The sequence below is a fragment of the Ranitomeya variabilis genome, chromosome 2, assembly GCF_051348905.1.
Source record: "Ranitomeya variabilis isolate aRanVar5 chromosome 2, aRanVar5.hap1, whole genome shotgun sequence".
Lineage (NCBI taxonomy): Eukaryota > Metazoa > Chordata > Amphibia > Anura > Dendrobatidae > Ranitomeya > Ranitomeya variabilis.
The window spans coordinates 570452447-571520576 of record NC_135233.1 but is presented as its reverse complement, the minus strand read 5'-3'; the positions used below and the strand labels follow the sequence as shown (position 1 = coordinate 571520576).

At 44.1% G+C, this 1068130-nt stretch overlaps 5 protein-coding genes and 1 long non-coding RNA gene across 15 annotated transcripts in view; 3 read left to right on the top strand and 3 right to left on the bottom strand.

Moving 5' to 3' along the window:
* IRX3 (iroquois homeobox 3) overlaps nucleotides 1–4460 on the top strand; it is a 5412-nt gene extending 952 nt beyond the window's left edge. Inside the window, exons 2-4 of the mRNA XM_077288254.1 lie at nucleotides 335–1319; nucleotides 2880–2946; nucleotides 4049–4460. Of these exons, the coding sequence (XP_077144369.1) occupies nucleotides 335–1319; nucleotides 2880–2946; nucleotides 4049–4103 (1107 nt within the window). The 3' untranslated portion in view covers nucleotides 4104–4460. The remainder of the gene's footprint in view (nucleotides 1–334; nucleotides 1320–2879; nucleotides 2947–4048) is intronic.
* Nucleotides 4461–93175: 88715 nt separating this feature from the next.
* FTO (FTO alpha-ketoglutarate dependent dioxygenase) lies at nucleotides 93176–600715 on the bottom strand. 8 transcript variants are annotated; one of them, XM_077288248.1, is made up of 10 exons: nucleotides 600258–600481; nucleotides 566650–566727; nucleotides 565518–566097; nucleotides 559930–560064; nucleotides 550646–550725; nucleotides 548435–548578; nucleotides 544752–544871; nucleotides 440444–440568; nucleotides 334560–334614; nucleotides 187954–188250 (listed from the first exon to the last, which is right to left on the bottom strand). In XM_077288248.1, exons 1-10 carry the CDS (start codon nucleotides 600327–600329, stop codon nucleotides 188218–188220), a joined length of 1422 nt encoding a protein of 473 aa, XP_077144363.1. In that variant the 5' UTR covers nucleotides 600330–600481; the 3' UTR covers nucleotides 187954–188217. The 8 variants fall into 8 exon arrangements, with proteins under 8 accessions (XP_077144366.1, XP_077144362.1, XP_077144360.1 ...); XM_077288251.1 differs by lacking the exons at nucleotides 187954–188250; nucleotides 334560–334614 and adding an exon at nucleotides 93176–93312 and having other exon boundaries at nucleotides 600258–600479; XM_077288247.1 differs by lacking the exons at nucleotides 334560–334614; nucleotides 600258–600481 and adding an exon at nucleotides 600540–600715 and having other exon boundaries at nucleotides 187628–188250.
* On the top strand, nucleotides 138904–146872 carry LOC143807061 (uncharacterized). The gene is made up of 2 exons (XM_077288242.1): nucleotides 138904–139806; nucleotides 140386–146872. The coding sequence occupies exon 2, from the start codon at nucleotides 144148–144150 to the stop codon at nucleotides 145096–145098; it is 951 nt and encodes a 316-aa protein (XP_077144357.1). The 5' UTR covers nucleotides 138904–139806; nucleotides 140386–144147; the 3' UTR covers nucleotides 145099–146872.
* Nucleotides 351006–368154, bottom strand: LOC143808963 (uncharacterized). The gene is made up of 4 exons (XM_077292141.1): nucleotides 368090–368154; nucleotides 357989–358440; nucleotides 357034–357894; nucleotides 351006–351076 (listed from the first exon to the last, which is right to left on the bottom strand). The coding sequence occupies exons 1-4, from the start codon at nucleotides 368152–368154 to the stop codon at nucleotides 351006–351008; spliced, it is 1449 nt and encodes a 482-aa protein (XP_077148256.1).
* Nucleotides 600716–600738: 23 nt separating the features above from the next.
* On the top strand, nucleotides 600739–756080 carry RPGRIP1L (RPGRIP1 like). 2 transcript variants are annotated; one of them, XM_077288243.1, is made up of 26 exons: nucleotides 600739–600883; nucleotides 602566–602639; nucleotides 602940–603084; nucleotides 610190–610488; nucleotides 613687–613792; nucleotides 619482–619625; nucleotides 641253–641358; nucleotides 644586–644732; nucleotides 648057–648130; nucleotides 694739–694884; nucleotides 695486–695592; nucleotides 697196–697246; nucleotides 699922–700101; nucleotides 700388–700505; nucleotides 701931–702383; nucleotides 702462–702613; nucleotides 703182–703545; nucleotides 705161–705372; nucleotides 708196–708276; nucleotides 708846–708920; nucleotides 715666–715831; nucleotides 718810–718901; nucleotides 736628–736814; nucleotides 738344–738428; nucleotides 750841–750974; nucleotides 755464–756080. In XM_077288243.1, exons 2-26 carry the CDS (start codon nucleotides 602573–602575, stop codon nucleotides 755553–755555), a joined length of 3783 nt encoding a protein of 1260 aa, XP_077144358.1. In that variant the 5' UTR covers nucleotides 600739–600883; nucleotides 602566–602572; the 3' UTR covers nucleotides 755556–756080. The 2 variants fall into 2 exon arrangements, with proteins under 2 accessions (XP_077144358.1, XP_077144359.1); XM_077288244.1 differs by having other exon boundaries at nucleotides 600764–600901.
* Nucleotides 625366–641726, bottom strand: LOC143807064 (uncharacterized). Of its 2 annotated transcripts, XR_013221639.1 has the most exons (5): nucleotides 641325–641726; nucleotides 641130–641257; nucleotides 637104–637273; nucleotides 625581–625660; nucleotides 625366–625459 (listed from the first exon to the last, which is right to left on the bottom strand). It is a non-coding gene; the product is annotated as an uncharacterized LOC143807064 (long non-coding RNA). The 2 variants fall into 2 exon arrangements; XR_013221638.1 differs by having other exon boundaries at nucleotides 625366–625660.
* Nucleotides 756081–1068130: the final 312050 nt, after the last annotated feature.

Genomic DNA, 1068130 nt, shown 5'->3' with positions numbered 1-1068130 from the left:
GTACACTGAATAACTTGCCTCATATTTCATAATAATGATTAATGACTTCTACTATTACTACTGTTAGTCAATTGTTGTTTCTCCTGACATCATTGTTTCACATCTAGCAATTTTATTTATTTTTTAAAAATATTATTTATTTATTTTTACAATATTTTTTGTTTGACCATTAATCTTACTATATAGAAATTGGTTACTTTTATTATATAGGAGTCATGCTGTGCAATACCAGTGTAGTAATATTAGTCATTTATGTGTAATAGTAATAATGGGGTAAACATATTAATTTCAGAGCCAGGTTTTGTCATTTTGACCCTTTTTGGTTTTCTTGCAGGGCTCTCAGTATGAGATTAAGGAGAGTCCAGGGGTGCAGCATGCTGCCTTTTCTCACCATCATCCAGCATTTTATCCATATGGACAGTATCAGTTTGGAGATCCTTCCAGGCCTAAAAATGCCACCAGGGAGAGCACCAGTACCCTCAAGGCCTGGCTCAACGAGCATAGGAAGAATCCTTACCCCACCAAGGGGGAGAAGATCATGCTGGCCATCATCACGAAGATGACCCTCACCCAAGTGTCCACCTGGTTTGCCAACGCACGGAGGAGGCTTAAAAAGGAGAATAAAATGACCTGGGCCCCCAGGAGCAGGACTGATGAGGAGGGGAACTCCTATGAAAGTGACCATGAAGAAGACAAGAGGGAGGATGAAGAGGAGATCGATCTGGAGAATATTGACACTGAGGACATTGAGAGTAAGGAGGATCTGGATGAGCAGGAGGACACAGACCTGCATTCAGACTCCAAGACTGACGCCAGGAGTGACTCGGAGGGCTCTGATGGGTTTGAGGACCTGAATGCAGCTGAGGAGGACAGGTTCCTCAAGTCTGTGGTAGGAGACAGCAGGGTGCACGATAAGTGTGAGCTTCCAGAGGAGGCCAAGTCCATACAACCCACGCGTGATCACATCAAACTGGACAATATTTCCCCCAATCCATCCCAGGACAACAACCTGCCAGCGGCCCATAAACCTAAAATCTGGTCCCTGGCAGAGACAGCTACTGCTCCAGACAACCCCCGCAAATCCCCCCATACTACTGGTAGCCCCCAGAGCCTGCTGGCCCAGCATAGACTCATTGCCTGTCCTGGGAGCAGGTTCCAGAGCTGGTCAGGGAGGACATTCTCAGCCCAGCAGCTCTCATTACTGAACTCTGCTCACTTCCTCCAGGGACTGAGTGTCGCCCACACTGCACCCACCCACACTGGCACTGCAGCCCTCCACAGGGCAGCCGGGGAGCAGCACCCAGCGGAGCCAGGGGCAGGTGAGTGATGCCAGGGGGGCTGGATACCTGGGGGCAGCACCCACAACTCAGGGTGGGATTAGAATCACCGGAGAACGTGCAACAATCTACTGTAAATATTTACCAATATGTTATAAATATGGATCCCTGAGTATTGCTGTATTAGATAGCTAAAGGATAGATAGATAATATATAGATAGATGATAGAGAGATAGATATATAGATAGATAGATAGATAGATAGATAGATAGATAGATAGATAATAGATAGATTATAGATAGATAGATAGATAGATAGATAGATAGATAGATAGATAGACAATAGATAGATAATGAATAGATAATATATAGATAGATGATAAAGGATAGATAGATAGATAGATAGATAGATAGATAGATAATATATAGATAGATGATAGATAGATATATAGATAGATAATATATGATAGATAGATCATAGATAGATAGATAGATAGATAGATAATAGATAAAGAATAAATAAATAGATAGATAGATAATATATAATAAATAGATAATAGATGATAGATAGATAATAGATAAAGAATAGATGATAGATAGATAATTTATAGATAGATAGTATTGAAAGAGTGACAATAACTCTTGTATAAATAGAAGGAAAAGAACAATGAAATGATAGATAAAGGCAAAAGAATGATATTGAAAGTATGTAAATAATTAGTGTGAATGAGTACAAAGAAAAACACAGAGAATTGTTATAGATAGATGGAGAATTGTAGAACAATATTCAAAGTCTGAAAATAACTCGTGTGTATGAGTGCAAAGAAAAGGACATTATAAAATGGAGAGATTGATAAAGTATTTTGCATCTATATATTATCTATCATCTATCTGTATCTATCTATCCATCTATTAATTTATCTGTCTATTATCTATCTATCTATTATCTATCTAGCTAGCTATCTACTATCTAGCTATCTATTTATCTATTATTATTATTATAATCTATTATCTATCTATTATTATCTATCTATTATTATCATTATAGTCTATCTATTATCTATCTCATCTCCCAATAACCCTGTACTCCATCCAGTGCAGAGCTTGGAATAGTTCTGTACTGTGTTATAAGTAATATTTGGGTTATGATGCACCGGCAGTAATATTTTATTGCTTGTTCATTTCCTTGTCTGGTCACAATATACAGGCAGGATAATAATAGGATATATTAATGTCGCTTAACTAGCGACAATTAAACATTGTAATCGCTGGGAAGTTTCTGTCCCTCTCATAATTACTGTTTACGTTCCCGATTGTGTAGTACCTAGTCACACATACCACTGACCATGGCACTACCCCGGGCAGAAATCACAAGACTCAGAAACATTTACAAAGTAGTCGGTTTTTAATTAAAGTTTTAGTTTGGTTCTCGGTATTTTTGTGAGACAGAACTTTTCGATCACTTTTATTTTTATTTCGTTTCTCCTTTTTTTTGTTCCCCAATGATATACATAGTATTTTAAAACGTTAGGGGAAATAATACCAGCAAGTGAATAATTTCGAATAATAATTTACTGACAGATCTGTTTCGTTTTGTTTATAGACAGAACGAACACATTGGATATAGAAAAAAAACTTCTAAGTACAGCTTTCCAACCTGTTCAGAGAAGGTAAGAAAATCTATATATATATGTGGGTGTGTGTGTGTTTATGTGTATATAATGTTTTTATTATATTATTTATATAATGTGTGTATATATATATATGCGTGTATGTATATATATTATTTATATATAATGTGTATATATATATATTTATATCTATCTGTGTGTTTAGTATTATATGTATATATAATGTGTGCATATATATTTATACATATTTATATGTGAGCATGTATGTGTATGTATATATTTATATATATATATATATATATATATATATATATATATATATATATATATATATATATATATTTAGTAAAACTCACACTATATACTTGCTCTGTTTTCTGCAATCATTTTGCATTCAGACTATATTTTATTTAGAGTTAACCACTATTGCTCTTAATGGGCCTATGAATCACTGACTACTTCACAATTATATTTAATTTTATGTCTGACATTATGACCACATAATTGTATATGATAGCTGCGCTGAATACTTATTAGAACTGGCAGATGCTGCTGCATCCAAGCTAAATTATTACAAGAAAAACTCCTTTCACCAGAGTATTTCTGGCTCTTAGACAAAAAAAATAGATCAAAAAGTACTGTACGAAATTTCTAACTAAAGACTGAAACAGAAACAAAAAAAATTGAATTTTGTTAAAAAAAAGTATTTACAATAACAAAGAAATTAAACTGGTTATTAAAAAAGGGAACAGAATATTTAGTAAAAAATATCTAAAGAAAAAAAAGGTACAGAAAAATGGAAAAAATAAATTTTAAAATCAAACTAATATATTACACATTCTATATATGTGTGTGAATATATATACATATATATGTATATATAAATGTGTATATATCTACATATAAATATATAAGTAAATAAATGTGTATATATATACATATAAATATATGTAAATAAATGTGTGTATGTATATATATATATATATATATATATATATATATATATATATATATATATATATATATAAGTTATATAGAAAAAGAAATAAGAAAATGATAAACAAATGAGAAGTATAATATTCACTGGATTATTTTGGGAAAATGTTGCCATCCATTTAATATATGAATATTTTATTTTCAGGTCACAGAATCAGTTGGATGCAGCAATGATCCTCTCTGCATTATCCTCCTCCTAACATTTGATTTTTTATTTTTTAATGTTATTATATATTTTTTTTACTTCTGTTGTAATGGCTGTAATATATAGATATATAAATATATAAATATAAATGTATGTATAGTTCCCTATTGTAAGCATGTCTGTGTATAAGATGGAGCAGAGATCCGATTTCTATACTCACATGCAGGTTAGTTCAGTTCTGTATGGTTTTGTCCTGTGATAATGAAGAGTCCCTCATTTCTTTCTTTTATTTTTTATTTTTTTTTTGTTCTTTGTATATAGAGTAAAAATGTACATAAGTCCTTAAAAAAAGCCAAATTGTACAAGAAAATTTATATATTTTTGGTTAATAAATGAACTGTTAAGAATTTAATTGTTGTGATTAATTTGTCATAATTATTATTGATTTTACATATTTTTTTTGCTGTCTAATTACTTTTTGTGTGCTCATTATAAAGGTTACATTTTGGCAGATGGGGAGTCACGTGATCTGGGGGCACAACAGCTGCTAAATACTTGGGCCTTAAAAATAAACATTAAAGAATTTGTGGAGTAGAAACTTAGGGATCAGTTTCTCCTGTAATGATGAGGCCTGGACAGTACAGGGGCTCTGCTCTATGGGCCCCTGCAGGAGGAGGCACTATGCACTCACACTTAGCTCATCATCACATCCACTGCACTAATTGATTGCAAATGTGATGTTATTGTGTTTTCCTTCACCAAAGAGCTATTTGAAGGTCTTTACTGTGAAAGGATTTGTTCAAGATGCCACTGATAACATAATGGGGCTGGGAAGGCAGGGAGAGGGAAATGTGGCCTCACAGCGCCCTCTATGGGACACACCACTCCTACTGGATGGAGACGTTCCAAACTTTTGAAAAGAAATAGTTAATAAACTTAAATCTAAAAAAAAAAAAACAATTGAAAAAAGAAAAAGAGTCCGGATAAAGCCTTAGATGAGCAATATTCACTAAAAATGGTATTGAGGACAGTCACTATTTATGTCATATCTATTTATCTAATATTTAGCTCAATGGCATAATAATAATAATAATAATAATAATAATAATATTTGGTTTAAAGATAGATATTAGGTAGATATAAAATTAGAATGATCTATCTGGAGTTTTTAAATTATGATATTATACTATAGGCTGTAACTGAGGATAGATGGTAGGAAATTATATTTTATCCTGTAACTAAAAATATGGATTAAATGTGAGACGGATAGTGACAATATATGGTGCAAATATACAGATATTATCATTTCATATCTATCTTTAAAATATAATTTCACTATCTCACATTTAATCCATCTTTAGTTATAGCATAAAATATAATTTTCTTTATCACTCTATTATCTATCTTTTATCTATCTATCTATCTATCTATCTATCTATCTATCTATTATCTATCTATATCATTCCTTCTATCTATCATCTATCTATTATCTATAGATTTATCTATCTATTTACCTATCTATCTATCTATATATCTATATATCTATTATCTATCTATCTATCTACCTATTATCTATCTATCTATCTATCTATCTATCTATCTATCTATCTATCTATCTATCTACCTATTATCTATCTATCATCTATCTATCTATCTACCTATTATCTATCTATCATCTATCTATCTATCTATCTATCTATCTATCTATCTATCTACCTATTATCTATTTATCTATCTATCTATTATCTATCTATTGTCTATATATCCATCTATTATCTATCTATCTATTATCTATCATCTATCTATCTATGTCTATCTATCTATTATCTATCTATCTATCTATCATCTATCTATCTATCTATCTATTATCTATCTATCTCTATCTATTATCTATCTTTCTATTATCTATAATTTATCTATCTAATTCCTTCTATCTATCATCTATTTATCATCTATCTATCTATCTATCTATCTATCTATCTATCTATCTATCTATCTATCTATCTATCCATTATCTATCTATTGACATTTTACTACAATTATTTAAAAACTGTAGCTACAGATTGACTTATCCATCCAGTAATGGTTATATCTGTATAAATATAGATTTAATAAAATTCTCGTTTCTCTCATATGGTAAATAAATCATACAATATCACTGAATGTCAGAAATGTTCTGTTAGGAGGAGGCCAGGATCCATTCTTGCCTGCACTGCTGACACTCACATTATGGTTTTCTGTGTAGATCACTGTCGTTTTGCTGAGCTGCTGTTACAATGTGACAGTAACATTGTACAGAAGGTGACAATATTATTATTATTATCATCCATATTTATTATAATACTTTTTACTAATACACTCGATGATATGGGAAACCAAAGATTAGTCCTGGGCAATGGTGTATGAATAAAAAAATGGCCAACACAAGAATATCAATGATTATATAGGTGCGGTTTAAAGGTATATTCACATTATGCAGACAATTCACCTAGTGTCACCTTTTCCATATATTGGAATGAGGCTTCTACTGTAAAAACTAAAGCAAGTACAATGTGAATATGTCCGAGTGTATGTGTGTGTATTAGGGCACTTCTTAAGAGAAACATCGCTTTTTTAAAGGACAATTTGACCATTCTTTATTTAGTTTTTCTATCATTTTTTTTTTCTTTGGATCTATAATTGTTATTTCATAAATGGCATTTGTAGAAAACATGCTGTGATTTAGTGGATTTGTTTCCTGTAATTTTTGTCCCTTTCTTATGGCAAAATGCGCCTGCCAGATGTTGATGATCAGTCAAAAAGAGAAAAGCACGAAAAAAAACGCTTTAAAAAAATATATATATTTGTTGCATTTTTGGGGTCCAAAAACAGTATGCTCTAGGTGTGATGTTCTTTTTTTTATAGGAAAAAAACGTGAAAAATTGCACATGTGCACAAGGATCACAACACAAAAAAAGCTTGTGAGAGACATGACAATTCTTACAGGTCAGAAAAAATGCTGAGAAGAAACTAAAGGAAATTTTAAGAAAAATCTAAAAAAGGAAACACCAACTGATTCAATTGTCTATTTTTCTAATAAATTCGGTCCCTTTTTAACTGTTTATGGATCCAGAAAATCTTGGATTTTTGTATGATTTTTTTTTGGCGTACAAAAAAAATAAATACCACTTTGAAGGTAAACATGGAAATATGGATGAAAATTTGGATTTAGTACATTGATGATAAATTTGTCCCTATTTTTCTCAGACACCAAACTTGGACTTCTGAACGAAACTTTAGGCATATTTTTTTATTGTAGAACAGACTTAGTTTTATTTTTTAGTATCCTGGTTTTATTGTGACGTTTTGAGATTTTTTTGTGGCCCTTTTTCACAGTTCATAGAAATTAGCCTGTAAATTATACAAATTTTATTCATTTTTAATTTAATGAATTATTTACTAATAATTTAGATTATTCTCATTTTTAAGTCTTATTTTATTGCAATGCTAAGAGAAACCGACGTAATTCAATGGATTATAGCATATGCATAAAATATCTGCAAGTCGCTTTTAGGGCTAATTCACACAACTGTATTATCAGACTAATATGCAGAAATTGGACCGCACTCAGATGTCATCCGAGTGCAGTCCGATGGTTTCCATGGACTTATTGACTTGCATGGCCGAGTAAGATCCAAATATTGGATTAAATTTGGGCATGCAGTGATTCTTTTCCTTGTACAGACACTGTCCAAGGAAAAAAATAGGACATGTGTACAGCCCCATGGACTAACATTGGTCCAAGTGTGATTCGATGTTTTGTTGGCGTGATAAGACAACCCTTGGAGACCAATATTAGGTCAAGTTCAGGCCTCCATTTTTAGTTGTATTATAGCCCCATCCCTGAGGAAGCCAGTTATGGCAAAATGTGTTGTGGTGGCAAATAGGACATGTGTACAACCCCATGGACTAACATTAGTCTGAGTGCGATTTGATGTTTTGTCGGCGCGATAAGACAACCCTTGAAGAGACCAATATTAGGTCAAGTACTGGCCTCCATTTTTAATTGTATTATAGCCCCAGCCCCTGAGGAAGCCAGTCATGGCGAAACGTGTTGTGGTGGCAAATAGGCTAACATTGGTCTGAGTGCAATTCGATGTTTTGCCAGTGCGACAACCCTTGGAGACCAATATTAGGTCAAGTACTGGCCTCCATTTTTCATTGTATTATAGCCCCAGCCCCCTGAGGAAGCCAGTCATGGCAAAACGTGGTGGCTATATGATTTTTTTTAGGCCTCACTAGGGAAATCTGTGTATATCCTAGAGAATTCTTCTTCTGATAAGCCAATTCTAATCTATAAACTGGAGATAGTACAGATCGAGCAATGCAATTAGATTGATCAATCAACTATATAGGTCCTAGAGATTGAATATCATAGAAATAAAACAGACAAGCTGGTGTAATTTTAAATTTTTCATTATTAAGATTAATAATAAAAGTCATGTTTTAATGCATCCCTTAATTAGGGTTTATTTACCCTTTTGGGTCATTTGGTAATACGCACTGGCCGATGATTGGACACAAAAGGAACTTTTGAGGGCATCATCACAACCATGATTGGAGTTTTTTCTGGTTTCTGGTTGGAAACTATCAATAACAACCGGCCATACAATAAGTCGTCATGTGGGCATGATGCTTGCTATGCCAGTGTGATCCCATAGATGGGCAACACTAAGGGCCAAGCAACCAATGAAATAGAAAAAAGTCCAGGTCACCGTAGTAGACATCCTTAGGGCCAAGCAACCAATGAAATAGAAAAAAGTCCAGGTCACCGTAGTAGACATCCTTAGGGCCAAGTAACCAATGAAATAGAAAAAAGTCCAGGTCACCGTAGTAGACATCCTTAGGGCCAAGCAACCAATGAAATAGAAAAAAAGTCAAGGTCAACATAGTAGACATCCTTAGGGCCAAGCAACCAATAAAATAGAAAAAAGTCAAGGTCACCATAGTAGACATCCTTAGGGCCAAGTAACCAATGAAATAGAAAAAAGTCCAGGTCACCGTAGTAGACATCCTTAGGGCCAAGCAACCAATGTAGATTTATGGAGAAGAGCAGGAGGTCTAAGCTGGTGGCCACTACTGCTCTATACAAAACATTGACAGCTGAAAACAAGGAAGGTGCTTGCTTAGCATTAATCCTAGGATCCTACAAGTCATGCCAAGATATCTATGACTGAAACCGATCACAAACGGAGAGACACAGTTACGCGAATGACGCTCATAGTTGTTGGTCGGGATCATCATGTTTATTTATAACGCTGATCTATATGTACATATGAAAACATAAACTTCATGTATATTTAACCATACATCCCCAGACAGCAGCATGATGGCCACACGTGATGTTCCTGAAGACTTTAGATGGTGGTATTATTTCGAGTTGACACCATACATCTGCTGGGATAAAGCTGCAGGGTGGTTGATTCTTGGGGTAGAAGGTTGGTGTTATTTTTGGATGATGAGATATAGCATTAGAAGGATTTGAGTTTCTATATAGTGTAAGGTTAGTAATGGAAACTTGAGGGACTTTATATAGCAATGTTCAGCTGTGAGGAGTGGACCCTTTATATTAAGCAATCACTGACTGTATGATTAAATCATTTTCTGGAAATAATTCCCAATGAGCCTCCTAGAAATGGCGAATGCTCTGTATTCTGTATTGACACAATGTCCTAAAGTGTGAACATGGAAAACCCGTTCTATGAGCTTTTTTTTTTTTCGAATGATGACTGTTACATTAGGACTCTGGACAATGAAATACATAGAATACGCTATATTTTAGACATTATTTTAGGCTACTAAAGAATAATAGTTCCTTGAGATATTTTTGATGTTTCGTCATTATATGCCTTTTTGACTTCAAAGATTTTAGCCAGTATATCTCAAGGTTGAACTTACCTGTAGGCAAAGTAGTCTTATGTCTATGATTAGCCTGCTTAAAGTGTACTAATCATTTCAGGGGGTATTTTAAAATAACCTTCTGGCCTTTCTTTGATTTGTATCCTTCACTTTCACCAGTTTTCCTCTCTGCAAACGCTCTGTCTAACTTTCACTTATGTCTGCGCTAGTAGGTGGAAACTAGCTACCAGGAGTATCCCACACACAGCACACACAAATATGAACGATTCCTGCTCCCTTGTCTTTCTGTAGTCCTTGTTCAGAATAATGGCATAACTAAAGTCCGATGGGACCCGATGGAAAATTTCGACCTGTTCCCCCACCTGCATGTTTGTCAGTCGTATAGGCCCTTGCTCTAGATGCTATAAAGACATGCATATTCATCCCCCATGTAATTATGTGCCCATTCTAGCCCCTTCCAGTAATAAAGCCATTCATCGAGGGCTCCATTCAATAACAATGTCCCCCATCCTATGCCCTATCCTGGTATAATATCCCATATCCTGTTATAATGTACTCATCCTAGTATATCTTATCCTGGGCCCCATCTTATCGTAATATCCCTCATCCTAGTATAATTCCTCGTCCTGGTATAATCACCCTCATGCTGGGCCCTGTCCTGGTATAATATCCCTTATCCTGGTATAATGCACTCATCCTGGTATAATAACCCTCATCCTGGACCCCATCTTGTTATAATATCCCTCATCCTGGTATAATGCCTCATCCTGGTATAATCACCCTCATCCTGTGCCCCATCCTGGTATAATATCCCACATCCTAGTATAATAACCCTTATCCTGGCTGGGCCCTATCTTATTATAATATCCCCATCCTGGTATAATGCACTCATCCTGGTATAATGACCCTCATGCTGGGCCCTTTCCATTCTTCTCCAGCACATTTAAAAAAGTAAATAAACAATTTTACCTTTTTACCTTCCTTTGCTACTTCATCATGCAGTATTCTCTTCGATAGCCGGAACAGAAGCTGACAGCTAACTTCTGCATGTATGCATGGGTAGCACTTCACATCATTGGCATTGTATTGCAGCACAGGAAGCCAGCGGGCCTCTGCCCTGCAATACTTTTCAGTTGGATATTCTTCAGATGACGCACATCCAGGTGAAATTGACATCAGCAGGCCCTTTCTGCGATCACGATTATTACGCCTCTTATTCACAAGCTGCAGCAGCATGGAGGACATTATACAGCAGTACTGAGCTGTGAAGGTGTGAATCCAACCCTGGAGCAAGATTGTTCACTTACTAGAGAGCAGCACTACATTGTCTCTCCCTCTCTCTTTTTCTCTGCTTCTCCCCCTTCCTTCTTCATAATCTTCAATATGCATCTGTAATCTAGCACCTCAAAGATGTTTCAGTCCGTTTTGTCGTAAATGGTTATTCCCTAAATCATTATGTGGTCTTATAATAATTTTGAATGTGCCCCGTTTTGTATATATTGCCATACAAAGAAAGCCCCACCAGGCTCTATTTATGCTCTGGTTTATATTAGATCCATCCTGCTGTAGTTCCATTGCCTCTGACCAAAAATGCACAGTGCAGTTTCTTTCAAATTTCATGTCAGCATGGCTTTTCTCTGCCTCCACCTCTGAAATAATATATTCTACCTTTACAATACTCTCCTCCTGTACACAACTCTGCCTACACCTATTGTATCTTCTGCTATCTACATCAATACAGCTGTCTGTGTGTTTTTACATCATTGTTTTGTTAGCTGGTTTTCAGCAGAGATCAATAGTTCTCCACTCCCTAATAGAGCTTGTAATACCTACCCTCAGTAAAGCTGATACAAGGAGAGCTTGGCATTGTTTGAAGCCCGCAGCAGACAGCTCAATGATGCATATGGCAGAGGATTATCTTCTGCCATATGCATCAACAGATTAGCATTTGCAGTGACACTCTTTACTGAGCTGTCTGCTGCAGGCATCAAACACAGCTCATCCCAGCTCTGCTGAGCCGAGTTATTAAAGCTCCATTGTGGAGGAGCATAGAACAGTTAATCTCTGCTTTAAAAAAACAAAATAGCAACAAAGCAATTATGTAAAAACACAGATGCAGTTATACTGATGACGGGGTAAAACCGGCCTAGCAGAGTTGTGTACAGGAGCAGTACAAAGCACAGAATAATAGGGTAAATTCTAGATTTACATTTTAGGTTAGCTTGACAATGTGCCAAATATTTGTGGCAGATGCAGCAGAGTCATCAATGCAGAGAGGTGGGGCTAGTTACGAACACTCATGAGAGGGAGGGTCTGCAGCACTAAAAAGAAGCAAGGTGCTGCTGGGAAATGTAGTTTTTATAACTTAAGAATAGGACTACCCATACAACTATCTGAACTGGATTCACAAAAGGGCAGATGGTGATGAAAGAAAACACAAAGGAACAAAAAAGGAAAGTTATGTTGAGATTAGTTCGTATATTAACAATAAATAGATATTTAGTTTGCTTTGCAAAAATAATGCGATTGTAGGTATAACCTTTTTAAGCAGGATGGATTTTTAAGACTGAATGATGAGTTCAATGATATGGGAAATGTTGCAAATTTTGGAATTAAACATAATCATTAGCACTCAAACATTGTTGGAGAAAAACAAACAAATTTGAGGGGTTATACTATGCTGTGTGCAGGGTAACTTGCAGGTGAACAAACCTCGCTTAACCTGCTGTCTCCTTAACAAAGTCCCTCCAGCATAAGCTGTAGCTGTTGCTATTACTTAAAAAAGGAAAAAGTCACTCATTAGTGAAGAAAGCATATGTCTCTGAATAGATACAGTAATACTATGGAAACGTTTTAGGCATGTGTTTAAAAAATGCTTTCACAAATAGAAGTGTTAATAATTTATTTTTATTTTTATCACTTAAAATGCAAATTGAATGAATAAAAGAGAAATTGAAAGCAAATCAATATTACGTATGACACCTTTTGCCTTCAAAACAGCATCTGTTCGACTAGATATATTTGCAAACAGTTTTTTAAGGAACTTGCAAACGAGTTTGTTCCAAACATCTTGGAGAACTAACCACAGATCTTCTGTGGATGTCTCTTACAAAAATCCTTTTGTGTCTTCATATAATCCCACACAGACTCGATGTTGAGATCAGGGCTCTGTGGAGGCCTTATCATCACTTCTAGGACTTGTTCTTCATAATGAAGATAGTTTATAATGACATTGGCTGTATGTTTAGGGTCGTCGTCCTGCTGTGGATTAAATTTGAAGCCAAATAAAACCCTGATAGTATTGCATGATGGATAAATATCTGCCTGTATTTCTCAGCATTGAGGACACCATTGATCATGACCAAATCCCCAACTCCATTTGTTGAAATGTAGCCCCAATTTTGCAAGGAACCTCCACCATGCTTCACTATTACCTGCAGATATTCATTTTTGTATTGCTCTGTAGCCCTTTGGTAAGCAAATTGCCTTTTGGTACAATCAAATATTACAAATTTTGACTCATTAGTCCAGAGCACCTGCTGCATAATTTAATAACTTGTTTCCATGTCAAACACATTAATTTTTAGCCGCAATTCTTTCAGCAAGACCATTCCTGGCTAGACTTCTCCAAACAGAAGATTGGTATAGCTGGGTCCCACTGACTGCTGCCAGTTCTGAGCTGATGGCACTGCTGGACATCTAATTTAAAAGAGTATTAATCATGATGTGTCTTTCATCTGCTGCACTAAGTTTCCTTGGCTGACCACTGCAACCACAGTCCTCAACATAGCCCATTTCTTGATGCCTCTTCAAAAAAGACTGAAGTCAAGTTCCAACGACTGTTATTAATCTCTTAAATGTCACAGAAACAGCCATTACGCAGTACACAGCAGGGGACATTTACAAGATTATCTCAGCACAGGAACATTTTTTTTTAACACATCCAATTATGGAACTTATTATTATTGCAAGATCTATTGAGTAAGATGTGTTTTGTTCATAGGAACACCCATTTACGTTCATGGAGCTTACCCTGAATAACTAATCAGAGGCCGGTTGCTGACATCTGCTTGCCAGTGACGTGTGCAATCAGTGTCGTCCAGACCACCGAAGTCAGCTGGCGGCTACAGAAGAGGACATCGCATGGCATGGGAGTGGAGGAAGGAAAGAGTAATCATTTGGTTCTTTTTTAAATGTGCTGGAGAAGAACTGAAGGGGCCAAGGATGGAGAAAATTATACTAGAATGGGGACATTATACCAGGAAGGTGCCCAGGATGGGGGACATTATACAAGGAATGGGTGGACATTATTTCACAGTGGAGGACATTATACCAGGATGGGGACATTATATCAGTGTGGGGTACATTAAACAAGAATGAGGACATTATAACAGGATGGGAGATATTATACCTTGATTGGGGAACATTATATCAGAATAGAGATATTATACCAGGATGAGGTGCATTATTTCATAATGGGGGCATTATACCATAATGGGAGACATAATACCAGAATGTAGAAAATATACTAGGAAGGGGCCAAGTATGGGGGAAAATGTTATAGAATGAGGCCAAGGATGGGGCATTATTACTGAAAGTGGCCCAGAATGGGATATATTATAAGAAGTAGCCAGAACAGGGGAACTTCTTGCATGGGGGGGGGGGGGCTGAATATGTAAATCTTCATAGACTCTAGAAAGCTACAAAGGCCCATATATCTGACCAATATGCAGGTGAGGACCCAGGAATAAATTTTTGCATCAGGGTCCATTTGACTCTAGTTACACCAGTTAGTTGAAACAATAATGACCATTTAACTATGAATTTCTGGAAAACCCATATTATCAGAGCCATACTAAGGTATGCGCAGCCAGTAAGGGCTTGACTGCCTCTGCTGTAGGGCCTGGGTACATTCTAAATTCTCCTGTCTTTGAAGTGGGAAGACTTGGGGTGAACATGCAAACTTCATCCAGAAGTTGTCCTTGGTTTGATTTTTTACCCTAGTCCACCAGCACAGTGCTGACCACGGAACCACTGCTCTAGCATTTGGGAAATTGCATGCCTGCATGGTGATATCAAAGGTTAATTTTGTGATTTAAAAAAGCTGGCTCTATGGTAAGGAATGCTATAAAATAAATAATAAGGCACCCTATTATCCTTCATCGACAGTGGGATGGTTTGAGCCAGTACTGGTCTCATCCATCAGTCAGCTGAGCTATGCAGACAATTACTGGTCTCAGTTGTGATATGTGCCCGACATGACCATTTAGATATCATCACTTGCAGCAAAGGCCACAGGAGCAATGAGGGCACACAAGGGATAGGTAATAATTTTTAAAATTTAAAAATTAGACAGTTCTTCATAGGGCAACACGATAAATGAAACTAAATGCACATAGCGTGCTCAACTTGCTTGGTTTGACATGGAGTTCAAACATGGAGTCTAAGAACGCAGTGTGCATTCGAAACACATTTGGTTGTGCTAAGTTGATTGCCCCATATTCCTGCTCCCCACGCACTAGATTTTTGATATGTCATGTCATTCACAGTTTTAATCATCGACAATATAGAACAGTTTTTAATATTACCTGGATCTGAAGCTGGATCGTTTTTCCTTTTTGCAATATCCTATAGGGCCTACAGCAAGAGCCCAACGGAGCGAAAGCCAAAAACTTCTCCCGAATGCCCAAAAGGATCACTGCAATAGACTTTTACCTGATGATGAGAGCGGTACGCTCTTGAAACGCATTGTATGCTGTTACACCATAATAAAAGTATTATTATACGACTACTTTATCCTACAAGGCTCAACTTTTTGAAGAGTGTGAGAAATTAGGATTTCCTAGAAGATGCACATCCAGGTGTAAGTAATTCGCATTTCTTTTTTATACATAACATTCCCTTCCTTAGGGCCAATTTTTTTAAGTAAGTCCCCCAAAAAAGAACCATTTTATAAAATTATGTAAGAATGTTTTTATCCACTGTACTTTTTATTTTTGCAGTGTATGTGTCATGCCTCAGGATTCAATCTGGCAGCCTTATGTTTGTCTGCCAGTGTCTCTATCCAGTGAGCTGCTAGAGATCCAGTAGATGTCTGGGTGCTGATTACCCTCTGCCTTTTCAGCCAATATCTTCTTACAGCAGGTATTTTCCACTACACAGTTTGGTGTTGAAGGAGTAGTCCTTATTTGTTACAGTCAGCTGGTGTTTACACTAAGAGTAATCTGTGTGGTTTTTGTAGTTTGTGTATTAGTTCAGTGTTCCGTCAGGAGCATAGTAAAGTTGGAGACCTAGGCCTCTCTACCTTCAAGAGTATCACTGGGACATGGATAGTGAAGGTCCCAGCTCCACTGAGAGTTGCATGCCAGGCTCCCTCTCCCTTACTTCAGACCGGCGCATTGTGACAGTGTGGTAGTGGGTAATTTGTTATTAGATAACTGTATATAAGTGTTGTTTGGTTAATCTATGACCATATTGCTGAAAGCTTAGAATTCAACATAGTATGAACATTTCAACACTGTATGATACCACACAGCCTTTGACTGGCCCCCAGGAGAATGGGAGAATCCTTGGGTGGGCCCCTGTGCAGGAGTGGGCCACCATCCTCTTATATGAGAAGTACTTGGCACAATATACTGGAATCACTACATACAGACAAAAGCAGCATCTTATTCATTTACCAATCTATCCAGTTTATTGTCATATAAATTTGTGATGGAGGATAATGTCACATTTGCATGCAGTCGAATAGGGGGGGCCTGGAGTTGGTATCTGGTAGACCCTTGGCACTCCAGTCATTGCCACACCAAATGGTTGGGACAGGGGCTAAGTGAAGATATTGCCTCATCTGATGTCAAGCCAGACCTGAAGGTAACTGTCCATACACAAAAAGCAAATATGATTCGGGGGCGTAGATGGCCATTGTCATCCCCCATTCTAAACTCTATTATATAAAGTCTGTAATAATATATAACATTTTTTACTCCATATATATACAATATATAACTGTTTGGGTATTGCATACTGATGCTTTTTACGTCCCTTTTCCATGTACGACCTCCTTGACTGACTGCAGTGAAGAGCTTCCCTTATATGTTTCTCATTAGTGCCACTGTCGAAAGTCAATTAACATAACCTGTCATTCTTCCATGACATCACTTGCTTTAAGAGCACTCCAGAGTGGAATTTCGCAATCAATAGGGAGACAAATACCTAGATTAGAAGATCACCACATGTAAACAACTTGTTCTTATAAAGATTATTGATTGTAGGCAGTAATTAAGCATCAGTCAGGGTGGGATGGTGGCACAAGGCTGGTGCTGAGGGCTCAAGTCTAAACACGCAGCTTGTAGTTTCTACTATTTCTCCCAGGTATTACTGTGAACTGCTATGAAATAGAGGTCATAGGACCTTATAATATATCAGTATATATAATAAACCTGTAAATAGAGGAAGTACAGGGCTGAGAAAGCCAACACAAATCCATAAGCCCCAGGACTTATAAAAGACAAACTACACTGTACTCACCTTACCTGGGTCCACCAACATGTATCCGGTGCCTGGTATTGGCTGTGGCACTGATGTCACCTTGACAGCACAGCAGCCAATCTGTGAGCTCACCAGGTCTGCTGGAATAGATGGAACGTCCCCTGCAGAGCCGCTAAACTCACTGAATGACTGCTGCGCTGTTCACATGATGTCAGTGCCGCTGCCAATGCTAGGCATTGAAAGCAGTGACGGAGACTCACCGAGGAACCCAAGGAAGGTGAGTGCAGTGTGGTTTGTTATTTTATAACAAGCTGCAGCCAGGATAGAAACTTAATTGGAACTTTATAACTTTATAGGAACTTTAATTGGAAATGTATATCTTTACAGGATGTAGAACACTACAAGTGCCCATATATCTGTCCAACATGCAGGGGGGCTGAGGTCCAAATTTAGCACAGGGGCGCATCAGACTCTAGTTATGCCACTGACTTCACCATAATGAAAGTCAGTGTGCCATTTTGTGACCATTGAATTGTAGGGATGTGGACTGTCTTACCTCTTTCCTGCCTCTGAAGACAACAAACGCATCATGTGAATACTGTCGTGTGGTTTTATATGTAATAGTGACGTGCACCTTATGTAATGTCACCTTATGTAATGTATTCTGGTGATGTGAAGTGTCAATGTATAATGTGAGTAGAGTATAGCATGGGGTAAGCTTAGGATGACATAACTAAGGCTTATACAATAAGTGGTTTAGTAGCAGCATATGAGATAAGGAAATAGTTAATGATAGGACTAGCCCAGTGGGTGGGCACTAGTGTTAATAAAAAAGGGGCACTTCCTGGTAGGAAGGAAATATAGAAAACCTGTGGGGTTAGAGAAAAGTTTTGCACTTGAATAACAGTAAACCCGTGGGGGTTGGTCAAAACTTTGCACTGTGACTTAAATAAAGAAAAATGTTGATTTGCACTTTGAAGCCTAAACATATAGTATACCCGGATGGGTAATCGCATTTCATAGTTAGTTAATGCCATGTTTTTTGCTAAATTGTTCCATTCCAAAGTGTCAATATGTTTTTGTTTGCAACATTCAAGTGTCCTCACCTCCCATAAAGGGAAGCCAAAGTTATATAATTGTTCAAATGTTTTTCAAAAATGTTTTTCAAAATGTTTGCATTATTTACTCCTAAATTGTTGTTTTCTTTTCCCAGTCCCGGGGTACTGGATTTAACGGGGGGGTGGGGGAAGTGCAGGGCCCAAGGGTCCTGGTCATTGCAGTAATGTAATTCTCCTCTAGGGGGGAGTGATCTTACGTTTGGAGGCAATGAAGGAGATCTCTTTACCAGGTATCACAAATATACAACACATTTCAAATACTCCAGTCCACCAGGGGGAGCTATGCTCCTATTTATTAGGGCACTATTCACACTTAGGTAAAACTGGTGGCCTGGAGAGGAAGTTAGGCAGTTGCTGGCTGAGCTTTGCTCAGGTAGTTGGTCCCTGACAGGGGTGGGAGCCTGTTAGAGGCTGAGACAGAAGGTTACGGAGCTGCGCCTGCCCTAAGTGCGGCAGTTCCTAAGAAAGGACACGAAAAGAGAACTGTATTGTAGAGAGTGAGAAGAAATCATAGCAAAGGAGTGGATACCAGAAGGAGTTCTGCCCTACACAAGCTGCCTCCTTCTGAGGCGCAGGATCCCGGTAGCCGGAACACCGAGGGAGCAACAGTCCTTTATGCCTTGCTACAGAGACCGGCAGGACAGCTAATTGCAAGTTACTGATCTGCCCTATACCCAGGAGGCAAGGTGGCACCCACAAGAGGCCGGGGCATGATAGAGTCCCTGTAAAAAGCCTCAAGCCACTGGTCATACGGGTTTGTCCTATCCATCTGGGGGACAGAGAGAGAGAGATAGCATCAATAACATCTACAACATATGTGAGGACCTTAGGAGAGGCTTAGCAGTAAGGTACTACAACACCAAGGCACTAGAGGAAGGCTACTGATTTCCACCTGGATAAGGAGACTCTGGATTTGCCTCCAAACCGGCCGGACTCTGTCTGCCCTGTGATCTGGTGCTCTGGACTGTGGATGCTGAAGCCTTCAGTAAAAGGTAAAGAGACTGCAACCTTGTGTCCTCGTTCTTCACTGCGCCTCACACCATCCACCACCAACACACTGGGAAGCCCTGGGGACATACTTCACCTGTGGGAAGGTATACCATCTAGCTGTCATAACATCACCCCAGTGGACCTCTTAAAGCAGCGTCGGTCACCCTGACCGAATACCACAGGTGGCGTCACGAACATTCCCCTTTAAAGAACTTTCCCCCTTTTACTACGGACGTCCTGAGGGCCATGGACCGGGTCAGCCACCGTGACATCCTCCTTGAGAACTGAAGGACCCGGTACTGAGTACCCCTAGCCCTTGGGGGCACTCCATATAGTGAAGGTCCATTTCAGGTGTGGTGGGTTGCTAGGGGCAGCATTTGTCCCTTGTTCCAGGAAGTGGGAGGCATTACTGGGATCCAGAGTGGTCGCTCCTGTCACGTCCGGACCCTAAGGTCTGGCATAGGGGCTGCCGGACACATTGTGTTCTCTGAAGAACAGTGGAAGATGGACAGGGACCTGCATAGAAAGAAGGTGATGGCCGCTCCAGGGTGCACTGCCAAGGCGGATAGAAAATCCTTGAGACTGATAGAATCAGTGGGCTTTGGGGGCAGTCCAGGATGAGTTAGTTACAGGACTGAAGAAGAGCTGTACTACAGGGGAAGGAAATGTGAATTGCTCTGTCCTATGTCACCATCTTGAAATTGAACTGACCAGTAAACGGTTGACTGTTGTAAAGAACATGGTGTACCATGTATTGAATGCGGCAGGTCCTGAGGAAGCCCTGAGGCCTGTGGCCTACAAGCGAGTGTGATGCACCCCACACCCTACAGTACATTGGGACTGGGACACCCTTTGTTTGTGAAGTGCCAGAGAGAAACTGGACAGAAGCTTGGCCATGACGACTGCTCGGTCGCACTTTACAGAGTCACCTTTCCAGGGACATGCAAGTTGTAGGAAATCTATATCTGCTACACTTTTTGTGAGTTGTGTGTCTTGGCATCTCGATATTCATTAAGGTGAGATGTAGAATCAACATAGTGCAAACTTTGGCCGCCAGATGTCTAAAACAGCCAAAGTTACCGCGCAGCCACATTCTAATTTCCAAGATCCTATCTCAATATGTAGTAGGTGTAATAACAATAATATTAGTATCAACTATACTACATTTCTAATTTACCTCCAATTAGAAATGTAGTATAGTTTTTCTGATTCGCTATGTCTCTTTCTTAATGTGCAGGCATTGCAAGACCTTAGATTTCCATGGTTACGACCACTAGCAACTAGCTGTCACTATATCACTGGTCATAACCATGGATACCTAAGGTCTTACAATGCCTGCACATTAGGAAAGAGACGTAGCGAATTAGAAAAACTATACTACATTTCTAATTGGAGGTATTTGCTAATATTATTATTATACCTACCACATATGGGAATACCCCTTTAATGCAATGGGAACGTGTATCAATCTTCTTACATCTTAAACTGAAATGGTTTAATAAAAAAAAACACTGTCAGCGTGATAACTCTTTCATAATTCAGATGTGTTTCTGTAGCAGATGCATATTTAATAGAGTGATTAAGTGTTCTTAAGGATCTCTGAGCTATATTTAAATCAATATTTGTGATTCCAGTCTCTGCTCTTTAAACATTAACACAATTACCATGTGAGCTAATTAATTTGAAGCCTGTGTGTGAAGGGAAATATGCAGGGAGCGCGCTGGAAACAAGTGTAAATGGAGGTTTTATCAACACCAAGGAAAAGGTTACAGGAGGTTTAACAAGGTCTGGAATGTGCCAAACAAATCAAGAGCGTGGAAATGTAATGCTACCCCGCCATACTATACATGCTCAATGCTAATTATTTTTGTCGTGCAGTTGGTCGGTTTGTCTCAATAAAAGCAGGGCAGTGGAACAGGAATGCTGACAGCACAGCGACACGGATTCACATACTTATTCCTATGAAATGCCCATGTGTACACAGGCTAATTAGAATAAACAAAAAGATGGTTTACACAAAAAATAGCAAAAATCATGGCAAACATGATCATTACATCCATCAAGTTCAGCCTCAGGGTTCATCTATATGTATTTATTAGGGATGTGTTAACGTGAACTGTAAAATTTGGGGTCCGTACACCTAGTGTCCAGTACCGAACATGGACTTTTTACTGTACGTTTGGTTTCCTATTTGGGTTCACCAGTCAAATAAAGTTTGTTTAAAGGATGCAGTGCAGTCAATCAACAAGCTTTTAGACTGTGGGCACTTCCGGAGCAATCACAGCCATGAAAAGCAGCATGTAACCTGGCCTGTATAAAGTCCGGATCATGACTGCCACAGCCATTATGCTCTCGTTAGTGTAGTGATAGGATGCAACTGGAGTGAAGAACAGATTGTGACTGTGCACTCTGCAAAAAAACTGCTGTGTGTACTCTGCAACCCCTACCTGTGGGAGTCCTGTGCCAAAAGCCACTGTGTGTACTCTGCAACCCCTATCTGTGGGAGTCCTGTGTCAAAAGCCACTGTGTGTACTCTGCAACCTCGCCTGTGGGAGTACTGCACAAAAAGCCGCTGTGAGTACTCTGCACTCCCTCCTCTGAGAGTACTTTGCCTTTAAGCTTCTGTGTGTAATCTGCACTCCTTGCATGTGGAAGTACTGTGCCTTTAAGCCGCTGTGTATTTTCTAGTAGTGTTGTAAATAAATAATTGGCATCAGCCATCTTGTTACCATTTGTAGGCCAAAAAAATAATTTCACTGCTGTGTCTATGTGAGCAGTGTGTGTAAAAAATAATTGTACTCTGCAGCAATTTTATGAGTGGTGTGACTAAAAATGAAATTGTACTCTGCAGCATTTTTTTGCGAGTAGTGTGTAAACATTTTTTCTACTCTTCAGATGTTTTTTGTGAGTAGTATGTCTAAAAAATGTTTCTACTCTGCAGCTGTCTCATTCCCATTTGTGGCCTTTAAAGGCACTGTTTCTACTTTACCAAAAAACCTCTGGAAGTACTGTGACAAATGCCTCTGGGAGTACTGTGACAAAAAGCCTGTGTGTGTGCTGTGCCAAAAGGCCTCTGTATGTACTGTGCCAAAAAGCCTCTAGGAGTACTGTGCCAAAATGCCTCTGGGAGTACTGTGACAAAATGCCTCTGGGAGTACTGTGACAAAATGCCTTTAGGAGTACTGTGACAAAATGCCTCTGGGACTACTGTGCCAAAATGCCTCTGGGAGCACTGTGACAAAATACTTCTGTGTGCTGTGCCAAAGGTCTCTGTGTGTACTGTGCCAAAATGCCTCTAGGAGTACTGTACCAAAATGCCTCTGGGAGTACTGTGACAAAAATGCCTCTGTGTGTACTATGCCAAAAAACCTGTGTGTGTACTGTGCCACAAAGCCTCTGTTTCTACTTTACCAAAACAGTGACCGTATCGGATGGTGGAGCTGGATTTTGTGACATGATGAGTAAGGTTTTTCACATTTCTGCCATGCCATCCCTGCCAAGGGGGTGCCATTGCCCAGCTGCTTTGGCAACTTCCTCTTCCTCTGCCTTGTGCTTCCTCTGAGCCCCTGCTGTCAGGTGAGGACGCCATCAGTAGTGCGTCTAACAGCGTGCACTTGTATTCCCGTATTTTCCAATCTCACTCTAGTGATGGAGTTGTAGCGCCCCCACTGCCGCAGGGCCAAGGGGTACCCGGTACCGGGCCTCTGAGTCTCTGCTTCTGGGGTTGTCACGGCGGTTAGGCCCCGGCCCGTGACCCTGCCGTGGGGCGCACAGTGAATGATAGGTGTGGATGTTGGTGGTGCAGTTGTGGGGTGCAGGTCGCGGTAAATAACGAGGACACCAGGTTGCAGTCTCTTTACCTCTTTACTGGAGGTCTCTGAGTCCTCAGTCCAGAATATGGTTCACCAGGCTGCGCAAGTCCGGCCGGTCCAATGGCACCTCCAGAGTTCACTTCACAGGTGGAAATCGGTGCCTTCCTTCTTAGCGCTATGTGTTGTAGTCCTTCCCTGCTATGCTTACGGAAAGTACCCCACAACCGTTGTGTCTGTTTCTCGTGTTCCCTCACAACTCGATTAACTGATCTTCTGCTAATCTTCTGTCCCTTCCTGATTTTACAGTTAGAACGGCACCCGTTTGTCGGGTAGGCCTGGAGTTCTTCCGGGACCCTAGAGACGCCCCTCTCCCGCAATTGCCTCCCAAGACTTCATAGGTGATTTAGGTGAGACAGCCCGCCTGAGACTGACTGTCCTGCCGCTGTTTAGAGTATTGCTTGAAGCTGTCTAATGAAATACTCCCTCGGCGTTCCGGCCGCCGGTAGTGCGCTTCAGTAGGATGTTGCTCCGGTCTTACAGCACGACCCCTACTGGTATTCTCCTATTGCTTGATCTCGTTTCTCACTCAGCACAATCTATCTCGCTTCTAGTCCTTTCTTGGGTCCCGCCGCTTCCCGGAGCTGGCGCGGACCCATTACGTTCTTTTCAATGCCAAGCCTCTGTCAGGATCCCACCCCTGACAGAGACCCTACTGTCTCTTCCTCCACAACACCCTCTGCCACTAGGTGTTGCTTCGTCCAATCCAGTCAGCTTTCTTCTCTAACTTCCTGCCTGACCCCCAGTTTACCCACTATGGTGGGGAGTGGCCTAATGAATAGAACCCTTAGCTCCCCCCGGAGGCCCGGCTGTGAAATCTATTGGTGTCTGTGATACCTGATCAGATGAACTCCTTCAGTGCCATCGGACGCACCATGGCTCCCCATAGTGGCGGAGCCACAGTACTGCAACGACCAGGACTCTGGGGCGCTGCACTCCCCCCTGGTTAAACACAGTACTCCGGGACGGGGAAGAAAACAACAATACAGGTTAGCAAAAAGACATACAATTTTTGTTGAGTGCAAATAATAATAAGTATACTTGAACAGAGCTTCTCTTTATGGGAGGTGAGGACACTTGAACGTTACAAACATGGTTAACATTATAAATTACAGGCTATAAATAACTCCTGTTACCCAACCGGGTATTCTACTAAGTACAAAATTGTTGAACAATAATTTAACATTGCCTTTAAGGATTCACACTCTAAATCCACTAAAGACCTTCCTATAATCACATTATAAGGTATTTTAACTTTCCCATTCGCCTTCTTTAAATCTGCAGGACCGCCTGTCCTATCGGCACCAGACCTACTGCCTCTCCTTTCTGTTACAGGACCGCCCCGTTCAGCCAGGGCCTACTGCCTTTTCAACTACTATACACAGTATAGAACATAACATTACTTTCAGTTTAAGAGCACTAAGTCATCTCTACATGACTCCTATGAGGACTCAGGGTTTACCTTCTATCCTAACTATCCATCAACATTATCTAAACATTTTCTATCGAACATTAAGCCTTCTCATTATCTTTCTTCCTTTCTTGCATGCTGAACACCACATCTATCTCTACGGGCCCACTGCATCCTTCTTCTATCTTTCACCTTTTAATTCTCAGAGCACATCATCAGTATTTCTTCACATTTAACTAATTAAACACATATAACTTTCTCGTACAAACATTATCATCACTTTTCTCTCATCAACATTATTGCTACTTGTCTTAAGCAATATTGCTTATCGAAACGCGACAAATGAACATCCCCTTTAAGAGGGGACCAAGTCTCTGTGAGGTAGCGCGTCTTCTCAAGCTACCAGTCCATACTCAGCAAAGGTTCCAGTGCGGTATCTTCGCAAAGAGTCTTTCTTTAAGTAAAACCAGTAGGGAGCGCCTTTAATAAGGTGCAAACTATATACAAAAAGTTCGGATCATGCACTGTTCATGATTTCAGCAGTTCTGTAAACTTTGTGCAAAAACTTGGAAAACAAACAAGAAAACAAAACAATAGGGATCCCGGGTCAACAAAGGGATCCCTTTACGAGTTTACCCTGAGCGGGTTTAGCAGCAGGAAATAGTAACTATATACATACTCATGGTATCGAGGTTTATCTTCATAGTAAATCACAAGACATCAGCCGAAAGTGGGTACCTTCCGACTGTGCAGACTGTGATCCTAGGTCAGAAGCTGATGCCGCACCAGTATCACCAATGGATTTCCCTGGTGCAGTCAGACCACCCGATGTCTGGACCCGAAGGCGGACTCTAGCCGCCAGCTCAGTCGCTGCAATGAGACGTACGGCGGCAATGTTGGTGAGATCCGTTACGTCTGGTTCCATCATGGTGGAAGTACCAGACGACGCTCCCCCAAGCTCACAACAGCGCACGTCCCGGGCATACCACCCGTATGCATTCCGATGACGGGTGTAAGTCACCGGATCTCCCCTTTGTAGCGGATCACCCCTTCGGCCACAGCAGGGGGCCCTCACGTTGCAACTGGCAACGAAGACGTCGGTTGGCAGTCCCGGTTCCTGTATGGAGCCCCATCCTCTCTTCGGGTGGAAGGCCAATACAGTGCCCCGCCTCACCATGTCCCGGTCATCACATGCAAGCGGTGGTTGTCGTACCCTCGGTGGGGCAGTCAGCTCTGCCTCTTTCTGCCTTTTCCAATGTAGGATCAGGCATTGTTTGTATTGCTCCCAGGTAAGCACAGCAAGGGTGAATCCTTCTTCCCGAACCCCATCTGGCCCAACCCAGGGGGTGTCCCACTGGAGGGTCACCCCATCTGGGCCTACGTCTACGGGTTCCCCCATCCTAGTCGGCAGCGGTGGCACCAGCTTCCCCATTGCATCGGGGGGTAACACCACTAGCTCTGCCGATAGTAGGCGGCTTTTACTGGGGTGAGGACCGGTAGCGGGAGCGGGATCGAGCAGGGGAGCAGGGGCGTCTCCCATACCTGTGCCTGATGTGGTTCCACCGATGTCGATCCGGTCCATTGATGAGAACGCTGGAGTCGGCCGCAGCCCGGACCGCGGCTCCTCCAATGGGGTCCCCGGGTGCGGCTCCGCCCACCATGGTTCCTCCTCCGCTGGCTCCGAGGACGGGATGGGTAAGCTCAGCTCCGCGGCCGGTTCCAAAGAATTCGGATCTTTCCGCTGCAGTGGACATAGGTCCGCCTCTGGTGAAGGAGGGCAAGCTGGAATCACTTCTTCCTCGTTCAGGTACTTGCTGCTCGTCATCGCTGCCTGATAGTCGGTGGCAGTGCATGCACCTGACTCCGCCATTTCTCCTGGGCCGGGCTTCTCCATCTCCTGCTTCCCGCCGTTGCAAATCAGGGGGTGGACTTGTACTCCGAGGCAGGTCATCGCTTTGCAGCCAGAAACACAGGGGGCGGTAGCCATTTCTCGCGCCACTCTGATAGTCTCCTCCCATGGCACGCCCTCCTTCTTCTCTGGCGTAGCAATGGCGGCGGCTTTTGGCGGGAACTTCTCTTGGTCAATGGCAGTACACAGTCTCTCAATAAAGTACAGTCCAAGCACAACAAATTACAGTTCCAAGGCACACATGACCCGATTCTTCAGGCTTAAGTAGATCCTGTTCGTGACGCCAAGTTGTAGCGCCCCCACTGCCGCAGGGCCGAGGGGTACCCGGTACCGGGCCTCTGAGTCTCTGCTTCTGGGGTTGTCACGGCAGTTAGGCCCCGGCCCGTGACCCTGCCGTGGGGCGCACAGTGAATGATAGGTGTGGATGTTGGTGGTGCAGTTGTGGGGTGCAGGTCGCGGTAAATAACGAGGACACCAGGTTGCAGTCTCTTTACCTCTTTACTGGAGGTCTCTGAGTCCTCAGTCCAGAATACGGTTCACCAGGCTGCGCAAGTCCGGCCGGTCCAATGGCACCTCCAGAGTTCACTTCACAGGTGGAAATCGGTGCCTTCCTTCTTAGCGCTATGTGTTGTAGTCCTTCCCTGCTATGCTTACGGAAAGTACCCCACAACCGTTGTGTCTGTTTCTCGTGTTCCCTCACAACTCGATTAACTGATCTTCTGCTAATCTTCCGTCCCTTCCTGATTTTACAGTTAGAACGGCACCCGTTTGTCGGGTAGGCCTGGAGTTCTTCCGGGACCCTAGAGACGCCCCTCTCCCGCAATTGCCTCCCAAGTAGTGTTGAGCGATACCGTCCGATACTTGAAAGTATCGGTATCGGAAAGTATCGGCCGATACCGTCACAGTATCGGAATCCAATCCGATACCGATACCCGATACCAATACAAGTCAATGGGACTCATGTATCGGACGGTATCCCTGATGGTTCCCAGGGTCTGAAGGAGAGGAAACTCTCCTTCAGGCCCTGGGAACCATATAAATGTGTAAAAGAAAGAATTAAAATAAAAAATATCGCTATACTCACCTGTCCGACGCAGCCGGGACTTCAGCGAGGGAACCGGCAGCGTTGTTTGTTTAAAAATCGCGCTATTACTTGGTTACGTGAATTCCCGGCTTGTGATTGGTCAGGTCGGCCATGTTGCCGGGACGCGGACCAATCACAGCAAGCCGTGACGAAATTACGTCACGGCTTGCTGTGATTGGTCCGCGTCCCGGCAATATGGCCGCCCTGACCAATCACAAGCCGGGACGTCACGGGAGGCTGGACACGCGCTCATTTTAAAATGGGCGCGTGTCCAGCCTCCCGTGACGTCACGGCTTGTGATTGGTTGCGCCGCGATCAACCAATCACAAGCCGGGAGGCTGGACGCGCTCATTTTGAAATGGGCGCGTGTCCAGCCTCCCGTGACGTCACGGCTTGTGATTGGTTGCGCCGCGATCAACCAATCACAAGCCGGGAGGCTGGACGCGCTCATTTTGAAATGGGCGCGTGTCCAGCCTCCCGGCTTGTGATTGGTTGACCGCGACGCAACCAATCACAAGCCGTGACGTCACGGGAGGCTGGACACGCGCCCTTTTTAAAATGAGCGCGTTTCCAGCCTCCCGTGACGTCACGGCTTGTGATTGGTTAATGGCGGCCATGTTGCCGGGACGCGGACCAATCACAGCAAGCCGTGACGTATTTTCGTCACGGCTTGCTGTGATTGGTCCGCGGCCCGGCAACATGGCCGCCCTGACCAATCACAAGCCGGGACTTCGCGTAACCATGTAAAAGCGGGAATTTTAAACAAACAACGCTGCCGGTTCCTGCGCTGAGGTCCCGGCTGCGTCGGACAGGTGAGTATAGCGATATTTTTTATTTTAATTCTCTATTTTACACATTTTAACATTAATGTTGTTCCGATACCCGATACCCGATACCACAAGAGTATCGGAATCCCGGTATCGGAATTCCGATACAGCAAGTATCGGCCGATACCCGATACTTGCAGCATCGGAATGCTCAACACTACTCCCAAGACTTCATAGGTGATTTAGGTGAGACAGCCCGCCTGAGACTGACTGTCCTGCCGCTGTTTAGAGTATTGCTTGAAGCTGTCTAATGAAATACTCCCTCGGCGTTCCGGCCGCCGGTAGTGCGCCTCAGTAGGATGTTGCTCCGGTCTTACAGCACGACCCCTACTGGTATTCTCCTATTGCTTGATCTCGTTTCTCACTCAGCACAATCTATCTCGCTTCTAGTCCTTTCTTGGGTCCCGCCGCTTCCCGGAGCTGGCGCGGACCCGTTACGTTCTTTTCAATGCCAAGCCTCTGTCAGGATCCCACCCCTGACAGAGACCCTACTGTCTCTTCCTCCACAACACCCTCTGCCACTAAGTGTTGCTTCGTCCAATCCAGTCAGCTTTCTTCTCTAACTTCCTGCCTGACCCCCAGTTTACCCACTATGGTGGGGAGTGGCCTAATGAATAGAACCCTTAGCTCCCCCCGGAGGCCCGGCTGTGAAATCTATTGGTGTCTGTGATACCTGATCAGATGAACTCCTTCAGTGCCATCGGACGCACCATGGCTCCCCATAGTGGCGGAGCCACAGTACTGCAACGACCAGGACTCTGGGGCACTGCAGAATCACCCCCTTTTTGCCACCGCTACAGGGCAAGTGGGAAGAGCGAGGCTAAGTACCAGAATTGGCGCATCTTAGAGATGTGTCTTTTCTGGGGCAGCTGAGAGCTGATGTTTTTAGCTTGAAGGGGCCAGTATCCAGGGCCCCTTCCTAGGCTATTAAAATTAGCCCACAGCTGTCTGCATAGCCTTTGCTGGTTATTAATTATAGGAGGGCCCTACGTCATTTTTTTTAGGGTCCCTCATTTTAATAACCAGTAAAGGCTAAGTATACAGTTGTGAGCTGATATTAATAGCCTGGGAAGCTCCATGGGTATTACCCCCTTCCCAGCAGCCAATCAGTGAGCTCATTTATTCTGGACAAGGCGTTCCATCTACCCGCTAGAGCTGCTGAGCTCATTGATTCGCTGCTACTATAATCAGTCACAACTAAAGTAAAATATAGATTTCAAAACATGCCATTGGAAAGTACCAAACTAGTCTTTAAGAGGGTAAAATAATTTCAGTTGCTTTCCTACGCATACAGGGATTGTTCCCTTTCAATTAAACTTCTCCCCCAGCTTTAGTTTTCTGTGAAAAAAACCCAGATAAACTGTGCCATACTTTTTTGGGGTCCACTAACCAGTCTCGCAGTGTCTGACATTGGCTTGAGCCTTTGATGTCATCTTGATCGCACAGGAGCCATTCGGTGAACTCAGCGGCTATAGCAGGTAGATAGAACTCCCTGTTCGGAGCCAACTGAGCTCACTGATTGGCTGCTGCATTTTTGGTGTGACATAAGCTCTGCAGCCAATACCAGACACCAGAAAAAGCGGTACAGACTCACAGATGGACCAGGAGAAGGTGAGTACAGCGCGGTTTGGATTTAAACAGCAAACCTCAGCCAGGGGAGAAAATGTACTTGAAAGGGAACAAGACCTTTACCTCAAGCATGTGTATGAATAAAAGATTTTCACTTATCTCACTGAGGGCAGGTGCAGACTAAGGTATTTTCGGTTCAAGTGCAATCTGACAAAGCATCGGATCGTGCTTGGACCAATGTTTTTCTATGTCTGATCTTTTTCCCTTGGACAGGAAAAAAATCACAGCATGCTCGATTTGCATCTGATTGGCTCGCACTCGACGAAGTCAATGAGTCCATAAAAAAAAAATCGAACTCACTCGGATGACATCTGAGTGCGATCTAATTTTCAGGGACTGAAAGAATGGAGAAGAAGGAGAAATATGCTTTTCTATCTTCTCCACATCTGAGAAAATCAGATCACACTCTGATCAGCATAATCGTCGGATGAAAGAAAATACGCTGGTGTGACCCAAGCCTAACACTTCTTCTTATCTGACATGGATCGAAATTGTCCACACCGACTAATATAAATGAGAGTACCGTAAATCCTGTCTGACCAATAAGAGGTTAACCCTCAGACTTAAAAATAAACTGGCCCAGTTTAGTATTGAAAATCCTCTTGGTGCTAAAAATGTGTCAATCAGCCCTTGTGGAAGGGGGTTGCTGTCTGAGCTAGTTATGCAAAACAGCAGATAAGCAGCAAATATCATCAAGGTGCGCAGCAGCAGAGCGAGAGGACCATTAGCTGCATGCAAACAGCACGCGCTGTATTTTTAGCAGGGAGAATGTAGGGCACAGACATAAATATTATCACCCGTCTAATCATCACTTTACAAATCAAAATATAGCGTATCCTTGACAAGAGCTGACAACTCATTAATACTTGTTATAGATAATGGTATAGATAATTATTAGAGAATTATTAGTGTCTCGGCTGAACAGCGGCTCTCACAAATAATATCATCTCATGCATTGATCAGGACAGAAGAATTAGTGGGAACACGAGATGACCCATTTTTCAAACAATGCTTATCCCAATGTCATAGCAGGTAATTGGAAACATCGGGTCAAGTTCCCTGACTGTGTATATATGAAAATGGCAATTTTCTATTCCCGTGCATAGTTTATTCAGAGCAGCAAGAGAACAAGGAATGCATTAGAGGGGGGAATGCATGTTCTTTATAGTTTATGTTTTTTTTCAGGGGAGATGGGGGGGATTCAACAAACGGAATAGACAAGTAATACAAAATGAATCCATTTTTCCAATCATGTCAAAGGGCTAAAGATTGATAGCAGAATATAATTCTTGCTTTACTTGCCAAATAGATAACTCATTGATCTTAGTGGAAACATCAAATGTATTTTATAATTCCGTTTATTCAATTAGATGCATCATATTTTGTTTTTCAGACAATTGGGTGCAGATTACTTTAATTCGCACTCCAGGAATATAAACAGGAAAAACATATTTCCTACTTATTAAAACTTCCTTGGTGGTGTAATGAAGTGGAGGTGTTAGGCCGGCCTCACACTCAGCGTATAAAATTACGGTCCGTTTTTTACGGCCGTAATACGCCTCAAGCTTCGAAATACGGTGATCCGTACGAACTCCGTAGGCAAGGTGTGGTGGCGTATTTTGCGCAGGTAATGTTGCGTATGTAATCCGTATGTCCACCGTATTGCGTTTTTTTCACGCAACTTGACAAAATGGACAATTAACGGTTTTTGAGGCTGAACTTGATTTAAATTACCATCATCAACCCTATTTAAGGCCCCTACAACAGGTGTCTCCCTCCCATATGGTCATTTTGTGGTTTGCCATCTGTTGGAGTGTTGGGTTAACATTTGTACCATGTCTGACCACCTGCAGTTCACCCCAACACAGCGGGTTTTGTTTAACTGGGTCTTGTCGCGTCGGTTTGGCCAGCCATACCCTGTGATTGTGGATCCGCGAAGGAGGAGCAGAAGAATGTGGGTGCATCCTCTGTTGACCCAACGCCTCACTAAAGGCCATTTTCATCGGCTATATACAGCTCTGCGGGCACATCCAGAAAAGTTCTATCTCTACTGCCGCATGACAATCCAAACATTTGACAGATTGTTGGAGATATTACGCCCAGGAATAACATTTCAGGACACAATGATGCGCAAAGCCATCTCCGCCGAGGAACGTCTTCTCCTTACATTACGGTATGTATTCTACATCCTCACATACCTTTTGTTGTATTTATGGGTTTGTTTCCTTTATTTTTGACCCAGAATATGTGTACATTAGGTCACAAGCAGATGTGACAAAGATCATAAAATATTTTAGTTAAGCTCCCTTTGTAATTTTGGTTTGTCCCAGCATTGTTTGGGATTTTTTTATGAGAAATGTTTTGTGTGCACTCTTGACCCATATGTAATTTTTTGGTATGTGTTTCTCTTTCAGATTCCTGGCCACTGGATTGTCATTTGCGGGACTCCACCTGGAGTTTTTGATTGGCCAATCAACCATTTCTGGCATTGTGCGTTTAACATGTCGGCAAATATGGGATAGACTCAAGGACCTTGTGATGCCTGAGCCAAAACAGGCTGATTGGCTCAAAATAGCCCATGGGTTCCAGGTGAATTGTGACTTCCCAAACTGCATTGGAGCGGTGGATGGTAAACATATCCGGGTACGTAAGCCGCCGAACTCGGGCTCCCAATTCTACAACTATAAGCAGTTTTTCTCTGTAGTACTGTTAGCTGTAGTTGACAGTAACTACAGGTTTATAATTGTAGACATTGGGGCCTATGGCCGAACTGGAGACTCTAGGGTATTCAATTCGTCTATAATGGGTCGGCGGCTACGTGACAACCAGTTACATCTCCCACCACCACAACCACTCCCAGGCTCCACTGCAGAACCAATGCCTTTTTTTTTGGTTGGTGATGAGGCGTTCCAACTGACCAGACACCTCATGAGGCCTTATCCCCGGCGCAACCTGGACCACCGTCGGAGGATATTTAATTTGCGCCTTTCTAGGGCGCGGAGACTGGTTGAGTGTGCATTTGGTATTCTGGTGGCAAAATGGCGTGTCCTCCAGACTGCCATACAGCTCAGTGAGGCTACCGTCACTGAAGTTATCAAAGCATCAGTCATTTTGCACAACTTTACCCGCATACATGATTGCTTTGCAGATGGTAATGATGAACACATGTTGCGTAGTGTAATTAGGCCAACACCACATGGCCCTCCTCTGCGCCGTCCCCTTTCTGGAGTCAAAGTTAGGGATGTTTTGACAAATTATTTTGTATCTCCTCAGGGTTCTACTCCCTGGCAAGATTATGCTGTTTCTCAGTTGTAATTTTCTTATTTTCTTGATGTCTTTGTGAAATATAATTTTTTATGCCCCAGAAAAAGTACTGTGTGTGTTGTGTTTCCTTATTGACCCTATGTTTATGTTTCTAGAATATGTGTGTGATGCAATAATGATTTTGACCAAAACATCATTTAGCTTTTTCAAAAACATTTTACTTAAAGAACCAGCCTTTTTTGGTTTCCCTGTTAACATATTTTTTTCATATGTTAGTTTTCCTTTTTTAGGGTGAAGTTTAAAACCAGAAAAAACAGAAAAGGTTAAATGGTGCCAAAAATAACACAAAACCATGGTAGGCAGCTCACAAATATAAAGATTAGGCCACAAAACAACAATACATTACAAATCCCTGTAAGTTGGCGGGGGAGATGGTGCCTGCTCTGGGTCCTGGTCAGGGGGCCTTTGTTGGGCCAATGTGACTTCATCCTGTGAGGATGCACTGGCTTGTGGCACAGAATACTGGCCTTGTCCATATTGGCCAGTTGGGTGGTGTCCATAAGCCAATTGTCTCTGTGCCTCATGCTGACGGACATATTGGCTTGCATCATACCCAAGCCCAAACTGGCCATGTTGTCCAAACCCAGGTTGGGACCAGCCTACATCACTGGGTCTGGAAAAGTTGCCATATTGGGATTGGGGGTTGTAGGCTGCCATTTGGTAGACTGATGGCCTTTGTATATTTGGTGGTGGGAGGGGTTGAGGTGGAGGCATACGTGGAGGAGGTGCTGCAAATCCTGATTGATCTTGCTCCTGTTGAGGGAATTGAAGGCGCAAGAGGTTGGTTTGGGAAAGCTGCCTTCGCTCAAGATATTCAAACACCTCATAGGGGTTATTTGGAGCTGTGCTTAAATCAATCAGGATTTGCATACACCCTCTCACATGTAGCCTCACCTCACGGGGAAGGGGTCTAAGGTAACGGGCAAGGCTGCGGGCAAAGGCCTCCTCTCCATCATCCGTTGCTGCCCTGGCCAAATAATTGAGGACCCCAGCGTCAACATCATTTCTTGTTGCTTGCAGCTCTCTCCTTCGGCGGGCTCTCCGTAAAGGCCCAGCTGCCTGTGGGGATGACACCAGTGGGTGTGGAGGGCTGCTGCTCTGGGCATGTTCCTCAGGCCTTTCAGCATCATGTGGTGCTGAGGGTGGTGGTGCTGCTGCATCTTCCTCACTTGCTGCTGCCTGCTGTGATGATGATGCTGATGGGTCCTCAAGGATGGATGCTGAAGCTTGGAAAGATGGGCCTGCCACCTCTTCATCAACACTTACAGGATCGATCAGAGCCTCCGATTCCGACCCGGTCTCCCTCTCTGTGAGGTTAGACTGTGTTCTGTTAATAAAAAGCAAAAAAAAAAGGGATTAGTTTTTGCCCATTGTTTAATTACACATCTGTGAGCTATATTGTGTCAAAAAACATACACACAACCTCATATCAGACCAACATCTACTCCACTCTTATCTCAAATTCACACATGAATATACCAGATTTTTCTGTGGGATCACACCAAAGGTTAACAACACTATCACAACACATCATAATGTGGCCTAACATTTCAAGCTCAAACAAAAACAGGAAGACCCACATCTTCAAACAATCACAGAACATCCAGTAACAAACCAACTAACAAACCACTGCATGAACATTTCTAATCTCGCCTACTACCTTCTCATCCATCCCTTGTAGTAGGTAGTGATGTTTGGCGGGCAGGGTCCTCTCTCATCCAGGATCCTTTTTGAATTTAGCCTTGTTTACATTATATTTTGCACTATATTTACACATCCTTACATGTAATTGGCAATGTAAGAACCGTAAAAATAACAAGATAAGATTGATTATCAATCAAAATGTGTGGAGAGGTTATTACTTACTGCCTCAGATTCATACTGACATCCAAAAATGAAAGACGGTCATAGTAGATATATTTCCGCTTCTTGAGTGGGGCTGATGACCCACTTCTTGCCCGCTGCTGTCTTTCACGCCGGTATTGGTCCCGGATGCTGCGCCATCGTGTCATTACATCATCCACTGCAATTACATGTTCAAAAATATTGAGCAAGATCAGTAGGAACATAGCTTCTTACAGTTGTCATTGATTTTTTTTTTTTGTTTGTTTTTTTGGGGGGGGGGTTTCTTGCACCATTATTTACATGGTGCAGCAGATGTGAAAGGGGTTACATGCAGTGGTCTATATATCGGTCACAGTTGGAAACTTTACAGTCACAGACTGGGAGGGGAGAGAACCCTGTTCTTGCAAACATACATTAGGTCGGATTGTGAATGTGAAATAAAAATGCCTTCTGCAAGAATTAGCCTAATGTGACAATTTAGGACAAATAAAGACAAGGGGCAACACCCCTCTGGGCGAGGTATGAGTACCAAGAAATATTTATCCGCGCAACATCAAGATTACCTATGTACATAAACACTTGGCCTTGTTAATCAGCTTTGGGATTTGACAAAATGGACATAAATGACACAGATATCTAAAAATGATTCTTCAAGTCATCATGTAGGGAAAGCATCTTGTAAAGTCAAATCTGGGGAATACATGAGTGTACTTACTTAGTCTTGTCTGGTCCGCACGTGGCCGTTGGGCATAATCAGGGAATAGGAGGCCACAGATGGCCCTCCAAGCTGCCTCTTTCCTGGCCCGGTTGGAGTAGTTTGGATCCCGCTGGTCCCATATTTCTGGCCTTTCTTGGACCAGGATGAGGAGCATGTCCACATTAATTAGACTGGCCATGATGCATGCAACTCTGTGGAGGCGAGCCCCAGACTTCCGGGATGTCTGTGTGGCGTTTTCAGCTAATTAGCATGTCTGGGATTCATGATTGAGGGCTTGGCTCAATTCCTTGCACCTGGCGTTGGCTGGCGTATTTCTCGCAAGTCACACTGCTGGTCCGTGTGTAATCCGTATTTTTCACGCACCCATAGACTTTCATTGGCGATTTTTTTGCGCAACACGGTGACAAACGCAGCATGCTGCGATTTTCTACGGCCGTACAAGACCGTATATTACGGATCCGTAAAATACGGCAGATAGGAGCTGGGACATAGGGAATCATTGGGCCATGTTTAATGCGTATTTTACGGACGTAGTTTATGCGCTCATACGTCCGTAAAACTCGCTAGTGTGAGGCCGGCCTTAGTGTCATACATTTTAGGATAGTAGATGAGTATAGGGAAATGACAGTTCTCCTGTTGGTGTTTCTCCGCCATGTGTATCATACACACAAAGCAGGGTGTAACTGCACTTCTGCAAGCAAGTTACCAGCTGTCTTATATATCTCTACTATTCTGGGGTGTAACTGCACTTCTGCCAGCAAGATACCAGTTTGCCCATACAGCTCTGCTATTCCTATGAGTAACTGCATTTCTGCATGCAAGATACATGCTTTCTTATGTATCTCAACTATTACGGGTTATATCTGAAATTCTGCAAGCAAGATACCCATTTACCCACACTTGTCTGCTATTCCCTGCACGCCTGCTGCAATGTACCTGTCAGGCTCCGTTCACATTTGCGTTGTGCGCCGCAGCGTCGGCGCCGCAATGCACAACGCAAACAAAAACGCAGCAAAACGCATGCACAACGCTGCGTTTTGCACCGCATGCGTCCTTTTTTTCATTGATTTTGGACGCAGCAAAAATGCAACTTGCTGCGTCCTCTGCGCCCAGACGCGGGCGCCGCAGGGACGCATGCGGCGCAAAACGCAAGTGCGACGCATGTCCATGAGCCCCCATGTTAAATATAGGGGCGCATGACGCATGCGGCGACGCTGCGGCGCCCGACGCTGCGGCGCAGACCACAAATGTGAACGTAGACTTAGGCTACTTTCACACTGGCGTTTTTTGTCCTCCGTCGCAATGCGTAGTTTTGGTCAAAAAACGCATCCTGCAAAAGTGCTTGCAGGATGCGTTTTTTGTCCATAGACTAACATTAACGACGCATTGCGTGGACCCAAAAAAAACCAAAAAGTGGTGCAATGAGGCCATAGAGAGGCCAGGCATATGGCACTGGTGGTCTAGGAGTACCTTATCTACTACTAGAGTGAGTACCATACAGTATAACAGGGATTGATAAGGCTAAGGGACGGAGCTATGGTGAGTCAGGATGTGAGTCGAACGAGGAGAAGGCTGACAGAAGATGATTGTGCCAGCTGCTGGAGATAGCGGACAAAAAGGTGAGACCAAATGGCCTAGTAGAAAGGACTGAGGCCAAGCCAGAGCCATGGATAGAAGCTTGACATATGGCCCACAATAGGGCCAAGTGGAGTGCCCCCAAAGGCTAGAGGTACTCGGTACCGGGTCCTTCGGTTCACAGGGTGATGTCACGGTGGCTGACCCGGTCACGGTGGCTGACCTCGGGACGTCCGTGCAAAAGGGGGAAAGGTCTTTAAAGGGGAAATGTTCATGACGCCACATGTGGTATTCGGTCAGGGTGACCGACGCTGCTTTAAGGGGTCCGCTGGGGTGATGTTATGGCAGCTAGATGGTATCCCCAGGGCTTCCCAATGTGTAGATGGTGGATGGTGAGAGGCACAGTGAACAACGAGGACACAAGGTTGCAGTCTCTTTACCTTTTACTGAAGGCTTCAGCATTCACAGTCCAGAGCACCAGATCACAGGGCAGGCAGAGTCTGGCCGGTTTGGAGGCAAACCCAGAGTCCCCTTATCCAGGTGGAAATCAGTAGCCTTCCTCTAGCGCCTTGGTGTTGTAGTACCTTACTGCTAAGCCTCTCATAAGGTCCTCACAGATGTTGTAGATGTTATTGATGTTATCTCTCTCTCTCTCTGTCCCCCAGATGGATAGGACAAACCCGTATGACCAGTGGCTTGAGGCTTTTTACAGGGACTCTATCATGCCCCGGACTCTCGTGGGTGCCACCTTGCCTCCTGGGTATAGGGCAGATCAGTAACTTGCAATTAGCTGTCCTGCCGGTCTCTGGAGCAAGGCATAAAGGACTGTTGCTCCCTCGGTGTTCCGGCTACCGGGATCCTGCGCCTCAGAAGGAGGCAGCTTGTGCAGGGCAGAACACCTTCTGGTATCCACTCCTTTGCTATGACTTCTTCTCACTCTCTACAATACAGTTCTCTTTTCGTGTCCTTTCTTAGGAACTGCCGCACTCAGGGCAGGCGCAGCTCCGTAACCTTCTGTCTCAGCCTCTAACAGGCTCCCACCCCTGTCAGGGACCAACTACCTGAGCAAAGCTCAGCCAGCAACTGCCTAAATTCCTCTCCAGGCCACCAGTTTTACCTAAGTGTGAAGAGTGCCCTAATAAATAGGAGCATAGGTCCCCCTGGTGGACTGGAGTATGAAATGTGTTGTATGTTTGCGGTACCTGGTAAAGAGATCTCCTTCATTGCCTCCAAACGTAACATCACTCCCCCCTAGAGGAGAATGATATTACTGCAACGACCAGGACCCTGGGGCGCTGCACTAGAAAGCCCGCAGTCCCTGATGCCGGCGGTAAACCCCAACCTGGGGTGCTCACCTCTTGACACATGAGCGAATTTGATTGTGGGGTTGATCTGGTCCTAGCTGGACAGTCCTGATGGGGAAAGAGGCTGTGATCAGCTATGGAAATTGATAGCCCTCGTGAGTCAGGGGCTGAAGGACGACTTCATGGAAGACGTGATTGTTTCCCCATTCAGTGGGACGCTGGTGCTGAGTAAGAAGGCGTCATCATGTGAGGTACCAGTTCCTGTCACAAGCCATGCTGGGGTCAGGAGATTGACAGGCCTGCAACCTGATGGTGAAGTGCATCCGGAAGATCTGGCAGTAAAGGTAATCCGATTCCCTAGAGGATAGCCAGAGGATGGGTGAGGAAAACAGAGTCTGGTGTTGAAGTTCACGTTACACTCATTGCACATTTGTACAGAAGCAGCTTGGAACGCCAGAAGGACCAACGTTTCGGCAGTTCTAGGACCCATCTGTCCAGGACTCCTTCTTGTTAGCTGCAGACGGCTAAAGGTTTGGTTTGCCCCTTGCTTATTTCCCTGTTGTGAATTTACCTTTTGGCTCCCTCTAGTGGTTACTAGTGATTTGACTCTGGGTATGTCATTCATCCCTTGTATGCTCACCTGGGTCGTTAGGTCAGGGGTGTTGCTATATAAGCTCCCTGGACCTTCAGTTCAATGCCTGGCAACGTTGTAATCAGAGCTAATCTGTTGTGCTCTTGTCTACTGATCCTGGTTCCTGCTAAATTAAGCTAAGTCTGCTTTCTTGCTTTTTGCTATTTGTTTTTGTTTGCATTTTTGTCCAGCTTGTACATAATCTGTATCCTAACCTTGCTGGAAGCTCTAGGGAGGCTGGAGTTCTCCCCCCGGGCCGTTAGACGGTTCGGGGGTTCTTGTATCTCCAGTGTGGAATTTTGTTAGGGTTTTTGTTGACCATATAAGTTATCTTACTACATTCTGCTATTAGTAAGTGGGCCTCTCTTTGCTAAACCTAGTTCATCTCTGTGTTTGTCATTTCCTCTTACCTCACCGTTATTATTTGTGGGGGGCTTGTATCCGACTTTTGGGGTCTATTCTCTGGAGGCAAGAGAGGTCTTTGTTTTCCTCTTCTAGGGGTAGTTAGTCCTCCGGCTGGCGCGAGACATCTAGCGACCAACGTAGGCATGTTCCCCGGCTACTTCTAGTGTTGGCGTTAGGAGTAGTTATATGGTCAACCCAGTTACCACTGCCCTATGAGCTGGATTTTTGTACGTCGCAGACTTACTTGTTCCTCTGAGACCCTCGCCATTGGGGTCATAACAGTTTGCCAGGCCAGTATTAAACGTTAAATGCATTGCAGAAGCGGGATTATAAGAAAGAAAGTTCTGAGTTTTTTTTTCTCTCTCTCATTTTTTTTTCTTTTCCCCTTTACCTCTGAGTGGCTTGTGTTTGCTGCAGACATGAATGTCCAGACCTTGATTACAAGTGTGGATCAGCTTGCTGCTCGTGTGCAGGGCATACAAGAGTATGTTATCAGAAATCCTGTGTCAGAACCTCAGATACCGATTCCTGAACCGTTTTCCGGAGACCGATTTAAATTTAGAAATTTCAGGAATAATTGTAAATTGTTTTTGTCCCTGAAACCCTGTTCATCTGGAGACTCCGCTCAGCAAGTAAAAATTGTTATTTCTTTTTTACGGGGCGACCCTCAGGATTGGGCTTTCTCGCTGGCGCCAGGAGATCCGGCATTGGCTGACATTGATGCGTTTTTTCTGGCGCTTGGTTTGCTTTATGAGGAACCCAATCTTGAGATTCAGGCAGAAAAAGCCTTGCTGGCGATGTCTCAGGGCCAGGACGAGGCTGAAGTGTATTGCCAAAAATTTCGGAAATGGTCCGTGCTGACCCAGTGGAACGAGTGTGCATTGGCTGCAAATTTTAGAAATGGCCTTTCTGAAGCCATTAAGAATGTGATGGTGGGTTTTCCCATTCCCACAGGTCTGAATGATTCTATGGCCCTGGCTATTCAAATCGACCGGCGGTTGCGGGAGCGCAAGACCGCAAATTCCCTCATGGTGTTGTCTGAACAGGCACCTGATTTAATGCAATGTGATAGAATCCTGACTAGAAATGAGCGGAAAATTCATAGACGCCAGAATGGCTTGTGTTACTACTGTGGTGATTCTACACATGTTATCTCAGCATGCTCTAAACGTCTTACTAAGGTTGTTAGTCCGGTCGCCATTGGTAATTTGCAACCTAAGTTTATTCTATCTGTAACTTTGCTTTGCTCACTGTCATCGTATCCTGTCATGGCGTTTGTGGACTCAGGTGCTGCCCTGAGCCTTATGGATCTGTCATTTGCCAAGCGCTGCGGATTTGTTCTTGAGCCATTGGAAAATCCTATCCCTCTTAGGGGTATTGATTCTACGCCATTGGCAAAAAATAAACCGCAGTTTTGGACACAGGTTACCATGTGCATGACTCCCGAACATCGGGAGGTAATACGTTTTCTTGTTCTGCATAAAATGCATGATTTGGTTGTTTTGGGTTTGCCATGGTTACAGACCCATAATCCAGTCTTGGACTGGAAGGCTATGTCAGTGTCAAGTTGGGGCTGCCATGGAATTCATGGAGATTCCCTGCCCTTGTCTATTGCTTCTTCTACGCCTTCGGAAGTTCCGGCGTATTTGTCTGATTATCAGGATGTCTTCAGCGAGTCTAAGTCCAGTGCACTGCCTCCTCATAGGGAATGTGACTGTGCAATAGATTTGATTCCTGGCAGTAAGTTTCCTAAGGGGAGACTGTTTAATCTGTCGGTACCTGAACATACCGCGATGCGTTCATATATCAAGGAGTCTCTGGAGAAGGGGCATATCCGTCCTTCTTCTTCCCCTCTTGGTGCGGGATTCTTTTTTGTGGCCAAAAAGGACGGATCTTTGAGGCCTTGTATTGACTATCGGCTTTTAAATAAGATCACTGTCAAATTTCAGTATCCTTTGCCGCTGTTGTCAGATTTGTTTGCCCGGATTAAAGGTGCCAAGTGGTTCACCAAGATAGACCTTCGTGGTGCGTACAACCTTGTGCGCATTAGGCAGGGCGATGAATGGAAAACCGCATTCAATACGCCCGAAGGTCATTTTGAGTACTTGGTGATGCCATTTGGGCTCTCTAATGCCCCTTCAGTTTTTCAGTCCTTCATGCATGACATTTTCCGGAAGTATCTGGATAAATTTTTGATTGTTTATCTGGATGATATTCTGTTTTTTTCTGATGATTGGGACTCGCATGTGGAGCAGGTCAGGATGGTTTTTGAGATTCTGCGTGAAAATTCTTTGTTTGTAAAAGGCTCAAAGTGTCTCTTTGGTGTACAGAAGGTTCCCTTTTTGGGGTTCATTTTTTCCCCTTCGGCTGTGGAGATGGATCCAGTCAAGGTCCGAGCTATTCATGATTGGACTCAACCCTCGTCAGTTAAGAGTCTTCAGAAGTTCTTGGGTTTTGCTAACTTCTACCGTCGTTTTATCGCAAATTTCTCTAGCGTTGTTAAACCGCTGACGGATATGACCAAGAAAGGCTCTGATGTAGCTAACTGGGCTCCTGCTGCCGTGGAGGCTTTCCAGGAGTTGAAACGCCGATTTACTTCGGCGCCTGTTTTGTGCCAGCCTGACGTCTCACTTCCCTTTCAGGTTGAGGTGGATGCTTCGGAGATTGGGGCAGGGGCCGTTTTGTCGCAGAGAGGCCCTGGTTGCTCTACTATGAGGCCTTGTGCCTTTTTCTCTAGGAAGTTTTCGCCGGCAGAGCGAAATTATGATGTGGGCAATCGGGAGTTGTTGGCCATGAAGTGGGCATTTGAGGAGTGGCGTCATTGGCTCGAGGGTGCTAAGCATCGTGTGGTGGTCTTGACTGATCACAAAAATCTGATGTATCTCGAGTCTGCTAAACGCCTGAATCCTAGACAGGCCCGCTGGTCATTGTTTTTCTCCCATTTTGACTTTGTGGTCTCGTATTTACCAGGTTCTAAGAATGTGAAGGCCGATGCTCTGTCTAGGAGCTTTGTGCCTGATGCTCCTGGAGTCGCTGAACCTGTGGGTATTCTTAAGGAAGGAGTTATCGTGTCTGCTATTTCTCCAGATCTGCGACGTGTGTTGCAGAGATTTCAGGCTGGTAGGCCTGACTCTTGTCCACCTGACAGATTGTTTGTGCCTGCTAGATGGACCAGCAGAGTCATTTCCGAGGTTCATTCCTTGGTGTTGGCAGGGCACCCGGGAATTTTTGGCACCAGAGATCTGGTGGCCAGGTCCTTTTGGTGGCCTTCCTTGTGCCCGAGCTAAGCCTTGTTGCTCTCGTGCCAGCGGGTTGCTCTTGCCCTTGCCTGTCCCGAAGAGACCTTGGACACACATCTCTATGGATTTCATTTCGGATCTTCCGGTGTCTCAGGGCATGTCTGTCATCTGGGTGATATGTGATCGTTTCTCTAAGATGGTCCATCTGGTTCCTTTGCCTAAGCTGCCTTCCTCTTCTGATCTGGTTCCTGTGTTCTTCCAGAACGTGGTTCGTTTGCACGGCATTCCTGAGAATATTGTGTCGGACAGAGGATCCCAGTTTGTTTCCAGGTTCTGGCGATCCTTTTGTGGTAGGATGGGCATTGATTTGTCGTTTTCGTCCGCTTTCCATCCCCAGACTAACGGACAAACGGAGCGAACTAATCAGACTCTGGAGGCTTATTTGAGGTGTTTTGTCTCTTCTGATCAGGATGATTGGGTGACCTTCTTGCCGTTGGCTGAATTTGCCCTTAATAATCGGGCTAGTTCCGCCACCTTGGTTTCGCCATTTTTCTGCAACTCTGGTTTCCATCCTCGTTTTTCCTCGGGACATGTGGAGCCTTCTGACTGTCCTGGGGTGGATTCCGTGGTGGATAGGTTGCAGCGGATCTGGAGTCATGTGGTGGACAACTTGAAGTTGTCACAGGAGAAGGCTCAGCGTTTTGCCAACCGCCGCCGCGGTGTGGGTCCCCGACTTCGCGTTGGGGATTTGGTATGGCTGTCTTCTCGATTTGTTCCTATGAAGGTCTCCTCTCCCAAATTTAAGCCTCGCTTCATTGGTCCTTACAAGATATTGGAAATCATTAATCCTGTATCCTTTCGCCTGGATCATCCGGTGTCATTTGCCATTCACAACGTATTTCATAGGTCCTTGTTGCGGCGGTACGTTGTGCCTGTGGTTCCTTCTGCTGAGCCTCCTGCTCCGGTGTTGGTTGAGGGCGAGTTGGAGTACGTGGTGGAGAAGATCTTAGATTCTCGTCTCTCCAGGCGGAGGCTTCAGTACCTGGTCAAGTGGAAGGGCTATGGTCAGGAGGATAATTCCTGGGTGGTCGCCTCTGATGTGCATGCGGCCGATTTAGTTCGTGCCTTTCACGCCGCTCATCCTGATCGCCCTGGTGGTCTTGGTGAGGGTTCGGTGACCCCTCACTAAGGTACTGTTGTGAATTTACCTTTTGGCTCCCTCTAGTGGTTACTAGTGATTTGACTCTGGGTATGTCATTCATCCCTTGTATGCTCACCTGGGTCGTTAGGTCAGGGGTGTTGCTATATAAGCTCCCTGGACCTTCAGTTCAATGCCTGGCAACGTTGTAATCAGAGCTAATCTGTTGTGCTCTTGTCTACTGATCCTGGTTCCTGCTAAATTAAGCTAAGTCTGCTTTCTTGCTTTTTGCTATTTGTTTTTGTTTGCATTTTTGTCCAGCTTGTACATAATCTGTATCCTAACCTTGCTGGAAGCTCTAGGGAGGCTGGAGTTCTCCCCCCGGGCCGTTAGACGGTTCGGGGGTTCTTGTATCTCCAGTGTGGAATTTTGTTAGGGTTTTTGTTGACCATATAAGTTATCTTACTACATTCTGCTATTAGTAAGTGGGCCTCTCTTTGCTAAACCTAGTTCATCTCTGTGTTTGTCATTTCCTCTTACCTCACCGTTATTATTTGTGGGGGGCTTGTATCCGACTTTTGGGGTCTATTCTCTGGAGGCAAGAGAGGTCTTTGTTTTCCTCTTCTAGGGGTAGTTAGTCCTCCGGCTGGCGCGAGACATCTAGCGACCAACGTAGGCATGTTCCCCGGCTACTTCTAGTGTTGGCGTTAGGAGTAGTTATATGGTCAACCCAGTTACCACTGCCCTATGAGCTGGATTTTTGTACGTCGCAGACTTACTTGTTCCTCTGAGACCCTCGCCATTGGGGTCATAACATTTCCCCCTGCTGGTTGAGGGACTTTGCCCTGCGAGAGAGTTCTACACCCTTCGCCGGTGACTTTGCCCAACCAGCTGGGGACTTTGTCCCAATGCCCCTATGGACTTTGTTCTATTTGGACTGTGTCCCCATCCTAAGGACTGATGGGGAACAAGGGACTGTGTTGTGAACTCTATTTTTGGGCTCCCTCTAGTGGTCACAAGCGGTACTGTGTAGTGTTGTCTTTCTGCAGGTTGCAGCATCAGCTGGTTCGTTATCCTTGGTTGGTTTCCTATTTAGCCCACCTGGATACTCAGTTCCTTGCCTGCTATCAATGTATTCAGTGCTCTTCAGATTCCTTGTGTCTACCTTGCTCCCAGTCTCTCCAAGACAAGCTAAGTTTTTGTTTGATCATTTTTTGATTATCAGCGTTCATTATGTTTTTAGTCCAGCTCGCTAAAATGTGATTTCCTCGCTTGCTGGTTGCTCTAGGGGACTGAGTTTCTCCCCCCACACCGTTAGTTGGTGTGGGGGTTCTTGAAATCTCAGAGTGGATATTTTGTAAGGGTTTTTTACTGACCGCATAGATTCCCTTTTCTATTTTCTGCTATCTAGTATTAGTGGGCCTCATTTGCTGAATCTGCTTTCACCCCTGTGTATGTGCCTTCCTCTTACCTCACCGTTATTATTTGTTGGGGGCTTCTATATCTTTGGGGATTATTTCTCTGGAGGCAAGAGAGGTCTTTCTTTCTCTCTAGGGGTAGTTAGTTCCTCAGGCTGGCTCGAGACGTCTAGGATTTTTAGGCACGTTCACCGGCTACTTCTAGTGTGTTTGGATAGGTTCAGATTTGCGGTCAGTCCAGTTTGCCACCTCCCTAGAGCTTGTCCTATGTTTGTTACTTAGCTGGAGTAATTTTTGATGCTCAACCACTAAGGATCATAATAGTATAGCAGGCCAAAAAGTGTTTATGCATCGCAGAAGTGGGATAAAAAGAAGACCTGAGTACATTTTTTTTTTCCTCCCGTTTTTCCTTTGCTGCAGTCTGTTTAGCTTCTTTCATCCCCTTGAACTCTGTGTGGTTTTGAGCTCAGCTGCAGACATGAATGTTCAGACTCTGACTTCTAGTGTGGATCATCTTACTGCACGGGTGCAAAGTATTCAGGATTTTGTTATTCATAGCCCTATGTCAGAACCAAAGATACCCATTCCTGAGTTGTTTTCTGGAGATAGATCTAGGTTTCTAAATTTTAAGAATAATTGTAAGTTATTTCTATCTCTGAGACCTCGTTCCTCTGGTGATTCCGCTCAGCAAGTTAAAATTGTGATCTCCTTGTTGCGTGGCGACCCTCAAGATTGGGCTTTCTCTCTGGCGCCAGGAGATCCTGCATTGCTTAATGTAGATGCATTTTTTCTGGCTCTTGGACTGCTTTATGAGGAGCCTAATCTTGAGAATCAGGCAGAAAAAGCGTTGCTGGCTATCTCTCAAGGTCAGGATGAAGCAGAGGTGTATTGTCAAAAATTTCGGAAATGGTCGGTGCTTACTCAATGGAATGAGTGTGCCCTGGCTGCAAATTTCAGAGAAGGTCTTTCTGAGGCCGTTAAGAATGTTATGGTGGGGTTTCCCACCCCCACAAGTCTGAGTGATTCTATGGCTTTAGCCATTTAGGTTGATCGGCGTTTGCGGGAGCACAAATCTGCTCATCCTTTGGTGGTATTTTCTGGACAGAGACCTGAGTCTATGCAATGTGACCGAACTCTGACCAGAATTGAGCGACAAAGTCATAGACGTCAAAATGGGTTGTGCTTTTACTGTGGTGATTCTACTCATGTTATCTCAGCATGCTCTAAACGCTTAAAAAAAATCACTAAACCTGTCACCATTGGTACTATACAGCCTAAATTTATTTTGTCTGTTACTTTGATTTGTTCTTTGTCGTCCTACCCGGTTATGGCTTTTGTGGATTCGGGGGCTGCCCTGAATCTGATGGATTTGTCGTTTGCCAGGCGCTGTGGTTTTGTCCTGGAGCCTTTGGAATTTCCTATTCCTCTGAGGGGAATTGATGCTACGCCATTGGCTGAGAATAAGCCTCAGTATTGGACGCAAATGACCATGTGCATGACTCCCGTACATCAGGAGGTGATTCGCTTTCTTGTTCTGCATAATTTGCATGATGTTGTCGTTTTGGGTCTGCCATGGCTGCAAGCTCATAATCCAGTTTTAGATTGGAAAGCCATGTCTGTGTCGAGTTGGGGTTGTCAGGGAATTCATGGCGATACTCCGTTGGTGTCTATTGCTTCTTCCACTCCTTCTGAGGTCCCTGAGTTTTTGTCTGACTTCCAGGATGTATTTGATGAGCCCAGGTCCAGTGCCCTGCCCCCTCATAGGGATTGTGACTGTGCTATAAATTTAATTCCTGGTAGTAAATTCCCTAAGGGACGACTTTTTAATTTGTCTATGCCAGAGCATGCCGCGATGCGGAGTTATATAAAGGAGTCTTTGGAGAAGGGACATATTCGCCCATCCTCTTCCCCTCTTGGTGCAGGATTTTTTTTTGTGGCCAAGAAGGACGGTTCTTTGAGACCTTGTATAGATTATCGTCTTCTGAATAAAATTACAGTCAAATTTCAGTATCCTTTGCCACTATTGTCTGATTTGTTTGCTCGGATTAAGGGTGCCAGTTGGTTCACCAAGATAGATCTCCGTGGTGCGTATAACCTTGTGCGCATTAAGCAGGGAGATGAATGGAAAACAGCATTTAATACGCCTGAAGGCCATTTTGAGTACTTGGTGATGCCTTTTGGACTCTCTAATGCTCCTTCTGTATTTCAGTCCTTCATGCATGACATCTTCCGAGAATATCTGGATAAATTTATGATTGTTTATCTGGATGACATTTTGGTCTTTTCTGATGATTGGGAGTCCCATGTGAAGCAGGTCAGGATGGTGTTTCAGGTCCTGCGTGCTAATGCTTTATTTGTGAAGGGCTCAAAATGCCTCTTAGGAGTACAGAAGGTCTCCTTTTTGGGTTTTATTTTTTCTCCTTCTACTGTGGAGATGGACCCAGTCAAGGTCCAGGCTATTCATGACTGGACTCAGCCCACGTCTGTTAAGAGTCTTCAGAAGTTCTTGGGTTTTGCTAATTTTTACCGTCGTTTCATCGCTAATTTTTCTAGCGTGGTTAAACCTTTGATGGATTTGACCAAGAAGGGTTCTGATGTGACCAATTGGTCTCCTGCGGCCGTGGAGGCCTTTCGGGAGCTGAAGCACCGGTTTTCTTCAGCTCCAGTCTTATGTCAGCCAGATGTCTCTCTCCCCTTCCAGGTCGAGGTTGATGCTTCTGAGATTGGAGCAGGGGCTGTTTTGTCGCAGAGAAGCTCTGATGGCTCTGTGATGAAGCCATGTGCTTTCTTTTCAAGAAAGTTTTCGCCTGCCGAGTGGAAATATGATGTTGGTAATCGAGAGTTGTTGGCTATGAAGTGGGCATTTGAGGAGTGGTGACATTGGCTCGAAGGAGCTAAACATCGTGTGGTGGTCTTGACGGATCACAAAAATCTGATTTACCTTGAATCTGCCAAGCGCCTGAATCCTAGACAGGCTCGTTGGTCGTTGTTTTTCTCCCGTTTCAACTTCGTGATCTCATACCTGCCCGGTTCGAAGAACGTGAAAGCTGATGCACTTTCTAGGAGTTTTGTGCCTGACTCTCCGGGAGTTTCTGAGCCGGCTGGTATTCTCGGAGAGGGAGTTATTTTGTCTGCCATTTCCCCAGATTTGCGACGAGTGCTGCAGAAATTTCAGGCGGATAGACCTGACCGTTGTCCACCAGAGAGACTGTTTGTCCCGGATAGATGGACCAGCAGAGTTATTTCCGAGGTTCATTCTTCGGTGTTTGCGGGTCATCCTGGGATTTTTGGTACCAGAGATTTGGTGGCTAGGTCCTTCTGGTGGCCTTCCTTGTCGCGGGATGTGCGTTCCTTTGTGCAGTCTTGTGGGATTTGTGCTCGGGCTAAGCCTTGCTGTTCTCGTGCCAGCGGTTTGCTTTTGCCTTTGCCTGTTCCGAAAAGGCCTTGGACGCATATTTCCATGGATTTTATTTCGGATCTTCCAGTATCTCAGAAAATGTCTGTCATCTGGGTGGTGTGTGATCTTTTTCCAAGATGGTCCATTTGGTGCCCTTGCCTAAGTTGCCTTCTTCCTCCGATTTGGTTCCTCTATTTTTTCAAAATGTGGTTCGCTTGCACGGCATTCCTGAAAATATTGTGTCTGATAGAGGATCCCAGTTTGTGTCCAGGTTTTGGCGGACTTTTTGTGCTAAGATGGGCATTGATTTGTCTTTTTCGTCGGCCTTCCATCCTCAGACTAATGGCCAAACGGAGCGAACTAATCAGACGTTGGAAACTTATTTGAGATGTTTTGTTTCTGCTGATCAGGATGATTGGGTGACTTTTTTGCCTTTGGCCGAGTTTGCCCTTAATAATCGGGCTAGTTCTGCTACTTTGGTTTCGCCTTTTTTCTGCAATTCTGGTTTCCATCCTCGTTTTTCCTCGGGTCAGGTTGAGCCTTCTGACTGTCCTGGGGTGGATTCTGTGGTGGATAGGTTGCAGCAGATTTGGAACCATGTGGTGGACAATTTGAGGTTGTCACAGGAGAAGGCTCAGCGCTTTGCCAACCGCCGCCGCGGTGTGGGTCCCCGACTTCGTGTTGGGGATTTGGTGTGGCTGTCTTCTCGGTATGTTCCTATGAAGGTCTCCTCTCCTAAATTCAAGCCTCGCTTCATCGGTCCTTATAAGATCTTGGAAATCCTTAACCCGGTGTCTTTTCGTTTGGATCTCCCAGCATCGTTTGCCATTCATAATGTGTTCCATAGGTCTTTGTTGCGGAGGTATGTGGTACCTGTGGTTCCTTCTGTTGAGCCTCCTGCTCCGGTGCTGGTCGAGGGCGAATTGGAGTACGTGGTGGAGAAGATTTTGGATTCTCGTATCTCTAGACGGAGGCTGCAGTATTTGGTTAAGTGGAAGGGCTATGGTCAGGAGGATAATTCCTGGGTTGTCGCCTCTGATGTTCATGCGGCCGATTTGGTTCGTGCCTTCCACGCGGCTCATCCTGATCGCCCTGGGGGTCTTGATGAGGGTTCGGTGACCCCTCCTCAAGGGGGGGGGTACTGTTGTGAACTCTATTTTTGGGCTCCCTCTAGTGGTCACAAGCGGTACTGTGTAGTGTTGTCTTTCTGCAGGTTGCAGCATCAGCTGGTTCGTTATCCTTGGTTGGTTTCCTATTTAGCCCACCTGGATACTCAGTTCCTTGCCTGCTATCAATGTATTTAGTGCTCTTCAGATTCCTAGTGTCTACCTTGCTCCCAGTCTCTCCAAGACAAGCTAAGTTTTTGTTTGATCATTTTTTGATTATCAGCGTTCATTATGTTTTTAGTCCAGCTCGCTAAAATGTGATTTCCTCGCTTGCTGGTTGCTCTAGGGGACTGAGTTTCTCCCCCCACACCGTTAGTTGGTGTGGGGGTTCTTGAAATCTCAGAGTGGATATTTTGTAAGGGTTTTTTACTGACCGCATAGATTCCCTTTTCTATTTTCTGCTATCTAGTATTAGTGGGCCTCATTTGCTGAATCTGCTTTCACCCCTGTGTATGTGCCTTCCTCTTACCTCACCGTTATTATTTGTTGGGGGCTTCTATATCTTTGGGGATTATTTCTCTGGAGGCAAGAGAGGTCTTTCTTTCTCTCTAGGGGTAGTTAGTTCCTCAGGCTGGCTCGAGACGTCTAGGATTTTTAGGCACGTTCACCGGCTACTTCTAGTGTGTTTGGATAGGTTCAGATTTGCGGTCAGTCCAGTTTGCCACCTCCCTAGAGCTTGTCCTATGTTTGTTACTTAGCTGGAGTAATTTGTGATCCTCAACCACTAAGGATCATAACAGGACTGTACTTCCCATGGACTGTATCCTGGTCATAAGAACTAACATTTAGGGGAGAGGGGACAGATGACCTGATGCTCCAGCCAGGTCAGGAATCTTGAGGACTGTGACCTATGACAGGAAGGGCTGCAGCTGTGTTGGCCTGTGGGCCTCTATTAAATATGGACATAGATACTTGGTTCCTGAGTCCCAACCTTATGGGACCAGGGTCATGCTGGCCCAAAGAAACAGTAAAGAAAACATCTGCCTTCTGGAGAAGCAAAAAATTATTTGTTTTTTTGTTTTTCTGCATTGGTGTTTTGCAGGTTTCCCAGATGGTTGAGGATGACCATCATAAAATAAGAAGGAAATGTAAGGAGATAGACCAGTTACCGTGTTACCACCCTGAAGACATTATTGCTACTGTGGTATAGAATATGTAGTATGTGGATCATTTTTGTTCCTGATATGTTCCTTGTGATAACAAGTGTTAATTTCCCTGTGGGCTGCAGTACTAACGATAACGTCTGCCTAGCAATACAGCAGGCACAAGACAGTGTTAGAGTTAAGACCAGACCAGATTGGGGAGGGGGAGTTGAGAGTTGACAATTTCAGGAAGTTTCAGTTAGTTAAAGTGTGATGAAGTGATAGCAGTGGTCATAGGTAGAAGTGATAGAAGTGGTCATAGGCAGTAGGCATGAGCCTGTTACTTGGGACAGTAGATTTCATAGAACCCTTCCGTGACAATCCATCTATTGACCGTGGACCTCGAGATGGACGTTGGTGCCTTTGGGTGCACTAAGACTGCGGAGCTGAAGGGAAAGATGGACTCAAACTCTCATGGATGGAAGGTAATGGAATCCAGGTGAACTGCTTGTGGTGGAGAAGAATGTTTAATGCTAGAGGAGTTAGCAAGAGGAATGCTCTACCCATACTGAGTAGTACGGCTGAAATGATGTCCAGTACCTGTGGGAAAGACTGTATCCTTTTGTGCCCTATCCTACATGCTTCATTGTAATGACCGTAAGCTGTCTAGTAAATGTTTGACTGTTTTAACAAATTCAGTGTCCCCTGGATTGTGTGCTCCGAAGGTTCTGAAAGATGAAATCCTGGAGTGAGTGGAGGCCTATGCACCACAAGTAAGTGTGATGCGCGCCACACACAGCAGCACACCGAGACTGAGACACGATTGTATTGTAGGGTGCCAGAACGTGCAGAAGCAGCAGCTCTCCCACGACTTCTCCACTTAGGCATCTTACATTAATACCAGCGCACAATATTAATGTACTTAAAGGAAGCAGCACCCATAATAAATGCAGGGGCAAACCAGGTGCAAAATACTGCTGAAACATCTCACACGGCGACCATTCATGAAGGGGGTGAATGCTTAGTATTATTAATGCACATGAATAGGGCACTAGTGATGAGCGAGTATGTTCGTTACTCGGATTTCCCCGTTGCTCGGGTGGTCTCCAAGTATTTTGGCGTGCTCGGAGATTTAGTTTTCGTCGCAGCAGCTGCATGATTTACAGCTGCTAGACAGCCTGAATACAAGTGAGAATTCCCTAACAAACAGGCAACCCCACATGTATTCAGGCTGTCTAGCAGTCGCAAATCATGCAGCTGTGGTGACGAAAACTAAATCTCCGAATACGACAAAATACTTGGAGACCACCCGAGCATACTCAGGGAAACCCGAGTAACGAGTATACTCACTCATCACTACAGGGCACTAGTTACAGATACTGTATGTACATTGCGCCTTTTTTTCAAGTTGTATTTCGTGCATTAGTTAGTTTTATGATTTTTACGTCAAGGTGGCTTTACCATATATTTTAGCCAGATTAATGAAATGTGACTTTAAAAAAAATAAAACAAATCACATCATTTCGCGCAGCTCTATTCCGATTTCCCCTGGAGCAAATTCATGTACACCAGTCAGTTTGGTGCAATGTTTGCATCATTTTGCTAACTAAAAATGATGCAAAAATTGTTAAAGATAGAAAAAAAAAAATTTTGAGATCTGCGCAAAATTCATGATTTGTGTGCTCCATTTTGATGACTTTGGCGTAAAAAAAAAGCTGCAAAAATCAGATGTAAAAGAAAAAAGTAATTTAGAAAAAAAAGGAAATGATGAGTCACATCGGACTTCATCTTTTGATCAGACTTTTCAGTTTTTCTCAAAACTTTTTTTCTCCACCTTCTACTTTCTGCTGGTCTGTGAAAATAGCACCGCACTCAGATGCATCCAAGTGCAATCCAATATTTTGTCGGACTTATAGACTCGCATTGCTGATTTTGATTCAATCCTTGGTTCAAAATTGAACATGTCTCCGCGATTATCCACAGACCTCTTGGTCTGCAAAAACTCACACATGTGTGAACAGCCCCATAGACTGTTGCAGGCATGAGTGCTATCCGTTAAAACCATGGATAGCACTCATGCGAGATAATTGGACTTGTGAATGGGGCCTTACTGTGAAGCTTGTGGTAGACATATTCTTATCCACAGCAGTACCCCAGCTACGTATTCCCTATGTAGCACTGATTTTTTTTTTTTATAAATCATGTATTTTGGAAAAATCCAAGCTTTTAAAACCACTGTCCATCCAGTGAATATACACTGCCACTCATTAAAGATAAGTGATACCAGACTTCAATTGGAGAAGAGGGCTTCGGTCTCAAAAGTTTGTTCAGAGTTGTGCCTTAATGTGTCCACATGTGCTGTGTCTTTGATGGCCATTTAGGCCAAATTAGAAATAACTATCCACAAATTGTAACATGTATTAACTAAACATACTGTCAATGCTGGTTAACATCTGCTCGGTATTTATCTTGATTGGACAGATGCTAAATGCCGTAAGTTGATGATTATATGCGATCATGTAAGAGTAGCTCTCCTGAGAGAGCGCCATGGAGGCTGCCACATAGAGAACAGTAGATGTGATGTATATCACTCGCAGGCTGTCAAGCTGTGTGTCTGCCACTTGCAATTTCACATTGTGTAGTACGTGAGTGTAGATTTTGAAGAGCAGTTCATTTATATAATACAACACTGTTATTAGTAGAGTAATGTCTTCAGACCTGCCGAATCTCAAAGGGTGCGAGAATTTTCATGAGAACACACTGAAACAAAGACTTGCTGAAGGGAGTGACAAAGCTGGGAGGATACAGGGAGTGTATGTGGAGCGCCCCCACGCGTAAGGGCAATGGGGTACTCGGCACCGGGTCTATCTCTCTCTCTCTTCTGGGGATGTCACGGTGGCCTGACCCGGTCAGTGGCCCTTTGAGGGGCGTCCAATTAAAGGGTAAAGTTTGTACGGTGTTTGTGATGCCACCTGTGGTGTTCGTTCAGGGTGACCGACGCTGCTTAGGGGTCCGCTGGGGTGATGGAATGGCAGCTAGATGGTATACCTTCCCACAGGTGAAGTACCGTATTTTTCGCTTTGTAAGACGCTCCGGATTATAAGACGTACCCCAAATTTTGAGGAGAAAAATAGGAAAAAACTTTTTTTAATAAATTGAGGGGGCTTCTTATAATCCATGTGTCTTATTGCTTACCAGGGGTTGTGGCTGCGGTGGATCAGGGTCCCAGGGTCGTTGCTGGAGGCAGGAGTGGAGCATTGCTGCAGGCTGGGATGATGGGGTCTGCCGGGGGGCTTCGGTGCTGCATGGGGGCTGCTGTGCTGCAGGCTGGGATGAGGGGTGCTGCAGGGGGCTCTGGTGCTGCAGGGGGCTCTGGTGCTGCAGGGGGCTCTGGTGCTGCAGGGGGCTCTGGTGCTGCAGGGGGCTCTGGTGCTGCAGGGCTGTCTCCAGGGCTGTCTCCCTTGCTGCGGGGGGCTCTGGCAACATTTTGTGAAAGACCAGAGCCCCCAGCAGTTCGTCCATGCGTTCCTGTATGACTGACTCCGGGAAAATGGCCGCCGGAATCTCGAGAGATGAGATCTCAGTGCTGAAATCTCATCTCCCGAGATTCCGGCGGCCATTTTCCAGGAGTTAGTCATACTAGAACGCATGGACGAACTGCCGGGGGGCTCTGGTCTTTCACAAAATGTCGCCAGAGCCCCCAGCAGCACCGGAGCCTCCAGCATCACCCGGGCCAGCAGCGGACAACCCCGGCAGTGGCGGCGGGCGACAGCGGCGGCGGGCGGTAGCAGCGGCGGACACCCCCTCATCCCAGCCTGTAATGGTAAGCGGTATATCCGCTTTGTTAGACGCACCCACATTTCCCCCCCAAATTTGGGGGAAATAAAGTGCGTCTTACAAAGCGTAAAATATGTCCCCAGTATGTCTTCCCAGATGTGTAGGTGGTGATGGTGGACGTTGTAAGGCGCAATGAATAACGAAGACACAAGGGTTGCAGTCTCTTTACCTTTACTGAAGACTTCAGCTTCCACAGTCCAGAGCACCGTCCACAGGGCAGGCAGAGTCCGGCCGGTCCGAAGGCAAATCCAGAGTTCTATTAACCAGGTGGAAATCAGTAGCCTTCGTACTAGCGCCTGTGTGTTGTAGTACCTCCCTGCTGAGCACCACGGGATAGTCCTCACAACCTTTGTAGATGTTTCTGATGTTCTCTCTCTCTGTGTCCCCCAGATGGTATGGATAAGACAACCCGTATGACGGGGTAGGCCTGGAGCTTATTTACAGGGACCCTAGAGACGCCCCTCTCCCAAAATTTGCCTCCGTGTCTTCTTAGTTATTTAGGTCGGGCAGCCAACTTGGAATTGACTGTCCTGCCGGTCTCTGAAGCAATACGCAGAGTCAATTACTCCCTCGGTGTTCGCGCCACCGGCGACGCGCCTCAGAAGGAGGCCGCTGATCTTGGGGCAGAACTCCTCCCGGTATTATCTCCTTGTGCTGTGATTTCGTTTCTCACTCTCCACAATATACTTCGCTTCATGTCCTTTCTTAGGATGCTGCCACATGGGGTGCAGGCGCAGCTCCGTAGCACCCTATCTCTTGCTAGGCCTCTGCCAGGATCCCACCCCTGACAGGGACCCTCCGTCTGCAGCTCAGATGTTCATCCTTCTCCCCCTGTCTGCCTGACAGGTCCTCTCTGGGTCAAACCCAGGCAGCTTCTGACTGACTTCCTATCCAACCCACCAGTTTTACCCGTGTGTGAGGAGTGCCCTAGTAGATAGAAGCAAGGCTCCCCCTGGTGGACTGGAGTGTGAAGTGTAGTGTGTGACTTGTGATACCTGGCAAGGTGAACTCCTTTAGTACCATCAGACGTAATATCACTCCCCCTGGTGGAAGAGCGACATTACTGTAACGACCAGGACTCTGGGGCGCTGCATATGCACAGTACACCCATATTCATGAAGGGTATAAATAAACGAATACTTCAGATTTTCTGTGGAGACCTTTGGAAATCACATACCTGGTTATTTCAGTGATTTTCACTGGTGCCATAAAATGAATCCCAGAAGCTTTTAAAGGCTCATTCAGACATCAGTGTCTTCCACATACAAGAAAAACGGACTGATTATTCTGATCAGAGTTTTATCAGATGTGGAGAGAAAAAAAAAGCTTCTCCACCTTTACCTTTCTGACAGTCCGTGAAAATCAGACCGCACTCAGATGACATCCAATGTTTTCATGGACTCATAGACTTGCATTGCCAATTTTGAGCCAACGCTCAGATCACAATCGGACATGTCACCGAAATTTTACGCAGGTCATTCAGTCCAAGGTAAAAATCAGACATGTGAACAGTCCAATAGAATATCATAGGTACAAGTGCTATCCTCTTCAATTGTGATTCTACTATTATAACCTGGTTTTCTCTCTTCGTATTAACCCCTAGACTGTGTGACTACTCTCTGTTATTCTGTTGGACTTCATAGACTTAGGCTATACCTGACTACATTTTTGATCTAGTTCTCTGTTGTGAATTCTGTTCTCGAGCTCCCTCCTGTGGTTATGAATGGTACTTCGGCGAGTTCTGTTCATTGACTCCCTCTGGTGGCTGTGAGTGGAGCTGCTGGTTCTGAGATTCCTTCTCCAGCTGATCTCGTTCAGGTCTTGGCTGGCTGCTCTATTTAACTCCACTCAGATCGTTACTTGATGCCAGCTGTCAATGTCCTAGTACTGGTTCAGTTCACTTGGATCTTTGGTACTGTTGTGAATTCTGTTCTCGAGCTCCCTCCTGTGGTTATGAATGGTACTTCAGCGAGTTCTGTTCATGGACTCCCTCTGGTGGCTGTGAGTGGAGCTGCTGGTTCTGAGATTCCTTCTCCAGCTGATCTCGTTCAGGTCTTGGCTGGCTGCTCTATTTAACTCCACTCAGATCGTTACTTGATGCCAGCTGTCAATGTCCTAGTACTGGTTCAGTTCACTTGGATCTTTCAGATGACCTGTCTACTTCAGCAAAAGCTAAGTCCTTGCTAGCTTATTTGTTACCACTGTGTTTTTGTCCAGCTTGCTATAATGAAATTATCTTGTTAGCTGGAAGCTCTGGGATGCAGAGTGGCACCACCGCGCCGTGAGTCGGTGCAGTGGTTTCTTTTGCACACTCTGCGTGGTTTTTTGTTAGTTTTTTATGCTGACCGCAAAGATACCTTTTCTATCCTCAGTCTGTTTAGTCAAGTCTGGCCTCCTATGCTGAAACCTATTTCATTCCTGTGTTTGTAACTTCCATCTTAACTCACAGTCAATATATGTGGGGGCTGCCTATTTCTTTGGGGAATTTCTCTGAGGCAAGGTAGGCTGTATTTTCTATCTTTAGGGGTAGTTAGCTCTTAGGCTGTGAAGAGGCGTCTAGGCAGAGTCAGGAACGCTCCACGGCTATTTCTAGTTGTTGTGATAGGATTAGGGGATGCGGTCAGCAGAGCTCCCACTTCCCAGAGCTCGTCCTGTATCGCTAGTTTGCTCATCTGGTCATTTCTAGTGTTCCTAACCACCAGCCCAACATAACAGTACAGCTGGCCCACAAAGTGTTAATGCATCTCAATAGAGGGATAAGAGAAGTTCTGAGACCATTTTTTTTTCTCTGCAGTGTGTTTTGTATTTCTTTTCCCCTTAACCTCTGGGTGGTTCAGGACACAGGTGTAGATATGGACATTCAAGGTCTGTCCTCTTGTGTGGATCAACTCACTGCAAGGGTACAAAGCATTCAAGATTATGTAGTTCAGAACCCGATGTTAGAACCCAGAATTCCAATTCCTGATTTGTTTTCTGGGGATAGATCTAAGTTCCTCAATTTCAAAAATAATTGTAGACTGTTTTTTGCTTTGAAACCCCGCTCCTCTGGTGACCCCATTCAGCAAGTAAAAAATCATTATTTCTCTGCTACGTGGCGACCCTCAAGACTGGGCATTTTCCCTTGCGCCAGAAGATCCTGCATTGCGCAATGTAGATGCGTTTTTTCTGGCGCTTGGATTGCTTTATGATGAACCAGATTCAGTGGATCAGGCAGAGAAAATTTTGCTGGCTTTGTGTCAGGGTCAGGATGAAGCGGAGGTATATTGTCAGAAGTTCAGAAAGTGGTCTGTGCTTACTCAGTGGAATGAGTGTGCCCTGGCGGCAATTTTCAGAAAGGGTCTTTCTGAAGCCCTGAAGGATGTTATGGTGGGATTCCCCACGCCTGCTGGTCTGAATGAGTCTATGTCCTTGGCCATTCAGATCGATCGATGCTTACGTGAGCGCAAAAATGTGCACCATTTGGCGGTGTTTCCTGAGCGGAAGCCTGAGCCTATGCAATGTGATAGGACCTTGACCAGAGCTGAACGGCAAGAATACAGACGTCAGAATGGGCTGTGTTTTTACTGTGGTGACTCCACTCATGCTATCTCTGATTGTCCTAAGCGCACTAAACGGTTCGCTAGGTCTGCCACCATTGGTACTGTACAGCCAAAATTTATTTTGTCCGTTACTCTGATTAGCTCTTTGTCGTCCTATTCTGTTATGGCATTTGTGGATTCAGGCGCTGCCCTGAATTTGATGGACTTGGAGTTTGCCTGGCGCTGTGGTTTTTTCTTGGAGCCCTTGCAGTATCCTATTCCATTGAGAGGAATTGATGCTACACCTTTGGCCAAGAATAAGCCTCAGTACTGGACTCAATTGAACATGTGCATGGCTCCTGCACATCAGGAGGATATTCGCTTTTTGGTGTTGCATAATCTGCATGATGTGGTCGTTTTGGGTTTGCCATGGCTACAGGTCCATAATCCTGTATTGGATTGGAAATCAATGTCTGTATCCAGTTGGGGTTGTCAAGGGGTACATGGGGATGTTCCATTGTTGTCTATTTCATCCTCTCATCCTTCTGAAGTCCCTGAGTTCTTGTCAGATTTCCGAGATGTATTTGATGAGCCCAAATCCAGTGCCCTACCTCCTCATAGGGATTGCGATTGTGCTATTAATTTGATTCCTGGTAGTAAGTTTCCGAAGGGCCGACTGTTCAATTTATCTGTGCCAGAACACGCTGCAATGCGGAGTTATATAAAGGAGTCCTTGGAGAAGGGGCATATTTGCCCGTCGTTGTCACCGTTGGGAGCAGGGTTCTTTTTTGTGGCCAAGAAGGATGGTTCTCTGAGACCTTGTATAGATTACCGCCTTCTTAATAAAATCACCGTCAAATTTCAGTACCCATTGCCGTTACTGTCTGATTTGTTTGCTCGGATTAAGGGAGCTAGCTGGTTCACCAAGATAGATCTTCGAGGGGCGTATAATCTTGTGCGTATTAAACGGGGCGACGAATGGAAAACAGCATTTAATACGCCCGAGGGCCATTTTGAGTACTTGGTGATGCCATTCGGGCTTTCTAATGCTCCATCTGTGTTTCAGTCCTTTATGCATGACATCTTCCGAAAGTACCTGGATAGATTCATGATTGTATATTTGGATGATATTTTGGTCTTTTCGGACGATTGGGAGTCTCATGTGAAGCAGGTCAGAATGGTGTTCCAGGTCCTTCGTGCTCATTCCTTGTTTGTGAAGGGGTCTAAATGTCTCTTTGGAGTTCAGAAGGTTTCATTTTTGGGCTTCATTTTTTCCCCTTCTACTATCGAGATGGACCCTGTTAAAGTTCAGGCCATTTATGATTGGACTCAGCCTACATCTGTGAAGAGCCTTCAGAAATTTCTGGGCTTTGCTAATTTTTACCGTCGCTTCATCGCTAATTTTTCTAGTGTTGTTAAACCATTGACTGATTTAACCAAGAAAGGTGCTGATGTGGTCAATTGGTCCTCTGCGGCCGTTGAGGCCTTTCAGGAGCTGAAGCGTCGTTTTTCTTCTGCCCCTGTGTTGTGTCAGCCAGATGTTTCGCTCCCGTTTCAGGTCGAGGTGGATGCTTCTGAGATTGGAGCAGGGGCTGTTTTGTCTCAAAGAGGTTCTGATGGCTCTGTAATGAAACCATGTGCTTTCTTTTCTAGAAAGTTTTCGCCTGCTGAGCGCAATTATGATGTGGGTAATCGAGAGTTGTTGGCTATGAAGTGGGCATTTGAGGAGTGGTGACATTGGCTTGAAGGAGCCAAACATCACGTGGTGGTCTTGACGGATCACAAGAATCTGACTTATCTCGAGTCTGCCAAGCGTTTGAATCCTAGACAGGCTCGATGGTCGCTGTTTTTCTCCCGCTTCAATTTTGTGGTTTCGTACCTTCCGGGTTCTAAGAATGTGAAGGCTGATGCCCTTTCTAGGAGTTTTGTCCCTGATTCTCCGGGAGTTCCTGAGTCGGCTGGTATTCTCAAAGAGGGGGTAATTTTGTCTGCCATCTCCCCTGATTTGCGGCGGGTGCTGCAGGAGTTTCAGGCTGATAGACCTGACCATTGCCCAGCGGAGAAGCTGTTTGTCCCTGATAGATGGACTAGTAGAGTTATCTCTGAGGTTCATTGTTCGGTGTTGGCTGGTCATCCTGGAATCTTTGGTACCAGAGATTTGGTGGCTAGATCCTTTTGGTGGCCTTCCTTGTCACAAGATGTGCGTTCTTTTGTGCAGTCCTGTGGGACTTGTGCTCGGGCTAAGCCCTGCTGTTCTCGTGCCAGTGGGTTGCTTTTGCCCTTGCCGGTCCCGAAAAGGCCCTGGACGCATATTTCCATGGATTTTATTTCAGATCTCCCTGTCTCTCAGAGGATGTCAGTTATCTGGGTGGTTTGTGATCGCTTCTCTAAGATGGTCCATTTGGTACCTTTGCCTAAATTGCCTTCCTCCTCTGATTTGGTTCCATTGTTTTTCCAGCATGTGGTTCGTTTACATGGCATTCCGGAAAACATCGTGTCGGACAGAGGTTCCCAGTTTGTTTCAAGATTTTGGCGGTCCTTTTGTGCTAAGATGGGCATTGATTTGTCTTTTTCTTCAGCTTTCCATCCTCAGACAAATGGTCAAACCGAACGAACCAATCAGACTTTGGAAACATATCTGAGATGCTTTGTTTCTGCTGATCAGGATGATTGGGTGTCCTTCTTGCCTTTGGCTGAGTTCGCCCTTAATAATCGGGCCAGCTCGGCTACTTTGGTTTTTTGCATTTTTTCTGTAATTCTGGTTTCCACCCTTGTTTTTCTTCAGGGCAGGTTGAGCCTTCGGACTGTCCTGGTGTGGATTCTGTGGTGGACAGGTTGCAGCAAATTTGGACTCACGTAGTGGATAATTTGACATTGTCCCAGGAGAAGGCTCAACGTTTCGCTAACCGCCGTCGCTGTGTTGGTTCCCGACTTCGTGTTGGGGATTTGGTTTGGTTGTCGTCTCGTTTTGTTCCTATGAAGGTTTCGTCTCCTAAGTTTAAGCCTCGTTTCATTGGTCCTTATAAGATTTCTGAAATTATTAATCCTGTGTCATTTCATTTGGACCTTCCAGCTTCTTTCGCCATCCATAATGTGTTCCATAGGTCGTTGTTGCGGAGATATGTGGCTCCTATGGTTCCCTCCATTGATCCTCCTGCCCCGGTGTTGGTTGAGGGGGAGTTGGAGTATGTGGTGGAGAAGATTTTGGATTCTCGTATTTCGAGACGGAAACTTCAGTATCTAGTCAAGTGGAAAGGTTATGGTCAGGAGGATAATTCCTGGGTGGTTGCCTCTGATGTTCATGCTGCCGATCTTGTTCATGCTTTTCATTTGGCTCGCCCGGAGCGGCCTGGGGGCTCTGGTGAGGGTTCGGTGACCCCTCCTCAAGGGGGGGTACTGTTGTGAATTCTGTTCTCGAGCTCCCTCCTGTGGTTATGAATGGTACTTCAGCGAGTTCTGTTCATGGACTCCCTCTGGTGGCTGTGAGTGGAGCTGCTGGTTCTGAGATTCCTTCTCCAGCTGATCTCATTCAGGTCTTGGCTGGCTGCTCTATTTAACTCCACTCAGATCGTTACTTGATGCCAGCTGTCAATGTCCTAGTACTGGTTCAGTTCACTTGGATCTTTCAGATGACCTGTCTACTTCAGCAAAAGCTAAGTCCCTGCTAGCTTATTTGTTACCACTGTGTTTTTGTCCAGCTTGCTATAATGAAATTATCTTGTTAGCTGGAAGCTCTGGGATGCAGAGTGGCACCACCGCGCCGTGAGTCGGTGCAGTGGTTTCTTTTGCACACTCTGCGTGGTGTTTTGTTAGTTTTTTATGCTGACCGCAAAGATACCTTTTCTATCCTCAGTCTGTTTAGTCAAGTCTGGCCTCCTATGCTGAAACCTATTTCATTCCTGTGTTTGTAACTTCCATCTTAACTCACAGTCAATATATGTGGGGGCTGCCTATTTCTTTGGGGAATTTCTCTGAGGCAAGGTAGGCTGTATTTTCTATCTTTAGGGGTAGTTAGCTCTTAGGCTGTGAAGAGGCGTCTAGGCAGAGTCAGGAATGCTCCACGGCTATTTCTAGTTGTTGTGATAGGATTAGGGGATGCGGTCAGCAGAGCTCCCACTTCCCAGAGCTCGTCCTGTATCGCTAGTTTGCTCATCTGGTCATTTCTAGTGTTCCTAACCACCAGCCCAACATAACAGTTCTCTGCTCATTTCTGATTCTCTGGTTATGACCCTGGCTTGCTTGGTTTTCACCTCAGCCCGCTCCACTGGTCAACGGTTGTTTCCTATGCAGCCTTTTTAGTGGGTTAAAAGGTCCTAAATCCCTATGTACTGGTTTAAGAAGCAAGAGAAAAGACTCTTTGCATATGTGTATGTGTGTATATACTGTGTTGTCAGTGTATTAATATACTAAAGTGCTGCCGTCTTCTACGGCATCCAGTGCCGTGACAGTTCTCTTCAGAAAGACACCACTGTTCTTCAGTCTTCCGGGTCACATTGCGCTCTGTGTGTTGTAAGTCAATGGAGCGTCAGAATGAGACTTACATTGTAAAAGCCACTTCTGGTTCACACAGAGATCAAAGAGAGCCAGATTGAGTGAAGAGAGGTGATGTCACTCAGAAGAGGAGAAGACTCATGCTGGATCCTGGAGGAGATGGCGGTAGTTGAGTATAATATGTCACCGCTCCATCGTTTTTTTTATATTTCAGCTCTGGAGTGGTGCCACTAATAATGTAAATTATCTGACCTTAGTATTACACTCAGCAGCCACTGTCTTGAGCTGCTCCCAGTGCCACTTTGGTGTCCCGCTGCCATCTTGTGACCACAACTTCTGACTGATTGTAACTCAGAGTTAACGGTCACAAGCTCTCAATGTAAGTCTATGAGAACCTTGTTCTAGCCTAGTCTTGGCTCTCATAGACGTACATTGAGTTGTTACTTCTGGATCGTCCAGCAAACACTGGAGCAATTTGACAGGTCACAACCTGCAGAAGACCGACTGGAGTGGCGCTGATAACAGAAGATGGCGACTGTTAAGTATGATAGTAGGGGTACAGAACTTACATTAGTGCTTTAACACACTGACAGTATGCTATATACACATATACAAAGATTTAAATGAAAAAAGTTAATGGGAGAGCTTTTATAAATGGTGAAAACCAGGCGGCTCCAGCAAAAACCTGTCTCAATTGTCTGGGTCCTACAAAATATTATTATATTAGTGGCAAACAAGAAAATGTAGTAAAATACTAAACTCTGTGGTCATGAAGAGGTTAAGCTTTCTGCTAAGTAAAGTATATACCACAGATCAGTCCAATTGTTACTGGGCTGCTGGTAATTACAGGAGTACCGGCTTGTGGAGGAAGAAGGCAATGACATGGTTTCTGTTTTGGGTAACAAGATGACAGTATGTAAATCCCATTAAGAATACCTCTCTCCCAAATTACCAGCTGATAATGTCCTGTTAGCTTAACACTGTACTTAGCCATCATCTGGAATGTGTTAGCGGTAGCCACCAAGGCCCACCCAAGGAACGGCTCAGGCTGGATGACACCTATTGACTTCAAGTTTCCATGTTCCTCTGTCCAAACACTAAGTGCCAACAGCTGTGGGTTTAACCACGTCTGAGACTTCCACCCTCTACAAGTAACATCTTCCTATGGTCAGCGGACCTGTGCTTTAACAGGGGTCCATTTTATTTTTCGTAGCAGTTAGGAATCTGGAATCCATGTGTGAGTAATGAGAAGTTATTTTCACATCAGCTGAGAAAAGAAGGGCAGGGCAGGATGTGTCAGGGACCAGCTGGGACTTACTAGTCACTTCAGTGCAATATACCCACAAGTTGTCAAACCCATCAGTAATACTTCCATATTTACCTTCTACAGACAACGGCCACTTATTAGAGCTCTCGATGACTCTGGCCAAATTGATATATCCTACAAGGATTGGCACAATCAGCAATCTTAATATTGACTGTCTTAAAGTGGTAATCATTACTATTATTATTGCTATTAATTTTACTACCGGATTAGATTTTTGATTAATAATTAGCACTGTAGCATTGCAGCCAGGAGCATAACTGCAGTAGGTTCAGAGGTTGCAATCGCACCTGGGCCCTGGAGCCTAAGAAGCCCAAAAAGTCCCTTTGGCCTATATGAAAAAAACAATACTATTAACAAATTGCAGTAATTGGGAGCCCCATTGAAGCTTTTGAAATGAGGTCCATGAGCTTCAGGTTACGCTATTGCTTGGGGTCCTGGGTTCAAATCCCACCAAGGACAACATCTGCAAGGAGTTTATGTTTATGTAGGTATGTTCTCCCTGTGTTTGTGTGGGTTTCCTCCAAATTTTACGGTTTCATCCCACACTCCAGAAACATACTGATAGGGAATTTAGATTGTGATCCTTAATGGGGACAGTGATGATAATGTCTGTAAAGCGCTGCGAAATATGATGGCGCTATATAAGTGAGTAAAATAAATAATATATACTCGAAGCTGTTACTTGGTCATTGATTGTAGAATTGCATTATATGAACATTGCATGGTGGAGTATGCCTAATATCTGTAGAATAAAGCAACTACATGCTGCTTAGTGAAAAGAACCCTTGAAACAAATTGTAGAAGAGGTCGTTCTAGCTAAACGGGGGGATAGATGTTATATAAGAGGCGCAACTCTGATCGCCGGTACACATGTAACATCATATGATTCCAGCTGCCATTGTTTCTCTCTCTGGACCAGTACTTGGGCCACAGTCTTCAAAATAGTGCAGGAAACAAATGAAGATACCAAGCACTGCTGAGTGATTTAGGGAGACGTCAGGGATACAGTAGAGTGCGGTAATGTTCATTTAAAGGCAAAATGACTGTGCTAACCAAGCAGGGTGCAACCTTGGCGTGACCAAACAGTTCAGTGCACCTTCCCATCTTTTTGTTTTGCATCAACCTAACAGAGGAATTGGCGCAGGTCCTTGTGAGGGTGAGCACTTGCTCTGTTTGTTATTTTTGGTGTATAAGATCATTTGTGGTCAACTTTTTTATAATAAAAATCCCCTTTAAGGCCTCATGTAGACATCCATTTTTCACGTGTGTTCTATCTGTGGTTTTTCGCAGACAGAGCATGTACCATTAAAGTTTTCACTGTCCAGGTTCCTTTGTGGACCATGTGTTGGCAAAAAAATCCCAGCAACATATCCGTATTTAATTGTCATCTTCGATCAAAATTACTTATGTAAGTCTATGAGTTCAGTAAGGCCTCCCACTGACCCAAACGACAGAATCTTGCTGCCTCTAACAGCCCACTGTACTTGGACTTGACATTGGCCACTGTACTTCCCTATCTGACTATCAGGAAGCAGTCCCTTTTTTACTGGGGCTTTCCCTGGAAACTATGGGCTAGTCCCAAACCTTAACAATGTCTGTCCCTACAGTCTGTAGCTGGGCAGACCTCTTCCACAAACACTATGCATTACATTTCTGTACATTAAGCATATTACTATCACTTTAATTATCAAAGTCTATCTTTAGCTTTTAACATTGTAATGGACAGGAGAAGCTTTGTCATATACAGTGGGGCAAAAAAGTATTTAGTCATTCAGCAATAGTGCAAGTTCCACCACTTAAAAAGATGAGAGGCGTCTGTAATTTACATCATAGGTAGACCTCAACTATGGGAGACAAACTGAGAAAAAAAAATCCAGAAAATCACATTGTCTGTTTTTTTATCATTTTATTTGCATATTATGGTGGAAAATAAGTATTTGGTCAGAAACAAAATTTCATCTCAATACTTTGTAATATTTCCTTTGTTGGCAATGACAGAGGTCAAACGCTTTTTGTAAGTCTTCACAAGGTTGCCACACACTGTTGTTGGTATGTTGGCCCATTCCTCCATGCAGATCTCCTCTAGAGCAGTGATGTTTTTGGCTTTTCGCTTGGCAACACGGACTTTCAACTCCCTCCAAAGGTTTTCTATAGGGTTGAGATCTGGAGACTGGCTAGGCCACTCCAGGACCTTGAAATGCTTCTTACGAAGCCACTCCTTCGTTGCCCTGGCGGTGTGCTTTGGATCATTGTCATGTTGAAAGACCCAGCCACGTTTCATCTTCAATGCCCTTGCTGATGGAAGGAGGTTTGCACTCAAAATCTCACGATACATGGCCCCATTCATTCTTTCATGTACCCGGATCAGTCATCCTGGCCCCTTTGCAGAGAAACAGCCCCAAAGCATGATGTTTCCACCACCATGCTTTACAGTAGGTATGGTGTTTGATGGATGCAACTCAGTATTCTTTTTCCGACAAACACGACAAGTTGTGTTTCTACCAAACAGTTCCAGTTTGGTTTCATCAGACCATAGGACATTCTCCCAAAACTCCTCTGGATCATCCAAATGCTCTCTAGCAAACTTCAGACTGGCCCGGACATGTACTGGCTTAAGCAGTGGGACACGTCTGGCACTGCAGGATCTGAGTCCATGGTGGCTTAGTGTGTTACTTATGGTAGGCCTTGTTACATTGGTCCCAGCTCTCTGCAGTTCATTCACTAGGTCCCCCCGCGTGGTTCTGGGATTTTTGCTCACCGTTCTTGTGATCATTCTGACCCCACGGGGTGGGATTTTGCGTGGAGCCCCAGATCGAGGGAGATTATCAGTGGTCTTGAATGTCTTCCATTTTCTAATTACTGCTCCCACTGTTGATTTCTTCACTCCAAGCTGGTTGGCTATTGCTGATTCAGTCTTCCCAGCCTGGTGCAGGGCTACAATTTTGTTTCTGGTGTCCTTTGACAGCTCTTTGGTCTTCACCATAGTGGAGTTTGGAGTCAGACTGTTTGAGGGTGTGCACAGGTGTCTTTTTATAGATAACAAGTTTAAACAGGTGCCATTACTACAGGTAATGAGTGGAGGAAAGAGGAGACTCTTAAAGAAGAAGTTACAGGTCTGTGAGAGCCAGAAATCTTGATTGTTTGTTTCTGACCAAATACTTATTTTCCACCATAATATGCAAATAAAATGATAAAAAAACAGACAATGTGATTTTCTGGATTTTTTCTTCTCAGTTTGTCTCCCATAGTTGAGGTCTACCTATGATGTAAATTACAGACGCCTCTCATCTTTTTAAGTGGTGGAACTTGCACTATTGCTGAATGACTAAATACTTTTTTGCCCCACTGTATGTATTTATTCAGCAGTTAAAATCATTGATGGTTAAAACTGAAACACTGACCAAACAGTGATGACACTTGGATCTTTTTTTCTGTGCCTCTCTGTTCCAAAGTTATGCTGCATATTTTCCCTTTGAATAACTGGGCATGAACCACAGAAGTTCTTTGGGGGTGTGGCCATGTTTTCATTGGCCAGTGTCAGAGGAGAAAAAGCAAACACCCACAGCGAAGTTCTGTGGTATGCTCCCAGTTAGTTAATTGGGAAAATGTGTAATAATTATTACTGGGGCGCATAACTTTGGATCTCAGGGACACAGAAGAAACAGAAAAACTGTTCCAGAATTAGTGGATTAATGGCAATTAAAGGAGGCACTCAGATTAAATAGAAAAATACAGTGAAAGGTCAGGCAGGGACCCAGGAAAAAGAGAAACCAGGAAAGATGGAAATTGAAAGGTACAACAATAAGGTGCATAATGAACTTTACTTTTCTTCAAAGTGTGACTGTCATGTCCTATCTAGACCTTCAGTAATACAATCAAAAGTTTAAGAAGTAACAATTATGAGATGATAGTGAACATACTGTCACAATCTATACAGCAAAGTTGACAAGCAAGCTACAGAAAAGGTGAGACTAGTGTACCTGCTGTAGGGAAAGGTGAAATATTTGATTTTTTTAATATGTTTAATAAAAGTAAAAAAAAACAGTTACTTCATAAATAATATTCTGTAATAAAAGGATTTAAATGATCACTTTTGTACCATTAAAATTAATTATCTGCTAGCCAATGAAGTGATTGTTTAGTATCTACCCAAAATGATGTTTCCAGCCTGAAAAACGCTGGCCGCTAGGTGCCTGCCTGTTGTCTAGATTCCTGTTTGCTGCCTGTTATCAAGTGTAATCCATCTCTAGTAGTAGAGACATTGAGATATATTAAAGGAAGTGAGGGTGAGCGTTTGTCTCTTTGCTCCTGCTCTCCCGGATGTCAAAGTTAAAACTGGGCTTTCAGTTTCAAGTAGGCAAGTTATTCAACAATGGCAGGAATAATGTTAAGCATGTTGGGAAGTGAGGGAATGCAAGCTCCAGCACCTACAGTGCTGGCAGAATGTTGGTAATGTAAAATTCTACACACAAATAGGATAGTGAGCTATAACACCATCAGAACAGTTCCTGGTATGTGCACCGAAATGCGCGTTAATCTGTTGTAGGGGATGAGGGCAGCAAGAACATGTTTTTCTACAGGTTTTATGTGAAATGACAGGTACTTTTTAATAATAAATGCTCGATTATCCATTCCCCTTAAAATAGCAATGGTCACATGCATAATATAGAGATAAAATCATAAAAATAAAATTAGGCAACTCTTATTTATATCGTGTCCTCGGCCACAATAATCAGCAATTCATGTAAACCTGTGCATATGTCCATATCAACTATAGCCTTACTACCCAATATTAATAATGCATAATCCTTACATTGCATTTGCCCCCTACTCAACATTGGGTCATCTGGAGCTTAGTTCACCTTGGTAACTCAAAAAGGGGGAAATAAAAAAGGGTTTATAATGTTAATGTTGTATGACGTCTATGATATTTCCTACTGCATAATGCAGCCATGACATATGATCCCTTTAAAGAATGAGACATTTGCTTGTACAGATTTTATAGTGCAGGGTCAATGTGAATCGCTTTGCCTTGGGCACCAAGATATTTTCTTGGGCCATTGTAAAAGTACAGTACATATAAACATATATTCATTTATAGAAAAGTATCACTGTGACACTTATCATTCCTATTCCTAAAGAAAAAAGTGTAAAATAGGGAGATTTTTATATTAAAGGGGTTATCCGACAAATATATTTTTACCCATTTAAGGAGATGGACATTTTGCCCACGTTCCCCCTTGAAGTACAGTATATATAACACATTGTAGTACGTAATGGAAATTGTGACTTGAGTTAATAATGGTGATAATGTGTGTAGTTTGACAGTAGTGAGAGTTAATGTTAGGGACTAGCCCAGAGTGGGAGGGGAAGTTGAAGGGAAAGTGACAATCTCCTGTTAGAATGTCAGATAGAACCTGGAGTGCATAGAGAAGGGACCTAAGGCCCATTGTGATCAGTGCCGCATTGTTGGGTGTCTCTAAGTGAGAGGAAACCAAAAGGAAAAGATAGCAAGATCTGGAGAAGAAGTAACTGAGACGCAGAGTGATTCTCTGGAGAAGGGTCCTGGGAGAAGATTCCCAGTATTAAGGTCCACAGTTTATACTCCTGAAGGTAATGGGTCTAGACAGGACTGAGAATGTGAGATGAATAGACTGTCCTGGGCATGAGTTCCAGAGCGTCACCATTACAGAAGATAAGTAGCGGTCATACTGGCACCATAGCTTCTGTCAAGGGAAAGAAGACGCAGGACCGCGGGCTGAGTAAAGGACTCTTTTGCTAAACAGAACTACTGTGTCAAGGTGGGTGTTAGGTGTCGAGTTCCCACCTCTGCACAGGGGGAATCTCAAACCATCTCCGCTGTGGTCTCCCATTCTTTTCCAGCCGCAGTGGAGTCTGCTCTGCGGAGACGTCGGTCCCAGCATCTAGCTCAGGCTGAACTGGACAACTGGTTACTACTGCCCTTCCAAGCTCTGTCCTTGTAGCCAGCAATATTCAGCAGCGAGCAGGTCTTTCTGGGACTAAGTCCTGCTTTTCCCTTACTGAGCATGCCCACGGGATGACCTCCCATTGGAGGTCGGGGGTCACATGCTCAGGTCCTGTTGCGGCTCCTATTGGACCATCTGGAAGGTCTTGTAGCAGTGACGCTCGGCCATGCACTAGTGTACACTTGTAAACATGTGTGTTGACGTGTGAAAGTCGCTCATTAATTATCCCCTCCCTTGTGTATGACTGCTCATGTAAGGTGGATGATTGCTATCTAGCGCCCGACTTGCTATCAGCATGTGACACACAAAACAGCGTCAAATTGCTGTGACCACCAGTGCGGCGCCGTGCGCTTTCACAGCGCTTTCCTTGCTCAAGTCTGGGTGGTTAGTGGCGTCCGCCAGTGCAGCACCGCACGCACTCCCGTGCATTTAAATTATTATTTCAGTTACGCTGACACCCCAGTTGTGGTGTCGAGCGCAAGAGATCTAGTTGTACTCTAATCCCGAGTCTAGGGGTAGAGTTCTGTGACTCCTTGCTTGCGCTCTTTGTGCGGTACCGCGGCCCTGTGACATAACAGGGTTCGCTTTCTTCATACTGGGTGAAGTTAACCCGTGTGTGAATCCATATTGTACCGCCATATACAGGTCCTTCTCAAAAAATTAGCATATAGTGTTAAATTTCATTATTTACCATAATGTAATGATTACAATTAAACTTTCATATATTATAGATTCATTATCCACCAACTGAAATTTGTCAGGTCTTTTATTGTTTTAATACTGATGATTTTGGCCTACAACTCCTGATAACCCAAAAAACCTGTCTCAATAAATTAGCATATCAAGAAAAGGTTCTCTAAACGACCTATTACCCTAATCTTCTGAATCAACTAATTAACTCTAAACACATGCAAAAGATACCTGAGGCTTTTAAAAACTCCCTGCCTGGTTCATTACTCAAAACCCCCATCATGGGTAAGACTAGCGACCTGACAGATGTCAAGAAGGCCATCATTGACACCCTCAAGCAAGAGGGTAAGACCCAGAAAGAAATTTCTCAACAAATAGGCTGTTCCCAGAGTGCTGTATCAAGGCACCTCAATGGTAAGTCTGTTGGAAGGAAACAATGTGGCAGAAAACGCTGTACAACGAGAAGAGGTGACCGGACCCTGAGGAAGATTGTGGAGAAGGACTGATTCCAGACCTTGGGGAACCTGAGGAAGCAGTGGACTGAGTCTGGTGTGGAAACATCCAGAGCCACCGTACACAGGCGTGTGCAGGAAATGGGCTACAGGTGCCGCATTCCCCAGGTAAAGCCACTTTTGAACCATAAACAGCGGCAGAAGCGCCTGACCTGGGCTACAGAGAAGCAGCACTGGACTGTTGCTAAGTGGTCCCAAGTACTTTTTTCTGATGAAAGCAAATTTTGCATGTCATTCGGAAATCAAGGTGCCAGAGTCTGGAGGAAGACTGGGGAGAAGGAAATGCCAAAATGCCTGAAGTCCAGTGTCAAGTACCCAGTCAGTGATGGTGTGGGGTGCCATGTCAGCTGCTGGTGTTGGTCCACTGTGTTTCATCAAGGGCAGGGTCAATGCAGCTAGCTATCAGGAGATTTTGGAGCACTTCATGCTTCCTGGCACCTGCTCACAGTGCCAAAACCACTGGTAAATGGTTTACTGACCATGGTATTACTGTGCTCAATTGGCCTGCCAACTCTCCTGACCTGAACCCCATAGAGAATCTGTGGGATATTGTGAAGAGAAAGTTGAGAGACGCAAGACCCAACACTCTGGATTAGCTTAAGGCCGCTATTGAAGCATCCTGGGCCTCCATAACATCTCAGCAGTGTCACAGGCTGATTGCCTCCATGCCACGCCGCATTGAAGCAGTCATTTCTGCCAAAGGATTCCCGACCAAGTATTGAGTGCATAACTGAACATTATTATTTGATGTTTTTTTTGTTTGTTATTAAAAAACACTTTTATTTGATTGGACGGTTGAAATATGCTAATTTATTGAGACAGGTTTTTTGGGTTATCAGGAGTTGTAGGCCAAAATCATCAGTATTAAAACAATAAAAGACCTGACAAATTTCAGTTGGTGGATAATGAATCTATAATATATGAAAGTTTAATTGTAATCATTACATTATGGTAAATAATGAAATTTAACACTATATGCTAATTTTTTGAGAAGGACCTGTAGTCTGTCATTGCTTAGCAGCAGGTTCCATCTCTGCACGGTGGACCCAGGGCTGCGAACGCACCTTACTCTATCTTTCTAATTATTTGGTGCATTCCGCTAGCCCTAACAGTGGGTTGTGGTGAAGTAATGAGAAACAGTGGAGACAGAGGACAAGCAGAGAGAGAGAGAGAAGAGGAAAGAAATGAAGACTGTGTACCCGCTATCTCTTGTTATATTCCCTACCAAGTTCCGATTCAGTAAAAAGTTTATTTTCAACTGGTGGTCTCCTTTCTTGAAATGACCAACATCTGGTCCTGGTCAACCAGCAACATCAGTTAAATGAGGTAAAAAATAAAATAATTTACTGTCTGCCAACCACTTAAATGTTACATTAACAACGTTGATGATGTTGCAAACAATTTATAAGAGGATTATTTTATGATCTGTCATCAGATTTCACTATACAAACAGCAAATGTTATTAGATAGATCTCCGAGACATATTGAGCTGTTGTACTTACTTGTACTTACTTTGAAAATCCATATCAGGATGACTGTATAATTAATTGTGAAAATTAATCCTGCCTGATATTAAAAGGATACCTAACGCAAAAAAAAAAATACAATGTAGAACGATATCTTTATGAAATTGATGATAACAGAAAATCATCAGAGGCGTCATGTAGCTCTCATCCAACTACATCGACAGAAAAATTTAAAAATTATGGATCTAACACAAACCAGATATATTTACAATGTTCTAAATATTTAAAAACAATTAAAATCTAAAAAAAACTATAAGTTTTGTATCACTGTAAACTCACTGACCCGAGGAATCATGTTTCCAGATCATTTAAATCGCACAATAAACGCTGTAAAAACAAAACCCAAGAGAACTGACTCCGAACAAGCCCCTGGTCAAAATTCCAAACTTTTACAGGCCACTGTAGGTATGAATTACCTGGCTACTTCCATACACACATCTGGCTATCATGTTGTAGTTTTAATGTTTTTTTTTACTTTTAATAGGTTTTCAATAAAATGTGACATTTTTTTTAGTTTTTAGTCCTTTTTCCCTGGTTTTTTATTCTATGGTTCTATACTAAATTTTGGAGGGGTCCTCTTACCACTTTGTTAGATGTACTTTCTTTGTAATTCTATGATGATAATTAGACTACCGAAAAATGTTTCTGAAAGGACGCAAAATAGGCATATAAAAAGACCTAATGACAGTATGAAAACTGCAAGATTTCTAATTTAGTTTAAAAAAAAAAAACAGATCATGGTATAAAAAGAAAACGTACCAAATATTTTTTAAAAAAAATACATTTAACACAAAAAACTAACTTGAACAATAGGTTGTGTTCTGATGAAATTTTCCCTTTAATATTTCACATCTATTTTAATGCAAAAATATATACTGTATACCTAAAAAAAAAAAAAAATAAAAAAAATGAAAATAAACTTTTACGTTTTTTATTATTATTATTATTATTATTATATCTAGTGTGTTACTGCCAGGATACTTTCACACTTTATGAGTGGTATATACCTTCTTGGCAGTGAAGGTGTTAAGCAGAGAAGAAGAAGAATAGTCAATTTAAGGTTCATAAAGGTGGCCAATGAAAAGGTTTGTAATGTGTATTTTCATTATAAGTAACTACCACTTTAAGGAAGATTACCTCCAAGGTATGTGGTAATAAGGGATTTAATTAGCAGAGGCTGTAATTCAGCCTAGAAGAGACCTTCTACCAGATAGACAGTCTGACTCCTGTCCACAGCTATGTGGCAATAAGGTGCATTACATACTGATGGCTTCTGTCTGTGAAGCAGTAGAAAACTTCAATTGCCTTACAAAAACTTGAAAAAAACTCACATTTGTGTTTCTTCCTCAACAGGCTCCTATAACCATATGTGTAATCTCGCAGTTGGAATTTTATGCTACATTTTAATGAAGTTTTCATTATTTCTTCAAAAAGAAGGCTGCTCTACTCTCTACGGTAGAAAGTCAATTTTGCTTCATGTTGTGTTGCTGTTATTTGCGCCAAATTTAACAAAGTCCCTACCGAATTTTGAGACCTAAATTTGGCTTAAACCTTATCTGCATAGCTAACCATGCCCACTTTGTTGTGAGAGTGGTGTAAAAAGCAAAACGGTCACATATTTTTGCGAAAAATGGCGTGACAACATTTACTCTGTTTTTGGATTATAAGATGCACTTTTTCCCCCCCAGTCTAACATCCCATGTGATCTCTGTATTTGCAGAATGAAGAAGTCATAACATTGCCTATATTCTGCAGTAGGGACATTAAATTAAAGGGGTTGTCCACTACTATGACAACCCTGTCTTGATATAAATGTTAGGCCCCGAAAAAAAAAAAAAAACAACTATACTCCCCTCCTGTGCTGGCACCTTTCCATGAACATGAAGAAGTGCCACTCTCTTACTTCCTCTTCATGTTCAATTCGACAGGAGGCGCGGACAGTGATGCCACCGCTGGGGTCACGTGCCACAACAGCATGGGATCCCCAGGGTGTGCGAGTTCCGACACCGTGGGAATGGTGCCAGCACATCAGGTGAGTATAGGCTTTTTCATTTTATGAGGGGCAAGCGAGAGGTATGAGAAGAAGTTGTCCAAGTAGTGGACAACTTCTTTGATGAGTTGTATATTTATAGTGGTGGTGGCAAAAAAAGGAAAGCAGCAATGTGTGATGATCCGGGGCAATGATTATGCTTCGGTCTTTTGACCTTCAACTCAATGCCAAAACAGTTGGATCCTATAATGGAGCAGGGAGCTGTATTCTACCTGCCCTACCAATCTCCGTCCTGTAAGCTGTTGGCCAATGTATGCCTGCAAAGACTTCGGTCTCCTAACTGCTTCACCATCTGTGATGGGTCAATCGCTCTGTGTACAAGGGAGAAGAGGACTTTCAATAATGTTTTCAAAAGTGGGTACTCAGGGGGCATTATTTGTTTTAAGGGGCACTCGGAGGGGATTTTTTTTTATTACTGGGGTTAAGGAACACAATACTTGCCTTGCCCTTTTCCTTTGCAACCCATGACAATCCATATTTATATGGCAAATCATACTCCTGAAGACAATAAGACTAGCAATTTTATTATTCAACTATTTATGGCTCACCAATTTTTTTAACGGAGATGTAATTTTTGCCAAATGCTTAAGTAAAAATGAACTGCTCGGCCCGCTTGTCTTTTGAGGTCCAACTAATGCCCAACACCAAGGCAATGGTTCTCATTAGCCCAGAATAATGTTGATCATAGAGATGGATTGCAAGCAAGACTGAGAATTGTGCCATTCCCACAAGTACTCGGGGAGGGCGTCAAGCCTAGAAGAATGCCTTGTGGATTTAAAACACGCCACAGTCAGAACTGACAACTGACCCTGTGTATTAATCTTTTCAGCATCTTTATATTGGCTCTCACCCTCTCCGAGCAAACAGTTCCTTCTAAGTATGCCAGTGAAATGGCTGCGTGCAGAGCGTGTTATACAAGCCGTGATTCCGGATTGTACATGTGTTTTGAGGTTTCTATTGTGGCCACATACCATTTCTTGAGCTCCGTTGACTGGAATATTCTATCTTGGCACACAAACATTTTTCTTCTTTCTACTCCTGCAAAGGGAAATAAGAGGGATTTTGAAAGGACAGAGAGCCAAATAAATTTCCTTAGCTTGACATAAAATTAAAAAGGAATATCCCAGACCTTCATCTTTTATTATTTAATATTTTTGAGGTCTGACTCAAGGGCAAAGGAACAGGTGGCACAATATCGGACAGCTTCTGTGGATGTCAAAAGGTGTTTTTTAACAAAATCTCAAAGTCTCCAAAGACGCATGGCTTACATTCAGGCCAGAAAGATCAATGCATACTTGTTCGTTAAAATACATATGTGAATAATGAATAGTTGCCAAGTACTGTATATTCCTGGAATTGAAAACTATGCTGACAGAGGTTAAAATTTCCTGTGCTTGCGTTCTGGGCGCCTAAACAATTTTTATGATATTTTGCCTGCCGGTGACACTTTGGATAGACCTTCGGCAGTGTCACTCAACAACATCATGAGCTTATTGCTGAAGGATCGACCTTAGGCTGCGTCTTCCATATATCAATTGTGTCTAACTAGTTATTTAATGACCACAAATAATGACAAAGTTGTGCACCCATCTGTTATCCATAGCGGGATCAATAAGCAGTGTATGCAATATTGTTTAATGTGGCTCTTGGACCAGATCAAGGGAACAACTTAAAGGCATTACGCCAGGATTGATACCCATTTGATTAGTTCTGGCATAAGTTTCACTTCGGCATCACTATCATACCAAAGTGTAAAAACAATGGATGATGCGTATATGAAAACAAGGCTTACCCATTCTTGTTCGTGGATATTCTGGATCTTATTGTGAACTAAAAACGCAACATGTTCCTCCATCTCGCAGACACTCTCTTTCCCATAGGTCAATGGACTGCAATGTCTGCTGCAGTGGTTGACATGCATGGCAAGTACTGGTCAGACATAGTCTTCTGTGGAACTCTACTATTAGGAGAGCAAAACGCCAGGTCCATTATTGAATATAAATATCCATATTATGGTCGGGCATAAAATTTGGTGGGAGCTACCATCCCACCTTTGAAACTCCTAATCCAAAAACTTACCACTACTTTCAGAACATCCAGGAGTGTACGGAACAAAGGAACGACCTGTCAGACCCCTAGGAGAGTTTGAAAATCTCCTGTGTGCTGCATTAACCATCCAAGAATCAACTCTTTCAGATGGTTCCTGTGTCCAGCCTTCTAATCACACATTTGGGTTGGAGACTACACTAGGCAATGCCTGCAGAGCAGTTACCATGAATATTAGTAATCCTCTCAACTAAATTCTATGATGGTACCCAAAGCAGAAACTCACTAACACTTAAAAAATGAGCTGCATACATGTGTTCCACCTAACAGCTATTAAGGAGTTTGGTGGGGGTTCCAGCAGCCAGCAGTGTATACATTACTATCTCATAGTTACCCACAGTCCCAAATTTTAGTGGTACTGTTTCTATTTTTCAAAAACATTGTGGTAAATTCAGAGATGATACTGACTGAAATTTACATGGGATGTGGGGTTTATGGAAAGTCAACTCTAATGTAGATGTTTCTGTCCAATTTTGGCTAAATAGAACATCAAGATGGTGGAGACCCCAAGGCGAGGTGTTATTCCTTGCTCCATTCCTATTAGCTAGCTATTGTTCTTTGTATCATCTACTAACTTAGTAAAGTGCAATTAAAACAATGTTGCATGCTCAAAGGCACACTATATCATAGAGTTATTCTCCACTGGAGGCATTGCATCACTTCGAAAGAAGGAATACAGTGTCTCATGGAGCACCATGTAGCACAGAATGCCAACAGGTCCATAATATCAGGAAGTTTCTTGAGATCATTGGAGGTGGTGATTCTGGGGATCAAGCTTAAAGAGAACCTGTCAGCACACTTTTGTTATGTAGAGTAAAAACATGGCTATAATGGTGCTGTAATACCGATTAAATTGATACCTTCGGAGAAGAAACCCGCTCTGTGGTTCTTCAGTAATCAACATTTAAAGTTTTCTGCTAATTATATCTTGGTGCACAGGTGCCGGACTGTGCACTGGGTCTTCTCCTTCCCCGAACCCTGTGCTACCTCCAGCTCTGGATGACAGGTCACTGCTGTGATTTCAAACAGAGGAGGCAGGTCATTCAAAGACCGGAGGCAGGCGGAGGGGCTGGGGAATAACAGGGAGGAGAAGACCCAGTGCACCATCCGGCCCCTGTGCACCGATATCTAATTAGCTGAAAACTTTACATGGTGATTAAAGAAGAACAACAAAGTAGATTTCTTGACCAAATATTTCAATGTAATCAGCATTACAGCGCTACTAAAGCCATGTCTTTACATTCCAAAATCGTGCTTACCGGTTCTTTTTAAAGGAGCCTCTGTTGGGGGTCTTCCTACTAGGAGTCCTATGTACTCTGGTTTACCATGGCTCAGACAGTTGTAGACATTATGTTCAATTTTATACAATCTGTGTTCAGAGATTGGTATCTGATAAGAGAAAAACTAAAATTATGTTCAACCTACAGCTTTATCAGCTGATGGCCAAAAGACTGGAAAAAATTGTATTGAAAAAGTGCCCAGGAAACATGAAAGAAAGATGTTTTTTGTTTAGAAACTTCTGGAGAAAAGCATTTCCTGTTTGAAAATTGATGTGTGAACATACCCTAACAGAGATTCAAGTTTTGTCTTAAAAAATGTGGGACATTATTAGCATGCCCAAAGTCCTAAGGTGATATATCCACGCAATGGAATCTACAAATTTGTCTCATTCAGATCATGAACCACTGATTTCCAGTTGCAATTTCTCAAATGTAACTCTAAAATAAGTAACATAGCATTTAACAGCAAAACTAAGACACTCAGTCCATTCTCAGATACAATCTGTTTTTCCTTCAAGTTTAAAAGTGGTTAGCTAATTCCTATGGATGGATTAAGCTGAAACTTCATATGTGTGACATTGCCAGTCAGCTGTCTCATACACTTAGAAATGCAGTCCAAACTTCTACGAGAAAAGATGTTGTGGCCTATTCAGTACTGGAAGAGGTCAGAACCCTGAGTGTTTCTTGGCTATAAATAATAGTGGCTTACCTAGTAACTAGACAGATTTTGTTGGACGGCACTCATTTAGTTTACGTTTTGGCTATCCCTTTTGTCTATGTGTTATTAAATTACTCAGTTTAACATGTACGAGTTATACGTACTCTACGGAATTCGTCAGGTTCGAATAAATCAAATGACTTTTTACTATGGGTCATGAGTGCTTTGGTTATAAATGGTCCCGAGACAGTTGTTGAGTATTCTTTCTTGGCAATGTGTGTGCTTGGACCCATGAACATGTGACAGTTGTAGGGTATTCTCATTTATCATCATGGGTGCTTTTTTTACCCATGGCCCAGAGAAAGATGTGGAGTCTCTGTAGCGAAAATCATGGATGCTTTGATTATGCTAGGTCCTAATACAATTGTGGAGCCTTCTTAACAGAGATCATGTGTGCTTTGGTTATCCATGACTCTTAGTTAGTTGCTTGGGGTCTTCTTACTAGGAGTCACGGTTAATATTGGCCCTGAGATAGTTGTGGGATATTCTAAGTAGACAATATATTCGCTTGGATTCTCCATGATCATGGAACAGCTGTGGAGTATTCTTAGAAGACATTATATTCACTTGGATTCTCCATGACAATGAGACAGTTGTGGGGTATTCTTAGTAGACATTATATTCACTTGGATTCTCCATGACAATGAGACAGTTGTGGGTTATTCTTAGTAGACATTACATTCACTTGGATTCTTCATGATGTGGCACCCCAGGAGTTCAGTTGCCACAGTGGCATTGCCTCCCTCACAGGGGGTGATGTCTGGAAGCAAGAGGGGTGGTAACAAGTAACACAGCATGCAACATCTTTCCTGACTCCAGACCAGAAGGGGGAGCTCTAACCCGTTTTCAGAGGAACTTCCTATAAGGTCTGGTCTGGAGGCGGGGTTAGTTAGTGTGTGTGAGAGAGCAGACAGGGAAGGAGGAAAAGGCAAGTGTGGAGAACCTGAGGGATTGGAGCTGAGACTAAGCTCACCCCAGTACTGAGCACCAAAGACCGGGCACCGGAGTCCGTGGTTGTGTGGGCCTAGCAACTAAATCTGGAGGGCAGGAGATTGCAAGTCTCCTGGCCCCAGCTGACACCCTGAGGCACAGCAGCATACAAGAGCCCAGAGTCACCACGAGGGAGTGACACCTGGAACAGGCTCAAGCTGCCTGCCATGTGGGTAGTGTTTCACTTAGTGGACAGACTGAGCGAGGGACTTGAGGAGAACTATAAGTACCAAGAACCCAGAGCACAGCGCAGCAGGGAGGCCTCCAACCCCACCTGGCTAGGTGGATGCTTCCAAGCTGCCCTGATCTCCATCACCAGCTGTGACTTGTGCCCCAGACTGTACCTTCAACCTGAAAATAGAGGTAAAGAAACTACAGTCCTTGTGTCCTCCACTCATTTCCTGCATTATTCCTGCACCCCAACGTCCACCATCCCTCATAAACTGTTCTGATAGCCCTGGGGCCCCGCTCTACCTGTGGGGAGTCAAATCATCTCAGCTGCAACACCACCGGCCCCAACAGTCCCCTTAAGCAGCGTCGGCCATCTATAGCTGAATACTACACGTGACGTCACATACAATCCCTTATGAACTTCCTCTTTCTTATTTTGATTGCGCGCCCAGGGCCACGGACCCTGTCACCGCTGCCGTGACCACCCCTTTAAGAGCCATGTGACCCGGTTCCGAGTAGCCCACGGCCCTAGCGGGTGTTGCAATGACCATGAGACAGTTGCGGGGTATTCTTATTAGACATTATATTCATTTGGATTCTCCATGACCATTAGAGAGTTATCGAGTATTCTTACTAGGGATTATGGGTCATTTGTCTACCCATGGGCCTGAGAGTAAGAATTGTGGGTACTTCTATAATGCTAGGTCCTAAAACAAGTGTGGAGACATCTTATTAAGGATCGATTCATGAGTGCTTTAGTTAAATTTGGCTCTGCGTCAGTTGTGGGGTCTTGTTACTAGGAATCATAGGTGCTTCGACTATGTATGGTGCTATTCCAGTTGGGGGGTCTTCTTAGTAGGAATAATGTGTGATTTAGTTAACCATGGTCCTAGGAAAGTTGTAGGGTCTTCTTACTAAGAATCATGGGTGTTTTGAATATCAATGGCCCTTAGACAGTGGTTGAGTCTGCTTACTTGGTCTTATCCGGTGGTTTGATTAAACCTGTTCCTTACATAGTTGCGGGGTACTTGTAGTGGAGATCATAAACATTTTAATTGGGGTAGTCTTAGTAATTTCCAATTTTTACTCAGTAGTTAGTCCAAACATGGAAAACAGTGTAAAGTTTTTGGGAATGAGGTAGAAATAAAAAACAGACCTAGAGCAAATTTACCAGTAGGCCACCATACTCAAAAATGAAATCGGTGGACTGCAGTAAAGAGTTCATGATGAAGGCATAGTAATAGAGATAGTATATATGGGATTTATTTGTTACAATATAATTTTGATGCAGAGTTAAAGAGGACTTAACAACTGTCCTGACTGGTCTGTTTCCAATAAATACTTGCATTCTCCATGAATTCTGTATCTGTGCTGTGCCGTACCCCAGTTTTTCCTCTTAGAAATGTATGCACAAATTGAAAACTGGTCATTAATATTTTCCCGATCATATGGGTGCTCATTGATCAGTGTGCTGGTATACACCCATATAACCAGAATGGTTAATCTATTAATACATTTCAAGTAGAAATAATTCAGGAATGATTCAAGGTAGAGATTAAAGAGATTAAAAAGATAGATGCTCCAGAATTGATATCTAAAGGGAAATACAAATATTTCCAAAAACGGACATGTTAGGAGGGGTGAAAGGTCATCTTAAGACGTGCTACATTTGATATTTTAGATGCAATTTCTAGACTTATTATGTATTGACTTTTGTGCTTCTATTCCGTCTTTATTATGTAACTGGATTGAAAGCTTTCGACACAAGATCTTCTTTATAGTAATGTTATCTGACAAGAGTAGCCCCACAATCTTCATGTTATTAACTACTTTCTACTACATATAAATATACCCCACCCTGCATCATAGTGGTTGATTCACCCCAAATCCCATCTTCAAATCCCTTTGAGTGAGTTTAATAAAAATCCATTCTGAATCCCCAATAAAGCTCTCAGTGTTATTCTTGGCGGTCCCTAGCCTTTCCATATCCTCCTATAGAAGAAGTCGTGCCATGAAGGAGGGAGTTCGGGGGGTGTAACGATCCCCTTTCTGCTGCTCCTTGAAGTTCTGCCATAAGAGCTGGAGATGATTTGCTAAAACGCTCCAAAGGTATTCAGATTTCTTTTCAAGAAGGAATTCAATTTATGTGCATTTATATTACAGCGTCTGTTGGGAAGAGGACTGTCTAATCGCTGGCATGCTGGAGATTTCCATTTTCTCTTTAGCATGAGGTCATGGTGCTGGAAGTAAACAGTAGGGCTTGGAGTAGATATAATAGTATTAGTTTGGTTCCTTTTCATTATTTTTTTTGTCTTTTGTTTTGAAGTGGGGAGCGTGGCATATGATAGCCGACGCTCCGTCTGAAGATCTACGATGTGGTTTTAAAGATTAGAGCCTGCAAATAATAAGTCCGGAATTAATGGGGTTGCAGATGTGTTAAGTAATACAGTAGGTAACATCTATAATAACCATGGAATTTGGATTTTCTATTTTTTCAATAAAAGTAAATTTTTTATTCGGGAGCTGGATGATATTTCTACTATTTCTAGCACACTGACCTATAGAAAAATAGTTGCAACCTGTAGGCAATACGGATAACGTGAGAAAAACAGCCCGTTCAAGGATAAAAATTGGGTATGTCTCCATTTTTTACCGCAGAACACTTGATCTTAAGGAAAATTTGTACATGTACACAATCCCATAGAATATCGTAGATATGAGTTCTATCTGTCAAAACCATGGATACCACTCGTACGAGAAAATCGATAGTGTGAATGAACCCTTACTCAGATGTAAAAATAGCCATGGATGTCATCAGTCACTAACAAGCAAGTAGAGTATTTTAAAAGGAATCACTTATATGTTTTATTATCATAGAAAAGGTATCCCAATAATCAGTCCCCAATAATTCAAAAAATGAGGGTCCCAAAATGTCATGTTAATGGACAGGTAGTGTAAATGTGTGGCTCTATACGGTTAGGCACGGGCACTTCTGTTCCTATAGACTCAAGTAGCAGTGGTCGTATTTCATCTCAAGATGTCAAGAATAATGAAATATTGGCATTTTACACTTTCAAAATATTTGTGATTTGATAAAAAAGAAACATATACTATTTTGCCAATATCTATATCCTCTATATTCCAATATTTTTACTACCCTTACCACTTTCGAGTTTCATTCCTCCCCGTCTTCCAAGATCGATAACCTTTTTATTTTTGCCTCAACTTAGTCAAATTAACTTTTTTTTTGCAGAATATGTTGTACATTTGATCGATACCATTCATTTTACCATATATCGTACTGAAAATGGGAGAAAAAATCCACATGGGATACAATGTGCGGTAAAAATTGCCTGGCGTCATTGTCCAGGTCAGTACAATTACGGCCATGCTGAAATTATATAGTTTCTTTTATCATTAAGTGGTTTTAAAAAAATGAAAAAAATTGATATAATCAGTTTTGCCATTTTCAAACCTAGAACTATTGAATGAGTGTTTGTTTTTTGGTGTGACGACCTATAGTTTTTATTCGTACAATTTTGGGGTACATACAAGATTTTAATTTATTTTTATTGCATTTTGGAGGGAAGGTGTGGTGACCGAAAACAGAGTTTAATGTATGCATTAATTAATTTCTTATATTGATTTACAAGATGCGGTGATACCAAAATGTGCTTTTTTATTTTTTAAATTTCTTAATTTTCGGATGGGAAAATAGGAATGATTTAAAATAAATTAAAAAAAAAAAATTAGAGGCAGTTGCCAGCTGTATAATACAGCTACCACCTTCCCTGCATGGAGCGGACTTAGCACTTGAGCCTGCTCCATATATAATACCTGCATCCAAGATGTAATGAACATCCTGTGTTCTGTATATCGTCAGCAACATGAGTCGATTCTTGCGAAGCTGTCCCCATTGAAGATCATAAATGTCAAGATATACCTGTTTATAACACTGCTAGGAAAATGGGCTCCTCAGTAGAGATGAGCAGTGTTCGAGTCGAACTGTTCGCCAATTTCAAATTCAAGCTGTGGGTGTTCGAGTCATTCAACGAACCCGAACAATTTGGTTAAAATTCTTCTGTTCGATAACTGTTCGTTCACCAAAAGCCTAGCTTGATTTGCACATTAAAACGGTTTATCATTGTTAATGGACTGTTTCAGTGTATAGTGGGCGGGGGATAGATCTGTGCTGAAATAACGCCGACCTCCATTTTCTTTTTCTTTCCCACATTTACAGAGGGGCGGTGCAGTCTCTCAGCCTATCAGTAAGTGCTCACACACAGCAATGTGCATGTGATGCAGACAAGCAAGAGCATGTGTCATTGGCTGTGTATGTCACATGTCCTTGCCCTATAAGAACCAGCCATTTGCCCCGACGCCACCATTTCCTCACTGCTGCAGTTTAGTGTTAGACAGCACCGCTGCTGCTGTGGGCGCTATACAGACTAAGGGTATGTTTCCACGTTCAGGATTGCATCAGGATTTTTCATCAGTATTTGTAAACCAAAACCAGGAGTGGAACAATTAGAGGAAAAGTATAATAGAAACATATGCTCCACTTCTGCATTTATCACCCACTCCTGGTTTTGGCTTACAAATACTGATGAAAAATCCTGACCAAATCCTGATGCAATCCTGAACGTGGACACATACCCTAAGAGTGTTTTTTTGGAGCGAATTGTCAGAGAGATAGGTTTAGGGAGTCGGGAGGAGTCGGGACTAGTTGTAATATCATCCCTTTTCAGGGTAGGTTACAGCAGTTCATAGCACTGTTTGCCAGGCAGGTCTGAGCCAGTGCTGTGCAAGTGTTTGTCACAGCATTTGGTGTAATCTAGCTCAGCCAATCTTTTTGGGCTAGTAGCATTGTCTGATAGTCATCTGAGTAGCCCGCCTGTGAAACTAGCTACACCGCCTGTGTATCTCAATTTTTACTGCATCTAACCCAGTAAATCGTTTTGAAGTTTTGGGCTTAGTAGCAATGTCTGCACGTCAGCAGAGTAGCCCGACTGTGAAGCTAGCTACACCGCCTGTGTATCTCAATTTTTACTGCATCTAAGCCAGTTAATAGTTTAGGGCCTAGGAGCAGTGTCTGCACGTCAGCAGAGTAGCCCGACTGTGAAACAAACTATACCGCCTATGTATCTCAATTTTTACTGCATCTAATCCAGTTGATAGTTTTGGGCCTAGGAGCAGTGTCTGCATGTCAGCAGAGTAGCCCGCCTGTGAAACAAACTGTACCACCTGTGTATCTCAATTTTTACTGCATCTAATCCAGTTAATAGTTTTGGGCCTAGGAGCAGTGTCTGCACGTCAGCAGAGTAGCCCGCCTGTGAAACTAACTACACTGCTTGTGTATCTCTATTTTTACTGCATCTAATCCAGTTAATAATTTTGGGCCTAGGAGCAGTGTCTGCACATCAGCAGAGTAGCCCGCCTGTGAATCAAACTATACCGCCTGTGCGTCTCAATTTTTACTGCATTTAATCCAGTTAATAGTTTGGGGCCTAGGAGCAGTGTCTGCACGTCAGCAGAGTAGCCAGCCTGTGAATGAAACTATACCACCTGTGTATCTCAATTTTTACTGCATCTAATCCAGTTAATAGTTTTGGGCCTAGGAGCAGTGTCTGCACGTCAGCAGAGTAGCCCGCCTGTGAAACAAACTATACCGCCTGTGTATCTCAATTTTTACTGCATCTAATACAGTTAATAGTTTAGGGCCTAGGAGCAGTGTCTGCACATCAGCAGAGTAGCCAGCCTGTGAAACAAACTATACCGCCTGTGTATCTCAATTTTACTACATCCAATCCAGTTAATAGTTTTGGGCCTAGGAGCAGTGTCTGCACTGTCCGACGGGCCCTGGTGCAATACGTTATGACGTATAGCCTGGGCCAACGAGCTCAAGAGGTGGGGCAAATCATGCTGCAGGAGTGGTCTCAGATCAGGGACCTATGCACCCTTCTGCACAGTTTTGAAATAGCAACGAAGATGTTTAGTGCTGACGATGCCATTATCAGCATGACCATTCCGGTGATTTACATGCTGGAGCGCACCTTACACAGTGTTCAGAGTCAGGTGGTGGAACAAGAGGAGGAGGAGGAACAGGAGGAGTCGTATGTGGAAATGATCATATCTCCATGGTCAAGAAGGTTGGCAGCACCAAGGCGGCTGGCATTGGAGGCTGGGGGAGAGGGATTACCGAGGGTGCATGGTAGCAGCCAAACTGTTGAGGAAGTTGCAGGAGGCGAGGAAGAAGTGGAGGATGAACTGGCGCTGGGCAAGGAAGACTCATCAGATGAGGGAGACCTTGATCAAATTTCTGTTGTGCGAGGTTGGGGGGAGAGGGCAGACAAAGGAAGCATGATTCTCACCTCGCCACCACCAAGACAACAAGGACTTGGTCCTCCTGGATGCGCAAGACACATGAGTGCCTTCTTGCTGCACTACCTGCAACATGACCCTCAGATTGTCAGAATCCGAAGTAATGCCGACTACTGGGTTGCCACACTCTTAGGATCCCCGGTACAAAAGCAAATTTGGCGAAATAATTCCTGCCATAGAAAGGGATTCACGCATGCAGGAGTATCAGCAGAGACTGTTACAGAATCAAACATCTGCTTTTCCACCAAACACCAGTGGTGCACGTAGTCAATCTCTGAGTTCTAACTTGCCAACCGTGGGACTATCGAGTCATCACTCTAACCGTAACAGTAACATCGTATCTGGTGGTAACAGCAATTTTTTCCAATCGTTTCAAGATTTTTTTAGACCATCCTTTGCAAGGCCACAGGAGACAAGAAGTCTGACGCACAGCCAACGCCTAGAGAGGATGGTACAAGAGTATCTCCAAGTTAACATCGATGCCATGATTGTGGAACTGGACCCTTGCTCATTTTGGGCTTCTAATCTTGAAAAATGGCCTGAGCTCGCCACTCACGCCTTGGAGATCTTGTCGTGCCCCGCAGCCAGCGTTCTCTCTGAACGTGTGTTCAGCACTGCTGGTGGTGTGCTGACAGATAAGCGCATGTGGCTGTCCAGTAACAATGTAGACAGACTAACGTTCATCAAGATGAACAAATCCTGGATCCGCAAGGGCTTTTCTACCCCTGTGTCATCTTGGGGAGACTAAAAGCTTGATGATTTTTGAAAATCACCTCACCAACCATTTTAAAAAACTCTGGCGAAATTGATGCCACTTAAGTGGTGTCTGTGGCCGAATTTTTTGAAAAAATGGAGACTCTTTTATTTAGTCCCCTTGCTGAGTTTTACATGACGTTGCCATCGTCAATTCCAGGTGGGTGGGGTCGTCTGCAGAGTTGTTTACTCATACTATGGCCTGGGATTCAGAGGTCTGCTCCAAAGCTTCAGTGTCTGCTAGTCAGCAGAGTAGCCCAGCCACCCACCGCCTGTTTACCTAATTACTATTTTTAATGGCATCTGGCCCAGGAAATCGTTTTGGGCCTAGTAGAATTTAGTGCAACTCAGCAGCGTACCCCACCGATGAAGCAAGCTACACCGCCTGTTTACCTAACTACTATTTTGTAACGGCATCCAGCCCAGGAAATCCTTTTGGGCCTAGTAGAATTTGGTGCTACTCAGCAGCGTACTTCACCCATGAAGCAAGCTACACCGCCTGTTTACCTAACTACTATTTTGTAACGGCATCTGGCCCAGGAAATCCTTTTGGGCCTAGTAGCAATTTCTGCTACTCAGCAGAGTACCCCACCCATGAAGCAAGCTACACCGCCTTCTTTCTTTCTCAATCTAACCCTTCGGCTCTGGGGTGTCCACTCTTTCTCCAGCTCTCTCCTTCTCACAGGTGGACTACCGCGTGTTTTCACACTGTGGCGAATCTTTTGGGCCCAGGCATAAGAAGTCATCGAGGTAATGGATAATATGTGCCGCCTTACAAACGTCCATGATGACACATTCGAGGAAGCAACTAAACGCCTCAAATAGTGAGCAGGATATGGAGCACCCCATGGGCAAACAGCGATCTATGTAGTATGCTCCTTCACAGAAGCAGCCCAATGGGAGGACACTATTTGGAGGCACAGGTAGTAACCGGAACGCCCCCTCAATGTCTGTTTTGGCCATTAGGGTGCCCCTTACCAACTTCTTGACCCGCCTGATTGCCTCATCAAAGGAGGTACAGTACATAGTACTGTACTTGGTTCCATGTCGATGTTGTCGTTTACTGACCTGCCCCTTGGATATGACAAATGGTGGATTAGTCTGAATGTATTGGGTTCATTTTTTGGCACAACTCCTAATGGGGGCACCACTACGTCTTCTAAGGAAAGTGTTCTGAATGGACCCGCCGCCTTTCTACCTAAAGATATTTATTTTTTTATTTTTTTTGTCAAGACGTCTGGGTGTTGGTAGAGTGAGTTTAGATTTTTACTCCAGCCTTTCTTGATTTTAGAAGGGCATGACATGCCTATATCTGTGTCTCCTCCTCTTTTTACTCCTCCACCTCTTTTCTTTTCGCATGACTATATGTATTTGTGACTTTTCCATGTGTTTGTTGTGTCTTCTGAGCAGTTTGTCAGCTTTTGGACACCTTTTAAGGTGTTTTCTATGTGTTTTCCATGTGTTTGTATGTGTTTGTGTTTGCCATTGGTTTCAATGGGGTTCGACGGTGTTCGTCGAACAAGTCCCTGTTCGACGAACCGAACCGAACCCGAACACTAGGGAGGTGGCTCATCTCTACTCCTCAGTCATCCAATCTTCAGATAATAATCCCATTCCATCAAATTTACATATTTTGTTTTTTTCTAATTTTTAAGTGTGTCATTTCTTTCAGCAAGTCTATCTGCTTGGCTACTTACTAATGCAATTTCCAGACATTTCGGTAAATCCAACATTCCTTCTTCATGACATAAAGGATAGCCCAATAGACAGTCCGTGTTTGATTCACTAAAACTAGTTACTTACGGGCGTGGACAGACATTCAATGTAATTTTATGTGCTGCAAAATTTCAAAAAGAGGAAAACCGCCACCATATTTCCACAGGTTTCCACATACAGGTCCTTCTCAAAAAATTAGCATATAGTGTTAAATTTCATTATTTACCATAATGTAATGATTACAATTAAACTTTCATATATTATAGATTCATTATCCACCAACTGAAATTTGTCAGGTCTTTTATTGTTTTAATACTGATGATTTTGGCATACAACTCCTGATAACCCAAAAAACCTGTCTCAATAAATTAGCATATTTCACCCGTCCAATCAAATAAAAGTGTTTTTTAATAACAAACAAAAAAACCATCAAATAATAATGTTCAGTTATGCACTCAATACTTGGTCGGGAATCCTTTGGCAGAAATGACTGCTTCAATGCGGCGTGGCATGGAGGCAATCAGCCTGTGACACTGCTGAGATGTTATGGAGGCCCAGGATGCTTCAATAGCGGCCTTAAGCTCATCCAGAGTGTTGGGTCTTGCGTCTCTTAACTTTCTCTTCACAATATCCCACAGATTCTCTATGGGGTTCAGGTCAGGAGAGTTGGCAGGCCAATTGAGCACAGTAATACCATGGTCAGTAAACCATTTACCAGTGGTTTTGGCACTGTGAGCAGGTGCCAGGTCGTGCTGAAAAATGAAATCTTCATCTCCATAAAGCATTTCAGCCGATGGAAGCATGAAGTGCTCCAAAATCTCCTGATAGCTAGCTGCATTGACCCTGCCCTTGATGAAACACAGTGGACCAACACCAGCAGCTGACATGGCACCCCACACCATCACTGACTGTGGGTACTTGACACTGGACTTCAGGCATTTTGGCATTTCCTTCTCCCCAGTCTTCCTCCAGACTCTGGCACCTTGATTTCCGAATGACATGCAAAATTTGCTTTCATCAGAAAAAAGTACTTGGGACCACTTAGCAACAGTCCAGTGCTGCTTCTCTGTAGCCCAGGTCAGGCGCTTCTGCCGCTGTTTATGGTTCAAAAGTGGCTTTACCTGGGGAATGCGGCACCTGTAGCCCATTTCCTGCACACGCCTGTGCACGGTGGCTCTGGATGTTTCCACACCAGACTCAGTCCACTGCTTCCTCAGGTTCCCCAAGGTCTGGAATCGGTCCTTCTCCACAATCTTCCTCAGGGTCCGGTCACCTCTTCTCGTTGTACAGCGTTTTCTGCCACATTTTTGCCTTCCAACAGACTTACCATTGAGGTGCCTTGATACAGCACTCTGGGAACAGCCTATTTGTTGAGAAATTTCTTTCTGGGTCTTACCCTCTTGCTTGAGGGTGTCAATGATGGCCTTCTTGACATCTGTCAGGTCGCTAGTCTTACCCATGATGGGGGTTTTGAGTAATGAACCAGGCAGGGAGTTTTTAAAAGCCTCAGGTATCTTTTGCATGTGTTTAGAGTTAATTAGTTGATTCAGAAGATTAGGGTAATAGGTCGTTTAGAGAACCTTTTCTTGATATGCTAATTTATTGAGACAGGTTTTTTGGGTTATCAGGAGTTGTATGCCAAAATCATCAGTATTAAAACAATAAAAGACCTGACAAATTTCAGTTGGTGGATAATGAATCTATAATATATGAAAGTTTAATTGTAATCATTATATTATGGTAAATAATGACATTTAACACTATATGCTAATTTTTTGAGAAGGACCTGTATATACTGGACCAAATAAGATCGCCAGACTTTGGGGATCACGGGTGCTCACCAAAGATTAGACCGTGGATATGGATGAAGAGAAGAAAACGTGACACTCACTGTCAATTTAAAAACTTTTCTACTGGTGTGTTACATTAGCTTCTGCAACCAGTTTTTTATTGTGATGTCTGAATAAAATTAGAAAAGCTTTTAAAGGGACGGTGAATGTCACCTTTTCTTCTCTTCATCCAATTTTATGCTATATCCCTATCTTTTTAGTGCAATAATCTAAACTATTTTTTAATACCCACTCCATGAAAAAAGCATCATCAGTGACTCTAATTTGAGGGGCTGGGCTTGTCCCTGCTCTTTCACTGTGCTATGTGCACAATGACAGTGCACTCTCTGTCACCCCCTCAGATCAGCAGTAACAAGCTAGAAAAAGAGTGTACTGTTAATGTGTGTTCTAAGGCTATCCGGCGTGCAGCGACTAGTGACACCCCCACAAGTGACATAACTTGCAGGGGCGGTGTTGGTCTCTGCACGCCATGTAGTCTTAAAACTCTCAGAAAACACACTAATACAGCACTATGGTGCCGGCTCATTAGCGCTTATCTGAGCCTATAACAGAGAGTGCGCTATCATTGTGCACATCACACAGTGAAAGAGCAGCCAACCCTTGAAACATGCATCACTGATCACGCTTCATTTCAGGAAGTGGGCAGAGGCTGCCGCAGTGACCTCTGTCCTCTGATGATGCTTTGCTTGTAATAATAATTTATATTTCTATAGCACCACCATATTCCGCAGCACTTTACATTTCAGAGGAAACATGTACAGACAATAAAGACATTACAGAGTAACACATAATTCAACAAATACCAAGAGGAGCGAGCGTCCTGCTCCCAAGCTTATAATTCGTTTCAGTATCCCATCATGCACTTGGATTCTGAAATGGAGTGTCATAAAAAAAAAGAAGTAAGGGAAAAAAAGAGAAGCAGTTAAATAGTATAGATAGGGAAGTTTAATACATTTTTAATTGAAGTGTATTAGAAAATAGTTTATATTATGGCACTAAATAGATAGGGATACAGAATGAAAAATTTTTGCATGCCGGACCACCCCTTTAAAGTGATTTTTCACTCAAAAGTGACCCAACATTTCTCATGTATAGTCATTCACTCTGGTAGACTCTTGTTGCCTCCTCTCCTCATGAAAGCGTCCTGTTCCTCCTGACTTCAAGATGGCTGCCATAATGGCATAAGGGGGTGCAGGGGAAAGTCTAAACTATGCCTTCCGTGCATTTTTTCTGCTGTAGGATTGGAATGGCAGAGGATGCATTTTTTAGATTTAGCATGGAAATCCTCATGCCACTACGGCGGCCATCTTGTAAGCAAGAGGAAAGCACACCAATCTGGATAGAGGAGGCAAATGGAGGCAGCAGGTAGAGAAACCATAATCACTTTTCATTCCCAGGATCGAGGGTCACTTTAATGTGTCTGAAAATTAGCAATTGATCCAATAACTATATGTGGTAGAAAAAAATCTGTTTTCTGGGTACAAATATGCAACAGATTTATCAAAACAGTCGTTAAAAATGTCTGAGTTGTCCAAAACAACCAATCACAGCAAAGCTTTCATTTTTCCACAGCAGCTTATGAAAAGCCAGCTGCGCTGTGATTTGTAATGTATCATGTTAAGCTTTGTCCTCTAACATGCTGGGCTCATGACGGAAGTACGATGGATCCCATTGTAGCCAGTGGGGTCTGCCGAGCGTTGTTGGTATCTGTCATATCATCCTTTATTGGTGATGTGTAACACATCAAGTGGGAAAATCCAGCTCAGCGGCCATGCCAGTAATATGTGGCCAATGTACAGGAACCCCTTGGCTATGTTCACACGTTGCCTTTCTTCTGCGTTGATTTCCGCAGGCAAAACCTGCGCAGTAGGCAGTGGTTAGCACACGGCGCTGCTCCTTTAAGACAATAAAAGTTAAAACACATTGAGAAGTTCACCGTGACATGGCAGTGGGCTTCATACAGTCTGATCATAATGTTAAATTCTGAACATCATGTTCAGTTATATATATTTTTGCCAGGTGGCATTAGATCAATATACAATTTTTTTGTACGTGCGCTCCATGCTCTTTTTTTAGCGTATTGGCAGTAAAGAAGCTGCTTACAAAAAGCAGGTTTCGCTGAGTTTTTTGGTATGTTTTTGCTGTGGTTTTAATGCTGAGTTTTTGTTGATAAAGTTTAGTGCCCCCCCCCAAAAAAAAAAAAAAAGCCTGATTTGACTTCCTTTGTTTTTTTGCCCCAAAATCACAGCAAAAACTGATACCTGCATTTTTTTTTTGCTGCGTCTTTGCTGCTTTTTGCACTTACCCATTATTTTCTATAGGTCAAAAAATGCTGCAGCTTTCCAAATCAGTCTGAAATATGACTGACTATACTGGGGAATCCCAACAGCAACAAAAAAAATGTTGACTGTAGTCAAATGGTGAAGGTCTCAAATTCAATATCCGAAAAAGTTATAGCTACTGGTATAGCAGTAAAACTTATTCTGATAGAATGTGTAGCTTTTAGTGATGAGCGAGTGTGCTCGTTACTCGAGTTTTCCGAGCATGCTTGGGTGATCTCCGAATATTTTGGGCGTGCTTGTAGATTATGTTTGTGTCTGGATGTGTTCAGGTTGTCTAACAGCCGCAAATCATGCAGCTGCAGTGACACAAACACAATCTACGAGCATAGCCAAGATACTCGGAGAACACCCGCGCATGCTCGGAAAACTCACGAGTAACGAGCACACTCACTCATCACTACTAGCTTTATGTTTCTGGGTCCCATTGCAAAATCTTTAGTATGACCCCACACTTCCCATGTGCCACATCTAACATATAGTGCTTATATGGCTCTCTGCTGAGGTTCTTGTGGAACCACAAGATTTTATTACTGACAATATTCTTAAAACAACCTTGGGGTTCTGATTCTAAGTTTTCAATACTGTGAGACCACAGCATGAAAATAATGAATATAGCAGCAAGGTGAGAGAGTGAGATGAATGGAATCTAGGAAAGCTTTGGTTTTTTTTAAGGCTGTTTAGAAGTTTCTCTTATGGCGCTGGATTTTTATGGAATAATAGTATAAAGTGTAAACAGACCTATTTCATTAACCTTGTATCCCCACTATCCTACAACCCAAAACAACTGTTCAGCACATTTAACTCTCTCCTCCGCCCACCACTGCCACCTCCAACTCCCCTAATCTCTTTGCCACCTACTTCAAAAACAAGATCGACCAAACAAGGCAAATCTTTACTGTTCCACCACCCGATATACCAGACCTCTGCCCTTCCCTAATAACTTCCCTCTCCAACATCACTGAAGGAGAACTTACTCACCTCCTTTCCAAATCATACCTCACCACCTGTGCACTTGACCCCATCCCTTCCCACCTGCTCCCCAACCTCACTAACATGCTCATTCCAGCCCTAACCCATCTCTTCAACCTATCGTTATCTTCTGGTTCCATTACCCTCTGCCTTCAAACATGCCACCATCACACCCATCCTCAAAAAAGCTAACCTTGACCCAATTGCTATGCCCAGCTATTGCCCCATATCACTGCTCCCGTTTGCTTCCAAACTCCTTGAGCAGCATGTCCATGCTCAACTTTCCTCCCACCCCTCATCTAACTCTCTTCTTGACAACGGCTCCGCCCCCACCAATCCACCGAAACTGCTCTGACCAAAATTAATAATGACTTACTCACAGCCAAAGCTAACAGACAGTTTTCCATCCTCCTCCTCGACCTGTCCTCTGCTTTCAACACAGTCGAGCACTGCCTACTGCTACAGATTCTTTCTTCCCTTGGCATCAAAGACTTTGCCCTGTCCTGGATTGCCTCATACCTTTCCGACCGCACATTTGGCGTTTCCCACTCCCACACTACCTCCTCATCCCACCCGCTCTCTGTTGGAGTCCCTCAAGGCTTTGGCCTAGGGCCCCTACTTTTTTCCATCTATACCCTTGGCCTAGGACAACTGAAAGTCCCATGGCTTCCAGAACCACCTGTATGCGAACGACACTCAGATCTACCTCTCTGGCCCAGATGTCATCTCTCTGCTGTCCCGAATCCCGGAGTGTCTATCAACCATATCCTCCTTCAACTCTCGCTTCCTAAAACTCAATGTCGACAAAACCGAAATCATTATCTTTCCCCCATCTCGCGTATCCCCCCTACCTGATCTATCTATTATGGTAAACAGCAGCACGCTCTCTCCCGCACCTGAAATCCGCTGCCTCGGGGTAACTCTCGACTCTGCCCTGTCCTTCAAACCGCACGTCCAAACTCTTGCCACCTCCTGTTGCCTCCAACTCAAAAATATTGCCAGAATCCATCCCTTCCTCACCCCACAAGCTACTAAAACTCTTGTGCATACCTTCATCATCTCCCGCCTCGATTACTGCAACACACTCCTCTGTGGCATCCCCGCTAACTCCCTTGCACCACTCCAGTCTGTCCTCAACTCTGCTGCCCGGCTAATCCACCTCTCTCCTCGCTACTCCTCTGCTTCTCCCCTCTGCAAATCCCTCCACTGGCTCCCAATTCCCCAAAGAATCCAGTTCAAACTACTAACACTGAGGCCATGTGCACACGTTCAGTATTTTTCGCGTTTTTTTGCGATAAAAACGCGAAAAAAATGCTAACATATGCCTCCCATTATTTTCAGTGTATTCCGCATTTGTGCAAATGTAGCCTTTTTTTCCGCGAAAAAATCGCATCGCGGAAAAAAAAGCAACATGTTCATTAAAATGCGGAATTGCAGGGGATTCCGCACACCTAGGAGTGCATTGATCTGCTTACTTCCCGCACGGGGCTGTGCACACCATGCAGGAAGTAAGCAGATTATGTGCGGTTGGTACCCAGGGTGGAGGAGAGGAGACTCTCCTCCACGGACTGGGCACCATATAATTGGTCAAAAAAAAAGAATTAAAATAAAAAATAGTCATATACTCACCTTCGATGTCTTCCCGCCTCTCAGCTGCATGCTGCCGCTTCGGTTTCTATAGCTGGTGTGCGGTGAAGGACCTGCGATGACGTCACGGTCTTGTGTTTGGTCGAGACCGGTCATGTGACCGCTCACGTGACCGCGACGTCATGGAAGGTCCTGAACCACACCGGCATTTATAGGAACGGACGCCTACAGGTGAGTATAACCATTTTTTTTATTTTTTTTAAACATTCTATCTTTTACTATAGATGCTGCATAGGCTGCACCTATAGTAAAAAGATGGTCACACTAGTCAAACACTATGTTTGACAAGTGTGACCAACCTGTCAGTCAGTTTTCCAAGCGATGCTACAGATCGCTTGGAAAACTTTAGCATTCTGCAAGCTAATTACGCTTGCAGAATGCTAAAAAAACGCGAAAAAAAACGGAAAAAAAAAAAAAATGCGGATTTCTTGCAGAAAATTTCCGGTTTTCTTCAGGAAATTTCTGCAAGAAATCCGGACATGTGCACATACCCTGAACTACAAAGTCATCCACAACCTGAGCTCTCTCTATATCTCTGAACTAATCTCCCACTATCTTCCCTCACGCAATCTTCAATCCTCCCAAGACCTCCTACTCTCCTCTGCACTTATTTGTTCCTCACACAACCGCCTCCAAGATTTCTCCCGAATATGCCCCATCCTCTGTAATTCCACGCCTCAACACATCCGATTATCCGCCACCCTCGGATCCTTCAGATGGAACCTGAAAACCCATCTCTTCAGGAAAGCCTACAGCCTGCAATAACCATTCTGCCGCCTCACCAACCACCCGAGCTGCCACCTCACCAACCACCCACGCTGCCGCCTCACCAACCACCTGAGTTGCCCCCTCACCAACCACCCGAGCTGCCGCCTCACCAACCACCCAAGCTGCCGCCTCACCACCAGCAGAGCTGCAGCATCCCCGACCTTCTGTCTCTTCCCCAGTATCCCGTAGAATGTAAGTCCGCAAGAACAGGGTCCCCTCTCCTCTGTACCAGTCTGTCATTGTAAATTTGTGCACTGTAAATTATATCTATAACCCTGTATGTAACCCCTTTCTCATGTACAGCACCATGGAATTAATGGTGCTATATAAATAAATAATCATAATAATAATAATAATAAATATGAGTGAATTGATTTGATGCAAATACAGTTGGTGTTAAATTTTAGGAAATTCACTTGACCTGACAAATTCGAAAAATGTGCAATTCATTTTGCATGAATCGGAGAGCTTCATAGAATACGTGCCGCATCCTTCATTTCAGTCACAGCAGGATGATGTTACCTCTGACAGCAACACTGTCAGTTTGAGTCTGTTGTGCAAAATTTCACTCCTCTTCCTCTGCCATAACAGTTAAAAATTAGGGGCTTTCAATTCTGTCGATGACATTTTTATCTGTTGTGCCCCTTAGTCCCATGCCACAGCACTCTGCAGGATAAGGAAGATATTTCACAGCAACCTCTTTGAATTGATTTATTTGATGAGAAAAACAGTCATCCATTGTACTCGAAACACATGGCTCCAGAGGAGATTGAAGACAGTATTAAAATACCTAGTTCTATCAGCCTTAGTAGTTAGGGGAACTCTAAATCAGGGCAATCTAGAAGTGGGAACCAGGAAGGGGGGTCAAGGATCTTAGGACATTTCCCACATTGAAGCAACTGTCAGCCAAGTCAAGGATGGTGATTATTTGTGGTCGACAGGACTTGGGAACCAGGTGGGTGTGACAAGGAGGTGATCTCACTAGAAGTTTAGGGTAGCAAAGTGAGCAATATAGAGCATAGATGACATCTGGCCAAAATATCTGTTTCTACTGCAGTCAGCTCGGGATCAGATGATACTGCAACTGAAGTTGGTGGAAGAGGCTCAACAGTACCTGAAAGCTCTTGTCATGGTGAGTCCTACTTGCAAGCACCTGAGATGAAGTCTTCATTGGACCCAACAGGCCAAATGATTATAAGCATCCACCCTCCATCTACACAGAACATGTCATTTCCATTTGTAATTGCTTTCTAATCTTAGTTGTTTTATATTATACATAGAAATGTGCAGAATTTTTTTTACTAAATTGTAAGTGCCCAGATTGCTATGAATAGCTATGTATTCTACTCTGAAATCTCTCCAGACTCCAATGCATGATAATTAGAGTAGAGGGAAGGGGATAAAAAATAAAAAACAATATAATCACCTGTTCTAAGCCCTCATCTGAATCCTTATGCTGCTTCCACTGACACTCCCAAACACTCATGGTGACAATGCAAGTCATGGACATCGCTGAAATGTGTCTACTCAAACATGACAACATGTTCCAAAGCTCCAGACCAAAGAGAAGACCAGGACACATGGGTGGAGGTGGCATAAGGAGTAGTGATGAGCCAATATACTCGTTACTCAAGATTTCTCGAGCATGCTCGGGGGTCCTCCGAGTATTTTTTAGTGCTCGGAGATTTAGTTTTTCTTGCCGCAGCTGAATGATTTACTAGCAACCAGGCTACCCCCACATGTACTTATGCTGGCTAACAGATGTAAATCATTCAGCTGCGGCAAGAAAAACTAAATCTCCGAGCACTAAAAAATACTCGGAGGACCCCTGAGCATGCTCGAGAAGTCTCGAGTTACGAATATATTCGCTCATTACTAATAAGGAGTCAAATGAGTATTATGTGTTTTTTTATTTCAACTTCTTTCCAGCCCTCAAGAGAATCTAACAAAATGACAACCTTGCTTGATTTGTGAAAATCAAATTCTGAAAATTTCAAATTCTCCAGAATCTAACATTTTTATGAAATTCATAGTTAATTCGATTTGTTATGGATCATCTTCAAAATTTAGACAAACAGGACATTTCATCCAATAAAATGTAGACACTAGTGGCAATAATAATAGCAGAAATGATCGGTTCCAAAGTCATGCGGATGTCTTCTGGTGAACCTTTGGGGCCCGGAAAAAGGCAAAAAATTGTTCCGAAATAAATGATTTACTATAATGCTTCTGAGTACAGAGTTGCTACTTTTGTGAAGCTGGTTTCATGCTTGATGTGTTTGCTTTGGACTGACAAGATGGTTACAAGTAAGCCTAAACCGCAGCCATGGCTTGCGAGTAGCTGGGGACAAGCAATTTTGAAAATGCACTGAAGTCTACGTCTATAATTGTTGTGCTTGCATTGTGAATCCTGGTTCCAAAGCACGTAAAAAAACGATGGGAATACAGCCTGTTATTATGCACATAGCCATCCCGGGGTCTGAGATGCTGGAAACAATTATAACATAATATGAAGTGAATCTGACATGATTGACGAGGTTAACCAGAAATGACCATTGTAGTCATGTTTCTAAGGTCTACTATTGCGAATGGCTTCCAGAGATGGCTGGCATTATTAACTCTCCGTGCATATTATGCTTACTTCATTCCTCTCGGATACAGACATTGTTATAAATTAGTTTCTTTCTGGCACTGTTACAGTTAATAAGCTCTATGCTGATTGGTTTACAATAATTGGTCCTCCATTTGCATCTCTTATGAAAAGAGCTTGGATTTCCCCTATACGTCGAGCTGAGGTTATTGCCACCAGAAAAACCGCTTTAAGCGTTACTGATCTGAGATATGCTTGATCTAGAGGTTCATAAGGATTTTCCCGTAAATCATTCAAGACTAAATTTAGGTCCCAAGGAGGGACGGAACTGCGTATTGTAGGTCTAATACGTTGAGTGGCTCTAATGAATCTAACCACCCAGGGGTGTTCTGCCAGAGGGTAATCAAAAAAGGACCCCAGAGTTGAGATTTGCACTTTTAGTGTGTTGGGTTTTAGACCTTTGTGGAAGCCAGCCTGAAGAAAGTCTAGAACCTGAGGAATATTAGGTTCCCGTTTAAGAGGTATAGGGCCTGCACAAAGTGAGCAAAATTTTTTCCAGACTTTAACCCCTTCATGACCTTGGGATTTTTTGTTTTTCCGTGTTCGCTTTTCACTCCCCTCCTTCCCAGAGCCATAACTTTTATATTTTTCCATCAATTTGGCCACGTGAGGGCTTATTTTTTGCAGGACGAGTTGTACTTTTGAACGACATCATTGGTTTTAGCATGTATTGTACTAGAAAGCGGGAAAAAAATTCCAAGTGCAGTGAAATTGCAAAAAAAGTGCAGTCCCACACTTGTTTTTTGTTTGGCTTTTTTGCTAGGTTCACTAAATGCTAAAACTGACCTGCCATTATGATTATCCAGGTCACTACGAGTTCATAGACACCTAACATGACTAGGTTATTTTTTACCTAAGTGGTGAAAAAAAATTCCAAACTTTGCTAAAAAAACAAAAAAACAAAAAATTGCGCCATTTTCCGATACACGTAGCATCTCCATTTTTCATGATCTGGGGTCGGTTGAGGGCTTATTTTTTGTGTGCCGAGCTGGCGTTTTTAATGATAGAATTTTGGTGCAGATACGTTCTTTTGATCGCCCGTTATTGCATTTTAATGCAATGTCGCGGCGATCAAAAAAACTTAATTCTGGCGTTTCGAATTTTTTTCTCACTACGCTGTTTAGCGATCAGGTTAATGCTTTTTTTTATTGATAGATCGGGCGATTCTGAACGCGGCGATATCAAATATGTGTAGGTTTGATTTTTTTTTTATTGATTTATTTTGATTGGGGCGAAAGGGGGGTGATTTAAACTTTTATATTTTTTTTTATTTTTTTAACTTTTTTTAACTTTTTTTTTACTTTTGCCATGCTTCAATAGCCTCCATAGGAGGCTAGAAGCAGGCACAGCACGATCGCCTCTGCTACATAGCAGCGATCTGCTGTTCGCTGCTATGCAGCAGAAAATCAAGTGTGCTGTGAGCGCCGACCACAGGCTGGCGCTCACAGCAGCCGGGGATCTGTAACCATAGAGGTCTCAAGGACCTCTATGGTTACCATTCAGAAGCATCGCCGGCCTCCGATCATGTGACGGGGGTCGGCAATGCCGTCATTTCCTGCCGCCCGGCCGGATGCGGTAGTTAAATGCCGCTGTCTGCGTTTGACAGCGGCATTTAACTAGTTAATAGGCGCGGGCAGATCGCGATTCTGCCCGCGCCTATTGTGGGCACATGTCAGCTGTTCAAAACAGCTGACATGTCCCGGCTTTAATGCGGGCTCACCGCCGGAGCCCGCATCAAAGAGGGTCTTCTGACCTCGGACGTACTATCCCGTCCGAGGTCAGAAAGGGGTTAAGATATATGGCTGAGGTGACTGGCTTTCTACCCTTTTGTAAGGTAGATATGACTGACTCTGACAGGCCTCTCAAGTTCAGGATCTCCTTCTCAGGATCCAGGCTGAAAACTGTAGGAATTCTAGATTCTGATGAACAAGAGGGCCTTGTGTCAGGAGGTCTCGTTGTAATGGTAGGAGAAATGGATCTTCTAACGCCATCTGTCTCAATACCGGGAACCAGCTTCTCTTGGGCCAGTACAGCACTACAGTATTAGAATAATTGTTGTCTGACTCTCTTGGATCTTTCGCAGAACTATTGGAATTAAGGGCAGTGGAGGGAAGGCGTATGCCAGCTCCATATCCCAGTCCTGTGCTAAGGTATCTACTGCAGTCGGGTTGTCTCTTGGATTTAACGAGAAGAAGTGTTTTGTCTTTGAGTTTATTCCTGAAGGGAACAAATCTATCTCTGGGAAACCCCAGATGTCAGTAAGTTGCGTAAAGACCTCTTGATTTAAGGTCCACTCTGCGGGTTGTATTTTCTTCCTGCTGAGAAAATCTGCCACTTGATTCTTTTTGCCTTTCAGATGTACCGCCGTTAATGATCTTACGTTGAGCTCTGTCCAGGAGAATATTGAGTTTGTTAAGAAAAGATAAATTTTTAGTCAGCTCACTGTCCTGTCTCACTCCTGGAGTCCGTCTGTCAGCCAGGGTCGCGGTTCGGCAGCTACAGCTGCCTATAATCTACATATAGATTAAGGTGTAAAATAGGTATGCAGCACGGATAGGGGGAATATCATTTTATTTGCATTAAGTAATAATGTATAATATATATTGCACAGGCATATTTACATTTTGACATTCCACTTAATTTAAAAAATAGTAAAAAATATCAATACATACCGTGCATATATAATACTATTATATTCCACTAAAATCTGATTTGCAAATAACACTAGTATAAATGTTTTATGATTTATTATATATATTTGGATTGTATATGGGAATATCCTGATATATGAAATGATACACTCTTTGTAATGATATTTACATAACATGATATGACTCCTTATTATCTTGCTATTATATTTATATGTACAGGTTCACACAGAGCTTTTTTTCTAAACTGCATTTTTGGTTGCAAGGAATTACTTAAATTCAACATCCACATTGAAACCATCTGCGTGCGTGCTGGACATGAAAGTGTTAAGGTACCTTCACACTAAACGACTTTACAACGACAACGATAGCGATCTGTGACGTTGCAACGTCCTGGCTAGCGATATCGTTGTGTTTGACACGCAGCAGCGATCTGGATCCTGCTGTGATATCGCTGGTCGTTGCTGAAAGTTCAGAACTTTATTTGGTCGTCAGATCGGCGTGTATCGTCGTGTTTGACAGCCAAAGCAACGATGCCAGCAATGTTTTACACTGGTAACCAGGGTAAATATCGGGTTACTAAGCGCAGGGCCGCGCTTAGTGACCCGATGTTTACCCTGGTTACCATTGTAAATGTAAAAAAAACAAACAGTACATACTCACCTTCTGCTGTCTGTCACACGTCCCTCGCCGTCTGCTTCCCGCACTGACTGTGAGTGCCGGGCGTAAAGTGAAAGCAGAGCACAGCAGTGACGTCACCGCTGTGCTGTGCCTTACGGCTGGCACTCACAGTCAGTGCGGGAAGCAGACGGTGAGGGACGTGTGACAGACAGCAGAAGGTGAGTATGTACTGTTTGTTTTTTTTACATTTACAATGGTAACCAGGGTAAACATCGGGTTACTAAGCGCGGCCCTGCGCTTAGTAACCCGATGTTTACCCTGGTTACCCGGGGACCTCGGCATCGTTGGTCGCTGGAGAGCTGTCTGTGTGACAGCTCTCCAGCGACCAAACAGCGACGCTGCAGCGATCGGCATCGTTGTCGATATCGCTGCAGCGTCGTTTAGTGTGAAGGTACCTTAACTTACACAGCTGATATCTCTGCTCTGACCTTAGCCTCTGTATGGACTTGCTCTTTGTAGCTATTTAATGTCTATTTGTGTCTGTTTAGTGAGACCATGATTAAGGCCTTGTCACAGGCCAAAACATGTTGGTTCTAGATGTCCACTGGCTGATCTGACTGCATTAACTATGCTCTTTTACATTTTTTAACCCCTTTCTGACATATGACGTACTTACCCGTCAAGGTGGTATGGGCCCGTATGACCACCGACGGGATAGTACATCATCACCGATCAGCCGTGCTCACGGGGAGAGCGTGGCCGATCGGGGCCGGGTGTCAGCTGACTATCGTAGCTGACATCCGACACTATGTGCCAGGAGCGGTCACGGACCGCTCCTGACACATTAACCCCCAGAACACTGCGATCAAACATGATCGCAACGTTCCAGCGGCATAAGGAAGCATTGCGCAGGGAGGGGGTTCCCTGCGTGCTTCCCTGAGGCCCTCGGAGCAACGCGAGGGTCTCCTACCTCCTCCTCCCTGCAGGCCCCTGGATCCAAAATGGCCGTGGGGCTCCTTCCAGGTCCTGCAGGGAGGTGGCTTGCAAGCGCCTGCTCAGAGAAGGCGCCGGCAAGCCTCCTGCAGTGCCTGTCAGATTGCTGATCTGACACAGTGCACTGCAAAGTGTCAGATCAGCGATCTGACACTATACAGCAATGTTCCCCCCTGGGACACAAAGTAAACAAGTAAAAAAATATATATTTCCATGTGTAAAAAAAAAAAATACTAAAAAGAGAAAAAATATATATATTGTTCCAATAAATACATTTCTTTATCTAAATAAAAAAAAACAATAAGGCTGTGTTCACACGTTGCAGATTATTCGCGTTTTTTCCCTATAAAAACGCTATAAAACCGCAAATAATCTGCTGATATTATGCATCCTATCATTTTTAATGAATTCTGCACTTTTTGTACACATGATGCGTTTTTTTCCGCGGTAAAAACGCATCGCGGTAAAAAAACGCAGCATGTTCATTAATTTTGCGGTTTTTTTGCGGATTTCCCACTTAAAATGCATTGGGAAATGTCCGGAAAAAAATGCATCAAAAACGCGTCAAAAACGCGGTAAAAACGCGCAAAAAACGCATGCGGTTTTCTAGCAGATTTCTTGCAGAAAATTTCAGGTTTTCCTCAGGAATTTTCTGCAAGAATTCCTGAACGTGTGCACATAGCCTTAAAGTACACATATTTAGTATCGCCGCGTCCGTAACGACCCGACTTAGAAAACTGTCCCGCTAGTTAACCTTTTCAGTGAACACCGTAAAAAAATGTAAAAAAAAAACGAGGCAAAAAACAACCGCCAAACAAAATGTGGAATAACACGCGATCAAAAAGAGGGATATAATAAACATGGTACCACTGAAAACGTCACCTTGTCCCACAAAAAACGAGCCACAATACAGCATCATCAGAATAAAGTGATGCAAAAATAATAATTTTTTCTATAAAATAGTTTTTATCGTATAAAAGCACCAAAACATAAAAAATATATAAATGAGGTATTGCTGTAGTCGTTCTGACCCGAAAAATAAAACTGCTTTATCAATTTTACCAAACGTGAAATGGTATAAACACCATTCTGCCTCACAAAAATCGGAATAAAAAGAGATAAAAAAATGTCACGTGCCCGAAAATGGTACCAATATAATCATCGTCCAGCAAAAATGAAGACCTCACATGACTGTGGACCAAAATATGAAAAAATTATAGCTCTCAAAATGTGGAGACGCAAAAACAATTTTTTGCAATAAAAAGCGTCTTTTAGTGTGTGACAGCTGCCAATCATAAAAATCTGCTAAAAAAACACTATAAATAGTAAATCAAACCCCCTTAATCACCACCTTAGTTAGGGAAAAATAATAAAAATAAAAAAAGTATTTATTTCCATTTTCCCATTAGGGTTAGGGTTGGGGCTAAAGTTAGGGCTAAATTTGGGGTTTGGGTTAAAGTTACTGTTGGGGCTAAAGTTAGGGATGGGGCTAAAGTTAGGGATAGGGTTTGGATTACATTTACGGTTGGGATTAGGGTTAGCGGTGTGGTTAGGGTTATGGTTGGGATTAGGGTTAGGGGTGTGTTGGGGTTAGGGGTATGGTTGGGATTAGGGTTAGGGGCATGTTCGGGTCAGGGGTGTTAGGGTTATGGTTAGGGTTGGGATTAGGATTAGGGGTGTGTGTGGGTTAGGGTTTCAGTTAGAAAGGGTTTCCTGTTGTGATCCGCTTTTTGGGCTCCCCTAGTGGTGGCTGGTGGTACTGGAGACTTGTGTGTTCTTTTCTGCCTCAGCTCACCTGCTTCCATCAGTTTTGGGAGTTCCCTATTTAGCCTTGCTCTCCAGTCACTTCCTTGCCGGTCATCATTGTAACCTGAGTCTTTCAGTTGCATGTTCCTGCTACCAGTCTGCTGATCAGCTAAGTGGACTCTTGTCCTTTTTGTTTTGTATTTTTTGTCCAGTTTACAGTTTGTCATTTCCTGTTACTGGAAGCTCTTGTGGACTGAAATTGCCACTCCTGTGTCATGAGTTGACACAGGAGTCTTAAAGTAATTTCAGGATGGGTTTTTGAAAGGGTTTTTCAGCTGACCGTGAAGTCCTCTTTTGTATCCTTCCTCTATCTAGTAAGTGGACCTCGCTTTGCTAAATCTACCTTCATACTGTGTATGTCTTTTCCTCTGAACTCACCGTTAATATATGTGGGGGCTACTATCATCTTTGGGGAATTTCACTAGAGGTAAGCCAGGTCTGTTCCTTCCTCTTCCAGGCGTAGTTAGTTCTCCGGCTGGCGCATGGCATCTAGGCAGCCGTAGGAATGCTTCCTGGCTACTGTTAGTTGTGTGGTAGATTTAGGTCACGGTCAGCTTGAGTTTCCATCACCCGAGGGCCAGTCTGTTATTTTGTGTTTCTGATGTTCCCATGCCATTGGGGAATCATGACAGTTTCCACTGTTTAGGCACATCAGGGGCTCTCCAAACGCAACATGGCGTCCGATCTCAATTCCAGCCAATTTTGCATTGAAAAGTCAAATGGCGCTCCTTCCCTTCCGAGCTCTGCCATGCGCCCAAACAGTGATTTACCCCCACATATGGGGTATCAGCATACTCAGAACAAATTGCACAACAACTTTTGGTGTCTAATTTCTTCTGTTACCCTTAGGAAAATAAAGAATTGGGGGTGAAAAGATCATTTTTGTGAAAAAATATGATTTTTTATTTTTACGGCTCTACATTATAAACTTCTGTGAAGAACTTGGTGGGTCAAAGTGCTCACCACACATCTAGATAAGTTACTTAGGAGGTCTACTTTCCAAAATGGTGTCACTTGTGTTGAGTTTCAATGTTTAGGCACATCAGGGGCTCTCCAAACATGACATGGCGTCCCATCTCAATTCCAGTCAATTTTGCATTGAAAAGTCAAATAGCGCTCCTTCCCTTCCGAGCTCTGCCATGCGCCCAAACAGTGGTTTACCCCCACATATGGGGTATCAGTGTACTCAGGACAAATTGCTCAACAAATTTGGAGCTGAAGTAAATTTTTTGTGAAGAAAAGTTAAATGTTGATTTTTTGTTAAACATTCCAAAAATTCCTGTGAAACTCCTGAAGAGTTAATAAACTTCTTGAATGTTGTTTTGAGCACCTTGAGGGGTGCAGTTTTTAGAATGGTGTCACACTTGGGTATTTTCTATCATATAGACCCCTCAAAGTGACTTCAAATGTGATGTGGTCCCTAAAAAAAAATGGTGTTGTAAAAATGAGAAATTGCTGGTCAACTTTTAACCGTTATAACTCCCAAATAAAAAAAAATTTGGTTCCCAAATTGTGTTGATGTAAAGTACACATGTGGGAAATGTTACTTATTAAGTATTTTGTGTGATATATCTCTGTGATTTAAGGGCATAAAAATTCAAATTTGGAAAATTGTGAAATTTTAGCCAAATTTCCGCTTTTTTCACAAATAAACGCAGGTAATATCAAAGAAATTTTACCACTATCATGAAGTACAACATGTCACGAGAAAACAGAGTCAGAATCATCAGGATCTGTTGAAGCGTTCCAGAGTTATAACCTCATAAAGGGACACTGGTCAGAATTGTAAAAATTGGCCCGGTCATTAGTGTGCAAACCATCCTTGGGGGTAAAGGGGTTAACCATTCTTCAATAAAATGGAAGTTTTATAATACAAGACCTCTGAAGGTGCAGCGGATTCTTCATTGCCGGGTCATACACATTTTTCTGTGTTGTGTTTGTTAGGTCTTGTAGATAATGGTGCCTCGGACCCCTCTGATGTAGCAGGATGGATACTGTAGTTAAATTGTTGGAGAATACTCTGACATGAAGGTCGTTGAGCTGCCTCTGACATCTGCTCAGTGCTTCCCAAACTGCTCTGAGTTCTCTGAGGTTTGATGACTTGCTGCGTACCCATGTGGGCCATGTTCCCTGAAGGTAGCGTCCGTCTACGTGAGCCCCCAACCACTGAGGCTTGCGTCTGTAGTTATGTTTATACATGGAGACATTTTCCAGGGTTTGCCCTGCTGTAGATTTGAAATGTTGATCCACCATGACAGGGAACGTTTTACTTCTCTGGCTATAGACATTCTGTAGTCCAATGAAGCTTCTCTGCCATCTATTTGCAAAGGATTTCTCGTTGTAATATCCTTGAATGAAATTGGCTCCACTAAATGCTTGGAATGCAAGAAGTCATCAGGCCTAGCACTCTTATGGCCTTTCTGATATTGGTGTACTCTCGTTTTTTCAACATCTGAGCTTCTTGTTTGACTGCTAGTTGTTTGTGGGATGGAAGGAATGAATGCTCTTTTTCTGAGTCTAGAAGGACCTATAAGAATGTTTTCCTCCTCTCAGGCTCGAGACTTGACTTTTTTAGGTTTATCACCCATCCCAGGTTCTCTAGAAGCGACATAGTGTCTTTTAGACAATGTTGCATCTGCTGTTGAGAGTCCGCCACCAACAGCAGGTTGTCCAAATATGGAACTATAAGAATGTCTTTTGTCCGTAGGAAGGCCATTGCTTCTGCCATGAGCTTTGTGAAGATCCTCGGTGCGGAAGAAAGCCCGAATGGCTGGCATTGAAATTGGAAGTGAAGTGTCTTCCCTCGGTCTTTTATTGTGAACCTGAGGTACTTCTGATGTGAGGGATGGATGGGCACATGGTAATATGCGCTTTTGAGATCTAGTGTACACATTACAGAGTCTTTCCTTATTAGAGGTATGACGGATTTGAGGGACTACATTTTGAAATGTTTGTAAGATACCCACTGGTTCAGTGGTTTTAAATTTATTATGGTCTGATACTCTCATCCTGGCTTTTTTATAGAAAATAGATTGGAGTAGTGGCCATGGAAGTGCTCCAAAAGAGGTACCTGGATTATGGCTTCTAATTCTTTGAGCTCCTCTATGTCCTCTAGGAGTCTCTGATGAACCACTGGAGATTGGCTGCGGGTCAGGCAAAATCTTCTGGGGGGGTATCTGAGTAAACTCTACTCTGTATCCGTAAGCAATTGTTTGGGGTATCCAACGGTTCTGGGTAATGTTTCGCCATCCTTCCAAGAAGTGCTGAAGTCTTCCCCCAATATGCTTGGCGCCATTGTCTGCTCGACTCGGTCCCTTGGTCAGGAAAGGAGCCTCTACCCCTGCCACCTTTGGGGTAGCTCCACCTTCCGGTTTTACCTTTGCCACTATAATCCTGTCTTGGATGAAATCGAGCCCTCCGAAAGGATGGCATCTTCCTTTGTTTTTGTTCTGGGAAGCTCTTTTCCTTGTCTGATGCTTTATCCAGTAAATCATCTAACACTGGATCGAATACGTGAAGGCCAGAAAACGGAATTGAACAAAGTTTATTTTTAGATTGAATATCCCCTGACCACGATCTTAGCCACACTGCATGCCTTGCTGCATTAGATAGTGCATTGCTTCTGGCTACAAAAAGGACTGACTCTGCCGAGTCATCCGCCATGAAGTCAGGTGCCATTTTTAACAATGGTAAAGATTTCAGGATCTCTTCTCTGGGGGTTCTGTTTTTGATCCGAGCCTCCAGCTCCTCTACCCAGATACTCATTGATCTGGCTACTGAAGTTGCAGCTATGTTAGCTTTCATAATTGCTGCTGATGCTTCCCACGATTTTTTAAGGAAATCCTCAGCTCTTTTGTCCATCGGATCCTTAAGGCCTGAAGAATCTTCGAATGGAATGGCAGTTTTTCTTGATACTTTAGCTACCGTTATATCAATTTTCAGAACTGATTCCCAGGTTTTATTATCTTCTGGATTAAAGGGAAGACGGAATTTGAAGTCCCTTGGGACCACGAGTTTTTTCCCTACGTCTTCCTATTCTTCTAGTATCATTGCCGTTATGTGGTTATTCATAGGGAATATGCTATTTCTACAAGCCCTCAGGCCACCAAACATCTCGTCCTGGACTGTCAATGGCTCCGTAGATTCCTCAACGTTCATGGTGTTCCGGACCCCCTGTAATAGGATGTCCGTATCTTAGGAACAAAATAAGTATCTTTTCCGATCTTCCGAAATAAATATTGAGGAGGTTTCGCCTTCCCCGGAGTCTGGATCAGAGAAGCCTGACACTTCCCCTTCCTCGGAGCTTGGATCCATGTTCCATCTTGGTCTTTTATGGGAGAGAGATTGTGGCGGTTCTACAGTAGCCTGAATCTCCTCTCTGACCATGGTCCGTATGTTAGCTAATAGGGATGTTTGTTCCTGTTTGAGCAGTTTGGTCGTATGCCTCTGGAAGTCTGATAGCCCATAATGGACACTTATTAGATTCCTCTTGACTGCTGTTGTGGATCACTTAGTCGTCTCCTTGTCCTAGAGGCAATACGGAAAAAAGGTCCTGTAGCTATGTGTATGCACCGTAGCTAGGGAGCCCTTATTATACCCCACTCACGTGATCCAGGGATGGTTCTAAGGATTGGATGTCAGGACGGCTAGCACTTTCCATCTTTACTAAGTCAGTGTGTGCTGTCAGAGGTCTGTCTTAAGTAGTCCGTCTTACCCGGCTTCAAGACATCTGATTCGTCCTCCTTCTGATAACAGCTGCTGCCCAACTGAATTTTGCAGGTGCTCCTTCGGACTGCGCATGTGGAGCGCCCTCCCACGCAAGGGCAATGGGGTACTTGGTACCGGGTCCTTCGGTTCTCAGCAGGGATGTCACGGTGGCCAGACCCGGTCCGTGGCCCTTTTGAGGGGAGTCCAATAAAAGGAATAGTTCTATGGGAATAGTGTTTGTGACGCCACCTGTGGTATTTGGTCAGGGTGACCGACGCTACTGTGAGGGGTCCGCTGGGGTGATGTTATGGCAGCTAGATGGTATACCTTCCCACAGGTGAAGTGTATCCCCAGGGCTTCCCAGAGTGTAGATGGTGAATGGTGTGAGGCGCAGTGAATAACGAGGACACAAGGTTGCAGTCTCTTTACATTTACTGAAGGCTTCAGTGTCCACAGTCCAGGGTACAGACCACAGGGTAGGCAGAGTCTGGCCGGTCTGAAGGCAAATCCAGAGTCTCCTTATCCAGGTGGAATTCAATAGCCTTCCTCTAGCGCCTGGATGTTGTAGTATCTCCCTGCTGAGCTTCTCAGTAAGGTCCTCACAACTATTGTAGATGTAATGTCTCTTTCTCTCTGTCCCCCTGATGGATAGGATAGGACAAACCCGTATGACTGGTGGCCTGAGGCTTTTTATAGGGACACTACCACGCCCGGCCCCCACAAGTTGCCACCGTGCCTCCTGGGTATAAGGTCGGGCAGCTAACGTGGAATTAACTGTCCTGCCAGTCTCTGAAGTAAAGTGTAGAGATCCTTACTCCCTCGGTGTTCTGGCTACCGGATTACTGCGCCTCAGAAGGAGGCAGCCTTTCACAGGGCAGAACTCCTTCTGGTTTCCTCTCCTTTTGCTATGACTTCATTTCTCACTCACTGCAACGCAAATCCCTTCAATGTCTCTTCCTTTGGATGCTGCCGCACGTGGGGCAAGCGCAGCTCTGTGGACCCTCATCCTCCTCAGACCGCAGTCTGGATCTGACTGGAGCTCACTCCAGCCAGCTTCTCTCTGCTCTCTAACTTCCTATTCCTAGCCAAACCACCAGTTTTATCCAACTGTGAGGAGTGCCCCTGGCGACCTGGAGTGTGAAGTGTGTTGTGTGGTTTGTGATACCTGGCAAAGAGATCTCCTTTATTGCCTTCAGATGTAACATCACTCCCCCTGGTGGAAGAACAACATTACTGCAACGACCAGGACTCTGGGGCGCTGCACATGCGCCCCGTGGAACGCATGCTGGCTCCTGCCCAGCCTCTTTAAAGCCTCGCCTCCAGATGATGACAGACGCACTGAAGGACCTGTGGTGTCTCCAGCCCCACCCCCCAGAAATCATCACCAGTGCGACTTCTGGTATCATGGAGCACCAGAAATGGAGGGAGATGCCGACCCGGCCAAGATGCTCTGGAGCACCCCTGCTGTACAGCCGGAGATCAGGTGTCACGGCCGCCGCACAGAGGGTGCCACGCAGCAGCTGCAGCACAGGGCCCTTCAATTAGGGATGTGGCCAACGTCGGGAGCGCACAGCTCAACTGACCGCTGAGGGACCTCTCGCGGTATAAACGGTGCTGTGGAGATCACTTCCCCGAGCTTCCACTGCTCTAGAGCCCCGATGGAGGAATGAAGCTTTGCCAGGAGCTCCAGCTCAGCTGGCTAATGTATTTAATCTTCGCACACTCATGCTCCTCTCCTGCATCTGTCCCTGATACGGACAGGAAAAACACTGAGAGGTGATGGTGGGTGGGGCTATTTAACCTCTTCTGTGTTTCCTGTCCCTATCAAGGATATGAAGGACAACCTCCTGGTGGTGCTGTCAGGAGGGACGTCCTGGAAAATTAGATATTATAGGAGGTTTTCTAACCTGTGCCTGTCAGGTGCACTGCACCTGAACTCGGGAGTGCTGGAGATGCGCTTGATCTAGGGTTAATGAAGTTTAATCATATTTGCCAACTTTTACAAAGGGCTTTCTGGGTTGTTATATGAGGATCCTTGCTGAAAATTTTCCCCAAAGCCACAACCCTCTGCACCCTTTTCAAACCCTACCACACCCCATTCTAGCGCCGAGAGGTATCAGTGGCACATAAGAGATTTGCCATTTCAACTAGGAAGTCTTCCTTTTATCTGTATGTTCTTATACAAAGGGTTTATAAGGAACCTGTCACCAGCTAAAAATGCTATTAACCTCCAGATACGGGGTTAGTCTACAGGTTGATAGTGTTATTAACCTGCCCGATGCCTGCACTTAGCCGAACACTGTGGGGAGAAAATAATCTTTATTCCCCCCGGCAGCGTTCGTGTTTCAGTCACCGCTCGGCTGTTGTAAATGCGCCCCCAGCCCTGATTGACAGTCGAACCCAATGCAGAGGCACATTACAACCACCGCTCTGTTTTCTCAAAGTGGTGACCGATCCTGCTCCGGTGATGCCCCTGTGACTGAAACGCTGCCTGGGAAGGAAAAAGTTCATTTTCTTCCCGCAATGTTCGGCTAGGTGCAGTCACCAGGCAGGTTAATATCGCTATTAACCAGCAGATTAACCCTATATCTGCAGGTTCATAGTGTTTTTTGTGGTGACAGGTTCCCCTTAAAGGATCTGTCTCAACTTCTTAAATGGGTAAGATTGCAAAGTGGCTATAAAAACAAGCAACTTTCTATACAGTGCTGAATCCAGTGCCTCTGCAATGCTCTGATGCTGCAGAGGCCAAGATGCCTACGCTACCAGCTTTATAGATTGGTGCAATCATGTTGCTGGTCTAAACTGTCAATCTCCGGAAAGAACCCTCCTGCCCTGGCACACAGGAAGTCGGGAGGAAGAGAAGCGGTTGACCTGTTTGCACCTCTGTGAAGAAGATCCAAATGTAGATAATGCAGGGTATATGCTGGTTTGTGGAGCGTGCTGATCCATCTGAGTTCACAATCATGACGGAAACATGCTCTCCAGATCTTTATACCATTCAAATATTTTGGCCTTGAGAAAGTACATTTCATTTTTGCATTTTTATGTCGAGTCACAGCCGCAACGATTTATCATTCTACACCAGAGCTCATCGTGCACATGAAATGCAAATGCTCGAGGCATATCGTGCTACATAAACAGAAATACCTGAGTGAACAGAGCTTCAAACCACTGGAACTACACTCTACTATTACTACTCACACTGTATAGTGGTGTTAAGGGTCCTCCGCACACAAAAAAAAGCATAGTTTCTGTGGAAATTTTGGATGCAGGTTGTGTGAGACAAAGCTATAAGAAGTAGGAATGAGAAAAATAAAATAAGCGCTTATATTTCGTTTTCCGTCTCTAGGGTTGGCTCAAAAAATTGATTAAAAAAATGTGCCTTTTTCTCGCAAGTAATGTGACTCTCGACAATTCTTGGTTCTGTGTTGCCTCCGTCTATTTTGGTTTAATACTAAAGATAGGACTAAATACTAAAGATTTGGTTCACCTTGTCACGGTGGAATGACTTTTACGCTTTTTTGATGAAAGTGTTAACTAAGTGCCCTATGTTATTTCTTGTGCTACTACTATTTATTTATTTTCATACTACGGGGTATTTGCTAATTGTGTTTTCATCGTACGTCATGGGGCAGAAATATGTTATCCAGAAAAATGTATCGGGCACTACCATACCTTTTTCACAAAGGGCATGTTGGATTCTGTCTGAATGTAATTGTCATGGTCTCCAACTCGGGAGATGTATAATAAATTTCCATTGGACACCATATTAAAATTTACTGCACACCTATTTACCACTGTAAGTGAAAAAGGGAAGTGTCAAAACCATTGGGACATTTCTGGCACGTAGCTGCAGTTGATACTGTCGAGGCGGTGCCGTAAAATATTACCTGGAAGGAACCTATGATTTATGTTAAAGGAGAGAAGGTTCATTTACTGTATGCTGTACGCCAGGCAGGACATTAATCCAAAACTGTGGTTAATATAGGCATAAAAGAACTCTTCAGTCTAATACAGATCAATTTCCTACAGATTTTAATGTGGTATTTCTAAAAATTTGCATGGCTGAAAACAGAGCGCCGAACCACCCACAATTTGTCACATAAAAGTCATGTTCTTCACATGTACTCATCATGAATCTAAATGTTTTACCCTGCAAATGCCATAGGTAAACCAGCCAATCACCTATGTGATCATGACATGACCATATGGGTCACATTTTAGTGATAGAACTCCCCTCCTAACTCTGGTGAACGTAGATCACCAGACTGGTCAAAGATTCCCATTACAAAATCACCTGTATATCAAACAAAAGCAAAGCCTAGGTCTCCAGCGCCAGGGCCAAAGCAAATATTGAGCCACCTACTTCAGAAATAATATACCAAGAGTGACCCCTTAAAACAAATAACACCCCATGTGCCACTAAAAACAATTTAGAAAGTGCCCTTTTAGAAAGTGTTAATGCCCCCTTCAAAAGTAAGGATGCCCTCTAAGAGCTTCCTCTGAAACAATGCCACTTTTGTGCCACACACCTCTCAACCACTCACCTAATCCTAGTCTTCTCAGCACACATAGTGGGCTGGTACAATGCAGTGACACTATTGCACCGCCTTTGCTGCATCGCTGATGTCTTATAGGTCGTAAGCCTACAGGATGAAGAGTGGTGGGGCAACCTATGGCTCCCTACTCACCCGAGATCAATTACCCCAGGGATTTGAATCAAAGATCCGGGGTAGAGTTCCAAATGGCCCAGATATCCGAGGCAGTCAATTAGAACTTTGGGGCATTTGCACTGCCCCGGATCTTCGGAGCTAGCAATGCCAGATCTTTGGGATGGAAAATGTTAAAAAAAAAGACAATAGTATTTTATTTTTACTTTTGCACCTCTAAAACTGTTCTGCCAGGGCAAACTTCTATGCGTCACGTGCTACACCACTGATCCCATGTTGGAGAGATTCTCCAGGTTATAAAAACTTTTACAAATTGCAAGGAAAGGGCTTAGATAAAAAAAACTCCAACTCTGCTTCTTAAGGTACCGTTACACTAAACGACTTACCAACGATCACGACCAGCGATACGACCTGGCCGTGATCGTTGGTAAGTCGTTGTGTGGTCGCTGGGGAGCTGTCACACAGACAGCTCTCTCCAGCGACCAACAATCAGGGGAACGACTTCGGCATCGTTGAAACTGTCTTCAACGATGCCGAAGTCCCCCTGCAGCACCCAGGTAACTAGGGTAAACATCGGGTTACTAAGTGCAGGGCCGCGCTTAGTAACCCGATATTTACCCTGGTTACCATTGTAAAAGTAAAAAAAAAAACAGTACATACTCACATTCTGATGTCTGTCACGTCCCCCGGCGTCCACAGGGTTAAAACTGCTTTTGGCAAGAGCGCTGCTTAATGCACGCGCTGCTGCCGAGAGCTTCCCTGCACTGAATGTATCAGCGCCGGCAGTAACAGCGGTGACGTCACCGCTGTGCTCTGCTTTACGGCCGGCGCTGACACAGTCAGTGCAGGGAAGCTCTCGGCAGCAGCGCGTGCATATTAGCAGCGCTCCTGCTGAAAACAGTTTTAACCCTGTGGACGCCGGGGGACGTGACAGACATCAGAATGTGAGTATGTCCTGTTTTTTTTTAACTTTTACAATGGTAACCAGGGTAAATATCGGGTTACTAAGCGCAGCCCTGCGCTTAGTAACCCGATATTTACCCTGGTTACAAGTGAACACATCGCTGGATCGGCGTCACACACGCCGATCCAGCGATGACAGCGGGTGATCAGTGACCAAAAAAAGGTCCTGATCATTCCCGTCGACCAACGATCTCCCAGCAGGGGCCTGATCGTTGGTCGCTGTCACACATAACGAGATCGTTAGCGGGATCGTTGCTACGTCACCAAAAAGCGTGACGTTGCAACGATATCGTTAACGATATCGTTATGTGTGACTCAGCCCTTATTGTTCTGCCAGACTTTCAGTGATAATGTGCCAAACATGCACATATGATCCCCTCACTGCCACAGCAGGGATAATAACATGGCTGGCAGGAGACCGGTGTGACCAGTGATTGTCTCCAGTATTCAGATGTGCATAGTCAATACATCATCACTGGGGTAGAAGTGAAAGACCAGTGGAGACCACCAAAGTAGTACTGCTGGGAAGGAGCTGTGAGTCCATTTTTTTAAAGCAAATTTTGCAATGTTTGTAATATCCTAGAGAACCCCTTTAATGTTTTTTTTTTTTAACTCCTCGTCTAATAAAAAATAACCGTGTTCTATAAAATCTCTAAAAGTTAGGCAGGATTCACAAGTCTGTGTTGGCACGGACTGGCTGCAGGTCTCTTGACCCAAACTCAACAACTTCATATATGACTATGAAACCATCAAGTGGGGCCATCATGAGACCCTTCCCAACAGGCCAAACTGCAGGGTTCCTCTTCCACAATTTATAATCCTGAACTTTCTGCTTGTAAATGTAGAGGAATCACGTTTTGCTTTTTAATTTGTTGTTATTATTAATTTACAAAAGCTAAATATGCTTCACTATATAATATGTCTTGGCTACAGCCTCATTTCCCATAATTCAAGGCCTTCAGCTGTCAGCCATTCATTCCTCTATGATTTAGTTCCTTCGTGAGCCACACTGACATCTGATCCTTTTCTGTTGCCAAGTGGCAATATCCTTAAAAATAACAGAGCAAGATGTTAGTGATACAGCTACAGGGCTGAGAGCAATAAATCTCCATGATTGGGAGCGTGCTCTGTTTGGTTTCTGTTCTTGCCTTCTGCCCCTTAGATCAAACAACTACAAGTAGGTGGATGGAAAAGGAACAGCCAAACCCGTGAGCTGGATCTAGTAACAGAATGGCCTACAAAGCAATGGGATGAACAAAAAAAAGATGTCTAAAGTAACCTAAAAATGAAGCAGGAATTATGTGATCCTCACGGTGTCACGGTGATCTGTGAAGCCTGTAGGACAATTGGCTTGATGCATTTTTCAAACTTTGCAGAAAATCTGTTGCATATTCCACCCAAAAGGACCTACCCTACACCGATGGAAAGGGAGCACCTTTCTATGTGCACAGGACCTGACACAAACACGTGAAAGGATTAATGGGATTCATAGAAGTCAGTCTCCATCTATCAGATAGAGATTGCATATTCTGGCAAAATACTATAACATTCAATGTTGAGAATACCCCTTAATGACTGAATTATTGCATAACTGGAATACAACATAAGTACAAGAATAGCGCTGGAAAATTGCAGACTTTTATTCTTTCCCATCCCTTCCTGTGGGAGGGAGCTATAGGTGGACCTCAATGAGCTTGCCACCACCTAATATAACCATGAAGCCTGCTCTCTACTCCTACTAACAAAATAACCAGATGAACTGGACCATCTGTCATGACTCATGACATCTCCAAAGCCAAATACGATCATTTTAATTTATTCCATTGCCAAATAAGTTGACTCATATTACCAAATATGCAGTATACTACGAGTCTGGTCAGGATTTGGTTTAGGAGATGGTTTAGTGAATACTGCATCGAGCATGTGGTTGGACACGATGACCCTTGAGGTCCCTTCCAACTCTAGCATTCTATTATTCTGTGATTTACTGCTTTAATTTCAGAAAGTCTTCTCCAAATATTTTAAAACCTACATATCACAGAGCTCATTAACAATATTTTAACCCCGCTTGTCCAATTGTTTTATCCTCTTCTCACTGGCATCTAATGACTATAATGCGGTCTGTTGGGTTTTTGTTATTTTGTCCATTATTTACCTAACAGAGCCTCCGAAGCAGATGTTAACCTCGCCTTATCCAGATTTCAGCTTAAGACAATAGAGTCTACATGGTTCATTTTCTGCAATTCATATTGATCCACAGGATAAAAATCAAAGTAAAACTCTGCATTTTTATGGGAAGCAGCATTGTTAGCTATTGCCTAACATGGATCTGAAGGTAGTCGAGCAATTAATATGATCCACTACCTACAATATATGGACAAAAGTATTGTGCCCCCTCCACATTACATCTACAAGAGCTTTTACGACATCCCATTCTACAATGTAAATCCATAGACATTAATATTGGCTTAACCCCTTTCCAGCCACAATATCTTCCTCCCTTCTGAGACGAATTTCCCAAAGATTTTGGAGGTGTCTAGGAACTTTTGGCCCTTCATTCATTGGAGTCAGTGGAATGAGCGAGGTCGTAAGTATGATTTAATTAAAATTTATTAAAGGAGTCTGTGTCATCAGCCCCCAGCCATCGGCTTTCCCTCTGCTGGTTAAGAAAATTGCACGGGCCCCCATGCCATTTATTTCAGAAAAATAATCTTTTATTAATTAAATACATGTACAGTAAGCTGCACACAAACTGTACTAATTGTATTTGTAACTGACATTTGTATATCTACGTATTCTATGTGTATTTACTGTATGTAATCCATCTATTCTATCCTGTCAGCTCCTGCTGGGATTTTACAGCAGAATTGCTGGCTTTTCTTCTATCTATCTATGTAATATACAGTATATACATATTCTAGGGGGTTTTACTCACTTAGGTGTGACGGGAGGAAAACAGGAGGCTTGTTCCTTTAAAAGTGCATGTGGGTTTATTGCTTCATAACCCCAGAAGCAAAACAGAAAACAAACAGCCGTTAGATCAGGGAAACAAAGTAAAGAGGTGCTTAGCAGGTTTCTGTTCCGCCAGGCCTGTATGGTACACAGGCTGGGGTAGCGTCCAGTATTCAGGCTCGGTCTGGAGCCAAATACACACAGGAGGCCTGCTCCCTCCCAACATACAGCCCATGTGCCAAACAACAGCCTTCATTATATAGGCTGTTAACCACACTCAGAGGTGAGGTATTTGGGTAGCTAGACCCACCCATGTCTTACAACTACCCGTAACCTGGTCCAAGGTGCACCAAACGAACCTCCTAGTGCTTTCATGCACTAGAGAAAATACTCTTGATTATATCACAGAGAGAAGCCATCTCTGAGACACATACCAACGGATCGGATACCCATCTAAACTTACGTCCTACCAGATAGTACCTTACACTCTTTCTCTACAACTGAATATTTTCTCTCACATGAGGATAGCTTCCTACTCAGGTAGAGAAGAGGATGCTCTTCCTCGTGTATCTCCTGGGAAAGGACTGCTCCTAAACCAACATCAGAGGCGTTTGTTTGAAGTATAAACTCTTTCTTAAAGTCGGGGGCCACCAGAACTGGTTGCTTTCACTTTCATTTTTTGAAAGGCCGTCTTTGCCTCTTCAGACCATTTGACCATTACTGATTTCGTCCCCTTAAGGAGGTCAGTCAAGGGTGGGCCATCATGGTGAAGTTCGGGATGAACCTTTTCCAGATGACTCTCTCAGTCTGCGCTGAAGATAAAAATATCATCCAGGCATGCCACAGCGTATTGCTTATGGGGTGTAAGGATTTTATCCACAGCTCTCTGGAAGGTCGCCGGGGCCCCCAGCAGTCCAAACGGCATCCGGACATACCAGAAACATCGAACGGAATAGGAAATGCAGTCTTCCCCTTGGCTTTCTGTGCCATGGGGATCTGCCAATAGCCCTTCATCAAATCCAAGGTGGTTATGTACCTTGCGGGCCCAAGTCTCTCGATTAGCTCATCGACTCATAACATGGGAAATGCATCAAACTTGGAGACCTCATTCAACTTCCTATAGTCATTGCAGAACCTCCATTCGCCATTGGGCTTTGGGACAAGGACAATCGGGCTTGACCAACCGCTCTTGGATTCCTCAATGACCCTGAGTTTTAACATACGCTCCACCTCCTTGGAGATCACTTCTTGACCAGCCTCCGGAATTCAAAAAGGCTTTATGTTTCCACGCACATGTGGCTCCGTCAGAACTTTGTGAACTATGACCCTTGTACACCCCGGTAATTCAGAGAACAGGTCCCTGTTCTTCTAGAGCAACTCCCGGCACTGCTGTTTCTGGGTCTTTGACAGTGTCTCCGCTATGGTGACACCTCCAACCTTACCTTCTGGCTGGCCCAGCAAGCACAGGGTTTGAGTCAGTTATCTATCTTGCCATGACTTGATGAGATTGACCTGGTAGACCTGATATGGTTTCCATCTTCCTCGTGATTAATCTTATAGTTTACATCACCAAGCTTCTCCACCACTTCATACGCCCTTGCCCTTTGGCCTAGAACTTGCTCTCCACAGTAGGAATTAGCACAAGAACTCGGTCTCCCGGATTGAACTGTCTCACTCTGACCAGTTGTAGACCCTGACCCGGGCTTCTTGTGCCTGGAGGAGATGTCCTTTTATGATGGGCATCACATTCGTAATCCTCTGCTGCATCAGTGCCACGTGCTCAATGACGCTTCTGTGGGGCGTGACTTTGGCTTCCCAGGTTTCCTTGGCTATATCCAGGAGACCTCGCAGAAGTCACTCATACAAAAGTTAGAATTGTGAGAACCACGTAGAGGCCTGTAGAACCTCACGGATGGAGAACAACAGAAACGGTAAGAGACAATCCCAGTCTCTATCGTCCTTTTCTATGGATTTCTTCAGCTTGCTCTTCAGTGTTTTTTTAAACCTTTTGGCAATGCCATCTGTCTGAGGATGGTACACTGAAGTCCTCAACTGGGAGATTTACAGGACCTTGCATAACTTCCTCATCACCTTACTCATAAAAGGTATTCCCTGGTAGGTAAGGATCTCCTTTGGTAAACCTGTCCGGGAAAAGACATGGACCAATTCTCAGGTTATACTCTTTGCAGAGGAGTTTCTCAGGGAAATTGCTTCAGGATAGCGTGTGGCATAGTCCAGGAAGACCAATATGTATTGATGCCCACAAGCAGATTTAACCAGGGGACCGATCAAGTCCATAGCAATTCTCTCGAACGGCACTTCAATAATGGGCAATGGCACAAGGGGACTCCGAAAGTGAGAGGTAGGGGCGGTTGACTGACACGTAGGGTAGGATCTGCAATAGTTTAATATTTCCTGGTGACATCCGGGCCAATAGAGCCTCTGCCCGATCCGTTCTCGTGTTTTTTTCGACTCCCAGATGTCTCCCCAAGATGTGTGAATGGGCCATGTCCAACACTTTCAGTCTATAGGAATCCGGCACTATTAACTGTTCCAGCAGCTCCTCCCTCACTTTCGTGACCCGATACAACAACTCCCCACTCACCCCCAAGCAAGCGAGAATCTCAGTTTTTAGCTTGTCATACTCTTTGGCGTCCTGCAAAGCTAAATGATAGTATGCCTTCTGGGGTTCTCCCATCAAGTATGGTGCCAGTACCTCTGCCCACTGCTCTGATGAGAGTTTCTCCCTCTCGGCGACCCTTTCAAACACCGTCAGGAAGGCCTCAACGTCTTTTCCGGGGGTCATTTTCTGGCAAAGCCCATCTTACCGCCTTCTGGACTTGGATGTCATCAGCCTGACTTGGGGTTGGGGCGCTCGTCCTGTTCTGGATGGCGGTTACCAAAAGCTGCATCTGCTGCCGTTGTTCCTGCTGGCTCTGCTGTAACAAAAGTCTGTTGGTCTCCTGCTGTTGCTTCTGCGACTGGACCAGGTGTTTCAGCAGGTCCTCCATTTTGTCTGGCGATGCTTGCTTGCTTGCAACAGACTTAACCCAGGACATGCAGTCCTTCCTGTAGCAGTCGCACATCTCTGCTGGAAATGCTGCCCACACATCTAGCTCCAATTGTAGGAGTTTTATTCACTAGGGTTCGAAGGATAACGGGTATAATAATAATAATAATCTTTATTTTTATATAGCGCTAACATATTCCGCAGCGCTTTACAGTTTGCACACATTATCATCACTGTCACCGTTGGGGCTCACAATCTAAATTCCCTATCAGTATGTTTTTGGAATGTGGGAGGAAACCGGAGTAACCGGAGGAAACCCACGCAAACACGGAGATAACATACAAACTCTTTGCAGATGTTGTCCTTAGTGGGATTTGAACCCAGGACTCCAGCGCTGCAAGGCTGCTGTGCTAACCACTGCACCACTGTGCTGCCTGGGTATATTGCTTCATAAACCCCAGAAGCACAAACAGAAAATAAACAGCCTTTAGATCAGGCAAAACAAATTAACAATGTCCATAGCAGGGCTCTGCTCCGCCAGGACTGTGGGCACACAGGCTAGGGTAATATCCAGTACTCAGGCTCGATCTGGAGCCAAACACACAGGAGGCCTTCTCCCTCCCAATACACAGACCATGTGCCAAACAATAGTCTCCATTATATAGGCTGTAACCACACCCAGAGGTGAGGTATGTGGGTAGCTATACCCACCCATCTCTCACAGCTACCCGTAAACCAGTCCCAGGTGCACCAAACAAACCTCTTAGTGCTTTCATAAACTAGATACAATACTCCAGGTTACATCACAGAGACAAGCCATCTCTGCGACACATACCTCCCATCGACTTCTCGACCATGCAGCTCTGGCAAAAATTAAGAGACCACTGCAAAATTTTCAGTTTGTCTGATTTTTTGCTTTATAGGTATATTTTTTAGTAAAATGTAAATTGTTCTTTTTTTCTATAAAATACTGACAGCATGTCTCCGAAGTTCCAAGCAATAGATTTTGTATTTATTTTCTGAAAATGAGAAATGGTCAAAATAACAAAAAAGGCATTGCTTGCAGACCACAAATAATGCAAAAAAGCAAGTTCATAATCATTTAGAAACAACAATACTAATGTTTTAAGTCAGGAAGAGTTCAGAAATCAATATTTTGTGGAATACCATGATTTTTAATCACAGCTTTCATGCGTCTTGGCATGCTTTCCACCAGTCTTTCACACTACTTTTGAGTGACCTTATGCCACTCCTGGTACAAAAATGTAAGCAGTTCTTCTTTCTTTGATGGCATGTGACTATCCATCTTCCTCATGATTAAATTTCAGAGGTTTTCAATGGGGTTCAGGTCTGGAGATTGGGCTGGCGATGACAGGGATTTGATGTGGTGGTCCTTCATCCACACCTTGATTGACCTAGCTGTTTGTCATGGCACATTGTCCTGCTTTAAAAACCAGTCCTCAGAGTTGGGGAACATTACCTAATCAGAAGAAATCAACTGTTTTTCCAGGATAACCTTGTATGCGGCTTGATTCATACGTCCTTTGCAAAGATTAACCTGCCCAATTCCAGCCTTGCTGAAGCATCCCCAGATCATCGCCGATCCTCCACCAAATTTCACAGTGGGTGCAAGACACTGTGGCTTGTACGCCTCTCCAGGTCTCCGTCTAACCATTAGATGACCTGGTGTTGGGCAAAGCTGAAAATTAGACTCATCAGAAAAGATTACCTTACTCCAGTCCTCTATTGTCCAATCCTTATGGTCTTTGGCAAACTTCAGCCTGGCTCTCATTTTCTTCTCATTGATGAAAGGCTTTTTTCTAGCTTTACATGACTTGAGTCCTGCCTCTAGGAGCCTGTCATGAACTGTTTTTGCCTTGCACTTCACCCCAGCTGCTATTTGCCATTCCTTTTGTAAGTCACTTGATGTCATCCTGTGGTTGCTGAGTGACATTCGAAGAAGATGACTGTCATCCCAGGCAGTGGAGTGTCATTTTCGCCCTCTGCCGGTCTGTAGCTTCGTTGTCCCCAATGTCTGCTGCTTGACCTTGTTGTAATGGACTTCAGTCTTACAAATTTTAAGGATGAAGGCAACAAGACGCTCACTGTGTCCCTCTGCTGTAAAGCCAGAATTGAGCCCTTCTTTTCTTCACGCAAGACTTTTCTTTTCAACTTCTTTGGAATGGTTAAAAGTTATTTTTTCATTCCTATTACTTTTGGGATATTACTAGCACTTGTTTTGCCATCCAGCTTGTCTTATTTGCAAGAGGATTGTGAACATCACAGCAGTGTTTTTTAGACATTCCTTCTTTAAATAAGATTTGGTTCAGGTGATCACCTAATCAGAAGCACATTAAGTAGAATGAGGTGTACTCTGGTTGGAATTCAACTGACACTGGAATAAAATGGCTGTCAGACATGTAGAGAAGCCGATTTTTATAAAACTGTGAAGTAGTATCTTCATTTTTTCCAGAGCTGTAAATATGTGTGTCACTGACATCTACAGGTCCTTCTCAAAAAATTAGCATATAGTGTTAAATTTCATTATTTACCATAATGTAATGATTACAATTAAACTTTCATATATTATAGATTCATTATCCACCAACTGAAATTTGTCAGGTCTTTTATTGTTTTAATACTGATGATTTTGGCCTACAACTCCTGATAACCCAAAAAACCTGTCTCAATAAATTAGCATATCAAGAAAAGGTTCTCTAAACGACCTATTACCCTAATCTTCTGAATCAACTAATTAACTCTAAACACATGCAAAAGATACCTGAGGCTTTTAAAAACTCCCTGCCTGGTTCATTACTCAAAACCCCCATCATGGGTAAGACTAGCGACCTGACAGATGTCAAGAAGGCCATCATTGACACCCTCAAGCAAGAGGGTAAGACCCAGAAAGAAATTTCTCAACAAATAGGCTGTTCCCAGAGTGCTGTATCAAGGCACCTCAATGGTAAGTCTGTTGGAAGGAAACAATGTGGCAGAAAACGCTGTACAACGAGAAGAGGTGACCGGACCCTGAGGAAGATTGTGGAGAAGGACCGATTCCAGACCTTGGGGAACCTGAGGAAGCAGTGGACTGAGTCTGGTGTGGAAACATCCAGAGCCACCGTGCACAGGCGTGTGCAGGAAATGGGCTACAGGTGCCGCATTCCCCAGGTAAAGCCACTTTTGAACCATAAACAGCGGCAGAAGCGCCTGACCTGGGCTACAGAGAAGCAGCACTGGACTGTTGCTAAGTGGTCCCAAGTACTTTTTTCTGATGAAAGCAAATTTTGCATGTCATTCGGAAATCAAGGTGCCAGAGTCTGGAGGAAGACTGGGGAGAAGGAAATGCCAAAATGCCTGAAGTCCAGTGTCAAGTACCCAGTCAGTGATGGTGTGGGGTGCCATGTCAGCTGCTGGTGTTGGTCCACTGTGTTTCATCAAGGGCAGGGTCAATGCAGCTAGCTATCAGGAGATTTTGGAGCACTTCATGCTTCCTGGCACCTGCTCACAGTGCCAAAACCACTGGTAAATGGTTTACTGACCATGGTATTACTGTGCTCAATTGGCCTGCCAACTCTCCTGACCTGAACCCCATAGAGAATCTGTGGGATATTGTGAAGAGAAAGTTGAGAGACGCAAGACCCAACACTCTGGATGAGCTTAAGGCCGCTATTGAAGCATCCTGGGCCTCCATAACATCTCAGCAGTGTCACAGGCTGATTGCCTCCATGCCACGCCACATTGAAGCAGTCATTTCTGCCAAAGGATTCCCGACCAAGTATTGAGTGCATAACTGAACATTATTATTTGATGGTTTTTTTGTTTGTTATTAAAAAACACTTTTATTTGATTGGACGGTTGAAATATGCTAATTTATTGAGACAGGTTTTTTGGGTTATCAGGAGTTGTAGGCCAAAATCATCAGTATTAAAACAATAAAAGACCTGACAAATTTCAGTTGGTGGATAATGAATCTATAATATATGAAAGTTTAATTGTAATCATTACATTATGGTAAATAATGAAATTTAACACTATATGCTAATTTTTTGAGAAGGACCTGTATATATCACCTATCCTATGTGTATATATCTATTCTATCCATTCTAACCTGTCACTCTGTGATTTTACTGTACACGGCAAATGAATTGCCGGCTTTTATTCTATTTATCTCCCTATTTATCTCCTGATCTATCTAATCTATGTATATAATGTGTGTTTTCAAAAATATTTCCTTAGAAAATGATGTGTAAAGAAAATTTCTCTATGTAAAAGCTCATGATAAAATCTAATTGCAGTTGTTAAGCAATCACACTGCATTCGGATGTAAATTCAAGACTTCTCCCAACCCATCCTCTGGAATTCTGTGCCCCGACATGTCCGGTTATCCACCACAGGGCCGGACTGGCCATCGGGCTCTTCTGGCAAATGCCAGAAGGGCCGGTGCCAGTCGTGGGCCGCTCGATCTGCCTTCCCCCGCCCCCGCTGACTCCCCCCCTCGCCGTCGCATTCAACTATACCGGCGTATAGACGCCGGTACAGTTGAATGCAATGATGGAGGAGAGAGCGTCTATAGACGCTCCCTCTCCCATCATTCCCCGCTCTGCCTCTGACACTGTGGGACCGGGTGCGCAATAACGTCATATCATCGCGCACCTGCTGTGTCCCGGGCAGACTGCAGCTGCTGAGACAGGAGCAGGAACCAGGATGCAACGCTGGCAAGAGGAGAGGTGAGGAGAGTGTTTTTTGTTTTTTTTACTGGACAGTGGACCATTCCCGGGGGGGGGGGGGGGGGGTGAAGGAAGAGAAGAGATGCGGGCTGTGCTCTGTGCTGTATACTACTGTGTGGGCTGTGCTATATATAGTACTCTGTGGGCTGTGCTGTATATATTGCTCTGTGGGCTGTGCTGTATTTAGTGCTCTGTGGGCTGTGCTGTATATAGTACTCTGGGCTGTGCTATATATAGTACTCTGTGGGCTGTGCTGTATATATTGCTCTGTGGGCTGTGCTGTATATATTGCTCTGTGGGCTGTGCTGTATATAGTACTTTGTGGGCTGTGCTGTATTTAGTGCTTTGTGGGCTGTGCTGTATATATTGCTCTGTGGGCTGTGCTGTATATAGTACTCTGAAAAAACAAGAAAAGAGTCCACTGAAAACTGCTGCACACCACAATACGTATCAACAATATAAAAACCCTTCCCCTGACGAAGCCGTCCTCGTAACGGCGATACGCGTGGGGTCCTTCCCCACTTTGATCCTTGCCTCTCTGCACGTCTTGCTCCTGGCGGCACCATCTTGTGTTTGGTCTGCATAGCTGGACCCAAGCTTCTCATTTATATTGTGGGTATGTGGCCGCTATAGCCCTTCACTTTTGGGTACTTTATTCGGCATTTTGCCTTTGGATCACCACTCGGCATAAGCCTTATAGGATCAATAGATTGTGGGCCAACACATAGGTACTTACCATCTTTGCCATGTTTGTCTATATTCGTTGACAGGATCCATGTTTTCATCTGTATGTTTGGTATACATACATTCTTTCTGCTTAGGGCATCTTGCATTTTTTCATGAGACAAAGAGTCACAGGGCCATCTGCATGTGTTATATCTGTGCTATACCTGTGCTTTATTTAGTATTTGATTATTATATCGATATGCCATTAATTGTCTTGGATATGTATATTGCTTAGGTATATGACACTTCATTTTGTACATAGTTTCTATAGGGCATTTACCCTTGTTTGGCCACTATATTAGTCATGGATCATTGTGGGGATTTGTGGTGTGCCATTTGTTTTTAATGTTTTTATTATGTCAATAAAGTTTACCTTTTTATATTGTTGATACGTATTGTGGTGTGCAGCAGTTTTCAGTGGACTCTTTTCTTGTTTTTTCTTAGGCATTCCATTTCCACTTTGCTGCACCCCTCTCTTACTACTATACAGTATTGGTAGTGCGCTAGTGTTTTATAATTGGTATATAGTACTCTGGGCTGTATATAGTACTCTGGGCTGTGCTATATATAGTACTCTGTGGGCTGTGCTGTATATATTGCTCTGTGGGCTGTGCTGTATATATTGCTCTGTGGGTTGTGCTGTATATATTGCTCTGTGGGCTGTGCTGTATATATTACTCTGTGGGCTGTGCTGTATATATTGCTCTGTGGGCTGTGCTGTATATAGTGCTCTGTGGGCTGTGCTATATATAGTGCTCTGTGGGCTGTGCTGTATATATTACTCTGTGGGCTGTGCTGTATAGTACTCTGTGGGCTGTGCTGTATATAGTACTCTGTGGGCTGTGCTGTATATATTGCTCTGTGGGCTGTGCTGTATATATTGCTCTGTGGGCTGTGCTGTATAGTACTCTGTGGGCTGTGCTGTATATAGTACTCTGTGGGCTGTGCTGTATATATTACTCTGTGGGCTGTGCTGTATATATTGCTCTGTGGGCTGTGCTATATTTAGTACTCTGTGGGCTGTGCTGTATATAGTACTCTGTGGGCTGTGCTGTATATATTGCTCTGTGGGCTGTGCTATATTTAGTACTCTGTGGGCTGTGCTGTATATAGTACTCTGTGGGCTGTGCTGTATATATTGCTCTGTGGGCTGTGCTATATATAGTACTCTGTGGGCTGTGCTGTATATAGTGCTCTGTGGGCTGTGCTGTATATAGTACTCTGTGGGCTGTGCTGTATATAGTGCTCTGTGGGCTGTGCTGTATATATTGCTCTGTGGGCTGTGCTGTATATATTACTCTGTGGGCTGTGCTGTATATATTGCTCTGTGGGCTGTGTTGTATATAGTACTCTGTGGGCTGTGCTGTATATATTGCTCTGTGGGCTGTGCTATATTTAGTACTCTGTGGGCTGTGCTGTATATAGTACTCTGTGGGCTGTGCTGTATATATTGCTCTGTGGGCTGTGCTATATATAGTACTCTGTGGGCTGTGCTGTATATAGTGCTCTGTGGGCTGTGCTGTATTTAGTACTCTGTGGGCTGTGCTGTATATAGTGCTCTGTGGGCTGTGCTGTATATATTGCTCTGTGGGCTGTGCTGTATATATTACTCTGTGGGCTGTGCTGTATATATTGCTCTGTGGGCTGTGTTGTATATAGTGCTCTGTGGTCTGTGCTGTATATAGTGCTCTGTGGGCTGTGCTGTATATAGTGCTCTGTGGGCTGTGCTGTATATAGTGCTCTGTGGGCTGTGCTGTATACTACTGTTTGGTCTGTGCTGTATACTTCTACGTGGGCTGTGCTGTATACTACTGCGTGGTCTGTGCTGTATACTACTGCGTGGGCTGTGCTGTATACTGCTGTGTGGGCTGTGTTATCTACTACACACGCTGTGCTATATTATGCAGGCTGTGCTATATATTATACGGTTTGTGCTATATACTATGCGGGCTTTGCTATATACTATGGGGAGTATATTATATTCTATGGGGGAGGCCATGTTATGTACTATGTGGCTGTGTTATATACTATTGTGGGGGTATATTCTATTCTATGGGGGGGCTGTGTTATATACTATGGGGGCTGCATTACTTTCTATGGGGGGGCTACATTATATATTATGGGGAGGTGGGCTGTATTATATTCTATGGGGGTTACATTATACTCTGTGGGGTGGCTGCATTATACTCTGGGGTGGCTGCATTATACTATATGTGGGCTGCATTATGCTGTATCGAGGACTATGGGGAATACGTTATACTATATGAAGAACTATGGGGTGCATTATACTATGGGAAGTGAATTGTAGTACATGGATGACTATGGCGGTGCATTATACTATATGGAGCACTATGAGGAGTGTATTATACTATGTGGAGGACTGAGCAGTGTATTTTAATATGGAGGACTATAGGAAGTGTATTATACTATATGGAGGACTGTGGAGCACATTATAATATATGGAGGACTATGGGGTGTATTTTACTAAACAAGTAAAATGCTGCATATTCAGATTGTTTTTGCTGGAACAAAAATCATTGTTCTCAGCAGCACATCGCGGGTGTAAACTGTAGATGTGCTGCTTATAACATGATACTGTATGGTGATCTGTTAGTGATCTATTAGTGATCGTTCTGTCCCATCATTATTCCTCAGTTGGTGGAAAGAGGCCGGGAAACAAGCGTTGAACAACTTCCGTATTGTCGATCAAACTCATTTAGCGGCCTGAACTCAGCGCATGTAAATACAACAGAAATGCTTTCGTGTGATGTGCAATATGTTAGCATTTGGGGCCCCATTTTAAACTTTACCTAGGGCCCCACTTTGCCTAAAACTGGCCCTGCCTACAAGTGTACAAAGATATTATACAGTCACCATGTGACAAGTGGGCCTGTGTGACTTCAAATGCCAGGGCTGAATTTTAGTCCCAGTCCGGCCCTGATCCACCACATTTGGATCCTTCAAAAGAAACCTGAAAACCCACCTCTTCAAGAAAGCTTACAACTTGTAATGACCACACGGCCACCTCAACACCATTGGAGCTACTGCAACCCCCGACCTACTGTCTCCTTCCCCACAATCCTGTAGAATGTAAGCCCGCAAGGGCAGGGTCCTCTTCCCTCTGTACCAGTCTGTCATTGTTAGTTTGTTTTTACTGTAAGTGATATTTGTATTTTGATGTAATCCCTTCTCATGTACAGCATCATGGAATTAATGGTTCTATATAAATAATAATAATAATAATAATAATAATAATAATGCTAAGTATGAAAAATCGGTTTGTACTCGCATGACACCTGCATTACACTCATGCGATTCTCGGCAGTGAGACTTGGACCGATTTTTCTAACTTTTAGTGTGACTCCGGCCTTAGTGGGCGACTATTATAGACATCACGTTGATCAGATCAATGTTATGTAGGTCACATAATGACATGATGGATGTACTCATTACAGCCAGTTAGTGATCAGCATTCCTGGTCAGATCCTAGAGAAAAATCTTCCTTAGCGCAGTAAGGAACGCTCCATCTGCAGCCGAGTGTTTCGTTTTTGCTTAGACACATGAAAAGTTGTCAGAGTCTATAAAGAATCTGTGTTGTAAAATCTTCTGCTTACGCAGTTTTCTAGGAGTGAGCCCCAGGTGATGGCGACAGCTGACACAATGACTTTTATAATAGCGAAGCATTTAAGGTAGGAGAAATAAAGAAAAGATGTAATGACAAGAGCCCCGAAGGCTCGAGCAACCGAGCACGAGCGGCAAAAGCTGCTGTTCTGAAGCGGCTCTCCCCATCTCCCACTAAAAAGAAACGCTGAGGCTACATTTCAGATGCTACAGTCACAGTGAGGATTTTACAAGGAATTTTATTTGGTGTGTAATCTGTGTGTGGTTTGTCCAGCTGTGCAAAGGGTTTAGCTGGAGAGACATGAAAAATTATTTACAAGTGGCGTACACGCAGAATGCACTGCTCAAGTGAAGTACGAGCGTATCGGAGGTGTAAAAAAGTATAATACTGTAAATATTTATACATATATAATAATTTACGTGTTCTAACAGTCATAACATTATATTATGTACTTAAGGTATCACTAATGCTCACAAAACAGCTCTGACCCATCGAGGCATGGACTGTATAAGACCTCCGAAGGTGTGATGTGCTGTCTGGTACCAAGATGTTAGCAACAGATCCTCTAAAGCAGGGGTGAGGAATCTTTATTCTGCCAAGGGCCATTTGGATATTTATACCATCCTTCGGGGGCCGTACAAACTCCGCCCACAAAGTACATCCTGACCCTGGCACTGGTGTCAGAACGTAATCTTTCATTACATGCCCTTCAGTGTTCAGTAGTGAGCAATGTGTGTGTGTGTGCTAACACAGCAAGAAGAAATTAATGAGCTGGTTGTAAACAAAATACACCTCCCTGCCCAAGAATGCGGTCCCTGAGAATCTGCTTGGGGGCCTGATAAAAGGCCATCGAGGGCCTGGGGTTCCCCACCCCTGCTCTAAATGGATTATCTGGGACTAGTTTATTTTTTTACTAAGGGCCTAAGAACTAACGGGCAGGTGCTAATGACCTGCCTCTTCTCCCCGCCATTGGCACAGAGTGGTCACTGACCAATTCTGCTGCTTCATGTCAACAGTGTAGCTCTCTTACTTCCAGGCTGCTCTGTCGATGGGTTGTGACTGCTAATGTCATCCTGATTGACTGCCGGCCATCATCAGTCATGTCCTGTTAACAGAACAGGAGAGAATCTGCTGCACCGTCAACGTGATGTCAGTGGAAGATGCAAAATCACTGGCAAGAGAGGTCTGTGACCGCTCTCAACTGGCAAAATAGGCAGGAAGGTAGCAACTATCTACCTGTAAGATCTTAGTCCCACAGTAAAAGAGCACAAGATGCCTGAGTGCCCCCTGCAGAACTAATGATGCGTCTGAGCAAGGGTGTATATAGAAATCATGAGGCCCCATAACAAAAGTCCTAATTGGCCTCACTCCTCCGACAAAAAAAATGTCCAAAATGTCTATGATACAAAAAGACCCAGAGAAGAGAATTGAGTTGGTCACATTACCACATCATTCAGATGGGGACATGTTTCCAAGATCATTACCCCTGTTGGCCCCTTCAATTAGATGATTAACCGGAGAGCCGAAAGTAGGGTTCCCACTGATCAGATCCCAGAGCTAGGCCATCAGTTTTGAAGTCCTTCAAAATTCCTTTAATTGGAAATAACCTTTAATGAAATGAAATCAGTAACAAGATGTAGAAACTTGAAACTTTGTTTGCCATCTTCCTCCACTCCTATAATATGCAGAATGATAAGTATAAAATCATCCAGTGCAAGTTACGGTCATTATAATGGCAGCAGACATTTCCGGTCTCTAGAGCCCAATTATCTTAGCTATGCAAATTTTTAAAAGCTCAGTCAAAGATATCAATACAACCCTGTTAATTTATCGCCGTGTAAAGGATCCAGATTGGCGTAGTGCGGTATTGATTTCTTGTGCCCTTTAAAAACATAGAGACGCGAGAGATTAAATGGGACAAGTACAAGAGAAGACACAGCGTGGGGAATTGTAAAGGTTTAATATTGGGATTTTCATCATCAAGGACAAGGTAAAGAAAAGAGAGGAGCACGGCCATCTGGAGAAGTCATATGTGATTGTTGCCTTTGCTGTCAGAGATGTTAATAGGTCCAATGGACAATGTCTGACAGTAAGGATCCAATGAAGATGAGGATGTCATAGGTCACCTCAGTCATCTGCTGTGAATCTTAATAGCTAAATATTCCTTAATATGCAGGCGTGCCCTGTAGCCATATGGAGCCGTAGTCAAACACCAGTTGTCACTTTTTTAGATGTAATACACTAAAGGAGTATTGGCTACAAATGTCTGATAGATGAAGGTTCCAACTATGGTATCTGCACCCATTTCAAAAATGGGACCACACTTTGTACCAACATGAAAATAGGAGTTCCCATAGCTGGCCAAGGGTGCTTTGCTACTTCCAATGGGGGCAGTAGAGTTCCTGTCCTCTCTCTCAGAGGAGCATCTTCACAAAAAGAAACCCTACCACTTAGATCAGGGGTCTCAAACTCAGCTGGTTATGTAGGCCGAATATAGAAATAATTTGAACTTGGGGGACTGCATTCTTTGAAGGACAAAGTGACATTTTTAGTGATACAAGTTTTTTTCTATACACCTTTCGAAATTTTTTGCTGTGTTTTATAATTTTTTGGGAGCTTGGGCCATTATAGATGTGGTGATAACTACATTATGAGGACACATTTGTTATGTCCCCATATCCAGATCCCTACATTTTAGGTATGTCCCCATCCAAGACCCCATATTGTAGTTATGTCCCCATTTTGTAGTTATGTCCCCATCCAGGTCCCTATATTGTAGTTATGTCCCCATTTTGTAGTTATGTCCCCATCCAGGTCCCCATATTGTAGTTATGTCCCCATCCAAGTTCTCATATTGTAGTCATGTCCCCATATCCAGGTCCCCCTATTGTAGTTATATCCCCAGCCAGTTTCTCATATTCTAGTCTTGTCCCCATATCCAGGTCCCCATATTGTAGTTTGTGCCCATATCCAGTTCCCCATATTGTAGTCATGTCCCCATATTGTAGTCATGTCCCCATATCCAGGCCCTCCTATTGTAGTCATGTCCCCATATCCAGGTCCCCATATTGTAGTCATGTCCCCATATCCAGGTCCTCCTATTGTAGTTATGTCCCTAGGTTTGAGAGAAGGAAAACTGAAATAAAAGTGAAGCATTAAATGTGGTCAATTCTGTACTAATATTCCCCATCCTGGTATATATATATCTCCCCAATCCAGGTCTACATGGCCCCCTCTTCCCCATTCTGGAATGCATGGCCCATTCATCCCTATCCTAGTATGCATGCCCCCCTCATCCCTATCCTTGTATGCATGCCCCCCTCATCCCTATCCTGGTATGCATGACCCCCTCATCCCTATCCTGGTATGAATGCTCCCCTCATCCCTACCCTGGTATGCATGGCCCCCTCATCCCTATCCTGGTATGCATGGCCTACTCATCCCTATCCTGGTATGCATGGCCCCCTTATCCCTATCCTGGTATGCATGACCCCTTCATCCCTATCCTGGTATGCATGACCCCTTCATCCCCATCCTGGTATGCATGGCCCCCTCATCCCCATCTTGGTATGCATGGTCCTCTCATCTCCCATCCTGGTATGCATGGCTCCCTCATCCCAATCCTGGTATGCATGGCCCCCTCATCCCAATCCTGGTATGCATGGCCCCCTCATCCTGGCATGCATGCCCTCCCCCGTCATCCCTATCCTGTTATGCTTGCCCCCTCATCCCTATCCTGTTATTCATGGCCTCCTCATCCCTATCCTGGTATGCATGGCCCCCTCATCCCTATCCTGTTATGCTTGCCCCCTCATCCCTATCCTTTTATGCTTGGCCCCCTCATCCCTATCCTGGTATGCATGGCCTCCTCATCCCTATCCTGGTATGCATGGCCCCCTCATCCCTATCATGTTATGCATACCCCCTCATCCCTATCCTGGTATGCATGACCCCTTCATCCCCATCCTGGTATGCATGGCCTCCTCATCCCCATCCTGGTATGCATGGCCCCCTCATCCCCATCTTGGTATGCATGGTCCTCTCATCTCCCATCCTGGTATGCATGGCCTCCTCATCCCCCATCCTGGTATGCATGGCCTCCTCATCCCCCATCCTGGTATGCATGGCCCCCTCATCCCCAATCCTGGTATGCATGGCCCCCTCATCCTGGTATGCATGCCCTCCCCCCTCATCCCTATCCTGTTATGCTTGCCCCCTCATCCCTATCCTGTTATACTTGGCCCCCTGATCCCTATCCTGGTATTCATGGCCTCCTCATCCCTATCCTGGTATGCATGGCCCCCCCAGAGTACAATGCAACTCCCCCTCATAGAGTATAATGCAACACCCGCCTCAGAGTAAAATTAAGCCCACTCAGAGTATAATTCAGCCTCTCTCACACACACACAGTATAATGCAGCCCCCCACACACAGTATAATGCAGCCCCCCACACACAGTATAATGCAGCCCTCCCACACACAGTATGATGCAGCTCCCCCCACACACACAGTATAATGCAGCCCCCCTACACTCAAACACACATACTACTTACCTATCCCCGTTCCATCACTGCTCGGGCTTCTGCAGTCTCATCAGCCCTACTGCTGGCACAGTGTGGTGTACAATGAAGTGAGGTCATCATGCATCCACTGAGTCAGAAGCAGAGGGGGAATGATAGGAGAGGCAGCGTCATCTGACGCTCTCTCCTCCGTCACTGCTTTCAACTGTATCGACGTCTATGATGCCAATAATTTGAATGCGGGGGTGGGGGAGGCGGCTCAACGCATGAAGCAGCCTTATGGGCCACGTTTGAGACCCCTGTCTTAGATCTTGTCAGAATCCTCTCATCCAACCAAAACAGTTTTCTTGCTTTGCACTAATGAGAGGCAAACACCCTGAAACATATGTTTGCAAATGGAGTTTCTAGTTTGGCTTGTTAGTTTAAGTCACGTGGCATGTTCATGGTCGATAATGACTTTTAGGTTTGCTACCTTGAATACATGGTGCTAGAGATCTAGTTCTTGTCCTCTCTGGATTGGATATTCACATATTGCTATTTTTTTTTACATCCCATAGATTTGCACCTTTTCATTTACAGAGAAGCAATATAGAGGCCTGTTCTCTGAATAGATGGGTGCCAATCAATATTCGTTCACCATTACAACCATCAAAGATTAGGCTGCCACATGAGGATGCACGTTAGATCTGCATAATTAGATATATTTGCCACTTTTAGAATATTATATTGGATGTCACGCCGCTTTCCTAGAAACAACAAAGTGGCACTATTTCTGAAGAAGAGGAGAATTTTCTTTTTTATCCTGCACTACCATTCACATTCCCTCACTCAGATATGTTCTTTGGTGATACCTGGGTCGGACCCCCACTAATCAAACATCTAGAAGATGACAGATACAAATTTTAATCCCAAAAATTCAAGATATGGATAAATGTATTGGACACAACTTTCATCATTCAACTCATGCTGTTCTTTCAGTCCCATTGCCCCCGATGTATAATATCCGGCCTCCCGCCATACTGTCCGCTGTTACTTACAATGGATATAATAGCAGGTGGTTAAGAGGTCACTGATACCAGTGCAGTCCTGTAATAGGAGTCACCGGTGTAACCGTGAACTTTCTTCCCTCATAAATATATCCCCCATTACCTATGTTTGATCTTATTGAAAAGTGAAAGGAACCGCAGCAACTCAGCCACAAAGTGAAGACCCCGTAAAATTACAGAGTGGGGTCACCAAGTGCTGAGGAGTACAGGTCGGAATAATCACCAACGCTCTGCTGACTCAACAGCAGAGTCCAGACCTTCTCTCAAATTAACAACAGTGCAAAAAATATGTACTAGAAGCTCCATGGCCGAGCAGCTGCATGCAGCCTTACATCACCAAGCACAATGCCAAGTGTCAGATGGAGAGGTGTAAAGCCTGTGTTCTATGGAGTGACAGATCACAATTCTCAATCTGGCATTTGATAAAGAGTCTTCAGCATCCACAATCCAGAGCACTGCTAACAGGGCTGGCTGAATCCGGCCGGTCCGAAGGCACATCCAGAGTTCCCTTTGCAGGTGGAAATCAGTAGCCTTCCTACTAGCGCCTGAGTGTTGTAGTACCTCCCTGCTGAGCACCACTGGATAGTCCTCACAACTGTCATGTATGTTTCTGATATTCTCTCTCTCCGTCCCCCAGATGGTATGGATAGGACGCACCCGTATGACGGGGTAGGCCTGGAGCTATTTTATAGGGACCCTAGAGACGCCCCTCTCCCACAATTTGCCTCCGTTGTCTTCATTAGGTTAAAGGTTGGGCAGCCAACTTGGAATTAACTGTCCTGCCGTTGGTTTGAAGTAATGCGTAGAGCCTATTACTCCCTCGGTGTTCCGGCCACCGGCTACGCGCCTCAGAAGGATGTTGCCGATCTTAAGGCAGAACTCCTCCTGGTGTTATCTCCTTGTGCTGTGATCTCGTTTCTCACTTCTCCACAATATACTCTGCTTCTTGTCCTTTCTTAGGATGCTGCCGCAATGAGGTGCAGGCGCAGCTCCGTAACGTTCTATCTCTCGCTCAGTCTCTGCCAGGATCCCGCCCCTGACAGGGACCTCTGTCTGCAGCTCAGATGTTCCTCCTTCTCCCCCTGTCTGCCTGACAGGTCTTTCCTGGGTCTCACCCAGTAGCGTTCTCCTCCAACTTCCTATCCAAAGCCCAGTTTTACCCGAGTGTGAGGAGTGGCCTAATACATAGAACCCTTTGCTCCCCCTGGTGGTTGGAGTGTGAAGTGTAGTGTGTGACTGTGATACCTGGTCAGGTGAACTCCTTTAGTGCCATCAGACGTACCATCACTCCCCCTGGTGGAAGAGCGACAATACTGCAATGACCAGGACTCTGGGGCGCTGCAGTGGCATAATCAGAGTCCGATGAGCCTGAGGTGCAAACTTTGGACCTGTCAGGATGGGGGACACATATACCAAGATAGGAGACATACATATCAGGATGGGCGACGAATACAGTTAGGTCCATATATATTTGGACAGAGACAACATTTTTCTAATTTTGGTTACAGACATTGTGATAGAAATATATATATCATGTAGATCTCACTTGCATGTATACTCCTCTATAATCAAATATATACTTATATGCTCACAGCTAATATATACATTATAATCAATGGTTTAAAATGGCTGACACAAACTAATATAACCTAGACAGATCATAAAATGGCTGACATGAACTAATATAAACCAGACAGATCGTATGGGGTTTTCCATCCTTAAAAGCAGAAGAATGTCAGATGTTTGATGACTGCTGATCGAATGTCTCAGCTTAATCAGCAGTCATATGAGCATTAATCACCATATTCCATATATGTTTAGATAACCAATGACAGACGAGCTAGACAATATGGTAATTAACTAACCACCCCTGACAACCCCTAACCACTCCTTTCTATGTGAAAATATAAAACTATGTATGTACAATAAAGATTCAGTATTGATGGAATGTTGTTCTGACACAATGGTGTTGCAGTCTCATTCCTTTGAGCGCTCAAAATACTCAGTCTAATTGGGAGCGGCCACAGCACACACAGGGATATATTTATCCAACCCTAATATTTCCATAACAGAATGGCACCCAACGGCTCGGATGAAACGCACACGTGGACCCACTACTGACTGGAACGGAAGTTGTAGAGTGGCCTGGCACAGGGGCAGGAGACTGCGCAGCTCCATAAGTAAGGTAAGAAAATGTTATCATCTTACCTGAAAGTCCCCTGTGCCCAGTCCTTGTCTATGCCTCTTGCCAGTCAGATGTGGTCACAAATTCCCAGGTAGTGTAAAAAATCCGTAGCCACGAATCCACCCTGGGAGGTGTCTGCTGTGGACCGTGTATGTGTTTGTGTAAAATCCGAGAGAGGAAGGAAAAAGTGACTTTTGTTTGTGGTTGCTGGAAACGGACCGCAGGAGGTCAAATCGCTCGATAAGTTATTGCAGGATTCCCGTGCATAGGAGGAACACGCAGAGTTCCGGGGCAGGTGGTCCCATGATCCAGGCACGGGTAGTGATAACTTAAGAGGGCTACTGCAGATTCCCGTAGTGCCGGCGATCCAGTCAGGACGTCCGGACCGGGGTGGTAGATTTCCCGCTTGTTGTGCTTCTCAAGCACTCAGGTGGCCCGGGCGCAGGTGCGTCCAGTGCGATTGGCAGTAGTCTGTTCCCAGCGCAGCCTGCATGTGTCACAGAATTTAAAAGGGCATCTCTCGGATTGTCTATCTGTCTGTTTGTGCCATGTACTATTGCCGCTTTAAGAAGCAGAAATAGTTCTCTTGTCCGAACTTCCTCTTTCTCCGTGCTGTTTAGCAGAGAGATATGCATTGTAAATCAAACTGTCATATCTAGTTTTTTTTCCTGACTGTTTTCAGCTGCAATGCTGGGTATGCGTAGTTTTTTTTGTGAAGAAGTGAAATTTAAATTGTATCTATCATTTTTGATATGACAAACGGGATTTTAGTGACATTGCATATTAGAATATTATAGTATTAAAAAAGAGGAAGTGTGTCTCTGACTGCATTTGGGCGCAGAGATTCTAAAAAAAAAAAAAAAAAAAAAAGGGAAAAGCCGTTTTCATTTTTAATTCTTTTTACTCTCTTAAAGGGTCTTTTTTCCTTTTTGCGGCATTTTAAAATTTTTAATTAAGTTTTCCTCAATCTTCAATCTCTTTATCTTTTTATTTTTTATTTATTTATTTTTTGAAAAAAGTTTTTTCTTTACTCTTGTATCAAAGTTTGGAGTTTTTTGGTTGTGAACTAAGTTTTTGACGGTTTTTTTTATCGTTTTGAGTTTTTCTTAGTGTTTTATATACTCATTTTTAGAAGTTTTTTTTAGTACTGTTTTCTTTTCTCATTTTTGTGTGTTTTTCATTTTCATTTTTCGCTTTTGCCATGGGGAATAAAGTAGCCGAGCAACAGGAAAGTCTTTTTACTTCCTGATGAGAAAACAGCCCCTAGATAGTGACAGAATACGAAGGTATTAAGTATGTGAAGATTTTTGGAAGGTATAAAGTACGTGAAATTCATTAGAATGGCAGACTTCAAGCTGCAGAATGGCATGACGTAGAAAGCAAAATAAGGGAAGTAGCTGATGTTAGATTGCTGAATACTAATACATGGTGTGAAGTGGCAGCAGAGCTTACATCGTTTAGGTGGTACAGAAAGTTTATGTGAGCAAACCAGGAAGTGATTTTTGTGGGTATAAGACAGGAGAATCTGAGTAGTCTGCTTTTAGCAGAATCCATGGTGTAGGTAGTTATTTTTTTTTGCACAGTATGTGGCGCACCCCATCTCTCCCTACAGGGAGAAGGCATCATGGCTCCTCTCTATTATTCTTGTTGTTCTCATCTATCCTCTTTCTTTTTTCTCTGTCAGTCTTTTCTCTCCACATTTTCTCTCTCTCTCTCTCTCCCCTCCGACTATTCCTTTGTCTCACTCATCACCCCCTCCTTCTTCTTCTTCCTCTTTTTCCCTCCTTGATGCCGGCTGGGCCAACGCCCAATTCAGACAATATGGTGCTTACAGCACAAAGTGTCCCTGGCACAGTCCAGCCATTGCCAGTTGTGATATCGGGGAGAGAAGGTGAAAGCCCCCCCACAGTGGGCAGCCCCAGACATATCAGGCAGCAGTCAGCTCAGCCCTGGGTGCAGAGGGGGGAGGAGTGATATCAGAACGAGCTCACTGACAGATCCTCCGTTACCTCATTTCACAGTCAACAATATTGTAACCCTTAAGATTTTACATGAACTTTGATATCACCATGTATTGATAATGTACAGCTTCAGCACCGGTCAGAGCTGCCTACATCCACATTCACACCAACATGAAACTATAATCCTAATCCATCATAGCTTCAGCAAGGGGGGAGACATCCTCACATAAAAAAGCAACTTCTAAGTCCAAAATCAGTCAGTGTACGACCCCAGTACAAGCTACCACAACTATTCTTCTGATGAAGATGAAGAGGGAACATCATACATGCTGTCCAGTACTAGAAAAGAAACCCACAGGCATCAAGAAAGCAGGGGCAGATAGAGGCACCACCATTACACTATGTGCACTGCACTTCAAGTCAGGTGACAATAGTCCAGACCCAGGGATGCCATTCTACCGAAGAATGTAGCAGAAGCAGCAAACATATGCAGCCAGCTGGAATGATCTCTGGGCCATGAATGAAAATAGAAGCAGGTGATGCACTCTGGCCAATCATGAAGGAACAATTCAAACTTCCAGCAGAATCAGACGTACACGCTTGGGAGTCAGGGCCACAGCTAATTGAACAGCTCAGAGAGCGGGCCAAAGGCAGGCTGGCCGGACAGGCCCTCAGCTTACATGACATGAGCCAAGATAAGACAGAGTCTGTAAAGAAGTTTCATGGCAGAGTAATGCAAGTATTCCAAGACTTGGGCTTTACCATTCATGACCAGATACACAGGCCTTTGGGCATGGACTGAGACAGCCAATCAGGAAACCACTGATAGTGGCTAGGCCTAGGAACAGGTCAATAGCAGTGGACTGACCCAGAAAAAATGTTTTATGTGCGCCTAGGAGACTGTTTATTGCTAATTGTTGCCAAAACTGCCGCCATTATAGCACGACAAAGAGCGCAAAGAAGGAAACCGGTGCCGTGCTGCTGAGAACACCAGAAGGGGAGCCAGAGGTGAAGATGCTACAAAGTGCCGACCAACACACCAGAAGAACTGCTGCAGACTCCAGAGAGGAGACACCGACCTCAATAAGGTTAGCAAAGGGGAGAAGCTATGTCAGACCAGGGGTAAGAAGTGACGGCAGATGCAGCCGCAGCCCCTGTAATGCCCCAAGACCTTGGGTTGGATGCAGCCGCCGGTCTCATGGCACCCCGGGCCTCGTCACGAATGCACCTGCAGGCCCCGTCTTACCACCGCAGCTTCAATCAGCAGGCCGGACCCCGCTGCCGCTACAGTACCCATCATGCCGTTGTCCACAGTAGCCAAAAGGATTGAGTCACAACCAGGGGTGCAGAGGACAGCCCCTCTCATGGTGACCACTGACCTGAAAGCGCAACCACCCTACAAAGACAGAAGAAGTGTCAAGTGTTACATTTGTGGCGACTCAGTTTGGCCATTACCAGAACCAGTGCAAAGCACCCACGCCCCCGAAGAGACTGGACCCATGCAACCCAAGAGTTGGTCCAGAGAAACAGGTCAAGGAAGAAGTGCAGAAAGCAGTGAAGTACCCCATCCAAAGGACAGGGGCAAGCAAGCCAGGTTCGCAAGACACTACGCTCCTGACATGTAAAACTTCATCTGCAGGACCAATACCTCAAATTACCTTTAAAAGTGGATGGCGTTGTCAGATCCAAAGTGGTGCAGCCAGAAGTGTGATGACACCTGTGGAACTCGCTGATCCCACCTGCCTATCAGAATCCTCTGTGTCTCGCATGGGCATTGATGGTCAAGTCAGACATTCTCAGCTTACAAAGCCACTGAGCGTGTGCACTCAGCCAGGACACTCTATCCTGTCCCAGTTTGTGGTGTAAAGGACCTGCCACTCAACCTGCTGGGAGCAAACCTACTGCAGAAGCTGAAGGCAACCACAGTGTTCCAGGAAGATGGGACAGTGACACTTTCTTCATCCCTGACCCGAGAAGAGTCATGCTGGCGGCCCTACAAGAACATTAAACAATCGAGGCCTACCCAAGGAGGTACTGGATGTAGTACCAGAAAGTCTATGGTCTAAGGGACCCCAGCACGTGAGAAAACCTCAAGTTGCCCCAGTACGGGTGTCACTCAAGCCATGTACCCCGTACCCTCGTAAGGCCCAGGCCAGGCCTAGAGTCAAGCTGCCTCTGACCAACTGAAGGTCTACCTGGAAATAGGAATCATTGTTCCTCGCACATCGCCTTGCAATACCCCGCTTTTCCCCGTCAAGAAAAAGACTGTAAAAGGAGCGCCAGCCAAGTTCAGAATGGTATATGACCTGAGAGCTGTGAATGACACCACAGTGTTTGAAACTGCAATTATGCCGAATCCGCACACTCTGCTCTCGAATGTGCCTGCCACAGCAAAAGTGTTCACAGTGACCGACCTGGCTAAGGTTTTCTTCAGTGTTCCCCCTCATCCGGAAGACCAGTTCCTGTTTGCCTTAATGCACCAGGGGGGACACCACACATGGACAGTGATGCCACAGTGGGCCCAGAACAGCCCTTCACAGTTCACCAAAGCAATGTCCACAGTTCTCACCAACTGAGTCACAGAACAAGCAGAAGTAACCCTGCTACAATACATGGACAATCCACTCCTTTGTGCAGTTGACTTTGACACGTGTAAAGCCCATTCCTTGTATCTCCTACTCTACCTGGCGGAGCAGCACTGCAAGATCTCAAAGAACAAAGTCCAGTGGTGTCTGAAGCAAGTTACATTCCAGAGACACTGTATTGCTCACCAGGCGAAACACCTGACAGATGACCGGAGGACCACAGTGGAGAAGATGGTCCCTCCGACAACTCCAAAGGTGCTACAGGCCTTCCTTGGTCTAGTGTCATATTGCAGAGCCTGGATCCCTGATGCTTCCGTCCTAATGCAGCCTCTGTGTGAATACGTCAGTGTGACCCCGTTCCTCCGGACAGATGTGGCCTTCAGTTCGTTCAAGAAGTTAAAAGGCTCTGTAGTCTCAGCGCCAGCACTAGGCCTATCTGACTACAAGAAGCCATTCCGTCTCTACTTGATGAGAAGAGAAGGCCTTGCTACTGGAGTCCTGACACAGCTTCAGGGGGGAAAGCAGAGACTTTCGGACTACTTTTCAGCTTGCCTGGATCCAGTTGCAAGGGAAGCCTCTTCCTCCCGCATGAGAGCAGCAGTTGCAGCACATGCCCTCCTGGACAGGACTACTGACATCAGTGGAAAAACCATTGGAAATCCTGGCTCTGCATGACATCTCAGCAATCCTCAACCAAACCCAGCTAAAACATCTCTCCACCGCCAGGCATCTTCGCCTCCAGTGCTCTCTACTCCTGCCCAACAATGTCACCATCTCCAAATGCACAGTCCTCAATCCGCCCACTCTACTCCCACTCCCAAGGGGGGATACAGATACGGATCCTCAGATAAAAAGTCTGAATTTGCTCCGGACGGATGACCATGATTGCTTCAGCATCATGCAACAGGAAACAGCAGGACTACCCAAGGTGGCAGAAGAGCCACTGACCAACCCAGAGTTGATCCTCTATGTGGATGGCTCCAGATTTGCAGATGATGAAGGAAGATTCCACACGGGAGGTGCAGCGACCAGCAATCAAGAGATCCTGTGGTCCAGAAGTCTGCCGCCCAGTCTGTCAGCCCAGGAAGCAGAACTGATAGCGCTGATGAAGGCCTACCAGATGGCAGAAGACAAGACTGAGAAAATGTATACCGATTCAAGGTACTTGCATGGCACAGCACACGACTTCGGACCCATCTGGGCTGCAAGGGACTTCCTCACAGCAAGCGGAACAACCGTGAAGCATAATGGAGCCATTAAGGACCTGCTGAACACACTTCAACTTCCAAAAGTGGTGACAGTGCTAAAAGTCAAAGCGCATGGAAAACTAAACACAGTAGAGGCACGGGGCAACAACATGGTCAATATGGCAGCCAAAGAAGCAGTCAAGGGAAGACAATATGGACAAGTGGAAGAGGTCGTAGAGCCGGACGGCTACTACAGGACGGCTGAAGACAGGAAACCTGACAAGATGACATCCTGGGATCTGCTCAAAAAAGTTGCAAGAGCAAGCCCCAAAGGACAAGAAGGAATGCTGGATGCAGAAGTGAGCAACACATGAAGAAGGAAGGGTATACTAAATGGACTACAAACCCTGTTTACCCCGAAGCATGTACCCTATGGTGGTCCAGTGGGCACATGGGCCCACACACAGATTAAAGACACAGATGAATGATCCGATTGGTGCTTACTGGTTCGCTCCAGAAATCTCCACCCTAACAGCCAAGTTCATAAACAGCTGTCTGACCTGTGGCAAATGCAACCCTGGAAGAATCAAGAAAGTTCCCACTCATCAACTTGCCAGACCACTGTACCCCTTCCAGAGGATCCAGATAGACCACATCCAGATGCCGCCAAGTGGAGGATTCGAATATGCCCTTGTGGTCATGGACGTGTTCTCAGGACAGCCAGAAGCTTTCCCAGTGAAGAACCAGTCAGCAAAGACTACTGCAAAGAAGCTACTCTCAGAGACGAGATGTGCAGCTATGGGGTCCCAGAAGTGATAGAGAGTGACCAGGGACCTGCATTCACAGCAAACCTCACATGAGAGATCTAGTCAGCAGTAGGGTCAGACTTAGGCCTACACACTCCCAATCACACTACTCAGTGTTAGGCACACTCCCAGAGGCCCAGAAAAGTTGTCACCATATGAAATTTTGTTTGTGTCTAGTCCCAGGTTAGGGGTATCTTTTCCCTCAGCAGCTGACTATGTAATATGATACTTTGTCTGCTTTCGTAATTGAAATCACCAAGAAACTTGCTAACATCCATTCTCGAGTTTTTTCTTCATTGCCAGATCCAGATTCAGTGTCCGGTATGCACTCCTAGAAGCCAGGAGATTGGGTGTTGGTGAAAAAGCTTGTAAGGAGAACACCACTCGATCCCAGATTTGATGGTCCTGCTCAAGTGCTGCTGATGACACCAAACTCTGTGAAACTGGAGGGAAGACTCGCTTGGATCCACTCATCGCATGGCAAGAAAAGCTCCCCTACCAGAAGATGACACCCAAGCCAGAATGATGTCGTGGATGCCCTGCCTGACCGGAAGAGATGACCTACCTGATAAAGACTACACATCGCTCACTACACATGCTATTGACTAAGAGACTGATTGCAACGAACCCCCGTTAGGGACAGATCTCCTGACCGCCCATTTGCGAAAAGTCTGTATGGAGTGGGGCACAGGCGTTAGGCTTGTGTCAGTTCGCCAACAGCACAAAAGAGTTGCAGCGCTTTGGGACAGGAGGCTAGGATTAGGGCAAGTGATATCTAAGGGGGGCTTGTGATAGAAATATATATATCATGTAGATCTCACTTGCATGTATACTCCTCTATAATCAAATATATACTTATATGCTCACAGCTAATATATACATTATAATCAATGGTTTAAAATGGCTGACACAAACTAATATAACCTAGACAGATCATAAAATGGCTGACATGAACTAATATAAACCAGACAGATCGTATGGGGTTTTCCATCCTTAAAAGCAGAAGAATGTCAGATGTTTGATGACTGCTGATCGAATGTCTCAGCTTAATCAGCAGTCATATGAGCATTAATCACCATATTCCATATATGTTTAGATAACCAATGACAGACGAGCTAGACAATATGGTAATTAACTAACCACCCCTGACAACCCCTAACCACTCCTTTCTATGTGAAAATATAAAACTATGTATGTACAATAAAGATTCAGTATTGATGGAATGTTGTTCTGACACAATGGTGTTGCAGTCTCATTCCTTTGAGCGCTCAAAATACTCAGTCTAATTGGGAGCGGCCACAGCACACACAGGGATATATTTATCCAACCCTAATATTTCCATAACAACATTACCACAATGAATTTTAAACAAAACAATTCAGATGCAGTTGAAGTTCAGACTTTCAGCTTTCATTTGAGGGTATCCACATTAAAATCGGATGAAGGGTTTAGGAGTTTCAACTCCTTAACATGTGCCACCCTGTTTTTTAAAGGGACCAAAAGTAATTGGACAATTGACTCCAAGGCTATTTCATGGACAGGTGTGGGCAATCCCTTCGTTATGTCATTCTCAATTAAGCAGATAAAGGGCCTGGAGTTGATTTGAGGTGTGGTGCTTGCATTTGGAAGGTTTTCCTATGAAGTAAACATGCGGTCAAAAGCGCTCTCCATGCAGGTGAAACAAGCCATCCTTAAGCTGCGAAAACAGAAAAAACCCATCCGAGAAATTGCTACAATATTAGGAGTGGCAAAATCTACAGTTTGGTACATCCTGAGAAAGAAAGAAAGCACTGGTGAACTCATCAATGCAAAAAGACCTGGGTGCCCACGGAAGACAACAGTGGTGGATGATCGCAGAATAATCTCCATGGTGAAGAGAAACCCCTTCACAACAGCCAACCAAGTGACCAACACTCTCCAGGAGGTAGGTGTATCAATATCCAAATCTATCATAAAGAGAAGACTACATGACAGTAAATACAGAGGGTTCACTGCACGGTGCAAGCCACTCATAAGCATCAAGAATAAAAAGGCTAGACTGGACTTTGCTAAAAAACATCTAAAAAAGCCAGCACAGTTCTGGAATAACATTCTTTGGACAGATGAAACCAAGATCAACCTCTACCAGAATGATGGAAAGAGAAAAGCATGGCAAAGGCGTGGTACAGCTCATGATCCAAAGCATACCACATCATCTGTAAAACACAGCTGAGGCAGTGTGATGGCTTGGGCATGCATGGCTGCCAGTGGCACTGGGTCACTAGTGTTTATTGATGATGTGACACAGGACAGAAGCAGCCGAATGAATTCTGAGGTATTCAGAGACATACTGTGTGCTCAGATCCAGCCAAATGCAGCCAAACTGATTGGTCGTCGTTTCATACTACAGATGGACAATGACCCAAAACATGAAGCCAAAGCAACTCAGGAGTTTATTAAATCAAAGAAGTGGAATATTCTTGAATGGCCAAGTCAGTCACCTGATCTCAACCCAATTGAGCAGCATTTCACTTGTTAAAGATTAAACTTCAGACAGAAAGGCCACAAACAAACAGCAACTGAAAACCACCGCAGTGAAGGCCTGGCAGAGCATCAAAAAGGAGGAAACACAGTGTCTGGTGATGTCCATGAGTTCAAGACTTCAGGCAGTCATTGCCAACAAAGGGTTTTCAACCAAGTATTAAAAATGAACATTTTATTTAAAATTATTGAATCTGTCCAATTACTTTTGGTCCCTTTAAAAACAGGGTGGCACATGTTAAGGAGTTGAAACTCCTAAACTCTTCATCCAATTTCAATGTGGATACCCTCAAATGAAAGCTGAAAGTCTGAACTTCAACTGCATCTGAATTGTTTTGTTTAAAATTCATTGTGGTATTGTCTATAACCAAAACTAGAAAAATGTTGTCTCTGTCCAAATATATATGGACCTAACTGTATATACACATCAGGATGGATGACATATATTAGCATACAAAAGTTTGTGCACCCCTGGTCAAAATGACTGTTATAGTGAACAGTTAAGCAAGTTGAAGATGACACATTTCCTTTGTATTTTAAGCCAAAAAATATTTTTTGTCAGCTTTTATTTTTTGTAAATGCTTTTTTTTTTAGCCAGCCAAAAGTCTTTCAATTCTTTTTTGAGGGACTTTCATCCATTTTTCCTTGGAAAATTCTTCCAGTTCTGTGAGAGTCCTGGTTGTCTTGCATGCACTGCTATTTTGAGGTCTAGCCACAGATTTTCAATGATGTTCAGATCAGGGGACAATGAGAACAGTAGTCCCATCAGTTGACACCAGTGACCGGAGGTACCTCCGATCACAGCTGTGCTGTCACGCTGTCATTTGACAGTGTGGGAAAAGAGTCTGTCTGACTGTTGGTAATGATTTTACCGCTGATCAGAAGCAGTGTTTGCCGCGCTGTCATGCACATGGCAGCACGACAAACACCCGGTGTTCGGGAGGCCGAACCCTAACAGTAACACGGACTTCCTGGTGTAATCTGTGTTCGGTGTCCATGCACGAACGGTAGGTGTTCGTTACGGACACTGAACTTTACTGTTTGGGTTCACCCATCTGTAGCCGCAATGAATTTCAGCTGAATGTGCCTCCTCATAGCTGGCACTGCCGGACCCCTCTTGCCAGTGCCGACTCCCCCCCGACTCACCCCCCCGCCAGCCGCATTCAATTATACCGGTGTCTTTGACGCCCATACTGTTAAATGCAATGATGGAGGAGAGAGCGTCTGCTGATGCTCCCTCTCCCATCATTCCCTGCTCTGTCTGGCACTGACACTGCTGGTGCGCGATGACGTCATATCATCGCGCACCTGCTGTGTGACCGGGCAGACTGCAGCTGCTGAGACCGGAGCCGGTAGCAACGCTGGGCACGAGGAGAGGTGGGTGTTTTTTTTTTTTTTTTAAATATATTACTGAGTGATAACTGGATTGTGGGGCTATTGGAGGGGCTGCATTACAATCTATGGGGGCTGTGCTGTATTACATTCTGTGGGGGCTGTGCTTTTTTACATTCTGTGGGGCCTGTGCGGTATTACATTCTATGGGGGCTGTGCCGTATTACATTCTATGGGGGCTGTGCCGCATTACATTCTATGGGGGCTGTGCCGCATTACATTCTATGGGGGCTGTGCTGCATTACATTCTATGGGGGCTGTGCTGCATTACATTCTATGGGGGCTGTGCTGTATTACATTCTATGGGGGCTACAATATATTCTGTGGGGTGGCTGCATTATACTCGAGAACTATGGGGTATACATTATACTATATGAAGAACTATGGGGTGCATTATACTATGGGAAGTGAATTGTACTACATGGATAACAATGGCGGGGCATTATACTATATGGAGCACTATGAGGAATGTATTATACTATTTGGAGGACTGAGGAGTGTATTATACTATATGGAGGAATTGCAGTGTATTTTAATATATGGAGGTCTATGAGAAGTGTATTATACTATATGGAGGACTATGTGGAGTGTATAATACTATACGGAGGACTGAGGAGTGTATTATACTATATGGAGGACTGAGGAGTGTATTATACTATATGGAGGACCGAGGAGTGTATTATACTATATGGAGGACTGAGGTGCACATTATAATATATGGAGGACTATGGGGTGTATTATACTAAACAAGCAAAATGGTGCCTATTCATCGAATGATTGGATTGTTTATGTGGGAACAGAAATCTCTGTTCTCCGCAGCACATCGCCGGTGTAAACTGTACTGCTGCTGATAACATGATACTGTATGGGGACAGATTGATCTAATTGTGATTGTTCTGTTCCCTTCATTCTTTCTCAGTTGGTGTAACGAGGCCGGGAAATAAGCGAACGACTTCACTATTGTCGATCACACTCATTTAGTGGCCTGAGATCAGCACATGTAAATACAGCAGAAATGCTTCGCAGGGAGACCAGGCAAGGATAATGACAGTTGTAGTTAGCACCCAGCGCCTGGGAATAGTGCTAACTCTACTGCTTTCTTCAGCCGCCAGAGCATTTAATTCTGGTATGTGTAATGATTTTTAGGGTTGATGTCAGCTGCTATCAATCCCTGGTGTAAGTAATGGAGAGGTGTCTATCAGACACCCCCACTACTAGCCCAGACCTGGCAAGACCCAGCGACTCTGAAGAGCGGTGACAGTAGTAATAATACCGCTATTCACAGTCGCCGAGCTCAGCGCAAGACCCGGAATATCTGAAGAGCGGTGACGTTACTGATGTCACCGCTCTTCAGAGTCACCGGGTCTCGGCCTGTGCAGCGGAACCAAAAGTGGCTGTAGGCAAAGTTTATGGAGCATCAGAATGAGGTTTCATAGCCTTTGGTCGTCTTAATCCCGTCATTATCTACAAGATCCAGTTATGTAGGTAAAGTAGCGGCTTTTCTTGGTACTGCAACTAAAAGCAATAAATAGGACCGAGCTGTAATGCTGGATACAGCTGTGATTATATGTTATATAGTCGTGTTACACTCCCCTCACTTCTTGTAACCTACAAGTGTACAAAGATATTATACAGTCACCATGTGACAAGTGGGCTGTGTAACTTCAAATGCCAGGGCTGAATTTTAGTCCCAGTCCAGCCCTGCTGGAGTGCAATGTAGTCACAGACATAGCTGTGGTTGTAGTACAGAATAAAAGTAAGTTTGGTCTTGGACAAGCTATTTGCCCATGGCAGATTTAAGAAATCCCAGCATGGGCTTTTATTTTTGGAGCGAACTACAGGATGGTAGTGGGGCGGTTCACTCCCTCCAGCTGGGTCTTACAAGTGACCCATGGCCACAGATTCCATTTAAAAACCCTTCAGCAAAGGGTTGGGAGTGTCAGTCTTGGTTTGCAAACTGCAGAGCAGGAGGCTCTGCAACATCTGGCTTGTGTGAGGTAACACGGAGCCAAGGGAAGCAAAACACCTGGCATCCCCCAAGCGTGACCCGGTGGTGCAGTCGCTCACGGCAATCGGTCTCGGATACGACCCGGAGGATACCATTGTTTCCATTTGTAAGTTTCTTTTGGACATTAAAGACACTTTGCTTTGAGCTTTCCTGTTGTCTCTGCCTATTTGTCGCACTGCACCAACCCCGATGCACTATACGCCATACTGTGTCCTCCCTTACATAATAAACCCTATCAGATAAGCATACGCGGCTCTAGTCTAGCTGTTCGCTTTGATATAGTAACAACAGTGCCATAAAGGTTACCATGTAAGACAAGCGGCAATAATGCACCGGGAAAATATAACTGAAAGGTAATTATAAAAATGAAGGTAATTTCAAGCAATGGAAGCAGATGGAGGAATAAATTCACACAGGTATTGTCATTTTTTCCATGGCTATAAAGCTTTGCGAGGATTTATTAGAGATGATTACCGTGAACAATTAATGTCGCCTAAAGCGGGCTGCCATTAATTGATTAAGATCTTAAAAAGGTAAGCCTGAAATCAAAGTGACAGGCCATTCACACCATGCAGGAAATATAGCAGTAATGCCAATATGGGCATCAGACAGTCTTACCCACCGATATCATCCACAATGGGCTCAGTTCTGCTTCACTTACATCAATGAATTGTATAAACACTTCAATAGTTGTATATCTGTAAGATAAGCACGGTGACAATTCCATCATGGGGCAGAAAAGGGGGTTCACGGGGGTTTTCTTACACTCGTAAGTCCAATATTGAAGAGAATAAGAGCTAAGCTGCAGCACCAACAATAGCCACTACACAGCGTATGGCGCTCTGCTGTACCATAGCTGGTAGCAGCTGATCGGTGGATATGCAAGTGTTGGCCCCCCACCGATGCGATCTTGATGACATTTCCATTGGAAATGGAAATCCCTGCTCCAGCGCCATCCACATGCATCCTCTCAGCTAGTGCCCCATGTTACTATCTACAGTAGATATAAAAAAACTACATGCCTCCAGAGTTGGACTGGCCCACCAGAGAACTGGAGAATCCTCCGTGGGCCCTGGCTTCTCCTTCAGGAGAGTTCATAGTGCAAACCTTGCAGTTGCTATGGGGCTCTTCAGTGGGGGAGAAAGGTGGGCCCTCAGAATCAAGTCCTCCCGTGGGCTCAATGTTCTTCAGTCTGACACTGCACGCCTCTGTTAAAATTCCAGGTTTTTGCAATGTAAAAAGAAATCATAGCAAGAAGAATCTCCTGGAACGCCTGGTCCACTCCCGTCTTACCCGCTATCTCTCAGATAACTCTCTTCTCGACCCTCTTCAATCTGGCTTCCGCTCTTTACACTCTACTGAAACTGCCCTCACTAAAGTCTCTAATGACCTACTAACAGCTAAATCTAATGGTCACTACTCCATGCTAATTCTATTGGATATTTCCGCAGCATTCGACACTGTGGATCATCAGCTCCTCCTCACTATGCTCCGCTCCATCGGCATCAAGGACACCGTTTTCTCTTGGTTGTCCTATCTCTCTGACCGATCCTTCACTGTATGTTTTGCTGGTTCCTCCTCCTCTCACCTTCCCCTTACTGTTGGGGTTCCTCAAGGATCAGTCCTAGGCCCCCTCCTCTTCTCTTTGTATACTGCCCCTATTGGACAAACAATCAGTAGATTTGGTTTCCAGTACCATCTCTATGCTGATGACACCCAATTATACACCTCTTCTCCTGCTTTCACTCCGACCTTCTTAGAAAACACCAGTGATTGTCTTACCGCTGTCTCTAACATCATGTCCTCCCTCTATCTGAAACTGAACCTGTCAAAAACTGAACTCCTCGTGTTCTCTCCCTCTACTAACCTACCTTTGCCTGACATTGCCATCTCCGTGTGCGGTTCAATCATTACTCCAAAGCAACATGCCCGCTGCCTTGGGGTCATCCTTGATTCCGAGCTTTCATTCACCCCCCACATCCGATCACTGGCTCGCTCTTCTTATCTGCATCTCAAAAACATTTCTAGAATTCGCCCTTTTCTTACTTTCGACTCTGCAAAAACTCTTACTGTTTCTCTTATTCATTCCCGTCTGGACTATTGTAACTCTCTACTAATCGGCCTCCCTCTTACCAAACTCTCCCCGCTCCAATCTGTCCTGAATGCTGCTGCCAGGATCATATTCCTCACCAACTGTTACACCGATGCCTCTACCTTGTGCCAGTCATTACACTGGCTACCCATCCACTCCAGAATCCAGTACAAAACTACTACCCTCATCCACAAAGCACTCCATGGCTCAGCACCACCCTACATCTCCTCTCTGGTCTCAGTCTACCACCCTACCCGTGCCCTCCGCTCCGCTAATGACCTCAGGTTAGCATCCTCAATAATCAGAACCTCCCACTCCCGTCTCCAAGACTTTACACGTGCTGCGCCGATTCTTTGGAATGCACTACCTAGGTTAATACGATTAATCCCCAATCCCCACAGTTTTAAGCGTGCCCTAAAAACGCATTTGTTCAGACTGGCCTACCGCCTCAACGCATTAACCTAACTATCCCTGTGTGGCCTATTAAAAATAGAAAAAAAAACAAAACACATAATCAGGTTCCTTGCATCGTGTTCTCATACACTTTATGCAGTTAATAGCCTCTGTGTCTGTACTGCTACATACTTAGGCTGTTAACTGGTTCATGCAGCTTTACATGAACACCCGAGCCTTACACTATGGCTGGTCCAAATAACTAAAGCAATTGTTACCATCCACCTCTCGTGTCTCCCCTTTTCCTCATAGATTGTAAGCTTGCGAGCAGGGCCCTCATTCCTCCTGGTATCTATTTTGAACTGTGATTTCTGTTATGCTGTAATGTCTATTGTCTGTACAAGTCCCCTCTATAAGTTGTAAAGCGCTGCGGAATATGTTGGCGCTATATAAATAAAAATTATTATTATTATTATATAAGAATCATTTCAGAAATTTTTCCACCTTAAATGTCGCTCACAATCTGTACAAATCCATTGAAACATAAATTGTAATCTTTTAGGTTGGAAAAAAATATACAAAATTAAAACAATATATGTAGTTGAATAAATACGCACACCCTCAAACTAACACTATGTTGAAGTCCCTTTTGAATTTAGAACGGCATTCAGTCTTTTTGGGTAGGAGTTTGTCAGCATGGCAAATCTAAAATCGGCTATTTTGGCCCCTCTCTTCATTGGAGTAGCAAAGAATTTACAAGAGCAGAGGAGAAAAGCAGGACTTGTGAGGGCCAGAGATTTCATATTGGGTTGTACAGGGAGTTCAGAGATGTGTGGAGGAGATAGATCATGGACTGCCTTGTATTTTATTGTTAGCAGTTTACACTGGATTCATTCAGGAATTGGAACCCAGTGAAAGGATTAGCAGAGGGTAGAGTTGGATGAAAAACGGCTGGAGAGGTGGATTAATTGGGCAGCAGAGTTAAAGGGGTTATCGGGATTATTTTTGTACTATGGGTCTGTCTGTTGTTACTGGCGCTGATCTCTGCTGGCACAGAGCAGTCACAGACCGTTCGTGCAGACGATTCTGTGCTGACTGGGCATGGCTGCCGATGTCATGCAGATTGACAGGTAGTCAGACATCGATTACCATGACGTCTACAGTCATGCCCCATCGACAGAGCAGTTTGGAAGAGGAAGAGCTGTTATGTTGATGTGAAGCAGCAGAATCGCTGGCAGGAGTGGTCAATGGCTACTCTGAGTCAGTGCCAGCTGGAACAGGCAGATAGTTAGCAACTACCTGCCTATTAGTTTTTAAGCCCATAATACAAAAACTAGTCCTAGATAAACCCTATAAGGATGGACTGTATTGGTGCATGAGTGTTAATTGGGAGGCCACAGAGGAGAATGTTACAGTAACCGAAGAGGGAGATGATGAGGGCACGCACTAACATCTCGCCATCTAGTATCGATCAATCTATCTCATATCTATGAATTTCATATTGTTCTGTGTTATCTGTCTATATTCTATATATTTCTACGTGGTCTACCTACAGAATACATAGCTTAGAAAGATTATTTTCCCTTGCCACAAAGACTGCTCCACCAAATCCCAGCTTGGGTTGCCTACAGAACGTAGACCAGACTTCTCTTCTATTTTAATGCCACCTTTATAAAGGGTTAAGCTTCCTACCACAAATTATTTTCATTATGACTCCCATTTGATCTGTCTGTCAGGAGGAAAGTTGGCTCCATGTTTGACATGCTCTTTTATTGTGTGTGTGGCTGCTCTCTCCGGTGCTTAACTGGTTAAAAAGCAATAACGTAGATTCATAATGGTGCATATGGATGTGCAAAAGCATCTCAGAAGAGGTAATAACCAGGGCATCAGAAATTTCCCGATTAATATTAAAGAGATGTGTGGGGAAGCATTGTCCTTAATACCATAGAGAGATTTATGAATTGGGAAGCGTCCTGGATGAGATCTCTAAGCCACAAAATGAGCACTATGGATTAGGCTATATTCACACACAGCATGAGGAGAAGATGCTTATGCAAAGCCTGTCATGATCAGGGTGGAATCCAAAAGGTCATAAGATATTGACACATGTTATGGAGAAAAGACTATTAACCTTTTTGTGACCATACAGCCCTTTGGTTATCCTGACATAAGGCTGGCAAAGAAAAGCATCATCAGTGTCAACTGGGTACTGAATGCAGAATTGCTGTCTGATACCATATGCCTATGAGTAGGACCTGTTATTACTTATCATGGAATCTGTCTGGCTACTATTGAGTCTATTGACAAAATTAAAGTTTTGGTAAAAGATTAAAGACCAGGTTGGAATGTCTTAGGCCATTTGGGAATCGATTTTACCTAAATTAGCTTTTGAGGTCATTAACATAGATGCCCAAAAGATCATAGGTAGTGACAAGCGAACGGGCTTGAGACAGGTGTTCTCCGAGCATGGTCGTGTGCAAATCGAGTGTGTTTGGCATGCTCGAAAAGTATGTTCAAGTTACCGTGGCTGTTAGGCAATCCCTGCATGTGTTGTGGCTGTCAAACAGCCGCGAGGACTCCAACATATTTTTCGAGCACACCGAAGACACTCGGTTAGCACTCAAGCATGCTCACGTTCGCTCATCGCTAATCATAGGTTTTCTATGGAGATCAATCCACAAAGCACGGACTGGTCACAGCTCTCCTGATCTGAGGGTCATAGAAATACATGAAGTTGTCACTCTCAGGTGGGCTGACCCACGGCCAGTCCGTGCATTAACTGTCTGTACTTGGGCCAATTTGCACGGACATTTGCATTAGCCCTAATTAGGGTGACCTGAAAAACCTGAAAGTAAATCCACATATACAGTGATGTGAAAAAGTGTTTGTACCCTTCCTGATTAGTGTTGAGCATTCCGATACCGCAAGTATCGGGTATCGGCCGATATTTGCTGTATCGGAATTCCGATACCGAGATCCGATACTTTTGTGGTATCAGGTATCGGTATCGAAACAACATTAATGTGTAAAATAAAGAATTAAAATAAAAAATATTGCTATATTCACCTCTCCGACGCAGCCTGGACCTCACCGAGGGAACCGGCAGCGTTCTTTGCTTAAAATGCGCGCTTTTCCTTCCTTCCGTGACGTCACGGCTTCTGATTGGTCGCGTGCCGCCCATGTGGCCGCGACGCGACCAATCACAGCAAGCCGTGACGTAATTTTCAGGTCCTTCTAGGCATTCAGTATTTTAAAATTACGTTCCGGCTTTGTGATTGGTCGCGTCGCGGTCACATGGGCGACGCGACCAATCACAAGCCGTGACGTCACGGGAGGCAGGAGACGCGCGCATTTTAAAATGCGCGCGTGTCCAGCCTCCCGTGACGTCACGGCTTGTGATTGGTCGCGTCGCCCATGTGACCGCGACGCGACCAATCACAAGCCAGAACGTAATTTTAAAATCCTGAAGGACCTGAAATTACGTCACGGCTTGCTGTGATTGGTTGCGTCACGGCCACATGGGCGACGCGACCAATCACAAGCCGTGACTTCACGGGAGGCTGGACACGCGTGCATTTTAAAATGCGCGCGTCTCCTGCCTCCCGTGACGTCACGGCTTGTGATTGGTCGCGTCGCCCATGTGACCGCGACGCGACCAATCACAAAGCCGGAACGTAATTTTAAAATACTGAATGCCTAGAAGGACCTGAAAATTACGTCACGGCTTGCTGTGATTGGTCGCGTCGCGGCCACATGGGCGGCACGCGACCAATCAGAAGCCGTGACGTCACGGAAGGAAAAGCGCGCATTTTAAGCAAAGAACGCTGCCGGTTCCCTCGGTGAGGTCCAGGCTGCGTCAGAGGGTGAGTATAGCAATATTTTTTATTTTAATTCTTTATTTTACACATTAATATGGTTCCCAGGGCCTGAAGGAGAGTTTCCTCTCCTTCAGACCCTGGGAACCATCAGGGATACCGTCCGATACTTGAGTCCCATTGACTTGTATTGGTATCGGGTATCGGTATCGGATTAGATCCGATACTTTGCCGGTATCGGCCGATACTTTCCGATACCGATACTTTCAAGTATCGGACGGTATCGCTCAACACTATTCCTGATTTAATAATTCTTTTCCATGTTTGTCACACAAATATTTCAGATCACCAAAAAAATGTAAATATTAGACAAAGATAACACAAGTAAGCACAAAATGCAATTTTTAAATGAAGGTCTTTATTATTAAGGGAAAAAAAATCCAAACCTACTGGGCGCTGTGTGAAAATGTGATTGCCCCTAAACCTAATAACTGTTTGGGCCACCCTTAGCAGCAACAACTGCAATCCTGCATTTGCAATAACTGGCCATGAGTCTCTTACATACTCTGGAAGAATGTTGGCCCACTCTTTGCAAAACTGTTCTATTTCCGACAAATTGGAGGGTTTCCAAGCAGGAATCGCCTTTTTAAGGTCATGCCACAGCATCTCAATCGGATTAAGGTCAGGACTTTGACTAGGCCACTCCAAAGTCATAATTTTGTTTTTCTTAAGCCACTCAGAGGTGGACTTGCTGGTGTGTTTTGGATCATTGTCTTGCTGCATAACCCAAGTGTGCTTCAGCTATGAACAGATTGCCGGACATTCTCCTTCATAATTGTTTTTGGTAAACAGCAGAATTCATGGTACCTTTTACCCCAGCAAAAAGATTTTCCAAAAGATTTGTCCGTTTCGACAAAAGTCTCGTTCTGTCTGCTCTCTGATTTTTGGGACGGAAAAAAAAGTTGTGCAGACTGCATGTTTTTTATGTTCTTCCAAAATACAGATAGGAGATGAATTAGACACAAACTGATGACATTTAAAAAATAAATCCATTCATTGATTTGAGCAATGTGACTCAACAATTCATTTCATTTATGCTCTCCATCACAATAGAAAAGTCTTATCTGTAGGTTTAGGCTTTGTGCACACATTTAGAATTTGCAGCAGATTTTTAGGCAGCACAAACCAGAGGGTTGGCAGGAAAAACGCTGAGTAAAATACACTGCTCAAAAAAATAAAGGGAACACTTAAACAACAGAATATAACTCCAAGTAAATCAAACTTCTGTAACATCAAACTGTCCACTTAGGAAGCAACACTGTTTGACAATCAATTTCACATGCTGTTGTGCAAATGGAATAGATAACAGATGGAAATTATTGGCAATTATCAAGACACACTCAATAAAGGAGTGATTCTGCAGGTGGGGACCACATACCACATCTCAGTACCAATGCTTTCTGGCTGATGTTTTGGTCACTTTTGAATGTTGGTTGTGCTTTCACACTCGTGGTAGCATGAGACGGACTCTACAACCCACACAAGTGGCTCAGGTAGTGCAACTCATCCAGGATGGCACATCAATGCGAGCTGTGGCAAGAAGGTTTGCTATATCTGTCAGTGTGTTTCCAGAGGCGGGAGGCGCTACCAGGAGACAGGCCAGTATACCAGGAGACATGGAGGGGCTGTAGGAAGGCAACAACACAGCAGCAGGACCGCTACCTCCACCTTTGTGCAAGGAGGAACAGAGGAGCACTGCCAGAGCCCTGCAAAATGACCTCCAGCAGGCCACAAATGTGCATGTGTCTGCACAAATGGTTAGAAACCGACTCCATGAGGATGGTCTGACGTCCACAGATGGGGGTTGTGCTCACAGCCCAACACTGTGCAGGACACTTGACATTTGCCACAGAACACCAGGATTGGCAAATTCGCCACTGGCGCCCTGTACTCTTCACAGATGAAAGCAGGTTCACACTGAGCTCATGTGACAGATGTGACAGAGTCTGGAGATGCCGTGGAGAGCGATCTGCTGCCTGCAACATCCTTCAGCATGACCGGTTTGACAGTGGGTCAGTAATGGTGTGGGGTGGCATTTCTTTGGAGGGCCGCACAGCCCTCTATGTGCTCGCCAGAGGTAGCCAGACTGCCAATAGGTACCGAGATGACATCCTCAGACCCCTTGTGAGACCATATGCTGGTGCGGTTGGCCCTGGGTTCCTCCTAATGCAGGACAATGCCAGACTTCATGTGGCTGGAGTGTGTCGGCAGTTCCTGCAAGATGAAGGCATTGAAGCTATGGACTAGCCCGCCCATTCCCTAGACCTGAATCCGATTGAGCACATCTGGGACATCATGTCTCGCTCCATCAACCAACGTCCCGTTGCACCACAGACTGTCCAGGAGTTGGTTGATGCTTTAGTCCAGGTCTGGTCGGAGATCCCTCAGGAGACCATCCGCCGCCTCATCAGGAGCATGCCCAGGCATTGTACGGAGGTCATACAGGCAAGTGGAGGCCACCCACACTACTGAGCATCATTTCCTTGTCTTGAGGCATTTCCACTGAAGGTGGATCAGCTTGTAATTTGATTTTCCACTTTGGTTTTGAGTATCATTCCAAATCCAGACCTCCATAGGATATTAGTTTTGATTTACATTGATAATTGTTGTGTTATATTGTTCTGAACACATTCCACTGTGCAATGAATAAAAATTTGCAACTGGAATATTTCATTCAGAGATATCTAGGATGTGCTATTTTAGTGCTCCCTTTATTTTTTTGAGCAGTGTATGTGATTTTTGATGAGTTCTTACATGCATTCTTAAGATATGATGCTTCAAATCTGCAATGAAAAAATAAGCAACGTAAAGAGATTTCAGAAATCTCATTCACTTTTCTAGTACCGTAAAACCCTGCATTTTTTCCCCTGTAAAAACAAAGAATGAAAAAATCCCTTTTAACACAAGTGGAAAAATCCACAACAAATAGGGCCCGCTCACCTGTAGGATTTTGTTGTTTCTTTTACCTTTTTTGCAATATGTATCTTAGGGCAAAAAAAAAGCACTGTTTAACGCAGCAAAACAGTTGCTTCTGTCGGTGATTTACCTGCTCCGTTAAAACAAAGCAGCTCCTTATCAGAGCGACAGGGCTTGACTGCCCGTGTCATGCTGATTGAGAGCCAACGCCCCCGCAGGTACAAAGCTAAACTTTTGAGCCAGGCAATCGTAAATCTAGTTACAACTTTGGATTCGAGGGACAAGACATCCCAGTATTAAAGTGAATCTTTAATTTGTGAATTACAATGCAAACTGAAAAGATGATTAAAATAATCTGTAAGACCTGATGAGGCTGGTGTACTTATTTTGAAAGTCTGTGTAAGAAAGGCTGTACAGTCCTCAAATGAAAAATAAGCATTTTATAATTCCCGCTAAAAGCAGGGTTCATCCTCATATGATGATATTAATATTAGGCATGGGAGCTTTCACAATGGATTATTGCCTTTCTGATACAGATTCTACAAATGAGTACACCAGCCTCATCAGGTCTCGAAGATCTATCTAGAAAAGTTAAAGTTGGCCAAACTAGATGCCAGTCTAGTGTCAATGCATGACTCCTAACTAGTCCATCCCCCACAGATGATGTCAGAGGGGTGAGGGGGGAGGACAAGTAGAAGTACTACGCCTGAAATTTCGACAGAAGATAGGTGTGTACGTGTTCCATCTGGTCATGAGAGATGGCTGATGACAAGCCGCTCTTATACTTAAGGTGTATGGGCATCTGTACAGTCCAGGTGGTCCTTCTGTGCACCCACACCACCATGAATCAGAGACCGCCATTCAATTCCATGGATATGGACGGTTTAGGTGCATCCCTGTTCTTTGGCCAAAAACTTGAGGTCCCTGGTTATCATCAATGTTGGGGTTACATAGAGTAGATCCCCTAGCAATAAAATATAATGTGCTGTAAGGTCATGCTCCTGAAGCTGACCTTAAAGTCCTTTATTAGTGCCGAATATTTGAAGCATCTTAATGTACTCCTTCTCCATCGCAATCATGCAGAATTAATAAATGCCCTTAAATTTTAAAGACTCTCTGCATATATATGATACCAATCTGAGCTTTGCCATCTGAACTCTCCACAGCACAACTGCAATATTCCTCGTCGAGCCGTCCAATTTAGACTTTTCCTGTTCAGCTTTCAATAACTCAGAGTTAAATTGCTTTTAGACAGGGAACACACAACACAATCATTACAAGTGCCGCAAGCACTGGCCTGCTAGACAAAATGCCGCTTTATGATCACCCACCCAATTTTCTTCGCGTACGCCAATTATATCTTCGCTTGGTTGTGCACCTGTTACTTTACTTATTGAGCAGTCGCGCTCTTATCGTTGGCTACAAAAAGTAATAAACATATCAGCTGAGATGTCAAGTACCAAAGTCCCCGATGAGCGAGCTCTGGAAGGTCTGAACACAAAAATGGGATATTTTAATGGAAAAATCCTCTGGTTTATAAGTGTGGGATCCCACTGTAACATAAAAATATGAGGATGGATAATAAAAAAAATAAAATAAAATAAAACAACTAGCTGTTTTTTCATCAACTTTGGGAAGGTACTGCCTTTTTCACTTTGTAGAGTTCAGTCCACTACAGCCTTATCATGACAAAAAGTTATTCTATGTGGCAATGAAATCTTGCACCCCATAGTTCTTCATATAGTATGATACACTCCCCATAGTCATCCATACAGTATAATGCACCCCATGGTCCTCAATATAATGCACTCCCCATAAGCCTCAATATGGTATAAGGCATCTCATAGTCCTCCATATTGAATAATGTACCAGCCATAGTCATCCATATAGTACAATGCACTTACCATAGTATAATGCACCTCATAGTCCTCCAAAGTATAATGCAGCCCCCATATAGTATAATATAAGAAACTCTCCATAGTCCTTAATAGATTGTAATTCACACCCCATAGTTCTCGATAGAGTATAATGCAGCCCCAGAGTATAAGGCTAGGTTCACATTGCGTTAGGGCAATCCGTTTAGCGCTAGCGGATTGCGCTAACGCAATGTTTTTGTAGGGGCCGCGTTCAGGGGTCGCGTTAACGTCCCCGCTCTCGCAGATCCCCGATCTGCGAGAGCAGGGAACGGACCTCGGGCGCGCCGCGGACGCTGCAAGCAGCGTCCGAGGCGCGTCACAGAAGAACGGCACATCACTAGCGCGAGCCGAAAAAGGCACGCACTAGTGATGCGCTGCAGGCGAAATTTACATTGCTGTCAATGGGTGCGCTAACGGACCCGTTGCACGGCGTTAATTGCGACATTTTCGCCGTGCAACGCTGTCCGTTAGCGATCACCCACTAACGCAATGTGAACCTAGCCTAATGCAGCCTCCATATAGTATAAAGCAGCCTCATAGAGTATAATACAGCCCCATAGAGTATAATGCAGTCTCCATATAGTAGAATGCAGCCCCATAGAGTATAATGCAGCCCCATAGAGTACATATATATACGTATATATACGTACGTATATACTGTATATAAAGATATGCCCAAGAGGATCCTATGAGACACGCCCCCTTGTAAAGACTGTAATAATTATTCCTAAATTAAAAGGCCTATATCTCTGGTACTGTATAGAGTATTTACAAAAAGACAAAAAACCATTATACTAGAGAAAGAGGAGTACGAATAAAATAAAAGCAGAAAATATCAACTTTCAGTGAGTGTATGTACACTGCACGCTGTCAGGATTCTCCGATACTGGCGCCGAGACAGAGAGCCTGATTTGCATACATGTGGTTATGTGTCAACTAGAATTGAAGTGAGGCCAGATCTGTCTAGTCAGAAAGTGGCCGGGGATATGCAAATCGCATACCTGCAGTTACAAGACTGCCAGGTCCCGTTGCCGGCATAGAAGAATCCACACAGCAAGCTTTACCGTTAAAATTTATTTATGAATATATTGGTTGGCTGGACAACCCCTGCATTTACATTGAAATAGTCTTAAAGGGAATCTGTCAGCAAGTGTTTGCTGTGTAATCTAAAAGCTGCAAGACGTAGGGGCAGAGAGGCCGATTACAGCGATATAGCACATACTGGGCTGCTTGGCTCAGTTTTGATAGAATTCCTGTGTTCTCTGGTGTAGATGTGGTCCACATGCCAAGTCGTGTATTACCCCGCCCACACCACTGATTGGTAGCCTTGCGTCTACATTGTCAGCAAGCTGCCAATCAGTGGTGGGGGCAGGTTTACACAGATAAGCCTGACTGTCTTGCATGTGAGGTCTAGTCAGGCAGCGATAACCTCTTGCTGATAAAACACTGATTATATTGAAACTAAGGCACACACCCTAATAAGTGACACATCCCTGGAATCGGGCTCTCTTGCTTTATATTATGTTGCTCTCAGATTAAGTAGCAAAAAACCTGCTGACAGATTTCCTTTAATTTCCCTGAGTCTATGCAAGACTTCAGGTTTCACAAACCATCAGATTTAGCTTTAAAGCAAATTTTGGTGCTGATAACATACAGTTGAGACAACAGCAATGGTAGAGTAAAAAGAAGCGGAGAAAAAAAGCAGACAAATGTTTACGTTTTGCATGAAGAAACCTCTAAAGAGGTTAAACAAGAAGGAAACTGCTGCAGGTCCTCTCTTAGAACCCTGTTCTGTGTATCCCTAAAGGATGACTCTGTCAATTGTACATACATGGATATGAAAAATTCATTAGACAAATCTTTGTATTGACCTTGAATATATTTGTACTTGTTAATTAAGTCCCCTCTAAGGGACCTTTTCTTTCCAGTGTAAACAAGCACAATCTGTTAGGACTTTATTTGTAGCTTTATTCCTCTAATTAATAAAGTAACGCGCCTCTCCTCCTCTACTTTCCATACAGTCTTATTGTAGACCCCAAAACCAGATGAATTATTATGTAGAAATATGATATGGAACGAAATGTTTCTAGATATAGTCAATACATTAATTCACTTTTTAGTCTTCCACCTATACCCCCAGTATAACAGAGCTGGCAATGCAACCTCTGTGCCAAAAAGGACCATTGCCAGAGGTATGAGGAGAGTTGGGCTGACAATAATGCAGGCTGTGAAGCTATAGAGATGTATCCAGGATTGCAACCATAGATGGCCAAAGAAGAGCCAAGAAACAAACTGTGAGCAAATTTAGGATTAGCCAACATTGGGAACCAGATACGCGACAGCTTGTACCTGTTCATGTTTGCTTCATTCTGCTAGAAGGTGTCGGTCAGCTTTTGTGTCTTCGCAGTATTGAAGCTAGGGACAGGGCCGGTTTGCTGTGGGCCAGAACGGAGTTCTCTTCGCCCTGAAACCCCTCTTCTGAGCAGGAGTCAGAGAGGTGTAGGATGTTGTGCTCTGGAGTTCACTCTTTACTCACTGCTTGGTTGAGAGTCCTTGTAACCTCCCAGTCCATGGGACCGGATCTGGCTGCAGCTACAGATATGACAGGAGACCGTAGGTCTGATTCAACAGGTTCAGCTTTACTATGTAATATGGATCCAACCAGTTGCGGGATACATATTGAGACAGAGTTCCTTTTTGGTGATGTTCCCTCAATCCTGTGTATTATCAGTCCTTGACTCCATACTGCCCGACCGTCCCCCTCCTCAACATCTTCTGTTGGCCCCAGGAGCTGCCTATCTGGAATAATAGTTTCCCATAAGTCCAACATCTTTTCGCTGTGACCCCGCTGACATCTTCCTTGCAGATGAGAGAGATATAGCACTCAATTCCTCTTCCGGGCCCTAGGCCCAAGCCTGTCACGGCGTCCATATGAAGCTTGGAATGTGTCTTCTTACTCTTAGGAGACTTCAACTGAAAGAACCCTTCTGCCGCTGCTGCTTGTTTTCTTAGAACCCGTTGGCACAGTCATTACCTAGCACTCACTGACTCTCCTAAACTCCTCACTCACTTTCCTCCACTCCTGACTTAACTAACTAACTAACCTAGAAAGTGTTTCCCTCATAAATTACTCTAACCCTCCCAACGAGTGGGCTAATCCCATGTAATAACTGCATGTTTTCCTGTGTAGTGGAAACTATATCCTTATGCTGGTAATGGTCCTCCTAGTGGACAGACCTCCCTCCATTCCCAAGAACGGCATTAAGGTAAAGCCTCAAGAAGAACTGAAACACAAAACTGGCTACAGGAATAAAATATAACATTCTTTATCACATATCAATCAACAACAAACATTATCAAGTAACTCCCCTGTTGCCACAACGTCATCTAACCCTTCCACCCCCTACCGTATACATGGAGGTAGTCACTGTCTCGTCAGTTGGCTGAAATATTGTCCTAATAATGTAAGACTGTAATTTAATTAATGCTGGAACCTATCTGCTCTATAAATGTGTAGGTGCTTGGCCTGGGAGAGATAAGTCTAATAGAGTTTGGGTCTCAGAGAAAGATACACCTTGTCATGGTTGATGGGCGCTTGCAAATTGGTCAATCTGTACATTAAGTACCTTCCTTTTATACATATAGACAGTATAGTCTACAAGGCAGTAATGCGGTTTACATTTCATATATTCAATACTTGCCTATATCTTGACTCGCACCGTGTGCTTCTGCACCCTTTGCTATGAAAATCCTTGAGGAAAACTGAGCTAAGTCTGAAATGTCTGAGATGGACACAGTAAGGGCGTGTTTACACGGATTTTAACAAGTAACCCTGGAGATACAGAAAACACGGTACATTTGCATGTGTATGAGGGAATTGGGTCAGTTCAAAGGTAATCTGTCAGCTGTCGTAGCCCCCTTAAACTGCCGCCATGCCTATACAAAATGTTGTCTGCATTCTAGCAACCCCTTTTTTGTGTCATTGTGTCCACCCCCAATCACAGAGAAATTGGTCTTCTAGAGTGGTGGGTCTCTCAGCCAAAACACAGAAGATTTAACAAAATTAAAAGTCCAGAAAGAAAAATCTGGTCTGAGTCGGGCTTGGTCTTCTCAATGAGGTGGTGCATGAAAGTTTTCATTGTAAGGCTTTTTTCCTACGATAAGGAGTTTTTGGAGAGTATTTTTATGTTGTATATTTTTGCAAGTAACCTATTTTACTTAATTGGTTCAAACAATGTACATCAAAAATTCAACAAAAACTCATTGTGGGAACATAGCCTCAGATTCTGTATGGGATAAATATATATTAAGCGAAGACCCTTAACAAATTAGGTCCAATGGCAAACAAAGTATCTTATCTATCTTATTAATATGTAATTATTTTTAAAAATAAAACCATCCAGAACACTTTCATGCTCACCGGCTGGTCTTGGTCCCATCCCTCCATGAGAAGGCAGCTTTGGTTATCTATGGCAGGGCAGGAAGTGATGACATCTAATTCTTTTGTCACTCAAACGCTCAGGCTTGTGATTGGCTGCAGTGGTCAGGTGGCAGGAATGACATCATCAGATGTACCTTAGAAATTTTTTGTTCCAGTGTCCCGACCTGTGCGGACAATCACAGGTGTGCATGATATTGTGGTCAAAGAAAATGTTGCCATCACTTCCTGGAGCGGCGGAGACCATTAGAGTGGTCAGTGCTGGCATTAGAACCAATGAGAATCTCATTTTAAGATTTTATTACTATCCCTGACATTTTAATATTTTTGTAAAGGTGGGACAACTGCATCAAGTTTTGAGTTTTCAGAGTTGGAAATAAAGCAATATGGTGGGGATGCATAGAGGTCCAAGAACAATAGAGTTGGATGAAGTCCCAAACTTACTTATGTCATGAAGATGAAAAGGGACGGATTGTAAATTTAACACCAAAAAGATATGTTAAAAATCCAAATTTATTCAAGGAAATCTATTCAAAAATACATGTGATAAACAGGAAAACCAAAGCCATCTTGAACCACTTACGAGTTTCGGACTATAACAAGTCCAAGATCCTAGGTTTTTCAAAATCATGAAGAGTGTACGTTAAGGAACAACCTAAAATATGGGTATGACAGACCATAACTGGTACTCATGTAAATCACAATTCTTTTGTGTGAAAATCTCAGATCTGTCCACTTACATTTGTCTCGTAGTATTTGAGATAGGCGCCAAACAGAAAACTAGGACAACTCATGGTATCAGCACTGTTAGACCTTGGTACAATACTAGAAGCATTGTATTCTTCCATGTAACAAAGATGAGAGTTGGCAATTGTTAATTTGCACTTTATCTACCCACATCCTCCACCATTTTAATTATCTCTCTTAAAAGAAATCTAAATAACAATAATAATAAACGAGACTGTGAGTGGCTGTTTCCTAATTGGAGTGGCATGTCTCTAGTACAAATTGCTTACTTGAACATGGGGATAAATGGTCAGTCATTTAGATCCAACCATGTATAAAATATGTTTGATTCATTGCTACATTGCAATCAGCGGCCATTAGCATAAATGCATGCTGCATCTCTGCAGTTGGTAATGAAGTCCACCTGATGGTTGCTTGTTGGATATGGGACATGTTGCCTTGCTCCCTTTGTGACTGATGGTTTCCTGTTACAGCTTGCTGCTAATTATTACAGTGTGTTAAACATACGGAATCTAACTCAGATAACTAGTCAAGAGCATTTACGGTGGTGGTTTGAGAAATGGTGTGGCTATTTGAGGGCTGCTATTTGGGGGAGGGGGCATTTTGTTTTTGCTAAGCTCCCCTTACAATTTGTCCGTCACCATATCTGCAGTTACTCTATGATCTACATTTTCATTTGTATATTTGGATATTGCATAACAAAAATGTATGCACATTTCCAATATGCGTTGTGTTTTATCACCTAAACGCATGCCTGTCATTCCTCTTTCTTCCTGGTTCCAATCTCAGCAAAAGGGGTAGTAGATCACCATAATCTATAAATTATACATTAACGGGGATGTCCAGTTAAAATTAGTTATCATGTGATAACTTGTTGATTGGTGGATGTCCTACCGCAGTTACCAGCACCAATCGGCAAGCTTTTTGGTTATAAGATGGCATGGCAGGTCGCATGTCCGACCATTGATCCATTCATTTTCTATCGGGCTGCTGGAAAAAACTGAGCACAGCACTTGACAGGAAATAATCGATAGCTAGTTGCCCATGTACACTGCATCTTCATTCTTCGGGCAGGTGCACAAGACCGGCAACTCTCTCATCCAAGAGAATTGGCTAAATTATGCAAACAACACTGATCAAATTCTGATCAGAGTGTAATCCAATTCTCTTGGATAAGGAGAAGATGGAGAAAAAAAAAGTTCTAAATATTCTCAACTGTATCAAGTGGAGATGTGCACAGCCATGTAAACAAACTAACATTGGTCCAAATGCGATCTGATGTTTTGTTGGATCACACTCGTACCAGAAATAGGCATGTGTGCACCTGCCCTTACAGGTATAAAGTTTCCCATTTTGCCTGACCCAGCTGGCAACAAGTTATCACTAGTGTTGAGCATTCCGATACTGCAAGTATCGGGTATCGGACGATATTCGTGGTATCGGAGTTCCGACACTTTTGCAATATCGAATACCGGAATCGGAAGTTCCCATAGTGCAATGAGCCAGTTTTATTTAATTCAGCCAATGAGGAATCCTAAGAAGTGTGGGCACATCCTGTTATGCATGTTAGGCATGTAAGTAAGGGCATGGTTGTGATTGGCTGCTGAAATGATGTCATGATGCACTATAAAAGCCGCCACCGCCATTTTGGCTTCACTCTGCTGTGAATTCAGTTAGGGACAGGACGCTGCTGTTCTGACTGAGGGACAGTTTGAGATAGCGATTTGCTTCATTGTGCTTTTCCCAGGCTACTGTATCAACCGCTGTGTGAGCTTTTTTTTGCCTTGCAGCGCTGTTCACAGCTGTCTGCAAGGTCTCTGTGTGTGAGTGCAGCTCACACTGTAGTCTGTTCTGCAGCCACATTTGGTTGTAGTCTGATCAGCGTGTCATTGCCTCATACTGTTACATTGTTCTTTTTTGCACTTGTGCAGCTGCACATTTTTGCTGATTTCTCCTATTAGTGTGTTTCCATCCGTATCCAGCTAGATTGCGTGCACACAATATATAGCAGTAGATAGAGGAGCTTTTCTGCAGCCTTGCAGCGCTGTTCACGGCTGTCTGCAAGGTTTCTGTGTGTGAGTACAGCTCATGCTGTAGTCTGTTCTGCAGCCAAATCTGGTTGTAGTCCGCTCAGCGTGCGTCACTGCCTCATACTGTTCAATTGTCCTTTTTTGCATTAGTGCAGCTGCACATTTTTCCTGATTTCTCCTATTAGTGTGTTTCCATCCGTATCCAGCTAGATTGCGTGCACACACTATATATGAGTAGATAGGAGAGCCTTTCTGCAGCCTCGTGCCCTGCAGCCCCAGCCAGATTAGTATTAGCGCATTTTTTGCAGCCTCATCTATTGCATTGTAGGTTACCTTCCTGCATTGTAATAGCTACAAAAAGTTTGTGATACTATCGGTTTAACATCTTTGGGCACATCCAGTGTCTTTGTGAAAAAACAAAAAGTTAATAAAGTTCACCAAACACTGCACTTTACAGTTGTGTAGGCCACATTAGCTCATATTAAAGTCTAGTCCACACTTCATAAAATTAGTGTTTCTTATACCTGTTAGCAGCTGTCCAGGAATAAGCACACTAAGCCCTTAGTACTTTTCTGCCTATCTATATCAGTCTACCAAGATGAAGAAGACAGGGAGTAAGGCACGTGGTCATGGGGTTTCAGCAGGGAGAGGACGTGAGGATTCTGTGCCAGCTGCAGGCACCAGTGACAGCATCCCCCAGTTTTACCAGGGAGCAGTCCTTTATGCGCAGCTTTGTAGGAGCTCGCCGTACCCCACTGCTGCGGGACGAACAAAGTGAAGCCGTTGTCGGATGGATGGCAGCTAACACATCGACTTCAATTAGTGCCACATCCTCTCAGGTCCAGAGCACTGAAGAGCACCCAACTGTCTCTTCACAACCTGCCTAATTGCCCAGGCAGTCAGAGAGCCCTGGACAGGAGCCATCTCTACTTCTGTTCTCTGAATCTCTTGGCTTGGAAAGAGCGGGCCAGCCAAGCAGCATTCGAGAAATTGAAGAAGAGGCATTATGCAGTGATGCGCAACAGCTTTGTCTCTCTGAATTTGAAGAGGCGGGTGGGTCAGTGCCTACGGTCAGCACACCTCAGTACACATCTGATGATGAGACTCAGGTGCCACTTTCTGGTGCGTACTGTGCTGCCGAGACTACCCAGGAGAAGCAGTAGTTGGAAGAGGGTAGTGTAGATCAGAGGTGTCAAACTGCATTCCTCGAGGGCCGCCAACAGGTCATGTTTTCAGGATTTCCTTGTATTGCACAGGTGATAATTTAATCACCTGCACAGAATGATTCCAGCACCTTGTGGAATGCTAGGGAAATCCTGAAAACATGACCTGTTGGCGGCCCTCGAGGAATGCAGTTTGACACCTCTGGTGTAGATGATGAGGTCCTTGACCCATCATGGCGTGAGGTACAGGAAGGTGGTGGGAGCAGCTCTGAGGAAGAGATTCCCCGAACGGCCCAAAAAGGAGGGAGAGGAAAGGGGCAGGCTGGGTTGCCTGTAGCCTCCACTTCGGCACCCATTAGGAGCATGCCTCTTCCAAAACCCAAAACGGGCACTCCCAAGACTTGCAGTGCCTGGTCCTTTTTGACACAGTTGCAGATGACATTTGCTTTGTCAAATGCAAGCTGTGTAATCAGAAAGTCAAAAGAGGGAAAAGTGTCAGCAACCTCAATACCACAAATATGTGGAAACTTGTGCGGACCAAGCACCTGGTGGAGTTACAAAAACACTGAAGACCTAGGCCAACCTACAGCGCCGCTTACCACCTCTTCAGCTCGTGTTGTAGCCTCTTCCTCCAGCTCACACACAGCTGGTTCGGCTTCCTCACAGGATCGCCATGGAAGAATCTCTGGCACTGTTGTACAGAAACCCAGTGTAATTCCACCCACAGCACCACGTTCCCTGTCATCCTCACACTCCCAGGCCAGTCTACAGCCATCGGTAGCACAGACCACCCCTGAGCACAGGCTCTTAATGCTGGCATTGCAAAACTACTGTCCCTTGAAATGCTGTCATTCAGGCTGGTGGAGACTGACACCTTCCGTAACTTCATGGCATTGGCAGTCCCACAATACAACGTGCCCAGCCGCTTTTATTTCAGCAGGCAAGCCGTCCCTGCCCTGCAATAGTATGTGGAGGGAAACATTAAACATGCGCTACTAAAGCCATCAGAAGCAAGGTCCACCTGACCACCGATGCGTGGACCAGTAACCATGGACAGGGACGATACCTTTCCATCACTGCCCATTGGGTAAATGTTGTGGAGCCGGGTACAGATCTTGAGAGTGGCGCTGTACATGTTCTGCCAACTCGAAGGATAGCAGGAATCCAGTCTGTACACATTGACTCCTCCTCATACTCAAGTTCCTCAGAATCATCGCTGCAGGAGCCGTCACAGTCCACCTCCACATGGACCCGTGAACGTTTACCTGTTACGACCGATATGAGCAGAGCCGTCGCCAAAAGTCAACAGGCCGTATTGAAATTAATTTCTTTGGGGAATCGAAGCCACACAGCGCAGGAGCTCTGGAATGCCATCAAGCAGGAGAGCGACGTGTGGTTTGTGCCAGTGAATCTCCAGCCAGACATGGTAGTGTGTGACAATGGCCGAAATCTGGTGGCAGCTCTGGGCCTAGGCAACCTCACTAACATCTCATTGTCTGGCACATGTGCTCAACTTGGTCGTGCAGAGTTTTTTGAGGGACTATCCGGATCTTGATGCAGTGCTGCACAAGGTCCGCCTAGAGTGCGCTCACTTGTGGCGGTCCAACATGGCAAGATCGCGCATTGCAGCTCTCCAGCGCCGATTACGCCTTCCAGAACATCGCATCATATGTGACCTACCCACCAGGTGGAATTCAACCTTACTTATGTTAGAGTGGTTGAGTGAGCAGCAGGCAGCAGTAATGGAGTACCAGCTGCATCAGGCGCAAACAAGTCACACTGCATGCCGTTCACACTTCAACAAGTGGGCCTCTATGAAGGACATCTGCCACGCTTTGCGTGCCTTCGATGATTCCACGTGGATGGCGAGTGCAGATGGTGCACTAGTCAGCATGACTATCCCCCTTATCTGCCTGCTTGGAAAAACACTGCAAGCACTAAGGGAGAAGGTTGTGAAAGAGGTGGAGGATGAAGAGTCACAAATACCATCTGCTTCTGGACAGTCTGCGCAACGTGGTTCCTCACAAAGGCCTAGGCAGGGGACACTTTGTGAGGAGGATGAGGAGGAGTCAATGGAGGAAGACATCTGTCCAGAGGAGGGTGTTACACAATGCTCTAGTAGTCAGTATGTAGAGCGAGGGTGGGGTGATGCAGAGCAGGCAAAGATGAGGACTCAAGCAGGGGACAGCATTTCTTGGCCAGTTGGCAGTCTGCAGCATATGGTTGATTTCATGCTGCAGTGCCTGAGAAACGACCGCCGCATCACCCACATTCTCAACACGGCTGATTATTGGGTGTACACCCTCCTAGATCCTCACTAATGGGACAACTTACAAAGCCTCATAACACCGTTGAACCAGGAGCGTAAAATGCGGGAGTACCAAGACACACTGGTGCATTCCATCATATTCTCCCTTCCAACCGAGAGCAGTGCTGCTAGTGCTTTACAAAGCAGCTCAGTGCGTCGAGGCAGTGGAGGAAGCTCTGCACAAAGAGGGAGCAGAAGCAGCGCCTCAGCACAAGGCAAGACCAGTATGGCCCAAATGTGGCAGTTTTGTGTCCCCTGTTGTGAATTCTGCTCTTGGGCTCCCTCTGGTGGTTGTAAGTGGTAGCGCTGCTGTCTCTGAGTCGCAGCATTTGTCAGGTGTGTTCACTTTTTGCAATTTTGACTGGGCTATTTAGTCTTGCTTCACCCTTTAGTCAGTGCCAGTTGTCCATTGTTCCTGGAGGATTCACATCCCTGCCTGGTCCCTTCTGCTTTGCAGTTCTTTTCAACAAAGATAAGTTCTGGCCTTGATTTTGCTGTCCACATGCTGTGGCCTTATCAGTTTTTTTCTATGTTTTGTCTTGTCCAGCTTGGTCTGTATAAGGATTTGTTTAGCCAAGCTGGTATCTCTGGAGATGAAGATATACCCTCCATATCTTTAGTTAGCTGTGGAGTTTTTGTATTTTCTGTGGTGGATATTTTCTAGTGTTTTAATACTGACCGCATAGTACTCTGTCCTATCCTTTCTATTTAGCTAGAAGAGGCCTCCTTTGCTAAATTCTCATTTCAGTCTGTGTATGTTTTTTCCCTCTCCTCTCACAGTCAATATTTGTGGGGGGCTGCCTATCCTTTGGGGATTTTCTCTGAGGCAAGATAGTTTTCCCTTTTCTATCTCTAGGGGTAATTAGTCCTCCGGCTGTGACAAGATGTCTAGGGAGCGCTAGGTACATTCCACGGCTACTTCTAGTTGCGGTGCTAGGTTCAGGGTCTGCGGTCAGTACAGGTACCACCGTCTCCAGAGTACGTCTCATGCTGCTCTTAGGCCACCAGATCATAACAGTCCCCGCCACCAATGTCTACATGATCACAGACGGCTCCAGTCAGCAGGAGGCAACGTTTCCGTCAGATGGTGACAGACTACATGTCTTGACCTCTCAGTGTTCTCCCACACGGCTCTTTCCCCTTCAAGTTTTGGGTCTCTAAGCTGGATACATGGCCAGAGCTTAGCCAGTATGCATTGGAGGTGTTGGCTTGCCCTGCTGCTAGTGTATTATCGGAACGCGTCTTTAGTGCCACAGGTGGTGTACTAACAGACCGTCGCATGCAACTATCCTCCGATAACGTTGACCGGCTTACTTTTCTGAAAATGAACAAGGCCTGGATCTCGCAGGAATATGCCACTCCTCTCCCAGATAAAATAATTGGCTGCCAACAGTATCCAGGTCTCCTGTAGTGTTCATGTTTCTACCACCTGAACTGCAATCCCTGGGCTCAAACACCGCCAGTTGGTGCTCAGAAGTGCCACCTGCAGTCAACACATGAACCAGTGTTATAGGGTTTCAGTAACGTCAGCTGCTCCCCTGCTGTGTATCCAGCAATTTCTCCTGCTCCGTCCAATCTCACACTACAACAGATATTAAACTGCCTCCAATTAGGCCTCAGCCTACACTCTTTCTAGCATTGACCCTGGGCTCCAAGACCGCCAGTTGCTGCTCAGAAGTGCCGTCTGTACAGTCAACACTTGCTGCCGTGTTATTGGGGTTCAGTAACGTCAGCTGATCCCCTGCTGTGTATCCGGCAATTTCTCCTGCTCCATCCACTCTCACACTACAACAGATATTAAACTTGATCCAATTAGGCATCAGCCTACACTGTTTCTCCTGTAATCCCTGGGCTCCAACACCGCCAGTTGCTGCTCGGAAGTGCCGTCTGCACAGTCAACGCATGCTCCAGTGTTTTGGGGTTCAGTAACATCAGCTGATCCCCAGCTGTGTGTGCGGAAATTTCTCCTGCTCCCTCCACATTCACACTACTACAGATTTTAAACTTGCTCCAATTAGGCCTCGACCTACACTGTTTCTCCTGTAATCCCTGGGCTCCAACACTGCCAGTTGCTGCTCGGAAGTGCCGTCTGCACAGTCAACACATGCTCCAGTGTTTTGGGGTTCAATAACATCAGCTGATCCCCAGCTGTGTGTGTGGCAATTTCTCCTGCTCCCTCCACATTCACACTACTACCAATTACTCCTCTGCCTCCACTGTTTCTAACATTGACCCTGGGCTCCAACACCGCCAGTTGCTGCTCAGAAGTGTCTTTGGCACGGGTACTCCCTCCTGCCCAGCCTGGTTCCACAACGCCAGCCGTTTCCGGGTAGTGTGAAGGTCACTTTGCCTCCAATACGTTGTCCTGTCGGGTTGCGGTCGGGTTACCGACTCTATGGTGCCTGCAGTTTAGGTGCTTCCTATGTGGGCTGCAGGATCTGGCAATCAAGGCTGGTTCCGTAGTGCCAATAGGACAAGCTCCCCCTGTAGGACTGTGGGTTTTCGGTAACTCTGGCCTGCTCGCGGCCTTCCTATTTTTTTTTCATGTGGACCTTCTGCTGACTATGAGTTCCAGCACCATTAGCTGGTTCTTTAGAAGTCAATCATGAATAGGTCCCCCTGGGTTCCAGTACCGGCACCTGGTTCCAGGCAGAGCCTTTGGCTTAGGTGCCTCCTTCTCGGTATCTGAGTTCCACCAACGTCTGGTGGTCCTTGGTAGTGCTTTCTTGCACGGGTACCTCCTGCTTAGTAACCGGGTTCCAGTACCATCAGCTGGTCCTCGGTAGTTCCATTGGCTCTTGTACCTTCGGCTACCCATCCGGGTTCCATTACCATCAGCTGGTTCTCGGCAGGTCCTCAGCCTTCTTGTACCTTCCGCTACATTTCCAAGTTCAAGCTTTTTGAAATGGTTTTTGGTAATCACTCTGGATCTCCCTGACGATGACCCTAAAGATGTCGACCCTGAAGACCACCCCAAAGAAGAAGATGACCCCAGAGACGACGACCCTGGAGACGACAACCCTGGAGACCACCCCGAAGACGACGACCCCGGAGACGATGACCCCGGAGACGACGACCCTGAAGACCACCCCGAAGAAGACAACGACAACGGAGACAACGACCCTGAAGACCACCCCGAAGAAGACCAAGAAGATTACCCTGAAGATGACTAAAAGGACGAAGAACAAGAAGACAACCAGCAAGATACAGAAGAACAAGAGACAGAAGACCAAGAAGCAGAAGAACAAGAAGCTGCAGAACAAAAAGCAGAAGTACATTAAGCATAAGACTAAAATACAGAGCAAACGATATTATCTAAATTATAAGCAGAAGAAGACTAAGCAGTGTATGGGGGTGAGTCTGTTCCTCCTCGTGGTGCCCCTGGAAAAAACCTGCTGCTGCAGACAAAACTGAACGCGGACAAATCCTGTTGTAAATCTTTTGTGACAGGCAGAACGGAAGGTGTAATCTTCAAACTTTTATAGATAATAACTACAGGAATGCCTGTCACAAATAAGAATATGAAGAAGAATATGAAGATGAAGAAGTAGAATATGAAAAAAAATAATAGTTGAATAAGAAGAATATGAAGAATGTAAAAAAAAAAAGAATAATAGGAAGAAGGAGAAGAAGAAGATGAATAAGGTGAAGAAGTTTATGAAAAAGATGCTGCTGCTGAGGATGATGAAGGAGAAAGTGTGGGAGAAGTAAAAAAGAAGGTGAAGAGCTTGGAAGTAGTGAAACAAATATCTTAACAGTCAATATCTTTGTAACTCTGAATATCTTAAAATTAATTCCTGCTATTCCATTTGATTGGGCTAAACCTCTATGCTTTTAATGTCTCCTCCACCTCCCCCAATACATTCTACATTATTCTTAGTTCTTTTCCTTCATGTAGAATTAACCTACAAGGAAAGAAAGCGTTTATTTCAATTCCGATATTTGTGTCCCTTTGACTTGCATTGGTTTCCGGTATCGTTATAGGTGATATCCGATATTTTTGGGATATCGGCCGATCCAATCCGATCTCGATATTTCCCCATATCGGAAAGTATCGCTCAACACTAGTTATCACCTATCCTGTTGATATACGGTAACTTGGTTTAACCAGGCAACTCCTTTAAATGGTAACCTTGATTACAGCTGGGTGACGCACCCTAATAGTGGAGGAGAAACTCAGCAGATGACCGCGCTATTACTGAAGATAATCTCTATATAAAGACCAACATGGATATTACCGCCATATGGTCAGTGGTAGATACCAGTCCTACAGATCATATAAGAGATCACCGTACAGTTATATATGGTGACTTACCGCTGATGTTCTCTGATGGAATCATTCACTTTTCCCATCTTTTCCATCTGGCACAGACCGACATGACAACTTCTTCCACCCAGGACTCGTCTGCAGAGAATACAACAAAGACACATTTCACTTCTCATATTCCAGCCCCATCACCATCTATTCCCAACCTGCACAAACTCCTCATCCTGCTGATATCCCAATACTGAGCAGCTGCTGCCGTATGTGTCCCTATTACTGCCCCTGATACCCCAATACTGAGCTGCTGCTGCGGTATGTGTCCCTATTACTACACCTGCTGTGCGGTTCTCTGTGCCTTCTAAATTCTAAAGCACCCCTCTATAATATAGTAATGCTGGGTGCAAGTGCCCTAGAAAACAGAGCCCACATTTTGCTCCCTAGAAAGTTATACTGCCATGTGTGCCCTTTTGATAGTCACAGTAACCTGAGATCCCCTATAAGAATAAGTGTCCACTTTACATTTAATAATGTCCTGAGGCTGCCCCCCTGTACAGCTCCCCTATAGTACAGTATCCCCTACAGTATAATGCCCCCTCACTGTATAGTACTATCCACACAGTATTCTGACCCCTTAGTAGCCCCCAAACTGTTTGATGGCCCGTTCACTGTAATCTCCACACTGTATGATGGCCCACTAGATGGCCTCCATATAGTATAATGCACCAGATCATCCTAAATATAGTATAATGCACTCCCCATAGGTCTTCATATAGTATACTGCACTGCCCATAAGCCTCCATATAGTATAATGCACTCTCCATAGGACTCCATATAGTATAAGGCACTCCCTGTCATGATTCCAATGGCAGGGAATCACCAAAAGGGCAAGCACAAAAATAGGACAAGCTCTAGGGTGATGGAACCTGAGCTGACCGCGATCCTGAACTTAACACAAACACTATCAGCAGCCGGGGAACGTACCTACGGGGACTCTAGACGTCTCGCGCCAGCCGGAGAACTAACTTCCCCTAGAAGATGAAAAGCAGACCTCTCTTGCCTCCTAGAGAAATACCCCAAAGGGATAGCAGCCCCCCACATATAATGACGGTGAATTAAGAGGAAGGCACATACGCAGGTATGAAAACAGTTTTAGCAAAATGAGGCCCGCTACAGCTAAATAGCAGAAGGATACAAAAGAGATCTAGGCGGTCAGCGAAAAACCCTTTCTTCAAAAAACCATCCTGAAATTACTGGGACCCATGTGCCAACTCATGGTACATGGGGAGTAATTTCAGCCCACTAGAGCAACCAGCAGCAAAGATTCATATGTATGCAAGCTGGACTAAAAACATGATAAGGCAGAACACAAAAAACAGGAAAATCAGAACTTAGCTTGTCCAGCAGATTATAGGAGCAGGTAGCAGAGGTGTTGTGTATCCGCTTTTTGGGCTCCCCTGGTGGTTGCTGGTGGTACTGGTGACTTGTTTGCACTTTGCTTCTTCTGTTCACCTGCTTCCATCAGTGTTTGGGAGTTTCCTATTTAGCCTTGCTCTCCAGTCATTTCCTTGCCGGTCATCATTGTAACCAGAGCCTTCGGTTGCATGTTCCTGCTACTAGTCTGCTGATCAGCTAAGTGGACTTTCTCCTTTTGTTTTGTACCTTTTGTCCAGTTTGCAGTTTTTGTAATTCTCTGTAGCTGGAAGCTCTTGCGGGCTGAAATTGCCACTCCTGTGTCATGAGTTGACACAGGAGTCTTAAAGTAATTTCAGGATGGTTTTTGAAAGGGTTTTCAGTTGACCGTGAAGTCCTCTTTTGTATCCTTCTGCTATCTAGTAAGTGGACCTCTCTTTGCTAAATCTACTTTCATACTGTGTATGTCTTTTCCTCTTAATTCACCGTTATTACATGTGGGGGGCTGCTATCATCTTTTGGGGTATTTGCCTAGAGGTAAGCCAGGTCTGTTTCTTCCTCTACCAGGCGTAGTTAGTCCTCCGGCTGGCGCGTGGCATATAGGAAGCCGTAGGTATGCTCCCTGGCTACTGTTAGTTGTGTGGTAGATTTAGCTCACGGTCAACTCGAGTTTCCATCACCCGAGAGCTCGTTCATTACTTATATGTTTCTTACGTTCCCTTGCCATTGGGAACCATGACAGTATGACCGGCCTCTGTTAAACTTATTGGCAGAAGAAAGGAGAGAAAAAAGAAGTCTGTAAATTTTTTTTTTTTTTTCCCTTTTTCCTCTATGCTTGCTCCATAGTTGGATCTGTTGTATTTCAGCTTTAATTACAGCCTTTGCCTTTCTCTCCTTATAATCCTTGAATGGCTCTGAGCTCACCTATTTAAAGATGGATCCTCAGAGTTTGGCTGCAGGTTTAAATAATCTTGCTACGAAGGTTCAAAATTTACAAGATTTTGTTATACATGCTCCTATTTCTGAACCTAAAATCCCTACACCAGAGGTGTTTTCCGGAGATAGATCTCGGTTTTTGAATTTCAAATATAATTGTAAATTATTCCTTTCTCTCAGACCTCACTCCTCAGGAGATCCTGTCCAGCAGGTTAAGATTGTAATCTCTTTGCTGCGAGGTGACCCTCAAAATTGGGCATTTTCATTGGCACCAGGGGATCCTGCGTTGCTCAATGTGGATGCGTTTTTCCTGGCTTTAGGGTTGCTTTATGAGGAACCTAATTTGGAGATTCAAGCTGAAAAAGCTTTGATAGCCCTATCTCAAGATGAAGCGGAGATATACTGCCAAAAATTTCGTAGGTGGTCTGTGCTTACTCAGTGGAATGAGTGCGCCTTAGCGGCAAATTTCAGAGAGGGCCTTTCTGATACCGTTAAAGATGTTATGGTCGGGTTCCCTGCGCCTACAGGTCTGAATGAGTCCATGACAATGGCAATTCAGATTGATCGGCGTTTGCGGGAGCGCAAACCCGTGCACCATTTGGCGGTATCTTCTGAAGAGACGCCAGAGAAAATGCAATGTGACAGAGTTATGTCCAGAAGCGAGCGGCAGAATTATAGGCGTAAAAATGGGTTATGCTTCTATTGTGGTGATTCTGCTCATGTTATATCGGCATGCTCTAAGCGTACTAGGAAGGTTGACAAGTCTATTTCAATCGGCACTTTACAGTCCAAATTTATTTTGTCTGTAACCTTGATTTGTTCATTATCAGTTATTACCGTGGATGCCTATGTGGACTCTGGCACCGCTCTGAGTCTTATGGACTGGTCCTTTGCCAGGCGCTGTGGGTTTGATTTAGAGCCTCTGGAAGTCCCTATACCTCTGAAGGGTATTGATTCTACACCTTTGGCTTGTAATAAACCACAGTTCTGGACGCAAGTGACTATGCGTATGACTCCAGACCATCAGGAGGTGATTCGCTTCCTTGTGTTGTACAATTTACATGATGTTTTGGTGCTTGGATTACCATGGTTACAGTCTCATAACCCAGTCCTTGACTGGAAAGCTATGTCTGTGTTAAGCTGGGGATGTCGGGGGGCTCATGGGGACACTCCTTTGGTGTCCATTTCGTCATCTATTCCATCTGAGATTCCGGCATTTTTGTCTGATTATCGTGATATTTTTGAAGAGCCTAAAATTGGTTCACTTCCTCCTCACAGGGATTGTGATTGCGCCATAGATCTGATTCCTGGCAGTAAATTTCCAAAGGGTCGTTTGTTTAACCTATCTGTACCTGAACATGCTGCTATGCGCGAGTATATTAAGGAGTCCCTGGAAAAGGGACATATTCGTCCTTCTTCATCACCTTTAGGAGCCGTTTTTTTCTTTGTCTCTAAAAAGGATGGCTCTCTGAGGCCTTGTATTGATTATCGACTGCTGAATAAAATTACAGTCAAATATCAGTATCCGTTGCCTTTGCTGACTGATTTGTTTGCTCGCATAAGGGGGGCTAAGTGGTTCTCTAAGATTGATCTTCGTGGGGCGTATAATTTGGTGCGAATTAAGCAGGGGGATGAGTGGAAAACCGCATTTAATACGCCTGAGGGCCATTTTGAGTATTTGGTAATGCCTTTCGGCCTTTCTAATGCACCTTCTGTCTTTCAGTCCTTAATGCATGATATTTTCCGTGAATATTTGGATAAATTTATGATAGTGTACTTGGATGATATTTTGATTTTTTCTGATGACTGGGAGTCTCATGTTCAGCAGGTCAGGAGGGTTTTTCAGGTTTTGCGGGAGAATTCTTTGTGTGTAAAGGGTTCAAAGTGTGTTTTTGGGGTTCAAAAAATTTCCTTTTTGGGGTACATTTTTTCCCCTTCTTCTATTGAGATGGACCCTGTCAAGGTTCGGGCTATTTACGACTGGACGCAGCCTACTTCTCTGAAGAGTCTCCAGAAATTCTTGGGCTTTGCTAATTTTTATCATCGATTTATAGCTGGTTTTTCTGGCGTTGCTAAACCTCTGACGGATTTGACTAAAAAGGGTGCTGATGTTGCCAATTGGTCCCCTGCTGCCGTGGAGGCCTTTCGGGAGCTTAAGCGCCGCTTTTTGTCTGCCCCTGTGTTGCGCCAGCCTGATGTTTCTCTTCCCTTTCAGGTTGAGGTCGATGCTTCCGAGATCGGAGCGGGGGCGGTTTTGTCGCAGAAAAGTTCCGACTGCTCAGTGATGAGACCTTGTGCGTTCTTTTCGCGAAAATTTTCGGCCGCCGAGCGAAACTATGATGTTGGTAATCGGGAGCTTTTGGCCATGAAGTGGGCATTTGAGGAGTGGCGTCATTGGCTTGAGGGTGCCAAACATCAGGTGGTAGTTTTGACTGATCACAAGAATTTAATTTATTTGGAGTCTGCCAGGCGCCTGAATCCTAGACAGGCACGTTGGTCGTTGTTCTTTTCCCGGTTTAATTTTGTGGTCTCGTACTTACCGGGTTCTAGGAATGTGAAGGCAGATGCTCTTTCTAGGAGTTTTGAGCCTGACTCTCCTGGGAATTCTGAACCTGCTGGTGTCCTTAAGGATGGAGTGGTTTTGTCTGCTGTCTCTCCAGATTTGCGACGTGCTTTGCAAGAATTTCAGGTGGATAGACCTGATCGTTGTCCGTCTGGTAGACTGTTTGTTCCTGACGAGTGGACCACTAGAGTCATCTCGGAAGTTCATTCTTCTACTCTGGCAGGTCATCCGGGAATTTTTGGCACCAGAGATTTGGTGGCTAGATCCTTCTGGTGGCCTTCCCTGTCTCGAGATGTGCGTGTTTTTGTGCAGTCTTGCGATGTGTGTGCTCGGGCCAAGCCTTGTTGTTCTAGGGCTAGTGGGTTGTTGTTGCCCTTGCCTATTCCGAAGAGGCCTTGGACGCACATCTCTATGGACTTTATCTCGGACCTCCCTGTTTCTCAGAAGATGTCTGTCATCTGGGTGGTGTGTGACCGTTTTTCTAAAATGGTTCATTTGGTGCCATTGCCTAAGTTGCCTTCCTCATCTGAGTTGGTCCCTCTGTTTTTTCAAAATGTGGTTCGCTTGCATGGTATTCCGGAAAACATCGTTTCTGACAGGGGTACCCAGTTCGTGTCTAGATTTTGGCGGGCAGTCTGTGCCAGGTTGGGCATTGATTTGTCTTTTTCGTCTGCATTCCATCCTCAGACCAATGGCCAGACGGAACGAACTAATCAAACTTTGGAGACTTATTTGAGGTGTTTTGTGTCTGCGGATCAGGATGATTGGGTTGCCTTTCTGCCGTTGGCGGAGTTTGCTCTTAATAATCGGGCTAGTTCTGCCACTTTGGTTTCTCCTTTCTTTTGCAATTCAGGGTTTCATCCGCGTTTTTCATCTGGTCAGTCAGGTTGAGTCTTCGGATTGTCCTGGAGTGGATGCGGTAGTGGATCGGTTGCATCAGATTTGGGGACAAGTGGTGGATAATTTGGAATTGTCCCAGGAGAGGACTCAGCAGTTTGCTAACCGCCGTCGTCGTGTTGGCCCTCACCTTCGTGTTGGGGACTTGGTGTGGTTGTCTTCCCGTTTTGTCCCTATGAGGGTTTCTTCTCCCAAATTTAAGCCTCGGTTCATCGGTCCTTATAGGATTTTGGAGATTCTTAACCCTGTTTCCTTTCGTTTGGACCTCCCGGCATCTTTCGCTATCCATAATGTGTTCCATCGGTCGTTGTTGCGGAGATATGAGGTACCGGTGGTTCCTTCTACTGAACCTCCTGCTCCTGTGCTGGTGGAGGGTGAATTGGAGTACGTCGTAGAGAAGATCTTGGACTCCCGTATTTCCAGACGGAGACTTCAATATCTGGTTAAATGGAAAGGCTATGGTCAGGAAGATAATTCTTGGGTAACTGCCTCTGATGTTCATGCCTCGGATTTGGTTTGTGCCTTTCATAGGGCTCATCCAGATCGCCCTGGCGGTTCTTGTGAGGGTTCGGTGCCCCCTCCTTAAGGGGAGGGTACTGTTGTGTATCCGCTTTTTGGGCTCCCCTGGTGGTTGCTGGTGGTACTGGTGACTTGTTTGCACTTTGCTTCTTCTGTTCACCTGCTTCCATCAGTGTTTGGGAGTTTCCTATTTAGCCTTGCTCTCCAGTCATTTCCTTGCCGGTCATCATTGTAACCAGAGCCTTCGGTTGCATGTTCCTGCTACTAGTCTGCTGATCAGCTAAGTGGACTTTCTCCTTTTGTTTTGTACCTTTTGTCCAGTTTGCAGTTTTTGTAATTCTCTGTAGCTGGAAGCTCTTGCGGGCTGAAATTGCCACTCCTGTTGACACAGGAGTCTTAAAGTAATTTCAGGATGGTTTTTGAAAGGGTTTTCAGTTGACCGTGAAGTCCTCTTTTGTATCCTTCTGCTATCTAGTAAGTGGACCTCTCTTTGCTAAATCTACTTTCATACTGTGTATGTCTTTTCCTCTTAATTCACCGTTATTACATGTGGGGGGCTGCTATCATCTTTTGGGGTATTTCCCTAGAGGTAAGCCAGGTCTGTTTCTTCCTCTACCAGGCGTAGTTAGTCCTCCAGCTGGCGCGTGGCATATAGGAAGCCGTAGGTATGCTCCCTGGCTACTGTTAGTTGTGTGGTAGATTTAGCTCACGGTCAACTCGAGTTTCCATCACCCGAGAGCTCGTTCGTTACTTATATGTTTCTTACGTTCCCTTGCCATTGGGAACCATGACACAGAGGCAAACAGAGACACTCTGATTACATTGATAGCCGGCAAGGGAATGACAGGAAAGCCAGGTTAAATAGGAAACACCCAGCCTATGATGGACAGGTGGAAACCAGAGACCGCAACCCACCAAAGTCACCCAGTACCACTTGTAACCACCAGAGGGAGCCCAAAAACAGAATCCACAACAACTCCCCATAAGACTCCACATAGTATAATGCACTCCCCATAGGTCTTCATATAGTATACTGCACTGCCCATAAGCCTCCATATAGTATAATGCACTCTCCATAGGACTCCATATAGTATAAGGCACTCCTTATAAGACTCCACATAGTATAATGCACTCCCCATAGGCCTACCCAATAGCACAAGGCAGCACCCATAGGCAGACACAATAGCACAAGACAGCACCCCCATAGGCAGACCCTGTAGTATAAGACAACATCCAATAGGTAGACCCTGTAGCATAAGACAACACCCCATAGGCAGACCCTGTAGTATAAGGCAGCACCCCATAGGCAGATCCTGTAGTATAAGGCAGCACTCCATAGGCAGATGCGGAAGTATAAGGCAGCACCTATAGGCAGACCCTGTAGTATAAGGCAGCCCCCATAGGCAGATCCTGAGGTGTAAGGCAGCCCCCCATAGGCAGATCCTGAGGTATAAGGCAGCCCCCTTATAGACAGAGCCTGAAGTATAAGACAGCCCCCATATAGGCAGATCCTGAAGAATAAGGCAGCACCCCTATAGGCAGATCCTGAAGTATAAAGCAGCACCCATATAGGCAGATCCTGAAGTATAAGGCAGCCCTCCATAGGCAGATCCTGAAGTATAAGGCAGCCACCCTATAGGCAGATCCTGAAGTATGAGGCTGCCCCCCTATAGGCAGATCCTGAAGTATAAGGCAGCACCCCTATAGGCAGATCCTGAAGTATAAGGCATTCCCTCTATACGCAGATCCTGAAGTATAAGGCAGCCCCCCTATAGGCAGATCCTGAAGTGTAAGGCAGCCCCCATAAAAAAACAACTCACCTCTCTTCCTCCTTGTTCCAGTGGTGCTCCGACCTCCAGCTCATCTTCTGACAGCGGGCGCCGGGTGGTGACGTCATCTTGCCCACTGTCAGCGTCGGTGATGCCAGACGCTGACAGGGGGATGGGAGGAGCGCAGCGCTCCTTCCCTCATCAGTGCGGTGATGGGCAGGGGGCCCATTACTGGCAACGGGCCCCGGCTTGCTCAAGGGCTCCATAGTGGGCGGCAGAGCAGGGAGATCGATTCTTCCTGCTCTGCCGCAGTAGCGTAGCTCCGGGTGGGACCCCTCTGAGCCCCGGGGCGATGGCCCCCTCTGCCCCCCGGTAGCTACACTACTGGATTGTCCCCCAGGTAGAAGATAAGCTTCTCATCTCCAAGGGTCCCATCTTCTGACATGCCACCAAAGTCCAGTGGGAGATAGAAGCTGTAAGAGTTGCAATGGCCAGATTGCACCAATGTGGACTCTCCTTAGACCAACTGGATTTGCTTCTGAGCCACAACAAAAAGGAACAAAGAAAAAATAGCCCATAAACAATACTACATATAATTCTGAAGTGCAATATCTATTGCCTATAGCTTCAGCCTTCATGGACACATTCCAAGCAACTGATCCCAAAACTCAATTTTTTATGGGTTCAAACTTTATTAACAATTACACCTGGATCTTTGAAGTACGTGATAATGACCATAAAGGCTTGTGCACGTGACCAATTATATCGGACAAAACCTATCCGTGGATAGCATTTGCACCCATGATATTCTATGGGGCTGTGCATGTCTAATTTTTTTTCCCTGAACCAAATGGTCAGATGAAAAATCGGAGACATGTCTGATTTTGAACAGAGTGTCTGATCAAAATCGTTAATGAAAGTCTATTGGTCCATAAAAAACATTGGTCCAATTTTCACGGACATACAAAATGGAGTGGGTGGCCAAACCTTTTTTTTTTCTCCACCTCGGAGAAAACTGAGACCACTGTGATCAAACTCTGATCAGAATAATAGGTCAGTTTTTCTCAGATGGAGAGAAAGCGACTGGATTTGGAGACTAAGATTTTCTAACTAAAAAAATTCCAATTTTTTTTATTTATTTTTTTACTTTTTTGCTAAATTATCTCAGTGCCAAAATTTTGAACTTCTTAACATTTTTTGTGTCACTTAATGACAGCACTTTGGGGACCTGATGGCTATTTGTGTCTTCTCCAGAGGTAAATCTTTGTCAATTCTGAATCATTCAACCGCCATACACCAACGATAGCATTATCTAGTCTATTTCTCCCACATACAACATATTCTGATGGATTTATTGAGCTTCCGAGTGGCATTTCACATCACCTTAAACCTTTTAGTGACAGAGATGCTCCAGGGATCACTGTAGAAGCTATAGGCATGCATATATACCAAATGACTTTGCTGTATCCTCACTTTTTTAGGAGATGTCAGAACACTGCTGAGCCTAAAGGCACATTCATCTGAATGGGCTATAGGGAGCCTTAAGGCTTAGCACTGTTTAGAACATATACACTAAAAAATATATTTTAGGTACATCAATTAAGTTATTTACTTTGATGCTGAAGTGAGTTTTCTGTCCAGAATTATGGTTTAATGCATCAGTCTAACTTAGTGCCAAGAATTGGAATACAGAGAAACCTTCCCCTAAAAAAAATAAAAGTAGGGAAAAGTTTGTATTTTTATTCCTCAATGGTAATACAAAATTTATGGCTCCTGCAAAGTCTGATGTTAGCCTCAAGCTTCAAGTTTAACAGATATGTGCACGGAGACTGTATGGAGACCTAAACAGTCCTTATGTCTCCTTACTACAGAACCGATGCATGGTGCTCTGTAAGGTACTCCGTTATTTTTTCTTAGAAGTAATATCCTCAAAATACAGCATTTAATAAAAGGGCACAAATTCTTCCATTTATTTGAAGTCAAAAGCATAAAATGATAAAACATGAAACCGTAGAAGTCTATGTGTAGAAGTGCCATATTGCGGAAAACACTTCTTTTTCAGATTTTATGGTCATGATTCTTTTTTTTATCTTTAATTAAAATGTTCAATAACTAAAATAAAAGATTTTTCCAACATTAAACTATTTATGGCTTTTCTGTAGGTCAGGCTTGAGAAGTGAATGCCTAATTTGAATGTTGAGCCACTTGTATGGGAGTGCCGATGTGTGAGGTTGTGTTGAAGATCCGTTATTCTGATGGTCAGAGGGACTAGTGAAACATAATGTTAATCAATTCTAGTCCCAGAATAAAATCTCATTTATAGGCCCTAGCTATTGTATTACGCACTACACATTATTGGTAGGGGGTCGATTGAGTGTTCCTCCGAGAATCAATGCATAAGATCTCTTCATCTTCTTTAGTTCTCTTCTATTAGACATTGCAATTTTGTCAAACTTTTGCTGAGATCAAATGGCATAGGCATTGAAAAGTCATCGTCCTCCCAATACGGGTAGCAGCGAGGCCTCTGGTCCTCAGGCAGAGACTTTGCCAAACTGCATCTGCACCTAAAATGGAAGAAAGACATATAAGATCTAACATAGTAATATCGATCAATGCTTTATGAACAATGTCATAAAAATGCTCAATCAACCAACATTTGTATTAAAAAGATACTACCTCATTGAAGGCTATAATACGAAATTGCATATCCCATTATTACTAGAATTATCAGGGTAGCATCTAATACCTAAAGAGCTATTTGCCATTTCCAAAATACCAGCACTCTTTATAGGGAGATGAGAGAATTGCTGTTATGGTGATGTTTGTGAATGTCCATTGACTTCGTACATATTTATTGACAGCATTTCATTTTCCTGTAGCAGCTCTTTATTCCCACAAACCTGACCAGATAATTGAGGACTAAGGAGAATGATTAGGGAATTGATTAACATGTGGTTCCCAATAAATACAAATATGGAGATCTTTTTTAACTCCTTCATTAAAGGGGTATTCCCATCTATCCTATCTCAATATGTTATAGGTGCAATAACAATTATATTCGCTAATACCTCCAATTAGAAATTAAGTATCGTTCTTCTGATTAGCTATGTCGCTTACCCCATGTTCAGGGCATTGCAGTAGCTTAGTGTCACGATAGTGGTTTGTGGAACCACTGTGCCACAGACCGCGGAGAGCCATGACTAAGTGATTACCTGACTATTCACTAGAGCCTCTGATGGTGAGGTTAGACTTGGCTCCCGATGAACACCAGGTGCCACTCCAGGACAGACCAATGGTTGTGCAGCAGCTGGAGCCGAAGGGCAGACTGGATGGAACAGCAGGCAGAGCTTACATCAGAGTGCAGGTGACCAAGTTCGCATCAGAGTGCAGCAGACAGAGTTTGTGTCAGAGTGCAGCAGGTAGGATTTGCTTCAGCGTGAAGTAAGCAGGATTTGCTTCAGAGAGCAGCAAGCAGGATTTGCACTTGGAGTACAACAGGCAGGATTTGTACTTCGTGTACAGCAGGCAGGACTTGCATTGGTATGCGACCTAACAACACAGACTGAAACAGGAATGTTGCTCAGGCACCTCCCCAGTGGGGAGGAAGGAATATATACATAGTGTTTCATAGCCATTGGCTGGGGAGGAAATAGAAAGTGCATGTGCTGGCCCTTTAAGAGGGCAGGAGCGCATGCGTGGGAGACCAAGGACTTGGCTAGGGGAATGACTGGAAGCATGCCGGGCATAGGGAAGGAGAGAACCATCTGCAGCATGGGTGAGTAGAACAGCCCAAACAACCAGACAATAGATCCACAGAGAAACATCAAACAGGGAATAAATTATAAAATGCCTTTATTATATAAAACTGGCAACAATATTAAACATACGTGCGCATGATAGGACTAGGAGCCGACTTATATGCTCCAATATACAACGTAATGACAACCCTGTTTATGTATGATAAATCCCTCAAAGGTGCAAGTAAAAAAAGTGCAACTGTGCAAAAAATATAGATCCTAAATCCACAAAAGGTGTGTTTTATATATGGGCCAAAGTGCCTTGTGCCTCAACACATTTAGTGTAGCCAAAACAATCATATACCAGGATTCAATTATAGTGCAAAGAGCTATCAAAAAAAGAGGGAATATATCCAGAGTATTACCTTCCAGGATCGCCACGTCCTATTAAACGCACCCCGACGCGCGTTTCGGACCTTTGTCCTTCGTCAGGGGGTGGCTATTGTTAAAACTAAGGTCTTTTTATATATACTGACCACCTATCACCGCGGCCTGGGCATATGCGGCGCATGCGCAGTCAGGAGGATCCGGAAGTCACGGCGCCCGCATTACGTGACCGGACGTATGGTGGATGAGTAGCCGACGTTACCAAGGACACAGAGATGCGGCGCACCGAGACTCCAGACCACAAACAGTGCACGCGCACTACCAGGGGCACGACCTAGGAGAGACAGAGGGAGTGTGTGCAAATCTACCAACCGACCCTGCGTGATGACGTGCATGGAGCAGAGCCCGATACACAAAGGATAGCAGGGATGAACAACCCGCAGCCATATCATACAGGGCAAGCTAAATGTATACATATATATATATATAATGGTAACTATACAAGATGTAGGCTATATAGATATAAATATGAGCAAAAAAGGGGGAAAAACGTGTATGATTATTATTATTATTTATTTATATAGCACCATTAATTCCATGGTGCTGTACATGAGAAAGGGGTTACATACAGGGTTATAAATATCGTTTACAGTAAACAAGTTTACAGTGACAGACTGGAACAGCGGGGAGAGGACCCTGTCCTTGCGGACTTACATTCTATTGGATACTGGGGAAGAGACAGAAGGTCAGAGGTGCAACAGCTCTGGCGGTGGTGAGGCGGCTGCTCTGGCGATGGCGAGGCGGCAGAATGGTTATTGCAGGCTGTAGGCTTTTTTGAAGAGATGGGTTTTCAGGTTCCGTCTGAAGGATCCGAGGGTATGGTTATGTGGTATGATTATGTGCACTATAAATTATAGTCTGCCCTACAAATACTATTAAACAAGGAAATAATATTTAAAAAAAAATAGTGATAAAGTGTATCATACATATTACACCATTTATAGTGTATAGAGCTTCATAATGCACAGTGCACAGTTATAGTAATAATGTATATTCATAATATTATTTATATACGCACATGATCACAGATGCATACAAAAATAACATAAAAAATAAATAATAAAAATAAATAATAATAAATAATTAAATACAAATATAATATATATAAATAATAACCAAAATAGAATAAGGTATACTGATTTTATACATATCCTAGTAATACCAATAATAATAATAATACCAAAAATAACCCAAGATATAAAAACAAAAAAATAAAATAATACAATAAAAATAAAAAAATATACCGTGATAATACATCAGTGAGTGATAATACTCATACAACCAATAGTTCATTGGAAATTATTATATATGTATCTCAATCGCAGAGAGTCTTGCAAGTAGTCCAAATATTCAAAAAGCTCAAGAGATTCTTCCAAAAATTTGTATGGCCTAAAGAGATGTATGAAAATGAAGCTTTTCGCCAATTAAAAGATAAGACATGTTATAAAAAAATTACTTTCAATCCCTAGGCTAAATTTCAGACAGAACTCAAGAAAATCCTCCATGAGGCCCATGACACAAATGTTATCACTAAAGAATTGTTTTTGGCCCTTCAAATGTCAGAACCCACAATACCAACCCTTTATTTGCTTCTGAAAGTCTACAAAAATCAAAGTATCCCCCTGGTAGGCCAATAATTTCAGGTTGCGGTAACTATTTGGAGAAGATTAACAACTTTGTGGACTCGAGATTACAGCCATTAGTTATGGAGCTATCCTCATTTATAAAGGATACAAATGAGTTCCTGAAAAAAATTGATGGTTTACATATTGGGGTTGACACTCTGTTGGTATCATGTGATGTGGAAAGTCTTTACACCAATATTCGCCACAACGATGGTGTCCAAGCAGTAGAATATTTTCTGAGATCGTCATATTTGCTGGAACAAATAAGACTGTTTATTATACAGTTATTGGAGTTCTCACTGTCAAATTTTTTTTTTCTATTTAAGGGGTCCCTCTACCTGCAGCTCCAGGGCACAGCAATGGGTGCCTCTTTTGCGCCTGCTTACGCAAATTTATTCCTGGGGCTGTGGGAGAGGGACCTCTTTATGTCGGGCCTTGTGCCATCTGTGGACAGCATCCCATTTGTAGGTGCAGTTCATAGATGACTTATTTTTTTATCTGGCAGGGTACAACGGAATCCCTGCAGGAGTTTATGTCGCATCTGAATCAGAACTCCCGTAATCTGCACCTCACGTATAAGTGTGATGCAGAAAGGATGGAGTTGTTGGATGTATGCGTTTTTAGAGGGGATGATAACTGCCTTCATACTAACGTCTATCGTAAGACTACGGCAGTAAATTCTCTTTTACACGCAACATCCTCTCATCCTCCCGCAATGATAAATTCAATCCCCATAGGGCAGTTTCTGCGGCTTAGGAGGATCTGTTCAGATGACACAGAGTTTGAAAAACAGGCCATAGATTTAAAAGAAAGATTCTTGGAACGCGGATATAGTCGACAGTCGATAAAGAGTGGCTATAATCGGGCAAAAAACACTACTCGACACAAGGCCCTATATGGCACGAGACCATCTAAATCTAACCAGACAGTGAGATTCATCACCCAACATCATGGGCAAATGGATATGATGAGAGCCCAATTAGCCAAATCATGGGGGATACTTAGAGCAGATCCTACTTTATCGCAATATGTGGGGGAAAGACCAAATATCACATGTAGGAGGTCTAGGAACTTGAGGGATTGTCTAGTGATAAGTCATTATCAATCTAATCCCACTCTTCCCACATTTTTAGACAATGCCAAAAGGCAAGTGGGATGTAAACCTTGTGGTAAATGTGTTGCCTACCCGAACGTTATAAAGGCCCATACTTTTAATGATTACAATGGGTCAAAAATGTTTAAAATTAGACATGCTATAACATGTACATCGAAGGCAGTGATTTACCATGCCACATGTTCGTGTCCACTAATTTATGTGGGGATGACTACGAGACAACTTAAAGTAAGAGTTCAGGAACATGTGCTGGGGATAGTGGCGGATAAAGAGGTAGATGATATCTCAACTAGGGTTGAGCGAAACGGATCGTTCATTTTCATAAGTCGCCGACTTTTGGCAAAGTCGGCGTCTCATGAAACCCGACCCGATCCCTGTGTGGGGTCGGCCATGCGGTACGCGATCTTGGCGCCAAAGTCGCGTTTCGTATGACGCGTTTAGCGCCATTTTTTCAGCCAATGAAGGAGTGTGGGCAGAGTGATGACATAGGGGTTAGGGGCGTGCACGCCTATGATCATTTTAGCGCTTGTGCGCAGCAGGGATTTGCAATGTGTAAAAGGAAATTTTCGGGGCTGGGACGGAGGGAGAGAGAGAGAGAGAGAGAGAGAGAGAGAGAGAGAGAAAAAAATCCCCATTGACGTGCATAGGGTTTCGTGTTCCGGCCGATCCTCGACTTTTCGCAGTAATCGGCCGATTTCGCCCGACTCGACTTTTCAAAAAGTCGGGTTTCGCAAAACATGACTCGACCCTAAAAAGGTCAAGGTCGCTCAACCCTAATCTCAACATTAAAAACCATCCCGAAACACTTCAAGAACCACCATAATTGTGATCCATCTCAACTGAAAGTTATTGGCATAGACACTGTAGTACAAAATGAAAGGGATGGGGAGATCAGTGCATCCCTAGCTAAAATAGAGACCAAATGGATTTGGACTCTGGACACGGTATCACCAAAGGGCCTGAATGAGAATCTTAGCTTTGTTCCTTTTTTATAATAACCACCAATTTTATAGAACTGTAATATAGTATTATTGTTATTGTTTTTATAACTTTTCTTTTAAATTGTTTTAGATATTTTATCTTGTGCAAATCTATATTTGGGATATCAATATCCTCAGATGGACTGTATTACGTATTTTGGATTATCTATGAAGAACGGAATTTTTGGAAGAATCTCTTGAGCTTTTTGAATATTTGGACTACTTGCAAGACTCTCTGCGATTGAGATACATATATGATAATTTCCAATGAACTATTGGTTGTATGAGTATTATCACTCACTGATGTATTATCACGGTATATATATATTTTTTTATTTTTACTTTATTATTTAATTTTTTTGTTTTTATATCTTGGGCTATTTTTGGTATTATTATTATTGGTATTACTAGGATATGTATAAAATCAGTATACCTTATTCTATTTTTGTTATTATCTATATATATTATATTTTTATTTTATTATTTATTATTATTTATTTTTATTATTTACTTTTTATGTTATTTTTGTATGCATCTGTGATCATGTGCGTATATAAATAATATTATGAATATACATTATTACTATAACTGTGCACTGTGCATTATGAAGCTCTATACACTATAAATGGTGTAATATGTATGATACACTTTATCACTATTTTTTTTTTAAATATTATTTCCTTGTTTAATAGTATTTGTAGCGCAGACTATAATTTATAGTGCACATAATCATACCACATAACCATACCCTCGGATCCTTCAGACGGAACCTGAAAACCCATCTCTTCAAGAAAGCCTACAGCCTGCAATAACCATTCTGCCGCCTCGCCATCGCCAGAGCAGCCGCCTCACCACCGCCAGAGCTGTTGCACCTCCGACCTTCTGTCTCTTCCCCACTATCCAATAGAATGTAAGTCCGCAAGGACAGGGTCTTCTCCCCTCTGTACCAGTCTGTCACTGTAAACTTGTTTACTGTAAACGATATTTATAACCCTGTATGTAACCCCTTTCTCATGTACAGCACCATGGAATTAATGGTGCTATATAAATAAATAATAATCATACACGTTTTTACCCCTTTTCTGCTCATATTTATATCTATATAGCCTACATCTTGTATAGTAACCATTATATATATATGTATACATTTAGCTTGCCCTGTATGATATGGCTGTGGGTTGTTCATCCCTGCTATGCTTTATGTGTATCGGGCTCTGCTCCATGCACGTCATCACGCAGGGTCGGTTGGTAGATTTGCACACACTCCCTCGGTCTCTCCTAGGTCGTGCCCCTGGTAGTGCGCGTGCACTGTTTGTGGTCTGGAGTCTCGGTGCGCCGCATCTCTGTGTCCTTGGTAACGTCGGATACTCAGCCACCGTATGTCCAGTCACGTAATGCGGGCGCCGTGACTTCCGGATCCTCCTGACCGCGCATGCGCCGCATATGCCCAGGCCGCGGTGATAGGTGGTCAGTATATATAAAAAGACCTTAGTTTTAACAATAGCCACCCCCTGACGAAGGACAAAGGTCCGAAACGCGCGTCGGGGTGCGTTTAATAGGACATGGCGACCCTGGAAGGTAATACTCTGGATATATTCCCTTGTTTACACCCTCTTTTTTTGATAGTACTTTGCACTTTAATTGAATCCTGGTATATGATTGTTTTGGCTACACTAAATGTGTTGAGGCACAAGGCACTTTGGCCCATATATAAAACACACCCTTTGTGGATTTAGGATCTATATTTTTTGCACAGTTGCACTTTTTTTACTTGCACCTTTGAGGGATTTATCATACATAAACAGGGTTGTCATTACGTTGTATATTGGAGCATATAAGTCGGCTCCTAGTCCTATCATGTGCACGTATGTTTAATATTGTTGCCAGTTTTATAAAGTAAAGGCATTTTATAATTTATTCCCTGTTTGATGTTTCTCTGTGGCTCTATTGTCTGGTTGTTTGGGCTGTTCTCCTTGCTGGGTAGTACTCACCCATTGTTTCACAGAGCACTGGTACATTTTATTGTTTTATACACACATATATGTGTGTATATGTATATCTATATATATAATTGTCTAAGGGTTTTTCCGTCTGTCTGTCTGTCTGTCTGTCTGTCCTGGAAATCCCACATCTCTGATTGGTCGAGGCCGCCAGGCCTCGACCAATCAGAGACGGGCACAGCATGGCGACGATGATGTCATAATGGAAATCCCGCGTCTGATTGGTCGAGGCCTCGACCAATCAGCGAAGGGCACAGTATCGACGTAGATGTCATAATGGTTGCCATGGCGACGATGATGTCATAAAGGTTGCCTCGACCAATCAGCGACGGGCACAGTCTGCCGTGAATTCTGGAATCATCATTGTCCATATACTACGGGGACATGCATATTCTAGAATACCCGATGCGTTAGAATCGGGCCACAGTCTAGTATATATATATATATATATATATATATATATATATATAGAAAAAATAGAAAGAGGAACAGCACAGAAATACTTATCTTCGGGTGCAAGGCCCCCAGACAATCAGTCCACCGATCATCCAAGTCATATACGTTTCAAAAAAAGAGGCAGCACTCCATTATTTCAGTGAAAAATGTGCAGGGTTTAATCCACCCACATATCAAGGCAACGTTTCAGCTCACAATGAGCTTTTCTCAAGCCTTTCTCAAGGCTTGAGAAAAGCTCATTGTGCGCTGAAACGTTGCCTTGATATGTGGGTGGATTAAACCCTGCACATTTTTCACTGAAATAATGGAGTGCTGCCTCTTTTTTTGAAACGTATATATATATATATATATATATATATATACTAGATGGCAGCCCGATTCTAAAGAATCGGGAGTCTAGAATCCATATATACTTTATTTATTCAAATGTAAGAATAATACAATTAATAAATAATAGTAAGAAAGAACAAAAAATGGCTGCACTCACCAGCTCTTGACAATTCTTGACAGTACGGCACATTTCTGATTGGTCGCTAGCGGCAGGCGGCAACCAATCAGAAAAGTGCCGCGCACCACGAAGGCATATATCTTTGTCCACCCTGAGCGGGTGTAGGACGCTGGTGACGTCACTTATCTCCGGACATTATCTCCGGACAAAGCCACGGAAGTTGGCACAAATTGCCGGAAGTAGTATTCTAGGCAATTATATATTAGATTTTAATGTTATCAGTGTTTACCTTTGAACGTTTATATTGTATTGTCCTGTCACCAGCCATGTGTACGATTATCGGCCGAAAGCCTCTCTGGAACCAATAATCACCCCATGTAAAGGTATCTTTATAAGTTAAAGATTCAGAATACTATGACTTTTATCATATCCTGAACAGTCAAGTTTTTTATGAACCGTTAAGGTTTTCTGGTTGAAGTAAAAAAAACTCTGAGTGTTTACAGTTTGAAACCATAAAATGTTGAAAAATTATGTCATTCTTGAGTATATCACTCAATGGTGCTCAGAAACGTGTCAAATTTGATCTATAATATACTTTAATATACGTTACTTTAATCTTTAATATACTTAAGAACAGGGCCCCAGACATCACATAGGGAGTCTGAAACACCGCACAGTGGTCCAAAATATCGCTGTGCTCTGCCTGGGGCCCCATATGCTGCCTGGGGCCCCTGTGCTCTGCCTGGGGCCCCATATGCTGCCTGGGGCCCCTGTGCTCTGCCTGGGGCCACTGTGCTCTGCCTGGGGCCCCATATGCTGCCTGGGGCCCCTGTTCTCTGCCTGGGGCCCCATGTTCTGCCTGGGGCCCCTGTGCTCTGCCTGGGGCCACTGTGCTCTGCCTGGGGCCCCATATGCTGCCTGGGGCCCCTGTGCTCTGCCTGGGGCCCCATATGCTGCCTGGGGCCCCTGTGCTCTACCTGGGACCACTGTGCTCTGCCTGGGGCCCCATATGCTGCCTGGGGCCCCTGTGCTCTGCCTGGGGCCCCTGTGCTCTGCCTGGGGCCCCAGTGCTCTGCCTGGGGCCCCATAGGCTGCCTGGGGCCCCTGTGCTCTGCCTGGGACCACTGTGCTCTGCCTGGGGCCCAATATGCTGCCTGGGGCCCCTGTGCTCTGCCTGGGGCCCCATATGCTGCCTGGGGCCCCTGTGCTCTGCCTGGGGCCCCTGTGCTCTGCCTGGGGCCCCATGTTCTGCCTGGGGCCCCTGTGCTCTGCCTGGGGCCACTGTGCTCTGCCTGGGGCCCCATGTTCTGCCTGGGGCCACTGTGCTCTGCCTGGGGCCCCATAAGCTGCCTGGGGCCCCTGTGCTCTGCCTGGGACCACTGTGCTCTGCCTGGGGCCCCATATGCTGCCTGGGGCCCCTGTGCTCTGCCTGGGGCCACTGTGCTCTGCCTGGGGCCCCATATGCTGCCTGGGGCCACTGTGCTCTGCCTGGGGCCCCATATGCTGCCTGGGGCCCCTGTGCTCTGCCTGGGGCCCCATATGCTGCCTGGGGCCCCTGTGCTCTGCCTGGGGCCTCTGTGCTCTGCCTGGGGCCCCTGTGCTCTGCCTGGGGCCACTGTGCTCTGCCTGGGGCCACTGTGCTCTGCCTGGGGCCCCATATGCTGCCTGGGGCCCCTGTGCTCTGCCTGGGGCCCCTGTGCTCTGCCTGGGGCCCCATATGCTGCCTGGGGCCCCTGTGCTCTGCCTGGGGCCCCATGTTCAGCCTGGGGCCCCTGTGCTCTGCCTGGGGCCACTGTGCTCTGCCTGGGGCCCCATATGCTGCCTGGGGCCCCTGTGCTCTGCCTGGGGCCCCATATGCTGCCTGGGGCCCCTGTGCTCTGCCTGGGGCCACTGTGCTCTGCCTGGGGCCCCATAGGCTGCCTGGGGCCCCTGTGCTCTGCCTGGGACCACTGTGCTCTGCCTGGGGCCCCATATGCTGCCTGGGGCCCCTGTGCTCTGCCTGGGGCCACTGTGCTCTGCCTGGGGCCCCATATGCTGCCTGGGGCCCCTGTGCTCTGCCTGGGTGTAGGACACTGGTGACATCACTTATCTCCGGACATTAGCTCCGGACATTAGCTCCGGACATTAGCTCCGGACATTAGCTCCGGACAAAGCCACGGAAGTTGGCACAAATTGCAGGAAGTAGTATTCTAGGCAATTATATATTAGATGGGCATTTCCTGAAGGAAATACATGGTGCTTGAACAGCGCTACCAGCTTTACAGCAGCACTTTTCACACACGGGACTGGGGGCGCGCTTACTTTTGCACCTGGGGCCGGGGGCGCGCTTACTTTTGCACCCGGGGGCGCACTTACTTTTGCACCCGGAGGCGCACTTACTTTTGCACCCGGGGGCGCACTTACTTTTGCACCCGGGGGCGCACTTACTTTTGCACCCGGGGGCGCACTTACTTTTGCACCCGGGGGCGCACTTACTTTTGCACCCGGGGGCGCACTTACTTTTGCACCCGGGGGCGCACTTACTTTTGCACCCGGGGGCGCACTTACTTTTGCACCCGGGGGCGCACTTACTTTTGCACCCGGGGGCGCACTTACTTTTGGGGCCGCACTTACTTTTGGTGGGCGGGGCTCCTCGGCCTCCGATTTGGTTGGTGGGGCCCCTCGTCCTCCGATTTGGTGGGCGGGACCGCTCGGCCTTCGATTTGGTGGGCGGGGCTCCTCGGCCTCCAATTTGGTGGGCGGGGACTCTCGGCCTCCGATTTGGTGGGTGGGGACCCTCGGCCTCCGATTTGGTGGGCGGGAACCCTCGGCCTCCTATTTGGTGGGCGGGGCCCCTCGGCCTCCGATGTGGTGGTCGGGGCCCCTCGGCCTCCGCTTTGGTGGGCAGGGCCGCTCGGCCTTCGATTTGGTGGGCGGGGCTCCTCGGCTCCGATTTGGTTGGCGGGGCCCCTCGGCCTCCGATTTGGTGTGTGCTCTGCCTGGGGCCACTGTGCTCTGCCTGGGGCCCCATATGCTGCCTGGGGCCCCTGTGCTCTGCCTGGGGCCCCATATGCTGCCTGGGGCCCCTGTGCTCTGCCTGGGGCCCCTGTGCTCTGCCTGGGGCCCCATGTTCTGCCTGGGGCCCCTGTGCTCTGCCTGGGGCCACTGTGCTCTGCCTGGGTGTAGGACACTGGTGACGTCACTTATCTCCGGACATTAGCTCCGGACATTAGCTCCGGACAATAGCTCCGGACAATAGCTCCGGACAAAGCCACGGAAGTTGGCACAAATGGACAATAGCTCTGGACAAAGCCACGGAAGTTGGCACAAATTGCAGGAAGTAGTATTCTAGGCAATTATATATTAGATATATATATATTTTACTGTTGTACTGTAAATTACCCTAATAAAATATACATCTGTGATTTTAATATTAAATAATAGCATGGGTGAGAGAAGAGACACGCCGCCGATCCTGCCTGTCAGAGCAGGGATCCGGCGTGGTGCTAACAGTACCCCCCTTTACGCCCCACCTTCTTCAAGCCATCAATGAAGTTCCGGAGAACAGTCGGAGAGTGAATATTTCCCTTAGGCTCCCAGGTCCTCTCTTCAGGACCAAATCCCTTCCAGTCAACAAGGAAGAAGGTCTTGCCTCTCACCTTCTTCATGGCCCAGATGTTCTCCACTTCAAAAACATCATCTTAGCCAGTTGGCATGGGCGTGGTACTGGGATCCTTGAAGTAGGGACTCAGGATGACTGGCTTCAGTAGGGATACCTGAAAGGAATTTGGAATCCCACAGAGAAATAGGCAGCTTCAATTTATAGGAGACCTCGCTGATTCACTTTAACACCACTAAAGGACTGATAAAACGAGGACTCAACTTGTAAGAAGGGATCTTCAGCTGGACATACCTGTACGAAAGCCATATTTTGTCTCCAGGACGGAAGCATGGAGAATCTGTCTGCATGTCTTTTCATATGAGCTGTGGATGCTTCTAACGTGACTCTGGTGTCCACCCACAACTTCACAAAATCCCTGGAAAGGACATCTGCCGCAGGGACATCAGAAGGAACAGTCACTGTGAGGGGGATCCTTGGATTGCCGACTGAACACAATGTAGAATGTAGACTCTCCCGAGGCATCACCAATGTGATTGTTGTACGAGAACTTAGCCTAGGGAAGTAATTTCACCCAATCATTATGGTGGGCATTGACAAAGTGTTGCAGGTAGTTGCCCAGGACCTGGTTGACTTGCTCTACTTGTCCATTGGACTGAGGGTGATAGGTAGAGGAGAAATCAAAGACGATATCCAGATGTTGACAAAGCGCTCACCAGAATCTGGAGATAAACTGCGAACTTCGATCGGATACAAAGTGGAGAGGAAATCCATGCAAGTGGAAAATATGCTTGATGAAGGTGTCAGCCAATTCAGGAGCCAGATGACGGTGCAACCCTCAGCAATGGACTTCATTATGGATTTGCCAGTTTCCATGTGCTGCCAAGGAGCGGATAGTACGGGTAACAGCACGAGATAACCAGAAGGAAGTAATCTAGGAACTTTAATGTGGGCACAAGTCGGAAAGGCAGCCAAATAAGCATAGATCTCCATCCTCATAGATAGCCACCAGTAATGATGAGAGAACAATTGTAATTAGTGAAGAGCGAGGTACTCGTTGCTTGGGTTTTCCCGAGCACGCTCAGGTGGTCTCCGAGTATTTGTTAGTGTTTGGAGATTTCGTTTTCATCGCCCCAGCTGAATCATTTACGGCTGCTAGCCAGGCTGAGTACATGTGGGGTTGCCTGGTTGCTAGGGAATCCCCACATGTAATCAAGCTGGATAGCAACTGTAAATCATTCAGCTGCAGCAATGAAAACTAAATCTCCGAGAAGTCATAAATACTCGGAGACCACCCGAGCGTGCTCGGGAAAACCTGAGCAACGAGTACACTCGCTCATCACTAATTGTAATGTCTTCCTTTGTCCTGCGTGACCAGCCACCTTGGATGTGTGACTCCAAGACAAAACCCGCTCCTTCTCAGATTCACCCACAAGCGTCTTTCCTGGAGGAATTCACGACAGGGGCGACCGTACCATCTTAGTGGGGTTCACTGATAAATTGAGGATCCTCCTCTTGGTCCCCAGACAGAAATGAGCGAGAGAGTGCGTCAGCTCTGACATTCTTGTCACTGGATCTGAAATGCAAAAGAAAGTTAAAGTGGGCAAAAAACAAAGACCACCTAGCTTGGCGAGGATTAAGTCTCTGAGCATACTGGAGATATGCCAGGTTCTTATGTTTCTTGTACATAACTACTGGATAAACTGCGCCCTCCAGCAGGTATCGCCACTCATCCAAAGCCAGCTTAACGGCAAGCAATTCCCGGTCCCCGATGGAGTTCTGGAGCAGAGAAGGCCTTGGAAAAGCTGTAGGACACGCAGCAACCCAAGGAGGACTTCTGAGTAAGCACAGCTCCGGCCCCTAATGAGGATGGGTCTAACTCAAGAATTGTTTATTCAGATCCAGACAATGCAGAAAGGTGTGGTGAAGAACCGTTTGAGAGAGTGGAAGGCCTCTTCAGCCTCGGAGGACCAGTTCTTTGGATCGGCTCCCTTTCAGGTCATAGTGGAGATGGGAGCAGTCAGAGTGGAGAAAGGCAGAATAAACGGACGATCGTAATTAGCAAAGCCAAGAAATCTTTGGATTGCTTTGACTCCCACGGGCAGCGGCCATTTAAGGATGGAAGAGACCTTCTCAGTATCCTTCCTGAATCCGGTATCTGAGATAATGTAATCCAAGAAAGGAAGAGAGGACTGTTCAAAAACACATTTCTTATATTTGCAGTAGAGTCGATTCTCCCTAAGACGCTGAACAACTTGCCGATCTACTCGTCTGTGGGAAGCCAGATCTGGGGAAAATACCAGAATATCATCCAGGTACACCACAACGCAGGTATAAAAGCAGGTCCAGGAAGATATCATTGACAAACTCTTGGAAAACGGACGGTGCATGACTGATACCCAAGGGCATCACTCAGTATTCATAATGTCCGCCTCTGGTGTTGAAAGCAGTCTTCTATTTTTCTCCACGGCAAATGCAGATCAGATTGTTGGCGCCCCTCAGATCTAATTTGGTGAAGATTCTGGCACCTCTTAATTGGTCAAACAACTCAGGAATTAAGGGAATAGGGTATCTATTCTTCACCGTGATCTGGTTGAGACCTCAATAGTCAAAACAGGATCGGGGTGATCCGCCCTTCTTCTTAAAGAAGAACCCAGCCCCAGCAGGAGAGGAGGACTTCTGAATGAACCCGTGAGCCAAATTCTCCCAGATTTAGTCCGACATGGCTTGAGTCTCGACTGGGGACAGAGGGTAAATTCGACCTATATGGGGTGTAGAACCTGGAACTAAGTCAATAGGACAGTCATATGGCCTGTGGGGTGGCAAAGTCTCTGCTTCCTTCTTGTCAAAAACATCTGCAAAGGACCAATATGCAGATGGCAAACTGGGAAGTGATGCTGGAGAAGGCGGGACCTTAGCTGGACGTACTGGAACCAGAGATCTGTCATGACAGGAATTTCCCCAGCGGAGCACCTCTCCAGTTGACCAGTCCAACAGAGGTTCATGTTGTCGTAGCCATGGCAAATCCAAGAGAAAGGAGTGAGACATGTGAGGAAGAACATAAAAGATTATCTACTCTGTGTGAAGCATCCCAATACGGACCACTAGTGGCTCAGTAACCAGACGAACCGCCTCCCGAAGAGTTCTCCCATCAAAAGAAGTTATAGCCAGAGGATTTTTGAAGTGGACAGACTGGAATTTGGAAGCAATCCACTACAGCCTGGAGAACAAAATTTCCAGCTGCTCCAGAATCCGCATACGCAGTCTCAACAAACTGGGATTCACCGGTTGTCACACCCACAGTAAGAGTCAGGGTTTGAGGGGAGTCTTTTTCGTCTAGGAAGGCCTCTCCTACCGAACCTAGACTGGAGTTTTCTGGCTTTACTGGACAGGCGTGAATGAAGTGACCTGTGTCACCACAATACAGGCACTGGCCTTCAGCACGGCGATCCCTCTGTCGCTGACTGGCAAGAGCAAAGTGGTCGACCTGCATGGACTCAGGTGAGGCCTCGACAAGGGAGGGTGGAGGAACAAGTGGTCTCTGAAAGGACGGAGCCAGATGCCGCAATCTCTCACGTGCCACCTCACAGGTGCACTCCTGGAAACGAAGGTCTATACGGATAGCCAGGGAGACCAGGTCGTCGAAGGCAGTTGGTAGGTCACAACCCGCTAACTCATCCTTTCTGTTTCCAGAGAGTCTCTCCCAGAATGTTGCCACTGAAATTCGTTATTCCAATCGAGCTCGGAAGCCAGAGTATTGACGCATACCACATTTTGTCCCACAGATGAGTTGGACAGGCTTAAGCAAAGCAGAGCAGAAGCTGAAGAGGTGGTTCACCCGGGTTCATCGAAAACTTTGTGAAAGGCCTCAATGAATATGGAGAAATTTGAAACTGTAAGATCCTCTCTCTCCCACAATGGAATCAACCACGCCAGGGCCTCTCCTCCAAGATGTGACATAAGGAATGCTACCTTTGTACGGTCTGACAGGAAGTGATGAGGAAGGAGTTTAAAATGTAGCCGGTCTGTGAGTCGGGAACACGAAGCTTGAACTAAGCAGACTGACAGAGGTCTCCGGAGAAGATCTGGTTGCATGAACGTGAGAAGACTCTGGAGAGATGTTTAAGACTTCATCTTGGTAGTCAGGGACTGCAACTGCAAAGACAACTTCTCTTGTATGCTTTTCTCTCGACAGAGCTCTTGGTACATGGTCTGATCTGACAGGATCTGAGATCCAGCTGGGTCCATGGCCTGAGCAAACTGTCACAATCGTGGTTTGTGGAACCACTGTGCCACGGACAGCCTGGAGGGGAGTGACTAAGCGATCACCTGACTATTCACTAGAACCTCTGATGGTGAGGTTAGACATGGCTCACGATGAACGCCAGGTACCACAGAAGAACTATACTATATTTCTATTTGGAGGCATTTGCTAATATTTATTATTACACCTATTACATATTGGGATAGGATCTTGGAGAAGGTAATATCCCTTTAAGTTCCAATGATGAATTTTCTACCTATTGTCAGCTTAAGGCTTCTTTCACACTTCAGTTGTTTGGCGTCAGTTTGAATCCGCCGTTTTCATCAAATAGCGGATAAGCTATTTTCCCATAGACTTGCATTAGCGACGGATTGCGACGGATGGTCGTCCGTTCCATCCGCCATGTGACGGATCCGTTGAAATTTGGCGGACGTCATCTAGACATAGACGGACATTATAACGTTTTTGTCTGCACCGAAATGGCGGTTCGCGACGGATTCGTTGCGTCCGCCATTCCATAGAATGGCCGCCTATGGGCGACGGATCTGTCGCGACCGTCATTTCGGCGGATCCGTCGCTCCAATCCGCTTTTTCAATTGCGCATGCTCCCAAAAGTAGATACTTTTCCCAGACAACCCCCAAGTAATGGATCCGTCAAAAAAACGGATCCGTCAAAAACACGGATCCGTTAGAACCGTTTTCTCAACAATTGTGACGGATCCGTCGATCCGTCACTATGTCGGAGCAGACTGACGCCAAACAACTGAAGTGTAAAAGAAGCCTAAGAGCTATTTCTTTCTACAGGTAACATGGTGGATCATGGCCAAAGTTTGCGTACTTGCTCATAGATAGCCTTGATGTCACCTGGGGCTAAGACTTAGAAGGGCCAATTCAGAGAGGCTTACTCATTAATCAAAAAATATCTTGGTACAGGGCTAAGCGTCTCTGCATTGGCACCTCTGAATATTTGCTCCAGGTCACATGGCCTTTATTTTCTGACCACGTTATGAACTAATCCAATCAGGTATTATTAATATTCTTCCTGACACACCTAGTTTCCATGTTAAATAGTCAGTGCATATGGGTCTTTTTTAGATTCTAACTTCCTGTTTCAGGAAACAACACATGTATCTTACCAGCAATGATGTCTCAAATCCTATGTTTTATATTGAAGCATCCAATGAGAATGTGCAATGATCATTGTGAAGAAAGCAGGAGCAGAGAGCTGTGACATCGCCTATGTGATTGGTGGGTGTTGTGTTATCAGCTCTGTATAGATTGTTATCCCTGTAATCCTGCCTTTGCTGATGAGTTTGCTGAAAATTTTTCCTGAAAACGTATGAGTTTAAAGCAGCTCCAGCTGCTAATGTTAAAATTACAATATTTTGTTCTTTAATGTGATATGAATCAGTGGCAATTTTTTTTTAATACATGCCACACAAAAACCTGTTTTAAACAATAGGTCATTTTTTTCTGATGACACATTCCCTTTAAATTAAACTTTTATTTAGAATATGAGACTGTCATAAAAGCATTGGTGGAGGCAGTACCGATACATCTTTGACCTCAAGAAATCTCATTTTTGCATTGATTGAGTTGATCCCTGCAGAGAGCATGGATAAGCAATGGCATCCGAGAAGCAGCAGTATTAATATTATTGCCTTAATAGAAATAGTGACAAGTGATTAGTTTAATAGAATGGGTTCTCATTTTCTCTCTGTTCCCATCCTTCCTCACTGGCGTCCAGCCCAGTTACTGTACATCTGTTGTCTTTGTGGCGGATTATCCTGGCTTGCTGTTGGCAAGGCGGCCATACTACTCAGGGAGTCTGACCAAGTCACACTATTAATAAAGACACATTTTCTCCGATTTTACATGTTTTTACAATGTAAAATACTAACAAAAGTCATTTTATGGTTTTCATTTAGTTTCTTTTGCTTTAAATCCCCCCCAAAAAAACATCATTACTATACTCTAGTACCTCTACTGCTGTAATAGGTAAAGAACTATTTCCCAACCACAAACTGATCACTTCTTGGGGTTGGCCACCTTTGGGGACAATTTTTTTCTTGCTTAACCCTTTCATGACATGGCCCGAATATATATATATAGCAGGTGTATGGAGCAGGCTCACGCAACGAGCAATCATGGATGGAGCGTAGCTCCTCCTGCGATTCTTAACCTGTCAATATCGGACAGCGGCATTTAACTTGCGCCGGCAAGTGCGAGTTTACCTACTTCTGCCCCTCTGGTCACCCGTGAAGTGATCGCTGGTGGTCATGAAAACCGGGGCTCAGCTGATGACCCCTGTGACTGTCAGTACAGAGCTCCTTTGAAACCCAGCTAGTAGCTGGGCTTCAAAGGAGACAGTGATTTCTGCCATATGCAGCGATGCTCAGGCATCATTGCATATAGCACAAGCGACTAGAGGATTCCATCTTCAAACCATAACCAAATCAGTAAAAAAAAAAAAAAGATAAAGATAAAAAAATCATTTAAAATCTCCCCAGTAAAAATCAAGATATTAAACTAATAAAAACACACACATGTGGTATTGCTGCATTCATAAAAGCAAATAAAAACAATTAACCTGATAGGTAAACACATCGCAAACGTAAAAAATTCAAGAACGCCAAAATTACATTTTTGGGGGTCAACACAGTTCTACAAAAAATGCTGTAACGAGTAATCAAAAAGTTACATCTATCCCAAAATGGTATTATTAAAGGGAACCTGTCAACCACGTTTTTGGAAGATGGGATAAAAATAGCGTTAAATAGGGGCAGAGGTGGGCGTTACATTAGTGTGTGTGTTATGCGTTTATTACCCACCTAAGTTGCCGAAATAACTTTGCAAAGTCTCCGTTTTCGCCTGTCAATCAGGCTGGTCAGGTCGCATGGGCGTTGTCTTCCCCCAGATTTGGCGTAGTTTTCCGTTGGTGGCGTAGTGGTGTGCGCATGCCCAAAGTCCGGAATCCTCTTCCAGGGGATTTAAAATAGCGCGGTGTTCGTTATTGCATTGGTGATCGGTGGGCGCGGCCATCTTCCTTTGGCCGCGCATGCGCAGAAGCGGCGCTCTGCTGGCCGCGGCTTCAGGAAAATGGCCGCCGCGATATCCATCTGCGCACGCGCGGCATCCCGCGGCCATTTTCCTGAAGCCGCGGCCAGCAGAGCGCCGCTTCTGCGCACGCGCGGCCAAAGGAAGATGGCCGCGCCCACCGATCACCAATGCAATAACGAACACCGCGCTATTTTAAATCCCCTGGAAGAGGATTCCGGACTTTGGGCATGCGCACACCACTACGCCACCAACGGAAAACTACGCCAAATCTGGGTGAAGACACCACGCCCATGTGACCTGACCAGCCTGATTGACAGGCGAAAACGGAGACTTTGCAAAGTTATTTCGGCAACTTAGGTGGGTAATAAACGCATAACACACACACTAATGTAACGCCCACCTCTGCCCCTATTTAACGCTATTTTTATCCCATCTTCCAAAAACGTGGTGACAGGTTCCCTTTAAAACATTTGTCTCGCCTGGCAAAAAATAAGCTATCAAAGAGCTACATCGGAGGAAAAATAAAAATGTTACGGGTCTTGGAAAATGATGACAACTCAAAACATTGTTTTTGTTTTGCAAACTTCAAATTTTTTTTCACCACTAAAATAATAAAAAAAATTTTTTGCTCGTGTTTTACCTGGCACAATGTCCTACTACTCCCCTACTCGGTCCTTCCAGTGTCTCATGGACTATCATGCATACTATCACTCTCAGGACCACTCTGTGCCACAGAATTCACATACCGTCAATGATTAGCCCTCTCCTGCAATCAAATAAAACTACTGGCTTGTGCCTTCTATGGAGGTGGCTTCCTTGTAAGTCCATGTAGGAGACTTGGAACAAGACTAGGGATATTATCCAAGCCATAAACTCATCTACAGATTGGGACTTGCCTCATTAGTGGAGAGAGCAATTTGTGACGTAGAGCGCAGCTACACTAGAAACTTATTTCCTTCTAAGAGAAAGCTAATCTGCAAGTTTGCCCATGACGCACTGCCAATAAGACTCCAAAACGCTCCATAAAAGAGTTAAAGGAAAGTCATGTTATATCGACAAGATCTGCCACAAATGGCAGATAGATGTAGTTCAAAGTGGCAAGACCAGAATCTATCTCATGAATGGAGCCATGTCAGGAATGAAGTGGAGGAAGAGCACAAGTGACTCTCTCCATTAACTTCCATGGGAGATCTGAAAAATATAGAGCACTTGATTGGCACTCCAAATGGATGGAGAGAGCCGAACTTCTTTCCATTTCTGACCGCATGTGAAGGGTACTTGTTCTCAAGAAAAGTGCTAGTCCAAGTGCTGGGACCATCATCTGCAGAAATATGTAATATGTCAAAATTGTTCCAGATGGGACAACTGCTTTAAGGAGAAGCAGTTCCCCGAAAAAAATAAACTGTCTAACGCAGAATATCATACCTTCAATTGGATCATCAACCTACAGCTGTGAGAACTTTGTTCTATTCCGACAAATACAGTGGATTCAAGACAATTTGTAGACATGGTTGTCTCATCACAGGCAATCTCTTTAATATAAAAGTAGCCAGGGTGATCAAGAAGATCCAAGACCAAACAGGCGATTGGGGCAAATTCAGCCAACTCTACATGTAATACACGGACAACCCAAATCCACCAGAAGGCTTTCCGTTCTTCATAGTGGGGATCTGGCTCAATGTTGACCCAGCTAGATAACTTCTATTCTTCCATTGCTTCTTGAGGCAACTACACACTCTACTACATTTTTCAGCCTTGGTTCCAAATGAAAGGGGACCTGTTGCCAGTTTACCTTATAGACCATACCCATTGCCTATAAAATCATGCAAACAGGGTTCCTACAACCCCTTTATAACCTGAGAGCTTCCCCTGCACACCTCTGAAAAATAGCTTTATGTCAAATGCTACATGCAAATTGAGCTCCGGTCCGATGGTTAAATCCAGATGGCACTCGGAATCGCCCTGGACTCTTCTTCCAAGGCCGCCTCTTCTATCTGGAAGAAAAAGTTGAAGTCTCCTACATTATCCACACAGTGCCTGAAATCTCGTGTGTGTACAGTGGAATCAGCAACTGGCAGGGTGAAGTCATGTAATGCTCAGGTGTGGACTTCACTTGTATGTCACCAGCTCCTTGGCTGTTCAATAGGACAGAGTGAGGCAGGCCTGTGTTGTGAACTCTATTTTTAGGCTCCCTCTAGTGGTCACAAGCGGTACTGTGTAGTGTTGTCTTTCTGCAGGTTGAAGCATCAGCTGGTTCGTTATCCTTGGTTGGTTTCCTATTTAGCCCACCTGGATACTCAGTTCCTTGCCTGCTATCAATGTATTCAGTGCTCTTCAGATTCCTTGTGTCTACCTTGCTCCCAGTCTCTCCAAGACAAGCTAAGTTTTTGTTTGATCATTTTTTGATTATCAGCGTTCATTATGTTTTTAGTCCAGCTCGCTAAAATGTGATTTCCTCGCTTGCTGGTTGCTCTAGGAGACTGAGTTTCTCCCCCCACACCGTTAGTTGGTGTGGGGGTTCTTGAAATCTCAGAGTGGATATTTTGTAAGGGTTTTTTACTGACCGCATAGATTCCCTTTTCTATTTTCTGCTATCTAGTATTAGTGGGCCTCATTTGCTGAATCTGCTTTCACCCCTGTGTATGTGCCTTCCTCTTACCTCACCGTTATTATTCGTTGGGGGCTTCTATATCTTTGGGGATTATTTCTCTGGAGGCAAGAGAGGTCTTTCTTTCTCTCTAGGGGTAGTTAGTTCCTCAGGCTGGCTCGAGACGTCTAGGATTTTTAGGCACGTTCACCGGCTACTTCTAGTGTGTTTGGATAGGTTCAGATTTGCGGTCAGTCCAGTTTGCCACCTCCCTAGAGCTTGTCCTATGTTTGTTACTTAGCTGGAGTAATTTGTGATCCTCAACCACTAAGGATCATAACAGGCCTGCACAAGAGCGAGACTTTGACTGGATGACATATGAGAGTCATCCACTTCCATCCAGATAGAAGCGACATTTGAAGGGATCGGGGCGGTGCTGAGCTCGATCTGGATTCACCCATCGAACCAGACCACACATGTAGTAGGACATGAACAAAGCACTTTTTTGGAGGTAGGCAGGGGAACCTCCGACGGTTAAAGGGGTTGTAGAAACACAAATCTACATTATTTTAAAGGTGATGGACATGGTTTCTAAGACAAACTGTTGACAAGTTACCTTTAATTACCTAGAAAACTAATTCCACAAAACCAATTCTGCACCAAGACCCTCACCAATTTTTGGGGAATATGTGATCTTATGTAATTCCATCTCCAGATCTCATGGGATCCAGGGACGATTTGTGACAATCCTCTACTTCAGATGCAGTTTTCTCTATTCATTATCTCACTATGTCTCATTAGTCATGTGATATAAAACACGCAGCATTTCATAAAACATACATCAGGATCCTGAGTACATGGGTGCAAAAAAAACCCCTTTTTGCTTCTTTAATGTAATGTAAAAAAAATAAAAAATAATGAATTGTTCCTAATGGTGTCTCCCCCTTGGGATTTATAAATGGACTTATAACATAACTTCTGGCTCCTCCTGAGCCGGTGTCATGGCGTTCTTTATGGTCTCCTCGAGGTCTCCTACACTCACATGGTCATACATAACTCGACTGCAGCAGAAACACCGTATAACATTCTCATATATCTGCTGCGTTCACCATTCGGCCTGAGATAATAGCATCTGTTAACATGCACTAAGTACTATCACAGAGCACATCACTTCATAAATAATAAGATTAGCCGACCTGAAGGCCCCCGCAGAAAGAGTAATGAGTGTAAATGTTTCTCATTAGTTATTTAAAGCAAGGGGATTAAAGGGACGGCCAGTGGGTAACCGGCGACGGTGCTTTCTGGCGTGAAAGCTCTAACACTTGTACTGAGAGAGATTTGGGGAGAGTGCGACTCTCTTAACTTCTTCACTGCCAGTCGGGCATTTGGTAAATGGTATAATTCTCATAAATTCCAATGCCCATAAAAGTTGGCGAAAAATATCACATGGAAATATAGCAACACAGACCACCCCTGATCGGCATTTTAAACATTTATACAATTTGGCAATCGACTCAATTGGATAAAGGATATTTTGCCCGCATTGGCCTTGATCTATACAGAAGGCTCTTCAGAAAGTAGAATAGAAAATATGGATTTATACTCAATGTGTTTAGAAGTTTACTCACTTGACTTGTGGTTCTCCTTATGAACAAGCGAATGCACTTTGAAACATGTTGAGAACAAAACCACATTTTATATTCTAGTATTTCAAGTGTTGAAGCAAACCTAAGCATCCGACATGCGTTTCGTCAAGGAGACTTGTCGAGTCACGGGTCGGGTGCATTCTCTCAGACTGGTGAGGTTCTCTTTATGCCACTGTGTATTTTTGCCTCTGTTTGTACCCTTACTTGACTCATTTATGACATCTGCAGCTTCCCTATATTTGTGGTCCATCTATACTATTTTACATACATTAAACGAAAAGAGCAATAATTGGAGAAGGACACCATGGTCGGAAAAACAGAAGGAACAAGTCCCAGACCAGCAACCCAATGATTTGATACAATCAAGATAATGGCAGAGAAGACCATGGTGGACTTATCTAGGCTTGCACAAGATCAATCTTCAGACAGAGTGTTCATCCATCAAGTCACCATGGCTCAACATCGAGCCAAAGGCTGTTAATAATAATGATAATAAATACTATTCTCTGACCTTGCATGAATATAAATCAGACAAATCGTAGGGCTAAAATACCCAAACAACATAATTGGTATAAAAAGTAACCCACATATAGATGAGAAAGGTAATGTCCACTAAAACCTAAAAGTGAATACCATATATTAAGACAGGTCAATGGCCAGATATCTGGACATGGTACCATAACCAACGCATTTCACACCTTTTTATTATTTATTAACAAAAAATAATAACTTTGAAAACAGTCCATTAATGATCTTTAACACGTTGTTTTGGGTGTACAGCTCTTATGGAGAAGGATATGTTTCCACTGTGACATACTGCAATCAATAAGTCATTCATTGACAGGCACTTGTGTAGATTTGCGTACAAGTACGCATACATGCCTGTCAATTGCTACTATGAAGGGTGAAAGGATATTGTGAAGACCACCTCCATCATGAATACATTGTACTCATGCTATGTATCTTTTCAGCGCTACTAGTAGCCAAACGGCAACGAAACTGCAGTTATAGCTGTGATATGCGACATTTACATAGGGCAGCATATTGAGTTGCCAGATAACCTATAAAGGGGAGTCTGTCAGTAACCTTCCTAAGCCGTCTATATGGGTATGTAGGTCATAGGAAACTGAATTAAATGATATCTTGACATCTGTGATCCGATGTCTTAATCCAGAGAAATTCATGTTTTTCTTAATATGCAAATGAGCTGTTAAGATCTATGGGACAGACACAAATCTGCCTCCAGAGCTTATTGCACATGAAAGAGTGTGTGAAGGAGAGAATGTCTAGTGAAATCAATTATTAACCTTATATAAGCCAGCTCAGATATGATGTGACTAAGATGATGGCGACTATATCCTGGAACAACAACCTGGAAGGAATTTTTGGAATGTGAAGCAGATACTGGACATTGGATTGAATACCATATATGGAGTGGAGTTGGCAAGTACCTATCATAGACTGACACCATTACTTTTCAGAAGTTGTACAACATCCACTTCCTGCCTGTTACAAGATTCTTTGTTCTAAGAATAAAGTTCAGTTGTGTGGAAGCCTTTGCCGAGGAAGGAGCATATATCCACTCTGTGTCCGGTGTCTCATTTTTAAGCATGCACTTGGCTCATATTTTGGTCACCTTAAGAGATCACCCCAACAAGTGTATTACCAATATGAGACATGTAAATCAGGAGAGCAGACTGTCAGTCATTACATGTCTCATACCGAGAACACAAACTTTCATTTAAAATAAGCTCTGGAGGCAGATTCTCAGGGAGATCTATGTCCGACCCATAGATATTAACAGCTCACTTGCATAATAAGAAAAACGTGGATTTCTCTGGAATAAGACATTGGATCGAAGATATCAAGATATCATTTTACTTTACTTTCTATGGCTTGCATGTCTATAATAGCTTGGGAGGGTTAGTCGGATTTCAGAATACGATCTATATACATTACTAACTTAATCTTAATTGTTAAGTCCTGAGGAATTCGTTGGTGCTATATAAATAAAATTATTATACTGTTCGGGATGAACTTTACTTTCTTCAAATAGTTAACGACAGCATTTACAGATCAATACATATATGGAGGAAAAAGGGAAAAAAAGGGAACAAAGTCAGCTCGCCAGTCTCTGAATAATCCTCTGTTGGTCCACGCATGATGGTTTGGTTTCAGACCACCAGGGCCCCATTTGTCATCATGTCTTTCCATTTTTAATGCTGGATTTTTAAGTTTGTTATCAATAAAATATTGGACTTTTTTCTATAATGGAGTTTCACGCTGGAGATTTTCTTTCCAGCTTTTACAGATCGTGTTAATTAATTTTATATTTTAATAGATCTGACTTTTACGGACAAGGCCATACCAAATGTATATAGTTTTTTTTTATATCTTTATTTTTAATAGAAGGAGGTGTGATTCAATTAACACACATATATATATATATACACACACACACACACACTTTGTTTTTTACTTCTAATCTTATTTTTTCAGTTTTCCTATACTGTTTAGTCTCATATGAAGCCCAGCCACAGGCTGATTGGTCTTCATAGTGGCACAGTCAATTAAAGCTTTGGGGTCTTCAGCAGACTGCCGGCTGTCATGATAATCTGGCGGTGCTTTGCAATCATGTCTTAGGGGACCAATGGGCATGTGGAATGTTGACCTTCGGACCATGCACATTACATGCTGCTGTCAGAGAACAGATTATGAGCAGTGGGCAGAGCTCAGCTCCACTTGCTGCTGTTGGAGGCAGATGATGGCTGAAAATACAGCAATCATCTGCTGATAGTGAAAGTGGGACCCATAACAGAGCACATTTTCACCCTCCTTAGTTCCAGCCCAACTCTCTGCTGCTGCTGTGGTCTCTGTGCTTTGGCTTGTTGACAGCACATGTTACTGCTGCAGCTAATCACTTAGCTCGGTAGCTTGTGCTGTCTAGAACAGCAGAATTGTTAAGCTCAGAGATTTTCTGCAATGAAGATGAGAGCTGCCAATGTGACGTCATGGCTGCACCCAAAGCACAGACTGCAGAAGCAGCGGAGAAGCGGGGAGATACGTACCTGCTCTTGCCTATGCTTTGTAAATAAAAACATTTGGGGTCCACTTTTATTAAAGTACAAAACCCCTTTATTGTTATATATTTTTTGCGATCAATTAAGAGGAATTTTATAAGTATTGCTGAATTATTAGAAGAGTTTCAGTAACCGGAGATAAATATCAGGATTCCTCCAAATCCATGCAAGAGAGTCGAGCAAGCGACCACGTGGAGCGCTGCTCCCCTGCATGGGGCACCATCTATATCTACAGACCTTGGACATATTATTAGGGGCGAAAAAACTACTTTAGCTAAAGTGAGCGTTAATTATAAGCCTGCAAGAGAGTCAATAAAAGGTTAATGTGAAGTCAGAGGATAAATTATTCCCCAGCATTGCCTCACTCCCCATTCTAAATGACCAACATTATACCTCCTGCTTTAATCAATAGATTTTACTGTAATGCTCTGAGCATTGATCTGGAAAATGCCAAGTGTTCTGATGACGTGTTTCTCAGTGCCGCGGCACAGAAGGGACTGTATAACTCATCCCAATCTTTTTTTTTTATAGAGCGATACTTATGACCAAAAAGGTTACATTTTAATTGTTGTAGCATTTTGGTGAACATAATGTACGGTATATGAATCAGTAAACACAAATTCTGGGAAACAACTATTTAATGAGAAAGGGCAGCCTTTGTCGAGCTCTTCCCACAGACTGCAATTAATTCATTTTTTTTTTCAAATTGCATTGTTTTTTTGTTTTACACATTTGCTGACGCAAACCGAGATTTTGACAATAGTAAGAAAACATTTCAAGGGGTTGTTTATTTCTATATTTATAAACTGATACCTATCCACTGGACCATATATTTGTCCATGTCATAGAAATAAGAACACTACAGGAAAGTGACTCCTTCTACTTCATTCAAGTGAATGGCTCTGTCCAACGGAAACCCCAACGTAGCACTCGGCCGTTGAAGTGTGAATCTAGCTTTTGTATGTCATACAAGAATTATGGAAAGCACAATTGTTACTCACCTGTCCTGGGAATCCTGGGCTTCACTCCCTTCTCCTGGGTCTTGCTGGCCTCTGTTGTGCTCCACACTTGGTTTTCCAGGTTTGCCCGGAATTGAGTCATGATATCATCTCCCTAGACCTATTTAAGGTCCATTGACACACACCCCTGTGTCTTCGGATGGAGTTTCCAGACTTCTATGTTTGGTGTGCAACTACTGGATTTTACCTGCTTCCATCTCTGCTGTGTTCCATTTCATCCCACGATACCAAAGTGTGCCAAGGTCTCGCTGCCCACAGGCCATTCAGCTTGCAACATCAACGCCTGAGGCCTGTGTTCTCACCCAGACCTGGGGCTTATAGGATCCATCTCACCTGAGGAGCCTGGTAAACAATTACTTCTCCAGGCACCATAATGGCACTCATTGATGGTCTGGTCCTACATCTAGTCTATCCCAAGTATATATCTAAAGGGTTATTCCTAAGACATTTATGGTTAGATAGTTGCAGATTTTCGAGATAGTGCTGGCAGGAGTAGAGAAGTAAACATGTATGTACTGCTCTTTCCATACATTTGTATGGCAGTTCCAAAAATTACATTTTTTTTGGACCTCCCATACAATCTAAAAGGATAGTATCACATGCAGAGCCAGCTCTTCCATCCAGGATAAGTTATGAAGGTCCAAGTTGTCTTTCCAGCTGACATATTTACGTCACCTTTTACCTAAATTCCCACCTATATACTTGCTCGTTGCAAACCACCTGAAGTGAAGCTTTTTATGCTCCTTTTTTTCTATAGTAGCAGCTGATGAGCTATATGTGACTGAAAAATTGACCTTGGTCAGATGGTAGTCACCTGAAACCAGGACACCTGAACACAGTGCAGAAATGTGTTAGTTCACTGTGTAAATCCTAGAAAATGGTCCTCCCATAGTGATTTGGGTTCAAAAGCAGCATATAAGGTTCCTCTGCTGTCCACCGCACAAGGCTGCGTCTTACAATAGGATATACGGTTTCAAAGCAGACTAAAGTTCTTTTGGTGGTAGGCTCTGTACAAAGCTTCCATTCTTCCCACAGCTGAACAATACAAACAAACGTTTCTTCGGAGCATGCTGTCTCATTTGTTCTGCTGAGTTGCCCTGCACTTTCATGTGGTCTCAAGGCAGAGACCTTTAGTAAAATCCGATAATGAACATATACCTCTGTGTAGGAGACGGTCTATTGACCTACTGACTGTGGCTACAACTCTGGAACAAAAAATCTTGCTATTTTAGGTAATGGTTCCAAGGAAGGCAACACAAGATACTCTTGGAAGCAAATAAAAAAATCTATACTTTGAAAGGAAAGATGTGGGCTTCCAGGGACTAGATAGATATAAATACATCAACATAATAAAATAGGTAATACAAGCTATGATCAGAGGCCAGATGCATAAAGGGTTTGTGCCCTAGTATGGAAGTTACCGATTTATAAAATATGGAATAATCTCCAGATCACTGCTGGGACCCTCACAGATCCTGAGAACAAGAGCCACATCTAAATGGATTGGAGGGCACGCATGAGCAGTTGTGCACCTCTGCTTCATTCATACTTTACGAGAGTGCCGGAGGTAGCAAAATACTCGACTATCTCTGGCAGTCTCATAGAGAGTCAATAGAGCAAAGGAGCACATGCTCGAACTCTGTTACTTTCAGAAAGGGTTCTTGTTCTCAGGATTGGTGGAGATCCCAGAGTTGGGACCACCAGCGATCAGAAAGTTGACTCTTATTTTATAAAATAAGGAGCAGGTATTATGAGTCGCTTGCTGCGCATGTGCACTACTGAAATAGCCAGAAAAAGCTGTGCAAAGACTTTAAATGGAGTTGTAGTACGTGATCAAAAGGCTGCTCCATTAAAGGGGTTTTTTATTTTCAGAAAAGTTGTGTAATAATAAAAAACAACAACTGTGGTTTACTTAAAATTCATGATGGCAGATGGGACAGTGCCCAGACACGTTTCAGGCCTGAAATGAACTTGATCATGCTCGGAGATCAAGGGCAGTTCATTCCTGAAACGCATCTGAGCGCTGTCCCATCTGCTATCATGAATTTTAACTAGATGTCTTGAAATAAAGTTTCAACATTTTATCTGCAAACATGTGGAATTTTCCTTCATGTTTTACCGTGAGTCAGCAGTTCTCCTTGGAGCGGTAAAATTGCATTGCATTGTGAATGTTTTTTATTTTATTTCTATCAACACGGTGAGGCTTTAAACTATTTTTCTATGTAAATGGTTTACTTACGCTCCCCAGGTCTACTACTAGGACAACCCCTTCTCAGTCTGAATGTTTGTCCCCATTAAAATAAAAACACTTATAGTCACGTTCCGCTCATGCAGGTTGTTACGTCACTTGAGTCCTGTTCCGAATCAGCGATGGTGTCACTGTCTGCTCCTTCAGACATATAAGTAATCAATAGGAGGTGAGCGTCCACCCGTAGTTCTCACTTCCTCTTTAGTACCTATAGATCTGAAGAAGTGGATATTGCTGATTGGGCACAGGGTTCACGTGACGTAACAACCTCACATGAGCCTTGGAAACGTGAGTGCCGACACCTTTGGAATGCTGCCGGCATGGGAGGTGAATATAGGCGTGTTTATTTTAATGGAGCAAACATTCAAAGTGAGAAGGGATTGTCCAAGTAGTACAGTTCATTCGGACGAGCATACTATATGGATTTGCGCCATGGACTGCACACGGAGTACACATGCGCCATAGCCAATGTGCCAGTACATATGGCGGATTTGACCTTTAGTCTGCATGGAATAAGATCACAGCATGCACATGGTTCAATTTATGGACCAGACTGGTGCATGTGAATAGCAGATACCTCCTGCATCAGTCTGCTACACGGAGCGGCACATGGAGCGGGTCACATCTGCAATTTGCAGACTTGTCTGACCACAGTTTTATGCCCACCATATATATGACACATGATAAACCAAGTAATTATTTGGTTACATCTGTGATAAAGAAGAAGAAATATATTTATTTATCGGATTAATCTCAGGCTTCAGTGAACAAAGTAACAAGTGATTTCTTGAGTTATTAATCGATCGAGATTAATCTCTAAGATAATGGACAGCCTGCGGAGTTCAGCCTCAGATTTCTCAATGGCAAATAAAACAAATACATAATACAGATATTTAGACCATAACTCTATATAAGAAGCTGGTTAACTAAGGAACAATAAGTTCAGATGTAAAGGGAAGCAAGCGATATACAAACAAGGGGTAAAGCCTTAATGAGAACGGGCATGTTTGGTGCAATTTGATCATAGTCAGGACTGCATTATTGCCGTCCATGGAGATCGGCCATGCGCGCTCCTCGCACTTACATGTCTGAGGCAGGAGGACACTTAACACATCAGGGACCCAGTCAGCTTATCAGATCAACTAATCAATACCATTGACAACAGCTCTGTCTAAAAGCATTGCCATTACCCCTGAGTATACTGGGTAAGAAAAGCCACTTCACTATAGATTACCTTTGACCGTGATACTACAAGAGACCCCGGAGGCCTGGAGATGCTCCTTCCACCTAACTGGCTTCTTTCACAATAGAGGTCTGCACTGGAAGTAAGCGACTCCGGGATGTAGAGAGTTTCAGCTAGAGTCCCTCAGGTGCCTACTAGAGAGAATCAGGCCATTTCTCTTTGCCACCTTGACTTTGCGGCATGTTATCGGCCTGGTATAAATCTCAGACGAACGTTGAGCAGAACAAGACACAGTGGGATACAAATGGAGTCTTCATGTAGCTAGAAGACACACGGAGAATTGAAAGTTACCTGCAGGGATCCTTTCCCCTCTGCCTGACACACACCTGGAGACCCCAAAAAAGACATCTACGACAAATTTCATCCTGCTGCATTTAACGCTCTAAAAAGCAACTTGATTGTGCCCGTTTCTCATCAAAATAATTCCAATAGACAGGAGAATAACGCAAGAAAATCTGCAGAAACCTTTACAGTCTAAGCCCACATACAAAGTGATAATATGATGACAAAATAGATGCACGACCTGATAAGTGTATCCCATCACTTAACATGTATCTACATTGTGCTCGAAGGGCTCATTCAGACATCTGTATTTTCCACGCACGAGAAAAACGGATGTGTAAAAAATCTTCTCCTTTGTAACAGTACGTGAAAATCGGACTGCACTCACATGTCATTTTATTTTTTTCACGGACCCACAGGCTTGCATTGCCGATTTTGATACGAGGACTTGAAACCCAGAAGTTTCTCTAGCACACTATGTGTTAAGAGGAGTTAATAGGCCATTTTAAGGCCTGAGTTTTTGTGGACAACTATAGAGCGGGTAGGAGGTTGTCCACCTCATTTCCACTCCAGGGTGTGGTCTGGGGTTTAAACAGTCCTTCTGAGGCAGTGTTCAGTGTGTCTGGAGAGGCTAACTCCAGAGAGGTGCTCGTGTTTGTGTTTACCTGAACCGAGTGTTTTTGCTAACCCTGAGCAGGCGTATCTCCGCTATCACAAGGGACACTACTATTGCTATGAAAAAACAGTAAGAGGCCATTATTACTGTGAGAAAGGCACTGGTGCAGATTATTACTATGTAGGGATAGTAATGGGGCACTATTACTGTGAGGAGGGCACTAGTGCAGAATATTGCTATGTACGGAGAGTAAGAGGGCACTATTAATGTGAGGAGGGTACTAGTGCAGAATATTGCTATGTACAGACAGTAAGAGGGCACTATTACTGTGAGGAGGGTACTAGTGCAGAATATTGCTATGTACAGACAGTAAGAGGGCACTATTAATGTGAGGAGGGTACTAGTGCAGAATATTGCTATGTACGGAGAGTAAGAGGGCACTTACTGTGAGGAGGGTACTAGTGCAGAATATTGCTATGTACAGACAGTAAGAGGCCACTATTACTGTGAGGAGGGCACTGGTGCAGAATATTACTATGCAGGAACAGTAACGGGCACTATTACTGTGAGGAGGGCACTAGTGCAGAATATTGCTATGTACGGAGAGTAAGAGGGCACTATTACTGTGAGGAGGGAACTAGTGCAGAATATTACTATGTAGGGACAGTAAGGGGGCACTATTACTGTGAGGAGGGCACTAGTGCAGAATATTGCAATGTATAGAAAATAAGAGGGCACTATTACTGTGAGGAGGGTACTAGTGCAGAATATTGCTATGTACGGAGAGTAAGAGGGCACTATTACTGTGAGGAGGGCACTAGTGCAGAATATTGCTAAGTACAGAGAGTAAGAGGGCACTATTACTGTGGAGGGCACTAGTGCAGAATATTGCTAAGTACGGAGAGTAAGAGGGCACTATTACTGTGAGGGGGTACTAGTACAGAATATTGCTATGTAGGGACAGTAAGGGGAACTATTAGTGTGAGGAGGGCACTAGCGCAGAATATTGCTATGTAGGGACAGTAAGGGGTACTATTACTGTGAGGAGGGCACTAGTGCAGAATATTGCTAAGTACGGAGAGTAAGAGGGCACTATTACTGTGAGGAGGGCACTAGTACAGAATATCGCTATGTACAGATAGTAAGGGGGCACTATTACTGTGAGGAGGGCACTAGTGCAGAATATTGCTATGTACAGACAGTAAGAGGGCACTATTACTGTGAGGAGGGCACTAGTGCAGAATATTGCTAAATACAGAGAGTAAGAGGGCACTATTACTGTGAGGAGGGCACTAGTGCAGAATATTGCTAAGTACGGAGAGTAAGAGGGCACTATTACTGTGAGGGGGCACTAGTACAGAATATTGCTATGTAGGGACAGTAAGGGCAACTATTAGTGTGAGGAGGGCACTAGAGCAGAATATTGCTATGTAGGGACAGTAAGGGGCACTAGTACAGAATATTGCTATGTAGGGACAGTAAGGGGAACTATTAGTGTGAGGAGGGCACTAGCGCAGAATATTGCTATGTAGGGACAGTAAGGGGCACTAGTACAGAATATTGCTATGTAGGGACAGTAAGGGGAACTATTAGTGTGAGGAGGGCACTAGTGCAGAATATTGCTATGTAGGGACAGTAAGGGGCACTATTACGGTGAGAAGGACACTAAGTGGTGACTTAACACTGCAAGGAGGGCATTAAATAGGACACTACTACTTTGTGTAGACAACCTTTAGGTAGTGAAGGCACTCTAAGGGACACTAACAGTGTCGATGCCACTAATAAAAGCAAGCGGAGCACTAATACTGTGCTTATGTGTTTATCCCTCATTTCACATACAAATATTATTCTATGAGACCCCATCCAGCACTAGTGAAGGGATAAACAATAGATATGGGGCATTTGATTTTGTGTATCAGCAGATGCATATTGGGGGAAGCCATCCAAACCAGCAAACAGGAACACAACAAAATAGTAGTCTAAAGTAAATTAAGTGACGCAGAAGGGGTTGTGCAAAATAGCAACAAATGTCAGTTGGTGACAACCCAAATCCAAGAAATAACTGGGAAAACAACTAAAGTAGAACTATGAAAATATCAATCTTTAGTACACTAATGATAGGCAGCTTTCTGTGTACACTGTGTGTAAGCAGAAAGCTGCCAATCAGTGGTGGGGCAGAGTTATATAGAGTCATGAATATGAAGGACTACCTGGCAGCTGGTTTACTAGTCCTCTAGTTATAATCTCCTGCTGATAAAACAGTGATTGTACTAAAACTACAGCAAGCAGCCCAGTAAGTGACATCACTGGAATTATTATTATTATTTACTATTATAGTGCCATTTATTCCATGCTGCTTTACATGTGAGGAGGGGTATACATAATAAAAACAAGTACAATAATCTTAAACAATACAAGTCACAACTGGTACATGAGGAGAGAGGACCCTGCCCGTAGGGCTCACAATCTAGTAGGGATGGGTGAGAATACAGTAGGTGAGGGTAGAGCTGGTCGTGCAGCGGTTTGGTCGATCGCTGGTTACTGCAGGTTGTAGGCTTGTCAGAAGAGGTGAGTCTTCAGGTTCTTTTGAAGGCTTCGATGGTAGGTGAGAGTCTGATATGTTGTGGTAGAGAGTTCCAGAGTAGGGGGGATGCACTGGAGAAATCTTGTATGCGATTGTGGGAAGAGGAGATAAGAGGGGAGTAGAGAAGGAGATCTTGTGAGGATCGGAGGTTGCGTTCAGGTAAGTACCAGGAGACGAGGTCACAGATGTATGGAGGACACAGGTTGTGGATGGCTTTGTATGTCATGGTTAGGCTTTTGTACTGGAGTCTCTGGGCAATGGGGAGCCAGTGAAGGGATTGACAGTTAGCGACTGGAGTAAGACTTGTGGCAAGACAAACGGAAGCACAGAGTAAGCAACTTAATGAACTTGAATGAATGAGGAACGTCATGCCCTCTCATGAAGACCGGCAAGAAAATTGCCGTCAGGAACGGTGTGTGACTGCTCTGCGCCAACAGAGATTGGCGCTGGGCAAAAGAGACAGGTTCTTAGACCCATTGTAAAAAAAACAAAAACAAATATGCCTGGAGAACCCCTTTATGGGGGCAAATGTCAGGGGTATATTTCAGGAAATTCTTTCACAGTATAGTAAAACTCTAATAGGGATCTCTAGCGAAGAACGGACAGATCCTAAAATAAATTCCCACTGGAAAATAGCGCACTCTTGACTAATGACCACAAAAAAAATCCATGTGATTCCATTTCTAAAATGGCAATCTCTTTAAACGTAGAATTGTATGGAAATCTTTAGAAAATAAACACCAAAGAAATAAATAAGTAGAGGAATAAGTGATCCTTTTGGATGAGACGGCGCACTATTTCCTGTGCTGAGAGACAGTTGAGGAACAGAGTTTACATAAAGTGAAGAGGAGAGGGACCCAAATGTTCAGAAATAAAGCAATCTTCTCTCTGTGGGTTCGTACTCTTTAAATAAGCTCTCTCCAATTGTCAGCTCCGTTAATTGCTCAGTTGATCGGTGGCACAGTTGCAATAATCAAAAGCATGGCACGCTCCATTCCTTAGACAAAATGTAATAAGCAGTTGGTGTCGTGGGATTGATGCTGTCAAGAAGTTTGTTGTTTTCCCTGCGTGTCTTGTTTGTTGCTGGTAATTAGATAGACAAAGTAATTATTGTTCACATTCCTTTGCTCTATTTCTGTCTGCCTCTCTTGGCAATCCTTGGCGGTGTATTAACCCATGTACAGCATGATGCCGAACTTTAACGGTAAGCCATTTCTAATGAGGCAGAGGATGGATTATGGTAAATGTTTCATCTACAACAGGAACTGAATGTAAAGGACTCAGGTAATTTTTCACAAACTACTCTTTTACTATCTCTAAAAATTACACTTTTACGGAAGAACTGCAACTCAAACAGGAGCCACATGGTCTAAAATGGCTAAGGCTATGTTCACACTTGAGGTATGGTTTATAGCGGAAACCACAACCCATTTTCATTCTACAGTTTGTACTCGAGATGAACAAACGTGCTCGGATATCCAAGCATGCGCGGGTGCTAACCGAGTGTCTTCGTCGTGCTTGAATAACATGTTCGAGTCCCAGGAATTAGGTCCCATTGATTTGTAATGGGGTCTGTTAAAATTAAGAAACCAGTCGAGACCCATTTTCTGCCCCATATTAGGATAGATGTTAGCGGTAGGAGATAGAATTGTTGAGAGATCCTCATTTTTGATTTATAAATCAGGTTACCTATTTTTGCATGGGATGGCATGGAACAATGGTAGACAAAACACAGATTATTTGAATAAAACCAAAACAAAAATGTCTACTTTGAGGGTACATAGATTTGTAACTGGCTTGAAAAGGGTTGTCCACTACACAAGTCCTTTTTAATTGGCTAAAATAGATGAAATAGAAAACAAAAATGGATCCTCAACTTCCAGATGAATTCAGCTCTTCCGTAATCAGCACTGCATCCTATGCTGGTCTGCTGGCATCAGCATCTGACCGGGGCGCAACAAGAGCACTGTAACCGATCAGTGACCAATGATCAGTTGTCTAATCGGTCAGTTTGTCGGAGCTGACCCAGAAGAAACACTTTCTTCCACTTGACTAAAACAAATTGTGAACTGTATTTCTCTTGACAAACTGTGAACACTGCAACCAACCATTTCTGATTGGTTGTAAGGCTCACGTGAAGTGCCCTCTCACCCCCCACCCCTGAGTGGTCCTCCAAACCACTGGATGTTGATAATAGCAGATTAGCGAGAAACGTACTGAGAGTTGACCTGGTCTTGGACATATCAATGTATTTTTCTCACCTCCATGGGCCCATGAGCAATGGTTTGTCCAGCAGCAGACAATCATCTTTAATACCACAAAGGATGAGAGTGTAATAAGTTCTGTCCAAAACACTAGGCTTACATTCTAATTTTGGGGATAATCACTCTTCTTCTTACTTTTGATGCTAAGCCTGCTTTTCAGTCTCACACCCCCAGTGCCACCAAAGTTCTCTTCTTAAGTTTGTAGAAAGAAGCTGCACAGAATGACTGTGCACACCCAAGCAAAACGGAACAAAAAATGGCTTTATTGAAAATGCAAGTGCTAAGACAAGTTAATAACTTAAAAAACACAGACACAAAAGCAAAAAAAACACCACAGTGAGTGATATAATAGTACCAGAAGAGGTAAATATATGATATGATAAATAGAGATGTTTACATATAGAGTACATACACCCCAACAATAAAATATACAATGATAGTTCGATACCCTAAAATCAGAAGAAACAATTATTTATCTCATTGTCCACAGAGATTTTTTTTTGCTTTGTGTCTATGTGGTTTATAAATTGTTTTTAACTTGTCTCACCACTTGCATTTTCAATAAAGGTCTCTTCTTGTGATCGTATACCTTCTCCGGCGGTTACTACAAGCAGGGTGAGAGTACATTAGAGACGGAAAGGCTAATAAGAGAAGGCGGACACTCAAATACGTCCATGGTCCAGGTACACTCATCACTAGCCTGTTTTCCTCCCAGTGCTATTATATGGCACACCAACTCTCCTTTAAAGTTGTGGGTTGCATTGAAGAAATATCAGCATATTCCATTTCATGACTCGATGCCACACTTCAGTGGCTGTTTTCTTCTGCGTAGTTGTCTTTGTCAGTGCCACTGTTACACACCTGTTCTGAGTATCTTGGGCGCTGCTCCCTTCACCTTGGTCCGCTGCCCTCTGTTGTGCTCCACGTTGAGTTTTGCAAATTGCCTGGTATGGATCTAGGACATTCCTTCCCTAGACCTATTTTAGGCCAATTGACACATACACCTGGGTCTTCAAATTGTGTTTCAAGACTCTTGTTTTGTGTACTCCATCTCAGGTGAACACCGTGCTAACCTGCTTCTTTCCATGCTGATTTCACTGCATCTGTCCAGCTGCTCCCTAGATTTCCAAGTGTACCACATCCTCACTCACCAATACCCAAGGACCTTTTACCCACTTATACGTGGGCTTAATGGGTCCACTACACAAAGAGAGCGTGATAGCTGCTCCATCACTGCTTCGTCAACCACACGTATATGGCAGTCATCACAAGTCATTGGGCTCTCGTTACACTTAATGCATAATCTGCATTTTTGTAGACGTGTTTTTCTAGTATTTCCTACTAATTCAGTCTACTGCCAACGCACAATGTGTCACTTTCCTACATGGACATAACCAATAAAGGATCGGCATGCTTGCTGGACAAAATGTAGAGCTATATTTCCTGTTTAGTTCCCGAGGCAGCCCCATACTGAGTCATCCATCATTATGCACTGGGGTTGAGGAGAATGGAAAGCTCCTTTGTGTATGCATTTCATTTCCAAGTAACCTGTGCGGTATCACGCAAGGGCATCTGATCTACAGCTGATGGATAGGTAAGCTGACGATAAGGGACTTGGCTTGATGCAGGTACTTCTTTGCGTCAATATATCAGAACCAGTAAGCTTGTCTAACAGCCTCGTCTGATGTGAGAAATCGAAATTACAAGCCTTCTTCATGTTACACTCTTCCAAAGGGATGCAAGAATTTGTCAACTGCTTCATCTTTATGCAAAGTATTTCAACTGCGTCAATTCAGACTATTTGTATTGGCATTTATGTCCCAGCTGGGTATAAATAGAGCAATGTATTGTCATTGCAGGGTAGAGGTAAGAGTCCACCCCTCGTATTAAGTAGGTCAAACCATTCCTGATACATGTGAGAATAGATATCTGTGTTTATATGCATGGCTAAAGCAGCAGCAGGGGGGACAGCGCCTTGCATGGAACTGATGCCAGTACCTCATTAAAACGCCAGCCAGTTTGGCAGGAGTTGATATGTTACTTACTGCTCACATCTGTGGTTAACGACTGCACGCTTCTGCTTCCCGATAAAGAGAAAGGCCTCACAGCCAGGGCACTTAATCAATGGGATAATGGAATGAATCAATACAAAAGGCTTTCTTAGGAGGTCTTAATTAAGAAAACACTCACAAATACAAACGACGACTTCAATGTATCGACAGTTGTTTGTAGAGGAGGAAGGAGCAGGAGATGAAACCTATATTCGGAGGTTCTCCTACATTTACACAAATGATTTGAGTAGGGATACACTTGAGATAATCAGATACTCCATAAACCAGCATATAATATGCATGGATAGAAAAGCATAATTATGGAATTGTGGGTTCAATTACCACAAGTAAAATGTGTTTATACTGTTCTTTATAAAGGTCCTTAGGGGAATTCAGAATGGGGCTTGAATTTTGCTCTAACTAATGCACTATTCTAAGCATGAATCCAATGCAAAGCAGTCCAACAAACCAAGGAGGATATATGTGTGAGTAAAACCAGTCTTTCCTATGTCAACATGACTCTTACAGAAGATATGTCATCAGGTCAAAAGTGACTAGTTTTGCTCCCGCTGGTCCTCTGGGTAATCTGTTTTTGTTTAAATGAGCCTTATGCAAACAGAGATATGGGCCTTTTTATTTAGTGTGAATTTTCATGGTCCTTGGGGGTGTGGCTCACAAGATAATAATGTAAAGCAGTCTAAAGATACGCCCCTGAAGAATTCTGAAAGCTAAAAACCCTTCGGCAAACACTGTACAAAGGTCCTCATTTCTTGAACTTTATGACACATTTAAAAAACAAAAAAAGAATTATACTCTGGGGAGCATCCAAAATAAAGGAGGAGCAAAAACTGGTCACTTTTGACCCAGTGACAGGTCCTTTCCTTTCAGCTGGCCACACACTTATCACAACCAGCAAACACACAAATGCCGAGCTTGCATTTGCTCTGAATGAGGAGAGGGGAGTTAGCTCCCTCCCAAACATTTCTCAAAAAAGCTTATCTCCAGTGAGAGGAAAAAGATCAGGCATGTTGAAATCCAACAGCCTGATCCTTTAATGTTGGGATTCCGCATACATATTAGATAATTGCGCAGTCATGCCAAATTTGGCAGTTTCAAACAAAATGAATCTGTGTTTGGCCAACAGTACAATGGCCGATCTGAAACAGACCCAATTAGTGATTTACTCCATGATATATGGCATTTTTGGAATAAACATATAATTCCCTGGATAAAGTCATCTGTAAATACCATGAAATAGGTGGATATATCAAGCAGAGGACACTGTTTAAGAGCAGTATTATAGGCTTCTAGTATTCAAACAGCTCAGCACAGACAGCCCCACTTAAGGGTGACCTGTCACTTCCCATAACTATTTATTGTTTTTGCTACACGGTGTAAATGATGCTCTCCTGAATCTAGAATTTTTTCTTTTGTACCTATCAATACATGAAATATATCATAGTTACATAGTTATTAAGGTTGAAGGAAGACTGTAAGTCCATCTAGTTCAACCCATAGCCTAACCTAACATGCCCTAACATGTTGATCCAGAGGAAGGCAAAAAAAACCCATGTGGCAAAGAGTAACTCCATCATGGGGAAAAAAATTCCTTCCCGATTCCACATACGGCAATCAGACTAGTTCCCTGGATCAACGCCTTATCAAGGAATCTAGTGTATATACCCTGTAACATTATACTTTTCCAGAAAGGCATCCAGTCCCCTCTTAAATTTAATTAATGAATCACTCATTACAACATCATACGGCAGAGAGTTCCATAGTCTCACTGCTCTTACAGTAAAGAATCCGCGTCTGTTATTATGCTTAAAGGGAACCTGTCACCACGTTTTTGGAAGATGGGATAAAAATAGCGTTAAATAGGGGCAGAAGTGGGCGTTACATTAGTGTGTGTGTTATGCGTTTATTACCCACCTAAGTTGCCGAAATAACTTTGCAAAGTCTCCGTTTTCGCCTGTCAATCAGGCTGGTCAGGTCACATGGGCGTGGTGTCTTCACCCAGATTTGGCGTAGTTTTCCGTTGGTGGCGTAGTGGTGTGCGCATGCCCAAAGTCCGGAATCCTCTTCCAGGGGATTTAAAATAGCGCGGTGTTCGTTATTGCATTGGTGATCGGTGGGCGCGGCCATCTTCCTTTGGCCGCGCGTGCGCAGAAGCGGCGCTCTGCTGGCCGCGGCTTCAGGAAAATGGCCGCCGCGATATCCATCTGCGCACGCGCGGCATCCCGCGGCCATTTTCCTGAAGCCGCGGCCAGCAGAGCGCCGCTTCTGCGCACGCGCGGCCAAAGGAAGATGGCCGCGCCCACCGATCACCAATGCAATAACGAACACCGCGCTATTTTAAATCCCCTGGAAGAGGATTCCGGACTTTGGGCATGCGCACACCACTACGCCACCAACGGAAAACTACGCCAAATCTGGGTGAAGACACCACGCCCATGTGACCTGACCAGCCTGATTGACAGGCGAAAACGGAGACTTTGCAAAGTTATTTCGGCAACTTAGGTGGGTAATAAACGCATAACACACACACTAATGTAACGCCCACCTCTGCCCCTATTTAACGCTATTTTTATCCCATCTTCCAAAAACGTGGTGACAGGTTCCCTTTAAACCTTTTTTCCTCCAGACGTAGAGGATGCCCCCTTGTCCCTGTCTCAGGTCTATGATTAAAAAGATCATCAGAAAGGTCTTTGTACTGTCCCCTCATATATTTATACATTAAAATAAGATCACCCCTTAGTCTTCGTTTTTCCAAACTAAATAGCCCCATATCCTCTTTTTTTCTTGTAGTTTAGCCATTTATCCAAGTGGGTGTGGTCTTCAAATTCTCTCTATGGCAGTCTTATTGATGATCATGCTCAGTTGTCTTTTAGAAGACCTCCAGAATCTAGGTTTCGATATGTGTATCGAGAGGATATTTGTAATGCGATGGTGCTCCCGCTGTGCTATTTATGTTTCGCAACATATACAGCTCTGGCAAAAATTAAAAGACCACTGCAAAATTTTCAGTTTGTATGATTTTTCTCTTTATAGGTATATTTTTGAGTAAAATGTAAATTCTGTTTTTTTTCTATAACCCCTTTCTGACATCTGAAGTACTATCCCGTCGAGGTGGGGTGGGCCCGTATGACCACCGACGGGATAGTACGTAATATGCGATCGCGGCCGGGTGTCAGCTGACATCCGGCACTATGTGCCAGGAGCGGTCACGGACCGCCCCAGGCACATTAACCCCCGGCACACTGCGATCAAACATGATCGCAGTGTACCGGCGGTACAGGGAAGCATCGCGCAGGGAGGGGGCTCCCTGCGGGCTTCCCTGAGACGATCGGTAGAAGGGAATGTACTCACCTTGTACCGAGCGTCTCCTCCCTGCAGTCCCTGGATCCAAAATGGCCGCGGGGCTGCATCCGGGTCCTGCAGGGAGTACTTCCGGGTCCACAGCAGGCGCTGGTAAGCCTGCAAGGCTGTATGTCAGATCGCTGATCTGACAGAGTGCTGTGCAAACTGTCAGATCAGTGATCTGTGATGTCCCTCCCGGGACAAAGTAAAAAAAAAATTTCCACGTGTAAAAAAGAAAAAAAAATCCTAAATAAAGAAAAAAAAAATATTATTCCCATAAATACATTTCTTTATCTAAAAAACAAAAAAAAATAATAAAAGTACACATATTTAGTATCGCCGCGTCCGTAATGACCCAACCTATAAAACTGTCCCACTAGTTAACCCCTTCAGTGAACACCGTAAGAAAAAAAAAAACAAAAACGAGCCAAAACACAATGCTTTATTATCATACCGCCGAACAAAAAGTGGAATAACATGCGATCAAAAAGACGGATATAAATAATCATGGTACCGCTGAAAACGTCATCTTGTCCCGCAAAAAACAAGCTGCCATACAGCATCATAAGCAAAAAAATAAAAAAGTTATAGTCCTCAGAATAAAGCGATGCCAAAATAATTAATTTTTCTATAAAATAGCTTTTATCGTATAAAAGCGCCAAAACATAAAAAAATGATACAAATGAGATATCGCTGTAATTGTACTGACCCGAAGAATAAAACTGCTTTATCAATCTTACCAAACGTGGAACGGTATAAACGCCTCCCCCAAAACAAATTCATGAATAGCTGGTTTTTGGTCTTTCTGCCTCACAAAAATCGGAATAAAAAGTGATCAAAAACTGTCACGTGTCCGAAAATGTTACCAATAAAAACGGCAACTCGTCCCGCAAAAAACAAGACCTTACATGACTCTGTGGACCAAAATATGGAAAAATTATAGGTCTCAAAATGTCGAGACGCAAAAACTTTTTTGCTATAAAAAGCATCTTTTAGTGTGTGACAGCTGCCAATCATAAAAATCCGATATAAAAAATGCTATAAAAGTAAATCAAACTCCCATTCATCACTCCCTTAGTTAGGGAAAAATAATAAAATTAAAAAAATGTATTTATTTCCATTTTCCCATTAGGGGTAGGGTTAGGGTTAGGGCTAGGGTTAGGGCTAGGGTTGGGGCTAGGGTTGGGGCTAGGGTTGGGGCTAGGGTTGGAGCTAAAGTTAGGGTTGGGGATTAAGTTAGGGTTAGGGTTAAAGTTAGGGTTTGGATTACATTTACGGTTGGGATTAGGGTTGGGATTAGAGTTAAGGGTGTGTCAGGGTTAGGGGTGTGGTTAGGGTTACCATTGGGATTAGGGTTAGGGGTGTGCTTGGATTAGGGTTTCAGGTAGAATTGGGGAGTTTCCACTGTTCAGGCACATCAGGGGCTCTCCAAACGCGACATGGCGTCCGATCTCAATTCCAGCCAATTCTGCATTGAAAAAGTAAAACAGTGCTCCTTCCCTTCCGAGCTCTCTCGTGCGCCCAAACAGGGCTTTACCCCAACATATGGGGTATCAGCGCACTCGGGACAAATTGGACAACAACTTTTGGGGTCAAAGTTCTCTTGATATGCTTGGGAAAATAAAAATTTGGGGGGCTAAAAATCATTTTTATGGGAAAAAAAGGATTTTTTATTTTCACGGCTCTGCGTTGTAAACTGTAGTGAAACACTTGGGGGTTCAAAGTTCTCACAACACATCTAGATAAGTTCCTTGGGAGGTCTAGTTTCCAATATGGGGTCACTTGTGGGGGATTTCTACTGTTTGGGTACATCAGGGGCTCTGCAAATGCAACATGACGCCTGCAGACCAATCCATCTAAGTCAGCATTCCAAATGGCGCTCCTTCCCTTCCGAGCTCTGCCATGCGCCCAAACAGTGGTTCCCCCCACATATGGGGTATCACCGTACTCAGGACAAATTGGACAACAACTTTTGGGGTCCAATTTATCCTTTTACTCTTGTGAAAATACAAAACTGGGGGCTAAAAAATGATTTTTCTGAAAAAAATTTTTTTTTTATGTTCACGGCTCTGCGTTGTAAACTGTAGTGAAACACTTGGGGGTTCAAAGTTCTCACAACACATCTAGATAATTTCCTTGGGAGGTCTAGTTTCCAATATGGGGTCACTTGTGGGGGGTTTGTACTGTTTGTGTACATCAGGGGCTCTCCAAACATGACATGGTGTCCCATCTCAATTCCAGTCAATTTTGCATTGAAAAGTCAAACGGCGCTCCTTCCTTTCCGAGCTCTGCCATGCGCCCAAACAGTCGTTTACCCCCACATATTGGGTATCAGCGTATTCAGGAAAAATTGCACAACAACTTTTAGGGTCCAATTTCTTCTCTTACCCTTGGGAAAATAAAAAATTGGGGGCGAAAAGATCATTTTTGTGAAAAAATATGATTTTGTATTATTTACGGCTCTGCATTATAAACTTCTGTGAAGCACTTGTTGGGTCAAAATGCTCACCACACATCTAGATAAGTTCCTTAAGGGGTCTACTTTCCAAAATGGTGTCACTTGTGGGGGGTTTCAATGTTTAGGCACATCAGGGGCTCTCCAAACGCAACATGGCGTCCCATCTTAATTCCAGTCAATTTTGCATTGAAAAGTAAAATGGCGCTCCTTCACTTCCAAGCTCTGCTATGCGCCCAAACAGTGGTTTACCCCACATATGGGGTTATCCTCGTACTCAGGACAAATTGCACAACAACTTTTGTGGTCTAATTTCTTCTCTTATCCTTGGAAAAATAAAAAATTGGGGGCGAAAAGATCATTTTTGTGAAAAAATATGATTTTTTATTTTTATGGCTCTGCATTATAAACTTCTGTGAAGCACTTGTTGGGTTAAAGTGCTCAGCACACATCTAGATAAGTTCCTTAAGGGGTCTACTTTCCAAAATGGTGTCACTTGTGGTGGGTTTCAATGTTTAGGCACATCAGGGGCTCTCCAAACGCAACATGGCGTTCCATCTCAATTCCAGTCAATTTTGCATGGAAAAGTAAAATGGCGCTCCTTTCCTTCCGAGCTCTGCCATGCGCCCAAACAGTGGTTTACCCCCACATATGGGGTATCAGCGTACTCAGGACAAATTGTACAACACGTTTTGGGGTCCATTTTCTCCTGTTACCCTTGGTAAAATAAAACAAATTGGAGCTGAAATAAATTTTGTGTGAAAAAAAGTTAAATGTTCATTTTTATTTAAACATTCCAAAAATTCCTGTAAAACACCTGAAGGGTTAATAAACTTCTTGAATGTGGTTTTGAGCACCTTGAGGGGTGCAGTTTTTAGAATGGTGTCACACTTGGGTATTTTCTATCATATATACCCCTCAAAATGACTTCAAATGAGATGTGGTCCCTAAAAAAAATGGTGTTGTAAAAATGAGAAATTTCTGGTCAACTTTTAATCCTTATAACTCCCTAACAAAAAAAAAATTTGGTTCCAAAATAGTGCTGATGTAAAGTAGACATGTGGGAAATGTTACTTATTAAGTATTTTGCATGACATATCTCTGTGATATAAGGGCATAAAAATTCAAAGTTGGAAAATTGCGAAATTTTCAAAATTTTCGCCAAATTTCCATTTTTTTCACAAATAAACGCAAGTTATATCGAATGAATTTTACCACTAACATGATGTACAATATCTCACGAGAAAACAATGTCAGAATCGCCAAGATCCGTTGCAGCGTTCCAGAGTTATAACCTCATAAAGGGACAGTGGTCAGAATTGTAAAAATTGGCCTGGTCATTAACGTGCAAACCACCCTTGGGGGTAAAGGGGTTAAACTACTGACAACATGTCTCCTAAGTTCCAAGCAATACATTTTGTATTTATTTTCTGAAAATGAGAAATGGTCAAAATAACAAAAAAATGCATTGTTTGCAGACCTTAAACAGCAAAAAAAAAAACAAACAAGTTCATAATCATTTAGAAAAACAATACTAATGTTTTAACTCAGGAAGAATTCGAGAATCAATATTTTGTGGAATAACCATGATTTTTCATGCGTCCTGGCATGCTTTCCACCAGTCTTTCACACTGCTTTTGGGGACCTTATGCCACTCCTAGTACAAAAATGTAAGCAGTTCTTCTTTGTTTGATGGCTTGTGACTATCCAGCTTCCTCTCGATTACATTCCAAAGGTTTTCAATGGGGTTCAGGTCTGGAGATTGGGCTTGCAATGACAGGAATTTGATGTGGTGGTCCTTCATCTACACCTTGATTGACCTAGCTGTGTGGCATGGTGCATTGTCCTGCTGGAAAAACCAGTCCTCAGAGTTAGGGAACATTGCCTGAGCAGAAGGAAGCAACTGTTTTTCCAGGATAACCTTGTATGAGGCTTGATTCATACATCCTTCGCAAAGATTAACCTGCCCAATTCCAGCCTTGCTGAAGCATCCCTAGCAGGACAATGTGTCATCCCACAAAGCTAGGTCAATCAAGGTGTGGATGAAAGACCACCATATCTAACCCCTGTCATGGCCAGCTCAATCTCCAGACCTGAACCCCATTGAAAACCTCTGGAATGTAATCAAGAGGAAGATGGATAGTCAAAAGCCATCAAACAAAGAACTGCTTAAATTATTTTTGTACCAGGAGTGGCATAAGGTCACCCAAAAGCAGTGTTAAAGACTGGTGGAAAGCATGCCAAGATGCATGAAAGCTGTGAAGAAAAATCATAGTTATTCCACAAAATATTGATTTCTGAACTCTTCCGGAGTTAAAACATTAGTATTGTTGTTTCTAAATGATTCTGAACGTGGTTTTTTTGCAGTATTAGAGGTCTGCAAGAAATGCATTTTTTAGTTATTTTGAACATTTCTCATTTTCAGAAAAATAAATAAAAAATGTATTGCTTCGAACTTAGGAGACATGTTTTCAGTAGTTTATAGAATAAAAGAACAATTTACGTTTTTCTCAAAAATATACCTATAAAGAGAAAAATCAGACGAACTGTAAATTTTGCAGTGGTCCCTTAATTTTTGCCAGAGCTGTATACTGTCATTATAGCCTTGAGGTTACTTCAGTGTCATTGAATTGCTTAATGGGTACTTGGTTTGGAAACAATTGGAAACACTGATGAAGAACATCACACTGAACTGTCCTTTGTGCCATAATGAAATATGAACATATTTTTGGATCCACCACTGATAGTCTCCAGTATTCACAGCTTTCAGCGTGTCACTCAAGAAGATACCAATAGGGAAAAGGGAAACGAGTGTAATTCTATTCTTCACCAGTCACGGAAAAGCAGAAACAGAAGGAGCTGGTCTGGCAATGCCCATATCAAACAGCGAGAGGGAAAGTTGGAATAATTAATGAACACTCTGGCTGATGGATGCAATTAATTGTGAGCAATCCCTCAGTGAGTTCTCTGCACAAATATGTTAAGTCAATATTAAAGATTCCCCCAAAGCTTCTCCACCAGGCAGTAGTTTATAGAGGCATCCGTCTAATGTCAGAGAAAATCTAGCAGCCTGCACTAATCAGCATTCAAGATGGCAGGAACTCAAAGGTAGATTGTATGGGCAGTAAAAGGGGTTGTTATGAAAACATAAAACCCGGATAGAATTTTTTTTAACCTCACGAAAATAACTTGTGTCTTTAAATTTGGATAGGCAACCTTGAGGGAAAGGAGATCTACTGGAATACTATGGAATGTGCTAGTCTACAATCTGTATCAAAGGGGTGTACAGGTATAACAATACTGATAGCCTGTCCATAGTTCCGATAGGTGTGGTCTGACTTTTGACATCCCCAACTTTTAGCTTTATGAGTGGACGGGGCATGCATGCAAGTGCCATAGACTATTCAATGTTTTACAAGGCACTTGAGTATTCAAGCAAATTATGTAAGCCCACCTGCCATGACTTCACTCAGATGGTCCCTACATTAAAAGCAGGTTTATTTCAACCCTTATATAGTAAGGAAATCTTTTTCTCTACAATTAACCTTTTTCAACCTTGATGTTGTCCTTTTTTTTGCATTTGTAGGATCTCTTTCAAGGTGTTGGTCCACCCTTAGAGGCAACGGGCATAGGACACTACAGTATTTACTAGGTTGGAGGAGCCATATCCATTATGTGGACTTTGTCTATTATTAATATTATTTATTTATATAGCACCATTAATTCCATGGTGCTATACATAAGAAGGGGTTACATACAAAGTTATAGATATTGTTTACAGTAAACAAATTTACGATGACAGACTGGTACAGAGGGGAGAGGACCCTGTCCTTGCGTACTTACATTCTATGAGCTATTGTAAGACTTACCTCTATTTCTTGGGCCCAGCCCCAAAAAATAAAATTAGGATAGGCAAGAACCAAAGATGAGCAAATTTGCCAAAATTAGAATTTGGCAGATTCGTTCAAATTTGGTTGTGACATCTGTTTCATGTAAAATAAGTTTAGTGCAAATCGAATCTGTCGAGATAAGAAAAAAAAAATCTTATCTTCACCTCTTTTTATCCCTCTACCACTAATAACCAGTTCTAAAATTGGTTCCTCTGTCTTTCACTCTTCCTCTTGTCCTTCCCATGCCATGATGTGGTCACGATGTAAGTTACTTACGTTAATGACGTGCATCGTACCCTATGTGACAGCGTGGGGCCTAGAGAAGAACGGCAGAAGCCAAGAGCGATAAGATTGAGATGAAGTAGAAGATCCAGAAGCAGCCAGGAGAGGGGAGAATAATAGTGTACTGGGTTTTTTAACTCGTTTCTGGAGGCCTAAGAATCAAGAAAAATGGGGTTCACGCAAATCAAAGCAAAAATTAATCATTTAGAAACGATTTGCTCATGCCTAGTAAGAATCAGCAAATTAAAAAAAAAAGTCTAGGACAAATAGGAGGGGGGCACAATCGAGATGGAGGCCTTCAAATCCCCCAAATGTGCAATATCAAAAATAACTAAGCCAGAATATAATAATAAAATGAAATAAATGGGCAGTAGTCACAAATATGCTGTGACAGGAATGCCAAGGCAAAGAAACACAAAATTACTGCAGCGTCATGCAGGCGCTAGGACACATCTAAACATAATATTTGCCTTTTTTAAATTATATATATATATATATATATATATATATATATATATATATATATATATATATATATATATATACATACATATTCACACACACTTCATTAAGGCTATCTGCAAGTGGAAAATTCTGCGGCAAATTTTTGATGTGTTGGCACAAAATTTGCCATGAAAAATAGGCACTGTGTTTTTGTTGAGTGATTTTTGCCACTCATTAGTAAGGGGAAAGTATTCAGCAAAAATACTTCAAGAATTAAACTGCGCACATTTGAATCTGCAGGGAAAAAAGTAATCAACGTGTACCTGACATTTCAGAAATCTCCTTAGATTTGCTGATACCGTGCATTTTCCATACCGAAAAAGTTACAAAAACAGAACGTGTGCACATAGCCTTACATAGAAAAAATTACCGCAAACTCGATACTGGTGTAATGCAGAAAAAGGGTTTATGCCAATTTTATTCAAGAAAAAACAAAGTAATAGTTTGCCACATTGATAGAGCAAAACCCGACGTTTCGACCCTCCCGGGCCTTATTCATGGGGTTACTCTAGTCCTTTGATATACATGCATAAAGGTGGCAGTAGTGGAAGAGAAACAAACGATCCCTGTGTTAAAGGGCATAACCTTATAGTGAGGCCAGTAAGGGCTGCTGTCCCAGATATATGTAACTTATTTCAGAAGGGCCGTATAGTACATGGTGGGCCTGTACCTGATGGGGGTCTTTTGTGGGGTCAGCGGCGCATCCCGCGCCTTGCTATGTTGTCCTGGAAGGAAGCTTGCAGAGCAAGGACAACATAGCAAGGCCTCACTATAAGGTTATGCCCTTTAAAACAGGGATCATTTGTTTCTCTTCCACTACTGCCACCTTTATGCATGTATATCAAAGGACTAGAGTAATCCCATGAATAAGGCCCGGGAGGGTCGAAACGTTGGGTTTTGCTCTATCAATGTGGCAAACTATTACTTTGTTTTTTCTTGAATAAAATTGGCATAAACCCTTTTTCTGCATTACACCAGTATCGAGTGTGCGGTAATTTTTTCTATGATAGACTTGACCTTATGGTCAGTTTACCAGCACCTCACTGTCCTACGACCTGAGTGCACACCATTTTCCTTATATCACATAGCCTTATAGGTATAGTAACTATAACAGTAATGCAATTCTTAAAATAATTCACTTGAATACGTGTTAGCACACCACACTTTTAGGATTCGGTTTCTTTAGTAGCGGGAAGACTTGGATAATAGAACAGGGCAGGAGTGGCTCCTCACCGTAACCCCTGGGTATCACTGCCTTGGTAATGACAGAGGACAGGCTATTAATTATTGCGCCACTATAGGAAGCAGCTACTACCAGGAAAAATAGTGTATTTTTTCATATGCTTGTTTAATATATCTTTGGTCTCTATACTTTATATATCACTTTGCATGTGGTTTTTGCATCACAATTTAGATACAATTCACACATAAGGAAATTAAATGCACAACAATCCTTTAGATAATATGCATAGCATGAAGCCTTTATTGTCACGATGCTAAACGAAAGGCGGAAATTTTCCGAGATTGTGATGCAGACTGACAGAATGCCATTATGTCCCAGTCTTTAACTTCATGCGTACAAGTCTCCTTCACCCTCCTGCTGCCACATCCTTAGAGCAATAAAGTCAAGGGGTTAATAAGGGTAGACCGGTCTGACACTCATACATCTCCATAGTTTATTGCCCTGGGAGAGGGTAGGAGAAATCAGTGCTTACATGTGCTGCTGCTCCCTGGGTCACCAAAAGCATGTGATCAATGCCGCTCGGATCAATAGTATGAGTTACGGCGGCATCTGTGCCCATGGAGGAGAGGAGCGGGTCAATAGAAGCATGCTGCTCAACTAGTAAACTGGTCCAAAACAATCAATCACTATTTAATATGAACACTAAGGTAATTTATAACAAGCTTAAAGCAGCAGAAGTATATTAAAATAATGCAACCCCGCCGTGACCTTGTATACGCTGCATATCCTGCATCCGATAATTATTCACTTCTACCTCCATCGGGATTCTTTAGTCTTTGCTTTTTATTTTTCTGTATAAATACCACTATAAGCTAGTCTGCCAGGTTATAAAAAGAAAGGACCTAAATCTAAAATGGTCCACGATATGGGGCAGAAGCAACATCCGAAATGAGGCGCACAGAATAATAGGGAAGAAAACACTTTCACCTTTATCTACCATTCCCACATGGTGTCCCCAATGGGTAATGCACATAACTCTTGTAGTTCACCTTATTATGTGTCAGCAGATGTCAAAATAGGGCAGAGCATGACCGGGTCGAGACTGTTCAGAGTATATGATATTGGTAGACCATGGCAACTATTCTTAGTGGGGCGTTTTATTATTCAAGAATATATATTGGTTTCCAAAATGGACACCAAAAGAAAGAAATTGACAAAAGCAAAAATGGGAAACCAGGTGTGAAGGGGAGGTGAGAGGTAGAGGGTATATAAAAAAAGTGTATGAAAAGAAATTCAGGTACTTCAATTATGTATTCTTCTATAAATCTATCATGTCACGATTCCTCTGCTCAGAGTGTCTGGGACTCTGTGATGGACAGCTCTGTCATCCTATCCTGTGCTGGGTCGTGCTGAGCGGCCAGTGATTTGACTGACAGCTCGGTTGACCTGTCTGACTAGAAGGTGCAGAGATTTCCACAGGTGCTCCCTGTTCTTGGTACTTGCCCTGCTATTTACAGTGTGGTTGGTATTTACAGTGAAGGAAATAATTATATGATCTGTTGCTGAAGTTGTAAGTTTGTCAACTGACAAAGACATGGAGAGTTTATAATTTTAAGGGTAGGTTAATTTTAACATTGAGAGATAGAATATCAAAAATAACATCCAGAAAATCACATTGTATAAATTATATAAATTTACTTGCTCCCTGAGGAAGGAAGTTTTGTACAGAAACGTGCGTTGGGGAGTGAGTGCTGAGACTATTACCAAGCGACATGACGGGTAATTAACCCCTTAGTGACGGAGCCAAATTTTTGAAATCTGACCAGTGTCACTTTATGTGGTAATAACTCTGGAACGCTTCAACAAATCCCAGTGATTTTGATATTGTTTTTTCGTGACACGTTATACTTTATGATAATGGTAAATTTAGGTCAATATGTTTTGTGTTTATTTATAAAAAATATCAGGAATTTGAGAAAAATGTAAAAAAATTAGCAATTTTCAAACTTTGAATGATTATCCCTTTAATCCAGAGAGTCATACCACAGCGAAACATTAACCCCTTTCTGACATTGGACGTACTATCCCGTCGAGGTGGGCCCGTATGACCACCGACGGGATAGTACATCCAGCGCGATCGGCCGCGCTCACGGGGGGAGCGCGGCCGATCGCGGCCGGGTGTCAGCTGCCTATCGCAGCTGACATCCGGCACTATGTGCCAGGAGCGGTCACAGACAGCCCCCGGCACATTAACCCCCGGCACACCGCGATCAAACATGATCGCAGTGTGCCGGCGGTACAGGGAAGCATCGCGCAGGGAGGGGGCTCCCTGCGGGCTTCCCTGAGACGATCGGTACAAGGGAATGTACCCACCTTGTACCGAGCGTCTTCTCCCTGCAGTCCCCGGATCCAAAATGGCCGCGGGGCTGCATCCGGGTCCTGCAGGGAGAACTTCCGGGTCAGGAGCAGGCTGCAGCTCTGTAAGCCTGCAGCGATGAGTGAGATCGCTGATCTGACAGAGTGCTGTGCAAACTGTGAGATCAGCGATCTGTGATGTCCCCCCCCTGGGACAAAGTAAAAAAAAAAAAAATCCACGTGTAAAGTAAAAAAAAAAAAAAAAAAAAAAAATCCTAAATAAAGAAAAAAAAATATTATTCCCATAAATACATTTCTTTATCTAAAAAAACCCAAAAAAACAATAAAAGTACACATATTTAGTATCGCCGCGTCTGTAACGACCCATCCTATAAAACTGTCCCACTAGTTAACCCCTTCAGTGAACACCGTAAGGGAAAAAAAAAAAAAAACGAGCCTAAAAACAACGCTTTATTATCATACCGCCAAACAAAAAGTGGAATAACACACGATCAAAAAGACGGATATAAATAACCATGGTACCGCTGAAAACGTCATCTTGTCCCGCAAAAAACGAGCCGCCACACAGCATCATAAGCAAAAAAATAAAAGTTATAGTCCTCAGAATAAAGCGATGCCAAAATAATTATTTTTCCTATAAAATAGCTTTTATCGTATAAAAGCGCCAAAACATAAAAAAATGATATAAATGAGATATCAGATATCGCTGTAATCGTACTGACCCGACGAATAAAACTGCTTTATCAATTTTACCAAACGCAGAACGGTATAAACGCCTCCCCCAAAAGAAATTCATGAATAGCTGGTTTTTGGTCATTCTGCCTCACAAAAATCGGAATAAAAAGTGATCAAAAACTGTCACATGTCCGAAAATGTTACCAATAAAAACGTCAACTCGTCCCGCAAAAAAAAAGACCTCACATTACTCTGTGGACCAAAATATGGAAAAATCATAGCACTCAAAATGTGGAGACGCAAAAACTTTTTCGCTATAAAAAAGCGTCTTTTAGTGTGACAGCTGCCAATCATAAAAATCCGATATAAAAAATGCTATAAAAGTAAATCAAACCCCCCTTCATCACCCCCTTAGCTGGGGAAAAATAATAAAATTAAAAAAATGTATTTATTTCCATTTTCCCATTAGGGCTAGGGTTAGGGTTGGGGCTAGGGTTAGGGCTAGGGTTGGGGCTAGGGTTAGGGTTGGGGCTAGGGTTGGAGCTAAAGTTAGGGTTAGGGTTGGGGCTAAAGTTAGGGTTAGGGTTGGGGCTAAAGTTAGGGTTAGGGTTGGGGCTAAAGTTAGGGTTAGGGCTAAAGTTAGGATTACATTTATGGTTGGGATTAGGATTGGGATTAGAATTAGGGGTGTGTCAGGGTTAGGGGTGTGGTTAGGGTTACCGTTGGGATTAGGGTTAGGGGTGTTGTTGGATTAGGGTTTTAGGTAGAATTGGGGAGTTTCCACTGTTCAGGCACATCAGGGGCTCTCCAAACGTGACATGGCGTCCGATCTCAATTCCAGCCAATTCTGCGTTGAAAAAGTAAAACAGTGCTCCTTCCCTTCCGAGCTCTCCCGTGCGCCCAAACAGGGGTTTACCCCAACATATGGTGTATCAGCGTACTCGGGACAAATTGGACAACAACTTTTGGGGTCCAAGTTCTCTTTTTATCCTTGGGAAAATAAAAATTTGGGGGGCTAAAAATCATTTTTGTGGGAAAAATAATATTTTTTTATTTTCACGGATCTGCGTTGTAAACTGTAGTGAAACACTTGGGGGTTCAAAGTTCTCACAACACATCTAGATAAGTTCCTTGGGAGGTCTAGTTTCCAATATGGGGTCACTTGTGGGGGGTTTCTACTGTTTGGGTACATCAGGGGCTCTGCAAATGCAACGTGACGCCTGCAGACCAATCCATCTAAGTCTGCTTTCCAAATGGCGCTCCTTCCCTTCTGAGCTCTGCCATGCGCCCAAACAGTGGTTCCCCCCACATATGGGGTATCAGCGTACTCAGGACAAATTGGACAATAACTTTTGGGGTCCAATTTATCCTGTTACCCTTGTGAAATGACAAAACTGGGGGCTAAAAAAATCATTTTTGTGAAAAAAAAAAGAATTTTTATTTTCACGGCTCTGCGTTATAAACTGTGGTGAAACACTTGGGGGTTCAAAGCTCTCAAAACACATCTAGATAAGTTCCTTAGGGGGTCTACTTTCCAAAATGGTGTCATTTGTGGGGGCTTTTAATGTTTAGGAACATCAGGGGCTCTCCAAACGCAACATGAAGTCCCATCTTAATTCCAGTCAATTTTGCATTGAAAAGTAAAATGGCGCTCCTTCACTTCCGAGCTCTGCTATGCGCCCAAACAGTGGTTTACCCCCACATATGGGGTATCGTTGCACTCAGGACAAATTGCACAACAACTTTTGTGGTCTAATTTCTTCTCTTACCCCTGGGAAAATAAAGAATTAGGGGCGAAAAGATCATTTTTGTGAAAAAATATGATTTTTTTATTTTTACGGCTCTGCACTATAAACTTCTGTGAAGCACTTGTTGGGTCAAAGTGCTCACCACACATCTAGATAAGTTCCTTAAGGGGTTTACTTTCCAAAATGGTGTCACTTCTGGGGGGGTTTCAATGTTTAGGCACATCAGGGGCTCTCCAAACGCAACATGGCATCCCATCTCAATTCCAGTCAATTTTGCATTGAAAAGTCAAATGGCGCTCCTTCCCTTCCGAGCTCTGCCATGCGCCCAAACAATGGTTTACACCCACATATGGGGTATCAGCGTACTCAGGACAAATTGCACAACAACTTTTGTGGTCTAATTTCTTCTCTTACCCTTAGGAAAATAAAAAATTGGGGTCGAAAAGATCATTTTTGTGAAAAAATATGATTTTTTATTTTTACGGCTCTGCACTATAAACTTCTGTGAAGCACTTGGTGGGTCAAAGTGCTCACCACACATCTGGATAAGTTCCTTAAGGGGTTTACTTTCCAAAATGGTGTCACTTGTGGAGGATTTCAATGATTAGGCACATCAGGGGCTCTCCAAACGCAACATGGCGTCCCATCTCAATTCCAGTCAATTTTGCATGGAAAAGTCAAATGGCGATCCTTTCCTTCCGATCTCTGCCATGCGCCCAAACAGTGGTTTACCCCCACATATGGGGTATCAGCGTACTCAGGACAAATTGTACAACAACTTTGGGGGTCCATTTTCTCCTGTTACCCTTGGTAAAATAAAACAAATTGGAGCTGAAATAAATTTTGTGTGAAAAAGAGTTAAATGTTCATTTTTATTTAAACATTCCAAAAATTCCTGTGAAACACCTGAAGGGTTAATAAACTTCTTGAATGTCGTTTTGAGCACCTTGAGAGGTGCAGTTTTTAGAATGGTGTCACACTTGGGTATTTTCTGTCATATAGACCCCTCAAAATGACTTCAAATGAGATGTGGTCCCTAACAAAAAATGGTGTTGTAAAAATGAGAAATTGCTGGTCAACTTTTAACCCTTATAACTCCCTAACAAAAAAAAAATTTGGTTCCAAAATTGTGCTGATGTAAAGTAGACATGTGGGAAATGTTACTTATTAAGTATGTTGTGTGACATATCTCTGTGATTTAAGGGCATAAAAATTCAAAGTTGGAAAGTTGCGAAATTTTCAAAATTTTCGCCAAATTTCTGTTTTTTTCTCAAATAAACGCAAGATATATCGAATAAATGTTACCACTAACATGAAGTACAATATGTCACGAGAAAACAATGTCAGAATCGCCAAGATCCGTTGAAGCGTTCCAGAGTTATAACCTCATAAAGAGAGAGTGGTCAGAATTGTAAAAATTGGCCTGGTCATTAACGTGCAAACCACCCTTGGGGGTGAAGGGGTTAATAAATAACATTTCCCACATGTCCGCTTTACATCAGCACTATTTATAAAATGTTCTTTTATTTTGTTAGCATTTTAGGAGGATTTAAAATGTAGCAGCAATTTTTCATTTTTTCAAGGAAATTTACAAAATTTATTTTTAAGGAACTTATCCATGTTTGAAGTGACTTTAGGGGTCTCATATATTGGGAAACCCCCAAACGTGATACCATTTTAAAAACCGCACCCCCTGACGTATTGAAAACTGCTGTCAGGTAGTTTATAAACTCCTCAGGTGCTTTACAGGAATTAATGCAAAGTGGCATGACAGAAATGAAAATGTGTATTTTTACCACCTAAATGCCTCTAACTTCTGAACAGGTTACTCCAGCCATTAGACTCTAAGGCCGCTATTTGGTTGTGAAGTGCCATGGCAAACATCAGGACTACACAATCATGATCTGAGGGCAACCAATTTGGATAAAGAGGAAGCTCCCACACTCTGCTAACCATTTATAATGATGTAGTAACTATTGACAGCAGCATCTAAGGGGTTAAACAGATATGCAAGGTGCAAACACTGATCGTGGCTTATACAGCAAGTTGTCAGCTATAGTGTACAGCCCACAGCTGCTGGATTGTCACCTGTATGGGGAGGCTATTCTCTTATATCTCAGGTCAGTTAAAAGACGTATTGGCTGTCATTAAGGGGTTAATATCTGAATAGCAGTGCTGTTGCTACCATTTACGCTACCATGTTTGCTGCAGAGCTAAATTGCTAACATTCTTTCCTTAGCATTACTTGTATACTTAAGTGTGGCTATTCCCTATTGATGACGCTTTGTGTGAGACACTATATATATTATAGCATGTGCTTTAAAGTACCCCTTTGCCTTGGTGTTTCAGATTGGCACTTAGTTTGGATTTTTTCTTAGTAACCTCGCATGAATACACTTGTATACTAGGTGCTTTGTAAATTGTGCTCTCTCTTAATTATTTTATATGTGTGATTAATTGATTCTAATAAAGTTTTTTCATATTTCTATTTATTAGCATTGACTCTTTGTTCTCCATGTTAGAAGACTTAATACTTGTTGGCAAGCACAGTAGTCAGACATTTTTTGTAGTTGAAGATGAGGTTTGCGCACATGTCAGGGCGAATTTTGGTTCACTCCTCTTTGCAGATCATCTCTAAATCATTAAGATTTTGAGGCTGTCACTTGGCAACTCGGAGCTTCAACTCCCTCCATAAGCTTTCTATAGGATTAAAATCTGGAGACTAGCTAGGCCACTTCTTTTTGAGCCACTCCTTTGTTGCCTTGGCTGTATGTTTAGGGTCACTGTCTTGCTGAAAGACCCAACCACGACCCTTTTTTAATGTCCTGGCGGAGAGGAGGTTGTGACTCAGGATTTTACAGTAAAATAGATCAACTGACCGAACAATATATATATATATAAATAATTTGTAGCCAAAAAAAGTCAAATACAAAAATAGATCAATGGCCACATTCGTCTGTGCTAAAAACTAAGGAAATGTGAAATATGTGAAATGTGAGTAGCATACTGGCTTATGAACTTTATGAAAAAACACATGAGATTTTTAGCACAAGATTTGCAAACGTTGTGAGCCCATTCACCAAAACGTCAAGGTAATCTCAGATCGAATGGGTAACTACACTGACTGCCTGGTGTGAACCTACCATTAAAATTATAGACTGTACATGTCTTTGTCAGTGGGCAAACTTACAAAATCAGCAAGGGATCAAATAATTATTTCCTTCAATGTAGGTATTCTAATAATGTGGTTGTCCTATGATTTGGGGATAGGGGAAAATATGTGCAAGTGGGTTGAGAGCTAGTAGTGGGGTACCACAGGGGTCAGTATTGGGCCCTCTTCTTTTTAACATATTTATTAATGACCTTGTAGGGGGCATTCAGAGTAGAATTTCAATATTTGCAGATGACACTAAACTCTGCAGGGTAATCAATACAGAGGAGGACAATTTTATATTACAGGATGATTTATGTAAACTAGAAGCTTGGGCTGATAAATGACAAATGAGCTTTAATGGGGATAAATGTAAGGTCATACACTTGGGTAGAAGTAATAAGATGTATAACTATGTGCTTAATTCTAAAACTCTGGGCAAAACCATCAATTAAAAAGACCTGGGTGTATGGGTGGATGACAAACTCAAATTCAGTGGCCAGTGTCAGGCAGCTGCTACAAAGGCAAATAAAATAATGGGATGCATTAAAAGAGGCATAGATGCTCATGAGGAGAACATAATTTTACCTCTATACAAGTCACTAGTGCGACCACACTTAGAATACTGTGCACAGTTCTGGTCTCCGGTGTATAAGAAAGACATAGCTGAACTGGAGCGGGTGCAGAGAAGAGCAACCAAGGTTATTAGAGGACTGGGGGGTCTGCCATACCAAGATAGGTTATTACACTTGGGGCTATTTAGTTTGGAAAAACGAAGGCTAAGGGGTGATCTTATGTTAATGTATAAATATATGAGGGGACAGTACAAAGACCTTTCTGATGATCTTTTTAATCATAGACCGGTGACAGGGACAAGGGGGCATCCTCTACGTCTGGAGGAAAAAAGGTTTAAGCATAATAACAGACGCAGATTCTTTACTGTAAGAGCAGTGAGACTATGGAACTCTCTGCCGTATAATGTTGTAATGAGTGATTCGTTACTTAAATTTAAGAGGGGACTGGATACCTTTCTGGAAAAGTATAATGTTACAGGGTATATAATTTAGATTCCTTGATAAGGCGTTGATCCAGGGAACTAGTCTGATTGCAGTATGTGGGGTCGGGAAGGAATTTTTTCCCCATGGTGGAGCTTACTCTTACCACATGGGGTTTTTTTGCCTTCCCCTGGATCAACATGTTAGGGCATGTTAGGCTATGGGTTGAACTAGATGGACTTAAAGTCTTCCTTCAACCTTAATAACTATATATGTAACTATATTTGGGTTGTTACAGATACACCAAATGTGTGTAACTAACTGTAACTGTTCTCTGCAATAGAACAGATTCTTTCACTATGCAAACATGAGTCAAGCATGGTTGACCTTCAGTAGGACAGTCTTTAACCTTCAGTATGCCAATGACTGCTCCATTTTTGAAAATTCAACTGAGGAACTTTAAATATCTCGCATTTCTTTGCCAAGGCTTACAAAAGTTTAGGATTATCCCTTAAAATGGGGGAAAAACAAGATCCTCTGCTAAGAGTTCCCTGAGCCCCAGTAATTACCATTAATGGAGGAACACTGGAAGTTATTGATCACTTCCCTTACTTCAGTGAGCATCTCTCTCAAGAGGTAACCTTGAAGAGGAAATTCAGTATCACATCAGAACTGCCAGCATGGACTCTAGGTAACTTTAGTGTTGGGTTTTCGAGAACTATGAACATAGGATAGAAAACCAATTTAAGGTCATACGTTTCAATTTCCTGTATAGCAGTGAGCTTGGTGTTCCTACTGTAACCACCTTCTTATAAGTTCATCAGAGCAGCCTCTATATTAGTGCACTAACTGTAGGGTCCTTGCTAAGGCACAGAGGACCAATATCAAAAGTCATGATCCAGCTCTTCTGGATGGACCAGTAATTCAGATCACCCATTTCACGTCTCTTCCAAAACAAGTGAAGACCAGAGAACATGAGGGCAGGCAGACTAATCGGTTCATGACAACCCTCAAGATCTCTTTAAATAAAGCACTGAATGCACTCTTTGGTGACATACGGCTTTTCAAAAGAATAAGAGCAAACAACTCTTTAATGAGGCATAAGGAGGCAGTGATGAAGAACCCTAATTCCAAAATGAATCCTCTACCCCAGGTCTGATGAGACTAATTGAGGCAGAGGAAGAACCACACCATAAAAACACTAATTCCCAAATGAAACCTCTTGCCCCTGCTTCCCTATGTCTGACAAATGGAGGCAGTGGGAGATGTACCCATGAAAACACCAATTCCTGAATGAAACCTGTTGCCCACAATGTCCGAAGCTTGAGGATTGGACTCCTCTGTTATCTTAGGATGCACAAGCAATCTAACTATGCAGTATACTTGTTTCAAATGACGTGTCTTAACCCATGAAGTTCCTTTGGAGGTTGATAAAATACATCCCTATTTTCTAAGCTAATACATAGAAAGTAATGAGGAACATTATGTTTTAAACTAAAAGTTCACCATAAATTTTACTAGAGATACTATCAAAAATACTTAAATGCAATGTAAAAAAAAAAGACATACAATTTTCAATGTCTAGAGAAATATAAAGCCACATTCCATAGCTGTATGTACACATTAATACATGGGACACTGGACAAAAGTAGCTACGAGAGATATTTAACTCTGGTGGAGAACCTTACTTATGTCTGTGGGCATCTGTGCAAAGTGATAGGGACTGGCTGTTAATTTCAAAGACATAAAATTTATGGTGGAGCTGGCGGCTTTAGCAAAACACATGGTTGTGCAGCTGCTATTTAACCCAATCTATGGCTGGAGGACTTTCCACACATGGCGCACCGATGCAGCAAAACCCAATATGTCAAATCAGTGGTTAATGAACGTTCCCCGCTATATGTGCTGTCTTTTTATGCGCGTCTGTCTACCATCTCTTGATACAAATGAGAGTGAAAAGCTTTAATTGTTGACGATTTAAGAATGGCTTGAGTCTGCTCTTGCTCCATTTCACAAGTATCTAAAATGTGCAGATGCCTGGAGGACAAACTTGGACATAACTCATGCGGATTGAAAGAGTTTGCGACTGTAAAGTTATAAAAATATATCACGTAATCTCCAGAAGAAATAAATAATCTTAAAACTAGAGAATGCAGGGGCTGATTTAAAGAGATTTGCCAGGGTTAGGTAAAAAAAAGTATACTATTTTTTGGATATAGTGCCACATTTGTCAATGGGCTGCATTTGTTATTTCAGACCTTAGTCAATTGACTAGAACTGACAAATAATACAAAATATAGGCCATGGATAAGACTAGCTTGAAAGCTAGAGAGGATGCGACTGTGCCCGGGAAGGAAGGGGCCTGCCGATGCCTGCACTTATTTCAGCTGGATGTGCATCTGAGCATACATATTTAGCTGAATTATGTTGCGATACAGAGACCCATCAGGTCCATGCACCACAATAAACACCGCTGGCCAATCAGAGGCCGGCAGCTGATGTCAGTGTGCCATGCATTGGTGTCGCATGACAGTGAGGTCATGCAATGCAGATGTCTGCTGCCGATCTCTGTGTCTGCAACAGAAGAGGACAATCCACGTTGTGGTAGCAGAGGAAAGGGAGAAAGTTTGTTTTTGCAATAGCTAACAGAATAGGGGACACATACACCAGGAAGAGGCCCAGAATGGGGGTCATATTAACTAGGAAGGGGCGCAGGTTGCTATATATACCAGGAAGGGGCCCAAGATGTGGAACATATATACCAGGAAGGAGCCTAAGAAGGGAGACATATACCTGAAAGCGACCCAGGATGGGGGACGTATATACCAGGAAGGGACCCAGGATAGGGTGTAACAGAGTACCACCCCGCCCTGATTTCATAGACCATACTTCATTAACATTTCCTACCCTGCTTCTGGTGGGGGGCATTGTGTTCATTTGTTGCTCTCTGCAGGGGGCTTCTCAGACTGGCTGGGACTGGAAGGAGCCTAGGAAGGGAGGCATATACCTGGAAGCGACCCAGGATGGGGGACATATATACCAGGAAGGGACCCAGGATAGGGGATATATATACCAGGAAGGAGTCTAGGATATTGGACATAAATACCTAGAAGGGACCCAGGATAGGGGATATATATACCAGGAAGGAGTCTAGGATATTGGACATAAATACCTAGAAGGGGTCCAGGATGGGGGACATCTATACCAGGAAGGGACCCAGGATGTGGGACAAATACCTAGAAGGGGTCCAGGATGGGAGACATATATACCAGGAAGGGGCCCAGAGTGGGGAACATATAAACCTGGAAAGGGACCAGGATGGAGGACATTAGTACAGATTGAGGGACATTATTACATAATGAAAAGGAGGGGAGGGAGCAACACGTATGTCTTTATAGGATTTTGAATGCCACAAGGGCTTATATATCATGCCAATTTGCAGGAGGGGGTGAGAGAGTGGAGGAGGGAGAGGTCCAAATTTTGCACCAGGGCCCACCAGACTCTAGTTAGGCCACTGGGTGGAGGACCCTCCCAAATTAACACATTTTCAGGAAGTGATTATATTCATACTAGATGGTGGCCCGATTCTAACACATCGGGTATTCTAGAATATGTATGCGTAGTATATTGCGCAGCCCACGCAGTACATTGCGCAGCTCACGCAGTACATTGCGCAGCCCACGCAGTACATTGCGCAGCCCACGCAGTACATTGCGCAGCCCACGTTGTATACTGCACAGCCCACGCAGTACATTGCGCAGCCCATGTTGTATATTGCGCAGCCCACATTGTATATTGCGCAGCCCACGCAGTACATTGCGCAGCCCACGTTGTATATTGCGCAGCCCACATTGTATATTGCGCAGCCCACGTAGTATATCGCACAGCCCACGTAGTATATTGCGCAGGCCACATTGTATATAGCACAGCCACGTAGTATATTGCCCAGCCACGTAGTATATAGCACAGCCCATGTAGTATATTGCCCAGCCACGTAGTATATAGCACAGCCCATGTAGTATATTGCCCAGCTACGTATACAGCACAGCCCATGTAGTATATTGCCCAGCTACTTAGTATATAGCACAGCCCATGTAGTATATTGCCCAGCCACGTATATAGCACAACCCATGTAGTATATTGCCCAGCCACGTAGTATATTGCCCAGCCACGTATATAGCACAGCCCATGTAGTATATAGCACAGCCCATGTAGTATATTGCCCAGCCACGTATATAGCACAGCCCATGTAGTATATAGCACAGCCCACGCAGTATATAGCAATGTGGGCATCATATCCCTGTTAAAAAAGAAATAAAATAAAAAATTGTTATATACTCACCTTCCGGAGCCCCCGGATCCAAGCGATGCTCATCGCCCGCTCCGGTCCCAAGAGTGCATTGCGGTCTCGCGAGATGATGACGTAGCGGTCGCGCGAGACCGCTACGTCATCATCTCGTGAGATCGCAGCATGGAGCGTCGGGAGGAGCGGGTAAGGCCTGTTGTCGATCCGGGGGCCGACGGACGGTGAGTATCTAACGATTTTTTAGTTTTTTTATTATTTTTAACATTAAATCGTTTTACTATTCATGCCGCATAGGCAGCATGAATAGTAAAAAGTTGGTCACACAGGGTTAATAGAAGCAGTAACGGAGTGCATTACATCGCGGCATAACGCGGTCCGTTACCGCTACCATTAACCCTGTGTGAGGGCAGACTGGAGGGGAGTACGGTGCGGGCACTGACTGCGGGGAGGAAGGAGCGGCCATTTTTCCGCCAGACTGTGCCCATCGCTGATTGGTCGTGGCTGTTTTGCCACGACCAATCAGCGACTTTGATTCCATGACAGACAGAGGCCGCGACCAATGAATATCCGCGACAGACAGACAGACAGAAGGACAGACAGAAAGACGGAAGTGACCCTTAGACAATTATATAGTAGATATTTTACTAATTATTTAGAAATGTACCACTGACACATGGGAAAAATATTTAAAAACTATTGTATATTATGAACAGACAATAATATGTAGAGTATGAAATGTTCAACATGTATAATTTGCCCTTGATACTAAATTTGTGTTTGAAGGTTGTCTGGTATCAATCAGAGGTACTTATCTCTCCGAATGAGATGGGAAGGATGTGTCACATTGATGTATAAACTGTATTACTGTCATTATGATGGAGCTACTGGTACAATGTAAGCACAGCATTATCCGTCACTTTTTACTGAAAAAGGAAACAAAGACGACATTTCTATCTTGTAAATACATAATAATGAGAGTGTTAATGTGAAATAGCATACAACCATCAGTAACTAAATGTTATACATCTTAATCATAAATGGCCTTTTAAAAGAGAGGAACATCGATAATGATTTCTGTCACTGCCATGTGTATCCAATAAACTTGACTGTACAAAACTTAAAGGGGAACCTTTCACATGACTCATGCTGCCTGAAAAATGGGCAGCCATGAATACCCTCCTCATTACAAACATTATCTACTATCATGTACGAGGTGACAAGTCAAAGTTGTATGCCCCCCTCAGACTTCTTCCCTAGATTATAAGGTCTCTCTATACACACATAGGGTAGGACCTGCCAGTCTAGCTGAGTGGGCAGATAGAAGTCAGCAGGTACATATCTTTTCTCGTACACCTTTTCTTAAGCCATGTTTTCAACTATTTTTTTCGTCTTTGCTCCCCTTAAGCTGGATATCAGATTAATGTCAGCCAAACCAGTTAATTTTGTTGGGATCAAAAGACCATCTAAGGCCAGGTTCACATTGCGTTAACAGCAGCCCGTTCAACACATGCGTTAATGGGCTGCTGTTAATGCAAGTGCCGATGTGTCATCGCGCTAGCGCAGATAGAGCTAGCAGATGCTCTATCTGCGCTAGCAGTGACGGACCCAGAAACGCTGCAGCCCGCGTCCCAGGGTCAGTCACTCTGATGGCACATCGCTAGCGCACGCCCATTTTGGGCGTGCGCTAGCGATGCATCCGACATTGGACTCAATGGCGGCATTAACGGACTTCGTTACACCGCGTTATGCTGCGGTGTAACATAGTCCGTCTAACGGACGCCAGGAACGTAATGTGAACCCAGCCTTATGGTTATGAAGTTATTCATACCCTCCTACTTCCATTTCCCCAATGAAAGCAATTGTATGAGGTTTGTAAAGGAGAGCTTGCCTGACACCTTTCTAAAGTACGCAATGTTTAAGGCCACCCTTGGGAAAAGGCATTTTCTAGTTATCACAAGAGGTCACCGATTGTGTGCAAGGGTCAAAAACATAAAAAGTTAAGCAAGATAAATAACTTACACCCAAGTCCATCATGATCATCCTTTCTCACCTATAGATGTTGATTTGAAGGAAGAGAACAATCTCACCTTGTAGGCCAATTTAGACCAATGCGAAGAGCGTAGAATTCATTCTTAACTCTATACAAGTCAAATAATTTTCCTTGATCAGTTAAACATCATTCATTCCTAAATACCATGTAAGCCACGAAAATAATATAGACTTTCTTGAATATTGTATGTCTACAATTACTATCTCTTATAGTCTGGCATGTCAAGGTGGTTTGACTATTCTCAACGTAGTGGTCGATAAAAACAAAAAGCAATACTAAACTCCACTTATTCTCCACCACTCCAATTCCATCTTAACACACAGAAAATGCCCCCGGCGGAGTCTCAACTTAGCCAGTGAATGCCTGTGTGGCTTTCGCACCTGAGTAGAGAAGCCAACAAGTAGAGATCAGCATGGACAAGGGAATCACAGGAACTAGAGCAAAGTGAAATTAGTGGCGGTAAGTGTTATGGTTCTCAATGGCGAGAGAACATAGCCCAGCATACATAGGAACTAGCTCTTGGAAGGATGGAAACTTAAACTGACCATGAACTAAACCTGCCGCACAACTAACAGTAGCCGGGTAGCGTAGCCTGCGTTTTATCCCTAGACGCCCAGCGCCGGCCGGAGGACTAACTAATCCTGGCAGAGGAAAATATAGTCCTGGCTCACCTCTAGAGAAATTTCCCCGAAAGGCAGACAGAGGCCCCCACATATATTGGCGGTGATTTAAGATAAAAATGACAAACGTAGTATGAAAATAGGTTTAGCAAAATCGAGGTCCGCTTACTAGATAGCAGGAAGACAGAAAGGGTACTTTCATGGTCAGCTGAAAACCCTATCAATACACCATCCTGAAATTACTTTAAGACTCTAGTATTAACTCATAACATCAGAGTGGCAATTTCAGATCACAAGAGCTTTCCAGACACAGAAACGAAACTGCAGCTGTGAACTGGAACAAAATGCAAAAAACAAACAAGGACAAAAGTCCGACTTAGCTGGAAGTTGTCTGGTAGCAGGAACATGCACAGAAAGGCTTCTGATTACAATGTTGACCGGCATGGAAGTGACAGAGGAGCAAGGTTAAATAGCGACTCCCACATCCTGATGGGAACAGGTGAACAGAGGGGATGATGCACACAAGTTCAATTCCACCAGTGGCCACCGGGGGAGCCCAAAATCCAATTTCACAACAGTACCCCCCCCTCAAGGAGGGGGCACCGAACCCTCACCAGAACCACCAGGGCGATCAGGATGAGCCCTATGAAAGGCACGGACCAGATCGGAGGCATGAACATCAGAGGCAGTCACCCAAGAATTATCCTCCTGACCGTATCCCTTCCATTTGACCAGATACTGGAGTTTCCGTCTGGAAACACGGGAGTCCAAGATTTTTTCCACAACGTACTCCAACTCGCCCTCAACCAACACCGGAGCAGGAGGCTCAACGGAAGGCACAACCGGTACCTCATACCTGCGCAACAATGACCGATGAAAAACATTATGAATAGAAAAAGATGCAGGGAGGTCCAAACGGAAGGACACAGGGTTAAGAATCTCCAATATCTTGTACGGGCCGATGAACCGAGGCTTAAACTTAGGAGAAGAAACCCTCATAGGGACAAAACGAGAAGACAACCACACCAAGTCCCCGACACAAAGCCGAGGACCAACCCGACGCCGGCGGTTGGCAAAAAGCTGAGTCTTCTCCTGGGACAACTTCAAATTGTCCACCACCTGCCCCCAAATCTGATGCAACCTCTCCACCACAGCATCCACTCCAGGACAATCCGAAGATTCCACCTGACCGGAGGAAAATCGAGGATGAAACCCCGAATTACAGAAAAAAGGAGACACCAAGGTGGCAGAGCTGGCCCGATTATTGAGGGCAAACTCCGCTAAAGGCAAAAAAGCAACCCAATCATCCTGATCTGCAGACACAAAACACCTCAAATATGTCTCCAAAGTCTGATTCGTCCGCTCGGTCTGGCCATTAGTCTGAGGATGGAAAGCAGACGAGAAAGACAAATCTATGCCCATCCTAGCACAGAATGCCCGCCAAAATCTAGACACGAATTGGGTTCCTCTGTCAGAAACGATATTCTCCGGAATACCATGCAAACGAACCACATTTTGAAAAAACAGAGGAACCAACTCGGAAGAAGAAGGCAACTTAGGCAGGGGAACCAAATGGACCATCTTAGAGAAACGGTCACACACCACCCAGATGACAGACATCTTCTGAGAAACAGGAAGATCCGAAATAAAATCCATCGAGATGTGCGTCCAAGGCCTCTTCGGGATAGGCAAGGGCAACAACAATCCACTAGCCCGAGAACAACAAGGCTTGGCCCGAGCACAAACGTCACAAGACTGCACAAAGCCTCGTACATCTCGTGACAGGGAAGGCCACCAGAAGGACCTTGCCACCAAATCCCTGGTACCAAAGATTCCAGGATGACCTGCCAACGCAGAAGAATGAACCACAGAAATGACTTTACTGGTCCAATCATCAGGAACAAACAGTCTACCAGGTGGGCAACGATCAGGTCTATCCGCCTGAAAATCCTGCAAGGCCCGCCGCAGGTCTGGAGAAACGGCAGACAATATCACTCCATCCTTAAGGATACCTGTAGGTTCAGAATTACCAGGGGAGTCAGGCTCAAAACTCCTAGAAAGGGCATCCGCCTTAACATTCTTAGAACCCGGTAGGTATGACACCACAAAATTAAACCGAGAGAAAAACAACGACCAGCGCGCCTGTCTAGGATTCAGGCGTCTGGCGGACTCAAGATAAATTAAATTTTTGTGGTCGGTCAATACCACCACCTGATGTCTAGCCCCCTCAAGCCAATGACGCCACTCCTCAAAAGCCCACTTCATGGCCAAAAGCTCCCGATTCCCAATATCATAATTCCGCTCGGCGGGCGAAAATTTACGAGAAAAAAAAGCACAAGGTTTCATCACGGAGCAGTCGGAACTTCTTTGCGACAAAACCGCCCCAGCTCCGATTTCAGAAGCGTCGACCTCAACCTGAAAAGGAAGAGCAACATCAGGCTGACGCAACACAGGGGCGGAAGAAAAGCGGCGCTTAAGCTCCCGAAAGGCCTCCACAGCAGCAGGGGACCAATCAGCAACATCAGCACCCTTCTTAGTCAAATCAGTCAATGGTTTAACAACATCAGAAAAACCAGCAATAAATCGACGATAAAAGTTAGCAAAGCCCAAAAATTTCTGAAGACTCTTAAGAGAAGAGGGTTGCGTCCAATCACAAATAGCCCGAACCTTGACAGGATCCATCTCGATGGAAGAGGGGGAAAAAATGTATCCCAAGAAGGAAATCTTTTGAACCCCAAAAACGCACTTAGAACCCTTCACACACAAGGAATTAGACCGCAAAACCTGAAAAACCCTCCTGACCTGCTGGACATGAGAGTCCCAGTCATCCGAAAAAATCAGAATATCATCCAGATACACGATCATAAATTTATCCAAATAATCACGGAAAATGTCATGCATAAAGGACTGAAAGACTGAAGGGGCATTTGAAAGGCCAAAAGGCATCACCAAATACTCAAAGTGGCCCTCGGGCGTATTAAATGCGGTTTTCCACTCATCCCCCTGCTTAATTCGCACCAAATTATACGCCCCACGGAGATCTATCTTAGAGAACCACTTGGCCCCCTTTATGCGAGCAAACAAATCAGTCAGCAGTGGCAACGGATATTGATATTTAACCGTGATTTTATTCAAAAGCCGATAATCAATACACGGCCTCAAAGAGCCATCTTTCTTAGACACAAAGAAAAAACCGGCTCCTAAGGGAGATGACGAAGGACGAATATGTCCCTTTTCCAAGGACTCCTTTATATATTCTCGCATAGCAGCATGTTCAGGCACAGACAGATTAAATAAACGACCCTTAGGGTATTTACTACCCGGAATCAAATCTATGGCACAATCGCACTCCCGGTGCGGAGGTAATGAACCAAGCTTAGGTTCTTCAAAAACGTCACGATAGTCAGACAAGAATTCAGGAATCTCAGAGGGAATAGATGACGAAATGGAAACCAAAGGTACGTCCCCATGCATCCCCTTACATCCCCAGCTTAACACAGACATAGCGTTCCAGTCGAGGACTGGGTTATGAGATTGCAGCCATGGCAATCCAAGCACCAACACATCATGTAGATTATACAGCACAAGAAAGCGAATAATCTCCTGATGATCCGGATTAATTCGCATAGTTACTTGTGTCCAGTATTGTGGTTTATTACTAGCCAATGGGGTGGAGTCAATCCCCTTCAGAGGTATAGGAGTTTCAAGAGGCTCTAAATCATACCCACAGCGTTTGGCAAAAGACCAATCCATAAGACTCAAAGCGGCGCCAGAGTCGACATAGGCATCCGCGGTAATAGATGATAAAGAACAAATCAGGGTCACAGATAGAATAAACTTAGACTGAAAAGTGCCAATTGAAACTGACTTATCAAGCTTCTTAGTACGCTTAGAGCATGCTGATATAACATGAGTTGAATCACCACAATAAAAGCACAACCCATTTTTTCGTCTAAAATTCTGCCGTTCGCTTCTGGACAGAATTCTATCACATTGCATATTCTCTGGCGTCTTCTCAGTAGACACCGCCAAATGGTGCACAGGTTTGCGCTCCCGCAGACGTCTATCGATCTGGATAGCCATTGTCATGGACTCATTCAGACCTGCAGGCACAGGGAACCCCACCATAACATCCTTAATGGCATCAGAGAGACCCTCTCTGAAATTCGCCGCCAGGGCGCACTCATTCCACTGAGTAAGCACAGACCATTTACGGAATTTTTGGCAGTATATTTCAACTTCATCTTGCCCCTGAGATAGGGACATCAAGGCTTTTTCCGCCTGAAGCTCTAAATGAGGTTCCTCATAAAGCAACCCCAAGGCCAGAAAAAACGCATCCACATTGAGCAACGCAGGATCCCCTGGAGCCAATGCAAAAGCCCAATCTTGAGGGTCGCCCCGGAGCAAGGAAATCACAATCCTGACCTGCTGAGCAGGATCTCCAGCAGAGCGAGATTTCAGGGACAAAACAACTTGCAATTATTTTTGAAATTTTGAAAGCAAGATCTATTCCCCGAGAAAAATTCAGGCAAAGGAATTCTAGGTTCAGATATAGGAACATGAACAACAAAATCTTGTAAATTTTGAACTTTCGTGGTGAGATTATTCAAACCTGCAGCTAAACTCTGAATATCCATTTTAAACAGGTGAACACAGAGCCATTCCAGGATAAGAAGGAGAGAGAGAGAGGAAGGCTGCAATATAGGCAGACTTGCAAGTGATTCAATTGAAAGCACACTCAGAACTGAAGGAAAAAAAAAAAAAAAAATTTTCAGCAGACTTCTTTTTTCTCTCCTTTCTCTGCCAATTAATTTAACCCTTTATGGCCGGTCAAACTGTTATGGTTCTCAATGGCGAGAGAACATAGCCCAGCATACATAGGAACTAGCTCTTGGAAGGATGGAAACTTAAACTGACCATGAACTAAACCTGCCGCACAACTAACAGTAGCCGGGTAGCGTAGCCTGCGTTTTATCCCTAGACGCCCAGCGCCGGCCGGAGGACTAACTAATCCTGGCAGAGGAAAATATAGTCCTGGCTCACCTCTAGAGAAATTTCCCCGAAAGGCAGACAGAGGCCCCCACATATATTGGCGGTGATTTAAGATAAAAATGACAAACGTAGTATGAAAATAGGTTTAGCAAAATCGAGGTCGGCTTACTAGATAGCAGGAAGACAGAAAGGGTACTTTCATGGTCAGCTGAAAACCCTATCAATACACCATCCTGAAATTACTTTAAGACTCTAGTATTAACTCATAACATCAGAGTGGCAATTTCAGATCACAAGAGCTTTCCAGACACAGAAACGAAACTGCAGCTGTGAACTGGAACAAAATGCAAAAAACAAACAAGGACAAAAGTCCGACTTAGCTGGAAGTTGTCTGGTAGCAGGAACATGCACAGAAAGGCTTCTGATTACAATGTTGACCGGCATGGAAGTGACAGAGGAGCAAGGTTAAATAGCGACTCCCACATCCTGATGGGAACAGGTGAACAGAGGGGATGATGCACACAAGTTCAATTCCACCAGTGGCCACCGGGGGAGCCCAAAATCCAATTTCACAACAGGTAAGCATTGCTTGTTTTGGTTTCACTCTATGAAAAATATGATCAAAGGGGCAATCCCATGAATTTTTAGATGATTTTACTCCGCACACAAAGACTCACTCATCTCTTATACAGATTTTGGAAATTATAAACGATATGCCATTTTTGGTGCTGCTCTTGTACAACTCCAATTCCATAAAATTTGGGATTCTGTGTAAAGCGTTAAGAATGCCAGAATGCAATCATTTGGAAATCTCTTACATTTACAAAATTGATGAAATTTAGAAATTGATGGCAGCAACACATTTTATAAAACTTGGACAGATGGAACAAAGTCATATCTATCATCATGTTGCATACCCTTTACTTTCTATAACAGTCTGTAGACTGACAATTGCTGGAGTTTTGGGAGAGGAATGTTGTCCCATTGTTGACCAATGTATGATTCTAGATGCCAAATAGTCCGTGGTCTTTGCGGGATTTTTCATTTCACACTGTGCCAAATATTTTCCATTGGTGAAAGGTCTCTGCAGGTGGCCAGATCATCACCCAAACTCTTCTTTTGTGAGGCCATACTGTTGTAATGGATGCAGTAAGTAGTTTAACATTGTCTTGCTGATATTTGCAATGTCTTCACTGAAACAGATGTCTGGATGGAGCAGATGTTCTAAAACCTCTATATGATGCTCAGCATTGATAGCACTTTTCAAGATGTGTAACTGTCCATGCTATAAGCACTAATGCAACTTCATACCATCAAAGATGAACAAAACCCTCCAAAATGGGCTGGACAAAATTGTTGGCAGCTTTCCATGTGATGCTTGTTCAAATTCACCTGCGGCAAGTAACAGGTGTGGGCACTATGAAAATCAAAGGGGAGAAGTTGACAATCTTTGCATTGTGTGTGTCATGGGGATACCGAGACAGAAGGGCTAAAAGATCGTGATATCTGGTTTCACACACTCCTGCACTGGTTAGAAGTACTTCACCCATCGTATTAAACTGTGCAGGTTTTTTCTTGTTAGCAGCGTAAGGGTTAATCTGTTATGTTGAAGTCTCTGGCACTTAGGGATTGCCAATATTAGTTCTTACTGCCTGATTCTGGAGTTGGAGATGTAGTTTCTGGTTGGAGTTAGTGTTTGGAGATTGTTGCTTGGAGTTTAGTCTGTGGGCACATCCTCATCCTCTCCTATTTGGTATCTCCTTCCTTTGACTCCCCCTAGTCCCACTCTATTTGGTGAGTGTATTTTGTATGATTGGTATTTTCATGTATCCCTGTCCATCTTCTCTTGTTTATCTGGTTTGTGTGTTCCTATACATTTCAGCTCCCCAGTACCATGGGTGGGGGAGGGGACAAATCAGGGTAGATCTGGGAGCACAGCAAGGCATGAGAACCAGGTGTCTTCAGCTTCAGGAGTAATCCGGGGGACAGACCAGGGCGCCCCTAGTTCTAGGACCTAGTAAGTGCCTAAAGTCCCAACACCGTTGTGACAGTGTGTCACATGACGAACAGAAGGAGGAAAGAGAACTGTCTGAAGACTTGAGAACCAAAATTGTTGAAAAATATTAATCTCAATGTTACAAGCCCATCTCTAGAGATCTTGATGTTACTTTGTCCACAATGCACAACATAAGCAAAAAATTTCCAATCCATGGCACTTTAGCTAATCTCACTGGACTTGGACGGCAGAGAATCGATGAAAGGTTACAAAGCAGGATAGTCCTGATGGTAGATAAGCAGCCCCAATCAAGTTTCAAAGAAATTCAAGATGTCCCGGAGCCTCAGGGTATGTGCACACGCTGCGGATTTTGATTTTGCTGCAGATCTGCAGCGTTTCCGCAGTGGTTTCCCATGCATTTACAGTACCATGTAAAGCTATGGGAAATGAAATCCGCAGTGCACATGCTGCGGAAAAAATGGCGCGGAAACGCAGCGGTTTATTTTCCGCAGCATGTCAATTCTTTGTGCGGAATCCGCAGCGGTTTTTTACCTGCTCCAATAGGAAACTGCAGGTGAAAAACCGCAGCAGAAACCGCAATAAAAACCGCGATAAATCCGCAGTAAAAACAGCAGCGGTTTTACACTGCGGATTTATCAAAACCGCTGCGGAAAATTCCGCAATGGAATCCGCAGCGTGTGCACATTGCCACAGAGTGCATCAGTTTTGGTGCGAACTATTCATAGACATTTGAGTAGAATGAAATGCTATAGCAGAAGACCCAGGAGGTCCCCACTGCTTACACGGAGACATAAAAAAGCTAGATAGCGGTTTGCCAAAATGTACATGAGCAAGCCAAAATCCTTCTGGGCAAGAGTCTTGTGGACAGATGAGACCAAGATAGAGCTTTTTCGCAAAGCACATCATTCTACAGTTTACCAAAAAGAAAACCGTACCTACAATCAAAAATGATGGAGGTTCAAAGATTTTTAGGGGTTGTTTTGCTGCCTCTGGCAGTAGGTGCCTTGACTGCATGGAAAGCATCATGAAATCTGAAGTTAGTGTTTGGAGATTGTTGCTTGGAGTTTTGTCTGTGGGCACATCCTCATCCTCTCCTATTTTGTATCTCCTTTCTTTGACTCCCCCTAGTCCCACTCTATTTGGTGAGTGTATTTTGTATGATTGGTATTTTCATGTATTCCTGTCCATCCATACCTACAATCTGAAGATTACCAAAGGAATTTGAATCACAATGTAGTTTATGGGTATTCCAGCAGGACAATGACCTCAAACCTACTTCAAGAAGCACCCAGAAATGGATGGAAACAAAGTGCTAAAGAGTTCTCTTTTGACCAGCAATGAGTCCGGATCTAAATCCCATGGAACACCTGAGGAGAGATTCGTAACATTTTTGGGAGAAAACACACTTCAAATATGAGAGACCTGGAGCAATTAGCAAAAGAAGAGTGGTCCAAAATTTTAGTTGGGCCTATGTTTGGTGTTTTGTATGAAATGATGCCCAATTTACCATGTTCTTCTCTTATTTTGTGTTGCTTCAATACACACAAAGGAAATAAACAATATGTGTAATTGCAATAATGTTCTGAGATAAATACTTCATTTTCTGGAACAATTTCAAGGGCGCCAACACTTTCAGCCATCATAAGTGTCCAATATTGACTGTCAGCCTTTTCACTTCTGCACATGGATTTCTCCATAATCTCCATAAAAGGTATCAACCACTGAGGACTCTCAATTCTAAATATTTTTCCATAATCTCTGAATCTTTTGAAGATATTATGTACTGTAGATAGTGGGAAATTCAGTCTTTGCATTTTTTTGATTGGGGAACATTTTTCTGAAATTGTTCCACAATTTTTAGATACAAATGTTCAGATTGGTGACCTCTGACCATCTTTGCTTCTGAGACACTCTGCCTCTCTAACATTTATCCTTTTATACAGTCATGTGACTTATGTTCTGCTGAGAATAACCATGGCTATAAGAGATTTTCAAATCATTGTATTCTTGTTTTGTTTACATTTTATACAATGCCCTGACTTTTTTGGAATTGGCCTTGTAAATAAAATTATTAAAAATAATATTTCTAAAGTGTTGTAAGAGATGATTTTATTATTATTTATTATTATTTATTTTTTCAAGGACCATAAGTTCATTAAACTAAACAATTTGTAGAATACGAGGAATAAGCTTGCCTTCAATAACAAACAGTTTCCAAATATTTAGGGCAAAAACACTGCCAATAGAATAACTTCAGTTTTAATGTACGTATATTATCAAAATGTGTTCAAGTATGCTGTAAGATTAATATTTTTGTCTTGGACACACTACAGTACTGCATAGTCTCACTATAGGACATTTTCGCCTAATTATGATGAATATGATATTTTCTTGGCTTCACGTTTCTGTTTACATTTGTACAATGAATCTGGATTGAGTTTTAAGTCAAGGTCCATAAATTCACTTCTGGACACCAATAGCAAGTGGCATCATATGCATAATAGAACCAGACCAAAGAGGAGCATTTCCAAAAACACATTCGGTCTTGGTTTATTGTGGAGCGTGGCAACGAGTCAAGCATATAGAATATATGAACTATTGTAAAGAATCATTAGGAATTATGAAGCTATAATCAAGTATGATCATCGCCAAGACCAATGGAATGCAGATTCATAAACAAAGCACCATAACAAGCGGGCCTTGGTTCTGTGTACACACATGTAACTGCGACATTAACTAGCTGAAATGAAGGCAATTTAAAAAGATATTTCCCACAAAAAAAATAAAATCACTGTAATAGTAACTTTTTTGCCTAGTTTTTTGTATTTTTCACTTGCATCTTATTCTTTATATGCTTTTTCTTGCTGGGTTTTTTTATGTTAGTCATCGGTCCTGATGTTTCTGACTGATCCATCTATTGCAAATTTTTAAAAACTCCCAACATTTTGAAGAAATTATACAACAGTCTTCCCACCCCGGAGTGATTTTATGCATGCCCTCATTTATTTAAGTACATATTTTACAACATTTTAGCAGAACATGCAACTTTTGGCACTATAAAGTCACAAAAAAGAGCATTTCTGATATTGTTCAAAACTTATGAACCATGTGCACCATTTTGAAGAATTGGTAACAAAATCATCAATGAATATCACAAAACAAAAAAAAAAGAAAAATGACTTAAAAAAATGTAAATGATGAATAGGAAAATAAAAATTAGTGCAATTATAATTTTTGCCCTTGTGGAACTTAAAGAGGATGGTCCGGTGAAAACAAGGTATCACCTACCCACAGAATAGATGCTAACTTGCTGCTTGGTGCAAGTCCAACAGCTGGGACCTTACATGATCGGCAGAGAATGGGACCACTTTAACCCCTCCATTAGAACAGCGTGCACACTTGACTGCTGCTCCATTCACTCTCTGTGGAGCTGTTGAGTGTTGTGCTCAGCTTCTTCCAGCAGCCTCAAAGAGAATGAATAGAGTGGCGCTCATGAATCCGATCTGCTGCTCTACTTTGTAGCATGGATAATAGTGCCCTGTTTTACCTATTGGTGTCGGTCCCAGTGTTCAGACCCCCCTGATCAGTTATTATGGTGATAAGTGATAATTTATTTTCTACTGGACGACCACATCAGTACATACCAAACTGAACAACAACAAAAACTTTAAAAAAATGTTTGAAGTGAGGACATGCCATTAGTTTATAAGGGTGGAGGTTTCACATCTGGGACCCCCACCAATCCGGAGAATGAAGGGGAGGCACCTTCTAATTTTTCCCTATTCCAGCCACCCAACTATACATCCAGTCCATTTAAAAGTACACAGCAATACAGTTCTCTGTGCAGCCAGGTGAATGGAGCCACAAAATAGTGAAGAACACTTCTACCTATCATAAAGTGGCGGCATATTCTGAGCATATGCTATTACTTTATGATAATGGGGAGAGTCTGACTTGGAGCTTCCACCAATCCCGAGAATGATGGTGATGCATCTTCTCACTTTTCCATATTCCTGACACCCGACTATGGGGAGATCTTCAGACGATCCTGTTCACTTAATTGGGCTGTCTGGGACATTGATATTGATAACCTAGCCTCATAATAGGTAATCAATATCTGATCAGTGGGTGAGCGACTATTGGCACCACCTCAGATCAGCAGATCCTTGTGCCGGCCAGAAGTGCTCAGCTGCAGAGCTACACAGACCCGTCAACTACATAGTGACGGCGGCCGGTACTGCCCATTTGCCTTTCACTTATTCAAATAAGAAATGGATGTGCAGTACCTGGCTGTAGCTACTATAAAGTTGAGGGAAGTGTGGTGGGCAGTTCTACAACTGAGCACTTCCAGCCAGGAACAGCTGATCGGTGGAGGTGCCGGTTGTCGCACAAACACGGATCAAATATTACTGACCTATCCTAAATATTGGCAATCAATGTAAGAGTCCGAGACGACCCCTTTAAATATGACAGCAGTGCAGTTCCCTGTTTAGCTAGATAGATGTAGCCACCATGTAAACACAAAACCAGTGAAGAAGACTTCCACTGATCCTAAAGTCATGGCATATCCTATCAAAAAGAAAAATGAACACTTCCTTACTAAATGACAAGAGTTTTGTCAGTTGGGTCTTCATCAAGATTTCTGGCATTTTCAATAGCCGGCAAATAAACCAGAACCTGGAAGAGGTTGAGTCTATTTGAATCCGCGTTGACTTTTTGGAGAATGATTCGGAAATGGCTTTGTTACTAACAGACGTCGTGCCGCTAGTATTTACAAAATCTAATAAACACTCTAAAAAAAAATCTAGCCATTGTTACAATTAACTTTAGGAATAATAAAAAAAAACAACAACTAATTGCTTCTAAGCCGGGCAGAATGTTCTTAGTTGTGTGTACAAACAGTGCACTTGTGTGTGCACCGAGGCGGCGCGCGAAGACAAACAAATAAACAAAGAAAATAGCCTAATTATGCTCTTAAAAGCTCAAAATGCCGTGTCCTTCCAATCCCTGATGCTCGTTAGCACTTGTAATTAACTTTACAACTGTCAACACCGCCGCCAGCCTGGCTGACAGTGAGAAAGGAGCCGGTGTTACCAACACAGTGGAGGACAAATACGTTGCAGGTGACGAGGATATTTCTGACATCAAAACTAATTATCTCGCAAAGAGCCAAGAGACAGTATGCGGAGAACACACAGCGTAGGGATGGGCCTCGTGGAATGGAATCAGGCAAACTTGGCGGCAGGAACCTGCACATGCAGGCAGTTGTGGGTCATTAGCCTCATTCCGCCTGTCCGTATCCCCATGTTTGCAGTCTATGAACATTTGTCATATTAGTCCCTTTTCCAACAAAAGTCAGCAGAACCTATAATTGCTTATTGTTCAAGCGTCTCTTTCTCAAAGCCACGTCTCACTTCCGGAAGAAGACAATTCTTCAGAGGAATCGACTATCGGAAATTAACATTTAGGATAAACCAATTGTCATGCTAAATACATATTTTTTTTAAAATGCCAGTTTTTTCAGCTTTTGTGTTAACTTATCCACTCACAAGATACTAATGATCAATCCTTAGAATATGGAGCTTATGACAGATGATCGATGGGGTCAGATCACCACTGATCTGAAATTCATGACATATCCAAAGAATAGGTCAACAGTATGTTGGGACCAAACAACCCCTTTAAAAAGATATAGACACCTATTTTTTACTTAAATACATGCATTTTTCACTAAGAACCATTTTTTTGAAAAAGGGTTTCAGTCAAAAATTTGGGACCATCTACAGTGAAGGAAAAAATTATTTGATCCCTTGCTGATTTTGTAAGTTTGCCCACTGACAAAGACATGAACAGTCTATAATTTTAAGGGTAGGTTAATTTTAACATTGAGAGATAGAATATCAAAAATAAAATCCAGAAAATCATATTGTATAAATTTTATAAATGTATTTGCATTTTGCAGTGAGAAATAAGTATTTGATCCCTCTGGCAAACAAGACTTAATACTTGGTGGCAAAACCCTTGTTGGCAAGCACAGCCGTTAGACTTATGTAGTTGATTATGAGGTTTGCCGACATGGCAGGAGGTTTTTGCTATGTAATCTGAGAGCACCTTTGTGTAGGAGAGAGCCTGATTCCAAGGATGTCTCATTTATTAGTCTATGTGCTGTAGTTTAAACACAATCAGGGATTTATCACCAGAAAATTCTCAACTACAGGACTAGTTCCCTCAAGCAGGCCAGTCCAGCTAATCTGTATAAACTCCTTACTAATTATGCACAGTGTCCACAGAAAGCAGCCAATCAGTGGTGTGGGCGGGGTTATACGCAGCTCAACATTCAGAGAACTGCTAGATCTGCAGCAGAGAAAACAAGGATTCTATCAAAACTACACCAAGTAAGTGATACATTGTTGGAATCAGGCTCTCTGACCCTACACCATGCTGGTGTCAGACTATATAGCAAAAACCCTGCTGACTGTTTCCCTTTAAGTGTTTCAAGGGGTAAAGAATGCTTAGAACCATAAAAGAAGCATGAAACACTTCAACAGTATACTGCCGCTCCCATTCCAATACCATCTAGTGTCCCCGAGTTGGATCATCATATCTACAGGAAGAGGTAGAGACCGGCGGGGCACCGGGCAGCACTGGAAAAGTGGCAGGAAATGTTAAGATTATTCATTTTTTTTTCTATCGTCTTGCTTGAGCAGCTCACTTGCTTTATGTAGGAAGACCTTCCTACATCTGGTTCCTATAAGAACAGTCCAACCAATAATCATCCCGGTACCTCACTACAAGAACGATGGTTTGCCATAAGGACTCCGCCAAAAAAAAAATGGGGTAAGAAGATGTTGTTACAGAAACATATACACAGGATTGGTGGCAGCTGTCAGCAAAGACACACAGGGAGTTCTTATTAGCCTGTACTCAGCCAGCCAGAAAACCCATTACACGGCCCTAAATAGACTTAATCACGTCTATCAGTGGGGAAACAGGATAATTACAACAAATAACAGAATGCCAAAGATTGTCTATAGAACAAAGGAGACGGGGATCGGGCAGGATTATTTATAGCGCTAATACAGCACGTTGGACAAGGTAGTCACATAGCGGCATCCCTGCGCCAGTGATGAATACTCGTGGCTGCAAGTCAATGACACATGTATCTAGAAGGCAGGAAAAAAATTGATGGCAATCTGGTGATTTCATTTTTTTTTTTCCTGCTGGTAGAACATAGTCCTTTATGCTAAGAAGTAGGCTGGAATAAATTCAATTGGATATTATAAAATATTGCAGGGATATGTTCAAAAAGGCATATCCTAGTCATTTCCTCCCGGGACTAGTACCTTGGTGTGGAGGGATATACTTTGAAGGGCTGTTGGACTGGCTGTATATACTAAATATGGCCATACACATTTAATAAAACCTCAGGGGAAAAGAGGGATCAGACATGCTGGATTTTAATATGCCTGACCTTTTGTTATTGTCGGAGATAAGCTACTGCTAGACCTTTTCATTCTCCACCCTGAAATAAATGTGACTCTTTTGGCCTGACTTGAAGGTTTTACAAGAAAAAAAAATGAAGACACATTATTAGGCTATGCTATCTCTTTCTCATCTGTGGCTGTCCGATTGCCGTGACCCTACTGACTACCAGGAGCCACGCCAATTCCAATAAAGTACCGTAAATTTCCCCATTGTGACAGTTTAGGTTGATGAAAATCTGTCAGCAGGTTTTTGCTACTTCATCTAAAAGCAGCATAATGTAGAGACAGAGACCCTGATTCCAACGATGATTCACTTAGTTTACTGGTGCAGCAGTTGTGACAATCAGAGTTTTTAGATATAACAGAGCTCAGAAAGCTGCCCCTGCCCAAACCACAGCTTTCTGTGTACAATGTATATTATGTACAGTAAGCTGTTAATCAGTGGTGGGGATGTGATTGGACCAGGAGGCACGTGGGAGCTATTCTGGCACTATTCTCCTGCTGATAAAACACTTATTGTATTGAAACAACAGAACACAGCCTAATAAGAGACACATTGCTCAAATCAGGGTCTCTTGTCTTTATCTCATGCTGCCATCAGATTACATGTAAAAAAAACTGCTGACAGATTCCCTCTAAGTTACAACGATGAGTTTTCGACACTACGTATTTTCGAGCATGTCTAAGTTACTTAGTTTGCACACGAACATACTGGGGTAACACCTTATTCGAGCATGTTCGCTCATCACTAGTCATTATTAAAATGGTGGAAGTGGTGCTGGGCACAGAGCAGAGCTGGAGTGACAGAGGCTTCAGATCTACAAATAGCTCCTCAGCCTCATTTGCATTACTTATCAGTAATGTAGTAACTGGCTGGACATGTAAAAGTATTGCTGGACTTGTCTTTGGAAGAGCTGTATATAAATATATTGGAGTGTGAAATCATGCTGACAAATTCTCTTTAATAACTCCCCTTAAAGTGACCGGCCATAACTTCTAAATGGTACACATCTATATGATCACATTTTCACATCCAATTGTGCAAACTGTATGAAAAGTAGCTGTCCTGTAATGAGGCTTGCACCATGACAAGTGTGTATTTACACTCCCAGAGTATCATGAACGAGCCTTAGCACTTGTGCTCCTGCCCAGACAGTGTCTGTGTCTTGAAACAGTGTGCTTATTATCTACTGAAATCAGCTTTTTGCTCTAAGTAGCTCCATATCTAAACCCTCAGCAGCTACTTCTTGTTGCCAGTTATAGTTTTTAACTGACCAGGTCTGTTGCTTGTCTAATCCAGGTATCCTGTATTTTCTAATTCCTGACCTCAGCTTATATTTTGACTCAACTGTCTCTGATTTTGTCTCTGACTTTGCCTTCCTGGCAAAGACCAGGCTTTACTGTCCTATTTGCCACCTCGCTCCATGAGCCAGCAGCCACTCCATGTATGTAAGCCAGGGGGCACCTTCCTGGAAAAAAAACAGGTTTTACCGTACTATCTGCCACCTCGCTCCACGAGCCTGCAGCCAATCCATGTATGTAAGCCGGGGGGCACCTTCCTGTCAAAGACCAGGCTTTACTATCCTATCTGCCACCTCGCTCCACGACCCTGCAGCCAATCCATGTATGTAAGCCAGGGAGCCTTAACCCCTTCAAATCGCGGCCCTTTTTCGTTTTTGTGTTTTTCACTTCCCTCCTTCCCAGAGCCCTAACTTTTTTATTTTTCCGTCAATATGGCCATGTGAGGGCTTATTTTTTGCGGGACGAGTTGTACTTTTGAAAGACACCATTGGTGTTACCATGTCTTTTACTAGAAAATGGGAAAAAAATTCCAAGTGCGGTGAAATTGCAAAAAAAGTGCAATCCCACACTTGATTTTGTTTGGCTTTTTTGCTAGGTTCTTTAAATGCTAAAACTAACCTGCCATTGTGATTCTCCAGGTCATTATGAGTTCATAGACACCTAACATGTCTAGGTTATTTTTTATCCAAGTGGTGAAAAAAAATTCAAAACTTTGCTTTAAAAAAAAAAGTGCCATTTTCCGATACCCGAAGCGTCTCCATTTTTCGTGATCTGGGGTCGAGTGAGGGCTTATTTTTTGCGTGCCGAGCTGACGTTTTTAATAATATCACTTTTGTGCAGATACTTTCTTTTGATCGCCCGTAAAACGTAATTCTGGCGTTTCGATGTTTTTTCGCTACGCTGTTTAGTGATCAGGTTAACGCTTTTTTTTATTGATAGATCGGGCGATTCTGAATGCGGCGATACCAAATACGTGTAGGTTTGATTTTTTTTTAATTGTTTTATTTAGGATGGGGCAAAAGGGGGGTGATTTAAACTTTTATATTTTTTATATTTTTTTCATATTTTTAAAAACATTTTTTTTTACTTGTGCCATGCTTTAATAGCCTCCATGGGAGGCTAGAAGCTGGCACCACTCGATTGGCTCAGCTACATAGCAGCGATCATCAGATCGCTGCTATGTAGCTGAATTGCAGGTGTGCTGTGAGCGCCGACCACAGGGGGGCGCTCACAGCAGGCCAGCATCAGTAACCATAGAGGTCTCAACCTCTATGGTTACCATCCTGATGCATCGCCGACCCCCGATCATGTGACAGAGGTCGGCGATGACGTCAATTCCGGCCGCCCGGCTGGAAGCGCCGGTTAAATGCCGCTGTCTGCGTTTGACAGCGACATTTAACAGGTTAATAGCAGCGGGTGAATAGCGATTTCACCCGCCGCTATTGCGCGCACATGTCAGCTGTACAAAACAGCTCACATGTCGCGACTTTGACGTGGGCTCAGCGCCGGAGCCCACATCAAAGGGGGATTCACGGCATGCGCAGTACATGTACGGCGCATGTCGTGAAAGGGTTAAGCAAGTACATGTCACTGTATAGGGGGTTAATGGTTTCCTCAGTGTTCTCTGAACCTGCTTAACAGAGTGAAAACCTTATTAAGAGCAAACATAGCTCTTTTAAAGGAACATTCTACAGAGAATCACACTACCCTCACCAGCTTGCCTTCTCCCTATAGCACATCATGGTTTCTTCACCATCGATCTGGTAGTCTACATGATGTAAACAAAAATGTGAATCATTAGAACAAAACTTATTCTGCCATTCCTCCATAGTCGAGTGCTGATATTTACCATTAACAGGCGTTATTGACGTTGTGGTGGTACCTAAAGAAAGTGGTACAAGTCAAAATTAGACAGCACTCCAGATGGAGAACTGATCACTAGGGATGAGCGAACGTGCTTAGATAACATGTTATCTGATCACGCTCGTTCATCCCTAAGTGGTCAGTTCTCCATCTGGAGTGCCGTCTATTTTTGCCTTCCTTGTACCACTTTTGGTAGGCACTACCACATACCAGGAACAATCCACACCAGACCTGACATTTTTCATCCATATTTTGGTTTCTTAAATCCTTACATCTGCCCATTTTTTTAGCAAGATAGATAAATCAGGAATGAAGCCAACACAAGTATGGAATCCACATGTGTGAACATCTCAAATCACCAAACCACTGGGTCCAATACAAGGAATCCAAAAACAGACAACGCTCCACGAAATGTTTCCAAATATTATTGGGTATTATTAGATCATATGTGGCTAAGTTTCTACAAAAACCCCCCAAAAACCTTTATCCAGCCATAAGGAAGCTCAGTTTTTGTGCCGCAGCGTCACCACATATGGTCAAATAAAGTCTGCTATTTTTGGAGATATTTTCGGGAGGGCTGTCTATTTTTGGATTCCAGATAGATGGATAATACAAGTAAACTATGGTTGCGTCTGGTCCTGAATGAACCGCGTAATGTTGGAAAGGAAACATATTAACCACTTCTGCTGCTGAACCGCAATGCATGAAACGCCGTCAGAAATAACCTGGCATCTGGTTTCTTTTTTTAACTGCCTTTCTTGTGCCTTGGATCTTAATTTTTTACTCTTGACAGCAGTGTTATTGCAGCCAGACAGTGGCATCTGGCTGCTGAAAACACTCTGTGAACTTTAATTAATTGGGGAGAAATTACATGGTCTTCCAACCGTGTAGTTTCTCATCAGAGCACATTACAGATTTATATGAGATGTTTCTCCACGGTGTCAAGAGTAATTAAAAGAGGGGGACGAAAAATGCCAAACTATCCGTCTTTCCACCGGCGGCGCAGGTTTCTCCCCCCTAATATATATGTATTTCTGATGAGCGGGCAGTTTCTGTAATATGTACATTGCTGCAGAGAGACCACAACCTCATCAGCTGTGCTACTCCAGCCATTTTCTGGATGTATTCCACTTGTCTCGATTGCGTTCTGCGCGGCTTTAGGAAGGCTTTGATTGTACACTCATTTTGGTGCCACCTGTTTCCCTTTACCTTGCCCCATTGAAACATGTGAATCAGTCGATTTTGTTTGTTTAGCACAGAAAACAAATGGGAGCCGACTCAGTAGGTAAAAATTGTCAAGCAGAAAAAAAAGGAAGAAAAACCTGCCATTACATTCTGTATGTTTTTTTCTAAAGAATTCACATTGGCACCAGAGATATTATCGGGATTAAAGACGGACCTACGTTCATTAAACCCAAAAGATAATTTGACTTTTGGGACACAACATACAATTTTTACATATTTATTGTATTCCAAGAGGCAGAACCTTTCTATTTTCATTGCCATACAGTAGTGTTTTTCTTTTACAGAGTGTGTTTATACGCTATGGAGACCTTTCATTTTGGAAAAATGATCTTGACATGTTAGTGGTTACCCTTTAGTGAAATGGGTATTCCCATCTTGCACACTTATTCCACGGAATATACCATACATGTATAGTAGATCTGAGTACCACCAATGGGACCTGCACCCATGTCTAGGACAGGGCCTCATCACACTCATGTAAGTAGAGAGGTGGTCAGAATTACCATATAAATCATTGGAAATATGGATCAACTCTTCTCTGGCAAAGACACGTCTCATGGCCCCATTTTTTTTTAGATCTATTCAGGTCCCCATTATCAATCCTTCATTTCCATTACACAAGTTTCTGAATTTTCTCTTGTGGGAGTGTCCCTCTCAGTAATATAGGCTGGATATGAGGTCTGTGTTACGTTGGGTACTGCAGTCTCCACTTGCTTTCATGCATCAGAACAGCTCCAATACTGTACTTATTTTCACTCCATGTACTTTCTTCTTTATATAATCTGTTTTTCTACCCGCCCTGAAATGCTTTCTCCCCTCTCCACTGCAGACCTGTGTACGACTGCCTCACCGTCCTTACTGCGATCCCTAACAATAGAAAACGTGAGGGGGATCAGAGAGAGCTATCAGAACCAGGGGCAGGATCAGTGATGGAATTGTATATTTGCTACAGATTAAGCAGATAGAGACAGAACGTAAAGACCCTCTGAGGAAGCAAAGTGGTAAAACATTTTTAACTCTTCAAAAAACGGGATTTTTTCTGCGCTTTAGCTTGAACCTGCAATTGTTTGGATTGCTTATACTGTGGTATGGCAGTATACAATATAGTGAAAATCTCGGTCTCCTATTAGATAAGCCTGTGGCTAAGCTTCAGAGAAGTACCAACATAGTGGCAATGGGGCCCACGTCTGCCACAGTAACCCATCAGTCCCCCTTGACTGTTGTGGGGGCAGATGGAAGCCAATGGGCATAAGGTGTAGGGTTCCCTTTAAAAGCCGTTGGCCAGTGCTGAGCTCCAGCCGCGGCTGTATGTAGCGGGTGGAGGAATGAATGCAGGAAGGGGTTAATGAAGACTGACGTGAAAGTTGCTTAATTTTGCATTTAGGAAACAAATGAACAATTAAACACATCTAACAATTAATACATATAACATCACTTCATTCACATTTTTGTTTTTAGCTATTATTTTCTTTTTTTAATTATTTGCCGAGCACTATATGAGTATTTTTTTCACGTTTTATTTTGCTAGTTAATGAAAACTGCTTTTTTTTTATATTCGTATTTAATATACACTCACCGGCCACTTTATTAGGTACACCATGCTAGTAACGGGTTGGACCCCTTTTGCCTTCAGAACTGCCTCAATTCTTCGTGGCATAGATTCAACAAGGTGCTGGAAGCATTCCTCAGAGATTTTGGTCCATATTGACATGATGGCATCACACAGTTGCCGCAGATTTGTCGGCTGCACATCCCAAAGATGCTCCATACAAGGCAGGATGGATCCATGCTTTCATGTTGTTTACGCCAAATTCTGACCCTACCATCCGAATGTCGCAGCAGAAATCGAGACTCATCAGACCAAGCAACGTTTTTCCAATCTTCTACTGTCCAATTTCAATGAGCTTGTACAAATTGTAGCCTCAGTTTCCTGTTCTTAGCTGAAAGGAGTGGTACCCGGTGTGGTCTTCTGCTGCTGTAGCCCATCTGCCTCAAAGTTCGACGCACTGTGCGTTCAGAGATGCTCTTAGGCCTACCTTGGTTGTAACGGGTGGCGATTTGAGTCACTGTTGCCTTTCTATCAGCTCGAACCAGTCTGCCCATTCTCCTCTGACCTCTGGCATCAACAAGGCATTTCCGCCCACAGAACTGCCGCTCACTGGATTTTTTTTCTTTTTCGGACCATTCTCTGTAAACCCTAGAGATGGTTGTGCGTGAAAATCCCAGTAGATCAGCAGTTTCTGAAATACTCAGACCAGCCCTTCTGGCACCAACAACCATGCCACGTTCAAAGGCACTCAAATCACCTTTCTTCCCCATACTGATGCTCGGTTTGAACTGCAGGAGATTGTCTTGACCATGTCTACATGCCTAAATGCACTGAGTTGCCGCCATGTGATTGGCTGATTAGAAATTAAGTGTTAACAAGAAGTTGGACAGGTGTACCTAATAAAGTGGCCGGTGAGTGTATATATTTTTTCTACTGATTCTTTTTTTTAAGCTGCAATTGTTTTTTATTTGGGGCATTTGTTTTTACTTAATTTAATGTATTTATGGCTAAAAAGCATTTTCATAAAAATATTTGGAACCGTTTGACTTCTACAACCTTCGTCTATCACTGAACAGAACTTGGTGCAGAATGAGTGAAATAAGTTAAATAAAGTGAAATAAAAAAAACCAAAAACTAAAAATGTTTCCGAACCCTTTGAGCTCCCCCCCGCTACACTGGTGATGCCATGTTCACATTTAATTATACGTGATAACGATAAAGTGCAAAAAATCATCCCCTCACATAGTAACACATAGTAATATGTTGTGACCACTGCTAAAGACAGCATGAGAAATTACACTTCTACTCGCTAATAGGCTTGTGCCCTTCTAAAATAACACACCTACATGTTGGCCATTGGTCTCCGCTTTCATGTATCAGAACAACTCCAATACTGTACTTATTTCCATTCCATGTGCCATCTTTATTATATATAACCTGTTTTTCCTACCCTCCCTAAAATACTTTCTCCCCTCTCCACTGCAGATCAGTGTACTACCCCCTCCCCCTCCTAGCTGCCATTTCTAACACTGGTAGAAGAGAGGAGGTATCACAGTATCCATTGTGAAAAGTTCTTACAATTCTCCAGTACACTTTCTGGGTCTGTTCCACATTAACTGCAGTATCTCGGCTTGCGGTTATTCATTGGGGACCTTTAGAAATGACTTCCGATAAATAATCTGTCCAGATCATGAGGACACACCTCTGATAACGGTCCTGTTATAAGCAGGGCTGTGCAGTCGGTAAGCCAAACCTCCGACTCCTCAATTTCCATGTCTCCGACTCCACGACTCCGACTCCTCCAAAATGGGCTCCGACTGACTCCAGAGCCCTGACAGGGCTGTGGAGTCTGTAAGCCAAACCTCCGACTCCTCAATTTCCATGACACCGACTCCACCTCCACCAAAATGGGCTCCAACGCCACAGCCCTGGTTATAAGTTCTGCCACCTTTGTGTCCATCATATGACCAGGACAGGTTTTATTCACTTTTACTGAAGAATTAAAGTTTCCACTAAATGACTGGAAAACCCGAAGGAATTGACAAAAATGTATATTGGAAAATTGTATAATATTTCATTACACAAAGAACTGAAGCCATAATTCCCCTTCAGAGGGGTTTTCAGAAGTGCACTACATCCCAGCTTTTCAGCTTTTTGATTGCCAGGGGGAGGGTACTTCTGATTGATTGACAGTTCAGGCCAGAGGCATAGTTGCGCTGCTGGCCTGAGCTGTGCGCTCTCTGATGCTGCAAGCTTTGCCTCTTCAGAATCGAAGAGTTGGGACACTGAAGCAGGATTCAGTCAGCTTCGCAGCAGCGCTTATAAACTCAACATAAAGTAGCTTGCAAGTGCTGCACTTAGATTAATTCATCGTCCACTGCTGATAGTCTGCAGAGATAACAGATAACCTAACAATTGGCTGTAACCGTGCCCAACAAACTGACTGAAAGCTGGCTCTAATGCTGAGCTGCTGTCAGTCAGTGCCGGCTGCATGGTTATAGCCGCTGCTTCCTAACCAGAAAGCAGTAACTGAACCCGTGCCAGCACCGCACCCTTGACTGACCGGCAGCGGGGATCTAAGTGCAACAGATGGACAGCTTCACAATGCTATTAATCTGCAGGTTAACCCTTTATCTGCAGGTTAACAGCGTTTTTTTCAGGTGACAGGTTCCCTTTAAGAACTTGAGAATAACCCTTTGAGGAAACAAACAGATGAGTTATATATTGAAATACTTTGCTTTGGTCTTCTCACTTAACCAAAGATACAAATAGCTGTTATAATAAATCTAACATTTTACAAATACATAAAACTTCATTCAGCTGAAAGCCTAAGGGTAGGTTCACACGGCATCATATTCACTCAGATTTCGACACGTATTAGATAACTCGCCTGTCCCCAGGAGCAAGAGGGAAGATATTCCTGCTTGTTTCTGTGTCACACACTGTTAACCCGGGTCCAGATACGAACAAAAAAAGAAGATACAATTCCAATAAAAACCTTTAAAGGTGTAGTCCATTTTGGACAATCCCTTGTCCTTAACGGGTTGACCCCATGGACTCCTGGCGCTGGAAAATAAAGCATTAGGCTTCATTCAAATGTCCATAATTTTTCTTGTGCAAAAAAATTGCTGATTTCATTAGTGTTTTTGATCAGATTTTCATCAGTGTTTCACATTTAACCACCATCAGTTTTTATTGTATGCAAAAAAGAAGGAATAATGGATGTTTCTCAAGCTTCTGGTAACAGCCAGGCCAGTCCCTATACCCTCTATTTCCACTTTGGTCGCTTGGGGGCACCAAACCTTCGTTGAGGGCAACACAGCAGACCTTTTTAATTCCTAGGATTTTTTGTGCTGCTAAATCAGGGAAAAAACGGGTTTATTCCTGGCTGCTTAGATTGCTCCTTCCTGTGAACCCTGGGCTGGGCTGTCTTCTATTTAAACTCCTGAACCGCTGACTCCCATTGCCAGTTAAAAGTTTATCTTCTTTGGTTCAGTCTTGTGGTTTCAGCTCATCATCAGCATTTCCTGATCATTCTTTTGCCTTCTAAGTTTTGTACTTTGACTTCTCTCCTAGTTCTGACATGGGAGCCTGACTTCTGCCAGCTTGCATTATCGGCCAGCAGCTGACTCATGTGTAAGTCCACGATCTCTGAACACGGGTTAAATGGTGAGGGTCAGGGCAACCAATGGGATCTGGTAAACGGAGTGGTTTGCTTTAGTCTGTCCTCCTATCAGACAGTCTGTGGAAAATGGACAGAACATTGATGGCACCAATGATCTATCTGATTTTCTTACGGACCTCCAGACTTGCATTGGCAAGTTTTTTCCGTGACTCAGCTCAAAATGGGACATGCGTTCATGTTTTTGTGAACAACACTCGGTCTGCCAAATACATGACATGTGAACAGTCCTATAGATGATAGGTATGTGTTCTATCCATGAAAAACAAAGATGGAACTTGTCCATGCGGACACAGATCCTATCACAATCAATTAATTGACTGCACGATACATGTTGTGTTTTGATACTCTGCTGCAGGTCTAGCAGTGCTCAGAATGCTGATCCCTGTATAACCCCGCCCACACCAATGATTGCCTGATTTATGTGTCTACTATACACTGGCAAAAGCTGCTAATTAGTGGTGGTGGGGGTGGAGTTACACAGAGAAGTAGGACTATCAGGCACTAGATACCTAGTCCTGTAGAAATGTTCTCCTGCTGATAAAGTATTGATTTTATTGAAATGGCAACGCAAAGCCAATTTCAGCCAATAGCAGCAGAACAGGAAGTGATGTCAGAGGGAAAATGTCTTTGGGAACTTCTTTACAGCCCAGTATCACGCAGTTATTTTGTTATTTGTGCTGTTGACAGTCTTCTGAATAGAGTATGAAGAATCCGTTTTGAGGGACCAGTGTGATAAAAAATGTAATGGCACTGGTACTTTACATGACTATAGTAGATCCATTGTAATTATTCAGAAAATTTGCTCAAATTTTCAGTTCAAAATTGAGCTTTTTTTGGCAGAGGGAGACACTGACAATTTAGAGCAAAATTTACAAAATTCTACATAGCATGTATTTTAGTAAAGTATGCATCATCAATCACTTTGCCACAAAGACATTCAGAGATTTTGAATACACGGTTAAGAATCACTTCTTCTGAAAAGGCCATTATCAGTACATCTTGTAAGCATATCTTTAAACACTACTTAACAAGAAAAATATGTCAATACATAATGAAAACTTCTCATTTTTGCTTGCAAAACAGAAACACAGCTGCAAGGTACGCTTTAAATTACCCCCCAAAAGAATGCACAGTATGGAGTCAGATGTGTGTACCGGGCGAGGAGGAGGGAGCAGTAATTTGTAACACTTAGCAGCGTATTTGCTTTATCTCGTCTCCGTTCTCATCTCCCTTTCAGCTCCGAGCTATACTAGAGTTTGTTCTCCTTGATTAGATTCTTGATTTGTCAGCAAGTTCCTAATGTCTTTGATGTTTGACTGAAATGACCAAGTGAATTTGTACGTCTGGAAGTTGATAGGTTGAGAAATAAGATCAAGATAATGGAGTATTCAACGTGTAACAGTAGAATCGGGTGTTTGTTTGCCCTCTGTATGATTTGGTATTTTTAATCCTCAAGGGAAGGTCGGTTTATTCATTATCGAGAAAATGGCTGCCGTTTTTGTAGACTTAGCTCAGGTCTCGTTTCCAGAGAACTTTCATGTAATCAAAGTTACTGAACCCAGCAGAAACACACTTATGAGGTCTTTGGCAAAGACCCAAACTAATTAACACAACTAAGTAGACAGCTTATAATTTTACAACTTTCTCCTTTGACGCTACTTCAGCTTTTATTTGTGTTTAGCAAAAAGTTACACAACTACGTAAACAGCAATTTCTTAATTTATACCCCTCAACACTGGAATTACACCAAGAAGGGAAAGTCTTCAAATTATGGAAATCACAGGAGGAATAGACATATTAATGATATGCAAATTATGAAAAAGTGGAAATAAAATTTTGAATATAAAAACATACTAATTTGAAGTATTGAGTAGGTGCATCACATGTATAAATCTCCAAACTTACAGCCTTGGCTGGTATCACTGAGGTTATTAATAGTTGTCTGAGGAATGTTTTGCCGCACTGAATATACTTGGGCAAATCATCAAGATCTGCTACTGGCAGCTCCTTTTCAAATGCCGACCAATGATGTCCCAGATTTACTTGAGAAGTCCAGAGAAGCTGCAGGCCATGGTAGCACATTTAGGCCATGCAGGTTGCTCTGCTCATACTTGAAACGCTACAAATCAAAATGTTTTGATAATTTTGTTTAATCTTTTTTCATTATTTTCAGACCAAAACTTATAGATCATGCAATTTTCATAATTTCATAACTTTTCCTTCTTGGAATTGCAATTTCAATGTGAAGAAGTATATATGGCCATCAGCTACTTTACCCACCAATAACAATCACCAAAATACCTACACAATCAAGATGGAAGTCAATCAAAACAACAGCGAGATATATTTGGTCATTGGTGCTTAGATAGATTGAATAATTAGAAATTAAAAAAAGAAAACATTTTTCCTAATCAATACCATATAGATCTATTCAACAATGGTAACACCAAAAGAAAAAGTAGATCTTTCACTTTTCATTATAGTCCAAAACTATACTGTCCAAAATTGGTATGAGCATTGCATAATTTCTCTCTCGAAGAGAAGCTCTCCAATCAATTTTCTCTTAGGTTAAGCGGGAAAATATCTTTCTTGCCTTGGGAATTTTCAATGTGGTGACAAAGTCTCCGAGTTGAAAAAGGCCAAAAGAAAAAGGGGCTCTCCCTTGCACCATAACATCTGATAAGGGCTAAATTCAGTGTGCAAAAACTGTTCAGTAGCCTTTGATACTTGTGCAAATAACTATCTATTTTTATCCAATAAAACCTACATTTTGACTCCTAGATGGCACCACCGAGGAGAGCACCTGTTTGAATGCTTTTTCACGTGTGGTCCGGTTTACCAAACTCTCCGAGTTATTAATTGAGAGCCTCGAATACGAAGTCCATAAAGCTGAGTAATATTTTTCTACCACCACTGGTCTTTACTAATTCTACCAAATGCATAGCTTCTCATTTTTATCTTTTACTACATATAGGAAGCAGGTCTGATTTCTTGAAGTAGACATTCTGACAACATTTAGACAAACTGAATGTCTAAAAAAATGTTTTAATAACATTTTGGTAATGTCAAGAGATCTCTAAATAAAAAAAATGTATTGTCCTACCGTTCCATATGAAGAGGACCTCAGTTATGCTTAAAGGGAACCTGTCACCACGTTTTTGGAAGATGGGATAAAAATAGCGTTAAATAGGGGCAGAGGTGGGCGTTACATTAGTGTGTTTGTTATGCGTTTATTACCCACCTAAGTTGCCGAAATACCTTTGCAAAGTCTCCGTTTTCGCCTGTCAATCAGGCTGGTCTGGTCAAAAGGGCGTTGTCTTCCCCCAGATTTTGCGTAGTTTTCCGTTGGTGGCGTAGTGGTGTGCGCATGCCCAAGGTCCCGAATCCTCTGCCAGGGGATTTAAAAGAGCGCGCTGTTCGTTATTTCATTGGTGATCGGTGGGCGCGGCCATCTTCCTTTGGCCGCGCGTGCGCAGAAGCGGCGCTCTGCTGGCCGCGGCTTCAGGAAAATGGCCGCCGCGATATCCATCTGCGCACGCGCGGCATCCCGCGGCCATTTTCCTGAAGCCGCGGCCAGCAGAGCGCCGCTTCTGCGCACGCGCGGCCAAAGGAAGATGGCCGCGCCCACCGATCACCAATGAAATAACGAACAGCGCGCTCTTTTAAATCCCCTGGCAGAGGATTCGGGACCTTGGGCATGCGCACACCACTACGCCACCAACGGAAAACTACGCAAAATCTGGGGGAAGACAACGCCCTTTTGACCAGACCAGCCTGATTGACAGGCGAAAACGGAGACTTTGCAAAGGTATTTCGGCAACTTAGGTGGGTAATAAACACATAACAAACACACTAATGTAACGCCCACCTCTGCCCCTATTTAACGCTATTTTTATCCCATCTTCCAAAAACGTGGTGACAGGTTCCCTTTAATTCCTCTTCTTTATGATTTACTCAACAATAGCAGGGACAAGTTCATTATATGGGTGAATTATGGTTCATGACTTCACTCTACGCCGGTCCTGAACCCAAGGAGGCATACAAGAAGAAGCCCAAGAACTCTGCATTACATGACCTCAGGCAAGCATGTTTTGATGATCGGAGATCAGTTCATCTACTGGCAAAACCTGATTCCTTTTCTGTTGCCTGAGGATTCAATTTAAAACAAAACAGTTATCACCTTTTCTTCTACAGAAAATTGACCCTTTAACCATTCCAGTCTAAATGTAAATGTTTCGACTGCACTGAAATGCTCTCATTTTATTATAATAGAGATATAGTGCCTACGCTGTACTAGAATAAGGTCTTCTGAAGCTTTCCTAGCCAGGTCAAAACAGTAGTAGAATAGCACTAATAATAAAATTATACAAGTCATTTGCAATTGAAGTTACTCTTAGACCAAGAAAAAGCCATGGAATTCTGATAGTTCTTGAAGATTGTAATCACACTGGTCAGTAGTAATAGTGGTTATGACCAAACTGGTCTTCTAGGATCAAAACTATGAAAGGTGAATTAGGGGAACTGAATTTACCTAAACAGGGTGTAGTCTTTCAATTGTCACTCATTATATAGCTACAGTTTTGGAGGAAGAAAAAGTAAAGGGGACGGGCTCATTAGAACAGTGCGAGCCTTGAGGCGGGTTTCTCAAAGACGAGTCACAAAAGTGCCTGCAGCCACTGTCAGCCAACGGTAGCGAGAAATTATAGGATGTGTCTATTCTATGAAAAACATCAAAGTCAGATCTTGATTAGCGAGTCTATAGAAAGATGACAAGATCACAAAGGTGTTGCTGACAGATAAGTATGCAAAGGGACACCGAGTACAATAACATGTTTAGAGGCGTATTTACTAAGCAGCGCCATTCTGTGAAGTCAGATGCGTAAGCTCTGAATGTTACAAATCTATGTTCTAAGCGCCTCACTTCATGTGCATAAATTACCATATGCAGATGGAAGACTTAATAGAACTGAAAAAAAATAATTAGGCTGCCTAGAAAATAAGAGCAGCCTTAACGACTACTGTTAACCTACTTTTAAATCACGTCTCTCAATTAACAAATTAAAGTGATAAAACCTATTTTGCTAAGTACTACCCCCCTCACCCCAACCCTGAAACTAATGGACCATGAAGATCTCTTCTCCATGTATATTTTGGGGCCACCTATAGCTGAATCTTCTCTATATTTCGTTCTATCCTTTTCCTTAGGAAGCCTAACATTTCTTTGCTCTGATATCTAGTGAATGATGCTGGAATATGGATTATTTTATGGTGAATGTCTGCAACTTCGATGGCTTGCTGTAGGGTTAGCAAATGTCGAGGTCGAGCATGTGCACCTTCACTTTATTCGAGAAGGGCTGTAGAGCTTCAACCTAGTGTTCAACAAGTTGTCCTCTTTCCCATGGATAGGGGTTAACTTGTTTTATGGGAATAACCCTTTAATCTTTAAGATATGTGTCAGGGAAAAAAGATCAGACATGCTGAATTCCACAAACAAGTCTGATTTGAGGTTTTCACAAGAGATTGTCCACCATAGAGTATGACAGCTATAGAAATGGTATGGCACATGTTACAATGGCTGATCCAAACTCATAGGAATACAGCATTGGGTTGCAAGATGTTCTTTAAGGGCCCATTAATCTATTTTACTACTTATATAACCAAGGCTAGGATAGGGAAAGGAAATAACTTTCCAATCACTGGTGGTGCATGATCTGTGGTCCCCACTTGAGGACCGGGGATCTGAAGAGGACCAATTGAATGGAGCAGAGGCATCCGCACTACTGCTCCATTCATTCTAATGGGAACGCCAAAAGATCAGCAGAGTGCTGCGCTCAGTATTCACTCCCATTAAGAATGAATGGAACGGTAGTGGAGATGATCGACCACTGCTCCAGTTCTCGGAAACACTGGGGGTCCGACCACCCGTAGAGCAAATAACTTTCCATCTTAAATCAACTCCTCTAAGAAGCAGTAAAGGGGTTGTCTGTCTAAAACTACAAATCTGAAGTCATTTTTTGTGAATCACGCACTGCTTGCTGTGAGGATTCTCTGGTGTGTGTCGGGAACGGTGGTAATGTGACAGCAGGTATGCAATATGCATACTCCCGGCCACGATGAGACTAGATGGGCGCGACCACGCTAAATTTGCTTGCATTGTTAGATTGTGGTGGAGAATGTGCAAATCACATACTTGCAGACACATGACCACCATTCCCAACGCTGACACTGGAGTATCCTCACAGCAAGAAGTGCGTGATGTGAGGATTCGCAAGTCTGCAGTCACATGGAGTGACTGCAGATTTGTACTTTTAGACCAGACAACCCCTTTGACACTGTTGCCTATAGTGGGCAACTGATTACCGATATGTCCAAACAGGCTGTCAATCAACTGATGCATGAGCAAAACGTTCATTCATTGGGTGAAATTAATTTTAAGCTTACTGAAAGGGAGTCTGTCACCCAAAAATGACAATTAGATTGCAGAAAGATTTACATAAGGGACATAGCAATATTAAATAACTGGTATTTTAGTAGGGGCTAACAAAGTGACATTTATTTAATATGCACATGAAGACACTTCTGTATGCCCTTGGCACGGCCTAGGGCTTGGTGGATGGTTATCATCTTGGACCCTGTCACCTATATGCCTCTGTTACAGCATACTAGTATGCTGTATGTCCTCAATCCTCTATGTAAGACATAGATGACACGGTCCGGTCAAAAGGGCGTCTCTGGTCTTGATCCAACGCTTTCTCTCTTCTTAAAATTGTTCTCCTTCCCTGATTCATATGGATGACGCATCCTACGTCATCATCATGGTTTCCCACAATCTCGCTCCTGCGCAGGCGCACTTCTCTCTGCCATGCAGAGGGCAGAGCAAAGCATTGTAGTGTGCATGAGACAGGAAAGGCCATAGAACGCTGATGACACATAGGTAAAGCTGGTGCATGCAGGGCAGAGAGAACGATGGGGACACTGTAGATGACATAGGACGCGTCATCCATACGATGCAGGGAAGGAGGAGGGTAATGGTCAGAAGAGAGGAAGTGCCGGATCAAGACCAGAGATGCCCATTGGACCAGACTGTGTCATCTATGTCTTGCATAAAGGATTGAGGGCATACATCCAGCATATTAGTATGCTGTAACAGACTCCCATTGGACCGGACTGTGTCATCTATGTCTTGCATAGAGGATTGAGGACATACATCCAGCATATTAGTATGCTGTAACAGATCTCCATCAGACTGGACTGCGCCATCTGTCGATGTGATAAAAGCTCTTTTTTATGCCTTGCCTAGGGGCAATACCAGAATGCTGTAAGAGACTTAAAGGTGCTGTCTGCACTTCATATGGGGAAAACCTGGTGACAGGTTCCCATTAAAGTCAGTCCCTTGTCTTGATAGTGATCCATTGGTAAGAGTGAGCACAGTCTAACATCAGCTCACCTTGCGCACTAGGAGCACAGCAGCACACTACAAGTGTATGTTAGGGTTGGGAGATGGTGGCCAGTCTGTGCATAGCTGTCCAATCTAAGACCGATTTGTACAGATGTCTGAATGAGGTCTAAGGTATTTAATAAGATTTTAATTTGATTTTCTTTATAAGACTATTCCAATGCACCCTTGTCTGTAGTAAGGTGCAGAAATAAGTCGAAAGACAAAAAAAACACAGGAAGGATGTTCAGACATAAATTAGTAAAGTCAAACATACTGTTTATTCTCCTAGCACTGAAGATGTTAATTCTTCTGACACAACCCTAACTATACCTTGAGTAATAAATCATAAAAGTCCCCAACGGGTCAGTGGTATTTCTAGCTCTTTGATGGCCTTCCCTGGCTCAGGATTAAAAGCCCCAAATGGAGTTATACTCCAAGAAAATCAATATATGATTACTGAAAAGATTTGTATGGATTGGTCTGTTATGCAGCCAGCAAAATAAAATGGTATGAAGTAAAAAAATAGAAAAGAGAGAGATGTGCACAATGTATTTATGAACAAAATGCTGTTTCAGTCACTTTAAGATTGGAGCATGGTGATAACAAGTCACCTTGCCGTAATTGAGTTTAGAGGGAGTAAAAAGACCAAAGTGAGGGCTCATCACATTCACACTTTGACCTTGGTTCTGGCCTCACTAATAAAGCAGGAAGTGGACTTGTTATTTCTATGGGGAATCCACAAAGATGTTTAACCGGCTATCCTAATTCAACTTCCAATCCCGAATCAATAGATGATGCACTTTGTGGATACGGTTTAATTTAATCGCGCCTGCCAAACGGAGACTTTATACATACTTACCTTAGATGTATGTAATTATTATGTAATCTAGCCGTAAGAACCTGAGATTCCCCTGAGGAGCCGTGCCTAAGAACTCTAAATCTAACCTAAGAGAAAAAAGGAATCCATATCTACTACTAACGAGCTCTAATAGGATGGAAAGAACTGGGACTCGAAAATAGATTTAGGTCTTATTATATATCTACATGGGAACCCTGCGATCATTCATCGGCCACAGTAGAAATTCAACAAAACTGAAGCTGCTGCTAATAATCTTCATTTAATAATTAAAGGAAATGAATGGAATTAATAATTCATCAGATTTGCATTTAGCAATTAATGGAAAAGAGTTGGACTAATCTAAAACAAATCTAGCCCAGTAGATTGGCTGCATTAGATATGGAAGGTGCAGGTGCTACCCTCGGTTGGATTTGGCCCAGTGATTATCACTAATGCACTAAATGACTGGTCCATGGTTACAAAAATTTAGCTAAAGATCTCCATAAATTGTGCTAATTTAAAGGGGTTATCTGAGACTTTATTTTGCTATGGTGTAAGCTTAATTACCAACTACCCTGTGATGACCCCTCACATTTGAAAGCGGTCACGGAACCCTACTGCCGGTAATTATCCTTTTAGTGACGTCACGTTGACATAGCAGGTTCTTTTTTTCTGCTCTGTCCTGAGCCCCCGGATCGACAACAGGCCTTTCCCGCTCGCGACGCTCTGGTAACCAGTCCATGCTGCGATCTCGCGAGATGATGACGTCATCATCTCGCGAGACCGCAATGCACTCGAGACCGGAGCGCACGAGCAGCGTCAGTAACCGCTTCGTTTGGATCCGGGGGCTCCGGAAGGTGAGTATATAGCTATTTTTTATTTTATTTCTTTTTTTATGGGGATATGATGCCCACATTGCTATATACTACTTGGGCTGGGCAATATACTACATGGGCTGGGCAATATACTACATGGGCTGTGCTATATACTACGTGGCTAGGCAATATACTACATGGGCTGTGCTATATACTATGTGGCTGGGCAATATACTACATGGCTGGACAATATACTACATGGGCTGGGCAATATACTACATGGGCTGTGCTATATACTACATGGGCTGTGCTATATACTACGTGGCTGGGCAATATACTACATGGGCTGTGCTATATACTACGTGGCTGGGCAATATACTACGTGGCTTGGCAATATACTACGTGGCTGGGCAATATACATACTACGTGGCTGGGCAATATACTACGTGGCTCTGTGCTGTATACTACGTGGCTGGGCAATATACTACGTGGCTGGGCAATATACTACGTGGCTGGGCAATATACTACGTGGCTGGGCAATATACTACGTGGCTGGGCAATATACTACGTGGCTCTGTGCTGTATACTACGTGGCTGAGCAATATACTACGTCGCTCTGTGCTGTATACTACTTGACTGGGTAATATACTACGTGACTGGGCAATATACTACGTGGCTGGGCAATATACTACGTGACTGGGCAATATACTACGTGACTGGGCAATATACTACGTAACTGGCCAATATACTACGTGGCTGGGCAATATACTACGTGACTGGGCAATATACTACGTAACTGGCCAATATACTACGTAACTGGCCAATATACTACGTGACTGGGCAATATACTACGTAACTGGCCAATATACTACGTGGCTGGGCAATATACTGCGTGGCTGTGCTATATAATACGTGGACATGCATATTCTAGAATACCCGATGCGTTAGAATCGGGCCACCATCTAGTTGCCCAATAAGTTTTTAGCCCCATAGGGATCACCAAAAGAGCCTGGATAACCCCCTTAATGGGATACATTTAGATACTTGAGGCTTGATTCATCTTTGCTTTTGTGAGTTTTTTGTCACGAATACCTCTCAATTAGTGACTTTTTGATGTGATAAAATCCATTAAAAAATGTACTTTTTTATATTATCATTTGCTGTTTAGTTTTCTATTTTTTATGTCAATGTAGCTTTTCCATATCCACCAAACATGACTTTTAAAAAAAAAGTCTAAAAATTTGGCACGAGTCTATTTTTACCTATGCCAGTCATTTTGGCCCAATTTTTGCAATATTTTGCACATTTTGGCTGTGCACAAAATTCGTAAATTGTGTTCGCCATTTTGCTGTATTTGGCTCCAAAAACATCAGCAAAAAGCACAAATCATAAAAGAAAAGTGACTTAAAAAAGCCCCTGAAAGTGATGAATCAGACGCTTTGTCTTTTTACCCTTTAAAAATGTTCAAATCATATTATTTTTTTTTGCTCTTTAAAAAAATGGCTTCAGCATGTGAAATTTGGAAGAGCAAATTTTAAGGATTTTTAATGTTTTTTAAATAAACAAAAAAAAAATATTTTGGTTTGCGTTGTAATTTTTTGCTATTCATACCTTATTTTTTCCGTTGAATGAACTATGAGTTTGCTCTTTTGGAGGTTGAGTTGCAGTGGTTCCATTTTGCGGTACTTATGTTTTTTTTTCTATTTTTGCAGGGAGGTAAAAAGAAAAATGGAAATTCTTGCAGGATAAATAATGGGATAAATAGTGTTATATTCTTACATCTACTTTTTTCATCTTATGATTAGGAACAATTACATAGTAACATAATTATTAAGGTTGAAGGAAGACTTTAAGTCCATCTAGTTCAACCCATAGCCTAACCTAACATGCCCTAACATGTTGATCCAGAGGAAGGCAAAAAAAACCATGTGGCAAAGAGTAAGCTCCACATTGGGGAAAAAAATTCCTTCCCGACTCCACATACGGCAATCAGACTAGTTCCCTGGATCAACGCCTTATCAAGGAATCTAGTGTATATACCCTGTAACATTATACTTTTCCAGGAAGGTATCCAGTCCCCTCTTAAATTTAATTAATGAATCACTCATTACAACATCATACGGCAGAGAGTTCCATAGTCTCACTGCTCTTACAGTGAAGAATCCGCGTCTGTTATTATGCTTAAACCTTTTTTCCTCCAGACGTAGAGGATGCCCCCTTGTCCCTGTCTCAGGTCTATGATTAAGAAGATCATCAGAAAGGTCTTTGTACTGTCCCCTCATATATTTATACATTAACATAAGATCACCCCTTAGCCTTCGTTTTTCCAAACTAAATAGCCCCAAGTGTAATAACCTATCTTGGTATTGCAGACCCCCCAGTCCTCTAATAACCTTGGTCGCTCTTCTCTGCACCCGCTCCAGTTCAGCTATGTCTTTCTTATACACCGGAGACCAGAACTGTGCACAGTATTCTAAGTGTGGTCGAACTAGTGACTTGTATAGAGGTAAAATTATGTTCTCCTCATGAGCATCTATGCCTCTTTTAATGTATCCCATTATTTTATTTGCCTTTGTAGCAGCTGCCTGACACTGGCCACTGAATATGAATTTGTCATCCACCCATACACCCAGGTCTTTTTCATTGACGGTTTTGCCCAGAGTTTTAGAATTAAGCACATAGTTATACATCTTATTACTTCTACCCAAGTGCATGACCTTACATTTATCCCCATTAAAGCTCATTTGCCATTTATCAGCCCAAGCTTCTAGTTTACATAAATCATCCTGTAATATAAAATTGTCCTCCTCTGATTACCCTGCAGAGTTTAGTGTCATCTGCAAATATTGAAATTCTACTCTGTATGCCCCCTACAAGATCATTAATATGTTAAAAAGAAGAGGGCCCAATACTGATCCCTGTGGTACCCCACTGCTGACCGCGACCCAGTCCGAGTGTGCTCCATTAATCACCACCCTTTGTTTCCTATCCCTGAGCCAGCTCTTAACCCAGTTACACATATTTCCCCTATCCCCATTATTCTCATTTTATGTATCAACCTTTTGTGTGGCACCGTATCAAAAGCTTTTGTAAAGTCCATATACACTACGTCCACTGCGTTCCCTTGGTCCAGTCCGTAACTTACCTCTTCATAGAAATTGATCAAATTAGTCTGACAGGAACGGTCCCTAGTAAACCCATGTTGGTATTGGGTCATGAGATTATTCCTCTTCAGATACTCCAGCATAGCATCCCTTAGAATGCCCTCCAGGAATTTACCCACAGTAGAGGTTAAGCTTACTGGCCTATAATTTCTGAGTTCAGTTTTTGTCCCCTTTTTGAATATTGGCACCACATTTGCTATACACCAGTCCTGTGGTTTCTTGCGTTGAGAAACACGTGATGGTGTCTCCGCGGCCTTTCTACATGCATTTGCATATTTCCCTTTAGGGATGGGGGCAGTGTTCTGGATCACTGCGTAGAGAAACACGTGATGGTGTCTCCGCGGTGTTGGATGTTTTGATCTCCCCGAGGAGATAGTCCTGTGGTACAGACCCTGTTATTATGGAGTCTACCCATAGTGTCCTTGTAACCCCTCTACTACACATCTTATCAAAGGATACATGAAAACTTATTATTTTGTGATCACTATTCCCCAAGTGACCCCCAACCCTTATATTTGCTATGCGGTCTGGCCTGTTGGTTAATATTAGGTCTAGCAGTGCCCCCCCTTCTTGTTGGGTCCTGAACCAGTTGTGAAAGGTAATTGTCTCATAGTTGTCAAAAAACGATTACCTTTGCTGGAACTGCAGGTTTCTGTTCCCCAATCTATTTCAGGGTAGTTGAAGTCCCCCATAATAATTACTTCTCATTGAGTCGCTGCTTCATCTGTTTGCTTTATGAGGATATTCTCCATTGCTTCCATTATTTTTGGAGACTTATAACAAACCCCTATCAGTAATTTATTATTTTTTCCCCCTCCCCTTATCTCCCCCCACTCTACATTTTCATTAGATTCACCTATATAATCACGCCGGATGGGTTTTAAGGATGATTTTACATATAGACACACCCCTCCCCCTTGCCTATCCATTCGGTCATTTCTGAACAGACTATAACCCTGCAAGTTAACAGCCCAGTCATGGCTCTCATCCAGCCATGTCTCAGATATCCCCACCGTGTCATAATTATGCTCCAACAACATTAATTCAAATTCATCCATTTTGTTGGCGAGGCTTCTGGCATTAGTATACATGCACCTTATGTATCTCTCTGTACCTCTATTCTTTCTTAAATTACTAATTGTTCTAACCCCACCCCCCATGCCACCGCCATCCCCAACTTCCTTATTTGTGCCCAGGTCTCTATCTGCACTATCTTCCCCTCCTATAAAATGAATACCCTCCTCCCCATTCCCTAGTTTAAACACTTCTCCAACCCTCTAGCCATTTTCTCCCCCAGCACAGCTGCACCTTCCCCATTGAGATGCAGCCCGTCCCTAGCGTAGAACCTGTAGCCCACTGAGAAGTCGGCCCAGTTCTGCAGGAACCCAAACCTCTCCATCCTACACCAATTCTTGAGCCACTTATTAATCTCCCTAATCTCCTGTTGTCTCTCTGGCGTGGCACGTGGTACAGGCAGTATTTTGGAAAATACCACGTTGGGGGTCCTGCTTTCAGCTTGCAGCCTAATTCTCTGAAATCGTTTTTAAGGACCTTCCACCTACCTCTAACAATGTACACCATGACCGCTGGGTCCTCACCAGCCCCTCCCAGTAATCTGTCAACCCGATGAGCGATGTGTCGGACTCGAGCGCCAGGTAGGCAGCACACTGTTCGATGTTCCCTGTCTTTGTGACAGATTGCCCTATCTGTTCCCCTAATAATTGAGTCCCCCACTACCAGCACCTGTCTGGCCTGCCCTGCTCTCCTATTTCCCTCCTTACTGGAGCAGTCACTCCTCCGGCTTTCAGAGGACATGCCTGGCAGCAGCAGTGCTACCCCTGTACTGGCACCCCCCTCATCTGCCAACTTAGCAAACTTATTGGGGTGTGCCAGATCAGGACTAGCCTCCCTGGCACTCTTCCCTCTACCCGACCTTCTGTCACCCAGCTTGCTGCTTCACTGTCTTGCAGCTCCATCCTACCATCCCCCCTCATCTATCCCATTGAGCGTCTGCTCAGTGAGCAGAAGACTCCTTTCCATATTGTCAATGGATCTCAGTGTTGCCAGCTGCACATTTGGAGGGCTTTACTTTTCAAACATGTAAAAAACTAAAAAATAGATAACCTAAGAGGTTTGAACCAGTGATCTCGATCGCAGGTACTACACAATGCAATGTATTATAAATTTAGCAAGCTGCAGTACTTCATAGGGTTAGGGTACAAGGGGCAAATCTTTTATAAAAATATTTTAACCCCTTCCCGACATGTGACGGAATAGTACGTCACATGTCGGGACCCGCGCTTTGATGTGCGCTCCGGCGGTGAGCGCACATCAAAGTCGCGACATGTCAGCAGTTTTTTACAGCTGACATGTGCGCGCAATAGCGGCGGGTGAAATCGCGATCACCCGCCGCTATTAACTAGTTAAATGCCGCTGTCAAACTCAGACAGCGGCATTTAACTACCGCATCCGGCCGTGCGGCCGGATATGAGCGCATCGCCGACCCCCGTCACATGATCGGAGGTCGGCGATGCTTGTACATTGTAACCATAGAGGTCCTGGAGACCTCTATGGTTACTGATCGCCGGTGGCTGTGAGCGCCCCCCTGTGGTCGGCGCTCACAGCACACCTGCATTTTAGCTACATAACAGCGATCTGATGATCGCTGTTATGTAGCAGAGGCGATCGTGCTGTGCCTGCTTCTAGCCTCCCATGGAGGCTATAGAAGCATGGTAAAAGCTAAAAAAAAAGTAAAAAAAAATGTGAAAAAAATAAAAAAAATATAAAAGTTTAAATCACCCCCCTTTCGCCCCAATCAAAATAAATCAATAAAAAAAACCCCCAACCTACACATATTTGGTATCGCCGCGTTCAGAATCGCCCGATCTATCAATAAAAAAAAAAGCATTAACCTGATCGCTAAACGGCGTAATGAAGAAAAAAATCGAAACGCCAGATTTACGTTTTTTTGGTCGCCACAACATTGCATTAAAATGCAATAACGGGCGATCAAAAGAACGTATCTGCACCAAAATGCTATCATTAAAAATGCCAGCTCGGCACGCAAAAAATAAGCCCTCACCCGACCCCAGATCACGAAAAATGGAGACGCTACGGGTATCGGAAAATGGCGCAATTTTATTTATTTTTTTGCAAAGTTTGGAATTTTTTTTCACCACTTAGGTAAAAAAGAACCTAGTCATGTTAGGTGTCTATGAACTCGTACTGATCTGGAGAATCATAATGGCAGGTCAGTTTTAGCATTTAGTGAACCTAGCAAAATAGGCAAGCAAAAAACAAGTGTGGGATTGCACTTTTTTTGCAATTTCACTGCACTTGGAATTTTTTTCCCGTTTTCTAGTACACGACATGGTAAAACCAATGATGTCGTTCAAAAGTACAACTCGTCCCGCAAAAAATAAGCCCTCACATGGCCAAATTGACAGAAAAATAAAAAAGTTATGGCTCTGGGAAGGAGGGGAGCGAAAAACTAAAACGGAAAAAGCTCCGGGGGTGAAGGGGTTAATGAGTAGCAAAAAATAATTTTTTTATAGAGTTTCATATGAAGAAAATGACAGAATCCACTTGGTATGGTCCACAAGAAGCCGGGCCAGGGTATTAATAGATAACATACCCGGCAATGCTGGTTAGGCCACATGCGGCATTATAGTAGGCTTGATACAAGCTTAAGCAAATATCAAAGTGAAGATGTCATTAAGCTGCTAAAGATACAACAGTCAGCTGTATTTATACTGGACACGTACTTGTAAATTAAGAAGACATTATGTGAAGTGTTTTAATTAAACTCTGAAGAACCGGTGGGGCACATACATACGTAAGTAGAAAAGCAAACACTTTAGTCAGTGTGGATAACAAAGACATTATTGATAGACTACAACGAGTACATTGTAAGATCATATTGAAAATGTCAAAACTTGTGTAATTTGTATGCTACCCCCCTTAGGCTGAATTCACAGTTTTTTTTTAAGCACAAAACAAGATTGGACACTGAAACAGAGACAAAGTATGAAGCAAGAACTTACAGTGATCCACCAATACAGCTTTAGTCAATGTGCCTTAGTTTTGGTCCAAGCATTTATAGTTGGGCAAAAACTAGAGTTGGTGTGAAACAAATTGAACTACCCAGTCCATCATCCAGGTAAGCAATCTCTGATAGCTGAACGGGAGCCCAAAGAACTGCCTATCTTCACAGTTTTTCTTTTGATTAGCCAGCCTAACGCCACATCACTTGAGTTATGCCACAACTATGACTTTGCGCCAGGCCAGCTAATCAAAACATGAGCAGATGATGCCAGCAAGTAGGAGGCAGTTCTCAGGACTCCGGTCCAGTGGCTAGAGATTAGTGAAGTAGCACTGGACTGGGTTCTACGAATCAATTCACACCAACTTTAGGAGTGGCTAAAGCTATGAAGTTAAATGGCACTAAATGCAAGAGGTATCCTTAATGGCCAGTCAGGAGATATCAACTGCCTGGCATCATTCTCATTTGGTTGTAGTGGTGATAAAAGGCCACTGAATGAACTAAATGGATTTTCCACATTGACATTTTTTTTCAAAACTGGTATAAAAACTAACATTAAAAAATGATCATGTGCTGGTCATTACTTCCTGCTCCCTCACGACACAAAGGAAACAACTGGTCAGCCAACGACTGGTAACAGTAGTGTCACAAGTCATCCAATAATTGGTCATAGCGATCACATGTCCTTGTGTTGAGAAGCCTTTGCTAGAGTGGGACTGGGCAGCCTTGGAATGGGAGTGGCGTGGATCAGTTGCTTCTATTCCCATTCTTTTTAACCTATACTGAGCATTTGTTAAAATGTGACAACCCTTTATGTACGTATACCTTATAATTACTAAAATTGGGGTTAGTTGAAGCTCTCAAAGCTTACTGCAAAGAAAACACTGAAGAACTCAAATTGGAATAAAACAAAAGTCAAGATCATTGTTTGCATCTACAAGCCCAGATTATTTAATATATTGGGTCCAATCAACAGATGGAACCCACTCTAAAGGCCCCCATATACATTAGACTAATTATGGCTGAACCTGCCAATATCAACTGGTTAGGCCATCTGTCCATGAGAGTACGGGAGCAGCGACTAATTGATAGTTGGGAGATGTGTCGATTTTGCATGTCTGAATTCTTACTGACTATTGCATTTTTCTCCCAAAGATAAGCCACTGGGCCAGTTAGTGGTTTTCTCATGAAGCACACAGAAACACTTGGCCGAACAAGCGCTCCTGTGTATGGAACAGTTGTCTCAAGTGGCTGTCAGCCAAAGCATCGTTGCTGAAGAAGTTGCGACGACAAATACAATACAATCATGCATGCATTTCGGTAGGAGTATGACAACGTAATGCCATCTGTACAGTTCATGTCCGATGTGGAAGTGAAGGAGGTTGGATAACCTTGATAATATATTTTTGCCTATAAAATTAAAGCAGAACATTGTAGGGGTTTGTATACAGGTCATAAATAGTGATGAGCGAGTGTACTCGTTGCTCGGGTAACCTCCGAGTATTTATGACTACTCGGAGATTTCGTTTCATCGCCTCAGCTGAATGATTTACAGTTATTAGCCAGGCTGAGTACATGTGGGGGTTGCCTGATTGCTAGGGAATCCCCACATGTAATCAAGCAGGCTAGTAGCTGTAAATCATTCAGCTGCCATGATGAAAACTTATTCTCCGAGCAGTTATAAATACTCGGAGGTCACCCGAGCGTGCTCGGGAAAACCCGAGCAACGAGTACACTTGCTCATCACTAGTCATAAATAAAGTCCTACTATATGTTATACTTGAAAATAATAGTTGGACAATCTAACTTCTGGGGTAATTAAAAATATAATTATTCCTAAGTCTAAGGGTACTGTCACACAGTGGCACTTTGATCGCTACGACGGTACGATCCATGATCCATACGATATCGCTGTGTCTGACACGCAGCAGCGATCAGGGACCCTGCTGAGAATCGTACGTCGTAGCAGATCGTTTGGAACTTTATTTAGTCGCTGGATCGTTGTGTGTGACAGCGATCCAGTGATGCGTTCGCTTGTAACCAGGGTAAACATCGGGTTACTAAGCGCAGGGCCGCGCTTAGTAACCCGATGTTTACCGTGGTTACCAGCGTAAAAGTAAAAAAAAACGTACATACTCACATTCCGGTGTCCTTCAGGTCCCTTGCAGTCTGCTTCCCGCTCTGACTGACTGCCGGCCGGAAAGTAAGAGCAGATCACAGCGGTGACGCTGTGATCTGCTTTCACTTTACGGCGGCACTCAGTCAGAGCGGGAAGCAGACGGCAAGGGACCTGAAGGACACCGGAATGTGAGTATGTACTGTTTTTTTTTTTTTACTTTTACGCTGGTAACCAGGGTAAACATCGGGTTACTAAGCGCGGCCCTGCGCTTAGTAACCCGATGTTTACCCTGGTTACCCGGGACCTCGGCATCGTTGGTCGCTGGAGAGCGGTCTGTGTGACAGCTCCCCAGCGACCACACAACGACTTTCCAACGATCATGGCCAGGTCGTATCGCTGGTCGTGATCGTTGGAAAGTTGCAGAGTGTGACAGTACCCTTAGTAACTAACAGACTAAAGGCCCCCCATAAACATTAAAGTGTCAGGATCGTCCAAGGGAGAAAAGGGCGGGGTAGTTCGTATTCAATCATTTAACGCTTTTGATCTACTAGAAATAAGCTGCTGCCAAGGTATCTCCTCTGTGTTACACGCCAGAAGCAGATAGTTACTGGAAGCAAACAAAGTCATAAAGGGATCCTGGAAGCCGCAAGCAGACAGGAGATGTTCTGGAAGTCACAGACGGACACGTAGAGGCAAAGTGAAAGCGTTAAAGGGGTCCTGAAACCTGCAAGTTGACAGAAGATGTCTTGAAAGCTGCAGGCAGGCATGAAGAGGCAAACTGAAAGTCTAAGGCTACTTTCACACATCAGGTTTTGCCGTCAGGCACAATCCGGTGAAATTTGTAAAAAAAAATGGATGTTTTTTTTCCCGCCGGATCCATTTTTTCTCATGAAGTTGTATTTGTGCTGGATTACACCTGATGGCCTAACATTTCATCCGTTTTTTGCCGGATCCGTCCAAAAATTGTTTTCCGGCGGCCGGACAAAACGTATAGAGGAACATTTTTTCTGTCCGGCAAAAAAATGCAAGGTCACTGGAAATTGCAGACAAGATGAAGAACTAAAAACCAATGAAAAGCAGCAAGGTCACTGGAAACCGTAGACAAGGTGAAGTCCTGAAGACCAATGACAAGCAGCAAGGTTACTGGAAACAACAGACAAGAAGGTGAAGTCCTACACTGAAAGGTTGCAAAGTTACTATAAACCGTACACAAGTAAAGGTACCGTCACATTAAGCGACGCTGCAGCGATATAGACAACGATGCCGATCGCTGCAGCGTCGCTGTTTCGTCGCTGGAGAGCTGTCACACAGACAGCTCTCCAGCGACCAACGATGCCGAAGTCCCCGGGTAACCAGGGTAAACATCGGGTTACTAAGCGCAGGGCCGCGCTTAGTAACCCGATGTTTACCCTGGTTACCAGTGTAAATGTAAAAAAACCCAAACACTACATACTTACATTCCGGTGTCTGTCGGGTCCCCCGGCGTCCGCTTCCCTGCACTGTGTAAGCGCCGGCCCTAAAGCAGAGCGGTGACGTCACCGCTGTGCTTTGCTTTACGGCCGGCACTGACACATTCAGTGCAGGAAGCTCTGAGCAGCAGCGCAGACGCCGGGGTACGTGACACACATCAGAAGGTGAGTATGTAGTGTTTTTTTTTTTACTTTTACAATGGTAACCAGGGTAAATATCGGGTTACTAAGCGCGGCCCTGCGCTTAGTAACCCGATATTTACCCTGGTTACCATTGTAAAACATTGTTGGCATCGTTGCTTTTGCTGTCAAACACAACGATACACGTTGATCTGACGACCAAATAAAGTTCTGGACTTTAAGCTCCGACCAACGATATCACAGCAGGATCCAGATCGCTGCTGCGTGTCAAACACAACGATATCGCTATCCAGGACGCTGCAACGTCACGGATCGCTATCGTTATCGTTGGAAAGTTGGTCAGTGTGAAGGTACCTTTACTCATGGACAAGAAACTACAGACAACCTGGAGACGTCCTGATGACTGTTGACTGGAACTGTACACAGACAACTAAAAGTTACTATCAAGTCTTAGTATAATAGCAAGGCAGGAGTGTGTCATGGAAGGTCTTGTATTGGCCTAAGAAATACAACACATGGGAACACGCAGGGTTACTTGCAAAGCCCAACGTTGAGCACAAGAAAGTCTAATGGCCCAGTTAAGCTGCGTAACAGTGTTGTTGGGACTATAGACGACAAGCTGCAATTATCAAACCGATAGGTTATACCTGAATTAAAGAAAAATAGGAAACTATCAGAAGTGGGTTATTTTCTTTGTTTTGGTCAAATCGTAATTCTCCTAGTAAGAACTGTCATAGCCATCTACCCTGGAGACTGTTTAACTGGCAGGTCAAACTCTAGTATCAGATTAGACCATCACCCGGGGGCAATTTCTAAGCTGATCCAAGCTTAACAAAGGTAAATAAAAAGCAGATCTATATCTATGCTTACCTTTACAATATATGAAAGTGTTATTAACCCTTTAAAGAAAATGAAGGACCAGCGTAAAAAGGCAGAAAGAGAGAACACTAATGCTTTATTTGTAAGGATCATATTTTCACTTAAGACGTGATCATGTAAAGTTGCTGCCATGAACAGCAAAACTCATTTACACTAAACTATTTACTGTAGTTATCAAGTTTGATTATGCAACAACCATTCCAAAAAATGTGGTATTGGCATTGAATCAATGGGGTCTAAAATGTTGACAGGTTTTTGCCTATTAGGGTATTTTAAGTAAACAGAGGAGAGTCAATCATCTGGCACCTCTAATAATGTTTCAGGACAGTGAATATTCAAAAGAAAAGTAGTGAAAGGATAAAAAAGAGCCCAACTATTCCCTATAATTGTTAATCAAAATTACAGTCAAGTGCTAAGTGTAGCAGAAATGATCATCTATGAACACCGGCCATAGGCTGGCATTTATAGGTCTGCAATAACAAGCATGGGTGTTCTGCAGATGTCCGGCTGTCATGCCAACCCATCGGAACCTCGTGATCATGTGACAGGGGCACAGATGGGGGGGTGTTATGCGCTTCCGGCGCGCTCGAGTTAAATGCCTCTGTCAGTGATTGACAGCAGCATTTAATAAGTCAACAGTGAGAGTGGTTCACGATTCCACCTGCGTCTGTTAGGAGCACATGGCAGCTGATCAAATCAGCTGTCATGCTGGGAAAGATATGGGCTCAGCGCCAAAGAGACACAACCTATGAAGTATCTATATGTCATAGGTCATGAAGGGGTTCAGTTGTTCTTTTAGGGTAGGGAATCACTACCCTATACTATACTTTATGAAAGACTTGTGCCATATTTTGATAGTTTGGTGGTTTTGTACACTGTACATTCTTCTAAAGCGACTTTGAGGCTTTATTCTTGGTGGACATGTGGAGGTTTCTATACTCCAGCGACTGCTTGATGTGGCACATCAAAGCATGCAATATTGTTGGCTGCTTACTCGTGAACTCCTTAGCATTAAACCACTCCTTAACATTGTAATCCAGCGAGTCTACTAATAGGATTTGCTGGAACATCAGACAGCATTAGTCCACTGCTGTCTGAGGAGCGTCTTCAAATTTGGAACACTTAAAATTCTTAAAAAAAAAAAAAAATCAGCATTCCAACTTGCAGCAAAGTAAAGTAAGCTGAAAATTATGGATGCTGTGGTCAGCATTTATCTGCTTGCTACTTTGAATAAATGTCTGACAAGGTAAATGACCCCGGCCAACTGGCTGGATCTAAGATGTCATGATGAAATGTTCCTTCAAACAAACTCTAATGCTGACATGTGTCTTGGAATTAAGGAAGGATATAGATTTGTAGTCCAAAAGGAACCCTCAGAGTCTCAAGGTCCTTGAAAATGGAGAAAAGAGTTAGATCCCCTTTGTGCCAGAGGAAAATATCCAAAACAGTAACTTTCTTCATGTTCAGTTTATAATGGATCCGAATTGGGTAATGCTTCAGATTATAAATTTCACATTGAAAGGTCCTTGAAAAGTTTTGTAGTCTTCAATGTGCTCATTTGGATGACAACACACTGAACGAGGAATTCCTTTGCAGTAGAAATGCAATAAATGTATAAAAAACAATATATAAAAAAATCTAAAAGAATCAACATCACCTTTCTGTGACTTTTTTAAAGAATAGCAGAACGTTGTCCACATAGTAACAGATGTCAAATGTTTAAAATGCCAGGAAAGTATAAAATCAAAAACTTTTAAACATATTGAGGTAGATTAATGAAGCTAAATTCACCAGAAATCTGGTACAATTTGTGCCCTAACACAGTTTTTCATGACTTGCAACATGTATTAAGTTTCAGACATTTTTGGAATAACAATAAGGAGGAGAGTCTTCCCTGACAAGGGATGTGGCTTAATAATAGGATGCATAGCCTAATGGCAACAGCATACACCAAAAAATGTGCCAAAATGTAAGCATATATTTGTGGCACAAAATTAGCCAATAGATGGTGCAAGCTTAAATGGCTATATTTAAGTTGTTTCTTGAGCAGGTCACAACTCTGTAGTTTACTTATGTCATGGTTTCTAGCAGGGCGGGCACTCGTTTTTGAGTGACAGTTCCGTGAGTAGCAAGGCTGTAGTATTAGTAGAACTATAAATCTCAGGAGAAGTTCTGCTGTAACACATTCGGCTATCTGTGGTTTGCTATAAGTCTACATTATCACTATACTTGCATATAGAAATAACAGTGCACTTGAACAAGCACACAACTAAGGACAGTGAGAGCTGTGATGAAGGGTGCTTGATGTTGTGATTTTACAGAACTAATAACAGCAGTTTGTCAGGAGCCGAGTGAGGAGAAGAGTGGTGAGCAGCTAATTGCCATATAGAAATCAATTCCCTGAGAAAGGTGGCTGGAATATTAGGAGTTAACCCCTCTCCTGGAATGTAACTACTGAACACACTCGACCAGGGTTTGGGCAGTCACAGTGTCCAAGCTCCATGGAAATCAGCTGTACACTATGAAAGACAAAAGCTTTCATTGCAATTGCAAGAGAAATAAAGCAGATAGAAAAAAGCAAATCAATTGCAAACTTGCATATTTTCAAGCCAAGTAATTAAACCAATATTATAAATTGAGAACAGCCTTTTAATACTCGACAATATAAATATGTGACAGATCTGGTGAGTTTGGGGTTTAGGGCTCCTTTTCACTTGCGTGAAATATGGCCGAGTCTCGCAGGTCAAAACGCGGCTCTGCCGCCGGCACACCAGAGCGGAGCATGCAGCTCCATGTATTGCTGCGCGGCCGCACGCTCCGCTCTGGAGTGCCGGCGGCAGAGCCGGGTTTTCACCTGCGAGACTCAGCCGTATTTCTCGCAAGTGAAAAGGAGCCCTTAGAAGTTGGATTCTAATGCTTTAAGTTGGGTTTCTAATCATTGTGACCCAACAGGAATGGAAGAAATTGGCTTTTTTTTTTATTTCAGTCAACTGCTTTCACTTGGTAGTTTTCATAACTACCATTCATTTCATTATTATGATCAATGTCAGACCCACATTAATCATTGTTTTATGGGCTATTCTACTGATAGGTCATAAAAAATAAAGATTTTGGGAAGGTGCCTTAAAATTAATAAATGCAATAATAATTCACAACAGTTGCCTATATTTATAGCCATGGGAATGTTCTAGAAACATGACATGGAAAAAAGTGAAGAGCGTGAGCTGCTGTGATAAATGACTCTCTGCTCCAGCTAATGGAATAGAGTTCAGATTGGTTAGACCACTTATGTCACCTCATCCTTAATCCAACATGTCATTTTCCAAAGAACATATATGGAAGACAAGTCTTCTCTGGTGTTGCGGGCGGTCAGGAAAGCAATTTGCATACTTCCTGCCACGTTCCAATTAGACATACCTGGCTTAGCTCAAACCAGTTGTACTGAGAGAGGCGAAGCAAGTCTAGTCATCACGTCACCACATGTATGCAAATCACATACTCGTGGTCATGTAATCACCAGCTTTTATCCACAACACCGGAAATTCCTGACAGCTTACGATGCTCACGCTTTAAGGATTCAAAAGTCTGCAGTCACCTAGACTTACTTTCACCATAAGACCAGAGAATCACTTTAAGGACTTCAACTTCACAAAACAAATTCAATCCTCTATTGTCACGTGATAGCAAAACCTTTGACAGGCGGCATCTCATGTCAAAACCATTGGGAGGCAACACAGATACCTACACAGTATGGATATCTCATGACAAAGTATCACAAAAGTTTTTGTAGAGTAAACCCAAAGATAGGCACTTCCACTCTATGCTTCCAGGATTCTTCAATATGGTTTATTAAAATACAATGATAAAACACAACACATTTCGATGGATCAGCCTTCATCAGGTGTAGTTCAACAATAAAACATAAAACCTATTTATACCTTTTCCCATGTTTATAGTGGGTGGTATAGCAAGGTGGCAGCAGACCGCTAACAAGGATTGATATGGAATACGGTGAGCAAACTTTCTCATTTGCTACCAATCATGATATAATTTAATACTACACTTAGATAGCGCTCCCTTGTCTTTCTTGTCCTCTAGGCTACACCCTTCAACAAAAGGTTTTTGGTCATTTTTGTAAGACACATTTTGGGAAAAGTTAGGCAAACAACAAAAATAGTTATGCCAGATAATTGAATAATTTAAGAGTAGGCAGTGCTAATAGAGGTTTCAAGTCCCTTATAGAATCCTAAATGACGTCATGTTGGGAAGGATCTATCTGTTCATCTGCAGGCCTGTAGGAATAACACAAAAAGCAACAAATAGCCTCTTTACAGAGGAAGATAGCAGGGTCTCTAGTGTCACCTACTGAACAGTACAAGTCAATATTGACCCTTTATATCCAAAGTCATGTGGCTATGCTCTTTAAGGTCAAATCAAATTCGAAAAATGAAAAGTTGCCCTTTTCCCAAGCTTTTGTCCCTCAGTAGTGCAAGTAGGAGACTGGTTGGCGAGGTGAGAGGCCTCCAACAGAGTCCAAGGGGTAAAGCGTTTCATTAATAAGCTACCAAGCATTAAGAAACGTATAGGCCATGCAATGCTACCTGACAAGCAGTGAAAAAGGGCAAGAACCCTGAAACAGCTGTCTGCAAGAGAGGTCTTTTCCTTTTCAAGAAGATTCTGGTTTGGCTTTATACTCTAAGTCAGGGGTGGGGAATATTTTTTATGCCAAGGGTCAATTGGATATTTACACCACCCACAAATTGTGCACTAACTCCACCCTCAAAGTACATCCTGATGCTGGCAATTTTGAATCTGCCAATCTTGGTGTTCTCTTGCAAATGCCAATTGCCCTGCACAGTGCCAAGCTGTAAGCACAACACCCAATTGTGGACATTGGGACCTCATACCACCCTCATGGGGTCGGTTTCTGACAGCTACATGGATGTTAGTCACCTGCTGGTCATTTTGCAGGGCTCTGGAACTGCTTCTCTTGTTACTCCTTGAACACAGGAGGTAGCGGTCCTGCTGCTGGGTTGTTGCCCTCCTACGGCCCCCTTCACATCTCCTAGTGTACTCTGGCCTCTCTCCTGGTATCTGCTCCATGCTCTGGACACTGTGCTGACAGACACAGCTACCCTTCTTGCCACTGCTCGCATTGATGTGCCATCGTGGATGAGCTGCACTACCTGATACCTGAGCAACTTCTGTGTGTTGTAGACTCCGCCTCATGCTACTGTACCTCTCTAGGTGTGAGAGCAATGATAAACTAGATGGGCATTTCCTGAAGGAACTACAGATAGTGCTTTGGAATGGTGCCCGGGCTGCCCCTGCAAGACTTTCACACTTGGGTGCCCCTCAGGCGGTCTGATTTGGTGGGTTGGGTCAATCTGGGTCTGATTATGTGGGCGGGGTAAATCTAGGTCCGATTCGGTGGGCGAGGTCACTGAGTCCGATTCGGTGGGCGAGGTCACTCTGGGTCCGATTCGGTGGTCGGGGTCATTCTGTGTCTGATTCGGTGGGCGGGGTCACTCTGGGTCCGATTCGGTGGGCGGGGTCACTGGGTCCGATTTGGTGGGCGGGGTCACTGGGTCCGATTCGGTGGGAGAGGTCACTCTGGGCCCGATTCAGTGGGCGGGGTCACTCTGGGTCCGATTCGGTGGGCGGAGCCACTCTGGGTCCGATTTGGTGGGCGGGGTCACTCTGGGTCCGATTTGGTGGGCGGGGTCACTGGGTCCGATTTGGTGGGCGGGGTCACTCTGGGTCCGATTTGGTGGGTGGAGCCACTCTGGGTCCGATTTGGTGGGTGGGGCACCTCAGGGACCGATTTGGTGGGCGGGGTCACTCAGGGTCCAATTTGGTGGGCGGGGTCACTCAGGGTCCAATTTGATGGGCGGGGTCACTCAGGGTCCGATTTGGTGGGCGGGGTCACTCAGGGTCCGATTTGGTGGGCGGGGTCACTCTGGGACCGATTTGGTGGGTGGGGTCACAATGGGTCCGATTTTGTGGGCGGGGTCACAATGGGTCCGATTTGGTGGGTGGGGTCACTCTGGGTCCGATTCGGTGGGCAGGGTTACTTTGGGTCCGATTCGGTGGGCGGGGTCACTCTGGGTCCGATTCGGTGGGCGGGGTCACTCTGGGTCCGATTTGGTGGGCGGGGTCACTCTGGGTCCGATTCGGTGGGCGGGGTCACTCTGGGTCCGATTTGGTGGGCGAGGTCACTCTGAATCCGATTTGGTGGGTGGAGCCACTCTGGGTCAGATTTGGTAAGTGGGGCACCTCAGGGTCCGATTTGGTGGGCGGGGCTACTCGGGGTCCGATTTGGGGGGCGGGGCCACTCGGTGCACACACGGGATCGGGGGTGCACTTTTCACACACGGGATGAGAGTGTGTCATAGTCACTTTATTCTGATGTTTGACTTTGATAAATGATCATGTCCTAAAATGGACACCGTACATTTGCATAGCTGCCATCTTTGGAAGGTTAAGTTGGGGGTAATGGAAAGTTCACTATTATTTCCTATGGGAATTTTTTTTTTTAAATGCAATTAAAAAAAAAAAATACAAATCGGATCGACACGAAAAATACTTAGCACACCTCTCGTGGACGCTGGCTTCGAAATGACGCCTCACTGGAGTCTGTGCGTGCAGCGGTTCGGGCCGCATTAATTGCGGAAAAAAGCCTAATAATAATAAGAATAATAAGAAGTTAACCACGTTCGGATTACAATATAGTGTTTTGTTTCCAAAGCACTATAATAATAAGAAGTTATCCACGTTCGGATTACAATATAGTGCTTTGTGCCAAAGCACTATAAATAAAATAGTGACCAAAACAGCAGCCACAAAGGATGAGAACAAAGAAATGGTCTGTGGTCACCCCCTGCAGAACCACTCCTTTATAGGAAGTGTCTTGCTAATTGCTTATCATTTCAACCTGTTGTCTGTTCCATTTGCACAAGAGTAGGAGAAATTGACTCACAGTGTTGCTTCATAACTGCACAAGTTGATTTCACAGAAGTGTGATTGATTTGGAGTTACAGTGTGCTGTTTAAGTGTTCCCTTTATTTTTTTGAGCAGTGTGTGTATACAGTGGGGAAAAAAGAATTTAGTCAGCCACCAATTGTGCAAGTTCTCCCACTTAAAAAGATGAGAGAGGCCTGTAATTGACATCATAGGTAGAACCCAACCACAGTATGAGAGTCAAAATGAGAAAACAAATGCAGAAAATCACCTTGTCTGATTTGGCATGATTTATTTTGCAAATTATAGTGGAAAATAAGTATTTGGCCATTAACAAAAGTTCATCTCAATATTTTGTTATATATCCTTTGTTGGCAATGACAGAGGTCAAATGTTTTCTGTAAGTCTCCACAAGGTTGGCACACTCTGTTTGTGGTATGTTGGCCCATTTTTCCATGCAGATCTCCTCTACAGCAGTGATGTTTTGGGCCTGTCGCTAGGCAACACGGACTTTCAACAACCTCCAAAGGTTTTCTATGGGGTTGAGATCTGGAAACTGGCTAGGCCACTCCAGGACCTTCATACGCTTCTTACAAAGCCACCCCTTTGTTGCCCTGGCAGAGTGCTTGGGATCATTATCATGCTGAAAGACCCATCGACGTTTCATCTTCAATGCTCTTGCTGATTGAAGGTTTGCATTCAAAATCTCACGATGCATGGCCCCAATCATTTTTTCATGTACACGGATCAGTCATCCTGGTCCCTTTGCAGAGAAACAGCCCCAAAGCATGATGTTGCCACCCCCATGCTTCACAGTAGGTATGGTGTTCTTTGGATGTAACTCACCTTTTTGGCTCTTCAAAACAAGACATTGTTTCTACCAAACAGTTCTACTTTGGCTTCATCAGACCATATGACATTCTCCCAATACTCTTCTGGATAATCCAAACGCTCTATAGAAAACTTCAGATGGGCCCAGACATGTACTGGCTTAAGTAGGGGGACACGTCTGGCACTGCAGGATCTGAGTTCCTGGTGGCTTAGTGTGTTACTGATGGTAGCCTTTGTTACGGTGGTCCCAGCACTATGCAGGTCATTCACTAGGTCCCCCTGTGTGGTTCTGGGATTTTTGCTCACCGTTCTTGTGATCATTTTGACCCGACGGGGTGAGGTCCCACTCCCACATCGAAGGAGATTATCAGTGGTCTTGTATGTCTTCCATTTTCTTATTGCTCCCACAGTAGATTTCATCACACCAAGCTGCTTGTCTATTGCAGATTCAGTCTTCCCAGCCTGGTGTACGGCTACAATTTTGTTTCTGGTGTCCTTTAACGGCTCTTTGGTCTTCACTATAGTGAAGGTTGGAGTGTGACTGAGGTTGTGGACAGGTGTATTTTGTACTGATAACAAGTTCAAACAGGTGCCATTACTACAGGTAATGAGTGGAGGACAGAAGAGCCTCTTAAAGAATAAGTTACAGGTCTGTGAGAGACAGAAATATTGCATGTTTGTAGGTGACCAAATACTTATTTTCCACCATAATTTGCAAAATAAATCAAACAAGGTGATTTTCTGGATTTGCTTACTCATTTTGACTCTCATAGTTATGGTCTACCTATGATGTCAATTACAGGCCTCTCTAATCTTAAGTGGCTGACTAAATACTCCCCCCCACTGTATATGTATATATATATATATATATATATATATATATATATATATATATATATATATATATATACATACACACACATACATACATATATATACAGCACAGACCAAAAGTTTGTACACACCTCATTTAAAGATTTTTCTGTATTTTCTTAACTATGAAAATTGTACATTCACACTGAAGGCATCGAAACTATGAATTAACACATGTGGAATTATATACTTAACAAAAAAGTGTAAAACAACTGAAAATATGTCTTATATTCTAGGTTCCTCAAAGTAGCCACCTTTTGCTTTGATGACTGCTTTGCACACTCTTGGCATTCTCTTGATGAGCTTCAAGAGGTTGTCACCGGTAATGGTTTTCACTTCACAGGTGTGCCCTGTCAGGTTTAATAAGTGGGATTTCCTGCCTTACAAATGGGGTTGGGACCATCAGTTATGTGGTGTAGACGTCTGGTGGATACACAGCTGATAGTCCTACTGAATAGACTGTTAGAATTTGCATTATGGCAAGAAAAAAGCAGCTAAGTAAAGAAAAATGAGTGGCCATCATTACTTTAAGAAATGAAGGTCAATCAGTCCGAAAAATTGGGAAAACTTTGAAAGTGTCCCCAAGTGCAGTGGCAAAAACCATCAAGCGCTACAAAAAAACTGTCTCACATGATGACCGCCCCAGGAAAGGAAGACCAAGAGTCACCTCTGCTTCTGAGGATAAGTTTATCCGAGTCACCAGCCTCAGAAATCGCAGGTTAACAGCTGCTCAGATTAGAGACCAGGTCAATGCCACACAGAGTTTTAACAGCAGACACATCTCTACAACTGTTAAGAGGAGACTTTGTGCAGCTGGCCTTCATGGTAAAATAGCTGCTAGGAAACCACTGCTAAGGACAGGCAACAAGCACAAGGGACTTGTTTGGGCTAAAGAACACAAGGAATGGACATTAGACAAGTGAAAATCTGTGCTTTAGTCTGATGAGTCCAAATTTGAGATCTTTGGTTCCAACCACCGTGTCTTTGTGTGACGCAGAAAAGGTGAACAGATGGACTCCATATGCCTGGTTCCCACTGTGAAGCATGGAGGAGGAGGTGTGATGGTGGGGGGTGCTTTTCTGGTGACACTTTTGGGGATTTATTCAAAATTGAAGGCATACTGAACGAGCATGGCTACCACAGCATCTTGCAGCGGCATGCTATTCCATCCGATTTGTGTTTAGTTGGACCATCATTTATTTTTCAACAGGACAATGACCCCAAACACACCTCCAGGCTGTGTAAGGGCTATTTGACCAAGAAGGAGAGTGATGGGGTGCAACGCCAGATGACCTGGCCTCCACAGTCACCAGACCTGAACCCAATCGAGATGGTTTGGGGTGAGCTGGACTGCATAGTGAAGGCAAAAGGGCCAACAAATGCTAATCATCTCTGGGAACTCCTTCAATATTGTTAGAAGACCATTCCTGTTGATTACCTCTTGAAGCTCATCAAGAGAATGCCAAGAGTGTGCAAAAGCAGTCATCAAAGCAAAAGGTGGCTACTTTGAAGAACCTAGAATATAAGACATAATTTCAGTTGTTTCACATTTTTTTGTTAAGTATATAATTCCACATGTGTTAATTCATAGTTTTGATGCCTTTCAGTGTGAATGTACAATTTTTATAGTCATGAAAATACAGAAAAATCTTAAAATCAGAAGGTGTGTCCAAACTTTTGGTCTGTACTGTATATATATTATATATATATATATATACACACACATTACATATACACACATACACTCCCCTATACACATACCACTATACACCAGTGTGTCTATACACACACCCTTAAACAACACCCATACACATGATAAGCTACAAGACGCTCAGAGCATTTTGCTTCAGGAACTAATCCTCTACCTATGTACCAAAAGATGGATGTTCAAAGCCAAAGGTCAGCAAAGAAGAAACAAGGTCCTTGACTGTATAGTTGGGTTCCAAACACAGAAATCGTTCAGCAAAGCCGTTATAAAACAGCTGTACCAATTTGTCCTTGTCAAGCCACCAACACAGTCAGCAGGATGGTCCCGTGATTCCCAAGACAACTATATAACTTCACCTCCTGCCCTGAACTGTAAGCAGATGTACGTGGCTGAACAGTGTCCTGCAGACGATCAGGATGGTGTGAAAATAGAAAAAAAGCCTTACAGTAAAGAACTATAAATTTTATGATTTTTAAGCATTTATGTCCTGCTGTACAAAAATTGAAACCACATATACATATATACATATCAGCAGCATGACAATACTTCACAACAGGTATTAATATTACAGTGCCATTGTGCCAACATAACAAATGTATGCAAACAGTATCAAAAATGTATGAGACAGGGTGGATGCCACCATTAATGGGGCCTCTGAACCGTTTGTCAAACTTACAGAAAATATCTGCTCTTCAACTTATTGGAACACTGGCTAAGTCACTTGCACATATAATAGATCATTTATGTAAAAGTAATATATTAAAATATTATAGCATATTACCATTATTAATAATAAAATATAAGTATAGTAATAGGTTACTTAAGCATAATGTAAAAAAAAAAAAATGCAATTTAGATATTAAATTAGGATTAAATAATTATACAGAAACAAATTACATTTTAAATTCTACACAAATACTTATAAATAATACATAGACTATAAATTAAATATTGAATATATCAAATACTAAATTTTTTATGTTTATATAATACACAATTAATAATATAGTAGACTAGACTAAAATATATATTCTTTTAATATATCCAAATATTATATAGAGTAAGCAAAAATAATTATAGATACATAGAATATTTTAAAATATATATATATATATATTACACTAAACATATTTGTATTAATTATTTTATTTATTACATGTTATCTCATAATAAAGCCGAATACAACTGCGTCTATATAAAAATAAAAAAGTTTGGATTGCCAGAATGGCAAGAGGAAATAATAAAAACATTATTTCAGCTCTGAAGGCAGACTTGATTTTTTCAAGAGGTTAAAGATAAAGAACCACAAGTCAGAGAACTAATTTATTTTGCTCTTAGTTATGCATCGAGAACTATGGGTATAGCTACAGTATATCAAGTGCCCTACTGAGTACATAAGATGCATATGGCAAATTTGCACTGAAAACAGTGTGAATGGAGCCTAATGTGAATTATCCATTTAACTGCATAGTGCTAGAGCAGCAGCAGCACACTTGCATGATGTCACTACCTTCGTTCGGCCCTGTTGGGCTGGTAGCATCAGCTCAGTAGATACTCCTCATTTGTATTGATTTTGTCATTTAACGTTATTTGGATTTGGTCTATGGGTATCTTAGAGTATTTAACTCCTCATTATGGATCATTGTTTTGTGTGTAAATTTTTCCAAGTGGACTTTTAAATGTTTTTGTGTGTGTGTATTTTTGGGTCTTAAAATAAAAATTTGTATCTTTTTTTTTAAATATCTGGGTGATCCCGGTTTGTAGACATGTTCCCTCAATTGTCCATGCTTCTCTGGTCCCCACAGCGTCTATTTTTTCCCAGGGTCCGCAAGCGGCACACAGGTCTCCTGTGAGTGTTCTTACTCCCTGCATCTTAGAGGTGCAAGGCAGTCACTTCTGAAAAAGTCTTCAGGCAATGACTGAGAGACATCATGTATTTAAGGTACTCTCCCCTATAGAGTTGTGCCTTAGCAAATTCAGACTATAGTTTAGTTTGCTACAAGTGTGCCTAGTTGTAAAGTCCCTGCATCCGTGCTCCCTGATCCTGTTTCAGTATGTCCAGTCTGTATCTGCATCCTGTCCATCTTGTCTGAGCCTGTTCCTGATTCCATTCTGCCTATACCAAGTCCCCATCCACCTTGTCCGCACCTATACCACAACCCTCACCCATTCAGTCTGAACGTGATCCTGTGATACTGCACCTGTCTTTCCCGTGTTCCTGATGTCTGCTTTGTCTGTTCCTGTTCCGTTCTGTTAACCAGCCATGCTGTAGCTGTCCTGACTCTCTGAGTCCATCCCCACTTCCATATGCCCCTTTAGGGGTCAGCTGCTATGGTTCCAGGGTCTGTCCTAGTGTGGTATTTGGTGTCCACCTGGGTTCAAGCCTAACTACACCATCAGGGGCTCTAGTGTAGAACCAGGTGGTCACTTAGTTACACCCCTCCAAGCATCCCCAGACCGAGGTTCAGTGGTTCCAGTCCCACGTACGTGACAAAGAGGCACTTATGATAAAGCCATCAACTCTTTTTGTTGTGATATAGCAGTAAGTGCATTGCAATATTATGTACTGCGTCTTGCTGGTTTTCGTTGTTGATAGCCTTAAACCATTGCAACTTGGGGGCTATAATACCTTGGGATATTACTGTATAAACATATATAATATGGCATTTTTTCTGTGGACCAATGAAAGGATAAAATTATGATCATTATACACATTCCTCACTGCTGGAAAAACAGGGACATTTTAGTGCTGCCCTGATACCTCAAACCTATGTGAACGCCTATTTTACTTTGGGGTTCTATAAATTCTGCCCATTTCAGACTGGGATATGCCCAAAATTGCAAAGATTGTTCCTGAAAATTTGGTTAACTCTCAGCAAATTTGGAACGGTTGGCAACTCTGTATCTGTGACGTACCTGCTTCGGCTCAGTAGGTCTTCACTATCTTTCCCTATGGTCATTGCCCTCTGCTGGGCTTCATGTCTAGACCTTTATAAGGCCCACTAAGACACACACCTGGAGAAAGGCGCACAGTCCTGGGTACTATTAGCAGTTTTTGTATCATCTCTGTTTGCATTTGCCTTGCGACCCCGCATACCTGCTGCCTTTGTTGGTTCGGACTTGCTTGCATCCTCTCTGAACCTGTCTGCCTGTGGTCTCCAAAGTGCCAAGTCCTTGTTCTATAGGACAGTTCCTGCCTAATACCAAAGCCCAGAGATCGTATGCCATCTGAACACTTAGAGGATCCACTGCACTAAGGGAGCTTAACGGTATCCACTTGCAAAGCATCATGTTGCATGTTACACTTGACTGAAAATCAATGTGACAATGCAAAATAGAATTTTTTAAAGTCCCCCGTACACATAGGCTAATGTTGGCACCCCCTGCTGATATTGATGGGCTTATCTGACACTTTGTTGTGTATATGAGTGCTGGCAAACAGATTCTTGGGAAAGATGTTGATTGTACACGTCCGATTTCGGACTGCAGATCACACGGTTCTCCTGGAGATAAGACACTAGCAGAGATGTTTGCTGGTAGCTTTCTCATAGAGAACACAGGCTCAGCTGAACAAGTGGTCCTGTATATGAGAGAGTCAGTTGACACGGAAGTCAGCCTAATGATAGACCAAAGCATCGTTGGGCCGACAACCATCTAATGTGTTAGTTTCCTACCAACATTTTCCAAAGTCTAAATAAAGTCCTGGAAGCCACAAGCGGATAGATTTCTTGGAAGCCACAGGCAGACATGAAGCAGGGTTACTGGAAGCCACAGACAAACAGGTGAAGTCCTGGAGACCACTGACAGCTACTGTGCACAGACAACGTAGGTGTGTCTTGGGAGACCTTTTATAGGCCTAGGAAATACTACTCTACATATGGGAGTACACTGGGCTATTTGCAAAGCTCGATGTGGAGCACAAGAAAGTCTAGTGGACCAGGATGAGAGAAGCAAAGCACAAATATGGGACACGTGCATAACAGCCACCAAGTTCTAACATGAGTCGGGCCACTGGATGCCCCAAACTTCAAAGACTCATATTTACTAGGTAGGCTTAGCTTAAAATTTTTTCTAAACTACAAGAAATTTCACATACTGCGAAAGACTAAACCAGTTAACTGGAAGAAACCAAACGGAAAGTAGCTTTTTGCACTGTATTTCTTATTGAAAAAGAGGCCATAAATAATATAAACCTTCACATCATATTAAAACAATTATCTATGCAGCACAATCATTGGTCTAGATAGAATAAGCATGGTCATTATGTAAAACTTGTCTCTAATGGAAACTTGTCTCTAATGGATAAGCGCAGAGTGTAAAAACTGGAGGTGAAAAAACATACAGGATAAAAAATTAAAAGGGATCCTTGTATATCTCTATGTTAATGCTTCTTGAGATTTACCGGTCTAATAAAATTTATCTGAAAGAAAAAAAAGAGCAAAATGAAATGATAAACTCCTGGACTGACTCCAAGCTAAAAGAATATATAACATCTAAATAGGACAGCTAAGCTATGACCTCTAGCCGCTCACTGTGAGCTGCAGGAAATCTCAACTCTATTTCATCTAAAAATGCTGAACTGTCTTAAGCTAAACCACAGCACTTTCTGTGGGTTCCTCGGGGAGACGTCCCCAGCGCCGGAAATTAATTGACTTAGAAAAGATCTCTCTGAATTTACCTGCGTGAATAGTGCTGTGAGGCAATTATTAGCACTTTTGTACTTACAATAAAACAATTTTCCACAACCTTGTCTGCTCATCTGAAAGGGGGATTTTTTTTTTCTCTCTTGGCTCAGAGGTTTTCAGCTCGTGGTAAGATCCATTACTTAGTTGAGAACTGCTTAATACTACAATCATATAAATACAACTTTTTATAGACTGGCCGCAAATGCTAGGTTTGAACCAATTTTTATTTGATACAGAGTATTTGCGGAGCGAGATTCTATACGTAGACAATCCATTCAAAATTGCAAAAATTTCCCCTTGTAAAACAAAAACACCTTATACTCGGATGGCGGTGCCTTTGTGGGGACTACAGCACCGGGTCTATGTATGATGTTATGTCACGAGAGCCCTGCAGCCGATCAGCGCCTCCACTCTGACTTCCTCTGAGGTTCGTCAGAAGGAAGTAAGAATGAAACGGCCTCAGATCGGCTGCAGGTCTCTCATAGCATAACAACGTTAGGGAGACCCTTTATGTCGCGCACAGTGTGGGAAGACTAAGTGCAACACAAAGGGATGAGGGGAAGGGAGCACAACACTAGGGAAGGGGGTAGATCTAGGCAGATCTAAAGTCACCCTGTCTGCCCTAAGAATCCCTATACAAGTTCTTCATCTATCGCCGAGCAGGAACCTAATCCATGCCTGACTCTGGCAATAAGCCCTGCACCGGGGAGGACAGGATGATTGCAAGTCAATCCTCACTACCGCTAAAGGCAAGTGGGATAGACAAACAAGGGTGACACTTATCTTGAGTAGACTCAGAGAGGTAACACAGTTGTCCTCAAACAGCATCAAAGAGGAAGATAGCCGACTGCTAACACTCCAAGACAACAGTGGAAAATGGAAATATCACCGGTGATTCCCAGGAGCAGACAGGAAGTCTATAAACACCCAGTCCAGGTGTGTCAATAAGTGCAGGGGGAAGTTTGCCACTGGGTCCAAGAGTCAGAAGGATTAGGAAGGTGTCTGCACAGCCAACTGCAGACCTTCTGCAGCCAGATTCAGTGTGACTGCCTGCAGCCTCTGACACACCCATGACACTTCATTGATGCCTCTGGAATGACGTTGGCACAGAGGTGAGTACAGGATGTTTTAATTTAAGATGGAGAAATATAGCAATTGAGAAGAAGTTATCTGAGTAGTGGACAACCCCTTTAAATGTATTTGCCGTAAAAAAGAACATTTTCACAGTTCTACCCCATATTAAAAGGGTCATTTAGCAGATTATTCTTTTTTTATAAAACAAATGGCTCAAATAGAAAAGAAGGAAAAAACCAATGCTCACCGATCCCCCTGCTGCCTCTGTTCCAACACTACCAGGAACCCCCGCTAGTCTTTAATACCTGTTTCCTAGAGAACGTTCTGACACAAGAACATGTTACCACTGCAACCAATCACTGGCCAGTTGGAAAATCATCACTGCAGAAGTAAAGACTATCGGCTGAGTTCACAGGTCCCTGTGCTGGGATGTCATCTCCATAGCGGGAAGAAAAGATTGACAGGGGAACAGGCATCATCACAAAAGAAGCTCGGAATACGTGAGTTTTTATTTTACTTTTAAACACATTTTAAGCCTTTTGTGAAATTTAACTTATGGATTGAAAAAGTTTACATTCAGCAATATTCTGCTTTCTGTACAAATGCAAAAGATCCACACAAGAATTATCAATATGTAACCCATGTCAGTTCAACAACCAAATTTCAGTACTAAGTGTACATCACACCTATTATAATCTCTAAAGTCTTACAAAGGCAGGCCCAGACCATATGTCCTATTAAGGCTTACAGCTGTCTTGGAAAAACCTCTTGATCACCCAATGAGTCAGAATGGAGAACCTGACACAGCGTTGATTGCACAATGCCTTTCTATATGCCCCATTAGGATATATGGATGCCATAAAGATCTTCTGAGCAAGATGGTATGGGGAAACATTGCAGGACGCAGACCTAGCAACACCTTGATGACTATTACACACCTTTCCTTTGTCACGAGTTTAAAAAAAAATGGTTAAAAGAAGAAAATGGACCGAATATCCAAAAAAATCATACGCTGATCTGATGCCGCATGGCAAAAATATATATTACAGTACATGAGGTTCTTAGTATAACATTCTAATCAGACAGTATGAAGCCCACTGCCAAGTCACGGTTAACCTCTTAGTGGGTCCTAACAGTTATTGCCTTAAAGAGCGGAGCTGTGAGCTAACCACCATCATTGGGCAGGGGGGACCTCATGTCCAGTTATATACTTTTTCCAAGCGGCATTAGATGAATATATGATGTTTTGGATGTGCGGTCCATGAGTTTTCAGCATATTGCATGATCTAACTTCTTCACTTGGACCAGCACTCCTCCCATTTGGCCCAGGCAGTTGTCATTAGCAGGAAACTGCAAGAGGGGTTACGACCATCTTTACTCTCAGTTCAGTCTGAGAGCTTGAGGAAGGTGAATTTCATGTATTTCTCTTGGTGTTTGTGCTGTCTGGTGGTCATTGTTGTTGTGTTTTTTTGCAGTGATGCGGACTGGAGTCATGGGGACTCAGTCTTGTAGCATTGCTGCTAGGAGGCATGGGGCCGCAGGCCCTGCTGGTGCAAAGTCGGTGCAACAGTGGCTAGTGTGCGGGGCCACTCCTTTAACGCTATAAAAAGTTAGGACCCACTGAGAGGTTCACCGTGACGTGACAGTGGGCTTCATATAGTATGATCAGAATGTTAAACTAAGAACCTTAAGTTGGGGCATGTAAATATTTTTGCCAAGTGGCATTAGATCGACGTATGATTTTTTGGGATGTGCGGTCCATGTCCTTTGTAGAGGGTAGCTAAACACACAAAAATGTTTTCAGAAGTTTCAGCTCCTGTTTAGTTGTATTGACTGAGGGGATCCAGGTCCTAAGCCTCCCTCCGAGAGCTCAGCCTATACAGATACAGATCCAAAGACTTTCTACTGATCCCACGCTTACAGATAAACCGAGCACCTCTGCCCGTTCATCTGAGCACTCAGTGGGATCTCAGGGCCAGGATCTCCCCTGATTAACAGTATTAGGCAGTGCATATATATATATATATATATATATATATATATATATATATATATATATATATATATATATATATATATATATGTATATATATATATATATATATATATATATATATATATATATATATATATACACTCACCGGCCACTTTATTAGGTACACCTGTCCAACTTCTTGTTAACACTTAATTTCTAATCAGCCAATCACATGGCGGCAACTCAGTGCATTTAGGCATGTAGACATGGTCAAGACAATCTCCTGCAGTTCACACCGAGCATCAGTATGGGGAAGAAAGGTGATTTGAGTGCCTTTGAACGTGGCATGGTTGTTGGTGCCAGAAGGGCTGGTCTGAGTATTTCAGAAACTGCTGATCTACTGGGATTTTCACGCACAACCATCTCTAGGGTTTACAGAGAATGGTCCGAAAAAGAAAAAAAATCCAGTGAGCGGCAGTTCTGTGGGCGGAAATGCCTTGTTGATGCCAGAGGTCAGAGGAGAATGGGCAGACTGGTTCGAGCTGATAGAAAGGCAACAGTGACTCAAATCGCCACCCGTTACAACCAAGGTAGGCCTAAGAGCATCTCTGAACGCACAGTGCGTTGAACTTTGAGGCAGATGGGCTACAGCAGCAGAAGACCACACCGGGTACCACTCCTTTCAGCTAAGAACAGGAAACTGAGGCTACAATTTGTACAAGCTCATCGAAATTGGACAGTAGAAGATTGGAAAAACGTTGCTTGGTCTGATGAGTCTCGATTTCTGCTGCGACATTCGGATGGTAGGGTCAGAATTTGGCGTAAACAACATGAAAGCATGGATCCATCCTGCCTTGTATGGAGCATCTTTGGGATGTGCAGCCGACAAATCTGCGGCAACTGTGTGATGCCATCATGTCAATATGGACCAAAATCTCTGAGGAATGCTTCCAGCACCTTGTTGAATCTATGCCACGAAGAATTGAGGCAGTTCTGAAGGCAAAAGGGGGTCCAACCCGTTACTAGCATGGTGTACCTAATAAAGTGGCCGGTGAGTGTATATATATATATATATATATATATATATATATATATATATATATATATATATATATATATACACATACAGTATATATATATATATATATATATATATATATATATATATATATATATATATATATATATATATATATATATATATACTAGATGGAGGCCCGATGCTATCGCATCGGGAGGGTGGTGAAAGTGCTGCTCCCATCTTGTGCCTCCATCCTGTCATGTGCTGCCCCCATTCTGTAATGTGCTGCTCCCATCCTGTACCCCCATTCTGTCATGTGCTGCTCCCATCCTGCACCCCCATTCTGTCATGTGCTGCTCCCATCCTGCACCCCCATTCTGTCATGTGCTGCTCCCATCCATATGTCCCGTATGTGGCTCCATAAAGGTATAATTAGTATTTGCTTTTCAATTCCGTTTGTTGGTGAATATGTCGAGAATGGTAGATCCTAGAGAACTGAAAACCAGTGTAAAACCTTCCAAAGCACCCAATTTGCCAAATTTGGGACAGATAGGTCCAATTGTTTGGCCGTCAATTACCATATTTGCTTTCGTGTTCTGCTTTTTGGTAAATATCTCAAGAATGTTTTTGTCTTCTATTTTTTTTGCCAACTATGTCAATAACGGTAGGTCCTGGAGACATGAATCCAGGGGTCAAACCATCTGAAGTGCCCTAGTTACCAATGTGCCAAATTTGGTCAATTTTTTTGGCCATCAATTAAAATTTGCTTTCGTGCTTTGGTGAATATCTCAAGAATGCTTTTGTCTTCCATTTTGTTTGTGATTATCTTGATAACGGTAGGTACTGGAGAACTAAATACTGGGGGTAAAAACCATCTCATATGCCTGATTGACCTATGTGCCAAATTTGGGGCAGACTGGTTCCGTTGGTTGGCCGTCAATTAATATTCTCTCATTCTCCCCCTCTCGTTTTATTATAATATTTGCAATCTTATTATAATGTATAATAATTATAATATAATAAAGACAAAGAATAAATATAATATTTACAATCTTAAAATAATAATGTATAATAATAAATAATAAATAGATAAACAAATAAATAAAATATAATAAAATATTTACAATCTTATAACAATGTATAATAATACATAACTAAAAAATAATAAATAAAATATATTTACAATCTTATAATTTTGTATAAGAAAAAAACAAATAAATGGATAAATAACAAATCTATAATAAACAAATGATAATATATTTGCAGTCTTAATATATTACAAACTAATATATATATATATATATATATATATATATATATATATTGTATAAGGAAAGTTATAATGATTGTTACCTTTAAATATTAAATCTTTCACTTCAATCTATATCGATTAATGACAAACAGAAAAATGCACTTTTTTGCCGACTAAAAACTGACGTTTGGTCGATTGACAGTGAAAGGGTTAAGTGAATGACACGATTTGCCCTCAGCAGAGGCAGGATTCTGGGGCCGGATTAGTTCTGAGCTGGCACTCAATCAAAGGCAGGAGGATTTCGAGAGAAAGGCCCACAGGTGATCCTGCAGGAAGCTTTCTGAGCACTTATCAAAAACATACAAGTTCAAAGCAGCTCAATTTTCATATGTTAAAAGTATCTGGCGAGGGCCCCGGGCTGCTTTCTAGGTAGAGAAATGTGTAAAAGCTGTTTGTACTTGCATATTTAGAAAAGAAAGCTATTGGAAAGCATGCAGTGAAACAGGATTAAGAGCGGCCTGGCCCTTGTTAAACCGAATGTAGAAACAAGATGCAGGATGACAAAACATTGTGTATATGGGTGTATAATATAAGTGTACACATATACCATCACTATCGTAAAGTATCTTTAAGAAATTTTATTTTAAAGCCAATCTCATTTTTTTTTTACGGCCCAATATAATCACAAGCTTTAATTATCTAATATTATCTAGCGGTTACCTACATGGAAAGTAGGGCACTATTCACATCACATTGCCATACACATCACTAGGAAAGATCTCGAGGAATTCAAGAGTCCTCGATAAACCCAATTAATGAAAATATGACGCCCCATTCATGAAGGTGGAAGCACTGTACTATAGTTTCTACTGAGGTACAGTAAAAGCCCTATTCACCAGAATGGGAGATTGGGAAGCATGAATCAGATATCAGGTTCCCTTTAAATGGATCTTGAAGCAGATTATGCTCAAAGATTAAAGGGGTTGCCCGGTCAAAACTGATAAGTGTGCAGTCACTCGGTGTGACTGCAGACTTATGAATCCTGCCGGCACATGCACTATGCGCTGCGGAGATTCGCAGGTTTGAGTCCCAGGACCGGAGGGTATGTATGAGTTATACATACCCCAGTCAGTGGGCATGGCCTAGCTTCCATACACTTGCACTGAGCTGCCGAAAACCCCCATCTAGCAATACAGCCGGGCCAGTGGGCATGTCCGACTAGAGGGCGCGGTCTCGCTCCATACAAGTGTATGGACAGCGAAGCGGCACCCACTAGTCGCGGTATGTATAACTCATACATACTCTGGTCCCGGGTCTGAAACCGGTGAATCCCCGCAGCACACAGTGCATGCACACAGTGCATGCACTGGGAGGATTAATAAGTCTTCAGTTACACGGAGTGACTGCAGACTTATTGGTTTTGACCGGAATACCCCTTTAACTTGAAAAACTTTTTCAAGAAACCTCTTTTTCTTAGAAACCTCCTTTTGATTTCAATGGAAAAACACTGCAGTTTACACACATCAAAAATGTCATTGTCATTGCTGAAAACTGCGATGAAAAAAAGTGGTTTCTCATGAAAACCAGGTCAGATCTTTCCACCTACACAAAAAAAATCCGTGTGAACATACCCTACAATTCATCATAGTGGGCACTCGTGAAATCAGGTGATGTACTGCTGACAATATACATACTGTATGGGGATCGAGGAATCTTAAATGGAATCGGTCAGCAGGATTTCCCCCCTCCTAAACTATTTATATGTGCATGTAGCTCCTTCAAAGACAAGTCCAGCAATATCTTTACATGGCTAGTACGCTCCTCCGTTACGGAGAAATCAGTGTCTGAATTTATATGCAAATGAGGCTGAAGAGCTATGGTAGATCTGAAGACTCTGTCACTCCAGCTCTGTTCCCCACCCAGTACCGTTTCCTCCTGCTTGACTGATGAACTCTAAAGGAGCCAGCAGTTAAGCATGAAGTGTGGAATAGAGCTGGAGTGATGGAGGCTTCAGATCTAGCATAGCTGTCTGGCCTCATTTGCATATAAATTCAAATGCTGATTTCTCCATAACGGAGAAACGGAATGGCTGTGTAAGGGTATTGCTGGACTCGTTTGTGAAACGGCTACATATGCATATAAATAGTTTGAGGAGTGAAATAATGCCGACAAATTCCCTTTAACTAATGGCAGAAGTTGTAGCTTATGATAATATAAAAGCTAAAATATATCTGGCCTATGAAACATTCGTTTTGTTCCTGCACTCACCAGTACGTGCAGGTATTTAGGGCGATGGACATTCGGAGAGCAGTACACCCTCGTGCACACGCAGGTATATACATCTGTGTGTGTGTGACTAAACAAAAATGTTTTGCCAGAAACAAAATCTGTCTTTAATCGTCTGCCCCATCTGCATGGCATTATGGGCATGTAAAACAGATGTAACCTCATTACATTTTCATTTAAATTGCTAAGTAACTACTTAAGTAAAAAAGCTAGCATAACATACAAACAAGTTAACTTAATAACCCATCAGAAGAAAGAAAGCAGCTGGACAAGCAGTCCTCGGAGTTCAGAAATATCTGAGCGGTGACTGTAGGATAAGCTTCTCTAATGTCACCACTGTTGGGAGAACCGAAGGGAAATCCCACTAAACACATTCTACCCCAATTTACATGGGGACGGCTGACAAGACAATGTCCAGCCAGATCTTTTGTCCCAGAAAACAATACGGAGCCTTTTTTTTTTTTTAAGTTATTGATTTGGTGTAAAGGACAAGAAAAGGGTCTGTAACATACATCTGAATAAATCTCAGGGCCACACCATATGTTTTTTAAGTGACCTCTACGGAGGGGACAAAGTCATTGAAAAGCTTAGCACTTGTCTTTGCAGATGTAACAAGAGTAGATAATTGGTCTGGTTAAAATATAACTTCTGCCAAAAACAATAAAAAAGTTACAAAAAAAGAAAACCCAAAACATTAACCCCTTCATGACCCAGCCTATTTTGGCCTTAATGACCTTGCCGTTTTTTGCAATTCTGACCAGTGTCCCTTTATGAGGTAATAACTCAGGAACGCTTCAACGGATCCTAGCGATTCTGAGATTGTTTTTTCGTGACATATTGGGCTTCATGTTAGTGGTAAATTTAGGTCGATAATTTCTGAGTTTATTTGTGAAAAAAACGGAAATTTGGCAAAAATTTTGAAAATTTCGCAATTTTCACATTTTGAATTTTTATTCTGTTAAACCAGAGAGTTATGTGACACAAAATAGTTAATAAATAACATTTCCCACATGTCTACTTTACATCAGCACAATTTTGGAAACAAATTTTTTTTTTGCTAGGAAGTTATAAGGGTTAAAATTTGACCAGTGATTTCTCATTTTTACAACAAAATTTACAAAACCATTTTTTTTAGGGATCACCTCACATTTGAAGTCAGTTTGAGGGTTCTATATGGCTGAAAATACCCAAAAGTGACACCATTCTAAAAACTGCACCCCTCAAGGTGCTCAAAACCACATTCAAGAAGTTTATTAACCCTTCAGGTGTTTCACAGCAGCAGAAGCAACATGGAAGTAAAAAATGAACATTTAACTTTTTAGTCACAAAAATGATATTTTAGCGAAAATTTTTTTATTTTCCCAAGGGTAAAAGGAGAAACTGGACCACGGACGTTGTTGTCCAATTTGTCCTGAGTACGCTGATACCTCATATGTGGGGGTAAACCACTGTTTGGGCGCACGGCAGGGCTCGGAAGGGAAGGAGCACCATTTGACTTTTTCAATGAAAAATTGGCTCCAATCTTTAGCGGACACCATGTCGCGTTTGGAGAGCCCCCGTGTGCCTAAACATTGGAGCTCCCCCACAAGTGACCCCATTTTGGAAACTAGACCCCCCAAGGAACTTATCTAGAAGCATAGTGAGCACTTTAAACCCCCAGGTGCTTCACAAATTGATCCGTAAAAATGAAAAAGTACTTTTTTTTCACGAAAAAATTATTTTAGCCTCAATTTTTTCATTTTCACATGGGCAACAGGATAAAATGGATCCTAAATTTTGTTGGGCAATTTCTCCTGAGTACACCAATACCTCACATGTGGGGGTAAACCACTGTTTGGGCACATGGTAAGGCTCGGAAGGGAAGGAGCGCCATTTGACTTTTTGAATGAAAAATTATCTCCATCGTTAGCGGACACCATGTCGCGTTTGGAAAGTCCCTGTGTGCCTAAACATTGGAGCTCCTCCACAAGTGACCCCATTTTGGAAAGTAGACCCCCCAAGGAACTCATCTAGAGGCATAGTGAGCACTTTAAACCCCCAGGTGCTTCACAAATTGATCCGCAAAAATGAAAAAGTACTTTTTTTTCACACAAAATTTCTTTTAGCCTCAATTCTTTCATTTTCACATGGGCAACAGGATAAAATGGATCCTAAAATTTGTTGGGCAATTTCTCCTGAGTATGCCGATACCTCATATGTGGGGGTAAACCACTGTTTGGGTGCACGGCAAGGCTCGGAAGGGGAGGCGTGCCATTTGACTTTTTGAATGGAAAATTAGCTCCAATCGTTAGCGGACACCATGTCGCGTTTGGAGAGCCCCTGTGTGCCTAAACATTGGAGCTCCCCTACAAGTGACCCCATTTTGGAAACTAGACCCCCCAAGGAACTTATCTAGATGCATAGTGAGCACTTATAACCCCCAGGTGCTTCACAAAAGTTTATAACGCAGAGCCGTGAAAATAAAAAAATAATTTTTCTTTCCTCAAAAATGATTTTTAGCCCAGAATTTTTTATTTTCCCAAGGGTAATAGGAGAAATTGGACCCCAAATGTTGTTGTCCAGTTCGTCCTGAGTACGATGATACCCCATATGTGGGGGTAAACCACTGTTTGGGCGCACGGCAGGGCTCGGAAGGGAAGGCACGCCATTTGGCTTTTTGAATGGAAAATTAGCTCCAATCATTAGCGGACACCATGTCGCGTTTGGAGAGCCCCTGTGTGCCTAAACATTGGAGCTCCCGCACAAGTGGCCCCATTTTGGAAACTAGACCTCCCAAGGAACTAATCTAGATGTGTGGTGAGCACTTTGAACCCCCAAGTGCTTCACAGAAGTTTATAACGCAGAGCCATGAAAATAAAAAATAATTTTTCTTTTCTCAAAAATGATTTTTTAGCCCACAATTTTTTATTTTCCCAAGGGTAATAGGAGAAATTGGACCCCAAAAGTTGTTTTCCAGTTTCTCCTGAGTACGATGATACCCCATATGTGGGGGTAAACCACTGTTTTGGCACACGTCGGGGTTCGGAAGGGAAGTAGTGACGTTTTGAAATGCAGACTTTGATGGAATGCTCTGCGGGCGTCAGGTTGCGTTTGCAGAGCCCCTGATGTGCCTAAACAGTAGGAACTCCCCACAATTGACTCCATTTTGGAAACTAGACCCCCAAGGGAACTTATCTAGATGTGTAGTGAGCACTTTGAACCCCCAAGTGCTTCACAGAAGTTTATAACGCAGAGCCGTGAAAATAAAAAATGTGTTTCCTTTCCTCAAAAATATTTTTTTAGCCCAGAATTTTTTTATTTTTGCAAGAGTAACAGGAGAAATAGGACCCCAAAAGTTGTTGTCCAGTTTCTCCTGAGTACGCTGATACCCCATATGTGGGGGTAAACCACTGTTTTGGCACACGTCGGGGTTCGGAAGGGAAGTAGTGACGTTTTGAAATGCAGACTTTGATGGAATGCTCTGCGGGCATCAGGTTGCGTTTGCAGAGCCCCTGATGTGCCTAAACAGTAGGAACTCCCCACAAGTGACTTCATTTTGGAAACTAGACCCCCAAGGGAACTTATCTAGATGTGTGGTGAGCACTTTGAACCCCCAAGTGCTTCACAGAAGTTTATAACGCAGAGCCGTGAAAATAATAAATGTGTTTCCTTTCCTCAAAAATATTTTTTTAGCCCAAGATTTTTTATTTTTGCAAGAGTAACAGGAGAAATTGGACCCCAAAAGTTGTTGTACAGTTTCTCCTGAGTACGCTGATACCCCATATGTGGGGGTAAACCACTGTTTGGGTACATGCCGGGGCTCGGAAGGGAAGTAGTGACGTTTTGGAATGCAGACTTTGATGGAATGGTCTGCGGGCATCATGTTACGTTTGCAGAGCCCCTGATGTGCCTAAACAGTAGAAACACCCCACAAGTGACCCCATTTTGGAAACTAGACCCCCGAAGGAACTTATCTAGATGTGTGGTGAGCACTTTCAACCCCCAAGTGCTTCACAGAAGTTTATAACGCAGAGCCGTGAAAATAAAAAATAATTGTTCTTTCCTCAAAAATTATGTTTTAGCAAGTAATTTTTTATTTTTGCAAGGGTAACAGGAGAAATTGGACCCCAACAGTTGTTGCCCAGTTTGTCCTGAGTACGCTGGTACCCCAAATGTGGGGGTAAACCACTGTTTGGGCGCACGTCGGGGCTTGGAAGGGCGGGAGCACCATTTGACTTTTTGAACGCAAGATTGGCTGGAATCAATGTTGGCGCCATGTTGCGTTTGGAGACCCCTGATGTGCCTAAAACAGTGGAAACCCCTCAATTCTAACTTCAACACTAACCCCAACACACCCCTAATCCTAATCCCAACTGTAGCCATAACCCTAATCACAACCCTAACCCCAACACACCCCTAACCACAACCCTAACCGCAACACAACCGTAACCCTAATTCCAACCCTAATCCTAACCCTAATCCCAACCGTAACCCTAATCCCAACCCTAACCACAACTGTAACCCCAACACACCCCTAACCCTATCCGTAACCCTAACCACAAGCCTATTCTTAACCCTATTTCCAACCCTAGCCCTAATTCCAACCCTAACCCTAAGGGTATGTGCCCACGTTGCGGATTCGTGTGAGATTTTTCCGCACAATTTTTGAAAAATCTGCAGGTAAAAGGCACTGCGTTTTTCCTGCGGATTTACAGCAGATTTCCAGTGTTTTTTTTGTGCGGATTTCACCTGCGGATTCCTATTGAGGAACAGGTGTAAACCGCTGCGGAATCCGCACAAAGAATTGACATGCTGCGGAAAATACAATGCAGCGTTTCTGCACGGAATTTTCCGCACCATGGGCACAGCAGATTTGGTTTTCCTTAGGTGTACATGGTACTGTAAACCTGATGGAAAACTGCTTCGAATTCGCAGCGGCCAATCCGCTGCAGATCCGCGGCCAATCCGCGGCCGATCCGCTGCCGATCCGCGGCCGATCCGCTGCGGATCCGCTGCGATCTGCGGCCGATCCGCTGCGGATCCGCGGCCGATCCGCTGCGGATCCGCGGCCGATCCGCTGCGGATCCGCGGCCGATCCGCGGCCGATCCGCTCTGTGTGCACATGCCATAACCCTACCCCTAACCCTAACCCTACCCGTAACCCTAACCCTACCCCTAACCCTACCCCTAGTTCTAACCCTAACCCTAGTGGTAAAAGAAAAAAAAATATTTTCTTTATTTTATTATTGTCCCTACCTATGGGGGTGATAAAGGGGGGGGTTTATTTATTATTTTTTTATTTTGATCGCTGTGGTAGAACCTACCACAGCGATCAAAATGTACCTGTAACGAATCTGCCAGCCTGCAGATTCGGCGGGCGTACTGAGCATGCGCCCGCCATTTTCCAAGATGGCGGCGCCCAGCGAGGACACGGCCGGACACCGGGAGGCTCGGTAAGTATGAGGGGGTGGTGGGGGGGTGGATCGGAGCACAGGGGGGGGGGATCGGAGGACGGGGGGAGCGGACAGGAGCACGGGGGAGCGGACAGGAGCACGGGGGAGCGAACAGGGGGACGGAGGGGGGTACCTGACAGAACGGACGACTGGGGAGGAGATCGGGGGCGGTGGGGGGGGCCAGTACATGATTTCCAGCCATGGCAGATGCTATTGCAGCATCGGCCATGGCTGGATTGCAATATTTCACCATTTTCATAGGTGAAATATTGCAAATTGCTCTGATTGGCTGTTGCACTTTCAACAGCCAATCAGAGCGATCGTAGCCACGTGGGGGCAAAGCCACCCCCCCTAGGCTGAAGTACAACTCCCCCTCTCCCTGCAGATCGGGTAAAATAGGAATTAACCCTTTCACCCGATCTGCAGGGATGCGATCATTCCATGACGCCGCATAGGCGTCATGGGTCGGGAAGGGGTTAATTCAGTTCAGCTCTTCCCAGGGTTAGGACCAGTTTTTCACTCTCTGTAATCTCACTTCCCTAAGCCCTGGGACCTCAGGATTCCACCATGGATGGTGCTGGAGGTGTAGAGTGGGTATATCTTTACACAGGTGATTGCTCATATCATGTTTCCCGGCATTTCTATTCTTTTGTTGAAGTTGTAATGGTTTTTTTTTTTTACAATTTGTTAAAAGTTATATTGATTAACTGGACAATGCATCTAAGGGGTAACATTTCTCCTTGTGCAGAGTGACAAGAAAGGCCTGGCATGTCAGAGTGAGGAGACTTTTACACCATGCATGCTCCTCTGGGAAATTAAATATGCAAATTTCCTCTCCATAGAGATTCTGGTTTGGTTTTTATTCTAAGTCATATCCCAAGGCTCATTAAAGGGTCCATATTCGCTTTTAGGATTGCTTCTTCCAATAGGTGGCACAAGAGTTCAAGTCCTCTTCCTCTCTGAAGAGGCAATTTGCATAGTGGACTTTGCAGAAATTGTAATTCCATCATTGGCCTTTTTATCAGTTGCTCTCCCAATCATATTTCTTACAAGAGTTTTAACCATTAAAAGGAATGTGTCGCAAAAAGTGACTGTTCAACTCAAGCACAGACACTCAGTTTACCAATGGTATAGCCCAATAGGTCAGTGCACATCCCCACCTAATTGTTTCCCAACTACAGTGCCTTGAAATAGTATTCATATTCTATGAAATGTTTCAATTTTTTTCACGCTACATCCACAAATTCACATGTAGTTTGAGGGATTTTATGTGCTAGACCAACACAGAGAAGTATTTGTGAAATTGCAAAAAAATGATTCATTTCTTTTAAATATTTCAAAAATATTAACGTGAAAATTGTGACGTACATTTGTATTCAGCCATGTGTAGTCTGATACTCCGAAATAAAATTCTGAGTGACCAATTGCCTCCAGAATTCACATAATTGATAAAATAAGTCCACCTGGGTGTAATTTGTTCTCAGTATAACTAAAGCTGTTCTGTGAAGACCTCAGAGGTCACTCGAGAATATTAGGGATCAAACAGAATGATGAAAACCAATGAACACACCGGACAGGGATAAAGTTGTGGAGAAGAGTAATGGAGGATTAGTTTATAAAAAATAGCCCAAGCTCTGAACATCTCACAGAGCACTGTTCAATCCATCATCCAAAACTGGAATGAGTTTTTCACAACTGCAAACGTACCAAGACATGGCTGTCCACCAAAACTGACATCCCAAGAAAGGAGATCATTAAGTAGAGAAGCAGCTAAGAGGCCCATGGTCACTTTGGAGGAGCTGCAGGGAGAATCTGTCCACAGGACAACTATAAAGCAGCGATCAGACGGCCGTATGTTTTCTCATGTGAGAGGATTGGGCCGATTATGCTAATGACTCAGATCAAACTGTCAGAGTTTGAGCTGAGCGTAAGTGCACAGTGCACCGGTTTTCTCACGAGAGAATTGCAACACAAGTGCAGAGGAGATGGAGAAGATAATTTCTCTATCTCCTTCATTGTCGGCATCCGAGCTAATTGGACAATGTTTCACACGCACCTAAAGACTTGAATGGGTGTGTACAATCCGATTCTCGGATGCACGTGCAACATGCTGCGATTGTTTTCTCATGCTGAATCGGCATGAGAAAATAATTCCTGATCTGCACTGCACCATATTATAACATTGTGCCAAGTGCTATCCGATAAAACATCAGATAGCACTTGGCAGTGAGAGCAAGCCCTTAGTTGTATACTCTACAAATCTGACCTTTATGGAAGAGTGGCAAGAAGAAAGCTATTTTTGAAAGCAAGCCAAAAGAAGTCCAGTAGTTTGCAATGAGCCATGTAGGGGACACAATGAGCATGTGGAAGGGACGGTGGTCAGGTGAGACCAAAGAAGAACATTTTTGAAAAATGCAAAATGCTATGTGTGGGATAAAACTAACTCTGCACATCACTCTGAAAACACCATGCTCACAGTCAAACATGGTGGTGGCAGCATCATGCTGTGAAGATGCTTTTATTCAGAATGGACAGGGAAGCTGGTAAGAGTTGATTGGAAGATGGAAGGCACCAAATACAGAGGAATCCTGGAGGAAAACCTGTTAGAGGCTGCAAAACATTTGAGACTAGGGCATAGGTTCACCCTTCAGCAGGACACTGACCCTAAACATCCTGCCAGAGCTACAATGGATTGGTTTAAATCACGCCGTCTGCCAAAGAATGTGGTGCAGCCCATGGAGCTGCTTGGGAAATGTGACTACATTTGAAAACTGTAGTGCTGGGACTGGAGCAGAGCAACACACATCAGACCTCGCAGATAAGCGATGAGATGTGATGAGGTCCGCATTCTGCAGACATCATCACACTGCTGCTGGCGCAGGGTCGCAGAAGTGCAGAGGACACAGCAGGCAATGGCAAGCGCTCCAGAAGCCAAAGATGAAATGTGTTTTGCGATTGTTGTTACTTTACAGGGGAAATTTTGGAGCAATGGGGGACACTATGGAGGCCATTATTGGGCATTGAGGGACACTATGAGGCAATGGGGGACACTATGGAGGCCATTATGAGGCAATGTGAAACATTATTTGGCAATGGGGGAACATATGGAACAATGGGAGACACTATGGCGGACATTATGCAGCAAGGATTGACATTATGGAGCAATGGAGTACACTATGGGGCTATAATGTAGCAATGGGGAACATTCACCAATACTTGCTACTTTGCGTTGGTATATCACATAAAATACATTTAAGTTTGTAGATGTAACGTGAAAAGTTCACGGGGCATGAATTCTTTTTCAAGGCACTGTTATCTCTGCACTTCTCTAGCTCTATAAAGCAAGAGCTCTAAATCAAAGAACAAGGAGGTTGAGACAGATGAAAAACAAGTAGCAGTGAAGGTGTGTTGAACTGTTCTGCCACGTCATGGGTGTAACTAGCGTCTGTGCTTAGTTTGAACAGTCCTTTTGTGAGGACAGATTTCTATTACGGAGATATATATATATATATATATGTAACGGCAATGCAGGAACAACAATAGGTTCAACAATAGTATCTCAACAAATATCAGAAAAAGAGTACAGTGCCTAAGAGTCTGAATATTTTGGGGTTTAGACAGTTGATGGACAAGATAGCATTTTATTTTGTACTGGCAGTAAACAGGAAAGTACAGAAAATTGAGAAAATCCACTTTGTGGGTCTGAAATTTTACACGTGCCAGCCATCTTACTCATGAGATGGCAATATGTATATATAAATATATATAATTGTCTAAGGGGTACTTCTGTCTGTCTGCAACTTCCGTAACGGAAATCCCGCGTCGCTGATTGGTTTCGCCAGCTGCCTGTCATAGCTGCCGCGACCATTCAGCGACGGGCACAATCCGATTAATCCCTCCCTACTCCCCTGCAGTCAGTGCATACTCGCCTCTAGTCACCGCTCACACAGGGTTAATGCCAGCGGTAATGGACCGCGTTATGCCGCGGTGTAACGCACTCCGTTAACGCTGCTATTAACCCTGTGTGTCCCCAACTTTTTACTATTGATGCTGCCTATGCAGCATCAATAGTAAAAAGATGTAATGTTAAAAATAATTAAAAACAAAAAACCTGCTATTCTCACCTTCAGTAGTCCGCCGATGCGCGCGCGGCTGCTGCCATCTTCCGTTCCCAGAGATGCATTGCAAAATTACCCAGAAGACTTAGCAGCATCTGGGTAATTTTGCAATGCATCCTGGGAACGAAAGATGGCGGCAGCCGCGAGCGCATCGCCAGAGCTTCGCTGGATCCCGGTGGGTGAGTATAGAACTATTTTTAATTTTAACTATTTTTTTTCACAGGGATATGGTGCCCACACTGCTATATACTACGTGGGCTGTGTTATAAACCACGTGGCTGCTACATACTACGTAGCCAGTGTTAGATACTATGTGGGCTGTATTATGTACTGCGTGGGCTGTGCTATATATTACGTGGCCAGTGTTATATACTGCATGGCCTGTGTTATATACTACATCGCCTGTGTTATATACTGCGTGGCTGCTATATACTGCATGGGCTGTTATATAGTATGTGGGCTGTGTTATATAGTACGTGGGCTGTTATATACTGTTTGGGCTGTTATATACTGTTTGGGCTGTTATACTTTGTGGCCACTGTTATATATTGCGTGGCCTGTATTAACGCGTCGGGTATTCTACAATATGTATGTATGTATATAGCAGCCACATAGTATATAGCACAGGCCATGTAGTATTTGCTATATACTACATGGCTCCTATATACGTGGCCTGTGCTATATACTATATGGCTGCTATATACATACATACATATTCTAGAATACCCGATGCGTTAGAATCAGGCCACCATCTAATATATATATATATATATATATATATATATATATACACATATATATATATATATATATATATATATATATATATATATATATATATATATATATATTAGATGGTGGCCTGATTCTAACGCATCGGGTATTCTAGAATATGTATGTATGTATATAGCAGCCATATAGTATATAGCACAGGCCACGTATATAGGAGCCATGTAGTATATAGCAAATACTACATGGCCTGTGCTATATACTATGTGGCTGCTATATACATACATACATATTGTAGAATACCCGATGCGTTAGAATCAGGCCACCATCTAATATATATATATATATATACATATATATATATATATATATATATATATATATATATATATATATATATATATATATATATATATAACGTTCCTCCACTAAATTATTTGGGGTGTCAACAAAAATTATATCTGCTGTTACTACCTACCTGCCTGTTGTCCCCAGCACCATTCACCACCAGCACAGAGCGGTCACAGACTGCCACTGACATCATGTCAACAAAGCAGAGGTTTCTCTTCTAGTGGACAGGGCAGGGCTAGTGGTGTCATGCTGATTGACAGCAAGGGGGTTCCGCTGCCTAATTGTGGGAAGCCGGAAGTCCATCAAAATGAAGCCAGTAGTCCTGCCCTTCCAACAGGAAGAGAAACCGATGCTCTGATGACAGGGAGCAGCTGAATCTCCAAAAGGAGCAGTCAGTGACCGACATCAGGTACAACAGACAGGTAGTTTGATTCCATTAGCAATTACATGCCTGTTAGTCCCAGATATCCCTTTAGTGTATGTCTTGAGAGCCTTGTCATGAGTCTTATAAACTTACATTGAGAAAGTGACACAGAAGAAGCTCAAAAGAAGGTCATACCTGGGATAAAGTGATGCAGTAGAGGACCAAGGCAAGACTGGAAATGGCAACCAGTAAGTATTTTAATGCACTCAAAACACACACATTACTGATTGGAGCAATAAAAAATTAACATACACTGCTCCTTTAATCACTGAAAAACAAACAACCATATTAATTTTTGGTGCGTAAAAGTGTTACCCCACTAAAGATATTGATCATCTATCCACAGAATAGGTGATAAATATATGATCACTGAGCGTTCGACCATCAAGTCTACCAGGGATGTCAAGAACGGAGTCGTAAAGTAATTTGTGTCAATAGACGGTCAATTACTATTTCTTTTGGCCTCTTATAGGGATGATCAGGTGTTCTTTTAGATAGTGAATTAATTCCAGATCCATCCTTCAGAGAACTTGGATTTTAGAGATAGTAGTTGAATAATTAGACAGCTGAATTACACCAAGTCCTGTTGACATCAATTGTAAAACATTGCGCATAAAAAGCAAAAAAACTCCAGGACAAGACGAAATTATGATAGCATTTTTTTTTAACCAAACCACAGAACTTGAGGACAAATGAAGTTCTTTAATTAAGAACATTCATCTTGGGGACAAGAACATCAGGTTTTGAGGAAAGAAGAGCCTACTAATATGGGGACAGATGGTATAAGGACCCAAGGGGGTTCATGAGTGACCCAGTGAAAAAAAAAATGATGTCACAGATTTAAGGTTTCAGAGAATGGCACTGAAGTGGAGCCAAGAACAGTTTTGTATTCTAATTTTAGATGAGCTTCATTACCCATATAATGCAGAACAGCCCTTCTCTCTGGGAAAGAAAACCACAAACACAATATTTTTAAACATATTCAAGCAATTTTACAGTCGGATATTTACATTTTATACACATTTTAAGAGCTCAAAACAAAAAAACATTCAACTTTTTTTTTCTCCAATGCATGAGAAACTCTTAACTATTAAAAACAGAAGGTAAATAAAAATATCTACTTAATGTATGTACATATTTTATACTGTAAAAGCTGCAGTTTACAGACCTTATTTTCCCGACCGCATTTTTTATCTATTGTTTTTGGCATGCTGAACGAGTGTCTAAAAAAACAAAACAAAAAAACAAACAAATTGAACATGACTGTCAAAATTGTTTATTGGTCTGCCAAAGTTTAATTGTTCTTTCATTTGTGGAAAATGTCGTAGTTTGGTTTTAATTATTAGGCTAGACAACACATTTCTTATAATCCTAACACCAAGATTACTTTAGTGTTTGAGGAGCTGCTGGAATAATCAGAGAGGAGATACAAAGTATTTGCTTGATTCCATCAAAGGTTCTGATGGAACCTCCTCCATGAAAAAAAAAATCGTAAAAAAGTTTTTGGTTTGTCTTTCATGCAAGATTTGACGTAGATTGCAACGGTTACATGACTGGGTTTTAAAATGTAAAGCCAAATGTTGGCAAAGGGGTAGCTTGACAAAAGTGATCAAAAACAACAAATGCCTTCCACTAGAAGCAATTTATAGATTTCCACCATCATTTTTTTTTTATTTGTGCTTATTTTAAACCCGTTGTTTGCAAATTCCTAAAAAAAAATAATCCAGCATCTAGTTTGATTCCATTAGCAATTACATGCCTGTTAGTCCCACATATCCCTTTAGTGTATGTCTTGAGAGCCTTGTCATGAGTCTTATAAACTTACATTGAGAAAGTGACACAGAAGAAGCTCAAAAGAAGGTCATACCTGCGATAAAGTGATGCAGTAGAGGACCAAGGCAAGACTGGAAATGGCAACCAGTAAGTATTTTAATGCACTCAAAACACACACATTACTGATTGGAGCAATAAAAAAATAACATACAGTGCTCCTTTAATCACTAAAAAACAAACAACCACATTAATTTTTGGGGCGTAAAAGTGTGACCCCACTAAAGATATTGATCATCTATCCACAGACCCATTGACTTTAATGGGTCCGTGTGATCCGTGCGCTCCCAAGAACACTGACATGTCTTCGTGTTTTGCAAACGGACACACGGTCTGGGAAAACTCACTGATATCTGCAGAGACACATTTACTTTAATGTGTCTACGTGAGTCAGTGTCTCCGGTACGTGAGGAAACTGTCACCTCACGTACCGGAGCCACTGAAGTGTGAAACCGGCCTTAGACAGATTTTTGTATCCTTCCCCTGAACAACTATGTTGAATAATCTTTGTTTTCAGATCATTTGACCGTTGTTTTGAGGAGCCCATGATGCCACTCTTCAGAGGAGATTCAAACAGGAGAACAACTTGCAAGTGGCCACTTTAAGTAGCTTTTCTCAGGATTGCATACACCTAGCTATGAAGTTCAAAGCTCAATGAGGTTACAAAACTAAAAAAAGTGCTTTAGCAAGTCAGTAAAAAGTAGGTAGGAGTATTTAAAACAAGAAAATGATAAGGGTGCCCATACTTATGCACCTGTCAAATTTTGTTTGATTGCACATTTTCTGTTAGTACAATAAACCTCATTTCAAGGCAGAAACATTACTGTGTCCAACAGTTATTAGATATATGAAACTGAAATAGCTGTTGGAAAAAAAACAATTTTTATAAAACACTAGCTGTACTACCCGGCTTCGCCCGGGTTAATGACTGCTGTTAGCAAAATAGAATGTGTTAACAAAAATTTATTCTGCACACAAAAACCACAAAACAAATAGATAGAAATGTAATTATTAAAAGGCAAAAACTAAGCTAATAGAAGCATTTCTTAACATATATTACCGTATATACTCGAGTATAAGCCGACCCGAGTATAAGCCGACCCCCATAATTTTGCCACAAAAAACTGGGAAAACTTAGTGACTCGAGTATAAGCCTAGGGTGGAAAATGCAGCAGGTACCGGTGAATTTCAAAATTAAAAATAGATACTCCATACCGTTCATTATGGCCCCATACATGCTCCACATAAAGCTGTGCCACATATAATGCTCTGCACCGTTCATTATGGCCCCATAGATGCTCCACATAAAGCTGTGCCATATATACAATGCTCTGCACCGTTGCCCCATAGATAGCTGTGCCATATATATAATGCTCTGCACCGTTGCCCCATAGCTGTGCCATATATATAATGCTCTGCACCGTTGCCCCATAGCTGTGCCATATATATAATGCTCTGCACCGTTGCCCCATAGCTGTGCCATATAGTGCTCTGCACCATTGCCCCATAGCTGTGCCATATAGTGCTCTGCACCATTGCCCCATAGCTGTGCCATATAGTGCTCTGCACCATTGCCCCATAGCTGTGCCATATATATAATGCTCTGCACCGTTGCCCCATAGCTGTGCCATATATATAATGCTCTGCACCGTTGCCCCATAGCTGTGCCATATAGTGCTCTGCACCATTGCCCCATAGCTGTGCCATATAGTGCTCTGCACCATTGCCCCATAGCTGTGCCATATAGTGCTCTGCACCGTCCATTATTGCCCCATAGCTGTGCCATATAGTGCTCTGCACCATTGCCCCATAGCTGTGCCATATAGTGCTTTGCACCATTGCCCCATAGCTGTGCCATATAGTGCTCTGCACCGTCCATTATTGCCCCATAGCTGTGCCATATAGTGCTCTGCACCTTTGCCCCATAGCTGTGCCATATAGTGCTCTGCACCGTTGCCCCATAGCTGTGCCATATAGTGCTCTGCACCGTCCATTATTGCCCCATAGCTGCTGCTGCTGCTGCAATAAAAAAAAAACAAAACACATACTCACCTGTCTTGCTTGCAGCTCCTCGGCGCCATCTTCCCGGCGTCTCTCCGCACTGACTGATCAGGCAGAGGGCGGCGCGCACACTATATGCGTCATCGCGCCCTCTGCCTGAACAGTCAGTGCGGAGAGAGAGAGACGCCGGGAAGATGGAGACAGCGCCCGGCGTGTGGAACGAGGACAGGTGAATATGTCATACTTACCTGCTCCCGGCGTCCCGCTCCTTCCCCCTGCCTGTCTTCGGTGCCGCAGCCTCTTTCTCTATCAGCGGTCACCGGCACCGCTTCATTAGAGAAATGAATAGGCGGCTCCGCCCCTATGGGAGGCGGAGCCGCCTATTCATTTCTCTAATGAGCGGTCCCACGTGACCGCTCAGGGGAAGAGGCTGCGGCACCGAAGACAGTGTGACAGGCAGGGGGAGCGTCAGGATCGCCGGGACTAGGTAAGTATATGACAGTGCTCACCCGCCGACCCCACCACCGATCATGACTCGAGTATAAGCCGAGAGGGGCACTTTCAGCCCAAAAATTTGGGCTGAAAATCTCGGCTTATACTCGAGTATATACGGTAGCTTTGTTATACTGAGAATGTCTTTGTTGCCTATATTAACCAATCAGAGCTCAGATTAATTAACTGTAGCAAAATAGAAGCTGAGCTGTGATTGGTTGCTATTGGCAGCCTGATAAATCCCCAGCCAACAGGAAGCCCTCCCCCCTGGCAGTATATATTAGCTCACACATACACATAATAGACTGGTCTTGTGACTGACAGCTGCCGCATTCCTATATGGTACATTTGTTGCTCTTGTAGTTTGTCTGCTTATTAATCCGATTTTTATTTTTGAAGGATAATACCAGACTTCTGTGTGTTTTAGGGCGAGTTTCATGTGTCAAGTTGTGTGTGTTGAGTTGCGTGTGGCGACATGCATGTAGCGACTTTTGTGAGATGAGTTTTGTGTGGCGACATGCGTGTAGCAACTTTTTGTGTGTCGAGTTGCATGTGACAGGTTAGTGTAGCAAGTTGTGTGCAGCAAGATTTGTGCATGGCGAGTTTTGCGCGTGGCGAGTTTTATGTGTGGTGCGTTTTGAGTATGTGCAAGTTTTGTGTGAGGCAACTTTAGCATGTGGTGCAACTTTTGTACATGTGGCAATTTTTCTGTGTGTGCAAGTTTTGCATGAGGTGAGTTTTGCACGTGTGGCTAGTTTTGTGTGAGCCTAGTTTTGCATATGGCGAGTTTTGCATGTAGCGAGTTTTGCGCGTGGCGAGTTTTGAGTGGTGACTTTTGTGTTTCGACTTTTATGTGGCGAGGTTGGTGTGTGTGTGGTGAAATGTGTGCTGAGGGTGGTATATGTGTTCAAGCACGTGGTAGTGTGTGGCGCATTTTGTGTGTGTGTGTTCATATCCCCGTGTGTGGTGAGTATCCCATGTCGGGGCCCCACCTTAGCAACTGTACGGTATATACTCTTTAGCGCCATGGCTCTCATTCTTTAAGTCCCCATTGTTCACATCTGGCAGCTGTCAATTTTCCTCCAACACTTTTCCCTTCACTTTTTCCCCATTATGTAGATAGGGGCAAAATTGTTTGGTGAATTGGAACGCGCGGGGTTAAAATTTCACCTCACAACATAGCCTATGACGCTCTCGGGGTCCAGACGTGTGACTGTGCAAAATTTTGTGGCTGTAGCTGCGACGGTGCAGATGCCAATCCCGGACATACACACATACATACATACACACATTTAGCTTTATATATTAGATATACCTGTATGTAATCTCCTGTATATAGTATATACCTGTGTGTCATCTCACCTATATATAGTATATATCTGTGTGTCATCTCCTCCTGTATATAGTATATACCTGTATGTCATCTCCTCCTATACATAGCATATACCTGTATGTCATCTCCTCCTGTATATACTATATACCTGTAGGTAATCTGTTCCTGTATATAGTATATACCTGTGTGTCATCTCCTCCTGTATATAGTATATACCTGTATGTCATCTCCTCCTGTATGTAGTATGTACCTGTATGTCATCTCCTTCTCTATATAGTATATACCTGTGTGTCATCTCTCCTGTATACAGTATATATCTGTGTGTCATCTCCTCCTGTATATAGTATATACCTGTGTCATCTCCCCTGTAAATAGTATATACCTGTGTGTCATCTCCTCCTGTATATAGTATATACCTGTATGTCATCTCCTCCTGTATATACTTTATACATGTGTGTCATCTCTCCTGTATATAGTATATGCCTGTGTCATCTCCCCTGTATATAGTATATACCTGTGTGTCATCTCTCCTGTATATAGTATATATCTGTGTGTCATCTCCTCCTGTATATAGTATATACCTGCACGGTATCAGCAAATCTAAGGAGATTTCTGAAATGTCAGGTACACGTTGATTACTTTTTCCCTGCAGATTCAAATGTGCGCACTTTAATTCTTGAAGTATTTTTGCTGAATACTTTCTCCTTACTAATGAGTGGCAAAAATCACTCAACAAAAACACAGTGCCTATTTTTCATGGCAAATTTTGTGCCAACACATCAAAAATTTGCCGCAGAATTTTCCACTTGCAGATAGCCTTAATGAACTGTGTGTGAATATGTATATACAGTTAGGTCCATATATATTTGGACAGAGACAACATTTTTCTCATTTTGGTTATAGACATTACCACAATTTAATTTTAAACAAAACAATTCAGATGCAGTTGAAGTTCAGACTTTTAGCTTTCATTTGAGGGTATCCATATGAAAATTGGATGAAGAGTTTAGGAGTTTCAGCTCCTTAACCTGTGCCACCCTGTTTTTTAAAGGGACCAAAAGTAATTGGACAATTGACTCCAAGGCTATTTCATGGACAGGTGTGGGCAATCCCTTCATTATGTCATTCTCAACTAAGCAGATAAAAGGCCTGGAGTTGATTTGAGGTGTGGTGCTTGCATTTGGAAGGTTTTCCTATGAAGTAAACATGCGGTCAAAAGTGCTCTCCATGAAGGTGAAACAAGCCATTCTTAAGCTGTGAAAACAGAGAAAAAACCCATCCGAGAAATTGCTACAATATTAGGAGTGGCAAAATGTACAGTTTGGTACATCCTGAGAAGGAAAGAAAGCACTGGTGATCTCATCAATGCAAAAAGACCTGGGCGCCCACGGAAGACAACAGTGGTGGATGATCGCAGAATAATCTCCATGGTGAAGAGAAACCCCTTCACAACAGCCAACCAAGTGAAGAACACTCTCAAGGAGGTAGGCGCATCAATATCCAAATCTACCATAAAGAGAAGACTACATGAAAGTAAATACAGAGGGTTCACTGCACGGTGCAAGCCACTCATAAGTGTCAAGAATAAAAAGGCTAGACTGGACTTTGCTAAAAAACATCTAAAAAAGCCAGCACAGTTCAGGAAGAACATTCTTTGGACAGATGAAACCAAGATCAACCTCTACCAGAATGATGGAAAGAGAAAAGTATGGCGAAGGCGTGGTACAGCTCATGATCCAAAGCATACCACATCATCTGTAAAACACGGCGGAGGCAGTGTGATGGCTTGGGCATGCATGGCTGCCAGTGGCACTGGGTCACTAGTGTTTATTGATGATGTGACACAGGACAGAAGCAGCCAAATGAATTCTGAGGTATTCAGAGCCATACTGTGTGCTCAGATCCAGCCAAATGCAGCAAAACTGATTGGTCGTCGTTTCATACTACAGATGGACAATGACCCAAAACATGAAGCCAAAGCAACCCAGGAGTCTACTAAAGCAAAGAAGTGGAATATTCTTGAATGGCCAAGTCAGTCACCTGATCTCAACCCAATTGAGCATGCATTTCACTTGTTAAAGACTAAACTTCAGACAGAAAGCCCCACAAACAAACAGCAACTGAAAACCACCGCAGTGAAGGCCTGGCAGAGCATCAAAAAGGAGGAAACACAGCGTCTGGTGATGTCCATGAGTTCAAGACTTCAGGCAGTCATTGCCAACAAAGGGTTTTCAACCAAGTACTAGAAATGAACATTTTATTTAAAATTATTGAATCTGTCCAATTACTTTTGGTCCCTTTAAAAACAGGGTGGCACATATTAAGGAGCTGAAACTCCTAAACCCTTCATCCAATTTTAATGTGGATACCCTCAAATGAAAGCTGAAAGTCTGAACTTCAACTGCATCTGAATTGTTTTGTTTAAAATTGATTGTGGTAATGTCTATAACCAAAATGAGAAAAATGTTGTCTCTGTCCAAATATATATGGACCTAACTGTAGTATATACCTGTATGTCATCTCCTCCTGTATATAGTATACAGTGGGGCAAAAAAGTATTTAGTCATTCAGCAATAGTGCAAGTTCCACCACTTAAAAAGATGAGAGGCGTCTGTAATTTACATCATAGGTTGACCTCAACTATGGGAGACAAACTGAGAAATAAAAATCCAGAAAATCACATTGTCTGTTTTTTTATCATTTTATTTGCATATTATGGTGGAAAATAAGTATTTGGTCAGAAACAAACAATCAAGATTTCTGGCTCTCACAGACCTGTAACTTCTTTAAGAGTCTCCTCTTTCCTCCACTCATTACCTGTAGTAATGGCACCTGTTTAAACTTGTTATCAGTATAAAAAGACACCTGTGCACACCCTCAAACAGTCTGACTCCAAACTCCACTATGGTGAAGACCAAAGAGCTGTCAAAGGACACCGAAACAAAATTGTAGCCCTGCACCAGGCTGGGAAGACTGAATCTGCAATAGCCAACCAGCTTGGAGTGAAGAAATCAACAGTGGGAGCAATAATTAGAAAATGGAAGACATTCAAGACCACTGATAATCTCCCTCGATCTGGGGCTCCACGCAAAATCCCACCCCGTGGGGTCAGAATGATCACAAGAACGGTGAGCAAAAATCCCAGAACCACGCGGGGGGACCTAGTGAATGAACTGCAGAGAGCTGGGACCAATGTAACAAGGCCTACCATAAGTAACACACTACGCCACCATGGACTCAGATCCTGCAGTGCCAGACGTGTCCCACTGCTTAAGCCAGTACATGTCCGGGCCCGTCTGAAGTTTGCTAGAGAGCATTTGGATGATCCAGAGGAGTTTTGGGAGAATGTCTTATAGTCTGATGAAACCAAACTGGAACTGTTTGGTAGAAACACAACTTGTCGTGTTTGGAGGAAAAAGAATACTGAGTTGCATCCATCAAACACCATACCTACTGTAAAGCATGGTGGTGGAAACATCATGCTTTGGGGCTGTTTCTCTGCAAAGGGGCCAGGATGACTAATCCGGGTACATGAAAGAATGAATGGGGCCATGTATCGTGAGATTTTGAGTGCTAACCTCCTTCCATCAGCAAGGGCATTGAAGATGAAACGTGGCTGGGTCTTTCAACATGACAATGATCCAAAGCACACCGCCAGGGCAACGGAGTGGCTTCGTAAGAAGCATTTCAAGGTCCTGGAGTGGCCTAGCCAGTCTCCAGATCTCAACCCTATAGAAAACCTTTGGAGGGAGTTGAAAGTCCGTGTTGCCAAGCGAAAAGCCAAAAACATCACTGCTCTAGAGGAGATCTGCATGGAGGAATGGGCCAACATACCAACAACAGTGTGTGACAACCTTGTGAAGACGTACAGAAAACGTTTGACCTCTGTCATTGCCAACAAAGGATATATTACAAAGTATTGAGATGAAATTTAGTTTCTGACCAAATACTTATTTTCCACCATAATATGCAAATAAAATGATAAAAAAACAGACAATGTGATTTTCTGGATTTTTTTTTCTCAGTTTGTCTCCCATAGTTGAGGTCTACCTATGATGTAAATTACAGACGCCTCTCATCTTTTTAAGTGGTGGAACTTGCACTATTGCTGAATGACTAAATACTTTTTTGCCCCACTGTATATCTGTATGTCATCTCCTCCTGTATTAGACCTCGTTCACACGTTATTTGGTCAGTATTTTTACCTCAGTATTTGTAAGCTAAATTGGCAGCCTGATAAATCCCCAGCCTACAGGAAGCCCACCCCCTGGCAGTATATATTAGCTCACACATACACATAATAGACTGGTCATGTGACTGACAGCAGACGGATTTCTATATGGTACATTTGTTGCTCTTGTAGTTTGTCTGCTTATTAATCAGATTTTTATTTTTGAAGGATAATACCAGACTTGTGTGTGTTTTAGGGTGAGTTTCGTGTGTCAAGTTGTGTGTGTTGAGTTGCATGTGGCGACATGCATGTAGCGACTTTTGTGAGATGAGTTTTGTGTGGCGACATGCGTGTAGCAACTTTTTGTGTGTCGAGTTGCATGTGACAGGTTAGTGTAGCAAGTTGTGTGCAGCAAGTTTTGCGCATGGCGAGTTTTGCGCGTGGCGAGTTTTATGTGTGGTGCCTTTTGAGTATGTGCAAGTTTTGTGTGAGGCAACTTTTGCATGTGTTGCAACTTTTGTGCATGTGGCAATTTTTCCGCGTGTGCAAGTTTTGCGTGTGGCGAGTTTTCCATGTGGCGAGTTTTGCACGTGTGGCGAGTTTTGCATGTGGAGAGTTTTGCGCGTGGCGAGTTTTGAGCGGCGACTTTTGTGTTTCGACTTTTATGTGGCAAGGTTGGTGTATGTGTGGTGAAATGTGCGCCGACGGTGGTATGTGTGTTCGAGCACGTGGTAGTGTGTGGCGCTTTTTGTGTGTGTGTTCATATCTGTTATGACCCCGATGGCGAGGGTCTCAGAGGAACGTGGAAGTCTGCAGAATACAAAAATCCAGCTCATAGGGCAGTGGTAACTGGGTTGACCATATATCTACTCCTAACGCCAACACTAGAAGTAGCCGGGGATCATTCCCACGTTGATTCTAGATGACACGCGCCAGCCGGAGAATCTAGCTACCCCTAGTAGAGGAAAACAAAGACCTTTCTTGCCTCCAGAGAAGGGGACCCCAAAGCTGGATAGAAGCCCCCCACAAATAATGACGGTGAGGTAAGAGGAAATGACAAACACAGAAATGAACCAGGTTTAGCACAGAGAGGCCCGCTTACTGATAGCAGAATAAAGAAAGGTAACTTATATGGTCAACAAAAACCCTATCAAAATCCACACTGGAAATTCAAGAACCCCCGAACCGTCTAACGGTCCGGGGGGAGAACACCAGCCCCCTAGAGCTTCCAGCAAAGGTCAGGATATAGATATGGAACAAGCTGGACAAAAATACAAAACCAAAACAAATAGCAAAAAGCAAAAGGCAGACTTAGCTGATATAACTGGAACCAGGATCAGTAGACAAGAGCACAGCAGACTAGCTCTGATAACTACGTTGCCAGGCATTGAACTGAAGGTCCAGGGAGCTTAAATAGCAACACCCCTAACTAACGACCCAGGTGCGGATAAAAGGAATGACAGAAAAACCAGAGTCAAAAAACTAGTAACCACTAGAGGGAGCAAAAAGCAAATTCACAACAGTACCCCCCCCTTAGTGAGGGGTCACCGAACCCTCACCACGACCACCAGGGCGATCAGGATGAGCGGCATGAAAGGCACGAACTAAATCGGCCGCATGAACATCAGAGGCGACCACCCAGGAATTATCCTCCTGACCATAGCCCTTCCACTTGACCAGGTACTGAAGCCTCCGCCTGGAGAGGCGAGAATCCAAGATCTTCTCCACCACGTACTCCAACTCGCCCTCAACCAACACCGGAGCAGGAGGCTCAGCAGAAGGAACTACAGGCACAATGTACCGCCGCAACAAGGACCTATGAAATACATTGTGAATAGCAAACGACACAGGAAGATCCAGACGAAAAGATACCGGATTAAGGATTTCCAATATCTTGTAAGGCCCAATAAAACGAGGTTTAAATTTGGGAGAGGAGACCTTCATAGGAACAAAGCGGGAAGAAAGCCACACCAAATCCCCAACGCGTAGTCGGGGACCCACACCGCGGCGGCGGTTGGCAAAGCGCTGAGCCTTCTCCTGTGACAACTTCAAGTTGTCCACCACATGATTCCAGATCTGCTGCAACCTATCCACCACAGAATCCACCCCAGGACAGTCAGAAGGCTCCACATGACCCGAAGAAAAGCGAGGATGGAAACCAGAGTTGCAGAAAAAAGGCGAAACCAAGGTGGCGGAACTAGCCCGATTATTAAGGGCAAACTCAGCCAACGGCAAGAATGTCACCCAATCGTCCTGATCAGCAGAGACAAAACACCTCAAATAAGCCTCCAAAGTCTGATTGGTTCGCTCCGTCTGTCCATTAGTCTGAGGATGGAAAGCAGACGAAAACGACAAATCAATGCCCATCCTACTACAAAAGGATCGCCAGAACCTGGAAACGAACTGGGATCCTCTGTCTGACACAATATTCTCAGGGATGCCGTGCAAACGAACCACGTTCTGGAAAAACACAGGAACCAGATCGGAAGAGGAAGGCAGCTTAGGCAAAGGAACCAAATGGACCATCTTGGAGAAGCGATCACATATCACCCAGATAACGGACATGCCCTGAGATAGCGGAAGATCAGAAATGAAATCCATGGAGATATGTGTCCAAGGTCTCTTCGGGACAGGCAAGGGCAAGAGCAAACCGCTGGCACGAGAACAGCAAGGCTTAGCTCGAGCACAAGTCCCACAGGACTGCACAAATGACCGCACATCCCTTGACAAGGAAGGCCACCAAAAGGACCTGGCCACCAGATCTCTGGTGCCAAAAATTCCCGGGTGACCTGCCAACACCGAGGAATGAACCTCGGAAATGACTCTGCTGGTCCACTTATCCGGGACAAACAGTCTGTCAGGTGGACAAGACTCAGGCCTATCAGCCTGAAATCTCTGCAACACACGTCGCAGATCCGGAGAAATAGCTGACAAGATAACTCCATCTTTAAGAATACCAACAGGATCAGCGACTCCAGGAGCATCAGGCACAAAGCTCCTAGAAAGAGCATCGGCCTTCACATTCTTTGAACCTGGTAAATACGAGACAACAAAATCAAAGCGGGAGAAAAACAATGACCAGCGGGCCTGTCTCGGATTAAGGCGTTTAGCAGACTCGAGATACATCAGATTTTTGTGATCAGTCAAGACCACCACACGATGCTTAGCACCCTCGAGCCAATGACGCCACTCCTCAAATGCCCATTTCATGGCCAACAACTCCCGATTGCCCACATCATAATTTCGCTCGGCAGGCGAAAACTTCCTAGAGAAAAAGGCACAAGGTTTCATAACAGAGCAACCAGGGCCTCTCTGCGACAAAACGGCCCCTGCCCCAATCTCCGAAGCATCCACCTCAACCTGAAAGGGAAGTGAGACGTCAGGCTGGCACAAAACAGGCGCCGAAGTAAACCGGCGTTTCAACTCCTGGAAAGCCTCCACGGCAGCAGGAGCCCAGTTAGCTACATCGGAGCCCTTCTTGGTCATATCCGTCAAAGGTTTCACAATGCTAGAAAAATTAGCGATAAAACGACGGTAGAAGTTAGCGAAGCCCAAGAACTTCTGAAGACTCTTAACTGACGAGGGCTGAGTCCAATCAAGAATAGCTCGGACCTTGACTGGGTCCATCTCCACAGCAGAAGGGGAAAAAATGAACCCCAAAAAGGGAACCTTCTGTACACCAAAGAGACACTTTGAGCCCTTGACAAACAAAGAATTTTCACGCAAAATTTTAAAGACCAACCTGACCTGCTCCACATGCGAATCCCAATTATCAGAAAAAACCAAAATATCATCCAGATAAACAATCATAAATTTATCCAGATACTTCCGGAAAATGTCATGCATAAAGGACTGAAAAACTGAAGGGGCATTAGAGAGCCCAAAAGGCATCACCAAGTACTCAAAATGACCTTCGGGCGTATTGAATGCGGTTTTCCATTCATCACCTTGCTTAATGCGCACAAGGTTGTACGCACCACGAAGGTCTATCTTGGTGAACCACTTGGCACCCTTAATCCGGGCAAACAAGTCAGACAACAGCGGTAAAGGATACTGAAATTTGACAGTGATCTTATTTAAAAGCCGATAATCAATACAAGGTCTCAAAGATCCGTCCTTTTTTGCCACAAAAAAGAATCCCGCACCAAGAGGGGAAGAAGACGGACGAATATGTCCTTTTTCCAGAGACTCCTTGATATATGAACGCATAGCGGTATGTTCAGGTACCGACAGATTAAACAGTCTTCCCTTAGGAAATTTACTGCCTGGGATCAAATCTATAGCACAGTCACAGTCCCTATGAGGAGGCAGTGCACTGGACTCAGACTCACTGAAGACATCCTGATAATCAGACAAATACTCCGGAACTTCCGAAGGTGTAGAAGAAGCAATAGACACAGGCAGGGAATCCTCATGAATACCACGACAGCCCCAACTTGAGACTGACATAGCCTTCCAGTCCAGGACTGGATTATGGGTCTGTAACCATGGCAGCCCTAAAACGACCAAATCATGCATTTTATGTAAAACCAGGAAACGTATCACCTCGCGGTGTTCAGGAGTCATGCACATGGTAACCTGAGTCCAATACTGCGGTTTATTTGCTGCCAATGGTGTAGCATCAATACCCCTAAGAGGAATATGATTTTCTAATGGTTCAAGAGTAAATCCACAGCGCTTAGCAAATGAGAGATCCATGAGACTCAGGGCAGCACCTGAATCTACAAACGCCATGACAGGATAAGATGACAGTGAGCAAATCAAAGTTACAGACAGAATAAACTTAGGTTGCAAATTACCAACGGTGACAGGACTAACAACCTTAGCTATACGTTTAGAGCATGCTGAGATAACATGTGTAGAATCACCACAGTAGTAGCACAAGCCATTCCGGCGTCTATGAATTTTCCGCTCATTTCTAGTCAGGATTCTATCACATTGCATTAAATCAGGTGTCTGTTCAGACAACACCATGAGGGAATTTGCGGTTTTTCTATCACATTGCACCGAATTAGGTGTCTGTTCAGACAACACCATGAGAGAATTTGCGGTTTTGCGCTCCCGCAACCGCCGGTCAATTTGAATAGCCAGTGCCATAGTATCATTCAGACCTGTGGGAATGGGAAAACCCACCATAACATTCTTAATGGCTTCAGAAAGGCCATTTCTAAAATTAGCGGCCAGTGCACACTCGTTCCAATGTGTCAGCACGGACCATTTCCGAAATTTTTGGCAATACACTTCAGCCTCGTCCTGCCCCTGAGACATAGACAGCAAGGCCTTTTCTGCCTGAATCTCAAGATTGGGTTCCTCATAAAGTAAACCGAGCGCCAGAAAAAACGCATCAAGATCAGCCAATGCCGGATCTCCTGGCGCCAGCGAAAAAGCCCAATCCTGAGGGTCGCCCCGTAAGAACGAAATAACAATTTTAACTTGCTGAGCAGAATCTCCTGATGAACAGGGTCTCAGGGACAAAAACAATTTACAATTATTCACGAAATTCCTAAAGTTAAACCTGTCTCCGGAAAACAGTTCAGGAATCGGTATTTTAGGTTCTGACCTAGGATTTCTGATAACATAGTCTTGTATGCCCTGCACACGAGTAGCCAGCTGGTCCACACTTGTAATCAAGGTCTGGACATTCATGTCTGCAGCAAGCATAGCCACTCTGAGGTAAAGGGGAAGGAGAAAAAAAAAAAAAAAAACTCAGAATCTTCTTTCTTATAATCCCTCTTCTGCAATGCATTAAACATTTAATACTGGCCTGGCAAACTGTTATGACCCCAATGGCGAGGGTCTCAGAGGAACGTGGAAGTCTGCAGAATACAAAAATCCAGCTCATAGGGCAGTGGTAACTGGGTTGACCATATATCTACTCCTAACGCCAACACTAGAAGTAGCCGGGGATCATTCCCACGTTGATTCTAGATGACACGCGCCAGCCGGAGAATCTAGCTACCCCTAGTAGAGGAAAACAAAGACCTTTCTTGCCTCCAGAGAAGGGGACCCCAAAGCTGGATAGAAGCCCCCCACAAATAATGACGGTGAGGTAAGAGGAAATGACAAACACAGAAATGAACCAGGTTTAGCACAGAGAGGCCCGCTTACTGATAGCAGAATAAAGAAAGGTAACTTATATGGTCAACAAAAACCCTATCAAAATCCACACTGGAAATTCAAGAACCCCCGAACCGTCTAACGGTCCGGGGGGAGAACACCAGCCCCCTAGAGCTTCCAGCAAAGGTCAGGATATAGATATGGAACAAGCTGGACAAAAATACAAAACCAAAACAAATAGCAAAAAGCAAAAGGCAGACTTAGCTGATATAACTGGAACCAGGATCAGTAGACAAGAGCACAGCAGACTAGCTCTGATAACTACGTTGCCAGGCATTGAACTGAAGGTCCAGGGAGCTTAAATAGCAACACCCCTAACTAACGACCCAGGTGCGGATAAAAGGAATGACAGAAAAACCAGAGTCAAAAAACTAGTAACCACTAGAGGGAGCAAAAAGCAAATTCACAACACATATCCCCGTGGTGGTGTGGTGATTATCCCATGTTGGGGCCCCACCTTAGCAACTGTACAGTATATACTCTTTGGCACCATCGCTCTCATTCTTTAAGTCCCCCTTGTTCACATCTGGCAGCTGTTAATTTGCCTCCAACACTTTTCCTTTCATTTTTTCCCCATTATGTAGATAGGGGCAAAATTGTTAGGGGAATTGGAAAGCGCGGGGTTAAAATTTCACCTCACAACATAGCTTTGACGCTCTCGGGGTCCAGACGTGTGACTGTGCAAAATTTTGTGCCTGTAGCTGCGACGTCTCCAACACTTTTCCTTTCACTTTTTCCCCATTATGTAGATAGGGGCAAAATTGTTTGGTGAATTGGAAAGCGCGGGGTTAAAATTTCACCTCACAACATAGCCTATGACGCTCTCGGGGTCCAGACATGTGACTGTGCAGAATTTTGTGGCTGTAGCTGCGACGGTGCAGATGCCAATCCCGGACATACACACATACATACATACATACACACATACACACATTCAGCTTTATATATTAGATTAAGCTTAAGATTAATAGGGGTGCCCAAACTTTTTCATATAACTGTAAAACCAGAAATATTAGGATAGATGTGGAAACCTGATTGGTTCAGAAGACAAACACAAGAGAAGTTGAACAATATTTGTCATTTTGGAAGATATTTTGACTACAGATAAGAGAATCGCTTTGTGCAACCCCAGACCATGGTCCTGGTCAGTGCTTTCTGGCTGAGGACAGGAGCAGTGCAAACTTCCTAACTAGTGATGAGCGAATAAACTAGTCCCCAGCACGCTCGGGTGATCTCCGAGTATTTGTTAGTGCTCGGAGATTTAGTTTTCATCGCCTCAGCTGAATGATTTACAGCTATTAGCCAGGCTGAGTACATGTGGGGGTTGCCTGGTTTCTAGGAGATCCTCTCATGTAATCAAGCAAGCTAGTAGTTGTAAATCATTCAGCTGCCGTGATGAAAACTAAATCTCCGAACACTAGCAAATACACGGAGATCATCCGAGAGTGCTTGGGAAAACCCGAGCAACGAGTATATTCGCTCATCATTATTCCTTACAGTTTCGGAACTCAGGCTCCGCTTATGGTTAGCCGGGCTGTCGAGAAGTCACCTGGCTGGTGAATCAAATGCTGCTTCAGGAAAACCAAAAGTCCAGGAAATTCGTGCAGCTCCTGTCCACAGCCAGAGAGCAAAGACCTGGATTGTGGTGGTGTAAAGTGATCCACTAATCTCTAATTTTGACCACTGGTGAGACCAAGGTTCGGTGCTACTTTGGAGACATTAGGATCCTCCATCAAAGAATCTTAAAAAAACAATTGGAAAAACAAAGCAGCGTACAGCACAATTTCTCCAGTAAAAGAACAGACACCATTACAGTAAATATGATCTGTTGGGCAAAATTGGTGCTTGTCATGTGAAAGGTTTGACAGTGCCATTATTTTTGGTTTAATGTTAATATCACAGAACAGAAAACAAACGATACTAACATAGATTTGAACCCAGCTAGTTTTTGGATACCATCAATAAATATTTTTCACTTTGGCACAAATTTTGCCCACTAGTAAAGCTACAGCAAAATTTGTATTTATGAGAAAGGATTACTTTACAAGCAATACCTTTACAGAAGCTCTGCCTTTAAAGAGGACCTGTCACCAGGTCAAAAATTGAGTTTTTCCTTTTATTTTATTCAAGCTGCTCCACCTAATTTATTACGTTTTTTATTTTTTCAAATTTTGCCGTACAATTCCAAAATTATACGCCTTTTAATTTTTTATTTTTATGGTATTTACCAAAAGGGTAGCTCCAAAAATCTATATAATCGTCTAAGGGGTACTTCCGTCTGTAACGGAAATCACGCGTCGCTGATTGGTCGCAGCCGGCAGGCTGCGACCAATCAGCGACAGGTTAAGTCCGGCCGCGAATTGGCCCCAACCTACTCTCAAGTGAGTGCCCCCTCCCTACTCCCCTCCAGTCAGCCCCAGTGCGTCGCCCCATCCCGGACCAACATTTATAATAGTAAAAAGATATATTAAAAAAAAAAAAAATTGTGCTATTCTCACCTTCCGCCGTCCACCGATGCTGCCGCCAGCTTCCGTTCCCAGTGATGCATTGCAAAATTACCCAGATGACTTAGCGGTCTCGCTATTACGTGGGCTGTGCTATATATTACGTGGGCTGTGTTATATACTACGTGGCTGCTATATACTACGTGGCTGCTATATACTACGTGGCTGTGCTATATACTACGTGGCTGTGCTATATACTACGTGGCTGTGCTATATACTACGTGGCTGTCTGTTACATGGGCTGTGCTATATACGTGGGCTGTTATATACTGTGTGGGCTGTGTTATATACTAAGTGGCCTGTGTTATATACTGCATGGGCTGTGTTATATATTACGTGGGCTGTGCTATATATTACGTGGGCTGTGCTATATATTACGTGGGCTGTGCTATATATTACGTGGGCTGTGCTATATATTACGTTGGCTGCGCTATATACTATGTGGGCTGTGTTATATACTGCGTGGGCAGTGTTATATACTGCGTGGGCTGTGTTATATACTACGTGGCCTGTGTTATATACTGCGTGGGCTGTGCTGTATATTACGTGGGCTGTGTTATATACTACATGGCTGCTATATACTACGTGGCTGCTATATACTACGTGGCTGTGCTATATACTACGTGGCGGTGCTATATACTACGTGGCTGTGCTATATACTACATTGCCACTGGGTGTTCATCTAACATCACAGCTAAGACCCAGCTCTCACTGTCAAGAATGGTGACCTCATTGCATTACAACAGTGATCAGACAGCAGAAAGTAAAAGTCCCATAGAGGGACGGAGTAAAAAAAAAAATTAAAATATTTATTAAAATATCACAAACTAAAAAAATATATATATATTATACCCACAAAAAAAGTATGTAAAAAAACAAAAAAAATACACACATTTGGTATCATTGCATTTGGAACGACCCGACCTATAAACTGTCCCACTAATTAACCCCTTAAGTGAACACCGTAAAAAAAAAAGATGCAAAAAATTGTATTGGGTTGTGCACACATCCGATTTTTTGCTCAGACTGAGCAAGTCCAGAAATAAAAAAACACAGCATGTCCGAGTTGGACCCGATTATGGGATCAGACATGGCCATGCGAGTCAATGAGTCCATGAAAACCACTAGACTGAGTTCAGATGACATCTGAGTGCTGTCCGATTTTCAAGGACTGAAAGCATGCATAATATGGAGACTTTTTCTTCCATTTTCTCTTCATCTGAGAAAATCGGATAAGACTAATCGCAGTGATTAGGATAATCAGCGGATTCTTGGATAACGAAAAATACTCTGGTGTGACCCTAGTCTAAGGGTACCGTTACACAAAACGATTTACCAACGATCACGACCAGCGATACGACCTGGCCGTGATCGTTGGTAAGTCGTTGTGTGGTCGCTGGGGAGCTGTCACACAGACAGCTCTCCAGCGACCAACGATGCCGAAGTCCCCGGGTAACCAGGGTAAACATCGGGTTACTAAGCGCAGGGCCGCGCTTAGTAACCCAATGTTTACCCTGGTTACCAGCGTAAACGTAAAATTAAAAAAACACATACTCACATTCCGGTGCCCGGCGTCCGCTTCCCTGCACTCCTCCTGCATCCTGTGTAAGCGCCGGCCAAAGCAGAGCGGTGACGTCACCGCTGTGCTCTGCTTTCACTTTACGGCCAGCAGTCAGTCAGTGCGGGAAGCAGACGGCTAGGGACCTGACGGACACCGGAATGTATGTACTGTTTTTTTTTTTTTACATTTACGATGGTAACCAGGGTAAACATCGGGTTACTAAGCGCGGCCCTGCGCTCAGTAACCCGATGTTTACCCTGGTTAAAAGCGAACGCATCGTTGGATCGGTGTCACACACACCGATCCAACGATGACAGCGGGAGATCCAGCGACGAAAAGCCGGATTACTCACCGGTAATGCTCTTTTAGTGAGTCCGCGACAGCACCCTACTGGAGAGAGGGATCCGCCCTGCAGGAACAGGAAACCTATTGAGAAACAAAAGGGGGCGGTCCGCCTTTCCTCCTCAGTTTTGATTTCAGAGTACCCGGAGGACCGCCAGTATTAGGCAAATATCATTCATTTCATTGTTTAAACTTATTTGCTTATGATTAAAAGGATTTTACTCAAATAATATGTATTATATTAATCTAGGGAGGGATGTAAGAGGGTGCTGTCGTGGACTCACTAAAAGAGCATTACCGGTGAGTAATCCGGCTTTTTACTCTTCGCCACGACAGCACCCTACTGGAGATCTTTCAGAGACCATCACCTAGGGAGGGGACCACCGTGCTGAGGACAGTCCTGCCAAAGTCTAGGTCAGAAGATGACGATAGGTCTAGCCTATAGTGGTTATAGAATGTAGTAGGATTTGACCAAGTTGCCGCCTTACATATAGTTTCAATCGGGACGTCTCCCCTCTCTGCCCAGGAGGATGCCATCGCTCTGGTAGAGTGTGCCGTTATGCCCTCCGAAGGGTTTTCTTTCCTCGCGGAGTAAGCCAGTCTGATAGACTCTCTGATCCACCGGGATAAGGTGCTTTTTGTTACTCCATGACCCTTCTTGACACCCTGGAAGGAAATAAACAGAGCCCTACTCTGTCGCCAGCTGCTGGTCTTTTCAATGTATTTTAACACTACTCTTTTAACGTCTAGAGTGTGATATTTTTGTTCTTCAGGAGTGGATGGATTACTGAAGAAAGTGGGCAAGATTATTTCTTGTGACCTGTGGAATTTTTTCGCTACTTTGGGCAGGTAGGAAGGGTCTGGTTTGAGAATTAACTTATCCTGAAAGGTTAACAAAAAAGGTGGATCTATAGAGAGTGCTTGGATGTCACGGATTCTCCTAGCTGAAGTCAGTGCTACCAAGAGGGCCGTTTTTAGTGATAGACATTTAATTGGTATTGAGTCTATTGGCTCGAATGGAGAGTCTGTTAGGGCTTGTAAGACTAAATTTAAATCCCAGGGTGGAATCCTAGGTATGTTAACTGGATTCATTCTTTCGCAGGCCGTAATAAATCTGGATACCCATCTATCCCCCGCGATGTTATGGCCATAGAGGGCTCCTAGTGCTGAAACATGAACCTTTAAGGTGTTTACAGTTAGACCTAGTTCTCTCCCTTTTTGAAGAAACTCCAGGATAGAATGTATCGGAATCTCTAATGTGTGTGTAGATGTATGGAACTGAAAAAATTTTCTCCATACTCTTGTATAGATTTTTGTGGTGGAGGGTTTTCTACTATGGAGAAGCGTATCAATTAAACCCCCTGAGAATCCTCTCGATCTTAGCATCTGCCTCTCAAGTTCCAGGCCGTCAGGTGGAGATTGTCCACCTGAGGGTGGAAAAACGGACCCTGGAAGAGAAGGTTGGGCGTTGAGGGGAGGACCCAAGGATCTGAGACCGACATGGTCTGTAGCCATGAGAACCATGGTCTCTTGGGCCAGAATGGAGCTATCAGTACAACTCTCGCCCCTTCTTCTCTGATTTTGCGTATAACTTGAGGTAGCAATATGATCGGAGGAAACGCGTACGCCAGACTGAACTGCCAAGGGGCTTGGAGAGCGTCCAGAATGTCCGGATGATCCGCTGGAGATAGAGAAGCAAATCTCCGGACTTTTCTGTTTTTCCTTGTGGCGAAGAGATCTATCTGAGGACGGCCCCAAAGAGATATTATGTCCAGAAATATTTGCTGGTTTAGACACCACTCTCCTTGTCTCAGGGTGTGTCGGCTTAAAAAGTCCGCCTGCTGATTGCTTGCTCCTCTTATGTGCAGCGCAGTAAGGGATGTTAGGTGACTTTCTGCTAGATTTAAGATTTCTGTAGCAGAAGACATCAGAGTCTCTGATCGCGTACCTCCTTGCCGATTTAGATACGCCACTGTGGTGGTGTTGTCGGATAGGACTCTGACGTCTTTCCCCCGAAGCTGTGGGAGGAAATGATATAAGGCATATTTTACAGCATTCAGTTCTTTAAAGTAAGAGGAGCTGCCGCTTTCCTCCATGCTCCCTGGCAATAATCATTTCCCATATGAGCGCCCCATCCATGAGGACTGGCGTCAGTGGTTATGGTATGAGATGGTGTTATTACCCATGGAACCCCACTCATCAAATGGTTTGAGTCTAGCCACCATTCTAAGGAAGTTAAAACCTCCTGAGATAAGGTTATTTTTGCATTTAGGCACCCAAATAACCGTCTATCCTCTTGTAAAACTTGATGTTGTAGTGTTCGAGTATGGTGTTGAGCCCATCTCACTGCTGGTATACAAGAGATAAGAGACCCTAACAACGACATAGCTTGTCTTAGGGATATACGCGGATTATTTATTGCAGCTAGGACTTTGTGTCTGATCAGTAGAACCTTTACCTGCGGCAGAAGACACTTTTGAGATATGGAGTCTAACTGGAACCCCAAGAACGCCTGACGGGAAAGCGGAGTGAGTCTGGATTTGTCGGTATTGATTATCCAGCCCAGGTCCTGTAGAGAGGAAATCGTTGTGGATTCTGTTTGTGGGCTCCCTCTGGTGGTTACTGCTGGTACTGGGTGACTTTGGTGGGTTGCGGCCTTTGGTTTCCACCTGTCCATCAGAGGCTGGGTGTTTCCTATTTTACCTGGCCTTTCTGTCATTCCCTTGCCGGCTATCAATGTATTCAGATGTGCTCTGTTTGGTTCCTGCCTACCTGCTCCCAGATCTTTCAGGATAAGCTAAGTGCTGATTTTCAGTTGTTGGTTTTTTTGTCCAGCTTGCTTATTATGTCTCTATGCTAGCTGGTAGCTCTAGTGGACTGAGGTTCTCCCCATGTGCCATGAGTTGGCACATGGGTTCTTGTAATCTCAGGATGGTTTTTTGATTAGGGTTTTTTGCTGACCGCTCAGACCCCTTTTGTATCGTTCTGCTTTCTAGTTTACAGCGGGCCTCAATTTGCTGAACCTATATATATCATCTCTATGTGTGTGCCTTCCTCTCATTTCACCGTCAATACATGTGGGGGGCAACTATACCTTTTGGGGTTCATTCCTCTGGAGGCAAGTGAGGTCTTTATTTTCTCTGCAGTACTAGTTAGCTCTTAGGCTGGTGCGTGGCATCTAGAACCAACGTAGGCACGCTCCCTGGCTATCTCTAGTTGCGTTTGTCAGGCGTAGGGCAGCGGTCAGCCCAGGTTCCATCACCCTAGAGCTCGTCCGATATTTTGTATTACTTTGCTTGTCCCTTGCTATCCCTAGCCATTGGGATTCATGACAGGAAATTGCGTGAGCTAAACGATCAGTACATTGAATAACTGAATTTCCTATTACCAGAAAGTCATCCAGATAGGGCACAATCAAAGTCTCCTTCTGGCGTAGGTATGCCATCACCTCTAGCATAATCTTGGTGAAGATCCTCGGCGCTGTTGAGAGGCCGAAGGGTAAGGCCGCATACTGGAAGTGACGAACCTCGTTGTTGATTTTTACCGCCACTCTGAGGAATTTTTGGTATCTGTCATGAATGGGGAGATGATAGTAAGCATCCTTTAGATCAATGCCCCCCATCATACAGTTTGGGAATAGGAGCTTTATGGTGGACCTAATGGATTCCATTTTAAATGTATAGTTTTCAATGAATGAATTGAGTTTTTTAAGGTTTATGATTGTCCTGAAAGAACCGTCGGGCTTAGAAATTAGGAATAGGGGAGAGTAGAATCCCTTACCCTCCTGTCCCACCGGCACTTGGACTAGGACCCGTTTTGATATTAGGGTTTGAATTTCAAGCTCTAGAGCCTGTTGCTGTATAGGCGAGCTGAGAGATGTTATAATATAAGACTCGTGGGGAACACGAGAGAATTTTAGTTTAATTCCATCTCGGATGATATTTAAAACCCACGAGCTAGATGTTATTTTCTCCCATTGAGTGGTAAAAAATTTAAGTCTGCCCCCAACTGGTATATCCTCAGTATTTGTTGTCTTTTGGGGGGTTGGGTCTTCTAAACATGGTACCTCTCTGCTTGTCGTCCTTAGGGGTCCATGTTGTAGACCTATCCGTTTGTCTCCTCTTGCCAAACGGCCTCCTCTTAAAGGCTCTCCTGTAAAAGGGAATAGATGATTCAGGAAAAGCTTTCTTCCTGTCGTTTGCTTTCTTGAGTATCTCGTCTAAGGTTTTACCAAAGAGGTACTCACCCTCACATGGGATTGCGCATATTTTGGATTTAGATTGCGCGTCCCCTTTCCAACTCTTCATCCATAGAGCTCTTCTTGCGTTATTCACAAGGCCCGCAGATCTTGCTGCTAAACGGAGTGAGTCGGCGGAGGCGTCTGCCATAAAGGCCGCTGCTCCTCGTATTAAAGGGATGGCTGCTCGTAGTTTTTCTCTCGAGCTTTTGTTTTCAATTTGCTGGTCTAATTGATCAATCCAGATGATCATTGACCGGGCCGCGCAAGTGCTGGCTACTGCAGGTTTGAATATTCCTGTAGCCGCTTCCCAAGAACGTTTAAGGGATGATTCAGCCTTACGATCCAAAGGATCGACTAGTAATCCTGCATCCTCCACAGGTAGAGTGGATTGCTTAGAGGTAGAAGCTACAGCAGCGTCGACCTTAGGGACTTTGGTCCATGTAAGAAGCTCCTCGTCACTGAACGGACATTTACGTTTTGACGCTGAGGGTAGAAAGCTTCTCTGATCCTGCTTCTCCCACTCTCTTTTAATTAATGTTTTCACTGCTGGTATAACTGGAAAACATCTCCTCTTTCTGTCTGCCAAACCCGCGAACATTATGTCCTGCGCGGTTTGCGCACCCTTAGACTCTTCACAATCCATGGTATTTCGGATTGACTTTACCAAGTTGTCCACACTGTCTAAGGGAAAACATGAGCGTCCCTCGATCTCTGATGAGGATGATGATGCTGAACATGATGACAGGGAGGCGTCTGACAGTACAGGTTGGTGGTCACTGTCGGAGTCTGACACAAGTGTCGGTGTTTTAGACTTAGCACTACGCGGTTTGTCCTGGGTCATATTTTTTAGCTCCTCTCTAATAATGGCCCGTAGGTCCGTAATGGACACTGCTGCTCCCTGTGTTGTTTCCTTAAAGCAGTCCTTGCAAAGCTTTTTGGGGTATGAGTCAGGAAGGGGCTGGTTACACAAGGCACATTCCCTGTGCTTCGTTTTTTGTCGTTTTTTGCTCTAAGCGTATAAGTAGAGAGAGAAAGGGAAAAGAGAGAGAAATAGGAAGACAGCGTCAGCTTAATAGGCAGAGTTCACAACTCACCCAGTGAAGCAAATAATACCGGATCAGAAGGCCGAGATCCTGTTCTGGAACCGTCACTTTTACGAGCGGTGTCCGAGGATCCTCTGGCGTGATCTTTGGCGGGGGGTACTGGATCTCCAGCTGTGGGGTCCATGGCACCTGGGGATGACATCTCTGCATCGCCGTTCTAATGTTTGTGAGCGATTTAAATAGTGCACCCAAATTTTTTTTTTTTTTTGCGCATGCGCAGATCGGCGCCGGCTTCCCCCGCCTTGGATCCGGCCTGGGCGCCCCGGAAGTCCATGATTCACTTCCGGGGTAGCCTGCATTGCGGCGGTCGGCGCATGTGCGGCCCGGCATTCAGCGCCGGGCCGCAATGAAGGATCACCTTACCCGGCTCCTGGTCATGCTGCCACACCGCACGCTGGGAAGGACGCCGGTCGGCCCTCCCCGGACCCGGCCGTCTGCCCGCTCCATCAGACGAGGAGGGAGCCGTCTAACGGAACTCCCCCGACGCTGCTTCTGAGCCGCAGCCCCTGCCGTTCTCTCGGATACCGCGCAGGCGGCATGCTAGCCCAGGTATGTTTCCCATAACGAAGTCCTGTCGTTCCCGCAGGAACAGGAAACCTAAACTGAGGAGGAAAGGCGGACCGCCCCCTTTTGTTTCTCAATAGGTTTCCTGTTCCTGCAGGGCGGATCCCTCTCTCCAGTAGGGTGCTGTCGTGGCGAAGAGTAAAATAAAGTTTAAAACGATCTGCTACGACGTACGATTCTCAGCGGGGTCCCTGATCGCCGCTGCGTGTCAGACACAGCGATATCGTATGGATATCGCTGGAACGTCACGGATCGTACCGTCGTAGCGATCAAAGTGCCAATGTGAGACGGTACCCTTAGGCTAGGTTCACACGTCCAGTAATCATCTGTTAGAAATGGATTTATCAGCAATCAATTGACAAAGAAAGTTGTGCAGACACATCTTTTTTTGTCCAGCTAAAAAAAAACGATTTTAACTGGATCAGTTAACACTGAAGTCTATGGAAAACAGATTTATTAAATAGCCTTTGGATTTTGTTCCATTCAAAACTAATTAAAAAAATGAATCCTCTTCAAATGGAAGAAAAACGGATGGCTATTTAATGGATCCGTTTTCCATAGACTTAATGTAAAAAAAAGAAAAGAAAATATTCAGTGGAAAAAAGTTGTGCCTCCACATTTGTATTGTCAACAGATTGCTACTGGTTAAGTTTTTAATGGAGGTTTACAGCACGTGAACTTAGCCTAAACCGGTACTGTACAGTAACGTGATGTAAAATCAACTAATTTTTACACTGCATTATAGGAGCTCAGCTAATATGCCCGAGCTTTGTCTGCAGGGGCTGAGGACACTTCTACCAGGGTGCATTTTCTACACTGGAGAACCCCTTTAAATTTGAACCTTCAATGTTGAAGCGCCACTCCTAGGTTGTTTTTTTAATTTCAGAGCTGGAGTGGTACCACTAATCTAAGTTCCTAGTCCCTAGTATCACACTCACCAGCCGTCATCTTCAGATCTTCCCGGAGCCACTTTTGTTGCGCACCACCATCTTGTGACCACAACTTCAGACTGAGCGGAAGTCAGAGGTAACAGTTAAAGGATATCAATGTGAGTCTAAGAGCCTCGTTTTGGCTCTCATAGACTTCCACAAGAATCAGCAAATACTGGAGCAATCCAGCAGGTCACAATGTGCAGAAGACCGGAACGGTGACGGGAACATAAGAAAACAATGACTTCTAAGTATAATACTAGGGGCATGAAACGAAGATTACTGACCACTCTAGCAGCAAAATAAAAGAAACCAATGGAGTGGTGCTTTAACAACCATAATTAAAAATCTATCTCAGTCACTTGATGACACAAGGGCCCACGTAATGTTACTATAACAATATGTACTCCTGTGCAATCGCCACGTGGCGATGTGTGCCTCTGGAAGTGATATTTGATGGTTCTGAAATTACAGCAAGCAGAGACCTTGAAAAATGAAAATCAGACAGAAAATGTATTAAAAAATTATAGACTTTAGTACGTTTATTTGCAGAAACGGAAAAAAAAATCTTAAAATGATTGAAATAAAAACCAACAACTTTCTTACAGACATCCATGCTAAAATAATTAGGGACGTGGATCCATTTTCCGGCATTGCTTGTTCTAAAAACCACATTTTTGAGCTGACATAGAGGGCACAGGATTAAAAGTGAACCAAGATGCGCATAGGTAGGAAGTGTGTTAGTACATATCACAGGCACCAGCCCAAAAAACCCTTTGCCCGTGGTCGTCAGGGTCATGTATCACGGCAAAGTGACAAACCGAGTATTGGCTTCACCATGCATGTGTTACAGGTCCAACCCGGTAGGAGAAAAGTGATATGTCGCCCTAAAAGGGAACAGAGAAACATGTAAAGAATATCCCATCTTTTTAGATTTGGGTAGACACAATTTGTTTGTGGCCATTGCGAGAGTGATTATATCTTTCGACAGGTCTGCGATCAGCAGCATTGTGCCTGTTTGTAGCAATGTTTGCTTCTCAGTAGGACATGCTTGGAAGCGAGATGTACATCTTAATGTTCCTTCCCTTAAGGAGCATATTAAAAATATATATATATATATGATCAGCCAGAATACGGGTTGAGTTCCGACCCTTGTGTGAAAAAGCGAGAGATCACTGTAAATGATATGTATATGTCGGTGCTGGTAAGATCATCTCGGCACGGCTCGCCCTCTGCTAAATTAATCCAATTATTCAAATGCCACTGACAGCTGTCAGCAGACGCCTCTCTGGGTTGGGCCGAAGTGTTAAAAATTAAAACTGTTTTTATTTCGTTTAGTTTCTCTGCCTTTTTAATGTAAAAGCTGAAGCCCATACAAAAAGTTGTGGGAGTTAAAGGCGGCGGGGCAGTACCCGCTCTGCTGCTGCTGTCGGACATGCATAATTTACTTTGGAAATTTGAGACCGTCTTAAAATATATTTAAAATATACATGTAACATATGCTAATTGAGCAGCAGTGTCTTGTAAGCCTGAGTCACTAGGTAATGTGCAAATGTTGCCAAGTGCAATGCGCTGTGTGTAATGGGATTATATATGAAAAGGAAGTGGTGCTGCCCCCCGGCTTCTAGTCCTGAGCTCTGGCCAAACTGACAGGCCTAAATCCCAGCTACATTTAACATGGGCTTCCCGTGGTGAAGACAGGCTGTTCTTAGAGTCTTAATTACATCCCAGCTGACCTGCAGGCCCTGCCAAAAGCAAGCAATCTGGTCTGTAGACAAACTGGAGGGAAAAAAAAGAGATTTTGTGTTAAGATGGGATCACGGGACAAGTAAAGGAGAGGTGAGATTAAATGATCTAGTGAGAGTTTCTCCAGTCCTTGTGTAGCTCAAGGGGTCTGGAGAAGATTGTGCAGAATAGCCCGGAGGAGAAACTCAAAAAAAAAGAAAGAAAAGCGAAACTTGGGCCAAAGCAAAATGATTCAGATTGAATAAGCAAACAATTTATAGAACGGATAGGGACAGCAAGGAAGAAGGAGTGATGGTGGGGCACCTGAAACACTGACGGAACAAAAAGAGGGCAAATGGCAAGAAAGAAATGGATAACAATTGGAAGGGATAAAGATGGGTCAACCATGCTGCTGATGAACAACTGCATGAAGAGTCTAGGAGACAGGATAAAATGCTGTACGGTTTATTGTCAACGCGTTTCAAAGTCATACCACTTCATCAGGACAAACGACAAGGAACTTGGAATCTTCATCGGAAGAGCAGTTAACCCATCTTTATCCTTTCCAATTGTTACCTATTTTTTGTGGTTCTGCAGCAGCTGACATTCCCCTCACCATATTGTCCTCCATCATCAGATAAGACCCGATTGTGCTTTTATAGGTCTTCCAGCCTTGTCTACAAATAAAAAATGGAAGCAGTGTGCACAGCATCCTATTTCTAGATATTACCATAAATATCTGAATTTCCCTCCTAATATTGCCTACACCTTTGGTACTGATGCATACTTAGAATTCTTCAATCAGCAGGAGTTTTTTTTTTTTTAAATTTCATTTCTTTTCTAGGGGGCGTGGGTTTGCAAAAAATAAAAAATCACAAAACTAGTACATGGAAGCACATACACAGTGGGTAAGAACGTATTTAGTCAGCGACCAATTGTGCAAGTTCTCACACTTAAAAAGATGAGAGGCCTGTAATTGACATCATAGGTAGATCACAACTATGAGAGTCAAAATGAGAAAACAAATCCAGAAAATCACCTTGTCTGATTTTGCAAGATTGTTTTTTGCAAATTATGGTGGAAAATAAGAATTTGGCCATTAACAAAAGTTAATCTCGATATTTTGAATTTTCATTTGGAGAGATTCGTGGATATTACCCACGCTGCTGCATAAAGAAATGTCCAGGTGTATTGGAGATACAATTGGTGGTTTATTCTCAACGCATTTTAACCCCTTTCTGTCATTGGATGTACTATTCCGTCCATGTGGGGTGGGCCCTAATTCCCAAGGACGGAATAGTACGTCCAGCGCGATCAGCCGCGCTCACGGGGGGAGCGCGGCCGGGTGTCAGCTGACTATCGCAGCTGACATCCGGCACTATTTGCCAGGAGAAGTCACGGACCGCCCCCGGCACATTAACCCTCGGCACACTGCGATCAAACATGATCGCAGTGTACCGGCGGTACAGGGAAGCATCGCGCAGGGAGGGGGCGACCTGAGACGACCGGTACAAGGCGATGTGCTCACCTTGTACCGAGCGTCTCCTCCCTGCAGTCCCTGGATCCAAAATGGCCGCGGGGCTGCATCCGGGTCCTGCAGGGAGGTGACGTCACAGCGCCTGCTCAGAGCAGGCGCCGGGTAACCTCTCTGTTGTGCACGTCAGATCGGCGATCTGTCACTTTACTGTGATGCGCGCCCCCCCCCCCCCCCCCCGGGGCAAAGTAAAAATGTAAAAAAAAAAAATCCTAAATAAATAATAATAAAAAAAATTATTGTTCCAATAAATACATTCCTTTAGCTAAATAAAAAAAAACAAAACAATAAAAGTACACGTTTAGTATCGCCGCGTCCGTAACGACCCGCCCTATAAAACTGTCCCACTAGTTAACCCCTTCAGTGAACACCGGAAAAAAAAAAACGAGGCAAAAAACAACGCTTTATTATCATACCGCCAAACAAAAAGTGGAATAACATGCGATCAAAAAGACGGAAATAAATAACCATGGTACCGCTGAAGACGTCATCTTGTCCCGCAAAAAACGAGCCGCCATACAGCATCATCAGCGAAAAAATAAAAAAGTTATAGTCCTCAGAATAAAGCGATGAAAAAATAATAATTTTTTTCTATAAAATAGTTTTTATCGTATAAAAGCGCCAAAACATAAGAAAAGATATAAATGAGGTATCACAGTAATCGTACTGACCCGAAGAATAAAACTGTTTTATCCATTTTACCAAACGCGGAACGGTATAAACGCCCCCCCAAAAAATTCATCAATAGCTGGTTTTTGGTCATTCTGCCTCACAAAAATCGGAATAAAAAGCGATCAAAAAATGTCACATGCCCGAAAATGTTACCAATAAAAACGTCAACTCGTCCAGCAAAAAACAAGACCTCATATGACTCTGTGGACCAAAATATGGAAAAATTATAGCTCTTAAAATGTGGTAACGCAAAAAACATTTTTTGCAATAAAAAGCGTCTTTTAGTGTGTGATGGCTGCCAATCAAAAATCCGCTAGAAAACGCGCTATAAATAGTAAATCAAACCCCCCTTTATCACCCCCTTAGTTACGAAAAATTAAAAAAAATTAATCCATTTTCCCATTAGGGTTAGGGCTAGTTTAGGGTTACGGTTAGGGTTTGGGCTAGGGTTAGGACTACAGTTAGGGTTAGGGTTGGGGCTAAAATTAGGGTTGGGGCTAAAGTTAGGGTTGGGGCTAAAGTTAGGGTTTGGATTACATTTACGGTTGGGAATAGGGTTGGGATTAGGGTTAGGGGTGTGTCAGGGTTAGGGGTGTGGTTAGGGTTACAGTTGAGATTAGGGTTAGGGGTGTGTTTGGATTAGGGTTTCAGTTAGAATTGGGGGTTTCCACTGTTTAGGCACATCAGGGGCTCTTCAAATGCGACATTGCGTCCGATCTCAATTCCAGCCAATTCTGCGTTGAAAAAGTAAAACAGTGTTCCTTCCCTTCCGAGCTCTCCCGTGCGCACAAACAGGGGTTTACCCCAACATATGGGGTATCAGCGTACTCAGGACACATTGGACAACAACTTTTGGGGTCCAATTTCTCCTGTTACCCTTGGGAAAATACAAAACTGGGGGCTAAAAAATAATTTTTGTGTAAAAGAAATATTTTTTATTTTCACGGCTCTGCGTTATAAACTGTAGTGAAACAGTTGGGGGTTCCAAGTTCTCACAACACATCTAGATAAGTTCCTCGGGGGGTCTAGTTTCCAATATGGGGTCACTTGTGGGGTGTTTCTACGGTTTAGGTACATTAGGGGCTCTGCAAATGCAACGTGACGCCTGCAGACCATTCCATCTAAGTCTGCATTCCAAATGGCTCTCCTTCCCTTCCGAGCTCTCCTATGCGCCCAAACGGTGGTTCCCCCCCACATATGGGGTATCAGCGGACTCAGGACAAATTGGACAACAACCTTTGGGGTCCAATTTCTCCTGTTACCCTTGGGAAAATACAAAACTGGGGGCTAAAATATATTTTTTGTGGGGAAAAAATAATTTTTATTTTCACGACTCTGCGTTACAAACTGTAGTGAAACACTTGGTGGCTCAAAGCTCTCAAAACACATCTAGATGAGTTCCTTAGGGGGTCTACTTTCCAAAATGGTGTCACTTGTGGGGGGTTTCAATGTTTAGGCACATCAGTGGCTCTCCAAACGCAACATGGCATCCCATCTCAATTCCAGTCAATTTTGCATTGAAAAGTCAAATGGCGCTCCTTCCCTTCCGAGCTCTGCCATGCGTCCAAACAGTGGTTTACCCCCACATATGCGGTATCAGCGAACTCAGGACAAATTGGACAACAACTTTTGGGGTCCAATTTCTTCTCTTACCCTTGGGAAAATAAAAAATTGGGGGCAAAAATGTCATTTTTGTGAAAAAATATGATTTTTTATTTTTACGGCTCTGCATTATAAACTTCTGTGAAGCACTTGGTGGGTCAAAGTGCTCACCACACATCTAGATAAGTTCCTTAGGGGGTCTAGTTTCCAAAATGGTGTCACTTGTGGGGTGTTTCAATGTTTAGGCACATCAGGGGCTCTCCAAACACAACATGGCGTCCCATCTCAATTCCAGTCAATTTTGCATTGAAAAGTCAAATGGCGCTCCTGCCCTTCCGAGCTCTGCCATGCGCCCAAACAGTGGCTTACCCCCACATATGGGGTATCGGCGTACTCAGTACAAATTGTACAACAACTTTTGGGGTCTATTTTCTCCTGTTACCCTTGGTAAAATAAAACAAATTGGAGCTGAAGTAAATTTTTTGTGTAAAAAAGTTAAATGTTCATTTTTATTTAAATATTCCAAAAATTCCTGTGAAACACCTGAAGGGTTAATAAACTTCTTGAATGTGGTTTTGAGCACCTTGAGGGGTGCAGTTTTTAGAATGGTGTCACACTTGGGTATTTTCCATCATATAGACCCTTCAAAATGACTTCAAATGAGATGTGGTCCCTAAAAAAAAATGGTGTTGTAAAAATTAGAAATTGCTGGTCAACTTTTAATCCTTATAACTCCCTAACAAAAAAAAATTTTGGTTTCAAAATAGTGCTGATGTAAAGTTGACATGTGGGAAATGTTACTTATTAAGTATTTTGTGTGACATATCTCTGTGATTTAATTGTATAAAAATTAAAAGTTGGAAAATTGCGAAATTTGCCAAATTTTCATTTTTTTCACAAATAAACGCAAGTTATATCGAATAAATTTTACCACTAACATGAAGTACAATATCTCACGAGCGTTCCAGAGTTATAACCTCATAATGGGACAGTGGTCAGAATTGTAAAAATTGGCCCGGTCATTAACGTGCAAACCACCCTTGGGGGTAAAAGGGTTAAAGTCACTAGGACTTCTTCAGGAGTAACATTTTGTATTTTGTATCATCTCCTTTAGAAGAAGTCCTAGTGACTTTGAAACGCCTGGACATTCCTTTATGCAGCAGCGCAGGTAATATCCACGAATCTCTCCAACTGAAAATTCTGAATCGGTCATTGTCTGACCAGTGGATCTGCGGCAGCTGCTAACTCTGATGAGTTCCTTTTATGCCATAATTCCAAGAAATATCAGGTGAGAACAAACTCATTTAAACTGTGATCTCCATCGGATAAGATCCTATTTGCACTTTTCTCTGCTACAGTATCTTCTATTGCATCTCGATATTTTGTTATATATCCTTTGTCGGCAATGAATGTGGTCAAATGTTTTCTGTAAGTCTTCACAAGGTTGGCACACACTGTTGGTGGTGTGTTGGCCCATTCCTCCACGCAGATCTCCTCTAGAGCAGTGATGCTTTGGGCCTGTCGCTGGGCAACATGGACTTTCAACTCCCTCCAAAGGTTTTCTATGGGGATGAGATCTGGAGACTGGGTAGGCCACTCCAGGAAGCTACTCCTTTCTTGCCCTGGCGGTGTGCTTGGGACCATTATCATACTGAAAGACCCATCCATGTTTCATCGTCAATGCCCTTGCTTTTGCAATCAAAATCTCAAAATATATGGCCCCATTCATTCTTTCATGTACACGGATCAGTCGTCCTAGTCCCTTTGCAGAGAAACAGCCTCAAAGCATAATGTTGCCACCCCCATGCTTCACAGTAGGTATGGTGTTCTTTGGATGCAACTCAGCATTCTGTCTCCTCAAAACACGATTACTTTTGTATCTACCAAACAGTTCTACTTTGGTTTCATCAGAGCATATGACATTCTCCCAATACTCTTCTGGATAATCCAAGTGCTCTGTAGCAAACTTCAGACAGACCCGGACATGAACTGGCTTAAGCAGGGGGACACGTCTGGAACCGGAGGATCTGAGTCTGGCGTCATCGTGTTACAGATGGTAGCCTTTGTTACGGTGGTCCCAGCTCTATGCAGGTCATTCACTAGGTCCCCCCATGTGGTTCTGGGATTTTTGCTCACCGTTCTTGTGATCATTTAGACCCCAAGGGGTGAGATCTAGCGTGGATCCCCAGATCAAGGGATATTGTCAGTGGTCTTGTATGTTTTTCATTTTCTTATTTTTGCTCCGACAGTTGATTTCATCACACCAATCTGCTTGCCTATTGCAGAATTAGTCTTCGCAGCCTGGTGCAGGGCTACAATTTTGTTTCTGGTGTCCTTCAACAGCTCTTTGGTCTTCACCATTGTGGAGTTTGGAGTGTGACTGTCTGTGGTTGTGGACAGGTGTCTTTTATACTGATAAGTTCAAACAGGTGACATTACTACAGGCAATAAGTGGAGGACAGAGCAGCCTCTTAAAGAAGAAGTTTCAGGTATGTGAGAGCCAGAAATCTTGCATGTTTTTAGGTGACCAAATATTTATTTTCCACCATAATTTGAATAATAAAGCTTACCAAATCAGACAAGGTGATTTTCTGGATTTGTTTTCTCATTTTGACTCTCACAGTTGTGGTCTTACCTATGATGTCAATTACAGGCCTCTCTCATTTTTTTAAATGGGAAAACTTGCACATTTCATGGGTGACTAAATACTTTTTCCCCACTGTATAATATAAATAAGTTGCTGCAAGTGTTGGTGCAAATCAATTTGCAAGACTCGGTCCATTGGCTACGTCACTAATTTGTGGCTGCTAGATGGGTGCTCTGAGAATCGACTCTTACCAGATGGCATCTATGGCACTTCACAACAACTCTACTTGCTACCTATAGTACATCGTTATATACAGTGGCTTGCTAAAGTATTCACCCCTCCCAACCTCCTAGGCATTTTTCATGTTTTGATACCTTACAACCTTCAATTAGAGGGTTTCTGCTGGTGAACAACAATCTTGAAGTCTGACCTCAGATTCTCAATTGGATTAAGGTCTGGGCTTTCACTAGGCTACTCCAATAGATTTACATGATTCCCCTTAAATCACTCAAGTGTTGCTTTAGTAGTATGCTTTGGGTCATTGTCTTGTGGAAACTTAACCCCTAAGGGTACCGTCACACAGTGCAATTTTGATCGCTACAACGGCACGATTCGTGACGTTCCAGCGATGCATTTACGATATCGCTGTGTCTGACACGCTACTGCGATCCGGATCCCCGCTGAGAATCGTACGTCGTAGCAGATCGTTTGAAACTTTCTTTCGTCGTCTAGTGTCCCGCTGTGGCGGCATGATTGCATTGTGTGACACAGGTTGTATACGATGTGCGCACAGTAACCAACGGCTTCTACATCGCAAATACGTCATGAAATTATCGCTCCAGCGCCGTGTATTGCAACGTGTGACCGCAGTATACAACGCTGGAGCGATACTTATACGACGCTGCAACGTCACGAATCGTGCCGTCGTAGCGATGAAAATGGCACTGTGTGACGGTACCCTTAGTGACAGAGCCAATTTGGTACTTAATGACCGAGCCAATTTTTACAATTCTGACCACTGTCACTTTATGAGGTTATAACTCTGGAACGCTTTAACGGATCCTGCTGATTCTGAGATTGTTTTTTCGTGACATGTTGTACTTCATGCTAGTGGTAACATTTCTTCGATATTACTTGCGATTATTTATGAGAAAAATGGAAACATGGTGAAAATTTTTAAAATGTTGCCATTTTCTAATTTTGTATTTTTATGCCCTTAAATCAGAGATATGTCACACAAAATAGTTAATAAATAACATTTCCGACATGTCTACTTTACATCAGCACAATTTTGGAAACAAATTTTTTTTTTGTTAGGGAGTTATAAGGGTTAAAATTTGACCAGCAATTTCTCATTTTAACAGCACCATTTTTTTTTTTAGGGACCGCATCACATTTGAAGTCATTTTGAGGGGTCTATATGATAGAAAATAACCAAGTGTGACACCATTCTAAAAACTGCACCCCTCAAGGTACTTAAAACCACATTCAAGAAGTTTATTAACCCTTTACGTGCTTCACAGGAACTCAAACAATGTGGAAGGAAAAAATGAACATTTAACTTTTTTTGCAAACACTTTAATTCAGAACCATATTTTTTTATTTTCACAAGTGTAAAAACAGAAATGTAACCATACATTTTGTTGTACAATTTCTCCTGAATACGCTGATACCCCATATGTGGGGGTAAACCACTGTTTGGGCGCACCGCAGAGCTTGGAAGAGAAGGAGCGCCGTTTGACTTTTTCAATGCAGAATTGGCTGGAATTGAGATTGGATGCCATGTCACGTTTGGAGAGCCCCTGATGTGCCTAAACAGTGGAAACGCTCCACAAGTGACACCATTTTGGAAACTAGACCCCTTAAGGAAGTTAACTAGATGTGTGGTGAGCACTTTGAGCCCCCAAGTGCTTCACAGAAGTTTATAACGTAGAGCCGTGAAAATAAAAAATCGCATTTGTTTACACAAAAATGATATTTTCGCCCACAAATTCTTATTTTCACAAGGGTAACAGGAGAAATTAGAGCACAAAAGTTGTTGTGCAATTTCTCCTGAGTACGTCGATACCCCATATGTGGGGGTAAACCACTGTTTGGGCGCACCGCAGAGCTTGGAAGAGAAGGAGTGCCGTTTTACTTTTTCAATGTAGAATTGGCTGGAATTGAGATCGGACGCCATGTCGCGTTTGGAGAGTCCCTGATGTTCCTAAACAGTGGAAACCCCCCACAAGTGACACCATTTTGGAAACTAGACCCCATAAGGAACTTAACTAGATGTGTGGTGAGCACTTTGATCCCCCAGGTGCTTCACGGAAGTTTATAACGTAGAGCCGTGAAAATAAAAAAATCACATTTTTTCTACAAAAATGATCTTTTTGCCCCAAAATTGTTATTTTCCCAAGAGTAACAGGAGAAATTAGACCACAAAAGTTGTTGTGCAATTTCTCCTGAGTACGTTGATACCCCATATGTGGGGGTAAACCACTGTTTGGGCTCACTGCAGAGCTTGGAAAAGAAGGAGCGCCGTTTTACTTTTTCAATGTAGAATTAGCTGGAATTGAGATCGGATGCCATGTCGCGTTTGGAGAGCCACTGATGTGCCTAAACAGTTTAAACCCCCCACAAATGACACCATTTTGGAAACTAGACCCCTTAAGGAACTTATCTAGATGTGTGGTGAGCACTTTAAACCCCCAGGTGCTTCCCGGAAGTTTATAACGTAGAGCCGTGAAAATAAAAAAGTCACATTTTTTCTACAAAAATGATCTTTTTGCCCCAAAATTTTTATTTTCACAAGGGTAACAGGAGAAATTAGACAACAGATGTTGTTGTGCAACCTCTCCTGAGTACGTCGATACCCCATATGTGGGGGGGGGAACCACTGTTTGGGCGCACTGCAGAGCTTGGAAGAGAAGGAGTGCCGTTTTACTTTTTCAATGTAGAATTGGCTGGAATTGAGATCGGATGCCATGTCGCGTTTGGAGAGCCCCTGATGTACCTAAACAGTGGAAACCCCCCACAAATGACACCATTTTGGAAACTAGACCCCTTAAGGAACTTATCTAGATGTGTGGTGAGCACTTTAAACCCCCAGGTGCTTCACGGAAGTTTATAACGTAGAGCCGTGAAAATAAAAAATCCTTTTTTTTCACTCAAAAATGATTTTTTAGCCTGCAATTTTTTATTTTATCAAGGGTAACAGGAGACATTGGACCACAAAATCTGTTGACCAGTTTGTCCTGAGTACGCTGATACCCCATATGTGGGGGGAGGGCAATGTTTTGGCACCCATCAGGGCTCGGAAGGGAAGGAGCGCCGCTTGGAATGCAGACTTTGATGGGATGGTCTGCAGGTGTCATGTTGCATTTGCAGAGATCCTGATGTACCTAAACAGTAGAAACCTTCCACAAGTGACTCCATTTTGGAAACTAGACCCCCCAAAGAGCTTATCTAGATGTGTGGTGAGCACTAGGAACCCCCAACTGCTTCACAGAAGTTTATAATGTAGAGCCATGAAAATAAAAAAAATCATATTTTTTCCACAAAAATGATCTTTTCACCCCCAAATTTTTACTTTCACAAGGGTAACAGGAGAAATTGGACCCCAAAATGTGCAATTTATGCTGAGTAGGCTAATACCCCATATGTGGGGGATAAACCACTGTTTGGGCGCATGGCAGAGCTTGGAAGGGAAGGAGCGCCGTTTTGGAATGCAGACTTTGATAGAATGGTCTGCAGGCATTATGTTGTGTTTGCAGAGCCCCCGATGTACCTAAACAGTAGAAACCCCCCACAAGTGACCTCATTTTGGAAACTAGACCCCCCAAGGAACTTATCTAGATGTGTTGTGAGAACTTTGAATGCCCAAGTGCTTCACAGAAGTTTATAATGCAGAGTCGTGAAAACAAAAAAAAATATTTTTTTCACAAAAAAGATTTTTTTAGCCCCCCAATTTTTATTTTCACAAAGGTAACAAGAGAAATTGGACCCCAAAAGTTGTTGTCCAATTTGTCCTGAGAACACTGATACCCCATGTGTGGGGGGGACCACTGTTTAGGTGCATGGCTGAGCTCGGAAGGGAAGGAGTGCCATTTTGGAATGCAGACTTTGATAGAATGGTCTGCGGGCGTTATGTTGCATTTGCAGAGCCCCAGATATACCTAAACAGTAGAGACCCCCCAGAAGTGACCCCATTTTGGAAACTAGACCCCCAAGGAACTTATCTAGATGTGTGGTGAGAACTTTGAATGCCCAAGTGCTTCACAGAAGTTTATAATGCAGAGTCGTGAAAATAAAAAATATTTTTTTTTTCCACAAAAAAAGATTTTTTTAGCCCCCAAGTTTTTATTTTCACAAGGGTATCAGGAGAAATTGGACCCCAAAAGTTGTTGTCCAATTTATCCAGAGTATGCTGATGCCCCATATGTGGGGGTAAACCACTGTTTGGGCGCACGGCAGAGCTCAGAAGGTAGGGAGCACCATTTTACTTTTTGAGCACAAAATTGGCTGTGGCGTTTAGAGACCCCCTGATGTACCTAAACAGTGGAAACCCCCCAATTCTAACTCCAACCCTAACCCCAACACACCCCTAACCCTAATCCCAACCCGATCCATAATCCTAATCACAACCCTAACGCCCAAAACACCCCTAACCCGAATCCCAAAGCTAACCATAAGCCTAATCAAAACCCTAAACCCAACACCCCCCTAATCCTAATCTCAACCCTAACCTCAAAACCTAACCCTAATCCCAATACACCACTATCCTTAATCCCAACCCTAGCCTTAACCCTAATCCCAAATGTAACCCTAATGCCAACCCTAATCTAAATCCTAATCCCAACTCTAACCCTAACTTTAGCCCCAACCCTAGCCCTAACCCTAACTTTAGCCCAAACCCTAACTTTAGCCCAAAACCTAGCCCCAACCCTATCCCTAACTTTAGCCCCAACCCTAGCCCTAACCCTAGCTCTAACCCTAATCCTAGCTCTAACCCTAACCCAAGCCCTAACCCTAAGGCTATGTGCACATGTTGCGGATTTTGCTGCGGATCCGCAGCGTTTCCGCAGCTGTGGGTACGCAGCAGTTTCCCATGAGTTTACAGTACAATGTAAACCTATGGGAAACATAAAACGCTGTGCCCATGCTGCGGAAAAAACCACACGGAAACGCAGAGGTTTACATTCCGCAGCATGTCAATTCTTTCTGCTGATTCCGCAGCGGTTTTACACCTGCTCCATAATAGAAAACCGCAGGTGTAAAACCGCAGTGGAATCCGCACAAAAACCGCGGTACATCCGCGATAAATATGCAGGAAAAACGCAGCATTTTGGTCCTGCGGATTTATCAAATCCGCTACGGAAAAATCCGCAGAGAACCATTCTATGTGTGCACATATCCTAACCCTACCCCTACCCTAACCCTACCCCTAACCCTATTTGGAAAATAGAAATTCATACATTTTTTTTATTTTATTATTTTTTTCTTACTAAGGGGGTGATAAAGGGGGGGGTTTATTTACTATTTTTTTTATTTTGATCACTGTGATAGGATCTGACAGTGACCAAAATAAAAAAAGAGGAAGAATTTTCCTCTGCCGGCCGGCAGATCATGGCGGGCGCACTGCGCATGCACCCGCCATTTTCTTACCGGAGCAAGAAGCCGGCTGCCAGCAGAAGAAGCAGGAGGACCCAGGGACACCAGTAAGTATAACAGGGTCCCCGAATCCCCCTATTTTTCTGTCCTCTGATGTGCGATCACATCAGAGGACAGAGAAAGACCGTTTTTTTGTTTTTTTTTTGCGGTCGCCGGTAAACAGTTAATTACCGGCGATCGCAAAACAGGGGTCGGTAAAAACCGACCCCAATCATGTTCTTTGGGGTCACGGCTACCCCTGGCAGCCGAGACCCCACAGAACATCCGGGTGCCGGGCGCACTGCGCATGCGCCCGCCATTATTTCCCCGGAAAAAGATGGCGGCGCCCATCGGGAGTCACGAGGAGCACCGGGGGAGGTAGGTGAGTATTGGGGGGCTATCGGGGACCACATTTCTCTGTCCTCCGATGTGCGATCACATCGGAGGACAGAGAAATTAAATGGCAAATCGCGTTTTTTTTTTTTTTGTGACCGCCGGTAAACGGTTAATTAACGGCGATCGCAACTCGGGGGTCGGTAAAAAAACCCCAAATCATGTTCTCTGGGGTCTCGGCTACCCCCGGCAACCGAGACCCCAGAGAAAATCCGACTCTGGGGGGTGCTATTCACTTTTTCCACAGCGCCGTTAATTAACGGCGCTGTGGTTTAAGTACCCTTAGCGGCCGCCGTTAAAAGGCGTATCGGTGGTCGTTAAGGGGTTAAACCTCTATCCTAGTCTAAAATCACTGACAGATGGAAACAGGTTTTCCCTCAAGAATATCCCTATATTTCACCCCATCCATCTTCCCTTCGACTCAAACCATTTTCCCTGTCCCTGGTGGGGAAAAACATCACCACAATATGATGCTGCCACCACGTTTCACTGTGGGAATGACGTTCATGGGGTGATAAGCTGTGTTGGTTTGGCACCAAACAGCATTCACCTTGGTGGCCAAAAAGAAAAATTTTGGACTCGTCTGCCCACAGCACCTTTCTCCATACATTTGCAAAGTCTACCACAAATCTTTTGGCAAACTCAAAACAAGCCTTACAATTTGTGTGTGTAAAAGCTTTTATCTGCCCAATCTTTCATAAAGGCCTACTCTATTGAGTGAATGGCTTAGGGCAGAGACAGACTGTTGTATTTCTTGTGCGAGAATCGCACTGTAATCCTTGTACTGGCTGTCGGCTCTCCTGACCTGAGCTTGAGAGTTGCATAGTAATCCATGACGCTGTCTTGCTCAGGTCAGGAGAGGTGTCAGGCCAGCCCATGCAGTGAGATGCGATTCTCGCACTAGAAATCCGTCAGTCTGTCTCTGCCCTTATTGTGGTTGTATGGGCAGATACTCCATTTTCTGCTTGGGAACTCTACAGCTCCTTCAGGGCTACCTTTTGGTCTGTGTGCTGCCACTCTGATTAATTCCCTCCTTGCCTGGGCTTAGAGTTTTGGTGGGCAGCCCTCTCAGCAGACTTGTTGTGGTACAATGTCCTTTCCATTTGATGATAATGGACTTGATGGTGCTCCAGGAAATCCTCATAGATTGGGATTTTTTTTTATATATATAATCCAGCCCTGACGTGTGCTTCTCAACAACTTTGTCCCTGACTTGTTTGGAGACCTCCTTGGTCTTCATGGTGGTGTTTGGTTAGTGGTGCCTCTTGTTAATGGTGTTGCAGCCTCTGTGGCCTTTTGGAAAAGGTACAGTGTATATACTGACAGAGATGTGACATTAGATTGCAAACAGGAGGACTTCCTGTCACTAAGTATGTGACTTATGAAGGTAAATGCTTGCACCAGAAATTATTTGGAGCTTCATCACAAAAGGGGTGAATATATATGTACAGGCCAATTATTAGTGATTTGATCCTATAAATGTAATTTATGCCTATATTTTTCTCAGTTCATTTTATTAACAGACTAGTGCTGATACAAATCGGATTACAAAAATATTTAAACACAAGTTGTAATGTAACAAAATAGGTAAAAAGCCAAGCCACTGCAAAATATATGTGTATATACAGTATATACTTATATTTATTTATTGTAGTATTACCATAAATCAACCTGCCATTATAACTATTAACCAATGAAGCGAATAATATTGATTATTTTGCTACCAAGGCATATGAACAGAGGTGGGTTATAAAAGTCACCAAGAAGGAAAAACAGTCCAGTGTCAGAATCTGAGTCACTCTTATAAGGACCTATTGTGATGCTATACTGCTGGTTTAAAGCCTTTCCAAGATGACAGGGCTTACGGGATGTTTCTGACATGTAGAGATGAGTAGCTAATAAAGTGGACCCCAGAAGAACAGCTAGTGAACAGACTGGATGCCCAAGGTTCTTTAACAAGTCTGGTCAACAAAGGCTAGCCCGTCTCGTCCAATGTTACAGAAGATCTACTGCAGGTATCTGGTAACACTTGTAACTGTGTTATGTGTATGTACACCATGTATCTTGCATTTTTAATCAGTTTTCTCTATCTCTCTCCAGCTCCTTGCTCCACCTGTCCCTCCTGTCTCCATAGACTTCCATAGGCAGCAACTGTAATCTGATCCCTCAGTAAATTAAAAATGGATATTCCTTGAATAAAGATTGTCACTGTAAATAAAGAGACAATTGGTTTGATAAGTGGGGAAAGAGTCATAGTTTCACAGTTTTTAAAGCTGATAGTAGACAAAGTATATCGAGTACAACCTATAACCTTATTCTTCACTTGTAGAGATTTATAGACAGATTGAAATACCTGATTCTCTTTAAAGGAATTGCTGCTAATGTGCAAGACACTTAAGTACACCGGTGAAGTCCATAGTATGATGGACTCAGAGCTGTATGGCTGCACAGTGAAGATCTATACAATTATATAACTAGGAATTGCTTCAAAGTTGACAAAATGTAACTAAAACATAAGAAACAAGGTAGATTTAAAGAACATAAATGCTACAGAACATGTACAGAACCATATCAGATTAGTAAACATAATACAATAAAAGCACTCTACAGTACATGTAGAACTGGCACACAGCAGTAGAGTACATATAGCACAGGTAGAGAGCATGCAAAACATGTAGAGACCAGTACTGTTAATGTGTCACATGTAAATTGCAATACATGCAGCACGTGTAGAGAGAACATGCAGCACATGTAAAAAGCAGAACTGTACAAATAGCACTGACAGAGAATAGTACTGTTCATGTAGCAAGTGTGGATAGCTGTACATGTAGCACGTAATACTGTTAATGTAGCATGTGCAGATAGCAGTTGTGACGCTGAGTCACTTCTCACGGCCAAGCCGAGAGATGGAATAGTCAGGAGTCCGAGGTCAAAAGCCAGGGAGCTATGTCACAAACAGAAGGAAGAGACAAAGGTGTAGTCAGGTAACATTCAGAGGTCAGAATACCAGGAGGATAGCGGATCAGAGCAGAAGGGGTTAAACAGACGGATGGTCAGAAGGAGGTCCAAGGTCAGGCAATGAAAGATCAAAGACCAAGGCAGAGAGACAAACCATAAAGTAGCTCAATGCACTTCTGGCAGAGGTCTGGGAGTAGCAGACTAGTACGGTAGCCTGGAAATAACCTGGGATAATGAACACGTGGACATAGGCAATGCATCCCAATCTCAGATTGGACACCCGAGCTGTCAATCAATGCACTGACAGCTTAGCACGCCCCTGTACGAGACTGGATACAGATCTGTCAATCAAAGTACTGACAGCTACAGCATGCCCCTATACCAGATTGGACGGCTGAGATGTTGGCAACTGCATCCCAGATACAGTGAGGGGTGGAACAAGGACAGCAGGGCATGTAGCACATACACATGGTACATGTAGTACACAAAGAGAGCAGTACATATAAAACATGAGTTTTTGGGATGCAATACCTGGTGTGGATCCCAAAAAAGGGATACTTTTTTCACTAACAGTTGAGAAACATTTAATTCCTGCAGAAAAATGTGTTGAAAAAAAAAAGATGCACATTACCTGCCAAGAAATCAATCATTAATCGACCAGGAACCATTTTATCCTTCAAAACTGTCATATTCCAGAACGGCAACCTCCATGGAGTGCCCAGAACTACAAGGTTTTCAGTGCTCCGAGACATGACCCAGCTATGGAAAGCTGAAACCCAACCACTAACACTGAAGAAGATACAGAAGTTGCTACCTTCACGAGTATAACCAAGACTGTCAGACTATCGTAGTCGACTGACGGATTCTCAGTTAACTCATTCTGCAGCCAGCAATAAACAAGTGCAATGCAGAGGCTACAGAAAGCAAATGATGCAAACATTAAGCCCAGCAGCAAAAAAAAAAATAAATCTTAATTACATGCACATAAGTGAGAAAAAAAAATTGTCCCTGAAGGTGGAGAACCCCTTTAAATCTTGGTCTGCAGATTTCACTCTCACTAAAGTTTTAGAATGAGTTTCAAAAATGGTGACAAACAAATCTGTTGGAAAACATAAATAAAACCGAAATCTTTACATGGAACATTAAAAGCAAATTACAGCACTGAGAAGCTGCAATTTCATCACAATTTGTAGCTTTGCAGGGGAACAAGAGTCTGTCTTCTGGCTTTCAGCAACAATTTAAAAAGCCAGTGATTCCTTTAAAGAGGACGTCTATTGCGTAGAAAGTAGTTGTTATGCAGGAAATAAATGACATTACAGAAGGAGAATGTTGTCCAAACAACGTGATTTATTACGGTCGGCTTTTATTGAGTTTGAAAAACTATCCAAACTATGAAAAGGAAAAGACAATAATGCAAAATAGATTTTACCTTGTATCTTCATGTTTCAGCTCAGTAAATAATGCGATATGCAAAGCCTCATACTCTAAAGGGGCAAGCACTCCAAAACAGCTGCCTGCAGATGGACAGCCTAGTTTGGGAAATACTGGTTGATGAGTGAACGTGCTGGAATAAGGTGTTATCGGAGCATGCTCGGGTGCTAACGGAGTGTTTATGGTGTGCTCGAAAATATGTTCGAGTCCTCACGGTTGGTTGCATGTCTCGTGGCTGTTAGACAGCAGGAATTGCCTGTTAGGCAATCCCTCCATGTGCTGTGGCTGTCTAACAGCTGTGGGTATTCAAACATATTTTTCGAGCAAACCGAAGGCATTCGGCTTAGCACACGATCATGCTTGGATAACACCTTATCCGACCACGTTCGCTCACCACTAGAAAATACCCAAATCCATGTTGCAAGTTATTAGTTTTAGGGGGTCAACCTCCCCATGCGTGGCACAAGCAAGGATACTCTTTCCTGAGAAGAATTAAATGGTTTGTCAAGAATGGCGTTTTGACCCCCTGATGAATGAACTCCACAAGACCAATAGATGCGTCCTTTAAGTTGTAAGGTTGGTTTATTTTTTCTTGGAAAGTACCACAGATGTTTAATCAGATTGAGATCTAGGTAGTTTGAAGACCCAGGCATTGTTCATGGCAGTCTTGAGGAGAGGACGTGGTGGAGTAAGAGATGCCTGATTCACTGAGAGGTTCCAAATTTGTGGGGTAGAAGTATGGATAATATGTGGTTCCTCTGCGCTGCTGAATTAGATCCAAAGGAAAATTCCAGAAGACACTATAAGACTGGATGAGCTAACGCGTTTCGAAGACTTCTTCATCAGGGTGACTTTGAAACACATCAAATCTTACAGGGTCTACTGGAATTTTCCTTTGGATCTTCTTAAGCAATGCAGAGAAACCATATATTACCAATACTTCTGTCCCTTTACGGTTCGTTTACCTGTGGATCTGCAGCAGATGATTTACCCAAGCTCCTTTTTTGCTGTGTGGTACACAACTGTACTAGGTGAGCAATTTCCCTGCTTTTACACCTTCTCTTTTATAGGATAAGAACCTATTGTACTTTTTTGACCCCCAACTACCTCCTGCACCAAGTTTTTATTGTTTCCCCTCAAACTATTCCTGAACAATTTATGCAGTATTTATAACCAAAGCACCGAGATTTTACCTAAATACAATTGTTTATTTAATAAAAAAGATGGACAGAAAAAACAGCAATGTTTCTCTGCACAACAGGTTTTGTCAAGCCGAAATAAAAAAAGACAACAGAAATAAGAAGTTCCTCTCATGTTCCTTCCTCCAGAGATATAGAAGTGCCAGTCCACCAAAATGGCATAAAAACGTTTTCGATGTGAAGTTCTGCAGAAATTTTATAACTTTTGGCATTTTCACATCACTTTGGATCAGCTCCGGTGAAATGGGCAGAGCTATAGAGGAGCCAGTGTGGGATGACGCGTGGCTACTCTCTCCTTCAAATTCACTGTTTTTTCTGTAACATCAGATAAGACAGGCTAGCCTTCGGTAATTCACGCACATGAGTTAGTCTTGGGCAGCCATGACTATTCCAACAGTTTGTTGTTTCTTTGACCATTTTGGTAGATATTAAGCAATGGATTCTGAGACAACCCCATAAAACCTGCTGTTTTATAGATGCTCAGATCCAATATTCCTGCTTCCAACTCATCTACTTCGAGAACTTGGATGGAACTGCTGCAACGGTAAAAAACAAAATGATGGGGTACATCCAAACTGTCAACATTCTGCCATATCTGTGAGGCCACAAGCTCAAAAAGGCTACCTCAGACAGACTTTGCACAGGACAGTCCGTCTAGCAGATTCCAAAGAAACTCTGATACCCTTTAATTTTAGTACAGGGATTTGGTTTAATAATAGGACCCAGTGGATTGCTCCCGCAGAAGGGCTGCCATCAGGATGTGCGAACCAGAGGCAGGAATGGTTGCCAAACATGGTCAAGAGGTCTCATCAGGGACAAAATCGTAAACTAGTGTGCAGTCAAAAGTCAACCCGAGGTCAAGAAATGGGATGTCAGGAAGAAATACCAGATGCATATCACACAGGTAAAACTAGGTAGCACAAACATTGACTGGCAGTGGGAACTGGCACTCAGGGGTTTATAAAGTAAAAGCTTCACGCAGTGCTGACAGCTACTAGAAACCCAAATGAAGAGGTTTAACCCTATAGCTTCTCAACTGGCAAGAGCCAGTTTCCAGGAATAATATAGGATTGATGGTGTTGAGCATCAAATGCAACAAGGCGCATAGCCACCCAGCGGCCAAAGGAAAAACCGGCACATGCTACACATTCACTTTCTCCCTAATATATCCCACCCCTTGACAGGTGCCATGTTAAAATGATATTCACTTCACATGACAGTGGTGTCACAATTGTGGAGATCTTTATATATTGGATGGAGTTCTGTATTACTAAATTTGTGTTACAAAATCCTGCAAAGTTTTGAACATTTCAGCCACCATTCTAGGGTGCTAACTGTATACTATATTAAAAAGGTTGTCCCCTTATTGGTCTCAGCGCAGTTTATTATATAAAAAAACACCTAAACTCTTTTTACTCACCGTCCCCAGGTCCACCGATGAGTCTCTACTACTGACGTTACGTAACCAGCCAATCACTGAGCTCAAGTAAACAGAGCGGCTGAACTCACGGATTTGCTGCTGCCCTGTTGACGTGATGTCATCACTGCAGCCAATACGCAGCGGTAGAGATTTAGCACTGGAACTGGGGACAGTGATTAAAGCGCCATTTTATCTTAAAACAAACTGCGCCAGGGGACCAGGATTTTCTAAAAAGGGACAAGCCTTTAATATTGAGGCCAGCAGATAACAGTGTGCAGATAGCTCCTACTGGTGGTGCAATTGCAAGGGATTTTCCGTCCTTGATTACAAAAACAGCACTTCAACACTTCTTATAAGAATATAGCGGGAGGAAATAATAAAGAAAAATTTATGTGAAACTGTCTGGTTCTGTTTTTGAAGAGCGTTCCTTTAAAAATCAACATCTCTTTGGACATACCACTCTGCCAGATTGTTGTTTTTTCATGAAAGCTTAAGCCCGTACGGAACTGAATTAGTAATATTTCTAATGATAATTCACAGTTAAATTGATATATTTGTGCCTTAATAACCATCCTCTAATGCAGTTTTCCCCGCCTGACAGCGGTTTGCAAAATAATAATAATGATACTTTGTTAAATGGAGTCCGGATCCTCCCAGCGCCAATAAATCAACGCGAGCGGTTAGAAAGCAGTTGTGGTATTCTGCAATTTATTAGATGTAATAATAACAGGGCAGGTAATTAGGCCGGGGCGAAAGTTCAGAAGCCGCGCAGTTAGTTAAAAAAAAACTTCACGTTATGTGTCACAGATTTTATTCACATTAAGTTTGATACATGAAACAAAATGCCACTGTGCTCAATGTTCCCAGAAATGTAGACATCAATCCAACACAGCACTTATGAAATTAGCAGATTTCTCCAGTTATTCTATTCATCCTACACATTAAATTATACACATTAATATACGGTAGTAAGGATACTTATACTCTGTCCAGAATGAGGGCCCATCCACGATCAGTACCTGTTATGCTACCGGTTAGATGCATCAATCGTAAGATGCAAATCGTATGGGGGCATATGATTTTCAATAAGATTGTTCGCCCCCATACAGAACTCTCCACAGGATACAACTTGTCACCATACAGTACTCTCTACAGCACACAACTTGTCCCCATACAGTACTCTCTACAGCACACAGCTTGTCCCCATACAGTACTATCTACAGGAAACAACTTGTCCCCATACAGTACTATCTACAGCACACAACTTGTCCCCATACAGTACTATCTACAGGAAACAACTTGTCCCCATACAGTACTATCTACAGCACACAACTTGTCCCCATACAGTACTCTCTACAGCACACACCTTGTCCCCATACAGTACTCTCTACAGCACACAACTTGTCCCCATACAGTACTATCTACAGCACACAACTTGTCCCCATACAGTACTATCTACAGCACACACCATGTCCCCATACAGTACTCTCTACAGCACACAACTTGTCCCCATACAGTACTCTACAGCACACAACTTGTCCCCATACAGAACACTCTACAGGAAACAACTTGTCCCCATACAGTACTATCTACAGCACACAACTTGTCCCCATACAGTACTATCTACAGCACACAACTTGTCCCCATGCAGTACTCTCTACAGCACACAGCATGTCCCCATACAGTAATATCTACAGCACACAACTTGTCCCCATACAGTACTCTATATAGCACACAACTTCTCCCCATACAGTACTATCTACAGCACACAACTTGTCCCCATACAGTACTCTACAGCACACTTGTCCCCATACAGTACTATCTACAGCACACAACTTGTCCCCATACAGTACTCTCTACAGCATACAACTTGTCCCCATACAGTACTCTACAGCACACTTGTCCCCATACAGTACTATCTACAGCACACAACTTGTCCGCATACAGAACTCTCTACAGGAAACAACTTGTCCCCATACAGTGCTCTCTACAGCACACAGCTTGTCCCCATACAGTACTCTCTACAGCATACAACTTGTCCCCATACAGTACTCTCTACAGTACACAAGTCCCATACATAATTCTCTACAGCACACTTGTCCCCATACAGTACTATCTACAGCACACAACTTGTCCCCATACAGTACTCTCTACAGCATACAACTTGTCCCCATACAGTACTCTCTACAGTACACAAGTCCCATACATAATTCTCTACAGCACACTTGTCCCCATACAGTACTATCTACAGCACACAACTTGTCCCCACACAGTACTCTCTACAGCACACAACTTGTCCCTATACAGTACTATCTACAGCACACAACTTGTCCACATACAGTACTATCTACAGCACACAACTTGTCCCCATACAGTACTATCTACAGCACACAGCATGTCCCCATACAGTAATATCTACAGCACACAACTTGTCCCCATACAGAACTCTCTACAGGAAACAACTTGTCCCCATACAGTGCTCTCTACAGCACACAGCTTGTCACCATACAGTACTATCTACAGCACACAACTTGTTACCATACAGTAATATCTACAGCACACAACTTGTCCCCATACAGTACTCTATATAGCACACAACTTCTCCCCATACAGTACTATCTACAGCACACAACTTGTCCCCATACAGAACTCTCTACAGGAAACAACTTGTCCCCATACAGTGCTCTCTACAGCACACAGCTTGTCCCCATACAGTACTATCTACAGCACACAACTTGTCCCCATACAGTACTCTCTACAGCATACAACTTGTCCCCATACAGTACTCTCTACAGTACACAAGTCCCATACATAATTCTCTACAGCACACTTGTCCCCATACAGTACTATCTACAGCACACAACTTGTCCCCATACAGTACTCTCTACAGCACACAACTTGTCCCCATACAGTACTATCTACAGAACACAACTTGTCCCCATACAGTACTCTACAGCACAAAACTTGTCCCCATACAGTACTATCTACAGCACACAACTTGTCCCCTTACAGTACTATCTACAGCACACAGCATGTCCCTATACAGTAATATCTACAGCACACAACTTGTCCCCATACAGAACTCTCTACAGGAAACAACTTGTCCCCATACAGTGCTCTCTACAGCACACAGCTTGTCACCATACAGTACTATCTACAGCACACAACTTGTTACCATACAGTACTATCTACAGCACACAACTTGTCCCCATACAGAACTCTCTACAGCAAACAACTTGTCCCAATACAGTACTCTCTACAGCACAACTTGTCCCCATACAGAACTCTCTACAGGAAACAACTTGTCCCCATACAGTGCTCTCTACAGCACACAGCTTGTCCCCATACAGTACTATCTACAGCACACAACTTGTCCCCATACAGTACTCTCTACAGCATACAACTTGTCCCCATACAGTACTCTCTACAGCACACAACTTGTCCCCATACAATACTCTCTACGGATCACAACTTGTCCCCATACAGTACTCTACAGCATACAACTTGTCCCAATACAGTACTCTACAGCACAAATTGTCCCCATACAATACTATCTACAGCACACAACTTGTTTCCATACAGTACTATCTACAGAACACAACTTGTCCACATACAGTACTATCTACAGCACACAACTTGTCCCCATACAGAACTCTCTACAGGAAACAACTTGTCCCCATAGAGTGCTCTACAGCACACAGCTTGTCACCATACAGTACTATCTACAGCACACAACTTGTCCCCATACAGTACTCTACAGCATACAACTTGTCCCAATACAGTACTCTCTACAGCACAACTTGTCCCCATACGGAACTCTCTACAGGAAACAACTTGTCCCAATACAGTGCTCTCTACAGCACACAGCTTGTCCCCATACAGTACTATCTACAGCACACAACTTGTCCCCATACAGTAATCTCTACAGCATACAACTTGCCCCCATACAGTACTCTCTACAGCACACAACTTGTCCCCATACAGTACTCTCTACGGATCACAACTTGTCCCCATACAGTACTCTACAGCATACAACTTGTCCCAATACAGTACTCTCTACAGCACAAATTGTCCCCATACAGTACTCTCTACAGCACACAACTTGTTTCCATACAGTACTATCTACAGCACACAAGTTGTCCCCATACAGTACTCTACAGCATACAACTTGTCCCCATACAGTACTATCTACAGCACACAACTTGTCCCCATAGAGAACTCTCTACAGGAAACAACTTGTCCCCATACAGTGCTCTCTATAGCACACAGCTTGTCCCCATACAGTACTATCTATAGCACACAACTTGTCCCCATACAGTACTCTCTACAGCATACAACTTGTCCCCATACAGTACTCTCTACAGTACACAACTTGTCCCCATACAGTACTCTCTACAGAACACAACTTGTCCCCATACAGTACTCTCTACAGCATACAACTTTTCCCCAATACAGTACTCTCTACAGCACACAAGTCCCATACAGAATTCTCTACAGCACATAACTTGTACCCATACAGTACTTAGCATCACTGAAACCTGGCTTACCCCCTCTGACTCAGCCTCTCCAGCCGCTTTTTCCTATGGTGGATTCCACCTCTCTCACACCCCTCGCCCCAGCAACAAACGTGGTGAAGGGTTTGGCTTGCTCCTGTCCGATACCTGCTCCTGTACCCCAATTCCACTACCACCCTCTGCTACTCTTCCCTCGTTCGAGGTGCACTCCGCCCGCATCTACTCCCCCTCCAATCTCCAGCTGGCTGTCATCTACCGCCCCCCAGAACTAGCCATCTCCACCTTTCTTGACCACTTCACCACCTGGCTACTTCATTTACTCTCAGCCGACATCCCCACTATTATAATGGGTGACTTCAATATCCCCATTGATACTTCCACCTCAGCCGCCTCTAAACTTTTATCGCTCACTGTCTCCTTTGGTCTCACTCAATGGTCATCTGCAGCCACCCATAAAGATGGCCACACATTGGACCTCATCTTCACCCGCCTCTGTTCAATTACTAATCTCACTAACTCACGCCTCCCCATCTGACCACAACCTACTGACATTTTCTTCTCTCTCTCCCCTCCTAGCGCGCAACCTCCACTCCACAAACTCACTCACCCTCGCAGAAATCTCAAACACCTCAATTTACAATCACTCTCTGAGTCCCTTCTCCCTCTTACAGACATAGCTTTCTTCCATGACACAGATGCTGCTGCCTCTTTTTATAACACCACAATAACAGCAACACTCGATTCGGCCGCCCCACTCATGCATAGCAAAACTCGTAGAATCAACAGGCAGCCCTGGCTAACCAGCCTGGCCAAAGAACTGAGACGGGCTTCCAGGATCGCTGAACGGCGATGGAAGAGATCTCGTTCAGTTGAGCACTTCACTGCATACAAGCAGTCCCTCACTAGCTTCAAGTCCACGCTCACTGCCGCAAAACAAACTTACTTCTCATCTCTCATATCCTCCCTGACTCTCAACCTTAAACAGCTCTTCAACACTTTCAATTCTCTACTCCGTCCCCCAGCATCTCCCTCCCCTCTCATTTCAGCTGAAGAATTTGCCTCTTTCTTAAAGCAGAAGATAGATAACATCAGACAAAGCTTTGGCCCGCAGCCCCCAATGCCCCTACTCTTGACTTCACAGCCCTGTTCCAAAGCCAGCTTCTCCACTATGACAGACAATCAGCTCTCCATCCTTCTATCAAGATCACATCTCACCACTTGCACTCTTGACCCGCTCCCGTCCCACCTCATCCCTAACCTTGCAAAAGTCTTCATCCCAACCCTAACACAACTCTTCAACCTCTCACAAACGGTGTCTCCCCCCATCCTTCAAACATGCATCAATCACACCTATCCTCAAAAAACCCTCCCTAGACCCATCCTCTGTGTCCAGCTATCGCCCGATATCCCTTCTCCCTTATGCCTCAAAACTACTGGAACAGCATGTCCATCTTGAACTGTCCTCCCACCTCTCCTCCTGCTCCCTCTTTGACCGGTTACAATCTAGCTTCCGAACACATCACTCAACTGAAACTGCCCTAACTAAAGTGACCAATGACCTACTAACTGCCAAGAGCAAGCGACACTACTCTGTCCTCCTCCTCCTGGACCTGGCTTCTGCCTTTGACACTGTGGACCACTCCCTCCTGTTACAGATTTTCTCATCTCTTGGCATCACAGACTTGGCCCTATCCTGGATCTCATCATATCTAACAGACCGGACATTCAGTGTCTCCCTCTTCCACACCATCTCCTCATCTCGCCCCGTCTGTCGGTGTTCCCCAAGGCTCAGTTCTAGGACCCCTACTCTTCTCCATCTACACCTTCGGCCTGGGACAGCTCATAGAATCCCACAGTTTACAATATCATCTCTACGTTGATGACACGCAGATCTACCTATGTGGACCCGACCTCACTTCCTTACTGATCAAAATCCCACAATGTCTGTCTGCTATTTCATCCTTCTTTTCTGCTCGTTTTCTAAAACTTATCATGGACAAAACAGAATTCATCATCTGTCCCTCACCTCACTCTACCCCTCCACCCGACCTATCCATCAATGTCTATGGCTGCTCACTTTCCCCGGTCCCGCATGCTCGGTGCCTCGGGGTGATCCTTGACTCTACCCTCTCTTTCAAGCCATATATCCAAGCCCTTGCCTCCTCTTGCCGATTCCAACTCAAAAACATTTCCCGGATCTGTGCATTCCTTGACCATGAAACCACAAAAACAGTAGTACATGCCCTTATCATCTCCCGCCTCGAAAACTGCAACCTCCTACTCTCTGGCCTCCCCTCTAGTACTCTGGCACCACTCCAATCCATCCTAAACTCTGCTGCCCGACTAATCCACCTGTCTCCCCGTTACTCCCCAAACTCTCCTCTCTGCCAGGCCCTTCACTGGCTTACTATTGCCCAGAGGCTACAGTTCAAAACACTAACAATGACATACAAAGCCATTCACAATCTGACTCCTCCATACATCTGTGACATGGTTTCCCGTTACCTACCTACTCGCAACCTTCAATCATCTCATGATCTCCTTCTCTACTCCTCTCATCTCTTCCTCCCACAACCACATCCAAGACTTCTCCAGTGCTTCCCCTATACTCGGGAACTCTCTACCCCAACACATCAGGCTCTCACCTACCACAGAAACCTTCAAAATGAACCTGAAGACCCATCTCTTCTGAGAAGCCTACAACCTGCAGTGATCCCCAGTCTACTGAACCGCCACATGACCAGCTCTACCCTCACCTAGTGTATCCTCACCCATCCCCTGTAGACTGTGAGCCCTCACGGGCAGGGTCCTCTCTCCTCCTGTACTTGTGTGTGCCTTGTTTTACTCATGTTTATTGTACTTGTCTATATTTGCCCCGTTCACATGTAAAGCACCATGGAATAAATGGCACTATAAAAATGAATAATAATAATAATCTACAGCATTCAACTTGTCCCCATACAGTACTCTCTACAGCACACAACTTGTTTCCATACAGTACTATCTACAGAACACAACTTGTCCCCATACAGTACTATCTACAGCATACAACTTGTCCCCATACAGTACTCTACAGCACACGACTTGAGCCCATACAGTACTCTCTACAGAACACAACTTGTCCCCATACAGTACTCTCTACAGCATACAACTTGTCCCCATACAGTACTCTCTACAGCACACAAATTGTCCCATACAATACTATCTACAGCACACAACTTTTCCGCATACAATACTCTCTACAGCACACAACTTTTCTGCATACAGTACTCTCTACAGCACACAACTTGTCCCCATTCAGTACTATCTACAGAACATAACTTGTCCCCATACAGTACTATCTACAGCACACCAACTTGTCCCCATACAATACTCTCTACAGCACACAACTTTTCCGCATACAGTACTCTCTACAGCACATAACTTGTCCCAATACAGTACTCTCTAAAGCACACAACTTGTCTTCATACAGTACTCTCTACAGCACACACCTTGTCCCCATACAGTACTCTCTAAAGCACACAACTTGTCCCCATACAGTACTATTTACAGTACCCCCTTCTTTACAAGATTGGTTGTGCAACCCATAATTTTTAGGCTTATATAAAAATAGATAAAAATCAGTGAACAAACAGACAAAACACACACTAGATCGCCAACATGTCCTCACATGGTAAAGGGTTGGAACATTCATTATTATTACCATTTCAGTTGAATATTAGCTTTAACACTGATCTGTCACAACGTCAGCTGCAAACATTACTAAGGTTATTGTCCACTACTGTTACAACCTCATCTCCATCACGGTTTCCCCTCAGTAAAATAATAACACCTATTGTCACCAGGGCTGTCACAGTGGTGTTGGCGCTGTGTCTTCTTGGATTCGTGAGACTGGTGTATTTATAAAGCAAATACACCAGTCTCACCCAGATGAAGAAATCTTTTTACAAATGTAGGTAATTTGCATTATAAAATGTACTGACAAATTCACTTTAAGGCAACTTGCGGATGGCCGTGATATCAATGTTTTAGCATACAGTGAAGGAAATAATTATTTGATCCCTTGCTGATTTTGTAAGTTTGCCTACCAACAACAACATGAAGAGTCTATACATTTTAACCCCTTTTCGACCTCGGACGGGATAGTACGTCCGAGCTCAGAACCCCTGCTTTGATGCAGGGCTCCGCGGTGAGCCCGCATCAAAGCCGGGACATGTCAGCTGTTTTGAACAGCTGACATGTGCCTGCAATAGCGGCGGGTGAAATCGCAATTCACCCGCCGCTATTAACTAGTTAAATGCCACTGTCAAACGCAGACAGCGGCATTTAACCGGCGCTTCCGGCCGGGCGGCCGGAAATGAGCGCATCGCCGACCCCCGTCACATGATCGGAGGTCGGCGATGCTTCTGAATAGTAACCATAGAGGTCCTTGAGACCTCTATGGTTAGTGATCCCCGGCAGCTGTGAGCGCCACCCTGTGGTCGGCGCTCACAGCACACCTGCATTTCTGCTACATAGCAGCGAACATCAGATCGCTGCTATGTAGCAGAGCCGATCGTGTTGTGCCAGCTTCTAGCCTCCCATGGAGGCTATTGAACCATGGCAAAAGTAAAAAAAAAAAGTAAAAAAAAATAAAACAAATATAAAAGTTTAAATCACCCCCCTTTCGCCCCATTCAATATAAATCAATAAAAAAACAATCAAACCTACACATTTGGCATCGCCGCGTTCAGAATCGCCCGATCAATCAATAAAAAAAAGCATTAACCTGATCGCTAAACGGCGCAATGAGAAAAAAATTTGAAACGCCAGAATTAAGTTTTTTTGGTCGCCGTGACATTGCAATAAAATGCAATAACGGGTGATCAAAAGAATGTATCTGCACCGAAATGGTATCATTAAAAAACGCCAGCTCGGCACGCAAAAAATAAGCCCTCAACCGACCCCAGATCATGAAAAATGGAGACGCTACGAGTATCGGAAAATGGTGCAATTTTTTTTTTTTTTTAGCAAAGTTTGGAATTTTTTTTTCACCACAGATAAAAAAAACCTAGTCATGTTAGGTGTCTATGAACTCGTACTGACCTGGAGAATCATAATGGCAGGTCAGTTTTAGCATTTAGTGAACCTAGCAAAAAAGCCAAACAAAAAAACAAGTGTGGGACTGCACTTTTTTTGCAATTTCACCGCACTTGGAATTTTTTTCCTGTTTTCTAGTACACGACATGGTAAAACCAATGATGTCATTCAAAAGTACAACTCGACCCGCAAAAAATAAGCCATCATATGGCCAAATTGACAGAAAAATAAAAAAGTTATGGCTCTGGGAAGGAGGGGAGCGAAAAACGAACACGGAAAAATGGAAAATCCCAAAGTCATGAAGGGGTTAAGGGTAGGTTAATTTTAACATTGAGAGAATATAAAAAATAAAATCCAGAAAATCACATTGTATGAAATATATTTGCATTTTGCAGTGAGAAATAAGTATTTGATCCCTTACCAACCATTAAGAGTTCTGCCTCCTACAGACCAGTTAGACGCTCCTAATCAACTCATTACCTGCATTAAAGACAGCTGTCTTACATAGTTACCTTTATAAAAGACTCCTGTCCACAGACTCAATTAATCAGTCAGACTCTAACCTCTACTACATGGGCAAGAACAAAGAGCTTTATCAGGATGTCACAAGATCATAGACCTGCACAAAGCTGGGATAGGCTACAAAACCATAAGTAAGAGGCTGGGTGAGAAGGAGACAACTGTTGGTGCAACAGTAAAAGGAAGAAATACAAAATGACTGTCAATCGACATCGATCTGGGGCACCATGCAAAATCTCAACTTGCAGGGTATCCTTGATCAAGAGGAAGGTGAGAGATCAGCCTAAAACTACAGTGGGGGAATTTGTTAATGATCTCAAGGCAGCTGGGACCATAATCACAAAAAAACCCATTGCTAACACATTACGTATGCACATGGATACAAATAAAGTCCCTGGTGTCTGTTGGGTTAAGAATACCTGTGATATTCAATGGGTGAAAGATCATCTGTATTTAGACAATTTGCATGTAGAAAGAGAGTTTGTGAAACTTTTGTCATTTATTAAACGCCAAAGTGCTAACAGAGTAAGAGAATTAGAAGCAGAGGAAGGTTCGACCAGGTCCAAGTCATATAGTATAACTAGATCAAGCATGACTTCAGCAAAGCATTTGACAAAGCATTTAAAGTATTTCATAACATCCTCCTTGAAAAAATGACCAAATATGGAATGGTCAAGACAACTGTTATTTGGATTTATAACTGGTTTAAGCTGCTTTCACACATCAGTTTTTTGCTGTCAGGCTAAATCCGGCGAATTTTGAAAAAAACGGATCCGGCAAAAGTTGCCGCTGGATTCGTTTTTTTCTCATAGACTTGTATTAGCGACGGATGACGTCACGTTTCATCTGCTTTTTGCCAGATCCGTCTAAAATTTGTTTTCCGGCGGCCGGAGAAAATGGACATAGTAACATTTCTTTGTCAAAAAAGCGGACAACGAAGGATCCAGAGGCGTTTGCCATTTGCTATAATGGCGCCAGATCTGTAAAATGACTGAATCTGGCAACGGATTCTGTTATTTTTAAACTGAGCACGTTTTCAACGTTTCCCATTCTAGTCTCCCTCTCTCTCTCAGGAGCAGCTACTAGTTGGATCCAGCAAAAAAAAAAAAAAAAAAAAAAACGGATCCGGAGCATCAGTTTTTCACAATTTGGGACGGATCCGCAAAAAACCTGATGTGTGAAAGCAGCCTTAGTGAGTGGACCCAAAGAGTGGTCATAAATGGCTGCACACCCAGTTGGAAATATGTCTTAAACAGAATAGTTTTTAACAGGGAGAAATGCAAAGTCCTACATCTGGGCAAGAAAAAGCATAAACAGAATGGGAGGAATAGGGCTAAGCAACAGCATATGTGATTAAGACTTGGATATAGTAATAGATCACAGACTGCACGAGTCAACAGTGTGATGCAGCAGCAAAAAAGGCAAATGCAGTTCTAGGCTATATTACGAGAAGCATATAGTCTAGATCACATGAAGTAATTATCCCCCTCTACTCCTTCTTGGTCAGAGTTCATCTGGAATACTGTGTCCAGTTCTGGGCACATTTTAAAAAATACATTGAAAAACTGAAGCAAGTTCAGAGAAGAGCGACCAGAATGGAGACTGGTCTGCAAACTACATCCTACGAGGAACGGTTAGAGGATCTGGGAATGTTTATCTTACAAAAAAGGAGGCTGAGAGGAGACTTAATAGCTGTCTTCAAATATCTCAAGGGATGATACAGTGTACAGGGATCAGCAATGGGATGAAACTGAATGGGAGGAGACACAGATTAGATATTGTAAAAAACTTTTTGACAGTGACGGTGATCAATGAGTGGAACAGGCTGCCATGAGAGGTGGCGAGTTCTCCCTAAATGAAAGTCTTCAAACAAAAGGCTGGACTGACATCTGTCTGAGATGGTTTAGTGAATCCTGCATTGAGCAGGGGGCTGGACACGATGACCCTGGAGGTCCCTTCCAACACGTAACATTCTATGATTCCATGACCAGGTCTCTCACAGTGCTCTGCAAATGCACATGTAAATACATTATAGTATAGCCTAAATAACTTCCCAAAACAGTTGTCCCAAATTCACAGCATAAGAGATAACTTGTTCACTGGTGGAGGTTCGACTGTTGGGACCCGCACCGATCGGCAGAATGGGGAACTTTTATCCACATTACAATGGAGGGTCAATGAACATGCTCATTCCTGCTCATTCCCTTTTTTATGGGAGCCGAGTGCTGTGTTTGACTTTGTCCTGCAGCCCCAGAGAGAATAAATGGAACGGTGATTGGGCGGCCGGACTGCCACTCCATTTTGGAACATAGATAAAAGTTCACCATTCTGCCAATCGGTGATGGTCACTCATCGATTAGTAAGATATCAAGTGGATAAGTAATGACTTGTTTTTACTGGACAACCCCTTTAAGATCTTCTATTACATTAATGTGTGAACCTGAACCGCTACTGTAATATTAGTTTTCCTATGTCTAATAAGTTAGTAATACAAGTCCTGGTCTCAAGTGGATTAAAAGGCTATTCTGGCCTCTTCAAAATATTGACATTTTTAATTGGATATAAAACAAGTGTCTGAAAGGTGGGGTCCTTATAGGATATACGGGTACTGCGACTTTTGTTTAGCTAAAAAAATTGGCTGGAAAAAGAGGAGAGCTGCATGACTGCCTATGGTTGGTGCCAAAACTGATTGAGACACTTGTTCTCCTCTCGCCCATATTGATTTGACAGCTTTTATAACTAAGTGGGGCTTGAAAGAAGAGAGTGCCACTCTTAGGACCCCCACATACTTCTGATGTCAAGTGAGTAAATTATATCTCTAGCTGATAGTTACTCCTATCCTTCACATTTGGGGGGGTTAATAATTAAGTGGCTATTAGTCTAGTCACCGATGTGTTTCCAGTTCTTTCAATTTTAGTCCAAAGAAGATCTGTGGTTGTGAAGTTAAGGGGGCATCCACATTGCTACATAATCGTGAATAAGCAATGTTAAAAACGTATGTTTCACAATTATCTTGCCATGTAAAAAGGTTGAAGATCGCCAGATGAACAAGCAAAACGCTTGTTCATTGTGTGAAATTATCTCTTTCACAGTGTAAAAGATCATCTGCACAGCATAAAAGATCATCCCTTTCGGTGGTGCATTGTCCTTTGTAAACAGGACTCGTGCTGCCAAGAACCATGGCAGCCTGTGCTCAATGAGTGATCTAGTATATATCGCTCAATGCGCATTGCTTGCTTTGGTCTGCCTATGTAAACAGGCAGTCAAACAACCACTGATCGGTTAAGGCTTATCGATGGTTGTATTGTGCCGCCAATCAGCCCATGTAAACGGCCCTTTAGGGTTTCTACATGTTTCTGCTCTGTTGTCTAGTTTATTTATTTATTTTTTTAATGGTTAAATTGTCATTTTAAAGCGGTTTCACACAAAGTACGGACCCCAATACATGGACTGGCCATGGGTCACCAGACGAAAATAAGACTGTTGAGCTAGGGCAGGGGTGGGGAATCTTTTTCTGGCAAGGGCCATTTGGATACTTATACCATCCTTTGGGGGCCGTACAAATTGTGCGCTAACTCCGCCTACAAAGCATGCCCTGACACTGGTGTCATGACAATCTTTCACACTCATCATTCAGTAGTGATCACGGAGTGCGCATGCTCACGAACCAAGAAAAAAATTAATGGGCCAGCAGCCGTCAAAGTACTGCTGCCGGCCCAAGCACTGCGGTCCCTGTGAATTTGCCCAGGGGCCAGATAAAAGGTAATTGAGGGCTGTAATCAGAGGGCCTGAGATTCCCCACCTGAGCTAGGGTCAGGAGACGTGCGACCAGTCCAAACATAGCGATCTATATGCAGATTTTGAATCATGGATGTGTCAAATCGGCTTGACGGGTAGCAATCGTTCTGATCAGAAGCTTGTTTGTCCTTGTTTTCCAAAACACAAACTAATAATAATCATGTTTTTTTGTTTCCCTACTTCAGGTTCTAATGAAGTTTCCCACAAACTGGGGAAAGGCACGAGGGACGTGTCAAAATCGAAGTGCGCACATGTGTTGCCGTTGATGCCTTTCACTTGCAGAGATATCTACTACACAGCAAAGGGGATTCTTATAGCCCAACATGAAAGAAAACAATGGGGATCAACTTGACAACGTTGTAGAAATTAAACCTCATTTTCAAATCTTTAATCCTTTAAACACAGAATACACTGAGGTTTAATAATGAAATCCTTCAGTCGACAAACTGACTTGACACGGAACGCAATTTTACTGAGATATTCTTTTGCCGCTGATTGTGTCTTCCCGTCAACATTGAACAGATTAACTAATATTCAGGAGGAATGGAGATAATTGTTTAGTATTGTCTTTTTTTCCCTTCTTTGATATGAGTCAGTAGTGAATGTAGCATTTCAATCAGTGGAATGTCTACTGGTCCTGTTACTTGATTTCTGAGCAAGGGCAGACATAGACAGTTTAATTAGCCAGGTCTGTCGAAATGTATCTTACGGACTGGAGGCAATGAACTAGAAATGAGTGGAAAGTTGAATTTGAGACTAAGGGGAAAAAAAAGAAGATACTTTTGATTGCAGGATTGCTCATTTAGCCTGGCGTCAGGCTGGCTGCAGGTGAGTGGGAGAAGCGGTATGGCAGAAAGGTGAAGTGTAGGGAGAAATCATTTATCTTATATTGGATTCTGCACACTGTCGCTACAGATTGAATGACAGCTTTCTGCTTTGTGTCTGCAGGGGGACCAGGACATCATTGTTTTCCGATCATATTTCCCTTCTCTCCCCCCCCTCGTCTTTGAAACACGCCTCACTTAACATTCTTTTGCAGGCTGGGAAATCTAAACAAGTTTATCGAGGTGGTGAGGCGGGAGGGAGGAGAGAGAATTAATCAGCCATTTTTTTTTCTTTCTATGTCAAGAGGTCAACTGGGAACACAATTGGTCCATTTGGTTGGATCCGAGGGAGCCCCCGGCCTCCCGTCGCCGGTAATTGAGTCTGTCCCTTTTTGGTCAACGTTTCTGATGTTAGTATCCAATGTCCATTATTAAGGAGAAATTCTTAATGTTATATTACACTAGGAGGAACTACGGGGAAAAGTGCGCCCATCACTGAAGATACCAAAAACATAATGCCTTGGTCTGGTTAACCTGTTTATGTCTAAGCCATGTTGGAGAATCCCATCATTCGAGGCATTCATCGATACCATGTCAACTCATATATACCTGACTCCAAGAGTTACAAGAGTCATATAGATACAAAAAGGATACTTGGTTATGGATTGAAGGAATTAGGGTCATCTTTATAGAGACTTGAAAACCCAGGCGGGAAAAAAAGTCAATGGGTTAATAATCAGCTCTGTTCCTTTCTTTTGCACTGCATTGCTGCGTAGAAGTAATATATCCAGTTACGACACATTATTAGGCCAAAGAAGGGGAATGTGGCCAGTCTGATGAAAGATCAAATTCTTTTGTGTATTCAATTGTAACTGAGTAGCATGGGACGCTGAGAACAGTGGCAACGGGAGGAGAAGGAGGGGGCGAGAGAAGAACTGGCGACCCAAAGGTCAAAAAGCTTGTTAGGGTTTCAACTTAGTCAGCAGAGGTACTCTGCTACTGTATGGAAACACAGGAGAATGAACTCTGGTATGAATATTAGTCAATGTATCAGTAATATAGGGTTTTTTTTTTCAACCTGTTAACTTTTAAAATTTAAAACGGAGCTTTGGTCATGTACACACCCAACACAAACATCCTATTAGTAACTTTGTAACAGGACGTTGACATTAGCATTCGTATATGGAGAATACACTATATGCATTATATATATATATATATATATATATATATATATATATATATATATATATATATATATATATATATATATTACACACACTATACAGAATAAACAAATGAACTAAAACCCCCAAAAACGAAATATTTGGTAGAAAAGTCTGTAGGATTCCAGCTTTCCGATCTTGTGTGATAAGGTAGAAAACAGGATTTCCCACACTCCGATAGTAGACTTTGAAAAAAACGTGGAACTTTATCTGAATGTTAAAAACAGAATCTATTCAACAGAAAACCAATGCATTTTTATCATAAGGTTTTAATAATTGATTGCCATGAATAAGACCCTATGATCAACACGCTTTTGTTTTCTGGTGAGCTTCCATTCAACAGAAAACCAATGTGTTTCAACCAATGTGTTGGTTTTCTGTTGAGCATCCATTCTACATAAAAACAACGCATTTCAAACCATAAGAATCGTGGCAATGACAAACTTTCTGGCCTAAATGTATTGGTTTTCTGTTGAGCAACCATTCAACAGAAAACCGACGCGTTTTGGCTATAAACGTTTAATCATTGCCATGCTTAAGACTTTATGATCAATACGCATTGGTTTTCTGTTGATCATCTATGCCACACAAAATCAACGTGTTTCAACCATAAGGATCATGGCGATGGCTAAGACTTTATGGTCATTACGCATTGATTATCTGTTGAGCCTCCATTCAATAGAAAAAAAACAAGTTTCGGCAATAAGGCCTTAATCATTGCCATGGTTAAGACCTATGGTCAATACGCATTGGTTTTCTTTTGATCATCTATGCAACAGAAAATCAACACATTTCGAGCTTAAGGTTATTAGGATTGCTACTTCCAATAGGTGGCACTAGAGTTCTAGTCCTCTTCCTCTCTGAAGAGACAATTTGTATATTTCCCAGAGGAGCATTGCGGCTTTAAGTCTCCTCACCTTGACATGCTTAACATGTCACTCTCCGCAAGGAGAAACGATAATTCTTGGATCCCGAGCTTAAGGTCAAGATTCTTATAGTTGAAATGCGTTGTTTTCTCTGTGAAATAGAAGCTGTTTTTAACATTCATGTTCTGTAAATAAAGCTACACATTTTTTCAAAGTCTTCTAATGGAGTCCTGGAAATAAAGTTTTCTAATTTTGGCAGATTTTCTCTTAGTCATGAAGCCAGTTATTGTCTGAGTCATGGCTTCAAGTTTTGTATCCTGCAGTTCTAATACATTAAATCCAAATCATACAGGGCAGAAATCTAAGCTCAGCTCAGTAGACCCAATGGGGTTCACAACTGTGCTAGAGGATGAATGAAATGTTTCCATTTTTAAAGAGAGATCACATTTCCCTCATGTACGTAACAAAGAATATCACCCATTGTGTATGGGAAGATTGCACGTTTCTCAAAACACAGCTAAACAAAAAATAAATAGGAGAAAGAGGCGTAATCAGAGGGAAGAGATGATTTTAATTTATTAAGAGGTGTGTTTTTAATAAATTAGTTTCTTTTGCAGACAGAATTAAGGTACCATCACACTCAGCAACTTGGCAACGAGAACGACAACAATCCGTGACGTTGCAGCGTCCTGGATAGCGATCTCGTTGTGTTTGACACGCAGCAGCGATCTGGATCCCGCTGTGATATCGCTGGTCGGAGCTAGAAGTCCAGAACTTTATTTGGTCGCCAGGTCGGTGTGTATCGTCATGTTTGACATCAAAAGCAAAGACGCCAGCAATGTTTGACATGGAGCTATCAATCAGAGAGAACGAGAAGTGAGTCGCCGTTACGTCACTGGATCGCTCCTGCATTGTTCTGGAGTTGCTGTGTTTGACGTCTCTACAGCGACCTAAACAGCGACGCTCCAGCGATCTAGTTTAGGTCGGCTCGTTGTCTATATCGCCGCAGCGTCGCTGAGTGTGACGGTACCTTTAACTTGCTGACAAATTCTTCATTAATCTCATTCTGCTGCCAGCGAAGAGGAGGCAAATGGCCCAAGGGTATAAGCATGCAACGTCTTTTAAACTTAGGGGAATCTGCAGGGTTTTGCAAGCAGAAGATGCTTCAGGAAATTTGGATTTTTACCTGAAGTCTCTTTCATAACATTTTTTCGGTCATTTCCTGAGCGTTTTTCCAATGGTTTTGGCCGCTGTTGTTTTTTTGGAGAGTTTTTCATGGTTTTGTGACAACTTTTTTACTGTCGGTTTTGCAGACATTTTTTGACTCAAATGAATAATTATGAAACTGGTAGCAGTTTATTAAGCAAAAATTATGGCAAAATGCTCCAAAGGACGTTCAGGAGTCTTCCAGCCATCTTTTGAGATTTCCTATTGACTTGCATTGTAAAGTACAGAGCATCTTCCGACCTGAAACAGCCAGAATGGACCACTAGATGTTTTTAAAACCTGAAGTGGTTAAAATACATTCATAAGCCTGAATATATGAACAGTGAGTCGCTTTTCCATAGAAATGCACAATGCTCACTCTTTTGCACATGTTCGGATAGGTTTTTCTGGCTGTTTCAATAGCAGAATCTGCCTACATTAGATGTCATGTGTTTAAATGTCCACAATGAATTTTTTTCCAGCAGTCAAAAATCACTAAATTGCTTCAGGAAACATTCCCTCTTTGGAGAATTTTTGGTTTTCTCCAGTATTTTCTAAGAGTGTTTCAAGCATGTTTGCAAGTTTATTTTCCTTAAGAGTTTGTTTTTTTTCAGTCTAGAGTAGATTCTAAAAAAAAATTGCCTCCACAATGTCCATATCCTTTAGCCCATTGATTTTCAACATGCTTGAACTTTCTAGCAAGATCTTTTGTTGCTTTGCTAAAAAGTGCATCTTTAGGCCCCCTTGACATGTCCGTGTAAGAACAGTATGGGTAAACATGGTACCGGTGTCATCAGTGTTTTGGATCAGTGACCCATCAATGTGCGACCCGTTTTGTTTCTGGCATGACTTGAGAAAATTCAATTCTGAAACTTCTCCCACACTTTGCAACGTTAAACACATACAGCACACGGATGGCACACTCATGACACACGGATGCTATCAGTGTGCTATACGTATTTTACATGGATCCAATGATTTGTATTGGCCCTTGTCATCGGTGCTGCTTGTAAAAAATGGACATGGCTCCATGTGGGTTAGAAGGACACAGTCAGTGCAAACACATGGACGTGTGCAGCACCTTAGATTATAACGGGTAATTGTGACATCCGTGAAAAAAACGATGTCACACGTACTGCAACTACGAACATCTGAAGGGGGCCTTAGACAAGTTTCACATGTCCAAGTACAGCCATGTCAGAACTGGTTGTGAATCTCCTGACATAAACTCAATAGCCTAATACATGACTACTTAGCTTAGATGCTAAGTCCGGGTCATGAGATCCGCGGCTGATCTTGACATTGAGGTCCATGCTCAGACCGCAAAAGTCAGATGTGTAAAATCGGACATATGGTTTCAAAATGTAAGATAAGTAAAATATATCATTTTAAAATGTTGTGCGAGAAGCAATCATCAGGGGTGTAACGACAGTGGGTGAAGGTGTTGCAGTGGCACCCAGGCACTAGAGCATAAGGGAGCCCAAAGGGTTCATTTTGACCATGTGAGAACAATACTAATAAAGACCTTGCATAGCTGGGGGCGCTGTTGGAGATTTTACATTGGGGTCAACACACTTCAAGTTACACCATTGCATGTCATTCGTAGCATTCAGGCTAGAGTCTCTGGTTTATGTATTTTCGGCCCCCTTCACACAGCCGAGTAATACCGGTACCGGAAAAATGGTATGTGTGTCATCAGTGTTTTGGATCAGTGTGCCATCCATTTTTTTCTGGTATGACTTAAAAAAAATCAACTCCAAAGCTTCTCCTATACTTTGCAATGTTAAGTTGTATTTCTAAGTCTCCAAAAGGAGACGCTTCAGTCTTAGTCTGACCATTTTTTTTTTTTGCAGTTGACATCAATGATATCAGCACATTTCAATAGACTAGCCTGATAATATACAGTGTAAATTAATCTGACAGTGATTATCCGCGGCTGATCCAACGGTCGCATCACAATCTGATAGTTTTAATTAAAAAAAAGACAATGCAGAGGAGAAGGCCCCTCTTTCCATTAGCACAAGACTATAGAGAAATCCTCTCCAAGCAAGGTGATGAATTATGCCTATGAGCCAAGATAAGAATATGATATAATAGATGCATGGGAGAAAATGTCACGGGTTTACCGTGACAGACAGGGGCCAGAACACCACAATGTCTGATTTCTCCTACTACAACCCTGATTAGCATTTCAACATCATATTAAACATTGCAGGTTAATGCTATCAGGGCAGGGGTTAATCTGTTGTAGCTCCTGGAGCTTTCCTGCTTAGATGTTCTCAGCTGTTCAGTGTTGGCCACTCTCCTCTGCTATATATACTCACCTCTGGCAATCAGAAATGCCAGCATTAGTTTTATACTGCCTGGTGTGGCGTTGGAGGTGTTGGTCATTTGAGGAGGCGTTTGGCATATTTATCATTTATCCCTTTACCTTCTTCCCTAGTTAGTCTGGTTTGTGTATTCTTATATACAACTACTCCCAACTTCCCTGGGTGGTGAAAGGAACAGACTGAGGGTGGATTCAGGAGCTCAGCAAGGTACGTGTCCCTGGCCTCTTCACCATTAGAAGTCATCCAGGGAGCAGGGATAGCTAGGGCACCCCTAGATTTGGAAATAGAAAAGGAGCTTCCAGCCCCACAATATCAAACTTCAGTCTTGTGACACAGGCTTTATTTAATGGAAAAATAGACAAAATTAAAAATACTCAATAAGTCTTATTTGACAGGTTAATCAAGCCCATAATAGTTACAATGTATCAGAATTATAGGGGTTGGCCACTATAGCTTTTCTTTCACCAGATATATTGTGGAAGTCATTTGGTAGCACTAATATATGTCTTACATGTTATTCTTCTCCTTCCTTACAGACTTCAAATCTCAGTTGTCCACAATATCGCTGCTAGTGCAGAAGCATGTGACTAGTCATGTCTATCAGCATCGCCAATTGGGAAACACTACACATGAAAAAGTTGTCTTTTTATTGGTCGAGTCTCATGGACAGGACTGGTCACATGCTCCTAGACCAGCAGCAATATTGTGCAGTATGTGAGAAAGGAGCAAGCGTAATACTTATATATTCGGTCAATATTGAAACTGTCACAATTTAATTGGATTATTCTAAGCCTACCCCTCAATCCATATTAGATAGATCTCGGCCAAACAATGATTTGACAGTTACAGTATCTTCTACCATCTCTCCAATAGACAGGACCACTCACTCTGCCGAGAGCTCCTGTTTTCTCTATGACAGAGAGCTGTTTCCAGACATCTGTCAGTGGCTTATCTCTGTAAGAACAGAAGGATTGGTGGTCTTATATCAGATATGCCAGATACTTACCACCGGGGCCCCCGATACACACTAGACAGTCAGCTAAACTCGGCCAAACTTTGGCTAATGTGTAAGGGGACCTTAAGGCCATATTCAGAAGTCCATTTTTTTTTTTTTTTTTTTCTTTTTTTTTAAAAGGTGCTGGATCCGATCTTCATCCACATCCAGTTTTGGCCCGTGTGTCAGGTTTTACCTTCAGTGTGGCATTAGTTTTTCTCATGTGCAAAAAAAATAAATGGATGCCTTAATAAAGGCTTTGAGGTTTCTATACACATTAGCAATTAAAAATGCAAAGCTCTCGAATGACACATGGATGGTATCTTTTTTTTCGCTGAACCAATGCGCGACGTGTTAGGTCATTGACCCGAATCAAAAATGGACATGTCTATTTTTTTGTCTTTCAGTAGATGTTTGGACACAGACATTTCTACATCCCCATAGTTTAAAATGAGGATGTGTTCTATCTGTGAAAACAAAAAGAACATGTAGATGAAAAATGAATGTCTAAACAATGTTTGGGTCAGGGGACAGATGAACCAATATATGTTTTTGGGAAGGAAATCTTTAACATGGCGATACCATGGGGTGGCAGTTTCGTAAGATGTGTATGCTATAAGCTCTTCGGTATCAGATGAAAATTAAAAATTTAAAAAAATGTAAAAAAGATAAATACATTTTCTGTTTGCTTAAAACCTATTAGGAAGTCCAGTACAAACTGTGATTCTCTCCGTAGCTACTCATTCCAGAGGGATTACAGTTTCTTTCTTTCAGGGAACGTCAGCACACTACAATCATTCTTTTTTTCTTTTCTCGGTGTTGGAAAACACCAGTCGCCAAATGTTACTGTCAGAGGGCGGTTTAATTACCTTGGCACCCTCACTACCTCTAATCACCTGTCATTAGCAACAAGGCGGGCATCTGTTTGTGCGTCTGTCAGAAATGCCACCCTGGCTAAAGCCAAGAGGAGAGAGACATTTCCTGATGACTGAGACAGAGAAAAATCCCAGATGCGAGAAAAGGTCAGTGCAAATGTGAAATAAGCAAAAAGTAGATGCACTGTATTAGGGGCCGAGACCCCCAGTGCAATAACCTTTTCTGGGCTAAAATAGCCCCTTACAAGTGGCAAATGTATATATGAATAAAGCGGGGAGACATAATAAAAATAACTTATTTAAAAATATCTATAGGGCTCATTTATGCAGCCAAAAAAGATTTTTGGAGATTATTGCACAAAATATTTGAATAAATATGATACAATTTAGATGATCTCAAAGTCAGAAAATGAAATATATGCCTTTCATGAGCAGATGTAGATTTGTGCCAAAATTTGCACCATTTTTTAGCTTAGAGGGCCTGGCTAACACTGAATACAACATTATTGTCTTTTAGGCATAGATGTTTTTAAAGGGAACAGGTCAGTTCACTCATGCTGCCCAAACCAAGGTACATTGTTTTGAGTCATTCGGCATTTCGGAAGTAATATATTTTTGAAGATGCAGCTGGGTAGCATAGCCGGAGATGAAACTAGTCCGGCTCATCCCACAGCCGGCTCTTCCCAGCACTGCTACAGGTAATTGAGAGACCTGTCAATGTATATATGAGAGGGAGATCTGTTAATTAAAAGCTGCGATGCTGGGAAGAGCCGGCCAGGGACCATAGCCAGAAATGAGACTAGTCCAACTCTTCTCCCTGCTGGCTCTTCCCAACACTTCTGCAGGAGATTAACAGGTTCTCCCTAAGTATACAAGAGTGAGTGACCTGTCAATCGCCAGCTACAGTGCTGGGAAGAGCCGGCCAGAGACTATAGCTGGAGACCAGAATAGGCCGACTAAGCCCAAGCTGGCTCTTTAAAGCACTGCTACAGGTGATTAGCAGGGTTTACCCAAATATACATGAGGAAGAGATTGGTTAATCACCAGCTGAGCTGCTGGAAGGTGCCTGCTGGGGATCTTAGCCAGAGTCAAACACAGGAAATTTCAGAGAATAATATGCATGGCTGCGAGGGCGCGGTTACAGACACTGCTCTGTATATTCAGAGCGATGACTGTACACGTGCTGGCTCCGCCCCAGTGACTGAATGCTGAACGCTGCCAGGAGGAATAAAGTTAATTTTCTCCCGGCAGCATTCAGCTAAAGGTACCTTCACACGAAACAACATCGCTAGCGATCCGTGACGTTGCAGCGTCCTGGCTAGCGATATCGTTTCGTTTGACACGCAGCAGCGATCAGGATCCTGCTGTGATGTCGCTGGTCGCTGAATAAAGTCCAGAACTTTATTTGGTCGTCCGATCGCTGTGTATCGTTGTGTTTGAAAGCAAAAGCAACGATACCCAGCGATGTTTTACACTGGTAACCAGGGTAAACATCGGGTTACCAAGCGCAGGGCCGCGCTTAGTAACCCGATGTTTACCCTGGTTACCAGCGTAAAAGTAAAAAAAACAAACAGCACATACTTACATGCGTCCCCCAGCGTCTGCTGACACTTACTGAGCGCCGGCACCTAAAGTGAAAGTGAAAGCACAGCGGTGACGTCACCGCTCTGCTGTTAGGGCCGGAGCTCAGTCAGTGTCAGGAAGCAGACGCTGGGGGACGCATGTAAGTATGTGCTGTTTGTTTTTTTTACTTTTACGCTGGTAACCAGGGTAAACATCGGGTTACTAAGCGCGGCCCTGCGCTTAGCAACCCGATGTTTACCCTGGTTACCCGGGGACCTCGGCATCGTTGGTCGCTGGAGAGCGGTCTGTGTGACAGCTCTCCAGCGATCAAACAGCGACGCTGCAGCGATCGGCATCGTTGTCGCTATCGCTGCAGCGTCGCTTCGTGTGAAGGTACCTTAAGTGCAGACGCCAGGCAGGTTAACAATGCTATTAACTTGCAGATTAACCCCATATCTGCAGGTTAATAGCGTTTTTTTTTTCTGGTGACAGGTTCCCTTTAAGGTCTGCTTGTCGTTTGCTGCTGAGAGTTCAGTGGTGTGAGATTGCAAGTGCCGCTCTATTGATGCATATGATAGATGATTGCTGTATAGAGCAACATTTGCAGTTTCCCATCACTCATCTGTTTGCAGCAGACAAACATAGCTCTGTGCAGGAGAGTTGAGCTCTGCTAGAACCAGCTAATGATGTAAAATCACATTGCAGCTATATTGATGCAGATGGCAGAAGATAAAATTGGTCAGGCAGGGATCCCACAAGGACCGGAGACTGTACAGAAGCAAAAGGTGAATTCTACACTTAGATTAGCTTACTGGTAAACCCCGAGAAGTGGGGCTAGACAAGAGTACACAAGAGGGGAAGGGCCTGCAGCACTATGGAAGCAAGTGCTTCTGGGAAATGTAGATTTAGCAGTTGTCATTCAAGAGCAAAAGGAAGGGTATAAGGAGCATTCAGGTCAGAGCTCCCAGGACACTACAGAGTAAGGGAATGCAAACTGCAGACTTGAAACCAAAGCACAGATTTCCGCTGGTCTAATGTCCATTCCTTGTGTTCTTTAGCCCTAACAAGTCTCTTATGCTTGTTGCCTGTCCTTAGCAGTAGTTTCCTAGCAGCTATTTTACCATGAAGGCCTGCTGCACAAAGTCTCCTCTTAACAGTTGTTGTAAAGATGTGTCTGCTGCTAGAACTCTGTGTGGCATTGACCTGGTCTCTAAGGCTAAGTTCACATTAGCGTTGCGTCAGGCGCAGCCGCAGCGACGCATGCATCATGCGCCCCTATATTTAACATGGGGGGCGCATGGACATGTGTTGCACTTGCGTTTTGTGACGCATGCGTCACTGTGGTGCATGCGTCAGGGCGCAGAGGACGCTGCATGATGCAGTTTTTTCTGCGCCAAAAACCATGCAAAAGTGGACGCATGCGTCACAAAACGCTGCGTTGTGCATGCGTCTACATTTGCGTTGTGCGTTGCGTCGCCGACGCTGCACCGCACAATGCAAATGTGAACGTAGCCTAATCCGAGCTGCTGTTAACCTGCGATTTCTGAGGCTGGTGACTCGGATAAACTTATCCTCAGAAGCAGAGGTGACTCCTAGTCTTCCTTCCTGGGGCGGTCCTCATGTGAGCCTGTTTCTTTGAAGCCCTTGATGGTTCTTTCAACTGCAATTTTTCAGACTGACCTTCATTTCTTAAAGTAATGATGGCCACTCATTTTTCTTTACTTAGCTGCATTTTTCTTGCCATAATACAAATTCTAACAGTCTATTCAGTAGGACTATCAGCTGTGTATCCACCAGACTTCTGCACAACACAACTGATGATCCCAACCCCATTCATAAGGCAAGAAATCCCATTTATTAAACCTGACAGGGCACACCTGTGAAGTGAAAACCATTCCCGGTGACTACCTCTTGAAGCTCATCAAGAGAATGCCAAGAGTGTGCAAAGCAGTCATCAAAGCTAAAGGTGGCTACTTTGAATAACCTAGAATATAAGACATAATTTCAGTTGTTTCACACTTTTTTGTTAAGTATATAATTCCACATATGTTAATTCATAGTTTTGATGCCTTCAGTGTGAATTTACAATTTTCATAGTCATGAAAATACAGAAAAATCTTTAAATGAGAAGGTGTCCAAAACTTTTGGTCTGTACTGTATATACACACAAATATTTATTAAAGGATTACCCAAAGGATAGTTGAGCTTCTGACCATTAGGATCACATGTAGACCATTATCGATATGCCCACTGTTCTATATATTGTATAGACAGAGAAGTCAATAGCATAATGGTCGTTACTGTGCACCACCATTCCGTTAACACAGGGTCATCCATTCTCAGGATTGGAGATGATCCCAGCAGTCAGACTATTACACATTTACCACTTATCCAATGGAGAAGTGATAAATATTGTTGGTATAACCCTTCCTAAAAATGGAAATCAAATTGTGTCATCAACTGCATTACTCCCACATTGATGACCTCCAGATTTCACAATACTAACTGCATAAATTAATAAATAGATCTCGCAGTACTTACTTTGCGAATCCATATCAGAATGACCATATATTAGTGATATTATAATGAGAATTCTATAAATTCAGCGAAAAAGTGGCTGGTGAAGACCAAGATTAAACTTTCATAAAAGGCATGGGTTTTCAAAGTGGATCAATATCAGAACAACTGTATATTCCTAATATTAAGATGAAAATGTTATAAGTCCAGCTAAAAAGTGATAGAAATCAGGAGTCCAAGTGTATTCAACCTGTGCCCACGCAGCCTGATTGACAGCTGCAGCTTGTACTGAACAGTGTGAGATCTCAGCAGGAAGGAGGGACACTGAGGAACTGTGAATCATGCTAGACTGGTGAATACTAAGGTTAAACTTTCATAAAAGGCATGGGTTTTTAACACAGATCCATATCATAACGACTATATTCCTAATGTTAGAATGACAATTTTATGAATCCAGGTTAAAAAAAAAAAAAAAAAAAAGAGAAATTAGGATGCCAAATGAATTCAATCTCCACCCACCCAGACTGCCTTACAGATGCAGCTTGTATTGAACAGTGTGAGATCTCAGAAGCAGCTAGGAGGAGGGACACCGAGGAGCTATCAATCAAGCTAGGCTGGTGAAGAATAAGGTTAAACTTTTTTAGAAAATACATGGGTTTTCAAAGTAAGTACACCGGTCTTATCAGATCTAAAAGATCTATTCACTGTGTGCAGTTTCTGAAATTTAATGACAGAACCACATGGCAATTTTACACATATACCGGATAGATAGATAGATAGATAGATAGATAGATAGATAGATGTGCATAAAAAAGTATTTGTATGAAATGCCGATCTTGCAGCAACCTTTATGCAACTAATGCCATAATGTAACTGTCCGTCCACACACGACTAATGGTGGCAAATTCTAGGGATATCAACCAGTTTTTGTTATCTTGAAAAATGTTTTCCCTCGATCATGTCCAGGTGAGTATTATATATGAGAACATAAAAGGTTTACACCATGTCCTTCACCTAGGAAAACAGCCCGGTGACTTCCTCCATAGATTATTCTTCCTGCTGCCAAGAAGAAGCTGTAATATACTCAGAGCTGACACCAAGCAGAGCACCTCAGATAAGATGTATTTGTCGCTGATAAAGACAGATTGCCCCGGCATTCATTCTCAACGTGGCTACAGCAAATACATCACCGCGCTGCTGGCTCGGGGAGACAAAGGTTTCCATCCGCATCATTTGCTTGGCTATTATGAGCGGGACATTCTCATGATGTATAGCAGTAAAAAATCCAGCACAGCTGTTTGCTGGTAAAAGGCGCGCAGCAGAATACGGTGCAGTCTCCCAGAAGGTAATGCGTGGAGACAGCGCTGAAGAAACTCACCTGCTCCATCTACCATTAAACTGGCCAACCACTGCGTGTCTTATCGCCTTGTGACTGGGAGGCCCGAGCTATCTTGATGCATTTCAATTACATACTGACAAATATGACATATGGTCTATTACGTTTAACCATCATAAACCTTCTAATAAGTCTCGAATAAAAGCATACGCAATGCTAATTGGTTTTATTTGGCATCTTGTTGATATTTATAGCAGGGCTTTCTCCTCCGTTGATAAGGATCCAATTCGCAAAAATGGCCAAATTTGGTGGACACTCACCAGATGACTTGGGTGGTCATCTGGAGAGGCCAAAAATGACCAGGCCTCTCGCTTTATTTGAAAGCTGGCTTTTTTTTGTGGTTCCCTGTGTTACGTGGATGACAGCAGCAGCTAAGCAGCACCTAAGCGAGATAGATTGAATTTTCATAACCAGCTCCCCGAATTACTTTTTACCTTCAAAAGATAATTTATGAGCCGCTTGGGTGCCTTGGAGAGACAATATGCTAGGCTGTAAAATTAACTGTAACTGGCTTGTAGGGTTATAATTAACACCGGGAGGGAGGCAGGGGCATGTGGAGTAATTGATGTTGAAAGCTGGAAAATAAAAGGAGGAATGGCAGTGTTGTTAGTAAGCATGGTGCGTCAGAATTGACGTACGGCACTGGAAAGTTAATTACACATCAGATTTCTATTGATGGTTTCGGAATGGCCTAAAGAATGCCAAAACAAGCAGATAATGCCCCTTCCAAAACTTGACTGAAAAGACATTTAAAAAAAAAAATCTATACAAGGAATCTATGTTTGCAAAAATATAAAACTTATGGCTCTTGGAAAAATAAAAGGTCTCTGAGGTCCCAAATTAAGTTGATATTCCCATCTCGAACATTTATGGCATATCCACCAATGAAACCCGCAGTAGTATAGCGGTGCGGCTAAGACAATCTCCTACGTAGCTTAGCAACAATTTTCTATATCCGTTATAGAAAAAACACACAAAACAATCATATACAGTAGGGGAAATAACTATTTGATCCCTTGCTGATTTTGTAAGTTTGCCCACTGACAAAGACATGAACAGTCTATAATTTTAAGGGTAGGTTAATTTTTACATTGAGAGATGGAATATCAAAAATAAAATCCAGAAAATCACATTGTATAAATTATATAAATGTATTTGCATTTATGCAGTGAGAAATAAGTATTTGATCCCTCTAGCAAACAAGACTTAATACTCGGTGGCAAAAACCCTTGTTGACAAGCACAACAGTCAGATGTTTTTTTGTAGTGGATGATAAGGTTTGCGCATGTGTCAGGAGAAATTTTGGTCCACTTATCAATGCAGAAAAATCTCTAGAACATTAAGATTTTTTAGGCTGTCGCTTGACAACTCAAGAGCTTCAACTCCCTCCATAAGTTTTCTATGGGATTAAGGTCTGGAGACTGGCTAGGTCACTCCATGACCTTAATGTGCTTCTTTTGAGCCTCTCCTTTGTTGCTATGGCTGTATGTTTTGGGTCATTGTCTTGCTGGAAGACACATCCACGACCCATTTTTAATGTCCTGGTGGAGGGAAATAGGTTGTCACTCAGGATTTTATGGTACATGGCCCCATACATTCTCTCATTGATGCGCTGAAGTAATCCTGTGCCTTTAGCAGAGAAACACCCCCAAAACATGTTTCCACCTCCATACTTGACAGTGGGGATGGTGTTCTTTGGGTCACAGGCAGCATTTCTCTTCCTCCAAACACAGCGAGTTGAGTTAATGCCAAAGACCTCATTTTTTGTCTCATCTGACCACAGCACCTTCTCCCAATCACTCACAGAATCATCCAGGTGTTCATCGGCAAACTTCAGATGGGCCAGCACATGTGCCTTCTTGAGCAGGGGTGCCTTCTTGAGCAGGGGGACCTTGCGGGCACAGCATAATTTTAAACCTTTATGGCGTAATGTGTTACCAACGGTTTTCTTGGTGATTGTGGTCTCAGCTGCCTTGAGATCATTAACAAGTTCCCTCCGTGTAGTTTTAGGCTGATCTCTCACCTTCCTCATGATCAACGATACCACACGAGGTGAGATTTTGCATTGTGCCCCAGATCGATGTCGATTGACAGTCATTTTGTATTTCTTCCATTTTCTTACTATTGCACCAACAGTTGTCTCCTTCTCACCCAGCATCTTACTTATGGTTTTGTAGCCTATTCCAGCTTTGTGCAGGTCTATGATCTTGTCCCTGACATCCTTAGAAAGCTATTTGGTCTTGCTCATGCTGTAGAGGTTAGAGTCTGACTGATTTAGTCTGTGGACAGGAGTCTTTTATAAGGTAATGCAGGTAGCGAGTTGATTAGGAGCGTCTAACTGGTCTGTAGGAGCCTGAACTCTTAATGGTTGTTAGGGGATCAAATACTTATTTCTCACAGCAAAATGCAAATAAATTTATATGATTTATACAATGGATTTTCTGGATTTTATTTTTGATATTTTATCTCTCAATGTTAAAACTAACCTACCCTTAAAATTATAGACTGTTCATTTCTTTGTCAGTGGGTAAACTTACAAAATCAGCAAGGGATCAAATACTTATTTCCCCCACTGTACGCAGTAAACAGAAAACAGACGTAGGCTTCAGTCAGGATTATCTTAGCAAACTACAAAATCTATCCCTCTCTCGGGAACATTGAAGATACAGATGAAGCTTAATGTCACGAAAACTAAAGGTACCGTCACACAAAACGACTTTGCAACGAGAACGACAACGATCCGTGACGTTGCAGCGTCCTGGATAGCGATATCGTTGTGTTTGACACGCAGCAGCGATCTGGATCCCGCTGTGATATCGCTGGTCATTGCTGAAAGTCCAGAACTTTATTTGGTCGTCAGATCGGCGTGTATCGTCATGTTTGACAGCAAAAGTAACGATGCCAGCAATGTTTTACAATGGTAACCAGGGTAAATATCGGGTTACTAAGCGCAGGGCCGCGCTTAGTAACCCGATATTTACCCTGGTTACCATTGTAAAAGTATAAAAAAAACACTACACTCACCCTCTGATGTCTGTCACGTCCCCCGGCGTCCGCGCTGCTGCTCAGAGCTTCCTGCACTGAATGTGTCAGTGCCGGCCGTAAAGCAAAGCACAGCGGTGATGTCACCGCTGTGCTTTAGGGCCGGCGCTTACACAGTGCAGGGAAGCTGAAGGCGAGGGACGCGACAGACACGGCAATGTAAGTATGTAGTGTTTTTTTTTTTTTACATTTACACTGGTAACCAGGGTAAACATCAGGTTACTAAGCGCGGCCCTGCGCTTAGTAACCCGATGTTTACCCTGGTTACCCGGGGACTTCGGCATCGTTGGTCGCTGGAGAGCTGTCACACAGACACGATCACACAGCGACGCTGCAGCGATCGGCATCATTGTCGATATCGCTGCAGCGTCGCTTAATGTGACGGTACCTTAACAAGAATGCTCGAGGAGAATGCGGGGGACGAAGACATTAATGTAATTATACGCAGGTTCTTAAATCTATTCACCAGGGAATTACAGTTAGAATAGTCGGAGAGGGAGAAATCTGCCACAAGACACAATACACACAGCATTATTGGAGGTGCAATCTTTTCTTAGTGAACACCTTAGGACAGAGATTAAACAGCCCTTGACCTTATTCAAGGTAGACTGAGGTTCTAGAGAAAGGATGGTACAAGGGGAATACAACATCTACAGTACTTATACTTCCGAGTCAGAACCTAACACACAAAGTTTGGAATGATGGAAGACCTAAGACAAGACATTGTAGCCCTTTCAATGTCACAGCTTCTGGTAACAACTAGTGATGAGTGAACGTGCTAGGACAAGGTGTTATCTGAGCATGCTCAGGTGCTAACCGAGTGTCTTCGGCGTTCTCAAATAATATGTTCGAGTTCCCGTGGCTGCATATCTCATGGCTGTCCGACAGCCACAACATATGCAGGGATTGCCTAACAAACAGAAAATCCATGCGTGTTGCGGCTGTCGAACAGTTGCGAGTCATGCATGAACGAGGATTCAAACATTTTTTTGAGCACGTTGAAGACACTAGCTTAGCACCCGAGCATGATCAGATAACACCTTACCCAGCACGTTTGCTCATCCCTACTAACCATCAATCCATAGGATATGTGACAAGTGATGGTTTATCAAATTCAGATTGGTAAGGTGGACTCCGACACCTTTGCTGATGAGTTGGATGAAGTGCCCATATGGCAGAAAGGTTCCCTCCTTCTTTACCAGGCATAAAATTGGTCACACCAGGTATTGCAGCTAAAGCCCTACTTATTGTGACTAAGTTTCAGTACTAGGCATAGCCACTGTAAAATGTACGAAGCAGTGCCTGCGTTATCTCTTCTCATACCCAATTCTACAGACAGCTGTCGCCGAATGATGGTTTGGCCAATCTATCAGCCAGAAGATATCTCTCCCAACCCTTACATGCCCAGGAGGGCTTACTCTTGTATTCAAAATGAAAGAGTCAGGGGGCGTGGCGATGTAACGGAGCTGAATAGACGCGCCAGGCTGGAGCTCCCATAATCCTGCAGAATCCTGCGTTATATACTTACCTCAGAGGGATTCGGTGAGCACCGCTGGAATCCTCTGGGTGCCTGGGGGTCCCCGGCTTCTGAGAGGGCGCGAGGTGCGGCTTCGGTCGGGCGAGATCCCCGAGACACGCGGACGGAGGACAGAGAAGACAGGAGGCGGCGGCCATCTTCCCTGCAGCGCGCGGTGGAGTCGGAAGGCGCGAAGTGTGCCCTGGGGCTCAGGAGGGAGCTGGCTGACACTTGCCACAACTAACGGAGGTACTGGGGGGAATTGTGCGGTGTGAGTCCTGGAAGACGGACCCCGTACTCCCCCTCGTTGCTGCCGCACTATATTATATAGAGCCGACTGGCTCCGGTGCCGCCCATAACATTAAAACCTCTCCCCTGCACGGCTACCCAGACAGGAGTTATAACTCCGCCGTGATCTCCGGACAGCCGACCCTATAACTTGCGCTCTGGGAGACAACTAATATAAGAAACTGAGCCTTATCTGTGGTGGGGGCTGCTCCTGAGACTCTCTCCTCCTTTGCATCCATAGTGGTGAGCCCTGCACTATACAGCTGCTTCGGCGAGGTTGCACAGGGAGGACCCTGCCGGCTGTGCATTGTGACTTGGTGGCTTGTTAACTAAGTCATATTCTGCTGCAGTGATATTTTAATCCTTAACACTCATTATGAGCCGCTCCAAAAACTCGGGCACAGCTGATAAACTTAAAAAGTTTGCACGACTGGATCCACCTGATAGTATACGTTCAAAAAAAAACTTCTCCTTCGCCTGTGAGCAAACTTGAAAACCAATCAAAAAACTATGCCTCTGATGGTGAGGAGGATGGAGATCAGGAGGACTTGACACTGAAACAGGCATCCGAGCAATTGATGCAAGCTATATCACTGACCAGGACATCACTATCGGGAAAGATAGAGGAGGTGCACTCTGAAGTGGGGCGCCTCAGACAGGACATGCAGACCATGGGAGGACGTATTACAGAGGTTGAATCACGTGTGTCTCGCTTGGAAGATAATTATGGGCCCATGGAGACTAAATTGACAAAGGTAGCTGGCTCTATAAATGCATGGAAACAGAAGGCGGACGATCTTGAAAACAGACTACGACGGAATAATATTCGCATCATTGGTCTGCCAGAGCAGTCGGAGGGTCAACACCCCGAAACATTCCTGGAGGATTGGCTTAAGGATACTTTGGGAGATGGATTCTCCGCCACCTTTTCTGTGGAAAGAGCCCATAGAGTGCCGACAAAGCCTCCCATTCCCGGCGCTCCACCGAGACCCTTTCTGGCACGTCTTCTTAATTGCAAGGACAGAGACACTGTCCTTCGCTTGGCTAGACAAAAAAGTCCTATCAAGTATAACAATGCCACTATCTCTGTGTTTCCAGATTTCTCCATGGAATTGCAAAAACAACGATCTCAATTTATGGAAATTAAAAAACGGCTCAGAGAGAAAAACATCTTATATTCAATGCTCTACCCTGCCAGGCTCAGAGTGGTATACCAAGGCTCTTCTTCCTTTTTTGCAACTCCAGCTGAGGCTGAGGAGTGGATGCGGTCGTGTGTGGGGGCGTGCGGGGGAGGAGAGAAATCCTAAGAGGACCGCTGTCTTCATCTATCTAGAATTTGGAACTTTCTCGCCGGATTTTCCTTGACGGTGAGGGGAGCTCCTTTGCCAGCGTCCTGGGAAACAACTTTACCGAACTCTGCGTTCAGAGATGGTATCCCCTTTTTTGAACTGGGTTATGTGGAGCACGATTTTTTGCTCCCTTATGAAGCACTTCTTGCTTATCAATGTTTTGATTTTGTTTATTGTTAGCTACTTAGAAATTACTGCCATGTTTTTCTCCACTACAGGTGTAGCAGAAGTTCGACGTGACACTATACATTCTAGACTGATGAGATATGGCGTCTGATATAACATGCATGACGTGGAATGTAAGGGGCCTTGGGTCGCCTCGTAAGAGAGTCAAAGTATTTTCTCAGATACGACGTTATCACCCTCATATAGTAGCTTTGGTCGAAACACATCTGACTAGGGACTCAGCCCGTTATGTGCAAAAACCTTGGGTACAATGGTCTGTGCATGCATTCCACACCAGTTACTCTAGAGGAGTATCTCTGTTAATTCATAAGGATATCAGATGGGAGGTCAGAGAGGTTCGGAGAGATCCGGAAGGTTGTTTTGTGTTTGTGTACGTGACTGTGAATTCAGAGGACTATGTTATAATATGTATATATAACCCCCCCCCCCTGCTAAGATGTCGGTTGTCAAGAAGGCGGTTGACTTTGCCTTAAATTATCCAGATGCGCATGTTCTGTGTATGGGAGATTTCAATATGCTAATGGATGAATGTATGGATAGACTTCGGCTTGATGGGAAGATCACGGATGTAAATCCTTCACCATCTCGATTGTCAATATTCATGGAAGGTACTGGTTGGTTAGATCTCTGGAGAACACGCCACACCGACGTAAGGGAGTTTACTTGTCACTCATCTGTCAGACGCACTTTATCTCGCTTAGACTATATATTTGGCTCTAGTAGCCTGGCGGTACGGGTGGGAGAGGTGTGTCATGGGAATAGAGGTGTCTCAGACCATAGTCCAGTGATTCTTAAACTTAAGCTGAGTCGGGTGAGGAACATTATAAATTGGAAAGTGAATCCATTCTGGCTGAAGTTAATAGGCCCAGAAGACCGGACTGTTGACCAACTGGACTGTTTCATTACATCCCACCCTATGCCGCAAAATATTACTATTCTTTGGGATGCCCTCAAAGCATATCTGAGGGGTTGTTTGTCCTCTACCATCTCATATATTAAGCGCTTGACCTCAAAGGAAGATGATGACATGGATAGGCGTTTGAGAGACTCGGAGGCGGCCTATATAGCTAATCAGACAAGTGAGAACAGGACGGAGTGGTTACACTTACACAGACTTCATAGTCAATATACGGACACTAAATCCAAGCGTAAATTATTTTTTACTAAGCAGACTTACTTTGAACTGGGAAACCAGTCCAGTAGACTCCTAGCATATATGGTGCGTCAGCACAATACATCCAACACCATACTTAAAATCCGGAAGTCAGACGACTCTGTAGTGACCTCGACAGATGACATACTCCTATGCTTTTGTGATTATTATAAAAAACTATATAGTTCCAAAGGAGATTCTGATACTTTGGAATGCCTAAATTACCTATCAGACTTAGTATTCCCTACGTTGAATGCTGCACAGCAAGCCTTTTTAGACGCAGACTTTACTCTTGACGAGGTAAACGGCGCCATAACAGATATGGCTTCTGGCAAGGCGCCAGGCCCGGATGGCTTCCCTATAGAAGTATATAGAAAATATAGGGATGCTCTAGCTCCAATTCTTTTGAAAGTGTTTCAGGGGATTTGGGAGGGTGGTTCCTTGCCGGATTCTTATTATGAAGCAAATATCATAGTCTTAAAAAAGGAAGGGAAGGACCCCCTAGACTGTGGATCTTATCGCCCTATCTCACTAGTTAATGTGGACTATAAGATTTTCACTAAAATTCTAGCTACTAGGTTAAATACGGTAATATTAGATATAATACATCCGGACCAGACGGGTTTTATGCCGGGCAAGAGTACCTCTATTAATATCAGGAGGGTTCAATCAATAGCTCAATATAGTACGTTGGTACCTGAGAATAAATGGGCCATGGCATCGCTGGATGCGGCTAAGGCATTTGATTCTCTTGAATGGCCCTTCCTATCTGCATGTTTACAACGATTTCAATTTGGTCCTAAATTCCAAAAATGGATTGCAGCATTATATTTGAAACCAAGAGCTCGGATAATTATTAATAATTCTATTTCTGAATCATTCCCCTTGGGGAGAGGGACTCGCCAGGGATGTCCTCTATCTCCGGCCTTGTTTGCCCTAGCGATAGAGGCGTTGGCGATTCGTATGAGGTCCTCCCCACTTATTAGGGGTATTACGATAGCAGACCGCACGGATACTATTGGCCTATATGCGGATGATATGGTGGTGTTTCTTGATGAGGTGGAGGAGACCTTGCCACATGTGATTAACACTATAGAGGGATTCGGTGGGCGTTCGGGATTATATATTAATTGGGACAAATCTGCCTTGATGCCTCTTTTTCAAGGCTCGGTAACACACCTCAATACTTTATCCCCATTACCGGTTGTTACTAGCTTTAAATACCTAGGAATAATTATACCAAGATGTAGTAGACTTGATCTACAGTTTAATGTCTTCCCGTTGCTGGAGCTTGTTAAACATAAATTTGCAATATGGAGTAAACTGCCTTTATCCGTCTCGGGCCGCATAAATTTGATAAAAATGATACTTCTCCCGAAGCTTAATTATTCCCTCCAACATAGTGCAGTGCCGGTCCCCAAATCCTTTTTTGCCAACTTGAACTCATTAACTACATCTTTTATTTGGGGAAGAGCTAGACCCAAACTTAAATTATCCACCTTGCATAGATCTAAACAGATGGGAGGGGCGGCGTTGCCAGATTTCTTCTTATACTACTTAGCTGGACAACTTAGAGCTCTGGGAAAATGGATGCCGGGGGGAGATTTACCGAACTCAGAACACCATCTGGCTCAGGCTGCCAAGATCAACTGCCCGTTGGGTTTCTTGGAGGTGAACAAACCCTCTGTCTCTAGATTACTGCCATTGCTTCGGCTGGCAAGATTGATTTGGCGACAAGTGAAAAAGGTAATTCATTTTGATGGTATTGTAGCTGAACTGCCATTATGGGATAATGAATATTTCCCGAGCTTGCTGAATCACCCCTCCGCTCAATTCTGGACACTGCATGGTGTTTCGTCGCTTAATGATCTTTATGAACAGGGAACCTTAATGTCCTTTGAACAAATGCAGCATAAGTATGATATACCGAGACCTCAGTTCTTCCGATATCTTCAACTCAGATCAGAGATTCAGTCACAGTTTCGTAGCGTGGAAATGGCACGAGTAATGTCCTCTTTCCCACTGATAGGGATCTTCAAGTCACAGGGACCCCGGGGTCTTATCTCCGTATTGTATACTTATATGTTGTCCGTGGGTGCTGATGCTACCTCACTGCCGATAAGGGAAAAGTGGAGGGTCCTGATACCCGATCTGCAGGGTGAGGACTGGGAGATGGCCCTTGAGTCCCCAACCAGGGTGTCACCCTCGGCTAACAATAAAATGATACAGTTATATATTTTGCATCAATCATATCTAACCCCTCTGCGACTATTTAAAATTGGGTGGTCCCGGTCTTCAGAATGTATTAGATGTCATATGGAGGAGGCGGATTTCATACACATGATATGGGAATGTCCAGTTATTATGACTTATTGGAAAGAGGTGACCTCGTTGTTGACTTCCCTTGTACAAATTCCTGTTCCCCTGACCCCATCAGTGTGTTTGTTTGGGATACTGGAGGAGGAGATGTGGGGCCACCATGTTCAAATTTTTTTGAGAGAGACGCTTTTTCTGGCAAGAAAATTGATTGCCTTGCGTTGGATGGGCACTTCACATCCGTCTCTTAGGGCCTGGATAGAGTTGGTAAATCTAATCGTGCCATATGAACGCACTTTATACCAAAACAGAGGCTGTTTGGATAAATTTAATAAAATCTGGGACTTGTGGAATTCGTCATACCTCACTGTGTCATCACGTAGTTGAGAGCCTAGAGTCTGTATGGTAAAGACTTGAGAAACAGAGTGTTTCACGCTGAATGTTAAAACTGCTATGCTAAGGTGATGGAGACCGTTTTGTTTTGTTTAGGCAGTAAGATAGTTTGAGTTTTAGGATTTTCAGTATATGTGACATACTATTATATTTCAAATTTGCATGATTCGATCGGTGTATAAAGTATTATATTGATGAATCTATCTTTATGATGTACCTGCACTGACTTGGAGATATGTAAATTGTGTATGTTCATGTGAATTTAGTGTTTTAATAAACGAATTTAAAAAAAAAAAAAAAGAGTCACAGCCAGACTCCCCTGGCAGCAGCTTATCCTGCCAAAAACAAAAGGACCGGCAGTCTGAAATCAGATATACCAAATCTTTATCCCCCCCAACATCACCTGTTAGTGGAGAGTCGGGAACAGACAGATGAGCACATTTTTTTTTACTGAGCCTGCCGATATTGGTAGGTTCAGATGACAGTCTAATATGTATGGGGACCTTAAAAGGAATTTGTCAGTAGATTTTTGCTGACCCTGATTCCATTGATGTGTCACTTGATGTAATTTTGATACAATTACTGTTTTCTCTGTAGATTTAGCAGAGCTCTGAATGCTGAGCTGTGTATAACCCCGCCCACATCACGGATTGCCAGCTTTCTGTGTACACTGTGCATAGGCAGAAAGCTGCTAATCAGTGGTGGGGGAGGGGTTACAAAGAACAACTTGGACTATGAGGCTGACATGTCGTGGCTTTGAGGTGTGCTCACCGCCGGAGCCCACCTCAAAGTGGGGGATACTGCCAGCTGATGTACTATTCCATCAGCTGGCAGAAAGGGGTTAAAAGCTTGGTGCTCGAAACGCGTAGACCTACTGTGTTTATTTTTTCCCTTTTGATATTTTAATAGTGACTAATAAATCATTTTATATGGTCTAATATAGTTTTTATAGTCCTTTCCATTGAGGTTGCTGGATGTGTTCCTCCCTTCTACTTGCTCATTGGAGGTGGTCTGGTTGGCACGTGCCCGAAAAAAATTACATGAAAGACACAAAATGGAAATGGTCATAACAAACAGATTTAGATGGCGTATGAAATGCCGATCAAAATAATTGTAAAATGTGAAGTTGATGGCCAGCTTTTCCAAGCTCCTATATAGTAAAGTGCAGAAATAGACACCCTGCTCAATATACTGTCGATCATAGGCAACTGGTTTTCAATACATTTTTATGGGGCCTTTTAGATAATAGGCAATTGGTTTTCAATATTTTTTTTTTAGATCATAGGCAATTGGTTTTCAATAAAACATTTTTTTTTAGATCATAGGCAACTGAACAGATTTGCCACATGGGAATCCTAGAACCAGTGGACAATCCCTGTGTGAACCTTAATGGCCTCCATTAGCAGTTGTCACTTCAGAAAACCATTAAGGTGTTGTAGGGATTCACGCTCTCTAGTAGGCATTAGGCCTTAGGGTACTGTCACACAGTCACACTTTGATCGCTACGACCGTACGATCCGTGACGTTCCAGCGATATCCATACGATATCGCAGTGTCTGACACGCAGCAGCGATCAGGGATCCTGCTGAGAATCGTACGTCGTAGCAGATCGTATGGAACTTTCTTTCGTCGCTTGATCACCCGCTGACATCGCTGGATCGTTGTGTGTGACAGCGATCCAGCGATGTGTTCGCTTGTAACCAGGGTAAACATCGGGTAACTAAGCGCAGGGCCGCGCTTAGTAACCCGATGTTTACCGTGGTTACCAGCGTAAACGTAAAAAAACCAAACAGTACATACTTACATTCCGGTGTCTGTCCTCTGGCGTCTCAGCTTCTCTGCACTGTGAGCGCCGGCCAGCCAGAAAGCGAGCACAGCGGTGACGTCTGACGTCACCGCTGTGCTTTCCGGCCGCTGTGCTTACACAGTGCAGAGAAGCTGAGACGCCGGGGGACAGACACCGGAATGTAAGTATGTACTGTTTGTTTTTTTTACGTTTACGCTGGTAACCAGGGTAAACATCGGGTTACTAAGCGCGGCCCTGCGCTTAGTAACCCGATGTTTACCCTGGTTACCCGGGGACTTCGGCATCGCTCCAGCGCCGTGATTGCAACGTGTGACCGCAGTCTACGACGCTGGAGCGATAATCATACGATCGCTGCAACGTCACGGATCGTGCCGTCGTAGCGATCAAAATGGCACTGTGTGACGGTACCCTTAGGTAGAGTTCACACAGGCAATGCAGTTTTTATTGATTTCCACAGGTTGCAAATCGCCAAAACAAACTCAAACATAAATCACTAGCATTGACCAGGCGCTAACTGAACAGAACAGTTTTTGGCTACTCAGACACAGCTGAGCTAGCCTCAGCCCGGTCAAACAAAACAGCTATGGTCCAACCTTACGATTTTCAGCTCCAAGACACCATCAGTCTGCTCTGCTTCCCCATCAGATTGACACTTTCGCTGGTCTCTTAAGGTACAGTCTCACAGTGGCACTTTGGTCGCTACGACGGCACGATCCGTGACGCTCCAGCGTCGCTCCATTATCGCTCCAGCGTCGTAGACTGCGGTCCCACTTCGCAATGCACGGCGCTGGAGCGATAATTTCATGACGTATTTGCGATGTAGAAGTCGTACAGGACAGTCGCACGGGCATGTCACACAGGAGGTGCTCTCACAATTCAGAGCACATTTTGCATAATCTATGCATGACGTTGTTCACGAGGGGCGTGTTGTGCTGCTAACTACACCTGTAATGTGCTGATTGGCCGTTGGTTACTGTGCACGCATTGGTTGGAGAGAAAAGAATACAGCGCTCGAGAGCCGTGGTTTTATCGGCCGGGAACAATAGTACCACGTCTGTCAAATGAGCGCACGGTATTGTACTGCCCAATCAGCACACAGAAGGTGGAGAATTTGGCGCTCCTACGTATCAAGCTCCTCCACCCATTACATCGTATACAATATCGTGCACACCTCTGTCACACGATGCGATCATGTCGCCACAGCGGGACACTTGACGACGAAAGAAAGTTTCAAACGATCTGCTACGACGTACGATTCTCAGCGGGGTCCCTGATCGCAGTAGTGTGTCAGACACAGCAAGATCGTAAGTATATCGCTGGAACATCACGAATCGTGCCGTCGTAGCGACCAAAGTGCCACTCTGAGACGGTACCCTTACACACTCTCGACTCTGCTCAAGATCCAGCAGATGGACACTCCATCAGAAGACTGCCCCATAAGGAAGCTACTTCCTACTTGTTAGCAAAACCCTACATGTGCATCTAATCAAGACCCTGCAAAGCTGGGATTTAACCCTGTCCTTCCCAGCTATGCCACAGCATTAACAAACATTACTAAAATAAAAATAAAAAATGGAGCCATCATCGAACACTATGTTCTCTTTCCATCATCATAGGGTCATCTGAACAAAGATAGTTTATTTCTTGATTTGACATAAATAACATAATTTAGCAATTAATCAAATAAAAATAGTGGAAAAATGTATTATTTTGAAATTGGAAACATTCCATATACATGAAAATTATATTGTTGATATGTGGAGTTTACACTGTATAGAAAATACTGACGTACTGTATGAAACTGGAAAGCGCATATATCAAGTCCAGGTTATTCACACGCCATTCAATAAGCTCAGTCAGAAACAAGACAATGGAGGCTCCAGTGATTCAGAGTGTTGATGCTGAATTAGGCTTACTGAAAGCTTTGCAAATTACAAAAAAGCCCAGGTGAAAGATTGGAAGAGTCACCAGGGGTCAGGAGAAGGTGGCAAAGTCAGATGGCAAAGAAGAGGTTGAAGGTCAGAAAAGGAGCAGGTCTGTCTGTCATCATCACCGATGTAAACTACGGATGAGAAGTCACATATCCTGAGCTCTTTCTCCATGGCGCTACTATTCATTCTACTGTATATCCTTTTATTACATTTTTATGTACTATTTTCAACTTGCCCTTTTGGAGGTATCTGACCAACATAGTCTGTGCTTCACCTAATCTCAGATTTTCAAGTCTAAATCGTTGCATCAAGGCAGTTAAAAGGTCATTCCCGTCCCTGTCTTTCCTGTCTAAGAAGGGAATAACTAGGTCCCGGCCACTATTGGTGGGGATCCGAAAATAAGTACATTTGCGCTTCACCGTTTGCGTAACTCACCAACAATGAATGGGAGTTATACCATCAGACACATTCCTATTTTTGTAACTCTGTTTCATTCATATGAGAGTAACGCAAACAGCGTAGAGTAGCACAGCTGCAATCAGCCATTTTTACAACCCAACCAATGGTGGCCGGGTCTTAGAAGTGGATGTTCCCTTCCCAGCATTGAAAAGGTAAGATGGGAATAGCCCTTTAAAAGGGTTACCCATCTTATTAAATGATTGCTTATCATTAGATCTCCCACAACCTAATGATGATCACCACTGATCCTAAAAATGGGCAAAGCTCGACCCATGTATGCCGACAATTGAGGCTGGTTCCATTCACGTGAATGAAATTACTGCTGAGGCCAGGAATACTTCGATATAGAGGAAAAACTGGAAAAGGGGAGCAGCCCCCTAATTCTCAGGACTATTAAAGTGTATATCCGGGACTTCACAAAAAACAAAAAATGTATCTAAGCACTAACAGGCCTTTAATTGTTACTTAGCTGCCTGTTGTGCACGGCGCTGTTCTTTCCCAGCACAGAGTGGTCACAGACGCTCCTGCCGGGGATTCAAAAGCTTCCTTTGACGTCACATCTGCAGAATGGCGGCTTTTTTCCATTCCGCTCCGTCAATTGGGCGAGACTTCAGACTTCATTCTGATTGACAGCCGGATCCTCACTGCCTAACTGGGGGAGACGGCTGTCAATCAGAATGACATTGGAAGTCCAGCCCGCCCCATCATCAGAGGCAGCAGAATCTCTCGCAGGAGCGGTCTGTGACCACTCTGTGCAAGAGAGCTACAGCGCCAGGAAGTCAGGTAAGTTGCAATTACCTGCCTGTTAGTGCTTAGATACATTTTTTTTGTAAAGTCTCGGATACACCCTTTAAGGACCACTGAGCTATGACCTAAAGCGATCTTTTAATTAATGGCATATACTACTAAGATGGAACTACCCTTTCAAAAGAACTTGTCACCACATATTTGCCACCTAATCTGAGAGCAGCATGACGTAGAAAATGAGACCCTGATCCCAGTGATGTGTCACTTACTGGGTTGCTTACTATAGACTTGATAAAAATCAGTTTAATCAGAGGGGACTACTAAACCAGGTGCCATGTAGTCCTCCACATTTATGAGATCTGTATAACTCCACCCCCACCACCTATTGGCAGCTTTCTGCCTATGCACAGTGTACACAGAAAGCAAGGATCTATCCAACATGTATGGAGTCAGCTCTGTTATGTCCCATTAATGGAAACAAAGATCAGGCATATTGGATTTCAAACTTTTTGGCAGACTTTTTTTTGTCCCCAGGGTGATAGGTTGTTGCCCTTGGTGTCTTGTTAAAAGAGCCGCATTTGATCAGACTAGTTGTTAGAATGAAAAGATGACCAAATGACTTATACACATAACTTTAACCCTAGATTAACTACAGAAAGGATGACAAATACCACACCATGCTCTTGAGGCTACCCGTGTAAGCCCAAGGCTACAAAAACATTGAGTTGTACACATCCGATCCTGTGTTGACTCTTTGTACCTCCCCTTTAAACATTCTTAAACACTTATCTTCTCTCAATCTCCTTTGTTCTTGGCTAAACCTGTCCAGGCTACCTAATCCCTCTTGTCTGCAGAAAAGTCTTTACCCACTTATCATTCTTTCATCAAGTTCTTGTGTTTTCAATACACTGGGACTAAGAAAACATCTTTGTCAAATAAGACGGTTGAGCAGACCAAGCAGTCAACAGCGAGATACTTTCAAGATCAGTATAGATGGATGTCAAAAGGGGAAATATATAACTTTCAGATCAATATTTTTTACATAGCGCCTTAGGACCAGTACTATTGTATAACATACTGTGTTTGCAAGAGTCCTGCGGACTTGTAATGTCATCCACCTAGGGTCTTTAATACTCAAAATCAATATACGTAAAATAGCTTCCAGTTCAAAGTTTTACAAAGCTGATAAATCATTTTTAAGATTTTTTTTCTATGTGAAACTTTTCTATATACAAAATGGTTAGACAGACCAAGTAATCAACTATTGCATACTTTCAAGATCAATATAGATGCATGTGAAAAATAGAAGTACTGGAGTAAATATATACATATATATCACAAAAAAAGGCAGCACTCCATTTTCTTTAAGATAATGTGCAGGAATTTATTGAATCCACATCTCCGAAGATAAGTAAAAGTTTTGTGCTGTTCCATCTTTATATATATATATATATATATATATATATATATATATATATATATATATATATATATATATATATATATATATATATATATATATATATATATATATCTGGAGTTTTGACTCTCTAGTAGCTGCTAAGTTTAATGTCAAAACAAAGTAAATTTTAAAAAGTACTGCATGAACTTTTTAGCTCCAAAAAGGAGGACAGCTTTCTTTAGCACAAGTGAATAACAAAAACAGTCCTCTTTTCTCTTTTTTTTTTTGGTTAAGGCAAAACAAATAAAATGGTCTAATCAATTTGAAGTCACAGGCAGGTCTCAGTTTTTGACAGACTATCCACCATGAGCTGTCTTTCTCTAGTCCAGGCACAACATACCCTGCTGAGCTAACCCAGCTGCATGTTATTACGCCTGTAAGGTTCAGACTGGAGTATGGGACTGACATTTCCCACCCAGGCTCTTTTGGTCACCCCTACATCCCGGACCCAAAATCCAGTCATAATAAAAACCATCTCAGTAACCTATTATTATTAGTGCACTTTCTCCCAGGACTTATGTCACCGACGCGACTTACCTCAATGAGACACATCTGCCATCCAAGATCTTACCTCCTGCTTCCTTACAATATATATGTATATACAGTAGAGACCAAAAGTTTGGACACACCTCATTTAAAGATTTTTCTGTATTTTCATGACTATGAAAACTGTACATTCACACTGAAGACATCAAAACTATGAATTAACACATGTGGCATGATACACTTAACAAAATAGTGTGAAACAACTGAAATTATGTCTTATATTCTAGGTTCTTCAAAGTAGCCACCTTTTGCTTTGATGACTGCTTTGCACACTCTTGGCATTCTCTTGTGAATGGTCTTCCAACAATCTTGAAGGAGTTCCCAGAGATGCTTAGCACTTGTTGGCCCTTTTGCCTTCACTTTGCGGTCCAGCTCACCCCAAAACTTCTCGATTGGGTTCAGGTCTGGTGACTGTGGAGGCCAGGTCATCTGGGGTAGCACCCCATCACTCTCCTTCTTGGTCAAATAGCCCTTACACAGCCTGGAGGTGTGTTTGGGGTCATTGTCCTGTTGAAAAATAAATGATAATCCAACTAAACGCAAACCGGATGGAATAGCATGCCGCTGCAAGATGCTGTGGAAGCCATGCTGGTTGAGTATGCCTTCAATTTTGAATAAATCCCCAACAGAGTCACCAGCAAAGCACCCCCACACATCACACCTCCTCCTCCATGCTTCACGGTGGGAACCAGGCATGTAGAGTCCATCCGTTCACCTTTTCTGCGTTGCACAAAGACACGGTTGGTTGGAACCAAAGATCTCACATTTGGACTCATCAGACCAAAACACAGATTTTCACTGGTCTAATGTCCATTCCTTGTGTTCTTTAGTCCAAACAAGTCTCTTCTGCTTGTTGCCTGTCCTTAGCAGTGGTTTCCTAGCAGTTATTTTACCATGAAGGCCTGCTGCACAGTCTCCTCTTAACAGTTGTTGTAGAGATGTGCCTGCTGCTAGAACGCTGTGTGGCATTGACCTGGTCTCTAATCTGAGCTGCTGTTAACCTGCGATTTCTGAGGCTGGTTACTCGGATAAACTTATCCTCAGAAGCAGAGGTGACTCTTGGTCTTCCTTTTCTGGGGCGGTCCTCATGTGAGCCAGTTTCTTTCTAGCGCTTAATGGTTTTTGCCACTGCACTTGGGGACACTTTCAAAGCTTTCCCAATTTTGCAGACTGACCTTCATTTCTTAAAGTAATGATGGCCACTCGTGTTTCTTTACTTAGCTGCTTTTTTCTTGCCATAATACAAATTTTGACAATCTATTCAGTAGGACTATCAGCTGTGTATCCACCAGACTTCTGCACAACACAACTGATGGTCCCAACTCCATTTATAAGGCAAGAAATCCCACTTATTAAACCTGACAGGGCACACCTGTGAATTGAAAACCATTCCCGGCGACTACCTCTTGAAGCTCATCAAGAAAATGCCAAGAGTGTGCAAAGCAGTCATCAAAGCAAAAGGAGGCTACTTTGAAGAACCTAGAATATAAGACATAATTTCAGTTGTTTCACACTTTTTTGTTAAGCATATAATTCCACATGTGTTATTTCATAGTTGTGATGCCTTCAGTGCGAATGTACAATTTTCATAGTCATGAAAAGACAGAACAATCCTTAAATGAGGTGTGTCCAAACTTTTGGTCTGTACTGTATATATATATATATATATATATATATATATATATATATATATATATATATATATATATATATACATATATACATATATACATATATATACATATATACATATATATACATATATATATATATATATATATATATACATATATATATATATACATATATATATATATATATATATATATATATATATATATATATATATATATATATATATATATATATATATATATATACACATACATATATACACAAACTTCTCAGCATTAAAACTGCAATATCAAAAAGAAAAAGTCATGGTAGTATGAAAATCACAGGATGACATGTTGATGATCTGCAAATGATGAAAAAAATTGGAACAAAATTTTCATGACGTCTCCTGTTATGGACCTGGTGGTTAGGAGCACCCGGAATGAACTGATGAGTAAACTAGTAATCGGAACAAGCTCTGGGAAAGTGGGAACTCTGCTGACCGCAAACCCTACTCCTATCACACAAACTAGAAATAGCGGCGGAGCGTACCTAACTCTCCCTAGACGCCTCTTCACAGCCTAAGAGCTAACTACCCCTAAAGATAGAAATAGAAGCCTAACCTTGCCTCAGAGAAATTCACCAAAGGTAAAGGCAGCCCCCCACATATATTGACTGTGAGTTAAGAGGAAAGTCACAAACACAGGAATGAAACAGGTTTTAGCAAAGGAGGCCAGACTTCTCTAAAATAGTCAGAGGATAGCAAGGGAACTATGCGGTCAGCACAAACGACTACAAAAAACCACGCAGAGTAAGAAAAAAGACTCCCCACACCGACTCACGGTGTGGAGGTGCCACTCTGCACCCCAGAGTTTCCGGCTAGCAAGGGAATATCATGATAGCAAGCTGGACTAGAAATTAGCAGTACTAAGAAATATATTCAGGAAGCAGTAACAACAAATGAACTAGCAAAGACTTAGCTTCTGCTGGAATAGACAGGTCCTCAGAGAAGTCCAAGAGAGATCTGAACCAATACTGAAACATTGACAGCTGGCATCAAGTAACGATCTGAGTGGAGTTAAATAGAGAAGCCAGCAAGCAATAAACGAGAGCAGCTGACAAAGCCAACCTCAGTGACCAGCAGTTCCGCTCAAAGCCACCAGAGGGAGTCCAAGAGCAGAACTAACCAAAGTACCATTCATGACCACAGGAGGGAGTCCGAGAACGGAATTCACAACAGTACCCCCCCCTTGAGGAGGGGTCACCGAACCCTCACCAGGGCCCCCAGGCCGATCAGGACGAGCCAAATGAAAGGCACAAACTAAATCGGCAGCGTGGACATCGGAGGCAGCAACCCAGGAATTATCCTCCTGACCATAGCCCTTCCACTTAACCAGGTACTGAAGCTTCCGTCTCGAAATACGAGAATCCAAAATTTTTTCCACCACATACTCCAACTCCCCCTCAACCAACACCGGAACAGGAGGATCAACGGAGGGAACCATAGGCGCCACGTACCTCCGCAACAACGACCTATGGAACACATTATGGATGGCAAAAGAAGCTGGAAGGACCAAACGAAATGACACAGGGTTGAGAATTTCAGAAATCTTATAAGGACCAATGAAACGAGGCTTAAACTTAGAAGAAACCTTCATAGGAACATAACGAGAAGACAACCAAACCAAATCCCCAACACGAAGTCGAGGACCAACACAACGACGGCGGTTAGCGAAACGTTGAGCCTTCTCCTGGGACAACGTCAGATTGTCCACTACGTGAGTCCAAATTTGCTGCAACCTGTCCACCACAGAATCCACACCAGGACAGTCAGAAGGCTCAACCTGCCCCGAAGAAAAACGAGGATGAAAACCAGAACTGCAAAAAAAAGGCGAAACCAAAGTAGCCGAACTAGCCCGATTATTAAGGGCGAACTCAGCCAATGGCAAGAAGGTCACCCAATCATCCTGATCAGCAGAAACAAAGCATCTCAGATAGGTTTCCAAAGTCTGGTTGGTTCGTTCGGTTTGGCCATTTGTTTGAGGATGGAAAGCCGAAGAAAAAGACAAATCAATGCCCATCTTAGCACAAAAGGACCGCCAAAACCTAGAGACAAACTGGGAACCTCTGTCCGACACAATGTTCTCCGGAATGCCATGCAAACGAACCACATGTTGAAAAAATAATGGCACCAAATCAGAGGAGGAAGGTAATTTAGGCAAGAGTACCAAATGGACCATCTTAGAAAAGCGATCACAAACCACCCAGATGACAGACATCCTTTGAGAGACAGGAAGATCTGAAATAAAATCCATGGAAACATGCATCCAAGGCCTTTTCGGGACTAGCAAGGGCAAAAGCAACCCACTGGCACTTAAACAGCAGGGCTTAGCCCGAGCACAAGTACCACAGGACTGCACAAAAGAACGCACATCCCGAGACAAGGAAGGCCACTAAAAGGATCTAGCCACCAAATCTCTGGTCCCAAAAATCCCAGGATGACCAGCCAACACTGAGCAATGAACCTCAGAAATAACTCTGCTAGTCCATCTATCAGGGACAAACAATTTCTCCGCTGGACAACGGTCAGGTCTATCAGCCTGAAACTGCTGCAGCACCCGCCGCAAATCAGGGGAGATGGCAGACAGAATTACCCCCTCTTTGAGGATACCAGCCGGCTCAGGGACTCCCGGAGAATCAGGCACAAAACTCCTAGAAAGGGCATCCGCCTTCACATTCTTAGAACCTGGAAGGTATGAGACCACAAAATCGAAACTGGAGAAAAACAGCGACCATCGAGCCTGTCTAGGATTCAACCGCTTGGCAGACTCGAGATAAGTCAGATTTTTGTGATCCGTCAAGACCACCACGCGGTGCTTGGCTCCCTCAAGCCAATGTCGCCACTCCTAGAATGCCCACTTCATAGCCAGCAGCTCTCGATTGCCAACATCATAATTACGCTCAGCAGGCGAAAACTTTCTAGAAAAGAAGGCACATGGCTTCATCACAGAGCCATCAGAACTTCTTTGAGACAAAACAGCCCCTGCTCCAATCTCAGAAGCATCAACCTCGACCTGAAAAGGGAGCAAAACATCTGGCTGATGCAACACAGGGGCCGAAGAAAAACGGCGTTTCAGCTCCTGAAAAGCCTCAACGGCCGCAGAGGACCAATTCACCACATCAGCACCTTTCTTTGTCAAATCAGTCAAAGGTTGAACCACACTAGAAAAATTAGCGATGAAGCGACGGTAAAAATTAGCAAAGCCCAGGAATTTCTGGAGGCTCTTCACAGATGTAGGTTGAGTCCAATCATAAATGGCCTGAACTTTAACAGGATCCATCTCGATAGTGGAAGGGGAAAAAATGAAGCCCAAAAAGGAAACCTTCTGAACTCCGAAGAGACATTTAGACCCCTTCACAAACAAGGGATTAGCACGAAGGACCTGGAATACCATTCTGACCTGTTTCACATGAGACTCCCAATCATCCGAAAAGACCAAAATATCATCCAAATATACAATCATGAATCTATCCAGATACTTTCGGAAGATGTCATGCATAAAGGACTGAAACACAGATGGAGCATTTGAAAGCCCGAATGGCATTACCAGGTACTCAAAATGGTCCTCGGGCGTATTAAATGCTGTTTTCCATTCATCGCCCTGTTTAATACGCACAAGGTTATACGCCCCTCGAAGATCTATCTTAGTGAACCAACTAGCCCCCTTAATCCGAGCAAACAAATCAGACAGCAGAGGCAAAGGGTACTGAAATTTGACCGTGATTTTATTGAGAAGGCGGTAATCTATACAGGGTCTCAGAGAACCATCCTTCTTGGCCACAAAAAAGAACCCTGCTCCCAACGGTGATGAAGACGGGCGAATATGCCCTTTCTCCAAGGACTCCTTTATATAACTCCGCATAGTGGCGTGCTCTGGCACGGATAAATTGAAAAGTCGGCCCTTAGGAAACTTACTACCAGGAATCAAATTTATAGCACAATCACAATCCCTGAGGGGGTAGGACACTGGATTTGGGCTCATCAAATACATCCTGGTAATCCGACAAACTCAGGGACTTCAGAAGGAGTGAAAGCAGAAATTGACACCAACGGAACATCGCCATGTACCCCTTGACAACCCCAACTAGACACAGACATTGATTTCCAATCCAATACTGGATTATGAACCTGTAGCCATGGCAAACCCAACACGACCACATCATGCAAATTATGCAACACCAAAAAGCGAATATCTTCCTGATGTGCAGGAGCCATGCACATGGTCAACTGAGTCCAGTACTGAGGTTTATTCTTGGCCAACGGCGTGGCATCAATTCCCCTTAATGGAATAGGATACTGCAAAGGCTCCAAGAAAAAACCACAGCGCCTGGCAAACTCCAAGTCCATCAAATTCAGGGCAGCGCCTGAATCCACAAATGCCATAACCGAGTAGGATGACAAAGAGCAAATCAGAGTAACAGACAAAAGAAATTTAGGCTGTACAGTACCAATGGTGACAGACCTAGCGAACCGCTTAGTGCGCTTAGGACAATCAGAGATAGCATGAGTGGGGTCACCACAGTAAAAACACAGCCTATTCTGACGTCTGTGTTCTTGCCGTTCAGTTCTGGTCAAAGTTCTATCACATTGCATAAGCTCAGGCCTCTGCTCAGAGGACACCGCCAAATGGTGCACAATTTTGCGGTCACGCAAACGCCGATCAATTTGGATGGCCAAGGACATTGATTCATTCAGACCAGCAGGCGTGGGGAATCCCACCATAACATCCTTAAGGGCTTCAGAAAGACCCTTTCTAAAAATTGCTGCCAGGGCACACTCATTCCATTGAGTATGCACAGACCATTTTCTAAACTTCTGACAATATATCTCCGCTTCATCCTGACCCTGACACAAAGCTAGCAAGATTTTCTCTGCCTGATCCACTGAATTCGGTTCGTCATAAAGCAATCCAAGCGCCAGAAAAAACGCATCTACATTAAGCAATGCAGGATCTCCTGGCGCAAGGGGGAATGCCCAGTCTTGAGGGTCGCCACGCAACAAAGAAATAATAATTTTTACTTGCTGAATGGGGTCACCAGAGGAGCGGGGTCTCAAAGCAAGAAACAGTTTACAATTATTTTTGAAATTCAGAAACTTAGATCTATCCCTAGAAAACAAATCAGGAATTGGAATTCTAGGCTCTAACATCGGATTCTGAACTACATAATCTTGAATGCTTCGTACTCTTGCAGTGAGATGATCCACACAAGAGGACAGACCTTGAATATCCATATCTACACCTGAGTCCTGAACCACCCAGAGATTAAGGGGAAAAGAGAGACAAAACACACTGCAAAGAAAAAAAAATGGGTTCAGAACTTCTGTTATCCCTCTTTTGAGATGCATTAACACTTTGTGGGCCAACTGTACTGTTATGGACCTGGTGGTTAGGAGCACCCGGAATGACCTGATGAGTAAACTAGTAATCGGAACAAGCTCTGGGAAAGTGGGAACTGACCGCAAACCCTACTCCTATCACACAAACTAGAAATAGCCGTGAAGCGTACCTAACTCTCCCTAGACGCCTCTTCACAGCCTAAGAGCTAACTACCCCTAAAGATAGAAATAGAAGCCTAACCTTGCCTCAGAGAAATTCCCCAAAGGTAAAGGCAGCCCCCCACATATATTGACTGTGAGTTATGAGGAAAGTCACAAACACAGGAATGAAACAGGTTTTAGCAAAGGAGGCCAGACTTCACTAAAATAGTCAGAGGATAGCAAGGGAACTATGCGGTCAGCACAAAAGACTACAAAAAACCACGCACAGTAAGAAAAAAGACTCCCCACACCGACTCACGGTGTGGAGGTGCCACTCTGCACCCCAGAGCTTCAGGCTAGCAAGGGAATATCATGATAGCAAGCTGGACTAGAAATTAGCAGTACTAAGAAATATATTCAGGAAGCAGTAACAAAAAATGAACTAGCAAAGACTTAGCTTCTGCTGGAATAGACAGGTCCTCAGAGAAGTCCAAGAGAGATCTGAATCAATACTGAAACATTGACAGCTGGCATCAAGTAACGATCTGAGTGGAGTTAAATAGAGAAGCCAGCAAGCAATAAACGAGAGCACCTGACAAAGCCAACCTCAGTGACCAGCAGTTCCGCTCAAAGCCACCAGAGGGAGTCAAAGAGCAGAACTAACCAAAGTACCATTCATGACCACAGGAGGGAGTCTGAGAACGGAATTCACAACAGTCTCCATCTATTCAATTTCCAGTATAAGTCTTGGCTGCTATCACTTATTATTGGTTATGAAAAATGAAGAAAGTGGTGTCACTCTCCAGTTCAGTATAAAAGTCCAAAATGTATTCAAATTACTTAAAAGTCAGTCTAGCATGGCAGACAGTGGCAGTGGCACATGTGTCACTCTCTCCCATGCCAGACTTTTTAGTGATTTGAATACATTTTGGACTTTTATACTGATCTGATGAGTGTCACCACTTTCTTCATTTTTCATTATACAAATGCTTTCACCTTGGTTGGGCATACGGTTATAGCTGATGTATGATCAGTTCTACATTTAGCGGATATAACCACATCTTCTGTGGTGCTGATCTTTTCTCTTTGTTATTATTGGTTATTCATGGCTCTCTGAGGAATGTTCTGCTGCAATTAATGCACTTGGCCAAATTATCAAGATCCGCTGCTGACAGCACCTTTTGCAATTTTTGACCAATGACGTCCCAGATATGCTCAAAGGTAAACAAGTCCGGAGTCTAGGAAAACCGTGGTAGAATGTTTGGGCTGTCACGAACGATGATTTTTTTTAAACAAAGCTTAAAATTATTTCACTTGAAGCGTTGTTTACTCGCCTGGTAATTGACAGCCTGTTTATGTTGCACGATTATTGGGAAATGCGCCATACAAGGATTTTCAGCCAGTGTAAATGCACCAGAAGTATTGATTCAGTGATTGTAGATACTCCCTAGTTATAGTTACTGTCCTATAGCTACTGATCATTGATAAATATGGTATATAGGGATTAGTTAGCCCTTAAATCCTTTTTTTCTTTCAAACCTGACATTCTTATTGCCATTCACCAATTTTATGTACTGCTTTGGTTGCTCCCGCTCTAGTTCACCTATATCAGTGTTTCCCAATCTTCAGTCCTCACGGACCCCACAGGTCATGTTTTCAGAATTTCTTTAGTATTGCGCAAGTAGTGGAAGTATTATCAAGGCATCAGTTATTGTCTCACCTGTGCAACACTATGGAAATCCTGAAAACATGACCTGTGGGGTCCGTGAGGACTGGAGATTGGGAAATACTGACCTATATACTTCATTTACTCGCATGGCCCAAAATATATACAATATATCATGCTCAGTGAGCTTTTCAGAATTAGATGTAACAAAACGTTGGGATCAAAGGATTAAACACTTGTCTGAATTTCTTATACGTAATCCGATGAACAGCAAAGTCAATGGACACATGTTAGGGTTGGTTTCCTTAGAATACGTTATATGCCTGTTATGAGATTTTTTTGCATATGAAAGCGGATGATCAACATTATTTAGGAACTTACATTTGCAATCAGCATTTTTTTTTTTAAATAAAGAGCACATGTCTCATATTATATTTCCAGCTGCTGACCATCCTAATGTTTTAAGGTGTCTTTCCTGCAGGTTACAAAGAAGGCCAAGGAAAGGGTCATGTAGTCAGTTGGGTGATACGTCTGTCAGACTAATGTCACCCACCATAAACAAACTGAGCATAATGAGGAAGCTGTGGCCTGCTTTTAACAAGTTGGTTTCGTCCTATTTATCCGACGTATCCCAAGTTGTAAAGAGAGTTTTAACATGATGACGAGACATTAGATCCTCAGTGTAATATCCAAGTGTTGACCAACCTGATCATGACCTCAGAAACACATACCTGAAAGTCACAGGTGGCAATGCCACAAGACAAGCTGTGCACCAACATACATCCATATACTGTCATAAAAGTTATTCGGTTATTGCACCTACTTGGTGTGTATTAGGATGCATTTCTTGTGTTTTTTTCGAGTGTTTTTAGCATTTTTAGTAGCATTTTGCAATTTTTTTAGCCTTTTAAGTTCTTGTGACATTTTAAACATGGATTTTTTAAGTCCTATACAGCAGCCAATGGTAAAAGTGCCATACCCCCAATCAAATGACAAAAATTTTTTTAAATAGTCTCCGTCTCCCAACTCTCACAAAAAAATTTATATGTGAATTTCAAAATACGGCAGAATTATATTCCATTCACATTCAGGCACCGTGATGAAGGCGTGTTGGCCGGAGAAAGGATTAAGGGTCTGTTTACAAACTTTTTAATATCATGAGTGATTGAACGTACTTGGCCTTTTGGTGTAAAAGAACCACACACACAGCAGAATCTGTTCAGATGATTGATACACTGTCGGGGCATTTTTCTCCTTTAAATCAGATCAAACAGTAGAGTACGTTCAGTTCAATGGTGGTGACAAACTAAAAACAAAATGCGATGAGCCGACCAAGTATATGTAGATATTTCCCCAGAGATAACAGAGACAGCTTGTATTTAGAACTAATTTTACTGGAGGTAATCTGGTAGATAACTATATACAGTTGTGAGGTAAATGGGTCAGCCTATTCCTTATAGATTTGGAGACAGGCAGTTTCTCAGTGCGAAATTGGCTGCTTTCAGGATCTCTCTCTGTGGAGACCCTCACTCAGTTACACCTCAGTGGCTAAGCTGTTTTCTTCCCTCTGAGGCAATTTGCCCTCCCAGAAATGCAGTGACAATCCTCTCACAATGGCGGCTGTCTGCTGCCTTCCCTTCTATCTCCCTGTGGCAGGGCTCAGATCCCTGTAGAGGCCTGTCTCCTGTCAGAGTCTCACATCACCATCCTTTTCTGACTGACTCAAATCTTACTGCCACATAACAGTTAGCTCCTCCCCATAACGTGACTTTCTGAGAAACAGTCATTGGATGACTGCACTGTCAATACTCCTTCCCATAAAACTAACTAAAAACTTTACTGATGTTGTCCATGTAAGAAAATTCACAAGACAAGCAAAGAAATGGGAATAACATAGGAAAAACCACATAAATTGTAAATGCATAAATAACGTAATAACAAAAATACTTCTATCTCAGAAACGTTATGTGATACAGCAAAACTAAGCATATTTTTGGAATCAGCACATCAAACTCCATAAAACAGTTATATTACCTTTGCTGATGATTTTTTGTGTTGACCAGTGTAATGCATATGATCGATTACTGCTCGATGCAGGTTTTTGGAATTGACAAATATTGTCTCATAAAAGTGAATAGAATGCGTGCTATCCTTCACACATGCGATTTCTGGACCTTCAATCTCCGGATTATGCTGTTCCTAGTGGTTGGACCACAAATGTTTTGAGTTGGTGCGAATTGATTAGCAGGACCTGGTCAATTCAGTTCCAGGCCGACTAATCAAAAGAAGAGATGTGGATACAGTCAGGTAGGAGACACGTCTTAGGGTTCCCGACCAGCGACCAGAGATGGGCCAAATCCTGCGAATCAATTTTCACTAGCTCTACTAGTGGTCATACCTACGAGGATAGGTGATCAAAATTTTTGGTAAGAAAAAGTCCTTTATCCCTGCTGTTCTGATCGCATTAACTATGCACTTGTACTGTTTCGGGTCAATATGACCCGACCCATTAAAATGTTGATTTTAGCTATTGTGTTTTATTTTAATACCTATTTCATTATTAAACTTGTATGTGAACACATTTGATCATAAACAAATGAAAAATTAAAATAAAACTTAATTTTTATTTAGTTTTTTCAGAAAAAGGTCACATGAGCTGTTAGCAATCATGTTCGCTTTATAGCATTCTGCACCCAAATAACAGACATGCTTTAGATTTCTATTACTATTAACATGACATTTAACTAAATATAACTGTGTTAACATATTTTATGAAAATAATGAAAACTTCAGTTTTTCTTTTTTATCTCTAAAAAGGTTGAACAGGTTCATGCATTTTTACATTGAACACAATAATAAAACAGATGACATTTACATAGATATTTTGCACACCCAACACATTTAAGATTTGTTTTATTGTCACAAGAAGATGGACAGAAGCTACATCTCTTCTTTTTTGGCTGGTAGCTGTGCTGGCGGAGGCCCTGGAGTCTCTTTCTTGAGCATGAAGCTTGACACTCTTCACAATGGCTGCTGCTCCTTCACTTATAAGCTGCATGTGTACCAACTCAAGTGAAGCTCAATTTTTGTGTTTTTCCTTTGTATTATTGCATTCTGGGCAAGCCAGGGTGTGGCCTCCCTGTTTCTGAGCTAGAGATTGTATATAAGGCTTCCCCAGACTGGTGTTTCGCTGGTTGGGCCCGGTTCATTTGTCTGCCCTTATTCACACTGAGGTCAACATTGAAACATGGTAAGGTTTTAATATTAGACAGTGTAGGACCGTCCCGATCAGAGTCACCTTGTCGTGGTGGGATGGCTTTTATGCTATTTTTGATCAAAAACAGAATTACTAAAAACTCTGTTATTTAAATGCACTTTTTGCTTTTTTTTACTTCGTTAAAGCAGGGTTTTTTCTCACTTTTTCTCTTGTAGGTTTTATATGTTTTATGGCCAATGTGAACATGCGCTTATAAGCTGCATGTGTACCTACTCAAGTCAAGCTCAATTTTTATGGTTTTTCCTTCAATTCTGGGGTTTACTTTTCTGGCTTTGATATACTGCCTAACCGGATTCCTAATTCTCCAATAAAAATTCTTCTTTTATGCAGCTTATTTCAGCTCCATAAAACAAATGCGTTGTATGCCGAAACATCCAGAATGTTGTAAAATATCATTGGCCAACGATTAATTTTGCATTTGCATTTGTATGATGATATTGCTTCATCTAGTGTGTCAACAGCCCCTTTTGTGGCATTATAATCTAATATCATGTCCGGCTTTCTGTCTTCTCGATTACTTATTGCATTGTCATGGTGCATTGTGCTCATTAGAATTACATGTTTATTTTTTGGGGGAACGTAAGACACAACTGTTGTATCTCCAGTAAAGTAAAAAGTAGAACTATACACATCTCTTTTACTAAGGATACCTTGCGGCAGTTCTGGCGTGTTTTTCCTTATAGTACCCAGAATGGTAAGTTGTCTTTCTTGCAACATCTGGCCCAGTAGGTAGGATGTAAAAAAGTTGTCACATGTGACATTTTGTCCTTTTAGTCAATGAGTCAAATCGAGAACAACTCACATACCTTGATTTTTTTCAGCTCTTTCTCCAGGGTTTCTTCCTGTATACAGTTGAGCGTATACAACGTATGAACTTTCGCTGTCACAAAGTGTCCATATCTTGATGCCGTACTTTGCTGGCCTACTCAGTATGTATTGTCTAGACAGCCACCTACCTTGGAATGCCACCAGTTGTTCATCAACAGTTACAGCTTCCCCAATATTATATAATTTTGGTAGACTCTCTACCCATTTATTCCAAACATTTCTAATAAAGGCTAGTTTATCTTTAGCTCTTTCAATTTGACCTGTTTTATTATCAAACCTCAGTACTCTAGAAATCTGATGAAACCTTTCAAGAGACATTGTAGCTCTAAATATGTGGCGACCAGTTTTGGAATTCCACAAACTTTTAGCTGATTCACCATAACATTTGTATACTCCTGCTAAATGAAGTAAACCAATATAAGCATTTAGAGCTGTCACATCTAATTTGTTCCATTTATCACCATAAACTCGTCCCTCTATATTTGTCATTTGTATTATAATAATATGTTAATAATAATAATTGAATAACGAGATTAAGTACACAGGAAAACAAATACATTTTGCAGGCAGAAATAATTAGTGACCTGTTGAATAGTATAAAATGTTATGGGGTCATATTGACCCCAACAGTACAAGTGTAACAACCAGCGTGTAGCAAATAGTAATTAAAAAAAACACTCATAGTAAGAAACCCTCAAATGAGGAAAAGTCAAATGATAAGTTTCAGATCCGCATAATAAATAATCTGCAGGGTCTCAAATTTCATTTCGGGTCATTTGGACCCGAACAGAACAGCAGGGTTAAATACACTATCTCCACTTACAAAGTACAGAAAGTATGTACAGAGATTAAATTCCAGAATTATTCTTCATTGTCAATCTCACCTCTTTCTCCATTGAAGCCGCAGGTCTTGGCGCTCGGCTAGTAATGGCGTAATGCACTGGAGTATTTTGTACTTGTCTTCCCCGGTCCAGCAGTCTTTTTCAAGCTCTTTTAGCAATAGGCTGGTCTGCGCAGCAATTAGATAAAGGGGAAAGAAGGGGAAACACGTAAAATTAATAAAAAGCTCATAGGCAAATGAGGACAGTAAATCAATATATTTTCATTATTACTATTGCATGTTTGCCAGTTAATCAATATGGGAAATGATGACCGAAAATGGTCACCATATATTTGGACTTTAGTCAATATATGCGTCACATAAAACAAGCCATAAAATAGTATGGTTTAGCTCATTTGCAACCCAAGTTACTTGCCAAGTGCACAAAATTTGATATAAACTACGTACGTTGTATATAATACTATAAACACAAATACGCAAACACTATAATCCTATACAGAAAAAAAATGTATCAAACAATTCCATTTCTTTCATGTTTAACTTATTCTTTTAATTCTTTTTCAACATGGATACCCATTCCACAACTTTTGTAATACTCAGAATATAATATAAATAATTTATAAATAATGGGATCGTAAAGACCAAAGAAGGGAATTGATTAAATGCAACTATACCAAAAGGGTCCAAGGACCCACTAGTAACTCAGCCTCTCTCTAATGGGTATCAACACAAACATTTTTTTTTCACACTACCTTAACCCTTAAAAAACAAGACAAAAAGGACAATTTTTTCCCCTATTTTTGCCCCTCTGCTATATATTTTTTTATTTCTCCATGGAACGTGGCTATATGTAATATTTGTTTTATGTTGGGCAAATTCTATTATTTTTAGAGCAGTTTTAGAGTTACATAAAAATTACTTTGAAATTCATCTAATTTTTCTTCGGCGACACAAATGCTATTTTTTGGTTTACTTTTTTGAATTATATTTCTAATGTTCACGTTTCAAGCCAAGAATTGAGTGAATTTTCCAGGTTATTACAGTCACGTAGATAACTGAAAAGTGTAGGTTTTATTTTTTCTTCTTACATGAATATAATAAAAAGTATTTTCCACTAAAAAAATTGAGTTTTTCCATATTATTTTCAATTGTATTACTTTTCCTACTAAAGATTTTTACACTTTTTTTGTATATATTGTTTTACATTATATTTCCTTGGAGATCATCAAAGATCTTTTTTTTCCTTTATTGATCATTTTTTCACAGTGTAACTGAGACATCAATACAAGCCAAAGTTACAGGGGAAAAGCAGCTTCCCTCAGTGGCATAAGTCATTGGCAGAGCTCATCTAAGTCTGCCAGGACCCAGCAGATTTGCTATACCCGCATGCACCCAAGGCCATGTTCACACGTTCAGTACTTGGTCAGTATTTTACATCAGTATTTGTAATACAAAACCAGGAGTGGAACAATCAGAGGTTTAAGTATAATAGAAACATATGCACCACTTCTGTATTTATCACCCACTCCTGGTTTTGGCTTACAAATACTGATGTAAAATACTGACCAAATACTGAACATGTAAATGTGGCCTAATGATCATGATCGTCAGGTCCTAAAAAAGGACTAACAATGCCTCATTACCCTGCATAGCGAAACAGAAGACAGAAGCGGTAATAAACCGCTTCTGTCTTCTCTTGAGAGTCCCCAGTTTTAGCAAGGTGCTGCAAATTTACAATAGCATGGGGTTAAAGTTCAGGACCAAACATCATAAATTTACAGCATTTAGTCATTATAAGGTTAAAATATTAACCATGAATTCGGTCAAAAGTTAGTTAATATTGCAGTGTCCTGTGTGTTTGTTTTTAGTCTCTGATATGTATTACTGTCTGTATTAGTGGCAATGAACATAATATCAGCGAACAAAAATCAGGACCGCCTGCTTTATGGAGATAAAATGTATGCTTTAAATACCAGCAAGGCTGGGTCACTGGACCCTTTTGTTAGGTTTGTTGTATTTATATGAAATCATAGCCTGGTATTTTCTGTAGACCAGAATGCAAAACCTGGATGATTAAAAAAAAACAAGACAAAAGTAGAATCAACACCTTGGAAATGTGGTGCTGGAGAAGGACGTTCTAAATACCATGGACGGCGGGAAGAACAAATAAATCAAGCAAGGATCACCAAGCAATGACTTGTCTACTATGGACACATCATACGAAGAGAGAGAAATCACTGAAGGACATCATGGAAGAATAGAAGGAACAAGATGAAGAGGAAGACCAGCATTCCGATGGCTCAATACTACCAAGATAATGGTGAAGACCCTGGTGGAACTAGCTAGACTTACACAAGATCCGTGTTCATACAGATCGTTCATCCATCAAGTCACCATGGCTCGAGGTTGAATTAAAGGCCGCTAATGTTATTGTAAGATCAGTTTCAAATTGTTTGCTTTAAAAGGAGTGTTGCTTTTAATTTAGGTTAATAAATTACAAATGAGTTTGCAATTTTTTTTTTTTTTTTTTAACACAGTGCAGCTTATTTTTTTACTATTAAAAATAAAATCTCTTATTGGAGGCACACACTTTTCTTATGGTATTTTCAGTAGGGTGTATGCTTTATGTCAGCTGCAATGAATGGGAATTCATTGAGGGGAAAAGGTTGTAGAATATTACTCCCCAAAAAGTGATGAAGTTCAGCCTCTTCCCAAAGTTGGCTATACACATTACATGACTCATGGCTAAACATCAGGCGTTGTCAAAGCAAAGGGATTGGGTGACTTGATTCCAACCGTCGGCTCCTTAAACTCCTCCGACAAAATCAGTAGGTGGAGAGTAAGGAGAACCCCATACATATTAGATAAACGATTTTGCCAAAATCAATGGGTTCATCCGACTTTTATTTAATGTGTATAGGGGTCATAAGAGCCCATTTGTACCCAAAGATGGTCAGATCAGTCAAATCCAAACGCTAAGGACAGAGTGTGTCCAATACTTTGATGCAAATTGGTGTAGTGTTTATGTTCTTACTGGTCATTAGTCGTGGAAAACATCATGTAGGAAATGCAAAAATATTCCTTGGTCATCCTGACACTGTGATGGCAGCCGAGATGCTAATCTAAATGGTCCTTCAGGGTTAGGGTACTGTCACACAGTGGCACTTTTGTCGCTACGACGGTACGATCCGTGACGTTCCAGCGATATCCATACGATATCGCTGTGTCTGACACGCAGCAGCGATCAGGGACCCTGCTGAGAATCGTACATCGTAGCAGATCGTTTGGAACTTTCTTTCGTCGCTGGATCTCCCGCTGTCATCGTTGGATCGGTGTGTGTGACACCGATCCAACGATGCGTTCGCTTGTAACCAGGGTAAACATCGGGTTACTAAGCGCAGGGCCGCGCTTAGTAACCCGATGTTTACCCTGGTTACCATCGTAAAAGTTTTAAAAAAAAAAACGTACATACTCACATTCCGGTGTCCGTCAGGTCCCTTGCCGTCTGCTTCCCGCTCTGACTGACTGCCGGCCGGAATGTAAGAGCAGAGCACAGCGGTGATGTCACCGCTGTGATCTGCTTTCACTTTACGGCGGCACTCAGTCAGAGTGGGAAGCAGACTGCAAGGGACCTGACGGACACCGGAATGTGAGTATGTACTGTTTTTTTTTTTTTTACTTTTACAATGGTAACCAGGGTAAACATCGGGTTACTAAGCGCGGCACTGCGCTTAGTAACCCGATGTTTACCCTGGTTACCCGGGGCCTTCGGCATCGTTGGTCGCTGGAGAGCTGTCTGTGTGACAGCTCTCCAGCGACCACACAACGACTTTCCAACGATCACGGCCAGGTCGTATCGCTGGTCGTGATCGCTGGAAAGTTGCAGAGTGTGACAGTACCCTTAGACCACATGTTTTATAATAGCCGAGATGCTAATCTAAATGGTCCTTCAAGGTTAGGCCACATGTTTCAAAATAGTGCTGCCATTATCCACTGCGGTGGGTGGCGTTTCAGTCATGTGCGGCTAGCCAACAAATGGAAACTCCTTAGGCTGAACTTAGACGTCCATAAAACACGGCCTTAGAAAGGCAGTGGGGTCTGTTATCCAGCAATTCCTAGATCTCCAGCAGAAGAGGCTTTTAAGAAAAACACCCGCCCTATGTGAAGATGTCCTGGTCTACACAGTAAAGTTGTGTGCACCAATAATATTGTATTCTGGCTCAGAGTAGTGCCAAGAAGGGAACCTGCCATTATAATGTCCATATAAACTAGTAGAGGGGCTCCAGAGTGGGGGTTGTCAGGTGTTGCCCTGATGAGACAATCCCTTTAAAACCTGACATATATAACTAATTAACATACAAGTTGGATCAGTGTAAGTGTATAAGATTTTGAACCAGTTTTTAAGAATATATAACTCTGTATGAGAAAAAGGAGTAGCATTCTTCCCTGTTATATAGATCCATAGATAAAAGGGAAATAAAAAACTGCATTAAAGAATAAATACGAGTTTGGAGTTTTTTTTATAAACAAAATTTTGAGTGAATATAAAAGGTATAAGATACATTGACGAATTAAATCACAGAAACAAGGAAAGAATATTGAGCTATCCCCGCCAGAAAAACGACAAACTGGCAGTAATAGAGCGAGCTATGTGTGCGCAATCAATAACGGCTAGAGATTTTGTCAGTGGCACACAAAAATAATGTACTATACGAAGTTTTAATATATTGGATAATATAAAGTCATTTTATGATTAGTGATACTGGTTAAATCGGCCAATATTTCATCTTTAGGAGGCATCCGTTGGATGATCGTAGACTTCCTTTGTGGTTTATTACCGTGGAGATAATGTGCCAGACGTATGTCAAAATGGAAGGAATGAGTTACAGAGGAAAACCAAAGCACACATCAGACAATGTCTGACAAAAATGACCTGGTACAGTTCACTTTCCGTGATCTTTATACAATAACTCTTTCTTTGCTATAGCACATCATCAAGGTAATTTTGAAAGAAAATACTGTTTTCCATTGGAACTTCCCTGTGGAACCCTGAAGAAGAGCAGATCAATAAAAGTAGACCGAGGACCTATTTTACAGTCCAAACATGGTTTGATAGTATAGCTAAGTGCTACTGAAGTGAATGAGATTAGGCTGCAATACCACATACAACCTGTGGACAGATGTGGTGCTGTTTTTGGAAGAAAGCAGCTATGTTTTTCTAACCCTGCTTTTTTTTTTCTTTTTTTTTAAACAAACGGGTTTCTGACGATTTCACTAAACTCCTCCTGTACACAACCGGTTTGAGCAATAAAGACCAGTAGAATGCTTTTGCATTTGCCTTCTCAAATCCTGAACATCATACATTATTTTAGACCTTTGCATGGTCGAAATTTTTTTAGAGCAACTTATACTGTGTTCGGCAACTATTTTGTTTTCTAAAAGATCCACTATTTAGCAAGAACAAAAAACTTGCTGAAAAGTGTGCCTCTATAGTTCAAAGGCAGCTTCCTATAATCAAGGAGAATGTTAACCCTTCCAGATCACTGAGGCAACCGCTCGCTCTCGTCTTGCCTCACACTGAAACTGTATGATTGTTGAACAGCAGTAGAGTAAGTTACCAAGACCTGTGCATCACTAACACTGCAAGGATGCTGTAAATACTGACTACCTGAAGGACCTATCAGGACATGTGATCTTCAAAATGTGTAATGTATACAGCGTGTTTGGGTGTTTTAATGATGTAACTGAGCTGAGTGCATTGTAGCTAAGCTGTGTGTGCTGATGTAGTTAACTCAACTGTGTTAAAGAAGAGCAGTTTATGTAGCTGAACTGTATGTGTATGTAGCTGAGATTCATGTATATTGATGTAGCTAAGCTGTGTGTATGCGCATGTAGCAGAGCTTCGTTTAGCAAAAATGTGTTCATGTAGCAGAGCCGTTTGTGTGTAAGTGGTAGGGTTGTGTACTGTATGTAACAGAGCAGTTTGTATATGTAGCTTTGTGTGCGTCAAAGCACATACATAATGTGAGTGCTTTAAAGTTATAACATACTGTACATGCCACCTCCACTTCTTTACACTTCCAAGGAAGTTTTACTTAGTAGGAAATATGTTTTTCCTATTTTCTGTGGTCTGAAAATGGGGTTTCATGAAGTAAATTGCATTCTATAGTGAAAAAAATATGGCGGCAGTTATTTTTTTTTAATTTATACATTAGGGAAGTATCAGAGTAGAAAATACAACACCATTTTTTAACAGCAGCTGCACTTGTTTATCATAAATCAACACTACAAGAAAATAAATTTGGTAAAAAGCTTCTTTGTCCACTTATCAGTCACAATGTGTCTTTTGGACTGTGAGAAATACCTGCTCAAATCTGTCTACATATCTGTCTGCAGCGAGGGATCAAATTAAATCTTTGCTTGAAAAGTAAATGGAGAAGGAAGAAGTGAAGGTGGGGAGATGGAGAGAAATAGGATCAGAGAAAAAGACAAAGAAAAACTGTGGAAGCTTCTAGTGCACAGGGAAGAACGAACTGGTGAAAAAGACACAGGATACAAGTCATGTAACGGCCAGAAATAGTGTTATACTTTATCATAAACCACAGTGTGAAGAATATTGGTGATATAATTTCATGTCAATAATATGTATCCTATTTGGCATAGGATTATAAAACTCTCTTCCTTTGGGCAGCAGTGACAGGAAACCTGGCTCAGCCGGTTGTCCAGCATTCTCAAAGCCTCAAAAGGGAATACTGGCACCTAGCTCAGCAGGTGGTCAAGCCACAATAGGATGTGAGTGACAGATCTCACACTTTGAGAAAGCCAAGCTCAGGACAAAGGCTTGCATGCAATATAGAGTCCTGCTGAATTGAAGCAGCCAAAGAACATTCTAGAAACATAATCCTATAAGGAGTAATGGAAATGTTATACATCCTAGCCGTACATCGTGTATATTTCCGAGATCCCAGAACAAGGTGAAAGCCTTCCAGGGGCCCAACGGAATCTGATGGAGCCAAAATTGCTTCCCTAGGACTGTCCATTAAGGAGTTATGACCCAATTTAAGTTTTGGAGTTTTTAGCTGTTAGATGCAAGAGGAGGCAATTTAGGTCAAATCCAGGTGACAGAAGGGAAGTGAACCAAAGGGGTTAATGGCTCGTGTAAAATATGGCCTATGGCTTTTTTTCCGGGGTGGTCACAATGACATATCATGTGGGGAGAAGTCAAGGAACAGAGGGGATCACAAGCCAGGCCTTCCATCTGACTGGTAACTGACTCTTATATTTTGCATTCTTTTTACTACCACTATTTGTATTTGCATATCTCTTGAATATCCCTTGGCATACAGAGATTAAAAGGCAAAGACCAAAACTTTCCATAAACAGGAATTACACTCCTGCACCTGATCACAGTTATAGTTAAATCACTGATGAGGATGAGGGTGGAACGTCGGTACAGGAATACAGCGAATACTTATTCTGTTCTGTTAATGAAACAGCTGAATACTTATTGTGCCATCTTGTACGGTAGCTCATCTGACCTGCCATTCCAATATACTGCTCACATATAGGACTATATACTGTCAAAAGCTTCAAAATAGGCATTCAGACCATTTTAATTTTCACTTAAAGGGACTGTTAATTTTCACAGAGTGACTGTTCAAGCTAAGTCCCGATGCTCGGTGCTTCATGGCATAGCAAATCATTTACATGCAACTTCCCACCTGATTGTTTTCCATCAGTCTACCCCCTCTAATTTGATTGACAGACTTGGTTTCATATTATCAGAAAAGGGTGGAGCTATATGGAAACCAAGCAGGCGGGAAGGTGCATATAAATGATTGGACCCATTGTGAAGCATTGGGCGCCTGTACTTGGTTGGAACTCTCATTCTATGGTGACGGAATACCCTTAAAGGGAACCCTGTCAGCACACAATTACTGATCAAACCAAAAACGGGTTCAGTGCACCCTTGTCTTGGCCAAACAGTTCATTGCAGCCTCCAAACTCCTTGTTTTCCCCACCCTCTATTTTGAACGACATCTTTGGCTATATGGAGCCAGAGAAGCGTGGAGATTAAGGAAAATCAAGAAGGTGGGAAGGTGCAGTGAACTGTTTGGCCACGTCAAGGGTGCACAGAGCACCTTTACTTAGTTGTCAGCCATTCGGTGCCGACAGGTTCCTTTTAAAATCATGTAATAGAAAAACATGGCTGTTTTTTTTTTATTCCAAAAATGGCAACATACCCATCCATTGGTGGGGTCTAGCTCTCCTATACTGAAGTGAAGGGGGTTGAGCTGAAATGCCCTGCAATACCTGCAGACAGTTGTGTTGGACTATTTTCAGATTAATGGTAATTTCTCGTGTTTAGTGAGGATGAGCAAACGTTATTGGATAAGGTGTTATCCGAGCATGCTCGGGTGTTAACCAAGTGTCTTCGACCTGCTCGAAAAATATGGTCCAGTCCCCGCGGCTGTTTGAAAGCCACAACACATGCAGGGATTGCCTGTTAGACAATCCCTGCATGTGTTGCTGCTGTTGAACAGCCGCAGAGACTCAAACATATTTTTCGAGCATGCTGAAGACACTCAGCACACAAGCATGCTCCGATAACACCTTATCCCAGCACGTTTGCCCATCATTAGAGTTTAGAAGAAGGTAGGATAAATGGGGATGCTCCTCAAAAGAATGGGAAAACCTATAAGTCCATGCAAAGGAAGAAAGCTGGTGCAAGACAGAGTCTTGGCGGCAGTTAGTGGATTGTTCACATTAGTTACGAAACCTATTATAGGAAATGTTATGAGCCTGATGACAGGTACTAGTTCTCTGACCGATGCTTCCTCTAAGGGTTGACTGAAGCCTTCACCTACTATCTCCAGCTAATGGAGGTATTTTACAGTCAGGGGCTAGAGGTCAACAGAGTGGATAACAAACACTTCTCTAAAGTTGTGCTTTCCATAGCCTTATCAGGCCTCCCTTGTTATAAGGACATGCATACTATTTCCAATATTTGTACAATGCCAACACTTTCTTTCGATTGTTTCCTGAGTGAGATGGACTTGCCCTGGTGACCTGATGTTTAAAGACAAGGTTAACAGGGCAAAATCAGAGGTCAACAGGATGTGTACCAAAGAAATGGTATTTTCTTAATAAAGAGGACTTTACTTGTGCAGATGGAAAATATCAGGATTTGTAACACACAAAAAAAATAGCAGCAGTAAATGTTGGACATGACTACAAATACAGAGAGGGGGGCAGGAATCAGAATTTATTCAGAAAGATTACTTGAATTTAGATAAAAAAATAAAAACTACAAAACTGTCTCAAATTCAAAAATTAATTTTAATTAAAGTGACCACCAGAGACAAAAAAAGCTGGGGTCAGTTCATCAAAAGTTAAGATGGAGAGGAAACTGATTTTTACCGATCAAACCTCATGGTTTAATATCTCAAGTCCCAGTAGTAATTCATCTTTATATTGGTTGTGGGAGCCTTGAGATGATTAAAGGAAAAATTCAGGAAAAACTGATATTCTATATTATGCCCAGTAGGGCATGAGTGAGCAGTTCATGACGCCAAGAACACCTAAAAGAGAAGCTATCAACCAGTCCTTCAGGCCAGTGCCCAGGGCGAGACAAGTAATTTGCACCCCATAACAAGTGGACTGTTAGACATAATGTATAACTTTATATTTTACATTTTATCTATTTTTTTACGTTGCATTTTTTAAATTACATTTGTGTGTTTTATTTTGATGTAACCATTATTTACCCAATCCCAAACCCTGGTCGTAACCCTACTCCCAACTCTACTTCTATCTCAAACCCTAGTCCTAACCCTACGTCCAGCTTTACTCCTAGCCCAAACCCTAGTGCTAACCCTACTCCCAACTCTACTCCTATCCCAAACCCTAGTCCTAACCCTACGCTCAACTCTACTCCTATCCCAAACCGTAGTCCTAACCCTACGCCCAACTCTACTCCTATCCCAAACCATAGTCCTAACCCTACGTCCAGCTTTACTCCTAGCCCAAACCCTAGTCCTAACCCTACTCCCAACTCTACTCCTATCCCAAACCCTAGTCCTAACCCTACGCTCAACTCTACTCCTATCCCAAACCCTAGTCCTAACCCTATGCCCAACTCTACTCCTATCCCAAACTCTGGTTAGGTTAGAAAAAGTAGGCAAAAGCTTAAAAGTTTATTATAAAGTTAGTGTTTTTTTTTGTGTTTTGAGACTTTTCCTGACAATTTTACAAGTAAGAGTAGAGATAGTGAGCTACTATGGAAGAGCACAATGCAGCTTTTGACATTTTAGTTGCTGTCTATGAAGAGTGCAGCAGTCGAGATGAGTTTGGCTACTGTGCGCTACATATACAGCAACAAATATGACAAAGCACACTTTCACACAAACAAATTCTTTGTTGCTGCCTATGCAGAGCGCAACAGCCTATAACAAACTCGTCTTGCTGTCAAGTATTGCTGCATTCTGCATAGGAACACCAAAAATATATATAATACATATATTTTAGTTCTGTTTCTTCATTTAAAAAAAAAAAAAAAAACAAGTTTAAAAGGGTTGTCCAGGCTTGGCGATCAATTGTGCAGTCCTTCTAATCGACTGCAGACTTGTGAATCCTCACAGCGTGTAGTGTCAAGATTCTCTGCTGCCGACACGGGATTGTCATGTGACCACAAGCATAATTCTGGCCACATTCCAACTACATGTGTCCAACCCAGCTCAATTCACTTGTATTGAATGAGGCCATGCACGTCAACGCATGTATCCAAATCGCATAATTGAAGTCACATGACATAGCGTCAGAGAAACCTCACAGTGCACAGGATTCACAAATCTGTAGTCACATAGATTGACGGCAGGCGTTAACCCCAAGCCTGGACAACCCCTTTTTAGTCCAAAGTTCCACCATCATGGGATACTTATCACTCTCTTGGATCTTTAGCGGTATATGACTGCAGACTTGGGAATCTTTGCAGAGGGCTGTGACGATTGTCAGGTCCCAGGATTGGGCGAGACGCGTGATCGCAAGTATGCGATTTGCATATATGCGGTCACAAGCCAACTAGACGTGGATGGCCTTGTTCAATACAAGTGACTTGAGTGAGGATGGACATGTCTAGACATAATGTGGCAGCAAGTATGCAAGTCACATATTTGCAGTCACCAGAGAATCCTGACAGCATGCTGTGCGCGCGCTGTGAGGATTCACAAGTCTGCAGTCACAAAAAATTACTGCAGACTTAAACCTCTACCATTTTACGCTAAAGTTTCACAATTACAGGATTCAGATCACTTTCAAACCCATTTATACATTTGTTTCTGTGTCCAGCGCTAGCTTCAAAGTGCTAATATTTTTGGAGTTACCGAAAAGTGGGCATTTTGGCTCCTAATGTCCGGATTAGTGTGCCATTAATGTTTCTACGAAGCATTACGCTCCGCGAGCATAAATCACCATAGATATTTCTACACACATACATGTAACTATTCTCAGATTTCTCGCAGTAAGTATCACATGAAATAATAGCATTGTAAAGGTGAGGCGGGGATGAGAAGTGTTGTTTATAGAAGCCAGCTGCTTAGACTTTGGCGCCCGGTGTTAATAAACTTGATATTTTATGCTTACGCAGTCTCCCCTCCCTTGTGCTGCCCCCACTGGCACAGGTACAGCTGAAACCTTAAATCCAATGCAAAGATTGTGTAAGTGATTAATTGTTTGAGACACTGCTGACCATATGGAACAGAGAAGGCATCAAGTAATTCATACTTCTGTAAGCGCTGCTTGGCCCCTGTTGCTTTTAATGCACAGGAAGAGCGCTGGCGAAACCTAGACCGGGTGTCTTGCCCCTGACAGCCCATTAAGAAATCTCGAAGCACCTCTCTCAAGTTCTGCTCTTGCGTTCTCAATGGCAGCCCTAATAAAACAGAAGCAAATCTTTCCAGCAAGTCTTAAATCTTTCACGTACAGTACATTAGTGGCGGATTGCTAAAACAAGTGCCTTTTTTTTTTTTGGGGGGGGGGGGTTTGATAGGAAATTGGGACTTTATTCCCCTTGACTTCTTGCTAAGAAACAACCATATCTTGAGCATAGGTGCCTTTTGTAAATGCATTATTATTATTATTTATTTATATAGCACCATTAATTCCATGATGCTGTACATGAGAAGGGGTTACATCAAAATACAAATATCACTTACAGTAAACAAAAGTAGCAATGACAGACTGGTACAGAGGGAAGAGGACCCTGCCCTTGCGGGCTTACATTCTACAGGATTATGGGGAAGAAGACAATAGGTTGAGGGTTGCAGTAGCTCCAATGGTGTTGAGGTGGTCGTGTGGTCTTTACAGGCTGTAAGCTTCTTTGAAGAGGTGGATTTTCAGGTTTCTTTTAAAGGATCCAAAAGAAGTGGATAACCGGATGTGTTGGGGCACTGAATTCCAGAGGATGGGTGATATTCGGGAGAAGTCTTGGAGGCGATTGGGTGAGGAGCGAATAATTGTGGAGGAGAGGAGGAGGTCTTGGGAGGACCGGAGATTATGTGAGGGAAGATATTGAGAGATTAGTGTGGAAATATACGGAGGAGAAAGGTTATGGATGGCTTTGTAGGTCAGTGTTAGTAATTTAAACTGGATACGCTGGGAAATTGGGAGCCAGTGAAGGGATTTGCAAAGAGGGGAATCAGGAGTGTAGCGAGGAGAGAGATTAATTAGTCGGGCAGCAGAGTTAAGGATGGACTGGAGCGGTGCGAGAGTGTTAGAAGGTAGGCCACAGATGAGGATGTTGCAGTAGTCGAGGCGGGAGATGATTAGGGCATGCACAAGCACTTTGGTAGAGTGTGGGTTGAGGAAAGGATGGATTCTGGAAATATTTTTGAGCTGGAGGCGACAAGAGGTGGCGAGAGCTTGGATGTGCGGTTTGAAGGACAGGGCAGAGTCAAGGGTTATTCCGAGGCAGCGGATTTTGGGGACAGGGGAAAGTGTGATTTCATTTATTTTAATAGATAGATCAGGTAGGGAAGATATGCGTGATGGAGGAAAGATAATGAGTTCAGATTTGTCCACATTGAGCTTGAGGAAGCGAGAGGAGAAGGAGGATATGGCTGATAGAAACTCTGGGATTCTTGACAGCAGAGCGGTGACATCTGGGCCAGAGAGGTAGATCTAAGTGTCATCGGCATATAGATGGTACTGGAAGCCATATGACCTTATGAGTTGTCCCAGGCCGAGTGTATATATGAAGAAGAGTAAGGGTCCTAGGACAGAGCCTTGGGGGACACCAACAGAGAGGGGGCGATATGAAGAGGTAGTATGGGAGTAGGAAACACTAAATGTGCGGTTGGCAAGGTATGAGGAGATCCAGGATAGGGCGAGGTCTTTGACCCCAAAGGAAGAGGATCTGTAGTAGGAGGCAGTATGTATCAATGACATGTACACATACAACCGTTCCCTCCATGGTCTTCTTCTCTGGTCCCAATGCTGGAGAATCGTTTGATTCCTCACCAAAATGTAGCAATAAAAGACCATTACCAAGCATTAAACTTGCCCTACCATGTGGATAAAAGCAAAACTGTGAACTGAACAGTGAGCTTTGCAGTGTAAAAAGGTCATTTTTCTCCTCGAATCAAGTGAATGGACTAATAAAGATGTATTTTTACGCAATTTCCGCAGGACTGGAAGCCAACTAATCTGTATGGGGGTGTCACAGCTTTCACCAGGATGGGAGATTCCGATGACATCAGTGTATAGCTTCCATCATATTAGAGTCCCATTGTTAACCGTGTAATTTTTTTCCTACTAAATTCTACAGCACAGTAAAAAAACAAAAACAAACTCCAAACACTCTAACATTTGACACCCAAAAAGGGGCCAAATTGGGTGAACACGAACATATGGTAAACACACAGACTGTGTGTTAAGAAATACACTCCTCACCGTTGAAAAGGATGCTGCCAGCAGTGGATCTTGATTGCATTTAGCGTGCGAGAACCTTCTTCAAGCGTTTATTAAAGGGAATCTGTCAGCTGATTTTTGCCATTTAATCTGAAAGGTGCATAATGTGCGAACAGAAATCCTGATCCCAGGGATGTATCCTTTATTGGTATGTGTGCTGTAGTTTTAATATAATCAGTGTTTTATCAGATTATCACTAGAGGACTAGGTGGCGTGTGCCAGGCAGTCCAGCTAATTTGTGTAACCCCACCCCCATCACTGATTGGCAGCTTGCTAACAGGGTACTGAGGAAGTGGCCAATTGGTGATGTGGGAGGGGTTATGCACAGCTCATCATTCTGACAACTGCTGCATCTATCAAAACTACACCAAGTAACCCAATAACTGACATATCGCTGGAATCAGGGTCTCCGCCCCTATATCACGCAGCTCTCAGATTACAGAGAGCAAAAATCTGCTGACCTTGCTCCCTCCTATGGTTGATCACTTCTGATCAAAAGGGTATAAACAGACTTGTTGGAAGATTTCTCTGCTCCTTTCCCTGGCTTGAGTGGGGATCGACTACTAGCTGTGATGCCAGTCACTACTCAAGCAAAAGCTGTGTGGCTGGGTAGTCAAGAAGTCCAAGGTCAAAAGCCAAGAGTGTATGTCATAGACAGAGGTGTGAGATGAAGGTGTAGTCAGGAAATAGTCCTGAGTTAATATTCCAAGACGATAGCGGATCACAACAAAAGGGCTAGGCAAATGGATGGTCAAGGAAAATCCAAGGTCAAGCAGCAAAGATCAGAACACCAGACAAGGAGCACACAGCAAGCACACAACTCATGAGCAAAGCTACAATTGGCAACAATCAAAGGCAGAGAGCAGGCTAATTAGCCAGGTAATTACTCTAGACAAAAGGCACATGGATGAAGCCCCTGGTCCTGATCCTGCCCCATGTGATCACAACTACCCGTTCTTCTAAGTAGCACAGCACAGCTAGTCATGCGTTCATACAAGTCCTACATTACAGATATTTTCTCAGGAATTGTTTTTTTTTTTTTTTTAAACAAGGTTTTAGGCTATGTTCACACGATGCGGTTTTTGCTGCGGATCCGCAGCGGAATTGCAGCTGCGGATCCGCAGCAGTTTTCCATGCAGGGTACAGTACAATGTTACCCTATGGAAAACAAAAACCGCTGTGCCGACGATCCTTTTTTTCGCAGGCAAATCCGCTCGGATTTGCCTGCAGAAAAAAGAAGTACGATGTCAATTCTTTCTGCGGATTCCTCTGCGGGTTTCCAACAGCACCAATAGGAAACTGCAGTTGGAAACCCGCAGTGGAATCCGCAGTAGAAAAAGGACACAAAACCGCAGAGAGAAGCACCGCCGTTTTTCACTGCGGATTTTCCCGAAAATGGACCTGAAAAATCCGCAGTGAAAAAAGGATCGTGTGAACGTAGCCTTAAATTGCTTTTTCCAAGAAAAACTTCATCCCTTCCTACATTCTGGGATCCAATCCCAATAAAAAAAAAATATATGTGTATACTTAACAAGCTTTATGAATAAAATCATATATATATATATATTGTTTAAATAAATACTAAAATAACACATTGAAAAATGTAAATATAATAAAAATGGGCTTTATTCAGGGGGTTCATGCAGAGTGAAACGCAAATGAAAGAAGTGGGGAAGAAAAAGTTTTAAGAAGTCAAAGTAAACTCCGTTAAAAATAATAAACAGAAACGTGTGACTTGTGACTATAAACTGGCGCGACCTTATAGGATCTTAACAGGTTTATAGGGCAAGTCGACAAGGTGTGTCATGAAAAAAAGTGAGAATAACATGTAAGGTCTGAAATGATCGTTAACCACCTAGAGGAAATGTTGCCTCAGGGCTGAAAACTGAGACTTCTTAGTTTTTTTTAAGAATGTACAAAACTGCAGAGAAAATCTGCAACGTAAGGCTAGGTTCCCATTGCGTTTTAGTGTGAGCGCTAACGGACAGGGTTGCACGGCGAAATTAATGCCGTGCAATGCGTCCGTTAGCGCTCCCATTGCCGGCAATGTTAAAGCGCATTGCTAGCGCGTGTCATTTTCGGCACGCGCTAGCGATGTGCCCTTCTTTTGTAGCGCGCCTCGGACGCTGCTTGCAGCGTCCGCGGCGCGCCCGAGGTCCGTTCCCCGCTCTCGCAGATAGGGGATCTGCGCTAGCGGGGACGTTTAACGCAACCCCTTAAAATACATTGTGTTAGCGCAATCCGCTAGCGCTTAGCGCTAAACGGATTGCCCTAATGCAATGGGAACCTAGCCTAAATTGACCTCTGCTCCTGATTTCACACGACAATATCTGCTGCAGAGATCACTGCAGATTTCACCCTATATAATGCAAAAGGTGAAATGTGTGGAAACACTGCAGCATTTCCAAAGGAAAATCCATCATGGTTCCTGCCATGTTGTACAGCAGATGTGGCCCGCGGGCACTAGTATCATAACATATGAGTGTATTGAATATATCAGAAAGCAAATTTATATTCGTATCTCAAAAAAAAAAACACCAAACATTTATACATAAGTCACAAATGCCTGATGGGGTCTGATGGCACCTCTAGGAATGGGAACACCAACATCCTGTTAGCAATACCACGCTTGTGTCGGTAGTCACAGTTGTGTTGGGTGTGCAGAGGGACTTACACCTTTCAGGACATGTCCTATGGAGAGTTTCATCTCATCTTCAAGGATTTGTCCACTACTTGGACAACCCCTTCTCAATCCCTATGTTTCCACCTACCGGTAGTAAAATAATAACACTCATACTCCCCTCCGGTGTCGATGCTGTTCCAGCTGCGCCAGCACTGGCTCTCCGAGGGCTAGTGGAGGAAGTATGAGCTGTGGCTGCCCTCTCTCCTCCTCCGGATGACTTGATTTGTCCGTAGGAGGAGACAGAATAGCCAGAGATGACTGGTCGCAGTGATCACGGGACATAATTTCACACGGGCAACGGGAGAGCCACCGCCTACAGTGCTGGAACATCGCTGGATTCGGAGGAGAGTATAAATGTTATTTTACTGTGGGAAAACATAGGGATTCCGAAGAGGTTGTCCGAATACTGGACAAGTGCTTTAACAGACTTATAGGGACTATTTAAAGTCATCCGATAAGTAATAACCAACTATATTGGCATTTTTTTTCTTATGTACCTAATGATAAAGATCCACTGACATTATACACAATCTTGGTTGTGATAATACTGGTGGTGACTGATGGGCCTAGGTCTAAGACCAAGTAGAGAGGCCAAATCCAAGAGAATAAAAAAAGGCTTACAAGTAAAGGTAAGGGTATTGGTCTTGCCATGTTCTTGTCAATTTTCTCTACAGGGAACATGGATCCATTCTCCTACAGTGAAGAAAAGCTGGAGGCTTTTTCGCCTTCGATCTTGGCATAGTAATGGTATATCCTGGCGATGAGTCATTTAAGGGTTAGTCAGGTACTTTTGTATTGATGACCTTTCCTTAGGATCGGTCAGCAATAGTAGATTGGTGGGGGTGCGACACCTGGCACCCATTTTAATAATCAGTTTCCGTCCAAACATGCCCTGTTGCGGACCTACACAGCCATCAATTGCATAGTGGCCGCGGCCAGTTAATGTACATCTGCCCCTAAATGAACAGGAGTAGATCTGTAATACCTGGTTGTGGCCAGTTTGCAGTTGACCGAGCTCCGAAACTAAGCATATCTGGCAGCGACAAACAAGGGGAAATCTGATTGGGGAAGGTGCAGGGTGTAGCACCCCCACTGATCTGGTGCTGATGACATACCCTAAGGATCGTCCATCAATACAACAGTAATGGAGAAGTCCTTTAATTAATTTAATTGGAATAATCCCTTAATTGCTAACATTGTCTTTTTTTTTAGTACAAAAATGAAAAACGGAAGCATCTTTGTAAGACCGCGATCTCACATACTGTATGGTAATGTTCAATAGTCATGGCACAGTTAAGGTGTTCTTTACACATCTTTTTTTCTATCTACCTGTGTCAAGTCCAAATGATCAATAATTCCATTGGAGGGTAATTTGTTTGGACGTGTCTGCGGTGCAGGGTTACAAGGCCAGAAAAGTGAGTGTCGGAGTAAAACGGTGAACTTACTTGGCATCCTAAAGTCTGCGGGTGAGGGCAAGGTTAACCTTTTTATCACAAGTAATCTATCCTGTAAACCCCCCTTCTCTCCAGGACCCTTAACACCAGGCATTCTGGAGCAGTCACGTCTTACGGACTGAGTTATATGAAGTGAAAATAGAAAATGAGCAAGGGGGAAAAAGCCGGAGTGGGAAAACGAAAGATAAATCGGCTAGCAGGAGAAGCCAGATGACAGGATGGTGCCCGCGTAGTGAATATGTTTGGAAACACAGTAAAGGCGAGCAGAGAACATGGCTTTTGTTTGCTGCCCTACAGCCTGTCTTTATCCCAGCGGCTGCCTGCTTCGGTGAACATATGTTTTTTGAACGAGAAGTGGAGCAGAAAGTGCCCTTTGTTATTCGTTCTTTTGTGGATCCCTCTTGCCCTTGTCCATGTTTGGGGTCGGGTCTAAACACAACTTTGTAGCAGACACTTAAATTCTGAAGAGCTGACATGGTATCCTATGCATCGGTGGGAAATCACTATCGATGGAGGCGGCCGAGTCAGTGCATACAATTATGGTTCACAGCATTTGGGCTTCTTAATTATTATTATTTTTTTTTTTTTTAAACCCACAACACAATAGTTATTTAAGATCAGACAAGTGATAATAACGAGAGTGAGAAACAGTAAAAGTCTTCTATGCAACATTCTGAGAAATCACCGTTTGCTCTAATATTTAGCAAATATTTACCAAAACATTGTACAGCAAGTTGTAATAAAAAGGAACATTTTGTTAGACAGTTCAACTAAACTCATGTTCAGACATCTATTATTTAGATATAATAATACTGATGGCGCTTTATAAAAATGAGTAACGAGCGCATGTGCTCGTTACATGAGTTTGCCAAGGATGCTCATGTATGCACCGAGTAGAACGTGTCGGTTGACATGTTCGAGTGTCCGCGGCCAAATGTTTTGGACAGCCACAAAACAAGCAAGGAAATGTGTGTGAAGAACGAAGAAAAATAGTACTCACCATGATCTATGGTACAACAATTCTTTAATCCAGCATACGAGCTTGGAGGAGAGATAAGCAGGGGGTGTGCGAGGGAGAAGAAACCGAGACGATGGCCGTTTCGCGCTACTTCTTGCACCTCTAAGGTTTGGACTTGTAATTCTCATTTCTCGATCTGGCAGTCTGGGTTTAGTGAATGTCAGGAAAACAATACCCACCTGACCGCATTAGGCCTGCTGTAAAGTTTGGTGCAGGAGGGATAATGTTTCTTTTCAGGGGTCTAAACCCTTATTTCCAGTAAAGGGAGATATGTTTTTACTATGTAATCTAAAGACAGAAACTGGTGTGGGCGGGGTTAGCTTTATCAGCTCTGCTGTATTTTTAAATCTAAAATCTCTGATTGTGTCAGAACCGCTGCACCCAGTAAACTAAGTGATACATCGTTGGATTCAGATTCTCTTTGCCTACATCAGGCTACTCTAAGATGAGGTAGCAAAAACCTGGCAACAGATTCCCTTTAATGATTCAGCATGACAACACTAAAGGCAATTGCTTGCTTCCAACTTTGTGGAACAAGTTCAGGGAAGGCTCTTGTCTGTTTCACTGCATGAAGCAATGTCCAAAAATACATGGTTGGGGGAGTATGGTAGAAACATATAACCAGCCACACAGAGCCTGGACTTCAACCTCATCCAACACCTTTGGCATGATCTAGAATGGAGATTACGAGCTTATCCTCTCCTCAAAATCAGTGTATGCGATGGAGGTACAATTCCATAATAATTCCTATTCGAATATAAGGTCTTAAAATCTCCTGTTGGTGTAAAGTGAAGGTGTTCCAATACTTTTGGCCAAATAGTGTATCTACCTATATATCATTCTTTCCACGTCTCTATCGATTAAACTTTATCGGCTATGAATGTATAGACCTAGTAAAAATAAAACAATTGAAGCACCATGAATAGGTGACCCGAGCATTTGTAAGCAAACTGTGTATTGTGGATCAGTGCAATACAAATTGAATCAGCGGTTGGGATAAGTAGGCGGGGAAACATAGAGCCATGGGTACCATGAAATCCAAACGGGTTCCTGCATTATAGAATGCTATGTAAGTAGCCGAGTAGAGGAAGCAGAGACCGGGCAAGTGGAGAAGAGTCCATTGGATGACTCCCTCCAGCTTCTCACCACCTGACTCGGCTTGATTGAGAGGTATCTTCCTATTTCGCATAGAGCAGTGTTTGTCAACTCCGGTCCTCAAGACCCACCAACAGGTCAAGTTTTCAGGATCTCTTAGTATTTCACAGGTGATAATATCATCACCTGCTTCAGCATTAACTCCATCACCTATGAAAATCATTTTAACTTGGCCTGTTGGTGGGTCTTGAGGACTGGAGTTGAGAAACACTGGCATAGAGTGAGACCTGTCAATCAACGCAATCAAAGTCTGGAGAAGCCAGAAGATGACTTGTCTCCTCCGCACCCGGTTAGTTTTTCAAGCTATGTTACTGTAAAAAGGGAACCTGTCCAAATTTCATACTGCTCGTGGTTTTGACAGCATGAAATTACAAAAGATAGGTTCCCTTGCTGAAAGAAAAGGGCATAAACCTATAAAGGGCCTAGAATAGGGATGTAAAACTCAAACATACAGAGAATCAAAATGACAAAATTGGACAAAGTCAGGGGCCAAACAGTATATTGGACCCCACATAGTTCTCCATACAGTATAATGGCCTCCCTATAGTCCTCCATACAGAATAATAAGCCCCACATAGGGGTGGCGGTTCTGGTGCCATGGGCCACATATAACCACGGGCCAGAGTTTGACATGTATGATCTAAAACCTCCGAGAAGATATTTCAAACTAAAACTTTACCATAAAATATATATTTATTTTCTTTTTTTGGCCTAGTGACATTTTTTGCAGTTCCAATACAAGGCAAAAATAAAAAGTGTTGGGCTATCACGTACTGTGGTTTATCCCCGCCCCCCCCCCAAAAAAAAAACAAACAAAAACTGAATATGAACACAACCATAAATTTTAAAAAATAAAATTCAACAAAAATTATTGAAAAAGGTAAAAAAAGCAAGGAAATATAGACAAACAGACCAATTTCAACGGAGAGATGTCTATGACTGTTTTCAGTTGGTTGAACCAATTCAAAAACATTAAAAGACGATGGTATGAAACAAAAAATATGCCCTTATTGTGCCTAGGTGACAAGGAGATATCTGGGTATGTTAATGTCTGTTGCTTGCACGGCTTCTTTCCATTGTGTAGGAGTGCACATTAGGGAAAACAATGGGAGGACATTTGCATTGTAACCATGTGCAGGGGTTAAGCATGTGACCTCTAAGGCTGCGGTACTTGTGTTGCTCGGAAAAGTTCTTGACAATATAAACAAGAATTACTGCTGTTCCTGAAGAGCACAGACAATTAAGGACAATGCCCGGCGCTTGTTGAACAGCTGTTGGAGGTTCCTCCTGACCTCAAGAAGTGGTTGCACTTTTGCGTGTTGGGAGTTGGAACATTTCTGGTTCTATTCAATTTTTTTTTTGAGAAATGTCCCACTTTGTATTGCTAGTTTATGACCTTAGTTTATGTCCTGGAGACCATCGTTATAAGGAATCAATACAGATAAGTCTGATAAAATTATGACCAGCTGTTAGTAAATATATCATCCTCCTGACACCATTACAATACACGCAAAGGGAAACACCAGAGGTTTGTAGGTTGGAGTAGATTTCTTTTAGCCTTTCTTCTATCATGCATTCATTTTATAGTTATGTCCGTAGTCAAATAACTGGTTAAATGCTGAACATCTTGAATATGTCTTGTGACGATATGCCTCCACTATTGTTATTTAGAGGGCTCTTATCAACAGGTATGTGCTTAATCCCCTGGTCCTTGCCCACTGTTGGACCTTCTTGCAGTCTTGTTCCTAATATTCTAGCTATTTGCAGAATTTCTGGACTACTGGATGTTCAGTTAGAATAAAACATTATCATTTGGAGATTATGTCTATGATTGAGGTTATTTGCTTCAAGCCATTGTTCATGTTTGCCATTTTAATCACTTAAATAGTGTCAATTAGAGATGAGCAAAAAGATTTGCACTGGTTGTTACACACTTGTACCAGGTTCGGGCTCTCCTCCCTTCACCGCGGTCCGCTGCTCTCTCTTGTGCTCGATGTCGGGCTTTGCAGGTTGCCCGGCATGTGACATCATCTTCCTAGGCCTTATATGGACCATGAGGACATGCCTGTGTCTTTCAATTGCTAGTTAAGACTGTAGTTTGTTATTCTCCTCCTCCTGAGTAGCACTGCCATGGTTGCTATACACCAGGTCCGGGCTTGCCTCCCTTCACATCAGTCCACTGCCTAGTGTTCTGCTACTCATCAGGCTTTGCACGTTGCCTGGTGTAACATCATCTCCCTAGGTCTTTTAAAGCCCATTAGGAAACATACCTGTATCTTTGATTGTTAATCAAGACTTTAGTTTTTTACTCTCCTCATGTGCATCACCGCCCTGGTTGCTACACATATGTGCTAGGTCCGGGTTTGCCTCCCTTCCCATTAATCTGCTGCCCTCTGATGTGCTCCATGTTGGGCTTTGCAGGTTGCCTGGTGTAACTGTCTCCCTAGGCCTTTTAAGGCCGATTAGGACATACAACTGTCTTCAGATTGATACTCAAGATTTTAGTTAGTCCTACTCCTGTGCATACCGTGTTATTGACTTCTATCCTTGCTGACAATGTTACATCTATTCTGCTGTTACCTAGATTCCTGAGGATGTCTAATCCACACTCTCCATGTGTTATCCTGCCATATAGACTGACGCTTGGGGCCTGTGGGTCCATTTCACTAGGTGAACCATAATACTGGTCAAGCGTCCAGTCCAGTCCCACGAGGCAGCCAGCACATGGGAGTCTTCCCTTTTGTACCCGGCGTCCATTAACTAGGTTATAAACAAGAAGCACCAAGGATGTCAGATGCAGAAGCAAGATTGCATTGGTCAGGTTGCCATGTAGGACCAAACTGGAAGTTGAGCCAGCACAGCGCAAATCTTTTTCCTCAACTCTAGTGCCAAAATATTCTGCATTGCTCTATGATATTTATAATCAATCACAATGGTCTCGCACTCGCACACCAGAAGACTTCATACACTTCAAATTTATGTTAAGGACCTATAACTCTGCCCTTCAACTCGCCAAACAGACCTACTTCACCACTCTGATCTCCTCACTATCCAACAACCCCAAGAAACTTTTTGACACCTTTCACTCCCTCCTCAGGCCAAAAGAACAAGCCCCTATCACAGACGTTTGTGCTGATGACCTGGCCTCCCACTTTATAGAGAAAATAGACAATATCCGTCAGGAAATTCACTCCCAGACACCAAGTTCAGTGACTCCCATCCATCCCTGCATCTCCCATGGCTCACTCTCCACATTCGATCCCATCACAGAAGAAGTCTTCAAGCTCCTTTCTTCTTCTCGTCCAACTACATGCACTACCGACCCCATTCCCTCACATCTCCTCCAGTCTCTCTCTCCAGTCACCTAACTACAATCTTTAATCTCTCCCTCTCCTCTGGCATTTTTCCCTCCTCCTTCAAAAACTCTATCATTACTCCATTACTAAAGAAACCCGCCCTCGACCCATCCTGCACAAATAACTACAGACCGGTCTCCAATCTCTCCCCTTCATCTCTAAACTCTTGAAGCGCCTGGTTTACTCCCGCCTTACCCGTTACCTCTCCACTCATTCCCTCCTAGACCCTTCACAGTCCGGTTTCCGGCCCCTACATTCGACAAACTGCACTCATCAAGGTGACCAATGACCTTCTGACAGCAAAATCTAACGGTGACCATTATCTGCTCATTCTTCTCGACCTTACTGCAGCTTTTGACACTGTTGACCACCCTCTCCTACTCTTTAGGATCCAGTCACTAGGCATTAAGGACACTGCTCTCTCCTGGTTCTCTTCCTATCTTTCTGACCGCTCCTTCAGTGTTCTATTCTCTGGCTCCACTTCATCTCCTCTTCCTCTCACTGTCAGGGTACCGCAAGGCTCAGTCCTTGGCCCCCTTCCCTTTTCGCTCTACACGGCCCCAATTGGACAGACCATCAGCAGATTTGGCTTTCAGTACTATCTTTATGCTGATGACACAACTATACACGTCATCCCCTGACCTTACCCCCGCTGTACTACAGAACACCACTGACTGCCTGTTCGCAGTCTCCAACATCATGTCCGCTCTCTATCTGAAACTCAACCTCTCCAAAACTGAACTTCTTCTGCTCCCGCCATCTACTAACCTCCCTAAATCTGACATTTCCCTCTCCGTGAGTGGCACCATAATAACACCCCGGCAGCAGGTGTGCTGTCTGGGTGTTATGTTTGACTCCGATCTCTCCTTCACCTCCCATATACAATCTCTTGCCCGCTCGTGCCGCTTACACCTAAAGAACATCTCTAGAATCTGCCCTTTTCTCACCATGGAACAAGAAAAATCATCACTATTGCCTTGATCCACTCCTGCCTGGACTACTGCAATGCTCTATTAATTGGCCTCCCCCTTACTCGACTTTCCCCTCTCCAGTCTATCCTTAATGGAGCAGCCAGGGTTGTCCAGCTAGCTAATCGTTACTCAGACGCATCCGCTCTTCGCCAGTCATTACACTGGCTGCCCATTCATTACAGGATCCAATTCAAAGTACTTGTTCTCATCCACAAAGCTCTCCACAGTGTGGCACCTCCATATATCTCCCCCTCATTTCGGTCTATCGACCTAACGGACCACTGCGCTCTGCAAATGACTTTAGACTAACCTATGCACTAATCCGTACCTCCCACTCCCGACTCCAAGACTTCTCCGGCGCTGCGCCAATGCTCTGGAATGCTCTACCCTAAGATATTAGGACCATCCACAATTTGCATAGTTTTAGGTGCTCCCTCAAAAAACATTTGTTCAAAGCGGCCTACCACGTTCACTAATTAGTCATTTTATGTTTGTGTGTGTAGCCCATTCACTATCTCCATCAATTCCCCACCCCCTGAAGATGGCTGGACCATCATTCTAAATACACACCTGTACTTTGTATCTCCCCCACCTTATAGTAGATTGTAAGCTCTCACGAGCAGGGTCATCTTATTTTGCTTTAATTATAGTATTGTTAACATTGTTACTTATGACTGTTGTGTTTGAAACTGTTAAACTGTAAAGTGCTGCGGAATATGTTGGCGCTATATAAATAAAGATTATTATTTATTATTATTATTATTATTATTATTATTATTATTAATAATGGTCTCCACAATCTAAATTTCAAATTAAGCTTTCAGTACATTTTTGGTTTGTAGGAAGAAACTGCAGTACTCAAGGGAAGGCTACAAAATCATGGAAGAACGTACAACCTCCATACCAATGTTGACCTTGGTCGGATTAGTACCCACAACCTCAGAGTTCCAAAGCCACGATGTTCACCACCGTGCCCCTGTGTAGGCATTCTGCTGCATGTGAGTAACACAACAGGATTCATGAGTTTTCCTGGCTTTCAAACTGGCTACAGCAGTCATCTATTCAGTGGGATAGATGTAGAGAGATCACTAGTCATGTTGTAAGTGTCGATGACCATGTAACCCTCAGACAGGGACAATTTTTTTGCACTGTGTGAATGCCGTATATAAAATTATTTAGGAACTAAGTCAAGAAAGTAATTAAAAAAATTTAGGGTAGTCAATGAATACTTAAAATTTAGGAAAGCCAATATATAATGACCCATGAACATTTTCATTACAATGATCTGGAGAAGATAGGTATGGAGAGTCATTAGGAAAAAATCTGGGTGTCTTCCCATTTTTTTGACCATTCTTGGTTTTGGTTTATAACTGTTAAAAGTTTGACTTTTGAAGTCTTGATCAGTGGGGATATAGGTACAGAGACCCTAGATATTGGTAAAACGAAGAAGCATAAGAGCTCAGCTGCATGGGCCTTTCTAAAGAACACTATCACATTCAGAATAAATGGAGTGGAGATGAACAGTCTCGACCTCCACTCCATTCAGACCGGGAGAGCCCCGTTTTTGCGATCAGTAGAGGTCCGAGTCGTCCGAACCTCAGGAATGAGGAGTTATACTCTTTCCGCTAGCTAGAAGATGAATTAAAATTTTTGTATAAACCCTATAAAAATGTTCAATTGAATGTCTAGGAAGTCCATCTTCAGTGTAAGAAAAGAACAGTGCTTAGCTGAGGGGTTCTGCTCCTCTATTTTAACTATTACTTAGTATTTCAGAACCTAGTCTCCCACAGATTAAAACTTCTCAGACATCTCAATGACATAGCAAAAGCTAAAAAAAGAAACAATCAACATTTATTTACAGGCCGGTCTGGTCACATATTCAAACAGCTTTAGAGAAAATAAAGTTGAGGCTTCCATAAAATTTTCTCTGGACAGGATGTAAAGTTAATAATAGTTCTTTTTTTTCTTTTTACAGAAAGTTTAACATTTATTTCGATTACTAGGACTGTGGATGGAGTGGGAGCACCAAGTACACAAGAAAAAGGGTACAAGTTTAAGTATAAAAACATGGAAAACACATCTGTATATTTTTATTGTGGCGATGGATATTTAGAACACTGAATAATAAAAAAATAAAAATATGTTTGTTTGATAAGGTTGAAGGAGGAATACCGCAAGAAAGAAAAAAGTTCTAAGCTTTATCTTTCTAAATCTGTTTATTTTTAACATTTCTACACTGATATTCGACTTTTTTCTTTCTTTTTTTTTCTCCTTTTTTTACAAGCTGGATCAGTCTTGGAATACATTCCTTTTCTACATAAAATTTCCTGTTCCCGTTCAGTAAAAAAAAAACCTCTTTGATTTGAGCGAGCGGCAAGTCAGAAGCTACGTCAGCACCCGAGCACAAGAAAGGATCAGATTGTCCTTGCCATATGGGTTTTTCAAGAGTAGGCCTCAAACAAATGGACAGAAGCAGCGTGCTTTGTGAAAGTGATACTTCCTATAGCAGTGCATGGGAAGCGCCAAATAAACAGGACAAAAGGAAAGAGGCATGACCAGCGGGATCTTATAATAAATACCACTGTGAACGTCCTGCTCATCAGAATGGAAGATTAAAAACATGTTTTAATACTTACATTCATCAGCCTTTGATGTGCAAAAAGGGGCTGCCTAGACGGAGGAGCGTTCCCTGGGACAGCTTCAGATTCTGTTTGTCTTTTAAGTAAATTCATCCGCTATTTTTTTTTTCCCAAAGCCCAGGAATATAAAGAAGTGTACACGTGAATCTTAATAGGCTCTGTAAGTGGTCATCTGGCAGATGTAAAAATGGCTACCATGGAGACTTAGTTCAAGCTACTCCATTACCACATCCTACGGATTGACCAGCCCTCCACTTTTCAACACCCATAAAGGAATCTGACTTACACAGGGCCCCCTGGATTGGGACTATGGAGTAGGCTGATAGCCAATGATGCAGGTTGGCAGGTACGTTCAGGTCAGTACTGGGATGGCAATTATTGGGGTTGTCCAGGCTTGGGCTTCAAGTCTGCAGTCACTATGTGACTGCAGACTTGTGAGCCCCAACAGCAAACATGTTATACTGTGCGTGTGGAGGAATTCACTTTCGGGTATCTTACTGTGTTTTGGGGACACATTTGTTGGCATCATACTTTATGGGAGCCATGAGTAGGAACACTAAGTGGCTTCAATAGGGGGAAAATTACTTTGTAAGCTCTACAAAGTTGTGGCATACGCTCTTCTGTGACCTTGCCAAATAATTTGTGTGGGTGTGTTTAGGGGGAGGGGCTAGGACTTATGCTATTGGGCCCCATGATTTCTTGATTTCTATGTATGCCCTTAGTTGTTCAAAATGTTCATGATGAAGGAGCCCTCTTCATAAATCAGGGGCGTCCGACGAATGTCAGAAATCTCACTCCAGTAAGTGACTTGGCGTGAGATTTCTGGAATGTTCAACGACACAGCTCGCCACAAATTAGAAGAACTGTAGCATCATGCCCCTGCCACAGTCTCATCCCAACTTTACCCATTTTGGCATAGCTGGGAGAAACTAGTATGAAAACACAAAGTCACAAAATTTAGGTCCAAAATTTTGGCGTGAAAGTTGTGACGAATCTGGCCCATATTGTAAAAAGAATTTGCACTGATGAAAAAAATATATATCTTGCGTTTGCAGAAATGGGTGGATTCTTTACAATCAGAAGGGATATCCGTAGTGGAAAAATCCTCTACATGTGGACTTTTCCCTCTAGAGCAGGGGTGGGGAACTTCAGGCCCCAGGGCCATTTATGGCCCTCAATGACCTTTTATCAGGCCCCCGAGCAGATTCTCAGGGACAGCATTCTTGAGCAGGGAGGTGTTGTCATGTCGGACGCTGTTCAGACCAGGTCGTCCGACAGACAGCGGTAATTCCGCTTTTGACCACTATTTGCTCATTGGCGTCTGCTAGATTTTATCTAGCTGTTCTGGGGTTTATTTACCTAATCCTGGGATTGGAAGCTGGGCTATGCCCACTGCCTTTAAATAGTTCTCCTGATCTTTGGGCGTCGCCGATTATAGCTTCTGTCTTGTGCGTTGTTATCTCGGTCTGGTGAGGAGAGCTGGTGGTTGGAGATTCGTTGCTGGTGGTGTATTTTCCTTTGTCTTATTTACTCCTTCCTATATTTTTATTTATTTTGCCCTGCACATTTATAGTGTATTCCTGAGTGACTGCGGCGTGGTGTATATTTTCCTTTATCCTTGTCTGTGCTAACTGTGGGTATTGGGGAATAACATCTTCACTGGGTGGTGGGCGGAGGTTTCAGCCTAGGGCTGAGCTCAGGAGACAGGGTGAGGTTCGAGGCCTGGACATGCACACCTTCAGTGTAAACTCCAGGTAGAGGGTCAGTCAGGATTTCCTTAGTCTGAGGGAAACTGCAGGGGCCCGGGTTATTAGCTCTCGCTCACCTAGTCTCTTCCTGACATTATAATCGGCCCAACAACACACACACACAAAAAATAAAAGGGGTTTCTTTTTTTGTGTGTTTTGTCATGGATCCCATGACTTCCATAACCCGCCAGTTGGAGGCACTGTCCCTACAGGTCACGGACTTAAGGGGGGCAGTACAGCAACAGGGACTAGCAGTGTCTAATGTGCAAGCTGGAGCGACAGGAAGAGTTGCTGAGCCTAAATTTCCTTTGCCTGAAAAATTTGCTGGGGAACGCAGTAAATTTGTTTCTTTTCGTGAAGCTTGCAAACTATATTTCCATATGCGCCCAATATCTTCTGGTAATGAGGATCAGCGTGTGGGCCTGGTGTTGTCATTGTTGAGTGGGGATCCTCAAGCATGGGCGTTTTCTTTGCCATCTGATTCTGCTGCATTTGACTCTGTGGAGAGTTTTTTTTCCTGTCTTGGGAAAATCTACGATGAACCTGACAAAATGGCTCTAGCACAATCTAAGATACGCTCTATTTGCCAGGGGGAGCGAGTTGCAGAGGATTACTGTTCTGAATTTCGTCGCTGGGCGATCGATACACAATGGAATGGTCCAGCATTGCGGAGTCAGATAATACATGGGATTTCTGGAAGGGTTAAAAATGCCCTTCTGATGTACTAAACTCCTGCTTCTCTAGATTCCGCCATGAGTCTGGTTGTCCGCATTGATCGCCGTTTGCGTCAGGGGGAGCATGTGACACCGCCTATGGGAGAGGGTTTAGGTTTACGTGAGGTTGCTGCAGGTGAGCCCACGGAGCCTATGCAAATCGCAGGGGTGTCACATGTGAAGTGTCCAGTCCCTGAGCTCAAGAAGCAGGGAGCCTGTTTTTACTGTGGTAAAATGGGTCATTTTATTAACATCTGTCCTCTGCTGCCTAAGAAAAACGCAACGGCGGAAAACTTCTAAGCTCAGAGGGTGTGGAGGAGACCAGTCTGAGCTTATGTATATCCTCCATGGTGGTTTCTCAGTGCATGCTCCCTGCTAAGGTTTTTGTTGCTGGCAGTGAGCTGCCAATTACTGTTTTTGTGGATAGTGGTTCAGCCACAAATCTCATTGATGAGGAGTTTGCGTGCACAGCAGGTTTTAGGATTGAAAAACTGTCTCATCCTATCCGCGTGGTCACCATCAATGCTGCTCCTCTCTCTCAGGGGGAGATTACTGAAATTGTGGCTGAGGTGAAACTCCACAATGGAGTTCTACATTCCGAGCGGGTTACATGTAAGGTGCTCAGGAATCTTCCTGCTCAGGTGGTTTTGGGTTTTCCTTGGTTGTCTATGCGCAACCCGGTAATTGACTGGAAAACTCAGGACATAATTCGGTGGAGCGAGTTCTGCCAGGAGAATTGCCTGGCCACATGTGTGGCTGCGGTGACTTCAAGCGTTCCGGAGTCACTTCTGGATTTTGTGTTCTCTGAGAAGGGTTGTTCAGAGTTGCCGCCACATCGCCCCTATGACTGTTCTATCAGGTTTAAACCAGGGGCCAAATTGCCTAAAGCAAGGATGTTTAACATCTCCGGTCCGGAGAGACAAGCGTTAAAAGATTACATTGCTGAAAGCTTGAGCAAAGGGCACATCAGGCCTTCATCCTCACATGTGGCAGCAGGGTTCTTCTTCGTGAAGAAGAAAGATGGCGGATTACGCCCGTGTTTGGATTTCAGGGAGTTGAACCAGATTACGGTTCGTGATCCATACCCTATGCCTCTGATACCAGATTTGTTCAACCAGGTGGCAGGTGCTAAGTGGTTTACCAAGCTTGACCTCAGGGGGGCGTACAACCTCATAAGAGTCCGTCAAGGTGATGAGTGGAAGACGGCTTTTAATACCCCTGAGGGTCATTTTGAAAATTTGGTGATGCCGTTTGGGTTGACTAACGCACCTGCAGTGTTCCAACATTTCATCAATGATGTGTTCTCGCATGTTTTGGGGAAATTCGTTATCGTGTACCTAGATGACATTCTCATATATTCTTGCGACCGTGATACTCATTTAGATCATGTCAGGCAGGTGTTACAGCTTCTCAGAGAGAATAAGCTGTATGCTAAACTTGAGAAATGTGTATTTTCTGTTCAAGAGTTGCCTTTCTTGGGTTATATTGTGTCTGCTTCTGGTTTTAAAATGGACGCCGCTAAGGTGCAGGCGGTGCTGCGTTGGGAACGTCCTGATAACCTGAAAGCACTTCAGCCGTTCCTTGGGTTTTCTAACTACTATAGGAAATTTATCAAGGATTTTTCCATCATTGCTAAACCGCTAACTGACATGACTAAAAAGGGTACCAATTTCTCCGTTTGGCCTGAGGCTGCTGTGCGCGCATTTGAATTTCTTAAGAACAGTTTTGTTTCAGCCCCCATTCTTGTGCAGCCAGACGTATCAAAACCTTTTGTTGTGGAAGTCGATGCGTCTGAGGTAGGTGTGGGGGCGGTACTATCTCAAGGCTCATCTTTAAGTGGTTTACGTCCGTGCGCCTATTTCTCCAAGAAACTGTCGTCCGCCGAACGTAACTACGATATCGGCAACAGGGAGTTGTTGGCAATTAAGTTGGCCTTTGAGGAATGGCGACAAATCTTGGAGGGGTCGGTACATCAGGTAACTGTTATTACCGATCATAAGAATCTGCTGTATTTGGAGTCTGCCAAGTGTCTGTCCCCCAGGCAGGCTCGCTGGGCATTGTTTTTCACCCGGTTCAATTTTGTGGTCACTTACAGACCAGGAGCAACCAACAACAAGAACCAAGGATAAAAATAATCTATCAATAAGGACAAGATAGTGTATAAAAGGTGCCTTTATTTAAATATATATGGCAATGGCACTAACAGTGCCTGTACTTGGAGACAAAGAATATATAAAAAATAAAATTGTATATTATATATATATATATATATATATATATATATATATATATATATATATATATATATTTTAAGGACGGACTGTATACAATTAGAGTAGACCTTAGCATGAGACATGCACTGACCCAATACAAATATAGCTATCCAAATATGCACCAATATACATATAAGAAGAAAAAGAATACTGATTAAATATGTGCAACCACGCAAAGAAAAAAGTGCATAGTGCCAAGCAGAATATGGATACAACCGTAATCACATATCCACAATGGTATATCCTGTGACCAAAAAAAATAAATACATTGGTACAAACCTTTATAAAAAATTACCAAATGTGTGTAAATTTACAACACTGCAAAACTGGTGAGTATAAGAAAAACCGTTCACAAAACAAAAATTAATGTAATGTGTGAAAGAATATATATATATATATATATATATATATATATATATATATATATATATATATATATATATATATATATATATATATATATATATATACATACAGGATAATAAATAATGTGATAGGATATACACCATTAAGGTGATAACGTGACCAATACAAAAAATTATTATTATAACATATAAGGTGCACAGTATAGCTGGATATGCCTAGGTGCGTTACACACACCAAAAGAGATTCAGAAGCCGTGCATCAATATGCACTGTTGATGTGTCACAGAAAGGTAAGGTATGCGGAAAATCAATGATAATACCTGGAAAAGTCCGTCCCTCCAAGATACAGGGCACCCCGACGCGCGTTTCGGACGCTAATCCTTCGTCAGGGGTCTAAAAACACCTTTAAGGTGGATGCTCTGTCCAGGTGTTTTCCGGGGGGAGAACCTCGGGAAGATCCAGTACCCATCCTCCAAAAGGGTGTTGTGGTTTTGGCTCTCACTACCGAGGTTGAGGCTGAGATTGCCGAGGCTCAGGAGGAGGTACCATCTGAGCTTCCCATCAACAAATCTTTTGTACCGCTTCATCTCCGCCTAAAGGTTTTGGCGGAGCATCATGATGCTGTCCTGGCTGGTCACCCAGGGGTTAGAGGTACCTTGGAGTTGGTGTCATGTCGTTTTTGGTGGCCCAAGATCCGACAGGACGTTGTCTCATACGTGTCAGCTTGTACCATGTGCGCTAGGGCTAAGACGCCTCGCTCCCGTCCTGTTGGCACACTACTTCCTCTTGAGGTACCTAGTAAGCCATGGACGGAAATCTCCATGGATTTCATCACTGATTTGCCCTCATCAGCTGGAAACACGGTCATCTTGGTGATTGTTGATCGGTTTTCTAAAATGTCGCACTTTGTGTCTTTGCCTGCGTTGCCTAACGCTAAGACTCTGGCCCAAGTATTTGTGCAGGAGGTGGTCAGACTTCTTGGGGTTCCGTCTGACATCGTGTTTGATAGGGGGACTCCGTTTGTGGCAAAATTTTGGAGAGCGTTTTGCTCACGGCTGGGAATCAAGTTATCTCATTCTTCGGCGTTTCATCCTCAAATGGTCAGACTGAGCGTATGAACCAAAATTTGGAACAGTACTTACGCTGCTTTGTCTCTGATAACCAGGAGGAGTGGTCTACCTTTCTTCCTTTGGCTGAGTTTGCCATTAATAATCACCGCCAGGAGTCATCTGGGGAGTCTCCGTTTTTTTGTGTTTACGGGCTACATCCTCAATTTTGTACCTTGAGTCAGAGGGGCTCTTCCGGCGTTCCGGAGGAGGACCAGTTAGGAACACAATTGTCATCAGTCTGGAGGAGAGTTAAACAGCGCCTGTTGAGTGTGGGTGCTAGGTACAAATGTGTGGCTGACAGTAGGCGTGTGCCAGGTCCGGACCTGAGTGTGGATGACTGGGTGTGGTTATCCACAAAAAACATAAGACTCAAAATACCATCCCTTAAATTCCACGGTTTATTGGTCCATTTAGGTTCACCGCCGTCATTAACACAGTAGCGTACCGATTGGAGCTCCCTACGGTGTATAAGATACACAATGTGTTCCACAGGTCTCTTCTAAAGAAGGTGGTGGGTTCTGTGGACGCGGCGCCAATGCCACCTCCAGTCTTGGTGGATGGTAATTTGGAGTTTGAAGTCTCCAAGGTGGTTGACTCTCGTGTAGTGCATCACACTTTACAGTACTTGGTACATTGGCGTGGTTATGGGCCTGAGGAGAGGTCCTGGGTACCAGCCTCGGACGTTCATGCTGGTTTCACCGCTGTCATCCGGACAAGCCGGGTCCTATTAGCCGTGAGGGCCCTGGGGTCCCTCGTAGAAGGCGGGGTACTGTCATGTCGGACGCTGTTCAGACTAGGTTGTCCGACAGACAGCGGTAATTCCGCTTTTGACCACTATTTGCTCATTGGCGTCTGCTAGATTTTATTTAGCTGTTCCGGGGTTAATTTACCTAATTCTTTGGATTGGAAGCTGGGCCATGCCCACTGCCTTTAAATAGTTGTCCTGATCTTTGGGCGTCGCTGATTATAGCTTCTGTCTTGTGCGTTGTTATCTCGGTCTGGTGAGGAGAGCTGGTGGTTGGAGATTCGTTGCTGGTGGTGTATTTTCCTTTGTCTTATTTACTCCTTCCTATATTTTTATTTATTTTGCCCTGCACATTTATAGTGTATTCCTGAGTGACTGCGGCGTGGTGTATATTTACCTTTATCCTTGTCTGTGCTAACTGTGGGTATTGGGGAAAAACATCTTCACTGGGTGGTGGGTGGAGGTTTCAGCCTAGGGCTGAGCTCAGGAGATAGGGTGAGGTTCGAGGCCTGGACATGCACACCTTCAGTGTAAACTCCAGGTAGAGGGTCAGTCAGGATTTCCCTAGTCTGAGGGAAACTGCAGGGGCCCGGGTTATTAGCTCTCGCTCACCTAGTCTCTCCCTGACAGGTGTATTTTGATTAGAACCAGCTCATTAATTTCTTCATGCTCTGTTAGCACACACATGCAATGAAAGATTGCATTCTGAAACCAGTGCCAGAGTCAGTATGAACTTTGTGGGCGGAGTTTGTACGGCCCCCAAAGGATGGTATAAAAATCCAAATGGCCCATTGCAGAAAAAAAAGATTCCCCACCCCTGCTCTAGAGGTTGTCTTATCACATGGGCATCACATCACATCACCGTGATTTTTAACTGTCAAAGGATTGAGGACTCGTTTTTGATTTTTTACTGTATCAACAGTCTATTTCGAAATGCACATACATTTTCTCCTTTATTGGAAGATTTTATTGAGAAAAACTGAAAACGCTTAGTTTACACTGCTCAAAATATAAAGGAAACACTTAACAGAATATAACTCCAAGTAAATCAAACTTATGTGAAATCAAACTGTCCACTTAGAAGCAACGCTGATAATCAATGTCACATGATGCTGTGCAAATGGAATAGACAACGGATGGAAATTAGTAGAAATTATCAAGACACACAATAAAACAGTGGTTCTACAGGTGGGGTCCACAGACCACATCTCAGTGCCAATGCTTTCTGGCTGATGTTTTGGTCACTTTTGAATGTTGGTTGTGCTTTCACACTCGTGGTAGCATGAGACGGACTCTACAACCCACACAAGTGGTTCAGGTAGTGCCGCTCATCCAGGATAGCACATCAATGTGAGTTGTGGCAAGAAGGTTTGCTGTGTGTCAGCGTAGTGTCCAGAGGCTGGAGGCGCTACCAGGAGACAGGCTAGTACACCAGGAAACATGGAGGGGGCCGTAGGAGGGCAACAACCCAGCAGCAGGACCGCTACCTCAGCCTTTGTGCAAGGAGGAACCTGAGAAGCACTGCCAGAGCCCTGCAAAATGACCTCCAGCAGACCACAAATGTGCATGTGTCTGCACAAACGGTTAGAAACAGACTCCATGAGGATGGTCTGAGTTCCCAACGTCCACAGATGGGGGTTGTGCTCGGAGCCCAACACAGTGCAGGATGCTTGGAATTTGCCACAGAACACCAGGATTGGCAAATTCGCCACTGGCGCCCTGTGCTCTTCACAGATGAAAGCAGGTTCACACTGAGCACATGACAGAGTCAGGAGACACCGTGGAGAGCGATCTGCTGCCTGCAACATCCTTCAGCATGATCGGTTTGGCAGTGGGTCAGTAATTGTGTGGGGTGGCATTCCTTTGGAGGGCCGCACAGCCCTCCAATGTGCTCGCCAGAGGTAGCCTGACTGCCTTAGGTACCGAGATGAGATCCTCAGACCCCTTGTGAGACCATATGCTGGTGCGGTTGGCCCTGGGTTCCTCCTAATGCAGAACAATGCCAGACCTCATGTGGCTGGAGTGTGTCAGCAGTTCCTGCAAGATGAAGGCATTGAAGCTATGGACTGCCCCGCCCGCTCCTCAGACCTGAATCCAACTGAACACATCTGGAACATCATGTCTCACACCATCCACCAACGTCACGTTGCACCACAGACTGTCCAGGAGTTGGCAGATGCTTTAGTCCAGGTCTGAGAGGAGATTCCTCAGGAGACCATCCGGCCCCCTCATCAGTAGCATGTCCAGGCATTGTAGGGAGGTCATACAAGCACGTGGAAGCCACACACACTACTGAGTATCATTTCCTTGTCTTGAGGCATTTCCAATGAAGTTGGATCAGCCTGTAACTTCATTTTCCACTTTGATTTTGAGCATCATTCCAACTTCAGACCTCCGAGGAATATTAGTTGTGATTAACATTGATCATTTTTTGGTTTTATTGTTCTCAACACATTTCATTGTGTATTGAATAAAGATTTACAACTGGAATATTTCATTCAGTGATATCTAGAATGTGGGATTTTAGTGTTCCCTTTATTTTTTTCAGCAGTGTATATATTATCTCATATCATATTTTGAGGAAATGGAGTCTATAGAAAAAGAAGTAGAAAATGTTATAAGGTAGTACATGTCCAATGTCCACACCGCTGATGTGCCTCACTTCTTAGGATAGGACTGGCTCTCAACAACATGAATGGCCTTCAACATTATAAAGAGGTTACTTGTCTATTACAACTATTTAATGCAACTTATCTTTCGTGCAATCAGTTCTGATCCAGGTGCTATTCCACCAATATCAGAGGATTTTGGTTTCCTTAGGTGAGGAGAAACTCATAAAGTGAGATGCCTGACATGAAAGAAGAGATGACAGTCAGAGACCAAAGACAACAAACTAAATGAGTTTACCCACATATGGGTTCAAGATGGGCAGATGGCAGGTCTGGAGAATGTGATAACCAAGCACGTGCTACACAGACTACCATACTACATATTGGATGTCAAAATTACCTTTTTTATTTTTTTTATTGATGACCTCACACATGGAATGTGAAGCATTTGAAGATCCCAAAATGATGTACAATTGTAAAAATTAAGAATAACTGCTGAATATTGCAAAGAAGACCCCAACCAGGGGGCAATGTGATCAGCTAAAGGTCAGATGAAATGTTGATAAATGGAATTGTATGCACTTAGGTCACTATGTTTTCAAATATACAGTGTAGAAAAATAGGAAAAGGTCCCAAATGTTTTATTAGTTAGTAATAAGACAGAGTGAGACTTTCAATACCAGTCAGGAGGTACAAAAGGAAATTAAATGTAAGGCTACATAAAAAAAAATGTAGAAAAATAAAAAAAAATAAACTATTTTCACCAATGGATTATTTTTTAAACAAAATACTGAAAATGTATTGCAAATGGTTCAGAGGTATGCAACTATATTGCTAAAAACAGGAAAAAGATCCCAAGTAACAGGTAAAAGAGTAAAAGATTAAATGTGATCTGATTAATAGGTATAAAATAAATATATCTGTGGTCCTGTGTGTAGATGAGACACATGAACTATGTATTATAAAGGACTTGTTGAGAGCTCACCTAGTTTAGTGAATTTTCTAAGCTACAGGTCTTGGAGAGCAGCACGGACCAGATATGATGATGCAGAGGAGTGGGTCCTGACAGAAGACATGTAGATCAGGGAAGACCAGGACAGCAGGGTATGCAAGACGGCATATAAACACGTGGAGCAAGTAGTACCAGATATAGGCGAGTCAGGTGTGCAGGTATAAGTGTGCAGAAACACATGGAAACAGTAACTGTATAAGAAACAGATATCTTCCAGCAGGGATACAGTTAATCACAGAAATACAGCGATATACAAGAAGTCTGATATGTTTCAACAGGGAAATGGTTAATACCAGCAACGCCTGCAAACTGGGACTTTTAGCAAATAAATTACAGTGAAATATAGGCAAAATTGAGACTCGCTTGAAGAGATGCTTTCCCTTGATTGCAAGAACTAGGTGTAAAGAGCACTAAGAACAGCTGCAAGAAGTCGGTAACTTGCTTGCTGAGATAGGTGTGGACAACACCTAATAAGCTGGGATGAGCTAAGAAATAACTTTGGTTACTGCATAATAGTGAGGGTATGTGCACACGTTGCGGATTTCTTGCAGAAATTTCCTGAAGAAAACCGGAAATTTTCTGCAAGAAATCCGCATTTTTTTTTTTTTGCGTTTTTTTTGCGTTTTTTTAGCATTCTGCAAGCGTAATTAGCTTGCAGAATGCTAAAGTTTTCCAAGCGATCTGTAGCATCGCTTGGAAAACTGACTGACAGGTTGGTCACACTTGTCAAACATAGCGTTTGACAAGTGTGACCAACTTTTTACTATAGATGCAGCTTATGCAGCATCTATAGTAAAAGATAGAATGTTTAAAAAAAATAAAAAAAATAAAAAAATGCTTATACTCACCCAGACATCTCCTCAGCGGCGTCCGTTCCTCTTTCTATAGCTGGTCTGTGCGCACAGGACCTTCCGTGACGTCACGGTCACGTGAGCGGTCACATGACCGCTCACGACCAATCACAGGACAGTGACGTCATCGGCAAGGTCCTTCACCGCACATCAGCTACAGGAACCGAAGCGACAGCATGCAGTGGAGGCGGGAAGACATCGAGGGTGAGTATAGGACTGTTTTTTATTTTAATTCTTATTTTTTGACCACTTATATGGTGCCCAGTCCGTGGAGGAGAGTCTCTTCTCCTCCACCCTGGGTACCAACCGCACATTATCTGCTTACTTCCCGCATGGTGTGCACAGCCCCGTGCGGGAAGTAAGCAGATCAATGGACCCCTAGGTGTGCGGAATCCCCTGCAATTCCGCATTTTAATGAACATGTTGCTTTTTTTTCCGAGATGCGATTTTTTCGCTGAAAAAAAGGCTACATTTGCACAAAAAATGCGGAATACACTTAAAATAATAGGAGGCATATGTTAGCGTTTTTTTCGCGTTTTTATAGCGAAAAACGCGAAAAAAACGCGAAAAATACTTAACGTGTGCACATGGCCTCATGAGTAGCTGAGATGATTAAACATCTGGTTGGACCTCAGCCAAGAGAAGCAGAAGCAAACTCCTGACAAACTCAGGCAACTGTTGACAATGCTACTTAGTATTAGTATCTAAGCACCTGGCCTCTGCCAGTGACAAACTTAAAAGGTTTACGGTGATGATGTCAGAGGAGTTCGACAGGTTACCTGAGAAACCCGATGTGTACTACTACAAATGGAGGTGGTCGTAGGAGAAGGGACAGAGCCTAGCCGGCACAGGAAAGTAACATGACTATACTGTATTGGTTGCTTATTAAGATTCCTTATGCCTTAACAGTCAGTAACATTAGACAAAGGTGCAAAGTTGGGATCTGGACAGTTCTCTTAAATCAGGTGTCCACAACTGTCAAACCCTGCTTGTCAAACCCTGCTTTATCAATGCAGTGAAGGATCAAATAATAAAATGAATAGATAGCCCCCCCCCCCCCCTTTCACAGCGGCACCGAACCAACGATATCGGCACTGATGTAGCTGGTAGGTAATGGGAGATTGTTGTCATGTGACCACTTCAGTCGTTACGATTTTATAAGAGCAGACCACTGCTATAACGGAATACTGATGAGCTGCACTGATCAGTGGCCATGATACAAGGTCATGTCACCCACCACAAGGGAACAGCAGTGCGAAGTCAGAAACAAAACGATCCTGCTTCTGAACACGGTCCTGGACATTTTCATTATCACATGCTCGCTATTCGTTTCATGTCACCTTCCCCCAGTTGTTGTAGAGAGTATCCCTATTAAAACATTTAAATTAGCAATTTATAAATTAAAGGAACTTTGTCACCAGGTTTTTCTTGCCCCATCACAGAACAGAAATATGTCATGGCAGAGAGTGTGATTCCAGCGATGTGTCACTTACTTTACTGCTTGCTGCAGTTTTGATAAATTCCTTGTGCTATCTGCTGCACATCTACAAGTTCTCTAAATGCTGAGCTCTGTATAACCCCACCCACACCACTAATTGGCTGCTTTATGTCCACAAAGTGCATAGGCAGAAATCTGCCAATCAGTGTGTTGGTGTAATAATTATAGGGGATAACTCAGGAGACTCTTTGCGTGGAACAAGACAACTACAGGACACAGATTTATAAGTGGTAAAGTCTATATTATCACACGGTGATTCAAACAGGTGCAGAGAGAAACTCACGTCCACAACACTTGGTGTAAATATCAAATGCAGCTTAGCAGTCTAGAGGAAATTTCAATCAAGCAGAAAGTCTATGAAGCACAGTTATTCTTGAGGATACTTGACAAGAATAAGTTCTTGCTTAGTCCAAAATACAGATAGATATGCTTATAAGGCAGTTCAAATAATATCTTAGCTCAACCAGGGAGGTCTGGGTAATAGTCTCAGGTTCTTGCAAAGCAGCAACAGCTTACATGTCCAGCAAATGCAGATGGAAGTAAACACGAGCAGCAGATGAAGGAGGATTACTGGAACTGGTGTATGCAGCAGGAACTCAGAGCAGAGTAGCAGGATAACCCCACAGGTTCACAGGAGCAGGTATATAGCCAGGGAGTCACCAGAGGTCAGGAGCTGGATGCAAGGCAGAATACTCTAGCACAGACTGAAGGCTGGGGTGGAGTTATATAGCAGGAAGACAGTGCACAAGACCAAAGACGCCATCTTGGAAAAGGGCAGTAATGCACAAAAAGGTAATAAAAAATGTTCAGAGTCCTGACAGTTGGGGGTGGGATTGGACTATTGGGCAACCAGTTTACTAGTCCTCTAGTGATAATCTCCTACTGATAAAACTGTGATTTTATAAAAACAAAGGAGCCAAGTAAGTAATACATCGCTGGAATGAGCGTCTCTCCTCCCAACATCATGCTGCTTTCAGATTAGGTAGAATTAACATGGTGACAGATTCACTTTAAAAGGCTTGTCTTTTCACAGATATATTCTGAAATTGTCTAAGACTGGCACTTTGGAAGTGGCTCCTACAGAAGATAGGTAGAATTACACATGGCTTAAAAAAATGGATTGGCTGTGTCGAGTTCTTATGCAGAGAGCCTTGGGAAGATGCAACAAACTCTACGTTTCCACTTCAGCGGCCAATACAAATGTAGAATTACAAGCAGCCAATAAAGTAGCTGGTTAGCCAAAACCAAAACCTTTGCTCATGAGTCGTGGACCACTCTGGCTCACGGAAGGGGAATACGACCAGAGGACCCTCTTAACATGCCCAATAGCAAAATGTAAATGTAGTGAAACCTCAGTGCAAAAGGGAGATATTTGATTCAGAAGGGTAAGAAGTAAATATTGTCTAACGTTTCGACCTATCTAAAGGTCTTCATCAAGGGAATCTCTAGAGCAGCCAGCCGAAGGAGTAGGAAAGGAACGATGCCTTTTGTATGTCAAAATGTAAGCTATGATTTGTATTTTCTCAAGTCCAGGATCATCAGGGGCGCACATACCTCTGCTGAAACCTGTGCTGAGGGTGAGGGGCCCAAAGCGTAAGGGGCCCACTTACAGCTCCAAAGCAACAAGCAGTTTCTATCACAGACACAAAAACTGGTGCATTATGATATCCTATGGGAGAGCAAAGGGCTCATGTTCTGATCTTGTACAGGGACCTTCTTCCACCGTCTGTGTCCACCCCTGAGGATCATTGCACTCATTCTAAATCTGGATAAACATTTTTTACACAAGACGTAATTATGAAGCGTATTATCCGGATACAGCTACAAAGTATCTGATGCTGAATTTAACACAAAGAAACCACAGTCTTCTGAACGAAGACAACTTCGGCCTTCCAAAAAATGACACCAAAGTTTAACTATGCTAAAAACAATTTTCTGGTTAACAAATATAACTTGGCAAAGGCGCTCGAATAAAAGGAACGATTGACACAAGCTTCAATGTTTCCAGCCTGCCAAACAAACTGCTTCCTTGATACTTGTCAGAACGATCTGAGCAAACTTCGCAGGATTTCTGTGATCTGTGTTTACAAATGACTGCCTGTTTTTTGGTCAATGGGATCAACAACAGAAAAAAAAATTGACCAGAAGATGTGTATTTTGGATTGACAACATAACGCTATGGTTGTTGGACGGCTTTGTAATGACAAGAGCTTCCAATCAGACCTTTAAAAAGGCATTTTCTGCCAAAACTTTCTGTTTTTAGCATTCTCGTATGTCTTGCGTTGGCTCGCTTTCCAATGTAGAGTCAAGTATATTTATTTTAAAGGTTTATAGAGATGATCTACAGCCAGTTTAAATACAAATATTATTGCCTTTTCCTTGCATTAATCTGGAATGAAAGACTGGTTACATGTCAGGTGCAATGTCCATGATCTTGCAAAATCGTTATGGTTTGTAGCCCCGCAGCTTCGGCATTTAATTATTAACAGGATGGTGTTAACAGGGAACTAATGAAGTTAACTTAAGTACTTGAACACACATCTGGAAGCAATGGGACTGCCAGAAGTCATTAACCCATTCCGGGACCTATTACAGGTGCACCGTGAATATAAAAAGTCCATGCACCTTGACCACCATGCATTAATGAAATCACCGTAGAACCTTTATCTGTGATGTGGCTTTTAAGCTGGGGCTACACAGTGACTGCGGTCGCGACATAGATTGTCCGACCAAGCTCTGCTACATCGCAGCGTAATGCAGGTGAGTGAGGTTGCATAGTGACAAAAAGTCAGAACCGGTTGGATTATTTTGGCAACTAGCTCGTCATCATCACAGTATCTTACAGATCACAACACAACCCATTTCACATGCATTACGCTGCATAAAGTGATATTTGGTTGTGCGACCAATCGCCGTGTAGCCCCAGCCATAAAGGAAACAGAATAGGCCCAGTCCAAACGTCAATATTTTCCATTTTTCTGGGCCAGGATACAATTATATGGAACTAATAATACCACAAATAGATAGGGTATTCGCCTCGACATAAAATATTTTCTATCCACTAGTTAGATTGGTGTTAAAAAGTGATGAGCAAGTGTTGGATAAGGTGTCATCCACGCGCACACGTGTCGTAATCAAGTATTTTCGGCATGCAAAAAAAACTGGCTTGAGATGCCGAGGCTGCATGTCTCGCAATTGTTCGACAGATGTAATACATACAGGGATTTCCTGTTTGTTAGATAATCCCTGCATATATTGCGGCTGTCGAATATCAGCAAGACATCCAACCACGGCCACTCGAGCTTAGTATTCGAGCACGCCAAAATGCTCTACTAGCGCTCGAGCATGCTCAGATAACCCCTCATAAGAGCACGCTCGCTCATCAATAGTGTTAATTCCACCACTCGGACCCCACGAATATATATATATATATATATATATATATATATATATATATATATATATATATATATATATATATATATATATATATATATATATATATATATATATATATATATATATATATATATACTAGCTATTGAACCCGTTCTACGCCCGGGTGGCGAGCATTTATATTGGAATATGGTCTCCATCCTGGTATGTGCTGCTCCCATCCTGTCATATGCTGCTCCATCCTGCGCCCCCATCCTGTCATGTGCTGCTCCACCGTGTCATGTGCTGCTCCATCCTGCGCCCCCATCCTGTCATGTGCTGCTCCACCGTGTCATGTGCTGCTCCATCCTGCATCCCCATCCTGTCATGTGCTGCTCCACCGTGTCATGTGCTGCTCCATCCTGCGCCCCCATCCTGTCATGTGCTGCTCCACCGTGTCATGTGCTGCTCCATCCTCATCCCCATCCTGTCATGTGCTCCCATCCTGCGCCCCCATCCTATCACGTGCTGCTCCATCCTGCGCCCCCATCAGTGCGGGCGGCTGTGCTGAGTGCGGGCGGCTGTGCTGAGTGCGGGCGGCTGTATGTGGCTGTGCTGAGTGCGGGCGGCTGTATGTGACGTGGCTGTGCTGGGTGCGGGCGGCTGTGCTGGGTGCGGCAGCTGTGGACGGCTGTGCTGGGTGCGGTGGCTGTGCTGGGTGCAGCGGCTGTGCTGGGTGCAGCGGCTGTGCGTGGCTGTAGGCGGCTGTGGGAGGCTGTGCTGGGTGCGGCGGCTGTGCGTGGCTGTGGGCGGCTGTGCTGGGTGCGGCGGCTGTGCTGGGTGCGGTGGCTGTGCTGGGTGCGGCAGCTGTCCGTGGCTGTAGGCGGCTGTGCGTGGCTGTGCTGGGTGCGGAGGCTGTGCATGGCTGTGGCGGCTGTGCGTGGCTGTGCTGGGTGCGGCGGCTGTGCTGGGTGCGGCGGATGTGCTGGGTGCGGCGGATGTGCTGGGTGCGGCGGATGTGCTGGGTGCGGCGGCTGTGGGTGGCTGTGCTGGGTGCAGCGGTTGTGCGTGGCTGTGGGCGGCTGTGCTGGGTGCGGCGGCTGTGGGCGGCTGTGCGTGGCTGTGGGCGGCTGTGCTGGGTGCGGCGGCTGTGCTGGGTGCGGCGGCTGTCCGTGGCTGTGGGCGGCTGTGCGTGGCTGTGGGAGGCTGTGCGTGGCTGTAGGCGGCTGTGCGTGGCTGTGCATGGCTGTGCTGGGTGCGGCGGATGTGCTGGGTGCGGCGGCTGTGCTGGGTGCGGCGGCTGTGCTGGGTGCGGCGGCTGTGCTGGGTGCGGCGGCTGTGCGTGGCTGTGGGCTGTGCGTGGCTGTGGGCGGCTGTGCTGGGTGCGGCGGCTGTGGTCGGCTGTGCTGGGTGCGGCGGCTGTGCGTGGCTATGGGTGGCTGTACGTGGCTGTGGGCGGCTGTGCTGGGTGCGGCGGCTGTGGTCGGCTGTGCTGGGTGCGGCTGTGCGTGGCTGTGGGCGGCTGTGCGTGGCTGTGGGCGGCTGTGCTGGGTGCGGCGGCTGTGCGTGGCTGTGGTCGGCTGTGCTGGGTGCGGCTGTCCGTGGCTGTAGGCGGCTGTGCGTGGCTGTGCTGGGTGCGGAGGCTGTGCATGGCTGTGGCGGCTGTGCGTGGCTGTGCTGGGTGCGGCGGCTGTGCTGGGTGCGGCGGCTGTGCTGGGTGCGGCGGCTGTGCTGGGTGCGGCGGCTGTGCTGGGTGCGGCGGCTGTGCTGGGTGCGGCGGCTGTGCTGGGTGCGGCGGCTGTGGGTGGCTGTGCTGGGTGCAGCGGTTGTGCGTGGCTGTGGGCGGCTGTGCTGGGTGCGGCGGCTGTGCGTGGCTGTGGGCGGCTGTGCGTGGCTGTGGGCGGCTGTGCTGGGTGCGGCGGCTGTGCTGGGTGCGGCGGCTGTGCTGGGTGCGGCGGCTGTGCTGGGTGCGGCGGCTGTCCGTGGCTGTGGGCAGCTGTGCGTGGCTGTGCGTGGCTGTGGCGGCTGTGCATGGCTGTGCTGGGTGCGGCGGATGTGCTGGGTGCGGCGGCTGTGCTGGGTGCGGCGGCTGTGCGTGGCTGTGGGCTGTGCGTGGCTGTGGGCGGCTGTGCTGGGTGCGGCGGCTGTGGTCGGCTGTGCTGGGTGCGGCGGCTGTGCGTGGCTATGGGTGGCTGTACGTGGCTGTGGGCGGCTGTGCTGGGTGCGGCGGCTGTGCGTGGCTGTGGTCGGCTGTGCTGGGTGCGGCTGTGCGTGGCTGTGGGCGGCTGTGCGTGGCTGTGGGCGGCTGTGCTGGGTGCGGCGGCTGTGGTCGGCTGTGCTGTGGGCGGCTGTGCGTGGCTGTGGGCGGCTGTGCTGGGTGCGGCGGCTGTGGTCGGCTGTGCTGGGTGCGGCGGCTGTGCGTGGCTGTGGGCGGCTGTGCTGGGTGCGGCGGCTGTGCGTGGCTATGGGTGGCTGTGGGCAGCTGTGCTGGGTGCGGCGGCTGTGCGTGGCTGTGGGCGCCTGTGCGTGGCTGTGGGCATCTATGGTCGGCTGTGCTGGGTGCGGCGGCTGTGCGTTGCTGTGGGCGGCTGTGCGTGGCTGTGCTGGGCGCGGCGGCTGTGCTGGGTGCGGCCATTTTCTCGGTCCTGCTCCCGGAGTCGGCGCCTGCGCAGTCCGCGCTTTCCGGCGCCATTTTCTTGAAGACACTGCAATGTGTCTTCAAGAAAATGGCGCCGGAAAGCGCGGACTGCGCAGGCGCCGATTCCGGGATCAGGGGGACAGTCACGGCCCGGAAGCGCGTCGGTGGAACGGGTCAGGTAAGTATACTCACCCTCCGCCTCCTGGCTCGTCCCTGCTTGTCCGGTGGAGATCGCGGTGTGCGTTCAGCGCTTACGCATACCGCGATCTCCTGGGAGCGTCGCTCTGTGCGGTCCAGACTGCGCCGGCGCTTGCGCTTGCGCAGTCTATAGAGGCTTCGGACAGAGTGACGCTCCCAGCGTTATATTATAGATATATATATATATATATATATATATATATATATATATATATATATGTGTGTGTACACACACATATATGTATTTATGTCCCCTGAAAATGCTGCCAACCAATAAATTGAGGCGAGTCAAGCACTGCAGTCAACTATCTAGTGCCAAAGATTTAGAATTGCGCAACAGGGCTCGTGTGTGACTCCTGTCCAAAGCCCCTCTCAGTTATAATGGACTTAGACCATCCTTGTTTTCCATGGATGACCATTCATTTGATTGGTCATTATGCAGTACTGCATTTCAAATACATGGCTGGCCTTTAAGTTCTCTGGCAAAATCAGCTAAAGTGTTTGACCACCTTCCTGATTTCCTATTCTTTTGCATGTTTGTCACACTTAAATGTTTCAGATCAACAAACAAATTTAAAAATTAGACAAAGATAACACAAGTAATCAGAATAAGCAGTTTATAAATGAAGGTACCGTATATACTCCAGTATAAGCAGACCCCCCTAATTTTGCCACAAAAACTGGGAAAACTTAATGACTCGAGTATAAGCCTAGGGTGGAAAATGCAGCAGCTACTGGTAAATGTCAAAAGTTAAAGTAGATACCAATAAAAGTAAAATTAATTGAGACATCAGTAGGTTAAGTGTTTTTGAATATCCATATTGAATCAGGAGCCCCATATAATGCTCCATGCAGTTCATGATGGCCCCATAAGATGTTGCATATTAAAATATGCCCCATATAATCCTGCATAAAGGTTAATAATGGCCCCATAAGATGCTTCATAGACACATTTGCCCAATATAATGCTGCACAAATGTTGATTATGGCCCCATAAGATGCTCCATAAAGATATTTGCCCCATATAGTGCTGCACAAACGTTGATTATGGCCCCATACAGACACTTGCCCCATATAGTGCTGCACAAACGTTATGGCCCCATATAGTGCTGCACAAACGTTATGGCCCCATATAATGCTGCACAAACGTTATGGCCCCATAAGATGCTGCATACAGACACTTGCCTCATTCGCTGTTGCTGTGATAAAAAAATAAAAAATCACATACTCACCTCTACGTCGCTCAGGCCCCCGGCACTTGCTATATTCACCTGCTCCTCGTTCCGGCGCCGCCCAGTCTTCAGCGTCTCCTGCACGGACGTTGAGGCAGAGGGCGCGCACTAACTACGTCACCGCGCCCTCTGACCTCAGGGTCACTGCAGAAGATGGAGCGGCGCTGAAACAAGGAGCAGGTGAATATCGCGCAGCGCTCCCCTCCCCGTTATACTCACCTGCTCCTGGCGCTGTGCAGTCCCTGCTTTCCCGCAGCTTCTTCCTGTAGTGAGCTGTCACCGTTATCGCTCATTACAGTAATGAATATGCGGCTCCACCTCTATGGGAGGTGGAGTCGCATATTCATTACTGTAATGAGCGGTACCATGAAACCGCTCACTACAGGAAGAAGCTGCCGGCGCCGGGGAAGCCAGGGACCTGCAGGGACCGCGCCAGGAGTAGGTGAGTATAATTAGACAGCCCCCGCTCCCCCTCCACTGCCGACCCCTGGGAATGACTCGAGTATAAGCCGAGAGGGGGACTTTCAGCCCCAAAAAATGGGCTGAAAACCTCGGCTTATACTCGAGTATATACGGTATTTATTATTAAGGGAAAAAGAAATCCAAACCTATAGTGCCCTGCGTGAAAAGGCTATTGCCTTCCCTTTAAACATAAATTAACTGTGGTTTATCACATCTTTGGGAAGCGGAGTTCAAATTCCCTGGCCACACCCAGGCCTGATTACTGCCATAACTGTTCTCAATCAGGAAATCACTTAAAAAGGTCCAGCCTGACAAAGTAAAGACCAAAATATACTCAAAAGCTAGACATCATGTCACAATCCAAAGAAATTCTAGAACAAATGAGACTCCAGCGAACCACAGTGAGCCATTATCCACAAATGGCGAAAACATGGAGCAATGGTGAACCTTCTGAAGAGTAGCCGGCCAACCTAAATTACCCCAAGAGCACAGCGACGACTCATCCAAGAGGTCACAAAACACCCCACAACATCCAAACAACTGCAAGCCTCAGTTAAGGTCAGTGTTCATGACTCCACCATAATAAAGAGAATGGGCAAAAATGGCCTGCATGGCAGAATTCCAAGACAAAAACCAATACTGAGCAATAATAACATAAAGGCTCGTCTCAGTTTTGCCAGAAAGCATCTTGACGATCCACAAGACTTTTGGGAGAAAACTCTGTGGAATGACAAGACAGAAGTTGAACTTTTTGGAAGGTGTATCTCACGTTACCTCAGGCGTAAAAGTAACACAGCATTTCAAAAAAAGGAACATCATACCAGCAGTAAAATATGGTGGTGTTAGTGTGATGGTCTGATGTTGTTTTGCTGCTAAGGACCTGAAAGACTTGCTGTGGTAAATGGAACCATGAATTCTGCAGTCTACCAAAAAATCCTGCAGGAGAATGTTTGGGTATTTGTTCATGACCTCAAGCTGAGGTGCACTTGGGTTATCAGCAGGACAATGAAACAGAACAAACAAAAAAAAAAATCAGCAAGTCCACCTCTGAATGGCTTACAGCAAATCTGTCAGCAGGATTTTTTAAGTAAACTACAGGCATTGTCAGGTTGGCGCTGTTACACTGAGTAAAATGATACCTGGGGTGAAGAAATCTGTCTTGAGGTTGTTGGTTAATCTTTGTTTTCAGCTTTCAGTTAATGAGATTCTCGTGCTAAGGAATGAGCCTGTGATTACTTGTGTTATCTTTGTCTAATTTTTAAATTTATTTGGTGATCTGAAACATTTAAGTGTGACAAACATGCAAAAGAATAGGAAATCGGGAAGGGGCAAACACTTTCACACAACTGTATATGCGATATCAAAATATTCTGCCCATCTGAACTTGGAGTGGCAGAATTTAAAAAAAACATTGCTTACTAAATCTATGTCAGTATAGAAACTTGTTCATAGTGTGATGAGATGATATTGACAATAAAAGGGTCCGTCTCATCTTATTTAGTTGCTAACATTGCAAAGTGCTTGTAAAAAAAACAAACAATTTTGCTATCTACTCATTAAAAATCATTTCTGCTCTAAAGAACAGCTGGTTTCCAAGGATACCTGCCTTCCCAGAGGTGGCCGGAAGCCTAGTTAAGCTGTTTGTGATCTGGTCAGCTTCAGTGGTCCTGCGCTCCTCCAATGCTGCAAAGACAAAGCTACCTCTGCTAGCAGCATTGGGTAGTGCACAGTTCAGACCGTCCATCATCAGGAGTGCACCGCCACTCAGGAAGCAGGAAACAACAATGAAGAGGAGCAGTGCGCTCCTAAAAACTGAAGGAGACACAATCAATTTAATTGTTAAAACAGTTGTACCAAGACTTTAACTTCTCAACATCATCCAAGTCTGTCTGGCATATGAAAAGACAGAAGGATTTTCACAAGCGACATCCACAGAAGATCTGTGGTTAGTTCTGCCAGATGTTTAGAACAATCTCCATGCCGAGTTAATCCACACCAAATACTTGTTTGATTTGGATTTTAATTTTATTCATTCACTTTGCATTTTGTTAATCTTTTTACACCTGCACAATACTGTATATACATACCTTTATATAAACACAGACAGTTACATAGATGGCTAGATAGATATGGGATGGATACAGTATTTCTGTCTATACCCTCAAAATGAGAAACAAAATATCTTGCCCAACTGCAGGGACCATAATGACCTATATATTATACTATATTTCCATTGATGATGTGTGAGAAGGTTTTCTTCTGTGATAAATATAGTTTTAATATTAAATAGTTTAGCTTTGACATTACTAGTAGATAAGTATCTATAATCGGAAATATAGCAGCAGATGGAAGTTTTTTGGGCTACAAAAATGTCACAGAGTTACAAAGGGGCCAATAACTCCCCAGCTTAGATATAAAGGAATTATTGATGCCCTGTACAGTATATTCTTATGCATTTATTATTTTCAAACACACAATATATTTTACAAAGTGTCTGGTAATGTTCATGGTAAATGTACAAGTCTCTTGAGAAACAGAGAGAGATCAAAGAAAGGTACAGCACAGAAAGAGAACTTATGTTTTCTAAAGCACAACAGCCTTCAAATTTGTAGTATGAAATATAGAAGAAAACAGAAATAAATATACCCATACATACAGTTAGTGAAATAAGTACTGAAAACGTCACCGATATTCTAATTAAATAGATTTCTCAAGGTGCTATGGACATGAAATTCTTACCAGATGTTGGTAACAACCCATCCAACCCACACAGGCAAAAAAATCAAATCATAGATATCCATAAATTTAGTTTTGAATATTATGTAATAACACAGGGAAAATAATATCGTGAACACATTTACTAAAATGTATTTAATACTTTGTACAAAAGCCTTTGTTAGTGATGACAGCTTCAAAACACCTCCTGTATGGAGAAACTAGTCGCAGGCATTGCTGAGGTGTTATTTTGGCCCATTCTTCCGCACAAACACTTTTCAAATATTGAAGGTCCTGTGGGCTCCTTCTTTGAACTCTGATCTTTAGTTGCTTCCATAAATTTTCTATGGAATTTAGGTCAGGTGAATGGCTAGGCCACTCTAGCAGCTTTATTTTCTCTCTCTAATACTAATTGAGAGTTTCCTTGGAGGTGGGTTTGAGCTCAATGTTTTGCTGAAACGTCCACCCTCGTTTCATCTTCATCATCCTAGTAGATAGCAGCAGATATTTTCAAGAAGGTCTCTGTCCATTCATCCTTCCTTCAATTATATGAAGTTTGCCGGTGTCACGGGCTGAAAAACAGCCCCACACCATGAAGATCCCACCTCCAAACTTCACTTGTTCGTATGTTGTTTTTGGGGTGATATGCAGTGCCTTTCGACTTCCAAACACGGTGAGTATTATGGCAACCAAAGAGTTTAATTGTGGTCTGAACTGACCAGACTATATTCTCCGAGTATTTCACAGGCTTTTATAAATATTGTTGAGCAAACTTGAAATGCGCTTGAACATAATTTTTGTTCAGAAATAAGGTTTTGCATAGTGAGTGTGCATACAGGCCGTGGAGGGTGAAGTGCACTAGTTATTGTTTTCTTTGAAACAATTGCACTTGGTGATTCCAGTTCTTTCTGTAGCTCTCCACAGGTGGTCCCTGTCTCTTGTACAACTTCTGATAATTATTTTCACTACTCTTTCTAAAATTAGAACACCTGGTCGTGGCTGGTTTATAGTGAAATGATTGTGATTTAACTTCCGAATTATGGTCCCAACAGTGCTCGCTGGAACCTTTAATAGTTTAGAACTTCCACAAAGGGAGGACCTGTTAGGACTGATGGGATTTAACTTTAGATCCCATTACGTTAAATTTTTGGCTGATAATGGGCCTAGATCTTGCAGAAGCTCTAATAAATCGCGCTACCCAAGGGTTGCCTGCAATGTCCTGATTATATAAGGCCCCCAGAGCTGCTACCTGAACTTTTAAGGTGCTGGTCGCTAGGCCTCATTCTAACCCCTTCTGCAGAAATTCCAGGATTGCTGTAATAGGTACTCCATCCTGCATTCTCAGCCCTGAGGAGGATAAGAATTTTCTCCAAGTTTTACTGTAAGCTCTAGTGGTGAAATCTTTTCTACTCTTGAGCAGGGTGGAGACCAAGTTTGTTGAAAGACCTCTATCCCTCTACAGTGCCCTTTCAAATTCCATACTGTCAAATGCAGGTTCGCTGCCTGAGGGTGAAACACCAATCCCTGAGAAAGAAGGACCGGTATTTACAGTAGAACCCAAGGAACGGTGATAGACATCATCCTCAGCCAGGAGAACCAAGATCTTTGTGGCCGAAGAGGGGGCTATCAGTATTATTCTTGCCATGTCCTCCCTTATCTTCCTTAGGACCGCTGGGATGAGAATGACCGGGAAAAAAGGCGTAGGCCAGGCTTTGATTCCGTGGGATAATAAAGGCATCTAGAACCAGAAGGTTCCCTCTGGGATCTAGGAAGAAAAAGGTGTCTACCTTAGTGTTGTCGATATTGGCGAAGCGATCTATGACCGGGATGCCCCACATTTCTACAATCTGATTGATAACAGACTGCTTCAGAGCCCACTCGCCTTGTCTTAACTGAGGTTCAAAAAGTCTGCCTTGTGATTCTCTATCCCCCGAATATGTAGTGCTGACAGGGATAGATTACATTCCGCCAACCTGAGATGTTGTGTTTATCAGGGCCCGTGACCTGGTTTCCCCTGATGGTTTAGATAGGCCGCCACCACCTGATTGTAGAAAAATATTCGTACATGATGACCTCGCCGAACTGAAGGTTCCCCGTCAGGGACAGGAAACCAACTGATGCGAGTGAGAGGTACCGCCCTTTTATCTGTAGGTTTCCTTCTCTTTTCTTTCTCCTTTCCCCATGACAGCACCACGGATCCCCTCTCTCTGTGGTGCTGTCATGGGGAAGGAGAAATAAAAGGGCCCAATACTGTCCCCTGTAGTACTTCACTGTTAACTGTGACTCATTCTGAGTGGTTTTTGTTAAAGATCATCATGTAATTCCTATCATTGAACCAGTTGCTGACTCAATTACATATTTTACCCTAGTCACTTTTTGGTGAAATGGCTAAAAAACCTTGTATTTTTGCCAATATTGTTTGGGTTCATTGCTTGGTAAAAATTTACCTAGGAACATGATCCTTTATTATGGTGATAGCCAAACTTGTAAAAATGTTTGTTATATTTTAGTGATTTAATAAAGTACATTACAGTACAGTAATAAACATTTTTGTACAACAGACTAAATTGTCCTTTGTCTGTATCGGAAAATTAGACAGCGCAGAAGTGCTTGACATCACTAGAGATAGAAGCTTTTCATCTGCATCTGTACCCAGAAGCCCATGCTTGAATTGTGCCTTTTAAATGAACGCTCTTTGAATTTACTTTATCTTGATCTAAAACCCCGAAAGGCCCACGAATCACGGACTTTTTAAAACAAAATACATACATTTTAATAGGGTTTTTATTCTGTTCGACTGGGAGTGGTAATGTCAACGAGGTAGACTTAGATTTCATGGATTTTTGGTGATGGAAACGAAAAATTATACAATACATATATATATTTTTTTATCAAAATGTCTTTTAAATGAAAAGGTTTAACATTTACATTACAAGGGGGACATCTGGCAAAATCTCACCTCGAGGGACAGGCAGAGAAGAAATAAGCAGGCTGATAAAAGTATCCATAATATCTAGGGCGGAAAAGATGGCTGCAAAATAAAAGGGGTTTCCTAGACGAGGTTAATAAATATTTAATGACATAGGGAAAAATACACTTGGTAAACTAACACGGAATTCAGTCACACAAATAAATACTAAAGCTACAGGAACTGGTGAAGTTTATAGCGTCTTATACTGTATGTTGCAAAGTCCATTATTATATATCCATGTGTTAAAGTTGGGGAAGCTGAAGTCATCTGGCACCATATTCCAAAGGACAACTATTGTGTGTGTGTAAATATATATATATATATATATATATATATATATATATATATATATATATATATATATATATATATATATATATATACACTCAAGTATAAGCCGAGATTTTTGGCCCTTTTTTTGGGCTGAAAGTCCCCCTCTCGGCTTATACTCGAGTCATACTCGGGGGTCGGCAGGGGAGGGGGAGCGGGGGCTATCTAATTATACTCACCTACTGCTGGCGCGGTCCCTGCTTCTTCCAGTGCTGCATATTCTTCCTGTACTGAGCGGTCACATGGTCCCGCTCATTACAGTAATGAATATGCAGTTCCACCTCCCATAGAGGTGGAGCCGCATATTCATTTCGGTAATGAGCGGTAACTGTGACCGCTCAATACAGGAAGAAGATGCAGCGCTGGAAGAAGCAGGGACTGCACAGCACCAGCAGTAGGTGAGTATACAGCGCTGCGCGATATTTACCGCTCCTCGTTCCGGTGGGGCTCCGTCATCAGCGTCCTCTGGCTGTGACGCTCAGGTCAGAGGGCGCGGTGACGTAGTCAGTGCACGCCCTCTGCTGAACGTTAATGCTGAAGACGGAGCCGCACAAGGATCAGGTAAATATTGAAAGTGCCGGGGGTCCTGAGCGAAGAGAGGTGAGTATGTGATTTTTTTTTTTTTTATCGCAACAAAAGCATATGGGGCAGTGACTGTACGGAGCATCTGTATGGGGCCATAACGCTTGTGCAGCACTAGAAGGGGCAGTGACTGTGCGGAGCATCTTATGGGGCCATAACGATTGTGCAGCATTATAAGGGGCAGTGACTGTATGGAGCATCTTATGGGGCCATAAAGATTGTGCAGCAATAAAAGGGGCAAGTGACTGTACGGAGCATCTGTATGGGGCCATAACGCTTGTGCAGCACTATAAGGGGCAGTGACTGTACGGAGCATCTGTATGGGGCCATAACGCTTGTGCAGCACTATAAGGGGCAGTGACTGTACGGAGCATCTTATGGGGCCATAACGATTGTGCAGCACTATAAGGGGCAGTGACTGTACGGAGCATCTTATGGGGCCATAACGATTGTGCAGCATTATAAGGGGCAGTGACTGTACGGAGCATCTTATGGGGCCATAACGATTGTGCAGCATTATAAGGGGCAGTGTCTGTACGGAGCATCTGTATGGGGCCATAACGCTTGTGCAGCACTATAAGGGGCAGTGACTGTACGGAGCATCTTATGGGGCCATAACGCTTGTGCAGCATTATATGGGGCAAGTGACTGTACGGAGCATCTTATGGGGCCATAACGTTTGTGCAGCACTTTATAGGGCAAATATCTCTATGGAGCATCTTATGGCGCCCATATTATGCTTTATGCAGGATTATATGGGACATATTTTAATATGGAGCATCTTATGGGGCCCATCAAACTTTATAGAGCATTATATGGGGCTCCTGATTCAATATGGATATTCAAAAACACTTAACCTACTGATGTCTCAATTAATTTTACTTTTATTGGTATCTATTCTTACTTTTGAAATTTACCGGTAGCTGCTGCATTTTCCACCCTAGGCTTGTACTTGGGTCGGCTTATACTCGAGTATATATATAATATTATATATATATATATATATATATATATATATATATATATATATATATATATATATATATATATATATATATATATACACACACACACTGCGTGCAGAATTATTAGGCAAGTTGTATTTTGATCACATGATACTTTTTATACATGTTGTCCTACTCCAAGCTGTTCAGGCTTGAGAGCCAACTACAAACTAAGTAAATCAGGTGATGTGCACCTGTGTAATGAGGAGGGGTGTTGTCTAATTACATCAAAACCCTATATAAGGTGTGCTTAATTATTAGGCAACTTCCTTTCCTTTGGCAAAATGGGTCAGAAGAGAGAATTGACGGGCTCTGAAAAGTCCAAAATTGTGAGATGTCTTGCAGAGGGATGCAGCAGTCTTGAAATTGCCAAACTTTTGAAGAGTGATCACCGAACAATCAAGCGTTTCATGGCAAATATCCAACAGGGTCGCAAGAAGCGTGTTGGGCAAAAAAGGCACAAAATAACTGCCCATGAATTGAGGAAAATCAAGTGTGAAGCTGCCAAGATGCCATTTGCCACCAGTTGTGCCATATTTCAAAGCTGCAACGTTACTTGAGTAACAAAAAGCACAAGGTGTGTGATACTCAGGGACATGGCCAAGGTAAGAAAGGCTGAAAAACGACCACCTTTGAACAAGAAACATAAGATAAAATGTCAAGACTGGGCAAATAAATATCTTAAGACTGACTTTTCAAAGGTTTTATAAACTGATGAAATGAGAGTGACACTTGATGGGCCAAATGGATGGGCCAGAGGCTGGATCAGTAAAGGGCAGAGAGCTCCACTCTGACTCAGACGCCAGCAAGGTGGAGGTGGGGTACTGGTATGGGCTGGTATCATCAAAGATGAACTTGTGGGACCTTTTCAGGTTGAGGATGGAGTGAAGCTCAACTCCCAGACCCACTGCCAGTTTCTGGAAGACTTTTTCAAGCAGTGGAACAGGAAGAAGTCGATATCGTTCAATAAAAACATGATTTTCATGCAGGACAATGCTCCATCACATGCCTCCAACTACTCCACAGTGTGGCTGGCCAGTAAAGGTTTCAAAGAAGAAAAAATAATGACATGGCCCCCTTCTTCACCTGATCTGAATCCCATAGAGAACCTGTAGTCCCTCATAAAATGTGAGATCTACAGGGAGGGAAAACAGTACACGTCTCGGAACAGTGTCTGGGAGGCTGTGGTGGCTGCTGCACGCAATGTTGATCGTAAACAGATCAAGCAACTGACAGAATCTATGGATGGGAGGCTGTTGAGTGTCATCATAAAGAAAGGTGGCTATATTGGTCACTAATTTTTTGGGTTTTTTTTTTTTGCATGTTAGAAATGTTTATTTCTAAATTTTGTGCAGTTATATTGGTTTACCTGGTGAAAAACAACAAGTGAGAAGGGAATATATTTGGTTTTTATTAAGTTGCCTAATAATTTTGCACAGTAATAGTTACCTGCACAAACGGATATCCTCCTAAGATAGCCAAATCTAAAAATAACCCACTGCAACTTCCAAAAATATTAAGCTTTGATATTAACGAGCCTTTTGGGTTGACTGAGAACATAGTTGTTGATCAATAATAAAAATAATCCTCTAAAAAACAACTTGCCTAATAATTCTGCAGTGTATATATATATATATATACACACATATATATATTATATATATGTATGTATATATATATATATATATATATATATATATATATATATATATATATATATATATATATATATACACACACATACATATATATACGTGTGTGTGTGTGTGTGTGTGTGTGTGTGTGTGTGTGTGTGTGTGTGTGTGTGTGTGTGTGTGTATGTATATATATATATATACACATATATACATATATATACATACAGTTATGGCCAAAAGTATTGACACCCCTGCAATTCTGTTAGATAATTCTCAGTTTCTTCCTGAAAATGATTGCAAACACAAATTCTTTATTATTATCTTCATTTAATTTGTCTTGAATGAAAAAACACAAAAAGAATTGTCCTAAAGCCAAATTGGATATAATTCCACACCAAACATAAAAAAGGGGGTGGACAAAAGTATTGGCACTGTTCGAAAAATCATGTGATGCTTCTCTAATTAGTGTAATTAACAGCACCTGTAACTTACCTGTGGCACCTAACAGGTGTTGGCAATAACTAAATCACACTTGCAGCCAGTTGACAGGGATTAAAGTTGACTCAACCTCTGTCCTGTGTCCTTGTGTGTACCACATTGAGCATGGAGAAAAGAAAGAAGACCAAAGAACTGTCTGAGGACTTGAGAAACCAAATTGTGAGGAGGCATGAGCAATCTCAAGGCTACAAGTCCATCTCCAAAGACCTGAATGTTCCTGTGTCTACCGTGCGCAGTGTCATCAAGAAGTTTAAAGCCCATGGCACTGTGGCTAACCTCCCTAGATGTGGACGGAAAAGAAAAATTGACAAGAGATTTCAACGCAAGATTGTGCGGATGTTGGATAAAGAACCTCGATTAATATCCAAACAAGTTCAAGCTGCCCTGCAGTCCGAGGGTACAACAATGTCAACCCGTACTATCCGTCGGCGTCTGAATGAAAAGGGACTGTATGGTAGGAGACCAAGGAAGACCCCGCTTCTTACCCCGAGACATAAAAAAGCCAGGCTGGAGTTTTCCAAAACTTACCTGAACAAGCCTAAAACGTTTTGGAAGAATGTTCTCTGGTCAGATGAGACAAAAGTAGAGCTTTTGGGGCAAAAGCATCAACATAGAGTTTACAGGAGAAAAAAAGAGGCATTCAAAGAAAAGAACACAGTCCCTACAGTCAAACATGGCGGAGGTTCCCTGATGTTTTGGGGTTGCTTTGCTGCCTCTGGACTGCTTGACTGTGTGCATGGCATTATGAAGTCTGAAGACTACCAACAAATTGTGCAGCATAATGTAGGGCCCAGTGTGAGAAAGCTGGGTCTCCCTCAGAGGTCATGGGTCTTCCAGCAGGACAATGACCCAAAACACACTTCAAAAAGCAGTAGAAAATGGTTTGCGAGAAAGCACTGGAGACTTCTAAGGTGGCCAGCAATGAATCTAGACCTGAATCCCATAGAACACCTGTGGAGAGATCTAAAAATGGTAGTTTGGAGAAGGCACCCTTCAAATATCGGGGACCTGGAGCAGTTTGCCAAAGAAGAATGGTCTAAAATTCCAGCAGAGTATTGTAAGAAACTCATTGATGGTTACCGGAAGCGGTTGGTCGCAGTTATTTTGGCTAAAGGTTGTGCAACCAAGTATTAGGCTGAGGGTGCCAATACTTTTGTCTGGCCCATTTTTGGAGTTTTGTGTGAAATGATAAATGTTTTGCATTTTGCTTCATTCTCTTTTGTGTTTTTTTTTCATTTAAGACAAATTAAAGGAAGATAATAATGCCAAAGAATTTGTGTTTGCAATCATTTTCAGGAAGAAACTGAGTATTATCTGACAGAATTGCAGGGATGTCAATACTTTTGGCCATGACTAACTATATATATATATATATATATATATATATATATATATATATATATATATATATATATATATATATATATATATATATATATATATATATATATATATACACACACATATACACACACATATATACGGGAACAATTCTAATCATATTGTCATTTTTTGTTAATCAGTCACATCAACCGCATTCTGCCAGCACTATAGGTACAGTAACATTCTTTCGGTAACTTCCCAGCAAGCATTGCTACTCCCATTGTCCAATGGCTTGCCTACCCTGAGCAGATCGCCTCCTCCGTTAGCAGTTTGACAGATGGAAAAGCAGAAGAAATACAAAGGCCTTCATATGGTTCCTGTACCGAGATGGGACCCTCCCCCCACTTCCTGTAACAAAACAGAGTCCCACTCCCAGTTTCGGTAGAGAGAAACACCTACCCCCTTCCTGTAAAGAGACAAAAAACTGTAGTCCATTTTCTGTAGAGAGACAAAGACCCACCTCTTACTTTCCATAGAGAGAAAGAGCAGCTTCCCACTTCCTATAAAGTGACAAAGACCCACACCGACTTCCTGTAAAGAGACAAAAACCCACCCCCACACCATGAAGAGAGACAAAGATCTACCCCCATTTCATATAAAGAGACAAAGACCCAGCCCCAATTTCTGTAGAGACAAAGACCCACCCCCACTTCCTGTAGAGACAAAGACCGACCTCCACTTCCTGTAGAGACAAAGACCCACCTTCACTTCCTGTAGATACAAAGACCCACCCCCACTTCCTGTAGAGACAAAGACCCACCCCCATTTTCTGTAGATACAAAGACCCACCCCCATTTCCTGTAGACACAAAGACCCACCTTCACTTCCTGTAAAGACAAAGACTCACCTCCACTTCCTGTAGAGACAAAGACCCTCCTCACTTCCAGTAGATACAAAGACCCACCCCCATTTCCTGTAGATACAAATACCCACCCCCATTTCCTGTGGAGACAAAGACCCACCCCCATTTCCTGTGGAGACAAAGACCCACCCCCACTTTCTGTAGATATAAAGACCCATCTCCACTTCCTGTAGAGTAATGACTCGCCTCCACTTCCCGCAGAGAAACAAAGAGCCACCCCTACTTCATGTAGAGAGACCAAGACCCCTGTCCACTTCTTGCAAAGCGACAAAGACCCACCCCCACTTCCTGTAATCCAACTTGGTGTTTCTGCTACTAAAGATGGATTATGCTTGACAACAGGCAGCGGAGAAAAAGTTAGACAAATGTAGGAATCTAGTAGCCAAGACTTTGGAGTGATTTTTTAGGAGTAGCATAAAGCGATTTGCAGATTGTTTATTCATTACATTATTTATCCAATGAGATCAAGTTGTCTGTAAGTACAGAGATCATTTATCTCTGTCTATGGAGCCACTGTATGAGCTAGGAATGGAAATCTTGCTCTCTTTGAGAGCAGTACTTGACCTTGGACCTGGTGCATTCATTCGATAGTAACTATGTAATGCCACTTTACGTCTACAGAGAATATGTACGGTATATTTACACAGCTTATCACTTGAGGTGAAAAAGATGGCTTATTTTTTTATTTTTTTTTTAAGTTATTTAACTTCTCCAGATAACCCTTATAAAGGGACTAGATGGCAGCCCGATTCTAAAGAATCGGGAGTCTAGAATCCATATATACTTTATTTATTCAAATGTAAGAATAATACAATTAATAAATAATAGTAAGAAAGAACAAAAAATGGCTGCACTCACCAGCTCTTGACAATTCTTGTTATTTAAGGTACAGTTACACAAGATCCATGAACATGCTTATGAGGGGAGTGATGAAAGACATCAGACGACAACTTTGCGTGTTGTGGCAAATGCCACAACAACGGTTCTTTGCTTAAGAACAATAATGTAAATAATAAATAATATGTATCAATAACTATGTATATTGGTATGTTCTTTCTTGGCACAAATTGCAGGAAGTAGTATTCTAGGCAATTATATATTAGATGAAGGAAATACATGGTGCTTGAACAGCGCTACCAGCTTTACAGCAGCACTTTTCACACACGGGACTGGGGGCGCGCTTATTTTTGCACCCGGGGCGCGCTTACTTTTGCACCCGGGGGCGCACTTACTTTTGCACCCGGAGGCGCTCTTACTTTTGCACCCGGGGGCGCACTTACTTTTGCACCCAGGGGCGCACTTACTTTTGCACCCGGGGGCGCACTTACTTTTGCACCCGGGGGCGCACTTACTTTTGCACCTGGGGGCGCACTTACTTTTGCACCCGGGGGCGCACTTACTTTTGGGGCCGCACTTACTTTTGGTGGGCGGGGCTCCTCGGCCTCCGATTTGGTTGGTGGGGCCCCTCGTCCTCCAATTTGGTGGGTGGGGACCCTCGGCCTCCGATTTGGTGGGCGGGGACTGGCCTCCGATTTGGTGGGCGGGGACCCTCGGCCTCCGATTTGGTGGGCGGGGACCCTCGACCTCCGATTTGGTGGGCGGGGACCCTCGGCCTCCGCTTTGGTGGGCGGGGCCCCTCGGCCTCTGATTTGGTGGGCGGGGCTCCTCGGCCTCCGATTTGGTTGGTGGGGCCCCTCGGCCTCCGATTTGGTGGGCGGGGCCCCTTATCCTCCGATTTGGTGGGCGGGGCCCCTCGGCCTCCGATTTGGTGGGCGGGGCCCCTCGGCCTCCAATTTGGTTGGCGGGGCCCCTCGGCCTCCGATTTGGTGGGCAGGGACCCTCGGCCTCCGATTTGGTGGGCGGGGCCCCTCGGCCTCCGATTTGGTTGGTGGGGCCCCTCGGCCTCCGATTTGGTGGGCGGGGACCCTCGGCCTCCGATTTGGTGGGCGGGGACCCTCGGCCTCCGATTTGGTGGGCGGGGACCCTCGGCCTCCGATTTGGTGGGCGGGGACCCTCTGCCTCCGATTTGGTGGGCAGGGACACTCGGCCTCCGATTTGGTGGTCGGGGACCCTCGGCCTCCGCTTTGGTTGGTGTGGACCCTCGGCCTCCGATTTGGTGGGCGGGGACCCTCGGCCTCCGATTTGGTGGGCGGGGACCCTCGGCCTCCGATTTGGTGGGCGGGGACCCTCGGCCTCCGATTTGGTGGGCGGGGACCCTCGGCCTCCGATTTGGTGGGCGGGGACCCTCGGCCTCCGATTTGGTGGGCGGGGACCCTCGGCCTCCGATTTGGTGGAAGGGGACCCTCGGCCTCCGATGTGGTGGGCGGGGCCCATCGGCCTCCGATGTGGTGGGCGGGGCCCATCGGCCTCCGATTTGGTGGGCGGGGCCCCCCGGCCTCCGATTTGGTGGGCGGGGCCCCCCGGCCTCCGATTTGGTGGGCGGGGACCCTCGGCCTCCGATTTGGTAGGCGGGGCCCCTCGGCCTCCGATTTGGTTGGCGGGGCCCCTCGGCCTCCGATTTGGTGGGTGGGGCCCCCCGGCCTCCGATTTGGTGGGCGGGGCCCCCTGGCCTCCGATTTGGTGGGCGGGGACCCTCGGCCTCCGATTTGGTGGGCGGGGACCCTCGGCCTCCGATTTGGTGGGCGGGGACCATCGGCCTCCAATGTGGTGGGCGGGGCCCCTCGGCCTCCGATGTGGTGGGCGGGGCCCCCGTCCTCCGATTTGGTGGGCGGGGACCCTCGGCCTCCGATTTGGAAGGCGGGGCCCCTCGGCCTCCAATTTGGTGGGCGGGGACCCTCGGCCTCTGATTTGGTGGGCGGGGACCCTCGGCCTCTGATTTGGTGGGCGGGGACCCTCGGCCTCCGATTTGGTGGGCGGGGCCCCTCGGCCTCCGATTTGGTGGGCGGGGCCCCTCGGCCTCCGATTTGGTGGGCGGGGCCCCTCGGCCTCCGCTTTGGAGGGCGGGGCCGGGCCCCTCGGCCTCCGATTTGGTGGTCGGGGACCCTCGGCCTCCGCTTTGGTGGGCGGGGCCCCTCAGCCTCCGATTTGGTGGGTGGGGCCTCTCGGCCTCCAATTTGGTGGGCGGGGTCCCTCTGCCTCCGATTTGGTGTGCGGGGACCCTCGGCCTCCGCTTTCGTTGGCGGGGCCCCTCGACCTTCGATTTGGTGGGCGGGGCTCCTCGGCCTCCGATTTGGTTGGTGGGGCCCCTCGACCTCCAATTTGGTGGGCGGGGACCCTCGGCCTCCAATTTGGTGAGCGGGGCCCCTCGGCCTCCGATTTGGTGGGCGGGGCCCCTCGGCCTCCGATTTGGATGGTGTGGACCCTCGGCCTCCGATTTGGTGGGCGGGGACCCTCGGCCTCCGATTTGGTGGGCGGGGACCCTCGGCCTCCGATGTGGTGGGCGGGGCCCCTCGGCCTCCGATGTGGTGGGCGGGGACCCTCGGCCTCCGATGTGGTGGGCGGGGCCCCTCGGCCTCCGATTTGGAGGGCGGGGACCCCCGGCCTCCGATTTGGTGGGCGGGGCCCCTCGGCCTCCGATTTGGTGGGCGGGGACCCTCGGCCTCCGATTTGGTGGGCGGGGACCCTCGGCCTCCGATTTGGTGGGCGGGGACCCTCGGCCTCCGATTTGGTGGGCGGGGACCCTCGGCCTCCAATTTGGTGGGCGGGGACCCTCGGCCTCCGATTTGGTGGGCGGGGACCCTCGGCCTCCAATTTGGTGGGCGGGGACCCTCGGCCTCCGATTTGGTGGGCGGGGACCCTCGGCCTCCGATTTGGTGGGCGGGGACCCTCGGCCTCCGATGTGGTGGGCGGGGCCCCTCGGCCTCCGATGTGGTGGTCGGGGCCCCTCGGCCTCCGCTTTGGTGGGCGGGGCCGGGCCCCTCAGCCTCCGCTTTGGTGGGCGGGGCCGCTCGGCCTTCGATTTGGTGGGCGGGGCTCCTCGGCCTCCGATTTGGATGGTGGGGCCCCTCGGCCTCCGATTTGTTTGGCGGGGCCCCTCGGCCTCCGATTTGGTGTGTGCTCTGCCTGGGGCCACTGTGCTCTGCCTGGGGCCCCATATGCTGCCTGGGGCCCCTGTGCTCTGCCTGGGGCCCCATATGCTGCCTGGGGCCCCTGTGCTCTGCCTGGGGCCCCATGTTCTGCCTGGGGCCCCTGTGCTCTGCCTGGGGCCACTGTGCTCTGCCTGGGGCCCCATGTTCTGCCTGGGGCCACTGTGCTCTGCCTGGGGCCCCATAAGCTGCCTGGGGCCCCTGTGCTCTGTCTGGGACCACTGTGCTCTGCCTGGGGCCCCATATGCTGCCTGGGGCCCCTGTGCTCTGCCTGGGGCCACTGTGCTCTGCCTGGGGCCCCATATGCTGCCTGGGGCCACTGTGCTCTGCCTGGAGCCCCATATGCTGCCTGGGGCCTCTGTGCTCTGCCTGGGGCCCCATATGCTGCCTGGGGCCCCTGTGCTCTGCCTGGGGCCCCTGTGCTCTGCCTGGGGCCACTGTGCTCTGCCTGGGGCCCCATATGCTGCCTGGGGCCCCTGTGCTCTGCCTGGGGCCCCTGTGCTCTGCCTGGGGCCCCATGTTCTGCCTGGGGCCCCTGTGCTCTGCCTGGGGCCACTGTGCTCTGCCTGGGGCCCCATATGCTGCCTGGGGCCCCTGTGCTCTGCCTGGGGCCCCATATGCTGCCTGGGGCCCCTGTACTCTGCCTGGGGCCACTGTGCTCTGCCTGGGGCCCCATAGGCTGCCTGGGGCCCCTGTGCTCTGCCTGGGACCACTGTGCTCTGCCTGGGGCCCCATATGCTGCCTGGGGCCCCTGTGCTCTGCCTGGGTGTAGGACACTGGTGACGTCACTTATCTCCGGACATTAGCTCCGGACATTAGCTCCGGACATTAGCCCTGGACATTAGCTCCGGACATTATCTCCGGACATTAGCTCCGGACAAAGCCACGGAAGTTGGCACAAATTGCAGGAAGTAGTATTCTAGGCAATTATATATTAGATTGTCTAGTTTACAAAACTCTCATATACATTATTACGAAAAATGTGGAACGAGGCTGCAAAGAAGATTACTTGCTCTGGAGGACCTGACCTGTCCCAACTTATACAGACATACTAATAATTACAATGGGCAATGTGTAGCGCTAAATCTCCACTGTGGCGGCGCCTGTTATGACCCCAGTGGACAGGGTCTCAGAGGAACGTGTAAGTCTGCGAGATACAAAAATCCAGCTCATAGGGCTGTGGTAACTGGGTTGACCAAATAGCTACTCCTAACGCCAACACTAGAAGTAGCCGGGGATCATGCCTACGGTGATCGCTAGATGACTCGCGCCAGCCGGAGAATCTAACTACCCCTAGGAGAAGAAAACAAAGACCTCTCTTGCCTCCAGAGAAAGGGACCCCAAAGCAAGATACAAGCCCCCCACAAATAATAACGGTGAGGTAAGAGGAAATGACAAACACAGAAATGAACCAGGTTCAGCAAAGAGAGGCCAGCTTACTAATAGCAGAATAAAGCAAGATAACTTATCTGGTCAACAAAAACCCTATAAAAATCCACGCTGGAGATTCAAGAACCCCCGAACTGTCTAACGGTCCGGGGGAAGAACACCAGCCCCCTAGAGCTTCCAGAAAAGGTCAGGATACAGATTGGAACAAGCTGGACAAAAATACAAAACAAAACCAAAGCAAAAAGCAAAGAAGCAGACTTAGCTTGAAATACAGGAACCAGGATCACAGGACAAGAGCACAACAGATTAGCTCTGATTTCAACGATGCCAGGCATTGAACTGAAGGTCCACGGAGCTTAAATAGCAACGCCCCTGAACTAACGGCCCAGGTGAGGAAATAGGAAAAGACAGACGCTCCAGAGTCAAATCACTAATGACCACTAGAGGGAGCAAAAAGCAAAATCACAACAGTACCCCCCCCTTAGTGAGGGGTCACCGAACCCTCACCACGACCACCAGGGCGATCAGGATGAGCGGCATGAAAGGCACGAACTAAATCGGCCGCATGAACATCAGAGGCGACCACCCAGGAATTATCTTCCTGACCATAGCCCTTCCACTTGACCAGGTACTGAAGCCTCCGCCTGGAGAGACGAGAATCCAAGATCTTCTCCACCACGTACTCCAACTCGCCCTCAACCAACACCGGAGCAGGAGGCTCAGCAGAAGGAACCACAGGCACAACGTACCGCCGCAACAAGGACCTATGAAACACGTTGTGGATAGCAAACGACACAGGAAGATCCAGGCGAAAGGATACAGGATTAAGAATTTCCAATATCCTGTAAGGACCAATAAAACGAGGTTTAAATTTGGGAGAGGAAACCTTCATAGGAACAAAGCGGGAAGAAAGCCACACCAAATCCCCAACACGTAGTCGGGGACCCACACCGCGGCGGCGGTTGGCAAAGCGCTGAGCCCTTTCCTGTGACAACTTCAAGTTGTCCACCACAAGATTCCAGATCCGCTGCAACCTATCCACCACAGAATCCACCCCAGGGCAGTCAGAAGGTTCCACATGACCCGAAGAAAAACGAGGGTGGAAACCAGAGTTGCAGAAAAACGGCGAAACCAAGGTGGCAGAACTAGCCCGATTATTAAGGGCAAACTCAGCTAACGGCAAGAAGGTCACCCAATCGTCCTGATCAGCAGAGACAAAACACCTCAAATAAGCCTCCAAAGTCTGATTAGTTCGCTCCGTCTGTCCATTAGTCTGAGGATGGAAAGCAGACGAAAACGACAAGTCAATGCCCATCCTACCACAAAAGGATCGCCAGAATCTGGAAACGAACTGGGAACCTCTGTCTGACACAATATTCTCAGGTATGCCGTGCAAACGAACCACGTTCTGGAAAAACACAGGAAGCAGATCGGAAGAGGAAGGCAGCTTAGGCAAAGGAACCAAATGGACCATCTTGGAGAAGCGTTCACATATAACCCAGATAACAGACATGCCTTGAGACACCGGAAGATCAGAAATGAAATCCATGGAGATATGTGTCCAAGGTCTCTTAGGGACAGGCAAGGGCAAGAGCAACCCGCTGGCACGAGAACAGCAAGGCTTAGCTCGAGCACAAGTCCCACAGGACTGTACAAATGACCGCACATCCCTAGACAAGGAAGGCCACCAAAAGGATCTGGCCACCAGATCTCTGGTGCCAAAAATTCCTGGGTGACCTGCCAACACCGAGGAATGAACCTCAGAAATGACTCTGCTGGTCCACTTATCAGGCACAAACAGTCTGTCAGGAGGACAAGAATCAGGCCTATCAGTCTGAAATCTCTGCAACACACGTCGCAGATCTGGAGAAATAGCTGACAAGATAATACCATCCTTAAGAATACCAACAGGTTCAGCGACACCAGGAGCATCAGGCACAAAGCTCCTGGAAAGAGCATCGGCCTTCACATTCTTTGAACCTGGTAAATACGAGACAACAAAGTCAAAACGGGAGAAAAACAATGACCAGCGGGCCTGTCTAGGATTCAGGCGTTTAGCAGACTCGAGATACATCAGATTTTTGTGATCAGTTAAGACCACCACACGATGCTTAGCACCCTCGAGCCAATGACGCCACTCCTCAAATGCCCATTTCATGGCCAACAACTCCCGATTGCCCACATCATAATTTCGCTCCGCAGGCGAAAACTTCCTAGAGAAAAAGGCGCAAGGTCTCATAACAGAGCAACCAGGGCCTCTCTGCGACAAAACGGCCCCTGCTCCAATCTCTGAAGCATCCACCTCAACTTGAAAGGGAAGCGAGACATCAGGCTGGCACAAAACAGGCGCCGAAGTAAATCGACGTTTCAACTCCTGGAAAGCCTCCACGGCAGCAGGAGCCCAATTAACCACATCGGAGCCCTTCTTGGTCATATCCGTCAAAGGTTTCACAATGCTAGAAAAGTTAGCGATAAAACGACGGTAGAAGTTAGCGAAACCCAAGAACTTCTGAAGACTCTTAACTGACGAGGGCTGAGTCCAATCAAGAATAGCTCGGACCTTGACTGGGTCCATCTCCACAGCAGAAGGGGAAAAAATGAACCCCAAAAAGGGAACCTTCTGTACACCAAAAAGACACTTTGAGCCCTTGACAAACAAAGAATTTTCACGCAAAATTTTAAAGACCATCCTGACCTGCTCCACATGCGAGTCCCAATTATCAGAAAAAAACCAGAATATCATCCAGATAAACGATCAAAAATTTATCCAGATAGTTCCGGAAAATGTCATGCATAAAGGACTGAAAAACTGAAGGGGCATTAGAGAGCCCAAAAGGCATCACCAAGTACTCAAAATGACCTTCGGGCGTATTGAATGCGGTTTTCCATTCATCTCCTTGCCTAATGCGCACAAGGTTGTACGCACCACGAAGGTCTATCTTGGTAAACCACTTGGCATCCTTAATCCGGGCAAACAAGTCAGACAACAGCGGCAAAGGATACTGAAATTTGACAGTGATCTTATTTAAAAGCCGATAGTCAATACAAGGCCTCAAAGATCCGTCCTTTTTAGCCACAAAAAAGAATCCCGCACCAAGAGGGGAAGAAGACGGACGGATGTGTCCTTTCTCCAGAGACTCCTTGATATATGAGCGCATAGCGGTATGTTCAGGTATCGACAGATTAAACAGTCTTCCCTTAGGAAACTTACTGCCTGGAATCAAATCTATTGCACAGTCACATTCCCTATGAGGAGGCAATGCACTGGACCTGGACTCGCTAAAGACATCCTGATAATCAGACAAATACTCCGGAACTTCCGAAGGCGTAGAAGAAGCAATAGACACAGGCAGGGAATCCTCATGAATACCAAGACAGCCCCAACTAGACACCGACATAGCCTTCCAGTCAAGGACTGGATTATGGGTCTGTAACCATGGCAGCCCCAAAACAACCAAATCATGCATTTTATGTAGAACGAGAAAACGTATCACCTCGCGGTGTTCAGGAGTCATACACATGGTAACCTGTGTCCAATACTGCGGCTTATTTTCTGCCAATGGCGTAGCATCAATACCCCTAAGAGGGATAGGATTTTCCAATGGTTCAAGAATAAAACCACAGCGCTTAGCAAATGAGAGATCCATAAGACTCAGGGCAGCACCTGAATCTACAAACGCCATGACAGGATAAGATGACAATGAGCAAATCAAAGTTACAGATAGAATAAACTTAGGATGCAAATTACCAACGGTGACAGGACTAACAACCTTAGATATACGTTTAGAGCATGCTGAGATAACATGTGTAGAATCACCACAGTAGTAGCACAAGCCATTCCGGCGTCTATGAATTTTCCTCTCATTTCTAGTCAGGATTCTATCACATTGCATCAAATCAGGTGTCCGTTCAGACAACACCATGAGGGAATTTGCGGTCTTTCTATCACATTGCATCACATCAGGTGTCTGTTCAGACAACAACATGAGGGAATTTGCGGTTTTGCGCTCCCGCAACCGCCGGTCAATTTGAATAGCCAGGGACATGGTATCATTCAGACCTGTGGGAATGGGAAAACCCACCATAACATTCTTAATGGCCTCAGAAAGGCCATTTCTAAAATTAGCGGCCAGTGCACACTCGTTCCAATGTGTCAGCACGGACCATTTCCGAAATTTTTGGCAATACACCTCAGCCTCGTCCTGGCCCTGAGACATAGCCAGCAAGGCTTTCTCTGCCTGAATCTCAAGATTGGGTTCCTCATAAAGTAAACCGAGCGCCAGAAAAAACGCATCAATATCAGCCAATGCCGGATCTCCTGGCGCCAGCGAAAAAGCCCAATCTTGAGGGTCACCCCGTAAGAATGAAATAACAATTTTTACTTGTTGAGCAGAGTCTCCAGACGAACAAGGTTTCAGGGACAAAAACAATTTACAATTATTCCTGAAATTCCTAAACTTAAATCGGTCTCCTGAAAACAGTTCAGGAATCGGAATCTTAGGTTCAGACCTAGGATTTCTGGTAACATAATCTTGTATACCCTGCACACGAGCGGCAAGCTGGTCCACACTTGTAATCAAGGTCTGGACATTCATGTCTGCAGCAAGCTTAAGCCACTCTGAGGTAAAGGGGAAAAGAAAAAGAAAAAAAAAAAAAAAAAATGAGAGAGGAAAAAAAAAAAACTCAAAATTTTCTTTCTTATAATCCCACTTCTGCAATGCATTAAACATTTAATACTGGCCTGGCATACTGTTATGACCCCAGTGGACAGGGTCTCAGAGGAACGTGTAAGTCTGCGAGATACAAAAATCCAGCTCATAGGGCTGTGGTAACTGGGTTGACCAAATAGCTACTCCTAACGCCAACACTAGAAGTAGCCGGGGATCATGCCTACGGTGATCGCTAGATGACTCGCGCCAGCCGGAGAATCTAACTACCCCTAGGAGAAGAAAACAAAGACCTCTCTTGCCTCCAGAGAAAGGGACCCCAAAGCAAGATACAAGCCCCCCACAAATAATAACGGTGAGGTAAGAGGAAATGACAAACACAGAAATGAACCAGGTTCAGCAAAGAGAGGCCAGCTTACTAATAGCAGAATAAAGCAAGATAACTTATCTGGTCAACAAAAACCCTATAAAAATCCACGCTGGAGATTCAAGAACCCCCGAACCGTCTAACGGTCCGGGGGAAGAACACCAGCCCCCTAGAGCTTCCAGCAAAGGTCAGGATACAGATTGGAACAAGCTGGACAAAAATACAAAACAAAACCAAAGCAAAAAGCAAAGAAGCAGACTTAGCTTGAAATACAGGAACCAGGATCACAGGACAAGAGCACAACAGATTAGCTCTGATTTCAACGATGCCAGGCATTGAACTGAAGGTCCATGGAGCTTAAATAGCAACGCCCCTGAACTAACGGCCCAGGTGAGGAAATAGGAAAAGACAGACGCTCCAGAGTCAAATCACTAATGACCACTAGAGGGAGCAAAAAGCAAAATCACAACAGGCGCCGCAGGGAGATGAACACTAACTACCAGGTTTCCATGAAAATTAAAGTTGATCATTAGGAAGACAAGTTTGTGGTCAGTTTATTGTCAATCGACTTTTCAAATAAATAGTGATTGTCCAAAGTGAAGAACCCCCTTTGAAGTTGCTTATTGACGCTTGCAGGTTTTCGTGTAGTCTTATTGCCTACTCTTACAACTGAAAAGCAGGATAAAAGTCCATCTTGATTATATACACTAGAAGATATTTTTTGTCACCTTCTGAATATTCTTTGTACAATATCACGGACTAAACTATGTCAAAAGCTTCAACGTCCGCACCTGAGAATGTGATCCATCCCTCTTCACAACATAGGGGTTTTCCACTACTTTGATGACCTCACATTCACTTTAATAGGAGTCGAGCTACAGTAACCAGGAGCGGCCACTAAACAGTCAATTGAGCTTCCGGCTACATACACCGTTTACATGGGGCTGCTTTCAGACGTCATACCAGATGATCTATAAGGGATCTGTGTGTTGGAACATCACAGAATCTGATACTGATGATCAGTATCATAGTGAATCATCCCTTTAAAAAGCAGTCTGGGCAATTGTTGCTCCAGATAATATATTCATTTAATATATTAGTTTGCCATGCAAGTTGTCCAGCGACTAACTGGACAGTTCATGTTCCTGCTCCATAAACCCTAGATTTACACTGTAGCGCTACATTCTGATGAACCTTGCAATGCATGGGTCGATCACATGGTCGAACTGCAGCAAAGCGTGCAAGGTTTATGTAAATTGGCATAAAAGTGGGTTTTCTCTGGATGTGTTGTTGGCACTACTGATCAGAATGGACATGGGGCTTAAAAGTATTTGACCAATAGGGATACAAATGTTGGGAAGGATGGTTAAAGGGGTTGTCCAGCCTTGGTGTACAAGTCTGCAGTCACTCTATATGACTACAGACTTGTGAATCCTCACAGTATGCACTGGGAGTGGGTGTCATGTGACTGCAAGTATGCGATTTGCATACTTCAGGACACATTCAGACTAGACGTGTCGGGCCTCACTAAATACACTTGCATTTGTGCAAGGCTGTGCAAGTCTAGTTGGTACATGCCAGCATGTATGTAAATCGCATACTTGTGGTCACGCTCCTTCTGCTCCCGATGCCGAAGAATCCTGACTGCATGCAGTGTTTGTACCCCAAGGCTGAAAAACCCCTTTAAAATTGAGGGAAGCTATATAGGGCCAAACAATCGCCCTGCAGTGATGGCTGTAAGGAAAATGTAGCATGGCATGCAGTAATATAATGCATTCTGGGAGATCACGGTTTCAACATTTAAAATCCCTCCAAACAAGCCACTGACCGTTCCATCCGAAAGTCTGCTGTGTATGGGGACCCCTAAACAATTGATTGTTGGGGAGATAAGGATCATGTCCGATTTCAGACTTCAGATCTCTTTGTTTTCCGAGAGATAAGTCACCTCCAGAGTCTGCAAGCGGCCCTGTCGGAGCTCACAAGAGTTTGGTCAACCGAGCGCTCCTCTTTTTGGCATTGACAGGTAAGACAGCAGCCATCCGAAAGATTGGTCGAATCATCGTTTGGCCAACAGCTATTGGGGGCATTAGAATGTAAGGTAAACACAAAGAAAGCTCAGTACTACAACAAACCTAGCCAGGTATTTTAAAGGGAACCTGTCACCAGGTTTGGCCGATATAAAATACGGCCACTGCCTTTCAGGGCTTATCTACAGCATTCCTGAAAGATAAGAAAAATAACTTTTATTATTCTCACCCGGGAGGCAGTCCGGTCCAATGGGTGTCGCAGGTCCTGGTTTGGCGCCGCCCATCTTCTTATGATCGTCGCCCTCCTGCTTGCTTCATGGCTCCCCAGCATCGCGCTCCTGCACATGCTTTCTTATTTGTCCTGTTGAGGGCAGAGGAAAGTACTGTAGTGCAAAGGCGCCGGGAAAGGTCAGAGGGGCCCAGCGCCTGCGCACTGCAGCACTTTGCTCTGCCCTCAACAGGACAAATAAGTAAGCATGTGCAGGAGCGCGATGCTGGGGAGCCATGAAGCAAGCAGGAGGGCGGCGATCATAAGAAGATGGGATGCTCCGGACCCCGACCTGCGACACCCATCGGACCGGACTGCCCCCCGGGTGAGTATAATAAAAGTTATTCTTATTTTTCTGGTTGGACCGGGGGCTTGTCTACAGTATTATAGAATTCTGTAGACAAGCACTGAAAGGGGGTGGCCGTATCTTATATCGGCCAAACCTGGTGTCAGGTTCCCTTTAAACACATTCTGTCATGCTTACAGTTTTATTTTTATGTTTTGAATCAATTGCATTCAACAATAATGGATCATCATTTCTTAGAACTTTGAATTGTGCCGTCCTCCCGGAAATGTATGAACACAATGGCATAAGGTCATCACCATCCCCATTGTCAATATGATGTGTCCTTACAGAGTCGGATCGACAAAAGACGACAAGTAAATTGCTGTAACCTCAGACAATACCTTTAATTATATATTGCTCATGTTATGTAATGTTCACACTAGCAGCGTGGCTTCAACTTGTAACAGATCCATAACAACAACGCTAAATTTGAGATAATTATAGGCTGTCGGGCTTCTAGTATAAGAAACAGCAAGAATATCGCTCGCCAATAACAAAAAGGCCAATGAAAACCAATCAAGTCAGAGGTCCTTAGATAGTACATGGCTGCAAGACTGCAGAGGTTTGCAACCATTGAATAAGAAAGATGATCCTAGTGGATAAGGCTTAGTTCTCGTCATGTTTCAGTCAATAGTTTTGGTTTTAAAGATAAAAAAAACATAATGTAAGTAACAGTCTGTCTATAACAACAGCGGATTATTACAGTAATCCCAAGATGGAGCTCCACTTTAGGCTATGTTCACACGTGGCATTTTTGCAGTGGATTTTTTTTGTGCTGTTTTTTTCTGCAACAAAGAAGTCTTGTTTCACATTACCAGAAAAAGCTATGAGAGTTTCGAAATCCCATGTACACACAATCGTGCAACCAGGATCTGCAGGTTAGACAGCATGTTTCAACTGACCGTTTCCCATTAACGTTGATAAATATAACACATTGCACCGTGGCCGAGTAATCGCATTGCCACATACACATTAAATGGGAGTATAGTTGGGACTACAGAAGAGGAGCAAGACTTGGGTATTCTGGGTATTAGTAAGATGAACAGCACTACTCAATGTCAAGCAGCAGCTGCAAAAGCAAATACGATTTTTAAGGTGTAGAAAGAGAGAATGTATTATTACCCCTCTATAAATCCTATAAGGTCACATCTTGAATATGGGGTTCAGTTTTGGGCCCCAAAAAAGATATTGGGAAGTTACAGTCAGTTCAAAAGGTGGACATCTAGCTTATTATATGGGATGGAGGCATCACGTAAGATGAGAGATTAGAAAAGTTGGGCTTGTTTAGCCAATAAAAAAAAGGCGCCTCATAGGTGATCTCATTTATACAATGGTTTGCAAAAGCATTCACCCCTTGGCATTTTTCGTGTTTTGCTATCTCACAATCTGGAATTTCCCAGTTTTTTTAGGTTTTGCATCGGTTCATGTAAAAAAAAACATGCCTGCAACTGTGAACATTTGCTATTCTTGGAAAACAACAAATGGGACAAAATACCCGAAAACGTCAGTGTGCATAACTATTCACCTCCACCTAAAGTTAGTACTTTGTAGAGCCTCCTTTTGTAGCATTTACAGCTGCAAGTTGCTTTAGATAAGTCTATTTGATCTTTCCACATCTTGCAACTGGGATTTCTGCCCATTGCTCAAGAAAAAAATACTCCAGCTCCTTCAAGCTAGATGGTTTCCTCTGGTGAACTGAATTCTTGAATTTGACAACAGACTCTCCATTGGATTAAGGTCTGGGCTTTGACCAGGCCACTCCAAAACATTTATACGTTTCCCCTTAAACCACTCGAGTGTTGCTTTGGCAGTATGCTTTGGGTCATTGTCTTATTGGAAGGTGAATCTCTGTCCCAGTCTCAAATCACTGACAGACAAACAGGTTTTGTTCAAGGATATCCCTGTATTTTGCACATTCCAACTTCCCCTTGACTTGGAACATTTTCCCTGTCCTTCACAGCATGATGCTGCCACCACCATGTTTCACTGTGGGGATGGTGTCCTTGGGGTGATGAGCTGTGTTGGTTCAGCACCAGACAGCGTTTACCTAGGTGGCCAAAAATTTTAATTTTAGTTTCATCTGACCACAGCTCCTTCCTTCATACATTTGGGCACTCTCTCATATGTCTTTTGGCAAACTCAAAACAAGCCTTACAATATTTTTATGTAAGTAGAAGCTTTTTTCTGGCCAATCTTCCATAAGAGCCACCTCTGTGGAGTGTATGGATTGTTGTGGTCATATGGACACACCTCATCCCAGTCTCTACTTGGGAACTCTGCAGCTCCTTCAGGGTTACCTTTGGTCTCTGTGCTGCTTCTCTGATTAACGTCCTCCTTGCCCGGGTTGAGAGTTTTGGTGGGTGGCCCTATCTTGGCAGGTTTGTTGTAATACCATGTTCTTTCCATTTACTGATGGTGCTTCAGGGGATCATCAGAGATTGGGATATATATATTGTATAACCTAACCCAATTTGTCCCGACTTGTTTGGAGAGCTCCTTGGTCTTCATGGTGTTGTTTGGTTAGTGGAGCCTCTTTATTAATGGTGTTGCAGCCTCTGTGGCCTTTCATAAAATGTTAAGTGTACATACTGACAGACCATGTGACACTTACGTTGCACGCAGGTGGACGTCCTGTCATTAAGCATGGGACTTATGAAGGTAATTGCTTGAACCAGAAATTTGGGGGGCTTCATAGCAAAAGGGGTGAATACTTATGTGCATGACAATTTTTATTTATTTTTATTTTTCCCATAAATATAATTTGTGCCTGTACTTTTCTCACATCACCAACTTAGACTATTTAGTGCTGATGCATCACACACAAATCGGATTACAAAAATATTTAAACGCAGGTTGTAATGTAACAAAATAGGTAAAAAGAAAAGGGGGGTAATAATTGTGCAAGCCACTTAATATATACATACATGTTTAGTTAATACAAAGGACTAGCACAGTCTTTGGATGGAATAAGACCTTACAAAGGACCAGGGGGAATTGATTATATGTGGAAGAAAGGTGATTCCTGCAGCTAAATAGGAAAGGATTCTTTACAGTTAGAGCAGTCAGACTGTGGAATGCCAGATGGCTCGAGGTGGTAATGGAAGACACTAGAGCAGCTTTTAAAAAAGGAATGAATGCTTTTCTTATAACAAATGGCATTGTGGGATATAAATGCAATAGAGAGTGTAGAACTGGGTGAGAAAGGTTGTACCTGTGACTTTCTTCAATCTAACAAAAAACAGCTGATCGGTGAGAATACTGGGTGTTGAACACATATAAGGATCATAGCAATTAATAGCCGGATTACTTACCGGTAATGCTCTTTTAATGAGTCCACGACAGCACCCACTGGAGAGATAGGGATCCGCCCCAAGGAACAGGAAACCTACAGAAAAATAAAAGGGGCGGTCCGCCTCTTCTCCTCAGTTTAAATTTCAGAGTACCCGGAGGACCGCCAGTATTAGTCAAAATATTTACAAATATATATCTTAAACTTATATACTCAGTATAAGTAATTTAATTTGTTTATTAGGAAGGGATGTGACTGGGTGCTGTCGTGGACTCATTAAAAGAGCATTACCGGTAAGTAATCCGGCTATTTACCCTTCGCCACGACAGCACCCACTGGAGAGATTTCCAGAGACCAACACCTAGGGGGGGACCACCGTGCTGAGGATAGTCCTGCCAAAGTGTAGGTCAGAAGCTGATGAAAGATCAAGCCTGTAGTGAATATAGAAAGTAGAAGGAGCCAACCAAGTTGCCGCCTTACATATGTCCTCAATTGGAATGTTTCCCCTTTCGGTCCAGGAAGAAGCCATGGCTCTGGTGGAGTGTGCTTTAATGCCCTCCAGAGGTTCTTTATTTTTCATGGAGTAGGCCAATCGGATAGCGTCTCTAATCCAACGGGATAATGTGGCTCTTGTAACTCCATACCCCTTCTTTTTGCCCTGGAAGGATATGAACAGAGCCCTACTCTGCCTCCAACTACTAGTTCTTTCAATATATTGTAAAACTATTCTCCTGACATCTAGAGTGTGAAATTTTTGTTCTTCAGGAGTGGAGGGGTCTTTAAGGAAAGTGGGAAGATGTATCTCTTGTGATCTATGGAATTTTCCTGTGACCTTAGGGAGATATAAGGGATCTGGTTTTAAAATTAGTCTGTCCTGAAATGTTAGAAGAAAAGGTGGATCTATTGATAAGGCCTGAATGTTGCTGACTCTTCTAGCCGAAGTTAATGCTACTAAGAAGGCTGTTTTTAGCGACAAGTGTTTTAGAGATACTGTAAATAAGCCACCGTCGTAGTGTTGTCTGAACAGACTCTGACATGATTTCCTCGAAGATGTGGGAGAAATTGACGCAGTGCATAGTTTACTGCATTCAACTCTTTTAAATTAGATGAATATAAGATCTCTTCCTCATTCCATATTCCCTGGCAGAAATTATCTCCCATATGTGCGCCCCACCCGTGGGGACTAGCATCAGTAGTCAAAGTGTGGGATGGTGTTATCACCCAAGGGACACCCCCCATTAAATTCTTATTATCTAGCCACCATACCAAGGAAGCTAGGACCTCCTGTGATAACGTTATTTTTGATTCGAGGTGCCCTAGGAATTTTCTCTGTTCCCAAATAATTTGGTGTTGCAATGTTCGGGTATGGAGTTGTGCCCACTGGACGGCTGGACAGGAAGAAAGGGATCCTAATAAGGACATTCCGTCCCTCAGGGACATTTGGGGTTTGTGAATGGCAGCAGCTACTTTTCCCTCTATTAGAGATATTTTTACCTGAGGGAGTAGACATCTTTGTTTTGTGGAATCTAGATGGAACCCTAGAAATATCTGGAGGGAAAGTGGGATAAGTCTGGATTTTTCGGAGTTGATGATCCAGCCTATATCCTGTAAAGATGAGACAGTGTCAGCTAAACGTTCAGCACACTGAAGGGACGAATTTCCTACAACTAAAAAATCATCCAAATAGGGGGATGATTAAAGTGTCCTTTTGGAGAAGGTAGGCCATCACCTCTAACATTACTTTGGTGAAGATTCTTGGTGCTGTGGAAAGACCAAAGGGCATGGTCGTGTACTGGAAATGATGAATCTCCCCTTCGAGTTTTACTGTGACTCTGAAGTATCTTTGATATCTGTTATGGATAGGGAGATGGTAGTAGGCATCTTTCAAATCAATGCCGCCCATTTTACAATTTGGATAAAGGAGCTTAATGGTAGATCTAATAGATTCCATTTTAAAAGTATAATTTTTAATAAACGTATTGAGTTTTTTAAGATTTATAATTGTTCGGAATGAACCATCGGGCTTAGTGATTAAAAATAATGGAGAGTAGAACCCACTACCCTCTTGTCCCTTTGGTACTTTAACTAAGACATTTTTATTTATGAGACTTTGGATCTCTAGTTCAAGGGCCCTTTGTTGTGTTGGTGAGCTGAGGGCTGTTAAAATAAAAGAATCATGGGGAATTTGGAGGAATTCTATTTTAATCCATTCTTTAATAACACAGGTCAACAAAAAAAATTTTTTTTTCTGGTGTCCAAAATATTTTAATGAATTTGGGGTATTTTTGGGGTGCTGATTCTGAATATGCTATCAGTTTTGCCAGATTGGCTCAAGTTTTTGACATTTTTGGTATCTTATTTATAGCACTTGTTGGTAAATGCGACGCATCATCTCATTAATTTCTTTGGATTAGTACTTGAACTGAGCAGTTCTCAATATAGTTTTGTGTTAATTAGTGTTCTAAAAGTTTGTTCATAGCTTGATTTTTGCACTAACTTTATGTTGTTGTCTGTTTTCCAGTGAAAAGCATGAACTCATCAAGAAGAAGTTGTCTTAACGATCCAGACTCATTCTGTTACATTTGTGGTGAATACACACTGCCAAAACATAGAAGAAACATAACAGACTTCGTAAAAAAAGTGTATTTTGCCTATTTTGGGGTTATGCTTGGGGACCAAGACAAGTTTTGGGCACCACACAGTGTGCAAAGCATGTATCGAATTATTACGAAAATGGAGCAAAGGACAAAGAAAAAGCTTCAAATTTGGTGTTCCAATGGTGTGGAGAGAGCCAAAAAATCATCATGATGACTGTTATTTCTGTGCAGTGCAAGTGCAAGGATTCAATAAGCATAAGAAACGAAAATGGGAGTAACATGGAATCTGCAAGAAGGCCTGTCCCTCATTGTGAAGATGTGCCTGTACCTGTGTTTACCATAAATAACAGTCATCATGATGATTTTTTGGCTCTCTCCACACCATTGGAACACCAAATTTGAAGCTTTTTCTTTGTCCTTTGCTCCATTTTCGTAATAATTTGATACATGCTTTGCACACTATGTGTGGTGCCCAAAACTTGTCTTGGTCCCCAAGCATAACCCCAAAATAGGCAAAATACACTTTTTTTACGAAGTCTGTTATGTTTCTTCTATGTTTTGGCAGTGTGTATTCACCACAAATGTAACAGAATGAGTCTGGATCGTTAAGACAACTTCTTCTTGATGAGTTCATGCTTTTCACTGGAAAACAAACAACATAAAGTTAGTGCAAAAATCAAGCTATGAACAAACTTTTAGAACACTAATTAACACAAAACTATATTGAGAACTGCTCAGTTCAAGTACTAATCCAAAGAAATTAATGAGATGATGCGTCGCATTTACCAACAAGTGCTATAAATAAGATACCAAAAATGTCAAAAACTTGAGCCAATCTGGCAAAACTGATGACATATTCAGAATCAGCACCCCAAATTCGATGAAAAATCTTTGGCACCAAAAATGCTGTTGACCAGTGTAATATTTAGAACCCAGGAATTTGACGTAATCTTTTGCCATTGGGGAAAGAAAAATTTTAACCTACCCCCTACTGGGGTGACTGGTGTCTTAATATTTATTGCCAATACGGAAGGGGGGGGGGGCCTTTAAACATAGTACCACTCTGTTTTCCCTCTCTTGTGGCCCACCGCAACGGTCTTTCATTTTGCCTTCTTTTCCCGAACGGTCTCCTCCTAAAAGTCTTCCTATAGAAAGGAATTGAGGGGTCAGGGAAGGCTTTTTTTCATTTCTTTTGCTTTTTTTAGGATCTCATCCAAAGCTTTTCCAAATAGAAACTCACCCTCACATGGAATAGCACAGATCTTGGCTTTCGACTGTGTATCCCCCTTCCAACTCTTCATCCACAACGCACGTCTAGCATTATTTACTAGACCTGCTGATCTTGCTGCGAGGCGTAGAGAGTCAGCTGATGCATCAGCCATGAATGCTGCTGCCCCTCTAATTAATGGTATCGCATTCCGCAGTTTTTGTCTAGAGACTCCCTGTTCAATCTGTTGATCTAACTGATCAATCCAGACAAGCATGGATCTAGCAGTGCATGTACTGGCAATTGTTGGCTTAAATATGCCCGTGGAAGCTTCCCATGATCTTTTTAATGATGATTCCGCTTTCCGATCCAGAGGATCAGAGAGTAGGGCCTGCATCTTCAACCGGTAAAGCTGATTGTTTTGAAGTGGAGGCGACCGCTGCGTCCACTTTAGGAATCTTAGTCCATGATATTAGCTCATCGTCACTAAAGGGGTACTTCCTTTTGGAGGCTTACGGGAGAAAACCTCTCTGGTCCTGTTTTTCCCATTCCTTTTTATCAATGCCTTAACAGCAGGAATTACTGGAAAGGCTCTTCTTTTCCTCTCCGCTAACCCTGCAAACATGATGTCTTGTGCTGTTTGGTCATCTTTTGTATCCTCACAACCTATTGTATTCCTGATGGATTTTACTAGGTTGTCAACCCCATCAAGGGGAAAACAAGACCGACCTTCAATGTCAGACGGTACTGAAGAAGAGGATGACGTATGTGAGGAGTCTGAGTTAATGACGCCCTCATCATCGGACTCAGAGCTGGATACTATTTTCTCTTTACTGGATTTCTTAGGAGGTGCATTGGCTTGTGTGAAGGCCTGTAACTCTTCCCTGATTATGGCCCGTATATCTGTAACAGACATAGATGGACTCTGCATGGTTTCAGTAATACATTGGTTGCAGAGTTTTTAGGGTAGGAATCTGGGAGAGGTTCATCACACAATGCACACTGTTTGTGTTTGGATTTTTGTTTCTTTTTGGCCTGGGTGAATTAGATATTGTGGAAAAGAGTGTCAGCTTTATAGGCAGAGGGTTTTTACACTCACCCAGTGAAGCTGTACGGTACCGGATCAGGTGGCCGAAGCGCCTTCCTGGATTTTGAATCCGTGGCATCGCTCCTGCGGCTGGCATCCGAGGACCTCCTGCTGGCTGGATCACCTGCTGGGTCCACCGTCTTGCCTGGGGATGACATGTTGCATCGCCTGTGCGCTCGCAACCATCCCCTTTTATAGGCAGAAGAAGATCCGGTCGTATTTTTTTTTTTCTAATTTGCGGTGTACTGCGCATGCGCGAAACCGCGCTTTCCCCCACCGCTGTTGAATGTCCCGGAAGTGCTGTAATCACTTCTGGGCAGGTAATGGTGACTCAGACTATGCTGCCCATGCGCAGCCGCTCACCTCAGCGCTATGGAGCAGTATTCCGGCTGCAGCTGTCGCTGGGGACCATGCCATGGATCCCGGACCCCATATTCCAGCCCGCGTCCAGAGCCCTCTTCTAGGCCGCACATCCCGCGGAGCTTCTCTAGTGAGGCCGGGCGGCCTCTACCGGACCCAACCATCACATAGGCCGGACAGACAAGGGGGGAGCCATCTAACGGAATCTCCCCCGATGCTGCATCTGGACCGCATCCCCTGCCATTCCCGTAGAGACCGCACAGGCGGATGCCCCTGGCCCAGGTATGGTCTTCTGAATTCTGGATGATACAGAGATCCTGTCCCCTGGGAACAGGAAACCTAAACTGAGGAGGAGAGGCGGACCGCCCCTTTTATTCTTCTGTAGGTTTCCTCTTCCTTGGGGCAGATCCATATCTCTTCAGTGGGTGCTGTCGTGGCGAAGGGTAAAACACAACTTTAATGAACAACCTCCAAGATTAAAACATTTTGTCATTTGCAATGTTTACACCAACAGATTTCAAGTGTCTATTGAAATAAGATGATCGGTGCTCATTGAAGCCCTTTTAAAGGGAATCTGTTACCGGATTTTTGCTACCTCATCTGAAATAGCCTGATGTAGGCAAATAGAAGCTGAATCAGACGATGTATCACTGAGTTTACTGGGTGCAGCGGTTCTGACACAAGCAGAGTTTTTAGATTTAGCAATGCAGCAGAGCTGAGAAAGCTAATCCTGCCCACACCAGGCTCTCTATCACAGGAGGGGGCATGTCTGACTAGAATGCATGCGCTGCTGTGTCCCAGCAATGATAAGCTCCTTGTGGGTAAATCAATCATTGCAAGCAAATAAAATATCAGAACTTGGTAAGAGAGGCATTGCTGAAATTGGTGTTTTAACCCCTACAGTATGCAGTCTTCAGTTTACATAGCAAAATCCTGCTGACAGATTCCCTTTAAAGGGAGACTCTCGCCATGTTTTTGCTACCTAATCTGAGAGCAGCATAATGTAGCGAGAGAGAGAGAGAGAGAGAGAGTCCATGACTCTAGTGAGATGTCACTTATTGGGCAGTTTGCTGCAGTTTTGATAGTCACTTTTATCAGCATTAAATTATCACTAGAGGACTAGTAAACCTGCTACAATATAGTTCTCCATATTCATGAGCTCAGTATAACTGTGGCAGCTGTCTGCCTATGCACAGTGTACACAGAAAGCTGCCAATCAGAGGTGTGGGCGGGGTTATACACAGCTCAGCATTCAGAGAACTGCTAGATCTGTCGAAGATAAAACTGTGTTTTTATCAAAACTGCAGTAAGCAGCTCAATAAGTGAAACATCGCTCTCTGACCCTAAATCAAGCTGCTCTCAGATGGGGCCGAAAAAAATATATATGGTGTATGGTACTGTATGGGGATATACTATCATTAATACAATGGTACAATGGTATGGTCGCCGCACACTTTGCATATTGTGGGCAGCACAACTCCTGTATACACGGAGGCTTGTGCTGCCGACAATGATGATTATTTCCATCTGTTGACAAATTTGCCTTTGTTTCGTTTGCTGACCGATCCCTGTCCAACGATCGGGAATCTGCTTTTCTCAAAATTGCACCAGATCCCTCCGATATGTGCACAACTACATTATTGCATTTAAATAAGTGCACTTTTTCTCATAGGCATAAATGGGCAAATTAATACGAAGAAGGGGTCTTTATGGCATATTTTGGGGATCAATTAACCCTATATGTACTGAAACTTTTTGTTTATTGTACTTGTCCGTACACCTGTAATAAAAAAGTATACATTGTGCAATTTATGTTTTTTTTTTTAATATCTGGCTACCGAGCTTTTATTTCTACGCTTTATTAGCATATCATTCTCATTAACCCTCATAATGCTGAAAAAGTAAACAAGAGCATCTGATGATCTGATAATAGTCGGTAGCCGCGGTTGATTTATTTCCACTTCTGAGAAGCACTTGTAATGCGGGATGGCGTTTAATTCTTTCCCTTTTAACCCACAATGATTCTTTAATTAATAAAAGTCCACACGCACAATAAATATTCCATCTTATTCTTCAATTACAATTAACCCCTTGCTTTATCCCGTATAAAAGGTATCAAACGACAGGTCCGCAGGTCAACTTATTTCAGGGTAAGATCCCCCCGGCGCGCACCGCTTTGTAAGCAGGAGAGCTCAGTAAAAGCAGTGTTGCTTTATGTTCTATTGATATTGAATTTGTTAACCCCACCATTGATTTTCTGTATTATACAATCCAATTGAAAGCAACAGAAGATAATTCCCTGCAGTTTATGTTACGTTTTAACCCAGCGCTGTGGATCCGGACGGACGGGAAAGGAAGGAAGAAACAAACCCCCTTGTATAAATGAATACAGCAGGGTGAGGACGCCCTCTGCTGGATCTTCATGGATCAAAGCTTTCAAAATGTTCATAAACAAGAAAAGACACAAATACATAAATACGTATTTTCCGGCGTATAAGACAACTTTTTAACCCCTAAAAATTGTCCCAAAAGTCAGGGGTCGTCTTATACGCCGGGTACGGGTGCACAGAGCGATCCTGGATGGTTCCCAGGGTCTGAAGGAGAGGAGACTCTCCTTCAGGCCCTGGGATCCATATTCATGTAAAAAATAAAGAATAAAAATAAAAAATATGGATATACTCACCCCTCCGACGGACCCTGGACCTCAGCGGTGCAAGTGTCTGCCTCCCTTCCTAAGAATGCAGAGAGTGAAGGACCTTCGATGACGTCGCAGTCACATGAGCGGTCACGTGAGCGGTCGCGTGACCGCGACATCATCGCAGGTCCTTCACTCACTGCATTCTTAGGAACGGAGGCAGACGCTTGCACCGCTGAGGTCCAGGGTCCGTCGGAGGGGTGAGTATATCCATATTTTTTTTTTATTCTTTATTTTTTACATGAATATGGATCCCAGGGCCTGAAGGAGAGTCTCCTCTCCTCCAGACCCTGGGAACCACACGCCGTATAAGATGACTGGGTGTATAAGATGACCCCCGTCTTATACGGCGGGTATATCCCAAATTCCATATTTTATAAGGAAAAGTTGGGGGTCGTCTTATACGCCCAGTCGTCTTATACACCAGAAAATACGGTAAGTGATCGAATAAATAAAAGAGAAGAACAATGTAGAGTCTCAATATAAATCCTAAACACACTGACAGATATCTAACGCGAAACGAAGGAAGAAAACTATTCACCTACATGTACACAAGTTTAAAAAAAAAAGGTAAAAAGGAGCGGGTCCAGGACTCACACATTTTCGTATAGACCATCAGTGTGTGGATGCCCAGTAGAACGAAGTGGGCCTTACTGGTCTAGCCCAACTGCACTTCTGTAGCCATAGGATCTGAGCCAATGAGCCCAACTGCACTTCTGTAGCCACAGAAGCTGTGCCAATGAGCCCAACTGCACTTCTGTAGCCATAGGATCTGTGCCAATGAGCCCAACTGGACTTCTGGAGCCACAGCTGTGCCAATGAGCCCAACTGCACTTCTGTAGCCACAGGAGCTGTGCCAATGAGCCCAACTGCACTTCTGTAGCCACAGGAGCTGTGCCAATGAGTCCAACTGCACTTCTGTAGCCACAGAAGCTGTGCCAATGAGCCCAACTGTACTTCTGTAGCCAAAGGAGCTGCGCCAATGAGCCCAACTGCACTTCTGTAGCCATAGGATATGTGCCCATGAGCCCAACTGCACTTCTATAGTCATAGGATCTGTGCCAATGAGCCCAACTGCACTTCTGTAGCCACAGGAGCTGTGTCAATGAGCCCAACTGCACTTCTATAGCCATAGAAGCTGTGCCAATGAGCCCAACTGCACTTCTGTAGCCACAGGAGCTGTGTCAATGAGCCCAACTGCACTTCTATAGCCATAGAAGCTGTGCCAATGAGCCCAACTGCACTTCTGTAGCCATAGGATCTGTGCCAATGAGGCCAACTGCACTTCTGTAGCCACAGGAGCTGTGTCAATGAGCCCAACTGCACTTCTATAGCCATAGAAGCTGTGCCAATGAGCCCAACTGCACTTCTGTAGCCACAGGAGCTGTGTCAATGAGCCCAACTGCACTTCTATAGCCATAGAAGCTGTGCCAATGAGCCCAACTGCACTTCTGTAGCCATAGGATCTGTGCCAATGAGGCCAACTGCACTTCTGTAGCCATAGGATCTGTGCCAATGAGGCCAACTGCACTTCTGTAGCCATAGAAGCTGTGCCAATTAGGCCAACTGCACTTCTATAGTCATAGGATCTGTGCCAATGAGGCCAACTGCACTTCTGTAGCCATAGGATCTGAGCCAATGAGCCCAACTGCACTTCTGTAGCCACAGAAGCTGTGCCAATGAGCCCAACTGCACTTCTGTAGCCATAGGATCTGTGCCAATGAGCCCAACTGGACTTCTGGAGCCACAGCTGTGCCAATGAGCCCAACTGCACTTCTGTAGCCACAGGAGCTGTGCCAATGAGCCCAACTGCACTTCTGTAGCCACAGGAGCTGTGCCAATGAGTCCAACTGCACTTCTGTAGCCACAGAAGCTGTGCCAATGAGCCCAACTGTACTTCTGTAGCCACAGGAGCTGCGCCAATGAGCCCAACTGCACTTCTGTAGCCATAGGATATGTGCCCATGAGCCCAACTGCACTTCTATAGTCATAGGATCTGTGTCAATGAGCCCAACTGCACTTCTGTAGCCACAGGAGCTGTGTCAATGAGCCCAACTGCACTTCTATAGCCATAGAAGCTGTGCCAATGAGCCCAACTGCACTTCTGTAGCCACAGGAGCTGTGTCAATGAGCCCAACTGCACTTCTATAGCCATAGAAGCTGTGCCAATGAGCCCAACTGCACTTCTGTAGCCATAGGATCTGTGCCAATGAGGCCAACTGCACTTCTGTAGCCATAGGATCTGTGCCAATGAGGCCAACTGCACTTCTGTAGCCATAGAAGCTGTGCCAATTAGGCCAACTGCACTTCTATAGTCATAGGATCTGTGCCAATGAGGCCAACTGCACTTCTGTAGCCATAGGATCTGTGCCAATGAGGCCAACTGCACTTCTGTAGCCATAGAAGCTGTGCCAATGAGGCCAACTGCACTTCTATAGTCATAGGATCTGTGCCAATGAGGCCATCTGCACTTCTTTAGCCATAGGATCTGTGCCAATGAGGCCAACTGCACTTCTGTAGCCATAGAAGCTGTGCCAATGAGGCCAACTGCACTTCTGTAGTCATAGGATCTGTGCCAATGAGCCTAACTGCACTTCTGTAGCCATAGAAGCTGTGCCAATGAGGCCAACTGCACTTCTGTACCCACAGGATCTGTGCCAATAAGGCCAATTGCACTTCTATAGTCATAGGATCTGTGTCAATGAGGCAAACTGCACTTCTGTAGCCATAGAAGCTGTGCCAATGAGCCAAACTGCACTTCTGTACCCACAGGATCTGTGCCAATAAGGCCAATTGCACTTCTATAGTCATAGGATCTGTGCCAATGAGGCAAACTGCACTTCTGTAGCCATAGAAGCTGTGCCAATGAGCCAAACTGCACTTCTGTAGTCATAGGAGCTGTGCCAATGAGCCCAACTGCACTTCTGTAGCCATAGAAGCTGTGCCAATGAGGCCAACTGCACTTCTGTAGTCATAGGAGCTGTGCCAATGAGGCCAACTGCACTTCTATAGTCATAGAATCTGTGCCAATGAGGCCAACTGCACTTCTATAGTCATAGGATCTGTGCCAATGAGGCCAACTACACTTCTGTAGCCACAGGAGCTGTGCCAATGAGCCCAACTGCACTTCTGTAGCCACAGGAGCTGTGCCAATGAGTCCAACTGCACTTCTGTAGCCACAGAAGCTGTGCCAATGAGCCCAACTGCACTTCTGTAGCCACAGGAGCTGCGCCAATGAGCCCAACTGCACTTCTGTAGCCATAGGATATGTGCCCATGAGCCCAACTGCACTTCTATAGTCATAGGATCTGTGCCAATGAGCCCAACTGCACTTCTGTAGCCACAGGAGCTGTGTCAATGAGCCCAACTGCACTTCTATAGCCATAGAAGCTGTGCCAATGAGGCCAACTGCACTTCTATAGCCATAGAAGCTGTGCCAATGAGCCCAACTGCACTTCTGTAGCCATAGGATCTGTGCCAATGAGGCCAACTGCACTTCTGTAGCCATAGGATCTGTGCCAATGAGGCCAACTGCACTTCTGTAGCCATAGAAGCTGTGCCAATTAGGCCAACTGCACTTCTATAGTCATAGGATCTGTGCCAATGAGGCCAACTGCACTTCTATAGTCATAGGATCTGTGCCAATGAGGCCAACTGCACTTCTGTAGCCATAGGATCTGTGCCAATGAGGCCAACTGCACTTCTGTAGCCATAGAAGCTGTGCCAATGAGGCCAACTGCACTTCTATAGTCATAGGATCTGTGCCAATGAGGCCATCTGCACTTCTTTAGCCATAGGATCTGTGCCAATGAGGCCAACTGCACTTCTGTAGCCATAGAAGCTGTGCCAATGAGGCCAACTGCACTTCTGTAGTCATAGGATCTGTGCCAATGAGCCTAACTGCACTTCTGTAGCCATAGAAGCTGTGCCAATGAGACCAACTGCACTTCTGTACCCATAGGATCTGTGCCAATAAGGCCAACTGCACTTCTATAGTCATAGGATCTGTGCCAATGAGGCAAACTGCACTTCTGTAGCCATAGAAGCTGTGCCAATGAGCCAAACTGCACTTCTGTAGTCATAGGAGCTGTGCCAATGAGCCCAACTGCACTTCTGTAGCCATAGAAGCTGTGCCAATGAGGCCAACTGCACTTCTATAGTCATAGGATCTGTGCCAATGAGGCCAACTACACTTCTATAGCCATAGGATCTGTGCCAATGAGGCCAACTGCACTTCTGTAGCCATAGAAGCTGTGCCAATGAGGCCAACTGCACTTCTATAGCCATAGGATCTGTGCCAATGAGGCCAACTGCACTTCTGTAGCCATAGAAGCTGTGCCAATGAGGCCAACTGCACTTCTGTAGCCATAGAAGCTGTGCCAATGAGCCCAACCAAGAGTGACTGGCGGTGTTATGTAGTCACACAGGTGCAGAAAGAACTAATAAATAATGTCAGGTCTGTCAGATGCTGTTGCCCACTACAACAGTTTTACTAGCCCACCATTCAATCACATACAGACAGACAATACAAAAAAAAAAAACTAAAAAATTGAATGAACAAAAAAAAATAAAAAAAAACCTATTAATTCCCCTATAATAACAATGAGAATGTTAAATTGCCTTTTTAATTCATCCCGCCATCTAAAATAAATCATATAAACTAAACACTACTTTTGATGCATCTAAAAACAAACCTAAAAAAATAAATCAGCTCTTACTACAACAAAAAAAGCAAGTGACAAAAAAAATAACACTTTTGAAGTCTGACTGTGGAAAAAAAATAAAACAAAATTCTTATGTCCCTCAAGAATAAAATGGCCTTGGTCCTTAAAAGGGTTGTCTTCAGGGGCTCATCGCTCACAGCCCACCGCTTTCTTAAATTGTAAGTTGTGGTGCGCCCCTGAAGACCGACAATTTCGACCGGAGGTGTGGACCTTCCGCTGGTCTAAATAGGGTAACGCATCAGCTACAGCCTTATAACTATAAGTCCCAATGTAATGAGGGGGTGGAAAAGGGGAAAAAATCCAAAACTCCACCAGCGTTTATATGGATGATGGAGCTAATGGTTTACGGCTCTGGCACCGAACAGACCACAGAGCAGATCATGTATGTACTGGCACAATGGTGGCCGAGAGTGACAAGTTAATAACTACACCAAGTATTTACCGTATACACTAGAGTATAAGCCGAACCGAGTATAAGCCGACCCCCCCTAAATTTGCCACAAAAAACTGGGAAAACTTAATGACTCGAGTATAAGCCTAGGGTGGGAAATGCAGCAGCTACAGGTGAATGTCAAAAGTAAAAATAGATACCAATAAAAGTAAAATTAATTGAGACATCGGTAGGTTAAGTGTTTTTGAATATCCATATTGAATCAGGAGCCCCATATAATGCTCCAAATAGTTCATGATGGGCCCCATAAGATGCTCCATACAAAATATGCCGCATATAATGCTCCATAAAAGTTTATGATGGGCCCCATAAGATGCTCCATAGAAACATTTGCCCCATACAATGCTGCACAAATGCTGATTATGGCCCCATAAGGTGCTCCATAGATTTTTGCCCCATATGCAGTTGATGCGGAAAAAAAAAAAAAATGACATACTCACCTCTCGTCGCTCAGGCCCCCGGCACTTGCCATATTCACCTGTCCGCGTTCCACCGCTGAGATCCACTGTCTTCCGCGTCCTCTGCACTGACTGTTCAGGCAGAGGGCAGCACACACTAATCGCGTCATCGCGCCCCCTGACCTAATGAATATGCGGCTCCACTCCCTATGGCACAGATCCTATGGCTACAGAAGTGCAGTTGGCCTCATTGGTACAGATCCTATGACTATAGAAGTGCAGTTGGCCTCACTGGCACAGATCCTATGACTATAGAATTGCAGTTTGCCTCATTGGCACAGATCCTATGACTATAGAAGTGCAGTTGGCCTCATTGGCACAGATCCTATGACTATAGAAGTGCAGTTGGCCTCACTGGCACAGATCCTATGACTATGGAAGTGCAGTTGGCCTCATTGGCACAGATCCTTTGACTATAGAAGTGCAGTTGGCCTCATTGGCACAGCTTCTATGACTATAGAAGTGCAGTTTGCCTCACTGGCACAGATCCTATGACTATAGAAGTGCAGTTGGCCTCATTGGCACAGATCCTATGACTATAGAAGTGCAGTTGGGCTCATTGGCTCAGCTTCTATGGCTACAGAAGTGTAGTTGGCCTCATTGGCACAGATCCTATGGCTAAAGAAGTGCAGTTGGGCTCATTGGCACAGATCCTATGACTACAGAAGTGCAGTTGGCCTCATTGGCACAGCTTCTATGGCTACAGAAGTGCAGTTGGCCTTATTGGCACAGCTCCTATGACTATAGAAGTGCAGTTTGCCTCATTGGTACCATGTGACCGCTCAACACAGGAAGAAGCTGTCAGCGCTGGAGAACAAGGGACCTGCAGGGACCGCGCCAGGAGCAGGTGACTATGATTAGACAGCTGCCGCTCCCCCTCCCCTGCCGACCCCTGGGAATGACTAGAGCATAAGTCGAGAGGGGCAATTTCAGCCTAAAAAAATGGGCTTATACTCGAGTATATACAGTAATCATCTCTTACTTTTCAGCAGTAATGGAAACATTACAATTTGGGCAACATTAAGAAAAAAATAAATATAAAAACGTTTGGACACACCTTCTCATTTTAAGATTTTTCTGTATTTTCATGACTATGAAAATTGGAAATTCACACTGAAGGCATCAAAACTATGAATTAACACATGTGGAATTATATACTTAACAAAAAAGTGTGAAACATCTGAAATTATGTCTTGTATTGTAGGTTCTTCAAAGTAGCCACCTTTTGCTTTGATGACTGTTTTGCACACTCTTGGCATTCTCTTGATGAGCTTCAAGAGGTAGTCACCGGGAATGGTTTTCACTTCACAGGTGTTCCCTGTCAGCTTTAATAAGTGAGATTTCTTGCCTTATAAATGGGGTTGGGACCATCAGTTGTGTTGAGCAGAAGTCTGGTGGATACACAGCTGATAGTCCTACTGAATAGACTGTTAGAATTTGTGTTATGGCAAGTAAAAAGCAGCTAAGTAAACAAAAACAAGTGGCCATCATTACTTAAAGAAATGAAGGCCAGTCAGTCCGAAAAATTGGGAAATCTTTGAAAATGTCCCCAAGTGCAGTTGCAAAAACCATCAAGCGCTACAAAGAAATTGGCACACATGAGGACCGCCCCAGGAAAGGAAGACCAAGAGTCACCTCTGCTTCTGAGGTGAAGTTTATCCGAGTCACCAGCCTCAGAAATCGCAGGTTAACAGCAGCTCAGTTTAGAGACAAGGTCAATGCCACACAGAGTTCTAGCAGGAGACACATCTCTCCAACAACTGTTAAGAGGAGACTGTGCAGCAGGCCTTCATGGTAAAATAGCTGCTAGGAAGCCACTGCTAAGGACAGGCAACAAGCAGAAGAGACTTGTTTGGGCTAAAGAACACAAGGAATGGACATTAGACCAGTGGAAATCTGTGCTTTGGTCTGATGAGTCCAAATTTGAGATCTTAGGTTCCAACCACCGTGTCTTTGTGTGACGCAGAAAAAGTGAACGGATGGACTCTACATACCTGGTTCCCACCGTGAAGCATGGTGGAGGAGGAGGTGTGATGGTGTGGGGGTGCTTTGCTGGTGACACTGTTGGGGATTTATTCAAAATTGAAGGCATTCTGAACCAGCATGGCTACCACAGCATCTTGCAGCGGCATGATATTCCATCCGGTTTGCGTTTAGTCGGACCATCATTTGTTTTTCAACAGGACAATGACCCCAAACACACCTCCAAGCTGTGTAAGGGCTATTTGACCAAGAAGGAGAGTGATGGGGTGCTACGCCAGATGACCTGGCATCCACAGTCACCAGACCTGGCCCCAATCGAGATGGTTTGCGGTGAGCTGGACCGCAGAGTGAAGGCAATAGGGCCAACAAGCGCTAAGCATCTCTGGGAACTCCTTCAAGATTGTTGGAAGACCATTCCCGGTGACTACCTCTTGAAGCTCATCAAGAGAATGCCAAGAGTGTGCAAAGCACCTCTCGTGTCTCCCCTTTTCCTCATAGTTTGTAAGCTTGCGAGCAGGGCCCTCATTCCTCTTGGTATCTATTTTGAACTGTGATTTCTGTTATGCTGTAATGTCTATTGTCTGTACAAGTCCCCTCTATAATTTGTAAAGCGCTGCGGAATATGTTGACGCTATATAAATAAAATTATTATTATTATTATTATTATTATTAAAGCAGTCATCAAAGCAAAATGAGGCTACTTTGAAGAACCTAGAATATAAGACATAATTCCAGCTGTTTCACACTTTTTTGTTAAGTATATAATTCCATATGTGTTAATTCATAGTTTTGATGCCTTCAGTGTGAATGTACAACTTTCATAGTCATGAAAATACAGAAGAATCTTTAAATGAGAAGGTGTGTCCAAACTTTTGGTCTGTGCGGTATATATATATATATATATATATATATATATATATATATATATATATATATATATATATATATATATATATATATATATATATATATATATATATATATATATATATATATATACACACATATACACATATACATAGTTATATGAAAAAGTTTGGGCACCCCTATTAATCTTAAGCTTAATGTTTTATAAAAATTGTTTTTTTTTGCAACAGCTATTTCAGTTCAGTTTCATATACAGTATCTGTATAGTTGACCAATGCACAGTGACACCATCTGCAGCAAGTTGATGCTGCAGCTCTCTGGAGGTGGTCTGAGGATTGTCCTTGACTGATCTCACCATTCTTCTCTAACTTTCTGATGTTTTTCTTGGCCTGCCACTTCTGGCCTTAACAAGAACTGTACCTGTGTTCTTCCATTTCCTTACTATGTTCCTCACAGTGGAAATTGACAGGTTAAATCTCTGAGACAGCTTTTTGTATCCTTCCCCTGAACAGCTATGTTGAATAGTCTTTGTTTTCAGATCGTTTGACAGTTGTTTTGAGGAGCCCATGATGCCACTCTTCAGAGGAGATTCAAACAGGAGAACAACTTGCAAGTGGCCACTTTAAGTAGCTTTTCTCATGATTGCATACACCTGGCTATGAAGTTCAAAGCTCAATGAGGTTACAAAACCAAAAAAAGTGCTTTAGTAAGTCAGTAAAAAGTAGGTAGGAGTATTTAAAACAAGAAAATGATAAGGGTGCCCATACTTATGCACCTGTCAAATTTTGTTTGAATGCAGATTGCACATTTTCTGTTAGTACAATAAACCTCATTTCAAGGCAGAAACATTACTCTGTCCAACAGTTATTAGATATATGAAACTGAAATAGCTGTTGCAAAAAAAAAAACAATTTTTATAAAACATTAAGCTTAAGATTAATAGGGGTGCCCAAACTTTTTCATATAACTGTGTATATACATATATATATATATATATATATATATATACACACATACATATATACATACACATACATACACATACATATATACATACATATATATATATATATATATATATATATATATATATATATATATATATATATATATATATATATATACACACACACATACATACATACATACATACATACATGCATATATATATATATATATATATATATATATATATATATATATATATATACTAGATCGTGGCCCGATTCTGATGCATCGGGTATTCTAGAATATGCATGTCCACGTAGTATATTGCCCAGCCACGTAGTATACAGCACAGAGCCACGTAGTATATTGGCCAGTCACGTAGTATATTGCCCAGCCACGTTTGTCACAGGTTAAAAAATAAAAAATAAACATATACTCACCTTTCCGAGGGCCCCTTGTAGTCCACGGCAGCTTCCGATCCCAGGGTTGGTCTGAGCGCAGGACCTGTGATGACGTCGCGGTCACATGACCGTGTAGCGGTCACATGACCGTGACGTCACGTTAGGTCCTTTCCGCGCAGGCCTTGTGATGACGTCGCGGTCACAACACCGTGATGTCATGGCAGGTCCTTCTGCCATACCATCTTTGCAACCGCAACCTGCAATGGAAGATGGCGGGCCGCGCGAGCGGCTCAGCGGACTACAGAGGGTGAGTATAGTAGGTTTTTTTTTTTTTAAATTTATTTTTAACATTACATTTTGTACTATTGATGCCGCATAGGCAGCATCAATAGTACAAAGTTGGGGACACACAGGGTTAATAGCGGCGGTAACGGAGTGCGTTACCCGCGGCATAACGCGGTCCGTTACCGCCGGCATTAACCCTGTGTGAGCGGTGACCGGAGGGGTGTATGCGGGCGCTGGGCAGTGAGTGCGGGGAGTAAGGAGCGGCCATTTTTTTCCAGACTGTGCGCGTCGCTGATTGGTCGCGGCAGCCATGACAGGCAGCTGGTGAGATCAATCAGCGAACGAATAACCGCGACAGACAGACAAACAGAAGGACAGACAGAAAGACGGAAATACCCTTAGACAATTATATAGTAGATATACATAAACACACACACACTATAAAGGATTCTGTTTTATCTGATCTTAAAATATACATATTTTGACTCATTTACTGGTAAAAAAAATTAAAGTAAAAAATTTAAAAAATAATATTTCAGCTTGATCTCATTTTAAAAAATGCACAAATTTTGACCCATTTACAAATATAAAAAATTAAGTAAAAATAGAAAAGAAAATGTTTCCGTTTGATCCAATTTAACATTGGACATTTTTTTTTTTTACTCATTTACAAATAAAAAATTACAAACCGTAAAAAATAAAAGGTTTACGTTTAATCTGGACTTAACATACACTTTATTTGCTAATATAATAACAATAAATAATAATAACGTTTTTCTTATATAGCATAGTGTAGCTTTTGCTTTAAATCATAGTAAAAAAGAAAAAAAAACTATACACGTTATATACATGTTAATATTGTAACCTGCATGGTTTACCTGCTCTGTGTGAAGAATGCTTTGTCGCCACTTACATCCTATAAGGAGGAAGTGCATGCATACACAGCTGGAGAATGGGCTGGGTCTCGTTCACACTTGCATATATTTTCAGTATATGGAATCGGAGAGATTTATTTTTAAGCATAGGTTATTTAAAATAAACATTTTTTTATATAATGTTTACATGTGTGCGATCAATGCCTACAACAAACAATAATGGATAGACTTTACACAGAAACTGTACTTGTCCTGCGCAGCTTCCTCTCTAGTGCACTCCTGGACAGTGCAGTCAGTGTAATTTTTAAAACCTTGTGTAATATATATTTTTTTTTATGGTGTAATTCACACTGTTATGCAAATACGATATTATTTTAAAATTATTATATAAACATTCAGCACAAAACACATGCGTTGGGTCAGCCGGATAGTAAGCTGTGAACTAATTAATTAATTGTAAAAAAAAAACAAAAAAAAAAACACAAACTGAAATCCAACCGTAACTAGAAGCAGAATGCTTACATTAATTACTTATAATGTTTCACTTATCAAAACCATAAAAAAGTGCAATAAATAAAAAGTAAAAATAATAAAAACAAAAACCTATTAATACAGAAGGGTAGATGCCGACTCTATCCCCCTCGAAACTAATAAGAAAGCTAAGCTTCATTAATCATCACATCCATCTTCCAGCCAAACTTTAATTAACAGGGATAGACGCGTGAGGAGTCAGAACAGTACAGCAGCGGGGAAGTAGAAATTAGAAGCATCTTCTGTCTTGGCCACAAAGCTATGAACCCAGCGAGGAATGATTAGCTGAAACTCGGGAACTTTCTCATAAGAAAGTGATGAATACCAGAGAATCGTAGCATTTTCATAGAACACGAGGGCAAAAATATATAAAAAATCATTTAAAGGCAAAACTGTTTTTAGCTAGCCCATCTAATGTAGGGGCAGAGACCCCAATTCTAGCGATATATCACTTTATGAGCTGCTTGATGTCATTTGTAAAAAATCCTGGTTTTATCTGCTGCAGCAGTTCTCTGAATGCTGAGCTCTGTATAACTCCGCCCACACCACTGATTGGCAGCTTCCTGTGTACACTGTGCATAGGCAGAGAGCAGCCAATCAGTGGTGGGGGCGTGGTTACAATCCTGTTTATAAAACAGTAATTTCATCAAAACCACAGCAAGCAGCTGGATCTTGATTGGGGCGGCTTAGTCACAATCTGAACTATCCTGCGTTGTAACCTTTCATCAATTTTTCTCTGCCGTCCTCATCCAGGGAGATTAGCTACAGAGCAATCTACTATATAATTGTCTAAGGGTCACTTCCGTCTGTCTGTCCTTCTTTCTGTCTTTCTATCTGTCACGGATATTCATTGGTCGAGGCCTCTGTCCGTCATGGAATCCAAATCGCTGATTGGTCGTGGCAAAACGCCCACGACCATTGCCACGACCAATCAGCGACACGCACAGTCCGGAAGAAAATGGCCTGTCCTTACTCCCCGCACTCAGTGCCCGGCGCCCGCATACACCCCTCCGGTCACCGCTCACACAGGGTTAATGCCGGCGGTAACGGACCGCGTTATGCCGCGGGTAATGCACTCCGTTACCGCCGCTATTAACCCTGTGTGACCAAGTTTTTACTATTGACGCAGCCTATGCAGCGTCAATAGTAAAAACATCTAATGTTAAAAAATAATTAATAAAAAAAATAAAAAATCATTATATACTCACCTTCCGCCGCCTTTCCCGCTTCTCGCGATGCTCCGGCCGGTCCTTGCAAGCGGAACGTTCCGGTGGCAAGGATGGTCTGGGAGAAGAACCTGCCATGATGTCACGGTCATGTGACCGCGACGTCATCACAGGTCCTGCGCGAGAAAGACCTGCCGTGACCTCACAGTCATGTGACCGCAACACGGTCATGTGACCGCAACGTCATCACAGGTCCTGCGCGAGAAGGATCTGCCATGACGTCACGGTCACGTGACCGCGACGTCATCTGTTATGACCCCAATGGCGAGGGTCTCAGAGGTACGTGGAAGTCTGCAGAATACAAAAATCCAGCTCATAGGGCAGTGGTAACTGGGTTGACCATATATCTACTCCTAACGCCAACACTAGAAGTAGCCGGGGATCATTCCTACGTTGATTCTAGATGACACGCTCCAGCCGGAGAATCTAGCTACCCCTAGTAGAGGAAAACAAAAGACCTTTCTTGCCTCCAGAGAAGGGGACCCCAAAGCTGGATAGAAGCCCCCCACAAATAATAACGGTGAGGTAAGAGGAAATGACAAACACAGAAATGAACCAGGTTTAGCACAGAGAGGCCCGCTTACTCATAGCAGAATAAAGAAAGGTAACTTATATGGTCAACAAAAACCCTATCAAAATCCACACTGGAAATTCAAGAACCCCCGAACCGTCTAACGGTCCGGGGGGAGAACACCAGCCCCCTTGAGCTTCCAGCAAAGGTCAGGATATAGATTTGGAACAAGCTGGACAAAAATACAAAACCAAAACAAATAGCAAAAAGCAAAAGGCAGACTTAGCTGATATAACTGGAACCAGGATCAGTAGACAAGAGCACAGCAGACTAGCTCTGATAACTACGTTGCCAGGCATTGAACTGAAGGTCTGGGGAGCTTATATAGCAACACCCCTAACTAACGACCCAGGTGCGGATAAAAGGAATGACAGAAAAACCAGAGTCAAAAAACTAGTAACCACTAGAGGGAGCAAAAAGCAAATTCACAACAGTACCCCCCCCTTAGTGAGGGGTCACCGAACCCTCACCACGACCACCAGGGCGATCAGGATGAGCGGCATGAAAGGCACGAACTAAATCGGCCGCATGAACATCAGAGGCGACCACCCAGGAATTATCCTCCTGACCATAGCCCTTCCACTTGACCAGGTACTGAAGCCTCCGCCTGGAGAGGCGAGAATCCAAGATCTTCTCCACCACGTACTCCAACTCGCCCTCAACCAACACCGGAGCAGGAGGCTCAGCAGAAGGAACTACAGGCACAATGTACCGCCGCAACAAGGGCCTATGAAATACATTGTGAATAGCAAACGACACAGGAAGATCCAGACGAAAAGATACAGGATTAAGGATTTCCAATATCTTGTAAGGCCCAATAAAACGAGGTTTAAATTTGGGAGAGGAGACCTTCATAGGAACAAAGCGGGAAGAAAGCCATACCAAATCCCCAACGCGTAGTCGGGGACCCACACCGCGGCGGCGGTTGGCAAAGCGCTGAGCCCTCTCCTGTGACAACTTCAAGTTGTCCACCACATGATTCCAGATCCGCTGCAACCTATCTACCACAGAATCCACCCCAGGACAGTCAGAAGGCTCCACATGACCCGAAGAAAAGCGAGGATGGAAACCAGAGTTGCAGAAAAAAGGCGAAACCAAGGTGGCGGAACTAGCCCGATTATTAAGGGCAAACTCAGCCAACGGCAAGAATGTCACCCAATCGTCCTGATCAGCAGAGACAAAACACCTCAAATAAGCCTCCAAAGTCTGATTGGTTCGCTCCGTCTGTCCATTAGTCTGAGGATGGAAAGCAGACGAAAACGACAAATCAATGCCCATCCTACTACAAAAGGATCGCCAGAACCTAGAAACGAACTGGGATCCTCTGTCTGACACAATATTCTCAGGGATGCCGTGCAAACGAACCACGTTCTGGAAAAACACAGGAACCAGATCGGAAGAGGAAGGCAGCTTAGGCAAAGGAACCAAATGGACCATCTTGGAGAAGCGATCACATATCACCCAGATAACGGACATGCCCTGAGATAGCGGAAGATCAGAAATGAAATCCATGGAGATATGTGTCCAAGGTCTCTTCGGGACAGGCAAGGGCAAGAGCAAACCGCTGGCACGAGAACAGCAAGGCTTAGCTCGAGCACAAGTCCCACAGGACTGCACAAATGACCGCACATCCCTTGACAAGGAAGGCCACCAAAAGGACCTGGCCACCAGATCTCTGGTGCCAAAAATTCCCGGGTGACCTGCCAACACCGAGGAATGAACCTCGGAAATGACTCTGCTGGTCCATTTATCCGGGACAAACAGTCTGTCAGGTGGACAAGACTCAGGCCTATCAGCCTGAAATCTCTGCAACACACGTCGCAGATCCGGAGAAATAGCTGACAAGATAACTCCATCTTTAAGAATACCAACAGGATCAGCGACTCCAGGAGCATCAGGCACAAAGCTCCTAGAAAGAGCATCGGCCTTCACATTCTTTGAACCTGGTAAATACGAGACAACAAAATCAAAGCGGGAGAAAAACAATGACCAGCGGGCCTGTCTCGGATTAAGGCGTTTAGCAGACTCGAGATACATCAGATTTTTGTGATCAGTCAAGACCACCACACGATGCTTAGCACCCTCGAGCCAATGACGCCACTCCTCAAATGCCCATTTCATGGCCAACAACTCCCGATTGCCCACATCATAATTTCGCTCGGCAGGCGAAAACTTCCTGGAGAAAAAGGCACAAGGTTTCATAACAGAGCAACCAGGGCCTCTCTGCGACAAAACGGCCCCTGCTCCAATCTCTGAAGCATCCACCTCAACCTGAAAGGGAAGTGAGACATCGGGCTGGCACAAAACAGGCGCCGAAGTAAACCGGCGCTTCAACTCCTGGAAAGCCTCCACGGCAGCAGGAGCCCAGTTAGCTACATCGGAGCCCTTCTTGGTCATATCCGTCAACGGTTTCACAATGCTAGAAAAATTAGCGATAAAACGACGGTAGAAGTTAGCGAAACCCAAGAACTTCTGAAGACTCTTAACCGACGAGGGCTGAGTCCAATCAAGAATAGCTCGGACCTTGACTGGGTCCATCTCCACAGCAGAAGGGGAAAAAATGAACCCCAAAAAGGGAACCTTCTGTACACCAAAGAGACACTTTGAGCCCTTGACAAACAAAGAATTTTCACGCAAAATTTTAAAGACCAACCTGACCTGCTCCACATGCGAATCCCAATCATCAGAAAAAACCAAAATATCATCCAGATAAACAATCAAAAATTTATCCAGATACTTCCGGAAAATGTCATGCATAAAGGACTGAAAAACTGAAGGCGCATTGGAGAGCCCAAAAGGCATCACCAAGTACTCAAAATGACCTTCGGGCGTATTGAATGCGGTTTTCCATTCATCACCTTGCTTAATGCGCACAAGGTTGTACGCACCACAAAGGTCTATCTTGGTGAACCACTTGGCACCTTTAATCCGGGCAAACAAGTCAGACAACAGCGGTAAAGGATACTGAAATTTGACAGTGATCTTATTTAAAAGCCGATAATCAATACAAGGTCTCAAAGATCCGTCCTTTTTTGCCACAAAAAAGAATCCCGCACCAAGGGGGGAAGAAGACGGACGAATATGTCCTTTCTCCAGAGACTCCTTGATATATGAACGCATAGCGGTATGTTCAGGTACCGACAGATTAAACAGTCTTCCCTTAGGAAACTTACTGCCTGGGATCAAATCTATAGCACAGTCACAGTCCCTATGAGGAGGCAGTGCACTGGACTCAGACTCACTGAAGACATCCTGATAATCAGACAAATACTCCGGAACTACCGAAGGCGTAGAAGAAGCAATAGACACAGGCAGGGAATCCCCATGAATACCACGACAGCCCCAACTTGAGACTGACATAGCCTTCCAGTCCAGGACTGGATTATGGGTCTGTAACCATGGCAGCCCTAAAACAACCAAATCATGCATTTTATGTAAAACCAGGAAACGTATCACCTCGCGGTGTTCAGGAGTCATGCACATGGTAACCTGTGTCCAATACTGCGGTTTATTTGCTGCCAATGGCGTAGCATCAATACCCCTAAGAGGAATAGGATTTTCTAATGGTTCAAGAGTAAATCCACAGCGCTTAGCAAATGACAGATCCATAAGACTCAGGGCAGCACCTGAATCTACAAACGCCATGACAGGATAAGACGACAGTGAGCAAATCAAAGTTACAGACAGAATAAATTTAGGTTGCAAATTACCAACGGTGACAGGACTAACAACCTTAGCTATACGTTTAGAGCATGCTGAGATAACATGTGTAGAATCACCACAGTAGTAGCACAAGCCATTCCGGCGTCTATGAATTTTCCGCTCATTTCTAGTCAGGATTCTATCACATTGCATTAAATCAGGTGTCTGTTCAGACAACACCATGAGGGAATTTGCGGTTTTTCTATCACATTGCACCGAATTAGGTGTCTGTTCAGACAACACCATGAGGGAATTTGCGGTTTTGCGCTCCCGCAACCGCCGGTCAATTTGAATAGCCAGTGCCATAGTATCATTCAGACCTGTGGGAATGGGAAAACCCACCATAACATTCTTAATGGCTTCAGAAAGGCCATTTCTAAAATTAGCGGCCAGTGCACACTCGTTCCAATGTGTCAGCACGGACCATTTCCGAAATTTTTGGCAATACACTTCAGCCTCGTCCTGCCCCTGAGACATAGCCAGCAAGGCCTTTTCTGCCTGAATCTCAAGTTTGGGTTCCTCATAAAGTAAACCGAGCGCCAGAAAAAACGCATCAATATCAGCCAATGCCGGATCTCCTGGCGCCAGCGAAAAAGCCCAATCCTGAGGGTCGCCCCGTAAGAACGAAATAACTATTTTTACTTGCTGAGCAGAGTCTCCAGATGAACAGGGTCTCAGGGACAAAAACAATTTACAATTATTCACAAAATTCCTAAACTTAAACCTGTCTCCGGAAAACAGTTCAGGAATCGGTATTTTAGGTTCTGACCTAGGATTTCTGATAACATAGTCTTGTATGCCCTGCACACGAGTAGCCAGCTGGTCCACACTTGTAATCAAGGTCTGGACATTCATGTCTGCAGCAAGCATAGCCACTCTGAGGTAAAGGGGAAGAAGAAAGAAAAAAAAAAACTCAGAATCTTCTTTCTTATAATCCCTCTTCTGCAATGCATTAAACATTTAATACTGGCCTGGCAAACTGTTATGACCCCAATGGCGAGGGTCTCAGAGGTACGTGGAAGTCTGCAGAATACAAAAATCCAGCTCATAGGGCAGTGGTAACTGGGTTGACCATATATCTACTCCTAACGCCAACACTAGAAGTAGCCGGGGATCATTCCTACGTTGATTCTAGATGACACGCGCCAGCCGGAGAATCTAGCTACCCCTAGTAGAGGAAAACAAAAGACCTTTCTTGCCTCCAGAGAAGGGGACCCCAAAGCTGGATAGAAGCCCCCCACAAATAATAACGGTGAGGTAAGAGGAAATGACAAACACAGAAATGAACCAGGTTTAGCACAGAGAGGCCCGCTTACTGATAGCAGAATAAAGAAAGGTAACTTATATGGTCAACAAAAACCCTATCAAAATCCACACTGGAAATTCAAGAACCCCCGAACCGTCTAACGGTCCGGGGGGAGAACACCAGCCCCCTTGAGCTTCCAGCAAAGGTCAGGATATAGATTTGGAACAAGCTGGACAAAAATACAAAACCAAAACAAATAGCAAAAAGCAAAAGGCAGACTTAGCTGATATAACTGGAACCAGGATCAGTAGACAAGAGCACAGCAGACTAGCTCTGATAACTACGTTGCCAGGCATTGAACTGAAGGTCTGGGGAGCTTATATAGCAACACCCCTAACTAACGACCCAGGTGCGGATAAAAGGAATGACAGAAAAACCAGAGTCAAAAAACTAGTAACCACTAGAGGGAGCAAAAAGCAAATTCACAACAGTCATCACACCCTGGGACCGGAAGCTGCCGCCTGCACCCCACACAGGCGACAAATACAACGCGCCTGCGGAAGGTGAGTATATGTTTATTTTTTATTTTTTAAACCTGTGACATATGTGGCTGGGCAATATACTACGTGACTGCCCAATATACTACGTGGCTGGCCAATATACTACGTGGCAGGCCAATATACTACGTCACTGGGCAATATACTACGTGGCTGGGCAATATACTACGTTGCTGGGCCATATACTACGTGGCTGGGCAATATACTACGTCGCTGGGCAATATACTACGTGGCTGGGCCATATACTACGTGGCTGGGCCATATACTACGTGGCTGGGCAATATACTACGTGGCTGGGCAATATACTACGTGGCTCTGTGCTGTATACTACGTCGCTGGGCAATATACTACGTCGCTGGGCAATATACTACGTCGCTGGGCAATATACTACGTGGCTGGGCAATATACTACGTGGCTGGGCAATATACTACGTGGCTGGGCAATATACTGCATGGACATACATATTCTAGAATACCCGATGCGTTAGAATCGGGCCACTATCTAGTGGGTTTTAAACTTCTTGATTATGTTGCACACCATAGACAAAGGAATATGAAGATCTCTGGAGAAGGACCTGTAACCTTGAGATTGTTGATATTTTTAAGCAATTCTGGTTCCCAAGTCCTCAGACAGTTCTCTTCTCTTTCTGTTCTCCATGCTTAGAGTGACACACACACAGACACACAATGCAAAGATTGAGTCAACTTCTCCCCTTTTTATTTGGTTTAAGGTTTGATTTTCACATTGCCCGCACCTGTTACTTGCCACAGGTGAGTTTGAAGAAGCATCACATGCTTGAAACAAAGTTGTTTATCCCCCAATTTTGCCAGGATCATTTTGAGGGTTTTGTGTAGAGTTGTGTAGAATTTGCCTTTTTTTTTCCTCTTTTTCTTTTGCGTTGTTCCAATTCACACACACAAAAAAAATAACACGTTTTTAACAAAACATGTGTAATTGCAACAATTATCTGGGAGAAATACTTCATTTTCTGGAACAATTTCAAGAGTGTCAACACTTTTGGCCATGACTGTAAATAGGAACAGTAATATATCAGGGGCATGAAAAATAAGAGAGAAAAATACCTGAAACTGATTTTTTTTTTAAGTTATTATAAGTATAGTGCATCTCACCATGGTCTCCATTTGCCTCCACTGTTCTTCCAGCTCGGTCATCGCTGGCAACCAATAGTCACTGCATTTGGAGTAGCGATTTCCTTGGAACCAGAATTGTCGGAGCCATTCAAATTCAACCTGGACAGACACAGACGTCGCTTCTTTAATACGTTTTATTATAGGGTCTTTAAAATAATGTGTCATCAGAAAATCAACTATTGTTTAAATCCAGATTTTATATTAAAGGGTTGTTCTTATCTTGTTGAACACGAGCACACTGCTCCTCTGCCTCCCTGGCTCCTGCTTCCTGCGCTCCTTCTGGACTGACAGTTCCCAATGATGCAAGCAGAGGCATCTTTGGAGCAGCAGCATCGGAGGAGCTTTGTACTATCCAGCCATCCTCAGAGCAGCGCTTACCAGCGCAACAGAAAAGCGCTTGTAAGCGCTGAGTTAATTGCATTGGAGACGAGCCACAGGAAATACACTTCATAAGTGGCCGGCAATTATGCATCGAGTAGTAAACAATGAAATTTAAAAAAATCCCTTAGTTCCTACTCCATTTCACCAATTTAACCCTTTCAAGACTTGGCAATTTTATTTATTTTTATTTTCCTCTCCATTTTTGAAGAGTCATATATATATTTTTTTCTCCTCAACATTGTTTTACGTGGAACTGGTTGCAGTTTTGAATGCCACCATTTATTTTTACCATATAATGTACCAAAAAAGGGAAAATGATTCCACGTGGTGTAAAATGGGCAGAGAAAAACCCCAGCAATTCTGCCATTATTTTTTTTTTTTTAGATTTCGTTTTTGTAGAGCTCATTATTCAGTAATATTGACCTGAAGAACCATTATGGCAAAATCGAACATTTTTTTTTACATATTCTTAGTGGCTCTAAAAAAAAAAAAAATCCTTTGTGCCACAAGTTTCTGCGACCTTTAACCTTTTTATTGGTCTGTTAATGTACAGTTTAGACCAAACGTTTGGACACACCTTCTCATTTAAAGATTTTTCTGTATTTTCATGACTATGAAAATTGTACATTCACACTGAAGGCATCAAAACTATGAATTGACACATGTGGAATTATATACTTAACAAAAAAGTGTGAAACAACTAAAATTATGTCTTATATTCTAGGTTCTTCAAAGTATCCACCTTTTGCTTTGATGACTGCTTTACTCACTCTTGGCATTCTCTTGATGAGCTTCAAGAGGTAGTCACCGGGAATGGTTTTCACTTCACAGGTGTGCCCTGTCAGGTTTAGTAAGTGGGATTCATTGCCTTATAAATGGGGTTGGGACCATCAGTTGTGTTGTGCAGAAGTCTGGTGGATACACAGCTGATAGTCCTACTGAATAGACTGTTAGAATTTGTATTATAGCAAGAAAAAGCAGCTAAGTAAAGAAAAACGAGTGGCCATCATTACTTTAAGAAATGAAGGTCAGTCAGTCCGAAAAATTGGGAAAACTTTGAAAGTGTCCCCAAGTGCAGTGGCAAAAACCATCAAGCGCTACAAAGAAACTGGCTCACATGAGGACCGCTCCAGGAAAGGAAGACCAAGAGTCACCTCTGCTTCTGAGGATAAGTTTATCCAAGTCACCAGCCTCAGAAATGGCAGGTTAACAGCAGCTCAGATTAGAGACCAGGTCAATGCCACACAGAGTTCTAGCAGCAGACACATCTGTACAACAACTGTTAAGAGGAGACTTTGTGCAGCAGGCCTTCATGGTAAAATAGCTGCTAGGAAACCACTGCTAAGGACAGGCAACAAGCAGAAGAGACCTGTTTGGGCTAAAGAACACAAGGAATGGACATTAGACCAGTGGAAATCTGTGCTTTGGTCTGATGAGTCCAAATTTGAGATCTTTGGTTCCAACCACCGTGTCTTTGTGCGACGCAGAAAAGGTGAACGGATGGACTCTACTTGCCTGGTTCCCACCGTGAAGTATGGAGGAGGAGGTGTGATGGTGTGGGGGTGCTTTGCTGGTGACACTGTTGGGGATTTATTCAAAATTGAAAGCATACTGAACCAGCATGGCTACCACAGCATCTTGCAGCGGCATGCTATTCCATCCGGTTTGCGTTTGGTTGGACCATCATTTATTTTTCAACAGGACAATGACCCCAAACACACCTCCAGGCTGTGTAAGGGCTATTTGACCAAGAAGGAGAGTGATGGGGTGCTACGCCAGATGACCTGGCCTCCAGAGTCACCAGGCCTGAACCCAAATCAAGATGGTTTGGGGTGAGCTGGACCGCAGAGTGAAGGCAAAAGGGCCAACAAGTGCTAAGCATCTCTGGGAACTCCTTCAAGATTGTTGGAAGAACATTCCCGGTGACTACCTCTTGAAGCTCATCAAGAGAATGCCAAGAGTGTGCAAAGCAGTCATCAAAGCAAAAGGTGGCTACTTTGAAGAACCTAGAATATAAGACATAATTTCAGTTGTTTCACACTTTTTTGTTAAGTATATAATTCCACATGTGTTAATTCATAGTTTCATAGTCATGAAAATACAGAAAAATCTTTAAATGAGAAGGTGTGTGCAAACTTTTGGTCTGTACTGTAGCTCAGGGGAGCAGTTTTTTTTTTTTAAATGAGGTGTAGTTTTTCATTGGGACCATCATGGGGTCCATACAACGGCAATTTTGGTTGTTACTTTTTTTTTGCTGTTTAATGCAGAGTTGAAATATTTTTCTTTTTTGATACATTTTACGGAAAAAACGTAAAATAATATGTTTCTTATTTTAAATTATTTAATTTCTTTAGTTTCGAATGGGCAAGAATGTGGTGATTTAAAACTGTTTATACTTTTTTTTTTCTTTTCTTTTTTTTTTTTAACATTTTTATTTTTACTTCATTTTTAGTCCCCACAGGGGACACCAACCTGTGATCTTTTACCATCTTTTGGTGTATATATTCTTTATTGCAGTGTATAGTTTATTTAATGCTCTCATTTGTAGCCTCATAGGACGACTAAAATGGAAGCCACGGTGCCCCCAGCTTCCATGTTAGCCCACTGGCTACCATGATTGCATCACGATGGGGTTAGGGAGGGGGCTGATGAAAACCTGTGCACAAGTTCACTGGCAAGCAGGCCATTCAGAATTACAGCAACATTTAAATGGTTAAACAGCAGCGATGAGAGCTACTTCTGGTTGCTGCTGTTGCAGATTGATGCCAAGTGACAAGTAACAACCATACCATATACCTTGACCATACCAACCTTATTCCAAACATACCACATACCTTGACCATACCAACCTTAACCCAGCCATACCACATAACTTGACCATACCACATACCTTGACCATACCAACCTCACCCCAACCATACTACATACCTTGACCATACCAACCACACCCCAACCATACTACATACCTTGACCATACCAACCACACCCCAACCATACCACATGCCTTGACCATAGCAACTTTACCCCAACCATACCACATACCTTCATCATAGCAACCTCACCCCAACCATACCACATACCTTCACCATACCAACCTTACCCTAACCATGCCACCAGTGTCGAAATTTGAAGGTGTAGATCCAATGTAAAATCTCCAACAAGGCACCTAACTATAATAGGCCTGTAATAGTAGTGTTTATTTTATAACATGGACCAAAGGGACAGTTTGGGCAATTGCAAAAAGAGCACCTGTTACAGTCGTGCCCCTGTATAACACTTACCTCATTGTGGATCTCTTCGGTTTGTTGTAAAACGTCCACCTTTAGAGACCACAGCTTTGTCTCTCCGCATTCAGGGGCTACATACAGGTTCTCCAGAGCCCTTTTACACCTTGTCTGTATATAACTAAAAGTACCGGTGGAGCACTGAAATATATTGACCAGCAAAAGAACAAAATTAGTATTGATTTCTGAAGCAAAGCCAAGGTCCTATATAAGTGGTTGTCTGTATCTAGGTACCTGTATACCTGTATACTAGGTGTACTGTTACTCCTTGTGGAAACGGACAACTGACATAGGGAGATTTACAGGTCTGGCAATGCTCCCTGGGAAGGAAGTATGCAAATTAGCTCTGCTTGAGAGGAAAGAACGCTGCCTCTCTACTGCCACTTACTGGAAGTAAACAAGTCAATATCTGACCCGTGATCTTTACTACATGACTAAGGATATATGTTGTACCAGTGGCTTCTTCAAAAGAAAGAAAATCTACTGAAAACTGCTCTTCTGGGGCGGCATAAAGACATGATGGAAGATAATACAGGCCCATGTTTGTAAATCCCTTGTGAGACATTCAATATGGCCCCCACTATACCTCCATTCCTAGCCTGGTGTGCACGGGCATTTCTCAGGCCATCACACAAGTCTACACCTTAACCGGTATGACTACATGGATTCTGGATTGGGCTATTACCTAATCTAGCCCTTTCCCCATTCTCGCTCCCAAACATGTAAACACTCTGCTCTTCTGAGCAAGCATGTGATATCAATTTCATACACTGTACATATAAATTGAGGATGTGTTATTGCTAGCAGCCATATTGTTATGTACTCTCTAAGGTCCTCCAAACCTCAAGGTCCCTGCTACCATTCAGATAATTAATCCTACATCCCAGTAATGCCCCGGATAGACCAGACAATAGCTATCGGGGCACACATCAACTTTTACTGTCGTCCTTTGCATATACAAATTACCTTGACTTGACGGGGGAGTATGAGGGCGACTATTCAGCAAGAGCATGATTTACATTCACTGCACCCAAGGGCGTGATTAACATCCTTTTCACTTACACTTCTAAAGTCACTTGAGAAGTGCACATGTGCCAGACATTCTTCCTCCCCAAGCATGTGCAAGATGTCTTTCCTCCCTTAGCATGCGCAATGCGCCAATTGAGCCAGTGCGCAGTATACCCGGCTTCATTGCGCATGCATAGGGAAGAAGTCTTGCGCATGTTCAGGGAATAAGGAAGCCTTGCGCATGCTCAGGGAGTAAGGAAGCCTTGCGCATGCTCAGGGAGTAAGGAAGCCTTGCACATGCTCAGGGAGTAAGGAAGTCTTGAGCACAATCAGGCAGTAAGGAAGTCTTGTGCATGCTCAGGGAGTAAGGAAGCCTTGCGCATGCTCAGGTAACAAGGAAGCCTTGCGCATGCTCAGGGAGCAAGGAAGCCTTGCCCATACTCAGGGAGCAAGAAATCATTGAGCATGCTCAGGGAGTAAGCAAGCCTTGAGCATGCTCAGTGAGTAAACAAGCCTTGAGCATGCTCAGGGAATATGGAAGCCTTGCGTATGCTCAGGAAATAAGAAAGTCTTACGCATACTCAGGGAGTACGGAAGTCTTGAGCACAATCAGGGAGTAAGGAAGCCTTGTGCATGCTCAGGGAGAAAGGAAGCCTTGCACATGCTCAGGGGAGTAAGGCAGTCTTGAGCATGCTGAGAGAGGAAAGAAGTCTTGAGCATGCTCAGAAGGGAAGGAAGTCTTGAGCATGCTCAGGGGAGTAAGGCAGTCTTGAGCATGCTCAGAGAGGAAAGAAGTCTTGAGCATGCTCAGGGGAGTAAGGATGTCTTGAGCATGATCAGACAGGAAAGAAGTCTTGCACATGTTGTGGAAGGAAGTGTTCTCATGTTCAGGGAGTAAGCACTACTGAAATGATTTGGCAATTGAAGAGGATTTCAATCACACTCTGGGGTACATTAAAGATTATTGTGCCAGATTCTTCTGAGTGACTAGATGGCCCTTGCTCACACTACCCAAGGTGATTTGCAGGAATAGGGCAATAAACCAGGAGCATTCTTGGGATGCAGGATTAAATATCTAAACTGTACTGATGGCAGTTTGTGAGGCTTGGCTGACCTGACAGGATCCCTTTAAAGAAAACATTATCTCCGAAAATCCTTTTAAGGTCTATCACACAGAACAGTATAATGCAAATAGCATACCTCAGCTACTCTGTGCGTGGAGCTGAACCGCGGCTCGGAGCCAGCAAGTACACAGTGTTGATGAGTTGTGTTGAGGTTATCTATAGAAGGATCAATAGGAAAGCAGAACATGGAAATCAATCATAGACATCTAGTTACAAATCAAAGCGTAAACTCATGGTTATGCAACAGCCATGATGTGTGACACGACACAACATGAAGTGGCAGCACTGACACATAAGATTTAACATTTTTTTTCTCGCTTTAACGGCAATGTATTCAGACAGTCATGACTTGCTTTGGACTTTTGTAAAACATGTTGCATTTTTCCATTGCACTACTTTGAAGTACATATAGCACTGCAATTCATTTTTGTTTTTTTCAGCCCAAAAAGTTACACTGATTCCCCCATTGTTTATATTGCGCACTGTGACATTTAGTTTTTCCGACAAGTAACTTCATTTTAGTTGCAATTTTCGATGGTGGCATTTCAAAGGTTATTCGTATATACACCCAACATCTGCAGGGTATGGTGCTGATTCAGTACCTCACCCTGCTCCAAACATCCGTTCTGATGAAAATATTTGATATATAGTAAAGAATTAATTAAGCCCCAGAAGGAATGCCCCCAAAACTACCATTGGGGTTTTGCCCAGGTCGATCCTTTGCTGTCACAAATTAGTCCCAGCAAAATGTTGACTTACAAATCCTCAGAGCCATTGCCAGACCTTACGATGTTCTCAGAGTTTCTCCTGGTGCAGGTCGATGCCAAGATAAGTAGGCAAGTCCTACATGACAAAAGAAATGATGCCATTGACAAGTGGCGTAACTTGAAGCTTGTTGGGCCCAATGCAAAATCTATAAAATGGCCCCTAAATCTCACCATCTTCAATAGCATTCTTTTCATATGGGCCAAAGCAAGGGACCTTAGGGGCTTCTGAGCTCCAGGGTCTGGGTATGACCGCAACCTCTGAATCCACTGTAAATATGCCACTGCCATTGGCTAGTCCTCACGATCTCCAGACCTGAATCCAATTCAGATCCTCAGGGGACATTATGCATCAGAAAATGCAAAGTGGCACCAAAGACTGTCCACTGATGCCCAGATCCTCCAGGACATCCTCCACCATCTCACCAGGATGTTGTCAGGAGTGCATACAGGCATGTGGGGCCATATCCTCTATTGGGTCCCATTATGAGTTGCCAAATTGGATGCACCCATAATATAGATTTCTTTTACCTAGATTTTCAGGGAAATTTTAATTATTTTGGTTTCCATTGATCAGTCATTTGGTTGACTATGTTCATGACTTTGGTTTCCATTGATTCGTCATTTGGTTGACCATGTTCATGACTTTGGTTTCCATTGATCCGTCATTTGGTTGACTATGTTCATGACCTTGGTTTCCATTGATCAGCCATTTAGTTGACATTGTTTATGACTTTGGTTTCCATTGATCAGCCATTTAGTTGACATTGTTTATGACTTTGGTTTCCATTGATCCTTCATTTGGTTGACTATGTTCATGACTTGGGCTTCCATTGATCCGTTATTTGGTTGACTATGTTCATGACCTTGGTTTCCATTGATTCATCATTTGGTTCTCATCTTGAGTCTTCCCTCTTCGACATCCGATGTGTGGCTTATGTTCCCTTCCTTTTTTCAGAACAGTAGACAAGTACAGATTGTCCTTATCAGGCTACAAAAGAGTGAGTAAGAAAACTGTCACTTTGGCCTGTCGATGTGACGCTGCACGGTGTTGAAGGTGTCTTAGGTCACCTTAGCGTATTATTTTATTATTGCCATCAGCTTCTGTAACTATTCAAAGACGAACAACCTCCCAGCACAGAATTATAGCTTTGGAAATGCTGTATACACGTTCCCTTCAGCACTCTCTTTAGTGACTGAAATCAGTCCAAGGGCCAAGTGAGGGTAAAGAGGTGAAACCGTGCCGCCAATTTATCTTTACTTTATTTGCTGGCGAGAACCAATCTATCTCCCTGCATATACAAGGCTTTCTGAGAATGGCTGCAGGGCGTTATTTATTCCTGCAAAGTGACTTTTGACACAGGGACAAAATAGGAGAAGCCGTCTTAAAATGAGTGGCCGGGGGCCAAATGTTTGCGAGTTCGTTCAAACGCAGAGTGCTAGATGAAACGTGTTTCCCTGGCAACTTGCCTGTCAATCAAACAGAAAAACAGATCAGCACCCAATCGGGACATATTCCATAGCCGCTTATATAAATCAAAGAGTTAATGCTGTCATATAAGTCGGGAAATTATATCATTATTTTATAATTGACAGCCCTAAAATTTCATAGCTCCCCTCCCTGTAAATTTAATATCACATTAATGGCTGAAGGAATCCTGCAAAACCCTATAAAGGAGGTGCATGAGAAATTAATAAGGACAGACTAAGTAAATGTAAGAAGAAGAAAATATCGTGGCTCTGACACACAGAAACCTTCATTGTGAAAAATATTTTTTAAAGAGATTTTCAAATTTTTGGAGCTTTTTTAGTTTAAAAAACAAACAAAAAAAAAAAAACACGACTTAGACTTAAACACCACACGTACATTAGATGCAAAGAACTGACTCAGACCCTAACTTTTGTATTTTGAACGTGCAGGGTCAGGTGTGACATCACCTATTGTGATTATCAGTCATTGTAATCCTGCCTCTGCTGATAATGAGTCTGCTGAAAACTCTTCCTAAAAAGAAGAAAAAAAAAAACCCTAGTGGCCATTGTGAAAATTGCAATTTTACTAATTTTGTTTCTAATGATATAAACAACAGCTAATTTTCTTCTTTTTAAGAGGTCAATGTAGGTTCTACATGTGGAAGAGAGACATATTGTGTGCCACCGGCAATGGAGAGGTGATTGTGCATGCTCAGCGCGCTCTGTTCACATTAAAGGAAATTCTGAAAATTGCCAAGCAAGTGTGCACAAAATAGGTGCATCTAGTATATAGATATGGTATATCATGGAAATATGCTATAAATGTTCAAAATGGTTATTTAGGACTTACATACTGATGACCCATCCACAGGGTAGAACATCAATGAGATTGGTGAGAGTCTGACACCCAACACTCTCATTGATAACCACAAAAAAAGAAAAAAAGAAAAAACTGAGCGGCACCGACCCTGTATTCAACTGTGAAGACAAACCCTTTAACGGGAATAGCAGATGTAAATCCTCGCTGCGCCGTGCACTTAAGACCTCAGGTGCTCCTCATAGAACAACAGACTTCAATCCATGCAATCCTTATAAGAAAAAAGATGAGGGCACTCACCGGTCTTCAGTAAAGTGACTTCTTTATTAGCAACAACAAATCCAGGTAAAAATCATGGCCGGGGGAGAGGGAGCCGAAGCTCGTGTGAGCAGGCTCCCTCTCCCCCGGCCATGATTTTTACCTGGATTTGTTGTTGCTAATAAAGAAGTCACTTTACTGAAGAAGGGTGAGTGCCCTCATCTTTTTTCTTATAAGGATTGCACTCTCATTGATAAGCTGATATCTGCTCCGGCAGCAGCGTGATGTAAAACATGTATGAAGCAGAACACTGCAGTTCATTTCCCTACTTACAGGCCTCTGCCGAGTTTATTTGCTTCAGTTTATTTCCCATTCAAGTGAATGACAAAAAAATGCATTAGGATATGTCAAATATATATGGTAATGGGCAACCACTTAATGGGTTATCGGGTCAAAAGTGCACAGTTTTGCTCTTCCCCTAGTATTCTGCTTTTTCTTTTATAATTTTTCACAAAGGGGTGTGGCTCACAGGATCCTGTCATAGAATGTTAGAGTTGGAAGGGACCTCAAGGGTCACCATGTCCAACCCCATGCTCAATGCAAGATTCACTAAACCATCTCAGACAGATGTCTCTCCAGCCTCTGTTTGAAGACTTCCATTGAAGGAGAACTCAACATCTCTCGTGGCCGCCTGTTCCACTCATTGATCACCGTCACTGTCAGAAGTTTTTTCTATTATCTAATCTGTATCTTCTCCCTTTCAGTTTCATTCCATTCCATCGTGTTTCCATGTGCAAATGAGAATAATGATGATCCCTCTATAGTGTGACAGGCCTTGAGATATTTGTAGACTGCTATTAGGTCTTCTCTTAGCCTTCTTTTTTGCAAGCTAAACATTCCCAGATCCTTTAACAATTTCTTGTAAGACGTAGATTGCAGCCCACTCTGGTCGACCTTCTCTAAAATTGCTCCAGTTTTTCAATGTATTTTTTAAAATGTTCCCAGAACTGGACACTGTATTCCAGATGTGGCCTGACCAAGGAGGAATAGAGGGGGATAATTACTTTATGTGACCTAGACTCTATGCTTCTCTTAATATCCTCGTACTGTGTTTGCCTTTTTTGCTGCTGCATCTCATTGTTGACTCATGTGCAGTCTGTGATCTATTAGTATGCCCAAGTCTTTTTCAAGCATGCTGTTGCTTAGTTCTATTCCTCCAATTCTGTAGATGCAATTTTCATTTTTGTTGCCCAGATGTCGAATCTTGCATTTCTCCGTTAAATACCATTCTATTAGTCACTGTCCATTATTCAAGCTTATCTAGTTCTTTCTGAATCCTTTCTCTATCTTTTCTAGTGTTAGCCATCCCTCCTAGCTTTGCATTGTATGCAAATTTGCTTAGTCTATCTTCAGTTCCCTTATCTAGATCATTTATAAAAATGTTGAACAACACTGGGGCCAGGAAAGAGCCTTGTGGTACCCTACTTGAAACCCTCTTCCAAGTGAATGTGCAACCATTTATTACCACTCTGAGTACGATCACTGAGCCAGTTATAAATCCACCTAACAGTAGCCTTGTCAATCCCTTATTTGGTCATTTTTTCAATAAGGATAGTATGAGATACTTTATCAAAAGCTATATATGATATAATATATTTACCACATTTCCCTATTCCACCCAGTCAGTGATTCCATCATAGAAGGAAACTAGATTAGTCTGGCATGACTTGTTTCCTACAAACCCATGCTGGCTCGGGTTATTTATTCTTATCCAAGTAACTACATACAATCCTCTGCATTATTACCCTGTGAGCCACGACCCCTCGGTAAAAAATGTAGAGATTAGCACTAAGTAAAAAGGTCCATGTCTCTAGAACTGTATGGCGGATTTAAAAAAAATAAAAATGGCATACTAAAGTGAGAAGCGGGAATAAAATAAGAGCAAAATCTGACCACTGGTGGCAAGCGGTCAGCGGATATGAGTAAAACGTCAATTTACAGGCATCCCTTCCTTGTACAGAGAAAAGAAACAAACATTTCTAAAAGTGCGATCCTGAATATGAGCTTGATCTATTTCTGCAGAAACTGTCATTAATGTCAATGTCCAGGGGCAGAATCTTAACGCAGCCTAAGCCTGATAAATAATAAAAGAACAACTTATTATGTCAACATAAAAAAATAGCCCGTTCACTAGAAAATGGAAATAAAGTTATCAAAGAATTTCCAATGCACAACTTCTTTCAATCTGAGATATTTCCCTTCATTAAAGAGAATTTGAAAAAAATTATTTAAATGAGGCTTTTAGAATGAAACGATTATGTTTTTACATTTCTTGTTTTTCTGTTTATTTTTCAAAATAAAAAAAGGCACAAAAATAAATTAATAAATAAATTATACTTGAAGGCAAAGAAAACAAAGAGAGGCAAGATAAAGGGAGGCATGTTGGGAAGAAAAGACAAAGACAAAGGGAATTGCAAAACCTGGGGAACAATTACTTTTTAATATTTTTTATCTTTTAAGTTTGCAAAGAAAAGACGGAGAAACCTACTTAGCGATGATCCTATAGGCACGAGGACTATCACATTTTAACGATCATTTATTTTAATGATGGGAAAAGATGTACCGTATTTTTCCGACTATAAGACGCACTTTTTTTCCTCCAAATTTGGGAGGAAAGTGTGGGTGCGTCTTATAGTACGGATATAGCATGTGGGGAGGGGGGCAGCAGTGAGTGGGATCGCACTGTTATCCCACTTCAGGATGTCCGCGCTGCCCGGAATCAGCTGCTGTGGAAACCGCATGGCCCCGCTGATTAAGTGCAGTGAATATTCATTAGTGGCTCCCGCCCACCGATCAGCTGAGCGGTGAGCAGCAAATGAATACTGCACTTAAGCAGCTACACACAGTTTCCCCAGCACTGATTCTGGGGAGAATCTGTGTGTCCGGGGGAAGAAGAGGCAGCAGCAGCAGGGGCCAGGAGATCGCTGCATACCTGCCAACAACAACAGGGAGGGCTCTGTGTGTGTGCAGCCATGGGATGCTCCAGCTTTTACCTCACCACAGTGTGGCTGGCTGCCACAATTAAGAGGTCAGTCTTTACAAAACACAATAAAGCACTCTGCCACTCCTTTGGTGAACTATAACTCCCAGCATGTCATAGGATCTGCAGGACATGCTGGGAGTTATAGTTCTCCCATGGGATTTTAAAGCAGCACTCCAGTGTTATTTTGCAGTGCTGGAGTGGTGCTTTCACTATAAGCCCTGTGCCCCCATTCTTAGGGCTCATTTCCACATGCGAGGCACACGTCCGTATCTCGCATGTGGAAACCAAGCTGTGGAGCCGGCACTCCAGAGCGGAGCGTGCGGCCGCATAGGAACACATGGAGCTGCACAGCTCCGCTCCAAAGTGCCGGCGCCAGAGCTTGGTTTCCACATGCGAGATACGGACGTGTGCCTCGCATGTGGAAATGAGCCCTTATACTCACCCTCCAGCGTCTTCATATCGTACTTCACAGACACCACACTGGTCCCGCAGCTTCCAACATAATAACATACTATTATATATAATAACACCACATATAATAGTATGTTATTTATGTTATTAAATATTTTACCACATTTTTTTTGCTTCAAATATTTTTTTCCCTATTTTCCACCTCTAAAACCTGGGTGCGCCTTATAGTCCGGTGCGTCCTATAGTCCGAAAAATACGGTAGTTTATTTTACAGGATAAAACATTGTGACCCCGATTCAATATTTTATTTGATTTTTACGTAATTTTTTTGTCTTTCTTTTTGTTCTGGCAGATTTTCGGCCAAAATTAACAAAATGGTGCACAAGGTTTGTCGAATTTTTTGCCAATTTAAATTGGGCTCTTTTGCTCGATTTTTGTGCCTTTTTATCCCCTTCACGACAGGGAAATTTTCACTTTTTTAATTTTCTACTCCCCTTCTTCCAAGAACCATACCTTTTTTTATTTTTCCCTCCACATATCTATATGAGGGCTTGTATTTTGCAAAATGAGTTGTATTTTTAAATGACATCATTCGTTTTATCATGTGATAGCAGTAAAAAAAAATTCAAAAAGTGTTAAAATTGCAAAAAAAGTACAACTCCACAATTTTTTTTTTAATTTACCAGGTTTTCTGTATGGTAAAACTGACCTGGAAATATGATTCTCCAGGTCAGTACGAGTACGCAGATACCAAACATGTATGGTATTTTTTCTTTAAGAAGTGAAAACAAATTCGGAAAATTGTAAAAAAATAAATAAATAAATAAAAAATTTGCTTCTGTCACCATTTTCTGAGACCCGTAATGCTTTCAAATGCCTGGATCTGGGGCTGGGTGAGGGCTTATTTTTTGTGCCCTGAGCTGACGTTTTTACTAATACCATTTTGGGGTACATATAATGTTTTTATTGCCTTACATTGCAATGTTGCACCAGGCTAAAAAATTTAATTCTGGCGTTTCGATCCCCTTTCTCGTTACACCATTTACCGATCGGATTAATTTATTTTGTATTTTGACAGATCGGACTTTTATGAACGCAGAGATATCAAATGTGTGTATTTTTATTTTTTTATTTTTTTTATTTTTTTTTTTTTTTAATGGGGCAAAAGGGGGATTTGAAAGTCTGCATTTTTTAAATTATTTTTGTTTTACTTTTTACTGTATTTAATAGTCCCCTTAGGGGACTTGACGCTGCGATCATCTGATCGCTTCAGCTATACACAGCAGGGCACCCGTACTGCTATGTATAGTGAAAATCACGATCTCCTATAAACGCTGGCTTTCACAGGAGTAACAATGACAGGCACAGGGGTCTTGAGCAGACCCCTGACTGTCATGGCAACCCATCAGCACCTTTCGATCACATCACGGGCATGTTGATGGGCGGGTGGAATGATGCGGTTCCTGCCGGCATGTGTTAAATTCCGCTATCAGAGATTGACAGCGACATTTCACAGGTAGGTTGGTGGAGCAGCCAACTGCTGTTCGAGGGAGATGATGGTTGAATAATTCAGCCCTCATTTGCCGATAAAGAAGCGGGCTTGCAGGGGACCCAAAAAAATGACAGAACTGTACGTAATATGTCGGGAAGAAGTTTTAAAGATAAAAGTTTCACGATCTATTAAAATGTCGCACGTTAGTCTTCAATTGCGCTAACAAAAAACTACAAAAAATAAAGCTTAAAAAAAGAACAAAACAGATAATAAATTTGGTAGAAAAACATAAAAAAAGATATAGAAAATCACTAACAAAAATGGCACAAATTCAATAATATATTGGCCCCTGTAACGTCATCTAAGTGAAAAGCCCCAGTGCATCACAGAGGATAAGCCGACCACATCACTGAGCGCTCGCATTACGAGCCCCGCGTTCACATCAGCGAGCTAATGCCGGAGACTACCTATTGAATATCAATGCCGGGAAGCAATTTATAAGAGGAGGGTGGGTTTACGAGCCCCTTGCCTTTCCCCGGAATAGATCAGGAGGTTATTAGAGAGTTTTATAAATCAAAATAAACATGAATAAAAGAAAAGTAAGAGAAAAGGCAGCGCTGGTGCCTATAAAAGGTTCATACCTACCAGGGGGATATTCCCCATTCTGAAATTCATGGTAAACAGAGGACGATCAATACGGTATTTATTTCAGGCTAGCTCTATTCCACAAGACACGGAGAACTATAAAATATGAAAAGTTATTGGCCAGGAGATATAACGTACTGTAGCTTTGTAGGGCATCTGCCATGTAATCTATATATCGTGTCTTGCCTTTAAGGATCACAGATGGAAATAAAATTTGATATTAAAAGCTGGCGGAAAATAGGGGGGCAAAAACGTGACTTTAATGAAGGGAAACGTACAGGTGTCAGCAGAGTTTGTTCCCTCCGTTTACCGATTCTCCGACCTTCAGTAGTGGGAGCTTGTAAGTTTTTGTCACCGTAAAAGTGACCCGGATAAATCTTACTATAGTACGAGGATATTGAAACAATCCGGCATGCAAAATAACAATAACAAATGCTAATACGCTACAGGGTTTAATTACCGAGCATAAAATAGGAATCTCCTGGGTTTAACGGTAAGGCGAGACCGGGGGTCTCAATGTCCCACGCTATCTTGAGGCCCACGTGCCACTTTGACATATTCTTAACTTCTTCTTCCCAATTTTCGGTAGCGCTATCTGTAACAAAAGATAAAGAGTAAAATAAATAGTCATTTGCAAGTGGCCATAACACATAAAAAATAATACAGTAAAGCTCCTCCTAGTGATGGATCTGATCGCTAAGCTCTTCCTAGTGATGGGTCTGATCACTAAGCTCCTCCTAGTGATGGATCTGATCGCTAAGCTCCTCCTAGAAAAGGGCATGATCACTAAGCTCCTCCTAGTGATGAGTCTGATCGCTAAGCTCCTCCTAGTGATGGGTCTGATCGCTAAACTCCTCCTAGTGATGGGTCTGATTGCTAAGCTCCTCCTAGTGATAGGTCTGATCGCTAAGCTCCTCCTAGTGATGGATCTGATCGCTAAGCTCCTCCTAGTGATGGATCTGATCGCTAAGCTCCTCCTAGAAAAGGGCATGATCACTAAGCTCCTCCTAGTGATGGATCTGATCACTTAACTCCTCCTAGTGATGGGTCTGATCGCTAAGCTCCTCCCAGTGATGGGTCAGATCGCTAAGATCCTCTTAATGATGGGTCGGATCGCTAAGATCCTCCTAGTGATGGATCTGATCGCTAAGCTCCTCCTAGAAAAGGGCATGATCACTAAGCTCCTACTAGTGATGGATCTGATCACTTAACTCCTCCTAGTGATGGGTCTGATCGCTAAGCTCCTCCCAGTGATGGGTCTGATCGCTAAGCTCCTCCTAGTGATGGGTCTAAACGCTAAGCTTCTCCCAGTGATGGGTTTGAATACTAAGCTCCTCCTAATGATGTGTCAGATCGCTAAGCTCCTCCTAGTGATGGGTCCGACCGCTAAGCTCCTTCTAGTGATGGGTCTGATTGCTAAGCTCCTCATAGCGATGGGTCTGATCGCTAAGCTCCTTCCAGTGATGGGTTTGATCGCTAAGCTCCTCCTAGAGATGGGTCTGATTGCTGGGGTTTTCAGAAGCAGATTTGCAAACAGTCCTTATAAAAAGGAAACCTGACAGCCGATAAGTGTTGACCCATAGGAGGCATGTATCAGACATTGACTGTATGATTGCATCCAGGCAGGGCTGTGGAGTCTGAGTCGGTGTCCATCTTGGTGGAGTGTGAGTCGGTATAAAATGGACCGACTCCTAAAATATATAATAATAATAATCTTTATTTTTATATAGCGCTAACATATTCCGCAGCGCTTTACAGGTTGCACACATAATAAATTGGGTACAGTAGTACAACACAGGATGTGCTGAATATTTTTTCATAAGAATTTGGAAAATTTATGAAATGTCCTATAATTGTCTGTTCTGTTCCTGATCTAAGGATCTGGGCTTATAGTTGAGAGGAGTCTGTGCTGCACTTTATGCACATGCTCAGTAGTGAGGAAATGTTGAACTGCATTGTACTACTGTACCCAATTAATTATATATTTTAGGAGCTGGAGCCGGTCCATTTTATACCAACACAGACTCCACCACAATGGATACCAACTCAGACACCACGATGCCAACCCCACAGCCCTTCTCCTAACTATGTTGTCCAACAGAGGGATAAATGAATGCAGGATCAGACGCCGATGTTATATGGATTTTGGAGGGGAAATGGGATCCAGTTTATGCTCCAAAATCCATAAAAGACTTATAACGTAATTTGGGCCAAAAAAAAGAAAAAAAGCTTTTCAGCAGCGGTCTTCCCACTGTATTTGGATACATCCAATACCAACAGGTTTCTTAAAAGATATTGGGTTGTCAAACGGGAAGAAACAGAGAATCTTATACTTAGAAAAGGAGTAGTTTTTATTGCAAAACCCCTGTCCAAACCATTTCAGGTGAAGAAAGATGCCCAAATTCATCAGTGGGGTGGGGACAAAAGTTTGGGAGGCTTCCTCATGAGGGCTACAATTATTCAATAAGGTCTTGAATGTACAACATTTTGAAGTTCTCTCTCCTTATAACAGGCAGCATTCAGACAGCGCGCATGTGCACACACCGGCAGCATTTAGACAGCACACATGTGCACACACCGGCAGCATTCAGACAGTGCACACGCAAGCAGCTTTCAGACAGTGCACATGTGCACACACACCGGCAGCATTCAGACACCACGCATGTGTGCACACGTGCACACACACCGGCAGTATTCAGACAGCACACGTGCACACACCAGCAGCATTCAGGCAGTGCACATGCGCACACACACAGGCAGCATTCAGACAGTGCGCATGTGCACACACCGGCAGTATTCAGACAGCGCGCACGTGCACACGCCAGCAGCTTTCAGACAGTGCACATGCGCACACACACCGGCAGCATTCAGACACCACACATGTGTGCACACGTGCACACACACTGGCAGTATTCAGACAGCACACACGTGCACACACCAGCAGCATTCAGACAGCACACACGTGCACACACCAGCAGCATTCAGGCAGTGCACATGCGCACACACACAGGCAGCATTCAGACAGTGCGCATGTGCACACACACAGGCAGCATTCAGACAGTGCACATGCGCACACACACCGGCAGCATTCAGACAGTGCACATTCGCGCACACACAATGGCAGCAATCAGACGTGCGTAAACACCGACAGCATTCAGACAGCACACATGTGCACACAGTGGCAGCATTCAGACAGCACGCATGTGCACATGCCGGCAGCATTCAGACAGTGCATATGCACACACGCCGGCAGCATTCAGACAGTGCACATGCGCACACACACCAGCAGCATTCAGACAGTGCACATGCGCACACACAATGTCAGCATTCAGACATGCGTATGCGCAAACACCGGCAGCAATCAGACTGTGCATGCGCACACACCGGCAGCATTCACACTGTGCGCATGCGCCGGCAGCATTCACACTGTGCGCATGTGTACACACTGGCAGTATTCAGACAGCGTGCATGTGCACACACCAGCAGCATTCAGACAGTGCGCATATTCTGGCAGCATTCAGACAGTGCGCATGCGCAAACGCCGGCAGTATTCGGGCAGTGTGCATGTGTACACATGTCGGCAGCATTGAGACAGTGCCTGCTCTGTGAAGCCAGCATGGCAAATCAGAAGAGGGGGAAGGCTCCTAGGATGCTAATTACAAGGCGTAATGGTGCACCAAACACTTGGCCACATCATAGATGCACTGTAGCCCCTTCATTTTCTTACAAATTTAAAGTTATTTTCTCAGACACTGTACCAGTAACAGGTCTAATGCTAGTATAGTTATTATTGGGGATAAGCCCCCTACAATTCTGAAGAAAATGCAATTTGGGAGTGATGGACTCCCATTTAAAGATTAACCATCATTTTATTATAAATCACTAGTACATGTGAAAGTAATCAACTTGTTATATATCTGTCACGATCCATTTTTGGATAAGTGGCAGCTCTGGTTCCATTATGATTTAAAAGTAGTTTTTTTTTCCTTTCAGGCCAGCAGGGGTTAATGTCAGTTTCCCTTGCTAGCAGCGTGCTGCATTTGCTAGGTCAGCTGATGTGGGTGGTGACCACTCCCATCATCCTTTAAATATGCATCAGCTGACTGTCGGTGATAGAGCAATCTATGTTGACCAAGCCTGGAGGAAGGAGCTCTCTGGCTGCTGTGGTGAATTGCTGGTTTTCGCAGAGTTCGTGGTAAGGGGGGTTTCTTCTGCTGTGCAGCAGAGTAAGTTGTTAAGCTTTTTTTACCTTGTCTATCTCGTGTTTGTAACTGTCCTCTGTGTTGTACCTTCTGCAGTGGTGAGACGAGCGCCCTTGCCGGCCAGTGCATTAGCCAGGGCAGTGTGAGGTGACAATGAGGGACAAGGTTCGTGAGGATGGCGGGGGGAAAGAACCCGCTTAGGGCATTAGGGAAGTGCAGGGACAGGCTCAGGTTGGTGCTCAGGAGGTGTGCATCCCTCATTCCCTATCGGCAGGGCCTTCCTCTCCCCATTTCCATCCCGTTCGGTGTGTGTTATGCCGTCCGCTGACCGACCCCCTGTTGGGTCATTACATTTTGTGATAATATCTTATTGATGAAATCTGCTTCTCTCTCCTCCTGGACTGATGTTTCCTTCTCACAATTCTGAATTGACGGGTAAAATCAGTGTTCAGTGAATACAGACTTTCCCATTAGTGAGATGGGAGTTGGTGCTTATAAAGTTCAACGGATAACCTGCAGTAGAACGTCTGTCTGCCTCTAGCTCAGACTCCTCCCCTCTCCATAGAACATTAAAAGTACCAACTATCGCCTATCTCAGAAATGAGAAAATCTGTCTTCAGTGAACACAGATTTACAGATTTGACCAATGAACCGAGAATGAATGACTGGTCCAGGAAGAGAACGAAGCAGATTTCTCTGATAAGCTATATTACAAAGTTTCTTATTTTAATGTGTGCTATTGATTTATGAAACGTTTCATGTAGATTACGCAAAATGTTTGGGATCGGTTTACATGGAAACATATAGGTCTATACACAAATTATGAACACAAAATACAAGGAGATTTTCATAGGGGTTGCTTAGTCAATAATTCTCACTAATCCCCACTGCTCCGATTTCAACACTCTTTGGTCTACCCCAGTCCCTACATCCTAGGTCCCCTCAGCACATAGCAGTCACCTAATCCAGCCACCGAGTGGTCGTTTTCTGGGTCTCAAGAGGATCTTAGAACTAGAGACCAGCAGCTTAAAAAGATCAGTGAGGATCACTCATAATTTACATACTTATGTTTGAGAAAAGATACAGCTTCATGAAACCTGAGGCAAAAAACCCATGAGGCATATGCTAATTGCCCCATATTAGGGGAAAAAAATCCCTCCCGACTCCAATTATGACAATCAGACTGGCTCCGTGCATCAATGTCCCATCAGAATCTAGTACCCATAACTTATAATATTTCAAAATAGTCATCGAGGCCGTCCTTGAATCACAACATCATATGCAGAGAGATCCATAATCTCACTGCTCTTACAGTAAAGAATCTGTGCCAAATTCGGGACTTTAAAAAAAACGACTCCATTAATTAACCCCTTAGTATCTCATTTCAGGTTGTGTTAGAACATTTTACTCTCCAGTTCGATTATTTTAATCTTAAAGGGAATCAGTCAGTAGAACCAACCCTTGTAAGCTGTTTATATGGGCATGTAGGGCATAGAAAACTGAATAAAATGATACCTTGATATCTGTAATCCGATGTCTTATTCCAGAGAAATCCACGTTTTTTCTTATTATGTAAATGAGTTGTTAAGATCTATGGGTGGGACATAGATCTCCCTGAGAATCTGCTTCCAGGGTAAATGAAAGTAGGCACGTGAAACATGTAAAGACTGACAGTCTGCTCTTCTGATCTACATGTCTCACACTGGTAACGACTCCTTTCATTTATAATAAGCTCTGTTGCAGATTCTTGGGAAGATCTAATTCCGGCCCATAGATCTTAATAGCTCATTTACATATTAAGAAAAATGTGGAATTCCCTTGAATAATATATACGGTAGCTTCTGACCTTGATGATTGTAGTTGTAGACCGCAACTGTAGATCCCTCCACAAGATTCTCGTCATGGTGCCAGCTCACCGCCATTTTCCCCATACCAAAATATGGTTCCTCTTTAAGGTAGGACATGGTTTGTGGGTTCATGTAATTTATCAAAGTCACATTAAAACAGGTGACTGCCTCTCGTGAGGACATCTCCACTAGCGAGTCACAGGGGGGCTCTGTTCGCTGTCTGCTTTTCTCCGATTTCTTCAATTCGTCTATGGTCTGGAGATGTAGAAATGTATTCAAGTCATAAAAGGCTTTGCAGGCGTTGGAAACATCTTCTGTGCTGTAAGTAATACTGCGCCCCTCTTCTGCCCATGGCACCGCAAACAGCCTTGTATTCAGATACTTGTAGGTGCAGCCGGGCTCGCCGATCAGGATGCGAGACACGGGCGTCAGAAGATCTTTACCCTTCAGCTGCACGAGGTCTTGAAACAAGCAATCATGATGGAGTAATGTATGAAATGCTTTCTGGACGGCATGATGTAACTCCACAGGGGTTTGGTCAGCTTCTCGGATTACCATCTTGCCATATTTTGTGCTCCACTGGAACAAAAATATATTTGATTCAGCTTAAAGGGATTATCCAGCTGTTAGTCAGGCAGAGTCTAGTATGGTCTAAAAATGATGTCTAAAAATGATGTCTAAAAATGATATCTAAAAACGAGGTCTAAAAATGAGGTCTAAAAATGAGGTCTAAAAATGAGGTCTAAAAATACGGTCTAAAAATAAGGTCTAAAAATACGGTCTAAAAATACGGTCTAAAAATACGGTCTAAAAATACGGTCTAAAAATAAGTACCAGCAAATTTCCTACCACTACTCCAGGGCACTGTCTGGGTCACCCACCATCTTCCAAGCTTTGGCACCACTTCAGCCAATCACTGGCTGTAGGAGCCAATGATTGGCTGTGTTGGTCACATATAAAGTGAATAACTGGCTGCAGCTGGGACATGCCTGTTCCCATCTGAAGAGCAAATGTACATATAGGAAGGTAAACCTGGTAACACTCTAGAGGAGTGATGGGGAATATTCAGGGGAGCATGTTCCTTTTTTTTAGAAAATTCTGGGCATATGTTACATGCCAGGTTATACATACCAAGTGGAGGAAGCCATCATCATCTGTTGTAAGGTGTTGTAGTTGTACATTGCCAAGTTGCTGAAGAAGCTTCTGTTTCTGAGAAAAAAAAATAAAAATAATAAATAAATATATATATATATATATATATATATATATATATATATATATATATATATATATATATATATATATATATATATATATATATACATACATACACACACATTTTTAAAAGAAAAACAAAAAGGATCCTAAATATCAAAAAGGTTATTCCACTGTTTCCACACTATTTTAAGTAATGCATTTATATATTAAAAAGTATCTTTATTATCTTTTGTACACGTGTCTTCTTTAGAGTTGCTATTTTGTGATGCTGGGGGCAGGTGGTGAACAGAATAGTTCTCCTTCCCCCTCTGGCAGCTCATGATAATAATAATTTTATTTATATAGCGCCAACATATTCCGCAGCACTTTACATTATGATATAATCCCTTCTTACTTCTCCTGCAGAACAGTATTACTTAGCTACCCTTGCCATGCTACTGGAGAGAATCTACTCCTTTCTTGACATGCAGGCCAGAAAAATAGTTCTATTGATGACTGTGTACGGAGTGGAGTGTCACTACACAAAAACTTGATAATTGAGTACTTTTATGCATTTTGCTTTCTGACAATATACCCTCTTGCTTTCAGAAAAAAATGCAATAGCTACTTAAAGGGAATCTATCACCAGGTTTTAGCCAAATATGAGAGTAGCATAAAGTAGAGGTAGAGACCCTTATTCCAGTGATGTGCCACTCACTGAGCTGCTTGTTGTAGTTTTTATAAAATCAGTTTTCTCAGAAGGAAATTATTACTAGAGGACTAGTAAATCTGCTGTCATGTAGTCCTCCATATTCAGAAGCACTGTGTATCTCCGCCCCCAACATTGATCGGCAGCTTTCTGCCTATGCACAGTGTACACAGAAAGCGGCCAATCAGAGGTATTGGAGGAGTTATACAGAGCTCAGCATTCAGAAAACTGGTAGATCTGCAATCAAGGATTTTATCAAAACTGGGGCAAGCAGCCCATATGTGATACATCGCTGGAATCAGGATCTCTGCCCCTACATCATGCTGCTCTCAGATGGGGGTTGTAAAAACCTGATGACAGATTCCCTTTAAACATGCACAATGTGTGCGCCCTGGAAGAATGCTGAGGCAGCTACCACCCCCAGATACACATACAGTATGGCACGTGATGACCCTGGGTACCCTTACAATAAAAGTGGCATTTACTTTTATACGGCAATGTATGTGGATCATGCAAATATGTAAAATCCAATGAATCTTCTTATACATTCATTTATCTTAGATATTAACATTCATCTAAAAGAAGAAAAAAAAATGTCAGCATCGGAATTATTTCATGATTCTTCATTAAGACATTGAGACCCAGCAACAAAAAGTAAGTACAGTAAGATTTTGGTAGGTTCATACCTTGTAGGCTCTTTGCAGCCATTAGAATATGTCAGCCTGCTGCTCTCTCTTCCCCTCCAACAGCAGAAAGTCACAGCATCTCCCAATGCATTGTCAGCCACGGTATAACATTCACACAATGGGTTGTATCATCTTTCTTCAAACGCACACCACCCCCCTACTGCCCGACGCTCCCTGCTTGGTGGGAGGGTGGTGAGTACCGGAAGAACAGTTCAGGCCAGGGGGCATACTCAGGCCAGGAGGCATACTCAGGCCAGGGGGCATACTCAGGCCAGGGGGCATACTCAGGCCAGGGGGCATACTCAGGCCAGGGGGCATACTCAGGCCAGGGGGCATACTCAGGCCAGGGGGCATACTCAGGCCAGGGGGCATACTCAGGCCAGGGGGCATACTCAGGCCGATTTGCATGAGCCCTCACCAGTACCCTGATGTGTATTAGCAAAGATCCCAAAACATCTGGGTGTCTAGTTGACTTATATAGGACAGCTTTTTACCTTCTGAAGGAGAGCTCATTTGCATACTTTTTCCCATCGACCACTGCATGTGAGTCTTAATACCCCACTTGGATCAGTACCCACAAAGCTGCCATAAGTGCATCTAAGCCAACTAGCACCCTGTTCTGCCTCTGCCTCGTCTTACCAGAGATGGCTTTTGTCCTTCTAAAGCTCATTTGCATACCTTTTCCCATGGAGCATTGCCTGTGGTTACATTTTTGTAAATCACTTAGATCTCTTCAGAACCAGAAACCCAGAGAGCGGCACTGAAAACATCCAGGTAAAGCTGGTTTCACACTTGCGTTTTGATCTGCAGCGTTTGTACTGAAAAAAACTCATGTGTTTTTTTCCCCTATGTTTAACATTAAAAACGCATGTGTTTTTTTTGTACGCGTTTGGCCGCGTTTAACGACGCATGCGTTTTTTAGCTGCACGCGTTCTGTCGCAGAAATGCAACATGTAGTAATTTTCAGAGGCGTTTTTTGGACGCATAGAAACGCATGCGTTCATTTGCGTTTGTTTTGCGTCAAAAAATACATTGATGTCTATGGAAACGCATGCGTTTTTGTGTTCATGCGTTTGAATGTGTTTTTGAACGCATGCGTTTCAATTAAGATAACCATGTCTAGACACTGATAAGACAACCCCTGTTGTCACCAACAAGGTGATAAAAGGGAGGTTGGGGAAAGTTTCCAGACACTTCTCATCAGACTCTCAAGAAGACAAGACACTGGCAGACCGCATTTTGGAGGACAAAACCCAGATCAATGTGAGTATATCCTACCAATGCCTTTATTTTCTATTTTTGGGCTCTACATGTCCTAATTTCTTCCATTTCTTTCTTTCTACATGCATCAGAATGTCTTCTTCGGAGTCTTCATCTGGTGAGGAGTTTGATCCACGTCAGTCGGAAGTGGAGCATGTCAGTGAGGTGAGCATTTGCTTCGTCAGATTGTCTCCGGAGTTTCTCTCATCACACACAGTTGTCTTTGAACGTCAAAAATTCCATGTCCTGACCATATATATATATTTTTTAACAGTGGACAAAGTCAAAACACGTTGGCGTTCCATGAAGGACCGCTTCAACAAGGACCTGCGCCAAGAGAGTCGTGCTGCCAGTGGTTCAGGAGCAAGGATCAGACTGTACAAATATCATTGCGTGCTGTCATTTTTAAGACCGGTCCTTGTCCAGAGAACGTTAGTTTTTCTCACATGCTTTTGGTTGTATTGTATTGACATAATCTGTATTTTAAAATTCCACAGGATTTAGCGTCAGGTTATTTTTTGGTATTAATTTTCTGTTTCCTTTTTTCACAGCACACACAGCACGACTGTCGGCCCAGGTTCTGGAGCGGTCCTTAATCCGGCAGCCACGGACCTGTCCCAGCCATCCAGCAGTGCAGCAGCAGGTGGGCCTTCCACACTAACTGGAGACCAGGGAGCTGGCCCATCAGGTCTTCCCCTTTCGCAGTCCTCTTCCACTGCACCCTTTTTTTTGGGATCATCCCGGCAGCGACAGAGGGCTTCGGACAGGTCACTCATGCCCGAGTTTTTGCACTTGAGCTCGGTTTTACACGAAGCAATCAAGGCTTTAGGTGACCGAATGGATGTTTCTCATAACCTCTTGAATTGCCGTATCCAGGAGGTTGCCAAAAGCCTTGATCAAGTGAAAGCCGACCTCCAGAGGCCAGCTCATCATTTTTTCAACCAAATTGAGCAGGGCATGTCGGAACACCTTAGCCCTGATCTCCAGCTTAGTGTTATGCAGGCCTGCAATGCTGCTTTTGTGCAGGCTATGTAGCAGAGTTGTTATTTACAGCAGACAGTGGCGGCATATCCAACTGTGCCGTCACTGTCACGATTAACGTCCATGCCGACCTCTGCTGCATACCACTGCACGGCCATCTCAATTCCTTCCACAGGCGGACTCCACTACAGCGCCAACACCATGACGAGTGCAGTTGGACATCCCACCGCCGCCACCGTGACCACCGCTGCTCCGGCTTGGACCTCCTCCACTGACACCTCGATGCAGCAGGGCCCTGGCGTGGCTTTCAGGACCGGACCCACCACAATGCAGCAGGACCCTGGCGTGGCTTTTCGGCCCGGCCCCACCACGATGCAGCAGGACCCTTCCATGGCTTTCAGGACCGGCCCCACCACGATGCAGCAGGACCCTGGCGTGGCTTTCAGGATCGGCCCCACCACGATGCAGCAGGACCCTGGCGTGGCTTTCAGGACCGGCCCCACCACGATGCAGCAGGACCCTGGCAGGGCTTTATGTTTCACCCCCACCACTACGCAGCAGGACTCTGGCATGGGCGAGCGCTCGACAAGCGCAATGGACGGTGAGACAGTGCAGCCGGACCCTGACGGGTCTCCCGCCACCACGCTACAGCGTATGAGCCCACCAAGACGTCCCCCTACCAGGCAAAGCCAAAAAAAAAAAAATCAGAAAAGAAAAAAAAAAAAAACTCTTAGTATTCCTCCCCCTTCACCTACCGATGTGTCTGTATTGTCAGTTTTGTCTCACCCTTCCAGTGCGTCTCAAGCCTCTCATGTGTCAAGCCCCATCCCCGAACTTCCAGACCCTTCTAGTTTCATTGCCCCTTCTCCTGCCTCCTCTGCGTCGTCCACGGTTAGCCAGGCCTCAGTTCTTCACACCCCCCGCTTACATCACTCAACCCCAAGCCGGCGCGGTTCAAAAAAATAAGTTTTTTACATTGTTAACAAAATAAAACAAGTTTGAATTGCCACAATTATGTTTGGTTTATTGTGTATCTCGCCGCCGCCAACACACACCGTGCGCCAAGAAACTTGGCCACACACTTACTTTTTGGGCCACAACATATCTCCAGTAGTTAAAAATACAATACTGCAGCTATATGTGTGTCTTTAGTATACAGATATGAGGTGGCCCCAAAAATATAACATGTATCTCCATAATCTCTTTTTGTATATGCCTAGTGTGGCAGTATTAAGAGAAAATGGTGGAAATACAGTGCAGTCCTCTACTGAACAGGTCAGGTGTCCAAAAACTCAAAAGTTATGACACCTGACCTGTTGAGTAGATAACTGCCTTGTATAACCACTAGGGTTGAGCGAAACAGATCGGCCAATTTCAAAAGTCGCCGACTTTTGGCAAAGTCGGGTTTGGTGAAACCCCACCCGATCTCACTGTGGGATCGGGTCGGCCATCTTCGCTCCAAAGTCGGGTTTTATATATATATATATCTCATATCATGTTCGGTTTGAAAAGCCGGCAATTGAATTTCCGGCTTTTAACATATATCGCGCTGAAGTATATATATATATATATATATATATATATATATATATATATATATATATATATATATATATATATATATATATATATATATATATATATATATATATATATATATATATATATATATATATATATATATATATATATATATATATACACTTCAGCGCGATATATGTTAAAAGCCGGAAATTCAATTGCCGGCTTTTCAAACCGAACATGATATGAGACATGGTTTACATAAACCATGTCAAACCCCCCCTTTTTTTTTTTTGCATATTCCACACTACTAATGTTAGTAGTGTGTATGTGCAAAATTTTGGCGCTGTACTTATTAAATTTAAGGGTTAAATCGCGGAAAAAATTGGCGTGGGCTCCCGCGCAATTTTCTCCGCCAGAGTAGTAAAGCCAGTGACTGACGGCAGATATTAATAGCCAGGAGAGGGTCCTTGGTTATTGCTCCCCCCCCCCCGGCTAAAAACATCTGTCAACAGCCACCCCAGAAAAGGCACAAATGGAAGATGCGCCGATTCTGGCACTTGGCCACTCTTTTCCCACTCCCGTGTAGCGGTGGGATATGGGGTAATGAAGGGTTAATGTCACCTTGCTATTGTAAGGTGACATTAAGCCAGGTTAATAATGGAGAGGCGTCAATTATGACACCTATCCATTATTAATCCAATAGTACGAAATGGTTAAAAAAACACACACACATTATTACAAAGTATTTTAATGAAATAAAGACACAGGTTGTTGTAATATTTTATTATACTGGTAATCCACCTGAAGACCATCGTTCTGTAACAACGGAAAAATAATAAAACAACAATATACATACCTTCCGTAGATGTGTAACGTCCCACGATGTAAATCCATCTGAAGGGGTTAAATCATTTTACAGGCAGGAGCTCTGCTATAATGCAGCTGTGCTCGTGCCTGTAAACCCCGGGGAATTAAGGTAATGTAGGTCAATGACCTATAGTTACCTTCAGTCGCGGTGATGCGCCCTCTGCTGGATGTCCTCATATGAACTCCAGCGTGGGAACTTTTCCAAGGCTCCACTTCATGAGGACATCCAGCAGGGGGCGCATCACCGCGAATGAAGGTAACTACAGGTCATTGACCTACATTTCCTTCATTCCCCCCGGGGGTTTTGCAGGCACGAGCACAGCTGCATTATAGCAGAGCTCCTGCCTGTAAAATATGTTAACCCCTTCAGATGGATTTACATCGTGGGACGTGACAGATCATCGGAAGGTATGTATATTGCTGATTTATTATTTTACAGAGCGAGGGTCTTCAGGTGGATTGAGAGAGCAATAAAATATTAAAACAACCTGTGTGTTTATTTCATTAAAATACTTTGCAATATTGTGTGTGTTTTTTTTAACCATTTTATACAATTGGATTAATAATGGATAGGTGTCATAATCGACGCCTCTCCATTATTAATCTGGCTTAATGTCACCTTACAATAGCAAGGTGACATTAACCCTTCATTACCCCATATCCCACAGCTACACGGGAATGGGAAGAGAGTGGCCAAGTGCCAGAATAGGTGCATCTTCCAGATGTGCCTTTTCTGGGGTGGCTGGGGGCAGATGTTTGTAGCCATGGGGGGCCAATATCCATGGACCCTCTCTAGGCTATTAATATCTGCCCTCAGTCACTGGCTTTACCACTCTGGCGGAGAAAATTGCGCGGGAGCCAACGCCAATTTTTTCCGCGATTTAACCCTTTATTTTAAAAGCTACAGCGCCAAAATTTTGCACATACACACTACTAACATTTGTAGTGTGGAATATGCAAAAAAAAAGGGGGATATGACATGGTTTACTGCCCATTTTTGGGTAACCTTTGTTTGGAGAGGAAAAAGATAGGAGACACGGTCAACACAACCAACACTAAAGTTTATTAATGTGAAACATTATTTTCATTGTAGAAAATTACTGGTACAGATAAAGATCCAACAGGACATTTACACAACATTGTCCTGCCATGACACCCGTCCAATATCTGAATCAAAATAAGCAGCAAATTGGTCCCGCATGAGACCAACGGCTGCAGTTGACCGCAGCGGGTGATGCTGGAAATCAGGCAGAGGGTGTGCAACTGGTTCATCCAGTTCAATGTGGGGTCGTTCCTTAGTAATTATGTAATTGTGGAGAACCACACAGGCTTTGACCACCTCGTCAACTGTTTCCACTTTAAGGCCGGAGACACACTGGTGCGAGAGACGGCCGAGTCTCGCTGGTTAAAAGCAAGCTGTGGCACCTGCACTCCGGAGCGGAGCGTGCGGCTCCATAGCAATACATGCAGCTGCACGCTCAGCTCCGGAATGCAGGTGCCACAGCTTGCTTTTAACCAGCGAGACTCGGCCGTCTCTCGCACCAGTGTGTCTCCGGCCTTAGATTTATGGCTGATGCAAGAATGCGCCATTTAGCGACAAGAATGCCAAAGGTACACTCTACGGTTCTTCGGGCCCTGGTCAGTCTGTAGTTGAAGATCCTTCTAATGTGGTCCAAGTCCCGACTAGAATAGGGCTTCAGTAGATTTTCACACATCTGGAAGGCCTCATCCCCAACCATAAGAAATGGCAGCGGTGGGCCTTGAGTGTTGGGGAGAGGCTGTGGAGGGGGAAAATTAAAATTGTTCCCATACACAAGCCGGCCCATATCGGAGCTCTTGAAAGTCTGGGAATCGTTGCCACGGCCAAAAGCTCCAATGTCCATGGCGATGAAGCGACAGTCCGCATCAGCTATTGCCATGAGCACTACAGAAAAATATTTCTTGTAGTTGAAAAACTCCGATCCGGTTCTGGCAGGTTTGATAATGCGGATGTGCTTTCCATCCACCGCTCCTAAACAGTTGGGGAAATCACACACATTCCAGAATTTGTCAGCAATTTCACGCCACATGTCCGTGGTGGGTAGTGGTATAAACTCCTCACGGAGTGCATTCCATAAAGCCCGACAGGTGTCCGCAACTATTCCGGACAGGGTGGATATTCCAAGCCGGTATTGGAAGTGGAGGGAAGATAAACTCTCCCCTGTGGCAAGAAATCTAGAAGAAAAACACAAACAAAAAAACAACATTACAATCTACTCTTTTTATGGTGTGGTTAAAAATTGGGAAAAAAAAAAAAAAAAAAGGAAAATACAAAAAAAAAAACATGTCAGAATAACCAAAATTTGGACTGTCATTGGTTTAGATTTTGAACGTACCTTAATGTCACCAGCTGATGTTCCTCGGGTGGAATCGCTCTACGGAGCTGGGTGTCCTGTCGCCGTATGGCTCCTTGGACACGAGACAGCAAATCCCGGAACGATTCTTGCGACATTCTCGTGTACTCCTCTGGAATTTCTCCGGGTTGGCATTAAGGTCGGCATACAGCGTGTGATAGGCTCCACGCCTCTCACACACTTCAATAATGGGGTGCCTCCAAAAACGCCTACGTTGTCTCCTTCTCCATCTTTCGCAGTTTCGGTCTTGCTCCCAAGCAAAAGCACAGGCAAGAAACATCTTGAAGCTGAAATCCAGGTTGAAATAAAAGCTCTCCATGCGAAGATCCATCATGACACAGGATACAGTAGCAAGCTGTTAAAATTTAAGTAGCCGCAGGGTCTATATATAGAGAGCCCATCATATACGCCCTCTGTAGTACCATTGGTGGTGTCTGGTTATCTTGTTTTTGCTATTGTGAAATTTCTCTTCTTGCGCCAAAAAAACGCAAACGCATGAAAAAACGCATGTAAACGCGGTAAAACGCTGCGTTTTTATAAACGCATGTGTAAACGCATGTGTCTAAAAAACTACGTTTAGCGTTTGTACACGTTTACATGCGTTTTTTCATGCGTTTGCAGATGCGTTTAAAACGCTGCAGATCAAAACGCAAGTGTGAAACCAGCCTAACGAATACCCAGAAATGGGTAGTAAGTAAATGGTCTTCTTTTAGAACACTTATGTCAAACTTTGGCACGCGGGCCAAATCTATCTATAGCACGGTGACTATACTTTGTGCGTGATGCCGGTCGGGTACCCCGAAAATATATTTGGCCCGCAATGCCGGGCGGGTCCCCCGAGTATACTTGGCTCGCAATGCCGGGGCTTCCCCCGAAGATATTCTGCCCGCAATGCCGGGCGGGTCACCAGAGTATATTTGGCCCGCAATGCCAGGCGGGTCCCCTGAGTATATTTGGCCCGCAATGCCAGGCGGGTGCCCCGAGTATATTTGGCCCGCAATGCTTGGTGGGTCTCTGGCCCGGCATCGTACTCTCAATTATATCGGCATCTTAGAGAGCAATACAGTGGAAAGGAATGATGGAGGAGAGAGCATCAGCTGATGCTCCCTCTCTCATCATTCCCCCTCTGCATCTGATGTATCATCCCAGCGATCGAGATGACGTCATTACAAGATGCCTGAAAAGACCGGACCAGCGGAGAAATGGGCAAAGGAGAGTATTTTTTTCTTTTTAACTTGGAGCCTATTATACTGTATGGAGCACTATGTGGGGTTATTATAGTGTATTGAGCACTATGGGGGCCTTTATATTGTATGGAGCACTATGTGGGGACATTATACGGTACGGAGCACTATGTGGGGACATTATACGGTACGGAGCACTATGTGGGGACATTATACGGAATGGAGCACTATGTGGGGACATTATACGGTATAGAGCACTATATGGCGACATTGTACTGTATGGAGCACTATGTGGGGAGATTATACTGTATGGAGCATTATGTGGGAACACTATACTTAATGGAGTATTATGTGGGGACATTATACTGTATGGAATATTATGTGGGGACATTATACTGTATAGAGTTCTATGTGGGGACATTATACTGTATGTAGTACTATGTGGGGACATTATACTGTATGTAGTTCTATGTGGGGACATTATACAGTACTGTATGTAGTACTATGTGGGGACATTATACTGCATAGAGCACTATATGAAGACATTATACTGTATGTAGTACTATGTGGGGAAATTATACTGCAAAGAGCACTATGAGGAAATTATACTGTATGGAGCACTATGTGAGGACATTATACTGTATGGAGCACTATGGTGGGCCTATTATACTGTATAGAGCATTATGTGGGGCCATTCTACTGTATGGAGCACTATAGGAGGACAATTATACTGTATACAGCACTATGTGGGGTACAGTACAGTACTTGGTTATTTCTGACAGTCCTGTAGGCAATAGGTGGAGTGGAGTTATGCATGCTCAGAGTACAGTACTTGGCTAATTCTGACAGTCCTATAGACAATGAGTGGAGTGGAGGGACGCATGCTTTGCACCATTTATTATATATGAGACTTCCAAAGAAAGCTAAGTACAGTACTTGGCTATATCTGACAGTCTTATAGACAGTGAATGTACCAGAGGTTGGGCATGCTCACCTCCTCTCCAATCAGCCTGTTATCAGACTTACAAAGTCCCGATCTTGTTTTCAAGTATTGTTGAGTACAGTGCCTTTAAGTACGGTATTCATTCCCAAAATAAAATATCAGCCCGTATCCATAGGATGGGGATAACCTGAAGATTGCTGTAGGTCAAACCTCTAGAACCCTCCAGTGTTCCGAGATCAGAACTCCAAAAATGGGTCTGATTGGCCCGACCTCCCCTCCATTCATTGTCTATAGGACTGTCGGAAACAGCAAAGTACTGTACTCGGCTTAATCTGGCAGACCTATAGATAATGGATGGAGAAGAACATGCACATCTCCAGTCAAGCCTTTGTTTTGGGGTTCCAGATGCCCAATCTTGGAATCGCTGTTCATCCCTGCGGTCGAACCCCTAGTGATCAGCAAATTAGCTTCTTTCCTATGAAGAGGGGTTAATATATTTTGAAAATTACTTAATAAAAGGCTATGAAGTCAACAAGACTTCCCACTCTTGAATTATTATGGAGAAGATATTTACTCTGGTGCGAAGATAAACTTCGGTCATCCATTACCAAACCGATCCACAGTAACTGTTCACACCAGGCTGCCCCCCTGTAATAAACAACTGGGAGCACTGTTCCCACACCATCATGCATATGCACAGAGTCATTAGCACACATCATGGAGGCCACTCAAGCACAGGAACATTTAACCTTTTGGGCTCGGAGGAGAAAATGTGTTTTCAAGTGCAGTGACCCCGTGCGGCTGTGGAAGTGTTCAGTCACACTTATGAAATAATGGCAGAATACACGCAGGCGAGGAGACGCGGCACTTCTTTTATTTCCTGTGCCTTATCATCGCTAATGTCAATCTATAGTCTTTACTCTATAAAAAAAAAAAAAAAAAAAAGATGATTTCTTAACTTTTCTTAATCCGTAACATTTATCTCGGATGCATTTAATGCTGACGGTTACTGATATTTAAATACTGTAATCTTCATAGGACAATCAGAGCTTATTCCAAAGATCACAATTTTTCTCTGATTTCCCAGATGCAGTAGGAATTCCCAGCGCTGGATTTGTGTTTTTTCAGCTTCACGAAGAGACGTGTTTACATAGACCCCCATATGTAAAGACTGGAGGGGAGGAAGCGGCAAAATATAGTAAGTTTAGTAAATCCTTGTTAACGCCTATCCGGCTCTCCCCTCTTTTTCCGCCTATCCGGCTGACCCCTCTTTTGCCGCCTATCCGGCTCTCCTCTCTTTTGCCGCCTATCCGGCTGACCCCTCTTTTTTTGGCCTATCCCGCTGTCCCCTCTCTTGCTGCATATCCGGCTGACCCCTCTTTCGTCGCCTATCAGGCTGTCCCCTCTTTTGCCGTTTGTCCGCTATTTTTCTGCCTATCCAGCTGTCCCCTTTTGACACCTATCCAGCTCTCCCCTCCTATCCGGCTCTCCCCTCTTTTACCGCCTATCCCCTCTTTTGCCGCCTATCCGGCTCTCCCCTCTTTCGCCTCCTATCCGGCTCTCCCCTCTTTCGCCTCCTATCCGGCTCTCCCCTCTTTCGCCTCTTATCCGGCTCTCCCCTCTTTCGCCTCTTATCCGGCTCTCCCCTCTTTCGCCGCCTATCCCCTCTTTTGCAGCCTATCCCCTCTTTTGCTGCCTATCCGGCTGTCCCCTCTTTTGCCGCTTGTTTGCTATTTTTCTGCCTATCCAGCTTCCCCTCTTTTGCCGCCTATCCTCCGGCTGTCCCCTCTATTGCCACCTATCCCCTCTTTTGCCGCCTATGCGGCTGTCCCCTCTTTTGCCGCTTGTCCGCTATTTTTCTGCCTATCCAGCTGTCCCCTCTTTTTTCCTCTACAATCGAGGGAAACTGACGTAAGAGCTGATCAGACACTTTGCAATGGCTTTGTTCACATCATCATACGCAGCAAATCTTCCGGATTCTTAGAGGAAAATGCAGCATGTTTTTGCAGTAGAAAGTAGTGAAAAGCGGATGACAACTAAGGCTAGTCTGCATCAGTTTGGACAGTAGCTGGGATCCTGATGCAGGTGTAAATGGAAACCCGAAGAGCCGCTTAACTTTTCCTAAACATCAATTTTGCTCATCACTAATATATGGCGCAGTCTTATTATCCCCTTCCACCGGCGGACAGACAGAAGGGGGCCACTGCGCAAAAACAATATAAGGGCCATTTTCAGCCCGATAGCTCATCAGAATGCACAATTTTTCTTCGGAGGTAACAGTGATCCCCTAATCTTTTGGTACCCGACTGCTGGTACCTGCAGCTCCGCTAGTCTTCTCAGCGATGAGCTCCTGCTATGTAATGCTCCATATTCATGTGCTCTTGACATCACCGCCATCACCATTGTCAGGTTCTTGTCTCTACTGTGTAGACACAAAGCTGTCAATGAATGGAACGGGTGCAGTTATACAGCGCTCATCACTGAGAGGACTAGCGGAGCTGCAGTAGATAACACAGTGATTTTATCAAAACTACTGCAAATAGCCCAGGAAGTGACACTAGTGCAATCAGGGTTTCTATCTCTAGTTTATGTTGTCCCCAGATTTTTCCTGGTGACAGATTCCCTTTGAATTGTTTTCTCAATAGTGGCAACAGTAGGTGGGGGTCATCTCTCTATGACGCCAACATGTTATTAAGCGCAGTACAAAATGGTGATTCCCAAAAGAACTTATGGTCAATACATACAAACACACATATGTGGATTTATTAGAAACCCATGCAAATATGGGGAGAAGATACAAACTCCATGCAGGCACAACGAAAGATAAAAGAAAAAGGTATACTGATGCATACTACACTGACCTATCTAAAGTATATGACATCTCTCCATGATGGATGTCAAGAACATATGGATTGGGAATCTTACATTTTAACATGCCCGATCCTTCGTTCTCAGATGAGATAAATCACCACCATTGGGCACTGTCTGCAGATCACTCCCCTTCTCCCAATGAAAACAGATGTGGAGTTGAGTGTGCCTGTGTATGGGGGGTGGGGAGAGATATATGACAGCCAAATGAGTGGCGTTTGGCCACTTTTACACAGGTAAGGATAAATATTTTATAAAGTTTGCATTTCTCTGTTTCTTAAAGGGAATCTGTCACTAGGTTTTTGCTACCTAATCTGAGAGTGGCATAACGTATGGGCAGAGACCCTGATTCCAGCGATGTATCACTTACTGGGCTGCTTAGTTTAGTTTTTATAAAAAAATACCTGGACATGATCACTTCATGACTAGGTGTCTCATGCCTCCTAGTCCAGCCACACCCTCACCAATGATTGGCAGCTTTCTGCCTATGTACACAGGAAGCAGCCAATCAGTGCTGTGGGCAGGGTTATACAGGGCTCAGCATTCTGAGAACAGCTAGATCTGCAGCAGGGAAAAAACAGAGATTTTATCAAGACTACAGCAAGCAGCACAATAAGTGATACATCGCTGGAATCAGGGTCTCTGGCCCTACATTATGCTGATGTCAGATGGGGTAGCAAAAACTCGGATAAAGATTCCCTTTAACACCACTGATGCCGATAAATGTAAGCAGGCAGATGGTGCGCAGTGTGAAATGAGGCATTGCAGTGGAGACGTGGATGTATTAGGTAACCGGCTGTCTGGTAAGTGGGTTAAAGTCCCCTTTCGCCCTGCTTTATTTGTCACAGAATGTGAAGTTAGTCACGATCCTCTCCACCTTTGGTGTTTGTAAGCACCGCAGTTAGTGGCAGCTCCCTGCTAATTATTACATAAAATCAGCTCCATTAACAGGCCTGTGGCTGTGAGAAGGGCATGTTGCCGGGGCCGTAAACGCCTCTCCGAATGGAAAGGAATACATTAGCCGCTGCCCTTTGCCCAATTAAAAGAAAATGTCCCGATGGAGAAGACGAAAAAGGATAAATAGGTAAAAGCACGAGGCGAGGAATGGCTGGGATTGTAAGGACACCTAGAGGCATCCTGCAGATCACACGCACGATGCAGACCCAACTGATGGGCGCTGTTAGGGTCTCGTTCAGACACTCATTTATCTTGCGTGCAAAGCATCGGAGTGTCAACAATGACCTGGATCAGAGCAATGTCATACTGCTGACCATACCCTCCCACACTGCCCCTTTAAGAAGGATCTGTCTACTTTCCTGACTTGTCTGTATTAGTAAATACTGACATCCCCGCAGCATCCTATCCTTAACCCCTTAGTGACAGAGCTAATTTGGTACTTAATGACCGGGCCAATTTTTACAATTTTGACCACTGTCACTTTATGAGGTTATAACTCTGGAACGCTTCAACGGATCCTGCTGATTCTGAGATTGTTTATTCGTGACATATTGTACTTCGTGTTAGTGGTAACATTTCTTCGATATCACTTGCGATTATTTATGAAAAAAAAAACAGAAATATGGCAAAAAAAAATTAAAATTTTGCAATTTTCAAACTTTGTATTTTTATGCCCTTAAATCAGAGAGATATGTCACAAAAAAATAGTTAATAAATAACATTCCCCACATGTCTACTTTACATCAGCACAATTTTGGAAATTTTTTTTTTTTGTTATGGAGTTATAAGGGTTAAAAGTTGACCAGCAATTTCTCATTTTTACAACACCATTTTTTTTTTTAGGCACCACATCACATTTGAAGTAATTTTGAGGGGTCTATATGATAGAAAATAACCAAGTGTGACACCATTCTAAAAACTGCACCCCTCAAGGTGCTCTAAACCACATTCAAGAAGTTTATTAACCCTTTACGTGCTTCACAGGAACTGAAACAATGTGGAAGGCAAAAATGAACATTTAACTTTTTTTTTGCAAACATTTTACTTCAGAACCATTTTTTTTATTTTCACAAGTGTAAAAACAGAAATTTAACCATAAATGTTGTTGTGCAATTTCTCCTGAATACGCCGATACCCCATATGTGGGGGTAAACCACTGTTTGGGCGCACCGCAGAGCTTGGAAGAGAAGGATCGCCGTTTGACTTTTTCAATGCAGAATTGGCTGGAATTGAGATCGGATGCCATGTCACGTTTGGAGAGCCCCTAATGTGCCTAAACAGTGGAAACCCCCCACAAGTGACCCCATTTTGGAAACTAGACCCCTTAAGGAACTTAACTAGATGTGTGGGGAGCACTTTAGACCCCCAGGTGCTTCTTAGAAGTTTATAACGTAGAGCCGTGAAAATAAAAAAAAAATCGCATTTTTTTCTACAAAAATGATCTTTTTGCCCCCAAATTTTTATTTTCACAAGGGTAACAGGAGAAATTAGACCACAAAAGTTGTTGTGCAACTTCTCCTGAGTACGTCAATATCCCATATGTGGGGGTAAACCACTGTTTGGGCGCACCGCAGAGCTCGGAAGGGAAGGAGCGCCGTTTTGGAATGCAGACTTTAATAGAATGGTCTGCGGGCGTTATGTTGCGTTTGCAGAGCCCCCGATGTACCTAAACAGTAGAAACCCCTCACAAGTGACCCCATTTTGGAAACTAGACCCCCCAAGGAACTTATCTAGATGTGTGGTGAGAACTTTGAATGCCCAAGTGCTTCACAGAAGTTTGTAATGCAGAGTTGTGAAAATAAAAAATATTTTTTTTTCCCCACAAAAAAGATTTTTTAGCCCCCAAATTTTTATTTTCACAAGGGTAACAGGAGAAATTGGACCCCAAAAGTTGTCCAATTTATCCCGAGTACGCTGATGCCCCATATGTGGGGGTAAACCACTGTTTGGGTGCACGGCAGAGCTCGGAAGGGAGGGAGCACCATTTGACTTTTTGAGCGCAAAATTGGCTGTGGCGTTTAGAGACCCCCTGATGTACCTAAACAGTGGAAACCCCCCAAATCTAACTCCAACCCTAACCCCAACACACCCCTAACCCTAATGCCAACCCGATCCATAATCCTAATCACAACCCTAACCTCAAACCTAACCCTAATCCCAATACACCCCTAACCTTAACCCTAATCCCAAACCTAAACCTAATCCCAAACGTAACCCTAATGCCAACTCTAATCCAAACCCTAATCCCAACTCTAACCCTAACTTTAGCCCCAACCCTAACCCTAAATTTAGCCCCAGCCCTAACCCTAAATTTAGCCCCAACCCTAACCCTAAATTTAGCCCCAACCCTAACCCTAGCCCTAACCCTAACTCTAAATTTAGTCCCAACCCCTCTAGCTGCCGGCCGGCCGATCATGGCGGGCGCACTGCGCATGCGCCTGCCATTTTCTTACAGAAGGAAGAAGCCAGCAGCCAGAAGAGGACACAGGAGGACCCAGGGACACCGGTAAGTATGATAGGGTCCCCGAATCCCCCTATTTCTCTGTCCTCTGATGTGTGATCACATCAGAGGACAGAGAATTACACATCGCTTTTTTTTTTTTGCGGTCGCCGGTAAACAGTTAATTACCGGCGATCGCAACACAGGGGTCGGTAAAAACCGACCCCGATCATGTTCTTTGGGGTCTCGGCTACCCCCGGCAGCCGAGACCCCAAAGATCTCCCGGGTGCCGGCCGGCGGGCGCACTGCGCATGCGCCCGCCATTTTTTTGCAGGAAGATGGCGGCGCCCATCGGGAGCCACGAGGAGCACCGGGGGGAGACAGGTGAGTATCGGGGGGCTATCGGGGGCGATCGGGGACCCCATTTCTCTGTCCCCTGATGTGCGTTCACATCGGAGGACAGAGAAATTAAATGGGAAATCACATTTTTTTTTTGCGACCGCCGGTAAACGGTTAATTACCGGCGATCGCAACTCGGGGGTCAGTAAAAAAACCCCGAATCATGTTCTCTGGGGTCTCGGCTACTCCCGGTAACCGAGACCCCAGAGAAAATCTGACTCTATTCACTTTTTCCACAGCGCCGTTAATTAACGGCGCTGTGGTTTAAGTACCCATAGCGGCCGCCGTTAAAAGGCGTATCGGCGGTCGTTAAGGGGTTAAACATTGCATTGTGCCTCTATTGTTTCTCCTGGCAATGTAGGGACGCGATAAATCCAGCTGTGAACTTGATTTTTTTTTTTTTTTTTTTTAATTCCCACAAGTTATGAACCTGAATGTGTTCAGCGGCCGATAACACATTTCTTTAATAGAACAACTTCATTTTTCTCTTCTCCGTACAGCTTAGCACGGGCGGCCATGAAAGGTTAACTTGTGGACTTGTTTCAGGATCACTAAGCGCCGTGTAAGGTTTAGACGCTCGGTTACACTGTAATGTCGACTCCGTGTAATGTTTAGAGGAAAATATGGAATGTTTCCAGAGACATTTCAGGTGGAACGTTCCAAGAGGAAATCAAAGTAACACAAGGGGGCGCTATAACAGGTAAGAAAAACGGTAATTAGTCTTACGGGTAATTGTATTTCCAGGAATCCATCCTGACAGCACCATTGGAGGATGTCCTTCTTACCCTCAGTGGGACAGGAACAACAAGCGGTTAAAAGGACCCTCCCCACTCCACCCACCAGTGATTTTCTAAGTACCACATCTGGATGGATGCAAAAAGAGAGTTTATTAACAGTATATACCAATGTTACATCACATTAATAATTAATCATACTATAACTAATAGTATAAACTTGCAGTGTGAAAGAACTAGTAGTGCTGTCAGGATGGATTCCTGGAAATACAATTACCGGTAAGACTAATTACCGTTTTCCAGTTCACCATCCTGACAGCACCATTGGAGGAATACCAAAGGATGTTAAACTAGGGTGGGACTACTGCATGTAATACTTTTCTACCAAAAGCTAACTGATCTGATGAGACATCTAGTTTATAGTGTCCGGCAAAGGTAGAAAGACTGGTCCAAGTCGCCGCCCTACAGATTTGCTCAGCTGAGGCTCCCCCCTTCTCCGCCCATGATGTAGAGATAGCTCGAGTTGAATGGGCTCTAATAATATACGGGGGATCTTTCCCTTGGTCTGTATACGCTAGGTTTATCATGGTTTTGATCCACCTAGCAATGGTTGATTTTGCTGCCTTACAACCTCTATTTGGACCCCCGTACTGTATGAACAAGTTAGTGTCTCGTCTCCAACCTTCTGTCGCCCCCAGGTATTTTAGAACAGTCTCCCTAACGTCAAGGTTATGGTAGACCCCTTCCTTTGTGTTTCTAGGGTGTTGGCAGAATGAGGGAAGGATTATCTCCTGATTTATATTTGTTGAGGACACTACTTTGGGAAGGAAGGCTGGGTTTAAGGTACATTCACACGAAGCGACGCTGCAGCGATAGCGACAACGATGCCGATCGCTGCAGCGTCGCTGTTTGATCGCTGGGGAGCTGTCACACAGACCGCTCTCCAGCGACCAACGATGCCGAGGTCCCCGGGTAACCAGGGTAAACATCGGGTTGCTAAGCGCAGGGTCGCGCTTAGTAACCCGATGTTTACGCTGGTTACCAGCGTAAAAGTAAAAAAAACAAACAGTACATACTCACCTGCGCGTCCCCCAGCGTCTGCTTCCTGACACTGACTGAGCTCCGGCCCTAACAGCACAGCGGTGACGTCACCGCTGTACTTTCACTTTAGGGCCGGCGCTCAGTAAGTGTCAGGGAGCAGACGCTGGGGGACGTGCAGGTGAGTATGTACTGTTTTTTTTTTTTTACTTTTACGCTGGTAACCAGGGTAAACATCGGGTTACTAAGCGCGACCCTGCGCTTGGTAACCCGATGTTTACCCTGGTTACCAGTGTAAAACATCGCTGGTATCGTTGCTTTTGCTTTCAAACACAACGATACACGGCGATCGGACGACCAAATAAAGTTCTAGACTTTATTCAGCGACCAGCGACATCACAGCAGGATCCTGATCGCTGCTGCGTGTCAAACTAAACGATATCGCTAGCGAGGACGCTGCAACGTCACGGATCGCTAGCGATATCGTTACAAAGTCGTTTCGTGTGAAGGTACCTTTAGTCTTAAGACTATCCTGTCGTCAAAGATCTGAAGATATGGGTCCTGGATGGAAAGAGCCTGCATCTCCCCCAATCTCTTAGCTGATGTGATGGCAATCAGAAAGGCAGTTTTAAAGGAGAGATTGGCTATGCCCATATCTTCTGATAACAAGTACGGAGTTTTACACAGGGTATTAAGGACCAGGTTTAGGTCCCAAGGAGGAGTTGATTTTCACACAAGTGGTCTCATTCTCTGCGTGGCTCTGGAAAATCTTGCTATCCAAGGATGGGAGGCTAGTGATGTATCAAAAAAGACACTAAGGGTACTGTCACACAGCGGCACTTTGGTCGCTACAACGGCACGATCCGTGACGTTCCAGCGATATAGTTACAATATCGCTGTGTCTGACACGCTACTGCGATCAGGGACCCCGCTGAGAATCGTACGTCGTAGCAGATCGTTTGAAACTTTATTTCGTCGTCAAGTGTCCCGCTGTGGCGGCATGATCGCAGCATGTAACAAAGGTGTGCACGATATTCCCAATGTCCCGTATGACTTCTACATCGCAACTACGTCATGAAATTATCGCGCCGTGCATTGCAAAGTGTGACCGCAGTCTACGACGCTGCAACGTCACGGATCGTGCTGTCGGAGCGATCAAAGTGCCACTGTGTGACAGTACCCTAAGCGCTGCAATCTGTACTTTCAAAGTACTAGGCCGGAGGCCCTTCTCAAACCCGAGTTGCATAAAGACGAGAATTCTGGGAATATCAAGTTTTGAAGTATCCACAGAAACCTCTCCCAGAAAGGAACAATACCGCTTACAGATTTTGTTATAAATTGCTGAAGTCACCGGCTTTCTGCTTGCCTGGAGTGTAGCTATGACTTCTTCTGACAGGCCTCTGGCTCTTAGGGTTCGCCATTCAGGATCCAAGCAGACAGGTGAAGAGAGACTGGATCTTTGTGGAAAACCGGCCCCTGTAGTAGAAGATCCTGCCTGTTCGGTAACAAGATTGGTCTCTCTGTTGACATTCTGGATAGTAGAGAGAACCAGCTCCTTTTTGGCCAAAAAGGAACCACCATGATTAGGGTTGCCTTCTCGTCTCGTATCTTCCTGAGTGTCTTCGGTATCAGAGGAAGAGGAGGGAATGGGTACAGGAGACCTTCTCCCCAATACTGAGACAAGGCGTCTACTGCAGTGGCTCCGTCTAGAGGATTGAGAGAGAAAAATGCTCTGGTCTTTGCATTTGACCTGGTGGCAAAAAGATCCACCTGAGGTGTTCCCCACTTCTGGCACAGACTGCTGAATACTTCTGGGTTCAGTTCCCATTCTCCAGGATGTACAGACCTTCTGCTCAAGAAGTTTGCCAATTGATTCTTGGCGCCTTCCAGGTGAACTGCCGAGATGGATTTGACAGATTTATCTGCCCATCTGAAAATCTGGTCTGCTAGGTGTTGCAGCGGTGGATGTCTCGGACCTCCTTGGTGTCTTAGAAATGCCACTGCTGTGACATTGTCGGACAGTATTCTTATGTGTCTGCCCCTGACCTGTGACTGGGCCTGGTATAACACCTTCCAGATCGCATACAGCTCCCTGAAGTTTGACGACCTTTCGGCAATCTGAGGAGTCCATTCTCCCTGGTAATATGTTCTTTCTATATGACCGCCCCATCCGAATTGACTGGCGTCTGTGGTAACCATAACACAGGGATCGAGGATCCATGGAACTCCCTCTTTTAGGTTTTCCGGTGTGGTCCACCAGGTCAGGGATCTCTTTACTGGCGGAGACACAATCATCTTCTTGTCTAGGGAACTCTGTTTCCTGTTCCAAGATCTCAAAATTTCTCTCCGTAAACCCCGCGAGTGGAATTGGCTCCATTTCACACAAGGTATGCATGCCATCATAAAGCCCAGAATCCTCATTGCCTCTCTTATGGAGGGGGTACTTCTCCTGAATTGATGTATGTGCCTGATCAAGGCCTCCTGTCTGTCTTCTGGTAAAAAAGATGTTCTGAGTTTGGAGTCTAATATGACCCCCAAAAATTTCATTCTGGAATCTGGGACCAGGCAAGATTTCTTCCAATTCACAATCCACCCTAGATCCTGTAGGATGGAAAGTGTGAAGCTGCAGTCTATTCTGAGAAGTTTCTCTGATCTCGCCATTGTCAGAAAGTCATCCAGATATGGTACTATGGTCACATTCTGATTTCTTAGATAGGCCACAACTTCTGACATCAGTTTGGTGAATATCCTGGGCGCCGAAGCAAGCCCGAAAGGGGAGACATTTGAACTGGTAGTGGTACAATATTCCCTTGTTCATTAGGGCAAACCTCAGATATTTTTGGTAGGCAGTGTGTATTTGGACATGGTAGTATGCATTGCTTAGATCTAAGGTGCACATCACCATGTCCTTGTCTATGAGACGCGTTGTGGACTTTATAGATTCCATCCTGAATCTTTTGTACCGGATCCACCTGCTTAGGGGTTTTAAATTTATAATCGTTCGGGAGTCCCCCGACGTTTTTTTTATTGAAAATAAATGGGAGTAATGGCCCTTGCCTCTTTCTGAGATGGGCACTGGAATTACTGTGTTTAACTTTATCAACTCCTGAATGTTTGTCCACATAGAGGAGTCTGAGAGCGGACAGGGTCGTGTTACAACAAATCTTTCTGGGGGACTGCTGGAGAACTCTAGTCTGTACCCCTGAGCAATTACCTGCAGAATCCAAGGATTTTGGGATACTTTCTACCAACCCCCTAGAAATTTTTGTAACCGACCACCCACCTTGATGTCATTTATTAGACTTTCCTGTACCTGCACTTGGGAGGATGGAGTCTCTACCCTTACCACCCTTGGGATAAGACCACCTCCCAGTCTTCCCTTTCCCCCTGTAGTCTGTCTTCTGACTAGGTCGGGATCTACAAAAGGGCTGGTACTTCTTTGTATTTTCCTCAGGGAACCCCTTCTTTTTATCTGAGGCTTTCTCTAGGATGTCATCTAGAATAGGCCCAAATACTTTATTCCCTGAGAATGGGATTCCGCACAACTTGTTTTTTGATTGGATATCCCCCGACCAGGTCTTTAGCCAGATGGCTCTTCTGGCCGCGTTGGATAAGGATTCCCTTCTTGCAGCGAAGCGTACAGACTCTGCAGAAGCGTCTGCCATAAAGCCTGTTGCAAGCTTAAGTAATGGTAGGGATTTGAGAATAACATCTCTGGAAGTTTTAGCATTGAGATGTTCCTCCAAATCGTCTAACCATAGATGCATTGACCGGGCTACCGATGTTGCAGCTATATTGGCCCGTATTATTGCTGCGGAGGACCTTCGGATGTGGGGGTAGGAGGCTCTACCTAGGATAGAATACATAGTACACTTTGTAGATAGGGACGTAGGGGGAGGGGTGAGCATTGTGGTATGGCTTAGTATAGCCTACTCACGTGCCCCTGAAGCTGGTCAGTCCCCTCAGGTCTGGCAGTCTCCTCCATAGTGAGGACGAATTACCATACAGCCGTGTGCTCCTTGTGTCAGGATGGCCGGCGGCATAAAGACCCCATAAAACGTTTATATAGGTTTTGCCTGGTTGATCCTGCCCTCCTTACCACGTCCACGTGGTTAACCGTGCTGAAAGGCCTCTCCTGAGGCCGGCGCCGTCGCTGGCGTCCCTCTGTCCAGCGCTTGTCGCAACCGGAAGTGATGCGGCCGTCGGCCGGAAGTGACGCGGCCGCAGGTCCTGGAGCCAGCAGCAGCTGCCGCGCTGAGAGCGCTTGCTGGAAATGGACGTGGCCGCATGCTGGGATCGGCCGCCGTCTGGAGATGGCCCCCGTATACACCCCCAGCAAACAGGCGCCCGGACCGAGAGCCCCCAGTATGGAGGAACGGATCCTGAACCCAGGAGCAGTGCTACACTGGGGAGGCTGAGGGACGCCCCATCGCAGGTATCAGCCGCAGATATCTTGCGGCGGGGAAGGGAAAGGCTGGGCCCCCCGATCCCCACCATCTGCACAGCACCGTCGGATGAAAAGGTTGCCGTTCCTATCCACAGTGGGACAGGAAAAACACTGGTGGGTGGAGTGGGGAGGGTCCTTTTAACCGCTTGTTGTTCCTGTCCCACTGAGGGTAAGAAGGACGTCCTCCAATGGTGCTGTCAGGATGGTGAACTGGAAAATACCCTCTAAATGAACAATAGTTGGGTTTTGTATGATGGTTTTGCCATTAAATGTTTCACGTACCACTTTTTTTGCAGCAGGAAAGCAATCAATCATCTCCACTTTAAAAGGATTTTTCGTTTTCAGGAAACCTAAAAAAAACTTAAGTTTTCTCACCTTCCCCAGGTCCGGCACGGAGTCTGTTATTGTTTGCAGTGCTGCCATCACATCGACATCCCTGCAGCTAATCAGTATGCTCCGCAGCTGTCCTACTTGATGGGACAAGCCTCAACTGAGGACAGCCTGAACTGAGCTCAATGATTGGCTGCAGTGCTGCTGACATGACAGCAGGCAGTCACGGTTCATCTGCTCATTGTGTTTTGGACGCAGTGAGCCCTATGGAATCAGGGTTGTCCTGAGCTGTCAGTTCGGTGAGTGACAGCTCAGTCGTCCAGTCTGGTGCTGGGCTGTCGGTATTTTGATAGACAACTCAGCGGTCCAATCTGAGACTGGGAGGTGCTGAGCTTCCTCCAGGTGTTCTCTGTTCTTAGTGACTACCCAGCTATTTAGCTAAGCAGTCAGTTCCAGACCTCTGCCATTCGTATCTTTCAGCTCACTGGAGTGTTTTTTCTGTGCTCTGAACTCAGACATTTTGATCTTCTGTTGCTTGACCTTGGATTTACCTTTTGACTATTCATTTGTATTACCCCTTTGCCCTTGATGCACTCTGACCTTGGAACTCTGACCCCCGACTGTGAACTGACTACGCCTTTGTCTCTTCCCTCTGTTTATGACGTACCCTCCTGGTAATTGACCTCGGACTCAGTGACTTGTCCATGAGAAGTGACTCAGTGTCACACAGGTAATAGAAGACCCCAGAAGCAGCAACGGAGGCTCGGGACACTTTGAAAAAATAAGTGGTCCCCTAACTTGCTATTAAAATGACAAAATCAAACCTTACATGGGTCCAGCACTGCTCTGGTCTCAGTGTTTTGGCTGCAGCAATGACGCTACGATGACGGCTCACAACACCGCTGCAGGTCAGTGGCTCATGCTGTCTACATCAGCAGGAGCGAGGAGCTCAGTGATTGGCTGCAGTGAGACACAGGCAGTGGCGTGGAGAGCTGGCGATGGATTCGGGGCAGGTGAATACTGTCCGATTTTGTTATTTTACAAAATAATCTATCTTAAAAAAAAAAAAAGTGGTAAGGCCCTTTAAGTCGTCAATATCATATCAGTAGGTGTCAAACACCCAGCAACTTCACCGGTCAGGTTTTTGCAGGTACATAGTGAACAGAGCCTGGACAGCTCCTTGCACTGTTTAGTAGCCATTCTACTCCACTGTGTACACTGCCACTGCTGTGGAGTGGTAGTGAACACAGCCAGAGGTGCAGGCGGCCGATCCGTGGAGGGGCAGGCGGCCGATCCGTGGAGGGGCAGGCGGCCGATCCGTGGAGGGGCAGGCGGCCGATCCGTGGAGGGGCAGGCGGCCGATCCGTGGAGGGGCAGGCGGCCGATCCGTGGAGGGGCAGGCGGCCGATCCGTGGAGGGGCAAAAGGCCGATCCGTGGAGGGGCAAAAGGCCGATCCGTGGAGGGGCAAAAGGCCGATCCGTGGAGGGGCAAAAGGCCGATCTGTGGAGGAGCAAGAGGCCGATCCGTGGAGGGGCAAGAGGCCCATGGGGTGAAGGTGCAGGAGGTCCATCGGGTGGAGGTGAAGGAGGCAGAACAGGGGAAGGTGCAGGAGGCTGATAGGTGGAGGTGCAGTAGGCCTTTCGGGTGGAGGTGCAGGAGGCCGATCGGTGGAGATGCCAGTTCCCTCTTGACTTATCCCAAATTTTGTAAGAAACCATTAGCCAGTCCACTAGCATTTTCTACATTTCTGGCACGAGATTCTTTTAGATTTCCAGATCTTCCAATACTTTGATTCCTTTCCTAAACAATATCTTACAGCAGATTATCCACCGCCGCTGCGCAGCGCACAACGCAGTCCTCGCCATGTGCCGTTTTATAATCAGGTGTCGCACATAAAGAGCGCAGGCGCTTCACATTGCTACAAATGAATGCTACCCCAACCAGACGGAGACTTTAAACACTGGGTTTTACTGATTCAATGGAATCTGTTTATTTTCATACTGATTGTCTGTGTTTTTGGATCAGGGGAACGCGGCTGAAGCAGAGTGACAGCCCCTGAATAATTCAGATTTTTCTCTGCTACAAAATGTCATTACTTCAAGTTAAGACTTCTGTAAGATTCGGTTAGTAGACAGCGCCTGCGATTGGGTGTCACCGGGATATTTGATCCAATTCCTTGTAATGTCACGATGCTCGGGAAGACAGCAGACTGAGAAGAGACGGAGGAGTGTGTCAGATGTGTGGACGGATCAGCAGCTTATTACTGCGCTCGGTCCTCGCGTCTCTGACAACGCCTCTGCTTCCCATCAATGACAGCTCCTTCAGTCAACTCAACTTATTTTTCTTGGAAGCCAAAACTGGTGATGATGTTTTCCTCCCCGCGGCTGGCGGAGAGTGCCGGTTACCGCTTTCATGTGCGGGGACTTAAAACGAATAACGACGCTGTCAGCGGAGATACGTATATACGGCAGACTATGGCGCTACAGCCACCTGCTTTTGTCTATTATGTGCTTTACCCGTTCATCTGCCGCACAAATTACTTACAGAGCGACGGGGGAAGATCTGAGAACGCGACCAAGAAAGGAGACGAATAATGAACCCCCGCCTACCAGACGGATGGACCGCGAGCAGATTCCGGATTATCAGACTGCGGCACAATGGCGCACGACTCTAACCCGCTAGCACCAAACATGCTCGGGGATGTGAGTGACGCGGCGCGGATGTTCGGTGCAGATATTACAGAATGAAAATCATATTACCAGGACTGTGGAAAAGGTGGTAGGAAGTGGGGGCAGCAGACTTGAAATTCACAGCATGGAAATTCAAAGGTGCTTTCTGATTTTGGAAAAGCACTGTTCCCTAGAACAGTCTGTAAGAGAAAAAAAAGAAAACAGCAAAAGAAAGAAAACAGCAAAAGAAAGAAAAAAAGCAAAAGAAAGAAAAAAAGCAAAAGAAAGAAAAAAGCAAAACAGCGAAAGAAAAAAGCGAAAGAAAGAAAAAAGCGAAAGAAAGAAAAAAGCGAAAGAAAGAAAAACAAGCGAAAGAAAGAAAACAGCGAAAGAAAAAAGCAAAAGAAAGAAAAAAGCGAAAAAGAAAGAAAAGTGAAAAAGAAAAATGTGAAAGAAAAAAGCAAAGAAAAAAGCAAAAGAAAGAAACAAGGGGGGTAGGGGAAAAAGAGAGGAGGGGGGGAAGAAAAAAAACACAAAAAAAAAAAAAAAAAAGGGAAAAGACAAGAGCGAGAAAAGAAAACGAAAAAAAAAAAGGCAAAAACCAAAAATAAATATATAAATAAAATTAAAAAGCCTGCCTTACTCACCTCTCCCTGGGTGAATGACTGAGTTTCCGCTGATGCTTCCACAGTCTGTTAATTGTCTGCACTGCTGACGTCACATCAACAGCACTGCAGCCAATCAGTGAGCTCAGTAACTTGTGCCATCAACTCAGGCAGAGCTGCTGAGCTCAGTGATTGGATGCAGCATCATCAACGTGACGTCTGTGCTGCAGATAAGAGCAGACACCGGGAACAGCAGCAGAGACTCAGCGCTGGACCAGGGGAGGGAGTTACAAGCGGACTTGTGAAATCATAAAACCTGTTTAAACAGCTGCCTTAGCGCATTTCATCTGTTGCAACCTGTGAAATGTGTGGCTCACCCGCGACCTATTCACAACCTCGCAGCAGTAACTATTGCACACATTTCTCGGCTGCATTCCCGCAGCAGGACATACGGTAAGGCTATGCTCACACGTTGCGTTTTGCGACATTGTACAGGAAATCCACAATGTAATCTACTCCAATTGATGGAGATTTGGTCACTACGGAAAACCTGCGGTGTATAAGTCCTGTGTGAACATGACCAATTGCACTGCTCCTCGGATAAGACCACATTTCACATGTCCAATGTTCATGATCCAAAGATGAGCCGTGTATCTGAACTGGCCGCGGGTCTCCTGCCTTATCAATGCACACGGGACTGTCAGGATCAGGTGACCAGTGGTTGGTCGGGATCAGATCAGGGGACCAGTGGTTGGTCGGGATCAGATCAGGGGACCAGTGGTTGGTCGGGATCAGATCAGGGGACCAGTGGTTGGTTGGGATCAGATCAGGAGACCAGTGGTTGGTCGGGATCAGGTCAGGAGACCAGTGGTTGGTCGGGACCAGGTCAGGAGACCAGTGGTTGGTCGGGACCAGGTCAGGAGACCAGTGGTTGGGCGGGATCAGGTCAGGAGACCAGTGGTTGGGCGGGATCAGGTCAGGAGACCAGTGGTTGGGCGGGATCAGGTCAGGAGACCAGTGGTTGGGCGGGATCAGGTCAGGAGACCAGTGGTTGGGTGGGATCAGGTCAGGAGACCAGTGGTTGGTCTGGCCATAGTGGTCCATAATTGGACCAAGAATGTCAGATATGTTAAACCAGCCTCAATCCGAGGAGTGTTGCATTTGGTCATGGGCACACAGGCCTGATCCGCTACATGTTTTCCATAGCGGAAAAAATCCTCACCAAACCGACAGACTTGAATAGTGAGAGCTGGGTAGGCAAAGTACCCAGAGGCTGTGTGTGATTCCACTAATTTAGTAATTTTCCTAAAACCTTCATCTTTCCTGCCCTCATCCCCACAACAAGTTAAAACTACTAACATGTCCTGATTCTGACACTCTGTAGCTTTCCATCCATTCTTTTTAAATGGATGGCTCTTAAACAGCATTCTTCCAGCACTATAGGTACTGGAAAGTATTTTCTCACTTCCCAGAATGCATTGCTCCTGCCATTGTCCAATTTTGCCTGCCCTGAAGTGGAAACCTGCTTCTCTATTATTCCTCTATGCAGCTAAACCAAACTGGTAGGGAAAAAGGGTTGGGGATGGGCGCCACTATCGACATGGACCAGAGGTGCTGCCAAATCATGTACTATAGTGTTATCTGAGATGACGCTTTCAGCCGCAAAGCCCAAGCAGCTAATACCGTAATGAAAAAAGGACTCGGCTTCCTTCAAAGTTTTTGCCTCCAGTTTTACAGAACTATTGATTCCTATGTGACAGTACAACCTTGCGATGACTTAATCCCGTTATCTTCAATACGAATTTACTTTTTATCCCTGAGCGAAAACATGTCATGTTCCCCTTACACGGTACGATACAAGACCCCGAACCGGGGCCGAGCCGCTGGAGCAGCCGTCCTCTCTTGTTCAGCAGATGAGCATTTACCCTTAACCAGAGGGGAAACTTGGCGGCAAATATCTCATGAGGAGCACAGAGGAGAACGATTTGCCCTGAGGAGCCTGGGAGTCATGTTTGCTATAATTAAGCTATGACCCAGGTCAAGGCCAGATTACCACCGGACTATTAAAAGGTGCCATCACATGCCAGAAAAAACAGCACCAAATATATACAGTACACATGTATATACTTTATTTACTATATATTCTACTAAAGAATATACATATATAGGTATATATATATATATATATATATATATATATATATATATATATATATATATATTTTTTTTTTAATTATTAATAATATATACATGCGCACACGTATATATATTATTTATGCATACATTCATACATCGTGAACATTTTTATATTTTTCATGTTTCACCTAGAAACTTTTATTTTATAAACATTTTGTTTATATATTTATTGGAATTTTATGTGATAAACCAACACAAAGTAGCAAGTGTTTGTGAAGTGAAAGGGAATGATATAAGGTTTTCTAATTATTTTAAAAATATATAAATTTGAATATCGTGACATGCATTTGCATTCAGCTCCCTGTATTCGGATACCCCTAAATAAAATCCTGAGTGACCAACTGCCTCCAGAAGTCAAATAATTAAAATTCATTAAAAAGAAGTAAAATGAGTCATCCTGTGTGTAATTTATATACAGTATAACTACAGCTGTTCTGTGAAGGACTCAAAGGTTTGTTTGGGAACATTGAGGATTAAAAATCATGAAAACCAAGGAGCACACAAGACAGGTCAAGGATAAAGTTGTGGAGAAGAGTAAAGCAGGGTTAGGTTATAAGAAAATAGCCCAAGCTCTTAACATCTCATGGAGCACTGTTCAATCCATCATCCAAAAATAGAAGGAGTATGGCACAACTGCAAACCTACCAAGAAATGGCCATCCACCTAAACTGACATCCCAAGTAAGAAGAGAAGTAATTAGAGAAAAAGCCAAGAAACCTATGGTCACTCTGGAGGAGCTACAAAAATCCACAGCTCAGGTGGGGAAAAAATTGTGCACCTGACAATTATCAGTTGTAAACTCCACAAATCTGGCCTTTGTTTAGTGTGGCAAGAAGAAAGCCATTTTTAAAAGCCAGCCATAATAAGTTTTGTTTGCAGTTTACAAAAAGCCATGTAGGCAACACAGCGAGCATGTTGAAGAAGGTGCCTAGGTCAGATGAGACCAAATTAGAACTTATTGAGCTTAATGCAAAACGCTGTGTGTGGCGGAAAACTGACACTGCACATTACTCTGAAAATACCATCCCCACTGTCAAACATGGTGGTAGGCAGCATCATGCTGTGAGGATGCTTTTATTCGGTAGAATCAGGGAAGCTGGTCATAATTGATGGGAAGATGGATGAAGAATGGATATAAGGAAATCCTGGAGGAAAACCTGTTAGTTAGAGGCAAAAGACTTGAGACTAGGGCATAGGTTCACCTTCCAGCAAGACAACGACCGTAAACATCCTGCCAGAGCTACAATAGATGTTTTAGATGAAAGCATATTCATGTGTGTGAATGGCCCAGGCACAGTCCAGACCATAGTCCCAGTGAGAATCTGTGGCAAGACTTGAAAATTGGTCACAGACACCTTCATCCAATCACTGAGCTAGTTTGCAAAGAAGAATGGTCAAAATGTATTTTCAGCCTCTAGATGTGCAAAACTGATATAGACAAAACCCAAAAGTCTTGCAGTAATTATAAGGGAAGGTGGACCTACAAAGTATTGACTTGGGGGGGTGAATACAAATGCACACCACAATTTTACAGGTGTAGTTGAACATTGTAAGACTTAGCCTGTGGATTTGAGAGTTTGGGGATGTAACAGGCTCCCTTTGTGGAGGACCTATTACCATTTCAAAAGTATTTACTTTTATTTTATTCCCACTGCTGCTGAGTAATCCCTGATTATTTTTATTTTATTTTTTAAAGATTTGAGCCTTTTTTTTAGTGTTAGCCTTTATAGTCTTGATGAAGGGATGTGGCTCACATGATCCTCAGGGGAATGTGTGATTCACATGATCCTCAGGGGCATGTCCTCAGGCTGCTCTTGATTATTACACTGTGGAAAGATTGTAAATAATTGCACCAAATAAAAAACATATGGCAGATTTAAAAAAAAAAAAATTGCTCTGTTCACCTATGGTAGCCAGAGAACAGGGGTGATTATATATATAGGAAGGACTACACCTTTATTAACCGTTAGGGAAGAAATGTACCCCATGATACCGTGAAAAAAGGACAGAAATAAATATGTAACGTATTATAAGGATATAATGTCATAGCAAGCAAGAGAAAGCGGAGCATAAAACAATCTCATGATCAAGCTGCTAAAAAATAATTCCAGATTTTCTTCTCCTTAAATCAGAGCACAAAGAAGAACAAGTATATAAAAAAGCGAGGTCAACCACAGTACTATGCGATTCCAAAATGTTATTGACAGCAGGCCAAGGAGAAATCACACTGGGGCCTGGATCAATACCTCGTTTCAATGTTACAAGCTCCCGCACATATGAAGTATATACCTTTACCGCTGCAAATAAGAAATAATAATTATTATGGAAGCAGGAGATAAATGGTCGCCTCTAGGTAACGGCTTTGATTAGAGGAGGGTAAAGGTGACCAAAATCTACTTCACGAATGCATTACAGCAGCAATATTATTAGTGTATATTTATGACCCTGTTATTGAGACAAGAGCAGTAGAAAGGGACATGTCAGCAAGCAGTATATTTCTTAGTAGTGGCACTCCATTCTGTCTCCACAGCTAAGGAAAACTACCTATCAGCGAGAATGCTGGTGTCCTAATCGAGCATGCTCGGCGTGCTTGAATACTAAGTTCGACTCCTTGCAATTGCATGTCATGTGCTGTGGCTGTCAAACAGCTGCACAAGATGCAGCCGAGGAGACTCGAACAAAGCATTTCAGCGTGCTCAAATGCTCAATCATCACTCGAGCATGCTCAGATACCACCTTATAAATGTAATATTTATTGGGGTCAAAATGATAACATCAATACTAAATTTACATGGTTCCTTTTTCTTACCTTTCATAGAATAAGCATTTTTTTTTTTTTTTTTAACAACCATTTAAGAGTTCAGGTTATTACAGGGGTGATGACACCAAATAGGTGTAGCCTTTTTCTTACATACCGTTAGGGTATGTTCTCACGGTCAGTAAACACTGCGGGTAGGATGCTGTGTACATCCGCAGCTTCCAGATGTTACAGCATAGTGGATGGGATTTCAAGAAATTCCATCTCCACTATGCGTGCTGAGAAGCCTGAGGATCACCTGTGGAAACGGACATACGGCACCTCTTTCCAGACTGCAGCATGTCTATTTATGTTGCAGAGACGCTCAGTCTCTGCAGCGTAAATTACCCATAGACTATCATTACATGCGGTAGAACCGCATTATAGTCACATGCGTATTAAGTGCGGAAAATCAGCTTACTACGCATGTGAACTAATTTAAATAACCTCTTACCTTGTGCCACACAGCCACTGCAGATCTCGCGATGAGCTCAGCAGTCCGTGAGAATGGTCGTGCACGTGACCGCCGGGGTTATCTCCGCTGGTCATCTACAAGCTCCGCTGTGTCTGGATGTCAGGCTGGATGGTGGCATAATGCCACCGTTCAGCCAAAGGCATCCAGATGTAGCAGAGCTGGACTGCTAGTGGGACATTATGGATTATCTTCTCAGCGGACAGGTATGGTGTACACTGTTGCTTTTTTATTTCACTTTTATTACATGAGATCAAGGGCGTCGGTGGAATAGGCGATACAGTAAGTATGGTTTAATTTAGAATATTAAATGAGTCTGTGTGATTATTTCAATTAAATGACTTTATTCTGGCTGTGTCTTATTTACCATACAACTATAGGATTAGTAATGGACAGGTGTCTTATAGATGCCTCTACATTACTAATCCGTGGGATTGATGTCACTGGACGATACAAAGGTGACATCAACCCCAGAAATATTACCCCACTTGCCACCGCTACAGGGCAAGTGGGAAGAGCCGGGTAAAGTGCCAGAATTGGTGCATCTTTGGATGTGGAAATTGTGGGGCGGCTGTGGGCTGCTATTTTTAGGCTGGCGAGTGCCAAAATCCATGGGCCTCGCCAGCCTGAGAATCCTAGCCAGCAGCTGTCTGCTTTTTCCTTGGCTGTTAACAAATATAGAGTGACTCCACGCTGTTTTTTTTTTGGAGGGGATCCTCCTATTTTTGCTACCATCCAAGGAAAGCAGACTACTGCGGCCTGGTACTATCAGTCTGGTAAGGTTAATGGATATTGGATCCTTACCACCCTGAGAATACAGGGCCGCAGCGGTCTGCTTTACCCAGGCTAGTTAACAAATATAGGGGAACCCCAGGTCATTTTTTATTATTATTATTTATAAGAAAGGAGGGGACCTCTCTCTGTGCTTTCCTCCACTCTGTGTTATATAAAGAGCTGGTAAGCCCTGCACAGGTTCTGCTGCCTAGCAGCGGTGGTCGGTCTCCAAGGCAACACAATATAAACAAATTATAAGTGTTAATACCTCAAGAACGGCTGCAAATGTTAATAGGCCGCAAATTGCTGATATTCCCAGACTCCATCCGACAATACCCATTATTAAAAATGGGAATAAACCTTTAAAGGATCATATAGCCATTCTGACAAGGATTTTCAATGTAAGTTCTCAGCCTCATCAGGTCTAAGGCATCGATACAGTAATATACGCGGTTTGCATTGCTTTACGGCAATAATGGAGTATATATATATCTATGTATTTGTGAGGCCAATAGGCAGCGCTGCTCTGTGCACCTCCATGACCACACACCTTGTCTTCCTTCTCTGTGTCAGTCGCTGCCCTGCGCTTCATCCTTCTCTTAGCTTCTTCCCACATGTCGCTCTAGCCATCAGCGCGCAGGGCATTGTGGGGCGCGTAGTTTCCTCGCGCGTTCGTTCTAGAGCGCAGCCACAAAGCGGAAACTACCATTCCCGGCATGCCGCGCGCCGCCAGTAGCGTTCCCCTTGACTAACAGAATAGACTTCCGGGAGGAAGTGACGTCAGTCTCGGCTGTAGCAACTGTTGCCGGGGAGCTGCAGGATGGACGCTGGGCCAAAGGAAAAGGCCTGAGAGGGAACAGAAGAAGAATACTATAAAGGCGGCTGTGTGGAGACGTAAGTGTCTGTGCCGGGGTAGGTGACCAGAGATTTCACTCAGGAGAGCTGCCCCTGCTGCTGTGTCTCTGGACGGTCCAGTGTATCATGGAGAAGGATGAGGAGAAGCATTATAATGAATTGTTAGCTGCTGCAGCAGCACTACAACTCCCAGCCCGTGCTGGTGAGGCCATGCTGGGAGTAGTAGTACTGCATTAACTGGGGAGGTTAGTGACTGATATCTCCACAGCAGTGATAATGACTGGCACATTCAGGAGCCTCATCCATAATCCAGAGGGGAGCGCTGCTCTGGAGGGCATAACGCAGCCATGGATTACACAGCTCGCTGATTTCTGGGGTAAATGTGGTCGTCTCTGCTCATGAAACGCGCTCTATATTATACCACGTCATGGCGGAGGGGCAGAGATAGCATGTCTATCGATTATTACATGGAGGGACAATCATCCAGGGCGATATGTCCTCTGTGGGGTCGTACACCTAGATATGGCCGTCCCCAGCAATGACTGGGGATGAGAGAAGCCGGATCTGCCTCAATCAGCTGATCCCTAGGGATGAGATAAGCCGGATCTGCCACAATCAGCTGATCACTAGGGAATAGAGAAGCCAGATCTGCCTCAATCAGCTGATCACTAGGGAATAGAGAAGCCAGATCTGCCTCAATCAACTGATCACTGGGGATGAGAGAAGCCGGATCTGCCACAATCAGCTGATCACTAGGGAATAGAGAAGCCAGATCTGCCTCAATCAGCTGATCACTAGGGAATAGAGAAGCCAGATCTGCCTCAATCAACTGATCACTGGGGATGAGAGAAGCCGGATCTGCCACAATCAGCTGATCACTAGGGAATAGAGAAGCCAGATCTGCCTCAATCAGCTGATCACTAGGGAATAGAGAAGCCAGATCTGCCTCAATCAACTGATCACTGGGGATGAGAGAAGCCGGATCTGCCACAATCATCTGATCGCTGGGGATTAGAGAACCTGAATCTGCCACAATCAGCTGATCACTGGGGGATGAGAGAAGCCGGATCTGTCACAATCATCTGATCGCTGGGGATTAGAGAACCTGAATCTGCAACAATCAGCTGATCACTGGGGATGAGAGAAGCCGGATCTGCCACAATCAGCTGATCACTGGGGATGAGAGTGGTTGGATCTGCCACAATCATCTGATCGCAGGGGAACAGAGAAGCTTGAGTTTCAGTCATTTGCATTCCCATATGGAGTGGTGTAATAGACTTTGCTTTTCTACACAAAGATGCACAACCATAGGTGTTGTCTCATTTTGTCTCCAGGAGTGCACCGATCTCCTGTGTCTTGTTTTCCGGGGACGGTGCGCTCCTGATTCATTGACCGCTCAGACCAGTGGCATGGTTGCACCACTAACCCAAACTTTGCACACTTCGATAATGCAATCAGAGGGAACATTAGAGGAGTACTGAAAACTACTGATCTGGCTAGCTTTAGAGCAGGGCTTACAGGCTCTTTAGCTCTAAGAGCTTGTAAGCGCAGCACTCCTTGTTCAGGACACAAGCCACCACAGATAGACTGTACAGGTGGTCGGTAACCTAGTCAACAGGCAGTCAACAATAGACTTAAATATCCACAGCTGGAATTGTCCTTTAAACGTTTGTCTAGTTGCCTGTTTGGGCTAAATGTGCTCTTAATCTCTCCTCCACCAGCTCCATAATGGCTGCCCCCGCTGACGAAACCGCCACAGATCTCCCCGTGAGGGATTTCGGTCCCAGTGTTTCAGGTATTGGAATTAATTTTTATTTATATTTTCATAGTTGTCTTTGGATTGATATATTGTTGGGGAAATACGAACCCCAACATTTGCCCTTATAAAACATGGGCACTACGTACAGCTTATTTGTCAGAAATTGGCGGCTCTCAATGAATGGAGCATGGACACCTAGTGATCAGTTAGGTATCCCTAATTCTATGGACGGGGAATAGCTTACTATTTGGGGATAACCCTTTAATCCCTTCACTTCTTTTATAGCTCCACATATTCATAGCGTATTTTTTATCTTTTTTCTTTACTACTTTTCAGATGCCGTTCCTCCCCAGAGCGCCAAGGCAAGACAAGCCGTTGCACGTGTTTCCAGGCAAGAATTGGAAGACCGATACTTACGTATTCACGATGAGAATCTGCTGCTCAAACAGCACGCGCACAAGCAGGAGGATAAAATAAAGAGGTCAGTGCCGTTTTTTTGTTTTTCTATGGTTCTCTATGTTGCACATTCCTTCCCAGAGATTATTTTCTGAGCAATTTTATAATTCTTTAGTCCAGCCTGTAGAGTTGTTATACAATAATCATCGATCGATTAATATCTGGGCAACAATGTGACGCAGCAGCAAAAAAGGCAAACACAGATCTGGGCTGTATTAAGAGAGGCATAGAGTCTAAATCACACAATTATCCCCCTCTACTCCTCCTTGGTCAGACCTCATCTGGAATACTGTGTCCGGTTCTGGGCACCACATCGAAAAACTGGAGCAAGTTCAGAGAAGAGCTACCAGGATGGTGAGCAGACTGTAAACTATGTCCTACGAGGAATGGTTAAAGGATCTGGGAATGTTTAGCTTGGAAAAAAGAAGGCTAAGAGGAGACTTAATAGCTTTCTACAAATATCTGAAGGGTTGTCACAGTGTAGAGGTATGATCATTATTCTCATTTGCACATGGAAACACAAGAAGCAATGGAATGAAAGTGAATGGGAGGAGACACAGATTAGATATTAGAAAAAACTTTTTGACAGTGAGGGTGATCAATGAGTGGAACAGGTGGCCATGAGATGTGGTGAGTTCTGCTTCAATGGAAGTCTTCAAACTGGACAGACATCTGTCTGAGATGGTTTAGTGACTCCTGCATTGAGCAGGGGGTTGGACACGATGACCCTGGAGGTCCCTTCCAACTCTAACACTCTATGGTCTATGGAAATGAAAGTATCGTGACCCCCGTGGGCTATTAAATTTGCTTTGTGGGCTTTATAAACGACCAATGACAATTACAGCGGCAGTGGAATAGATCCAAATAATTATGATTTCCAATACTGGTCTTTTTTATTTTTAAAATTTCTGTTGACATATTCAGGGTCTTAGGTATACCTTTATGTATACTACAAGGAATATAATTTATTTCAATATAAGAGTCATAGAATAGTGCCCTACGTTGGAGGTCCACATTGTTTCTTGACCCACCAGTGTTCTCCATTCCACTACAGGCATTGTCTACACTCATTTAACGTTAGCACAATGGGTTTTTAAATGGAAAAAAGCAAAACTATTTAGAGTAACTTATATTCAAATTTCCCCAAGATTATGCTTGCACTGCATGTGAGCCAATCTCTCAGGCCAGAAGAATCTTACTTTCTTCACATCTGGTTATAGCTAATAGGTGTACAACGACATACATTTTCATCTCATCAGACATCAATCACTAGTTTGTTTCCATTGGCATCCTGGTGTATTGTCCAGGTGTACAAAAAAGATAGGCCACTGCTGGGGGACATAGGTTAGCTATATAAACGTCTCCCCCAAAATCTGTGTCGGTCCCACTAACAAATAAGTAGAGAGTGCAGTACTTTCCTTGACAGCAAAGTTGTGGGGGCCACAAGCTGTGGGTTCTCATATCCTAATTGTGACCTGAACTAGGTGCAGTCGTGACCAACCATTTTGATTTTGGATGTAGAGCCCCCTTCTGTTCTTTGAGATCATGTTTAAAAATGAGAGCAGTGCCTCCAAAAAAGTGCACAAGGATATGGTCTGTCATATGGTCTTTTGCTGCCCACTCCAAAAGTAGCTCTAAGGGCACCCAATAAACCTTTTGGTGGACCAGAAGACAACAGAGAAGGTAAGTACTTTGTGATTATCTCACTCTGAAGCTTAGGGAGAGCCGGTCATGCTCGTAGCATCTTTCTGGGCTGTCACCCCAGTAGAACTGAGAGCTCTCCGAGAAGCAGTGAAAGGGGTTTGCAGGGGGAAGTCGAACCTGATGGCCACACACTTCACAGGAAGGAATCCATAAGGGAACCGCACCCCTGAAGAGTCCTTGTGACTTTCAAGTATGAAAGAGAAGTGCTGTCCAAATGTGCCAAGAAGTTCAATTTAGGTCCCACTCCCAGTGATTTCAAGCACCCTTGGTCACCACTCCTGGGGCACTTCTCACACTACCTGTCCTCATGGTATGTATCCTGAAGGTAAGGTCTCCCTACAATCGAGCATATGTACTGTGTACTTCTCAAAGCTTCCCCCTGTATATATGGGTCTGTTCCAGCTGAGGCAGGGTGTGGGAAGGGTATCCGGATATCCCCAACCCGCACTGATAAGAAGAGATGCTAGACTTGATCTTAGTCAAAAGGTCAAGAAGATGAACGTATATGTCTTGTGTGGTGTAAGTCCTCATATGTCCAGACAAGTGCGTTACTTTGGAAGGTGCATGGTCCAGCTGCCTTGGCCCCCTTTAATCAGCTTAGAGTCATGGTACTCCAGGATTATAAAGTAATGACCTATCCTTAGGACATCAGTATCAGATTGGTGAGGATCCGACTCTCGACACCAAGAGCACTCAGATGAGTGATCTAAACTCTATGTCCTACACTTGATATATAAAGAGCTCCTGCTTCCAACATGTAATACTCATCTTTTTCCATTTGCAACTGTACAGTGAACCCAATATAGCTCCTCTACGGGTCATTGAAAATTACTCTTAGATATTTATCTGCTCCACACTTAAAGGATATTGTTCCATGAACAACGTACATTTTAATCAACAGATCTTGGAATAAAAATACGTTCCACAATTGGGTGTGTTAAAGAAATGTTCCTGTGCTGAGATAATCATATAATTGTGCCCCTGCTGTGTACTGTGTAATGGCTGTGTCAGACCATGCAGGGCTGCTCCAGTTCATCGTCGGCACATACTACAGCTCCTGGCCAGGGGAGAAAGCATAAGTCATGTGTGATAAGTGAGTATACAGACAAAACAGTAGGAGCTTACAGCTGCTATTTTCTCAGGTAACACATTTCCCTGCCTGTTTTATCACAGGAGGGACTATTTCTGCCACATCTCCAGTCCTTTGAGCTCATTTTTAAATAAGTCAATAGCTGTAGGAGCTCCAGTGACCTTTGAGCTTATATATCACTGACTTGATTTATGATAAGCTTCACAGGGCAGGAAATGAGGTTGAAACACTCACTCCTGTGATAAAACAGGCAGGGAAATGTCACCTTTTTTTGCTCTATAACAGTATTCAGAGCTATCCAATCAAAAAAATATTTTTTTAACATGCGAATGCCCTTAACCTGTAAAGCACTTCTTCCTGGATACATGATCCCTATTTAGTGTCTCCCATTATCTTCTCTGGCACATTACATAACGGTCAGATCCTCCATCGCAGACGTAGAACGTCGCACTTCTTCTTGTTGGAGGAGAGGCCGCATCTCGTTTATTAGTTTGGAGACCACATGAAATCTGTTCCTCATTTCTCCATAATCTCCATTTACACTTCACACAAAAGGTGGAAATACCCCAAATCCTTCTAACACTCCTGTTTATGAGCAAGTTCTTTGCGGTCCACAAAACTATTCCGAAATAATAGACCTAGCCCTTTGTGTCCATATAACACGAGCCCGTCCGGTAACATGTGGCTTGTCATGCAAGGCTGGGCATGTAGTAACGATGAACTGACTAGTACATATGGACTAAATATGGCCGATTTTTATATTTTATTTTTTTTACCACACTTAAATGATAAGCCTTAGGAAACTGTTATTTGTCAGTGCTATAAAGCAGATTGCTACCCAGTGGTTTCAATTATCTTCAAAGGGGCCTTTCACAGGCAGTAATAGTTCTATCAAAATCTGCAAAGTATTATTTCACTCTGTACTGGAGGCTTCAGCCCTATACTCCCCGTTTGCTGACTTTCACATTCCTTTTCATCTTTGTGTTAATTGGAGAATAGGAGTGGTACTAGTTACATATGCCGACTGCAGCATTTTTCACATATAGCCGCAAAATGTCAAATACTTACCTATACCCGACAAGCTATTGTAAAGCAAATAAACCACCGTCCTGTCAAGAGGTAGAGGATCCCAGGGTTAGAAATGTCAGGAAAATGCTGCAGATTATTCATGTGCCTAATCCTGCTCTGCATGGAGACATTGAAATATATCACATCGTGTGTCCCTTAGGAAAAGAACTGACGTTTAGGATCATTTATTATAGAGTGATTCTCACTTTACAGCGCCATATTAACCTGAATTGTATGCCTGCTGAAAAATGTTCTTCCAGTACTGAATATTGTTTTAATTGCAGTTCTCATAAATTCATTAAGTATGTCGTTAAAATCCATCATATGATTCCAGAGATATAAGCCTTTTTGTTTTAATGCTTATTTTTGTGGTCTTTACTAAAGGGGCATGGCTCACAGGATCCTCAGGGGCGTGTGTTTAGACTGCTCTTCATTATTATCCTGTGAGCCACACCCCCTAGAATAGACTATAAAAAGTTGCATGAAATTAAAATGCTTTTTTTTTTTTGTTTCAATAATTTTTTTTATTTAAAGTATATCATAACATAATGAACTCCCAACATGGGAGTGTTTTTTTTTGTTTTTTTTTCAACAATAAAAGAACCTTGTATTTAATTGCAGTTCTCGTAAATTCATTAAGTATGTTGTTAAAATCCGTCATATGATTCCAGAGATATAATCCTTTTTCTTTAATGCATATTTTTCTTGTCTTTACCAAAGGGGCATGACTCACAGGATCCTCAGGGTCATGTGCTCAGACTGCGCTCAGTATTATCTTGTGAGCCACACCTCTTTGTAAAGTATAGAAAGAGCTTAAACAGGATTTGTCATTAAGTCAAAAGTACCCAGTATTTTTGTTTGTTTGTTAAATTCCGCCATACGCTTCCAGAGATATAAGCTTCTTTAGTGCAAATATTTATGGTTTGTATCAAAGGGGCATGGCTCACGGGATCCTCAAGGGCGCGTTTTTGGACTGCTCTTCATTATTACCCTGGCTGTGAGCCACATCTTATTGTAAAGACTATAAAAAGTAGCATGAAAGACCCATATGTCTGGAGCCATACAGCGATTTATAGAAATAGTAAAAAACTGGAATACTCCGGGGAGCAGTGGGAATAAAATAAGAGCAAAACTCAACACTTTTGACTTGGTGACAGGTCTTGTTGAAAGGGAACCTATCATTAGGTATTCTCGCATTAATCTGCTGCCAGTCCTTTGTTAGCCCTCTAAACAGCTTGTTAAATGTTCCCTCCTATCACCACTGCAGCCCCACATACTGTGAGAAAATTACTTTTTATAGTGCATGTCAACACTGTTTGTAAAACATCAAAGATCGGCCTGGTGGGCAGGCGCAGACCTTTCTGCCAGCTTAATTGTTATCATTTTATTATATTACAATCATCATACTATACACCATTGTGTACTTACAATTGCTCATTTTGCCTTTCTGCTCAGTTAATTCTTCTCTTTTCTATTAGGTCTATGACATCACAAGATTATAAACTGACTATCTGAATCTTTTTAAGCTGTAAGTAGAAACAGGAGGTCAATTTTCCCTGGGTGAGTCATGTCACTGTAAAAGTCCCTGGCAGGGGGAGGAGGGAGCAACTGGGTCAGGAGGGGAAAAGGGAGATGACTCATGCTGGGTATAGAGACTTTCTGTTTCTACATAGAGAAGAATTAGCTGGGTAGAAAGGCAAAATGAGCAATTGTAAGTGCACAGTGCTATATGATGACTGCAATGTATTAAGAGGAGGAGGAGTGATTCGTTAATGATACAGGCCATATCCCTGTGATTGATTTGGATGATGTCCCCTACTCACATCCAACCATCTCTGTTCATGTAAAGCAGGGGTGGGGAATCGTTTTCTTGCTAGGGGCTATTTGAATATATGTACGATTATTCGGGGGCTGGACAAATTGCGCTCTGACTCCGCCCCCTAAGTGCGCCCTGACACTGGCACTGATGTCAGGACATAATCTCATTGCATGCGTCTTGGCGTTCCATACTGTGCTCACAGAGCAAGTAGAGATTAATGAGCCGTGGCCGATGAAATACAGCTGCCAGCCCAAGCTCTGTGGTCCCCAGGAATCTACCCAGGGGCCGGATTAAAGGTCATCAAGGGCCAAACACAGGCCTGAGGTTCCCCTCCCTTGATCTAAAGGATGGCACAGGCACAATTCACAGGAGAGTTACACCACAAATTTGCCAGAAGAAATAAGGAGGCACATTAAATAACTCTGAGAAGGGAAACTAAAGATTTTGTATACAAGTCTGGAGAGAGGAGGATAGAATTGCTTTGATAGTCACCTATTAACAAGGAGCATGTAATTGACCATAAATAAGATAAAAGTCCAGCTTTTCCCCAACTGTGCGCTGTGCTGTGTTAGAGCGGGGAGTAGCCACATTTGTCTACGAGCGGACCTCATTCCCATAATCATCTCTGCTTGTCTGTAACAATAGGTGGATCAGTCTTGATAACAGGCAGGTGAAGGAAGACAGCTATTGGCTAAAACCTAGATTTTCACTCAAAAAACATTTTTCATAATTATAGATTTTTATACTTTTACTAGTGTCTATAATATCTAAAAAGCAGATTATTTTTAAATGTCAGTGAGCATTTAAGGTTTATTTCTGTGTCCGATATTTTGTTTCTTTTTAGGATAGGGTTCATTTTCATATTTTTGAAGGGTTTCTTCTATCTGGAGGAGAACTGATCTGCATAAAAAGTGACTCAGAAAGGTAATCTGTCACCAGGTTTTTCCTACCCCATCTGAGAGCAGCATGATGTAGAGGCAGAGACCCTAATTCCAGCGATGTGTCACTTACTGTACTGGTTTCTGCAGTTTTGATAAAATCCCAGTTTTCTCTTCTGCAGATGTAGCAGTTCTCTGAATGCTGAGCTCTGTATAACCGCACTGATTGGCAGCTTTCTGTGTACACTGTGCATAGGCAGAAAGCTGCCAAAGGGTGGGGGTATACTGAGCTCATAAATATGAAGGACTACATGGCAGCAGGTTTACTAGTCCTCTAGTGATAATCTCATGCTGAGAAAACAGGGATTTTATCAAAACTACAACAAGCAGCCCAGTAAGTGATACATCACTGGAATCAAGGTCTCTGACTCTATTATGCTGCTTTCAGATCAGGTGTCAAAACCTGGTCTCTGATATCTTTGCAAAGGCTTGAAGCCGAATATGAGTGCGGTATTTTACAGGTTCTGCATGTCTATGCACGGTTTCAGAAATTTCTTCTTGTTTTTCCCAGGATGGCAACAAAGCTTGTACGACTTCTGCAAGACAAAAAGAAAGCAGAGCAAGGGCCGGGAGTCTTGAGAAGATCTGGAAAGGACGTAGAGCTGGAAGAGATGATTGAGCAGCTGCAGGAAAATGTCCGGGAGCTGGAGAAGCAGAATGAGGGCTTACAGAACCGCCTTATAGCCACGAAACAGCAACTCCAGACCCAAGGACATCGACACACACCGTATAATTACATCCAGTCCCGTATAAACTCCGGCCTGAAGAAGGTCAGCGAGAATGTCCTCATGCAAGAACATGTTCGCAAAGGTATGAACTGTTATACAGTAACAGTGAACCGACCCCTAAAGTGCTGAAAATAAAACGTTTAGTACCAAACAAAAGTGTTGATGTTTACTATCAAAATGATTTTAGGGATTCTGTCAGTAGTATCAACCCTCCTAAGCCATCTACATAGGAAGCTGAATAAAATGATACCTTGGTACCTGCGATCTGATGTCTTATTTCAGAGAATCTATGTTTTTCTTACATGCAAATAAGCTGTTAAGATCTATGGGTTGAACATAGATCTCACCGAGAATCTATCTCCAGAGCTTATATAAAAGGGGACATTGCTAGTGTGAATCAAGTAATGCCTAACACTTGGCTCTTATAATCACACACAGCTCTGCAGTGAGGTCAGAACTAGCACAGTACAACAGAAGTAAACTTTGTCTCATTACAAACACATTTGCGGTTGTCCTCTAACAGAGCTGTCATATCTGCTTTACTGCCTCTCTCCCCTCACTGGCGGCCTGCAAGATCAAAGCTGAAGCATTGTGAGAGGACAGCTGCAAATATGTTTGTTGTGTTTGTAATGAGACAAAGTTCAACTCTGCTGTACTGTGTAGGTTGTGATCAGGCATAGCTGCAGCAGAGCTGCCAGCTGCGAATGTGTTTGTAATGAGACAGACTTTGCTTCCTCTGGACTATGTTCATTCTGATCTTACTACAGAGCTGTGTACGATTATGAGAGCAAAGTGTCAGTCATTACAAGTCTCACCGTCTTAATGTCCCCTTTCATTTACAATAAGCTCCGGAGGCAGATTCTCGGGGAGATCTATGTCTGGCTCATAGATCTTAGCAGTTTATTTGCATATAAGAAAATGTGGATTTCTCTGGTGTAAATCAGATGGCGCTGATATCAAGTGTGAAGGATAGCACCGGAGAGATCACGCAGAATGCCACTACATGTGTAGAATTCGCACCTCGCCATTCCGCCTGACGTCACTATTACGTCTGAGGGATCATGTTGTACGCTTTCCTCACTTGCACCAACGTGACAATCCGCACCCACTGGGGACACGTAAGGTCAGCTTGGCACCCCCTGTCCACATGGACTCAGGGAGGCACGGAGAGTGAGAAAATATGGCCCACGCAGTCACTGACATGGCACCAAACTTGTTCACAAACCTGACAGGCTGAGAGGCCTCTGTCACTAGCACCAGTGAAACAGAGCGCTGCCAGTCCTGTAGGACTTCACCAGTTCCTTGTTAGATATGAGCCTGGTCTATTAACAGGATTATATTGGGCCAAAAAACAGCCCCGGTAGCATGGAAAGTTAAGCCGAGATCATGGACTTGTGGATTCATGAATCGAAATTAAAGAACAGCCCAAGGTTAAATTATATATTTATTCGCCTTAAGGGCACACTAGACTAAACACTATATACAGATTAGTTATTATACAGATTAGTTATACGTGTACGATGGTCAGATACAAAAATATAATAGTAGTAAGACAAAGTATGCACAATATAAGAGTCAGTTGCCAGTCAGATGAAAGGCCTGGCTTGCGGGGGAGGGGCTGCCACATGGTAGGCTTGTGGTCAGTCCCTTTTTTCCTTGACTTCTCCCCACACGATATGCCCTCGCAACCTCCCCAGAGAAAAAGCAATAGGCCATGCTTTACACAGGGATTTAACCCCTTGGGGTCACTCCCCAATCCCTTGGGATCACTCCCCTCCTGCCCCCTGGGCTGGACCTAAATCCCCTCCCCTTTGCCTCTGGTAGCTAAAAAATTCAAAACCTAAGATGGGTCATAATTCCTTAATAGACGGTCCTTGGGTGCAGGTTTTGGTGAAATCTGATCCAGCCAGGCCCCTGCTACACGTTGAGACCAAACACAGATTTGCTACCTGGCTCCTACTAGCCATTCTACTTAGCTCCCCACCCTGGGGTGCTAGAATGGATCGAGATCCCAGAAGGCGTTTGGCTGGTTCTCGAAAATGTAACTAGTGTGTGTCTAGGACATAAAATAAGTCCATATTCTCCTTATGAAAGTCTAGCTGGCTGAATAAAGCAGTTACACCACATGACTCCGTGTTGCAAGCCATCCTTTTGTCCTGAGCTTAGCTGGCTCAAAGTGTGAGATCTGTCACTTGCGGCCTTTTGAGGATTGACCACCTGCTGAGCTAGGTGTTCTCATACAGCTGCACACTGAAGGGGGTTTTATAATCCTCTGCCAAATGGGATACAAATGATTAACATGAAATTATATATCCAATATTCTTCACCTCAAGGTATCACTTCATTCAACTTTCTATGATCTGCATGACCATATAGACGGCTTAGGAGGGTAGATCCTACTGATAGATGTCTTTTAAAGGATTATGAAGTTAAAGAGAACATGTCTCCAAGTCAGAAGTTGCCAGTTTTTGCTTTTATTTTATTCCCGCTGCTCCCCATAGTACTTTGTTTTTTTTTGTTTTTCTATCTGCCATATGGTTCTTGAGATAAGGGCCTTTATATTTAGTGCTACATTTTTTATCCTTTTTCAAGGGAGCTTTGCTAACAGGATCCTATGGGGCATGTCTTTAGACTGCTCTACATTATTACCCTGTGAGAATCCCCCTTTTATAAAGAGGAGCATAAAAATTAGCACTAGATAAAAGGGACACTAGTTACAGGCCTACCAAGATGACAGTGACGTGTGCCTTCAACATGCCCCCGGCTGCTAAGGTAATCCATCGGCGTCTTGCTTATGGCAGGAGAATGTAGGCAATTAGGGGGAGAGGGTTCCTTTGTCACCCATTTGGTTCCCTTTTGACAATACCAGTTATGCTTATATTTTAATTCCTTTTTTTTCCGAGTGAGAAATGTTTTTTATATTTAAAAAAAATCCTTTTGCTTATTTTTTAGACTTTTCGGTACTCTAATTGTGACTTGCCCTATATACTGCAATATTTTAGTACTGTAGTATATTTAAAAATAATGATCCTTCTTAAAGCCCAGCCTCTGACAGGGCTTCATAGATGGCCGTAACCTCAGCCCCTTCAATATGACCTTGTTAGAGCAGCATTTAAGTAGTTAAACAGCAGCAATCTGAGCCAGCTGGGATTGCTGCTGGTATGTTCAGGTGGTGGCTGTATAACTCAGCTGGCACCTTCCCTGTAGGGAGCGAACTGTCAGTATACCATTACAGACGCATGTTGTGAATAGTAACGTTTCTTGTCTCTTCTTTGTTTAGGAATGCGTCTACAGAATTCAGAAGTTACCCCTAGAGCTACCCAAGCACCGCTTCCAAGATACGGACACAGCTTGCTTGAAGAAGCCAGAGCAGAGATAAGAAATCTGTATGTCCCTTTTATATACATTATGTTATTTAAAGGGAAACTGTCACCTCCAGAAACATTATTTACCTGCAGATATCAGGTTAAACTGCAGGTAAATAGTGATTAATCCAGGTCAGAAGTGGCCAGATTCTGCTCTTCTTTACAAGTGGGCATGGCTCAAAGGGTTCTCTGGGGCGTGTCTTTAGGTAACAATATTATCCTGTGAGCCACTCCCCCTAAGTAAAGACCATAAAATGAGCACTAAATCAAAAAGCCCATATCTCTAGAAGCATGTGGCGGATTTAAAAAAAAAAAAGGATTACTCAAGGGAACAGCAGGAATAAAATAAGAGCAAAAACTGGCGATTTATCACCTCATGACAGGTCTTCTTTAAATTTTGTGTAGCCGGCTTAATAGAGCAGAGGCTACAGGGAGAACATGAAGGTACATCCTTCCCATAGCCGCTCACTTTCCGTCATCAGGATGGTGTATGGAGCGGTTACAGGCACTGTTCACTATGCAATGAGCGCACTGTAATCACTTGTGCTCATTTTCGCTACTGCTTTGTACTGTTCTCTATACAATGAGCGCACTGTTAATCACTTGTGATCATTTTTGCTATTGCTGTGCACTGTTCACTATACAATGAGTGCATTGTAATTATTTGGCCGATTTTCAGTACTGCTTTGTACTGTTCACTATACAATAAGCGCACTGTAATTACTTGGCTCATTATTGCTACTGCTTTCCACTGTTCACTATACAATGAGCGCACTGTAATTATTTGGCCGATTTTCACTACTGCTTTGTACTGTTCACTATACAATGAGCGCACTGTAATCACTTTGCTCATTATTGCTACTGCTTTCCACTGTTCTCTTTACAGTGAGCACACTGTAATCACTTGTGTTCATTTTCGCTACTGCTTTGTCCATTTTTTTTTACCATCTAGCTGCACCATGGCCTGACTGCTGCTGCCAATCAATAGGACCTTCTAGTCCTGTCCTCAACTGACTGCTAGCCTCAGTATTTCTTTGCAAGGCCTTACTGCCCAAGAGAAATTGCACAATGGCTTTCCACCCACTGCTCTGTTTCCTCAGTTCCAAAGGTGTTCACAGCCATCCATGTGTTCTTGAGTTTTCTTCACTTGGCACTACCTGTCATCTATCAGGGTCGTAAGACCCTCCACCTCCAGGACCTTCTCAGCTTGAGGCAGGGTGGAACAGGGCACATCCAGGGAGTTTAACCATTCTAGATCTCCATCCCAGAACAATGATTTCCTGAGGATGACCTCCAGCTCCTGTGTGGGTTGAGTGTTTTTTTTTGTCTTTCCCTAAACTTCTCTCCTCCCTTCACTGTGGAATATCCTGCCTTCACATGATGGTTTTAGGTAGGATGGACATTTCATCTCTCTCCCCTTCGCTAAGATCCATTCTCTCTCTGTGCCACAGGCTGGTAGTCTCTTTGGGGTCTCTCATCCACCTTTTCATCCTCATTCTACCTTATAATGTTTCCTTGTGGTGTTTATCCTTATTCTTTTTCATGGTAATCTTAAGCCTGTGCTTACATATGACACCATTTACTCAGGTTCAGGAGAGTTGTTCTGTCTCTTGGGTTGGAGAGCGTAGTTCTCCCAACCTACCTCGGAATCTCTGGTCGCAGGTACAGTCTCTGTCCAGATTGTACCTTCGACCAGAGATTCCAACAGGGGATAGCTGAGACCCAGGAGAACTTGATCAGGGCTGTTTTTTACGGTCCCCTGTCACGTGATCACTGTCATTCACAAGTCCAATTTACAATTAATTTCTCTCTCCTCTGATATGATCTAACATATCAGAGAAGAGAGAAATGGGGTCTCCCGAGCCCACCTGGTACCTTCACCATCCCGGGCCTTCATGATCTGTCCCTCATTCCTCCGTGTTATCTTCCCGGAAAAAAATCATTGAGGGATTGAGTTTCCAAAATGGGGTCACTTGTGGGGGGTTTCCACTGTTTAGGCACATTAGGGGCTCTCCAAACGTGACATATCTCGATTCCAGCCAATTTTACATTCAAAACGTCAAACGGCGCTCCTTTCCTTCCGAGCCCTGCTGTGCGCCTAAACAGTAGTTTTCCCCTATATATGAGTTATCGGCATGCTCAAGAGAAATTGCATAGCAAATTTTGTAGTCCATTTTCTCCCGTTACTCTTGTGAAAATAAAAAAAAGTTTGGGTCTAAAGTAAATTTTTTGGAATAAAGTTAAATGTTCATTTTTTCCTTCCACATTGCTTCAGTTCTGTGAAGCACCTGAAGGGTTAATAAACTTCTTGAGTGTAGTTTTGAGCACCTTGAGGGCTGCAGTTTTTAGAATGGTGTCACTTTTGGGTATCTTCTATCATATAGACCCCACTCAAAATCACTTCAAATGTGAGGTGGTCCCTACAAAAAAGATTTTGTTGGAAAAATGAGAAATCGCTGGTCAACTTTAACCCTTATGACGTCTTAACGAAAAAATTACATTTACATTGTGCTGATGTAAAGTAGACATGTGGGAAATGTTATTTATTAACTATTTTGTGTGATATCTCTGTGATTGAAGGGCATAAAAATTAAAAGTTTGAAATTTGCAAAATTGTCAACAGTTTTGCCAAATTTCTGTTTTTCCATAAATAAACGCAAGTCATATCAAAGAAATGTTACCACTATGATGAAGTACAATATGTCACAGGAAAACAATCTCAGAATCACCAGGATCCGTTCCAGAGTTATAACCTCATAAAGTGACAGTGGTCAGAATTGTACAATTTGGCCCGGTCATTAATTTTCCACCTTCAGATTCCCTGCACTGGTTTATTTGTTTTCACAGACTTTCATTTTACAGTTCACTTTCCAATAACCATAACCAGTGTTTTCTGGATCTCTTTATATCTACCGTATATACTTGAGTATAAGCCGACTCAAGTAAAAGCCGAGACCCCTAATTTTGCCACAAAAAACTGCGAAAACTTAATGACTCGAGTATAAGCCTAGGGTGGGAAATGCAGCAGCTACTGGTAAATTTCAAAAATACAAATAGGTACCAATAAAAATAAAATTAATTGAGACATCAGTAGGTTAAGTGTTTTTGAATATCCATATTGAATCAGGAGCCCCATATAATGCTCCATAAAGTTCAAGATGGGCCCCATAAGATGCTCCATACAAAAATATGCCCCATGTAATGCTGCACAAAGGTTAATAATGGCCCCATAAGATGCTCCATAGAAACATTTGCCCCATGTAATGCCGCATTAAAGTTGATTATGGCCCCATAAGATGCAGTTTATGCTGATATGATTATCCATCCTGTATATCTGCCGCTGCAATAAAAAAAAATAAAAAATGTCATACCTCTCGTCGCTGCCCGCTGCTCTTCAGCGTCCCGTCTCTCCGCACTGACTGTTCAGGCAGAGGGCGGCGAGCACACTAACACTTCATCGCACCCTCTGACCTGAACAGTCGCAGGCAGAGGACACGGAAGACGGAGCGGCGCCCGGTGGTGGAACGGGGACAGGTTAATATGAAATGCTCACCCTCCCCGTTATATTCACCTGCTCCCAGCGTGGTCCCTGCTTCACACTGACAGATGGTCTCCGGGCGCCGGCTGCTTCTTCCTCTGTTCAGCGGTCACTGGTACCGCTCATTAAAGTAATGAATATGCAGCTCCACCCCTATGGGAGTGGAGTCCATATTCATTACTTTAATAAGCGGTACCACGTGAACAGAGGAAGAGCTGCCAGTGCCCGAAGACCATCGGAGATGCAGGGACCGTGCCAGGAGCAGGTGAGTATGTGACAGCTGCCACTCCCCCAACGACCCCCCTTCCCCCGCCAACAATGACTCGAGTATAAGCCGTGGGGGGCACATTCAGCCTAAAAAAATGGGCTGAAGCTCTCGGCTTATACTCGAGTATATACGGTATATATACATTTTTCTTACATATATGCAGTTAGCTCCGGACCTCCATCTTGTGACAGCCTTTACTATTTCATCTGCCCTGAGGTGATCGACTATAGACTTTACTATTTCATCTGCCCTGAGCTGATCGGCTGCAGCCTTTACTATTTCATCTGCCCTGAGCTGATCGGCTATAGCCTTTACTATTTCATCTGCCCTGAGCTGATCGGCTATAGACTTTAATATTTCATTTGCCCTGAGCTGATCGACTGTAGCCTTTACTATTTCATCTGCCCTGAGCTGATCGGCTGCAGCCTTTACTATTTTATCTGCTGAGAGCTGATCGGCTGCAGCCTTTACTATTTCATTTGCCTTGAGCTGATCGGCTATAGACTGCACTATTTCATCTGCCGAGAGCTGATCGGCTGCAACCTTTGCTATTTCATCTGCCGAGAGCTGATTGGCTGCAGCCTTTACTATTTTATCTGCCGAGAGCTGATCGGCTGCAGCCTTTACTATTTTATCTGCCCTGAGCTGATCGGCTATAGACTTTACTATTTCATCTGCCATGAGCTGATCGGCTATAGCCTTTACTATTTTATCTGCCCTGAGCTGATCAGCTGCAGCCTTTACTGTTTCATCTGCCCTGAGCTGATCGGCTGCAGCTTTTATTATTTCATCTGCCCTGAGCTTGATCGGCTGCAGCCTTTACTATTTCATCTGCCCTGAGCTGATCGGCTATAGAATGCACTATTTCATCTGCCGAGAGCTGATTGGCTATAGACTGCACTATTTCATCTGCCGAGAGCTGATTGGCTATAGACTGCACTATTTCATCTGCTGAGAGCTAATCGGCTGCAGCCTTTACTATTTCATCTGCCCTGAGCTGATCGGCTATAGCCTTTACTATTTCATCTGCCGAGAGCTGATCGGCTATAGACTTTACAATTTCATCTGCCGAGAGCTGATCGGCTATAGACTTTACTATTTCATCTGCCCTGAGCTGATCGGCTGCAGCCTTTACTATTTTATCTGCCGAGAGCTGAGCGGCTGCAGCCTTTACTATTTCATCTGCCCTGAGCTGATCGGCTGCAGCCTTTACTATTTTATCTGCCGAGAGCTGAGCGGCTGCAGCCTTTACTATTTCATCTGCCCTGAGTTGAGCGGCTGCAGCCTTTACTATTTCATCTGACCTGAGCTGATCGGCTCAGCCTTTACTATTTCATCTGCCCTGAGCTGATCGACTATAGACTTTACTATTTCATTTGCCCTGAGCTGATCGGCTATAGACTTTACTATTTCATTTGCCCTGAGCTGATCGGCTATAGACTTTACTATTTCATTTGCCCTGAGCTGATCGACTGTAGCCTTTACTATTTCATCTGCCCTGAGCTGATCAACTATAGACTTTACTATTTCGTCTCCCCAGAGCTGATCGGCTTTAGCCTTTCCTGTTTGTCTGCCCGCAAGTTCTTTCTGACAGAATAGTAAAAAGCTGCTGCTGATTACTGTCTGCTGATTGGCTGCAGTGGTCCCATGACACAGCAATGTCATGTGACCCACCACGGACAGCATCGCTGACATTGCTGAAACAGCACTGCTGTGGGATGCGAGTATCAACCAATTGTTCAGTGTAGGACAATCCCTTTTAACTGTACAGCGTCTCTCCTAAATTTACACCTCGAGGTTAGCGTTATCTACGCTGCTTATATATTGCAGATTCCTACCTTTTTTTCTTATTATTTTACATTCATGATACGTTAAATGCCGAAGTTTGAACCTTTCTATTACAGGGAGAATATGGTGGAGTCACAGCGGAGCCGGATAGAGGAGCTGGAGCGCGCAGCGGAGACTCTCAGGGACGAATTGCACAGGAAAGAGCAAGAATATGAAGAAACCTTCCTGCAACTCAGAGAGCAGCAAGTGGGCGATCAGAGGTGGGGAACAGATTTATATTTATCTCTCTATCTATCTATCTATATATATATATATATATATATATATATATATATATATATATATATATATATATATATATATATATATATATATATATATATATATATATATATAGTACAGACCAAAAGTTTGGACACACCTCATTTAAAGATTTTCCTGTATTTTCATGACTATGAAAATTGTACATTCACACTGAAGGCATCAAAACTATGAATTAACACATGTGGAGTTATATACTTAACAAAAAAGTGTGAAACAACTGAAATTATGTCTTATATTCTAGGTTCTTCAAAGTAGCCACCTTGTGCTTTGATGACTGCTTTGCACACTCTTGGCATTCTCTTGATGAGCTTCAAGAGGTAGTCACCGGGAATGGTCTTCCAACAATCTTGAAGGAGTTCTCAGAGATGCTTAGCACTTGCTGGCCCTTTTGCCTTCACTCTGCGGTCCAGCTCACCCCAAACCATCTCGATTGGGTTCAGGTCTGGTGACTCTGGAGGCCAGGTCATCTGGCGTAGCACCCCATCACTCTCCTTCTTGGTCAAATAGCCCTTACACAGCCTGGAGGTGTGTTTGGTGTCATTGTCCTGTTGAAAAATAAATGATGGTCCAACCAAACGCAAACCGGATGGAATAGCATGCCGCTGCAAGATGCTGTGGTAGCCATGCTGGTTCAGTATGCCTTCAATTTTGAATAAATCCCCAACAATGTCACCAGCAAAGCACCCCCACACCATCACACCTCCTCCTCCATACTTCACGGTGGGAACCAGGCATGTAGAGTCCATCTGTTCACCTTTTCTGCATCGCTCAAAGACACGGTGGTTGGAACCAAAGATCTCAAATTTGGACTCATCAGACCAAAGCACAGATTTCCACTGGTATAATGTCCATTCCTTGTGTTCTTTAGCCCAAACTAGTCTCTTCTGCTTGTTGCCTGTCCTTAGCAGTGGTTTCCTAGAAGCTATTTTACCATGAAGGCCTGCTGCACAAGGTCTCCTCTTAACAGTTGTTGTACAGATGTGTCTGCTGCTAGAACTCTGTGTGGCATTGACCTGGTCTCTAGTCTGAGCTTCTGTTAACCTGCGATTTCTGAGGCTGGTGACTCGGATAAACTTATCCTCAGAAGCAGAGGTGACTCTTGGTCTTCCTTTCCTCGGGCGGTCCTCATGTGAGCCAGTTTCTTTGTAGCGCTTGATGGTTTTTGCCACTGCACTTGGGGACACTTTCAAAGATTTCCCAATTTTTCGGACTGACTGACCTTCATTTCTTAAAGTAATTTTGGCCACTCGTTTTTCTTTACTTAGCTGCTTTTTTCTTGCCATAACACTATAATATAACATAACATAATTCTAACAGTCTATTCAGTAGGACTATCAGCTGTGTATCCACCAGACTTCTGCACAACACAAGTGATGGTCCCAACCCCATTTATAAGGCAAGAAATCCCACTTATTAAACCTGATAGGGCACACCTGTAAAGTGAAAACCATTCCCGGTGACTACCTCTTGAAGTTCTTCAAGAGAATGCCAAGAGTGTGCAAAGCAGTCAAGGTGGCTACTTTGAAGAACCTAGAATATAAGACATAATTTCAGTTGTTTCACACTTTTTTGTTAAGTATATAATTCCACATGTGTTAATTCATAGCTTTGATGCCTTCAGTGTGAATTTACAATTTTCATAGTCATGAAAATACAGAAAAATCTTTAAATGAGAAGGTGTGTCCAAACTTTTGGTCTGTACTGTATATATACTTCACATGCTGAGTGTAGGTGTATTGCTCGGGATTAAGGGCTACATCCTCACCATACCCTGCAGATGCGGGCTCTGCTATACCGTCAGCATCTACCTGTAACAGCATCCGTTTCTTCCTCATTGTCTGTGTAGATGCTACTCCCATAGTCTTTACACCAGGCACTGTTTAATCTAGTAAAGAAAACTGTCCTGCACTGTGATCGCAGTGAGACCCAGGGTCTCCATAGATAATGGAGTTTACAAGAATTGAAAAGAACGTGCCATCAGAGAATTGGTTATTGTTTAAATTAAATAGGTATTCCCGTCTCTAAGCTCTTATCCCAGTATGTAATAATATTAGCAAATTCCTCCAATTATAAAATGTAGAATAGTTCTTCCGATTCACCATGTTGATTACCCCATGTGCAGGGCATTGCAGTAGCTTAGGTATCCATGGTTTCGACCACTCATATGGTGACAGTTTGCTGTTACTGGTCGTATCCATGGATACCTAAGCTACTGCAATGCCCTGCACATGGGGTGAGTGACATAGTGAATCAGAAGAACTACACTACATTTTTTATTGTAGATATTCGCTAATATTATTATTATTACACCTACTACATATTGGGATAAGATATTGGAGATGGTAATACCATGTTAAAAGTATTTATAAGAATTTTTGGTGATTTTTTTTATTTTCCATATTACTAAAATCTTGCAATTTTCACCCTATCCATGAGGCTCTAAGCTGACACTTCCTGTTCTGGTGTGATCACTTCTTTGCAGTCATCTCACTATCATCACAGACTGGATTACAATGTGATGTAATACTTCTATGTACTAATAACACAGGATCCATCTAATATAATAATTGCTAGATGGGACTTCCGGCCGCTGTCCCCGAATCCCATAAGGCACTGCGGCAGTGTCACTTGCGCAGGTGCAGTTAGTGGCCGCATGGCTTGGCTCCCCCGGTCCTGCATGGCTCGGCACCCCCTGTCCCCCCGCATGGCTTGGCTCCCCCTATCCCCCCCGCATGGCTTGGCTCCCATGGTCGTCCCGCATGGCTCGGCTACCTCGGTCGTCCCGCATGGCTCGGCTCCCCCGGTCGTCCCGCATGGCTCGGCTCCCCCGGTTGTCCCGCATGACTCGGCTCCCCCGGTGTTCCCGCATGGCTCGGCTCCCCCGGTCGTCCTGCATGGTACCGCTCCCCCGGTCGTCCCGCATGGCTCGGCTCCCCCGGAGGATTTTTTTTTTTTAAATCTCATTTTAATTTGAGAATTATACAGCCAATCTAACGTGGTTTATAAAAGTTAGTACACCAGCCACATCAGGATTAAGAAATGTGTGTAAGGTGCCTTTACACATGCTCGGCTTTGCTGTTCTGAGGTGCCAGTCCATATACTCTGCTCTCCTATTCCAATGCGCCTGTCTGCATAGTTTGCTCTGATGTTCCAAAGCATCTGTCTGCATTCTCTACTCTGCTGTTCCAATGGTCCTATCTGCATACTTCACTCTGCTGTTCCAATGGTCCTATCTGCATACTTTACTCTGCTGTTCCAATGGTCCTATCTGCATACTTCACTCTGCTGTTCCAATGCTCCTGTCTGCATACTTATATCTGCTGTTACAATGCGCCTGTCTGCATACTTCCCTCAGCTGTTCCAATGCGCCTGTCTGCACACTTCACTCTGCTGCTCCAAGGCGCCTGTCTGCACACTTCACTCTGCTGTTCCAAGGTGCCTGTCTGCATACTTTACTCTGCTGTTCCAGTGCGCCTATCTGCATACTTCACTCTGCTGTTCCAATGCGCCTATCTGCATACTTCAATCTGCTCTTACAATGCGCCTATCTGCATACTTCGCTCTGCTGTTCCAATGCGCCTGTCTGCACACTTCACTCTGCTGTTCCAAGGTGCCTGTCTGCATACTTCACTCTGCTGTTCCAAATCACCTATCTGCATACTTTGCTCTGCTGTTCCAAGGTGCCTATCTGCATACTTCACTCTGCTGTTCCAATGGTCCTATCTGCATACTTTACTCTGCTGTTCCAATGGTCCTATCTGCATACTTCACTCTGCTGTTCCAATGCTCCTGTCTGCATACTTATATCTGCTGTTACAATGCGCCTGTCTGCATACTTCCCTCAGCTGTTCCAATGCGCCTGTCTGCACACTTCACTCTGCTGCTCCAAGGCGCCTGTCTGCACACTTCACTCTGCTGTTCCAAGGTGCCTGTCTGCATACTTTACTCTGCTGTTCCAGTGCGCCTATCTGCATACTTCACTCTGCTGTTCCAATGCGCCTATCTGCATACTTCAATCTGCTCTTACAATGCGCCTATCTGCATACTTCGCTCTGCTGTTCCAATGCGCCTGTCTGCACACTTCACTCTGCTGTTCCAAGGTGCCTGTCTGCATACTTCACTCTGCTGTTCCAATGCGCCTATCTGCATACTTCACTCTGCTGTTCCAATGCGCCTATCTGCATACTTCACTCTGCTGTTCCAATGCGCCTATCTGCATACTTCACTCTGCTGTTCCAATGCGCCTATCTGCATACTTCACTCTGCTGTTACAATGTGCCTATCTGCATACTTCGCTCTGCTGTTACAATGTGCCTATCTGCATACTTCATTCTGCTGTTGCAGTGCGCCTATCTGCATACTTCACTCTGCTGTTCCAATGCGCCTGTCTGCACACTTCGCTCTGCTGTTCCAATGCGCCTATCTGCATACTATACTCTGCTGTTACAATGCGCCTATCTGCATACTTCGCTCTGCTGTTACAATGCGTCTATCTGCATACGTCACTCTGCTGTTACAATGCGCCTATCTGCATACTTCACTCTCCTGTTCCAGTGCGCCTATCTGCATACTTCACTCTGCTGTTCTAATGCGCCTATCTACATACTTCGCTCTGCTGTTACAATGTGCCTATCTGCATACTTCACTCTGCTGTTCCAGTGCGCCTATCTGCATACTTCACTCTGCTGTTACAATGCGCCTGTCTGCACACTTCACTCTGCTGTTACAATGCGCCTGTCTGCACACTTCGCTCTGCTGTTCCAATGCGCCTATCTGCATACTTCACTCTGCTGTTACAATTCGCCTGTCTGCACACTTTGCTCTGCTGTTCCAAGGCTCCTGTCTGCACAGTTCACTTTGCTGTTCCAAGGCGCCTGTCTGCATACTTTGCTCTGCTATTCCAAGGTATCTGTCTACATAGTTCACTCTGCTTTTCCAAGGTGCCTGCCTGCACATCCAGCTCTACCTTTCCATAGCTAAGATACCATCCTGCATACCCAGCTCTGCCATTCCACGCTCAAGCTGCCATCCAGCCTTTTCAGCTCTTATTTTCCACCTCTCAGTTGCCGTTCAGCCTCCCAGTTCTGCTATTCTCCGTTGCACCATCGCCTCCCTTCCGTGCTGCTCATCCTGACCTACGGCTTGGTGAATGAACCTCCCCAAAGTGAGCCACAATATTTAAGTTTTCTGTCATTTAATTGGAGCGCTGATCTGGACTTGACATCACATTTTCGGCTTCTTGGCAGATTTGCCCGACTTTGGCCTTTTCCTTTTTAGGTTTGTCATGCTATGAGCTAATGTATTAAGGTGTGCTGGCAGAGGACAGAGCTGGAAATCCAGCGCACATTAAACCAAAAAAAAATCTCTAGTTTCATTTTTTGGAGCAGTTCAAAGTGGAAACTAAACTGCTTTATTGCAAGAAGAAGAAAAAATCCATTTTGATCACTGCGTCCCACGTGCTTACAATGTATAATTGGCCGGTAAGATTTGGCAACAACATGCCCGTTAGCTCTCCAGGCTTTGATGTTGGCCCAAGTTTCGGGTTTTTTTTTTTGGTTTTTTTTTCCTTATTCTTCATGTTTTGTGACCCTTTACAGGAACACTGTGCTGTGTTTCTTGCATGTGTTCTACATAATGCATCATTAGTAAAGAATCCGGAGTTACAAGTAGCATGTGTATCTTTTCAGTCTTTGATCCAAAATTATTATTAAAATAGAAAGCTTATAAACATCCTTTTTTTTTTCTGAAAATGTAAGAAAATAAAAAAAGCCTGCAAGAATAGGAAATAATAGGTGAGAGGAAAGTATATTAATTCATATGCTGTGCAAGCCGTAAAAGCGCTTTAAACATATTTTATTGGCGGCTAGTAAAAAACATTTATAGAACGTTACCTTTTTATGCTTGCCCAGTTTGCAATGGTTTGAACTTTTTTTGTCCAGATGCTCGTACGTCTTCAAAAGGATTATTGGGACTAATAGGGTAAAAAAAAAACACAATTTCTAGTCCGAATTGTGAGAATAAAAAGAAGTTCAAGGGAAAAGAATGTGTAACAAGTGTAATAAATTATAAGAAATTCATAGGGACAAATCAGTTAGTTTACACCACTCGTAACCCCCCAGTGTCGCACTGTTTTTTTTTTATCTGTTATATAAAAGCTACAATGGCACTTTCCATTATAAAAAGGCATGGCGCAAAAAAATGGAAGCTACAGTATAATGCCAGCAAGCACTAGGAGAGGATCATAAAAGACGCTCTTACAGGGTATCTGTGAGTAGGATCACCCCTCCTAATCTGTCTATAAGGGCATGTAGGTCATAGGAGGCTGAATAAAATGACACCTTGATATCTGTGATCTGATGTCTTGTTCCCGAGAAATCCACGTTTTTCTTAATATGTAAATGAGCTGTTAAGATCTATCGGCCGGACAAAGATCTCACGGAGAATCTGCCTCCAGAGCTTATTGTAAATGAAAGGTGGTGTCACCAGTGTGACAGTGTGCTCTCCTTATCTATATTTCTCAAACTAGTGATAAGCCTTGGAGGCAGATTCTCAGAGAGATCTACAGTACAGACCAAAAGTTTGGACACACCTTCTCATTTAAAGAGTTTTCTGTATTTTCATGACTATGAAAATTGTAAATTCACACTGAAGGCATCAAAGCTATGAATTAACACATGTGGAATTATATACTTAACAAAAAAGTGTGAAACAACTGAAAATATGTCTTATATTCTAGGTTCTTCAAAGTAGCCACCTTTTGCTTTGATGACTGCTTTGCACACTCTTGGCATTCTCTTGATGAGCTCCAAGAGGTAGTCACCAGGAATGGTCTTCCAACAATCTTGAAGGAGTTCCCAGAGATGCTTAGCGCTTGTTGGCCCTTTTGCCTTCACTCTGCGGTCCAGCTCACCCCAAACCAACTCGATTGGGTTCAGGTCTGGTGACTGTTGAGGCCAGGTCATCTGGCGTAGAACCATATCACTCTCCTTCTTGGTCAAATAGCCCCTACACAGCCTGGAGATGGTGTGGTAGCCATGCTGGTTCAGTATGCCTTCAATTTTGAATAAATCCCCAACAATGTCACCAGCAAAGCACCCCCACACCATAACACCTCCTTCTCCATGCTTCACGGTGGGAACCAGGCATGTAGAGTCCATCCGTTCACCTTTTCTGCGTTGCACAAAGACACGGTGGTTGGAACCAAAGATCTCAAATTTGGACTCATCAGACCAAAGCACAGATTTCCACTGGTATAATGTCCATTCCTTGTGTTCTTTAGCCCAAACACGTCTCTTCTGCTTGTTGCCTGTCCTTAGCAGTGGTTTCCTAGAAGCTATTTTACCATGAAGGGCTGCTGCACAAAGTCTCCTCTTAACAGTTGTTGAGGAGATGTGTCTGCTGCTAGAACTCTGTGTGGCATTGACCTGGTCTCTAATCTGAGCTGCTGTTAACCTGTGATTTCTGAGGCTGGTGACTTGGATAAAATTATCCTCAGAAGCAGAGGTGACTCTTGGTCTTCCTTTCCTGGGGCAGTCCTCATGTGAGCCAGTTTCTTTGTAGCGCTTGATGGTTTTTGCAACTGCACTTGGGGACACTTTCAAAGTTTTCACAATTTTTGGGACTGACTGACCTTCATTTTTTAAAGTAATGATGGCCACTCGTTTTTCTTTACTTAGCTGATTTTTTCTTGTCATAATACAAATTCTAACAGTCTATTCAGTAGGACTATCAGCTGTGTATCCTCCAGACTTCTGCACAACACAACTGATGGTCCCAACCCGATTTATAAGGCAAGAAATCCCACTTATTAAACCTGACAGGGCACACCTGTGAAGTGAAAACCATTCCCGGTGACTGCCTCTTGAAGCTCATCAAGAGAATGCCAAGAGTGTGCAAAGAAGTCATCAAAGGAAAAGGTGGCTACTTTGAAGAACCTAGAATATAAGACATATTTTCAGTTGTTTCACACTTTTTTGATAAGTATATAATTCCACGTGTTAATTCATAGTTTTGATGCCTTCAGTGTGAATTTACAATTTTCATAGTCATGAAAATGCAGAAAAATCTTTAAATGAGAAGGTGTGTCCAAACTTTTGGTCTGTACTGTATGTCTGGCCCATAGATGTTAACAGCTCATTTAAATATTAAGGAAAAGGTGGATTTTTCGGGAATCATTCATCGGATTATAGATATCAAGGTATCATTTATCACAACTTTCTATGAGCGAAAGTCTCATATAGATGGTTTAGGAGGGCTGATCCTACTGACCGATTCCCTTTAAAAGATCATTCATATACTTGAACCTCATCAACGCAGTCGCAAATTTTTTACATTTCACCAGGAGGAATGTGGCAGCTGATCTGTCACCTGTGCCAAGGAAACTGTCATCAAAAAGTGACCTATTTTTTTTTTAAATCAGGTTTTGGTGTTACATGTATGTTTAAAAAACCGCAGTTATTTTTTTCATATCATAAACTTTATTAAAAAAATTAATAATCTTGCAATTTTCACAGTGGCCACTGAGGCTTTTTTTTTTAAACTCCTACTTTCTGTCCTTTCAGGAAGTTTTCAGCAGGCTCTTTATCAGCAGAGACAGGATTAGAATGACTTCTGATAACACCGAATCCACCATTCACCATAGGCGATGTCACAGCTCCCTCTGCTCCGACTCCCTTCACAATGACTTTTGCACACACTCATTAGATGCTTCGATATAAAAGATAGGCTCCAAGTTTGTTCATTGTGGCTAATGTACGTGTTGTTTGTTGAAATGTGCATTTTTGTAGTGCTGAAATTGCAAAAAAACTAGGCAGATGAGTATGCCATTTGTAGATTTTAGTGTCTCTATTGAAATTAAAAGATTAACCCGGTCTAGAATGACAAGTCTGCAGTCACTCTGTGTGACTGCAGACTTGTGAATCCTCCTAGCGCACGCATTGTGCACTGCTAAGGACTCGCCGGAGTTTACCCCGGGAGCGGCAGTTGCCTGTGCGATATGCATACTCCCAATGAGAGCCCTTTAAGTGGGCGCAGCCTCGCTCCAAACATTTGGAGCCGGGAGTATGCATGTCGCATACGTGGCCGCCGTTCCTGGAGCAAACACTGGCGAGTCCTCGCAGTGCACAGTACGTGCGCTGGGTGGTTTCACAATTCTGCAGTCACACACACTGACTGCAGACTTGTCATTCTAGACCCGGTAAGCCCTTTAATGGGTAAAAACTACACCAATAAAACAAAAATATGAGATTAAGTTAAAACATATCCCAGAGGTGTGGATTTTACAAATGGAAAATTCGCAGCACGTGTACATTATATTAAGGGATAATTGATAAGTGCCTAATTACATCACCAAAAAAATCAGTAGAATAGGGGTCCAGAGACCCCATTACTCCACACCGGTCAGTTGATGTGAAGTGTTTGAATGGAGCGGTGTATCAGCATGTGAGACCACCACTCCATTCACTTCTAAGGGACTGATTGTGGAACAGTGGTCCACTTGCTCACTATTCCTACATTCACATGGAGCTTTAAGATCCCTGATCTCTCGATTAGTGGGCAAGATGCTGTTATTGTACATGTCTACATATTATTGTCAAGGGACCCCACTAAGAAGTAGCAAAGAAAAGCTAGAAAAAATAGATGAAGAAGAACACATAAGGTTCGGATGGGAAGGGGCTCAAAAAGGAGACTGGTGGGCTCTCTTAAAGCAGAACACTGGAAAAATGCCACTTGAGACATGGTGACTTAGGCTACTTTCACATTTCCGTTTTTTGTGTCACGTCACAATCCGTCGATTTTTGAAAATGCAGGATCCTGCATTTTCCCATAGACTTGTATTGCCGACGAATCGCGACGTATGGCTACACGTTGCGTCCGTCATGCACTGGATTGCGTCAGGTTTTGGCGGCCCGTCGTCACAGAAAAACGTTCAAGGGAACGTTTTTCTGTACGTGGCATCCAGTTTTCCCGTCTGCGCATGCCTGGCAGGAAATGTCTCTCTCTGACTCTCTCCTGCCTGGCAACGCAGACGGAAATGTGAAAGCAAACACTTCCGTCGGTACGTCGCGCCGACGCTTCGTGACGGGCGACTACCGTCGGAAGTGTGAAAGTAGGCCTTAGTGAACGTTCTATAGGATCATGATCCTTGTGCAAGAAGAAAAGTTGTTTTCAAAAGCTCTGTAAGGAGGAGTTCTCTACAGTAAGAGTGATTAAGGTTTAAAATGTTCAAATAATTAACAGCGGTTTTCCCATCTCAAGAAGTGATGACATCCTTATGATATGATTTTACTCAAGACTGGAAATTCTCACTATTGCTCCATTCACATGGGGGACATGTTCTTGAGATCGGTGGTGGAATGATCAACCATTTTTTGGGGGGAAAACACTTGATCTGCCGTGATCTGCCAACATGAATGAATCAATAGATATTGGAATAATAATAATTTCCACAATTGGATGTGTTTCAATAAAATATCCCTGTGCTGAGATAATCTTAGAAATGTGTACTGTGTAATGGTCGTGTCTGACCGTACAGGAACTTGGTCTGATCATACCACATGCCCTGAGAAGGGGAGGAAGCAAAAGAGTATACAGACATTAGAGCACAGGATCACAGCTGATTTTTTTTTATTGAAAGTAAAACATTGTTTAAAAACAGGCAGGGAAATGTTTAATTTCACAAAAGGTATTCGTTTTGATCCCGTGCTCTAATGTCTGTATACTCTCTTTTGCGTCCCCTCCATTTCAGGAAATGTGGTGTGATCAGATCATATTCCTGTAAGGTCAGACACGACCATTACACAGTACACATTTATAAGATTATCTCAGCACAGGAACATTTTATTTAAACACATCCAATTGTGGAACTTATTATTATTCCAAGATCTATTGATTAAAATTAACTTTTGTTCATGGGAAAAATCCCTTTAAGTTTACAGATTAATAGATAAAGGGTCTTTGAAAGGTAAAGTACAAGTGTATTGGTAAGTACCATCCTTATAGAGTTGTTCATTACTGATTTATGGTCCTGCAGATCTAGTATTTCACCAGTTTTTACTAGACCCAAACATATAAGACGTCCGACATCCAGAGAAGACTGATTGGGATTTAGAAAATATCTCAACACTCTGAGGAGCAGTAGGAGATAGCGAGCGTTGGGCAATTCATATACAGACGTCGGAGCGCAGTGCCGCTTCTTCTCATCAGTCGTAATTTATGGGTGTATCGTGTTCAGGACGTCTGTTGTTTCAACATTAGGACACTTTTTTTTTCTCTCTCTCTCTTTTTTTGGGAATCAACCCCGTCATCCGAGCTTGTTTATCTTCATCGTAAGGACAATGAGGCAGGCCATGCCAAAACACATCCAGCTTTGATTTTTCTTAGAATAAAAAATAAGCAATTCAGGTCTTCAGCTGGATTACAGATGTTGGGGCTTTGTAGTTGGTTTTCTGGTTTGAAGATTGCCTTGTGACAATGTTTCCAATATGCGCACAAGTGTCGAGGAGTGCAAGTAAAAAAACAGTCTGCGTTATATTGAAAGGTTATCAAAGATTTCTCAAAATGTCATTTATTATCCATGAAATCTCTTCTGAGACTTCTGCCTGCTTTACGTTAACGAGGCTTCGCCACCCACAAAGACACATTCGCGTTCCATCGGGTGAACGCGAGCAATGCAGAATTTGGGCCAATGTGTTTTCTGTTTGTTATCTTCATGATCGGAGATTCTTCACAGTCACCAGATAATATGTGGGATCCATAATATACAGCAAGATGCTTAAAGGGGTATCCTCAGAATTATGCCCTATCCATAGAATGGGGGATCCGTTGCTAACCGCCGCGGATCAGGATGGCGCGAACGTGCAGAGATCATTACTGTATCAGTAATGGCACAGGATCTAGAGAGAGGAACTCGGAAAGCAAACAGAACCATCCTTAGAAGCAGGGCTGTGGAGTCGGAGCTCATTTTAGTGGAGTCGGTGTCATGAAAATTGAGGAGTTGGAGGTTTGGCTTATCAACTGTGGAGTCGGAGTCGTGGAGTCGGAGTCAGAGCCCATTTTGGTGGAGTGTGTAATGGAAATTGAGGAGTCGGAGGTTTGGCTCACCGACTCCACAGCCCTGGCAGGGCTGTGGAGTCGGAGCCCATTTGGGTGGAGTCAGTGTCATGGAAATTGAGGAGTCGGAGTCAGAGGTTTGGCTTACCGACTCCACAGGCCAGCTTAGAAGGAAGAAAAAACCCATTGACTATATAATGATGCATGCGTCCTTCTGTCCGAAACCGGGATGGGCGGCGCCTGCACAGTGTGGCGCTGGAGTCAGTGCATGACTGCACTACGGCGCCATTTTGTCAAAGACACTCTGTATGCGAATTCGCAGACAGTGTGTTAAAAAAATGGCGCCGGATAGCGCGGTGTGCACGTGCGTTGACTCCGACACCATTTTATTGAAGAATTGTACTTACATTGTCAACATGCCTGCCATCGCCATTCTCCCTATGTGCGCACTGCTATGTTGACGTTGTAGTACATTACTTCAATAAAATGGCACCGGAGACAGCAATTGTGCATACTGTGATCTCTGACACCATTTTATTGAAGGCACTGTATATGCAAATTCCTATACACAGTGTCTTAAAAAAAATGGCGCCGGATAGTACGGTATGTGCATGTGCTGACTCTAGCGCCATTTTATTGAAGAATTCTACTACAACGTCAACATAGCAGTGCGCACCTGCCGGCCATCACAGTAATGCCTATGGCTGGCGCGTGTGCACTGCTATGCTGACATTGTAGTACATTACTTCAATAAAATGGCACCAGAGTCAGCACATGTTCGTACCGTGATCTCCAGTGCCATTTGATTGAAGATTCTGTATAAATGAACCAATAAAATGCTCACCACCTGGGCGTATAATGGGTTCAATATCTAGTTGACTACTAATGGGGTCTCCCTAGAAACATAATGTGCAGCAAGGTCAAAATGACACTGCTGTGTGCATGATCAGACTTACAGTTGTGCTCAAAAGTTTACATACCCCGGCAAGAATTTTTGCATTCTTGGCCATTTTTCAGAGAATATGAATGATTCTGTGATCCTGTGTTCGATAGTGACCATGGCCTTCAGACCATAAGGGCTCGTTCAGACATCGGTTTTATTGCCTAAGGGCTCCTTTTCACTTGCGAGAAATACGTGCGAGTCTCGCAGGTTAGAACCAAGCTCTGGCTCCGGCACTCCAGAGCGGAGCATGTGGCTGCATAGCAATACATGGAGCCGCACGCTCCGCTCTGGAGTGCCGGCGCCAGAGCTTGGTTTTAACATGCGAGACTCGCACGTATTTCTCGCAAGTGAAAAGGAGCCCTCACGAGAAAATCAGTCAATGATGTGCAGAGTTTCATCAGGATGTCATCTGAGTTAGGTCCGACTTTCCTTGGGCAAAAAAAAAAAAGTTTTCTATCTTCTCCTATCTTGCCGTCAGTGAAAAACAGGCAGCACAGTGCTGTTCGATTTCTTCCACAGACCCATAAACTTATATTGCCGATTTTTGATTGACTCGCGGATCAATATCGGACATGTGGATGTTGACCACTCTGTGCGCGAAAAAAGTTGGACATGTGAACAGCCTCATGGACTACCGTATGCTAGGTACAAGTTCTATCCATGAATGTTGTATTTTTTTTAAAGGGTTTATTGCATTGATGATACATCCTCAAGATAAGCTCCGGCTGCTGCTGATAATAGCTGATTGGTGAAGGTGCCGGACCCCACTAGTCTGATAGTGATTACTTATCCTATGTATAGCTCCCTAATATCATAAGCCTGGAGCAACCCCTTTAATATGTAAGCTTTTGATTTACATGTCTTTATGAGATTTTCTGATGAAGATGTGGCACGCTCAGATTTGTCGGTGTGGTCACTTACATTCTTTAAGCCTCATCCAAACGTCATTGGTTCTCTGCGGGTTTCATGGATTGCCCTTGTACCTATGATAGTCTATAGGGTCATCCAGACATCCATGGTTCTCTGCCGGTTTCATGAATTGCCCTCGTACCCTTAATAGTCTATAGGGCCATCTAGACGTCCATTGTTCTCTGCGGGTCTCATGGATAGCCCTCGTACCTATGATAGTCTATAGGGCCATCCAGATGTCCATGGTTCTCTGCGGGTTTCATGGATCGCACTCATACCTATGATAGTCTGTAGGGCCATCCAGACATCCATGGTTCTCTGCGGGTTTCATGGATATCCCTCATACCCATAATAGTCTATAGGACCATCTAGATGTCCATGGTTATCTGTGGCTTTCATGCATAGCACTCGTGCCTATGATAGTCTATAGGGCCATCCAGACGTCCATGGGTCTCTGCTGGTTTCATGGATAGCCCTTGTACGTATGATAGTCTCTAGGGCCAAAAAAGACGTCCATGGTTCTCTGCGGTTTCATGGATCGCACTCGTACCTATGATAGTCTATAGGGCCATCCAGATGTCCATGGTTCTGCTGGTTTCATGGATAGCCCTCGTACCTATGATAGTCTATAGGGCCATCCAGACATTCAGACGTCCATGGTTCTCTGCGGGTTTCATGGATCGCACTCATACCTATGATAGTCTGTAGGGCCATCCAGACATCCATGGTTCTCTGCGGGTTTCATGGATATCCCTCATACCCATAATAGTCTATAGGACCATCTAGATGTCCATGGTTATCTGTGGCTTTCATGCATAGCACTCGTGCCTATGATAGTCTATAGGGCCATCCAGACGTCCATGGTTCTCTGCTGGTTTCATGGATAGCCCTTGTGCGTATGATAGTCTCTAGGGCCAACCAGACGTCCATGGTTCTCTGCGGTTTCATGGATCGCACTCGTACCTATGATAGTCTATAGCAGAGGTCCCCAACCTTTTTTGCACCAGGGACCGGCTTTAAGCAAGACCAGTTTTCCATGGCCCGGTGGGGGTGGGGCAGAGGCGGGGCTTTGGTCATATGGGGGTGGGGTTATGGAGGGATGGAGCTTAGTGCATACTTATCATATAATTATGACATTTATAATGAGAATGTGATTCAAACTGATTCAATGTGATTCAAACCTATAAAGCTGTGCCTTATATATAGTGCTCTGCACCGTTGCCCCATAGATGCTCCACATAAAGCTGTGCCTTATATATAGTGCTCTGCACCGTTGCCCCATAGATGCTCCACATAAAGCTGTGCCTTATATATAATGCTCTGCACCGTTGCCCCATAGATGCTCCACATAAAGCTGTGCCTTATATATAGTGCTCTGCACCGTTGCCCCATAGATGCTCCACATAAAGCTGTGCCTTATATATAGTGCTCTGCACCGTTGCCCCATAGATGCTCCACATAAAGCTGTGCCTTATATATAGTGCTCTGCACCATTGCCCCATAGATGCTCCACATAAAGCTGTGCCTTATATATAGTGCTCTGCACCGTTGCCCCATAGATGCTCCACATAAAGCTGTGCCTTATATATAGTGCTCTGCACCGTTGCCCCATAGATGCTCCACATAAAGCTGTGCCTTATATATAGTGCTCTGCACCGTTGCCCCATAGATGCTCCACATAAAGCTGTGCCTTATATATAGTGCTCTGCACCATTGCCCCATAGATGCTCCACATAAAGCTGTGCCTTATATATAGTGCTCTGCACCATTGCCCCATAGATGCTCCACATAAAGCTGTGCCTTATATATAGTGCTCTGCACCGTTGCCCCATAGATGCTCCACATAAAGCTGTGCCTTATATATAGTGCTCTGCACCGTTGCCCCATAGATGCTCCACATAAAGCTGTGACTTATATATAGTGCTCTGCACCGTTGCCCCATAGATGCTCCACATAAAGCTGTGCCTTATATATAGTGCTCTGCACCGTTGCCCCATAGATGCTCCACATAAAGCTGTGCCTTATATATAGTGCTCTGCACCGTTGCCCCATAGATACTCCACATAAAGCTGTGCCTTATATATAGTGCTCTGCACCGTTGCCCCATAGCTGTGCCATATAGTGCTCTGCACCGTTGCCCCATAGATACTCCACATAAATCTGTCCCATTGCTGCTGCAATAAAAAAAAAAACAACACATACTCACCTGTCTTGCTTGCAGCTCCTCAGCGTCCCGTCCCGGCGTCTCTCCGCACTGACTGATCAGGCAGAGGGCGGCGCGCACACTATATGCGTCATTGCGCCCTCTGACCTGCACAGTCAGTGCGGAGAGACGCCGGGAAGATGGCGCGACGCCCGGCGTGTGGAACGAGGACAGGTGAATATGTAATACTTACCTGCTCCCGGCGTCCCGCTCCTTCCCCCGGACAGCTGGTCTTCGGTGCCGCAGCCTCTTCCTCTGTCAGCGGTCACCGGCACCGCTGATTAGAGAAATGAAGCTAGCTGTCAGCGGCGCCGCGGACCGGCTGAAAAACCCCAACGGCCCGGTCCTGGTCCGCGGACCGGCGGTTGGGGACCTCTGGTCTATAGGGCCATCCAGATGCCCATGGTTCTGCTGGTTTCATGGATAGCCCTCGTACCTATGATAGTCTATAGGGCCATCCAGACGTCCATGGTTCTCTGCGGGTTTCATGGATCTCACTCATACCTATGATAATCTATAGGGCCATCCAGACGTCCATGGTTCTCTGCGGGTTTCATGGATAGCCCTCGTACCTATGATAGTCTATAGGGCCATCCAGATGTCCATGGTTCTGCTGGTTTCATGGATAGCCCTCGTACCTATGATAGTCTATAGGGCCATCCAGACATCCATGGTTCTCTGCCGGTTTCATGAATTGTCCTCGTACCCATAATAGTCTATAGGGCCATCTAGACGTCCATGGTTCTCTACGGGTTTCATGGATAGCCCTCGTACCTATGATAGTCTGTAGGGCCATCCAGATGTTCTTGGTTCTCTGCGGGTTTCATGAATTGCCCTCGTACCCTTAATAGTCTATAGGGCCATCTAGACGTCCATTGTTCTCTGCGGGTTTCATGGATAGCCCTCGTACCTATGATAGTCTATAGGGCCATCCAGACGTCCATGGTTCTCTGCGGGCTTCATGGATCTCACTTGTTCCTATGATAGGTAACCTGTAAAGCGCTGCGGAATATGTTAGCGCTATATAAAAATAAAGATTATTATTATGATAGTCTATAGGGCCATCTAAATGTCCATGATGTCAAAGAAATCGCGGAGACTTGTCTGATTTGACTTGTCTGTCAAAATTGCTAATACAAGTCTAGTAGGATGTCATCCGACTATCGCATGGGAGAAGTTGGAAAGTAGTGATCTGTGAATGAGGCCTTAGTCCTACTATTGATTTCCTTCTCATGGTTGGATGGTCCGGCCATTACATATAAGGATCCATTCTTCCTGATGTGAGCCGTGGGTTCATAAGTCACTAACCTGAAACTCAATCTCCAGCGCTTTCATCTTGGTAAGACCAAGGTGCTGACTTTTGCTACGCGCAGTGTTGTGTCTGACGGCTGAATGTTATGGTGAGCCCCATCTGTTAGCGGTTTAGTGGTTCTTCTCATCTCCTGAACTAGATGAACAAGCCTAGTCATTTCTGAAATCTGAAGGTGAGAAGTAAGCGACACTATATATTAAAACGCTGATGTTCTGTGTGGTTCTCATTAAAGGAAAACTCACGTCAAAACAGAAAATCTAATACCATATTATTCTGTGTGTTCCTTAAAGGGAACCTGTCCCGTTCTACCTGCAGTCCGATCTGTGGACAGCACAGTATAGAGACAGAGAAGCTGAGCAGAATGATATATGGCTTTGTGGGAAAAGATTCAGTATAACTTGTATTTTATTCATTGAATTCCCTGGTGTCTGTGTATAATAGTCCAGTGGGTGGTCCTACTATGTAAATCACTGAATAGGACCGCCCACTGGACTCACATGCAAACAAACACTAGGGATTTCAATTAAGAAAATGCAAGTTTTACTGAAACTTTAATCCCCAAAAATATATATTTGATCCGCTCCTCCTGCTCTTTATCATCGTAGAACAGAGACGATTTTCAGCATGACAGGTTTCTTTTAAAGGGAGTGTGACACGTCCGCGTTCTGTCTGGTTTTTCTTGGCTGGATCCATACACACACGTTTTAAAAGCTGATCCGTATCTCTGGTCAATATGCCTTGTATAGCGACTGCTCGGATGGCTGACCGCTATCTCTTATTCCACCATACATAGTGTTTTCTATGGGGAGAGTGGAGTACACCGCCAACGGAAACCTCTAGCCGCTGCCTGTCTCCTACAGATGCAAGTATCAGCTGTGTAATTCAACATGTCTGACCCCTTTGCTCCCCAACATTATCTGCCAGAGAGTTAGGAGGTCCCTCTACACACTGGATGGTCCTCCTGCTTTACCCAAAACTAATGTATATAGGGCCCTTAAAGGGGCTGTCCCCAATTCAAAAGTTAATGTTTTCAAGCCCAGGAATAGGCACCTCCACACCCAACACTGCGTCCAAAGCCGGTCTCCTGGCATCAACATCCTGCAGGGGCATCAAATGACTGCTGCAGGCAATCAGCTGCCACTGATCAACCACAGCCCTAATCCTCTTCTACTCATATGGTGAAGGTTACCTGCAGCCGATCAATGGATGCTGATGATATGTGTCACACACCCCCAGATGTTGATATGTGTACATTCTATAGTGACAGAAAGATGCTAATCAGTGCTGAGAGCAGGGTTGGACCAGGAGGCACAAGGCCAGTTGTCCTATAGTGATAAACTCCTGCTGATAAAATACTGATTATATTGAAACAGCAAACTCAGTCCGGTAAGTGACACATTGCTGAGATCAGGAAGCCATCTGGGGATACAGTACTGAATGCAGAGGTGAGTATAGTTTTATAGTATATACCCCAACCTGGGCCCATTAGCTTGTGAAATACAGTTGTGGCCAAAAGTATTGACACCCCGCAATTCTGTCAGAAAATACTCAGTTTCTTCCTGAAAATGATTGCAAACACAAATTATTTGGTATTATTATCTTCATTTAATTTGTCTTAAATGAAAAAACACAAAAAGAATTGTCCTAAAGCCAAATTGGAAATAATTTCACACCAAACATAAAAAAGGGGGTGGACAAAAGTATTGGCACTGTTCGAAAAATCATGTGATGCTTCTCTAATTTGTGTAATTAACAGCACCTGTAACTTACCTGTGGCACCTAACAGGTGTTGGCAATAACTAAAGGTACCTTCACACTAAGCGACTTTACAACGATAACGACAACGATCCGTGACGTTGCAGCGTCCTGGCTAGCGATATCGTTGTGTTTGACATGCAGCAGCGATCAGGATCCTGCTGTGATATCGCTGGTCGTTGCTGAAAGTTCAGAACTTTATTTGGTCGTCAGATCGCCGTGTATCGTCGTGTTTGACAGCCAAAGCAACTATGCCAGCGATGTTTTACAGTGGTAACCAGGGTAAATATCGGGTTACTAAGCGCAGGGCCGCGCTTAGTAACCCGATGTTTACCCTGGTTACCATTGTAAATGTAAAAAAAACAAACAGTACATACTCACCTTCTGCTGTCTGTCATACGTCCCTCGCCGTCTGCTTCCCGCACTGACTGTGAGCGCCGGCCGTAAAGTGAAAGCAGAGCACAGCAGTGACGTCACCGCTGTGCCCTGCTTTCCGGCCGGCACTCACAGTCAGTGCGGGAAGCAGACGGCGAGGGACGTATGACAGACAGCAGAAGGTGAGTATGTACTGTTTGTTTTTTTTACATTTACAATGGTAACCAGGGTAAACATTGGGTTACTAAGCGCGGCCCTGCGCTTAGTAACCCGATGTTTACCCTGGTTACCCGGGGACCTCGGCATCATTGTCGATATCGCTGCAGCGTCGTTTAGTGTGAAGGTACCTTAAATCACACTTGCAGCCAGTTGACATGGATTAAAGTTGACTCAACCTCTGTCCTGTGTCCTTGTGTGTACCACATTGAGCATTGAGAAAAGAAAGAAGACCAAAGAACTGTCTGAGGACTTGAGAAACCAAATTGTGAGGAAGCATGAGCAATCTCAAGGCTACAAGTCCATCTCCAAAGACCTGAATGTTCCTGTGTCTACCTTGTGCAGTGTCATCAAGACGTTTAAAGCCCATGGTACTGTGGCTAACCTCCCTAGATGTGGACGGAAAAGAAAAATTGACAAGAGATTTCAACGCAAGATTGGGCAGATGTTGGATAAAGAACCTCAACTAACATCCAAACAAGTTGAAGCTGCCCTGCAGTCCGAGGGTACAACAGTGTCAACCCGTACTATCCGTTGGTGTCTGAATGAAAAGGGACTTTATGGTAGGAGACCCAGGAAGACCCCACTTCTTACCCCGAGACATAAAAAAGCCAGGCTGGAGTTTGCCAAAACTTACCTGAAAAAGCCTAAAACGTTTTGGAAGAATGTTCTCTGGTCAGATAAGACAAAAGTAGAGCTTTTTGGGCAAAGGCATCAACATAGAGTTTACAGGAGAAAAAAGAGGCATTCAAAGAAAAGAACACGGTCCCTACAGTCAAACATGGCGGAGGTTCCCTGATGTTTTGGGGTTGCTTTGCTGCCTCTGGCACTGGACTGCTTGACCGTGTCCATGGCATTATGAAGTCTGAAGACTACCAACAAATTTTGCAGCATAATGTAGGGCCCAGTGTGAGAAAGCTGGGTCTCCCTCAGAGGTCATGGGTCTTCCAGCAGGACAATGACCCAAAACGCACTTCAAAAAGCAGTAGAAAATGGTTTGAGAGAAAGCACTGGAGACTTCTAAGGTGGCCAGCAATGATTCCAGACCTGAATCCCATAGAACACCTGTGGAGAGATCTAAAAATGGCAGTTTGGAGAAGGCACCCTTCAAATATCAGGGACCTGGAGCAGTTTGCCAAAGAAGAATGGTCTAAAATTCCAGCAGAGCATTGTAAGAAGCTCATTGATGGTCACCGGAAGCGGTTGGTTGCAGTTATTTTGGCTAAAGGTTGTGCAACCAAGTATTAGGCTGAGGGTGCCAATACTTTTGTCTGGCCTATTTTTGGAGTTTTGTGTGAAATAATCAATGTTTTGCTTCATTCTCTTTTGTGTTTTTTCATTAAAGACAAATTAAATGAAGATAATAATACCAAATAATTTGTGTTTGCAATCATTTTCAGGAAGAAACTGAGTATTATCTGACAGAATTGCAGGGGTGTCAATAATTTTGGCCACAACTGTATGTAGTATCTCTACTTTTTCCTGCATTGTCGCCTTTCCTTTTTATCTTCTTTCATGGACCACATCAATTATCTCTTTATTCGGGGTTGCATGTGTTTATCATTGGTACAAACAAGTAATAATTACAGTAATCACCAGTCAATTTGTCGACAATCTGTTGCCTTTCCTACAAGAAATTACAGTACACATGACATTAGCAAATGAGAGCTCGTTACCTTGATGAAGTGCTACCTTTGCTCATTGCGGCACTTCTGTCATTTTCTGTCTGATTCTCTCTTTATGAGCTGCGTCGTTCACCTTTATGACACTTGTTTGTGTTTGTTTTTTCTGTATCACAGGACAACTATCAAAGAGAACGTAGTCACAATTAAACTCCAGAAACAGCTAGCAGACAAGAACAGGGCTCTTACCGAGGTGGAGAGCAAGTTCCATCTGCTTCAGGAGGTACGTGTTGCGCATGTGCGGCCTTCACTCCATTTATTGTCTATGGTACTACCAGTGATGTGACAGCCAGCAATCAGCAAGCCCAACCGCTAGCAGTCAGTGTGTGCAAAGATCATTGTGACGGGAGTGGGAGCAGAGGGAGCTGTGACGTCACAGACTGTGCACAGTGCGATTGTAACATGGACTGTGCTGGTGATGAGACTTCTGAAAAGTCTTCTGTCTAAAATACCCCTTCCTTCCTTCCTTCCTTTCTTTCTTTCTTTCTTTCTTTCTTTCTTTCTTTCTTTCTTTCTTTCTTTCTTTTTTTCTTCTTTCCTTCCTTCCTTTCTTCTTTTTTCCTTCCTTCCTTCCTTCCTTCCTTCCTTCCTTCCTTTCCTTCCTTCCTTTATTCTTTTTTTTCCTTCCTTCCTTTCATCTTTCCTTCCTTCCTTTCCTTCCTTCCTTTATTCTTTTTTTTCCTTCCTTCCTTTCATCTTTCTTTCCTTCCTTCCTTTCTTCCTTCCCTCCCTTCTTATTTCCTTCCTTCCTTTCCTTTCTTCCTTCCTTTCTTCTTTCCTTCCTTCCTTTCTTTCCGTCCTTCATTCCTCCCTTTTTTCTTTCCTTCCTTCCTCCCTTTCTTCTTTCCTTCCTTCTTTCTTTCCTTCCTTCCTTTCTTCTTTCCTTCCTTTCTTCTTTCCTTCCTTCCTTCCTCCATTTCTTCATTCCTTACTTTCTACCTTCCTCTATTTTTTTATTTCCTTCCTTCCTTTTTTCTTTCCTTCCTTTCTTCTTTCCTACCTTTCTTCTTTTCTTCCTTCCTTTCTTCTTTCCTTCCTTCCTTTCTTCTTTCCTACCTTTCTTCTTTTCTTCCTTCCTTTCTTCTTTCCTTCCTTCCTTTCTTCTTTCCTACCTTTTTTTCTTTCCTTCCTTCCTTTCCTTTCTTTCTTCTACCCTTCCTTTCTTTCCTTCCTTCATTCCTCCCTTTCTTCTTTCATTCCTTCCTTTCTTCTTTCTTTCCTTCATTCCTTTTTTCCTTCCTTCCTTTCTCTACTTCTTTTTTCCTTCCTTCCTTCCTTTCTTCCTTCTTTCCTTCCTTCCTTCTTTCTTTCCTTCCTCCCTCTATTTCTTCTTTCCTTCCTTCTTTCCTTTCTTCCTTCCTTTCCTTCCTTCATTTTCTTTCTTTCTTTCTTTCTTTCTTTCTTTCTTTCTTTCTTTCTTTCTTTCTTTCTTTCTTTCCTTCATTCCTCTTTCTTCTTTCCTTCCTTTCTTCTTTCTTTCCTTTCTCCATTTCTTCTTTCTTTACTTTCTTCCGTCCTCTATTTGTTTCCTTCCTTCCTTTTTCTTTCCTTCCGTCCTTCCTTCCTCCTTTTCTGCTTTCATTCCTTCCTTTCTTCTTTCCTTCTTTCTTTCTTTCTTTCTTTCTTTCTTTCTTTCTTTCTTTCTTTCCTTTCTTCTTTCTTTCCTTCTTTCTTTTCTTTCTTCCTTCCTTCCTTCCTCTATTTTGTTTTTCCTTCCTTCCTTTCTTCTTTCTTTCCTTCCTTCCGTACTTTCTTCCTTCCCCCTTTGTTCTTTCTTTCCTTCCTCCATTTCTTCCTTCCTTCCTTCCTTCCTTCCTTCCTTCCTTCCTTATTCCTTTCTTCTTTCTTTCCTTCCTTCCTCTATTTCTTCTTTCCTTCCTTTCTTCTTTTCTTACTTCCTTCCTATTCAGAATAATAAAATAAAACATTACCAAAATTTGTAGGAAAAATATAAAACTAAAGCCTGACACAAACAATAGGCCATTTTCTGATGATACACCTTTAGGACCAGAATTAGGCTGCATTCTTCATTGGTTAAGCCTCATTTCCAAGTACGGTAAGTGCCAAGTCCCTGGGTCACTGACTTTTGATTATTGAATAGTGATTTTTTTTGTGTGCAGATTTGTGGCTTAGCTTTGTGCCACACCTTGGTCAGAGACCCTCGTCATACACATACATGACCCTTCTGCATGTTTCTTACATAGATATATTTTTCTATACATCATTTTTAGACCATTAATATTTATGTCTCCTACTTTTGATCTCTGTTACTGGATTTACATTTATACTGCTCTATGCCGGGCTCGGAGAGGCGATTATTCATTAGATCTCTCATACACGCTGCCTTATCCAGAAGTGTGGAAAATTAGATGGCCGTTCCTCCTTTTCATGTTCACGAGAGTCTTTTTAAAGCCATTGAAGCAAATGGAGAGAAGTTTTACTATTTATACACGAATGCCAAAGGCTTCTGCGCCCCTTTCAAGCATTGTGCTTCGATTTTTCTCTAAGGTGGTTCATTTCCAAATCCTCTTTCCCTTCCCATTGGCTTATATAATTCCTCTGCTTTGGGCTTGTATCCTCAGTTCTCCCATTGTAGAGAGATGACATTGGTCCCTCTTCTCGCTTCCTGTTCTTCATTGATCTGTGGTGGGGCATGAAATTATCCCATCTTCTCAATGACATGGGTGGTACAGCTCTCGGCTATTTCTGGCGATCCCATAAACAATTAATGGAGTTGTGGTGCCACACTCCATTCATTCTGGGCACTTCAGAGCCCTCTTCTTGGGGTTGATAGGGGGCTCCAGTGGTGGGACCCTCAACTATTACAAAGCCATTGTCTTTCCACAAGAGCATTTTACTCGTTAAGCTTCAGATCTCTTTATATGTTTACATGGGTTAATGATCTGGAGCTTAAAGCGTTATTCCCATCTCCAAGATCCTATCCCAACATGTAATAATAATAATAATAGCAAATAACTCCAATTAGAAGTGTAGTATAGTTCTTCTGATTCGCTATGTCGCTTACCCCATGTGCAGGCTGCAACCCTCAGCTGTTAGCTGGTTATCGAGAATAGAGGGGTCCCATGTCATTTTTTTTATTATTTAAATAAATAATTTTAAAAAGCGTCTTGGGTTCCCCCCATTTTTGACAACCAGCCAGTATAAGCAGACAGCTGCTTTTAAACCAGCCAAGCTAAAGCAGACAGCTGCTTTTAATGCTAATTAATTATGTTAAAATCATACAATGTGATTTTCTGGATTTTATTTTTAGATTCTGTACCTACGATAAAAATTACAGACCTCTCCATTCTTTGTAGGTGGGAAAACGTGCAAAATCGGCAGGGTATCAAATACTTATTTTCCCCCACTGTATTTCTGTGAGAACATCTGATTTTGCATGTGTTGGTGTAGATCCAGATCTAATTGCTTTCTTACATTTCTATGCTCCAGAATTTAAAAACCATGAAGACAAGTCAGGAAGCCTTTGTGATGGAAGTGGAGAACCTCAATAGTCAGCTAAAAGAGGAACGCCTGAAGAACTTTCACCTTGAGAAACAAATGCAGTCAAACACCTTCTCCCAGCGCAGGGTCGAAGAGGTCGGTATGAATTGTTTTATATAGTGGACCCATAATTGCAATTGCAGGGAAAAAGCTGAAAGGGAATCTTTCAGCGGGTTTTTGCTATGTAATCTTACAGCAGCATGATGTAGGGACAGGGACCCTGATTCCAGTAATGCATAACTTAGTTTACTGTATGCCACAGTTGTGATACAATCTGCTGCATATCTAGCAGAGCTCAGATTTTGCTTCCTGTACAACCCCGCCCACACCACTGATTAGCTGCTTTCTGTGTACACTGCAAGCTGTCAGTCACTGGTGGGGGCGTGGTTGGACTAGCAGGCACAAGACACATAGTCCTTTAATGATAGTCTGGTCTGTGTTTAAACCACTCCCACAGCACTGATTGGCAGTTTGCTGACAGTGTATACAGAGAGCAGCCAATCAGTGGGGGAATGGTTGGACTAGGAGGCATGAGACACCTAGTCCTGTAGGGAAAATCACTGAGTAAAAAATAAAGCACTGATTGTATTGAAACAGTAAAACACAGCCCAGTAAGTGACACATCGCTGGAATCAGGGTCTCATGCTGCTCCCAGATTACATAGCAAAGTCCTGCTGGCAGATTTCCTTGTGGACATATCATAATGTAATAGAATATACAGTGGGTTCGGAAAGAATTCAGACCCCTTTAAATTTTTCACTTTTTTTTTCATTGCATCCATTTGGTAAATTCAAGAAAGTTCATTGTTTTTCTCATTAATGTACACTCTGCACCCCATCTTGACTGAAAAAAAAATGTAGAAATTTATGCTAATTTATTAAAAAAGAAAAACTGAACTATCACATGGTCATAAGTATTCAGACCCTTTGCTCAGTATTGAGTAGAAGCACCTTTTGCGCTAGTACAGCCATGAGTCTTCTTGGGAATGATGCAACAAGTTTTTCACACCTGGATTTGGGGATCCTCTGCCATTCTTCCTTGCAAATCCTCTCCAGTTCCGTCAGGTTGGATGGTGAACGTTGGTGGACGGCCATTTTCAGGTCTCTCCAGAGATGTTCAATTGGGTTTACAGTAGGTCAGGGCTCTGGTTGGGTCAGTCAAGAATAGTCACAGAGTTGTTCTGAAGCCACTCCTTTGTTATTTTAGCTGTGTGCTTAGGGTCATTGTCTTGTTGGAAGGTGAACCTTCAGCCAAGTCTGAGGTCCAGAGCACTCTGGAAGAGGTTTTCATCCTGGATATCTCTGTACTTGGCCGCATTCATGTTTCCTTCAATGACAAGCAGTCGTCCTGTCCCTGCAGCTGAAAAACACCCCCATAGCATGATGCTGCCACCACCATGTTTCACTGTTGGGATTGTATTGGGCAGGTGATGTGCATTGCCTGGTTTTCGCCACACATACCGCTTAGAATTATCACCAAAAAGGTCTATCTTTGTCTCGTCAGACCAGAGAATCTTATTTCTCATAGAGTGGGAGTCCTTCATGTGTGTTTTAGCAAACTCTGAGGGCTTTCATATGTCTTGCACTGAGGAGAGGCTTCCGTTGGGCCACTCTGCCTAAAGGCCTGACTGGTGGAGAGCTGCAGTGATAGTTGACTTTGTGGAACTTTCTCCCATCTTCCTACTGCATCTCTGGAGCTCAGCCACAGTGATCTTGGGGTTCTTCTTTACCTCTCTCACCAAGGCTCTTCTCCCACGATTGCTCAGTTTGGCTGGAGAGCCAGGTCTAGGAAGACTTCTGGTGGTCCCAAACTTCTTCCATTTAAGGATTATGGAGGCCACTGTGCTCTTAGGAACCTTGAGTACTGCAGAAATTCTGTTGTAACCTTGGCCAGATCTGTGCCTTGCCACAATTCTGTCTCTGAGCTCCTTGGCCAGTTCCTTTGACCCCATGATTCTCATTTTGTCTGACGTGCACTGTGAGCTGTGAGGTCTTATATAGACAGGTTTGTGCCTTTCCAAATCAAGACCTATCAGTTTAATTAAACCCAGCTGGACTCCAATGTAGGAGTAGAACTATCTCAAGGAGAATCACAAGGAAATGGACAGCATGTGACTTAAATATGAGTGTCTGAGAAACGGGTCTGAATACTTATGACCATGTGATATTTCAATTTTTCTTTTTTAATAAATTTGCAAACATTTCTACATTTCTGTTTTTTTTTCAGTCATGATGGGGTGCAGAGTGTACATTAATGTAAACAAATGAACTTTTTTGAATTTCCCAAATGGCTGCAATGAAGCAGAGTGAAAAAGTTAAATGGGTCTGAATACTTTCCGTACCCACTGTATATTGGTATATGATCTTTAAATGATCTTTTCAAAAAAAGTTACGGTGTGACCTAATTCTGTCGCGCATTATACATTTTTATACATTTTGTTCTTTTTTTTCTCTTTTAATGTTTTTTTTTTTTTCACTTAGCGAGGTTTAGTTACAGCACATTTCTAGAGCTAGACAAGGAAATTGGGATTATGCATGCCATATCCATTTAATAATTCAGCCACTCTGCATCTCAGTGCGTGTCACAGTTCAGCGGAATGAAATCATATGAAAGAAGACATCTTTGTTCTGTCTAGAAGCTAAGCCGCGCTTTTTTTTTTCTTTTTCTTCTCTGCCAGTGGTTCTCTTTGGCACGTTTTAAAGAGCTTGTAATTGAAATTTTGCATTAAAACAGATGAGTTGATTCAAGTGTGGCAGAGGTTTTACCATTCCCATCTCCTGTCAACACTGTCATTAGACGTTTTTTTTTTTTTTTTAGTTTATTTTTTCTGCTCCTATTCATCCCTTTTCTACAGGAAGCGATTTACCACGTGCTTTCACAAAATTCATGTGTATGAACGTCAATTAATAAGGTAGATGGTATCTGTGCCATGTTGATGCTAATGTAAAATGTGGATTATTTACTAAACCATGACTTTTTCTGCTTATTTTCTGTATTATTAATTAATACCTAACTAGGAGCATAGACAGACCTATATGGTTTAGTCAGTAAACAACGCCACTCTTTTCCATAGTCTGTGTCTGGTATTGCAACTCAGAGACATCAACAAGCAACATAAGAAAGCGTGCAGAGCCCAAAAGGAATAAAAAATATACCTTTTATTAAATAGGAATGGAATAACATGTAAGTAACCAATGCAATAGATAAAAAATGAGGTTCAGACAGCAATGATTATGTTAAAACCCCTTTAAAGGGAACCTGTCATTTGACTCATGCTGTCCAAACCAACCAGAGCAGCTGCCTTTCAGAGAACACTGGCCGGGGACCATAGGGAGAGATGGGACTAGTCCAGTGCACCTCCCCGGCTGGTTTTTCCCCACCACACTCCTGGTGATTGATAGCTCTTTTTTTCTGCTTTAGCTACTTGATCGAATCGGTGACTTGGAGAAGGAACGAGATCTCTTAAAGGAAAACTCCGACAAACTTTTTAACAGGTATGAAACAATATAAATTGTATATATGTCCAATGTAACATGTTCCTCTGAAATGCTTAAAAAAGACCTATGTAGACATGATGTTATAGAGCAAGGGGAGTTGGGGAACCTGTCTCCATAAAAATCAGTCCAGTCTGCTGGCATTATTTTATAGAGCAAGGGGAATTGCGGAACCTGTCTCCATAAAAATCAGTCCAGTCTGCAGGCATAATGTTATAGAGCAAGGGGAGTTGGGGAACCTGTCTCCATAAAAATCAGTCCAGTCTGCTGGCATTATGTTATAGAGCAAGGGGAATTGCGGAACCTGTCTCCATAAAAATCAGTCCAGTCTGCAGGCATAATGTTATAGAGCAAGGGGAGTTGGGGAACCTGTCTCCATAAAAATCAGTCCTGTCTGCAAGCATCATGTTATAGAGCATGGGGAGTTGGGGAACCTGTCTCCATAAAAATCAGTCCAGTCTGCAGGCATCATGTTATAGAGCAAGGGGAGTTGGGGAAACTATCTCCATAAAAACCAGTACAGTCTGCAGGCATAATGTTATAGAGCATGGGGAGTTGGGGAACCTGTCTCCATAAAAATCAGTCCAGTCTGCAGGCATCATGTTATAGAGCAAGGGGAGTTGGGGAACCTGTCTCCATAAAAATCAGTCCAGTCTGCAGGCATAATGTTAGAGCAAGGGAAGTTAGGGAAACTGTCTCCATAAAAATCAGTCCAGTCTGCTGGCATCATGTTATAGAGCAAGGGGAGTTGGGGAACCTGTCTCCATAAAAATCAGTCCTGTCTGCAAGCATCATGTTATAGAGCATGGGGAGTTGGGGAACCTGTCTCCATAAAAATCAGTCCAGTCTGCAGGCATCATGTTATAGAGCAAGGGAAGTTGGGGAACCTGTCTCCATAAAAAATCAGTCCAGTCTTCAGGCATCATGTTATAGAGCAAGGAAGTTGGGGAACCTGTCTCCATAAACATCAGTCCAGTCTGCAGGCATCATGTTATAGAGCAAGGGGAGTTGGGGAAACTGTCTCCATAAAAATCAGTCCAGTCTGCAGGCATAATGTTATAGAGCAAGGGGAGTTGGGGAACCTGTCTCCATAAAAAATCAGTCCAGTCTTCAGGCATCATGCTATAGAGCAAGAAGAGTGGGGGAACCTATCTCCATAAAAATCAGTCCAGTCTACAGGCATAATGTTATAGAGCAAGGGGAGTTGGGGAAACTGTCTCCATAAAAATCAGTCCAGTCTGCAGGCATAATGTTATAGAGCAAGGGGAGTTGTGGAACCTGTCTCCATAAAAAATCAGTCCAGTCTGCAGGCATCATGTTATAGAGCAAGGAGAGTTGGGGAACCTGTCTCCATAAAAAATCAGTCCAGTCTGCAGGCATCATGTTATAGAGCAAGGGGAGTTGGGGAACCTGTCTCCATAAAAATCAGTCCTGTCTGCAAGCATCATGTTATAGAGCAAGGGGAGTTGGGGAACCTGTCTCCATAAAAATCAGTCCTGTCTGCAGGCATCATGTTATAGAGCAAGGAGAGTTGGGGAACCTGTCTCCATAAAAATCAGTCCAGTCTGCAGGCATAATGTTATAGAGCAAGGGGAGTTGGGGAATCTGTCTCCATAAAAATCAGTTTAGTCTTTAGGCATCATGTTATAGAGCAAGGGGAGTTGGGGAATCTGTCTCCATAAAAATCAGTTTAGTCTTTAGGCATCATGTTATAGAGCATGGGGAGTTGGGGAATCTGTCTCCATAAAAATCAGTTTAGTCTTTAGGCATCATGTTATAGAGCAAGGAGAGTTGGGGAACCTGTCTCCATAAAAATCAGTCCAGTCTGCAGGCATAATGTTATAGAGCAAGGGGAGTTGGGGAACCTGTCTCCATAAAAAATCAGTCCAGTCTTCAGGCATCATGTTATAGAGCAAGGGGAGTTGGGGAAACTGTCTCCATAAAAATCAGTCCAGTCTGCTGGCATCATGTTCTAGAGCAAGGGAAGTTGGGGAAACTGTCTCCATAAAAATCAGTCCTGTCTGCAAGCATCATGATATACAGCAAGGGGAGTTGGGGAACCTGTCTCCATGAAAATCAGTCCTGTCTGCAGGCATCATTTTATAGAGCAAGGGGAGTTGGGGAACCTGTCTCCATAAAAATCAGTCCAGTCTGCAGGCATAATGTTATAGAGCAAGGGGAGTTGGGGAATCTGTCTCCATAAAAATCAGTTTAGTCTTCAGGCATCATGTTATAGAGCAAGGAGAGTTGGGGAACCTGTCTCCATAAAAATCAGTCCAGTCTTCAGGCATCATGTTATAGAGCAAGGCGAGTTGGGGAACCTGTCTCCATAAAAATCAGTCCTGTCTGCAAGCATCATGTTATAGAGCAAGGGGAGTTGGGGAACCTGTGTCCATAAAAATCGGTCCTGTCTGCAGGCATCATGTTATAGAGCAAAGGGAGTTGGGGAAACTGTCTCCATAAAAATCAGTCCAGTCTGCTGACATCATGTTATAGAGCAAGGGGAGTTGGGGAACCTGTCTCCATAAAAATCAGTCCTGTCTGCAGGCATCATGTTATAGAGCAAGGGGAGTTGAGGAACCTGTCTCCATAAACATCAGTCCAGTCTGCAGGCATCATGTTATAGAGCAAGGGGAGTTGGGGAAACTGTCTCTATAAAAATCAGTCCAGTCTGCAGGCATAATGTTATAGAGCAAGGGGAGTTGGGGAACCTGTCTCCATAAAAAATCAGTCCAGTCTTCAGGCATCATGTTATAGAGCAAGGAGAGTTGGGGAACCTGTCTCCATAAAAATCAGTCCAGTCTGCAGGCATCATGTTATAGAGCAAGGGGAGTTGGGGAAACTGTCTCCATAAAAATCAGTCCAGTCTGCAGGCATAATGTTATAGAGCAAGGGGAGTTGTGGAACCTGTCTCCATAAAAATTCAGTCCAGTCTGCAGGCATCATGTTATAGAGCAAGGAGAGTTGGGGAACCTGTCTCCATAGAAAATCAGTCCAGTCTGCAGGCATCATGTTATAGAGCAAGGGGAGTTGGGGAACCTGTCTCCATAAAAATCAGTCCTGTCTGCCAGCATCATGTTATAGAGCAAGGGGAGTTGGGGAACCTGTCTCCATAAAAATCAGTCCTGTCTGCAAGCATCATGTTATAGAGCATGGGGAGTTGGGGAACCTGTCTCCATAAAAATCAGTCCAGTCTGCAGGCATCATGTTATAGAGCAAGGGGAGTTGGGGAAACTGTCTCCATAAAAATCAGTCCAGTCTGCTGGCATCATGTTATAGAGCAAGGGAAGTTGGGGAAACTGTCTCCTTAAAAATCAGTCCTGTCTGCAAGCATCATGATATACAGCAAGGGGAGTTGGGGAACCTGTCATGGTTCCCAATGGCAAGGGAACGTAAGAAACCTATAAATAACGAACGAGCTCTCGGGTGATGGAAACTCGAGTTGACCGTGAGCTAAATCTACCACACAACTAATAGTAGCCAGGGAGCATACCTACGGCTTCCTAAATGCCACGCGCCAGCCGGAGGACTAACTAAGCCTGGTAGAGGAAGAAACAGACCTGGCTTACCTCTAGGGAAATACCCCAAAAGATGATAGCAGCCCCCCACATGTAATAACGGTGAAATAAGAGGAAAAGACATACACAGTATGAAAGTAGATTTAGCAAAGAGAGGTCCACTTACTAGATAGCAGAAGGATACAAAAGAGGACTTCACGGTCAACTGAAAACCCTTTCAAAAAACCATCCTGAAATTACTTTAAGACTCCTGTGTCAACTCATGACACAGGAGTGGCAATTTCAGCCCGCAAGAGCTTCCAGCTACAGAGAATTACAAAAACTGCAAACTGGACTAAAGATACAAAACAAAAGGACAAAGTCCACTTAGCTGATCAGCAGACTAGTAGCAGGAACATGCAACCGAAGGCTCTGGTTACAATGATGACCGGCAAGGAAATGACTGGAGAGCAAGGTTAAATAGGAAACTCCCAAACGCTGATGGAAGCAGGTGAACAGAAGCAGCAAAGTGCAAACAAGTCACCAGTACCACCAGCAACCACCAGGGGAGCCCAAAAAGCGGATACACAACAGTACCCTCCCCTCAAGGAGGGGGCACCGAACCCTCACAAGAACCGCCAGGGCGATCTGGATGAGCCCTATGAAAGGCACGAACCAAATCCGAGGCATGAACATCAGAGGCAGTTACCCAAGAATTATCTTCCTGACCATAGCCCTTCCATTTAACCAGATATTGAAGTCTCTGTCTGGAAATACGGGAGTCCAAGATCTTTTCTACCACGTACTCCAATTCACCCTCCACCAGCACAGGAGCAGGAGGTTCAGTAGAAGGAACCACCGGTACCTCATATCTCCGCAACAGCGACCGATGGAACACATTATGGATAGCGAAAGATGCCGGGAGGTCCAAACGAAAGGAGACAGGGTTAAGAATCTCCAAAATCCTATAAGGACCGATGAACCGAGGCTTAAATTTAGGAGAAGAAACCCTCATAGGGACAAAACGGAAAGACAACCACACCAAGTCCCCAACACGAAGGTGGGGGCCAACACGACGACGGCGGTTAGCAAACTGCTGAGTCCTCTCCTGGGACAATTCCAAATTATCCACCACTTGTCCCCAAATCTGATGCAACCGATCCACTACCGCATCCACTCCAGGACAATCCGAAGATTCAACCTGACCAGATGAAAAACGCGGATGAAACCCTGAATTGCAAAAGAAAGGAGAAACCAAAGTGGCAGAACTAGCCCGATTATTAAGAGCAAACTCCGCCAACGGCAGAAAGGCAACCCAATCATCCTGATCCGCAGACACAAAACACCTCAAATAAGTCTCCAAAGTTTGATTAGTTCGTTCCGTCTGGCCATTGGTCTGAGGATGGAATGCAGACGAAAAAGACAAATCAATGCCCAACCTGGCACAGACTGCCCGCCAAAATCTAGACACGAACTGGGTACCCCTGTCAGAAACGATGTTTTCCGGAATACCATGCAGGCGAACCACATTTTGAAAAAACAGAGGGACCAACTCAGATGAGGAAGGCAACTTAGGCAATGGCACCAAATGAACCATTTTAGAAAAACGGTCACACACCACCCAGATGACAGACATCTTCTGAGAAACAGGGAGGTCCGAGATAAAGTCCATAGAGATGTGCGTCCAAGGCCTCTTCGGAATAGGCAAGGGCAACAACAACCCACTAGCCCTAGAACAACAAGGCTTGGCCCGAGCACACACATCGCAAGACTGCACAAAAACACGCACATCTCGAGACAGGGAAGGCCACCAGAAGGATCTAGCCACCAAATCTCTGGTGCCAAAAATACCCGGATGACCTGCCAGAGTAGAAGAATGAACTTCCGAGATGACTCTAGTGGTCCACTCGTCAGGAACAAACAGTCTACCAGACGGACAACGATCAGGTCTATCCGCCTGAAATTCTTGCAAAGCACGTCGCAAATCAGGAGAGACAGCAGACAAAACCACTCCATCCTTAAGGACACCAGCAGGTTCAGAATTCCCAGGAGAGTCAGGCTCAAAACTCCTAGAAAGAGCATCTGCCTTCACATTCCTAGAACCCGGTAAGTACGAGACCACAAAATTAAACCGGGAAAAGAACAACGACCAACGTGCCTCTCTAGGATTCAGGCGCCTGGCAGACTCCAAATAAATTAAATTCTTGTGATCAGTCAAAACTACCACCTGATGTTTGGCACCCTCAAGCCAATGACGCCACTCCTCAAATGCCCACTTCATGGCCAAAAGCTCCCGATTACCAACATCATAGTTTCGCTCGGCGGCCGAAAATTTTCGCGAAAAGAACGCACAAGGTCTCATCACTGAGCAGTCGGGACTTTTCTGCGACAAAACCGCCCCCGCTCCAATCTCGGAAGCATCGACCTCAACCTGAAAGGGAAGGGAAACATCAGGCTGGCGCAACACAGGGGCAGACAAAAAGCGGCGCTTAAGCTCGCGAAAGGCCTCCACGGCAGCAGGGGACCAATTGGCAACATCAGCACCCTTTTTAGTCAAATCCGTCAGAGGTTTAGCAACGCCAGAAAAACCAGCTATAAATCGACGATAAAAATTAGCAAAGCCCAAGAATTTCTGGAGACTCTTCAGAGAAGTAGGCTGCGTCCAGTCGTAAATAGCCCGAACCTTGACAGGGTCCATCTCAATAGAAGAAGGGGAAAAAAATGTACCCCAAAAAGGAAATTTTTTGAACCCCAAAAACACACTTTGAACCCTTTACACACAAATAATTCTCCCGCAAAACCTGAAAAACCCTCCTGACCTGCTGAACATGAGACTCCCAGTCATCAGAAAAAATCAAAATATCATCCAAGTACACTATCATAAATTTATCCAAATATTCACGGAAAATATCATGCATTAAGGACTGAAAGACAGAAGGTGCATTAGAAAGGCCGAAAGGCATTACCAAATACTCAAAATGGCCCTCAGGCGTATTAAATGCGGTTTTCCACTCATCCCCCTGCTTAATCCGCACCAAATTATACGCCCCACGAAGATCAATCTTAGAGAACCACTTAGCCCCCCTTATGCGAGCAAACAAATCAGTCAGCAAAGGCAACGGATACTGATATTTGACTGTAATTTTATTCAGGAGTCGATAATCAATACAAGGCCTCAGAGAGCCATCCTTTTTAGAGACAAAGAAAAAACCGGCTCCTAAAGGTGATGAAGAAGGACGAATATGTCCCTTTTCCAGGGACTCCTTAATATACTCGCGCATAGCAGCATGTTCAGGTACAGATAGGTTAAACAAACGACCCTTTGGAAATTTACTGCCAGGAATCAGATCTATGGCGCAATCACAATCCCTGTGAGGAGGGAGTGAACCAATCTTAGGCTCTTCAAAAATATCACGATAATCAGACAAAAATGCCGGACTCTCAGATGGAATAGATGACGAAATGGACACCAAAGGAGTGTCCCCATGAGCCCCCCGACATCCCCAGCTTAACACAGACATAGCTTTCCAGTCAAGGACTGGGTTATGAGACTGTAACCATGGTAATCCAAGCACCAAAACATCATGTAAATTGTACAACACAAGGAAGCTAATCACCTCTGTCATGATCTCAATGGCAAGAGATCATAGCATCAGCCTATATAGGAACTAGCTCTTGGAAGATGGAAACTGAGCTGACCATGAACTAAACCTAACGCACAACTAGCAGTGGCCGGGTAGCATGCCTACGTTGATTCTAGATGCCCAGCACCAGCCGGAGGACTAAATAAAGCTAGCAGAGGAAAATATTAGTCCTAGCTCACCTCTAGAGAAATACCCCGAAAGGAGACAGAGGCCCCCCACATGTATTGGCGGTGAATCAAGATGAAATAACAAACGTAGTATGAAAATAGGTTTAGCAAATTTGAGGTCCACTTACTACATAGCAGAAGACAGAAAGGACACTTTCATGGTCAGCTAAAAACCCTATCAAAACACCATCCAGAAATTACTTTAAAACTCTGGCATTAACTCATAACACCAGAGTGGCAATTCCTGTACACAAGAGCTTTCCAGACACAGTAACGAAACTACAGCTGTGAACTGGAACAAAAATGCAAAAACAAACATGGACAAGAGTCCAACTTATCTAGTAGTTGTCTAGGAGCAGGAACAAGCACAGAGAGGCTTCTGATAACATTGTTGACCGGCAAGCAACTAACAGAGCAGCAAGGTTATATAGCGACTCCCACATCTTGATGGGAACAGGTGAACAGAGAAGATGAAGACACCAGTTCAATTCCACCAGTAGCCACCGGGGGAGCCCAGAATCCAAATTCACAACAGTACCCCCCCCTCAAGGAGGGGGCACCGAACCCTCACCCGAACCACCAGGGCGATCAGGATGGGCCCTATGAAAGGCACGAACTAGATCAGAGGCATGAACATCAGATGCATTCACCCAAGAATTATCCTCCTGGCCGTATCCCTTCCACTTGACCAGATACTGGAGTCTCCGTCTGGAAACACGAGAGTCTAAGATTTTCTCCACAACGTACTCCAACTCACCCTCAACCAACACCGGAGCAGGAGGCTCAACGGAAGGCACAACCGGTACCTCATACCTGCGCAATAATGACCGATGAAAAACGTTATGAATAGAAAAGGATGCAGGGAGGTCCAAACGGAAGGAAACAGGGTTAAGAATCTCCAATATCTTATACGGGCCGATGAACCGAGGCTTAAACTTAGGAGAAGAGACCCTCATAGGGACAAAACGAGAAGACAACCACACCAAGTCCCCAACACGAAGACGAGGACCAACACGACGACGGCGGTTAGCAAAAAGCTGAGTCTTCTCCTGGGACAACCTCAAATTGTCCACCACCTGCCCCCAGATCTGATGCAATCTCTCCACCACAGCATCCACTCCAGGACAATCCGAAGATTCCACATGACCAGAGGAAAATCGAGGATGAAACCCCGAATTACAGAAAAACGGGGACACCAAAGTGGCAGAGCTGGCCCGATTATTGAGAGCGAACTCCGCCAATGGCAAAAAAGCAACCCAATCATCCTGGTCAGCAGACACAAAACACCTCAGATATGTCTCCAGGGTCTGATTAATCCGCTCAGTCTGGCCATTCGTCTGAGGATGGAAAGCGGACGAAAAAGATAAATCTATGCCCATCCTAGCACAGAATGCCCGCCAAAATCTAGACACGAATTGGGTCCCTCTGTCAGAAACGATATTCTCAGGAATACCATGCAAACGAACAACAGTTTGAAAAAACAGAGGAACCAACTCGGAAGAAGAAGGCAACTTGGGCAGAGGAACCAAATGGACCATCTTAGAGAAACGGTCACACACCACCCAGATGACAGACATCTTCTGAGAAACAGGCAGATCTGAAATAAAATCCATCGAGATGTGCGTCCAAGGCCTCTTAGGAATAGGCAAGGGCAACAACAATCCACTAGCCCGAGAACAACAAGGCTTGGCCCGAGCACAAACGTCACAAGACTGCACAAAGCCTCGCACATCTCGTGACAGGGAAGGCCACCAGAAGGACCTTGCCACCAAATCCCTGGTACCAAAAATGCCAGGATGACCTGCCAACGCAGAAGAATGAACCTCAGAGATGACTCTACTGGTCCAATCATCAGGAACAAACAGTTAATCAGGTGGGCAACGATCAGGTCTATCCGCCTGAAACTCCTGCAAGGCCCGCCGCAGGTCTGGAGAAACGGCTGACAATACCACTCCATCCCTAAGGATACCTGTGGGCTCAGAGTTACCAGGCGAGTCAGGCTCAAAACTCCTAGAAAGGGCATCCGCCTTAACATTCTTAGAACCCGGTAGGTATGACACCACAAAATTAAACCGAGAGAAAAATAATGACCAGCGCGCCTGTCTAGGATTCAGGCGCCTGGCAGTCTCAAGATAAACCAAATTTTTGTGGTCAGTCAATACCACCACCTGATGTCTGGCCCCCTCAAGCCAATGGCGCCACTCCTCAAAAGCCCACTTCATGGCCAAAAGCTCCCGATTCCCAACATCATAATTCCGCTCAGCGGGCGAAAATTTACGGGAAAAGAAGGCACAAGGCCTCATCACGGAGCAGTCAGAACTTTTCTGCGACAACACTGCCCCAGCTCCGATCTCAGAAGCGTCGACCTCAACCTGAAAAGGTAGAGCAACATCAGGCTGACGCAACACAGGGGCAGAGGAAAAACGGCGCTTAAGCTCCCGAAAGGCCTCCACAGCATCAGGGGACCAATCAGCAACATCAGCACCCTTCTTAGTCAAATCGGTCAATGGCTTAGCAATATCCGAAAAACCAGCAATAAATCGACGATAAAAGTTAGCAAAGCCCAAAAATTTCTGAAGACTCTTAAGAGAAGAGGGCTGCGTCCAATCACAAATAGCTTGAACCTTGACAGGATCCATTTCAATGGAAGAGGGGGAAAAAATATATCCCAAAAAGGAAATCCTCTGTACCCCAAAAACACACTTAGAACCCTTCACACACAAAGAATTAGACCGCAAAACCTGAAAAACCCTCCTGACTTGCTGGACATGAGAGTCCCAGTCATCCGAAAAAATCAGAATATCATCCAGATACACAATCATAAATTTATCCAAATAATCGCGAAAAATATCATGCATAAAGGACTGGAAAACTGACGGAGCATTTGAAAGACCAAAAGGCATCACTAAATACTCAAAGTGGCCCTCGGGCGTATTAAATGCGGTTTTCCACTCATCCCCCTGCCTGATTCGCACCAAATTATACGCCCCACGAAGGTCAATCTTAGAGAACCACTTGGCCCCCTTTATGCGAGCAAACAAATCAGTCAGCAACGGCAATGGGTATTGATATTTAACAGTGATTTTATTCAAAAGCCGATAATCAATACATGGTCTCAAAGAGCCGTCTTTTTTTGACACGAAGAAAAAACCGGCTCCTAAGGGAGATGACGATGGACGAATATGTCCCTTTTCCAAGGACTCCTTTATATATTCACGCATAGCAGCATGTTCAGGCACAGACAGATTAAATAAACGACCCTTTGGGTATTTACTACCCGGGATTAAATCTATGGCACAATCGCACTCTCGGTGCGGAGGTAACGAATCAAGCTTGGATTCTTCAAAGACGTCACGATAGTCAGACAGGAACTCAGGAATTTCAGAGGGAATAGATGATGAAATGGAAACCACAGGTACATCCCCATGAGCCCCCTTACATCCCCAGCTCAACACAGACATAGCTTTCCAGTCGAGGACTGGGTTGTGAGATTGCAGCCAAGGCAATCCTAGCACCAAATCATCATGTAGATTATACAGCACCAGAAAGCGAATAATCTCCTGGTGATCCGGATTAATACGCATAGTTACTTGTGTCCAGTATTGTGGTTTATTATTAGCCAATGGGGTGGAGTCAATCCCCTTCAGAGGAATAGGAGTCTCCAAAGGCTCTAAATCATACCCACAGCGTTTGGCAAAGGACCAATCCATAAGACTCAAAGCGGCGCCAGAGTCGACATAGGCGTCCGTGGTAATAGATGACAAAGAGCAAATCAGGGTCACAGATAGAATAAACTTAGACGGTAAGGTGCAAATGGAAACAGATTTACCAAGCTTTTTAGTGCGCTTAGAGCATGCTGATATAACATGAGTAGAATCACCACAATAGAAACACAACCCATTTTTCCGTCTAAAATTCTGCCGCTCGCTTCGGGACAGAATTCTATCACACTGCATACTCTCTGGCGATTTCTCAGTGGACAACGCCAGATGGTGCACTGGTTTGTGCTCCCGCAAACGCCTATCGATCTGAATAGCCATTGTCATGGACTCATTCAGACCCGCAGGCACAGGGAACCCCACCATAACATCCTTAATGGCATCAGAGAGACCCTCTCTGAAAGTCGCCGCCAGGGCGCACTCATTCCACTGAGTAAGCACAGACCATTTACGGAATCTTTGGCAGTAAATTTCCGCTTCATCTTGCCCCTGAGATAGGGACATCAAAGTTTTTTCTGCCTGAAGCTCCAAATGAGGTTCGTCATAAAGCAACCCCAAGGCCAGAAAAAACGCATCCACATTGAGCAACGCAGGATCCCCTGGTGTCAATGAAAAAGCCCAGTCTTGAGGGTCGCCCCGGAGCAAGGAAATCACAATCCTGACCTGCTGTGCAGGATCTCCGGCAGAGCGAGATTTCAGGGACAAAAATAATTTGCAATTATTTCGAAAATTCTGAAACCCAGATCTATTCCCCGAGAAAAATTCCGGCAAAGGAATTCTCGGCTCAGATACAGGTGCATGACAAACAAAATCTTGCAAATTTTGTACCTTCGTGGCGAGATTATTCAAACCTGCAGTTACACTCTGAAGATCCATTGCAAACAGGTGAACACAGAGCCATTCAAAGGAGAGGAAAAAAAAAAAAAAAAAAATTTCAGCAGACTACTTATTTCTCTCCTTTCTCAGCCAAGGATTTTAACCCTTTAGTGGGCCGGTCAAACTGTCATGATCTCAATGGCAAGAGATCATAGCATCAGCCTATATAGGAACTAGCTCTTGGAAGATGGAAACTGAGCTGACCATGAACTAAACCTAACGCACAACTAGCAGTGGCCGGGTAGCATGCCTACGTTGATTCTAGATGCCCAGCACCAGCCGGAGGACTAAATAAAGCTAGCAGAGGAAAATATTAGTCCTAGCTCACCTCTAGAGAAATACCCCGAAAGGAGACAGAGGCCCCCCACATGTATTGGCGGTGAATCAAGATGAAATAACAAACGTAGTATGAAAATAGGTTTAGCAAATTTGAGGTCCACTTACTACATAGCAGAAGACAGAAAGGACACTTTCATGGTCAGCTAAAAACCCTATCAAAACACCATCCAGAAATTACTTTAAAACTCTGGCATTAACTCATAACACCAGAGTGGCAATTCCTGTACACAAGAGCTTTCCAGACACAGTAACGAAACTACAGCTGTGAACTGGAACAAAAATGCAAAAACAAACATGGACAAGAGTCCAACTTATCTAGTAGTTGTCTAGGAGCAGGAACAAGCACAGAGAGGCTTCTGATAACATTGTTGACCGGCAAGCAACTAACAGAGCAGCAAGGTTATATAGCGACTCCCACATCTTGATGGGAACAGGTGAACAGAGAAGATGAAGACACCAGTTCAATTCCACCAGTAGCCACCGGGGGAGCCCAGAATCCAAATTCACAACACACCTCCTGATGGTCTGGAGTCATACGCATAGTCACTTGCGTCCAGAACTGTGGTTTATTACAAGCCAAAGGTGTAGAATCAATACCCTTCAGAGGTATAGGGACTTCCAGAGGCTCTAAATCAAACCCACAGCGCCTGGCAAAGGACCAGTCCATAAGACTCAGAGCGGCGCCAGAGTCCACATAGGCATCCACGGTAATAACTGATAATGAACAAATCAAGGTTACAGACAAAATAAATTTGGACTGTAAAGTGCCAATTGAAATAGACTTGTCAACCTTCCTAGTACGTTTAGAGCATGCCGATATAACATGAGCAGAATCACCACAATAGAAGCATAACCCATTTTTACGCCTATAATTCTGCCGCTCGCTTCTGGACATAACTCTGTCACATTGCATTTTCTCTGGCATCTCTTCAGAAGATACCGCCAAATGGTGCACGGGTTTGCGCTCCCGCAAACGCCGATCAATCTGAATTGCCATTGTCATGGACTCATTCAGACCTGTAGGCGCAGGGAACCCGACCATAACATCTTTAACGGCATCAGAAAGGCCCTCTCTGAAATTTGCCGCTAAGGCGCACTCATTCCACTGAGTAAGCACAGACCATTTACGAAATTTTTGGCAGTATATCTCAGCTTCATCTTGCCCTTGAGATAGGGCTATCAAAGCTTTTTCAGCTTGAATCTCCAAATTAGGTTCCTCATAAAGCAACCCTAAAGCCAGGAAAAACGCATCCACATTGAGCAACGCAGGATCCCCTGGTGCCAATGAGAATGCCCAATTTTGAGGGTCACCTCGCAGCAAAGAAATTACAATCTTAACCTGCTGGACAGGATCTCCTGAGGAGTGAGGTCTGAGAGAAAGGAACAATTTACAATTATATTTGAAATTCAGAAACCGAAATCTATCTCCGGAAAACACCTCTGGTGTAGGGATTTTAGGTTCAGAAATAGGAGTATGCATAACAAAATCTTGTAAATTTTGAACCTTCGTAGCAAGATTATTTAAACCTGCAGCCAAACTCTGAGGATCCATCTTTAAACAGGTGAGCTCAGAGCCATTCAAGGATTATAAGGAGAGAAAGGCAAAGGCAGTAATTAGAGCTGAAATACAACTGATCCAACTATGGAGCAAGCATAGGGAAAAAGAAAAAAAAAAAAAATTTACAGACTTCCTTTTTCTCTCCTTTCTTCTGCCAATAAGTTTAACACATGGCCGGTCATACTGTCATGGTTCCCAATGGCAAGGGAACGTAAGAAACCTATAAATAACGAACGAGCTCTCGGGTGATGGAAACTCGAGTTGACCGTGAGCTAAATCTACCACACAACTAATAGTAGCCAGGGAGCATACCTACGGCTTCCTAAATGCCACGCGCCAGCCGGAGGACTAACTAAGCCTGGTAGAGGAAGAAACAGACCTGGCTTACCTCTAGGGAAATACCCCAAAAGATGATAGCAGCCCCCCACATGTAATAACGGTGAAATAAGAGGAAAAGACATACACAGTATGAAAGTAGATTTAGCAAAGAGAGGTCCACTTACTAGATAGCAGAAGGATACAAAAGAGGACTTCACGGTCAACTGAAAACCCTTTCAAAAAACCATCCTGAAATTACTTTAAGACTCCTGTGTCAACTCATGACACAGGAGTGGCAATTTCAGCCCGCAAGAGCTCCCAGCTACAGAGAATTACAAAAACTGCAAACTGGACTAAAGATACAAAACAAAAGGACAAAGTCCACTTAGCTGATCAGCAGACTAGTAGCAGGAACATGCAACCGAAGGCTCTGGTTACAATGATGACCGGCAAGGAAATGACTGGAGAGCAAGGCTAAATAGGAAACTCCCAAACGCTGATGGAAGCAGGTGAACAGAAGCAGCAAAGTGCAAACAAGTCACCAGTACCACCAGCAACCACCAGGGGAGCCCAAAAAGCGGATACACAACAGGAACCTGTCTCCATGAAAATCAGTCCTGTCTGCAAGCATCATGATATACAGCAAGGGGAGTTGGGGAACTTGTCTCCATGAAAATCAGTCCTATTTGCAGGCATCATGTTATAGAGCAAGGGGAGCTGGGGAACCTGTCTCCATAAAAATCAGACCAGTCTGCAGGCATCATGTTATAGAGCAAGGGGAGTTGGGGAACCTGTCTCCATAAAAATCAGTCCAGTCTGCAGGCATAATGTTATAGAGCAAGGGGAGTTGGGGAATCTGTCTCCATAAAAATCAGTTTAGTCTTCAGGCATCATGTTATAGAGCAAGGAGAGTTGGGGAACCTGTCTCCATAAAAATCAGTCCAGTCTTCAGGCATCATGTTATAGAGCAAGGAGAGTTGGGGAACCTGTCTCCATTAAAATTAGTCCAGTCTGCAGGCATCATGTTATAGAGCAAGGGGAGTTGGGGAAACTGTCTCCATAAAAATCAGTCCAGTCTGCTGGCATCATGTTTTAGAGCAAGGGGAGTTGGGGAACCTGTCTCCATAAAAATCAGTCCAGTCTGCAGGCATCATGTTATAGAGCAAGGGGAGTTGGGGAAACTGTCTCCATGAAAATCAGTCCAGTCTGCAGGCATTTTGTTATAGAGCAAGGAGAGTTGGGGAACCTGTCTCCATAAAAATCAGTCCAGTCTGCAGGCATCATATTATAGACCAGAGAGAGTCGAGTACACTGTTACATAGTTTTGTTAGAAAAGATTCATTATAGTTTGTGTTTTGATCATTTAAATTTCTGCTCTTTCTGACATTTTTGGTCCAGTGGGCGGTCCTATCTGCTTTCTTTGTAGAAGTGTGCACTCAGAGATAGCTGTCAATCACTGATAGGACTGCCCGGACTTAATATAAGTTCTACTGAATCTTTTCTCACAAAGCTATATATAAATGTACTCTGCTCAGTCTGGTCTATTATTGTGTGTGAAAATTGGATTGACTTTCATGGTGACAGGTTACCCAATATATATTTAAAAAATCTAAACTGCTGTGCAATTTAGTCCTAATAATTCTGGTCCTTTAAGAAAGAAGGACGCTGAAATTGGGGTTCTCTGATATCTCACTGTTTGACACCTGTGTGAGACTTCCTGCTTCTCAGCTGTGAGATACCACTGTGTGGGGTAAGACTTGAAGTGTGCAGCATGTAAGTACAGCGGAGATGCTGTTACCGTCATACAGAAGGGAGGTGTGAGTCCTGAATGAATTAGGAAAGATGTAAGATGGATTTCTGTGTGCAGTAGAGCAGCAGAAGACTAGAAACAGTAATTACAATCCACACCCAGCTTCACGTTAGTGTGCAGTGGCTGTGTTGTCTTCCTTTGTTACACTATGTAGTCAGAGAGTCAGACTAACCCTTGGTAGTCATTTGATTTCTTCTTTTACAGAATAACCCTTTACAAGCAGTTATGTCCTCCACTTTCAGATTAATCCTTTAGAAGCATCCGTATCTTCTTCCTTTATCTTGGCTGCATTATACACAGAGACCTCATCATATTACATAGATGATAAGTAATATTCAGTTTGATCTAATGTTTAGGTTCCTGGATGTAGATAAGGTAAATTTTTTGTATCATTTACTTTTTGGTGAATTTATGAGAAAAATAGATGAATCAATTCTCCCATTGTAGTTTATAAACCAACAAGTTAACAAAGCAGGCCAAACCCTGCTAGATCTGGGCACAAGTCTGCACTTTACCATTCAGATGATGTATATACATTCTGCTCCCCCTCTAACAGTTGAACATCACAGAGAAGAGGATATCACCAGATTTTGTGCTAACCCTAGTGAAGTGAATCTGTCAGCAGGTGTTTGCGATTTCATCTAATAGCAGAATAACGAGAGCCTGATTCTAACGATGTGTCACTTATTAGGCTGTGTGCTGTAGTTTCAATACAATCAGTGTTTTATCAGCAGTAGATTATCTCTGCTTGACAAGGTCTCACGTGCAGACAAGTCATGCTATTCTGTTTAACCCCGCCCCCATCACTGATAGGCAGATTGCTGACAAATCACACAGGAAACTACCAATCAGGGGTGTGGGCGGGTTTTTATAGTGATGATGAACATTCTGACCACTGCTCCATATACAACAGAGAAAATAGGGATTCTATCAAAACTGCACCACACAGCCCAGTAAGTAACACATCGCTGGAATCGGGGTCTCTGTCCCTACATCATGCTGTTCTCAGAATAAATAAAAAAAAATTAAATCTGCACTGATTCCCTTTGTGTCTGACGGTGGTCTTATAAGGTCATCTACTTTTACTTATGTTTTTCTGATAACCGATAGGTCCTTTTTAGTATAAATTCAGCACTCTAAAACTGTGCACGGTAAGTAGCTGTCCGATGACAGCTATTCGTGTTTTACTTCCCATACACATGCCTGAGGTCCGAATTGGGGGAGAAGAATAAGCTCCTGCCACTAAGATCTGCCATCTTCACCTCTAAACCCCCGCCAGTATAAAAAATGGGGGCGCCACAGTGCTGTGTCTCCTTCATTAGTTGTTTCCCTGCGTCACAGTTTTCCCCAGTGATTCCTTCTCCGAGAAAAGGAGAATTTATCAAAGAGTTAACTAGTTGGTAAACTCACAGTATTAAGATTTAGGCATCTGACCATAAAGTGCTGCAAATCTTATTAAATCATTATTCTTTATTAGGTGGCATACCTCTTTTCTGTTGTAAATCATTTTGAAAATTGCATTTTCTGCTTGAGCTGAGCCCGTCCTGAATTAATGTTCTTCGTATTGGAGGTAGGTTTTTTCGATTAGGTAAAAGGAACAGAGGGATTTCCAAACCTCTAGTCGAGCTTTGGGTATTCCTTTTTTTTTTTTTTTGCTCAGCTGGGTTTCTCCGCACAGTTAGGTTTTTTTATTCATTAATCCTAGTTGTCGGAGGCAAATGGTGCATTGTAAAGTATGTACTTCTTGAGTCATTTCTGCTCAGGCAGACATTGTAGACCGGATAAAAATACTTTTTTAATTAACCTACCGCCTCAATGTGCGGAATATGAAATGGACTCTGTAATCCTAGCGGCATGCCCTGGGGAAAATACGCCGCTGCTTGAGGTTTGAGCGAGTGCAAAGACCTCTGTAGTGTGCGTATGTATGTATGTGTGTATATATGTATGTGTGTATGTGTATGTATATGTGTGTGTATGTATGTGTGTGTATGTATGTATGTATGTATACATGTATGTGTGTATATATGTGTGTATGTGTGTATGTATGTATGTGTGTGTGTATGTATCTGTGTGTATATATGTATGTGTGTGTATGTATGTGTATATGTATGTGTGTGTATCTATGTATATGTATGTATAAATGATAGAGAAAAGAGTGACTGCACTACCACTTGTTGATATAGCCGAGCCCAATTGCCTGCGTTCGGGGTCTTGCCGTCTGATCTCGGGTGCTAAAGCCTGTATGAATAGCCAATGAATCCAACGCTGAAGAAAAAGAAAAGGCTGCACTCACCGATCTTCCAGAGCAGTTTCTTTATTTACTCACATAAAAATCTTCACAGCCGGGGGTACATTCGCACAGAGTGCTACAGGCCTGACGACGGCCGTTTCATGCCTACCTGGCGCTTCTACGGGTCAGTGAGTGCGCGCTCCCCGGGCCGGGGGAAATAGACATCCAGAGGCTAGACTCCTCCTCTGTCCAAGCCACCCGGCCTCGCCGGAACGCCCACCCACATACAAACATGGTAAAAACAGTTAAAATCATATTTAAACACCGTTACCTGCACCAAACACTTTAACAAAGATACTATTGTATCAAGACGATAGAGCTGGTGGAGGACCTTGCCATCAAAACAAAAGTAGTTATTCCTGAGTATGAAGTCGAGGAGGGTAACAACCAACTCATTGTGGGCCTGGTATTGTCGCCCCCTTGTGCTGAGAAAATGCTGGACCCCTCGAATTCCACAGTCATGAGGGATCGAGGAATAAAGAGCTTCCACGTCAATGCTCACCAGAAAGGTGCCCTGTTGTTACCCTCCTCGACTTCATACTCAGGAATAACTACTTTTGTTTTGATGGCAAGGTCCTCCACCAGCTCAGGGGTACTGCTATGGGCAGCCCCTGTGCGCCAACTTATGCTAACCTGTTCCTGGGCTGGTGGGAGGACCAGATTGCCTTTTTCAGAAACCCATGAGGAGTTCATAGCCTCCGCCGACCTCTGGGTCAGATATATAGACGACATCTTTATTTTGTGGAAGGGTACTAAGGAGGCTTTTGGGAGATTCATTGCATCATTGAACCAGAATGAGGTTGGTTTAACCCCTTCTCGACCTGTGACGCCACGTAGGCGTCATGAAAGTCGGTGCCAATCCGACCTGTGACGCCTATGTGGCGTCATGGAGGGATCGCATCCCTGCAGATCGGGTGAAAGGGTTAACTCCAATTTCACCCGATCTGCAGGGACAGGGGGAGTGGTACTTTAGCCCAGGGGGGTTGGCTTTGCCCCCACGTGGCTACGATCGCTCTGATTGGCTGTTGAAAGTGCAACAGCCAATCAGAGCAATTTGTATCATTTCACCTATAAAAAGCGGTGAAATATTACAATCCAGCCATGGCCGATGCTGCAATATCATCGGCCATGGCTGGAAAACCTAATCTGCCACCGCCACCGATCTCCTCCCCAGTCCTCCGTTCTGTGGTCCGCTCCCCACCGTCCTCCTGTCCGCTCCCCCGTCCTCCTGTCCGCTCCCCCCATGCCCCGATCCCACCCCCCCATGCTCACATACCCCCCTCCCATACCCCCCTGTGCTCCGATCCCCCCCCTCATACTTACCGATCCTCCCGGTGTCCGTCCGTCTGTTCCATGGGTTTTCCGCAGCGTGTGCACATACCCTTAGAATTAGGCTATGTGCACACGGTGCAGATTTGGTTGCGGATCCGCAGCTGATTGGCCGCTGCGGATTCGTAGCAGTTTTCCATCAGGTTTACAGTACCATGTAAACCTATGGAAAACCAAATCCGCTGTGCCCATGGTGCGGAAAATTCTTTGTGCGGATTCCGCAGCGTTTTACACCTGTTCCTTAATAGAAATCCGCAGGTGAAATCCGCACAAAAAACACTGGAAATCCACGGTAAATCCGCAGGTAAAACGCAGTTCCTTTTCCCTGTGGATTTTTCAAAAATGGTGCGGAAAAATCTCACACGAATCCGCAACGTGGGCACATACCCTTAGGGTTAGGGTTGGAATTAGAGTTAGGGTTGGAATTTGGGCTAGGGTTGGAAATAGGGTTAAGATTAGGATTGTGGTTAGGGTTTTGGTTAGGGTTAGGGGTGTGTTGGGGTTAGGGTTGTGGTTAGGGTTGGGATTAGGGTTAGGGGTGTCTTGGGGTTAGGGTTGTGGTTAGGGTTGGGTTAGGGTTGGGATTAGGGTTAGGGGTGTGTTGGGGTTAGGGTTGTGGTTAGGGGTGTGTTGGGGTTAGGGTTGTGATTAGGGTTATGGCTAGAGTTGGGATTAGGGTTAGGCACATCAGGGGTCTCCAAACGCAACATGGCGCCACCATTGATTCCAGCCAATCTTGCGTTCAAAAAGTCAGATGATGCTCCCTCGCTTCCGAGCCCTGACGTGCGCCCAAACAGTGGTTTACCCCCACATATGGGGTACCAGCATACTCCGGACAAACTGGGCAACAACTTTTGGGGTCCAATTTCTCCTCTTACCCTTGCGAAAATAAAAAATTGCTTGCTAAAACATCATTTTTGAGGAAAGAAAAATGATTTTTTATTTTCACTGCTCTACGTTGTAAACTTCTGTGAAGCACTTGGGGGTTCAAAGTGCTCACCACATATCTAGATAAGTTTCTTGGGGGGTCTAGTTTCAAAAATGGGGTCACTTGTCGGTGGTTTCTACTGTTTAGGCATATCAGAGGCTCTGCAAATGCAACGTGACGCCCACAGACCATTCCATCAAAGTCTGCATTTCAAAACGTCACTACTTCCCTTCCGAGCCCCGACATGTGCCCAAACAGTGGTTTACCCCCACATATGGGGTAGCAGCTTACTCAGGACAAACTGGGCAACAACTATTGGGGTCCAATTTCTCCTGTTACCCTTGCAAAAATAAAAAATTGCTTGCTAAAACATCATTTTTGTGGAAAGAAAAATGATTTTTTATTTTCACGGCTCTGCGTTGTAAACTTCTGTGAAGCACTTGGGGGTTCAAAGTGCTTACCACATATCTAGGTAAGTTCCTTGGGGGGTGTAGTTTCCAAAATGGGGTCACTTGTGGGGGGTTTCTACTGTTTAGGCACATCAGGGGCTCTGCAAACGTAACATGATGCCCGCAGACCATTCCATTAAAGTCTGCATTCCAAAATGTCACTACTGTACTTCCCTTCTGAGCCCCAACGTGCGCCCAAACAGTAGTCCCCCCCACATATTGGGGTATCAGCGTACTCAGGACAACAACTTTTGGGGTCCAATTTCTCCTGTTATTCTTGTGAAAAAAAAAATTGTGGGCTAAAAAATAATGTTTGAGGAAAGAAAAATGATTTTTTCTTTTCACGGCTCTGCGTTATAAACTTCTGTGAAGCACTTGGGGGTTTAAAGTGGTCACTGCACATCTAGATTAGTTCCACGGGAGGAGCTCCATTGTTTAGGAACACAGGGGCTCTCCAAATGCGACATGGTGTCCACTATCGATTGGAGCTAATTTTTCATTGAAAAAGTCAAATGGCGCTCTTTCCCTTCCGAGCCCTGCCGTGTGCCCAAACAGTGGTTTACCCCCACATGTGAGGTATCAGTGTACTCAGGAGAAATTGCCCAATAAATTTTAGGATCCATTTTATCCTGTTGCTCATGTGGAAATGAACAAATTGAGGCTAAATGTAATCGGATCAATATGTGAAGCACCTGGGGGTTCAAAGTGCTCACTATGCATCTAGATCAGAGGTCCCCAACGTTTCTGACCTTAAGAGCCACATTCAGCTCTGAGAGAGGGTCGGGAGCCACATCCAGCCTTGAGAGATGGTCGCGAGCCACATTCAGCTCCCGCCCCCTCACAATAGTGGCAACCAAAGCCCCCATTACAGGCATAATGGTTAACCAAAGCTTTTCCACAAAAATCACGCCAAAGCAGTATACTAAGATCCAGGGGTTCCCACAATACCCCCATTCAGTATTCTCCTATAAAGCACTCCGAAGACACAGTCACATCCAGCTTCCAACATCTCCTCTGACAGGTGGTATCATCTTGTCTCCAGCGAACCATACTGAAATCATCTCAAAACCCCTAAGACCAGTATATGTGCGTCCAGATCTGCTCTTTTGTGCATGGGCTCCTCACAAAATTCACCATTTTCAGATTTGCTCTTCATACCTGTTTGCTAGAACTGGAGCTAATTCACCAAGCTGACAGACAGCCCCGAACCACAATTCATGGGACCGCGAGCCACATGTGGCTCCCGAGCTACAGGTTGGGGACCCCTGATCTAGATAATCTTCTTGGGGGGTCTAGTTTCCAAAATGGGGTCACTTGTGGGGGAGCTCCAATGTTTAGGCACACGGGGGCTCTCCAAACGCGACATGGTGTAAGCTAAAGATTGGAGCCAATTTTTCATTCAAAAAGTCAAATGGCGCTCCTTCCCTTCCGAGCCCTGTCGTGCACCCAAACAGTGGTTCCCCCCCACATATGAGGTATCAGCGTACTCAGGACAAATTGTACAATAACTTTTGGGGTCCAGTTTCTCTTTTTACCCTTGGGAAAATAAAAAAATTGTTGCTAAAAGATCATTTTTGTGACTAAAAAGTTAAATGTTCATTTTTTCCTTCCATGTTGCTTCTGCTGCTATGAAGCACCTGAAGGGTTAATAAACTTCTTGAATGTAGTTTTGAGCACCTTGAGGGGTGCAGTTTTTAGAATGGTGTCACTTTTGGGTATTTTCAGCTCAGACCCCTCAAACTGACTTCAAATGTGAGGTGGTCCCTAAAAAAAATGGTTTTGTAAATTTAGTTGTAAAAATTAGAAATCGCTGGTCAAATTTTAACCTTTATAACTTCCTAGCAAAAAAAAATTTTGTGCATTCATTCAAGGGGGGAAGGAATTCTTCAATGAAAACACACAGGAAACGTTCCCATTGAGGGAATTTATCAACTGTAAAACTACAGGTATCATCTACAGGGCCATTTGTACATGTGGGGTTACCTATGTTGGGAAAACCATCAGAGAGTTCCGGAGACGGATATTAGAAGATGTGGGTGATATATGGAACAAAAGGGACACCCCTATTGCCCGACATGTCAATGGCGTACATGGGGGGGACACGAAAGTGATACGCTTCATGGGAATAGACAAAGTCAGCATGCCTCCTAGAGGAGGGGACCTTGACAGGCTACTCCTACAGAGGGAGGCGAAATGGATTTTCACCCTGGATTCGTGTCACCCCCGGGGTTTAAACGACCAACTTAGTTTTGCATGCTTTCTGTGACCCTATGGGGTTCTGTGGCCCCTAAATAATTAAACCAACCCCCCCCCCCCCCCTCACCTTCTCCTTGTCCATAAGATTTGAATCTCCTTTGCCAGTTAACTCTCTATGGGATATTTTCCCATGATTAGTGATTTGCTGCCTGTATCCGGGTATTTCTTTTTTCGATGGGTATGAACTGTAATAGCAAGGGACCACCAAAGGAAACAAAAGGCGTTAGGTCTATTGTGACTTTTAGGGGGGACCTACTGGTCTCCTTTTTTTACATAGTTCCCCATCTTGTGACTCCGTAGTGTTATGACCCCAATGGCAGAGGGTCTCAGGAATCAATACCAAGTCTGCAAACACAAAAAACCAGCTCATAGGGCAGTGGTAACTGGGCTGACCATATATCTAATCCTAGCACCACAAATAGAAGTAGCCGGGGAACGTGCCTACGTTGGTTCTAGACGTCTCGCGCCAGCCGGAGAACTAACTAACCCTAGAAGGGAAAAGAAAGACCTTTCTTGCCTCCAGAGAAAAGACCCCAAAAGTTGGATACAAGCCCCAAACAAATAATAACGGTGAGGCAAGAGGAAAAGACAAACATAAGAATGAGCTAGGTATTTAGCAAAGAGAGGCCCACTAGCTAATAGCAGAATATAGTAAGATGACTTATATGGTCAGCAAAAACCCTATTAAAATATCCACGCTGGATATTCAAGAACCCCCGAACCGTCTAACGGCCGGGGGGAGAACACCAGCCCCCTAGAGCTTCCAGCAAGGTCAGAAATCACATTTAGTACAAGCTGGACAAAAATAGTAGCTTAATTTTGCAAGAGCCAGGACCAGCAGACAGGAGCAACAGAAGGATCTGATTACAACGATGCCAGGCACTGGACTAAGGATCCAGGAAGTTAATATAGCGACACCCCTGGACTAACGACCCAGGTGAGTGCCAAACAGAAAAAAGACAATCCCAGAGTCATACCACTAGTGACCACAAGAGGGAGCCAAAAAGTCTAATTCACAACACCGTAGCCCATTTGGGGATTTGAAACAATGTGAGTCCGGGGACAATTGTCTTTCAACAACTCAGCACTGCTATTCTGTGCCTCTTATTTAGTCAACCTCTGTTTCACGGTTTGCTCTCCCCCCCCTTCTCCTCCTCTCCCCTTATTCTCTGTCTCCTGTTAGGGAACAGATACTATTTGCGCCCGTACTGGGCAACTGGAACTCTGCCCCCATATGAATCCATCATGCATATTGTTTAAACTTAACCATTGGATCTTAATATACCAGCACTATGAGGGTACCCCTTCAGTTAGCGCTATTATGCGCTTTTTGTGTTTTACAGTGTGGAATTTCTTGGAACTGCACCGTCTTAAGGTGTATATATTATTGCGTTTTCAATATATTTATCCTGACAGGGCACTGGCGCTATTATGCGCAGTATATAGTACCCATTCCCCCATCTAAAATGCTGCTCAGTATATGAGAGCATAGAGGAGGCGTGACAGTAACACGCATATCATTAGAATTGACACCTAGAATATGGCGGTCATACTTCCAGTTGGCAAACGCTCCCTGGTCTGTAGCATACAGAAGGGGCGAAATGACATCCACAATATGGCGGCGGTACTTCTGGTTAGCGAGCGTTCCATAGTCTGGAACGCAAGCCAGGAACAGAAGGGGTGTAGTGACGCCGTTCTCTACCGGAAGTTGCATACACAAGATGGCGGCGGTACTTCCGGTCGGGAAGCATTCCAGTGTTTGGAGCGCAAGCCATTTACATGTGCGTGGACTGGGCACATCTGAAACCGGCGTCAGCTGTGAGTACACTGACCTCTATGCCAACCCCCTCCCCTGTATGATATGTGTGATGGGTATACGTTAGGGGGCTGTTGTGAATTCTGTTGTGGGTTCTGCTCTTAGGCTCCCTCCGGTGGTTATAAGTGGTAGTGCTGCTGTTTGTCCTTCACAACAGTCATCAGCTGCTTCCACTTTGGACGGGGCTATTTAGTCTGGCTTCTTCCTTTAGTGAGTGCCAGTTGGCCATTGTTTTCTAGGGATCCACATCTCTGCTTGGTTTCTCCTTCTGGATTGTCCAAATCATCAAAGATAAGTCCTGGCTCTGTTTTTGCAGTCCACATGCGGTGGACTTAATAGTTCTGTGAATTGCTATGTTTTTTCTTGTCCAGCTTTGTCTGTGTTAAGATTTACTCAGCCAAGTTGGAAGCTCTGGAGTCACAGAGTTACCCTCCATGCCTTTAGTTAGGTGTGGAGATTTTTGTATTCTCTGTGGTGGATTTTGTAGTATTTTTTATACTGACCGCACAGTACTCTTTCCTGTCTTTTCTTTCTAGGTAGCGTGGCCTCCTTTGCTAAATTCTGTTTTCAGTCTGCATTTGTAATTTCCCTCTCCTCTCACAGTCAATATTTGTGGGGGGCTGCCTTTCCTTTGGGTATTTTCTCTGAGGCAAGATAGTATTCCTGTTTCTTTCTTTAGGTGTAATTAGTCCTCCGGCCGTGACGAGGTGTCTAGGGAGTGACAGGAACATCCCACGGCTATTTCTAGTTGATGTGTTAAGTTCAGGGTCTGCGGTCAGTATAGAGGTCACCTACTCCAGAGCTCGTCCATGCTGCTCCTAGGCCACCAGTTCATAACAGTACAACTGGCCAACAATGAGTTAACCGCATCTCAAAAGAAGGGAAAGAAAGTCCTGAGCCATTTTTTTTCTGTACTCTGTTGTGTTTTTTTTCCCTCTTCACTTCTGGGTGGCTCAGGAGTTAGGCGTTGACATGGATGTTCAGGGACTTGCTTCTTGGGTGGATCAACTTGCTGCTAGAGTACAGGGTATTTCTGATTATATCGTGCAGACTCCTGTTTTAGAGCCTAGAATTCCTACCCCCGATCTGTTCTTCGGGGACAGGTCCAAATTTTTGAGCTTTAAAAATAACTGTAAACTGTTTTTTGCTCTTAAGCCCCGTACCTCTGGTGATCCCATCCAGCAGGTAAAAATTGTCATTTCTCTGTTGCGCGGTGACCCGCAGGATTGGGCATTTTCCCTGGAATGTGGGAATCCGGCGTTGCTTAATTTAGACACCTTTTTTCAGGCGCTTGGGTTATTGTATGATGAACCTAACTCTGTAGAGCATGCTGAGAAAACACTTTTGGCCCTGTGTCAGGGTCAAGAAGCGGCAGAGTCATATTGCCAGAAATTCAGAAAATGGTCTGTGCTTACTAAGTGGAATGAGGATGCTTTGGCGGCAATTTTCAGAAAGGGTCTTTCTGAATCTGTTAAGGATGTTATGGTGGGGTTCCCCACGCCTGCAGGTCTGAGTGATTCTATGTCTCTGGCCATTCAAATTGATCGGCGCTTTCGTGAGCGCAGAGTTGTGCACACTATGGCGTTGTCTTCCGAGCGGAGTCCTGAGCCTATGCAGTGTGATAGGATTGTGTCTAGAGCGGAACGCCAAGGATTCAGACATCAGAATAGGTTGTGCTTTTACTGCATGATTCTCATGTTATTTCTGATTGCCCTAAGCGTGCCAAGAGAATCGCTAATTCCGTTACTATCAGTACTGTACAACCTAAATTTCTGTTATCTGTGACCCTGATCTGCTCATTATCGTCATTCTCTGTCATGGCATTTGTGGATTCAGGTGCCGCTTTAAATTTAATGGACTTAGAATTTGCCAGACGTTGTGGTTTTTCCTTACAGCCTTTGCGGAGTCCTATCCCTTTGAGGGGGATTGATGCTACACCATTGGCTAAAAATAAACCTCAGTTTTGGACACCGTTAACCATGTGCATGGCGCCAGCCCATCAGGAAGATTGTCGCTTCCTGGTGTTACATAATTTGCATGATGCTGTTGTGCTGGGGTTTCCATGGTTACAGGTACATAATCCGGTGTTGGATTGGAAATCTATGTTTGTGACTAGTTGGGGTTGTCAGGGGGTTCACGATGACGTTCCTCTGATGTCATTTTCCTCTTCCCCCTCTTCTGAAATTCCTGAGTTTCTGTCAGATTTCCAGGATGTTTTCGATGAGCCCAAGTCCAGTTCCCTTCCACCGCATAGGGACTGTGATTGTGCTATTGATTTGATTCCAGGCTGTAAGTTTCCTAAGGGCTGACTTTTCAACCTGTCTGTGCCTGAACATGCCGCCATGTGGAGCTATGTAAGGGAGTCTTTGGAGAAGGGGCATATTCGGCCATCTTCTTCTCCATTAGGAGCAGTTTTTTTTTTTGTTGCCAAGAAGGATGGCTCCTTGAGACCCTGTATTGATTATCGCCTCTTGAATAAGATCACGGTCAAATTCCAATACCCTTTGCCTTTGCTTTCTGATTTGTTTGCCAGAATTAAGGGGGCTAGTTGGTTTACTAAGATTGACCTTCGAGGGGCATATAATCTGGTTCGTATTAAGCAGGGTGACGAATGGAAAACTGCGTTTAATACGCCCGAGGGACATTTTGAGTATCTTGTGATGCCATTCGGACTCTCTAATGCCCCATCTGTGTTTCAGTCCTTCATGCATGATATTTTTCGGAATTATCTTGATAAATTCATGATTGTATATTTGGATGATATTTTGATTTTTCAGATGATTGGGAGTCTCATGTGAAACAAGTTAGGATGGTATTTCAGATCCTTCGTGACAATGCCTTGTATGTGAAGGGGTCTAAGTGCCTCTTTGGAGTACAGAAGGTTTTTTTTGGGGCTTCATTTTTTCTCCATCATCTATAGAAATGGATCCGGCTAAGGTTCAGGCCATTCATGATTGGATCCAGCCCACATCCGTGAAGAACCTTCAGAAATTTTTGGGCTTTGCTAATTTTTATCACCGTTTCATTGCCAACTTCTCCAGTGTGGTTAAACCCCTGACCGATTTGACGAGGAAGGGCGCTGATGTAGCTAATTGGTCCTCTGAGGCCGTTTCTGCCTTTCAGGAGCTTAAGCGCTGATTTACTTCTGCCCCTGTGTTGCGTTAGCCGGATGTTTCTCTTCCTTTTCAGGTTGAGGTTGACGCTTCTGAGATTGGGGCAGGGGCCGTTTTGTCTCAGAGGAATTCTGATGGTTCCTTGATGAAACCGTGTGCCTTCTTTTCTCGAAAGTTTTCGCCTGCAGAACGCAATTATGATGTCGGCAATCGTGAGTTGTTGGCTATGAAGTGGGCATTTGAGGAGTGGCGACATTGGCTTGAGGGGGCCAAGCACCGTATTGTGGTCTTGACCAATCATAAGAATCTGATTTACCTCGAGTCTGCCAAACGGCTGAATCCTAGACAGGCCCGATGGTCCCTGTTTTTCTCCCGTTTTGATTTTGTTATCTCGTATCTTCCAGGTTCTAAGAATGTTAAGGCTAATGCCCTCTCTAGGAGTTTCTTGCCTGATTCCCCTGGGATTCTTGAGCCGGTTGGTATTCTTAAGGAGGGGGTGATTCTTTCTGCCATCTCCCCTGATTTGCGACGGGCTCTTCAGGAGTTTCAGGCTGATAAACCTGATCGCTGTCCAGCGGGGAAACTGTTTGTTCCTGACAGATGGACTAGTAAAGTGATTTCTGAGGTTCACTGTTCTGTGTTGGCTCGCCAACCTGGGATTTTTGGTACCAGAGATTTGGTTAGTAGGTCCTTTTGGTGGCCTTCTTTGTCACGGGATGTGCGTTCTTTTGTGCAGTCCTGTGGGACTTGTGCGCGGGCCAAACCTTGCTGCTCCCGCGCCAGTGGGTTGCTTTTGCCTTTGCCGGTCCCTGAGAGGCCTTGGACGCATATTTCTATGGATTTTATTTCGGATCTTCCTGTTTCCCAGAGGATGTCTGTTATCTGGGTGGTCTGTGACCGGTTTTCTAAGATGGTTCATTTGGTACCTTTGCCTAAGTTGCCTTCCTCTTCTGAGTTGGTTCCGTTGTTTTTTCAGCATGTGGTTCGTTTGCATGGCATTCCGGAGAATATTGTGTCCGATAGAGGTTCCCAGTTTGTTTCTAGGTTTTGGCGGTCCTTTTGTGCTAAGCTGGGCATTGATTTGTCTTTTTCTTCCGCATTTCATCCTCAGACAAACGGCCAAACCGAGCGAACTAACCAGACTTTGGAAACTTATTTGAGATGCTTTGTGTCTGCCGATCAGGATGATTGGGTGGCTTTCTTGCCATTGGCCGAGTTTGCCCTTAATAATCGGGCTAGTTCTGCTACCTTGGTGTCACCATTCTTTTGTAATTCTGGGTTTCATCCTCGTTTTTCTTCAGGGCAGGTTGAGTCTTCTGGTTGTCCTGGGGTGGACTCTGTGGTTGACAGGTTGCAGCAGATTTGGGCTCATGTTGTGGACAATTTGGTGTTGTCTCAGGAGGAGGCTCAGCGTTTTGCCAACCATCGTCGGCGTGTGGGTTCCCGGCTTCAGGTTGGGGATTTGGTCTGGTTGTCTTCTCGTCATGTTCTTATGAAGGTTTCTTCCCCGAAGTTCAAGCCTCGGTTTATTGGTCCTTATAGGATTTCTGAGATTATCAATCTAGTGTCTTTTTGTTTGGCCCTTCCAGCCTCTTTTTCCATCCATAATGTTGTTCATAGATCTTTGTTGCGGAAATATGTGGTGCCCGTTGTTCCCTCTGTTGATCCTCCTGCCCCGGTGTTGATTGATGGGGAGTTGGAGTATGTTGTGGAGAAGATCTTGGATTCTCGTTTTTCTAGACGGAGGCTTCAGTATCTTGTCAAGTGGAAGGGTTATGGCCAGGAGGATAATTCTTGGGTTGTTGCCTCCGATGTTCATGCTGATGATTTGGTTCGTGCCTTCCATTTGGCTCGTCCGGATCGGCCTGGGGGCTCTGGTGAGGGTTTGGTGACCCCTCCTCAAGGGGGGGGTACTGTTGTGAATTCTGTTGTGGGTTCTGCTCTTAGGCTCCCTCCGGTGGTTATAAGTGGTAGTGCTGCTGTTTGTCCTTCACAACAGTCATCAGCTGCTTCCACTTTGGACGGGGCTATTTAGTCTGGCTTCTTCCTTTAGTAAGTGCCAGTTGGCCATTGTTTTCTAGGGATCCACATCTCTGCTTGGTTTCTCCTTCTGGATTGTCCAAATCATCAAAGATAAGTCCTGGCTCTGTTTTTGCAGTCCACATGCGGTGGACTTAATAGTTTTGTGAATTGCTATGTTTTTTCTTGTCCAGCTTTGTCTGTGTTAAGATTTACTCAGCCAAGTTGGAAGCTCTGGAGTCACAGAGTTACCCTCCATGCCTTTAGTTAGGTGTGGAGATTTTTGTATTCTCTGTGGTGGATTTTGTAGTATTTTTTATACTGACCGCACAGTACTCTTTCCTGTCTTTTCTTTCTAGGTAGCGTGGCCTCCTTTGCTAAATTCTGTTTTCAGTCTGCGTTTGTAATTTCCCTCTCCTCTCACAGTCAATATTTGTGGGGGGCTGCCTTTCCTTTGGGTATTTTCTCTGAGGCAAGATAGTATTCCTGTTTCTTTCTTTAGGTGTAATTAGTCCTCCGGCCGTGACGAGGTGTCTAGGGAGTGACAGGAACATCCCATGGCTACTTCTAGTTGATGTGTTAAGTTCAGGGTCTGCGGTCAGTATAGAGGCCACCTACTACAGAGCTCGTCCATGCTGCTCCTAGGCCACCAGTTCATAACAGGGGGCTGGCTAATTACTCACAGATTTATGGGCGGACCTCAATTTACTGGCTATTTAAGGGCATATCTAGTGAATGGGGATAAGGATCGCTACCGTGAACACATTCAGCGGTATGGGGACCTAGCCACTGCGGGGCCCTTCACCTAAAAGGACTTTTACTGTACTTTCATTGGACTATTGGCCAGCTGTTTACTGGCATATTCGCTCCCCTGATGAGTCTCCGTTACTGGATATGAAACGCTTTGGGTGAATTTGTTACCGTCCATGCTTTGGCGGAGTCCATAGTTAGGGATCACTTGGGGCCTGTCCTTGTCAGGACAGGAGCTTGAACGGGTTTAACAGGGAAGATAGATTATCCCACACCCAGCCCCTATCCCTACATGTGGACTACTGACCTCCAGTTAAGGATACTGGGAGGACTTCTATGGTGACTACACGTCCGTTAGTGTTGGAGAGGCACTCCGCTCTGCTATTATTGGTGAGATCCAACCAATTTTTATTGTTTGAGCACTGTTTCACATGAGCACCTTTTTGTTTTTGGTTTGCGTCAGTTGAGTTGTTTATATTTTATATGCTATGTATTAAAAGTTAAATTTTAATACAGGGGTATCCTCCTAGCTATGTATGTGTGTGTATGTATGTGTGTGTATCTATGTGTATGTGTGTGTATGTATGTGTATATGTATGTGTGTATGTATGTGTGTATCTGTGTATATACAGTATATGTATGTGTATGTATATATATATATATGTATGTATGTATATATATATATATATATGTGTGTATATGTATGTATGTGTGTATGTAAGTGTATATGTATGTATGCATGTGTGTATGTATGTGTGATATGTATGTGTATATGTATGTGTGTATGCGTATATGTATGTGTGTATGTATGTGTGTCACAGCGCCTCTACGCGCTGCCGCGTCTGCCGCCGCTCCTGCTGCTGCGCCTGCCACTCACCTTTCTGTTCGCCGACATACTTACCCGAGCCGGCGCGCTCCTGTGGTGTGCGCGCCTTCTGGTCTCTACTCTTCCAGTCTCGCCGCCGGTCCCGGCGAGCGCACTCCTCTCTCCAACTCCTTCTGCGCACGTGCACTTCCTTCCTCTGCCCTGCAGACGCTCCGTTCCTCCTCTCTATGACTCTGGAGGATCTCGACCCGGAAGTTCTGCAGCACTCGGTCTATTTACAGTAAGGTATCTCCTTCCTCTGCTCCTTGCCTGATTGTCATTTGTCTCACTTGACCCAGGTCCCTCTGTGCTTTGTTCTCTCCAGGGCGATACTCTGTTCGTCCTGTGTCTACGCCTTACCCTGTCAGTCCTGGTCTTCCGCCATATCCTGCTGGTCCTGTGTTTCCGCCATATCAGTCTTTCCGCCATATGCTGCCCGTTCTGTGTCTCCGTCATACCCTGTCTGTCCTGGGCGTCCGCCATATCCAGTCCACTCTGGGTTTCAGTCACTGTCACTCTGTCCTGTGTCTCCGCCTTAGCCACTTCCACGTCTTTACTCTCTTACTTCCTGTTCCCCGGTATCCGCTTCTGCGGCAATAGTCTCCCTTGGGCCTGCCCCTAACGCTCCCTGTATTAGGGGTGGTCCACCAGGCCTGCTCACCCTTGGGAGGTTCGTTGTCGTGATTCTGCAGGTTCACTTTTAGGAGATCCATAAGATCTGACAATGTGTATATGTACATACATATATATATATACAGTACAGACCAAAAGTTTAGACACACCTTCTCATTTAAAGATTTTTCTGTATTTTTGACTATGAAAATTGTAAATTCACACTGAAGGCATCAAAACTATGAATTAGCACATGTGGAATTATATACTTAACAAAAAAGTGTAAAACAACTGAAATTATGTCTTATATTCTAGGTTCTTCAAAGTAGCCACCTTTTGCTTTGATGACTGCTTTGCACACTCTTGGCATTCTCTTGATGAGCTTCAAGAGGTAGTCACCAGGAATGGTCTTCCAACAATCTTGAAGGAGTTCCCAGAGATGCTTAGCACTTGTTGGCCCTTTTGCTTTCACTCTGCGGTCCAGCTCACCCCAAACCATCTCGATTGGGTTCAGGTCTGGTGACTGTGGAGGCCTGGTCATCTGGCGTAACACCCCATCACTCTCCTTCTTGGTCAGATAGCCCTTACACAGCCTGGAGGTGTGTTTGGTGTCATTGTCCTGTTGAAAAATAAATGATGGTCCAACTAAAGGCAAACCGGATGGAATAGCATGCCGCTGCAAGATGCTGTGGTAGCCATGCTGGTTCAGTATGCCTTCAATTTTGAATAAATCCCCAACAGTGTCACCAGCAAAGCACCCCCACACCATCACACCTCCTCCTCCATGCTTCACGGTGAGAACCAGGCATGTAGAGTCCATCTGTTCACCTTTTCTGCGTCGCACAAAGACACGGTGGTTGGAGCCAAAGATCTCAAATTTGGACTCATCAGACCAAAGCACAGATTTCCACTGGTCTAATGTCCATTCCTTGTGTTCTTTAGCCCAAACAAGTCTCTTCTGCTTGTTGCCTGTTCTTAGCAGTGGTTTCCTAGCAGCTATTTTACCATGAAGGCCTGCTGCACAAAGTCTCCTCTTAACAGTTGTTGTAGAGATGTGTCTGCTGCTAGACCTCTGTGTGGCATTGACCTGGTCTCTAATCTGAACTGCTGTTAATCTGCGATTTTTGAGGCTGGTGACTCGGATAAACTTATCCTCAGAAGCAGAGGTGACTCTTGGTCTTCCTTTCCTGGGGCGGTCCTCATGTGAGCCAGTTTCTTTGTAGCACTTGATGGTTTTTGCCACTGCACTTGGGGACACTTTCAAAGTTTGCCCAATTATTCAGACTGACTGACCTTCATTTCTTAAAGTAATGATGGCCACTCGTTTTTCTTTACTTAGCTGCTTTTTTCTTGCCATAATACAAATTCTAACAATCTATTCAGTAGGACTATCAGCTGTGTATCCACCAGACTTCTGCACAACACAACTGATGGTCCCAACCCCATTTATAAGGCAAGAAATCCCACTTACTAAACCTGACAGGGCACACCTGTGAAGTGAAAACCATTCCCGGTGACTACCTCTTGAAGCTCATCAAGAGAATGCCAATATATATATATATATAGTGGCGAATTTAGGACCTGAGGGATGACGTCACGGCTTCTGATTGGTCGCGTGCCGCTCATGTGACCGCCACGCGACCAATCAGAAGCCGTGACGTCATGGAAGGTACTGAACGCGCTCATTTTAAGCAAAGAAGGCTGCCGGTTCACAGCGGTAAGGTCCAGGCTGCGTCGGAGAGGTGAGTATATCAATATTTTTTATTTTAATTCTTTATTTTACACATTCATATGGATCCCAGGGCCTGAAGGAGAGTTTCCTCTCCTTCAGACCCTGGGAACCATCAGGGATACCTTCCAATACTTGAGTCCCATTGACTTGTATTGGTATCGGGTATCGGTATCGGCAAGATCCGATACTTTGCCGGTATCGGCCGATACTTTCAGATACCGATACTTTCAAGTATCAGACGGTATCGCTCAACACTACTGTTTTGTAGTTGTGATGCTTTTTTCCTGGTGATTTTAGTAAACCGGAAGCAAATGGCTATAAAGATGACAATTGTGTTTGACATTGTTTTATTCCTCTATGTGTTAGTTTTCAAAATTTGCTGGGCCAAATGTTTTACATATTTTGTCATGGGTAGTCAAATTTTGCCAAAATGTTTTTTATTTGTTTTTCGGTTAAAGCATGGCAAAGCCAAATTTATCAGCAGATGTCAGGGAGCTTATTATTCTGAGAGTGAAGTCGGGCAAAAGCCAAAAAGAGGTAGTTATGGAATTCAACAGCTCTCAGAGTCAAGTATCACGTATAATGAAGAAAGAAAAAGAAGTTTATGGAACAGTTGACAAACCTAGAAGTGGATGATCTCGGAAAACTTCCTCCAAAGTTGATCATACTGTTAAAAAAAAAAGTCAGTATCTGATGTCCATAAAAGTGCTGTACAGATTTCACATGAAATGAACGAAGAATATGGGGTCAAAGTGAGTCTCCAAACTGTGGGGCGACGGCTAAGAGAAGTAGAGTTGAATTCACGAGTTCCAGCCAAGAAGCAAAGAACCGGAAGGTCTGACTTGAGTTTGCCAAAGAACACAGCCAATGGAAAGATTCAGTTTGGTCTACGGTGTTGTGGTTGGATGAATCCAAGTTCAATCTGTTTGGTAGTGATGGGAAGCATTATATATACTGCCCAATTGGAAAATGTTATGATGTAAGGCACCAAACAGCTACAGTGAAACATGGTGGTGGCAATGTCATGGTTTGGGGCTGCTTTTCTGCATCTGCCATTGACACTCTGCATAGAATTGATGGAAGTATGAATGCTACCATGTACAAGGATATACTGAAGAATGTAATGCTGCCACATGGTAAGGCCAAAGTAGGCATGGGCTGGAAATTCCAGTAAGACAGTGATCCTAAGCACACATCAATTTAGTCAAAAATTGGTTATCAAAGAAAAATGTTCGCTTGTTGCAATGGCCAAGCCAATCACCTGATTTACACCCTATAGAGCACCTTTGGGATGAGTTAGGGTGACGAGTTGGGGCCAAAGATTAATTGTTTGCAGGTTTGCAAATAGAATGGAGCAAGATCCCTCAGGATGTCTTAAATACCCGAGTGACTTCAATGCCCCGCCGGTGTGGTGCAGTAATTAAAGCAAGAGGCTATGCTACAAAATGCTAAGTAATGGCATTGTAAGCAATGGATTACTCTCTATGTTGTGAGCAATAAATAGTAGATGCAAAACTTTCGTCAGTCAGTTTTCTTTAATTAAATGACCATACCTATATTCTAAAGCATTTTGGTTAAAATTAAGGTCTTGTATGATGACAACTTCATGCACTTTCAATTCATCACCAGGAAAATGGCATCACAACAACCAGACATGCGCGTGTGTGTTTATATCGATATACATATATATATATATATATATAGATGTATGTACCATATGTGTATGTGTATATATATACACTCACTGGCCACTTTATTAGGTACACCTGTCCAACTTCTTGTTAACACTTAATTTCTAATCAGCCAATCACATGGCGGCAACTCAGTGCATTTAGGCATGTAGACATGGTCAAGACAATCTCCTGCAGTTCAAACCGAGCATCAGTATGGGGAAGAAAGGTGATTTGAGTGCCTTTGAACGTGGCATGGTTGTTGGTGCCAGAAGGGCTGGTCTGAGTATTTCAGAAACTGCTGATCTACTGGGATTTTCACGCACAACCATCTCTAGGGTTTACAGAGAATGGTCCGAAAAAGAAAAAAAATCCAGTAAGCGGCAGTTCTGTGGGCGGAAATGCCTTGTTGATGCCAGAGGTCAGAGGAGAATGGGCAGACTGGTTCGAGCTGATAGAAAGGCAACAGTGACTCAAATCGCCACCCGTTACAACCAAGGTAGGCCTAAGAGCATCTCTGAACGCACAGTGCGTCGAACTTTGAGGCAGATGGGCTACAGAAGCAGAAGACCACACCGGGTACCACTCCTTTCAGCTAAGAACAGGAAACTGAGGCTACAATTTGTACAAGCTCATCGAAATTGGACAGTAGAAGATTGGAAAAACGTTGCTTGGTCTGATGAGTCTCGATTTCTGCTGCGACATTCGGATGGTAGGGTCAGAATTTGGCGTAAACAACATGAAAGCATGGATCCATCCTGCCTTGTATGGAGCATCTTTGGGATGTGCAGCCGACAAATCTGCGGCAACTGTGTGATGCCATCATGTCAATATGGACCAAAATCTCTGAGGAATGCTTCCAGCACCTTGTTGAATCTATGCCACGAAGAATTGAGGCAGTTCTGAAGGCAAAAGGGGGTCCAACCCGTTACTAGCATGGTGTACCTAATAAAGTGGCCGGTGAGTGTATGTATATATGTATATATATATATATATATATATATATATATATATATATATATATATATATATATATATATATATACTAGCTATTGAACCCGTTCTACGCCCGGGTGGCGAGCATTTATATTGGTATATGGTCTCCATCCTGGTATGTGCTGCTCCCATCTTGCTCTCCCATCCTGCCATGTGCTGCTCCATCCTGCGCCCCCATCCTGTCATGTGCTGCTCCATCCTGCACCCCCATCCTATCATGTGCTGCTCCATCCTGCGTCCCCATCCTGTCATGTGCTCCCATCCTGCGCCCCCATCCTGTCATATGCTGCTCCATCCTACACCCCCACCCTGTCATGTGTGTGCCCCCATTCTGTCATGTGCTGCTCCCATTCTGTCATGTGCTGCTCCCATCCTGGGCCCCCATTCTGTCATGTGCTGCTCCCATCCTGTCATGTGCTCCCATCCTGCGCCCCATCCTGTCATGTGCTCCCATGCTGCACCCCCATCCTGTCATGTGTGCGCCCCCATTCTGTCATGTGCTGCTCCCACCGTGCGCAATCATTCTGTCATGTGCTGCTCCCATCCCGCGCCCCCATTCTGTCATGTGCTGCTCCCATCCCGCGCCCCCATTCTGTCATGTGCTGCTCCCATCCCGTGCCCCCATTCTATCATGTGCTGCTCCCATCCTGCACCCCCATTCTGCTTGTTCCTGTTTCCATTCTGCCATATGTTGCTCCCATCTTTCTCTCTCCGGCTCTACTGCCCGAGTGCGGCTGTGCTGAGTGCGGGCGGCTGTGCTGAGTGCGGGCGGCTGTGCTGAGTGCGGGCGGCTGTGCTGAGTGCGGGCGGCTGTGCTGAGTGCGGGCGGCTGTGCTGAGTGCGGGCGGCTGTGCTGAGTGCGGGCGGCTGTGCTGAGTGCGGGCGGCTGTGCGTGGCGGTGCTGAGTGCGGGCGGCTGTGCGTGGCGGTGCTGAGTGCGGGCGGCTGTGCGTGGCGGTGCTGAGTGCGGGCGGCTGTGCGTGGCGGTGCTGAGTGCGGGCGGCTGTGCGTGGCGGTGCTAATTGTGGGCGGCTGTGCGTGGCTGTGGTGAGTGCGGGCGGCTGTGCTGAGTGCGGGCGGCTGTGCGTGGCTGTGGTGAGTGCGGGCGGCTGTGCTGAGTGCGGGCGGCTGTGCTGAGTGCGGGCGGCGGTGCTGAGTGCGGGCGGCTGTGCGTGGCGGTGCTGAGTGCGGGCGGCTGTGCGTAGCTGTGGTGAGTGCGGGCGGCTGTGCTGAGTGCGGGCGGCTGTGCGTGGCTGTGCTGAGTGCGAGCGGCTGTGCTGAGTGCGGGCGGCTGTGCGTGGCTGTGCTGAGTGGGGGCGGCTGTGCGTGGCTGTGCTGACTGCGGGCGGCTGTGCGTGGCGGTGCTGAGTGCGGGCGGCTGTGCGTGGCGGTGCTGAGTGCGGGCGGCTGTGCGTGGCGGTGCTGAGTGCGGGCGGCTGTGCGTGGCGGTGCTGAGTGCGGGCGGCTGTGCGTGGCGGTGCTGAGTGCGAGCGGCTGTGCGTGGCGGTGCTGAGTGCGAGCGGCTGTGCTTGGCGGTGCTGAGTGCGGGCGGCTGTGCGTGGCGGTGCTGAGTGCGGGCGGCTGTGCGTGGCTGTGGTGAGTGCGGACGGCTGTGCTGAGTGCGGGCGGCTGTGCGTGGCTGTGCTGAGTGCGAGCGGCTGTGCTTGGCGGTGCTGAGTGCGGGCGGCTGTGCGTGGCGGTGCTGAGTGCGGGCGGCTGTGCGTGGCTGTGGTGAGTGCGGGCGGCTGTGCTGAGTGCGGGCGGCTGTGCGTGGCTGTGCTGAGTGCGGGCGGCTGTGCGTGGCTGTGCTGAGTGCGGGCAGCTGTGCTGAGTGCGGGCGGCTGTGCGTGGCTGTGCTGAGTGCGGGCGGCTGTGTGTGGCTGTGCTGAATGCGGGCGGCTGTGCTGAGTGCGGGCGGCTGTGCTGAGTGCGGGCGGCTGTGCTGAGTGCGGGCGGCTGTGCTGAGTGCGGGCGGCTGTGCGTGGCTGTGCTGAGTGCGGGCGGCTGTGCGTGGCGGTGCTGACTGCGGGCGGCTGTGCGTGGCGGTGCTGAGTGCGGGCGGCTGTGCGTGGCGGTGCTGAGTGCGGGCGGCTGTGCGTGGCGGTGCTGAGTGCGGGCGGCTGTGCGTGGCGGTGCTGAGTGCGGGCGGCTGTGCGTGGCGGTGCTGAGTGCGAGCGGCTGTGCGTGGCGGTGCTGAGTGTGGGCGGCTGTGCGTGGCGGTGCTGAGTGCGAGCGGCTGTGCGTGGCGGTGCTGAGTGCGGGCGGCTGTGTGTGGCGGTGCTGATTGCGGGCGGCTGTGCGTGGCGGTGCTGATTGCGGGCGGCTGTGCGTGGCTGTGCTGAGTGCGGGCGGCTGTGCTGAGTGCGGGCGGCTGTGCTGAGTGCGGGCGGCTGTGCTGAGTGCGGGCGGCTGTGCTGAGTGCGGGCGGCGGTGCTGAGTGCGGGCGGCGGTGCTGAGTGCGGGCGGCTGTGCGTGGCGGTGCTGAGTGCGGGCGGCTGTGCGTGGCTGTGGTGAGTGCGGGCGGCTGTGCTGAGTGCGGGCGGCTGTGCGTGGCTGTGCTGAGTGCGGGCGGCTGTGCGTGGCTGTGCTGAGTGCGGGCGGCTGTGCGTGGCTGTGCTGAGTGCGGTCGGCTGTGCGTGGCGGTGCTGAGTGCGGGCGGCTGTGCGTGGCGGTGCTGAGTGCGGGCGGCTGTGCGTGGCGGTGCTGAGTGCGGGCGGCTGTGCGTGGCGGTGCTGAGTGCGAGTGGCTGTGCTTGGCGGTGCTGAGTGCGGGCGGCTGTGCGTGGCGGTGCTGAGTGTGGGCGGCTGTGCGTGGCTGTGGTGAGTGCGGGCGGCTGTGCTGAGTGCGGGCGGCTGTGCGTGGCTGTGCTGAGTGCGGGCGGCTGTGCGTGGCTGTGCTGAGTGCGGGCGGCTGTGCGTGGCTGTGCTGAGTGCGGGCGGCTGTGCGTGGCTGTGCTGAGTGCGGGCGGCTGTGCGTGGCTGTGCTGAGTGCGGGCGGCTGTGTGTGGCTGTGCTGAATGCGGGCGGCTGTGCTGAGTGCGGGCGGCTGTGCTGAGTGCGGGCGGCTGTGCTGAGTGCGGGCGGCTGTGCTGAGTGCGAGCGGCTGTGCTGAGTGCGGGCGGCTGTGCTGAGTGCGGGCGGCTGTGCGTGGCTGTGCTGAGTGCGAGCGGCTGTGCGTGGCGGTGCTGACTGCGGGCGGCTGTGCGTGGCGGTGCTGAGTGCGGGCGGCTGTGCTGAGTGCGGGCGGCTGTGCGTGGCTGTGCTGAGTGCGAGCGGCTGTGCGTGGCGGTGCTGACTGCGGGCGGCTGTGCGTGGCGGTGCTGAGTGCGGGCGGCTGTGCGTGGCGGTGCTGAGTGCGGGCGGCTGTGCGTGGCGGTGCGGAGTGCGGGCGGCTGTGCGTGGCGGTGCTGAGTGCGGGCGGCTGTGCGTGGCGGTGCTGAGTGCGGGCGGCTGTGCGTGGCGGTGCTGAGTGCGGGCGGCTGTGCGTGGCGGTGCTGAGTGCGGGCGGCTGTGCGTGGCGGTGCTGAGTGCGGGCGGCTGTGCGTGGCGGTGCTGAGTGCGGGCGGCTGTGCGTGGCGGTGCTGAGTGCGAGCGGCTGTGCGTGGCGGTGCTGAGTGCGGGCGGCTGTGCGTGGCTGTGGTGAGTGCGGGCGGCTGTGCTGAGTGCGGGCGGCTGTGCGTGGCTGTGCTGAGTGCGGGCGGCTGTGCGTGGCTGTGCTGAGTGCGGGCGGCTGTGCGTGGCTGTGCTGAGTGCGGTCGGCTGTGCGTGGCGGTGCTGAGTGCGGGCGGCTGTGCGTGGCGGTGCTGAGTGCGGGCGGCTGTGCGTGGCGGTGCTGAGTGCGGGCGGCTGTGCGTGGCGGTGCTGAGTGCGAGTGGCTGTGCTTGGCGGTGCTGAGTGCGGGCGGCTGTGCGTGGCGGTGCTGAGTGTGGGCGGCTGTGCGTGGCTGTGGTGAGTGCGGGCGGCTGTGCTGAGTGCGGGCGGCTGTGCGTGGCTGTGCTGAGTGCGGGCGGCTGTGCGTGGCTCTGCTGAGTGCGGGCGGCTGTGCGTGGCTGTGCTGAGTGCGGGCGGCTGTGCGTGGCTGTGCTGAGTGCGGGCGGCTGTGCGTGGCTGTGCTGAGTGCGGGCGGCTGTGTGTGGCTGTGCTGAATGCGGGCGGCTGTGCTGAGTGCGGGCGGCTGTGCTGAGTGCGGGCGGCTGTGCTGAGTGCGGGCGGCTGTGCTGAGTGCGAGCGGCTGTGCTGAGTGCGGGCGGCTGTGCTGAGTGCGGGCGGCTGTGCGTGGCTGTGCTGAGTGCGAGCGGCTGTGCGTGGCGGTGCTGACTGCGGGCGGCTGTGCGTGGCGGTGCTGAGTGCGGGCGGCTGTGCTGAGTGCGGGCGGCTGTGCGTGGCTGTGCTGAGTGCGAGCGGCTGTGCGTGGCGGTGCTGACTGCGGGCGGCTGTGCGTGGCGGTGCTGAGTGCGGGCGGCTGTGCGTGGCGGTGCTGAGTGCGGGCGGCTGTGCGTGGCGGTGCGGAGTGCGGGCGGCTGTGCGTGGCGGTGCTGAGTGCGGGCGGCTGTGCGTGGCGGTGCTGAGTGCGGGCGGCTGTGCGTGGCGGTGCTGAGTGCGGGCGGCTGTGCGTGGCGGTGCTGAGTGCGGGCGGCTGTGCGTGGCGGTGCTGAGTGCGGGCGGCTGTGCGTGGCGGTGCTGAGTGCGGGCGGCTGTGCGTGGCGGTGCTGAGTGCGAGCGGCTGTGCGTGGCGGTGCTGAGTGCGGGCGGCTGTGCGTGGCTGTGGTGAGTGCGGGCGGCTGTGCTGAGTGCGGGCGGCTGTGCGTGGCTGTGCTGAGTGCGGGCGGCTGTGCGTGGCTGTGCTGACTGCGGGCGGCTGTGCGTGGCGGTGCTGAGTGCGGGCGGCTGTGCGTGGCGGTGCTGAGTGCGGGCGGCTGTGCGTGGCGGTGCTGAGTGCGGGCGGCTGTGCGTGGCGGTGCTGAGTGCGGGCGGCTGTGCGTGGCGGTGCTGAGTGCGAGCGGCTGTGCGTGGCGGTGCTGAGTGCGAGCGGCTGTGCTTGGCGGTGCTGAGTGCGGGCGGCTGTGCGTGGCGTTGCTGAGTGCGGGCGGCTGTGCGTGGCTGTGCTGAGTGCGGGCGGCTGTGCGTGGCTGTGCTGAGTGCGGGCGGCTGTGCGTGGCTGTGCTGAGTGTGGGCGGCTGTGCGTGGCTGTGCTGAGTGCGGGCGGCTGTGTGTGGCTGTGCTGAATGCGGTCGGCTGTGCTGAGTGCGGTCGGCTGTGCTGAGTGCGGTCGGCTGTGCTGAGTGCGGTCGGCTGTGCTGAGTGCGGTCGGCTGTGCTGAGTGCGGTCGGCTGTGCTGAGTGCGGTCGGCTGTGCTGAGTGCGGGCGGCTGTGCTGAGTGCGGGCGGCTGTGCTGAGTGCGGGCGGCTGTGCTGAGTGCGGGCGGCTGTGCTGAGTGCGGGCGGCTGTGCTGAGTGCGGGCGGCTGTGCTGAGTGCGGGCGGCTGTGCTGAGTGCGGGCGGCTGTGCTGAGTGCGGGCGGCTGTGCTGAGTGCGGGCGGCTGTGCTGAGTGCGGGCGGCTGTGCGTGGCGGTGCTGAGTGCGGGCGGCTGTGCGTGGCTGTGCTGAGTGCGGGCGGCTGTGCGTGGCTGTGCTGAGTGCGGGCGGCTGTGCGTGGCTGTGGTGAGTGCGGGCGGCTGTGCGTGGCTGTGGTGAGTGTGGGCGGCTGTGCGTGGCTGTCGTGAGTGCGGCGGCTGTGCGTGGCGGTGCTGAGTGCTGGCGGCTGTGCTGAGTGCGGGCAACTGTGCGAGGCGGTGCTGAGTGCGGGCGGCTGTGCGTGGCTGTGGTGAGTGCGGGCGGCTGTGCGTGGCTGTGGTGAGTGCGGGCGGCTGTGCGTGGCTGTGGTGAGTGCGGGCGGCTGTGCGTGGCTGTGGTGAGTGCGGACGGCTGTGCGTGGCTGTGGTGAGTGCGGACGGCTGTGCGTGGCTGTGGTGAGTGCGGACGGCTGTGCGTGGCTGTGGTGAGTGCGGACGGCTGTGCGTGGCTGTGGTGAGTGCGGACGGCTGTGTGTGGCTGTGGTGAGTGCGGGCGGCTGTGCTGGGCTCCGAGTTTTGGGGGCTTGAGCAGGCGGGGACACCGGCGCACTGTGGGGGTCAGGTGCCGGAGTCGCCGCTAGCTCAGGCCCCCGGCACTTGCTATATTTACCTGTCCCCCGTTCCATCGATGCGCGCTGCTCCATCCTCTGGCTGTGACTGTTCAGTCAGAGGGCGGCGCGCATTAAGCGCATCATCGTGCCCTCTGAACTGAACGTCACAGGCAGAGGATGTGGAGGATGGAGCAGCGCGCATCGATGGAACAAGGGACAGGTATATATTGCATACTCACCCTCGTGGCTCGTCCCTGCTTCTCCGTTGGAGATCGCAGTGTGCGTTCAGTGCTTACGCATACCGCGATCTCCTGGGAGCGTCACTCTGTGGGGTCCAGAGTGCGCCGGCGCTTGCGCAGTCTATAAAGGCTTCGGACAGAGTGACGCTCCCAGCGTTATATTATATATATATATATATATATATATATATATATATATATATATATATATATATATACAGTTAAATCCTAGCTCTGCCGGCTTTGACTATTGCACCTGCCTAGCTCTGCATATCAACAGTCTAGGTCTACTTCCAAGTCTGTCTGCTGGGGAGGCTGAGCAGACTGGATGTGTCTTGGTGTGGAAGAAAGAGAGAGACAGGCCAGAATCTCTCTCTGAGAAGAGTCTGTACAGGCTGTGTGCAGAGAACTGCAAGTATCACTAGTTGCAAGTAACTTTTGTTTGAGCGTGCCGTGTATGAGTATCCAGGGTCTGTTCTTTTTAGTTCAGTCCTGTACAAGTCTATTTGGACCAGAACTGCATTGCCTGTGTGAATACTACCTATGGCCTAATGCCTACCAAATAGAGTGGATCCATACAATTGGTGGAGAATGAGGGCATGAAGTCCCAAATAACACAGGTGATTACAGTTTAAAAACTGATCTCACACCTGTCCTCCTCTCTTTGCCCCAAGCCACACTATCTCTGCACAGGTGATCTTCTAGCAGGATGGTGCAGTCTTTTGGTCCAGGTCACTTTGGAACTTATTAGCCAAGGATTTAGCTTTAGATTGAAGCGTTCCTCCACTCCACTCCTCCGCCTCTCCTTTTACTTCATTCATATAAATCTGTCAATCAGTGGGGTTACCCTGGACCCATTGAATGCGGAGGACTAGACAGCACCCGCATCTATAGGGCTTCTGCCTTATGAACTTTTCCAAACCTACAGAGCACGCACATGTAACGGAACACTGCACAGAAACTTGAGAAGTCCTTGGTTTTTAACATGACTGTACATCCATGATTCTATACATTCTGACATGAGTCATTCTTTACTATGTTCTAGTAATGTTTTTCATTAATATTTCTCCTCCACTAACCCATCATTTCATTGCCCTTTGGTCCAGCGCTAGTTTTTGGTCAAAGCTGGGTGGCGATATAAGACCCTAGTGCGTAGTTTAAGGGTCTGTGGTCATGTCAGTGACTGGAATTTGGATTCTCATGCATCATACATCTAATTTCCTACTGCAGTCCCACAAAATGCACAAGCCGTGCCAACTTTTTTTTTCTTCACTCAACATAGTTGGGACTGTAAATTGAGGCCATTCCCATGCTCATCCCACAAAGTCTTTCATCTTTTCTAACCACAGGCTATGGAAAGGCGCCTTTGGTTTAAGAAGCAGCATAACAAAATATGTTTTCCTAATTCCTTAAACATTAGGACAAGTGATCTCTGTGCCACTACCCTCTCCCTTCCAAGCACTATTCTTTAAGGAAGCCAGTGCTACGCCTATAGTTTTCTACTCTTCTTTTTTCTTTTTTTCGCATTGAATTCACATCTGAGAAAGTCTTCTGATGTTGTCATCATAGATTAATGTAAACCACATTTACTAGTAAAAGATCAGGTGTCTTTGGCTGTAGGACACAATTAATGGCTTCCAGAGGTCATACTGATTTTAGGAGCACCTGTCCGTACAAACAATGACCACCAACATATGGTGACATCTTTGCCAGCCCCTTGGTTCATTCAAGAGTAAAAAGTCTGAAGGAGAGAAGGAAGAGAAGCGGAAATGTTGTGGATGAATGAATGGTGATGGTGGAAGTACCGATGTTGGGAATTGGCTTGGGGGTTAAATACAGCTTTTTATAGTTGACCGTAGATTCCGGTAATGGATCGATTTACTGTAGGTTTAGGACTATGAGAGTCTGTGTGTAGAACCTTTTCATAGTTACATAGGTGATCAAAATTAAAAGAAGATCACAGGTCCACAAAGTCCAACCAGTTGACCTAACGTGTATGTCCAGATCAAGGCTAGAAACGAATTGCTCCATGTAGGGGGAAAACTTTCCAGAAGTTCAAAATAAATCAGAATAAATCACTTGATTAGCGTCCCATCTCTAAGAACCCATAATTTGAAATATTCTAGTTTTTCTTCTGATTTTCGGCAGGAGGGCAAAGTTCCCCAGCCTTTCAGCTCATACTTGCTGGGTGGAGATGTTCTCCTGCTGGCTGACAGTTCGGACTAGTGACATTGTGACATCGCTGGAAGGGCACCGCTGTGGGAGGGGAGAATCTATTGTTTTTACTTTACTTGACATCCTGAATTGATTAAGCTGGGGTGGTCCACTAGTTCACAACCCCTTTAAGGCAGATATTACTTGATCTGTCATCCTGAGGTCATCTGTAATTCACCCCTCATGCCAGTCACTGTGGAGAAAGGCAGAGAATTTGTCTTTTCAGTACTAGGAACAGCCAAATTCATAAGGACGGTTGTTGCTGTGCCGGAACAATGGAGAGTTTGTCCTTAAATTTGATATTCTTTTAGACTGTGAGCCTTCGTGGGCAGGGTCCTCACTCCTCTTGTATCAGTCGGTGACTCATTTTGTTCAAGATGACTGTACTCATTTTTATTATGTATACCCCTTTTTGACATGTAAAGCGCCGTGGAATAAATGGTGCTATAATAATAAATAATAATACTGTATTTTTCAGACTATAAGGTGCACTTTTGTTCTCAATTTTTGTTAAGGGAAATAGGGGTGCGTCTGGATGTTCTTACCAGGAGTGTGGCGGCAGTAGGAGTCGGGTGATTCTGCCTGCCCTGAGCTCGGAAGAAAGGGTGTTCAGTGGTCCGACGCTGCAGGGCGATGATCTGACTCACATCTCAGGCTGGTGCAGCAGGTACGGTGGTACGAGGGCTTCAACAACATTTTGTGAAAGCCCAGAAAATGCCCACCGGATGCGGCGGGCGTATGTGCAGATTGAGATCTCAACAACGAGATCTCGGTGCCGAGATCTCATTCGGCACATGCGCCGCCAGAGGCGGCCCTTTTCCCGGAGGCTAGTGCAGTTCAACAATGGATGTGCGGGGCTCCGGTCTGTCACAAAATGTTAGCATAGCCCCCCGCAGCACTGAGTCAGATCATCACCAGACTGCCTCCTGTGACCCCACTCCACCAGCGCTCCTGATCACCCCCCCCAGGAAAGCTGAATTTGGACTGTAAGAGGGACCCCCATTTGACGCATTAATTTTTCTCTATATTTTCCTTCTGAAAATTTGGGTTGCGTCTTATGGTCTGGTGCGTCGTATAGTCTGAAAAATTTGGCAATATTCACGCACAAATATTCCATAAGGCTATCAATCAACTATTTCAGGAAATCCATTAATAAGAACCATGATCATCTCTTAATTAAATCGGTCACTACAAAGCAAAATAAAAATACTGATTTTTTCAGTGTTCGAGGAGTATCACGTGCTGATTTCAGATTTAGTAAATTGCCTGTGTTTTCCTCAGTGCCTTTGAAGTGAGCAACAGTCAAGAACAGCAGCGGAAGTTGAGGGAGCAACAGCTGAAACTCCAGATCGCCCAGCTGGAGGCTGCTCTTAAGTCCGACCTCTCTGATAAAAACGAGATTCTTGATAGAATGAGACGAGAACGAGGTACGTATGATACGCATACAGTACAGTCATGTACAGTTTGTACAGTCATGGTCCAAAGTGTTGCCACCTTTGAAATTGTTTCAGAAAATTAAATATTTGTCCCGGAATATTATTGCAATTACACATGTTTATTTCCTTTGTGTGTATTGGAACAATGCAAAAAAACTGAGTGTTCCAATACACACAAAGGAAATAAATGTGCATAACAAAACATGTGTAATTGGAATCATTTTCTGGAACAATTTCAAGGGTGCCATTACTTTCGGCCATGACTGTAAAATATCATTTTTTTAGTAAAATGAAAAATTTGCAGGATAATTACGAGGATCTCTACTGCCTTTGTGCACTTCTTTGTACTGTCAGGCTTGTGATCACTTCTCTTTTCCCCGCCACTTTTCCATATTAACATTACGGCTTCCCGAGAGTTGACAAGTAGAGGAAGTTCTCGTCATGTTCCATTCATGCTGTAGCTTATATGTCACACTCATTTTCGGAAATTAGTCAAATCAAGTCAGTTTATACGGAGCTTGTCATTTTAATTACATTTCAATAGCGGAGTAAATATTATAACCCGGCACCGTGATGCTGCTTCTTATTTCAGAACAAACCGAGAAACTAGACGAAGAGAACAGAAAACTCCAGCTGCGCTGTCTAGAACAGAGGCATCAGCTTGATGAGTTTCAGAACAGGCTGAAGTTTTTCACAAAGGTATAAATATGAATTAGAGATGATTAAAAGGGTTGTCTAATAAATTACTTTTGTCACCTAATCACAGGATAGATGATAAATGTACTGTATGATCTCTGGGATTCCAGCTGCGAATCTACCACGGATCCGGAGAACCAGGGGCCCAAAATCCAACATGAATGGATTGGTAGGGAACAGTAACCCATTCACTTAATGAATGTTAGGTATGGGAGTATGGAGCGTGCTCAGGAGCTGAGCCTGCACCATACCTGGCAAATGGCATTTGTGTTACACAGCCGGCATCTGCCATTAGCAACAGCTCCCCTACAATGTTGCTGCCAATCTCATGTGCAGCCCAGGTGGCGTGCCACTTAGGACAGCTTCCACAACACGATCACGGGTCATCGATGGAATGTAATGGCAGCCGAGGGCCTGCTAAAGGCTCCCATAGCTGCCATGTTAACACCTCTGTGAAGCTCAACATTAGTGCACAAGTGGTGAGTTGTGACTTGGTGAGAAGATGTTAAATCTGGTCTTCAGAGATGGTGGAGAGGAAGATTATGGAGGAAGGGCATTGGTCCATTATGTAGAGTGATTGTGGTGGTTGAACAATAAAGCTTTCTCTGGTTTGGTCGATCTTGTTTTTGAAATGTGTGGCAAAGTTGTCTGCAGAAATTTGGGAAAAGGTGGATGGAAAATGGGGTTAAAAGTGTTGAATAACTGTTTGGGGTTGTGGGATAGAGAAGATGTGAGAGTTACGAAGTCCTGTTTAGCAGAGGTGAGGGTAGACTTGAGTATGATAGTTTCCACCAATTTCTGCTAACACTGAGTATAAAGCCCCATGTGTGTCGTAGTCTGTGGTTTTGATCAGTGTTCCCTCTAAGCGGTGCGTTATGGAAAATAAACTGCTAATAACGATCCACAGCCATAATAGGGGAAGGCTGGATGGAGCGGTGGCAAAGTGGATGATGACCACATCTGGTGGGCAGGTGATTTTTCAGGAAAATGTCTGGCTGATTGGAATGGCTGGTGGGTGAAACATATGCCCACCTAATAGCGATTGCCGGACGCAGCGATTTTCAGCCACGCCATAGTCTCTCCGCTTGACCGTAACCTGACATCTCTGTCTGTAGACTTCAGAGCTTGGAGATATGAGTGGTTATGACCTCATTGCTACGGTCTGTGTTGGCACTTTAGTTTTTCCTCATATAAAAGTGAAGACAGAAGCACAGATCACTTCAGATCAACAACTGCTTTACTTATCACTTGACGTAAGAAAATCTCTTTGACAAGGACTTCATTAATGTCATGTTCCCGGCCTGTAAGGACATCTTGTAGAAAACCACATCCCCTTGTTACTTGCATCCATCAGACGTGTGAAAACAGCCTAGAGCAATTGCTGAAAACCTGCGCTGACGATACGAAACAAAAAAAGGTCTATGTTAAATTAAAATTTTAATAATATCTGTCCTGTGGTTGTGCGGACAGAAGATGACGTCTGGTGGTTTGTATTATTTAGAGCCACTCTGCGCACATCTGATGTCGCGGATCGGTGGTGGCTGGAGACGTACATCAGAGTTACTTCTGCTCATCTGACCTGCTTTCTTTCTGTTTCCTTTCACAGGAGAGCGATGTGGACGTGTGCGAACTCAGCGAAGCCTTGATGCTTATAAAGGTACAGTAGTTCCCTCTCTTACCTGGATCAGAAAACGTCCTGTCAATTTTCACAAGCGGCATGTGTAACGTCCGCTCATATTCCTCATGCATACACTTGGTTGGAGGCCTTGCATTTTTTATTAGGACATCAAAAGTGGATTAAAGACATGGCCTGGTTCTAGCTTTGCAAAAGCCACTTTGTCCAATGTGTTCCTCCTCCTCTCACTTCTCTTTTCAGGGGGGATTAGCGGCCTGTCTTGTACAGAGAGGTCACAGACTCCATGTAGAGAGCAGGAGCATACACTGGTTCCTCTACAGTACACACGACGCACCTGTAATGTAAACTGGAGCCACCTTCATCCGATGTCCTAAGCAGCATCTCATCCTTTATCTGATCGTGGTGACGCAACACTCAGCACCACCGACGGTCAGCGGTTTCTGGTGTGGAAATGCTCAGTTGCAAAGCTATAATGGCACTGCTCCGTCAACTCCACATACATCTCTTATAGGTGGCGGATGTGCAGTATCCAGCCTCGCTCACTATAAGTTTGTTGGTGCCGTGCAACTCTGCAACCGAGCACTTCTGCCTGGCACCAGGAAGACCTGATCGGCCGGGGTGCCAGGTGTTGCACCCCTACCGATCAGATATCAATAACGCATCCTATACATAGGCCATCAATGTAAAAGTCTCGGACAACCCCTTTAAAGAGGACCTGGTCAAAAATGAAAAAGCAGCATATGTATATGTTTGTATATTGGCCACACAGCATATGTGCATGAATTTAATACTACAGGTATGCAGGTCCTATTTTTGGGTTGGGGTTTTTTTTCTCGCTTATTTGTATTATACATTGGGGGTGCTTCCAATTCCAGGGCTCAGCACCCTTATCCACCTATGTTTCCCAGACAAGGTACTGGTTTCCTTTCACGTCCCAGTCAAGATGATCCTTGACTTGGCACATAGAGAGGTAGGACATTAGTGATAGGGACCATCCATAGCTAGGTGCACCTTGACGTGGTTGGATTTCTTTTGCACTTTTTGCTAAAAAAAAAAAAAATGTTTATTAAGTACCTTACGATTTTAACGTTTACAGCAATAGTGGAGTTCATATATTCATTCGTCTCAATGTCCTGACGCATCGTGTATGTATACCAGGTCATAAGTGGACAGTTTTTGTTGTTACTTTTTTCTCCACCGTACCCCTGAGTATTTAGTTTTTGTTTTAACCCGCCATCTGATTCAAGAGATATGGGCCTTTTTATTTGGTGATAATTTAGCACTGAATAAAAAAAACAAAGTGTGTGGTACCGTATATAATATTGCAAAAAAGACTGAATAATCAAACAAGGGGAATAAATAAGATCAAAAGCTGGACACTTTTGACTCGGTGACAGGTCCTCTTTAAATGGTCACTGTCCTTTCAACTACTTTTGCATCAAGCAATAATATAATACAAGAAAATATAAGAAACTTTGTCAAGATATCTAGAAACGTCTAGTCTGTACGTGATCATATGTCTGCAAACCACTTACGTGCGATGATACCAGGGAATGGAGGCAACGTTCATGCCATCACTATTCATAAAGTGACTGCAGATTTTGCCGTCTAACCTGGACAACCCCTTTAAGTGCTCTGGGCATGACAAAGCATGTAACGCTTAATTTTCACATAGCAAAAAATCATGGATTTCTCTGGATTTGGGTAAAGGATAGAGGATATAAAAGTAGCGATGTGTTTACCTTTCACTGCCCGTGGCAGAAACCAAAAGAAATGACTTGGAATATAAGTTGGTATGCATGCAACATGTAGGCGCGTGTTTACACTGGCCACTAAACAGGCAAAACCCAAGGCAAAAACAAAATGAGCAAATACTCTGCAGTAAGCAAATAAACAGCAATAGTGCATGAAAATAATATAGGTTACATAGTTATCACTGTTTTGATAAAAAAAAAAACATAAAAGCCGTCCAACCACGAAAAGGTGACTCTACTCGGGATGGTCAAAACCTCTACTATTAAAATGGATTTCTGAGGATTGTGTAATGGATAGTGGATCTTTCACTGCCCATAGTAAAGATTTAAGGGGATGATCTTGCTAACACCTTCCTTATATTTGTGATATACGGTGTTATACATGTATATCAGGGGTCTGGGATAACATTATTTGTTTGTGTTTCTATACAGATGGGAAAGAACTCACAAAAATGTCAATTTGTGACTCACAGATTATCTGTTCCATGTCTTTGTGATGCCTGTGGTATGCAGGTTCTATGTCTCCCGCGGAGCTTTGCTCATCAGCCATGGATCTCCCTGAAATCGGCATGTGCGCTTTGTCTCCATAATTGCTTGTGGCTTGTGATGCATGTGGCTCAGACCTAATTTTGGCACCAATACAATTACAAACAGACTGGACCAATAGCGCAGGCCAACAAATATTCATAATATAGTCATAATTACTTGGCATTAGCAGTGGCTTTGTTAATCATCAACATCTTTGCTGCTTTGGGTATTATTTAATGCTACAGTCTCCAGAATCACAAGACATTTCTCCAAGGTCCTTATCTCCCCCCACCACCCGTACATGCACAATGATAGAAAATGACCAGGACACGACCAATACAGATTTTATTATATGCTTTGCATGTATAAAGTAGGATGACGTTCGCCTTAATAAAGTAAAACCGTCTTCTTCAGGCTCGAAAGCAGCAGAAGAACGGAGATCTAATGTTTTTGGAAAAGGTAGAGGATGATGTCAATAAGGACCTTGAAAAATCATTAAGAAACCTTCAGGCAAACTATGCCGAAACTGTCCAGGAGCTGGAGAAGACCAGAAACATGTTGATAATGCAACATAAAATCAACAAAGATTATCAGGTAATCCAGCCCTGGCCTCTATATTCAGTGCAGTGTGACCGAGGGCCATACTCAAGGGCCTCCACAACACTTAGGGGCCCATGCATTACGACAGGCATAGTGCATGTTCACACCACAGAACCCTGCTAGTCCTACATCTTCATCTTTTCCAATGAGGTTTTCTAATTTTGGTCTCTTATCATATAAAAAAATAAGCAGCCCCCCCATTTAGCTGGGAGGCGGTGGGCTGTATAAAGCACTTATCAACAGGGTGTACCGGAGTAAATAACCGTCTCATTTCTCTTAGGTTGAAGTAGAAACGGTGACACAGAAGTTGGAGGACATGAGCCGAGATTACGAAATAAAGCTGGAGCAGTACGCCCACCTTCTCGATGTCAGAGCAGCACGGATACGCAAACTAGAAGGTAAAAATAAGGGTAACAGTCAGGTGTTAAAACCTATGTGTAATCTCCGGAGCAAATCTATGGTTGCGGTTCATCTCCGATCACCTGGTACAAATGAGATCAGTTTATGGCCTAATAGAAAGTGTCTGCAGCCTGTACACAGATAATTCTGCTTCTTCCATGAGAGGTGGAAAAAGCGGGTGAGAGCGTAAAACCTTAACGACAAGTGCCAAGCATGTACAGCACTTTCCGGAAGCGGATGTATGGAGCAGGCTCGGGAGATGAGCCCGCACCATCCCTGACTAATGATGGCTGTGTTATTCCATTATCGTCTCCCTCTAACAGCCGCAAGTGGAGCTGAGCTCTGCTCTCTACTGTCAGTTTCTGATGGGGGCATTTACAGCACTCAGCCTGGGGTCACACAGTTCCACGCACCTATTGGTACCCCTGCAACATGATCACTGTGTGTTCATGGGTTGCATGGCAGGCGACCACCTGCTCCTGACTGTTATGACCTGCTGCAAATGTGATGCATAGCCAGACACCAGCTGTTGACAATATTCTTGAGGAATCTTGGCCTATTCCTTATGGGCAGTGGCCTCCAGAAAGCAAAGCTGCTCCAGAGCATCACCTAGCCACCTCCTTACTTCATTATAAGTATCACTAAGCCACCACTATGCTTCACTGTAGGTATCACCGAGCCCCTGCTATGCTTCACTATAGACATGACTGAGCCGCCACCATGCTTCATTGTGGGAATCATCGAGCCACCACCATGCTTCACTGTAGATATCACTAAACCGCCACCACTAAGCTTCCCTCTAGGCATCACCGAGCCACGGCCAAACTTCACTGTAGGCACGGTGGTTTTGTAAGCATTTGCTTAATTTTTTTATCATCAAAACATACCACTAGTCCATAGGTCTGTTAAGCAAAAGCTTCAGCTTTGTTTCATTGATCCACAGAACAGGATCCCAGAACTTCTCTGGTTTATTTATATGGTTTTGAGCGTGCTGGAGCACATTTTCTTTTGCTTTTGGGTCAGTTTGGGTAGTATCCAGGTCGTGTATCCAGTGCTCCTTTTACTCTAAGCATGTGACCTCTTCTTCCATCTGGAGACATTAATAGCTTTACCATCTTTTTGCAAAGCAATGATCTCTTATCTTAACTTTTTGGACCACCGTCATACTTCCAGCATGCAACTAAACATCACAGTGTTCTTAAAGTAGAGTATCTTTACATTAATTTGACATGTGGGCGTAGCCACGCCATAATATGCTCATATTGACCAGGTGTAAACGCCAAAAGTCACAGTATATTTGCACAACTTCCAAGTTAGGTGTTTTATGCCAGAATTCTGGAGTGTAGAAATCACAGAAGTCACTAACATATCACTTTTTACCATACACCGATGGCAATCAGTATTTAATTACTTCTTTTTTCCAGCCCAGTTGAAGGATATTGCGTATGGCACAAAGCAGTACAAGTTCACACCAGACATAACACCAGATGATGACGTGGAAGAATTTGATGAATCTTTGCAGTTACAAAGGGGTGAAAATCTCCTAGAGATCCATATATCCAAGGCGGTGTTCTCTCCAGCGGCCATCAACAGCTTCGGAGACCAAGAGCCCGCCACCTTCTGCACATACGCTTTTTATGACTTTGAGCTCCAGACGACACCCGTCGTAAGGGGTTTGCAACCATCCTATGAGTTCAGTTCTCAGTATCTGGTACGGGTTGATGACTTTTTCCTGCAGTTCTTGCAGAAGAACACTGTACCACTAGAGGTCCACTTGGCGATTGGCACCGATTATAAAACAGTCGCTGCGTGCCAGCTCAGATTCCATGATGTCCTAGAGAAGAGCGGGAGAATATACTACAGCGCCGTGTTGGTTGGTAAGAACAGAAGAGTTCTGTAGCTTCAATGTTGGTCACCAGTTGAACGTGACCTTGATGCTCTTTTTTTTATTTCAGGAGCCGACAATGAAGCCAATAACTATGGCACACTGGAGTATTGGGTGAGACTTAAAGTTTCCATGGAGCAAGCAATTCGGCTCTACAAGGAGCGCACTAAGGCCCTCGGCTATATCACATCAAACCTTAAGGATCCTCTTCAGAATGATCAGGTCATTACTCTTCTCTTAGGGCTCCATGGTCATCTTCACATCTTGGATCGCAATGCACGGACTGGCCGCACGGTCCCCGACCTAAGCGTGACCTCTTTATATATCACTGCCCCAATCGGTTCAGGAGACATTTGGCTAGTCCACTCATTGCAATCCAAGATCGGAGCAATGATCACTGATGTCCCTCACCCCACCTTTTCAGCTTTAGAATGGCTGCATGGAATCGATCTAGTAAACAAAATGTGAAAATACATTTTTGATGCCGTCCACCATATTCTTCTTGGACGGCGACATGCGGTCTGGACCACCCTCCCTCTGAGAGTCTTACCAGCTAGCTTCACCCCTGGATTTGCCTGAGAAGGCTGATCTGTGGCGATATTGTGATGAACAGCGCATGCGCATCAATAAAAAAAGTAGTGGTCAACCCCTTTACATTTTTGGGGGTCCGACTATTGGCACCCCTTCTTGTACTTGTCCTCGCCATATGACTCCCTTTAATAAATGTGCATTACTAAATCACTAATATTGTCACTTTAATCATATCTTATTCTTACTTTTGCCCTCGTAGGCATCAACTGTGAGAAAAATGGAGCACTTGGGCCTAAAAAAGGACAATCTGAATGAGCTCTTCATCACCATCAACAGTTGCAGCTGTTTGCCATCCGGGGAGCGTTCTCAGCAGCCCAGTCCTTATGTCGCGTACACCTTTTTTCACTTCAGTGACCATTACACCCCCATCATTACAAGCAGCAATAATCCTCAATTTGAAGATCACAAGTGCTTTCCAGTCCCAATGACGGCTGCTCTGGACCGATATCTTAAGTCTGATTCCCTTGTTCTGTATGTTTTTGATGATGAGGAAACGAGCGGAGCTTACCTGGGGAAAGCCAGGGTCCCTCTCATCCCGCTGGCTCATGATAAATGCGTTTCAGGTATGAAAGTGTTCATATAAGTCGTCTTTGTTAAGGGTTGATGTAGAAAATCCATTTTCCAGCACCCTATTAGGGGCTGTTCTTTAGGCCTCATTCAGACATCAGTGATTTTTCTGGTACGTGCATAGATGGATGAATTTCCATCAGTGTGCGAGATCAGATTTTCATCAAGGTTTGGTCCACTTGGACTGGCCCACAGGACAACCGGTAAATCCTCTGGTGGGCCCCTCTACAAGAGAAAGCCACCACCCTGTTATATGAGCAGTACTTGGCACAATATACATGAATCATTATGAACAGACAGAGGTAGCATCTTGAATTTCCATCAGTGTGTGGGATTAGATTTTCATCAAGGTTTGGTCCTCTTGGACTGACCCTCGGGAGAACCGGAGAATCCTCTGGTGGGCCGCTCTGCAAGAACCACCCTGTTATATGAGCAGAACTTGGCACAATATACTGGAATCTCTATGTACAGACAGAGGTGGCATCTTATTAATTTAACGATCTACCCAGTTCATTGTTCTATAAATTTGTGATTGAGGATAATGTCACATTTGCATGTAGCTGAAAAGTGGGGAGTTGGTTACTGGTGGGCCCTTGGCAGCCCACTCTGACACTGGTCCGTGTCTGTTTTTACCATTACAGTTTCTTAGTTTTTTCCTGAATGCAATGAAAACCTGATGGTGAAAAATGGAGAGCACTAGGATGCAACTAAGATACCATCAGTGAGCTTTACCGGCTTATCACTGACCCACAAAAGTGTCTTTTTGCGGACTATCAGTCTAAGGAAACAGACGGAGATGTTTACATGCTCATAGACTATAATGGGTACTTGTTCTCCAACACGGACATGTGAATGTGGCCTTAAAGTGGTTGCAGTAGGGATCCATTTATTTGCACGTTGTCTATTTAGAGTGGGTGCCAACGATGATGCCTGCGACCAAAGTAAACCATACACTGGTGAGGAAGCAGCGTTGGAATGGAGGGAGAGTATATGGGGCTTCATTATTCTAACACTATGGCTGTTAGTAAGCAGCCTTTTTTTTATAAATCGGACAACCCCTTTAAGTTGGAGAATGCTGCATAACTAAACCCTGCCTTCTAAGTAGGAGGAGTCACGTAACAAAAGTCCCTTTAAATAGCTCATCTGCGCGGATACAGAGGGTCAGAGCCCCCCGATCTGATATTGACGGCCTTTGCTAATAATAATAGGTCATCAATATTGTGCCCGAAAAACTTCGTTAATAGAGAAGAGTTCCTCTAGCTAATAAACCACACCACAAGGCAGGAGGACCCAGCATGTATGTGTGTTATACAAGCCCATAGTTTTCATTGGAAACTGTAATACTAAATTTCCCCTGTGGAGGCGCTGCAGGGAAATTACGTACCGCTGCTAAGTTCTTCCTTTGATTACAGCCAATCACTGTCAGTCCCGGTGTGGTAGGTTGATTGTCAACGGACCCGCGTAACAAGAAAAAATTGACCCTTTTAAATGTGATATATTTTTCTCTTGTATCTATCTCGTATCTAGTATTGACATTATCATAGAGATGACATTCGTTTTGTGAAGGTTGTATGAGGAATATTCTTCTTTCTTTGTTTTTTTCTCTCCCAGGCACATTTCAGCTTACAGATATTAAGGGGAATGAAAAAGGAACGATTAAGGTGACATTGAAGTGGAAATCCACATACCTGCCTCCAAGTGAGACGATTCTCACAGGGCCATTGGTGGATGAGCTGCCAAAGGAAAGACCAGTTCCAGTACGCTTACTTGCAGATGAAGAAGTGCAGGCACCAAAGCCGAAAGCCCTAGAGCCTGTCCCTGTTGTAAGTACACTTGAATACTTATTTAAGGGAATCTGTCAGCATGTTGTTGCTATGTAATCTCTAAGAGTAGCATGATTCCAGCGATATGTCACTTACTAGGCTTTGTTTTGCTGTTTTAATGCAATCAGTGTTTTCTTAGCTGGAGATTATCACTACAGGACTAGGTGACTCATGCATCCTAGTCCAGCCACGCCCCCACCACTGGTTGGCAGTTTGCTGACAGTGTACACAGAAAGCAGCCAATCAGTGGTGTGGGTGGGGTTTTACACAGATCAGCATTCAGAGCTCTTCTAGATCTGCAGCAGAGAAAACAGGGATTTTATTACAACTGCTGCACCCAGTAAAGTAAGTGACACATCACTGGAATCGGGATCTCTGACCCTACATTCTGCTGCTCTCAGATGAGAAAAAAACTGGTGACGTATGACCTTGATTGGATTAAAGGGAACCTGAAAGACCTGTCAGTATAAGGGAGCGGGACATGAAGAAGCCCACCTAAGACAAGCCATCTGAGATGCATAGTCTCTTGCCGGCTTTTCAAAATATATTTTCTCTGCAGTAACACAGCTGGTGTCTGATTCATGCTACCCATGGTTAAAGCAGCAGAAATCTCCTGCCAGGATCCCTCTAAGTTGTCAACTTTGACGCTTTGCAAGTTTATAGTTTTCATCTACACAGAGAGAGTACAGCACTTTACCTGTTGTTGCATTTTTTCATATGTAGCTTAACGCACATAAGGCATGAAAGTGAAGCAATGTGAGGCTGTGTAGCATGGAGTGATGATATATATGTGTAAAGATAGGACTTCCTGTGACCACGTTAGCAAGATCCACAACCCCTTCATTCAGCTGCTGAGAGTCGGACCCTCGCCAATCTGATATTTAGGATAACCCCTCAGTAGAGTAGTCCCAGAGAATCCCTGAAAAGGAGTTATCCAGGCTTCGAAAAACATCGATACACCTCTCCACACACGGTAGCTGTTTGCGCCATTCATTTTATAAGGGCCAAAGTGTAGCACCAGACGCCGTCCGTGGCCATCTGGTGTTTGGTTTCTGCCGCTGATGTCACGTCAATGGAGAGGCGGATTCCCATCCATTCTGATTTGTTGATGCAGCGTGACTGCAGATGTCATGCTGATTGACAGCCGGCTTCCCACTGCCTAACTGCAGGGAGTTGGCTGTCAATCAGCATGACATTAGACAGCAGCGTGGAAGAGGAAGAGCTTCTCTGATGACATGGAGCAGCTGAATCACCGGCAGGAGTGATCAGTGACCGCTCTGTGCCGCCACCGGGTAGAAAAGTCAGGTACAGTAGGTAACAACTATTTGCTTGTTCGTTTTTAGGCCCATAGTAAAAATAGAAAATGGTCCTGGACAGCCCTTTAATGAAAGGTGCACTGGATTGAGATGAGCCTAATTCATAAAGATGGCCTACGTCTCCTAATAAATTTGGTACGTCATAGACCTAGCATGTACCTCTCCCAGAAATATATGTTTTTGGCACGTTTTACACCACTAATTGTGAATTTGAGAGGTGGGCCCAAACTTTTTGATGAGTCGGGGCCCAAATGGGATAAGTAGAAGTCATTTTTTTCTAGTAAAAGAAAATAAAAACTTCTTAAAATCATATAGGGTTATAGGATATGTTCATACGGATTTTTCATGTATATTTTGTAACAGAAAATTCTTCTTTTCCACTCCAAAATGCAGGCGAAAAAATGATTAAAAAAGCACCAAAACCCGAGAGTTTGGCTTTTTCTTACATCCATTAAAAGAGTTTAATTCTGGGACAGCGGTTGACCAGGCCTTTCTGACAATGGAGATGTTAACCGTGTCGGCCGTGCTTCTGCATATGGCACTGAACGCAGGGATTAAACAGTTAGTGTCTACAAGTGGAGCTCATAAAATCCCAGTTTGGGGAGCGGACCACATGTGTCCTACACATTGTGCTGACTGTCACAACTCTCACTTCCAAAATATTTGTAAGCCAACACATTTTTATGTGGCAACAGCAGTCACACCCGAAGTAATTTTAACAGGCTGATAAAGAACATCGCCTCTACCCAGAAAGCAGATGACTCTGATTATCATTCTTCATACGCAGGCACAGTCACGTCTTGTAGTCAAAATGTGCCTGAAATGGGGATATTCAACCAGGAGGGGGGTTCGTAAAAAAAGATTGTATCCCCTAACATGGCATTACACTTAAGGTGAGACCCCCAAATCTCTCCATTCAATGGACCATGATTCCTTACGTCAGAGATAGGCACATTTTCGGCACCTTGTTAGGTAGGATCAAACTGCAACATGGAAAGTGTGAGCCTTGGCCTTAGATGTGACCTGGGGTCGTAACCTCCTGGAGACAAAACACATCTCCCCTCAGTAGTTACTTCTCAAATAGTAAAAGATGGCTATGTAAAGTGACATTGGTCAACGATGGTCCAGCAGTCCGCCAATACGGCACCTTGGCAAATTCATTTATAGTCTCTGAAGACCACCCTACGTCTTCAGTCTTCACAATGCCCCTGTCTACTCCCTTCCTCAGTCACAGCCACAATCCCCTCAAATCCAGTCAACCACAATTTATCACCCCCTGACTACTAGTCATAGACTCCGTACATTCGCCAGGACTGACTGTCTAGTGGTCATGGACAATGGTTGGATATTCTAAGACCCGTGTTGTGCAGTAGGGGCACCGCTCCTTCATTTTAACACCTTTTGATCTGACCTTAGTAGATATTATGCTCTTCTGTGTTATAAATTACCTGAATGATTTCTCAAATATGATGCAAAAGTCACATTTTTCTTATTATGTACGTTGCAGGCACCAAAGCCGAAGCCAAGGACTCGGAAATCTGCAGCAGACAAAAAAGTCTCATTCATTGAAGCCAATATGGAAACCCTGGTGAGAAATGCTGTTTTGCCTAAAAAAAGTCTGACAGCTCTCCAAAAATGTACATTGGGATATATGCACACATTGACAGCTCAGTCACTGGGAACCGTACTTGGAATGAGGTCCCATGCTCCCTGTTCTTGTTTTCTACTAGTGCATGGCCAGGAGGATTTCTGTGGATCCCTAGTCTTGTATGTGCCCTACCTCTCCACACTAAATCCAGTGTAACGATGAAGATGGCCAAGTGCACTGCATTTCAGATTATTCAGTACTCGCAATTATATTATTTAATTTGTAGCACAGTTATTCTATGACCCGAAGGAAGTGTTTACTAGAAAGTGTGATTTTATGTCCCCTACATTGGAAACCATATCCTTTGCCAGCCCACCTGTGTGACGGGAGTGCAGAAAACTTCTGAAATTTATATATGACGTGACGTTCTTCTGTTGCCATAAGAAATACCATTATAATCCGACTACAGCGGTGATTGTAGTCGGATTATATCACCATATCAATAGTAATTACATTTGCTGGTCACGGATCTTTCCATACATACATTGCATCATTTTTTGTGATTTCAGAATCCTGTCAATCAAACCATTGATGAAGAAAAGATAATGAACACAAATCCAATGACCATTTTCAACATTTCGGAGGTACGACTGATGTATTTTCTTTATTGATGGACATGTGACACTGCATTCATTAAATATGCAAGTAATCTTTTCAGAGAGGAAGAGGACATGGATTCTGGCACCACTTACTGGAAGTATCAATCCTAAAAGTCAATATCCACCCTTTAACAAGCTTTTCCATATGACTTAGTCTAAGAAGTCAAACCACAAACTTAATTTGCAGACACGTGTTTCCACATGTTTGCCCTTCATCAGTGCAATGCAAGAGATCTGATTTGGCTGTATAAAAAGTCTTCTGACTGAGGTCTAAGGGGAGAATGTTTCTCTTTGTGGAGTGTGCCACGTCAGTGTAAGGAGACTTACAGGCCATGCAGCGTTTGTCTGGGAATTTAAATATGCAAATAGCCTCTTTAGAGAGGAAAACGATTTGAATTCTGGTGCCACCTATTGGATGTAGTAATCCTAAAAGTCAATATGGATCCTTTAAGGAGCCTTGCCATGTGACTTAGGATAAGGAGCTAAACCAGAAACTCCATTTGCAGACACCTGTTTTGAGGTGTTTGCCCCTCTGCAGTGCAAAGCAGTTTCACCACAAGGAGAAATATGTCCCCTTTGACCCCCAGTCAGGGGCCTCTCATACGGACAGATCAGATCTCTTGCTTTGCACTGATGAAGAGCAAACATCCAGAAGCATGTATGAAGTTTCTGGTTTGGTTTCTTATCCTAAGTCATTTGGCAAGGCTCGTTAAAGGGTCGATACTGACTTGTAGGATTGTTGCTTCCAAGTCCTCTTCCTCTCTGAAGAGGCTGGTTGCATATACAAATTCCCCAAGGAGCATTGCGTGGCCTGTAAGTCTCCCTATGCCTGATTGGCCTTCTCCAAAAACATTCCCCTGTAGACTGTACTAATTTATTTTCTTAATCTTCCCAAATGTATGTAATAATACAAGAACAAAACTGGAATCTCGCCTATTGATGGGAGTTGGACCCCCACCAGTCTATATGTTATCACCTGTCCTGTGGATAGTAGATAACTTCTTATCACCGGACCAACCCTTTAACACGTCCTTTACCATTAAACCAGCCAGCAGACCCTTTGTATAGAGTACTCGCCCTGTTCTTTTTCATTTGTAACATATGTGACGACCTGCTTTGATCGCTCACAAGTACTTACACACTTACTTTAGAAAACACATCTGTGATTGCGGTTTTGACCTCCTAAAGGGACGGTATGTGAGTTTTTACACCTTGAGACTACCGTGCTCAGCCGCATATTGATGCGTCTATAAGGCACATTTATACATCCTGATTTGCAGGTTTGTTGAGAGTCCTTTTGCTGTGAGTTTTGCGTGGGTACAGATGCTTGTAAATCCTTGCTGTACTTTGTATCATCTTTCTTTTTGGTGAGCGGAGTCATTTTTTTACACTTTGTTTTTGTACATGAAATCCCCATCGTTTACGGTCAGTGACTTGCTAAATAAATAGCCCATAATGGAGCGTTGCTGAAAAAGCCAGAAACTGATAAATACATCCGTAACGCTCCACTTCCTAAACATTATTCTTTATGGGAAAATACATCTATTAGTTTTCTTCAGCGTGATGATTGTCAAACAGCCCTGAGTGCATGGTATCGCTGCTCTGCTGTTTATTCTCTACTTGTCAGGAGTATGACTAGTCAGTTTATCTTCGGACAACCTGTAGGTGAACCTACCAGAGGCAATCTACTTTTCACTCCTATTCCTCTAGTTCTGTCACCGGGTAATTCAAGTGTTTAACTAGTAAATTTATTAGGAATAGCAGAAAAAGTTACAATTGCCGTTATACCAGCGTCATATATATTGTCGTATCATGCATTTCCCCTTCAACATCACCGTTATAGCTAGATTTTCTTTCATCTGGGGTAAAAATTCACTTTGCTGCTCTAGTCCCATTGTTTGATACTCTAGTTATTGCAGAATGCATATTTGTGACCCCTTTCTGGCACCCAGCACCATGGACACATACTCTGTTAGATCCCTATGCTGCTCTCCCGATAGTGATACTTTCATGAAGCTGCAATCTGTCCCCAGATTTCATCATATAAACTTCATATATTATTATGTAGATCTCTTAGATGTGGTAAGGATGTTTTACTTACTGTGAAAAAAATGAATTTTAGCATGGCTGTCCATCCTTTATGAAGTTTATCTCAGTCTCCACCCCCATAGCCTGATTGCACCTCAATGTCCCTCCTCCCTGCTGAGATCTCACACTGCTCAGTACAAGCTGCATTTGTTGGCGGGTTGGCTGAGAATGAGCTCTCCCATTCTGTAGCTGGACTCATAAAATGCTCATCTTAATATCAGGATTATGCAGGATGGCATGGCTTTACAAACGTAAGTACACCAGCCTTGTCAAGTCTAAGTGATCTATTTGCCAATGTATAGAGTTTGTATTACACAATCTGGTGACTAAGTACAGTCTGGAACCCTATAAATAATATTAAAGATTTACATATATATCAGTTCCATAATATAATGGTGTTGTTTTAATTTACCGAGGGTTTATCAATTCGTTATGATTTTATCGGTAGTCTGTAGTCTGTGAAAGGGAATGCACTCATTTTATTTTATTCACTTTTTTATTTATCTTATTGCAATAGCCTGCTATAATAATACTAAATGATAAATTAAAATAAAAACGTTACAGCTCTCCTTTTCTTATCTCTACCTCAGCAGGGAGGAAGTAAAGGACTGCAGTAATTCAAGTCTCCGTAATGCACCGACATCTGAATAAGGCCTGATTGTACACCATGATGCACAAGCTGGCAGCAGGTCTCCTGACTAGTGATGAGCGAGTATACTCGTTGCTCGGGTTTTCCCGAGCACGCTAGGGTGACCTCTGGGTATTTATGATTGCTCAAAGATTTAGTTTTCATCGCGGCAGCTGAATGATTGACGGCTATTAGCCAGGCTGAGTACATGTGGGGGTTGCCTAGTTGCTAGGGAATCCCCACATGTAATCAAGCTGGCTAGTAGCTGTAAATCATGGCTCTGATTGACTGTTGAAAGTGAAACAGTCAATCAGAGCAATCGTAATATTTCACCAATGAAATTTGGTGAAATGTTACAATCCAGCCATGGCTGATGCTGCAATATCATCGGCCATGGCTGGAGACCTTGATCTGACACCGACTCACGGCGGTCCGATCCCATCCCCCTCCTCCTCACGAGTCCCGGAGTCCCACCCAGTGTCCGTCGATCTTCTCCCATGGGCGTCGCCATCTTCCAAAATGGCGGGCGCATGTGCATGAGCCAGCCGTCAGATTCATTTATTCATTCGAGGTACAATTTGATCACTGTGATAGACCCTATCACAGTGATCAAAATAAAAAAAATAGTAAATAACTTCCCCCCCCTTTATCACCCCCATAGGTAGGGAAAATAATGAAATAAAATATATTTTTATTTTTCCACTAGGGTTAGGGTTAGAATTAGGCTAGGTTCATATTGCGTTAAAGCAGCCCGTTCAAGTTCAGGTGCCGACATGCCATCGCGCTAGCGCAGATAGAGCTAGCAGATGCTCTATCTGCGCTAGCGGTGACGGACCCGGAAACGCTGCAGCCCGCGTCCCAGGGTCCATCACTCAATGATGGCACAGTGTGGATTTGGCTGCGGATCCACAGCGGATTGGCCACTGCGGATTCACAGCAGTTTTCCATCAGGTTTGCAGTACCATGTAAACTTATGGAAAACCAAATCCGCTGTGCCCATGGTGCGGAAAATACAGCGCGGAAATGCTGCGTTGCATTTTCAGCAGCATGTCAATTCTTTGTGCGGATTCCGCAGCGTTTTACACCTTTTCCTCAATAGGAATCCGCAGGTGAAATCTGCACAAAAAATACTGGAAATCCGCGGTAAATCCTCAGGTAAAACGCAGTGCGTTTTACCTGCAAATTTTTCAAAAATGGTGCGGAAAAATCTGCACACGAATCCGCAACGTGCGCACATAGCCTTAGGGTTAGGGTTGGAATTAGGGTTAAGATTAGGGTTAGGGGTGTGTTGGGGTTAGGGTTGGGATTATGGTTAAAGGTGTGTTGGGGATAGGGTTGTGGTTAGGAGTGTGTTGGGGTTAGGGTTTTGATTAGGGTTATGGTTAGGGGTGTGTTGGGGTTAGTGTTGGAGTTAGAATTGAGGGGTTTCCACTGTTTTGGGACATCGGGGGTCTCTGACATGGCGCCACCATTGATTCCAGCTAATCTTGCGTTCAAAAAGTCAAATGGTGCTCCCTCCCTTCCGAGCCCCGACGTGCGCCCAAACAGTGGTTTACCCAAACATATGGGGCATAAGCGTACTCAGGAAAAATTGCACAACAACTTTGGGGGTCTAATTTCTCCTGTTACACTTGGGAAAATAAAATATTGGGGGCTAAAAAATTATTTTTGTGGGAAAAAAACTATTTTTTATTTTCACGGCTCTGCGTTATAAAATTCTGTGAAACACTTGGGGGTTCAAAGTGCTCACCACACATCTAGATTAGTTCCTTGGGGGGTCTAGTTTCCAAAATGGGGTCACGTGTGGGGGAGCTCCAATGTTTAGGCACACGAGCTCTCCAAACGCAACATGGTGTCCGCTAACAATTGGAGCTAATTTTCCATTCAAAAAGTCAAATGGCGCTCCTTCCCTTCCGAGCCCTGCCGTGTGCCCAAACAGTGGTTTACCCCCACATATGAGGTATCGGTGTACTCAGGAGAAATTGACCAACAAATTTTAGGATCCATTTTATCCCGTTGCCCATGTTAAAATGAAAAAATTGAGGCTAAAAGAACATTTTTGTGAAAAAAAAGGACTTTTTTATTTTTACGGATCAATTTGTGAAGCACCTGGGGGTTTAAAGTGCTCACTATGCATCTAGATAAGTTCCTTGGGGGGTCTAGTTTCCAAAATGGGGTCATTTGTGGGGGAGCTCCAATGTTTAGGCACACAGGGGCTCTCCAAAGGCGACATGGTGTCAGCTAAAGATTGGAGCCAATTTTCCATTCAAAAAGTCAAATGGCGCTCCTTCCCTTCCGAGCCCTGCCGTGTGCCCAAACAGTGGTTTACCCCCACATATGAGGTATCGGTGTACTCAGGAGAAATTGACCAACAAATTTTAGGATCCATTTTATCCTGTTGCCCATGTTAAAATGAAAAAATTGAGGCTAAAAGAACATTTTTGTGAAAAAAAAGGACTTTTTTATTTTTACGGATCAATTTGTGAAGCACCTGGGGGTTTACAGTGCTCACTATGCATCTAGATAAGTTCCGTGGGGGGTCTAGTTTCCAAAATGGGGTCATTTGTGGGGGAGCTCCAATGTTTAGGCACACAGGGGCTCTCCAAACGCGACATGATGTCCGCTAAAGATTGGAGCCAATTTTTCATTCAAAAAGTCAAATGGCGCTCCTTCCCTTCAGAGCCCTGTCGTGTGCCCAAACAGTGGTTCCCCTCACATATGGGGTATCGGTGTACTCAGCACAAGTTGGACAACAACTTTCGGGGTCCAGTTTCTTCTTTTAGCCTTGGGAAAATAAAAAAATTGTTGCTAAAAGGTCATTTTTTGTGACTAAAAAGTTAAATGTTTATTTTTTCCTTCCATGTTGCTTCTGCTGCTGTGAAACACCTGAAGGGTTAATAAACTTCTTGAATGTGGTTTTGAGCACCTTGAGGGGTGCAGTTTTTAGATTGGTGTCACCTTTGGGTTTTTTCAACCATATAGACCCCTCAAACTGACTTAAAATGTGAGATGGTCCCTAAAAAAATGATTTTGTAAATTTTGTTGTAAAAATGAAAAATCGCTGGTCAAATTTTAACCCTTATAACTTCCTAGCAAAAAAAAAATTGTTTCCAAAATTGTGCTGATGTAAAGTAGACATGTGGGAAATGTTATTTTTTAACTATTTAGTGTCACATAACTCTCTGGTTTAACAGAATAAAAATTCAAAATATGAAAATTGCAAAATTTGCGCCAAATTTCAATTTTTTTCACAAATAAAGCAAAAATTATCAACCTAAATTTACCACTAACATGAAGCCCAAAATGTCACGAAAGAACAGTCTCAGAATTGCTAGGATCCGTTGAAGCGTTCCTGAGTTATTACCTCATAAAGGGACACTGGTCAGAATTGTAAAAAAATGGCCAGGTCATAAAGGTCAAAGTAGGCTGGGTCATGAAGGGGTTAATATAGCTATAATGCTGTCAAGTTCAGGTCAGGAGACCTGTGGCCAATTCATGCATTGCTATTCCATACCTGGACAGTGGTACGTGAACATCTGAATTCTTCCTTAAAGGGAATCTATCACCAGGTTTTTATTGTCTAATCTGAAAGCGTCATAATGCATGGGGAGATACACTGATTCTAGCTATATGTCACTTACTGGGCTGCTTGGTGTAGTTTTGATAAAATCACAGTTTTATCAGCATGAAATTTTCACTAGAGGACTACTTGGCCTGCTGCTAGGTAGTCCAGCCACGCCCCCACCCATGGATTGGTAGAGAGATACCAATCACTGGTGTGGGTGTGGGATTATACAGAGCTCAGCATTCACAGAACTGTTAGATCTGCAGCCGATAAAATAGTTTACTGGGTGCAGCAGTTTTGATTAAAACCTAAGTGACACATCGTTGGAATCTGGATCTCTGCCCCTACATCATGGGATAACAAAATTCTGGTGACAGATTTCCTTTAAGTAGAAATGTTCCTTGTAGAATAATTACTTGTGTTATGTTACCTGAATTGTCTTATTATAGGCTGAACATAATAAATCTGCTGAAGAGGAGAATATTAGAGAGCCAATAAAGGAATCTGTTTATGAGGAGGAGGAGGAGGAGAAATCTCCACCGTCACATGGACAATATGAAGATTCAAGATTTGACACATCAGAAGATGAAATCACTGAAGATTTGGAGGCAACAGGTGGGTATTCATCAGCATAAAGCTAAATGGTCTCTTTGTATTTTTCTACTAATGTGTCAGTATCCGTAAAAGAGAGTAAAACAACAAAAAAATGCAAAAAGTCTAGATGTTAGAAAACAAATACTGTACCTAGAATTCAGTTCCATCCAACATACCCCTTGACGCGCGTTTCGATGGCAAAGTCTTCCTCAGAAAGGGTACGTTGGACGGAACTGAATTCTCGGTATTTATGTTTATCTGTGATTTTTATTTATATGCTGCTACAATTAGTTCCCTTGAGCTATGATATGCATGACACTGTCCCTGATTGCCCTTAGGAGATTATGCACTTTACATTATTCTATTATATTTTAATCCTGGGGTCGATCAGGGAGAGAGGTACTCCCAGATACATGGGTGTGATTTATTAATTATTTCATATCCCAGATACATGGGTGTGATTTATAAATTCATATCTGTCTTGAGACTTTCGATCATGAGCACTATGCACTTTATTTTGTATCTATCTATACGTGATATTTAATCTTCTGCCTTTGATATAGTACTCACAGTATATTCATATCCAGGACACTGTCATTATATTTGTTTTGTCCAGTGTGTGTTTCTTTCCATCCTGTCCTTTTGGTTTGCTCTCATCTCCTAAATATATTTTAAACTTGTATTCTCAATAAAGATGTTTATTTGATTCTTTACATTGTGTTGGGGGACTTTTGTTGTTGGTTTACAGATTTTTTTGGTCGATTTACGGTCCTCACCATTGTTGAGGCTATTCTGCTCAGACAGGCGGGACTAAGTCACACAGGAGGGTACTCAGACAGGTGGGACCAATTCACACGGGAGACTAGTCAGACAGGAGGGACTAATTCACATGGGAGACTAGTCAGACAGGCAGGGCTAATTCACACGGGAGACTAGTCAGAGAGGCGGCACTAATTCACAAAGGAGAGTACTCAGACAGGCGGGACTAATTCACACGGGAGACTAGTCGGACAGGCGGGACTAATTCACGTGGGAGACTAGTCAGACAGGCGGGATTAATTCACACGGGAGACTAGTCAGACAGGCGGGACTAATTCACATGGGAGACTAGTCAGACAGGCGGGACTAATTCACACGGGAGACTAGTCAGAGAGGCGGCACTAATTCACAAAGGAGAGTAGTTAGACAGGCGGGACTAATTCATACAGGAGAGTACTCAGACAGGCAGGACTAATTCACACGGGAGACTGGTCAGACATCGTGGCTAATTTGCAGGAGAGACTAGTCAGACAGGCAGGACTAATTCACATAGGACACTAGTCAGACAGACAGGACTCATTCACACAGGAGACTAGTCAGACAGGCATGGCTACTTCGCATGGGACATTAGTCAGACAGAATTCGCGCGGAAGACTAGTCAGACAGGCAGGTCCTCGGTGCCTTCTCCCTACCCGTTGCCCTGGAGTGACAGGTCTCTCTTTGCGTGCTTGTGTGCGGAGAGAAATGTCTGTCAAGAAAAGCCATCCGGGACCCCCTGTCTGACTAATCTCTAGCGCGGCTTTCCGGCGACTTTTAAACTATCATTTTGAAAAGCCCATAGCCTCCACTAGTAGACTCCTATACAAGCCTCTGTTTCTGTCCTCTGTTATACATTGCATCATTCAGCTCTATAATTATTACCAGGGATGGACACGGACCTTCCCCAGAAGCTTCAGATTGGCAATCATCAGGTCAGTCAAGATCTTCTACTTAAAACCGTACAACTCATACGGTACGGACATGGTTATTCTGAAACCGCAGAGGACCTTCCACACAGCGACGGTGTAAAAAAGCCCAGATTCATCTGTCTTGTTGCATTCTATAAGTGCAGAAGCCCTATAGCAGCCAGTGATTGACTGCAGGGCTCACACGGCATAACAATGGTACGAGAACCCTCATATGCCTGGTGCTGACATTGCTGGAATCAAATAAATAAGGCAGCACTCTGCAGTGCCCAAACATGAATTGTGAAAATTGAATTGCATTACTGCACTAGAAATATGAAAAATTGAGAAAGTTTAGTGCATAAATTGGCCAATATATGTGTACCTGGTAGCCACGGTAAGGCATTTCTCGTTTACCAGGACCTAACAATGGCAATCCTCGCTTAGAATAAAGTCTTCATCTGTATGGGAACCTGTGAATCCTCTCTTAGACTAAAATCTATATCTCTGGAGGGGTAGGATCCTGCCTTGATTAAAAACGCCTGTAGCTAAGAGGCGGAGTGTTTAGTCAGAAGGCTAATGAATACAAATTTTAAAAAAAAACTGACCATCACATCCAAACCAACCAACTCAACCAACTCATGTTCAATCAAATAAATAGGGCAGCAGTTTTTTTGAAATTTCTATTCATTAGCCTTCTGACTGAGCACTCCGCCCTTAGTTACAGGCGTTTTTAATCAACGCAGGACCCTACCCCTCCAGAGATATAGATTTTAGTCTAAGAGAGGATTCACAGGTTCCCATACAGATGAAGACTTTATTCTAAACGAGGAAAGGAATGTCTAGGACCTGGTAAACGAGAAATGACTTATCATGGCTACCAGGTACACATAAATTGGCCAATTTATGCGCTAAACTTTCTCAATTTTTCATATTTCTAGTGCAGTAATGCAATTCAATTTTCATATTTCATGTTTGCAAGTTTTGGCGCTGCAGAGTGCTGCCCTATTTATTTGATTGTACATGAGTTGGTGACTCTAGGTTAGCATCTGTTCACATGTAGTCTATGTTTGGATGTGAAGGTCTTTTTTTTTAAATTTGTAGACATTGCTGGGATGGTGCTGCTGCGGGAGGAGAGTGTAAACTAATTTTGCTTTAAAAGGGGAACTACATATTTGAAAAAGGGGCTGTTCAGGTATATACAGAGGGGAACTGAAGAGTCATAATTGGACCAATTATTAGTAAAAGTGAATAAAACAGAGTCAGTGTTTTTATAATTTAATTTATTTTGTACAGATCCTGATGGACGACAAACGAGAGATGGAAACGAATCTATAGAAAGTGACAGCGATGATTGCGTCATCCCAGCAGCGCAGGAACTGAAGTCGGTGAGGAAAGATTTATGGAATCATGTATTATTGGTAGTATGTGTTCAGAAATACCCAGAACAATGCAGAATTTTATGTGCTAAGGATTTTTTATTGATGTTGATAGTGCAATTTACATAGAATGTAAGTGCAGCCATATTACAAGATACAGTTTCTTGGTTAATGCAGAATTAGGAGCAGAATGCTGGATGCATACAGGCCTTGGACGCACAGCGAGGCTGCGCACTGTACAGCAGCAAGCAGCATGTATGAGGCAGCATGCAGACTCCAGCTTACTACAGGGAAGACTACAGCTTACAACAGGAGAGACTCCAACTTACTACAGGGAAGGCTCCAAATTACTACAGGGAAGGCTCCAGCTTTCAACAGGAGAGACTCCAACTTACTACAGGAGAAACTCCAACTTACTACAGGGAAGACTACATCTTACTACTGGGAAGACTCCAGTTTACTACAGGGTTGACTACAGCTTACTACAGGAAACACTCCAGCTTACTACAGGGAAGACTCCAGCTTACTACAGGGAAGACTAGCTTAGGCTACGTTCACAGTTGCGTTGTGCGCCGCAGCGTCGGCGCCGCAGCGCACAACGCAAACAAAAACGCGGCAAAACGCACGCTAAAACGCTGCGTTTTGCGCCGCATGCGCCCTTTTTGGCCGAAAGTTGGACGCAAAGAAAATGCAACTTGATGCGTTTCTTGCGTCCAACGCTTGCGGCCATGCGGCGCAAAACGCAGCACAACGCATGTCCATGCGCCCCCATGTTAAATATAGGGGCGCATGACGCATGCGGCGACGCTGCGGCGCCCGACGCTGCGGCGCTGACCGCAAATGTGAACGTAGCCTTACTACAGGGAAGACTCCAGCTTACTACAGGAAAAACTCCAGCTTACTATAGGAAAGACTCCCAACTTACTACAGGAAAGACTCCAGCTTCATACAGGGTTGACTGCAGCTTACTACAGGCGAGACTCCAGCTTACTACAGGGAAGACTCCAGCTTACGACAGGGAAGACTCCAGCTTACTACAGGAAAGACTCCAGCTTACTATAGGAAAGACTCCCAACTTACTACAGGAAAGACTCCTGCTTCATACCGGGTTGACTGCAGCTTACTACAGGGAAGACTCTAGCTTACTACAGGGAAGACTCCAGCTTACCACAGGGAAGAAGACTCTAGCTTACTACAGGGAAGACTCCAGCTTACCACAGGGAAGACTCCAGCTTACTACAGGGAAGACTCCAGCTTACTACAGGGAAGACTCCAGCTTGCTACAGGGAAGACTCCAGCTTACAACAGGGAAGAAGACTCCAGCTTACTACAGGGAAGACTCCAGCTTACTACAGGGAAGACTCCTGCTTACTACAGGGAAGACTCCAGCTTACTACAGGGAAGAAGACTCCAGCTTACTACAGGGAAGACTCCAGCTTACTACAGGGAAGGCTCCAGCTTACTACAAGAAAGACTCCAGCTTACTACAGGAAAGACTCCAGCTTACTATAGGAAAGACTCCAGCTTACTCTAGGAAAGACTCCATCTTATTACAGGAAAGACTCCAGCTTAATACGGGGTTGACTGCAGCTTACTACAGGGAGACTCCAGCTTACTACAGGGAGGAAGACTCCAGCTTACCACAGGGAGGAAGACTCCAGCTTACTACAGGGAAGATACCAGCTTACTACAGGTAAAACTCTAGCTTACAACAGGGAAGAAGACTCCAGCTTACAACAGGGAAGAAGACTCCAGCTTACAACAGGGAAGAAGACTCCAGCTTACTACAGGGAAGTCTCTAGCTTACTACAGGGAAGGCTCCAGCTTTCAACAGGGAGACTCCAACTTACTACAGGAGAGACTCCAACTTACTACAGGAAAGACTCCAGCTTAATATGGGGTTGACTGCAGCTTACTACAGGGAAGACTCCAGCTTACTACAGGGACGACTCCAGCTTACTACAGGGACGACTCCAGCTTACTACAGGGAAGACTCCAGCTTACTACAGGGAAGACTCCTGCTTACTACAGGAAAGACTCCAGCTTAATATGGGGTTGACTGCAGCTTACTACAGGGAAGACTCCAGCTTACTACAGGGACGACTCCAGCTTACTACAGGGACGACTCCAGCTTACTACAGGGAAGACTCCAGCTTACTACAGGGAAGACTCCTGCTTACTACAGGGAAGACTCCAGCTTACTACAGGGAAGACTCCAGCTTACTACAGGGAAGGCTCCAGCTTACTACAAGAAAGACTCCAGCTTACTACAGGAAAGACTCCAGCTTACTATAGGAAAGACTCCTGCTTACTCTAGGAAAGACTCCATCTTATTACAGGAAAGACTTCAGCTTAATACGGGGTTGACTGCAGCTTACTACAGGGAGACTCCAGCTTACTACAGGGAGGAAGACTCCAGCTTACTACAGGGAGGAAGACTCCAGCTTACTACAGGGAAGATACCAGCTTACTACAGGTAAAACTCTAGCTTACAACAGGGAAGAAGACTCCAGCTTACAACAGGGAAGAAGACTCCAGCTTACTACAGGGAAGTCTCTAGCTTACTACAGGGAAGGCTCCAGCTTTCAACAGGGAGACTCCAACTTACTACAGGAAAGACTCCAGCTTAATATGGGGTTGACTGCAGCTTACTACAGGGAAAACTCCAGCTTACTACAGGGACGACTCCAGCTTACTACAGGGAAGACTCCAGCTTACTACAGGGAGGAAGACTCCAGCTTACTACAGGTAAAACTCCAGCTTACAACAGGGAAGAAGACTCCAGCTTACAACAGGGAAGAAAACTCCAGCTTACTACAGGGAAGTTTCCAGCTTACTACAGGGAAGAAGACTATAGCTTACTTCAGGGAAGACTCCAGCTTACTACAGGGATGACTCCAGCTTAGTACAAGAAAGATTCCAGCTTACTACAGGAAAGACTCCCAACTTATTACAGGAAAGACTCCAGCTTACTTCAGGGTTGACTGCAGCTTACTACAGGGAAGACTCCAGCTTACTACAGGGAAGAAGACTCCAGCTTACTACAGGGAAGACTCCAGCTTACAACAAGGAAGAAGACTCCAGCTTACTACAGGGAAGAAGACTCCAGCTTACTAAAGGAAAGACTCCAGCTTACTATAGGAAAAACTCCAACTTATTACAGGAAAGACTCCAGCTTACTACAGGGTTGACTGCAGCTTACTACAGGGAAGACTCCAGCTTACTACAGGGAAGAAGACTCCAGCTTACTACAGGGAAGAAGACTCCAGCTTACTACAGGGAAGTCTCCAGCTTACTACAGGGAAGTCTCCAGCTTACTACAGAGAAGACTCCAGCTTACTACAGGGAAGACTCCAGTTTACTACAGGGAAGACTCCAGTTTACTACAGGGAAGACTCCAGTTTACTACAGGGAAGACTCCAGCTTACTACAGGGAAGACTCCAGCATACTACAGGGAAGACTCCAGATTAATACGGGGTTGACTCCAGCTTACTACAGGGAGACTCCAGCTTACTACAGGGAGACTCCAGCTTACTACAGGGAGGAAGACTCCAGCTTACTACAGGGAGGAAGACTCCAGCTTACTACAGGGAAGATACCAGCTTACTACAGGTAAAACTCTAGCTTACAACAGGGAAGAAGACTCCAGCTTACAACAGGGAAGAAGACTCCAGCTTACTACAGGGAAGTCTCCAGCTTACTACAGGGAAGGCTCCAGCTTTCAACAAGGGAGACTCCAACTTACTACAGGAGAGACTCCAACTTACTACAGGAAAGACTCCAGCTTTCAACAAGGGAGACTCCAACTTACTACAGGAGAGACTCCAACTTACTACAGGAAAGACTCCAGCTTAATATGGGGTTGACTGCAGCTTACTACAGGGAAGACTCCAGCTTACTACATGGAAGACTCCAGCTTACTACAGGGAAGACTCCAGTTTACTACAGGGAAGACTCCAGCTTACTACAGGGAAGACCCCAGTTTACTACAGGGAAGACTCCAGCTTACTACAGGGAAGACTCCAGCTTACTACAGGGAAGACTCCAGCTTACTACAGGGAAGACTCCAGCTTACTACAGGGAAGACTCCAGCTTACTACAGGGAAGACTCCAGCTTACTACAGGGAAGACTCCAGCTTACTACAGGGAAGACTCCAGCTTACTACAGGGAAGACTCCAGCTTACTACAGGGAAGACTCCAGCTTACTACAGGGAAGACTCCAGCTTACTACAGGGAAGACTCCAGCTTACTACAGGGAAGACTCCAGCTTACTACAGGGAAGACTCCAGCTTACTACAGGGATGACTCCAGCTTACTACAATAAAAACAGTTACCTCTCTGATCAGTCTGTGATTAGCATAATCGGACTGATTTTCTCTAATGGAGAACATACGGCCATCTGCACCTGCCCTAAAAGTAATGGGAGCTCTGGGCGTTTCTCTTTTGGGGGCATAGGGGAGATGGTAGCTGGATGTCACTGCTTTGGGGGGCTCTGAATGTGGCTCACGGCCTAGTCTTATAGGTAAATGTGGCTTTTAAGCAAACAGAGGTTTGGGATCACTGTCCACAATGTAATTATGTAACATTAACCTGTCCACTACCACAGACCACCAAGAAAACGTAGCCTTAGGGTAAGATTCATCAGTCGCGGATTGTTTTTTTAAGTCGCTTTTTTTTTTCACTGACTTTTTCAGGGGCCAAATTTTTTAAAATGGCACACACGAAACATGAATTTTGCACAAAACCCCAAATCGTCTTTTTTCTGTCTTAAACTGGTTTTACGACTTTTTAGCAAGAAAGGTCACACAACTGGCATGCATAAAATCATGCCATGGTAGGGGGACTGGAGTAGAGTTGCGGCAAATTTGTGAAACTTTTTTTTAAAAAAAAAGATAAAGTCTCATTTCACAAATCTGTCTAAAACATCTGCAAAAGCCACATTTTACTAAAAATGAGAAAAGTAACAAATCCACAAAAAAATCACGCAATTTATTTGATCAATTTGTCTCAAATCGAAAAGTCACTAATTGTGGAAATGCAATAATGACTCGGGTCCCTAATCTTTTCATTAGAGGAGAAGAAGTGCTGATTTTTAATCATAGACTTATGGACGTGTGCTGTGAGGACGGCTTCATGTTATGAATTTAAGGGAAGAGATCTTTTTAATAAAATTCTTGCCGCTGAGCGATTGATATTTTACTGATGAACTTTACCTAATTCACGGAGTAGAGAACACTTAATTAAATTCTTCCCACACGTTAAGGAGAAGTTCTGTCTTTCATGTATATCCTCAGCACACAGATATAATTGAACACATTATTATGAATCTCTTGACCCTAGATTTACAACATATACAATCGTGTCGCAAAAGCAGCAGGGGTGACTTCAGAATTTTCCGACACTTTTATACCACAGCACCATCATCGTAGCCCTTTCCAGACATCGTCATCACTGTCCCCATTGGGGCTCACAATCTAGATTCCCTATTAGTATGTCTTTGGAGTGTGGGAGGAAACCGGAGAACCCGGAGTAAACCCACGCAAACACGGGGAGAACATACAAACTCCTTGCAGATGTTGTCCTTGGTGGGACTTGAACCCAGTACTCCAGCGCTGCAAAGCCACAGTTCTAACCTCTGAGCCATGTTGCTACCTTTATAACAATTGGTCTGCGTCAGATCCCGCATAACTAATATTTGCCTATCGGTTGGATCAGTCTCTAGTGATTGGACAACCCCTTTAAGCCTTCACGCAAACAGAGCTGATACTGTATTTGAAAATATGTGTGACTAGGGACTGAGTTGTCACTGAAAGGCATCGAGCAGCTTGCATTGCATTGCAATATATGCAAGCTGCAGCAGCCAAACAAATCCACACAGTGTGCGTTTAGCTTAATGAATGCAGATTTGTTTTTTTTTACATTTTATAGTACATCAGTTTTGTAAATTCTTCTCACATCTGATCTTATCATATAAAATCAGAATTGAGCTTAGATGTGCGTTCAGGAGTGGTTAGAAACCGAGCTGACGCTGAAAGATATCGAGCAGCTTGCACTGTATCACAATACATGCAAGCTGCAGAAGCCAAATTGCACAATTTTTATTATTAAAACCAATTTCAAGGGTTTTTTTTTTACACAATGCAATAAAAAAAGAAGCATTTCATGCTTTATGTAAATTATATCTCTATATGTATATTAGAAAATAATGTTTAGAGGTGAATATATTGGATCGATGCACTTAGAAGCATCTGTGGTGGTTTCTGGAGCCTTAATAATAAGTTTTTTAAAATTGTCACATCAAAAAACTTGGGATTCCTTGTATTTTTTTCAAGCGATTTGCAGAAAGAATACAGAAGAAGTTGTATAAATAACCTTACATTAATCGGAATTTCAATATTGCGTGTTTTTTATTGCATTTTTGTGCCCATAATTTAGAGTTTAGTGAACCTGTACAAGCGTACTGCGCAGCAATCACAATACTTTCCATCACACAATAATTTTGAGACGTATAGTGAGCATGTTCCCAGGACGGTAACTCCTCTACTCTTTACTCCCCACTCCACAAAAAACCTTGGAGGCATGTTAATTACAGGGACGAACAGGGGAGTAGCTGTTGAGTGCTCGCTGTTAGACAATGCTTTATGAATTTTTCATACATTTGAATACTAAAGAGTGAATGCATAATCTCCTGATTAAAAGAATATTCCCAACTGGCAGTAATTGTATTTCCAGACATTCCACTGTACTACATTGTAATTCTCTCTTGTAAGGACGCTAAACGTAATCATGTAATCTCCTGGTTTGTGTACTTCTTCGTGTAGATCGCTTCCGCTCTCCTGGAGCCCCTCCTGCATAGATGTTTTCTTCCCAATAGTTTTCAGGAAATTAAAAAATAATATTTAAAAAATATACATATCTACAGGCATGGTCGAAACTGTTGGCAAGTATTTTCCCCAGAAAATTTTTGCAATAGCACATGTTTTGTTATACACATTTCCTTTGTGTGTATTGGAAAAACATAAAAAAGAAAAAAAAACTAAAAAAAAAGGCAAGTTGGACATAATTTCACACAAAACCCCAAACATGGGCTGGACAAAATTGTTGTCTCCCTTCCAGAAATGATGGAAAACATCTTTGTTTCAAGCATGCGATGCTTGTTCAAACTCACTCATGGCAAGTAACAGGTGTGGGCTACATGAAAATCACCCCAGACACCAGATAAAAAGGGAGAAGTGTGTCTGTGTGCGCCGTACTAAGCATGGAGAACAGAAAGAGGAGAAGAGAACCATCTGAGGATTTGAGAACCACAGTTGTTGAACAATAACCTGTCTCCTCCATATGTCTCTGAACTAATCTCCCAATATGTTCCCTCACATAATCTCCGGTCTTTCCAAGACCTCCTTCTCTCCTCCACACTTATTCGCTCCTCATCCAACCGCCTCCAAGACTTCTCCAGAATATCACCCATCCTCTGGAATTCTTTGCCCCAACACCTCCGACTATCAACCACATTCGGATCCTTCAGACAGAACCTGAAAACCCACCTCTTCAGGAAAGCCTACAGCCTGCACTGACCTCGCTGCCTCCTCACCACTACGGAAGCTACCACCACACCAACACCGGAGCTCCTGTAACCCTCAACCTATTGTGTCCTTCCCCATAATCCTGTAGAATGTAAGCCCGCAAGGGCAGGGTCCTCTCCCCTCTGTATCAGTCTGTAATTGTTAGTTTGTTTACTGTAAGTGATATCTGTAATTTGTATGTAACCCCTTCTCATGTACAGCACCATGAAATCAATGGTGCTATATAAATAAATAATAATAAATAATAATAACAATATCAACAATCGCAAGGTTACAACACCTTCTCCAGAGATATTAATGTTCCTCTGTCCACGGTGCGCAACATAATCAAGAATTTTCTCCGTGGACGGCAGAGAAAAATTGATTAAGGGTATGTTCACACTGGGCGTTTTGGCTGCGGTTTTTTGTTTTTTTTTTTGCTGTTTTTTTATGCTAATTTTCAGCTGCTTTTTAAAGTACCAGCAAAGCCTATGAGATTTCAGAAATCTTATGCACACATTTTTTTTGTCATCAGGATTTTGTGCTTTGCTGCTTTTTTTGGACATAGAGCATGTCACTTCTTTCAGCGTTTTTGCTGCGTTTTTCACCCATTGGCTTGAATGGGTGTTGAAAAAGCGCTGCAAAAACGCAGGTATCATTATTTGCAGCTTTTTTTTCTGCAGAAAAGTCATGAACATTACCATGGACAAAGAGACACAAATTAGCCCCAAAAAGCACTAAAACCGCACCAAGAACACACCTAAACCTGCGTTTTTGCCGCAGCTTCTTTCTTGCCAAGGAATCAGGTTTTACTGCAGCAAAAAAAAAGCAAACACGCCTAGTGTGAACATACCCTTAAGGGTGCAACGCAGGATAGTCCAGATGGTGGATAAGCAGCTTCAATCAAGTTCCAAAGAAATTCAAGCTGTCCTGCAGGCTCAGGGTGTATTATTGTCAACACAAACTATCCGTCGACCTTTCAATGAAATTAAATTGTATGGCAGGAGGATCCAGTAGGGCCCCACTGCTGACACCGAGGCATAAAAAAGCTAGACTGCAGTTTGTTAAAATTTATGTAAGCCCAAATCCTTCTAGGAAAGCGTCTTGTGGACAGATGAGACCAAGATAGAGCTTTTTGGTAACGCACATCATTCTACGGTTTACCAAAAACTGATTGAGGTCTACAACGAAAAGAACACAGTACCTACAGTCAAATATAGTGGAGATTCAAAGATGTTTTGGGGTTCTGGCACTGGGTACCTTAACTGTTCGCAAGTCATCATGAAATCTGAATATTACCAATGGATTTTGGGTCGCAGTGTAGTTTCCAGTGTTAGAAAGCTAGGTTTGACATTCTTGCCTTTGAGGTGTTATATTATTAATCAAACTAGTAATTTGATATCAGTATCCTGAAGACGGCTTTTTTTAAAAAGAGGATAACGAACTGACTACTGATTTCTGTCTTGTTTTTCAACCCACTGGTTGTCAGCTGTTACCAGCAAAGTAAGTCGTATCCTACAGCAGCCACATTACAGATACGATCTGCCAGAACTGGCACATACATGGAGTGGTCTCTAGCGGGTAGGTGACTCACCTTGTATTGTGCACATACCCTCCTAGTAGGACATATGGATGGATTTTATTGTGGTGGGACAACCAGTCCAGACTCCAACAAGCATTATAAATATAGAATATGGGAAACATCTAAAATATATATCTATCAAGGTAAATGGCCAAACGAATCGCCAGCACATTATTCCAATTTCCACCCTTTTTTTGCCATTATCACTGGTCTTGGCAGAGAAGAATGTGTCGAGATCACTGCTACTGGAATTTGTGTGCCGCTATTCTGTAAAAGCGGCTGCTCTAATTGTATTATATCCATGATCACTTCTAATCTATCTCGAGTGGAAGCTTCTAAAGTAGAAAATTCCATTCAGATCCTCGCTTCTTTAAGCACTTGACAAATTCATTTGGAAAGGGGACATCAGGGTCCCAGTTGAGTTTGTCAGGTTGATTTAAAACCATTTTGTTCATAAAATACTCCTATAATTCTGCCGTGCCATAACAAGCCGGCTCAGCATCATTAAATTTTGAAATACTTGAACTGTTTTAAATATTTATGAGTCTTTTAAAATACGAGAGAGGAAAAATTCATCAAGATAAAGCCGCGTTTTTCACTCTAATTATACCAGATATATGTAACTCTCGGAATAATGACATTTATCCGACGCTTGGGAGTTTAGGGGAATGCATTGTACTCCTCACCGCAGTTCATTGGATATGTGAGTGCATTTCATTTGCTCTGCATGTAGCAAGAATTAGAATTTCATTGACGCACCGATGGAAACTCTATACCGGGGGAATTTGTTGTAGGCATGTAAATAGTAGTTTATGACATTGTCATGTAACGTCCAACTCGAAATCTACTGATTTGCCTCATCGTAGAGGTCATTTAAACAATATGGCATAATAAAGGCAGCATAGAACAATGACGTAATGGACATGTACAATGCCTTTGTGATATTGCGCCGACCTGCTGCGGAGAGACTAAAGCCTCGCTCCCACTTCCATATAAATCGGATAAGTGCAATGGAGGGAAAAAATTGCATTGCTCTCACACCAATGTTACTCATTGAGTTAGTGCTCATCTGCAAGTTTTTCCTCCGCTCTATCGAGATTGAAGAAAAATTTGCAGCAAGCTGTGATTGACTGCGTATATCAGATGGGACTCGCCAATTAGAATCTATGGGTGCAAGTAAAAATAATCAGACGGCATACGGACCATGCGTATGGTGAATGAATTTTACACACACATCTCAAAGGATGCATGAAATTTCATCATCCAAATACAGTAAATTCACAACCAGACCCCTCAGAATACATAGGACAGATGTTCTGTAGATGTATCATGTCACAAGCCCCCTACATATAATAACCTTGCACACTTTAGTGCCTTTCATGTGTCACAAAAGTGTGTTTAGCCTGGTTTAACCTAATAAATAAGTAATTTAAAAAATATGACGTGGGCCTTCCCTCTATTTTTGATAACAAGCCAAGGTAAAGCAGACAGCTGAGGGCTTATATTATCAAGCTGGGAAGGTCCATCGTTAACACCTTACTGCCATCGGACATACTATTAGGCTGATGGTAGTATCCCCCACTGTGATGTGGACTCCGGCGATGTTTTGAACAGCTGACATGTGCCCGCAGTAGTCGAGGACGGAATTGCAATCCGCCCGCGGCTATTAATTAGTTAAGTGCCGCTGTCAAACTCTGACAGCGGTATATAACATTCGCTTCCGGCAATCGGGCCAGAAATGCGCACACCAGTGACCTGCGTCACGTGATCACGGGTCACTGGTGTGTCGGCATGACAACCAGAGGTCTCCTTGAGACCTCTATGGTTGTTGATGCCGGAATGCTGTGAGCCACCCTGTGGTCGGCACTCATAGCAAGTCTGCAATTCAGCTACATAGAGGCGATCTGAGCATCACCTCTATGTAGCAGAGCCGATCAAGTTATGGCAGCTTCTAGCCTCCCATGGCTATTAAAGCATGCCAAAAGTAAAAAAAAAAAAAAAAAAAAAAAAAGTTCAAATCATCCCCCTTTCGCCCCATTCAAAATAAAACAATATAAATTAAAATCAAACATAGACATATTTGGCATCGCCGTGTTCAGAATCACCACTTAGATAAAAAATAACCTAGACATGTTTGGTGTCTATGGACTCGTACTGACCTGGAGAATCATAATGGCAGGTCAGTTTTAACATTTAGTGACTGCACCAGGGCAATCGTAAAGAGCCGAAGAAAGCACAAGAATTGGTGCATCTTATGTGATGTGCCACTTCTGGGATTGCTGCGGGCTGGTATTTTAAAGCTGGGTAGAGCCTAATAACCATGGACCTTCCCAGCCTGATAATATGAGCCCATAGCTGTCTGCTTTACATTGGCTGGTTATCAAAAATAGTGGGGAATCCCAGGTTGTTGTTTTCAATTGATTATTTATTTATTAGGTTAAATAAGACTATTTACCTCCACATGAAATGCACTGAAGAGTGCAAGTTTATTATATAATTTCACAATCCCCTTACATATATATCTACAGGATATCTGTATATTGTATCTATTTATTATCTTTCTAATATCTATATCTGTATATATGATTGCTCTATTAATTTTGTAAACTAGCTTTAAATTACATAGAGAATTACGGTATGTAAAAGATGATTTTAAAAACACATTGCATACTGATGTCATACAGATGCTAGTACTCGCACAACATTGGTCCTACTTTTCTGGATCAACATCGGAACTATATTTTTACGCAGATGTGAGCAAGGCCTAACATAGAAATTGGTATTATGATTATGACACGGGATTGGTCAAATATGCTAGATCATTGGGGGTCCAACTGCTCAGATAGTCAGTGATTTCCAGAATAGGGATACCATGTCTGCAGATGAAATTAAGTGGTGGTCACACATGCAGAATACCACTCCACTCATCGTGGCAGAATTATTAATACCTTTAACACATCTGCCATATTTTGAGACTGTCCAGTCTACTTGATGTATGCTACTAGACTAGACAGTCTAAAAGACACCAGATTTATTTAAGTTTACACTATTAGTTGGCATTTTGGCTCTTTTTGATGCTCAGCCAAACCCCTCTGCTGGACAAGGCACAGAAAGTGTCTCTAACTCATAATAACTATGGGGCTTATCATGAAAGACACTTTGTTGGCCGGAATTGCGCCGGGATCCTCACGCAATCTGTGGAAGATAGCCGAGTGCTTTACTCATCTATTCCATTCCGATCCATAGACCTCAGATATCAGTTCATCCAAGCTTTTACGCCAGAATTTTGCGGTAAAAAGCTTTGAAAATGTGGGGATGGCGCACGCCAATTTGCGCCTCGCCTCATTATTTAAGAGGCATACTCCTATTAAAGAATCAGGAGCTTCTCACCAGTGCAAAACCTTTCATCATCTTTTACCACTGCAGGAGGCAATTTTTCTTGTTTCTAGGGCCCTCATTGGGGAATTGGGCTCTTTAGGATGGATTTAAATGTCCCATTGGGTCTTCTATCGTTAATGATGTTGTTTCAGTGGTTGTGGAGTGGTAAGAGGACACTTGCAGTGAAACAAGAGTTTGGGTCTGCTTTACTGTCAAGGAATTAGGCTTTAGAAGAAACTACATGAAAAAGTCTACCAAATGACGTATGGCACGGAGATGACAATAAACCCCTGATAATATGTTTTCCTATAGTGTAAAGAGACCAAATGGGGCACCGAAAAAAAGAAAAGATAGCACATAGTACGTGAAGGAAACAGACTGCACGTGGATTGCTTTGGATTTTCACAGACCCACATTGATTTTGATCCATGACTTGGATCAAAAATGGACATGTCACCGTGATCTTTTTTTTTAGCGGAAACATGGACCACAAGAAAACCAAGGACACGTGAACAGCCCAGAGATCTATATAGGCTATGTGTTCTAGCCGTGAAAAATAGAGATGGACCACGTACATGGAAAACAGATGACTTCATAGGGCATTATTCGAGAAAGGAGATGACAAAAGAATTGACTTCCTAATAATCGGGGTAGTCAAAAGCCTCTAAAGAGGAAAGTTGGGAATGGTGATTGGAAGGAAGACTCCTGATGGCTCGGGCACACCACCGATTTTCTCAGAGGAATGTATCTTGGATAGATCTCTTATTTATGATATTTTATGGGGCTGTGCATGTGTGATTTTTTTCTCTCGGACCAATAGGTCTGCGACAAAATCAGAGACATGTCCAATTTAGATCCAAGTGTCAAGATCACAATGCAAATCTGTGGATCCAAGAAAAAATCATCCAAGTGCGGTCACGGACTCATAGAGTGGAGAAACTTTTTTCTTTTCTCTCTCTGTTGGAAAATACTGATGCCTTTTTGATCAAAGTTTGATCAGAATAATCGGATCGTTTTTCTCCCATGCGGAGAAATCAGTCGTGTGACCCTATCCTAAGAGTGAGCAATAAATAGTTGACTGAATGAGATCAGCTAGATCAGAGCAGTATATCTTTTCTTCTGTAATTTTTTATAGTTTTTTATATATATTTTATAATTTTATTTTTTCTTATTCAAATATTTACATGAAACAAAAAATCAATTCTTATTAAATTTGTCTAAATTGCGATGATTATATTAACACTCCACACATGCTCCCTCTTCATTTGTGTTAGTCTATATTTAATAAGGACACCCCCCCTCCCATATCTACATATAATGTACGTGTGAGCTGCGGGCGGTAGACGGGAGGCCCCCGCGTGCTCTTTCATCAGCTTCGGCTTGAAATTTGAATATGAAAAGCACATTGCAGTCAGAGTGTCACCTTAATGGCATTTGGCAGTCATTTGATTTATTAGGTTTTAGAGTAATAAAATAATAAAAAAAAAGAAAACCTTTTAAATATTTCATCAAACTATGCTAATCGCGGTAATATTGCCAGCTGAAGGCTTGTACCTGTATGCATAACGACAGAAAAATGTGGTTGCCCTAGTAAAATTTCCATGAACCTAGTGAATAATGAAAGAACCTTATTGAAATATTCAGATTTGGGGGGATTAGGTAACGTGTGTTAGGGTACAAGATGAAAGGAAATGTCTCATTTATAGGAGAGGAGAAGCCAGCACACATCAAATATTCAGTCAGCTTGACAGCTGTGAAAATTGTCGTTTTAAATGGGTATTCCGTCTAAGTCCATACAGGAGAAACATTTCCAAATAAATAATCTCCAAGCCGCCTTCCATTGTAATAGTCTAAATCTGCAACGTGTCACAATAAGGATTATATATGAGGCAAACAAGTTTGATTCGGAGCGGTTCATTCTTTATCAACTCGCTTTTAAATAAATTTCCCACGTCAAGGTTTTTTTGTTTTGTTTTTTTCCTGCTGTACAATATTAGAACAGGAGAGGGATGTGTACAAAGCCATATTGCAAGGACATTTTACTTTAAAGGCAGCATAAAGTTTTAGAGTTCAGTCCTTTTGTTACTTTTATTATGTTCTTTGGTATATGCGGTATATAAGCGCCAGAGACTGTAAGGAAAAAAAAATGTACCTGGTTTAGGGTAGTGGAGGGTATAGTGCAGAGCCTGTGTTGGTATAGGGTAAGAATTAAAGGGGTTGTATAGGCTTGAGTTTGAAGTCTGCAGTCATTCTATGTGAGCACGTAGTGTGCCCACTGTCAGTATTCTCTGGTGTCGGTGCTGGACTCGTGACTTCAAGTATATGATTTGCCAACTAGACATGCGTGGCCTCGCTCAAAACAATCTAGTCGGAATGTGGCCGGTAGTATGTAAATCCCATACTGGCAGTTGCCTTGTGAAGGAGAGAATGGCTAATGAAATCAATTATTAACCATGCATAAGCTAGTAATATATTTTCTATGGCAAGATGGCATCTACAGCCTGGAACTACGCCCTGGAATCCTTGGAATGTGAGGTGGATACACTGAAGACCATATATGGAATAGACCTAGCATGGGCCTATCACAGACTGATACAATGACTGCTGAGAAGCTGTGCAAGGCCCTCTTCCTGCCCGCTACATGATCTTTTGTTTATACTAATAAAGTTCAGTTTTGTGCCAGCTGAAAGAGGAGAAGACATCTGACCCTGCATCCAATATCTTTCTTTTATGCATTCACTTCACTCATATTTAGCAGGTCAGTGGCAGGCAATCACTAAGATCTCACCTTAAGAGATCACCCCAATAGCATCCGTGAATCCTGACAGCACGCGCTGTGCGCACTGTAAGGATTCACAAGTCTGCCGTTAAATGGAAGGAGTGGCTTGAAAGTGAGTGAAGCTTAGCATCCATGAAATCCAGCCATACACATTAGATGGCTGTTGGCCTTACGGTGGTTCGGATTATTTTCGGCCAGCAGTTATCTCTCACGACTCCTTCATATGGAAGTGCTGAGCGCTCCTTTGTTCTGTACGAGAGAGCCTCTGCCACACATCTCTGCTTATCTGTTCGAGAACAAGAGGATTGGCAGTCTGAAATTGGACACACCTTATCTGCCCTGACCATCATCTGTTGGGAAAGAGTTGGAGGCCCACATACTCAGTAGACTGTTGGTCAAGCCCTCTGATCTCGGTGGGTTTGGCCAACGTTCGTCTATTGTTTATGGGAGCCTTACGACTCCCTCCAGATCATTAATGCCCAGTGATCAGTGGTTTGTAGTAATACATGATAGCCATTCAGATGAATGTCCGTCCACGTACTTCACCATATGGACCAGCATATTTGCCGGAGCTGGTAGTGTGGTCTTCTAGAGAAGGTCCTTACATTTTTACACTTTTTTTGTTATTTATTTTTTTTATCTCGCTTCATCTATATATTTTCTTGGTTGAAGAATTTATTTGCACAGTCTCTTGCTCAGTGCTCAAGGTCCTCCGGTATTTACATTTTTACTGTGAATTTGTGAAAGGTACTTGGCAGCCCTCTGATCATTACACACCAGGAAAGGCTGCTCTGTTTAAAACTATAAACCCACAAAAAAGTCTCCTTGACAGCATATCCATTTGCTCTGTAATTTTTCTAGCTTCTTGTGTAATCTGATATTCTCTGCAAATAAATGATCACGCGCTCGGATTCAGCCATACCATCTCTCTACATTACCTCGGGCTCAGGACAGCAGCGAGGGAGGCGTTGTACGTTTCATTTACATTATATGCCGGGCCTAAATATAATTCTACTGAAACATTTATGAAATCCTCCAGAAATTCTATATATCAGAGACAATATCCATAAGTCTCGAGATTTGTTTCCGCACTTGACCAACCATTAAAAAAGATTATTCTTGGACAATTAACGCAATTTGGATGTTAGGATGAAATCAACTACTTTCCTGCGAGTTGTCATAAATCATTCCCCAAGATCTTTCATACCAGGATGAACGAAGCTACATTTAACTTGGCTGCCCAAAGTTAGAAAAACATGGCTGCTTTCTATCAAATACATCACCTAGTTACAGATTATGTGTGGTATCACAACTCGTCTTCATTATAGTTAATGGGACTGAGCTGGAATATCACACAAACTAGTTGTAGACAGGTGTGGTGCTGTTTTTGGAAGAAAACAGTAGTGTTTTTCTGATCCTGGACCAGGTCAAAAGTGGCAGATTTTTTTATTCCTGCTGTTCCCTCTGGTATTCCATTTGTTTTTTCTTTTTTAAAATCCGCCAAATGGTTCCAGAGAACAAGGTGTTATTTTCATTTTTTGTGCTAATTTTTCAGTTCTTTAAAAGGAGGCGTGGCTCACAGGGTAACCTCGCTGAGCAGCCTAAAGACACGCCCCAGAGGATCCTGTGAGCCACTCACTAAATAAAAAGGCCGATATCTCTGGAATCGTAGGGTGGATGTAAATTAAAAAAAAAACTAGGCATAATCGGGAGTAGTGGGAATAAGGCTAGGTTCACATTGCGTTAGGGCAATCCGTTAAGCGCCTAGCGCTAGTGGATTGCGCTAACGCAATGTTTCTCTAGGGTCCGCGTTCGCCGTCCCCGCTAGCGCAGATCCCCGATCTGTGCTAACGAGCACCGGACCTCGGACGCACTTCGGACGACGCAAGCAGCGTCCGAGGTCCGTCACAAAAGAACGGCACATCGCTAGTGCGTGCCGAAAATGGCATGCGCTACAGGGAAAAATCACATTGCTGTCAATGGGTGCGCTAACGGACCCGTTGCACGGCGTTAATTGCGACAATTTCGCCGTGCAACGCAGTCCGTTAGCGTTAACCCATTAACGCAATGTGAACCTAGCCTAACATAAGAACAAAAACTGTCCACTGTAGGAACCATCCTGATTGGGTACACCTTGTCGTGATGGAATGGCTTTTATTCTTTTTTTATTTAAATAGTGTCAGCTAAGTACTTTGTTATTTAGTACTGCTATTTACTTACTGCAGGGTATTTAATGATTGCTTTTATTGTAGGCTTAAACACATACCGTTGACTAATCATACATGTATTCCACATAAAAAAAACACCAAAAAAGCAGCAAAAATGCACCAAAACCTTTGCTTTGAATTCGGCATTTTTACTGCCTAGAGAACAGGTTTTTCCGGTGTGTGGGGTATAATGGTTTTCTTCTTTTTCTTCTTTTATTCTGTTAGTTAACAGAGAGAATTCGCATTGAGATCATATCCCTGAGTCTGGATCTTAAGTCGGACGTCACACAGAATGAATCTGTGAAAAGATTATTTGTGGAATATAAATTGTGCAGTCTGCCAGCTGAAGAGACCCCAGTCTCCCTTCCGAAACCCACCAGTGGGAAAAAGATCCACTACAATTACACCAGTGGTAAGCGATGATGGATGCATTGTCTGGACATCGCTATATATTGCTGTATATTGGTATATTAACACTACTAATGATATTGAGATGACTCTGCTCATTTGTCCAAATCTATACAGCAAAGCTGATTACTGAGTTGCAGAAAACAGAAGCCCCAATCTGTTTTGTCCATTCTAGTTGCCAAATTATGATTTTCTTTTTTTATTGATATATTCATTTACATATTACAAGGCTTATTGCTCATTTTATTGATTACATTTAAGGTTGTAAAAAAGAAGTAAAAAATAATATATTCATTAAAGGCTTCCAATTTTTTGCCTTAAAAATAAAAAAATAGGTAATTTTTGTGGAATCTACAGGAGTGCAAAAATGTAGCAACTATGAGGGAGAGTCTTTCATGACTTGCACTATATCTATTATGTTTTTTAGGCACTTTCTGAGCATTGTCAGATAAGGGAGACTGGTCTAATGGAATTTGTCACCAGATTTTTGCCATCTGAGAGCAGCAGGATGTAGTGGAAGAGACCCTGATTCCAGGGATGTATCTCTTACCTTACTAAGTGCTGCAGTTTTTATTAAAAACTAATATTTACTACAGATGTAGCAGTTCTCTGAATGCTGAGCTGTGTGTAACCCCACCCACACCACTGATTGGTAATTTTCTGTGTACACTGTGCATAGGCAGAAAGCTTCCAATCAGTGATGGGGGCGTTCTTTAACTACTTGTCATCAGGTTTAGTAGTCATCTAGAGATAATCTTCTGTTGATGAAACAATGATTTTATGAAAACTACGGCAAGCACCCCAATAAGTAACACATCTGAATAATCAGGGTCCCTGCCTCTGGTGACAGATTCCCTTTAATGGAAAAAGGGCATAACATACAGCACCATTCACCAAAAATTGTGGCAGAAAGTAGGACAATTCATAGGTGGCATCAGCTTAGACTAGGCAGTCTAAATATATGTCTACTTTATCAAACAGCATGAACCATTGGGATAAATCTGGTCCATTGTAAGACTGCCTAGTATAAGAATTAGACCGTATTGATTAATTTGCCCCTTGTATCTCCACACCGGCCCTATAAGTTTTTAAAAATGGACGTGGCTTTGCAAGAGGGGACATGCATCTGTTAATACATTTTCCGCATTCCACTCCATGGGACTTTTCATCAAAGCTGACATACAAGTCTTGATGTGTTTACCCAAATGTTTTTTTCTGCGCCCTTGACCAGAGGACGACAGGACTGATACATACAGAACTTTAGTTGTGTATGTAGTGTTACTTTCATGCCTTACGCAATGTACTAACTTACCTACTAATGATATTGAGATGACTCTGCTCATGTGTCCAAATCTATACAGCAAAGCTGAATACTGAGTTGCAGAAAACAGAAGCCCCAATCTAGTTTGTCCATTCTAGTTGCCAGATTATGATGTTTTTTTTATTGATATATTCATTTTACTATCATTAAAGCCCTGAGTTCTAGGATGTCTTGTAGAAGTCCTTAACCTGCCTTGTTTTAAATCCCTCTAGTGATTCATCTGGATAAGTCAAATAATCAATCCAATCGAGACTCTGTAAGATCTGTCCTAAAAGACCCGAATTCCGGCAATGCAAGGTATTAACTTTTTGTGGTATGTAAGCATAACTCCGGTAATACACCTCTGCTGAATTGGGTTTTATTACAAATGGTAAAGCTACAACATCACAGTATGGAGCAGAATGAGTTAACAGTTTATCCGTCAGTGAGCTTGTCTGACTGCAGGGTCTGTAACCCTTATCTGCACTTCTGAACCATCTTCTAAACTGATTTATAACCTTTTTTTAATTTTGATGTCCTAAGTCAGTTTAAAAGAAGGTTCACGCTATGGAAAATATGTATGATTTCATCTTGGTTTATTTGACTCTGCAATGTTGCAGTGTTTCAGAGAAAAACATACGTTAATGTCACCGGGACTGAGCTGCATGGGACACTAGTTGGACAGGCAGATCCCTTCTCCCCTCCGCTGCCTTGGAGTAATAGGTCTCTTCTTGCGCGTGCCTGTAGGGAGAGACCTGTCAGTCAGGTGCCACCGTGGAAGTTAGTAGGACAGGCAGAATCTTGGTGGCTACACTTCTTCAGCTATCCTTGAGTGAGGATCTCTCCCTATGTGTGTCTGTAGGGCGAGACCTGGGGACTGAGTTGCATGGGACACTAGTTGGACAGGAAGATGCCTTCTCCCAGCCTGCTGCCTTGGAGGAATAGGTCTCTTCTTGCGTGTGTAGGGAGAAAGCTGTCAGTCAGGTGCCGCGCTGGAAGCTAGTTGGATAGGTAGATCCCTTTAGCCTTCTCTCCTCAGGCTATGCTTGAGTGAGGATCTCTCCTTATGTGTGTCTGTAGGGAGAGACCTGGGGACTGAGCTGCACGGGACACTAGTCAGATAAGCAGATCCCTTCTCCCCGCCACGGCCTTGGAGGGATAGCTCTCTTCTTGCGTGTGTAGGGAGAGACCTGTCAGTCAGGTGCCGCGCTGGAAGTTAGTTGGACAGGCGGATTCTCGGAGGCCTCTCTTCTCAGGCTACGCTTTAGTAAGGATCTCTCCCTTTTTTTATAGGAAGAGACCTGGCATCAGGCAAAGAGAAGCCACCTGGGATCCACTTGTCCGACTAGTCTCCCATGCAGCTCGGTCCCCAGGTCTCTCCCTACACAACACCATGGGTTGAGCGGGCACCATTCAATGCTTAATGTACATAAGGGGATCACCAGATGCATAGGAATGTAAACCAACACAAAGAGAGAAAAGCCAGTATCATAGAAATGGGATCACCACATCAATAAATATAGAAAGTAACAAATTTTATTATTAGGACAACACCACACAAAAAACTGTAATAAAAACAATTAAAAACTCCCAAAAACAATGGGAGATAAGGGTCCATATAATACAGCAATTCAATACTTCAAAAACATTGCAGAGTCATATCACAACTAATAAATGCCAATGCTGAGGTGTGACCATGTACAAGGTACTATATATTAAATGCTATAAACATGCTGTGTCACCTGTCTACTCCACCATGTCCCCAAACAATTATTCAAGGAATGTGACCAGCTATCCTACCTATAAAGTACCCCCTCATGTGTGAGCATGGGGATTGCAAGTTGTCCAAAGGAGGCCTGTTATCCAACGGCTACCAAGTGAACAGCACCCCGAAGTCCAAGTTCTTCCCCCCACACACCAAAAGCAAGTCACCGGCTGAAATAAAGGAAGAGACTCGAGCAATGTGTGACCCACGCGTATCGACGCTCGAGGCGTCTTCCTCAAGGTCCACAGTCAACTGGTGGTATAGTCACTCTTTAAATACACAAAATTAAAAATGAGAAAATGCATACCAAGTGTGCAGCGTGATGGCGGCGAAGTTCCAGAGCACTCCATTCGGACGGCGTGTATTCCTTACCCATGCGCAGGCGCTAGTCTCTTGACATTGAGCACTGCGCCTGCGTATACCCGTGACCTAAGTCACCATGGCAACCCATAAGGACAAAATAAGTCCCATCAGGGTTATATCAAAATCCGGTCGCTTGTCGCGGCTTGTGCCAGGGTCTTGACCCTGATTTAAATAACGCATCGCTTGTGCACTTCTATATATAAGTTAATCATGTTGCGACCATCTCGTATGTGGAGATCGCTACAAACACTAATAGAGGGCACTGCGCATGCGGGTGTGTTGCCATAGTAGCGTGAATGCGACGAAAATGTTTTTCCCTCAGTTTACCATGCACACCACAGTTAAGAAAACCCTCTTATGTCAATACCTTATGTGCAATAATGTACACAGTTCCGCTCAAAAAGACTCTCAGCGGGAACTGTGCACATACTGGCCTATATGCAGAAGGCGCATGCGTAATCAAAAAGCCCCACAAGGATATATCTAAATACAGACCAACCAGCACAGGAGAATCAGGCCTCAAACGAATAGACCTACTAGCGGTATAAACGGCCCATTAAAGATGAAAACAGCAGTGAGGCTCCATAAGAAAAAGGGATGTTTACCCCACAAGAGCAACTAAACTGGCAAAGCACTTCTCTAGTTCTGGAATATTAACCAGTATGAGCAGTGACTAATTGCCAGCAGCATATTTGATTCTGCCACAGTTATTGCTTTCTATATGACAGCGTTTAAAAATCTACATAATTGTACAACAAAAAAATTTTCCCAGGAATGATAGATATACACAGCCAAGGGTAAACCCTCAATGGGTCCAATTGGCTCAAGACAACCCTAAGGAGGAAAAGGAATAACCCTCCATATCATATGACAAGGTATAACAACAGAGTTTATTATATATGCTACGTTTGCAAGCCCAACCCCCTTCCCCAAAATTTGGAAAAAAAGGAGTAAGAACCCTCAATACTGTGCAAACGTGCTAAGGGACCCAAAAGGGTCAAGGTGACCAATCAGTATATACCTTAGACAGGGGACACAGCATGCAAGTCTAAGAAAATAGAACGCACAAATATCAATTTGGCGGACCAATCGTGAACATGAATGCCGATATTTTAAAGCCATATCAAAATTATTGTCCCAATCTTGAACCAAGGAAAAGTCCCCGTGATCCAAAGTTGTATCCATTTGAAATGTTGTAGTAGACTCAGTCATATTCTTCCTCGGAGGACAAGGGGTGGCGCCTGATTATCTTCACTATTCAAACGGTCCAAGTCAGAGGTAAAACCTAAATAAAGAAAAAAACACATAAGGGAAAGAAGACAAGGGCCAGATCGAGCAGAATCTGCTCAATCTGGTCCCTCACCACAACCCAAGACCATGATCTAAAAGGATGTGTTAGTAAAAGCTACAGTTTTTTATAGAAACCGGTGTATAACAATTCTTCGTTCAAACCACTGGGTGATAGGCTATTCAACTTATATATCCAACGGGATTCTCTCCTCAGGAGCTCATCTGTAATTCTGCCCCCGTAAAGATTTGGGGGTGCCATTGTGTTGTTCCAAAAAATGGGCCGCCACCGAGGTAATCTGCTTACCTTTGGCCCTATCAGTCCTGGCCATGCCAATATTAGACACATGCTGCTGGATCCTACGGCGTAGTTGTTGTGTTGTCTGTCCAACGTAAATCTTCTTACAACTGCAGATAAGAGCATAAACTACATTCTGTGTACGACAGTTGAAAAAAGATCTTGGAGACACCTGAAAGGATAAGGATGGTAATGAGATTCCCGTTTCCGCTAGCATATATGAACAAACAGAACACCCTCCACACGGATAAGTTCCGAAAGTAGGGTGATCCACACAAATCTTGGAAGTAGGGCGTCTAAAATGGCTGTTCGAAAGACAGTCCTTAAGATTTTTTGCCCTCCTAGCCACAATCCTGGGTCTAGTTGGTATGACCAGTCTAAGCCTGCTATTACTCAACAGGATCCCCCAATTGTTTTCCATTACCATACGGACATCCCCCCATTGATTATTAAATTGTGTAATCAAACTAGGGGTATCTACACTTGATCTCACCCGAGGCTTCATGGCTTCCTCCCTTGACTTCCGACGAGAGTGTTCGAAGGCACTGGAAATGATTCTCCGTGGATAACCACGTTCCCGGAAACGATCCGTCAATGATCTTGATTCAATCCGAAAGTCTGACAGCTGACTACAGTTTCTCCTCAAGCGTAGAAACTGGCCCTTCGGGATGCTGTTACGCAAATGTCGTGGGTGGAAGCTGGAGTAATGTAATAAATTATTTGTAGCTGTATCTTTACGAAAGAGGGTCATGTAAATCCGATTCCCCTGAAGCATTATCTTCAAATCCAAAAAATCGACAGAGCTGGTGGAGAAATGGGAGGTAAGTCGAATATTTGCACAGTTGCTGTTAAGTTCACCCACAAAGGTCTCCAAATCTGCCGCTGAACCTGTCCATAAAACAACAATATCATCGCTGAAACAAAACCATTTCAATACATTGTTGCAAAAAAGTGGGCTGTTCCTGACCTGTGTCTCCTCCCACCACCCCATAAACAGGTTTGCATATGAGGGCGCACATCTGGCCCCCATTGCGGTACCTGATACCTGTTTATAATAAACTCTGTCGAAAACAAAATAATTCCTTTCCAGGATCATCCTCAATAAATCAAGGATAAAGGAATCGTGTCCCCTATTCCCCGTGGAAAATTTGTCCAAGAAAAAGGACACAGCCAAAATACCTAAATCATGGTTGATGTTCGTGTAGAGAGCTTCTACGTCAAAAGTTGCTAAGATGGTATTCTCCGGTACCTCCAAAGTGTCCAATTGCTGTATTAAAAAGGACGAATCACGTATATAAGACTCCAGATTGAGGACAATGGGCTGTAAGAAAAAGTCCAAGTAAATGCATGCTTTCTCAAAAAGTCCCCCAATCCCCGAGACAATAGGTCTGCCCGGGGGATTGGAAAGTGACTTGTGCACTTTTGGGAGCATGTAGAATGTCGGTATAACCGGAAATTTAACTGTCAAATAATCAAATTCTTTTTTGTCAATGATGCCACAAGCATGGGCATTGGAGAGTAATTTATCCAGACTCGATTTAAATACAGAGGTTGGATCAGAGGGTAGGGCAACATAGTGCTGTGCATTACCCAATTGTCGTTTGGCTTCCAGACAATACATATCTTTGGGCCACAGCACTATGTTGCCACCCTTGTCCGCTTCCTTGATCTCAAAAAGATCATTAGATTTAAGATTGAGCAGTGCCTGCCTCTCCTCCCTTGACAAATTGTTCTGGCAATGTCTATCAACCCTTAAGTCCCGGATATCCCTACTAGTTTTATCAAAGAAGATTTGTATGGCCGGGAACAACGAGAATGAGGGTGTGGCCTGCGATGGTAAACGGCCACTGAATTTCCTCCTCCCCTGATAATTCTCATTTTCGTCAAGCAAGGCCATCAAATCGCGAAGAGCTTGTCTATCTAGGTCTGAGAGGCCATCCATAATGGAAGGGTGTTGATACAATAACTTAAAGGTTAATTGCCTACAGAACAAATATAAATCTTTGGTCAATTCAAATTTATCAAGGGTACTCATTGGAGAAAAGGATAACCCCCTAGCCAACAAAGATTTTTCTGTGCTCGATAGATTATAAGAGGATAAATTGATGATGTTTAACTCACCAGCATTTTCAGCCAACTGCTCAGCTTGGGCTATTCCAAGGTCTATCTCCTGCGATTGTTGAGTCGGGTCACCCTCCTGAATCTCGGTGACCAATCCTTGTGTCGTCCATTCCTTTTCCTTGTTGTTGTCCGTACGTTTTCTTCTCCCCCGTCAGTGCCGCTTTCGCGGTCGCTGGTATCCGTGGATAAAAAATCACTAGAGGCCAGATCTGAATTTCCAGTGGCATCATTCATCACCCCAGTTTGTTGCCTCCTATAGGTCCTTCTCCTGTTGCCCTGATGGGTCCATCTAAATGCTTTTCCTTCTGCATAGTCAGTCCTATCCCTCTGGAATTTGTCACATTTCCCCCTTATAATATCCTTTTCAAAACGATCAACAATCAATTTCAGTCGTTCTTTAAAGGGGTTAACCATATCCTTTTTATTTTCAAAGGAATCAAGTTTTCCTTCCTTATTCCTGATCTCCTCTTTCAAACTAGATAATACCCGGTGGTCATGGTCAATGAGTAAATCAATAAGCAAAAATGAGCACTTATGCAAGCCCTTCTCCCACATTGCTTTAAAGTCTGTATCTACCTCCCAAGCGGGGAAGATATGAACCTGTAGGCCCCTAGGTACTAGATTTTGTTTTTTATACTCCTCCAATGTTTTGAGGTTCCACCACGTCTTAGTAAGGTTTTTATGTAAATTGATGATTTCCGTCGCAAGGGACTCAAAGCCTCCATCACTTGGAGCAGCCGCCTCCAATACTCCCTCAGATTGACCAAAAATATCCTTGCCCTGGCTTCGCCACGCTGCCTCCCTGGAACTCAAATCCATAATACACAAATTCCCTAATGTGCCACCACTCAGAAAAACCGACAAAAGGAGTCAGTTATACAAAACTAGCACAACACCATGGGTTGAGCGGGCACCATTCAATGCTTAATGTACATAAGGGGATCACCAGATGCATAGGAATGTAAACCAACACAAAGAGAGAAAAGCCAGCATCATAGAAATGGGATCACCACATCAATAAATATAGAAAGTAACAAATTTTATTATTAAGACAACACCACACAAAAAACTGTAATAAAAACAATTAAAAACTCCCAAAAACTATGGGAGATAAGGGTCCATATAATACAGCAATTCAATACTTCAAAAACATTGCAGAGTCATATCACAACTAATAAATGCCAATGCTGAGGTGTGACCATGTACAAGGTACTATATATTAAATGCTATAAACATGCTGTGTCACCTGTCTACTCCACCATGTCCCCAAACAATTATTCAAGGAATGTGACCAGCTATCCTACCTATAAAGTACCCCCTCATGTGTGAGCATGGGGATTGCAAGTTGTCCAAAGGAGGCCTGTTATCCAACGGCTACCAAGTGAACAGCACCCCGAAGTCCAAGTTCTTCCCCCCACACACCAAAAGCAAGTCACCGGCTGAAATAAAGGAAGAGACTCGAGCAATGTGTGACCCACGCGTATCGACGCTCGAGGCGTCTTCCTCAAGGTCCACAGTCAACTGGTGGTATAGTCACTCTTTAAATACACAAAATTAAAAATGAGAAAATGCATACCAAGTGTGCAGCGTGATGGCGGCGAAGTTCCAAAGCACTCCATTCGGACGGCGTGTGATCCTTACCCATGCGCAGGCGCTAGTCTCTTGACATTGAGCACTGCGCCTGCATATACCCGTGACCTAAGTCACCATGGCAACCCATAAGGACAAAATAAGTCCCATCAGGGTTATATCAAAATCCGGTCGCTTGTCGCGGCTTGTACCAGGGTCTTGACCCTGATTTAAATAACGCATCGCTTGTGCACTTCTATATATAAGTTAATCATGTTGCGACCATCTCGTATGTGGAGATCGCTACAAACACTAATAGAGGGTGGTGTTGTCTTAATAATAACATTTGTTACTTTCTATATTTATTGATGTGGTGATCCCATTTCTATGATGCTGGCTTTTCTCTCTTTGTGCAGGTCTCTCCCTACAGAGACACATAGGGAGAGATCCTCACACAACGATAGTGGGAGGAGTGTAGCCACCAGGATTCCGCTTGTCTGACTATCCTCCAGCGTGGCACCTGACTAACAGGTCTCTCCCTACACGCGCAAGGAGAGTCCTGGCACTCCAGGCCAGCAGACGTCGAGAAGCTGCCGGGGACCCGTCTGTCCAACTAGTCTCCTGCGCAGTTTGGTCATGTAGCCAATGTCGGATGCATGGACTGGGCAGCATGTATCCACACTCAGGCTCTGTGATATTAATTGGGTTACATTGACATCCATGCCAAGGGAGTCTGGTTTTTATCAAGAAGGAGTGCCACTCATGTCCATAGGTTGTGTCTAGTACTGCAGCTTATTCCAAGGAGAGAAGGGCTAAGATGCAATACTAGACGTTGGCCATGGAGCAGAAGACCTTTTTCTCAGTTCCCCAGACGACTTCTTGGCCAGCAGGACATATTGGCCACAGACCCACAACTGATGCCACTACTAATTACATCCAATTCTCAGTGATACTATTGTTTGTTAGCCCCCGTTAGCATAAAGATTTCTCCAAATGTGACAGAAGTTAGAAGTAGGGCTCTTTTTTCTTACTTTTCTCCCGATGGAGCCAAGATCCACTTCTAATATAATCAAATGAGGTTTATTTCGAACCTTAAACCAGTTATCTTTACAAGCAGATCATAGCTCGATCTGCGCTGCCAAGAAACATCAAAATCCTCCATGTCTTGCATTCTGGTCCCGGAGCCAGCCCAAAATGGAGTTTGACTCTTACACAAACCACAAATTCAAAGCATCTTTGCGCATTACCCTGCAATTAAGCATTTTCGAGGAGGACCAAAGCTCGGCCACGAAGTCTGGATGTCGAAATGCAGCTTAAAGAACACATACATCTTTCTCCGTCTTTAAAGCCCTTCTTAAATTTCATAAGCTACCAAGGGTGTGTGTTTTCCACATTTTACAGAGGAAGCAGCATTTTACTGTGGTTAGTTTTGATCCAGAGTCAGGTCACGGAAGGGTTTGTGGGACAGATTCCCTATTAATCACTTTGTCAAAAAAATAAATAAATAACACTTTTCTTCAGAAATAATAATAAAAAAATATTGGGACTGTAATAACCCCTTCATGTAGTAAAACCGGGTACTGTTAGGCGACTGTAGAGAATGTAATCATTTATAGGAATTTGCCCGGTTATCGTAGTTACATCGTTTCAACAAATTTCTTTAAAGAACAGGGAAAAAAACAGAAGGTCTTACTACTTAGTGTAGAAATAACTAAAACTTTAAGGTAAGTTTCCAAGGAACCTAAATGCAGTGAATTTTCTACTGCGGATTCGCTTGCAAAAAATCTGCCGTGTATTGCAGATGCAATTTGATTGAATCTCATTCCAAATCTGCCGCAGAAATGTGTTTGCAATCTATGGAAATGTCATTTTAAGCTGCAGAACACAGTGCATATTTAATTTTTTGCAATTTGAAAGGCACAATGTGATGCAAAAATCTACAGAAGCATTTTACCTTTTTTATCCAAAACTGCATATCCGTTGTGTAGATAAAATGTTGAAAATCCAACATTCTGGCTACCTACATCCGGCACCAGGGGAATCTTCCGGGTTTTCTCATCATTTCATGAATGCCCATCTTAGTGCCACCAAAAACCATATCTTTTATAGATTGAGAATTAGATGTGACTTTCTAAACACAAGTACTAGCTGATACTGCTTGGGGCTCTAGATTATAATACTGAGCACACTTTTTTGGTGGCACTATGAACATTTGTTTAGAGAGGGGCAATTATGGTTTTCTTAGGGCATCCCAAAGGCACTTACACGCCTTTGCATGCTATCATCGGTTGTCTGAGAAATGTCCTGCCGCAGTGAATGCACTTGGGCACAAAAATCATCAAGATCTGCTGCTGGCAGCTCCCTTTGTAATTGCCGACCAATGATGTCCCAGATGTGCTCGATGGGAAACAAGTCCGGAGATGCTGCAGGCCATTGTAGCACTTTTAGGCCACTCAGGCTGATCATAGTAACAGCAGCATGGCGTTGTGTTGACAAACAGCTCCTGAGATAATTTCATTTTCCTTGTGAAGGCTTCTTCTTGGTGTTGCCCACATAGTCTCCAGACCTATCTCTATGAGGACAGACATCTATTGCCAACGGCACCCTTTTGAAAGTGGTTGAAACACCTCTATCGTGAGGGGACGTCTGCCTTGTAGCCCAATGTCGTTCACACACCTTCTGATGGTTTGTGTAGAGACTGTTTTACGCCTTATGATTGGGATGTGACGTCCTATTTAGCTGGCAGAACAGAATGGATCATCGTTCGAATCTCACGAGACCACTTAGACAACGCCATGAAGAGGCCATCACAAGGGAACTTCACATCAGGCGTACTCCCGGGATTATGATGTGTGGTGGCAAAATGGATGATAGCTGGACCCCATCTAGTCTTCATTCCAGGTACACTAACAGCTCAGCATTACATTGATTTGCTCATGGAACCAGTTGTACAGCCGTTTCTCCAAAGTGTCACAGAAGCTGTTTTTCAACACAATAATACCAGGCTGAATGTTGCCTGCATGGCCGAAATGTTCTACCATGTTCTGCAGCGTCTCCAGACTTGTCTCCAATCCAGCACATTTGGGGCGTCATTGGTCAGCAGTTGTAAAGGAGCTGCCAGCAGCGGATCTTGATGATTTGCCCAAGAACATTTTTCAGACAACCATTAATAACCTCACTGATAGTGCAGGGATTCCTGCCATGGTGCTTATACAGGATACTGAGCAAGTTGAGAAGTATTGATGACATGTCACGTCTATCCATTATGTGATTTCCAGAATTCCACGACTTTGCAATTTCAATGTTGAGAACTGTAGTAAAAGGAAAAAGTTTGAATGAATAAAATGAAATATATATATATATATATATATATATATATATATATATATATATATATATATATATATATATATATATACAGACCAAAAGTTTGGACACACCTTCTCATTTAAAGATTTTTCTGTATTTTCTTGACTATGAAAATTGTACATTAACACTGAAGGCATCAAGACTATGAATTGACACATGTGGAATTATATACTTAACAAAAAAGTGTGAAACAGCTGAAAATATGTCTTATATTCTAGGTTCTTCAAAGTAGCCACCTTTTGCTTTGATGACTGCTTTGCACACTCTTGGCATTCTCTTGATGAACAGTCACTGGGAATGATCTTCCAACAATCTTGAAGGAGTTTCCAGAGATGCTTAGCACTTGTTGGCCCTTTTGCCTTCACTCTGCGGTCCAACTCACCCCAAACCATCTCGATTGGGTTCAGGTCTGGTGACTGTGGAGGCCAGGTCATCTGGCGTAGCACCCCATCACTCTCCTCCTTGGTCAAATAGCCTTTACACAGCCTGGAGGTGTGTTTTCGGTCATTGTCCTGTTGAAAAATAAATGATGGTCTAACTGATGCAAACCGGATGGAATAGCATGCCACTGCAAGATGCTGTGGTAGCCATGCTGGTTCAGTATGCCTTAAATTTTGAATAAATCCCCAACAGTGTCACCAGCAAAGCACCCCCACACCATCACACCTCCTCCTCCATACTTCACGGTGGGAGCCAGGCATGTAGAGTCCATCCGTTCACCTTTTCTGCGTCGCACAAAGACACGGTGGTTGGAGCCAAAGATCTCAAATTTGGACTGATCAGACCAAAGCACAGATTTCCATTGGTCTAATGTCCATTCCTTGTGTTCTTAAGCCCAAAGAAGTCTCTTCTGCTTGTTGCCTGCCCTTAGCAGTGGTTTCCTAGCAGCTATTTTACCATGAAGGCCTGCTGCACAAAGTCTCCTCTTAACAGTTGTTGTAGAGATGTGTCTGCTGCTAGAACTCTATGTGGCATTAACCTGGTCTCTAATCTGAGCTGCTGGTAACCTGTGATTTCTGAGGCTGGTGACTCGGATAAACTTATCCTCAGAAGCAGAGGTGACTCTTGGTCCTCCTTTCCTGGGGTGGTCCTCATGTGAGCCAGTTTCTTTGTAGCGCTTGATGGTTTTTGCCACTGCACTTGGGGACACTTTCAAAGTTTTCCCAATTTTTCTGACTGACTGACCTTAATTTCTTAAAGTAATGATGGCCCCTCGTTTTTCTTTACTTAGCTGCTTTTTTCTTACCATATTACAAATTCTAACAGTCTATTCAGTAGGACTATCAGCTGTGTATCCACCAGACTTCTGCACAACACAACTGATGGTCCCAACCCCATTTATAAGGCAAGAAATCTCACTTATTAAACCTGAAATGGCACACCTGTGAAGTGAAAACCATTCCCGGTGACTACCTCTTGATGCTCATCAAGAGAATGCCAAGAGTGTGCAAAGCAGTCATCAAAGCAAAAGGTGGCTACTTTGAAGAACCTAGAATATAAGACATATTTTCAGTTGTTTCACACTTTTTTGTTAAGTATATAATTCCACATGTGTTAATTCATAGTTTTGATGCCTTTAGTGTGAATGTACAATTTTCATAGTCATGAAAATACAGAAAAATCTTTAAATGAGAAGGTGTGTCCAAACTTTTGGTCTGTACTGTATATATATATATATATATATATATATATATATATATATATATATATATATATATAAAAAATTCTGACCTAAAATGATTTTGAGTGGAAAGAGATAGGTCTCTCTTCCAATAAAATGATTTCCCAAAGCATGGAGTACCCACACATCAGTGCTTTCTATATTGAAGACTTTGGACTTTTTCCGCTAATCTCACTGGCTCGGTGGGACTGTACACTATCCCAGGTTTGCCAAGGTACATTTCTCATGCAATCTGACCTATTAACTATGCTTACGATTCTTGTTTTCTATCCGTCAGCATTAAATTTACGGTGGTTAGTGACCCACCCGAAGATGAGCAGGACCTGGAGTGTGACGACATAGGCTTTAGTAATGTCAGCTTGAGAGATCTATTACATACGGGTCAAGACATCATCAATAGAGACCTTGAAAGTAAGTATCTTCTTCATGTTTTTACCTGAATATCCCAAGTATAAATCACGATAATGTACTAAAGTCATCAAATTTTAATGCTGGCAACATCCAAGTGCAGATAACTAGCCGGGACGCAATAGTAACCAGAGCTTGCGACATGTGGAAGTAATTTGCTTTCTACTTGAAGATAAAAATGCTTTAATGTTTTCTTAAGCTTCTTTTCCCAACTTTCTCGTCAGTTTAAGTCTAATCCTCGGTTGGGTTCTGAAATTGAGTTTGACAACCTATGTGCTCACTTTCAGGATATTTCTTTCTCAACTGATTATGGAGCTGTACAGCAGCGCTGTAGTTCAGCAGGTTAAACAGAGTTAACAACAAATGCCTATTTCTGTAGGTTAAAACCTGCCTCCCCAAGCTGCATCACCTAGGGGGTTCACCAATATCTCTCATACATCTTTACATCAAAATTAGAGGAAATATTGGTTCCCCTTAAAGAGAATTTAAGTAGTAACTCACCCGGGAAAATAGGTATCACTCTAAAAAACTGCAACTGACCCTTCTGGTTTCTGTATAGACTAGAGATCCTGACCCTGCAGTCCCTAGTGGTTACTGTGAGAGCTAAGTTAGTCCAAACCAGGGACTAGACGATAGCAACTCAGACCTATGCTACCTGAAAGGCCGTCGAGTGCTATACGTTCCTCCTAAAGAACCGGAGGGCAGAGCAGAGTGAAAATTAACTGCAGAAAGGAAAGTGTGCTGAAATAGAAAAGGATCCCAGAGTGAGTAAACCAAGTGAAAGAAACACCAAAAAAACCTTGGCCATATGTATCATAGTAAAAATGCAAAATATATATATATATATATATAAGAAGCGCCAAAGGCACAATGCCTTTTTTAAACGGTAGATTAAAAAGGCAAATTTTTATTATTATAATAAATGTAAAACTCCACAAGGGTTATAATAGCATGAAACACCAAAAATGGCAGGGGAAAAAAAACAAGTGAAAGATTAAATAAGTACTGTTAAAAAATAAACCACCTACTTCCTAACAAGAATCAAAAGATTGGTTTAGGATAAGGAACAAAAATAGCAAAGAGATAAACCCTAGCTGGTCCTTCACTGAGTGGTTTAAATTACAATAGTGTGGCTGGACATCCAAATGAGACTATCACCAGCAGGAAATTCCAGCAAGGGGAAGGTATATAAGGACGCACCCAAAAGATGATAGGACAGACAAATGAAAGACACCTGTTACCTTAAAAAAAACAGCAACAAGGATAACAAACTAAAACCCGGAAAAATGTGTATCTTGTGTGGCTCGGACAGAGAAGCCAACCTCAAAGCCCAGGCTCAAGAGTTCATACCCAGACATATGACGCTGGGTCTCAGCCCCTACATTATACTGCTCTCAGATGGTGGGAGCAAAAACCTGGTAACAGATTCCTTTTTAAGAGACCAACTGAGTTGACGGAGTCTTATTGACAATGATCCATGAGAAAAAAGGGAAAAGAACTTGTTGGACGAAAGAAACTGTCACAAGTCCCATCTAGGAGAGGTAACTAGCTACCCTATAAGTCAGTGTTCGACCCTTTGACAAGCCTTGTAACATGATCATCGACGAAAACCAAGATGACTTTCTGGCATGGCATTTATCCCTGGTCAGGAAGGCTGCAAGGCTTGTTAAAGAGTCAGAGATTTCACCCTCTGTAGAGGTTACAAGAATAAATATTATTCAGGTAATAAATACAGAGGGAAACATGAAATACCGTAACCACTGTCCTTTGCCAAGTGCAAAATTGGCAATACATCGTAGGTTTGATTCGGGAGAAAGCTTCTTGCATAGGCTGGTAATCATTGATGTGTATAAAAGGGGGTGCCTTTCCCTTTCTCTATTACAGCTAAATCATAGATCGTGATGGGGGCTGGCTTAGTTATTGAAATGAGCCAGTCAGCCAGCCCCCTTCACATTCTGACAGTCTGCCTTATGCAGAAGTAGAACTGCCAGGATACTGGATTGGCGCTGATAGTGGGACATGTGTGATAAAAATATACTAAAAAAAGTATATTAAAGTATACGATACTTTAAAGGGAACATTGTCAGTAGGTTTTTGCTATGTAATGTGAGAGCAGTATGATGTAGCTGCAGAGAGCCTGATTCCAGCAATGTGTCTCTTGCTAGCCTGTGTGCTTTGTCAATAAAACCAGTGTTTTATCTGCAGGAGATTATCAGTACAGGACTAGGTGTCCAGTGCTTCCTAGTCCTCCTGCTCTATGGAACCCCACCCCCACCACTGGTTGGCTGCTTTCTGTGTACACAGTATATGAAAAAAAATCTGCCAATCAGTGGTGGGGGCGGAGTAATACAGAGCTCAGCATCATGAGCACTGCTAGATCTGCAGCAGAGAAAAGAGGGACTGTATCAAAATGACAGCAAGCAGCTCAGTAGGTGACACATCGCTGGATTCATGGTCTTAGCTTCTACATCATGCTGCTCTCAGATTACATAGTGACAACTTGGTGACAGATTCCCTTTTAAAGGACTCAGAATGGTATATAAAAGAAATATACATTCTCACTAATAGCTGCAGCTCAGTCCCCGACAGTAACGAGTGGCTTTTACTGTCATTTTCATTGTTTCAAGATGAGAGTAGGCTAGTTTTACTTTTATTAAAACGAGTTTTCCGGTTTCAGAAGAATCTGCAACTCTGGGTTTTATGCTTAGTCTCTGCTGATCCCAGTGTCTGTTATTGTCGGCAGTGCTGACGTCATCAAGCAATGAGATCAGTGGCTCTGCTCAAAAAGACATCACGAGCCGCTGAGCTCACTGACAACTCGCACAGACATTCACAGACAATGGTAGTCGTGGCAGATACTCAGTGCTGGACCCGGGGATCGAGTTTTTCTAAAACCGGATACCCCTTTAACCAGTTTGAGGTCTTTGAAAAAAAAATAGCTTCTGTGTAGGACAACCCCTTTACGGTTTTTAAATGTTCACTTTAAAAGGGGCTTTCTGGTGTACCTAAATTCACTGTAGAAGGGATAATTGTTTGATCATTGTAGGGTCTCATAACATGGACCCTAAGGCATCGTTTAAATGTCGATGATTTTTCTCGTACATGCAAAAAACGTACCAATTGTCATAAGTGTGTTGGATCAGATTTTACCATCACTGATTTTCTTTTATGCAAATAAATGACATGTTCATAGTCATGTGATCAAAGCCCCATAGACTATAATGGGTTTGTGTTCTATCCATGAAAAACACTGATAGAGCACATACATGAATCAGAGACAACCAAATGAGGACTAAGGGCTCCGTCACAAGTCAGTTTTTCTCGCACTTGTGCTATCCATGTTTTTTTACAGATTGCAGTCTTACCTATGTCTATGGGACAGTTCACAGGTCCGATCAAGTGGTCTGCACAAAAGCAAGGAGACTTGTCCGATATTGATCAGAGTGTTGGATCAAATTTGACAATTCAAGTCAGACAGCGCTCAGTTGCCATCCGTGTGCTGTCCGTTTTTCAGAGCTTGAGAAACCTCAATCAGTTTATTTTTTCCATCTGAGAAAAACCTGATGAAACTCTGATTGTAAAAACTTACACAGGCCGAATACTGAAGAAAGTTGGTCCTTTTTTTGCTAACAGGAAAAATAATTTCTGATCCCTAAACGTGTTTTTTTCCTAAAAAGACCACAGGCAGGAAAAGTTGACTGATGCGACTGGTTGCCCGTGAGCCATGCATGTGCATTCTGTGTCTATTTCCCGAAAAATATTAAGATAGCGCTGGGTAGTTGCGCCAAGAACTTTGTCAGGAGTAACATGGCAGTTGTGCTACCAGCGGCATTCAACTCCCATTGGCTGTGGTCTTGTGGAGGATGAGGGGTTGAAGTCAACCCCATGGCGGGACCCACAGCAGTTTAACAATTATGACCTATCCAGTGGATCAGTAATAAGTTTTGTAGACCAGATTAAAGTAAAAGTAACATATTAAAATATGATATATACACGTATGAGCTAATATTCTGCCATTCATTAACTTTTTGCTGCTTCAGGACAAGGAAACATTGCCTAGGGTTTTAATTGGTGGCCAGTATCAGAAAAGACATAGCGAGCAACCGCTATGGAATCTTAATTTTTTTTTATTGCTTGTCTTTTGCCAAAGGCAAGAAGCCCCTTCTCTTTTTCTCCCAAGCCATCTGTCTTTCATATCTGCACAATAAACAGGCAAACGTCACATGGCTTATTCTGAAAGTGTTCCATGATGGAATCCACAGCAGCCAGTACAGGAAACCACGCCAAGCTATGAGGGTTACATTATAACAAGCCACTTTTTTTATTATTATTGATAATTGGCGTAATCATTGATAATGCATGTTTGGATGACACAGTGGTTTAGCATGATGGTCCATTATAGATAACTGGTCTCATGTGCCTTTCAGACGAAAAAGCCCCCAGTGAGATTGTGGTCTTGTTAACTGTTTTTTTTCTCTTTTTCCTGATCCAGTTTATGATTCAGTGTCTGGACAGAATATAATTGGTAAGATGACCGTGACAGTGGAAGCTGCAGAGGCACTTCGCTCATTGATGCTGGATTAAAAGCAGGGGCTTTGTACGGGGAAGGGATTGCCAAACTTTGTTGCTTCCTTCAGATTTGTTCCAGTTTTGATCCTAAAAAGCAGCTTTTAATATATTGATAATAATGTGAATTTAATAGAGAAATCCAGGTCACATATCGCTTACCCAAACTCACGTTTTTCACTTTAATAATCGCATTCTTGATGTTTTCAATCAAGCGAAAAAAGTCACATAAATATTTAACAGTTTCTAAAAGAGGTTCTCCGCATGAAAATCTTGGCAAAGATTTGTATAGCAAGAATGTGTGCTAAAATGCTAACATTTGGTGTTATGTACAAAATTATACATTGACATAATTTTTTTTTTACTCTAGTTTGCCTGGCAGAACTATATACGATTGGAAAAAAATAAAATAAAATCATGGTATTTTTTTGACTATTTGCATCAGTTTATGGTGCCTTTTTGATGTGATTGTAAAGATGTTTATATAAATTTCACATATTTATGATGATCAAAATATTAAAATATGTAAATTTTCTATTAACTACATGTCAGGGTATTCTTTTTGACAATGATTTGCATTCAGACAGTACCATACTCATGTCAGATGTGAGCCATCAGTAAGGCACTTCGCCTCTTCTTATATCGATGGGAGAATTCAATGCACATGCACAATTATGGACACTTTTTCTGACAAAATGTCGGGCCCCTTCAAGAGTGATCACATCCTCCTCCTGAGAACAGAACAAAAAATTACATTCAGATGGGTAGGTGCAGAGATCAGTTCAGGTCATGAATGCTAGTAGGAACCTGTCATCAAGATTGTGGCTTTAAAAGCCACCTGCATGTTTCAGGGCTCCTAATATTTTTCTAGATGCCCATTGTTAAAATTGAAGCTTCTATAAAGAAGGAATTGAATTTCTAAAACAGTGACTTGCCACTTTTACTAGTCATCTTGGTGGTACTGCCATGGGGACTAGTCATTGTCGTCCAGCTCTTTGCATACGCACACCAGAGTGCCATGGGGACTAGTCATTGTCGTCCAGCTCTTTGCATACGCACACTAGATTGGCATCCTTCTTGGCACAGTTGATCCATGTGAGACGTCAATCTATACAGATCCTGATAAGTACCCACAGAAGCACTGCACAGATGGATGACTAGTGAATGTGGTGCGCTGTGATTTCCATAAATTACATTTTTCCCCCTTATAAATTCTGTAACTTGAACTCTGGAACATCAGTATTTATGAGCCCTGTAACGTTTTGTATGGTAAAGTACTTCCACCATAGACTATGATGGCGTTTGTCATGGATATACTATAACAATATGATCGCTGACGGTTCGACCTCAGGTCCCTTCATTTTTTTCATTTTTCGGCTTTTCTCTTGCACTCTCGCCGGGCAAGGAACTTCAACACAGCCTCATTTAAGTGAACCAGAGACTGGAAACATACTGTACAAACACTGAAGAAGCCTCAGAGCTATGCAAACCCTCTATTTTGTGCAGGGGTTGAACCCTAAAGATAAGCATTCATGTGCTTGGAAGACTTATTTCAACAGCTGTTTTAAGGCTGCGTTCACACATTGCATTTTCCTATAAACGCTTGTTGGATGTAGAGAGAATTCTGATCCCTGTTAAACAACAGATTTGTAGAAAAAATAAATTTTTAAATTGTTTTCCCATCTGAGTCATAAGCTGGGCAAGCACATGGCATAGCTGACTGACGAATCGGCAGTCAGCTGTCTCTCCCGGCTCTTCCTTAGAAAACACATGAGGCACCTCTGGCAATGACTTAGCTCTCCAAAAAACAAAAGGCTCAGATATTTAAATTCCAACTGCTTGATCCTTTTCTCCGCTCTCTGTTGAGGAGCGTGGAGAGGCCCCCATACACACCATGCGAACAGTCTGGCCAAAGTGGGTGGGTTTGGCTGACCTTCATCTAATGTGTTTAGGGGGCTTTAGGTTCAGACGGCCATGTTTTTGGTTATATTAGTAGCATGCAATATTCTCCCCTGCTGCTCTCCATCTTCCTTCTTTCATTGACGTGGATGACGCCTCGCGTCACCACATTGCCGAGCGAAATCTTGCGCCTGTGCATAAAAATGGCGACTCGCGCCTGTGCACTATGCTTTGCCCTACTATAGCCTCATGCGCTCTTAAGTTTTTGGCTCTGCGCACAGTAGGGCAAAGTATAGTGCGCAGGCGCGAGCCAAAATTTCTGTGCGCAGGAGGAATATATCGCCCCCGGCAATGTAGATGATGCGGTGAAAGCATCCATGTCAATTAAAGAAGGAGGACGCGATCAGCAGCCAGGGGTAGGGATGGAGAGGCCTGAAACCATGCTCATCAGACCGGTCCAACTGGATTATCCTACAGTGCGAGAGAACTTAAAAAGTTTTGGGGTGTATTCAGGAGGTTATATAAGCATTTATGGAATGCAGCATAGGGGCTGATTAAGGTGATAGTTTTAGTTGATATGTGACAAAACTGGTGACGGGTTCCCTTTAAACATTAGGTGATGCGTAGAGCCGAACACATTGACATGGAGAATAGTCAGTAAAAGCCTAATTTGTTATTAACATAAATAAGAAAAAAGGCTATTTGCAAACATGTGCCCTGGCTCTAGTGCTTCATAGCAGTTTGCCACAGGCCTAATGCAAATTACCTTTGTATTGAAAGGGATCCTGTGCTCAGTCACTGGCTAATCTGAGTGCAATCTCATGGTGATTCAGAGCCATTAGTTATCCGTCTACTTAGAGCCTTCCGAGTGACTTCTAGGGCCCCATTCACACTTTCAGTATTTGGTCAGTATTTTACATCAGTATTTGTCAGCCAAAATCAGGAGAGGAAAAGTATTAAAGAAACATGTCACCACTTCTGCATTGTTTACCCAGTTATAGATATTGTTGCAGTTGCTTACCATCTAATGGTTCTGAACATACTGTTCTATGTTCTCTACTTCCATTTTATTTCATTTGCTTATATAGCACCTTTAGTTCGTTTTACAGACATCATCATCACTCAAAATCTAGATTCCCTATCAAGGATGTCTTTGGAGTGAGGGAGGAAACCAGAGAACCTGGAAGAAACCCACACAAACACGGGGAGAACATACAAACTCCTTGCAGATGTTGTCTTTGGTGGGATTTGAACCCAGGACCCCAGCGCTGTAAAGCAACAGGTCTAACCGCTGATCCATTGTGCTGACCATTTTTGCTCTACTGTACTCTTGATACATCCAATAAATAGCCTGCAAAGCTAATTTGCATACTTTTTTCCCAAGCAGCATTGCCAATAGGACTCCATACACAGCTGGTCTCCTTTAGAAAAACCAGCCTACCCTACAACTAATGGTATGTGCACACAATTTTTTCTTCATTCTAGCATACCCACCAAATTTTTCAAGACACTTCAGGAAAAATTTGCGTTTTCTTTCCTGAATCGTCTTTTTTCATTTTTTTGTGGTCATTTTCTATGTGCTGTTTTGACCACCGGTGGTCTTTTTGGCATTATTATGGTGCCATTTTTACTGCAATTTTCTGGACTTTCTTCATTTTTGAATGGAGTTAAAAAAAAACTGGTAAAATGCTTTAAATGACTTCTGAGCATCTTTTCAGCCTACTTACTGACTTCTAGTATAAAAAATAGAACGTCTTCAGAGCGGGAAACATCTGAAGAATGGTCAGTTCACTTCTTTTAATTATTTGGTGTCTTTTATTTTTCACGCTGTGCCCCCGTGCCGGGTGCTGAAGACAGCTGTCATCACTGTCCAATGCTCACTCTGCGATCAGTCCAAACGGGACAATGTTGAGAGTTGTATTAAACTGTTAACAGCGAGAGCAGGTGGCGGATGATGGGAGTATTCATCAGCCGCCACCTGCGCTATAAATAAATAAAAATAAAATATGACGTGGGCTTCCCCTGGTTATCAAAAAAAGAGGGCTCCCCGTGCTGTTTTTTTTTTTTTAATTATTTAAATAGATAACCAGCCAAGCTAAAGCAGACAACTGGGAGCTGGTGTTCTCAGGCTGGTAAGGGGCAATGGATATTGCTCCCCCCCAGCCTAAAATATCAGCCCGCAGACATCCCAGAAAAGGCACATCTGTCAGATGCGCCAATTCTGGCTCGCTCTTTGCCCGGCTGTTTCCAATTGCCCTATGGCTGTGGCAAGTGGGGTTCATATTTGTGGGGTTGATGTCACCTTTGTATTGTTTGGTGACATCATGCCCACATATTAGTAATGGAGAAGAGTCTATAAGACACTTTTTCTCATGGTGCTCAGGACATGTCAGTTCAGGGACCCAGCTGGAAACGCAGCCTTAGTGAACTGTGGTAACATTGATGAGGTCACCACTAGTCACTGATGCTGCGCTCAGGGGTTTTCAGCCTGGATGGTCACATCTTAGCACCATCCCTAGACATGTATTACTGTGTGGGACAGAACGTTGGACAGGTGTGGGATATTGTTCTTTTTTATTTTTGTTTTATTACAGAAGACGAGGGCTTCAGTGGAATGGGCTTTAGGTGAGTATAATTGTTTTTGTTTTATTTAAATTAAAAAGGAAAAGTTAGTTTTGTTTTTATTTCAATTAAATGACTTTATTCTGGCTTATAGACACCTCTCCATTGTGAAGCCATGGGCTTGATGTCACCGGACAAAGCAAAGGTGACATCAACCCCACAGATATGAACCCCACTTCCCACCGCCACGGGGCAAGTGGGAAGAGCTGGGCAAAGCGCCAGAATTGGCACATCTAATAGATGTTCCTTTTCTAGGGCGGCTGCAAGCTGCTATTCTTAAACTGGAGAGGGGGTCAATATCCATGGCCCCTTACCAGCCTGAGATTACCAGCCCCAGCTCTCTGCCTTTGCTTGGCTGTTTGTTAATAATGGGGGGAACCCCACACGGTTTTTTTTTTTAATTATTTAAATAATTAAAAAATGCAGCATGTGGACCCCTCTGTTCTAGAAAACCTGACAGCTGAGGGTTGCAGCCCGCAACTATCAGTTTTGCTGGTATTCAGAAATTCAGGGGAATCCCACTTCATTTTTTTTAATATATTTATTTATTTATAGAGTAGGCAGCAGAGAAATACTCCCATCAGCCACCGCCTGCTCTCGCTGCTATCAGTTGAATGTATCGCTCCACATTCTCCGCTGATCGCAGGGAGAGTAGGGGACAATCATGTGAGCTGTGTTCAGCACCTGGCACCGGGGAACAGCGCAAACAGTACTGCTGATTCCCAGGTGTCGGTATGTGTCACACTGATGACACACAGATGTGACAATGTGGGACATTTTGAGGCCCATGCTGCTGTTAAAAACAGACATCTCAGCGTGTTTTGTCCACGGACACATGGTCCGTGGAAACACACTGACATGTGCGCAGACCCATTCACTTGAATGGGTCTACGTGTGTAAGTGTCTCCGGTACGTGTGAAAACTGTCCCCATACGTAACGGAAACACGGACATGTGAAGGAGCCCTTACTGTTGATGAGCAAGTATCCTTAAACTGCTCTCTAGATTGGTGTCTGAACTGATTGCTATCCCAGATCATGTTACTAGGCTAGTTAAAGAGTAGGACAATGACTAATGAGTTTGCCATCTACAATTGCTGATGCTTCGTAGGCAGGTTTCTCTGTGGTTCTCTCTTTAAAGGGAGTCTATCAGCCCAAACTGGCAGTATAAACTAAGCACTAGCCTAGTAGGGTATGTAGCGCCCTATTAAAATCACACCTTAGTATTCCAATCAATGCCTCTGCTCTACAGAAACTGAGGTGTGATCAAATATGCTAATTAGGTTGCTCAGTGTGTCGACCTACCGATTTTGCTTATCCTAACCTTCCTCACTGGTGATTGGCAGTAATGCTAATCGGCTCTCTATCTGCAGACAGTGCTCATTACAGGCTGTCAATCATTAGTGAGGGAGGCGGGCTTGTTTAGTCTTTTGGCCATATCAAGGGTGCTCCAAACATGCTATTTAGTAGGTTTGAATACATTTTTCTTGAGAGCCCCATAAAGAATAAATGGAGAAGTGGTCGGATGTCTCTTTATTTTGTAATGATGAAAATAGGCCCCCTCTACCAATCAGCGAACATACCCCCACTGATAGGTGATAGGTGAGACTGGCTTTAGCAGGGTAACCCCTTTAAATCTTAAAAATGGGACCTGCAGCCGCCACTAGAGGACAATAACGAGCTTACTTACACTTACTTGTTTTTTCCCCATTTTATTCTGTCTTTTACCAATCAAAGGCATATGTACGTGTGACTGATTTATGCCTTTTACTATTACATACAGGGTGCATAATAATAAACTGAATTTAAGGATTTGCACCCCAAGTCTAATCTGTTTGGGATTGTTTTTGTACTTTATGAAGCTTTAAGAATGTGAGCAGAATTCCCTTAAGAGTCCGACACAAAACATTTCTTCTTGTGAACCGTCGTTACATCCGCTTCTATTTGTTTACACATTTTTTCAATTTCGCATATTTCTCTTTTTTTTTCGGTTCTAATCTCTTTTGAAAACGAACCTGGTTTTTCCATGCATTTGTATTCACTCATAAGCATATGTAAAGTATTCAGGGAGATAAGTCATTTATTAAAATCAACCTAATTTGCCATGATATATTAAATCTCTGCTTGAGTGGCCACAAACCATTTCATTTAGAGAATTAGTAGCTTGCCTCATTGTGCGATTTAAGCAGTGGAAAATGAGTTCTTTGCTCGTGTTTGTGAACATCCAAAGCCGACTAATGGCATAAAGATGGAATTCATTACAGTTCAGTAGTGACAGCAAGTTGCTTTAAGGATGAATAGCATATATGAATTTCAGTTATTCACACAGCGGGAAAAAAAGGCCGTGCTTCCATCGGCCTAAATGCTCTTATATGCCTCTTATCAGAAATTAAGTCAAGCCCAGTAAAATGAATCAGGCATTCGATTAACAGTTTTGATATGCTAATAGATTGCTCAGCTACATATGCCAACGAGGAGCATCCACTACACATAGGAGAATACTTTGCAGAGATCAGACATGTTTTAATTATGGGACACATTTACCATTATGAGATTAACATTGGCTCACCCATGAAATAACCGAGTCCTTTGCTTTGAAGAAAAATGATATTAAGCACCACTGTGTTTAAAAAGCGTGTTTTTAAGCTAAAAATGTTTTTATTGAAAATCACTATTTGAGGGGTTGTCAAGTTTAGAAAACTTACACTGTTCTACATATTTTCAAAAGTTGTCAGGTTCAGTTATGACATGAGCCTTTTATTAATGATTTTGACCTCCTGAATTTTGACCTCCTGAATTCAAATCTGACAATGAACAATTTTAGTTGACTCTTATTTCTATTATATCAAAGCATTTTCCTGTTACTGCTGCATATCATTAATTCATACAAGTTTCGGTACTTTGAAACATTATTATTTTTGCAAATATAAAGATGAAGAATATTTTTGATATGGCAATCTTCTGATATATATTTAAAGGAAACTTGGCAACAATTCAAATAACTAAAACCTGTCTCAACAGTATTGTAATTATAAAGTTACAGAAATTACACTACAAAATTTGGTCCTCACTCAGTGACCATTCTTTTTTGCTTGTCTCTTGTACTCCTGCATTGGATCATCTCTTGCGAGTTGTCCAACAGTAATCTGCAAACATTGATGGATTCCATTTTCCTTTATAACTTTTATCCATAGCCCTAATATCTTGGTGAAATCTCTCACTGTGCTCGTCGCTCACTGCCCTACACTTTGGTGAAAAAAAAGTCTACATGCGAATGTAAGAAATGAATCTTCAAAAGGACATGCTATAACCAAGATCCTTATATGGTTTGAGGAGATTTTCCACCATCCATAGCCATGATATCTTCATGAAATCTCTCACTGTGCTCTTTGCTCACTGCCCTACACTTAGGTGAAAAAAAAGTCTACATGCGAATGTAAGAAATTAATCTTCAAAAGGACATGCTATAACAAAGATCCTTATATGGTTTGAGGAGATTTTCCACCAACTCTTCATAAGTATCTGCTCTTGAGTTTCCCCAAAAATGAGTTACCACTAATGCGAATGCTGCTCATGCAGTCTTTTCTTTGCCCTGTAACAAACGGAGAAACTCCACATCTTGAAGGAGCTTACGAATCTGAGGTCCAATGAAGACTTCTTCCTTTATCTTTGCTTCACTCAACTTTGATAATTGTCAGTAAGATGCTTGAATGGTTTAGCATTTTTATACATTGCCTTTACAAAGTTCTTCATTAGGTCTAACTTGATATGCAATGGTGGTAACAAAATCTTATGTGGGTCAAGAGGTGCTGGATGCAGGACATTTTTACTCTAGGGCTGAAGTGAATGTCGGAGAGGTCAGTTTCTTATTGTAGTGATATTTTCTTGCACGATTATCCCACTCACACAGAAAGCAGCAGTACTTTGTGTATTCACCCTGCAGACCAAGTAAACGGACAACCACCTTTAAGTCACCATACGCAGGCCACAAATATTGATCATAGTTCAGGCACCTCAACAGTTGTTTCATGTTGTCATAGGTTTGTTCCACGTGGACGGCATAACCAACTGGAATTGAAGATGGTTCATTGCCATTATGCAGCAACACAACTTTTAAGCTTGTTTTGGACAAATCAATGAAGAGCCTCCATAACTCTGGATTATGACTTATCTTCAGAGCTTCCATTAAACCGATATATGTGAGAAGAAAGAAGGCACTCACCGATCTAAAATTCCCAACTTTATTTTATCTTCATTTAAAACTCTATGGCTGGGAGAGTGAGGAATGGAGCTCTTCTGAGCAAGAGCAAACGACGGCCGTTTCGCGCTGTGCTTGCGCTTCTACGGGTAAGGATTTTCAGGATTTCCTTAGTATTGCACAAGTGATGGAACTATTGCCTTTCCAGGTAATGCAATTATCACCTGTGCACTACTAAGGAAATCCTGAAAATATGACCTGTTGATGGCTCTTGAGGACAGGAGTTGGGGAACACTGCCTTAGATCTTTGATGCTAAGCTGAAATACACAGAGGGCCAAAATTTAAAACTTGGACAATGTCGCAGGCCAACCTTGATATTTATTAAAACAATGTCTACAATTGAGGAAGTTTTTCCTTATCAACAAATATAAGTATGTCATATGTTATGAATTTGATAAAGGTGTTGTCTGGTCTAAAATGACAAGTCTGCAGTTACTGTGTGTGACTGCAGACTTGTGAATCCTCCCAGCGCACGCACTTAGTGCTGTGAGGTTTCTCTGCTGTCATCGTCGGGAACAGCGGTCACATGACTGCAAGCATGCATTATGCAAACTCCTGGCCAGAACCTGACTATACTGTTTTTGGCATGCTCAATATTAGTATATATAAGTAGAAATTGGTTGACAAGAGTGTCTCTCACCGTGGAGGACCTGTCCTGTCCTGCATCACATGGACTGCCAATTGATGTAAATGGATATTATGTAAAGCATAATTTCTCTTATCAGGATGCTGCAGGGAAATTTAACAGTTTTCCACAACCATTAAGTTTTCCATACACATTAAACTTGTTTTGGCCAACTGTGTCAATATTGATGGGTTTTGCCGACAGTCAAATGTGTATTGAGGAGCTGGATGGCTGATGGTTGGGTGAGAGACGGATCAGGCATGTCTGGAATGTCAATCACATTGTTCTCCCTGAGATAAGCCACCGGCTGACAAATCAGTCCGTGGCTTTCTAATAGAAATGACAGGAGCGTAATTATTTATTTTAAAGGAGTTGTCCACTACTTGAGCAATCCCCTCCCAATTGCTATGTTCCCCAGTATAAAATAAAAACAGCCTCTAGCGATGTCCTGGCTTCCGTTTATTGATGTCAACCCTGCAGCCAATCAGCAGTCGCTAATGGGCCACTTCACTCTCACTTAGTTTGGTTTAACTCACAGGCAAAAGATATGAGAGCTGCTACTGCTCTCTTGACTTCCTCTAAATTTCAGTTAGGTCCGAAGGAAGTGAGAGCAAAGTGACCCATCAGTGGCCACCTATTGACTGCAGGGCTAATGTGGCATAACAATCGCACACAAGCCCCAGGAGTCCCAGCGCCGTTACAGCAAAGGAACGGAGCGCAAAGTTGGTAGTTTTTAATTTTACACTAGTTATTATAGCAATTCAGAAAGGGTTTTCTGAGTAGTGGACAACCCCTTTAGCAAAATGTAGGCCAAACGCAGAAGCAATGTGTAAAAAACTAAGCAAACCCTTGTTTCCATAGGAATCAAAAAAGTAATCGCAGCCAGGTGCTGAAAATCAAATTGCCTTTATTAATTGTTCATCAGCAAATGTGACCACTTATATAAAAGCAGAAGTTTTGGTAGTTTGCTGGTCTGGAGAATTCCAACTTGTGTTAAAACATTGCCATGAAGGAAAGACATCAGCAATGTTGAAGAAGAAGAAATTGTCTCTGCCCATTATTCTGGGAAGGGTTAAACAGCGATTTTCAAACAATTTGGAGTTCATCATTATACAGTGAGAAAGATTATTCATTATTTTCAAGTGGAAAACTTCACTGACAGTTGACGAATTTCCCAAAAGTGGACATCCTAACAAATTCAAGCCAAGATCAGACAATCCTCAAACTCATTGCAAAATAAGCATGAGCTACTGCTCAGACTCTAAAGGTCTCAGCATGTTAAAGGTTCATAACAGTAAAAGATCATGGACAATACAATTTAAAAAATGACTAAGCAAGTATGGCTTGATTTTAAGGATTGCCAGGAGAAAGCCTCTTTCTTAGAAACAAATCAAGGATGGCAGCATGACTAAAGTTTGCAAAGTTGTGTGTTGTGATGGCAGAGTCAAGACCTAAACCCAAGTGAAATGGTTTAGAGGGACCTTAAAAGGGAATCTGTCAGTAGGATATACCTTTCTAAGACATCTATAGGGGTATACAGGTCATACGAAGTTGAATAAAATGATGCTTTGATACCGGCAAACAAATTTTTTCCCCTCAAGATTTCCACTTTTTTTTTAATTTGTAAATGAGCTGTAAAGATCTAAGGACTGGACATAGATCTCCCTGAGAATCTGCCTCCAGAGATTATTTTATAGGAAGTTACCAGTGTAAGACATGTACAGTACAGACCAAAAGTTTGGACACACCTTTTCATTTAAAGATTTTTCTGTATTTTCATGACTATGAAAATTGTAAATTCACACTGAAGGCATCAAAACTATGAATTAACACATGTGAAATTATATACTTAACCAAAAAGTGTGAAACAACTGAAATTATGTCTTATATTCTAGGTTCTTCAAAGTAGCCACCTTTTGCTTTGATGACTGCTTTGCACACTCTTGGCATTCTCTTGATGAGCTTCAAGAGGTAGTCACTGGGAATGGTCTTCCCACAATCTTGAAGGAGTTCCCAGAGATACTTAGCTCTTGTTGGCCCTTTTGCCTTCACTCTGCGGTCCAGCTCACCCCAAACCATCTCGATTGGGTTCAGGTCTGGTGACTGTGGAGGCCAGGTCATCTGGTGTAGTACCGCAACACTCTCCTTCTTGGTCAAATAGCCCTTACACAGCCTAGAGGTGTGTTTGGTGTCATTGTCCTGTTGAAAAATAAATGATGGTCCAACTAAACGCAAACCGGATGGAATAGCATGCCGCTGCAAGAGGCTGTGGGAGCCATGCTGGTTCAGTATGCCTTCAATTTTAAATAAATCCCCAATAGTGTCACCAGTAAAGCACCATCACACCTCCTCCATGCTTCACGGTGGGAACCAGGCATGTAGAGTCCATCCGTTCACCTTTTCTGCATCGCACAAGGAGACGGTAGTTGAAACCAAAGATCTCAAATTTTGACTCATCAGACCAAAGCACAGATTTCCGCTGGTCTAATGTCCATTCCTTGTATTTTTTAGCCCAAACATGTTTCTTCTGCTTGTTGCTAGCAGTGGGTTCCTAGCAGCTATTTTACCATAAAGGCCTGCTGCACAAGTCTCCTCTTAACAGTTGTTGTAGAGATGTGTATACATAATTAGTCCATAAATATATGAAAATAACACATTCAGGAATAATAAACACACAAAGGCCTCTCAAGGAAGATTTAAAAACAGGCCACAGGAATGTATAGTTAAAAATATAAATTTTATTACATAAAAAAAAAAGGTAAAAACCTCAACCTTTAATATACAATCCAATCATAATATAGAAAGTACCTCCGATCTAACACAGGTCTAATGAATGCCTATACAAATATCTAAATGTCGATACAAAAACGTATATTTCAGCAAGCCACTAAGTGGCTATATGCCATGTAAATCGACATGATAGCGGCAAATAAGAAGGAGAGGAGCTGACAGTAAAATGCAAAATGCATACGTGTAATGTAAACAACCGCAAATACAGAGAGAGTAATGGGGGGGCCACAAATAAACCAGTACCGAGGGTATAACCCTAACACCGGGTACTAATAATGCCCCTAAATACCCAGCCAAATTGCCTGAACATAGCGGATTGTTTAACAGCCATGACATGAAACCTCAAAACATATTTACCGCAATAGGATGACACGAGACCTGGGAACCCCTACGCGTGTTTCGATGAATATTCTTCTTCTGGGGGCGTGTAGCATGAGAGGGAAATGGGAGTGCATTTAAATAAATCTCAGCTAATCAGATCGTTGCAGTCACGATGAAAATTAACATAGTGTGACGAGTATACCCCCACGTGGTACCATTGTGCAGACGCTAGAGTAACATCAGATGCTAATAAAGGAAGTCCCCACAGCGGACCAAGTGCGCAATTGCGGAAATGGCCTGTTGTAACTTAAATGCAAACTACTAATAAATAACTATATAAAGTAGTGCTGTGCCTTGATGTATTTTGTAAAAACCAAAAGGCCAAAAACGAATGTGGTTTGACAAATATATGACAACCCGACTCACAAACCGGAAGTAACGGGCCGAGTGCCGTAACTAGGCAACGTGTTTGTGTTCAAAAAGTCCGAATAGGATACAAGCCCTAATACCGGATGTGACGCCGTGATGATGTTGGCTTAGCAACCAATTGTGAAAACCGCCCCGAACCAGGATGACGACCCGTAATGAAGTTGCATGGTAACCAAGTGTGGCGGCGCATGCTCTGTCGGCGCCGCAAGACATTGGATCCACCAACCAGCGGCGGCGACCGGACCCGCGCACTGACCCGGAACAACCAGGTAGGTCACAAGTCCAATCTGTGCCACTAGTGGGAAGGTCCGCCCGCGGCGACAAGGCACATGCGCACAACTTATAACCAATGCGTAAAAGGGGTGGATGCTCAAATAGCAGGATAATGCAAAATATAATTACTAAAGTGCATTGCAATAGCTAAAGTGCATAGTGATGTAACTAAAGTGCTACATATAACAGGACATATACCAATATCCTGACAGAATAGAAAATACATATATAATTATAACATATAAAATTAACATCTATACGAAAAAAGATCCTAAGAAAATAAAGCATAAATGCAAATGCAATAGAAATACACAATGGAATAAAGCCTATGGAGAAAATACTTCAAATAAACAAAGGAAGATGGGAATCCTGATGTGTATACAATGGCTGTCCATCATAGGTCCGACGTGAGGCGTAAACGTCCAATTTCCGACATACTCAGAACTCACAATCACAAAATGGCCACAAGCATAGTCTATGAGGCTGAGGTATACTATTGAAAAAACAAAACAAACCAAACATACACAATTAGTATATACATTAATAAAAACATAATAAAAAGAAAGAAAAAAACCCAAAACCCATAAAACAGTATCAGATAGGAAAATTATGAAAAAATGCAATAAGCAACCTATAGAAAGGCTCCAAAACCCAGACTTTCATTTAGCCCCTGGGGAGTCATAGTACCCAACCTATATATCCAACGACTTTCAGTCTGTGCCAAAAGTCTCCCCAAATCACCACCACGTATCCCCATTGATACTGAATCTATACCCTTCACTACAAGGCCCATGGTGCTACAGTTATGATGGGTCTTAAAATGGTGGGGTAATGTTTTTAAAACTGTTTCATCTTCGGTTGTTTTGGCCTTCTCAATGTCCCTGCAGTGTTCTCTGATCCGGACCTTGAGTTCACGGGTGGTGAGGCCAATATAAATCTTGCCACAGGGGCAGGTAGCGTGGTAAATGACACCTTTAGTAGAGCAGTTGATATATTTCCTGATGTCAAATTTCTTGGAACCATCAAAATTAACGAAAGTTTTTGACTTTGTGGTATTGGCACAAGCCTTGCAAAACCCACATGGATAAAAGCCAGCATTAGCATCATCTCCAGATTTCTTATTGGGACCAGTAGGGTTGTAAAAGCTGTGTACCAAGGTATCAGACAAATTTTTTGACCTCCTAGCCGTAATTAATGGTTTAGTTGGCAAAATGTTTTTCAATATAGGGTCAGCAAAAAGAATTTGCCAATGCCTGTCTATAATATCCCTAAATTGATACCAATTACTTTGGTAGGTGGTGATCAATCTAACCTGTCCAGAATCTTTATTTTTAATTTTGTTTGTCCATATAACAGCTCTTGTCTAGAGCTGTTCACTGCCCTTTGGTAACCCCTCTTAATGCTCTTTTTGCTATAACCCCTTTCTTGAAAGCGATCGGCCAGATCCCTAGCCTGGGCCTAGCCTAAGGAACTGGCCGATAGGGATTCCCCTAATGGTGGATGAGAGGAGGTAGCATATAAGGTGGAGTTTGTGGCAGTAGGTTTTCTGTACAGGTTAGTCTGAAGACAACCATCATGATCAGCCTTGATGGAAAGATCCAAGAATTCCACATCCCTACCAAATTTGAAAGTAAGTCTGAAGTTTAAGTTGTTATCATTGAGTTGGGTCATAAATGTATTCAAGGCATTAACAGGGCCGTCCCATATAAACCAAATGTCGTCGATATACCTCATCCAGCCTGAGACTAGGCTGGAATGAGGTATAGGGGTACACACAAAAATCTCACGTTCCCATGCCCCAAGAAATAAATTGGCGTACGAGGGGGCACAACTTGCCCCAATCGCCGTGCCCTGGAGTTGTAGATATGTGTGACCTTTGAATATGAAAATATTGTGCGCTAGTGCGTACTCCAGTAGTTGCAACAGCAATTCAGCCACGTCATGATCCATATTACTGGAATTAAAAAATAATCGAATTGCCCGATTAGAATAGATTTTGGTGGACAAAGACGGCATTGGAAAATTATGTCAATCAGAAGATTGTACCTAGAGGTTTGTGGGTACAGCTTTACCCTACATTTGATTTGAAAGATGAGAAATTAATTAATAGATGGTCTATTGCTGCTACGTCGTGCTCTCTTGAGTTCCTTAGAATAATTATCGAAAGTAATATACAAGCAATGTCTGAGATTGAAACTGAATTGGAAAAATTAGAAGTCTATGAAAAAGGATATTAAAAAGGAAATTCTAGAAGTTTGGTCGAATGATTTTAATACTGATCTTGAGAAATGGGAAAATGAAGTCTGCCAGAGGAAATATAAAAAATATCAGAGAGATGTGAGAGACTATGAAGAAAACAAAATTTACAGATGGCAATGGAAAAAGAACAGTGCCGACACCAATAGGCATCGCCAATCATCTTTCAGTTCGATGTCCTCTACATCAGACACTAGCATTCCCAGTACTAATCGAGGATCTAATATGACCACTAGGCTCGGAGCCAGAAAAATGATTTTAAAAATCAAGCTGACATTTTTTCTAGAACTCCTAAACATAGAGATGATACATTTAAGGTAATTAACCTTTCTAACCATTGCCTTTCTGAAATTGAACAAAGGGTTCTAACTAAGGGATTAACTTTTTCTCCTTCTCAATATTTAGATCCATTCGTAGCCATCAAGGACCTTTATCTTTTCTCTAGAAAAATGATTTTACAAAGAATGCACTACAGATCTGAGTTGGATGATCTTTTTCCATCTGCCCATGAGAGGGAAGCATTGGCTAATCTAGAGGCCCTTGAGGAGGAAAATAGCACCACATCGGTAAGCCAAAAATTTCCCGTGTCGTTGTTGGGTAAATCCCCAAAATTTCCCTCCCTTAGCCTCTGTTCTGCGGTTGATGTTTTTACCAGGTTGGTTACCACCGATATTGAAAAGCTATGCAACAATGGCTACGGTGGTTCAAATTGCAGCAGAGTTGAGAGGTCATCAACACTTTGGCTAACCTTACCGATGTGTTTAAACCCTCTTCAATTCAATGTACGAGAAGCAAGCTATGAAATTACTTAATGATAGACATTGCTATCGTAGATTGACTAGTAGTCCACTGCGGTCCTTTCAAAATCAATTAATAGAAATCTTAGAAAATGCTTTTACCCAAGGTATCATCCCAAAAAAATTTTTGGATGTTGTTAGAGGAATGCATCCATGACTCCCAACCCTATATTTAATCCCCAAGATTCATAAGGATCCTTTGGATCCACCGGGGAGACCAATTATTTCAGGGCATGGGAGTCTATGTGAGATTGTCACCAGGATTATTGACCATTACCTTAAGCCCCTGGTCAGTGAACTACCATCCTATATACAGGACACAAATACGAAGAATTGAGGATATTCACCTCAGCGATTCAGCAGTTATGGTAACAGTTGACGTCGAAGCACTTTACACCTCCATCCGTCACGGTGACGGGCTTCGGGCAATTCGATTATTTTTTAATTCCAGTAATATGGATCATGACGTGGCTGAATTGCTGTTGCAACTACTGGAGTACGCACTAACGCACAATATTTTCATATTCAAAGGTCACACGTACCTACAACTCCAGGGCACGGCGATGAAGGCCAGTTGTGCCCCCTCGTACGCCAATTTGTTTCTTGGGGCATGGGAACGTGAGATTTTTGTGTGTACCCCTATACCTGTGTGTGTACCCCTATTCCAGCCTGGTCTCAGGCTGGATGAGGTATATCGACGACATTTGGTTTATATGGGACGGCCCTGTTAATGCCTTGAATACATTTATGACCCAACTCAATGATAATAACTTAAACATCAGACTTACTTTCAAATTTGGTAGGGATGTGGAATTCTTGGATCTTTCTATCAAGGCTGATCATGATGGTTGTCTTCAGACTAACCTGTACAGAAAACCTACTGCCACAAACTCCTTCTTACATGCTACCTCCTTTCATCCACTCTCCACCATTAGGGGAATCCCTATCGGCCAGTTCCTTAGAGCCAAAAGGATTTGTACCAATCCTGGGGATTTTGAGGCCGAGGCTAGGGATCTGGCCGTTCGCTTTCAAGAAAGGGGTTATAGCAAAAAGAGCATTAAGAGGGGTTACCAAAGGGCAGTGAACAGCTCTAGACAAGAGCTGTTATATGGACAAACAAAATTAAAAATAAAGATTCTGGACAGGTTAGATTGATCACCACCTACCAAAATAATTGGTATCAATTTAGGGATATTATAGACAGGCATTGGCAAATTCTTTTTGCTGACCCTATATTGAAAAAAATTTTGCCAACTAAACCATTAATTACAGCTAGGAGGTCAAAAAATGTGTCTGATACCTTGGTACACAGCTTTTACAACCCTACTGGTCCCAATAAGAAATCTGGAGATGATGCTAATGCTGGCTTTTATCCATGTGGGTTTTGCAAGGCTTGTGCCAATACCACGAAGGCAAAAACTTTCGTTAATTTTGATGATTCCAAGAAATTTGACATCAGGAAATATATCAACTGCTCTACTAAAGGTGTCATTTACCACGCTACCTGCCCCTGTGGCAAGATTTATATTGGCCTCACCACCCGTGAACTCAAGGTCCGGATCAGAGAACACTGCAGGGACATTGAGAAGGCCAAAACAACCTAAGATGAAACAGTTTTAAAAACATTACCCCACCATTTTAAGACCCATCATAACTGTAGCACCGTGGGCCTTGTAGTGAAGGGTATAGATTTGGTATCAATAGGGATACGTGGTGGTGATTTGGGGAGACTTTTGGCACAGACTGAAAGTCGTTGGATATATAGGTTGGGTACTATGGCTCTCCAGGGGCTAAATGAAAGTCTGGGTTTTGGGGCCTTTCTATAGGTTGCTTATTGCATTTTTTTATAATTTTCCTATCTGATACTGTTTTATGGGTTTTGGGGTTTTTTCTTTCTTTTTATTATGCTTTTATTAATGTATATACTAATTGTGTATGTTTGGTTTGTTTTGTTTGTTTTTTCAATAGTATACCTCAGCCTCATAGACTATGCTTGTGGCCATTTTGTTATTGTGAGTTCTGAAGTATGTCGGAAATTGGACGTTTACGCCTCACGTCGGACCTATGATGGACAGCCATTGTATACATATCAGGATTCCCATCTTCCTTTGTTTATTTGAAGTATTTTCTCCATAGGCTTTATTCCATTGTGTATTTCTATTGCATTTGTATTTATGTTTTATTTTCTTAGGATCTTTTTTCATATAGATGTTAATTTTATATGTTATAATTATATATGTATTTTCTATTCTGTCGGGATATTGGTATATGTCCTGTTATATGTAGCACTTTAGTTACATCACTGTGCACTTTAGCTATTGCAATGCACTTTAGTAATTATATTTTGCATTATCCTGCTATTTGAGCATTCCACCCCTTTTACGCATTGGTTATAAGTTGTGCGCATGCGCCTTGGCGCCGCGGGCAGACCTTCCCACTAGTGGCACGGATTGGTCTTGTGACCTACCTGGTTGTTCCGGGTCAGTGCGCGGGTCCGGTCGCCGCCACTGGTTGGTGGATCCAATGTCTTGCGGCGCCGACAGCGCATGCGCCGCCACACTTGGTTACCATGCAACTTCATTACGGGTCGTCATCCTGGTTCGGGGCGGTTTTCACAATTGGTTGCTAAGCCAACATCATCACGGCGTCACATCCGGTATTAGGGCTTGTATCCTATCCGGACTTTTTGAACACAAACACGTTGCCTAGTTACGGCACTCGGCCCGTTACTTCCGGTTTGTGAGTCGGGTTGTCATATATTTGTCAAACCACATTAGTTTTTGGCCTTTTGGTTTTTACAAAATACATCAAGGCACGGCACTACTTTATATAGTTATTTATTAGTAGTTTGCATTTAAGTTACAACAGGCCATTTCCGCAATTGCGCACTTGGTCCGCTGTGGGGACTTCCTTTATTAGCATCTGATGTTACTCTAACGTCTGCACAATGGTACCACGTGGGGGTATACTCATCACACTATGTTAATTTTCATTGTGGCTGCAACGATCTTATTGGCTGAGATTTATTTAAATGCACTCCCATTTCCCTCCATGCTACACGCCCCCGGAAGAAGAATATTCATCGAAACGCGCGTAGGGGTTCCCAGGTCTCGTGTCATCCTATTGCGGTAAATATGTTTTGAGGTTTCTTGTCATGGCTGTTAAACAATCCGCTATGTTCAGGCAATTTGGCTGGGTATTTAGGGGCATTATTAGTACCCGGTGTTAGGGTTATACCCTCGGTACTGGTTTATTTGTGCCCCCCCCCATTACTCTCTCTGTATTTGCGGTTGTTTACATTACACGTATGCATTTTGCATTTTACTGTCAGCTTCTCTCCTTCAAATTTGCCGCTATCATGTCGATTTACATGGCATATAGCCACTTAGTGGCTTGCTGAAGTATACATTTTTGTATCGACATTTAGATATTTGTATAGGCATTCATTAGACCTGTGTTAGATCGGAGGTACTTTCTATATTATGATTGGATTGTATATTAAAGGTTGAGGTTTTTACCTTTTTTTTGATGTAATAAAATTTATATTTTTAACTATACATTCCTGTGGCCTGTCTTTAAATCTTCCTTGAGAGGCCTTTGTGTGTTTGTTGTAGAGATGTGTCTGCTTGTCACGCTCACGCCCTGACTGGTAGGCGTGAGCTCGGGGGGTTTGTGGCCCCACTGTGCCACAAACCAGACTACCCTGGAAGGGGCGTGACTATGACAGCTGCCTGGGTTTTCACTGGAGCCCCTGATGGTGAGGTCAGGCTTGTGCAGCAGGCAGCTGCCAGGTGCTACTCCAGGGCGGTGTCTGGCTGTGGTTGCTGATCCCACTTGGGAGACAGGAATACCAGGATTGGCGTGGGCATCAGGCAGGACTGGCAGAAGAGCACAGCTGAGACACAGACTAGTGGACTGGCACGGCTGAGACAGGGCTGGCAGAGACACGGCAGAGATCACAGGGCTGGCAGAGACACGGCAGAGAACACAGGGCTGGCAGAGACACGGCAGAGAACACAGGGCTGGCAGAGACACAGGACTGGCAGGGATGGCAGGAAACACAGGACTGGCTAGGACGGCAGGAAACACAGGACTGGAAGGCACGGCAGGAACGGTAGGACTGGCAGGAACACGGGATTGGCAGGAACACTGGATTGGCAGGCACGGCAGAGAACACAGGACTGGTTGATGTGGTTTATGAAGAAACAGGTAGGGACCTGTTCACACTAGAGGTGCAGGTACGGAAATGTAGTATGGAGGAACAGGTAAGGACCTGGTCACACTGGAAGAGAACCGCAAGGCTGCGGATAGGAGCGGTAGAGCAGCAAGAGATAGCGCAGCAATAAAAGCAAAGCAGAGCAGAAAAGAACAGAGCAGAACCGCAAGGAATGCGGAGAGGAGCTGCAGAAAGATTCTTACAGCAACGGGAGCGGAGCAGAGAAGAACGGAGCAGAACTGCAAGGAATGCGGAGAGGAGCTGCAGAAAGATTCTTACAGCAACGGGAGTGGAGCAGAGATGAATGGAGCGGAACCGCAAGGAATGCGGAGAGGATCTGCAGAAAGATTCTTACAGCAACGGGAGCGGAGCAGAGATGAATGGAGCGGAACCGCAAGGAATGCGGAGAGGAGCTGCAGAACATAAGCAGACTGAGAACACAAGGAAAGACACAGCAGGGAAGGAAGCCACAGACAAGGAGACGGAGATAAGACTAAGTACAGACAAGGCAATGGAACAAGACACAAGGACAAAGACACAGGGCCCAGGATATTCTGCCTCCTGGAGGGCGGACAACAAGATAAAGGCAAGGATACAGAGTAGAGCCTCCAGCGAGGGAATAACATAGAGCAAGGCCTGGCAAACTCAGAAGCTGAACACTAACTGAGCTAACACATTGCACAGGCCCAGACCACTGGGTGGAGCTGAACTAAATACTGGAGGTCTCCTGGCAATTGGTCAGGAACAGATTGGACAGATGCACCTGATTCCTATAAGAACCAGAGAGTTCAGGCGCCGCCCCTCTATACACAGAACCATGAAGCATGCAGAGAGCAGAGACACAGAACATGGAGCTGGCAAGAAACAGAAACCACATCATGACCTGGAGCAGTGGGTAAGATAGTGTGAGAGATGCGAGGCCATGCCGTGATGCCAGCAGAGTTGTTACACTGCTGCTAGAACTCTGTGTGGCATTGACCTGGTCTCTAATCTGAGCTGCTGTTAACCTGCAATTTCTGAGGCTGGTGATTCGGATAAACTTATCCTCAGAAGCAGAGGTGACTCTTGGTCTTCCTTTCATGGGGCGTTCCTCATGTGAGCTAGTTTCTTTGTAGCGCTTGATGGTTTTTGCCACTGCACTTGGGGACACTTTCAAAGTCTGCCCAATTTTTCGGACTGACTGACCTTCATTTCTTACAGTGGTGATGGCCACTCGTTTTTCTTTACTTAGCTGCTTTTTTCTTGCCATAATACAAATTCTAACAGTCTATTCGGTAGGACTATCAGCTGTGTATTCACCAGACTTCTGCACAACACAACTGATGGTCCCAACCCCATTTATAAGGTAAGAAATCCCACTTGTTAAACCTGACAGGGCACACCTGTGAATTGAAAACCATTCCCGGTGACTACCTCTTGAAGCTCATCAAGAGAATGTCAAGAGTGTGTAAAGCAGTCATCAAAGCAAAAGGTGGCTACTTTGAAGAACCTAGAATATAAGACATAATTTCAGTTGTTTCACACTTTTTTGTTAAGTATACAATTCCACATGTGTTAGTTCATAGTTTTGATGCCTTCAGTGTGAATATACAATTTTCAAAGTCATGAAAATACAGAAAAATCTTTAAATGAGAAGGTGTGTCCAAACTTTTGGTCTGTACTGTAGATCAGGAAAACAAACTGTCAGTCATTACGTCTCACAATGGTAATGCCTCTTTCATTTACAATAAGCTCCCGAGGGAGATTCTCTGGGAGATCTATGTCTGACCTATAGATCTTAACAACTCATTTACATTTTTAAAAAAATATGGATTTCTCTGGAAAAAGACATTGGTTCACAGACATCAAGGTATCATTTTACTCAGCTTCCTTTGACGTACATGCCCATATAGATGACTTTATGGGGATGATCCTACAGACAGATTCCCTTTAAGCGAGCTGGGCATAAACAAATGCAGCCAGTAGTATCCTTTTCCATCATGGAATACCATCAGGGAGGTCAAAATTTATTCTGCTCCAAGACAAAGATTCCAAACGTATGGACCATGTAATTAAGAACTATCTTCTGCATAAAGAAGAACAAAGAGTCCTGAAAATGATGATATGGCCTCCAGCAAACCCTGATCTCACATCATCAAGTCTGTCTGGGATTATATGAAAACACAGAAGGATTTGCACAAGCGACATCCACAGAAGATCTGTGGTTAGTTCTCCTAGATGTTTGGAACAATCTGAAGGCAAAGGTCAGTCACCAAAATATAGATTTGGTTTATACTTTTCTTCACTCACTTTGCAATTTATTAATTGATAAAAATAAATCAACAGTTCCATTCTTACTTTACAGCATTTATCCAAAACAACCTAATACTTTTTCACAATTATATATGCCGTATTTTTCGTACTATAAGATGCACTGGACTATAAGATGCACGCCAAATTTTGGAGAGGAAAATAGAAAAAAAACCATTTTTTTATAAGAGGGAGGTCCATCTTATAATCTGAATTCAAGGTATCTTACCTGGTGTGTGGCAGCAGTGGAACAGAGTCTCAGGAGGCATGGTTCCTGCTGCAGGAAGCTGGCGGCAGAAGTGGGGCAATGCTGTGAGCCCCAGGTGGGAGGAAGGGGTGTTCCAACGGTGCAATGCGGCAGACCTGGTGAGCAGAGCAAAGTTCACTGCTTTCCCAGTGGCCATTTTCCTGAAGCTGTTGACCACCGGAGGCGGCCATTTTCCTTCAAAAACATGGCCGTCAGGAAAGCAATGCACTCCACTCTGCTCACTGCCAACACTGGACCCGCAGTATCGCCTCACTTCTACCACCGCCTGCTTCCTGAGGAAGGCACCCTGCCCCTTGTAATCTCGATCCAACACCACTGCATCCCCTGGTAACCTACATTCAGACTATAAGGTTCACCACCCATTTTCCTCCCAATTTTGTGGAGGAAAAAGTGCATCTTATAGTCAGAAAAAATACAGTATATACCTATAGGGTTTTTTTTCCCTTTTTTGAAAATTTGAAAAGGGATTGTCAACTTTAGTTTTGTTTTTGTTTTTTTTATATCCTTCTGACTGTTAATGTATTGGCTCACTTTGGAAAAAAATTGTAAGGTTGTTAGAAAAAGGAAATATTTACTATAATGCAAAAAATGTGTTGTAACCTATCATAAAAATAGAAGACACTTGGACTTTCAGGAAACCAAATGGGCTTTGAAAAGAAAGTTCAATCCATTGTTAGAATCTGGAGTAAGTCTGGAAACACTTGTTCTTTTTTAACACTCAAAGCCTTTAATTTAGATTTCAAGCAAATTATTTTTATGTTTAGGATTTAAAAACTGAAAAAGAAACATATAATTTCCTTTTTTTGGCTGTCTCACCCATGTGCACTGTAGTTAACAAGCAGATGCTGCTTTGCCAGTGTATCTCATTGCTGCGGGTGCTGTTTATTCCTGTCACAAATACAAACAAGTCACATCCAAATCTACATCCTGTTTTTCCTTCATTGAGAAGGATTACAAGTGCACATGTGTCTGACAGAAATCTGCAACCCCGGGGGCTGCAAAATTCTGGAGAGGGGTTATTTTTAAGTAGCCGTCCAGAGACTGATAAGATCGGTGAGTCAACAACCCATTTGAAGTAAGAATTAATAGAAAGGGGTACAATGAGAGAAAGGAAATACCCTAAATCAAAAACAGCTTTTAAAAAAATCTAAATAGAGGATCTTTTGCGATCCATCTGTACCTTATGATGATGCTACAATAATTAAATACCAACATTCCTCTTTTTGCAGTCACAGTGTGTTTTTCTCATGTCACAGTCAAATACCTAATGCAGATCTTTCTTAGACCCGATCAGGAGGGTGTACTTACTTTAAAATCAATGTCAAATGGTTGTGTAGTCCTTTTGGAAAGTTGAAACTGAATATACACCCACTTAAGTTGACAGCTCCTCAGTGTCCCTCCTCCCTACTGTTTCTGCTCAAATCTCAAACTGCTCAGTATAAGCTGCAGCTATTTTTCATTGTGAGAGGGTAGAAATGAAATATACATGGACTCATTTTTTTTATTTTTAACTAAAGCTTATACACCAGAACCATGATGTCTCTTTAGATTGAGTTACCAGTTGATACAGAATGTATTATTAAAATCTTTTGACAGATCCACTATAGCTCTGACATCATTTTTCCATCCACCGTGCTAACCGAATGTCTTCGGAATGCTCAAAAAATATGTTTGAGTCGCCGCGGCTGCATGTCTCGCAGCTGTTAGACTGTTTGTTTGCAATCCCTGCATGTGTTGGGACTGTCGAACAGCCACGAGGACTCGAACATATTTTTCCATCACGCCCCCGGAATAAGCAGGAGGCGAAACGCGCGTCGGGGTACGAGCACAAGGTAATATACTCGCTTACTGTATTATATGATACTAGCTATTGAACCCGTTCTACGCCCGGGTGGCGAGCATTTATATTGGTATATGGTCTCCATCCTGGTATGTGCTGCTCCCATCTTGCTCTCCCATCCTGTCATGTGCTGCTCCATCCTGCGCCCCCATCCTGTCATGTGCTGCTCCACCGTGTCATGTGCTGCTCCATCCTGCATCCCCATCCTGTCATGTGCTGCTCCACCGTGTCATGTGCTGCTCCATCCTGCGCCCCATCCTGTCATGTGCTGCTCCACCGTGTCATGTGCTGCTCCATCCTGCATCCCCATCCTGTCATGTGCTGCTCCACCGTGTCATGTGCTGCTCCATCCTGCATCCCCATCCTGTCATGTGCTCCCATCCTGCGCCCCCATCCTATCACGTGCTGCTCCATCCTGCGCCCCCATCATTGCGGGCAGCTGTGCGGAGTGCGGGCGGCTGTGCGGAGTGCGGGCGGCTGTGCTAAGTGCGGGCGGCTGTGCTGAGTGCGGGCGGCTGTGCTGAGTGCGGGCGGCTGTGCTGAGTGCGGGCGGCTGTGCTGAGTGCGGGTGGCTGTGCTGAGTGCGGGCGGCTGTGCGTGGCGCTGCTGGGTGCGGGCGGCTGTGGGTGGCTGTGCTGGGTGCGGTGGCTGTGCTGGGTGCAGCGGCTGTGTGTGGCTGTGGGCGGCGGCTGTGGGTGGCTGTGCTGGGTGCGGCGGCTGTGCTGGGTGCGGCGGCTGTGCGTGGCTGTGCTGGGTGCGGCGGCTGTGCTGGGTGCGGCGGCTGTGGGTGGCTGTGCGTGGCTGTGCTGGGTGCAGCGGCTGTGCGTGGCTCTAGGCGGCTGTGCGTGGCTGTGGGCGGCTGTGCGTGGCTGTGCTGGGTGCGGCGGCTGTGGACGGCTGTGCTGGGTGCGGCGGCTGTGCGTGGCTGTGCTGGGTGCAGCGGCTGTGCTGGGTGCGGCGGCTGTGCTGGGTGCGGCGGCTGTGCGTGGCTGTAGGCGGCTGTGCGTGGCTGTGGGCGGCTGTGCGTGGCTGTGCTGGGTGCAGCGGCTGTGCGTGGCTGTAGGCGGCTGTGCTGGGTGCGGCGGTTGTGCGTGGCTGTGCTGGGTGCGGTGGCTGTGGTGGGTGCGGTGGCTGTGGGCGGCTGTGCGTGGCTGTGCTGGGTGCAGCGGCTGTGCGTGGCTGTAGGCGGCTGTGCTGGGTGCGGCGGCTGTGCGTGGCTGTGCTGGGTGCGGCGGCTGTGCTGGGTGCGGCGGCTGTGCGTGGCTGTGGGCGGCTGTGCGTGGCTGTGGGCGGCTGTGCGTGGCTGTGCTGGGTGCGGCGGCTGTGCTGGGTGTGGCGGCTGTGCTGGGTGCGGCGGCTGTGCGTGGCTGTAGGCGGCTGTGCTGGGTGCGGCGGCTGTGCGTGGCTCTGCTGGGTGCGGTGGCTGTGGGCGGTTGTGCGTGGCTGTGCTGGGTGCAGCGGCTGTGCGTGGCTGTAGGCGGCTGTGCTGGGTGCGGCGGCTGTGCGTGGCTCTGCTGGGTGCGGTGGCTGTGGTGGGTGCGGCGGCTGTGGGTGGCTGTGCGTGGCTGTGCTGGGTGCGGCGGCTGTACTGGATGCGGCGGCTGTGTGTGGCTGTGGGCGGCTGTGGGCGGCTGTGCGTGGCTGTGCTGGGTGCGGCGGCTGTGCTCGGTGCGGCGGCTGTGCTGGGTGCGGCGGCTGTGTGTGGCTGTGGGCGGCTGTGCGGTGGCTGTGCTGGGTGCGGCGGCTGTGCTCGGTGCGGTGGCTGTGCTGGGTGCGGCGGCTGTGCGTGGCTGTGGTGGGTGCGGTGGCTGTGGACGTAAGTGGCGTAAGTAACAAATAGCTGTGGCATGAAGTGCCACAGCCTCATGGCACAGCAATTTGTTACTGTCAGATTTTCTGTGTCCTCCTGGTGCCGGAAAAGGCGCCTGCGCAGTCCGCGCTTTCCGGCGCCATTTTCTTGAAGACACACTGCAATGTGTCTTCAAGAAAATGGCGCCGGAAAGCGCGGACTGCGCAGGCGCCGATTCCGGGAGCAGGGGGATATTCATGGCCCGGAATGGCATCGGTGGAACGGGACAGGTAAGTATACTCACCCTCCGCCTCCTGGCTCGTCCCTGCTTCTCTGTTGGAGATCGCGGTGTGCGTTCAGCGCTTACGCATACCGCGATCTCCTGGGAGCGTCGCTCTGTGGGGTCCAGACTGCGCCGGCGCTTGCGCAGTCTATAAAGGCTTCGGACAGAGTGACGCTCCCAGCGTTATATTATAGATCATGTTCCCACACTTGTCCACTAGAGGTGGTTGTTTTGGATCACAGGTTTATTGATCAGCAATTTGCCAGAGTAAATAGAGGCCACTGTGCCGCATAATATTACCTCTTCATGGTCATTGTAGTGTTGTTAGGGTATTGAATGTCGGCCATATTATGTGACCATTAGATGCAAAACTGCCTTGTTGTGGATGCTACCTTTTGGAATTAGTTCCATGTTGATTTGTTATGTGTTTCTGGGCATTTTCCTAATGTGGTAGAGTAATATTCTCCAGTGCCAACTATTATATATCTGATTGAGTGTATCTATATATATAATTGTCTAAGGGTTTTTCCGTCTGTCTGTCTGTCTGTCTGTCCTGGAAATCCCGCGTCTCTGATTGGTCGAGGCCGCCAGGCCTCGACCAATCAGCGACGGGCACAGCATGGCGACGATGATGTCATAATGGAAATCCCGCGTCTCTGATTGGTCGAGGCCCCCAGGCCTCGACCAATCAGTGACGGGCACAGTATCGACGTAGATGTCATAATGGTTGCCATGGTGATGATGATGTCATAAAGGTTGCCTCAACCAATCAGCGACGGGCACAGTCTGCCGCGAATTCTGGAATAGTCATTGTCCATATACTACAGGGACATGCATATTCTAGAATACCCGATGCTTTAGAATCGGGCCACAGTCTAGTATATATATAATTGTCTAAGGGTTTTTCCGTCTGTCTGTCTGTCTGTCTGTCTGTCTGTCCTGGAAATCCCGCGTCCCTGATTGGTCGAGGCCGCCAGGCCTCGACCAATCAGCGACGGGCACAGTATCAACGTAGATGTCATAATGGTTGCCATGGCGACGATGATGTCATAAAGGTTGCCTCGACCAATCAGCGACGGGCACAGTCTGCCGCGAATTCTGGAATCCTCATTGTCCATATACTACGGGGACATGCATATTCTAGAATACCCGATGCTTTAGAATCGGGCCACAGTCTAGTATATATATATATTCTTGTACTTAGGTGTCCCCTACGGTATTCTTTGCTTTTTAATCATGTTATTTTTAGTATTTATTAATAAATATTGGTTTTATATGTTATTCGGGATCTCTTCTTCTTCTCACGTATAACTATGTGAGATTAGTTGTGATATTTTTCCATCACGCCAAGGTCACTCAGTTAGCACCCAAGAATGCTCAGATAACACCTTATCTGAGCACATTCGATCATCACTAATAGATACCAAAGCATTTAAGGTATTGATGAAGACTAGCAACAACAAGCAAAGAAAATATGGCACCCAAAGTACACTGGCAAAATGGAAAAAGTGGAAAGTAAGCCACCTAAAGGCTTTCATAGGAGTATATTGTTGATCCAGAGGGTCCCTACTCTATGATATGTACAGTACAGACCAAAAGTTTGAACACACCTTCTCATTTAAAGATCTTTCTGTATTTTTATGACTATGAAACTTGTACATTCATACTGAAGGCATCAAAACTATGAATTAACACATTTGGAACTATACACCTAAAAAAAAAGTGTGAAACAACTGAAATTATGTCTTATATTCTAGGTTCTTCAAAGTAGCCACCTTTTGCTTTGATGACTGCTTTGCACACTCTTGGCATTCTCTTGATGAGCTTCAAGAGGTAGTGTCCGGGAATGGTCTTCCAACAATCTTCAAGGAGTTCCCAGAGATGCTTAGCACTTGCTGGCCCTTTTGCCTGCACCCTGCGGTCCAGCTCACCCCAAACCATCTCAATTAGGTTCAGGTCTGGTGACTGTGGAGGCCAGGTCATCTGGCGTAGCACCCCATCACTCTCCTTCTTGGTAAAATAGCCCTTACACAGCCTGGAGGTGTGTTTGGGGTCATTATCCTGTTGAAAAATAAATGATGGTCCAACTAAATGCAAACCGGATGGAATAGCATGCCGTTGCAAGATGCTGTGGTAGCCATGCTGGTTCAGAATGCCTTCAATTTTAAATAAATCCCCAACAGTGTCACCAGCAAAGCACCCCCACACCATCACACCTCCTCCTCCATGCTTCATGGTGGGAACCAGGCATGTAGAGTCCATCCGTTCACCTTTTCTGCGTCGCACAAAGACACGGTGGTTGGAACCAAAGATCTCAAATTTGGACTCATCAGACCAAAGCACAGATTTTCACTGGTCTAATGTCCATTCCTTGTGTTCTTAAGCCCAAACAAGTCTCTTCTGCTTGTTGCCTGTCCTTAGCAGTAGTTAGTTAGTAGCTATTTTACCATGAAGGCCTGCTGCACAAGGTCTCCTCTTAACAGTTGTTGTACAGATGTGTCTGCTGCTAGAACTCTGTGTGGCATTGACCTGGTCTCTAATCTGAGCTGCTGTTAACCTGCGATTTCTGAGGCTGGTGACTCAAATAAACTTATCCTCAGAAGCAGAGGTGACTCTTGGTCTTCCTTTCCTGGGGCGGTCCTCATGCGAGCCGGTTTCTTTGTAGCGCTTGATGTTTTTTGCCACTGCACTTTGGGACACATTCAAAGTTTTCCCAATTTTTCGGACTGACTGACCTTCATTTCTTAAAGTGTTGATGGCCACTCGTTTTTCTTTACTTAGCTGCTTTTTTCTAGCCATAATACAAATTCTAACAGTCTATTCAGTAGGACTATCAGCTGTGTATCCACCAGACTTCTGCACAACACAACTGATGGTCCCAACCCCATTTATAAGGCAAGAAATCCCACTTATTAAACCTGACAGGGCATACCTGTGAAGTGAAAACCATTCTCGGTGACTACCTCTTGAAGCTCATCAAGACAATGCCAAGAGTGTGCAAAGCAGTCATCAAAGCAAAAGGTGGCTACTTTGAAGAACCTAGAATATAAGACATAATTATAGTTGTTCCACACTTTTTTGTTAAGTATATAATTCTACATGTGTTAATTCATAGTTTTGATGCCTTCAGTGTGAATGTACAATTTTCATAGTCATGAAAATACAGAAAAATCTTTAAATGAGAAGGTGTGTCCAAACTTTTGGTCTGTACTGTACATTCATATGATAAGTGAACTTTAAGAAAATGTATTTATTTTTTTAATTATGTGTCGAAAAGTTGTTTTTTTTTGTCATGACACAAGATCACGTCTAAAACTGAAGTGGGTCTGACATAATTTATGTTCCTGGTTGGACTCTAAATCACAAACACCTGCAATAATAGAATCATCTGTAGACTTGTTCTATCTGTTGAGCAAAGGATGAAACCTAGAATTAAAATAGAAAATTTCTTTAGCATCTACAATAAATCATAATGTTTTCGAAGCTTGGGTTTGGCATTGCTTTCTGTTGGACATTCTGTGGTCCAATGGTTCCCCTCTGTCCTCATTCATCAACCGTATAGTACTACTTAATTAATAATTTATGTTATTTCTGGAACTCACATCTATAACTATTACATTTGTGTACATTCAACTTAATTTACCACAAAGCCTACTAGACACCCAGTGTAAAGAAATTTGTGCCGAGGCAAGACATCTTAAGCTGAATTACGGCTCTTACATAACTATAGAAAACTCAATATCAAGAAGCAGAGCTTGCGGTATCTAGATGCCTAATGGAAAAATTGATGCAAGCACTACTTTGTACGCAAAAGTTTGTACCATAAAGCTTTAGAGGATAAAAACATTTTTGGTACATGTGACAATACTCAAATATTGCTCTTATGTTGGAGAAGGGCGATTGCTTTAATTTATGATACTGACTTGTGAGCTATTGGTGTTGGGCAACTTTTCCTCCCATGCAGCTGAGATTATGATTCGTCTTTCCTGACGTGGAACCATCTGGGAATTTTGCCAAGTTGGGCACAGTAATGAAATATACATTTTGATATGTGTGAGTGTTATTCAGAATAGGCTTCCAAATCGCTTGGCTTTAACCCTGTGGGTATGGAGGCCCTAACACCATCAAAATCTCAGTAACCAGCTTGATATTTATGTGGGCCTCCCAAATCTCCTACTACAGTTGATGTTGGAGAGAGAAGGATGGCACTTGATGAATTACACCATTCGATTCTTTTGTTATCCTAGGAGACAAGTAGCAAACTACTCCACTCTGTGTTAAAACTGTTGGGTTTGGACGGCTTTCACCTAACAGCTATCCCTCAAGATGTAACCCCCCCTCATACAGATAGACTAATGTTGGCCAAGGCCGCCAATATTGATGGGTTCAGCCACCATTCTAGTGTGTATGAAGGTGCCAGCCAACTGATTGTTGAGGGAGATATCGATCAGGCATGCCAGGTTTTAGACTGCCAATCGATTTGAACTACCTGAGATAAGCCCTCCGGAAGACATGTCTATCTGCAGCTTTCTCATAGAAAACATAGGAACGTTGGGCCGAACGAGTGCTCCTGTGCATGGGAAAGACGGCCTTATGGCCAAAGCATTGTACAGCTGACAGCCATCTAATGTGTCTGGGGGTCTTTCATACAGATGAATCATCAACTTTATTGATCTTTCAAGTGTACTGATTGGTTCCATTTTTTTTTCCAATATTAAAGGGGTTGTCCGGTCGAAATCAATATGTCTGCAGTCAGTCTGTGAACTGCACACTTAGGAATCCACCCAGCAGACGCACTGTGCACTGCTGGGATTTGCCGTTTTTTGAGCCGGGACCGGAGTGTATGTATGCGTTATACATGCTCCCAGGCAGTTCCCGTCTAGTGGGCACAGCCTCACTCCATACACTTGTTTTGAGTCCAGTGGGCATAGCCAACTAGAGGGCGTGGCCTCACTCCATACTAGTGTATAGAAGCTAGGCCGCATACTGCCAGCCACATTCTGACTAGAAGTGTCCAGCCTCCCGAAATTCACTTGTATTGAGCAAGGCCATGCATGTCTAGTCGACACGTGACTGCATGTATGCAAATCCCTTTCTTGTGGTCATACACCTGCCCACTACCAGCATCGGAGAATCCTGACAGCATGCAAAGTGAGCCCTGTGAGAAGGGGCGCAACAATCGTAGATGCAGAGGTTGCAACTACAAATGGGGCATGCAGGTGGGGGGCCCGCCAATCCAAACTTCATCAGAAAGTGCATCTTCAGACGCGCATTAAGCTGAAGTGTATTGCAGCGCAGAGAACCACCAGGTCCATGCACTGCAATACACGCCAGCCAATCAGAGGTGTGCTTGTGACTTGGAGTTCATGGCAGTGACGTCATGCACTCACATTGCTTGCACTCCGAAGTCAGCTGCCAGCTTCAGAAGAGGACGCCACATGGCGAGTGAGTAAGGAAGGTGAGTAGAATCGTTTATTTTTTTCTGTGCATTAAAAAACAGTGGAAGAATGGGGGACATATACCAGGATGGCGCCCAGAATAGGGGACATATACGTATACCAGAATGGGGAAAATATATGAAAGGATGGGGCCCAGGGTAAGGGACCAATACAGCAGGATGGGGGATTTATATACCAGGATAGGGCCCAGGGTAAGGGACATGTATACCAGGATTGGCAACATTTACCAGGATGGGGCCCAGGATAAGGGACATATACCAGGACAGGTAACAAATATACGAGGATGGGGCCCAGGATAAGGAACATATATAACAGGGACAGGATATATACACTTCTCAAAAAAATAAAGGGAACACTTAAACAACAGAATAAAACTCCAAGTAAATCAAACTACTGTGAAATCAAACTGTCCACTTAGGAAGCAACACTGATTGACAATCAATTTCACATGCTGTTGTGTAAATGGAATAGACAACAGATGGAAATTGTTGACAGTTATCAAGACACCCTCAATAAAGGAGTGGTTCTGCAGGTGAAGACCATAGACCACATCTCAGTTCAATGCTTTGTTGCTGATGCTTTGGTCACTTTTGAATGTTTGTTGTGCTTTCACACTCATGGTAGCATGAGATGGACTCTACAACCCACACAAGTGCCTCAGGTAGTGCAGCTCATCCAGGATGGCACATCAATGCGACCTGTGGCAAGAAGGTTTGCTGTGTCTGTCAGCGTAGTGTCCAAAGGCTGAAGGCGCTACCAGGAGACAGGCCAGTACACCAGGAGACATGGAAAGAGCCATAGGAGGGCTACAACCCAGCAGCAGGACCGCTACCTCTGCCTTTGTGCATTAAAGTGTGAAGGAGAAAATGTCTAATGAAATCAATTATTAAACCTTATATAAGTCAGTTCAGATATGGTGAGCAAGATGGTGATTGTGTCTTTGAAACTGTCTTGAAGATCCTTGAAACTGACCTGGAAGGAATCTTTGGAATGCAGGAGTGAAGGCACTGGAATACACCATATTTGGAAATGAAGCTTGGAATGAACCAATTACAAAGTTACTATCTATTCTGAAGTTGTGCGACCTCCCCCATTTCCTGTGTTCAGTATTATCCTTTGTTCAGAATAAAGCAGTTGTGAGTGAGCCATCACTGAGAGAGGCTGTGTGTGTATCGTCTTTGTGAATCTGATACATTCTGGGCCTCTAAGCTAGCACTCAGCTTATATTTGGTCAGGTACAAGCAATCATATAGATCTCCCTTTAAGAGATCACCCTCACAAAAGTACAGGAGGAGCACGGCCAGAGCCCTGCAAAATGACCTCCAGCAGGCCACAAATGTGCATATGTCTGCACAAACGGTTAGAAACTGACTCCATGAGGATGGTCTGAGTGCCCGACGTCCACAAATGGGGGTCGTGCTCACAGCCCAACACCGTGCAGGACACTTGGCATTTGCCACAGATCACCAGGATTGGCAAATTCGCCACTGGCGCCCTGTGCTCTTCATAGATGAAAGCAGGTTCACACTGAGCACATGTGAAAGACGTGACAGAGTTGGGAGATGCTGTGGAGAGTGATCTGCCTGCAACATCCTTCAGCATGACCGGTTTGTGGGTCAGTAATGGTGTGGGGTGGCATTTCTTTGGAGGGCCACACAACCCTCCATGTGCTCGCCAGAGGTAACCTGACTGCCATTAGGTACCGAGATGAGATCCTCAGACCCCTTTGTGAGACCATATGCTGGTGCGGTTGGCCCTGGGTTCCTCCTAATGCAGGACAATGCCAGACCTCATGTGGCTGGAGTGTGTCAGCAGTTCCTGCAAGATGAAGGCATTGCAGCTATGGACTGGCCCGCCCATTCCCCAGACCTGAATCCGATTGAGCACACCTGGGACATCATGTCTTGCTCCATCCACCAACGTCATGTTGCACCACAGACTGTCCAGGAGTTGATGGATGCTTTAGTCCAGGTCTGGGAGGAGATCTCTCAGGAGACCATCCGCCGCCTCATCAGGAGCATGCCCAGGCTTTGTACAGTAGGGAGGTCGTACAGGCACGTGGAGGCCACACACAATACTGAGCATCTTTTCCTTGTCATAAGGCATTTCCACTGAAGTTGGATCAGCCTGTAATTTGATTTTCCACTTTGATTTTGAGTATCATTCCAAATCCAGACATATCATTCATTTTGATATACATTGATAATGGTTATGTTTTATTGTTTTGAACACATTCCACTATGCAATGAATAAAAATTTGTACCTGGAATATTTCATTCAGAGATATCTAGGAGGTGGTATTTCAGTGTTACCTTTATTTTTTTGAGCAGTGTATATACCAGGATAGGGCCCAGGATAAGGAAAATATATACCAGGATGTGCCCAGGATGGGGAACATATATGCCAGCATGGGGATTAGGGTAAGGGACATATATAGCAGGATGGGGGATTTATATACCAAGATGGTTCCCAGGGTAAGGGACATATATACCAGGATGGGAAATATATATGCATCATGACCCATCGGACTCTAGTTACACCACTGGCTGTGAGGATTCCCAAATCTGCAATCACATAGAGTAACTGCAGACTTAAACCCCAAGCCTGGACAACACCTTTAATAAAGGACAATTTTACATTCATCTACAAGATTGCGATAGAAAGTGGGTTTCCAATGCATATCATGCCATAGCATGAAGACCAAGTCATACATCAATTCCATGATGCATCTTTTCGGCCTAGTCCTGCATAGATATAAGGATTATTTGGTTATTAGTGGTGCACAGTGTTTATTGCAGCCATATATTTGCTTTTGCTATCTTATTAGATCTTCTTCCAACTATGGGACACATTGACAAGCAGCTGTACTCGCACATGTTTGGAAATCATGGCCCTCCCAAAGAGTTTGCCCTTCTGGAAACAAGAAGAAACCACAAATATGTGCAGACGCAGTGTCGCCACAAGCTCAGAGATATGTGCTTATAGTCAACGAGGACATCAATTGGAGCATCTTTTTGGCTTCTGTCACTGGTAGTGTTATATTGGACTCTCATTGGGAGCTGGATCTAACATAGCTTAATCTGAACCAAGATGTCCCTCCATGATTTATGGTTTGCCACAGCCATGTGTGATAAGTATGATTTACTGTATAGTACAACGTAAACAGGCCACCCTCCATACAAGACCTCACTTACAGAAGGAACTGATTTGCTCTGAGAAAGATTGCATCACTAGAAGCACTGCAGGAAACAAATCTGAATTCATTCTATACTGAATCTATCAGCATTACCACAAACAATTAAGAAAATATTTATTAATAGGGAATTTTTTCTGTTGACCAAATCTATCGAATTATTTTTTTTACAAGGTTTTTAACCATATATAATATTGTAATACAGTGACTGACGTCATTGTGAATGGCCGGTATGTGTCGCAGAGACAGAGGTTGTCCTCTGTGCTGTAAGCCAGTAATGTTGCTCTGGGACCTGTAGTCCCACAATTATTTGTTTAGTTTAAAGGGAGGCTTACAGGGTTAGTCGGAGAGCTGGGTGGGTCTGACTAACAACACACACCTCCCACCTATGGGTGGTTACAGGTACATAATTTTACCAGGGTTTGGGTCACATGGTCAGAGTGTTTGGACCTGACTGGTCAGAGTGTGAGGTCCTGGATTGCCTGTGTGTTGGAATGTCCTGGAGTCGACTGGATTCCTGGAAGCACATGGTGAGGCCTTGGACTGAAGGTTGGTGTTGGAAGGTCCTAGCAATGGACAGACTTCCTGAATAGCACGTGGTGAGACCGTGTACGTGCAGAGCCTGGGACGGCTTCTGTGTTGGGGAAGCCAGGACTGACAAGGAGTCAGCTTGAGGAGCGGAGCTCCTGGAAGGTAACCTACATGAACAGACTGGTGGTCATGATATGTTCGTGGATGCAATGAAATGGACTTTGTTATGTGGTTTATGCGGAGTTAATAAACCAAATAGACTGTTTATGTGAGAAAACATTCCTGTGTGCTTTAATCCCGTTGCCAAGTGAGTGTCGCCCAACACACGCAAGGGAGCGCTATCTCACAATATATATATATATAACAAAAATTATCAGTTTTCTACTGACATAATTGGACTGAATTGAGAAATTATGATGCCAGATCACCAGGTAAAAACCAAATCCAGAAAAACTATGGCAGAATTTCATTTTCACCATTGCACCTCAATTATTTTCCTGTTTTCCAAATCATTATATAGTAAAAGTGACTTGTGGCATTCAAAACTAACCACTAATATTGCAAAAAAAAAAAACACTCATGTTTTTTTAATATAACATTATGGGTAGAAGAAGTAAATAAAGTTTATTAGAAAGTTGTTTAGCTTTTCACATGCACTGTTTTGTTTTTAGACCAATTCCCTTCTTTAAAATATGTTTAATTTCGATAATATCCAACAAATTTTTTTTCACATTTTTGGAAAAACTTATCCTTTTCCATTTACACATACGACAGTTTTACATTACTCACATTAATGACAAGAAGGAGAATTCCGCATTTTTTTGTGTAAATAGTTGGGTTTCTCTTTGCTCCAGCTAACCCTATATTTAGGTGCTGTGGTCATAATTCTGGCTACTTTCCTATTCAATTTTTTTTTTTTTTTTGAGAAAACATAAAAATATCCCCATCATCCCCACGCGCCACATCCTGAAAGTCCAACTTTTCATTCTTGTACAAACCTTTCTGTTTAATATAGTTTAGTTTCGGAAAGACGATTTTGGACCTGAGAGTGCTCATTGGGTTACACATCAAAAAATGAATGGTCATCAGTCATCCCTTCTTCATGTAAGCGACATGCCGGTGATCATCATGATGAATAGTCTGACTTTTAGAGCTATATAGCTACACGTCCCCATCTAAATAGCACCAGTTTCTCTGTAGTAATGCCTGATTTTATAAGCTTTGAAGTCAGGTCAGTTTGAAAGTAATTGAACGAAAGATATGTGATCTGCGCTGAACAGTAAGATCTTACTCGGAGAGATTAAAGTGATGCTACCGAGTAAAAATGAGCCAAACAATGGACCCGATTAACAATATGTTCTCTGTGGGATTTTGGCACCACCTGGTGCTCAAGTGCAGGAATCGCAATTTGTTATTTTTTTTTTCTTTTAGTTATTTCTCTGGCATATTTCATTCTCTTCTTAGTTTAGAATAGTCAGAGTGTTTCCGACATTTATTTAAAACCAGATTGAATGTGAAATGATTGAACTTCCTCAAAGGGGTTGTCTGGCAAAAATAAGTTACAGGTGATTGGTGGGGGTCTCACGGAGACAGCCATAGCAGGGAACAATTACCCTGTTAGAATGGAGCGGGAGTGCACATACTCGACTACTGCTACATTCATTCCCTATGGCAATGTCGAGTGCTGCTTTTGGCTTTTTCCCATAGCCCCATAGAGAATGAATGGAGACCAGTCAGAACCTCCACCGATCAAGTTGTAGGTGAGAACTTATTGCTTTCAATTATTGATCGATGGGGGTCTGACTACTGAGATTTGTGGAAAAATTTGATCATCAGGTCAGATGCATGACCGCTGTTCTGTTCATTCTCTATGGGGCTGCTAAAAAAAGCTGAGCGCAGCACTCGACAGCTCCACAGGGAATGAATGAAGCAGCGGTCAAGCATGCGCATTCCCTCTCCATTCTAGTGGGATAACAGTTCTCCATTCAGACTACCACCAATCAACAGGTTATCACCTATCCTCTGAATAGGTAATAACTTGATTTCACCAGACAACCCCTTTAAAATGGCAATTTTCAAGTTAGCAACTTTGAAAAATCATCATCTTACAAAAAATTTAAAAAAGACATAAAAAAATTATTATTACAAGTTAGTCGCTATTCAGTTATGGTTTGATATAGTCTGAGAAAGTTATCTTAGCATATATACACGATGATTAATCATCATTACGCATGTGACCTGTCTGATGCGATGAGTACGAACCCATAGAAATCCAACAATAAAAAAAAATCATGACCCATTCCATTGGACTATGTGATATCTAGCTATCTTTTCCTTAATAACATCACTACTAGGGAAGAATATCTCTGACATATGAAGCCCTATAAGGTGGCAAATGAGTTTTCTAGGGCACTCTAGTATGGAGCGTCATGGGATTTCTTCTAAATTTTGTACAAGGTCCTTTGTATGAGGTCCTGCCTTACAAATTAATAAAAACGGCATATAAAATGAGCAAAAAGGATTAATTTAAAAAATAAAGGATTGAATTTAAAAAAAATATGAATATAGATGTTATAGCAGAACGGAAAAAAATTATTAAAGGAGCTAAAAGTGTTTTAAGATCGGTATATAAAAAATTAAAAGTAGCAATTTGTGCCATCATAAATGCTTACGTGGTCCCTCTCGGTCTCTACTTTCTTGACAAGCTGCTGCCCAGCCAATCAGTGGACACAGTGGTGACACGCCCCCAGCATTTCTGTCCAATCCTGCTCTTTCAAGATTGAACCAGGAAGTACCCGCCCCCAGCATTTCTGTCCAATCCTGCTCTGTCAAGATTGAACCAGGAAGTACCCGCCCCCAGCATTTCTGTCCAATCCTGCTCTGACAAGATTGAACCAGGAAGTACCCACCCCCCAGCTTTTCTGTCCAATCCTGCTCTGTCAAGATTGAACCATGAAGTACCCGCCCCCAGCACTTCTGTCCAATCCTGCTCTGTCAAGATTAAACTCTTTTAAAAATATATTTTTATCCCCTAGATGACCTCTTTAAGTGAACACAGTAATTGTAGATTACTGCTTCACCTAGCCGTACGAAACTTATATTTTTCAAATGGAAACAGCAAATAAACAATACTCAAGATATAGTAAAAAATTCAAATGTAGCAAACAGGATAATGGAAGAAGTGGGAATAATCTAGGATAGAAAACAAATGATGCTTGGTATATAGGCACAAAAAAAATGGATGTGCCTCTCCTAGCTGGATGTGTCATTATTATAACAGCGTTACCGTTACAGACAATAATTAATAACACTAAGCACATTCTTCCATAGAAAGTCTTTTTGGGATAGTAATTTCGCCAGACAATAACCTGAAATTCCGGCTCACTCTGTCGCTTGCCAATAATAACGTAGAGCCGAGTTAACACAATTGCTTCAGGCTTTAAAACCTGAATTTTCCTTCCACTTCGAGGATGACGGATCTGAGTTATTTAGAAATCAACTTAGTTATGACACATTATCGGCATTATTGCCGGCTTTAATATTTGTGATAGTAGAGAGGAGATGTATCACAGGGTGGCAGTTATTGGTCCCAGGCATCAGTTAAAGGGGCATGTTATTTGATTTGAGTAACAGCTCGGAGCGGCAGTTTAGGAGGAGAAGTGTATTAGTGAGGAACAGTCTCATTTAATAACACAGAAACCAATAAAAGAAAAGAATTCCGCCTGTTTCCAAATTGAATTTATGAATATTGCTTGGACGGATTAACGACCGGGTGGGAGCCTGTCAGCTTATCAGTCACTTGCTTTATGTGTATTCCAACCAAAGCGCTGAAGGAGGGGATGAATAAAAGGAATCTTTGCAAAATAGGACTAAGGCGTGTTATATGGAATAATTAAAAGGACTTTAATTACATGATTGGATAGACACCCAGGGCTCATTTTCTTCCAGTCTGTGAAAGTATTTGTAATTTTGTTAATCAACTTCTTTATACTTCCCACATCTATCACATCTGGGTGTGTGACTATTGTTCTTGTAGCCCTAGGTTATAATGCATATTTGCACTGGGATCCATGCACGCCCATGCCGTAATGCTCCAATCGCTATACTTTTCAGAAATGGAGAAAAAAATAATAAGACACTTCCGGAAATGCACATTCTGTACAATATTAGTTTGATTTTGTGGCTTCAATGCATATGACTAGACTAAATTTTGATTATTTATATTGCCCCTACATATTCTACAATGTTGTATAAAAAAATTAGTTCCATGTCCAAGTGACTTTTACTAACAATATAATATCTCAGACTTTTCCAGGGGAATTTTCTATGGCAATTCCATAAAATAATTTTTATCACCGGTGGTCAATAAGTTTTCTACCCCATCATGTAATATCAGTGTTCGATATTTCTGTGTATGTTGAGACATATCTGGACATGCAACAGACAGTAGAAGTTCAGCTTGATGAAAGCACTGGAAGCGACAGGATGGCAAGTGCAGTACATTGCTGCTCAACAAAGAAAGTGAGGGATTTGAAGCTTTGTTCCGTGATTAAATTCCTTAAAAAGGAAGAAAAGAAGCCTAAAGAAATCCATGAAAAAATGATTGCTGTATATGGTGATGATGCACCTTCCTACTACCAAGTCAAGTTTTGGGCCAAGCAGATTAAACTGGGTTGGCAATCAATTGAAGTTGATACCTTTTCAGAGAGACGTGTCAAAGCATCGTCAGTGGAAATGTGCCTTAAAGTGGACTCCATAATTTTGGAAGATTGTTGGGTCAAAGTCAGTGTTATAGCTTAAAAATTAGATATTTCATTTGGCAAGGTTTCCAGTATCATGATGTTTTGATGATGTCACAGGCCAGTGTTACGCCGGTGGGTGTGGACCCACTGCACCACTGTTTGCAGTAGCTGACTGGAGACAGCTTACGGAGATGATCTGCAGCTGGAAAAGCAGAGAGGTGAATGCAGTGAGTAGGGCAACACTGAGAAGGTATACAAGATGCTGTCATTGCAGTATACCCCCTTAAGCCCTCATTTTTTAAGCCAACCGCGGAGAACTTCCCAGAAACTGTAGGGGTGCAGACATTTTAAGCAGGCTTGTTCCTGGAAGACATATTATTACAAGTGCACAGTGGGCAGGCAGTTACAAAGACCTGAACATCCTTGGCCAGCTTGGATTCATGTCGCCAGGACAGATTTCTCCTCCTCCTAGTCGAAGCATAGGTCTTACTTGGAGGGACGTCTTATACAAGAACAGGAGCCACTTCAACAATCCTAGCTGGGTTAAAGATATGATGTGGTGCATCCTCAGAATCAGACACATCATCAGATCAGGACAAGAAATAAGACTCAAGTAGGGAAAACAGGTCAGAAGGCATGAAAGGTGGGGACTTGTGTTGTGAATTTGGATTCTGGGCTCCCCCGGTGGCTACTGGTGGAATTGAACTGGTGTCTTCATCTTCTCTGCTCACCTGTTCCCATCAAGATGTGGGAGTCGCTATATAACCTTGCTGCTCTGTTAGTTTCTTGCCGGTCAACAATGTTATCAGAAGCCTCTCTGTGCTTGTTCCTGCTCCTAGACAACTACTAGATAAGTTGGACTCTTGTCCATGTTTGTTTTTGCATTTTTGTTCCAGTTCACAGCTGTAGTTTCGTTACTGTGTCTGGAAAGCTCTTGTGAACAGGAATTGCCACTCTGGTGTTATGAGTTAATGCCAGAGTTTTAAAGTAATTTCTGGATGGTGTTTTGATTAGGGTTTTTAGCTGACCATGAAAGTGTCCTTTCTGTCTTCTGCTATGTAGTAAGTGGACCTCAAATTTGCTAAACCTATTTTCATACTACGTTTGTTGTTTCATCTTAATTCACCGCCAATACATGTGGGGGGCCTCTGTCTCCTTTCGGGGTATTTCTCTAGAGGTGAGCTAGGACTAATATTTTCCTCTGCTAGCATTATTTAGTCCTCCGGCTGGTGCTGGGCATCTAGAATCAACGTAGGCATGCTACCCGGCCACTGCTAGTTGTGTGTTAGGTTTAGTTCATGGTCAGCTCAGTTCCCATCTTCCAAGAGCTAGTTCCTATATATGCTTATGCTATGATCTCTTGCCATTGAGATCATGACAGTTTGACCGGCCCACTAAAGGGTTAAAATCCTTGGCTGAGAAAGGAGAGAAATAAGTAGTCTGCTGAAATTTTTTTTTTTTTTTTTTTTTTTCTCCCCTTTGAATGGCTCTGTGTCCACCTGTTTGTAATGGATCTTCAGAGGGTAACTGCAGGTTTGAATAATCTCGCCACGAAGGTACAAAATTTGCAAGATTTTGTTTGTCATGCACCTGTATCTGAGCCGAGAATTCCTTTGCCGGAATTTTTCTCAGGGAATAGATCTGGGTTTCAGAATTTTCGAAATAATTGCAAATTATTTTTGTCCCTGAAATCTCGCTCTGCCGGAGACCCTGCACAGCAGGTCAGGATTGTGATTTCCTTGCTCCGGGGCGACCCTCAAGACTGGGCTTTTTCATTGACACCAGGGGATCCTGCGTTGCTCAATGTGGATGCGTTTTTTCTGGCCTTGGGGTTGCTTTATGACGAACCTCATTTGGAGCTTCAGGCAGAAAAAACTTTGATGTCCCTATCTCAGGGGCAAGATGAAGCGGAAATCTACTGCCAAAGATTCCGTAAATGGTCTGTGCTTACTCAGTGGAATGAGTGCGCCCTGGCGGCGACTTTCAGAGAGGGTCTCTCTGATGCCATTAAGGATGTTATGGTGGGGTTCCCTGTGCCTGCGGGTCTGAATGAGTCCATGACAATGGCTATTCAGATCGATAGGCGTTTGCGGGAGCGCAAACCAGTGCACCATCTGGCGGTGTCCACTGAGAAATCGCCAGAGAGTATGCAGTGTGATAGAATTCTGTCCCGAAGCGAGCGGCAGAATTTTAGACGGAAAAATGGGTTGTGTTTCTATTGTGGTGATTCTACTCATGTTATATCAGCATGCTCTAAGCGCACTAAAAAACTTGGTAAATCTGTTTCCATTTGCACCTTACCGTCTAAGTTTATTCTATCTGTGACCCTGATTTGCTCTTTGTCATCTATTACCACGGACGCCTATGTCGACTCTGGCGCCGCTTTGAGTCTTATGGATTGGTCCTTTGCCAAACGCTGTGGGTATGATTTAGAGCCTTTGGAGACTCCTATTCCTCTGAAGGGGATTGACTCCACCCCATTGGCTAATAATAAACCACAATACTGGACACAAGTAACTATGCGTATTAATCCGGGTCACCAGGAGATTATTCGCTTTCTGGTGCTGTATAATCTACATGATGATTTGGTGCTAGGATTGCCTTGGCTGCAATCTCACAACCCAGTCCTCGACTGGAGAGCTATGTCTGTGTTGAGCTGGGGATGTAAGGGGGCTCATGGGGATGTACCTGTGGTTTCCATTTCATCATCTATTCCCTCTGAAATTCCTGAGTTCCTGTCTGACTATCGTGACGTCTTTGAAGAATCCAAGCTTGGTTCGTTACCTCCGCACCGAGAGTGCGATTGTGCCATAGATTTAATCCCGGGTAGTAAATACCCAAAGGGTCGTTTATTTAATCTGTCTGTGCCTGAACATGCTGCGATGCGAGAATATATAAAGGAGTCCTTGGAAAAGGGACATATTCGTCCATCGTCATCTCCCTTAGGAGCCGGTTTTTTCTTTGTGTCAAAAAAAGACGGCTCTTTGAGACCATGTATTGATTATCGGCTTTTGAATAAAATCACTGTTAAATATCAATACCCATTGCCGTTGCTGACTGATTTGTTTGCTCGCATAAAGGGGGCCAAGTGGTTCTCTAAGATTGACCTTCGTGGGGCGTATAATTTGGTGCGAATCAGGCAGGGGGATGAGTGGAAAACCGCATTTAATACGCCCGAGGGCCACTTTGAGTATTTAGTGATGCCTTTTGGTCTTTCTAATGCTCCGTCAGTTTTCCAGTCCTTTATGCATGATATTTTTCGCGATTATTTGGATAAATTTATGATTGTGTATCTGGATGATATTCTGATTTTTTCGGATGACTGGGACTTTCATGTCCAGCAAGTCAGGAGGGTTTTTCAGGTTTTGCGGTCTAATTCTTTGTGTGTGAAGGGTTCTAAGTGTGTTTTTGGGGTACAGAGGATTTCCTTTTTGGGATATATTTTTTCCCCCTCTTCCATTGAAATGGATCCTGTCAAGGTTCAAGCTATTTGTGATTGGACGCAGCCCTCTTCTCTTAAGAGTCTTCAGAAATTTTTGGGCTTTGCTAACTTTTATCGTCGATTTATTGCTGGTTTTTCGGATATTGCTAAGCCATTGACCGATTTGACTAAGAAGGGTGCTGATGTTGCTGATTGGTCCCCTGCTGCTGTGGAGGCCTTTCGGGAGCTTAAGCGCCGTTTTTCCTCCGCCCCTGTGTTGCGTCAGCCTGATGTTGCTCTACCTTTTCAGGTTGAGGTCGACGCTTCTGAGATCGGAGCTGGGGCAGTGTTGTCGCAGAAAAGTTCTGACTGCTCCGTGATGAGGCCTTGTGCCTTCTTTTCCCGTAAATTTTCGCCCGCTGAGCGGAATTATGATGTTGGGAATCGGGAGCTTTTGGCCATGAAGTGGGCTTTTGAGGAGTGGCGCCATTGGCTTGAGGGGGCCAGACATCAGGTGGTGGTATTGACTGACCACAAAAATTTGATTTATCTTGAGACCGCCAGGCGCCTGAATCCTAGACAGGCGCGCTGGTCATTATTTTTCTCTCGGTTTAATTTTGTGGTGTCATACCTACCGGGTTCTAAGAATGTTAAGGCGGATGCCCTTTCTAGGAGTTTTGAGCCTGACTCACCTGGTAACTCTGAGCCCACAGGTATCCTTAAGGATGGAGTGGTATTGTCAGCCGTTTCTCCAGACCTGCGGCGGGCCTTGCAGGAGTTTCAGGCGGATAGACCTGATCGTTGCCCACCTGATAAACTGTTTGTTCCTGATGATTGGACCAGTAGAGTCATCTCTGAGGTTCATTCTTCTGCGTTGGCAGGTCATCCTGGCATTTTTGGTACCAGGGATTTGGTGGCAAGGTCCTTCTGGTGGCCTTCCCTGTCACGAGATGTGCGAGGCTTTGTGCAGTCTTGTGACGTTTGTGCTCGGGCCAAGCCTTGTTGTTCTCGGGCTAGTGGATTGTTGTTGCCCTTGCCTATTCCTAAGAGGCCTTGGACGCACATCTCGATGGATTTTATTTCAGATCTGCCTGTTTCTCAGAAGATGTCTGTCATCTGGGTGGTGTGTGACCGTTTCTCTAAGATGGTCCATTTGGTTCCTCTGCCCAAGTTGCCTTCTTCTTCCGAGTTGGTTCCTCTGTTTTTTCAAAATGTTGTTCGTTTGCATGGTATTCCTGAGAATATCGTTTCTGACAGAGGGACCCAATTCGTGTCTAGATTTTGGCGGGCATTCTGTGCTAGGATGGGCATAGATTTATCTTTTTCGTCCGCTTTCCATCCTCAGACGAATGGCCAGACCGAGCGGATTAATCAGACCCTGGAGACATATCTGAGGTGTTTTGTGTCTGCTGACCAGGATGATTGGGTTGCTTTTTTGCCATTGGCGGAGTTCGCTCTCAATAATCGGGCCAGCTCTGCCACTTTGGTGTCCCCGTTTTTCTGTAATTCGGGGTTTCATCCTCGATTTTCCTCTGGTCAGGTGGAATCTTCGGATTGTCCTGGAGTGGATGCTGTGGTGGAGAGATTGCATCAGATCTGGGGGCAGGTGGTGGACAATTTGAGGTTGTCCCAGGAGAAGACTCAGCTTTTTGCCAACCGCCACCGTCGTGTTGGTCCTCGGCTTTGTGTTGGGGATTTGGTGTGGTTGTCTTCTCGTTTTGTCCCTATGAGGGTCTCTTCTCCTAAGTTTAAGCCTCTGTTCATTGGCCCGTATAAGATATTGGAGATTCTTAACCCTGTTTCCTTCCGTTTGGACCTCCCTGCATCCTTTTCTATTCATAACGTTTTTCATCGGTCATTATTGCGCAGGTATGAGGTACCGGTTGTGCCTTCCGTTGAGCCTCCTGCTCCGGTGTTGGTTGAGGGTGAGTTGGAGTACGTTGTGGAGAAAATCTTAGACTCTCGTGTTTCCAGACGGAGACTCCAGTATCTGGTCAAGTGGAAGGGATACGGCCAGGAGGATAATTCTTGGGTGAATGCATCTGATGTTCATGCCTCTGATCTGGTTCGTGCCTTTCATAGGGCCCATCCTGATCGCCCTGGTGGTTCTGGTGAGGGTTCGGTGCCCCCTCCTTGAGGGGGGGGTACTGTTGTGAATTTGGATTCTGGGCTCCCCCGGTGGCTACTGGTGGAATTGAACTGGTGTCTTCATCTTCTCTGCTCACCTGTTCCCATCAAGATGTGGGAGTCGCTATATAACCTTGCTGCTCTGTTAGTTTCTTGCCGGTCAACAATGTTATCAGAAGCCTCTCTGTGCTTGTTCCTGCTCCTAGACAACTACTAGATAAGTTGGACTCTTGTCCATGTTTGTTTTTGCATTTTTGTTCCAGTTCACAGCTGTAGTTTCGTTACTGTGTCTGGAAAGCTCTTGTGAACAGGAATTGCCACTCTGGTGTTATGAGTTAATGCCAGAGTTTTAAAGTAATTTCTGGATGGTGTTTTGATTAGGGTTTTTAGCTGACCATGAAAGTGTCCTTTCTGTCTTCTGCTATGTAGTAAGTGGACCTCAAATTTGCTAAACCTATTTTCATACTACGTTTGTTGTTTCATCTTAATTCACCGCCAATACATGTGGGGGGCCTCTGTCTCCTTTCGGGGTATTTCTCTAGAGGTGAGCTAGGACTAATATTTTCCTCTGCTAGCATTATTTAGTCCTCCGGCTGGTGCTGGGCATCTAGAATCAACGTAGGCATGCTACCCGGCCACTGCTAGTTGTGTGTTAGGTTTAGTTCATGGTCAGCTCAGTTCCCATCTTCCAAGAGCTAGTTCCTATATATGCTTATGCTATGATCTCTTGCCATTGAGATCATGACAGACTTGGCAAGATAGTTGGTAGAATATGATCCCAATTGAATCACTTAACTGTTGGACCAGTCAACAACTGGCACATGTATTTGAAACCGAGGAAGACCCAGAAGAACAGAATTTACAGAGCTAGGTAGCACGTAAAAAGAGATTCTTTCAAAGTACTGGGTGTTAGGGGTCGAGTTCCCGCCTCTGCACAGGGGGAATCTCAGGCCATCTCCGCTGCGGTCGCCCATTCTTCTCCTGCCACAGTGGAGCCTGCTCAGCGGAGACGTCAGTCCCAGCGTCTCGCTCAGTCTGACTCTGTACAGAGAGTTACTGCTGCTTTTCCTGCTTCTGCCATTGGAGTCAGTGCTGGGCAGCGGCGAGCAGATGCTTCTGGGACTAAGTCCTGCTTTTCTCGTTCTGAGCATGCCCAGAGTAAGATCTTTCAGTGGAGATCGAGGGTCACATGATCAGACACTGCAGCTAAGGCCATTGGTCCTTCAGGAAGGTCCTGTAGGTGCTCACGCTCTGTGGCAGCCTCTCATTGGTCCTTCTAGGAAGGTCCTGTATGTGCTGCAACTATTTAAGGCTCGCATGGCCACACGGCCATGCGCTAGTATTGTTCTATATTGTACTTTGCGCCAGTGTGGTCACGTATGATAGTGTTCAGGGACCTGGCTGAAATAATCCCCTAGAATGCTGGCACCTCCGGCGAGGAGTTTGTGTGTTTGAGTATTCAGGGACCTGGCTGAAATAAGCCCCTAGAATGCTGGCACCTCCGGTGAGGAGTTTTGTGTGCATGCATGACCACTGACTGCTCTCGTTTGGGTAGTTAGCCTGTGCCACTGTGAAGGTTAACAGGGCGCAGTGCTTTGAGTTCACGGCTACTCTGTGAAGTAACAGAGGTAGCTCATACTGCTATTTAGTTCCGCCATTTGCTAGCAGCAGGTTCTCCTGCACGGCGGACCCCGGGCTGCGAACGCATATATTATTATAAAGTCTCTCTATTCATTTGGTGCGTTCCGCTAGCCCTAACATAATAATAGCACCAGGGTCTGGCTAGTAAATGGCGGACATTCAGCAATCTTTGCGGTATATCCAGCAGCTGGAGGGTAGGTTGGCGGCTCTCGAGAGCTCAACCTCAGCTGTGGATGTTACCGCAGTTGCTGTACAGGCTGCTAGCGTGGCTGCAGCAACCCTGTCCACTGCCACCCCTGTTCCGACATTATCTCGCCTTCCGCTGCCAGAAAAATTTTCTGGAGACAGCAAGTCCTGTAGGGGATTCGTGAGTCAGTGCTCTATTCACCTCGAGCTCCTGGCTGCACGTTTTCCCACAGAGCGAGCTAAGGTGGGATTTATTGTTTCCCTCTTGTTGGAGTGGGCTACACCGCTGTGGGAGCATGGTGATCATGTGGTGCAGAGTGCTCCGCTGTTCCTGAGCACTTTGAAACAGGTCTTTTTAGGACCTCGAATCACCCATGACACGGTGTTCCAACTGCTGGCATTAACTCAGGGTGAGTCCTTGGTCAGCCAATTTGCCGTCCACTTCCGTACTTTAGCTTCTGAGCTGGAGTGGTCGGATAAAGCCCTTATCCCCATATTTTGGAGGGGGCTGGCTGGTCACGTTAAGGACGCTCTGGCCACTAGGGAGATTCCTGCCACACTGGAGGAGTTAATATCTGTCTCCACTCGTATTGACCTCCGTTTTAACGAGCGGAGGTTAGAGCGAGCTCAGTGTAGGCAGAGGTTTCGGCTGGCTCCCACCTTTGCCAAACCTCTGGAATCTCCGGTCCTGGTTCCTGAGTCACATGCGGCCATGGAAGTGTCACATGAGGGATCTAAGTCCCGGACCGCTTGTGCACACAAGGTCTGTCATGTTTGCCAGCAGTCAGGACATCTTGCCACCAGATGTCCCCAGTGGCCGAGGAAATGTCAGCGTCTAGTGGTAGTGGGTGGAGGTACACTAGACACGGCGACGTTTGCCTCCAAATTGTCCTTTAAGGGGACAATAATTATTGGCTCATCCACCCACTCGGTAGAGCTCTGTGTGGATTCTGGGGCGGAGGGCAATTTTATGTCTTCAGCCTTTGCCCAACATCACGCAATACCACTGGTTATGCTAGCTCAACCAGTAATGGTACGAGTGGTGAATGGGTCGAGACTGCCCTCACAGATAACACACCAGACCGTCGCTCTCACTCTGTCCATGTCGCCATCCCATCGGGAGAATATATCTCTGCTCGTCATTCCTGAAGAAATTGATGAGGTCCTGTTGGGGATACCATGGCTACGGTACCACTCTCCTCATATCGAGTGGTCCTCAGGCAGAATTTTGGGTTGGGGTGAATCTTGTGGGGGTAGGTGTCAGAGCGAGTGCGTTCAGGTTGCTACAACAGAGATACCCGCAGATCTATCCTCTCTCCCCAAGCAATATTAGTCTTACGCAGACGTGTTCTCCAAAAAGGCAGCAGAGACCCTTCCGCCCCATCGCCCCTATGACTGTCCTATTGATCTCTTGCCTGGTGCTGAGCCTCCCCGGGGTTGAGTTTATCCGTTATCTCTCCCAGAGATGGAGGCCATGTCTCAGTACATTCAAGAGAATCTGGCAAGAGAGTTCATCAGGAAGTCAGTGTCACCTGCTGGGGCTGAGTTCTTCTTCGTGCAGAAGAAGAGTGGGGAACTGTGTCCATGCATAGACTACAGGGGTCTTAACGCCATCACCGTTAAAAATAAGTATCCTTTGCCCTTGATATCTGAGCTCTTCGATAGGCTTCGGGGCGCAAGGGTGTTTACTAAACTAAATCTGCGGGGTGCTTACAACCTGATTCGCATCCGTGAGGGGGACGAATGGAAGACGGCTTTTAACACCAGGGATGGGCGCTATGAATATATAGTGATGCCCTTCGGGCTCTGTAATGCCCCAGCCGTTTTCCAAGACTTTGTGAACGACATCTTCTGGGATATGCTCACCACCTCGGTCGTAGTCTATCTGGATGATATTCTCATCTATTCTCCAGATATTGACTCCCACCGGAGAGATGTTTTCAAAGTCTTCGACCTCCTACGGGCAAACTCCCTGTATGCCAAGTTGGAGAAGTGTATGTTCGAGCAGGAGTCCTTACCTTTCCTAGGCTATATCATCTCCGCCCAGGGATTGGCTATGGATCCTGCCAAACTACAGGCTGTGATGGACTGGCAGGAACTCCATTCTCTTAAAGCGGTGCAGCGCTTTATGGGGTTCATTCATTATTATCGTCAGTTCATTCTGCACTTCTCCACTTTGGTAGCTCCCTTGGTTGCCCTCACTAAGAAGGGGGCAAATCCCAAATTGTGGTTTGAGGAGGTCTCCAAGGCCTTTAACTCCATAAAGACATACTTCGCTAGCGCTCCCATCCTACATCGCCCCGATGTAGATAAGCCATTTATCATGGAGGTGGATGCCTCATCTGTTGGTGCTGGAGCAGTCCTCTTCCAAAAGGATGCTCAAGGTCGGAAGCATCCTTGCTTCTTCTTTTCAAAGACCTTCTCACCAGCAGAGAGGAACTATTCCATCGGGGACAGGGAGTTGCTAGCCATGAAGTTGGCCTTCTCGGAGTGGAGACATCTCTTGGAGGGAGCTCGTTTTCCATTCCAAGTCTTCACAGACCATAAAAATTGGGTGTACCTGCAGACAGCCCAGCGGTTAAATTCTCGCCAGGCCAGATGGTCCTTGTTCTTCTCCCGGTTTCATTTCACCCTCCATTTTCTTTCTGGGGAGAAGAACATTCGTGCCGACGCTCTCTCTCGCTCCGTTGTGTCATCTGTGGAGGAGGAAGAGGAGCCTCGGCTTATTGTTCCCACTGAGAGCCTGAGAACCGTGGCCCCGGTTTCGCTAGAGTCTGTGCCTCCGGGCTAGACTTTTGTACCATCCAGTTTGCGACCGGAGGTTCTCTCTTGGGCATACTCGTCCAGGGTGGGTGGACATTTTGGTTCCAAAAGAACATCTGAGTTACTGGCGAGGACATACTGGTGGCCGCATATGGCTCGTGATGTCGCAGACTATGTTCGGGCATGTGTCTCTTGCGCCAAGAACAAGTCCCCTCGGCAATGGCCAGCTGGGTTGCTTTATCCTCTGCCGGTGGCGGACAGGCCCTGGGAGATGGTCAGGATGGACTTTGTGGTGGGCTTACCCAAGTCTCGTAACTGCACCATTATCTGGGTGATCACCGATCATTTTTCCAAAATGGTTCATTTGGTGCCTCTTCCACGGCTACCGTCTGCACGGGCTCTGCCAGCCTTGTTCATCAAGCATATCTTTAGTTTACACGGTATGCCAGACAAGATTGTCAGTCACCGGGGTCCCCAGTTTGCGTCTCGATTCTGGAGGGAGCTTTGTCGTCTACTCAGTATTGAGTTAAACCTCTCCTCGGCTTATCATCCCGAGACGAATGGGTTGGTTGAGAGGGCCAATCAGACTCTGGTCACTTATTTGCGACATTTTGTTTCTGCCAGGCAGGATGACTGGGCATCCTTGTTACCGTGGGCTGAGTTTGCCCTTAACAACGCTGTAGCCAACTCCACCGGTCAGACTCCTTTCCTCCTTAATTGCGGCCAACATCCGCGGGTTCCTGTGCCTATGCCCGTGTCTTCTGCTGATTCCAGGGTGGCAGACTGGGCAGTGGAGGCGTGAGACATTTGGGACCACACTCAGGATGCTATCCAGGCCTCCAAGGAGAGAATGAGGTCCTCCGCCGATGCACATCGGCACCCTGCCCCCACCTTTGCTCCTGGCGACTTAGTGTGACTCTCAGCCCGTAACATCAGGCTGCGTGTTGAGTCCTCTAAGTTTTCACCTCGCTACTTAGGTCCCTTCAAGGTCCTCGAACAGGTTAACCCTGTGGTCTACCGTCTAGCCCTTCCTCCACGCCTAGGTATCACCGACACCTTTCATGTGTCCCTCCTTAAGCCCGTATACATGTCCCGGTTTTCTGAGTCGTCTGCCGGGACATTGGGTTCGTCTATGGACGATTACGAGGTGAACGCTATTTTGGGGTGCAAGGTGGTTCGTGGCAAAAAATTTTATTTGGTGGACTGGAAGGGTTACGGTCCTGAGGATAGGTCCTGGGAGCCTGCTGAGCACATTCGGGCTCTGCAGCTCATTGCTGCCTTCGAACGTAGCGAGGCCCAAGGAGGGGGGCCTAGGGGGGGGGGTAATGTTAGGGGTCGAGTTCCCACCTCTGCGCAGGGGGAATCTCGGGCCATCTCCGCTGCGGTCTCCCATTCTTCTCCTGCCACAGTGGAGCCTGCTCAGCGGAGACGTCGGTCCCAGCGTCTCGCGCAGTCTGACTCTGTACAGAGAGTTACTCCTGCGTTTCCTGCTTCTGCCATTGGAGTCAGTGCTGGGCAGCGGCGAGCAGATGCTTCTGGGACTAAGTCCTGCTTTTCTCGTTCTGAGCATGCCCAGAGTAAGATCTCTCAGTGGAGATCGAGGGTCACATGATCAGACACTGCAGCTAAGGCCATTGGTCCTTCAGGAAGGTCCTGTAGGTGCTCACGCTCTGTGGCAGCCTCTCATTGGTCCTTCTAGGAAGGTCCTGTATGTGCTGCAACTATTTAAGGCTCGCATGGCCGCACGGCCATGCGCTAGTATTGTTCTATATTGTACTTTGCGCCAGTGTGGTCACGTATGATAGTGTTCAGGGACCCGGCTGAAATAAGCCCCTAGAATGCAGGCACCTCCGGCGTGGAGTTTGTGTGTTTGAGTATTCAGGGACCTGGCTGAAATAAGCCCCTAGAATGCTGGCACCTCCGGCGAGGAGTTTTGTGTGCATGCATGACCACTGACTGCTCTCGTTTGGGTAGTTAGCCTGTGCCACTGTGAAGGTTAACAGGGCGCAGTGCTTTGAGTTCACGGCTACTCTGTGAAGTAACAGGGAGCTCATACCGCTATTTAGTTCCGCCATTTGCTAGCAGCAGGTTCTCCTGCACGGTGGACCCTGGGCTGCGAACGCATATATTATTATAAAGTCTCTCTATTCATTTGGTGCGTTCTGCTAGCCCGAACACTGGGTTAAATTCTGCAGGGTGACTGACAGATTAATGGAGGCAATATTCTAGGAACAATCTAGCTATGGCATAGGATGCTGAAGGTGAAGAACCAGGTTCGGACGGGTGAAGTTGGCAGCAGAGCCGGAGTCGAAATGGGCTGCCGTGAAGAGAGATCTCTCTCCCCACATCAAGGTGACTTGGGTCAAAGGTTTTGGAGAACTAACTTTCTCATCCAGGGTCATCTCTAAGACTATCCCAAGGCGGTAAGGGCCTCTGGGCCTTACTGGACACTGATGAACATAATGTCCCTCAAATCCACAGTACATGCACACGTTCTCTCTAAACCTACACTGTTGTTCTTGTACAGAAAGTTTGGCTAGCTCCACATGCATCGGCTCTATAGCAGCAGGTGTGGCTTGTGGCAGCAAGTGGTACTGGAAAATTGGGGCCAACCTGGGTGGTCCATTGACATAAGAAGATTTTTGAGATTGATCCAAAGCTCGCTCATTTAAATGAAGATCAATCCAAGTAGCCAGGTGTATGAGGGTATCCAGAAAGAAAGGCAAATCTCTACCTGCTAACTCATTCGTAATACGTCCAGACAGGCCCTTCCAGAAGGTCAACACCAGGCCTTCTTCATTCCAGGCCAGCTCTGCTTCCATGTTACAGAATCGTAAAGCATACTGAGCCATGGTATCCTTGTTTTGTCTTAGAGTCAGCAGAGACAAGGCAGCAGACGAGGTGTAGCCAGGTTCTTTGAATACTGTTTTTGAAATGGTAAAGAGAGGGGCACTATAGCGCAGTTACCAAAATAACAATCCGTTTACTGTAAGGTAAAATTCTCACCTTTACACGTTGTGAGTATGCACACATATAGTAAGTATGATAGGAGGGCTGCAGATGGCACCGGACCCGCAAAGGATCTTCAAGAAATTCTGGATAGGATATTCAAGATGCCGACAAATCCACGCTCCTCCAAAATCAGACAAGGGAATCACAGAGTTCAGAAGAGTTGCATACTTTATTCAGGGCTATAAAACTGCATTTCTTTGACATCCTGTCCACTTCCTTAGGTACATGGCCAATACTAACCACATGGTATTACTCACATATATAGGGTGGGCTGGACATAGAAAAAATGGGTGTCAAACACACCTGGTGCCCTGAACTCTGCCTTTATATTTAAAATACAAACATAAATTTGTTGCATATCTATACAACAGTGATTAAAAATGCAATTTGTTAGCATAAAAATTATATATGACATTAAAATGTAAGATTTTTCTGCGAATAAAATTGAAAAAAATTAAATTATTCAAATTTTCTTGTTTTATAATTAATCATACCACAAATTTTTTATTTATGTTTCCTTTTTATATTTTGCATACATTTTTTATAAATGAATTTTAGTAAATATATATTTTAATTGATTTTTAGACTACTGATATTGATGGTTTTTTAGGTATTCAAATTTTTTTTAAGCTTCAAGGGTCGATTAACAGAATAGCTCAGAGGTCTGTGCCCCGAGGTCCTTTCACTTCCGTGATGTTTCCAAGTATGGAAGATTCTAATCCTGGACTGCAATTAAGACAAGAGAATATTACAAAAAAAAGTTTTTTTAATAGTGATGAGTGAATATACTCATTACTCGAGATTTCCCGAGCACGCGAGGGGGTCCTCCAAGTATTTTTTAGTGCTCGGAGTTTTACTTTTTAGCGCTGCAGCTGAATGATTTACATCTGTTAGCCAGCATAAGTACATGTGGGGGTTGCCTGGTTGCTAGGGAATCCCCACATGTACTTATGCTGGCTAACAGATGTAAATCATTCAGCTGCGGCAAGAAAAACTAAATCTCCGAGCACTAAAAATACTCGGAGACCACCCGAGGGTGCTCAGGAAATCTTGAGTAACGAGCATATTCGCTCATCACTATTTTTTCATCTTACCAGACTTTTTATTTCCTTTCTTTTCAATTTTATTTGCAGAAAGATCGTACATTTTAATGTCATACATAATTTTTATGCTAACAAATTGCATTTTAATCACTGTTGTATAGACATGCAACAAATTTATGTTTGAATTTTAAATATAACTGCAGTGTTCAGGGCGCCAGGTGTGTTTGACGCCCATTTTTTCTATGTACAGCCCGCCCTATATATGTGAGTAATACCATGTGGTTAGTATTGGCTATGTACCTGAGGAAGTGGACAGGACGTCCACGAAACGCGTAGTTTTATAAGCCTCAATAAAGTATGCAACTCTTCTGAACTCTGTGATTCCCTTGCCTGATTTTGGAGGAGTCCGGATTTATCGGCATCTTGAATATCCTATCCAGAATTTCTTGAATACTGCTTGACACATCTTCAGGAACCTCCCTACGTCACGGGTTTCAGATTCATTATGCTCCCAAATAGAGCTTATACAGACACTAGGGAGACCATGAACACTATCTTGGTTTGGTGTGAATAAAAGAGATGGGCGTTGAGAGTGAAGTGAATTTGGCACTGGTTAATAAACCCATGGCTCTCCTTGGATTCTCCATTGAAGAAGGATGAAAATGGCATATGGAGCTTAGCTGCTCCAACAAACACTGGAACTATAGTCAGATTCTCAGGAGTAGTCGGCAGCCCGGAGGGAAGATGACCTGTCACAGATGAGGCACGGGACAGGGTAGATACTGAGGAGGACAAATCCTGCAGCTGAGTTGCAATCACACTGATTGCCTGCTTCAGCTGGTCTTGACATTCCCACTAAGACAAAAACCAAACCAGCAGTCATCAAGTCCCATAAAAGTGTAGAAACTTTATTAAATATAAGTACAATGGCATAAGTGGGAAGCAATGTAAGGTCACAGTAGCCACACATCAAAGAAGGGCTAAAGTGGCCAGCCACCCCTGCTTAAATGTAATAGCATATCACTGCGATGACAAATATCCCAAAGACTGAAAAAATATCATGGCAGGTGCCACATACATAGATGGTTAATATTATACCAATATTCAAAGAGGAATAATTCACGGTACAATACCTAATGATTGCAGCAGTGGAGGACCAACAGCCCACCCCGACGCGCGTTTCGGAGAAACCTGCTCCTTCCTCAGGGGACGCCCCACTGTTGGTCCTCCACTCCTGCATTCATTAGGTATTGTACCATGAATTATTCCTCTTTGACTATTTGTATAATATTAACCATCTATGTATGTGGCACTTGCCATCATAGTTTTTCAGTCTTTGGGATATTTGTCATCACAGTGATATGCTATTACATTTATGCAGGGGTGGCTGACAACTTTAGCCCTTCTTTGATGTGTGGCTACTGTGAGCTTGCATTGGTTCCCACTTGCATTAACACGCTGCAATAGTTGGCTGTTGTGGCCAGCATCGTTGTCATCTTTTCTGTGACTGTCAGCCCCATCCCCTGACTGTGCCAACTTTATGTCGCCCTTCACATCCACCTGCTGTTGCTCATTATCCTCCAAATTGCTGCATGCAATATGGATCTTTAGGGTCCCCAACAAACAAGGTGACAATAAACATGTGCAAGTTGCTGTTCTTACACCATCCCGTCCTGCATTCTGGTGTGTGTTGATATTTTTTACAGAAAGTTGATCGTGACAAGAAGGGGTGGATGGAGGACAATGTGAGGCTTGTTCTGATTGGTGGCTGCCTGCTCACTTAGGAAAAGGAAGGTGATGTAGCTTCATGGGCTATTGTAGAGCTATAGTGCTAGCATAGTGTATACAAGACGGGATGTCTTCAGCTTTTTTCCTCTTGCATAACCTGCTGACTGCCAAAGAATCGTCTAGTAGCAATGTGCAGAAAACCTCCCACACATGAGATTTCCACACGTATGAGTTGCCACCACCACCAACAGACTTTTCAGTTGCTTTAGAGCAGTGTTTCCCAAACTCCAGTCCTCACGGACCCCACGGGTCATGTTTTCAGGATTTCCTTAGTATTGCTCAAGTAGTGGAAGTATCATCAAGGCATCAGGAATTCTCTCACCTGTGCAACACTATGGAAATCCTGAAAACATGACCCGTGGTGTTGTGAATTCCGTTCTCGGACTCCCTCCTGTGGTCATGAATGGTACTTTGGTTAGTTCTGCTCTTGGACTCCCTCTGGTGGCTTCAACCGGAACTGCTGGTCACTGAGGTTGGCTTATCAGCTGCTCTCGTTTATTGCTATGCTGGCTTCCCTATTTAACTCCACTCAGATCGTTACTTCATGCCAGCTGTCAATGGTTCAGTATTGGTTCAGATCTCTCTTGGACTTCTCTGAGGACCTGTCTACTCCAGCAGAAGCTAAGTCTTTGCTAGTTCATTTGTTGTTACTGCTTCCTGAATATATTTCTTAGTACTGCTAATTTCTTGTCCCGCTTGCTATCATGATATTCCTTTGCTAGCTGGAAGCTCTGGGGTTGCAGAGTGGCACCTCCACTTTTTTCTTACTCTGCGTGGTTTTTTGTAGTCTTTTGTGCTGACTGCATAGTTTCCTTTTCTATCCTCTGACTATTTAGTGAAATCTGGCCTCCTTTGCTAAAACCTGTTTCATTCCTGTGTTTGTGACTTTCCTCTTAACTCACAGTCAATATATGTGGGGGTCTGCCTTTACCTTTGGGGAATTTCTCTGAGGCAAGGTAAGGCTTCTGTTTCTATCTTTAGGTGTAGTTAGCTCTTAGGCTGTGAAGAGGCGTCTAGGGAGAGTTAGGTACGCTCCACGGCTATTTCTAGTGTGTGTGATAGGAGTAGGGTTTGCGGTCAGCAGAGTTCCCACTTCCCCAGAGCTAGTCCCGATTTTGAGTTTACTCATCAGATCATTCCGGGTGCTCCTAACCACCAGGCCCATAACACCGTGGGGTCCTTGAGGACTGGAGTTTGGGAAACACTGTTTTAGAGCCTCTTTCACCAACAACACTTGCAACATCACCTGCTCCAGAGCTGACAAGAGAATGAGCAGATTTTGCCCCAGAGGATTTTTTAGCTGCACCTTTCTTTTACTGTGTATTGCTGAGACCAATACTCTGCTCCTCTGATGTTATCTCCTTCTTGGAACTCCTGTCTGGTTCCCAGGTCATGCTAACCAAAGAATCATCATCATTATACCACATTCGGCTGACAGTTGCCTCAGTGTGGGAAATTAGATAAGCTCCTTGTCCCCTCGTCCGATTCCCGCCTCAAGATTGGCAAAGTAAACCAATTGCGACCAGTGTTTTGTACTACTACTCCCTGGATGGTTGCTGCCAGCAGAGCCAATGTGCTGCTGCTAGTAGCTCCCACATCTTTTTGCTCATGGTACCACATCTTCCCTACCTCTGACAGACAATGCTAGGTTTCAGGATTCTTTTTCACCATGAAGGTTAGGACACGGAGTAATAAACTCCCCTCCTGGCTTCCATAAATGCTGTTAATACGGTGAGGTGCTCTTACTGTAGTATATTACAGATAAATCAATTCACAGCTACACTGACTATACAGGTCCAGGACCTCCCTATATAATACCATTACCACTCCTATTTTCAATGCTCTGAAACACTAGTGCAGTAGTACAACACAATCCAAGTTGGGCCTTTTTCTGTGCTTACGCCTCTGACTAACTGTTCCTACACTGTAAAAAGCATAAAATGAAGCTGCTTGACCAACCATCTTTTATATTGGCTGTGATATTCCCCTTTGATTGGCTACACTAATGGGAAAGCGTGCCTGACTGTGCTCGATATCATTAGCCCACTCTGTGACTCTTTAGAAATGTATGAGATGGCATGGGGAACTTTTAATGTTTTGGCTCAAATCGAATTGCAAATTGTCCCAATTTATCGAAACCTGTGAATTTCAGGAAATTTGACTCAAGTCAATCCAATGCTAATCAATTCAATAATCTCTAATAGATATATATGATTATATTCTATATAGAGAGAAAATTTCCTGTTAGATTTATAGAATAATAATATATTTTTCCTTAATCAAAGCTGAGATCATAGAGTCATATGTAAATATATTTTAGATGAATTAGCATTCAAAATGCAAAGTCTTTTGATAGGAAATTCTGTGACAGAATACTCTATCAAAGGCTGAGTGATGGCATTCTTAATGCCTATTGAAAATGATTACTGTCAGGTAATTAACAATATCTAGGGAGCATCCAATGGTTAATTATTAAAGTGCTACTTGAATTGATGTCTTATAATGTTTCTTTCCTTTATTATAGCAAATCTGCAAAAAAATGTAAGGGTATGTGCACACGTTGCGGATTCCATTGCGGATTTTTCCACATGGATTCTGCAAAATCCGCAAGTAAAATGACCTGCGTTTTACCTGCAGATTCCCCGCGGATTTAATGCGGATTTTGTGCGGATTTTGCCTGCGTTTTCACACCTGCAGATTCCTATTAAGGAATAGGTGTAAAACGCTGCGGAATCTGCACAAAGAATTGACATGCTGCAGAAAATAAACTGCAACGTTTATTTTCCGCAGCATGTGCACAGCAGATTTGGTTTTCCATAGGTTTACATGGTACTGTAAACCGAATAGAAAACTGCTGCGTATCCGCAGCATGAAATCCGCTTCGGATCCGCAGCAAAATCTGCAGTGTGTGCACATACCCTTAGGTGTCGGGATTCTCCCACTGTACTGGATAGATCCCAAGCCTTATCTGCCTCTGCGGTCTCCCATTCAGGTCCGGCCGCTCAGCATAGACGTTGTTCCCAGCGCCTTGCTCAGGTCCTGATATGTGTTTGGTTACTGCTGGATTCCCAGCCAAACCTATAGTAACCAGTGTTGTGCAGGAGCAGTCTTGTGCTCTGGAGCCTAAGTCCAGAAATCACCTTACTGAGCATGTCTGTTATGTGGCAGCTCCAGATTGGCCTGCGGGCGATGTCTCGGCCGGCTTTTTGTGAGTGTTTGGGGTGGAGCCTAATGTTTAAAAGGCTCTCAGAGGCACCTGCCGGTGCGCTAGTATCATTTATGTGTGGTTATTGCCAGTGGATACTCTACCGCTCTGTCTGCATGTGTTGTGTGTCTGTCTAACTTGGGACTGTACATGTAGGCAGGCAACTAGCGTCAGTGGGGGCAATTATCCGTTGGCTTAGCATCTGGTTCCTACATGTGTGCGGTTAGCACAGTAGAGTTCCAGAGCAAGCTCAACCCTAGTCAGGGTATTATACTGAGCATCTGTTCCGTTTCTGCGTGCGAGTGACACAGCTCAGTTGCATAGCATCTGTTCCGTTTCTTGTGTATGCTAGTGACACAGCTCAATTGCAGAGCATCTCTTTCATTTTTGTGTGCGAGTTCAGTTCACGTGCTTGTCCTGTGACGTTTAACAGGAAAGAGCACTTAGTACTCTTTAGTACTGTTCCTCTCTGTGGAGTAACAGCTTGGAATTCAGCTTCCTATTCACACTGAGTGGCGTTTAACTCAGCGTGTACAGGCAATCGCTCGCTGTGTGCTCCGTCATTGTTCACACTAGCAGCAGTTTAATATCTCTGCACGGTGGACCTCGCATTGCGATTGCACTTTGTTATTATATTTATTTAGTGCAATTCGCTAACGCTAACAAGAAATTTCTCTCTTTCGATGAAATTTTTAGTCCTTAGTATCAATTCATGAATTTATCTAAATGTACTTGTTACAACATGATAGAAAATCTGAACTAATATATTTATTTTCAACAAATTGCTTCTGCTGGAACAGGAGTTCTGCTAGTACATATGAGGCAGAGACACTCAGGGCAAAAGATTCAGTTTGTCCTTCTCATTCCCTATAATTATAGGCTTAAGGCTTAAACCAGATAAGTCGGGACACTGGGTCGTTTATGTATACTTACAATCCCGTGGGCCGCAAGAGGGACAGGGGTAGTGGAGCGCCTGTGAGCCCCGTCTGTGAGCCGTCTGCTTCCCGCACTGACTGTGAGCGCCGGCCGGCCGTAAAGCACAGCACAGCGGTGACGTCACCGCTGTGCTCTGCTTTTACTTTACGGCCGGCCGGAGCTCACAGTCAGTGCGGGAAGCAGACGGCCAGGGACCTGACGGACATCAGAAGGTGAGTATGTACTTTTTTTTTTTACATTTACAATGGTAACCAGGGTAAACATCGGGTTACTAAGCGCGGCCCTGCGCTTAGTAACCCGATGTTTACCCTGGTTACCCGGGGACTTCAGCATCGTTGGTCGCTGGAGAGCTGTCTGTGTGACAGCTCTCCAGCGACCACACAGCGACGCTGCAGCGATCGGCATCGTTGTCGATATCGCTGCAGCGTCGCTTAATGTGACGGTACCTTAACAGGATAAAAGTCCAACAATCCAGCACAGAGGATAACAGTCCATATTCCCTTCTTTCTCTCTGATATGCTCTTCACACCATGGTTCCACATCCAACTGATCTCTGTGTCTCACCTCCCTGATATTTTTACAAGTCTCCCCCCTCATTCACAGGCCAGGAGGGGGAAGGTCTCCGGCTCATTGTTTCAACAAGCTAGGTCAACATGTCATTAGCATATTAGCAAACAACATTATTCACTGACCCTGTGAAGAGATAACAATACAGAACTGTGGGGAGAATATCAGATGGCAAATAACAACTCATCCTACAAGATACAGTTAAGGCTGAGTCACACATAACGATATCGTTAACGATATCGTTGCAACGTCACGCTTTTGGTGACGTAGCAACGATCCCGCTAACGATCTCGTTATGTGTGACAGCGACCAACGATCAGGCCCCTGCTGGGAGATCGTTGGTCAATGGGAATGATCAGGACCTTTTTTTGGTCGCTGATCACCCGCTGTCATTGCTGGATCGGCGTGTGTGACGCCGATCCAGCGATGTGTTCACTTGTAACCAGGGTAAATATCGGGTTATTAAGCGCAGGGCTGCGCTTAGTAACCCGATATTTACCCTGGTTACCATTCTAAAAGTTAAAAAAAAAACAGTACATACTCACATTCTGATGTCTGTCACATCCCCCGGCGTCCACAGGGTTAAAACTGCTTTCGGCAAGAGCACTCGCTCCGACCGAGAGCTTCCCTGCACTGACTGTGTCAGCGCCGGCCGTAAAGCAGAGCACAGCGGTGACGTCACCACTGTTACTGCCGGCGCTGACACATTCAGTGCAGGGAAGCTCTCGGCAGCAGCGCTCTTGCCGAAAGCAGTTTTAACTCTGTGGACGCCGGCGGGGGACGTGACAGACATCAGAATGGGAGTATGTAGTGTTTTTTTTTACTTTTACAATGGTAACCAGGGTAAATATCGGGTTACTAAGCGCGGCCCTGCACTTAGTAACCCGATGTTTACCCTGGTTACCCGGGTGCTGCAGGGGGACTTCGGCATCGTTGAAGACAGTTTCAACGATGCCGAAGTCGTTCCCCTGATCGTTGGTCGCTGGAGAGAGCTGTCTGTGTGACAGCTCCCCAGCGACCACACAACAAATTACCAACGATCATGGCCAGGTCGTATTGCTGGTCGTGATCGTTGGTAAGTCGTTAAGTGTAAAGGTACCTTAACACCATGATAATCAGTAAAATAGAAATATACACAAAAATGATACCCACATAGCATATCACACCATTACAACCTCTCCCCCCTCATAATAAGTGAGCACGCCATTAGGTCTACACAGACCTCTGGCCTGCTCACTTTAGTCCACTTTGCTCCACTGTTTATAGTTCCTTGTACAGTGGCAGGGGTTGCAATAATCATGAGCACTTGTCCATAATTTCCCAGGTCCTGGCTTTATGGTCATAGCAGGCTTTTTTGACTGGACTGGGCCGTTCACTGATGTTCATTAGCCAAGATAGCTAGCTGGGCGAGACAGTCTCTGAACTCTAGAACGTAGGGAATGATGGGCATTACGGTATCTGCGATATCTCCCTCCAATTGTTCTTTCAGAAGAAGGAGAGGCCCACGGACATTCTGCTCCCACAAAATGACTTTGCAACTCCCCAATGTCATTTCCAAGGAGTATATCTGCAGGAAGTCCTCCCATAACTCCAATCCAACACAGTTTTCTCCAAAACCGAAATCCAAACGTACCAAAGCTCTCTGTATATATTTGCAGACACTCCCCGCCAGGACAATAGGAATTCCCGGGCCCTGGTGAATTGCCTTGGGTTGAACCACACGGGGGTCAGCGATAGTCTGGAATGCCCCCGTGTCTCTAAATCCCGACACTTAGTATCCTTCAATTAAGACATCCTGCAGGTGGCAAAGCCATGGCTGTGTATTTCTGATGGACAAAGGCCGGAGTCCGTATACTCCAGGAGGGGTATATATGGTGCCGTGGTCGGTGGTCTACTCTGGTGGGGGTGGTGGTAGCTCTTCCTCAGGCGGGATGGAGTGCACAAGATGCACTGGAAGAGGTGGGGCTCCCTCTGAATCCTTGAGGGACAGCCAGACTGCAAATGTCCAGGTTGCCCACACCCATAACATCTCCTCTCTGTGATACCCCCAGGTCGTGGTCGGAACTGTTGGGGCCCAGGATTGTGAGCTGTGATTGTCATCGGCCTGCTGCTGGGTGTAGGGGCAGATATAATCGGAGGGGGACGGGGCGCGGTCAAAGGCCGTGGTTCATTGTCCAGAAGCCTCCTCCATTGCGGTTGGATAGTAAGGGCTTCATCGGCCAGGGCTGCAGCTCTATCCACGGTGCATGGCTTGCGCTCCCGGACCCATTCCCGTACCTCTGCGGGGCACTTGGCAAGAAATTGTTCTATAAGGAACGCCTGTATAACATCTTCCACAGTAAAGACATTTTCTGCTTCCAGCCATCTCCGACATGCCTGAGACATCTTATGTGCATACATCCTAAACGATCCCCCCGTAGTGCATGGGAGGTCTCGGAACTTGACCCTATATGAGTCTGGGGTGATAGCATGGTAATCCATGATAGTCTGCTTTACAATGTTATAATCCCGATTCCGCTGTGAGTCAATGGTTCGGTAAGCCTCCGCCAGGCTACCGTTCAGGAGTCCCACTAACAAATGCATCCAGCCAGAGTGGGGCACCTCCATCGCAGCATACTGCTGCTCAAAGTCCTTGAAAAACCCCTCCACATCTCCGAAAGCCTCATCAAATGGCTTAAACTCTGTCTGGGTGATCCGTACAGGCTCCCAGCGTTTACATTCCACATTGCGTTACTCCATCTTTCAAGCTCCATTGCTTCTTGTCTCCGCTGTGCCCGGTGGGCAGCCTCCTCCTTGTACTCCTGAGAGACGCCTGGGCCCAGAACCGCCATCTCTTCTTCATACCACACCACCCACTGGCTTTTTGGGGTGGGGGTCCTCGTCTCCAGTGCTCGTCCTTCAGACATATAGGAGTAGGTGGTCTGGCTAGCACCCACCAGTAGATCAATTAAGGCCTCTTTAGTCAGTCTCTGGTAGTTCAGGCCCAGGTCTCTGGCTCTTTCCTGTATACTGGATACAGTCCAATTTCTGTACTCACTCTGTGTGTGGTTCTCCATTAGGTTACGCTCTGTTGATCCCGCTGCTTGCCACGGGTTCCTTCTCCGTTATCACACAAACAGAGCAAGAGAATAGTGAGCAATTCCAAGACCTTCATTTAGGCAAAACACGAAAGGTCCATATATACAATCCATCACACAAAGGATTAAATATTCCAGAACACAAATGCATTTCGGTAACAGGATAAAAGTCCAACAATCCAACACAGAGGATAACAGTCCATATTACCTTCTTTCTCTCTGATATGCTCTTCACATCATGGTTCCACATCCAACTGATCTCTTGGTCTCACCTCCCTGATATTTTTACAAGTCTCTCCCCTCATTTACAGGCCAGGAGGGGGAAGGTCTCCAGCTCATTGTTTCAACAAGCTAGGTCAACATGTTGTTAGGAGTCGAGTTTCCTCTGCTGCACAGGGGGAATCTCGATTCGTGTCTGCTGCGGTCTCCCATTCTGCATCGGCCGCAGTGGAGCCTTCTCAGCGGAGACGTCGGTCCCAGCGTCTCACTGAGACCAATACTGTGCAAAGGGTTACTGCTGCCTCTCCAGGCTCTGCTATTGTACCCTGCACTGATCTGCGGCGAGCAGGCTTTTCTGGGACTAAGTCCTGCTTTGCACACACTGAGCATGCCCAGGGTAAGATCTCTCAGTGGAGATCGGGGGTCACATGCTCAGGTACTGCAGCCAAACCTATTGGTCCTTCTGGGAAGGTCCTGTAGGTGTGCAGGCTCTGTGGCAGCCTCTCATTGGTCCTTCTAAGAAGGTCCTGTATGTGCTGCAGCTATTAGCTATAAGTTATGTGCTTTGCGCCAGTGTGGTCATGTGTTTGTATGTGTTCAGGGACCCGGCTGAAATAAGCCCCTAGAATGCTGGCACCTCCGGTGAGGAGATTGTGTTTGTGTGTATTCAGGGACCTGGCTGAAATAAGCCCCTAGAATGCTGGCACCTCCTTAGTGAGAAGAGGATGCACCCACATTCTTGTTCTCCTCCTTCGCGGAGCAGCAATAACTGGATATGGATGGCCAAAGCGACGCGACAAGAGCCAGTTATACAAAACCCGCTGCGTTGGGGTGAAGTGAAGGAGGTCAGACATGGTGCAAACGTTTACACAACACACCAACAGATGCACAAGCACCAAATGGCCATATGGGAGGGTGGCACCTGTTGTCGAGGCCTTAAATAGGGTTGCTGATGGTGATTTAAATCAATTGCAGCCTCCAAAATCATTAAATGTCCATTTTGTCATGTTGCGTGAAAAATACGCATTACGGTTGTCATACGGATTACATACGCAACATTACATGCGCAAAATACGCTGACACACCCTGCCTACAGATGACATACGGATCACTATTTTGGGGACTTTTCTGCGTATTACGGCCGTAAAAAACAGACCGTATTGTCTTACGCCTAGTATGACGCCGGCCTCAGTATTTGGTCAGTATTTTACATCAGTATTTATAAGCCAAACTCAGGAGAGGAACAATCAGAGGAAAAGTATAATAGAAACATATGCACCATTTCTGCATTTGTCACCCACACCTGGTTTTGGCTTACAAATACTGATGTAAAAAACTGACCGAATACTGAACGAGTGCATGTGGCCTAAGAATTGTTGCTGCTTTGAAGGCAACAGGTGGTCACGCTAGATACTGATTTAGTTTAGATTTCTCTTTTATTACCATTCTATTTGCATTTTGTCAATTGATAAAAATAAACTATTAACACTTCTAACTTTGAAAACATTTTTACTTTGCAAGATTTATTTCATACTTGCCAAAAAGGTTTGCATTCTACGGAATGTACTGTCCATCTTTGCTTCTCTAACAAATGAATGAATTGTGCTCATGATTGTCATGTTTTTCCACCATCATCTTGGATATTTTACTAGCTGCACTGTGGTGTTTGGCATTCTTAAAAAGGGTTGTCCCAAGCAATGTGAACTAGTTGAAAGTAGAAGATAAGAACAGGAGATCTTAAAAAGGATCAGCATGTTTTTGCAACGTGATGCAGAGGCAGAGATTCCAGCGATGTGTAACTTACTGGACTTCAATAAAATCAGCGTTCATCTATAGGAGATTATAGCTAGATGTCTTGTTGTCACGGGGAGACTAGGTGAGCGAGAGCTAATAACCCGGGCCCCTGCAATTTCCCTCAGACTAGGGAAATCCTGACTGACCCTCTACCTGGAGTTTACACTGATGGTGTGCATGTCCAGGCCTCGAACCTCACCCTGTCTCCTGTTTCAACCCTAGGCTGAAACCACCGCCCACCACCCAGTGAAGAGGTAATACACCAATACCCACAGTTAGCACAGACAAGGATAAAGGAAATTATACACCACGCCGCAGTAACTCAGGAATACACTATAAATGTGCAGGGCAAAATAAATACAAATATGGGAAGGAGTAAATAAGACAAAGGAAAATACACCACCAGCAACGAATCTCCAACAACCAGCTCTCCACTCCAGACCGAGATAATAACGCACAAGACAGAAGCTATAATCGGCAACGCCCAAAGATCAGGAGAACTATTTAAAGGCAATAGGCATGGCCTAGCTTCCAATCCGAGGATCAGGTAAATTAACCCCGGAACAGCTGACGGAATATCTGATTAACAGCTAAATAAAATCTAGACGACGCCAATGAGCATATAGTGATCAAAAGCGGAATTACCGCTGTCTTTTGAACAACCTGGTCTGAACAGCGTCCGACATGACAGTACCCCGCCTTCTACGAAGGACCCCAGGGCCCTCACGGCTTATAGGACCTGGCTTGTCTGGATGGCGACGATGAAAAAACCTGACCAGCCGATCCGCATGAATGTCCGAGGCTGGTACCCAGGACCTCTCCTCAGGCCCATAACCACGCCAGTGTACCAAGTACTATAAAGTGCGGCGCACTACACGAGAGTCAACCACCTTGGAGATTTCAAATTCCAAATTACCATCCACCAACACTGGAGGTGGCATAGGCGCCGCGTCCACAGAACCCACCACCTTCTTTAGAAGAGACCTGTGAAACACATTGTGTATCCACAATCGGTACGCTACTGGGTTAATGACGGCGGTGACCCTAAATGGACCAATAAACCGTGGACCCAATTTAAGGGACGGTATTTTGAGTCTCATGTTTTTTGTGGATAACCACACCCAGTCATCCACACTCAGGTCCGGACCTGGCACACGCCTACTGTCAGCCACACATTTGTACCTAGCACCCACACTCAACAGGCGCTGTTTAACTCTCCTCCAGACTGACGACAATTGTGCTCCTAACTGGTCCTCCTCCGGAATGCCGGAAGAGCCCCTCTGACTCAAAGTACAAAATTGAAGATGTAGCCCGTAAACACAAAAAAACGGAGACTCGCCAGACGACTCCTGGCGGTGATTATTGATGGCAAACTCAGCCAAAGGAAGAAAGGTAGACCACTCCTCCTGGTTATCAGAGACAAAGCAACGTAGGTACTGTTCCAAATTTTGGTTCATACGCTCAGTCTGACCATTTGACTGAGGATGAAACGCCGAAGAATGAGACAACTTGATCCCCAGCTGTGAGCAAAATGCTTTCCAAAATTTTGCCACAAACTGAGACCCCCTATCAGACACGATGTCAGACGGAACCCCATGAAGTCTGACCACCTCCTGCACAAATACCTGAGCCAGAGTCTTAGCGTTAGGCAACGAAGGCAAAGACACAAAGTGCGACATTTTTGAAAACCGATCAACAATCACCAAGATGACCGTGTTCCCAGCTGATGAGGGCAAATCAGTGATGAAATCCATGGAGATTTCCGTCCATAGCTTACTAGGTACCTCAAGAGGAAGTAGTGTGCCAACAGGACGGGAGCAGGGCGTCTTAGCCCTAGTGTACGTGGTACAAGCAGACACGTATGAGACCACGTCCTGTCGGATCTTGGGCCACCAAAACCGACGTGACACCAACTCCAAGGTACCTCTAACCCCTGGGTGGCCAGCCAGGACAGCATCATGATGCTCCGCCAAAACCTTTAAGCGGAGATGAAGCGGTACAAGATTTGTTGATGGGAAGCTCAGATGGTACCTCCTCCTGAGCCTCGGCAATCTCAGCCTCAACCTCGGTAGTGAGAGACGAAACCACAACACCCTTTTGGAGGATGGGTACTGGATCCTCCCGAGGTTCTCCCCCCGGAAAACACCTGGACAGAGCATCCGCCTTAGTGTTTTTACACCCCGGTCTGTAAGTGGCAACAAAATTGAACCGTGTGAAAAACAATGCCCAGCGATCCTGCCTGGGGGACAGACGCTTGGCTGACTCCAAATACAGCAGATTCTTATGATCGGTAATAACAGTAACCTGATGTACCGACCCCTCCAAGAAGTGTCGCCATTCTTCAAAGGCCAACTTAATAGCCAACAACTCCCTGTTGCCGATATCGTAGTTATGTTCGGCGGACAACAGTTTATTGGAGAAATAGGCGCACGGACGCAAACCACTCAAAGATGAGCCTTGAGATAGTATCGCCCCCACACCAACCTCAGATGCATCGACTTCCACAACAAAGGGTTTTGATACGTCTGGCTGCACAAGAATGGGGGCTGAAACAAAACTATTCTTAAGAAATTCAAATGTGCGCACAGCAGCCTCAGGCCAAACGGAGAAATTGGTACCCTTTTTAGTCATGTCAGTTAGCGGTTTAGCAATGATGGAAAAATCCTTGATAAATTTCCTATAGTAGTTAGAAAACCCAAGGAACAGCTGAAGTGCTTTCAGGTTATCAGGACGTTCCCAATGCAGCACCGCTTGCACCTTAGCGGCGTCCATTTTAAAATCAGAAGCAGACACAATATAACTCAAGAAAGGCAACTGTTGAACAAAAAATACACATTTCTCAAGTTTACCATACAGCTTATTCTCTCTGAGAAGCTGTAACACCTGCCTGACATGATCTAAATGAGTATCACGGTCGCAAGAATATATGAGAATGTCATCTAGGTACACGATAACGAATTTCCCCAAAACATGCGAGAACACATCATTGATGAAATGTTGGAACACTGCAGGTGCGTTAGTCAACCCAAATGGCATCACCAAATTTTCAAAATGACCCTCAGGGGTATTAAAAGCCATCTTCCACTCATCACCTTGACGGACTCTTATGAGGATGTACGCCCCCCTGAGGTCAAGCTTGGTAAACCACTTAGCACCTGCCACCTGGTTGAACAAATCTGGTATCAGTGGCATAGGGTATGGATCACGAACCGTAATCTGGTTGAACTCCCTGAAATCCAAACACGGGCGTAATCCGCCATCTTTCTTCTTCACGAAGAAGAACCCTGCTGCCACCGGCGAGGATGACGGCCTGATGTGCCCTTTGCTCAAGCTTTCAGCAATATAATCTTTTAACGCTTGTCTCTCCGGACCGGAGATGTTAAACATAAGGCTTTAGGCAATTTGGCCCCTGGTTTAAACCTGATAGAACAGTCATAGGGACGATGTGGAGGCAACTCTGAACAACCCTTCTCAGAGAACACATCCACACAATCCAGAAGTGACTCCGGAACGCTTAAAGTCACCGCAGCCACACATGTGGCCAGGCAATTCTCCTGGCAGAACTCGCTCCACTGAATTATGTCCTGAGTTTTCCAGTCAATTACCGGGTTGTGCATAGACAACAAAGGAAAACCCAAAACCACCTGAGCAGGAAGATTCCTGAGCACCTTACATGTAACCCGCTCGGAATGTAGAACCCCAATGTGGAGTTTCACCTCAGCCACAAATTCAGTAATCTCCCCCTGAGAGAGAGGAGCAGCATTGATGGTGACCACGCGGATAGGATGAGACAGTTTTTCAATCCTAAAACCTGCTGTGCTCGCAAACTCCTCATCAATGAGATTTGTGGCTGAACCACTATCCACAAAAACAGTAATTGGCAGCTCACTGCCAGCGATAAAAACCTTAGCAGGGAGCATGCATTGAGAAACCACCATGGAGGATATACATAAGCTCAGATTGGTCTCCTCCACACCCTCTGAGCTTAGAAGTTTTCCGCCGTTGCGTTTTTCTTAGACAGCAGAGGACAGATGTTAATAAAATGACCAGTTTTACCACAGTAAAAACAGGCTCCCTGCTTCCTGAGCTCAGGGGCTCAACGCTTCACATGTGACACCCCTGCGATTTGCATAGGCTCCGTGGGCACACCTACAGCAACCTCACGTGAACCTAAACCCTCTCCCATAGGCGGTGTCTCATGCTCCCCCTGATGCAAACGGCGATCAATGCGGACAACCAGACTCATAGCGGAATCTAGAGAAGCAGGAGTTTCGTACATCAGAAGGGCTTTTTTAACCCTTCCAGAAACCCCATGAATAAACTGACTCCGCAATGCTGGATCATTCCATTGTGTATCGATCGCCCAGCGACGAAATTCAGAACAGTAATCCTCTGCAACTCGCTCCCCCTGGCGAATAGTGCGTATCTTAGATTCTGCTAGAGCCATTCTGTCAGGTTCATCGTAGATTTTACCAAGAGAGGAAAAAAACTCTCCACAGAGTCAAATGCAGCAGAATCAGATGGCAAAGAAAACGCCCATGCTTGGGGTTCCCCGCTTAACAATGACAACACCAGGCCCACACGCTGAGCCTCATTACCCGAGGAGATCGGGCGCATACGGAAATATAGTTTGCAAGCTTCACGAAAAGAAACAAATTTACTGCGTTCCCCAGCAAATTTTTCAGGCAAAGGAAATTTAGGCTCAGCAACTCTTCCTGTCGCTCCAGCTTGCACATTAGATACTGCTAGTCCCTGTTGCTGTACTGCCCCCCTCAACTCAGTGACCTGTAGGGACAGCGCCTCCAACTGGCGGGTTATGGAAGTCATGGGATCCATGACAAAACACACACAAAAAAAACCCTTTTTTTTTTTTCTTTTTTTTTGTTGGGCCGATTATAATGTCACGGGGAGACTAGGTGTGCGAGAGCTAATAACCTGGGCCCCTGCAATTTCCCTCAGACTAGGGAAATCCTGACTGACCCTCTACCTGGAGTTTACACTGATGGTGTGCATGTCCAGGCCTCGAACCTCACCCTGTCTCCTGTTTCAACCCTAGGCTGAAACCACCACCCACCACCCAGTGAAGAGGTAATACACCAATACCCACAGTTAGCACAGACAAGGATAAAGGAAAATATACACCACGCCGCAGTCATTCAGGAATACACTATAAATGTGCAGGGCAAAACAAATACAAATATGGGAAGGAGTAAATAAGACAAAGGAAAATACACCACCAGCAACGAATCTCCAACAACCAGCTCTCCACTCCAGACCGAGATAACAACGCACAAGACAGAAGCTATAATCGGCGACGCCCAAAGATCAGGAGAACTATTTAAAGGCAATGGGCATGGCCCAGCTTCCAATCCAAGGATCAGGTAAATTAACCCCGGAACAGCTAGATAAAATCTAGCCGACGCCAATGAGCACATAGTGGTCAAAAGCAGAATTACCGCTGTCTGTCGAACGACCTGGTCTGAACAGCGTTCGACATGACACTTGTGCCATGTAATCTTCCTGCTCTTTAATCACGCTCTCACCACTGATTGGCAACTGTGCACACTGTGCATAGACAGAAAGCTGCCAATCAGTGGTGTGGGCGGGGTTACAAACAACTCATCATTTAGAGAACAGTGATTTTAATAAAAGTACAACAAGCAGCCCATTAAGTGATACATCGCTGGAATCAGGATCACTGCCTCTATATTATGCTGCTCTCAGATTAGGTTGCAAAAAACCTGGTGGTAGATTTCTTCTTAAGATAAGTTCACACTAAACTGATCCCTTTGAGCACTGTCGGGATTTCTGTTGAAATACCCGAAAAACTATAGACCCAAGCCCCTACAGAGCCCTGATGGAGCCATTCAGGTCAATGAAGCCCATGCAATCACTTTGAACGCTGTCTAGCTTCCGACCTGGCAGTATTTTTCTGACTTGCACAAAAACATTTTTATTTAGATACAGGGTTAGGGTTACACCTTTACAATGCTGAATACTTAGGAGGACAATGCTAAATGGGGCTTTATCGGCGGCTCTTACAAACCAGACCAATGTCCGAGGCTGTGATAGATACATGTAGGCTCGGACTGGCCCTTTGGGGAACAGGGCAATCCCCTGGTGGGCCCCTGTGCAGATCTGGGGCATCAACTCCATTGTATGGGCAGTACTTGTCATAATTCACTTGATTCACTCTGTACAGAAAAAAAGCATCATCTGGGGGTGAAAAGTGCCCCCCAAAGTCAATGTTACTGGTGGACCCTTGGCACCCCTGTCCGACACTGGATACCTGCTACATGACATGAACCTTTTTGTGGCGTAACCTCCATGCCTGAATGTAAATGATCAGTCTGTGGAGCATTTTAATTCCATTATTCCCTCTGAATATAATTACCTTCCATTCGCTCGGGAAGTATTGTATGAAGCAGCTGACGCTTTAAGGCCCCAATAAATCTTTTACAAACATTGATGCTTACTTTGAGTTGGGGAGAAAAGCATCTTTCCCAATTACACAGTCAGGCACCGGATCTCACAAGGTAAATAGAAGTCTGTATCTGCTTTCAAGACATTTTCAATTTGTTTACTGTACCTTCTTAATTAGGTCCCCGGCACGGCGGGAGTGCTGAAAATTGCTACCTGCGATGCTGGCATCTAATCCAGACAAAAGGATTTCATTTCTCTTTTGTTACTGGAGATATTTAGTAAAGTGATTAGGACTTCTTTTTCGAGAAAATGAATTTGACTGAAACTGAACTAGAGGTAAAAAACAAATCCTTGTGTTAATTGCATGTTGCTAATTAACGCTTGAATTTCTGAGGAAAAGATTAGCGAATTAAAAAAAATAGTTTTTTCCCACTAAATTACAATTACCCCTACTAAAGAGGCGTTGCTCCGAGGGTCTCTTACCTCCTCCTCCCTGCAGCAGGCCCGGATCAGAGCAGGCACAGGGAAGCCTCCAGGGGCTGTGCACGTAAGATCGCTGATCTGACACAGTGCACAGCAAAGTGTCAGATCGGTGATCTTACACTATAACATCATGCTTTCCCCTGGGGCAATGTTATAGTGTAAAAAAAAAAAAAATTCACATGTGTAAAAAAAAAAAAAAATTCCAAAAAAAATGCAAAAAAAAAAAAAAAAAATTGTTTCTATAAATACATTTCATTATCTAAATTAAAAAAAACAATAAAAGTACACATATTTAGTATCAAAGCGTCCGTAGCGACCTGACGTATAAAACTGTCCCACTAGTTAACCCCTTCAAGGAACACCGTAAAAAAAAAAAAAAACGAGGTAAAAAACAACGCTTTATTATTATACCGCCAAATAAAAAGTGGAATAACACGCGACCAAAAAGACGGATATAAATAACCATGATACCGCTGAAAACGTCTTCTTGTCCTGCAAAAACGAGCTGCCATACAGCGTCATCAAAGAAAAAATAAAAAAGTTATAGTCCTCAGAATAAAGCGATGCAAAAATAATTATTTTTTCTATAAAATAGTTTTTATCGTATAAAAGCACCAAACATAAAAAAATGATATAAATGAGGTATCGCTGTAATCGTACTGACCCGAAGAATAAAACTGCTTTATCCATTTTACCAAACGCGGAACGGTATAAACACCTCCCCCAAAAGAAATTCATGAATAGCTGGTTTTTGGTCATTCTGCCTCACAAAAATCGGAATAAAAAGCGATCAAAAAATGTCACGTGCCCGAAAATGTTACAAATAAAAACGTCAACTAGTCCCGCAAGAAACAAGACTTCACATGACTCTGTGGACCAAATATGGAAAAATTATAGCTCTCAAAATGTGGTAACGCAAACAATATTTTTTGCAATAAAAAGCGTCTTTCAGTGTGTGACGGCTGCCAATCATAAAAATCCGCTAAAAAACCCGCTATGAAAGTAAATCAAACCCCCCTTCATCACCCCCTTAGTTAGCGAAAATAAAAAAATTAAAAAAATGTATTTATTTCCATTTTCCCATTAGGGCTAGGGTTAGGGCTAGGATTAGGGTTAGGGTTAGGGCTAGGGTTAGGGCTAGGGTTAGGGTTAGGGCCAGGGTTAGGGCTAGGGTTAGGGCTAGGGTTAGGTTAGGGCTAGGGTTAGGGCTAGGGTTAGGACTAGGGATAGGGCTAGGGTTAAGGCTACAGTTAGGGTTGGGGCTAAAGTTAGGGTTAGGGATGGATTACATTTACGGTTGGGATTAGGGTTGGGATTAGAGTTAAGGGTGTGGTTAGGGTTACCTTTGGGATTAGGGTTAGGGATGTGTTTGGATTAGGCTTTCAGTTATAATTGGGGGTTTTCACTGTTTAGGCACATCAGGGGCTCTCCAAATGAGACATGGCGTCCGATCTCAATTCCAGCCAATTCCGCGTTGAAAAAGTAAAACAGTGCTCCTTCCCTTCCGAGCTCTCCCGTGTGCACAAACAGGGGTTTACCCCAACATATGGGGTATCAGCATACTCAGGACACATTGGACAACAACAAATCGGGTCCAATTTCTCCTTTTACCCTTGGGAAAATACAAAACTGGGGGCTAAAAAATAATTTTTGTGGAAAAAAAAGATATTTTATTTTCATGGCTCTGCGTTATGAACTGTAGTGAAACACTTGGGGGTTCAAAGCTCTCACAACACATCTAGATAAGTTCCTTGGGGGGTCTAGTTTCCAATATGGGGTCACTTGTGGGGGGTTTCTACTGTTTAGGTACATTAGGGGCTCTGCAAACGCAATGTGATGCCTGCAGACCAATCCATCTAAGTCTGCATTCCAAATGACGCTCCTTCCCTTCCAAGCTCTGCCATGCGCTCAAACGGTGGTTCCCCCCACATATGGGGTATCAGCGTACTCAGGACAAATTGGACAACAACTTTTGGGGTCTAATTTCAACTGTTACTCTTGGAAAAATACAAAACTGGGGGCTAAAAAATATTTTTTGTGGAAAAAAAATAATTTTTATTTTCACGGCTCCGCGTTATGAACTGTAGTGAAACACTTGGGGGTTCAAAGCTCTCACAACACATCTAGATGAGTTCCTTAGGGGGTCTACTTTCCAAAATGGTGTCACTTGTGGGGGGTTTCAATGTTTAGGCACATCAGTGGCTCTCCAAATGCAACATGGCGTCCCATCTCAATTCCTGTCAATTTTGCTTTGAAACGTCAAACGGCGCTCCTTCCCTTCCGAGCTCTCCCATGCGCCCAAACAGTGGTTTACCCCCACATATGGGGTATCAGCATACTCAGGACAAACTGCACAACAACTTTTGCAGTCCAATTTCTTCTCCTACCCTTGGGAAAATAAAAAATTGGGGGCGAAAAGATCATTTTTGTGAAAAAATATGATTTTTTATTTTTACGGCTCTGCATTATAAACTTCTGTGAATCACTTAAGGGGTCAAAGTGCTCTCCACACATCTAGATAAGTGCCTTAGGGGGTCTACTTTCCAAAACGTTGTCACTTGTGGGGGGTTTCAATGTTTAGGCACATCAGGGGCTCTCCAAATGCAACATGGCGTCCCATCTCAATTCCTGTCAATTTTGCATTGAAAAGTCTAACGGCGCTCCTTCCCTTCTGATCTCTTCCATGCGCCCAAACAGTGGTTTACCCCCACATATGGGGTATCAGCGTACTCAGTACAAATTGTACAACAACTTTTGGGGTCCAATTTCTTCTCTTACCCTGGAGAAAATAAAAAATTGGGGGCGAAAAGATCCTTTTTGTTAAAAAATATGATTTTTTATTTTTACGGCTCTGCATTATAAACTTCTGTGAATCACTTAATGGGTCAAAGTGCTCACCACACATCTAGATAAGTTCCTTAGGGGGTCTACTTTCCAAAATGGTGTCACTTGTGGGGGTTTCAATGTTTAGTCACATTAGTGGCTCTCCAAACGCAACATGGCGTCCCATCTCAATTCCAGTCAATTTTGCATTGAAAAGTCAAATGGCGCTCCTTCACTTCCGAGCTCTGCCATGCACCCAAACAGTGGTTTACCCCCATATGTGGGGTATCGGCATACTCAGGACAAATTGGACAACAACTTTTGGGATCCATTTTCTCCTGTTACCCTTGGTAAAATAAAACAAATTGGAGCTGAATTAATTTTTTTGTGAAAAAAAGTTAAATGTTCATTTTTATTTAAACATTCCAAAAATTCCTGTGAAACACCTGAAGGGTTAATACACTTCTTGAATGTGGTTTTGAGCACCGTGAGGGGTGCAGTTTTTAGAATGGTGTCACACTTGGTTATTTTCTTTCATATAGACCCCTCAAAATGACTTCAAATGAGATGTGGTCCCTAAAAAAAAATGGTGTTGTAAAAATGAAAAATTGCTGGTCAACTTTTAACCCTTATAACTCCCTAAAAAAAAAATTTTGGTTCCAAAATTGTGCTGATGTAAAGTAGACATGTGGGAAATGTTGCTTATTAAGTATTTTGTGAGACATATCTCTGTGATTTTATTGCATAAAAATTCAAAGTTGTAAAATTGCGAAATTTTCAAAATTTTCGCCAAATTTCTGTTTTTTTTCACAAATAAACGTACGTAATATCAAAGAAATTTTAGCACTATCATGAAGTACAATATGTCACAAGAAAACAATGTCAGAATCACCGGGATCCGTTGAAGCGTTCCAGAGTTATAATCTCATAAAGGGACAGTGGTCAGAATTGTAAAAATTGGCCCGGTCATTAACGTGCAAACCACCCTTGGGGGTAAAGGGGCTAAAGTACAATGTAAACTTAACCCTCACACCACAAAACTCTCCACAGTTCTGCACCACTTCACATCTCCTTCCTCATCTGTTTTTCAACATACTCATGCTCCCCATTATGCTAATGATCCAAGACTATATACACTCCACCATAATCCAAACCCCCATGCTCATCTCCAAGACTTTTCTCATGCCATTCTGATTGTAATGTACTATCCCAGACAATTTGATTAAATCTCAATTTGCACTGATTTAATGGTGCCCTAAAAAAACACATTTCTTTAGATAGACTGGGGCCTGACTGTGCAGACACCAGCCCATGGCAAGCTATATAGATGAAATGCCTATTAGCGCTATATATAATAAATTTGTACATTTTTTTTAGTGTTTTACCATTTTGACACAAAATTGTAAAAAAAATAAGGCTGGGTTCACATTGCGTTATGGCAGTCCGTTAGACGGACTGCGTTACACTGCGGCATAGCGCGGTGTAACACAGTCTGTTAACGTTGCCATTAACCCCTATTATTGGGCGCATCGCCAACGCATGCCATAATCGGCATGCGCTAGCAATGTGCTGTCATTCAGTGACGGAGCCTCGGACGCGGGCTGCAGCGTCTGAGGCTCCGTCTCTGCTAGCACAGATGAATCATCTGTGCTAGCGGTATAGCATAACGCGATGACGTGTATGCTATAGCGTTAACGCAGCCCATCAATGCTATGCGTTGAACGGGCTGCTTTAACGCAATGTGAACCTGGCCTTAGCTATTGTTTTGTTGCCTGTTGCAGTCATTAAGGATGGAGTTATTTTTTTTCTAGGTGTTTCTCTTGCTCCTTGAGAATCTGCTTAAAAGTAAAAGTCATCTTTCATGATACAGGCTCTTCTAAAAAGAGAAAAAAAACTAGAAATATGCTTTTTGGTAGAGCATTGAACAGCAAGGTGAATTGTTGCTGAATGGAAAAAAAAATAAAAAAAAATCTTTAAATCTTCAGCTTAGCGAGTGTGACCTGAGCGTAAGTGTGAACGGCGGTAAGTGTGACTTGTGATTCAGTGACTTTGGAATCAGGGAGTTTCCAAGGGAGGAATTGCTGTCTGTATTTTATTAATACTTTGTATTTATTTTTATTTAACATTTCTGTCTGGTGCAATCCCCATGTTATGATCCTTAGTGGTTGAGGATCACAAATTACTCCAGCTAAGTAACAAACATAGGACAAGCTCTAGGGAGGTGGCAAACTGGACTGACCGCAAATCTGAACCTATCCAAACACACTAGAAGTAGCCGGTGAACGTGCCTAAAAATCCTAGATGTCTCGAGCCAGCCTGAGGAACTAACTACCCCTAGAGAGAAAGAAAAGACCTCTCTTGCCTCCAGAGAAATAATCCCCAAAAATATAGAAGCCCCCAACAAATAATAACGGTGAGGTAAGAGGAAGGCACATACACAGGGGTGAAAGCAGATTCAGCAAATGAGGCCCACTAATACTAGATAGCAGAAAATAGAAAAGGGAATCTATGCGGTCAGTAAAAAACCCTTACAAAATATCCACTCTGAGATTTCAAGAACCCCCACACCCACTAACGGTGTGGGGGGAGAAACTCAGTCTCCTAGAGCAACCAGCAAGCGAGGAAATCACATTTTAGCGAGCTGGACTAAAAACATAATGAACACTGATAATCAAAAAATGATCAAACAAAAACTTAGCTTGTCTTGGAGAGACTGGGAGCAAGGTAGACACAAGGAATCTGAAGAGCACTGAATACATTGATAGCAGGCAAGGAACTGAGTCTCCCGGTGAGCTAAATAGGAAACCAACCAAGGATAACGAACCAGCTGATGCAGCCAACCTGCAGAAAGACAACACTACACAGTACCGCTTGTGACCACTAGAGGGAGCCCAAAAATGGAATTCACAACAGTACCCCCCCTTTGAGGAGGGGTCACCGAACCCTCATCAAGACCCCCAGGGCGATCAGTATGAGCCGCGTGGAAGGCACGAACCAAATCGGCCGCATGAACATCAGAGGCGACAACCCAGGAATTATCCTCCTGACCATAGCCCTTCCACTTAACCAAATACTGAAGCCTCCGTCTAGAGATACGAGAATCCAAAATCTTCTCCACCACGTACTCCAATTCGCCCTCGACCAGCACCGGAGCAGGAGGCTCAACAGAAGGAACCACAGGTACCACATACCTCCGCAACAAAGACCTATGGAATACATTATGAATGGCAAACGATGCTGGGAGATCCAAATGAAAAGACACCGGGTTAAGGATTTCCAAGATCTTATAAGGACCGGTGAAGCGAGGCTTAAATTTAGGAGAGGAGACCTTCATAGGAACATACCGAGAAGACAGCCACACCAAATCCCCAACACGAAGTCGGGGACCCACACCGCGGCGGCGGTTGGCAAAGCGCTGAGCCTTCTCCTGTGACAACCTCAAATTGTCCACCACATGGTTCCAAATCTGCTGCAACCTATCCACCACAGAATCCACCCCAGGACAATCAGAAGGCTCAACCTGACCCGAGGAAAAACGAGAATGGAAACCAGAATTGCAGAAAAAAGGCGAAACCAAAGTAGCAGAACTAGCCCGATTATTAAGGGCAAACTCGGCCAATGGCAAAAAAGTCACCCAATCATCCTGATCAGCAGAAACAAAACATCTCAAATAAGTTTCCAACGTCTGATTAGTTCGCTCGGTTTGGCCATTAGTCTGAGGATGGAAGGCCGACGAAAAAGACAAATCAATGCCCAACTTAGCACAAAAAGTCCGCCAAAACCTGGACACAAACTGGGATCCTCTATCAGACACAATATTTTCAGGAATGCCGTGCAGGCGAACCACATTCTGAAAAAATAGAGGAACCAAATCGGAGGAAGAAGGCAACTTAGGCAAGGGCACCAAATGGACCATCTTGGAAAAACGATCACACACCACCCAGATGACAGACATTTTCTGAGATACTGGAAGATCCGAAATAAAATCCATGGAAATGTGCGTCCAAGGCCTTTTCGGAACAGGCAAAGGCAAAAGCAAACCGCTGGCACGAGAACAGCAAGGCTTAGCCCGAGCACAAATCCCGCAAGACTGCACAAAGAAATGCACATCCCGCGACAAGGAAGGCCACCAGAAGGACCTAGCCACCAAATCTCTGGTACCAAAAATCCCAGGATGACCCGCCAACACCGAACAATGAACCTCGGAAATAACTCTGCTGGTCCATCTATCCGGGACAAACAGTCTCTCTGGTGGACAACGGTCAGGTCTATCCGCCTGAAATTTCTGCAGCACTCGTCGCAAATCTGGGGAAATGGCAGACAAAATCACTCCCTCTCTGAGAATACCAGCCGGCTCAGAAACTCCCGGAGAGTCAGGCACAAAACTCCTAGAAAGTGCATCAGCTTTCACGTTCTTCGAACCAGGCAGGTATGAGACCATGAAGTTGAAACGGGAGAAAAACAATGACCAACGAGCCTGTCTAGGATTCAGGCGCTTGGCAGATTCAAGGTAAATCAGATTTTTGTGATCAGTCAAGACCACCACACGATGTTTAGCTCCTTCGAGCCAATGTCGCCACTCCTCAAATGCCCACTTCATAGCCAACAACTCCTGATTACCAACATCATAATTCCGCTCGGCAGGCGAAAACTTTCTTGAAAAGAAAGCACATGGCTTCATCACAGAGCCATCAGAGCTTCTCTGCGACAAAACAGCCCCTGCTCCAATCTCAGAAGCATCAACCTCGACCTGGAAGGGGAGAGAGACATCTGGCTGACATAAGACTGGAGCTGAAGAAAACCAGTGCTTCAGCTCCCGAAAGGCCTCCACGGCCGCAGGAGACCAATTAGTCACATCAGAACCCTTCTTGGTCAAATCCGTCAAAGGTTTAACCACGCTAGAAAAATTAGCGATGAAACGACGGTAAAAATTAGCAAAACCCAAGAACTTCTGAAGACTCTTAACAGACGTGGGCTGAGTCCAGTCATGAATAGCTTGGACCTTGACTGGGTCCATCTCCACAGTAGAAGGAGAAAAAATAAAACCCAAAAAGGAGACCTTCTGTACTCCGAAGAGGCATTTTGAGCCCTTCACAAATAAAGCATTAGCACGCAGGACCTGAAACACCATCCTGACCTGCTTCACATGGGACTCCCAATCATCAGAAAAGACCAAAATGTCATCCAGATAAACAATCATAAATTTATCCAGATATTCTCGGAAGATGTCATGCATGAAGGACTGAAACACAGAAGGAGCATTGGAGAGTCCAAAAGGCATCACTAAATACTCAAAATGGCCTTCGGGCGTATTAAATGCTGTTTTCCATTCATCTCCCTGCTTAATGCGCACAAGGTTATACGCACCACGGAGATCTATCTTGGTGAACCAACTGGCACCCTTAATCCGAGCAAACAAATCAGACAATAGTGGCAAAGGATACTGAAATTTGACTGTGATTTTATTCAGAAGACGATAATCTATACAAGGTCTCAAAGAACCGTCCTTCTTGGCCACAAAAAAAAAACCTGCACCAAGAGGGGAAGAGGATGGGCGAATATGTCCCTTCTCCAGAGACTCCTTTATATAACTCCGCATCGTGGCATGCTCCGGCATAGACAAATTAAAAAGTCGTCCCTTAGGGAATTTACTACCAGGAATTAAATTTATAGCACAGTCACAATCCCTATGAGGAGGCAGGGCACAGGACCTGGGCTCATCAAATACATCCTGGTAGTCAGACAAAAACTCAGGGACTTCAGAAGGAGTGGAAGAAGCAATAGACACCAACGGAGTATCGCCATGAATTCCCGGACAACCCCAACTTGACACAGACATAGCTTTCCAATCTAAAACTGGATTATGAGCTTGCAGCCATGGCAGACCCAAAACGACAACATCATGCAAATTATGCAGAACAAGAAAGTGAATCACCTCCTGATGTACGGGAGTCATGCACATGGTCATTTGCGTCCAATACTGAGGTTTATTCTCAGCCAATGGCGTAGCATCAATTCCCCTCAGAGGAATAGGAAATTCCAAAGGCTCCAGGCCAAAACCACAGCGCCTGGCAAACGACAAATCCATCAGATTCAGGGCAGCACCCGAATCCACAAAAGCCATAACCGGGTAGGACGACAAAGAACAAATCAAAGTAACAGACAAAATAAATTTAGGCTGTATAGTACCAATGGTGACAGGTTTAGATTTTTTTTTTAAGCGTTTAGAGCATGCTGAGATAACATGAGTAGAATCACCACAGTAAAAGCACAACCCATTTTGACGTCTATGACTTTATCGCTCAATTCTGGTCAGAGTTCGGTCACATTGCATAGACTCAGGTCTCTGTTCGGAAAATACCGCCAAAGGATGAGCAGATTTGCGCTCCCGCAAACGCTGATCAACCTGAATGGCTAAAGCCATAGAATCACTCAGACTTGCAGGGGTGGGAAACCCCACCATAACATTCTTAACGGCCTCAGAAAGACCTTCTCTGAAATTTGCAGCCAGGGCACACTCATTCCATTGAGTAAGCACCGACCATTTCCAAAATTTTTGACAATACACCTCTGCTTCATCCTGACCCTGAGAGATAGCCAGCAACGCTTTTTCTGCCTGATTCTCAAGATTAGGCTCCTCATAAAGCAGTCCAAGAGCCAGAAAAAATGCATCTACATTAAGCAATGCAGGATCTCCTGGCGCCAGAGAGAAAGCCCAATCTTGAGGGTCGCCACGCAACAAGGAGATAACAATTTTAACTTGCTGAGCGGAATCACCAGAGGAACGAGGTCTCAGAGATAGAAATAACTTACAATTATTCTTAAAATTTAGAAACCTAGATCTATCTCCAGAAAACAACTCAGGAATGGGTATCTTTGGTTCTGACATAGGGCTATGAATAACAAAATCCTGAATACTTTGCACCCGTGCAGTAAGATGATCCACACTAGAAGTCAGAGTCTGTACATTCATGTCTGCAGCTGAGCTCAAAACCACCCAAAGTTCAAGGGGATGAAAGAAGCTAAACAGACTGCAGCAAAGGAAAAGCGGGAGGGAGAAAAAAAAATGTACTCAGGTCTTCTTTTTATCCCACTTCTGCGATGCATTAAACACTTTTTGGCCTGCTATACTGCTATGATCCTTAGTGGTTGAGGATCACAAATTACTCCAGCTAAGTAACAAACATAGGACAAGCTCTAGGGAGGTGGCAAACTGGACTGACCGCAAATCTGAACCTATCCAAACACACTAGAAGTAGCCGGTGAACGTGCCTAAAAATCCTAGACGTCTCAAGCCAGCCTGAGGAACTAACTACCCCTAGAGAGAAAGAAAAGACCTCTCTTGCCTCCAGAGAAATAATCCCCAAAGATATAGAAGCCCCCAACAGATAATAACGGTGAGGTAAGAGGAAGGCACATACACAGGGGTGAAAGCAGATTCAGCAAATGAGGCCCACTAATACTAGATAGCAGAAAATAGAAAAGGGAATCTATGCGGTCAGTAAAAAACCCTTACAAAATGTCCACTCTGAGATTTCAAGAACCCCCACACCCACTAACGGTGTGGGGGGAGAAACTCAGTCCCCTAGAGCAACCAGCAAGCAAGGAAATCACATTGTAGCGAGCTGGACTAAAAACATAATGAACACTGATAATCAAAAAATGATCAAACAAAAACTTAGCTTGTCTTGGAGAGACTGGGAGCAAGGTAGACACAAGGAATCTGAAGAGCACTGAATACATTGATAGCAGGCAAGGAACTGAGTCTCCAGGTGAGCTAAATAGGAAACCAACCAAGGATAACGAACCAGCTGATGCAGCCAACCTGCAGAAAGACAACACTACACAGTACCGCTTGTGACCACTAGAGGGAGCCCAAAAATGGAATTCACAGCACCCCATTAGGAAATGTGCTCCACTATTGTTAATGCCATCTAGTGCACATCTTGCCACATGTATGCAGTCCTTGATCAGCCGGTCGAGGGTGCATACTGCTGTGCTAGATGTGAGCACGTTGTGCATTTGGAAACCCAGATTCTGGATCTAAATGTGCAGCTGGCAACACTGAGATCCATAGACAATATGGAGAGGAGTCTTCTGCTCACTGAGCAGACGCTCAATGGGATAGATGAGGGGGGGGGATGGTATGATGGAGCTGCAGGACAGTGAAGTAGGTAGCTGGGTGACATTCAGAAAGCGGGGTAGAGGGAAGAGTGCCAGGGAGGCTAGTCCTGATCTCACACACCCCAATAAGTTTGCTAAGTTGGCGGATGAGGGGTGTGCCAGTACAGGGGTAGCACTGCTGCAGCCAGGCATGCCCTCTGAAAGCCGGAGGAGTGACTGCTACAGTAAGGAGGGAAATAGGAGAGCAGTACAGGCCAGACAGGTGCTGGTAGTGGGGGACTCAATTATTAGGGGAACAGATAGGGCAATCTGTCACAAAGACAGGGATCGTCGGACGGTGTGCTGCCTACCTGGCGCTCGAGTCCGACACATCGCTGATCGGGTTGACAGATTACTGGGAGGGGCTGGTGAGGACCCAGTGGTCATGGTGCACATTGGCACAAATGACAAAGTTAGAGGTAGGCGGAAGGTCCTTAAAGATGATTTCAGGGAATTAGGCTGCAAGCTGAAAGCAAGGACCTCCAACATGGTATTTTCCGAAATACTGCCTGTACCACGTGCCACGCCAGAGAGGCAACGGGAGATTAGGGAGGTTAATAAGTGGCTCAAGAATTGGTGTAGGAAGGAGGGGTTTTGGTTCCTGCAGAACTGGGCCGACTTCTCAGTGGGCTACAGGCTCTACGCTAGGGACGGGCTGCACCTCAATGGGGAAGGTGCAGCTGTGCTGGGGGAGAAAATGGCTAGAAGGTTGGAAGAGTGTTTAAACTAGGGATTGGGGGGAGGGTATTCAATTTATAGGAGGGGCAGATAGGGCAGATAGAGACCTGGGCACAAATAAGGAAGTTGGGGGTGGCGGTGGCATGGGGGTGGGTTAGAACAATTAGTAATTTAAGAAAGAACAGAGGTACAGAGAGGAACATCAAGTGCATGTATACTAATGCCAGAAGCCTCGCCAACAAAATGGATGAATTAGAATTAATGTTGTTGGAGCATATTTATGACATGGTGGGGATATCTGAAACATGGCTGGATGAGAGCCATGACTGGGCTGTTAACTTGCAGGGCTATAGCCTTTTCAGAAATGACCGTACAGATAAACGAGGGGGTGGGGTGTGTCTGTGTGTAAAATCGTCCTTAAAACCCATCCGGCGTGATAATATAGGTGAATTTAATGAAAATGTGGAGTCCCTGTGGGTGGAGATAAGGGGAGGGGGAAAAAATAATAAACTACTGATAGGGGTTTGTTATAAATCTCCAAAAATAATGGAAGCAATGGAGAATATCCTCGTAAAGCAAATAGATGAAGCTGCGACTCAAGGAGAAGTCATTATTATGGGGGACTTCAACTACCCTGAAATAGATTGGGGAACAGAAACCTGCAGTTCCAGCAAAGGTAATCGGTTTTTGACAACTATGAGAGACAATTACCTTTCACAACTGGTTCAGGACCCAACAAGAAGGGGGGCACTGCTAGACCTAATATTAACCAACAGGCCAGACCGCATAGCAAATATAAGGGTTGGGGGTCACTTGGGGAATAGTGATCACAAAATAATAAGTTTTCGTGTATCCTTTAATAAGATGTGTAGTAGAGGGGTGACAAGGACACTAAACTTCAGGAGGGCAAATTTCCAACGGATGAGAGATGATCTTGGTACGATATCCTGAGACATAAAAATACACAAAGAAAATGGGAGACGTTTATTAGCATCCTGGATAGGACCTGTGCACAGTATATACCGTATGGGAATAAACATACTAGAAATAGGAGGAAACCAATATGGCTAAATAGAGCTGTAAGGGGTGCAATAAGTGACAAAAAGAAAGCATTTAGAGAATTAAAGGAAGTAGGTAGTGATGAGGCATTAGATAAATACAGCAAATTAAATAAATTCTGTAAAAAGCAAATCAAGGCAGCAAAAATTGAGACAGAGAGACTCATTGCCAGAGAGAGTAAAAATAATCCCAAAATATTCTTTAACTACATAAATTGTAAGAAACTAAAAAATGAAAGTGTTGGCCCCCTTAAAAATAGTCTGGGTGAAATGGTGGAAGAGGATGAGGAAAAAGCCAATATGCTAAATGACTTTTTTTCATCAGTATTTACACACTATCTAAAAATCACTAAAATTGACAAATCTCCGGGCCCGGATGGGATACACCCCAGAGTACTGCAGGAATTGAGTAGAGTCATTGATAGACCATTATTTTTAATCTTTAAAGAGTCCATAATAACAGGGTCTGTACCACAGGACTGGTGTATAGCAAATGTGGTACCAATATTCAAAAAGGGGACAAAAACTAAACTCGGAAATTATAGGCCAGTAAGCTTAACCTCTACTGTGGGTAAAATCCTGGAGGGCATTCTAAGGGATGCTATACTGGAGTATCTGAAGAGGAATAACCTCATGACCCAGTATCAACACGGGTTTACTAGGGACCGTTCATGTCAGACTAATTTGATCAGCTTCTATGAAGAGGTAAGTTCCGGACTGGACCAATGGAACCCAGTAGATGTAGTGTATATGGACTTTTCAAAAGCTTTTGATACGGTGCCACACAAAAGGTTGATACATAAAATGAGAATAATGGGGATAGGGGAAAATATGTGTAAGTGGGTTGAGAGCTGGCTCAGGGATAGGAAACAAAGTGTGGTGATTAATGGAGCACACTCGGACTGGGTCGCGGTTAGCAGTGGGGTACCACAGGGGTCAGTATTGGGCCCTCTTCTTTTTAACATATTTATTAATGACCTTGTAGGGGGCATTCAGAGTAGAATTTCAATATTTGCAGATGACACTAAACTCTGCAGGGTAATCAATACAGGGGAGGACAATTTTATATTACAGGATGATTTATGTAAACTAGAAGCTTGGGCTGATAAATGGAAAATGAGCATTAATGGGGATAAATGTAAGGTCATGCACTTGGGTAGAAGTAATAAGATGTATAACTATGTGCTTAATTCTATAACTCTGGGCAAAACCGTCAATGAAAAAGACCTGGGTGTATGGGTGGATGACAAACTCATATTCAGTGGCCAGTGTCAGGCAGCTGCTACAAAGGCAAATAAAATAATGGGATGCATTAAAAGAGGCATAGATGCTCATGAGAACATAATTTTACCTCTATACAAGTCACTAGTTTGACCACACTTAGAATACTGTGCACAGTTCTGGTCTCCAGTGTATAAGAAAGACATAGCTGAACTAGAGCGGGTGCAGAGAAGAGCGACCAAGGTTATTAGAGGACTGGGGGGTCTGCAATACCAAGACAGGTTATTACACTTGGGGCTGTTTAGTTTGGAAAAACGAAGACTAAGGGGTGATCTTATTTTAATGTATAAATATATGAGGGGACAGTACAAAGACCTTTCTGATGATCTTTTTAATCATAGACCTGAGATAGGGACAAGAGGGCATCCTCTACGTCTGGAGGAAAGAAGGTTTAAGCATAATAACAGATGCGGATTCTTTACTGTAAGAGCAGTGAGACTATGGAACTCTCTGCCGTATGATGTTGTAATGAGTGATTCGCTACTTAAATTTAAGAGGGGACTGGATACCTTTCTTGAAAAGTATAATGTTACAGGTTATATATACTAGATTCCTTGATAGGGCGTTTGTTGTGAATTTGGATTCTGGGCTCCCCCGGTGGCTACTGGTGGAATTGAACTGGTGTTTTCATCTTCTCTGTTCACCTGTTCCCATCAAGATGTGGGAGTCGCTATATAACCTTGCTGCTCTGTTAGTTGCTTGCCGGTCAACAATGTTATCAGAAGCCTCTCTGTGCTTGTTCCTGCTCCTAGACAACTACTAGATAAGTTGGACTCTTGTCCATGTTTGTTTTTGCATTTTTGTTCCAGTTCACAGCTGTAGTTTCGTTACTGTGTCTGGAAAGCTCTTGTGAACAGGAATTGCCACTCTGGTGTTATGAGTTAATGCCAGAGTTTTAAAGTAATTTCTGGATGGTGTTTTGATAGGGTTTTCAGCTGACCATGAAAGTGTCCTTTCTGTCTTCTGCTATGTAGTAAGTGGACCTCAAATTTGCTAAACCTATTTTCATACTACGTTTGTTATTTCATCTTAATTCACCGCCAATACATGTGGGGGGCCTCTGTCTCCTTTCGGGGTATTTCTCTAGAGGTGAGCTAGGACTAATATTTTCCTCTGCTAGCATTATTTAGTCCTCCGGCTGGTGCTGGGCATCTAGAATCAACGTAGGCATGCTACCCGGCCACTGCTAGTTGTGCGTTAGGTTTAGTTCATGGTCAGCTCAGTTCCCATCTTCCAAGAGCTAGTTCCTATATATGCTGATGCTATGTTCTCTTGCCATTGAGAACATGACAGTTTGACCGGCCCACTAAAGGGTTAAAATCCTTGGCTGAGAAAGGAGAGAAATAAGAAGTCTGCTGAGAATTTTTTTTTTTTTCCTCCTTCTAATCTTTGAATGGCTCTGTGTCCACCTGTTTGTAATGGATCTTCAGAGTGTAACTGCAGGTTTGAATAATCTCGCCACGAAGGTACAAAATTTGCAAGACTTTGTTTGTCATGCACCTGTATCTGAGCCGAGAATTCCTTTGCCGGAATTTTTCTCGGGGAATAGATCTGGGTTTCAGAATTTTCGAAATAATTGCAAATTATTTTTGTCCCTGAAATTTCGCTCTGCCGGAGACCCTGCACAGCAGGTCAGGATTGTGATTTCCTTGCTCCGGGGCGACCCTCAAGACTGGGCTTTTTCATTGACACCAGGGGATCCTGCGTTGCTCAATGTGGATGCGTTTTTTCTGGCCTTGGGGTTGCTTTATGACGAACCTCATTTGGAGCTTCAGGCAGAAAAAACTTTGATGTCCCTATCTCAGGGGCAAGATGAAGCGGAAATTTACTGTCAAAGATTCCGTAAATGGTCTGTGCTTACTCAGTGGAATGAGTGCGCCCTGGCGGCGACTTTCAGAGAGGGTCTCTCTGATGCCATTAAGGATGTTATGGTGGGGTTCCCTGTGCCTGCGGGTCTGAATGAGTCCATGACAATGGCTATTCAGATCGATAGGCGTTTGCGGGAGCGCAAACCAGTGCACCATCTGGCGGTGTCCACTGAGAAGTCGCCAGAGAGTATGCAGTGTGATAGAATTCTGTCCCGAAACGAGCGGCAGAATTTTAGACGGAAAAATGGGTTGTGTTTCTATTGTGGTGATTCTACTCATGTTATATCAGCATGCTCTAAGCGCACTAAAAAGCTTGATAAATCTGTTTCCATTTGCACCTTACCGTCTAAGTTTATTCTATCTGTGACCCTGATTTGCTCTTTGTCATCTATTACCACGGACGCCTATGTCGACTCTGGCGCCGCTTTGAGTCTTATGGATTGGTCCTTTGCCAAACGCTGTGGGTATGATTTAGAGCCTTTGGAGACTCTTATTCCTCTGAAGGGGATTGACTCCACCCCATTGGCTAATAATAAACCACAATACTGGACACAAGTAACTATGCGTATTAATCCGGATCACCAGGAGATTATTCGCTTTCTGGTGCTGTATAATCTACATGATGATTTGGTGCTAGGATTGCCTTGGCTGCAATCTCACAACCCAGTCCTCGACTGGAGAGCTATGTCTGTGTTGAGCTGGGGATGTAAGGGGGCTCATGGGGATGTACCTGTGGTTTCCATTTCATCATCTATTCCCTCTGAAATTCCTGAGTTCCTGTCTGACTATCGTGACGTCTTTGAAGAATCCAAGCTTGGTTCATTACCTCCGCACCGAGAGTGCGATTGTGCCATAGATTTAATCCCGGGTAGTAAATACCCAAAGGGTCGTTTATTTAATCTTTCTGTGCCTGAACATGCTGCTATGCGAGAATATATAAAGGAGTCCTTGGAAAAGGGACATATTCGTCCATCGTCATCTCCCTTAGGAGCCGGTTTTTTCTTTGTGTCAAAAAAAGACGGCTCTTTGAGACCATGTATCGATTATCGGCTTTTGAATAAAATCACTGTAAAATATCAATACCCATTGCCGTTGCTGACTGATTTGTTTGCTCGCATAAAGGGGGCCAAGTGGTTCTCTAAGATTGACCTTCGTGGGGCGTATAATTTGGTGCGAATCAGGCAGGGGGATGAGTGGAAAACCGCATTTAATACGCCCGAGGGCCACTTTGAGTATTTAGTGATGCCTTTTGGTCTTTCAAATGCTCCGTCAGTTTTCCAGTCCTTTATGCATGATATTTTTCGCGATTATTTGGATAAATTTATGATTGTGTATCTGGATGATATTCTGATTTTTTCGGATGACTGGGACTCTCATGTCCAGCAAGTCAGGAGGGTTTTCCAGGTTTTGCGGTCTAATTCTTTGTGTGTGAAGGGTTCTAAGTGTGTTTTTGGAGTACAGAGGATTTCCTTTTTGGGATATATTTTTTCTCCCTCTTCCATTGAAATGGATCCTGTCAAGGTTCAAGCTATTTGTGATTGGACGCAGCCCTCTTCTCTTAAGAGTCTTCAGAAATTTTTGGGCTTTGCTAACTTTTATCGTCGATTTATTGCTGGTTTTTCGGATATTGCTAAGCCATTGACCGATTTGACTAAGAAGGGTGCTGATGTTGCTGATTGGTCCCCTGACGCTGTGGAGGCCTTTCGGGAGCTTAAGCGCCGTTTTTCCTCTGCCCCTGTGTTGCGTCAGCCTGATGTTGTTCTACCTTTTCAGGTTGAGGTCGACGCTTCTGAGATCGGAGCTGGGGCAGTGTTGTCGCAGAAAAGTTCTGACTGCTCCGTGATGAGGCCTTGTGCCTTCTTTTCCCGTAAATTTTCGCCCGCTGAGCGGAATTATGATGTTGGGAATCGGGAGCTTTTGGCCATGAAGTGGGCTTTTGAGGAGTGGCGCCATTGGCTTGAGGGGGCCAGACATCAGGTGGTGGTATTGACTGACCACAAAAACTTGATTTATCTTGAGACCGCCAGGCGCCTGAATCCTAGACAGGCGCGCTGGTCATTATTTTTCTCTCGGTTTAATTTTGTGGTGTCATACCTACCGGGTTCTAAGAATGTTAAGGCGGATGCCCTTTCTAGGAGTTTTGAGCCTGACTCGCCTGGTAACTCTGAGCCCACAGGTATCCTTAAGGATGGAGTGGTATTGTCAGCCGTTTCTCCAGACCTGCGGCGGGCCTTGCAGGAGTTTCAGGCGGATAGACCGGATCGTTGCCCACCTGATAAACTGTTTGTTCCTGACGATTGGACCAGTAGAGTCATCTCTGAGGTTCATTCTTCTGCGTTGGCAGGTCATCCTGGCATTTTTGGTACCAGGGATTTGGTGGCAAGGTCCTTCTGGTGGCCTTCCCTGTCACGAGATGTGCGAGGCTTTGTGCAGTCTTGTGACGTTTGTGCTCGGGCCAAGCCTTGTTGCTCTCGGGCTAGTGGATTATTGTTGCCCTTGCCTATTCCTAAGAGGCCTTGGACGCACATCTCGATGGATTTTATTTCAGATCTGCCTGTTTCTCAGAAGATGTCTGTCATCTGGGTGGTGTGTGACCGTTTCTCTAAGATGGTCCATTTGGTTCCTCTGCCCAAGTTGCCTTCTTCTTCCGAGTTGGTTCCTCTGTTTTTTCAAAATGTTGTTCGTTTGCATGGTATTCCTGAGAATATCATTTCTGACAGAGGGACCCAATTCGTGTCTAGATTTTGGCGGGCATTCTGTGCTAGGATGGGCATAGATTTATCTTTTTCGTCCGCTTTCCATCCTCAGACGAATGGCCAGACCGAGCGGACTAATCAGACCCTGGAGACATATCTGAGGTGTTTTGTGTCTGCTGACCAGGATGATTGGGTTGCTTTTTTGCCATTGGCAGAGTTCGCTCTCAATAATCGGGCCAGCTCTGCCACTTTGGTGTCCCCGTTTTTCTGTAATTCGGGGTTTCATCCTCGATTTTCCTCTGGTCAGGTGGAATCTTCGGATTGTCCTGGAGTGGATGCTGTGGTGGAGAGATTGCATCAGATCTGGGGGCAGGTGGTGGACAATTTGAGGTTGTCCCAGGAGAAGACTCAGCTTTTTGCCAACCGCCACCGTCGTGTTGGTCCTCGGCTTTGTGTTGGGGATTTGGTGTGGTTGTCTTCTCGTTTTGTCCCTATGAGGGTCTCTTCTCCTAAGTTTAAGCCTCGGTTCATCGGCCCGTATAAGATATTGGAGATTCTTAACCCTGTTTCCTTCCGTTTGGACCTCCCTGCATCCTTTTCTATTCATAACGTTTTTCATCGGTCATTATTGCGCAGGTATGAGGTACCGGTTGTGCCTTCCGTTGAGCCTCCTGCTCCGGTGTTGGTTGAGGGTGAGTTGGAGTACGTTGTGGAGAAAATCTTAGACTCTCGTGTTTCCAGACGGAGACTCCAGTATCTGGTCAAGTGGAAGGGATACGGCCAGGAGGATAATTCTTGGGTGAATGCATCTGATGTTCATGCCTCTGATCTGGTTCGTGCCTTTCATAGGGCCCATCCTGATCGCCCTGGTGGTTCTGGTGAGGGTTCGGTGCCCCCTCCTTGAGGGGGGGGTACTGTTGTGAATTTGGATTCTGGGCTCCCCCTGGTGGCTACTGGTGGAATTGAACTGGTGTTTTCATCTTCTCTGTTCACCTGTTCCCATCAAGATGTGGGAGTCGCTATATAACCTTGCTGCTCTGTTAGTTGCTTGCCGGTCAACAATGTTATCAGAAGCCTCTCTGTGCTTGTTCCTGCTCCTAGACAACTACTAGATAAGTTGGACTCTTGTCCATGTTTGTTTTTGCATTTTTGTTCCAGTTCACAGCTGTAGTTTCGTTACTGTGTCTGGAAAGCTCTTGTGAACAGGAATTGCCACTCTGGTGTTATGAGTTAATGCCAGAGTTTTAAAGTAATTTCTGGATGGTGTTTTGATAGGGTTTTCAGCTGACCATGAAAGTGTCCTTTCTGTCTTCTGCTATGTAGTAAGTGGACCTCAAATTTGCTAAACCTATTTTCATACTACGTTTGTTATTTCATCTTAATTCACCGCCAATACATGTGGGGGGCCTCTGTCTCCTTTCGGGGTATTTCTCTAGAGGTGAGCTAGGACTAATATTTTCCTCTGCTAGCATTATTTAGTCCTCCGGCTGGTGCTGGGCATCTAGAATCAACGTAGGCATGCTACCCGGCCACTGCTAGTTGTGCGTTAGGTTTAGTTCATGGTCAGCTCAGTTCCCATCTTCCAAGAGCTAGTTCCTATATATGCTGATGCTATGTTCTCTTGCCATTGAGAACATGACAGGCATTGATCCAGGGAACTAGTCTGATTGCCGTAGGTGGAGTCGGGAAGGAATTTTTTTCCCCAATGTGGAGCTTACTCTTTGCCACATGGGGTTTTTTTTGCCTTCCTCTGGATCAACATGTTAGAGCATGTTAGGTTAGGCTATGGGTTGAACTAGATGGACTTAAAGTCTTCCTTCAACCTTAATAACTATGTAACTATGTAACTATGAATAAGTTATTTGTTGGTCCTTACAGCTTATTAATACAAAGGATTGTACTGGGTTCTTGAGAGACCAATTAGCTGTTGTAATGGTTGGAAAACAGTCCTGTACCTACGTGGTGACTCTCTAGTATCCTAATAACTTCTGTTATCTCTCTTTTAAATGATGATATATAACTTGAAGGTGAGGTGAAGTAGAGGTGAACATGAAGGTATGCCCTGATGTTTTGTAGCTTAGCGAAAGTTAAAGCTGCTCATTATTTATATGGCAAGATGGAAAACTAACCACTGCCATTGTCATTTCATGGAATGTCATAGTTATCAACATTTGTGTTGACAACTTAGGTATATTTCAGTCTGGTTCCAAACTTTGCCCCAGAACAACCCAGTTGTGGATTGGGTTTGTGTAAACCCCTTGTGGCCCGAGACACCTCAAATTTGCTAGAACAGTTTTTCAACAGGACAAAGTTGAAGCAATCTTATTTTATGAGACACTCAGAATGGGTGCAGCGTGAGAGAGGTCCCACAGATGGAAGCAAGATGGTGTCAAAAGTGATGATGAGAATCGTAGGTCATTAGCTCAGTAAAAAGCGACATTGCAGTTGAATCTGTTAGAATAATGCTTGTTATTGTATGTATTGCAACAACTAATATTTACTGCTATTTAACCCCTTCACCCCAAAGCCTGTTTTCACCTAAGTGACACGGCCAATTTTTAGAATTCTGACCACTGTCACTTTATGAGGTCATAACTCCAAAACGCTTCAACGGATCCTGGTGATTCTGACATTGTTTTCTCGTAACATATTGTACTTCATGATAGTGGTAAAACTTCTTCGATATGACTTGCATTTATTTGTGAAAAAAACAAAAATTTGTCGAAAATTATGAAAATTTAGCAATTTTCAAACTTTTAGTTTTTATGCCCTTAAATTAGAGAGTTATATCTCATATTATAGTTAATAAACAACATTTCCCACATGTCTGCTTTACATCAGCACAATTTTGGAAACATAATTTTTTTTTGTTAGGGAGTTATAAGGGTTAAAAGTTGACCAGTGATTTCTCATTTTTGCAACAAAATTTGCAAAACCATTTTTTTTACGGACCACCTCACACTTGACGTGACTTTGAGGGGTCTATATGACAGAAAATGCCCAAAAGTGACACCATTCTAAAAACTGCACCCCTCAAGGTACTCAAAACCATATTCAAAAAGTTTATTAACCCTTCAGGTGCTTCACAGGAATTTTTGGAATGTTTAAAAAAAATTGAACATTTTTTTCACAAAATTTTTACTTCAGATCCAATTTGTTTTATTTTACCAAGGGTAACAGGAGAAATTGGACCAAAAAAGTCGTTGTACAATTTGTCCTGAGTACGCCGATACCCCACATGTTGGGGTAAACCATTGATTGGGCACATGGCAGAGGTCGGAAGGGAAGGAGCGCCATTTGACTTTTCAATGCAAAATTGGCTGGAATTGAGATCGGAACCCATGTCATGTTTGGAGAGCCCCTGACGTGCCTAAACAGTGGAAACCCCCACAAGTGACACCATTTTGGAAAGTAGACCCTCTAAGGAACTAATCTAGATGTGTGGTGAGCACTTTGAACCTCCAAGTGCTTCACAGAAGTTTATAATGTAGAGCCGTAAAATAAAATTCATATTAATTTTCACAAAAAATGATCTTTTTGCCCCCAATTTTTTTTTCCCAAGGGTAACAGGATAAATTCGACCCCAAAAGTTGTTGTGCAATTTGTCCTGAGTACGCTGATACTTCATATATGGGGATAAACCACTGTTTGGGCGCATGGCAGAGCTCAGAAGGGAAGGAGCGCCATTTGACTTTTCAATGCAAAATTGGCTGGAATTGAGATCGGAACCCATGTCGTGTTTGGAGAGCCCCTGACGTGCCTAAACAGTGGAAACCCCCACAAGTGACACCATTTTGGAAAGAAGACCCCCTAAGGAACTTATCTAGATGTGTGGTGAGCACTTTTAACCCCCAATTGTTTCACTAAAGTTTAGAATGTAGCGCTGTGAAAATTAAAAAATAATTTTTTCTTTCCACAAAATGATGTTTTAGCCCGCAATTTTTTTCCCTAAGGGTAACAGGAGAAATTGGACACAAAATTTATTGTCCAATTTGTCCTGAGTACGCTGATACCCCATACATTGGGGGGAACCACTGTTTGGGCGCACTGCAGAGCTCGGAAGGGAAGGAGCGCCGTTTGAAATGCAGACTTAGATGGATTGGTCTGCAGGTGTCATGTTGCATTTGCAGAGCCCCTGATGTACCTAAACAGTAGAAACCCCCCACAAGTGACCCCATATTGGAAACTAGACCCCCCAGGGAACTTATCTAGATGTGTTGTGAGAACTTTGAACCAACAAGTGTTTCACTACAGTTTATCTCGCGGAGCCGCGAAAATAAAAAAAAATTTTTTCCACGAAAATGATATTTTAGCCCCCACGTTTTTTATTTTCCCAAGGGTAACAGGACAAATTGGACCCCAAAAGTTGTTGTCCAATTTGTCCTGAGAACGCTGATACCCCATATGTTGGGGGGAACCACTGTTTGGGCGCACAGGAGAACTCGTAAGGGAAGGAGCACTGTTTTAGTTTTTCAAAGCAGAATTGGCTGGAATTGAGATCGGACTTCATGTCGCGTTTGGAGAGCCCCTGATGTGCCTAAACAGTGAAAACTCCCCAATTCTAACTGAAACCCTAACCCCAACCCTAACACCAGCCCTAACCCTAGCCCTAACCCCAATCCTAGCCCTAACCCTAGTCCTAACCCTAGCGCTACTTTCACACTAGCTTTTTTTGCATACGTCGCAATGCGTCGTTTTGGCGAAAAAACGCATCCTGCAAAGTCATCTGCAGGATGCGTTTTTTCCCCATAGACTAACATTAGCGACGCATTGCGACGTATTGACACACGTCGCAACCGTCGTGCGACGGTTGCGTCGTGTTGTGGCGGTCCGCCGGCAGCAAAAAACGTTATATGTAACTTTTTTTGTGCCGACGGTCCACCATTTCCGACCGCGCATGCGCGGCTGGAACTCCGCCCCCACCTCCCCGCACCTCACAATGGGGCAGCGGATGCGTGGAAAAACGGCATCCGCTGCCCCCGTTGTGCGGCGCTTGCACAGTATGCGTCGGTATGTCGGGCCGACGCAGCGGGACGGCCCCGTACCGACGCTAGTGTGAAAGTAGCCTAACAGGAAAATGGAAATAAATATATTTTTTACAATTTTATTATTTTTCCCTAACTAAGGGGGTGATGAAGGGGGATTTGATTTACTTTTATAGCGTTTTTTAGCGGATTTTTATGGTTGGCAGCCATCACACACTAAAAGACGCTTTTTATTGCAAACAATAGTTTTTGCATCACCACATTGTGAGAGCTATAATTTTTCCATATTTTGGTCCACAGAGTCATGTGAGATCTTGTTTTTTGCGGGACGAGTTGACGTTTTTATTGGTACCATTTTCGGGCACATGACATTTTTTGATCGCTTTTTATTCCGATTTTTGGGAGGCGGAATGAACAAAAACCAGCAATTCCTGAAATTCTTTTAGGGGGGGCGTTTATACCGTTCCGCGTTTGGTAAAAAGTATAAAGCAGTTTTATTCTTACAGCGATACCTCATTTATGTAATTTTTTTATGGTTTGGCGCTTTTACACAATAAAAACTATTTTATATTAAAAAAATAATTGTTTTTGCATCGCTTTATTCTGAGAGCTATAACTTTTTTATTTTTCTGCTGATGATGCTGTATGGCAGCTTTTTTTTTGCGGGACAAGATGACGTTTTCATCGGTACCATGGTTATTTATATCCGTCTTTTTGATCGCGTGTTATTCCACTTTTTGTTTGGCGGTATGAGAATAAAGCGTTGTTTTTTGCCTCATTTTTTTTTTTTTTTTTACGGTGTTCACTGAAGGGGTTAACTAGTGATATAGTTTTATAGGTGGGGTCGTTACGGACGCGGCGATACCAAATATGTGTACTTTTATTGTGTGATTTTTTTTTTATTTAGATAAAGAAATGTATTTATGGGAATATTTTTTTTTTTTCCTTTCTTTTTTATTTACACATGTGGAAATTTTTTTTTTAACTTTTTTACTTTGTCCCAGGGGGGGACATCACAGATCGGTGATCTGACAGTGTGCACAGCATTCTGTCAGATCACCGATCTGACAGGCACATTGCAGAGGCTTGCCGGCGCCTGCTATGAGGAATTCTCAGCAGACGCCGGCAAGCAGGGTCATCTCATGACCCAGAAGGAGTCCCGCGGCCATCTTGGATCCCCCTCCTGCGCGATCCCCCTCTATGCCGCTGTCACTATTGACAGCGGCATCAGAGGGGTTAAATGCCCGCGATCGGCGATAGCGCCAATCGTGGGCATTGCTGCGGGGTGTCAGCTGTCATATACAGCTGACACCCGCACCCGATCACTGCGGCGCTCAGCGTGAGACCGCGGTGATCGGGGCGCCGTACTAGTACTGCGGCTGGCACTAATGCAGTGCCGGCAGCGCAGTACTAGTACGGCGCATGTCGGGAAGGGGTTAATAGTCCTGTCTCCAGATATAGTGTTATATTGCCAATCAAAATATATGTATCTATTTACCGCGTCAGCCAGCAGATAGAGAAATATTAAGATTTGAGAGTCCTCAGTGGTTGATATCTTATAATGGCTAACTGAAAAGGTGGTAACAAATTGCAAGCTTTCGAGACTACTCAGGTTTCTTCATCAGGCATAGACTAACACTAAATCTGAAGAGTTACATATTTATGCACACAAACTCTTAGGTAAGTCACCTGCTGATTTATTATGAGACAGCATAAACCGTAGCAGGGTTCAGTAAAGTAAACATGGCCTTTCTGGCATAACAGCAAAACAAAAGATAACGTGTAGCAAAGTTCTTATCTGTGAGTGGTTCGCTCGCTCAGACCAGTATGTGTCTTCAGCTCCTCCTGGAGCCACATCTGGAGTCTCTCCTCTCCAAACCACAATACAGCGGAAAAAAAACAGTGGCTGTATAGTTAACATCCCAGCCACACCCTTGAGGAGGAGATATCGTGAGTAGGTGTCCTGCCCATCCCTGACCTACTCACCTACAAACCTGTCCCTTACCATGGCTGATGAACTCCATCAGCACATAGCATGCTGGAGAGTAACATGGGTTTCTAGATCATGGAAAAAAGCAATCTCTGGAATACATATCTCCCGTCACATACAGTGCCAGTTACCCTGTCTCAGTTGTTAAGGAGGAAATGAAGTCCCGTCATCAACTTCAAACTTGGAAGCTCATCTAACAAACAAAAACAAAAAAACAGGAAGTTCCTGTTCACTGTGTGTGTAGCTGGAGCACATTTTACTTTCACTTTGCAAGCTGGCAGACAAGATGCTGAAATCCTAAGCTATAAGAAATACCAGTTGTAAGCTGTGTTATCTTTGTTCCTGAATAAATATATATTCACTGTTGAACGGCTGTACAGTACAGAGATTAATCCCCTGCCTACAGAATCCCTTTGTGTAAAGGCACAGTTCCTGGACAAGCAGATTTTTTTCTATTGCAGGTCAGCCACTATTAATTACATTTCTTTTTTGTTTTTGAAGGTCAACATGACTATGCCAAGAATCATTTAAGAAGAGTCCACAGCACAGGCCACATTTGGGTGGGGTTTGCATAACTTACCCCTGTTTGAAGTTTGACTTATGTCATTTTTCCCTGCAACATCAAATCTGTTGACAAATATACAAGTCTAATAGTGGGCTTTGTAGTCAGTGCATGAGAGTCAATTAGTGATCTATCTAGTGTACTGTGCAGAGAGTGCTGTAGAGTGCTGCATAGGGATTTTGCATCTGTTCTGAGAGTGAACGTGAGTATGGCTGGAATTGGGAATACTGAGGATAGCGTAAACTCTGCTACCAGACAGGTTGTTATCAGTCTCCCCTTTATGCCATAGATGATGAGATGATGTAGCCTGCTAGAGCAAGGACACTTTAAGCAGATATTGCCAAGAAAGTTGCAAGTGGTTAGAGACCACTAAGCTCTGTGCCTAAACCGTGTATTGTAACCAACAAGTGCTGTGCCACAATATTGTGAGTATTTACCAAGATTGCATCCTTATTGAGAGACAGTAACCATTATGACAGGTTGCTAGAAGAAAACAGGTGTAGAAAGCAAGACATAAAAATAAAGTTGATGTCACTTAGGGCAAAAATTGAGAATTTGTTTAATGACTATTTTATACTGCCATACAATACCTTTAGTATCTCAAAACAGTAATATTAGGATTTGAATTATTACTGTAATTTAGTGCCCAATTAATGCCATATCCCACCGGTGATCATTTTATGCCACTATCCACAGCACAGTTAATCCAACTATTTGGTGCTGAACTCCTTAAGGACCTGGAAAGTTTTTGTTTTTGTGCTTTTTTTTTTAAATCCCCCTGTTTTAAGAGCTATAACTTATTTTTCTGTCTCCGTGGCCATATGAGGGCTTGTTTTTTGTGGGATGAGTTGTAATTTTAAATGGAACAATTCATTATACTTCATAACGGGAAGATTGGAAGATTCCAAGTGCAATTCCAAAGCCATATTCTGATTCCATAAGTAGGCTGCAAGTGTGGGGCTCTAGAGAAACCATTTCTATGATGTGTCTATTGACCATTACTCACACAAAGTGATTTCATCAGATGGCTTGACTCAACTGCAGAGACACGTATGAAGATTCTAGAAGAAGTTTTAATTTCAAGGTGAATTATTATAATTTCGCACAAGTGCTGGAGCTGCAACAGCTGCAGTAGCAGTAGGTAAAAAAGACAATTCTGAAGCAGAGGTGCGTAGAGATGATCCTCAGATGAATACATGTTAACGTTTGGGCACCCATGGTCAAAAGATGAAATGATCTCTAAAAGGCCTAAAGTTAAAGATGACATATTTCCTTTGTATTTTAGTAAAACAAATTTTTATATACAGTATATTTTCATCTTTCACATTTTAAAAATTACAGTTTTGCAGTATTTTTTAGGCACATGAGTGAACTTGAAACCGGTGATTATTTGATGCACAGTATTACAGTTTATACAGTATTGTAGTATATAGTGAAATAGCCGTTCTCCTATGAAATCCAGTCTGTGTCTGAACTTCACAGAAGTACTAATAAAGACATTATGGGAGCCTTCAGCAGGCTCCCAGCTGCTATGCTTCAGTGCGCGAACCAGTAATGGCATTCATTTACAGAAAATAAATGCTTAGACTGCAATAATTAGAGCTAACTCCAGCTACTAAAGCTATAAGAAGATGCCGGCTGTGAAATACAGCCAACATCTGCCTGGTATGAAGCGGGCTCAAGTCTTGAGCCAGCTTCATACTTTTCTTAGTGACCTATAATGATAATGTGCATAATAGATCTTTAAGGCTGGGGTCACACTTGGCGTAAGACAATACGCCACGTATTATACGTCCGTACTACGGCCGTAATATGGAGAAATGTTCCCAAAATATTGATCCGTAGTCAGGGTGTGTCAGCGTATTTTGCGCATGGCATCCTCCGTATGTAATCCGTATGGCATCCGTACTGCGAGATTTTCGAGCAGGCTTGCAAAACCGACATCTAATGGATTTATGTGCTCAAATGTTCGGGAAAACATATATACAGTATATATATATATATATATATATGTCATTGAGACACACATATATATATTCTGTATTTAGATTTCATTCAGCGCGATATCTGTGAAAAGCTGGTAATTCAATTGCCGGCTTTTCATTTCTCCTTCCCAAACCCGACAGGATATGAGACATGGTTTACATACAGTAAACCATCTCATATCCCCTTTTTTTTGCATATTCCACACTACTAATGTTAGTAGTGTGTATGTGCAAAATTTCAGCGCTGTAGCTGCTAAAATAAAGGGTTAAATGGCGGAAAAAAATTGGCGTGGGCTCCCGCGCAATTTTCTCCGCCAGAGTGGTAAAGCCAGTGACTGAGGGCAGATATTAATAGCCAGGAGAGGGTCCATGGTTATTGGCTCCCCCGTGGCTAAAAACATCTGCCCCCAGCCACCCCAGAAAAGGCACATCTGGAAGATGCGCCTATTCTGGCACTTGGCCACTCTCTTCCCACTCCCTGTAGCGGTGGGATATGGGGTAATGAAGGGTTAATGCCACCTTGCTATTGTAAGGTGACATTAAGCCAGATTAATAATGGAGAGGCGTCAATTATGACACCTATCCATTATTAATCCAATTGTTTGAAAGGGTTAAAAAACACACACACACATGATTTAAAAGGATTTTAATGAAATAAACATAGCGGTTGTTTTAATAATTTATTGCTCTCTCAATCCATTTGCAGGCCCTCGCTTGGCAAAATAAAAAACGCACAATATACATACCTTCTGATGTCCGATCACGTCCCACGAAGTAATCCATCTGAAGGGGTTAACTAATATTACAGGCACGAGCTGCGATAAACCACTCACTCATGCCTGTAATCCCCGGGTGCTGAAAGGAAAGCTGGATCTGTACTTACATTGAGTCGCGGTGATGCGCCCCTGCTGGATGTTCTCATGAACTGCAGCCTGGGAACTTTTTCCCACGCTCCAGGTCATATGAGGACATCCACCAGGGGGCGCATCACCGCGACTGAAGGAAATGTAGGTCAATGACCTACATTTCATTCATTCGCCGGGGAATTACAAGCACGAGCACACCGCTGCATTAGCAGGGCTCCTGCTTGTAAATTATTTTAACCCCTTCAGATGGATTACATCGTGGGACGTGACAGTTCAGCTGAGGGTATGTATCTTGTGCGTTTATTATTTTGCCAAGCGAGGGTTTGCAAATGGATTGAGAGAGCAATAAATTATTAAAACAACTGCTGTGTTTATTTCATTAAAATCCTTTTAAATCATGTGTGTGTGTGTGTGTGTGTTTTTTAACCCTTTCAAACAATTGGATTAATAATGGATAGGTGACATAATTGACGCTTCTCCATTATTAATCTGGCTTAATGTCACCTTCCAATAGCAAGGTGGCATTAACCCTTCATTACCCCATATCCTACCGCTACAGGGAGTGGGAAGAGAGTGGCCAAGTGCCAGAATAGGCGCATCTTCCAGATGTGCCTTTTCTGGAGTGGCTGGGGGCAGATGTTTGTAGCCACGGGGGGGGGCCAATAACCATGGACTCTCTCCTGGCTATTAATATCTGCCCTCAGTCACTGGCTTTACCACTCTGGCGGAGAAAATTGCGCGGGAGCCCACGCCAATTTTTTCCGCCATTTAACCCTTTATTTTAGCAGCTACAGCGCTGAAATTTTGCACATACACACTACTAACATTAGTAGTGTGGAATATGCAAAAAAAAAGGGGATATGAGATGGTTTACTGTATGTAGACCATGTCTCATATCATGTCGGGTTTGTGCAGGAGAAATGAAAAGCCGGCAATTGAATTCCCGACTTTTCACTAACACCGCTGCGTATTTCTCGCAAGTCACACTGCTGGTCCGTGTGTAATCCGTATTTTTCTCGCCCCCATAGACTTTCATTGGCGATTTTTTTGCGCAATACGCTGACAAACGCAGCATGCTGCGATTTTGTACGGCCGTAGAAAGCCGTATATTACGGATCCGTAATATACGGCTGATAGGAGCAGCCCCATTGAGAATAATTGTGCCGTATGTTATGCGAGTTTTACGGACGTAGTTTCTGCGCTCTTACGTCCGTAAAACACGCATGTGTGACCCCGGCCTAAGGGGAACTCTGATCTCATCTACTTTTTAGATTTATTCTTCAGGAGCATTTCCAGTAGCTAATGTATTTGGACCTTGGCAGATCCTATCAGTACGTCATAAATGTTCCATATCTGAATATCCCTTCACCCCCAGAGCTTTTTTTCGTTTTGCATTTTCATTTTTTGCTCCCCTTCTTCTCAGAGCCATAAATTTTTTATTTTTCCGTCAATATGGCCGAGTGGGGCTCGTTGTTTGTGGGACGAGTTGTACTTTTGAACACCACCATTAGTTTTACCATGTTATGTACTATAAAATGGGAAAAAATTTCCAAGTGCGTTGAAATTGCAGAAAAAGTGCAATCCCACACTTGTTTTTTGTTTGTTTTTTTTGCTAGGTTCACTAAATGCTAAAACTGACCTGCCATTATGATTCTCCAGGTAATTACGAGTTCATAGACACCTAACATGTCTAGGTAATTTTTTATCGAAGACGTGAAAAAAATTCCAAACTTTGTTAAAAAAATTTGCGCCATTTTCCGATACCTGTAGCGTCTCCATTTTTCGTCATCGGGGGTCAGGTGTGGGCTTATTTTTTGCGTGCCGAGCTGACGTTTTTAATGATACCATGCTGGTCCAGATACGTTCTTTTGATCGCCCGTTATTGCATTTTAATGCAATGTTGCAGCGACAAAAAAAATGTAATTCTGGCGTTTTTACTTTTTATTTCTACATCGTTTAGTGATCAGGTTAATCCTTTTTTTATTGATAGATTGGACGATTCTGAACGTGGCGATACCAGATATGTGTAGGTTTGATTTTATTTTTATTGTTTAATTTTGAATGGGGCGAAAGGGGGGTGATTTGAACTTTTATAATTTTTTTTATATTTTTAAAAACATTTTTTTTTTTACTTTTGGCATGCTTCAATAGCCTCCATGGGAGACTAGAAGCTGCCATAACCCGATCGGCTCTGCTACATACAGGTGATGATCAGATCGCCTCTATATAGCAGAAGTACACATTTGCTATGAGCGCCGACCACTGGGTGGCGCTCACAGCAATCTGACACTGACAACCATTGAGGTCTCAAGGAGACCTCTGCTTGTCATGCCAACACACTGGTGACCCATAATCACGTGACAAGGGTCACCAGTGGGCAGATTTCCAGCGCGATTGATGGAAGTGCTTGTTAAATCCTGCTGTCAGAGTTTGACAGCGGCATTTAACTGGTGAATAGCCGCGAGTGGATCGCGATTTCACCCGCGACTATTGCGGGCACATGTCAGCTGTTCGAAACAGTGGACATGTCCCAGGAAAGTTGTGGGCTCACTGCTGGAGCCCACATCCAAGGGAGGGAGTCCGACATCGGCGTAAATGTACGCCCGATGTCGGAAAGGGGTTAAGTAGTAGAATCTGACAATATGGTCCTTCTAACCATGGATCGAATGTAAAATCTCTTCTCAATTAAGTGACATTGAAGATACCAAGTGGTGAAAATGCTGGATCACATGTCAACTTGTAGAAATGTAGAAATCATTATACTAAACAAAAAGAGGGAAATTGTTAAAAACCTAGGTAAATGCCTGTAGGCGCCCATAGCAAGCAATCGTATTCTTCGTGCGAATTACCTGTCTGCGATGATTTTAGTTTATCTGCTGTGCAATCCTGATGAGAACGCGTCATCAAACGCTAAAATTCGCAAAAAAGTGTTGGCAGGAAAAACGCTACATAAAACATTAACTTTGGATACTTTTTTTCCCATTCATTTGAATGGGTGAAACATCGAAAACCGCTGAAAGAATTGACATGCTGAAGATCAGAAACTGCTTTAAACCTACAAGGAAGAAATAAGCAATGTGTGCATGAGGTTTAGAAAACCTCATTCATTTTGCTGGCACAGAAAACTGTGCTTTTTTCATGGCAAAAGCACAATGTCTGAACATATGTTGTTTATATGCACAATTTACGTTTTTAGTTGCGTAAAAAAAACCTGTTATACCGTCCCAGCAAAGTTAATAAAACTTCTTATACATTTCGTACATATGAACATTTTTTCCTGCAGCATGTGAAATCTTCCAGCCTTTTTTCAAGTGAATAGGAAAAAAATGCACTGAAAAAAGCATGCAAAAAGTGTGTATTTTATGCGGTTTTTCTGCTACTCTGAAAAATCTGCTATAAATATTGAACGTGCACTCACCCTTCAGCTGTAAATTCAACAAATCTGTTGTGACATTATACAGTTTGACCTCTAGATGGCGATATTTCCTAATTTGTCATATAGGGAATTTTAGCGGATGAATTTCTTACTGGCTTGGAACCTGTCATGTCAGATAACGCTATTAATTTGCAGAATTAGTGCTTGTTTGTGATACAAGTCTAAGGCTATGTGAACACATTGCGGATTAGGCTTAGGAATTTCTGGTGCGGATTCTGCCTCTCCTGGCAGAAAACGCACCTGCGGTTTTTTTGTGCGGTTCCGCAGTGTTTTTTTGTGCGTTTTTGCTGCGGTTTTCTTGCGGATTTGCTGCGGTTTTTACCTCTGCGGTTTTCTATAATGGAATGGGTACAAAAAAGCTGCAGATTCACAAAAAAGAAGTGACATGCTACTTCTTTTAAACCGCAGCATTTTCGCAGCGGATTTTCCGCAAAGTGTGCACAGCATTTTTTTTTCTCATTGATTTACATTGTACTGTAAATCAATTGCGGATCTGCAGCGTTTCTGCACCTCAAAAAATGCTGCAGATCCGCAGAGAATCCGCAACGTGTGCACATACCCTTATAGGCACTAAGTTTAATATTATAGAAAATAAAATATAATTGTGAAGGAAATCTATAACAGTAAGGAAAACTATAATATCAGTAAAATAACTAGTTAAGGCTGCATCCATATACTGTGTCTACACAAAGGAGATAACATCGGCCTACTCTTATTGCAGGAACTCAGAAACACAGGGGGTCTCCTGGAAAAATGCTAAGAGGTGTCAAACATGGCACCTCGGCTACTGAACCCTTAGCTTCGAAGGCGCTAGCAAATGGTTTGTAACTAGGCAGAATATTTCCTATTGGCTGTATAGAGAGGAGAGGGGGAGACACAGTATAGCTGAAATGCAAGACCTTGAATTAGCCCATCTTCCAGTCACAGACCACCAATATTAGATAGCTGCAGCCCGGATTTCCTCTTCATCTTCGATTTGTCCGAAGGCGGGGGCAGTAATACGAGTGTTTATTAGGCACCGGCATCAAGTGTCGCAACAGCAGCACAGGAGGAATATTGCCGACACCGTGGGAACAGCGCCGGCACAGGAGGTGAATATAAGCTTTATTATTTTATCGAGGCTAAGCCAGGGGTATGAGAAAAAGTTGTCCAAGTAGTGGACAACGTCTTTAAGTACATCTTACTCACTGGGAGGCAACAAGATTGATAGCTGCAAAGTCGCTTTAAGAGGTAAGAGACTTGAATGGAGGTGTTGAGCAACAAGTAACACTGGTGACACTTTGCTCATACTTGCAACAGTCTGCTGGCAAACACCTCAGCAGCATTTCCTTCAGACAGACACATTCAGACACATATCAAATCCCAAGAAAAATGAAGGACAGCATCCAATCCAGGTGAAAAAACGCTCCTTTTATTGTGCCAAATGCAACATTTCAACCATCAAAGGTCTTTTTCAAGCATACAAAACAGTTAAAATGGCAGCCTTAAATAGGAATTGGCTGTAATCCCCACCAATCTCTTCACAGGAGGCTGCCCACATAATTTACATACAAACATATAATAAAGTGAACAATATATAAATACAACACCAATTATATTACATATTCCCAAACAAATGTGTAAACTCCTATTTACAAAGAGAGATTCCTACAATGATAGCCATAGATATTTATATCAACACATGGTGGACGTTAAAGGTAAATAAATAAAGGCAATATATTGTTCACTTTATTATATGTTTGTATGTAAATTATGTGGGCGGCCTCCTGTGAAGAGATTGGTGGGGATTACAGCCAATTCCTATTTAAGGCTGCCATTTTAACTGTTTTGTATGCTTGAAAAAGACCTTTGATGGTTGAAACGTCGCATTTGGCACAATAAAAGGACCATTTTTACACCTGGATTGGATGCTGTCCTTCATTTTTCTTGGGTATGTACATTTCCACTTTGGTCCGTGGAACTAGGATGGGCATCCTATTGCCGGTTGTGCTGTCAGCTACTTTCTAAATTCTGAACATATCAAATCCCATCACAGCACACACCTGTGTGGTGTGGCTCTGTTATTATTTTGCAGCTCTTCCTCCCTGCTCCCTGTTGGTTCTTTTTTTTAGACAAGCTACACAGGATCTATAGAATATTGTACAAGATCTAAGCAATGAGATTGCACAATAGTCTGAGCAGATGCTTCAATTACAAAATCAACATATAGCTCCGGCCCCTCCACCCACCTCTCTAATCCCACCTTTCAGGTTTGATGGAGACCGTGACAAATTTGGGGGATTTATCAACCCGTGCAGATTGTACTTTGGTGTGCACCCTGCTCACTTCCATACTGACAGATTAAGAATATGGTGTATCATTGCATGCTACTAACGCATAAAGCTTTATCCTGGGCCAGTCCCCTTATTGAAACTCACAATGATCGGCTTAACGATCTGGAGGCCTTCCTAGCAGCCATGGGCCATGTGCCTGATGACCCTAATCTTTGTGCAAAAGCTTCAGCTACGCTTATGGCTAAAGCACTCTGTTGCAGAATACACCACAGAATTCAGACGGTGGGTGATTGATGCTGAATTGAATAATGCTGCAGAATTTTCTTTTTTTTTTAAGGGACTCTCCAGCACACTCAAAGATGAACTAGCCAGGGCCGATGCTCCCACACATTTTGACAGCTTTATTCACCATTGTATTCGAATAGGCACACGATTATCAGAGAGAAGATTGGAATAGTGGAATTCAAACTCGTCCCACAACAGTAACCATTATCCACCTGCTTCAACCACAAGTCCCAGAGACTTTGTTAATAAAGAGTCCTCACATATCTGAAGCTGAACCCATGTAGGTTGACAGCCTATTGAAACGTCTAAGTGTCGAGATAAAAGAACATAGATTGGATAGATCAGTGTTTTTATTATGGTAAGTCTGACCACTTTCTCATCCAATTGTCCTTCTCGAATATGTAAAACAGTGGCAGTGGTAGCGGATCCTAACTTTTTCAATGAAGAATCAGTCTTGTCTGAACCAGTGCCTCCAGTGAATGCCGTCATCCATTCAATTTCCTTTATTGCACTCTACATGAAGAAAAGATAACAAGGGCTCTCACTGCTTGATTTCTATCAGGTTTCAAGTTGATTTCCAATGGATTTCCACATCTGCCATGGTTGATTCAGAAGCAAATCGAAATTTTATTGACTTCTCTTTCGCAAAAGAACATGGGGTAAAAATTCAAAAGAGACTTTCATCTATTATTATGGAAACTGTTGATGAATCTCCACTAAGTTCAGGACCAGTGAATCAAAAGATTGAACCCTTTGAGATAGCTATAGAACCTAATCACCATGAAGTTTTATCCTTCTTACTAATCTCATCTCCACATTGTCTAATAATCCTGGGGTTAACATGGCTTCAGACTCAAAATCCCACAAACAATTGGAAAACCAAAGAAGTGTCTTTTCCATCTGCTGTTCACTCCCCACAGACTTTGCCAAATGAAGAGGTTGTAAAGGGTCGGGAACAATCTTCTAAACTACCAGCTATATAAAAGGAATTTGCTCATGTATGTGATAAGAAAAATGCCGACAAACTCCCTTCTCATCCGCCATATGATTGTCCAATTGATCTTTTGCGTGGAGCAGAAATACCCTTTGGAAGCATTTACCCATTGGCAGAGCAGGAATTAAAAACACTCAAGGAATATATTGATGAAAATTTAGCTAAAGGGCAAATCGTTTGTTTGGTCTCCTCAAGCACAAAATGCTTTTTCTTACCTGAAGACAAAGTTCACCACAGCTCCTATTGAGATTCATCCCAATCCTGAACATGCCTTTATTGTAGAAGTGGATGCTTCAGACGGTGCAGTTGGGGCCACTCTATCGCAAAGAACAGGAACAAAAAATTTGCTACCTCCTTGTGCCTATTTCTCCCAAAGTTTGACCATGTCAGAAAAGAATTATGATGTGGGGAACAAATAGTCTTTTTCTTAACTGATTTAACTTTGCTATTTGCTTCAGACCTGGCTCCCGTAACAGTTAGGCTGATGCTTTATCTATGATGTTCTCATAAGATTCTTCTACAGCAGCACCACCACCAACTATTTTGCCAACCAAGTTAAACATCGCCCGGAGGCCACTGTTGAAAGGGGGGAGTAATGTCAGGATTCCTGTTGTCCTTCTACATTTTGACCACTAGTGGCTGCTATTGTTCACTTTGATAATTGTGCTGCAATTACACTCTTTACCACTGGAGGCACTGTTGTGTCCTGCATTTGCCCTTTACCAAGATGGAAGGTTCTGAACCTTTGGAATCCATCCTGTTTCCTGTTTGGACCTACTTAAAGTAAAATTGATCCCTTACTCATTGCATGAGTATTGTGCCTAGCTATTTAGTCTAGTTCAGTCTCCAACTCCTTGTTCTGAGAATTATCTTACCCAGACTGTTCCCATTTCTCTACGGATTGTTGCTACAACTCCTACTGCTACTTGCAAGCAATTCTGCTACTGCCTGCTTTTTCTCCGGCCACTGGATTCCAGTAGTTCTACACCAATAATGTAACAAACACTGTGGAGGAGAATGAGCTCACAAGTTTGCAGTAACACAGTGTTATGTGGTAGCACACATAATTTTGCTATTTCATTCAATGGCATTATTTATTTTTAAAATTCCAGCTGGCTGGGCATTTTACCAGGTGCATTGGGGTGATTGGCATTAATAAAAAGGATTGTCCTGAACAAATGATGACAAGTTTAAACTGGTAGACAAACGGAACAGGATCTTAGGGGTAAGCTCACACTAATACAGTGTATCACATTGGAATTTCTGTCGGAATCCTCAAAAACCAGGATTCTGATGGAAACCTCAACAGCGCCCTGATGGAGCCATTCCCTTCAATGAAGCCACTGGAGATGCTCTCTGTCCTCTGTCTTGGCAATATTTGTCTTTTTCATACATGCACAAAAACATGGCCTATCAAAAACATTTTTATTTAGAACCAGGGTTAGGGCTACACCTCTACAGCGCTGAATACTTAGGAGGACAATGCTAAATGGGGCTTTATCGGCGGCTCTTACAAACCAGACCAATGTCCGATAGACACATTCTACGTGACATGAACCTTTTTGTGGCGTAACCTCCATGCCTGAATGTAAATGATCAGTCTGTGGAGCATTTCCATTATTTCCTCTGAATATAATTACCTTCCATTCGCTCGGGAAGTATCGTATGAAGCAGCCGACGCTTTAAGTCCCCGATAAATCTTTTACAAACACTGATGCTTACTTTGAGTTGGGGAGAAAAGCATCTTTCCCAATTACACAGTCAGGCACCGGATCTCACAAGGTAAATGGAAGTCTGCATCTGCTTCAAGACATTTTCAATTTGTTTACTGTACCTTCTAAATTAGGTCCCCGACACTGCGGGAGTACTGGGAATTGCTACCTGTGATGCTGGGATCTAATCCAGAAAAAAGGATTTCATTTCTATTTTTTTACTGCAGATATTTAGCAAAGTGATTAGGACTTCTTTTTAAAGAAAAATGAATTTGACTGAAACTGAACTAGATGGCAATAAAATGGATGATTAAGAGATAGAGAGCAAATCCCTGCGTTGCTTAATTGCATTTGGCTTAATAATGCTTGAATTTTAGATTAAAAGATTAGTAAATTTGAGGAAATTTTATTTCAGTAAGAAAAAAAAATCAACTCCCCGTCATTTCTCTTTCTTTACTTGTCTGTTTTCGTGAATTGTATATTCCGTAACAATTTAGAAGCATCATTTCTTAACTACCGATTTTGCAAAGTGTAATTAAAACTGTTTTTATTATGGATGGTTTGGATGGTCTTTTGCCTTAGTGCCTGTTTTTGTATTTAGTTTTATGTGTTTTGTGCCTTTTATTGCTTACACCCATACATTATTCTATTTTCGCCTTTTATGATGTCTATTTTACATGTCCTCCCCTAGTTGTTTTTCCAGCTTTGTAGGCGTAGTTTAGTGATGTCATTTGTTGTTGGCTGATTTTTTATGTGTGACTCTTTAAAAAGTTGCAAAATTAGATGCAACTAGTCTCCAGCATTCCCTTCATGTCTTTTTGTGCACTTACCATTCAAAAGTCAAATGATTTGTGACATTTTTGAAAAAAAAAAAAAGATGCGACTTTTTGCTCAAAATGGTGCAAAAAAAGATTAATGTTAAAAAAAAAAAAAGTTTCCTTTTCACCATGTGTTAGGCACTGGGATTCTCCTGCTGCACAGAGTAGATCCCAAGCCTTGTCTGCCTCTGCAGTCTCCCATTCAGCTTCGGCTGCTGGGCAAAGACATCAGTCCCAGCGTTTTGCTCAGTCTCGTGCTGTTCCTTTGGTTACTGCTGGCTTTCCAGGCAAGTCTATGGTAACCAGCGATAGGTAGCGGCGAACGGACGCTCTGGAGGCTAAGTCCAGAAATCACCCTACTGAGCATGCTCGTTATGTGGTGACATCTCATTGGTGGTCGGTCGTCAGCTGCTCTGGTGATGCGGCAGTTCCGGATTGGTCCACAAGGAAGGTCCTGTCCAAATGGACATGACCTGAACGTATAAAAGGTCCTCTGAGGCACACTCTGGTGTGCTAGTATCAATCTCTTTACGTGTGTGTATGGGACATTGCATCAGTATGTGTTCAGGGTCAGCGGTAAGCCATTAGAATTCCGGTTCTCCGGAGAGTAGATTGTCTGAATGAATTCAGGGCTGGCGTCTAACCATTAGAATTCTGGCACCTCCGGAGAGGAGTTGGTTGCGTGCTTTTTCTGACTGTGAGACCGCTGTTTGCCTCTTACCCCGTGAGTGGGCTACATTACCCTGTGAGGCTAACAGGGATCGTATGTAGCGTCATTCCTATTCCGTTACTGTGTGCGAGTGACACAGCTCTACTGCAGAGCATCTAATCCATTACTGTGTGCAAGTGACACAGCTCTATTGCAGAACATCTATTCTTTTGCCATGTGTGAGTGACACAGCTCTATTGCAGAGCATCTATTCCGTTACTGTGTGCGAGTAACACAGCTTCTTGTGCTGTTTACTGAGTGGTGTTTAACTCTGTTTGCAAGCAATCGCTCTCTGTGTGTTCCGTCATTGTTCACACTAGCTGCAGTTTTACATCTCTGCACCGTGGACTCTGGGTTGCAATTGCCGTTCTCTATTAAATTTATTTAGAGCAATCTGCCAACCCTAACACCGTATCCATGAATCATGTGCACCATTTTGATTAATTTTGTGCAATAAACGTCAGTAAATACCACAGCACAAAAAAGGCAAAGTGACTTAAAATAGCCACAAATTATGAATTAAGGCCATAGACTTGTATGGATGAGTTTGATCCATGACTTTTGGACCAATCGGAACCCATAAAACGGGCATTTCAACAAATCACCTGTACTAAAATCTATGTGTTCTATCCGTGAAAAATGGATGTCTAAATGAGGCTTTAAAGAAATCAGCAGCATTCTCCAGCCTACCAACAATGCAGTGCAATTGGTGATCTTCCTAATTTTATAGTTTAATGAACATGATTATGTATTTCTTGGTTTAACCCCTTTCTGACATTAGATAAAATAATTTGTCCATGTGCCCTGTGCCTATTTGACCAGGGACAGATTATTATGTCTGCGCAATAGCCCGAGTGCATGGGGGTGTGTGCAGGTGACTGCCACCAGGTGTCAGTTGATTCTGACAGCTGACACCTGGCACTAAGTGCCAGGAGCAGTCACACAACGCTCCTGGCACTTTAAAAACGGAAATGCTGTGATTGAATGTGATCGCAACATTCCGGGAGCGGGCAGAGGACTGACAGCCCCTCTGCCTTTGGATCGGAGACCCTGATCGTTGCCATGATGACCCGATGTCATGATGACATCTGGGTCACCAGAGCTAAGAAACACACTGATCATGTGGAGTGCATGATCAGCAAGTTTCTCTGTCAGTGCAGAGCTGACAGTTTCTTCAGCATGGGGATTCAGCAGCGATCAGCCAGAAGTGATCAGGCTGCAAAAAATGATAGTTCCATAGTGGGACAAAGTAATACAGAAAAAAAAGTTAAATTTTTTTTTTAAATAATTGTAAAAATGGATCTAGATCTTTTTTTAAACCTATGTAACTATGTACACCTTAGACTACTTTGAAATATTTGCCTCGGAGAGACCTTGCTGATGCAGTATAACTACCTTGTGTTTTAATGCTATACTCAGTCTTGCTACAGTGTATGATCTGTGACATTAAACTGTCTTCCACAACCTCACCTTGGTAGCAGAGTTTGACAATAACTTTAAGTCTCCTACACAGCAGTTTATGTTTAATATGCAAATTGATTCTTCAGAGATGAAGAGGACTAGAACTCTAGTGCCACCTGTTGTGAATTCCGCTCTTGGGCTCCCTCCGGTGGTTGTAAGTGGCATTTTTGCGAGTTCTGCTCTTGGGCTCCCTTCGGTGGTTTTGAGTGGTACTGCTGCTCCTTGGATTTAGTAGTCAGCAGCTGCTTCCACTGATTGTCTTTCTGGCTCGACTATTTAGCCTGGTTCTATCCTTCAGCCTGTGCCAGTTGTCAATGTTTCCTGGTTGGATTCACATCTCTGCTTGGATTTCCCTGATATTCTGACCAGTTCAGCAAAGATAAGTCCTTGCTTTGTTCTTTTGCAGTCCACTTGTTGTGGACTTAATCTTTCTGCACTTTCTATGTTTTTTCTAGTCCAGCTTGTCAGTATGGATTTATTCAGTTAAGCTGGAAGCTCTGGGAAGCAGATTTACCCTCCACACCTTTAGTCAGGTGTGGAGATTTTTGTAAACTCTGTGGTGGATTTCTCTATTTTTTAATACTGACCGCACAGTATTCTTTCCTGTTCTATTTATCTAGTTAGACTGGCCTCCTTTGCTACATCCTGGTTTCATTCTGCGTATGTCATTTCCCTCTCCACTCACAGTCAATATTTGTGGGGGGCTGTCCTATCCTTTGGGGATTTTCTCTGAGGCAAGATAGCTTTCCTGTTTCTATCTTTAGGGGTAGTTAGTCCTCCGGCTGTGACGAGGTGTCTAGGGAGTGACAGGAACATTCCACGGCTACTTCTAGTGTTGTGTTAAGCTCAGGAACTGCGGTCAGTACAGGTACCACCTCCTCCCTGAACTGGTCAAAATATCAGGGAAATCCAAGCAGAGATGTGAATCCAACCAGGAACCATTGACAACTGGCACAGGCTGAAGGATAGAACCAGGCTAAATAGTCGAGCCAGAAAGACAATCAGTGGAAGCAGCTGCTGACTACTAAATCCAAGGAGCAGCAGTACCACTCAAAACCACCGGAGGGAGCCCAAGCGCAGAACTCGCAAAAATGCCACTTACAAACACCGGAGGGAGCCCAAGAGCGGAATTCACAACAGCCACCTACTGGAATTCGCAATCCTAAAAGTCAATATTTGACCCTTTAATGATAATTACCACATGACTTAGGATAAAAGCCAAACCAGAATGTCAATTTGAAGATATGGTTTCAGGGGTGCTGTCCCTCATCAGTGCAAAGTGTGAGACCTGATTTTGCAAGGTGAGAGGCTTCTAACCGAGATCCAAGGAATAACATTTCTCCTTGTGGAGAGTGACATGCCAAGCCTGGAGACTTTAAGCCTTGCAAAGCTCCTCTAGGAAATTAAATATACAAATTGCGTCTTCATAGAGGAAGAGGACCTGAACTCTAGTGCCACCTATTGGAAGTAAAAATCCCAAAACTCAATATTGACCCTTTAATGAGCCTTGTCACATGAGTTAGGATAAAAGCCAAACCAGAATCTCAATTTGCATACAGTGTTTTGGGGTGTTGCCCCTCATCAGTTCAAAGTGTGAGATCTGGATTGGCTAAGTGAGAGGCCACTGACCGGGATCCAAGGGGTAACATTTCACTTCAGTTAATGACTGTGTATGATGCTGAGTCACTACTCAGGGTAGTCAGGAGGTCAAAGGCCAGGATGGCTCGTAGTACAGAGGGGTGATACAAAAGTGGGGACAGATAACATTCTGGGGTCAAATGCCAGAGGGATAAGTCAAAAGGGGAAATCCAAAAGACTATTCACAGCAAAATCCAGGGTCATCAGCATTATCAGAGTCAGACACAGAGCAAGCAAACACACCTGCCTCTACTAAATCTACAACTGACACAAACTACTAGCAGCTGGCCAACTAAATACCTTGCAAATCAATTAGGGATGGGAGACACCTGAGGAAACACCCACAGACTAAACTAGCTTGAGCAACAGGGCTGTCAGTCAAAACTGTTGACAACCCAGCACGCCCCAGGATAAGATTGGATAACTGGACTGCCATTCACAAAACTGACAGTCGAGCACACTCCAGATCCCATAGTTTGGCTGAGCTGTTACAGTGTTCCTTGGCCACAGTCAATGTAGACACCATGACACTGTGTTTATTTCAGCCTACATACGAATAATGATCATTATCACTTGATTGGTGTAGTTGGTTACTCCTACACCTGAATATAATCCTTCAAAATCCCTGACTTTGCAAATGAATCTTAGATGAATGGGTGCTGTTTAGAAGACAAAGGGTAGTCACACCAAATATGAATATTAATTTCATTTTCTTTTGTTCATACACTTTGCTTTTTTGTTAACTGATAAAAAAATAAACTATTACTACTTCTGTTTTTTAAAGCTTTCTTAGTTTGCAGAATTTTTTGACACAGACAGGCTTTTGCACAGTACAGTTTTCTTTTTTTTACTACTTTACTACTTTTGTACAATAAAAAAACACTTAAAAATAATATTTTTTTGTCACTGCATTACAGGAAACTCTTATTGGCCTTTGTAAGAATTATATATTAGCAATCGTAAAGGAAGGAGTTAATATTTTTTCCTTTGTATTTCTCTGAGTGAAGTAAAAGTTTTATTCAATTTTACAAGATACAGGCTTTTAAAAATAATATATATATACTGTATATAGATGAAGTAAGAAAAGATGAGAGCCAAAAATATTCCAAATAAGTTCTTTGTTGGTCCCTGTGGCTTATTAATACAAACAAAAGATCATACTAAGGTTCTGAAGAGGCCAATTAGATGTTGTAAGTGTTGGAAAACAGTCCTGTACCTACGTGCTGACTCCCTGGTATCCTAATGACTCCTGTTACCTCTCTTTAAAATGATGATATATTACTAGAAGGTGAGGTGAAGTTGAGGTGAACATGTCGGTATGCCCTGATCTTTTGTGGTTTAGCGAAAGTTAAAGCTGCTCATTATTTATGCGGCATAATTTCATAGCTTGGACTCATTGGGTTAATAAAAAAGGACTAATTAATTAAAGATGGGGAAATAAGTTTGTACTTGCTTGCAAGGTCAGAATGAGGTGTTTGAGGTTAATGTTGTCCAGACTTCTGAGCAATATTTCCAATATTCAGCTTGGTTTAATAATAAAAATATTATTTTGATATAGGGCCATCATTTTTCATGGGGCTTCACAATTTTGAGCTAAAAGGTGAGAGATGTCTGTCCATATGTGCTTCCAATCTACATGAGAGAGAGGAAGTAGAGAGAGAAAAAAAGAGGGAACGTGGGGAGAGAGAGTATGGATAGGGAGTGTATTAGAGAAAACTAGAGAAAGAGAAGTGAGAGTATGAGTACGGAGAGAGATAATATATGGAGTGAGACTATATGGGGAGAGTATGGAGAGAGAGAAAGACTATGGATAGAAAGTGTACTAGAGAAAACTAGAGAGAAAACAGTGAGAGTATGAGTACAGAGAAAGATATTATATAGAGAGAAAATATGTGAAGAGAGTGTGGAGAGAGAGAGAATGTGGAGAGAGAGACTATGGATAGGGAGTGTATTAGAGAAAAATAGAGAAAGAGAAGTGAGAGTATGAGTATGGAGAGAGATAATTGTTGTGAATTTTGTTTGTGGGCTCCCCCGGTGGTGTTTTATGGTAGTGCCACTTATTTGCCTTCTTCTATCCTGGATCACCTGTTGCCACCTATTAGGGGAGTTTCCTATTTAAGGCTGCTTGGCTGCTGGTCCTATGCCGGCCAACAATGTATCAGTAGCATTCTGTTGCATTTTCCTGCCTCAAGTTCCTGTTCAGCTAAGTTGAATTTTGTTTCTAGTTTATGCTATTTTTGTCCAGCTATCTGCAATGTGATACTCTGTAGCTGGAAGCTCTCGTGGACTGAAATTGCCACTCCAGTGGCATGAGTTGTCACTGGAGTTTTAAAGTAATTTCAGGATGGTGTTTTTGAGTAGTGTTTTGAAGTTGACCGTGAAGTAACTCTTTCCTGTACTTCTGCTATCTAGTAAGCGGACCTCACTGTGCTAAATCTGCTGTTCATCCTACGTATGTCTTTTCCTCTTGACTCACCGTCAATATCTGTGGGGGGCTGCTATCTCCTTTTGGGGTTCATCTCTGGAGGTAAGGCAGGCCTATATATTCCTCTGATAGGGGTAGTTAGATCTCCGGCTGGCGCGTGGTGTCTAGGGCATCGTAGGAAACACTCCCCGGCTACTTCCAGTGTTGTGTCAGGTTCAGGTCACGGTCACTTTAGTTCCCATCACCCGAGAGCTAGTCCGTTTGTTATTTTGATTTCCCTGCCATTGGGGAAATCATGATAGTTTGGCCGGCCAGAATGTGTTAAAACCATGCACTAAAGCAGGAAAGGATGTGAAAAGGTTTTTTTTTTTTTTTTCCTTCTGTGTTTGGAATGTGCTCATTTGTACTCCTTGCTTAAACTGCAGTCTTCAGCCTTTTTTTTTTCCTCTCCTCTTAATCTCTGAATGGCTTTGGTTACACCTGTTTGAATCATGGATCCACAGAGTTTGGTTGCAGGTCTGAATAACCTGGCTACAAAGGTCCAGAACTTACAAGATTTTGTTATACGTGCTCCAATGTCTGAACCTAAGATCCCTATGCCTGAATTTTTTACCGGAGACAGATCCCGTTTTTTGAATTTCAGAGAGAATTGTAAATTGTTTTTGTCTCTGAGATCTCACTCTGCTGGTGATCCTGCACAACAGGTTAAAATTGTTATTTCTCTACTGCGGGGTGACCCACAAAGTTGGGCATTTGCATTGTCGCCAGGGGATCCTGCGTTATTAAATGTAGATGCGTTTTTTCTGGCTTTGGGGTTGCTTTATGAAGAACCTAATTTAGAGATTTTGGCTGAGAAAGCCTTGATAGCTCTTTCCCAAGGGCAAGATGAAGCTGAGATTTACTGCCAAAAATTTCGTAAATGGTCGGTGCTTACTAAATGGAATGAGTGCGCTCTGGCAGCTAATTTCAGAGAAGGTCTCTCTGATGCCGTGAAGGATGTCATGGTGGGGTTCCCTGTGCCTACAGGTCTGAATGATGCCATGAAATTGGCTATCCAGATTGATCGGCGTTTACGGGAGCGCAAATCTGTGCACCATATGGCGGTGTCTTCTGAGCAAAGATCTGTGCACCATATGGCGGTATCTTCTGAGCAAAGACCTGTGCACCATATGGCGGTATCTTCTGAGCAAAAACCTGTGCACCATTTGGCGGTGACCTCTGAAGAGGCACCAGAGCATATGCAATGCGATAGTGTTTTGTCTAGAGGCGAACGACAGAGTTACAGGCGCAAAAATGGATTGTGCTTCTACTGTGGAGATCCAGCTCATGTTATATCAGCATGCTCTAAACGCATAAAAAAGGTTGATAAAAAGGTTGATAAATCTTTTTCTATGGGTTCCTTGCAGTCTAAATTTCTTTTGTCCGTGACATTGATTTGTACTTTATCATCTGTTACCGTGAATGCTTATGTGGATTCTGGCGCCGCTCTGAGTCTCATGGATTGGTCCTTTGCCAAGCGTTGTGGGTTTGATTTAGAGCCTCTGGAAGTTTCTATTCCCTTAAAGGGTATTGATTCTACACCTTTGGCTAGCAATAAACCACAATATTGGACACAAGTGACTATGCATCTTACCCCAGACCATCAGGAGATTATTCGTTTCCTTGTGTTATATAATCTACATGACGTGTTAGTACTTGGATTACCATGGTTACAAATTCATAATCCAGTCTTGGACTGGAGATCAATGTCTGTGTTGAGCTGGGGATGCCGGGGGATTCATGGGGATGCACCTTTGGTTCCCATTTCTTCATCTACTCCCTCTGAGATCCCAGCATTTCTGTCAGATTTTTATGATGTCTTTCAGGAGCCTAAAATTGATTCTCTCCCTCCTCACAGAGAGTGTGACTGCGCTATTGAGTTGATTCCCGGTAGTAAATTTCCTAAGGGTCGCTTGTTTAATTTGTCTGTACCTGAACATACTGCTATGCGGGAGTATATCAGAGAATCTTTGGAAAAGGGTCATATTCGCCCCTCTTTGTCTCCACTGGGGGCAGGGTTTTTCTTTGTGGGTAAAAAGGATGGTTCATTGAGACCTTGTATCGACTATCGACTTCTGAATAAGATTACAGTTAAATGCCAGTACCCGTTACCTTTACTGACTGATCTGTTTGCTCGCATAAAGGGGGCGAAGTGGTTCACTAAGATCGATCTACGTGGTGCGTATAATTTGGTGCGGATTAAGCAGGGGGATGAGTGGAAGACCGCATTTAATACGCCTGAAGGCCATTTTGAGTATTTGGTAATGCCTTTCGGTCTCGCGAATGCCCCTTCCGTTTTTCAGTCCTTTATGCACGATATTTTCCGTGAATATCTGGATAAATTTATGATTGTGTATTTGGATGATATTTTGATTTTTTCGGAGGACTGGGAATCTCATGTTCAACAGGTCAGGAGAGTTTTTCAGGTTTTACGAGCTAATTCTCTTTTTGTGAAGGGCTCAAAGTGTATTTTTGGGGTTCAGAGAATTTCCTTTCTGGGATATATTTTTTCCCCTTCATCTATGGAGATGGACCCTGTTAAGGTTCAGGCTATTTGTGATTGGATACAACCTACTTCTCTAAAGAGTCTTCAGAAATTCTTGGGATTTGCTAATTTCTATCGCCGATTCATAGCAGGTTTTTCTGCCATTGCTAAACCTTTGACTGATTTGACCAAAAAGGGTGCTGATGTTGCTAATTGGTCCTCTGCGGCTGTGGAGGCCTTTCGGGAGCTTAAGCGCCGCTTTTCTTCTGCTCCTGTGTTGCGCCAGCCTGATGTGTCGCTCCCGTTCCAGGTTGAAGTAGATGCTTCCGAGATCGGAGCAGGTGCAGTTTTGTCGCAGAAAGGTCCTGACTGCTCAGTGATGAGACCATGTGCGTTTTTCTCTCGAAAATTTTCGCCCGCTGAGCGAAATTATGATGTTGGAAATCGGGAGCTCTTGGCCATGAAGTGGGCATTTGAGGAGTGGCGTCATTGGCTTGAGGGTGCTAGACACCAGGTGGTGGTCTTGACTGACCACAAGAATCTAATTTATCTTGAGTCAGCCAGGCGTCTGAATCCTAGACAGGCGCGCTGGTCGTTGTTTTTCTCTCGATTTAACTTTGTGGTTTCATATCTGCCTGGGTCTAAGAATGTGAGGGCAGATGCCCTCTCTAGGAGTTTTGAGCCTGACTCGCCTGGTGATTCCGAACCTACTGGCATCCTGAAGGATGGGGTGATATTGTCAGCTGTCTCCCCAGACCTGCGGCGCTCTTTGCAGGAGTTTCAGGTGGATAGGCCTGATCGCTGTCCGCCTGGTAGACTGTTTGTCCCTGATGACTGGACCAGTAGAGTTATTTCGGAGGTTCACTCTTCCGCGTTGGCAGGTCATCCTGGAATTTTTGGCACCAGGGATTTGGTGTCTAGGTCCTTCTGGTGGCCTTCCTTGTCTCGAGATGTGCGTATTTTTGTGCAGTCTTGTGATGTTTGTGCTCGGGCTAAGCCCTGCTGTTCCCGGGCCAGCGGGTTGTTGTTGCCCTTGCCTATTCCTAAGAGGCCTTGGACGCACATCTCTATGGACTTTATTTCTGACCTTCCTGTTTCTCATAGGATGTCTGTCATCTGGGTGGTGTGTGACCGTTTTTCCAAGATGGTTCACTTGGTACCTTTGCCCAAATTGCCCTCCTCCTCTGAGCTGGTCCCTCTATTTTTTCAGAATGTGGTGCGTTTGCATGGTATTCCTGAGAATATAGTGTCTGACAGGGGTACTCAGTTTGTGTCTAGATTTTGGCGGGCGTTCTGTGCCAGGATGGGCATCGACTTGTCTTTTTCGTCTGCATTCCATCCTCAGACTAATGGCCAGACTGAGCGTACTAATCAGACCTTGGAGACTTACTTGAGGTGTTTTGTGTCCGCTGATCAGGACGATTGGCTTGATTTTTTGCCATTGGCAGAGTTTGCCCTTAACAATCGGGCTAGTTCTGCCACTTTGGTTTCTCCATTTTTTTGTAATTCAGGGTTTCACCCTCGCTTTTCGTCCGGTCAATTGGAGTCTTCGGATTGTCCTGGAGTAGATGCTGTGGTTGATAGAATGCATCAGATTTGGGGACAGGTTGTGGACAATCTGAAGTTGTCCCAGGAGAAGACTCAACAGTTCACTAATCGTCATCGGCGTGTCGGTCCTCGTCTTTGTGTTGGGGACCTGGTTTGGTTGTCTTCTCGATTTGTTCCTATGAAGGTCTCGTCTCCTAAGTTTAAGCCTCGGTTTATCGGCCCTTATAGGATTCTGGAGGTTCTCAATCCTGTGTCCTTTCGTTTGGACCTCCCAGCATCTTTTACTATTCATAATGTTTTTCATCGGTCATTATTGCGGAGGTATGAGGTGCCGGTTGTTCCTTCTGCTGATCCTCCTGCTCCTGTGCTGGTTGAGGGTGAATTGGAGTATGTGGTGGAAAAGATCTTGGACTCCCGTGTTTCCAGACGGAAACTTCAGTATCTGGTTAAGTGGAAAGGCTATGGTCAGGAGGATAATTCTTGGGTGACAGCATCCGATGTTCATGCTCCTGATTTGGTTCGTGCATTTCATAGTGCTCATCCAGATCGCCCTGGTGGTTCTGGTGAGGGTTCGGTGCCCCCTCCTTAAGGGGGGGTACTGTTGTGAATTTTGTTTGTGGGCTCCCCCGGTGGTGTTTTATGGTAGTGCCACTTATTTGCCTTCTTCTATCCTGGATCACCTGTTGCCACCTATTAGGGGAGTTTCCTATTTAAGGCTGCTTGGCTGCTGGTCCTATGCCGGCCAACAATGTATCAGTAGCATTCTGTTGCATTTTCCTGCCTCAAGTTCCTGTTCAGCTAAGTTGAATTTTGTTTCTAGTTTATGCTATTTTTGTCCAGCTATCTGCAATGTGATACTCTGTAGCTGGAAGCTCTCGTGGACTGAAATTGCCACTCCAGTGGCATGAGTTGTCACTGGAGTTTTAAAGTAATTTCAGGATGGTGTTTTTGAGTAGTGTTTTGAAGTTGACCGTGAAGTAACTCTTTCCTGTACTTCTGCTATCTAGTAAGCGGACCTCACTGTGCTAAATCTGCTGTTCATCCTACGTAGGTCTTTTCCTCTTGACTCACCGTCAATATCTGTGGGGGGCTGCTATCTCCTTTTGGGGTTCATCTCTGGAGGTAAGGCAGGCCTATATATTCCTCTGATAGGGGTAGTTAGATCTCTGGCTGGCGCGTGGTGTCTAGGGCATCGTAGGAAACACTCCCCGGCTACTTCCAGTGTTGTGTCAGGTTCAGGTCACGGTCACTTTAGTTCCCATCACCCGAGAGCTAGTCCGTTTGTTATTTTGATTTCCCTGCCATTGGGGAAATCATGATAGATAATATATGGAGAGAGAATATATGGCGAGAGTATGGAGAGAGAGAATGTGAAGAGAGAAAGACTATGGATAGAAAGTGTATTAGAGAAAACTGGAGAGAAAACACTGAGAGTATGAGTACGGAGAAAGACATTATATAGAGAGAAAATATGTGGAGAGAGTATGGAGAGAGAGAATGTGGAGAGAGAGAGAGACTATGGATAGGGAGTGTATTAGAGAAAACTAGAGAGAGAACAGTAAGAGTATGAGTACGGAGAGAGAGAAAATATGGAGAGAGAGTATATAGAAAGAGAATCTAGAAAGACAGAATATGGAATGAGGGAGAGTATGGTGAGAGTATAAAAGAGATAATCTGGAAAGAGGGAGAGTATGGAAATACAGGAGAGGGAATATGGAGAGAAGGAGAGTAGAGAGAGAGAATATAGAAAGGAGAATATGGCGAGAGTGAGTATCAAGGGAGAGTAGATAGAGAGAGTAACTGAGTATAGAAATGCATGGTAGGCTCTATAGAGAACAGAGCATAAAGTTGTGGCATACATAATACATATAGGGAAAATCATACTAAATAATGTATATAAATAGTGTACCCTCCTAGATATGTATGTCACGGACGTAATAGGGACAACTGTAACAACAGAAATCCTACAACACCACAAGAACACAGTTATATCCCATAAAAAATCACTTTTATTAATATACCTTTAAAAACAATATGTAGGCACAAAAGACAGGGTAGGGGAGGTGGAGAACTCAACCACAATACACTGTAAGCGTAGGGACCTGTGAAACCCCCCATAGCCGGTGTACCCAGCAGTACTCAATAGTAATAAGATAACAGCCCATAAAAATAAGAAGAATAGTAAGTGAAATACAACAGGCGTGATATCAAGCACCTAACTAGGTGCAGACACAGTAATGTAGGTACCGTACCTGGTATGTGCACCAACTAGGGGGCCCAGGACCCACGCATGAAAAGGTGCGTGTGGCCATTAAAAACGCTTGGCCCATTTTGAAGGTCGACCCAATTTTCAAAAAATTCCTCCCTGATAATCCTCCTATTGCGTTCAGACGCGCTAAAAATTTACGGGACCAACTGACACGCAGTCATTATGTCGGGCAGAGTATTCCCACTTTTCTTGATGCAATGCGGCAAGGGGGTGGTTGCGTTCCGTGCGGGAGGTGTGTCGCCTGTCCCAACATTGATAGATCTACTACCTTTTCTACTTCTGATGGTATGAAACAGTATACCATCAGACAACATATCACTTGTACATCCCGTTATGTGATATATTATGCCACGTGCCCGTGCAGCCTTATTTATGTGGGATTAACCACACGTCAACTGAAGGTCCGGGTACGTGAGCACGTGTTGGGCATAGAGGCGGCTACCACCTGCACGGACGTGACCACCTTAAAGACTCTTCCGCGTCATTTTAGAGAGTTTCACCATTGTGATAGCTCTCAATTACGTGTCCGTGGCATTGATCTTTTACATATAAATATTAGAGGGGGTAACCTCTCTAAACGTTTGGCGCAATTAGAGACGAGATGGATGTGGACATTACGGACCATCCACCCAGATGGCTTAAATGAGAATATTTCATTTGTTCCCTTCTTGTGATCCCCCCTGTTGCTCATTTTGGTGTGACTACTGTCCCTATATACATTGTTTTTAATTAATTTTATTATATGTTCCATTATTTAGGCCACTTATTTATCATCGTGTTTTCAGCGGAAGACAGAAGAATGGCCTGAATGATGGGTTGCTGGCGGGATATATTTGTCAGCTGTTTTGGTGTCTCTATGTATTTTATTGTTGGGCTGCATGTATATTATTATTTTTGGTTACAGTTTGTTGTTGTAGGAGGTGTTTTACTTATGTGTTGTATGCGTTTTTCCTAAGTATACATTTGCATTTTTGTTTTTTCATTTTTTTCTATTTTTTATTTTCCATTTTTGATTATGCATTATTTATTATTTATTTATTTTTATTTCTTATTTTTTCATTATCTTGGTTTTTTGTTTACTTTATTGCATACCCTGTGTAATTTGTGTTATTTCATTTTATTTTTTGTTATTATAAGTATAATCCTCCTTGTGATAGGATATATGTCTACAGATATGTATTGTATATGTACATCTGACTATGCCTATTTTTGTTCATTTGTTCTTATTGTTTTGCAATTCTGTCTTTTGTATATGTATATATGCGTGTGATTGTTTTGTGGCGATATATTTACATGCTTTTGCACCCCCTGAGTGTGGTCATTCCCGCGGCTGTCTGCCCTGCGCCGACCGTGGCGTCCTCGTTGCCATGGGAGTCCGGATCACGTGGGCCCGCGTGTTTCCGGTTCCGGATGGCGGCGGGACTACTGTGTTTGGCATTGTTGCCGGCGGCGGCTTCCTCGCTGCGGCTGGTGCAGGATCACGTGCTTCGCGCGTGTTTCCTGTTCCGGCTGGCGGCGTGTTTGCCGTGGTTGGCGGCTTCTGCTTGCAGCGGTGCCCTGCTGCTTTCTGGGGCTGGGTCACGTGCTCCTCGCGTGTATCCGGTTCCGGTTGGCGGCGGTGGCGCCGTGTTTGGCGGTGCACGCAGCTGCTGGGGTACACATAATCTGGTCATGTATTTAAGACGGCTGCTTTCACTCTGTCCCCCACGCCCCCTGAGGAAGGAGCAGTGTTTGTGCTCCGAAACGCGCGTCCAGAAGAAAAAAGGGGAGGGTCCTGGGCCCCCTAGTTGGTGCACATACCAGGTACGGTACCTACATTACTGTGTCTGCACCTAGTTAGGTGCTTGATATCACGCCTGTTGTATTTCACTTACTATTCTTCTTATTTTTATGGGCTGTTATCTTATTACTATTGAGTACTGCTGGGTACACCGGCTATGGGGGGTTTCACAGGTCCCTACGCTTACAGTGTATTGTGGTTGAGTTCTCCACCTCCCCTACCCTGTCTTTTGTGCCTACATATTGTTTTTAAGGTATATTAATAAAAGTGATTTTTTATGGGATATAACTGTGTTCTTGTGGTGTTGTAGGATTTCTATAGAGAACAGCTAGTCCATGAAGAAATAAGTGTTCAGAGCTTTGACTACACAGGCTGACATTGTACAATCAGTGCTGATAGCGCCAGACCAAATAGAGATACAGCTTTTGACTAGAGCAGTGTTCCCCAAATCCAGTCCTCAAGAGCCACCAACAGGTCATGTTTTCAGGATTTCCTTAGTATTGTTCAGGTGATAATTGCATTACCTGGAAAGGCAAGAATTCAATCACCTGTGCAATATTAAGGAAATCCTGAAAACATGACCTGTTGGTGGCTCTTGAGGACTGGAGTTGGGGAACACTGGACTAGAGTAATGGATTACCAGTTGCCAGTTTTTAAGCCTTTTTAGAAACAACAAAGGAACAACCAGTACAAAGTTTTAAGAAAAGATGCACCAAAAATGTAATTGCTTGGCATATCATAATAATCAACATTTGGGATGGCAACATACAGTGGCATGTAAAAGTTTGGGCTCCCCTAGTCAAAATTACTGTTATTGTGAACAGTTAATCAAGTTGAAGATGAAATGATCTCTAAAAGGCCTAAAGTTAAAAATGACACATTTCCTTTGTATTTTAGGCAAAAAAAACATATATACACATATTGTCATGTTTTACATTTTAATAATTACAAAAAAGTAAAATGGGCCGATGCAAACGTTTGTGCACCGTTGGAGATTTGTGTGCTCAGATAACTTTGACCAAGGTTTCAGGCTTTAATTAGCCTGTTAGGGTTATGGCTTGTTCACTATAATAGTTAGGAAAGGTCAGGTGATGCAACTTTCCCAGCTTTATAAAAACCCAGCCGCCTCTAACCTTGTGCCAAAAAACAGCTGCTGTTGGTTCTTTTAAGCAGCTACCTAGCACTGTGAAAATGAAAATGGTTGAGGCCCACAAAGCAGAAGGCTATAACAAGATAACAGCTGTTCACAATAATAGTAATTTTGACCAGGGGTGCCCAAACTTTTACATAACACTGTAGAGATCTTTCATTGCAGATCCAGCCTTCACTTCAACTCAACCTGGCATCACCCACATGTGGATGGCTTTTGTATAAACCCTGCCCCTTTTTGGTCAATGACACCTCAAATTGTCTAGAACTGTTTCTGAATAATCAGGAAATTCCCACTATATTAAGGGAAATTGTCATACAGTCATGGTCGAAAGTTTTAGCACCCTTTAAATTGGTCCAGAAAATGAAGTATTTCTCCCAGAAAATTATTACAATTTCATAAAAAGCTATAAAGCTAAAAAACCAAAATTGGACATAATTTCTCATAAACCCCCCAAAATGGGCCTGACAAGATTCTTCACACTTTTCTAAAATTGTCGGTAAACAACTTTGTTTCAAGCATGTGATGCTCGTTCAAACTCACCTGCGGCAAGTAACACGTGTGGGCAATATAAAAATCACCCTTGAAACCAGATAAAAAGGGGAGAAGGTGACTCAATCTTTGCATTGTGTGTCTGTGTGTGTCACACTAAGCATGTAGTATAGAAAGAGAAGAGAACGGCTATAGGACTTAAGAGCTAAAATTGCAGAAAAATATCAGCAACCTCAAGATTGCAAGTCCATCTCCAGAGATCTTGATGTTCCTTTGTCCTCGGTGCACAACGTGATGAATAAGTTAGAAACCCATGACACTGTAGCTAATCTCCATGGACGTGGACAGCAGAGAAACATTGCTGAGAGGGTTCCAACACAGGATAATCCAGATGGTGGATAAGCAGCCCCAATCAAGTTCCAAAGACATTCAAGCTGCCCTGCAGGCTCAGGAGGCATCAGTGTCATCTATCAGTCGACATTTGAATGAAATAAAACATTATGGCAGGAGATCCAAGATGAACCCACTGCTGACACAGAGACATAAAAATGCTACAGTGCAGTTTGTCAAAATGTACATGAGTAAGCCAAAATCCTTCTGATATAGTGTCTTGTGGACAGATGAGACCAAGATAGAAATGTTTGGTGAAGCAAATCATTTTACTGTTTACTGAAAATGGAATGAGGCCTAGAAAGGAAATAACACAGTACCTACAGTCAAATATGGTGGTGGTTCAAAGATGTTTTGGGGTTGTTTTACTACCTCTGGCACTGAGTCCCTTGACTGTGTGCAAGGCATCATGAAAGCTGAAGATTACCAAAGGATTTTGGGTTGCAATGTAGCCCAGTGTCAGAAAGCAGGGTTTGAGTCCTAGGTCATGTGTCTTTCAGCCTAGCGATGTCCGCCAAAATACTTCAAGAAGCATGCAAAAACAGATGGAAACAAAGCACTGTAGAATCCTGAAGTGGCCAGCAATAAGTCCATATCTGAATACCATTGATCACCTGTGGAGAGATCTTAAAATTGCTATTTGGAAAAGGCACCCCTCAAATATTAGAGACCTTGAGCAGTTTGCAAAAGAAGAGTGATCCAAAATTCCACTTGAGAGGTGTGAGAAGCTTGATGGTTATAGGAAATGATTGATTGCAGGTATTTATTCCACAGAGTGTGCAACCGAATATTAAGTTGAGGGTGCCAACAATTTTGTCAGGCCCACTTTGAGAGTTTTGTTTGATTATTATGTCCAATTTGCCTTTTTTACCTCATTTTTTGTTGTATTGTTCCAATACACACAAAGGAAATAAACATGTATGAAGCCCCAGGGTCCTGGTTGTGACAGTGGCATTGCTTTCCTCATGGGGAGAGTGATGTCACGCTTGGAAGCGATGAAGGATTCCTTTTGACAGGTAATCAGCACATACAACACCATTCTGACTCCAGGCTAGAAGGGGGAGCTCTGCACCCAACTTCAGGGGAGCTACTCTCTCTGGTCGGGAGGAGGAGTCAGTTGCTAGGCAGTTGTTAGGCAGATAGGAAGAGTTGACAGTTGGTGCCAGACAGCAGACTGGAGCAGTCTGAGGCAGAAAGAGGAGTGAGGGGCCATGCAGCCTGAAGTGTTGCAGCTCCTAGATAGTGAGATACAAAAGGAAGAACAGCTTGTAGCGAACGTGACAGAGAGCGAAGCGCAGGAGAGTGACAAGGGAGAATAGCAGCGACTGGGCTACCTCCCTGACAGAACATAAATACCGGTAACCAGAAGACCGAGGTTGTGTCATACTCTAGGAGGCACAGCAGAAACTGGTAGGACAGCTAGACTACATGTAACTTTGCCTCCCTAACACCCAGGAGACACAGTGACATAAAGAGCCCGGGTTGTGATAGAGACCCTGTAAAAAAGGCTCGAGTCACCTGTCATACGGGTTTGAGTCCTACCTAAAGGGGGACAAAGAGAACTGAAAGGACCATGCCAGAAGCCTTAGGCAGTAAGGGAATACAATACCACTGGGCTAAAAAGATGGCTTTTAACTCCACCTGGTTAAAGGGGACTCTGAACTAGCTTCCAAGCCGGTCGGACCCTGCCTGTACCTGTGATCTGGTGCCCTTGACTGGGGCTGCCTGCTACCATCAGTAAACTAGGTAAAGAGACTGCAAACCTGTGTCCTCTGTTCTTTATTGCACCATTCACCATCTTCATCTACTATATCGGGAACCCTGGGGACCCAGCTTCACCTGTGGGAAGCTACACCATCCCAGCTGCCATAACATCACCCCAATGGACCCCTTAAAGCAGCGCCGGTCATCCCCGACAGAATACCATAGGTGGCATCACGAACCTTTATTATCTCACAAATCCTTTAAAGACCTTCCCTTTAACATGGGCGCCCAGGGCCACAGACCGGGTCACCACCAACATGACACATCCCTTTAAGGGCCAGACATGGTACCGAGTACCCCACAGCCCTGGTGGGCGTTCCTTTTCTGGAGGAAATACTTCATTTTCTAGAGCAATTTCAAGGGTGCCAACATTTTTGGCCTTGACTGTACATGTAAAATAGGCATGTCAGAAGAAATTACTGGTCCAATTTAAAACTTTTGGATCTTAGGATCAAATCTACTAATCCAAGACAGTGAGTTCCACGGAAAGGGTGCAGTAACCAGTGAGCTGTTAAAGAACGCAGTAGTCGTTCAAAGCGCCTCCGGTTTCACCTCCTTGCACCCCTTATCTCAAGTCATGCCTAGGCATATTTTAGAGAAAAAATCAAATCACCGCACTCATCTTGTTCATTTTTGCTAACGTGAAAATTTTATTAAAAAATGAAGACGAAACAACAGGGCAATGGTATTATAACGTTTCGGCCACCCCGTGGCCTTGGTCACAAAAATAAATGCCTTTATGGTTGTTTAAAACACTCCCACCTCTCCACCAACGCGGACTCCAGGCCCTCGGTGTGCACTCTCCTAGGCGCTGGATATGGGAGCAGACTCCTCCACTCTAAGTGGACCCACAATACTGGGATCCGATTTGCTCCTATAAACAAAACCATTCTCTTTATCTGCCCAGGACCCTATGGTTTAAATAAGGCGTATAGTCAAATATTAAGTCAACCTGATTTGTGTCAGATGTCCCAGAAGCTTATATACAGTGTCCCTGTTAAAAACACATATTGGACTTAAAGCCGTACTCCATCAATTTTGGGATTTAGTGGGCCTTCTCCCCTCAGGAATATTATAAAACAACCTTATCTCCCATGACGTTATACAAACAACCATAAAGGCATTTATTTTTGTGACCAAGGCCACGGGGTGGCCGAAACGTTATAATACCATTGCCCTGTTGTTTCGTCTTCATTTTTGAATAAAATTTTCATGTTTGCAAAAATGAACAAGATGAGTGCGGTGATTTGATTTTTTCTCTATTACGAAGAGGGCTTCTGGCTCCGTTCACCTGCACCATCGAAACTCCACCTATAGTCGAGTGCTAGCTCTTCGTCTTTTCCAGTAGGCATATTTTAGTCTTGCCAAATCCATTTTAATCATGAAATAAAGGATTTGATTTTATGTATTGAAGCTAGACTCACTTCCTTCACAAGCATATGGGAGGATTTCTCAAAAGGGATGATGAAAATTGTACGTCATAAGCTCAGTAAAGAGCAATGTTGCATCTAAATCCCTAATGGCTTTAATAAAAATTAAAACAGGTCACTCTTTAATTTTTCCATTCACATTGCCATACGAGTCTGTTTCTTGTGGGATGAGTTGAGGTTTTGATTAACACCATTCAATATACTGGAAAACGAAGGAAGAAATTGATGTGAAATTGCAAAAAAAACAAACAAACAAAACTAAAAACAAAACCTAAACAATTCCACCATTTTTTAATTTTTTTTTTAATGGCATTAGTGTTATGGTTCTCAATGGCAAGAGAACATAGCCCAGCAAACATAAGAACTAGCTCTTGGAAGGATGGAAACTAAACTGACCATGAACTAAACCTGTCGCACAACTAACAGTAGCCGGGTAGCGTTGCCTGCGTTTTATCCCTAGACGCCCAGCGCCGGCCGGAGGACTAACTAATCCTGGCAGAGGAAAATATAGTCCTGGCTCACCTCTAGAGAAATTTCCCCGAAAGGCAGACAGAGGCCCCCACATATATTGGCGGTGATTTTAGATGAAAATGACAAACGTAGTATGAAAATAGGTTTAGCAAAATTGAGGTCCGCTTACTAGATAGCAGGAAGACAGAAAGGGCACTTTCATGGTCAGCTGAAAACCCTATCAAAACACCATCCTGAAATTACTTTAAGACTAGTATTAACTCATAACATCAGAGTGGCAATTTCAGATCACAAGAGCTTTCCAGACACAGAAACGAAACTACAGCTGTGAACTGGAACAAAATGCAAAAACAAACGAGGACTAAAGTCCAACTTAGCTGGAAGTTGTCTAGCAGCAGGAACATGCACAGAAAGGCTTCTGATTACAATGTTGACCGGCATGGAAGTGACAGAGGAGCAAGGCTAAATAGCGACTCCCACATCCTGATGGGAACAGGTGAACAGAGGGGATGATGCACACCAGTTCAATTCCACCAGTGGCCACCGGGGGAGCCCAAAATCCAATTTCACAACAGTACCCCCCCCTCAAGGAGGGGGCACCGAACCCTCACCAGAACCACCAGGGCGATCAGGATGAGCCCTATGAAAGGCACGGACCAGATCGGAGGCATGAACATCAGAGGCAGTCACCCAAGAATTATCCTCCTGACCGTATCCCTTCCATTTGACCAAATACTGGAGTTTCCGTCTGGAAACACGGGAGTCCAAGATTTTTTCCACAACGTACTCCAACTCGCCCTCAACCAACACCGGAGCAGGAGGCTCAACGGAAGGCACAACCGGTACCTCATACCTGCGCAATAATGACCGATGAAAAACATTATGGATAGAAAAAGATGCAGGGAGGTCCAAACGGAAGGACACAGGGTTAAGAATCTCCAATATCTTGTACGGACCGATGAACCGAGGCTTAAACTTGGGAGAAGAAACCCTCATAGGGACAAAACGAGAAGACAACCACACCAAGTCCCCAACACAAAGCCGAGGACCAACCCGACGCCGGCGGTTGGCAAAAAGCTGAGTCTTCTCCTCGGACAACTTCAAATTGTCCACTACCTGCCCCCAAATCTGATGCAACCTCTCCACCACAGCATCCACTCCAGGACAATCCGAAGATTCCACCTGACCAGAAGAAAATCGAGGATGAAACCCCGAATTACAGAAAAAAGGAGACACCAAGGTGGCAGAGCTGGCCCGATTATTGAGGGCAAACTCCGCCAAAGGCAAAAAAGCAACCCAATCATCCTGATCTGCAGACACAAAACACCTCAAATATGTCTCCAAGGTCTGATTCGTCCGCTCGGTCTGGCCATTAGTCTGAGGATGGAAAGCAGATGAGAAAGACAAATCTATGCCCATCCTAGCACAGAATGCTCGCCAAAATCTAGACACGAATTGGGTTCCTCTGTCAGAAACGATATTCTCCGGAATACCATGCAAACGGACCACATTTTGAAAAAACAGAGGAACCAACTCGGAAGAAGAAGGCAACTTAGGCAGGGGAACCAAATGGACCATCTTAGAGAAACGGTCACACACCACCCAGATGACAGACATCTTCTGAGAAACAGGAAGATCCGAAATAAAATCCATCGAGATGTGCGTCCAGGGCCTCTTCAGGATAGGCAAGGGCAACAACAATCCACTAGCCCGAGAACAACAAGGCTTGGCCCGAGCACAAACGTCACAAGACTGCACGAAGCCTCGCACATCTCGAGACAGGGAAGGCCACCAGAAGGACCTTGCCACCAAATCCCTGGTACCAAAGATTCCAGGATGACCTGCCAACGCAGAAGAATGAACCTCAGAAATGACTTTACTGGTCCAATCATCAGGAACAAACAGTCTACCAGGTGGGCAACGATCAGGTCTATCCGCCTGAAACTCCTGCAAGGCCCGCCGCAGGTCTGGAGAAACGGCAGACAATATCACTCCATCCTTAAGGATACCTGTAGGTTCAGAATTACCAGGGGAGTCAGGCTCAAAACTCCTAGAAAGGGCATCCGCCTTAACATTCTTAGAACCCGGCAGGTAGGACACCACAAAATCAAACCGAGAGAAAAACAACGACCAGCGCGCCTGTCTAGGATTCAGGCGTCTGGCGGACTCAAGATAAATTAGATTTTTGTGGTCAGTCAATACCACCACCTGATGTCTAGCCCCCTCAAGCCAATGACGCCACTCCTCAAAAGCCCACTTCATGGCCAAAAGCTCCCGATTCCCAACATCATAATTCCGCTCGGCGGGCGAAAATTTACGCGAGAAAAAAGCACAAGGTCTCATCACGGAGCAATCGGAACTTCTCTGCGACAAAACCGCCCCAGCTCCGATTTCAGAAGCGTCGACCTCAACCTGAAAAGGAAGAGCAACATCAGGCTGACGCAACACAGGGGCGGAAGAAAAGCGGCGCTTAAGCTCCCGAAAGGCCCCCACAGCAGCAGGGGACCAATCAGCAACATCAGCACCCTTCTTAGTCAAATCAGTCAATGGTTTAACAACATCAGAAAAACCAGCAATAAATCGACGATAAAAGTTAGCAAAGCCCAAAAATTTCTGAAGACTCTTAAGAGAAGAGGGTTGCGTCCAATCACAAATAGCCTGAACCTTAACAGGATCCATCTCGATGGAAGAGGGGGAAAAAATATATCCCAAAAAGGAAATCTTTTGAACCCCAAAAACGCACTTAGAACCCTTCACACACAAGGAATTAGACCGCAAAACCTGAAAAACCCTCCTGACCTGCTGGACATGAGAGTCCCAGTCATCCGAAAAAATCAAAATATCATCCAGATACACAATCATAAATTTATCCAAATAATCACGGAAAATGTCATGCATAAAGGACTGAAAGACTGAAGGGGCATTTGAAAGACCAAAAGGCATCACCAAATACTCAAAGTGGCCCTCGGGCGTATTAAATGCGGTTTTCCACTCATCCCCCTGCTTAATTCGCACCAAATTATACGCCCCACGGAGATCTATCTTAGAGAACCACTTGGCCCCCTTTATGCGAGCAAACAAATCAGTCAGCTGTGGCAACGGATATTGATATTTACCCGTGATTTTATTCAAAAGCCGATAATCAATACACGGCCTCAAAGAGCCATCTTTCTTAGCCACAAAGAAAAAACCGGCTCCTAAGGGAGATGACGAAGGACGAATATGTCCCTTTTCCAAGGACTCCTTTATATATTCTCGCATAGCAGCATGTTCAGGCACAGACAGATTAAATAAACGACCCTTAGGGTATTTACTACCCGGAATCAAATCTATGGCACAATCGCACTCCCGGTGCGGAGGTAATGAACCAAGCTTAGGTTCTTCAAAAACGTCACGATATTCAGTCAAGAATTCAGGAATCTCAGAGGGAATAGATGATGAAATGGAAACCACAGGTACGTCCCCATGCGTCCCCTTACATCCCCAGCTTAACACAGACATAGCTTTCCAGTCAAGGACTGGGTTATGAGATTGCAGCCATGGCAATCCAAGCACCAACACATCATGTAGGTTATACAGCACAAGAAAGCGAATAATCTCCTGGTGATCCGGATTAATCCGCATAGTTACTTGTGTCCAGTATTGTGGTTTATTGCTAGCCAATGGGGTGGAGTCAATCCCCTTCAGGGGTATAGGAGTTTCAAGAGGCTCCAAATCATACCCACAGCGTTTGGCAAAGGACAAATCCATAAGACTCAAAGCGGCGCCAGAGTCGACATAGGCATCCGCGGTAATAGATGATAAAGAACAAATCAGGGTCACAGACAGAATAAACTTAGACTGTAAAGTGCCAATTGAAACAGACTTATCAAGCTTCTTAGTACGCTTAGAGCATGCTGATATAACATGAGTTGAATCACCGCAATAGAAGCACAACCCATTTTTTCATCTGAAATTCTGCCGTTCACTTCTGGACAGAATTCTATCACATTGCATATTCTCCGGCGTCTTCTCAGTAGACACCGCCAAATGGTGCACAGGTTTGCGCTCCCGCAGACGCCTATCGATCTGGATAGCCATTGTCATGGACTCATTCAGACCCGCAGGCACAGGGAACCCCACCATAACATCCTTAATGGCATCAGAGAGACCCTCTCTGAAATTCGCCGCCAGGGCGCACTCATTCCACTGAGTAAGCACAGCCCATTTACGGAATTTCTGGCAGTATATTTCAGCTTCGTCTTGCCCCTGAGATAGGGACATCAAGGCCTTTTCCGCCTGAAGCTCTAACTGAGGTTCCTCATAAAGCAACCCCAAGGCCAGAAAAAACGCATCCACATTGAGCAACGCAGGATCCCCTGGAGCCAATGCAAAAGCCCAATCCTGAGGGTCGCCCCGGAGCAAGGAAATCACAATCCTGACCTGCTGAGCAGGATCTCCAGCAGAGCGAGATTTCAGGGACAAAAACAACTTGCAATTATTTTTGAAATTTTGAAAGCAAGATCTATTCCCCGAGAAAAATTCAGGCAAAGGAATTCTAGGTTCAGATATAGGAACATGAACAACAAAATCTTGTAAATTTTGAACTTTCGTGGTGAGATTATTCAAACCTGCAGCTAAACTCTGAATATCCATTTTAAACAGGTGAACACAGAGCCATTCCAGGATTAGAAGGAGAGAGAGAGAGAAAGGCTGCAATATAGGCAGACTTGCAAGAGATTCAATTACAAGCACACTCTGAACTGAAGGGAAAAAAAAAAAAAATATCTTCAGCAGACTACTCTTTTCTCTCCTTTCTCTGTCAATTAATTTAACCCTTTTCTGGCCGGTCAAACTGTTATGGTTCTCAATGGCAAGAGAACATAGCCCAGCAAACATAAGAACTAGCTCTTGGAAGGATGGAAACTAAACTGACCATGAACTAAACCTGTCGCACAACTAACAGTAGCCGGGTAGCGTTGCCTGCGTTTTATCCCTAGACGCCCAGCGCCGGCCGGAGGACTAACTAATCCTGGCAGAGGAAAATATAGTCCTGGCTCACCTCTAGAGAAATTTCCCCGAAAGGCAGACAGAGGCCCCCACATATATTGGCGGTGATTTTAGATGAAAATGACAAACGTAGTATGAAAATAGGTTTAGCAAAATTGAGGTCCGCTTACTAGATAGCAGGAAGACAGAAAGGGCACTTTCATGGTCAGCTGAAAACCCTATCAAAACACCATCCTGAAATTACTTTAAGACTAGTATTAACTCATAACATCAGAGTGGCAATTTCAGATCACAAGAGCTTTCCAGACACAGAAACGAAACTACAGCTGTGAACTGGAACAAAATGCAAAAACAAACGAGGACTAAAGTCCAACTTAGCTGGAAGTTGTCTAGCAGCAGGAACATGCACAGAAAGGCTTCTGATTACAATGTTGACCGGCATGGAAGTGACAGAGGAGCAAGGCTAAATAGCGACTCCCACATCCTGATGGGAACAGGTGAACAGAGGGGATGATGCACACCAGTTCAATTCCACCAGTGGCCACCGGGGGAGCCCAAAATCCAATTTCACAACAGTACCCCCCCCTCAAGGAGGGGGCACCGAACCCTCACCAGAACCACCAGGGTGATCAGGATGAGCCCTATGAAAGGCACGGACCAGATCGGAGGCATGAACATCAGAGGCAGTCACCCAAGAATTATCCTCCTGACCGTATCCCTTCCATTTGACCAAATACTGGAGTTTCCGTCTGGAAACACGGGAGTCCAAGATTTTTTCCACAACGTACTCCAACTCGCCCTCAACCAACACCGGAGCAGGAGGCTCAACGGAAGGCACAACCGGTACCTCATACCTGCGCAATAATGACCGATGAAAAACATTATGGATAGAAAAAGATGCAGGGAGGTCCAAACGGAAGGACACAGGGTTAAGAATCTCCAATATCTTGTACGGACCGATGAACCGAGGCTTAAACTTGGGAGAAGAAACCCTCATAGGGACAAAACGAGAAGACAACCACACCAAGTCCCCAACACAAAGCCGAGGACCAACCCGACGCCGGCGGTTGGCAAAAAGCTGAGTCTTCTCCTCGGACAACTTCAAATTGTCCACTACCTGCCCCCAAATCTGATGCAACCTCTCCACCACAGCATCCACTCCAGGACAATCCGAAGATTCCACCTGACCAGAAGAAAATCGAGGATGAAACCCCGAATTACAGAAAAAAGGAGACACCAAGGTGGCAGAGCTGGCCCGATTATTGAGGGCAAACTCCGCCAAAGGCAAAAAAGCAACCCAATCATCCTGATCTGCAGACACAAAACACCTCAAATATGTCTCCAAGGTCTGATTCGTCCGCTCGGTCTGGCCATTAGTCTGAGGATGGAAAGCAGATGAGAAAGACAAATCTATGCCCATCCTAGCACAGAATGCTCGCCAAAATCTAGACACGAATTGGGTTCCTCTGTCAGAAACGATATTCTCCGGAATACCATGCAAACGGACCACATTTTGAAAAAACAGAGGAACCAACTCGGAAGAAGAAGGCAACTTAGGCAGGGGAACCAAATGGACCATCTTAGAGAAACGGTCACACACCACCCAGATGACAGACATCTTCTGAGAAACAGGAAGATCCGAAATAAAATCCATCGAGATGTGCGTCCAGGGCCTCTTCAGGATAGGCAAGGGCAACAACAATCCACTAGCCCGAGAACAACAAGGCTTGGCCCGAGCACAAACGTCACAAGACTGCACGAAGCCTCGCACATCTCGAGACAGGGAAGGCCACCAGAAGGACCTTGCCACCAAATCCCTGGTACCAAAGATTCCAGGATGACCTGCCAACGCAGAAGAATGAACCTCAGAAATGACTTTACTGGTCCAATCATCAGGAACAAACAGTCTACCAGGTGGGCAACGATCAGGTCTATCCGCCTGAAACTCCTGCAAGGCCCGCCGCAGGTCTGGAGAAACGGCAGACAATATCACTCCATCCTTAAGGATACCTGTAGGTTCAGAATTACCAGGGGAGTCAGGCTCAAAACTCCTAGAAAGGGCATCCGCCTTAACATTCTTAGAACCCGGCAGGTAGGACACCACAAAATCAAACCGAGAGAAAAACAACGACCAGCGCGCCTGTCTAGGATTCAGGCGTCTGGCGGACTCAAGATAAATTAGATTTTTGTGGTCAGTCAATACCACCACCTGATGTCTAGCCCCCTCAAGCCAATGACGCCACTCCTCAAAAGCCCACTTCATGGCCAAAAGCTCCCGATTCCCAACATCATAATTCCGCTCGGCGGGCGAAAATTTACGCGAGAAAAAAGCACAAGGTCTCATCACGGAGCAATCGGAACTTCTCTGCGACAAAACCGCCCCAGCTCCGATTTCAGAAGCGTCGACCTCAACCTGAAAAGGAAGAGCAACATCAGGCTGACGCAACACAGGGGCGGAAGAAAAGCGGCGCTTAAGCTCCCGAAAGGCCCCCACAGCAGCAGGGGACCAATCAGCAACATCAGCACCCTTCTTAGTCAAATCAGTCAATGGTTTAACAACATCAGAAAAACCAGCAATAAATCGACGATAAAAGTTAGCAAAGCCCAAAAATTTCTGAAGACTCTTAAGAGAAGAGGGTTGCGTCCAATCACAAATAGCCTGAACCTTAACAGGATCCATCTCGATGGAAGAGGGGGAAAAAATATATCCCAAAAAGGAAATCTTTTGAACCCCAAAAACGCACTTAGAACCCTTCACACACAAGGAATTAGACCGCAAAACCTGAAAAACCCTCCTGACCTGCTGGACATGAGAGTCCCAGTCATCCGAAAAAATCAAAATATCATCCAGATACACAATCATAAATTTATCCAAATAATCACGGAAAATGTCATGCATAAAGGACTGAAAGACTGAAGGGGCATTTGAAAGGCCAAAAGGCATCACCAAATACTCAAAGTGGCCCTCGGGCGTATTAAATGCGGTTTTCCACTCATCCCCCTGCTTAATTCGCACCAAATTATACGCCCCACGGAGATCTATCTTAGAGAACCACTTGGCCCCCTTTATGCGAGCAAACAAATCAGTCAGCAGTGGCAACGGATATTGATATTTAACCGTGATTTTATTCAAAAGCCGATAATCAATACACGGCCTCAAAGAGCCATCTTTCTTAGCCACAAAGAAAAAACCGGCTCCTAAGGGAGATGACGAAGGACGAATATGTCCCTTTTCCAAGGACTCCTTTATATATTCTCGCATAGCAGCATGTTCAGGCACAGACAGATTAAATAAACGACCCTTAGGGTATTTACTACCCGGAATCAAATCTATGGCACAATCGCACTCCCGGTGCGGAGGTAATGAACCAAGCTTAGGTTCTTCAAAAACGTCACGATATTCAGTCAAGAATTCAGGAATCTCAGAGGGAATAGATGATGAAATGGAAACCACAGGTACGTCCCCATGCGTCCCCTTACATCCCCAGCTTAACACAGACATAGCTTTCCAGTCAAGGACTGGGTTATGAGATTGCAGCCATGGCAATCCAAGCACCAACACATCATGTAGGTTATACAGCACAAGAAAGCGAATAATCTCCTGGTGATCCGGATTAATCCGCATAGTTACTTGTGTCCAGTATTGTGGTTTATTGCTAGCCAATGGGGTGGAGTCAATCCCCTTCAGGGGTATAGGAGTTTCAAGAGGCTCCAAATCATACCCACAGCGTTTGGCAAAGGACAAATCCATAAGACTCAAAGCGGCGCCAGAGTCGACATAGGCATCCGCGGTAATAGATGATAAAGAACAAATCAGGGTCACAGACAGAATAAACTTAGACTGTAAAGTGCCAATTGAAACAGACTTATCAAGCTTCTTAGTACGCTTAGAGCATGCTGATATAACATGAGTTGAATCACCGCAATAGAAGCACAACCCATTTTTTCATCTGAAATTCTGCCGTTCACTTCTGGACAGAATTCTATCACATTGCATATTCTCCGGCGTCTTCTCAGTAGACACCGCCAAATGGTGCACAGGTTTGCGCTCCCGCAGACGCCTATCGATCTGGATAGCCATTGTCATGGACTCATTCAGACCCGCAGGCACAGGGAACCCCACCATAACATCCTTAATGGCATCAGAGAGACCCTCTCTGAAATTCGCCGCCAGGGCGCACTCATTCCACTGAGTAAGCACAGCCCATTTACGGAATTTCTGGCAGTATATTTCAGCTTCGTCTTGCCCCTGAGATAGGGACATCAAGGCCTTTTCCGCCTGAAGCTCTAACTGAGGTTCCTCATAAAGCAACCCCAAGGCCAGAAAAAACGCATCCACATTGAGCAACGCAGGATCCCCTGGAGCCAATGCAAAAGCCCAATCCTGAGGGTCGCCCCGGAGCAAGGAAATCACAATCCTGACCTGCTGAGCAGGATCTCCAGCAGAGCGAGATTTCAGGGACAAAAACAACTTGCAATTATTTTTGAAATTTTGAAAGCAAGATCTATTCCCCGAGAAAAATTCAGGCAAAGGAATTCTAGGTTCAGATATAGGAACATGAACAACAAAATCTTGTAAATTTTGAACTTTCGTGGTGAGATTATTCAAACCTGCAGCTAAACTCTGAATATCCATTTTAAACAGGTGAACACAGAGCCATTCCAGGATTAGAAGGAGAGAGAGAGAGAAAGGCTGCAATATAGGCAGACTTGCAAGAGATTCAATTACAAGCACACTCTGAACTGAAGGGAAAAAAAAAAAAAATATCTTCAGCAGACTACTCTTTTCTCTCCTTTCTCTGTCAATTAATTTAACCCTTTTCTGGCCGGTCAAACTGTTATGGTTCTCAATGGCAAGAGAACATAGCCCAGCAAACATAAGAACTAGCTCTTGGAAGGATGGAAACTAAACTGACCATGAACTAAACCTGTCGCACAACTAACAGTAGCCGGGTAGCGTTGCCTGCGTTTTATCCCTAGACGCCCAGCGCCGGCCGGAGGACTAACTAATCCTGGCAGAGGAAAATATAGTCCTGGCTCACCTCTAGAGAAATTTCCCCGAAAGGCAGACAGAGGCCCCCACATATATTGGCGGTGATTTTAGATGAAAATGACAAACGTAGTATGAAAATAGGTTTAGCAAAATTGAGGTCCGCTTACTAGATAGCAGGAAGACAGAAAGGGCACTTTCATGGTCAGCTGAAAACCCTATCAAAACACCATCCTGAAATTACTTTAAGACTCTAGTATTAACTCATAACATCAGAGTGGCAATTTCAGATCACAAGAGCTTTCCAGACACAGAAACGAAACTACAGCTGTGAACTGGAACAAAATGCAAAAACAAACGAGGACTAAAGTCCAACTTAGCTGGAAGTTGTCTAGCAGCAGGAACATGCACAGAAAGGCTTCTGATTACAATGTTGACCGGCATGGAAGTGACAGAGGAGCAAGGCTAAATAGCGACTCCCACATCCTGATGGGAACAGGTGAACAGAGGGGATGATGCACACCAGTTCAATTCCACCAGTGGCCACCGGGGGAGCCCAAAATCCAATTTCACAACACATTAGTAAGCAGGTGTGGGAATGCAGTCACGCAGAGATTGCAGAACCAGGCTGTATAGCAAGGTTATTTAATTGGCTAACAAAGGAAAAGGGTAGCAATGGTCTCCTCACAGGGAGCTAATAACATTAACCAATGGATAGTAACGAGTGAAGTAAACAAAGGGTATTGGGGTATCTAGATAGAGGTAGCACCTCTGGTGGAGGGCTTGCCGTGTCCTTTCTGGACAGCTCTTCTTTCTTTGGTCCTCATCTGATGCTCAACTCTCACCTGTACCTCCAAGTAGCTGCTAGCATGCGGCAGCGGGTGCACCCCAGAACACCACCTTGGCAGGTGAGCCAAACCAGGTGAGGGTAGCTGTTGGGTTTCTTTGAGACCTACGGTGATTTTCAAGGGTTTGCCTACCCTTGCATGTGAAGACTAGATATAACAGACTGTGCAAAAGAAACCATTCAAAATTCAACGGACAGACAAGCAATTCCCTGAACAGCGTTGTGGATCGCTGAGAGGCGCAGCGAGGCGCATATAGGACACTGCTGGCCATCCACTGCACCCTGACCTATCTCCAGTTGTCTCGCTTAGTTCTTGCCACTAGGGCTAGATAGGTAAGGGCAAGAGAGTGAGGTTGACGACTGCGCAACTCTTCCTCACTTTAATCCAAGTCAGGCGCAAGTCATGACTTCAACCACTGCGTATCAAAAGTCCTGTGGCGATGGGAGAGTGGCAAAGCAGCAGGTGTGGAATCACTGGAAGCTGTATTCACGAACCTGCACGCAGGCGGCCCAGGCCATATGGTCGCTCCCCACTGGACCGACACGGCAGTGGAGTTCTGCAGCCTCCTGGTTATCTGAGCAGTCCTGTTCAGGATCACTCTGCTCACCTTAATCGAGGACGGGGCTAGAGAAGGTGCCTCAAACATAGTCTGCTTCATTTCACCTGGCCAGCCTACCACAGCTGGCCGGTTTCCCATACAGCTGTTGACATACAATAAAGAAAAAGAAAATTATGGTACTCAGCCTTGGCACATGGAATGTGAGAACTCTGCTGGATAATACCAAGGCAGACAGACCAGAGAGAAGAGCGGCATTGGTTGCTAGGGAGCTAGCTCATTACAACGTTGATATAGCAGCTCTCAGCGTAACATGCCAGGCAGACAAGGGTCAATTGACAGAGCATAGTGGTGGATATACGTTCTTCTGGAGTGGCCGAGGCAGCACTGAATAATGAGAAGCAGGTGTGGGATTTGCTATCAAAACTCATCTTGTTCGTAAACTTACCAGGCTTCCGGAGGGCATCAACGACCATCTGATGACATTTCAGCTCCCACATACAAACAAGAAACATACAACTCTGATCAGTGTGGAGCGCCCCCACTGCCGCAGGGCCGAGGGGCACCCGGTACCGGGCCTCTGTGTCTCAGGTCTGGGGTTGTCACGGTGGCTAGACCCGGTCCGTGACCCTGCTGAGGGGCGTCCAGGGAAAGTTGAGAATGTGAGGATGTTGTGATGTGGTGTAGGTCGCGGTGAATAACGAGGACACCAGGTTGCAGTCTCTTTACCTCTTTACTGAAGGCTTCAGGATCCTCAGTCCAGAATACGGTTAACCGGGCTACCTGAGTCCGGCCGGTCCGATGGCACCTCCAGAGTTCCCTTTGCAGGTGGAAATCTGTGCCTACCTTCTAGCGCTTGTGTGTTGTAGTCCTTCCCTGCTGTGCTTACGGGATAGTCCTCACAACTGTTGTGTCTGTTTCTGAAGTTCCCTCACAACTCGATTATGATGTTCTTCTTCGTCCCCCCAGATGATATGGCTAGGACGCACCCGTATGACGGGTAGGCTCGGAGGTCTTCCGGGACCCTAGAGTCGCCCCTCTCCAAATGTTGCCCCCTGTGTCTGCTTAGGTGATTTTGGGTGAGACAGCCCGCCTAGAACTGACTGTCCTGCCGTAGGTTTGAAGTAAGGCCCGGAGCTCAATACTTCCTCGGCGTTTCCGGCCACCGGCTACGCGCCTCAGTAGGATGTTGCCGCGTCTTACAGCACGACTCCTACTGGTGTTTCTCCTTGTTGCATTGATCTCGTTTCTCACTCAGCACAATAAACCTCGCTTCTTGTCCTTTCTTGGGGTACCGCCGCGATGAAGTGCAGGCACGGTCCCGTAATGTTCTTTCTGTTCACTAGGCCTCTGTCAGGATCCCACCCCTGACAGGGACCCCCCTGAATCTTCCCCTGCAACACCCTCTGCCACAGGATGTTGCCTGGTTCCAACCCAGTCAGCTTCTCACTAACTTCCTATCTAACCCCCAGTTTTACCAGATTGTGAGGAGTGGCCTAATACATAGCATCCTTAGCTCCCCCTGGAGGCCAGACTGTGAAGTGTATTGGTGTCTGTGATACCTGGTCAGGTGAACTCCTTCAGTGCCATCAGACGTACCATAGCCTGTTATGACCCCAATGGCAGAGGGTCTCAAAAGTACATACAAGTCTGCAAACACAAAAAAACCCAGCTCATAGGGCAGTGGTAACTGGGCTGACCATATATCTAATCCTAGCACCACAAATAGCAGCAGCCGGGGAACGTGCCTACGTTGGTTCTAGACGTCTCGCGCCAGCCGGAGAACTAACTAACCCTAGAAGGGAAAAGATAGACCTTTCTTGCCTCCAGAGAAAAGACCCCAAAAGTTGGATACAAGCCCCCAACAAATAATAACGGTGAGGTAAGGAGAAAAGACAAACGTAAGAATGAACTAGATATTTAGCAAAGAGAGGCCCACTGACTAATAGCAGAATATAGTAAGATGACTTATATGGTCAGCAAAAACCCTATCAAAATTTCCACGCTGGATATTCAAGAACCCCCGAACCGTCTAACGGCCCAGGGGGAGAACACCAGCCCCCTAGAGCTTCCAGCAAAATCAGGAATCACATTTAGTACAAGCTGGACAAAAACTAAGAGCAAAGCAAATAACCAAAAAACAAGGAAGCAGGACTTAGCTTAATTTTGCAAGATCCAAGACCAGCAGACAGGAGCAAACAGAGAGGAACTGATTACAACGATGCCAGGCACAGGACTGAGAAACCAGGAAGTTTATATAGCAACACCCCTGGACTAACGACCCAGGTGGGTGCCAAACTGAGGAAAGACAATCCCAGAGTCATATCACTAGTGACCACAAGAGAGAGCCAAAAAAGTCTAATTCACAACAGTACCCCCCCTTTAAGGAGGGGTCACCGAACCCTCACCAAGACCACCAGGGCGATCAGGATGAGCAGCGTGAAAGGCACGAACTAAATCGGCCGCATGCAAGTCAGAGGCAACCACCCAGGAATTATCCTCCTGACCATAGCCCTTCCACTTGACCAGATACTGAAGCCTCCGCCTGGAGAGACGAGAATCCAAGATCTTCTCCACCACGTACTCCAACTCGCCCTCAACCAACACCGGAGCAGGAGGCTCAACAGAAGGAACCACAGGTACAACGTACCGCCGCAACAAAGACCTATGGAACATGTTGTGAATGGCAAACGACACCGGAAGATCCAAGCGAAAGGACACAGGATTAAGGATTTCCAATATCTTGTAAGGACCGATGAAGCGAGGCTTAAATTTAGGAGAGGAGACCTTCATAGGAACAAATCGAGAAGACAGCCATACCAAATCCCCAACACGAAGTCGGGGACCCACACCGCGGCGGCGGTTGGCTAAACGCTGAGCCTTCTCCTGTGACAACTTCAAGTTGTCCACCACATGATTCCAGATCCGCTGCAACCTATCCACCACGGAATCTACCCCAGGACAGTCAGAAGGCTCCACATGTCCCGAGGAAAAACGAGGATGGAAACCAGAGTTGCAAAAAAATGGCGAAACCAAAGTAGCGGAACTAGCCCGATTATTAAGGGCAAACTCAGCCAACGGCAAGAAGGTCACCCAATCATCCTGATCTGCAGAAACAAAACACCTCAAATAAGCCTCCAGAGTCTGATTAGTTTGCTCCGTTTGTCCATTAGTCTGAGGATGAAAGGCAGACGAAAACGACAAATCAATGCCCATCTTAGCACAAAAGGATCGCCAGAACCTGGAAACAAACTGGGATCCTCTGTCAGACACAATATTCTCAGGAATGCCGTGTAAACGAACCACATTCTGAAAGAACAAAGGAACCAGATCGGAAGAGGAAGGCAGCTTAGGCAAGGATACCAAATGGACCATCTTGGAAAAGCGATCACATACCACCCGGATGACAGACATGCCCTGAGACACCGGAAGATCTGAAATGAAATCCATGGAAATGTGTGTCCAAGGCCTCTTCGGGACAGGCAAGGGCAAGAGCAACCCGCTGGCACGAGAACAGCAAGGCTTAGCTCGAGCACAAGTCCCACAGGACTGCACAAATGACCGCACATCCCGTGACAAGGAAGGCCACCAAAAGGACCTAGCCACCAGATCTCTGGTGCCAAAAATTCCCGGATGCCCTGCCAACACCAAGGAATGAACCTCGGAAATGACTCTGCTGGTCCACTTATCAGGAACAAACAGTCTGTCAGGTGGACAAGAGTCAGGTCTACCAGCCTGAAATCTCTGCAACACACGTCGCAAATCCGGAGAAATGGCTGACAGGATAACTCCCTCTTTGAGAATACCAACTGGTTCTGCGACTCCAGGAGAGTCAGGCACAAAGCTCCTTGAAAGAGCATCAGCCTTCACATTCTTTGAACCTGGTAAATACGAGACCACAAAGTCAAAACGGGAGAAAAACAATGACCAGCGGGCCTGTCTAGGATTCAGGTGTTTAGCAGACTCGAGATACATCAGATTTTTGTGATCAGTCAAGACCACCACACGATGCTTAGCACCCTCGAGCCAATGACGCCACTCCTCAAATGCCCACTTCATGGCCAACAACTCCCGATTGCCAACATCATAATTCCGCTCAGCAGGCGAAAACTTCCTAGAGAAAAAAGCACATGGTCTCATTACAGAGCAACCAGGGCCTCTCTGCGACAAAACGGCCCCTGCCCCAATCTCAGAAGCATCCACTTCAACCTGAAAGGGAAGTGAGACATCAGGCTGGCACAAAACAGGCGCCAAAGTAAACCGGCGCTTCAACTCTTGAAAGGCTTCCACGGCTGCAGGAGCCCAGTTAGCAACATCAGAACCTTTCTTGGTCATATCCGTCAAAGGTTTAACAACGCTAGAAAAATTAGCGATAAAACGACGGTAGAAGTTAGCAAAACCCAAGAACTTCTGAAGACTCTTAACTGACGTGGGTTGAGTCCAATCATGAATAGCTCGGACCTTGACTGGGTCCATCTCCACCGCAGAAGGGGAAAAAATAAAACCCAAAAAGGGAACCTTCTGTACTCCAAAGAGACACTTTGAGCCCTTAACAAACAAAGCATTCTCACGCAAAACCTGAAACACCATCCTGACCTGCTCTACATGCGAGTCCCAATCATCAGAAAAAAACAGAATATCATCCAGATAAACAATCATAAATTTATCCAGATACTTCCGGAAAATATCATGCATAAAGGACTGAAACACTGAAGGAGCATTAGAGAGCCCGAAAGGCATCACCAAGTACTCAAAATGACCTTCGGGCGTATTAAATGCAGTTTTCCATTCATCTCCTTGCTTAATGCGCACAAGGTTGTATGCACCACGAAGATCTATCTTGGTGAACCACTTGGCACCTTTAATCCGGGCAAACAAGTCCGACAACAGAGGCAAAGGATACTGAAATTTAACAGTGATTTTATTCAGAAGCCGATAGTCAATACAAGGTCTCAAAGATCCGTCCTTCTTGGCCACAAAAAAGAATCCCGCACCAAGAGGGGAAGAGGATGGACGGATATGCCCCTTCTCCAGAGATTCCTTGATATACGAACGCATTGCGGTATGCTCAGGTACAGACAGATTAAATAATCTTCCCTTAGGAAATTTACTACCTGGAATCAAATCTATAGCGCAGTCACAGTCCCTATGAGGAGGAAGAGCACTGGACCTGGACTCGCTGAATACATCCTGGTAATCAGACAAATACTCAGGAACTTCCAAAGGAGTAGAGGAAGCAATAGACACCGGCGGGGAATCACCATGAATTCCCTGACAGCCCCAACTTGACACAGACATTGCCTTCCAATCCAAGACTGGATTATGGGACTGTAACCATGGTAGACCCAAAACGACCAAATCATGCATTTTATGCAGAACAAGAAAACGAATCACCTCCCGATGTTCAGGAGTCATGCACATGGTTACCTGTGTCCAAAACTGCGGTTTATTTTCCGCCAATGGCGTAGCATCAATACCTCTAAGAGGGATAGGATTTACCAACGGCTCAAGAACAAAACCACAGCGCTTGGCAAACGACAGATCCATAAGACTCAGGGCAGCACCTGAATCCACAAACGCCATAACAGGGTAGGAGGACAATGAGCAAATTAAAGTCACAGACAAAATAAACTTAGGTTGCAAATTACCAATGGCGGCAGGACTAACAACCCTAGTTAGGCGTTTAGAGCATGCTGATATAACATGTGTAGAATCACCACAGTAAAAACACAACCCATTCTGACGTCTATGATTTTTCCGTTCATTTCTAGTCTGAATTCTACCACATTGCATTAAATCAGGTGTTTGTTCAGACAACGCCACCAGAGGATTTGCGGCTTTGCGTTCCCGCAAACGCCGGTCAATTTGAATAGCCAGCGCCATGGAATCATTCAGACCTGTAGGAATGGAGAAACCCACCATCACATTCTTAATGGCTTCAGAAAGGCCATTTCTGAAATTTGCGGCCAGAGCACACTCATTCCACTGAGTAAGCACGGACCATTTCCGAAATTTTTGGCAATACACTTCAGCTTCATCCTGACCCTGAGAAATAGCCAGCAAGGCTTTTTCTGCCTGAATTTCAAGATTGGGTTCCTCGTAAAGCAATCCGAGCGCCAGAAAAAAAGCATCAATATTTGCCAATGCCGGATCTCCTGGCGCTAGCGAGAAGGCCCAATCCTGAGGGTCGCCCCGTAAGAAAGAGATAACAATTTTTACTTGCTGAGCTGAGTCTCCAGATGAACGGGGTCTCAGAGATAGAAACAATTTACAATTATTCCTGAAATTCCTAAACTTAAATCGGTCTCCAGAGAACAGTTCAGGAATAGGTATTTTAGGTTCAGACATTGGACTACTGGTAACAAAATCTTGTATGCCCTGCACACGAGCAGCAAGCTGATCCACACTTGTAAACAAAGTCTGGACATTCATGTCTGCAGCAAGCACAAGCCACTCAGAGGTAAAGGGGAGGAAAAAAGAGAGGAAAGAAAAAAAAAAAAAAAACTCAGACTTTCCTTTCTTGTAATCCCACTTCTGCAATGCATTAAACATTCAACCTTGGCCTGGCATACTGTTATGACCCCAATGGCAGAGGGTCTCAAAAGTACATACAAGTCTGCAAACACAAAAAAACCCAGCTCATAGGGCAGTGGTAACTGGGCTGACCATATATCTAATCCTAGCACCACAAATAGCAGCAGCCGGGGAACGTGCCTACGTTGGTTCTAGACGTCTCGCGCCAGCCGGAGAACTAACTAACCCTAGAAGGGAAAAGATAGACCTTTCTTGCCTCCAGAGAAAAGACCCCAAAAGTTGGATACAAGCCCCCAACAAATAATAACGGTGAGGTAAGGAGAAAAGACAAACGTAAGAATGAACTAGATATTTAGCAAAGAGAGGCCCACTGACTAATAGCAGAATATAGTAAGATGACTTATATGGTCAGCAAAAACCCTATCAAAATTTCCACGCTGGATATTCAAGAACCCCCGAACCGTCTAACGGCCCGGGGGGAGAACACCAGCCCCCTAGAGCTTCCAGCAAAATCAGGAATCACATTTAGTACAAGCTGGACAAAAACTAAGAGCAAAGCAAATAACCAAAAAACAAGGAAGCAGGACTTAGCTTAATTTTGCAAGATCCAAGACCAGCAGACAGGAGCAAACAGAGAGGAACTGATTACAACGATGCCAGGCACAGGACTGAGAAACCAGGAAGTTTATATAGCAACACCCCTGGACTAACGACCCAGGTGGGTGCTAAACTGAGGAAAGACAATCCCAGAGTCATATCACTAGTGACCACAAGAGGGAGCCAAAAAAGTCTAATTCACAACAATAGCCCCCCTTAGCGGCGGAGCATCAGTACTGCAAGACCAGGACTCTGGGGCGTTGCACTCCCTCCTGGACTGGGAAGAAAACAACAATACATGTCAGCAAAAAGACATACAATTTTTGAAATGCAATAACAAGTAAACTTGAACAGAGCTTCCCTTTATGGGAGGTGAGGACACTTGAACGTTACAAACATGGTTAAATATTTTAAATAACATACTATAAATAACTTCTCTTACCCAACCGGGTATTCTACTTAGTGCAATTTCTGAACAATAATTTAACATTGCCTTTAAGGACGTATACACTGAATCCACTAAAGACCTTCTTATAAAACACTATAAGGCTAATCAACTTTTCTTCATTTTCCACCTTTACATCTGCAGGACCGCCTGTCTATCTGCCCCAGGCCTACTGCCTCTCACTCTGTTGCAGGACCGCCCCATTCCTCATCCGGGCCTACTGCCTTTCTGCTACTATACACAGTATAGAACTTATCAACCTTCTCTCAGTTTAGGATCGCTGAGCCATCTCTGTACGGCTCATAGCAGGACTCACCAACTAACCCCGTGCGGGTTCACTTCCTGTCCTCATTCTCTAACACATTATTAAACATTTCTTACAATTAACTAGCTAACTACATATAACTTCGACATGTAAGCATTATTCGACTTTAAGTGCTATTGGTGAACATCCCCTTTAAGAGGGGACCAAGTCTCTCGGAGGTAGTGCAACTTCTCAAGCTGCAAGTTCGTATACAGCAAGGACTCCGGTGCTGTTTCCAAGAACAGTTTCTTCGCAAAGAGTTATTTTCTTTGTAAAACCAGTAGAGGGCACCTTTAAGAAGGTGCAAACTATTTACAATAAGTATGTAATCATGCAGTGTTCATGATCCAGCAGTTTTTTTCAACAATGACGAACAAGAAACAAAAGCAAAAACAAAAGTAGGGATCCCTGGTAAACTAAGGGATTCCTTAAAGTAGGGATCCCTTTAAGAGTTAACCCTAGTTGGGTTGTAGCAGCAGAACAAAAAGATAAACAATCAACTATATACATTTCCGTGGTATCGAGGTTTATTCCTCTAAGTCTGGGGGTGGTTTCCTGGGTACTGCCCACCACCGGCTACCACATAGAGTGCATCCGCACCCTTAATGGGGGTCTGTGTACTCACGGTTCTCCTCGGGGTGATGGTCCTCAGGCATTTGGAACACAAGGAGATTGGAGCAATGACCGCCAGTCCCGGGGAATCACAAGAAGGTGGTACAGTCACTTCTGGCTTGTACTTGCGCACGTGCAAAGCATACCACCCTTTGTCTCCCCAGTGGCGGGTGTACCGAACGCGGTCCCCCAGGTAAAGATCCTGGCCCGGGTGTCCCTCGATGAGGTGCGCCTCCACATCCCGCCGGTTCACAAATACCTCCAAAGCGAGACCGGGCTCTTTGATGAAGCCCCAACCTCCCTGCAGCCGGAAGGTGCTGATGACTCCATGGCGCTGCGGGCCCCAGTCCTCCTCAGCCGCCCGCCTAACCTGGATTTTGGCCTGGAGGTCCTTTTCCCGCTCGGCCCGTCGGCGGCGTTCCTTCTTACGGGCCCACTCTTCCTCCTGTCGGCGTAGCTGCTGGCGATATTCCCGTTGGTGGATAACCTCGATGCTCTCCCCCTCTGGCTGAGCCTCTCCAGGGAACCCGATCAAGTTGGTGGTAGCGCGGGTCCACTTGAAGGTCATCCACTCACCCTGGAGGTTCACGGGCTGTGCAGCGGGCCGTAAGGGGGCATCGGCGGTCTTTAGCGTCTCCCACGGCCGCTCGCATTCAAGGCGGCTACACACCCGTCCGGGTGGTCTGGGTGGAGGGGAGTCTATGTCCACAAGCAGGGGCTCTTCGGCCGCCCGGGCCGGGTTAATGGCGCCATCCGCCTCCGCAGGATCCCCGGCGTCAGCCCTCTTCTCCTCAGATTGCGGTACCAGCGCATGGGGGTGGTGCGGTGTTATGGTCTGGTGATTAAGGAGCGACATGCGACTAGCTCTGAGCAGGTGGTAACTATACCGACCGCAATTCCTAATCTTAACACAGACACTAGCAGTAGCCGTGGGATGTTCCTGTCACTCCCTGGACACCTCGTCACAGCCAGAGAACTAGCTACCCCTGAAGGTAGAAACAGGAAAGCTATCTTGCCTCAGAGAAAATCCCCAAAGGATAGGACAGCCCCCCACAAATAATGACTGTGAGAGGAGAAGGAAATGACATACGTAGTATGAAACAAGATTTAGCAAAGGAGGCCACTACTAGCTAGACAGAATTAGTACAGAACAGAAAACTGTGCGGTCAGTAATAAAAACTAGAAAAAGTCCACCGCAGAGAAATGCAAAAATCTCCACACCTGACTAAAGGTGTGGAGGGCAAACTCTGCTGCCCAGAGCTTCCAGCTTAGCTAAATAGATCCATACTGATAAGCTGGACAAATGAGCAAAACATAGAAAATGCCAAACAACAAAGTCCACAACAAGTGAACTGCAAAAAGACAAGCAAGGACTTAGCTTTGCTGAAATGGTCAGAGTGGCAGGGAAATCCTCAGAGAGCCATGACTCCAAGCTCAACAATTGACAACTGGCATTGAATTAGGGATAAGGCCAGACTAATATAGCCGAGCCAGAAAAAAATTCAGTGAGAACAGCTGCTGATGCTAAATCCAAGAAGCAGCCATACCACTCAAAACCACAGGAGGGAGCCCAAGAGCAGAATTCACAACAGTACCCCCCCCTTGAGGAGGGGTCACCGAACCCTCACCAGAGCCCCCAGGCCGATCAGGACGAGCCAAATGGAAAGCACGAACCAAATCGGCGGCATGGACATCGGAGGCAACCTCCCAAGAATTATCCTCCTGGCCATAACCCTTCCACTTGACAAGATACTGAAGCCTCCGCCTCAAAAAACGAGAATCCAAAATTTTCTCAACCACATATTCCAACTCCCCCTCAACCAACACCGGGGCAGGAGGATCAACAGATGGAACAACGGGTACCACATATCTCCGCAACAAAGATCTATGGAAAACATTGGAATTGGCTGGAAGGGCCAAACGAAAAGACACTGGATTGATAATCTCAGAAATCTTATAAGGGCCAATAAACTGAGGCTTGAACTTAGGGGAAGAAACCTTCATAGGAACATGACGAGAGGATAACCAGACCAAATCCCCCACATGAAGCCGAGGACCAACACACCAACGTCGGTTAGCAAAACGCTGAGCCTTTTCCTGGGACAATGTCAAATTGTCTACCACATGAATCCAAATCTGCTGCAACCTGTCCATCACAGAATCCACACCAGGACAATCAGAAGGCTCAACCTGCCCTGAAGAAAAACGAGGATGGAAACCAAAATTACAAAAGAAAGGCGAAACCAAAGTAGCCGAACTGGCCCGATTATTAAGGGCAAACTTGGCCAACGGCAAGAAAGCCACCCAATCATCCTGATCAGCAGACACAAAGCATCTCAAATAGGTTTCCAAGGTTTGATTAGTTTGCTCAGTTTGGCCATTTGTCTGAGGATGGAACGCCGAAGAAAAAGACAAATCAATGCCCATCTTAGCTGTTGTGAAATTGGATTTTGGGCTCCCCCGGTGGCCACTGGTGGAATTGAACTGGTGTGCATCATCCCCTCTGTTCACCTGTTTCCATCAGGATGTGGGAGTCGCTATTTAGCCTTGCTCCTCTGTCACTTCCATGCCGGTCAACATTGTAATCAGAAGCCTTTCTGTGCATGTTCCTGCTGCTAGACAACTCCCAGCTAAGTTGGACTTTAGTCCTCGTTTGTTTTTGCATTTTGTTCCAGTTCACAGCTGTAGTTTCGTTTCTGTGTCTGGAAAGCTCTTGTGATCTGAAATTGCCACTCTGATGTTATGAGTTAATACTAGAGTCTTAAAGTAATTTCAGGATGGTGTTTTGATAGGGTTTTCAGCTGACCATGAAAGTGCCCTTTCTGTCTTCCTGCTATCTAGTAAGCGGACCTCAATTTTGCTAAACCTATTTTCATACTACGTTTGTCATTTTCATCTAAAATCACCGCCAATATATGTGGGGGCCTCTGTCTGCCTTTCGGAGAAATTTCTCTAGAGGTGAGCCAGGACTATATTTTCCTCTGCCAGGATTAGTTAGTCCTCCGGCCGGCGCTGGGCGTCTAGGGATAAAACGCAGGCAACGCTACCTGGCTACTGTTAGTTGTGCGGCAGGTTTAGTTCATGGTCAGTTTAGTTTCCATCCTTCCAAGAGCTAGTTCTTATGTTTGCTGGGCTATGTTCTCTTGCCATTGAGAACCATAACAGTTTGACCGGCCTAAAAAGGGTTAAATTAATTGACAGAGAAAGGAGAGAAAAGAGAAGTCTGCTGAAGAATTTTTTTTTTTTTTTTTTTTCCCTTCAGTTCTGAGTGTGCTTGTAATTGAATCTCTTGCAAGTCTGCCTATATTGCAGCCTTTCTCTCTCTCTCTCCTTCTAATCCTGGAATGGCTCTGTGTTCACCTGTTTAAAATGGATATTCAGAGTTTAGCTGCAGGTTTGAATAATCTCACCACGAAAGTTCAAAATTTACAAGATTTTGTTGTTCATGTTCCTATATCTGAACCTAGAATTCCTTTGCCTGAATTTTTCTCGGGGAATAGATCTTGCTTTCAAAATTTCAAAAATAATTGCAAGTTGTTTTTGTCCCTGAAATCTCGCTCTGCTGGAGATCCTGCTCAGCAGGTCAGGATTGTGATTTCCTTGCTCCGGGGCGACCCTCAGGATTGGGCTTTTGCATTGGCTCCAGGGGATCCTGCGTTGCTCAATGTGGATGCGTTTTTTCTGGCCTTGGGGTTGCTTTATGAGGAACCTCAGTTAGAGCTTCAGGCGGAAAAGGCCTTGATGTCCCTATCTCAGGGGCAAGACGAAGCTGAAATATACTGCCAGAAATTCCGTAAATGGGCTGTGCTTACTCAGTGGAATGAGTGCGCCCTGGCGGCGAATTTCAGAGAGGGTCTCTCCGATGCCATTAAGGATGTTATGGTGGGGTTCCCTGTGCCTGCGGGTCTGAATGAGTCCATGACAATGGCTATCCAGATCGATAGGCGTCTGCGGGAGCGCAAACCTGTGCACCATTTGGCGGTGTCTACTGAGAAGACGCCAGAGAATATGCAATGTGATAGAATTCTGTCCAGAAGTGAACGGCAGAATTTCAGACGAAAGAATGGGTTGTGCTTCTATTGCGGTGATTCAACTCATGTTATATCAGCATGCTCTAAGCGTACTAAGAAGCTTGATAAGTCTGTTTCAATTGGCACTTTACAGTCTAAGTTTATTCTATCTGTGACCCTGATTTGTTCTTTATCATCTATTACCGCGGATGCCTATGTCGACTCTGGCGCCGCTTTGAGTCTTATGGATTGGTCCTTTGCCAAACGCTGTGGGTATGATTTGGAGCCTCTTGAAACTCCTATACCCCTGAAGGGGATTGACTCCACCCCATTGGCTAGCAATAAACCACAATACTGGACACAAGTAACTATGCGGATTAATCCGGATCACCAGGAGATTATTCGCTTTCTTGTGCTGTATAACCTACATGATGTGTTGGTGCTTGGATTGCCATGGCTGCAATCTCATAACCCAGTCCTTGACTGGAAAGCTATGTCTGTGTTAAGCTGGGGATGTAAGGGGACGCATGGGGACGTACCTGTGGTTTCCATTTCATCATCTATTCCCTCTGAGATTCCTGAATTCTTGACTGAATATCGTGACGTTTTTGAAGAACCTAAGCTTGGTTCATTACCTCCGCACCGGGAGTGCGATTGTGCCATAGATTTGATTCCGGGTAGTAAATACCCTAAGGGTCGTTTATTTAATCTGTCTGTGCCTGAACATGCTGCTATGCGAGAATATATAAAGGAGTCCTTGGAAAAGGGACATATTCGTCCTTCGTCATCTCCCTTAGGAGCCGGTTTTTTCTTTGTGGCTAAGAAAGATGGCTCTTTGAGGCCGTGTATTGATTATCGGCTTTTGAATAAAATCACGGTTAAATATCAATATCCGTTGCCACTGCTGACTGATTTGTTTGCTCGCATAAAGGGGGCCAAGTGGTTCTCTAAGATAGATCTCCGTGGGGCGTATAATTTGGTGCGAATTAAGCAGGGGGATGAGTGGAAAACCGCATTTAATACGCCCGAGGGCCACTTTGAGTATTTGGTGATGCCTTTTGGTCTTTCAAATGCCCCTTCAGTCTTTCAGTCCTTTATGCATGACATTTTCCGTGATTATTTGGATAAATTTATGATTGTGTATCTGGATGATATTTTGATTTTTTCGGATGACTGGGACTCTCATGTCCAGCAGGTCAGGAGGGTTTTTCAGGTTTTGCGGTCTAATTCCTTGTGTGTGAAGGGTTCTAAGTGCGTTTTTGGGGTTCAAAAGATTTCCTTTTTGGGATATATTTTTTCCCCCTCTTCCATCGAGATGGATCCTGTCAAGGTTCAGGCTATTTGTGATTGGACGCAACCCTCTTCTCTTAAGAGTCTTCAGAAATTTTTGGGCTTTGCTAACTTTTATCGTCGATTTATTGCTGGTTTTTCTGATGTTGTTAAACCATTGACTGATTTGACTAAGAAGGGTGCTGATGTTGCTGATTGGTCCCCTGCTGCTGTGGAGGCCTTTCGGGAGCTTAAGCGCCGCTTTTCTTCCGCCCCTGTGTTGCGTCAGCCTGATGTTGCTCTTCCTTTTCAGGTTGAGGTCGACGCTTCTGAAATCGGAGCTGGGGCGGTTTTGTCGCAGAGAAGTTCCGATTGCTCCGTGATGAGACCTTGTGCTTTTTTCTCGCGTAAATTTTCGCCCGCCGAGCGGAATTATGATGTTGGGAATCGGGAGCTTTTGGCCATGAAGTGGGCTTTTGAGGAGTGGCGTCATTGGCTTGAGGGGGCTAGACATCAGGTGGTGGTATTGACTGACCACAAAAATCTAATTTATCTTGAGTCCGCCAGACGCCTGAATCCTAGACAGGCGCGCTGGTCGTTGTTTTTCTCTCGGTTTAATTTTGTGGTGTCCTACCTGCCGGGTTCTAAGAATGTTAAGGCGGATGCCCTTTCTAGGAGTTTTGAGCCTGACTCCCCTGGTAATTCTGAACCTACAGGTATCCTTAAGGAAGGAGTGATATTGTCTGCCGTTTCTCCAGACCTGCGGCGGGCCTTGCAGGAGTTTCAGGCGGATAGACCTGATCGTTGCCCACCTGGTAGACTGTTTGTTCCTGATGATTGGACCAGTAAAGTCATTTCTGAGGTTCATTCTTCTGCGTTGGCAGGTCATCCTGGAATCTTTGGTACCAGGGATTTGGTGGCAAGGTCCTTCTGGTGGCCTTCCCTGTCTCGAGATGTGCGAGGCTTTGTGCAGTCTTGTGACGTTTGTGCTCGGGCCAAGCCTTGTTGTTCTCGGGCTAGTGGATTGTTGTTGTCCTTGCCTATCCCGAAGAGGCCCTGGACGCACATCTCGATGGATTTTATTTCGGATCTTCCTGTTTCTCAGAAGATGTCTGTCATCTGGGTGGTGTGTGACCGTTTCTCTAAGATGGTCCATTTGGTTCCCCTGCCTAAGTTGCCTTCTTCGTCCGAGTTGGTTCCTCTGTTTTTTCAAAATGTGGTCCGTTTGCATGGTATTCCGGAGAATATCGTTTCTGACAGAGGAACCCAATTCGTGTCTAGATTTTGGCGAGCATTCTGTGCTAGGATGGGCATAGATTTGTCTTTCTCGTCTGCTTTCCATCCTCAGACTAATGGCCAGACCGAGCGGACGAATCAGACCTTGGAGACATATTTGAGGTGTTTTGTGTCTGCAGATCAGGATGATTGGGTTGCTTTTTTGCCTTTAGCGGAGTTTGCCTTCAATAATCGGGCCAGCTCTGCCACCTTGGTGTCTCCTTTTTTCTGTAATTCGGGGTTTCATCCTCGATTTTCTTCTGGTCAGGTGGAATCTTCGGATTGTCCTGGAGTGGATGCTGTGGTGGAGAGGTTGCATCAGATTTGGGGGCAGGTAGTGGACAATTTGAAGTTGTCTCAGGAGAAGACTCAGCTTTTTGCCAACCGCCGGCGTCGGGTTGGTCCTCGGCTTTGTGTTGGGGACTTGGTGTGGTTGTCTTCTCGTTTTGTCCCTATGAGGGTTTCTTCTCCTAAGTTTAAACCTCGGTTCATCGGCCCGTACAAGATATTGGAGATTCTTAACCCTGTGTCCTTCCGTTTGGACCTCCCTGCATCTTTTTCTATTCATAATGTTTTTCATCGGTCATTATTGCACAGGTATGAGGTACCGGTTGTGCCTTCCGTTGAGCCTCCTGCTCCGGTGTTGGTTGAGGGCGAGTTGGAGTACGTTGTGGAAAAAATCTTGGACTCCCGTGTTTCCAGACGGAAACTCCAGTATCTGGTCAAATGGAAGGGATACGGTCAGGAGGATAATTCTTGGGTGACTGCCTCTGATGTTCATGCCTCCGATCTGGTCCGTGCCTTTCATAGGGCTCATCCTGATCGCCCTGGTGGTTCTGGTGAGGGTTCGGTGCCCCCTCCTTGAGGGGGGGGTACTGTTGTGAAATTGGATTTTGGGCTCCCCCGGTGGCCACTGGTGGAATTGAACTGGTGTGCATCATCCCCTCTGTTCACCTGTTTCCATCAGGATGTGGGAGTCGCTATTTAGCCTTGCTCCTCTGTCACTTCCATGCCGGTCAACATTGTAATCAGAAGCCTTTCTGTGCATGTTCCTGCTGCTAGACAACTCCCAGCTAAGTTGGACTTTAGTCCTTGTTTGTTTTTGCATTTTGTTCCAGTTCACAGCTGTAGTTTCGTTTCTGTGTCTGGAAAGCTCTTGTGATCTGAAATTGCCACTCTGATGTTATGAGTTAATACTAGAGTCTTAAAGTAATTTCAGGATGGTGTTTTGATAGGGTTTTCAGCTGACCATGAAAGTGCCCTTTCTGTCTTCCTGCTATCTAGTAAGCGGACCTCAATTTTGCTAAACCTATTTTCATACTACGTTTGTCATTTTCATCTAAAATCACCGCCAATATATGTGGGGGCCTCTGTCTGCCTTTCGGGGAAATTTCTCTAGAGGTGAGCCAGGACTATATTTTCCTCTGCCAGGATTAGTTAGTCCTCCGGCCGGCGCTGGGCGTCTAGGGATAAAACGCAGGCAACGCTACCCGGCTACTGTTAGTTGTGCGGCAGGTTTAGTTCATGGTCAGTTTAGTTTCCATCCTTCCAAGAGCTAGTTCTTATGTTTGCTGGGCTATGTTCTCTTGCCATTGAGAACCATAACACTTAGCACAAAAGGCCCGCCAAAACCTGGAAACAATCTGGGAACCTCTGTCAGACACAATATTCTCTGGAATGCCATGCAAATGAACCACATGCTGAAAAAATAATGGAACCAAATCAGAGGAGGAAGGCAATTTAGGCAAAGGTACCAAATGGACCATTTTAGAGAACCGGTCACAAACCACCCAGATAACAGACATCCTCTGGGACACAGGAAGATCCGAAATAAAATCCATGGAAATATGCGTCCAAGGCCTCTCCGGAACAGGCAAAGGCAAAAGCAACCCACTAGCGCTGGAACAGCAAGGCTTAGCCCGGGCACAAGTCCCACAGGACTGCACAAAAGAACGCACATCCCGCGACAAGGAAGGCCACCAAAAGGACCTAGCAACCAAATCTCTGGTACCAAAAATCCCAGGATGACCGGCCAACACAGAACAATGGACCTCAGAAATTACCTTACTTGTCCATCTATCAGGAACAAACAGCTTCCCCACAGAACAGCGGTCAGGTTTATCAGCCTGAAATACCTGAAGCGCCCGCTGCAAATCAGGGGAGATGGCAGACAGAATCACCCCTTCCCTAAGAATGCCAACCGGCTCAAGGACTCCAGGAGAATCAGGCAAAGAACTCCTAGAAAGGGCATCCGCCTTAACATTCTTAGATCCTGGAAGATATGAGACCACAAAATCAAAACGGGAGAAAAACAGGGACCACCGAGCCTGTCTAGGGTTCAGCCGCTTGGCCGACTCGAGGTAAATCAGATTCTTATGATCGGTCAAGACCTGTTATGACCCCAATGGCAGAGGGTCTCTGCAATAAATACCAAGTCTGCAAACACAAAAAACCAGCTCATAGGGCAGTGGTAACTGGGCTGACCGTATATCTAATCCTAGCACCACAAATAGCAGCAGCCGGGGAACGTGCCTACGTTGGTTCTAGACGTCTCGCGCCAGCCGGAGAACTAACTAACCCTAGAAGGGAAAAGATAGACCTTTCTTGCCTCCAGAGAAAAGACCCCAAAAGTTGGATACAAGCCCCCAACAAATAATAACGGTGAGGTAGAAGAAAAGACAAACGTAAGACTGAACTAGGTATTTAGCAAAGAGAGGCCCACTGACTAATAGCAGAATATAGTAAGATGACTTATACGGTCAGCAAAAACCCTATCAAAAATATCCACGCTGGATATTCAAGAACCCCCGAACCGTCTAACAGCCTGGGGGGAGAATACCAGCCCCCTAGAGCTTCCAGCAAAATCAGGAATCACATTTAGTACAAGCTGGACAAAAAATAAGAGCAATACAAATAACCAAAAAACAAGGAAGCAGGACTTAGCTTAATTTTGCATGAACCAGGACCAGCAGACAGGAGCAAACAGAAAGGACTGATTACAACGATGCCAGGCACCAGACTAAGAATTCAGGAAGTTCATATAGCAACACCCCTGGACTAACGACCCAGGTGGGTGCCAAACTAGGGAAAGACAATCTCAGAGTCATACCACTAGTGACCACAAGAGGGAGCCAAAAAAGTCTAATTCACAACAAGACCACAATGTGGTGCTTGGCTCCCTCAAGCCAATGTCGCCATTCCTCAAATGCCCACTTCATAGCCAACAACTCCCGATTGCCGACATCATAATTGCGTTCTGCAGGCGAAAACTTTCGGGAAAAGAAGGCACATGGCTTCATCAAGGAACCATCAGAATTCCTCTGTGACAAAACGGCCCCTGCCCCAATCTCAGAAGCATCAACCTCAACCTGAAAAGGAAGAGAAACATCCGGCTGACGCAAGACAGGGGCAGAAGTAAATCGGCGTTTAAGCTCCTGAAAGGCCTCAACAGCCTCAGAGGACCAATTAGTCACATCAGCGCCTTTCTTCGTCAAATCGGTCAGGGGTTTAACCACACTAGAGAAGTTGGCAATGAAACGGCGATAAAAATTAGCAAAGCCCAAAAATTTCTGAAGGCTCTTCACAGATGTGGGTTGAATCCAGTCATGAATGGCTTGGACCTTAACAGGATCCATTTCTATAGACGAAGGAGAAAAAATAAACCCCAAAAGAGAGACCTTCTGAACTCCAAATAGGCACTTAGACCCCTTCACAAATAGAGCATTATCACGAAGGATCTGGAATACCATCCTGACCTGCTTCACATGAGACTCCCAATCATTGGAAAAAATCAAAATATCATCCAAATACACAATCAAGAATTTGTCAAGATAATTGCGGAAAATATCATGCATAAAGGACTGATATACAGAAGGAGCATTAGAAAGCCCGAAAGGCATCACCAGGTATTCAAAATGGCCTTCGGGCGCATTAAATGCAGTTTTCCATTCGTCACCCTGTTTAATACGAACAAGATTATATGCCCCTCGAAGGTCAATCTTGGTAAACCAACTAGCCCCCTTAATCCGAGCAAACAAATCAGAGAGCAAAGGTAAAGGGTATTGGAATTTGACCGTGATCTTATTAAGAAGACGATAATCAATACAGGGTCTCAAGGAGCCATCCTTCTTGGCAACAAAAAAGAATCCCGCTCCCAATGGTGACGAAGACGGCCGAATATGCCCCTTCTCTAAAGACTCCTTTACATAGCTCTGCATGGCTGCATGCTCTGGCACAGACAGATTGAAAAGTCGTCCCTTAGGGAACTTACAGCCAGGAATCAAGTCAATAGCACAATCACAGACCCTATGTGGAGGAAGGGAACTGGACTTGGGCTCATCAAATACATCCTGGAAATCTGACAAAAATTCAGGAACATCAGAAGAGGGGGAAGAGGAAAATGACATTAAAGGAACGTCACTATGTACCCCTTGACAACCCCAACTAGTCACAGACATTGATTTCCAATCCAGCACTGGATTGTGTACTTGTAACCATGGAAAACCCAGTACAACAACATCATGTAAATTATGCAACACCAGAAAACGACAATCTTCCTGATGTGCTGGAGCCATGCACATAGTCAGCTGAGTCCAATACTGAGGTTTATTCTTGGCCAACGGTGTAGCATCAATACCCCTTAAGGGTATGGGACTCTGCAAAGGCTGCAAAGAAAAACCACAGCGCCTAGCGAATTCTAAGTCCATTAAGTTCAGAGCAGTGCCCGAATCCACAAATGCCATGACAGAAAAAGATGACAATGAGCAAATCAGGGTCACAGACAGGAGAAACTTAGGCTGCACAGTACTAATGGTAACAGATCTAGCGACCCTCTTAATACGCTTAGGGCAATCAGAAATAGCATGAGCAGAATCCCCACAGTAAAAACACAGCCCATTCTGACGTCTGTATCCCCTCTGTTCCGCTCTAGTCAAAATCCTATCACATTGCATAGGCTCAGGACTCTGCTCAGAGGACGCTGCCATATGGTGCACCACTTTGCGTTCGCGCAGGCGCCGATCAATCTGAATGGCCAGAGACATAGACTCGCTCAAACCAACAGGCGTGGGGAACCCCACCATAACATCCTTAAGGGCTTCAGAAAGACCCTTTCTGAAAATTGCTGCCAGAGCATCCTCATTCCATTTAGTGAGCACAGACCATTTTCTAAATTTCTGGCAGTATAATTCTGCCGCTTCCTGACCCTGACACAGGGCCAACAGTGTTTTCTCAGCATGCTCTACAGAGTTAGGTTCGTCATACAATAATCCGAGCAATTGAAAAAATGCATCTACATTAAGCAATGCCGGATCCCCTGACTCTAGGGAGAATGCCCAGTCCTGAGGGTCGCCACGCAGCAGAGAAATAACTATTTTTACTTGCTGAATGGGGTCACCAGAGGAACGGGGTTTCAGAGCAAAAAACAATTTGCAGTTATTTTTAAAGTTCAAAAAGTTAGTTCTATCCCCGTAAAACAAATCCGGAGTAGGAATTCTAGGCTCTAAGGCCGGAGTCTGAACAACATAATCTTGAATACTCTGTACTCTTGCAGCAAGCTGATCCACACGAGAAAACAACCCCTGAACGTCCATGCCCGCATCCAAATCCTGAATCACCCAGAGATTAAGAGGAAGGAAAAAGACAAAACAGACTAAAGAAAAAAAAATGGCTCAGAACTCTTTTTCTTTTCCTTCTTTTGAGATGCATTCAGCTCATTTTTGGCCAGTTGTACTGTTATGGTCTGGTGATTAAGGAGCGACATGCGACTAGCTCTGAGCAGGTGGTAACTATACCGACCGCAGTTCCTAATCTTAACACAGACACTAGCAGTAGCCGTGGGATGTTCCTGTCACTCCCTGGACACCTCGTCACAGCCGGAGAACTAGCTACCCCTGAAGGTAGAAACAGGAAAGCTATCTTGCCTCAGAGAAAATCCCCAAAGGATAGGACAGCCCCCCACAAATAATGACTGTGAGAGGAGAAGGAAATGACATACGTAGTATGAAACAAGATTTAGCAAAGGAGGCCACTACTAGCTAGACAGAATTAGTACAGAACAGAAAACTGTGCGGTCAGTAATAAAAACTAGAAAAAGTCCACCGCAGAGAAATGCAAAAATCTCCACACCTGACTAAAGGTGTGGAGGGCAAACTCTGCTGCCCAGAGCTTCCAGCTTAGCTAAATAGATCCATACTGATAAGCTGGACAAATGAGCAAAACATAGAAAATGCCAAACAACAAAGTCCACAACAAGTGAACTGCAAAAAGACAAGCAAGGACTTAGCTTTGCTGAAATGGTCAGAGTGGCAGGGAAATCCTCAGAGAGCCATGACTCCAAGCTCAACAATTGACAACTGGCATTGAATTAGGGATAAGGCCAGACTAATATAGCCGAGCCAGAAAAACGATCAGTGAGAACAGCTGCTGATGCTAAATCCAAGAAGCAGCCATACCACTCAAAACCACAGGAGGGAGCCCAAGAGCAGAATTCACAACAGCACGGCTCCTCACTGGTGGCGGCTTTTCGCCGACACAGACTCCGAAGCTGACGGCATAGCTCCTCCACTTCCGCCCCAAGAATTTCCTGGTCCTCGCAGCCTGGTGAGAGTTTGCTCAGCTCCCATTGGCTGGGACTGGTGCGGGCCTTCTCCCCCTCTTCTGGGCGACCTTCGCTCGTCATCTTGCCAATCTGGCTCTGCCCCGCGTCATCCAGGGCTTCTGGCCTTCCCCCATCCGGAGGGCGGTTCCCCTTCCCGCCGCCGTCCCAGACTAGGAGGCGTACCTCCCTCGTTGAAGGGCATATTTCCCGAACATAGTAGTACTTGTGGGGGGCTGGCTCAACTTTCGCGCCATTCTTCCAAGCTACTCCCACGACGACATGCCCCGCTCTTCCGGCATGCCACATGGTGCCGCAATGGTGGCGGTTTTGGCGGGAACTTTTGGTGGCAAGTGGCAATGCACAGTTTTTGCAATAAGTCACAGTCCAAGTACAATAAATCGCAGTTCCAAGGCACACATGACCTGATTCTTCAGGCTTAAGTAGATCCTGTTCGTGACGCCAAGTTGGAGCGCCCCCACTGCCGCAGGGCCGAGGGGCACCCGGTACCGGGCCTCTGTGTCTCAGGTCTGGGGTTGTCACGGTGGCTAGGCCCGGTCCGTTACCCTGCTGAGGGGCGTCCAGGGAAAGTTGAGAATGTGAGGATGTTGTGATGTGGTGTAGGTCGCGGTGAATAACGAGGACACCAGGTTGCAGTCTCTTTACCTCCTTACTGAAGGCTTCAGGATCCTCAGTCCGGAATACGGTTAACCGGGCTACCTGAGTCCGGCCGGTCCGATGGCACCTCCAGAGTTCCCTTTGCAGGTGGAAATCTGTGCCTACCTTCTAGCGCTTGTGTGTTGTAGTCCTTCCCTGCTGTACTTATGGGATAGTCCTCACAACTGTTGTGTCTGTTTCTGAAGTTCCCTCACAACTCGATTATGATGTTCTTCTTCGTCCCCCCAGATGATATGGCTAGGACGCACCCGTATGACGGGTAGGCTCGGAGGTCTTCCGGGACCCTAGAGTCGCCCCTCTCCAAATGTTGCCCCCTGTGTCTGCTTAGGTGATTTTGGGTGAGACAGCCTGCCTAGAACTGACTGTCCTGCCGTAGGTTTGAAGTAAGGCCTGGAGCTCAATACTTCCTCGGGGTTTCCAGCCACCGGCTACGCGCCTCAGTAGGATGTTGCCTCATCTTACAGCACGACTCCTACTGGTGTTTCTCCTTGTTGCGTTGATCTCGTTTCTCACTCAGCACAATAAACCTTGCTTCTTGTCCTTTCTTGGGGTACCGCCGCGATGAAGTGCAGGCCCGGTCCCGTAACGTTCTTTCTGTTCGCTAGGCCTCTGTCAGGATCCCACCCCTAAAAGGGACCCCCCTGAATCTTCCCCTGCAACACCCTCTGCCACAGGATGTTGCCTGGTTCCAACCCAGTCAGCTTCTCACTAACTTCCTATCTAACCCCCAGTTTTACCAGATTGTGAGGAGTGGCCTAATACATAGCACCCTTAGCTCCCCCTGGAGGCCAGACTGTGAAGTGTATTGGTGTCTGTGATACCTGGTCAGGTGAACTCCTTCAGTGCCATCAGACGTACCATAGCCCCCCTTAGCGGCGGAGCATCAGTACAGCAACGACCAGGACTCTGGGGCGCTGCAAGTGCCTATGCTCCCACTATGACTAACCCAGATGATATTAACCCCTTCCTGACCCAGCCTATTTTGGCCTTAATGACCTTGCCGTTTTTTGCAATTCTGACCAGTGTCCCTTTATGAGGTAATAACTCAGGAACGCTTCAACGGATCCTTGCGGTTCTGAGATTGTTTTTTCGTGACATATTGGGCTTCATGTTAGTGGTAAATTTAGGTCGATAATTTCTGAGTTTATTTGTGAAAAAAACGGAAATTTGGCGAAAATTTTGAAAATTTTGCAATTTTCACATTTTGAATTTTTATTCTGTTAAACCAGAGAGTTATGTGACACAAAATAGTTAATAAATAACATTTCCCACATGTCTACTTTACATCAGCACAATTTTGGAAAGAAATTTTTTTTTTGCTAGGAAGTTATAAGGGTTAAAATTTGACCAGTGATTTCTCATTTTTACAACAAAATTTACAAAACCATTTTTTTTAGGGACCACCTCACATTTGAAGTCAGTTTGAGGGTTCTATATGGCTGAAAATACCCAAAAGTGACACCATGCTAAAAACTGCACCCCTCAAGGTGCTCAAAACCACATTCAAGAAGTTTATTAACCCTTCAGGTGTTTCACAACAGCAGAAGCAACATGGAAGGAAAAAGTGAACATTTAACTTTTTAGTCACAAAAATGATCTTTTAGCAACAATTTTTTTATTTTCCCAAGGGTAAAAGGAGAAACTGGACCACAAAAGTTGTTGTCCAATTTGTCCTGAGTACGTTGATACCTCATATGTAGGGGTAAACCACTGTTTGGGCGCACGGCAGGGCTCGGAAGCGAAGGAGCGCCATTTGACTTTTTCAATGAAAAATTGGCTCCAATCTTTAGCGGACACCATGTCGCGTTTGGAGAGCCCCCGTGTGCCTAAACATTGGAGCTCCCCCACAAGTGACCCCATTTTGGAAACTAGACGCCCCAAGGAACTTATCTAGATGCATAGTGAGCACTTTAATGCCCCAGGTGATTCACAAATTGATCCGTAAAAATGAAAAAGTACTTTTTTTTCACAAAAAATTTTTTTAGCCTCAATTTTTTCATTTTCACATGGGCAACAGGATAAAATGGATCCTAAAATTTGTTGGGCAATTTCTCCTGAGTACGCCGATTCCTCATATGTGGGGGTAAACCACTGTTTGGGTGCACGGCAAGGCTCGGAAGGGAAGGCGCGCCATTTGACTTTTTGAATGAAAAATTATCTCCATCGTTAGCGGACACCATGTCGCGTTTGGAGAGACCCTGTGTGCCTAAACATTGAAGCTCCCCCACATGTGACCCCATTTTGGAAACTAGACCCCCCAAGGAACTTATCTAGTTGCATAGTGAGCACTTTAAACTCTCAGGTGCTTCACAAATTGATCCGTAAAAAATGAAAAAGTACTTTTTTTTCACAAAAAAATTTTTTTAGCCTCAATTTTTTCATTTTCACATGGGCAACAGGATAAAATGGATCATAAAATTTGTTGGGCAATTTCTACTGAGTACGCCGATACCTCATATGTGGGGGTAAACCACTGTTTGGGTGCACGGCAAGGCTTGGAAGGGAAGGCGCGCCATTTGACTTTTTCAATGGAAAATTAGCTCCAATCGTTAGTGGACACCATGTTGCGTTCGGAGAGCCCCTGTGTGCCTAAACATTGGAGCTCCCCTACAAGTGACCCCATTTTGGAAACTAGACCCCCCAAGGAACTAATCTAGATGTATAGTGAGCACTTAAAACCCCAAGGAGCTTCACAGAAGTTTATAACGCAGAGCCATGAAAATAAAAAAATATTTTTCTTTCCTCAAAAATTATTTTTAGCCCGGAGTTTTTTATTTTCCCAAGGATAATAGGAGAAATTGGACCCCAAATGTTGTTGTCCAGTTTGTCCTGAGTACGATGATACCCCATATGTGGGGGTAAACCACTGTTTGGGCGCACGGCAGGGCTCGGAAGGGAAGGCACGCCATTTGGCTTTTTGAATGGAAAATTAGCTCCAATCATTAGCGGACACCATGTCGCGTTTGGAGAGCCCCTGTGTGCCTAAACATTGGAGCTCCCACACAAGTGACCCCATTTTGGAAACTAGACCTCCCAAGGAACTAATCTAGATGTGTGGTGAGCACTTTGAACCCTCAAGTGCTTCACAGAAGTTTATAACGCAGAGCCATGAAAATAAAAAATTTTTTTTCTTTCCTCAAAAATGATTTTTTAACCCACAATTTTTTATTTTCCCAAGGGTAACAGGAGAAATTGGACCCCAAAATTTGTTGTGCAGTTTCTCCTGAGTACGCTGATTCCCCATATGTGGGGGTAAACCACTGTTTTGGCACACGTCGGGGAGCGGAAGGGAAGTAGTGACGTTTTGAAATGCAGACTTTAATGGAATGCTCTGCGGGCGTCACGTTGCGTTTGCAGAGCCCCTGATGTGCCTAAACAGTAGGAACTCCCCACAATTGACCCCACTTTGGAAACTAGACCCCCCAAGGAACTTATCTAGATGTGTGGTGAGCACTTTGAACCCCCAAGTGCTTCACAGAAGTTTATAACGCAGAGACGTGAAAATAAAAAATGTGTTTTCTTTCCTCAAAAATATTTTTTTAGCCCAGAATTTTTTAATTTTCCCAAGGGTAACAGGAAAAATTTGACCCCAAACGTTGTTGTCCAGTTTCTCCTGAGTACGCTGATACCCCATATGTGGGGGTAAACCACTGTTTGGGCACATGGCGGGGCTCGGAAGGGAAGTAGTGACGATTTGGAATGCAGACTTTGATGGAATGGTCTGCGGGAATCATGTTATGTTTGCAGAGCCCCTGATGTGCCTAAACAGTAGAAACCCCCCACAAGTGACCCCATTTTGGAAACTAGACCCCCCAAGGAACTTATCTAGATGTGTGGTGAGCACGTTCAACCCCCAAGTGCTTCACAGAAGTTTACAACGCAGAGCCGTGAAAATAAAAAATCATTTTTCTTTCCTCAAAAAAGATGTTTTAGCAAGCAATTGTTTATTTTCACAAGGGTAACAGGAGAAATTGGACTCCAATATTTGTTGCCCAGTTTGTTGTGAGTACGATGGTACCCCATATGTGGGGGTAAACCACTGTTTGGGCGCACGTCAGGGCTCGGAAGGGAAGTAGTGACATTTGAAATGCAGACTTTGATGGAATGGTCTGCGGGCGTCACGTTGCATTTGCAGAGCCCCTGATGTGCCTAAACAGTAGAAACACCCCACAAGTGACCCCATTTTGGAAACTAGACCCCCCAAGGAACTTATCTAGATGTGTGGTGAGCACGTTCAACCCCCAAGTGCTTCACAGAAGTTTACAACGCAGAGCCGTGAAAATAAAAAATCATTTTTCTTTCCTCAAAAAAGATGTTTTAGCAAGCAATTGTTTATTTTCACAAGGGTAACAGGAGAAATTGGACTCCAATATTTGTTGCCCAGTTTGTTGTGAGTACGATGGTACCCCATATGTGGGGGTAAACCACTGTTTGGGCGCACGTCAGGGCTCGGAAGGGAAGTAGTGACATTTGAAATGCAGACTTTGATGGAATGGTCTGCGGGCGTCACGTTGCATTTGCAGAGCCCCTGATGTGCCTAAACAGTAGAAACACCCCACAAGTGACCCCATTTTGGAAACTAGACCCCAAAAGGATCTTAGCTAGATGTGTGGTGAGCACTTTCAACCCCCAAGTGTTTCACATAAGTTTATAACGTAGAGCCGTGAAAATAAAAAATAATTGTTCTTTCCTCAAAATTATGTTTTAGCAAGTAATTTTTTATTTTTGCAAGGGTAACAGGAGAAATTAGACCCCAATAGTTGTTGCCCAGTTTGTCCTGAGTACGCTGGTATCCCATATGTGGGGGTAAACCACTGTTTGGGCGCACGTCGGGGCTTGGAAGGGAGGGCGCACCATTTGACTTTTTGAACGCAAGATTGGCTGGAATCAATGGTGGCGCCATGTTGCGTTTGGAGACCCCTGATGTGCCTAAACAGTGGAAACCCCTCAATTCTAACTTCAACACTAACCCCAACACACCCCTAACCCTAATCCCAACTGTAGCCATAACCCTAATCACAACCCTAACCCCAACACACCCTTATCCACAACCCTAACCCCAACACACCCGTAACCCTAAATCCAACCCTAATCCTAACCCTAATCCCAACCCTACCCACAACTGTAACCCCAACACAACCCTAACCCTATCCGTAACCCTAACCACAAGCCTAATCTTAACCCTATTTCCAACCCTAGCCCTAATTCCAACCCTAAGGGTACTGTCTCACATAACGATTTACCAACGATCACGACCAGCGATACGACCTGGCCGTGATCGTTGGAAAGTCATTGTGTGGTCACTGGGGAGCTGTCACACAGACCGCTCTCCAGCGACCAACGATGCCAAAGTCCCGGGTAACCAGGGTAAACATCGGGTTACTAAGCGCAGGGCCGCGCTTAGTAACCCGATGTTTACCGTGGTTACCAGCGTAAAAGTAAAAAAAAAAAAACGTACATACTCACATTTTGGTGTCCTTCAGGTCCCTTGCCGTCTGCTTCCCGCTCTGACTGAGTGCCGCCGTACAGTGAGAGCAGAGCACAGCGGTGACGTCACTGCTGTGCTGTGCTCTCACTTTCCGGCCGGCAGACAGTCAGAGCGGGAAGCAGACGGCAAGGGACCTGAAGGACACCGAAATGTGAGTATGTACGTTTTTGTTTTTTTTTTACTTTTACGCTGGTAACCACGGTAAACATCGGGTTACTAAGCGCGGCCCTGCGCTTAGTAACCCGATGTTTAACCTAGTTACAAGCGAACGCATCGCTGGATCGCTGTCACACACAACGATCCAGCGATGACAGCGGGAGATCCAGCGACGAAAGAAAGTTCCAAACGATCTGCTACGACGTACGATTCTCAGCAGGGTCCCTGATCGCTGCTGCGTGTCAGACACAGCGATATCGTATGGATATCGCTGGAACGTCACGGATCGTACGGTCGTAGCGATCAAAGTGCCACTGTGAGACGGTACCCTAACTCTAATTCCAACCCTAACCCTAAGGCTATGTGCCCACTTTGCGGATTCGTGTGAGATTTTTCCGCACCATTTTTTAAAAAACCGCAGGTAAAAGGCACTGCGTTTTACCTACGGATTTACAGCGGATTTCCAGTGTTTTTTTGTGCGGATTTCACCTGCGGATTCCTATTGAGGAACACGTGTAAAACGCTGCGGAATCCGCACAAAATTGACATGCTGCGGAAAATACACAGCGTTTCCGCACGGTATTTTCCGCACCATGGGCACAGCGGATTTGGTTTTCCATAGGTGTACATGGTACTGTAAACCTGATGGAAAACTGCTACGAATTCGCAGCGGCCAATCCGCTGCGGATCCGCGGCCAATCCGCTGCGGATCCGCGGCAATCCGCTGCGGATTCGCAGCCAAATCCGCACTGTGTGCACATGCCCTAACCCTACCCCTAACCCTAACCCTAACCCTAATTCTAACCCTAATTCTAACCCTAGTTCTAACCCTAACCCTAGCAGAAAAAAAAAATATATATTTTATTTATTTTTATTATTGTCCCTATGGGGGTGATAAAGGGGGGTCATTTACTTTTTTTTCATTTTGATCACTGTGATAGGCTATATCGCAGTGATCAAAATACATCTGGAACGAATCTGCCAGCAGGCAGACTCTGCGGGCGCAGTGCGCATGCGCCCGCCATATTGGAAGATGGCGGCGCCCATGGAGAAGCCGGACGGACACCGGGAGGCCCGGTAAGTATGTAGGGGGGGTGATCGGATCACGGGGGGGGGACCGGAGCACAGGGAGGGGGCACCGGAGCACGGGGGGAGCGGACAGGAGGACGGAGGAGCGGACAAGACGATTTAGGGGGGGGCGGCCACGTAACGGAGCACTGGGGGGGCGATCGGTGGGGTGGGGGCAGATTAGGTTTTCCAGCCATGGCCGATGGTATTGCAGCATCGGCCATGGCTGGATTGTAATATTTCACCGTTTTTTTGGGTGAAATATTACAAATCGCTCTGATTGGCAGTTTCACTTTCAACAGCCAATCAGAGCGATCGTAGCCACGGGGGGGTGAAGCCACCCCCCCTGGGCTGAAGTACCACTCCCCCTGTTCCTGCAGATCGGGTGAAATCGGAGTTAACCCCTTCACCCGATCTGCAGGGACGCGATCATTCCATGACGCCACATAGGCGTCATGGGTCGGGAAGGCATGGGTTTTCATGACGCCTACGTGGCGTCATGGGTCGGGAAGGGGTTAAAGATAAGTTCTATGATGAACTTGACACACTTATTTCAGCAATCCCACATGCAGACAAGCTCATTATACTTGGAGACTTTAATGCCAGAGTGAGAACAGACCATCAAAACTGGGAAGCGGTCATTGGGAGACACGGCACTGGCAAGTGTAACAGTAATGGCCTGCTGCTCCTCAAGATGTGTGCCACACATGACCTTGTCATCACCAACACCATATTCCGCTTACCCACACGCAAGAAGACATCATGGATGCACCCACGCTCGAGGCATTGGAATCTCACTGATTACATCATTGCCAGGAAAAGGGATGATATGGACTTTAGAGTGGCGAGGGCCATGTGTGGTTCTGACTGCTCGACTGACCATCGCCTCATTGTGTCTAAGAGCAGGCTCCGCATCCTGCCTGCGAGGAGACCCCAAGGGCAGAAAACTACAAAGAGGCTGAATGTTTATAAGCTGTAAAGTAAAAGAATGCCAGGGGAATTTGCCAATGACCTTGATGGCAGAATGTTAAATATACTGCAGGCAGAGGAGACCGGCGTTGAGGAACAGTGGACGATTCTGAGAGATGCTGTTTATAATACTGCTCTGGAGCATCTCGGATCAGTAGCCAGAAATAATCAAGACTGGTTCGATGAAAATGACGAGGAAATAAAGACACTCCTAGAAAAGGTACAGATCAAGCTACGCGAGATGCAGGATAGCTGGTTTAGCAAGAAGGCCGATGAAATTCAGGGCTATGCAGATACCCATGACCAGAAACGCTTCTACAATGTGCTCAAAGCTGTATATCAGTGTTTCTCAACTCCAATCCTCAAGACCCACCAACAGGTCATGTTTTCAGGATTTCCTTAGTATTGCCCAGGTGATGGAATTAATACTTGAGCAGGTAATGAAATTATCACCTGTGCAATACTAAAGGCTGAGTCACACATAACGATATCGTTAACGATATCGTTGCAACGTCACGCTTTTGGTGATGTAAGCAACGATCCCGCTAACGATTTAGTTATGTGTGACAGCGACCAACGATCAGGCCCCTGCTGGGAGATCGTTGGTCGATGGGAATGATCAGGACCTTTTTTTGGTCGCTGATCACCCGCTGTCATCGCTGGATCGGCGTGTGTGACGCCGATCCAGCGATGTGTTCACTTGTAACCAGGGTACACATCGGGTTACTAAGTGCAGGGCCGCGCTTAGTAACCCGATATTTACCCTGGTTGCCATTGTAAAAGTAAAAAAAAAAAAACAGTACATACTCACATTCTGTCTGTCACGTCCCCCGGCGTCCACAGGGTTGACTGTGTCAGCGCCGGCCGTAAAGCAGAGCACAGCGGTGACGTCACCGCTGTGCTCTGCTTTACGGCCGGCGCTGACACATTCAGTGCAGGGAAGCTCTCGGCAGCAGCGCGTGCATAGCAGCGCTCCTGCCGAAAGCAGTTTTAACCCTGTGGACGTCGGGGGACGTGACAGACATCAGAATGTGAGTATGTACTGTTTTTTTTTTTTAACTTTTACAATGGTAACCAGGGTAAATATCGGGTTACTAAGCGCGGCCCTGCACTTAGTAACCCGATGTTTACCCTGGTTACCCGGGTGCTCCAGGGGGACTTCGGCATCGTTGAAGACAGTTTCAACGATGCCGAAGTCGTTCACCTGATCGTTGGTCTCTGAAGAGAGCTATCTGTGTGACAGCTTCCCAGCGACCACACAATGACTTACCAACGATCACGGCCAGGTCGTATCGCTGGTTGTGATTGTTGGTAAGTCGTTTAGTGTAACGGTACCTTAAGGAAATCCTGAAAACATGACCTGTTGGTGGGTCTTGAGGACTGGAGTTGAGAAACACTGCTGTATATGGACCCCAGTCATCAAGCTCTTCATCTCTGCTTAACACAGATGGAACTTAGCTGCTGACAGAAAAGAAACAAATTCTGGATCGGTGGGCTGAGCACTTTAATAATATTCTTAATCGCCCTGCCAATATCAATGATGAGGCTATTGCTCGCCTGCCCCAGGTAGAAATCAACAAGGACCTTGATGTTCTTTCACGTGGAGATGAAGTCAGGAAAGCAGTAAAACAACTTTCTTGTGGAAAAGCACCCGGAAATGATGCTATACCTGCTGAGGTATATATAGCTGGCAGCCCTGCTCTGATGCAAATGGTGACCAAACTATTCCAGTATATGTAGAAAAAGGTACTTGATTCATGTGAATAATTTTATTGAGAAAATGTTCAGGTGAAGCGATAAGTACAAAACTTTTCGGCCAACCCGTGGCCTTGATCACTAAATCGCCTTAGGTAGAAGTTCCTTCCTTTCTCTAGAGTGTATAAATAGTGGCAGCCACGGTATCAATAAGATTAAGGTTTGCCTACCTTTACCTTTTGGCTGATATCCTAGCAGCACTATTTATACACTCTAGAGAAAGGAAGGAACTTCTACCTAAGGCGATTTAGTGATCAAGGCCACGGGTTGGCCGAAACGTTTTGTACTTATCGCTTCACCTGAACATTTTCTCAATAAAATTATTCACATGAATCAAGTATCTTCATCGTACGAGTGCAGTGATTATATACTTTATGACTGAGAGGACCACGGGTTCCGTTCACTTGCACCGTCATTTCCACGTTTGTCGAGTGCTAGCCTTTCATACTCTCTATGTAGAAAAAGGAACAGGTTCTGCAACAGATGAAAGATGCCAGCATAATTCACATATACAAGAGGAAAGGTAATCGCCAATCTTGTGACAACCATCGACGCATCTCCCTTCTGTCCACTGCAGGAAAGATATTGGCTCGTCTCTTGCTCAACTGCCTTCTACATCACCTTGAGCAAGGCCTATTACCCGAAAGCCAGTGTGGTTTCCGTGCTAAACATGGAACAGTGGATATGGTATTTTCAGCACGTCAACTTCAGGAAAGTGACAGGAGCAACACCGTGACCTTTATGTAACTTTTGTTGATTTGACCAGGGCTTTCGACACAGTCAGTAGAGACGGCCTGTGGAAGATCATGGCAAAATTCAGCTGCCCAAGCAAGTTCATCTCAATCATCTGGCAGTTCAATGATGGCATGATGGTGAAGGTTCTGAACGATGGAGACGAATCTGAGGCTTCCTCAGTAACAAACGGCGTAAAACAAGGCTGTGTGCTTGCTCCAACTCTGTTCAGTATGCTATTCTCTGCAATGTTAAGTGATGCCTTTAACGACTGTGAAGATGGAATCCAGGTTAGGTACAGGACTGATGGCAAGCTATTCAACCCAAAACGCCTGAAGGCGGTTACGAAAGTTCATGAGACTGTTATCTGTGAATTATTATTTGCTGATGACTGTGCACTTAACGCTAGCACGGAACAGCAGATGCAGCATGAAATGGACTGTTTTTCGCAAGCCTGCGACAGTTTTGGTCTCGAGATCAACATTAGAAAAACCGAAGTCATGTATCAACCTGTTCCAGGAAAACTGTACAAGGAGCCACGTATCACGGTGAAGGAGCAAAAACTCAAAGCAGTCGATAACTTCACCTACTTGGGCAGCACACTTTCCTGTGAAGTAACCATAGACGCTGAGGTTAATAACAGAATTGCCAAAGCCAGTGCCGCCTTCGGGAGACTGCGTAAGAACGTCTGGGAACAAAGCTGAAGGTCTACTGCGCGGTGGTCCTCACCACATTTCTCTATGCTAGCGAGACCTGGACAGTCTACAGCCGGCATGCTAAACAGCTTAATCATTTTCACATGAGTTGCCTCCGTAGACTCCTTGACATCAGGTGGCAAGACAATGTCCCGGACATGGCAATTCTGGAACAAACTGCACTCTGCAGCGTTTACACTCTCCTGTTGAATGTCCACGCCAGGTGGGCTGGACACATGGTTAGAATGCCTGACAGACGACTACCGAAACAACTGCTGTACGGAGAACTGTGCCAAGGAAAACGAGCAGTTGGGGGGCAGAAGAAGCGCTGTAAAGACTGCCTTAAAGTGACTCTCAAAAACCTGGAAGTCAACACCAATGAATGGAAAGAGCTTGCCCTGGATCATCCAGGTTGGTGGGGCAGGATCACCTCAGGAGCACGTGCAGCTGAAAATAGAAAATTCTTTGATGCAAAAGGAAAGCATGCTGTCCGCAAGGCACAAGTAGAATCTGGTGTACTGACCACATCTGCTTCCTTATGTCAAATATGTGGGCGAACCTTCAGGGCCCGGATTGTACTCATCAGCCACCTCCAGACCCATAACTACTAATTCTCTTCTAACCCCGAAGTCATGGTCATCTTCCACTACGAAGGACGAACATCATATTGAATCTTTTCCTAAAAAACTAAATATCAATCTGTCCAGCTTCCGGCTCCATAACATGGATGGGACTATAATTTTATGGTGACAGGTTCCCTTTAAAATGCTATTTCACGTGTGAGTTTAGCAATGTAGACAGCCTTGTAATGAACACAAAGAGGGAAATTGTTAAAAAAAATGTGTAAAGGCCTGTAGGAGCCCATAGCAATAAATTATATTCTTCATGTAAATTACTTGTTGGGGTTTGATTTTATCTTCTTTTCTCACAGTGTGACTGCAGACCAAGTTCAAAATATTTGTTGTGGCATTCTAGTATTTGACCTCTAGATGGCGATATTTCCTAATTTATTGTCATTTGTTGGGTTTGCGCCCCATTAGATGTGATGGGGTTTTTTTCAAGGAAAAAGTTTTATATTAGGCTTAACAGTAATTTTTTTTTATTGTAAAATGAATAAACTGATTGAAAAATTAATGTATAATTAAAGCTTAATTGTTTTGCACCATTTCAATTTCTAACAATTCTGTCAGATTTGTCTCAATTTGACAATTTTCATACAATTGTTGAAAATGGTTGCAAAAAAATAAAGCCAACATTTTTGATTTTTGAATTCACTTCAAGATGTTATGGACCTCTAAAATTGGACAGACAATTAGCTGAAGATGCAATGTTTTTGGACTTGACAAAGACGATTAACACTGTTCCACTTAGATGCTCAAAAGGTCAGTTAAGGTCCATAGGCTTAGAAAGGAAGGTTCGTAATTGGATCAAAAGGTTTTATGTATCTTCACATCCCATGGACACAGCCAATCGGTGAGTTCATCGACTCTGAAGGAAGGCGTTGTGCCTACTGAGCTCACTGATTGGCCGTGCTTCACATCGTGGTACGTCCTCGGTGTCTAGTATTGGCTGTGGTGCTAATGTCACGTTAGCACAGCAGCCAATATTGGACAAGAGGGACGTGGTTTGTTATTTTATAATAAACTACAACTTGGGGTGGAATATTTTCTGAAAGGAGACAACCCCATTAATGATGTAGAAGATGGGATTAAAGGGCCACTGTCACCCCCCCCCCCCAGCCGTTATAAACTAAAAGAGCCACCTTGTGCAGCAGTAATGCTGCAGTCTAACAAGGTGGCTCTTTTAGTTTTTGATTAAGTTATTACCTCAATAAAGCAATTTGAAAATTGTCTACAAAGACCAGCTATTGTACCGGGAGGCGGTCCTAAGCATCCTGTATGAATCCCCCAACGGCCGTCACTCTTCTCTTCAGGGGCGCTGGTTTCCGCCCCCTGAGCGGTGTTTCTTCTTAAATCCGGCGCTTGCGCTGTTCTTTCCTGCCTGGGCCCTGCGCAGTGTTTACTGTGAGTTACAGCACAGACACAGGGTGCCTTACTGCGCCTGTGCGGGCAGTGCGGCCGCCCTGTTCCTGAATCCCCGCCCCGCACTGTGTTATTCATTATGCACAGTGTGGGGCTGGCATTCCTGGGCATGCGCACTGCATTGCGCTGTTCAGGCCCTCCCCCATCTCGGACGTTCTCCCTTGTCTGACGTTCCCCCTGCTCCCCCGCCTTCCAGCATTGTTATTTTCGGCTGCCAGATTCCAAAAGCTGGTGAGGATTAGTGCAGTGCAGTGCGCATGCCCAGGAATGCCAGCCCCGCACTGTGCATAATGAATAACACGTGTAGCAGCATCATGGGTTGGGCAAATCACGGGTGCAGTTTGTAAACCTTTGTTCTGGTGAGGTTTCTGCTTTGTAGTGAGATAGTCCTGCTCAAATCCTTGGTTGAGGGATCTCCTGGGATCGGTCGGCATATTGGCTCTCCAGTGGGGTCAATTGGTTGTAAAGTCTTCTGCCAATCGGGCTGCTTGCTCTGGGATTTCAGGTCTCCGGTCAGCTACCCACTCTCGTATTTCTGGGGTCATTTTCTTTATAAGTTGCTTGAACACAGTCGTGTCCCAGAGGGCATCAGCGGAGTGGTCAGCCCAACCATTGAGCCAGCAGTTGCAGTGTCGTCGGAGTTGACTGTCAAATTTTATATAGGAGGTCCACTGGTGAGAAAAGCTCAGGAGCTTGGTGAGATATCTATTAGGGGTGATGGTAAAAAGGACCAACAGGGTGTCCTTAATAGTCCAATAGTCTAGGCAGTCCTGAGGTCCAATCGACTTGACAGCATCCTGTGCCCAGTGTTGTGAAATTGGATTCTGGGCTCCCCCGGTGGCCACTGGTGGAATTGAACTTGTGTGCATCATCCTCTCTGTTCACCTGTTCCCATCAGGATGTGGGAGTCTCTATATAACCTTGCTCCTCTGTCAGTTTCATGCCGGTCAACAATGTAATCAGAAGCCTTTCTGTCATGGTTAGGACAAGATTATGTCTTGTACTCTCAGGGTTAAATGTTCTCAGCCTCTCTTTCAGCATGGGAGGGCTATTTATACTCGCTCCTAACGTGGTGTCCCTGTCAGCTATAGGTTTTCTGCAGTCTGTATGCTTGACCTTTGTAGTGTGTGCTGGCTTGCTTCGTGTCTTACTGTTACCTGCTTTATTCGCTTTCCTGGATTACTGACCCCTGGCCTGGCTTCTGACTATTCTCTGAGTCTCCCTGTTGGTATCTTGTAATCTCCTGGTACGACTTCGGCTTGTTTCACTATTCTTTTATGCTTATCCCTTCCCTGTTTCCCCAGCGTTTGGCTCCGCCCCCTGGCCGCCTCCCACTCTGTCACATGATCGTAGGTCCTTTTGCTCTACTTAGTCATTCTGTCTCATGTGAAAGGTCCTGTTGGTGTTCATGTTAGTTTCCCGGTTTTCTGGTCCAGCTCTGTTTCTGCTGGAAGCAGTTTCCCCAGCAGCAGTTATACCCGGGTACCGTGACACTTTCTTTGCATGTTCCTGCTACTAGACAACTCCCAGCTAAGTTGGACTTTCGTCCTTGTTTGTTTTTGCATTTTGTTCCAGTTCACAGCTGCTGTTTCGTTACTGTGTCTGGAAAGCTCTTGTGATCTGAAATTGCCACTCTGGTGTTATGAGTTAATACTAGAGTCTTAAAGTAATTTCTGGATGGTGTTTTGATAGGGTTTTCAGCTGACCATGAAAGTGCCCTTTCTGTCTTCCTGCTATCTAGTAAGCGGACCTCGATTTTGCTAAACCTATTTTCATACTACGTTTGTCATTTCATCTAAAATCACCGCCAATATATGTGGGGGCCTCTGTCTGCCTTTTGGGGAAATTTCTCTAGAGGTGAGCCAGGACTGTATTTTCCTCTGCTAGGATTAGTTAGTCCTCCGGCTGGCGCTGGGCGTCTAGGGATAAAACGTAGGCACGCTACCCGGCCACTGTTAATTGTGCGGCAGGTTTAGTTCATGGTCAGTTTAGATTCCATCTTCCAAGAGCTAGTTCTTATATATGCTGGGCTATGTTCTCTCGCCATTGAGAATCATGACAGTTTGACCGGCCCAAAAGGGTTAAATTATTGGCTGAGAAAGGAGAGAAAAAAGAAGTCTGCTGAAAATTTATTTATTTTTTTTTTTTTTTTCTCTAGTTCTGAGTGTGCTCATAATTGAATCACTTGCTAGTCTGCCTATACTGCAGCCTTCCTCTCTTTCTCTCCTAATCCTTGAATGGCTCTGTGTTCACCTGTTTGAAATGGATCTTCAGAGTGTAGCTACAGGTTTGAATAATCTCGCCACGAAGGTACAAAATTTGCAAGATTTTGTTGTTCATGCACCTATGTCTGAACCTAGAATTCCTTTGCCTGAATTTTTTTCAGGGAATAGATCTTGCTTTCAAAATTTTAAAAATAATTGCAAATTGTTTTTGTCCCTGAAGTCTCGCTCTGCCGGAGATCCTGCACAGCAGGTCAGGATTGTAATTTCCTTGCTCCGGGGCGACCCTCAAGATTGGGCTTTTGCATTGACACCAGGGGATCCTGCGTTGCTCAATGTGGATGCGTTTTTTCTGGCCTTGGGGTTGCTTTATGAGGAACCTCATTTAGAGCTTCAGGCGGAAAAAGCTTTGATGTCCCTATCTCAGGGGCAAGATGAAGCTGAAATATACTGCCAAAAATTCCGTAAATGGTCTGTGCTTACTCAGTGGAATGAGTGCGCCCTGGCGGCGATTTTCAGAGAAGGTCTCTCTGATGCCATTAAGGATGTTATGGTGGGGTTCCCTGTGCCTGCGGGTCTGAATGAGTCCATGACAATGGCTATTCAGATCGATAGGCGTCTGCGGGAGCGCAAACCTGTGCACCATTTGGCGGTGTCTACTGAGAAGACGCCAGAAAATATGCAATGTGATAGAATTCTGTCCAGAAGCGAGCGGCAGAATTTTAGACGAAAAAATGGGTTGTGCTTCTATTGTGGTGATTCAACTCATGTTATATCAGCATGCTCTAAGCGTACTAAGAATCTTGACAAGTCTGTTTCAATTAGCACTTTACAGTCTAAGTTTATTCTATCTGTGACCCTGATTTGTTCTTTATCATCTATTACCGCGGACGCCTATGTCGACTCTGGCGCCGCTTTGAGTCTTATGGATTGGTCCTTTGCCTAACGCTGTGGGTATGATTTGGAGCCTTTGGAAGCTCCTATACCTCTGAAGGGGATTGACTCCACCCCATTGGCTAGTAATAAACCACAATACTGGACACAAGTAACTATGCGTATTAATCCGGATCACCAGGAGATTATTCGCTTTCTGGTGCTGTATAATCTACATGATGTTTTGGTGCTAGGATTGCCATGGCTGCAATCTCATAACCCAGTCCTCGACTGGAAAGCTATGTCTGTGTTAAGCTGGGGATGTAAAGGGACTCATGGGGACGTACCTTTGGTTTCCATTTCATCATCTATTCCCTCTGAGATTCCTGAATTCTTGTCTGACTATCGTGACGTTTTTGAAGAACCCAAGCTTGGTTCACTACCTCCGCACCGGGAGTGCGATTGTGCCATAGATTTGATCCCGGGTAGTAAATACCCTAAGGGTCGTTTATTTAATCTGTCTGTGCCTGAACACGCTGCTATGCGAGAATATATAAAGGAGTCCTTGGAAAAGGGACATATTCGTCCTTCGTCATCTCCCTTAGGAGCCGGTTTTTTCTTTGTGTCTAAGAAAGATGGCTCTTTGAGGCCGTGTATTGATTATCGGCTTTTGAATAAAATCACGGTTAAATATCAATATCCGTTACCACTGCTGACTGATTTGTTTGCTCGTATAAAGGGGGCCAAGTGGTTCTCTAAGATTGATCTCCGTGGGGCGTATAATTTGGTGCGAATCAAGCAGGGGGATGAGTGGAAAACCGCATTTAATACGCCCGAGGGCCACTTTGAGTATTTGGTGATGCCTTTTGGTCTTTCAAATGCCCCTTCAGTCTTCCAGTCCTTTATGCATGACATTTTCCGCGATTATTTGGATAAATTTATGATTGCGTATCTGGATGATATTCTGATTTTTTTCGGATGACTGGGACTCTCATGTCCAGCAGGTCAGGAGGGTTTTTCAGGTTTTGCGGTCTAATTCCTTGTGTGTGAAGGGTTCTAAGTGCGTTTTTGGGGTTCAAAAGATTTCCTTCTTGGGATACATTTTTTCCCCCTCTTCCATCGAGATGGATCCTGTCAAGGTTCAGGCTATTTGTGATTGGACGCAACCCTCTTCTCTTAAGAGTCTTCAGAAATTTTTGGGCTTTGCTAACTTTTATCGTCGATTTATTGCTGGTTTTTCTGATGTTGTTAAACCATTGAGTGATTTGACTAAGAAGGGTGCTGATGTTGCTGATTGGTCCCCTGATGCTGTGGAGGCCTTTCGGGAGCTTAAGCGCCGCTTTTCTTCCGCCCCTGTGTTGCGTCAGCCTGATGTTGCTCTTCCTTTTCAGGTTGAGGTCGACGCTTCTGAAATCGGAGCTGGGGCGGTGTTGTCGCAGAGAAGTTCCGACTGCCCCGTGATGAGACCTTGTGCTTTTTTTTCCCGTAAATTTTCGCCCGCCGAGCGGAATTATGATATTGGGAATCGGGAGCTTTTGGCCATGAAGTGGGCTTTTGAGGAGTGGCGTCACTGGCTTGAGGGGGCCAGACATCAGGTGGTGGTATTGACTGACCACAAAAATTTAATTTACCTTGAGTCTGCCAGGCGCCTGAATCCTAGACAGGCGCGCTGGTCGTTGTTTTTCTCTCGGTTTAATTTTGTGGTGTCATACCTACCGGGTTCTAAGAATGTTAAGGCGGATGCCCTTTCTAGGAGTTTTGAGCCTGACTCCCCTGGTAATTCTGAGCCCACAGGTATCCTTAAGGATGGAGTGATATTGTCTGCCGTTTCTCCAGACCTGCGGCGGGCCTTGCAGGAGTTTCAGGCGGATAGACCGGATCGTTGCCCACCTGGTAGACTGTTTGTTCCTGATGATTGGACCAGTAGAGTCATCTCTGAGGTTCATTCTTCTGCGTTGGCAGGTCATCCTGGAATCTTTGGTACCAGGGATTTGGTGGCAAGGTCCTTCTGGTGGCCTTCCCTGTCACGAGATGTGCGAGGCTTTGTGCAGTCTTGTGACGTTTGTGCTCGGGCCAAGCCTTGTTGTTCTCGGGCTAGTGGATTGTTGTTGCCCTTGCCTATTCCGAAGAGGCCTTGGACGCACATCTCGATGGATTTTATTTCGGATCTGCCTGTTTCTCAGAAGATGTCTGTCATCTGGGTGGTGTGTGACCGTTTCTCTAAGATGGTCCATTTGGTTCCCTTGCCTAAGTTGCCTTCTTCTTCCGAGTTGGTTCCTCTGTTTTTTCAAAATGTTGTTCGTTTGCATGGTATTCCGGAGAATATCGTTTCTGACAGAGGGACCCAATTCGTGTCTAGATTTTGGCGGGCATTCTGTGCTAGGATGGGCATAGATTTGTCTTTTTCGTCTGCTTTCCATCCTCAGACTAATGGCCAGACCGAGCGGACTAATCAGACCTTGGAGACATATTTGAGGTGTTTAGTGTCTGCGGATCAGGATGATTGGGTTGCTTTTTTGCCATTGGCGGAGTTCGCCCTCAATAATCGGGCCAGCTCTGCCACCTTGGTGTCCCCGTTTTTCTGTAATTCGGGGTTTCATCCTCGATTTTCCTCCAGTCAGGTGGAATCTTCGGATTGTCCTGGAGTGGATGCTGTGGTGGAGAGGTTGCATCAGATTTGGGGGCAGGTAGTGGACAATTTGAAGTTGTCCCAGGAGAAAACTCAGCTTTTTGCCAACCGCCGTCGTCGTGTTGGTCCTCGGCTTTGTGTTGGGGACTTGGTGTGGTTGTCTTCTCGTTTTGTCCCTATGAGGGTTTCTTCTCCTAAGTTTAAGCCTCGGTTCATCGGCCCGTACAAGATATTGGAGATTCTTAACCCTGTGTCCTTCCGTTTGGACCTCCCTGCATCTTTTTCTATTCATAATGTTTTTCATCGGTCATTATTGCGCAGGTATGAGGTACCGGTTGTGCCTTCCGTTGAGCCTCCTGCTCCGGTGTTGGTTGAGGGTGAGTTGGAGTACGTTGTGGAAAAGATCTTAGACTCCCGTGTTTCCAGACGGAAACTCCAGTATCTGGTCAAATGGAAGGGATACGGTCAGGAGGATAATTCTTGGGTGACTGCCTCTGATGTTCATGCCTCCGATCTTGTCCGTGCCTTTCATAGGGCTCATCCTGATCGCCCTGGTGGTTCTGGTGAGGGTTCGGTGCCCCCTCCTTAAGGGGGGGGTACTGTTGTGAAATTGGATTCTGGGCTCCCCCGGTGGCCACTGGTGGAATTGAACTTGTGTGCATCATCCTCTCTGTTCACCTGTTCCCATCAGGATGTGGGAGTCTCTATATAACCTTGCTCCTCTGTCAGTTTCATGCCGGTCAACAATGTAATCAGAAGCCTTTCTTTGCATGTTCCTGCTACTAGACAACTCCCAGCTAAGTTGGACTTTCGTCCTTGTTTGTTTTTGCATTTTGTTCCAGTTCACAGCTGCTGTTTCGTTACTGTGTCTGGAAAGCTCTTGTGATCTGAAATTGCCACTCTGGTGTTATGAGTTAATACTAGAGTCTTAAAGTAATTTCTGGATGGTGTTTTGATAGGGTTTTCAGCTGACCATGAAAGTGCCCTTTCTGTCTTCCTGCTATCTAGTAAGCGGACCTCGATTTTGCTAAACCTATTTTCATACTACGTTTGTCATTTCATCTAAAATCACCGCCAATATATGTGGGGGCCTCTGTCTGCCTTTTGGGGAAATTTCTCTAGAGGTGAGCCAGGACTGTATTTTCCTCTGCTAGGATTAGTTAGTCCTCCGGCTGGCGCTGGGCGTCTAGGGATAAAACGTAGGCACGCTACCCGGCCACTGTTAATTGTGCGGCAGGTTTAGTTCATGGTCAGTTTAGATTCCATCTTCCAAGAGCTAGTTCTTATATATGCTGGGCTATGTTCTCTCGCCATTGAGAATCATGACAGCCCAGCCAGTCAAACTAGTCCACAGGTATTTTGTCCAATCAGTTGTGGGCACCTGGTGCATCATTATCAGGGTCTCAAAGCTTTTCAGGTGTCCATCTACCTCTGTTTTTGACACTAGCACGTCTCTGTAACGAAGATATTTTCCTTGGTGGTGTGCCATCCTCTGTGCCGCTGTGGCTGGCTCTCCTGACATCCTCTGTGCTGCTGTGGTAGGGTCTCCTGACATTCTCTGTGCAATTCGACACCAGTACTGAGCACCCGGGCAGTTTACTGCTCGATCATCACTAATCACAAGCAAAAAAATAAAAAAAAAAGTTTTAAAACCATAAAAAAAAGTATTAAAAATTCAAAACATCACCCTTTCTTAAAAAAAAACAACGAATATTTTATATCACTGAGTTCATAAAAGTCATATTAAAATATAAAATTAATTAATCCAATTGATAAACACCGTATTCTAACAACAAAATAATCGAAGTATCACAGTTGTATTTTGTTTTCAAAACTCCTCCCTAAAAGAAATACTGCAAAAAAATAATTAAAATGTTGTATCCAACCCAAATTAATATCTATAAAACCATCAGCTTCAAAGAAAAAGTTTTATTTTACAAATTTCTATTTTTCTCCACTTACATGAAAAAATAGACTAGAAACCTTGGTGTTGCCATAATTGTGCTGAGCTGAATATTCATGATTCATAAACAATTTACCATGGAAAATATGTTGGAAAAACAAAAACAGAAAACCAATGCGAAATTGCATTTTTTTCCATAATTTAACCACACTTGTTATTTTTTTTCCAGTATATTATATGGTAAAATGAATGACTATGACTTATCCCATGAAAAAAGCTTTCATACTGCTATATTGACAAAAAAAAATAACGTTATGGCTCTTGGAAGAAGAAGAGGAAGAAAATAAAGGTGCAAAAAACAAAATTGGCTGTGGAGTCAAGGAGAAAAAAAAATTAGGTTTATTTAGTCTCAAGGAAAAAAATCTAATGAGACAAGATTAACCTGTATATAAATATGTATCCATATAAGTATATACATGTGCAAAATTCTTGCTTTACAAGGGGATCCGATCTGTTTGACAGTGCAATCATTAACCCTTTCCCCTTCCCTTATATCCTTTCCCATTCTTTGGCTGAACTTGATGGCCGTGCGTCTCTTTTTAACTGTACAATATAACCAAACATTGACATTGTATCAAGAATCAATGGTTGCAACACACTACTATGGGCAGAAGAGGGCGCCACACACAGAATAATGATGGGCATTCAGACCTCTTCCAATCCGCCTTGTTCCGTTAATTGTGAAGGATAAATATTAAGCCTCCTGTTCTCTATATGTTCTAAAGGGAACGTTTTCTGGGAAAATGCGCCTCCTATATTATTGTCAGCATAGGTTAAAGTATAATATGTTACTACAGCCTGATAGACGCCATATTCCCTAATAGTTTTTAACATCCAAGACAGAGGTGGACAATTCATTTTCTCGAGGGGCCACATGAGGGACCACGACTGTTGTGGCGGGACGAACCAATAGGCTGAAATTAATTCTGCTCAATATTAACGTATTAAATATAATTCTTATTTTATATTAATATTAATTGTATCGCAATATTGAGCAGATATCAGTATGCTGACACCCCCCATATACCATATGAACCCACACACAGCCCCCACATACAGTATGTGCCCACACAATCCCCTTATATACATCATGAGTCCTCACACAGCTCTCTTATATACAGTATGAGCCAACACCCATCCCCTTCATATATAATAATAATCTTTATTTTTATATAGCGCTAACATATTCCGCAGCGCTTTACAGGTTGCACACATTATCATCACTGTCACTGTTGGGGATCACAATCTAAATTCCCTATCAGTATGTCTTCAGAATGTGGGCGGAAACCGGAGAACCCGGAGGAAACCCACGCAAACACGGGGAGAACATACAAACTCCTTGCAGAGTTTGTACATATCGCATGAGTCCCCACATAGCCTCCCTACATACCATGAGTCCCCACATAGCCTCCCTACATACCATGAGTCCCCACACAGCCTCCCTACATACCATGAGTCCCCATATAGCCTCCCTACATACTATATGAGTCCCCACATAGCCTCCCTACATACCATGAGTCCCCACATAGCCTCCCTACATACCATGAGTCCCCATATAGCCTCCCTACATGCCATATGAGTCCCCACATAGCCTCCCTACATACCATATGAGTCCCCACATAGCCTCCCTACATACCATGAGTCCCCACATAGCCTCCCTACATACCATATGAGTCCCCACATAGCCTCCCTACATACCATGAGTCCCCACATAGCCTCCCTACATACCATGAGTCCCCACATAGCCTCCCTACATACCATGAGTCCCCACATAGCCTCCCTACATACCGTATGATTCCCTACACAGCCTCCCTACATACCATGAGCCCCACATAGCCTCTCTACATACCATGAGTCTCCACATAGCCTCCCTACATACCATGAACCCCCACATAGCCTCCATACATACCGTATGAACCCCCACATAGCCTCCCTATATACCATGAGTCCCCACATACCCTCCCTACATACTGTATGAACCCCCACACAGCCTCCCTACATACCATGAGCCCCACATAGCCTCCATACATACCGTATGAACCCCCACATAGCCTCCCTATATACCATGAGTCCCCACATACCCTCCCTACATACCATGAACCCCCACATAGCCTCCCTACATACCCTGAGTCCCCACATAGCCTCCCTATATACCATGAGTCTCCACATAGCCTCCCTACATACCATGAGTCCCCACATAGCCTCCCTACATACCATGAGTCCCCACATAGCCTCCCTGCATACCCTGCGTCCCCACATACCCTCCCTACATACCATGAACATCCACATAGCCTCCCTACATACCATGAGTCCCCACATAGCCTCCCTACATACCATGAGTCCCCACATAGCCTCCCTACATACCATGAGTCCCCACATAGCCTCCCTACATACCCTGAGTCCCCACATAGCCTCCTTATATACCATGAACCCCCACATAGCCTTCTTATATACCATGAACCCCCACATAGCCTCCCTACATACCATGAGTCTCCACATAGCCTCCCTACATACCATGAGTCCCCACATACCCTCCCTACATACCATGAACCCCCACATAGCCTCCCTACATACCATGAGTCCCCACATAGCCTCCCTACATACCATTAGTCCCCACATAGCCTCCCTACATACCGTATGAGCCCCCAAATAGTCCCGCTATATACCGACACACATCCCACACACATTCACACATAAAAAAGAAATAAACAAAGCAAAAAACAAACACTCACCTTGCTTTCTTTCCCCAGTGCTTTGCTTCAGTCTTTGCCCTGTGCACACATGCTGAATGGTGGAAAACGGACCCCTTGGCTCCCTTCTCCACCATTATATTCACTGCTATTTAAGTACTTTGCCTACATGACACTGTAAGTAAATATTTATAAAAAGATGTTTGTTTTAAGAAATATTTAATAAATATTGATATTTGATGTTGCACTAAAGTAACAATTCATAAACTCATCTTTACATCTTTTTCTTCATCTGGATGGCATCTCAGAACAGCTCGTGTGGTGCCCCAAGTGCCACCTTTTATTATTAACACTAACTTATAAGTTAATTCCAAAGCATATTAAGCATTTGATGGTATAGATTGCTGCGTGTTTAGTACTGTATATAAAGACTTAAAATGTGTCTGAATTGTTCTTGAGATTGTTTTGGCTATGAACACGTACAATCCAAGAATTGTAGGCGGTTATTTGCTGTCACCTTGGAGCTCTAGGTTGTGAGCGAACAGTCAGCCTGCTGCTTCATGATTAGAAAGCTCTTTAGTAAGTCCTAATAAGCCTGTGATGTGCGGAGTATTGTCCTCATTATATTGCTGCATGGGTCCTCAGCTAATATGAATAATGCAGACATCCAACAATGGTCAAGAAAACTCTCTTTACACTCTTCCAGACTCCTATTAGAACAACCTAATAAAATTCCTGCCCCACTTGGAATATAGTCCACACCCAAACATCTCTGCACATACATACATGATACATATAATATCATTCATTCTATTAAACTGGACACAGTTATGAGGGGGTTTCTCAGGTTATTAAATAAGTAAAATTGCAATATTCTTATAAAAACGAGCAACCACTTTGTTCTCAAGAAAATACTTTTCATTCTGTTGTTTACATCCCATTGCCTCGGTTACTGATCACATCTGCAGTGTCAGAGGTCACCAATTTACTAAGCATGGAGCGCACACTTTACAGCCTGAAAGCACTGTTCTGTAGTGACGAGTGAGAGTGCTCGGATAACGTCTTGTCCAAGCATTCTCAGGTGTTATCCGAGTATCTTGGGTGTGCTTGTATATTATGTTCAAGTCCCCGCAGCTGTATGATTTGCGGCTATTAGACAACCTTAGGGTTAGGGTTAGTGTTAATAACCCTAACCCTAACAAATAGGCAATCCCTGCATGTGTTCAGGTTGTCTAACCGCCGCAAATCATGCAACTGCGGGGACTGCAACATAATATACAAGCACGCCCAAGATACTCGGATTATAAACATAAGGATGAATGACCTCGGGGAGAAAACATCCAACACCGCGGAGACACCATCACGTGTTTCACAACGCAGTGATCCAGAACACTGCCCCCATCCCTTAAGGGAAATATGCAAATGCCTGTAGAAAAGCCGCGGAGACACCATCACGTGTTTCTCAACGCAAGCAATGTTGTTATGATTCTAGTGGTAGAGAATCTCTGGTATTCAGACTAAGTCCGCAATAACATAGAACTGCTCTAGGGAGGTGGAAACTAGGCTAACCGCATACCTGATCCTAACACACAACTAGAAGTAGCCGGTGAACGTGCCTACGTTGATTCTAGACGTCTCGAGCCAGCCGGAGAACTGACTACCCCTAGAGGGAAAATAAGACCTCACTTGCCTCCAGAGAAATTAACCCCAAAGATATAGAAAGCCCCCAACAAATAATAACGGTGAGGCAAGAGGAAAACACAAACGTAGAGATGAACTAGATTTAGCAAAGTGAGGCCCACTAATCTAGATAGGCAGAAAATAGAAAGTGAACTATGCGGTCAGCAGAAAACCCTGCAAAAACATCCACGCTGAGTATTCAAGAACCCCCGCACTGACTGACGGTGTGAGGGGAGAATATCAGCACCCTAGAGCTTCCAGCGAGCTAGAAAATCACATTTTGAGCAAGCTGAACAAAAAACACTGATAATGCAAATGATCCAAAGTATGCAAACTGGACTTAGCTTTTCTTGCATGAGACAGATGGCAAGGAATCAGGAGGAGACCAAATAGGACTGAATACATCGATACCAGGCAAGAGACTGAGTCCTAAGGAGGACTAAATAGGGAAAACCCACAGCTTAATGAAACAGCTGAAGCCCAGGCATGCAGAAAGACATGACTCATACAATACCATTAGTGACCACCAGAGGGAGCCCAGAAACACAGTCCACAACACAATGTATAGCCAGGTCATTCATCCTTATGTTTATAGTCCTTTCACTAGGCACTGCTCCTAATAGCCAGTTTCCTACTCCACACTGATGAGGGGCAAATACCCCGAAACAGCTGTCTGTGGATGGATACCATGTTTTGGCATAGGTGGTTTTCCTTTATTGGATGCTGCCCTTCCCGTGGTTGTTCCTTCCCGGTGAAAGACCTGGCTATTCATTGCTTGCGTTGAGAAACACGTGATGGTGTCTCCGCGGCTTTTCTACATGCATTTGCATATTTTCCTTAAGGGATGGGGGCAGTGTTCTGGATCACCGTGGTTGTTCCTTCTCGGTGAAAGTCCTGGCTATTCATTGCTTGCGTTGAGAAACACGTGATGGTGTCTCCGTGGCTTTTCTACATGCATTTGCATATTTCCCATTAGGGATGGGGGCAGTGTTCTGCATCACTGCGTTGAGAAACACGTGATGGTGTCTCCGTGGTGTTGGATGTTTTGATCTCCCCGAGGTCATTCATCCTTATGTTTATAGTCCTTTCACTAGGCACTGCTCCTAATAGCCAGCTTCCTACTCCACACTGATGAGGGGCGAATACCCCGAAACAGCTGTCTGTGGATGGATACCATGTTTTGGTATAGGTGGTTTTCCTTTATTGGATGCTGCCCTTCCCGTGGTTGTTCCTTCCCGGTGAAAGACCTGGCTATTCATTGCTTGCGTTGAGAAACACGTGATGGTGTCTCCGTGGCTTTTCTACATGCATTTGCATATTTCCCTTAAGGGATGGGGGCAGTGTTCTGGATCACTGCGTTGAGAAAGACATGATGGTGTCTCCACGGTGTTGGATGTTTTGATCTCCCCGAGGTCATTCATCCTTATGTTTATAGTCCTTTCACTAGGCACTGCTCCTAATAGCCAGCTTCCTACTCCACACTGATGAGGGGCAAATACCCCGAAACAGCTGTCTGTGGATGGATACCATGTTTTGGCATAGGTGGTTTTCCTTTATTGGATGCTGCCCTTCCCGTGGTTGTTCCTTCCCGGTGAAAGACCTGGCTATTCATTGCTTGCGTTGAGAAACACGTGATGGTGTGTCCGCGGCTTTTCTACATGCAAGATACTCGGATAACACCTGAGCATGCTTGGATAAGAGGTTATCCGAGAACGTTGGCCCATCAGTACTGTTCTGTAGTTGGCCAACTCGTCCCTGCACTTCTCCCAAACTGGAGAGACAAAGCTAATGTCAGGACTCTGAACATTTTTTATTACCTTTTGTGCATTACTGCCCTTTTCCAAGATTGCATCTTTGGTCTCATGTGCACTGTGTTTTCATGCTATAAAACTCCACCCCAGCCTTCAGTCTGTGCTAGAGTATTCTGCCTTGCATCCAGCTCCTGACCTCTGGTGACTCCCTGGCTATGTACATGCTCCTGTGAACCTGCTACTCTGCTCTGAGTTCCTGCTGCATACACCAGTACCAGTAATCCTCCTTCATCTGCTGCTCGTGTTTACTTCCATCTGCATTTGCTGGACATGTAAGCTGTTGCTGCTCTGCAAGAACCTGAGACTATTACCCAGGCCTCCCTGGTTGAGCTAAGATATTATTTGAACTGCCTTATAAGCATATCTATCTGTGTTTTGGACTAAGCAAGCACTTATTCGTGTCAAGTATCCTCAAGAATAATTGTGCTTCATAGACTTTCTGCGTGATTGCATTTTCCTCTGAAGTTTCCTATAGACTGCTAAGCTGCATTTAATATTTATTCCAAGTGTTGTGGACTTGAGTTTCTCTCTGCACCTGTTTGAATCACCGTGTGATAATATAGACTTTACCACTTATAAGACTGTGTCCTGTAGTTGTCTTGTTCCATGCAAAGAGTCTCCTGAGTTATCCCCTATAATTATTACAGCTGCTTCTGTTTGTAGCATCGGAGAGCAGTATGTTTAGACCAGCGGCACGACCATGCCGATAGTCTTTATTATTATTATTATTATTATTATTAATTTATATAGCACCATTGATTCCATGGTGCTGTACATGAGAAGGGGTTACGTCAAAATACAAATATCACTTACAGTAAACAAAACTAACAATGACAGACTGGTACAGAGGGAATAGGACCCTGCCCTTGCAGGCTTACATTCTACTGTCAATCTGTCAATCTTTAGAACATCGGGAGGCTGGTGTGTGGTGCACTTCTGAAGAAAGTCAATAAAACCCAGTGGTATGCAAAGGAGAACGGATCTTTGATGTACAAAATTCATACCATGCAGATGTAAAAATCGGATATATGGATGATATATGTAAAAGCATAGGGATGATTTTGTTATCCAACTATACACCAAAGCAGGGGTGTAACTATAATAGGGGCAGGGGTTGCAAATGTGCCTGGGCCCTGGAGCCAAAGGGGCACAAAAAGGTGCCTTTGTCTCATGTGAAAAGACCATTACTACCAAAGACATGCAATAGTTGAGGGCCCTCTTAGAGCTTTTGTTTTCTGGCCGACGAGCTTCAAGTTTTGCCACTGCACCCAAGTTCCTTTTTAATAACGCACTGACAGACTTTTCATGTATTTCAAATAAAAAAGTCCAAAAATTATCCCTCTTAGTCATTTGTAACAAAGCAGACTGCTCTAAAAAAAGTCCAAAAATTATCCCTCTTAATCATTTGTAACCAAGCAGACTGTTCTAAAAAAGTCCAAAAATTATTCCTCTTAGACATTTGTAACCAAGCAGACTGTTTTTTAAAAAAAGTCCAAAAATTATCCCTCTTAGGCCGGCGTCACACTAGCATGTTTTACGGATGTATGAGAGGCGCAGAAAATACGGATTGCGCACGGTACAATGATTTTCTATGGCCCAGCTCCTATCTGCCGTATCTGACGTATACCATATTATACGGTCTTGTATGGCCGTAGAAAATCACAGCATGCTGCGTTTGTCAGCGTATTGCGCAAAAAATACGCCAATGAAAGTCTATGGGGCCGAGAAAAATACAGATTACACACGGACCAGCAGTGTGACTTGCGAGAAATACGCCAGACATCTCCAGGTGCCAGGAAATGTGCCAAGCCCTCAATCAGGAAGCTCAGACATGCTAATTAGCTGAAGAAGCCAGACAGACATCCCGGAAGTCTGGCGCTCGCCTCCACGGAGTTGCAAGCAGCATGGCAAGCATCATCAATGTTGATCAGCTCCTCATCCTGGTCCAAGAAAGGCCTGAAATCTGGGAGCAGCGGGATCAAAATTATTCACACCGGGCCAGGAAAGAGGCAGCTTGGAGGACCATCTGTGGGATCCTATTCCCAGATTATGCCCAACGGCCACGTGCGGAGCAGACACAACTTTGTAAGTACACTCATGTTGCGACATTAATTAACCTTGAAAAATGCTTTACTTACATGATTTCATTTATATTTTTTTTGGCTTAGGTTTTTATTTTTTTATTTTTGTCCAAAAACAAAGATGCTGAACATGAGAAAGGGTTTACGTACATACATAATCTAGATGTTGTGTTGGGTACTATTTTTGTAAACGCCAGGCTGGTACAGAGGCGAGTGTACCCTGTCCTTGTGTTGTTTTATTTTATCGTGTATAATGTTTTTGTGGTTTTAAGCAATTTAAACTTTAGGAAATTCATTTAAGAAGGCATTTTATTAGCATCATTAAATATGATCAATCAATGCCAACCGTTTTAAGCAATGTGCAGAATGAGCTTATAGAATATTTTTTACCATGTCATTGCACAGGAAGATATTATGACACGATGGCGCAGCATCAGGGACCAATATCGGCAGGAAAGGCAGCAGCGGGCAAGAAGTGGGTCAGCAGCTCCACACAAAAAGCGAAAATACATATATTACGATAGACTTTCCTTTTTGGATCCCAGTATGGATCTAAGACCGTAAGTAAAAACATCACAACACAATTATTATTAATATTATTATTGTTATTCTTATTTTGGATTGTTAGAGCGCCATTTATTCGATGGAGCTTTACATGTAAGGAGGGATAAACATAATAAAAACAAGTACAAAAATCTTAAACAATACAAGTCAGAACTGGTACAGGAGGAGAGAGGACCCTGCCTGCGAAGCCTCACAATCTACAGGGGGTGGGTGAGAATACAGTAGGTGAGGGTAGAGCTGGTCATGCAGCGGTTTGGTTGATCGGTGGTTACTGCAGGTTGTAGGAGTGTCGGAAGAGGTGGGTCTTCAGGCTCTTTTTGAAGGTTTCAATGGTATGCGAGAGTCTGATGTGTTGTGGTAGAGGGTTCCAGAGTAGGGGTCATACACGAGATAAATTTGTATACGATTGTGGGAAGAGGAGATAAGAGGGGAGTAGAGAAGGAGATCTTGTGAGGATCGGAGGTTGCGTGTAGTTAATTACCGGGAGACAAGGTCACAGATGTATAATAAACTTATGTTAGCGAATGACTCAACTATTATTTTTTTTGTTTGCTTGTTTATTTTGTAATACCAGAACACAGTCCAACCTCACTGAGAGGGAGATCAGGTCGGACTTGGAGGCTGTCATCGATCCCGTTGGTGTTGAAGAAGAGGTGGCAGGCCCATCTTTCGCCTCTTCTACCTCCATCCTTTCTGGACCATCGGCTTCTGCATCACAAGAGACAGCAAAAAGTGTCCAAGATGCAGCACCACCACCCTCAGCAGCACCTGATCCTGGAAGCCAGGAAGAGCATGGTCACAGCAGCAGCCCTTCTGTACCACTGGTGTCCTCCCCACAGGCAGCTGGGCCTCTATGCAGAGGCCGCAGAAGGAGAGAGCTGCAAGCCAGTAAGAGGGATGTGGACACTGGTGTCCTCAATTATTTGGCCAGGGAAGCCACGGATGATGGAGAGGAGGCCTTTGTTCGCAGCCTTGCCCGGTACCTTCATCCCCTTCCCTGTGAGGTGTGGCTACGTGTGAGAGGGTGTATTCAAATCCTGATTGATTTATGCACCTCCCCAAATGACCCCTATGAGGTTTTTGAATTTATTGAGAGAAGGCAGCTTTCTCCACATAACCTCTTGCGCCTTCCACGACCTCAACAGATGCATGGTCAATCAGGATTTGAAGCACCTCCTCCACGTGTGCCTACACCTCAACCCCTCCCCACCCAAAATCAACCAAGGCCAGCACCGGACCATATGGCAGCCTACAACCAACCTTCCCAATATGCCCACTTTTCCAGACCCAGTGCTGTAGGCTGGTCCCAACCTGGGTTTGGACGACATGGCCAAATTGGGGGTGGCTATGAATCCAGCCAATATGTTCAGCAGCATGAGGGCCAGAGACAATTCCCTTATGGCCAATACCCAACTGGCCAATATGAGCAAGGCCTGTATTTGGATCCGCCACACACAGCATCCACACAGGGTGAAGGACAATTGGCCCAACAAAGGCCACCTGAGCAGGACCCTGAGCTGCCGCCATCCCCTCCACCAACTTACAGGAATCTGTAACACAAAGTTATTTTTGTTTATATTTGTTACGCGTAACCATGTTTTGGTTCACTTTGTGCTGTAATTGCAGTTTGTTCTGTTGTGGATATAAAAAAAAAGAGAAACAAAAAAAACATATGAAACAAATATGGTTTCAAGTTTACAACAAAAGGCTTTTGCTCTAAGTAAAAAATGTTGTCAAAAGCCAATTGACGTTTGTGGGACAATCATTCTTACATCACACATATGCTCTTTTCATAAGCATCTGGTAAATAAGTAAATACAACACACAGAGTACAGTTTCTGTATGAAACAAATTTTTTATGGTGATAAAATTTTTTGAAAATAAGGAAATCACAACTGAGAAACAGCATAATCTTGCCAGAGAGTAGCACCCTGAGGAGAAGCAAAATAATTTGTGAAAATATCTCTCGCTTTGATTCCCGAAAGGGGACGGCCGGAGGAGGACCATGTGGTGTAGGGCTACTCACATTGGGCAACATTTCTTCACCAAGAACAGATGACAGGCAATCATGAAGTCTAGTAAAATTGTGCAAAACAACACACGCTTTAATAACTTCATTAATAGTAGCCTCACTCAGCTGAATGGCAGACTGGAGGAGATGCCATTTGGCATACAGAATCCCAAAGGCACACTCCACCAGTCTACGCGCCATGGAAAGCCTCAAATTAAATACACGCCGCCGGTGATCCAGGTTGCGCCTGGGATAAGGCCTCATGACGTGCCTCGTCAGTTGGAAGGCCTCATCTCCCACAAGAACATATGGCACTGCTTCCGCATTGGAGCCTGGGAGTTGTGGTGGTGGGAGGTCTAACTGGTTGTCATGTAGCCGCCGACCCATAATGGACGAATTGAAGACCCTAGAGTCTCCAGTTTGACCATAGGCCCCAATGTCTACAATTATAAACCTGTAGTTACTGTCAACTACAGCTAACAGGACTACATAGAAAAACTGCTTATAATTGAAGAATTGGGACCCAGAGTTCGGCGACTTACGCACCCTGATATGTTTCCCATCCACGGCTCCAATGCAGTGTGGGAAGTCACAAGTGTCATTGAATCCAAGGGCTATTTTTAGCCAATCAGCCATTTTTGGCTCAGGCATGACAAGATTATGTAGTTTCTCCCATATTTCAATACATGTCGAGCGCATAATGCCAGAAATCGTGGAGCAACCAATCAGAAACTCCAGGTGTAGTCCCGCATAAGACAAGCCAGTTGACAGGAAGCTGAAAGGACCCAAAAAAACATATTAGTTATGTAACAATAGTTTAGATAAAACATGATAAATCGCAAGTATGTTGCTTACTATAAAACACTGGAATATCAATGAAATTTATCGATATTTACCTAGGGGACATAAGTAGAACATTAAAAAATATATATTTTTCTTGAGGTTTGCTCCTAAGTTACACATATATTTTAAAAGAGCTGATAGCAAACAACCCAGAAAAAAAAACATCATCAACATACAGTATGTGAGGATGTTGAATACATACCGTAAGGTAAGGAGAAGACGCTCCTCTGAGGATATGCTTTTTCGCATCCTGGTGTCCTGATATGTGAGTCCTGGATGTACTGTCTCCAACAAGATATCAAATGTTGGTATTGTCATTCGACAGTATACGTAAAACTTATCAGGATGTGCATGCAGAGCTGTATAGAGACTCTGAAAATGGCCTTAAGTGAGGCGTTGGGTCAAAAGAGGATGCACCCACAATCTTCTTCTCCTCCTTCGCGGATCTACAATCACAGGATATGGCTGGCCAAACCGACGCGACAAGACCCAGTTAAACAAAACCCGCTGAGTTGGGGTGAAGTGCAGTAGGTCAGACATGGTGCAAACATTACCACAACACACCAACAGATGCACAACCACAAAATGGCCATATGGGAGGGTGCCACCTGTTGTAGAGGCCTTAAATAGGGTTGACGATGCTGATTTAAATTAATTTCAGCCTAAAAAAACGTTAAATGTCCATTTTGTCAGCTTGCGTGGAAAAAACGCATTACGGATGTCATACGGATTACATACGCAACATTACATGCGCAAAATACGCGATCACACCTTGCCAAAGGATTATATACGGATCACCATTTCTGGATTTTTTCTGCGTATTACGGCCGTAAAATATGGACCGTATTTCCATACGCTGAGTCATTTGTAACCAAGCAGACTGTTCTGTTATGATCAGTGACTCAAACTGTGGTTTCAGTGTCAAAGGTGATATCATCCTGCTGTGACTGAGATGAGTGGTATGACATATTCTATACACGCTCCACTAATACACTTGCTGGAGGCAATAGAGGCCAACTGTAACCTGCATTTGGTTGTACTATACACAGACAGCTGGTGCCATTGGTGGTAGTGGCTCCCCCATTCTTGCTTTATTTTAATTCTTTACACTACCTCATCCATTGTTGTTGACACTTTATCTTTTACCATCCATTTACTACAATGCTATAATTAACTTTTGACAAATGTTTCAACCCCAGTTATTCAATTCTTGCCAAAAAGAACATAGCAAGAAATGCTAGGTAGGTACACATAAAGAAAGCACAGTGTGGCAGCAGGCTGGAGTATAGGTGTGGCAAAAAAGACATGCAGTTACCGTATATACTCGAGTATAAGCCGACCCGAGTATAAGCCGACCCCCTAATTTTGCCACAAAAAACTGGGAAAACTTATTGACTCGAGTATAAGCCTAGGGTGGAAAATGCAGCAGCTACCGGTGAATTTCAAAAATAAAAATAGATGCTTCATACCGTTCATTATGGCCCCATAGCTGTGCCATATAGTGCTCTGCACCATTATTGCCCCATAGCTGTGCCATATAGTGCTCTGCACCATTCATTATTGCCCCATAGCTGTGCCATATAGTGCTCTGCACCATTATTGCCCCATAGCTGTGCCATAGAGTGCTCTGCACCATTATTGCCCCATAGCTGTGCCATATAGTGCTCCGCACGGTCCATTATTGCCCCATAGCTGTGCCATACAGTGCTCTGCACCATTATTGCCCCATAGCTGTGCCATACAGTGCTCTGCACCATTATTGCCCCATAGCTGTGCCATACAGTGCTCTGCACCATTATTGCCCCATAGCTGTGCCATACAGTGCTCTGCACCATTATTGCCCCATAGCTGTGCCATATAGTGCTCTGCACCATTATTGCCCCATAGCTGTGCCATACAGTGCTCTGCACCATTATTGCCCCATAGCTGTGCCATATAGTGCTCTGCACCGTCCATTATTGCCCCATAGCTGTGCCATACAGTGCTCTGCACCATTATTGCCCCATAGCTGTGCCATATAGTGCTCTGCACCATTATTGCCCCATAGCTGTGCCATACAGTGCTCTGCACCATTATTGCCCCATAGCTGTGCCATATAGTGCTCTGCACCATTATTGCCCCATAGCTGTGCCATATAGTGCTCTGCACCATTATTGCCCCATAGCTGTGCCATACAGTGCTCTGCACCATTGCCCCATAGCTGTGCCATACAGTGCTCTGCACCATTGCCCCATAGCTGTGCCATATAGTGCTCTGCACCGTCCATTATTGCCCCATAGCTGTGCTGCTGCTGCTGCAATAAAAATAATAAAACACATACTCACCTCTCTTGCTTGCAGCTCCTCGGCGCCATCTTCTCGGCGTCTCCCTGCACTGACTGATCAGGCAGAGGGCGGCGCGCACACTATATGCGTCATCGCGCCCTCTGACCTGCACAGTCAGTGAGGAGAGAGAGACGCCGGGAAGATGGAGACAGCGCCCGGCGTGTGGAACGCGGACAGGTGAATATGTCATACTTACCTGCTCCCGGCGTCCCGCTCCTTCCCCCGGACAGCTGGTCTTCGGTGCCGCAGCCTCTTCCTCTGTCAGCGGTCACCGGCACCGCTGATTAGAGAAATGAATAGGCGGCTCCACCCCTATGGGAGGTGGAGCAGCCTATTCATTTCTCTAATGAGCGGTCCCACGTGACCGCTGAACAGGGGAAGAGCTGCGGCACCCGGAGACCGTGTGACGGGCAGGGGGAGCGCCAGGATCGCCGGGACTAGGTGAGTATGCCTCAGCGCCCTCTCCCCCTCACCCGCCGACCGTGACTCGAGTATAAGCCGAGGGGGCACTTTCAGCCCAAAAATTTGGGCTGAAAATCTCGGCTTATACTCGAGTATATACGGTAAATATCTATATTTTTTTTTTTTTTTTTTTTTCATTTTTTTTAATTCAAACCTTTCACACAAAAAAATGTCAGAAGAAATTCCAAGTAGATACATGTCAAAAATCAAGCACTTGAAAGACTGCTGTAATAGTGTTACACGTACAGATGTCAAATTTGTTAGACAAATGACAGTTACATTTCTGGATGTTGGGGGATTTTAATTTTTGTCCCCCTTCACAAAAAAAGATTGTACAAGAAATGTGAAAACTCTACAGTCGCTTGTAACAATATTATTCTGTGAAAAATATTGTGCAGGCTTGATGTTTCCTTCTATTGCATTAAAAATGAAGAAAAATTACCGTATTTTTTGCTTTATAACATGCTCCGGATTATAAGATGCACCCCAAATTTTAAGGAGAAAAATAGGAAAAAAACTTTTTTTAATAAAATGGTAGTGCTTCTTTTAATCCAGGGGGTGGTGGCTGTGGTGAAGCCTCCAGGGTTGCTGCTGGAGGAGGCGGGTGTTGCCTCCGCGCTGAGTCCCCGGTGCTTGCTGTCATGCTCTGTCCCGTGCTGCCGGGTGCTGCCACCATGCTGTGTCCCCGGTGCTTGCCATCGCGCTCTGTCCCATGCTGCTGGGTGCTGCCACCATGCTGTGTCCCCGGTGCTTGCCATCGTGCTCTGTCCCATGCTGCCAGGTGCTGCCGCCAGGCTGTGTCCCCGGTGCTTGCTGCTGCGCTCTTTTACCGGGTGCTGCTGCCACACTGTATCCATGATGCTTGCTGCTGTGCTCTTTTGCTGGGTGATGCTGCTGCGCTGTGTCCCCAGTGCTTGACGCCACGTTCTATCCCCCCTTGAGAAAGCGATGCAGTAGACACGCAAAACGTGCGTCGGGATCTAACCACACCTGGCCCAGGGTCCACTCTTGCTCTGCCCTTGGTAAGTTAACAAAGCCCCCCTTTTTATCTGTTACATCCACTTTATTGTACATTATTGGGAGCGGTGTTCTTTCCATCTTATTGCGCACATAGGCACTGGCACTTTATTCAATATGCTGCAATGGTTATATGAGCAATTTGCAATCATGGATTTCCTGGGTTCCTCTGTTTCCGTCCTGCTTTAGTTTTATCATGTGTTATCTGATAAACGGTCACTGTTTTTGTATACTGTTCTGGTTATTAATAAAATTATTGATTTTGCTACTATAGATGCCTATTTGCTCCTTCTTCTCCTTCATTTCTCTACTTTGGAGTGGGCCTTTTTTGTGTGCTGCATGTGGCTAGGCTTTTCTTTATGCCCCACTTCTTTGACATTTAATATGTCACTGAGGTTTTTGCATTTATTGTTAGTACCTAGTAGCATCCCAAACGACTTGCTTCCAAAATGCATCAGGCTTGTTTAGATGTTCTTTTGCATACTTCTGATGCTGAATTTTATGGTGAGGATGCCGGAGAGGTTTTCTTCTGATGACTTTTCCATGAAGGCCGTATTTGTGCAGTTGTCTCTGATGTTTTTTTGGTACAAATTTAGAGGAGCCTGGCTTTTTATAAGGCTGGGAAATTTGCACCATATTTTTTTAGGAAAGGCAAAGTGGTTTTTTTTAGGAAAGGCAAAGTGGTGCAAATTTCACAGCTTTATATATATATATATATATATATATATATATATATATATATATATATATATATATATATATATAATTTTTTGCCTAAAATACAAAGGAAATGTGTCATCTTTGACGTTAGCCCAGTTAGAGAGGATTTCATCTTCAACTTGCATAACTGTTTACAATAACAGTAATTTTGTCTAGGGGTGCCCAAACTTTTACATGCCAGTGTATGTAGTAATAACTCTACATTTACTTGCTTCTGCCCAAGTGCTTGAACTTACATTTATCTACAATAAACTTTAATTGCTATTTCTCGACCCAAAGCCTCTAGTTTTCCCAAATCCCTCTCTAAAATTAATTTATCGTCCTATGTGTGGATTACCTTGTAGAATTTAGCATTATTTTCAAATATTGAAATTCAAACCTTTATGACCTCAACAAGATCCTCATCTGCTTCACGTAACAGCACTGTCTTTTATTGTCCTCTACAATATCCTGGTCTCCGTAAGGATAATCCTGGGTCTCCTTCTTTTTAAGGCTAGGGTCACATGACCATTTTTTATACTTCAATTGTGCTTTTCAGGCTGTGAAAAAAATAGCTCCATAAAAGACTATTAGTATTATTCTTATATTTTCAATGTTTTGAGCATTTTTGTTTAGGTTGAAAACCGCTTGGTGTAGTAAAGTACAGTGCATAATGCTGAGGATGGAATACACTCCAAAATTGGTACAGTCCAATCGAAAAGCTGAAAAAAAGGCTTCAAAGCAAAAAAAATTTCAAAACACTTCAAAAACTGTTAACTGCTTCGGAAATTAAAAAAAAACTTCCAACACTCCCAAAGAAAATAATTATTTCTGAAACTCTGTCTAAAAATACTCCTTTTGCGTAAATATACCTCAACACTGGCAGGTACATTCAAGTCCCCTTGTGTTTTAATTGTTTAAAAAAATGTAAAAAAAAAATCCAATTTTTCTAAATAAAACGTTGTTTAAAATGATAATAAATATATCCTTCCCCTAAAAAGACACATTTTTATTACTATTTATTATTTATTACTGTAGCTCCATTTATTCCATGGCACTTTACATGTGCTTTATATATCTGGTGTCCCTGCATCTGTAAGGACCCATAATATAGAACTATATTATTATTATTATTATTTATCTTGTATGGAAAACACCACCAACAAAAAAAGGAAAAACAGCCAGAATTGCTGATTGTATTTATCCCATCTCACATAAGGCAAAATAAAGTATTCAAAAAGCCTCATGAAAAAAAAAATTTTACCAATTAAAACTACAGCTGGACTGGTACAAAATGGTGATAAAAAATAAAATATTTTTTAAAGTGTTTTTTTTTTTAGAAAAAAAATTGTAAAACCTGATGAAAATAATTTGCATATCAATTATACTTAATGGTAAAAGTGTTAAAAAGTAAATGGATGCAGAAATTGACTTTTTTAATCAAAGAATCATCAGTCTAATGGTAAAACCTGTATTCACTGAAAACTTGATTATGAAAAAAATAATTAAAACAACGGTTTATCTTTAGATTTATGCCTCTCAGAATATGGTGACTAATAACGACCAAAAAAATTAGCACAAAATCAAAAGGTCTGGAAGGGAATGGCAGATTCAAAAAAACAAAAAACAACCCCCACACACACACACTCACGCAAACAGCAGAACAAACAGAATACTCAGGCGAAGAAGAGTAAAATGGCAAAAATTTACCAATGTTTGACCTGTTAACAAATCCTAAAAGAAGAGGGCCCAATAATGATCCATTTGGTACCCAAATATTAACTGTGAAATCAGAGTGTGTTTCCTTAATAACTGTTTCCTATCAAAAAGCCAATTGTTAATTAATTTACATATTTACCCCTAGTTGTTTGTTTCTTATTTATATTACATTATTTATTTTTATGAGGCACCATATTGAATGCCTTCACAAAGTTATGAGAGACAACATTCACAGCCTAATCTTGGCTGTGAAACTTAACTCCTCATAGATTAGTTTGACAGGACTGATTTCTCCTTAACCTATGTTGGTGATGGGTTATGAGTAGGGATGAGCCAACCAGTAGAAGTTCGAGTTCTAGTACCCGACCCGAACAGTTCAGGAGCCAGAACCCGAACCCTATTGAAAACAATGGACACCCGAACTGTGGATCTGGAAAAAATCTCTCTCTCTTGGCCCTGGACTTCTCCAGAAGTCAGATTATTAACACAGTCTTTGGTGAGCAGTCCGTGTTTGGGATTTAGCTCTGGACACTACGTGTCCGCTATGAACCCCAAACCTTAAGTTCGGGTTTGTTCATCTCTAGTTATGAGCTTATTTGTATTGAGATGCTCCAAGATACCCTCTCTTAGAAACCACCCCCCAAAATTTTGTTACTGGATTGTATATCTGACAATGCTTAAACAATGCCTTCTTCTCTGATGTCACTCAGCTATTGCTCGATTTGACTAAATATGAAAATATTCCAGAAGGTTTTTTTTACATATCAGCAACACAGTTAAAAATAATAGAGTCATATTTGTGGCCAGTTTTCATACAGAATTGGGTGTGGTAACAAACTCTTTAGGCTGATTTAACACATCTGATTTTCATGGTCTGTGTAAAAACCGCAATGTTCAGACCATCCACAAGTCTCTTGACCTCAGTAGTCTCATATATTGTATGCCTACGAGGCTGCTAGGAGATCTGTAGGTGGTCTGGACATCATGGTCCATACACGGTGTAACATTGGGTGTGTGTAACTGGACTTGGTAAACAAGGGGACTATGGCCTGTGATGGAACTGCTAGGTCTAAACATGGAAAAGTGTGAACCCACACATTCTGAGTGATCTAAGAAAGGTTAAAATATTGTGTTCGAAACAATAAAAATCTGTCATATAAAAATATCCTGTGATTTTCTCTAGGGAAATTGCAAGAAGAAAATTGTTACTTGCTGGTGTCTGTAAAGCCCACTCCTCTGGTCCCATGCCGTATATTTTCAATTGACAGACAGTGTCACCAGACAGAATGATTTGTATATTTTAAAAGGCAAAGAAGCCAAAAAGGTTTGTTCTCTCTTTGTATGAAAACAATACTGAGATTGCCGTTTTAAACTTCAGAGTTCACTTCTTAAATCTGACGAGAAAACTCAATAAAATTCTATTTACTGCCTGACCGAGGAAACGGAGCTTTAAAGTAAATAGCCTACGGTGTTCTGAAATATCCCTTGAAGACAACAGAGCATTGTGCTGACCTGAAGGTGTCACTGTCTGGATCATTTTGAGGACTTGCTGTTTTTTGAGAGATAATTGCTTCCTTGATCTCTGAATAAGATGTCAGTATGGGATTCAGCTATCAAAACCATTGACGAGAGTAGAAAAAACAACAACTAGTCCTTGTTGTCAAGATGATATCAGAAAATTAGACAAAGAAAAGAATTGTAATCACCATTACAATACAAGAGTGAAATATTTAGAATGAGTAGGTATCTCAGTACGTGCAAAATTAGGGCCAGATTAATTATTACATTTGTGCCTTTTTTGTTTAGCTTTTGTTGTTTTTTTCATTTCTAATTCTTATTTTAACCCCTTTTCCGATGTTGGGCGTAATAGTACTCCTGTGTCAGACTCCCCCTGCTTGGTGAGGGGTCCGGCGCTGAGCCCACACATTTCCAGGCACATGACAGCTGATCTAGACAGCTGACATGTGCCCGCAACAGCCGTGGATGGAATCGCAATCCACCCGTGGCTGTTAATCAGTTAAATGCCGCTATCAATCTCTGACGGTGGCATTTAACTTGCACTTACCGGAAGCGTGTCTCTAATCCCGCCCATTGGTGACCTCGTCACATGATCACGGGTCACCGATGGGTCAGCATGACAACCAGAGGTCTGCAGCAGACCTCTATGGTTGTCAGTGCCAGATTGCTATGAGCACCGCCCTGTATTGAAAAATGCCTGGTGGGAAAAAAAAGAAATTGCGGGTCATATCTATGAAGTGGCTCCTGATAGAGTCGGCAAAATTAAGTAAACACTATCCAGTCAAAAGACTACAAAAAACCCTCAAGAATATAACTTTTTTTGAAAATGTTTCAGGAAACAAAAAACACCTCCAAAAACTCCCTCCACAGGGTGCTATTTCCTGAGCATTTTTACAGCTATTTTGGCTGCCGGTAGTTTTTTTTTGCTGTCTCATTCCAGTTGTTTTTTTCTCAATCTATTGAAAAATGAAATCGCTAGAGGTTTTTTGAACAGACACGATGGCTTTGAGCTTTCCAATTGACTTGCATAGTACAGAGTGTCTACCGGGCGGAAAATGCCAGAAGAATGGATTGACCATTTCTTATAATTGTTCAGCATTTTTAGATAAAGTGGTTAAAAAGATATTCAAAAGCCTGAACATATCACAGCAAGTCGTAATTATATAGAAATGCATATGTTCATACTTTTTTTGATTGTTTTCCGATGGGTTCTGAAGTGGAAGAAACTACCTGAAATAGACGCCCAAAGAAGAAACATTTCCTTCATAGGTTTCAACTAGGAAACACCATTTTTGACTGCCTGAAAAATCTCAGTCTGTGCATAACCTAACAGGTACAACATCTGAATGTAGTTTGCCTGTTTTGCCTACATCTGTGTGTTTCCTTGCACATTTTTTATGAGGTGATCACATATACTCTACTGATGTATCCAGTTTCTCCTATTGGTCGCGGCTGTTGATGGTACTTGGCAGCTGTATAACACAGTCTGTGCCCCCACCTTCACCAAAAAGTTAAGGACCTCATTACTCATGATAAAACGTCATCACTTTATTGCGACACTCCAGCAAAACCCCAAATTGCCTTCAACTCACGTTAGGATACAAGTATTAGGAAAAGAGGTGGATGTACAGTAAAGACCAAAAGTTTGGACACACCTTCTCATTTAAAGATTTTTCTGTATTTTCATGACTATGAAAATTGTACATTCACACTGAAGGCATCAAAACTATGAATTAACACATGTGGAAACATATACTTAACAAAAAAACAACTGAAAATATGTCTTATATTCTAAGTTCTTCAAAGTAGCCACCTTTTGCTTTGATGACTGCTTTGCACACTCTTGGCATTCTCTTGATGAGCTTCAAGAGGTAGTCACCGGGAATGGTCTTCCAACAATCTTGAAGGAGTTCCCAGAGATGCTTAGCACTTGTTGGCCCTCTTGCCTTCACTCTGCGGGCCAGCTCACCCCAAACCATCTCGATTGGGTTCAGCTCTGGTGACTGTGGAGGCCAAGTCATCTGGCGTAGCACCCCATCACTCTCCTTCTTGGTCAAATAGCCCTTACACAGCCTGGAGGTGTGTTTGGGGTCATTGTCCTGTTGAAAAATAAATGATGGTCCAACTAAATGCAAACCGGATGAAATAGCATGCCGCTGCAAGATGCTGTGGTATCCATGCTGGTTCAGTATGCCTTCAATTTTGAATAAATCCCCAACAGTGTCACCAGCAAAGCACCCCCACACCATCACACCTCCTCCTCCATGCTTCATGGTTGGAACCAGGCATGTAGAGTCCATCCGTTCACCTTTTCTGCATCGCACAAAGACACGGTGGTTGGAACCAAAGATGTCAAATTTGGACTCATCAGACCAAAGCACAGATTTCCACTGGTCTAATGTCCATTCCTTGTGTTCTTTAGCCCAATCAAGTCTCTTCTGCTTGTTGCCTGTTCTTACCAGTAGTGTTGAGCGATACCTTCCGATACTTGAAAGTATCGGTATCGGATAGTATCGGCCGATACCCGAAAAATATCGGATATCGCCGATACCCGATACCAATACAAGTCAATGGGACACAAGTATCGGAAGCTATCCTGGATGGTTCCCAGGGTCTGAAGGAGAGGAAACTCTCCTTCAGGCCCTGGGATCCGTATTCATGTAAAAAATAAAGAATTAAAATAAAAAATATGGATATACTCACCCGTCCGGCGGCCCCTGGACCTTACCGCTCATGTGACCGCTCACGCGACCAATCACAAGCCGCGACATCATCGCAGGTCCTAAACTCCTCATTCTTAGGAACGGAGGCTGCCGGTTACATCGGTAAGGTCCAGGGGCCTCCGGAGGGGTGAGTATATCCATATTTTTTATTTTAATTCTTTATTTTTTACATGAATATGGATCCCAGGGCCTGAAGGAGAGTCTCCTCTCCTCCAGACCCTGGGAACCATACACTGGGAACTTCCGATTCCGATTTCCGATATCACAAAAATATCGGAACTCGGTATCGGAACTCCGATACCGCAAGTATCGGCCGATACCTGATACTTGCGGTATCGGAATGCTCAACACTACTTACCAGTGGTTTCCTAGCAGCTATTTTACCATGAAGGCCTGCTGCACAAAGTCTCCTCTTAACAGTTGTTGTAGAGATGTGTCTGCTGCTAGAACTCTGTGTGGCATTGACCTGGTCTCTAATCTGAGCTGCTGTTAACCTGTGATTTCTGAGGCTGGTGACTTGGATAAATTTATCCTCTGAAGCAGAGGTGACTCTTGGTCTTCCTTTCCTGGGGCGGTCCTCATGTGAGCCAGTTTCTTTGTAGCGCTTGATGGTTTTTGCCACTGCACTTGGGGACACTTTCAAAGTTTTCCCAATTTTTCGGACTGACTGACCTTCATTTCTTAAAGTAATGATGGCCACTCATTTTTCTTTACTTAGCTGCTTTTTTCTTGCCATAATACAAATTCTAACAGTCTATTCAGTAGGACTATCAGCTGTGTATCTACCAGACTTCTGCACAACACAACTGATGGTCCCAACCCCATTTATAAGGTAAGAAATCCCACTTATTAAACCTGACAGGGCACACCTATGAAGTGAAACTATTCCAGTGACTACCTCTTGAAGCTCACCAAGAGAATGCCAAGAGTGTGCCAAGCAGTCATCAAAGCAAAAGGTGGCTACTTTGAAGAACCTAGAATATAAGACATAATTTCAGTTGTTTCACACTTTTTTGTTAAGTATATAATTCCACATGTGTTAGTGTTGAGCATTCCGATACCGCAAGTATCGGGAATCGGCTGATATTTGCGGTATCGGAATTCCGATACCGAGTTCCGATATTTTCAGTATATCGGATACCAGAATCGGAAGTTCCCATAATTTAGAGCCAGAATTCAACCAATGAGGAATGTTTAGAAGTGTGGGCACATCCTGTTCTGCATTGCAGGCATGTATCTACTGGCATGGCTGTGATTGGCTGCTGAAATGATGTCATGATGCACTATAAAAGTCGCTGCTGCCATTTAGGGCTCATTCTGCTGTGAATTCAGTTAGGGACAGGACGCTGTGTTCTGACTGAGGGCCAGTTTAGAGATAGCGATTTGCTTAATTGTGCTTTACCCAGGCTAATTTAGCAACCGCTGTGTGAGAACCTTGCTTTTGCCTTGCAGTGCTGTTCACAGCTGTCTGCACGGTCTGTGTGTGAGTGCAGCTCGCTCTGTAGTATGTGCTGCTGCCACAGCCGGTTGTAGTCAGCTCAGGGTGCGTCACTGCCTCATAACGTTCCATTGTCCTTTTTTGCAATTAGTGCAGCCTGCTGCACATTTTTTTCAAATTGATCCTATTAGTGGTTTTCCATCCATATCCTGCTAGATTGTGGAAAAACACTATATAAGATTACATAGAGGAGCTTTATTTGGCCTTGCAGCACCGTTTACGGCTGTCTGCACGGTCTGTGTGTGAGTGCATATCGCACTGTAGTCTGTTCTGCGAAAAAAACAAAGAGTTTAGAAAGTTCACCAAACACTCCACTTTAGAGTTGTGTAGGCCACATTAGCTCATATTAAAGTCTAGTCCACACTTGATAAAATTAGTGTTCCTTATACCTGTTAGCAGCTGTTCAGGAATAAGCACAATAAACCCTTAGTACTTTTCTGCCTATCTTTATCAGTCTACCAAGATGAAGAAGGCCGGGAGTAAGGCACGTGGGCGTGGAGCAGGGAGAGGACGTGGGGATTCTGTGCCTGTGTGGGCACCGGTGAATCATCATCCCCCAGTTTTAGCAGGGAACAGTCCTTCATGCGCAGCTTTGTAGGAGCTCGCCGTGCCCCGCTGCTGCGGGACGAACAAATTGAAGCCGTTGTCGGATGGATGGCAGCTAACACATCAACTTCAATTTGTGCCACATCCTCTCAGGCACAGAGCACTGAAGACCACCCATCTGTCTCTTCACCACCTGCCAAATTGCCCAGGCAGTCAGAGAGCCCAGGACAGGAGCCATCTCTACTTCTGTTCTCTCAATCTCTTGGATTGGAAAGAGGGGGCAAGCCAAGCAGCATTGGAGAAATGGAAGAAGAGGCAGTATGCAGTGATGCCCAACAGCTTTGTCTCTCTGACTCTGAAGAGACGGGTGGGCCAGTGCCTCCGGTCAGCACACCTCAGTACGCATCTGATGATGAGACTCAGGTGCCACTTTCAGGTGCGTACTGTGCTGCCGAGACTACCCCGGAGAAGCAGTTGGTGGAAGAGGGGAGTGTAGATGATGAGGTCCTTGACCCATCATGGCGTGAGGTACAGGAAGGTGGTGGGAGCAGCTCTGAGGAAGAGATTCCCCGAACGGGCCAAAGAGGGAGAGGGAGAGGGAAGACTGCGGTTCCTGTAGGCTCCACTTCGGCACCCGTTAGGAGCATGCCTCTTCCAAAAGCCAAAACGGGCGCTCCCAAGACTTGCAGTGCCTGGTCCTTTTTTGACACAGTTGCAGATGACATTTGCTTAGTCAAATGCAAGGTGTGTCATCAGAAAGTCAAAAGAGGGAAAAGTGTCAGCAACCTCAATACCACAAATATGTGGAAACATGTGCGGACCAAGCACGCGGTGGAGTTACAAAAACACATTGAAGACCTAGGTCAACCAACAGCGGCACCTACCACCTCTTCAGCTCATGTTGTTGCCTTTTCCTCCAGCTCACACACAGCTGGTTTGGCTTCCTCACAGGATCGCAATGGAAGAACCTCTGGCACTGTTGTCCACAGACCCAGTGTAATTCCACCCACAGCACCACGTTCCCAGTCATCCTCACACTCCCAGCCCAGTCTACAGCCATCGGTGGCACAGGCATGGGAGAAAAGGCGGCCATTCTCGGCAAACCACCCCCGGGCACAGGCTCTGAATGCTGGCATTGCAAAACTACTGTCCCTTGAAATGCTGTCATTCAGGCTGGTGGAGACTGACCGCTTCCGTAACTTGATGGCATTGGCAGTCCCACAATACAATGTGCCCAGCCGCTTTTATTTCAGCAGGCAAGCTGTCCCTGCCCTGCACAAGCATGTGGAGGGACACATAAAACACGCGCTACTGAACGCCGTCAGTAGCAAGGTCCACCACGCCACCGATGCGTGGACCAGTCACCATGGACAGGGGCGATACCTTTCTCTCACTGCCCATTGGGTTAATGTTGTTGAGCCGGGTACAGATCGTGCGAGTGGCGCAGGACATGTTCTGCCAACTCCAAGGATTGCAGGAATCCAGTCTGTACGCAATGACTCCTCCTCATACTCAAGTTCCTCAGAATCATTGCTGCAGGAGCCGTCACATTCCACCTCCACATGGACCCGTGAACGTTTACCTGTTATGACCGATATGAGCACAGCCGTGGCCAAACATCAACAGGCTGTATTGAAATTAATTTCTTTGGGGAATCGAAGCCACACAGCGCAGGAGCCCTGTAATGCCATCAAGCAGGAGAGCGATGTGTGGTTTGTGCCAGCGAATCTCCAGCCAGGCATGGTAGTGTGTGACAATAGCCGAAATCTGGTGGCAGCTCTGGGCCTAGGCAACCTCACTCACATCCCATGTCTGGCACATGTGCTCAACTTGGTCGTGCAGAGTTTTTTGAGGGACTATCCGGATCTTGATGCACTGCTGCACAAGGTCTGCCTAGAGTGTGCTCACTTTCAGCGTTCCAGCATGGCAAGATCACGCATTGCAGCTCTGCAGCGCCGATTCCGCCTTCTGGAACATTGCATCATATGTGACCTACCCACCAGGTGGAATTCCATGTTACATATGTTGGAGCGGTTGTGTGAGCAGCAGCAAGCAGTAATGGAGTACCAACTGCATCAGGTGCAATGAAGTCACACTGCGTGCCGTTCAGACTTCACAGCCACTATGAAGGATGTCTGCCAGGTTTTGCATTCCTTCGATGATTCCACGTGGATGGCGAGTGCAGATGGTGCACTAGTCAGCATGACTGTCCCCCTTATCTGCCTGCTTCAACAAACACTGCAAGCACTAAGGGATGATGTTGTGGAAGAGGTGGAGGATGAGGAGTCACCATTTCCATCAGCTTCTGGACAGTCAGCGCTACGTGGTTCCTTACAAAGGCCTAGGCAGGGGACACTTTGTGAGGAGGATGAGGAGGAGTCAATGGAGGAGGAAGACATCGGTCCAGAGGAGGGAGTTATACAATTCTCCAGTAGTCAGTGTGTAGAGCGAGGGTGGGGTGATGCAGAGCAGGCAGAGATCACGCCTCAAGCAGGGGACAGCGTTTCTTGGCCAGTTGGCAGTCTGCAGCACATGGTTGATTACATGCTGCAGTGCCTGAGAAACGTCCGCCGCATCGCCCACATTCTCAACATGGCTGATTATTGGGTGTACACCCTCCTAGATCCTCGCTACCGGGACAACTTACAAAGCCTCATAACACCATTGAACCGGGAGCGTAAAATGCGGGAGTACCAAGACACACTGGTGAATTCCATCATCTTCTCCAGTCCAACTGAGAGCAGTGCTGCTAGTGCTTTACAAAGCAGCTCAGTGCGTTGAGGCAGTGGGGGAAGCTCTGCACAAAGAGGGAGCAGAAGCAGTGCCTCAGCACAAGGCAAGACCAGTATGGCCCAACTGTGGCACAGTTTTGTGTGCCCGCCACAAATGTCTACACCATCACAGGCGGCTCAAGTCAGCAGGAGGCAACATTTCCGTCAGATGGTGACAGACTACATGTCTTGCCCTCTCAGTGTACTCCCAGACGGCTCTTCCCCCTTCAAGTTTTGGGTCTCTAAGCTGGATACATGGCCAGAGCTTAGCCACTATGCGTTGGAGGTGCTGGCTTGCCCTGCTGCTAGTGTATTATCGGAACGCGCATTTAGTGCTGCAGGTGTTGTACTAACAGACCGTCGCATGCGACTATCCTCCGATAATGTTGACCGGCTTACTTTTCTGAAAATGAACAAGGCCTGGATCTCGCAGGAATTTGCCACTCCTCTTCCAGATTAAATTATTGGCTGGCAACAGTATCCCGGTCTCCTGTTGTGTTCATGTTTCTACCACCTGAACTGCAATCCCTGGGCTCCAACACCGCCAGTTGCTGCTCAGAAGTGCCGTCTGCACAGTCAACACATGACCGAGTTTTATAGGGTTTCAGTAATGTCAGCTGATCCCCAGCTGTGTATCCGGCAATGTGTCCTGCGAACGCCACGCTGACACAACAACAGATATTAAACTGCCTCGAGTGCAGGCTTCAGCCTACACTCTGCTCCTCCTGCTGTCCCTGGGCTCCAACACCCCTAGTTGCTGCTCGGAAGTGCTGTCTGCACAGAAAAAAAACACTCGCTCCTGTGTTAGTGGGGTTCAGTAATGCCAGCTGCGCCCCTGCTGTGTTGTGGCAATAACTCTACCCTGCTCCTCCTGCTGTCCCTGGGCTCCAACACCGCTAGTTTCTTCTCAGAAGTGTCTTTGGCACAGGTACTCCCTCCTGCGCAGCCCGGTTACAGCACGCCAGCTGTTTCCGGGTAGTGTCAAGGTCACTTGGCCTCCAATACGTTGTCCTGTCGGGTTGAGGTCGGGTTAGCTGACTCAATGGTGCCTGCAGATTAGGTGCTTCCTATGTGGGCTGCGGGAACTGGCAATCAAGGCTGGTTCAGTAGTGCCAACAGGACAAGCTCCCCCTGTAGGACTGTGGATTTTTGGTAACCACGGCCGGCTCGCGGCCTAGCAACTTTTGTTTTTCCTGTGGACCTTCTTCTGCCTATCTGAGTTCCAGCACCATTAGCTGGTTCTTAGGAAGACAATCTTGAATAGGTCCCCCTGGTTCCAGTACCGTCAGCTGGTTCTGGGCAGAGCCTTTGGCTTAGGTGCCTCCTTCTGGGTATCCGAGTTCCACCAATGTCAGGTGGTCCTTGGTAGTGCTTTCTGGCACGGGTACCTCCTGCTTAGTAACCGGGTTCCAGTACCGTCAGCTGGTCCTCGGTTGTTTCATTGGCTCTTTTACCTTCTGCTACCCATCCGGGTTCCAGTACCGTCAGCTGGTTCTTGGCAGTGTCTTTTGCTCTTGCACCTTCTGCTCCCCATCCTGGTTCCAGTACCGTCAGCTGGTTCCGGGCAGAGCCTTTGGCTTAGGTGCCTCCTCCTGGGTATCCGAGTTCCACCAACATCAGGAGCTCCTTGGTAGTGCTTTCTGGCACGGGTACATCCTGCTTGGTAACCGGATTCCAGTAACGTCAGCTGGTTCTCGTTAGTTCCATTGGCTCTTGTACCTTCGGCTGCCCATCCGGGTTCCAGTTCTGTCAGCTGGTTCTCGGCAGTGTCTTTTGCTCTTGTACCTTCTGCTCCCCATCCTGGTTCCAGTACTGTCTGCTTGTTCCGGGCAGAGCCTTTGGCTTAGGTGTCTCCTTCTGGGTATCCGAGTTCCACCAACGTCAGGTGGTCCTTGGTAGTGCTTTCTGGCATGGGTACCTCCTGCTTAGTAACCGGGTTCCAGTAACGTCAGCTGGTCCTTGGTAGTTCCATTGGCTCTTGTACCTTCGGCTACCCATCCGGGTTCCAGTACCGTCAGCTGGTTCTTGGCAGTGTCTTTGGCTCTTATACCTTCTGCTCCCCATCCTGGTTCCAGTACCATCAGCTGGTTCCGGGCAGAGCCTTTGGCTTAGGTGCCTCCTACTGGGTATCCGCGTTCCACCAACGTCAGGTGGTCCTTAGTAGTGCTTTCTGGCATGGGTACCTCCTGCTTAGTAACCGGGTTCCAGTACCGTCAGCTGGTCCTTGGTAGTTCCATTGGCTCTTGGATCTTCGGGTAGCCATCCAGGTTCCAGTACCGTCAGCTGGTTCTCGGCATTTCCTCAGCCTTCTTGTACCTTCTGCTACATTTCCAAGTTCAAGACCCTAAAGACGACGACCCTGAAGACCACCCCTAAGATGACGACGACCCCAGAGACGACGACCCCTGAGACGATGACCCTGGAGACGACGACCCTGAAGACCACCCCGAAGAAGATGACGACCCCGGAGACGACGACCCTGGAGACGACGACCCTGAAGACCAAGAAGCAGAAGAACAAGAAGCTGCAGAACAAAGAGCAGAAGAATATTAAGCATAAGACTATACATCAGAGCAAAATATATTATCTAAATTATAAGCAGAAGAAGACTAAGCAGTGTATGGGGGTGAGTCCGTTCCTCCTCGTGGTGCCCCTGGAAAAAGCCTGCTGCTGCAGGCCTAACTGAACATGGACAAATCTTGTTGTAACTCTTTTGTGACAGGCAGAACGGAAGGTGTAATCTTCAAACTTGTTTAGATAACAACTACAGGAATGCCTGTCACAAATAAGAATATGATGAAGAAGTAGAATATGAAGAAGAATAATAGTTGAATAAAAAGAATATGAAGAATGTAACAAAAAAGAATACTAGGTGGAAGATGAAGAAGAAGATGAATAAGGTGAAGAAGAAGTTGATGTAAAAGATGCTGCTGCTGAGGATGATGAAGAAGAAAGTGTCGGAGAAGTAAAAAAGAAGGTGAAGAGCATGGAATTAGTGAAACATCAATATCTGACAAAATATAGAAAATCTTAACATAGTCAATATCTTTGTAACTCCGAACGTCTTAAAAAAAACAACGTAATTCCTGCTATTCCATTTGATTGGGCTAAACCTCTATGCCTTTAATGTCTCCTCCACCTCCCCCAATACATCCTACATTATTCTTAGTTGTTTTCCTTCATGTAGAATGAACCTACAAGGAAAGAAAGGGTTTATTTTAATTCCAATATTTTGGTCCCCTTTACTTGCATTTGTATCGGGTATCGGTATCGGCGATATCCGATATTTTTTGAATATCGGCCGATCCAATCCGATACCGATACTTTTGGATATCGGAAGGTATCACTCAACACTAGTGTTAATTCATAGTTTTGATGCCTTCAGTGTGAATGTACAATTTTCATAGTCATGAAAATACAGAAAAATCTTTAAATGAGGTGTGCCCAAACTTTTGGTCTGTACTGTGTATATATATATATATATATATATATATATATATATATATATATATATATATATATATATACACATATATACACTGTAAATCTGCCCTGCCAGAGATCCAATATACGATGAGAGACCAAAAAAAGTGTAGATGCAGTTATTATTTGTCAACGCATTTTGACATTTTAAAAACTATTTATAGTACAATGTTATTGTCTAAGGATTCTTTACCTTTTTAAAAGAGTTGCAGGAGTCAGGCAGGCCGTTATATAATGGCAGGAACAATTCAAGTTTGAAAGTACTGCTATGGAAGTTCATGCACTTGCAATGCTGGCAGAATACCTGTAAAAAAGAACAACCCATTGAAAAAGAGTGAATGGAAAGTTTCAAATCTTAAAGATCAAGATAGTTTCTGGACATTTTAGGGTTAGTTCACACTAGGCGTTTATTCAGTGTTTTTTTTTCTGCAGCAAAACCTGATCTCTTGGCAGAAAAGAAAAAATGTTTTCCTTGGTTTTTCGGAGCCTTTTTTTAATGCGTTTTTTTTACGGTGGTGCATGCTCTTGTACATGCTGATAACGTTTAGTGTTGAAAAAAATGTCCTATTCTATAGAATCAGGATTTGACACAAGAAACGCAGCAAAACATGATACCTATGTTTTTTGTACGTTTTTTCAGCATTTTTTCACCATCCACTAATTTCAATGCTTGAAAAACACTGAATGAAGTGACATCCTCCATGTCCAAAAAAAACATGCAAAGCACAAAATACTGAAGACACAAAAAACAATGTGTGTGCATCAGATTTCTGAAATCTCATAGACTTTACTGGTACTGTAAAACGCAGCTGAAAACTAGCATAAAAACGCAACAAAAACACCTAATTTGGATTTTGACTTAGACCAGCATGTGCACAAGAAGCAGTTTTAACTTCTTACGTGATCATATTTTTCTATATGTTCTGAAGATAAATTCTAGAAATGTCTCATCACCACTGATGTACACTGCTCAAAAAAATAAAGGTAACACTTAAACAACAGAACATAACTCCAAGTAAATCAAACTTCTGTGAAATCAAACTGTCCACTTAGGAAGGAACACTGATTGACAATCAATTTCACATGCTGTTGTGCAAATGGAATAGACATCAGATGGAAATTATTGGCAATTATCAAGACACCCCCTATAAAGGAGTGGTTCTGCAGGTGGGGACCACAGACCACATCTCAGTACCAATGTTTTCTGGCTGCTGTTTTGGTCACTTTTGAATGTTGGTTGTGCTTTCACACTCGTGGTAGCATGAGACGGACTCTACAACCCACACAAGTGGCTCAGATAGTGCAGCTCATCCAGGATGGCACATCAATGCGAGCTGTGGCATGAAGGTTTGCTGTGTCTGTCAGTGTAGTGTCCAGAGGCTGGAGGCGCTACCAGGAGACAGACCAGTACACCACGTGACGTGGAGGGGGCTGTAGGAGGGCAAAAACCCAGCAGCAGGACCGCTACTTCAGCCTTTGTGAAAGGAGGAACAGGAGGATCACTGACAGAGCCCTCCAAATTGACCTGCATCAGGCCAAAAATGTGCATGTGTCTGCACAAACGGTTAGAAACTAACCCCATGTGTATAGTCTGAGTGGCCGATGTCCACAGATGGGGGTTGTGCTCACAGTCCAGCACCATACAGAATGCTTGGCATTTGCCACAGAACACCAGGATTGGTACATTTGCCACTGGCACCCTGTGCTCTTCACAGATGAAAGCAGGTGGTTCACACTGAGCACATTGTCATGTTCCCAATGGCAGGGAATTAAACACATAACACGGGCAAAAACAGGACGAGCTCTAGGGTGATGGAACCTGAGCTGACCGCGATCCTGAACCTCAACACTCAACTAACAGCAGCCGGGGAACGTTCCTGGGGGGACTCTAGACGTCTCGCGCCAGCCGGAGATCTAGCTACCCCTATCAGAAGAATCACAGACCTATCTTGCCTCCAGAGAAATATTCCCACAGAAATAGCAGCCCCCCACATATAATGACGGTGAAATGAGAGGAAGGCACAAACGTAGTTATGAAAACAGATTCAGCAAAATGAGGCCCGCCTAAGCTAGATAGCAGAGGATACAAAAGGTGAACTGCGCGGTCAGCTTAAAACCCTTCAAAATACCATCCTGAAATTACTTGAACTCATGTGCCAACTCATGGTACATGAGTGGTAATTTCAGCCCACTAGAGCAACCAGCAGCAGAGAATTACATATCTGCAAGCTGGACTAAAAACATGAAAGCAAACATGAAACAGGGAAATCCAGACTTAGCTTGTCTTGAAGGCCTAGGAGCAGGTAGCAAAGGTAACAGAGACACACTGATACATTGATAGCCGGCAAGGGAATGACAGGAAAGCCAGGTTAAATAGGAAACACCCAGCCTCTGATGGACAGGTGGAAACCAGAGACCGCAACCCACCAAAGTCACCCAGTACCAGCTGTAACCACCAGAGGGAGCCCAAAAACAGAATCCACAACAGTACCCCCCCCTTGAGGAGGGGTCACCGAACCCTCACGAGAACCCCCAGGGCGATCAGGATGAGCTCTATGGAAGGCGCGGACCAAATCAGTCGCATGAACATCAGAGGCGACCACCCAGGAATTATCCTCCGGACCATAACCCTTCCACTTAACCAAATACTGGAGTTTACGTCTGGAAACACGAGAATCCAAGATCTTCTCAACAACATACTCCAATTCTCCCTCCACCAGCACCGGAGCAGGAGGCTCAACCGAAGGAACAACGGGCACCTCATACCTCCGCAATAACGACCGATGGAACACATTATGAATAGCAAACGATGCTGGGAGATCCAAACGAAAAGATACAGGGTTAAGAATCTCCAAGATCTTATAAGGACCGATGAACCGAGGCTTGAACTTAGGAGAAGAGACCTTCATAGGGACAAAACGAGAAGACAACCACACCAAGTCCCCAACAAGAAGTCGGGGACCCACGCGGCGACGGCGATTAGCAAACTGCTGAGTCTTCTCCTGAGACAACTTCAAATTGTCCACCACCTGATTCCAAATCTGATGTAGCCTGTCCACCACCACGTCCACTCCAGGACAATCCGAAGGCTCCACCTGACCAGAGGAAAAACGAGGATGAAACCCCGAATTACAAAAGAAAGGAGAAACCAAAGTAGCAGAACTAGCCCGATTATTAAGGGCAAATTCGGCCAGTGGCAAAAAGGCAACCCAGTCATCTTGATCAGCAGAAACAAAACACCTTAAATAAGTTTCCAAGGTCTGATTAGTTCGCTCCGTCTGGCCATTCGTCTGAGGATGGAATGCAGACGAGAAAGACAAATCAATGCCCATCTTAGCACAAAACGTCCGCCAAAATCTAGACACAAACTGGGATCCCCTGTCAGAAACGATATTCTCCGGAATCCCATGCAAACGAACCACGTTCTGAAAAAATAAAGGGACCAACTCAGAGGAGGAAGGCAACTTAGGCAAGGGTACCAAATGAACCATCTTAGAAAAGCGGTCACACACAACCCAGATAACGGACATTTTCTGTGAGACAGGGAGATCTGAAATAAAATCCATGGAAATGTGCGTCCAAGGCCTCTTCGGGATAGGCAAGGATAACAACAACCCACTGGCCCGAGAACAGCAAGGCTTAGCCCGAGCACACACTTCACAAGACTGCACAAAGGTGCGCACATCCCTTGACAAGGAAGGCCACCAAAAAGACCTGGCCACCAAGTCTCTAGTACCAAATATTCCAGGATGACCAGCCAACACAGAAGAATGGACCTCGGAGATGACTCTACTGGTCCAATCATCCGGAACAAACAGTCTTTCTGGTGGACAACGATCAGGTTTATCCGCCTGAAACTCCTGCAATGCACGTCGCAAGTCTGGGGAGAAGGCGGACAATATTACCCCATCCCTAAGGATACCAGTAGGCCCAGAGTCTCCAGGAGAGTCAGGCACAAAACTCCTAGAAAGAGCATCTGCCTTCACATTCTTTGAACCTGGCAGGTATGAAACCACAAAATTGAAACGAGAAAAAAACAACGACCAACGAGCCTGTCTAGGATTCAGACGCCTGGCAGACTCAAGGTAAATCAGATTTTTGTGATCAGTCAAGACCACCACACGATGTCTAGCACCCTCAAGCCAATGTCGCCACTCCTCAAATGCCCACTTCATGGCCAAAACCTCCCGATTACCCACATCATAATTGCGCTCGGCGGGCGAGAATTTTCTAGAAAAGAACGCACATGGCTTCATCACCGAGCCATCGGAACTTCTCTGTGACAAAACCGCCCCCGCTCCAATCTCGGAAGCATCAACCTCAACCTGAAAAGGAAGTGAAACATCTGGTTGACATAACACAGGAGCAGAAGAAAACCGGCGCTTAAGTTCCTGAAAGGCCTCCACAGCCGTAGGAGACCAATTAGCAACATCAGCACCCTTTTTAGTCAAATCAGTCAAAGGTTTAACAACACTGGAAAAATTAGTAATGAACCGACGATAAAAATTAGCAAAACCCAAGAACTTCTGAAGACTCTTAACAGATGTAGGTTGTGTCCAGTCACAAATCGCCTGAACCTTGACGGGATCCATCTCAATAGCAGAAGGAGAAAAAATGTACCCCAAAAAAGAAATCTTCTGGACTCCGAAGAGACACTTTGAGCCCTTCACAAACAGAGAATTGGCCCGCAGGACTTGAAACACCTTCCTGACCTGTAGAACATGAGACTCCCAGTCATCAGAAAACACCAAAATATCATCCAAATACACAATCATAAACTTATCCAGATATTCACGGAAAATATTGTGCATAAAGGACTGAAAGACTGAAGGAGCATTAGAAAGTCCAAAAGGCATTACCAAATACTCAAAATGGCCCTCAGGCGTATTAAATGCGGTTTTCCACTCATCACCCTGCTTTATCCGCACAAGATTATACGCACCGCGAAGATCTATCTTAGTGAACCACCTAGCCCCCTTAATGCGAGCAAACAAATCAGTCAATAATGGCAATGGATACTGATATTTGACTGTAATCTTATTCAGAAGGCGATAATCTATACAAGGCCTCAGGGACCCATCTTTTTTTGCCACGAAAAAAAAACCTGCTCCCAGAGGGGACGAAGATGGACGAATATGTCCCTTTTCCAAGGACTCCTTAATATAATTCCGCATAGCAGTATGCTCTGGCACTGACAGATTAAATAAACGACCCTTAGGGAACTTACTGCCAGGAATTAATTCTATAGCACAGTCACAATCCCTATGAGGAGGGAGCGAATTGAGCTTAGGCTCCTCAAAAACATCCCGATAGTCAGACAAAAACGCAGGGACCTCAGAAGGAGTAGATGAAGCGATTGAAATCAGAGGTGCATCATCATGAACCCCCTGACATCCCCAGCTTAACACAGACATTGTTTTCCAATCCAGGACTGGATTATGAGTTTGTAACCATGGCAGACCAAGCACTAGTACATCATGTAAATTATACAGTACAAGGAAGCGAATCACCTCCTGATGAACGGGAGTCATGCGCATGGTCACTTGTGTCCAGTACTGCGGTTTATTCATAGCCAATGGTGTAGAGTCAATTCCCTTCAAAGGAATAGGAACTTCCAGAGGCTCCAGACTAAAACCGCAGCGTTTGGCAAATGACCAATCCATAAGACTCAGGGCAGCGCCCAAATCCACATAGGCATCGACGGAAAAGGATGACAGTGAACAAATCAGAGTTACAGACAAAATGAACTTAGACTGCAGAGTACTAATGGCAAAAGATTTATCAACCTTTTTTGTGCGTTTAGAGCATGCTGATATAACATGAGCTGAATCACCACAATAAAAACACAATCCATTTTTCCGCCTATAATTTTGCCGTTCACTTCTGGACTGAATTCTATCACATTGCATAGTCTCAGGTGCCTGTTCAGAAGACACCGCCAACTGGTGCACAGGTTTGCGCTCCCGTAAACGCCGATCAATCTGAATGGCCATAGCCATAGACTCATTCAGACCTGTAGGCGCAGGGAACCCCACCATAATATCCTTAATGGCCTCAGAAAGACCATCTCTGAAGTTTGCAGCCAGGGCGCACTCATTCCACTGAGTAAGCACCGACCATTTCCGAAATTTTTGACAATATACTTCCGCTTCATCATGCCCCTGAGAGAGGGCTAATAAAGCCTTTTCAGCCTGAATCTCCAGGTTAGGTTCCTCATAGAGCAATCCCAGTGCCAGAAAAAACGCATCCACACTGAGCAATGCAGGATCCCCTGGTGCCAATGCAAATGCCCAATTCTGAGGGTCGCCCCGCAGGAAAGATATTACAATCTTGACCTGCTGAGCAGGGTCTCCAGAGGAGCGAGATTTCAAAGAAAGAAACAATTTGCAATTGTTCCTGAAATTCAGGAAGGTAGATCTATCTCCAGAAAAAAACTCTGGAATAGGAATTCTAGGTTCAGACATAGGAGTGTGAACAACAAAATCCTGTATGTTTTGAACTTTTGCAGCAAGATTATTCAGGCTGGAAGCCAAACTCTGGACATCCATGTTAAACAGCTAAGGTCAGAGCCATTCAAGGGTTAAGAGGAGGTAAGAAGCAGCTAGACAGCAATTAAGGGCTAGGCAGCAAAACTGAGGGAAAAAAAAAAAAAAATTTCCCTTCAACACTTTTTTCTCCTGCTTCAGCCCAAACAATTAACACTTTGTGGGCCGGCTATACTGTCATGTTCCCAATGGCAGGGAATTAAACACATAACACGGGCAAAAACAGGACGAGCTCTAGGGTGATGGAACCTGAGCTGACCGCGATCCTGAACCTCAACACTCAACTAACAGCAGCCGGGGAACGTTCCTGGGGGGACTCTAGACGTCTCACGCCAGCCGGAGATCTAGCTACCCCTATCAGAAGAATCACAGACCTATCTTGCCTCCAGAGAAATATTCCCACAGAAATAGCAGCCCCCCACATATAATGACGGTGAAATGAGAGGAAGGCACAAACGTAGTTATGAAAACAGATTCAGCAAAATGAGGCCCGCCTAAGCTAGATAGCAGAGGATACAAAAGGTGAACTGCGCGGTCAGCTTAAAACCCTTCAAAATACCATCCTGAAATTACTTGAACTCATGTGCCAACTCATGGTACATGAGTGGTAATTTCAGCCCACTAGAGCAACCAGCAGCAGAGAATTACATATCTGCAAGCTGGACTAAAAACATGAAAGCAAACATGAAACAGGGAAATCCAGACTTAGCTTGTCTTGAAGGCCTAGGAGCAGGTAGCAAAGGTAACAGAGACACACTGATACATTGATAGCCGGCAAGGGAATGACAGGAAAGCCAGGTTAAATAGGAAACACCCAGCCTCTGATGGACAGGTGGAAACCAGAGACCGCAACCCACCAAAGTCACCCAGTACCAGCTGTAACCACCAGAGGGAGCCCAAAAACAGAATCCACAACAGCGCATGTGACAGACGTGACAGAGTTTGGAGACGCCGTGGAGAGCAATCTGCTGCCTGCAACATCCTTCAGCATGACCAGTTTGGCAGTGGGTCAGTAATGGTGTGGGGTGGCATTTCTTTGGAGGGCCACACAGCCATCCATGTACTTGCCAGAGGTAGCCTGACTGCCATTAGGTACCGAGATGAGATCCTCAGACCCCTTGTGAGACCATATGCTGGCCCTGGGTTCCTCCTAATGCAGGACAATGCCAGACCTCATGTGGCTGGAGTGTGTCAGCAACTGGCCCACCCATTCCCAAGACCTGAATCCGATTGAACACATCTGGGACATCATGTCTCGCACCATCCACCAACGTCACGTTGCGCCACAGACTGTCCAGGAGTTGGCAGATGCTTTAGTCCAGGTCTGGGAGGAGATCCTTCAGGAGCCAATCCGCCACCTCATCAGGAGCATGCCCAGGCATTGTAGGGAGATCATATAGGCACGTGGAGGCCACACACACTACTGAGCATCATTTCCTTGTCTTGAGGCAGTTCCACTGAAGTTGGATCAGCCTGTAACTTAATTTTCCACTTTGATTTTGAGCATCATTCTAACTCCAGACCTCCGTGGGATATTAGTTGTGATTTACGTTGATCATTTTTAGGTTTTATTGTTCTCAACACATTCCACTATGCAATGAATGAAGATTTACAACTGGACTATTTAATTCAGTGATTTGTGGGATGCGGAATTTTAGTGTTTCTTTTATTTTTTTGAGCAGTGTAGATTAGAATGTTATTTAATTTTTTCTTTTTGGACATTAAGAAATGGCATTACAGTAGGCTTTGTATATAGCCTCTTCCATACCTCGGCTAGTTTACATTTACTGTATTTCATATTTGCTTCCATCAAATAAATCCATCAAGTAAATCTTATCTGGTGTTTGTAAAAAAACAATACTTCCTTGTTTTGACATTTAATAGAAACCCTATATGAAGAATTTTCAGGAATCAGGCAATTCGGTTTCATGGCGTTATCTGTAATTTGAAAATTTTTTTACTCTGTGGGACTTCGGGGAAGAATATGTGGAAATATGAATGTATTTCTTCACCACCAACAGTGTTAGACATTTCTAGCAAATCATACGGTAACACACATATTTTAGCAAGCTGCACACACTAGACGCTTGTAGAAACAAAGATTTATACTCTGTGACAAGTGCAAATTCTAATGTGGCCCAAGAACCAAATATTAAAATTCTGTTTGCCGATCTTTCAAGCATAACACTCTAAAAACTATCTTAGTATGATGCATTGATGTGTGGTATGTAACGGCAGAGTAACGTGCACTGTGTTCCTCAATCAGGCATGTCAATTTACATTTCATCTGCTGGTCAATCAAGCATCGAGAGATACAGATCATAGAATCATGGAATGGTAGAGTGAAATTGCACAATTGCTTCTTGGGTTTTTTGTTTATTATGTTCACTAAATACTAAAACTGACCTGGCAGTATGATTCCCCAGGTCAATACGAACAGACAGATACCAAACATGTATAGGTTCTTTTTTATTTAAGTGGTGAAAAAAAATCTAACGTTTGTAAGAAAAAAAAATTGTTTATGTCACCATTTTGCAAGACTTTTAGCATCTCCATTTTTCATGATCTGGGGCTGGGTGAGGGTTTATGTTTTGCGTACCGAGCTGACGTTTTTATTGATATCATCTTGGGGTAGCTACAATGTTTTTTATAGCCTGTTATTGCACTTTATTGCAATGTTGTGGCTGCCAAAAAACTTAATTGTGGCTGCTATTTTGAGGTCTAGCCACAGATTTTCAATAATGTTCAGATCAGGGGACTGTGAGAGCCATTGTAAAACCTTCAGCTTGTGGATTTGGATGTGTGTTTAGGATAATTACTAATTATCCATTTGTAGAAGCCATCCTCTTTTCAACTTCAGCTTTTTTTACATATTGTGTTATGTTTGTGTAAGAAGTCATAGGCAAGCTCTGGTCCCCACTAGCTCTGGCATCCTACAGACAAAGGGTGTCTCAGTCCTGGTGTGCTGCTGTGTATGTGTTGCTTTCCACTTACTTGTGGCCAGCAGGCCTGTTCTGAGTCCAGGAATCCCTCTTCTGGAACCAGGGCGGCAAACAGTCCAGGAGACACGTGGTTCATAAAAAACAAACTTTCACTGAGAGAATGGCAGTCTGTACCATATTTACAAACAGGTTTAAAGGATAAGGTCCAACGAGTTGTCATCTTTCCCACAGGTACCAGATACAACTTTAGCCCTGGTTCTCGGGATAGGTGGCATATCCCTCCTTCTGGCTTTAATAGCCCTTGGGGATCTTCCTCACCTCTAGCAGCATATCTGGATTGGATACTTTCTGAGTCCATCTTTCTATCTAGCTTCACAAGCTGAATTTGCCCATGGCCCCCGACGTCCATCTCGAGGTTGCCCTTGGCCATTAGACAAAATCACACAATAGGTATTTACGGCAATCTGCTGTCCCGAATATTGAGCTCACGTTTTCTCTTAGCAGCCTACTATCCCTGCCGCTTATGTACTTCTGCCTTTGCATTAGCTGAACTAACACTTCCTGCCTCTGCCTCTATCACTCAGTTTCCCACCTCCCATCTGGGTTGGTCACTACAGTTAACCCTTTCCTAGCTAACTGCAGCCCATGGGGATATTCTACCTGTACCGCATACAAGTATGTAAACATATACACATAAACAAATATGGTGGGCCTCCACCATTTTCTTTTTTATAGTATTAGGCAGCAGCTTAGAAGAACCCATGGCTGTTGTTTTTTTGGCACAAGGTTCGAGAAGGCTGAGTTTTTATAAACCTGGGAAATTTGCATCACTTGGCCTTTCCTAACCATGATAGTGAACAAGCCATAACCCTAACAGGTAATTTAAAGGGGTTGTCAACTACGAGGACTAGGGTTGAGCGACTTTTCCTTTTTTTGGGTCGAGTTTTGCGAAACCCGACGTTGTCAAAAGTCGAGTCGAGTGAAATCGGCCGATTATCGCGAAAAGTCGGGGATCGACCGAAACATGAAACCCAATGCAAGTCAATGGGGAAGCATAGTCGGCAGTGAGTGGAAGCCAGGAAAACACCTACAGTGCCCATTTTAATGGCAAAAACATCCATTCTTGTTACTGAAGCTTGTCAATCTTAATTTACTTTATAATAATAGATAGGCATTGGAAATTGGGGGTCATTTGGCTAAAGTTGTGGGGGGTAGGGCTGGTTCAAGTTTTTAGTGGGCCCAGGAAATGTGGACTATGTCACGGCGGTGGAGCAGTGAGAGGTAAGTATGTCAAGTTTGCAAGTGCTGTGATCCTGAGCAAGCAGGGGGGCCCACTAGTTGGCATTGGCACTGGCACAGGGCCCCTCAAAGTACAGCGGTGTGTATGCACGGCAGGGGCGCCTCCCACCGGCAGCGACACTTTTGCGTACTCTGAGGGGCCCTGTACCAGTGACGTCGCCAACGAGTATTCCCCCCGCACCTGATGAAGGAACCTGCACTTTCATCTGCACCTTCCTCTTTGTCCCTGTGTAAGGTGGCATAGCATGCGGGAAGGGGAACATTACTTTCAGCAGGGTCAGATTCTGGCTGTGTAGAGTGCAAGGGGAATGTAGTGGTCTGGGTCAATGTACCAGCAGACTCATCTAGCAGTGGCTGGGCAATGGGCAGGATGAGAAGGAAACACAGATATAGGGCCAAAGAATAAAGTAAGCTAAATGCAGTTCAAAATTGGAAACAGGACTAACCAGGCGGCATTGCTTTGTTCAGTGGAGGACAACTGTAATGAGAGGCTGACACAGTTAGTAGGCCCAAGTAATAAAGTGGGCCAAATGAAGTTCAAAATTGGTAACAGGAGTAAACAGGCGGCACTGCTTTGTTCAGTGGAGGAGAACACCAAGGAGCGGCAGACACCGTTACTAGGCCCCAACCAAAGTAGTAGGGCAACTGCAGTGTGACATTAAAAAATACTTAATGAGAGCCTGAAGGTTGAAGCTCAGACAAGGAAACCTGGAGGAGAACATTAAGGAGGAGGAGAACACCAAGGAGCGGCAGACACAGTTACTAGGCCCCAACCAAAGTAGTAGGGCAACTGCAGTGTGACATTAAAAAATACTTAATGAGAGCCTGAAGGTTGAAGCTCAGACAAGGAAACCTGGAGGAGAACACCAAGGAGGAGGAGAACACCAAGGAGCGGCAGACACCGTTACTAGGCCCCAACCAAAGTAGTAAGGCAACTGCAGTGTGACATTAAAAAATACTTAATGAGAGCCTGAAGGTTGAAGCTCAGACAAGGAAACCTGGAGGAGAACACCAAGGAGGAGGAGAACACCAAGGAGTGGCAGACACCGTTACTAGGCCCCAACCAAAGTAGTAGGGCAACTGCAGTGTGACATTAAAAAATACTTAATGAGAGCCTGAAGGTTGAAGCTCAGACAAGGAAACCTGGAGGAGAACACCAAGGAGCGGCAGACACCGTTACTAGGCCCCAACCAAAGTAGTAGGGCAACTGCAGTGTGACATTAAAAAATACTTAATGAGAGCCTGAAGGTTGAAGCTCAGACAAGGAAACCTGGAGGAGAACACCAAGGAGCGGCAGACACCGTTACTAGGCCCCAACCAAAGTAGTAGGGCAACTGCAGTGTGACATTAAAAAATACTCAATGAGAGCCTGAAGGTTGAAGCTCAGACAAGGAAACCTGGAGGAGAACACCAAGGAGGAGGAGAACACCAAGGGGCGGCAGACACCGTTACTAGGCCCCAACCAAAGTAGTAGGGCAACTGCTGTGTGACATTAAAAAATACTCAATGAGAGCCTGAAGGTTGAAGCCCAGACAAGGAAACCTGGAGGAGAACACCAAGGAGGAGGAGAACACCAAGGAGCGGCAGACACTGTTACTAGGCCCCAACCAAAATAGCAGGGCAACTGCAGTGTGACATTAAAAAATACTTAATGAGAGCCTGAAGGTTGAAGCTCAGACAAGGAAACCTGGAGGAGAACACCAAGGAGCGGCAGACACCGTTACTAGGAACGAACCAAGGTAGTAGGGCAACTGCAGTGTGACATTAAAAAATACTCAATGAGAGCCTGAAGGTTGAAGCTCAGACAAGGATACCTGGAGGAGAACACCAAGGAGGAGGAGAACACCAAGGAGAAGCAGACACCGTTACTAGGCCCCAACCAAAGTAGTAGGGCAACTGCAGTGTGACATTAAAAAATACTCAATGAGAGCCTGAAGGTTGAAGCTCAGACAAGGAAACCGGGAGGAGAACACCAAGGAGGAGGAGAACACCAAGGAGCGGCAGACACCGTTACTAGGCCCCAACCAAAGTAGTAGGGCAACTGCAGTGTGACATTAAAAAATACTTAATGAGAGCCTGAAGGTTGAAGCTCAGACAAGGAAACCTGGAGGAGAACACCAAGGAGCGGCAGACACCGTTACTAGGCCCCAACCAAAGTAGTAGGGCAACTGCTGTCTTATATAAACAACTACTTAATGAGAGCCTGAAGGTTGAAGTTCAGCTTTTTCAGTGGAGGACAGCGTGATTGAGTGGCGCCGCAGACAGACAAAGGTAGTATGTGTTAACTAAAAAAGTTGGCTCTATGCATTTTTAAATTAGTTACAGGAGTACACAGGCAGCATTGGTGTGGTCAGTGGAGGACAATTGGAAGGAGGGACCGCAGACAGACTTCCTAGGCCCAAAATAATAAAATAGGCTCTATGCAGCTTCCATTAGGTGGCAGGGGTACTCAGGCAGCATTGGTGTGGTCAGCGGAGGACAATTGGAAGGAGGGACCGCAGACAGACTTCCTAGGCCCAAAATAATAAAATAGGCTCTATGCAGCTTCCATTAGGTGGCAGGAGTACTCAGGCAGCATTGGTGTGGTCAGCGGAGGACAATTGGAAGGAGGGATCACAGACAGACTTCCTAGGCCCAAAATAATAAAATAGGCTCTATGCAGCTTCCATTAGGTGGCAGGGGTGCTCAGGCAGCATTGGTGTGGTCAGGGGAGGACAGTTGGAAGGAGGGACCGCAGACAGACTTCCTAGGCCTAAAATAATAAAATAGGCTCTATGCTGTTTCCATTAGGTGGCAGGGGTACTCAGGCAGCATTGGTGTGGTCAGCGGAGGACAATTGGAAGGAGGGACCACAGACAGACTTCCTAGGCCTAAAATAATAAAATAGGCTCTATGCAGCTTCCATTAGGTGGCAGGGGTACACAGGCAGCATTGGTGTGGTCACTGGTCAGTGGAGGACAATTGGAAGGAGGGACCGCAGACAGACTTCCTAGGCCTAAAATAATAAAATAGGCTCTATGCAGTTTCCATTAGGTGGCAGCGGTACTCAGGCAGCATTGGTGTGGTCAGCGGAGGACAATTGGAAGGAGGGACCGCAGACAGACTTCCTAGGCCTAAAATAATAAAATAGGCTCTATGCAGCTTCCATTAGGTGGCAGGGGTACACAGTCAGCATTGATGTGGTCAGTGGAGGACAATTGGAAGGAGGGACCGCAGACAGACTTCCTAGGCCTAAAATAATAAAGTAGGCTCTATGCAGCTTCCATTAGGTGGCAGGGGTACACAGGCAGCATTGGTGTGGTCAGCGGAGGACAATTGGAAGGAGTGTCTGACACACTAAGTACTCCCAAAAACAAAATAGATGTTAATGTCTCCCAAAAAAAACAACCCCCCCCCCAAAAAAAAAAAGGGTGGCATACTTAGGTACAGGGGTGTTCTCCTATGCTGACTTTCTGACATTGTAATTTGGCGCAAAATATTTACTGGTGTAAATGTAGGACAGTGCCCCTGACTATTTTAACTAGCATCATACATGTCAACAAATTGTTATTGTCTGTGCCAGCCATTGAAGGATTTCAGCGCATAGACTAAACAGTGGTGGAGCATCGAGAGATAATTTTGCAAGTGGTAGAGCACAGTTTGACCTGAGTGGGGGAAACTCTCTCCTGGACGGCGGTACAAGCCCAGGGCCCCTCATGTTACAATGGTGTGTCTGACGTTGGGTGCGTGCCACCACCACCAGAGACACTTCATTGTACTATGAGGGACCCAGTGCCAGTGCCGTCGACCAAAAGTGGGCACACCCACCTCTTCAGACAAACAGCACTCTGACGGGTGCTTGCGCCAAGTGGCGAGACCACGGCCCCGTGGGGGGAGTAAGGCCATTTAGGGAGGTGTAAACATGTCGTATGCTAGACAAACAGCAGCAGCAAATTAAGAGATTGGAACAGTCAGTAATACCAGTCCCAAAGCAAGACCTTTTTACAGGAAAGCTAGGTGTCAGCCGGGAAAGGTGGGGCAAAATAATTAGAAATCCACGAATGGTTCATTTTAATGAAGGTTAGATCATCAATAGTGTTGAGCATTCCGATACCGCAAGTATCGGGTATCGGCCGATATTTGCTGTATCGGAATTCCGATACCGAGATCCGATACTTTTGTGGTATCGGGAATCGGTATCGGGATCGATATTAATGTGTAAAATAAAGAATAAAAATAAAAAATATTGATATACTCACCTCTCCGACGCAGCCTGGACCTTACCGATGTAACCGCCAGCTTCCGTTCCTAAGAATGAGCGCTTGAAAGTCCTTAGATGACGTCTCGGCCTGTGATTGACCGCTCCGCGACCAATCACAGGCCGAGACGTCATCTAAGGACTTTCAAGCGCTCATTCTTAGGAACGGAAGCTGGCGGTTACAACCAGGGCGCGTCAGAGGGTGAGTATATCAATATTTTTTATTTTTATTCTTTATTTTACACATTAATATGGATCCCAGGGCCTGAAGGGGAGTTTCCTCTCCTTCAGACCCTGGGAACCATCAGGATACCTTCCGATACTTGGTGTCCCATTGACTTGTATTGGTATCGGGTATCGGTATCGGCGATATCCGATACTTTTCGGGTATCGGCCGATACTATCCGATACCGATACTTTCAAGTATCGGACGGTATCGCTCAACACTAATCATCAACATTTTGGGTAGCCAGACGAGTCCTTTTTTCGGTCAGTATAGAACCAGCAGCACTGAATACTCTTTCTGATAGCACACTAGCTGCTGGGCAAGCAAGCTCCTGCAATGCATATTCGGCCAATTCAGGCCAGGTGTCTATTTTGGATGCCCAGTAAGCAAAGGGGAATGACGGTTGAGGGAGAACATCGGTAATGGAGGAAAAATAGTTAGTAACCATACTGGACAAATGCTGTCTCCTGTCACTTTGAATTGATGCTGCAGTACCTGTCGTGTCTGCGGTCATTGCGAAATCACTCCACAATCTGGTCAGAAAACCCCTCTGTCCTACGCCACTTCTGATTTGTGCACCTCTAACACCTCTGCCCTGTTGCCTCCTGCAGCTCGTGTGAGAACCATCACCGGCGCTGTGTGTTGGGAATGCCTGAATCAAACGGTCTACAAGAGTAGCTTGTTTGGTTGCCAATATTTGTTCGAGGTTCTCATGTGGCATGATATTTTGCAATTTGCCTTTATAGCGAGGATCAAGGAGGCAGGCCAACCAGTAATCGTCATCGGTCATCATTTTTATAATGCGTGGGTCCCTTTTGAGGATACGCAAGGCATAATCCGCCATGTGGGCCAATGTTCCAGTTGTCAAGTCAGTGCATATGCTGGGTTGAGGAGCACTTTCTGGCAAATCAACGTCACTTGTCTCCCTCAAAAACCCTGAACCCGGCCTTGCACCGCCAGCACTTTCTATTGCCCCCCGAGAAGCTTCCTCATCCAAAAAATACTCATCCCCATCATCCTCCTCGTCCTCCTCCTCTTCGCCCGCCACCTCGTCCTGTAAATTTCCCTGAGCAGACAATGGCTGACTGTCATCAAGGCTTCCCTCGTCCTTGGCTGCAGACGCCTGCTCCTTTATGTGCGTCAAACTTTGCATCAGCAGATGCATTAGGGGGATGCTCATGCTTATTACGGCGTTGTCTGCACTAACCAGCCGTGTGCATTCCTCAAAACACTGAAGGACTTGACACAGGTCTTGGAGCTTCGACCACTGCACAGCTGACAACTCCATGTCTGACATCCAACTGCCTGCCCGTGTATGTGTATCCTCCCACAAATACATAACAGCACGCCTCTGTTCGCACAGTCTATGAAGCATGTGCAGTGTGGAGTTCCACCTTGTTGCAACGTCGATGATTAGGCGATGCTGAGGAAGGTTCAAAGACCGCTGATGGTTCTGCATACGGATGGAGTGTACGGGCGAAAGGTGGATGTGAGAGCAAAGTCTGCGCACTTTCAGCAGCAGTTCGGGTAACCCCGGATAACTTTTCAGGAAGCACTGCACCACCAGGTTTAAGGTGTGAGCCAGGCAAGGAATGTGTTTCAGTTGTGAAAGGGCTATGGCAGCCATAAAATTCCTTCCGTTGTCACTCACTACCTTGCTTGCCTCAAGATGTACAGTGCCCAGCCATGACTGAGTTTCTTGCTGCAAGAACTCGGACAGAACTTCCGCGGTGTGTCTGTTGTCGCCCAAACACTTCATTGCCAATACAGCCTGCTGACGCTTGCCACAAGCTGTTCCATAATTGGACACCTCGTGTGCAACAGTGGCAGCTGCGGATGGAGTGGTCGTGCGACTGCGGTCTGTGGATGAGCTCTCGCTTCTGCTGGAGGACGAGGAGGAGGAGGGGGGACGAACGCCTACAGCCAACTGTTTCCTACACCGTGGGCTAGGCAGAACTGTCCCAATATTACTGTCCCCTGTGGACCCTGCATCCACCACATTAACCCAGTGTGCAGTGATGGAGACGTAACGCCCTTGGCCATGCCTACTGGTCCATGCATCTGTTGTCAGGTGCACCTTTCTACTCACAGATTGCCTGAGTGCATGGACAATGCGGTCTTTTACATGCTGGTGGAGGGCTGGGATGGATTTTCTCGAAAAGAAGTGTCGACTGGGTAGCTCGTAGTGTGGTACAGCGTAGTCCATCAGGGCTTTGAAAGCTTCGGTTTCAACTAACCGGTAGGGCATCATCTCTAACAAGATTAGTCTAGCAATGCGGGCGTTCAAACCCTGTGTACGCGGATGCGAGGATGAGTACTTCCTTTTCCTAATGAGAGTCTCATGTAGGGTGAGCTGGACTGGAGAGCTGCATACGGTGGAACTAGCGGGGGTGCCGGTGGACAAGGGTGACTGAGAGAGGGTTGGTGATGGTATTCTTGATGTTGCCCTACATACAGTTTTTCCGACCACGAACCTGGTGATTCCCTGACTGCTTTGGCCTTGCGATGAAATCCCTACATTACCTGCAGGTGGTGTGGTAAACGGTGGGCTTACAGTGAGGGAAGGGATGTCGCGTTGCTGACTAGCTTCATTGTGAGAGGGTGCTACAACGTTAAGGGACGTTTGGTAGTTTGTCCAGGCATGTGTAGTTTGTGCATGGTGGTTAAATGTCTATGCATGCAACTTGTATTTAAATTTTTAACATTCTGACCTCTGCTGAAGGTCCTTGAGCATTTCTTACAGATGACTTTGCGCTGATCATTGGGATCTTGGTTAAAAAAATTCCAGACTGCACTCTTCCTATTGGATACCTTTTCAGGCACTGCACACTGAGCTACTTAAACCTGATGGCCATGCTGTCCAACAACTGGTTTTGGTTTTGCCACACGTTTTTGGCCAGATACGGGCCTGCCAGATGGAACCTGTTGCGATGTTGATGCCTGCTGCGGCTTCTCCTCCTCCTCCACTTCAGAGCTAATGCCGCCTGCACCCTGTTCCCCCAATGGCTGCCAATCGGGGTCAACAACTGGGTCATCTATGACCTCCTCTTCTATGTTCTGTGCACCTTCCTCTGGGTCACCGTGTAAGCTGGTGCTATAGCATTCGTGACGGGGCTCCATAGTCTCATCGGGGTCAGATTCTGGATCAGTACACTGCGAGGGCAATGTTCTGATCTGAGTCAAAGGAACAGCATAATAATCTGGCTGTGGCTGTGCATCTGTGCACTCCATGTCCGATTCATCTTGTAATGGGCATGGCCTGTTAACAATTTCCCTTTCTAACCCAGGCACGGTATGTGTAAAGAGCTCCATGGAGTAACCTGTTGTGTCGCCTGACGCATCCTTCACTGTTGTTCTGGGTGAAGGACACAAGGAAGCGACTTGTTCCTGACCGGGAGCATCCACTGACGATGCACTGCTCTGACATTTGGCACTTTCCGAGGAGGAGGCGAAAGAGCTAGAGGCAGAGTCAGCAATGAAAGCCAATACTTGTTCCTGCTGCTCTGACTTCAAAAGCGGTTTTCCTACTCCCAGAAATGGGAGCCTTCGAGGCCTTGTGGAGCCTGACGATGACGCAGGCTCAACAACTCGAGACTTAGGGGTTATATTGCTTTTCCCATGACCACCTGATGCTCCACGACCACCACCACTACCATCATTACCAGCTGGCAATGAACGCCCACGGCCACAACCTCTTCCACCAGACTTCCTCATTATTTGAAAAATGTAACCTAACTAACAACCATTAGGTGGTCCTGTAAAACCAGGTAGAAGGTGTACGTGAACTTGTTGTGAATGTAAATCTCCCTTTTTTATGTGTGGCAGAATGCAGTGAAAAATCAGGCCCACTGTTATACAGTAGGTTTTCTGTGGCAGAAAAAGAAAGACAGATGCCACACACAGGACTGGCACTAATGCAGATTTGCCAATCTTAATCTCCCAATTTTTTTTTTTTTATGGGAGAATGAGGAAAAAACCAGGCACACTGTTATACAGTAGGTTTTCTGTGGCAGAAAAAGAAAGACAGATGCCACACACAGGACTGGCACTAATGCAGATTTGCCAATCTTAATCTCCCAATTTTTTTTTTTTATGGGAGAATGAGGACAAAATCAGGCACACTGTTATACAGTAGGTTTTCTGTGGCAGAAAAAGAAAGACAGATGCCACACACAGGACTGGCACTAATGCAGATTTGCCAATCTTAATCTCCCAATTTTTTTTTTTATGGGAGAATGAGGAAAAAATCAGGCACACTGTTATACAGTAGGTTTTCTGTGGCAGAAAAACAAAGACAGATGCCACACACAGGACTGGCACTAATGCAGATTTGCCAATTTTAATCTGCCCCCTTTTTTTTTTTTGTTTCAGGGAGACTAGTGAATAAATCTGGGCCACTGTATTACAGTATATTTTCTGTGGCAGAAAGTGGCTTGAAGAGATATACCAAAAAAAAAAAAAAGGGACTGTACTACAATTACTATCTCCCTATAGTAATCTCAGAAAAGTGTGGCAGGCAGCAATAAAAAGGACTGCTGCACACAAAAGTCAAAAGTGTGGACAAACAAACAAGATAGCTGTGCAGAAAGGAAGGAGCAACAGGATTTGTGCTTTGAAAAAAGCAGTTGGTTTGCACAGCGGCGTACACACAGCAACGCAGCTATCAGGGAGCCTTATAACCTACAGAGCTGATGAAGAGAAATCTAGCCTCCACTGTCCCTGCAAAGAAAAGGTGGTGTTGGACAGTGGAAATCGCTACAGCACAAGCGGTTTGGGGGTTAATGTACCCTGCCTAGCGCTATCCCTGCTTCTGACGAAGCCGCAGCATCCTCTCCCTACGCTCAGATCAGCAGTAGCCCCTGTGACGCCGCAGAAAGCAAGCCAATCACTGCCATGCCCTTCTCTAAGATGGTGGGGACCAGGACCTATGTCATCACGCTGCCCACACTCTGCGTGCACCTTCATTGGCTGAGAAATGGCGCTTTAAGCGTCATAGGAAACGCGACTTTGGCGCGAAGATCGTGTACAGCATGGCCGATCCCACGCTGGGATCGGATCGGGTTTCATGAAACCCGACTGCCAAAAGTCGGCGACTTTTGAAAATGACCGATCCGTTTCGCTCAACCCTAATGAGGACAATACATTCTTAAACTAAATGTTCAGCCCCGATAAAATAATATAGTCTATACTCACCTCCTGTCACCTGCCATTCTTGCAGTGTTGGAACATACGGTCCTAGGGCTGTGATGAGGTGGAATGACATGTGATTTATGAAGCCCAATCAGCGCTGGCGTCACTGTCTCCGGCATCAGACAAACTGAACATGAAGAGAAAGTCTGGGATCAGCTCTTCTTATTTAGTTTGTACGAAGGTGGAGACACTGATTGGGCGCCGCCTTACGTGTCACAACACCGCATTACAGACCCAGGGAGGAGCGAGTGCCGAACACTGAGGGAACGGCGCCATTACAGGAGGTGAGTATAGGCTTCATTATTTTTATCGGGGCTGCAAATTTATTTTAATAAGGGGTTGTCCTAGTAGTGAACAACCCCTTAAAGGTCTTAAACCTTGGTCAAAGTTAGTACACAAATCTCCAAGGATGCCCAAACATCTGCATGAGCCCATTTTCCTTTCTGTAATTTTTAAAATGCAAAAAAATTACAATATCAATATCTTTTTGGATTTTTGGGCCTAAAATACAAAGAAAATGTGCCATCTTTAACTTTAGAACTTTTAGAGATTATTTCATCTTCAGCTTGCTTAACTTCAGAATAACAGTAATTTTGACCAGTGGTGTCCAAACTTTTACATGCTACTATATACATAACAGCTCACTTGTGACATGTTTCTACAGAGCATGAAATTACCATAAGAATTACTAGCCTTCAGAATTTATAATGAAAAAATCATATTTTGATTTACAGATATGCACAATTAAGCTATTATTAGCAAGCGGTAAAACAGGTTGAGAAGTAAATAAGACAAGCTCCAGTTATTCCGTGATTGAGGACAGTGTATCAGTGGTAAAATACTCATGTCAAGTGCATCAAAACTTTCTTCTAACTTGACTTAATTACACGCTATGGTTCTATGCTTTCTTCAAAAACACAACCTAGATTCTTAATTCAACAGCTCCTTAAAATGATTATTGATCACCTGAAGGTCTGTTTACCTATGGACATTTTATCAATAATGAAAGGTATATAATCTTCTCAAAGAATTTGATATTCAGCAAATGCATCTAAAATGAAAAAAAAAAAAAAACTGAAAAAAAACGTTAGTAGATACTTTTTAAAATTATTTGCAATTTGTGTCTTCAATCATCAAGCAGACAAATGTGTTTCCATAGTAAAAGACTACACACAAACTATCTGTAGTCAGATGTCGCAATCATACTCACATTGAAGTGAAGAAATGACCACATGAGTACTGAGGGTATGTGCACACGTCAGGATTTCTTGCAGAAATTTCCTGAAGAAAACCGGAAATTTTCTGCAAGAAATCCGCATTTTTCTTTTGCGTTTTTCCCCCATTTTTTTCGCGTTTTTTTAGCATTTTGCAAGCGTAATTAGCTTGCAGAATGCTAAAGTTTTCCAAGTGATCTGTAGCATCGCTTGGAAAACTGACTGACAGGTTAGTCACACTTGTCAAACATACTGTTTGACAAGTGTGACCAACTTTTTACTATAGATGCTGCTTATGCAGCATCAATAGTAAAAAGATATCATGTTAAAAATAATAAAAAAAATAAAAAAAAGGGTTATACTCACCCTCTGCAGACAGCAGCGGCGTCCGTTCCTATAGATGGTGTGTTCAGGACCTTCGATGATGTCACGGTCACGTGAGCGGTCACATGAGCGGTCACGCGACCAATCACAAGACAGCGACGTCATCGCAGGTCCTGAACCACACCATCTATAGGAACGGAAGAGAGAGCATGCACCGCTGAGAGGCGGGAACACTCCGGGGCCATCAGAGGGTGAGTATATGACTATTTTTTATTTTAATTCTTTTTTTTGACCAATTATATGGTGCCCAGTCCGTGGAGGAGAGTCTCCTCTCCTCCACCCTGGGTACCAACCGCACATGATCTGCTTACTTCCCGCATGGTGTGCACAGCCACATGCGGAAAGTAAGCAGATCAATGCATTCCTAGGTGTGCGGAATCCCCGCAATTCCGCAAATTTAATGAACATGTTGCTTTTTTTTCCGCGATGCGATTTTTCCGCGAAAAAAATGCAGCATGTGCACAAAAAATGCGGAATACACTGAAAATAATGGGAGGCATATGTAAGCGTTTTTTTCACGTTTTTATCACGTTTTTATAGCGAAAAAAACGAGAAAAATACTGAACATGTGCACATGGCCTGACTATTGTTTCCTTTCTCAGTAGTGTAATGTTCTGTCTTCAGTGAATAAAGATTTTACGCAAGAATTGAGAGTTTTCAGATAAATAAATCAGTCTAAGAGGAGAAGGAAGAAGATTTCTCTGATAAGATATTTTACAACGTTAGCTATTCTCATGTGTACTATTAATTTACTAAATAAATAGTAACATGAGGGTTAACAAAAATTAATAATAACACAGAAATCAGAGAAATTTTTAGAAGGTGATTTAATGGTTTTCTTTTAAAGAAACAGAGACCAAAGCTGATTAAAGGAAGTCTGTCAGCAAGTTTCTGCTATCTAATCTTAGAGAAGTATGATATAGGGGCAAAGACCCTGATACCAGCGATGTGTCACTTACTGGACTGTTTGCTGTCATTTTGATACAATCAGTTTTCTCTGCTGCAGATCTGGCAGAGGTCGGAATGCTGAGCTGTGTATAACTCCTGTTATGATCCGGTGACCTTGGAGCCGCATGAGAGACTTTCTCAGGAGTAGGTGGTACCTGTACTGACCGCAAACCCTAAACTAACACCGCAACTAGAAGTAGCCGTGGGATGTACCTAACACGTCCTAGACACCTCGACACAGCCGGAGGACTAAATACCCCTATAGATGGAAATTCTATCTTGCCTCAGAGCAGAACCCCAAAGGATAGGCAGCCCCCCACAAATATTGACTGTGAGTATAAGAGGAAAAACACACGCAGGCAGAAAAACAGGATTTAGCAAAAGAGGCACTTCTAGCTAAATAGAAAAAGGATAGGACAGAATTCTAAGCGGTCAGTATTAAAATCCTAAAAATATCCACAGCAGATAATACAAATATTCTACATCTAACTAAAGACATAGAAAGTATATCTGCATCTCCTGAGAATCCAGCATGACTGAAAAATCCAAACAAAGTCTAAGCTGGACTAAAACACAATGAATTGCACTGAATTGCAAAGCACACTGCACGTGTGCACAGAGACAAAAAACCAGACACTTATCCTAGCTGAATCGGCAGCAGGGCATGAGGAGCCAGAGAGAGATGCAATCCCTCCAAGTACAATGCACAACTGGCATGGACTCATGGATCCTGCACACCTAAATACCTAATAGAGCTGCAATCAGCAGAAACACCTGCCCGGATTACAACCCCAAGACAACTGCACTACCACCAACAACCACCGGAGGGAGCCCAAGAGCAGAATTCAGAACAAACTCCATCCACACAACTGTTTGGCAGCTTTCTGTGTTGTCTGTATATTGACAGAAAGCCGCCAATCAGTGTTAGGGGCGTGGTTGGACCAGTAGGATTGAGACAACCAGTCCTGCAGTGATAATCTCCTGCTGTTAAAACACTGATTTATTTAAACAACAACACACAGTCCAGTAAGTGACACATCACTGGAATGAGGGTCTCTGTCTCTATATGCTGCTGCTCTCAGATTATGAAGTAAAAAACCCTGTTGACTGATACCCTTTAATATAGAATTCATTTACTTTCCCTATCTTTATCTAGCAAACTAAATTATCACATAGTTCAACATAGAGGACAAGAGCTTGGTGGTTGCAGTTCACTCTGGGTGGGACTTTAGCTCTACCGTTCTATAGTACAATCTCAACAGTTTTACCATACAGTGGTCTCAGACGTGTTACTTCACACAGATCTTCAAATGATATAAACTGTGTTCCAGAACTTTGCAAACTTTAACTAACAGATAAACTTTGCAACAATTTTTCCCATGCAAACAGGAAGAGGATTAATATTCCCATCCTTGTTTTGGGAGCTTTTCCACAAAGGATCCTTCTCATCATGATTCCTTTCAGTCCACCAAACAACAGGCCTCAATTACTCAATTTTATCCTCTATTCTGGTTTCTGAATGATAAATACATGGTCGATTCTTTTGAGTGGAAAACGTCTTAAAGCGGTTCTAGTGTTGGTCAATCCATGCTTGTAGGAAAAGCTGGACAAAAACTTTAAGTATCTATCACTGCAAGTATGTGGTTGCCTATTATATTTAAGAAAATAAGTAGCCACATACTAAATACTAAAAAGTATTTAGTCAGCCACCAATTGTGCAAGTTTTCCCACTTAAAAAGATGAGAGAGGCCTGTAATTAACATCATAGGTAGACCACAACTATGAGAATCAAAATGAGAAAACAAATCCAGAAAATCACCTTGCCTGATTTGGCAAGATTTATTTAGCAAAATATGGTGGAAAATAAGTATTTGGTCACCTAAAAACATGCAAGATTTCTGGCTCTCCCAGACCTGTAACTTCTTTAAGAGGCTCCTCTGTCCTCCACTCATTACCTGTAGTAATGGCACCTGTTTTAACTTGTTATCAGTATAAAAGACACCTGTCCACAACCTCAAACAGTCACACTCCAAACTCAACTATGGTGAAGACCAAAGAGCTGTTGAAGGACATCATAAACAAAATTGTAGCCCTGCACCAGGCTGGGAAGACTGAATCTGCAATAGGTAAGCAGCGTGGTGTGATGAAATCAACTGTGGGAGCAATAATAAGAAAATAGAAGACATAAAAGACCACTGATAATCTCCCTCGATCTGGGACTCCACGCAAGATCTCACCTCGTGGGGTCAAAATGATCACAAGAACGCTGAGCAAAACTCCCAGAACTACACAGGGGGAACTAGTGAATGACCTGCATAGCGCTGGGACCACCGTAACAAAGGCTACCATCAGTAGCACACTACGCTGCCAGGGACTCAGATCCTGCAGTGCCAGAGGTGTTCCCTTGCTTAAGCCAGTACATGTCCAGGCCTGACTGAAGTGTGCTAGAGAGCATTTGGATTATCCAGAAGAGTACTGGCAAAATGTCTTATGGTCTGATAAAAGCAAAGTAAAACTGTTTGGTAGAAACAAAACTCGTTGTGTTTGGAAGAGACAGACTGCTGAGTTGCATCCAAAGAACACCATACCTACTGTGAAGCATGGGGGTGGCAACATCATGCTTTGGGGCTGTTTCTCTGCAAAGGGACCAGGATGACTGATCCGTGTACATGAAAGAATGAATGGGGCCATGTATCATGAGATTTTGAGTGCAAACCTCCTTCCATCAGCAAGGGCATTGAAGATGAAACGTGGATGGGTCTTTCAGCATGATAATGATCCCAAGCACACCGCCAGGGCAATGAAGGAGTGGCTTCATAAGAAGCATATGAAGGTCCTGGAGTGGCCTAGCCAGTTTTCAGATCTCAACCCCATAGAAAACGTTTGGAGGGAGTTGAAAGTCCGTGTTGCCCAGCGACAGGCCCAAAATATCATTGCTCTAGCGGAGATCTGCATGGAGGAATGGGCCAACATACCACCAACAGTGTGTGCCAACCTTGTGAAGACTTACAAAAACGTTTGACCTCTGTCATTGCCAACAAAGGATATATATACCAAATATTGAAATTAAGTTTTGTTAATGACCAAATACTTATTTTCCTCCATAACTTAAAAAATAAATTTTGCCAAATCAGACAAGGTGATTTTCTGCATTGGTTTTCTCATTTTGACTCTCATAGTTGTGGTCTACCTATGATGTCAATTACAGGCCTCTCTCATCTTTTTAAGTGGGAGAACTTACAAAATTGGTCGTTGACTGAATACTTTTTTTCCCCACTGTACTGTAATGATCGAAGTACATGTTTGTGGTCAATAATACTATATAAATGGCAAGGAATGTTCTCATATAGTTAGTGAGGCATTTACAACTTTCTGCTCTTAAAACTTTGAAATGCTGAATTATTAGTGCTAAAATACTTACAAAATATGAACTGAAGATTAAGGGGTTGGTTTTGGGAAAGAACTAAAAAAACAATCATTTTTCATTTGCAATAATGACTTTCTAAAGATGCCAGTAGCAAAGGTAAAAAATACTTTCATTTCTTCACAGACAGACATCGATAAGTTATCCTCAGGCTGTCCAGGAACAGTTATTATTGTCTGAGATATTGCATGGATCTTGTTTTTGTCTCAAATTGTCTAGATCTAGTATAAATGCATAGAAAAACATGGACACATTCTATGTTCACTATTTCTTTAATGTGTATTCAACATCTATTAATTTTATTATGTTTTTGTTAATTATGAGTGATCTCCATAAAATTAGGTGTATAAAAGAGAGTTTGCTTTGTCTGGGGCAGACGGTGGCTTTTAAGTTCTACGGGAGGACCATTTAGGCTGAGTTCACACGTAGCAGAATTGCCGCGGAAATTTCCGCGGCAATTCTGCGCCTCCTGCCGCGGGTATATCGCATGCAGAATTTGCATGCATATACCCGCAGAAAACTAGCGTTTTGCAAGCATAATTAGCTTGCAGAATGCTAGCGTTTTCCAAGCGATCTGTAGCATCGCTTGGAAAACTGTTTGACAGGTTGGTCACACTTGTCAAACATAGTGTTTGACAAGTGTGACCAACTTTTTACTATAGATGCAGCATCTATAGTAAAAGATAGAATGTTAAAAATAATAAAAAAAATTAAAAAAAAAGGTTATACTCACCTCAGCGGCATCCGTTCCTAATGCTGCGTGTTCAGGACCTTCCATTGACGTAGCGGTCACGTGACCGCGGGTCATGTGACCGTGACGTCATCGCAGGTCCTTCACACACACACCTCGGAAGCCGCTGAGAAGGTCGGGCCGCCAGAGGGTGAGTATATCGCTATTTTTTATTTTAATTCTTTTTTTTTACCACTTATATGGTGCCCAGTCCGTGGAGGTGAGTCTCCTCTCCTCCACCCTGGGTACCAACCACACTTGATCTGCTTACTTCCCGCATGGTGTGCACAGCCCCGTGCGGGAAGTAAGCAGATCAATGCACTCCTATGTGTGCAGAATCGCCGCGATTCCGCAATTTTAATGAACATGCTGCGTTTTTTTCTGGATTGCGATTCCGCTCAGGAAAAAAATGCAGCATGTGCACAAAAAATGCGGATTGCATTCTGTTACATAGGATGCTTAATGTTAGCGTTTTTTTCGCGGTTTTATAGCGAAAAACCGCGAAAAAAACGCAAAAAATCTGCTACGTGTGCACACAGCCTTACTCACATTTTTGCAGTTATTAGATGTGTTACACAGACAAAAGGATTTGGCTGCCTACAATTCTCATTTAAATCTACTTGTTAAAAAACATCATGAAAATATCACAAACCTTCACTGTTTCAGGAGATGTTTCTACTAGATTGGTTGTAGAAATTTCATAGAAAATTATCTTATTTCAGTCTAGTCAAAAATCTAGGCTCATGTCAGTATTCCAGGTTATCGATTCAATGCAAAACATTTTGTTGAGGCTATGTTAGGGGCCCTGGGAAGTTCTGTCAAGTTGTTCTACCCTATTTTGTTCATGTAACTTAATAATGGGAATCTTTAAGTAGGATCAACCCTCCTAAGCTGTCTATATGAGCATGTAGTTCATGGAAAGGTCAATAAAATGATATCTTAATATCCGTAATCCGATGTCTTATTCCAGAGAAATTCACATTTTTTAATATGTAAATGGAATGTTAAGATCTATAGGTGGGGTATAAATCTCCCTGAAATCTGCCTCCAGAGCTTATTTTAAATGAAAGGTGGAGTTACCAGTAGAGATAGGTGACCCCGAACAGTAAGGTTCAAGGTCTGTTACAAACACCTAGGGTAAGTTCACACACGGTGTTTTTGCTGCTTTTTTTTCTGCAGCAAAGCCTGATCTTCTTGGCAGGAAAGAAGCTGCGCCAAAAACGAAGGTTTAGGTGCGTTTTTTGCAGTGTTTTTGCTGAGTTTTTGGTGCCTTTTTTTTCATGCTTTTTTTATTCTCTTTGTGCATGCCAATAAAGTTGAGTGCACACAGAGAAAAAAAACAACTTCCTGTAGATAGAATAGATAGATTGATAGAATAGATTAAATGAATAGATAGAATGAATAGATAGTTAGATAGATAGATAGATAGAATAGAATAGAATAGAATATATACATTACCTGCGGTATCCTCTTCCCTAGCATTTTCCCACGGTGTAGAGATAACGAGGTCAGGCTGTGAGGGAGCGCAGGCTCTGTGATGTCACCGCTCATTACTGAGCCTGCGCCCACTCCGTCTCATTCATTCCCCAGTACTTACAGCCGGGAGCGGTGGCATTAGCAGTGCTCCCGGTTGTAAGCTTTATCTCCCCCAGATACTGCGTGGGACACTCGGTGTAACAGGGTGTACCATGCTGGAATACCTCTTTAAGTTCCACCCTTTGTTTCAGGAGGTCCACTCTGCTTTGGCTGGAGTCTGAATGAAGGACACTGGCTGGAATTGCTTGGTTACATGGGCGCATATAAAAGATCACTGCTTCTCCACGTATTTCCAGTGTGACAACCCTTTACTCACAGGACACAGAATATATCACACAGATACAGAGGGCAGGCCAATTGAAAAGCGGCAGGCCAGACATACATTACAATAGCCGCAGGTGGCCGGAGCCTGCCGATATTTACTGTGGGAATTACAAAGGTGGGGGAGGTCAGAAGGGGGATATCTTGTCCCCTCTTCCCAGGGGTGCAGCCTGTGGGCTGATGCATTAGGGACATGCATCTCACATGGAACCTATTATACATACATAGAACTGCACAACATATTCTGGGTGCTGGGGGGTTCCGTAACACTCGGTATATTGGACTGCGACGGGTCAGGGAGTATACTGTACTTTTGCTTTTTTATTTTATTTTTATTACAGAAGATCGATGGCTTCGCTTTGGAATGGCAGAACAATAAAAAGATGGTCAAAACTGTGTGGTGTTTTATTTCATTAAAATACTTTTTTCTGCATGTGTGTGTTTATTTAACCCTGTAATTACTATAGGATTAGTAATGTGTTATTAGAATAGAAAACCACAGGTACTACTATTGTCTGTGGTGCTCAAGTTGGTTCCCAAGCCATATAGAGTTATAGATAGACTTGGCACACACAAGAAGAATGCAGTGAAAATTTAATGAGGTTCAGTACACACAGTAGACGTTTCAGTTTATTGATGAAGGTCTAAATAGACAGAAACGTCTACTGTATGTACTGAACCTCATTAAATTTTCACTGCATTCTTCTTGTGTGTGCCAAGTCTATCTATAGTAATGTGTTATTGACGCCTCTCCATTACTAATCCGGCTTAACCCCTTCATGACCTTGCCGTTTTTTGCAATTCTGACCAGTGTCCCTTTATGAGGTAATAACTCAGGAACGCTTCAACGGATCCTAGCGATTCTGAGATAGTTTTTTCGGGACATATTGGGCTTCATGATAGTGGTAAATTTAGGTCGATAATTTCTGAGTTTATTTGTGAAAAAAACGGAAATTTGGCAAAAAAATTTAAAATTTCGCAATTTTCACATTTTGAATTTTTATTCTGTTAAACCAGAGAGTTATGTGACACAAAATAGTTAATAAATAACATTTCCCACATATCTACTTTACATCAGCACAATTTTGGAAACAAATTTTTTTTTTGCTAGGAAGTTATAAGGGTTAAAATTTGACCAGTGATTTCTCATTTTTACAACAAAATTTACAAAACCATTTTTTTTAGGGACCACCTCACATTTGAAGTCAGTTTGAGGGTTCTATATGGCTGAAAATACCCAAAAGTTACACCATTCTAAAAACTGCACCCCTCAAGGTGCTCAAAACCACATTCAAGAAGTTTATTAACCCTTCAGGTGTTTCACAGCAGCAGAAGCAACATGGAAGTAAAAAATGAACATTTAACTTTTTAGTCACAAAAATGATCTTTTAGCAACAATTTTTTATTTTCCCAAGGGTAAAAGGAGAAACTGGACCACGAACGTTGTTGTCCAATTTGTCCTGAGTACGCTGATACCTCATATGTGGGGGTAAACCACTGTTTGGGCGCACGGCAGGGCTCGGAAGGGAAGGAGCACCATTTGACTTTTTGAATGAAAAATTGGCTCCAATCTTTAGCTGACACCATGTCGCATTTGGAGAGCCCCCGTGTGCCTAAACATTGGAGCTCCCCCACAAGTGACCACATTTTGGAAACTAGACCCCCCAAGGAACTTATCTAGAAGCATAGTGAGCACTTTAAACCCCCAGGTGCTTCACAAATTGATCCGTAAAAATGAAAAAGTACTTTTTTTTCACAAAAAAATTATTTTAGCCTCAATTTTTTCATTTTCACATGGGCAACAGGATAAAATGGATCCTAAATTTTGTTGGGCAATTTCTCCTGAGTACACCAATACCTCACATGTGGGGGTAAACCACTGTTTGGGCACATGGTAAGGCTCAGAAGGGAAGGAGCGCCATTTGACTTTTTGAATGAAAAATTATCTCCATCGTTAGCGGACACCATGTCGCGTTTGGAAAGCCCCTGTGTGCCTAAACATTGGAGCTCCTCCAGAAGTGACCCCATTTTGGAAACTAGACCCCCCAAGGAACTCATCTAGAGGCATAGTGAGCACTTTAAACCCCCAGGTGCTTCACAAATTGATCCGCAAAAATGAAAAAGTACTTTTTTTTCACACAAAATTTCTTTTAGCCTCAATTCTTTCATTTTCACATGGGCAACAGGATAAAATGGATCCTAAAATTTGTTGGGCAATTTCTCCTGAGTATGCCGATACCTCATATGTGGGGGTAAACCACTGTTTGGGTGCACGGCAAGGCTCGGAAGGGGAGGCGTGCCATTTGACTTTTTGAATGGAAAATTAGCTCCAATCGTTAGCGGACACCATGTCGCGTTTGGAGAGCCCCTCTGTGCCTAAACATTGGAGCTCCCCTACAAGTGACCCCATTTTGGAAACTAGACCCCCCAAGGAACTTATCCAGATGCATAGTGAGCACTTATAACCCCCAGGTGCTTCACAGAAGTTTATAACGCAGAGCCGTGAAAATAAAAAAATAATTTTTCTTTCCTCAAAAATGATTTTTAGCCCATAATTTTTTATTTTCCCAAGGGTAATAGGAGAAATTGGACCCCAAATGTTGTTGTCCAGTTTGTCCTGAGTACGATGATACCCCATATGTGGGGGTAAACCACTGTTTGGGCGCACGGCAGGGCTCGGAAGGGAAGGCACGCCATTTGGCTTTTTGAATGGAAAATTAGCTCCAATCATTAGCGGACACCATGTCGCGTTTGGAGAGCCCCTGTGTGCCTACACATTGGAGCTCCCGCACAAGTGACCCCATTTTGGAAACTAGACCTCCCAAGGAACTAATCTAGATGTGTGGTGAGCACTTTGAACCCCCAAGTGCTTCACAGAAGTTTATAACGCAGAGCCATGAAAATAAAAAATAATTTTTCTTTTCTCAGAAATGATTTTTTAGCCCACAATTTTTAATTTTCCCAAGGGTAACAGGAGAAATTGGACCCCAAAAGTTGTTGTCCAGTTTCTCCTGAGTACGCTGATACCCCATATGTGGGGGTAAACCACTGTTTTGGCACACGTCGGGGTTTGGAAGGGAAGTAGTGACGTTTTGAAATGCAGACTTTGATGGAATGCTCTGCGGGCATCAGGTTGCGTTTGCAGAGCCCCTGATGTGCCTAAACAGTAGGAACTCCCCACAATTGACTCCATTTTGGAAACTAGACCCCCAAGGGAACTTATCTAGATGTGTAGTGAGCACTTTGAATCCCCAAGTGCTTCACAGAAGTTTATAACGCAGAGCCGTGAAAATAATAAATGTGTTTCCTTTCCTCAAAAATATTTTTTTAGCCCAGAATTTTTTTATTTTTGCAAGAGTAACAGGAGAAATTGGACCCCAAAAGTTGTTGTCCAGTTTCTCCTGAGTACGCTGATACCCCATATGTGGGGGTAAACCACTGTTTGGGCACATGCCGGGGCTCGGAAGGGAAGTAGTGACGTTTTGGAATGCAGGCTTTGATGGAATGGTCTGCGGGCATCATGTTACGTTTGCAGAGCCCCTGATATGCCTAAACAGTAGAAACCCCCCACAAGTGACCCCATTTTGGAAACTAGACCCCCCAAGGAACTTATCTAGATGTGTGGTGAGCACGTTCAACCCCCAAGTGCTTCACAGAAGTTTACAACGCAGAGCCGTGAAAATAAAAAATCATTTTTCTTTCCTCAAAAAAGATGTTTTAGCAAGCAATTTTTTATTTTCACAAGGGTAACAGGAGAATTTGGACCCCAATATTTGTTGCCCAGTTTGTTGTGAGTACGCTGATACCCCATATGTGGGGGTAAACCACTGTTTGGGCACACGTCAGGGCTCGGAAGGGAAGTAGTGACATTTGAAATGCAGACTTTGATGGAATGGTCTGCGGGCGTCACATTGCATTTGCAGAGCCCCTGATGTGCCTAAACAGTAGAAACACCCCACAAGTGACCCCATTTTGGAAACTAGACCCCCGAAGGAACTTATCTAGATGTGTGGTGAGCACTTTCAACCCCCAAGTGCTTCACAGAAGTTTATAACGAAGAGCCGTGAAAATAAAAAATAATTGTTCTTTCCTCAAAAATTATGTTTTAGCAAGTAATTTTTTATTTTTGCAAGGGTAACAGGAGAAATTGGACCCCAACAGTTGTTGCCCAGTTTGTCCTGAGTACGATGGTACCCCAAATGTGGGGGTAAACCACTGTTTGGGCGCACGTCGGGGCTTGGAAGGGCGGGAGCACCATTTGACTTTTTGAACGCAAGATTGGCTGGAATCAATGGTGGCGCCATGTTGCGTTTGGAGACCCCTGATGTGCCTAAACAGTGGAAACCCCTCAATTCTAACTTCAACACTAACCCCAACACACCCCTAATCCTAATCCCAACTGTAGCCATAACCCTAATCACAACCCTAACCCCAACACACCCCTAACCACAACCCTAACCGCAACACAACCGTAACCCTAATTCCAACCCTAATCCTAACCCTAATCCCAACCCTAACCCTAATCCCAACCCTAACCACAACTGTAACCCCAACACACCCCTAACCCTATCCGTAACCCTAACCACAAGCCTAATCTTAACCCTATTTCAAACCCTAGCCCTAATTCCAACCCTAACTCTAATTCCAACCCTAACCCTAAGGCTATGTGCCCACGTTGCGGATTCGTGTGAGATTTTTCCGCACGATTTTTGAAAAATCTGCAGGTAAAAGGCACTGCGTTTTGCCTGCGGATTTACAGCAGATTTCCAGTGTTTTTTTGTGCGGATTTCACCTGCGGATTCCTATTGAGGAACAGGTGTAAAACGCTGCGGAATCCGCACAAAGAATTGACATGCTGCGGAAAATACAATGCAGCGTTTCTGCACGGAATTTTCCGCACCATGGGCACAGCGGATTTGGTTTTCCTTAGGTGTACATGGTACTGTAAACCTGATGGAAAACTGCTTCGAATTCGCAGCGGCCAATCCGCTGCGGATCCGCGGCCAATCCGCTGCGGATCCGCGGCCAATCCGCTGCGGATCCGCGGCCAATCCGCTGCCGATCCGCTGCAGATCCGCGGCCGATCCGCTGCGGATCCGCTGCGGATCCGCTGCCGATCCGCTGCGGATCCGCGGCCGATCCGCTGCGGATCCGCGGCCGATCCGCTGCGGATCCGCGGCCGATCCGCTGCGGATCCGCGGCCGATCCGCTCTGTGTGCACATGCCATAACCCTACCCCTAACCCTAACCCTACCCGTAACCCTAACCCTACCCCTAGTTCTAACCCTAACCCTAGTGGAAAAAGAAAAAAAAATTTTCTTTATTTTATTATTGTCCCTACCTATGGGGGTGATAAAGGGGGGGGGTTATTTATTATTTTTTTATTTTGATCGCTGTGGTAGAACCTACCACAGCGATCAAAATGTACTTGTAACGAATCTGCCAGCCGGCAGATTCTTTGGGCGCACTGAGCATGCGCCCGCCATCTTGGAAGATGGCGGCGCCCAGGGAGAAGACGGACCGACTTCGGGAGGATCGGTAAGTATGAGGGGATGGTGGGGGGGTGGATCGGAGCACAGGGGGGGGGGGGATCGGAGGACGGGGGAAGCGGACAGGAGCACGGGGGAGCGGACAGGAGCACGGGGGAGCGGACAGGGGGACGGAGGGGGGTACCGGACAGAACGGAGGACTGGGGAGGAGATCGGGGGCGGTGGGGGGGGGCCAGAACATGATTTCCAGCCATGGCAGATGCTATTGCAGCATTGGCCATGGCTGGATTGCAATATTTCACCATTTTCATAGGTGAAATATTGCAAATTGCTCTGATTGGCTGTTGCACTTTCAACAGCCAATCAGAGCGATCGTAGCCACGTGGGGGCAAAGCCACCCCCCCTAGGCTGAAGTACAACTCCCCCTCTCCCTGCAGTTCGGGTAAAATAGGAATTAACCCTTTCACCCGATCTGCAGGGATGCGATCATTCCATGACGCCACATAGGCGTCATTGGTCGGGAAGGGGTTAATGTCACCTTACAATAGCAAGGTGACATTAAACCCTTATTACCCCACTTGCCACCACTACAGGGCAAGTGGGAAGAGTCAGGCAAAGCATGAGAATTGGTGCATCTAATAGATGCACCTTTTCTGGGCAGCTGCAGGCTGCTATTTTTAGGCTGGGGGGCCTCTATCAATGACCCATTACTAGCCTGGGAATACCAGCCCCCAGCTATGAGCTTTAGCAAGGCTGGTTGTCAAAAAGGGGGGGGACCCCGCGCTGTTTTTTTTTAAATTATTTATTTAAATAATTTTAAAAACAGCGTGAGGACCCCTCTATTCTTGATAATTAGCCTTGCTGAAGCTGACAGCTGGGGGTTGCAGCCCTCAGCTGTGAGTTTTGTCTGGCTGGTTATCAAAATTAGGGGGGGAACCCACCCCGTTTTTTTTGTTAATTATTTATTTATAGCGCAGGAGCGGCAGATGAAAACTCCCATCCACCACTCCTGCTTTCACTGTAATTAGCAGCTGTAGGTGTCAGATGATGGGAGCAGTAGTCCCATCAGCTGACACCAGTGATCAGAGGTGAGTTTACACCTCCGATCACAGCTGAGCTCTCCCCGCTGTCTTCTGACAGCGTGGGAACCGCGGCTCTCTGACCGATGGGGAGGATTTCCCTGCTGATCAGAAGTGGTGTTTGCCGCATTGTCATGCATATGACAGTGTGTCAAACACTAATGTCGGACCCCCCATTCAAGTGAATGGGGGTCCGCTGCTGGATGAGGCTGCATGGATGCATCATGCAGTCTGCCATCTAGAGGTAGCAGGGCCGAATGTGACATCACATCTGGCTCTCCTTGACTTTTCTGCAGCAAATACACTGCAAGAAAAGTCAACTTAGCGTATTTGCAGTGTTTTTTCACCACCCATTCAAGTCAATAAGTGAAAAACGCTGAAAGAATTGACATGCCCTATGTAAAAAAAATGTTACAAAGCACAAAATACTGATCACACAAAAACCCAATGTGTGAGCATGAGATTTCTGAAATCTCATAGGCTTTGCTGGTACTGTAAAAAGCAGCTGAAAATTAGCATAAAAAAACGCAGTAAAAACGTCCTGTGTGAACTTACCCTTAGTGTTCGGGCATGGACCCAAGCATGGACTTCTCCAGGAAGTCCGTGTTACTGTTCAGGTTTGGCACCCCGAACATCGGGTGTTTCTCACGCAGTCGTCTCCATGACAGAGCGAGAAACACCTGTTGTTCTGATCAGCCATAAGATCATTACCACCGGTCAGAGAACTGCGGTTCTCATGCTGTCAGATGTCAGCTGTCATGCAGATGATAGTGTGTCAAACAACAGATAATAGGGCCCCTCATTGTTGTTCTGGTACCAAACTTTTTTTTAGATGTTTGGCAGACCCACCAGACTTGAACATTCACGGGTTCGCCCATCATCACTAGTTACCAGTGTGAAACATGTAATGACTGACAATTTGCTCTCGTGATCTTCATGTCTCACAATGTTCATTCTTCCCAATAATGCCTTAAAGCTGTCAGATAATGGTATAGCATAATCATCCCATACAGTGTCTTGTAATTTCGATTTGTGTGTGATACATCATCACTAAATGATCTAAGTTGGTGAAGTGAAGTCAGAAAAATCTAAGTATAAATTAAATGTATGGGTTCGAATAGCTAAAAATTGACATGTGCATATGTATTCACTAGTGAAGAGCGAGTATATTCGTTGCTTGGGTTTTCCAGAGCACGCTCGGGTGGTCTTCGATAGTGTTGAGCGATACCGTCCGATACTTGAACGTATCGGTATCGGAAAGTATCGGCCGATACCGGCAAAGTATCGGATCTAATCCGATACCGATACCCGATACCAATACAAGTCAATGGGACACCAAGTATCGGACGGTATCCTGTATGGTTCCCAGGGTCTGAAGGAGAGGAAACTCTCCTTCAGGCCCTGGGATCCATATCAATGTGTAAAAGAAAGAATTAAAATAAAAAATAGGGATATACTCACCTCTCTGACGCAGCCTGGACTTTACCGCCGTAACCGGGAGCCGTTGTACCTAAGAATGCGCGCTTGAAGGGCCTTAGATGACGTCACGGCGCTCTGATTGGTCCGTAGCGGTCGCGTGACCGCTATGCGACCAATCACAAAGCAGTGACGTCACCTAAGGTCTTTCAAGCGCTTGAAATACCTTAGAAGACGTCCGCAGCTTCTGATTGGTCGCGTAGCGGTCGCGTGACCGCTACGCGACCAATCACAAAGCAGTGACGTCACCTAAGGTCTTTCAAGCGCTTGAAAGACCTTAGGTGATGTCACTGCTTTGTGATTGGTCACGTAGCGGTCACGCGACCGCTGCGGACCAATCAGAGCGCCGTGACATCATCTAAGGCCCTTCAAGCGCGCATTTTTAGGTACAACGGCTCCCGGTTACGGCGGTAAAGTCCAGGGGCCGCCGGAGAGGTGAGTATATCCCTATTTTTTATTTTAATTCTTTCTTTTACACATTGATATTAATCCCGATACCGATTCCCGATACCACAAAAGTATCGGATCTCGGTATCGGAATTCCGATACCCGCAAGTATCGGCCGATACCCGATACTTGCGGTATCGGAATGCTCTACACTAGTCTTCGAGTATTTGTGACTGCTCGCATATTTAGTTTAGTCAATAAAAACTAAATCTCCGAGCACTCACAAATACTCGGAGACCACCCACTCATCACTAATATACTCGCTCATCACTAGTAATCCCCCCTTTTTCTATGACCCCCATAAAATTTCTGATGCAAGCTATTACTTTCATAAGTTACATACTTATTAAAGGAAGTCCACCTGTGTGCAATCTAAGTGTCACATGTCCGTCATAAACATTACCTTTTATGAAAGGTTGTAGCGGCTGCAACACCATTAAGTAAATGGCACCACTAACCAAACACCGGAAAGACCAAGGACAAAGTCAGGGACAAAGTTGTTGAGAAGTACAAATCAGTGTTGGGTTACAAAACAATATCCCAGTCTCTGATGATTCCCGGAGCACCATCAAATCCATTATCATCAAATGGAAAGAACAGGTTACCACAACAAACCTGCCAAGAGAGGGACGCCCACCAAAACTCTCAGCCCGGGCAAGGAAGGCATCAAGCTAAGATGAAAGTATGTTGAAAAGCATTTTGAGGTGGGTGCATACTATGAATGCAGCAGATTTATACCACAGACTCAGGTAAATATATCTATCTATCTTTATATATTTTTTCTTCCCTTATTATATTTTCCTTTTGGGTCCATGTCCACTTTTGCTAATTTTAAGTACCATTGTCTGATTACCTTTGTACTCTCCCATATAGGGACTAAAAATATAAAAAAGATACAATATATCATGAGTCATTGGCACTTAGACATATCATCTCTTACTAGTATCTTTGCATTTATATGGTATTAATTTGTCTCATTACACTGTTATTGCCTGATCATATTTGTGCTTCCCCATATAGAAGTTATTTTTGCAGAATACACCACAATCTCTTTGCTTTTGCACTTTAGTTTAATTATATTTTACATGCGGAAATGGAAACTTAATTATATGATAAAATCTTTGTATCTTAATATCTGGTATCTTGCACTTTGGTATACATAATATGTGTAATGATTATATGCAGTATGTGCACATCGAACCTAAATTATATGTGACTGTTCTTGCATTTTGGCATTTTTACATTTAACTATATCAACTGATCTCTAATTGGTGACCATATACATTTATTTACTGATTTTCATTCATTTCTCTATGTAGTCGCCTACATAGTAGTCTTGCTCTACCAACCTGATACACAGGTATACCATTTGAGTCACATAAATAACAATTTTCTAATACCAGCATGATATACAGATATACCATACAACAACAGGTCTCCTACCATCTTTCTTTTACAATTTTGTCCTTATTGTGATGCCAGTTTCTTTGTTGCATTCGTATATTTTTATGTTACATGATATGCGCCTCCTTTACTTTTCTTTGCATATCCATTTCTTGCAATATTTATTGTTTCATAATAAAATTTACATTTTATACATTGATATGACCTGATCTTGGTTTCTTTTTTCTTTTGCTTTAAGGCGTGCATTAATGAAAGAGTCAGCTCAGAGATGAAAGGTAACACTGATGAAGATGCAGAGCTCCCAAGCAGAAACTGGAGTATCTGTCCATATGACCACAATAAGCCATACTCTCCATAGAGGTGGCCTTTATGAAAGAGTGGGCACATAAAAATTGTAAAGGCTTATTTTGAGTTTGCCAAAAGACATGTGGGAGACTCCCCAAATGTATGGAGGAAGTTGTTGTGGTCAGATAAGACCAAAATGTAACTTTTTGGCCAAAAAGGTAAACACTATGCTTGAAACCAAACCAACACAGCTCATCACCCCAAGAACACCATCCCCACAGTGAAACATGGTGGTGACAGCATCATGCTGTGGGGATGTTTTTTGGCAGCAGAGAAAAGGAAAATGGTCCGAGTCGAGGGGAAGATGGATGGTGCAAAATACAGGGATATTATTGAGGGTTGGATATGCAAGCAAAGCAGGGAGCTGAGTAAGAGTATCAAATGTGCTAATAATATTAAATATCTGCTGGCAAATGCAAGAAGTCTATGAAACAAAATAAATGAACTAGAGACTCTTATGACGGTCACAGAATACGATTTGGTGGGCATTACGGAAACATGGCTTGACAAGAGTCATGACTGCGTAACAAACATAGAGAGTTACACTACATTTAGAAAGGGCAGGAAAGATAAAAAAGGGTGGAGGGGTGTGCATCTTCATAAAATCCATATTAAAACCTGTGATCAATGAAGACATCGGGGAGAGTTACAGCAATGTAGAGTCAATACGGGTCAATGTACATGATGATGGCAATAATGAAAAGCTGCTAATGGAGTTTACTACAAGCCTCTTAATATAGATGAACAGGTACAGGATGAAATGCTACAACAAATTAAAAAGACAGTAAACAGTAATAGGTTTCTTATAATGGGGGATTTTAACTATCCAGACATTCAATGGGACACTCAATCTTCTGGTTGTGCTAAAAGCTACAATCTCTTAACCATAGTTCAGGACATCTACCTTTCTCAGCTGGTTTATGAACCAACCAGGGGAGGTAATCTGCTGGATCAGGTTCTGTCAAATAGACCAGATACAATTTCAGATCTACAGGTCAGGGAGCATTTGGGAAACAGTGACCATAACATGGTAAGTTTCAGTATAATTTTCAATCAAACATTCAAGAAGGGAAATGCCAAAACCTGGAACTTTAAGAAAGCTGATTTCAACAAATTAAGGGAAGAGCTTAATCATGTGGACTGGGACCACGTCCTGGTAACTGAGGATACCGAACATAAATGGGGCATATTTAATACTTAAAAAAACATTATGAATGAATAAGACAGTACAAAGTTCAATAAGACAAGGGCATTAAAAATCTTGAAAGCCGAGAATACTGAAACAGCAATTCAGAAGTATAAAGATCTAAATATAAATCTCTACTATATTCCATCTCATGGAACTATTTAGCCTTTCCTAGATAACCCTAGTCCTGCATACTTTATGTTTCTTCACCATATGCCTCATACTTACACCCATGTATCTAGGTGTATTTCTTGGACCATCCTGACATGTGTTTGATTTTGTATGTATGTTTATTTTTAAATATCTATTGTATTTTTCATTTTTTTCAGCGACATTGTGATCAAGGCCATTGATTGGCCGAAACGTTAATTTTTTCCTGTTACCTCACTTTTCACCAACAAATTATCCACTTGAAGCAAACCTTCTCCTGTACGAGTGCAGTGACTATATATTTTATTATTGATGGGACTACTGGCTCCATTCACTAGCACCGTCACCTCCACAGAAGTTGAGTGCTAGCCTTCTTCTTCTAAGGAACAGTCAAGTCACGATAAGTGGAGTTGAATAACAAGACTGTTGTGCTATACCATAATCCTATTGTTTGACTACCTGTTACCTCCCTGCAAGAAGTTTATTGTTAGAAATTAAACTGCATTTTTTGTTAGCCCTTGCTCTGCATTCCCTGCGTTGCTGCATCTTTGTACCTGCTTACACTTACACTCTACAGGAGAGGGAGGATCTTGCTGACTACACTGTGTTCCAAATTATTATGCAAATAATATTTCCTCATATTTTCTCTAAATTACCTATCTGAATTGCAGTCATTGTTATTTTCCAGTCATCTACTATTCTAGTATAATTGCAATGTTTTGGAACAAACTGCCTATGAAAACAGTATCTTTAAAAAAAAAATAAACACTCAAAATGCATGTTCCAAATTATTATGCACAGCGGAGTTTTCAACCTTTTTTTTTTACTTTGAACAAAAAAAATGGTCACTTGTGAAGTTATAAGTATTATCAGCTTATTACAAAATGAAATCAAACAGTTTTCAAGTGAAGACTTTATTCTAGGTGATGTTACATTTGCACATAGGACCCCTTGTTCGAAAGAAGCTTCTGAACTCTCTCGTCCATTGAATTTGTCAGTTTTTGGATGGTTTCTGCTTCAATTGTTTTGCATGTGGACAGAATACCCTCCCAGAGCTGTTGCTTAGATGTGAACTGCCTCCCGCCATCATAGGCACTCCTTTTGATGATGCTCCAGAGGTTCTCAATGGGGTTGAGGTCAGGGGAAGATGGTGGCCACACCATAAGTTTGTCCTCTTTTATGCCCATAGCAGCCACAGATGCAGATGTGTCTTTTGCAGCATGAGACAGTGCATTATCATGCATGAAAATGATCTTGCTGCGGAAAGCACGGTCTTGAACCATGGCAGGAAGTGTTGTTTTAGAAACTCCACATAGATTATGGAGTTCATCTTTACCCCTTCAGGGATCATAAAGGGGCCAACAATCTCTCTCCCCATGATTCCAGCCCAAAACATTACTCCACCTCCTCTTTGTTGGCGCCTTAGCCGTGTTTTCATGGGGTGTCCATCAACCAGCCATCCTCCACTCCATCAATCTGGACCATTGAGCTGTGCACGGCACTCATCGGTGAACAAAACAGTTTGGAAGTCAGTCTTCATGTATCGTTTGGCCCACTGGAGCCATTTCTGCTTGTGTGCAGTGGATAAAGGCGGTCAACAGGATGGCTTACGCACAGCTGCAAACCTCTGAAGGACCCTGCATCTTGTTGTTCTGGGGATGTTGGAGGCACCAGCAGCTTCAAAAACTTGTCTGCTGCTATGACAAGGCATTTTTGCAGCTGCTCTTTTAACCTCACGCAATTGCCTGTTGGAAAGAGTCCTCAATTTTTCCTTATCAGCATGCACACGTGTGTGCTGGGAATCAGCTACATACTTCTTGATTGTGCGATGATCACGATGAAGTGTCTTGGCAATGTTGATTGTAGTCATGCCTTGACCTAAATACTCCACAATTTGTTGCTTCTCAGCAGCCGACACATCCTTTTTATTTCCCATTTTGGCAAAAAATGTAGGCTGCTTAATAATGTGGAACAGCCTTCATAAGTCGTCTTGCCTTTATTTGGACACACCTGCCAAACTAATTTGCACAGGTATCTGCAATTGCTTTCAGTGATATAAAGAGCCCTGACACACATCACCATCAATGAGTTTAAATGACAAACAAAGAAATTCTAACCTTATCACTCCTAAACTCTTTGTGCATAATAATTTGGAACACAGTGTATAAGAGCTTACACTCTACAGGAGAGATAGAGAAAGAGGACTCTGGTGACCACAAGAGGTTGAACTCTTCAGAAGAAAGATACTTACCCAGTGATTCTAGAGATAGAAAATGACTCTCCTGTACAAACTGTGCTCCATTGGGAACCGCAGATCTGTGATGTCCCAGGTATTGACCACCGCTGTCCAAATTGTGATAAGCCACTGGATATCATAGATTCAGGTCATTATGAGGAAGCCTGAGTGGCAATGCAAAATTATATTAGCCCGCTCTTCGATGCTTCAGCAGTGTGAGAAATGGTGCCGGGCACAGTTTTTCTTTGAGAACCACAAATCACATTTCAAAATGTTTGAATTTGCTTGAAACTGTGAACTTCACTAAATGCGACCCAAACACAATCCTCCATGAATTAATCTGCTCATCTCTAATGATCATACATTTATTATTTGTCCTGTCGGTAGATGCTAAACGTTGTTCACTGCCAATCTCTTTAAAAGGTAATTCTAGGAACCCTTTGAAGTCAAGAGCAGTTACCGTTGCTGCTCAGTTATCGAGATAATTATCCCGGTCTACTTTACGCAAAATAGCAGAGGGCTGGCTCTGTAGAAGTCAGCTTCATACGGCAGTAAATATTAAAAGAATGTAACGTTTGGTTGAAAACAGCCCCTTTGGAGCAAATTATGTCCACAACAGTTATATACAATTTGACAGAGCACAAAGCAACTTATAAGAGCGCTTTACACTCTTCTAAGTAGTTTCTAAAGCATTAACCTCTTGAGGCATTGAGGAGACTGCAATAAGCACTTTCGGAAACCATTACAACTTTCCCGGAAGTCCCATAGGGTTAAAGATATTACATTTAGTGGTTTTTATCATGGGTACTTGAAGCATCCACATTGTGTAATTATGCAGTGATCAGCAAGCTTTGCATTTTAATTAGGACATTGTTGTAATGAAACCATCCTACTCCTTTACAAGTGGCCTATCGGGCTGAAAGGTCCATTTACTAATTGGATGTTAGAAAACATATCCCTGACATTGCTATGCAGGTAGGCTCACATTTGCTTTGACTGTATTATTTTCCGCAGTCATATTTGATTTGCCTAATTAGTGATAATAATTTTAAAACGGTGTGTGGGTGTTCCCAAGATCCCGCTGTTTATTAGCGATATAGCTGTTTTATTAACGCATATTAAACAGAACTAACAGGCAGTGGCATCTCGATACAGACTGCTCACAATAAGTGTCAGATTCGCTAAGTGCAAGGGCAAACCGATGCCCTGCATCACTCCTGAAGTTCGTGTAACACTTCTGTAGTTTCTACATCTCATTGAACTTTGCTATACTTTATAATCTACTGTCTCATTATCTCCTCATCTGAGGCTTTTATATTACTATCATTATTATTGTATTTACATATTTTTCACTGTAAGCCAAGACTAAGGAAGAAGGACTGATATAATTGCATTGTTTGCATGAAGGTTACATTTTGGTAGGCAAAAAAAGCTTACACTTTACAATTTCATAGAATCATAAAATGATAGAGTTGGAAAGGACTTCTAGGATCATCATGTCCAACCTCCTGCTCAATGCAGGATTCACTAAATCATTTCAGACGGATATCTGTCCAGCCTCTGTTTGAAGACTTCCATTGAACGAGAACTCACCAACTCTCATGGCAGACTCTCCACTCATTGATCACACTCACTGTCAAAAAGTATTTTCTAGTTTCTAATCTGTGTCTCCTCCCATTCAGTTTTATTCTATTGCTTCTATTTTCATCAGGGCCGTATTTGCCACTAGGCACTTGAGGGCACGTGCCTAGGGCGGGGACAATGCAGGGGGCGGCACCTGAGCAAGGTTTGTTGTTTTTTTTTTTTCCTGGGTCACCTCCCGACCGACCATGCATTCAGGGGGGGAATATGAGCCATGCATACAGGGGGGGGGGGAATATGAGCCATGCATACAGGGGGGGGGAATATATGAGCCATGCATACAGGATGGGGAATATATGAGCCATGCATACAGGATGGGGAATATATGAGCCATGCATACAGGATGGGGAATATGAGCCATGCATACAGGATGGGGAATATGAGCCATGCATACAGGGGGGGGAATATGAGCCATGCATACAGGGGGGGAATATGAGCCATGCATACAGGGGGGGGGAATATGAGCCATGCATACAGGAGGGGGGAATATGAGCCATGCATACAGGAGGGGGGAATATGAGCCATGCATACAGGAGGGATATGAGCCATGCATACAGGGGGGATATGAGCCATGCATACAGGAGGGGGGGAATATGAGCCATGCATACAGGAGGGGGAATATGAGCCATGCATACAGGAGGGGGAATATGATCCATGCATACAGTGGGGAAATATGAGCCATGCATACAGGGGGATATGAGCCATGCATACAGGAGGGGGGGGGGAATATGAGCCATGCATTCAGGGGGGAATATAAACCATGCATTCAGGGGGGAATATGAGCCATGCATTCGGGGGGGGGGAATATGAGCCATGCATTCAGGGGGGAATATGAGCCATGCATTCGGGGGGGGGGGAATATGAGCCATGCATTCAGGGGGGGAATATGAGCCATGCATACAGGAGGGGGAATATGAGCCATGCATACAGGAGGGGGAATATGAGCCATGCATACAGGAGGGGGAATATGAGCCATGCATATAGGGGGGGAATATGAGCCATGCATACAGGAGGGGGAAGATGAGCCATGCATACAGGAGGGGGAAGATGAGCCATGCATACAGGAGGGGGAATAGGAGCCATGCATACAGGAGGGGGGATATGAGCCATGTATATGGGATGGGAGGGAGATGAGCCATGCATACAGGAGGGGGGTCATTATACAGTATTGAGCATCATGTGGGATCATTATACAGTATGGAGAACTGTGTGTGGCCATTATACAGTATTGAGCATCATGTGTGGCCGTTATACAGTATGGAGCATCATGTGTGGCCGTTATACAGTATGGAGCATCATGTGTGGCCAATGGCCATTATACAATATGGAGCATCATGTGTGGTCATTATACAGTATTGAGCATCATGTGGGATCATTATACAGTATGGAGAACTGTGTGTGGCCATTATACAGTATGGAGCACTATGTGTGGCCATTATACAGTGGAATACAAAACTCCCAAATATATTTTGTGAGCGCACGAGGTCTGGCAGTAGATACGCCAAAAGACCCCGACCTCACCAAATCAGCTCAAAACAAACCATGCCAAAAGGAGAAAAATTCAGAGCAATGATTTATAAAACAAACTTTAATTGCCATAAACAGTACAAAAATATATATCAAAACATTACATTATTTAAGGACTAGAGCACAGGATGAATGTCCCAGGAATGCTGGAAAAGCGCCCATCCCCCCACTCCCCCAGATGTAAATACCCTTGTAATGGTATGCATAAGGAAAAGCACCTACACTATCCAACCAAGGTCACCCCAAAACAGTGGGATTCTATAGTAATGCCATTAAGTATGGTGGTGGAAAGAGGGTGCTAGCACTTACCACTACACAGAGGTAGGAGGGGGCGGTTGGGCGATGGTCCCCAACGCACGTTTCGTGGCCACCAGTGCCACTTCCTCAGGGGGATAACCATATACTGCCTAACAGGACCTTAAAATAGCCCTTGGCCCCGGTCACATGGTACACAGCAGCCAATCACAGTGGCACCATCGGCACATACGCACTGTGTCCGGCAGGTCCCGGCAGTGAAACTCAGCGTCAGACCAGGTGCGCACGCCCGGGGCAAAAAAATAAAAAAATAAAAAAATTGCCCGGAGCGCACACACCGGGCCCTGAGACGCCGGTCCACACAGGGACAGGACGAGTCACAGCGCGATGCGCACGGCCATTGATGAGGGAAGATACTAAGATGCACAATATAGGTATAAAAGCTACTCCCTCCACATCCACTACTCATAGCTACTACCAATACAGGACAATTGGGGACCCATCAAAAATACAGCTCATAATAAAAACCGGTAAATAAATAAATATACAAAGTGGAACTAAGCTGTTTTCTATACATCGGCTTCACATTATAGTGGGAAAGGTGCATCGCTTCAGTATAACAGTCTCCATAGTAAGAATATTTATCCCATTTTCTCTGAAGCAGATGTCTTGATGAGTCCACTTTGCCCCGATTTGGATGGTATCCACGCTGGTTACTTGAACGGAGCCAAGGACATATTCAAAAGGCAAACCTTAAGGCCTCGGATCAATTATTATCACTAATAATGTAAATAAACCAAAGGTTAAAATCACAAACACAAACATAAAAACAAATGCTAAAACCAAAAAATCCCGAACCATACACGGGATAAGGATGCCCAGGGCTGGAAGGGTCATATACTTAAATACAAAAGGAAGCAGAGGATGACACCTTGGCACACACAAATAAGGAATAAACAATAGGGAGTACAAACGGTACCAGGGATTCCCAGCCAGTCTCCCATGCTGGTCCTTGCCTAGCCTCAAGCTGCTTAGCATTTGCGATCTGACGAGGGCAGGCACATTCAGCTTAGTGTGGCCGTTAAGTACTCATAAATAGGGAGCAAAGCTTAAAGCCTCATTCAGACCCGCTGGTGACATAGTACCAAGTCTAACTGTCCACCTAGTTTCTTTTTTGTGCTAGAAGTTTTTTATTGTCCCCACCCCGAATACCCAAGTGCAAGGCATCAATACCCCTCACCTTTAATAGATTTGCATTGCACTTATGGTGCCGATTCTAGAATATGCATGTCCCCGTAGTATGTGATTCGCGGCAGACTGTGCCCGTCGCTGATTGGTCGAGGCAACCTTTATGACATCATCGTCGCCATGGCAACCATTATGACATCATCGTCGCCATGCTGTGCCCATCTCTGATTGGTCGAGGCCGCCCGACAAACCGTCGACCACTCCATATAAGGTATGGTCTACAAACCGCCGACCACTCCATATAAGGTATGGTCTACAAACCGCCGACCACTCCATATAAGGTATGGTCTACAAACCGCCGACCACTCCATATAAGGTATGGTCTACAAACCGCCGACCACTCCATATAAGGTATCCTGTTTGTAGACCATACCTTATATGGAGTGATTTCCAGGACAGACAGACAGACAGACAGAAAGACAGACAGACAGACAGACAGACAGACAGACAGACGGAAAAACCCTTAGACAATTATATATATAGACTAGACTGTGGCCCGATTCTAATGCATCGGGTATTCTAGAATATGCATGTCCCCGTAGTATGTGATTCGCGGCAGACTGTGCCCGTCGCTGATTGGTCGAGGCAACCTTTATGACATCATCGTCGCCATGGCAACCATTATGACATCATCGTCGCCATGCTGTGCCCATCTCTGATTGGTCGAGGCCGCCCGACAAACCGTCGACCACTCCATATAAGGTATGGTCTACAAACCGCCAACCACTCCATATAAGGTATGGTCTACAAACCGCCGACCACTCCATATAAGGTATGGTCTACAAACCGCCGACCACTCCATATAAGGTATGGTCTACAAACCGCCGACCACTCCATATAAGGTATCCTGTTTGTAGACCATACCTTATATGGAGTGATTTCCAGGACAGACAGACAGACAGACAGACAGACAGACAGACAGAAAGACAGACAGACAGACAGACAGACAGACAGACAGACAGACGGAAAAACCCTTAGACAATTATATATATAGACGGAGCACTGTGTGGCCATTATACATTATGGAGCATCATGTGTGGCCATTATACAGTATTGAGCATCATGCGTGGCCATTATACAGTATGGAGCACTGTGTGGCTATTATACAGTATGGAGCATCATATGTGGCCATTATACAGTATGGAGCATCATGTGTGGCCATTATACAGTATGGAGCATCATGTGTGTCCATTATACAGTATGGAGCACTGTGTGGCCATATTTTTTTGTTTATAATTATTGTATATAAAACAGTGTGATCAGCAGTGCTAAATGACTGTGGTTGGGACGTGGATATGGGTGTGACTAGTTGTGAAATGGGAGTGGTCAGAGGCGTGGCCTAAAATTTGCCGTGGCGCACTATGTGCGCCGCAAACTTTATACCTCCTTCCCTTCTTCAAAAGTTGGGAGGTATGGTACCGCATTTGCCAGATCATGGCAAGTGCCGCAAATCCCATAGGGAATGAAAGAGGCCGAATGCAGTGTTGCCGTAAGTGATCCGTTACACGGCAGATGCCGAAAAACTGCCGGATCTGCTGCAAAAGGCGACTTTCACATCAGCGATTCTTGCCAAAGTCACTGCCGATAGTGTCATACTCACCAAAGGCAGCAGAAACTCTAAATACGGCCCTGATTTCCATGTACAAGTGGGAATATGGATGACCCCTCTACACTGTGACATCCCTTCAGATACTGTATTTGTAGACAGATATTAAGTCTCCTCTTAGCCTTCTTTTTTGCAAGCTAAATATTCCCCAATCCTTTAACTGTTCCTCGTGGGACATTCTTTGCAGTCCGCTCACCACCCTAATAGCTCTTCTCTGAACTTGCTCCAGTTTTTTAATGCCTTTTTTAAAATGTGGTGTCCAGAACTGGACACAGTATTCCAGTTGAGGCCTGACCAAGGAGGAGTAGAGGTGATAATTACTTCATGTGATATAAACTCTATGCTTCTCTTAATACATCCTAGAACTGTGTTTGCCTTTTTGCTGCTGCATCACACTGTTGACTCATGTGCAGTCTGTGATCGATTAGTATACCCAAGTCTTTATCACACGTGCTGTTGCTTAGTTCTGCATAGCCAGTAATCATGACAAAATAAAATAAATACTAAATTCTATTGCATGGAATCATTTTTTAGTTAATGCATGATTTTTGTACGACACTTAGTTAGGTTTAGAAAGGTACAGATGTGTCCTACCTTTCTCTACAGATTCAAAGTATGTCATGATAAGTGGTGAAAGATCGCAAACTTTGGAAAAAAAACATCCCCAAAAAACTGGGTGCTACTCTGTCAGCACAATTTATACTTTGGATCCAATTGTTTTAGCATGGCTGCAATCCAAGGAGCACCTGTCACCAGTTTTTTCACGTGTCAACAAAGACTATCATGTTGTGTATCCGCTTTTTGGGCTCCCCTGGTGGTTGCTGGTGGTACTGGTGACTTGTTTGCACTTTGCTTCTTCTGTTCACCTGCTTCCATCAGTGTTTGGGAGTTTCCTATTTAGCCTTGCTCTCCAGTCATTTCCTTGCCGGTCATCATTGTAACCAGAGCCTTCGGTTGCATGTTCCTGCTACTAGTCTGCTGATCAGCTAAGTGGACTTTGTCCTTTTGTTTTGTACCTTTTGTCCAGTTTGCAGTTTTTGTAATTCTCTGTAGCTGGAAGCTCTTGCGGGCTGAAATTGCCACTCCTGTGTCATGAGTTGACACAGGAGTCTTAAAGTAATTTCAGGATGGTTTTTGAAAGGGTTTTCAGTTGACCGTGAAGTCCTCTTTTGTATCCTTCTGCTATCTAGTAAGTGGACCTCTCTTTGCTAAATCTACTTTCATACTGTGTATGTCTTTTCCTCTTAATTCACCGTTATTACATGTGGGGGGCTGCTATCATCTTTTGGGGTATTTCCCTAGAGGTAAGCCAGGTCTGTTTCTTCCTCTACCAGGCGTAGTTAGTCCTCCGGCTGGCGCGTGGTATATAGGAAGCCGTAGGTATGCTCCCTGGCTACTGTTAGTTGTGTGGTAGATTTAGCTCACGGTCAACTCGAGTTTCCATCACCCGAGAGCTCGTTCGTTACTTATATGTTTCTTACGTTCCCTTGCCATTGGGAACCATGACAGTATGACCGGCCATGTGTTAAACTTATTGGCAGAAGAAAGGAGAGAAAAAAGAAGTCTGTAAATTTTTTTTTTTTCCCTTTTTCCTCTATGCTTGCTCCATAGTTGAATCTGTTGTATTTCAGCTTTAATTACAGCCTTTGCCTTTCTCTCCTTATAATCCTTGAATGGCTCTGAGCTCACCTGTTTAAAGATGGATCCTCAGAGTTTGGCTGCAGGTTTAAATAATCTTGCTACGAAGGTTCAAAATTTACAAGATTTTGTTATACATGCTCCTATTTCTGAACCTAAAATCCCTACACCAGAGGTGTTTTCCGGAGATAGATCTCGGTTTTTGAATTTCAAATATAATTGTAAATTATTCCTTTCTCTCAGACCTCACTCCTCAGGAGATCCTGTCCAGCAGGTTAAGATTGTAATCTCTTTGCTGCGAGGTGACCCTCAAAATTGGGCATTTTCATTGGCACCAGGGGATCCTGCGTTGCTCAATGTGGATGCGTTTTTCCTGGCGTTAGGGTTGCTTTATGAGGAACCTAATTTGGAGATTCAAGCTAAAAAGGCTTTGATAGCCCTATCTCAAGGGCAAGATGAAGCGGAGATATACTGCCAAAAATTTCGTAGGTGGTCTGTGCTTACTCAGTGGAATGAGTGCGCCTTAGCGGCAAATTTCAGAGAGGGCCTTTCTGATGCCGTTAAAGATGTTATGGTCGGGTTCCCTGCGCCTACAGGTCTGAATGAGTCCATGACAATGGCAATTCAGATTGATCGGCGTTTGCGGGAGCGCAAACCCGTGCACCATTTGGCGGTATCTTCTGAAGAGACGCCAGAGAAAATGCAATGTGACAGAGTTATGTCCAGAAGCGAGCGGCAGAATTATAGGCGTAAAAATGGGTTATGCTTCTATTGTGGTGATTCTGCTCATGTTATATCGGCATGCTCTAAGCGTACTAGGAAGGTTGACAAGTCCATTTCAATTGGCACTTTACAGTCCAAATTTATTTTGTCTGTAACCTTGATTTGTTCATTATCAGTTATTACCGTGGATGCCTATGTGGACTCTGGCGCCGCTCTGAGTCTTATGGACTGGTCCTTTGCCAGGCGCTGTGGGTTTGATTTAGAGCCTCTGGAAGTCCCTATACCTCTGAAGGGTATTGATTCTACACCTTTGGCTTGTAATAAACCACAGTTCTGGACGCAAGTGACTATGCGTATGACTCCAGACCATCAGGAGGTGATTCGCTTCCTTGTGTTGTACAATTTACATGATGTTTTGGTGCTTGGATTACCATGGTTACAGTCTCATAACCCAGTCCTTGACTGGAAGGCTATGTCTGTGTTAAGCTGGGGATGTCGGGGGGCTCATGGGGACACTCCTATGGTGTCCATTTCGTCATCTATTCCATCTGAGATTCCGGCATTTTTGTCTGATTATCGTGATATTTTTGAAGAGCCTAAGATTGGTTCACTCCCTCCTCACAGGGATTGTGATTGCGCCATAGATCTGATTCCTGGCAGTAAATTTCCAAAGGGTCGTTTGTTTAACCTATCTGTACCTGAACATGCTGCTATGCGCGAGTATATTAAGGAGTCCCTGGAAAAGGGACATATTCGTCCTTCTTCATCACCTTTAGGAGCCGGTTTTTTCTTTGTCTCTAAAAAGGATGGCTCTCTGAGGCCTTGTATTGATTATCGTCTCCTGAATAAAATTACAGTCAAATATCAGTATCCGTTGCCTTTGCTGACTGATTTGTTTGCTCGCATAAGGGGGGCTAAGTGGTTCTCTAAGATTGATCTTCGTGGGGCGTATAATTTGGTGCGAATTAAGCAGGGGGATGAGTGGAAGACCGCATTTAATACGCCTGAGGGCCATTTTGAGTATTTGGTAATGCCTTTCGGCCTTTCTAATGCACCTTCTGTCTTTCGGTCCTTAATGCATGATATTTTCCGTGAATATTTGGATAAATTTATGATTGTGTACTAGGATGATATTTTGATTTTTTCTGATGACTGGGAGTCTCATGTTCAGCAGGTCAGGAGGGTTTTTCAGGTTTTGCGGGAGAATTCTTTGTGTGTAAAGGGTTCAAAGTGTGTTTTTGGGGTTCAAAAATTTCATTTTTGGGGTATATTTTTTCCCCTTCTTCTATTGAGATGGACCCTGTCAAGGTTCGGGCTATTTACGACTGGACGCAGCCTACTTCTCTGAAGAGTCTCCAGAAATTCTTGGGCTTTGCTAATTTTTATCGTCGATTTATAGCTGGTTTTTCTGGCGTTGCTAAACCTCTGACGGATTTGACTAAAAAGGGTGCTGATGTTGCCAATTGGTCCCCTGCTGCCGTGGAGGCCTTTCGGGAGCTTAAGCGCCGCTTTTTGTCTGCCCCTGTGTTGCGCCAGCCTGATGTTTCTCTTCCCTTTCAGGTTGAGGTCGATGCTTCCGAGATCGGAGCGGGGGCGGTTTTGTCGCAGAAAAGTTCCGACTGCTCAGTGATGAGACCTTGTGCGTTCTTTTCGCGAAAATGTTCGGCCGCCGAGCGAAACTATGATGTTGGTAATCGGGAGCTTTTGGCCATGAAGTGGGCATTTGAGGAGTGGCGTCATTGGCTTGAGGGTGCCAGACATCAGGTGGTAGTTTTGACTGATCACAAGAATTTAATTTATTTGGAGTGTGCCAGGCGCCTGAATCCTAGACAGGCACATTGGTCGTTGTTCTTTTCCCGGTTTAATTTTGTGGTCTCGTACTTACCGGGTTCTAGGAATGTGAAAGCAGATGCTCTTTCTAGGAGTTTTGAGCCTGACTCTCCTGGGAATTCTGAACCTGCTGGTGTCCTTAAGGATGGAGTGGTTTTGTCTGCTGTCTCTCCAGATTTGCGACGTGCTTTGCAAGAATTTCAGGCGGATAGACCTGATCATTGTCCGTCTGGTAGACTGTTTGTTCCTGACGAGTGGACCACTAGAGTCATCTCGGAAGTTCATTCTTCTACTCTGGCAGGTCATCCGGGAATTTTTGGCACCAGAGATTTGGTGGCTAGATCCTTCTGGTGGCCTTCCCTGTCTCGAGATGTGCGTGTTTTTGTGCAGTCTTGCGATGTGTGTGCTCGGGCCAAGCCTTGTTGTTCTAGGGCTAGTGGGTTGTTGTTGCCCTTGCCTATTCCGAAGAGGCCTTGGACGCACATCTCTATGGACTTTATCTCGGATCTCCCTGTTTCTCAGAAGATGTCTGTCATCTGGGTGGTGTGTGACCGTTTTTCTAAAATGGTTCATTTGGTGCCATTGCCTAAGTTGCCTTCCTCATCTGAGTTGGTCCCTCTGTTTTTTCAAAATGTGGTTCGCTTGCATGGTATTCCGGAAAACATCGTTTCTGACAGGGGTACCCAGTTCGTGTCTAGATTTTGGCGGGCAGTCTGTGCCAGGTTGGGCATTGATTTGTCCTTTTCGTCTGCATTCCATCCTCAGACCAATGGCCAGACGGAGCGAACTAATCAAACTTTGGAGACTTATTTGAGGTGTTTTGTGTCTGCGGATCAGGATGATTGGGTTGCCTTTCTGCCGTTGGCGGAGTTTGCTCTTAATAATCGGGCTAGTTCTGCCACTTTGGTTTCTCCTTTCTTTTGCAATTCAGGGTTTCATCCGCGTTTTTCATCTGGTCAGGTTGAATCTTCGGATTGTCCTGGAGTGGATGCGGTGGTGGATCGGTTGCATCGGATTTGGGGACAAGTGGTGGATAATTTGGAATTGTCCCAGGAGAGGACTCAGCAGTTTGCTAACCGTCGTCGTCGTGTTGGTCCCCACCTTCGCGTTGGGGACTTGGTGTGGTTGTCTTCCCGTTTTGTCCCTATGAGGGTTTCTTCTCCCAAATTTAAGCCTCGGTTCATCGGTCCTTATAGGATTTTGGAGATTCTTAACCCTGTTTCCTTTCGTTTGGACCTCCCGGCATCTTTCGCTATCCATAATGTGTTCCATCGGTCGTTGTTGCGGAGATATGAGGTACCGGTGGTTCCTTCTACTGAACCTCCTGCTCCTGTGCTGGTGGAGGGTGAATTGGAGTACGTCGTAGAGAAGATCTTGGACTCCCGTATTTCCAGACGGAGACTTCAATATCTGGTTAAATGGAAAGGCTATGGTCATGAAGATAATTCTTGGGTAACTGCCTCTGATGTTCATGCCTTGGATTTGGTTCGTGCCTTTCATAGGGCTCATCCAGATCGCCCTGGCGGTTCTTGTGAGGGTTCGGTGCCCCCTCCTTAAGGGGAGGGTACTGTTGTGTATCCGCTTTTTGGGCTCCCCTGGTGGTTGCTGGTGGTACTGGTGACTTGTTTGAACTTTGCTTCTTCTGTTCACCTGCTTCCATCAGTGTTTGGGAGTTTCCTATTTAGCCTTGCTCTCCAGTCATTTCCTTGCCGGTCATCATTGTAACCAGAGCCTTCGGTTGCATGTTCCTGCTACTAGTCTGCTGATCAGCTAAGTGGACTTTGTCCTTTTGTTTTGTACCTTTTGTCCAGTTTGCAGTTTTTGTAATTCTCTGTAGCTGGAAGCTCTTGCGGGCTGAAATTGCCACTCCTGTGTCATGAGTTGACACAGGAGTCTTAAAGTAATTTCAGGATGGTTTTTGAAAGGGTTTTCAGTTGACCGTGAAGTCCTCTTTTGTATCCTTCTGCTATCTAGTAAGTGGACCTCTCTTTGCTAAATCTACTTTCATACTGTGTATGTCTTTTCCTCTTAATTCACCGTTATTACATGTGGGGGGCTGCTATCATCTTTTGGGGTATTTCCCTAGAGGTAAGCCAGGTCTGTTTCTTCCTCTACCAGGCGTAGTTAGTCCTCCGGCTGGCGCGTGGCATATAGGAAGCCGTAGGTATGCTCCCTGGCTACTGTTAGTTGTGTGGTAGATTTAGCTCACGGTCAACTCGAGTTTCCATCACCCGAGAGCTCGTTCGTTACTTATATGTTTCTTACATTCCCTTGCCATTGGGAACCATGACACTATCACCTTAATTGGTGCCTGTGCTGCATTACACAAAGGGGTATACTACCCTCTATCTCCCCGGCAAAACCTTTATAAACTCTCCCGCACTCTATGTAAATCCTGTTGGTCCTTTCTACGGTATCGATCCCTCCTCATGGCACCCTCCTGCTCTCATTGACATGAATGACACCTTCTGCATGATCTACATAGCCGGGCGAAATCTCCCCTTGCGTTGAGACATTGCTGGCTTGCACCTGGGCACTTTGCTCTTCCCTACGTCTGGCAGAGCATAAAACATAAGTGAATGAACTGATGTTTTAGGCTCTGCGCATCCTAGGGAAGAGCAAAGTGCACAGGCATCACCTGGTGATGTCTCTGCTCAGGTGTGAGCTTTTGCCCTGCTATGTGAATGATGCAGGAGGCATCATTCATGACAATCAGAGCAGGAGGATGGGGATCAGCAGAAAAGATGCAGTGTCTGTTGGTGCCTGCACCCGTGTCTGTGGAAGTAGTGTGTGTAAAAACAAATTTTTCTACTCTGCACCCGTTACTGTGGGAGTAGTGTGCATAAAAACAAATTTTTTCTACTTTGCACCCATGTCTGTGAAAATAGTGTTCCTTTAATCAACTTCTTTTACTCTGCATCAGTGTGTGAGTTAGTACTGTGCTCTAAAAACAAAATATCAACTCTGCACACATGTGTGAGAGTACTGTGTGCAAAAACAAGTTTTTCTACTCTGCACCCGTGTCTGTGGGAGTAGTGTGGGTAAAAACTAATTTTTCTACTCTGCACCTGTGTCTGTCAGAATATTGCGCCTTTTAACCACTTTTTTTACTCTGCACCCATGTCTGTGGAAGTAGTGTGTGTAAAAACCATTTAAAAAATGAGGAGAACATCAAATAGGGGACGTGGATGTGAAATAGCTACTGCTGGTGGTGTAGCTGCTGTAGGGAGGGAATATCATCATTCTGTGCCAGCTATATCAGCAAATGAAACACCTTCCTCTAGTACATGCAGGCAACAGGACATTCTGCATCTTTTCATAGGGGTGGGTACTGCTGGATGAATTTTGAGGCAGAATATGTTGGGGTGGTGTTAGATTGGATGGCTGAGAGTGCCTCAATTTCCTTCATATTATCTTCCAACCGGTCACCTGCAGAAAGCGCAGAGTTGACACCTGAGGACCATGGTTATCCGGCTTCCATCTCACCCACTTGCAAATCATCCAAGCAGTCTGAGCCACAAGTCATCCAGGAGTCTCTTCTGCTTTCTGATGACTCCACCAGCAGGAGTTCTGTGGCCCATCTACCTGGCCCTGCCCCAGAATTGGAAGAAGTAATTAGGAAAACACAGTACTTCTGGAATTCTGGTGGTGAACAAGTAGGATAACCAAATCCATCAACTGTGATGTAGAAATACTTGGCACTAGTGTTGAGCGATACCGTCCGATACTTGAAAGTATCGGTATCGGAAAGTATCGGCCGATACCGGCAAAGTATCGGATCTAATCCGATACCGATACCCGATACCAATACAAGTCAATGAGACTCAAGTATCGGAAGGTATCCCTGATGGTTCCCAGGGTCTGAAGGAGAGGAAACTCCCCTTCAGGCCCTGGGATCCATATTAATGTGTAAAATAAAGAATTAAAATAAAAAATATTGATATACTCACCTCTCTGACGCAGCCTGGACATCACCGCTGGTAACCGGCAGCCTGCTGTGTTTAAAATGAGCGCGTTCAGTACCTTCCATGACGTCACGGCTTCTGATTGGTCGCGTGCCGCTCATGTGACCGCCACGCGACCAATCAGAAGCCGTGACGTCATTCCTCAGGTCCTAAATTCCTAATTCTAGGAATTTAGGACCTGAGAATTACGTCACGGCTTCTGATTGGTCGCGTGGCGGTCACATGGGCGGCCACGACCAATCACAAGTCGTGACGTCATCTAAGGCCCTGAACGCGCTCATTCTTAGGAAGGAAGGCTGCCGGAAAGAAGCCGAGGGTGAGTATATTCCTATTAGGTATATACTCACCCTCGGACGCGCCCTGCTTCTTTCTGGCAGCCTTCATGTGACCGCCACACGACCAGTCACAAGCCGTGACGTAATTCTCAGGTCCTAAATTCCTAGAATTAGGAATTTAGGACCTGAGGGATGACGTCACGGCTTCTGATTGGTCGCGTGGCGGTCACATGAGCGGCACGCGACCAATCAGAAGCCGTGACGTCATGGAAGGTACTGAACGCGCTCATTTTAAACAAAGCAGGCTGCCGGTTACCAGCGGTAATGTCCAGGCTGCGTCGGAGAGGTGAGTATATCAATATTTTTTATTTTAATTCTTTATTTTACACATTAATATGGTCCCGATACCGATTCCTGATACAACAAAAGTATCGGATCTCGGTATCGGAATTCCGATACGGCAAGTATCGGCCGATACCCGATACTTGCGGTATCGGAATGCTCAACACTACTTGGCACTCATATAGGTGTATTCAAGAACTTATTTATTGAATGTAGAAATTCCAGAAAAATAAGAGACGTTTTGGTCAATACCTGACCTTCATCAGTCATCTGGATAGAGGAGATCTGTGTGGAAGCGCACTGTGTAAGGGTCTGCAATGTCCACTGATAATGTCATGTGCTCTGTTTGGTGTGTTTTTTTCAAAAGAAATACCACATATAAAAAGATCATTTATTACAAGGAGTCACTAGGTTTTTGTCCTGATGAAGAGGTCCTGTGTTGACCTTGAAACATGTTGACTTTGTAAACCTGTTCAAATAAAGTTTTCAATGAAATCACCTGCTTGTCAAATTTTATCAGCAGCTCATCCAGTGACACTTCACCTGGTTATGTATTCCCCCTAGGTCCCTTGGATTCGTGTCGTGCAGCAGCTGATATATGTGATTTTTACATATTGCTTAGGTGCAACTTTACCAGGTGAGCAGTTCCCTTCTCTGTTGTTTTCTGCATGGTTTACAGTTAATATAATCCAACAGGGTGACGCAGCATTGTCAGATTGCCAGGAACACACACTAATAACCAATGAAAACAGTGTGTTCGTTTAAAAAAGTTACAAAATTTTTATTAAGCATTATCCTAAAAAACACACATATACGCAAAATAACAAATATCAACAAGGTGCCTTTCGTGTGAGGGAAGGCATGACAATCACCGCATGTTATTGTTTTGGCATAAATGCCCATATAATGTTTAGCTAGATTCTGTCCATTTGATATGTGGACCTAAGTTATCCATCATATAAACCCTTATGCACAAGTTCTAAATTAGATTAATTATGCCCAGTAATCCTGTTTTGAGCTAAAGAAAAGAGATGTATTAGGATACAAGTGCCCATGTGATGTTTTTAGCAAAAAATCAAAGACTACCTGTGCTGCAGCATAATATAAGTTATAAGTAGTGAAAAGAACAGCGGTAAATTTACCTATAGTGGTAAGGGTCCAGAAGTGGGGTCCAGCGTATAGATGCAGGATTAGTCCGTGCTTCCCTCCACCCCAACGCACGTTTCGTGAATTCTTCCTCAGGGGGCATGTAAGGTGAAAGGAGAGGAATGGTCCTTTTATGTTTCTGTTAGCCAATCACGAAAGAATTCACGAAACGTGCGTTGGGGTGGAGGGAAGCACGGACTAATCCTGCATCTATACGCTGGACCCCACTTCTGGACCCTTACCACTATAGGTAAATTTACCGCTGTTCTTTTCACTAATTATAACTTATATTACGCTGAAGCACAGGTAGTCTTTGATTTTTTTGCTAAAAACATCACATGGGCACTTGTACTCATATGCACCTCTTTTCTTTAGCTCAAAACAGGATTACTGGGCATAATTAATCTAATTTAGAACTTGTGCATAAGAGTTTTTGTTTATAGGATGGATAACTTAGGTCCACATATCAAATGGACAGAATCTAGCTAAAAATTACGTACCAATACAATAACATGCGATGATTGTCATGCCTTCCCTCACACGAAAGGCACCTTGTTGATATTTGTTATTTTGCTTATATGTGTGTTTTTTAGGATAATGCTTAAGAAAAATTTTGTAACTTTTTTAAACGAACACACTGTTTTCATTGGTTATTAGTGTGTGTTCCTGGCAAATCTGACTAAAACCCTATTTGGCGCTCTTCTTTCTCCCAGTTTCTATGTTTACCATGACAAGGTAGACTCTTTTGGCTGGGCACTGCCCTGCTCTAACCTATTAAACTTTTGTTAAAATATCCAATACTCTTTAGCTATATTTTTATTTATTTTTCAATTTTTAAAATCACCAATAATACCACATACAGTGGATACCCCACGAGGTGAGATTTTGCATGGTGCCCCAGATCGATGTCGATTGACAGTCATTCTGTATTTCTTCCATTTTCTTACTATTGCACCAACAGTTGTATCCTTCTCACCCAGCCTCTTACTTATGGTTTTGTAGCCCATTCCAGCTTTGTGCAGGTCTATGATCATGTCCCTGGCATCCTTATAAAGCTCTTTGGTCTTGCCCATGTTGTAGAGGATAGAGTCTGACTGATTAATTGAGTCTGTGGACAGGAGTCTTTTATAAAAGTGTCTATGTAAGAAAGCTGTCTTTAATGTAGATAACGAATTGATTAGGAGCGTCTAACTGGTCTGTATTAACCAGAACTCTCTCTTGTTGGTTGGTTGCTCAAATACTTATTTCTCATTGCAAAATGCAAATAAATTTATATAACTTATACAATGTTCAAGTTCAGTTTGTCTGATTTTTCTCTTTATAGGTATAAAAATGTAAAAATGTAAATTGTTCTTTTATTCTATAAACTTCTGACGTGTCTCTGAATTTACAAGCAATAATTTTTTTTTTTTCTGACAAGGAAAAATGGTCAAAATAAAAAAAAACAGTGCTTTCAGACCTCAAATAATGCAAAGAAAACAAGTTCATAATCATTTAGAAACAACAATACTAATGAAAACACACAGGAAGAGTTTAGAAATCAATATTTTGTGGAATAACCATGATTTTTAATCACAGCTTTCATGCTTCTTGGCATGCTTTCCACCAGTCTTTCACACTGCTTCTGGCACAAAAAATGTAATCATTTCTTCTTTCATGACTTGTGACTATCAATCATCCTCTTGATTACATTACAGATGTTTTCAATGGGGTTCAGGTCTGGAGATTGGGCTGCCCATGATAGGGTTTTGATGTGGTGGTCTCTTAATTTTTGCCAGAGCTGCATGTTCTCCCATCCTGGCCCCATATGTTCTCCCATTCTGCCCCATGTGGTGTCCCATCCTGCCCCATCTGTGTCCCATGATCCTTCTGTCATGATCCAGGCCAGGTTTTATCTTGTCTCTTCCTTCCCGGTCTGGTCATGTCAGGGGTTAACTTTCCTTGCCTCGTTCCTGTGTCAGGTCTGCTATATCTCTGTGCTGCAACCTGTGTGCAGTGCTAGTAATATTACTTGCTTTCGGCATGCTAGCTGGCTCTGGTGAGTTCCTGATCTGTCCTGCTGCGTTCTTTTGACCCAACCGGTGTCTGTTGACCTTCCTCCTACCTGTTCCTGCTCTTCATTTCTCTGTGTGTTTGGATTCCCCGGTATTTGATTATAGTTTGGCTCTGACCTTACTTTGTCCCTCCCTTCTGGTATTTTTGCTACTGACCGGTACTGACCTTTTGCTCTCCTCTGACTCTGCTCCTTGGTTTTCCCTTTGGTACTCCGTTACCCTCTGGTATCGACTCGGCTCACTGACTATTCCACTGCCACCTAGCGGTAGCTTTGCTGTATTACTGAAGGTCTGTTTCATTCAGCTCACTCTCCACTCTGCTGCCATCTAGTGGAGGTCGTGTTACTCTGCATAAACCCTCAGGATTACAGCATAACACCTGCCCCATATGCACATTCCCTCATAGTGCTACGCATGCACACACACACACCACCACTCATCTCTACATGCACACACACACACACGTATGTACACACACACAGCAGACAGCACCTCTCACCTCTCCGCACACAGCATCACTGTGGTCGGCAGCTTCCTCTTACTGGCACAGCGGCCATGGCGCTGAATGATTATGTCATCCAGCCACGCCACTGACTGCTGTGTGAGACAGGAAGCGTGGGCAGGAAGCAGGACGAATCGCTGCAGCTCCGATGCCATTTTCTCTTGTAGGCAGCGGAGCTGCAGGAATCTCTCCCTGCCCGCCACACACAAGGGCAATCTGGCCAGGGGCCTCCCGGAGCCTCAGGGCCGAATAAACAGATTGCCCTCATTATTAGCCGCCCTGCAGGGGCCCCCTGCAGCCTCTGGGCCCCGGTGCAGTGGCACATGCGGTATGTCTGCCCCTGGAACAGCCATTGCGGTCTGACTCCAGCTGGCCCCCTCACCCCTTGGGGCCCCATAGCAGTTGCGTGGCCTGCCGCCATTGGCGGTATGCCACTGCCATCTATAGAGCATGAAACTAGCTCCTGTTCTTCCTCCTCCTCTTCCTCGTTGTCACCTAATCCACGTTGTGATGAGATGAAGCTGGGCTGTGTGTAATCAAGAAAACACACCAAAAACAGGCAGAGATGCTTACCTGTCTAAATGGGCCTCAATACAAATGCACAAGAAGGGTGCAGCGGACCCAAATAAAATAGGGTTGCAGTTGGGCCCAAATGGTTCTGTACACTGTGGCCTCTGTTCACACAGGATGCATTATAGTTAGCACTGGGCAGCCCGCCATAGGGCATCATTAATAGGCTGAGAACCAGATGCTCTGCATTCCCTGTGTGAACACGCCACATACAGATTATGTATCTTAGTGCATTGGTGTACCACACAGCCAATCCCTGATTGAAGGCTGGCTGTTTCATTAGGTATTGCACCTGTGCATTTGCTATTTTATTTGGGTCTGCTGCACCCTGCTTGTGCATTTGTATTGAGGCCCATTTAGACAGGTAAGCATCTCTGCCTGATGCCTTTGATGACTTGGTGGAGTCATCAAAGTTTTGGAGGATGGTACATATGTCTGACATCCATGTCCACTCCTGAGGTCTTATGTGTGGAGTCTGAACTGAATATCAATGGCCTTGTTGATTCTGGTAGTCAACAACTGCCCTCTTCTGCTCACAAATCTGTGCCAACATCTGCAGTGTAGAGTTCCAATGCATGGGGACATCACACACCAGTCAGTGAGCCAGAAGCTGCAAATGCTGCTAAAGCACAGCAAGGGCGTGAAGCTGTAGCTGACTTTCTAAAATGGGCACACATATGTCGTACTTTGACAATCAAATCTGGAAGCTCCGGGTAGGTTTTGAGAAACCACTGAACCGCAAGGTTAAGCACATGGGCCAGGCATTGTACGTTTGTGAGCTTGCCTCACCTCAGAGCCGCCACCATTTTCTGGCCATCATCACACACGACCATGCCTGGCTGTAGGTTCAGTGGTGTGAGCCACAGATCTGCATGCTCTTTCAGACCTGTCCACAACTCTACAGCATTGTGTGGTTAGTCACCTAGGCATATTAGCTTCAGCATAGCCTGTTGCTGCTTGGCTGAGGCAGTGCTGCAGTGCTTCCAGCTTGTGACTGATGTGGTCATTTTGGAGATGGAGGATGAAGAGTAGGAGGAGGTGCAGATGCTGTAGACTGTGGGGGCAGCCCTGAATGACCTATGGCCCACAATCCTCGGCGTCGGAAAGACGTGTTCCATCTCAAGGTCCGACTAGGTCCCAGCTTCCAATATGCTAACCAAGTGTGCCATCAGTGAAATGTACTGGCCCTGCCCACAAGCACTTGTCCATGTGTCCGTGGTTAGGTGGACTTTCCCAGTTACTACATTGTTGAGGGCATGGCTAATGTTGTGTTACACATGCCTGTGTAATGCGAGGAAGGCACACAGGGAGAAATAGTGGGGACCAAGTACCAAGGGACAGTTGCTGCCATCAGGTTGCGGAAAGCTTCTGTCTCCATGAGCCTAAAAGGCAACTGTCATGATCCAGACCGGGTTTTGGGTTTTGTCTCTCCTTTTCCCAGTCTGGTCATGTCAGGGGTTAACTTTCTGCCTCGTTTTGGTTTTAGGTCTGCATCCTGCAGGCAATGTCAGTTATACTTCCTGCCTACGGCGTGAGTAGCTGATGCTGGTGAAACCCTGATTTGTCTTGCTGCATTTATCTGACCTTGTCCATGTGTGTTCATTCCTCTCTTCCCGCCCCAACTCTGTGTTTTCCCTTTGTGTCTGGATTCCACGGTACTCAACTCGGCTTTGTCTCTGACCTGACTCTGTCTCTTCCTTCTGGTATTTCTGCTTCAGACTGGTTCTGACCTCTTGGTGTTCCTCTGACTCTGTGTGTGATTTTCCCCTTGGTACTACGCTACGCTTTGGTATCGACCCGGCTTGTTTGACTATTCTGCTGCCACCTGGTGGTAGCCTTGCTCAGTTCTGCTGGTCTGCTCAGAACAGGATTTCAGTGCTCACTCCACTCTGCTGCCACCTAGTCGAGTTTGCATTTACCTGCAGAGCAGCAGAGCAACATTATAACTTACCATTGACAGATTTTTTTTACTTTGTTCCTCACTTCAGGGATCTGCTTCCTACCCTGGCAGACCAGATGTCTAATCTGACTCAAATGATGCAGGATTTGTCTGTGGAACATAGAGCTCTGATTACTTCCCATGATCAACTCCAGAGGGAACTTACTGAGATGGTTAAGTCTTTTCAGGGTTCTACTACACAATCAGCCTGTAAGCACTCAGACCCCGTAGATGTCTTGTTACACTATCCAGAACCCACGGTCAGACTCCCTGATACTTTTTCCAGAGAAAAGGAGAAATTCCATACATTCAGGGAGAGTTGTAAGATGCTTTTCTCCCTTAGACCCCGATCCTCTGGTGATGAGAGTCAACGGGTGGGGATAATTATTTCTTTACTCTGGGAGGGTCTTCAAACTTGGGCTTTTTCTTTACCTGTTACTGCCCCTGAACGTGTGTCTGTGGATAGGTTCTTTGAAGCTTTAGGACAGATTTTTGATGAACCAGACTGGGTCAGGGTGGCAGAGGACACAATCATGGGTCTCTCCCAGGGTAAACGCTCAGCAGAATGGCATTGTTCTGAGTTTAGACCGTGGTCTATGGAAGTGTCCTGGAATGACTCTGCACTAAGATGTCAGTTCAGGAGGAAACTGTCGGACCATCTTTAGGTCACTCTGGCTCTCCATCTGCCACCTAGATCCTTGGAGGAGGCCATGACTCAGGCAATTCGTATGGATCAGAGGTTATGGGAGAGAGGTGTAATGCAGTGAGAAGTTCCTTTACATCGTGCTAATTCTGATATGGTTCCATATATGGAACCTATGGAGGTGGAGAGGAAGCAACGACGTGAAAGGAAATTATGTTTTTATTGTGGAAGTCCTGGGCATTTTAAAAAGGACTGCCCTTCTTGCCCACGACTAACAATTTGCCAGGAAACGTCTAAGTCTGGGTGATTGCCAAGGAGATCACCCAGAATCTCAGGAACTTTTTCCTCATTTCAAAAGATTTTGTTGGAGGTGGAACTTTGTTGAGGGGATAGATACACACCCACTTCAGCTTTCGTGGACTGTGGGTCATCCATAAATTTCATTGACTTAAGCTTGGTGTCCAAGAGTAAGATAGGGACAGTTAGGCTTGAAACACCAATTCATATAATTGCCATTGATAAGACACCGCTGAATAAGAGTGTTGTTAAGCTTCTCTTCGAGGGGTTTATTCTTAAAGTGGATTCCTTGCATCAGGAATGCATTTCATGTTATGTTCTGGACAATCTTCCAGTGGCACTGGTGTTGGGATTCCCCTGGTTACAGTTGCATAATCCTATTATAGACTGGTAATCTCAAGATATTGTGAAAAGGGGTACTAGTTCTTCAAAGGGTTATCTGTCTGCTGGTCCGGTGTTGTCTATTAATCTGGATGGTAATCCGGAGTACCTGAAAGATTTTAAGGACGTGTTTTCTGAAAAAGAGAGTGAGGTCCTGCCACCACATCGCCACTATGATTGTACTATTAATCTCATTCCGGGTGCTAAATTGCCCAAAGCCCATCTGTACAATCTTTCTGGCCTGGAACGTACCGCTATGAAAGAGCACATCTTAGAAAGTTTACGTAAAGGTCACATCTGTCCCTCTGTTTGTCCTGTGGCTGCAGGTTTCTTTTTTGTAAAGAAAAATGGTGGTTTACACCCTTGCCTTGATTTTCAGGAACTAAATACAATTACGGTGAGAAATATCTACCCCCTCCCACTTATTCCTGATCTTTACAACCAATTATCTGGGGCTAAATGGTTTTCCAAGTTGGACCTCAGGGGACAGTATAATCTTATCCATACTCAGGAGGGGGATGAGTGGAAAACTGCATTTCTCACCTCTGAGGGTTTGTTTGAAAATTTGGTCATGTCCTTTGGTCTCACGAATGCGCCAGCGGTTCTTCAAAATTTCATTAATTATGTATTTTCTGATTTCATTGGGTGCTTTATGGTGGTATATCTAGATGGCATTCTGGTATTTTCATCTGACAAAGAGTCTCACATGGGTCTTTTACGTACAGTTCTTCAGAGGTTACGGGAGAACTCTCTGTTCGCTAAACCTGAGTTTTCATTTTGTGTCCAAGAGCTGTCCTTTCTGGGGTTCATCCTTTTTGCCAAGGGATTTCATATGGACCCTGGAAAGGTACAGTCCATTGTTGATTGGGTGCTACCCAGAGACCTCAAGGGTCTTCAGCAATTTTTGGGTTTTGCGAATTACTATCGCAAATTTATTGAGGGGTTTTCTCAGATGGTCAAGCCTCTCACTGATTTCACTTGTAAGGGGGCTGATCTTAAAAACTGGTCGTCCTCGCCAATGGAAGACTTTTCTACATTGAAAAAATGTTTTATGTCTGCTCCTGTGTTGATCCAGCCCAATCCATCTGAATCATTCATTGTAGCGGTGTGTTATGACCTGGTGGTTAAAAGGCCACACTGAAATGACCTGGTGGCTAAAACGCAACATGGGACGAGCTCTGAGGAGGTGGTATCTCTACTGACCGCAGTCCCTAATCCTAACAACAACACTAGTAATAGCCGTGAGATGTTCCTGACTCTCCCTAGACACCTCTTCACAGCCTAAGAATTAACTACCCCTAAAGAAGGAAACAGAAAGCTATCTTGCCTCAGAGAAAACCCCAAAAGGAAAGACAGCCCCCCACAAATATTGACTGTGAGTGGAGAGGGAAATGACATACACAGAAATGAAATCAGATTTCAGCAAAGGAGGCCAATACTAAACTTGATAGACAGAGAGAAAAGGATACTGTGCGGTCAGTATTAAAAACTACAAATATCCACGCAGAGTTTACAAAAATGAACTCCACACCGACTCACGGTGTGGAGGGGCAAATCTGCTACCCCAGAGCTTCCAGCTAGCCTGAATATGACATAGCGAGAAGCTGGACAAAATGAGACATATTTGCAAAGCAATAGAGTACAAAGCAAATGGACAAACAAGAACTCAGAAACTTATCTTTTGCTGACAAGGACAGGCCATATGAGAAATCCAAGGAGAGAACAAAATCCAACCTAAGACAATGACAGCTGGCATGAACTAAAGCCCAGAGCAGGTTTAAATAACAAACCCAGGCAAGGCGATCAGTGAATGCAGCTGCTACAGCCAGCTAAAGGAGCAGCAGTTCCACTCGAAACCACCAGAGGGAGCCCAAGGTCAGAACTCACAAAAATACCATTAGCAGCCACAGGAGGGAGCTCCAGAACGGAATTCACAACAGGACCCCCCCTTGAGGAGGGGTCACCGAACCCTCACCAGAGCTCCCAGGCTGATCAGGACGAGCCAAATGAAAAGCACGAACCAAATCGGCAGCATGAACATCGGAGGCAACAACCCAAGAATTATCCTCCTGGCCATAACCCTTCCACTTGACCAGATACTGAAGCTTCCGTCTCGAAAAACGAGAATCCAAAATCTTCTCCACCACATATTCCAATTCCCCCTCAACCAACACCGGAGCAGGAGGATCAATGGAGGGAACCATAGGTACCACATATCTCCGCAACAAGGATCTATGGAACACATTATGAATGGAAAAAGAAGCTGGAAGGGCCAAACGAAAAGACACCGGATTGATAATTTCAGAAATCTTATAAGGCCCAATAAAGCGAGGCTTGAACTTAGGGGAAGAAACCTTCATAGGAACGTGACGAGAAGACAACCAGACCAAATCCCCAACACGAAGCCGGGGACCAACACACCGACGACGGTTAGCAAAACGTTGAGCCTTTTCCTGAGACAACGTCAAATTGTCCACCACATGAGTCCAAATTTGCTGCAACCTGTCCACCACAGAATCCACACCAGGACAGTCAGAAGGCTCAAGCTGCCCTGAAGAAAAACGAGGATGAAAACCAAAGTTACAAAAGAAAGGCGAAACCAAGGTAGCCGAACTAGCCCGATTATTAAGGGCAAACTCGGCCAACGGCAAAAAGGTCACCCAATCATCCTGATCAGCAGACACGAAGCATCTCACATAGGTTTCCAAGGTCTGATTGGTTCGCTCCGTTTGGCCATTTGTCTGAGGATGGAATGCTGAAGAAAAAGACAAATCAATGCCCATTCTAGCACAAAAGGACCGCCAAAACCTAGAAACGAACTGGGAACCTCTGTCAGACACAATATTCTCCGGAATACCATGCAAATGAACCACATGCTGAAAAAATAATGGAACCAAATAAGAGGAGGAAGGCAACTTAGGCAACGGTACCAAATGGACCATCTTAGAAAACCGGTCACAAACCACCCAGATGACAGACATCTTCTGAGAAACAGGAAGATCAGAAATAAAATCCATGGAAATATGCGTCCAGGGCCTCTCAGGAATAGGCAAAGGCAAAAGCAACCCACTGGCACGGGAACAGCAAGGCTTAGCCCGAGCACAGGTCCCACAGGACTGCACAAACGAACGCACATCCCGCGACAAGGAAGGCCACCAAAAGGACCTAGCCACCAAATCTCTGGTACCGAAAATCCCAGGGTGACCAGCCAACACCGAACAATGAACCTCAGAAATCACCCTGCTAGTCCATCTATCAGGAACAAACAGTTTCCCCACTGGACAGCGGTCAGGTTTATCAGCCTGAAACTCCTGAAGTACCCGCCGCAAATCAGGGGAGATGGCAGAAAGAATCACCCCCTCCTTGAGGATCCCAGCCAGCTCAAGAACTCCCGGAGAATCAGGCAAAAAACTCCTAGAAAGGGCATCAGCCTTCACATTCTTAGATCCCGGAATATACGAGACCACAAAATCAAAACGGGAGAAAAACAGAGACCACCGAGCTTGTCTAGGATTCAACCGTTTAGCAGACTCGAGGTAAATCACATTTTTATGATCAGTCAAGACCACCACGCGATGCTTGGCTCCCTCAAGCCAATGTCGCCACTCCTCAAATGCCCACTTCATAGCCAACAACTCCCGATTGCCGACATCATAATTACGCTCAGCAGGCGAAAACTTTCTGGAGAAGAAAGCACATGGTTTCATCAAAGAGCCATCAGAATTTCTCTGAGACAAAACGGCCCCTGCCCCAATCTCAGAAGCATCAACCTCAACCTGAAAAGGGAGAGAAACATCTGGCTGACGCAACACAGGGGCAGAAGTAAAACGACGTTTAAGCTCCTGAAAAGCCTCAACAGCCGCAGAGGACCAATTCATCACATAAGCGCCTTTCTTCGTCAAATCGGTCAGAGGTTTCACCACACTAGAAAAATTAGCAATAAAGCGGCGATAAAAATTAGCAAAGCCCAAAAATTTTTGAAGGCTCTTTACAGATGTGGGTTGAGTCCAATCATGAATAACCTGGACTTTAACAGGGTCCATTTCAATAGCCGAGGGAGAAAAACTGAAACCCAAAAAAGAAACTTTCTGAACTCCAAAGAGGCACTTAGACCCTTTCACAAACAACGCATTAGCACGAAGGACCTGAAATACCATCCTAACCTGCTTCACATGAGACTCCCAATCATTGGAAAAAACCAAAATATCATCCAAATACACAATCATGAATTTATCCAGATAATTCCGGAAGATATCATGCATAAAGGACTGAAATACCGATGGAGCATTAGAGAGCCCGAATGGCATCACCAGATATTCAAAATGGCCTTCGGGCGTATTAAATGCTGTTTTCCATTCATCACCTTGTTTAATACGCACGAGATTATACGCCCCTCGAAGGTCGATTTTAGTAAACCAACTGGCACCCTTAATCCGAGCAAACAAATCAGAAAGTAAAGGTAAAGGGTACTGGAATTTGACCGTGATCTTATTGAGAAGGCGATAATCTATACAGGGTCTCAAGGAACCATCCTTCTTGGCAACAAATTAAATCCCGCTCCCAACGGTGACGAAGACGGGCGAATATGCCCCTTCTCCAAGGACTCCTTTACATAACTCCGCATAGCGGCATGCTCTGGCACCGACAGATTGAAAAGTCGGAACTTACAGCCAGGAATCAAATTAATGGCACAATCGCAGTCCCTATGAGGAGGCAGGGAACTGGACTTGGGCTCATCAAATATATCCTGGAAATCCGACAAAAACTCAGGAACTTCAGAAGAAGGGGACGAGGAAATGGACATCAAAGGAATATCACTATGTATCCCCTGACAACCCCAACCAGTTACAGACATAGATCGCCAATCCAGCACTGGATTATGTACCTGTAACCATGGAAAACCCAGCACAACAACATCATGCAAATTATGCAACACCAAAAAGCGAATATTTTCCTGATGTGCTGGAGCCATGTACATGGTCAACTGTGTCCAGTACTGAGGTTTATTCTTGGCCAATGGCGTAGCATCAATCCCCCTTAAGGGAATAGGGCTCCGCAAGGGCTCCAAGGAAAAACCACAGCGCTTGGCAAATTCTAAGTCCATTAAGTTCAGGGCAGCGCCAGAATCCACAAATGCCATAACAGAAAAGGACGACAATGAGCAAATCAGGGTAACAGACAAAAGAAATTTAGGCTGTACAGTACTAATGGTAACAGACCTAGAGACCCTCTTAGTACGCTTAGGGCAATCAGAAATAGCATGAGCAGAATCACCACAGTAAAAACACAGGCCATTCTGACGTCTGAATTTCTGCCTTTCTGCTCTAGTCAAAATCCTATCACATTGCATAGGCTCAGGACTCTGCTGAGAGGACATTGCCATATGGTGCACAACTTTGCGCTCACGCAGGCGCCGATCAATCTGAATGGCCAAAGACATCGACTCATTCAGACCAGCAGGCGTGGGAAACCCCACCATAACATCTTTAAGGGCTTCAGAAAGACCCTTTCTGAAAATCGCTGCCAGGGCATACTCATTCCATTTTGTGAGCACAGACCACTTTCTAAATTTCTGGCAGTATACTTCTGCTGCTTCCTGACCCTGACACAGAGCCAGCAAAGTTTTTTCTGCCTGATCCACAGAATTAGGCTCGTCATACAGCAATCCGAGCGCTTGAAAAAATGCGTCAATATTGAGCAATGCAGGATTTCCTGGCTCAAGGGAGAATGCCCAGTCCTGCAGGTCACCACGCAGCAAAGAAATAACAATCTTCACCTGCTGAATGGGGTCACCAGAGGAACGGGGTCTCAGAGCAAAAAACAATCTGCAATTATTTTTAAAGTTCAAAAATTTCGATCTATCCCCAGAAAATAAATCAGGAATAGGAATTCTAGGCTCTAATACCGGAGTCTGGACAACATAATCTTGGATACTCTGTACCCTTGCAGCGAGTTGATCCATGCGCAAGGACAGACCCTGAACCTCCATATCAGCACCAAAATCCTGAACCACCCAGAGATTAAGGGGAAAAAAAAGAAAAACAAGCTACAAAGGAAAAAAAAATGACTCAGAACTTTCTTTTCCCTCTTTTGAGATGCATTTAACACTTTGCGGGCCAGCTGTACTGTTATGACCTGGTGGTTAAAAGGCCACACTGAAATGACCTGGTGGCTAAAACGCAACATGGGACGAGCTCTGAGGAGGTGGTATCTCTACTGACCGCAGTCCCTAATCCTAACAACAACACTAGTAATAGCCGTGGGATGTTCCTGACTCTCCCTAGACACCTCTTCACAGCCTAAGAATTAACTACCCCTAAAGAAGGAAACAGAAAGCTATCTTGCCTCAGAGAAAACCCCAAAAGGAAAGACAGCCCCCCACAAATATTGACTGTGAGTGGAGAGGGAAATGACATACACAGAAATGAAATCAGATTTCAGCAAAGGAGGCCAATACTAAACTTGATAGACAGAGAGAAAAGGATACTGTGCGGTCAGTATTAAAAACTACAAAAATCCATGCAGCGTTTACAAAAATGAACTCCACACTGACTCACGGTGTGGAGGGGCAAATCTGCTACCCCAGAGCTTCCAGCTAGCCTGAATATGACATAGCGAGAAGCTGGACAAAATGAGACATATTTGCAAAGCAATAGAGTACAAAGCAAATGGACAAACAAGAACTCAGAAACTTATCTTTTGCTGACAAGGACAGGCCATATGAGAAATCCAAGGAGAGAACAAAATCCAACCTAAGACAATGACAGCTGGCATGAACTAAAGCCCAGAGCAGGTTTAAATAACAAACCCAGGCAAGGCGATCAGTGAATGCAGCTGCTACAGCCAGCTAAAGGAGCAGCAGTTCCACTCGAAACCACCAGAGGGAGCCCAAGGTCAGAACTCACAAAAATACCATTAGCAGCCACAGGAGGGAGCTCCAGAATGGAATTCACAACAGCGGTGGATGTATTTGAAGTGGGTGTGGAGGCGGTGCTGTCTCAGGGACCCGTTACTTTGACTAACTTTAGACCTTGTGCTTTTTTCTCCAATAAATTTTCTCTTGCTGAGAGAAATTACAATGTCGGGAATCGTGAGTTGTTAGGCATAAAGTTGGCTTTTGAAGAATGGAAGCATTTTTTGGAGGGGGCTGTTCATTGGATTATGGTGATTACGGACCACAAGAACCTATTTTACATTGAGTCTGCCAAATGTTTGACTCCTAGACAGGCAAGGTGGTCATTTTTTTTTTCTCATTTTCATTTTTCTATCACCCTTTGGCCTGGGTCCAAGAATGTCAAGGCCGATGCCTTATCCCGCAGCATGGATCCGATATCTCCCCTGAACCTCCTTCCTTCATTCTTCAGCATGTGGTGGTCGTGGCTAGGGTGTCTTCCAAATTGGAACTTGAAATCCATAAGGCTCAGTCTCTTGCTCCTCCGTCATTGCCTGATAACAAGCTCTTCGTCCCACTTCAGTATCAGTTAAGGGTTCTCTGGGAGTTCCCCAAATCTGCTCTCAGTGTACACCTTGGATTCAGGCTACCTGGAGAGCTATTGCTAGACTGTTTTGGTGGTCCTCCATGTCTTCTGACCTTGATGTGTTTATGTCTGCTTGTGATACATGTGCACATGCAAAAGTCTCCCATAACCGACCGGCTGGGGAATTGGTTCCATTGCCAATTCTGGATAGACCTTTTACTCATTTGTCCATGGATTTTATCACTAATCTCTCTACTTCCAATGGCAAAACTGTGGTCTGGGTAGTGGTTGACAGATTTAGCAAACAGGAGCATTTTTTGCCTTTGGTAAGACTACCTAACGCTGAAACACTATCTAAGTGTTTATTGAGCATGTTGTGCAGTTGTATGGCATGTGTCATGGTTCCCAATGGCAAGGGAACGTAAGAAACATATAAATAACGAACGAGCTCTCGGGTGATGGAAACTCGAGTTGACCGTGAGCTAAATCTACCACACAACTAATAGTAGCCAGGGAGCATACCTACGGCTTCCTAAATGCCACGCGCCAGCCGGAGGACTAACTAAGCCTGGTAGAGGAAGAAACAGGCCTGGCTTACCTCTAGGGAAATACCCCAAAAGATGATAGCAGCCCCCCACATGTAATAACGGTGAAATAAGAGGAAAAGACATACACAGTATGAAAGTAGATTTAGCAAAGAGAGGTCCACTTACTAGATAGCAGAAGGATACAAAAGAGAACTTCACGGTCAAGTGAAAACCCTTTCAAAAAACCATCCTGAAATTACTTTAAGACTCCTGTGTCAACTCATGACACAGGAGTGGCAATTTCAGCCCGCAAGAGCTTCCAGCTACAGAGAATTACAAAAACTGCAAACTGGACTAAAGATACAAAACAAAAGGACAAAGTCCACTTAGCTGATCAGCAGACTAGTAGCAGGAATATGCAACCGAAGGCTCTGGTTACAATGATGACCGGCAAGGAAATGACTGGAGAGCAAGGCTAAATAGGAAACTCCCAAACACTGATGGAAGCAGGTGAACAGAAGCAGCAAAGTGCAAACAAGTCACCAGTACCACCAGCAACCACCAGGGGAGCCCAAAAAGCGGATACACAACAGGCATGCCTCTGAATGCGGTGTCTGACAGAGGGGTGCAATTTGTGTCCCAATTTTGGAGGGAGTTTTGTAAGAGATTGGGTATTAGTTTACCTTCTCAGCCTACCATCATGAGACCAATGGTCAGACGGAGAGGACCAATCAGTCTCTTGAACAGATTTTGCGGTGTCTTGCCACATTTCAGCAGGATGATTGGTGTTCCTTGTTGTCCGTGGCTGAGTTTGCATTTAAAAATTGGGTTAATCAGTCCACTGGCACTTCTCCATTTTCCTGTAGCTACAGTTTTCACCCCCATTTTGGTGAATTTTCTAGGCTTGATTTGGGCTGTCCAGGGGCTGATGTGGCAGTCCAATGGTTGGGGGCATTTTGTAGGGAGGTCCGGAAGAACATTCGGGTGGCTCAGGGCAAACAGAAACATTTTGCTGATAAGCGACGATCTGTAGGACCTAAATTTCTGATTGTAGATAAAGTATGGTTATCCATAAAGAACATACATCTGAAACTTACTTCTGTTATGCTGGGTCCCAAGTTTACTGGTCCTTCCGCGATCATTGAGGTTGTCAATCCAGTTGCCTTTTCTTTATGCTTATCTCAGTCGCTTCGCATCCCCAGTGTGTTTCATAAGTCCTTTCTAAAGTCATTTGTCTGTGGATGGACAAACTGAGTATGAAGTTGAATGGATTGTCAATTCTCGGATGGTTCGCAGTTTGCTTCAGTATTTGGTACATTGGAGTGTTTACGGACCTGAGGATCGATCCTGGGTTCCACCGCAATCAGTCCATGCTGATTGGTTGGTTTGGGCTTTTCATGTACGTTATCCTGGGAAACCTGGGAGTACGGTGGCCCCCCTTAAGAGGAGGTTACTGTCATAATCCGAACCGGTTTTGGGTTTTGTCTCTCAGTTCTCTGGTTTGGTCATGTCAGGGGTTAACTTTCTGCCTCATTTTGGTTTCAGGTCTGCTATTTCTCTGCGCTGCAGGCAGTGTCAGTTATACTTCCTGCCTGTGGCGTGAGTAGCTGACTCTGATGAAACCCTGATTTGTCCTGCTGCGTTTATCTGACCTTGCCCATGTGTGTTCATTCCTCTCTTTGTTGTGAATTCCGTTCTGGAGCTCCCTCCTGTGGTTGCTAATGGTATTTTTGTGAGTTCTGCCCTTGGGCTCCCTCTGGTGGTTTCGAGTGGAACTGCTGCTCCTTTAGGTGGCTGTAGCAGCTGCCATCACTAATCGCCTTGCCTGGGTTTGTTATTTAAACCTGCTCTGGGCTTTAGTTCATGCCAGCTATCAATGTTCTTGGTTGGATTTGGTTCTCTCCTTGGATTTCTCATATGGCCTGTCCTTGTCAGCAAAAGATAAGTTTTTGCTAGTCCTTGTTTGTCCATTTGTTTTGGACTTTAATGCTCTGCAAATATGTCTCTTTTTGTCCAGCTTGTCACTATGTCTTATTCAGGCTAGCTGGAAGCTCTGGGAAAGCAGATTTGCCCCTCCACACCGTGAGTTGGTGTGGAGTTCATTTTTGTAAACTCTGCGTGGATTTTGTAGTTTTTAATACTGACCGCACAGTATCCTTTTCTCTCTGTCTATCAAGTTTAGTATTGGCCTCCTTTGCTGAAACCTGATTTCATTTCTGTGTATGTCATTTCCCTCTCCACTCACAGTCAATATTTGTGGGGGGCTATCTTTCCTTTTGGGGTTTTCTCTGAGGCAAGATAGCTTTCTATTTCCTTCTTTAGGGGTAGTTAGTTCTTAGGCTGTGAAGAGGTGTCTAGGGAGAGTCAGGAACATCTCACGGCTATTACTAGTGTTGTTGTTAGGATTAGGGACTGCGGTCAGTAGAGATACCACCTTCTCAGAGCTCGTCCCATGTTGCGTTTTAGCCACCAGGTCATATCAGTGCGGCCTCTTAACCACCAGGTCATAACATCTCTTACCGCCCCAACTCTGTGTTTTCCCTTTGTGTCTGGATTCCCCGGTACTTGACTTGGTTTTGGCTCTGACTTGACTATGTCTCTTCCTTCTGGTACTTCTGCTTTGGACTGGTACTGACCTCTTGGTGTTCCTCTGACTCCATGTGTGATTTTCCCCTTGGTACTACGCTACTCTTTGGTATCGACCCAGCTTGTTTGACTATTCTGCTGCCACCTGGTGGTAGCCTCACTGCAGTTCTGCTTTTCTGCTCTGAACAAGATTTCAGTCCTCTCTCCACTCTGTTGCCAACTAGTGGAGTTTGCATTTACCTGCAGAGCTGTAGCATGACAGCAACATTTTGAATGCAAGCAGTCGCAAAATGTGGGAATTTAGTAGTGTAGCCTGTGGGGCATTGGCTGTATTTTTGCATTTGCGTTCCAAGGACTGGAGTAAGGACAGCTGAACGCTGTGCTGGGACAACGACATGGATGTGCTTGCTGATGGTGCTAGTTGAGTGTGTGTGCAACGACAGGTGCAAGGCTGGAGGCATCTTCGCATGCACCATGGGCAGGGGATTGTACGCACAACAGCAGAAGAAGCAGTGGTGTCACCCGCAGTCACTGTTCCTGGACCCTGGGTTTGGCCCACAAACTAAGATGCTTTGCTGCCATGTGTCTGATCATGCTGGTGGTGGTCAGGCTGCTAGTTTTGCTACCCCTGCTGACGCCGGCCTGGCAGGTGGTGCAAATAGCCTTTTTGGGGTTATTGGCAGGACTTTTAAAAACAACCAGACTCAGGAAGACCTACCAGTTGTACTGGCAACTTCCGTCGTGTTGGTGTTACGGGGAACGGTTGCCTGCCTTTTGTCTGCGGCCACCACACTACTTCCTGCTTGTTGGGGTGCTGCACCTCCCTCCCCCTGTGTGTTTCTGTCTTCGCTCTGCATGTCCTTCTGTCAGGTTGGGTCAGTTACTATATCATCCTCCACCTCGTCTTCCACTTCCTCACCCTGGTCCTCCTCTTGACTTTCTGGCAATTGTGTCTCATCATCGTCCACCTCTTGTGACACTTTCTGACCATTGCCTTCATGTGACTGTGGCTGCTCAAATATTTGGGTATCAATACATGCGATCTCCTCTTGCCCTGCTTCAAGTGGACCGGGTGAGAGGCTTGAATCTGTAAATGGAAATGTGAACAGCTCTTCGGAGTGTCCAAGTGTGGGATCAGTTGTCTCCGGGTAATCGGCATGGTGGGAGGAAGGAGGATCAGGGTGAGGAATATGAGATGCAGACTCAATGCTACTGAGACTTGACCATGTGGTAGTGGTGGCAAAGTGACTAGAAGAATTATGCTTTATCCAACCAACAACATTTTGACACTGCTCTGGGTTCAATAGTGGTGTGCTGCGGTCCCCAATAATTGGGACAGAAAGGTCGGGCGAGAACATGTGGGTGTTTGTTGTGCAAAATTTCAGCTTGCCCATGGCCTCAGCCTCGGCCTCTGTATGCACCATCACCATTATGTCCAGTTCCCCGTCCCTTGCTATGTGCCTTGCCCATTTTAAATGGAGGACAATATTTTCCACATTCACTACAAATGGCTGAATTTGGAGTGAACTTGTTTATATGTGATCCGTGTGATGGAAAACCAGTTTTAAATCGCTAGCCTGTAGGTGACTATTTTTAGCAGAAGGGTATGTGCACACGATGCAGATTTAGTGCAGAATTGGTGCAGAACTGCAGCAGATTTTTTTGCTGCAGAAACGCTGCAGAACTGCACTGTGATTTACAGTACAATGTAAATCAATGTGAAAAAAAAAAAAGCTGTGCACATGGTGCAGAAAAATCTGCGCAGAAACGCTGCAGATTTCAAAGAAGTGCATGTCACTTCTTTTGTGCGTTTCTGCAGCGTTTCTGCACCCCTCCATTAATAGAAATCTGCAGTGGTAAAATCTGCACAAAAACTGCACAAAAACTTATAAAAAAAGCACTAAAAACGCATAAAAAACGCACCTGTGGATTCTTGCCAGGAGATGCAGATTTAGTGCAGAAAATTCTGCACCACATTTCCTACATGTGCACATAGCCGAAAACTGGTGTCAATAACTTCGCTAACACTCTGCAACAAATTTTAAATGGAGGCCAGAAATGTCAGAATTTTGTGCGCACTTATATGTGATCCATGTGACAGACAAACCACAGTTTTAAATAGATGGATTTTTAGCGCTGTAATATGGAATGGATCTGGCTGTATTCTGCAGTGCCAACAAGCAAATGGAGCAGAAAAACGGTGTTCTCTGGATTGCTGTTTGAGCAAATAATCAGGATTAGGGTATGTGCACACTTTGCGGATTTTGCTGCGGATCCGCAGCGGATTGGCCACTGCAGATTCACAGCAGTTTTCCATGAGTTTACAGTAACATGTAAACCTATGAAAAACAAAATCCGCAGTGCACATGCTGCAGAAAAAAATGCGCGGAAATGTAGCGTTGTTTATTCCGCAGCATTTCAGTTCTTTGTGCGGATTCCGCAGCGGTTTACACCTGCTCCATAATGGGAATCTACAGGTGTAAAACCGCAGGTGGAATCCACACAAAATCTGCAAAAAAGTTGAGGTAAATCTGCAGTAATTCCGCAGGAAATCCGAACAGGTTACCTGCAGATTTACCAAAATCAGTCCGGAAAAATCCCCAGAGTAATCCGTAGCGTGTCCACATACCCTTAAGATCCCAAAAAAATTATTCTGGCCCCTGACCTGCAGTTATGTCTAGAAATATCTGCAAATGCAGCAGCAGCAGCAGACAGAACTGGAATGGGCCCTCTTGCTATATGCACTGCAGTCTGCCACATACACTGTCTGCCTGCCTAGCACTGATATCTATTCAGCTGGATTAGTCCTCAGAAGGACTGTTAATCGAGATGAATATGTGTATAATATATTGTGGTATACCTAAGCTAAGAAACAAGCAAATCTCTCCCTAGCTCAGCAGCACCTCTCCCTACACTGCCGGATTGCAGAGTAGACTGTGATGAGCATGGCAGTGCCAGGTCTGATATGGACCTGATGATGCTGTATGGCCGTCCAATCACTGTAATGCCACAACCAACATGACTGCGACATTACAGTGTATGACAGACAATTCCTGCATGTTCATTTTCTCCAAACATGGAGACGCCAAACATGCAGGGAGGTGACCCGAGCTCTCGTCGGACAACCCCGGAAATACTCGGCGAGCTCTGAGCATTTCGAGCAGTGAGATGCTCGTGCTAGTACCAAGTAGTGGCGAGCATGCTCGCTCATCACTATTCATAATCCATTAGTGACAATAGCCCTGTGTGAAGAATGAAGCTGCATTGTATCTTATTGTTTGTACCTCCACATACTGGTATAAGCATGGTGAATCTTCTGATTTTTCTTCTCGGTAGTTCATACTCATCCTGGAGCCAGTCATGCAGATGATATGATCTTTTCCTCTTTGCACAATGATAACATTTATCAACAATCTAAATGTAGGCAAATTTTTTTTTTTAAATGTGATATTTATACGAGGTCGAGATCTATACTATCCTGCAGTCCAGAAAATGATCTACTATAACAATATGTAGTATATAACCGCAGCTCACATGCAAAACCTGCACTGGAGAATAAAGGTATGGGACGAGCCGGACACAGTGGTGAACCGTCCACTGACCCAGTGCGAGGATAAGGTGGTGTCACGATCCATTTTTGGATTCGTGGCAGCTCTGGTTCCACTTTGATTTAGATGGAAGCTTTTTCCTTTCAGGAGCAGTGGGGGTTAATGTCCGTTTCCCTTGCTGGAACCTTACTGCAACTGCAGAGTGGCTAGGTCAGCTGATGTGGGTGGTGACTACTCCCACCATCATTTAAATAGTCACTTGATGCATCAGCTGACTGTCGGTGATAGAGGATTCTATATTGACCAAGCCTGATGGAAGGAGCTCTCTGGCTGCTGTGGTGTATTAACTGGTTTTGTGGTCTGGGTACCTTATTTTGCAACAGAGAAGGCTATTAAGCTAAGTTTGGTGCTTTTGTCCTCGTCTGTCTCGTGTTCATCACTGTCCCCTGTGTCGTTCCATTTGCAGTGATGAGGCTAGTACCCTTGCCAGCCATTGCACAAGTCAGGGCAGTGCTATGTGACAGCGAGTGATGAAGTCCCTGACGGCGGTGGGGGGAAAGACCCACTTAGAGCATTAGGGGAGTGCAGGGTCAGTCTCAGGTTTGAGCAGGAGGTGTCCATCCCTCCCTCATTTCCCTATCACCAGGGCTGTATTTAGAGTTTATGCTGCCCTAGGTACTTTAAGTGCTGCCTCCCCCATTAGTGAGTATGGCTAATGCAGACACTGTCGGCAGTGACTTAGGCTACTTTCACATCAGCGATTTTTTCCATTTGCGGCAGATCAGGCAGTTTTTCTGCATCTGCTGTGTAACGGATCACTTAAGGCAACACTGCGTTGTGCTTCATTCATTCCCTATGAGACTTGTGGACATGTGTGGCACTTGCGGTTTTGCCCCAAGCCTTATAGCCCTTTTTTCTAAAAATTAGCGGTGATTTAAATTAATGCACTACACTGACAAAACATTTGAGAATTTGCATTTTGGACCTTTTAAGAAATCTTATTTCAAACCACATGTTTTTCATGAGAGATCTGCATGTTCTGCTCTCTTGACAAGTAACACATTCAAAAACGGGTGTCCGGAGAGAACCAGTGTAATGATACCAGTCCAGAGAAAAAAATACTATTGGAAATTGCCTAGCATACTGTACCAGTCCACCTTAACAACTGGATACTGCCTGGCATACTGTACCAGTCCACTATAACCATTGGATCCTGCCTGGCATACTGTACCAGTCCACTATAACCATTGGATGCTGCCAGGCATACTGTACCAGTCCACTATAACCATTGGATCCTGCCTGGCATACTGTACCAGTCCACTATAACCATTGGATCCTGCCAGGCATACTGTACCAGTCCACTATAACCATTGATAACCATTGGATCCTGCCTGGCATACTGTACCAGTCCACTGTAACCACTGGATACTGCCTGGCATACTGTACCAGTCAACTATAACCATTGGATACTGCCTGGCATACTGTACCAGTCAACTATAACCATTGGATACTGCCTGGCATACTGTACCAGTCATAAGAACCAATAAACACTAGTAGTCCATTGTAACCAAGGTACAAGTCAGTATATACCTCTGTACTGAACCAGTCCATTGCAAACACTACCCAGTACACAGTGCCTGCCACTGCCAGTGCACCCTACCAGCTGGGTCAGATGAGAAGTGGCACATCCACCAGTGCTCATATACCACAACTGGACTGGTAGCCCACCCCGTGCACACGATGCCCCAGCCTGGCTGCCAGCTTTCACCACAGGACCAGGTATAGTGGCTAGTTCCCGCTGCCCACATCTTGCCCTGGCCCATCACATAGCGGACACTAATTTCCTCCAGTCCCAACCACCCCGCAGTGCTGGCATTCTGTGCCCCCAGTACCCACTATCTCCTCCAACATCGGGCTCCGGCCGCTGTAGGAATGATAGGTGTGTTCCATCACCCCCCCAGGAAATTGCCAGAGGCAGGGGCGGACACAGACAGCTTTGGTTCCCTGTGCAGGGAATGTGTCTGGGCCCCCCTCCTTTTAAGGCGACAAAGCTACATATATATATATACTAGATTGTGGCCCGATTCTAACACATCGGGTATTCTAGAATATGCATGTCCCCGTAGTATACCTTTATGACATCATCGTCGCCTTGGCAACCATTATGACATCTACGTCGATACTGTGCCCGTCGCTGATTGGTCAAGGCCTGGCGGCCTCGACCAATCAGAGACATGGGATTTCCAGGACAGACAGACAGACAGACAGAAAGACAGAAAGACAGACAGACGGAAAAACCCTTAAACAATTATATATATATATATATATATATATATATATATATATATACATACACTAATGGACTGTGCTATACATAAGTGAGTACACCTTATACTAAGGGACTGTGTTAGACATAATAATCGATAATAACATCTTCCTCCACCTCCCCCTGTTCCTAAAGTCATTATAAATCCCCCTTCCTCCCATCCCAATCCCCCACACCCCTCATTGTCCCCCTTCTCCCACATCCCTTTATTGCCCTCTCCCCACCCCATGATTGCACTCTTCACCACCTCCATTATTGCTTTCTCCCCGCCACCCCATTATTGCCCATTCCACCACCTACATCATTGCCTTCTCCCCACCACCCCATCATTGTCATTTCCACTGCCACCATCATTACGTTTTTCCCCACCACCACATCATTACCCATTCCACGACCTTGATCATTTCCTCCTCCCTACCACCCCCATCATTACCCATTCCACCACCTCCATCATTGCCTCCTCCACCATCCCCATCATTGCCCTTTCCACCACCACCATTGTCTTTTCCCGCACCACCCCATCACTGCCCATTACAAGCCTCCATCATTTCCTCCCCCACCAACCCCATTATTGCCCATTCACCACCTCCATCATTTCCTCCTCCCCACCACCCCTATCATTGCCCTTTCCATCAACCCAATCATTGCCCTCTGCCCCATCATTGCCCTCTCTGTCAACCCAATCATTGACTTCTGCCCCATCATCCCCATCATTGCTCTCTCCGCCAACCCAATCATTGCCTTCTGCCCCATCACCCAATCATTGCCCTCTCCGTCAACCCAATCATTGCCTTCTGCCCCATCACCCCATCATTGCCCTCTCTGTCAACCCAATCATTGCCTTCTGCCCCATCACCCCCATCATTTCTCTCTCTGTCAACCCAATCTTTGCCTTCTTCCCCATCACCCCAATCATTGCCCTCTCTGTCAACCCAATCATTGCCTTCTGCACCATCACCCCCATCATTGCCCTCTCTGTCAACCCAATCATTGCCTTCTGCCCCATCACCCCCATCATTGCCCTCTCCTTCACCTACACACACACACAAACACACACAGCACCATTCACCTCTCTGCACACACACACACACACACACACACACACATAGTGCCATTCACCTCTCTGCCCACACACATACCTCACCTCGCTTCTGTACACAGTATTCTGAAGTCGCAATAGGTGTCAGGAAGAAGCAAGGCTCAGCCGGTCCCGGGAGGAGGTGCCATGCTGCACACTGGTGATCCCAGCACTGCAAGAGCCAGCCGCTCCGTGCACAGAGTCTTCTGGCTGCTCACAGCCCTCGGGTACTTAGCTCTGCTTCCGTGCATCCCGCTTCTCTGGTGCCGCTAACGCTCCTTCTCATCTTCCTACTCTTCAGGCTGCAGCTTCTTCCCTCCTCCCCACCCCGCTCCCATCCACTGTCTTGCCTCTTCCCTGCCAGTCTCCCGCCTCCAGCTGCTCTGCACTCACAGACGCAACATGACAGTCCCTGGGGACACAGGTGGAAAAAATAAACCTGCTCAGGTGCCAACCCCCGCATCCTGGTGCCCTATGCACGTGCCCTCAAGTGCCTAGTGGCAAATACAGCCCTGCCTATCAGTAGGGCCTTCCTCTCCCCATTTCAATCCCGTTGTGAGTCGTGCCATCTGCTGAGCTACCCCCATGGAGTTGCTACATATCGGGACAGGCGGCCGCAGGGCACAACATTTTGTATATGGCATCATACATATGCATTTGCAGGACTGGATTGCTTGACAAAAATGTGACAAAAATGGTAAGCTGGGAAGAAATACTCATTTAATCATTTAATTATTGTGATATCAAAAGTTTTGTAGCTTTCTTATATAATATCTGCTTCAATCCTATGTATCCATAATTCTTCCATCACCCATCTACATCATCTATCAGCCATCCATCTTACCGAGCACAGTGCGGCTGTAGAGGAGTTCAATTGTTCATCAAAACTGACTGTGCACGAGGCAAATCCTTTGCACCCTAAAATTGTTAGAGATGTTGCCCATGTGGTTACTGCTTTGCCACCAACCCAAGTTAGTGTAGAGAGGTTGTTCTGTAGCCTTAAAATAATGAGGTCAGATTTGAAGTAATCTATGAAGCAGGGACTGATGGAGGCGATACTATTTCTCAGAACAAATTCAGAGACTGCACAAATGTTATTCAGTACGCTTTAGTTGAAAACTGTTTTTTTCCCATTCACTGCATAGTGTATAATAAATTGTAAATATGCAAAGTTTTGTATGTTCTAAAGTTGTTTTCCAATAAATCCATTTTATGTTCTTTCTAAATGGCTTGATTATTCTATCATAATAATGATTACAAGCCTGATGTTAATATTTTACTACAGAAAATGTATCACTTAATAAACATGAGCCATGTATGAGAGAGTTGGAGTCGTGGAATCAGAGTTGGTGTCATGGAAATTGAGGAGTCGGAGTCGGAGGTTTGACTTACCGAATCCACAGCCCTGATTTTGTGTGACTGTGGGGGTTTCCTCCCATGTTCTGAAGATGTCTGTAAAGTGCTGTTCAATCAATATGCTTATGCTTATTTATTATGCTTCATAAGAACGGTCTCACATTGCAGACATTATTGCCCTGTCAGGACTCACATCCTATCAGTATGTCTTTGAAAGTGGAGCTGCTCATACTCTGCTCCATTCATTGTTTATGGGGCCGTCTGAGAACACAGAGCTCCGTTGACAGTCCCGTAGACAATGAATACAGTGAAGGATAAGCCTGCGCACCTCTGCTCCATTCATTGTTAATGGGACCATCTGGCATAGCAGACCTCCATTATTTCCAGACAGTTCCATAGACAATGAATCAGTGGAGGATAAGCCCATGTACCTCTGCTCCATTCAAGGATGGGATGGGTTTAGGACCCTGGTGCACCGAGCTCTGGAGACCATGTCATGGAGATTATTACATGATGTTTTCTAGTGTGTGGACATGTCAGAAATGTCCCACAGTGAACGTCCACCCTCGCCGGTTTCCTGTCTGAGAACACAGAGACAAAATGCCTTTTGTTTCCATCTCATAGATCGGTGCACAGCCTGCTGTACCTGGTGGTTAAGCACCCATAGGGCAGCAAGATAACACTGTTGCTTTCTTTTTCTTGTTGTTGTTTTCATTGGTTCAGCTCTGACCAAGAACAATGAGATTCCTCCTCTCAGACAACTCAGAAAATGAAATCAATGACCACAAGGGAACCTGCTCTTCCTTTTCATGATCTGTCATGGGCACTGATAGACATATTGATTACTATGGCTTCTTTCACACTAGCGTCGGGCTCGGCCCGTCACAGTACATCGGGCCGAGGTTACCGACGCTAGCAGTGAATGCGCCGCACAACGGGGGCAGCGGATGCATTTTTCCAGCTCATCCGCTGCCCCATTGTGAGGTGCAAGGAAGTGCAGGGAGGTGAGGGCGGAGTGGAAAAAGTGGACCGTCGGCAGCAAAAAATGTTACATGTAACGTTTTTTGCTCCCGGCGGACCGCCACAACACGGCGCAACCGTCTCACGATGGTTGCAACGTGTGTCAATGCGTCGCAAAGCGTCGCTAATGTTAGTCTATGGGGCAAAAACGCATCCTGCAGACAACTTTGCAGGATGCGTTTTTTCCCCTAAACGACGCATTGCGACGTATTGAAAAAAACTACAGTGTGAAAGTAGCCTAAGCCATCAGATAACTCCCAGGCAGCATGGTGTCTCAGTGATTAGCTCAATGACTTTTTAATGCTTGGGTCCTTAGTTCTATTCTGACTGAGCTCTTAGTAATTCTACATCTCAGTTGTACAATGCAAATGGACCCATGGTTTTCATGACCTGTCGGTGGGCACTGATAGACATATTTATGACTTAGGCTACTTTCACACTAGCGTTAACTGCAATACGTCGCAAATGCGTCGTTTTGCCGAAAATACGCATCCAGCAAAAGTTCTTGCTGGATACGTTTTTTCGTCATAGACTAACATTAGCGACGCATTTGCGACGCATTGCCAAACGTTGCGTCCGTTTTGCGACGCTTGGGCGTGTGGTAGCGGACCGTCGGGAGAAAAAAACGTTACATGTAACGTTTTTTGCTCCCGACGGTCCGCTTTTTCCGACCGCGCATGCGTGGCCGGAACTCCGCCCCCAGCTCCCCGCACTTCCCCGCACCTCACAATGGGGCAGCGGATGCGTGGGAAAAATGCATCCGCTGCCCCCGTTGTGCGGCGGAGACCACGCTAGCATCGGGAACCTCGGCGCGACGCACAGCGACGGGTTGTTCCCGACGCTAGTGTGAAAGTAGCCTTAGACATCATGCTATTTGTAGGCAGCACAGTGGCTCAGTGGTTAGCGTGGTTTCCTATCGATACTTGGGTCCTTAGTTCAATTCTCACTGAAGTCTACGTAATTCTTCTTCTCAGTTGTGTTTTAGAAATTGCAAATTGATCCGCTCTAGTTCTCTATGAGCTGTCGGTTGGCACTGATAGACATATTGATGACATCAGGCAACATGGTGGCTCAATGGTTAGTTCAATTACCTTTTAATGCTTCGGTCCTTAGTTCAATTCTGACTGAGCACTGAGTAATTCTACCTCTCAGTTGTACTTTAGAAATTGCAAATGGACCTGCTCTGGTTTTTCATGACCTGTTGGTGGGCACTGATAGACATATTGATGACCTAGCCATCATGCTGTTCTCAGGCAGCACTGTGGCTCACTGGTTAGCTTCAGTTGTACTTTAGAAATTGCCAATGAACCCGCTCTAGTTTTTCATAACCTTTTGGTGGGCACTGATAGACATATTGATGACCTTTCCATCAAATAATTCTCAGTTAGAGCTGTGGATCAATGGTTAGCTTGATTACCTTTCCATGCTTGGGTCCTTAGTCCAGTTCTGATTGAGGTCTGAGTAATTCTTCCTCTCACATGTACTCTAGAAAGTGCAAATCGACACGCTCTAGTTTTTCATGACCTGTTGGTGTGATAGACATATTGATGACCTAGCCATCAGGTAATTCTCAGGCAACACGGTCGCTCAATGGTTAATTCGACTAACTTTTAATGCTTCAGTCCTTAGTTCAATTCTGACTGAGCACTGAGTAATTCAACCTCTCAGTTGTACTTTAGAAATTGCAATCGGACCCGCTCTGGTTTTTCATGACCTGTCAGTGGGCACTGATAGTCCTATTGATGACCTATCCATCAAGTAATTTTCAGGCAGGATGAAGGATCAATTGTTAGCTTGATTACCTTTCCATGATTGGGTCCTTAGTTCAATTCTGACTGAGGTCTGAGTAATTATACCTCTCAGTTGTACTTTAGAAATTGCAAATGGACCAACTCTAGTTTTTCATGACCTGTTGGTGTGCACTGATAGACATATTGATGACCTAGCCATCAGGTAATGCTCAGGCAACACGGTCGCTCAATGGTTAGTTCGACTACCTTTTAATTCTTTGGTCCTTATTTCAATTCTGACTGAGCACTGAGTAATTCAACCTCTCAGTTGTACTTTAGAAATTGCAAACGGATCTGCTCTGGTTTTTCATGACCTGTCGGTGGGCACTGATAGACCTAATGATGACCTAGTCATCATGTTTATCTCAGGCAGCACTGTGGCTCAGTGGTTAGCTTAATTACATTTCAATGTTTGGGTCATGAGTTCAATTCTAAGTAGTTCTATCTTTCAGTTGTACTTTAGACATTGCCAATGGACACGCTCTAGTTTTTCATGACCTTTTGGTGGGCACTGATAGACATATTGATGACCTATCCATCAAGCAATTTTCAGGCAGGATGATGGATCAATGGTCAGCTTGATTTACCTTTACATTCTTGGGTCCTTAGTTCAATTCTGACTGAGGTCTGAGTAATTATACCTCTCAGTTGTACTTTAGATATTGCAAACGGACCCACTCTAGTTTTTCATGACCTGTCGGTGCGCACTGATAGACATATTGATGACCTAGCTATCAGGTAGTTCTCAGATAGCACGATAGCACAGTGGTTAGCATGATTACTTTTCAAATGCTTGTGTCCTTAGTTCAATTCTGAGTAATTCTACCTCTCAGGTGTACTTTAGAAATTGTAAATGGACCTGCTCTAGCTTTTCATGACCTGTTGGTGGGCACTGATAGACATATTGATGACCTATCCATCATGTAATTCTCAGGCAGAATGGGAGGTCAATGGTTAACTCGATTACCTTTCCATGCCTTAGTTCAATTCTGACTGATGTCTGCGCAATTCTTCCTCTCAGTTGTACTTTAGAAATTTCAAATGGACCCGTTCTAGTTTTTCATGACCTGTCAGTGGGCACTGATAAACATATTGATGACCAAGCCAACAGGTACTTCTCAGGCAGCACGGTGGCTCAGTTGTTAGCCTGATTACGTTTTAATGCTTGGGTCCTTAGTTCAATTCTGACTGAAGTCTGAGTAATTCTACCTCTCAGTTGTACTGTAGAAATTGCAAATGGACCTGTTCTAGTTTTCATGATCTGTCGGTGGGCACTGATTGACATATTGATGACCTAACCATCAGGTAACTCCCAGGCAACATGGTGGCTCAAAGGTTATCTTGATTACCTTTTAATGCTTGGGTCCTTAGTTCAATTCTGACTGAGCTCTGAGTAATTCTTCCTCTCAGTTGTACTTTAGATATTGCTAATAGACCCACTCTAGGTTTTCATAACCTGTTGGTGGGCACTGATAACCATATTGATAACCTAGCCATCAGGTTATTCTGAGGCAGCACGGTGTCTCAGAGGTTAGCTTGATTACCTTTTAATGCTTGGGTCTTTAGTTCAATTCTGATTAAATCTACCTCTCAGTTGTACTTTAGAAATCTTTACTGATCTTCCCATAGGTGCTGGTAGTAATATCAATGACTTTGCCAAAGTTTGTCTTCCGTGCAGCACTGTGGCTCAGTGGAACGCAATGGTGCTTTGCAACATGTGAGTCCAGTGTTCAAATCCCACTATGGGAAATTGGAAATGGCCCTTCTCTAGTTTTTCCTGATATTTCCATAGGTGCTGGTAGTAACATCACTGACTTTGCCAAAGATTATCTTCCAAGCAGCAAGGTGGCTAAGTGGAACGCACTGGTGCTTTGAAGCTATTTGAGTCCATCATTCAAATCCCACTATGGGAAGTTGCAAATGGACTTTCTCTAGTTTTTCCTGATCTTCCCATAGGTGCTATTAGTAAGACCATTAACGAAGAACAAGAGAAGGCGCTCACCGATCTAAAATTCCAACTTTATTGAATCTTCATGTATAAAACTTCATGGCTGGGGGAGTGAGGAATGGAGCTGGAGTGAGCAGGAGAAGACGACGGCCGTTTCGTGCTGTGCTTGCGCCTCCACGGGTCTGCATGAATTTTAGATCGGTGAGTGTTTTCTCTTGTTCTTCGTTAATGGCATTGGAATTATATGTTTTTTTTTCCTGAAGAGCACCCAAGATCGGAATGTATGGCTGAATCCATATGGACTATTAATTGACACCTGGGCCCGCAATTGGGATCACCTTGATTTTCCAGGCAGTGTAGTTGTTTTTTTTGTCTTTTTTTGACTACTTGCTAGTAGTAAGATAAATGACTTTGACACAGTCTATCTTTCAAGCAGCACGGTATCCCAGTGGAAAGCACTCATGCTTTGCAGCATGGGAGTCTAGGGTTCAAATCCCACCATGGGAAATTGCAAATAGACTTTTTCTAGTTTTTCCTGATCTTCCCATAGGTGCTGGTGGTAATATCAATGACTTTGACACAGGATATCTTCTGAGCAGCATGGTAGCCCAGTGGAAAGCACTGATGCTTTGCAGCATTGGAGTCTATAGGGTTCTAGTCCCACCATGGGAAATTGCAAATAGACATGCTTTTACTCTTCCTTATCTTCCCATTGGTGCTGGTAGTAATATCAATGACTTTGCCAAAGGTTACCTTCTGAGCAGCACTGTGGCTCAGTGGAAAGCTTTGATGCTTTGCAGCATGTGAGTCCATGGTTCAAATCCCGTTATGGTAAGTTGCAAATGGACCTGCTCTAGTTTTTCCTGATCTTCCCATAGGTGCTAGTAGTAAGATCAATGACTTTGACACAGGCTATCTTTTGAGTAGCACAGTGGAAAGCACTCATGCTTTGCATCATACGAGTCCAGGGTTCTAATCCCACCATGGGAAATTGCAAATGGACCTGTTCTAGCGTTTCCTTATCTTTCCATTGATGCTGGAAGTAACATCAATGACTATGGAAAATGTAATCTTCTGAGCAGCACGGTAGCCTAGTGGTAAGCACTGGTGCTTTGCAGTCTGGGAGTCAAGGGTTCTAATCCCACCATGGATGACACTGCAAGGAGTTTGTATGTTCTCCCTGTGTGGTCTTCTACTGATGCTCTAAAGAGATACAGGTAGGGTCCAGTGATGATGGGGTAACCTGTGCAGCATTCAGCAGGGCTGCTTGCCCCCTTCTTTGGGCAAGTGTCCTGATTGGAAGAATGTTCTGGTACAAATAACAAGAAATTCACTTGTTAATTGAGCAGCTCAGTTCTGACTGAGCTGCGCACTCTTTACAATCAAATATAATTATTAATGAGTGTGCAGCTCAGTCAGAACTGTGCTGCTCATTTAACAAGTGAATTTTTTGTTATTTGTACCAGAACATTCTTCCAATCAGGACACTTGCCCAAGGAAGGGGGCAAGCAGCCCTGCTGCACAGGTTACACCATAATCACTGGACCCTACCTGTATGTCTTTAAAGCATCAGTGGCAGACCACAGGGAGAATATACAAACTCCTTGCAGTGTCATCCATGGTGGGATTAGAACCCAGGAATCCCATACTGCAAAGCACCAATGCTTACCACTGGGATACTGTGCTGCTCGGGTGCTAAACTTTTCCACAGTCATTGATATTACTTCCAGTATCCATGGAAAGATAAGGAAAAGCTATAACAGGTCCATTTACAATTTCCCATGGTGGGATTAGAACCCTAGACACCCATGCTGCAAAGCACAAGTGATTTCCTCTGAGCTACAGTGCTTTTCAGAAGATAGCTTTTGGCAAAGTCATTGATATTACTACCAGCACCCATGGGAAGAGCATGAAAAACTAGAGAAAGTCCATTTGCAATTTTCCATAGTGGGATTTGAACCATGGACTCCTATACTGCAAGGAACCAGCGCTTTCCACTGAGCCACAGTGCTGCTCTGAAGACTACCCTTGGCAAAGTCATTTATATAACTACCAGCACCTATGAGAAGATAAGAAAATACTAAAGCAGGTTCAATTGTAATTCCCTATGATGGGATTCAAACCCTGGACTTCCATGCTGTAATGCTCCAGTGCTTTCCACTGAGCCACCAAGCTGCTCAGAAAATAACCTTTGGCAAAGTCATCGATATTACTACCAGCACCTATGGGAAGATCAGGAAAAACTAGAGCAAGTGCATTTGCAATTTCTAAAGTACAACTGAGAGGTAGACTTACTCCAACCTCAGTCAGAATTGAACTAAATACCCATGCATTAAAAAGTAATTGAGCTAACCACTGAGCCACCATAACATTACCTGATGGATAGGTCATCAATATGCCTATCAGTACCCATCGAAGGATCATGAAAAGGAAGAGCAGGTATCATTTGATGTCTCTAATTTCATTTTCTAAGATGTGTCTGAGAGAAGAAATCTCATTGACCTCAGTAAGAGTTGAACTAAGGAACCAAGTATAGGTTGGCAATGGAGGTAACTGGAGCACCCCAACCAGGGCACCGGGGTACTCGGTAAAGGTCTTAAAGGGGATGTCATGGTGGCTGCGACCCGGTCCGTGGCCCTGGGCATCCAATTAAAGGGAAAGGTCTTTAAGGGGATTTGTAATGTCCATGTTCGTGACGCCACCTGTGGTGTTCGGTCAGTTGGGACCGACGCTGCTTAAAGGGGTCCTCTGGGGTGATGGTATGCAGCAAGATGGTGACGCTTCCCACAGGTGAAGCGCGGTCCCCAGGGATTACCAAGTATATGGCAAGATAGTGTAAGCCGATGAATGCACAAAGAACGAGGACACAAGTTTGCAAAGTCTTTTACCTGGTTTACTGATGGTAACAGTCCTCAGTCCAGGATACCAGGTGTAGGGTAGCTGTAGTCTGGCCGGCTTGAAGGCAATAAGAGATTCCTCTCCCAGGTGAGGTCTGTAAGCCTTTCCTACTTGCGCCAGATGGCGAGGTCCCTGCGGCTTAAAGCTTGCTGACAGGGTCCCCTCTCTTCTGTCCTAAGGCAGATGTCTGTACGATAGGCAGTTTGAGCCTGTTTATAGGATCTCTTAGATGACCCGCCTCCTAACGTCACTGTTTCACCTCAGACTTATTACAGACAATTGACATATAGTACTATGCCCTCCGGTTCTGACGCGTGTCCTGGAGAACTACACGACCTGCTTCTCTTTCCAGGGGTAGCAGCTCCCTCGTGGCTGCTCGGCCCCACGTCTGCTCCAGATGTCTTACTGCTCTCCTCCTCTCCACTACTGTTCCCTTGGTCTCCCTGGACCAACTAACTAGCTCCTCCTTCAGACCAGGATACATAAAGTGTAAGGGAGCTCCCCTGAATCTGGCTCTTGAGCTCCCCCTCCTGGCCTAGATTCAGATATGTTGAATGCGAGTGCCTTACCTGATACTGTAGATAGAATCTCCCTTGCCTCCAAGCGTGATATCACCCTCCCTGAAAGGAAGGCAACATCACTGCAACAACCGGTTACCTGGGGTGTTGCATAACCACTGTGCTGCCTCAGAGTTTATTTTTGGCCATATCATCAATAGGACTCTCAGGATTTATGGGACGGTCAGAAAAAACTAGAGAAGGTACTATTACCATTACTGACTTCAATTTCTAAAATATGCCTGAGAGGAGGAATCTCATCATACTCAGTCAGAGTTGAACCCAGGACACCAACATTGTACTGCAACAGTGCTAAACACTGGACCATCATGCTTCCCAAGTGATAACCTCTGGGTAAGCCATCTGTATAACTCTGAGCACCTATGGGAAGGTCAGGAAAAACTAGAGCAGGTCCCATTTGTAGTCACTGATTACAATTTCTAAAATACACCTGAGTGGAGGAATCTCATTGTCCTCAGTCAGTGTTGAACCCAGAGCACCAGCCATGCTAACCACTGGCCATCATGCTGCCTGAGAACTATATACTGGTTAAGTTATCAAAATGACTCCTGGCACCTATGGGAAGGTCAAGAAAAATAGACATAGCTTCCCAACACATCTAACTAATCTGTTCATTGATTTCAATTTCTAAATTGAGGTGGACATCTCCAACAGTACCAGTTCAGATGCCGCCCTGTCCCGGTTGGTCTCTTCTTTTCAATCCAGCAATGATGTTTTACCAAAGGCACATTGTAGCCGCTGCAGCAAATTCAGAAAACCACTTTTCTCCTTTACATAGGGAAAATGCCACTTCTGAAATAACTTGTCGAGATAGCATTAAAACAGGTATTCTGCGTAGAACAGTGCTCATGTTCTATTTTATGCACCTGAAGATGAGTGATCACCATTCTCTTGCATTATGTTTCCCAGTAATCACTCTTAATCTTTGCTCTGACACATTTTCTAACGCTGAAATAAGTGTTGCATTTGAGAAACTCTGCTACAAGGTAAAATGCTCCCTTGGGAGGCCTATTCCCAGCTCACTGCTCAGAGATGCATTTATCTGCCCCCTTTCTTTTCTAGAAATATGGAAGGATTATGTGTGAAAGACAATTATGTGGTAGATTCAGATTATTGCATTTAGGAAAGTAGCTACAGTATGTGGAGAGTTAGCCATCACATCTAAGCACTGGGCATAAGGATGACCCTCTGCCAGAGGAAAAGACACCAGTATTATATTAGCTCATGGTAGGTCGGGACCCTGTTCTAGATTTTTGCATTGAGATATTAAAAATTCCTTGACATATGAAGGTGGCCAATTAGCAAAATATAAAAATATAAAACCCAGTACACGTGGCTACTAGTGTTGAGCGATACCGTCCGATACTTGAAAGTATCGGTATCGGATAGTATCGGCCGATACCCGAAAAGTATCGGATATCGCCGATACCGATACCCGATACCAATACAAGTCAATGGGACACCAAGTATCGGAAGGTATCCTGTATGGTTCCCAGGGTCTGAAGGAGAGGAAACTCTCCTTCAGGCCCTGGGATCCATATTAATGTGTAAAATAAAGAATAAAAATAAAAAATATTGATATACTCACCTCTCCGACGCAGCCTGGACCTTACCGATGTAACCGGCATCTTCCATTCCTAAGAATGAGCGCTTGAAAGACCTTAGATGACGTTGCGGCTTGTGATTGGTCGCGTGAGTGGTCACGTGACCACCACGCGACCAATCACAAGCCGTAACGTCATCTAAGGTCTTTCAAGCGTTTGAAAGACCTTAGATGACGTCGCGGCTTGTGATTGGTTGCGTGGGGGTCACGTGACCGCTCACGCGACCAATCACAAGCCGCGACGTCATCTAAGGTCTTTCAAGCGCTCATTCTTAGGAACGGAAGATGCCGCTTACATCGGTAAGGTCCAGGCTGCGTCGGAGAGGTGAGTATATCAATATTTTTTATTTTTATTCTTTATTTTACACATTAATATCGATCCCAATACCGATTCCCGATATCACAAAAGTATCGGATCTCGGTATCGGAATTCCGATACAGCAAATATCGGCCGATACCCGATACTTGCGGTATCGGAATGCTCAACACTAGTGGCTACCCACCTAATCCCAATAATTTTTAGAAACACAAATGATTATTTTCATAAACATGGCAAGAAAACACATTTATAAAAAAGTTGTAACAGAAAATGTCTTTTATAATGCACCATTGTCGTCATTAGGTCATAAACATCCAAACTCCATTAAACACATTAGTCTGTGCCTCATGTTCTAAAAGAGGAGATGCTTTGAGATGAGAAATTATATAGATTGAAATGCAACTTGTTGTATATTTATTTAATTGCAGTTGTAGGCTACAATATACTGGCTGTACAAAGCAGCGAGCCCAAGATGGAAAACATAGATCACATACCAAGAAAAGTCCTATGACCTATAGCCCCTAAAAGCATTTAACCCTGGAACATGAGAATTGTTTCTTCAGAGAGGACGAGGACTAGAACTCTAGTGCCACCTATAAGAAGTAGGAATCCTAGAAGTCACTGTCAATCCTTTAAAGGGACTCTGTCACCTGAATTTGGAGGGAACAATTTTCAGCCATAGAGGCGGGGTTTTCAGGTGTTTGATTCACCCTTTCCTTACCCGCTGGCTGCATGCTGGCTGCAATATTGGATTGAAGTTCATTCTCTGTCCTCCGTAGTACATGCCTGCACAAGGCAATCTTGCCTTACGCAGGCATGTACTACGGAGGACAGAGAATGAACTTCAATCCAATATTGCAGCCAGCATGCAGCCAGCGGGTAAGGAAAGGGTGAATCAAACACCTGAAAACCCCGCCTCTATGGCTGAAAATTGTTCCCTCCAAATTCAGGTGACAGAGTCCCTTTAATGAGCCTTGTCACATGACCTAGGATAAAAACCAAAACCAGAATCTCAATTTGCACACACTGTGTTTCAGGATACTGGCCCTCATCAGAGAAAAGTGTGAGATATGGTTTGACTGTGTGAGAGGCGTCTGACCAGGATCCAAGGGGTATTGTTTCTACTTGCGGAGAGTGACATGTCAAGAAGCCAAAACCAGAATATCCTGGTCAGACACCTCTCCCACAGCCAAACCAGATCTCAAACTTTGCACAGATGAGAGACAGTACCCCAAACACAGTGTCTGCAAATTGAGATTATGGTTTTGGCTTTTATCCTAAGTCATGTGACAAGGCTTGTTAGAGCATCATCATTGACTTCTGGGG

Bases quoted from the DNA above. Each gene is read 5' to 3' on its own strand.
- LOC143808963 (XM_077292141.1), bottom strand. From the start codon at position 368,154: ATGACGCCAGACTCAGATCCTCCGGTTCCAGACGTGTCCCCCTGCTTA. The intron at 358,441-368,089 runs GTCTGTCTGAAG...ATGTCCGTTCAG, and splicing joins TTAAGCCAGTTCATGTCCGG to TGACGAGGAGCTTCTTACAT. The intron at 357,895-357,988 runs GTGAGTACCTCT...TCCCTTTTACAG, and splicing joins ATGCGCAATCCCATGTGAGG to GAGAGCCTTTAAGAGGAGGC.
- LOC143807061 (XM_077288242.1), top strand. From the start codon at position 144,148: ATGCCCTCCTGGACAGGACTACTGACATCAGTGGAAAAACCATTGGAA.
- RPGRIP1L (XM_077288243.1), top strand. From the start codon at position 602,573: ATGGCTGCCCCCGCTGACGAAACCGCCACAGATCTCCCCGTGAGGGAT. The intron at 613,793-619,481 runs GTATGTCCCTTT...TTTCTATTACAG, and splicing joins AGAGCAGAGATAAGAAATCT to GGAGAATATGGTGGAGTCAC. The intron at 708,921-715,665 runs GTACGACTGATG...GTCTTATTATAG, and splicing joins CCATTTTCAACATTTCGGAG to GCTGAACATAATAAATCTGC.
- FTO (XM_077288245.1), bottom strand. From the start codon at position 600,329: ATGGGTATTGTCGGATGGAGTCTGGGAATATCAGCAATTTGCGGCCTA. The intron at 440,569-544,751 runs GTGAGATGCACT...ATTGCTGCGCAG, and splicing joins GGAGGCAAATGGAGACCATG to ACCAGCCTATTGCTAAAAGA. The intron at 188,251-440,443 runs GTGAGATTGACA...CTTCCATTTTAG, and splicing joins CGGCTTCAATGGAGAAAGAG to GTGCAGATGCAGTTTGGCAA.